Source organism: Ochotona curzoniae, unplaced genomic scaffold, assembly GCF_017591425.1.
Source record: "Ochotona curzoniae isolate NIBS_2020 unplaced genomic scaffold, NIBS_Ocur_1.0 patch422, whole genome shotgun sequence".
Taxonomy (NCBI): domain Eukaryota; kingdom Metazoa; phylum Chordata; class Mammalia; order Lagomorpha; family Ochotonidae; genus Ochotona; species Ochotona curzoniae.
Window position 1 is genome coordinate 247,267 of NW_024466998.1, and position 1,139,425 is coordinate 1,386,691.

Genomic DNA, 1,139,425 nt, shown 5'->3' on the forward strand with positions numbered 1-1,139,425 from the left:
TTAATAGAGGCATTTCCTTCTGCCTAATCATCTTTTCTTTGCACTACTAAAAGTTATTTCTGGCAGGAAACCCTGACTATTAAGCTTCTGTATTTCCCTACTTCATTTCTAATTGTTTCCACCTGGTTTGGATTTGTGACAATTCATATTGAAACAAAGCCAAAAACTTCCTGTCTCTCAACAAAATATTTGGACTTTAGAATGAACTGAATCTCTGAACAGAGTATCAGAGAAAGTGAAAGTAGCAGCTCATTGTGGCTTCGTTCACATTAGTCTCCTCTGAGTCTAGACACCAGGAACATCTTGAGCACTGGCCCACCAGCCTCCCCAAGTCCCAGGGCAACTTGGAGTAATTGTAACACATTGCAGGTCACTCCATTTCCTCAGGACAAGATAAGAAAAAAATGTTCTCATTGCTCGACTCCAAATAGAAAAATAATTTGTCAAAGAGACAGTCCTGACTTATTTAGCAAATTACTGCAGTCTGTCATAATTTTCTCTCCCATAGTTAGCAATTCTGAGGATTTATTAGAGCTAATATTTTCACTGATTGCTAATGAAGAAGAGGTTTGGTCTCATAAATCTTCTACTTGTGTTGCATTATAAAATGCTGCCTGAGGGTCTGAAGTGTTTCTCACATTCTAAAAATAGAAATCACCACTTGAAAAATAACAGCTCTGTTTAGTTCAATGGTAATTCCTTATGTTGAAATGACTCCATTATCATCATAAAAACCTTAATAGGAAGATTATTCAAAATAGATGCTAATCCTTAAAAACAAGACACCTAGAGAAGAAGATGCTTCTTGTGTCAAAAAGCTTCTATATCTCTGAACACTACAGAAATATTACATGGGAAAGAAGCTGGATTAAGAAGACTAACAAAGTGTATTCACATTCTGCCTAAGATATAGTGAACTGGATATTTAAATAGACTCACGTTTGAAAAAGTCAGTAACAACACGGTTAAGCTGAGTTTTGACAGTAGTGATTCATACATTTGGTTGAATCTGTGAAAACCTGGAAACAAGAGAGGGTTAGCAGAGAAAGCTACAACTCAAACTGCAGGGGGACAAGGGACACTACAGAAGTGAGGATGGCTCTGGGAATATGTCACATTTGAAGAACTATTGACAGGGATTTGTGAGGGAGCTTTAACATTGATGGAAACGTTGTCCCAGTTGCAAATGTGCTGCTTAGCATGGTTTTAAGCAACTTGCAGTGAAAACACTGTGCCAAGAAGGCAGTAAGAGGGCCTGATTTGGTGGCCCAGTGGGATCCAGTGTGGGCAACAATTCTAATCCAGACTGCCCCACTTCCCATCCAGCTCCCTGCTTGTGGCCTGGGAAAGCAGTTGAAGATGGCGCCAAAGCCTTGGGACCCTGCACTCGCGTGGGAGACCTGGAAGAAGCTCCTGGCTCATGGTCTTGGGTCTGTGCAGCTCCAGCAGTAGCAGTCACCTGGGATGTGAATCATTGGACGAAAGATCTTCCTCTCTGTCTCTGTTCTTTGTATATCTGACTTCACAATAAAACTAAAAATTTTGTTTTTTAAAAAAAGGCAGTAAGAGTAATGTTCCACGTAGAAGGCGTGTGATGGCTAAAACCTGCACACCATGGTTCCCATCCCCCATCACCACATTCGCTACAGGTATCACTTGGTAATTAGAATATCTCCAGCTACACAGAGGTAGAGATGCTTACGTCCAAAGAGAAATAGATGACTGAGAATCAACATGCAGATCAGCAAAACACTACCATGAAAAGCAAGCACAAACAAAGCGACTCATGCCAGCCATCAAGGACAGAGATGCCACTACACGTATAACAAGGACAGTTGGCATCTTCAGAGAGAATTAAGAAAACAGTGTATTCAAAACAAGAAAAGAAAATCATCATAAACAAAACAGCAAATAAACTAAGCATTAGAATGGAACCATCACTGGGGCTGGAAGGTAAAGAAAGATTCAGCGACCTGAGATACACACACATAAAGTCAGAGAGAAAAGAATCGAGACTTCTGTTGGGACAAGCAGGGTGGCACAGCAAGCTCATCTTCCCCTCTATGACGCCGGCATCCCAACTGGGTATGTAGTCCTGGCTGCTCCACTTCATACTCAGCTCCCTGCTGCAGACTGGAAACACAGAGGAGGATGGCCCAAGTCCTCGGGACCCTGCACCAATGTCAGAGACCCTGAAGAAGCTTCTAGAACCCAACTTCAGGTCAGCTCAGCTCTAGCCACTGTAGCCATTTGGGAAGTGAACCAACAGATGTAAGGTCTTCTTTGTCTGTCTCTCCTTTTCTTTATAAATTATTTCAAATAAAAATAAATACACCTTTAAAAAAAGAATTATTCAAAACCATCCAAAATGGTAGAGGAATGTGCATTCAGCTTAAAGATATATATTTCCATCATGCACTGACAGGGCAGGATATTTTAAAAAATGCCCTACTTTCTCAAAATCTCATCCTGCAGCTTTTATTGAAGCACAGTAAGAAACTGACAAGGAAAAATTTCCAAGGAAAATCTCAACCATGCTATTCATAGGAATCAATAAATCATATAGGTCTAAAAACATAATATAGATTCAGGTTAACAAAATAAATGGACTTAGATAAAACATACTCTTGCATATACATAAAAAATGTAAAGGTCAGAAAGAAACCAGCAGAAGCCCATCTGCAAGCTGAAGTTTCCAGTGTTTCCTAATGCCTCAATGCTGTGCTCCTCAATGCTCTAAACTTGCACTAAACTACAGAAATAAAGCATGAAAACCTTAAAATACAAATGATATAATCCCAGATGATATGGAAATGACACAAAAAGCTATTTAAATTTCAACATTTTTTTATAAGAGGAATTTACTTATATCTGAAAGTGAGATTTATAGAGCCAAAGACAGAAAGAGATCTTGCATCCATTGGTTCTCTTCCCAAGTAGCTGCAATGATCAGTGCTGAGCCAGTCTGAAGCCAGGAGCCAGGAGCTTGTTCCACGTCTCCCACAAGGATGCTTAGGGCTATCCTCTATTGGTTTCCCAGGCCACAAGCAGGGATGGGGAGAGGAGCAGCCAGGACATGAACCAGAACCCATATAGGATGTCGGTGCTGCAGGTGGAGAATAGCTGGCTATGCCCCTCAAACGTCGACATTTTAAGGGTTACGATGGCAGAGTGATCACACATACACACTCACACACACACACACAGACACATGCACAGTCCACGGGTTTCCTTTTCCAAAAGATTGCCTCAAAATACAAAGTTCTCTTTGCCAGTTCTCTTTCATTGTCTATGCTAAAAGGAATGTTATTAAAAATAAAAATCTTACATAGAACAATAATGTCTATGATAAAGTAATCCCATAAAGCTTTGTAGGAAAAAAAAAAGGATGAACAAAACGGAGTGATGATTCAAATGACACGACAGATGATAATCAACAGCCACAAACTGCCCAGGTACAATTGTTCTGGATTCTTTTTCCTTACACCAGAATCTGAAGCGATTAGATCTTATCAAAATTCCAGTTGTGCAAGCTCTCTGTGGAGATCCATGGTTATTAAAGCACAGTCTCAAAAGCAGTCCAGATACCAGGAAACTTGGGCTTCAGCCACTTGCACAGAGCAACCTGGGCAAGGCCTCCTCCTGCAGATCTCCCTGGAGGCAATGGCGCAGGGCACAAGGGGAAAGGCCTGGGCTTGTGGCAATGACTTTTTGTCCATTTAGGTCAATTGCCAGTGCCTGCAACCTTAGATTCTCAAGGAGTCAAACATAAAGGATTACTAAAAAAAGCACTGCTAAATTTCTGAATTTTAATGTGAAACTATATAGATAATATGCAAAAGAATTTCCAAAGTCTGTAGAATTAAAAGATGTTAATTTTCATGTCAAAATTGAAATCCATGCATAATACACATTTTGCACAATCCTTTCACGTATGTGAATGCAACATTCTTTGCACTTCGGTATTTGTATTTTCCACGATGGCTTTGAAGGTAACTTGCATAATATAAGAGCAGCAGATGCTTTAGTTGTTTTAATTATGCTACATGAGTGGGAAATAAGGGCAGTCTTGTCCTCAAAGAGGAAATGATCCCTGGGGTGTCTTGAAGTGAACAAAGTTTGGTCACTATAAAATGGACTTCTGAAAACCCGCCTGGCATCTTTCATGAGAAACTTGAGAATCCTCGCTAACCATACAAAGGTTGGTTGGTGCGTTTATCTTAGATGTAACGCAATTTTCAAAGTCAGTTTTAAATGAGAAATCTTAAAAAGGAAACTCCCAGTGAGCACTGGTCATGAAACATTGTTAGTTAAACGGTGATCTTTTGGTGAGATCACCAAGAGCTAACTATAACGCCCTGTTTGCTTCCCAGGTAACAGTGAAATTCAATCACACTATTGACATTTAGGCTAAGTACATTGACTGACGCATCACTGTGACTGATTCACGTTTAGAAAACATTAACAATTAGATTTAAGAGGCAACTCAAAGGGGAGATAAAATGAGATACAGAAGAATGAAAAAGTATACCTGTGTAAGTTAGCAAGAATCCACAAAGTCTATACACAAATATTTTAACACAAATAAAATGTACAAAGGAAAAAAAAAAAGGAGAACTTCCTAAAACATAATAGCCAAATAGCTAGAAATGACTGAGAAAATATTGAAGCACAAAACGGGGGGGGAAAAAACCAACAGATGCCCATCAGTTGAGGGTTTGAAATTCAGCTTAATCAAACTCCACACTAATCAGGATAAAGAACGTGATCTTGCACTTAAAGGAAAATCCTGAGAGAGAAAACTCTGCCATTCCATGCAGAAAGTGGGAGCTGCCAGAGCGAGGGAAGTCTTCCAGCAGAGTTTCAACATAATTCTTTTTATTTCCTTCTCCCCATAACCGTTCAAGTTCCACATAAAAAAAAAGGTAGTGATATGTTATGAGCATAGAAATGGGAGACTATTTTCCCAGCATGAATAAAGCATCTTTGTGCAGGCTTGCAATGGATTCATGATACTGGTTCACAACCGGGATCAAGGACACAGGCCTGCTGGGATGCTCCTACCAGCAACATCGTTTCTTTTGTTCTATTTATTGTCTTTCTCTTTTTATTAAAAGTCACCTGGGATGTTACTATGGACAGCATCGCCCTCTTTCTCAACTCCCCACCCACCACCACCCAACATGTGGTGTGCCTTCTGCCCTCCAACTCCTTCCACAGGTGTCCCGTATTCCACACATCATGTTGATTCATGTTAAAAGTGCACCTGGTCTTGTCTGGCTTACATTGCAGCTTCAAGCCCAGGGTGAACATGGTCGTATTTTTTTCTTTTAAAAAGATGTGAGGTAGGAATCGAGTGGAAGGCAATCACCACAGAAAGTTGTCATCCGTGGTGCACTCATGGGGACTTGTGCACCTCCCTCTGCAGGAAGCTTTGCTGACTGTGCCCACACATAAGGATTCAACATTTAAGCAGCCAAATAACTAGCCAGCTGAATGCTAAGGGCTTTGTGTACTTGGCAGGGCCAGAATGTTCTACTGTCTGTGGAAAGAAAAAAATGTATCCCCAATCATGTCTGGGATCTTCCTTTTACCAAAGGGATAAAGACTGGAAATTAAGGCGAAGTAGAAGTAAATGCTATGCCAAAGAAGAATGGAGAAGAAAAATGAAGGAGATAGTAACAAATGGTTCAAACCACATGTCTCTTCCTGTTTTCACGTAAACCCTTTACTGATAGACATTAGTGGGCATAGTTTAGGAGGAAAAGGAGCTGATTAGCCTAGCAAACCTTATCTAAAGGTGCCCTTCTTTATTCAGCATGAACATCTGAGTGTCAAGAATTGCCAAAAAGCGTGCGCGATTGGCTTGGCAGTTAAGATGCCCGCATCTCATCTGAGTGTCCGGGTTTAGGTCCTGCCTCCATTTGAGTCCTTCTGGTTTCCTGCTGATGTAACCCCCCTGGGAAGCAGAGGATAGTGTGAATACTGGGATCCCAGCCACCCATTTGGTAGACCCAGATTGAGCTGCTAGCCCTTGGTTTTGTTCTGACCCCTTCCTAGCTGTTGCAGGCATTTGGGGAGTGAATCAGCAGATGGAAGAGCTCTTTCTCATTAAAAACATTTTAAGTGTAAGAAGGAATAAGAGAAATCTTCTCCCTGGTATCTGCTAAAAGCACTGCTCTAAACATGGCACGGATCAACTTTGTGGTACTCTTATTTAGAACAGAGAATCCATTTTGTGCAAATGCTTAATGAGAACAAAAATGTATTTCCTATAATGGCATGCGACACTGATCATAACTAAATTAATTAATAATAATTAGGATGGTATTTAAAGCACGATTCACATTATAATCTACCTTTCTGCATCCATATTAGTAACCTTGAAAGATATTAAGGAAACTTGAATCAATCATTTCCTACAATGTCCAGAGATCCACAGCCAGAAGAGAAACTAATGAGTCCCGTAAAAATTGGTAGAGAAAGTATTTGGGGACTGGGTTCCATGATATACTCCTTCTGAGAACTGTTTTCATCCACAGGAGAAAGATGTTTATAACAGATGATCTTATCCAAAGATGATTAGACTACAAGTGGAGAGCACCTGATCTAAGCTGGGCTAATCAGATCCCTGCGGATTTGCAGGAATCTGATGCGACCTTAGAGGCAGATCAGTCATCCTCCTCCTGCAAACTGGATGGAAAAGCAAGTCAGCCAAATCTTGAGAAGCAAGTATGAGAAAGGCCCACAATGGTAGACAACTGTCCAGGTTGCCTTGTACATGGGCAAGTGTCACACTGCTGGGAGACAAGCTAGATAGGCATTCTGTGCCCGGTTTATGCCAAATTTGTGTTAACTAGATCCGTATACTAGCACATTCTTTATTTTTGAAGATAAGTGGGAAAGGCAGGGAACTCTGGGTCAGGACACACCATCCTTGCCGCCAGGAAGGGGGGCTGCTGATTACCCTGGGAAAGAGTCTGGGAATGCACTGAGCATGCTTGACAAGGAAGGAATGATTTCCAGGGTCTTCCACAGACCAGGCCACCACACTTGCAGGTAGGCAAGGGAGCTGAGACATAGTGGTTTACACAGGGGAAATCAGATCTCTCTGGGATCATGGGAGTTGGGGCTGGGGGGAGGCCAGGCCAGGCAAAGTTACAGCATTCATTAGCATTTGTGTGGGCTGGGTCTGGGGACAGGCTGGGCTGGACCAGACCTTAGAATTCATTGACAACCAGGAGAACTAGGACAGCCTGTAGGCTGCATCCAGCTTAGGCTGCTCTGCTGTAGGCAATAGGGCCGGGTAAGGACACGGCATCTACCGGCATGTGTGTTGGCTGGCTTGGGGAGAAGGCCAAAATGGTTGGGCTACAGCATCCATTGATGCTTACAAGAGCCAGACTAGGTATAGGACATGCCAGACTATGCCACAGTACCTGCTAGGTCACAAGAGAGCTGGGTCTGGGGTAGACAGGTTGGGCTAGGTTGCAGCACCCATTGCTGAGAGTCAGAATGTGTGCTGGCCAATCAGGCCAAGTCACAGTATTCATGAGTGAGTGTCAGAACTTGGAGCCAGCATGGGCAACACCACCTGGCAGTACATGTAAGATTCATTGCTGGAAGTCAGCCTGGTTGGAGAACTTGGGGAACTCCCCCATTGGTGAACATAAAAGCCAGGGCAGGGAGCAAGCTAGATCAAGGCTGGGATGCAGTACCTGTTTGCCCATGTGTGAGCTGGATATGGGGGTGAGCCAGACAGGTAGTCCACAGCACACACTGGAATGAGTGAAAACCAAAATGGGGTGCCCTTCTGGCTGGGTCTGACTTTAATACCCAAAAGTTTACACGCGGGTTGGGTAGGGGTGGTCCAGGCTAGGCTCGGCTGCTATATCAGCCATTAGGAGCTGCAAGTGGGAGCAGACAGATCTAAGCCAAGCTGTAGCACACGCTGGCAAATGCCATGATTGGGGATGGGCCATCTCAGACTGGACCACATCACATGCTGACACCCCAAGACCTGGAGTTGGGAGCAGGCCTGGTAGGAGAACCTTGGGAACTCCTTTGCTGGGCTCCTGCTTCTGCTGGTGAATGTGAGAGCAAGGACTGAGGGTGTTCTGGTCTGGTGGTGGGCCAGGTTGGACTAGGTTCCGTGTGCATGAGATCCAGAATAGATGCAAGCCAGCTGAGCCAGGCTGCAGTACCAGCTGGCAAGTGCCATGACTGGGTAAGAGTCATGTCAAACTGTACTGCAGTAAACCCTGGCAGGTGCAAGATATTGGGCTAGAAATATGCCTGGCAGGGGAACTTTGGGCACTCCTTTGCTATGCTATACCTATTATTGGTGATTATAAGAATCAGGCCTGGGGTGGGGAAGGCTGGACAAGGCCAACAGCTGCTTGTGACATATGTGAGGACTGGATCTAAGGGTGGGGTGGGCTGAGCTAAGCTGCAGCATCCATGGGTGTGCACAAGAATCAAAAGGGATGTGGAGTGGGCCGGGTTAGCCCACAACAGAGGCTAGTACATGCAAAAACTGTGGCTGGGAATAGCTCTACTGGCGGATACTGGGGATTGCTCTGACTAGGCTACAGCACCCACTGGTAATCATGAGGACTGGGTCTCTGGCAAGCTGGCTGGGCTGAGCAAAGCACCCATCAGTTTCTGTAAGATACAGGGCTGAGGCAGAACTGTTGGCTGGTGCAGGTGACAGACCGCACCTAATACTGCATTTGCTGCCATACACCTGAGTCAAATCTGACGTCACCCTAGGCAAAATTTGTTAGAGGACTTCCCAGCTGGATATCTGGGCTCAGACCCTTGCCACAGGGAAAATGGCAAATGCATGGTCTGACCCTTTAGCACGTGTGTTGGAACTGGGTCTCAGCTGTTGATACCTGTGCAGTGAACATGGTCAGATGTACACAGAGGACATGGTGGCCAGCTCCTCTAAGCCAGCGAAGAAGGATGTAAAGCAGAACAAGTTGGACTTTGTCAACCAATTGACCTTAAAAGGTTTTCTCAACCCTGAAGCAACAAAACTGACAATATCTCAGGGCTATTGAAATCACTCAATTAACATCCTCAGAACACTCCTCCCCTCATTGGGGGTAGCTAGCGCATCATCCAAGGCAACATCCCCTAACCCCAGGGCTGAAGTCATTTGGCAGCAAAGAGTAACTGCTTCCCCTACTTCCCCTTCTTTCTCTGAGGACACAGGAGGAAAAAAAAGAAAAGGCTGAAGCATGTGTCCCACCTACCTCCCTCCACACCTGACCCTCCTCACCCTAATCAGAGGCTCACGTGTATCCCTCTCAACTATGTACAGAACATTTAAAAAAATAAATAAAACGAAGGATGAAAAAGGTACAAAACTTGAAGCTTTCAAGAGATGCTTAGAAAATTAAGAAATGCCATTTGTGTCACTGAGGCTATATATTTTAGATCTTCGGAACACCTGCCTAGCCTGAATTCTATCTGTCTGTTAGAATCCTTTGGGTCACAATTCAACCTAAGTGCAAAGTGTTGGTCCATACATTTAAGGGAAACCATATTGAAGAAAGAGTTACAGAGACAGAATCGTAGAGAACTAACATATAGAACTCAAATATGGCAGGGATATTCTTTCTGCTGCTTTCATCTGCCAGCCCTCGTTCTGCAGACCAAGGTCTCTCACTTGGTGGTGGAATGGCTTCTCAGAGCTCTATATACACCAATGCACTCTTCCACCTGAGGAACTCTAGCAATAAAGAGACTGTTTCCAACATCTGTATTATCAGTTCTGGGCAAGGACTCTGATTCACTGGGTTTACAAATAGGCAATGATTGGCCAAGATTGAATTCTGAGCTTACCCTTGTAGTCCTGAGGGGCAGGACAAGAAATAAAGCCCTTGATTTTAAGAATGAGCATAAGGAATGCAGAAAATCTTACTGGTTTCCTAACATTTATAACTTTTTTAAAAAAAATTTGCTTTGTTTTGTTTTTGCTTAAGCTAAGCCAAGTTAGTATTTGTTGTCCAAGAAACACAATTTTAACTAGGACAATTATGGGAGCCATATAAGCTTGTGTGGACCACAAACAAAAACAGAGTGGTGGAGTCCTGTTATTACCAGAAATGCCCAGTAGGTTCATTCCTTAGCTTAGTATAGAAGTAAAAAGCCAGGAATCTGTGGCAGACAGAAAAATTTATTTGTGAAGGGACCAGGTGAGCAGGACTGGGAGAGAGAAGGGGAAAGCATCTCTGGAAAGGAAGCCGGGAAGTGGGGTGCTGCTCGAAAGGGGAAGACGAGAGAGACACCAAAGGTTTAAGGAAGAGTCTTGGTGTTTTAAGCATTCCCTGACCCCTCCTTGTTGGGCAGGGAACCTACAGGTGCAATGTTCCCCATTGGTGGTCTCTTAATTAGTTAGAAAATGGGTGGGCAATGCTGGTGCCGCCCACCTGAAGGTGTGGCCAAGACCTCAGCAGGCCTGGGTGGTCTCACTATCAGATCACATCCCAGACCCCACCAGTGCCACTTTAGGTGCCATTTTTATTTCTGTGGCTAAGACTCTGAGTTGGAGGGGGGGTGTGCGGTGCGGGTAGGAGGGGACAACAGCAAACTGTACGTGCACCAAGCCAGGGGAGAGCTCATTTCCAGCTCAACACTTTGCACTGCTTCCACTGGGGACAGAACATTGACTTGGCATCTCACAGTTTTCATCCCAAATAGGCCCTAGTTGCCCCCAGATCAAACTGCCAGTAGGTTCCAGTAATAAGACGAAAGGGGGGAAAAAATGCATGCAACTGTTACTAATGACGGGCCTGTGATCTAGTTTAAAGGCACAACTCACGTCTCCTTAATCCCGAGTGCTTGCTGGAATCAGGAGAAAGCCTGAGCAGACAGCAGCGTAGCCACAACACGAGGTCACACAAGATGAAGAGTAGTGACCAGAGTGGTCCACCTGCAGAGGCCATGGCAGAGGCCTAGCTCTGGAAATTAAACCCACAGGTGGGGGTGGTGCTGGGTGATAAACAGGTTCAGTGACATCAATCTGTTGACCTGTGGACAACACAGTTTACAAACAGGCCCCAAGAAGAGTCCACTAATCAGAATTGAAATGGTCAAGGGTAAAGGAAAAGCATACAGACAATGAATGAGGTTGCTGATGCCTCACCCACAAAGGAGCCAAAGACGATGTCAACCTCAGCCTTAACTGAGGAAGACATCGAGCAACTTTAAAAGCATTTTCTTTAAATGTTATAGAGCTCCTTAGAAACAAGAAGCACATATAGAAGTTCAAAGCATTTAAGGAGATAGTAACATTGAAGCAAAATCAAGCTGAATTATTAGAAATGAAGAACACAACATAGTAAATTAAAAATTCAGTGGAAAGCCTCAATAACAGAATCAATGAATGAGGCAGAACAAAGCATCTCAAAACTGGAAGACACCGCCTGTAAAAACGTTGAAACAGAAAGCTGCAAGAGGAACTAAGTAAAACTCAGAAAATTATCAAAAAATTAACTGACACGATCGAAAGATTGAATGTAAGGATTACGGGAATTCCTGAAGATGAATAAATACAAGCTTTGTTAAATAATTGTAGTCAATGATATAATAAAAAGAGCTTCCCTAATACAAAGAAGGAAATGTGGAAACAATATAGTAAGGGCATAGAAACCCGGACAGACGGGACCAGAAGTGATCTTCACCACAACACAAGAACATATACTTAAATATGAATGTGAGAAAATCCAATTAACTTATAGAGGAATCTCAATCAGACTTACTGCTGACCATACAGCCCAGAAAACAATGGAGTGACATATTCCACATCCTAAAAGGAAAACAAACAAACAAACAATCAGCTGAGAATAACATACCCAGCAAAGTTTTTCTTTGCATTTTAAAATGAAATAAAATACTTCTGAAACAAACAAAAAAACAGAAACCTTTGCCTCTACCAGACCTACCCTACAAATGATGTTTAAAGATGTCCTAATGACAGAGAAAAAAATAACACCTACCAACTTCAAAGGCAAATGAGAACATCCCAAAACAGCAAAAGAAACCAAAATAAAAAATTGAGAAACCGTACACTAAAATGGAAGGACCAAATCTCTCTAATGTTGATTTTAACTCTGAATGTAAATAGGTTAAACTCATCAATCAATAAAACATAGATGAGCAGAATGGATCTAAAAATAAGACCCACCTATCTGTTCCTTACAGGAGACATATCTAACCAAAAAAGATACACAGAAATTGAAAGTGAAAGTATAAGGATAAGTGAAAGTATAAGGCTAATGGAAAGGAAAAATAAGCTGGTGTAGTCGTTCTTATATTAGATAACAAACTTCAATGTGAAAAGATAAATATAGCAGTAGATACCTCAGACATATATAAAATAATCAGGACTATATGTCAGTTAATTGGAACACCCATTAGAAATGGATAGATTTCTGCACAAACACAATTTTCCAAAACTGAATTATGAGGTAATTAAAATTCTAAATAGACCTACAATCAGCACAGAGGTTGAATCAGTGACTAAATCTCTCCAACAAAGAAAAGCCCAGGACAAATGGCTTACCTGCAGAATACCACCAAATATTTCAACAACGACTTGAATTCCCCATCCTTCACAAGCTACTCAAAACAACGAAAGGGAGGCAATTCTTCCAAATTCTTTCTATGAAGCTGACATTACCTTAATACCAAAGCCAGATAGAGACACAAAAGAAAAAGAGGACTACAGAACTACAGAATGATATCCCTGGTGAACATACATGCAAAAGCCTCAGTGAAATATTAGCCAACAGAATCCAACAATACATCAGACAGATCACTCCCCTGAATCGGGTGGGATGTATCCCTGGAATGCAAGAATAACTGAACATATGTAATTCAGTAAACATGCTATATCCCCTCAATGAAAATGAAGTATAAAAACCATGCAGTCATTGCAACAGGTGCAGAAAAAGCACCTGATAAAATCCAACATCACTTCATGCAGTAGGCATGGAAGGAACATTCTAAAACACAATCGAAGCAATATATGAAAAACACAATGCCAGCATCATACTGAATGGGAAAAGACTGGAAGCTTTGCCACTAAGATCTGGAACACAAGGATGTCTGCCTTCACTCTGCTAATCCTGTAGTATGGAAAATCCTAGTTACAGCCATGAGGTAAGAGAAATGAATTAAGGGAATTTGAATTGTAAATGAGCACAGAAAATTATCCCTATTCATAGACAACAAGATTTTGTACCTAGGTGAACCAAAGACTCAACAAAGAGAACTGGAATTCATAAGAGAGTTTGTTAGCATAGCAGGATACAAAATCAATGAACTAACCAATTTCCCAGGTATACACAAATGACTCCCTAACTGAGAAAGAACTCATAAGTATAGTACCAATAAAATAGCAGAGAAGAACCTTAAATACCTCAGAATAAATCTAGCAAAAAATGTGCAAGATGTCTACGATGGAAATTACAAAACATGAAAACAAGAAATAGGGACTCTGGCACAATGGCTCAGTGTCTAAATCCTTACCTTGCAACCACTGGGATCCCACCTGGGTGCCAGTTTGTGTCCTGGCTGCTCCACTTTCCATTTAGCTCCCTGCTTACAACCTGGGAAATCAGTTGAGGACAGACCAAAGCCTTAGGACACAGCACCCACATATGAGGCATGGAAGAAGGTTCTAGCTCCTGTCTTTGAATTGGCTCAGCTCTGGTCATTAGGGCCATTTGGAGGCAGATGCAATATCTTTCTGTTTCTCCTTCTCTCAGTAAATTTGTTCTGTCTTTCCAATAAAAATAAATAAATCCTTAAAAAAATTACAAGAAAGCATTAAAAGGTGAAGAAATTTAGCAGAGTCCTGGATCAGCAGGATAAACATCATCAAAATGCCCATTTTCTTAAAGTAATACATAGATTCAGTACGATACCAATTAAAATCCCAACAACATTCTTTTCAAAGCTCAAAAAGGTGATACAAAGGTTCTCTTGAAACACAAGAGACCATGAATAGTCAAGGCTATCCTGAAGAATAAAAATAACGCCAGAGGAATCATAATTTCAGACCTCAAGACATTGTATAAGGCAGTGGTCATCAAAAACTGTCTGGTACTGGTAAAGAAACAGAGATCAATGAAACAAAATAGAAAAACCAAAAGTGAGCCCACATGTGTACAGCCAACGAATCTTCTACAAGAGAACTGAAAATAACCCAGGGAAAAAAGTTGCTCTTTTTAACAAATGCTTTAGGACAGTTGGATAGCAGCTGGCAGAACTACAAGCAAGACCCCCATATTCATCTTACACAAAAACCAGCTCTAAATCAATCTAAATGTACACCCCCAAACAATCAAACTATTGAGGAAAACATAAGGAGCACTAGCACTCTACAAAATATAGGTAGAAGCCAAGACTTCTTAGAAAAGTCACCAAAAGTACAGTCAAAGCTAACATAAACTAATGCGACTACATAAAGCTAACAAACATCTGTGCAGCAAAGGAAATGATCAAAAGAGAGAAGAAGCAACTAACAGGAGACAATCTTTGCACACTACAAAACAGAGGGACCCAATATTCAGAATTTACAAGGAGCTTTAGAAACTCAATGACAGCAAAATAACCCTGCGGAAAAGTGGGTGAAGGAAATGAGCAATCATTTTTCAAAAGAACAGATTCAAATTTCTAATAACATATAAAAATATTCAGGACCCCTAGCTATTGGGGAAACACAACTAAAAATCCTGTGGGGCTCCACCTAACTCCAGAGAGATGGACCCACATTTGGGAACCCATTAGCAATGCCTGCTGGCATGGATGTGGAGAGAAAGTTACCATACCTCACTGCTGGTGGGAATGTAGAGTAGTGCATCCACCACATAAATCAGGATAGAGTGCTAAGACAACTGTAGATGGATCTACCGTATGATCCAGCTTTCCCACTCCTGGGAAGACATCCAGAGAAAGTGAAATCTGTGTATCAGAAAGCTATCCATAATCCAGTATTTATAGCAGCCCCGTCTTCAATATGGAAGACATGAAAACCACAAGATGTCTTTAAAATAGTAATGGATAAAGAGCTGTGGTACATCTGTTCCACGAAATACTATTCAGTCACTAAAACGAAGAAGGTTTTACCATTTGCAGTAAAATGGTCCCAAGTGGAGATATTGATGGTCAGTGATTTAAGCCAATCCAAAAAGGGCAAATATCATGTGTTCTCTGATATTAGGCAACATTCATGCAGAACACAAAACAAACAGATGAAGAGTTAGACAAGCGTATGCATATATTGGCACAGATGAACTGCACAATGGAGACCAGCATATCAGCTAATGAGGATATGTTGAGGTATGCATCTCTGCTGCTGAATGTAAGGTCCCGCCACGATGAAACTGTTCAATGGACCTTGACAATAGGAAACGGGACTCACGCTATTGTCCAAACCTACAACGTCAGGATACACTTAGCTAGCAGGATGCTGGATTTGCGGTTGCTGCAGAGGGACTGTACCATAGCAGTCATATTGGGGAAAATAGTAGGGACGGGGAGAGAATGGAGAGGAAGTTCAGTGGAGAGGGAAATCCCCACACCCACACAGCCACACCCTGGAAAATAAAAAATTAAACAAGGGAAGCTGCTATGACACATAGACAATCTTTCCGAACTAGTTCAAAGTACCCTCAAACCATGAATCTGCTCATTTGCATGACTATCAGCAGCCAAGATCAGCACAATTGATGTGGGAGTCTATATTTACTATCTTACTTCAGATCTATTTTGATTCTCTCCTCTGGCATAGCATAGTTCAAAGACGCCTGAGTGATTGCAATATCATAAAGACGATCACGTTACTCTGTTGGCAGCATGATCTTACTTGCACGAATAGCAAAGTTAGTGGTGGTCTCTGCAAGGGTGATTTTCCAAAATATTGGCAATGGACCTGCACAAAGACTTAAACTGTAGTCCATCAATGAAGCTTTTAAGTTTGCTGTGACTCAGAATGTTCTGTGCTATTTCCTCCCAAACAAACTCCACAACCTTTTGTCTTCCATTCCTAAGAAAAAGGCAGAACGCTTGGTAGATCCCTTGAAAATCTAGAAGCAGCAGAGTTCACACCTGGGAACACTTCCTTGGCACATTTATCAGTTGAAATGAAAGGCTGACAGCTTTTGGCGGGGCTCTCAGTAGGAAAGGATTGCAGGCTGGGCTGGAAGTGGTTGAGTCAATTGGCCCATAAAACTTGTAGGATGATATGTTACCAAAAGCTTCAGCAGTCTGCAAAGAACCAATGTAGATTTTGTAGCAATCCCCAAAGGATGAATCAACGTACACACTTAAGCTTCGGTGCTGGACTGTGGTACATTTCAACATCATTCACAGTAATCCTGAAAAGTGCTACTTACCACGAGTGCCATCTTGAGACAGTACAACCGTCAGCTGTATGTTTGACAAGAATTTGCCCAAGGTTAGGATACATACAAATGGATAGCAAAAGGAAAACACTTGACTTGGTTTGTCAGAGTTGTGTAAAGAGAAACATCAGAAAACCCAAGGTCATGAAATTCCAGGCAAATGGAATGTGAGCCTCGCTATGTAGGAGCCTCACAAATTTCTTTTAGTTGGCTTCCACCCACCTGAAATTACTGTCCTTGGAAAGGATTTTTTAAAAAGCAGTCAGATCATTAAAAAAAAAGTAGAGAATTTGTCCACCTGAAAAGTATCAGCCTCTAGGACAATAAACACATAAACAGAGTTCAAACATCAATGCACAATAAAAGCATAAGCAGAATTACCATAGTAACAAAAAAAAGGAAGCTTTAATGGACTCAGCCAACATCACCGCACTGTGCAGCCATTTCCACTGCCAAATGGGTATTATAGGAAATATTGTAGCACCTACAAGCTGCCAGTCTTAGCAAGAAAACATCCTCTTAGAAACACAAAAGAAAGGCAATTATGGATATCATACTTTGCAAGGATGGAACAACATCCTCTAAATTTTTACTCTTATTAATTGATTAATTTTAAACCCACACTTAGAGTTTAAAGTGAGACGGGCTCAGCTTTCAGATTCCACAACCACAGGTTGTGGGTTCTAGAAGTTCTGCTTCCAAAGGACCATTGTAAAAGGACATCAACATCAAGCTATAGCTTTTGACTAAAGGCAAGATAAAGAGCTTCCTACTGGCAGGGGTAGTTAACTGATCATCAAAAAGAAATAAAACTGGTCCAGTTGGGTGATATACAGCACCCAATGAGGCACTGGAGAGTTTCTGTACTTTCTGTGACATTTTGACACTAAGAAGCTTAACAAACGTGGCCTGACAAGGCGCACAATGCCCAATACACTCGTCAAAGCGAAGGTATCACTCCTCACTCCCTGGACACCCAGAACAGCAGAAATACCAGCCAATAGAAGAGAACAGAATTGGAACTGAGGTTCAAAATATTCCTGAACGACCCTCGAAGCATGTCCCACATTGGGGACCTGGGATGAGTAGCCAGTTGGGTGGGGCTTCTCCCTTTATCTACCTCCTTACCACAGATACAGAAATAATAATAATAATGTGGAAACAATAGTCTTACCACTTTCCTGTTGCTCTTTGACCCTTTGTGCCCTAATCAATGATGTAAAGATTATCAAACTAAAATAATTACAAAAATAATAAAATGAAAAATTTTTAAAAACTAAAGCAAAAAATATATATATTCCTGCCTGAATAATTCGCAACCCACCTGCCAGGGAAAAAAGACCTACTCCACAATAGTGAATTAGCTATAAGACATTTCTAATGGACACATGTAGTATGCTTTTTTAGCACCCTATCTTCAGAACTAAAATCCTAGAAGGGAGAGTATGACTATTCATGAGCTGAGTCTTTTGCAAAAAGAACCAACTCAAAAAGATAGACTAGCTTGTGAGCAATGTTTTGCCATTTCTTACAGAAGCTAAAAGATAAGGTGACAGGCGCCCACTCCCGCTGTCCCCCTCAGGATACCCCTGAAAATCCAGTCTCTCTCCAGATCCTTCTGTGGAAGCCTCTGGGAGCATCGACACATCCACACTGAAGCCTTCCTTCTCTCACGCCAATCCTTCCTTCATTTCTCACCAAGGTCATTCTTGAACTCACTCCCCACTGAACTTACCCCACATGGATGCTTCTGGTAAGAACTGCACACAGAATTATAGACTTCCAGGTGCTCGTGTTGCTTAGGCCACTGTTCATTATAAACTACAAGTAGATCAGTGTCCGGAAGCTCCTGAAGTATCATATAGCCAGTGAAAAGCTTTGTATTTCAAAACCACAATATACTTTGTATGCCAAGATATTGTGAATTATTTCAGATTCCTCAGAATTCAAAGGAATATAAGATACATTTAAAATTTTCAAATTAATAAGAAAGTTTACTACCTTTGACCTTAACTCAATGTTTTTTGGTAACCACATGTTGAAATACACATAATGTATAAAGCATGGCTATCTAGTAATCCACTATCTACAAAAATATTTCGTCAGAGACTATGCAGTTGCTTGCTTTATCTGAATGTTGGAACAGGAACTACACAGCTTTGGGTCTTTAAAAGGCCAAAGAAATCTCAGATTTTCTTTCCTATTCTCCTGGCAACCACACTGAAATCTGAGCACTTGGTGCAATAACATATTTTCATTTCAAACCTTGAAAACATCCATTTTATGTTTCTGTGATAGAAATTTATTACCAAAAAATGAACCCTCCTCCACTATCAAAAGCCCTTCGCAACAAAAGGGAAAAGCCTTTAGAAAGTATTAAAAACTCACGCAGCTCACCAAAATTCAAACTTTAACATGTTATTATTAATCAGGTATACTTTCATAAGACCTTACGTGGACTATAGTTATCAAAAGATTTTGTCCTTTTATCACTTCTTTCTTCTGGAGGACTTACAATTTTTTAACAGAATTAAAACATTTACTAAGCTTTTAAAACAGGTTTTCTTTCCTTTAGGGACAAAACCCCATTTTAATATGCAATTTTTTGATGTCATTGATGCCTTTAAGAAGCGAAGCAGGGCCCGGCGGCATGGCCTAGCAGCTAAAGTCCTCGCCTTGCAAGTGCCGGGATCCCATATGGGCACCGGTTCTAATCCCAGCAGCTCCATTTCCCATCCAGCTCTCTGCTTGTGGCCTGGGAAAACAGTCGAGGATGGCCCAAAGCCTTGGGACCCTGCACCCGTGTGGGATACCCGGAAGAAATTCCTGGATCCTGGCTTCGGATCAGCCATTGTGGCTCAATTGGGGAGTGAATCATTGGACAGAAGATCTTCCCCTCTGTCTCTCCTCCTCTCTGTATATCTGACTTTGTAATAAAAAAAATCAATAAATCTTTAAAAAAAAAGAAGTGAAGCTAAGAATACCATTTAACATTATTAATTATTTTCCCTCTAATTCTGCATGGGCTATAGAAGTCTAATTCATCTTTTACTTCCTTGAATATTAGCATAAACTGAAAGGAACAAAAGATCAGCGGTTAACACGTGTGTTTCCTCTAACAAGTGTGCAAATACAACAGAATGCCATAAGTGTAGTTAATATTAATGAGGATTTAATGGGGGTCATTACTTTAGTTCCCCGTGTCTCAAAGTGGCTACAACTTCGTATTATAACAACAACGACAACAAAAATCTGCAGATTGTTCTGACTTCTTTAAAGACATTTTGTCTGGAAAGCATATTCACAAAGTTAGCCTAGTAAGTGAAATGCTGATACCCTTTCTAAAAGCTGTGCCAGTTACTGGCAGTGAACCCTCGTCCCAGCTCTGCAGGTCCCTGGTCCCTAACTCTGGCTCTCTATTAGTTTGAGGATGAGGTACCAGGTCGGAGCTCTAGGCCCACTTAAGCTTCATTGAATCAATGGGGATCATTGCCTGCTGGGTTTCTATGCTGCCTTCTGCTTCCTGACTGGCAGAGTTCTCTTGAGAAATGCTCTTGCGAAACAGCTATCCTTTGTTCCAGAAACGACACTGCCATGGCTCAGGCTTGTATGTCTCTGCTGCCAGTCTCACCATGTTCCTTTCTTATCTGCATTGTTTATCACAAGGAGGGATGTAGGAATCTCTCCTACTTTATCCTGACACTTCTCTGACCAATGCTCAACTATGTGTCCTCACAGGAAAGATGGAGGCTGCAGGTGCCTCCACACTGCCTGAAGAGGGCTACTTGCAAGGGGCCCTCATTCCTTGTCTGAGGAGTCATTTAACAAATGAAAAGGTTGTATACTAGAAACAAAATTTCCTCCTTTGAGATATCACAAATAGAGTATATCTCAAGTGGTCTGGAGTCTGAGATCCTTCTGACCTCACAGAACTAATTGTTCATGTCGTCAAGCCTCGTGGTAACCTCGACTGATAACCTGTGACCATAGGGGCGATATCAATCATTCCAATGAGAGAACGAAACTCGATACGATTCTTTTCAACTGATGCTACACCACATCCCAATGTTTAAGCCACTGTGTTCATGTTTGAAAGACCAGGATCATCTAAAGGATATCTAGAATCATGTTCTACTCCCACCAGGATCCAGAGTGAGTCGTTTCAGAATTCCAGTGGATTATATAAAGGAACAGATCTCTATTGGGCTTTTCCTTCCCAAAAGGAGTCCTCAATACACACACACACACACACACACACACACACACACACACACACACACACACACACACAAGGGCATGTATGCACATGCACACTTGCCAAACAAAAGAGCATTTTATCTTTGCATGAGGAGAGATCTGATTTTTGTATTGGACCTGAGTATATTTCTATTTTACTAGAAATGCAACTTTTAAGCTACTTCTGATTTAAAAGAAACCCTGTGCAAGTCAATTCTCATTGATCCTTAGTTCCTCCTTTCTTACTGTCATAAAGTGTAAAATTCAATTTTATATGGAAATCTTATCCTTGCCTTTCAGTGAAGGATCCAATTGGTAAATTTTCATCTATATCTCTGAACTCATTTACAAACATTGCCTGAGTTTTTGAGCATTGTCTGGTTAAGCAGTTTGTTCCCCAGAAGGGAGTGACATTCTCTCTGTTTATGGATTAGGACCCAGGGCACACACTCAACCTCTGCTCTACTCTTTCTCGCTGTAACTTCACATCTCATTTTTTTTCTGCCTTAGCTTCTTTTAAGAAAAATGAAATGAGCAGAGAGCCTGTTATTTCTCATCAGCCTCTACAGAAAAGCCGACATCCCTAACTGTGCCACCGACCCAAAGCACTCCTTTATTTTGCCTGTCAGACGTGCTGCCTTACACCGTTTCCCAAGCACTCTGTGAAGTCCCGGGGGCCTGTGCAACGGAGCTTCTCATCCACAGTGTCTCTTTCCCCCATTGCCCACTGCAGGGACAGTGTGAGCTCCCGAGCATGGCTTTCTGCATAACAGGGTTTGGTCTCCCTCTGACCAAAAAAGAGTGATTCGGACAAAGCTCATTTGTTCCAAACGTCAACACAGTTTCTAACCAAGCAGCCATCTTACACTCGTGGATTTTATATTTTAGGAGAAAGAATGTTGGGGCAAGCATTTACCCTAGCAGTTAAGACGGCCACATCAGCATGCTTGGGTTTGATTCCTACCTCTGGCTTCCAACTCCAGCTTCCTGCTAACGCAGACCCTAGGAGGTGATGATGATTCAAGCAGATGGGTCCCTGCCCACTCACTGTATATGAAATCTAGATTGGGTTTCCAGCTCCTAGCCATTGGCAGGGGAGGAAGGGTGCTACAATCCCTCGTGCAGAAACATTATCTTTAAGACTTCATCATAATCTGTGCTCAGTTGATCAATAATCAACAGCACTTTTCCATATGCTTGGTTGTATCCTCTATATTGGGCACGTGGACTTTCAGAGAAAGACAAAGAAATAAAAACAAATTCTCTCGATGTGGCGAGGTCATAAAAACCTGTACAATATAAATTAACTTATCACCTTGTGTTGTGTAACTTTAGCATTTTAAAATAAGAAATTTGTGGAAACACTAGTCATGAGGGTGCCCACCCTGAGAAGGATCTTTTACAGCTAAGAGCTATAAATGATGCAGGAATATCTGCCATCCTTCTCAGAGACTTGATCTTCTATTCATGAAATGGGTAAGATGTTTTGATCTCTTCAGCTGCGAATAGGCATACCAGAGAGAGATACGAGAGAATCGTACAGGGGTCTCTATGTCTGACAAAAGGGTGGTGGACCACTTACACAAAACTTAGAAAAGATCAAGCAAAGCCGGCTAGCACCTGTCTTGACAGTTCAAAGGACACAAGATGCTCATTGGAAAAATCTGTCAATGTATTGTACTCCTTCCCATCCACCCACATAACCCCATTCTGGGAAGAAGAGAAGAGAGGGGCATTATTTCCCCAAACCCTTAATTATATGAGAAGAGGAGTATTCTAGAAGCCTCCAGAGTAGCCCTTTGGGATTTAGAGTTGACTGTAAAATGGTATCTTACGTTTGCTATTTGACACCTGCTGTGAGCATGAAGAAGCATTTGTAGAGCAGGTGTTTGGCATGAAAGTTAAGTCATAGGGTAGAACACATGCGTCCTTTATTGGATCGCTTTGCTTGATTGGAATCCCAGCTGTTCTGCTTCCAATCCAGCTTCCTGCCATTAGGCAATCTTAGGTGAAGCAGCTGTTGTCGCAAGGACCTGAGTCCCCACCACCCCGGTGAATGTCCTTAATTCACCTCTGGGTCCTTGGATTTGACTTGGCTTAGTCCGGAATTTGCAGAAATCTGGGAAATGAGCCAGCACATGGAAAATCTCTGCAATTCTGTCTCTGTCTTTGCACCTTTCAAACAAAAAATAAGTAAATAAACAAATAAAGGAACTTTAAAAAATCACCAATTCTTTAAAAATATAAACAAGGGGAAGTACTTGGGTAAGCCTGTATTACCACTGATAACCAATAAACAGGGTATGTGTGTATTTACTGAAATTCGAATGTTTTGCCCATGACAGAGCTGTCTGCCTGGACATCACCGAGACATACACCAGCTCAGCAGAAGGAACAAAGGATGGTATCATCAGCCAGTGGCAGGGAAGGCTCTTACCACAATAAAGATTCATTTCAGACATTCAAGCCCATAAATGCTGCTGTGAGACACAATGTCAGGTTTAAACACCAATCATGGCCAACAGAAACCAACATCACATTTCCTTAGTAGCAGCCAAATGTAAACATTCTTACCCCTTATCTCTTCTCCCTGCCTTCTTGCACCCTTCTAGATGGCAACAAGCACATGCCAGGGAGGGCAATAGAGAAGTTGAGCACACAGTCTGTCTGCAGGGCTCAAAGCCCACAGCTAACACAAATTTAAAAAAAACAAACAACAACAACAAGAACAAAACAGAGTAAAGTTGGCAGTTTGGATTTTACACTGGGCTGAATATGTTAACTACTAAAGTAAAGTTACCCTAACAAGCAGCATTGACTGGAGGAAACTCTTATCCAGGGTGTCCAGAAAAAACTCTAGTGCAATTGATTTTTTTTTCATCCCAAGTATAGGAAGGAACCCTATTAAAAGAGGACGAAGGACGACAAATCAAGTTGTTTTACAGCTCAGCCCTGTGGAGCTCTTACCTCTTCTCATAAATAGATGGATTTGGAAAATATCAAAGGGACCAAAGCCCCTCGGCTGGAGTGTAAGTATGCTGACTGCGAGCCTCGGGCAGGGCTGGGCATGCCTGCTGAACTGCAGGGGTGGGCCTGGCAGGCATTCTCTGCTAAGCATGCTTTTCAGGAGATAAAATAGCTGAAAGGAAGAGGAGAAGCAGATCTGATTCAGTGACAGAACTCCCTGCCTCAGGGTGGAGAGGTGATTCTAAGAGGGTGTTTGTCAAACGGATTTTCTTCTGCCTCTCTTGAATTACATGGCATACTCAAAGAGAAGGAACGGTGGGCTATATAAAATGAAAACCTGTCTCCAAAGATTGCCCTCTTTCCTATTCATGCGACGGTTCACCAACACAGAAGTCTAAGCTTACAGCTGTACAGTCTACTTGGGTCATTGGGATGGGAATAGAAGGTATAGTGCATTCAGAGGCCCAGTAGCGCTCCTCCCGAGCTTCCAACATTTCCACCAAAACATTCCCCAAGTAACAGCTGAATCTGAAGGACATGACACTTATCACTGAGCCTACAAACCCAGACCTCACAGTCTTAAGAGCCCAGCAAGGAACCACTTCCCAAAACCATCAATAAAAAAGAAAATGCTGACTACTGTAAAATACACATATTTTCACATTCCTTGGGCCATACTGTCACACTCAAAAACACCTACAGGTAGAAGAGGTGGCATAGTGGGTTAAGCCCACCACTTGGTACTGCCATAGTCTATATCAGAGCACCAGTTAGTTGAAGTCCCAGTGAATCCACTTCAAATCCAGCTCCCTGCTAACGTACCCAGGAAGCAATGCACAATGGCTCATGAACCTGAGTCCCGGCCAACCTAATAGAAGACTTCCATGGGGTTCCTGGCTCTGGCTTCAGCCCAGCCCAGCTCTGACTGCTGCAACCATCTAGAGAGTGAATAGGAAGATAGAAGTTACCTCTGTCTCTTTCTCCATTCTCACAAATCCCCTTTCAAATAAACCAACAAGAATTAACATGGTTGTTTACACACTGAAATTGCAATCAGACAGTCTCCTTTTCTGCTACTGAACACTCATAACTCCTGCCCCTTGAGTGACCCAGAGAAAAACAGTGGTGAAGAAGGCTGTGAGAGTCCAAGCGCAGGGAAAACGAGACATCTCAGCCATGGCTGTTCTTGGTCCCTGAACATAGGTGGCCATGCTCTTGGGGATACTGAGAAGCCACAGCAGTGGAAATTAACACAGAAAAAAAATGCTGCATATACATGTGGGAGGTGAAGAAGGAGGGAGAAAATATAACAGAGCTGCACCATGCTGGCCACCCACACTGGTGCACGACCATCTATGACACCTATCCGACTTTCTCCCTCAAAGCTGTTGGTCCTACAAGGCCAGGCAGAGGCAGAGCAACGAAATGCAGTGAGAGGTCAATAATTGAAATGGACTTTTTAGCAAAAGAATCAAAGCCTTAGACCAAGGTAAAAGATAAGCCTGATGCATTTTAAATGACCCAATTAGCTCATAGTTTCAATAATGAAATAGAGATTAAAGATAGCAGAGAGGTGAACGCGTGGCATAAAAATCCACAAAAAGGATTTTGTAAGAACACAGAATTTTAGACTTAAATACAGATGAAGGAATAGGAGATTATGAGGAAAGGGCTGAAACATTCTATTACAAGCTGATGTGATATATAATAAAGTTAATGCAGCTTTCTATTGTATTCGTAACAGTGGAATGTCCAGATGAAATATGAATATAGTTTCTCTGGACCCAAAACTGGACATGGTATGGTTCTTGGCTAAATTAAATTCTTCAAGCATTTTTCTATCCACTTTGTGCAAGCAATGCTGCCAGATATGGCATTTTGAGGAGTGTGTAGTGGTAAAAAGGAATGACGCCAAAGTTGGAATCACTTAGGTAACAGGCCTGGAAGATACAACATAAAAGGAACTGTTGAAAAACAAGGGGCATTTAACCCAAGAAGGAATTGTTTGACAGGAAATTTAAGGAGAATTGTCTTTAGATACTTTAAATGCTATTCTTTGAAAAAAATAGATAATCTTGTTATATGAAACACCTAGATTGAAGATTAATGAGTAACAGAATTCAGGGTCACATTTTGATGGCACTATTGAAAAAAAAAAAGTAAAATTTCACTCCCAAAGGGCTCTTGTCTTCCTAGATGATGTAAGCATAGGCAAAGTGGTTTCTCTCTTGTCCCCTCTCTCATTCCAAACTACAGCATTCTGTGAAAGCTTTGGATAATGCACCATCTCTCCAGTAATAGAGTAGTCCTCACTGCGTCCCCTTACTTTACCATGCAGGGGGGTCACATGTGGGACACAACTCCTAGGAACATTTTCTTACATTTACATGAGCACCTAACTTCCCCATGAACAGTCTCTTACACACAGCTTGGAGAAGATCATGGAGGAATGAAGAGTCAAGTCTATGTTTAAGTGCCTTGTGTAGCTGAGATTTCTCTATTTACACATGCCTCACTGTGCATGTAAATGAGTTGATAAATGGGCAGACAGAGAGGAAAGAAGCAAGAGGAATGTGATGAGCAAGACACAGAGACACAGAAGAGGAAGCGAAAGAGCATGTGGTCAAGAGGATAAATACTGCTGTTTAAATCTATGCCTAACCAGAGGCCCCAGCTCCTACGAGTACAGCAGAACAATCTTCACATGAACCCTGTAGGTTTACACTCTCTCAGAACTATCTTCCGATGAGATCCCATAGGCTAACACAAACTCCTTCCTAAATACAGAAAGTGAAACACTCAGGCACTGTCCATCAGTCAAATGAGTTACCCAAAAAAGCTGAAACAGTCAGAAGAATCCATTAAAGCATTACCAGAATGTTAACAATTTTAAGAAGCAAGGGTAAGAACATGAAGGGAGAAGATGAAGAAGAAAATGGCCAACGAGGTAACAGGATTCGATTGTCATCTGCAGATGAAGCCAGTGAGGTAGGCAGCGGACAGAGAAGTCAAAGAGGCAAGTGGGAGCAGTAATAAAATCATTATTCCAGCCTTGTTGCCAAGAAAGAAGAAAAGTCAGCTGCTCATTACTTTCTTTTGAGGGTGTTCCCTTCAGAGGCAAAAGAATCCGGACAGAGCACAGTTTGGAACAAAACTGTACAGGAAAGAAGAGAAGGCCCAGAAGTTCATGACTCAACAGACACTGAGACATGGAACAGGAGTATGCAATCATAGTATGGTCCTTTGTAAACAGTAATGAGTCCATCATCCTGTCATTTAAGTGTATCCTGACTTTGTAGATACAGACAATGTCAAACACCACTCCCAATAGAAAATTTAACTAAAAAAAAAAAAAAAAAAAAAACCTCTCTGAATTGGACAGAAAAAGAATTTTTGGTAGAGCTTTGGAACACATGGAACATGCCAGCAATCGGTACTAGCCCTGTAGCCTGGGAAAGAAAATCAGAGGCACCATTATCTGAAGGCAGACATGAGGCTGTCAGCATCCCGGATGAGTGACTATATCAAGAGAATTCAAAACAAGCAGTAAATCTGGAAGAGTTCTCAGTTCTAAAGTGTTAGTCTATTATCAATATGAACTACTAGAAAATGAAGAAAAAGTAATGATCCTTTTATGTTGTGGAACCCTTTGCTTTACTGGATGAAAGACATTACAAAAATTAATGAATTTGATTATCTTAAAGCTAACTGTATGCTGCCTGTTATTGAAAGAATGAGAAAATATTCAGAATGATTTTTTATTGTTCCTGATCATCTCCTGGCTGACAGATATTGATATTGTAGGAGAAACAGTTGTGTGTCTTATGTCAAGGTCCTGTTTTACTTCCTAAGAAACAAATTTCAAAGCTTCTAAAGGAAGCATACTGATTTCAAGGCTGTAATTTTGCTCTTCGAAAGCTTCAACAGCTCTTATTTTATAAATTATCTTTCTTTTCAGAAAACATGTTACTGATGCCTCTTGTGATGAATTAAGAGCATCACATAAAATGTCAAATAAACTGTAAATTATAAGTGATGAGCTGGTGGAATAAACTTTGTTCATATATATATGTTCATATATATTCATATATAATATATATACACTGATCCCTTGGGCAAGCTTTGTTTTCAAGTTTATTTTCATACCATTTATGTATAAATTGACATTATGTCTGGGATTTCCTTCAAAATATCCTGTGGGGAAAATGGAGATTTCATAACCAAAAATGGAAACAGATGACAAAATGTTGTTCATTAGTATAATAGATACCTGCAGGTTTATGGCTCTGTGCCACTGAGTTCTGAGCAGTTTTGAGATTTTCCATAAAATAATTTTAAATTAAAATATCCATTTAAATGATGGAGGCCATTCTGTGGTTTATTAATAAACGAAACAAATTAAAAGCTTACTTTAGTTAATATATCAGAAAGTACTTTTTCTGGCATGTGCCCTACACCATTTTCACTATGCAGAAATTGTTGAGCACAGAGAGCCTTTCTGGAACAAGTCTTTGTAGCTTTAATAATCTATTACAGAGATAAAATAACTCAGATCATGGAGTAGCAGTTTTGCTTCTGAAGGGCTGCCTGAATCCACCACAGGCACTCCCTGTGATTCCCACAGGTCTCCAAGACCTCAAGGCAACAAGGAAAGTAAAGGGGTAAATCTGGCTCATAGAATTGATAAGACTCTCATCTGAATAGAATAGTTGACATTTGTGGCCCTCCATATACTTTAGAGGAGGATGCTCTGACCCACTCACAAGCCACGCCCCCCTGTTCCATTGCCCCACTCGGCCAAACTCCCTCTGTCTCCTCTTTGACTCACAATCGCTCCATCCTAGGGTTAGCAATGGAATGGACAAAGCTTTCATGCTGTATGAAGCATAAGCTTCAGCAGGCAGTCACAGATGCCTGTCTCCATGCTCTTATTAATGGTTTTAAAGAGATACCTATTGATTTATTCCCCAAAGTTAGTCCTGGGGCAGAAACTCAATGCTTACTTGGTGAAGTTAGGTTAAAAGAGACTTCTGTAAAACAAAAACCTAGACTTGTGCACAACATCCTGTCAAAATTACTGCTTGCAGGAATTGGTAGTGTGGCGTGGTAGGCTAAGCCACCACCCACAGCACCCGTTTTCCATATGGGTGGTGAGTTAGAGCTACAGATGTTCCAATTCTGATCTAGCTCGTTGCTTACATGCCTGGGAAGGCACTGAGTATGGCAGAAGTACTCGGGCTGCTGTACCCATGTAGGAGATCCATATGAAACTGCTGGCTCCGAATCAGCCCAGCTTCAGCTATTGTGCACATCTGAGAAGTCAACCAGCAGAGGAAAGCTCTCTCCTCTCTTTCTCTTTCCCCATCTCTCCTCTCTCTCCCTCTCTTTCTAACTCTATCTGTAACATAAATTTTAACATCCTACAAATACAATAGGCTCTTTGATAAAGGCCATACATTTCATAAGAGCGGAGGACAGGATGCTGACATACCACAGTTATTCAAGAAGAAGCAGCCTTAGAAATCTATAGCTTAATGAAACAGTGTGTGAAGTTCAATACCAACCTGGGCCTTCAGAGCCATTGTTTCCCTACGCTCCCTCCTTTCCTTCTCTTCCTCTCTTCCTCCCTCTCTCCTTCCTTTTCTGTTTTCTTTCCTTCTTTCCTTCCTTTTCTTACTGCCCCCACCCTTTGTTCCATTAAAAGCTAAGGCATATTCAGTTTACATTCAAATAACAAAGAAGTATGGGGAAATTGGATGGGCATCATGATGTACCAGTTAGACAAGTGACTGGCACATGCACAGCCCGTATCTGGGTACCTGGAACTGAATCTAGTCAACACTTGTATGACTCACCTTTCTGCTAAAGCATCTGTGAGGTGGCCTATACTTTATGTTATTCTTGGCTCTAGTTCTGGCCTCACCCAGCCCTGGCTTAGGAATTTCAGCAATAAACCAACTGATGGAAGACCTCCCCTTTCTGTCTTATCTTATCTCTGTGTCATTCTTCTTTTCATATAAGTAGATCTTAAAAAAAAAAAAAAAAGGATGAGGAGCGTTCCAAAAGATCATGGATGGCCCAGGAGGTGAGATATCTGTTCTAGCAGTTAAAATTCTATTTTGAATGTCCACACCCCACAGGGAAGTGTCTGGGTTTACCTCTCAGCTTCACTCTAATTCCAGGTTCCTGCCAAAGCAGACCCTGGCAGAGGATAGACTATGGCTCAAGTAACTGAGTCGCTGTCATCTGAGTTCCAACACCCCTCTGAACAGTGAATCAAGAGATGAAAACCCTCTCCCTCTTCATCTAACTTCTCTGTCTCTCTGCTTCTTGAATTCAAAAGCAAAGTGCATACAAAATCCGCATTGTAAGAGGCAATTCTTGGTTTTCAATATATTTGCATCGAAGTAAACTTAGCTTTTAATTCATTTTTCTCCACAAAATTTTTGAAGCATACTGCCATGTAATATAAAAAGCAACATGTATTCCTCTGCCAACCTCATCTCATTGTCAAAGATAATCATGCAATGTTAAGGTCAATAGGCACCCTTCCCTACTGCCCCAGTTCAGGTTGCCATAGCAAAAGCCATTGACTGAATACGTTAAACGATCACTTGTTTCTCTGAGTTTTGTTAGCTAGGACTTCTGAGACCAGCACACCATTTGACTGAGTTGTAATGAAGGCTAGTTACAGGGCTTTGGTTCAACGCCTTCTCATTTTCATCACAAGGTGAAGAAAGAGCTTGGGTCTGTTCTTCTTATGGAGACATTAGTCCTGTTCTGGGGTCCCGCCCTCTAATTCCTGCCTGAAGGTCTCATCTCCAAATATCACTACATATGTTGGTAGAGTAGAACTTCAAAAACTGAATTAACAGAGGGCACAGTATTCAAATAGCCTGCTACACATGTATCTTACAAATCCTACTTAAGAACAAATACATGTATACATAAAATGATGCATGTTTTTGTACATACAAGGTATTTATATAAAAATATAAATAGGACTTACCGTCTAAGATCAGAGTTTTTGCAACTTTAAAAATATACCGTAAGCATTTTTCCATGACTATTCCCATAGTTGTACCTCATTTTTTTTTTAAATAGCTATTTGTTATTTCTTGGTGTAACAGTTCCAAAATTTATTTTACCATTTTTCAACTAATTGACATTTAGGTTGCTTTCAATTTTATGCCATTATAGGCAATCTTGCAATTAGCATATATATCGCCTTCTGGGTAAGTGAAAATATTTCTTTGCAGATGGCTAGAACGGTGTTCTAGAAGAGGACGAGGAAGGCGCAAGCAGGGCCAGAGACATGCAGTTCAGATGCTGAAGGTCATTGCCAAATGGTCCCCAGTGGGTGTGTCATTTCCATTCTTACCCACAAACTTTCAGATCATATCGTGAGACTAGCTGTCATCAGACATATTGTAAATACTCAGCCAATAGTGATTTCATAAAGAAAAACTGATGAAAATATTTAATCCACAATGCACCGTGCTCGTCAATATTTCTTTTACGATTTACAGCCGCAGTCCTGTGTTGAACGGCTTTCTGTATACTTGAGTTTTTGTCAGGACATCATCTGACATAACCCTAATAACTGCAAGTACGCATGGGCTCCTTACAATTCCCCAGAACGTTTGCGTGGAATGAGAAGGTCAAGCAGAACTGTGATCTGTCAGAACATGCAGCAGAGCAAGCAAGAATTTGTCACCCTTCACTTACTCCTCACCTGTCTCAGAGCCACAAGAGGTAAATTCATTCTCAAGGGGGAAAAAAATGACTATCATCAAATGAGTAAAATGGGGAAAGAGCATGAAGCAACATCTGCCTTTTAATCACAGTGAAACACCAGCATATAACATCTGCAGGCACACCCAGAATGGTGACTACAATGCATTGGTGGAAGCTCCCAATAACTGCCTCTTGCTACCTGTGACCTCTTTAGCTGCTTGCTAAAAACCCTTAGTCCACGTCTGAATCACTGGAATTTCTGCAGAAATTGCCAAAATAACCTCTGAGAAGCAGATGGTTACGAAGGCTTCTGTCCAGATGCCAGAACCCCATATGCTTACCAATCTGTGTTGCCAGCATGCACCATTATACTTAAAATTACATTTTTCCCTCCTCTGCCATGTTCACTCTACCATAATTAACAAGGTTCTCACACATTTCCAGAAAACAAGAAACATCACAGCCTCTTTGCCCTTCTTTTATAAGAAGAAAGATGAAAAGCAAGTGCGAGACAACCTTAGTTGAAATAGCAGTGTTTGGTGCTCATAAAACTGATAATTGCGAAGCCTTTTTGTAGTTTTTCATTTCCATGATGTCATTGTCTCTTCCAAGCTCCTTAAGCATCTGGGACTGAGACATTCATTCTCTGATCCCTTTCCAAGTCTACCAGCAAACAAAAACATAGTCATTTGGGGGAAAAAGCCTAGTCGGAGAATTTTCATGTCCCAGGATGAGAAGACAGAATAGTAAAGTAGATTTCTCAAGCCAACAGAGAAAACAGCAAACTCCACACACCACAACAACAAAATCTTTGGCACCTTCCCAAATGGTGTGCTTCCAGATATCAATGGCAAAACACTTGGAGTGATCAGCACCTTGGGCTACCTGCCAACGAGATTGAAATATTTGTCCAACCCAACCCGATCCTTCCAGAAGCTCAGAGATGTCATTGTTCAGAGGTCAGTCTTTGGAATGAATCATTTTATCTATTCACTTGTTTACTTGGGCCTGCTCCACAACGCCCACCTACTCCAAGATCTGGCACTGTTGGGTTTAGGAAAAGTCCCACATTCCACAACACGTTGTGTGTTTCTGCAGCAGTTAATTCAACATTTTTACACCTGATGTTCCAACGTACATCTCTAAAGCCACCAATTGATATAAACAACACTCTTTCAAACTCCTTGTCCCATTCTCTGTAATTTGAGTACTATATCTACCTGAAATAGTGCAATATGCATTGGCATTCCACATTCAACAACAAAAAGGAAATAACAGGAATTGTTTTCAATGACAATTTAGAGTTGTAGGAGGTAGAATATTAGAAAATCTATAACCACACTGTTGTTTTTGTTCTTTGTGGAAGGAAGGCATGCTCTTTAGAAAACAGATTACTGGGCCCAGCATGATGAATGAAAGGCTGAATCTTCACCTTGCTGAGATGCCATATGGTTGCCGGGTTGCTGTACCAATTGCTCTGCTTCCCATCCATCTCCCTGCTTGTGGCCTGGGAAAGCAGCAGAGGATGGCCCAAAGCCTCGGAATCCTGTACCTGCCTGAGAAACCAGGAGAAGCTCCTGGTTCCTGGCTCTGGATCAGCTCAGTTCTTGGCATTGGGGCCTTTGGGGAATGACTCAACGCATGGAAGATATTGCTTGTTGTTTTCTTCTTGTGTTAAAAATGTGTCCATTTCAATACAGTGACAGAATACTGTTATGGAAGATTGGCTAATTCAATGTTAATTCATCTATACGACAAATATAAGACCATCTTTAAAGCAAAGTACATCTGTATTTATCAACTTGGATATGGGATATTTTAAGCAATAAGTAAACAGACAATGGCAGAGAGTCCTGCATCCAATTGTCCAGGTACATTCAACAGTGTCACTGGGAGTCAATCTTTGACGTGGAACTAGAGATGCACACTGCATTGTATCTTCACATCTGTACGTGGTAATCTCTGTTACACAGTTACTATAGATCCTCTTAAATAAGAAGCCATAAAGCAAAATCAACAACAGAGTGAAAAAGAGAAAATTTCAACAACATGAAGTTAAATAACAAGCTACTTATATTGCCCATACCTACAATGTCAGGATGCACTTAAATAGCAAAATGATAGACTTACACTGATTAAGAAGGACAGCATTGTTATAACAATTTTGGAGGCGAAGTGGTAAATCTCGGAGCCGATGGAACTGCATCATGGAGTAATAAACTAAAACTTTAAATCAATCAATAAAGCAAGCAAGGTTCAGAACCTGATGCTTGAAATGTTTCCATTGTTTAAAGTTCTGCTAGTTTCCGGAAAAAAAAATCTACTATTTGTCCTGGAGCAGAGAAAATGTGAACTGGAAAAGTCTCTAACTCATAGCTAGCCCTGGTTTCAATAGTTGCAGAGAACAGGAAATGCAGAGGGAACAGTACATCGGGTAGACCAGTTCTTCGCTGATGGTGGTAAGGCTCCTTAGAATTGTGGCAGCAGTAACCTGCAAACTGGCTTCTACAAATCCCACATGCCGTGCACAAGACAGGACAAGCAGAGCCTGTTCATCGTCATCAGCCACCAGTGAAACCACCACCCCTCCTCTGCCCCAACTCAAACCCTCCCGAAGGTCACCAGAACATTCCTCTCCCAGGAGATGGCCGCTCCAAAGGTGAACAAGCAAGAGCCTGCTGTACCAGCTCTTCATCTCCCTGTGTCAGCTGCAGGTGTCTCCAGGGAACCCAGCAGGCCTAGTTCTACAAAACCAGTCGGCAGTTCAGGAATACTCCTTATGTCTGTCTCTGTGTCAGCTGCCAGGGCAGGCCTTGCCACAAGTCTTTTCCAGGCCACAGATTGCAAGCAAACAACTCCAGGCCATGTCCCCTAGCACACACAAGATGCCAAGTCACCTTCTAGCATATGGCCACTTCCTTGGCACCATGACCACCGAGTTCCAAGTCTGGAAGTCCCGAGAGAGAAGCAGACATGTCACAGAATTCAACCCCGCTGCCCTCCGATTCTGCTACAATTGCATCTAACCTGACTAATCACAAATCAAATTTGCCTGCCATTCCGCCGGTCTATCTGCAAAACCTCCATCCTGTCATACATCAACAGAAGGAATCCCAACTTGGAGAAACACCGCACCCACTACTGTGATTATCCTGGCTGCACAGAAGTTTGCATATACAAAGTCTTTTCTTATTTTTATTATATTTTTTATTGGAAAGGCGGATATACAGAGAGGAGAGACAAAGAGGAAGATCTTCTGTCCGATGATTCACTCCCCAAGTGAGTGCAACGGCCAATGCTATGCCGATCCAAAGCCAGGAGCCTCTTCCAGGTCTCCCACGCAGGTGCAGGGTCCCAAAGCTTTGGGCTGTCCTCGACTGCTTTCCCGGGCCACAGGCAGGGAGCTGGAAGGGAAGCGGGGCTGCTGGGATTAGAACCGGCGCCCATATGAGATCCTGGGCGTGCAAGGAGAGGACTTAACCACTTGCGCCACCGCGCTGGGCCCTACAAAGTCTTTTCATGTAAAAGGTCAACCCGAGGACTCATACTGGAGGGGAGCTACACAAGGCTGTCTCAGGATGTCCATGGGTGTGCTCTGAGGAGCTGGCCCTCCACCACCGGAAGCGCAAGGGCGCAGCTCCGGCTGGGGCTGCTCTACTTTCACCTCCCTGCTTCCACAACAGACCAGTGGCATCAGGATTGTGTGTGTTTGGGGAAATTGGGAATGCATTGTCTGAATACCTGAGTGTTTAGTCGTTGTCTCTTTCTGGAATGCTTGCTGTAATCATGTCTGTGGCTTTCCCCAAGCCACTTCATCTGCTCCTCATGGTTCACCTGCTTCATTATGGTTTAACCGGCCAGTGTTTAGTAAACAAGCCAGCTGACAGGTCCAGCAAGAGGCTGCGTGCACTGTGTGTCGGTTCACTTGAAGTCTCTCCTTGGATTTTCAAGAATAGATAAGAATGGGCATTCAAGGATTTTTTTTTTCCTATTTGAGTTACCTAAATTTGTTATTCAAGATTTAGTAATGATGAAAAGCAGCTATTTAGTGTTGTTGCATTTTTTTAAGGACTCTTTTTGGAGGAAATCATACTTCTTTCTGAAATAACCAGGGGCACATTACAGTGAGAATTTGTGTTGCTACCTCTCATTAAGCTTATTTCTTTAAAAAGAAAGAATAAAATAGTTCAAGTAAACTTTAAAATAATGCTACACACTGATTTTAAACATGAAAAGGCCTTTTCTATGAATTGTAGCTGGAAGACCTTAGAGTATAAGAAAGACAAACCTCTTAAAAAATTATATATATATTTAATTTAGAAGTCAGAGTTACAGAGACCAGGAGAGACCAAGAAAGAGAGCTTACATCTGCTGACTCACACTCCCCACGTGGCTTCAGTTGCAACAGCTGAGCTGAATACAGAAGCCAGGAGCTTCCTCTGGGTCTTGCACAGGGGTGCAGGATCCTAAGGACCGGATACACCTGCTGCTGCTTTTCCAGTCCGTAAGAAGGGAGCTGAATCAGAAGTGGAGCAGCCAGGACTCCAAGCAGCACCATATGGGAGGCTGGTGCTTGCAAGCTGAGGATTAACCTTCCGTACCACCACCACAGCCCCAACACAGTATCATTTTTAAAAGGACTGTATGGCATATGGCAATGTTGAATTTATGAAACGTTCTTTCATATACCAAGATGTTTGTTCATGTATTATGCTGGATGTATATAGACTTTGGCATGTAATATAGAAACAGACGCAGTAATTTAATCTCAACCGCATTGTGCTTTAGTTGATCTGTTGTTACAAGGACTGGGTGTCTGCCTCTAATTGGAGATGCTGTGTTCAAAGGTGAGGAAGCCAGCGCTACATGCACGTAATATGAAACAGTAATGTGACACTACTAACACATAAGCAAAATGTCGAAAGAGGTCTGGACTGAAATGAAACTTTAGTTTGTTTTTCCTAAAAACTGTATTTTATGGTAATATAGTACCTTTTTAGAAAGCAGTTACCGTAACTTGAGAAATCATAGCTTTGTTAGAAAACTTGGTCTTAGAATGTGTAAATAGACACCTAATAGCATAATTTTGTAAGAGCCCTCAAAATGTTTACACATGAAAATATATCGATACATAAAAAGAGCAAATTGATTGATGATTTGCTTCTTTGTTCCTCTTGTTTTTAATATTGTGCTCATTTCTTTTGTAAATAATGGAAGTGTAGAGTTGCAGAAATTTTTGAGGGAATCAGATAGATAGTAACAACAATGTTTTGGAAAATAAAGCATGCCTAAAAGAAAAAAAAAATGCAGTTTTGGAAGTCCATGTATAGCTCCCACAATGATGTACATTTCAACTGCAGTGTCATCTCTATTTTGACTCTTTTTTGTTCTTATGCATATAAGAACACCTCTTAGGTTAGCTGCATATGCATTAGACACACCTACAATTCCACAACCATAAAGCCCTCGGAGTTTCTAATTAAATGAAGTTCAGAAAGTTATTCACAGGTAAGCTTCTATTATAGCAGTAAAGATGCTGATTAAGCCACTGGCATCCCACATTCAAATACCTGGATTGGACTTCTGATTCCAGCTTCTTTGTAATGTAAGCCCTGTGAGCCACGGGGATGGTCCAATTACATAGGTTCCTGCCATCACCACTTGGATAGTGTTCCTGGCTCCTGGCTTGAGGTATTTGGGAAATAAATTACTGGATAAGAGCCGTTTCTGTCTGTGATTTTTTTTTTTTAATTTTCCAGTAGGTATAAGTGCTAAATTTTCAGAAATCCACAATAATCTACCACACCTCAAAAGCCAAAACCCTGTTGAAAAAATACACCAGAGGCAATCTGCTGGTAAGTACCTGGAGCCTCAATTGTTTGTTGTCTCCAGATAATCAACACGAAGATTAAGATAGCAAGGCATGCCCACAGCCAGGACACCCTCTGCCCCACCTACAGCAGACTTCTAGGCTCCTGGGGGTTGCTGGGGGGCTCTCCTCTTCCAGGAAGCCTGCACCTCCTCCAGCACCCCAGAGCAAGGCAGCACAAGGCACTCCAACAGAAGCTGCACAGCCAGGCGCCTCACATCTGCTCCCATCAGTCTAGTTGCCAGGCAGGCCTCAGACATTTGGAATGAAGCTCTGCTTGGAAAAGGGAGAGCTGATTAGAAAGCAGATAATTCACAAGAAAAGAAGAGACCAGATCACAGATAAAATGCCACTACTCACACATACCTGCAGTTTTGCATGTTGAAATAGCATCACTCTGTCTCTCCTTTCTGTACATCTGCCTTTCCAATGAAAAAAGAAACAGCATCCATCTCAGAGATGACAATATCTCAAGAATGAAGCAATCTCAGAGATGAAAATATCTCAAGGATGAAGCAATTACATAAAAGATGGAGCTACTAAACTAGCTGTTTGAATATAATGGATTTTAAACCATGGTCTTCAGACAACACCAACAGGGAACTTGCTAGAAAAGAGAGTGAAGGATATTAGTCATGCGTTTCATGAGCTCTGCAGGGGGTTCTGACGCACACTGTTGCAACGGGGTGCAGTTCTGAGACTCTGATAAGCTCAACTTGGAGGACACTGATCATTTGAGTCATCCCAATTCCTCCTTCACAGAACATTTATATTGGGTTTGTGGGGCAATCCTCAACAGCTAGATGCAATCCATTGCTAGTTTAAAGACGTTCACATATAATATTCATTGGGCAAGTTTTTGCATGTGATTTAACTTTTTTTTCTGATTTGCAAATACAAAATTTGAAGTATTGCAAAAATATGACAACTGAAACCGTTAATTTAGAATGAACAAATCACTAATGAACAAAAATATCTAGCAACTGAGCCTATCCCAAAATGTTCTAACAGCCGTATCCAAATGTAACACTGAGCAATGTGGACGTTTATCCTAAAAGGATGGTATTCGTAGGGCCTCTTCCTTGGGTTCTGCTTCTATGTGAATGGCTCTCTCTAACATACTGAGCAGATGAGTAACTTGATACCTTCAAGTGGCTGCAAACATTTGTGGACTAACCATGGAATTTTTGGTATAGGTTAAAATCGAGCACCTTTTATCTTTAAAGGATCTATTTTACTTTATTGAAAGGCAGATTTACAGAAAAAGAGTTGGAGAGATCTTTCATCTGCTGAACCATTTCCAAAATGGCTGCTGAAGCCAGCAGCAGTGGGACAGTCAAAAGCTTCCCAGTGTCACAGTGGGTGCAGTGGCTGAAAAGCGTGGGCCATCCTCCATTGCCTTCTCAGGCCATGAGCAGGGAGCTGGATTGGAAGTGGGGGATCTGGATTGGAAGTGGGGCAGCTGGAACTCAACTGGTACCCCAATGGGATACAGGCACCACAGACACCGGACTTCATTTTCTTAAATATCTCCAATAATATTTGTAAGATTGAAGTTAAATAATAAAGCATTTATTCCATTCTCTTACATTTTAGCATGTTCTTTATTATGTTTCTGTGCTTTAATCTTACTAACATAATACAACATATATGCAAAACCAGCCATGAATAGTATAAGCTATTATACTATTATAAATAAATCCTCCATTTTATCCCTACACATGTGACAGATACTTAGAGATTCAATTCATTATAATTTTTGCATTAAAAATGAGATAATCTAGTCATTGAAATGTGAAAATTCCCAACTTCTGATTGTGCTTAGTATCTCAATTTACACTGTCAAATTGAAGGTCATACTTTAGGAAAAGATACTCTACATTAGAATATTGGGCATGCTTAGGATTACATGCTCAAATTCCTCATCTTCAAAAGGGGAAAAAAAAGTGATCCTAACCATGTGAATGTACGCCTCCATGGTTTTTCTTCCCTTTTGGATGAATCAAATTTTAAAATTTTATTTAAAGGGTTTTTGGTGGCCTTTTTCTCATCTCAGCCCTGCCATTGCTGCGGGACTGGTAGCAATAAGAAGGCAAGTGCCATCTTTGCTATTTGCTCCTCCTCTTGGTTCCTGGGCTCTCTCTTCTGTTTCCTTGCCCCGCAGCCCGATACACGTTGAAGCTGTCACCAACAGCTCAGGTAAACAGACAGAAACCCCCACCTGTTCTGAGGCCTTGCCAAGAGCAGCAATTGTTCAGCGCCAGTGCGTGCGGGAGTGTGCCTGGCACCTTCATCTAACATTCTGAGTTGAAAGAAAAGCCTGTATTAATGGTGCATACTAATGATCTTTACATTTTCATTAGCCATGCTTGAGTTAAGATCACTCACTGCGACCTTAATGAGCAAGGAAGGTTTCCCTCCTGCCCCTCCCCCTGTGTTTCCACTACAGTCAGGAAGCAAGATGCTGATCTGAATCAGGTCAGAGCAAATATCAAAAAAACTCATTAGAAATCTGTGATTTAGTCCAAGCTGGAAATGTCAGATATTTCCAATTTAAAGCCAAGAAAACATAAAGTTAGCAAAGAGAACAGGCCACCAAATCTCATAAAGAAGGCCACTTTTCTCTCTGCTTCCACACTCACCACCTCTCTCTCTCTCTCTCTCTCTCTCTCTCTCTTTCTTCATTCACTCACATTCACACACACACATTTTTACTTAGTCTTCTATCTCCACATAGCTGCATTTTCAGAGCATCCAACAGACTCAATATGCAGAAAGCAAGAGCCACACAAGTAGAACAATTTCAAACTATCAAGTTGGAAAATTTTCCGAAGTAATTTAAAATTTCTGTTTGCTTTCTTCATCAAAAAGTGTCAAATATTGTCCTAAAGAAACTTAGAAAAGTTTCTTTCCTAATCATTTTTATAACTGAAAAAAAAAAAGGCTCACTACTATGGGAAAGGTGTTTTTGTTTGTTTTGTTTTGAAACTTTCCCTGAAATTTTGGATCAACATACTCCTTTCAAGACAGCAGCAAGAACCAGGTAACTTTAAAAACTAATTTTCCCTGAGGCTCTAGTCCCCCACCCCAGTGACTTCCAATATATCATCATTAGCATAGAACCTCAAACTTAGACACTCAATAAAAACAATCCTGAAAAGTAATAAAAATGGAAGGAAGGATCCAGTTCAAGCTCAATGCAGGTAATGATTTTTCATCTTCCCTCAAGTAGACATGCATGTGCAGGAGTTGGCATTGGCTCAGTGGTGGGATACCAAGAGGATGGCACTTAGATGCTCCTGACTGACATTGTTGAACCTGGCTTCAGGTCCTGACTCTCCTCTTGGTTCCAGCTTCCTGCTAAAGCAGCTCTGAGAGGGAGTAGATGACGGCTCATGTCATTTTGTCCTCTCACCCAAACGGGGGACCTTGTTAAGTTCTTGGTTTCCAACTTCAGCCTAAGTCATAGCTGTTGTGGGCATTTGGGTAGTGAACAAAAGTGACATTCCTCTCTGTTTTTCTTTGTATCTCTCTCTTGAGTAAACCAGCACAAGTGTTGCTTCTCTCTCTCTCTCTCTCTCTCTCCCTCTCACTCTCTCTCTCTCTCGCTGTTTCTCTCATTGCCACCCAAATTAACAGCCAAGTAATGAACATTTTCAAAAAGAAATATATACACAAAAACAAGAAAGAAGTGGGCAATTTCTCTGAATCATATCACATCAGAGAGTGTAACCCAGACACTGCCTTGCTTATCTTCTTCAAGAACACTGCAGAGGATTTTCAAACATCTAGTGGCACACAGTGGTCCACCATCAATTTCCAGTAACATAGAAGCTTCTGGAAATGATTATGTTAGTGATCATTTCAGAAACTTATGATGTTGGGGAGGTGGAAGAAGAAATCCTTGGGCCTAAGGAGCTGTATCATGAAAAACAAACATTGAAGAGAAAAGAAACCTGTGGTGTGAGATGATTTGATTAGTGCCATCATCTTGTTGTATGTGTAATAATCCTCACCTTCTGAGAAAGCTGTTGTAGCGACTGTATGTTGACGAATTCTTGCCTATTCCTCAGCTAACAGAACCTATTGTTTTTCTTTGCTGATAAATGTTTCCACCATTCACCATGCATTTTCCAATTTTGCTTCATCTTATTCGAAAGACAAAGACATAGATGAAAATATCTTACATCCGCTGGTTCACTCCCCAAATTCCTGCAGCCGTCAGGGCTGGGCCAGGCAAAACCAACGGTAGAGAATTCAGTCTAGGTTTCCCAAACTGGGTGCAAGAATCATCAGCTCGAGCGCTCACGTGCTGCTCCTTGTTTGCACATTAGAAGAAAGTTGGAAACAAGAGTGGAGCTGGAACTTGACACCCCAGGCATCTAGGCAGCATCTGAACCGCTCCACCAAAAGACACACTCCAGTTTTCTAATTGTGAATTTAATATTTCATATTATCTGCATCATCCTGAGTTAATATGCCCATTTGAAAATTTGGATCAATGGCTCAAAAAGTGTTCCATGATGCATGAATAATCGTAATAATCATTTTGATAACTCAGAAGGTCATACAAAGAAAAAAGAACAAACTCTATTGCAAATATAGAATATGAATTTGTAATAATTTGAATATGTGAAGCTGCTTACTGTAATGAGTTGGCATAAGCAGATAAAAAGGGAAGTGAGCCTGAAAATGGATGTTTGAAGAACAACAGATCCACTGACTTCTATTTTCCATTATGAAGTTTCTTGCAAATAATGATATTAACTCATAGAGGTATCACTTCTAAAGATAACAAAGTGACTTTTTATGGAAACAATTTCAGTCTTCATTATAAAAATACCTGATCATTCTTTCAAGAAGAATGAATTTTGTCACTTGGTCAAGAAACGGCTAAAATTAGAGTGCCATCATTCACAGGGGTCTTCATACAGCCTGCATATTTTATTTCTAGTAGATTATTTAAGTTTCCTGCCTTTAAAACACCTGTCCACTAAGTACTAAAATTTTCTCTTAAGAATGCATGCCATCTTCAAGTAGCAGCACGTCCCTCCTCCTTTCTAACAATTGTTTCTTTAAAAAAAAAAACATATTTTTATTTTGAATTTTGAATTGTGAGGTACAATTTTGTGTAGGCTGGGATTCCCCCCAAAAACTCCCACCCCCATCAGATTTTTCCCATTTTGTTACAATGGTGTAGTCCTTCATAAGGAATCATAATTCTATCAGTCTCTTATTTAAGTGTACCCCAACATTGTTGGTACAGACAATGTCAGGCAGTCCAGCATCCCGTTGTCTACACAGGTCCAACAGTTTCACAGCGATTCCATCTTTCATCTGAAAGCAGCGATACATGTTCCGTCACACCCCCACTGTATATGATAGACCCCAGTACTCCATCACTATACATGACCATAAGCGAGAAGCCATGAGACAAGGTCAACAACTGGTATGAGTTACAACAGCCACAACAACAACATCAACAACAAATTACAGTACTATGAAAAAAAAGAAGAAGAAAAAAAGAAAACAAACGACAACAACAAAAATTGTGCCAATCAGTAACAAATTCTCCAGCAGCGTCCCACCTGGCACCATCTCGGGCAACAGTGCTGTTTCTTTGTTATCGAAGTTATCGTTTGAGCTGAATCTTCCAGCACAGTATCAAAGAGTGACAGTAATAATGCGCATCTTCTTATATGGACAGCCAGGTCTTGCAGTATACCCCCTGGACCAGAGGGGACTGGTACAGTTGCAGTACCAAACAGAAATTTGTTCTTTTTTATTCCAGAACTGTACTATATGAGTATTCCTCTGAGCTCACCTTTGAAAATTAATTATGCAGTTTTCTGCCTTTTTAATCATCTGGGTGAATCTAAAACTTGATTATTAGTTATTCCTTTAAATTTTCATGAAACATTCAGTAAACCATCTGGCACTAGTTCTTTTTTTTGGAAACTTCTGACAGCAGTGTCCATTGTTTTCTGTTTTTGAAAAATCCATTTTTTGTTGAGCCATTGATGTTAACTTATTTAAAAAAAATAACTTAGACTCCTAGGATTATACATGCATTGATCCAAATTCAAAAGTAAAATTTTATTCGCCTTTTTGTTTCATCTGCACAACTCTGGTTATACAGCACTTTCTTTCCTATTACCAAGTTATTATTTGTGTCTTTTTTTCCTTTCTTGATCAGACTTAGCAAATGTTTTTCAAGTTTGCCATCTGTTGCTTTTATTAATCAATAAAGTTTTCTTTTATGTTTATTTCAGCTTTGTGTCGACATTAATTTCTTCCTATTTTATTAATAATACCTTTATTCTTCTGCTGTGCTTCTCATCACATCTCAACTCAAAACTCATTTTCTCCTGAACCCTCACTTCTCCTTCTATTTCACTATCAAATTAAAGTCTCTCTTCTACAATAGCACCATTTTAGTACTTGCACCATTGCACTTAGGCAATGTCACATGCTATTTTCTTTTATCTGCCTCACTACACTCTAAGCACTTTAAAATTAACCAACAAATTCTTCATTGTACTGGACAGTCTGGTACAGATATTTACATGTAATATTTGCCAGTTTGGGCCCGGCACGGTGGTACAGTGGTTAAGGTCCTCTCCTTGCACGCCCAGGATCCCATATGGGCGCCGGTTCTATCCCGGCAGCCCCGCTTCCCTTCCAGCTCCCTGCCTGTGGCCTGGGAAAGCAGTCGAGGACGGCCCAAAGCTTTGGGACCCTGCACCCGTGTGGGAAACCCGGAAGAGGCTCCTGGCTTCGGATTGGCATAGCATCGGCCGTTGTGCTCACTTGGGAAGTGAATCATCAGACGGAAGATCTTCCTCTCTGTCTCTCCTCTCTGTATGTCTGCCTTTCCAATAAAAATAATAAAAATAAATCTTTAAAAAAAAAAAGATTTGCCAGTTTGTTTTATAGGCAGAGCTACAGAGAGAAAAAGAGAAAGAGAAGAAGTGAGAGAGAGAAAGTTATCTTCAATCCAGTGCATCACTCCCAAACAGCTGCAGCAGTTGGGGCAACGCCAGATCAAAGGAAGAAGCTAGAAGCTTCTTCTGAGTCTCCCATAAGGGTACAGAAGTTTCAGCACTTGTGCCATCCTCCCTTACTTTCCTAGTTGGGCAAGCAGGGAGCTAATCTGAGGTGGAGAAGCTGGGACTCTAACCAGCACCCATTTGGCATACCAGCATCACAAGCAGCAGCTTTACTTGCTACGCCACAGCAAGGGCACATCGAATATCTTGATTCTTATCAAATAGTTTACTAATTTAATTATTCTTCTCACGGACTCATGTTTCTCTATTTCATCAATGGATTGGAATCAATTCCAATTATTTATCACTTGAATTTGCAAATCAGACTTGGTTCTGCCAGTTGTAGGAACCTCTGCCTGGTTCCTGAAGTAGCATTTCTCAAAGGAACCTTGGATCCTCTCTGCAGAGTAGCTGGCCCAAAATCCCCTCAGGGCAGAAGCAGGCGATATGTGTGCCAGCATAATTACCTGTAGCAAACACACATGGATGCCAGTGCCCAACATGCTTATAAACACACACATATGTGTATTTATTTCAGTAGATACCTACCTATCTGTATTAAAACCATTAATGCCATTATTCACTACAATAGTCTTGAACTAATCTACGGGACTTATAACCCCTTCTTGCAACAGTAGGAAGCTGACTTCTGTTGCCTTTAAGTGTTCCTTTAGTGAGCATTCCATTGTGAATGAGTACAGCTAACACCTCTGCCTGCTGAGCATTCCCGGACGTCAAAGCCAGAACGGGCATCCAGATCACCCACTCGGGCTCTGCTTCTCAGTGTTGACTGCCGCTACATGAAGACTCTGCTCAGTTTGCGCAGACTCTGGCCTCAAAACAAGGTCACTCATTTACACAGACCTCCCTTCACTTGTTCAAATTGTGACCAAACTTGCTGGAGTTCCCGCAAGTTTTTCTTCTCACTCTGCTCAGTTTCTCGGTAATTTCCAGTCCACGCTACACCCCTAGCAACATGAACCCAAACTAGGTATGAAGTAAAAGGAAATAGGAGTGGTCAAACTTATAAAAACTGTATTGTGTGCCAATCTGTGATGTAATGGCCTCCACATGCGTTATTGAACATTCAAGAACCACTTTTTCCAGTGTCAAAATTTATTTACCCATATGAATCAATCAACAAGCCTTTACTGAATGTCTGTTCACCTAAAGTAGCATGAAAGACATTTGAAAATGGTTGCTATTGTACAGCTACTTGAAATCTCCTTGAAATTAGAATGGAAATTGAAGAGGAAATAGAATAGTAAATGTTCGCTATACGCTCTTTACGACAGAGGCATAGAAAGGAAAACACGGAACCATTAGATTCTCAAAAGGTCACAGAGCATATTTGCTTTGAAGTAACCTTTCCATGCCTGAGATTGTTGCCTTTCCTCTCATTTCTATGAAGGCCCCCGCAGTCCTGAGCTTTTTATTAACGATTCAGAGTGGATGGCGTTAAGGTTAACTCTGACATTGCTACAGGAAACACACACATCAGTATTTTGTATCACTGTTTCCAAAATTAAAACATAATATGGATGATAATAAGTAAGAGAAGAAAAACAAAGGAATATGTTACCAAGCAAGATTTCAAAAGCACTTGCCATAGCCTGGTCTCATTCAGACTGTAATTTATATTTTAAACATTGTTTCCATGAAAGTCTACCCTTCCTTTAATACACATTCTGGCTGGCATTGTGGATGTTGTGATGTGGGCTCATGCATTGCCTGTTAGTCCAAACACAGACCAAGTAACCCTGGAGGGAGGAAAACCCACAGAATCAGTGCTGACAAAACAAGACAGCAGACCCACTGGGCAGCCCTGGAGAGAAAACGGAAGTAGCTGCTCCCAGTTGCTGCTCTCACTGCAATTGTCACAATTTTTAAGGATTCTAAGGAAACTGAGCTCATCTGTGTCTTACTGTAGATGGGATTTTAAAGAAGCGATTACAGTAGCTAAGCATATTATTACATTTACCTAATGTCCACAATAAGAAATAACAACTGTCATTAAAATCACTCAGTGTTATCCACACATACTTCTTTCACCAATATGCATAAATAATTATGAAAGCGAGATCCATGTCTTTGAATTCCCCTAGTGTGTTGTGATTTCACTGCAAGCACAACTGAGGCAGACTACTCACCTGCAACGCCACTTAGGATCAGATTCATGTTTTCTATTGTCTGTGGTCAGGATGAAGAATCCGAGAAAAGTGTTCTTTGAGGCTACCGTGACATGAAACGAAGAGGAAGAGAGAAGAGAGATCTGTGACTCTAACCTTTCAGTTTGGGATCCTCCACCCGACTTTCAGTTTGGTGAAACACCCTGGTTCCTTGTCAGCATCTCCCATCCTTGAATCCAGCTGGTGAGAGGTGGGCAGAGCTGAAGAGATGTTTGTTATGCAACTAGCGCGTCTGTCAGCAATTTGCAACGTGTCCTCTGACTATGTGACTTCGTTCTTACGGGCAACCGTCTTCACATGCAAAAATCACTGAACTAGTTCACATACTTGGAAGTGGCTCCCAATTGATTGCTAAACACCCGGGGGTCACGGACTCACTGCTTCATTGCCACTCACATCTAATGCTGTCAAATACAGAGCAGATATTCAGGAGCAGGGGTGCTAGATCAGCTGGAAGGTTCTAACAGTTCAGATCACTGCCACGTGAAATACTTACTAGGTATCTTAATCCTTGTTTTCTATACATCTCTTGAAAGAAATAGCTGCTCATATCAGTACTTATGAAGTGCTTATGATCCAAATCAAATCACCTGTACCCTCGAAAAATTCTCTTATTCACAACATCTGGTTTATTGCATCGGAGACACCAAGGGTTTCAATGTTCCCTTAAATGGCATGAACACAAGATCATCCTGGCTAAGCAAAACTCGGCACCTTAATTTTCTCCTGCCAATGTTTATGATTTGGCTCTTATTCTATCACTTTAGTTTTCATGTTTGTGTGCTTACTATTGTTAAAAATTAATATATAGGTGTCGTTCACATAGAATATGTTCCAATTCCCCTTAACCAAAAATAATAAAAATATAACAATAAATTCAACCATGAGGGCAGAAAATTAGTTTCAGATTCATCTGCTTCATTGATATGCCAGCCAAAAACGTCAAGAAGAGAAGCTGTCAGCTGCCTTTTCCCCAGGTTAAGCACACCTTGCATTCCACAACTTTCCATGTACTTGGGCCTCATACAGAACATTTTATTCGTGTTTGCAGTTACTGTCCACACAGGAAGCAGAATTATGAAGAGATGTTCCCCACTCGTGAAGACAAACCTAAACCCACCTGACGGAAATACAAGAAAATACCAGAAAAATTAAGTTTATGGATATAATTATGTTTATGCGACAAGACAGAAGACATGAAGTTGTGTCCTAGAAGGAATAGATTATGGAATTATTTTTTAATTGAGATATAAAGAATTAAGAGGCTAAGAAAAGGGAGAGTGTCTGAACATTTTAGCCACAAGTATCAACCTGAGCAGAGGTTCACAAGACAGTGAAAAGAGCAAAGAGGACAATCTTGACTTGGTCGAAGTTTGCTACATTTGAAAATCCACATTAGAGAGGATAGACTTAATATGCATCAATTAATACATATTGCAATCGTAAGGCTGGGCTGTTGTCCTTTCAAGTGCTGCCACAATTTAAAAATAATAATAATTTAAAAAGAAGGTATATATTGAGGGAACTCTAATTGGGACTTCTGGGGCTAGAGATGGAGAAAATATGCTGTAGGTTAAAAAATGAACACCTCTTACTGCAGTTCTTGGGAGACTACCATGGATTCAACCCAGAGCTAAAAGCCAAAAGCAACTGAGTCAGCCAGCTGAAAGCCGTTGAGGGAAGGCAATCTGTATCGTGCCTTCTACGTCTGTGCATGAGGTCAGCACTCGCCAAGGTAACTCACGCCTCTGTAACCCAAGTGACCTGTGTATGGCTACACTGGGGTCATTCTGACCCCTTCTGGACTCACAGACTCTCCAAGAATATGAGCAGGTTACTAAATGCTTTTGGTGGAACACCTAAAATCAATTGCTGGATACTTCCATATTTTCCCCAGTGGTTTATGCAAATCTGCAAAATCAAAGGATTAGTAGTTAACGTAATGAAAACATCCATTAGTTTTCTGTTTGAATCCTTAGCCTAATATCCATTACATATTAAGGGTTTTTTTTAATAATATACAAATGATTTCTGACCCAACACAGAGCAAATTACTCAACAATAGTATACAACTTTTAACCCAAGATCTGCTTCTCTACTTTTCCTGGAGGATTTATATTTAGCCAACTCCACTTCTTGCTTGCATACATATCACAATATGCTACAAGAATAAACATAGCTACAACTGTCAAAGCCAAGTTCCTGACAGCACATTTGTGTCACAGGGCAAAGCTACGCAGATGTGCTGTGCTAACAATGCAAAGGGCCATTCTCACATTGAAAGATGGCATCAGGTGCTAGAGCAGCCAATTATTGTTCATCAAAACAAGCCCATATTTTTAAAGAGAGATTAAGTGATGCTCTCACGTTGTGATTTTTCTTGAGTGTTCCTTTAAAGCACATCTTTAATAGTGTTAAGTAACAAGTGGCAGAACAGCAAGAGGCGAGGAGCGCCGAAGTCTGCATCCAGCGGATGGAAAAGGAGCTGATCTGCGCAGCGCCAAGGCACTCACTCTTCAATCTCCTCACGCTGTCCTCCAAGGTCTTCCCGCCCCCTTCAGCCCCAGACACCAGTCGCATCTGCGGGGGAAATCAATTCCCAGGCAAGGCAGCTCTTGGTTCGCGAATTTCACCTTTCTTTCTTACCGTGTATTTCATTTCAGGAACCATGGCAGAACAACAAACACAATCTTGTTTGCTAGAACTCCGTGTCACTTTGCCCACGTTTTAGCAACTTCACTTGTGCAGCCGCCTTTGATCTTCTCTCTTAAGGGAAAAATTACATACATTCGGAAGCGGGAAACTTCAGAGAAACTGATTCCTAAAAAAAGAAAACAAAACCTGTTTGAAGGCAGATACAAGCAACCAACCAACCAACCAACGGTCCTTACAGGGAACTTGGGTGGCAACACATGTACAATGTGCCCTGTGCAAAGCAAAACAAAGCAAAACTTCCGTCCAGCCAAGGAAAGACTGGAACAGGATGAAGCATAAACTGACAACAGTCTTGGAGACCTACTGCTCTGTTGCCAGTCCTCTGCTCCCTTTTCCCTACCTGGAGCAAACAGCTGGGGAACTGGGAGGTTCTCAAGCCTTCCTGGGACCTGACTGGCTCCTATCAGGGAAGCAAATGCTCTGTCCATTGTCAAATCTGTTATCAGTGTCCCTAAACTGTAGGGGAACCCCCCACCCAACCATCTTCACCCACACTTTCTTGGCATAAATTAAAAAAAAAAAAAACAGAAAGAAAAACACAACATTCCAACCTTAATCCATTCTTACAGGCCTGGGAGCATCTCCAAGTTTATCACTGCAGGCACCAGATGTGCAGTAAAGCCCCTTATCTCTAAGTTATTTCACAGATGGTGAAGAGGTTGACCAGCCAATCATGCAGACAATGTCATCAAAACAGGAATGAGCTGATGACCAGACACCTAGCCACTCAGCTACAGAAACTCATACCTGCATTTACAGTAATAGGTCTCTACATGACTAGAAGTGGCTCATCCCCTTTCTATAAGGGAGGGTTAGAGGACTTACTATAAGCTTGCCTTTGACTGAAAACTGTTTATTTTAGATCATGCACAAAATAAAGGTTATCAATTTAATAAGCTACTCTAAGTGGCTACAGTCTATCCCAACAAAGAGTTGGACACATAGAAGAAAGGAAAAGGATGACCGAATTAATCTGGGAACAAGAGAAGAATAAGACAAACACTCAAGCCTAACACAAGAGTGTAGTGTTCAGTCTAGAGTTTTGGACTGAAACCTGGATTTGCTACTGCTACTTCAGGACTTGGATGACACAATTAGGCAGAAGAATAGTGCCATGGGTTCACAGGGAATGATTTTAAATATTAATATCTGTGAAGTGAATAGAACTGTATTTGGCACAGAGTAAACCCTCCGCCGTTATTAAGGAATAGTGAAAGGAGTGGTTGGAATTCACAGGATTCAGGAGCATTTGAGTGAAAGCAAATGGTCTCATGTATCAAAATATGCTATGAATGGCCAAATAAATATGCTATGAATGGACAAATGACAAATAACAGCTGCTCTTACTATTAGAGTCCTGGAAAAAGAAAGCAAAAGGATAAGAAAGAAAAGAAGGAACAAACACATTTCCAACTGCTTGTGCGTGCAATGTTCTGAAGCACTGGAAGGAAGAACTTCATGGTTAGAATGGCATGATACCTGCTAGGGTTCGATGGAAAACTTACATACCTGGAAGTCCTGTGAAAACTAAATGATAAATGATTTTATAACTATGATGAAAGTTAACAGCAACACCATGCTACACTTCCCATCAGTCCTCCCTAAACTTAGTTGTTTTCAAATGATCAATTTGCATCATTGATGATTAAAGAAGACAGATGCATGGAGAAAAACCAGTGCAGGCAAACAGTTAGCAAAGCCAAAGGTAAGCATGCATAAACTGTGCTGAGATTCTAAGAAGTAACCTAACAAAGCATCACACACCTTTTCCAGCAGATTTTTGGGAAGTTGCCAAGCCTCTCTGTGCTTCAGTTTTCAACTATAATGATAATGACGTCACCATTGCACAGATTTGCAATGGAGGTAAAACTAGGGAATCAAGGTAGAGTTCAGGTGCTTAGAGGACAACTGATGCTAATCCGTGCTCCATAATGGTTAACTACACAGACCACACCCGTGGGTCACCCATTAAGGGAATGTGGTCCCTTACAAAAAAAAAAAAAAAAGGAAAACATTTCAAACCAGAGTCAAATCAGACTTGATTGTTCTGCAGATAAAAATGGAGATGAGGAGTTAAGAATTCAGACTACCATACAAACACTAGAACAAATATGTGATTAACTAAACAGAGTACATAATCTTTCCACATTCCTCTCCCTAGACAAGTATCTGTGCAAGATAAACACTGTGGAAATACAGAGAAATAGAATCCTACCCACGTTTATTCCCCTCCTTGTGTGTATATTGCCCGTATGTCTTGGTTACATATACTTTCTTTGCAGCCAAGCAAAAGTTACCCAAGGAAGGCCCTGAAAATTGTACATCTTATTTTTTTCTTGATTCAGACTATGTTTTTATTAATGAATACCTAGGACAAGATTAAGTTATATGTAATATACTCAGTTTAATAAGGGAGACGAGCAAGGTGTCCTTTTCAAGAGGTTTACTCAGAAAGTAAACACGAGCTTTGAAATTTCAGTTGCTCAGGAAATTTGACTCCAGAATACTGAACAATCCCCTCACAGTGCCAGCCAACCTAAGTCCAGGGCAATGCTTTCTACTGTTTCTGCATTTTGCTCTGTTAAGCACAAAACAACAATTGTGAAAAGTTTTTAGCCATGTATTCTTCTACCCAGTGCAAGTGGCCAGCTCTCTATTCACGACAGGGCTCGCAAATGCATGCTACATACCAGGGACTGGGCTTCGTGCTGGAATGCATTCTGCTCTGTTTTATTTAACACAACACGAGATCACACATGTGTGAGGTCTTTGGAAAGGTTACGGCAAATGTGAATTATGAAAAAACTATGCATGGATTTCAAAACCTTTTGATACCAAAACAAACATATCTTTTAGATCTCTTTCTCACACTGACTTTTTGAAGACCCTTCCTGGATACTGCCATGCCTGCTCAAGCAGGACACTTTCCTTCTGCTTGGCAGCTGTTGACAAGGAGGGCTTGCAATGTCTACAACTTGACACAGATGGGACTGAGAAAAAGACAGGCCAAGCCTGAGGCTACAAGAGAAGAGAAGATATGGGACTCAGATGGGCTGCCGGGGCTGAGGCACCTGCTCAAAACACCAGGGGCTTGGGGGGCAGGACACAGTCTGCCTTTCTGTCGTTGAGCCTCCTTATAAACTGAATACAAGTACCATTATTTCAGAGTGTACGTGCAAGGGTTTACCTGTTTGTGTCTGTGACAAGCAGGAAGAAGATGGGGTAGGGAAATAAGGAGAAAATTTGACAGAAGTGGGAGTGTAGGAAATTTCCCCCAGAATACTAACGAAGCAAGTAGATTGGATTAAGTTCCAGACGTCTCTGAGGTGATCTGAGGTCAACTGTCAAGGCTTCCTGAAGGAGAGAGTTGTCTGTTGTCCCATCAGGCTCATGTCCCATGGTCATTTTGAGACATTCTGAGAATTTCCACATGTCAGAAATTCTGCTAGGTACCAAGCACATTAGAATAAAAGACAGGGTAAGAGTCTGGGATGGTGTGTGCATTGTAGAGTAATGGGAGATACAGCCTATGAGAATTATGATGACTATGGTAAGTACTACACAGCGTATTTGTGTTGTCCACTAAGTTCAGGAAGTGATTTATATTTGTTCATGTGCAATAGGAAAAGCTGTAATTTGCAATCACTTTTTTTTTTGGTTTGGATAAGGCTAAATGAGATTACATTTTTAAATGCAAAGGAAGAGAGAGTTGATTGCTGAAATGTATCACATAAAAATATTTCAGAAAGAACTCACATATTACATTAAAATTTCCTCATGTGAAAAAATGTGATTCAGTAAACAGCACATTTAGCCGCTGGATCTCCACAAAATCCTGCAGCATAGGCATATATATATACTAAGGATACTAAGGAGATTTATATATATATGTATATATAACATATATTTATATATAGATAGATACACACACACACCAGGAGTTGGACTTGGAAAGATCTAGAGTGCTACCCAGCCTCAGGAACTAAAGAATAGATAGCCAGGATCAACAGCCAATATTCTTTCCAAAGTGTAATGGTCATCAAAAATCTTAATTCTGTTAGGATTTTCCTGGGTGTTAACCTAACCATCTCTACACTAGATGCCACAGAATAAGCCAGAAGCATCATTGTGTGAACAAGGGGCTGTTAAGACACAAATCGTTCTGCTCCCTCCAGGTACCCGTAACTCCATCTTCGTAGATAGCATTTCCTCTGTCCGTACTTCTGCAATACAGAAATCTTAAGGCAATCACTTCAAACTTCAGAAAACATCTCGTGATAAGAGGTTGCCCTAAGGAGAAATTTTTCTACCAAAGAAAAAGTCAGAGAAGAGGAACTAAAAATGGACTGAGTGAAAACTGCTGAGCCAGTTTCTACCATGGCAGTTATTAACCACGTTGGATCAGCAAGCTAGCTCTTCCAAAGCCACATCTGCCTTGTTGCAGCTTTAGGGGACCGATGCCAAAGTGAAAATTAAATAAGGCAACTAAAAGACTATGCTCAAATGAATCTGATTTTATTTTTACAACACAGAGCGAGTCTCTGCTCTGTAAAACAACCACACAGGCACATCGCCAAGTTGTGGTGATTTTCCCAGAATGCATCAAACCCCCAGGAAGTCTTCACCATGTTTGCTAATGATGTTTGCTACCGGCTCAGAAAATGACTTCTAGTCTGACTTTTTGGGAAAAGCCCATTTGGTGAAAATTTCAGAAAGCAATGTAAAATGTAAACATCAATGCCAGGACAGCCTGTCAGACATGGCTTCAATTCTGTGACCACAAAGGCCTCCGGTGCTGGTTGTCATTAAATATACCTCATTCCACTCATACAGCCTCTTTTCCTTCCAATATCACTATGCACTTTATCTGCACCCTCCCCCCAAATGGTATCTTGGCTCTGAATTTAGTAAGGGACAAATGAGACAGCTCCATGGAATTCGATGATGTGCTGTGAAGTGGATACAATTGCAAAGGGTTTCTCCCTTCTGTTTAATGCCGACAGAAGGTATCATCAAACCAACTGTAACCTTAGACATTTTTTTACCATTGCCAAGTTGCTGTAAGTGTTGAAGCTTAAATGATCTAAAATTATTTTAGTTGAGTGAACAAACTTTCAATATCTTTACTGACTTAGAAAGGTGATGAATCTGAATGGTGAAATATTTATTTTGCCTTGTCATATTTCTTACATTTTTATTTTATTTAAATATGCGCAATCAAATCAGCCCAGAGTATTTCTAAAATTCTCTTTTAAGTAATCAGCTGATAAAAATCATTTGTAATTTAAGGAGTAATATTACTTATTTTCAAGTCAGAGCCAGAAGAGGATGTCATTCTATAGTATTTTTGAGACAGTGTTGTGTAAGAACCTAATAGACTGACTGACAGAATTTCACTTGGAGTCTATCCTAGGAAACAAATCCTAAGTGCGCAGAGACGTCAACTCCACTAGCAGTAAAAAAGAGGCTGAATAATTTGATTCTCAATTGCAGGAAGCTAAATAAGAATCATGTATGAGTGCAATGCAATTCACTCCTTTGGATATAATGTGTCAACCACACACATATACATAGGTGTGTGTGTGTAAACATAGGAACAAGAAAAATAGGGAACTCATTATTGTTTCTTTGTAAGTAAATTTATGGAAAATCATTACAGCAATGAAAACAAAGTTAGTGCCTTGCTCCATACCTCTATTTGTAAACAAGCACTACTATTAAAAACATTGTCTTACCCAAAGCTCTGATTTCCACTTGACAAGACTGAGAATTTCGCTGCCAAATAGAAGCAACTACAGAATCGAAAGTTGAATTTGGCCTTTGTCTTTCAGTCTAGGACACAACTGATTTCAAAAATAGCACAGGGAGACTTTGGGTTTGGTTCGGTTTTCTCCATCTTGAGACAAGGAATTTTGGAGTTTGAACTTGAAATTGTTTTTAGTTTGTCAAATGCAATTAGAAGCAAACACATACCCCATTGTCCTCGAATGTTTTGTCTCTGCGTAGGGGCCTTGGGTTGTGGCTTTGGATCCTTTAAAGGGCTGCCTATTGTGAGCACCGTTCTGCAGGTGACTAAGGTGAACATTAGACACGCTTCACAATGGCTGGCTGCAAGCCGTTGGTGTTGGCTCCATTTCCAAGCCTGCAAGCTGAATCAGATTACTGAGGGTCTGTTTCCTGCAATGACCTCTTGAAGCAGTGTGCCATTGGTGCTGCTGATGGCAAGAAAAGAAGCTGAGTTTGATAATTTAAGCAGAAAATCAGCTTTTTGTGAAAATGGAAAGCTAGAAAACTTTTGAGAGTGATAGATGACCATGCGAGCAATAAAATTCCAAAAATGATTTCTGCAAACACATCACAGAACTGGTCCATTGCCATCAAACCAAGCAATGTGGACAGGACTTCGTATGGCTGCCAGGTGTCGGCTCTATTGGCATGTAGATGATGTGTCTGCACCAGGCAGGGGCCAAGGACTGGCCGCACAGCCAGTGGAATAGATCCTCACAGAGCTGCGTTTTTCAGAATGCTCACTTCTGAGCCCGTCTGACATAGATGAGTCTAGTCAGGTTTACCCAGTTTATGCCATGACATAAACTGCAAGAGACACTGGCAAAACGAATGTCCTGGCTTCTATCATGAGGAAGCTAAATCAATTAGGAGGACATTCTCCCACCATAAGAAGTTTTCAAAAATGCAACATGTCACCAATGTGTGTTTTATTTTTTCATCTCCCTCCATGAATTACTTTAATCTTAGCTGTGCTGGCTATAAGAAAAAAAAATTAATACCTTCTTTGCTCTTATTCTGGTGGCCCACGCTTGTCTTTTCTTTTTCTTTTTCTTTTTTTTTTCTAAATTTGATTTCCCTTTACCAATAATGCCATATTAAGTTTTCTTCTTAGCATTTGTTTCCCAAAAGGCTTACTTTTTTTTCAGTGTTCACTTTTAAAGTTGAACTTTCATTTCTTCCTCAATTGGAAGCAGAAGTAAAAAAAGAGGGACTATCATGGTGCAACAAGTTAAGCCACCACCTGCCAGCCAGGCATCCTATATCCCAAGTCCTGAAAACTGCCCTGCTGAGTTTATCATCAGAGTAGGAGGTTGGGTGAATTGTGCTCCACATTTTAATTCATAATTGTTATTGAAATATTTTGGAAATTTTATATCCACATTATTGTATTTTTCTTATTGTAATTTGCTTTCAAAATAACACCTAACACATTCATTACTACTAACTGTTTGGTACGCATATTTTCCATATAACTGCAATATTCATTTGATTTCATAGTCTAAGGAACGCAATTGAGACAGCAAAGTGCTGAATGGAGAGGAGCTGGGGGTTGCCAGGCCTTGCACTGTGGTTTGCCAGCCTGTTTCACCCAAACCCACACCTTCTCCTGTAGCTTCTGGCGTTTCTTCGCTTAAGCACCCTTGGTGGCTAGAAATATCCGCTACAGCTTCAGGCTGGTGCCAGCAATCATCCTGCTATCCTCACAATGTCAGAATAGAGTGCTAGCACCCGCGTACCCACCTGCATCAGGCGCTAGAGTCCTTCACATTGCTGATACTTCCCCACAGGTGCTGCAGCCTCCCAGTCACGCTGAAAGCCCCCTCCCATCACCTACCTGATGCTACAAATTTTCCCAGAATCCCAAAAGGGGAACAGACACCGCAACACTTTCGCTCCATCGCCAACCCAGACACCATCTCCTCTGTCGCCTGATTCCACGAAGGACAGCCCCAGACGCTCCTTCCGCCAAGGCGGCCTGCACTCCCTCCTTCAACAAGCTATGTAGACACATGATGGCTACTTGCACAAAGTTGAGTGCTGTGCACTGTACACACATCTATGCCAGTGTGGAGTAACTGCCAACATACATCGTGATGCTAACAAATCACATAGGTGTGGCAAAGTTAAGCAGTAACACAAGATGAAGAAAATTGTCTACAGAATGCTAACAGTTGGCCAAGGAAAGTAGGATATAGAAAAATGCACATTTTCTTATCTTAAAAGAAAGCAGTAGAACTGGCATTGTGGAGTGGTGGGTAAAGCCACCACCTGCCCATTTATATTAATAATTTTAAAAAGTGTGATCAAATGGCCCCGTTAGTGGTATGTACTCTTTGCCACTTGAACTGCTAGATGATGCTGGGTTTTATCTTATCACCTTCTTTTTTTTTTAATTTTTTTTTAAAGATTTATTTTTATTATTATTTTTTTATTGGAAAGGCGGATATACAGAGAGGAGAGACAGAGAGGAAGATCTTCCGTCCCATGATTCACTCCCCAAGTGAGCACAACGGCCAATGCTATGCTGATCCAAAGCCAGGAGCCTCTTCCGGGTCTCCCACGCAGGTGCAGGTTCCCAAAGCTTTGGGCCGTCCTCGACTGCTTTCCCGGGCCACAGGCAGGGAGCTGGAAGGGAAGCGGGGCTGCCGGGATTAGAACCGGCGCCCATATGGGATCCCGGGCGTGCAAGGTGAGGACCTTAACCACTGCGCCACCGCGCCGGGCCCATGTTATCATCTTCTTAAGAACAGCTCTTGTATTATCTTCGTAAGATGATAACATTGAGTTTAATCATGTCCCCCCAAAGCTCATGGGTTGGAAGCTTCCCCCTTCAACTCTGGTGATAATGTTCAAAGGCAGTGGCTCCTTTAAGAAGAAGGACCTAGCAGGAGACTTCAGGGATACAGGGAGCACTGTCCATGATGAGGATTCCTTTCACTGTCTTGAGAACAATGCTGTACCAGAATGAGCATGGCTACACCGTGAGTGCTCTGCGAGTCCGCGTTTGCCCAGGATCGCGCCCTCACACACATGCTCTCCAGGAGCTCAACCACTCCGATGGGATGCAGCCAACAGGGCCCTTCCCAGAGATGGTGTGCCATACTGCTTGGATTTTCTGCCTCCAAAACTGTGAATCAGGTAACTAAATAAATTTTTCTTTATTAAATTTTTTTAAAGCCTCCTTCTGCAATGCTAAATCTTATATAAATACCAGTTCAAGTCCCTGCTACTCCACTTCCTGTGCAGCTTTCTACTAATGACCTGGGTGAAGCAACAGAGACCAGCACAAGGACACGGACCCCTGCAACCATATGGCTTGGAAGTAACTTTGGAGAAAGCAGTCCGTGTAGGTGTAAACAAAGCAAGATTGATCGAAGTCTGATAATCCTAACTGGGTATCTGGCACCAGATGGAATGTGAAGAATTTCATCAAAACATTCTGTGCGGCCCTGCACAGTGACTCAATTAATTAATCCTCCTCCACAAGCACCAGGGTCCCATTTGGGCACCGTTTTCATGACCCGACTTCTCCACTGCCCATCCAGCTCCCTGCTTATGGCAGGAAAACAGAGCAAGATAGGCCAAAGCCTTGGGACCCTGCACCCGCGTGAGAGCATCTTTGAATTCTGGCTCCTGGCATTGGATCTGCTCAGCTCCCGTCCTTGTGGCCACTTGGGGAATGAACCAATGGATGGAGTATCTTTCTCTGTCTCTCTTTGTCTCTGTAGATCTGCCTTTCCAATAAAAATAAATGGGCCTTTTTTTTTAAAACAAAAAATCTATCTACCTTTATATAGATTTATAATTTTCCATAATCAAAATTGGAAATTGTCTACTATTTAATGAGTCCTATAATTCTAAAAAAGTTGAGTCTTCATTTGAAGTCAACTAATGTGTTATGTGTTTGATTTTTTCTATTCCTCCAGTTTTTATTGGTTAACCTTTTCAGACCCCATTTTATATGCATCAGTCTATTTGTTCTGTTCTTTATAACCTTTTCTGATAACATTAATATAATTTGCTTCAACTCTCACTTATTCCTCAGATAGTTATTTTACCTTCTACCACTATACCTGACGCAGTTGCTCTTGTTGAGCTCAACGCTAGCTTATATAGTGCAAAGTCCACGTTTCTTTCTTGATAGTACTTGTAACAGTATGACTTTATCATCTGTTCCTTTTAGAATCACTCTCAAAGCTGAATTTTCCTCTGCTACCTCTCTGGATTTTGGATATTACTCTCTATTATAATTTTATCCCCTCGACCCAAGCTCTAAATGCATGAACTTCCTATGGCTCCAGTCAGAGATTAACTCAAAGGTTTTATGATGTGCTTTCCCCCCCGAGAAGAGTTCAGAATTTCTAAGGGTGTTCGACAATTTCCAAGTGCTTAAACTTCCCATATTAATATCTGAACCTTAATCCTTTCTTTATACATATGCCCAGGGACAAATTCATTTTTAAAAATATTTATGTATTTTAGGGTAAGAGTTAGAGAGAGAGAAGAGGGAGAGGTAAAGAGAGAGATCAAATCTCTGTCTACTGGTTCACCCCAGGTGGTCACAATGTCCAGGGCTGGACCTTTTCCAAGCCAGGAACCTTGACCTTTATCAAGGTCACAGGCATGGCTGGCAGGGACCCAAGCATTTGGGTCATCTTCTGTGCTCTCCCAGGCCATTCTGCAGAGAGTTGGATCAGAGTCGGAGCAGCTGGAGCATCAACTGTGGCTCACCTGGGATGCCAGTGTTTTAAGTGGAGGCTTTGCTTGCTAGGCTACAACACCAGCCCCTATGGACAATCTCCTCCCTTCTAGCTTATTTATTGAACTCTGATGGCCATACCTTGCAGCTGAGTGACTTTTTTAATAACCCTGTTTGGCATCACTTTTTTTCAAACCATATTACCAGTTAAAGAGGAAAAAGCACATTTTAAACCAAAACCTACTATCTTCTTCAACTTACTTGTATTTGTGTTTATTTTCCATTCGACTAGAAGCACATGTTTTATGCAAGCAGTCACTTCCTCTGTTTTGTTTGCTGTTATATCTTTATTACCTAAAGTACTGCCAATGTACAGTCATAATTTAATAAATGTTTTCAGATGAAAGACTCATGTTGCCTTTGGTTAGTTTCCTGAAATGCAAGCTGAAATACTAGAAAGGACTCTTAATTATTAATAATAATTGCTCACATATGCTGTTTTATGTTTTACAGTTATTTTCATTTAAAATGTCTCATTTAATGATTTTCACAACACTAGGGGTAGGAACTACAAACATGAAGCATAAAACGGATGAAGGGGCTCACACAGAAGCAAAATGGAGCTTTTCATTCCAGATTCTCTGTTCTCATACTGATAATTGTATCATATTATCAGATCCACTACTTGTTCCTAGTGCATTAGTTGGGCAAAGACAAAAAGATATTCTTCAAAAGAGAAAGTTGTGGGGCCAGCACAGTACGTAATAGACTCATGTGCCTGTCTTGCTGGCATCTCGTTGGGAGTTGGTTCTAGTCCTGCCTGCTCCACTTCTGATCCCTACTAATGACTTGGGAATATAGCACAGGACATTCCAAGGCCTTGCACCCCTGCACAGATATGGAAGATCTCTCTAATTCTCCCTGTCTCTCGCTGTGTTAATTCCTACTTTCAAGTACAAAAAATTTTATTTTTCTTTAAAGTTTTAAAAGATACATATTCATATCCAAAGCCATAAATTCAATAATTTTCTATTGTTGCATATTTTCTAAAGATGTATTGATTTTTTATTGGAAAGGCAGATTTACAGAGAGGAGAGACAGAGAGGAAAACCTTTCATCTGCTGCTACGCTCCCCAAATGGCCTCGGTGGCCAGAGCTGAACTGATCTGAAGTCAAGGCCAGGTTTTCTGACTTAGACACAGGGCCATCTCTGCTGCTTTCCCAGGCCAAAAGCAAAGCGATGGATAGGAACAAGAGCAGCCAGGGCATGGATTGGCACCTATTTGGGATCCTGGCACTCAGAGATGTAGGATTAGCCAGTTGAGTTATTACACTGGACCCCATTGTTATATTTTGAACTCCTAAGAATAAAAGATTACTATATCCGATTACCATATCCACATTCTCAAAAGAGCATTTTTCACCTGGAATTTGAAGAATAATGTTTTTTGAGGGTTGAATTATTTCATTTGAAAGGAAGAGCTACAGAAAGAGAAGGAGAGATGTTTTACTATTTTCTGGATTGCTCCTACATTTTGCACCATTCAGCATTGTCTGTGCTCATCTGAACTCTTTAAGCTTTTGCATCAATAGCTGATTGTAAGCAGTGGGAGAACAGCCTCTTACTCACGGTTTCACATCTTGCAGTTGCAGTAACTCAAAATATAACTTCCAAAAATATAACGTTTTTTACTCTTTCAGGAAAGATTATGTTGCTTCTATTATTTTATGTTGTTGCAATTATTCCAATATTTGTATTTATTCTTTATTTTTAAACCCCTGCTTGATGAATTTATTTTAAAATAGTATGCATTTATTTCAGAGGCAGAGAGAGATAGAGATAGTTTTCTTCTGCTGGTCCATTCTCCAGAAACTCACAACAGCTGGAGAAATAAAAGCTGCGAACTCAGGGCAGATGTTCTACGTGGGATGGAGGAATTGATTACTTGAACCATCACCACTGTCTATTAGGGTATGAATTTACAGGAAGCTGCAGAGAGAAACCAAAGCCATTCCCATTGCCTGTTCACTCCCCAAACACCTACAGCTGCTAGGCCTATGTTGTCCCCAGACTCAAACATTGAGAACTAAGTCCAGATCTCTGACATGGGAGGCAGGAGCCCGAACAACCGAGCCATCCTCTCTGGTGTGGATTAGACCGGCATCCCAAATGCAGGCCAAGTACACCAATGCAGGTGCACGCATCCTAACCCCTAGGCTAAACAGCTGCTTTTCTGCTGAACTTACAAATTTAGCATATATGTGTATATTGGTTTCCTAGTAATCTACAAGGGGTAGTCCAGTCGGATATAGAGTCTTTGTTTCTGATTGGAACCTTGGTGATAATGATGGGATGGTAGAAAATTGGAAGGTCACTGCTGAGTTTTTCCTGCTCTTTTGTTTCAAAATATATCTCTTTTTAAAGCTTCAAGATTTTAATTGGAACTAAATTCTCAGATAATTTCATCAACAATCCAGGAAAAAAAAAATATCATTTCAGACATCCATCAGGCATCTTGAAAAGTATCTACCACAGATGAGAAACTACTTCTCTCTTGTTAAATTAGTGAAGAAGTTATGTTAAGTCTCATAACTCAGTGCGTGGCCTGCTGTGAGAATTGTGCACAGATCCAACAAAATGTAACATGAACAATCTAATCAATACACCAACTTCAAGATGGAATACGTTTTTAAACACAACCAACTGTCCCTGTGGTGTTAATTACCATTGGTGAAGCTATTCAACTCACCTAGATTAGGTCATTTCCATCCCTTGGCTAAGAGAGGACACAAGCAATGAAAACCTACCCATGAACGTGTTTCTTAGGAAACAGATAAGTGTTCAAACAGAAATCAGAATGCTGGTAAGAAAAAGGGAAATTATTCTAGACTGAGCTGATAATTAAAATGAATTATACTGCAGGGCATATTTTGCATAACAGCCAGACACCCAAGTTTCATGTAGACATTTCTAATAATATTCATAGAATAATAATTTACCTGTTCCTCCAGAAGAAACACCCACAGTTCACTCAGACCCAAGTCTAAATTTCCAGGATTATTCCTTTTCCAGTTCTTTCAGAATCCATCTCAACAGCCTACAGTCTAGAAACTACAGGTAAAATTTAAATTCTTCCCTTCTATGCCAACTTTTGTAACATAGTGAAACAATAAAAGAGAAAAGAAGGAACATTGATTTAAAATATCAATATGTGTACCTCACACACAAAGAAGAAAGTAGCAGTAACTCTTAATATGTTCTGCTTCTCAGCATGAGGCTTTTTTTATTGTGACAATCATTATTTCTTTCCTGTATAACCTATTAAAATGTGCGTGACCTTTGGCCAGTGTCACAGTTGATAGAGAGATCTTGCCCCTGCAATGCAATCCAAATATCAATTCTGAGCCAATTTGGTGCTTGGCAGACCTGTGTTGACAATATTCTTACCCGGTTATCTCTACTGATATCCAAGCAAGCTGGTATGCCAAGTGATCTCCCAGGTTCCTACCATCCATCTTTCTACCCTTATTGCACATTATAAGTCCCAGGTTCTCCTATTGAACAAGGCTAATAACTCTATTAATGTCACAACTCTCTTTTCCATACTTTTTGCATGTGCATTCAAAGATGATGTTACTAAATGATAGCCAATATTTCTATAGAATTTAACCCAGTGGTGTGGCCCTTGATGGAAATATCCCCCGAGTAAAAACAGAATTAAAACTGCAGTGAAAAAAAAAAATCATAGCATCACAAAACAGCTTCCAATATCAATTCCCAAATTCTTGTTTTCATACATTGGATAAACATCTTATCTCAAAGAGTATATTTGCCTAACAGAATCAAAGGGAGTCTTTAAAATTGACTTACCCAGCATACAGCTCCAGTGATTCCCACTGACATTGTCTTCTATCTTTACTTTATTGACTTAAACATAAGTCCTTGGTCAGAAGCAATGAAATAAGGCAAATCATGGCAGAGCACAAGGAATTTTGTTAGTATACAGAATCATATTGTGAAGGGAGAAACACAGAACGCGTATCCATCCCAGGCAGCATAAATGGCAAGCAGATCCTGTGCAGCCCGTCAGCTTCGGGATGGCTGGATGATCACAGACTCACGGAGCCAAATGAAAGTCCCAGGTTCCTAGCTGTTTGCTGGACTCACAGTAGGAAGAGCAGGCAGGGTCCGCCTTGGCGAGAAGTGCACACTCTGGAGCCCAGAACAGAATAGGTCCCTGCACTCTGAACTTTTTATAGATGCATTGAAAAACAAAAGGATGGTTGTGCAAATGGCTGACTAAAACTCAAAAAACCTGCACTTACATGGGATGCCGATGCTTGCAGGCAGGGAATTAGCCAGTTGAGCCATCACAACCATCCGAATGGACTTATTATTTAAAAGGTTCTAAGAGGCAGTAAGAGAGAAACAGAAAGATTTCCCATCTGCAGAATCCCCACGTGCCTGCAATGAGGAGAACTCAACTGAGGATCAAACCAGGAGCTAGGAACTCGACCCGGGACTTGTGGTAGCAGCAGACCCTCAGTTCCTACAGTGGCAGCTGCTACCTCCTAGGGTCTGTGCTAGCAGCAAAGGCGAGCCAGGAGCTCATGACCCCAAGTACTTTAAGATATTGGGATGTTAACCTCTATACCAAATGCCCAACCTGAAAATATATTCAAAACAAAACCAAGAAAGAGGTGGCAGCAGCCTTGAAATGCCCTATCTTGAAAAAAATAATTTGTTGTTGATATTGTTATTGTTGTTGTTGATGTTGTTGTTGTTGTTGCTGATGTGGCTGTTCTAACTCATACCAGTTGTTGACCTTGTTTCATGGCTTCTCACTTATGGTAATGTATAGTGATGGAGTACTGGGGTCTATCATATACAGATGTGGGGGTACAATGGAACATGCATCCCTGCATCCAGATGAAAGATGGATTCCCAATGAAACTGTTGGACATGTGTAGACAATGGGATGCTGGACTGTCTGACATTGTCTGTACCAACAATTATGATTCCTTATGAAGGACTACACTATTGTAACAAAATGGGAAAAATCTGACAGGGGTGGGAGTTTGGGGGGGAGTCCCAGCCTACACAAAAATGTATCACATAATTCAAAATTCAGAATAAAAATATTAAAAAAAGGAAATGTCCTATCCTCCTACCAAGCTTGTAGTGGTAAGAAATTGTGTGACAGTTTACTAGAGAAGCATAACCAGGGATACAGAGTATGTGTTTAATCAGACTATCCCCTACAGTTCCTGAGAAACTTAAGAGCAGTTAGCAGGTAAACAATCTGTAATAACTTTAAGTTATACAAAACTCTGAGAAAACCCAGTGTCCAGATCCACGTTGTATAGTCCTCAGAGTTTTATTACTACACAAAAATTTATGGATGTATGCTTATCTTTACCATTCAGCTGAACTGTATTTCCAATGGTACCAATATTTCTACCACGTTTCTAAAAATCTTAGCAATGGCATCAGTGAACTTTTGGATTCTAGTGCCAACAGTGTAATTGTGGCAAACTTATCTTTGCTAGAATATGTAGTAGAACATACATGAAGGCACCTTCCCCAGTGGCTGTGTCTGACTGATCTTGCATGAAGGCCAGCTCTGAGTGTGGCTCCTGGGAGGCCAGCCCCCCCTCCAGGAATGCAGCTGCACATCCCAAACCCCAGGGCTGACTCATCTTTCACTCTGAGGAGTATGTCTTTTATCCATCATCTCAATATTTTCTCTTCTTTTATAATTATAAATGATTAATTTTCTTCCGTCAATAAACCATCTGCCTTAACATTAGTTTAACATTCTAAAACATTTTGCAGCCGATATTTTGTTACTGATTGCTGGAACTGCTAGGAAGGAATTACAATTTCATCACTTTTCCCTGGAATATTTGACATGTTTCTGAGATGGTAGACCATTTTAGACATTCGGTGATTCAGATCTTCAGATCTTTTGTTTTGTTTTGTTTTGTTTTGTCTTTACATTCTGCAATGGCTCTGTGAAAGCAAATGAAGAAAAATTTTAATCTGAAAAATTATTACATTTCATCTTGAAATTTTCAGCTTCAATGCATGTCTGATTTTCAATATGAACATTGACATTTTTTAAAAAAATTTAATAGGTTCATATTATGAAATAACTAACCTTCAGATTTTTATTCAGGTTTAATTTCCATTTTTATGAGAGTAATAATAAAGATTCAGTTTCTAAAACAATGAATATGCTAGACTTGTAATGAAAAAAAAAAGTTGCTTTCTGTTTATTTTGAAAAGTGGATGTGAGTACTCTAAGAAGAATCTAAATGAGGTGAAAGTGGCTGCATTTTGGCTGGAGAAGCTGTTGTTGATAGGGGAATTCAAAGAGGGGAGAAATAATTTGATTGAATGGTTATTTAATTCTCACTTGGAAGGGGAAGGCTAGCTTCCCTACACAAGCATAAGCGTTTCTAGACATACTTGCTCCATTCTCAGCTTCCAACTAGGATGAGATCAGCTTCTCTGACGAATCAGTGTAGTGTTTATTTCTGCAGTTCACATCTACATCAACAAGCATGCTATCTTTTATGTTTTCTTTCTTGTACAAACTTTTGCTTGCCTGGGGGCGTGCGTGCTTCATATTTTGTGTTGGCTTTTAAGTGTGTGTGTACCTAACATTGACATCCTAGTTGCTCCAACTCTCCTGGAGGAATGAGGCGCTGCCAGCTGCAGTGAAATCTCCCATTTATCAGTTATTTGAGCAATATTATTAGTTCCCTAGCATATCCCTTTTATACACCCCCATCTAACTGGTTCCAGTTATATTTCTTGCTTAATCTAGTTCATCCTAAAATGAGCCTTAATCTAGTTCTCTGAGAGAATCTCCTGTATCTTTTGTGTGTGTGTGTGTGTGTGTCTGTGTGTGTTTGACACAAGCTATTTGGGGGTAAAATATTTTAGATTTTACTTACCTTAAAATTCTGTTATTCTATTTTCAACATAGATTTTTTTTAAGTGACTGATAATAAATTATCTCTTATAAATCATAGATTTTTATAATTTTGAAGGCATTATTCGGTTGCTTTCTAATTTAAGAGTTGTCATTTTTTTCCCTATAAAGAACCATATATCAAATATTTAAACTGTCTGATGTTTGCAACAAACATTCAGCTCCATTCTTTTTTTTTTTTAAAGATTTATTTTTATTATTTTTTTTTATTGGAAAGGCGGATATACAGAGAGGAGAGACAGAGAGGAAGATCTTCCATCCGATGATTCATTCCCCAAGTGAGCACAATGGCTGATGCTATGCCGATCCAAAGCCAGGAGCCTCTTCCGGGTCTCCCACGTGGGTGCAGGGTCCCAAAGCTTTGGGCCGTCCTCGACTGCTTTCCCAGGCCACAGGCAGGGAGCCATGGAGCCCCATTTGGGATCCCGGGCGTGCAAGGCGAGGACCTTAACCACTTGCGCCACTGCGCCGGGCCCAGCTCCATTCTTTTAACTTGCAGGCAGCCATGGACAATTTGTAAACAAATGAGTATGAGCTTGTTCTAGCAAAATTTTATTGACAAAAAGAGGCCATAGTTTGCCAAGCTCTCCTTTAGATTGTAGTGTTACTATAAGGTTAGTGAGTCTTACAATTTGTTCACATACAACTTTTTTTAATAATAGAATCAAACATTTTCCACTTTGGCCTTATGATTTTGAAATATCTGGATGATATATTTCATTGGGAACGTCATGATTTTTCCAACTGGAGATTGTAGATAGCGTTCTTTTTACTCTGATTATTTCTTTCCATTTCCTTTCTTCGTTCTCTCCTTCTGAGATTTGTTAGCTGGAACTTCTGGGTTTCTTGTTCTTTCGTTTGCCTTTACTAATCTCACACCTTTTGGAATTTGTTCTGCAATTGACCTGCTACCTCTTTGATTTTAATTTGCGATCTTTGATTGATTTCTAAGAGTTCTTTCTTGTTATCCAGCTGCTCTTTCTTTTATGGACTCGTGTTATTTCTCAAATTCGGTCTCTAAGAGGATTCTAAGCCAGGTGTGAATGTGTGTCTGGGGGTATCTGGGGGTGTCTGTGCTATCGCCTTTGCCATGATCGCTTCTGCTTCATCTGGCTACGTTCATTTTCATTTCTCTCTTTCTCTCCCTCACTCTGTATTTTCTCATACACACACGCCTAATTTTACACATTTTAAAACATGGCAGTGGCTTATTGGTTAGGATATCAGCTAAGAGCCTGTTTTTTTTTTTTTTTCAGAGTCCTTGGCTCAACATCTTCCTGCCATCTTCCTGCTTATGCAGATGTTGGGTGCAAATGTAATGAAGGTTCTGGTAACTGGGTACCTGTCACCAGTGCAAGAGGCTAGACTGGCACCCAGCTTGAGCCTAAGCCCAGACCTAGGTGTTCCAGGCATTTGGGGCATGAGCCATAGCATAATAGTTTTCCCTTTCTCTCTCAAATAATCTTAAAGTAAAAGAAAAAGAAAGCAAGGCATAAACTGATGACTCTCTATACTTGATTGATCTCGACAACTGATAGGCACTGTTCTACAACTCTCATAACCAAGTTTCACTGTGGGACTTTTTCCAAGTTAGTCACTTTAGCAAAGCAGTAATTTTCCTTCCACATACCTGGACAAATTACACAGCTGAGATCATTTTGAAGACCAAGCAGGAGAAGGACCTCAGAGTGCAGTATACAGCCTTTTACGAATTTCCCGTGGTTTCAGAATGGTTCATCATAGCCGCCCTCAGCTGTGTTCTAAATGATCTTTATCAGAACTAATCTGATTCAGTAGCACCGAGAAAGCTTTGTTCCAATCTTCACAGGTTGGAGAAAGGGAACCGTATGTGGGAAGGGTAGGCTTGGTAGTCCCACAGACAGTTCCAAGATGTTGAGCTTCGTGTTATCCGTCCATCTTAACTCGTCCCATGACCTGAAGTAGCTGATACCACCGACTCCTTAACCTTTCTAGCCATCTCCAGGAAGAATTGGCTTGAATCTTGTTGGTTCTCCCACCACCAAATTTATTTTTTACATTTATTTATTTATTTTTGGAAAGGCCGATATACCAAGAGAAGGAGAGACAGAGAGAAAGATCTTGAATCAGTTGGTTTACTCGGAAGTCCAAAACTGAGCCAATCCGAAGCCAGAAGCCAGGAACTTCTTCTGGGTCTCCCACATGGGTGCAGGGTCCCTCGACTGCTTTCCCAGGCCAGAATCAAGGAATGGATGGAAAGTAGAGCAGTCGGGATTAGAACTGGGTCCTATATGGGATCCCAGCAGATGCAAGGTGAGGATCTAGCCACTAAACTGTCGTGCCACGCCTCCACCAAATTTAGATTCAAGCTTTGCACAGAGTGATAAGTTAATTATCACCCATCAGCTATCCCACATTTCAAAGATTTGTTTGCTTTTATACCACTGTAATCATCTACTTTATTTTCTCATTTTTTTCCCCCCTGGGAGATAGCAGGAGAACCAGAAGTGAGATAAGTGATTGTACATAATCTAATATTTTTCAGAATCTAATAGTATATCCAGTTTTAGGAAACTCATACCTATACCTGCAATAGAGTGAAAACATATCATTAACATTATAAAATGAAAATAATGTAACAATCTCTAATCTTATATAATATAAAACTATGTAATAAAAATCCCAAGTGATCTAATTAGCAGGGAGAACCCACAGTCCTTCTGACAGGCATGGATATAAACTTCTTAATGAAATGGACTGTGCACAATTCATCTTTGTCTGTAGAATGTAGCCTTCCACTTGCATCGCAGTGAATTCCCACTTAATACTGGCTTAGTAAGTAAGTAAAACTACTGAATATATTAAGAATTAGTTTCTATTCAAAACGTATCTCCAATATTGACATTGTCTTTTTCAGCAGTGAAAACTAAGTCATTTTTCCTGAACAAGAATTAATCTTCTTGCAAGGAAAGGAAGACGGCAGCTAACCAGAGAAGTTGATCCAAGGGCTACACATAGAATGTTAATGTCACCGCATCTCAGGTATGATGTAGAAGTAATGCCACGCTGTCTCCAACCCTTGGAACCACATCCATTTATCCCTTGGGAAGATTCTTAAATTCATTTATTTAGGAAAGTAATATGTTGCCAAGAATGTCACAGGAATAGTTTTAAGACAACAAACATATTATCTTTTCATCGTCAATAAAAGCTACAACTGGTTAAGATTGAGACTGATGATTTTAGGGGGGGTAGAGTGATATTTAGAAATGCAGGCACAGGAGTCTCCAAGCCACCAGCTCACAGGGAAATAACACTGGGCAGAACCCTGTGTCTGCTTTAAACTCAGAGCTTTCTTGGCCAGTGTATTACCTCTGGATGGGGAAGCATCCCTCTGGGCATACCCAGCTCATTTGCATCGGCCAGTGAGTCCAGACTGCACATTCTCAGGCTGAACTTGCAAAGAGCCGAAGCAGAATGCTTCCCTTTCAACACCAAGGGTTGTGTTCAAGAGTTCAGAGCTCTATTTTTCTTATGCCGATGATTTGTAGAGAGAAAGCCTTCACAATTCTATTCCATATGCCTAATATTACGCTGCATCAATCAAATTACATTATAGCAAGTTACCGAGCAGGGTCAGCACAAATGGCCATGTTCAGAGAAGTCTCTGACTTCCTGCCAAGTCGTTTGGCACCACTCAAGTTGTCATCAATTTCAATTACTTGTAGATCATTTCAGAAGATATTAAGATAATTATTGGCTGTTCTCATAAGGGTAGGAAGCCAGCAAAGCACTCACTGAACTTCCAAATCCATCTCTAAATTAAGGAATAGACATTTTATATCTTTAAACAATATCATTCACATCATGTTGGTCTGTGCACCGTTTCAATATACATTCCATTATCCTACTCTGAGATTAAATATTTGGGTAATTTAGCTTGTTGATATTAGACTATTTTATATATTCCTTATTGTTTCTAAGGTATTTTCTCTCACTGATATTTGGATCTTAATGCCAAAGAGTTCATTAGAGGATATATTACTGCTAATCATGTTCCATGCAACAAGCAATCAAGAACTAGACTTGAAATTTTCCCATTCTAAACAGGAATACTCCACACTGATATGATTTATGTTCCAAAAATGCATACAAAGGCTTCTTGCCCACAATAATGATGGTTCACATGGAGACATTTCCATTAAGGGCTAGGTCATGGTTCAATATCATATCAGTAATAATGTCTTAGTTACAATGCGTGTGTTATGAAGAAAGCAGCTCTGTTTATAGAAGCTCCAAGGCCTCCACTCCTGGAAAACATTCAATCTCTCCATTTCCCTCATTGGATTGTGAAGATGCCAGATGTAGGAGAGAGAGAGAGTAAAGAATTTCTTTTTTCCCCAGGAACTCAAGCTAAAAAGAAAAAGGATTGAAATTAACCCCCAGTAAAGATGCTTCATATCCCAAATCAGTAACTTACAAGAAAACGGAAATGATAAGTATTTCTTTTCTCAATTTCAGCTCTTTCCTCTGAGCAGTTTTTTTTCCCAATTTCTTCTAATTATTCATTCTCATTATTAAGGACAGTCTGAACATTGGCTAAAAGAATGAACTATACTAAAATCATGGGGACCCAGATGATGAGCCCATGTTACAAGATAACATTATGTGTCCCTTACCTTTCTGCACATCGTGCTAGCAGAAGCCCTTGCATTCTTCATTCCGGAATATTTCTTTAAACTATTTGTTGCTTATAACCTTGGGCAGCAGAGATTATCCAGTGTTTCTGGAGCAGTCAGAGTAGCTATTGATGTCCCATCAGAACAAAGATGATATCTTCACTCAGGTAAAAAAACTAGACAGGTTTGCATTAACTCACTTAAAAAAAATAGAATCTCCTAAATTTGGAGTTTGTCTTAGTTGATCTGAGCTGCACTAAAATACCACAGTTTGAGTAATTTATAAGGAATAGAAACATATTTCTTATCATTTTTATTTTTTTTTTATTGTTGCTTACATTGTATTATGTAGTACAGTTTTATAGGCGCTGGGGATTCCCCCCACCCCTCCCATACCCCTCCCCCCCCCATGGTGGATTCCTCTACCTTGTTGCATAACCATAGTTCAAGTTCAGTTGAGATTCATTGCTTGTAAACACATGCCTAGCATAAAGTTCAGCGTCTTATTGTCCAGATAAGTTCAGTGGCCTCTTGGGGAGACCTTCTATGGTCTGAAGATAGGTCTAACAGAGTAAAGATCCGGTCAGTTAAAAGCCCCAACAAGGCCTCAGTATCAATATACAACATTATGGAATTAATTGACATAGTATTGGGTAAACAATATGTTAAAAATAATGCAAGTTCCCTTCTTCGAAACTTATCATTTTTAAAGGCTGAAAGTCCCAGATCAAGGTGCCAGCATCTGGTGTCTGATGAAGATCTTCTTTCTGTGACCTCACAGAAGAGGAAATGGAGCTGAGCATGCTCCATCAAGACCCTTGGTGAGGCAGCTAATCCCATTCATGACGGAGGACCCATCTGGGCTAATCACTTCTAAAACGGATAAAAGGGACAAACTTAGGAATACACGAAGCTCGGGGTTCCTCAGCTGTAACACAAAGCCACTGTATGCACAGCACAGATCATAATCTGTGTGTCTCTCTATATGTGCCCCCTTGGAATCTGAGGTGCAAACGCAAGTAACTGAAACACGAAACTCACTGTGTCCTTGGATTCCTTCGTGTTCATGAATCTGGTGTCTTTTCTGGCATTCATTATACTGTGAGAATCCAACGTGTTAGCTTATGAGTAGCATCAAATCTCTGACCTGACACTCTGCCAACTATCAGTGCTTGACCTTGGAAATGAACAACTCTCAGGGTAGTTTCAGTTTTCATTTCCAAACATTGATAAAAAATCTTGACCTCACAAGAATGTTAAAGAGTGTTACACAAGACAATGCGCAAGAAAACAGCATGTAAAAAGTAAAATACTAAATCAAATGTAGCTATGTTGAAGAATGCATCTCCCAAATAAAAACAGGACTCTCAATGAATCACTTAGATATGCCTTGATGGTGGGATATTAGATTTTCTACCTTTTTCCATACCTACAATGCCATGTTACAGTTTACTAGCAGAATGCTAAGCATGTAACTATTACTAAACTATTACCATGATAATATGGGAGAAAATAGTGGAAGAGAAAATGGGGAAGGAAGAAGGAATAGAGGACGGAGGAATCCCTATACTTACAAAATTGTATTATGGAAAATAATATTAACAATAAAACATTCAAGAAAAAGAAAAAGAAAAATAAGGAATAATTTTTAAAATGAATTATGATACAGATGAGCTCTCAGCATTTAAACAGAAGAAGGAGTACTAAAGAAGAAAGAAAACTATGTGGTTACCAAAATGAAGATGCTCTCAGCAAAGTTGGGAACAGCTGTAATAGTCGTACCAAGAATAAGAAAAGCACAAAGATCAGGAACTTCATCCTGAAAAACGGAACATGTGATCACTGGTAGTTGCGTTTCTCATGATGACAAGACTTGGAGTTTAATAACAGGAATAATACACTAAGTGGAATAAAAAAAAATTATTGGTAAGGAAAAAAAATGCAGCTACATCTGGGAATTGTATCTCTCACCATCATTCCAACATTTATATAGCTAAGAAGAGGAATTTTCTGCTTTTGCCCTGAAGATCAAAGCTGTAGTTTTAGCTGTAGACAAAATTTACAGGGAAACTGTTTACGATTACTGCCAAGTCCCAGACCAACAGAAGAAATGTGAGCACTCTGTGGTGGGCCCAGGGCCTTGATAGCATCTCCCAAGTCCCCCTGGTGACATTAATACTCAGCCACACAAAAGCAACTCTACTGGTCAAAAGTACATGTATTTGTTCCTACAAGATGCATGTTGGCTCTTGTCTGGAAACGCTTTGGAACTTGAATACTACTGCCTGTCCCCATCTGTGGAAATCTCAGCATAATTGTTCTAAGCGAAATTTGGCTGTCAGGAAAGTGAAGTCTGCCCCATCCCTCCCAGGTGAATTCAATCTGCAACCAGGGTCCTAAGGAAAACAATAACAACACCCAAAGAGAGAGAGAGGGAGAGAGAGAGAAAGGTTTTCTCCTTGAAATATTCCATGGACATAAAACAAGAGATTTAATAAGATCACAAGCATTCAAGACCACTTTGTAAGCTCATCAATGTTTATTTCAGGTCCAAAAAAAAAACTATGTTAAAACTTACTTATGTTGAATCCTGAGTCTGAGTCAACTGGCTTTGTTTTCAATGATTCCAGAATGTCCCACAATTCTTTGTTCAGCAGAAACATTAAATTGTGGCACATTGTGAAGGAAGCTTTGTGTATTTCTGCGTTAGGGAGTCAAACAATGGCTACAGCCAAATGTGACGCAGGCATTGGGCAGCAGGTTGTATGGGAAACTCTGCAGTTGGTCTCATGATTTGGGAAGATTATGTTTGTTTCAAAGGAAAAGCACTTCTGTTTTTGACATTGGCACGTTTCACTCGTATGTTTGTAAGATGTGATACTATCCAGCGTAGGAAAGTCAAAACAGGATTGTTACTGAATTATCTGCAAAATAAATAGTTTCATCTAAAACACTCAGATTTGACCACCCATAGATAAGAACCTTCCAGAGATTCTTCCAGCTAAACATGAAGGGTGAAGCCACAAAAAAGTAAAGTTTGAAAGTAAATGCTGCTGGAAAGCTAAGACTTGTAGAAAACATTGGAAAAAATGAGCCAACTATTTCATTTAGCTTAACAACATCGCAGTCTTCACCCCCAAAATCAAATGTAATGATCAAGACAAGTCAATCAATATTTCATTTTATTCTTATTAGTTCCATTGAATGTAAAGGGCATTAACATTTAAACAGTTTATTTTATATATGTCAGAAGCTTTCCCAACATGGTTTCATTATCAGGCACACAGCAGATATTTGTGGTTGTTCCTGAGCCTCACGGAGATTAAATTGCCCAATAACTCAACCACTACATGGTAAAGGTTGGAAAGGAACTTGTCAGTCTGGAGAAGAAATATAACTCCTTCTCGTTGCATCATTCAGTATTAACAATGCAATCACCACACAGAGATACTCTAATGGAAAGAAATAGTCCTCTGATTCATTGCAAATCGAGTCTGTGTGCGTTTGGAATCATGAGCGGCTGAACAAAGTCCAGGAGTTAGAAGCTCTATCTCCTTGTGCTCAGCATCACCCACAGTGACTCTGGGCAACTTTCAGCCCAAGTTTCTTCAGTGAAGAAAACAGCTATCCTAACTACCAACTCCTCTAGCAGTACTCAGAGCAGGTACCCAGAAAATACACATTAAACAGGCAAAAACACAGTACGTGTAGTTCGTACACACTGAGTACAGTTATGCTCAGGGTAGATTTTGAATGACTTATTATAACATATGCAATTTAAATTTCTATGTCAAGTGATGTTTCCGTAGACAGAACTCCGGAGACTTCCTAAGGTTGCCTGACTGGTTGTTAAGTATATGGAATTACAAACCTTCATTATGCATTACTGGATTTCGTATTCCCTTCATATTCCCTTTTCCTCCCAAGGTTTTTTTTTTTTTTCCTCTTCCGTGAAGCACACTTGAACTTTTGTGGTTTTACCTAAGCATTCGGGAATTGAAATATTTACATTTTTATTCCAAGTCACCCACACTGTAACTATGAATACAAGCCTGTCTAACCTCCATCACTATCAATTTGTTCATGAAGAAAATAAGTGGCAGGGCCAGCATTGTGGTGTAGCAAGTTAAAACACCTACCACACCAGCATCCCAAATGAATGCTGGTTCGAGTCCCAACTGCTCTGCTTCCCAGCCAGTTCCCCACTAAAGCACCTGGCCCAAGTAGTTAGACACCTGTATCCATGTGAGAAACCCAGACGAAGTTCCCAGCTCTTGGCTTCAGCCTGGCCCTGACCGGGAGGTTGCAGTTACTTGGGGGAGTGAAAGAACAGGTGGAAGACTTCCTCTCTCTCTCTCTCTCTCTCTCTCTCTCTCTGCATATGTGTGTGCATACACAGATGTGCAGACATGCCTTTCTCTATAACTCTGCCTTTCAAACAAATAAAAACAAATCTTAAAAATGAAATATGTTGAGCTATATTTAGTTCTTGCAGATTAACTATAGGAAACCTGGCCAAATTTGAATACTGCATGAACAAAATGTTTTAGAGTTTGTGTGCTTTGCATTTTTATTTGGTGAAGTTGGCAATGATAGCTGAGTGACTTCCCAAGTCCTCCATATCACTACTACGGTAGCTGGTTTATTTAAGGTCATTCTTGTCAAGCGCTAGTCACAATTTTTTAACACAGAGGGCTGTTGTGAGTCAATCATCCACAAAGCCCCTGTAAGATAGTACAAGCTCCAGGAAGCATATCCCAGAAGACTAAACTCACCCCAACTCTGGTTCTAAGTTCAGAATCTTCAAGACTACCCTTCATATTGACAATTCACGGGAAGATCTCCTGGAAGTCCCTGAAAGCTGTTACCCACACACTTACAGTTTTTTGTAGCTAAGGAACACAGACAGTAATCAGCAAAGGGAAGGTGCACATAGAGTACAGGAGTATTTCTAACACTGAACTTATTTGTTTCTGTGAAGTCATGGACAGTGCTAACTAACCTAGCATCAACATGTCACTATACAAACAGAACCCTGTCACACAGGGACGCTCTCCCCAGTTCTCATGCTCAGAGTCTACACTGGGTTTCTACCGTCTACCCATGCAACTAACTTCACTTTCCAATCCCTTCGTAAGTCAAGCTAACACCAGGAACTCACTGCCTCCATCTGTAAATCACATCTGGCAGGGTCTAAAGCTTGCAGGTAAACAAAGTCACTCTTACCAGGCAAGAAATTCCAAGGGCTTAGAGATCATCTCCAGTAGCCTAGCAAAATAATCCGATACCCATCCTGTCCCCATTTGGGCAGGGCTCAATTCTTTCCTGCATGGATAGAATTATTCCATATTCCATATCTTATTCAATATTCCATATCTTATTCCTATTTTAAAGATTAAAAAAAAACCTAGGTAGGAAGTGGAATGACCCAGCCACTGCTGTACAACGATTCATTGGCGGAGATGGGATTCACATTCAGAGACATGCTTTCAACAGAGCCTAGTTCACTTCTAACTGTTTCAAATAAAAGATCTGATCCAATTCCCTAAGAACAGAGTCAGACTTATTTTAACAAAATTATTACAATCCATTCACTCATTTAATACCATCAAAGCAGTAGATAAAATGAAAGACCAGACAGGTTACAAGGGAAGAAAGGAGTCACACAGCATGTTAGGAGTCAAGCCAAGACTAGAAGCAATTTCTTATTATGTAGAACTCAACAAAGGCTATATCTGCTCTGTAGATTGAAAAAAAAAAATCAATGGAATGGGAAAGACAAAAGATGGACACAAAGGGAAATATGAAGAAGCAACAGAAGTTTGTCTTTAATTAACAGAAGATGAATAAAAAAATAATGTATATAGAGAGACAGCAGTCAAGGATATCAACAAGCAGAAACTAAATTTCAATTGTTAGGAAAGGTTTTTGGAAATTAGTACTGTATTTTTAAATCTTTATTTGCAGTTACTGCTTGTTTTTTTCTTATTTAGCATATATCATATGTCTTTAGAGAACATATCAATAATGGCCTCCAAAAACAGTATTGTTTTTTCACTGATTCTTGGCTTCTTTATGGTTTTGTTTTTATTAGAAGATGTATTTTTCAAGATAGGAGTGAGGTTGTAAATTATTCCAGAAGTTAAAAAATTGAGGTCATCTCATCTTTTTCCCTCTTGCTTTGAAATATGTTACAACATACAATTACATGAGGATGACATTAACATGTTTAACAACAGAGACATCAACTAATTAGGCTCAGACAGCAAGCAGTCAGTGTAAATTCTGAGAAAAGATCACAGATTTGGATAGATGAGATGGTCAGCATGTGAGCCATGACTCATAACTCGCAGTTAACATGTATTTTGAGTGTGCCACTCTTCTAAAGCAGATTGTCATACTTGGCCCTCCCATTATCCTGTTTTATGGATGCAAACACTGAACCATGAAAGGCTTAAATAGCTGCCCAGTATTTGACAACTAAAACAGCTTCCCCAACATTTCACAGCTATTAACTGGCTACGATGAAACTTTGGTCCAGATCTGGAACTTCAAAATTCATACTACTAATCACACTGCAGCTCCTCATAACATGATAAAAATAATAAATGAATTGGCAATTGGAAAAACTGTCACTATTATTGGGTGGTTTGGATCACTTTGTTTTGGTTAGTTTGGGCTTAATTTTGTTTAAAGTCTCATGAGAAAATTCACAGAGTCATTTGACTTAAATCATCATATTAATTTTGTTCCAAATGAAAGATTTTCCAGCATATTTGATTATCCCACAGCAATTCTATAGATAATATGCCACATATTTACAAGGTAAAAATGAAAAAATAGAAATTAAAAATTAAAATATTTTAATAAAGTATAATTAACAGTTGTGAAGTACTTCTCATCTTTAAAGAAAATGTCTGAATTTTGCTTAATCATTTTTTCAGACTTCTGCGATCGTTTTCATGGGCTTTTCATACAGGAATTCATGGGTGAAGAAGATGATGGGTTGGGGGACCAGGCATCATGGGAGCAACTGCTACCCAAGCACCATCCATCTTTGTGCACTCCGCTCACTGTGATATAACTGAGCTTAGACTGGGGACGGGAAAGAGCAAGTGCAACCAGGGCTTCCTCTGGGGGTGTTAAGGAGATCCACTCCTCCAGATGGGCACAGGTGAAATACAAAGGACAAAACCATTGACATAGAAATGGTTGTTTTCAAACATCGCAAAATTGGGAAGTATTCAATTATGAGGACCTGAACCACCCAACTGTGAATGCCATGATCCCAACAGAGTAAAATCCCTACTGTCGGATGTGGCATTTGGTCTAAGAACTAAACTAACTGTTAAGACTCTCCCAATCCCAAATTGGAGCATCCATGTTGAACTGCCTGCTCAGGCTTCCTATCCCAGCCTCCTGTTCATGCACATCTGAGGAACCAGCATTCAATGGCTCAGTCATCGGCCGCTGACATCACATGGGAGACGACATGGAGTCCCTGGCTTCTAGCTTGGGGCTGGCTCATTCCTGGCTGTCCCAGGCACTTGAAGAGTGAACCAGCAGACTGGAGTGACCTCTCTCTCTCTTACTCCTAGCCCACTCTCTCTTTCTGCATCTCAGATAAAAGTTTACAACAAATCTCTATCTTCTCAGTTTCCCAAAATAAAAAATCTCCAAAGATTAAAAATTGCCAAAACATAGCTCCAAATAAAGCAATAGCATTTCTTTAAGAACACCTACATACATTTTTAAAGGATTTTGATTGGAAAGATATTAAAACATGACCGAACACTTCCCAGGCCACACCACACGGTAAAACAGGCAATTATAGCACATTCTGCAAGCTAAAACATCCCGTTCTACTAATGACAGTTGCAGAGGCATAACAGTTACCAGCATGTGAACTGAATTCACAAAGAAATCAGTCAAAAAGGGCGATGTATAAATGCATATCCCCACACTGATAATTGTATGCACCCAGCTTTAAAACTGCAGTCATAAATGAGTAAAATGTTTCTAAATCTGCGGTCATCTGAAATTATGTGACAGACAGCCTAAATCTTTTGACAAGATCAATCAAAACCCTGGATGGGTCACCATGCAGATGTGGTCATCTTTTGGAAATGTTATATTTTACCAAGGCATATGTACAAAAAGGACATTGTTCACTGGATACATCTGTGTTGCTACTTACATTCACAATGGTGATGCATGATAAGGTGCTTTCATGGAATCAAGTCTACAGAAAATACATAGGAATTAGATCACTCTAAAACTCTTCATACTATTTACACCTCCACTAATTAATTAAGAATTATGCAAAACTGACATACATAGCATGGAGTTGAAAAACAGTGTTGACGCTTAATGTGATGGGAAAAAATTTAAACAAATAAAACCTCAATAGTCTTTCCTTACCCCCTCCCTTACAGCACGAATTGTATTGTTGGAAGTTTTGACTTTGTATTCAAAAGATTGCTTTTCAAGGCTGATTTGCGGGAATGGCATTGAGGCAGCTGGCCAGGTGGCAGCTGGCGATGCAGTGGTTGTCTCCTACGTGAATACCAGAATTCTGACTGTTCCAGCTCCTTGCTAACCCACCTGGGAAGGCAGCAAAAAATGGCTCAAATACTGAGGTCCGTAACACCTATGTGCAAGACTCAGAATGAATCCTGGACTGCTAGATTTGACCTAGTCCAGCCCCAGCTGTTGTGAACATTTGGAAAGTGATCCAGCTAATGAAAAATCTCTCTTTCTCTGTCTCTAACTCTGCCTTATTAATAGTTTGCCAGGATCTCAGAATGTGGGATTATGGGATTCAAGACTGCATCTTTTTTAATGATTATGATCAGCATGCCCAGATTATTTGATGGGGAGACCAGATAAGTCAGCATTTTTCTATTGGTTAGTTTTATACATGATTTATGCCTGAAGTCATTAGGGAAAAAAAATAGTAACAGTCAGTGATATATTAGGAAAAAAATTGGGAATGAGACAGGTTTATTCCATCATAACAATTCTAAATGCTAAAAAAAAAATCTAAGAAGTCAAGTGTTGAATGAATCTGAAGATTTTCCTTTCCCAGTGTTAGTTGACACAATTGTTTACTTGCAAATCAACTATTAAGAACTATTAAAAGAATAAAATAATGTGCTTATTTCAGCAGCACATACGCTAAAATTGGAATGATACATAGAAGATTAACACGGCCCCTGCACAAGATGACATGCAAATCTGTAAAGTTTCCTTAAAAAAAAAAAATAGGATATTTCTATACCACCAGCTGTGAGGGTCCAACTCAATCAGTTATCTGGGTGTTCACCCTGGCAATTAGGGAATAAAATAAGGAGCTTCCAATAGTAAGCTTTTCCTGCAGAGTTGAACGTATTCAGGGGTCATCAGCAATCACTCATCTAGGATTCATGTTTGGACACATGTATGTCAGTAGGCTGAGTTGTAGAGGCTAGCCAAGTTCAACATTAATAACTCATGGATGTATCAGTTCTCAGGTGCGTTGTGTTCACACAGAAGAGCAGCTAATGAGGCTGCCCATCATTGTTTAGGCTCCAGAACCTAAAACCTACCATAAGACCCAAGCTCCGTGAAAATGTTAAGGCTTGCTCTGGAGGACATCGGTTAGCCATTTTCTACAGCTTCTGAAAAAAAAATAGAATATTTTCTTTTTTTATAACAAGGAAATCAGATCAGCATATTCCAGAGAAAGCACATAGTACATGGCTATTTTGGGCAAATGGGCCACCTACACTTTTGTTTAAAAAGTATTCCAGGTCAGAGTCCAGTCCAGTAATCAATTAGAAAAACTGACCCAGAAAAGAAAGATTGCGTTGAGGCCTCATCAACTAAAGGGCAATGATTAAAGTCCTGTACCAACTTTCTGTGGGAATTTGCATATGGAAAATAAAGCTTCTGTGTTCTGGGGTGAGGATGAATGAGCCCCCCTTTTCAGGGACAGATATCATACCAAGCTCCAGCTGCTATAGCAACCCTGACCCAATCAGAAGGAAAGTGAGCTGGTTATAGTCCCATCTGGATTCGGAGACAGCAGTCAATGAACAGAAGCAAACATCACCACCGTATACAGACCCACAGAGTCTTAACAATTGACTTTGGAAATGGTAGAATGATTTTCAAAAGGGACTAAATGTACCATTGGTTCACTTCATATCAATCTTCAAGCAGAAAAATTGTTTTACCCTAAAATGTATCAATTGCTCTGTGTGTGTATTATAGATTTGCTTTATTTATTTGAAAGGCACAGTGAGAGAGAGAGAGAAGCTTCTATCCATGGATTGATCTTCAGCAGCCAGTCTGAAGGCAGGAGCAGAACGCCATCCTCATCTCCCAAATGGACACCAAGGGGCACGACCCACTGCCTTCTCAGCTGCAGTCAGCAGGGGGTAGAAGGGAAGGTGAGGAGCCAGGGCTCGAAGCGCTCATACGCATGATGACATCACAGGCAGCAGCTTAACCCTCTATGCCAAGATGCTTGTCCCATCTTTGGAGTTTAAAGTATGATTTTAAAGTCATTGTGTGTGTGTGTGTGTGTGTGTGTGTGTGTGTGTGTGTGTGTGGCAGAAGTGCTTACTAATCAGGACTGACTTAAAGACCACAACAATGGTTAGCATCGAAGCTGTCACTTCCTTGCACAGCACTATCCTGGAGGGTTAGACTCACTCTACGAATAGCAGCAACGGCTGGGGCTGGATCAGGTCAGAACCGGCAGCTGGAACTCTATCCAGGCCTCCCATGTGGTTGGCAGGGACCCAAGCGATTGATCCATCTTCTGCTGTTTTCCCACGTGCTTTACTAGGGTGTTGGATGTGAGGTGCAGCAGCTGGGACTCAGGCAGTCACGTGGGATGCTGGTCATGCAGGTCACCACTTAGTGCACTGTGCCACAAGGCAGGTGCAACATCCTGAAACTTAAACCTCAATTTCTGCTAACCTTCTAAACTTCTAAACTATCTGTATAAAAATTCACTTTGGCGTAGTATCTTTTCTGCTCCTATATTTTTGTTTTCTAACACAGGTCACTGTTCCATTCCTATGCCAATCATTTGGCAATCAATATTAGCAAATTGGAATTAATTTTTTCATAATTTCATAATGGATCCTCTTTATACTATAAAATACCAATACACGGAAATCAAGAGTGAAGAGATTGAAAATGACAAATGGGAGGTAAGTCTGAGCAGAGGTGCGGCCCAGGTGTCTGGGTCCCCTAGCCACATGGTTCCCAGTTCTCACTAGGGCCGGGACTTTGGGCTGGCCGGGCTGGGCTAGGCTGCAGTTCCCTCCAGTTGAGCTGGCACTTACCAGAAAAGGGCTGGTCAGGTCACAGCACCAACTGTCAAATGCCGAGGGGAGACGGGTTATACATGCCTGACTGGGTCGGAGTACGCAAGCCAACACACATGAGACCCAGGAGAGAGTGTGAATCCAGTATAGGGACTGCAGGGACATCACCTGCTGGGCCAACTATTCACACTGGTGAGCAGGAGAGCTGGGATTGGGGGCAGACAAGGCCAGGCAGGGCTACAAAACCTGTTGGCCTGCATGTAAGCTGGATTGGGGAAAAGCCAGGCTGGGCCGATTCTACCTACTGGTACATGCATAAGCCAGAGGGCATGAGGGTTGATTGGGCTTTGCTGCAGCATCAGCTAGCAGATGCTGGCATAGGGGAGAAAACTCTGTCAAGCTAAACTGCAGTACCACCTGGAGAGTGCAAGATTCAGGAGTGGGAGTGGACCCAGTCAGGAAACATTGGGCACTGCCCACTTGGGTAGCCACTCCAGCTCGTGAGAATATGAACCAGGACTGGGACAGGTATGGCAAGACAGAGAATGACACCCACCAACAAGTGTGTGGACTGGATAATGGGGCTGGTTGGGTGAAACTAGGTTTTAATGCCTAGTGAAACCTATGAGAGCTGAATGGGATGTGGAACAGGCAGGACTAGTATGCTATGCATACTGGCAAGCACAGGAGCCAAGGCAAAAGGCAGGCCTGGTGGGGGCTATTGTGAGTCATTTCTAAGCTACAACTCCCACAGGTTTGATGGGGGCCAGGTTTGCGATGGGCAGGATTGGGCTGGACTGCAACACCCATTAGTTTGTGTAGAAGACAGGGCTGGAGACAACTGACCCAGCAATTGCAACTAACAGTGTGCACGTAGGTCAATTTGGGTGACAGACTGTGCCAGACCCTGTATTGACATGTACATATAAGTATCAGGTTGGGGATCACCTCAGATGAAGTTTCTTTGGGAATCACCCCCCAACTGAACCCCTGGACTCAGCATTCCAACCACAGAAAATTGCAGGTCCCATGGTCTGTCACAGCTGGGTCTCCTCGGTGGCTTAGACAGAGCAGTGGACAGCATATCCAGATGCACCTGGAGGATATGGCAGTACATTGGAGCCTGCAGAGGACACCTGGTACCACAACAGAGGATGGAGGACAGAACAAACCAATCAACTACCCCAGCCAAGAGTTGGCAGTGAATACCTGGGCAAAAGGAGGCTCGAAGGTGGATATGTCAACCAGTGGATTCTGAAGAGATTTCATCATGATTGGAGGAGCAAGACCGGCAGCAATGCAGAACTGTTGAACTATCAAAACCACTTGAGCAGGACCCTTGGAGCATGTCCCACATCGGGGACCCTGGGATGGTTGGGAGGCTGGGTGGGGCTTCTCCCCATATATTTCCCCTCCCGCCAGACACAGCAAGGCAAAAAGAGAATGTCAAAACAGTGACCACACCCACCTTCCTCTAGCCCTTGATCCCTTGACCCTAATCAAATATGTAAGAAGTAACAACAATAAAATTTATACAATAAAAAAAGGGACATGACAAATGGTTAAAGTGATCTACTTTTTCTCAATTAAATCTTAACTTTGCTGTTGTAAAAGGAATAACAAAAAACAGGGCCCAGAGAGCTAGCCTAGTGACTAAAGTCCTCACATTGCATGCACCAGGATCCCATGTGGGTGCCTGTTCATATCCTGGCTGCCCCACTTCGCACCCAGCTCCCTGCTTGTTGCCTGGGAAAGCACTAGAGGACAGCCCGAAGCCTTAGGACCCTGTACCCATGTGGGGGACCCAGAAAAAGTTCCTGGTTCCTGGCTCCTGGCTCCTGGCTTCTGATCGGCTCAGCTCTGGCCATTGTGGCCGCTTCGGGAGTGAATCATTGGATGGAAGATCTTCCTCCCTGTCTCTCCTCCTCTCTGTAAATCTAACTTTCCAATAAACATAAATAACGATTTTTTAAAAGTAATCATAAAACAAAATGAAATCAGCTTATGAGAGAGTTACCTGTACATTCATTTTTGTAGTAGCTCAAATCATAATATGTAAGAAGGGTGATTAAACCAGATGTCTATCAATGAGTAATTGCATAAAGAAAATGTGGTACATATACACTATAGAATACTACTCAGCCACAAAAAATACTTAAATCTCGTCTTTTGCAGCTAAATGGATACAATAGGAAACCATCCTGCTGAGTGAAAGAAGTCTGTCCCCAAAATACAAATATCATACATTCTGACTAATCTGTGACAATACAGAGTACAAAAATGTAGAGTCACATTCTGGGAGTTGCTTTTTGGGTACAATCGGTACTCCTAAGGAACAGTAGGGTTTTTTGCTTACATCTTTTTGTTTGCTTTTGTTTTACTGTTCTTTGTTGTTATTTTCCACCTGCCGTGTGTTGATACCTTGACCTGACAAAATATTAAGCTTGCGGAAAAATTAATTCTAAAAAGCAGTCATAATTACAAACTTACTTAAAAAGAAGAAAATCACAATAGCATACGCTAAGACAATCCTGTTGATATTTTAACCCGTTTGTTGGAGCTGATGATGTGGCCTAGTACGCTAAGCCTCCATCTGCAGTGCAAGCATCCCAGATGGGTGCTGGTTCGAGTCCCAGCTGCTCCACTTCCAAAGCAGCTCCCTATTGATGGCCTGAGAAATAGTCTCGTGTTGTTAGATTCCATGGGGAGACCCAGAAGAAATGCTGGCTCCTGGCTTTGGATCGGCCCAGCTCTAGCTGTTGCAGCCATTGGGGGAATGAACCAGGGGATGGAAGATCCCTTTGTCTTACCCTCTTTCTGTAAAAATAAATAAAACTGTATTTTAAAGTCTTTATTTCTTGAATTATATCTCTTTAAACACTTTGTCACTTTCTAAAGTTGTGTTATGTATATTTTATGTATTATACATATTCTTTGTAAGCATAAATAATATATATATTTTTTTGCAAATTAAATATCTACCCATTGCTCACAATGAAATTAGGCACCAATCTCAAAGATACTGCAAATCTCTGCAATGGACTCCCTGATTTGGCAGGATCTTGGAAGTGGCAGGATGTTGGCAGTCTTGGTTCCAGTACCACATGCTTGCTGCATTTTCAGCTGCCCTTGCTGACTTAGCTGCATTCCAGTCAATGGGGTGCTGGTGGTAATGACAGATGTCACTGCTAAGCTTGCCGCCAGAACCTTCCACAGAATTTCCTGTATTCTTTCTTTCTTCTCTCAGCTTTCTTCTTTCATTCTCATTGTGGAGAATCAAGTGGGGGACTTGAGAATCCCGGCATATAGAAAGAAGCTGTGTGGATGTATGCCCACATAAAAAGCTTGTGACATGAGTGAGAATTACAGCCCTGCGTCATTAGACACACGGGTCATCTGTTACACCATCAAACACGCGCTGGCCGACACATAGCTTACTTTAAAGCCTTGCCTTGTGTGCTCGTTGGTTGCATGGCTCTCCTTGAGTACAGTATCCATGATTCCCATAGTAGTACACTAAACCACACTGCCCAGAGCTGTTGTCAGCCACTGATTGAAAGGGAGCAGGTGCTAGAACCAGGATGCTCTTAGCCAAAGCAGGACTTCTACAGTCACGCTCCCAGGGTTCCCTTAAAGCAGAGTTGAAGCTGTTCAGCCCTGCTCTGCAATCAGAGGCTGTTGCTACCCACTCTTTCCTTTCGGCTCTCCTTCCACAGGTGTTACAGCCGGATCCTAATCTGAAGGCTCTTCATCTCGTACGGTTTTCACCCATTACACATCCTACACACATAATATCATTTGCACATCCTTTTCCGGTAACATTGAAATCAATATAGGCTCTTTTAAAAATATCACTGTTGGACTCTGAATAGGCTTCATTACGGTTGGGATGGAGAGATTGGCAGCAATCCAGAACTGATGAACTATCAAAACTGTATGAGCAGGACAGCTCATGTCACTGATACATGATTATATTAGTGTCATGTAAACTCTAATAAACTAAGATTATGTTGCATGTAATAGTGTCATGAAAATATTTATGCATATTTTCATAGCTTCAGATGAAATTCAGAAAAGTGACTCTTCAGTAGGCAATAGCAACATATTTGGAATGCTTGCACATATCCCCCAATAGTATTCCAAATTGTTCCAATTTACTCTACTACCAGTTACAAATGAAAGTACTTACATCATCATATCCTCCTCAGAAATAAATGTTAGTTTTAAAAAGAAAGGTTTTTGTTAATTAAAAAGGCAAAATCGTAATTTATGTCTTCTCATTAGGTACTGTATTGAACCTAATAAACTTGAACCTAATGCTATATGTGTTATCTATATTTCCCCCTTTGTAAAAAATCCATTTTATCATTTCATCTTTTCGTTTATAGATTTTACTTTTTTCTGCTCATAATTTGTATCTACAGTCATTAAAATCCATAAGTCTTTAGTTTTCTTCAGAAAAATTAAAACTAACTTTGAAGAGAAACAGAACAATGTTTCCTGATATCAATGCTACAAGGTGGTTAACGATAAAATATGAGCTGCTTTAACGTAACACATGCTATAAGATTTTCTTTAACAGAATGCTAACATTTATTCTTTGGCAATTTTTAAATGCTAACAACTAGATGTTACCTGTCATAGGAACAAAATGGAAACCGCCATTAAAATACTCAAGATGATGTTATATTTTTGTTAAATCAATTCTGTTTTGCTCTTTCAAATACAGCACTATTGACTGTCTTTTAACTGCCTTCTGCATCACCAAAGAGTACAATCAGTAATGTTGATTCATCCACAAAAGAATAGAAGTGGAAGAAATTCGAATTCTTGTATGGATTCACCATGCATCTGCTTAATTAACTCACACATCAAAGAAAACCTTCCAATCTTACTATTGGTATACAAAAATTTTAGATAATCATATTATGAACACCGTCATAGCCATCACCATGCTGAGAAATGAGCACTGCAGGTCATTCGATGCACCCTCTGTGATGCCCCCAATCTCCTTTCTCTCCATCCTCCCCAAAGTGAGCCATTATTCTGAATTTAATGCTTGTTACTCCTGTGCTCATTTCTATACTTTCACTCTATGTACATGTGTGTTTCATGCACCAATAAACAACGCTTAAACAAAGCTCTGCATCAGTTACAATTTATGTAAATCGCATCACACCCTTCTGCAATTTGCATATCTTGGTATCATGCTTTTGAGATTTATTCATCTTAGCAAGCATATGACTAGCTCATTTTCAAACTTTATTTTATTTGAAAGACGTAGACCATAGCTCTCTATGTTCAGAGAGATGCCATTTGCAGATTCACTCCCCAAATGCCCACAACCACCGGTCGTAGGCTCCTTGAAGCGGGATCCAGGAGCTCAGCTTGGGTCTTCTGCCTGGGTGGGATGACATTCAGGTGCCTGAGCTATCACTATTGCCTTCCGGGATATCAACTGGTGAGAAGGTGGCATCTGGAGCAGTGCCAGCATTGTCCCTGTCAATCCAACACCTTCCCCTTCATTCCATTTAACTGCTGGGTGGTTCACCTCTACTTAAGGCAGTGTGTGTGGCTCACCATTGTCAGCATCTGCTAGGAAACTGGAAGAAATGGGATCTGCCAGCGCCCATTTCAGACCTCTGCATCAGAATCTATATTTTAACAAGAGTTCTGCGTATTTGGATGAACACTAACATTAAAGAAACATTGGCATTGAATTTCATTGCATTAAAATTTTACACTTTATTCCTCCCCTAATGGATACTTAGCCTATTCCTAAATTTTTAATATGTTGATTTGATATGTTGCTTGTTTTATAGTTTCCTTTTCAAAGAAAGCTTCCTATCACCAAAGCAAACTTTCCGTTTAAGCATGTAAATTATTTCCTAAAGGAAAACTTTTATAATATGAGTAAGTTTCTCATCCTCCCTTCATATGTAATACATGTTACATTTTCTAACTTTTACAAACTTCACTAAAATCCCACATCTATTGGTCAAGGTCAACAATTACTGTACACCTTCACATCTACTGTACAGACCCTCTGCCTGCCGAGACAACACGGGTCTTTCCATCTTGTCTGTGACAACCATGCTCACGGGCCAGACTTGGACACCCCATCCTAGACCTGTGGCTTCATTCTCTCCCCACCAAGCTTCACAAGGGTCAACCTGATTGGATCAGGTGAACCTGCTGAGCATACCCAAGGGCAATCATTCCCTTCGAGTCCTGCCTTCTGCACCTGTGACCCTTCTGTTTTCTTCTTGGCATTTGAACAACCACCTTGTTGGATAGAGTGGTTGATTTTGAACATAAATCTCTTCCAGTGGTTTCTTCTCTTTTGTGTCATCACTGATGACCAAATGCCCGTCCCCCCCATCCCTCCGGCCTTTTACTCTTCCCACTATTAGTTACTCTTGTGGCAAGGAGAGCTAGCCTCGTTGGAAAGAGGCCCAATTAAGTCCTTTTGTTAATTTAGAAAGGACACACAACAAAGAAAAATAAGGCCACGTGCCAATTAATTTCTAATAACTTACTTTATTACCAGCTTAATACTTGCTTTAATTAGATAAACCAATTAAGTCCTCTTAAGACTGCCCTGAGCAAGGGACCATTACACTTTTTAAAGCCATCTCCTCTACTCCAGCTCTTTCCATTTTATAAATTAGCAAATTGGCCAAAGTAGTGCAAATGGCTTCACCAAGGCCCCAGGTTTATTCCAGAAGTAATGAAGCCAGAATTTTTCAGGGATTAAAAAATCCAGTTAGTAAACAGCCTTGCTGGCAGACTGCAGCACGAATCGATAGGGTCTCACTTTCCTGTGACCATTATGGGAACTCAGTTAAAATGGCACCTGAGCAATGAGGCGGCAGCCATCCAAACACTAGTGCCTGCTAAGGCCAGCATGAGAACTCAGGGGGTTAATCCTCCACCTTCAGGCGACAACAACCTATATGGGCACCAATTCATGCCTTGGCTGTTCTATTTCCTGTCCAGCTTCCTGCTTGTGGCCTGGGAATGCAACCAAGGACAGCCCAAAGCTTTGAGATCCTGAACCCACATGGGAGACCCACAGGGCCTCCTGGCATCTGGATGCTGGCTTCGGATTAGCTCAATTCTGGCCATTGCTGCCATTTGGAAAGTGAACCAGCACCTGGAGAATCTTTCTCTCTTTGTCTCTCCTGCTCTCTGTAAATCTGCCTTTCAAACAAAAAAGTAAATATTTTTTTAAAATTCCTTAATACAGCAAATGAAATTAATTGGCTTCCTCAAAGAGGTAGAAATTATAGATGGCAATAGCATACACAGGTTGCTTGAAAGCAAAGTCTAGTAAGCCAGTAATTATTAGAGATCATTAGACACCATTTCTTGAGGACAGAGCTGACAAAATTCCAAAATCTAGCTGTGAAACTTCATGACTGTGATTGCCCACTCAACACCAAATACTCATAATTTATCTCATTTACTCTCTTAACTCTTTGTATTGGGTCCTATATAATCACTATATTATACATAAGGGAGCTGCATTAGCGTATACCCCAAAGTAGTTGCATAGTAGGTCCGTTTTGCTTCATGGTCTATGAGGCTCATGATCCGAGACTAGTGGCTTCCCTGGCTGGCACCTGCTGAGGGTGTGGGGGATGGGAAATGTGAGCAGATGGAAGACCAGGTGATTCGCCAGAAAGCAGACAGACAGGAAGTACCCTCGTCCTCCACGTGATCTCTCCTTATAAAGCCACTATCATTCAATCATAGAGCCTCTCCCACCAACTTAATTCAATCTAATCACTTTGCAAGGCCATACCTTCAAATACTGTGGTTGTATTAGATTCCTTCCTTAACGCGTTAATGTGAGACTTTGCGGATCGATCCTTCAACATCTGGGCCTTTGGGGGACACCAAACTATTATCTAAACTACAGAAGGCGTTAAACAATGGGGGATGCCATATCTGCACAGCTGGTAGACAAGAAAGCAGAGTTTGCCCCAGCTGAGCCTTCAGCTTGCAGATCTGATTCCTTTTCCTTATGCCTCGTGGAACAAGCAGTTGTGGAGCAAGTTACAGAGTCCTAAACCCACCAGGCCCAAAGAAGTAATCATCAACTCACTGTCTCTTGGTTCTTTTCTGCTCAAGCTAGACCCCATCAACCAGAACAGGAGCTAAGGCCGTGCTCTGGAAAGTACCTGTTCCTACCCAGGCACCGATTCTAAAATGTTCCTTCCCATCAGGTACTCTCTCAAAGGTAGGGACTATCCAGCCCTTGTACAGCCATGCGATCAATTGGTCAGGCCCTGTAAAGGCAACCACAAGTGAGACTCAAAATTCAGTAAATCCCTAGTAGGCTAATTTTTAAGCTGATTATTTTGCATAGACTGAGAATGTATCATAAATATCCAAATGCCCCTTGACAGAATACAGTTTCCACATCCCCGCTAGGTATTGGGCACTGTCAGGTCAAATGAAGCCATCATTGCTTAGCGGACATTCTCCAGGCATGTTTGTCTCTGTTTGTACCTGGTTCCTTTGTTTCCCTATTCATGATGTCGTTATAAAATTCTACCTCCTCACCCCCTCTGTGTGTGTGTGTGTGTGTGTGTGTGCATGTGTGTTAGAAAAATACCTAAATAAGGCTATTGGTGTCCCTTACACAGTATTTTCACTAATTTTACTTAAAACATTTCGGTACCTGCCCACAGTCACCACCGTGCTTGAACACAAGTCAAGTGACGGATCAGACACATCTGAATGAGTAGATTCACATCCAGATGCTTCTTCCATCAGCGATCCCAGAGAACAGAGGCTTCCGGGCACTCCACCAAGATCGTCAGGAAGATCTCAGCTCAGCGGAAGCCAAACCTCTGATAGCCCCACAGAACAGCAAACGACCTTCATTTACTCAGTTTCTGTTCCAAGGAAGCTCGCTTCCAAAAACACTGTTCATGTTCTTTATTCTTTTTGTAACTTAGTCTCGGAAACTTTTAGCTGATACTGTAAGGATCATGAGTAAATTTTCACTTGGCCATGGGTCTTTCTCTCTATATTAACCTCTGTGTGTGTGTGCTTATGTGTGTGTGTAGTAACTTCAAAGACATTTCATTTTCCTTGCAAATAATGACTTAATTTTACATTTCTTGTGCTGTATGAGAAATAGAATAATGGAAGAAAAACATGCCCTTCCTGTATTGCAACTTTAAGTCCAGTAGAAGCAAAGCAGGAATTAATCACGCACAAGTACAGTCACAAGACTCCTGAGGCCAGGCTTCCTGCCCACCCCAACCACGTCCGTTGGGAGTATCTACATGAGTCCAAAGCCCACTGTGAACCCACCTCAGGATTTCCTTTCCCCAGAAATTTCTCACTGTGTACGTTAATTAATGGATCCGTGTTGGCATTCATTAGCAGAGGCATCATTCACGTAGCTGCACTGTTTGGATCCACCCAAGGCTCAGCTAGAGACAATCTGGCCCTGGTGATGCAGCAATGAACTTCAGAATGAAAATCAGCCTGTGGAAGGAATACATGACTGTATAGCCACACTGAGGTACGAAGGCTGCAAGCAGACCCTCAAAGAACAGCCAGGGCAATAGGATTGTGCTAATACTTCCAGTGGTATCATTTTACTCCAGGCCAGCCCTGGAGGAGCTCTGAGGGTTCAGAAACTCAATATGAGTTTAAAGTTCTCTAAGGTAACTTTATTTCCTTGTTATACATCTTGCGTATGTCTCAGTTTCAACTGCCTTAGGAAAGAATAATGTAAATGAAAGTTTGAAACATTTCCTTTGAAGCAAAAAAAAAAAAATCTGCTATTACACTTTTTTAGGGAAAGGTTACTTATGGTCAAGTAATTAGAAGAATTTTAAGATTATTGTTGCTTGGTACTCCAGTTTCGAATTTGAGGTTGTGGTTTTGAAGCACAGTGTTGGCAGAGACTTTATGATATCATGCATAAATTACAAGAAAACACTTTCACTGTCTTCAAAATGAGTATAATTTCACAAAACAACTGAGAGTTCCCGCCTGGATTATGTCTCTGTTGTAGTGAGAAGCAGGTTACCTCATTTCCAAGAGACCTGCAAAGCGGGGGTGGGATGGGTTTGGGAAGGAACCGATGCCTTGAATCCAGTTCCCCCAAATCTTTAAGAAGGGGAGCAGAGGTTTCGGTTGAGCAGCTCATACAGGTTGTAGGGAGGCCAGCACAGCATGGCGTTAATGGCCCATAGACCGATCTTTCTCTTGCACAGACTGGGACCTGCTACCAAAGAAAGTTAGCGATTGAAACTGGAAGCAACGCACCTCAAAATCTCATTCTATGTCTGTCATGTGTCCCTCGGGCTAGCCATATGACCACAGATTTGAAAAAGAGATGGCAGAATCCTGGAAATTGGAGAGATTATCATGGCTACAAGATGAACCACACTGTCCACAGCGAACCACATTGTGTTGGACAGCTCCAGGTGTGCAGACAAGGCCCCAGTAAAGAAAAGCACACTTCTAGGGAAAGACAATTCATCACGCATTTACTTCATTTGAGAGGCAGAGGGAAAGAGAGGACACATCTCCCATCCATCAGTTGATTTTCTGAATTCCAGAACACTCAGGAGCTGGGAACGCAGTCTGGTTTTCCCATGTGGGTGTAGGAACCCAACCATTTGAACCAACACTTGCTGCCTCTGAGAAAATACATTAACAGGAGAGTAGAATCGAGAGTGAAAACAGGACTCATCCTCAGGCTATTTGGTAGAAGCTGTGGGCCTGCCCAGGAGCCCCTGAAATGCTGTGCCAGACACTTACGCCAAGAACTCACCGATGTAACAGAGCCTGTTCCCCGATTGAAGTCGCATAATGGTTTCCTGACACACAAAGTAAAACCTAAACTCCCCAGCATAGCTACTCATATCTCAGCTGTGGATCTCCACTCCCCCTTGCCAGATGTGGTGCTTCAGGACACTGGCATCCTCCCTGATGGCTGCTCTCCTCAACTTCTCATGACTTGCGCTTTCAAGTTGACTCAATTGCGATGTGGTCTTCCTTGCCCAAAGGTGCTCCTGCTTTGTCCAGGGTGAGCAACTCTAGCCTGTCACAGCAGAACTTCCTATCACTTCCTGTGGTTGTTGTGATCCTGTCACAGATACTGAGGTCCCTGATGACACTTCCTAGGGAGGATCTAACTTCCCAGCTGTATGGCATTATGGGGAATCTACTTAGCCACCTGGTGTCATGGTTTTCTTGTAGAACAGCTGATACTTAGACCACATTTTCTAAGGCTTTGGGAAAGAAAGGGATGAAGCTCATGTCCAGCATTTGTAGTGACAAATGGAATCCACAATAAAAAGGGGACAATTCAAAAATCAGGATTCAAAATTAAAATGAAACAGAAAAAAGATGCATCCATGGTCCTTGTAGACATTGCAAAGTGTTAGGTTGGAAACAATCTAGTAAAACCTTACAGAGTATGTTCTATTTCAAGAAACATATAAATTCAAGGTCATATATCTATGCACTAGGTAACATATACCTGTATTAGCTAATATGCTATCAGTTATGTCCTGGTGGTTCCCATTAATAACTTTTTTTCTCAGAAATCAACCGGCTCCTCACATACCTTTGGCCAGCCAGATTATGCCTGTAACTGATAATAAATAAGGAAAGTGAATAAAATTGAAGCCGCATACTAGCCAGGCCATCATAAAGCTCCCATGGGTGAAGGCAAGTAACGCAGCACTAATTCATTCAGACAGCAATCTCTTTAGAGTACACTCAAAGCACTGGGCCTAAACCACTACTTCATGCACAGAGCAACAAAAGGTCATTCTTGAGGCTGCTGTGGACAGCCCCAAGGATCTTAGCTTCCCCTAGATCTTGTAAATCCTGTACACCTAAGCTAGCATGAGCATCCCTTAAAAGAAAATTCTAATCTGAGATGCTAAAGCTAATATTTGCACACTTATATAGTCGATTTCTTTGCAAGAGTTACAGAGTTCCTAAGAAGGGCTATTTCCTCTTTTACCGTTTGAGTCTCTGAACCACCTTGGGCACTTAGTTGTCCAGTCAAAATGCTAACCCTGGATGTGAGAGAGAGGCTACCAGTCAGCCAGGCTCATAAAAACACGATCCTGATTAACAATCACGTTAATCAGGGTACAATTGTGTGTCCCCTTCACATGAGCCCTCCAAGAGAGTAACTTTGATGCTATAACAATCTGTTAATGTAAGAGACACAGCAATAGTATAATGCATCCTTAACTATGTGTGTGTAGCTTTATAGTGCGCACGTGTGTGTGTGTGTGTGTGTGTGTGCGTGTCTTCTTTTAGGACAGAATGGAGACAGTCAGAATTTCCCAGTATTGACCCATCAATCACTCAGCATGCCTTTAATGAAAGACCCAGACGTTTGTTGGCCCAGATCCTATGAACATTGCCTTTTTGGCTTCTTTAAATAAAGTCCACATGTTGTTCAGTTCCACAAAAATGAAAGCATCTTGGAGTTGTATCTAAGATAAAAAAAAAAAAAGAAAGAAAGAAAGAAAAGAATGTCTTTCAACAGAATAGCCTTTTAAAGTCAATAATGAGTTTTTGACCAATTTCTTGGTCAGTTTGGAAATCTGATATTTTCTCCAAATTTCTACGCCAGCATTTTTCACACCATGAGGTATATGGCTTCTTGCTAATATTCACAGGTAAATAGTACATGTGTGTGTGCGTGTGTGTGCGTGTGTGTGTGTGTGTGACTATCTGAAAAAAAAAGATGATTTCATGGGTGTACAACACATTTTGAAAGCTTGCAATTGAGTGAAATTCGGGTCTTGAAAGCAGGTGAGATAAAAGACTATTCCCCAGAACACAAGGATAAAAGGGAGCTTCCTAGATGAGAGCTGTTTGTTCATAAAACATAGCCTGGCCTAGGATTAAGATCCTTAGTTTTCTCATTTTAAAGACTTCATTTTCCCAGCATACTCAAAGCATCCTTCTGTCTATAGAGGAATTACATGGACTAAGGTCATGCTGTAATTAAATATGATATCCTGGTACCTCTCTTTTACATAATGTCCAGATGAGAGAACCAGACAGGGGTAGCAATTGTACTAATATGGATCAAACTCTCCCTGTTTGCTCTGATACTGTCAACATTGATTTCCATGGTTTACTTATGCAGGAAATTCCAGGGGAAAAAAATCAGGAAGAAGAGATTCAGGACAAAATTTCAGCATGGTAGTGGTAGGTCTGCCTTCTAAGGGGAGCTTTGGAACCCCACACGGCTGACATGTCCCAACTAAATAGGCTACTTGAATGTGTAGGATTTTACTTCTTCCACCTGCACTAAAATTTGTGTTCTATCAGTAAGGTGAAAGTGGAGGATTAATGTTTGGTAATTTGTATTTTTTTTCATGCACATATGAATCAAAATGTTACTAGTTATAGTTACTAGTTATGTTACTGGTTACCAGTAATAAAGAACTGCTTCCTTACATTAGGGTCAGGAAGAACTGTGAACAGTCAAGTCAACCCATGAGTAAGTCCTATCTGCAGGTATGAGGTTGAGCAAAAGAAGTAATTAGAGTTGGAGAAAACAGAATAGTTAAAAGTCAAAATAAAAAGCAAGCTGAGGGCCTGGTACGATAACCTAGCGGCTAAACTCCTTGCCTTCGATGCGCTGGGATCCCATATCGGATCTAATCCCAGCTGCCCCACTTCCCATCTAGCTCCCTGCTTGTGGCCTGGGAAAGCAGTCAAGAACAGCCCAACGCTTTGGGAGCCTGTACCCAAAAGAAGCTCCTGGCTTCAGGTTGGCTCAGCTCCAGCAGTTGCGGTCACTTGGGAATCATCGGATGGAAGATCTTCCTCTCTGTCTCTCCTCCTCTCTATATATCTGCCTTTCCAATAAAAATAAATAAATCTTTTATTTAAAAAGCAAGAAAAATTAAAAAAAAAAAAGAATTATGGGTAACAGGAGAACAAGGAAGCAGAGCAAGAGAAGCAGATTCTACCGAAACTCTGACAATGTATAAAAGAGATTTATTTGCAGAGCTAAGAAATAATCCCATTATAAGGTTTCTCAACCCCACTACTGACATTTTAGATGGAATCAGAGGCGGGGAAGGAGGAAGGTGGCCAACTTGCAAAGTCCTTTGCAGACAACCCCCATTGTCAGTTACACTCCCCACATTCTCTGATGATCAAAAATGTTTCCAGATGTCAGCCTTGTGGTGCGGCATTTGAAGCCATCACCTGCCAACCAGAACCCGGTCAGGGCATTGCCTCACGTCCTTGCTGCTCCGCTTCCGATCCAGTCCCTGCTAATTCAACTGGGAATGTAATGCAGAAGAGACTGAGTGTCTGGGCCCCTGAACCCATGTGGGAGATCCTCAAGAGGCTCGGGGTTCCAGGCATCAGTCTGACCCAACCCAGCTGATGTAACCATTTGAGAAGGAAAGCAGTGGATCACAGAGCTCTCTCTCTCTCTGTAATTCTGCTTTTTAAATAAATAAAATAAACCACTGTTTGTTTTAGATAATATTATACTACACATGTAAAATTATTAAGAGTCCCCTGACTTGTGCTGAGCCATTAGTCACCCCCTGTTGGGACCCTGGGGTGGGGTTGGGGGTTGTGAGTGTTCCTTCCGACAGATTTGATAGTCCCAGCTGTGAGAAAGCCTTAAAAGCACTGAGTAGCTTCTGAAAAAAAAATGGATAAAAATGAATAGCCTGCAGGGGTTTGAGGCATTTGCACTGAGCACTACTGCTTGCCTTCCCAGAGTCTTGTCTCAGATGACAGCACTATCAAAAGCCCTAATGGCATCATCTGTGAGTTGAAAGCAGCTATAGGGACCTATTGTTAGGGGGAGAGATGGTAAAAGGGCATGAATAGCCTTGCGTTGACTCCTAGGCGGCAGTTAGAAGCCAAGAATTAGATGGAAGTACACCAACAGGACTCCATTAAAACATGGTGCTGAGGTTTTTTAACAAAAATGAAGGACCTCCATGGGTTCGTGCTTATAGAAACTGAAAACGCAGATGCACACAAAAGAACCCCATTCATTTTACAGGGATGCTTGGATGCTGAAGGGCATTATCAGACATGTTCGGCTAACCCTGAGGAGAGGACAAGTTTGACGATGATAACACATAAAACTAAATTAAGGACAAAAGCTTGCGCTACAATAAAGAAGCATGCCACGAAATGAAGACTGCAATTGAATGAATTCTCAGCACTTGCTATTCAATAGTGAAACAGGAAGATGAAATGACCATGGATAACTTAAATTCTCGTCTTCACTGGACAGTGAAGATTGTCCTGACAGCAGCCTTTCCAGCACTGAGCAGGCGTCCCATCTGTAGATAAGTTGTGCAGGATTTTCAGTTATGAATAATCAAGAACTTATGACAATTGGGCTTCTGAGCAGTAACCATGCTCCATTTTTATCAGTTGAAATAATAAGCTACATTGTCATCTTTCTTTGTGTGAAACCTGTACTCTCTGTGGAGACACAGAGAATCCGCAGATCACCCTAAAGCCTGATTCACTTTCGTCAGGGCTGCACTTGTTCCCTGTCGGCAGCATCCCTGACCCCAGTGCCTGAACACATGGTCTCTCTCAGAACAGTGAGTGATGCTGGACAACAGGTTCCAGGCACAGCATGGAAGAAGCAGGTGCACAGTTAGGAAAAAGCAGAACCAGACTATGGTTACCACAGCTATCGACTCTTCTTAATTTCTTTAACCTGGAAAAATTACTGACCCGCCCATCGAGGCATTTATTACAAATTGCCATAGCAGTTGAGTCAGAAGGCACTGTTACATGACTTTATCACAAACTCAATTTACAAGATAAAAAATGAAGAGATCTATAAAAATGTCTGTTAATGCAGAAGTACAATTTCACAATAGTAGCACCGACACCAACCATCGGCCACAACCTGGATGATAATGGAAATGGCCTTTTTTTTTTTTTTTTTTTTTTGGTCAAGGATTGAGCTTTGCCTGCATTTGCAAGAAAGAGAAATAATGGTGAAACCATAGTTTCGTTTTCCACCCTTTCCAGTTCAGTCTAATGTCAATAAATCCAGGCTCACAAGAAGCTACGATAATTTCTTAAGTGAATCTAATTTGGGAACTTCTTGTCGTTAGAACCGCCTTTATTCACACCATTCAAAACTAATCTAGGTGGAGTTCTACATGCATTTTGATTTTGTAAAATTCAAAACAAATGTCAGAGTCTCACCCATCCTGGGACCTGCACTTTTCTGCGCAGTCTTCCTATTCAATATGTTTGCAAATTCTCAAGGCAAGCCGACTTCTCATGGCTACAGATCCCGACAAGTGGTCTTCCGTCATCAAGATGCTGAACATGTCCCAAGGTAGCTCTGTTAACCTCAGGATCAGATCTGGTTCCAATAGCATTTCAGAGCTGATTTAGACTGTATGAAATTATCCAGCCTTTTAAAGTAGAATTGCCATTTGAGAACAGAATACACGCTCCCGTTATTGAATCTCAGTGAAATGCGGCAGATGACAAGCAGTGAAATCCCAAGACAGGGCTTTAGCTGGGAAATTTCCGCACATTAATAAATGGCCCCTTTCTCTGCACGGACCATATTTCAGCAACCTTGGCATTCAAGGGGCCTGAAAAAAAGACTCCTGAAAGTTGGCATATCTGGTTGACAATCACAGCAAAGAGTATTTTAAGTTTCATTTTTAAGTTTGATACCACTTCAACTTCTTCTCCATCTCTTTCTCACCATCCCACTAAATAGCCACTTTAGCTTGCCTCTCAGTCTGAAATCTTCCCAGCTTTCAACTGTTGGATGCCCACATGTCATTAAGATAAAACAAGCTCAGTACGAACCAAGAGTCCTTACAGGGAAAATGTGAAATTTAAGTAAAGCAATCATTTCACTAAAAACTTTGGAAATGAGTACATTTCCTTTTATGGTAACTTTTTCTAGTCAGTTCTGTTCCTTGGCAAGTCCAAACGACGACTTAAACACTTTTGTACTCTGCTCAAGACTTGGATGAGAAAAGTTATTCAAGGACACAGATCTCACGCTTGAGGTTCCATCATTTTCCGCAGGATGAATTACAACGTCTGCAAAATAGAGTAACTTATAACCCCCAGTGTGCTGCCGGGAGACAATCCTAACCCCTCCTCTGCCACTCCGGCCACCGCAGAAGCCTGCCGAGGCCTGCAGACTGTGTCAGCAAAGCCACATGAGTTTCCAGGCCTGTGATTCTGCCCAAGGATCCTATGAGGACACTCTTCCCAAACCCTAGACAGTGGTGTCACACTGGGTGTCAGTGGATCCTGCACCAACACAGACCTGAGGTCGAGGCAGCTGAGGCACTGTAGACATCTTGTAGCCTCACATGGGAATGGTAGTTAGGAAGTAAACGAAAGGAGCCAATAGCAAGCATTGTGAGTGTCTAAAGCAGGAAGATCATGGGTTGTTCTCTTTTGGGTTACTTCACTGGGTCTTCTCCACTGATTCAATTTTTAAAGTATGAATAGTAGACTCAGGGGAAGCATTGTTTAGAACAAATTAGTAAATTTTAATAATGAAGTATGTTTGTATTCTAATTACACAGTTTTGAAGTCCAGAATCTATCAAACAGAAAACCCCTTTAACACTAAAGAGGAGTGTTTTGCTCCATTGTGTAAGTACTTCAGGTCTCCATGGAACAGAACTTAATTGCCCTTACTCCTGCTCCCACCAGCCTAAGTCGGAACTGTGCCCCACTGCAAACAACTTCTCTTGGTAGCCCCAGGAGGGCTTTCACATGGGATCAACCACCAAGCTGCTTTCAGCTGTCAAAGCTACTCCCTCGTACTCTGTTGATTTGCAACTCTCTTGGGTCCTTAGAATTTCTAAGTCATCATTTGGACACAGCAGCCTCCGGGTCAGCAGGACCAACCCTTCTACAAGGCACAGTGCTCAACAGCTCCTCCAGGAACCCAAGGCCACTTTGTGTTGCTTCCACCCAGAGGGGCTCTTCCACTAGAGCGTGGCACGGGAGCACGCTTGCATCTGCGAGGCATCAAATTATGTGGTTAATAGAGCACACTGGAAATCAATCAGGTCTGCCTTTGATGTTAAACTATTGAAGCCGTCCTGGAAATCAGGATGTTTTAGGTCCAAAAAATATTACAAAGTTTGGTGAAATAGCGGTTTGAGATGTGAGTTACACACTAGACTTCCTCCCAGCTGTGGTTTAGTGACAAGCACCACCCTGACCCAGATGCACGACTTCCTTCCCCTTAGTCCTGGCTGGCCTGGGCAGGTGACCAAACTTACAAAAGGATCTCTGTAAGGAGGCACCCCTCTCTCTGCAGACAGATGCTTCTCTATACATTCCCACGTTCACCCATATAGATGTTCCTTAGACTTAACAGTGAACTCAGACCTTTCCAAGGCTTCATTTCAACCCTCAAGAATATCAGGTCGGAAAAGCGTCCTCGATCTCAAGAGGGAGTGTGTGGTAGAAGCCCCATTTTCAGGCTAACATCCCGAGACACGATACACTGAAAATAGGAGTGAAAATTACCTAAAGGCAATATGGCAGCCTAATGGTTGCACTTCCAAAATCGATTCCTGCCTGCCTTTATCCCAGCTTCAGGTCTTTTGCTGGACTACACTGCTCAGGTTATCTTGTGCCCAGAAACTCCAAGAAACTGCTCTCCCCAACAGGACTTGAGTGAAAACAACACCAGCTAGTTGTGAACTAATTGTTGGAAATTACATCTTCAAGCCCTCTTCTCCCCTTTCCACTGAGAGGATCTGAGCTTATATTACGTAGAACAGAACAGGCCACTTGAGTAAATGAAACAAAAGCTTGAAACTGAATTGTCACATGAAACAGAATCATTTCTACATACTAGCCACTCCTTTTTACACAGAAAAAGTTTAAGTCCTTTGAGGTCTCCTGGGTACAGTACCTTTGCTGCACCCTAACTAGTAAAGCCTGCAGTTGCTCTCCTTCAGTCTTCCATCTAATATAAGCACGATTAAACTCTCAAGTAATAGTATTAAAACACAAAGAGGAAAGTTAATGTATTTCGAGGGAAGGGTATTGGAAAAGAGTCATGGATACTATGTCTAGAAAGGGTTTTGATGAGGTTTGAAAGAATGTTTCCTCTCCCATAAGATCATTGTGGAAGTTGAATTGGGTGAAGACAGGGCAAACTTTGAGTAGGGTGCCCTGTGCCTTGCCGCCCACCCACCCTGCACCTGAGTAAAGAAGGAGGGAGAACACTCGGCTAGGTTTGTAGGATCCCAGAGACAGGGACCCTTTTCCAGCGGAGATGTGGGCAGGTAGCAAGCTCCCAGGGGAGAGTGCACAGAGCGTTAGAAAGCCTGAGAGCTTTCTCCATGGCCCCTGCTTGACTCAGGAACAGCGGGATTGCCCTGTGCCCCAGCAGGCCGCAGGAGATGACAGAGCCACCAACACACTTACAAGCACTCTTCTTTGGAAGACAAATAAGATGGACGAATGGCATCCTTTATGAGATCTGTGGATATCTCAGCCGAAGTCAGCAAGAGATGATGACAGCAAGAGCACTCCAACACCAACTCACTGGTGTGAGGTAAGTCTAGAGCGCTGGCACAGTGCCACAGATGGAGGCATGACATTGAACCAAGTCATACTCTCTCCAGCCATGAGAGCATAGTGCTTTAATATGGTATCCACTTGGTGGCCTAGCAAGGCAATCCTCTACCTGCAATGTCAGCTCTGAGATGGATACTAGATTCTCTCCCAGTTGCTCCTCTTCCAATCCAGGTCCCTGCTCATGACCTTGGCAAGTTATGGAGGACTGACTCAGTCCTTGGGACCCTGCACCCATGTGGGAGACCTAGAAGAAGTTCCTGGCTCCTGGCTTCAGATCAGCTCAGCTCCAGCCACCAAGTAACACAGTCGTGGTTACTTGGAGAGTGAACCAGCAGATGGAAAAATCTCTCTTTGTTTCTCCTTCTCTTTGCAACTCAGCCTTTAAAGTAAAATAATCATAGATACTTTCATATGACATCAGACCTATCACAGAATTACCAGAACTATTCTTAGGCCATATTTTTAATACATTCATGAAAAAGCAAACCCATTTGTCAGTACAATTGGGTTTCTTTTATAGTATTAGAAACATATTTTTGATTTTCAACAAATATTAAAATAATGTTAATTGGTATATTTCCTTTGTATATTGAAATATTTTATTTTGGAATTTTTAAACAGAAAAATACTCTCAAAAGGAGTCATAGAGGAAAGATGAAGGAAAGAGAGGGAGGAAAGACAGTTCATTTCTTCTGCACCAGCATTCGTGGACACAAATGAGCACCTCCCGGAATTCATGGCAGGAAGACAGTAGTGTGGACATAGCAAGGTGACTAAAGGCCAGAGGTACCAAGGTTCCCTTTGGAAAAGCAAAGCTTTGTTCTCTAAATGCCAAACAGCTGTGTGTGAGTGCAGCTCACCTCGTGAGGCTGTTGTGCTGCAGGCTGCCCTGTTCTCTGAGATTCTGCTCCGTCTTCACTGGTGGGGCTTAGGACCACATTTTGGAAGCACTGCTCTCAACAGCCGCCATCAATCCCAAGTGTGCAATGGCTGGACTAATACGCAGTGAGGTGGATTCAAAGGCCACTAGCAATCTACAAAAAGCCTCAGGAAATAATTGGCTATTTTGTATCTTCCAGCTAAGCTTTACCTCTGGGATGCTCTTCTGAGAAAATAACATATTTTGTCTTTCCTTCTGAAAAGTATTTTTGACAGAATATGAATTATTTCAATCTTTCTACTGTTTGCTTGCAAGTCCTTATAATGAATATTACAGAGAAACCGCATTGAAGCATCTCTCCAAATTACTCCAGGTCCCTGTTTTAGAGGGCTAAAATAATGAGGTTCCCTTTGCCTCCTTCTGTCTCAATTACTGTCACTTCGGCAAAATAAGCCTGTGTTAAAATTTTTCTCACCTTAATCTACATTAAAATCAGAGACTTCAAAAATAATGAACCTCCTGTCTGACCACTTACACAATTTGTTTATAACTTGTTAACAAGATATGCTGTTGAAGGAAGAGTCGATTTAAACCATTTCAACCATTGCCTTTGCAGTGCTTCTCACATCACAGCTGCAGACTCAGCAGCACTTGGGAATGTGCTACCACGGCTAAGAAATCCCCAGCCCACATCGACCAGGACTCATTGAGGTCATTCCCCATCGCTCCCCTCTCCCACTTCTCCTCCAGCCTTCCGGGAGATATAAACATAGCCCATCCCAGTTAGCATCCCATCCCTCATATCCATCCCCTTCTTGCCCATATCCCAATAAAATTCGTTCTCATAGCTCATCACACCACAGAAGATGACAGTATGGTCATGCAGGACACCCTCCACAGAGAGTTCAGCCCATCTTCCAAATCATAACTTGCTTATGCATTTCCCAAATAAAATCCTTCAAACATTTTTAGGATACAAACCAAATACCCTAGGGACTGGCACGATGGCTCAACAAGAGAATTCTCCACCTTCAGGTGCTAACATCCCGTAAGGATGCCAGTTCATGTTTTGGCTGCTCCACTATTCTCATCCAGCTCCCTGCTTGTGGCCTGGGAAAGCAGTGGAGGACGGCTCAAGGCCTCGGGATCCTGCAGCTGCATGGGAGACCCAGAAGAAGCTCCTGGCACCTGGCTTCAGATTGGCTCAGCTCCGGCTGTTGTGGTCATTTGGGGTGTGAGGCAGCAGGCGGATGTCTTTGTGTCTGTCTCTCCTCCTCTCTGTAAATCTGCCTTTCGAATAAAAATAAATAAATCGGGAAGAAATATCTAAGGAAAGTTCCTTTTTCTGGCCTTCATTTGAGTTTTTATGTCTTTATAAACAATGCCTAGTGACTCCTGGCTTTTGTATATACCTTTTCCTTTTTCTGGAAGAAATGACTAACGCCAAGCTTTGATACCTCCACAAAATCACTCTCATCTCTTCACTAACGCAGAATTTCTTTCTAACCTTTCCCTCCCCCAGAGACTGCCCATTATCACATGTGTATCCCGTAGTGAAAGTAAAATGCTTCTTATTGTTAAAATTCAATGAAGTCTCACTTCCCTGGCAGCCTCCTGCGCTTCTTCCTGGCAGCTCTGTCCTTTGTAGGTAAAAGCACACTCACCAACTATTACTACACATCACTAGGATGGTCTTTATACTGGGGGCAAGGACTGTTTTGTCCCATCCTAGAGTCATGTGAACTCCGATACTGAGCAGATAACCTGTTGGAAATTAGCAAAAGTCTATGAATGAGCAAGAGAGTAAGTGAATGCCAACAATGTTTTATAAAGAAAATAAGTTGGAGTAAGAAGCTGTTGCATATTGGATTTCTGTTTCTTTCTGCTTTACTTCTCAGATTACAAACTCGTGGCCAGAAATACAAATAGTTTCAGTGAAAAGGGCATATTTTATCAGCACCATGTCTTAAATTGTGGTTCAATGCCTTGAGTTGGGGCTTGTGCCACCCCTCCAACTAGCAGCCCCTCCATTCCACTTTATCTCACTTCCCCTGGTTGTACACATTCAGGTGGTCACTATTTGGGCTCTTGCAGGCATGGGAGTAACCCCCAGCATTGTCTGACCCCTTCTCCAGGCCTTTGTCTCCTGTTTTTCAGCCACAGCTCTATGGTGATTAACTAAAGCATTCCCCGTGACTCCCTGTGCAACCTTAGAAATCCAAAGCCCGTTCCAGAGCTCTCAGCATCCCTCAAGGCCACTCTCTATGGCTAAGTGTGAAGTCTGCTGCTTCTCTAATAGGTGTTTTTCTCCAGGGTCCTAGCTCAGAGTTTTCCCATCATTCTCAGCATGCAGGATAATCTTAGGGGCACAAACATTGACTGTGAAACATGCGAACTGACCCTGGAAGAATCTACATTTGTAAGCCTCCTTTTCATCATTGATTCAATGTAAAATCACACTTGCATTGGGAGAATTACACTAGAAAGTATAAAGTGAATGATATGATAAAGTTTTGGTTAATCAGTAGAGAATTTATTAATTTTTATCCTTCTCAAGTCATTCGAAACAACACAACTCCACTAACATCAAAAGTTCCCTTTAGTGTGTGAGATCCTACTGTGTGTTAGTTTAATCAAACCCATTGAATCCTCACAAAGCAGCCACACACTGACAACTACGTACTATCATTTTCATGTCACTTAAAAGAAACTTGTCTGTCGGGGAAACTAAATATGACCTGTCATAATAAATATTGTAATCACTAAACAATGTTGTCAGTTATAAGCAATGACAGTATTTTTTAACCATTTTTGGGGTCTCCTTGTACTTTGTGAATTCCCCCATTTAATAAGGATCCGTGACTATCAGAACTCCGGTAACTCCAGGGGCACTGGCATCTTCGTGTACTAAAGATGTCTGCCCCATTTTATCCATGTACACCTGCAAATCAACATGATGCAGGTGTGGTGGCAAAAGCAACACAACTTCCTCCTCCTGTTCTTTCTTTCTAAGGAACAGATTTCCCACAAAAGCCCTAAAGGCAGTTCTTCCGAACTTACTGGAAAGAACTGGGTCACAGAGCCTAGTTGGGAGGAAGGCTGGGCAAATTAAAGTCTTATTTTCCCAGGGTCTAATTGGGGGACCAAGGGAAGTGGGGAATAGGCATTGGGTTAGGTAAACAAGGGTGGACCACACATGGCTGTAAGAACTGGCTTTCTAAGACAAGTTCTCAGACGTCAAAGGCCACACTAGTTCTGAATGAATCCTACATCTTGTTTCAAGGATATAAGTTCTTTTATAAAAATTTCACATATTTATAAAAAATCAAAATTGAGGTTTCTATTGTCATTCTTAACTATCTCAAAGAAAACCTGAGCTCTCTCTCTAGTGACCTATGATAAAACTGGTATGTTAGAAATAAACCAGTATGCCTTTATGTAATAGGGAAATTAACCCTCTTGAAAAGATGCTTTCTCTTTGAAATCAAAATTTGATTGATGCTATAAAGCAGAAATAATCAAATTGGTAACGGATTTTAGATATATTTAAATTGGAAAAGGGTAAATTATACACTTTTAAGAGATCCATTTTATATTTTTGATCATAAATTCATGTAACCTAGGTAACATGTTTCCACTGTATCTTTCAACCAAATAGATTTTCAAATTTCAAACCAGAATCATTTCCCAAAAGCTATTTGTGTTTGGGAATTAGCATTGCATTTCAATTTATTGTAGTAACTCATTGACCTCTACCAAAATGTGAATATTTAGTGGGTTAGAATATGTACATCAATAATTTTAGAGAGTAAATATTTATATATTAAATCAATTTCACTGTAGAAATACAGTTGAGATTTAAGTTTTGTTCCAGATATAAGATTGCCAGTCACTCGATTTTGCCAATAATAAATGCATTTTTATTAAAGACAAAACATACATCTGTTTATTTAAAAATCAATCACAAGGTTACTTTAATGCAAAAGTGAACAATCCCTTCTTTTGGCCTACAAAATCACTATATTTAATTCAACCTGTGAATTATGGAGTAATGTCTCTGATTTAGTGCTTACATTCTGACGTGTTCCATTCTCCAAATGATTGGTATGTAAGAGAAGGATGTGGTTGTATCTGTCATCTAAAGAAAAAAAAATTCTAAAAAGAACATTAAGGAAATATCATCTTCAAGGATGCTAAAAAAATTTTCCATTAAAAAAAAAAAACCCTCCCAGTATCTGCTGGTAGCAGTTTGTACTGCAGGTAGTTATAAACGACGCACTAAATGCTAAGCTCATTATTGATCTCAGAATGTCTTGACAAGAAGCGCGAGTTTGAGGCTGCATTTGTTAGCAGTGCCTTCAGCTACAGAAAGCCAATAGAGAGTGGCTTTACTACACACAAATGGAAGCGTAGTGGTTCACAGAATGAGAAGCTGAGCATAAGGCATGCGGGAGAGGGACGGTGCCTAAGCAATGCCACCACGGCCAGGTCCACAGCCTGAACTGCTCCAGCCGTTATCCTCATTTTGGTTAGCTCATGGTTGATGGTTGGCTCCACTACCACATGATGCTTTGAAGGCAGGGAGGAAAGAGAAGGAAGGGAGGTGTGAAGGATGCTCATTTGTCCTGGAGACACTAGTGTAAAGTTTTATAACACGTGTACAAAACCAGTGATTCTAATCCCCTCACTTCGGGGTGAAGAAAAAAAAACCTAAAGCAGTGAGAGGTCATATGGCTTGCGCCAGCTACTTAGGGCTAGGACAAGCTCAGGCTGATGTCTTCTTACCCATCATTCCCTCTGCTTTCTGGCACCTAGACAGAATTCCTTTACAAAACCAGTAACGATAGCATCAGGACATGTACATAGGACAGAGGGGGAAGGCTGGGGAAGGTCTGGGCTGTGCCTCCAGTGGGTAACAAAAGGCCGGAACAGGAAGCAATCTTCTAGCAAGAATAGCGATGAGCGCCATGACAGTGAAGAGGTGAAAGAGCGGAGTGGAGGAGAGAGACGTCAGTTCCCTTACAGTGTGGCAAGTCTTGGCAGCTCTCTTCCTCAAAACCATTCTTTGATCACATCAAAGCGCAGAGACAGGCACAAGGGTCTAATTTGACATCCTGTTACTATATAAGTTTAAAAAGTGCATAATTATTTAAATGACACAGGTGGTCTAGCACTTGCACCACCACTAAGTAGATTTAGTAATTCTGCTTTGATCGAGACGCATATGGAATGCCTGTTATCAAAATAGCGTGTGACTATCCTACTTGGGGAAAACTGTAACGCATCCTGCTATGTGGTATGGCAGATGGCCTCAGCATGCCTTCATGCTTGGTCAGATGTTATTAATCTATGACCAAAGGAGCAGATGGCACGCATAAGCTGCATGATTTCCTGCACAAATCACCCAAGCTACAGAAAACTATGAATCCTCTCAACATGTCAGAATTTTCGCAAATCTTACTTTTTAACCATTGTAGTTTTTAAGCAAATGGAAAAATCGAACTGGCATTTTATCTTCATTTTCTTGGTGTGTGAATAGAACATCGGAGTGATTACTCACTTAAATACTCATTAGACAAAAGTAACTCTAAACTAGAACAATAACTCCACATTTAAAGAAAAAAACCATTAAACATAAATAGTGTATTACCATGAGAAGCATTTGATGGTATCTTATAGTACAAGTAGTAAAAATTGTGCTACTATCAAGCATTCATCCAAATAATTTACAGAGCAGGATACATTAAGAATGTAAATTCTTTGAAGCTGAAAACAATTTCCGTCTTGGTTGACTTCTGTGCAACCATGAAGCCCCACCCTAAAACCTGATAGGTCAGTTTCTCTACACGTCATCTCAGAAGGAAAGTCCCACAGGGTCTCTTTGGTCCATGTCAGTGCGTTTTTAGAAATCTGTTAAAATAGTAGAATCACAAATTGAAGCCAGAAAGGTGTTACCTATACTTATTAAAATGCAATGATCAGAAGCTATTCAGAATTATCCAAATAGCTTTCCCATTAGTAACTGTATTAGTGAAACAATTTAAAAATAAAATCCCATTTCAATTTATCTTTGTGTTTAGATTGTTGTTCTAACCTAAGCTGGAGGAAAAAACCAAAAAAAAAAAGAATCCCTTTACAAATGAAAATTGCCTTTTTGTGTTTTCAACTAATTGAATCTAAATTGTTAACACTGCACAATGGGTTCCGAAGGAAAAATACCTCCCACCTCCCACCAAGGGCTAAAGGGGCAACAGGCTTACCTTAGGTGTGCATCTGGTACCCTGACTCATGAGATCGAAAACCCTGGACTTACTGCTGGCAGCACACAGCCATCAGTGAGCCCTTTTATGCAAGCAATTCTACAGTGCCAAAACAGTAAGATATTAAGCTCAAAACAGTGAAGTGCCCAAGATAAATACAGAGCTGAAAAAAAAAAGTTTCAGGGAAAATGACTGAGTGGACGTTGGGGAAGTGCCAGGGGATCTTGGGATCTTGGGAAGACAGCACCCTCACTTTCCCCAGCTTACAAAGGCAACACGAAACATTCAAAGGGCACAGCTCTGAACCCTAAGTGTGGAATCTGTTCCTTATTTGAGTAATAGCCCAAACCTGCTTATTTGTGTGTTGTGCAAAAATAAGCACACAGCTATTAGAAGTTTTATATTTGGAGCAAAATCCTGAGTGTTCTTCAATGAGATCTGTTTCTCCGCTGTGTCTGTCAACAGGAAGTCTCCCCACCCCCGTCATGGTCCGGGTCACCACTGTGTCAAGTAGCATTATATCTGGGATTTGGAAACCGGATGCTGACGGGCATTTTAAACAACATCAACCCATTTTCACTTGGGAGAAATTAGTTCCTCGCTGTTCTTCCTCCTCGAGCTTAGCCCATGACACAATTAGCAAACCTGATTTAACCAGATGGTGGCAAAAAGCTTTCATCATGATTCGCCTTCTAATGTGAATTAGATTGAAAGAGGACAGAGGAGGTCATGGCGAATCTTTTCCCCAAATCTAGACTTTGGATGAAGCCTCCTAGGCAAGTTCATTCCTGCCTGAATGTTTCCTTACCCTTGTAAAACTCCTGTCTGAGGAAAGCTGTTAGACAGGTTCATGCCGAAGAACCTTAGGAAACGCTGTCTTAGCCGCAATTACAGCACCTACTAAAAATAATTTATAGAGCCACACAAAGAGCATGCATGAAGGTGAACAGCTTGAGCGTCCCTGTCTCCTGTAGGCAAGATAAACACCATATCACTCTGGTTGATTAATTCAGCAAAACCACCGAACACTTGACTGCAGGTTAGATATTAAATAAGGGGATATTTGATGTGCTGTATGCACTTGGGAGTCAACCCCCCCCCCTTTTTTTCTTAATCTGAGGAAGTCAACATTTATCCATGGAGTCTGTAAATAAGGACTAAACAAACAGCATATTTTCTAGAATCCTGTGTCCACTCTGTCATGGACATCCTAATGCTACAGGTGACGTCAGCAGAGAGCACGGTGCTTGAGCAGCCCCCAGACATTTTCAGAGCATCCAGCATAGCTGAACTCATTCACACGACAGCACACCACCAGTGAAGCTGAAAGTATGACTTTGCTGCAGGAAAGCTGGAACGGTTAAAGCACCCGTCACTTTTTGCTTCTAGAATGTGTGAGATTTTACGCTCTGTTTCAGCTACTTCATCTGTGCAAAGTGGACAGTATCTCATGAGACTGTCACTGGGACTAACTTCACTAACACGCAAATTACACAGCACAGAATACCTGACCGTTCTCGTAAGGTAATCTCCTTCTGCCTGTGATGGGCTGAGTAATAAAATCTCCTATTCACATTTTCATCCCTGGGATATGTAAATGTTATTTTATTTGTTAACAATTTCCTTGAAAATGTGGCTAAGTTAAGGATTTGGGGCAAAGAGATCATCCTAGATTACCTAAGTGAGCTCAAGATCTCATCACAAATGTCTTGTGAAAGACAGAGTGTCACAGACTCTGTGTGTGTTCCCCTAAAATCCACCCACCCAACTCCCAATAGACGGTACTAGGAGGTGGGCCTGTTAGAAGCAATTACATCACAAAGGTCAAGCTGTCCTTGAAGGAATTCACATTCTTTGGAAAACACACACAAGTTTGCCTGTGCCAGATGAGGGTACATCAACGACATAACTAACCGCAAATCACAAAGATAGCCGTCCTCAGACATCACATCTGCCACAACGTTGATCTTGGGAAATAAATGGTGTCATCAAAGCTAGACTAGAAAAGGAGATTTATTAGACCAGTCCCAAAGAGAGGCAGAGGGAGAATTCACACACACACACAAAAGGGAAGGTCACAGTGACCACGTAGGCAAGGACTAGAGTGATGAAGCTAAAAACCAAGGCATGTTGGCAGCTACCAAAAAACTAGAAGCCAGGGGTGGATCTTCCCAAGAGCCTCTGGGGGAGCATCGCCATGCTGAAATCTAGGCTTACACCTGGTGAAGTTGATTTCAATTCTTGCTCTCCAGATGTGGGAGTAAACTTCTAGTGTCTTCAAATACTATGCTTCCATCATTTGTTACAGAAACCACAGGAAACTAGAACACTCCCTAATGTCTTCAGGACTGCACCTTGCAGGCAGCAATTACCCAGCTCTCACGGCCAACGGGCAGTTCCTTCCAATGTACGCAAAGCTGATCGTATTGTCATGGCATCTAGGTCATGCACTGACGGGCTCAGTGGTTGCACGGAGGGACAGCACAGGGTCCACACGAGGCCTGGATTCCCAGGAAACACACTCCCTTTGCATCACTAAGGCACTTCCAGCAATCTCCCAAGAGCCTCAAGCTGTGAGGCAAGGCCAACTGTCTCAGGGCATAATATATATAAATTTCTCCTAAATAAGTATTTTCATCATCATAAAAAATCATTGAGATTTTAATAGAGTGGTTTTCTGTGATATATGAACACCAAGTTAAGCATTATTGTGCTTGCTCAATTATCTTTCAAACCTATTTTCATGAAAGAAAATGTCAAATTGTGTTCCTTAGGCATTCAACAATTCTTAGCCACTTGCTATCTTTCATAAAAAAAAAAAAATAGTGGCAAAGCTACCCAGTACAGAGCTTTCCATAAGCAACAACAATTGATTATATTTTATGTTAGCATTTTGCTTTCTTTCATCCTAGTATTAAAACTTCCTGTTTTGGGCTAAGGTTTTTTCTTTAACCATTTATTATGATCCTACAAAATTTCCCCTTGAATAAACGCATTGAGGTAAACATAGTGAATCAATCTAAACAAAAGTCTTAATAAATAACACTACAGACGATAGCACCAAAGACAATCCTCCAAGGCTTACCGTTTTGGGCATTCCACCCTAAGCTAAAAGATACATGAAAGACCAAATCCAAGCCCTAAAATTCCCAGACCATAACTCATCTATCATAATAAATACTTTAACCCCAGGCCTGTCAAGGCCCCCCAAATGCCTTCAAGTATTTCCTGTACCTACAGAATGTGCCTCTGTTAGCCTGGGAAGCACCCTGGAGCATTGCACTATCCTGCTGAGGTTTGGCTTTGAAATCCCGACTGCACTGGCCCCCAGTCGCTGGGCCGTCTCCATATCAAAGAGTCAAGAAACTCTATCAATGATAAATGCAAGTCCTTCACACACACACACACACACACACACACACACACACACACACGATACCTGCAGAGTCCAGGGCTTGGCCAGCCCAAACCTCCATCTAGGTCTCCCATACTGCAACAACTCAGCCATTCTATCCGTTACTTGTTACTTCCTAGGATGCGTTAGCAGTGAACTGAATCAGAAGCAGAACAGGTGGGACTTAAGCCAACACCTCAGTGTGGGGTGCTGGGGTCCCCACAGGTGGTTCCGCCATGCACCACAACACCCAGTTTCACAATTCTTAAGCTAAATAACTATCCAGTACAACCATACGATGACTCATCTTTCCAGAAATAAAAAGAGAACTGACTTTGATATTAGCCATAGGAATAAATTATGAGGGGTGAAACAGACTGTTCTAATGGTTACCTTACCACCATATAAAAGCAATTACATAATCATTAAAAAATTGAAAGTCAGGGAATTACAGTAATTTTTCACGCAAAACACAAAACCAAAGATATATGGAGATTTTGCTTGAGTCATACTTCAATCTGGTGAGTAGAAAATGATAATGGTTTATTTCTTCCCCCAAGCTTGATGACAAAACTACATCCCATTACCTCTGCTGCACAAAAAAGTCTCTTGTAACCCTTTGAGTACTCACGTTACACCTAGACACAGGGGAAATGGAACTCTCTTGAGCCACACCCACAAAATGGCAAGAGAAAAAATAAGCCAAAAAAAGTTCAGTTGTGTGATTCCATTGCAGACCTTCGCTGGGCCTTGAGGTTAGACAAGACATCACCTCTTTATAGAGTCTTGTCCACTGCCCCCTCAGGTAGGCAGTACGTACAGAGGGGTCATCGAAGCGTTCGAAGAAAACTCTCATCACCTCTTACTCTTTCTTTTTTCTACAAGATTGATTTATGAGGCTGCCAGGACAAAACAAATGGAAAAGGAAGAGATTTTCCGTTCCCTTGTTTGCTTCCCAAATAGTTAGAGCAAACAGAGCTGAGTCAGGCAAAAACCAGGAGCCAGGAACTCCATCCAGGACTCGAATGTGGGTGACAGGCAGCCAAGTGCTAAGACCACCTTCTTCTGCCCTACTTTCGTACTAGTAGCTAGAAGAGCCAGAATTCTAAGAGCCAAGGTCTAAATGGGAACTCTGAAATGGAATACTGACATTGCAAGCAGTGGCCGAACCCACTGCTTCACAGTACCAGTGCCTCTCATTACCTTTTAACTACATGTTCCTTAACTTTTGGAAACCCCTTGTGTTACAGAGGCTGACACGGTCTTGAAGCAACAGGTTAAAGAAGAGACGAACATTCATGCTCATTTCGCAACCCTTCCCACTGCTAGTGATTTCCATATGTGAATGTTCTTGGATCTGCTGCTGTAAAAAAAAATAGTCTACAACTTCTCTGCCACTTCACTCAGTGAGGATTCCACAGTGCTCTCCAGTTAGCTCTGACAATTGTGACGGGCATCCTAAGATCTGGCCCAGCCAGTTTGTCCCGTAGACCTTGGCTGCAAGGCCACTTCTGTCTAAACAATGGCCATCTCCTGGATTCGGACACCAAGTCATCTGCTTTCAAATCAGCCCTTGCAGTCAGTGACTTTGGGTAAGCAACGTCCTATCTCTGTGAAAGGGTTTTTTCTCCTCCATAAAATGGGCAGAAGGATGTTCACACTACCTTCCTCCCCAAGTTACTCTGAGCGTTGAGAATGAAGACAAGCACTTGGCAAAGGGTCCGGCACATAGCAATGGTCTGTGTCAATCACAATTGCTGTTCTGTTGCAGGTGGGTGTCCAGCCAGAGTCAGCTCACTTCCACTCCTCCCACAGGAATATCTGAGAATGTCTTGGTTCTGTTTAGATCACGCACCGTCAAAGCTCAGAAAGCCAGACTCAGCTCTTTTCAAGCTTACCTCAAGGAGTTTCTTCACTGGGATTCACTACAGGTTGGTAAAACAGAGAAAGCAACTCATACCATTCTTGTGCTGGGCATTATCCCCCACGCGGGCAAAACCAGAGAAAGGAGGTAGGGCCTTCAGTACTCTCTCTCTCCTTTCAGAACACTGTTCTTCCTGTCTGCCTTCCATTGTGTCACATCCTCCTCTACCAGGCCCTGGTTTTGCTGACTGTGCCATATGAAGGACAGAGTAGAAAAGACAACGAGGAGGCTTAAGTCAAGCTTCATACATCATTACACTGGTGAACAATGAGCAACGTGGTTTTGAGTAGTGATAGAAGAAGGAAAGCCAACCATAATGGGGTGGGAAGTAGAAGAAAGTCAGTGTTTAAAAACACTGATTTTTTTGAAATCGAAATTTCAGGAACTAGTTTCTTAAAGAAAAACCTTCCCAGTGAAACTGTGAAAAAGGAGAGAGCCTTTTAACTAGAAATAAAGTACTCATTGTAAGTTACTATAACCAAGTTTCATGGGAACTTTGGCTCCAAGGTGGATTTTTCACAACTACCATGAACAAAACAGGAAACAGCACCTAATGAGAAACAGCCTAGAGTGAGGGCGTCCAGTGTCTAGAATTCATGATCAATAGATATTTTTCAAATGACTCAAAAGATAAAGAAATAAGCCTCAAAACAGGGAGTGACTTGGCTGCTTGCAGAAGCCTCTGGTTCTCTCTCAGGGTGTGCCACGGACACACACACGTTCAAGATATTTCTATCCAAACCTGGCAGTGCCACGAACCCATGGTTCTGAAACAAACACGTGGCTTTCGGATGTCCCCCAGGCAGCTCCACTAAAACACAAAACACATAAAACTGGAAATTCAGCATCTCCAACGTAACAACTGCAGCTCACCACGAGTAGCTGTTAGCAAACTGCAACATTGCTAGCCAGTCAGCATCACTGATGATAGCTTCAGCTGCACACTATCTCAGCAATTAATAATGGAGGCCCAGGTACTTCATTCTGCACTTCAGAGGCTCTCCCTCTAGTTCACACACAGAAAAGTTAAACATTGTTTAGTCACGAAGAAAACTTCGGTAACTAATTGTGCTGTTCATCTCTGCAAGTCCATTCCTTTGCTTCAATTTTATACAAAATATGCAGGACCGACGCATTCAAGTTACTAGTATTTTTAAAATGCAAATGGCTAATAACAGCTTAAAAAGAATTTCTGACACTATAACTTCATAGGCCTTGCCCCAATTGCACAAGATTCAATTGTATGCAATACTAACATAAGAAATGGAAAGTAAGATCATCATAGAATTTTGGAGCTGGAAGATTTTTAAAAATTAATTTTATCTAATCTGATTCCTTTATCCCAATTACACCCATATCTTTCTGCATGCATACTTTACAGATGAATTCTACTCCCTTTGAAAGTACAAAAAGCAAAGGGAATAGTAGTATAAACAATAGATTTGAAAAAAAAAAACCTCAAGTGACATATCAAAAGTATAGCAGGATTGAATAAATTGATTTGTTAACAAAGCTAAAATAGGTAGAATATAGATGCTAAAATATAAGACAGCAGAATCATGAGTGATTTTTCTCGTCATTGTTTTCCATAGCTTTCCAATGCTTCCCAGTGAACATGTAATACCTGAATACAGAAACTAACCACTTAAGCGGGAACAGTCATCCATTAGGAGAAAGCTGATTGGCTCAACAGTGTGGAGGTGGGGACTTGTCTCTCGGAACCCTCCAGAGAAAAGCTTTCAGCAGTGTCCAATCTAAGCCTTCAAGCAGCCACACTTTGCTCAAGTCTGACTGCAAAAAGAAAAGATCAGAATAGACTAGCATGGAATTATTTTACCATTGCGTTTGTCCTTTGCTGCAGGGAAAATGAAGAGGGGTAGACGTAGTATTCTAAACCTTAAGCATCCATGTTATAGCTCCTGTCGCTGAAACAGGGGCACTGGTGTAAATGCCTTTAGCGTCTGATTAATTAGTAATCAGGACAGAGTTTATGAGATTCTTTTCTGCTTCAGAACAGGTAATTATTATTCCTGACACAGAAGTCAACTTGGGGTAGACAGCAGGCACAATGCTGCCACCATTATACTCTGCTCCATGCTCCAAGTTTATTTGAAGGTTTTGTCTGGAAAGATTCTTTGTGAAGATCTACCCAGAGCAGCCTCCTCCTGGAGTCACTTGTTTTTTCTATCATTGGCTCCCTGCATTCATGGTTGATATAACTGACTATTCAATGCAAGCAAAAAAACTTTCAGAACAATACTACGTAATTCAGGGAGATACTTAATATTTTCAAAACTCAGTCATAGTTATAAAAGGGAGGGGATGATATGAAAAGACTATTGTGCTGTCAGAAAGATCCCAACGTAGCATGGGAAGTAAGAAAAGCTGACTTTTCCCCTTCAAGTTTTGAGCCTTGTTTCTGCAATCAAACTTGAGGACAAAGCTGTCTAATGTCCCAGTTGATCTAGGGCCTGCCAGCTAAAGGACCTGGTATTGGCTAAACATCTGTAAGTCGATTGATTGCTACCCATCTATGGAGACTAGTGTTGCAGGCTGCCAAAAGTATAAGTACCATGACAAGAGCCATATTAAAATTCCAGTCAATAGAAGAGTGGCCATAGCTGATACAATCACAAGTCATGAACAAACCAACCAACCAGCCAACACAGAGCACTCTGAGAACCCCTTACAGAAGGGATGGCCTTGACCCCTGCATAACCTCTGAGTGATGTCTTACCTAATCACAAATACCTTATGCCACCCTGGCATTTATTGCCTTCCATTTAGAGTCAGGATATGCAGAGCTAGACACAACAGGGTATGTCAGCAAGTAGGTAACCGACAGAAATCTATGATCCAAAGCTCTTTACGGGGATCTGAATTTGTAGACCCAGGAAACCCACTTCCTAGTCCTTCAGATGCTAGCGCCCTCCAGGGAGCAAAGCAAGTGGGTACAGTGCACAGCTATCATTTGACTCTCAGAAAGAAAAGAAAAGACAAGTCAAGAAAATCAAGGCTGAGCTTCAGGGAATGGTATGGGAGCAACCCTACAGGAGTCGGAAGATGGACAAAACTGCTACAGCCCTACAACCTTAAGTCTTGGTGAAGTAGCATTGAAGAGAGTTAACTCAAAGTACACAGGCAGGCTTGGATTCAGGCATGCCATTAAGAAGGATTACTCTAGAAAATGCTGAGAAGCGGGCTGGTGTGGTTGCCTGGTGGCTAAGTCCTCACCTAGCATGCTTCAGGATCCCATATGGGAACCGCTTCTAAGCCGCACAGCCCTGCTTTCCTGCCAGTTCCTTGTTTGTAGCCTGAGAAAGCAGTCGAGGACAACCCAAAGCCATTGGACCCTGTATCCATGTGGGAGACCCAGAAGAAGCTCCTGGCTCCTGTCTTCGAAGCAGCTCAGCTCCAACTGTTGCAATCACTTAGGGAGTGAATCAACGGATAGATCTTCCTCATTGTCAATCCTTCTTTCTGTATATCTAACTTTCCAGTGAAAATAGATAAATGTTTTTTTTAGCTGAGAAGCTTGTTATGAAGACATGATAAAAGTCAAAGCATCTTGAAGATGAAGCCATTGGCACACACTGCTTTAGTAAGCAGCATTTCTACAATTCTCCGTCTACCAGGGACGTCAAAGCATCGAATGATTGTAACTGTATGCGATGAGTGATCATGAATGCAAATAACACGTGTTGCTTCCAAACCAGAGCATGTGATGACCAGAGGAAAAGGCTCAAGTGTCTTCTCTCCACCCAGCAGACTTGATGGTCACATTCAAGATGTGTGGCTCCTCTGCTGACCAGGGTCCTGCAGAGCCAGGAGCAACTAGCACTCTGAAGAGTCACATTGCAAAGTAAATTTGAGCGAACCCTCAGTTATCTGAAGTCACAAATATTGGGAGCTTTTATCTCAGTGAACACCAATATCATGACTAATATATAACTATAAATTGGTAAATACACACACATAGATATGTGTATATTTGTGTACACACATGTATACACATATCTAAGGATGTTTCACGATACTGAAGGAAAAAGCACATTATAAAAAACTATGAGAGGAATCAAGATAGAAGAAGACAGAAAGGACATGTTTAAACAGACAGGATGAAGCAGGGAGGGCACATTCCAGAACTTAGGAGAGGACAGGCCAGTGGTAGAGAGCCTCCTAGAGGCTGATGGACACAGGAGAGCAGTGAAGACCACAGAGTGGTGTTATGGTGATCAGATGCCCCAGTGCTCGTCAACAAGCAGTGATCCAAGCTCTACCATGGCTGGAGCTCCAGCAACGGACAGATGAGAATGGGGGTTCAGCTGGAGCTCAGGAGGTGAATCCAGGCAAAGAACTGCTATCCTGCTCATTTGTTTGTTTTGACCAGGAGCAGAGACAGAGCAGCAGATCCCAGTCAGGCAGTGCAGGAACAGGGTGGATTTCACAGCCCAGACGCCGCAAGAGCTGCATCAGGTACCATCTTGTGTAGGGAAGCAAAGGCTGTGGGACAGGACTGTGTATGCACTAAGCTGGGGCGTGGACATCCTACAGATTTCACCAATTATAAGTCTAATGACCAAAAGATCCAGAACTCCACCAGTGGCACATCAGGCACCATTTTGTATAGTGTGGTTTTGAGACTGCAGGGACAACAGTGACCTGTACATGTGCTGAGCTGGGAGCAAACTCACTTCCAGCTCAGTGCATTGCACTGGTCCCACAGAGAAAATAATATTGACTTTGGCATCCTACAGGTCAAAATAGGTCTGGGTGACCCTCAGACCTAACAGCCAGTATGTTCTGGCAAGATTAGCACCAACAATAACTTAGTTATTTAGGAACCTTGTGTATCCCTAATCTTGGGAACTGCTAAAACTAGAAGTGGGAGAAAAGTTGCACAGGCAATGTGCAGCCACAGCATGAGATCACAGCAGGTCCAAGATGCAAGGCAACAGAGACCATGGTGGAAAGTTAATAGAAGAGTCCAAACCTGGAACCCGCTGGAGGGAGTGGCACAAGTGACTACAAACAAAGAACCAGGTGCCAAATACAATAAGTAAAATCGAACCATAGACATATGGGTGACACAGCTTAGAACCTGCACAAAGGAGAAGAAGCTGTTAACTAGAAGAGCAATGACCAAGAACAAAAAAAAAAAAAAAAAAGAGAAAGAGACAGAGGCACAATGAATATTACTGAAGACTCTCCTGCAAAGGAGCAAAACCTTTTGCCAAACTCAGAGTTAACTGAAGAATACACCAAGAAAATGAAGGATATAGAATATAAAACTCTTTTTATAAAGCTTCTTATCTACAGTGATAATCACATGCAGGAATTTAAGCAATATGTCGCACAGGAAATAGCTTCCCTGAAACAAAATCAAGCCTAATTATTAGAAATGAAGCACACAATGGAGCAAATTAAAAATTCAGTGGAAAGTCTCCATAATAGAATGAATGAGGCAGAAGAATCTCAGAATTAGAAGATATTTCTCACCACAATGGTGAGACAACAACAACAAAAAGAAGAGCTGAGTAGCCAAGCTTAAAAAAAAAAAAGTATTCAAGAATTAAAACACTATTAAAAGACCAAATTTAAGCGTTATGAGAGTCCCAGAAGGAGCAGAAACAGAAGCTGTTCAGAAAGACATTCAATGAAATAATAAATGTAACTTTCCTAATCTAGAAAAAGAAGCAGGAAACAGATACTCTTTCACAGTAAAGAAAAACTCAAAGAATATGCCTCTTCCAGATTTGCCCTACAAATGATACTTAAAGATGTTCTCTTGACAGAGAAAAAGAATAGTGCCCACCAAACCCAAAGGCAAATGTGGACAATATCCCAGTAAAATAACAACAGAAGACTGACTGGAACAATGAACAACCCATTGCAAAAATAACATGACCAAATTACCACCCATTCGTATTAAACCCTGGATGTAAATGACTTAAAATCATCAATCAAACATCAGATTAGTAGACTGGATCAAAATGCAACACCCTTCCCTTTGTTGCCTACAGGAGATGCACCTTACCAGTAGCGTCATTTTCTTCAAGAAGGTTCTTGATTTTCTTTTTCATTTCTTCAATGACAGATTTGTCATTCATTAGCGTATTATTTAATTTCATGGTATTGTAAATTTCTATTTTTCTTCCTGTTGTTGATTTTGTCTGTGTGTCTTTTCATTTAAGGGAATATATAGTAACTGTGTAAAAGAGACAATCTTATCCAGATTTGAAGGTAAAATACAGTATACATCTCTACTTCCAGATCAAAGATGGACTTCCAATGAAACTGTTTATTATATCTTGGCAATAGGATGTTGGACTCTCTGCCATTGTCTATGCCAATAATGATGAACTCATGACTGTTTATAAAGAACCATACTACTTTTATATGTGGAAGGGGATAAGGGAAGTCCCACAGGCTGTGGAACTGTATCATAAAATAATCATTAAAAAATTTTTAAAAAAATAGGACTGGATCTCAAAATTTGGTGCCAAAATAAACTTATCTTTTAATTTTACTTTTGTGTAATTGCTTAGGTATGAATAAATGCATGTGTAACAATTCCTAAATAATAATGATAAATCTTTCACTTGCCACTTAAGAAATCAGACATAGAATATAAAAGTCACAAAAAAAACACAAAAATTATAAAAGTCCTATAACAGAAGTAATATAAAAAAGCAATTGTAAACTAGTGCAACTTGGGAAAAACGGAAAGAAGACATGCTGGAGGGCTAGTGAGTGAATCAAGAGCTACAACACAAATGCAATAAGTAAATGGGCCCAGCATAGTAGCCTAGCGGCTCAAGTCCTCTCCTTGAATGCGCCAGGATAACCACATGTGTACCGGTTCTAGTCCCAGTGGCCCCATTTCCCATCCAGCTCCCTGCTTGTAGCCTGGGAAAGCAGTTGAGGACAGCCCCAAGCTTTGTGACCTTGCATCCACATGGGGAGGGAGACCTGGAGGAAGCTCCTGACTTCTAGCTTTGGATAAGCTCAGCTCTGGTCGTTGTGGCCGCTCAGTGGATGGGGGATCTTCCTCTCTGTCTCTCCTCTTCTCTGTATTTCCAACTTTCCAATAAAAATAAGTAAATCTTTAAAAAAAAAAAAATGTGTTTTCTACAAATCTTCAAGCATCTCAAACACAGTTCATAAGACAATCTCTTTGTACGAACATAGAAATGAGCTTCTTATATGCATACTATGCTCGGTACATAAAATGCACCATCCCAGTTTTCTTGGTGGTGTTATCATCTTCCCGATGACTACCAAAACATCTGTGAGATTGCGATTTTATTACCCAGATAAGCACAACTCCACCTAGTCTTTCACTCATCAACTCACTTCTCCTTAACATATGACATTTAAAAATACAAATAATGAGGAGATATAAATTTCCATAAAACATTTATTTATGTATAACAAAGCTTCTCTTTATGTTAAGAGAGAGAAAATGTGTGGGATTAAAATGAGCACCTACATGCATCAATCATCGGGCTAAGTGAGCAGAATACACTCTCTGGGATGGCAATGGGCAAGAAGTAATTAAACTTACACATGGTGATATCTAGACTTGAAGTCTCCAAGGAGGGAGGTATGGCGGCCCACAGAAGGCTCTGTAAGCCAGCATCAGAGATCAAGAGAGGGCTTCCAAGGAGGGGACCGAAAGCAAGGACTTTCCGAAGAGCCAAAAAGGAGAGCCTTTAAAAGGGGCCAAGCGCAAGAGAGCACACAGGCTGCTAGTAGATTGAGCTCCAACTGGGCCATTGGAGAACGGCAGCAAGGAGACTCGAGTGGCCAATACGACAGGATTCAACTCGTGAAGGTCCAGTTAGATGGGCATAAATGGACTTGCAGTTTCAGTTGAAGGTAAAATGTCCATTCAATGATTTTAAGCGGAGTGATTGTTGTGTTTAAATTTGAGTTTCAGCAAGGTCACCTTGACCATGAGCTGAAGAATAGGCTGGACAGGGAGGTCCTTGGGAAGCCCAATGTCTAGTTGAGCAGCATCTTAAAAACCCTAATGAGAGCTAAATGTCCTACAGATTAGGGGAGAGGCAACAGGGTAGGACATAGCACTCAGATTTAAAGAAAATAGAGTCACAAGAATGTTCATGGCTCAGAGAATGGGGAGAGACGATGGCAGTGCCCCACACCCAGGGGCGCTAATGTCACTTGCCTGGCTTGAAACCCTGGCTCCACAGCTTGCTATGGATTGACCTTACGGGATTTTTCCACTCTCTTTTTCCTTAGTTTCCTCGTGTAGCAACATGGACAAAAAGCAGAAAGTACTTAACACGTGGATTGTTTTGCGGTTGCCATCTTAATAAAGAACTGTTAGAAAAGTTAGAACTATATGTGCTGATAAAAATAAACAACGAATAGAGTGACACAGAAGGTTCCAGAGGGAAAGGATACAAGGAGAGAAGTGCAGTGCATGGAACGCTGCTAGAAGAAGCCACAAGGCACAAGGAGCCAACTCCTTCCAAGTCCCTTCTCTGCCATAGCCTGTTTCATGCCTGTACCTGCATGTCCAATCAAGCATTTTTTGTTTTCAATCTTTTCCTAAAAAAGATAACACTGGCATAGCCAAGACATGGTTTCACTGAAAAATTACATCATTGCCAGCAGAAATAATGAAGTCAATTGTGTGCGACTTGCAGCCTCCGCTGCCAGCCTGCACCTCGTGCTCTGGAGGTCACTGAACGAGCCGCTTCAGGTCACCACAGTCCTGCTGTGCTCATGAAAAGAAGGCAATAATGGATTACTTAGCAACTATGATGATTCAGCAGCAATTTTGTCTATGCTGCCAAACCAGAAATTGAACTCAGAGAGGAAGAATTTGAATATAACAGTGTAGTTAGTAACTGTGAAAGTCTAGAACAAGGGCTGTCTTGAATTGTTGCATAAAACATCAGTATTTAAAATATATTTTCTCAAAAAAAAAATAGTCTACCTGATTCTGGTCTTCAAACAAAGCTCCTAATAGGTCTAGACTGAAAATGCCTTTCAGGATCAGCATTCTATCAGGAAAGATCTTAATTGAAACTCACGCATGGTCACTTGCAGGGCTATTGGCAATGTGGTAATGCAAGACCCAGTGGTGTACAATTGATTTTTAAGAGTATGGTAGACTTGTGTCCAACATCATGACCTTGTGAATGACTGTTTCTCATTTCTCTAAAAGGTAACATTTAAAACAAAGCTGAACATGCTCGCCTTACGCCTTTCAGAAATGATTCTAATAGATCATGCTATGAAATATGAGAAAAAAATGCAAAATGTCCCTGAAAGCTAAGACAACACACACACACACGCACGCACACAAACAGCAGCAGCGCTTAAGTCCTAACGATCAATAGCATATCTCATAAGACTAACATGTCATAGATAATTTTTAAATATATGAAATGCAATGGTAAACACATCTGGAAATCTGGGTAGTAGTAATATGCATGTCGAGGTATTTAGTCAGTAACAGCTGCAATGTATTTTGAAATGCATTCACAATATGCTACTGAATGGATAGATGAATGAGACTCCCGATAAAGCACAAACAGGAAATGTAACAAGATGTGAGCTTTTGTGGTAGACAAGATTGCCACTTTCACAGTTCTCCAACTTCTTGATCTGCTTTAAATTTTTCATACTAAAATGTTGCAAAAAAAAAAAATACGAGTAATCATTCCACTTAAGCTCTTAGATTCATCAGTTATCATCCTCTCGAGAATTTTTTTTCATCAATTATCCACTTTTTTCCCCTACGTTATAGAATTTTCCTACTCTCTTTCTGCTGGATCGTTTTCCTTGTAGCATTGTGATAATGTAAGTATGAGAAAGAAAAGGGGTGTGTGTGTGAGCGCAAATGTCTATACATACATGCATGTGCAAGAGTGTATGTGTGTACACATCATAAAAACACAAATGTTTCCAGCTAGCCTGAGGGAAGAGAGGTTTGTGCTGTTTACAGTTTTGAAATTACAGAAGCCTAACAATGTCACTCAAACGAAACGGAGAATGGATTCACTTGACTCCAAAATCTGGCTGTGTCCGTGAGAAATGGGGAAGCTTCAGGCATGACTGGATCCAGGAGTTTGAGTGACTCGATCAATAATCTGCTTTTCTCCATCTTTCTGCCCTTCCTGCTATTACGCTGATGTATGAAAAGGCTACTGTAGAACTATGGGAAGCAGTAGTGTGAGAGTGGGGACTGCAGTGTTGCCTGTCATATCCACTGTAACATCTTCTGTTCTGGAACAGGTATAGCCATGAGTCCAGGCCTGGTGTTATGGGGTGGTCCCCTATCACTGTCCCCCAAGTTTGGAACCCTCATCTCCACCCATTGCCATTCTTGCTCACCTCACTCCACTCCGAGGCTCGCTGTAGTTTGGACTCACTACCACAGCTTTGCTGAAATTGCTTTTAGGGAAGTAACCAATGATTCCAGCACTGAAGAAGCCAATAGGAACCTCCTAGTTCCATCTTACTGGCTTTCCCAGCAACAGCTCACCATTGGTCACAAACTCCTTAGGTTTCTCCCAATCGTGGACCCAGAAACTAGAACTTGGATTCAAGTAGTTTATTTTGGAAATGACCTCAGGAAATTCAAAGGGAAAGTGGAAAAAGGGAGAGATGAAAAGAAAATGCCAACACGAGGGCACTAACGAAAAAGGGCTCTAAGAGATGGAATCTGAACCAGAATCTGAACTTGACGGCAACCCCTTCATGTGTGAGTTTTGTCTCTTAAAATCACCCCCCACATGCACTCAGAGACATCTATTCAAATCTGATATCCTTTCCCCAAAGTCTGCAGGTTTCCTAACGCCTACCAGGTAAAGCCCAGCCTACTAACTAGTGAGCACAAAGTCTCTCCCTGCTTATTCCCTGTTTGTTTTCCTTCTCTTCGCCCTGTTTTCCACCTATCGCTTTGCGTTCTGATATTCAAGAGTGATGGTGAGGTTCTCAGAACCTTGCTCTCTCTGTGCCGAAGCCACCTGGCCCCTGCCTGGGGAGCCCTTCCCATGCCCTTGGCCTGAAGTGTATTGCCTTCTGTGCATCCTTCAAACCTGGGTCGGGCACCTTTCTCATGTCCCACTGCCTGCACCTTGAGCAACCCTTCACATTGGCATCGTCTGATGCTATGACATCAACACAGTCTGTCCCCTTTTCCTGTCTCCCACACCAGACCATATGGACCTCAAAGATAAAAGTTATTTATTAATACAGAAGCACTTAATAAATACTGAGCTGCAAAAGAACAATAATACTCACAGTACTATTGCTGCTATGTGCTGACACAAACATGTAAACTTGAATCAAAGTTTGTTTTTTTTGGGGGACATGAGTTTATACAAACTTTATAAAAGCGGGCCGAGGGAGCACAAAAGGAGAAGAAACAAAGTGAGGACGTAAGTGCCAGCCAACTGTCTATGGCAAAGATGCTGGGGCTGCTGGAGAGAAGCGGCTAGTATTCCCACTCCAGCTTCTTGGCATTGTCTTGGCACGCTTACTGGGGTTTCCAGGTGCTGGCATTGGCTTCCACTGTTACACTTGGGAGTGGCTTTTATAAAGGCACTGAGGAGTTCAAGCTGCAGTTCTCCAATCTACCTTAACAATATCCGAACTTCCACCGTCAGAATAGGTGGCTTGGTCTTCCTCATAGAGAGGTTCAGAACAGCATTAGGAAAGATATTTTTAGCCAACACACATCACTTATCCATATCATCAAACAATACTTTAATTAGATTTTTAATAATACACATACTTGGAACAAGCATTAAATAGTGCAAAACAGGCTATAGGACAGATGAGTGTTATTCAAAACATCATTCAGCATGACTGAAATGTGCTATAGCTGTGCTAATTAGAGAGTGTTTATCCATATGTGACTATTACGCCTAACATATGCCTATCACAGTAACAGAATGTGTACATTTTCTTTAACGTTAATTAATTTAAATTAGAAAGCTGCATTAGCCAACCTATTGATGCAGAATAGTTCATAAACTTCTTTCCCATTGTTTCCTAGGATCTGTCAAGTTTCCCTCCTCAAAAGTGAATAGTTACCACATTCCTGAGCACTTGCATGGGGTGGTCCATGCACAAACCCACATTTGTGCACCTGCTGTAGCATCCACACTAAGTAAGCCATGGGAATTTTTCCCCCTTGTAAAATTTGACCAGTGTTTTCCTGACATTATATGGGGTTGTCTCATATAAGAACACTGTAATATACTCATAAGAACACTGTAATATACTCATTCTTGTGTGTTTGTGTTGCTCTTGGCTGCTCTACATGGACATTTTCTTATTATAATGTTTTCTTCAGAAAAGACTTATAAATAATATTTTTAATGTGTTCTATTTATTTAAAAGGCAGATTTACTAAGAGAAAGGACAGAGAGGAGGAAAAGATCATTTACCATCTGGTTCACTTCCCAAATGGCCATGATAGTCAGGGCTTGGCCAAATCAAAGCCCGGAGCTTTAAACTCCATTCAGGACTCCCATACGGGTGGCAGGGGACCAAGCTCTTGGGACATCCTCTACTGCCTTTGCAGGAGCATCTGATGCAGGAGCATCAGAATGTAGGAATATTGGAAGTGGAATAATTTCAGCTCAAACTGGCACTCACAGGGGATGCCAGGCTTGCAAGGGACAGCCTAACCTGCAGCGCCACAATGACAGTCCTTAAAAAAAATTTTTTGAGAATCCCCAAGACCACCCACATGATCCATGGTTCACCGGAAGAGCTCACACATGTCTCAAAATATACTATTACTAACAGCTAAGGTTCATGGTAACACAGGCATCTCTAACAAGATCACAAGCGGAAAAAGATACGAGCAGAGTCAGAAATTCATGAATGGGCTTCCTATGTTCTCATCTTCCCTGGAAGCACACACTGATTGTGGTCTTCCCTCAAGCAACAAAATAATATAGTTATATGTGCAGTGTTTCTTTCCAAGGAACTCTAGCAATTTAATGTCAAGGTCTGCACTGGATACTGGCCACATACCTGTTCCCTGCATAGCAATTGCCAAAATTCCAATTCTCCAAAAAGAAAACAGATACTCAAGTTTCCAGTGAGTAAAAGATGTATCACTTAGGCAAAGCTTCATCTCAGGGCAGGGAAAGGCTTATCAGCCAAATGTCAGGTGCCAGTCCATAGCTAGCCTTGCAAGCAAGTCCTCAGAAGGTAGCAATCGCGGGCTTGCTGTGCCAACTCTCTTCCGCACAATAAACATCCTTGTGATAGGTTTCTGATACCTAGAGGGAAAAATTCTGCACCAAAAGTCATGAACGAGCGTGGGTATTTGGCACCACAGCTGGCATGCTTTTGGGATGTATATATCCCACAACAGAGTAACTTGGTTTGAGTTCCAGCTCCATTTCTGATTTCAACCAATGACCTGAAAATATACAGCCGGGGGTGCAGCAGGTGGTAGCTGGGTCCCCGGTGCCCCCAGCAGGGACCCACATTATGCACAGTGTTTCTAGCTTTACCCTGGCCCATTTCTTACTGTTGCAAGCATTTAGGAAATAAGCTACCAGATTCCAGGTCTCCCTGTCTGTCTGTCTCTCCATCTTTTGCCTTTCAAATAAATAGAAGCAAAATAAATCTTCTTAAGAAATGAACATTTCTACTGGTTTTCAACATTTATTTTAAAGACAGAGTGGTGACTCATGCTAAGACCTTTGACTTTCATGGCAGTGTAAGAAAGAGCTTTGAACTTGGAACACTTTCGCATCAAGAGACAGAGAGACTCCTCACAGCCTGTGCTGTGCTCATCTCCTGTTCCAAGGTGCTGTATTCTGCCTTAGCATTTGGCAATCGCCCAACCCCACTGGTATTTCTGTGCCCCTCAAGGAGAAGACAAGATTCTTCTACTGCAGCAAAACAGAGATTCCTGGTGTCAACTGCTCAGAGGGACCCACCGGCCTTGGGGGTCACGGAAGCTGAGGTTGCCCTAGCTCATCCCATGCGGGCTGTGCTGTTCCACCCAGTACGTGAGCATGTTGTGTGTTCCTTGGCTACTTCAGAACCAAGAGGCAGTGGGTAGAATTGTTCTGACATCTACTCTGATAACAGGCAACAGACAGAGGCTACTTGCTCAACAAGTATCAGGTGAAACTTTTGCAAGATTTAAGTTATTGGAAAACAATCAGTGGTACACTTCACAGAGAACAGATTTAACAGGAAGGTTACTGATCATTGCAGAAAGAGATGAGGCTGGGAAAGGCACAGTGGTGGCAGTGGGATTAGCATAAGTGACACCAGCGTTGTTTGTTCGGTTGGGCTGGTATGTGTGAGCATTAAGGACTGAAGCCCACATGGTCTTTCTCTCTGCATCTGCTGAAAAATCCTGCGACCACGTGCGTTTTCCTTTCCCTGTGCAAGAAATGCTAAGAATAAGCATAGAATAACTTAGCTAATTGCTCAAGGAAGTACTTTCTCCTTAAAGATGAGACAGTAAACTAATAGCTTGGTCACAGAAATTCACTTCAATATTCTAGCTTTGACATTTTGACCTTTCCAGGGTGCATCTTAAACTCTTTCCAGTCAAAGGGAAGTAGTAGCCTTATCAGTCCCCCATAAACTCACCTATTGCATGCTCCAAACCCCAAAATATATCAGCCATGACTCGCCCTTCTCAGAAACTACTAAAGCCATGCAGGTGTTTTTTGTTTTTTTGTTTTTTTCTTCACTTCCAAAGCTGGATCAACGGGTTGTTTTCTGCAGAACCTAGAGTCCAGAGGTTATTAGGAGAAATCCAGAAAGAAATCATCTTTCTAAAGTTCTCTGAATCTCTGGTAGAAAGAGTCTGAGAGTTAAAATTCTAAACACTTGGTCTACTTGGAGGCCAACGGACTTAAATCTCTCAGTGCCTGAAGCTCCTAGCCTTCTAAAGAATGTAAAAACCGAAAATTAAATTCTGATCTACCTTCAAAAAATATGAAATAATGTATGTAAAGCATTGAATACCTTGAGGAAAAAAGTGAACTTTATGAAGTAAAGGAACCGTATTATTTTCTAATTGGAGTGGAACTTTTAACTCAAGGACATTCAAGCATCGCTCCCTTTGAAGTGCAAGATGAAGAGATTTTTTCCATTCCTCAGGAAGTGCCTTGAAACCAACCTAATTATGTTTTACATGAATTTAGATTCTATCAAAATAGGTGACTGAAACTAGCATCTGGGCGTTAATTTTCCTTGAGATAGTGGGAAATAGACAATAATCCCACAGACAGCAGTCTTGAAAACAGGCAGAATCCTAAATTCTACAGAACAATGATATATAGGGGAAGGAGTGCAAATACTGCCAGAGAATCATGCAAGACATTATTCAAGCTATGCAAATTTAATTTAAAATATCACTTGCTTGAAAGAATCCACGATTATTGTCACAAACATATTTTAGTTTTTGCTGACTTTGAAATGCAATATAAAACTTTGTACAAGAAGAGAGAAAAATAGTAATATTTCTCTGTGTGTTGAACTTTTGCTTCCAAAATATTTCTCACCAACTATCTGAGATCTTATTAGACATGGCCAGGACAAGTATAAACCAGTATAAATCTCAAAGAAAACACGATAGTTACTCAAAAAATAGGGTCTGTATACAGTGTCCTCTGCTATGCCATCTTGAACAATCTAAATATAATGCTCAGTCCACCCCGTTAGCTCACTAAAGAGAACTGCTGGCAAATTCAGACAATCACTTTTTGTATTTTGCCCCCGAACATTTTCACCACCTGTCTTCATGTCTGACCTCTCCAGGCATCTCAAGTGGTTCACAAAGGGAAAGAAGAAAAAACCTGGCAAGCACACATGCCAGGCTAAGTCATATCCAGGAGACCAAATGCCTTCTGAATCCAAGAGAAGGTTATTTATAGACCGGTAATTAGTGATTAAAACCCCAGGGAGTATTTTGTTTTTCTTTCAACCTGAAAGCCCTCTCAGCTTCTACGCATTCCCAGGCTCCATGCGATGCTATACAGCTCTGCCATGGAACAGGAAACAAACCAGTAATTATTGCGAGAAATGCGCTGCTCGCTGTATGTGACGCTTACCTCATGTGTTGAGTGGCCAATTATTCTCAAAAACAAGGTAAGTGCTTCGTTTTCCCTGGGCGAACATCAGAAAACACAGAGATATTTCGCCACATGGAAATCAGTCAATGTATTCAAAATGAGAGTCTGATTAGGTGTGGTAGTTCTGATACGCCAAAGCTGAAGCAGTAACATCGAAGAAGCAGGTGCACGGTTAGGAACAAGCAGAACCAGTCTATGTTACCACAGATTTAATGACTGGAAAGCAAGTAACATTAAGTTTAAAAGGCTCATATGCCTGTTAGCAATTCTTCTGAATATTCATAAATCAAAAAATTACATATGAATGTGCTGTTAAGAATTCATGGAAATATATACCATGAAAAATCCATTTGCAAATTTCAAATTGTTGTACCAAGATAAGTATATCTTTTAATTCCTATTTTCCACAGAATATTTAAAGTACTCTCATGCTTGTATAACTGGAATTTGAGCACTCTACACAGCTACTTTCTTCACTGCACAGAAAAAAAAAAAACACTATTCGAAAGGCAAGAAATAAAGAACCCATAGAAAATTTCAAATATTTTTGTCTGAATGAGTGAGAGTGTACCTTAGGTATGGGTGGCCCCTAGCAACTTCTTTCCAAAGAGTACCATGTGCGAATGAGGGAAGGATTGTAGGTTTCTACAGGAGACACCTGACAAGCCCTAACCCAGTAGATAATCAAGTCAGGGTCAGCAGTCCTGCACTTTCACAGGATGGATCCTTGATTGGACGTGGTAAGAATGGCACTTCACCTCCGAACAGCCTCCTAGCCTCCTAACACCTGTCTCACTGCGAGAGACAGACAAGGCAAATTCCAGCAGAGGCGCATTCTACAACATGTCTTACTGGTGTTCCCCACATTCATTAAGCTCATCCAAAGCAATGATCATCTGAGAAAATCTAAAGAGACAAGGACCCCGAATAGCCATGCCACCCCGGTGTAAGCTGCTCTCCTGATGGACGCTGGGAATATGGAATAAGCACAAAGGAAGTGACAGAGCATTAGGGGCCTTTGTTAAGGATGTACCAGCATCAGTTCACAAATTACAGAGAATGTGTCATGCCCCTATCCTGTGTTAACAATAAAGGAGACTGGAATATGTGGGTTCTCTCTGAAATACCTTCTCAATTTTGCTATAAATCTAGTAATTTTGTAAAGGATAAAGTACATTAAGAATAATAATGGGAATGATATATGGGAGCGTATCTGACACCCACATTTTGGTTTTAAGTGTCAAAACTGTTTAGAAAATGGACTGAATCAAGGACTGGGATAGCAAGGGAGATTTGGAGCATCCAGTAATGTGATAACGTGACAAAGCGCTCAAACTACTGTGCACAGCAGCAGGTGCGTGTACAAATGACAGAGGAACCAGATAAAATAGTTTCCAATGTTCAAGAATAGGGGCCAAGAAGAGAAGGTTGAGCTTTGGCTGCTGATACAGGCAGCAGAGAGAGCAAAGAGGAAGGGTAGCAATGCTGGCTGCAGGTGGTTCGCTGATAAGGCGCTGTGTCCATGCCAGGAAGCCATGCCACGTTCAATCTGCAGGATCACTTTGTGAGGGATGTGTGATTTGCTCAGCGTCACACATGAGAAAACTGAAGGCCAGTATGTTTGATTACTTTGCCTAAAGTCAGAAAAATCTTGAAACAAAGGCAGATTTTGAATTCCCAGGTTGCCGGGGTCCTGAGATCTTGTTTTTGACAGAATACAATTTCGTTTTCAACCGTTTTAATTGAGATGCTGTAAGTGTGCGTATTTGTGGGGTACAGTGTGACACTTCATTGCAGGTGTACAATGTTATGGTTACAACAGGGAACACCACCTCACACTCGTCTCATTTTTTTTGTTTGTTTGTTTTGTTGGGAACATTTGAAATCCCCTCTGCTGAGTTTTTTGGTTGTTGTGGTCAACCATGTTTTTTGTACTTTACACAGATTATCAATGCTTATTCCTCTTGCCCAACTGTACCTCTGTAGACATGAACTATCCTCTCACTGTTGTTCCTTATTCACACCCTTCCTGGGCTCTCATAAGCACTATTCTAACAGTCTCTTCTTTGAGATCAACATTTCAGGATTTTTGCTTGTTGGCTTGGTTAATAAAATGTATTTGTTTATTTGAAAGAATTGCATGAGAGAGGGACAGAGAGATGGTCCATATACTGGTTCATCCCCAGGTGGCCTACAGAGCCAGCACTGGGCCAGGCCGAAGCCAGAAGCCAGGGCCTGAATCTCGGTCTCTTAAGTGGGTAGCAGGACCCCAAACTTGGGCCATTTTCTGCTGTTTTCCCTAGGCCATTAGTAGGGAACTGCATAATTAGTAGAAGACATGAACCAGTGACCATATGGGGTATTGGTGCTACAGATGGTAGCTCTACTCGCTATGCCATGATGTCAGCCCCAACTTTTTTCTTTACGCATGTAAGTAAGACCTTGTGGTGTATATTGCACCTGACTTACTTAGTATAAGTTCCTCTAATCCCATCCCTCTTGCTTCAAATGACAGAATGTCATTCCTTTCATGGCCAAATAAGAATTTGTTGTGTTTATACACCACATGTTCTTTATCCATTCATTCACCAATGGAAACTTAGTTGATTCTACGCCTTGGCTCCTGTGAGTGCTTACATTTCCACTCAATGTTGCTTGTAATTCAAGTTCGTTCCTCCTCCTCTAACTTACAGTTAGTAACTACAATTTTCCAACAATATGCACTAAGAATTGCCTAAGGAAATGGAGACTTATACTAGATTCTTACTATTTCTTTAGTGCATAAAATGGAGAAATAGCAAGCAAAAAAAAAAATCTGCAAAACTAAGGAAACAATAGAGAAACCAGTATTGGTCAAGAGATCCACGGCTGAACTGTGTTTACACTGTTTATCTGTGTGCCAGCATTAACATCTAATACCTAAACCGCTCCCTGAGAACGGCAGTGTTTCTGTTTCATTTGTTTACTTAGCCACCAGAACAACCAGTTCCCGTTACAAGATGATGTATAAACAGCTGACAGCTTGGTGTGACCTCATCAAGGAAAAGAACTGGAACATACATGCTAAGACAGTTCCCATCAAGCTGCCACCCAGGAAAGGCCAGTTCATTAGACAAAGCATCATAGTACGTAACAGACAAGGAGTTGATGTGCAACAACAACAACAACAACAACAAAACAAAGCCCAGTGTAGCATACCCATTGCCCTGGGAGTGGTGCATTGCCTCTCCTCATATGCCCAGTTTGTCTCCAGCAGTCACATCATTTGGTTCTTGGTTACCCAGTCACCCTGAAGTCCTCGCCATCTAGACACAAAATCATGGACTAGTCACTTATGTGTTTAGCCAATGCTCTTCCATGTTGCTTTTGCAGAAGTCACTTCTTTGTGGATAATAACATCATTGCTTGTTTCCAGACAATAGAAGGTTTATTTAAACTTTCCATTTGTTGGCTCCTTTACTCATTCTTCTGCTCTACTCATTACTTTGGATTCTGGCTGGAACCTCCTCTCAGGAATCACAAAGCCTGGGAACACTGTAAGATTGGGAAGGTATCCCATGATAAATGTCTTACTCTGAGACTGTGTCCTTGTAGATGCCCTTTTTCCTTACAAATCACATCCTTTGTCATTAGCCAATTAGTCACTTTAATGTCTAGATATTTTTCATTTTGTAAGCAAACACTACCCAGTATATGAGCCACCTGTTAAATCATATAACATAGTATTTTTATTTTCTTCCCATGTGTAAGCCCTAACTCATTGAAGAATTAAATAAGAGATTGAAAAAATACCTGGCAAAAAAATATAGGTAGAAGTAACATTAACATTATTATTGTGAGAAGGGATCAGGCCATTCCAAATTGGATTCTGAGACTCTGGGAAAGTTTTATGAGACTGCAGCTCACATCCAAAAGCTTGATGGGCAGTAAAACAAAGTGGCTTTGGACGTCAAAGAAAAGCACATGCCATTCAGGATGATTTGTTGTTGTGGGGGTTGAAAGAGAATTATCTAAAATGATTAGTAGTCCCTTGGCAAGTAAATTATAAAATAATTTTTAAAAGTTCATTTTTCTTTTTTTGGTGGCAAAAATGTGATTCAGATTTCCACGTTTATAGCAATAGAGATGACAAAATTTTAACCAGTGCTTTTTAAAAATATTATTTCTAATATTTTCCCACAGTGACTGGGAAGATTTTTTCTTATTAGATAACCAAGGAGCCAGCCTTGTATGACATCCTGGCAATTTGCCTTTCCAGACAAGGGTGGGAAAAGCATATTCAATCTCTGGGAAACGGCATCTCCAAGGAAACCCCTATGTTTACCCTTCTTGGGGGAAATGTGCAAGGACAGGAATCTGTCCATGTCTAGGCAGGTGACAAGCAGAAAGAGCTTTCAGAAGTGTCCAAGACCCCCACCCCCCAAGCCCCCAGCCCACACACTCCCATGAATGCCTCAGGCAGTCATTAGCTTATTAGACTTTTCTGGGAATTGGATGTCTGTGTCACTACCCAAAGCCACATGCTACCCTGAGAAATAAAATCTCTGGGAATTCAGCCCCCTGGATTGAATCACTGACAGAGAAAAATGGCCAACGAGAGAGAGAGAGAGAGAGAGAGGGCTGAGGAAAGGACAGAACCAGTTGTGGAAAGAATGGGACAGAGCTTCTATAACAAAAGGGGAGCAAAATCAAATGTTAACATCTAGCATTTTTAATTAAATTTGGATTGCTGAAAAGCCATTCCCCTTGCCGTCACACGCTGTTTAAAAAAAAGATTAAGCTGGATGCTAAAGAAGAGATTTGGGGTTCACAAGCCAGGAAACAAAAAGCACCCTTTAATAGAAGGGATCAAATATGAGCTTGCCTGCCAGTATAGACAAACCTGGGAAATGTACACAATGGGTTTTACCATAGTTAACATCAGATTTTGTGCAAATAAGAATGAAAGGAAAAGCTAAACAGTACCATAGATGTAAATCTATACTTGAATCTCACTTAAGAAATCTGCAAGAGAGCCAATTTAAAAGAAAAAGTGAATAAAGATTACAATTCAGTGTTATTAGATGCTCGTTGACTGGATAATCAAAGAAGCGCACTGTGTGATGAGAGCAGGGAAAGATGGAGTCACGTGGTTGGCAATGAACTATGCCAGCACAGAAGTCATGGAAAGCTAAAGGATTAAAAACAAATCAACACCAACAAAAACATGAAATCAGCTTAAAGGAGAAAGAGCACTGAGAATTTTCTAAATCATTTTTAACTGCCGCATAAATACTGTACATGCTTATGGGCTATTATATGACTTTTTAAAGCGATTCAATTATTTGAAGGGAAACAGATAGAAAGAAAGGGAGAGAAAGAAAGGGACAAAGACCTGTTATGGGATGCTTTACTCCCCAGCAGGCTGCACCCACAGAATCTGGGCCACGCCACAGCCAGGAGCCCGAAGCTCCACCCAGGTCTCCCTCATGGAGGGCAGAACCCAGACACCGGGCTCATCTTCCAATGCTTTCCTAGTCATATTGCTGGGGAGCTGCTGGAGAAGTGAAGTAGCCAGGATGCTGACACATGCTCTGATGAGGATGCAAGCTTCGGCTTACCGCAGGGCTCCACACTGCAAGCCCCTCGTGTGATGTTTTGATGCTTAGTTTAATGACATGGCTTTGGGTAACGTCCAAATCAGAGTACATGTATTTTTCATCAAACACTTATCATTTATTAATAGTGAAACATTCAAATCCTTTTATTCTAGCTGGTGGTTATCTAAAAATATATACAGTATATGTACCTACAGTCATCCTACAGTAACAGCCACAACTTTCTATCTATAACTTGGTACATACTCATCAACTTTTCCACACTCTCCCTCTGCTCTACTCTCCCTATAATCATTCTAACCTTAACTACTATGAACTCCACATTTCAGATTCTGCATAGGGCACTGAGCTTCGTCAGGTGAAGATGGTGGGAATGATGTCCTGGGAAAGTGACTGTGGCCAACACTCTTAATAATGATCATAGGTGGTTTGGGGTACACAGAGTTGGGTGTGTTCCAGGTTGCATTATCAAAGTATGGTCCTGGAGTCAGTATCCTCTGGGCACTTGGGAGGAAGGCGAATTCTCAGCCTCCCCCCAGAGCCACAGTGTTGGAAACCAGGGACATGCCATGGTAATCTGGGTTTTAACAAGAACTTTAGGCTACTCTGACGCTCACTGTAGTGTGACAACAGGATTGTTCACAAGGAAGAGGAAAAATTGAGAAAAGCAAAGCAGAAGGTTGTGGAAATTGGCTCGAACGGGGAGTCTCTGTGGAATTCTGTGCAAAGGAGCAGAAAGCAGCATTTTCCTAAGCCCCCACTGGACCGAGGGGAATGCCTGCTCGCTCACCACTCTCCCCTGAAGGCTTGTGCTCCAAACATTTGTGTAGAGACTAAACGGAGACTGTGGAGACGCCCTCCTCCCCCAACCTTTCAAACACCAGGCTGGGTTTTACTCGAGGCTATATTTTCTCACCACCAAGCTCTCAACTGTGTTGAATAACAACACACATCCTTAACAAGGACATGGTGTGGATCTCAGAGCTCAGTGTGAACAGTAATATCAAATATAACATCCAGCATGATTCTGTTCTCAGATTTCACCAAGAAAAGAACATTTGGAGAGGAATTGCATAGAGGAAGCAAAGACAAGAGCCCCATAGTCAAAGTGGCATTTTAAGAAAAACAATGCTTTATGCTTGCACAGTCCTCGCACATGGCAAACGCTGTCACATAGCCGCTTTACCCACTTTTCCTGTCTTACAGGTACCGACATTTGGAAGCTGAAGCTTAGAGAAAAGAGCTTACACTGAATTGAGTATTGATGCTGTGCCGGACACTGAAGTTGGTGTTGAGGTGTGCGACATGATTTGATGCTCAAAACACACATGGCATCAAGGTAAACTTATTGTCCCGCAATAAAGGCAGCACCAAGAAGCCTCCTGGCTTAGCTGAGCTATCACAAGTAAAGACGCACAAGCAGCCAGCCAATATCAGTGCACACGGGTTCTTGATTTTCTTTTTTATTTCTTCAGTGACACGTTCAGTAGCATGTTATTTAAAAAAAAAAAACTTCGTGGCATTGTACAGTTCTTGTTTTTCTTCCTGTTGTAGATTTGGTATTGTTGCTTTTCATTTAAGGGGATGTATAGTAGCTGTGTAATGGAGACTATCATATCCAGATTTGAAGCGACAATGCAGTATGCATCTCTACTTCCAGAAAAAGATGGACTCCCGATGAAACTGTTAAATGTATCTTGACAACAGGATGCTGGCTTCTCTGCCATTGTCCATGCCTACAATGTCAGGATACACTTCTATAGCACGATGATGGACTTAAGACTGTGAAGAACTACACTATTGTAATAAAATAGGGAAATCAGATTGGGGGGTGGATGAGGACTTGGGGAGGTAGGGGCAATCCTAGAGCCTAGGGATTTGAATCATAAAAATAATAAATAAATCTTTAAATAAAAGCTATTTAGTGGGAGAGCATTTGTTGTAGTGATTCCCTCATCAACTGGGGTTCTCGCATCTCATAGCAGCGTGTCTGGGTTCTAGTGAACATGCACTCCGGGAAAGAGCAGGTGATGCTTGTGTCCCTGACACACATGTGACAGACCCAGACAGAGGTCATGACTCTGAATCTTGGCCTGGAGTAACCTTGACTATTTTGGACAGTTGGGAAACAAATTACTACACAAATGATATCTCTCTTTCTCTCTCTGTATCTCTTCCTCTCTTTCTCTCTCTGTCTCTCTCTACTCACAAATAAATTAAATAAATAAATGACTCTGCACATCCCCAGCCTTGACCGCAGTGCTGTCACTCCAGGTCATAACTGCTGTTAGTGAAAATGCTGAAGCAATGAGAGTACCTGATGTGAGTGCTAATTAAGGTGAGTACGAAATAACAAGTTTTACAATTCGTAGACAAAGGGAAGGTGGAGATAATGGGTGTTTTCCATGAATTTTCTGACAGTCCTTCAGATAGTTTCATGTTTCTGATGCTAAACATGTGAGCACATACAAATATTATTTGGAGGGATGGCAATTTTTTTTTTGCAATTACTCACATACGAAGCATACTAATTTCTTTTCGGAGAAACCAAATCATGTGTCTTCTCAGCACCTTTTACAACAGGCTTCTCGAAGGTGAAGGGAATGGCAGCTGAGCAGAATGGGCAGGTTTACAGCAAGAGAATTGGATGCCTGCTATTGGATGAGTTTGGTTCTGAAAGCTGTCAATAAAAAGGTCGCTTTTCTCAAGGAGCTTTTATTAAGAAGGAGACAAGTTTTACAAATACATATCAAGTATTCTGATAATCCCACACCATAGCAGAAAACCGTGTACTACATACAGATGGTTCTCACCCAGCTGGGCTTGAGGAACCAGGGCCTAGCGCAATTTTTCATGTGAATAACAGGCCTCGGGGATTCTTCTTCAGTGTACACACACACACACACACACACACAATCTCATACACATAATATTTGATACCATATGTTAATTATGTACATATGGCCGAGGAGAAAATATAATTCCACTTCTAATATCTGTTGATTGAAAATAGCTGAAGACATTTTAAAGGGTCTCTGGTAAACGAAATGGAAATATAAGTTTATTTTGATGTGAAAAAATTTGAAATCCATGCATAAGCTGCTTATAATACATACTTGACATGAGCTTTTTGAAGTCTTCTTGGATGCATGGATTTCAAAAATTTGGGGCACTGAAAATAACTTCTCTCTTTATTCTATTTCCCATAAACTTTTTCAAGTACCCTGGTATAGAGTCCTCATTTTCAATATCCCTTCCAAAACTAACATTGAATTTTAATTGTTACTGCCGTCGTGTTAAGAGGTGGGACCCTCACGCGGTATTTAGATCATGAGTGGATTAATTCCACTTTGGTGAGCACAAGTTCATGACCTCAGCAGTGGATTCCTGACCATTCACCTTTCTCTATATTTGTCTCTCATGTTCTCTCACTAAGTGATGTCTGCCCCACCATGGTACAACACAGCAAAAAGTCCTTCACCAGTACAGCCACCTCGCCTCAAACGTGTTGGTCCACAGACCCAAAGAAACTTCTGTCAATGTACCCAACGATAGGACTTTGTTATAACAGCCCAAAGTGGACTAAGACAACATTGTTTGTGTAGATGGATTCAGGAACACCTTAAGAACACAGCTGTGTGTGGGTATAGGATCTGCATGCTTTTAGAAAAAGAGGGACGATGGGCAAGTGTGGAAGTTCAGGTTCACAAGGAAGAACTGCTGGAAGCACTGAGCGTGCAGACTGAGACCAAGCAAAGCAAATCACATTCGAAAGTGTGAATCCGGGGGCCCAAACCTCAATTAGCAAGTTGGGCTCCCCCTTGCAATGTGCACTGATTCGAGTCCTGGCTGCTCCACTTCCCATCCAGCTCCCTGCTTACGGCCTGGAAAGCAGTGGAGGATGGCCCAAAGCCTTGGGACCCAGAACCCAGCTGGGAGACCTGGAAGAAGCTCTGGCTACTGTGGCCATTTGGGAAGTGAGCAAGTGGATGGAAGATTTTGTCTCTTTCTCTTCTTCTCTCTCTGTAAAATGTGCCTTTCAAATAAAAATTAAATGTTTAGAAAGTAAAGGAGGAAAGTATGACTTAAAACCAGCATGATTTTTTCACTTTGGTGTTTTGTAGGAAGTAACGGATGTTGGGATTCATTTTTATGCCTGTGTGTGGTTCTGTCTTTCAATAATATGATAGTCATGGAACAGTCATTGCACTGCTTGCAATGTGATTTCCTCAACACTTCATTGCCATTACTACACAGACCTTAGCTTTCTCCTCTTATTATTACAATGTTTCTAGGCCATGCAGGTGACAGTGGAGACAATGACTAGATCAGATAACGTATGGCATGGTTTTTGTATACTTACTAGCAAAGAAATTCTAAAAGGAACCTGTAAAATTCCACATATGAATATCAATGAATACTCAAAGACAAAAATCTGTGTATGTGTATGTATGCATGAATCTGTGTAGACACACAGAGAGAGATGATTCCTTCTAGAAAGATGATTGGGTTAAATTGATTCTGGCCTGTCGGAAGTGTTTCGTCTCACAGACAGACACAAAGGAAGTACTCCAGTGAAAATATGTATTAACTTACTGTTCACTGCACCATCTGTCCTGAGAAGTGGCTATGGTTATTTATGCTTTTCCTAAGAATATGAAACAACGCAGGCAGAATTAGTATATTCTCAGAGCAGAGGATCAACTTTCTAGCTGTATAGCTGGACATCTGAGATTACATGCGGAGGACATTGAGTTTCCTACGTCTTCAAGCTCACAATATTTTACATCCTGAACAAGATCCCATTGCTTCCAAACTTCAAATTCAACACAGCAAGTTGAAAAGGCAGGTGATGTTAGACTCCTCTCGTCTATCTGCGTAAGCAACCCAGAGCCCAAGGAGGCAGAGCCAGAAGTAAAGGAGCAGGGTTACCTTGTGTGAGAAAGGGTGATGGGAAAAAGGGTGGTGTGTTAATCATTATTATTGAACTTAGACTAACTAACAAACACCCCTTTAGAATTCACTCAAAGGTGGTTTCATTGAAAATTCTACAAAAGCTAATATTAAAGGCCTTAAAGAAACAAGGAGTAAGAAAGGCAATATTTTGAAAGTAAACAGAAGATCCTATTTTGTAAATTACTCATTCTCTCTGAATCTCACTTCCTTTCAGAGAGAGAGAGAGAGAGTTTGGACAGTAGACAATACCAGCAGTCTAAAAGCAATAAAGTGTGGTTGCAATGTCAGGAATGCCTTGCTGGGAGAACTGCTGTGATGAAACAAACTTAGCATAATCTTCTCCTCCAAAAATAATCACCACCAAGAAGCCTTCCAAAGACCAATGCTAAGCTCAAGTATGTCAGTGAACAGCTATGTGATACAATTGCCCCAAGCTAACTCTCTTTCCTCTGAGAGGTTCGGGGAAGGAAGAGATATTGAGAAGGAAGGAGAAACATCAGGAATAATTTATAGGAGACAGTTTCCTCTCGCATTGGGCACAGGCAGGGACAGGCATTTGATTTGGCAGACACCTGCACTCAATATCCAGGGTCTGAGCTTTAGTCCCGATGTCGGCTCTCTGGTCATACAGATCCTGGGACATGCTAGATGTTTACTAAAACTGCTGGGTCTCCGCCAGCTGTGCGGGAGACTCAGACTGAGCTTCTGCCTTGCAGCTTTAGCCTAGCACATTCCCAGCATCCGGGGAATGAACCATTACATGGGAGCATATTCCCTTCTTCTGCTTCTCCATCTCCTCCTCCTTTTTCTTCTCTCTCAAATGATTAAAATAAGTGATTGAGGGCCCAGTGCAGTAGCCTAGCAGCTATGCTTTGTGTCGCGGGAAGGCGGTCAAGGACAGCCCAAAGCCTTGGACCCTGCACCCACATGGGAAACCAGGAGGAAACTCCTGGCTTCAGCTCAGCTCAGCTCCGGTTGTTGTGGCCATTTGAGGAGTGAACCAGCGGGTGGAGGATCTTCCTCTCTGTCTCTCCTCCTCTTTGTATACCTGGCTTTGCAATAAAAATAAAATCTTAAAAATATCTAAAAATAAATAACTACAATTTTCTAAAACTACAAATACGCACAGCCACTATCTAGCAATACCATCCCCACAGTTTTTTATCTCTGGGTCAGAATCAGCCTGGGTCCTATGCAAATGAGCAGAAAGGGGTGCAGGGCAAGTGGGGCAGCAACACCCACCAAAGCTAGCTGGGTGCACTGGAGCCTGCCTGGGGGGCACGATTCCAGGTGTTGCATTCCGCACTCAGTAGAACTCTGTGTTAGGCAAGAAGATGGGGCTCTGCTTTTGCACACCTCCCCTTCCAACGACTTGACCCCAGGTGGTGAAGAGAAGCCCACTGTCAGGCACACCCCAAACCCGGCCACTCCTGCACACGTATTGGTTTGGGAAGATCAGGTTGGTGGTACTTTGATCTTCAAGGTCAGGGCAAGTGCCTTGACATACAGGGACGTCACATTCTTAGGTTAATCATCAGAATAGTCTTTCCGAGGCCAAAAGAAGAAGACTTCTTGGATTGAAAAAAAAAATCATGTTTGTGGGAGACTCATATAAGGTGAACAAAAACATACTCCAACTCTTCAGAACACCCCACAGAATGTGGAATAAAGACAGAATCAGAAACCCAGGGGGAAAGCCAGGGGGAGCGCTTTTGCATGGTATATGCTTCGTGGGTAACTTTTCTCCCTTAGTATTGACTAGAATATTTTGCCTTTGATGGCCACCCATCTCAAGAGTTGTGCTTCCCAGAAGAAATATGTCTTAAAGTCAAGGCAGCTGGTGGTGGCTCTGACTGCCCCCAGGGAAAGAGGGACTGGGGGGGAGGGGGCGTGGAGCTAAAGCAACTGCTCAATGAGAGGGCTTCTTCCTCGTTAGGAAACTAGTCCACTTCAATTGACAAGAGGAATCCCTTTCTTAACAGGGGATGACAAGTTATTTGTTGCATAGCAAAGAAGTTAGCTGTAGGCCAGGAATGTGGTCCCCAGGATAAGACCATAGATCAAGTTTTTGGACCTTACATTTGCACCACCTTGAACAAGCTTCTTAGTCATCTAGACCACAGCTTTCTCATGTATATAAGGAGATGCTATAACTTACCGGGTTGTGGTAAGCGTGTTATAAAGCAGCGTATGCTCCTGGAGGCCACAGGTGATGATGGCTCAGGGAGCTGAATCCCTACCACGCAGGCGGGAAGCAGGCTTTGCTCTCTGCCTTTGGCCTGCCCCAGCCCTGGCTGGTGGGGTCATCTGGAAAGTGAACCAGCAGAAGAAATGATCTCTGTCTCTCCCTGCCTCACAAATAAACAAGATAGATTCGAAAAACAGAACCACGAGTATAAAGTTCTTGGCACAGGGTCTGGGAGAAGGCCACCCTGTTATTACCCATCCTGCTTAAAACAAGGGCCAAGCACTCCAGGTGGAAGGCAGCTGTCACTGGAAGTTGATGAAGCCCTTCTCTGAGGCAAGTGGCTTTCTGATCTGCTCAGGGGGGAATGCTTCTGGCCCACGTAAAGATGATTCGTGTCTCCTAGAGCAGGACCGACCTTGATATTGATTCAATGCTTGGGAAAAACGAATGCCTCCTTTACCAACATGTACTTTTGGAGGGCAGGTTTCTTTCGTCAGGTACATAGGTTGAGAGTTCGCAATTCACGGCTTAGTATAAAGGGTTATCAAAAGCTGGGGAAACCATATCCCTCACAGGTGGCATGGAAGCCTCTGCTCTCGCATACTCCACTCAGCAAGCGGGGCTAAATGAGAGAAGAGAGCAATAGTTCTGGTGCAGACCTCATCCTTGGAGCTGGAGGTGTTTTCAGCGTAGGAGGGCAGGTCAGCGTTGCCTATGGGTGGGCCTGGAGAACCAGAGGGCAGCCAACAAACTCAGAAGAACCGATAAGCATCAACACGGCCCCGGCCCCCCGGAAGTGTGTGCTAAATCTCCTTAACTTTGGCAGCCTTTCTCACTGTGAGATGAAGAACGGAGGTGTTTTCTGCTTTTGTGATTTCTGCCTTACTTGCTTGGCTGGGGGCTGTGTGAACCCCAGGCCTGCCAGCCTGCATGACACCCGGCAGGACCCCTGGCAGGTCACCTAGGCAGGGCACTCCTCAGAAAGGAGGCCCGTGATGCTGGATAGGAAGTTGCTTGCCTCAAACCCACCAATAGAAGCCTGCCAGCTTGATCTTTTTGAAAGTTAATGGTTAAACTGACCAATCACGGCTGTATAATTATTGGCCAGAAATGGATAAGAACTCTGTGCTGTTGAACCTGGCTCTGTTTTTCCTGCCCTGCTGTTCCCGCTGCAGCCTCGGCCAGCCGCAGCTGCCCCTCCCGCTCCAGCCCTGCTGGGCTCAGGATGGGGTGGCTAGGAGACCTAGGTTAACCTGAATAAACTGCCCTTTATGCGTTAGCACCAACTTCAGACTCAATGATTTTCTGGGGATATCAATTCCTGCACAACAAGACCAACAGGAACTCCAAAACGGCAAAGAAAACTGCTTGGACCTGTTTGGGGCAGATTCTGATTTCAGTGAGACTAAAGGTGCAGTGCAGAAAAGGAAAGGGGGTCTTCTATGGGGGTCCCGTCTCCTGCCAGACCCAGCACGGAGGCAGCCGCACCCCTCAGGGGAACAGCTCCTTGAAGTTTCACATAGAGATTAAACAACCCAAACCAATGAGATCAGAGCGGGGAGGGGAGATTTAAAAGGAGACAAGAACAGAGCTAGATCAGTAAGAGAAATGGATGTCTAAATGAATGCACTCCCCAACAAAACACACTAGGTTTAGACAACTATATAGGAAAATGTTATCAAAAGTTCATAAACTGCCCTATAAATCTTACAGAAATAGTTTCTGGCAACTGGGAAAGTGAGAAAGCTGTGTAACTCAATTGGAAAGACAACCTGGATATTACTATTAATGAAAGCAGTGCAATAAATATGTACATACATCTCATGCGTGCAGATGCATTAAATGGTAACTAACAATAGCATATTCAATTCAATAACAGATTTGTAAAAATAAATGACAAGGGTTTCAGATTAGGACATTCAAATGACATAAACTATAAAAGTCTAGAAATCAGATTAATGTTAGTTTTGTCAAATTTCTCAGAAACTCCATTAATTAATTAGAAAAGCACAGAGGTCTCCCCAACTTTTGACTCATTTTTCCCAAATTCCTGCCACAGCTGGGGCTGGGTGAGGACAAAGAGGGGAGCCGGAGACTCAGCCTGGTCCAGGAATTCAACCTGAGTCTTCCTTAGTTCTTTTGTTTTTATTGTCATTGTTTTTTGATAGAAAACATGGCACAGAATGAATGACAACAAATTGTAGTGCAGAAAGAGCTATCATACAGAGGAAGCGTAAATTGAGAGATCCTGTGTCATTAGGTATCGTTGACTTACTAAAAACGTGTTTTGTCTAAGTAAAAAAATTTAAAATAAATAACAGCAATAATAATGATAAACCTGAGTCTTTCAGGGAAGGACACAAGCATTTCAGGTGCTAACTTAAGGCCCCCTGAAGCACACATTAGCAAAGTGCTGGAGTCAGGTGTGGCCCACAGACGTGCCCAGGCAGCCTGATATCAGACACAGATGCCACAAACAGGATTGTACAAGTACAGTGTTTGCCCCATAGAGAGTAGCTTTAAACAGAACCTGCAACTGATTGTCTAAAATTTCAGTTATTCTTTTTCTAGCAAATAAGGAGTAGAGGGAAAAGCACCCTGTTTCCTTTTAAGGACCATTCCTCAAAATCGAGTGGAATAAATGAGTGTTGCTTCATTGACCCTTTGGCTAGAAATTTCTGAAATGCTCACCTCAAGTTTAATGGGAAAAAGGCTCTTTGCTTCAAGTAACTCTATTGCAACTAAGTCAACAAATGAAAAAAAGGGGAAGCGGGGAATGAAGGAGCAGCACCTCTCAAGACAAACCAAGATCCACGTATTGGTAACATCTAATGAAAACGTTAACTTAAGATGTTTCTACTCATTACAATATTGCCTGAAATGTTATGTAAGAATACACCTTAACAGCACCAACCAGAGCCTGGCATGATAACCTAGTGCTAAAGTCCTCACCTTGCATACACTGAGATCCCATATCGGTGCCAGTTTGACTCCCAGTTGCTCCACTTCCCTGCCAGCTCCCTGCTGTGGCCCAGGAAAGCAGTCGAGGACAGCCCAAGGCTTTGGGACCCTGTACCTGTGTGGGACACCCAGAAGAGACTCCTGGCTCCTGGCTTCAGATCAGTTCAGTTCTGGCTGTTGCGGCCACTTAGGAGTGAACCAGTGTATGGAAAATCTTTATTCCTGTCTCTCCTTCTCTCTGTAATTCTGACTTTCCAATAAAAATAAACTAATAAATCTTTTTAAATTGAATATTATTTAAGAACTTAATAGATCTAAATAATAGTCTAACTGAATCTGAATAAGAAATATAGTGTGTTCATATATAAAAAGATTCAATGGTATGGACTTTATTCTCACCAAATTAGTTGATTTCAATAAAAATCTGTGCTGAGCTTTTAATAAAATGTCAAGATTGTGAAAAATACACCTGGGAGGACAAGAGGTCCAAAATCAATGCTGAGAAAGAATTAAGTAGCAAGGCCCATCCTAACAGATGTCCCAAAAGAAATCATTAGGAGGCTCCCTTACACAAGAGTAGAAAAATGGAAAAGCGAAATTGAAAGTAGTTCCCCAAAATGCTCAGTTACACAAAGGAGTTTGATATCTGCCATTGGGGAAATACAGAGCATATAGAAATCACTGCATGTATCAGAGGAAGATAGCTAGATAGATGATAGATAGATGATAGATAGATAGATAGATAGATAGATAGATAGATAGATAGATAGATAGGTAGAATAAGACATATGCATAACTAGATAAAATATCTATACAGTGGTTAATTTTTAGTGCCATCTGGATTGCAACTAAGGAACACCCGAAGGGTGGTAAAGCACTATTTCTACGTGTGGCTGTGAGAGTGCTTCCCCAGGGGACGAGTGTGTCAATTGGTGGACAGAGTGGGGAAGATCAACTCCCAGTGTGTGCAAGCACTATTCAATCAGCCATGGAGTCCAACTAAGCCAAGAGCCAGATGAAAGGATATCTTTCTGTGCCTCTCTCTGTCAGCTGGAACACTGGATATCAGAACTCTAGGCTCTTCAGCCCTTGAATTCCAGGACTTAAAGCAGCAGCTTCCTAGTTTTTTGGAACATTGCTATTGGACGCAGTGTTCTAGCATGGGGTCCTCTGGTTCTGACGCGTTCAGATTTGAACCGAACCAGGTTACTGGCTTCCCGGGGGCTCCAGCTGGCAGAGTACCTGTCATGGCACATAGCCTGCATTGCCATGTGAGCTAATTTAGCCAATAAACCATCTTGTATCCATCCATATATCTTTCTCTCTGATTGTGTGTCTGTTATCTGCCATATCTGTCATCTATCTGGATATCATCTAACCATATATATCACTATCATGGAGATGACATATACGTATACATATATTCATCATTTTCCAAAACTATTCTTTCAAAGAGTAGCCATAAACAATAGATCAAAAATAAATTTGAAAAGGCATGATATCTATATTTAAATTACAAAAAAAAAGTAGGTAAATCTGGAAAAGCAAGCAAAGAAGAGCAACAATTTACAGAATAGGAAATCTGAGTGGTCAATAAAAATATGTAAAATGTTTAATCTCTTTAATAAGCAGGTCAATATTTCAGACAATGCTATACTACTCAATATCTGTTATATAAGAAAATGTAGAAAAGTGTGCTAATTCTGTTTTTTCATAATAATTTGGAATATAGCACTCTTTGAGGAATCATGTGGCATCGTTTAGTGCCACTAAGACGCACATGCACAGGGGCTGGCACGATAGCTCACGTTGGGACACACCCACTTGGGAGACCCAGAAGACGCTCCTGGCTCCTGGCTTCAGAACGGCTCGGCTCTGGCTATTGTGGTCATTTGGGAATTGAATCAGCAGATGGAAGATCTTTTTTTTCTGCCTCTCCTTGTCTCTGTAAACCTTCCTCTAAAAAGAAAATAAATAAATCCCTCAAATAAAATGCACATCCACTTTAAACCATCAGACAGCCACATTCTTCTACCTATGATCAAGAAACACAAGCAAGAACAAGTGGGGTTGCTTATTATAGTAAAAAACTGGAATCAACTCCTTACACATCAAGGGAAACAGACTCTTACCATATGGTGTATTTAATATCCAATCAACGGCATATGATGGAGCAGCTGAAATGAATGACCCCTGGAACAAGAATTACGGCATAGCTATCATGTACCACAATAAATATATCTCAGAAATGTAATCTGCATGCAGGCCAATCTTATCTGAGCGGGCTTTGGCAACGTGTGGCATGATGTTATGTAATAGTCAAGAATGTATGCGTATGCATTCGGGTTTGTAAGCAGCATGAAAATGGAAATGGAGATGAAAACCGCTCCGTAAAGTGTGAGGGAGGGCAAGGCACTCGGAGTGTCACAAAACGTGCCTCACCTGTGTCTGTCACACTTTTCTAAGGAACAGTAGGAAGCAGGAAAGGACAGGACGTAGAATACCACAGATGTTGTTTTCATTATTCCCCGTGCCGATCTAAATAAAAATATTAACAGCTTACTAACCATTTGCTATTTTTTAAAATGCCTTTGTCAGCAAAAGGCCAGTATCTGTTCTAAAGACGTATTTTTGAACACAAAAATATAAAGTGACTTCCTGACTTCATGAAACAATTTGCATTTAACACACTGCACAGTATCCTTTGTTTCCATTAATGATAAATTTTGTTTAATGCCCCTAGCTGTAGAGTCTTAGGAAATTCTTCTATTGATATTAAAGACTTGTCAGTGGATAGAAATTGTTCAAGAGATAGATATCCATGGTGCTAAATTAACCAGCAGGGAAAAAAAAATACAGCTTGTTTCTTTAATAAAAATTTATAATCTGCACTCATTTCACGCTCATACACATTACTCTAAATGACATACATAATAAAGCCTTGTTCATTTTCCCCCATTAAAGCCTGTGTGCCGCAAACTGAAGAGGTGGCCGTTTTCAACTGTACGATATTTGAAATTATACAATAAGAAAATAAAGGAAGTATGAGCAAAACAGATTCCTCTCTGCTTCCTTTTTTGAATGCACTTTGAACTTCAACCCACGTATGTAATTGATTGCATTACACTCATGAGTCATCTAGACCAACTGAAAACCACAAGTTGAGCAGGAAAGACCTGTGTCCCGTCATAAACCCCGTCACTTTCTAGATGTTTGACTTGACTTCAGAGGTTTCCCCACATTAAACTTCACCTTCTTTGTCCAAAACATCTACATAATAGCTTTGACCTTCCAGGGTCAGAGCTCAATGTGTATGCTCAAACAGCAGTCATGCAGTATATTCCAGCAAATGGGAGCTGTCATCACCAGCCTTCAGATACCAGGCTGTACAGCTCAGACCAAATTTAAATTTAGCAATGACTTTTACCAAAAGCCACGGTGGCACAAAGTGAAAAGACTTACTTAGTCATTTAGACTCAATGATTGGCAAGCAAAACTTTAAAAGATACTTGGAAATATTAAGAAAACAAATTGCAAAGGCATTGCTTGTGCTAATTTTCCGATTTTGAGCAACACCTGTTATAATTTGAGTGCTTGCAGCTCTCCAAAATTCATTTTGAAACTTAAACCACAAGGCAATGTTATTAAGAAGTGAGGCCTTCAGGAAAATGATTCAGTCCTGAGAGCTCCACTCTGAGAATGGGATGTGTTTCTTAAAAGGCAAACTTCAGGGACAGGCTGCCTAGTGAATAAGGTGCTTGCTGAAATACCCACATCCTGCATCAGAATACTTGGGTTCGAGTCCCAGCAGCAACTTCCAATTCCAGCTTCCTGCGAATGTGTTGTCTGGGAAGAAGCATGTGGTGGCTCAAATAATTTGGTTCCTATCATGAGAGAACTTCTAGAGAAACTGGGTAGCAATACGAGAGTTTCTGTCTCTCTCTCTCTCTTCCTCCTCCCCAACTCCCAGCCTCTCCATAAAATAGTTGTTAAACTATTAAGTTATTAAATATTAAATCATCACTATAAAATAAATGAGATGTTTCAGGGGATAGACCAGCCATGTATTGCTTATGCATTACTGAGTGTGTAGAATTCTCCATAACAGTGCAAACTCGAGAACACCTATTCATACAAAGAGCTGTTCTTTCGTGAGCAGGGCCTAGCGTGTGCATTGTCAGAGCACTGCAACTCCGTGTGTCACGTTGGCTCTGCCAGAGAATGGAACTGCTCAGCTTCTCTTTAAATTGCTGCCAGAAATTCCGGAAGCCATCTGACCCCTCTCAGCAGCAAGCCTTTGGTTCATCTCAAGCTACATCCACTCTCCCACTGGAATGCTAGCACAAAATGCAGGTGCTAAATAAGGGCCAGTCATCTCTGTACCACATTAGCTTCCTCTATGGGTTATCTTTACCTGAGTTTCACTAACTTATCCTAAATCATTTGGTGCTATAGTCTAAATTCGTTGCTATTCAATCCCTACTCTTGTGCACACACAAGTGACAGTAACTTGCTATGCAAATTCTTAATTGTCTAATCCTTCTCTAATTACCCTTTCTTTCTCTTTTCTTTCTTGGTTTCTGCCTCTTTCTCTTTCTCCTGTTTCTTTTAAAGATTTAATTTTATTTTTATTGCAAAGTCAGATGCACAGAGAGGAGGAGAGACAAAGAGGAAGATCTTCTGTCCAATGATTCACTCCCCAAGCAGCTGCAATGGCTGGTGCTGTGTCGATCCAAAGTCAGGAGCCAGGAACCTCTTCCAGGTCTCCCACATGGATGCGAGGTCCCAAGGCTTTGGGCTGTCCTCAACTGCTTTCTCAGGTCACAAGCAGGGAGCCAAGGAGCTGGATGGGAAGCGGAACTGCAGGAATTAGAACCGTCACCCATATGGGATCCAAGCGTGTCCAAGACAAGGACTTTGGCCATTAGACCACCTCACCAGACCCTCTCTCTTTTTAAAGAGATCTCTGCCATCAATTGGTTTATTGCCCAAATGTTCACAATGGCTAGGAATGGGTCAGGCTCAAACCTGGAGAGACCTAAGCATTGGACCAACCATATTCCACTGCTTTCCAAGGTGCAAGAGTCGGGAGCTGAATAGGAAGTGTAACAGCCTGGAGCAGAGCAAACACCTGCTGCCTTGAATGTGCCAGGATCCCACATGGGCACCAGTTTATATCCCAGCTGCTCCACTTCCCATCCAGCTCCCTGCTTGTGGCCTGGGAAAGCAATAGAGGATGGCCCAAGGCCTTGGGACTCTGCACCCACGTGGGAGACCTGGAAGAAGCTCCTGGTTCCTGGCTTTGGATCGACACATCCATGGCCATTGCGGCCACTTGGGGAGTGAATCAATGAATGGAAGATCTTCCTTTCTGTCTCTCCTCCTCTCTGTATATCTGCCTTTTCAATAAAAAATAAAACAAATCTTCTTTTTATTTTAAAAAAAGCACATTTGATAAAGCTATTGCAAAGCAAAATGGCTGTAACTATCAGATCGTCAAAACGTCAATAAAATTTGATAGTTTAATTGATGGTTTCTTAAAGTTTTAAGGTTCTATTATAATCTTCTAGGGATAAATGAAATGGGGATAAGATAGTAACTAAAAAAATCCAGTTTTAATTATTGGGTCTTATTACAGCTTGCAAAAATGACACTTACAGCTATCCCATCCAATAGTGCCTGACACTTGAAATCCTTTCCTTTCTTAAGGGGAGGTCTGTAACCTTGTCCCAGTGAGGCCCCCCGAGGCCTCCCAAGGACTTCTACCACAGAAGTGGTGGATACTTCATCGAGGATTGTCAGTATGGGCACCAAGGACCATATCCCGACTGCCAAGGAGATCACAGGGAATGTGAATGCCCTCGGAGGCCGAGAACTCTGAGGTCAGTCATTTCCTATTGGATTTCCCACACGGGATGGTAGCAGCCCAGTACCCTCCTCATAGGGTCTGGTGACATTGGAACAACAGCCAGGAGCCCCAGGTGGTCCTCAGAGATAGAAGAATTGTAAATTTCCTTCTGGACTCAGGAGAGGAGCTTTCTCTGGTCCTTACTTAGTTCCAGCTTTGGCTCCCCATCCTCTCTTGCACTGACCATCAGGGTCACTCAGGAGCCCCAAAATACACTCTGACAGAGGGAGACTAAAATAAAAAGTTTTGGACAGACAGGAAAAGGTTGGCTGGCCTATAATTGCTGAGCCTGTACCTTAACGGTCAGGCTCCAACTCGGCCTTTCCTAGAGCTCACTAGGTAGGATGTAGAGTTCAGGTATTCCTCACTTGCTAAGTTATTGGGGATTTTCCTGCTCACCTGCCTAAGACTTTTCTACTCTTCAGTTGTTAATATATGGCTTGTTAGAGTTATAAAACTGTTTTGATTACCCTAAAATGCATAAAGTTCTGTAAAATTTGCTAAAATACTATAATCTGCTGAGTTTAAATTTTTAAAAAAAAAATCCTTTCCTTTTTGAAGAAATGTAGAGTATGGCAAACCTCTTGCATCTCATCTCTGAGGCATCACTCCTAAGATTTACTAACAGCTAATTGATCTGATCAACATACCAAAAAAAAAAAAGTCAAAAGTGGCTTTACAAGAGAAAGATGGCAGTATATTCAAAATATTTCATTATTTTGGGCCAGGCATGATAGCGTGGTGATGAAAGTCCTCACCTTGAAAGTGACAGAAGCCCATGTGGGAGCCGGTTCTAATCCCGTCGGCCCTGCTTCCCATCCAGCTCCCTGCTTGTGGCCTGGGAAAGCAGTCAAGGACGGCCCAAAGCCTTGGGACCCTGCACCCATGTGGGAGACCTGGAAGTAGCTCTGGTTCCTGGCTTTGGATCAACACATCTATAGCCATTGCGGCCACTTGGGGAGTGAATCAATGAATGGAAGATCTTCCTTTCTGTCTCTCCTCCTCTCTGTATATCTGCCTTTTCAATAAAAATAAATAAGTCTTTAAAATATACATTTCATTATTTTATAAGTATTTGCTCTGCCTTGTGGACAAAATTCACTCTCACTCTAGCACTGCTAAGAAGTTATGCAAATTAAACAAATCATCAGGGAATTCAAGATTATTAGGACCATGCCACTTTTAAAGTCACATTTGCAAATTCATAAATATTTGAAAGGCAGAAGAAATATCTTTATAAAAATAACGATGAGGTGAGCATTTAGTGTAGTGGTTGAGCTGCCACTCGGATGTGAAGCTCCATGTCACAGTGCCTTTTTGTTGCACCCAGGGTCTGTTTCTCATTCCAGCATGCTGCTAATGTACACCCTGGAAGGAGCAGATGAGGGTTCAAGTACTTGAGTCCCTGCCATCATCAAGGGAGACCTGGATGGGACTCTAGGCTCCTGGCTTCAACCTGTAGCAGCCCCAGCTCTTGTGGGTACTTACACTGAGTTAGCAATGGAAGATCTCTCCTCTCTTTCCTCCATCCTTTCTTTCCAAATAGATATAAACAAATAAATAATACCTTTTTACATTATGGTCTGAGGAATTCAGTGTAGCCATGAGTGTCAGATTGGCTTGTGATTCCACCTTCTGGTTGTGCATCCTTGGAGCAAGATGAAGTGGATCAAGTAGTCTATCCATCTATGTATCTATCTACATAGGAATACATAAAGGCAATGCGTATGTCTATGTTCACAGTAAAATGAAATAATCCAAATATCAGTTATTCCACCCATGCTGTAATACGCGAGAAAATTACAATCTTTATATTTCTATCCTACCAACTTGCTGTGATCAGCACACACCAGATTTTTTTTAAAATATGAATTGATTTATAAACTTACAGAAAGATAGAGACAGACGGAGATTCTAGAGCCCATACATACTGGAGTCTGAGTACTGAGCTATCTTCCCCTGCCTCCCAAGTGCATTAACAGGGAACCAGATTGGAAGCGGAGCAGCTGGGACTCAAACTGGGGTCCATATGGGATGCTGGGATGCCAGAATCACGCACCATGTCACAATGCCAGTCCCATGCATGAGTGTTGTAAAAAGAAAAGGAAAACAATAAAGAGAAATACAAAGATAAAATGATGATAAAAATAATGATATTAAACCTTGATAATTAAACATTTTGAGTAATAAGGTCTTCTTCAACAGTGCTGACACTGAATAAAAAAAATCACTTCTCAGAACACTCCAATGTCATTCAGGACAAGAATCAGTTATTGCAAGTCCACCTCATTCTAGTTATAAGTAATGAGATATCTATTGTCCCATTCCTAGTGCAATCCAGTTTTAATATTACAGCAGTGCCCTATTTAATTAAATCTATCACTGAACATGAGAACTGAGACTTCAGTTTTAATTGTATGATTTAATGCATGTTGCAGCATCTTGTCCCTAACCCCCAGAAAAAAAAGAATTCGTATCAAATATAGGAGGAGTCTTAAGATGACAAAGGGGCATCTTTATTAAATCTAGAATTAAGCACATAAGTGGTTAATCCAAATGTAACAACAATGTAAAATCAAGTAATTAATTTGGTTGTGCCTAGCCTAGTGGCTCACCTTCATACTGACATTAACTACAGTCAGGCTGAAATAGAAGACAGTGGGTAGTCCACCAGAAATACCATCTCATCATTCTGTTGATCTGTAGTTATCCTACTTAGCTGTTTGGAAGAAAGCTGATTGCATGATTTCAAGAGTCTTGAGTTGCTCCTCCCTTCCAATAGGATCATCTTAGAGCACCCAAATATAGAGGACAACCGCACGACCCATGTGCCTTGAGGAGCAAAGAGAAGGGAGAGTGAGAAGGGCAAAGGAGAGCTCTAGCTTTTTGTACATTTACGAGGGCAGTGCCACAGGCAGTGTGCGCTCCTCCACCCTTCCTGAGGCCAATGGCAATGCCCCCTGGAGAAGCGGGGTATCCCAACCCACATCAAAGCAGCAGAAAGCAGATACAGAAACAAGCTTAGAAGGAGTCAGGCTATTGCCCAAGTTGACTCTGGTCCCTCTCAAGCTCACTTGAAAGGCAACACACATAACACATTGGAAACAACATAGGATTTGGACTGAGACAAAACAAGATGCAAGGCCTAGTGACCTAGTGACTAAATGTAGTGTCATCCTATGGTCTTGGACTAGCTGAAAACCACTGAGAACCTGACTCTCCTCAACTGTAAGAGAAGTAAAAGAGCCCAACCCAGGGATAATTGAAAATTAAGTGAGCTAATGATACACAAATGTTATTGTAAAAACATAACTAGTTGCTATGTGACAAAAAAGTTCTCTATGTGTCAGCTTTTCCCAAGACACAGAACCAAAAGGCTGTATCTGGAGACATGAAGATGGATATAGACAGAGAGGGATACAGAGAGACATAGAGATTTGTTATAAGGGATTGGCTCACACACTGAATGCTGAAAAGTCTCAGGTTGCATAGTCTGCACACTGCAGCCAATGGTGTAAGCTCCTGTGTAAAAGCTGGCAAGCTGGAGACCCAGGGTGCCAACTCAGCTGAAGCCCAAAGCCACGGCAGAGCAGCACAGTCCAATTAGGCAGGCAGCAGAAATCCCCTCTTCCTGCACGGGAGGGCCAATCATTTTTGTTCTACACTGCTCAAGTTGACTGCAGAAGGCAACCTACTTCACTCACACTACTGATTCAAATGTTACTCTTGTCTAAACAGAAGTGTCATGAACCCATTCCAGAGAATTTGATCCAATATCTGGGACTCTCAGTGCCAACAAAGTTGACACATAAGATTGGCCATCCCAACTACAAAATCTCAGTAGTTTATAAAAAGCACTCCTACTTAGTCCAGTGGTTAACTGTGACATGGTCTCGTGACAACAAGAAAACATGCCCAGCTGCCCAAGAACTTCTCAGCACCTGCTCACAGTGTTTCTCCTAACACCCAACTAGCTCTACTAAGTCACGCAGCAAACTCCAAATTGACAGCACAGAAATAGCCCCACTTTTTTAAAAAAAATTATTTATTTTAATAATCTTAGTTGATTAGGGTACAGGGTGAAAGTGGGTAATACCATTGTTTCCACACTAATATTATCATTTTTCCCTGTATCTGGGGTTAGGGGAGTAACAAAGGGAAAAGCCCCACCCAACCTCCCACCCATCCCCGATCCCCAACATGAGGCGCACTCCAAGGGTCCTGCTCAAACAGTTTTGATAGTTCATCAGTTCTGGATTGCTGCCAATCTCACAGTTCCAATCGCAATGAAACCTATTCAGAGTCCACGGCTGACGGTCTCTTGATGGTTGGGGTTCCAAGATCAGTTGGAGGGATCTCCAAAGAAACTTCATCTGAGATGATCCCAGATCTGATTCTTGAGTGAGTTTGCTAGTACAGACTCCAACACCGTCCATCACACCAATCAGCTTATGCACATGCTGGTCATTGCGATTGCTGGGTCTGTTCTGTTTCCAGCCCTGTCTTCCTCGTGAACCAACAGGTGTTATAGTCCAGCTCGATCCTACCCACTTCATACTTGGTCCTCACCCAAACCAATTGGAGCTGCAGCCTAGTTGGGGCGACTCCCCATAACCCCCACCAGTTCTGCCCCCTACCCTGGTCCCCATGCTTGCCAGTATGTATCTCTGGCTTGTCCAGTCTGTCCCACATCCCATTTAGCTGTCACACATGTCAATGGAACACTAGTTCAATCCAACCAACCTATTATCCAGCCCATATACCTACTGGCAGGTGCCTTTCTGTCTAGCCCCTTGCCCCTATCCTGGTTTTCATGCTGTCCAGTGAGAGTGGTAACCCTGAGGGAGGTGCTCACTATTTCCCTTCTAGGCCACACCCACTCCCAGATTATGCAGTCTCCAGGTGGTTCTGGCATTTGACTTGGCAGAATTAGCTCCCAGTGCCAGCCTCTGCCAGCTAATGCTGTGATAGTCCCCGTTTTAATAGGAGAAAATGCGATGCTAGAGCCAAGAGCTTAACACAGATAATGAGCATAACAATACAACTTACCATGGGAATCCACTGCCAGACACAAACTGGATATTCAACACATCTGTGTGTCTTTCCCACTCCTCTTTATCAATTCCACTTGTCGTTTTCCTATTTGTCTTTGCTATGTACAATGCTGAACAAGAACGTAATATTTTTGTTAATAATGAGAGTAGCACTTCCAGAGAAAGAAAGAATTGAAGAAAGAAAACTCACTTTATTAAGCAAAGGTTCATGCACTAGACAAGCTGCTGCTTTAATGGACTCATGGCACCTGTTAGTTCATTTCCCTTAGCGGCTTTACAATCAATTAGGAATGCACAATACATCTAAGTAATTTACAGTGTATTCTTCAGTGTGCCCACTCTACACTCGCCTATGTTGAATTTCACCTGCTGTTATTGTGCTCAATTAACTATGTTTGTTCCACAATTATCTAATCTATTTAGTATGTTCTGGGAGTCTTTAAAGATCCTTTCTCATCTTTTTTGCCCTGACTAAATAATTTATTAACTGGTACATTAACCAGCATGCCATTGAACCTGCTTGTCAAGAGAGTTCTTTGAAAATATGAACATTTCAAGTCCCAGTGTTGAGGGGAGGATGTCGCACAATTAATTTCTTTTCATGCTGTGACTTGCCTCTCTCTCATCCTTGCTTTACTAATCTCTCAATTCATTTTTAATCCGAAATAGAATTTTACATCTTACTGCAATAGTGCCAGCTTCTTTGTATACTTTCAAATGGAGCAAATATGAAGATCTTATCCCAATGCCAAGTCACAATTAATACCTTGAGGCGATGGAACAATCACTCAGAGAGAACTGAAGGGTTCATATGGAATTTTAATCCTTAGAAACCACTTTGCTGTAGTAGCAAGTGTATTTAACTGTCAAGATGTCTTATTTTTAAAAAGCATTAATATTTTTAGCCTTCTTAGTGTCTTGTAGATAAGGAATGGACACATGGGGACACTTTGGAGGTTTTTTGGTTTCACTTTAATAACCACCTAATTGTGATCACTTCATTTTATAGATGGAAAGAATTAAGATTAAATGACTTTGCAGGGCTCAATTAGGTTACCAGGAACCAGACAATGACATGAAGAAGGGAACAGCTAACGGTTTATTTTAAAGTCTTCTTCTCTCTGTTCTCAAAACACTACAGTTTTTTTCAAATTGTATCATCTTCTTTAACTAAAAACTATGTCCTGTTGTATAAGAGTTTTCTCTTCTCATTTTGAAAACCAACTCATCATAAAATTGAACCTTCTCTACACAGGCTTCCAAATTCATAGACCTTTCTCCTTCACACACTTTGCACTATCTACAAACATTTTTGGTCACCAACCCTTATAAGTCAAGAAAATTTGCATATATATACCCTTATCAATAAAATTTTTTTTCAATGATCTATCTTCAATATAAATATATTGATTTCTAAGACATTTTCATGGGCTGCTGTAATCTTTGTGTTAAATTTTCCATAAGGCTTATATCGTTCTTATTTTTTAGGAAACAAGTGTAATTGGAAACTTTAATATCTCTTACTCTTCCTCATTGTGGGAGCAAAAGGTAGCAGGACCCCCACCACTGAATTCTTTCTTTGAGATGCTCACCGGTGTCGTATGTACTTGTAAGTCATGACCCAGCACAAACCTAGAACATTCTAGACATGTAATTGAGAACTACAGATTGATAATGAGTGATGAATGCGACAGTTCATGTTTTTTTTTTTAAAGATCAAAGCTAAGCTTTTGTACTTCTTTAACTCTGGAAGAAAGTCTTTCATAAGGTCACACAAGAACTGAGATTCATTCTACAAACAAGATGAATTTTCCCATTAAATGGATTTGCTTTGCTAGCACCACACCCATGTCCCTACTTTAAGATGCAAAGAATAATGACATCACACCTCCTGATTTGGATTTCAGCTGTGTCACTTGATAACTTTATCTCTCTGTACCAGTCATTCCATTCCTCTCTCACCCTTCCTCACTGGAATAGGTGACTAAAGAGAAAGCTGTGATTTTTCTTCCAAAAAAACAAAAATCCACAAACATCTTTGAATGTTTATAACCTAGGATTGATAACAGGCATCATGAGAAAAATAATTATTAGAATTAGTTCAATATTATGCTGAAAAAATATTTAAAAGTTGTTCTATCTACTCCCTAGACAAAAAGCCAAGGATATCTGGACATGAATAGTCTCAACTCGCTTTAATGTGCTGCTGGATGCACAGCAAGCATTATAAAAACAGCAAACTTTGGTTCCTCTCACAGAAATGTCATGCCTGTAATTTCCACATTGTATTCCCTTGAAGTCTTCCCCAGGGTAGCATCTAAAAACTAAAGACAGCTCAGTTAACACTAACGAGCAATGCACTAGGAATCACAGTCCTGTGTTCCCCTATGCTGGGACTTATTAGTCAGCAAATGGATACAACTCGATTAAATTCATGCAAATGCAGGAAAAGTCAAGCTGAGGAGGGCAGGGAGAAGTGATCCTGTCTCAGAACTACTGAAAACTTCAACTCTTAAAAGAATATCATTAATTTATGTAATTGTATGTATCATATAAGCTATTCTGTGTGTAATACATTGTATCAAAAAATTCCCTCTTGGGATTGTGTCATTCTTCAGTGTCTCATAGACTACACTAATTTCAATGACTGAAGTAAGTCATGATGTATCAGTGGAAAATTCTGCCATCAAATGGCAAGTCTTCATCCAAGGTTTCCCCTTTATCTCTGGAATTAGATCTATTTGCCTTTGTAGAAATAAAGATTTCTATCAGGGACTAAAGCAGTCACAGGGAAAGAAAGCTTAAATAAGAGTTTTTCATGCTGTAATTGTCACATCCTCTGAAGAAACAGTTCTATTGTGTTTTTCCTTATTCTATTAAAGTGCTTTCCACAATGGATGTCAGATGCAGCACAAGGCTACAGCAGACAATTTTGCTTAGGTGAAATGTGTTGCATATATCATTAGAGTGTGGACAGGACAGCACTAGCCCTTTTTAATAGACAAAGAAATTAAAAACCCAGGAAAACCAAACTACTTGCCCCAAACCAGACTTTGGGCAAATGGTAGAGGACTGTTTATGTCACAGTTCCTTATGACATGATAATGTGTGATAGTCTGCTGTTGTTTCAGTTTGGTTTAAATCTCAGTGAAGGTGGGGAAAATTATAAATTCTCCCAGATTCTTCTGTTATCTCATAAAGGTTTAATTTCTTTATGATTAACTTGAATTTGCATTGTGGCTATATCCTTATTATTGAAAATTGAATGCAGCTCCTTATCTTTAAAAGCAAATTTAGCCACTCTGTAATTCCTTGATTAATTGTGAACATTCAGAAAGCTTAAAACTAAGAAAAATGAGTTTCTAGTTAGATAAAGAAAACTCCTACAATAATAGCTTTTTCTTGACATACTTGCAATATTTTCATATGTATCTTGTTCATTATGGCATCTCTCTATAAAATCTAATTACCATAGCTCATAATTTGTCATAAGTTCCAAAGACAGCTCTTTCAAAACTAGCTTGCTCGATGAATCTACAGGAAGACTCAAAGGTTAATTCCACTGTCTTGGCTTAGCAAAGGGTTTTCATAAATCAAAATGGGGACAGAGTGTATGTTCTAGTTGATTATGCAGTAATAACTGATTTTTCATTAAAAATGTTTTTTTTTTTCACTCATTCCAGTACTGCTATCTACTCACGTCTTTCCCCTCATTTTACTTACAGAAAAATTAGGACAGATTCTAGAAGCAAAATCAAGCAAATTCAGACTCAAGTGTGTTTCTCCATCATCCTTGTGACATACAACATGTATAAACATGTACATACTTTGTTACTTGCTAGTTTATTTATTTGTCAGATATGCCACACCCACACACCTTACCTTACTAAAGCCTGGTGATTAGTCAAGAACAGGCTAGAAGAATTCATGTCATTTTTTCACTGAGATTCTGTAAGTTTTGAAGACTAGTAAATAAATGATGGGGGTGGGGGGTCGGGGAAAGCAGCTATTCATTCCTTTAAATGTAAGTAGACTAGTTGTTAGATTCTGAATTTGGTAATGAAATTAGCCTCAGGAAGTTTTACATACATTCATCTCATCAGTCTGTCCCACCTAGCACAAGCATAAATTTTTGTGGTAGTTAATAGAAACACACTGCAAAAATGAAAATGGTGTAGAAAGATCCGTAAAGTCTCAAAAATAGAAAGGTCACTAAGATCTACCCAAAATGCAAAGTTGTGGCTTTGTTTCGAACTTTCTGGAATAGGCTGCATCTTTTATGATGTCCAAATGTTTTCATTTGCTCTTTCAAAGTCTGTGTGGCTACACCTTGGTGCTACTCACCATTGTAAGCAAGCAGTGCCTCTGCACTCCCTCATTCCCATGTGATGACCACGCAGGTGCACATTACCCACAATGATACCAACCTGTCAGGTCACGTCTGCTCCCCATTCCCCAGCTTCTCTGCTGAATGAGAAAGTTGCACATTCAGAAAAATGCTTTGCTATTTCTCTTCCAGTTGCCTGTCAAATAGGATAGCAAAGAAACAAATGTGTCAGGATGCCCAAGAATACACAACCTGGCCACCTTGCCAGGATGTTATGCTCTGATGACAACCAATGGGCTCATGAACTCTAAACTACTTTTTCCCCAGCTGTAACAAATGATGGCTTGGAATAACTATGTCAAGTTTCTTGTAATATTTTTTTGAATAGTTATAAATTTAACATGGAAGTTTGGGTTACAAAGAGAGAGAAGGAGAGGGATAATGAGAGAGCAACAGAGAGAAAGAGAGAGAGGCGGGGGACGGGGGAGATCTTCTATCCATTAGCTCACTTCCCAAATGATAAAAACAGCCTGAGCTGGGCTGGTCCAAAACTTGGCATGAAGAGTATTTTCAGGGTTTCCCACATTGGTGCTGGGACCCAACACCTTGGGCCATTCTCTGCTGCTTTCCCAGACCATTATCAGGGACCTGGATCAGAACTGGAGCAACTGGGATTCGAACTGGTAACCACATGGAATGCTAATGCTGCAGGTAGAGTTGCAGCTCCAGAACCCTGCCAATTTTATGGAAACACATAGAAGAGCACCTTAAATGTTTGTGGAAAATGGAATGACAACATAATGCACACGTCCCACAAAGTTATAAAAGAACCTGGCATTGTTTTGCTGAGGTTGCTATAACAAAGCACTCCAGTCTGAATGGCTTGCACAATAGAAATGTGTCATCTCGCTTTGTGTGCCTTCGGGGATTTTCATAACACTTGCATTCAGCCTCTTAATAGTGTCCTTTTATTCCTGAATATTTCTCTTATTGACTTAGCTCCTATCCTAGCTTTTTTATTTTCCCCTATTGTTGAAGGAAATATCTTCCAGTTCTGAGTTTCTTTCTTCATTCTATTACTGAGGCTTAACACTGAATTTTTAATTTGTTCCATTGTCTCTTTCTGTTGTAACAATTTGGCTTGATTTTCTTTCAGTGTTGCTATTTCCTTAAATTCCTTTCAACTCCTATATGTGTTTCTCATTGTTGTTAAGAAGCTTAATAGCAAGATTTTTTAATTCTATATCCCCCAATTTATTGATGTCTTCTTCAGTTAACTCTGGGGTTGTCTCTCTCTCTCTCTCTCTCTCTCTCTTTTTTAAGATTCATGTATTTTTATTGGAAGGTCAGATTTTCAAAGAGAAGGAGAGACAGAAAGAAAGATCTTCTATCTGTTGGTTCACTCCCCAAGTGGCTGCTATGGCAAGAGCTGAGCCGATCTGAAGCCAGGAGCCAGGAGCATTTTCCAGATCGCCTATGTGGGTCTGGGTCACAAGGCTTTGGGACATCATCCAAACAAGCAGAGTGCTGGATGGGAAGTGGAGTAGCCAGGATACAAACTGGCACCCATATGGAATCTTGACACATGCAAGGCAAGGACTTTAGCCACTAGGCCATTACACCAGGCCCAGCTCTGGGGTTAACAAAGGCTTTTGCTCCTTTGCAAGGAAGGCATCAGTAATATTCATTGTACTTCTGTCTTTTCTTTTGCTTTTGGTCGTTGTTACTCTGGTTAGCAGATTGGTCTCCTTAGGACCAGTTTCTAAGCTGTATTACTCACTGATCTACAGGTCAATTTTACTAATTGTGTTGAGTACCACGTTCTAAATTTTAAGTCACTTGTGCTGCTCCCTCCAGTGAGTTTCAGGACAGGTCTCTTGTGTTATGCTTCCAGCAGGGTCTCTGTGGCCCCAGCTCCTGGCTCACCACTCTTCATCCCCTCTGATTCTGTGTTGTGGCCACATTGATGCCTGGACAGCCTTTCTCCCACTACTGAGCAGTGCCTTGGACTGGGAAGATGCTGGCTATCTTAAAGCACTGGCTGGCAGTGGTGTCAGTCTTGCTGAAACCTGCTGGCCATCAGGTCTAGAATTCACCCAGACCTATTCTGAGTGGAACCTGTAGAATGCCAAGTCAGTACTATTTTATCTGTGAGACCATTGCGATGCATTGAGCCCAAAATGAGTTCTCTCCCAGCTCAGTGCCTGTGCAGCTCACTACTGTTCCTTCAGTTCCCACCCCCACCTTTTCCTCTGTGCAGAATATGGTGCCAGATGTGGCACTGGTGGAGGCCGAGGCCTACTGGGCCTTAGGTCTGGGGGCCACCTTGTCCTATCTTGGGTAGATCCTATAGGATGCTAAGTCTGTACTGTTTTCCCTGTTGGAACCAGTGCAATGCTTTGAAAGGGAAATGAGCTCACTGCTGGCTCAGCACGTGTGCAGCTTACTATTGTTCCTCTAGCCCCACAGCCTTTTTCTCTGCACACAAAATAGCACCCGATGTGGCACCAGTGCAAAGGCTGAGTCGTGAGATCCACCCTGTTCTTCCACCCACCTGCTTAGGTCCTGCCACTTTCCTTCTACTTGTGGTCAAATCAAGCAAATCGGCCAGAAGGCAGTTCCATGCCTGGGTTCAACTCTTAAATGGCCAACGAACTCCCCTTCCCATCGGGCCACTGGTGGAGCTCCAATGGCTGAACGCCAACCACCGCTGGGGTATCTGGTCACTGCAACACTGCTCTTCTGCCTCTGCCTCCCTGTGACCATGGGTCTCCAGGTGTCCCTCTGCCACCAGCCTATCCCATCCTGTTTCCCAGGATTGTGGCCTCTCTGCTTCACACTGGCTAATCCTTCTCCACTCATTTTAGCAAGTCTTCACCCTCTTCTGCCATCCTGTGTTCCTCTTCCACCCATGTATTCAATGAAATAATAAAGGAAAACTTCCCTAATTTGGAAAAAGAATTGGGAAACAGAATACAAGAGGGGCACAGAACCTCCAGCAGGGTTGACCAAAAGCGTTCTTCACCATGCCACATAATAATCATGCTCTCTTCAGTTGAACACAGCAAAAAGATTCTTAAGTATGCAAGGCAATCAGACTCACAGCTGACATCTCATAAAAAACTGTACAGGACAGAAGAGAATGAAGTGGCATATTCCAGATTTTAAAAGGAAAAAATTGTCAGCCCAGAAAAACTTACCCAGCAAAGCTTTTATTTGTCTTTGAAAACAAAATAAAATTCTTCCACAGTAAAAAAAAAATCAGTCAATAAAAAGCACTTCTTACAGACACGCCCTATAAGAGTACTTAAAGATGTTCTATTCACAGACAAAAGAAATTTCCTCTACCAAAACCAATGACAAACATGGAGAATGTCTCAAGAAAACAACGAAAGAAGACTAAATGAAGCAGCAATCAACCCATTGCTAAAATGGCAGGACCAAGTTATCGCCTATCAGATTAACTCAGAATGTAAATGACTTAAACTCATAAATAAAGTGTCATAGACCAGACTGGACCAAAAAACAAAACCCATCTCTCTGTTGTCTATAGGAGACACACCTTACCAACAAAGATCAGCAGAAACTGCAAGTGAAAGGATGGAAAAAGATATCCCAGACTAACGGAAAAGAAAAACGAGTTGGTGTGCCCATTCCTCTATCAGATAATATTTGATGTGAAAAATATTAATTAAAGAGATGAAGAGGAACACCACATAATGATCAAAGGATCCATGCAGCAAAAAGAGATCACCTTACTAGTCTCTGAGGATGTTTTCCTAAGGATCTCTAACTTCACTTGGTTTTTCTCTCTTGCTTGTCTTTGTTATTCTGCTAGAAGTTTGCTTTGCTCATCTTCTCCAAAGATGGATCTCTCTTGATGTAATTTGTATCTTTCTACTTTCAATCCCATTTATTTTTGCTGTGATTTCTATCATTTCTTACTTCTTGTTCATTTTTAATAAGTCCTTGAGATACATTAGATCATTTATTTGAGATACTTCCATTTTTTCTAAACACCTGATGTTATAAATATTATTTTCACGACTGTTTTTTACTTTTAGTTTCATTTCTTCAAACAGATTTTTTTTTCTTATTTCTTCAGTGACACAAAGGTTATACAGTAACATTTGCTTCAAGAAGATCTGATTTTCTTTTTAATTTTTTTCAGTGACACATTAGTAATTCAACAGCAAGTAATTTAACTTCATGGCATTGTACTTTTTCTATTTTTCTTCCTGATGTTGATTTTGTTTTGTGCCTTTTCACTTAAGGGGATGTATAGTAACTATGTAACGGAGACTATTATATCCAGATGTGAGGATACAATGCACTATGCATCTCTACTTCCAAATCAAAGATCTACTGTTAAATATTTCTTGACAACAGGATGTTGGACTCTCTGCCTCTGTCCATACCTACAATATCAGGACACACTTAAACAGCTGAATGATGAACTCATAACTGTTCATGAAGGACTATACCATTGCAACGATATAGGAGAAATGAGTGTGGGAGGAGGAGAAGATGTGGGAAGAGGGGAGAACAAACCCCAGAACCTACGAAACTGCATCATAAAATACTATAGTTAATTAATTAATTCTTTAAAATGTGTCACCTCATCATACTAGAGGTTAGAACTATGCATACCAGGAGGTATCAGGCTTGAAACCTCTTGAAGGCTTGGAGGAACAACCAGTTCCAGGGCTCCCTTCTTGGCTTATGCATAATGACTGTGCAAAATTTCCTTTTATATGAGGATACCCATTAGACAGGACCAGAGTGCCTGCGGGCTGTAATTTTGACTTGATCACTCATATAAAGATTCTGACTCCAAATCAGACTCCATTGAGGAGCTAAGAGTTTGGGCGTCAATATATATATTAAGTGTGAATGCAAGGCAACCCATAATAAGACAATTCTACCAAAATAGTCTGTAGTGTCTGGAACAGCTGTGCCACAACTTAGGCAGTAGTTACTGCTCTGGAACAACACCAAGTTTTACAAGAGGCTGGCACAGACACAGGAGATCCCCATAACCTCAGGGCACTGTTTCTACCCTTAGAAGTTAAACAGTGTAGTTAAAATCCAGACACACATCCAGTGTGCATGAGACAAATGTTCATATAAAATTTTATAAGTTGAATTACATGTTTTCACTAGTTTGTGATTTTCAACTATACATTTACCAGTGGAAGCTAAATCTAACCTCTTTGAGCAATTACAGAAGCCAATGAAATCAAACAAACAAACAGAAAGCCCACCTAAAACTGATTTTATGTATAACAGGCCTGTAAGAGTATAAATATCTCAACAGTATCATGATGTTTGGTTTCTTTGTCCTGGATACTCATGATATACTTTTGAAGCAATACAATCACCAGGCACCACATAAGTCATGCTACTTGCTTTTTCACAGCCCTGAGAGATATATTAGAAATGTTCAGATGAGAACAGGAAAGGCTGTAGTCCCCTCATGGACTGGCCAAGGTTATGCCACAACTTGGCAGCGAAGACAAGACAAGGCCTTGGGCTCTTTCTACTTCACCACATAAGCCCGGCTCTCATAAAGGAAAGATAAGAGAGAAAACTGTTATGAATCAGTTTGTTTCGTGCAGTTTTGCAACTAGTCTGACCTGAGCCAGACAACTGTCTCATAATTGTGTTTTGTAGGCTAAACAGCCTCTCAGTAAAAAAAAAAAAAAAAAAAAAAAAAAAAAAAACACCTCAAATACTCTCCCTACATTATGCCAGGAACTAACTTCTTAGCGTTTTTTTCCATGAAACAAATGTACTTATAAACTATATTGTGGGCAGCCAACTCGAAACTGACATTTTGGGGATATGCTTTCTGTCCTCCAAAGTGCACAGAGTTTACAAACTCAGGGTCATAGTTCCTTGCCTTACCACAACAGGTTCCTGTTTGCATGGTCTTACTCCTCTAGACTGTAGTGAACAGACACAGAGCCACAGCAGACATGGAAGAGTGAAACACAGCAGGATAATCACAGGAGTTGGCTGAGTTTCCAAAGCAGGAGGTTGCGTCCCCTGAGTGACGTGAGTATCACCTGGAAGATCAGATTCCAAGATGATATCAACAATCCCTCACATTCCCATATAGTTTACAAATGTGACTGTGCCCCGCTGTCTTCAACAGGTGGTGCTGGGGTCGGTATTGTGGCTCAACAGGCTAATCCTCTACCTTACAGTGCCAGCATCTTATATGGAAGCTGGTTTTAGCCCTGCCTGCTCCACTTCCTATCCAGCTCCCAGTTAACGGCTGGGGAAGGTAGCAGAAGATGGCTCAGTCCTTGGACACCTTCACCTACATAGGATGCCCAGGAGAAGGTCCTACATCCTGGCTCTAGATCAGCTCAGTTCTAGTTGCTGCAGCCATTTGAGGAATGAACCAGCAGATGGAAGAGCTCTTTCTTGTCCTTTGAAATCTCTCATTTTCACTGTAAATCTGTTTTTTCAGGTAAAAATGAATAAGCAGTTCTGTGTCTTAACTTTTAACTTTAGTGCTATTTGAGTTTGGAATCTAGATTTAAGAAAATATCCAGCATCCACTCCCTACCCTCTTAGAAGCTAGACACCTTGTAAAGTATGGGACTAGACCACTGGAAGATAAATAACTACATGACCAGAGAAGGCTCCCAGCATTCCAAAGGTCTTCATCAAGTCCCTGACATATGGCCATTGACGACCTTCTAGCCAGTCCTGCTTCCAGCCACACGCAGCTCCCGCAGTGATCCATGGGCAAACCAATCAAAGAATCCCTCACAGAATCACGAGGAGAGTAAATGGCTGTTGTCTGAAACCATAAAGTTTTGGAAGAGTTTGTTGCTCTAACACACAGGAATAACCAACTGAAATATCAGAGCTTTTCTGAACTATCTAATGTATGCTTAACTCCTTCCCCAGATCTCTTTGGCATGCTACCCCCATTCTCTGGAACATGAGAGCTGCCAGGTGACGGTTGACAGTAGGACTCTTCTGTGTGCTCCCACTATTGAAGCCAAGGCAATCAAGCCAGTGCATCCCAGCTTGTGACTGAGCCCCATAACGAAAGAGCATGAAGATCTGTAAGTTTTGCAAACACACACCCCATCTTTCTTGCTTAAAAAATGTAAAGATTGGCTTTAAGGAATCAGTAAGTAATTCTCACTCCACAGCAACAAAAACTAAAAAATTAACACATGACTTGAACAGAAATGTCTCCAAAAAAAGAGGTAGACAGATGGTGAATAAGACATGAAGCAATAGTTAGCACCATTAATCACTAGGGAAATACAAATCACAACCATAGTGAAACATTATCTCACGATTGATAGTGTGACTTCTATCCCACCATAAATAAATAAACAAAATACATAAAAAAGCATATTGACATACTGTTGGTGAGAATATAAAATCAGGCAGCCTCTATGGAAATGTATGACAGTTCCTCAAAAGTCAAACATAGAGTTTCCACATGGGCCACACATTGCTTCTTGGGATACATCCAAAAGAACTGAACACAGGAACTGTGTCTCAGTTTTAATATCAGCATGCTTTAGAACAGCCAAAAGCTAGACACAGCCCAAACGGCTAAAGTAGGAGGCCAAGAAATGATTTTTTTAAAGGAAAGTGGGGAGGCAAGAAAAATGAAAGGAGGAAGGAAGAGAGAGGAAGGAGGGAGGGAGAAGAGAGTGGGTAAGAGGGTCCTTCCTAACGCTGATCTTCAGGACCACGGTGTCTTTTTTTTTTAAGTATCTAGTTATCTTCATTTATTTGAAAGCAGAGAGGTGAAGGGAGAGAAAAGGGGTGCTCCCATATATTCTTTCACTCCCCAAATTCCCGGAACAGTTGGTGCCGTGAAAGGCCAAAGCCAAGACTGAGAAACTCAACCCAGGTTTCCCACATGGGTGGCAGGGACCCAATGACTTAACTCATCACCCACTGCCTCCCAGGCTGCTCATTACAGAAAGCCGGAGTCAAGAGTGGAGCAGGGACTTGAACCAGGCACTCTGATGCACCAGCAAATGCACCCCCCGATCCCCAAGGAAAGCTCCTAACTCTGTACATGTGCCTTTCTGACACCCATCCCATTTAAACACTGTGACCATGAAGCTCTCTGCCAGAAACACAATTATATTCAGCTCCACATGCATGATACATGTGCTTAGAGTTGGAAATCGGTCTGTTTTCAGTCACATGGGAAGAAAGAGTTGTAGGTAAAGCAAAGAATGAATAAATAACCAATCTCTGCCATCGAAGAGCTCAATATTTATTGCAGAATTGCACACCATTATATGGTGACTGCTCAGTGTAACAGATGCGGTAATAATGGCCTGTATGGTGCACCATGTGAATGCAGGGGAAACAGTGGACCAAGAATCAGTAACCTAAAAGAAGAGATGACAGCCAAGTTTCATTTTTTAAAAATATTATTAACCCAGCAGGGAAATGCAACTCAGAACACCAATAAGATTCCACTTCCTACCCGCCAGGATGGGTAGAATCCAAAACACAGAGAACAACAAGTATGGAAGGAGTGGGAAGAAATTGGGACATTCATTTACTGCTGGTGGGAATTGACCAGAAAAGGAGAGCTTGCTCAATCCCCCACCCCCATCTCATCTCCACCTCTCCCTCTGCATAAGTAGAATTTTTAAACAAATAAAATGATTAACCTAAAATGTAACATTTTAAATCAGTGACTTGTATGGAATGTGAATTACGTTTGAATATAGTTTTAACAACTTCCTGGGGGAAAAAAATGTGAGATGATTCTGACACTTCTTCCTCTTTGGCTAGGGAGGCAAGTGGAGAGAATGAAGAGAGACAGCCTGGGAGAGTCGCTGTGGGCAGAGGGTAAAGCATTGTCCAGGTACATGACACAGAGGAATTAGCGAGAAGTTCTGTGAGCTTTAAGAAGGGGTACCAAGTGTGAGCTGACGAGAGCTGAGGCTGGAGATGGGTCAACATCTTTGGTTAAGCGATTCTCCATTTGTCTTGAAGGCTTCTAAGGGGGCTCATCTACACTTTAGCAATAGTTCTATGGGGCTTTTGGCAGGCTGAGAAGGAGTGCCCAAGAACTCTAGGAACCTAACACACTGCAGTTGGGACAAAGAAAAGGAAACACATTTGAAAGCTAGTTACTGGAAAGCCAAAAAGGCTTGAAAGGTCACTAATGATGCTCTGATTTCAAGGTTGCAAACGTGGATAGACACTGGTAGCCATTTTTACCATTCAAGAAAAATCAGTAAAGCACGCAGGTGTGCAGAGTCCATGAAAATGCACCACTGAGCTCTCCTGCTGCCTAGGCCTTTGGGGAGCCATGTCTGAGTCCTACGCTCCGCTGGTCTCCCTAGGTTCCACAGGGATGCTTCCTCCAGGCAGCTCTCAGCCAGTCACTCCTGGGCCAGGGGTCTCTGGGGAGACTTCGATGAGGGACTTCCTGACAGCAGACTTCAGTCCAAGGACTTGTTGCTGAAACTCTCGGATGACCACATTGCAGTTTGAGGGTCAGTCCATCCAACCCTCCGTTCTCTCTTCTTTATGGAGGTCCTTTCTGTGTCAGCTGGGCAGTTTGCACTTGTTGCCTCAGGTCTTCTCATTTTCCGCTTTACAACTGCTTGCTCCAACGAATTTCCTGCATTCTAGTCCCCAGCTGGTAGCTTGTTCTCAGTGGATCCGACAAAGAGAAAATGAACTGAAAATATTTATCCTTATTTCATTAGCATAGTTTTATTTTTTGCATTGAAATTCAGCACTAAGTGATAAACAATTTTGATCATCTATAATAAAATAATCCATACAACAACTGAATGCAAATACTACAGAGAGTTTTGTGCCTGTCATTGTTTTCCAGGGATCTCTGATTCTACATATTAATGATTTGGCCTTGTTTTAGTTCACTTTCTGTAGTATAGAGAAATATTGGCTAGAATACATACAAAAAAATACCGTGATATACCAACAAGCAAAAGAAATCTGGAAATGTAAGGTTGTCTTAAATGTTCAAATTATATCTACAGACTGAAAGACAAAAAAAGGTAACCACACACACACACACATTTTGATCTCTGAGTGATAAAATAAGAGGTTATTCCCCATACTTATCAAATTTTAATCATATTTCCCTGAATTTCTGCACTAAACATTTAGTAATGAACAACATTCTATTTTGCTAAAATTGCTGGTAGAAAGAGCTAAACTTTGGGAAGGCAGATAATAAAAAGTTATTTTCTCGTTTCAGAAGCCTTGTCTAGACACTTTTAGTGTGTTGCCATGGGAATGAAAATAAAAATAAGAGTCGTTATCATTTTCAAAAACCTAGAAAGAGCCATATTTAGTGCTTGATGTCTTGGAGTATCTGAATCCTCTCTCCAGTTTTGATGTCAATGTTTTTATATAATCTCGTCATTACAAGTGGAATTCAGATCTCAGCCCTGCAAACTATGTCAGGAATTGGTGCATACATCATGTTGATGTGCTCATTAATATGGAAAGAATACTTAAATAGAACATAATTTTGGGAAGAGAAAAATTGAAAGACATCCATGCCTGCGCCCAAAGGTGTCTTTCATATTCTCAGCACACTCTCACTTATTTGATTTTTTCTGAGGAAGGGATCAGACCTTTCTCAAAAAAATCCATCCCCTTATCCAGGCATGAAAGTCAGATGTGGCACTAGTATGTACATTATAGATAAAAAGTAAAGAACATAACATTTTTAAAAAAGATTTATTTTCGAACATTACAATTTTATCCTTGGGAGAGTTCATTTTACTTGCTTCATTATGTCTACAGCTAGCTAGTCGCTCAACATTTGTGCTGTTCGATTTCTCAGCCAGAAGCCAGTCAGGAATAAAATACAAATTCTTTATAACTCTTGGCAGCACCCAGAACAGCCGCTCAAACAGAAAGCCAGATTAAAAGATGCACAAACACAGAAAAATGAAAATCACCTTCCAAGATTTGTAGCCAAGAGACACTCAAATATAATGAATACTAACATTATTAGAAATATGGAATCATCTTGCTTTCTTTAGAGGAGACTAATTTCAGTTTTTAGAAAACATTGTTCAGGGTCCAGCACGGTGACCTAGCAGCTAAAATCCTCACCTTTGACACGCTGGGATCTCATATGGGTGCTGGTTCTAATCCCAGCAGCCCCGTTTCCCATCCAGCTCCTAGCTCCCTGCTTATGGCCTGGGAAAGCAGTCGAGGATGGCCGAAGGTCTTAGGACCCTGCACCTGCATGGGAGACCCGGAAGAGCTCCCGGCTCCTGGCTTCAGATTGGCTCAGCACTGGCCATTGCATTCACCTGGGGAGTGAATCATTGGACAGAAGAGCTTCCTCTATCTTTCTTCCTGTCTTTATATTTGCCTTTGCAATAAAAGTAAATAAATCTTTAAAAAACAAAAAGAAAATATTGTTCAGTGTAAAGTATAAAACTCAGAGCCAAATGAAAATATTGTTCAGTGTAAAGTATAAAACTCAGAGCCAAATGCTCCAACTTTAGCTCTTGTTGTCATTGACTTGAAGCAAAGACTGGTGAGTCTGGGTGGCTTTCAGCACATACTAAGGGTCATCCGATTCTGGGACAATATTCATGGAATACGGAATCATTGTAGTAGTCTTTTATGCATGTCTGTGCATAAAAGTAGTGTTCCTAGGCACGGCGCAGTAGCCTAGAGGCTAAACTTTGACTTGTGCATGCGGGCAGCTCCACTTCCCATCCAGCTCCCTGCTTGTAGCCTGGCAAAGGAAGGCCCAAGGCCTTGGGAGCCTGCACTAGCGTGGGAGACCCTAAAGAAGCTCCTGGCTCCTGGCTTCATATTGGCTTGACTCCATTCGTTGCAGCCATTTGGGGAGTGCAGCCATTTAAAGTAGTGTTTCCAATATCGAATGGATAAATATATTAACATGTATTTTCTTTTTATTGGAAAGGCAGATGTATAGAGAGAAGGAGAGACAAAATTCTGTCATCTGCTGGTTCACTCCCAAGCAGATGCAGGTGCCAGAACTGTGCCAATCTGAAGCCAGGAGCCAGGAGCTCTTCCGGGTCTCCCATGCAGGTGCAGGGTCCCAAGGCTTTGAGCCATTCTCCACTGCTTTTCCATGCTACAAGCAGGGAGCTGGATGGGAAGCTGGACAGCTGGGATTAGAATCAGCAACAATATAGTATCCTGGCACGTGCAAGATGAAGATTTTAGCCACTAAGCTACCGCACCAGGCCCAGGCTGCTACACTTCTGATTCAGTTCCCTACTCTCGCACCTTGGGAACAGAAAGGGTATCATGTAAAAGCATATTTAATATGTTTTAATTCACTGCAGAAAAAAAAATTCTAAGTATCTTATATTCTTTTTTAAAGATTTATTTCTTTTTATTGGAAAGGCATATCCAAAGAGAGGAGAGATAGAAAGATCTTCCATATCCTGGTCCACTTGCCATGTATGTGGCTTCAATAGCAATACTTCAGCCGATCTGAAACCAGGAGCCAGAAGCTTCTTCCAGATCTCCCATGTGGGTCCAGGATCCTAAAGCTTTGGGTAATCCTCCACTGCTTTCTAAGGCCACAGACTGGGAGCTGGATTGGAAATGCAGTAACTGGGACACGCCCATATGGGATGCTGGCACTTGCAGGTAGAGGATGAGTTAGTTGAGCCAGCACTTTGGCTCCTATGTTTTTACCATTTAGCATTATTTAAATATGCAAAAATATTCTTTTATTCTTAAATATACATGTATGACAAAAATAAAAAAATTATACTCTTTTCTCATACCATCCCCCAAGTATGATCTACATGATAAAAGATGAAATATATGCATTTTAAGCTTAAACCAAGCATAAAAATTTAATACTGTAATCTCAAAGGTAAATGAAAATTTTCTGAGTTTAAAAACAAAGATTAAAATCATAAAGCAAGTCATCAATTAAATTCAATAATAAAAGTAAAAACTTTATAAGAATGGTAAAAGACAGATGGCTAACTGGGAAAACATCCATAATGTGTCTAAAGAAAAAAATATATTCATGATGCTTGTCAAATAAGAGCCACGCAGACTTTGTTCAAAGAGGAGTGCTACTACAACGAGAGAGGGATCAGGTTCAACTCTGAATACAAGGTCAGCACCACAGACAGGTGGCGGTCAACAGTCGGAGCAAAAACATTGGCTAAACTAACTTGGTAGGGTTACTACTGAAGGTAGTCCAAGCTGACATGATCCACGGGAGGATGGGTAAAAAAATTCCATCAAAGGATAGGAGATTTTTGTTAAATAGGTTTGGCACGATTCTTGCTAACACTAAACTAAAAAAGTAGAGACACTCGACTGAGAACAATGTGCTAGTCTGGGGAAGAAATAAGAAAGAGGAAAGAGAGAATTGGGTTTTAGGTTATTTAAAAGAGAATCTTTGTTACCTGTGAAGCAAGGGTTGTTAGACAACTAAAAACTTTTTGTTAAATGTCACTACGCTGGGCTGAGTGCTTCAGGAAAGCAGGTGAAGTTCAAGCTTGGGCACCCTTACCCCATGTTGGAATACCTGTTTCTGACTCCGCTGACTGTACACACGTTCTTGGAGGCAGCACATGATGGCCTAAGCTTGGTTCTATGCCATCCATAAGGGAGAGGCCCTGGTGGAGCTCCTGATCCACGGCGTTCACCTGGTCCTCCTGCAGGCATTAGATGAATGAAACAGAAGATGGAAGAGTTGTGTGCGTGCTTGCCTCTGTGTGTCTGTGTGTGTCACTCTGCCTTTCAAATACATAAATCAAACTTTAAAGAAAAAGAAAAGGTCAATTTTCATCCTACTGAAAAAAGAAATTAAAACAATGCTGTTTTTCTACCGATCTGGGGAAGATCGTAGCCAGAGAAGCCCAATGCCTGGAGGTGTTCCAGCAGTTCTGAAAGGTCATTTGGCAATATAGGTTGTTTCACTTGTATAAGATAAATTGGGGGGGGGGCACCAATAAAAGTTGGATATTTGGCTACAGACTGAGAATTTACATACACATTAAAGGAAAAAAAAAAGCTGACATCTAGTACAGAAATAAGCATTATGTTGTTTTACAAATAGCTACACATCCCTTGTGATTTCAGTGGTAAAGTAAAAAACAAAAAAAATGTAGGTTGCTATGAGGGCCCTAATACCAAGGGCCCTAATCTGATTATGAAATAATGGAAATGGCATGTAAGTTGACTACTGAAAGGTGGGAAGAAGTTATCAGATAAAGTCAGGGGGATGGGAAGGGAAGGAGAATACAGAGCAAAGAAATAATAGATGCAGGCATCTGGGAGCGTGGGAAGGTGGACGTTTGGCACACTCGATGCGCAGAATGAAGGACTGTGGCAAAAACAAAAAGGTTCCAGCAGGGCATGCTCAAGGACTCACAATCTCCCAAGAACTGAGACGCAGGCAGGAAAATAACTCTACTGGCTTCTAATTTTAAATGATCCCTTTGTCTGCTATGTGGAAAATTAATTAAATGGAGGCAGAAAAAGGCAATTCAGGAGACAAAATGCAAGGCCACTGATAGTATTAAACTGTGCATGGCATCTATGCTCCAGGGGAAAACAAACAAAATCTCCTTAGTCTTTTTGCATACCAGGAATGATTTAGGACAAAAACAGCCCTGCCCCATGTGACTATTTGATAATTCGATACTGGAATTTTATTTCCATGACTCCTACTAGAATGGTAGATGACTCCCTTGTTTACCTGTGACAAAGCTGGACACAATCCCTCACCCTTGGTCCCTCCCACTTTCTATTCATTGCCTCACGAGTGGTTGGCCGAGAGTAGAACTATTTTCCTCTGAAGCTAGCCGGGTAGAGATCAAAATTCTAGTTCAGTTCATTGCAACCTACTCTGATTACAAAATAATCCCAACTGCTGTAAATTACCCAATCCTATAAAAGTCTAAGACAAAACCACCCTTTCAGGACACTCCGACATTCAGATCTAAATAATTCTACTTACTGCAAAACCCTGATTAAAAACCGCCTCCCCCCACCCCTTTTTTTTTTCTTTGTCTTTGACGTGTGTGATGATGACCTGAAAGAGAGGACTCTGAAGTCCATTTGGAAATAGAGCCTAATGTGAGCTATTTAGTATCAAGGCAAGCGCCTGGCGTGAGTCAGCCCTGACTAACTGGGCACCCCGAGGCTGCTGCATCATTTGCTGCAGAGCACACACCCGGAGGAAACCAGAAGGTGAGGTCTGAAGACAGGTGTGTGGTGCCTGTGGGCTGTGCAAAATGAAAGTGTCAGAAAACAGGTCAGAGAAGAAATCTGGCTGGGAAGTCATTAGTAGGTTATTAACAAGGGCAGAGCGTGTGTTTAAGGCCATGGGAATAAACAAGATAGACTAGGAAGGAGGGAATAGAAGGAAAATAGTATCACCATTGAAATCGATGAATTATTGCAAAACTGTCAGTGCAACACTTGGTAGAAGCCAGGTAACCAAAGGATGAGACATGTATTATATTATATATACCTGGACATATTGTACTGCTAATAGTTTCATTTACTCAACTTTATGGTAATGCTGATCAGCCATTTTAAATGTTTTATGAAGTAAGCAGAGTATATGGAGAACTCTTCATGATGAAATGGTAATTTTTAAAAAGCATCACAAACATGATCACAAACATGTGATCTTGAATTTTGTAAAAAAAAAAAAAATTACAAATGCAGTGTGCCATAGAAAAATATGTTTAAGAAAACGATATAAACTTTATCTCTGTATAAAGTTATGGATGATTTCAACTTACTTATGGTTTTTAAGATTTTTCAGTATTTTTACTATGACTGTATGTTACTCAAAGAACTTACAAGTTATATGTATATGTTAATATCGGATTGCCCATGCAATTCTGAGCTCTCAGTGATATTAAAATACCCGACTTCTTCTTAGTGATATAAAAACAATGTTTGCAATTTAAATATGTTTCAAATAATGTGCTTGGTCCAAGGAAATTTTTTACTCACAAATATGGAAAAGTCTAATCTGAAATTATTAATGTAAAAGTAAGAATATCTTGCAGGGAACAGATGAGAAAGACTGAATTTATCTCTTGGGACAATTAAGAAGCCATATTGCGTCATTCCCCAAGTGACCCCATCTCTCTTCTGGACCCAACACGGTGGCTTAGTGACTAAAGACCTCACCTTAGGGGCGCAGGGATCTCATACCGTTCTGATCCCAGCAGGCCCGCTTCCCATTAAGCTTCCTGCTTGTGGTCCGGGAAAGCAGTTGAGGATGGCCCAAAGCCTTGCGACCCTGCGCCAGCGTGGGAGACCCGGAAGAAGTTCCTGGGTGATGGCCGTTGCGCTCACTTTGGGAGTGAATCATCGGACGGAAGATCTTCCTCTCTGTCTCTCCTTCTCTCTGTGTATCTGACTTTGCAATAAAAAAGAAAATAAATATTAAAAAATAAATAAATAAAAGAGTTAAATCCTAGGCATGGGAAAGCCAGCACCACCGCTGGACAGAGTTGATAGCTAAAAAGAGTGAATGGGCAAACCTGCTTCTTCTAAAATCAGGTTATTTGCATTTCTGTTCCTTTAGGTGATCTTGAAGCTGAAGCTGCTACTGAAGTGCACTTATCTATGTATATGACAAGACTCACTTGTGAAAGTGAATGTTCTGTATCTCTTGCTTCCTAGAGTGGTATAAATGAACCGAATCAACAACCTGGGCTCCTGGTTTCAAAACTCAATGTTCAAATCTCTTGCTTATCAGGAGTAACATTTGAAGGGGGAGGCTTACAGACCTTGCTAATAGCCTCCAGATAAGAAACAAAAGAGCCAGAGAGATTTTCAATGGGTCATTGAGTTTCTAGCCTAGGGCAAATCACTCTGCCTTTAAAAAAAAAAAAAAATGCTGCTTACCAAAGCGTCACTATAAACTGGGATTGGAAAATTTGTCAGAAAAGATAGTATCTGTGTGCAAGAAAGGAGGTGATGGAGCAAAGACATAAGCCTTAGAGCCAGTTCAGGTCCCTTGTATGTGCGACCAAGAGCAGATCCATTACCAGGGACCTTCCAACGCTTGCATCTGCCCTTAAACCAACTCAACCCACCACTGCCATTTAACTGTTGTAAACCAAAACCTTCCCTCTCAGGACCCCTCAGCTACCTGGACCAGTAAACCCCAGCCTGTGAGGAAGCTGGACCGTCTGCATGACTGTGATCGCCCTTGCATGCCTGCTCGGCCAAGTCCCTGAATAAACCCATTGTGTGAGTTTGTGTCTTGCTTCTCCTTTATCTTGCTCTTGTTCCCATACAGGTCCACACCCTGCGTGAAGAGGGAGCTGAGTGATGGGCCTCTTGCTCGCCACTGGACACGCACACAGCTTGTGAGTAGCCACTGTGGAAGCTGCTTCCAGAGCTTGCAGCTCTCCACTCATCAGGTCAGGGAGTTACACTGACCTGAAAGATGCTCAGATCTCCAATGCCCTCTGGGAGAGACCTGCGTCTCTCCCTTCCTCCTAACTTTTCTTTCCTCTGCGTGGCAAAGTGGGTATAAGAGGACCAGGACGTGACCAATTGAGTGCCCAGTTCTCTTGGGTCCTTTCATCCCCAGGAGAAGTCCCAGGCCAGCCAGTGTGTCCCCTCCCTGCCTCTCCACCCCACACCCAGCGTGGCTGACTTCCCTCCTAGATTCCACTTGCTTCTTCCTACCATCGCCATTTTCCTCCTGGAATGATGCTGCAGATACAAATGACAGGAGTAACCTGGCAGAAGACTGAAGGTCATTCCTCAGTGTAACCTGAAATCCCTCAGGCAAAATCCAGGCACCAGCTGCACGACAGGAAATTCAAACCTGACTTGCCTGCTTCTCTAGTCTCCTAAGTGCCTCTCCTCCCAAGAGGGAGGGTGAAATTCCCACATCTCCCCTGGAGTTTCCTCCTTGGAGTGAGTCAGGCAGGCCTAAAAGATACCTCTGTAAACGCCCGAGTTGAAGTGCCAAATGCATCTTGAGCCATCACACAGGATCACTACAAGATGGCTCGACTTCAGTCAGTCCTGTCCAGAACATAGACAGATGCCTTAGCCTGTACCAATCCTGCATGAGCAGGAAGTAGCCAGAAAGAAATCTGCACCCAACCTCCCCATCTGTACTCAGAGGAAAGACTGATGGAGCAAGAACATTAATCCTAGAGTCATTTTAGCTCTTTGCCTGGACCTAAGCCTTAGAACCGTTTCTGTTCCCCACCTACCTGACAGCAGATCCCATCCCTCTAGGCATTTTCCAGTCCCCTGCCCTCTTTCTTAAACCAGCTCCATCTCAACCTCACTTCTGCCTTTTCATTGGGAAAGCCCATGCAATCCTTCTTAGTCTCCACTTAAAGTCCTTCCTGTAAGGACTAGATGTAAGGTCTAGATGACTTTGGCTGTGAGGAGGCTGGGTTCTCTGTCACATGTCCGTGCCGTGTGCTCGTCTGTAACACATGAACCCCTCAGGTTGTACCCTGAACAAAGCTGTTCAGCCTGTGAGTTTGTGTCTTGCCTCCTTTTTGTCTTGCTCTTCTTTACTTACAAAAGGTATAACCAAACAGTTAAAGAAAACAGAAACTCTTCACTCTCTCCCCACCCTCATACTACTCCTCAACACAGACCACTCCTCCTCCATCAATACACACCTTGTATACACGTGTCTGCCTCAACTGAAGACCATGAAAAACCTGTACAAAAACCAATTTTAAACTAAAAAAAAAAAAACCCCATAATCCTTCTGGCATTAAGAATTGTTCATTACAGTGTTCCCATTGTGGCGTAGCTGGGGAGGTATAGCTAGCCACTGCCTAGGACACAGGGGTGGATCTGGGTCCAGCAGCTCCACTTCCAGTTCAGCTCCCTACCAACGTGCCTGGGAAAGCAACAGAAATGGCTCAAGTGCTTGAGTCCCTGGAAACCGAACGGCAGAGCTGGCTGGAGTTCTAGGCTCCTGGCTTCTTTGTGCTTCTCCTCCCTGGCCTCTATTTCCACTTGGGAAGAAAACCAACAGATGGGGGAGCCTCTGTCTCTCTCTCATTCATATTTACACTTTGCTGTCCAAATAATCAAATCCTTTTTAAAATTTTTTAAAGGATCATAATTGTAAACAAAGATGACCAAACATCTTGCTTGTTAAGCAAACTCATGCATGTTTTCCATTTGCATCCAATCATGTGTTTTGGGACTTCCTCTAGGCTTCCTGAGAATACTAGGAGCACCTTGATTCCACTTCAATCTACCTTAAACTAAAGTCATCTTTCTTCATTTGCTTTACTTGTTTCAAAAGAAACTCCAAAATGAAAACATGCCTGAGAACAATTCAGGTCTGAGTTCAGCCATTCTGTAGTGACTTTAACTGCAGAGGCCAGTAACTAAAGTCACCTTGCACAAGTGGCACACACATACATTTGTACACCTTGAGTGAAAAGTGTGTTAATACAACGAAACACTGGAAGTTCCACTAAAGATCATTGGGGCGGAAACTTCTCCATGTGTTGCAGTCCTTGAAGATGTTGATTTCACTAGGCCTCTGGACATTGTCTTTCAGACAAGTATTATCCTCTCAGCCAAGCTCCTACTTTCCATGTATTGGTTAATTGTGACCACAATAATATAAGAATTTACTTATAATTTTCAAAAAAATTTTCAAAATTATTAAGTATCATTTTTTTAATTATTGAGGAACTGATATTTGCATTTTTAAGCTGTCATGGAAAAGTCAAGTATTTAATTCATTTTTTAGTTATAATTGCTCCCTGAGTTGGAGGAAAGGTCAACATACAGGCTCACTGAATCAGGATTTTCAAACTCAAATCACTCTTACTTGTCAAGAAATTTAATCAAATATGAAAAGTCAAACTTCACAATAAGGAGTTGTGACCCACCCTGATGTGGCTATTGCCACATCAGTCTCTCCTCCTCTCTGTATATCTTTGCAATAAAAATAAATAAATCTTTAAAAAAAAAAAGCACCATATACCTGTTGCCTACAGTAGACACATCTCACCAACAAAGAACAAAGGAAACTACATCTCATGGATTTTGATGTTATTGTTTTTATTTTCATTTCTTCAAACAGGTTTTTTCCTCATTAAATTCTTCAGTGACTCATACATCACACAGTAGCATCATTTTCTTCAAGAATGTTCTTAATTTTCATTTCTTCAACGACACATTAGTCATTTAATAGCATGCTGTTTAACCTCATAGCATTGTACATTTTTATTTTTCTTACTGTTTTTGATTTTGTTTTATGGCTTTGCACTTAAGGGGACGCATAGTAACTGTGTAATGGACACTGTCATATCCAGATGTGAGGACACAATGCAGTATGCATCTCGACTTCCAGATCAAAGACAGACTCCCAAAGATACTGTTAAACATATCTTGACAATAGGATGCCATTGTCCATGCCCACAATGATGGACATATGACTGCTTATGAAGAACTATATTATTGTAATAATATAGGAGAACTCAGTGGGCAGGGGTAGGAGATTTGGGAAGAGGGTAGAGACCACAAAATTATATCCTAAAGTAATACCAAAAAAAGATACAGTTAAAAAAAAAGAAAGAAAGAAAGGAAAAAATCTGCAGTAGAAAAAAAAGCAGAAATGGTAACCAAGGGGTTTCAGACAAATGGAGAAGAGGAATTTGGGAGACTGAGCACCCAAAAACTCTACAAAACTTATAGAATAAGGGTAAAGCCACAGAGCTTCATCTATTTCTAAATAATTTAAGATGCCAGCTTGACCCTACTGTCAGTGACAACTTGGTAAAGTAAGCAGGAGTCAGTTAATCAACTAAGTAAGCACTCTACAGAGGGCGAGTTAACTTTCATTTTTATAAATCATGCTAAAATTAAACATTATACAAAGCAGTCAAACATTTAAGATTCATGTTACTAAACTGGCAGCAATCTTGGCAACCTAAGCACCACAAGGAATCAAAGTAGAAGAGGAATTTTAATAGTACAGCTGGTGTTTCTTGCAAGCCAAATTGTTTATAGCATTGGGTAGCAAACTAGAAAATTCTTGTACAGCTAAAAGAGGGATAAATACCAAAACAAGTTGATTATTAGGAACTAAATTACATTAGCCCTAGTATCCTGAGGCCGAACACTCCTGTCTCCCTACCCCTAGGACCTCTCTGCTGCCTGTCCACTTTACTCCTTCATTCCTTCCAACAACTTGTGACTTTCTCATGGTCCTTCCTCGTGGCACTCCCCAGAGCCAGCCTGTACTATGGATGCTCGTCTTCGCTAGAAACCAGAGAGCAGTCAACAAGCGAGGCCGTATCACTAACACCTTTCAAGGCACCCAATAAAAACACAAGCGTTACAAACTCTGATGGGCCTCTGCTTGCCAGGGACATTTCCCTAATGCTTTCTGGAAGCTTCTTCTTCAGCTATCCCCCAGTAAATGTCTCCTCTAGCCTCATCTCTCCCTCTGCTGCCAGCCCTGCCGGGAACGGTCCCATTTCTCTCATCTGAGTCGGCCAGAAACTATTTACAAAGGTTGCTTTCATCATACGCCAGCTTGGCTTCCACCCTGTTGCCTGGTATTGAAAAAATGTCTTGTAAAACTTAGTTTCCCCTCTTATTTTTAAAGTATTGGGTCAATGCAAAATTCTCCCAATCTCCTATAAAGCCTATACTATGAAGATCATCCTAGAATAGTCAGTAACTGTGAGAAGGCTTTAGGGGGCTGAGACTGTAGCTCTGTTAACATTCACTTCTCAATTTCGTACTATTGAAACTCCCCGCCTCTTCATAACCAACATTTAACTCTTTCTAATAGAACATGATTTGGTCTCTGTCAGGTATTCTGTTTAGCTGATCAAAAAACCCCTCCTCCACATGAATAGACAAGGTTTAAATTCCTTGCTCTCTGCTAAAACAGCTGTTCAGACAAATGACACTGCTGAGAAGGGGGTACGATTCTCCAGGGGTCTACCAAACCTGCGTGTGTGCGGGGTATCAAAACATCTCATGTGCTCAGCAGAACACAGACCCCTCCTGGCTTGAACAAGCCCTTGACAACAGGAGCAGCCGGAATCCATTGTTTCTCACCCTCAGTGCACCTGTGAATTACTCGGGGCTCTTGTTCAATGCCTTCTCCGAATCTGCAGGTCTGAGTCCCACATTTCCAGCACGCTCCCAGGTACTGCTGGTCCCTACAGGCCACATCAAGGACCTCACTAAGTGCCTTTGGGTCTCTTCCCCAGCACTGCTTCAGTTCCTCTCTGCAAAGCACCCAGCCAATTGCCACACCCAGCCTCCCTGCCTCCTATTGAGGAAACAGCCAGTAACCAGCCCAAGCACGCTGCAAGAATGGCATCTGCCCCGCCTCACTCCTCACTCACTTTTCATATGATTGCATTGCAAAAGAAAGCTAGTGAACTGATTCACATGGAGTATTTATAGTTTCTTTTTCTGAGTCATGATTTACTTTACAAATCTCTAATTGGTCTAAGGGCCCTGAGAGAAACATTGTGAAACAAGGATGGGAACTTTCTCTGGACACTTTAAATCTGAGTACATAAAGGTTACCCAATTCACCTGGGTCAGCCGATTGACTTTTGCTCTTGAGTGTTACTAAACGGGAAATATATACCACTTGGCACCCCTCTGGCTCATTTGCCTAGGGTGCCTCTGATTCCTGCTTCCTCTTAACTACCCCCCGTGTAGGAGGACATTGTGAGCCTGGAAGGCCAGCGAGCACAGGTTTGCAGTTCATTGGACAGTATTTGCATGGCAATAACCAAATGGCTACCTTTGGTATAAACAGCATGTAAATGAGAACACCTAGCGCGATATACAAGACAAAAGGAATTCCAATCTAGAGTGCGAAAAGTTGATGGTTTTGTTTATGAGCTTGATACTTCCTCCCCTACCCAATACGGACTTTCAGAGTATAAAGTCTGATGCCCCTAATAAACTTCGGCTTTGACCATCAGTCAGGGTCCACGCGTGTTATTATCGGCTCCGTGCACCAAGTCCGTCGCTGCGGGACAGCGACACCCCCGCCCCCAGCCACCACCAAGTTGAGATGCCAGCACAGCTTTCTCTGGAGCTAAGACTGTTTAACGTGTTGAAAAGCTTCTGAAATTCTATCAGACTTGACGATATTACAGGAACGAATGAGACACACAGAGGAATGTTCAACTTTCAACTGAAATGAGAATGTCTTTATCTAAATTCCATTAAACCTGGCACATTTCAGAGAGTTCTCTGACAGGGACATGACTCAGCCACGGTGTCTGCAAGCTGCCAAGCTCCCCTTATCTGAATAACCTTCAATTTAGGGCTGGCCTATATCATTGACTTTGGAAAATTACCTGTCATTCTGTTTTTGCTGCTTGCGTAATTTAGGTTTTGTTATTGTCAAGTTCAAGTATCATTTACAACATCCCATTAAGATTCTTTTTACGATCATTATTTTAGCCTCCATAAGTATCCGTGTCCCTGGATGAGAAGTAGAAGAGATTTTGAACTTGACCATCGAAGATTTCCAGAGCAGAGGGCTGGAACCTTGACGCCCCACCCCACCCCAGCCCCCCAAGCTTGGCTATGTTGATTTTGGGGGAAGGTTTTGAAAACCAGGGGGAGAGTTTTGTGCTCCATAAACTGAATAAAGGTTCCTGACCCTTTCATAAGTTAATTTCAGAAAAAACAAGTCAAGTGAACACAGAGTGAAATGTGTCACTAGGCAACACCAAGGAAGAGAATTACCAGAATGGTGCACTGAGACAAAGGGAACATTTGTTCACAATTTTCTCCTTAACCCACTCGCACAATTCTGATTACAGCTCCTGCGTTTGCTTCTTTAAACAAAGATTATCTTAATTATCCTAATGATTTTTTCAACGATTGCTTAGAAAAGCATTGCCTCACTTTCCCAATTAGGTAAACAAAAATAAGGTCCAATTTTGCAACACGACAGTTTGAACTCGGCCGCCTCCCAGGGTTAATGGAGCAGGGTATCGACAGGCTCAGAGCAAAGGCCTCCTCCCCTGAAGTTCTAAAAGCACACAAAGTGTTTCCTAGCACTTCGCATGTTTTGGAGCTCACCATTTCCTCTTTGAGTGCAAACACAGTAGAAACTAAACATCTCTGGCTTAAAACTGAGACCCGCCCCCGCCCAATCTCCAAAGCCATACACTGAGCAACGAAGAGCATTCTCTCCTCATGAGCTCTGAATCCAAAGCTGGCATTTTAAATCCATGAACCCCATCTCCCATGTGACTGCATGATCAGGATGAAGCCCAGCCAACTGCTCGGCTCTGGCTTGGAAGAGACAGGCTGGAAATGATTAGCTGTGGAACAGCACACAGCAAGTATATGCAGAAAGTTACCCAAACCCAACTGGCTTCTCTGATTCCCAGACTTAAAACTAGCATCCCGGCATGCCTTCTTAGCCTCCCACCGGCATCTTTATGGCGGTATAGAAAAAGGAAGAAAAGAGTTTATGCGGATGACCTGTCTATTGGTGACCTAAAGTCTGGAAAGACAGCTCTGGTTGGGGGGTCACAGAAGCCAGCAGTCTGGGTGACAGGCCAGCAGCTGGAAGACACTGTCTGACAATCAAGGAACAGCCTCTCTCAAGTGTGAGTTGCTTGCAGGTGCCTTCCATCATCCTCAGGAAGTGTGTATGTTATATTTCTGTCATGTTCAAGGTTATGTCAGACAGAAAGAAAGATAAATACAGCAGGATCCTATCCTTGCTACCCTCTTGTTTACTTTATCTGTAAACACCACTCAACCCTTTGGCCTCAAAGAAACCCCCCAGTTAGCATCCGTGGAGGAGGCACACACAGCCCAGAGCTAAGAAAGGGAGCATTTCCATAGATTAAAGGACAGAAGTCAACAAAATCACTCATGAATTGCAAAAAAATAAAAAGAAGGATGAATTAGAGACAAAGGTTGGCTTTGTAGGCTTGGAAACAAATCAGGCTACTGTCAGTATTAACTGATTTTTAAAGACCTGGTGTTTTCAGCAATTACCTTCTGTTAAGTTACATATTGTCTAAGATTTTCCTTTCTGAAAATTGCCAGTTCATGAAAGTAAAAGATCTTTTTTATATAATGTTTGAAAACTGGCATTTTTTTTTCTGTATTATACTATCGAGAAATGTGATCTTTTCTGTTCTAAAAAATTCATTTAACAAAATATAGCTTCCCAATAGTGCCAACAATCTATTACCTTATAACACTTGAACATGATCTGAGAGTCAAATGATAGACACAACCTTTACTCTTCACTCAGGAAAATTCATTATAGGCTCAAGGCAAGCAATTATTTGCCAGGCTGAGCTATTAAAATATTTTATGACTCAGAACCAATTGTCAACAGTATAATGTAAATATTTCAGAAAATTTGATTACATAAGACGGATGAGGTATTGCAGAGTTTATCTATTTAAAAACGAAATAAATATTTATGGTGATCAATAAAATATTAGAGGCGAATTATGATCTGTAAAGTCTTTCCATTACAAAACAGAAATATAGCTATTGCTGTTCTAGGAACTCCTGTTGCCTGGTGTCTCCTGGTAAAGTAGAGCATTAGCTAACGACATGAAAAGTCAAATCCTTAAAATAAGCAGAATCAGTATTAGTAATTTTCTTCCTTAGAAAACAGAAAGTAAATATTTCAGGCCTTGCATATCATATGGCTTCTGCTCAGGTCTGCTGATACAAGCAAAGCTGCAGCCATGACTAACAGACAAGAGAGTGGAGCATTACAGGAAAAACAAAACTCTATTAACTAAAACAGATGCCAGATTTAAATCATGGGCCATAGTTTCCCAACCGCTGAATAAAGCCAGACCCTAGTTATAGAAATTATGCTAAACAATGCTACCCAATACTCGGTATTTGGAGTTTGTTCTAGCTCCAGTGTCTTCTTTTTAACTCTTTAATTTATTTGAAAAGCAGAGTTACAGAGAGAGAAAGAACTCTTTCATGTGATCGTTTACTCTGCAAATGGCCACCATGTTGAGAGCCTGGTCCCAGCTGGCTCCATTAAAAGGTAGGCTTCCACCGCAGGCCTTGGTACCAAAGGGGAAGGAGCCAAGGCTTTTGATGCAGACAGCCACCTGTGAGACCAGGTGGAACTCCACCTGGAACTCCAGCCATGTCCCACATGTGGGTAGAAGGAACCCAAGGACTTGGACCGGGGTCCACTAAGAGAGTGCTTGAAACAACCTTTATATAAGAAACTTTATATAAGAAACTTGACACAACCTTTATATAAGATTGTAGGTATCACAGGGGGTGTTTTAACACACTGTAACACTTTGCTGGTCCTCTGACTACATTTTCTAAGTATATGAAACTCATGGCTTCACAAGTGTGTAGTAATGAAGATTTCTTATTCAGTGTAAAATCATGTTGACAGCTTTTGATGAGTAAACCTTAAACAAGAACCTCTCACATAACATCATGCTACTGGATTACATAAAAAAGTCTATTAAAAGCAAACATATTCTGCTAAAACATCATAAAGTTACTTTCATCATCATAAAATATCACTGAAATATAAATAATTTCCAATATATACTGTTTCGAAGTGCAACTTACACAATGGCAAATTATAGCTTCTAAACAGACATAGAAAAAACCTGTGTTAAATATTCTATTTAATTCATTTATTTAATGAGAGAATTTTGCCAGACATTCTAAAAGACACCTGCAAAGACAGTCAACAGGGAAACATTAGGATAAGATTGTTATGTTATATTCAGAGCTAGCTAATGCTCCAAAATCCAGGAACTGAGCGTATCTTTTGCAGTGGGTGGACATTATTTGCATCCCTACTTGAGAAATTCTGTGCTTTAACTTCTGTCTTGCAAACTGCAGCTGACGTCATCAGTAGAAACCCAGCACTGTCCTGGCACAAAACCCAGAAATGCAACTACCCGACCGTCTCCACGTTTCAAGGACTCTTTCTGACAATATCAGAAATTAGCCTCTCTGCCCTGCGTTCACAGCATGTCTTAAAATATTACTTTACCATTGTGTGTTTTGTACCCATAAACAGACAAGGGACAATTAGGAAATAAATAATCACATTTGTATTATGGTGCAGTAGACCAAAAAACAAACAAACAAACAAAAGCTGCTAACAAACAGCCTACTTGCCAGTCCTGCACAAAGCCATTGGTGAGGACCACACACCTGTGTCCTTGGGCTCCCGTGTTCTGAGAGCCTATGTCTGCATGACCAACAATGGACCACTGGATGGGTAATGGTGTATTAGCCCCACGGGATAATTGCAGCTGTTGCCATTATGCTGTGGAAACATATGCATTGGCATGAAAATTATTTTCACAACATACTTATAGATGGAAAAGTGAATGATGTATTTGGGCATTTCCTTCAGGTTTTATATATATATATATGGTAGGAAATAATATATATATAATATATATATTATAAAAAATTGTGAAGGTAGGAAATAATATATATTATATAATATATAATAAATATAATACATATTATATAATATATATATTATATAATATATATTATTTCCTACCTCCACAATTTTTTAAAGTTTGAAATATTCTTTAAATCTGACCACCTGCCAGGGCACATACTGGGGCTGAGCAGAAGCGACTCCGTCGTCCCGCCAGAGTCGAGCAGACATTGTCATCCAGGGAGGTTTGGAATGCTGAGTCTGCGCAGAAGCTCAACACCTGCCATCAGGACACACCACAAATACATTTGGTGATATATCCGTGATCACAGAGGCACCCCAAGACTGAAACTCCTCATCAAAACAAACCCCCTGAGACTACATATCCCTGCAAGACTCTGAAAGAACTCAACGGAGTTCTGATAAATAGCCCCTCCCTCCATTCCTATGAACATCCCTAACTTCTACCATAGCCAAACAACCTATGTTACCTCCTCTCCCCAAGGATCATTCATGCGATGCAAAAGTTCCATCTCCACCACAATCAAGTCCACCTCCCCTGGCCTAACTGTAAGCTTAGGTTTCAGTTTCGTTTCTATAAAGTCTCATGCTATTTCATTATGCGTCCAATTTTTGTCCTTGGCCAGTCCACTATAACCTCACTCTCCACCAATACAATCTGCTGTAGCCTTGTGGCATCGTGCCCAACAGCCGTATCCAACAATTCCTTGCCATCCTTTATCCCTGGCCCCATCTACCACCAAGCCAACCAATCCCCATGATCCTGTACTCCCAATCCCCACCCCTGTGTCATGAAAACAGATTAATTTTCGCTTTCTCTCTTCCCCACCTGCTCCCCACCGCTGGCCTCCCTGGTAGCCCCTTCTTGTCACTATGACAGGAGACCTGTCTTTCTTCTTCTCTCTCTTCCTCTTTGTCTCTGCTCCCTTCCCATGGCCATCTTTCTCTACCTTGCTTTCTCTCTCCCCTCCCAACTGCCATTCCTCCTTCTTGAATCAAGAACTCCTGTGTGACTTATTATGTCTGGCATCTTGGGTTAATGGTGAAAATAATAGCACAGTAGGGGAAAGGGAAGCAAGAAAGGTAACTTAAAATAAAGAAATTGGTAAGTCCTTCCTCATGTTGACAACATTAAGTCATGCAGTGATATGGCATTTTACCTCTGTGTCTCCTTGTTGAAAAGCTGTAACTGGGCCTTGCACAATACCTCAATGGCTAAAACTTCGCCTTCCACGCACTGGGATTTCATATGGGTGCTGATTCATATCCCAGCTGCTCTCCTTCCCATCCAGATTCATGCTTATAGTCTGAAAAGGCCAAAGCCTTGGGACCTTGCACTCTCGTAGGAGACCTGGAAGATGCTCCTAGCTCCTGGTTTCAGGTAGCCCCCGGCTCTAGCCATTGTGACCATTTGAGGAATGAACCAACATGGAAGACCTTTATGTCTTTCTTTCCATAAGTCTGATCTGCCTTTCCAATGAAAATAAATCTCTTTTTCAAGAAAACAGCTGTAATTGCAGTGTGATCATGGGAAGAAAATCAGACAATTTCTCACTGAGGGACGTTGTACATGGTACCCTGCATGGTATTCCTCCACACGTTCATGGTCATCCAAACAGGACAGGTTAGCAGAAATTGTCACACTGAAGAAACGTCAAGAAAAAGTGACAAATCTAGGGTGGTATGCTGAAACATAGGAAGGACACCAGATTAAAAATTAGCATGTTTTTTTTGGTAAAACATATAAAGATGGGTGCGTTAATCATTGCAACTGTATCATGATAATGAGATGTTAATAATAAGCAGCATTGGGTTTGTAATGTGCTGGAACTCATATTCTTTATAATTGTCTGTAAATGTAAAACTATTTGAAAATAATGCATTTTATTAAAACCTTCTCAGGTTTAAGCCTCTTTGTTTTAAGATTTATTTATTAGGAGTTTCACAAAGAGAGAGAGAAGGGAGAGAGAAAAAGATCTTTCATCCACTGTTTCATTCCCTAATGGCTTCATGGCCAAAGCTGAGTCTATCTGAAGCCAGGAGCCAGAAGCTTCTTTTGGGTCTCCCAGGTAAGCGCAGAGACCCAAGGACTTCAGCCATCCTTAGCTGTTTCTAAGGCCGTAAGCACAGAGCTGGATAAGAAGTGGAGCTGCCAAGAGAGCCTATTGAACCACCATGTCAGCCTTCTAATATTCCATATTTTTCAGTCCAATCTTCTTAAAATAGAAATGTTTTTGTTATATTCATAAAGTTTTTTAAATGAGTAAAGTGCAGCCTATAAATTTATGCTTCTGTACTTCCAAAGCCGCAATCTCAATTCTGAAATTCTCCTTTCCTTACAAAATGGATATTTCTATATGCATCATACCATAATTTTCTCCAATTTGTCTTTAATCATTTCCTTTAGAATTCTCAGTACAAATGTGAAAATTGTGACTCTGACATAATGAGATTTAAGATTCTTCATAGCTCCCATGATTGATTCTCTATCACATAAACCATCTTTTGTAATAATATTTTACTCTCTAAATACCTCCCTGGTGCTTAAGTTAAATCAGTTCAGCTGAACTGGCAAAGAGAAAAAAATACTAAAAATATTAAATGCAAGCCCTGTTTTACAAACATTCCAGGAGTCTGGTGTGACAAACTCGCTAACAGGCAATCCTAGGGTGTGACTTGATCAGCAATCTCAACTTCACTCCACGCTTACAGATAGGGCAAATCATCTGTGTGGTAGCTCACTTTTAGTATAAATAATGCCATGTGTGTATATAAATTTACTTTAATCTATATCCCAAGGATGGCTTGCTGGTGGTTGGAAGACCCCAATCAGAAATCTATACCACAGAGATGTGTTCTTTGTACTTCATATGCCAATATTGAAATCTGCAATGGAATACCTTTCAATTGCCTTAGAGGAGATTTAGAAAATCTTCCGTTGTATAAATTATTCAGCGGTGTTCAATGATGACTTACTCACATTTAAATTACTGTACAGACTTCCACCAACTTTGAAGGAAGTAGATACCAAAAGCCAGCAAGCCTCACACCCCAAGTCCCAGGCTTCCCTATTTAACCTTGTCATCTGATCATACAAGAGCTGTCAGTGGTCCACAAGGCGGTGACATCAGCTATGTCCACATCAGAGTGAACATTAAAACATCACGGTAATGTGTATCCATAACTTACGACTTGTCAGAAGCCACTCCTAGCTTCCTATGTGCAGAGCCACTCAGGAAGTCTCCCCAGACCCTAAAACACACAGAGCTAGTGCCACAGAGCAGGAAGCAGGCAGTGGTTAGGTAACTTGCGGAAGATCTTACTGCCAGTAGATGTTGATAATCAAAGAATTCTCCTTAACCCTCAGAACTTTGTTACCTAGTTCCAACATTCTGAAAGATGAAAACCTGAGTAACAAAAATATCTATAGTGTGGTTTTGACCTACAATAAACTTCCTGATAATCTCCCTTTGATGTCACACGAGCCTTTTGTTCGAAGGAATGTTTGACTCCTTTTTATTTATTTCAGTTGTTTGTTTGCTGTGATAACCTTTGTTTATCGGAAATTTATTTGGAATTTCTGTCCAACTCTCTACTTGAGTTTGTTCACTGTTATGTCCCAAATGTATAAAGTGAACACCTCAATTGCTTCTAAATTAGTGTGCTGGAAATTCTTGGGCAGCATTTTCTGGCCTCTGGCTGTCAGTGGTCAATCCCAATCACTTCAGGGCCAAACACCATGTCTGGTCTTTCTCAGCCACACTTGAACGTAGGCTTGGCATGATCTGGAATAGAACATGTTGTGAGAAAGAGGATGCAGGATGTAGGACATGCAGAGAAATCTCACCATGTCTTATTTTCCAAGCAACCTTCCCTGAACAGTTCCCATTTTACTAACTTTGGTCATTTTAGGTAGACTCCTACTGAGCCAATCTTCTGTGTCTGCTGTGTTTTCATCCACTCCACTGTTCCCCCTCACCTATTTAAAAGCAAAGATTCCATGAGTCATTTTTTTTCCTAAATAGGTTATTTCCATCCCCTAGTAAGACATGCATATCTTCAATGAGTGCTCCTCTATCAGACAATCAGGAAGGTGTGAGTACCATGACGTCTGCGTGCTTTCGGCCCAATGGACTCCATTCTGCACGATTTTGGGTCAGAGATGATTCAACACGATCTGATTATCATGATATAAGCTGTGTTTTTTTTTTTTCTATTAGAAACATTCTGGATTGGCCAGATGGACTTCAGTGTCTGCCGGACAAAACTTATCAAAGAAAAGGTTGTTTTAGCTGGCTGCTCAAGTGATGTCTTAGACACTTGGAGCAGGCTGCAAACCTCACTGAGTGTGGTGTTGGGGAGGAGATTCAGAGACAGGTGGAGAAAAAGTATCTATACAAAGCTTCAGGAACAAAGTACTATTGACAGACACACTCCCAGGTCCCTCAACCAGACCATCAGGGGACGTCTGCTTCTGTGAAACTCCCTAGATAGAGCCTTGCATGGGAGCCTGATGGTTGAAGTCCACACCTCGCATGCCCTACTTCCCATCCAGCTCCCTGCTTGTGTCCCTGGAAAAGATGCCAAGAACCCCCACGATTTTGAGCCCTGTATACACATGGTAGACCCAGAGGAAGACCTGGTTCCTAGCTCCCGACTTCAGATTGGCTCAGCTCTGGCTCTTGCTTGGGGAGTGAATCAGCAGACAGAAGATCTTTCATTCTGTCTCCCCTTCTCTCTGTAAAATTTGACTTTCCAATAAAATAAATAATTTTTTAAAATTCCTATATAAAGGAGAGAGATCACTAACTCTAATAACCTCTATACTTTGTTTCTAAGCTTGCAGCCAGCACTTCAGTGAGTCCTAACAAGCCTCTAAATTTTCCTCTTGAAGGATACCATTAAAGTTTGCAAAATGCTTGAATTATTCTTACTGAGGTCTCTGCACCCTGACGGGGTCATGTCCTAGAACTAATGATCAGTGGTGGCCACATCACTTTCAATAAGTGAACAAAGAGTAACCCACAGACAAGTCTGCTTTTCAGAAATGAGTTCAGCTGCCCATTCTCTCACTTTTAAATAATTGTTTTTAGACTTAAATGGCCTGGCAACTCAAACAAACCTGAATTAGAAAGGACAGCGGGATAGAATGAGTATTAATTTAGCAGGGAACAACGAGTCAACAGTGAAATTGGAATATGTTTAACTTTGAGCAACTCTGCATCAGATTGTAAAGTTAAGTTCACCCTTCTCCCTAATATTAGGGATAAGATTATGCGATTTTAAAATCAAAGAAAAAATTTGCTTTGATAATTATAAACATATTCTGAACTGTGTTGAGAATCCCTTTAGAATTGTCTAGAGAGAGTGGGTATTTGGTACAATCATTGATTCGCAACTGGGCTAGCTTTATGCTGTGTGGAGGTGCCTGGTTTCCAATCCATTTCCCTTCCAGCTTCCTGCTATTGCTTACCCTGCTAGGCAGCTGAGGATGGCTCATGTACTTCTGTTTCTGCTGTGATCAGGAGACACCCAAGTGGAGTAGCAAGCTCCTTCCTTCATCCTGGCAGGTTATGGTGGCCGCAGGCTTCGGGACAGTGAACCAACAGATTCAAAGATCTCTCTCGACTTGTTTGCCCTTCTGTGTCTCTGTCAGTCTCATTCTAGCTCTAGTTAATTTTTAAACCAGGGAAACAAGGTAACATTGTAAATGTTGGACTTCAACAATTTTTAAATAATTCTTACTTGTTTCCTATCAGAGTCTTACTTAGCAAAGTTGTCTGGCTCTGATGAAAACCAGTCGAAAGCCAAAGAATTGGTAAACGGTTGAACCAGAGGTCAAGATCTATTAGAGAATGAGAAGAAAAAGAGAGAGAACAGGAAGAATTGTCATTTTGAAATTCACAAACAGCACCAAAAAAAAAAGGTTCCAAAAAAAATTGGAAGATGATCTATTTATCATTTTTTTCTATTAAAATATTCATGTTTCTTCACATTATATTTTTTAAAAACTTCACTGTAGGTTTTAGGGTTTAGTTTTGTCACTATAATAAATGCATTTATTAAAAAAAAGTATCCAATACTGTAATCCCTTGGTGTCTACAGGGGATTGATTCCAGGAGTCTTGCTGACACGAAAGTTCTTGGAAGTTCAAAGACTTTTGTCAAGTGACATAGTACTTGGACATCTGCTATGCGCACACACACACTCACACACACATCTTCCTATGTACTTTAATTCATCTCTGAATCATGTGTAACACTTGGTACAATGTAAATATTACGGAATAGCTGTTCCGTTGTTTCCCTTTTATTTGTTTTAATGTTTTTTGGCTTTTTCCTGTTCAAATCTGTGGAGGTAGAAAGCACGGATACAAATGGCCGGCCACACATGGAGATCAGACAAAAGAATGACGGTTAGTCATTCTGTTATCATCCCTGAAAACTGACCAGTAAAAATCAGCTGCCCAGAATATATCCTCGCTTTACTCTTTACTGTGGATTACAGTCCATGTTATATAACTTGTAGCAAATGCAAAGCATTGTCCCAAAAGTTCAGACTTTAATTTTTTTTTACACCTAACAGCACTCTTATTTCAGCATTCTTTTTTAGTTCTTTTTTGACCCAGTTTTACCAGCCTATTGATTTCCTCATTAATTAGTCAAATAAATCCTCGATTCACTACTATTTATATCAAGGCTATGTTTCTAACAAACGAAATATATTTCTACTATTTATTATCAGTAGTTTTCAAAGAATGATAAACAAGCATATAATAAAAAATAATTTTCCATTGTTTTACATTAATTTAAAGAATATAATATTGCATCGTATTTCATGATTAATTTGTAAACTGTTTCAGTTTATGAAAATAAGAATCTCAGGCACAACGTATTTGTTTCCAGTTAAGAATTTGAACTTCTGGGCCCTATGCAATAGCCTAATGGCTAAATCTTCACCTTGCATGCGCCAGGATCCCATATGGGCACCGGTTCTAATCCCGGCAGTTCTACTTCCCATCCAGCTCCCTGCATGCAGCCTGGGAAAGCAGTCGAAGATGGCCCAAAGCCTTGGGTTCCTGCACCCCCGTGGGAGACCTGGTAAAAGCTCCTGGCTCCTGGCTTTGCATCAGCTCCACTCGAACCATTGTGGCCACTTGGGGAGTGAACCAGCAGATCTGGCTTTCCAACACAAATAACAAATCTTTCAAAAAATTGAATTTCTTCATTAAAATTGAATACTTTAATGCTTTAAGTAGATATCAAATAGAATCCATTTGAAAGAATTGTAGTTGAAATGTATTACAATTGTAAACCTGGGTGCCTGTTATATGTATTACTATACCAGGAGCACAAATCATTTTGAAAATTACATTCACACACTAAACAAACTTTCCACTTGAATTTCTCAACAATAAAATCTTCCACATTTCCCAATTATTTGTGAAGTGGGATGAGTTTTATCTTGATGTGTGTTCAATACATTTTATAGCATTTTTAGTTCTATCATACAAGTATGACTTTATAAGCCCACAGCTAATACCCATTTGTATTTATCTACAAATTTCCAAAAGCTGACATTGTATTTTAGATGTGTTGTTAAAACAAATACCAATAATGTATTTCTCTAAATATTCAAAAATATGTATAGAAAATTCATACTTTTAAAAGCCACCTATGAATTAAATGATTTCTTTTTTTTTTTTTTTTTTTTTTTTTTGCATTAGATCAACTCAAACGAGTTTGCTATAACTTATCTGCACAGGACTTAATGTGAGAAGGGTAAAATAACATGTTGAAAGGAACCCCACTGAGGTTTGTGGAGACAGTGTCGCAGAGAAGACAGTGGCTTAAACGCAGACACGTCAGCTGTGCGCAGGGACAAGCAGATATCCGCAAGGGAGCCCTCAGTGGTACACCATCCGCACCAACGCGTAAGGGGGAAAAAACGAATGTCTTTTTATGTCCTGATAGCAGAGCACCAATAATGAACAACAGACACTTGAAGTGACACTGTAGGCGTTTCTATTAACTCAGCTTAAAAAAGTAAGGATTAAAAAAGTAAGGCTGATCAAAATGTCTGCCCTGGATATCAAAGAACAGTAACCTGTGCTTACCAGGAGAGCATCTTACGCAGGTCACCCAAAGCTGAAACGAATGGACACCTGGGAAAGCTGGACCACGATGCCTTTCTCTCATGAACAACGAATATTTTACAAGCTGAGATGGGAAATTAGTAGGTATTCACCTCATGGTCCTAATTGGACTTCTTGTTTCCTTTTGCTTACTCATCTTGAAAAAAAAAAATAAAAGAAATCTTTCCGAGATATCCATTTTCACTCAGTTGCTCTTGAAAAAGAGACTGCGTTGACCTGCTTTACCGTTCAGGGCCCTCGGTTCTTTAGCGATGGACGAACTGGCTGGTATCACGCCCTTGTCTTGACCTTGATGCGGCTTTTGTTGAAAAATTAAAATGTATCTGTTTAATTTTTCTCCTTTAGTCCATTTTCTATGAACCTTTTGAATCTCCTTCATATTTTGAAATGAAAAAGTGCTTTATCTCACAAGAGGATCTAAGATAAACCTCAAAATTTGAAACATCAACAGTTAGCACTATAAACGATTTTGAATTAAGTATATAAAATATGAGTTTTCTAATATTACTAAAAATTACATATTTGTGTTATGTAATATATACTAATGATTATGCTTTTATTAAGGATGCTATTATTATAAGTGATGTTCAGAATTTTAAATTAAGCACAACAGCTTAATGGTTAAAGTCCTGGCCTTGGATGCCAGGATCCCAAATGGGCACGTGTTCTAATCCTGGCAGCTCTGCTTCCCATCCAGCTCCCTGCTTGTGGCCTGGGAAAGCAGTCGAAGATGACTCAAAGCCTTAGGACCCTGCATCCGCGTGGGAGACCCGGAAGAGGCTCCTGGCTTCGGATCGGTGCAGCCCTGGCCATTGCAGCCACTTGGGGAGTGAATCATCAGACAGAAGATCCTCCTCTCTGTGTATTTGCCTTTCCAATAAAAATAAATAAATCTTTAAAAAAAAAAAAAGAATTTTAAATCTGATGTATTTGTATTTTAGTTTGTCTCATGGTTAGCCAACGGTTGTCTCTCCTACTAGCTGATAACAAGAACTAAACAAACAAAGATTTCACTATCCTAAGAATTGATCCTAGCAGCTGATGCAAAGCCCAATGCCCTCAAACAGATAACGCCAAACAGTTGAATCAAACTACACATTACCAAGGAATTATGTAGTTACATACAATATAATTTCTAGAACAAAGTAATTGCCTGAAAATCCTCAGAATAAGCAATTTGAAAACAAAACAACAGACTTTTTCTTAATAATTTTGTTGTATTGACTTTTTAATCTTGGGGAAAAATTACATTCTTAGTATAAAAAATTCATTATGCTAATTGTATTGGAAATGCAGAATTGCAGAAGCTAAATGGTATACTCTACATTACACGGCAGGAAAGGAAGGTGATATTTCAATACAGAGACTTGAGGCCGGAACACACACTGGTGAGATGGGACAGAAGGTTGCCCATAGGAAACATGCCCCAAAATATTATCTCTTGTCTTTACAGAAAATTGGGGGAAAAAAAAATAAAACAAAAGAACATAAAAACATCTTCTCCCTCAGTAAAATGATTATCCTTAAAAATTTCTTCCCATAGCACACTGAAGCACGCTAGCTGGCCTCCAATACTACTTTTTTTTGTATATTAGACAAACAACTAACATGGTTGAGGGGGAAATTCAGTGAAGATCATCTTCTTTTACAAAAAAAAAGTTATAAATCTTTCAAGTTTACAGAAACATGCCAAATTCATACTAAAGCTCATCTAAATGGGGCTCCTCCTACCCCACCCCGTGGTCACTGCAACTTGAAAAGCAGACACACATTATGTCTGAAAACTCACCCATCTGTAATGATCCATGTGACGGAAAAGCTAACGTAAGATAGTCTAAGAGAAATAAGAAAAATATATTCCTCTTTGATTTTCTGTGAGATCAACATGATCGTATTGAACATTTTTATAACATCAGCTGTTACTGAAAGAAACCGATGCCGTGCATCAACTAGAAGGTACTTTGTGATTCTAGGGAAAGGTCAACAGAAACAATGAGCAAGGTATGAACTGGAGTCAGACATGGCCACACAAAATACAACCCAGACTTCCATTAAAATAGTATTATTTGTAAATGCTATATGATCTGAAGAACAGCAAAGAAAACTAAAGAAAACTAAATTTTATTAGGTGTCCGGACTTGACGTTGCTCAGGACAGGTGCATGGAAGGAACTGAACTTCGGCAGAAGATTCAGACTTCCATGCATCATAAAAATTGAGCCATATGGGCCTGGTGCTGTAGCCTAGTGACCAAAGTCCTCACCTTGTACTTGCCAGGATCCCATGTGGCCACCAGTTCTAATCCTGGCAGCCCTGCTTCCCCTCCAGCTCCCTGCTTGTGGCCTGGGAGGGCAGTTGAGGACGGCCCAAAGCCTTGCGACCCTGCACCCGTGTGGGATACCCAGAAGAACTCCAGGTTCCTGGCTCCTGACTTCAGATCGGCATAGCACCGACTATTGCAGTTACTTGGGGAGTAAATCATCGGATGCAGGAGCTTCCGCTCTGTCTCTCCTCTGTGTATATCTGACTTTGAAATAAGAATAAATACATGTTCTTAAAAGATGAACCATAGATATAATGAAGACATTATTGGATCACCACTCCCTAAAGTAACTGACATAAAGAGGTTCAGCAAACCCCAAAGGCAACATGCACAGGATCCAGCAACAAGGAAGGATGGAGGAACTCCATGAGATGCAGGACTTTGGCCAGGACCGGGAAAACCACTGAGCTAATCGTGTCTGCAGGCTTCATTCCATTTTTGCCTCACAGAGATCCTGCTTGCCCGCATCTCATCATGTCCATTTGCTCAACCATTTCCAACATAGGACCAGGATAGTGCTTCAAAAGGCTAAGGACTGTTGGCATTCATTGGTGGGATTTTAAATATCCAGATGATTTGTCTCTGAGATCAACAGAAACTCCACACATGCATTCTAAAATTTACAATATCAATTTCGTTTTGTCATCTTTAACTTCTTCCTATGTAAAATACACCCCCTGCGTTCTTCAGTGTCACACTGCTCTTTGTTGTTCCAAATCAGAGTAATAACAAAACTCTCATTCTTTTAGAAGTGCATCTGAGGCCTGGCGTGCTAGCCTCGTGGTCAGAGTCCTCATCTAGCACGCACTAGGATCCCATTTGGGTGCCAGTCTGTGTAGTGGCTGCTCCACTTCCCATCCCGCTCCCTGTTTGTGCTCTAAGAAGGCAGTAGAGGATGACCCAAAGCCTTGGGATCGTGCACCTATTGGAAGAAGTTTCTAGCTGCTGGCTTCAGATCCGCTCAGCTCTGACTCTTGTGTCCATTTGGAGAGCGGACCAGCAGATGGAAGATTTTTCTGTATCTCCTTCTCTGTATATCAGCCTTTCCATTAAAAATAAATAAATCTTTTTTGAAGTACATCTTAATTTCTTTTTACATCCACATCCATAATACTTTATAGTGTGTCTCGTTTCAAATGTAGAGTCTAAGATGTATGTATTTGATGTAATTTACTGTTAGTATTCTCAATTCTCAAAATATTCAATCACTTATAATTTGATACTGATGTGGTCTTGCACAGCTTGTTCAGGGTCATGAGTTTGGAAGAGATGCCTTTCTCCCCTGTGTCATATTTCTTTGCCCTCCTGTGTGTCAAAGAATCTGTACCCATCATGACGTAGGACTTGGGGGCTGTGTTGCATTGTTGAGTAACCATCCCCCCTCCCAAGTCCCCTAAAGGCAGTGTTGGGGAGATGCCTCACTCTCTCACTCTCTCACTCTCTTGCCTTGTGGCATGCTTCCTTGCTCCAGCTCTTGGTCTATCGGATACCCACTTGCTCTCTTGCTCACAAGGGATGGACTTCCCTGAACACAGCCCATGATGCCAGTATTCCTCACCCTCCATTCACCGTTTGGGCAAGTCACCAAAGATGCAAGTGTTACCATGTTTTGTATTTCTAATTTGTGTACTTTCAAAAGTGACAGGAGAGGCCATTGCAGACTACCAGAAATTCATGGAATGTGAGTAGAAAAGCCAGGAAGAGATAAATTAGTCTGTAGATGTTTGCAATTTTAGCAGTGTATCCAGGTTGTTTGTTTGGTGTCTCTTAGGATAATTTGTATTGCTGGGGAACTTGGAACACAGGAATCCAGTGTAAAACATGAATTTTGGCAATGATAACTATCCCTTCATTTCAGGGTTGCGATCATTTGGTAATTTCTATCACCGATGAATGTTTGCCTAGTAGCTGCAGCTAGTGTTAGGAAGGTGTGACTCCAATCATGTCAGTGGTTCCTGGAGTTAGCGTGTGCGGGCATTGCCAATTCTTCCTTCATCCTACACGTGTGTCCTGGGTGATCTTTCTCACTCTGCACAACATCGCAAGGACTGCAGTATCTGACTTTGGCTGGCAAATGCCCTGTTCTTCCTTGAAAATGTTAAATAAATTACAAAGTCCATGTTTTCCAAATACATATCTTCAATCCTTTCCTATATTGATGGAGGAACATGGGATTTCTACTGCCTTGATGATCAGTTTCTAAGGACAAGGTGCTTCCCCCACATTTAAGAATGCGTTCCACTTCATCCTTTTGCCACTAAGTGATGATGCATTTGGAAGCAGTTGAATAAGATTTCCTTTCTCTTTAACGTATCCCCAATACAAAGCTGTTGAATTACCAGAAGCTTTCAGTATTTATCGGAAAAACCTAATCCATCGCTGCACGGTTCTGATCATAGAACAAAGTATTGTATGAAACATTAAAATTCATATCAACTGGATCGAAACTGATCAATAGTTAGAACTCGCACTTTGCCCTTTGCTCAATAAAGTTGGATAAAGTGATTCCTAACCACCTTTCTACGCATTCAAAGATAATTCAGAGGCTGGGTGGTGTCCTTTTATCGATAGGACACGTTAAAGCTTATCATCTAGTGTAACTTTTAAAAGAATGCAGATACTCCTGGAGAGCCATCTTGTGCTACTCCCCGAGTGCCGTAAGTCATCCGTACTACCCAGGGAAGCCCTCAGAAGGTTAACATCATTATCTGTGTCATCTCTTTCCAGGGAAGTATTGGGATAAGGGGCAAACAAGAAATCACATGATGGCTACCAAAGTTGCCGGTCAGAGAGTGGTCACATGGACAGCCCATTCTACAGGGAAATTGCAACATTTCGCAAAACACACCTTTTGCTATGTTCTAAGAACAATTCTTAGCAACTAATAAACAACTAATTCCTTATCCCCCAAGTCCCTGAGAAACAGGTATCTTTACAATTCCTATATCACAGCGGAGGACACTGAAGTACAGAAAAATTATGCAACTTGTCCAAGGTACCAGATGCAGAATCCAACTTCAAGCCTAGCGCCAGGGCTGGATAAGTACTGCAGGAAGTGACATCTCCTGATTCAGGCTGTGTTTTCTGATTATTGATTGCTTTTGAGACTTTAGCAGCAAATCACATATCGATGACAAGAGCTATTTGAAGACTGTAAATCAACATAGACATTATTTTTATTTATTGACATTTATTTGGAGTGGAAATGATGCACAGAAATGGGAAGGTCAGAAAAACAGAGATAGAAAAAGGCAGTTGGGGATTCCTGTTGTTGCCCCCAATAGCCAGGGCTGCGTTAGATTGAAGCCAGATTGAAGCAAAAGCCTGAAACTTAACCCAGGTCTCTCATTGAAGTGGCGAGCACTATTTCAACGACTTGAGTGACAAAGTGCTGCCACCCAAGGTGTCATTAGCAGGAATCCGAACCCAAAGCAGCCCTGGCACTTCAGCCCAGGCATTCTGACATACGGCACATGTGGCCCAAGCAGCAGAGCAAATGCTGCCCCCAGTGCCCACGCCTAGACTGTCCTTTTTAAATGAAGGATAAAGGCTGAGTTTTAAAGATGTAAATTTTTTTAAAGATTTATGTAATTTTTATTTGAAAGGCAGAGTTACAGAGAGAAAGGGAAAGAGAGAGAGAAAAATCGTGCGTGTATTGGTTACTCCCCAAATGACACTGTGCAATGGTTGGAGCTGAGCTGATCCCAAACCAGGAGCTAGAACCTTCTTCCAGCTCTCCCACAAAGGTGAAGGGTCCCAAGAGTTTGGGCCATCCTCCAGTGCTTTCTTAGGCCACAATAAGGGAGCTGGATGGGAAGTGCAGTAGCCAGGACATGAACTGGTGCCCATATGGGATCCTGGCACACGAAGCGGGACGATTAGCTTTTGGGTCGCAGCACTCACATTTTTTTTTTAATAACAAAGCTTTAAAACCTATTCTACTCTGGGAAATAATAATAAAACATCCATTTTGGAGGCATAGGCAATAGCAATAAAGGGAAAATGTCTTTGTGTTTGACCTCAGAACAATTTTTTGCACTGAAATTCTTGAAAGATCTTTCATCAGGATTAAGGTCAAAGAATAATTTTTTGCGAAGCTCCTAAGATCCTCTTTTAGGATTTGCTGCTGAATCATGTCCCACAGGGTTGAGTTGCCCAGACTTGCTAACGTCTCTGTTCAAGACAGGAGGAAGCAAAAAAGGAAAAAAGGAGTAAAGTAATATGTTTCAGATGATAAAAATTCCCATTAATTCCTTCCCCCCACCCCGCATCCTCCTCCTCCTCTTAAACAGAAAGTGGTTACTCTTTACTCATAAAAATGAAAAAAGATCCATTTTTTTTCCGCCCTAAGCAGCCTTTCCAGGGGCACCTGCTGGTTATGAGCTTTAGTGAAATTTAGTAACAATGGCTTCTGTTGCCACCAGGGTTGCTACCAGCAGCAGTTTCATTTTATACCTATTTCAGCAGTATAATGTTTCACAAGTGATAACTAGACGGTCTTATATCCTTTACGGAAACGAGGAGTTTGAAACACCATAGCAAGGTGCAAAGAGTAATTTCACAGTTAGCTGCAGCGCTTCGGTGAGGCGTGCCATAGTGAATGCCTGTGCTCTGTCTGCCCTTGCGCTCTGCAGGGGTTCTGAGCAGAGTCAAGGGCCATGGCCTCGAAAACATCTCACAGCACTGGTGCAAGACTGATGGGAGTGAATAACAATAGAGCGATGTGATTTCAGTTCTGACAAGGAGACGTGAAAGATCCAGGAAACACGGCAGGTGTACAACTCCTTCATTCTGGGGCGTCACACATCAGCTGACCTCCAGTTTTGCCTTGAAGGGCAACAGACTTATAAAAGGGAAATACGGGAAGCAGAAGGTGCCACTATTTCAAGCAGGGAGGACAGCACAGAACTAGCATGGATGAATGGAAGGAGATGATATATTTGTGGGACGAAGGGTAATTCTTAGTGGCTGGAAAAAGCACCCGTGGGAGAACTTTGGTGCCAAAGAGACTAGGAAGGAGCACAGAGGCTCATCAGGCATTGGAAGTTTATGTTTCGTCTCACAGCAAAATGGAAGGGGGTTTTTGTTTAGTTTAGTTGAAAAACAAGTCCATTTTAAAGGCATATCCTTATAAGAGAGCCTTCTTGGAGTAAGAAATTGGCCTAAAGGCCGGGGCACTGGTGAAGACTCACGAGTTCCACATCAGAGTCCCACCTGAGCTCCTGACTCCAGTTTTCTGATAACACAGATGCTGGAAGCTACAATGGCTACTCAATCAGTAGAGTCTCATCCAGCCTCATGGGGGACCAGGATGGTCCCACATTCCGTCTGTTCTGGTTTCAGACACTGCAGGCATTTGAGCCATGACCCAGCAAACAGAGCTCCCTCTCTTCTTTTCTGTCTCTCTCTATGGCTCTCAAATCAATAAATTAAAAGTAAAACACTGGCTTTGGAGGTGAGCGGAATGGATGCAGTTAGGACTGGGGTTGATGCTGTGGCTTGTTGAGCGAAGTCTCTGCTTACAGCACAGGCAATCCATACAGTTACTGATTGGAGTCCAGGCTGCTCAGCTTCCAATCCGGCTCCCTGCTAATGTGCCTGGGAAAGCAACTGAAGATGGGCTAAATGCCTGGGCCCCTAAAACCACGTGAGAGACTCTAAAAATTCCCCGACTCCTGGTTTTACACTGATTACTTGGAGAGCAAACTAGTAGACAGAAAATCGCTCTCTCTCTCTCTCTCTCTCTCTCACTGTAACTCTGCCTTACAAATAAACAAAATAAATAAAATAGATCTTTTTAAACACAGACATTGAAGGACTCACTATGGGTGGGGTTGCAACACTCATGGGAGCTAATGGGCAGGTAGCCAAGTTGACAGAGTTGGAGCTCTCCCTGAGAAGCAGTGGGAGCTGATGACCACGGGGTGAGTGAGACGAGAGCAAGGACACCTCGCAGGTCCAAGGTTTATATAACTGACACCACTAGCTAGGCTAGAGAGTATAGAAATATTGGCCTTAAGTAAAACATTGAAACAAATAAAAACACGGCTCTGTGTCTCGGCTGTGCCACTTCCCATCCGGCTCCCTGCTTGTGGCCCAGGAAAGCAGTCAAGGATGGCCCAAAGCATTGGGACCCTGCACCCAAGTGGGAGACCTGGAAGAGCTCCTGGCTTCTGGCTTCAGATAGGCTCAGCTCCAGCCATTGCAGCCACTTGGAGAGTGCGCCAGCAAATGGAAGATCTTTCTCTCTGTGAATCTGCCTTTACGGTAAAAATAAATAAATCGTAAAATAACAATAATTACAATAGTAATAATAATTTCTCTTTAGTGTTTTAAACTTGTTTTCATATTGCTTTGTTTGATATTAATAGAAGTCACAAAAAAGACACCAAAGTTTCGCTTGTTATTTACATTAAGCCATACCATTGGATTTACTTTTACCCCCATCAATTTTTTTTTTTTCATTGCAAAGCCAGGTATATAGAGGAGGAGCAAGACAGAGAGGAAGATCTTCCGTCCACTGATTGACTCCCTAAACGGCGGCTGCACTGACTGGAGCTGCGTCAATCAGAATCCAGAAGCCAGGAGTCTGGAGCCTCTGCCAGGTCCCCCAAGCAGATGCAGGGTCCCAAGGCTTAGGGCCATCCTTAACTGCTTTCCCAGGCCACAAGCAGGGAGCCAGATGGGAAGTGGGACCACCAGGATTAAAATCTGCACAATTGGGATCCCGGCTCATTCAACGTAAGGACTTTAGCTGCAAGGTTACCACGCCAGGCCCTATACTTCCCCAAATTTGATAAAGCACTATATGTGATGCAAGAACTAGACCTTTTTTAGAAATTAACTTCTAAAAAATTCATGCATTTATGATGGAAATTGAATGAATATGCATATCTTTAATGTTAAACTACTTTCAATACACAACAGCTCACCCTTCAGACACTGTTTATCACTTGCTATTTTTGTCTGTAAGTTCTAATGTCTCTCGCTTTCCTCTTAAGTCAGAGTTAGACAGAATCTCTAAGCTATTAGCCAAGTCATAATTATTTTGGAAAACTCTCCTACCGGAGATTACATAACAAATGAAGTGGTTGCTTCAACAAAGCAGTCACAAGGAAGAGAAAGAATATGAAACCTGAAGCTTGACGGAGACTGAAAGTCAAATTCATCGTAATGTGTAGAACTGGATCAAATATGCTAAATACATTCAAGTAATCAGTAAAAACACAAAGCTTTAACCTTTAAAAAGATTGACTTATTTTCATTGGAAAGTCAGATATACAGAGAGGAGGAGAGACAGAGAGGAAGATCTTCCGTCCGCTGATTCACTCCCCAAAGTGGCTGCAATTGCTGAAGCTGGGCCGATCTGAAGCCAGGAGCCTCTTCTAGGTCTTCCACATGGGTGCAGGATCCCAAGGCTTTGGGTCATCCTCCACTGCTTTCCCAGGCCACAGTCAGGGAGCTGGATGGGAAGTGGCACAGCCGGGATTAGAACCAACAGATTTATGGGATCCTGATGCAGGCAAAACAAAGACTCTAAGCGCTAGGCTACCACACCAGGCCTTGTAATTGTGTTTTTAAGAATAGTTTTCAGTTGCTGTTAAATATATCTTGACAATAGGATGCTGGACTTTCTATTGTTGTCTATACCTACAATGTCAGGATACACTTAAATAGCAGAATGATGGATGAGCTACAACTGTTTTTGAAGGATTATGTTACTGTAGTAATATAGAGGAAATCAGCGAAGGGCTGAGAAATGGGGAATGGAAATCCCTGAGCCCATGCAACTATAACATAAAAAATAAAATAGAGTTTAAAAAAGAAAGTAGTTATTATCTTTTATAAACATGTACTTGTATCTAAGATTCAAAATCATGCAAGAGTGGAGAAACAGGTGAAGGCTTTGGTGTTGACCTTGAAATCAGAGGTAAGCTGGGTACGGGAATCCCTAATATTATTTTGATTCCTTTGTGTATTTTTAGACAATAAAAACCAAAGTATCCATGCTTTCTAAGCCTCGACATTACATAACATTAGTGCAAGAACTGTGGCATTAAACATCTTCCACCAAGTATGTGTACATGTGCGTGTATGGGTGTGCGTTGTACAATTAAGATGCTGAAACACAACAGTGGCTGGATGAAGATGACACAATTCTGCGAGAACATTCTAAAATCGTTTTCACTTATCATGTGTTTCTTGTTATTACACACAGAATATCTATGATACTATAATTTTGTTTGATTTTGCCCATATTTCCATTATGCCCGAGAAGATACATGAATTTATACAGAATTATTTTTACAGCACAAACTAGTGGATTTCCCCGTTGGCACTGTGTGCGTGTTGAAAGTCACTAAGTACCCCAGGTCGGTACTGACATGTTCAGTTTCAGTTCTTTCTTATTCCTTGACCTCACAATGAACATGGAATCATCACAAGTGCTTTCGAATCTATACTTTCTTTGTGATTTAATTGGAACCACCACATTCATAAAAGTCCACCTCTAAATATTTGCCCAAATGAAACCCTTTTCCGTACACTTCACCTTTCAATATTAAGTGAATCCCGATTATCTACTGTGTTTAAGACATTGTGCTAAGCATCACAGAAATAAAAAGATGAACAGCATATGTCAGCCCATTCTCTCTCTCTCTCTCACACACACACAGACATACAGTCTTTTGTGAGGTTATATGTTTAATATGTACGAAACGATGCACTTCCACCTGTTTGAAAAGCAGAGTGCTTGTCAAAAGGCCTCGGAATCAGAAGCAGAGTCATGACTTGAATGTGATGAGTTGAAGATGTTACAATAAAGTACATATTTAAAATATAGGAAGGAGTGATCGTTCCTGCCCTTGGAGACCTCGTGGAGCCAGTGACATTTGGGCTTATTCTTCTAAGGTGGGAAACACACCCCAAGCAAGAACGCATAAAGGCAATTTCTTCCCAGCCGAGGGAAGAGAAAAAAGTCCAATGGTGTAATGCATACAAGAATCTCAAGTGAGAGAAAGCCCTGGGCCCATCCTGTGGTGAATGAAATATTGGGTTCTACCCAGAGTGGGGTGAAATTACTGAGCAGGGGAAGGAGAGAGTGTGGTTACCTGGTCTTTGGCGTCAGGAGAAGTGTTGGGCTCAAATGAAAAGTTTTTAGATGCAGGAAGACTAATGAAGCCGTATCTCCTAAATCTGGTACTTAGCCAATGCTGAGCAGGTGCAGAGGTGGGGGTCCCATCTCTCTAAAGGATAAGTTATATGTGACCTCAAAAGACTGCATTATCATTCGTGGGCACCGAGGCTATGCAAGGCAAAGTTCAAAGAGGGGCAAAAGAGTGCAGGATAAAGAAAAACCAGTGTGAGGATTTAAAGGGTCATCACGAGACTACCAAGGAAGCAGTTCAACAGCTGCTGAAATGGGTGGCCAGAACTAAGAATGTGCTGTTAGCCAGGAAAGCGAACCTGGCTAGAATCAAGCTGGGAACAGTTGAAGCTGGCTGAGGCAGGAGATACCTGCAGAAAACGTAGAAGCAACTCCAATGAATGTAGCTGTGTTAGCTTTTACAACATTCGTTGCTGCAGTTCATATTCAGGCAGGAGCAAGTAAACGTGAAGGCTGATCAGGGCTGTTCCCCTAACGCCGCTCTCTCCAACTTGATAACAGGAACTTCAGAATTCTGGTACAACATGAGTAGGCTCAAATTTCAAATATCCACATTGGTTAATTTCCTTTTATTATTTCCCTTATTCTACTCCAGAGGATTCCAAATTTGTGTATGTAAGAATTAGCGTGCACTGTTGTAATTATAAAACTTTATATATCCTCTATCGTATGGACCACTTATGAGATTTAAAGGAGAAATATCACCTGAAATTCTGTCTTCATACCAATTTTAGAACTTAATTTCTTTATAAGATATAACATTGGCTATACACCTGGAATGTAATGCTATATCAACATCTTAAGGGAGTACAGACAGCCAAAAATATTATTCTAATCCACTTTTATTGGTGATAGTTTGGTTTTTAAAGGTAATTGTCTATTGAAAAGCTATAACACATCCTGCTGAAAATGCCACTCAAGTGGATACCGCAGAACTGTGGTGGCCCAATATCCTCTCTGGATCAATTTTCTGCTGAAAATATAGCCGAGGCAGCAACATTTAGGAATGCCTGCATATTTAGGAAGTAGAGGAATCAGAAGGAAAAGTAGATTAATTTAAGAAATATGCCCCACAAACTTCCTTCAAGACTTTCACTTGGAACCCTGCTACTCGTCTCACGCCCTTGTCCTGACTATCTTCCTCGTTGGCTCTGTGTGTGTCCCCACACCCACACTGGGTCTCTATAGGCACCTGTCCTTAGATCTGTGAACAAGTGCATTCTGAGATGTTGCGACTCCCACATCTTTGCTTCTAATGTCACATGAGAAGGAACTATTCTCCTCCTTCTCTGGATACTGTATTTACACTACCCCAACACCTGAAAAATATTAGATGAGTAAAATCCCATTGGCACACACCTAGATGGGGTAGAAAAGAGAGCACGGTACTGAGTCCTGCCTGGAGCCGAGCGGAAGGAGGGCATTGGGCTAGTCTCTGTCTGTACCCGTTGGTCAGCCAGCAGACCCAAGAGGGCAGAATGGAATTGTCCAGTGTGGGAACACGATGAGCAACAGGTTTCTACTACAAGCCATTTTACAAAGCTGCCTTAGGCAGAAGCACATAGAGCCGCGAATAAAAACAATGGGCAGTTTTAAAATAAAATCCAAATGTCAGGCCCAAGAAATGCATTTTTCTTACTTTACTCTGAAAGAATGCACCAGGGAGAAATTCAGCAAATAAAACCTGTTGAAAATATGAGCATTCCTGCAGGCTTATTTCCAGCGGGACGTTAACCCAGGCTTGCAGTAAAATCTCTATTAATGAACAGAATGTGCCCCAATGACACACTTATTCATCAGAAATTTCATAAGTAAGACAAAAAAAAAATACAGATCAGCTTGAGAGTATCACAACTTCATGAAAGAGGCAGAAAACAACAACATATCAGGTAAAAATACAGCAAATTACCAAAGAAAATAGGATTGTGGCTACCGGGACACATAAAAGGGGCCTCGGAAGATTTAGTGCAGATGGAAATGCCTACAGATCTTGCTAAATGACATGAGAGGAGAAACTGAGCCCCACTCAGCCTGGCCAGTCAGATCTGGGGAAAGGCAGACTCGAAGGGGCTCAGTAGCCCAGTTGTGGAAACGTAGGGCGTGTGGACTTCACCGAGACCCAAACGGAGGACACAGCTTTGTGGAGCTGCATTTGGCTCTGTATCCGCCACTGTGACTCACGGGTAATGATTGGAAGGAGTCTTCGGGAGAAACACACCCAGAAGCCTCAGTTGTCGACTCCCAATTTTAACAGCAGTAACTCTACCTTCATCGCCTTGAGCGCAAACAACTTGAGTTTCTTACACACTTGTTTCCCAAAATCTGACAGTCTTTTAAGAGGAAAACAAATGCTTTTTTCCTTCCCACCGCAAATGAAAATGTATGAGACTCAGATTTTTTTTTTTTTTAACACAGAAATGCTGTTTCAGGTAAAATATTCATTAAACAGATTCAGGAGTTGGGGCCAGTGTTATGACAGTATGAGTTAACCCATAGCCTGACACGCTGGTATCCCATTTAAGCATCGGTTTGGGTCCCAGCTGCTCCACTTCCTATTCTGCTGCCTGCTAATGGCCTGGGAAAATCTGCAGAAGTTGGTGCAAGTGTTTGGAACTCTGCTACTCAAGTGACAGGCTCGGATGGAGCTCGTGGCATTCGCCCATTGCTGGCCTTTCTGGCCTTCTGTGGAGTGAACCAGTGCATGAAGAACTCTGCCATTCAAAGAAAGAAAGAAAAAAAAATTAAAGACACACACACACACACAGCCAAGGATCAAAAACTCAAAGCCTCCCCCAAACTGGTCAGTGACATAAATGAATAAACTTGTTGAGGAGGGGAGAGTTAACTACGTAAGAAGTACCTGTCGGCAGAGGACACACCATTACCCAGCTGTGGAAGACAGTGGCCAAGGGAGACTCCAGATGGTTATAAATAGTGCACACTGTTCTTTGTGTTTTAAGATAGATGCTAATCTTTTGTTTTATGTTAAAACATGATATATTCAGGGCCAGAGTCATGCACAGTGGTTAAGTCACTGCCAGGGCTGCTTGCATACCAGAACGGAATGTCCTAGCTCTGTGCTTCAGCTCCGGCTTGTCGTTAATGTGCAGCCTGGAAGCCAATGGTGGTTCAATTTATTGGGCTTCCATCTCCCACACAGGGTATGTGGCTGGAGGTCCTGGCCCATCACTGGCTAGAACAACCATTGGTGGAAGATCTCTGACTGTCTCACTGTCTGCCTGGCTTTCAAATAAAATGCAAATAGATTTTTTTTTTTAGGACAGTTTGGACTCTGTATTTTCAAATGCTGAGGGCTCACTCATAAGGAAAACACTGTTTCGAGTTTGCTGACCAAACTCAAGATTGGTATTTTGTGACCTGCTCACCTGGAGGTAACTGGTCAATGAAGATTACTCACAGCTCCTTCTGTTTTGAGTGGAAAGAAAAAAAGAAAGGGCACAATGGAGGGAGACATATTTTGAAATCCTCAAGATCTTCCTCATTGTAGTCCTGTCTACATTTATTTATGGAGAACAGGTGGAAGCTGTGCAGTGATATTTGAAGACCTAACCACTTACAGAACTTTGTTTCTTACCATTTTAACACCGCCTACTTGATCACAAAGGACAGAAACTGCCAGAGTTTTATACTCCAGGTATCACACCACTATGTTGGTTGGCACAAAACTTAATTTGTGAATCACATTAAGTGTCATCTTTGTAGATGCCTGTTTCCAGATGTGGCAGGCTGAGTGAGGTTGTGCAGTTTGCAGCCTAAGCAGCAACAAGGACTGAGAATCCTCGTGCTTTTTAAAGAATTAAACAGTAATCTGCAATGCAGCAATAACTTACTGCAGAGCTTCTGGCAGGAAGCCTACCTCCGAGCATCAGTGGGAAATGTTCTTAACACATCAGCTACCAAGGTCACCCAGAGGTAGTGAACAAATCTCTTTTACTGTTCTCAGATGGTGATATATATAAATTACTGACCTGGTGCACAGTACTTGCTTTGAGGAAAAAAGTTAACATTTGCCATCAATTTGATTTCAAGGAAAGCTGAACGCTGAATAGTTCTTATGAATATACGAATCTTCAAGCTTTCATTAAATGACAATAAATGCCCACCATGAAACTCACGTACCTATAAGACAAAGGAACACTTGTATGTTTATGAGTATGTGCCTGAAGTGGAGTACATATAGGCAAAAAAACTAACCCATTCCCATGGCTTCACTACGAATGTTTGCAAAGCCCATATTGCTTACCTGCATGCTTTTTGCACTCAGTTGTACATTTATTTTCTACATAAATAAATATTACCTCATTACCAACCATCTCCATGAGTATCTAGCAGACCATGAAATAGACTTTAGAAGATCAAGCAATGCACTTAAGCCCAGAAAAACATTGGTTGGCTTCTAGCTTAAGAACTCATGTAAAAATAAAAACTTTACATAACAGTTTGGAGAACATACACTATATAATCCTTTCCAGTCCAAAGCAGTTTGAAAAAGGAAAGCAGATTACTCATAACTGTGGAAAATAAATCAGTTTCTATTTCTACCTACCTCTTTGTCTACCTTTAAAAGTAGTTATAACTCTTGCGGTGTTTTCAATAACCCAGCTTCAAAAGAATATATATTTCTCCAATGCAAAAATAACCCAAGGACAAAATATCCTGAAATTTTAATTTGCTAAGTTAAACACTGAGTGGTTGATCCACTCTCGCATTCATGTTGAGATACATACCAGCTTTTAAGGATAATGTCACTCAGAGTATTGCAAAACTCGAGTGTCACAGCCTAGAATCCATTATGAAATGTTGTTGAAATGAACGTGTTCATTAATTGTAGGAAAGATGCCCAGTAACAACTACAGAAAATGTAGAAAGTCAGCTTTGGTTAGAAACGTTCATTTGACTCTTTATTTAAGTTGCACAAATCAAGACAGCTTTGCAATCAATGTATCAGGTCTGTGCGCCGAGTCTGAAGTGCAAAAGGCATCTCTAGGTGCTCTCCCAAAGAAACATTCAAGCATCCTATTTTTGCTCAGAGTTTCAAGTGAGTGGGAAATGCAGCAACACATATTTTCCAGCACAAATCCCATTGCCAGCTTTAGACACTGGCAGAGGTCCAGGAACCGAGGCAAGTGCCTGGCACTGTGGGAGCAGTTGGCTTTGATTGGCAGTGGGCACGATTTGAGAGCCACAGCAAAGTACACAATGGCACACTTATGCTCAGCGTGCCCTGAGAACCCCAGAAGAGAGGCTGTTCCAGGGCCCCTAGGGGCTCACCCAGCAAAAGCCACCAGGGTTCTGTAGCATGAATGAAGCATGTCAATATTTGTGTTCAGCAGAACACAAAAGAGTTTTAAAAGCAACTTCAGTTTATGCCTCAGGAAAAATTAATCAACAGCTAATGTCATTTGGCCAAATTCAGTATTTCTTTCGTTGCTCTAGGAAGTTGACTTTTGTTGGCCGTTTTTCAAAGTCAAGGTTATTTTTCACATACTATAAGAGACCTCTAATATGAAATAGATTCAAATATGAACTTACATAGAGGAATCTATTTTTCCAAAAAAGCAATCGTTCTTTAAATCTACAGGATTGGTTCAGTTTCACCAACAAGTTAATACTATGAAAAGGCAAGGAAGGAAGTGACGCAGTGGGATGGGGAGGGTGTTCTCAAACTGAGAGGAGAGGAGACATCGCATCTAAATGCAACATGTGTGCCTCAACTGAATCCTCGTTTTCACACCTATCTATAGAAGATTCTATGACAATCAGATGGGAAATTTGCATATGGGCTCAGTAGTAGCAGGGCATTTCATAATGTATCCAAAGTATTTTGTAGATTTTTTTTTTTGGATATCATTTTGAAAACTCATTCAAATAAAAGTGAAACTTATGACCAACTGTATTTGTATCAGGACACAGAGGATGTGGAAGAAGGGATCAAGGTACCTAACATGAGCAGCAGAGGCTGGAACTCTCCCTAACGCAGCACCACAACACAGCACAGCCCACTCTGATCATGACCATGCTATAACCACTGAACACTGACTTTCCAGGTTTGTGCCTAAAGACCATATCCTTAAAATGTGGAGTGCTCACTCCATCAAATCCCTTGTGCCAATGCTCCCAGATGTAGTCATGTCCACAATTTTCCCATAAAGGTGCTCCTGGGACAAGAGGGATAAAAGCTGTTAACAAGCTGAGCTTATATTACGTGGCTCACAGAATGGGTCATGTTAAGCCTTTTAATCAGCTTTCAGGACCCAGTGTCAAAGACAGAGTCAAGCCCTGACACCATTCTGCACATTTCCTGTCATGGGGCATCTGTAGTGTTAACACACGGAACACAGGAGTCAGCCACTAATGTGGAAACAAGCAGCTGTCTTGAAACACATGGAGCCGGGGCACTGCGAGGTAGCCTAGTGGCTGAAGTCTTTGCCTTGAATGCTGGGATCCCATATGGGCACCGGTTCTGGCAGCCCCACTTCCTATCCTGCTTCCTGCTTGTGGCCTGGGAAAGTGGTCAAGGACGGCCCAAAGCCTTGGAACCTTGCAATCCCTTGGGAGACCTGGACGAGGGTTCTGGCTTTGGATCTGCTCAGCTCTAGCTATTGAGGTCACTTGGGGAGTGAATAATCAGACAGAAGATATTCCTCCCTGTCTCTCCTCCTCTCTGTGACTTTGCAATGAAAATAAACGAATCTTTTAAATAAGAGAGATAAATTTGAATCCACTAACTCATGTTTTTGGTTCAGATCCGCCTACATCGCATATCCCCAACACCACACACCCTGAAAACACAGTCAAACTTGAATACAAGATCAAGAGATGGCATTACTAGGCGCATCCTGTTGGTACTGATGGACCAGTACAGTGATGATACATCACATTAACTCTCAGATCTGTCAATCTACCCAGAAGTACCACACCTTTCCTTTCCATCAGTCTCTTTCCCACCATTCAGCGTCGTCTTCGTCACGTCCTAGACAACTACAGTGATTCTGCTCAACAAATATTCACTGAGTTCCCACCGTGTGCCAGAAACTAAAAACTGAACAAGAGAAGGACCCCGACTGCCTTCTAGAAGCCAACCTTCTGGTGAGGCAGACAACTGTAATTCCATAATTTAGTAGCACTTGACGCAATGAGAAGCACTCTGAGAAAAAAACAGAGAGGGAATTGAGAAAGATGATACAGGGCAATCAGGGAAGGCTTGCCTAAGGAAAGGACATTTATCAGCAATGAAATCAATCCAGTGCAGATCAAAGGGAAAAACAATCCACTCAGAAGTGGAAGGAACAGTACATCTTCCAAGCAGGACAGACTGCCAGCCCTGTAGGAGCAGATCCAGCCACCTGTTATAGAATAAAGACACACGGACAGTGGCCTTGCAGTAGGTCAGGTGGCTGCTAAAGCAGCTATGCCAGTGTCAGGAATCCTGGCTGCTCTGCTTCCTACCCAGCTCCCTGCTAATGTGCCTGAAGAATGGCCCAAAGGCCTGTGCACCTGCTACCCACGTGGGAAACCTGGATGGAGTTCAAGGATCCTGAGCTCTGCCTGGCTCAGTTCCATTGCAGCTATGTGGGGACTCAGCCAGGGAATGAAAGAGCCCCGTTCACGACCCCTCACCAGTCACTCTGCCTTTCAAATTGATCAATCAATCAATACCACTACTACCATTAATAATAATAAGCACATATAGTAGGATAAGGATTTGGAGAGCATCCCATAGGTCATGGCTAAGGGGTTAGGTTTTATTTTCACTGTGATCTGCACTCACTGGAGATGTTCCAGAGGCGACTCAGAGCGACCATTTGGACTACTCCTATAGTGACTACACTTAATTAGTTCAAGGGTGAGTATAGGAAGTAGAAGACGAATCTTGACATTGTTAAACAACAAAGAAGAATGAAATTAGATGGTGATTCAGAACCTGGTGAGAAGTCAATGGATTTGGAATTTTGTTTTTTTAAGATTTTTTTTTTCAGTTGAAAGGCAGATTTACAGAGCAAAAGAGAGTCAGAGAGAGAGAGATCTTCCATGTGCTGATTTATTCCTAACATGGCTACAACAACCGGAATTGGACCTATCCACAAGAACCAAGAACCAAGAGTTTCTTCTGGGTCTCCCACATGAATTTCAAGTCCCAAACATCTGGGCCATCTTCCACTGCTTTCCTAAGCACATTAGCAGAGAGCTAGACTGAAAGTGGAACAGCCAAGACACTGAACTGCCACCCGTATGGGATGTTAGCACTGTAGGTGGTAACTTTACCCGCTATCCCACTATGCTACAGTACTAGCCCCTAACTTTCTTTTTCCAGAGATATATGCCAGAGATTGTCACTTAGAAGGATATGGAATTATTCCTCATTTGTTTAAATAATTGAGCAGTATTTTTTGTACGGACACAACATAGTATCTTTAATCAATGCTAGTTGTTAGATATCTTGTTTTGTTTTTTTAGTTAGCAGAAGTAATCTTGCACTAAACAATCCTGAATCTTTGGATGCATTCTTTTTTCTTCTTTTTTCTTTTATTATTAGTATTATTAATTTCCATGACACGGTTTTGTAGGTATAGGGAGAATGCAAGTTTATCTAATAACTTGAGTTTTTATCCAGCCATTAAAAAGGATAAATTATACCATTTGCAACTAGATGGCCCCAACTAGAGATTATTACGCTCAGTGAAATAAGTCAATCCCAAAAGGAAGCCATCATGCAAATTTTAAGTTCAATAACCCTTTCCATATTGTTTTTGCTGCATCCCATGTGTTTTAATGTTTTTTTTTTTTTAATTTCATTTTCATCTCATGGTCTCCTTTCTCTTGTCGAATTCATTGCTGGCTCATGGATCGCACAATGGCATCATTTTACCCAAGAGATTTTTGTGTTTTCTTTTCAAAACCCATGCATCAGTTGTTCCGTGGTACACTTTTTCAACCCCATGGTGCTGTTAAGTTTTTGTTGTGGTGGTGGTTCTTTTAACCTCATACCTGTCATTGACTTTGTTTTATGGCTTCTCATGGAAGGCAATGTATAGTGATGGTGCAGTAGAAACTATCATATCCAGACATGAAAATACAAGGCAGTATGCATCCCTACTTCCAAATCAAAGATGGACTCCCAATGAAACTGTTGGACATATCTAGACAATGGGATGCTGGACTGTCTGACATTGTCTGTACCAGCAATGTCGGGGCACACTTAAATAACAGACTGATGGACTTATGACTACTTATGAAGGACTATACTGTTGTAATAATATGGGGAAAATCAGTTGGGAGGTGGGAATTTTTTTTGGGGGGGGGGAATCCCAGACCCTATGGAATTGTACCATAAAATTCAAAAGAAAAAAAAAATGTATTCACTTATATCAAAGAGTTACAAAAAGCAGAGGAAAAGAGAGAGTGCATGCATTTTTCCATCCACTGGTTCACTTCAGAAATGCCTACAAACAAGTCAAAACCAAGAGCCTTGCACTTCATCTGAGTCTCCCACATGTCTGAAAGGGGCTCAGGTACTTGAGCCTTCTTCCAGTGCTGCCCAGCTGAGGCACATCAGCAGGGAGCAGTGAAGACCCAAATCTATGCTTACATAGCATGTTGGTGGATTAACCCTCTGAACCAATGATCTGAACATCTCGGGCTAGTTATTTTGGAAAGGAAGGCAAAGAGGGACATCTTTCTGAGGTGTGAGGCCAAAGAAAGAGGCACCTGACATAGTTTACATAATAATAGAACACATTCCATTTCCTTAAGGTCATGTCTAGGGACCAAAAACATGGAGGAAACTTCAAAGAGATACTTATATTTTAAAATTAAATCTATTTTTTTCTCTTTATAAAAAGAATTCTTATTCATTATAAACATTTTGGGATGCACTAAAAACTATCATAAAAGATAGTAAGTCACTCAGTATCACTTTCCAAACTGATCACTGCTAACACTAGTGTTACAGTCTTCTTTCCTAAGTGCAATTTATTTTAATTTATGTATCATATTTTCATACACAAATTTTTATTCTTCTTCTTTGTGTGCTATAACAAAGCCTAGGAAAATAATCTTTTCCTAAATATTGTTAAATTCTCTTGAAGACTTCCACCATAGAGTATAGGACTAAAATTCACTTAAGCATGGGAAGAATTTTTAATTATTATTTTTCATAACAGAGATTCCTACTAGGGAAGCCAAAAAGAGGAAGGCCACAGTTAGTAAATAACCACTTAGCTGTAAAGACTCAGTCGGAATCCCCAGGCTCCCTATTGCATGGGATCAGCCAGAGAAAACCGAACCCTCCTTCTTCTCAAAGTTGTGTAATACTGATTCCCAATCTTATCATTTTAAGCAGCTTGGGGCACTAGAAAACTATTCAGTTTGGGGGAAAAGCTCCTTAGAAGAGAAATAAGTATAAACTGAGCTAAAAACACACTGAAAGATTTACCTGGACCTGGAAGAAAGCCTGCCATGGGCATTTGGATTGCGAATCAGGGTGAAGACAGAAAAGTAATTGCAAAGATCAGTTTGTAACGGGTTCAAAAGTGGGCACCTCTGCAGAGACAATGCCTTAAGCAAAACGATGCTACTGGAAACATACCTCTACATACACTGGAGACCAAATGAGTTATAGCAGTATCTCTTCTGAGGAGCTTTATGTAAAAGACAATTTTTAAGATTAACACGAAACCTGTGATAAAAGATTTTGAATAACAGTCAAACACATTAGATTTCAAACTTCAAATGATTTTTTTAAATTTTTTTTCAAGCCAAAGAAAACCATGAAGAAATCAATTCCTTGCAAAAGTGAATCTACCAAAAGTATGCAGTGTGGTTTGAATTGGAGATAAATAAAACCGGGGTGGGGTGGGGTGGAGTGGGATGGGGTGGGGTAGAGTTAGTATCTGTAGCAACAAATGAGCTGAGAGGCTTAGCTATGCTGCTCACTAAAGCAGCAGAAGACAGGATTCCAGAGCTACTTCAATAAGAGATGCAACAGAGGTAAAAAAAAAAAAGTCAAGGATGGCTAAAGTTGTATTCCTCATTGACTGGGAAAAACTTCCGCCACCAGTTGAAAAGAGAGGTGGGAAGACAAAAAGAGCCAGATGGATTTTATTTTGGATATTTAAATTTGAGCTGACAGTGCAGAAAGATTATGAGAACTTTCGGCAGGCATCTGAGCAGATAAGCAAAATGTAAGGTGAAATTAAACAATAATGTGAAAGCTTTAATGCGTAGTTTCTGAAATTTACTATGCAGATTGATAGAGTATTATAGAATCACGCAGAATTAACTATTATAGATGTTCCTTCTTTAGGCCGGTAACTGAAGTGGTAAATGGAATGGGGACCAAGATGATTTTCATTCATTCATTTATTGAATAGATACATATGTATTTTCAGTAATTTTTCAGTATTGCATTTATTTCACATCAATAATATTCTAATCATTGCCATTACAGATTTATACAAGTAAAATTGAAAGTCAATTCAGAATAATTAGGTCTGTGTACTACAATATTTTTATATCAGAAATCACTCGTGTATTGAAAAATCAAGACAAACTGCCTTTCTATCTTGGAAAATATCCATGTGGTTTTTTTTCCTCTCGATTTAGTAGCATAAATTCTATCTCCGTATTTAATAATGTATTCCACACTTTTAAAAAAATACCTGTAGCAAATCCAATCTTAAAATGCTATTCCATCTGTATTCATGTCTGAATTAAATTCACTGTAAGAAAAATCCCTGACCCTAATTTTGTTGCAACTGTTATTATTATTCGGTCCCCATTGCTTATGTGATATGATTGAGTTCCAATGAGTTCGTCCCAGCTCTTCGATAGCCCAGCTATTCATGATGTTTCTACTGTGTCTTTAGTACAAATGAGTATATAACAAGGCCACATAACAAGTCACTAGACTGTTCCCCCCCAAAAAAAATGAATCAAGCGGGCATTACTGTGACAGTTTAATCATCTTGTGTTAGCTTCAGATGGCAAGTCAATTGTGTTTTCAGAACTCTTTTCCCTGAGTGTCAAATTCCTGATTTTCTTTTATCCTGTGCCAAGATCTTAAAGGTTTTAAGATATCATTGTTAACACTTTTGTGCACAATGTCAATAAAAGCCAACCTGTCAGAAATAACCATTTGTAATGGTTCATTAACTGGCTGGTATTAGCTAGAATGCTTTCAGCTGCAAATACCAAAAACAAAGAAGCTGATTTCAGTTGGCTAAGAGAAGGAGCCCTCTTGGCTCACGTACCTAGAAATGTGGAGTTACGGAGTAATGTAGGCTTGGAACTAACCATTAATCTCTGTAAATACTGCCAATGAGTCCTCCACCATTTATTCGTTTTGGTCCTTAAATTAGCATTTCATGGTATTAAAAAAATGGCTGCACCAGTCCTGAGCCCCCACCCACCCCCCTTTTTTTAAGTCCCTGTTGACCAGATAAAGAGACGATGTCCTTTTTACTGACTTTGTTTGAAGCACAGCCATTTCTTCCTCAGGACCCACAGTAAGCCTTCTTTCCATTTCTCACTGGCCTAAACTGGACGACACTACATTTGCACTTCTGAACCAATCTCCGTGGCAAAGAAGGGGATTCTCTGAAGTCACTGACATCAGTCCCAAGAAAGAAGGGAAAGGTCTTGTTCCTATAAGCCCAAGAGGTCAAGGGTGGGGAGGAAATGGGATATAGAAAAACCAAAAAATAAAGGAGGTGGCAGAGGTGAGAGACTCTTAAGAAGTCAAAGCAAAGAATGGACACTAGCAAAGCAACCTGCTCTGCTACTGGACAGTCTTTTTATTTCAAACGAAGATTGGGAGTGGGAAGGTAAAGAGAAAATAGGAAAGAAGTTATCTGATAGTTTTTGTGGTTACCCACTTCTCCTAATTGCCTCAATTTTTCCCTATTCACATTGCTCAAAATACTTCCCCTGTCAGTGTCTCCTGCACACATTGGCTTAATTCCCCCATTGGCTTAGTGATCAAGACACACTGTATCAGAATTAAATGTCCCCAGTTTTTTTTTTTTTAATGTGTTTTCTTTCTTCCATTTTTGGAAATACTGCTTTCCTAATATGAAAAGGGGTAATTCATCTAGAAATAAAGGGGTAATTGATCTAGAAATAAAGGCTTTCTTATAGGTCATTCGCAATATCTTTTCTGGGACTAATGGTATGTATGAAATATATATATTTTTTTTCATAAAGATTTATTTTATTTTTATTTGAAAGGCAGATATCCAGAGAAGAGGAGACAGGAAGATCTTGCATCTGATGATTCACTCCCCAAGTGACCAGAACGGTTAGTACTATGCCGATCCAAAGCCAGGAGCCAGGTCTCCCACACGGGTGCAGGGTCCCAAGGCTTTGGGCCATCCTTGACTGCTTTCCCAGGCCACAAGCAGGGAGCTAGATGGGACGTGGAGCTGCCGGGATTAGAACCCGCGCCCATATGGGATCCTGGCACGTTCAAGGCGAGAACTTTAGCGCTAGGCCCCACTGCTGGGCCATATATATATTATTACATTATATGTTATATATATTATATTATATATAATATTACATTATGTATAATATGTTGTATTTATATATATGTATTTTAAATAACAGTTTGCTTAAAGAGATCCCATAGAGGAATGGATAAAATTTCACAATATATTCTACTTGAGGAAGGCCAGTTTGAATTTGTTCTGTCTTCTCTACACTGCTTCTAAGAAGAGCGAATGTTTATTCATTGACTCCAAAGAGCCTCCAGTTCCTGGAGTCTTCCAGAAGCCAGCACATTTCCTTCTTGCCCTGGTGTAAAGGGGCAATTTTCTGGCTCCCCGCTCAGAGTATGTTACGAATAATAACTGCTAACCAGTCATGGAATCCAGTGCAGGTTCTCAGTTACTTCTCATGCAATCAAACCAAAAGAAAAAAAAAAATGCATGCAATGTGTTCAGTTTATCCACAAAATAGATGAAGCCCTGAGTAGTCATATTTCACAAGTTGACAATTAATGGAGTCAATATTCAAGTAGTGTCTGGGGTATTTCCCCTGCAAAATGTTTTTTTTTTTTTTCTTATAGTAAGTGGTTTCTTAATTACAAACACCTGCAAAAATTTTTCCAATAATAAGTTTTACATTTTATAGCGCTGCTAGGTTCGCAGCAAAATTAAGGAAATACAGACAGTTCCGGTGTATCCCCGTCCCCCACATCACCGTGTTGCTGGCTACAGGGGATGACAACATCAGTATGCAAAGACCACACTCTCCTTCATGGTTCATTCTCAATGGACAACACCCTCCAGCTCTGCACGAATGCGACCACCATTACAGTAGCACACAGATCACTCGACCACCTTAAAAAGTACTCGGGGTTCCACCTATTTAACCCTTTCTCCACAAGAGCCTTGGCAACCAAAGATCTTTCTAGTGGGTCCATAGTCTTGCTTTTTACTAAATGTCATCAAGCAAGGATCAAATGGTATATAACCTTTCCTGACAATTTTCTATCAGTTACTAATAGGCATTTATGTTTCCTCCAAGTTGTTCATGGCTTAATAGCTTATTTATTTTTAATGCTAAGTTATATTATCTTGTCTGGGCATACCCTTTATCTCTTTCTCTACTGAAAATCATCTTAGTTCCTTTCTCATGTGAATAGATTTGCTAGCAATATCCACATAGAGATTTTTATGTGGATCTAAATTTTCAAAGCTTTCACAATTTTCAGACAATGTCAACCCTCATTAGAAGCATTACAACTACAACAGGGCTCATAAAGATTGGTTGTAGACTTTTCCTCTGAGCAGGCTTCCTGACGGCCCCAAGAATTTCCTAAATCAAAAAGAAAATGTTACACATTTATAACTAGTAATGTTTTATGAGGCAGTTTACATAAGAGTTATGCAAATGAATATTTTTTTAAAGATTTTATTTTTATTATTTTTTTATTGGAAAGGTGGATATACAGAGAGGAGAGACAGAGAGGAAGATCTTCCGTCTGATGATTCACTCCCCAAGTGAGCGCAACGGCTGATGCTATGCCAATCCGAAGCCAGGAGCCTCTTCCGGGTCTCCCACGCGGGTGCAGGGTCCCAAAGCTTTGGGCCGTCCTCTGCTGCTTTCCCAGGCCACAGGCAGGGAGCTGGAAGGGAAGCGGGGCTGCCGGGATTAGAACCGGCGCCCATATGGGATCCCGGGGAATGCAAGGTGAGGACCTTAACCACTTGCGCCACCGCGCCGGGCCCGCAAATGAATATTTAATAAAATGAAACACTCTAAAAATCTAATTTATAGAATCATAAGCACAGTTTTTTAGTCTTCATTAAGTTCTAGAAATGAAAGAATCATTTTGAAATGAAAGCAAAAAGGGGAAATTTTTTTTAGGGATTACTTATTTGTATTCCATGTGTTCTTAGCACCTAGCCAAGAGTGAGCTTGTAAAGAAAATAGAGAGGGACCAACCCTGCGACACATTGGGTTAACACCAGTAACTGACATGCCAGTGCCAGGTTATGTAGTGGCTATTTCACATCTAATCCAGCTTCCTGCTTATGCACCTGAAGGCAGTGGAAGATGGCTCAACTACCTGTGCTCCTACCAGCCATGCGGGAGGCGAGGATGAAGCTGGTGGCTTCTGGCCTGGATTTGGTTGTCATGTGGCAGCTCTCTGTGGAATGAACCAGCAATGGAAGACTCTCTCTCTAACTCAGAATTTCACATTTTAAAAAAGAGATTTTTGATAAGAAAAGAAAAGGAAAAAGGCTTTACCAGAAAATCCAAGACATCATTTTCACGGGCTTAGATCTTTCGCTCCCTTAAAGGGAAGATGAACGGCATGACACCTGCAGCTCTGGAGAGCAATGCAATTCATTCCAAACCGAATTCCACTGAGGGCTGATTCTCCCATATAGGTGATGATGCCTATTTCCTTTGAAAGGACACTTGGATTCCATTTTCTGTATAATTTTTAGAGTTTAATTTGAATCAGAGATGGTATGTTTAATGTGTTTATAAATTTTTATTTATAGAGTTCATATTACTTTAGATCATTCTTTTCATTCTAACTGGTAGAAACAGAGGCAGGAGTGTTCTATAGAAAAACAAATATTTAATCAAGCCTGTACAACTGAGCATTTCTGTGTCATTGCAGACAATGTGTAACTAAGCAAGCTGACTTGTATGAAATTTGGGTCGGGGGAAGGACAAAAGAAAGGGAACTGTCACTATAAATAACAGTGTGAAACACAAACTAGGCGACGACAGGAGTAGGCTGATGAATGAAAATCGTTTTCTTCTTCCATATAGACTTAGGGCAGAGATCAATCATGGCACTTAGATGCCCACAAGGACCAGGCAGGTGGCAGGATGGGACTGAGGGAGGACGTGTGCCAAGCCTAAGGCAGCAACTGCCACTCAGCCCCAGCCAATTATTGGCACAGAAGAGTAAGGACAGTGTGAGTAGATTTTATCACTTTCGAAGAGCACCAGGCATAATAATATCTATATGCAATTCTGATTTTTACAAAAATGTAGACTGAACTAACAGGACGTCATGCCATATCTAGTTAACATACCACCATTTTACAAATTTTTATATTTGATTATTACCTAGGAGAAGCAATCATTTAAAAGATTTTTATCAGTCAGTTTGAGAAGAGCAGAATTTCCTCATTGGTTGGTGAATGCGATTGGGGAGGGACACGACCTTGGGCCTCGGAGTTTAAACTTCCTGCAGTCTCCCCGCTGCGGGTGGGTCTCAGGACGGGGCATCTCATGCCTGGATCCCACATGCCAGCCACCATGTGCACGTGGTGAGCTGTCCCCGGGCCTGCCTGGGCTCCGGGGGCTGCTCCCTTCAGGGTGAGTACACCGAGGGGGGAAGTCTCTGTGACTGGGTAGGTCTGGGGCCCACCCACCACCCTAATTGAGCGCCAGGCTCTGCCTGCTGGCCGCCCTGCCAGGGAGCTCTGGAGTTTTGGTTCTTTGAATCACTGCTTAGGTAGCTCCAGGTTGAACCCACTGTGCTTCTGGGATGTGAGTCAATCCTAAAGATTCCCAATGACAGTAACTCTTCCTTTGAAGAACTTGTAATCACTTAACAATGCTGAGCACCGAACACCAGTTCATGCAAAAGCTAAGGCTTGGGGCTTGTCCAGCAGGATATCCTATTACCTGACATGATGATGGATCAGCTGACGGGTCACATTAGGCAGGGCCATGACATTAACTAGCACTTGAGAACCATATCTGGGGGTAGATTCTGTGGGGGATGTGTGGGCCACACCCTGTGGAAATTCTAGCCCCACTGGTTAGCTCAAGAGTTTGGGTGGTGATGGACTAAGCTAGGTGTGACCAAGGAGCATGCCATCAATCACAGATAAAGGAACCCACAACAGTCTGGACTGGTCAAGGCAGCAGCACCCGAATGTGCATCCTGAATAGGGTGTGGGGTGGGCCAGGCTGCAACATTCACCAGCTCATACATGGCCAAATGGAAGGCCAGACTGCACTGGGCACTGGCCTAAAACCCATTGGCATGTATGAGAACTGGGTAGGGGAGTGGATCAAGTGGAAGAACTTGGGAAATGCCCCTGATGAGTCATAGCTCCTGCTGGTGAACATGCAGTCCAGACCTGGGGGTCAGACAAGCTGGGCAAAGTAGCTCCAACAGCTGGCTAATGTGTGAATTGGTAATGGAACAGGGTGTACTGGGCAGGACTGAGCAAACCTTAGCCCACAAGCAAAATTAGAAACCAGCATGGAGCACAGGTCATGCCGAGCTAGGCTCTTGCACCTACTGGACCCAGACTCTACTTCTCTGAATATGCACTGAATGTTTCAGAAAGATCATTGGAGAATTCACTCAACACAGAGATAGCAGAAATAAGATTAGGACCTGGCACTTTTTGTGAATACCTATATTTTTTCACACACACACACCTTCCACCTGCTGGTTTAGTCGCCAAATGTTTGCAACAGTCAGGATTGGGACAGGTTGATGCCTGGAGCCTCTAATTCCATCTGGGTCCCCCAAATGGGTGATGGGGAACTGAGCATTTAAGCTTTCAACTGCTGTCTCATGCAATGGTGGACAGAAACAATGCTAGATCAGAAACAGAACAGGTACAACCTCACCCATAATTCCTATACAATTTATAGGAACAAGGAATATCCCAACTTGTGGCTCAATCCAGAGCACTGCAGCATCCATTTCAGGTATGAATTTTTCCAACAGATTTTCATATCACCACATTCTCTTAAAGTACACTTTTTTAAGAAGTGAACTCCAGAAGGAGCTGTGCTACACTCTCCTCAGCAGGATGAGCAGCTCCTAATTAATTTATCTAATTTCTCCCAGCATAGACTATAAATAATGGATTCATATATCCAGGGAGAAGAAGCTGTGGTTACAACCACAAGTTCCTGAAGCTAACCTCATTTGTTTAGTCTAAGATAGTATAACTTGATATTTATAGAACAATGTTTCCTGGCTCTTTAAAAATTACTTTTATTCCTAGACATAAATAAATGCCCATTTTAGAAAAAAAAATTTTTTCAGTGTATAATATAGACTGGCACCATTGTAGTGAAACACTCATAACTGACAAATTTCCCTACTTTTTCCAAACATCAATCTTATAGAATTCTTGAAAAAATTACCCCTCCTTAATGGGAGATTCATTTCTACCTTCTCGTTGAGTTACCCTCTCAGCAAGATGACTAAGAAGAAAATGGAAAAGTGTGTATATATATATATATTCACTTGGTTGACTCTCATGATATAAAACATGTTAATACTTTAACACCAATAGCTAGGGTTATCTGTAAGTAGCCTACCTTTTAATACAGAATCTAATGCACATCTCTGTGATATATACAGATTATTCAAGTTGTTTTCATTAACCACCACTGCCAGGAACATGCATTTTATACATACAAGCAAGTCAATGTGGGGACAGGCATTTGTCATAAGAGTTGACTCCGAATTCAGGAAGCCTGTAGTCCTGCTATTCCCATTCTGTTCCAGACTCCTGGCAGGCAGCAGATGATGGCTCAAGTCCTTGAGCTCCTGCTACCCCATGGAACAACATGGATTGAGTTTCAGGCTCCTTCCTTCAGCCTGGCCCAGCCGAACCCAGCCCAGCCCTGATGGCTGTGGGCATTGGGGATTAAACTAACGGCTGAAAAATCTCACTAAAAGTGTCTGTCATCTCTCTCTCTTTCTGTCTCTACCACATCCCTCTTTCTCAAATAAAATGAAAATAAATTTTAAAAGAAACTCAGTGTGATAGCCACCAGCCACTTCCTTACCTCCATTTGTCTTCCCAGGAGTCTGGAAGGTGAGCAAGAGATGTGAAGCAATAAGAGGAAGCCGGGTCCATTTAACACAGCGCAGAAATGAAGGATTTGCCCTATTACCCTTCCCATTCTGAGGATGTAATCTCCTTTATGGTACTGAAATTTGATCTCAATCCAGATGTCTTGATTTACACACCTCAATGAAGCACAGATATAATATATACTATGATACCCCAGAAGAAGGTCTTGCATGTCCTATCTATGATAAACCTAAAGACATCTTCACACGCTTTTTTGTGTCAGCCAGTGCAGGGTTAGATTTGGTCTGCTACCTGAACCAGCCAATGCACATACTTGTGGATGTAACACCCTGGTGAGCTCAGCTCCCAGCCCCATCTCTCATGCATACTGATGGATGCTGCAGCCAAGCCCAGGCCAGCCTGTCACAGGCCTGGTCTTCACGCACACCAGTATCACGGCCGAGTTGGGACAACCCCCAATAACCCTTACCAGGTCCATCTCAACATGTTTTAGCATCTGTTGGCATGATGTGCTGCAGGCATAGTCTAGTTTGTCGCACACACCATTTGGCTCTTGTGCATACTCATGAGTGTCATGATCTAGTTCGGCCTGGCCTGCCCCAAGACCCAGCCACCACACAAATGCTGAGAAGTGCTACTGTCTTGCCTAAAATGGCCCACCTCCAGCCCCTGCTATTGTGCTCCCCGGAAGAGCTTCAGCCTTAGCAGAGGAGTTCCACAAGTTCACCTACCAGGCCTACTACCAGCCCTGGATTTCATGCACACTGGGAGATGCCACAGCCATGCTTGGCATGGTCTGCACTCAGTCTCAGCCTTTGATCATGCTAGCAGATGCTGTAGACTGGCCCAGCCTCACCTCCTCTCAGGCCCAGCTCCCATAAGTGTCAGGTGAGTTTTGTGGTGCAGCCTGACTCAGTCAGTCATTGCTCCCGGATCTCCGTGTAAGTCTGCAGTCCCGCACAGATGAACCCACAAGTCTACGGAATCTGCCCCCAGACCCAGTTCTCTTGTGTTTTGGTGGTGCAGCCACCCAGCCTAGTATGGCCCAACCTCTGCTCTGACACTTACGGGCAGGTACTGTAGCCTAGACCAGCCAGGCATGTACCCTGGCCCTAACTTTTGCATGCACCATCAGGCGGTTGGTGATGTGACTTAGCCTACCCTAGGTCTCCCATGAGGGTGGGTGCATTGTCCTAGACATGTCCTCCGGTTTCTTCCCCTCTAAACTGCTCAATCTAAGCTCTCTCATCTACCTTCCAGTGCAGTGGCCCCACCTCTGAAAGAACCCAGAAGTCATTCCTGCCCTGTTAAACATGTCCTCAACTGCTCCCACTCACATATGTCTCCCCAAACACCCTTCCCTGGGCAATCTGCAATTTCCCTACCTGGTGTGCCCTGCCTTCCCTACATATCTTCAAAGAAAAAAAATAGAATAGGCAATTATGCTGGCACACTGGTATAGTTAACACAAATTTGGCATTAATCAGGCCCAGAATACCTATCAGCTCTTGGCTGCTTTTCTCCCAGAATTGTAACATTTACCTATGTACGAGGTGACCAAGGGAGTTGCTACAGCTGGGGCTAAGAGTTTTAAAGAAGAGGAAATATAATTGTCGAGGAAGGCTCTGATCTCCCCGACCCAGGCCACAGTCCTTCCCTGGATCTTTAGGCCTCCTAGAACTCAGGTTTCACAGACTTTTTGACCTGCTCTATGGTGACACACCTGTTGTAACTCCAGACTCATTCCACGTTGCATGAAAGTTCCAAGGACACTTATCAGAAGGATTATCCATACCCGGTCCACTCTCCTGCTAGCGACCAATACTCCAAGAACCCCAATAGCTCTATTCTAAAAGTACACCGAGAAATCATTTGTGGATGTCTTTGTAACCAGAAGTTAGCTTTGCACCCAATGAGCACTCGTAAGAAAAAGCTGAGATAAGAAAAAGACAGAATAGAGCTTATAGTTATTCTGTTACTTTCATTCAAATACTGATTTTAGTCTTCTCCATTTTGCCTCTGCCACACAAGAGTAAGTATTTCTCTCCAATGTCAGAATGCTATGATTTAATACAACGATGAGAGGCCACACGTGGGTGACTTTCTCATACATTTTTTCTGATGGTGAAGAGATTTCACTAGACATCCCGTCATTGATTACATGCTGGTGGCTTGCACTGTTTCCTAAATATGATGCTGGCACCACAAGCCTTCAAACTTTCTGTTCTTTAAGTCCCATCTCGCACCCGATGACTGAGCCTGCTGATAATTCCCTCACGTTCGCATGTTCTCTTTAATGTTCAATTCGACATTTGCAGTCTTATTGCCTATTAATATCTTAAAGCAGTTTCATATTTTTTTCTGTCACTGAAAATCTCCAGTGGAGTCCATTGGAGCTAAATAATCATGGTCTGTGGCTAGCAATGAAGAAATGCCACGTTTTCCTTCTCACTTGTTCATTTAGTTCAGTGTTTTCAGTAGTTATACAATACATCAATTTTAAACTCATACACACACACACAAAAAAACACGCAGTGAAAGCAAAATCAGTAATTGGTACAGAAAGTTTGCAGGAAATTAGGCATTGAAAACTATTTAACACAAAGAATAGAATCTTTTCTGATAAACAAAAATTCAGTTTAATGGTAGTCATACTCATGTCAATGTTTATGGAAGGAAAAACTGTTGGAAACAATTATTGTAAACATTCAGACTTTGAAGGCTCCTTTTTTCTTAGTATAAACAAATGTTCCTTTATTGTTGTTTGAGAGGATTTCAATAAGCTATTTATATTTGACTTAGTCATGCCAATTAATGCTTTTAGTCAAAAAATAAGCAAACCACATTCAGACAAATGTTGGCTTAGGAAAACTTTAAAGTATAAATATTTTTTAAAAAGTGTGGTTTGTTCAGATTTTCATGCCGGAAGCCCAGAATCAGTGCACAAGGGAGCAATCGAGTTTTACGTAATCGGTCTATGAATCTACACAGGGCTGTCTGTCTTCAAAATGTGAGGTCAACCCTTTTACCAATCATCCCATTCTCGATGAAAATGCCTCCTGACGTGCTGGGATGTGTTCCTAGCAGCTATTCTTGCGCCGTGTAAATCCACCTGCTTGTGTCCCCAGACTACAGCGGAAGATATCAGAGGAAGCACCCGGATGTAATACAACCCATCACAGGTATACTGTTCTTTGTTTCCCTTTAACAATCATTTCAAGATTTTGAAACATCCCCACAACGGCATTCTAAAAATGATGAAGTTTTTGAAATAAGATTTTATGAATATCAACCTAATTTTTATAATTCCCACAGTGACAGAAGCTTCACAAAAGTAGTGATTTTGGAATAAATTTATACAGAATGTTGTATTGTGCACTCATGATTCCCAGCTTATCCTGCGTATTTTAATGCAATGAAGTCTCTGTCATAAGAGCAAAATAAGATTGGTAAAATTTCTTGATTTAAAAATTCTGTTTAGCTGCAGGATAGTTAAGGAAAGATAACGTATTCAGACAGGGGCAGGTGTTAAAGGCAGTCTGGGAAACCCCCACTTCGTAATGCAATATGGGTTCAAGTGCGAGATTGACTTCCACTCAGGCCCTGCCTCCACTTCCGGTTTCAACCTCCTGCAGGCAGCAGGTGGTGGCTGCGGGACCCAGTCACTGGCAGCCAGCCAGACCAGAACTGAGCTCCAGGGTCCTGTCTTTGGACTGGCGCAGCCCTGGCTGTCTTGGACATTTGGATAAATGCTTCTCTTTCTCTCTTTTCAGCTTTTTCTGTTTTTAAAGATTTACTTATTTTTTATTACAAAGGCAGATACACAGAGAGGAGGAGAGACAGGAAGATTTTCCATCCGATGATTCACTCCCCAAGTGAGTGCAATGACTGGTGCTGTACTGATCCAAAGCCATGTTTTTAACTTAAAGTGAAAATACATAACAATACAAATCTTAAATTATTGAATGCATTCTTGGGACCACTTGCAATGGCTAAACTTCCTAATTCTACACTTCCAAGTGTGGTATCCCTTATGGTTGCCACTTTGTACCCCAGCTGCTTCATTTCTGATCCAGTTCCCTACTTGTGGCCTGGGAAAGCAGAGGAGGATGGCCCAAAAGCCTGGGGACCTGCACTGGTGTGGGAGACCCAAAGAAAGTTCCTGGCTCCTGGCTTCAGATCGGCTCAGCTCCATCCAATGTGTCCATTTGGGGAGTAAACCAGCAGATAGAAGATCTTTCTATCTGTCTTTCTTTCTCTCTCTAAATCTTTCCAATTAAAAAAAAATTTTTTTAAATCCAATACTCTAAATTGTGATCATCAGGTAAATCGCTTTTAATTTTGTGATTGACAAAAATAGTAGTAAATGATATGAGCTAGGAAAAACACATTCAAATTTCTAAAAAGATTTGGGTGAAACGGCTGTGAAATGCTTACAGATGCTCTGAGGATGCATAACCTTCAGTTTACTTTCTAGGTACACAGGATTTTATCTTAGCCCAGCAACAGTGTTAAAATCCTCTCCATGAAGGCATGGCTGACAGAAGTAACACAGACTCTGCCTTGAGGTTGGAGTCACAGAGATTTTAAGACAAAGACGTTTACTTAGACATTGTGGTGTCTCCACCCCCCACCCCAAATACCATGTAATTGTGAAATCCAAAGAGCTAATTCAACGATAAGGACGAGGCATTTTATGTGTGGTCCCCCTGACACGGCCTGGCCTTAGAGATCAAATAGTTATGATAGATTGTGATTGAGCAAAGACACTAAAGGGCTTCTCCAGGTGCCACTTACAAAAGAATAGAAATCATTCTTTCAAGAACTCTTGCGGAAAGTTCATGTGGAAAACCTAGTGGAGAAAATCATCAGGATTCTTGCCTTACATCTTGTGGAGTGAAGCACTTACTCGCAATGCTTTTCTCAATAGAAATCATGGAAATGTCCTAAACATTCTCTTGTATTTAACCACGCTCACTTCAAACCAGGAAATGTACTTATCTACAAGGCAGCTGCTCAGAGGAGAAAGCGGGGAAGCTACCATTTCGTCAAGCTTTTAACATGTGATTGAAAACCCTCTTATTCAGTAGTCAAATGCTAAAAAAGAAAGGCAAAGTTATGCTAAAAGCTAGCTGGTCTACAGCACTGCTATGTGGAAAGATACTTTTATCTGTTAGGTCATTTGAATTTGCGAAGTTAAAGATGGAAATAGAGTGGCCAAACGGAGATACAAAGGAGTTATGCTCAAAAGCATACATACTTGCTTTCTCCCAAAATTAAATCATACTTAATTATGTCAGGATAAAACAAACTATCTTAATATGAACATGTTTTCTAAATGTGCATCATTTATACTGTGGTTTCTGAAGGCTGAAAATGTGCCTAATGTGTTAAGGCATAGAATCATGCAATAATTTGATGTTTTCGATTAATTGTAATGACTCCACACAAACAGGTCAACGTTAGGGTGCAAGCAAATGACACACAACATACTCTTGCAGTATTGCGGGAAGAGTTCAACAATTAGTAATTTTTCACTTGGAATTTACAACTAACTAATGAACTAATGGTTAACTATGACAAGACAATCCATACTAATACCTTTTTAAATAATTTAAGAGTTAGTTACTTACCTTGAAAGGCAGAGCATCAAAGAGAGTGAAAGACAAAGAGATCTTTGAGCTACTAGTTCACTTTCCAAATGGCCACAGAGCCCAGGACTGGACTAGTCCAAGCCGGGAACCTGGAACTCCATTCAGGCCTCCCACATGGGTGGCAGGGGCCCAAGTATGTGGCCATCCTCTGCTGTTTCCATGGGGCCGCTAGCAGGGAGCTGGCTTAGAGGCCAACCAGTCAGTACTGGAACCAGTGCGCCTGTTCAGTGCTGCCGTAATACAGACAGCAGCTGTGTTAACACAGCGTTGCCAAAACACCAGCCCCTCTTTGTATCAGTTTAAACTGATAAAAATTAATTTGCCTCCCTAAGGACTTACAATGCATTGAGATAAAAAAAAAAAGATAACTGTATCTCAGTTTTGTGAAATTTTGCTTTTTTTCTCTTTTAAGAGAAAAATTCTCTTTTTAAGAAAAAAATTGCAGCCTGGACTTGAACCAGCACTTGGATATGAGATGTCATTGTCACAAGTGGCAGCTTAACCTTTTCCACCACAACGGCAGCTTCTAAGTTGAAAGAAAGAGAGAGAGAGAGAGAGAGAGAGAGAGAGAGAAAAGGAGGGGAGGAATGGAGGAAGGAATAAAAAAAATCTGTGACAGTGTCTTGTTGGGCAAGCCATCTGAAAAACAGCCCAGCATTTCTTGTTGCACTAGCTGAAACAGGTGGCGAGTAGATGGATGAGTTCCTGGGGCCACAACTCTTCTTTACCAAGGATCTTGTATGCACAATTCTAGATTCTACAATTGAAAATGCCCAGGAAAGACAGGGCAGCCTCTCAAAGTGTGGCACCACTTAGGAGAATAAATGTTGTTCAGCACATGGCTTGGGAGAAACTAACTTTGTAGTGTCAAAACCTAAACGGCACACAGCAAGAATTGAAGATTTTTTATCACAGACATATAGCTTCAAAAGCATCAGGCAGTCGGAAGCTTGCCAAGAGAAAACAAACATCCCCATAGGGGGAAAAATTGCCAAAAATTGGAACATAGGAAAAAAAAAAATCTGTAGTAGTGAGTAACCCCTTTGGTCAATAACGACCCTAACTAAGAAGGTGTGGCAACTCAAGGACTAGTCTCATCCAATCCGGTGGGGCCCTGTCCAACACGTGAGTACAGTTTCAAAAGTAACCATCAATATTACTTTTAGCTGTTGTCTAAATTCGGGTTTGGGTTTTTTTTTTTTTTTTAATTAAAACCATACCTGAAAGATAAATTTATAAATGGACATCTTGAGTCCACAGTATTTGTAATTGCTCATTTCTTTCCACAGAAGACCCATACAAAGAAGTAAGTGCTTCTTAAGTAAAACAGTGAAAGTTTACTAAGAACACTTTGGATAGACTCACTGGGGCTTTCAAGTGAGTTGCAAATGACTAAAATGTTTACTAACATGCGAGCTAAGGATTTCTTCCTCCGAAGATGAGGCGTGGCTTAGCATCTCCCCAGGAACTCCATGACCCAGATGAGTTTTGGATATCCTAGAAAAGCATTGCTGAAGAACTAGAGAACTTAACAATTTTCCCCACGACTGACTGCCAGGGTTTATCTAGACTTTAAAGATGGAGATAACGCACTCGTCATTTTCTGAATTTAGTTAAGAATGGACAAATCATGGGCTCAAAATCAAGACTGCAATGCCTGCCTGAACTTGAGAGAAGAATGAGTCCCAAAAAGAAAGCTAGAATCAAGTGAGGAATTCAAGGATGCTTCCATATCTTACAGAATTTTTATCGTGGCTTTCGGTATAAGGCATGAATCCCCATTTTTGTAAGTATTTACACACGTATTTATTTATTATTTTTAACACCCATAATTCTGTCATGCCTCACATATGGAATAGATCCAGTGCGACGGACGGGCTCGGCCGGGAGCAATCAGTCCGACGGGAACAGGACCCCGGGAATGGTGGGCAAGGATTCGGCGAGTGACAAACAGACATGACAACTCAAGGAAGTTGTATCTGAGTGTATTTTGCAAAAGCAAGGCATCAGCTTATATACAATAGATTATTGCAAAAGAACATTTTTCTTTGTTTATACGTGTGGTTACATTTCTACAAGCAATTATTCCAGGGAGGTAAACAGGTGTGTTGAGCAAAGATTGTTCTCTAACAGCCCGGTGACAGACTGCAGTTGTTATTTCTTGTGGACGCAGTTTGGCACCAGTTGCAGTTTTAATGATTAAGTAGTTAGCCCTCATTGTGTTTTGTGCCTTACACTGGTTTTAATATTAACTTGCCTATATTTCTTGTTTTTCTTCCTGTATGGCTTCTTAAGCTATAGCTTTCTACTATAATCTTCTTTCTAGAAATTCTCAAAATTAACCCTAAATAGATTCACTAAAACTAATAACTTAATAGTTTTTATCTCAGACTGCTTGCTATTCTTATCCAATCTCCTGTCAGAAGGCTTCATAGATTTATAAAGAAACATCGAGCCTTTGCCGCACATAAATAGTATTATTCCAGTCATAAAGATAAGAGCAAAGAGAGTACAGTTAGAAACGCCAAGACCACTAGAGATGCAGCCGATTCCGGGAGGCATCCTTCCTTGAAGCTTACGCCTCGGTCCGGCGATTTCTCAAACCGGCTTCTACCGGAGGTGGCGAGACAATCCAGTTTTTTACTTTACAAGATAAAATGGGCAAAATGAAAAAGCAGAATTCACAAATGGTGATATAGAATTGAATTACGAAAATTACTGAAAAGGGATTAAATGAGAAACAGGATGTGTAGTGAAAGATAACACGCCCTGGGGCAAGGTTCCCACAGCTACCTTAACCGCTGACCCTGGGGCAAGATACACCCTGGGGCAACCCTCCCCATGCCTGACTCTCACTACTATTCTCTCATCTATCTAAAAAAGAAACCAGAGCTGGTTAATTATTTTAAAACTTTTCTTCCAAAGTTGTATGGTTCAAGGAAATGCTTCCTTGGGCTCTCTACCTGTGACTGGCACAAAGTGGTGTTACCACACCTAATCCAAAGGGCCCCCTATTTACCTGCCACCTTTCCCAGGAATGCCTAGGAACCTGGATCGTGTGTGGTTTGCTTCTGCCTTATGATAATTTGAAAGACAGTTGGACTGAATCTCTTCACATCCTTTTTGGCCCTAAAAGGAGAATGAGTTATCTCTGCCACAATCCCCTGATGCTACCCAGTGGTCTATGATGAAGAGTAAGGCATTGGTGAGCCTGGGGCTTTGCTATAGTAAACAAAGCTTCTACCAGCAGCACCATCATCTCACATGTGTTCTGGTTTGGGTCCTGGCTGCTCCACTTGTAATCCAGTTTCCAGCTTGCAGCCTGGGAGAACAGTGGACAATGGTCCAGGTCCTTGTGCCCCTGCACCCATGTGGGAGACTGGAAGTGACTCCTAGCTCCTGGTCTCACACCAGCCGAGCTCGGGTTGTTTGGCATGTGAACCAGTGGGTAAAAGACCTTTGTCTCTTCTCCCTCTGAAACTGTGTGAAACTGTGCCTTTAAATAAACACACACACACACACACATACACACACACACACACACAGAATAATGCATTTATTTGCCCCTACAGTTAGCTTGCTATGTGTGTAAGTGTTGATGTTAATCCAAGTATTGATGGCATGCTGCTAGTATAATGGAAAGGGTAGTTCACATGGCAGAGAGTGTGCTCTCAATTCCATGGGGTATTGGAAGGCCACAGATTAGCATTCATCCGGCTGACCTGACCTTGAGGATCCATCTGGTTTACCACTGGAGAAAAATGACACATACAGCATATGAAAAGTTGCAGGAAAAAAATATCCTTTGAGGTAAAAGAAAGGCACAAGAGAAGTAACCAGAAAGTATACAATACTTACAATTTTACAGCTAAATCCATCAACTTCAAAAAGTTGACAAAGCACCAGCGGACAGGCCATGATTGTGAGGAAGTGCTGTGAGCTGAATGTTGTCACGACCCACCAGCTTCTACAAATGACATCTAGTTAGCCCTACAAAGACCCAACATCCAGTATCCTTACCAAAATCACTCACCTTTACAACCTAAGAAAACAAAATGGATGAAATGAAAGAAGATCCTCAACTAGGAGCTTACTCACAACTCATATTGGAAATACTTGGAAACATATTGGAAACACACTTGTTATGAAGTAAATTGCTTGACTTGGTAATATTTATTTAAGGAAAACATCACTGTCTGTCATGGCACCTGCACTGGTTTAAGTTGCCTGAACACAACCCGTTTTGAAACATATAAAACTTCAGAAGGAGCAAGATGCAGAGCCTCCTAGAATATGTAAAGACCTAGGCTGACTCAGTACCAATATTATGACTGCCTTAACACACTATCTCAAAACTTACTGACAAAAATATAGAGATGAATTTCAAGAGTCGCTCCATTCTCTTGCGATTCAGTGGATTAGCAATGTAGGGGGCTCAGCAGGGCAATCCTATTGGTTTTGTCTTGGATCTGTCAGACAACTAAGAGTATTAGGTGGCTCAACAAGATGGTCTATGAGGTTCTCACAAGTGTATCTGGCAATGAATGTCGCTGTTCAGTCGAGCTATGCACGCCAGGTAATATTCCAGGCCTCTTGCCAGGGTGGCTATAGCTGGCCAGAAAGTCCAGAGCAAAAGGAACCATGTCTTTAAAAACAATCATACTGTTCTGTTTCCTTGTTTGTTTTAGGTTTATTTATTTTTACTGAAAAGCCAGATTTTAGAGAGAAGGAGAGTTAGAGAGGAAGATGTGCCAGCCATTGATTTACTCCCCGAGTAGCCACAACAGCTGGAGCTGAGCCAATCCAAAGCCAGGCTCTGCTCCGGGTCCTTGACTGCTTTCCCAGGCCACAAGCAGGGTGCTAGATGGGAAGTGGAGCAGCCAGGACACAAATCCGCACTGATATGGGATCCTGGCACATATAAGGTGAGGACTTGAGCTACTAAGCAAACCACTCTGGGCCAAACTGTCACGTTTTTAATAACTGTTTTTACTCATTTTGAAGACAGGGAGAATTTTTTCATTCACTGATTCATTTCTCAAATGCTCATAGGCCAAAGCTAGGAGCCAGAAAGTTCCAGGTCTTCCTTGTGTGTACAAGGACCTATCCTCTACTGCTTTCCCAGAAGCACCAGCAGGAAGCTGGATCAGTGTGGAGCAGCCAGGACTCAAACCAGTAAACATACAGGATGCCCACACTATATGCAGAAGCCCAACCCACTGCATTGCTGCACCAACCACAACTACCACGTCTTGAATATACACCTATTCACATCTAGAGTGCCAGCTCCAAAAAAACCTGGAATTTTATGAAAAGGTGCTGATTTAAGTAACTTTGAAAAACAGCATTTTGCTAGACACTGTGAAACTAAAGGCACGAGCATTAAGATTGGTTAAGTATATTCAAAATGCACACAGACACACACACATATGAAGGAGCTGCCAAAAACCTTCTATGGGAAAACTGAATTAAAAAGATCTTATCTGAGTGCAAAAAATTCAAATCCGTGCACAGTTATCATAACTATGTCTTTTTCTATGAAGCTTTTGAAGCTCCCTCATATGCACAGATTTCAAAATTTTGTGCAGCATAGTAAAGCTAGCTTTTCGTTCCATTTTCTGCAAGCTTCTTGAAGTTCCCTTGTAATTCCAGAACCTCTGGCAGCACATTGTTGGCAGGTGAGTCACTCCGAGGTCATGAGTAATCATCACCACTTCCTTTTTAGTTCCTTGTTAGAATGGATCACTTTCTACTCATCCCCAAAGCATCAATCAGATGAGAATCAGACGTTCCTCAAACACTTAACACACAAGTCTACACTATCGAGGCTTATATCCCGAAGAATTGCACACAGGGTTTCAGATTCTTGTACATCAATATTCACTGGAGATTGCCCACAACAGTCAAAAGGAGGAAGCAGTTCAAATATCCATTCAATAGGTGGATAATTAAAATGTATCCACACACAATGTAATATTACCCAAATAACAAGAAAGGAGATTTGACATGCCATAGCATGAATGAACCTTGAAAACAGTACAGTGAATGAAAGCAGCCAGAAATAAATGCTGTATTAAATCCATTTACATGATATATATATGGTATGTGTATATCTATATATGAAAGAAACCAAAAGTAGATTAGAAATTAGGGGAGTGGGAGTTACTATTTAACTATTTAACTTCACATACAGATATTTTGCAATACAGTGGTGGTGACTATTGTGGATATAATTAATTGTACACTTTTTTTAAAAAAAAGTGTAATTTTTTTTATTTACTTGAAATTTGAGTTACAGAGAGAGATTTTCCATGGGGAAAATGGTAGATTTTGCTTTATTTTTATTAATACACACACAGAGAGAGAGAGAGAGAGAGAGAGAGAGAGAGAGAAGAATGTGACAACTAGAAAAAGCAATATGCTTAAAATTCAACAAATGTTGCTTTCAGAATTTAACATCTGCAATGCACCCGTGTTTCACAATGGCTGGTGACTGGTGTCCTGTTTGCTGTCAGGAGTTGCTGAGTGGCATCGCTGCCAACACAGGCTCCAATGGGGCTGCTATTCCATCATTATTGGAAAGGTGCCTCCTTCAGCATTTTAATTTACAAAGTGTTAAAGGATCATTTATGGACCATGTCAGTTCCAGAGGATAGACAACCAAAACATACAATATTGTGTGGCTGTGAGTTAAAGAAGCTTCTAGAGATAACAGTGGAACATTCTTTTGAAAAACGTAGCTTCACCAATTTTCTTGATGAAACAGGGATAATAAAGGTGGTTTGATACATGAGTCAACAAGGGTAAATTTTCAACATGTTTCCCAAATTGCTTATTTTGCCTATACCTTTTCTTCTAAATACACACAAAGAAGTATAAGCAAGCCAATGCATATAAAGTAAACATTTAAGGGAAAAGAACTCACTGTGTTTGCTTAAAATGGATAAAGATGAAACAAGCAGCTGACCAATTTAAGCAGCTAGCGACGTCACTGTAAAGATGGCGAGTCTGACTGGAGCTGCTGGGAGATACCATCTCTCCTCTCGCTTTCACCAATGACTCATTCAACTGGTAAGTCTGGAAAAGCGAACTGGTCGTATGCCGATCAGCCTCTCTGTCCCTTTCCTTTAAGGATATGATAGTCTCATACATCAGGAAGCAAATGGCCCATGGTTTTCCAACTCTTCCTGTGATAAAAGTGGATATATGGCACTAGGGAAGCTGTTGATACAGGCCATGCTATCCAAAAGCGTAATATTCCAATGTGTTCTTTTTCTATTTTTTTTTTTTTAGTATCTATTTATTTGAAGGCAAAGTCAAAGAATTCTCCATCCACTGCTTCACTCCTTAAATGACCACAATGACCTGAGCTGGGCCAGGCAGAAGCTAGGAACCTCTTCCAGACCTTCCAAATGGGTTCAGGGGCCCAAGCACTTGGGTCATCCTCTGCTGTGCTCCCAGACATATTAGCAGGGAGTATCGGGGTATGCAACCAAGTGGGATGCTGCTGTTGCTGCTGTGTGGGCAGCCTACCCACAGCACCAGTCCTGATACACTTATCTTCTTAATGCCTGCTTTTCTTACTTTAAATCAAGCTGGAAGTTGAGGGAGTAACATTTATCTCAAATCTCAATTATTAAGCAGCTGTAAATAAAGCAAAGGAAGTTATTTTCAACACAATCAATCAATAAAGAACAACCCACTCCCAGATTTTAAGGAGTGTTAAGGATTTTAAAAAATAAAAACCCTTGACCTCATGCTGGTTTTTGTTCGTTTGTTTTTGAGAGGCACAGAGACAAAGAATAGTCAGCTGTTGGTCCACTCCCCAAATCCCACAGGGACCAAGGCTGGGCCAGGCTGAAGCCCAGGTCGTGTAACTCAAACCACAGAACCACGTGCCCTGCAGGAACACCAATGCATGAGCTGTCACCTCTGTCTCCCAAGGACTGCAGTAACAGGAAGCTGAAGCCAGGAACTGACTCACTCAGATAGTGGACCAGAAATCTGATAGGTCAAGATATCTGCCCATAGATACAGTAATTCCACCTTCTTTGGGAGTATTCATGCACGTGCAGGGCTATTTGTATATGGTTAACCACAGCAGTTTCTAATACTGAAAGGTTTGACATGATAAACCCGTGATATGGCAAAACAAAACATGGCATATTTTTATGCAGAGGTATTTTGCAGTACTTTAAGAAGGGAATTGGCAAACCATGACTCACAAGCTAAAGTCATCCTGTATTACTCCGGGATTTGTTTTTAGTATAGGCATCCAAAAGGTCAGAGAGGGTGTCTGGATCCACCCATGAATTTCAATTTGCCTCCACATCCTTCCACCAATTTGCCTACAAACCACATCATGCCAAGCCAAGGTGGGAAGCTCTTCACTCGATTCTTTGCCATTTTTACTGGTATTCTTTCTGTCCATTGACAAGATGGAGTGAGACATCTATCAATTTTTAATGTGTGTTTTGCCATGCTAGCATCTATTGTGTTTCCTCTTTTGAAACTGCTAAAACTTAAGTTGTAGTTATCACTTTTATATCAGTATTGTATATTTAATATAGTTTAGTACCTACATATTAGCAAATAATAGCTATACTCAATTGTATAAGTATTTATTAATATATGTTAAGTTACAAGTAGCTTTTAAACAAATTAGATGGTTCCAAATAAAACCTTCTAAAGAAAAGTAGTTATACAACAAATATCAGAGTGACATTTTTCCTTATTTTTGATATTTTAACTAAAGATGGAAAAGTTACGTTCAAGAATGAGGATCTGCCAAGGATAAAAAACTTGAAAGCCCCATCCCCAACAGTCATTTTGATTATAATTTTCCTACAAAGTCCAAGGAATTACTAAGTTACAATTTCTCATGCTCAATCACGTCGTTAGCAATTTCATCTAAACCGTAGGATGTTTTCCAACAATATTTGCTGACTGTCTCTCCCCGGCTAAGGCTGCTAAGGCTAATTATGGTGTTGAGTTACAAATACGTAAGTCATTGGTGGCTCTACAAAGCTAACAAGTAAAAAAAAAAATGAAGAAGAAGGAAAATAAAGAACACTAAAATGGCACTTCACAGCACATGCAGAAACATGCTGTATCATGTCAGGCCAGTAACCATGTAATTGAGTCAAAGAAGTTGTGTAGCTTCAAAATGTGGACATTATCTCACAGATGCTAAATAATTCATCTGTAGTCACGACTGACCAATGTCAGACTGAAGCTATCTGTCCAGAAATAACTAAAAATTCCTTCTAAACTGTTGGATGATGTTTCATTGCCTTTAATAAGTTATATTAGAGAAATACCTTGCCTTGGGAACCAAGTGGTTATTAGGTGTTTGAAATTTCTACTTAAGGTTTTAACAACAAATGGTCAAAGGATATGATTGCTAAAGACAACAAATAAAGTTTCATTGTATCTCACTAAAAGTATACCATTATCTTTAGTTTCTTTAAAACAAAAATCTGCCTGTAACTTCTGATCCTCCCTATACTGCTCTCAAAATACTTGAATTTGTCTGAAAATACCAACATACAAAGACCACAACATGTATATAGCATTCCAGTGCCAGTGGGAAAACCAAAGACACTCACTCTATTATTACTATAAAAACACAGCCACTATTCCAAAAAGCAATAATAAGAAGCTAACTTTTAAAACCGATCATTTAAAAAATCTGTTTTAAGGCACATTTCGGAAAGAAATACTAGTGGCTCAGTGCACTTTCCGCATCACAATGCCCTTTATCACAATCTTTAATATACTGCTAGGGTTTTCTCAACAGACAGATCTCTAATCCACATACTTCAGGTTCTTGTTTTTGTTCTTTGGTAAGACACATCAGAGTTGGTGCTGGGTATTTCTCATGGAAGGTACGTCACGGGAAGACTGAGCAGCAGGTGTTACCATTCCCCTGACACAACCACACATCAGTCCTCATCATCACTTCAGGAACCGACAGCTCAGCAGTCACTAAGGATCACTGGGCAGACGCATCAATTCATTGGCAGCTACGGAGCAGCGATATTCTAACATTGCTTCTGCAACTACTATTTGGAATACTTCTCTGCGTTCTATGAAATTTCTTCCTCGTTTGATTATCCTATGGTTCTCGTCTTCCACTTCACCAGTTTTCAGAATAATCTCTGAATGTTTTTTCAACGTTGACCAGGCCAATTCAAAACTGTTGCTCCTCTGAGTTCTCCTTTTAATTATTTAAATAATTGACTTAATAATTAATATTCCAACCCATTTGCTACTATCTTACTGATTGTGGAATTATACAGCCAGGGCTTCAGAATCTTTGCTCTTGATCCAAAGCTTAAGAGAAAAAAGAGTGGTACCCAAGAGCTTTCCTATTTTCATGCCACGGAGGTGTTAACCGCTGCATTTGCAGATGTGACACATATTCTGGTTTTGTGGAGAAAAGTCTGAATATATAAATAAAAGGATTAGTTCAGATTAGTTCAAAATAAAGGGGGGAAAGTCAGAACGGGTCACAGAGTTAAGTCTGATCACAACTGACCCTATTGTTTCTGCTGCATTTCTTGTATATATTTCAAAATTTTCATAATGACGTTTTTTAAAATCCCATTTTACACGTTTAAAAAGTCATTATTACAGATAAAGGAAATAACTACACCTTCACTCCTGGTCAGAGTCATCCAGATGGTTCCCTCATATTCCACTCAATAAAAATGTCAGTATTTCAAGAGACAAGACTGAGGAGTGTGAGTCTTTAAAGGATTCTTTATTAAGATCATTAAAAGTTGTAGAAACAACTTTTATAATATAAAGGCACAGGGAGACAGTTCTGATAAAATATTCAAATTAAACAGTAACTTACAGTACAAAAGACAATTCTGATGCACATACAAACCCCAAATGTCTGATTCAAAAATATTTTACTGCGTCTATTAATGGACAATGATTAAAAATATAAATTGCTGCTGTATAATAAATATCTGATAGTGAACATCTTGATAGCAAAGTGAACAAAATATTTATTGCTTTTCACATACATTTTTTTCCCTGTAATTTTAAATTCCTAATTCTTTCACTATCTTCTCAATCTTATCGTAAGATAAAGAAATTCCACATAATCTCATGGGGGGGGAGGATGGTAGTTATAAAACAAACTACCTAAAGTAGCAATCACTGCTGGCATTGTTTTCTTTCTTCCTTCCTATTCTGCAATCACAACTGCTCTTCCCAAAAGTAAGATAAAAGTTCGCTAAACCGCAGCAGACCATACTGGCACTCTAAGGCTTCTAACGAATACTTCTCAAATATAAAAGGTGCTCCACTGGGAAAGTGTGGGTTTTGTTCGAAGTTCTGATGAAGAGGTGAAATGTCTTATCAGCAATTTTGCCTATTTTTCGCAAAAATTTTGCACAGCTGTACAAATTCACCTCAGTAAAACTTCCAGCACTTGCAATGTTTTCCTGAAGGCTATGCAATTCAATCATGTATAAAAGTAACAGAAAGCCATGTTTTCTAAAGGAGAGCTCTTATTCTTTTTCTTTCAGTTCTCAAAGTGGGATTACTTCTAGGATTTCATCCTCTTTGAGTAGAGTTCTCACCACAACAGGTGAAGCATCATCCTAACGCTAGTTCCACTGGGGCAGAACACACCTGCCTTAAGGTATGTGACATTACTGTAAGGTTGGCCTTAGCCATGTGCCGCGTCCAGTGTGTAGCAGCTAGTCACGTGCCTGGCACAGAGCTAACGCTCAATAAATAGTTGCTGAATGAATGAAAAACAAAACCTTAGCTTTGGTTATGCATACTTCAGTCACTTTATGATTCAGATAGAATAAGGTCAGTCGAGAAGTAACTACTGCACACTACACCAACCTGTGTTCTAAAGATAATAACTTCAAGCAAAAAAAAAAAAATTACCTTTGTTAGTGACAATTTCTATGCCATAGCATTTTTACATGGTTCACAAATTTAATACATTTGTTCATTTTTATCCACATGCTTAAATCTGATGTTTGCTGTTCAACAACTGGATGAAGACCAAGGTAAGCAGACTAGCTCAACTGTCTGCTTTCCACTAAAAGTTATTAGTCTATCAATAAATAACAAGTTAGGATGTCTGATTAGACTTCAATAATGGCTACCAGGTAAAATTTGTGAAATTACCAATGAATAAAAAGCAGCATATTTGTATTACGAATTATTGAAAGCAGTACTTTCAACATTAAGGAGTAACCAGGGAGATTTTGCATTTAATAATGTTAGAGCTAAAATATTGCAAGTAGGATAGTAATAATACGTGGCTGGCCAATTCTATTTAAAATTCTAAAGACGGGACTAAGTCTAATATTCTTTGGCATTTGCGTTACTATCTTGGACTAGTTAGCATTTTAAAAATAGTGAGTTACAGTTCTTTTTCTGAACCAAAATTAACATCAGGGTGCAGACTGCTAGCACGTTCTTCTGAAAGCCTTTATGGTAAAGGACAAAATGACATTTTGCAACGTAACACCTAACACCAGGTTCAGCGTACACTTAGAATTACTGGCAGAGAGCGATGTCACTGTTAAACAACTTCAAATGAAATCATGCAACAGTGAAAACTACGGAAAGTGTGAAAAAATTATTTACATAATAAAATGTTCATCTTTCTGCAAAAACAGTAAACCCGGGCATCCTGCCCTGACAGTGAGTATGTACCGCTTAGAAGTGAAGGAAAACAAGCTAAAATTCAAATGAACAACTGCAGTGACCTGAATGTTACAAAGTCTGATAAAAACAACAAAGACAGGAAAACAAAACAAAACAAAACAAAAGCCTACACAGCGGAAGGGAAAGGTGGCCTATAAAACAGGCCAATCCAACTTGATATTCAAAAGTAAATGCAAGAGATTCACAAAATCATGATAGTAACGAGAACTAAGTACCAAGTACCCTTTGATACACAAGCCAATTTAACTATCAGACTCATTTCCAATAGCATCACAACACTCATCAATCCACTCGGGCGTCAGGGGACAGGGCAGCAACGCAGTCCACGATACCTCGAGTCTCCGAAGTAGAACATACTTAATTGCAAAAGCATCATAGGATTGCTGAAGAACAGTAACATCGCGTTGTGATGGATGCCAACGTGAAATCAGTGCAAGTCTATGATCCTCGGGATGTAACACTTCCAAATCCTGTGTTTCCAGACAGTTTTTGGTGGTTGAGTTTTAGCCAGTGCTATGTAAATGGAGAAACGGGGGTTCGCCATGGACTACCTCACGTTGTTGCTCAGTTGTGCTAAATATTCACGCAGTTCCTTCGCAGCCTGGAATCGGCCGTAGCGCTTCTTTGGGTTGGCACACTCATCCAGCAAGGCCTCGAGCCGGCCATCTTTGGCAATTTCGCTTGGTGGGTCATGAAGGAGCCCTCCAGAAGTGCCACGCCAGGTGGCATGTCTGGAGAGCAGGTTCTGACAGACAGCATAGTAGTTGTGGTCCACAGTGGCGCGAGCACAGAGGATTTCTTTTGAAAATGAGAGGCAAGCTTCTTTATCACAGTCATCAAACTTGCTCTCATACCACACATCCCAATTTTCAGGTTTATCTGCGAAAGAGGGAAAAGCAGAAAGAAAAGAAATACGTTTTAAAAGAGAGTCCTCAAAGTGCGCCAACTCATTAATTCACAGTGTATCCTGTATTATGAAGGTGTATTACAACGTTAAATAGTTAAGAGCATTTAATCCACACAAACACTGCTGGAAGCCCACAGATGTCAGACCAGGTTCAGAAAAGCCACTTTCTACCCTACCCAGGTGTATGCACAAGTTCAAGAGCAGAGAAGAAAGCAGAACTTTTGCCCAGGGCTGCAGAAAGGAGCTAAATGTGATGTAGGTATCAAAATAGAAGTCTGAAAAGCAGCCGTGGAAAATGGAAGCCTGAGCCTGCCGACCAGCACACGCCAAGGCTAACCTCCAGAGAATGCCAAGTTCACGGTGGCCGGCGTGGGAGACAGGCGCCTGCAGAACAGGAGCTGACAGAGCCAGAGAAAAAGGCTCTCACTTGTGTGATTCTGATCATGATTTTACAAAGACAATCCTAGGTTGAAGACTACAACTGAGGATGATGACAGAAGAAGGCCCAGCAAAGGAAATCCAGGTTGAAATCGGGAAACATTTGAGATAAAAAGTAACTGTATGCGTGAAGTTTACGGTTTTCACAAAGTGTAAATACTTTAAATTAAAAAAGAAAAAACCAGTTACAATGTATTTGGATGAGTATGGCATACATTCTAGCAGAACTAAACTTGATCCATATGACTTTGAGTTCAGAGGCAGACCACATACACCTACAACAAACCAGCTTACAAGTGCTGGACGATGCCAAGGCTTGCAAGATACACAGCAAACTGCAGACAGGAGACAAAGGGGGCATTTTAAGCAGAGAGGAAAGTCCGTAAGGGAAAGCCCAGAAGTAGGGAAGTTCACTGCAGAAGTGTCCAGGCAGTGGGCAAAGAGATTCCACTGAAGCAGAGAAAGGCTGAGCCACTCCTGGACAAGTGTCTGGATTTTACCTGAAGAACCATGAGATTAAACACACTGAGCAAGTGACAGGTCATCTCTGATTCTGCCTTCGAATCAATGTACCCTTTTTAAAAATCACATTGATTTTTTTTGTTTTAAAAGTTACCATTCCAGTACAGAGAGAAGCTAAAGGAGAAGGCAGGCTCAGGCTGCTAGGACAGCAAATAAGCATTCTGCCTAAACCAGACGAAAACCAAGGAGATGCAGGAATGCGTTTTTTATTTATTTATTTTTTTTTTTAAAAGATTTATTTTTATTATTTTTTCATTGGAAAGGCGGATATACAGAGAGGAGAGACAGAGAGGAAGATCTTCCATCCGATGATTCACTCCCCAAGTGAGCGCAACGGGCCGATACTATGCCGATCCGAAGCCAGGAGGCTCTTCCGGGTCTCCCACGTGGGTGCAGGTTCCCAAAGCTTTGGGCCGTCCTGGACTGCTTTCCCAGGCCACAGGCAGGGAGCTGGAAGGGAAGCGGGGCTGCCGGGATTAGAACCGGCGCCCATATGGGATCCCGGGCGTGCAAGGCGAGGACCTTTAACCACTTGCGCCACCGCGCCGGGCCCAGGAATGCGTTTTTTATACATATTTGATTGTGACAAAGTAAGACAAACTGGATATTAAGTTAGGTGAGAACTTGGAGAACGGAGGGTCTCCAGTCTGATAAGGAGATGGTGTATGTTGTTTTAACAGGTACAGATGGTAAAGTGAAGCACAGAAAGCTTGGCCACAGCAAAATCTCAATTTCCTTGTGAGAAAAAGCACAAAGCTCCTGTGTTAGAAAGTGGAAAGTGAGCCAAGTAAACGTACAGACAGGGCCTTTGGCCAAAGGGCCATCAAGACGGTCCTGACCTGGCCAGAGGCAGCAGCACGGGGACAGCGGTTCCCTGTGCAAGATCTACAAACACAGTGACTAAATGGCTGCGTTTTTCTTCCCCAAGTCACGGATTAGCTGACATAAAATGATAACACTTCTTCCAGGAACAGATGCCTGAATTATAAAAACAAAACAAAACGCTAGAATGAAATTTAAGCACTGTCAAATTATACAGCTCTCTGAATAGATTCAAAACACAGCGCACACTTTAAAAAAGAAAAGCGCAGTGTAAAATGCTGTTACCATCCACAGAGGCAGGGAGAAGAGGTGAGGCAGGGGACCCATGTCAGGGCAGTCACTCCCTGTGGAAGGACCTACACCACAAGAAACAACCAGAAGGTCGTTTGGTGAGTACAGCAAAAGAGCCCAACTTCTCACCAGGAGGATGCTGAGATCGCGTGAACAATCTACCACGCTGTGGACCCCTCAAGGGTGCCCGCCAAGGGCTAGTAACCTGCAACAGCCATTCTTCAGAAGACCCTTACACGCCTTAAGTTGGTTAAAAAAAAAAGTGGGATTATAAATGTAAAACCTCACCACAGGGCACTCACTACCTTTCCCTTCCTTTTCTGCAGAGACACTGAGATTTTCAAAACATTTCAGACTGTACCAACCTCTCTTGTGAAGAACTCACAAGGGAATAGCAAAGTTTTGGGTTAAGACATGACAATCAGACCAAATTCAAAGCTGCAGTGCTAGGAATGATGCAAACAGTTCAAAACAAAACGAGCACAGAACCCACAGAACAGGAAACACCACACGGCTGTGGGAGATTCACAGCCAACTAGCGTCGTCATGGAAGCAGGGCCGTGGCTGTGGCAGCCTGGGATACAATGTGAACTCCGCAGGAGATGCCCGAAGCACAGAACACAGCACCCACAATGCCAAAAACATGTGTATATACACGGTCCCTCTGTGTCCATCGGAACTCAGGACATTTTACTAAATGTGAATATGAATAGCTCACTGACAGTACTTGCATAACACAAAGAAATAAGCAACTATGCCACCTAAGAAGGAAATTTAAGGCTTGCTTTATAGAGATGCAAAGAGCACGTATAAAAATATTCCAAAAGTTGCATACTTACTTTGTCTAATTAATCTTTTGTCAGCAACCAAAACATTTTCGGCATCCACGATGATGACCTTCCCGTCTCTAGGACCAACTGCAAAATTGTCAAAGCTGACGTCCAGGAGGTAGAGTGCAAATTCAAAGTCATTGTTTGTGAGCTGCTCTGCTATTTCCATTAGCTGCCAAGCAAGATCAACTCTTTTTTCCCATGGTGCATTAAAGTAACTCCACAATTCTTCTCCAACATAATTCACAGCCACCATTCTTCCGCAAGCTCCAAGATACTTTGCAAATGGCCAACCTTCATCAGATGGAAAACTCTAAAAGAGAATTATCTTTATATTATAAGAGATTCGTATTAAGATAGCCCAGGTCTGGCCCCAGATCCTTTCAACAGAAACTGTTACCAGAATGAGAACTTGCCCATTATATTCAACAGATAATTATAAACTTTACTTCTTTTTTAATGCATACCATTATTAAGAACCTGAAAAAATACAAATGAAGGACCTTACATTTTAAAGCCGATAAAACAGGATTTGGCAAGTCCTGCTTATCAAAATCTCAAAGCCAAACTGATTAATACAAGAAGGATGTGTTTCTCTCAAACACTGGCACTTACTTACCAGGCACGGCTGCAGAAACAATAGAACGAGCAGCATCTGTATAGCTAGGGGCTTTTCCTTGAGCAGAGCAGACAGAACCATTGCAAGCCTGGTCAGCCTGCTGCTGGGCCTAGCGAGCATTTAGTAGGAGCCTTACTCAGTCAAGAAACCAGCAAAGGTATAGCACAGGTAGACTATTGTTGGTGGAGGTTTCCAAAGGCTGGGGAAGGAACAAACTAATAAACTCTGGTCCTGGGTTGGTTTTGTTCTTTCCCTGCTACTTTGCTCCATTCATCTTGGCTCAACTTCACAATTATTTCATTCAACTTGTCTTGATTTTTATAATGACTAGAAAAAAATTATATTACATCAAAATGAAAATATTCTATGACTAGAAACAAAGTTTTTGGTTAAGATGATAGGTTTTACTTAATTCTTGTTATCACTAAAATGTGCAACTACAGGGACAGGAGGTACGCTGAGTTAAGCCACAGTTGGGATGCCAGCACCCCACAGGGCCTCCTACTGGAAGCCTGGCTGTATTTCCAACGGAGGGACTTGTTAATGAGCCTAGGAAAGCAATGAAAGATGGTCCAAGAATGTGGGCCCCTGCAACATACGAAGGACTGGCTACAGCCTGCCCCAGTCCTGGCTGATCTGCCAATTTGAGGAGTGAATTATCAGGCAAAGGAACTCTCTTTTCTCTTTGCACCTTATCATTTTGCCTTTCCAGTAAACAAATCTAAAAATAAATAAATAAACAAGCCCACATTAATACGCTGATATGAAAATTGTCATTCCCTTTAAAATGCTTCTAAAACTAAACTGTTTTCATTTTTGCTCCCTGTCTGTCAGCTTCAATGTACAACTGTACTGATGTGCAGAACATTTTTCACCTATCTGCCATTCTGTCATAAAACAGTAATCATATAAATAAAAAAATTCAGACATCTTGGATCCCTAAACACAGTAAATTCACTGATGCTATTTTAGTCAGGGGAGAACATGTGATTCTTTAGGAATTACAGTTAAGTCCTTAATGTTTTAATCTCACAGCTGAGAACGCTCTGGTCCGACACCCATGACAAGAACTCTTACACACTACTTTCAACTTTTCCATCCAACCTCAAATTTCACACTCTTGAAATGTGTGATATATTACCAGAAAAGACTTAACGTTTTCCCAAAAGTATTCATGTAATAAGCCCTTCACACACATACAAAATCAAAACAGTAAAACTAAACATGTAGGATTACATAATTTTGCCATGTAAAACGCTAAGGAAAAGAAGCCGCCTCCACTCTTGGTGGATTAGTCACTTGCCATATTGGAGAACAGACACAAACATTTCTTTGTGAAAATAAAACGGTCTTTGACAACAGGAGAAGAGGGAGCGCTGCCGACATCTGCACATGTACAAATGCCTTCTTGTTTTTGGAACTTCTCCAACTGGCAGACGACTGTCAAATCTACACTTCATTACCCAAGTCCCTCGTAGATGAGGGTAAAATATATGAACAAATGTCACATTGAGCAACTTTACGTTCAGGCTGCGATTTCTGACAATGTGAACAGAGATCTTGCTATGCCTCATTTTAAGACAAGCACTAGAGTTCTTTCATATAGTTTGCTACCTAATCTTTTGGAAGAAGTTTGATAAATGAATCTAGACCATTCATTCATCATAAGAACTCTTCACTGCACAATCAAAATAGTCAGAATTCTGTTGAACACGCTGTGGCACAGAAGAACCGCTCAAGGGAAGCCAAAATATTTGTAATTTGCGCTTAAAGCAATTCTGGCTTATAACCAAACTGCCATGGTCAGGCAGAGCTGGAGAGAAACGGCTTGGATATGTTTATAAAGCAGGAACATTCCTCCTCTTTATCAAACTGTAAAAGTGCACCCAACATGGTAGGTAGGACAAGAAGTGTGCTGCTAAACTTCACATATTATTTAAAACACAATCTGAAAGCCATATTTTCAAATTGCCTAGACCAAGCACATACAGTTATATAAACTAAAGCATGTGTACCTTACGGAGTAACTGCAAACTGAAATAATGTACAAACACCTTTCAGTTGAAATAAGGAGGCTTTAAGCTTAGGGCAGTGTTAACTCTAACTGGACTAGAGGCATTGCACTTCGTGTTTCCCGTTTTTAATCAGGTTTGAAAGCACGTCATAGCACAAAACGTAAGGCTTTTGCAAGTAAACATTAACATTATGAGAAGATCCTGCACAGCTAAAAACTATATTTACTTTATTACTTTTTCAAATTAACACCCGAAGAAGACATAATAGCACAAATGTAAACCCAAACCCATTAACCCCATCATCTATTGTAAGAAAAAATGGAAATGGCACACAGTGTGTCTAATCAACATTAAAGATTTCAATTTAGAAAACTCCTATATTCTTTGTAGTATATATTATCTCATAAAACATCTATTTTAAAGGGTTTTGTGACACAGCACCTAAGTGGATGGCCCTGACAGGACAAAGCTGGGTTTTGATGTCCCCTTCTTGGTGCATTGCTTTCAGCCTTGGTTTCTTCATCAGTAAAAGTGCAATAATACTTGGAACATATATTCACCTGGGAATTCCAAGAATCAAATGTAAAAAAAAAAAGGTGCTGGGGTTGGCGCTCTGTCATGACACGGAGTGCTGATGTCCCACATGGGGCGTCGGTTCTAGTCGTGGCTGCTCCACGTCCAATCTAGCGCTCAGCTAGCACGCTTGGTAAAGTAATGACACATGGCCCAACTGCCCCGGCCCCTGCACCCTCACTGGAGACGAGAAGTCCCTAGCTCTTGGCTGCAGATCAGTCCAGCTCTGGCTGGGATGGCTCTCTGGGGAGTAAAGGAGAGGATGAAAGATCTCTTTGTCTGTAACTCTTTCAAATAAAAATAACTAACTCTTTAAAAATAAATAAATTTAATAAAGAAAAAATACATTATGTTGAACTGCTTAACAAAAATATTCTTACATTTGCTATTTAAATCTGTTAAATAAAGTTTAGGCTTTCATCAAGAGATGCCTCTTTTCTTCTTTTTTTTTTTTTCTTTTTTAGATTTATTTTTATTGGCAAGTCAGACATACAGAGAGAAGAGACAGAGAGGAAGATCTTCTATCCAACAATTCACTCCCCAAGTGGCCACAACAGCCAGAGCTGAGCTGAGTTAATCCAAAGCCAGGAGCCTGAAGCCTTTGCTGGGTCTCCAATGTGGGTGCAGGGTCCCAAGGTTTTGGGTTGTCCTCGACTGCTTTCCCAGGCCACAGACAGGGAGCTGGACGGGAATCAGGACCAATGGGATTAGAACCATATTAGTGCCCATATGGGATCCTAGCGCGTGCAAGGCAAAGACTTTAGTTACTAGGCCACGGTGCCGAGCCAAGATGCTCATTTTCTTAAATCTACTAAAAAAAACCCTACAACTTACAAACATTTTCCAAATGTTAACTAAGAACTACAAAATTAGAAAAGCATTTTCAGTGCCCTCAAGAAGTTTCTAATTCATAATGGGTTACATCAGTTAGCTAACGCGCTCTACAAGGATCCAAGGTCAGGAGAAGTATATACAGCACCCTGAAGCATTAAAAACAAACTTAAAATTTTACAACATGCACACACATAAACATAATAGCCCTTTCACTTCCTTTTCAATTATTGTAAGTATGTGCCCCAAAGCAAACTCCAAATGCTGAAATAACCTTTCAGAATGAAAATCAGTATCAATGCTAGTACATTTTATGTAATCAACAGAAGATACAGAATCAAAAGAATTTCATTTTCCGAGGGTGCCTGACTTCTGAATGCAATTCAGTCTTAAGCAATTTTCCTGAAGTCACACAGGAAATGAAAGACAAAGGCAGACTATCCTACAATACTTTCTGCAAGAGTCAAATGGATGCATAAGATTAATAAAATCCTCAACTGGCCCAGCACAATGACCCAGCAGCTAAATCCTCACCTCCAATGGGCCAGGACTCCATGTGGGTGCTGGCTTGTGTCCTGCCTATTCCACTTCCCATCCAGCTTCTTGCTTGTGGCCTGGGGAAGCAGTTGAGGACGGCCCAAAGCCTTGGGTCCCTGCACCCGCATGGGAGACCTGGAAGAAGCTCCTGGTTTTGGATGGGATCAGATCCGCTCTGGCCGTTGTTGCCACTCGGTAAATGATTGGAGGAGAGTGAACCAGTGGAAAAAAGATCTCTTTCTCCTTCATTCTGTAAATTTGCCTTTCCAATAACAATGAATCAATCTTTTTAAAAAATCCCCACTCTAACATCCTCTTCTTTTTTTTAAGATTTATTTTTTTTATTATTTTTTCATTGGAAAGGTGGATATACAGAGAGTAGAGACAGAGAGGAAGATCTTCCATCCGATGATTCACTCCCCAAGTGAGCGCAACGGCCGATGCTATGCCAGTCCAAAGCCAGGAGCCTCTTCCGGGTCTCCCACAGGGTGCAGGTTCCCAAAGCTTTGGGCTGTCCTCGACTGCTTTCCCAGGCCACAGGCAGGGAGCTGGAAGGGAAGCGGGGCTGCTGGGATTAGAACCGGCGCCCATATGGGATCCCGGGCGTGCAAGGCGAGGACCTTTAACCACTTGCGCCACCGCGCCTGGCCCTAACATCCTCTTATTTAAGGCCTTAGGGGACCTCTCCTCAGACTGAAACATTGAGAGTGACTGTAGCATTAGACTGGGGATGGAGGCAGAAAAAGTTACACACTGCCTTCTCTTTAAAAAGTTCTTATTGAGAAGCAAAGCAATAGGAAGACAAAGAGAACTTCCATCATGACCATCAGCTGGTTCTGTCTGCAAATAGTCCAGTGGTAGGTTGGGATAAAGAATTTGAGAATCTGGGCCCCACGGCATGGCCTAGCGGCTAAAGTCCTCACCTTGAATGCGCCAGGATCCCATACGGGCTCAGGTTCTAATCCCAGCAGCTCCACTTCCCATCCAGCTCCCTGATTGTGGCCTGGGAAAGCAGTTGAGGACGGCCCAAAGCTTTGGGAGCCTGCACCCGCGTGGGAGACCTGGAAGAAGTTTCTTGGATCCTGGCTTCGGATCGGCATAGCATTGGCCGTGCGCTCATTTGGGGAGTGAATCATTGGACGGAAGATCTTCCTCTCTGTCTCTCTTCCTCTCTGTATTTCTGACTTTCCAATGAATAAATAAATCTTAAAAAAAAAAAAAAAAGAATTTGAGAATCTACTCTGGTCTCCAAAGGTGTGGAATGAAGCCATCACTTCTGCCTCCATTAGCAGGAAGCTAAAGCCAGGTACTAAACCTGCTAACTTCCAGATGGGCTATGTGTTAACTGGCATCTTAAGCAGCGTAAACGGTTGTCCCCAAAGTGAATTTAGTACAATACTAAAAACTTAGCAACCTGTTTTCACATAAACAGTTTCTTCGCTGATTTTTGAGATAATGGAGAACAGAGGGAGATACAAAGAACAGATCAGGCTGAGACACGATAAAATCAACTCTTCAACATGGTCCTATAGCATGGTCTACATGCTATGAAAAAACAAGCCAAACCCAATGTACAAGGTTATCCTACATACCAGAAGCAACTAGTGTCCTTTGGTACACAACATTATTCCTTATTCTGAAAAGCAAGTTTTAAAGGTATCACACTAATATCTTTTGACCACTACCCATCATCTCGCCAGGTTCGCAAACTCAGTTGACCCTCCCATGCCACAACTCACCATGAAAAACCGACATGAAGTCTGAGTAAAGATACAGAAGAATCTCTTTTGGATTTATTGATTTATTTCCTTTCAATCAGTGAATGACGTGGCACAGCTGCAAACACTCAATTTCCAAAGTATTTGTGCTCTATTATCCTTTTCTCTTGCATAAGCAAAGGTAATAGTTGTATATTAAATTTTAAAGATCAAAATTCCTTTCATGTACAGAACATTTACACAATATCTGATAACCCCACAACATCCCAACTAAATGCAACAGAAGACTTTCCCATTGGCCAAAGGGGATCAAATTAATACAACTCTCTCTATATATTTATATATATATATACATATTTTTTTTTGGTCTAGAAAGGGAGGTCATTCCTAGTACAAAAAAACCAACTTCAAGAAACTCTACTGCTGGGACAGACATTTGGCCAAATAGCTGTGACGTCTGTGATGCCACATCAGAGCGCCTGGGGTTCCATGCCAGTCTCCAGCTAGCACAGACTCTAGAAAGCAGCAGCGACAGCCTCCCTGACTTAATTCCTGCCTGCACTGCATGACTTCTATCCCCTGCAGCTCTGGTCATTGTGGGCATTTGAGACACACACACACACACACATACACAACTGCGGGCAGTACAATAGCCTACTGGTTAAATCCTCACCTTGCATGCTCCAGGATCCCATATAGATGGCAGTTCGTGTCCTGGCTGCTCCACTTCCCATCCACCTCCCTGTTTGTGGCCTGGGAAAGCAGTCGAGGATGGTCCAAAGCCTCGGGACCCTGCACCCACACGGGAGAGCTAGAAGACGCTTCTGGATCCTGACTACGGATCAACTCAGCTCTGGCTGTTGTGGCCACTTGGGGAGTGAATCAATGCATGGAAGATTTTTGTCTCTCCTTCTCTATAAATCTGCCTTCTTCCAATAACAGTAAACCAATGTTTTTAAAAAATTCAAGCTACTATTAATTAAAACACATAGTTTAAAATCTGGCCATCAGATTTCCTACATAATTCGCATTTCTGCAAAAAATTAAAGGCAGAATTTAAACTGGAGAACACTTAAGGAAAGTTAATGTTATTCAAAGCATAGAGAATGCTTAAAGGTTCAAGTCTTAAAACTGTTTCTGAAAGACCCCGTTTGAATGAAATCCCACTGTAGCAACGTTACAACAGCTGTTCCCAGAGATCAGTCAACTGTGCTGTGACAGACTAATTGTTCACAGTTTGGTGAACTGTCTGGAGGGAGGGACGGAGTCAAATTACTGCAGTGATCTAATGGTTCCCTAATTTTTGCTAAAATTTCTCTCAAAGACTTTGATTTCTTAATTTATACTGAAAATAATGGCCAAAATCCATTCCAGATTTTGTGGGAGCCTGACAATTTTAAGCACGTACCGTTTATGTCATGAAATAATTTCCCGACTGCCATTTTCTACCCACCTTAAATTCCAGCATTATTAAGTAATGCCTCAGAAAGAGCAAGGTTGTGTGATTTCTCTTAATGGCATGTCCAACGGCGGCACCGAAAATTGGAAACTGATGTCGAAACACAACAAAACCCCCAAATTTAGCAGAAACAGATCATCTTTCAAAATAATTTTTAAAAATGTTCTTGCCACTCCTTACTTTAAAACTCTAAGTTTTAAATACGCACAAACTATCTAACCTCCATTTCTTCTCTTATCTGGCAGCTGTGATCTCCGTCAGGACAATTAGCTTTCATTTTATCGGAGAGGCAGAGAGCCGGGGATAGACATCCTCCATCTGCTGGTTCCCTTCCGGAACGCCCACCACAACCAGGCCAGGCCAGGCCATGCTAAGGCAAGGCACGCGTAACTTCACAAACCACGTTTCCACTGTCAGAGCAATGGGGAACAATACAAACAGGATCCACAGGGACCGTCTGGGGACTGGCTGCAGGGCTAGTTTATTGACAGAAGCCTGGTTGGTTGAAGTGTTTCATATTTAACTATTTTACTAATTTATTTTCATTCTGTTGAAAGGTGGGGAGGTATACAGATACAAGATGGGGAGAGGCCTGTTCCCTGGCTCACCCCCACACCTGCAGCAGGAGCAGGGTCTATGCTGGGTCACCCCCACACACCTGCAGCAGCAGAGTCTTAACCTCCAAGCCAAAACTCCTAACTTGGACATCTACAAACAATAAACTCAGACATTTTTGTCAATAAAAACAAAATTTCAAAGAAATAAAAGGTATTATAAACTTCTTTTGGATCCAATAACCGAAAAATCCTACCTTACTTTCTTCAGCCAATCTTACTCAACATTCTGGCAAGTCGAACTGAACTAACATCCTTAGTTCCTTCAAAACACAAATCAAATTAATACAGCTCTTCAGAACAGCAGAACCTCCAGTAACACAGTATCTCCCCCATTACATGTCTGGTGTTTGATTTCATTAAGTTAGTGTTTTTACCACTGCCGTCATATAACTTCACTATTGCTAGCACAAAACGCTTGATTTTTCCCATCCCAAACCAATCCTTACTCTGTTTTCTCAGCAGTTCCAGAAACAGATGCTCAGTGGTGGATCAGAACAAGAACAAGGTCTTGCGTTTGATGTTTCCCTCGGCCTCACATGTCAACTCATCAGCTGTCCTGGAGCCTCCTTGTCCACGCACTGGGCCTGACTGCTGTTTAACACTTGCACCAGGAGATGAGATGTTGGTGCCACACCACTTGAGACACCCACATTCCACATCTAAGTGCTCGGCTGGAGTCCTGGCTATTCCACTTAGGGTTCAGCTTCCTGCTAAGGCAAACACGGGGGTTGGGGCGGCGAGTGCTGGCTCAGTTGCCTGGGTCCATGCCACCCAAGTGGGAAACCTGCATGAGTTCCTGGCTCCGCTCTGGATGTTACAAGCATTTGGAAGTGAACCAGCATATGGGAGAGCTCTCTCCATTTGTGTCTTGTTTTCTTGTCTTTCAAATAAAATGAAAACAAAAACTTAGCAGTTATAAGTATATAGAACTCAGAGGAGAGGGGACTTAGAGAAGGAGGGGAAAGAAATCCCAGAATAATAAAATAAATTTTAAAATAATAAGTATATAGAACAAAACACACTGTAAAACCTTCATCCAAACAACCTAAGTCTCTCATACAAACTAGTACAAACACCTGATTCTTTTTTGCCCTTTACAATCTACCTTTCTAAAATAGCCCCTCTGGGTCCAGCCCGGTGGCTCCACAGGCTAGTCTTCCACCCATGAGTGCTGCCATCCCACATGGGCCCAGTTCATGTCTTGGCTGTTCTTTCCATCCTGATTTCTGCTTGTGACCTGGGAAGGCAGTGGAGTATGGCCCAAGTGCTTGGAATCCTGAACTCACGTGGAGACCCTGAAGAGGCTCCTGGCTCCTAGCTTAGGATCAGCTCAGCTCCAACCTTTGTGGACATTTGGGGAGTGACCCAGTACATAGAAGATTTTTTCTGTCTTTCCTTTTCTCTCCAAACAGGCCTTTCAAATGAAAGTAGACAAATTTTAGAAAGAAAAAAAAAAAAACAAAAACAAAACCAGGTCCTGTTAAACCACTTCTAGTCGTTCTGTTGAACCACTTCCACATCAAACCGTAGCTCACTAAGTATGTTCCAAGGCTACAAGGACCCGGTTCCTGCCTAGCTCTACTGCTTTACTGTAGTCAACCATGCTTCCTCATTCTCCTTCCTAGGGCTCAGAGATGTTCCACAAACCTTGCCTGAACACAACATGGGCCCCCAGAACTTCACTCACACTTCAGCTAAAACTTCACTTTCTCTGAAGAACTTAATGGATTATTAAAACTCAATTCAATCTATTTTCATTTTTATTTGAAAGACAAATAGATGGACAGAGACCTTCCACCCACTGGTTCACTTCCCAAATACCCACAAGGGCCAACGCTGGAACTCAGGCAGTTCTCCCACCCGGGTGGCAGGCACCCGAGGAACTGGCCCAGCAACTGCTGCGCCCAGAGTGTTTAGTCAAGGGAAGCTGGGAGGAAAGCAGGGTACACAGGACGAGAACCAGGCATTCCAATGTGGAATGCAGGGGTCCCAGTGTCACCCCCAAATACCTATACCTCCCCAAATCCAACTCTTTCTTGTTCTTTTTTATAGTTTCTAAAAAGTCTGAAATGACTCTCCTCTTTGCTTGTTGCTCACGCATGATGCTCAAGCAGAGGCTGTGCTTACTGGGCCGGGATGGTCATGGACTACTCCAGGTCCTGGAACTACTGAGCAATGCCATATGGTCCTTGTTGGATCACTTCGAATGACACCTATCCAGATGTAGAATCCAGACAAAACCTTGCAGGTGTTTCTTTTTTTTTTTTTTTTTTTGGTATTCCATTCATCATCATACAACAATCAAAGCACAATGATTCGCAGATAAAAAAATAGAATATTTGTCTTACAGTTTCTGAATCCCTACCCACAGCTGCCTTCCACACTCATTTTATTTTATTGGGGCCCCTTTTAAATTGTTATTCTCAAAAAACTATAGTCTGAAAATATGGATTTGTGTATATCTGAGGGTGACATTCAAACATCTGGCCAAGGGTAGAATGTGTGTGTTTCTAAGAGAGTTACCAACATAACGTGCTAAACAATCTGTGAACCACCACAGTGGTCTAAAAATAAAATAAGCTGATATGCCAAGAAATAGATTGTAAAAGCCCTTAAAATTAGAGACACCTGACACGTATCATTTGAAAAATCTTATCTCCTCTAATCTTTAAAGCAATCCCATTACTTAAGTATTATCTCTATTTTACCGATTAAAAACTCAAGACCTAAAACACCTAGGGATCTAAGCAATGCATTGCACACCTTCAGGGTAACACAGGATATGAACAGGGATGCTATTTCAACACTGTCCTCCACTACTACTCCTCCACGGAACTCTAGCTGTTGGCTCCCCACAGTTCAGGGCCCTATACCCCCAAAACGTCCTCTCCCCCACATAAATATACCCATAAAGACAGTTTCAGACCCTACACAGTCATCACACAGTGCACATACTCCTTTAAAAGGGCGCATCACTGTGCTGATTGTAATCAGTCATTTATATTTCTATCTCTTACATTGTAGGCTACTCCTCGCCTAAGGGAGTCTTTCCATTCTCAAATGCTTCACAGATAATTTTTGACCAATCATCCATAACCTGGATCATGATTACAAAATCTAAAGAGTTCCACAGTCTGTGACTACACTCAGCTTAGGCCAGGAATGATAGGTCTTCATTGTAAGGCTACTTACTAAATACGAAATCCATGATACCTGTAGGAAAAACACAGGATTTTTGCTGTGGCACCATTTAAATTGAACACACAGGTAATGAGTAAAGTGGAGCAAGTTGAGAGTGAAGACGCAGCCAGGACGTTGGCAACAGACGGAGAAGGCCAAAGACTTCAGGTGGGAAACCAACAACTCCGCCCTGCCAGGTCCAGAAAACAGACCCTCTCCTCAGAGAACAAGCTTTCTCCTCCAGCATGTGCGTATATGCGAAACCCGTGCAATGAGAGGACAAAATAAAGCTCAAACTAGAAACAAATACCAAGGACATAATTGTAAACGGCCAAAAGTCATGAATAAACCCATAAACGATATCAGATGGCCAAGGATTTTGTGCAGCTGATCCACCAGTGCTGCTCTCTTCAGGGTGACTGGTTCTAGGCCTATCCAGGAAATTTATATTTCCCTCTTTCCTTTTCCACATGAGGAACACAGGATTATTTTAATACTCTTCCACATGAGAGACATTCAAGTGTTTATCAATAAAATCTCAGGTAATCAAACAGAAAAAGCCCCAAAGCTTATAAACCTGTTAAGTGAAAAGTGCTCTGCAGAATCACTTTAATGTATTTTGAGGGCTAAATGTAGGAATGCAGTTACTAAAGCAATAACTAATGAAGAAAGCGGGCGATGAATGAAAACGCTTCAAAACAGAGTCTGAACGGTCCCTTCTAGAAACTACTGCTCCACCAGGATGGTCTAACAACCTTAACTCCATGGTTTTTTTTTTTTTCTTTTAAACAAACTCCCTCGTTTTTCTTTTCATTAAATGGTATTTCATGTGGTAAAAACTTGGGAGGAAGCCAGGATCCAAAGAGAGGGATTATCTGCCTTGGCATCCCATCCCATCCCATCCCATCCCATCCGCATCCCATCCCAAGGTGGCAGGGCCCCTGGACCAACATTCTGCAACCTCCTTCTAGAAGAACTTGGCTAAACCATCAGTTCAAGTCAAACTGGGAAAGCAACTTTAACAGAATGTGAGAGCTAAAGCAGGAAAGCTCCTAATTCAACAAGGAGGAAGGTGATCCCATTGACAACAGTTTTGCCAATTCATTCAAAGTGACAAACTGAACAAAGGAGCCACAGCATCGTTCGCTTCACAAACTATTTCCCAGCCATGAGCTCTGAAAATACATATATCGCTACAGAAATTATGCTTAAAAATGTATCCCTGAGTGGCTGACTCGCAGCGCAGCGGCTGAGCCACTCCCAGGGCCTCCTGTCTCCCACACTGCCAGTGCCTGCCCGAAGTCCCATCAAGCGTGGCTTCCTGCCTCTGCACAGCAGTGATGGCTGAGAAATCCACACACAGCTCCTTACTTCAGCCTGACCATGGGAGGACGACCCATCTCTGCTTTTCAAATAAAAGGAAAAAAAAAAGTGTAAAACATCTCTTAATGATTACATGAATGACAAAATTACCACTACTGTTAAGGTGACGGGGACTCCAAGCATGCTTCACAAGGCACTAGTTGCCAAGTCAGTACACACTTCCCCTCTCTGAATTCAAGAATAAGCAAGTACAAACATCAACACGCAGTTGACCAGGAAAACAGCAGAGTCCCTCCCACTCGGTGACTTTCTGGATGGGAGGATGGTGTAATCGGCATACAAAATATACATCTTGGTGAAATGAAACGTAAAAAGGAAAAGGTATCTGAGTAGAAGCGACTGCTGTCATTGTCCTACTGCTTGATTTTTGTAAGATAGTTTTAGAAGGTAATTCTGTGGCAGAGCAACTTTCCTTGGGGCTAAAGCTATCAGCAACTAAGACTATTTATCCAGCAATGCAGTCATATTCCTGTATCGTTTCGTAACAGGAAATCTGTCCTGCAAATCCATACTGCCTTGCATGCAGTGTTGCAGTGTGTGTCTGTCACAGCCACTTCGTTCAAGCCCTTACAGGAACGCCCCACCTCCTTTCGAGCCACAACTGAAATGTCAATTGTTTATTATTTCTTAAAGTCAGATTAGGAGAAGGTTAGAGACGCACGTATCATTCAGGTGTTGAGGAATCTAACCAAAGCAGACTGTGAGTGCTAATTTTTGAAACGTGTTTAACTCTTTTGTAACTTTTTCTATGAACAGCTTAATGAACTAAGTTCAAAATATTTCTCTTCCCTGGGTAATTTTTGGGCAAATTAAAAAAAAAAATCTAGCATGTCGTCAAGCTGGCCAAACATTCAATAAGTAGCTCCCTCTTCTGGAAAAAAAAGTGAGTTCCATTTTAAGCTGTAACACACACACATTTCATTACACATATTTTTCAAACATATGAAGCAAATATATATATGTGTGTGTAAACAGCGAGCCAAACCTGAGCCTTTCCATTAGAATCCATTTCTCCATGGTATCATGAAGGCCAAACAAGCTTGTGTAACAGGAACCTGTACAAACACTCAATATGTAGCTTGCCTAGCTTTACAAAAGTCATGACCATTACGATATGGCTCAGTGAGCCACACGTGTGCCTGATAGCAGAACTGAGACCTCTCTCTGTCAGTGGCTTTACACTATCCACCAACGTTTAATCACACTGCTCAGACTTAACACATGAGCGTTCACCAACATCAGGTGGCTCTAGCAAGCAGCAGCTCTGCTTTAAAAACGTCTTCCTTGTTCAATAGAAAAAAATAACACACAGTGGAAGGACCGTACTTGGGTATGTCTCAGTGCCCCTGCCTGCACTGTCTGGATTAAACAGGCCATCACAAAATGTTACACTGTGGATGTAGGCTTCCTCACACATACATCCCTACAACCTATCCATCCGCCAACCCTGAAAGGGTGTTACCGAAGGGGAAGCAATAACCAATCATCCGATGTTCAAAAACGCTCTCTCCTTAAGGATGAGCACAGAACGTCAGGGGAGAACATGACACACACAGCAACTACAAAGAAAAGTCAAAATGAACAAACTAAGTTAGTAAGGGTTTCGAGAACAGAGCAGATTTATTTTAGCAGAATTAAGTGTCGAAGCTTCTCAAACTCCCAGTATATTCGCAGGGACACAAAACTGAATATGCAAGGCTGTTAAAATATGAGTTGTTTCCAGCACATCAGTCTTCACAACTAGCTGGTAAAACTCTTCCAACAGCCCATCAAGGTGTCCAGGACCAGGAAGCCAGCCCCATCGCTAACTCGGGGGTCCCGGACGATCCGACAGTCTATTTCAGCAAGCGGTGCTGCTCAAGTTTTGCCTTACCCAGGAAGAAAAAAATTCTATTTTCTTAAATTGGGGGGGGGGAAAAAAAAACAACTAGTGTGTATCCCAAGCACACACACTATTGGAAGACTGCCAAGTTACAGAGCAAATGAATCAAGCAAAATTCTTTTGAGGTGAGTTTCACCACTTTCACCCCCCCAATCCACTTTTAAGACCTGCATTCGTGCCCAACATACAGTCTACACCTTAAAGTCCCCCATTACATTCGCGCAGCAACACCTTCAAATTCGCAGAGCAAAATACTGATGAAGTGCTTCCTTTTAGCTGGCGTGACGGGTGCAGAGCGTGAGAAAAGAAAACAATATAAACAACAATTGACCTTTTCTATTCCGGCACTTTGAACAAACAAAACAAAACAAAACACCACCCCGTCCACCCGCCCGCAGCCATCAGTGTCATTCTTGGCAGAGAAGAAAAGGCATGAAGTAGACCCAAATCACTTGTGGTGAAGCTGAAGTCATTTCCTCCCCCTCCGGAGGAGACCGTATGGCAGAGGAGCGCGCAGGGGAACTTTCCCTGCAGTTTCCAAGAGGGAGCCGGGACCCCGCACTGGAACAGGACAGGAGTGTGCAGAAACACCAGTAACTACGGCAAGGGTTTCCGCCTTCCTTTCCCTCTGCCAGGCTCCAGTGAAAGCTCTCCACGCTACTCCCTTTAGACGCCTCACTTATTTTCAATCATCAGCCAGAGGAGGGCAAATACCGCCCTTCGGGGGACCCTCCCGCCAGCTTCTCGCCCTGGCCTAACATTTCAGATGTTTGGGGGCAAGCCACAGGATCAGAACCCCACCGGCCCTCTTAGCCTTGAGTCTCCACGCCCCCAACCCCAAACCCACCACCTCCTCTCCCGCTGCAGTTTAGCGCCCAAAGCGAGGCTCCCGGGGCTTTTATTTAACCTTCTCCAGGACTCCCGCGCCACACTCTGACCTCAGCTCCTCCACTTTGCACCCCTACCCGCCCCCTCTCGCATTAACTGCCCGCACCAGTGCCAGGTAGATACGCCAAGACAAAGGCTGGGGCCCAAGCGAGGCCGGTCCCGGGGCGCAGTGGGGAAGAGCCGGCGTGCGGTGGGACCCTCCGGGAGCAGGGGAGCTCCCAGCTGGCGCCCCGGGTGCGCGGGAGCCCCGGGAGGTTAGGAGCCAGGAGCCAGCGAGCAGGGCGGAAGGAAAGTCGCTGGAGAGACATTTTGGAAGCCCGCCCGCGAGACGCACTCCCTCCTCTGGCGCTGAAGGCTCCGCAGTCAAACCCGAGAGGTTGCCCGGGTCTCGGTGCCAACAGCTGATTCTCCATCTGCGGGGTCACCTAACTGCAACTCGGGCACGGGCCGCGGAGTCGCCTAGCCACCCCCTTCCACTCTCCCACGCCTGCCTGCCTGCCTGTCTGCCTGCCTGGTCCCGCCGGCCGGGGTGCCAAGTGGCAGCGGGGAGCTGAGCCCCTCGTCCGGGAGGACGCCCCCCTTGCCCTTCCCCCGACACTCCCTGGGCCCGGCCCGCCCTCCCCCAACTCCCCGCGCCTACCTGTAGCACCAGCGGCTCGGGGTTGAAGGCCAGGGTGAGCAGCAGCTGCATGCGCTCCGAGTCCTTGAGGTTGCGCAGCAGGAAGCTGCCCGAGTCCTTGGTCTCGGCGTAGCGCCGCACCAGGCGGTCGAGCAGGCGCTGCGAGGGGCAGTGCACCAAGTCCGACCAGCCCTCCACCGCCTCGGGCGTGAGCAGGCGCACGTCGCCGTTGAGGCGCGCGAACTCGGTGCGGGGCATGGCCTGGAGCAGGTCGCAGCGGGGCCGCCCGGTGGCCCGCTTGCAGATGCTCTGGTCGAGCTGCGCCAGTTCGCGCTGCGAACCCAGGCGCTTGAGCACCACTCGGCGGCGGCCGCCCTCGCGGGGTTCGCCGTACTGGGCGAAGTAGACGTTCTTCACGTTGAGGAAGTCCAGCAGTCGCAGGCGGCCCCAAGCCTCGAACACCACCTGCCCGTTGAGGAAGCGGCGGCACCAGCTCGTGCCGAAACACGCCGGACACTTATTGAGCTGCAGGAAGCGCCGGTCGGTGAGCTCGTTGCGCTGCCAGGAGGCGAGCAGCGACGGCGAGTGCAGCACCATCAGCACCAACAGGCTGCCCAGCGCCGCCAGCTTGAGCGAGCGGGACAGGCGACCGAGCTTCGGGGGTACCAGGCGCCACATCCCGAGCCCGCCCGGCCGGCCGGCCGGCCACCAGCCACCGGGAGGGCGAGGGTACCCCCGGGGTGCCCCCCGCCGCCGCGCCGAGAGCCGGAGAGCGAGCCGGAGAGGCGCGGGTTGGGGCGGAGTAGGTGTGTGTGTGTGTGTGTGTGCGTGCGTGAGAGGAGAGCGCGAGAGAGCGAGCCACGAGCGGCGCGGGCTGCGACTTGTCCCCGTCACTAGAGTCTCCACAACTCCGGAGCTCCCTCCTCCCAGGGCCCGCCCTCCGACTCCGCCGGCGCCTCCTCCTCCTCCTCCTCCTCCTCTTCCTCGCCAGCCAAGTTACAGCCGAGAGGAAGGGAGGGAGGGAGGGAGGGGAGAGCGAGGCCGCGAGCCCCCGACGGCCGCGCGCTCCGGGCCGCGCGCACTGCCGGCTCTCCGGGCGCCGGGCCTTCCCGCCAGCCGCGCGGGGGGCGAGCTGCAGAGAGAGAAAGCTGGAAGGCCACCCCCGCTCCACACACCCCCCCCACACACACACAAAGTAGCAACAGTGTAGGAACTGGGGGTGCGGGGTGTTGGGGAGAACGCGGGAGGCGGTCGCGCGGCCCTCACGCCGTGCACGCCGCCGGCTCTCCGCCCGGGCCCGGGGCGGGGCGAGCGCGCGTCCCCCGGCTGCGTGAGCGCGGGCGCGCGGGGACGGCCGTGGGACAGGGGCGGGCGGCTGGCGAGCTCTGCGGGGCAGCCGTGCGGGTGGGTGGGTGGTGGGGGAGCGCCGTAGTCCACCTTCTAGGGCGTCTGCCCTGCGCCCCGTTGGGAACGGGCCGGACGGCGCCGGGGCGGGGCACCGCGCTTTCCCGGCTGCTGCTGCTGCGCGGGCGCGCGGTCGGGCCGAGGCGGGGCTTGCGGGAGGAAGCGCGGAGGGAGGAAGGGAGGGAGGCGTGCGGGACGGCGGGAGGTCGGGGCCCGGCTCCGGAGGCGAGGTCCGGGGCGGCGGGCAGGGGCGGGAGGCCAGGCCCGGCTCTGGAGGTCAGGCCCGGGGAGGCGGCGTCTGCGCGGGAGGGCGGGAGGCCAGTGCCCAGGGAGGCTGGCGAGCGCGGGAGGCCAGGCCCGGCTCCGGAGGCCAGGCCCAGGGAGGCGTGCGGGGCGGTGGGCTGGCACGGGAGGCCAGGCCCGGCTCCGGAGGCCAGGCCCAGGGAGGCGTGCGGGGCGGTGGGCTGGCACGGGAGGCCAGGGCCCGGCTCCGGACGCCAGGCCCCGGGGAGGCGGCGACGTCTTTGGCGGTGCGCCTATGGAAGCAGTCTGATTTTGCGCGAGTGACGCGGGAGGAACACTCCTCGCGACACTGGTGTTAGGTCTCCAACGCGGCCTGGCTGTCGCCGGGAGGAGCGAGGCCTTTTCCCTCCGCTCGCTGCCCCCGCGCGGCCTGGGCGAGGTGGACTGGCCGCCTCCTCCCGTCCCCCACGCCCGAGCGCCGCGTGGCTGTGGCGGTAGCCATGGGGACCCGGGCGCCGAGTGCGGGCGCGCCTCATTGGCGCGGGGTTTGCGCCAGGCTGCGAAAACAGCTCGGGTAGGCTTAACTCCGGCGCCCGGGGCGGGGCGTGTAAGTTTTAGTGGGGTAGGGGCTTCTAAGCTGTAGGTGTGGAAGCGTTTTTATTAGTTTTACTGTACTGCTGCCTAAAGTGTCGATCTCTGGGACGGTGGTTTCTGATAGGTTATTAAATTACTTAAGCGAGCAACGAGTTTTGGAAAACGGCTGGCCTGGGTAGGTCAAGTTTACAGAAACTTCCTGAGAAATATCTTGTACCACAGTCCTCCTCCTAAGCACGGCGTAATGTTTTATCCTCGGTTATATAAGAAAATTCTGGAAAAGAAAAGACAAAAATCGGGGGGAAAAAAGTTTTGAGGAAATGTCGGGTTTTGACAATGGAAATGATTTTGACATAATTCTTCACCGAGTAGGAGCGAAGTGTTAGATTGTGTCTGAAAGTGTTGTACCAAGGGAATGAATAAGAGGTTTGGGCGTTACAGCTGCGCTACTTGCGTTGATGCATCCCAGAATTTCAAATGCTCAGAAACGGTTGTCGCTGGTCCTAAGGCACGCTGCTGCCCAGCTCCAGGGTATGTGAGCGACCTTGTGAAAATGCCATTTACCTGAGATCTTTGCCTTGGGGACTATTTTAGGGATATGAGATAATACATGTGGCTTAGGCAATAGGAAAGCACACACAGGTTTTGAGACGGGTCAGAGCTAATACCACCTGCGTTCTTGCCAGGCTGAGAGGAGGTGGGACACAGTGAGAGAGCAGGTGACCAGTCCTTGGAATTGTCTAGGTATTATCTGAGGAATGGTGATGAAAAGAGTCACAAGTTGAATTTTGAAAATGTTTACATTTGCTTAAAAGCTCTGATTTCTTTTTATTCAGATTTTTCCATATATTTGTCAAGATGATTTTCTGGAACTTGTAACATTGCTCGGGGGAAAAAAAAGTCTTGCCATATGAGATGAATTCTGTTCCAGAATGGCCATGTTGGGGTTTAGAAAAACATCACTGACTGACCATTAATGTACTTCCCTTTCCTATAACTTGCAACATGCTTTCCGCTAATGGATCATAATTCATTATTTTAAATAACTGCAAATCACGTAATTTCCAGCGCATTGTAAAATGTCCCTTCATGATGGCTATCTCTCAGGTGTCCGCTGGGATTCAGTGCTGCAGCCCCCACCTGTTCTGATAGTTAAGTTGCATTGCGATGCTCTTCTGGCTCCTGCAGCCGTGGTTCCCAGAAGCTGCTGTCCCGTAGGGGAGTGGCAGTGGCTGCAGACTTTGTGGGAACTGGAGAGTTGGCTGCCTGGTGTCTGCTGGAAGAGCTGTACCAGCCAGCAGTGTGCTGTTGGGAAGCCTTGGCCCACGAATACTCTCATTTACTATGCGTTTAGACAGGAACACCTTGTTGTTACCGTGTATTGTTACATTTAGGCTTGTTGCATATCTTTCAGTCATACATCTATGTGTATTCAGAGGACAGCTTTTATCATTACAGCCCTGGTTAACATACACCTGACCAAAACATGAAGGCAGAATACATGAAGGTCAGATCAATGCTGTCATTTTCAGGCAAGTAAAGACCAAAACATCTTGGTCAGTGAAGTAGAGAGGAAAAATGGAGTGCTTATATGGCAGAGTCGCTGAACTGTGAAGTGATTTGCCAGAAATCGCTTGTTGAATGGTGACCTATCATCAGAATATTCTTAATGGCACATTAGTGAGGTTTAGAAGCAGAGACCTGGAATCCCGTTGTGAAAAACACCTGTTTACCCAGTGTTCAGTCCAGCACCAGAGTAGGGGTCAGGAGGGGGTGAGACCCTGCTTGTTCAAGGCTGACGGGAGGCTCTTTTGTGGAGCACAGGACCCAGGGCAGTGACCGGAGTCCTTGTTACATGAGGACACGAGACGATGAATAACAAGTGAAAGAATAAACACCTAGAATTAAACGTTAGTGTAATGAACAAGAATCAGGTCTGGGATGACCTCAGATGAAGTCTGTGGGGGAATCCACCCAGCTGAGCTGCTGGACTCAGAACCAACGGTGGAGAGAAACACAGGTCCCATGGTCCACTGTGGAGTGCATGTGTCAGAGCTGGGCCTCCTCAGTGGCTCAGATGGAGCAGTGGACAGCATATCCAGATGCACATGGAAGATATGGCAGTACACTGGAGCCTGCAGAGGACACCTGGTACCACAACAGAGGATGGAGGACAGAACAAATCAATCAACTACCCCAATGTTGGCAGTGAATATCTGGGCAAACGGAGACTCTAAGGTGGACTGTGTCAGCCAGTGGATTCTGGAAAGATTTCATCATGCTTGGAGTGGTGAGATCAGCAGTAATTCAGAACTGTTGAACTGTCAAAACCTGTTGAGCAGGACCCTTGAATCACACCCCACATCCGGGACCCTGGGTGGTGTCGGGTGGCTAGCCTCCATCCAGGGAAACGGAGGCGTTTGGGAGGCTGGGTGTGACATCTCCTTATCCTCCCCTCCTGGCCCCAGATGCAGGAAGCTAAAAAAAAAAAAAAGAATGTGGAAATCATGGTCTCACCCACCTTCCTGTAGCCCTGACCCTTTGCACCCTAGACAACTGTGTAAAAACCATCCGAAATAAAAATTATTTTTTTTAAAAAAGGATTAAATATTAGTGTAAGGAACTGAGCCGATAATGATGACAGCAGCGAAGCTGGCAGAACTGGTGCATCCTGGATCTATTGTGAAGATGGAATTAATCACATTCAAGGTTTGGGAAAAGGGCCACGTCAGTCATCACTGCACGATGTTAGGACAAACTGCTCTAAAAATGACAAATGTCCAAGCTTGCTAGGGTTGCTGTAGCAAATGTGTCACGGACTGAGCACTTTATAAACAACAGATTTTCATTTCTCAAGGTTCTAAAATCCTGTAAGTCCCCAAGCAGGTGCTGGCCAGCGGAGTGAGATAAGACTACAGCCTGGCTTGCTGGTAGGCACTTCTGTTGCTGTGTCTTCACACAGCAGACAGGTCAAAGGGTCAGTCACCTCCCGACGGGACTACCTCCGGGTGTCCTCACCTCGGGCACTGAGCAATGGCTCACGAACCTTGTGGTGACACAAACATCACACCGGAACACTGCTTGCTGAAGAGAAATGGGGGGCCTAGAGGCATAGGGCAACGAAGCTGAGAAGTTTCATCTTCCTATTTACTTGCTTCAGTATTACGTTTGAGGTTCTAAACTGTGTACAGCTGGTGAAGCGTACAGTTGTGTACCAGGATGGGAGCCATGCACTATTTTCACTCTGTTGTTTAAAAGAGGTTCACAGTTGTCTTCCCACAAAGTAATGGGCTTCTTCCCCTCCTTTCGAGCTTCCGAGCTTGAAACGTTGTTGTCAATATGCGTTGTAACTCTTCTAAATGATGTTAATGATTTGATTAATAATAGGGTATTAGGAAATGACCTTAAAGGACCAATGTTTGGTTAAAGACTTTTTTTTTAAGCTGTTCAGTTGTGTAATAGAATTTTATGTACGTTTTATTTTAAATAAATATATGCAAGGTTTTTTCAGTATGATTTTATATAAACTATGGACTCCAGGGATTAAAAAAGCCAGCAGATTTATATATACCAAGACCATGATTTTGCTTAGAATAATTTAATCTCGTACTTCTCTGGCCTGATGAAAATAATGTAAATTAGTCATTATCACATGGTGTTGGAGCCAGTGTCTCACGGTGAATGGGTTAGTCTATATCACTCAGAGTTAGAGCGTGCCATGGTGAGCAGGTTAGACCATATCATGTGGTGTTAGAGCGAGCATGCCACAGTGTGCAGGTTAGACCATATCATGTGGTGTTAGAGCGAGCATACCACAGTGTGCAGGTTAGACCATATCATGTGGTGTTGGAGCGAGCACGCCACGTGGAGCAGGTTAGACCATATCATGTGGTGTTAGAGCGAGCATGCCACATGGAGCAGGTTAGACCATATCATGTGGTGTTAGAGCAAATGTACCACGTTGCACAGGTTAGTCTAAACAGGCTCGTTTTGCTTTAACCTTGAAAATGTTTTGAAACACATTTTTGGAACCAGATTTGTGCAATAGCAATTAATGCTCCCGCGGGGACACTGGCATCCCTCGCTAGGGTCCCTGAGTCCTGGCTGCCTGCGCCTGCTGACACCCCTGGAAAAGCAGCAGATGACGATGACTGCTTGGACCCTGCAGCACATCTGGAAGGCCTGGCTCCTGCCTTCACCCTAGGCCCAGTCCCAGGAATGTGGCCATCTATGGAACAAACCATGAGCTGGAAGATTGATCATTTCATGTTCTGCCTTTCAAATGTTTCAACTTATTTTTTGAAAGCTTTTCTCTTTGCCAGTTTGTTGTGGAAGAGAAAATAACATGTTAAAGAGGAAAAACAGATTGGTTCAGTGGCAGGTCTGCCTGCCTGCTCAGATCTTTTGACATTTAACCAAGTGCGTGTGTGCATGTGCCATTTAACATACTCTGAGTGAATGTGTTTACTGAGAATATTCTGTATTCAACCAAGTGTGGTTTTGAGCGTGTGCATTCTCAGAATCTAATTGAGGAGCCCAATGTTTGCATACCAACTTTATCACAGGTTTGTGACAGAAACTGAGAAAGACAAAAATAACAAATAGTAACGGAGCATGCACAAGAATCCTGTCCCGGCAGCCTCTGGGTATCGGTGTGAGCCTGTTTAGATGGACTGTGCACACAAGGAAGGCTTGTATTATCCATCTCCTCTCCCCTCCCCTGCCCTCCCCTCCCCTCTCTTCCCCTCCCTTCCACTCTCCTCTCCTCTCCTCTCCTCTCCTCTCCTCTCCTCTCCTCTCCTCTCCTCTCCTCTCCTCCCTCCCCTCCCCCCTCCCTTCCCCTCTCCTCTTCTCTCTTTTCCTTTCCTTTCCATTTTTCTCTGCCTTCCTCTTACACTTTACAGCCTAACTCTTTTAACTTGCTATTTCCTTAGGATTTTCCTGCCTCTTGTGCTAGATGGTGGCAGTTCAGCTCTCAGCTCCTTGCCCTGAGCAAAAGTGCCAGAGAGCCTGGCGAACAGCAGCGGGTTTGTTAGGAGCACAGTGCTGCTTCCTAGGGAGCCTTCTCACTTGGAGCCTAGCAGGGGCCCATCATGCGCAGCGCCTGCACAGGTGGAAGGTGTGCACAAGGGCAGCAGGTGCCATACCTGGGCATCCAATACAGTGTGGATTTGGTGTTTAGGATTATGTGTTCCAACATTTTTTTTTCTTACAAAACGAATTGTAAAACCTTGTGTGCAAATTGAAATTTCCCATTTGGGAGAAACTAACTACAGACAAATGAGTTGCTGTTTCTTGTAGGGAAAGTGCAGCCAGTTGAACAGCAGTTTCCTGGAAGATTCCCCATCTTTGAAATATAACTCACACATGGGCTGATTTGAAAAGATATATATATTCTTTCCTTGTGCAGTTTTATGCCATTCTGCAGGTTGATACCCAGGTCTAAATTTTCCTTTCTATTTAGAAAATGGTATTACTACAGTTATTTTTGCAAAAATTAAGAATTTAAATCACATCAAATAAAATAAGAATATTAGATACTTGCTACAATGGGACTTGAAGCAAGTCCCATTTGAAGATTTATTTAGAAGACAAAATTTGAATAATTATAGGTAAACTAAAATATTTTCTGGGGCATTAAAAGGACATTAGAACATATGGAGAACTAAACATAACTGGATTAAACTGGACTATGATAATTTATGTCCTGTTAAATTTTGTGTTTTGAAAAGTGCAGTGACAAAAAGGGAGAGAGAAATACAAACCTTTCTGCCCACTGGTTTGCTTCCCAAAGAACTTCAATGGCTGGGGCTGAGTCAGGGCCACGCGGAGCCTTGTCGGGGCCTTCCCATGTGCTCCTGCCTTCCCGGGGGCCTTAGCAAGGAGTCAGACTGGAAGCAGAGCAGCCCTAACTGGAAGGAGCACGCTGCTACAGGATAACAGTGTTGTGGGTGCTGCCTTAACCACCATGCTGCAACACTGGCTCCAGTCATTTAAATCTTGAAATGTTATAAACCTTTATAAATGTTACATCATTCCAAGATGATAAGTTAGTAGCTAATTATCATTGGTATGCAGACTCAGTAAGTGGTTAATGTAACTCCTTAATTTGTCTTAAAAGGTATTAAATTCTATTCCAAATAATTTAGTACTTATGTTCATTTTTGGGGGAATGTATGTTCCCACCACAATGACTGCCAGTAAATACATCTTTACATTGTTTCCCCATATTACACTGAAAATAAATTATAGAGGAAATTTAGGGGAAAACCTAAGAACAAATTTATTTTGAAAATTATTTTCAGATTGAGCAGAACTTTGTAAAAGCCATGTAGTTGCAGAAAATATTTTTAAAATACAATATAGTCCTAAGTTTTTATTTTTCTAGTTGTTGCATATACTTTCCTTAGATCTGTTACATTGCTGCTTTATTAATTTTTAGAGTCATGGAGTTTTTTTAGGTCTTCTATACAAAAAAATTATAGGAATTACAGTACTGTCATTCAAAAAAATTAATTAAGAATTAATATAAGGTAGGACCATTGTGCAGTACTGCTACACTGAAGACAGCAAATCATTGGAAAAAAAATCCAAAATTGAGATTCACTGTGTTGAACAATTAGCACATTTAGAATTGTAAAAATGTTCTATAGGAGGATGTTCATTAATAGTTCAATGTAACCTTTTCCAAAGTTGCAGCAGTGGTTTTAAGGTGCCATAATCAGATGGTCCTCTGCCGGTGGAGGCCCTGTGGAATCCCACAGTCCGTATCTGTTTCCTTGCACATCCTGGCTCTGCCTGTGGCCTGGCTTACGGCCAGTGCTCAGACCAAGAGAGCCAATTGATAGCTCCTGTGCGTGGGTCCTTGCAACCCCTGAGGGACTCTCAGCAAAGCAATCGGGAGTGAACCAGCAGCAGGAAGAACTATTTCCTATATCTCTACTTTTTAGGTAAATAAAAAGAATCAGGAATTAAGACTGATATATCCATGTAAAATAGACCAGTAGAATACAATACAGTCTAAGACCTCTGCAACCACTGACTTATGATGAAAATGAGAGTACAATGAGAAGAGATTTTCAAAGAATGACGCAAGGCAAAGTGGATTCGATTTGTAGATAAAAACATTTTGACCTGTACTTCATACCCCACAAACAAAAAATTCTAGAGGGCTTTCAAATCTAAATGGGGATGATAAAACAACAAACTTCTCTAAGCTGCATGGCCTTTGCTAGGCTGTAATTTGGGAGATGTCTAAAACTGCCTTCAGATTCATTCACTCACACAAAGTACAAATCCGCAAAGTTATTACACCAAGTGGTCAGTAGCTACTCATTCCCTCCCTCCCTTCCTTCCTTCTTTACTTCCTTCCTTCTTTCCTCCCTGCCTTCCTCTCTCTCTGTCTCTCTCTCCCCTCATTCAAGTAGATAAAGATAAGCACTTTTTTAGAAGACTTGCAGTATAAAATGGGATATACATATCAGTGAAAATTATAATGTGTTTTAAATCTGTAAATTAAATCCCTAATAGTTCTGATTTATGAAATCATAGAAAAAAAAATCATCAACCAATTGTAAGCATCAGTTCAACCTCCTAAATGACAATAAGGCTATGGCCTTGTCACAAGATTCCAATTTTAAAAAGCGGTATAAGTGATTGTACTTCAATTCCGGGCCTGGTAATAAAATCTCGTGAAAACTTTCAGTTTCTCTCTTGGCAGTTCAGACCACAAAAATTCTAACAGACTGTAGAAGAAGGCTTGAATGAAGTTTTATTTTTAAGATAGCAATTCTGTTTGACAGCTCCTAGAGTCCAGCCTTTAGAATCCAAAGAAGCATCTTTGAGGTCGTTTTTCACTTTTGCGGGACTGGGTCTGCTGGGCTTTTGCATATAGTTTCACTTCAGGTTAGGGGTACTTTTGCATATAGTTTCACTTCAGGTTAGGGGTACAGCGAAAATATTCCTGAACAGCTATTGCATATATATGTTAACATGTATTTATTAAGTATGTGCATATATACATTGACATATACACATCAAAGCCAGGAGCCTACACTCCATCTTGGTCTCCCATGTAGGTGGCAGTATCCAATGTGTGTGATGCTCGCACACATGTGGCAGTGGCCCCACCGTGCTGCATCCCAGCTGGACCCATTCTGCTCTCCATCATAGGAGGTTCTAAATTATCCGACACTCGATGTCTTCAAGTCATCCCAATGATTTGGTAAGGATAACCTTCTACTGGTCATGTCTTTTTCTCAGAATTATTCTTTTATTTCTATGTCGTGCTCAGTTAAGTTCTTATGGTTTTTGCTCTCATAAAATGGGATTTTCTGTTTTTATCTCTTAAAGATGTAAAGGATTTAGAGCTATATATATGTTTACAAGGTTTTTTGCAGATTGGTGTTTTAACTGCTGATAAAGCACTAAATTATATCAATGTATTAAAATCTGTTTGAAGTAGCACAAGACCACATTTTAGATTTCAGGGTTCTGTTGAACTGCTCCAAAATCTTAGCATTACCCAAATCACGGTTGACAAAATGATGGATGTTACATTCCTTTAAGAGTTCCCTGATGCGATTGTTTAAAGTTCTCCCCCACCGTCCTTTCCTGTCTGTCAGAGGTGTCTACCCCTTGTCTCTAATCAGATATTGCTGTGATCTGAGCAACACGATGGCCTGCCTTATCATTTAGTCCCTTCTTTCTGGTGCAGTGTGAAATCATTGCATTGCAATCATGCCTCCTTACATTCTAACACTAGCTAACATTCTCCAGGTCTACTTGGCAATAGGATTCACCATCTAGAATCACCATTGTTCTTATCAAGTGGAATAAAATGTATCTTATGGTTGAATTCATAAACTTTTTTTTCAATTAGATTGTGAGTCAGACTTACCTTCCTGATTCTGCAAGACCAGAGAAACAACCCTTAACTCAATAGTTTTCAGAAAATGATAAATCTTCCGAAGTGTTGTGCCTTACTCATATCTGGAGGGTTTGTCAAAACAGCACACCGTATTATTTCCCTTGAGTTGTCTTAATAAGGTACTGCCAATTAGGTGATTTTAAGAAATAACCCAGAAATGTATTATCTCATGGTTTTGGAGACCGGAAGTCCAATTTAAAGGTGTTTGCATGGCTTTGCTCCCAGTAGAATCTGGAGGAAAACACTCAGATCTTTCTAGTTTCTTGTAGCTTCCCACTCCAATAACCCCTGCCTTCGCGTGGTGTTCTGGTGTTTTCTGCGGAAGAATTCTTCCCTTGGAGCTCAGACTTGAGGAGCAGCAGAGCACCTGGGCAAGGATTGTTGGGATTTGAATGTGGCTCTCCCCGAATGCTGTTGTCGCCGTTGCAACGGTCTTTGGTGACAGAACCCGTAGGAACTGACTGAACTATGGAGATTCCTCCTTGTGCACTGGGTTAGGTACCCGCGGAAAGGTTCATTCTTGTTCTTCTGCCTTCCACCAGGTGAACAGAAAGCTTCCCTCCTGTCCAGGGGGTGTGATAGCTAGGTGTTCTTGGAACTGGGAGCAAGTACATTTCTGTTACTCACACCCCAGCCTATGGCACTCACTCACCGCGAGGGACAGGCAGCAACAGGTGCAGCCATTTCACTTGTGCTTTACTACAACATTCCTTACGGTTCTTTGCTTTCTTCATTAGTCAGTGGTTCCCAGAAGAATAATCACAGCAGAGAAGCAAATAAAAAATAGAAGAGGGTGAGAGTCTTATACTTTATTATTCGGGTTGAAATATTTTGTCACTAATTTGTCGCGATGAGGTTAGCAACCTTGCCATTTGCCTTACTAATACGGAACAATGCTGTCAGCACTCGGATGGATTTCACCTCCCTTAAACGTACAATTTTATTATTCCTGAAATACCTTTTCACAAAATACATATTACTCTTAAAGACCTCGAAAGTAGAATCACTATCCATTTGGGGGTAAAGATTTGTCTTTAGTCACACAATTCATTTAGTGGCAAATGTGTAAATCAAAACCACATTCTTTTTTTTTTTTTTCACTAGCACTGTACAGCTTTCCAATAATTTCACAAATTGGATGTCGTCTAGTAAATATTTTCATGAAATACATCTGTATTAAAATTCTTCTTTTGGGTTGGAATCAAGGTGTAGCACGTTGTCACCCCCTGCAATGCCGCCTTCCCACAAGGCATGATGCCTGTCTCGGCTGCTCCGCTTCTGATCCAGCTCCCTGCTGATGCCCCTTGGGAGAGCAGCAGATGTGGGTCCAAGTGCCTGGGTCTGGTCCCCCGTGTCCATGTGAGACATCTGGAAGAAGCGCCTGGTTCCTGGCTTCAGACTTGCCCAACACTGGCCATCAGGGGCATAAGGCAGCATGGGAGAGTCTCCTCTTTCTATAATTTTATAGCTGTCAAAGACAATGCTATTTTATGACTTCATTCATATATAACACATTTTAAAAATATCCTCAAACATAAATGTTCACTACTAAGTGAAAATTCTTAGTTCTGAAACAAAATTTTTTTGGTTCTATAATCCTCAAAAAAAAGCTGTACATCATTCAGTTGCGTTTACACAGTTACCCTATGTGTGTATCCCAAGGACATTTAAAAATTACAGGAGGCAGAGGTTCCTTTTATGTATATATCCTGAAGGAAAAGGTACCAGAGGAGTTTAGAAAGTCACAGCTGTCATTCTCAGAGAAGATAGTTCACTTTAGAGGAAAAGGACCACTCCAATTTAAGACCATCCGGTATGTTCAACCGACGGGAAGGCACACCCACATGTGTAGCTGGTGATGTAAAGTTTTATCTGCAGCCTTGCACGCTTCCCTGGGCTCTGGTTAGGTGTACTAACCTGTTGAGTGGCAAGAACACTGAGCATCTCAAGTTAGCACGCTCCTGCTAGCGTTCTGCCTCCATCCCTCGTCCACATCACGATAGCTAGATTCCAAGTTATCCGTAGCTCCTCTGCCCTTCATACCCGCACCCAGCCTATCAGCAGCTACTTTCCAAATCTGCCTGGAGTCTGGCTCTAACAGGTACCACTCTAGTCTTTGTCATCATCATCTCTCATGTGAATAATTTCTTTAAAAATGTTTTATTTATTTTTATTGAAAAGTCAGAGAGACAGAGAGAATGATCTTTCTTCTGCTGATTCACTCTCAAAGTGGCTGCAATGGCTAGAGCTGAGCCAATCTGAAACTAGGAGCCAGGAGCCTCTTCCTGGTCTCCCGTGCAGGGTCCCAAGGCTTTGGGCCGTCCTCTACTGCTTTCCCAGAGAGCCGGAAGGAAGTGGAACAGTCAGGACACTAACTAGTACCTAGATGGGATCTTGCCTCATGCAAAGCGAGTGCTTTAACCACGAGGCCACCATGCCGGGTCCTCTCATGTGAATAATTTCAGAAATATCCTTCGTGTCTTCCCGCTTCAGCTTGGCTATTACCCTGGGCTGCCATCCAGGCTCTGCATAGATGTCAGATAATAGCATTTGGTTAGGCGTTAGGCATCTGGACTTTGCCTTGTCCTAAGGGCCTGTGCACCCTTGAGTGTGGTCACCTTGTGTGTGGTCCACACTCCTGACACTGCCCCACCATGCTCTCCTTCTGATTCATTCCAGAAACACTCCAAGCTTGTTTCTACTGCAGGGCCTGCTGCTCCCTTCACTGTCCTCTGGAGGTCTCGGTGTGATTCGGGCTTCTATGGTTCCGCTGTCTGAATGTCCCCTGAGACACTCTTGTGATTGTGTTACACAAAGTGCCTTGTTCCCCAGGTGTCTACAGTGACTTTGGAAATGGGACTGCAGGAATATTTTTTCAATGTTTCTGAGCTTATTACAACAGACAGCCAAGATCGGGAACTGCTGATCTAGAAGATAAGGGTTTGTTTTTGTTTTTTTTTTTTGCAAAAACTAGCCCTGGTAAATGAATTAATGAGTCAGGGAGGGAATGAATTTAGAGTTTTAATAGTTGAACTTCTGACCACTACTTGAAAACCATTTAAAGACTCGAGAGTACCGTTGGGTTGCTAAATTTAACAAACAGAAATACAAGATCGCCAGTTAAATGTGAAATTCAGATATACAGGAATGTCTTTACGGAACCATAACATGAGGTACCTGGAACATACTGAGTACTTATTTGTCCATAATTCAAGTTTAAGTGGTTGTCCCGTATTTTTTCTATCCTCTGATGCAGGAACAATTTGGGTTGTTTTATAAATATCACCCTGTTTTTAACAATGTACTGTTGAAGTGATAATTTATTCTATTTTCATGCTATTCAAAACTACTGTAAAACAATCTGTTGCCCTTAGAAATGGATTTTTAAAGTCAAATTAAAAGTGCTTTTAAGGTCTGCAAAAGTTCGCTTTCAGCACGAGCTCTGAGTCAAGGTCTACTGTCACAAGTACTTGAGTTAACTGTAATCCCGGAAGTACAATAAAGGTGGGAATCCAGGCGGCTGTAGAACTTTCTTTCTCCTGAGCTGTTTTCTGATCATTAAGCTGACCAGCTGAAACTGAATTTACATGGCACTCATAAATAAGACTTGATTTGGAGGGAGTGGGTTAACTCGTCATGCAAGCAGAGGTCTCAGAAGATGTGCTGTTTTTGAGTCCTTAAAACTTCTGAACAATCCTCTGAGAACGGCTAGCGCACATTTCTGCCGCCAGAGGGCAGACTCTCATATTGGAAATTCTCCAATGAGTGGGTGACCCAAAGAAGGGTCAACTGGGTTCATTGTGAATGTACAAAGAATGGAATGAGTGAAATGCGAAATTCAAAAAGCTAGTTCTAAACTATTTGCATCTGCAACATTTTCCTTTCTCAGTGGATTGCAAGATACAATCTGATTCCTATGCTCTCTGCAGAATTTGCAAACCAGCTTACTTAGAGTCTGGGTTGTGAATAAATATATTATTGTATTTGACAACTACCTTTTATTGTCTGAAGGCATTTTCTTCAAAATCTGTCCAAGTGTGATAGCAATCAAACATTTCCAGCATTTTTTTTCTGGCTACATTTGATTTCTTTTTAGAAAGAAAAATTTTAGAAGCCCTTAATAATTTCAATGATCTTCCAGCTAAACAAAGCAAAAAAAAAAAAAAAGCAAAAGAGAAAAATGTCCATTCAAATTCTAATTCACTTGCCCAATAATATATATATATATACTTTAAAAAAGATTTATTCTATTTTCATTGGAAAGGCAGATATACAGAGAGGAGAGAGAGAGAGGAAGATCTTCCGTCCGATGATTTACTCCCCAAGTGAGCGCAACAGCCGATGCTATGCCAGTCTGAAGCCAGGAGCCTCTTCCGGGTCTCCCACACAGGTGCAGGTTCCCAAAGCCTTGGGCCGTCCTCGACTGCTTTCCCAGGCCACAGGCAGGGAGCTGGAAGGGAAGCGGGGCTGCTGGGATCAGAACCGGCACCCATATGGGATCCTGAGCGTGCAAGGCGAGGACCTTAACCACTTGCGCCATCGCGCCAGGCCCGCCCAATAATATTGATACAGAATCAGACAAGCTGTACCTTTTTATGCATGTTGTTCCAGCTGATAATCTACAGCGAAGATAGAAGAATATAGAAATTCACACTAAATTTTCTGACACACAGTGCATCTGGCATCGTACTCTGTCACAGGTATCAGTGTGTCTTAGTTCTTCAGAGCTTAAGACAACTTAATTATAAACTTTGTTAATTCTCAACAGCATACACTAAGATACCTATGCAAATGTGACTTGCTGAAATACAAGATGTGTCCTGAAAGAACTGGCCGAGCAGGATGGACCCAGATGCGGACCCGCACTGTTGGCCTGGAGGAGATATACTTACTTTGTAATTCCGTACAAAGGTGGATTCTTTCAATTAACTCATTACACTTAGCAATGATTGCCTAATTACACTTTCCAAGATCCAAACAGATGCAAAAGTATTTATTGCACTGATTTTTTTAAAAACAGATTTATTTATTTTTATTACAAAGTCAGATATACAGAGAGGAGGAGAGACAGAGAGAAATATCTTCCGTCCGATGATTCACTCCCCAAGTGAGCGCAACGGAAGAAGCTGCACATATCTGAAGCCAGGAGCCAGGAACTCTTCCAGGTGCAGGGTCTCAAGGCTTTGGGAAGTCCTTGACTGCTTTCCCAGGCCAGCAGGGAGCTGGATGGAAAGAGGGACCACGGGGATTAGAACCGGCACCTGTATGGGATCCCAGAATGTTCAAGGTGAGGCCGTTAGGCACTAGGCTAGGCCATGGTGCCGGGCCCTTGTTTTACTTTTTCTTTTCTTTTCTTTTTTTAACTGATACCTATGGTAATAATAATAACAGTTACCCTCTGCTGAAACTATATAAGTCTAGAAAAGGCTAAAGGCAAGAGACTTAAGGATTAATCTTCCACATTTTTAATCCCTGTTTTGCTGTTAATTGTAGACTTTTGGCAAACTAGTTAGCCTCTATAAACCTTAATTTTCTAATTTATAAACCAGATACCAAAATAACACACCTCTTGTCATGATGGGTTGAATTAAAAGACATAATACAAAGGTTCCAATCTGTAGTGGTTTCTAAGTCATTAGTAAATGCCCTTTTTGAAAAAAAAGAACTTCTTTATTTTCATTTGGAAGACTTACATAGGAGAGACAGAGAGGGAAAGGTCTTCTGTCTGCTGTTTGACTCGCCAAATGGCTGCAATAGGCAGACCTGATCTGATTTGAAGCCAGAAGTCAGGGGCTTCTCCCCGGTCTCCCATGTGGGTACAGGAGCCCACGATCTTGGGTCATCTTTCCCTGCTTTCCCAGGCCATAAGCAGGGAGCTAGATGGGATGTGGAGCAGCCAGGACATGAACCAGTATCCTTATGGGATGCTGGCCCTTCAAGGTAGAGGATTAGCCTGTTGAGTTATGGCACCAACCCCTGGTTGATATTATTTTAAGGAGAGAAACATAGCACTCTAGTTTGACTCATGTGTAGATTCAAGACAATCACAGCTTTAAATGATGGGAGACACATTACATCACGCCTGGCAGTTGGCAAAGAATAAGCAAGTCACTATGTTAAGAGCTATTTTTTTTAATCGCCTCTACGTATTGCATCTCCAAGAGAAATAAAGTCCCCACTTAACTGTGTTGAAACTTAAGCTCAAACAAGAAAACTGGTTAAAGTAGCCATCACACTCAATTTGGCTCCAAAGCACAGATCCACTTGTGGCAACTGGCTGGGCTCTGTTGAGTCTCTAACCCAATACTTTCCTGATGTGAAGAGACCAACAAGCCCGCTTTAGCTCAGTTTAAATACTCAGGGAGGGAACACACCTCAAATCAGTTTGATCTTAGTCTATTGGAGGATACGTCTTAAAAATACGGTTTCTTCTTGACTTTCTTTTTGTGAACATCACAATTTTATCTTCTTTAAATTTCCTGAAATCTATTATGTTGTCACAGACTTGTTTGTATCTCAGTGCCCTCTGGATGAACAAGAAAGCTGTGATTTTCACTTAGAAATCTTTTTATAGCAATGTTACAGCAAATTACTATTTTCATGTCTAATGCTTAGTTTCTACCTCCCGTGTTTATAAAACGCACCTGATTAAATATAAATGAGTTAATCAGTGCTCCAGATGTCTTGAGAAACATCCAGATGTTTGTGTTCTTAAACAGTATTTTCAAAACAAACATTTTCCCACTTTTAAGCTTCATGTACTAGACTAGCTATTACAGACATAGCTGCAATTTGCTTTTTAGTGCAAAATAACCTGAGCCTTTTTCACAGAGGAAGTCCCATTTGAAAGCGTAAACTTTAGGTCACATTGAAAACATTCTGGGAAATTGGAATGGGATTAGAAAAGTATCTACACCAGGAGTTGACAAACTTTTTCTGTCAAAAACCGGAGAGTAAATTAAACGTGACAGGACACAGTGTCACTCTCGAAGCTACTCAGCTTTGCCTTTGCAGAACACCGAGGCATGGCTGGATTCAACTTGATTTATAAAAGCAAACAGCCAGGAGCTGCATTTGGCCCAGAAATATTAAGTTACCAGCTGCCCTCGCTTTGGGGTAGTAAGTTAGCAGTTACCGTGGTAGATTCGGGATGGGGAACCTCAAATGATGACCTCTGTTGTGAACTGCTCCGCTCTGGAGATGTGCTAGTTATATTTGCCTCCTGCTGTACTTGCTGCTGCCTCTTGGGAGTGACCTTACCTGACTTCATTACCCTCACATTTTTTTGGTCAGGTCAATAGGAGATGAGAGGCAGGGAGTGATGGAATAATGAAGCAGCTGGACAGGTTAGGTGAGCTGGAGAACCTGTGAGCCACACACCCCCGCCACCCCATCTTGTGTGTGCTTTTATCCCATGTGTGTCCTGGAACGCGTCTATTTCATCCCGGACCTGGACCTGGTAGATGCATGAGAATGTGGACACTGAATTCCACGTGGAATTTATGGAGGTACCATAAAACTCCCCGTGGCTTCACACCTGTAGAGGCATGGCACTGGTCTCCTAACGTTGAACAGCAACTTGGAGGGGAGTGTCTCTCCCACTGTTTGTGGGGATGCCAGACAGTATTCTCTCTGCTCCGGCCCACTGCCAACTCATGACAGGTGTCTCTTGTGAGAGCATCCCATGCTCCTGTTCGTCTGTGCGCTCACTTGCTCACCTTTTAAAACTTTTTCATGCCGTGTACCTTGTCTGCATCAGTACTGCGAGTGCGTATCTTTGTGCAGGACAGGGACCTGGAGTTGAAACACCACTGCTTCATCCACAACAGGAGAGAAACCCCCTCAGCTTGGAAGACGCTTCAGGCAGACTCAGATACTTCATCTGCCAAACGTGGACTGCCATCTCCTAGAGGAATTAAATACCGGGCATAAATATGTTCCCTCTCTCCTCCAAACTACAGCTTATTGCATCCGTAGCTGTCCCTTCAGGACAAGCGTCCTGCTGATTCGCACTTAGAAACGCATCTGATAAATGTGCCTCGTGTTGGTAACCCTCTAGAAAGTACTTGCTCTTATTAGAAGACTCCAAGAAATGCCTTAAAAAGGAAGGAAGGAAGTTGAAGGTGGCACTAAAGCTGCAGTGTAGAAACGGAGGGCAAGAGGGCCGTTCTGGCAATTCCTACCACGGAAATGATCTTCCGGAACTTCCGCCTCGATACTGGCGATGAACTAAGACTCCCGGCCCAGGTTTATCATGTCGCTTCAACAAGTGCCATTACAGCTTTACAAGCAAGTGGTGCCGTGTCTACTCATGTTTAATAACACCGTAACTACTATTTTACACTGCCCGTGCTGTGAGAAGTGATGACTCTCAAGTGTGGATGGCTTTTTTCATGTTTACTTAATGACAGTTACAGCTGCCACAATTGGAGTGTCTTGAAGAAAAACTCATCTTAATACCGTCAGTGAACCGTTTTGTAGTTTTGCATTTCCTGAAGTGTGTTTCCTGGAACACTAATCTTCAAAGTCTCTAAAAAGCAGTTTGGGTGAATGATAATCCTTTCTTAAAGAAAAAGCTATTGAAGGCTCCGGGAATTACTGTAGTCACCTACTGCATTCCCTTCAGGAACTATTTCCAAACTCATTTAACCATCTTCTTTTGAATGTGACTAGTCTGTGGAGCCCATATGAGGATATGCTGACAGAAGATACCAAAATATTTAGGTAAACCAATATGCACTTGTGATCTCACAAACAAATGGCGTAACGGAGGCCAGAGCACCAGGAATCAAAGAAAACTGCAGTGTGCGTCTCTGCTCCCGAGTGAGAGTAGCCCCAATAAGACCGTTAAATCCACCTGGACAACAGAACGCTCTCCACCATTGCTCCAGCCTGTGCTGCCATGGCACATGTACAAAGCAGAATGCTAGAGTCAAAACTATAGCTGAATGACTGCATTACTGTGAAATACAGGGGGCAATCGGGAGGGGGGAAGGAGGAAGAAGGGTCGGAAAGAGAGGGCGCTCTACATCCACAATACTGCAAAGGGAAGAATAAGAATAAGAAAAGATGTTTGGGGCCCGGCGCGGTGGCGCAAGTGGTTAAAGGTCCTCGCCTTGCACGCCCGGGATCCCATATGGGCACCGGTTCTAATCCTAGCAGCCCCACTTCCCATCCAGCTCCCTGCCTGTGGCCCGGGAAAGCAGTCCAGGACGGCCCAAAGCTTTGGGACCCTGCACCCGTGTGGGAGACCCGGAAGAGGCTCCTGGCTTCGGACCGGCATAGCATCAACCGTTGCGCTCACTTGGGGAGTGAATCATCGGATGGAAGATCTTCCTCTCTGTCTCTCCTCTCTGTATATCCGCCTTTCCAATGAAAAAATAATAAAAATAAATCTTTAAAAAAAAAAAAAAAGAAAAGATGTTTGGTTTTGGATACCCAAAAGTTGGATTTGAATGTATGCTACTAATTCCTGTCTTTTGAACCAAAATAAACGTTTTAAGATTTATTTATTATTATTTTAAATTCAGATGTATCAGGAGAAGGAGAAACACGTCAAAAGGGAGTATTGAATCCACTGACTCACTCTGCAAATGACTACAATCTCCAGGCTTGGATGAGGCTGAAGCTGACAGCCAGGAGCTTCATAAGGGTGTCTCATGGATGTGCAGGGGCCAGAGAACTCCACTGCTTTCCCTGCTGTGTTATCAGGGAGCTGGACCTGAAACAGAGCAGCTGGGACTCAAAGCCACAACATTGTCCCCCTTTGAAAAAATACCAAATCATTGCCGCAAAAATCCATAAATACATTTTCCCCTCGAAGTGGTAGTACTGCTAATGTAAGGTTGCCAGTAGCACTTGAACTTAAGTGTTCTCACTAGAGACCATCTCTAACCCATCATTGCTCTCTCCCTTTCTGCTTCCACTCTTATTTAAACATCTTTGAAAGAGTTACAGAAAGTGAGGGAAGAGACAGAGAACATGCATGAACTGGTTTACTCCTCAGATGACCCCAGTGCCAGCGCTGTGCCAGGCTGAAGCCAGGAACCTTGAGCTTTTCCATGGTCGGCTCCCCTAACTCAGGAGCTGGAACGAGGAATCACATCGAGGCACTCCCACACGGGATGCAGGCATCTTGAGCACTGGAAGAAATCTGTGCTCTAGATACAGATTTTTAGTCATGTGAGTAGAAGAGATGATGGAAGTTTTGTTTGTTTTATTGGAAAGGCAGATTTGCAGGGATAAGGATAGACAGAGAGAGAAAGATCTTTTACCCTCTGGTTCACTCTCCAAGCGGACAGAAGAGTTGAAGCTGAGACAATTCGAAGCCAGAAGTCAGGAGCTTCTTCCAGGTGCCCAGTGGGTGCAGTCTCCTGAAGTCTTGGACTATTCTCCATTGCTTTGCCAGGCCATAAGCAGAGAGCTAGATTGGAAGTAGAACTGTCACCCATATGGGGATGCTGATGCCACAGAGTGGAGGACTAGCCTGTTGAGCCACGGCAGTGACCCCCAGCCTAGTGATCATGCATTTAATAAAAGTGACATTTCGAGGCTCCCTCTCAGACACCTGGCAGTCCTATATCAAAGCGATGCTTAAATTATTACACCTTTAATTTAATGTAAGCGATGCTTAAATTATATACCGACACCTTTAAAAATCTCTTTTCCTTCTAAAATATTCTACTAACAATAATTATGTATGTTTATGCTGTGTACGGCGACTTTTTTCCTTTGTACTTCTGGAAGCATTTTTAAATTAGAGATTTAACAATAGCTACCCAATTTTATTCACTCTTTGTCTACAGTCCAATTAAATGTGACTGTTCTGTGGGAATAACTTTTTCAAAAAACAACTTTTTTTTTTTATGTTCCTTGAAGCCAGTATAGATGAGACATGGCCTTTCTGGTAAGTTTAAAAGCGAGTAGCTATGAAATCTAGATACCCTTCATCTGTGACCACTGTTGGTTTTATATTACTTTCCCTCCTTAGCAGTATGTTTAAAGCCAGTCTAGGATTAGAATCTGGTTCTCCACAGCCCTTACCCTGTTGTTAACTCAGGCTGGTAAAGACGAAAAATGGAAGATGTCTCTTGAACCGTGCGCCTTAAGGCCAAATGTTTTTGTTCAAGTGGAACTTGGTAGAACTTGAGCAGATGGCTTTCGGGCAAAACCACAGGGCATGATATTGCGCGATGAATCTGTGCAGACGAAATGGAGTTCAGAGGCAGGGATGGTAACCATGGCCTTCTACACGGCCTGGGTACTCCTGCTTCCTGAGTGGCTTACGAGAAAGGTGGTGGAATTTGAGTGAACTTCTCAAGACAGCATTCTTTAGGTATTTGTTGCTTCCTCACACACTTCCCCAGCTCTGCATACCACAATTGGGTTTCTGCTGGCCGACTGAGTCCAGGGTCAGGTTCAGCTAGAGCTGGATTTGTAACTGAATCAAGAGCACAGTGGGGCTAACTACAGCCTCATTCTTCGTAAGCTAACAAGAGCAGAATTTTCTGTATGCGAATTACACACAGGAGACTAAAAATGAGAACAGAAGCCTTGCAAACAGGTATAACCATAAAGATAGACACAAATAGTCTGTACTTTGTGTATATTACATGTAGACTGTGGCTCTAACTAAATGTCAGCTTTCTCCCCAGTAGGACCCTCCTTGGGAGAGCAAGAAATAAGGTGAAATACTCCCCAATTTCAACGTCAGACTCCATGTTAGAGGGGAAAAGTGCAAGGCTTTTAGAAATCAAGCAAGTCTTGTATATGTGTGGTGTTCCCCCCTACAAGAGATAAGGAAGTAGAGCCACTGGGCTTCCTAGAGCCCTGCCAAGCCCAAAGGAACTAAACGAGTGGAAACATCGCATTCCTTCCTACCACATCTGCATGGCTTCCATTTCATAGGCTGGCTTATCTTCTCTGGATCTTCTGTCTTTCCTGATGAACTCTCATTTTTGCTAACTTTATTCTAAACTGCCTCTCTTCTGATTCTTGTCTCTCTGTGGCATTGTATTATTCCAGTTCATACTTAGTGACCGCTTAAACTCTCACCCTGTCATCTAGCACTCAATATTGCTTCTTGCTGTTGGGCAGCAGCATCCGAGGCACGCCTTCATTTCCCTAGTAGAATACTAAGAAAAGTGTCCTGAATGAAACTCTAATGACATCTATATCTTTAATTTTTAAAAATTATTACTCGGGCCTAGTGGTGGCCTAGTGCCTAAAGTGTCACCTTGCATGTGCCGGGATTCCATGTGCGTGCCGGTTCTAATCCCGGCTGCTCCATTTCCCATCCAGCTCCCGGCTTGTGGCCTGGGGAAGCAGTCGAGGATGGCCCAAAGACACAGAACCCTGCACCCACATGGGAAAACTGGAAGAAGCTCATGGCACCCGCCTTCAGATCAGCACAGCAAGGGCCATTGCGCTTATTTGGGGAGAGTAAATCATCAGATAGAAGATCTCCCTCTTTGTATATCTGACTTTGCAATAAAAATAAATAAATCTTTCAAAAACTTATTACCGCATCCACAAAAGCTCCAATTTTCTTTCAAAGATACTCAATTCAATGTATTTTCCTAAATATGACAAGTTTTAAAATTCAAGTTAAACATTTCAGACTTGAAATTTTGCCTAAATATAATTTTTCTTTTATCATAATTACTCTTTTGAAACAGTTTAAATGAATCCCATGAAATAAGTGTTCTATGGCTTTTGTGACATGCCCGGCACATATGCCAACCCTTGGGAGGAGCCACAGGGAGGAAGGAGCCCAGTGTGAAGCAGGGATTCCTACAGGGCCTGGAGTCATGAGGAAGGGATACACTGGGACTATTTTTCCAACTCTACAACTTTCTACTATCATCAGAACTTAGAGAGCCACCTGGATGCATTATGTGATGTCACTTCCTCCTCAGCATCTATTTCTCTAAGTAACTTCCTTGGCTTTTCCTTTTGATTTTATTTTCCTTGGAGGGGGAATAAAAGAGAGACTACCATCTACTAGGTCATGCTCCCAATGCCATGACAGCTGAGGCCCAAGCTGGGAACACATGGCAGGTCTCCTGTGTGGCTGACAGGAACCCGACTGCCTCCATTGGCAGGAAGCCGGAACCAGGAACTGGAGCCGAGAGCAGGAAGCCGGAACCAGGAACTGGAGCCGAAAGCAAAACCGAGGCATTGGATAAGGGAAGCTTGTTTCCTAAACCAACACTATAACCACTAGGCAAAAGATCCTCCCCTTTGCTTTCATTCTGGCAATAACAACTCCTTCACATACTGTTGGCTCAATGGTGGGTCAGGAAGCCCCGGCATAAAGGAGATAGCAAGTTTCTATGCTCTGACCTCAGTGATATATTATGATTGGACTGCTAGAGAATATCCAGTGTCAGAAAGAGGTTACTAATGCAAGACTAAAGCCTGCAAAGGAGTAAATCCCTGATAACCAGTTCTCAAGCCCAAGACCTTCCAGTTACGTCCATCCTCAAAGTGGAAAATCTCATTGTTTGAAAGTGGAGTTTTGCTTGCTTGTTTGTGTTTTATAGTCACAACTGTGCTGCTGTCATAGAGATAAAAATCAAAGTAGTTATTCAAATACGCTAGTGTTTTCTTATTTTAAAGATTGACCTGACTAGATAAGGCTAAGAGGGCAACTCTATTTCAAGAGGTCATTCAGAGACACCCCTTTCATCTGCCTCATTCCTCTGCCAGCTCCAGGGTGCCCTCCGGAAGACAGCTGGAGATGCTGTGCCTATGCTCCATGCTAAAGCAGAATGCAAAGGAGCTTTGGAAAAGCGCATCACCAATTGAAGGCCAAAGTCTTAAAGTGCCAACTATCACTTTAGTTCCTAAATCATGGGCCTAATGTGATCACGTGACTGCACCGAGCAGCAAAGAAGTTAAAAGTCTTTAGCTTCATAAACACCTTAAAACTAAATAAGGAAGAAGGGGAGAAATGAACCACTAGCATTCCATCACCCAGGGAACGTTTAGTTTTCCATTGCTTCTCACATGGAGAGTTCTAAGACAGCATTGCTATGGAGGGAGACATCCCTGTAAGCATGTGTGCATAATGAGATAGCTATAGTAGAAGCATAAGTCACACATTCGTTCTCCCTTGCCTTTGACATTGCCTCAAGTATTAGCATTGCAGTCCTAGTCCTGTCAACATTTCTGGGACAGATTTAAGCCCTACAGCAATTTTTTTTTTTGACCCGTTGTCTCCACTGCTTTCTCTAATCTGAACTAGTTTCTAATTTACATTCTGTCTCTTACTGTACTCAAGGTCTAAACATGAACATGTCCTTTTATGGAATATGTTGAATGATTGTTTTTCTGAGCACGTGCAGGACTAAAACTGTTCTCCAATTACTCATTACTAGAAATCAGCAATGACATTTATACACAAGTGTTACCAACAACCGAAACTTGGTCAACATGTATTACACTCATTAGGCTGTATCTGAGGAAGTGGCTCATTTCAGCTGTTTCATTGCAGTATAAAATCACAGCAATGGAATCTTTTAATTAAAAACCCAAGGAAATATTGCAGCCTTACTTGAAGAAGGTAAAAGTTATTTGCTAGCTGATTTTTGTCTACATATTTAGAGGTCACTGTTATTGCCAAAAGGAAAAAAAACAAGCAAGCACAGTTAACGTACATGTTGTTCCTTGAACTTCACATCCCTTCCTCTTTCCGGAGCAAGCTTGTTGGCAAGGACAGTCAGTCTAGGGTCAGCCTAGTAAAAGCACTTGTTGTGCTTAAGCCTACTTCCATCCTGGCTTGACCTTGCAAGCTTCCTGTCTGAGGCTTGTCACTGCTCTACTACTAAATATTACTATTCGTAATTAGGCTCAGCTGCTGGCTTCCAGAGTTTCGTATGTACTTGGCCTGAGATAAAATGCTGGGATCTGCATATTTTTTCAAATGTCCTAGGTGATCCTGGCATGCTTGGCTCAGAACCCTTGTGTGTTTTGTGAGCTTTTCAGTTGTTAGCATTTCAGTTCAAACAAGCTTCATCAATACTTAGGGCTACAGCTTAGATAGTGAGGTATCCAGTCCCCAGACTCCAGGACTCTAAAATGGCACTAAAGCCACAGAAGTGACCGAGACAGCTGCTACTTGAATGGCAGCATACATCCTTCTCTGTGCTTATCTCTGCCCTCACAGAAAACATAGCATGCAACAAAGTCCTGCTCTGTATACCTCAGCATCACGCCAAAGATAATAAATATCCCAGAGAGGGGAGAGGTATCATAGCCCTGTCTGATCCCTGGACCAGTTAATTGTGACCAGGAAGGCTGAGTCATACAGGAACATGGGACCTCCTGCCAGAAATAAGAAGACCAAGTGATGCAATTATTAGAGAAAGGAGATTGTTGGAGGAGAGCATTAGAAGTTGTCATGGTTGCTCATAGCTATATTCAAAAATTGGCTTTAGTGTAATGCAACTCATCAAATCTCAGTGTCCCTAAAGCAGAACAATCAGAATGATGGCTTTCAAACTGCACCTCCACTTCCGAAATTTCATTCCAGATCTGTGATGTTATGAGATAAGATAAAGCCAAAAGCAGTGATGTTAGCTAAAGATCGTAAGCAAAAGCAGCTAGTGAAAAAGTAGAATAACTTAGTAATTATTATTTACCCAAGGGAGAGTTGTAAATGGTTTGTACTTCCCAAAATACTTACACAAAACCTATGCAAGGATCACCCTTCCCCATCTGTCAAGCAACGAGCTGCATATATGGCAACATGTCAGGGCCATAGAATGTAGGGTCTATGAAAGATGTGCCTCAAGATTTAGACTGATACATGAGATTTTATTATTTCAGATTTATTATTTTTCTTAAATGCAGTTCCTAAAGTAAGATGACCTTTAGTAAATGCTTCCCTTAGAAGGTTACAAGCGTAAAAGGGTAAGATATGAAGACATGGTGGAGAGAAAAGGGTGAAATATAAAATCTCCAGGGAAGAAGGATTGTCAAAGGAAGATTCTGGATTGGTAATAATGAAATTCTCCTCTTTGGTCCAAAAAAGCAGTAAGTCTGGACATTCCGGCCCGTTCAGTCACAGCATTGTTCAATGAACACACCAATGACAGCATTCATCCTCTTGATTCGAGTCAGATTCATCAATAACCTCATATTATTATTCTTCATTAAAAAAAATGTGAGCTTAATGTTGACCTAAAGAGATCTCAAGCATAGTTGAGGATCTTTTTTAAACAATCCAGAAGATAATTTTCTCTTGAGATAATTTTTCTTCTTTCATTTATATTCCCCATTTTATCTGATGTAAAACCTGGGAAGGCTGTAGGAAAACTATTACTAAAGATTCCTCCCCTCAAAAAAAAATATATTTTCTCTTTCCCTTTTGATTTCCAAGCCTTCATTTTTGTCCTTGGTCTTGGCAGTTTGCTCTCCACTAAGGGAACTTCCCTGGCTATATCTCCTTTTATTCTTCTAAACCTATAGGCCCATAGATACATAGACTTTGTTTTTACAAATACGTACATTTTTAATTTTTAAAAATATATGTATATTTTTAAATATAAGAATCTAGAACCTGAAAATAGATTGTATATTTCCCTTTACCCAGCACATTCTTAACAATGAGATCTGCTATTGATGCCTTTTTTATTTGCTTTCAAAAGGCATTATTATTATTTCAAAAACATAAATTACAACATTAAAGAATAACAACCCGGAGGTCCTGGGCTGGGTCAGACTCCATGCTTGGGGTCCTGGCTCCAGCCATCGTGACCATGTGGTGAGCTGGGCCTGGGCCTGCCTGGGCTCAAGAGGCTTCTCCCTTCCTGGTGAGCACACCAAGAGGGGGAATTCTGGGGAACAAGGTTGGCCCAGGCTCCACCTGCTGTCAACATCCTGCAGTGGGTGGGATCAGGAGTATACAACCTTGGGGTCTGGGTAAGAGAACTTCCAGCAGCCTGTTGGCTGCTGGGAGGTCCCAGGCTGGGTCAGACTCCATGCTTGGGGTCCTGGCTCCAGCTATCATGACCACACAGTGAGATGGACCTGGGTGGCCATTGCGCCATTTAGCGCCAGTCTCTGCCTGCTGGTTGCCCAGTGGCGTGCTCTGGGGTCTTGGGGGGATGGAATTACTGCCTAGTTAGTCCATGTTGAGCCCACTAGCCCACTGTGCTTGTGGGTTATGAAACAATCCTGAAGGACTCCCAACGACAGAGTAACTTTTCATTGAAGATAAGCGAGAATACTGAAACCTGGTTGTTTGGAAAAGAGAGACCAGATGATCTGTATGGGTCACACTGATATACCAGCCTACTTATGAGTCCTGTGTAGAACTTGTTACCACCAAACAATGCTGACCACCACACACCAGTCTAAGTGAAAGCTAAGGCTGGGGGCTTATCTAGCAGGGCCAGATCCTGGTACCTAACAGAATGTTGGATCAGGGGCCATGACACCAACCAACACATGAGAGAACCATTTCTAGGGGTAGATTCTGTGGGAAATGTGTGGACCAAACCCTGTGGAAATACTAGTCCCATGGGTTAGCTCAAGAGTTGGGGTGGTGATGGGCTGAGCTAGGTGTGACCAAGGAACCTGCCATCACTTACGGGTAAAGGAATCGAAAATAGTCTTGGCTGGTCAAGGCAGCAGTATCTGAATATGCATCCTAAAATAGGGTGTGTCCTGGGGTGGGCCGGGCTGCAAATTTCACCAGTTCATACAAGACCAAAATGGAAGGGCAGACTATGCCAGGCACTGGTCTAACACCCACTGGCATGTATGAGATCTGGGTCTGGGAGTGGGTCAACTGGGGGAACTTGGGAAACTCCCCTAGTGGGTTACAACTCTCACTGATGATCACATGGTCCATGCCTGGGGGTTGGACAAACTGGGCAAAGTATCTCCAATGGCTGGCTGATGTGTGAGTTGGTTACGGTAAGGGGTGGACCTGGCAGGGACAAGCAAATCCTAGCTAACAAGCAGGAATAGAAATCAGGATGGAGCACAGGTCATGCCAAGCTAGGCTATAATACCTACTGATCTGCATGTGCCAGGGATTCTAGGCCACAGCATCTAAGGCAAAGGCTAAGACAGGTGAGGGACTGTGCCAAGTTGGGTCAGAGCAACCACTGGCACGTGATCTATGGCTGGGAACAGGCCCGGTTGGGGAGCTAAGAGGACACCCTAGCTGGGTTGGGGTTCCCACTGGTGAGTGCAGGGGCCGGAGTGGGAACTGTGTTCTGGTCTGGATATGGCTGCAGTATCTCTTGGCACAAATGTGGACCAGGACTGGACATACCAAGCCAGGCTAGACTCCAGCATCATCTGGCGCTATGGAGGACTAGGGTAGATGTAGGACAGACCAGGCTAGGTCTCTGCTTTTACTGAGCTGTGTCTTGGTATGAACGAGCGTAGGCTGGGCTGAAAAATCCAACAGTAAGAACCAGAATAGGTTGAAGACCAATCAGGAAAGGCCACTGTTCCTGCTAGACAGGAGGTGGACTAAGTAGGGCTGGCTCATGGACCCACCAGTATGCATGAGATCTGGCATTGGGAGAGGTTCTGATGGAGGAGCCTGGGCAACTCCTCTGTCAGGACACAGTCCCTGCAGGTGAGCACAAGAACCATGATAGGGAGCAGCCCAGACCAGGCCAGGGAAAGGTACCCACTGGCATATATTTGGCACAGGTCGGGGGTGGACCAGGCTGAACCAGTTCACATCACCTGCTGGCGAATCCGAGCACCAGAACAGTGTGGGTCAGGCCAGGTTCTGTTGCAACACATACCAGTACACATTACAGCTGGGATTGGGTGCCTGCTGGGCTGAGCTAAACTGTAACCCTCACCAGCGTCAGCTGGAATTGGGGGTGGGCCAGGCTGGGCCAGGCTACAACACCTACTGGCAAATGCCAAGGTGAGGGGGCCATGCCAGACTGGGCCACAGCACCAAACCAGCACATGTAGGAACCATGGAGGGAGGGAGTAAAACTGGTAGGGGGAATATGGAAGGCCACCCTGCTGGAATACCTCGCCCACTGGAGAACATATGTTGGGATGAGGGCAGACCGGGCAGGGCTACAACACCTGTGGGCCTCATGTGAGCCAGATCAGGGAAAAACCCTTGTTTGACTGTTCCTATTGGTGCAAGCATAAATCAGAATGGGTGAGGGTTGGTTGGGCTTTGCCGCAGTATCAGCTGGCAGATACTGGCACTGGGGGCTAATTCTGTCAAGTTAAACTGCACAACCACCTGGAAAGTACGTGACCTGGGAGTGGGCCCCGGATGGAAATAGTGGACACGTCCCTCTTGGGAGAGCATGAAAACCAGGACTGAAGCAGACTTGGCTGGACAGAATAACAACACCAGCATATGTGCGGACTGGATAGTGGGCCTGGTTGGGTTGACTAGGCTTCAACGCCCACTGACATGTAGGAGAGCTAAATGGGATGTGGGACAGACTGGACACTGCAGTACATATGGGCGAGCACGGGAACCATGGCAGGGGGTGGGCATGGTAGGGATTATTGCAGGTCGCTCAGACTAGGTTGCAGTTCCCACTGGTTTATGTGAGGGCCAAGTGTGTGGTGGGCAGAATCAAGCTAGTTTTTGTGGAAGACAGAGCTGGAAATAGAATTAATCCAGTAATTGCAACCACCAACTGATTGGAGCAACGGACTGTACTGGGCTCTGTCCTGGCAAACATACCTAAGAATAAGGTCTGATATCACCTCAGATGAAGTTTCTTTGGGGATCTCCCCAATCAAACTGCTGGACTCAGAACCCCAACCATGAAGAGAAGTGCAGGTTCCATGGTCTGCCACAGAGCGCAGGCAAAAAAGAGGCTTGTCAAAGCCTCCTCAGAGGGTCAGATGGAGCAGTGGACAGCATACCCAGGTGCACAGGGAGGATATTGCAGTCTATCAGAAACTGCAAAGGACACCTGGTAGCACCACAGAGGACAGAGGACAGAACAAATCAATCAACTACCCCAGCCATGTGCTGGCAGTGAAAATCTAGGCAAACAGAGACTCTAAGATGGACTATGTCAACCAGTGGATTCTGGAGAGATTTCATCATGCTTGGAGTGGAGAGATTGGAAGCTTTTCAGAACTGTTGAATTATCAAAACGACTTGATCAGGACCCTCAGAGCATGCCCCACATCAGGGACCTAGAACGGGTGGGAGACTGGGTGAGGCTTCTCCCTTTATCTCCCCCTTTAACCCAGATACAGAAAAAAAAGCAATAATGTGGAAACAATAGTCTTACCCACTTTGCTGTAGTTCATGACGCATTGTGCCCTAATCAACTATGTAAGGATTGTCAAAATAAAACAATTAAAAAAAAATATAACAACCCTATTATTTTTTTTTTAAAAAAATCAGAAAACAGTAAGTATTACTCAATATTTTATCAACTGACTATATGTAAGGGCATGTCATTATATTAATTTACCTTGAGTAGCATAAGTTAAAATACTAGAGCTATGAGATAAAATATTTAGCTCTTCACTGGAATTAAAAACAGGGATACTTACACCATAAATCATTTGATTTATGCTGTCACTTTCTCTCTCTCTCTCTCTCTCGCTCTTGCTCTCTCTCCCTCTCTCTGTAATTCTTTTAAAAATTTTTCAAAAAAAATTTTTTGCTGCTTTATGAGTTATTATGACATGTGAGACATTAGTGCAGGAATATGCTATTCGTGTAGCTCATAAATATACTTCATGGGTATACTGCTGCTATTTTTCCAGTTGCACAATTAATGCATTTTTAGATCTAGATCTATTTTTAATTTTTTAAGGAAACTCCATGCTGCTTTTCATAATAATGCTGCCAATCTATGGTCCTGTAAATATACAGGTGTTCCCTTTTCTCCTCATCCTAGCCAGCTGTTGATGTTTTGGGTATTCCTGTAATAGCCATCCTAACAGATAGGGAGGGATATCACATGATTCAAATTTAGATTTTTCTGATGACTGGTAATGCTGAACTCCTTGGCATATATATGTTGATCATTTGTATATTTTGTTTAAAAAAAATGTCTTTTCTGGTCTTTTGCCTGTTTGTTAATTGGCTTATTTATTATTATGCTACCTAATTGCTTAAAATTCTCGCATATTTTGAATATTAATCTTTATTAGATAAATGGCTTGAAAACACTTTGTCCCATTCTCTAGGTTGCTCTTTTACTTGTTTTCATTGCTGTGCTGAAACTTCAGCTTTCTGCAATACCATTTGACTAAATTTGTCTTTGTTTCCTGAACTTTTGATGTTATAACAAAAAAGTTATTATCAGGAAAACGATTTTTCTCCCTATTTTTCTGTTAGTTTTAGTTTTAGGTTCTCTGTTTGAATCTCTAATCTATTTTGAATTGATTGTCAGGTATGATGTGACATAAGGGTCCATTTTTCCTCATTTACATATGGATATCGTGTTTGCCCAATACCTTTTATGCATGAAACTCTTCTTTCCCCATTATGTGTTCTTGACATCTCTGTCAACATTAGCTACATTAGGCTTATTTCTGAGCTCTAATTTTGTTCTACTGAACTATATTTAACTCAGGCCCATACTGTTTGCTTATGGTAACTTTGTGTATTCAGAAATTTGTAGAGTTCAAGGTGGCTTTAGTTTCCCATGTGTTCTGTGGTTCCATCAGAATTTTAGGATTGTTGTTTGCTACTTGTGCAAAGAATACCATTGCAATTTTCAATTTTCATACGGATATCATTGAACCTGTGTGTGTCTTTGTAGTATAAATATCCTGACAATTTTCTTTTAAATCATAGAAAATGTTTTCTAAATCGTAGGGAGTTTCCATTTATATGTGTTTAATTTTCCTATCAATGCTATCAAAAGCTATTTTTCTATATATTTCATTATTTTCATTGTTATTGTAAATGATACTCTCTGCTGAATTTCATTTTTAGATTATCATTTGTCAGTGTATGGAAACACAATTGATTGTGTGTGTGTGTTAATTTTGTTTCTTGCAGCTGTATTGCATCATTTAGTAGCTCCAATTTTTTTATGAGTATTTAGAGTATATGATTATGTCATCTACAGACAGATAATTTTATTTCTTTTCTAGTTTTTATGTCATATCTTTTTTAGTTATCTAATTGCTTTGTCCAGGACTTCTAGTCCTATGTTGGACAGAAGAGGCAAGAATAAGCATACTTGCTCTGTAACAGGGTTTTGAGAACATACTGTTTTCTTCCCCCATTTTATCATATTAGCCACTAGTTTTTCATAAATGGCCTTATTATTGTGGAGTTGGGTTCTTTCTGTATCTATTTGTCTAGAGTTTTTATCACAAATAAATGCTGAGTTTTTCTGATGCTTTTGTGTATCAACCAAGTTGATGATGCGGTTTTCACCTTTCATTTTGTCACCATAATGTACTACCTTGTTTGCTTTGCATTTGTTGAATCATCTTTGTATCCAAGGATAAATTCCACTTGCTCATTGTGTATCACCCTTCTATTATGTTAAAGAATTCAGCTTGCTATTATATTGTTGAGAATTTTTTGCAACTGTCTTGATCAGAAAGAATAATTTTCCTGTGATGTTATGCAGATATGGTATCAATATGATACTGGTCTCATAAAAGGAATATTTAAAAGTTACTATTACTATATCTTTTTTTGAAGCAGCTTATGGTTGGTATTAATTTCTTTTTAATGCTTAATATAATTTGTCCATAAAGACATTTGATTTAAGGCTTTCCCTTGTTAGGACATTTTTGATTACTGATTCAATCTCCTTATTTATTATTGATTTGTTCAGGTTTTCTATTTCTTTTAAACTTAAGCATCATATGTTATGCTTTTAGGAACTTATCTATTTGTTTTCTGTCATCTAATTTGTTCACATATGATTCCAGTCCCATTTAGGAGTATGTAGCAAAGGAAATTAAATCAGTAGCTCTCAAAGAATATTTCTTACAACGTTATTCACAATAGTCAAGATATGGAAATAACCAAAATGCCCATATGTGTATGGATGCATAAAGAAATGATAAATTATTCAGCCTCAAGACATGAAGAAATCCTACATTTAAAAAAAAAAAAGCGCCTCCGCCCTGGCATGGTAGCCTACCAGCCAAAGTCCTCACCTTGCATGCACCAGAATCCCATATGGGCACTGGTTTGTATCCCGGCAGTCCTGCTTCCCTTCCAGCTCCCTGCTTGTGGCCTGGGAAAGCAGTTGAGGACAGCCCAAAGTCCTGCGACCCTGCACCCACATGGGAGACCCAGAAGAGACTCATGGCTTCTGGCTTTGGATTGGTGCTGCTCCGGCCATTGCAGCTACTTGGGGAGTGAATCATCGGACGGAAGATCTTCCTCCTGTCTGTATATCTGACTTTCCAATAAAAAGAAAATCTTAAAGAAAAAAAAAGCCTGTTGGAATTTTGATAAGAATTACTTTGTCAGTATAAAACAGCTTTGGAAAATTTTACATTTTCTTATTTATGATAAGCAGATAGCTCTCTTTTCAGTAGCAATGTATAGTTCCGTCAAACTAGTAAACAAATGTGAGTATTCAACCTATTTTAAAATGGGTTTTCTGTTTAAAAGGCAGAGTTACAAAGAGAATCAGGAGAGATTCCACTTGTTTCTTCTCTCTCTGAATAGGCACAACTTTCAGGATTGAGCCAGGCCTGGACCAGGAGCCAGTCAGGAGCTGTGCCCCAGTCTCGGCTCAGCCTGTCATGTTTAACTGACTATGGTTTGCCTCTCGTCTCTGGCTGCCTGGGTAGTTCTACCCCAGGGATGTGAAATGTTCCGGAGGGCAGTGATAGTGCTCGTTTCTCTAACAGAGTCTGACTCGGTGAACAGGGTATCAAAAATGGTAATAAACTCTTCTGTCCTGTTTAAAGCAAAAACAAAACAAAACAAACAAACAAACCAAAAAAGAAATGTAGCACCCTAATGTTGATCACGAGATGAAAAAAGTAGTCTTTGTTTGATGCTAATAAGTGGTAACTACTATGAGTAAACTCAACAAAGACATAAAGGGATATGTAACTAAAAATAAAAGCAATTGGTGAGTAATTCACATTCTGTCTGTAGTCTAATTTGTATCATTCTCCATAAAATATGTCAGTTTTTGAACTTCAGTAATAAATGCCAAAGAAAATTTTTGTAATTGTGTAGACAAAATTTCTATAAACTTCATTATTCTGTATTGCATTGCTAGCACCTAAATCAGAGCTTGATACAGAGTGGAGATGCTCATTAAGGATTTGTGAATGAATAATTAATCAGAATTGGTAGGGACGGACTCCATGAATTATTTAAATTTTGCAGTGCCATGGAAACAGGCTCAATTTGCAAATAGGCGGAGTGAGTGTTTTCTAGATCTGTGTTGTATTTTCAGAGCACTTAATGATAAATGTGATGCTGGTTTGTTCCAGGCAGCACAGAACCTTCCAAAATGTACCCTCTCATGTTTTCCCATTTAATTTACCGCAGAACAGAAACAAATAAAAACAAACAAAAATGAACTGCATAAGTGGTTGGTGTGCTACAATTCTGTTTGGGCTTAACATGAAGTGAAGATTAGGGGAAAACCAATATGGAATCTAAAAATATGGAAGGAGCAAATAGGAATTTATAGAAACATGAAGATGTATCTTAATCTACTAAGCCTTGGCTTTCAGGATTCAAGGTCATTTTGACATGTTGAATTGACTTATACTTCTTAGACCTTTAACAGAGAAATAAAAATGTAGGAAAAGATTCTTTCTAAAAAGGGCCAAGTGGCTGAATATGTTCTCATGTAGAAATGAGTATCCTGTTACTTTGGAAGAAATGATAGCATTTTCTTAGAAACCTGCACTGTGGGTATCAAGAGGTGGAGGAAAACAAAGGAAATAAGATTGCTTATGGACACCGAAAAATGAAAATTAAAGGGCCAGTGATGTGGCACTGCTGAGTTGAGCAATGCTAGCATTCCAGACGAGCACATGCTAACCTGCCACCAAGCCAATTCCCTGCTGATGCACCTGGAAAAGCAGTGCAAAATGGGAAAGTGCTCAGATTCCTGCACGCATGGGAGATTTGGATGCAGTGCCAGGCTCTTGGTTGAGCCTGACTCAACCCTGGCTGTTGCTACCACTGGAGGAATGAACCAGCAGGGAAAAGATTCTCTTCCTCTCTTTTCCTCTCTTTGTCTCTGCAGCTCCTTCTTCCAATGAAGCAAATGTGTATGTGTGTGTGTGTGTGTGTGTGTGTGGTGAAGAATGAGGCAGAGGGTATAATCACATAGGTATCCAAGTCAATGAAAGGACAGTTATGCTTACCAAGGAAGAATTCTTCAGTGATGTGGGGGATGTTCACTCCAGATTCATCCACTTCCCAGTTGGAATCGAGAACATTGCCTTCTGCGTGAGTCCTGGTGTAGCCACAGACACAGGGAGTGTAACCAATACACTTTGAAATTTTCTTTTGTTCCGCTTCATTTTTCCCCCCAAGAACCACACTAATCCCAAGTTAGTATTGTTGTTTGATTTGCTTCTTGCTCAGTAAGGAATCCTTTCCAAATACGATTGCTCACATGACATCATATACTGTACAGAATGGCTTGAGCCATTCTGATTCCTGCAGGTCTTAAAGTGAACTAATTAAGTGAACTTGTGCATGCTTCAGACTGAAAAGAAGACCATGCTGAAAATCAAGACATTCCAGTGTGTGAGAAGAATATCAGTCATACTTGAGCAAGTTCCGCTCTCTTGCCTTCCTCCAGCTTTAATTTATTATCAGAATCAAAGGGCTGGCTCAGGTCTTACTATTACTGAAAGAAGAAAAAATTTAATCTTTGGTGCTTTTTAGCATTAAAAAAAGACCAAAGATGCTCAAGTCATTGGTTAAAAAATAGCTTGTGTTTGCACAGAACTTGCACACGTATGCTATGTACTTTAAATGATCTCTACATTACTTATGATATGTTCAATGTCAAGGCTGTATGAGTTGTTTTTGATTGCATCATTGAGGGAATGATGACAGAAGGAAAGGGTCTGTACTTGCTCAGTACAGAAGCACTTTGGGTTCTGAATAGTTTTCCCCTGGATATTTCAATCCTGAGGATGGTTGAGTCTTGATCTGCATAGTCCACAGAAGCAGCAGATTGACTGTAATTTAAACACATGTCCCAAAGAAAGCTTTAATAACTGGCACAAAAACTTTCTATGAAGAAACATTTTATTTTCTTGTGTGCCTTGAGAATTTCTGTTTTTCTAAAAATGCTATATCTCTTCCAAAAAGATAGCAAGCTTTAATTCAAATCTTACATTATAGGATTATTCTAGACAACATAGTACTGTTTAGGAAAGATTTGAAGAAGATTCCTGAGACAGGTTTAAGCAATGTTGATATCAATTGTTTACCTATGTTGCATAAGAGAATTGCTTTTTAAAAAGAGGCAATTGAATTTAACCCAGCTTTGGTCATTATTTCCCAACACATCATCCAATTCTAAGTGTTGAATGTCATTATTAATAATGCCTTGGGGTCACTGAAAAGCACAAGAAGTTAAGACATTACATGTGGATAACATGAAGAACAAGGTTTTGCTATGGCATAACATAAAATTTGCATACGAGTGGTCTGATTGTACTAAAAATGCTATACGTCAAACTAGTTAGAAATATATGAACGTTGTGTGTTTGAAAACTGTTAAACTGCCAGCAATGACTCTACCGACTGCAAAAACATATCTGTCAAATGTGAAGAATTTTCATGAACTTTGAGAATGGGAAAAATACCTGTATTCTAAAAGGAATACGGCACAGCATCTGGTTTCAACTCTGATTGTGAGGTTAAATCGACAAGTTCAGTCCTGTAACAAGAGATTGGAGCATTCTATCTGCCAGAGTCGTGTACTTGCCTGTGTTGGCCAAAACGCTTTTAAAGGATGTATTCTTTTTTGGAACATGTTTTCTCGGATGTTTTACATTCAGTCATAAATGCCGTCTTGATGAGCATCTTAGAGAAACTGCCTGGAGATGAGAGCAAAGTTTGCTCCAAATGAAAAATTGACAAAAAAAAGAGCAGGCGATTCAGGGCAGGGGTTGGGGGAGACAGCGCAGGGGGCTGCCCAGGGTCATCTGCTATTGGGCATGAATTTCCAATGTACTTTTCCACAGATGGAAGGATGAAAGGATTGCAAAGAGAATAAAGATGAATAATGTTGGTCTGGGATTATCTGTGAGCTCCCGTGGAGGCCCCTACCAGCTCTCCCATCACCTGTCAAAACTGTAGGAAGTTCTGCATACTCTCACATCCTGTGTGAGCCAAATACGTCATGAAACTCAAGAAGGGAGATGCTTTGTGTTTGAGCTGACACTGGAACTGAGGTAGATGGAGCCTGGAAGTTGAAATGACCTTAGGAAATCAAGCTTGTGTTTGTGGGAATAAAGCTGGTGTTTGTGGGAATCTGAGGCTTGTCTCCAAGCTGGCACAGGAAGGAAGCACGGGGGATGCTTGAGTCCCAGCATGGGAGTCAGAGGCCCTAAAGCATTTATGAGTTATTACTCTCCGTCCAGGAAACTGTATCAGATAGGTGAATGGTTCCAATCTAAAGTGCAATAGAAAATTTGTATCCAATTCTATTTGATGTTATTTTCCAAAAGGTCCTTTCCTATCTCCTCGGAGCCCTGTTATAAAAAAAAAAAGATAAAAAAATAATATTTTAGTAACGAATCATTAGTTTGGAAATAAGCATTTAATGAAATGAGGATGAGGTATCATAATTTTATTGAAAGCAAAGATTATAGATAGCAATGGAGCTGGAATTTTCTCACTTAGGTTTTGCATGAAGCTTAAGTGTTTCTGTTGGACACTGGCTCAGTGTTTCTGGGTACTGTTCTATAATTTAATTTTATCGTCATCTTACAAAGAGCTGCATTGGAAGTTTGAGCTGCATTATTTATTTTGCCAGAGAGCTTTTCTCAGGAATATAAATATTAGGAGTAGAGAGCATCCAGGTACAGAAAGGCTCTGGCAAAAGATTTAGGAAAATTGCTTTTCAAAGTTAATGGCAAAAGCATTAACTTCAAGAATCATAACTCTTTAAAAATCAACATGAGGAATTAAAGCATGTTTGTGATTTAATATAAATGATTCTCCTTTATGTATTTCTGTTTTTATAACTATGACAAAAAGTCTCATGCTTCTTTTTATAAATTAAGGTAGCTTTTTATATGTTTTAGGTAGGAAAACAATTATATGAAGTGTCTGTTAGTAATACAAAGTCGGGGTTGTCAAGCCATTTTATTTTGAAACCATACTTCCGGTTTGTATAGGACTGAATAATGAAGAAGAAAAGTCAAATTAAGATTGCCTATGGCAGCGGGCCTTTGTGGTTAAGACGTGCCTTGGAACACTCGCATCCCAGATTAGAGAGTCAGGTCATCCATTCCAGCTCTGCTTCCCATTCCAGTCTCCTACTGACATACAATGTGGGAGGCACAGAATGATGGATCCGCAGCTGTGTCCTGATCCAGCCTTGTGGAAGACGTCAGCCAAGTTCATGGTTCCCGGCTTGGACCTGACCTAGCCTGTGCTAGGGAATGACCCAGTGCGTGGAAGCTTATGTCTGACTCTGTTTTTCTATGAACCTTTTGAAATAACAAATCATGATAAGAAGCTAAGTAAGCTTTTCAATGGAATGTCCTGTATGGCAAGGATTCATTTTTGAGGTTTTTGGGGAATAAAGCCATTTGAGTACCAGAAGTTCTTACTGTGATTATCACATCTGATGTCATCTTAAATCTGTTCCTGTAAAACTTCTAGTGGTTTTTTTTTCCTAAAAATAGGATTTGAGGCCTAAGTGCTGAAATGTAATTATGGTACTATTATTACGGCTCTTGGTGTATAACCCACTGTAATCAGAGCTGTATGCTCACTGATTATGTATGTCTGATTATTCTCCACCCGTGATACAGTTGCTAGGAAAGTTCTTTAGAATCAATTTTAGCCCCTCCTTGTCAGTCCTTTATGAAATCTGCTTCTACATTTTGTAAAATCTTAGCGACCTTGTTCGTTAGACACCCTTTCGTGTCTGCATAGAGCTTTGTGTAAAGAATTGCTTTGACTTTTTTTTTTTTAGTGAGAACCCTCAACTTTCTACACCCAGGGTGAATAATGAGAAAACAGAGAAACAAATCAGAAAAGAATTCTAAGAAACAAATTTTCCTTTGGCCGAGCTGTTTGTAATGATTGATTCCTCGTGCCGGAAGGCTCTTTTGCTCATCCTTGAGGGCTCTGTTCTGTCCTCAGGGTTGCAGAAGCAGCAAGAACCTGGGCTCACAATCCACACCCTGGGCCTGCAGCAGACACTTCAGTTCCTCCAGGTATTTTTCTTAGCATGACCTCAGAGTCCTTGTGCGTACACAAGCTGGCAGTCGCAGCCAGGCAATGATCTCTGGCATACAAGCTAAAACCAGCCTGTCATCTTGAGGTTAGAGAGGATGACTAACAGTTCCCCTTTGAATACTCTCCTGATGCCCCCGTGATACCACTGCAACCTCACCGGAATAGCACATGACTTCATGCTGTGAAGGGTGACTGTTAGGAGAGAAGCTTAATGTTGTGCGAAGAAAAACGATTTGGTTAATATGTTCAGACTTTAAAACGTTAATTTTAGTTTATTTGAGAGTCAGAGAAATAGATACAGACAGAACTCCCATCCTCTGACCTAATCGCCACACGCCTGCAATGGCTTGGAGTTGGGATTGAACTAAGCCAGAGGCCAGCAACCCATGCCAGTTTTCGCACATTGATGGCAAGGACTGAATCCCCTGCTCTCACCAGCTGCCACCCCCAGGGTTCATTAACAGGAAGCTGGAATGTGGAATGAGGCCATGCCTCCAACCCAGATGCTCCAACATAGAGCATGCGTGTGTTTAACTGATGTCTTCCATGGTACAAGCAGATGCCCTTCCTGCAAGTTCAGACTGTGGCTTCATGGACCACTCTCATCCGTATGATGAGGCCTTGAATGCACCGCTAGGATCTGTGGTTTGGATCTGACCTACTGAAAGATGTGACACACTTAACAAAGTATCCAGTGATGTATATGTACTAGGAAGCCAATTTTTGTTGGTCTGCTTGGACTGCCTTGACAAAATACAACAAGCTGAATTTTCTCACAGTTCCTGAGGGTCAGAAATCAAGTCCAAGATCTGGCAGGGCTCAGTCTCTGGTGAGGCCTCTCCTTGACCTCCAGATGCCCGTCTTCTTGCTATGTCCTCATGGAGCAAGGATGAGCCAACTCTCTGATCAGTGTGCCTTCATTTTTTATAAGTAAGGAGTAGTTGTATTGGCTCACGGCCTCACCTTTATCACCTTATTTAGCTTCACTTGCATAAATATCTTATTTCCAAATAGTCTGATGAGGGTTAGGGATTCAACTTATGACTCTGAGGTACATTCAGTTAGCAGAATCCCTCTGATCTGGGAAAGGCTGACAATCCTGAACAAACCTCAGTCTGGGCATGGAGAAACACCATCCGTCTCAGCTATACCAGGGTTATCATCGCAGGAGATCTGACCTAGGAAAGGCCAGACTGATCATAATTCTCATGACACTTGTGGAAGCCCTGTTTGACTCTAAGCCAAGTGGTGTCCAGAGAAAAGAGTTCATGTCAAAGTTCAAGAAAATGGAATGAGCCCCAGCTTTGAAGGCTGGCTAAGGACAGAGGAGGCCTGGTGTGTGGTGCCCTTCTTAGGAATCCCACAACAGAAGGCCACAAAGCCTGTGGGGACCCATCCATGCCTACTGAAACCCTGAAATGTAGCAGGCATTGTAAGACCTCACACAAGGGGTAGTTAGCAAGCCCTTGAGTCTCTTGAAGGCTTCTGAAGGCTAGGCCTCCCCTGAAGCTAAGTGCTCAGATCAGTATGGTTTTTACCCTGAGATTCTGTCCTGCATGCTGGTTCCCTGAACAACGACACAACCCAGACCAATCCTTCCAGTTGAATGGAAAAAGTCCCTGCCATGTGACCTGGTGTATTACAAATAACAAATTACAAAGACTATGAAACTATTTCGGATATATTTGGCAACTGATAGAAGAAATAGAAGTCAAAAAAGAGTTTATGAATTGAACTTTGGGTTCTCTCCCAACCTTTAGACCGGAACGGGCTGGAATCACAGCCTTGATATTGGAAAACCAGTGAGAATGAGTGCGTTTATTTGAAACTGACTCTTATTTATTCAAAGTAGTGTCTAGAATTCCAGACTCTTAGATGGTTGCATTTCCAAACTCTTTTTGCAGAGTCTGGAAATCCTGGAAAGGAAACATCATTGTGAGAAACGTGAATAGCTGCCTTTGGCATTCTGTGGAGCTTGCCTGGGTCACTGGCATGCTAGCAGGTCTGTGTTAGACTGGTACAGGGGCCCTGACACTTGAACCATCAAGTCTCTGGAAACTGGCTAGAGGAAGGATGGCTTGGGAAAAATAATAAAACTGGGTTCCCACCCTCCCTTTTCCTGTCCCCTGTGCTAGAGTACACGAGGATTGCATCTCGTTTCTGAGATGCGTCATGGTCTGGGCTCTGACTTCCGTAAACCAGTAATTCCATTGTTCCTAGAAACACAAGGAACCTACCAGCCCTGTCTGGGCTTTAGTTGTCACTATCCAGAACCTCCTGACACTGCCCTCCTAGAATCTGTCCCTGATTTACTTCTAGATATGGGATCATAAATAAAACTAATTCTCCCTTAAACCCATTTCCTTCCTTAGCTGAAAACACAAAGACACATCATTTTGCCCAGACTAAGTGAAAATTCCGATGTAGCTGCCGTAATTCTTTTGCTATAGTTTCCTTAACGAAGTACCAGAGGTTTAATGACATAAACAGTGTGAACTCTGCAGACCAGAAGTTCAAGGACAGATGCTGGCTAGGTTGGCCTCTCTTGAGGCCTCGCTCCTGGGCTTGGCGATGGCTGCCCTCTCTTAGGGTCTTTGCATGGGTCTTCTCTGAACGGACAATCCCTCTCTTCCTTCTCAGGAAGGTATCAATCCTAATGGATAGGAATCCATCCTGGCCACTTAATTTTGCCTTCCTTACCACTTTAAAAGACCCTGTCTGCAAATTCAGTTACATTCTGAGGTAGGGAGGTAGAGATTAGGACTTCTACATACCAACTTGTGGAAATATGGATTGTAACAGTCACTCAGAAACTATGCAACTTTAACAAAGTAATTTATTCTTTCCCAGCTTCAGTTCTTACAATTCTAAAGTGAAAAACAGGACTATCTAGTCTGTGAAACTATTATGGAATGACACATATAAAATCATAAGTCAATGATTACAACTCTTAGTACGGATAGGAAACGGTCCATTTGTACATTTATAACATCAGGCAGGCACAGGCCATACAAAATTCTTAACTTAAAAATTAGGCTGCTATGAATTTATTCAATTTCAAGTCCCAGATGTAGTTGGGACTACAAAGTCAGACTCATTTTGTGAGTCTTGTGTGGTTGTTCATGGGCCAGCTGGTCTCCATCGCTGGCATAGAGTAAACTCCTGACTTTGGGATGTCAAGTTCACCACTGTGGAGCTGCAGAGACTTACATAATCACGTGTGACTTTACCTGCATGTGTGTGAATCCACACTCATGTAATTTCCTTTTGAGTGTCTGATACAAGTATCAGCACTTAAGTTTGAGGGAAAAGCTTACGTAACTTCAAAAGTGAAAGCAACGATCAAATTCAGTTATTAGAAAATGAGCAAAGGCCTGTTCTTGCTCCAGGGTTCCAGGGCCTTGCTGCTGCTGCTTCTTCTTTTTTTTTTTTTTTTTTCAACACTTTGACTTTGGAATGAAGCAATTCAAATTATGTTCCCTAATGGTCTTTGGTGCGTATTTTACAAATTGAAGAAAGGACAAACCATAAGAGAGACTCTTCTGCGGGATAATGAGTTTCATTTTTCTTCTTTCTTTTCTAATGTATTGTTTTTGAAGTGGATTCCCACAGGAACAGAATTTTCTTCGTGGAAGTTGAAATGAAACTAAAGAGTTCTTCACACGGAGAAGGTGTGTGACATGGAACGTGCTGCTTGCTTCATTCCCACAATGCGAGTGGATTTTTGTGGTTGTCACCCTGAGGCATTTGGGCATCATGGCTGGGGGGGTCATCATGTAACCCAAGCACCATCTCAGGAAAAAAATAGAAGCAGGGAGAAGAAGCCACAGGAGAATACACTTTTTTTGTGTACCCCTTGATGCGCAAATTAATCAAACGTGTTTGCCCTTCACAGAGGCTGTGATCAGGGAGTCCTGGGGGGAGAGGGGCATACCTGAACTGAGCCTATTCTAACCCTAGTTATCAGAGTAGCTTCTTGGTGCCCATGTCCAAAGCCACTGCTACAGCCTGAGTCAGGAGCTAGCAGGTGCTCCTGGACGGCTGTGTCCCGCCCCATGCTACTCCACCTTACAGAGAAGGGAGAGCTGCACGACTGGTTGTTGTGTCTTTGGTTTTTGGCAGCATCTTCCCAGTCACCCTTGCACCTGCTCTGAGAAGCACACGTAGCTTTCTAAATGTTTTAACACCTTCTATCTACTTGGTCCAGGCAACATCTCTGGGCAGTGATGGGATATCCTTAGCTTTGTTCCATTCCATGTCCTACTTTGACCTGCCCTTCAGAGAAAGCCCCAATTCTTTCCCAGCTCTTACAGGAAAGTCATATAAAACACTGTGTTAAATATACATTTCAGATGGATAACAACCGGTTTTCTAGTAGATCCTAATTATTTCATGGGACATGCTTCTACTAAAAACGCTTAACACTTATCAGAAAGATAAATTTAACTGAGCAGCCTGTGTTTTAAAGTGCTACATCTTGCATGTCAGGGTCCCCTATAGTCTGGGCCCATCATTGCATGCAGGTTCACTCGGTGGTTCGTAAGAGCTCCTAAGAGCAGTGACAAGGCCTGGAGCACAGACACCTTAGGGAAGCATGGCAGGCCGTGGGGGAAACACACAGGAAGAAGAAGGCAGTGCCCACTGGAGGAATGTGCCGAGAGCTGCCATCTCAGGGCCACTCTGAGGACTATGGCGGAACATGTGCAGGGGGAAGCAGCCGGGGTATCTGCCTAGCATGTGCACCAGTCACTGCTGAAAGCTGCTGTTGGGGAATGCTCTCTCCCACGCTTTGGGCCAGCATCTTCTTTTCAGGAAGACGTGCAGACACAGCAGGTGGAAAATATGAAAGCTCTCAGGCCCCGGGACACGGGCTGGGTGGCATTGAGCTTATTATGCTCTTCCTTCAGTTTCTTTCCTCTGCTCCCCTCATAGAATCCTTCCACTCCATCCTCCACTGCCCTTGGTTGTATCCATTCTGTCCAACAGGCAGCCCTCACCCATGATTCGTCAACTTTGTGATGCAGCAAAAGCAATATTCATTTGGTGGAAACCACAACTGGAATGTTGAATGTGGCATTTTTATGGACTTGCAGATATGTGGTGCCATCCTCTCTGGAGAGGCTGGGTGGCTATAGCAGTAAGTACCCCTCCTAATTCACCATATATTTGACCGTGAGGGAAGACATCTGACACTCCCCTGTGTGCTGTGTTGCCACTGTTTTCTGGATACAGGTGTTCCACAATTTCTGAGATTTTCAATACTTTACTACAGAATTGGATTTGTGTCAGCTGATGTTGCCCAGTTTGTATGCAAATATAAGTGTTGTAGGTCAATTCAAGGTAGGCCAGTCTTGGCAAGGATGTTCAGTAGGTTAGGTGAATTAAAAACTCTTTTGACTTAGCAATCTTTTCAACTTATGATGAGTTCTATTGGGAGGAAAGCCCAGGGGAATTTGAGGATCACCTGTATGTATTCTATTAGATTCCACTTTTGGAGGAATTCTTTTCCAACTCCACTCCCACTCACTCATACATCTGAAATTCCAGGGCAACCTTCTATATCAACACTTAATGGTTTCTGTTGCCATGTCAAACAGTCAATTTAGTCCGGTGCATTTGTCAATGTTTCATTACAGCCTTATTCCAAGGAAAGACCTATGAGAGTAGGCCAGCAGAAAGACTCTTTCTTGGTAAGAAATTTCATAAATGAAAAGAACAGGTAGATGATAATTATTAAACCAGGTACTGAAAAAAGGAATATTTGTTTAAGGATCATTTTATGATTAACTGACAGTTATACGGTGGCATCCAGGTAATTTCTCACACAAATTTTCATCTTTTCAAGTTTATAAGGAAATTGCTTCAGCATTTATTAGGAATAATATCTTGTCCTAAAGGAACATGATGACTCATCATTCGGTTCAGGCTAGGGACCTCTTGTTCTCACTTAGGTCATAAGGAATGGTTTTTTCTAGCTTTCCTCCAAATGACTCCTTGTGGTGCTGATTATATGCCCTGGTAACTGGAGCAATTTCAGGGCTGATAGCACACAGCCTAGAGGAAGCTAAATCTACACGTGTTGAATAAAGAAGTATTCCAAGTACAGGCTTGGGGATATTTGTCAGTCAATATAACCTTGAATTTTTGTGGCTCAGCTCATGTCAAAAATAAATAGTTTTAGCAGGGACTTCTAGTATCTAGTTCTATACAAACAGACCTCTGTCCCAGTGAGAAGTGAGCACAGGCTGAACACCCAATAAGAACACAGCTGCTTCAGAGAAGTTAGATCTTAAGACAAACTGTTGCCCCTGAAATTAGAGAGATCAACAGACACACTGGACAACAGCTTGTAGGGCATAGCTGCACAGGAACCAGTCCAATATAGAAAAACCTAAACTGTAATGAACAAAATTCTGGGGGCAAAATACAGACAAGTCAAGGAGTTAAGAAGCCATGGAACGCTCTACACTTCTGCAAATTTACTTCCAGGAGTACAGATAGTTTCTTAGAGTAAATACCGAAGAAAGGGGAGGCGGGCGTTGACCCCCGTGGTTAAGTTGCCCTCTGGGATATCTGCCTTCCATCTTGGAGTGGCTGCTTTGAAGCCCAGCTTCTCGCCTTCCCACCCAGCTCCCTGCTAACGCACATCCTGGAAGGTGGCAGCTGATGACTCAAGGGCTTGGCTTCCTGAACATAGAGTCCCTCCTCCTGGCTTCTGTCTGGCTCACACCTGTTGAAATCTGTGGGAGTGAGCAAACACATGGAAGATCTTTCTCTCCTTCAATGACTTTCCAAGAAATTAAATTTTAAACATTTAGAGGGAAAAAAAATACTCTTGTCCTTTGGTAAAAGGAAGGAAAAGGAAATAATATGAAAATCTGCCAAAACATGCTGTGTGTAACAAGGTCTGCCCTTCGGAGAAGTGAGCTTGCAAAGCCTGGTCAGTTGGGATTTTGTCAGAGCGTAATACGCCCAGGACAAGAGAAACAGGATGAAATGTCTGAGCCCTCCAGCCACCCTCTTCCCACAAAGGTGACAAGTTCACTGGGAAGCGCTGATGCCGCATCACCGAAAGACTGAGACTTAAAAAACAACCTTCCCGCAACCACCACCAAAGGGGGAAAAAAAGACATGTGAAAGGAAAAAACACGGTTTGTAGGGAGCCAAATGAACAAGCATCAGAATCACAGTGAGCTACAGCAGGAATACTGGAGCTATTAGACAAGGAAATTTTTAAAAAGCCCAAAATTAATATGTTAAGGTCTCTAATGTGGGGGAAAAAAAGCCTAGACAATGTATAAGAAAAGTGTTTTAGTGAAATCAGAGAATGGTAGCTTTAAAGCAGGATCAAAAGGAACTATCAGGCTGAGGAGTCCCTCAAGAAACCTTGCCTGGTGTGATCTCAGACTTGACTCATGCGTGCCAGCCAATGTAGGGTCAGATGTGGTCTGCCACCTGCACCAGCCAATGCACATATGGATGGGTACAGCTTGGTCAGTGCTGCCTCAGCCTCACGGATGGTGCTGTGGTCCAGCCTAGCCAGCCTGCCACAGACCCAGTCCTCACGCATACCAATGGGATGCCCTGACCAATAGGTCAGGGCTACCCCCAATAATTCCTACCAGTTTTTTTCCCAGTCCTGTTTTTTTGCCCTGCCCACATCCCATCTGGCTCTCCTGCACACCCACAGGTGTACCTAAGCTCACCCTACCCTGCCCCAGACCCGATCCTCATGTAAGCCAACACATGCTGCCACCTTGTTCAGCCTGGCCCACCCCCAACCTTGGTTGTTGTGTTTATCAGCAATAGGAACAGCTTAATGCAGAAGCTATGTTACCATGCCAGGCAATTCCCAACCTTAGACTTTGCACCTGCAGGGGGCACTGCTGTGCAGTATAATGACACACCCAGTCCCAGCATTTGCCAGCTGGTGCTGCAGCCTCTCCCAGCTGGCTTGTACCCATTCTGGCTTTTGTGCACACTGGCAGATGCAGTGGCCTAGCCCACCCAGGCTTACCCCCATACCAGACCACCCCCAGTCTCAGCTCCCACACTCACCAGTGGAGACAGCAGCCCAAGTGTGATCCCAAAGTTTTCCTACCAAATGCACTGCCAACCCTGAGTCTTGCATGTGCCAGCAGGTGCTACGGCTTAGTCTGAGATGGCCCACCCCCAGTCTTGGCATTTGCCAGCAGGTGCTACAGCCTGGTTTATCCTGGCCCACCCAGTCTCAACTCTCATCAGCATGCACAGAAGCCTAACCTACCCCTAACCCTTATATGAACTGGTGGGTGTCGTGTGGCCTGTACCCATTCTGGCTCTCACTGATGGGTATTACAGCCTAGTCCAGCCTAGCCCACTCCCAAACCTGGCTCTCATGTGATCTGGTGGGTGCCATGGCCTCCTCTGGCCTGTCTCACACCCATTCTGGCTCAGGAAAACCAGAGGGTGCTGGGACCCAGCCCAGTTTGGCCTGCCCTGCAAATCAAAGCCCCTCACATGCTGATGGCCACTGTATCCTTGCCCAGCCTTGTCTACCCACAGCTCTGGTTTCTGCAGTCACCAGTGGGAACTGTGGCCCAGCAGGGGAGTCCCAAATTTCCACTGCCAGGCTCTTTCCATGCTCTGGGTCTGGTGTGTGCTAGTGGATGCTTTGACTGAGCATGGCCCACCAAGTCTCAGATCTCGCTGGCTCACACCTTGTTCTGGCTCTTGTGCATGCCAGGGGGTTCTAAGGCCTAGATCTCATGCATGCCAGCAGGGGCAGCCTTGCCTCGTATGATCTGCCCTCAGTCCCAGCCTTTACATGTGCTGGCAGCCTGGCCCCACCCGGCCCTCTCCCATCCCCAGCCCCATGTCAGGTGAGTTCCTGTCAGGTGAGTTCTGTGATTTAACCTGGCTAGGCCCGTCACCATCCCAGCTCTTTACATAAACAGGTGGATGCTGCAGTCCCACGGAGGCAAGCTGGCAAGTCTTCTACAGCATCTGCCCCTAGATCTAGTCCCCTCACATTCTGGTGGGCACTGCGGCCCAGACTGGCATGACCCGCTCCGTGTTCATCACTTGTGGGTGGATACTGTGGCCTAGCCCAGCCAGCATGCCCCTGTCCCCAGCTTTAGGCGTGCCAGCAGGTGGTAGGTGATTCTGCTTAGCCCAGCCCAGGTCTCCCATGGCCTGGCGCAAACATGTCCTCTGATTTCCCCTCTCTAAACCACTCCATCTCAGCTCCCTCACCTACCTGTGAGTGCAGTGGTCCAGTCTGTGGCAATGACCCAGAAGTCATCTCTTCCTTGTCAAATGTGCCCTCAGTTGCTCCCACTCCAATAAGTTCCCAGACTTCTTCCCCGTGCAATTTGCAGCCGCCTGACCTGGGGGCTGGGGTGGTGTGTCTGAGTCTGGAATTTCCTGCCTTCCCCAGTTAACTTTTTAAAAAAGCAACTATGCTGACATACTGGTGTCACTAACACAAATTTGGCATTAACTAGACCCAGAATGCCTGCCACCTATTGGCTGCTTTTCTCTCGGCACTGTGACACTTACATAGGTACAAGAGAACCAAGGTGGTTGCCTAGAGCTGGGTTGCGGAGGAGGGGGGGATGTTTAAAGACAAGGAAGGGTCAGAATTATATCAGACTTTCCAGAAGCCGTGTAAGCAAAATGAGAGTGGTGTGAAATATCGAAAGTGCTGAGAGCAAAAACCACAACCCTAATTCGGTACTTGTGAAAATGTCCTTCAAAGAGAGAAGAAGAAATGAAGATTTTTTTCTTTAAAAAAAAAAGCCTGAGAAACTTTCTGGTCGGTACCTCTGCACCTCTGCCGGGCAGGAGCTGTTAACCGCAGTCCTTTGGAGACAAGGAGCATGGCGGAGGTCAGAAGGTCAAATCTGCATAAAGGAAGGAAGTGCAGCAGAAAGCAAGTGAAGGCAGAAGGAAAAAATGTCATTGTTCTTCTTCCTAATTGATCTCGTCAGTTTCTTTAAAATAGTAGCAACCATGTAACCGGCTCTGTGTGTTTAGGTAACAGTGAAATGAAGCACAACTGAGCCAGAAGGGCCTGGAGAGAGGGATTAAGGTTTGCAATTGTATTTTCACGCTCTCTAAAGGGTAATAGGGCAACTTGGTGTGGCTTTAGATTAGTCATAAATGTATGTTATAATCTCTGGGGCAAAAGCTAAAAATAGGATTTTTTTTAAAAAATTGGAAAGGTAGATATGTAGAGAGAAAAAGAAAGAGCAAGATCTTCCATCCACTGGTTCACTCCCTAAGCAACTGCAACGGCTGGAGCTAAGCCAATCTGAAGCCAGGAGCCAGGAGCTTTTTCCGGGTCTCCCCCGTGGGTGCAGGGTCCCAAGGCTTTGGGTCGTCCTCAACTGCTTTCCCAGGCCACAAGCAGGATGGGGAGTGGAGCCGCCAGAATGGTTAGGGTTTAGGGTTAGGATTAAAACCCATATGGGATCCCTGGAGCATAGGAGGCTAGGACTTTTCGCCACTAGCCTACTGCTCTGGGGCCCAAAATAGAATTTGTAAAAATAAATTTTATTTTTGTATTGATTTGAAAGGCACAGTAACAGGGAGAGATAGAGTCAGAGAAAGAAAGAGAGATCTTTAATCTGCTGGTTCACTCCTCAAGTGGACCAGACAGCCAGGCCTGGACCAAGTCAAGCCAGGAGCTAAGAGCTTCATCACGGTCTCCTATTGACATCAGGACTCAAGTACTGAGTGCATCACCTACTACCTCCCCAGTGCACAGACACATGCCCAGGAAGCTGAATCTGAAGAATAGTAGGGATTCAAATCAGACACCGTGATACAGGATGTAGGAGCACCAAGTGGCAGCTTAGCGTGCTGTACACACCGCCTGCTTACAGATTGTTTCAAAAAAATATCACTGATATTCTAAGAATGGAGAAAGAAATTAATCATATGACATGCTTATTTATTTATTTATTTATTTAATTGTTAATAACATTGTATTATGTGATACAGTTTTATAGGCACTGGGATTCCCCCTACCCCTCCCACAACCCTACCCCCATGGTGGATTCCTCCACCTTGCTGCATAATAAAATGCTTATTTAAAACCTCAAAAAAACCAAACAAGTATGGGAGACAAGATAACCCACAAACACACACATACAAAAACCAAGGTTAATTAAATAATGAGAAATAGTTTTTAAAAAGTAGCTAATAGTAAAACTGTATCAATAATCATTTTAAAGAGCAGTGGTCTAAATAAATGAATAAAAATAGATTTCCAAGGTGGATGGAAAATGTGACAATCAACTATAAGCTGTTATTAGAAACCCATATTAAAGTGAAGAGAGGGGTGAAAATCTGCTGTGGTGGTTAAGGTACTGACATTGGAAAGGAAGGCTGGTACTGTGCCCTAGTGAGTTAAGCAAGTGCCTGGAGCACTGCACCCAGCTCCCTGCGAATGCATCTGGAACAGCAGTGGGAAAGGCCAAGTGCTTGGGCCCCTGTACCCACAGGGAAGCTCAGAACAACTTCTCCGCCTCTGGCTTCAGCCTGCCTGAGCCCTGGCTCTTGGCAGCCACTGGGAGACAAACCCGCAGATGGAAAATCTCTCTCTCTCTCTGTAAGTCTTTCAAACAACTAAATCTTAAGGAAAAATAGAAAAAGGTACTGCTTGGGACACCCATATGAAGTGCCTGAGATATTGAGTCCTGAGTGTGTTCCCAATGGCAGCTTGTTGGTGCTACGCACTCTGGGGGACAAGAGGTCAAGCACTCGGGCTGCTGCCACCCTCATGAGAAGCTCCTGCCTTTGGTCTGGCCCAGCCCCAGCTGTGGGGGGTGTTTAGGATACCAGCCAACACACACACACACACACACACACACACACACAATCTCTGTCTGCTTCTCCCTGCCTTCATATCTTTGTCTTTCAAACAAGCAGTTTAAACATAGTAAAGATATACATATATCTTTAAAAACTAGAGTGGTAGGAAAGGCCAAATGCTGGTACCAAGAAAAAGAAAATGGAAGTAGATATGTTAATGTCAGACAGAGTAGAATTCAGAGCAAGCAAAATTACCAAGGTTAAAAAGATACGCTAATGGACTAATATCCCAAGCAGACATAATAATCCTAATTGTGCATAGGCTAACTGAGCATCAAAATTTGTGAGACAAAACTTGATGGAATGGTAGGGATAAAAGAATAAATATACTTCAACATTTGGGGATTTCAACACTCTTATTAGTCATAGAGAGATCATGCAGGCAGAAAAACAGTAAGAACATAGATGAATCCAATGCATCATTAGTCAAGTTGGTATAACTGACATTCATAAACTACTTCATTCAACAGCTGTAAGTTATGTGTGACTCTATTTCACACAGAGATATACAAAACAGACCATATTCTGACCACAAAGAAATCCTTTAAAAGCTCTCAGGAAATTGAAATAATAAAATTATCCTCTCTGCCTACAGTAGAATTACACTCGAACTCAAGAATATACTAATAGCTGGAAAATCCAAAATTATTTGAAATCCAACACCATGATCCTAAATAACACACAGGTAACAATAGGAAATCTTAGGGGAAAAGTGAATATATTTTGATTGAATGGGAATAAAAACAATGCAGCTTAGAAAAAGTTGTGGGTAGAGTGAAACACGGTAATCGCAGAGAAATTTGTAGGAATGAATGCATATCTTAGAAAATAAGTGAAACTAAAAACCAGTTATCTAAACTTGCATCTTAGAAAAGTAGAAAAGGAAGAGCAAATCAAGTTCAAAATAAGTAGGAGAATGGGTTGGCACTATGGCTTAGTAGACTAAGCTTCCACCTGCAGAGCCAGCATTCCATTTGGACACCAGCTTGTGTGCTGGCTGCTCAACTTCTAATCCAGCTCCCTGATTATGGTCTGGGAAAGTCCTTGGGCCCCTACACCCATTGGGCGACTCAGAAGAAGCCCTTGGCTCCTGGGTTTGGATCAGCTCAGCTACAGCCATCTCTCTCTCTCTCTGTCCCTCCTTTGCTCTGTAATGCCAGCTTTTAAAGATTTTTTTTTTTTTAAAAAAAGAAAGAATAGACAAAGTAAGCAGAAGAAGCAATAACAATTACTGCATAAATCTAAGGGATAGTGTCTATGAAGAACTTAAAAAATCTAACGCCTGTTTCCTTGAAAAGATCAGTGAAATTGGTACTATTCTAGTTAGGATAATTTAGGAAAAAAAAAAAAAGGAAAAAGCAAGGCACGCATTACTAATGAGCAGCAGACATGCATGGGGAGAGGGGCTGGCATTTAGGCACAGTGCGGTCAGCTGCAGACTGGGGTGCTGGTACCCAGCCGGGGAGCTGGGGCAGGTCTTGGATGCTCCGCGTGTGACCAGCTCCTTGATAATGCACGTAGGCAGGCAGCGGGGTGTGGCCCAAGGACTTGGACTCCTGCACCCACATGGGAGACCCCAGTGTATCTCTCAGCTTCTGTCTTCCCCCAGGCCCAACCCCCACCAAAGAGGTTATTTGGAGTGTGAACCAACCGGCGAAAGATTTCCATTTCTCTCTCTCTCTCTTACTCTCTGTCTTTCTTTTTCCTTCTCTCTGCAATTCTTGCTTACAGACAAATGAATACATCTAACAAATGAAAAATAAAGGGGAGACATCACTGTACAGACTTTGGACATTAAAAAATCAATAAAAGGATATCATGTCATTTATTTGATGGTATAGATGAATTGGACTCATTTCTTGGTAGGTACAACCTGAAAAAACTCATACAACAGTAGACAATCTGAAGGTGCCCATCTGTGTTAAATAAACTCAGTACATGATAACCTTCCAAAAGGGGAAGTATGTGACTCAGACGGTTGTACCAGCAAACTCTATCAAGCGTTTCATACTAATTCTTTCAGACCACAGGGCCGAGTTTCTGATTCATTCTGTGAAGCCAGGATAATCCTAATGGCCACACCGAAGATATTACAAAAAAGAAAACGACAGATCAATACTTTCTCTCATGAATACAGATGCAAACATTACCTACAACACATTATTAAATTGAATCCAGTAATGAAGATGAAGAATCATTCATGATGATAAAATGGAAATGTGTCCAGGTATGCAAGCCTGGTTCAACACTCAAAAATAACTAAATAAATAAATAAATTGACACACAGCTAACATCGCATTTGATGGCAAGCAAGCTGATGTTTTACTGCCAAGGTTAGAAACAAAGACAAGATTTTATTTTTCACCCCTGCTTTTCAACATTATACTAGAAATCATAGCTAATTCAGTAAGACAATGACAATGAAGTTAAGATAGGAAAAGCAAATAAAAAGATACTAATTTAGGAGAGAAGAAATTAAACTTTGTTTTCAGATGACATGATCATCTACATAAAAAAATCTGGAAGAATTCATTAAAATGAAACACATTTGGAATTATAGAAATGTTGCATGCTACAAGGTTAATATAAATTAATTGTTTTCCATATGCTGCAACAAAAGAAAAAATTAAAAACAGAAAAATGTGTCGACACTTGCATTAGCAGTGAAACATGAAATAGATAGAAGCCTCACAAAATAGTCAAGTATCTACATAAGGAAAGATGCAAAACCCAAATGAAATGTGTTAAAGCAGAACTAAACAAATGAATTTTTCATGGTTGTTAGCATGAAGAAGCAACATCGTTAAGGTGTTGGTCCTTCCCACCTTGAACTGTAGATTCAATGCATATGGGCCATCTACTGCTGCTTTACCAAGCCAACACAAAGGAGCTAGAGTGGAGGTGGAGCACCTTGAACTTGAACCTGTGCCCCTATGGGATGTCAGCGTGCAGGTGGTCGCCTTACCAGCTATACCACAACGCTGGCCCCCAAATGATAATTTTGATGGCCCCCAAATTTCATTGCATCCCATTGTGACCCCGTTATCTTACTTTAGTCCAGTAACTTCCTGAGATGAAGATGACAGAGGAGGCCTTTTGGGAAGGAACTTTCAAAAGGTTCTGAACCAGAGGGCGCGATTACCTTTCAGATCATCTTAAAATAGGACGAGAAGCTCTTCCCATCCCACACTCCTGTTTAGTTTAAGAGAAACCTGGCACCAGGACACACCCAGAGCTGGAAAAAGAGATGTCACTAACGCAAGGCCTTTGGCTCACACTGCTGTCTCTATAGTCAGCTTTTCATTAGAAAAAAAAACACGCACGAGGAAACATTTTATTGAGAAAAAAATAAAATATACATTCTTCTAGACTCCCTCTGCCTGCCAGTCTAACTGTAAGTTTGTCTGAGAGCAGTCCACTTTCACTATAGTGAGAACACGTCTTTGGATTCCCGCTTGATGTGTAAATTTTAGCGTAGGATCAAATATGAACCTCATAGAGCTGTATGCCCAGGCTCTTTAGGTTCACGTGCAAAATTGCTTCTATTTATTTGTGCTTTGTCCTTATGACATCTGCTTCTATTGAGCAATGCATTAAGGGGTGGGGGTGGGGAGCAGCTCTTGAAATGCACCATTATCTTTATTGCAGGAGTTGTTCCCCACAGGACGTTCATGAACTTAACTACATCTAAAGCACCAAAAAATTCTTGTTAAATGCATAGATACCAAGCTAAAGATCCAAAATCTTGGGACTGGGGCCCAGTCTTAGAGTCCTATTTGTTCAGATGCAATTCTATATTTTTATCAGGGCCCCTACTTTTGTGTAGTTCCATTAAAAAAGTGCTAGAGAATATAACATATCTGTTCTTTGCAAGGAATCATGGGAAACACCTCTCTCAGCTGTTGAGGAATGACTGTGTCTAACGAAGAGCCCCCTCCGCCTTCCAGCCACACACAAGGGTTGGGTTCCCAGAGAACTGTGTGCCTGATGACATTTGCTCTTGAGTTCATCTGCCAGGAGAGTCAGAACCAAACTTTCCTCCTGTTTTTATTGACTTGCTGGATTGGGCCTAGCACATTTTCTCTTTATTGCAGTTACTTCCTCCGATTGCTAATTTGCTTTTTTTCTACATCTCAGTCATCTTTGATACTCTTGGCAATAAAGGGGTAAAAATAAGTTCAAGAATTAAGATCCTCAGCAGTCAGAATTCAGATCTTTGTAATCAGTCTCGATCTTGGAGTGAAGGAAGCTGGAGTTCATACACCTTTGAATGCTTTTGAGTGAGAAAACTGGCGTGTGACGTCAAGCCTCTGGAGTTCTTCCTCTCACAGCCCCTCTTACCATACCACAGCCACACCACTTGCCAGCGGGCTGGTTAATAGGGATCATTGCAGGAGGGTCAGTGCCTCTCATACCTAGAGCTTGCATTCTAAATTTCGTGGGGGTGGAGGAGAGAGCCAGAAACCTAGAATTCCATCTGATCTTACACATAGATGGCAGAGATGCCAATATTTTGAACTACTCTCTTCTGCCTTCTGGGTTGCATATTAGCAAGGAGCTGCATCAGAACTGGAGCTGGGTCTTAGAGCAGGTACTGTAATACAGGCTGTGGATGTCCCAAGTGGGATAGCACCAAAAGCCTCTTCTGGGTCTTGTATTCTGAGCCTTAACCTGAGGGGTCCATCCTGAGCCGTAATCACCAGAAAGGCCCTTTCAGTCCTGCTGCAGAGTTAGTTCTCCAAAGTAGCTGGGAGCAGAGGCAAGCTTCAGTGACCAAGTGTTAAATAGTCCAGCTGTCCACAATCAACGGAAAAAATAAGTATTTGTTTGTTTCTTTGAAAGTCAGAATTATAGACTGAGGGAAAGAGGGAGATCTTGCACCTGCTGGTTCACTCCCCAAATGGCTGCATTGGCCAGAGCTATGCCAGTCCAAAACCAGGCCCCAGGAGCTTCTTCCAGGTCTCCTAGGTAGGCATGGGGACTCAAGCACCTGGACCATCCTCCACTGTTCGCTCCAGCTCATGAGCAGAGAGCTGGACCAGAAGCAGCCCGGACTAGGGGGTGTCAATGCTATGGGTGGTAGCTACACTGCAGTATGGCGGTCTGTCTCAGTGCCTACCTCCTGTGTGCTATTCCTAAAATTCCGGTCTCTCCAATTCATTTACTGAAAGCATCTCTTAGAAATATGAGAATCCTTATATTTCTATGGAGAAGCTCAGTATGATCCGAGCATTTCAAAGAGAAGCAAGTTCTTTGAAGAACATTTTTTTTTTTTGGATGGAATTTTTCCCTTAAGGAACATGAAAGGTTTGTTCCGAGGAACACAGGTAATAGATGGAATCATTTATGCCTTGGCGTTCCCAGGGAATCAAAGTGTATGCCAAATCACAACACTTAGAAGGGTAATTTATTTATATTATATGTCAATTAGTATGTAGATGTGCTAAAAATGGGTTCCGGTTACATAGTACAATAATTTCTAATCCATTACTCATAAAATGACTAATGAGATTGCAAAAATACAGCAGTCTTGATTCTCTGGAGTCAATCTGCTCCCCTTCTGGCTCGTATCTTCATTTTCTCTCTATTTATAAACAGAAACAGAATAGTGCATGAAAGCACACGCCCGTGCGCACACACACACACACACACACACACACACACACTCATCTACCCACTCGGTCATTCAAAGCTGTGGCAGTTTGGAGATCAAAGTCTACGGTTTCCAGGTTTCATTATCTTGAATAATTGAACCCAATCTGAAATTACTTAGGTTTTTCAGCCATGTCACAGCTGGTTAATTGAGGTATTTCATGAATAAGAACTTGGGATTTACATCTAGTGACTGCAAGAAATAAACAGCTACAAGGAGAGCTCAAATGCATTGGTAGCAATTCTCAAAGTAGCTTGATTCAGTTTTGATCCATCATCTTGGTATCAGGTTAAGTTCTTGAACCTTCAGTAAGATATTAAAAATGTGAACACATTAGGTAGGCTACCATGCCTTTCAGAACTCCCATTTTTCCCATCTTTTGAGTTTGTCATGAAAATTAGAGATAAATAGGGATGAATTTCTTAGAGCCTAGCATGCAGTAAACAGCTGTTATGATAACTTTTAAAAAGCATGACACAAACATTATGATTTTACCATGATAATACACACAAAAATCAACTACTTTGTGGCACAATTAGAACACTTACAATAAGTAGAAAAACTGCTTTTCAAAGCAATCTGCAAGCACTGCTTTCACTTTCTGGCAACTTCCTAAGACATTTCAAATAATTCCCAAATTCCACTTTGTGATTTTGTGGAAAACTAAGCCTTAATAACAGAGCATACTGACACTTTCAAAAAAGATTTTATTTGTTATTGGAAATACAGATTTACAGTGAGAAAGAGAGACAGAGAGGGAGATCTTCTGTCCCTTGATTTATTCCCCAGTTGGCCACAGTAGCCGTTGCTGAGCTGATCCGAAACCAGGAGCCAGAAGCTTCTTCTGGGTCTCCCACACGAGTGCGGGGTCCCAAGGCTTTGGGCTGTCCATTGCTTTCCCAGGCCACAAACAGGGAGCTGGATAGTAAGTGGGGCCACTGGGACAGGAACCAGCACCCATTCGGGATCCCCAGCACATGCAAGGCAAGGACCTTAGTCACCAGGCTATGGCGGTAGACCCCATTTTTTTTTCAAATTCAGCATGATTGCATTTTACATCTGCTCAAATAGGTTAGCATTCTATTGATTGGCATTATTGATGGAAGCAAACATGTGGTCATTGAATGAACTGACCGGTGAAGTCTGCCTCAACAAGATTCTGCATTTTCTTTGATTGCTCTTCACAATTTTGAGATGAAACAAGCTTCCCCTTCCTTTCTAGCTGTGCATGGAAATTACTGACCTTGACCCGGCATTTTGTGTCCTAGCACCGGTGTCACAGAGGGTCACATGACAGTAGTTTTGTGCAGGCTTGGATGCTTTGGCTCCTCATGAGACACAAACGGGAAGACCAATATGGAAGAATGCAAGCTGCCTAAATCCACACTCAGGGAAAGTGACACAGCTACAGCACAGCGAAAAATGGCTCCCTGTTTCTCACGGATGCTAGGGTATGTATAAAGATGAGGATAATGACACGTTTCTTTATGTCCTACTGAGCCCAATAAACCAACAACCAAAAGGACCACAAAATGCAATGAATGGTGTTATTTTTCCCCCTTGGGTCACTGAACATCCAAAGACAAAATGTTGGCAATGTACGCTGCCATGTTCTAGGATTCCCTTATTTAGAAATATTTCCAGAAAATAATGCCTCTAAGACCAAAAGCACTTAAGAGGAGCTGTGAATTTTATATAATGTTAGGGCTTATAGTAGTCATTGATGCTGTTATAAATATCATGCACCGGATGGCTTAAGCAATGGAGATGTGTTTTCTCCCAGTTCTGGAGGTTGGAAAGTTCAAGATCAATGCACCAACTGGTTTGGTTCCTGGTCAGGTTATTTTCCTTACCTGAAGTTGGCTTTCCTCTTGCTGTGCCCTCTTTTTACAAAGCCACAATCCTATCGAATTTGGGCCCTAGAAAAGGCTTAAATACTTTTTATTACTTTTTAAAACCCTATCTCCCCAAAGCCACATTAGAGTCAGAGCTTCAACATGAAATCTTTGGATGACACATTTCAACCCGAAGATACAGAATTTTTTTAACGATTTTTTTTAATTGGAAAATCAGATTTACAGAGAAAAGGAGAAAGAGAAAGATCTTCTGTCTACTGGTTCACTCTCCAAGTGGCCGCAATAGCCAGGGCTGAACTAGTCTGAAACTCGGAGCCAGGAACTTCTTCTGGGTCTCCCACATGGGTGCAGGGTCCCAAGGCTTTGGGCCGTCCACCAGTGCCAAACCAGGCCACAAGCAGGGAACTGCATGGGAAGTAGAGCAGCTAAGTGAGAACTTTAGCCACTAGGTTACTGTGCCAGGCCCCATAGGCATAGATTTTAAATATTGTTTTTATTTCCTATTTAATATTTGGAAGACACGCACACAGAGAAAGAGCACCCACTGTCTGATTTACTTTCTAATTGCTTGACATAGCCAGAGCTGGGCCAGGCTGAGCACAGGTGCTGGGAACTCAGTCCATGTCTCCCACGTGGGCAGCAGGCATTCGACTGCTTGAACCACCACCTGCTCCTTACCAGGATGCTCGTTTTCAAGAAACTGGAATTTGGAGCAGAGCCAGGCTCAAAGCCAGGCGCCCGATGCACATGTGGGTATCCCAGTTTGTGGCTGAACAGCTTGACTGAGTGTAAGCACCTCTCCACCTGCCCCTCCCCCAGTAGCAGGTGTATTTCTAACATCAAAAGTTAGCTAATAATAATGAAGAGGAAACAGAAAGAAAAGATAAAAATTAAAAAAAAAAAACAATTTTGCAGGGTTTCTCAGTTATTTAGTCCTAGAAAGGTATATAGTCTCAAGTTTAATAAGAAGCATTTCCTGGCAAGCTGTTCCCCAGAAAGGTGTGAACCAGCATTCGCCTCACATGTTTACATGGCTTTCTCAGCAAACTGGAATTGTTATAGCAACCGGAGTGCCAATGGAAGCAGGCATGGCTGTTATAGTCACCAAGCGTCACCATGGCAACAGGAACCTCAGGAAAGTAAAAGGAAAAAAGACAAAAATCTTCAACTGTCAACTAGAATCAAAGAGGTTTACCAGGGGGAAAAGGCGGAGGCTGAAATGAACATGAGGCTGGAGCAAGGGCCAGAGCAAAGAAAAGTGATTGTGCAAAAACGGAACAAACCAGCGAGAGAAAGGAAACAACCAACAAAACAGAGGGCGGTGACATGGGCTGTGAAGGAAAGAGGAAGGGAGACAGACAGCAAGGAACAAAAGCCAGCCTCAAAGGAGCAAGCTTCAGGATCCTGGTTGACTTTTTTTTTTTTTTTTAAAGATTTATTTTTATTATTTTTTGATTGGAAAGGCAGATATACAGAGAGGAAGATCTTCCGTCCAATGATTCACTCCCCAAGTGAGCGCAACGGCCGATGCTATGCCGATCCGAAGCCAGGAGCCTCTTCCGGGTCTCCCACGCGGGTGCAGGGTCCCAAAGCTCTGGGCCGTCCTGGACTGCTTTCTCAGGCCACAGGCAGGGAGCTGGAAGGGAAGCGGGGCTGCCGGGATTAGAACCGGCGCCCATATGGGATCCTGGGCGTGCTAGGCGAGGACTTAACCACTTGCGCCACCGCGCTGGGCCCGATCCTGGTTGACTTTAAAAGCCCAGAGTTAGAGAAGTGAAGGATCTGCAAATCTCTACTGGAACGATCCACTACGCATCAATACGAATACTGAAGAAATATGTGCAATGAGATTGCAAGTGGGCAAGACAGGCCAGCCAATTTGTGGAGTGCTTTTGGCCTGGCATCCTGCTGACCAGGAATTCTGAGGCTGTTTGGTGTTCAGCAGGACCGTGTCTGAAGTTACAACTTCCTTGATTGCTTCAGACAAGGGCACATTGCCACCTGATCCATTACAAGTATGCATTTCCTTCAGTGGAGGAGCTTAGCAGATTTTTTTTTTCTGTAAGGAAATGAAGGTAATTATTTCCAATCAGGTGATCTCATTAGGAGTAGAAAAATTTCACTTAAAAGAATTTTTTTTTTTGCATTATTAGGGACTGAGTAGGAAAAGTTATTTATGGTCCGATATTCATTGTTATGAAAGGAAAATATGTGATTTTTAAAAAGTGTGTGACTTAGATGCTGATGCTTGTTCATTTCAAATTAAAAAATAGCGTTCAGAAATGAGAGACTAGAGAGGGAATGAACACAGAGACAGAGCCATTTCAGATGCAGTCTATAAAGAAATAAAGCACAAGAATAATGACAAAAACTCAAGATTAAAGCTTAGCAAGAAAACCAGCTATTTCTGTTCTTGGTAGAAATTTTGCTCCAAGAATTTCAATACGATTTTTTTTTCAATACAAGCACTGTCTTACTTATTTATAAATAAGATTTATGTTCTTTATTTGAAAAGCAGAATTATAGAGAGAGGGAAAATGAAAGAAAGATCTTCTGTCTGCTGGTTCACTCCCCAAATGGCTGAAGCAGCTGGTGCTTGGCCAGACCAAAGCCACAGGATCTTCATGAAGATCTCCCACATGGGTGCTGGGTCCCAAAGACTTAAGCCTTCTTCCGCTACCTTCCCAGAACAACAGGGAGATGGATAGGAAATAGAGCAGCTGGGACTCCAAACAGCACCCATCTGGGATGCTGGGGATTACAGCAGAGGCTTAGTACACTATGCCTCATGCTGGTCCTAAGCACTGTATTTTAATAAGGCCTGGTTGGTGGCCGTCCTCTCCTGTGCTTGGAAGCAACGGGTGAGTGGCAGTGATGCATCCAGCTCTTCAGGAAGGCCCAGTATTCAGTGGTCAACGATGCTGCTGTCTTGTTCCCAGCCCAAGCGCAGCCCAAGCCACAGCTCTCAGCACAGGACACTGTCTGTATGGCTTGGGGAAGCCACATGCGCCATAGATAACCACCCTTTGCTTCGCTTCTCGGCCTTTTGGCTAAGATCAAGTGATAACCACCCTTTGCTTCATATTCATGATTCAAAATTAGGGAAATGGTCTCTTATCAGGATGATTGTGACTCTCAAGCAAGTTTAAATCTGAATATGTGAGCTGTATTTTAATGATTACCCCAATTTCCTCACTGATGCGTATTACACATCAGTTGTGAAATATCCATAAAAAAACAACTGACACACATGAAACAGCAAAGATGACCAATGTTTCAGATACGCAAGGAAAGAGATGACGTCAAAGGAGTGTGTGAATGAAAGTCAAACTGGGTATTATACCTTTATATTAAACTTTTTGTACTATGATATATAAATATTAAAATATACAGGTTATAAATATGGTACTTGAATTATTGCATAGTGAGCACACTTGCTTAATCAACACCCAGTTCAGGATCTAACATATTTTACCTTTTCAAGAGTTTCCTAATAGTTTGAGTTTTGACAAGTTTTGCAATCATCTCTGTTTACACCCTACGATGAATTAAACAAGTGAAAATATTGTACAGCTCTTAAGATATTTTTGTATTATGTGCAGAGAGAGACCCCTACTGGAGCAATATTTTCTGCTAAAAGAGAAAGTCTGAATGAATCCAGAAAAAGTATAGGATGAAGGAGGTGTGATGACTACAGGCTGTAAGATAACATTTTAGAACAAATTTTATCCTAAGATAAAAGATAGCTTGTCTTAACCACGCATAATAACATCCTTTCCCCAGTAGGGAAGGTATGAGGTTTCCCTTGACATTAAGTTCTCTGCATATTTTCATGACTGCCAAGCTTTGGAATAATCGATTCTGCCTTTTCAAGTCTTGACATCCCTGTTTCTTTGCTCTGTTTTGGACTCTTTTCAAGACCACTGCTCCATATGGAGCCAAGGTCACTGCTCAACTTGTCTGTCAAGCTTATAAGTTTAGCCAAATCAGATGAGACATCCTGTCTGTGGAAGGGGGAACTGATGCCCAAGTGTGTGCCGGCATTTCGTAGTCAGTTGAGTATCATTTACACAGTCTCCCTGCGTGTGGCTTGATTTATTCTAGAGTTTGGTGCTGTGTGCTCTGCTTTCCCAGGCTCCTACTGGTGACGTCATGAGTCTGCAATTCTAAATAAGACTGGATTTCCAAACAGGTACTTGGAACAAGGATTGGCTAGGATGGCAAGCCCAGAAAATCTTGCAATATCAGGACAAGCTCTCTGGTGCCCTCCCTGGGATTTTCAACTGTTCACGAGATCCGTACCTTTCTGGGCATCTGAGACACTATGGGCCTGCTCAGGGAAGGTCACACTTGTTACCTGGACCACCGGGAGTGTCTAAGGATAATTGTGAGACTCGAATCAATCAATTCTCCAAGGGGCAGTAAAATCATAGCTATCTTATTAAAATATCCCATTTCAGTGTGGTTGAGAACAAAGCTTCTTGTTCCAGCATCTTTATCATCAAGACGCTGGTTGAGTGTTTAATTGCATCAGTAGACAGCCTTACATTTCTTTGCTACAACAATCCCAGCTGCTTATGATATTTTGGACAATATCTTGCCATATACTAAAGGGAATGTTCACAGGCTAACATCTTGTAACTCCTTTTTGAAACTTTTACAATCCTTCTCCTCCAGCTCCAGTTGAAAAACAACCATTTCCCTCTTCATATCAACTTCCTGAGTCTGTTTATCTACTTGTCACTTTGTCTAAGCCATCTGAGACAAGTGCGCTCCTGATTGTCAGCTTTAGTGCTCATGCCAGGCCTGGACTCACAAAGGAAGCTCTTTGAACACTTATTAAATGCATAGTAAGGTGCTTCAAGTCGGAAACTCTGAGGGATAATTTCTAGACATATAGATAGTTTGTTATTTAAACTGAGACTAACTGTATTAAAAAAAAAAAACATGTTAACAGGTCTTTTGTTAGGCAAAGGTTAAGACAAACTCATTTCTGGAATGTCCAATTCCGAACACAGAGAAGTGGAAGTGAACTGTGGTACAGGTGCAGTGGGTTGTCTTCATTGGTATCCCATGATGTCTCTGCTGAGTGTCTGATGCTCTTCAAGGAGCATCAGGCCCGAGAATACTGTTCCCATCCTCTGTGGCATGGTCAAGACCATCGACGGGTCCAGTTATCAGTGTGGCCTCTCAAACATGACATCTATCTGAAATCTAGAGAGAGAGAGAGATTGGCAACAGAACCGTCAACATAGGAAAGAACACTGGTACGTAAAGGGCTTTCCTTTCCCCTCTTCCTGCATTTTCATTCTGTTCTATCAGCCCCAAGTCCTCAGTTGTACTAAATTGTCTCTCTTCCATTTGGTTGAGCTTTTGGAAATGAGTGACAATGTCCCCTGTCCCCAGGAGGAGTCAGGAGGCATGATGATGTGAGTAGCTCTGGGTCACTTGTGAGGGGCTGGTTGAGCAGCAGGCAGAGTTGCTGCTAGCTCTGGAGAAACTTTTGTGACAGATGGAAATGCCTCTTCTTCTTTTCCTTTAAAGATTTATTTTTATTATTGCAAAGTCATATATATAGAGAGAGAAAGAGAGACAGAGAGAGAGAGGAGAGACAGAGAGGAAGATCTTCTGTCCACTAATTCACTCCCCAAGTGACTGCAACAGCCGGTGCTGTGCCGATCCGAAGCCAGGAGCTTCTTCCGGGTCTCCCACATGGGTACAGGGTCCCAAAGCTTTGGGCTGCCCTCTAGTGTTTTCCCAGCCCACAAGCATGGAGCTGAATGGGAAGTGGGGCCACTGGGATTAAAATCAGCACTCATATGGGATCCTGGCGTGTTCAAGGTGAGGACTTTAGCCACTAAGCCATTGCACCAGGCTCAGAAATGCCTCTTCTTCAGCACCTTTTAACCCATACCTGCCAGAAAGCTAATTTCATAGATCTAGTTTGTCACAGCAAAATCCTTCACTGCCATCTGTCAAGAAAATCATGTAATAAGGCTAAGATGCCTGTCAAAGGTACAGTAGTGCCCTTGTGAAGCACAGATCCACATCAGTGTTAATGACACATAGACATGATGCGTTAGCACACCATGGGGATCCCCTGAGCCTTGGGAGGGAGAGCCTGCTACCCTGGGCTGCTCAGAGCTGGCCAACACAACATTATCACTTGCAGTTCCATGAACGGGTGATGCCTTTAAACAGTAACGCAATGTGTGCATTTTTACCCCAATAGGCTTCAAAATAGATGACGACAGTTGTAACATCCAGGGTTTCTACAGTTGCAGGAAAAGTCCCCCTGTGAAGCCAGTCCAAGACATATCCTGTTTCCTCAGGTGCTTACAAAAAAAGCCCGAGCTGTGTGCTCAACTTGTTTTTCCTATGAATCGGGACTCTATATTCACTCTGACTTAATCTCCCTCCACCTCGAGAGATGCAATATGCTCAACATTTTCTCTTTATACCCGAAACGATCTGATTTTACTTTGCAGATGACAAAGAATTAAAATGTGATGTAGACAGGAGACCAGGGCCAGAGCTAAGTGTGACATTTGTCTGCTTGGACTTTGGACTATGTGTTGTAAAGCAGAACTGAATTTTGTGTCCAGGGATGGGGATGCAGGAAGAGTGGGCCAATGTGGAAAGTTAGGACTGATGGAAAAGAAAACAAACCAAGCACATTAGAAACTGAAAGTCTAGTGCATAGAGCATCTTATTTGGCACAGCGAGGAGCTCTGAGTGCAGTACCTGCAGGTGGCGGCAGGTGATGCATTGATGGCGAACTGCCCAAGTGCAGAAACACTACCAGAAAGGGGACTTCATGGGTCCCGCTATTTCGGAGGGGACAGTCGCCATCACTGTGCTTGTTCAAAATCCACACTCTCCATATCTCGGTTTAACACAAATGAGTGAGCCACAGGACCTCTCTTCTCACTCCAGCATCAGGAGACACCTGTGTATTTTCTCAAGTCATTAGCGGGAAGGCCTGGACATGAGTCCACTGACAGCTTCCGCCGGGACATTTGAAATTTAAAGCTGTTTCACTGACGTCGCACAGGTTTTTGAGGGAACAGAGTAGGGGCCAGCTGAAAATTTTCTGCTGGGGAAATGGGGTGCAGACACAGGAGAGCAAGAGTAAAAAAGAAAAAGGAAGTGGGACAGAACAGAAGGAAAGAAAACACAAAGCAATGTGTTAGCAAACCTGTCACAGCTTCTCCAACAGACACGTTTCGTGGCTCAATATGTGAGCCAACTCAACAGCAGGGACTGAGTCTTAGGAGCAGCTTCTGGCCGAAGCTCTGGGGAGGAGCAGACACGTCGGATGCGCTTGGCAGCTGATTTGACTCCCACTCTAGTGGTGAGATAACGGCCACATAGCATCCAGCCCGACACCAGGGCAGTCTGCTGCAGAAGACAGGATGATATCTGCCAGAGCCAATAGAAGGCATCTCGAGTCGTCTGCCTGGGAAGCCACCAAGCAAGCAGCCATGCCTGTGAGCATGAGTGTGCAACAGATTTGGGATGCTACAGACACCCCGTCTGGCAGAGCACAAAGTCCAGGAGACCCTGAATGCTATTGAAGGACTCATTTAGTATTCCCAAGTCCCCATGCCAATAATGATGTTACAACTGTCCCTGTGGCTGGATAAGATGGAAATGGGCAATTCTTTTTGAGTTCTCTTTTACATTCTATAGGATCCTAGATTTTTTTTCCCCTTCAATTAACCAGCTTTCAGTTTAAGTAACCAGAATGGGTTTTCTTGTTTACTTCTAAAATCCTCAATTCTATCCTGGTCCATTTCTCTTTATTTGCTCTGCTGAGGCACAAATGAATAGAGACTCAAATGTGCAATGAAATTCTTTCATGATGTCAAAATAAATCCTCATCAAAGATTTTGACTATTATTTCAAAATGTTAAAGCTATACAATAAAGAGGAAATAGCAGGAATCACGTGCGGTATGTGTGTTAGTGCATTTAAACATCAGAGTAATGAATGTGATTGGAATTAAACAGAAACCCTTCAGACAGCCTCAATATAGCCAGAGCTGGGCAGCACTAATTTTTCCTTTCTTAGGAACCTTAACATTTGCTTTTGTAAAATTTCCCCCTCCTCTATTTTTAATGCATACTTTTGTTGGTATGTTTGAACTCCCTTTGTATTTAATGCAATACCTTTCACTTAGTGGGTCATCAAAGATGTTGGGTAAATGGAGTTGGAGTCAGGCCAAGCGCTACCAAAAATGCCTTTTACAGACCAAGTACAAAGCTACTTTGTATTCACTCCGCATGTTGTAGCAATGGATTTTCATTTCCTTATGGGCCGTGTACAGCATAGCAATCTTGATGTCTCATCACACTTGTTAAAAGGAGAATCTACCTGTCAGTATGCGTCTGTGCATGTGTAAGTCTTTTGTTTTGGAAAATGACAGTGACTGCGATCGCTATCTGCAAATCACTTAGATGACTGCTGTATAATTAACAATCATTTTTATGCTGTATCCACAAAGATTCCCATTTGATTTTAACCCATTGTTACTCTGTTGTGCTGTCCGCTCTTTTCATCATAGATTGTAACATGTCATTTGTGTTTTCTTTGAGGTGGGGTGTTTTACGAAACCCTGAAACATTCTTGTCTCAGCAGCTCTTAATGATGCCTGACTCTTTCATTTAATATCTGTTTGAACAACATCTGCGAAGCTCCAGGCACTGTGGGGCTTTGCTACAATCAGTGCCAGTGAATTTTAAGCTTTGCCTTAATTCCTTTTATGGGACCTTGGTTTTTGTTTCATTAATGCAAAAGTTTGAGTTGCTGTAAACAAGAATCCAGTGACTCAAATGTGTTGAAGCAGATGATTTCTCTCACCCAATGCATTAGCATGAGCAGGTGATCTCTTCCTATCTCCTGTGGCCCTTCCGGAACCACCCTTCCCTCTCTTTCTTCTACTTTAGGTCATGGCCCTCATTGTACGGTGGAAGGTGGGACACAAGGAACTCCCTATGCCTATACATTTCACGAAAGGTGAGAGGGAGGCTGAATGTACAAGGAAATGCCAAGGACTTGTGATTTCTGTTTATACTTTATTGGCTACATCTAGATATAGAGGAGCTGGGAAGACGGTAATCCCTGGCTGAGTGGCACATACCCAGGTACGATTCACTCTCCTGGAAGAAGAGAAGGGTTGAAACTGATGGATGCTTGTGCGTCACCTGCATGCAGGTGCACCTGGTGCAGAAGCTCAAGATAACGCGTTTTGTCATCACTCCCTCAGAATCGTTTTGAGACCTCTGTTTTTGGAAACACATTTTTTTTTAAGACTTATTTATTTATTTAATCTAAAAGGCAGAGTGATAGAGAGGGAAAGTGAGAAAGAGATCTTCCACCCGTTGATTTACTTCCCAAATGGCTGTAACAACTGGTGCTGGGTAGGGCCAAAGCCAGAATACGGGAACTTCATCTCTGAGTCTCCCACACAGATGGCAGGATGGAGGTGTTTGAACCATCTTCCGCTTCTTTTCCAGGCACATTGATAGGAAAGTGGATTGGAAGTGCAGCAGCCAAGATTCCGACTTTGCTATGGGATCTGGCATCCTACATGGAAGCTTAACGTGCTATAGCACAACACCAGCCACAGAAATGAAATTTTGATGGCAACTTCTCTCAAACTGTATGCAGTCACAGAAAACATTCCTTCTGGCATCTTTCTGTAACACCTGCCCTTTACCTTCATCCCATTTTCCTGGTTTCCTAGCTATGCCCCGAGCTTAAGCCATCGCATTTCCACTATCTAATTGTAGCTATATTTTGCTCTCTCAGAAATCTCTTATGGTTAAAATTAACCCTTACATGGCAAGGTAACTTAACACAAACATTTTGATGAGGTATTCATTTGTATGTTTTCTTGTCACTGAAAAGCCTGAGAGAACGTAAGAGGCTTGTGTTTTTGTTCATTTGTTTCTGAACTCTCCAGAAATTGGCTTAAGGCATTAACCCCTTTCTAGTCTTGTGAATTACTCCTAGCAACAGAGAAACTAACTTATAAAGCACTCACAGGTTGGTGATTTTGCTCTGGAAGAAGACTGAGCGTAAGGCTGTGCCCAAGGCTCAGACTCCCTTCCTAAGCAACCCACCACATACAGATACCTCAAGGGGAAGCCAAGGTTGACCTGGGGCCCTCTTCAGTAGGTCTCCATCTGCCCTGGGCACTAGGGCTGTGCTTGTTACACCAGCACTTCCACAAACAGACTTTCCTTTAAGCAACAGGTTGAAACCTTTCGTAAAACCTGTTAGCTCCCCAATTTTTGTAAGAAAAAAAAGTTAAATTTTCTCCTCAAATGTAAGCAAAGAAGTATTTCTGGTGTTCATGCACTTAATCAAATAAAGTATTTTCTGGAAAACATTTTCCAGGGAAATATTCAAAACAGTCGGGGTATGCCATAGAGTGCTTTGTCCCGTATGCCTCAGAGTTGGTTCCTTACTGACTAAAGCTCTAAGAATAGCCAAGAATAATGTCTGGTTTCTGAGTTATTTTGAAAGCATTTTCAAAGAAACACAGAAGGAGATGGTCATTGTATTTAAAGAAGCTGACAATGCAAAGAGAAGGTGATATAAATAAGGTTTAAATGCGTATAAGATATTGACAGGGAGATTAACACTGCGGAGGAAAACAGACCATGCTGCCATTGTAAAAGCACTGTATTCACCCTGGACCATTAATTCATACCCTGCTGTGCACAGACCACACAACTAATGTGATACAGGACCTGCCACGTTTAGTCTTGGGCTAAGCTTTGTTACCTTTATAGAGAATACAACTCTTCACTTTCTGCCCACATGGGAGTTGATTTAGATCACACATTGTATGGCCCTATTGAGTGTCACGTAAATAGCACGCAACACACAGGACACCTTCCGAAAGGCAACATCATTATTTATTTCCTTGTATGGATTCAATGCATTTTTGATAGCTATAAAATAATTAAAGGTGTAACTGCAGCTGCACACCCTGGGCGGGCATTGCTCCATGTGTCTCATTTCCAAATGAACCAAGAAAAGTGGCAGCTTGTGATGCTGTAACACTATCCTGTAGCCCCAGATGGGAAGCAACAGGGATGTGTAGACCTTACCGAGCCAGTGGAGTGGCCATCCACTGTCGTTTTGGTTCTGTTGTTTTTGATGCGAATGTAGATATGTGGTATTGGATTAAAATGTAAGGGTTTCTAGGACACTGTGTTAGCATTTGTATATGCTTCTTTTCTCATTTAATTGTCTTAACAGGCTATGACATGGGAACCACTGTTACCCCATTTTGGGGACAGAGAAAGCAAAGCGAGAGAGGCTCTTCTGGTAAGTGGACAGGAGCTGGGAATTGTACTTGTCCTTTATTCAGGTCTTAGTGGCTAGGTGGCCAGACCTACTTCACAGAGCACTGGCCCATGTGCACCTGATGCCCCAGGCCTTCTTCCCTTTCCAGTTGCTATGCACAATGGAGATACACACAGTTCCAACTACAGCTCTGCTGTCCTGAGCATCCACGCCTCCCACCTTATAAACTGCAGCTTTTTTTTCTGTTCCTCTGGCCAATAACACACATTCGTCCCCTGTGGAAAACAGTAGTCACCTCCAGGTCTCAGAGAGTGGAGCCTTCAGCACCTGTCTTCCTGGGGACACTCCCCACAGTGAAGCTGTGTACTTTCCTTCCAGGCACGTTTCTCAAGTGCCAGCTCTGATCTTGGCAGTGTGCTTTGTTATCTGTACACACCCATACACACACACATATGTATATATATATACATAATTTAGCATTGTAATTTATGATACATGTTCTGAAGTAACCAAACCTCTGCGGTTACAAAGTCCCTTTTACTGAGCACCTGTTACAAAGTCCCTTTTACTGAGTACCTGAATGTTGTTGTCCCCACACCAAGTCCCTCAAATTCATATGGTGAAACCTCATGACATGTCAGTGTCTCCACCAGCATCTTCCCTACTGGGCTGGCCACAGCCTACTCCTTTCTCTTTGAACCAGCTTCTCATGCTCTTGGTTCCTTCTTGACTCAATCAGATAAATACTTCACACATTCACGAACATTCTATGAGTGCTTTATTCTTCAGTTTTTGAAAATTAAAACAGAAAATTAGACACGACTCAGGCATAAAGATGTGTTATCTAAACCTACACATGCCCAATACCTTGTGGTGCTTGGTAGTGGTGGCTTGTCCAGCTTTATTTTCATGATGTGAATCCCAGCTGAGGAAGGGTGTGGCTGGAGCCACCTCTGCCAGGCAGATAGCCCCTGCCCTCTGCTGCTCCCTTTGGGCCTTCTGGGCTAAGCTCTAGCACGCAACATCTGTTTCCCACAGGATGAGATCTCCCTAAGGAGGCTTAGTCCTTAGGCGAGCAGGTGGCACCTGCCAATTCCATATGTACCAGACAGAGCTGAGTACCAGCTGAACCTCAAGCTGAGAATCCTACGGATGGGTGGGAAGGTGGTCTCTGGTGTCATAGCAACACGTAGTTAGGAAGGCTATATCAGGGAAGTATCAATGAGGCAAAGCCTGAAAGAATTCTAAGGGAAATCTGCTGCCCACTGAGATAATCTCTCAGCATAGAGCCTTCTGGAAATTAAAGAAATATGGCTTAGATCCTATGCAAAGTAAATATATAAGCTCTTCAGAATATAGTTGGGGGATGGTAGCAGGCATATGATACAGTGCTTGGGAGAGCTGTTTCTTGTACTCTAGCGTGCCTAGTTTGGACCTGACTCTGCTTCCAGCCCAGCTTCTTGCTAATGCCCTTCCTGGGAGGCAATGGGAGATGGCTCAAGGACCTGCGGCTCTGCCACCAACGTGAGAGTCTCAGCCCGAGCTCCTGGCCTCAGCCCATTTCAGCCCTGAACGCTGTGGCCACGTGGGGAGTGAACCAGTAGATGGGGGCCCTCCTTTGTCTGTCAGCCTTTTAGATAAAATAAAAATGAATAAATAAAAAAATCTCCTCAAAAGGTGAATTAGGACTGCTTCATTCTTAGAATCTCTACATGCTTTATTACTTCACACGCCTTTCATACCTAGAGAGTTTAAAATTTTAAAACTGGTCTTTTGGAACCAGCATGGTAGCCTGGCAGCTAAAATCCTTGCACGTGCCGGGATTCCATATGAGTGCCAGTTCCTGTCCTAGCAGCCCCACTTCCCAACCAGCTCCCTGCTTGTGGCCTGGGAAGCAGTCGAGGATGGCCCAAGGCCTTGGGATCCTGCACTCACATGGGAAACCTGGAAGAGGCTCCTGGCTCCTAACTCCAGATTAGCTCAGCTCCAGCTGTTGCGGTCACTTGGAGAATGAATCAGTGGACTAAAAGTCACAGAGCTTCCTCTTTGTCTCTCTTCCTCTCTGTGTATCTGAATTTCCAATAAAATTTTTTAAAAAGTTTAAATGGCATTTTAAAAACTCAGCAAGAATCATTACATGGAAGATCTTCCTCTCTGTCTCTCCCCCTCTCTGTCTATCTTCGCTTTCCAAGAAAGCTCCATAAGAGCTGCAGTAGCATCTTCCTTTCTCTTTCCACTCCTCCCCCATCTCCCCACGGGCTTCCTTTCGCTTTCTGTTTTCTCCCTTAGGCAACCTATAACTCCAACCAGGAGGGATTTGATCCCCAGAGGTGTCTGACAATCTAGAGACATTTGAGACAGGAGGGGCCTCAGCAGGGTGCCAAGGTTGAGCATTTGTTTTCCCCAGGGGCCAATGACCTTTCACTATACAGGGGTAGACAGTAAAGATTTGGGCCATGGTCTGTGGGAAGGACTCAGCCCATTCTGAGAAACCAGATGTGGAGAACATGGAAACAGCAGAGCGTGGCTGTACTGCAACTCAGCTTCGTCATTACTTCGAAGCTTGAATTCTGCGCAATTATCATGTGTCACAAAATAGTCTCTATGTGTTTGATTCCTAACGATTTAAAGATACGAAAACATTCTTAGCTCGTAGCACATACCATGGCACACGGTGAGCATGATTTGGTTCAAAGTCCCACAAACAGAAAGCATTTTTGCTTCCATCTGTTCTAGAAGAAGCACAGCGTTTCCATTTAGCAACAACTATTCATTCATTCTCTCTCTCTCTTTTTTTTTCACTTACAGCATTTTAAAGTCTGATTTGTGCTGTGCGCTAAACACCAATAATTCAGTTAAGAAGAGCTGTGGGTGAAGAATGGTTCTCTTTGTATAAGCAGTGATGTTATGTTCTGGTCATTAAGAACTGAATTCTTAATGGTCTCACGGACTGGGGGGAATTATTCTTTTCCTTGAGTGTTTACGATTTGCTTGTTTAATCTTGGTCCTCTTTCTGAGCTTTCTTAGTCCTGTTGGCTGAGTGCTGGATTTTCGGACTGAAGCCAGACCCAATTTTATGTGGGGTTGAAATTTCATCAGGGGCAAGTTCATTCAGATTCTGGGTCATTCACATCTCAAGTCTGCAATCTGATCTGATTATCACCGTCTCAGAACAAACACTAAGAGCTTTATTATGTGGGCTGAGCAGGGGAGCCTGGCCCAAGAGCTCGGGGACAAAGGAGAAATTGGGACTTGGGTGAGCAGTTGCTTTCTTTTTGTTTTTCAGCAGCAGAGGATCATGGGAGAGTTGCACAAATACTAGTTTCTGAAAGACAGCTGAGAAAAGCTTGACGTTTCTCTTGAGAATCAAGAGGAGTGAATACTGTCTAGTAGCCACAGCTGCTAGAGTGGAAACGAAGGCAGAATGGGAGGGAACTATGAATGGGTTATTAAGGAACAGACTGAGGCATATCAAAGGAGAGAGTAGAGGTATGGCATTGTGCTTCCAGAACATTCCAGGACATTCTTTTTCTTTTTGGTCAACTATGTTTTCGTTTTGATGATTTCTCTTTAATTGAAAGGCAGAGAGACAAAGGAAGAGAGAGTGTGTGAGTGGGGGATTCTTCCATTTGTTCATTTTTCCCCAAATAGCCACAATGGTTGGGGCTTTTCTAGGCCAAATCTGGGAGTCTGGAACTCCATCTGGGTCTCCCAGGTGGGTAGTAAGAACCCAAGTACTTGAGAGATCTGCTTCTTTTCCCGAGGTATTAGCAGGGGACTGGATCAGAAGCCAGAGGTGAAGCAACCAGCACTCAAACCAGGGGTCAGTCATTGTAAGTAGTGCTACTACAGCGCAGCCTCACCCAAAACCTTCTCTCCCAAGAGGTGACAAGGACACTTCTGAAAGCTTCTAGAACCTGTAAGAGGGTTTGCTACAAAGGTAAAATATGCAAATTCCATCATCCCTGTATGTGTACTTATGAGAAAGAAAAGATTGCCACCCTGGGGAAGAGCATGGTGAATGGGGGACTTTCCCCCGCCAGGCTCAGTGCCAGTTAAGACCCGCAGCAAGCTGGCGCCCTTCCCGGTGGGGAACTCAGCTCATGAACTTGTCCCACAATCAGTGGAGCTGAATGGACAGATCCATGACCAGCTGGAGCTGTCAGCCAGCAATGGCTTGGTTTCCAACCTCCTCTCCCCACCTCTTCCTCTCATAGTCACCTCAAGTCTTTCTAGAGAGACTCCATCTTTTAGTTGTTTAATTGCCAATATTTGTTTATGTGCTTCTTTATTTATTTGTGAGGAAGTAGGCCATGTCCCGTTGTTCATTCCCCTAATGTCCACAACATTTGGCAGCTGGGTCAGGGCTGAAGCTGGAACCCCGGAAGTCAGTGTGGATTTCAAGGGGCTTGTGAGGGGAGTGGTTACACGACAATGCAATACTGTCCCCTCTCAGTTGATAGGTGAGTCACAGGTGGGCAGGAGCGAATACCTAAGTGTTGTGGGCTAAGGAGTTGATTAGTGCTCCTTGGGATGGGCAGGAACAGGAACTGGGCTTGTAGCTAAAAACACCTAGACTAATTGGACTTATCTGCATCCAATATCCTGGCTAAATTAGGACATGGGGGAGTGGTTGAGGATGGAATTATCATTCCATCGTTGTTAGGATCCACTGTCAATGGGTGCTGGCTATCACTGGCTGCACCCCATAACACTCATATCTGGGTGAAAAAAAAAACTTTATATTCCATCTGTGGTTCCATTTTGTTTTACTTTTCCTCATGTCCCTTGACAGTAAAAATTATATTATTTACTAGCTAAAATTGGCTCCATCTCATCTATTTTGAAATTGTGTATTTGGGATAATGACTGTGATGTTTTCAATTCGTTCTGTCTCTTCCTTGTTGAGTTGCCATGAACTTGGCAGCCATGGTTTATAAGTTGACTAACGGGAAGAAGCATCTGGCCTTTGTTGCTCACCATTACAGTCTCTTACTTTCTGTGGCCTCTTGCCATCCCTGCCCCACTCTCTCTCTACCTCTTAGTTACTGGAGTTCTGCACTGTCAGTCACAGGGTGAGGCTTTCCCTGCCTAGTGGATGCAGCACTATTCATAATTGATGTTTATAAAAACTTGCTCTTACTGGGCACATATAATGTACAAGAGAGCCTTATTGTAACCACTGGATGTGTACTTGCTCACACTCTCACAGCACCCCTGGGAGATAGGTACTGATAAGGAACCAAGGCCCAGAGCGATGAAGAATGTTGCTCAAGACCTGTAAGGTCAGGATTGCCCTGCACCTTGTTTTTGTCAGGTCCCCTTCCACTGCATCTTCTGATGTGAACCCCAAGACTCCGCTTCTCCAAGGGAATTCCTAGCTGCTTCTCCATGGGTCAGGAGGGGTCAGGCCTTGTGCAGTTTGGCACTCAGATGCACATTTGTGGATTCTAGAACCATTTCTGCTTCATCTCTCCCAGGCCAGGGTGGAGCGAGGAACAAGAACAGACTTAAGTGTTTTTCCAGGCTCCTCACAGAAAACAATGGAGCTCACCTTAGTGGCCTGAGCTTTCCAGGCCCTGCCTATCACGCCTGAATGTTTGCATCTCTCAATATAAACAGGTTGAAGATCTAGACCCTGAAGGCTAATATTTACAGGTAGGGTCTTTGGAAGGTAAGCAGGTTGAGATTAGCTCTTAAGGGTGGGACCTTCATAAAGCGATGAACTCACTTGGGGGACCGGAGAAAGACGTCACTTGTTTGTTCATGAATATGCACCAAGAAAAGGCCAAAGAAGACACACAGAAATGATGGACATCTGTGAGCAGCAAATGGCCCTCACCAGACATCAACCTGCTGGCATCTTGATCTAGGACTTTCCCAACTCCAAGACCTGCGATGCGATATTTGTGAGAGCAGCAGTCATGGCCCTGGACGTTCCTCCCTTGAGACTTCCAGGAGATTCTTTTTCACTTCAGCTTTCTCCTTTTCCTCTTTGGTTGATCCTCAAGCTTTAACACGTGATGTGTGAGCACCTAGCTTTGGAATATTTTAAAAAATCGTGCACAAAGCAGATTATTACGAGAAAAAGAAAGTCTTTCTAGGAACTTGCAGAAAAATCTAAAACAAATCCTAATTGTTGATTCTGGTTGGATCCTTTCCAGGAGTGGTCTTTAAATACCTAGGGGAAGAAGGAAAGGAGCCACTGTATTCATACAAAAAGGACATTGAGCTGTGTTTCCAAACATCACCCCGATTGAGTCACGGTAATGGGGACGGTCTCTGCCTGGAAGCTGTCCTGCCTGCCGCTGGTCCATCAGGCCTGCCCTTGCAAACACATTCAGGGGCTTGCTGTGTCTGTGTCCAGTGTTGGAAGCTGGGCATTGGGAGACTCCTGGAGTTCAAGGGACCTTTACTCTACATGGGTGGAAGCTAGCTTCAAAAGCTAGTTCGCTTGAGGAGTATAAGCGAGAAGAGGAAAAAGAACTGAGAGAATGCCTCCCAAGGATCAGGGAGAGCATGGGCGTTGTGCCTAGAGCCAAACCTCATTCTTTCTGACATGAGTATTCTCCTTTATACAGAGGGAATGTGTTATATGGTGGGAAAGACAGCTATTTTGTTATCTATGGAAAACACAAGGCTAGTAGTAGTGTGCCTTGGTGGCCAGTTTTCAACTTGCTCACACACCTGGGCTCCAGGAAATGGTGCTTTGTCCAGTGGAATTAATGTACCGTCTCCTTTCATATAATAAGAGTCAACCTCACCTTCTTATTTATCCAGGTTAAGGACATCCCAAAGTGAACCAAAAATGAGCAAGCAAACAATTCCCAGCAGGCTTGTACTTAGGACAGCAGAAGCAATCAGAAGAACGACTCTTAAATCAGATATCATTACTGTAACAATTTAAACAAGACAACCTAGGATTTGAGTGGACAGCAGAATCCATGAAATTCATATCAAATCATTTAAAAGTTCATATACAATTTATATAAAACCCAGTCTGTAAGATTTCATTTGTGCTTCATTTAAATGCTCAGCAAGGGTCAAACAGCAACCCTTCAAGAAAGTTCTTCCTTCCTTGGAGATACAGCTCCGGATTGGAAGCTCACCAAATTGAGCAGGTGTCGGCTGTCTTCCTGTTTCCTTCTTGGAATATGTAGCACATGTGCTCAACTCCTTTTTCATGTAAGTTGCTGAAAATAAAGAAAACTATCCAAGCTGGGAGTGGTTCAGTCAGAGGCATTTTAACACTTGAATCATAAACATTTTTGAAATCTCCTTAGAAGACCCTTCTTCTCTGGCAGCCATCATGCAGGCCCTGCTGGTTCCTCATGTCTGTGTCCTGGCCTGTGACCTCCGTGCTGAGGAAGGCATGGAGGGTGGGGCTTGCAGGTGCATGTCCCTGGTTCACAGCGGATCCGTTGCAAAGAAGCCATACAGTAGTAGAAATAGTGTTAACAACAGTGAGACGAATAGATGAATTTTGTTTTTGTCAAAGCACTCTGAAGGACCAAGGCAATGGGCAGACAGTTCAAAGCGAAGCGAATTTAAAACTCTCAGCATCGTTTTTCATGAGAGAAATACAAATGACTCCAATAAATCCTTTTCAACCCAAGGACACTCACAGACCTGGGAAGTCAGGTGAGCCACTTGTGCAAAGGAATATTTGTTATTGAAAATGAAATAAAATCCTTCCACAATAAAGAAAAATTAAAAGAATGTGTCACTTCCAAACCTGCCCTACAAATGATACTTCAAGATGTTCTCTTAAAAGAGGAGGAATAGCACCTACCAAAACCAAAGGCAAATGTGAAGAACATCCCAGTAAAATAACAACAGAAGACTAAATCAATGAACAACCCATTGCTAAAATGACAGGATCAAATTACCACTCATTCATATTAACCCTGAATGTAAATGGATTAAATTCATCAATCAAATATCATAGATTAGTAGACTGGATTAAAAACAAAACCCATCTACTTGTTGCCTATAGGAGACACAAATCTCCAACAAAGATCTGCAGAAACTCTATCTCACGGATTTTGATTTTCTTGTTAGTTTCATCTCTTCGAAAGTCTTATTAAAATCTTCAATGACTCATAGATCACATAGTAGCATCATTTTTGTCAGGAAGGTTCTTGATTTTCCTTTTTATTTATTCAGAGACACATTAGTCATTTAGTAGCATCTTATTTAATTTCATGGTGGTGTTAATTGCTTTTTTCTTTCTGTTGTTGATTTTGTTTTGTGACTTTTTATTTGAGGGGATGTACAGTAACCGTGTAATGGAGACTATCATATCCAGATGTGAGGATACAATGCAGTATGCATCTCTACTTCCAGACTAAAGATGGATTCCCAATGAAACTGTTTCTATATCTTGACAATAGGGTGCTGGACTCTCTGCCATTGCCCATGCCTGCAATGATGGACATACGACTGTGTATGAAAAACTATACTATAGTAATGATATTGGGGAACTCAGTGAAGAGGGGTTAAAGGATGGTGTCACTGGATGGAACATACAGCTTTACCTGTGATGTCGCTGACCCTAGGCCATCCTGCCACAGCAATGGATGCTTCAGGAGCTGGGCAGAGCAAAGGGCTTTCTGGTCTGTGGCCTGCCATGGTTCTGAACTAGGGATTCTTTGACCCCTGGGACAGTTCTATTTCTAGTGGCCAGGCTCTTGGCACAGCTGACAGGATTCCTTGAAAGCAACTTCTGTAATTGTCAGCTATTTGCTTAATCTTCTAGCTTCCCAAGTTGCAAGCAGGTGCAACTCGAAGGTGGGCTGGCCTTGATAGGTCTCTTTGAGAACAGGTAACTGTATAAAGCTGCATTAATGAGCCTCCTGCTGCCTAGCTCACTACTTTTCCTCTGGGCCCTGGTTAAAATGGGCCACAGAGGCAGCCACGGGATGTCAGCAAAAGGGATGCTCAATTCTATCCCTACATTCTTGGCGGACTGAACTAGAAATTTGTAGTCATAGGCACATACTGATGGTTTTAAGGTAATGCCTATGAGAAGATAACTAGGCTTCTTGGTATAACAAATCTGAAACAAGAGCACAGGTTTACAATTAACCCGAACAAAGCAATGAGATCAATGATAAATATTTAGAAAATGCTACAGGCAGATTTAAGGACAATGATCAATTGCATTATGCATAATCATACAAGATGTATTCCTCTCAAACCTTTCGTGGCTTCCCACCCTTTGTTCAACATGCTTTAATCTGGAAATAGTCTGTGAAATAAGTGATAAGTGTACATTTCATGCTTTGGAATAATTTAACAAGGCTAGAACAAATCTATACCAAATTATGTTTATATATAACTGCTAAATTACAGAACAAGTTTGCCAAGTAACATTTTTTAAAATAAACATTAATTTGCTTATCTCTTACCCTGCCTTCTAGGCTAAGAGATGGGAGGGTAGGGATGGGAGGGAGAGCTAGAGAAAGTTCAGGCCCTGAGGGTGGCTGGGTGGGGTCAAAAGGAACAGAGGGAGAGCAAGTTAGGCAGAGGATTAAAATGGAGAACAAGAAGGTTTACACAGAGGAATTCTCTGCTTGCCATTGCGGGGGTGGAAGTTATCTAGCATGGAGAATTTGGAGGCTGAATTGAATCTCAGATACCCAGTGGGGAGAGCAAACCTTCAGAAAGAGGGGGATGGAAGGGAGAGAAAAAGGCAAGATTGCAGACAGAGGGGTAGGGTGTTTGGGGTTGGGGCTGAGACCACAGATGGGGGAGGACAAGATGAGGTATGCTAGCAGGGTGGAAATAGCAAAAAGAAGCCAGAGAGACAGGGGAAGGATATGGTGCCAGAGCCCTGGAAGAGGGTGCTTGGGTTTCCTACTTCATGGCTAGAAAACGATGGAAAGGAAAGACAGAAAGCGGAGGGTTTAAACAGGGGATGGGATCTCCTCCCATTTTTCCGAATGCATGAGGTTGTTGATGAGATCTCAGAGTGTATCTGATATAGAGGGCCACTAAACGACCACGTGGAGGAGCTAGCCAGGGAATACTGAGGCCAATTCACATTACAAGGGTGTATTAGAGTTTTACATTTTAGGTGATGAGCCAACTGAAGGGTTTCTAAATCTGCGAGGAGACAGCTCAAGGGGGTAATGGGGAGAACTGGCAATGAAAAAATAGTTCCCATGATTAAGACTCAGGACCAATGGAAACAATGGACTGTGGAAAACCAATGAAACGGCTTTCGCAGAAGATCGTCACCTTCTATGTAAGGGATGAGCCAATTCCAAAATGCCACCTATATCCGAAGTCATCACTTGCCAGAGTATAGAGGTCCTCCTGTGGAATGGAGGCGATTCAACACCCGGTCGGAGTTTATGGAACCAGTCTCCTTAAAGCGGAAAATCAGACCCGGTTGGGGGCGTGCAAACGTGCCAATCTGCATCCAAAACCCCAAGGGCTGAGGGAGAGAACCCTGCCTGTAACAGTGTATGCGTGCAAAGTTTAGCATTTGGAAAGATGGAGAGTACCTCATGTGCTCCACATGGAGATGGATATCAGGAGCGTGCATTTGGGTTGAGTCGCTGCTGGATGGAGGCAGATGCTAGCGCAGCCAGGTGTACATGGGTCAGGAACGGCCACGTGGAGGGGGTGGATTTTGGACCCGGCAGGTGAAGGCAAAGTCAGGGATAGGCAGTTGGAGACGGATTCTGAAACCAGCAGGTGGACGGAGACAGATTCTGATGGCTGCCAACGGGTTCTGAGGACTCAGATGAAGTCAGGAACAGTCAGATGGAGATGGATACTCATGGAGAGATCAGGTCCCGGTAGTGGTCAAGCAGCCAAGTGCCGGGAGGACTAATCAGGCACCAAATGTTAGATTTCAAAGTGCACTTAAAGTTCTTAATGTTGTTACACGCAGCTAATTCCTCCAGCCAAGTCCTCTTTTCACAATTAGTTTAGCACAAGCCAAAATCCCAGACACAGCAAGGTGCTTAGTAGGTCCTTTATTCCAGCAGGGCAGGAGTGGGAGAAGGGTTGGGAGATGAGAAAACTGGGAAGGACATGTCTCCTGCCATGGTGGTAGGGGAGGGGACAAGATGGAAGGGGTCAGGGAAGAGGCTGATGAGAAGGGAAGGGAAGAGAGAGAAAAGAATGGAGGGACTGTGTGGGTTGTGTTGCAGTATTATTTTATTAGCAAATCACTGGAAACAGCCTTAGCTTTTGTGAATAAGTCACTACTTACATAAATTACAATGTAGCCAATGCTGAAATCTAAATTAACTTTTAAAAGACCGAGAAGAAAGAAGGAGGTAGAAGAGAGAGTGATTTTCAGTTGTAAAGACAAAAGCAAACTATTAAGGGAGGGAACACCATATCATTTGCACAGCATTAATGGAGGAGGGGTCTACATGTATAAACTATTATTATAGAGTTGGAAACCCTGGAAATCACACACAGGAAATCAATAGTGTATTTTCCACCATAGAGAAGAAATGGAAGGCTGGGGATAGGCAGGCAGTGAAACTAGTTATCTAACGTCTGCATACACACCATACACACATACATACTTCTTTTTACGCTTAAATTTTGAACCATACAAAAGTATCATCTCTTTGAAAACTTAAAACACTCTTTGCTTTTGTTTATTTAAGAAGCAGAGAGACAGACACACACAGAGTGAGTTCCGATATCCTGGTTCATCCTTCAAATGCCTGCAGTGGCGGGAGCAATCAGGTCTCCCACGTGGATGGCAGGAAACCAACAAGTTGAGCCATTACTGATGTCTCCCAGGGTCTATGTGAGCAGGAAAGCTGAAATTGGGAAATGGGCCAGGGCTTGAACTCAGGCATCTTGAATGCCTGACTCTACACTTTTATTTTTAAGAAGCACAGTATTACCTTTAAGAAGGTATGGCATATCAAAGTTCTCAAAGATAACTGTGTGAGTACATTTATGCAAACTCTTACCAGCTAATGCTGACACTCCGTTTGAATCCAGCTGGGTTTAGAGCCCAGGGCAAGTGACTAAATTTCAAGGTTGAGTCATCCAGGGTGAGATAAGCTTAATGGTAGTGAGTGGGCCAGCATTCATATGCTTGTAGCCCCCACCTTCAAGCCAAGTCTGCCGGTGTTTTACCCCTGTCCCCTCCACTACTCCATCCAAACAAAATAAATGACAAGCTGGTTTCAGTCACTCAGTTTGGGGATGGCGTGTTGTTACACAGTGACAAGTAACTAGAATATACTGAAAAATTTTCAGAGTTTTTAGGAAGATCCCCGGGGCACTTCGAGGCAGCACAGCAGATGCAGGTATCCAACTCTACCTCGGGCACAGCTTACATCTGCAATTGATCACTTCCAGGAACTGCTGTCTCTCCATGATTAAGGCAATAGCAATCCTTCTGGGAAGAAGAAATTGTAAGATCATCAGTCTCTGCTTTTGACTTGGAAGAATTTTTAAGATAATAGCAAATGGCTTTCTGTGTGAGCTCACATCTCAAGGAGACCTTTTGGCAAAATGCAGCTTTCATTTTATGGTGGAAATCAGTGTTGGACAGAATTAGTTCAATAGCAATTCTTATATAACACCACCATCTTTAGTTATTGTCATAAAAATGATCAACTTCCTTTGACTGGGGAGCCAGCCGGCCCCTCCTAGTAAATCAAAAGAGATTGGGAAGGGCAACTTCCTCCCAGACAGGTTTATATTAAAACTAACTTTGGAGAGAAGAATTTGTTATAGTTACTAAGAAGCTGGGGTTTAGAGTCAGACTGCCCTGCTCCAGGCAGTTGCAACACTTATACATTCATGTTGGAGAATGAATAGTCCATGGCCCAATGTCCTCATCTGAATCTTGGCTCTGATCACAGTTCCTGCCTCCTGGGGTTACTGTGTGTTTTGATAAACTATGCACAAAGCATTAGTAATCATGTCTGCTGCAAAATAAATCCTCAGTCAATAAGACTGGCTGGTACTTTAAAATACCAAATACTATTTCCAGCATCTTATGGGATTCCTAATCTTATATTAGGTCTTTGTCACTAGACCTTACAGTCAAGGCAAATCTGGACAGTATGAATAAGTCCCAACCAAACGCTGGAGTGCATATAGGAAGTCCCCTTCGACTGCCAACCATTTGGTTCAGGTCTCCATTCCTATCTGAAAAAGATGGACATGCTAAGGATGGGAGGGATTGCCCCAGCACCCATGGCAGTCTTCGCCAAATGTACCTGGAATCCTGCAAAGTCCAAGGAACCTAAACCTACCTTTCCCAAACTTCCTTGGAGCTGGTGTTCTGGATCTAGATTAGGTTTTCTAATCCAATACATTCACACGGCCTCTGAGGCGGACCCTAGGACCATCCTGTGTTCTGGATGTTTCTGCTGATACACACTGAGCTGAGGCCTTTGAATGTGTCTGGAGCCGAAGTACAGTGTCTGTTCACTCGTTCCCTGTGTGTTGCCAGGCAGCCGTGATGGTGGGAGACAGCCGCTGCAGCTCCATGATCCCCAAGTCCCAGCATTTGCAGTGTGATTTGAAATCAGTCCACCCCCAGAGCCATCTGCTGACGTCTTGTGGGTCTGCCTGTGTCCGAGGCGGCAGCAGCTTTGCAGGGCTGTTCTGCGATGTGGGTTGGCAGTCCTCTCTCTGCTCTCCAGTCCTTCTCTCAGTTGCCTGAACACCCCAACCTGCACTGAATGTTCAGCTGCTTTTCCTGCAGCCAAACACCGACTGTTTCAAACAATAACAAAGTGTAGTCCTCTGTCAAGCAATTCTTCTTTCCAACTTACTCAGTGTGTCCTTGTTGCGCTTCACTTGAACGTCACAGACCAATGAAATGGAGGAAGGAGAGGCGATGCAATGCTGATAGGGCCTGTGTCTTTAACCACAGCACAAACAGGCTTGATTGTGTCTGGAAGAGGAAGACCATTCTTTTCCTGCAGTGCGGTACAGGGGTTCTTTGGGGTCACGTTGCAAGTGTTGGTAGGATTCTTTGAAGCCTTGTTCCTACAAAACATGTTATTTATACCTCCTGGGATTGTTCTTATTTTAGGACCCAACAAGATAACTAGCCTAAAAGTCCTTTGAAAATTATACAAAGAGAACTCATTTTAAAGTTTTATTTTAAGAGGAGTCGGATGCTCTTCAGGTAGAGGAAGTCCTAATGAAATGATAAATGATTGAAATAAACATGTCACATATTCTTTTCCACAGCTCAAAGGAAGGCTCATTTCTCTCTTAAATTTTTAATAACCCCATTTAGTACTTTCAAAGTGCCTTGCCGTCATTTGATATTTAATGCCCCCAATTTCCCTAAGCAGATCGTGAAGTGTCATTTTCCAAGGGAAGAAGTGAAGACGAGATTTTTCAAAGACTCTCTGAAGTCCACCATCTGCCTGTGGTAGACTTCGAACTAAAGAGCAAAGCACGGCACAGTGCAGTGTATGGTTGATTTCCTCACAGCCAGCTTGCCAGTCGGCATCCAACACAGCCCAGGAAAGCCCTGCCAAGTTCATAAGGTCCCAGTGTGCGTGTATATTCCAGAGAAAGTCCAGTAACCCTGTAAGATTCCTTTGGACTATGAATAAATTACTTTTCTGTGTACAACATTAGGCAAGGACAAGAAAAATGTCTTTCTGTTGTGATAAGCATATGTCTGCTTCCACTCACGCTAGCATCTTCAGCCTGACCTGGCCTAGACGCAATGACATCAGATTACTTTCTTTTCCTGATGCACCTGCTGATAAGCAGTAAAAAGGCTGCACTTTTGATACTACTTATGGACAAGAAGAAGACCCAAATTAAAAAGTAATGTCAAACTGCATAAACAGGAAGTGGCTTCATGCTAACCCTTGAAAAAGTTGCAGTTATTTGAGAACAAAAATTCTCTCCTACATGTGGTGCTTAAAATCTTCCTCCTACTTGGATTCAAGAAATTGTTCTGGCAATTTTAATCGTGTTTTGTATGGTGAAACAGAAATATAGTGCTTAATTAATGATGTTATTTTCCAGAGAAAATGTATGTATTTCAAAGACCTTTATCAAATTCTGCGTTAATAAGCTTTACAGGCTATGAGATCAAAAAAGAGAAAAAGTAGCATAGAGTAGTACAGAAAGGCTTTAATTAAGTATGTGCTATTCCTATATTTTGAAATCCAGAGAAAGCCAAGAACCTTTCTTTTCTTTCATAAAAAAAAATGTATTTGTTGTTCAGTTGAAAGACAGAGTTACACAGAGGGAAAGAGAGGCAGAGAGAGGAATGAGAAAAAGGAGAAAAAGAGAGAGTAAGAGAGAGAATCTTCCATTTGCTGATTCATTCCCCAAATATCTGCAATGGCTAGAGCCAAGCCAATCCAAAGCCAGGAGCCAGGAGCTTCTTCTGGGCCTCCATCGCAGGTTAAGGACCCACAAACTTGGGCCATACTCCACTGCCTTTCCCATAATATAGGGAACTGGATCAGAAGTGGAGCAGCTGGAATATAAACTGGTGCTCATATGGAATACTGGCATTGGAGGTGGAGGCTTAGGTTACTACTCAGCTCGGAGAGATTTTCTTTTCTAACAGAAGCTCATTAATTCATCCATTCACTCACTTAAAAGGCAGGATGACAAAAAAAATGGGAGGAAGAGATGAATAATTCCTCTAGTCACTAAGTACGATAATGATTGGAAGCCTGCCAAAGTCAGGAGTCAGGAATCCCATTTTGGTGTCCCATTTTGGAGACAGGGATCCAAGAACATGTTCCACTTTCCATTGACTTCCCCTACGCAGTAGCAGGAAGACGGGTAGGAAATGGAGAGGCTTGAACTGGCAGCCATAAGCATGTCAGTGTTATAGGTGACGGTGAAGCCCACTAGATCACAACACCAACTCCCTAACAGTTTTTCTTATGCCATGAAACCTTGACCAAATGACTTCCTTACCATGTTTAATTTCTTCAGGTGGAAAATGATCATAGCGTTGGGATAAACCCCATTGACTGAGAAGATTGAATGAACTATATGGCAAAAATGATGTCAGCTTTAACTATTACCTACAAAAAACCTCCATAAAACTGCCCAAAAATGTGGCATTTAAGACAAGTACCATCACTGTCATCTGATAGCCTTTGTGGGGTCTTAGCAAAATTGCTTGACTTCGTGGGTAGAACTGCTCCCACTGGGGTCTAAGCCAACATTGCATAGGCCCTTTCTCTAACCTTGGCAGGACCTACCTTAAGGACATTAGAATGTGAAGGGCAGATTGCTGAGAAGGGACAGAGCACTCTTCAGTCTGTCATTGAGTGCAACTATGACCACCAAAAGACATTGTAGGGGACACAGCTGGACTGAAGGAAGGAGGTGGGTTATGTCTAACAAGAGTCAAGGGTGCTGTTGAACAGAAACCCACAGCAAAGAGGAGGAAACGATTAAAAATCAGGGAGGAATTCTATATCATAAGAATGTATCTTCCCAGAAAGGCATTTTTCAGAAAACTGGAGTAGTGGAGCTTGGAAATACTCCCTGGATTTCTTGCTGAGGCTATGGATTTATAAAAACAAGGTACATTGTTGGGGAATGGGACATTTGTGAGATGTTTACATCTCTGTAACAGGGAAACTTCAAGGCTGTTGTGTTTGTCTAGTTGATTTGTAATGACTTATTGTGTTCTAAAAGAAAATGAAAGGGAAGAACAAAAAGAAAAACATGAAATATGTAGACTTCACACAGTACTGGGAGTTCATGTGTTGAGCTAGGACTGGATACAAGAAGGGAAGGAAGGAAGGAAGGAAGGAAGGAAGGAAGGAAGGAAGGAAGGAAGGAAGGAAGGAAGGAAGGGAGGAAGGAGGAAAAGAGACAAGAAGGAAAGGAAGGAAGGAAGGAGAGAAGCAGTGCGGGAAGGAGGCAGGAAGATAACAGTGTGTTTGGAAGGAGTTTCCTGAAAGTAGAAGAGGAAGAAAAACAGGAGAATAATAAAAAATATATATATATATTACTTGCTGTTCAGGGTCTGAATAAAAATTCATCATCTTTATTTGCGCCAAAGATTTTAATGGCAATGTGGGCAAAACCACATCCAATACGACTTCAAAACTGTGATGCCTTCTGACAAGACAAAGCGTATGGAGGGGTGGAGGCACCACACTAATGATGAAGGAGGAGAAAAGGGCTCGGTCTCACAGAACTGGCCCGAGTACCTACCAGCCATGGGGAGGATGTGGGTGCCACCCCCGGAGCCTGGCTTCAGCCTGCCCAAGTCCCAGTTTTTGCAGGCATCTGGGGGAATGAACCAGTAGACTGAAGATTCTCTCAATCTCTCTCTGTGTCATTCTGCCCTCCAAATAAATGAAATCTTCTGAAAGTCTCTCAAATTTAAGTGTTTAATAATAAAATTTCTCCTCTTCTTCACATGACCTCAGCATGCGGCAGAGAGAGCACAGTCTGATATACCGGTCCTCTTCAAGGAGCCCCGTGGGGAAGTGTGTGCCTCCCTCTCTATCTGCAGCATACAGAGCCTGATGCTGTGCTCGTCACACACCATAGAGGAAGATTTCACCTTTCTCTCCTTGCCCACTGCAGTTCCTAGGTACAAGCCAGCCTACCTCCATCTATCCCATGCAGCGAGCCCAGCAGGGCAGCACCGCCCATAGGTCTGAGCCCTGGCGGGAGACAGTGCCTCTTGTACCTTCCCTGAAGTCAGCTGAGTCAGTGGACCTGGAGTCCTCCACAAAGGCCCGGACACATACCCAACAGGAATGTGCTGAGTGTGGGATGGAAGACCATTTCTGTGTCTTAGCAAAAAGCGCTATTAAGCCATGAATACAGTTGATCTGTCCTTTGAGTATTTCATCACTCAGCAACTTGGAAAGGCACAGGAGAGACTATTAGGCCTATGTCCCCTCTGAGATCCAGGGAAATAAGTAGAGACAGAAGATGGTCACTTGACAGCCTGGAGTAGCCCAGGAAAAGTTAAGATCTTGGTAAAGGTTTTGATAGCCAGCTTGGGCTAGACCAGTGCACAGCAGCATGCTGTAACACGGGCATGGTGACCATCAGGCCCTGGGTGATCAGAAGCAGGGTTCTAGCCTCATGGCTCTTCCAAACATGTGCCCTTCACCTTGTAAAACCTTTTTAGACACTTGTGGGAACAGGCCTGTGTCCCACACTGTGATTCTCATCCAGGTCTGCAAGGGCAGTTGAACTTCCACTGAGCACAGGATACCAGTGTGTTCTTTCTGGCCACTGGGTTGTCTGCATCTTCACAGCAGTTTGAGCTCAGTAGCTCACAAGTCCATGTTTTATAACTGGCAGGAAATGAAATTAAGATCCAAATGGTCTGTTGGGATCATGAAGCTCCTGCCTGGGGTTGTGTCATTGCCTCTCACCTTGCCCCCCTAGATTTTAAAGTGAGCATGTTGCAGAGTCTGCTGGTGGTTACAGCCTTTGGAGACCCAGACTACAGTTCACACACGCACAGTAGCATCGGGACAGGTAAGAGGAAATGGGATCTTCACTTGGAGGGAGTAGACCACATGGTCTATCTGGAGTGGACCCACACCAAATGAAGCCAGCCCATTGTGAGCCAAAGGAGAAGAGGAGCCATTGCAAGATTTCTGCCCAAGACTCCGTTGCCCTCAATTTAATTTCCTTAGTGACACATCAGGGAAAGAAAACACTTGTTAAGAGGTTTGCTCTTGCAATGACAGAAAAAGCCGAACAAGAAGGGAGACACATTGAGAAAGAAGATGGAGGGCAGGGGAAAGGCAGCATTTTTGAAAAGTCAAAAAGGACTAGGCAAAATGCAAATATTTTAGCTCTTAATCAGGGAGTGCTGGCAGAAGAGGCAGTTCACAAACATCAAATAAAGGAAACATGATTTCTAGAGCTGACTGGGTTAACTCTCCCTGCCCCGCTGCCTATGAGAGCCCTGCTGGGGAAAACTAGAGAGAGATGCTTGCCTTTTCTTTCATTCTCCTTATTTATTTTTTTTAAAGCCTTTCATTATGAAAATTTCTAAACACCCCAAAGAACAAAGAATCATAGATGACCTTCCACATGCCCACCTCGGCTCCAGCAGTTTAACCAGCACAACTCCCCTGCTTGTCAACCATGGCGCCTGCTGGGTTTGTCTTTTCACTGTGACTCCCAGGCATCAAATGACTTCATCTGCACTATCTCAAACAGGAATTTTAAAAAGTCAACCCAGTGTGCATGGCACTGGAAGTAGGTGACCCCAGACAGGGCCTTCCTGGGGTCCTCTTGACCCCGCACACTCGATGGCAGTGGCAAGTGACCCCAGATCTGGCAGCCAATGGTACCAGGGAAAGTACTCACATGGCAGCCCACTTTGGGTGGTGGGCTTACAGGGGGTCTGGGGGATGGCATAGACGGGGGTGAGCGGGGACCTGGTTCATGCCCAGGTGAGCAATGACTACTGAGGGGCCTTAGTAGACAAGCTAGGGTGCTGAGACCCAGCAGGTAAGCTAGGGTGCTGAGACCCAGCAGGTAAACTAGGGTGCTGAGACCCAGCAGTTTGGAGGAGGGAAATGGGAGGACCTTTAAAGGTCAGACCAAAGCACCAGCTCACATGGAAGAGGTGAGCTGGGGTAGTCAACAGCAACCATCACCGAATACCACTCACTGGTGCACACTAAAGCTAGGGCTGAGGGTCTACCTGGCAGGGCTAGATCACAGTACTCACAGTATGAGTTGAAACAGTGTATGGGTAATGTTGTGCTGGGCCGTGACACTAACCAGCACACTAGAGAATCAGGTCTGTGGCAGCATATGTTGAGTGGAATATGTGGTCTCACAGTTGTAAAACTGTTATCTCTATCGCAAGTACAAGATTTGTGGCTGGGAACAGGCCTGGTTGGGGAGCTAAGGGGATGCCTCAACTGGGTGACAGTCAGTATTGGGGCACTGGGCTGGGCTGAACATGGTTGCAGTCTTCCTTGGTATGGATGTGGCCTGGGTCGGGGAGCGTCAGACTGGGCTAGACTCTAGCACCTATTAGTAATTTTGAGTGCCAGCATGGTTGTTAGTTCTTAGCTCCCACTGAACCCAGTGAGAGCTGTGTCTGGGCATGGACCAAGTGTGGCTAGGCTGCAACACCCAACAGTAACAATAGGAAAGGGTGTGGCCTAGGTGGGCAAGGATATTGTTCCTGCCTGGACAAGAGGTAGACAAGGTCAACCTGGGCCAAGGGACACGCTGGTGTGCCCGAGATCTGCCACTGGGAGGAGATCTGATAGAGGAGCTCAGGGAACTCCTTTGTCTGGACACAATCCCTACAGGTGAGCACAAGGATCAAGGCAAGGGGCAGCCCAGACCATTCCAGATTACAGTATCTGCTAGCATACATGTCAGTCAGGTCTGGGGGTGGGCTAGGCTGGGCCAGTTCATAACATTTGCTGGCAGATCTGAGAACCAGGACTGGGTGCAAGATGGGCTCGGTTGGGCTGCAGAACCAACCAGTTCACATTATGGCTGGGACTGAGGGATAGCGGAGCTGGACTAAGCTGCAGTACCACCAACATGAGCTGGAACTGGGGGCAAACTGGACAAAGCATGTTGAAACGCCTACTGGTGGATGCTGAGATGAGGCAAGCCATGCCAGTCTGAGCATGGTGGGTGCCTGGTCTGTGAGCCCTAGGGATAGTGGGTCCAGCAGGGCCCAGATAGCCTGGTCTGGGTCCTTGAGTCTACTTGCATAATGGGTGCCAGGTCTGAGATCCTCAGGTGTGGTCCTGCAGGGTTTAGGTCACCTGGCCCTAGTCCTTTGGACCATTTATGCAGCATGTGCTAGGACTGTAAGCCCCTGGAGGTGGAGGTCTGGTGGGCCTGGGTTGCCCGACCTGTGTCCTTGGGCCCTCTTGCCAAAACTCATTTTCCTCAGTGGAAAAGATGGAGCTGTGTATGGCAGGCCCTGCAACACATGGAAGATATGACAGTCCATTGGAGCCTGCACAGGACATCTGATACCATAGCAGAGGAAAGAAGACAGAACAAATTGGACAACTATCCCAGCCAAAGCTGACAGCAAAAACTGGGACAAATGGAGACTGTAAGATATACACTGTCACCCAACGGACATTGGAAGGGTTTTCTCATCCTTTGATCTGTGAGAGAGACAATATTTCAGAACTATCAAAGCCACTTGGGCAGAACCCTATGTGTGTGCACTGCATCAGGACCCTGTGTTGATACAGAGTGGTCATTCTCCATCCCCAGGTACTGGAGCTGTTGGAATGCTGGAGTGGATTCTCACTTTATCTCCCCAGATACAGGAAGAAAAAGCAGGACATTTGGAAACAATGATCACACCCACTTTTCCCTAAACCTTGATCCTTCCCACCCTCATCAACAATGTAAACATCATGAAAAAGTCTTTTTAAAAAATTTCAAAAGCAAAATCTCAAGGCATTATTATTTTACATCTAAAATTATTAATAATTCTTTTGTACTATATGATTGTTTCATAAAACTGTGCGTGTGTGGTGTAGTTGATTGGCTTGCGGGATGCAAACATTTGTCGCATTGCATTGGCTGATATGACTCTCCAGGTTATTTTTATCTAATCGCACCCTCCACCACCCTTCCTTTTTTTTTTTTTTTTGGAACTTACTTGTTGAAAAAATGTTGTCATTTGTTCGTCCTCATTTTGCTAGGTTTCTATGAAATCTGCAGTGATAAGAGAGATTTGCACAATTCAATTGAAGAACTGCATCGTGTGGTATCAGAAATATTGAATATTTGGTATGGAAGGCCCAGGCAGAGGAGTATTATAGGTGAATTTCAAGGGGACACTGTCATTTCAGGCTTATTTCAGGGGAAGGAGTCCTTGCATCCACATGATTAGAACACAGTGAGGGGCCCAGTAGGTACAGAGGAGATCAATTCCAGGCTAGTAGTAACCTCCAGTTTGGCAGGCCTACCTTGAGGATAAACTGATTCAATCCTGACAGAGGAACGTGACTGGACCAGTTTGAACAACACAACGTTCAGCTGGCCCAGAACTCAACTGATCATACGGAAGACTCCAGAATCTCCCTATGGTCTTAGAGGTAAAAGAGGGCAGGAACTCTGACCCAGCAATCAGTCATGCCCAGGAGGAAAAATAACCACATGCCAGACCCGGAGGAGCCAGCTGGAGCAAACAGAGTGTCAGGCCCAAAGCTGCAAGCAAACATGTTACCTCTGGGGATCTCCCCAGTTGAACTGCTGGACTCAGAACTGCCGGACTCAGAACCCTAACCATGAAAAGAAGTGCAGGTTCTGTGGTCTGCCATGGCATGCAAGTGCCAGAGCCTCTTAAGAGGCTCAGACAGAGCAGTGGACAGCATACCCAGGTACACATGGAGGATGTGGCAGTCTATCAGAACCTGCAGAGGGTACCTGGCACCACAACAGAGGACAGAACAAATCAACTACCCCAGCCATATGTTGACAGTGAAAAACCAGGCAGAGACTCTAAGGTGGACTATGTCAATCAGTGGATTCTGCAGCCACTTCATTGTGCTTGGAATGGCAAGATTGGCAGCAATTCATAACTGTTGAACTATCAAAACCACTTGAGCAAGACCCTCAGAGCATGACCCACATCCGGGACCTGGGATAAGTGGGAGACTGGGTGGGGCTTTTCCCTCTACCTCCCCCTTTACCCCAGATACAGAAAAAAAAAAATGAAAATAATAGACTTAACCAATTTTCTATAGCCCTTGAGCCTTTGTGCCCTAATTAACTATGTAAAGTTTGTCAAAAATAAAGAAAAAAAAATGAAAAATAAAAGAAGACTTGTCACCAAGGGAAGGGTCTCCCTGATGCACATGTGAGAACGAGGTATTTGGGCTTGGGGAATTCAAAAGCCAAGGAAAGACAAAGTTTGGGGAACAAATGTATCAAAAAGAGTGTAACGAGCTTTCCTTAAAGAGAGCCACAGCAGCTTCAGTTAGGGCATTACCGAGGGCAGCCTTGCAAAGGAGTCCAGCTAGAACTGCATGTGTAAGACAGGCTTCCCCGATGAGAGAACTGCAGGACCAAAGCCGCCGCAGCACAGGGACATGCTCTCTTGGGGATCTCTGGGATGAAGAAACACAGTGGAAAAAGAAAATGTAGGTCACAAAAGTGTTTAATGAGGGAATGGAGGCCACGCCACCAGGCAGCATTAAATCGAACGAGCAACTGGGTCCTCCAAATGCGATCATCTCCAAGGAAACAGAAATGGCATTTTGAAAATTCTGGGAAATTTTTCAGCTGCACAGGGAAGAGAATAATGCAGTATGTTCCCATCGTGCTGATCCAAACGTAAGATCGTCACCACTCATGTTAGATGATCTCACACTGTGGTGGAAGATGAAAAGGTCCAAATATCATATCATCTCACCAATAAATAATGAAGACAATGTTAGCATTCAAGAGGGAGCCAGGAGGGACCAACAAAGCCTTGGGTCAAGCAGGATGACCAGCAGTGCCAACCCTGCCCACGCTAATGTTTCACACGAAAGTCGGCACAGTAAAGACAAGTAAGTCACTCCTCCATTGGCTTAGGAAGTTCAGTACTATGATTAATGGGCAATTTCTCCCTTATGGCTTTGAATTCTCTGATAATGGCTTCTGGACCACTTGCACAGTTGAAAATAAATTTATGCTGGCCATCCCGAAAAAATATTTGATCTGTAACTTTGCACTTTCTTCACATGCGTGCTTTTGCTACAATAGTAAGATTCTCCACAGTGTCCCATGTAAGCCAGCGAAAACATGAATCTTGACTGTACTGTTGACAAAACCAGGGTCGATCTTTCTGCTTAGGCGAGTTGCTGGATGGCCCAGGATTTGCTTGCTTGTTTTCCTTTTGCTTTGGCAGAGTAGCATGTGTGAGTCATTTGTGGTGGGGTTAGTTCAACTCTGTGGATGCTTAAGAAGCAGTAGTAATTATACTACTTCAAGATGGTCCAAACATTACAGCTACTAAAGAAAATCCAGCCCCATCAGAGTGAGACCAAGACAACGAAAGAAAGCAAAAAACAGAAGAAATTCTATTTTAGTCAATAGGAGAAAGGAGAATTTGATTCAAGCTTAGTAATTAAATATTGTCTTTATTATGTTTGCTTTTTGGTAATTTTATGCTGGCATGAAAATTACATTCTTTTGGTAGAGCTAATTGCACAATAGCACAATCAATCTAAGAAAAAACTGGAATAGGAGTAAATATTCATCCTTTTGGATGAGGTGAAGTTAAGACAAATTTGAGGAGTTCCTGTCTCGCTCACAGCAACCATCAGACCACACCACAGGAATCCTGAGGAACTAAAGAGCAAGCCAGCTCCAGTGCAGTGCCGGTTTCCTCCCTGGCTGGGCCAGTCCTTCTGGCTATTGTCAGGTCAGTTTCAGCAGACTCAATTGCAAAATCTGCAGTGAGTAGATAAGAAGCTTCCTTCAGTGTTCAGGGCAGCTGGCCGGTGGCATGGACACGGCGAGGGTCAGGGAATCAGACACCGACAGGAGACCAGTAGTGGTGGAAGAGGTCTCTCTCAGCCTCCCTTTATTCAGCCATATATACCTTTCCCCCAAGCCTCTAGCAGAACAATTGGATGCTAATGAGTCTGACAGACAAGGTGCCACTAGCCTCCAAGCCCATTTCCTGCAGGAGCCAAGCTTAACAAATGCTAATCAACTCCTCAGCCCACAACACTTCAGTCCTCCTTAGATTTGGAAATCTTAACAGGGATTAATACCTTGTGCTCCTATTTCCTTATTTCACAGTATCCCACAAGAAGAAAGTTCTTCCTCTCCTTCTGACCCCTTGGGAGGTGACCTGAAGGAGCATCTGTTCTTTCTGGATCCCTTGGAATAACAAGGGCCAGCAGGTGACCCAGGCACCACACTCACTACTTGAACCACCTTACCAGAGAAGAGTTTCCTGGGTTCAGAAGCAAAGTTGAACATTTGTTCTCTCTTTGACCACAAAAACGGGCCCAAAATGCTGAGAAACCCTAACCCTAACCCTCTCTCTTCTTTCCTTCCTTCCTTCCTTTCTTTCTTCCTTCCTTCCTTCCTTCCTAACATCCTGCTTCAAGGTGAAACAAATGGCAGAATTATCCTTAGAAACACCCACTTGACCATGACGTAAAAAGTCTGAGCCAGAGTTTGACTGGTTCTGTATAAATAAAGCAGACAGCTTTCTTGCATTGTCCACAATGATCATGGAATCCTAGTGGTCCGTCTCTCTCTCTCTTTGCGCCTCATCCACGCACCCTTCTCGAGTTCCGAATTCAGCTGGAGCTGGACTCCGGCAGCAGTCAACCCATTCTGCTTTATCCACACTTGCCAGTTCTCAAGATGAAAGTGTCTCAATAGAACAAGGTTTAACTAAGCTCAAAATACAGTTAGGAAAACATTTTCGTTTTCAAAAATGATTGTTCATGTATTCGTCACTTTTTCATTACTATAATGAAACAACTGAGGCAGGCTAACATTATCAAAGAAAGAGATTTCTGTGGCTCATGGTTCTAGAGTTTCTAATTTCTATTGATTCAGCCTCTTTTGATCACTTATCTGCTGATTGAGTCCCAAGCTGCCACAAGACATGTGACAGCAAGAGACATGGGCACATTTGTCAAGCTGTATCTATGTGGTCTCTAAGAAAGTGACCAGCATTTAACGACAGAAGCTCCATCCTCATGACAGCATCTGTGTTGACTCTCCAAGTGCTGTTATTCACATTAACATTCTACATTTTTAATATTATCAGCGTAAGGTTTTGGGGATTAAACTCCTGCATGATTTGGGAATAGAGGGTCAGTTGATATCAAACCACAGCAAAAAGTGGTATGTTGAGACCAGCACTGTGATATGTGTATGGCTGTTCCCCATGGTTCCAGCATCCCAAATGGACACCAGTTGGAGACTTGGCTGGTCCACTTCACATGCAGCTCCCTGCTAATGTGCCTGGAAAAGCAGTGGAGGATGGCTCACATGATTGGGCTCTTGCATCCACACTGGGGATGCAGAAGAAGCTCACGGCTCCTGATCTTGTCTTTGTGACCATTTGCGGAGTGAACCAGCAGATGAAAGATCTTTCTCTGTAACTCTGCCTATAAACGAATATATCTTTAAACACACACACTGTTATTTATAGTTCCTCATTTTGAAGCTAACATGTGCTAATAAAAAGTATTTGAATTATTCTTTGGTGCTGGGATCTGTGCAGTGGGTGTGCAGGACACGAAGGTGTGGAGAGAACCGTTTCCCTGCAGGCAAGGCCACGAGAAATTCTTTGCTGTGTGGCAGGGCCGGTGGGTGTCTCTGCAACCACCTGAAGGCAGTTCCACTTGCCTGCCTGGACACCGGACCACCCCGCTGAAAATTCTGTAATCTATTTAGGCACTGACTGACACTGCAGGGTTGGTTTTTACTATCAATGTGAGCTTGGAAGTTGATGTTACTGCTCACATCTTGGCAGAAGGGGCTTTTACAATTCATGCTGTCTTGCTGCCCCCATTTACCATCCTTGATCTTTAGATTCCTCCTGTGACACATTTTCTCCCTTAACTGATTCAAGATTAAGTTGTAGAATGAGGATTGTAGCAGGAATGTGTTACTGATTGATATGCACCATCTATTGAGAACTTCCTGACCACAGGGTCAGGATGGATAACATCCTGCTTTAAGGTAAGAAAAAAAAAAATGGCAGAATTATTCTTGGAAACACTCACTTGAACATGATGTAAAAAGTCCATGCCAGAGCTTGCGACTGCTTCTGCATAAATAAAGGTGACGGCTTTCTTGCATTGTCCATTATGATCATGAGATCCTAGCAGTCCATTTCTTTTCTCTCTATGTCTATTCCACACATTCTTTTCAAGTTCTGAACTTGGCTGGATCTGGACTCTGGCATTGTGGCAAAGTTTCAAAGGATAGACACAATTTATAAGTACCCTTTTCAGTAACTTCGTGGCAGCATCTGGGAACCTGGAGGGGCTTTTCCAACAACTGCTAAACACAAGGTTCTCTACTTCAGCTGTTCATGAGAGGCCTGGGTTCTGATCATTTGCTAGACTAGCCTTTCTCGCTCCAGAAGCTTAGAAGCAACAGTGCGATATGCAGACACAAGGATCCGTGGACTCAACAATGGAATGGTTATTATTTCTATATCTAGGAAACAAAGAAACATTCTTGAATCAATATAGAATGTAAAAAAATACTGCCACTCTATCTTGCTTTGGAAAGCTTGTGTGTGTGTGTGTGTGTGTGTGTGTTTCCACAGTATTACAGGACAATTTTACAGAAATAAAATCAGGTTGTCTGTGATATCCATTGTTATCTGTTAACATGATTAAATTGAATAGACAGCTGCTTGCTACTGATTTTAACATTGATTCAGAAGATCTAAAGGGTGGGGAAGAGCAGGGAGCACTGTAAGTATATGACCATGTGTATGAGCCCATTACACAGTCCTCATAGGCTCACAGTGTAGTTTCAGGCTTTTAAGAGAAAACTGACTCTTTTCAATATGATTGGAACATCAAAAATGACATTTGAAGGCCAACTACATTTTCTTATTGTTGCTGACATGGAGTTTAGACTCTGCAGACCCTAAGACATGACTTACTTTCTAAGAGAACCATTTTGTTTTTCACAGGGCTCATTCCATAATTTATGTTTCACCAATGTAAATTAACATTCGCCCTAGATGTTAAAGAACAGTTGAGGCACATCTGTAGGTAAAGTTGTCCAAATTCAGCATGCATGGCCCCCTGGGAGGTATGTATGAGAAATGACTAGTCTACAATAAAGATGAAAATTTCGTTTATGAAAAATAAGATTTTGGAATCTTTGCACAGCCCTCCTCCCTGCTGGGTCGTGGGGCTGTCTGTCTGATAAATCCTGGGCTGCCTGTCATTGCCTCAGCACCTGCTTTGGAAGGAACCTGCACTGACATCTTTCAAGAAAGGCTGCTCTAATGCTGGATTTTTATGTGATTTAGGAGAGACCAAAAGGTAAATCTGTCAAAATCTGCCTGGAATTTACATTCCTCTCTTATGAAAAGATTTCCCTAGCTTGCTCGGCCTCCCCCTGGCTGGGACTCTGCCTTCTCTCCTACTTTGTCTTATTTTGTCTTATCTTCAGAAAAACAAAAATTCTCAGGTTGGGAAGGTGGAGGGTCATGGGTGTAACACAGAGAAGTGATACAGAAGTGGTGTTTTAGCTGCCGAATTGGGAGTTATCTGTTTATACAATTGGAGTAGAAATCACATCCTAAGAAGAATGCAACTTTAACAAGTGGACACAATGGGAGATCACATAAATGAACTTTCCCAAGTCTCTGATGCCAAACATTTGGGGTTAAGATGAGTCCCAGCTTGGGTGGTGTCTATTTGTTCCTCCTGACCTTGGCTTTTGAGCTCCCCCCCCCCTTTTTTTTTATTATTTCCTGAAGCTATCCTGGTTTGGAGAGCAGGTGCAACCTGCTTCCTGCAGTGCCAGGTAGAGCCCAAATGGAGTGAAATCTATCTCATAACTGGTCCTTCAAAATATGCAAGACAAAAACTGTGCAATAGACTGGGCTTATTCTTCTTACTAAAGATGCCCTGTTCACATAGAACGGGAGATGTGTTGGTGCTCAGAGGGTGAGGGGCAGAAGAGAAGGGATCGCAAGAAATGGAGTGAGAATGGGCTGAGGTAAGCAAGAAGGATGCCCTCTGGCTTTCTCATCACACCCAAGTCCTTGGTTAAGGGGCATCACCTCTTTAGGGTCAAGGGGCTGTCATGGGTAGGTCTCAGCACCTTCATCCCAGCAAGATGGGCTCTGGGGAGCAGAACTGTCTCTCCTTGCCCTTGGAAAGCTTGCCTTCTCCAACCATTGACCCTCAGTCTCCACTGTCCTCACAGGGTTGAGGAAGCATCCAGCCTGGGGGACTGTGTAAGGCCTGAAAACCATGTGGTCTTGTCCTACCAAGGCAGCCACAACTGGGACTTAAAAGCCAAAACATTCACAACAGACCAGTTTTTAAGTTGATAATTTCATATGGCCAACAGATGATGCCATAAATATCTCGAAGGCTCTTGGCAGAGAAATGGTCCCCTACCTCTGCAAGAACATGGGATCTCAAGTGATTGGTTGGATCATGTAACATTCCCCAGTGTGTGAACAGCTGTGCAACAATCACCTGTATGGGGGAGGATGTCCTCTCCTTAACGCTTGCTTCCCCTGTGGCTGTATGAATGAGCAGAGGCAGGGCACAGGAACTGATAAGTTGCCTATTCTTTTTTTTTTTTTTTTTTTTTTGTGGTTGCCATTTCTCATTTGTTTATTTCACCCTGCAGCAGAAATGGCAACTCCGTAGCCAGCAGGTGTTAAGAGTGAGATTCAAGGATGATGAATAATTATTTTGGGAGGACCTGTTCCTAAGGTTTGGATTCCAACCCAATTCTACGAGAAAAGTTGACACTAAGGGTTATGGTTATCAGGTAATAAAAAGTGCCTTAATTTAAAAAAAAAAAGTTTTTTCAATTTCTTGGATTGGGGGAGAGAACTATATCGCATCTGCTGATTCATCCCCTAAATGCCCACAACAGGGGTTGGCATTGTGGTGCAGCTGTTTAAGCTGCCACTTGTGTCTTTAGCATCACACGTGAGTGCTGGTTCAAGTCCTGGCTGCTCCGCTTTTGATCTGGCTCCCTGCTAATGTGCTTGGGAAAGCAGCAGACTATAGCCCAGCTGACTGGGCTCCTGTTATCCAAGCGAGAGACCTGGATGGAGATTCAGGCTCCTGACTTTGGCCAGGACTAACCCGAACCTTTGTGTTCATTTGAAGTAAACAAAAGTGGCTCTCTCCCTCTCTGTAAATCTTTCAAATCAGTGAATAAACCTTTAAAAATTTGTAAGTGCTCGTAACAGTAAGGGCTGAGACAGGTCAGAGCCAGGAAGCAGGAAGTGCACTGTGTCCCACCTGGTGGCAGTGGCCCAGGAGGTTGAGACATTACCCGTTCCTTCCCCCGGTCTGTGTCGGAAGCAGAGCATGCTCCTTGGGACTGTAACTCAGCCATTCTGACATTCCAAATGATGTCCTTTCTGCTGCGCCAAACACCTGCCCCTCCAAAATGTTAATTTTTATTCGAGAGTCCTCCTTACACAAGCATCTCCTTCAAGAGATTTATCAATAAAAGTTATTGCTAACACTATAGGGGAACGTTGGCTATTTGGGTAACCAGCTGTCTTGATTTCTATGTGCCTTGATTTCCCAGGACACAGGGGACAAGGACTTCACTGACAAGCTTTAACAAGTCAATCACATAGCAGAAACACTGTCTTAAGGCCGTTAACCTCACACATAATGTCAGCTCCTGCTGGCTGTGCACTCTGGGGAGTGTTGCCCAACCTCTATGAGTCTGCAATCCCTCATTTGTAGAAGCATTTTGCTGTTTAATTAAGCCAAATGTTTCCAGATCCATTGTTGTGCATTTCTGTGTTATATGCTTATTTTATTATGGCCCAACAGGTTAAAAAATGATATTCTGAGAGGAAAATGAATCAAAATTAGACAACGCATGTGCAAATGTATTCTGATCCTAGAAGAAACCAAGAGGCCGGCATTCAGACAGATGCAGGAGCCAAACAGGCACGCTGAATGAATGATGATGTAGAAACAGTGTGACTGGGCAGTGGGTTCATGTGTAGGCCAGTCACGACGGTTTGATCCCGGCACAGTGTGCTGTCTCTTTAACTGAGGGTAAGATACGCCCACCTTACCGGGATGCGCCATCACATCTGGTACCAGGGCACAGCTCAGATCCCTCCTGTTGTGTATCATATTGGCTGTTGTTCTCTTCCTTATTGAAAATGAGGGACATGGAAGGTGCCAGTTTTCTGTCCCATCATGGAATGCACTCAGAAGTAGCACTGTCATTCTGTTTCCAGAGTGGGTGGGCTGCCCCGTTCTCCCTCAAGAGGTTATATTGGTAGGTACGGTCTCATTTTCTCCCTCTGTCATTTGCTGGGACCCTTTGATCCATTCATGATGGTTATTTCTCTGGAGGTTGTAGGAGATTGGTCACACCCACCAATGAGTGTGCATTCATTTCCCCACTGTAAAATAGATTCCTCTCTTATTTCCACATAATACTAATCCTTGCTTTTTTTTTAAGCTTTATTTATTCAAAAAAATGGAATCAGAGAAGGAGGAAGAGAGAGACAGAGAGAATATGCTGTTTCACTTCCCACTTTGCCAAAGCTGGGCCAGGTCAGAGCCAGGAGCCTGGAGTTCCTCTGCCTCTGCTATAGGTGCTTGGGGCCCAAGGACCCGAACCAGTGTCTGCTGCTTTCTGAGGTGCCTTCGAAGGAAGCTGGATCAAAGTTGGAGCAGCTGGGACTTGAACCAGCTGGGACCTACCTTGCCAAAACTCTGCCCTCCCCGAGCCTTTGTATCTCTGTCTTTGTGGGAGGTGAGAACCTGGATTGGAAATTAATGTATTCTTTGTTAACATCCAAATGAGGTGAATGGATATGAAGAAAACTGGTTGTAAATGGAGCACAGGGTACTCAGCCCTGACAGACGACGGCCACGGAAGTAGGGGCCATATGTGCGACATCTTGCCAGTTTTTAGAAGCTGTAGGCATGATGTTCAACAATGGGAAGAAGCTTGACTTGATATGTTGCCATCAACTTTAGAATTTTTATTATTTATTCATTTTTAAAGATTTATTTATTTTTATTAGAAAGGAAGATTTATAAAGAAGAAGAGACAGACAGAAAGACATTCCATTTGCTGGCTCACTCCCCAAATGGCTGTGATGGCCAGAGCTGAGCCGATCCAAAGCTAGAAGCCGGGATCTTATTCCAGGTGTCCAGTGTGGGTGTAGGATCCCAAGGCTTTGGGCCATCCTCGACTGCTTTGCCAGGCCACAAGCAGGGAGCTGGATGGGAAGTGTAGAGCAGCCAGGACATGTACTGCTGTCCATATGGGATGCTGGTGCAGCAGCAGGGAGAGATTAACCTGTTAAGCCCTGAGCCAGCTGTTACTCATACATCTGGAAGGCAGCAAAAGATGATTTAAGCATTTAAGTTCCTGCCACCTCCTTGGGAGACCTGGATGGCAACTGGGGCTCCTGATGTCAGCCAGGCACAGTCCGTGTCACCAGGCTATTTAGGGAGTGAACCAGTGGGTGAAAACACTCTCCTAGGCTCAATCTGTCATGCTGCCTGCTGGTTAAGAAAAAAATAATGTCAATCTCCATTAAAATGTCTTACGGGATTTGAATCCTCTCTGTAGTTCCATTGCTTTGATAGGCCAAAGATTGAAATGGGATATCATAGGGTAAAGAAGTATGTTTTGCTCAGATAGAATGAAATTCTGATCAAAGGAAACCAAACTGATGACTTGACAACAAAAGGACAGGAAGTCCCAGGCTTTGAGTTTGTGTTAAATTGTCTATCTAACAGCTCAAGATTAAACCTGTGGGAGTGGCAAAATTCTAAGGGTAGAACCTGCTAGCAAAGTTTCACACAGTGCTCGTGAGCATTGGCTGACACGTTTCCAAACAGTTTGAGTCATCCAAAAAGTTGTGCAGTAGGAGAATCTCTGAGGCCCAGAGATCTCCCCTGCAAGGGAAGCACACCGAGGAACTGGATACTCCAACAGCCCCTGGGCACTGAACTAGCCCTGTGCTCTGGCCCATGGTCGGTGTGCTTGCTCTGCACGTGAATTCATTTTCTGAGGTGTTCGCCACTTCCTATTATCATTAAATGCTTGACCTGCAACGTTCAGTGACAGAACTATTTTCAGGATGCTCTTGATCTCTGCCTGCCTGGGAATCACTCACAGCTTACAACTTGAATTCCAATTTCGTCCAATCTGACATACTAAATGATGAGTATGTCTATGTCACAATGACATCGTGACATGGAGGAAGACCTCACTATCCCCCAGGAAACATTCAGTCGCATTGCAGGATCTGCTGTAGGAGGCAGGACATCACATGTTCTTGTGGCCATGTCCTGAAAGACTATGGCTTAGGAAATTAGACACATTCCAACAGACATGGCCTCCCAGGTGGGAGACGATCTGATGAACTACCTGGGAACTCTGGGCGTTGCTGGTGGCAGGACCTCTGTCCGTGAGGGACATTGTCCGGGGACATGGAAGCTTGGTCTCTGCTGTGATCCTGCAGGTGCTGCGTGCCAGGGAGAGGATCCTGCAGGTGCTGCGTCCTCTGTGGCATGGCTAAGGATGGCTGGATGGCTTCTTCCTTCAGAGACTTGCAGTTCCTTCATTTCCTTCTTTTGATTCAACATATTCAGATGGCACAGTTGGAGACATGGGATAGAATGTTCCTTTTTTTATCCTTTACGTTCTTCCTTTTAGTTGTTAAAGATAGTTGATCCAGATTTTAAATGCTAGCTATTCTCTGTGACTACAAATTATATAAAACCAAAGACCAAAAAAAAGAAAAAAAAAAAGCAAACTGAAGATGGAGTTACTAGATGAAATTCTTGCTTCTCATGTTGTTTAGGTCAAAGCAACGTGTTCCATCCCTATCATGTTGGCAGCCTTTAGTCGGAGAGAAAGCACCTTGCATGTGTATGAGGTCATCATTCTGGAATTGGCTTTTTAGTTGGGAGCAGGGGGACTCTTCCATCTGCTTTTTCATCTCCCAAATGGCCAGGAGGGACATCCTGGCCTCCCATGGGGGTGGAAGTGACCCAAGCCCCTGAGCCATCCTCTGCTGCTTTCCCAGGCACTTATGTGGGGAGCTAGATCAAAAGTGGAACAGCTAGCTGAGACTTGAACGGGGGCCCACAGGACATATTGGTGTTTCACGTGGTGGCTTAACCTTATGGGCACAACACAGGGCACCTACAATTGGCTTTTTGAACTTAAATGAAGCTGTCGTAACTTGCTTTTATTATTATTATTGGTGCGCAATTCACCAGAACCTGTTGGAAACCAAGGGAAAATGACTTAAGATCTGGCTTGTAAGATTTGTCAGACGTGAAGGATATTTTCACAGAACGAAGCGTTTAAAGACAGAGTCGCTGATGAAACTGCGCTCTGGAGTTTGAAAAGAGACAGGGCTGCTTTAAGAGAGAAACAGGAAGTTGTAACTAGAAGCCATCCGAATGCTAAGCCAGGGCAGAATGCTGCGAAGTAGCAACTAAAGTGGCAGTGTTTATTCTGAGACCCTCGGGCAACCAGACTGTCTTGGCAAATCTTGCTAAAATAGCCATTATCCAGGCTTCAATCTAAGGAATTCCCAGAAGACAAGGAGCATGGAGAGGCAGCGGAGGTTCTTGTCAGAGCAGGATGAGTATCAGTTTCAACATCAAGGAGCGGTGGAGCTGCTGGTCTTTAATTTTTTGCTCATCCTCACCATCCTGACAATCTGGTTATTTAAAAATCATCGGTTCCGCTTCTTGCATGAAACGGGAGGAGCGATGGTGTATGGTGAGTGCATAAATGGGGGGATTGATGTGAAACTTGTTGCTGGGGCGTAATTAGAGACTCGTGCTCAGATGGCAAAGTACCGAAACTGGAGGAAATATGCAGACTGAAATGTCATTAGCTTGATGAAAGGTGCTGCGGCATAATGCATGTAAATCCCTTTCCAGAGGAGCTGCGGGAATTTGCCTTGTCACGGGAGCGAATATCCTAGTCATGTTCTGGGGCACGGAATGCAAGTCTGTTGACAGCTGCGGGTCCATTGTCAGGTGGGAGTGGAGCCTCGGGAGCTGTTTGTTTCCCTGCCGCTGTTGGGAGGGGATGGCTCTGCAGCCACAAAAGATGAGCTTGTGTCACAGGCAGTACCAAGGCAAGAACGTTAGAAAGTTCTGAAAACGGTGTCACTGCTCAGGCATGGAGGAAATCCTCTCATATCAGAGAATGTCCAGGAGAAAACTTGCAAAAACAAAGGAAGAAAGAAAAAGACACCATCCCTCCTAGGAATCTCATCCAAATCCTTTTCGAATATAAACAATGTTTTTACTTTCTGTGATAAAAAGTAATCAATAAACAGAGTTTTCTTTACTTAGCATTTTTTTTTTCTCTTAGCCCAATTTTAGTCATTGTCATTTACAATTGGGAATTGTGCGATTTGCTGTGGAGTTCTTGTTTCTCTTTGATGTTTTTTTTTTGGAAGCCAGGGCATGGAAAAGCATTTGTGGAGCATGGTGAACTCCCAAAGTGTTGCTGTTACTCTGTAATTGGCCATGCCATCCCTTTCAGGAAGTTCAATGAAGTGTAACCGATTATCCAGTCTGTATTCTTATCTTTGGAATTAAAGTGCAAGACCTCAGTAGACTTGAAACTGGTATTATTGATAAAATGGTTGAGGTCACCACCATTATTCTATCAACCTGATAATGGACAGGAACTGTGCATGCAAGGGAAACAGATGGGGTGTTGCTACAAACCAAGGAAAAGAACATGTTTATTATTTATGGGCTTCTCTCTCTTTGGAAATCCCGAAGTCCTTTTAAATGCTTTGCATCTGGGGAACAAGACCAATGTTTAATTTGTATGTTGTAACAAGTGCAAAAGCCATGATTGAGGGCAGTGGAAAACCTGTGTCTCCCTGGGACTCCCTGTAAGACACAAGCTCTGTAAAAAGCAGAAGTTTCAGGTAAAACAGTGCAGTTTCTTTTCGGGAGGAAGAAGTGTTGATTCCTTCAGAACACAGAGTTCAATTTCTTTTTACTGAGGATCTTAACGCTTACGAAACTGCAGGTAGGGGCAGGAGAGTCACAGTGAAGTGGAAGAGAAAGGACCACACAGAAAGGAAGTGATGCTTTCAGATTGCACGCCCTGGGCTCCAGTTGTTAGCCCAGCTCTGTCATCTGAGCATCGGGATTGTTCTGCAGACTTGGTGAATAAATAATCAACAGTGTGTAGGATGTAATCTGAGCAGAAAGAAGCAATGTCATTCTTGGCATCATATAAAGAGCACAAATATACTTTAACAGAAAAACACAATTAAGAGATTACCGATCTTTCTTGGAAAGATTTCTTCACAACCTAAGTTTGGTTGAACTATCTGACGCGTTCCGTGGTGGAATGTTGTTTTGTCAACCTGAATAAATTGTGGTGGCCTACTGAAATTCAGACACACTCTGCACTGGCAACACAAAAAAGGAATTTTTACTCTTTGAACCTTAAATATTGCATCTGGCATCTTCAAGGAATGCATTAAGCATTTTTTTTTTAAACTGCTGTTTGCAATCATAAGGTCTTAGAACATCTTCTGCTCTTTTTGAAGTAGCCGTGCTTAGGGCAGGATGCAGGGCAAGACGATGATAAGAGTTCAGTTTACTTAGTCTGATTTCTGTCCTTTCTCCATGAATTGTCTTATGTGAAAGTTATTGAAAGCAGTTTCTGACCAGTGCAATGTAAAAGCTTTATAAGCATTATGTAGATACTCGTTATTAGAAAAAGACACTTGTAGTGGGTTTATTTTAATGTAGGGTCATAGAGTAGATGCTTGTATTTAAGGGGATCCTAGAGGTTGTTATGTCTAGAGGTTACCTTCATCTTACAGAGGGAGAAACCAAGTCGCAAGAAGTGAAGTGATGTCCCCAAAGAGAGTGCCACTCAGAGCAGGGCACATTCGCTTGCATTCATACAGCACGTCCCCACCAGATTTATATTCATCTTAAAGGGATTCTCAGTGAAAGTCTGAAAAGCCTCCATACAGATGGAATTACAGATTCTCGTGTTTCTTCTTCGAGGGATGATGGTATATCAGAAATGTTTACTAAGGACTTTCTGTCAAGGATATAACACAGTGGTCTGAAAATGCAAGAGAAGGGCTCTAATAGATGTTTTTAACAGCAGGAGAGAAGAAGATGGCCAGCGAATTTATTATTCATCAGCTATAAACAAACGTGGAATTCATAAATGAGGAAGAAGCCCTAGGGAATCTACCTCCAACATCCTCATTTTGCAGGGAAAAAAAAAAAGAAATGAAGGTCTAGAGAAGGGAAGGTCATGTTGTCAGCTGTTGATCTGGGATTTAACTTCCCTCTCTTCAGCAAGAGGTGCTGAAGCATTCAAAATGAGCACATCTTTTCTCTGGCCTTCCTGGAATGGCTGTGCGGCAGGATCCAGGTGCATCCTATTGCTGTTCATGCTTTCAAGTTGAATCAGAGAGATACTGGTCCCCAGGAGACCCCAAAGAGGGAAATTTCATGGTCAAACTCTACAAATCCTTCTATCCATCAATGAAAGGAATTCACGGTTTTTTGCAGACGCTCTGCTGGGGGCCTGCTGGAAATCAACGGTGAAATAAAAACATATTGCTAGACGGAAAGCTTAAACATCTAAGAGTTCCTTCTTGCAAGGAGTTGAACATTTTCTAGGAGGCAGTAACTCATTCATCACCATACTGCAGACACGTGTACTTGTAGGGATCCGGCACCTCATGCTGAGCAATGCAGCTGGCTCATGGTTTCTCCTGCTCTTGTCAACGTTTGGTATAACGTGTCATTTGCTCCTGTCTGAAACCATAAGTATTAAATTTCCTGTAGTCCCTTGGTCGAGTGTGTCATATGTTTTTGTGTCAAATATCCTTCCAGAGGTCCAACAGATGTCAATATGTTGCATCAGCATAACTGGAACCCAGCATCAAGGCATCATGGGCTTAGAAAGTGGGCAGTTTGAGCAAAGTGAGCAAGGAGTAAAAAAACAGAATGCTCCACTTGCTTTCTATACTGATTGGGAGCAATTTTCAACCTGTGAATCTGAACTGATCATCTGAATGGTTGTCTAAGCCATTTGGGATCATCTGAATGGTTGTCTAAGCCATTTGGCTTAATTGTCAACGGGAAATAAGTGTGATTTTCCAAATACAAGTCACCCATTTCAGGAAAATATTTTTTTTCTTTCATCAAGAGTTTTTAAAATTAGTAACAGCATTATAATAATAACTTTTGCCTTAATAAGAACAGTAATGGATAATTATCTCTCATGACCGTCTGAGGTTCTCCTGATTTCAAAATTGAAGTATTAAAATCCATAACTGGTTTAAAACATAAGCCATCATCATATTCATTTAAACTGAAGTAAAAGCCTAAATGACTGTTAATGGTCAAAATATTGATTGACATAGCTGGTGCACTCAGCACTATTCACTTAGGACCCTGTGTCCCCTGCTCAGTGTTCACAAAGGAAAAATTGCACTCTGATAGCATTAAAAATTCCATTATATGTCACTGGAAGCTACCATTCATTTGCATGTTGGAATCCGAACTTCGGGGAAGAGCAATTTCAGCCTCTTTGATTTAAATCTCTATGTTTGATTCCACAGCTTTCTGATATAAGGGAAAGTCTCATACTTTGTGTGTAGGAATCTTGCTCACTGTATGTAGTGAGCACAAAGGAATTAACAAACCACAAAGCCTGGATTTTCAGTTCCTTAAACCATGCCATATGAAACCATTCTCTAGTCCTTTTGAGAATATACTTAACATTTGAATGGAGCTAATTTAATTCACTCAGCAAATTTTTCAAGTTGTAAAGGAAATACAGCTACACAACAAAACACCAAGGTTTGCAAAGTAAATTTGGCTGAGAAGCCTTCTGAGGGCATCCATTTCATGCTGGTACTTCCTGGGAGCTCCTTGGGTGGCACTGGGTTGTTGAACGTGATGTGGCTTTTACCTGCTGATCTGATTTGGCCTTGCTCCAGTCTAGCTCGGCCTCCCTAATTGCTAGACCCACAGGAAATGCTTGCCACCAGGTCACCCTGTCTGTGCCCTTGCCTACAATGTCCTTCAGAGGACATTTCCTTGTTTACTGTGGCATCAATAATGGAGAAAACACTGCAATTCTCTTGGGCTTTTGAGCTTTGTAATCCCCTTGACTTTTTCCTCAGTAGATGAGTGCATTATGTTGGGCAAGTGACTTAATGTTCTTTTTGGCCAATTAGGAAACAGATAAGTTTTACAAAGCTCCTTTGCAGCTGCAAAAGTTCTTGAAACTTTATACCAGACCAGCTTCTACTGTGAAGCATCTTTCAGCCTCACCAGGCCAATTCTGCATTCCCAGAACCTGCCAGCCAGTGATGGTTTGCAGACATTTTCTCTTAGTCGGGTGTTGTCTGATTCAGTGGTAGGATTCTCAGTAGATTCTGCTGAACTCCTATCAGAATGATGGTGAGAATTAGTTATCAGAGATGTGTGTAAGAGTGTGTGGAGGTTTTCTCATGAAGTCAGAGTGGCTTCTATAGGAAGTGGTGTTAGAGTTAGGGGCCCAATGCACTATACTTCTCCATTTTTGGTACAAAAGTTTGATTTTTCAGGCACTTCACAGATCTGGCCATGTTTCCTATGTGGAAAGGTAATTAGCAAGGAAGGATGAGAGAGCGAACATTAAAATGTATTACTCCCTGGAGGTTTCTAGAAGTTTAATTTTTTTAAGCTTTATTTATTTGTAAGTCAGAATTACACAAGGAGAAGAAGAAACACAGAGAAATTTTCCAGCCACTGGGTCACTCCCAGATGATCACAATGGTTAGGGGTAGGGTTGGGCCAGAATTAAGCCAGGAGCCTGGAATTCCATTCTGGGCTCCCAGATGGGTGCAGGGACCCAAGCACTTGGGCCATCTTCTGCTGGATTGTCAGGTGTGTGAGCAGGTAAACAGATTGGAAGTAGGGTAGCCATGACTCGAATCAGTTTCCCTATGGGATGTCAGTTTCACAGGCAACACCTTAGCACACTGTGCCACAATATGGTCTGTAAAAGTTGAATCTAGTGAAACAATTTCTGTCTTCCAAACAAAGCCATGAATAAATTGACCCATGTGTTGTGCTGGGCTTGTGAATTCCACAAGCTGCCAAAGAAGCCTTCACCCTGAGCTGCCAGGGCACCTCCACGCTGTCCCCTCGTGGGATGGGAGAAGCTTATGCATGTAACCATCAAGAATCTCACTATATGCTTCAAGCTACTTTTTCAGATGTTACAGCTACCTGAATTGATGTAAAGCTATATGGTTAGTGAAGCAAGAGTGATCATGGATGTTCATTCATTAAACCTCCATTATACTAAAGATTGCTATGAAAATATTGAACCCAAACAGCATGACTTGAATCATGCAGGTGTAAGTACCTTGCATGTATGAACTTATTTAATCTTTACAACTGCCATATTTTACATGAAGAAATCGAACCACCTGAAAACTAAATAACTTGTCCAGGTTCATATTTCCCAGTTCCAGGCTTGGGACACCAACCTGGATCTCATGCATTCCCATGATATCTTAAACCCGGCTCCAGCTGTGTATGTGCGTGGGAAGGAGTAATGCAATATACATGTTACAGATGAAGAAACCCAGATTGGAATACATAAAGTAACTTGCTAGTAACCAAAAGCACTGTATTTTAAATTCATGACTATAAAACCCATGTTCTCTCATCTCTATTATCTTTAGCCTAAGAAAAGTTTCTGTTACTTAGTAAATGTCTCCTTTGTGCTTGGTAATAAAGGTTCCTGAGGAAGCTGAAGGAAAAACTGTAGATATTAAAATATGCAAGGATTCTTCAAAAAGTTTGCGGAAAGTGGAAGTAAAAGATAGGAACACATAGTGCAAACATTTTTGAAACCTCATATATGAAGGGCCTCAAAAATGTTGTGGAAAATATGCGTCTGAGAAAGAGTGGCATGGATTTCAACTCTAACTTCCATTTTTTGGTGAACTTCTTGAAATCCCTTATATAACTGAATGCATTAGCACTACCCCTCCAGGTAACAGGATCTTCATTCTACAATGAAGGAAACAGAAGTCAGGAGAGTTAGAGCTTGGCCAGAGCTCTGCAGAATAACTGGCAAGAGAACCCTTTTAAAAGTAGTGCTCTCGGATTGTGGGCTCAATTGTTCTGTCATGGAGTCTGTTCTTGACATACACTTCTCATTACGCTCAGGGGTGGAGCATGGCTGGCCGTAGGGAGAGCTAAGTCTCTCCTCTACCCGGAAGTCCAGAGTTGTGATCCAGGCAAAGGAAAGTACCCAGCATGGAAAATGGTTGGAATGGTATTGTGACATACCCTTAAGAGAGGATGACGAGTTTGAGCTGGAAATACAGGTCCTAATGTCTGGGAAAGCAGTGTTGCAAGTTCATGATCTTACAGGTTTTAAATGCCTGTGGTTGTCAGAGTGGGCATGGCATGTGCCATAAATAGTTTGAGAAGAAGCATCATGCAAAATAAGATTTTATCATGATAGTTTATTTGAATTTAGTTTTTAGAGGAGACTGAAGTTAAAATCCTGAATTCTACCTTGAGGCTGTCCAGTTCCGGGACCTGTGTGCATGAGCCACAGATGGTATGGATTCTGATGAAATGCAAGACTGAGGTGATCTTCATCTTCACAGGGGCTATTGCTTTATAGGTTCGTGCTGCTCACAATGTGCTTCTTGGATTAACAACATCACCATCACCTGAAAGCTTGTCAGCAATGCAAATATGTCAGCCCAGCCCACACTTAGCCAATCAACAACTCTGGGCTCAGTGGTAGATACTTCCTCAAGGCTTCCAGGTAGTTCTGATGCACCAAAGTTTGACGAGAAAAGTGAGTGTGCAGTTCCTGGTTTTCATTCTGGTTTCTCATCATTTAACTCGTTTACTCCTTGACATTCTTTTAGTTTGTGTAATATTACCACCTCTGGTTTGAGAAAAAAAAGTTTATTTTGTGTAAACATTGTAAGTAAGAAATCATTTGTTTAGTCAATATGCATATAGTGAAATATCTCTATATTTTTTCTGTTGGCTTTCTAAGTTGGCTGCAATAAGATGTTAACTATGTGTAAGCTGGTGACCGAGACAGTTTCTAAAGAGATCTTCTTTGCAATTCTACAATAAAAAGGCCAGGGTCCAGGGAAGCATGTGTTTCAATATGCTTGTGTATGGTGAAATGTTAGACACTCTACCATCTACCATGACAGAGCATGGGATGGTTAGAACTTCATGGCATTGTTCATATAACTGTATCCTCTAGGAAGATAAGAGATGCTGGACAAGTCAGCCCTAGGTGGAACACTGGAAGACTTTATCTGCTGGAAGAGAATGGGATTTAGCTAGCCTAGACCTGTTTAACATCAGCATGGGGCTCTTTCCATCTTTAAAACAAGCAGATGGCAAGGCAGCACAAAGCAGTAAATTGTGTCCCTTTTAGCAACACCCACACTTCCCTGTAGTCCTTTGAATTTAGAGGCTTGGTGGGAAGGCAGAGAAAGAACAAAAGCCCTAAATAACCATAAGGCTTTGTGTATTTTTGCTTTTAGCTTCATCCTTGACTAATCCTAGGATAGAAATAAACTGCTAAGAAAGAAAATGTTAGCAAATGTATTTAGACATTTCAAATCAGATCTCTGCCTTCTCTCTATGACAGTATCCTAGCAAAGACTTTTCAAAAATATTTATTTATTTTTTTACTCCATGATATAGTTCCATAGACTCTGGGGTTTCCCTTTTCCCCACCCCACTAATTTCCCCCATGTCATTACAATACTACAATACTCCACAACAAGTCATAAATCCACCATCCTGCTATTTAAGTATTTCCTGACATTGTAGGCATGGACAATGGCAGAGACACTGTGCAACAGATAAGGAACTAATATCCAGGATTTACAAAGAGCTTCAGAAACTCAGTGACAGCAAAACAAATAATCCTGTGAAGAAATGGGCAAAGGAAATGAACATTTTTCAAAAGAACAAATTCAAATGGTTAATGAAAATATGAAAAAATGCTCAAACTCTCTAGTTGTTCAGGAAATACAAAGGAGAACCACATTGAGGTTCCACCTAACTCAGTGAGGTTGGCCTACATTCAGAACACCTACCTGCATGGATATGGGAAGAAAGGTACCCTCCTTCACTGCTGGTGGGAATGTAGGCTAGCACAGCCTCTATGGAATTCAGTATGGGGAATGCTAAGAGAACTGAAAATTGACCTATTGTATGACTCAGCTATCTCACTGCTGGGAATATAAACAAAGAAAATGAAATCTGCATATGAGAATGGGATTTGTAATCCCATATTTACAGCAGCACAATCCCAACAGCAGACATGGGAGCAACCCAGATGCCTATCCAAAGAGGAGCAGATAAAGAAATGGTGGTACATCTACTCTATGGAATACTACTCAGCCATTAAAAAGAATGACATTCTAGCAGAGACTTTTTTGTTAAGAAGGGAAAAGAACAGATAATGTCACGTAATCAGTTGGCTTCCTTAGGTTGTCCAATCCTTCTCATAGTCTCCACATTTAAATCTTAAGTTCACATTTTTGGAATATCAAAGACTGAACTAAAACATCACATGTTACCTGCCTTTGGATGTCCCCAGTGTCAAAAGTCTTAATATTGGGGATGTGTGTTTGACCTAGCAGTGATGATCCTGGTTAGGATGCATGAGCCTACCATCAAAACGCAGGTCCAGATCTTAACTTCAGCTTTCTGCTGATGTAGACTAGAAAGCAGCAGGGATGATTCAGATAAGTGGGATCCTACCACTGGATTAGGGTTCTGATACTCTCTGTCTCTTGATCACTGTCTTATCCTCTCTCTCTCTCTCCTTTAAATAAATGCAAATTAAAAGAAAACAACCATAAGTCTAAATATTGGTGAAGAACTCTCTTCCTGGAGGTTTATTTTACTCCTTTCATTTAAAAATTGCTATGTTCAGGGGCTCTAAAAATCACTCTTTATGCAAATATATATGAAATCTGATGTTAATTTCCTCTCTGTGCTGCCATTGTTCCTTGGTTATCTTCTTCTTAAATTAACATCTGTACATGCTGATTCCTCTGCTTCCGCACACTGAGCTGCCTGCTTTCTTACTCACCAGCTTCATGCCAACTGCCTCTCCCATGAAGCCCTCTGTACTCCTTTCCCACAATGGACCATCAGCTGAGCTACCCAGGGTGGGCGTCCTAAGCTGCTTGCGTTTCCTGGGGAGCACTGCACTCCTTGATTTCCCTATGTTCATCCCTACCTAACAAGCCAGGCCCTCTGTCCAGCCAGGTGAACTCTTAAGTGTCCTCAAGGTCCTCTGCTTTGTTGAGCTGTCCCAAGCATGCTGGAAGGCATGGTTAGCTGATCTTTCCTTTAGACTCTGTCCTTTAGGAATTTGTTCATTCACTTGTAAGCAGAAAAATCAAAGCTGATTTCAAGTCTATAGAGCTACACTGCTTGAAGAGGCCTTAGGAACACTGACCAGGGCAGATATAAGCCCTAAAGACCTGTGTCATCTCCCATAACCAAAAGTCTAGAAAAGCAGAATCTTCAGGGCTGCTCGATCCAACAGCTTCATTGGCAAAAACCCAGTTTCTTTCCTTTTTTTCTGCTTTCCTAGTCTTGGTATTCATTTCAATGTCAGACTGGCAGAGAGGCGAATGTGGAAGTTCCAGGAGTCCTCCCCTGGCTCGGTCACATTCCTGAACAAGTAAGAAAGCACACCTCTCTTGTGTCTCTTAGGATTTCAAAACTTTTCTGAGAAACTGCCTAGCAGGATTCCATTACTGCTAAATGAATGGGATGGAGTGACAAGCCCGCGCAGAGCCAATTACCAGCTATGGGAAGAGAAGCAGTCCTGGAGCTGAGGGTGAGGGCAGCTGACCTGAGCACATGGCAGGTCGCACAGGGCGGGGAGGACAGCTGAATACATCAGGGTGTGGTTGGGATGTGTGCTTGACATCAGTAGCCTCTGATATCCTCAGCAGGTGGAGATATAATATCACACATATCATATACTTCAAGGGTATGCCTTTTTTTGTTGTTGAGGAAAGGGTAATACCTCATTAATCCAAATTCATTTTGGCTGTCATTCCATGCGGTGTGAATGACTACAAACCTCCTTTCTTCTCCATTCTTTCTGATTCACTTCAGGACCCTAACTTCTTCCAACATCTTGTAACATTTAAAAATGCGCACCCTGGTGACAACCTGAGCAGGTGCAGGTGTTTGCAGTGTGCGGTGTCAGGGTGGCCCCACTCCTGCAGGAGCAGAGGCTGAGGGCCCCTGGCTGGAGCCCAGTCCTGCAGGGAGGGCCAATGAATGCAGGAATACAACCACAGCACTGAACAGAGCTGAAGAGATGCTAACGCATCTGTGTTACAAAAACAATTTCACGATCCTCTTCATTCGAGTTCTTTTTTTTTTTAATCTGTCCCCATCTGTAATCCTCTAAGAAAATTCATTTTAGAAATATCTGTAGAGTAGTTCCAGGTGAGATGTGAGGGAACTCGGTTCTGAAGAATGAACTTCATGGCAGGAGAGGTTTGGGAAACCCTTGCTGTGGCTTATTCTTGTTGGAAATTGGGGTCAGATGGCTGGGTAGGTGGTAACGGGCTGGTAAGTTAGGACACTGTAATGTCTTCAGAGCAAGATTATATTTAATTCACATTTTGTAATCCTCAGAATTCCCAGATCAAACGATGCCTCGTATGTCTGTGGCTAGAAAGCAAAATGAAGGCAGAGGAGAGGGAAGGAATGCAATTTTCTTGTCTTTTCAATGTAGACACTGAAGTAAGAACCAAACTCACAAAACAAAGCTTGTATTTCTGAATGTTCCTTGGCTTGAGGATTGCTGATGCTATTTCCTCTTCCTCCACTCTCCCTCCTCTCTTCCCCCTCCCGTGGCACCACAGTGGCAGTGGCGGATCGCTCCTCTGCTACATGACAGATAGAGCTGAGTGGAGACTGCAGTTCAGAGGACTTCTGTGTGATGCTCCTTAAATGTGATGGTAACTGACTGACTGCACAAGTTCAGAGGGTACCACTGTTCTTGACTCAGGAAGGAGTGGTTGGTAGACCTAGAGAAAGTCGAACTTGAATTCTTTCTCGAGTGTCTGGCTTTTCTCCCATCCAAATACTAACCAGGCCCGACCCTGCTTAGCTTCTGAGATCAGATGGGATTGGGCAAGTTTCAGGGTGGTATGGCTGTAGACAGACTTTCTGGCTTTTCTAAAGGAGACAAAATGATGACTAGCATTGAGTCTCAGACCTAAGCAGTGTCTGGGAGACAGCTGAGACTGAAGCAATTATGCTATAAATCTTTATAAACCCAGTCCCTAGAGTGTGCGGGCTGGAAGAGCTCAGGCACACAAATATTTTATCAGAGCCCGGATTCTCCCAGGTGGGATCTAAAAGAGACTTTGTAGGATGATGTCTGCTTGATGGAAGTGCATTTTCCAAGCTCCCAGGAGGGGTTCTATGCTATTGCAGAGAGGTCAGGATTCACTGGAGGTCAGACCCACAGTGCCACCATCTAAGGTGACCGGGTGTCCAGACTTGAAGAAGCAGCTGCCGATGCATCTGGATCAAAGTTTCTGCCTGGAAAGGCAATAGTAGCAGGTGGCAAGGGGGCAGGTCTCCAAGAGCCATGTGTCCCCATGCTGGGTGGGTTTCATACTGCCAGGGCAGGCTGCATCCTTTTCCACTCTAGCAGGGGGAGTCCTGATTTCAGGGTTCACCAGGGAGAGTAGTGTCCCATAGCCATGGCAGGCTGTCTTCTCTTTCCCTCTATGTACAAAGAATGGCCGTTTGCTTTACACTGTCTCTAAAATCAACCACTTCTTGTCAGCTTTTATTTCCTACTGGAAATCTTACTCAATCTGTCACCTGTCTGATACAAGATTGTGCTGGTGTGTGTTAACATGCTGTAGTCACGACAGCATATGGCTGTAGATGCCTGGAAAAATCACTCTGCAGCTCTGTGTGTCAGTGTCTGGCCTCTGACAAATGAGGATTTTCCAGCTGCTTCTCTTGCAGCAGAGGTACCCTCCTGGGGAGCTCAGCTTGTTAACCAGGTGCACTATGAGGCTGGGAGCATGGGGGTGGGGGATCCCACTGGTCCTGACAATCCGCCAAGATGCTGATTGCTGTCAACCTTTGTTTGGGGAAAAGTGGAGCCAGACTCTTCTGGCTAGTGCATTCGTGTGAATCCCTGAAGAAGCAGATGCTGGAAAGAAATTGATTGTATAGAATATTTACTGGGAGAAACTCCCAGGAGAGAAAAATAGGAGGGGAGCCTGAGGACACAGGGCTCAACCCTTGTGCAAAGGGAATGAAGGAAGACCAGCCAGGAGAAGTTCAGGCTGTGGTATGGGTCTAAGCAAGGTTTGGCAAAGCTGATGGTCAGCGCTCAGAAGAGTTACCATCGCTCTGCCTTAGCACCCCTTAGCACAGGGACAGCCAGCGAGAAGCCTCAGTGTGAGTTTGGACCATTCCTCCAAGGCGATCCTTACAGGGAGACAAGTGTTTGGAAAACCTGTTGTATGGCTGTTACATCTTGGCTTCCTCCATTTCCTCATTTTACTTCTTTGTGAAGGCTGAGAGCAGAGCTGGGCAGAGAGGGAAACAGGGTTGTTTAGACATGGACCTGGAGTGTGAATTTAGCCACACTAAATATCAGGCACTCCCTGTTAGGACAAAGACTTCCTTTCCGTGTTTGGGAGGTAATGATGAATGTTTCATGTTTATTTCATCCTAGGTTATTGAAAGCGCTTTTGCCATAACAAGTGTCTCTCCACTTAGAGTTGTCAGTGATGCTTTATGGGTTATTTGAATGCAGGTCCCTTGCAGATAGCATCTTATTATTCTCTTCTTTGTGTTCCACTTGAGTAGCATTCCTGGCACCTGCTCAATCACTTTTGGGACATAAATCCTTCGTAGAGGCAGAGTGTTGAAAAAGTGATGTTCGCAGGCAATCCCTCTAAATGACTTGGAGTCAGGATAGTCTGTCATGACTGCTTTGACTATGGCCCTTCGCTGTTGTGGCTGAAAGGCTGCCTGCTTTTCCGCAGTGGCTCAAACACTCAGTGAAGGTGATCACCCTGTCACTGGGTTCCTCACAGAAGTTAGGACACAATATTACCGCAACATGAAAAAGCGGGTCAAACACGGAAGCAAGAATTAGGGAAGGACTCCAGAAAGAAATCTCACCTCTCTGTCATTCTCACCTCTCACTCTAGTTTTCCACCTTGTTACCCAAGAGGTAATTCTTGTAGGAAAATATGCTTGTTTTACCTTTCTGCTTAAAATGCTTCAATATTCCTATCTTACCAAAAGACCACAGGTCAGAACTTCTGAGCATTGCACTAGAGCCTCTTATCCACTGCTTGCTATTTACACTCTTCTCTGTCCATGTCTATATTTATTTCTTCTTACACCATTGGTAACTCCCCAAGTGTGCTGGGTAAGTCCGTCTGTATTCATATAGTGTATTCATTGGGTTACCATTACTGGTTCTTAGCACAGAAGTACCAATGCACTCATGGCTTTACTCCACAGAAACTATTTTTTCCACTCCCATAACAGTCTGGGGCAAGTATTCCTGGTGGATAGATGGCTTTCTTCCACCTGCTATCTCTTTTTTGCAGCTCATTGGCCAGGTTCAGCTTAACGCCCTTTGACCTCTTCCCATTGAGTGTGTAGATGGGGAAAGAAAAGGGAAGGGATGCACTCGCTTCTCCAATGCTGTGATCCAGAGACAACAGGCAGCTCTTTCCCATGCCAACATGCACAGCTGAGTTTCAGCTCATTTCCTCGTTCAGCTCATCTGGTCAAATTTTATGTGATCTTTTAATATTTGTCTGAAGTTTTGCATAATTCAAAGGGCTTTGGACTATCTCCTCTCTGTACTCATATTACAAAGCGTTCACCAGCTGTCATAGCACGTGTCATGTTGTATTATAACTGTTCATGAGTCTTCACTCACACAAACTTGAGTTCAGGTACAACTGGAACTGTATTTGTAGTTTGAATCTATAAATCTCTGGCATTTTCATGCTTTAAAAAATGAGCTGTGGATTCTTTTTCCCAAATACAACCATCAGTCTGAATCTCATCTCTGAAACATCTTCCTTATTTGTTAACAAATCTACATTAGAAAATTTCAGTTATCAGATTACCAGCAAGCAACCTTACAGGCAGTTGATAAACTTAAAACTGTCAGGTTGAACTCCTCATGAAAAAAAAAAATTTTTATCATTGGAATACATTTTTCTACTGGTAAGATGATAATGAGATATTTTATCGCTCAAGAGGAAGTCTAAAATGAGGCAGCTAGTTCATATACAGCTAGTGGCTCAGTGGCACTATTTGGGATCTGGGGCTGTCTTTATCTCATACCTGCCATCCTCTGAGCATGGGTTTGTTGTGTCCATCGATCGTATCCCCTCATGGCTACAAGGTCCTGTCCCTATTAGCACATAATAAAAAGAAATCTTAACATTGCTCATGTCCCAAGGGATGGAGCAAGAACTGTTTTTGTCCCCAGCCATAGTATTTTCTCTCAGTCTAAAGGAACCAGATTAGTAGGTGCTGATTTGGGGACTGGAAACGGTTGGAGGGGATTTGTTTCTTGACGGTTCAATTCTGCACGTACATAACACAGCAAGCCTTTTTGGAAACACTTGGAAAGACAGAAGAGACAGGTATCTCTCCTCTCCAAGATGCATGAGGCCATTGGGCATGAAACCAATGGGCATTTGTGCTGAGTACTCAAGGAATGTCATCCAATGGCAGTCCTTTAAGAATGCATTCTATTGAATGGGTTTATGGAAAAGTCAGCAATGTTTTAAACTAGATAATGTTCCAACCCTTTCTTCTGCTACACCTGAAGTTTTAACCCATACATAGTCAGCCCTCCATAACTGCAGATTCGATCAACCTCAAGTCAAAAGATTTTTTACAATTTGCACCCATGGGACAGGTGTTATGAAGCCATCACCTGCACAGCAGTGTTCCATTATCAGAACACTGGTTCAAGTCTAAGCTGCCCTGCTTTCTTTCCAGCTGTAGATTATGATGCCTAAGAAGTCAGCCAAGGATGGTCCAAGTTCTTGTGCCCTTCAACCTACGTGGAGTTCTGGACTTCTGGCTGCAGCATTGTCTTCTCTCAGCTATGGTGGCCACATGGGGAATGAGCCAGGAAATGCAAGATTCCTTCTCCCTCTCGCTCCCCTTCTTTCTCTATATCATTGCACTTCTCAAATAACATGAAATAATTTTTTTTTAAAAAAATGCATCTCTTGTAAAAACCTGTACAAACTTTTTAGTCATTATTTGCAAGCACTATAATATGACAAGTATTTACACAGCATTTACATTATACTGATTATAAGTAATCTAGAAATGGGTTACAGTATATGAGAAGATGCGAGTTGGTTCTATCAAATATTCAATCATTTCATATGAAGACCTGGTGCATCTGAGGATGATTAGCTGTGGAGTTCAAGAACTAATTTGCCACAGAAACTCAGGGGCACATTCATTAATGAACAGTGAAGATTGCATTCCTCCACTTACACCTGCTTCTTCTTTATTTCAGGCCTCATAATGGGATTAATTTTACGATACGCTACAGCGCCAACTGACATTGAAAGTGGAACTGTGTATGACTGTGGAAAACTGGCCTTCAGTCCTTCAACTCTGCTGGTTAATATCACGGAGAAAGTTTATGAATATAAATACAAAAGAGAGATCAGTCAGCACAACATCAGTCCCCACCAAGGCAATGCTATACTTGAAAAGGTGAGAATCCCACGTGGTCAGAAGGGACTGTTTGCAATGTGAACAGTCACACTGCATATGAATATCCATAATGTGGTGCATTCGCATATATAAATGTGTCCTTTTCAGAACCATGCTATTGGGGCCACTTGGTTGATCAGGGGGCCCACGCCTGGTATTATATAAGCTCCGTGGTGTATTTTCGTAGAAGTTGGGAAAGAAAGATTTAACATGTAGCTGCTTCACATCCCATTATATTCAATAAAAATACAAATATGTTCGATAATTCCACCTTTCTTGATAGTTGACTCAGGTTTTCACATGTGTATTTTAAGTGCCGTTAGATGTGTTCATGGTAGTGTGTGTGTGTGTGTATTACCAGTTGATTATTTGTTTCAAATTTCCCTTGCACGAAATGCAACATGGAGAGGAATGAAGCTGTTACCACTGGGATCGCTGGCTTTCGCCTGCTTGAGTTTTAGAAATACACTGACACACAGCCAGTCTCAAGAGCTCTTGTCGCCATGCTTTAAGTCAGTGATTCTTGGATAGAAAAAGAAAAACTGTGAAATGAAATGACTCAGCTTTTAAAACTAAATTACTATCACCGACTTGCGAACTGCTTCAGCAACTAGCAGGAGAATTCCCCTCTGTTCTCAGGACTCTGGGTCTGCCTGCAGCTGAGGTTCCCTGTGAAGCGCCTGCATGTCCCGGCTCAGCTGTGGGAAGAACGGGTGTATTTCTGTGTAAGCATCCTGTGTGCGCTAGGAAGCACGATCTTGTTTCAGACTCTCTGGGGTCAGAGCTGAGGACTTCCAGACGCTGGGAAAGGATGCTTTAGTACTTTTGTGCTACATGGACGTACTTTTCTTGTCAGCATTCTGTTGTTGTTGTTGTTTTTTTTTTTTTTTTTGCTTTGTTTTATTTCTCTCATTTGGAGAGGCCTGGATGTGTGGGCCAAGAATGGCTATGCTATTGCCAATTACTCCACAAGTGTAATTTTAGTAATTTCTTCCACATTATCTTACACTAGCACATTTTTAGATAAACTTCCTCATAGCAGAAGAAAGGACCAAGGAAAGTCAAGCTGATTATAATGTTAGTCTAAATAAGACTTATGTGGAAAAGTAAGACGAAGCACACGAAGCAAATTAAATATTATTTTTTTGAAATGAATATTGAGACCATTGCTGTGGATTATCTCTTCCATATGATTCTTTCTGTTCACTTAATTAGATATGGTAAGATAAAGAAATTTTAAGGATATTTTCTCATTTTCTTTTGGTTAGCACCTGGATGTAAGTTAATTACTTTTCTTGATTTTCCTGCTCATTTTTATTTGCATTTTTGCAAGTCACTCTCCTAAGAAAGGCTGATAATTAAAGATGCTAGTGATTATCCCTGTTGCTATGGAAATTTTATTCTCTAAGAGGATAGCCAATAATTGCTGATTAGAACTTTTATTGTATAAGAGATGTGTTGCTTCCTTAATCAACAATAATCAAGCCATTGCTTTTAAAACTTATACCAAGTTCTAGAGAAAATACCTAAGTGGCTAGGTCACTATATATGCACATATATATATACGTACATATATATGTTTACCTTTAGGATTTTCAATGTGACTTATAGACACAATTATAAGAACATGATGGTCCCTTTCTCCCTCTCTTCCGTCCTCCTCCCTTCCCTTTCCTACTGTTTTTTTCTTAGTGTTTCAGATAATAGATTTTAAACTTACGTGAAAGGCTTAGTCAATTTAAATTAATGTAGAAAGGCTTAATACTTCACTGAGTAAGATTAACAAGTCAAAAGCAAAAAGACTTTTACATAATAATTGAAAAATTGACCAATTTTTACTCACACACGCAGTACATTTTAAGTATGCACAGATCATTAAATCTAGAGTAGCATTAGCTTAATTACTAGTTTAACCATTAGTTTGACAAGCATAGTTTTACAAACATAGTTTTGCATATAAATTTTTTGATTGACCCCCAATGGCTGAGATACTTTGGGATAAACTTCTTAGTCATATGACTCATGGAGTTATAATCATCATTTGTTCTTCAAGCATCCGGGGTTGTTCAAAGGTGAGGCAGCATTCAGAGCAAGCCATTCCCTGGTTGCTGGCAATAGGGGGTGGCTTCTGATGCACTTGATAGGTTAGATGACATCAGGGCAAAAGGATCTTATCTGTAAATGCCTGGAGAACATTTGTTGCACATTTGGTGGTTATTGTCAGTGCTGGAAGACTCTAGCTGGTATACCCCATATCCTGCCTGTCTTAGGAATAGTTCTCCATTGTCCACCACTATTCATATCAATCAGTCATGTTAGTTGCCAAGAGATTCCAAAGTGGTGCCTATTCATTGGAAGACTTACACAGAAGTGACATGAAGTAATGATTTCTTTAAAAACACAAACAAAGCAAAGCACACCTTTGGAATTACATGGATATGTCATCTTTTATAAGTTCCTTAGGCTTCCCATTCCCCAGATGGGAACTGTTTGCATGTTGGAAGTAACACCCATTTTGTAAATTTGTGGGTTATTTATTTTAAAGATTTTAGTTTTTATTTGTTTAAAAAGTACAGTTACAGTGAGAAGAGAGGAGGGCAAATGAGAGGAAGAGAGAGAGGAAAGAAAGAGAGAGATTCTTCCATCCTTCCAAATGGCCAAAATAACCAAGTCTAGAATAGACCAAAGCCAGGAGCCTGGAGCTTCTTCCAGGTCTCCTTTGTAGGAAACTATGTTAGAATTGGAGCAACTAGAACTTGAATCAACACCCACGTGGGATGCCAGAATCAAAGGCAAAAGGCAGAGGCTTATCCTGCTGTGCTGTAACTCCTACCAAGAATTGTTTTAATGTTCAAAGAGGATGATGTTGATTGAGTCCCTGGCTGATGTGGAGCATTTATGCTGTGATAGCATTGCTGTAGCCCTTACTACCATGGCAACTGCTGCTGCACTAGTGATGCCATTACTAGTACCGGGTAATGTTTGAATACATGGTAGATGCCAAGAATTAGTAAAATGTGTATTTGTTTTGGTAATTTATTTAACATAATTTTGGGGAGCAAAACCAATACGTTACATGGATCATGAGGACTATAGAAGTTCACTGATTAGTTGTCACAAATGTGTGAGCTTGTTAGGCAGGCTACCTGGAGAAGGGGGCATTCAGAAGGGCCTTGAAGGGTGTGTGGGTATAGTTTAGGTAGACAGTAGTAATTGAGCTCAGAAAGATCATTAGGGCAAGATGGACTGGAATGTGAGACCATAATGTGTGCCAGTACTAGGATGAGGGAGGAGGGCCGCATCCCGGGATCAGTGAAGGTGGCTACATCCCAGGACCAGGGAAGGAGGGCTGCATCCCAGGACCAGGGAAGGAGGGCTGCATCCAAGGCTTGGATCAATAGAACCTGTTGGATAGATAAGTGTGAAGATAATTGTCTAAGTGTCCAAGATTTCATACCTGGCTGGTAGATATGAGAATCACGGGACTCAGTGAGGGAAAGAAAATTTTGCATATAGATGAGTGAAAAGAGCTTATTTCTGCAAGTAGAGGCCACCCAATTCAGAGCCAAAAAGGGACCTGGCTTCATTGAGGTGAATGCTATCATATTTAGGTATAAAAATAGGAACTTTAACACAAAAAAATTGATTTAAGTAAAGAGGCTCCAAACGGTCCACACTTTGGAATCCTTTGGAAGGTACAAAGCGATGCTGAGTCCCATGTTCTGCCCCTGGAGTTTTTAACATGATAGGTTCAGAGACTAACTGTAGATATGGGATTTTGGAAGATCACCAAGGTGCTTTAACAAATATATGCCTTAATAAGAATTTGAATGATAGGGAGAAAGAGAGAGAGAGAGAGAGAGAGAGAGCCTTTCCATGTACTAATTTAACCCCTAAACGGCAACAATTTCCAGTGTTGGGCTGGGCTGGCATCAGCGTCACCGACCAGAAGCGACACTAAGGACGAGGCATACTCTTGAGGGTCTGGGAAAAGCTGGAACTGCAACCGTACCCCTTAATGCCCAAAGCGGCTGCTTTTATACTCTTTCTCTGCTGCTTTTTTCCTCGTAGGTCTTAGCTTTTCTCTGCTGCTTTTCTAGCCCTCTCTCTGCTGCTTTTCTCCCTGTTCTCCTTGTAGACCTTATTGCTTTTGTACCCCTCTCTGCTGCTTTTCCCCATTCTTGTCCCCGTACTTTTCTCTCCGTAGGTCTTACTGCTTTTGTAACCCCTCTCTGCTTTTTCTCCCCGTACGCCTTAGCTTTTCCACCCGAAGATCTTAGCTTTTCTAACCCCTCTCTGCTGCCCCATTCTTCTCATTCTGTCCATCGTTCTTCTCCCCATCTTTCTCCTCCTCTGTCTTATAGCTTTTAGCGGCTGCTTTTATACCACTCTCCACCAATCACTTCTCCCCGTGGGTCCACTTGGCGCTACCTGATAGGCCAGTAGCAATGACATAATCACAGCAAGGGCATTAGCCTATCCCTGTGACTTCCTGTTTACCTGCTGGTGAGACCAACCCTGCCTCCTGGCCCTGGACCAGCCGCCATCCTGCGAAGGCCTTTCCTATTCCTGGGAGCGGCTTCAGCACCCCACTGCCCACATGTCAGGTGCCAGGAGCTTTCAGATCATCCTCATGGGTGCTACCTAGGCCAACTTCTATTGTTTTCCCAAGGGCATTAGCAGGGAGCTGGATTAGAAGTGGAGCCGGAAGAGACATGAACTGGCATTTGAACTGGCGCACATATAGGATGTCAGTGTTGCAGGCTATGGTTTAACCAGCATTATTTCACAGTACTGGAACTACCTAGCTTCTTTTAGTGGACAATTCCCACTGGCTTAAGTTCCATGTAGAGCCCAGGTGAACATTGTGGGGAGAGAGATGCTACTTTGCATTTCTTACCCCTGTCCCCTGCTACTGCAGGTCTGCCAGCTACTTTGTTCCTCAACACACTAGAACTCGACTCAGGACCTCTGCATATGTCATTCATCTTGCCTAAAATGGTTTTATTTCTATCATTTGAACATCAGGTTGCATCCCTTTAATCTTGGCTTGAAATACAATCTCTTAGGAGATGCTAGCCCCTAACGTTTCTCACATATTTCTCTACTTTGTGTCTCACTATAGTACATGGGCTATCTGAAATTATGTATGCATCCACTGCATTTTTGCTTACATTGTTAATTGCCCACTAGGCTGTAAATATCACAAAAGTTGAGAACATGCCTCTTTGATTACCCAGTGTATCCCCAAAGCCTACCGTGGAGCTTCATGCTTAACAGTGGCTACATGCACATTTAGTGAACAAATGCATAGATGATTGAATGACTGAGAGCTTGGTGGAGCACGCACAGGTGGTAGAGTTCGCACTATGTTCAATCACCCCAGAGTTGGGAGAGTTGTAGTCTCCTGGATGCTGAAGACTTGGAGGACCTGAAATTGTTCTCTAATCCTAGCTGTGTAGAAACAGATAATACATTCATGTCCAGAGAAATGATATGGTGGCTCTGGGTGCTTCTTCAGGGGAGGGTCCAAGCACAATTTGGACCTATGCATTTAACCCTGGGTCCTGAGAGCTTACTGCACCTGACACTACCAGCCAGGCTGTCAGAGGTGCCCTGAGGACAAAGGACAGGGCACCTGAGGCTGAAGTGCCAGGCATTACGTAGACAGCAGTTGGGTGACCTCCGTGGGGACAGCACAGGGTGATCAGAGTTCAAAGGGAGAGAGATTCCACTCAGTGGAGGTACAGAAGCCCCACATGAGCCTCACTGTTTGTGCTACATGAGAAGGTCTGTATGAGAAACCCTTGTTTATGCAAATGGCAGGATTTGAAAATGAGTTTTCTTTAGAAGAATGCATTTTAGAGGATTGGGTGAAATTCTTGGTTTCAGTATCTGGCGAGCCACCTTGAGCATCAAACTGTGTTCTGGCCTTGTGGAAGGTCTCCTAACTGGTGTGGCAGGTATTGATGCACGTGGGAAGGAGAATGGGCTTTGATGGAATTGTGGTTTCCTTCTGCTGAGGAGCACTGGAAAGTGCTCGAGCTATTGGCATCCAGATAAGGAGGCATGCACTGTGCTTCTGTGGCACATGTAAACAAATGGAAGTTCAGGAAATAGCATATGCCAAGTTGTTTTATTCACATTCAACACAGATTACAGTGTAGAAAAGAGAAAAAATATTTTTACTGACAGTGTCTTGAGTAGTACAGCAGCACTGCTCGGCCTGCTATGAGCACATGGTGAACTCAAAACAAGTGTCTCCGCGGGTTAATAGTCCGTGTTGCTCTGTATCTACCCAGTGTTTCCAGGACCATCTGGCAGGTCAGGCCATTCTGTGGCTATAAGATATTTGTAACAATTTCTCATTGTTATCTTAAATATTTATTGATTTTAAAGGTAGACATGCAGAAAGAGAGGGAGAGAGAATGAGCGAGGTCTTTCATCTGCTGGTTTGCTTCCCAGATGGTCACAATAGGCTGGAGCAACACGCTTCTGCTTGGTGTCCCACCAGGGTGCTCTACAGGGTCCCAAGCACTTGGGTCATCGGCCGCTGCTTTCTAAGGTACATTAACAGGGGGCTGGGTGGGAAGTGGAGAAGCACAGGACACAAACCTGCACAAATGGCAGCATTACCCATTACACCACAGTGCTGCCTTTGGGCCCTCCCCACCTCCCTTTTAAACACTCTCAGCTCTGTATTCTATTAGCCAACGCTTTAGCGATGAATTGTTATATAAGTAATATTTAGGAATACAAAATACCTGCTAAACATTTGCTAATTTCATATCAATACAAAGTTCAAAATTTGCTTGTTAAGAGTGGATGATTTCTCTGCCCTTCATTTATTTTTTTTTTCAACACAAATGAAATAAAGTGAGTCCCACTAATTTCAATTCTGAAATAAGATATGTTCTCAAAGAGTTTACCAGTAAATAAGACTGGAATACCATATGGGTGCTCCACCTCCTATCCCACTCCTGGATAATGACTTGGGAAAGGCAGGAATAATGGGCTAAGTGCTTGGGCACCTGCCAGTTACGTGGGAGTCCTGGAAGATGTTCCTGGCTCCTGGATTCAGTCTAGTCCAAACCATTGCCATTGTGGTCGCCTGGTAAGTGTGGAAAATTGATTCTCTCTCTCTCTCTCTGAAGAACCTTTCTCTCTTTCTCCCACTTTCCCCCCTTCTCTCCTTAACTTTGATTTTCAAATGGAAAACTCTAAGAAAAACGGACTGGGGCAAGTACCATGTACTTTGGCTAGAGTGAAAGGAAAGATTTCAAAGATGGGCAGGCAAATTGCATCTGGTGGTAGTGCAATGTGTGGTGTGGGTTATAGCTGGGGAGACATTCCAGGTGGAGGGAAAGAGATAAAAGTGGGAAAGAAGATAAAATATTTTGAGGGAAGAATTAAATTTGTTGACGTATAGGGAAACAGAGGACCAGAAATGAAAGGCAGAACTTGATGTGGAAAGCCCTTGATGTCAGCTGTGGTACTCGGTGGCAGAGTGCAATGTAGACAAATGCAAAGGGACAGTACGGCTACTGTGTGCAGGGCAGAAAGTGAAAAGCGAGAAAACAGATGGACGCTGAACTGGAATGACAGTCAAGGCGCAGATGCAAGATAAGCGAGGAAGAAAGGCTATCAAGGGTTTTGACCAGCTGGGCTTCTGGACTTACAAGGGTGATGGGGCAGCAATATGAGGTTAGAAGTTAGGAGGAGGAGCTGGTTTATAGGGGGAAATCATAAGCATGTTTTTAAAACTAATGAGTGAATGAATCAATCTGGCTCATCATTAATTCATTCATCATTGATTTAGCACATTGTGTGTTTACGATATTGAGCGGAAAGGGTCAGCAGGGCGTTTAGCTGGGACAGTCTTGCAGATCTAGCAAATTTTCAAAAAGTTGTCAGCACAGTTAAATTTATACTTCCTATCACTGATAAATCAGTTGACTATAATGTACAAGTCAAAGGAAACTGCCGAGTGTAAATTTTGCCAAGTCTTCACTTCCTGTATAACTAGTGACACCACCAGTTGGGGAGGGAAGTGATTCTGCAGTGTGCTGCACTGCTGAGCGATCAGTCCTGGCTGTTGCTTCAGTGGAGAGAACTGCCAGAGTACAAACAGGATACCACAGATCATATCATTGTGTTGACAATGCTGTGTGGTTTCAAAATATTTTAAGGAATTGCTTATAGAAATAACTGATCATTTGACTTTTTATGCTCAACTATCTTTGTTTTTAAAGCATTGACCCCGTTTCCCAGCATTCAATATGTAAATTAAATTAAATTTTTTTTTCACTTCCCAAACATCTTAGTAGTGAGCATGAGGGTTTTTTCATTTATTTTTCATTGTGTGGTTCAGAGTTTTAATACGTATCTATTTATTTGTAAACCGTTTCTACACTTTCCAGTCTTTTCCATTGCTGGATTGTTCTAGTTGTGGGGACCACAGTTCTTCCAGGAACAGGAACAGCTTGGCCAGAGAGAATCATTGAACCACAAGATGTATGTGTGCAGTTAGACCTGGGGCATTCTCGGAGGAGGATAAGGAAGGTGATGGATAGAAATCTTTCACCTCTTCTAGGCACACTGAAAGGAAGCAAGCAACACAATGATGAAGCAGCATTCAGGGCCTGCAAACGCCTTCGCTGCTCCTGCCACATGGAGTGGATGAGTCCTCCATTCTGCAGAGAACAAGCCTTCATGATTTATGCTTCTCTACATGACAATCTGGACTCTTAACAAGATGCTCCTAGAGAGTCCAGCTTGGCAGTCAATGGGATAAGCCTACTTGGACAGATTCCACTGCTGTCACCCTAAACTTTGATTTAGAGAACTGTTGTTGATTTTAAGAACTTAAAATTTCTTTGTTTTCACATTTTCCTTCCCCCTGGTTGAACTTTACCTTCAGAACATGGCCTCTGTAATGACTTCAAAAATGGCTAAAGACTGAATACTCTACTTAAAATATCTTTATATATTTTCACATTATTTGTAAGATAGAGACTGAACGAGATTTCCATCTGCTGATTCACTCCCCAACCTCAGAGTCATCCTGAGCCCTGAGCAGAGCCCTGAGCAGAGTCCCCAGCCAGGCCTTTGAAACAGCAAACTGCTCTGACCTGGGAGAGGGGTCACACTGGAGAGGGATGCGACTTGGGGTGAAGGGGCGCCCTTAAGTTTTGGCAAAGCCTGCAGGGGCTCACCACACTCCCAGCAGCAGGTGCAACAAGGCCCCTCCCTTAAGGGCGATTTGCATACAACCAGTGCTCACACACTGTCCTTAACACAGGCTGGGAAGAGTCTATGGATTTCATATCCAAGATTGGTGCCTAAAAAATGACTTGGAGTAAAATCAGATGAGCAGTGTGTTAGAGCAGGCAGAACCCTGGATCACGAGCTGGCTGTGTGCTACACATGCAGATGATGGGGTAGCAAGGGAGCTGGAGGTGGACCACAGTAGGAGTACTTTTATCACAGAAACTGGGCAAGTTGTACACACCTGGGCTTGTGGGATTTGTTTGTGTCTGTTTTCCTTGCAGGTGTTGGTTCACAAGCACACAATTGAATATATGGTCACTTAATTGCATGTCTAGCTGAACTGAAAATATCTACACATCTTGTTTTCACTTCGCCAGAAAGTCTACCTTCCTATAAATGCTGTCTTAGAATTCTACTGTTAAGGGCTTGCCATGGTAGCCTAGCGGTTAAAGGCCTCACCTTGCACACGCCGGGATCCCAAATGGGTGTTAGTTCTAATACCAGCAGCCCCACATCCCATCCAGCTCCCTGCTTGTGGCCTGAGGAAGTAGTCGAGGATGGCCCAAAGCCACAGGACCCTGTACCTGCATGGGAGACCTGGAAGAGGCTCCAGGCTCCTGGCTTTGAATTCATGCAGCTCCGGCTATTGCAGCCACTTGGGGAGTGAATCGGGAGGCAGAAGATCTTCCTTTCTCTCTCTCCTCCTCTCTGTATGTCTGACTTTGCAATAAAACTAAATAAACCTTAAAAAAAAAGAATTCTACTGTTAAGAGAGTCACTTCTTCATCTTAAACTCTGCTACCATGAAAGTGACATAAGACATCGCATTTGCTTTGCAGTTATGGTAAAATTTCACCTTTGCTTCTTCCAGTACTGAGACTCCTGGACAATTCACTTCCCTTTCTTCTCTATAAAACCAGGATTTGTCATCCTTAATTTGGATGGTTGCTCCTCTGAACTAAGCAAGGGAATTTCTATTTAGTGATAGGTGTGCTGTAAATATTGTTTGATTCCTTAATGTCTGCCTCTTGTGGACATGGATGCTTCCTTTGGAGGGCAAAGTCGGAGGTGGGTGGGGTGGAGGAAGTTCGGTGTTATTTTTCAGGTTTGAACACCCCTGAGAAATGTGTCACGTTCAGATAAAGTGATCCTTCCTGCTGATGTCAGCAACTACCTCTGTCCCCCATCCCCTCACCTGCCTGCTAGAACTGTGTTTCTTGCTGACCCAGCCCTTGCCCCAGCTTCCCCAGGTCAGTGGCCCCATGGTTAAGGTTTGATAAAGATCGGGCAAACTTAGGAAAATTGTAAGGCATGATTTCCTTGCCTCTTGTATAAAGATTGACCCAGGTTAAGATTTATAGCAGATGGAGTGGGGGTATGGGGGGGTAAAGTCAATCTTGATGCACAGGGGCCTGAGAAAGAAATAGCTCTCGGTGAGGTGGGAGGCAAGGTCCAGTCCGTGTCTCTGCTTTTTTCCTCTGGCTCGTGCCAGGCTTAGGAGAGAAGCACACCACAATCTCTGATGTGAAGGACAGCTCCACAAGTGCCAACGGCAACCCATTCAACTAGTCAGTCCGTTGGAAGACCAGAAACTGTAGGAAATTCTATGCTAAGTCAGACTTTGGGACTCATGGGTTGAAGGTTGGGAGTAGAGCGGGGAGGGAAGATGGTAGGAGAGAAAGCTGGGCTATGAATAATTGGACCAGGAGAGCGAGCGCTGCCTGGAGCTTCTCTATTCAGACCAGAATAAACAGCTTCCTTAGTAGAGTCACAGGATGGTGCAGGTGGCTGTTCTTGTGCGTCAGGAACCATATGTGAAATGTAGACTACCTATCACTGGCGTCGTGCTGGACCAATCACCAGGAAGCTCAAAACATCCTTTATGTATTTGCAGATATTGAGAATCTATTTGTCAGTGCTGTGGGTGACCTGAACCCACCCATGGGTGACAAATGGGATGTTGCGCTTAATGTGGATCTTGCTTGAAATGTCATTGATCTAGTGTGATCTGGAACGAGATATTAAGTTTCCTTTGCTCCAATTTCTGCACTGGTTAAATATGGGTTAGTCCTAGCTACTCTGTAAGGCCATTGTGAACTACAGACAGTGCGTGAACACCTTCAGAACAGAACCCGGCTCATACTATGTGCCCAAAATGTATGAATCGATCTGTTTTCTTGTGTTACTGTTATCTGCAAAGCCTCGGGCCTGCAGTTTGAGGTCAGGCCTTAGCTACTCACACAGACATGTGCCTTTCGGCAAACAACTCTGAACCTTGGCTCCACACTTGGAAAACTGAAGTGTCCGCAGTACTTAGATCAAAGGACTATGGGAAAGACACCAGCGGTGCGCTATAGAAGGACAATACAAAAACTGTAATAGTGTTGTCGAAGTATCAGTGGCACTTTGCTATTAGTTAGTAGGATTCATTGGCAAGTGATAAATATATCAGATTGGGAGCTAGGGAGAGGGATCCTGAGCGACAAAGAAACAGCTGAGGTTCTGATAACCCTTATGACTTCATTAATATTGACCTAAGGCAGGACTCATGTTTCCACTAAGTTCCATATTCTTTTCCAGAACTCCTTGCTACCAGGTTAAGTCTTTAACATTGCATAAATGTTTTGATCTCAATGATCCACCTGTAAACACGGTGTACTTGCAACAAAATACCAGAGTTACAGCTGTCATTTTTGCTTGTAAAATGTTGTAGCCTATTTCCGCTTCCCGGAATTTAAATTACTTTAAAAAGTAATCAGTGCTAGGGTATTATATTCTCACAAGTCCTCAATGACAATTACATTGTAATTTTTATATTGGTCCCCAATAACTACTTCCCTGTGAATTAATTTTCCCTCCATGAACTTTGATGCACAAATTATAACCGTTAGCATCTGTAATTCTGCTTTAGTTAGCGGGGTATGACAGTCTTGCAGTAATTTTTGGTAATTCGGTAGATTGAGGGCATTGCAAGGGGTTGACCATTCAATGCACGTTTATTGCTCACCTGCCCAATTCTGTATTAGGCCTTTTGAGATTCTTAATCATACTTTAAAAAAATCATAGCAAATATGGGGTCTCATTCCTTAAATCACCTTATATTTTATTTTTTACTTTTCATTAACCTTTGATCTTTTTTAAAGGTTTCATTGTAACTCAGATGTTCATAATTTGTTATTTTAAGAACTTCATTAAGTGGTTCTATTATATTTGTGATATAATTTCCTACATGATAACTTTACAAGATGTTCATTTTAGGATAGGTAAGTATTATTACATTAAAAACTAGGTAATCTCACAGTATTTCATGATAGGTTTTGCTGAATTTCCAACATCTTTTTTTAACATATATATTTTTTTCTTCTGTGTGGTGTAAATCAGATGGAGAACTTGTTAACTGCCTTATTAATTTAGTATTCAGAACTGAATCTTTTTTGCAGACTTTTAAATAATCAGTGTAATGGGAAGCACTTGACTTTGGAGTTGGTCCTGTGTTTTTAAGAGCAGGGCACAGAAAGACCTTGCTGATGAAATTTCTGCAGAATTAGAAACTACGTCGTTAGTAATGACAGTGACTGCTGAGGGGCCCACATTTAACGACACGGGAGAAGGGCAGTCGCAGAAAGCTAGGACATCTGGTGCCTTTGTGGGAGGAGTGGAAGGAAGACTTCAACTCTGATTCATCATTTAAAACTTCTTAGAAGCAAAATCCAGATCAAGGGTGTGAAAGGGAAGCCTCTGGGGCTCAGGGTTCCCGGGTTCTGTGCTGCCTCTGTGTGCCCCGCAGCAGCCCACACGCTTCTCTTGATCTCTGTGGATTGCAAAGGATTGCCAGCAGAGGCAGCCTTCGCTGGATGCGCGTCTCACATAGTTTCCCAGAGGTAGAAGAGGTGAAGGTGGAGGAGGCCAGCCAGGAGTGGGAGGGCAGGCATGACGGGCGCCTGGAGCAACTGCCACCTCTTCCCACACTCCCCTAGCTGGACCTTTCAGGCAGCTCAACCCTGCCTGGAGACCCACAGGGGTTTGTTAAACAGCAGCTCACATGCGGCGCCCCCTGTCCTACAAGTGCCTGCCAGAACAAGGGCTTAGTGGCAAACACCAGGACAAAGGAAGGAAGCCCTAAGCAGGAAGACCACGGATGTGTGTATGCAGCAAGACTTCTCCCAGTGCTGAAACTTTGCATTCTTTTGTGCCCTTTGTGCGCTGGGTCCTGTTCTCCCCTGCTGCCCCTCTGCTCCCTCCCCCCGCTTGCATGTTCCTGAGCACCTGCCCAAAGCCTCTCCCCCCAAGAGTTTGGAAGCCTTGGTTCCTGCTCTCTCACCGCTCTCCTTGCCCTTGGCTTACACCTCTGCATTCGCTTCTTAGTTGAAGCCAATAAAAAAAAATGGGATTCACTTCTTGAGTAGGAATTTTGTTATTTTCTCTTTGATTCTCCCCCTCTGATATCCGGGGAGGGTACCTGGCATCACCTTTTGCCCAGTCCCTCTCTCCTTGCAGCCTGGGAGAAGATGTTGGCTCATTTCAGGGCTTTGCATTGTTGTCCCTCTTTGTGTTCATTGCATTTCAGATCCGTGTGAGTGATGGGGAGAAAGCTGGAGCCAGTGCAGGCCTGAGGGATGAGTCAGAGAAGGTGCTGGTGCATCTAAAGGCAGTTTCACTGGGTGTGGTGGTTCTGTTGAGGAACCTGGCGGCCCTGCCTCTGGAAGACAGCTCCTGCCTGCGCTCGCCTCCCTCCGGCTGTCTGGCCCCAGGCTACATTCTGCTTTTCTCTGATTGTCCTTTTATCTTTGGCTGCTTTCTCATTGTGCTGTGGCATCTTTTTCTGCACTTCCTGTCCTTTCCTTTCCCTTTTTTTTTTTTTTTTTGCACTCCTGGGTTTGCCTCCTGGATCTGAATCCTGACTCCTGCTTCTCGTTAAGGCAGACCTGGGGGGAAGCACACGGCCGTGGTTCAAATGCCTGAGTCCCCACCTCCACGGGAGTACTGAACTGAGCTTTTGGCTTCTGCCTTCCAGATCGACCTAGCCCTGTTTTGGTGAGAGCTCTGTGTCTCTGCTTTTCAAAGCAAGCAAACAAAACCAATGAATAAAATGTACAGCTTTGGGAAAACTACAAAGCTTTTCCCTTAGGGGCCAAAATTGGTCTTATCCAGGTTCTAACTCCACACCGCTCCCTCACATAGAGTTCATGGGAAAAAGAAGTAAAAGATAAGTTTACGTTTACTGAAAAGGGTTTGAAATCCAGTCACTGTTTCATAGTATGTGTTTCCTGTGAACTTCTGGAAGCCCCCTTACATTTGCAAGTACCTTCTCTGATATTTCTGAACCAAATAGTGTACAACAGTCAATCTCTTGAAGACTCTGGCCAACTACCCTTCTTAGAGGTCACACATATGTATACTCCCAATAGCCATTTTATTAGCTTATCTTGCTTGTGCAAAGTAGCTCAACTCATCTCCATGTTTGAATGAACAAAGTATAAGCCATCTCAACCTTATTTGAGAGGGGCTCACACTCTGACAGTCCCCCGGTGGGGCCAAACTCCCCCAGCAACCTTAGAGAACTGCCCCTTGTCTGTCCATGCTTCAAGGCTACCTTCTGTTTTCTGACCCCCAACCAACCTTTCCTGTCACTTGGATTCAAGATCAATGAAATCTTTTTGAAAAATAGAACCGAGCACCAAAGAGAACCTTTTAAAGTAATTACATTGACTCTTGACAAACAACTCTACAAAGTAGCTTTTCCATGCCTGTAGTCCAAATGATAAGACAGACTCTGAGATAGTAAGTGGCTAGATCAATTTTATGTAATTAGTACTCAGGTATTTTCATTAAGCATTGTGAGTCTGTTCCTCTTTGACTCACTCTTGAGCTTCTTAAAGTATCACTTGGAGCAGAGTACAGGAAACAGACGTCATTGAGCCGTCTGTGTTCCAGACATATAATGCATAGTAAGTCAAGACATATGAAGCATAGTAAGTCGGGTTTTCACTGAAGTCTCCTGTTTGTATCAAAAATGCATGGAGGAGCAGGCATTTGGCATCTCATTTCTTGCAGACGGTAGGAAAGTTCCTGAGTTCAAACCCCAGCTCTGCTCCCAGGTCCAGCTTCCTGCTAATGTGTATCCTGGAATGCAGCAGCTGAAAACTCCAGCAGCTGAATCCCTGCCACCTGCAGGGCAGACCCTGACTGAAGATTACGGTTCCAGGCATTAGGCTGGACCAGCCCCACCTGCTGTAGGCGTTTGGGAATGAGCCAGCAGATGGAAGATCTCTGTCCTTTTCCCTTTTCAATAAAATTTAAAACTCAATAAATATTGAAAAAAGCCATATGGGGTGGGCATTTGCCTAGTGGCTAAAATGGCCGCATCCCACATTAGAGGAGCAGGGGTCAAAGTTTGGCTCTACTTCCTGATTCCAGCTTCCCACTAGTGCGGACCCCAGGAGGCAACAATGATGGCTCCTCAGGTTCCTCATGAAGAATCTGGGTAGCATTCTCAGTTTGCAGCCCTTGTAGGAGGTTGGGAAATGAAGCAGCAGGTGGGAACCCTGTCTCTTCTCTAAAATAAATAAGTGAACATTTAGAAGATTAAGATTAGAATACACACGAAGCTCAAACTTCAGTTGGCAATATATTTGCATTTACTGTAGAAATTGGGTATGTTTTTAATTTACTCGATGCCCACTGTACTCTAGGGGACCAATGATTTCCTCCATGGCTTAGGGAATGCTCACCTGTTGTTCCCCAAAGAGGCAAAGTGCCTGCTGGTGCACCATGGAAAGATGCCAACCTGGAATTCCAAAGCCAGCTCACGTGCTGCTGGCAACAGCAAGCCTTCTTGCAGGCTCAGCAAACTCAGAGCGTGTCTGTGCTGGAGAACTGAATCACAGCTGATCTCAATGCCTCGTACTGAGATTAAGCAGTGTCCTTTCTGCCTTCAGCGATAGCCCTAATGGAATCCATGCACACTGCTATAAAGTATCTTCAATTTCTCTGCAGCAAGAAGAGGGTCATTCAATTTTTAAAGCATAAAGTGTCAATGTACAATTTTGTTCATTTTTACTCTTCCAGGGGAATCAGCAGTTGCCCAAATAGCAAAACCCTTATTCATTCTGACTTCTCCTGAACACTGCTAAATCTTGTTTCAAGTGGCTAGGTTTGCCTGGTGGTCCCTTGCAAAGTCAACATTTGGTTTGCCCGTGCATATGTACCCAGCTCCCAGTGACAGCCTTCTCTCATTGACTGACACTGCACTTGCTGCTAATTTCTTCTTCTATGTCTGGAAAATCAGGGTCATTGCATTTGCCAGCTACCGCTCAGGACTGTTGTCAGAATTAATGAAACAGTATTTTTCGAAGAACTTTTTGGGAGAAATATACTACCCAAGTCACAGTCCTGTACAGGGTGGTTTTTCTCATGATTATTTATTTAATAGTTGAGCAGAACACTGGTATTTTATCTTTTATAAGTCATGTTTAGTCATTTAATGCCCAGGCACAAAGGAAATTTTATGTCTATAGCTTTCTGCCAAATTTGGAAATTTCATGCGTTTCTTTTCTACTCTGGGAGGCTTTAGAATTGATGGTGTAAATATATATCTGGGCCACAGCTGGCCAAAATATTGGTGCTACATGTGAGATAATATTTCAAACTTGCTGTAGCTATATGAAAATATTGAGAGGAAAAAAACAACATTTCTCTCTCCCCATAAATATGTCTTTAAGAATTGAATTCTAGTCTTTAAAAATCCTAATATTTAAAAATTCTACTGCTGTGTTGAAACGCAGAATGCTTCCACCTCAAAAATAGTGGTCTTTTTGATGCTCCAAATTAGCCACGTCTTATATGGTGTGAAAAATCATTTTAAAATGAAGTGGGATTTATGACACTGATCCCAAATGGGGAAAGGGGGATATGTCATCATATAGATGGTATAATTTCATGAAGACATAGTAGTAACTACAGTTACTACTACAAAACTTTATACTTTGTCTATATATTATTTTCTGTGTGATATGTAAGTAAGCGCACAGGCTCTGACCATTTTGTTACAAATGTCAGGAATCCCATGTATGTGCTATTAATATCCTTGTTTTCAAGAAAAACAGCATTCCTGTATATGTGTGAAATAGCTACATATGAAATGAATATGGCAAAATCAGTGTCCTAATATTTTTTCAGTTCCTTCTAGGAGCACAAAGGGAATAAAAGGAAATGTCATATTCTACTCCATAAATATCAATACGATTTTTTAATTGAAGAAACCCCAAATCATATGATGTATAAATTCCAGTGATTGTTTATAAATGTGCTGTTCAGTTGTCCTGAGCCCCTGGTGTTGAAATAATAATAGTCAGATCTTGAGTTGCATTAGCTACTATTCAAGAGCTCAAGAGACCTTGTGCCCAATGGCTGCCATATTGCACATCTTTGAGAAAAATTCTGCTGGGCCTTCATTGCCTATAAGATTGATATCTTTTTAACAAATTATTTTTATTTATGTGAAAGGTTGAGAGAGAGAAACAGACAAGATATCACCTCTCCTCCAGTGCTTGTAACAGCTGAGGCTGAGGCTGTACCAGGTCAAAACTACAGGCTGGAATGAAATCTGGGTCTCCCACGTGGCCAGCAGGGACCCATGGCCTGGAGCTATTAGCTAGCCAGAGTGCATGTCTTCAAGAAGCTGCAATCAGAAGCAGAGTGAAGGCTCAAAACGCTCAAACCCAGGCTCTCCAACAGGAGATGTAGGTGTTCCAAGAGACACCTGCAACTCTGGGCCAAACGCCTGCCCCAAAGATGGATCTCTTCAAAGGCTAATGGAAGTGCCTTAGCCAGAGCCTTTTCAGCTTTTTGCTCTGCCCCTTCTCTCATTGGCTTAGATTTCTTTGGCCTCTCACATTCCAATGAGACGTTTTCATTGGCCCTGCCTTGAAAACAACCTCACCTCCAAGGTAGGATTTGAACACCCAGGCTGGGGAAAATGCCACGTGGAATTCCCATCTGGAGGTTGGTACAGCGGCAGCTCCAGCCTTTATGAGAAATTGTCTGGGTTTGGAGTTTCTCGCAGAAGTCTGATTTAGCAGCTCCTAGCTTGCAGCAAGACTGAAAGGAACACAAATCTGTTTTGTATACACAAATCAGTCCTCGTGGCCGCATGCCCTTCCCAGCCTGCCAGTTTCATCTGGCTGCTCCAGAAGATACAATGCAATGGCACATTTGTTAACCTGCATGCTGGGGAACAGGCATTCTGATTATTGAAATGCTCCCGGTGAGTGATTAGCCCAGGGTTTTTTGTTTCTTTTTTGTTTGGTTGCTGTTGTTGTTTTGCAGAAAAGCTGTGAAGGCAAGGAGTTTTCTGTCCAGGAGGTTGTCATACTGTCTCTCTCCTCCTGAAGACTCTAGCTGCCCTGCTTTGTCCTTCAAGCTCTCAGATGCCTCTGTGCCTTGCATTTTCAAATATGCAGTTAGCATACTCTCAAAGAAGCCTTGTAAAAAAGAGGCCCATCATGGCATTTATGATCATCTTAGCAAAAAGAATAAACTTGGAAAATTAAGGTTTCATGTACATTTCACATGATTGTCTAATCTTCCCGATAATGGATGGTTTGTAAAAAAAAAATAGTAAAACTTGATAATATTTGTTCACATATTTTACTTTTCAATAATACGTTCTTAAAAAGTGCTTCTTTAGGGGGCCAGTGCTGTGGCACAGTAGGCTAAGCTTCCTGTGGTGCTGGTATCCTATGGGGTATACTGGTTTATGTCCCAGTTGCTCCACTTCCAATCCAGCTTCCTGCTTACATCCTGGAAGCATTGGATGGTGACCCAGGCCCACCCATATGGGAAACTTGGAAGAATTTGCTTCACTTCTGGCTTCAGGATAGCTCAGTTCTGGCCATTGGCACCATTTGGAGAGTGAACCAGCATATGGAAAATCTCTCTCTTTCCTTCTCTCCATAATTCTGCCTTTCAAACAAAAATAAATCTCTTGAAAACAGTGCTTGCTAGATGCTAGCCGTTGACAGGAAAGCTTTACAGATATTCATTCTTTCAGTCTTTATGCTTGAAATTACCTTCAGATGTGGTTTCCACATCATTGTGCTCATTGTAAGGATGAGAAAATGGCAGCACAAAGGGTTAAAATAGAAAAAGAGCATGCGTGCGATTTGAACCCAGGAAGCTTGGCTCTGAGCGCTTAGCCCTCCACACTGCTCCAGATCACACACATGGTAACAAGAGCCTGAAATCACACCTTTGAACGGTCTGCTTTCCTGTTAACTTATTGCCTTGGTTTTCATGGGTTAAAAGCCGAAGAAGAGGGAGCTAAGCGCTTCCATGCCCAAATGAATGCTTCTCACTGAAATCCATCATAAAATTTTCAGACCCAGATTAAATGTATCCACGACCCACAATAACTTATAAACTGGGGAACTGGGTGGAATGAAACAGATTTTCTGAAAACTAAACTACTGCAACATGTTGGCTTGGTGTATGGCATGGGAAAATCATGGACTTCGCTTTCCCCATTGGACATTGCATTCCGTGGGATTTGTACACGCAGGTTTGTGAATGAGCCGATCCAATGGAAGAAATGGCAGGTGTTTCATGGTGTCTGTGTCACAGTGTATTTTCTAGATACGTGCAGTGTGTGACAGCAAAACTATTTTCTTTAACAGTACATAAAATAAGTAAATAATAAAGTGCTTCCTAGATGTTGGTCAGAGATGCGTCTGATGAGCAGCCATGGACTTTGGGCTTTCTTAATTACTTATGCAGAAATCCTGGGATTGGTTTCTTGCTTTTGCACTTGCCGTAGCATCTGCCAGCCCAGGGCCGTTTCTCTCTGCAGCTCTGTTTCTCCGCATTCTCAGCCTGGTGGGAACCATGCCAGTACACCTGGAAATCGTCACCTACCCAAAGTCAGCCTGTCTGTGCCCAGGCCAGTGCCTGGGCCTCAGGGGACAAGATAAGCTGGACCCATCACATCCCACTTCTGATGGTTTTAAATCATGGAAGGTGGGGGCAAGAGATATGGAATAACAGTGCCGAGTGAGTCAAGGAGAGAGCTGGGAGAGCTGTGGAGGGCTCAGGACAAGGACGGGGCCGTGAGGACATGCGGCACCCATGGGTGCTAACTGCGGTGTGGGAGATAACCTGGCTCCATGTGCCTCCACCCCATATGAATGAATTAAATGTTAATTAAATATTGATTAGATTTGGAGAGTGAGAGGGTCGCTATGGCAAAGGGCGGGCTGAGAAGCCTCAGGAGGCCCAGGTGGAGAGTAGAGCCAGAAGAAGCTTTCCTTAATTTCTACTCAAACAAAATTGACCTGTGATGCAAGAATCATCCCATTCCATTCAAACAGATTTGACTCACCAATTTACTTCTGTGTTACAATTGAGCAAATGTGTATTTAACAACAATGCTAGGCACTGGGGCGGGGGGAGGATGCAAGTGATGCAGCATTGACAAAGCCATCCGCACGGCCCTTGATAAGCTCCTCATGTAACAGGGAAAATGCAAACACAAAGCAGTGTTCCCACGAAGTCTGTTCTGGGTCACAGGACTCTCCACAGTGGGTTCAGTGTGATGAAAAGGTACAGAAGAAAACACGATCACTTGGACTTAAAGATCAGAAAGATTTCCCAGGGAAGTAACTTTTGAGGCCCAGCCTTAGCAAAGGAGGAAGAACGCATGCCTGAAAAGGGAAGGTAGGGGCGGTGTTGTGGCAGAGCCAGTTAAGCTGCCTCTCAAGAACCCGCATCCCTCTCGGGACGCCCCTATCGCACAGCGTGCTCATCCAAATCTGGCTGCTCCAGTGCAAAAACAATTTTGAAATCATGCCGTTTTTCCAAAATACACATTTTGCACTATTATGAAACTTTTTTCAGCCAAACAAGCCCATATGTTTTATCACATTTTCCACAAACTTTTTGAAGTCCCTTCCAGCCTCACCGTTAAAGGCTTCTCATCGTTCCAGTACTTAGGAAAACCTTTCAGACGTACGCATGACACTATCATGTATCATTTCCTTCTCTATTTATTCATTTATTTGAAAGGCAGAGTGGTAGAGAGGGTGGGAGGGAGGCGTGTAGGCCAGAGAAAGAGAAAGGAAGGAAGAGGCAGAGAGACGGAGAGGGGCATCCTCCATCCACTGGCCTGTTCTCTAAATGATTGTCATTGGGACTGAATGAGGCCGAATCAGGAACCTGCCACTCCAGCTGGGTCAGGGGAGCCGCCATCCGGACACGAAGGCTGTCAGCTTTCGCCTTCCCACCGCTGTTCTGTTGGGACCGGATGGAGCGCAGGGTCCGGGAAGGGGAGCTTCAATGAGGTTTCTCGTGAAGATGGTCCAGCAAATGGCAAATATTGCGTTGGATGTGAGAATTTCTCATCTCACTGTGCTTCATATCAGGTCATCCTTGGATATTTTGGACCAAATTTAACATATGTGAAAAAAGGGCATCAAATGTTAGAAAAGCTCACTTTCATTTCTATGTCTGTTTCTCCAAGGAGTTTGAAAAACAAATGAAGAAGCTTAGAGTAGGATAACAACAGAGAAAGTGAAGAGAAAATTTTCTCAGTATTTGTTATTTGGGAAGAACTTTGAATAATTCATTGTCAGAAGTCAAGACAGTTGAATACCACCAGCTCATTTCATCAGAAAAAATAAAACAAAGAATGGGGAATTAATGACTGATAAACAATGAATGATTTCCTTCCCAGATTAGATTTCATTGCCTTTTTTATTGTTGTTAGTTGTATTTCATGAAGTTTGTTGGTGCTATTAGTGTTGTTAGCCAAATAAGAAGTACATAGGGTTTTATATTTAAAATATTACTTTATTGCTACACTATATTTAGGAATTTCAAAGTTTGTATTTTATTCTGTTTTCATTTGTGCTAATTACATAGCTACTAAAACACTTCACGTAGGGCGCAGTGTGGTGGCCTAGCAGCTAAAGTCCTCATCTTGAACACACTGGGATCCCACGTGGGCACTGGTTCTAATCCCGGTAGTCCCGCTTCCCATCCAGCTCCCTGCCTGTGGTCTCAGAAAGCAGTCAAGGACGGCCCAAAGCCTTGGGACTCAGCACCCATGTGGGAGGCCCAGAAGAGGCTTCTGGCTTCTGGCTTTGGATTGGCACAGTGCCAGCCATTGTGGTCATTTAAGGAGTGAATCAATGGATGGAAGATCTCTGTCTCTCCTCCAATGTGCGTATCTGCCTTTCCAATAAAATAAATTAACTAAATCCGATAAAATAAATCAATTTAAAAAAAACAAAACCACTTCATATGAACCTAGAAGGAACAGCTGTTAACTCTTGTCAAACATTTTTAAATTTAATTTTCAAAGTAATTATTTTCTAAGACACAGATGGGTAGAGACAGCTATTTCCCCCCCCCCTTCCTCCATCCCCACTTTCCTCTCCCTCCATTTTCCTGCATATTATCACAGTTGTATAGTCCTGTAGTAGCAGTTACAATTTTCACATCCTGGCATCATATGTGTGGGTGAGGCTGAAAATCTAGTCTCATTGCTGTCCAGGTAACTGTTTCCTTGGCGTCTTCTTATTTGAGGATAGAGACACATTGTCGCACACATCTGCAATGCATTTTTAATGGCCCGAATAGCTTTCTAACTGTGCATTTGTCTTTTCTGGCAGATGACATTTGACCCAGAGATATTCTTCAATGTCTTGCTGCCACCAATTATATTTCATGCCGGCTACAGTCTGAAGAAGGTAAACTTGATGTTTTTCTTCTTTTGTTGCTAAGCAAAGCTGTTACCAGCACTGATGAAAAAGCAGTTATTTATTTCATGGGCTTGCCTGCTTAGTAAAAACATCATTGCCTCAGATTCCGTGATAAAAATCCAAGATGCTTCGATCCTTGTGGGCCTAACCTATGTGACAGCAGGCGGTTAAGCAGGTGCAGTTCTGAGCCCTGAACACGTGGCTAGTTGAAATGAGATGCGCTTTAATTATAAAGGCATTCTGGATGTTGAAGACTTGTATTGAGAACAAAAATGCAAAATTATCTCTGCAATATTTTACGTTAATCTCATGTTTAAATGGTAGTATTTTAAACATGTTGAGGTAAGTGAAACATCAAAATTAGTTTCATGTTTTCTTGTTTTAGGGTGGCGCCTAGAAAATTGTAAAATGGCATAATGTGGCTTGCATCATACTTCCATCCCGTGGTTTATCCTATGGGAGTCTAAACAAAGGGTTCACCGACTAGTTCCCATTGGGTTTATCCAGCAGGAGATGCCAAATCAGGAAAACTCGTGGTCCTCTGGGAGAGCGGCAAGGGCTGTTTTTGTGCCCTCACCTGACAATTCTTGGGCACAGGCTCAGTGCATCTTTTGCAAGTTAGCATTTCACGTGACTAGCGTTCAGTGCTGATGTCCCCTTGTGCCCGTGGGATCCTGAGACAGAGAAAACAAGCTGCTCTCCTCGGTGGAGCAGTGCACAGCCAGGGGCCCTGCTCCCCCCGGGCTGCCCATGGCTTCCAGCAGCCAGGCAGCCTGCTCAGCACAGACCTGACTAATTTGTGTTCTTCAGGCTCCCTCTTGCTGTCAGTTCTGGCCGTTCAGGTCCTGTGTGAAGGACGGGAAGTTTTCCTAAGCAGCCACTCGAGTGGAGGCTGGATTTATTGAGCTCATCTTTTGACTCATCTCCCGTCCCAGTACCAGGCATCTGATTCAGTAAAGCCAAGTCAATTGCTGTTTAAATTTGGCTTCGTTACATTCATAAGACATAAGTTGAAGATGTCAGAGACCCAATAAAAGCCAAAAGACAACTGATAATCTTAGAATAGTATTTTAGAGGGGTTATATTTATAAGTAAATAGCTTGAAAACAGTGTCTTCCCTGAATTGTCCAACATCCTGCCTGAGTTCTGCCTGAGTTCTGCCCTGACCCATTCCCTCCCTCTTGGATCCAGTTTGTTCTGGCAGGTGGTTCTTTCATCCTTACACTGTCAACTTCCAGATGCGCATGCTTTGCTTTCTTCCTGTTTCATTGCTTTTACCTTTTTATTGCATAAATCAGTGAAATCTGTTTTCGCAAAAGATGACCCAGATTGACACTTGCAAACAAAATTTTCTCTGAACAGTAAAGGGAGGGCTTGTGAAATGAATGCTTTTCTTTTTATTTTCTGTTATGCTAAGAGAAAAAAAATGCTGATGTACTCTATACAATCTATTTTTTCCTCTCCAGAGACACTTTTTTCAAAACTTAGGATCTATTTTAACATACGCCTTCTTGGGGACTGCCATCTCATGCATTGTCATAGGGTAAGTGACATTTGGAGCTTGAATTCTAGGGGCCAGTGGTAACCTAGTCTGTGGGAGGGAGGACACGCTTCCTGTACTTGCACTGACTGGAAAATTGTATGTCCTGGAATTCACATATACTCACACATTTCTGACATGATTCCGAGGCTTCTGTCTTTGCTGATTAACATAAGGCTTCCAATGAATGCCAAGGTCATTGGACTGCCAGGTGTCAGTCTTCTGAACTTCAGGAGAGTGTACGGTTTGGCCTGAGTTCCATGAAGCACCTTGTGTCCAGTTTCCTTGAAGTTTCAACAAAGCAGAGGCATTCTGCATCCTCTTCCCGTTTTCTTTGCTGGGGTTTTACTTGAGATGGACAAGGGTACAGTAGTAACTCTGTGTCAAGGGTTAGCTCTCCAAGGGGAAATTTACAGGGAAGCAACCTGAAACAGATGTGTCCGAGCATCAGCAGAGTTGTTCAATGCGGGACCGCCGGCACGTTGTATAATACAGTAGACACCCCCAGCCCTGCCTTCATTATATTGTATTAGTTATGCTCTGAGCCCTAAATCAAACTACATAGTCTCAGCTTATCATAAAGCAAAACAGGATCCAATGTGATGAAGCCAATCCAATTCGCTTATAATCCAATGCAATATATTAAACTTGACTGCACAAAAAAATGTCTAACTAGACCCGGCAAGGTAGCCTCGTGGCTGGAGTCCTCGCCTTGAACATGCCAGGATCCCCTATGGGCCCGCATTCTAATCCTGGCGGCTCTGCTTCCCATCCAGATCCCTGCTTGTGGCCTGGGAGGACAGTCGAGGATGGCCCAAGGCTTTGGGACCCTGCACCCATGTGGGAGACCCAGAAGAGTCCCCTGGCTCCTGGCTTCAGATTGGCTTAGTTCTGGCCATTGTGGCTTCTTGGGGAGTGAATCAGCAGACAGAAATCTTCCTGTCTGTCTCTCCTCTTCTCTGTATATCTGACTTTGCAATAAAAATAAACCTTTTTGAAAAATGTCTAAGTGCAGTTAGAATGATAATGTAGACTTCTTAGACTGATGTGGTCAACTCTACCTTGGGTTTTAGTGCCTACAGCTGTGGTAATCATAAGAGACTGACAATGAAAACACTGTAGTTACACCTCCAGCCCTTCTCGTATGAGGCCTTTAGTGTGACCCTGTAGCAGGGTGCAGAGGTGCCAGGGGATCTCCTTACTGGAACCTAAAAGCCGGGGCTGGTTTATGTTGAACGCTTTGCTTAACTTTTTTTGAGCCGAGTCTAGAACACCTTGAACTAAATTATATGAAAATATCCAGAGTCGTGAAGGCAATGAAAGAGCAACACATTCCGCACACGATGTTCAAGACTTGAAGGATGCGTGCACGGAGCCTCATCCGTGTGGCATTGAACCTGATTGAACAGTGTACTTGATCCTTCAGAAAGCATGTTCTGGGGGGATTTTTCTGTTCTGTTAGTTCACCGCTCCTTAATATTTAAATTTCAAAGCTGGCAAGAGTCTTTGAGATGTATGATTAAAAGATTACAAGTAAGAATTTGTTAGGAAAAGTAATTTGCCTGGAACTGTAGTTTTGATAAAGCTTTGCGACCATACCCTTTGTCTGAACTGCATACAACATGGGGTGACTTCTGAAGGGGGGCTGTCAGGTTGAAGGGCGAAGGGGAGAAGCAAATTACAGACGTCAGGGCCTCATCTAACAAGGAAAAGGAAAGCATTGGAGACTCATTACTTGAGGATGAGAGAGTCATATCAATATTTTAGGACAGTCGTTTTGGTGGCTCTGTAACGGGAGGAAATCCTAAAGTGGGGAAAAAGCGGCCGTGGGAAGATCTCTGAAGAGGCGCTCAGCATGGGCTCGGCAGGAAGTGGAGACGGCCTGAACTCATGCGAGCGAACCGCCATAAGAACTAGGAGAGTTAGAGTCTCTGGAGCAGCTCCACTGGAAGGAAGAGACCTGGCACTCCTAACGGAGGTGCTGCCACGCAGATGGCCAACAATCCCACGGAGCATGCGTGCTGGCAGAGGATGGGTCCAAGAACATCTCACACAAGAGAGGGGGGGAACCAGAAAGGAATTGACGCAACCCCTGGATTGGGCCCATGGGAGGTAACAGGCGAATTGACACGTGACCCGTAGGCAGCAATGACGGCTGAGTATTGGCAAGTCCACTTCTTTGGGATGGGAAACAAAAATGTGTTTTATGCTGTCTGTAACATATAATCTCAGGATATAGGAAGGAGAAGCATCTACTTAAATTCAAGCCAAATTGACGTCCCATCATATGAGACACTGTGGAAAATGACTGTTTATTTTTTTGGCAAATTAATAGTAAAAGGAGACACATCAAGCATTTATTTCCTGCTTGTCACAACTGTGCCCTTTTATAAAGCACTTTCTTGGATTATCTCATTTAATCCTAAAAGAATCCTATTAAGTAGATAACTATTATACTCAGCAGATGAACCCAGGGAGGTTGTGTAGAAATAACACCACACTCAGGAATGAGCTGGGATTAGTCAATGAGAGTTTGGTTCCAGAATCAAGTTATTAATGTAAAAAAAAAAAAAACTATTTTCCTTCTCTTTGTTGACTAGTAACACTAAAAACAAAATCATATGAATCAATCTACATGGGCTAAGATGCCACATGCTTTTTCAGTTGCTCAGTGGTTCTCACCTACAGAGGAAGGTGTTTTTAAAGATTTACTGATTTATTTAACAGAATGTCAGAGAGAGAGAGAGAAGGAGATGGAGAGAGAGAGAGAATGAGAGTGTTTCCATCTGTTGGTGGATCTCCCAAATGCCCATCACAGGCAGAGCTAAGACGGGTTGAAGCCAGGGGCTCCAGCCTGATTGCCAACCTGGTCACCCGATGCTGCCAGGCACATTAGCAGGAAGTTGGAGTCCAAGCAAAATAGCAAGGACTCCAATCCTGGCACTTCCAATACAAGATGTAAGTTTCCCAAGTGGTAGCTTACCTCTCTGCGCAGCCACATTTGCCAGCACGGGATAGTTTTAGGAATTCCATCTAAACATGGTTCACATTTTGGAGGAAGCAGAGTTGCCTGGGGATCGACTCCCGTAGCATGGGCTCATGCTTTTATAATGTGGATAAGAGGAAGGATTCAAGACAATCAGCTTGGACCATCTCCTGACAAAAGTAGATTCTGATAGTCATTTAATGGAGGATGAGTCAGCTGGTTGGTGCCACACCTGAACCTGGAGCGAGGTTGCCATAGGAGATGGTAGCAAAGGGCACAGTCCATCTGACTCCGGAGCAAACACTCTTAGAGTCTCCTGCCCCTTCACTTCACATTTCCTGTGATGTTCTATGATTAATAACTACACCTGTGGGACAGACTTTACTAATGCCAGATTTGTACGTGCTTCACTGTGGCTGGCAATCATGAAAAGTTTGAACATTAAGAAGTAGCTTGGGCTACATGTTATACATTTAATAGCATGTGGTTTAACTTCTTGGTGTTAATTTCTTTTTTCTCCCGGATGTTGAGTTTGTTTTGTGGCTCTTCATTTAAGGGGATGTATAGTAGTTGTGTAATGGAGACTGTCATATCTAGTAACATGTCATTTAACTTCATGGCATTGTAAATTTCTATTTTTCTTTCTATTGTTGATTTTGTATCATGACTTTTCATTTAAGGGAATGTACAGTAGTTATATAATGGAGACTAACATTCAGATGTGAGGATGCAGTGTGGTATGCATTTCTGTTTCCAGACAAGGATGGACTTACAGTGAAACTGTTGACTATATCTTGACAATAGGATTCTGGACTCTCTGCCATTGTCCATGCCCACAGTGATGGACATATAATTGAGTATGAATGACTATATGTTATTAATGATATAAAGGAACTAGGTGGGGGGAGGGAATTGGGGAGGGGATAAGGGAATATGGAACTGTATCATAAAATGATAGCAATAATAATAAAATGTGGGGAAAAAAAAAAGAAGTAGCTTGGGGCCCAGCCTTAATAGCGCCAAGAATTGAGCCACTGACTGCATTGAAGGTATTCCATATGAGCTCTGATTTAAATCTTGGATGCTTCATTTTCAATCTAACTCCCTGTCAATGTGCCCGGGAAAGCAGTGAAAGAGGGTGCTCATCCCTGGACCCCTACCACCCACAGGAAACTTACATGAAGCTCCAGGTTTCTGGCTTCAGTCTGATCTGGCTAAGACTGTGGTACCCATTTAGAGACTGAACATAAGGATGGAGGATTTATCTTTCCAGACCTGTGTGTGTGTGTATGGCCTTTCAAATAAGTAAAATATTGTTTTAAAATAAATAGCTGTTGATATAATTGCAAGGAGGAGATGAAAGTTGCCTTCTTTCACTGGAGGTGTCTGAAGGGATGTAGTGAAATCCATTTGACTCTGTTACAACTGCAGGACTCCTGGTAACTCACCCAGAGAAACCTGGGTTTATAAACACAAGGTTGTTTACGTTCACCTGACAGTCCTCAGGGATGTTGGTTTCCCTGTTGGGTTCCTTACCGTGCATGGCCCAGAAGCTGCACGCCTTACAGCTTACATCTGTAAGGCGTGAATGGAGCCTCTGCCCTTGGCCTCAAGGTCACTCTGCCTGCCCGCTGGGGACCTTCAGACCTACATGCCCCAGGCACGTGTACTGGAAAGGCTGATCCACTCTTCCTGAGGGTGGCGTATGGTGAGCCTTGGTATCTTTCAGGTGCTGACTGTTACACCTGGCCAGGAGAAGGGACACATTGACTGGTCTAGAGCCCAAACCGGAAGATGGGTGTCACGGATGGAGGCCGAGTCACTGGAAGTGTCTGTAGTTCTGACCTTGAGATAAGAATGGAGCAGGTTCATCTCCCAAGGGACAGGAACCCCGAGACGGGGTCTATAAGCACATCAGGGAGGTAGTGGAGCTTTTCAGATGCCTCCTTCGGACAGAGTCTGTTTAGATTTTACCATTTCATCAGATTCTGTAGGGAGCTGCAATACACAAAACCAAAGAACCAACGTGTTTTTCAAGGTCCCAAGCAGTCACATGATTGAGACAGGGGATTTTGTATATCTCCATGAGGAGTAAGAATTGATGGATTCCCAGGATGCATTTAGAGTAGACAGATAAACCTGGAAATAGGGATGCTATTAGTCTATCAGGCAATGCAGGGTAGCAGCAATAAACCAGTTATTATGTGTTTGAATTCCTTTGCTTTGCAGCATCCTGAATATGTGCTTAAGCATCCTGAGTATATAGCTGGGTGACGGGATCTACAGATGAATATTCATTTTTGCAAAATTATGCTAAATTATTTTGCAAACTGGTGATACCAATTTTGCCTTTTAATTTTTGTCAGTCTGGTTTGTGTGAAATGAAATGATAAGGAAGTCTTTCTTTATCTCTAACTGTTAATTAAGTTGGTTTCATTTGCATATGATGCCTTTTTAAGCTTTCTATTAATTTTTCTATTGAGCTGTCTTGTCACATTTCCGTTAATTTGTTGGAGTTCTTTATATGTTCCACATATTGAGCAATATTTACTTACATATTTTGTAAATATTTTCTTTTTGTACATAATATCCTCCGGTGAACAGAAGTTTATAGATAAGATTTTAATTTGACTCTAGTTAAATCTTAATATACTCAAATTTATCAGAGTTTTCCTCTGGTTAGCAGTATTATATTTTGTTTAATAAGTCCTTTCCTGCCTCAGAATTAGACGTGTTCCTTCTTTTTGCAGAGTTTTGCACTTGTATCCTTTATGCAACTGGGTCTTGTGCATGATAAGGGAAGATATCCAGTTACATTTCTTTCCTCAAATGGTTAGGAAGTATTGGAGCATCAGTTAGTGTCTGGTCCTCCGTCTGGGAAGGATCTGTATCTGCTCTCTCGTGTGTAACAGTTTCTATGTCCAAGCTTTTCATTCTGTGTCGTTGGTATGTAATCAATCCTACACCAATGCCATACTGTCCTAATTACTTAGATTCACCAGTCTTCTTGTGCTTTTTAAAAATGTTTTATTGATGTATATATTTATTTGAAAGACAAAGTTGGCATTGAGGGAGAGAGTGAGCCGTTTGCTGGTTCATTCCTCAAATGGTTGCAGTAGCTGAGACCGGGCCAGACTGAAGCCAGGAGCCCAGGACTCCGTGGATCTCCCATATGGATGGCAGAAACCTAGACACATCATCAAGAAACTGGATAGGAAGTATGGGAGATGAGACTCTTGCTGGCAGTGTGACACGGGATGCAAGTACCCCCAAGTGGTAGCTTACCTTGTTGAGCCACAACTCTTGCCTGTTTGCTTTACAGGGAAAGATGGAAAGCATACATCTGGAATACCTGGTCTGTTTTTAGCTGTTTGTTCTTTTAGTTAAATTTACTCTGGCGTAGTTAGCAGGATGTGACTTTTAAAGTTTAGAAGTAAAATTTCATGTACATGGTGTCTCATATGTGACAGTTGTCCAACAAGGTTATAGTGCAGTCGAAAAAAAACATTCCATTTCCAGTATTTTTACTTCACCTTTTCTACCTTTATATGTGTTTAGACACACAAGTACTTACTTTTGTGTTACAGTCGTCCGTTCAGTACAGTAACAGGCTGCAGGGGTGTGCAGGCTAGAAGCAATGGACTATATCAACCTGCCTGGTGTACAGTACACCATTTCATGCAGGCTTGTCTAAGTGCAGCGTGACGTTTGTGGATACCTGCACCTTTCTGCCCGTATCCCCATCACTGAGCACCAGGTGGCTGTACTTTGTTTCGGTCTGCAGACCTCAGCATTAGGTTTTGGAGTCTTTCCCATGGGGACCACCTGGACAGGAGCACCAGGAGGCCTGCAGGCACCTGCTCACAACGAAGAAGCCATGGGGATGACTGCGGTTCCATGAGGCGGAATTCATGCCATGTAACATCCCGTGGCAGTGGAAATCATTAAATAACCTTACTTAGGACAACATGGATGTGTCTCAGAAGCAGGACAGGTCATTAAATTAAACTCTAGGAGGCTTCACTACCTTTGATGTGGTTTCATTTTCATAATCTTCATAGTGTATGCAAATGGTCAGGGTTAAACTCTTCTTTAGGCATAGGCACACATAGATATAAAGGCATATATTGTATATGTGTAGTACGTAATGGCATTGAAAACACAGAATTCAGTGCTGTTCCTCTTTCTGGATGAGAGAGGAAAGAATGAGATGGAAAGACATCCCACAAGTGATGTATTTTGGGACATGGTTGGCTTCATGAATTGGAGTGGTGTGCTTCTAGGAATTCAATATATAATCAGTGTTCAAAATTTGCATCTAATTCTCTTGTGTTTATTGAGTGTATTAAGAACACAATATGGAAACACAAGCTATAAGAAGAAAAAAGTATAATTGTGTCAAAAAACCATTGACAGATTGCTACTGCGCTGCCAGAGCCTAAGGCGTACTTCCGTTTTTGGAAGCAGCACCACTTGGGGGCAGCAGTATCTGCAGCATCCCTGGGCGAACGCTTACTGGGCTCCCAGTCTTCTGTGTTCTCGCTGCACTTCCTCTCTTCTTTCTCCCCTCTGCCTTCCTGGCCTCAAGCCCACCTTTATCCCAGTGCCCCGATGAGATCCTGCTGGGCTGCTGCTCCCTGTGACTCAGTCTTCAGGAGGCTGCCAAACAGTAGAGCTCAGGAGACGATGCTGAGTCCGGCTGCAAGGCCCCATGCTTCCTCTGTGCTGTCATTCACTCTCTGGACTCAGTGCTGGCACAGTAACAGCTGTCACTAGTGTCAAACAGGAAAATAAATACACGCTGCTCAGACACGGCCAAATAAGAAAAAGTAAACTCTCATCTGTCAAGTACAGCCCAGCTGCTGAGCGATGCGGTTTCTCCTGTCTACATCTCGGCAGGCATAGGCTGTGTCGCAGAGAGGAAAGGGCAGTGTGTGAGAAAGCAAGCTCAGAGCCTGGGTGGAAGGGACCAGAGAGAGCCTCAGAGGTGTGGAAGCTGTCGGAGCGGTCTGAATCCAGGCAGGTGCAACCTGGCGATGTTCGGGATAAGACTAATAGAGGAGAGGCAAGGAAGCAAGTCCTGGGGGATCCCAAAAGGGAAGTCAGTAACGCCTGATGTCAGATGTGACAGTACTGAAAAGTGCTGAAAAATAATGTGGGAAATTATTGTTTTTTTAAAAAAGAGAAATGTTGAAAGTAAATAACCCTATCAGAGAAAAATTACAAAGTACTCTCTTCTGAAAAAGAATTCACTCAAGCAGTGTCATTATTCAGCAATCTTTTCTAAGGGGTGTAACCATGGGACTCCTGTTAGGTGAAGCGTTTGTGTTGGAATAATCAGGTTCATGTTCATTTTCTGATACCTTTAGACATAAAGTCAAGTGTTTTCTTTCTCAATTCAATCAAAATTTGATGGAAGAACCATAGCAAATGTGTACACACACACACACAACTCCATTCCAATTAAAGATTAAACAGGAGAATAAACTTATACTGTTGCGTTAACAAAATCCTTTCAAAAAGTAAAGGTTTAAAACAACAATGTTGTTCTTAGTTGGCAATTCTATAAGCAATTTAGTTTGGGCTGCATTAGTGCATTGCTTCTTACCTGAAGTCACTGCATGGGGCTTGACTTGGGTTGAATGACCCAAGAGTCTCACATACCTGCCGGCTGATTCTGAGTGCTGGGTGATTGGTCTAGGGAGCTAATGTTGAATGACTCATTTCTGCTCCATGGAGTTGCTCATCTCTAGTCACATGGAACTGCTTTGTATGCAGGACTCAAGGCAGCCCTCCAAGATGGGAGGATGGAAATGCAAAGGCTCTTTGTGGCTCGGACTTAGACATGAGGCAATATCACCATCATTGCCATTGCACTGGTCAGTTTGTCACAAGGGTGTCCGAAATTCAACACATGGCGGAGGTTACTATAGCTATTGTGGAGGATATGATAAAGTCACTTGGCAAGCAGATCTGCATCCGGGGATGGGAAGAAATACAATAGGTGACTCCATCAATTCCACCCGCTAAACAGAGCACCATAGTTTGGGCAGATTATAAACGACAGACATTTGTTATGGTTCTGGAGACTGACAGTCTGAGGTGCCTGCAGGCCTGGGTTATAGTGAGGACTCCGTTCAGGACTTCAGGCGGCCATCTTCTCGCTGTGTCCCCGTTGTCCCCATGCAGTGGAAAGGAGGCTAGAGAGCTCTCTGAAGCCTTTCCTTCACTAGAGTTCCACAGTCATCTACTTCCCACAGGTTCCACCTCTTCATTTTGGAGTGAAATAGACACCATCTTCTTGCAATGTCCTTCTTTGCAAATAATCTCCTAGGAAGGAACTGTAAGATATCTTAAGAGATACCAAGGTAATAGCTTGCATCAGAAAATAGGGTTCAGGGATCAGGCAGTGTGGTATAGTGGGTAAGACTACTGCTTGGAACTCTTGCATCCTGTCATGGGATGCTGGTTGACTGCTGGTTCAGGTCTTAGTCCTAGCTCCTCTACTTCCTACTGAAGTGCTGGGAAGGCAGTGGACTAAGGCCCAGCTGCTTTGGCCCCTTGTAGGGGAGACCCATATGGAGGTCTTCATTTTTGGCTTTGACCTGAACCTGCCCTAGTTGTTCTGGGCATCAGGAGAATGAACCAGTGGATGGAATATCTCTGTGTGTGTGTGTGTGTGTGTGTGTGTGTGTGTAAATCATTTTGTCTTTCAAATAATATAAATAAGATATTTTAAAAAGTATTGGGAAACCTATGACTACCAAGTAAAATATACTAGCAACTCAGCCATGGAAGGGGTAAGTTATTGACTGCTTTGCTTATACTTTCTGACACTTTGGGACCAGTACACAGATGAATCCTTGCCCTGATGACAAGTGATCTATTAAGAAGCATTTTGTGATATGCTATGTTTGCATTTAATTGTTTTTTGGTGTGAAAAAAAGTACACAGATAGCTGAAAGGGAGTGAGTTAAAGAACCAGCTTCTTGTGATGCCAAAGAAGAGGGTATTTGATAATGGTTGAGCCTGCTCAGTGAGAATGGGGCACTGGGCAAAGTGTGGCTTGATTTGGGAATTGTAGCAGCCGCCTCTCTGCAGAGGGGGCCTCTTCCGTTGTTGTACTTGCATGTCAAGGGCTGACATGACAGCTTGGTTTTCACCCACATTTCCCTGGCTGCTGGTAGGGCTTTGGGGAGCACTGGGGCTTTGGGGAGTGTGGGGCTTTGGGAATGGTGAAGGCTGAAATGGACAGGCTTACTTACTTAGCTCGAACAGTTTAAGGAGAGATTTTTGTTTTGTTAGAGCTTTTTTTTTTTTTTTAATGCAGAGTTACAGAAAGAGTGGGAGAGACAGAAAGAGACCTTCCACTTGCTGATTCACTCCTCAAGGTAGGCAGGCTCAAGGCAGGAGCCCAGAACACCATCCGGGTCTCCCATATTGTGGGGTTCAGGGGCCCATGCACTAGTTTCATCTTATGATGATAGCATTATAAGCAGTGGTTTAATGCATTTTGCCACCATGCCAGCCTCAAGGAGTCAGCTTCACAGTGCTCTAGCAGTTGACTCATGTACCTTTCCAGAATTCTGGAGAAGGGCTGACAGGTGGAAACCTGCAAATCTTTCATTAAACTGCAACCTATATTAGCCAATCTGTTGACTCTAATTGTGTGTTCCTCTCCATTCTCTTTTCTCAAACCTCACTCCAGGGTAAATTTTAACTTGAATTTTGTTCACAGTTTCTCCCAAGTTCTTTTAGACCTTTATAAAAATAGCATTATACTGTCTATTGTTGAGCCTTTTGCTTTTTTACTGAGTTTCAAATTCATCTATGCTGCAGTTTTTAGCACTGGCTCATTCAGCTCATTTTCATTAACAGGCTACTGTGTAAATATTGTTTCATCTTCCCTTTTTCCTCCTTGGTGGAGTGGTGTGTGATTCAACACTTTACTGAGCTGGAGCTGGGGAACTGCCCGAGCGAATTCTAGCCTGGTTCTTTTAAGTTTGTTTAACTGGGGGGAACTAGGGGAAGGGCCGGGTCAGGAGAAGGCATCCAGCAGAGGGGATGGCATGCAGAAAGGTGGCAGGCAGTGAGTTGCAGGGCTGCCTTATTGTTCAGGGTAGCTGGGGTGTGGGCAAGGAGTAGGGGGGTGTGGTGGAGGACGTGGAGGACCGTGTCAGCCCAGGACTGGAGACTGCTTCACTTTCCAAATAAGCAAATCTGATTCGAAAAAAAAAAAATGTTTTTTGGCATTGTTTTTGAGGGAGGGAGAAAAGGGTGGGAGAGAGAGCTGCTGATTCACTCCCCAGATATCCGCAGCAGCCAGCACAGGGCCACACGGAAGCTGGGAGCACGATGCAGGCCTCCCACGTGCAGGGATACAGCCAGGTGAATTCCCAGTGGCGCCTCCCATGCTCTTCCATGGTGTGAAACTGGAGTCAGGAGCTGGTACCAAGAACGAAACCCAAGTGCTGCACTATGGGATACGCACATCTGAACCACCAGGCTAGACACCTGCTCCTTAGGAACAGTCTCTCTAAATGGAAGGAGGCCGAGGCAGGCAGCAGAGAACAGTTAAGAGGTGATTAAAGCTGGAACGTGGTGGCTCCTCTCCTGGGACTGAGCTGCCCATGTGATTTGGAGAAGTAGAGGCTGTGATGGGCAGCTGTCAGTTTTCTGGTTTCCACCATATCCTGACGTTGGATTCAACTGCACAATGCAGCATGATTTAGTTTTGTATGCTTCCTTCTTCAGCCAGTGACCTAGGTTCCCTATGTAGCTTAACCTTTCAATGACTTGCTCCTTTCTGTATGGGGCCAGTGATATGGCTTAGCAGGTAGAGCCACCCCTTGCAGTACTGTCATCCCGTATGGGCACTGGTTAGAGTCCTAGTTGCTCCTCTTCATAAATCATCTCCAAGCTAACGTGCCTGGGACAGCAGCAGATAATGGTCCAAACTCAGATCCTGCCATCCCTGTGGGGAAGCTCCTGGCTTCAGACCAGCCTAGCTCTGGCCATTGTGGCCACTTGGGAAATGAACCAACGTCTGGAAGACCTGCCTCTCTCTCTTTGGCCCTCCTTTCTCTCTCTCTCGCTCTCTCTCTCTCTCTGTCAACTCTGCCTTTCAAATAAATAAGTTTGAAAAAAAAATAGAAACTATATCGCCACATGAATCAATGAAAGAGAAGTGCCTGGCTTTTCACTGCTGAATAGTAGAAGTAATAGAAGCCAGGCAGGAACTAGATTTTTTAGCTAGGTTTTCTCTGTGCCTGACCCTGGAGTGACCATTCTGCATTTGCCACCTTATCAATCTTTGCAACAGACAGTAAGCTGTTCCCTTGTCATCAGGGAAATGCCTGTGGCTTCTATCAGCTAGCCACCAATCTCCTGAGGTGACACCCTAAACTCAACGCCCTCCCCGCTGACCCACTTCATCCCCGAGCTACCACAATGCAGCCCCCACCAGGACCTTATGGCAAACGCAGAGTCCTGTGCCTCACTTCAACTCCTGAATGTTTATTTGCCTGAGCCCCCAGATGATTTATTGGTCACACTGCAATTCATCGTGCTCCCCTCCCAAACCCTGGAGGAGAGATTTAAAGTCTTACTTAGGATCTAGAAAGGGCAGACCATAAGAATGGGAATGATTTTAACCAGCATTTAATGCCTATTATCCAGGCATCATTGAAGCTAAACCGAATTAATTGATCTTATAATTCACATTCCCAGGAGGGATGTGGCTCTCTGTGCCTGTGTATTGTCTGGGTCAGATACTGTGAGTGTGTTATGTGGAGTATAATTGGCTGAGCAGTGTTAGGCCCTCAGGTCCATTATGGTGAGAAATGCCCAATGTTCTGGTCTAAGGATTTTAGCACTGCCAGTGTAGGAGGTGTTCAACCTGATTTAGCAATTACCTCCTGGTGTTATTAAAATGAAATGGGCCCAATAAAAAGAATAGGAGACGATCCTAACTTTAGCTGAGATTCCTTATCACTCTGTTTCACCAACTCCCACGGCATGAGCGACGGCTGCAATGACAGTTTCCAACAGGCAAGGTGTATTATCAACAGAATCATGGATATAAATTGTGACATCATTACGTCGGCCTCATGAGCATGTGTAATCTTCAAGGTCATCACAGCTAGATGATAGGTTACAAACTTGACTGCATCATTTTCCCCATGGATGTGTGTGTTTCCTCCAAAATGTGTGATTTGTTGATTGCTATTAGAAAAGCAGATGTACAGAAACAAGGAGAGACAGAGAGAAAGATCTTATATCTGCTGGTTCAGTCCCCAAGTGGCCTCAGTGGCCTGAGCTTAGCCGATCTGAAACCAGGAGCTTCATATGGGCACTGGCCCATTTCCTGGCTGCTTCACTTCTGATCCAGCTGCCTGCCGATGCTCCTAGGAAAGCAGTCGACGATGGCCCCGGCACGTGGGCGCCTGCGCACATGTGGCAAACTTGGCTGAAGCTCCTGATTCGTGGCTTTCTCTTGGCCCAGCCCCTGGGGACTGAACCAGCCAAGAGAGGTCGCTTTCCCTCTCTGTCGCTCTGCCTTTCAAATAAACCAATACAGTTTAGTATTCTCTTTAGTAAACTGATTTTCCGATTCTTATGTGGGATCTTGCAGCAATTGAAGTGTTTTATATCTGTTACTAGAACGTGTTCCCAGTATTTTGATAGCTTACATGGGCTGCTTAGAGTGGGTTAGGGTGATGCATCTGGCGGCGAGTGTTGTGAACTTCAGATAGCAGAGCTCTTGGCGAGCCTGAGTTCAGTTCCCAGTTCGGCTGTTTGCTGATACACACCCTGGGTTGCCTCTGCACTTGTTCCGCTGCCACCCATGGCAGAGATGCACAATCCAGCTGCAGCTTCAGGCTGGCCCAGCCCCAGATGTTGCAGATGCGAGATTCCGAGCCAGCAGAAGGAAGATCTCTGTCCCTTCCGGTCTCTCTGCTTTTCAAAGAAACAGATACATGATCTTTAAAAAGAACTATCCACCTAGGATTTATGCTGCAAACAGTGAACTACACTAAAAACTGTGAACTTTAGTTGTAGTAACATATAAATTCTGGCATCTTGCCGGACCAGTCTTCACAGTTTCACTCCCGTCATTTGCATCCCGGGCTCTGAGATGAGCAGAAGCTGGACCCTGGCTGTCGGAAAGCTTTCCCTGTGATTGGCCCCATGGACACGGGAGTCACCTTCCCAGGCCCTCGAAGGATGCGTCGTGAGGACCGTTCCTTATCGACTGTCCCTGCTTCACCTTAGTTCTTCCACTTTAAAGAATGGATATTAGCCCTCCTGGGATCTTTGCCTTTCCTCTTTAATTGTCCAACCTACGCTCTTGGCAAAGTCATGAATGAGTAAAAGGCTTCCTCAGTGGGAACCTGTGGTGCCATAAACTCCTAATTGAGTCTGATTCGGTAATTACGTTTCTGAGGTTCGTTTTCTCTGTGGCTGCGATTATAACACCTTTATTGTATTTCCTGGTATGCTTCACATCTTGGTATTTTCTTCCCTCCAAATACTTCTCCGAACTGTAATTGCATCACCAGCTCCTAATTGGTTCTTTCTGCCTGGCTCTCACATGCCACTGCTGTTGCAAAGTCTACCATGCTGTTTAGTTTTCCTATTGATTTTCTGTAATTTGGTGTTGCATCACTCGTTGCTTCGCCTTTCCAGGCAAACCTGTGGCGTCTGCCGCATGTAGGTTAATTATTTACCCAATTATGGAACTGTGGCTTTTAATTTGCAGCAGTGAAAGTATCTATTCTAGGCTGCACGTTTGAGGTCTCCACACAAGTTGACAGCTAGGATGTTTAACAGGTTTACCCCACTGCACTTTGCAGAGCTGAGCTGAGCTGTAGCCTTCTTCCCCCAAAAGTGAAATGAAGAATGGAGGAAGAGGTAAGCATGGTCCTCCGAGAGAACAAAATAGCCAGAGGCTCCTTCAGAAGATGGGAAGTGGCTAGTACAGACCACACAGGTTTAGGGCACAATTCTGCTTCAGGATGGCCCAGCTGCTTCCAGGGGCAGGTGCCCTCATGACAGAAAGCTGGTCAGAATACACCAGGCTGACACCTCATCACCTTCAGTACGAAGTGTTTTCTCGTAAGCCATCAGACCCGCATTGCACAGTCGTGGGAGACAGGCAGAGAAGGAGTGGTTCCCCAGTACATATAAAAAAATTGAACATCAGACAAGTTACTGTTTCCGATGATGCTACTAATATTTGTCAAAACCAGCATGTATTTCCTCTAATTTCTGGATCTCTGCAAAAATGTTTCCTCCTTAGCTAAAGCCCCTCCACCCTCTGTCTCTTAAAACCCTCCTCTTGTTCATCTCTTACACAGCAAGTGCTGTTTGAGACTTACAGTAGATCTGATAAATAATAATATTATTTCATACATATTAAACTAATACACACACACAACCTACATACATATACATATCTGCTTCTAATTTTTAGTGATAACACATCAAGCCAGCTGCGAAATGCAAGTTCCCCATTAGCCCTTCTTGAGCATTATCCAGAAGTGATTTAAAATATAATGAAATAGTTTAGGACGATGGCCGCATGCTGTCATGTCATTGAAAGAGTCCAGTGTTTGGTCACAGCCTCCTCTTTACAGAATATGTGAGAACTAAACCTAGGAAGCCTCGGCAGGAAATTACACACACAGGGAGTACAGGCCAGCTAGCCTGGGCTCACTCGATGGCAGCCCAAATTACACGTTTCCGGAGCTGTGTCCCCAATCTTTCCTTATGCTCAGCAGATCTATTACTTTTGCTGATGCGCGGTTTAGCTTAGTGACTTTCATTGAACAACTTTTTGTTAGGAAATTGGTTTTCCTGTTGGAAAAAAATGGACAGAAGTGTCCCTGAAGATTTTTTTTTCTTTTTTGCTTTCTAAACTTAACTAATTCCCTATACATCTGGTGAGGAAAATAATGTCACTTAAAAAAAAAATACTTCCTTATGCGCTTGTGAGATGGATTCCAAACTTCCCCTTTTTCTTGCACCTTGCCTCCCAGGTGGATACGGTCACAATGCACATGCATTGTCAGCCATTGATACACAGCTCCGACAGCCCATCCCTGCTTCCTTTCCTCGCCTAATGCTGTGGGATTTTAGTTTTCAGGTCTCGCTGAATGCAAAGGACTGCAGTGACACCTGGACTTGTTCATAGCTACTTAGGTCCTTAGAAACACATTTTGAGTGCTGTAAGTACCTAACCTTCCGGCAGGTTACTTATGAGCCCAGAGCAAAGTTTCATTGCAGTCTTGCTCTAAGGGGCCATTAGTATGACAACGCTGGATGGTGCTGTGTGCAGGCCCGTGTGGATGTGAGCTGAGTGTGACCGGATTGGAAGGAAGACATACAAAAGTAAAGGAATGCTCACAGTGATCTGATGGAGCCATTTATGCTTGTGAAATGTAATATTAACAGACGTGGATGCATATTTTATATAATGTAAAAATACAATTTATTCGTTGCTCCATTTGTATTGTGCTGTAAAGAAATGAAATTTTTAATAGTTTTGGAATACTACTACTAACTAATCAATTTGCTAATTCGTGGATTAATGCTCCTTCACCAAGGAAAATTTGTTTAAAGATTTATTTACTTGCTTGAAAGCAGACTGATGGAGTGGGGAAGGAGGGAGAGTTCATCCATCCATTGGTTTACTTTTCAAATGGCTGCGGCATCAAAGTCGGGGCCAGGCTGGAGCCAAAAGTTAACAATTCCGGAAAACAGCTTTCATTTCAAATAGTGAATTGCCGGCTTCCTCTCACCCATGCGAGAGATCTGGATGGAGTTCGTGCTGCCACCTTTGCCCTGGTCCTGCCCTGTCGCAGGCATCTGGGGAGTGAACCAGAAGATCAGAGATTTCTGCCTGTTTCTCTTTGTCTTTCAAATACATATTCAGTTTAAACAAATGTGCAATCCATATATGCAAGATGTCTTTAAAAGTTAATAGAAAATGTGTATCATGAAAAAGTTACACATGGACTTCTAATTTGGCACCATGTTAAACTTCTCTTTTAACTACATTTTCAGGAACTTTTTGAAGTTCCTTCATCCTTCGGAGTCTCAAGGGTCTGCCTATAAACTAGATTTCCTAGCAGGAAACAAATTGACCAAGCTACATCCAGGCTCTTTAATCGGTACTTCTCAGGCAGCATTGAGACTGGGTTATAACTGTGCGTGATGGCACCACTGCGTGTTATTCTAAATTTCAATGTCAAAGTCATTTCAAAGTTAGAGTCTCTTTGACAGGTGGGAAGAGAAGTTTTTAAAAAAAAGAAGTGTTTCAATGATGAAGCTAATGTGAAAAGCCATTTTGGTAAAACCACTTGTGCATTTTGGAGGCGAAAGTTAGACACATAAAGTGTGTGAGTGGTACTGAAGCAGATGCTAAACTGGAGCGGGCTGGGGGCAGGGGAACAACTACCAAGGTCTGAAAAGCTGCGATCCCATTCCAGAATCAATGGAGTGAAACCATCGCTGTGAGCAGTCCTCCAGCCGCAGCTCAATGGCTTTGGCTTTTACATTGCGCCCTCTGCTGGGAAACTCTGAAATCACACTCAGCATAGCTACTTGCTTAGAATTTCTGGGCCTTTAGTGTAATCAAACCTTATGCTAAGGAAAAATACGTGACCTCCTAATTTTACTTGCCGACAATAAATAATTTAGTGGGATTCCGTAGAAGAGAACTATTCGTTATTCAGCTCTCCTTTGTCCCAGGGAAGCTATTAATTATGGAATACCTACTAAGTGCTGGAGGGCATTAGGTAGTCTAAGTTCATTGTGATTTTAGTTGAATTCCACCCTCCACCCCTTCATTTGGCTATTCTTTTAAACTTTTTGAGGGATCAAAGAGTGCCTCCGGTCTACCGATACTTGCACAATCAGACTGCAGGTGTACAATTTCTCATCCCCTTCCAGACGGGGGCCAGTGGGGGCATGATCAGCAGCGACAAGTCCCAGGAAGGGCTGCTGTCTTAGGTGATGCACCAGAGGCCTGGCACCTGGGCTCCTTCCACACAGTCAGCAGGTAGGAATGGGAAACCCAGCGGCCAGGCACCTGTTCCCAGGCCAGCTAGAAGCAAAGGTCCATGCTGGAGATCCGCAGTACAGCTGGGGAGAAGCTGCAGCGTGAAGGAGGTACCGGATCAGCCCTAGGAGAAGCTGACAGGTCCCTGGGTACTGGCGTGTGCAGACAGTACCAGGCCAATTCAAAAGACTCTGAGTGGACAAGCATAGGCTATGTAACAAAATGTTTCAAAATAGCAAGTTCAACTTTTGGCTTTATGAAAGTGTCTTTTTTTTTCTTTTGTATAATATAGTACATGACACACATAATAATAGTGTAAGAGCTGGTGATTGAATATAGGTTACCAATTGTGTATTATGTGCCAAGCACTTTGGTGGCGTGTTTCAGCCCTTGAGCCCTCACACACACCCTGTGGAATGAGTCATGGTGTCCTGTATTCCGATGAAGAAACCCATGACCACTCCAAGACCACACGGCCAGGAAATGAAAGCAGTTGGGATCTGCGCCCAGGCCAACACTAGTGCCTCCATGAAATGCAGCAATGCAATAACGAATCAAACACCTCTAATGCCCAATAAGAACTTCAGAAATAAAACATAGCACTGTTAACAAGATGTTCCTTTAAAAACTGAAAGGAGAGAGAGAGCTCCTCCATCCGTTGACTCCGCCGCGTATACCTGGAATAGACACGGCTGGACCTGCCCAAGAGCCTGGGATCAGCAACTCCATCTGAGCCTCCAGGATGGGTAGCAGGGCCCCTGGTGGTACTTCCACTGCCACCTGCTGCCTCTCGGGATGCTCCTCAGCAGGAAGCTGGAACGAGGAGCAGCACCAAGCCCTGAGCCGGACACACGGCAATGGACGTGAGCCTCTTCACTGTTATGCCTGGCACCTGCCATGGTCCTGGCTGTGTGCCAAGCACGTGCCATGTTTGTCTGATTTGAGTCAAACAATGCAGATAGGCCAAGTGACTGGCCCACCGTTGGCTTTTATAGATGAGTTGAAAATCCAACTCTGGAGTCGGATCGAGTTGCTTGAGTGTTACAACTTTGCCTCCTCAAACTCTTCTGGATTTTCTCTTGTTGGTTGATCATGTTATTACCCCTTAGGTGATTTTAGACAAATAAACAAGTGTGCGTTTTTATTGCAACTGTGTTTGGAAAACTCGTACTTTTAATTAGAACTAATTAATGCCCTCAAACATTTATCAAATACCTGTTGGTGTCAGTCACTCCGCAGTGGGCAGGAATACAATTGATCACCGTGGAACTGCTGTGCAGTAATTTACAAGAGCTAATGACTAATCTTGAAGGAGTTTTGTGAGCTACCTTTCAAACATAACCATCCTTAAAATTGAATTCGCTAGGCATGCAAACATAGGACCAATTTCGAAAATAAAGTTAATAGCGAAAGCTCGTTGGTTTTTCTGTGCATTTGTCATTACTCCTGTTTTTGAGCTTGTTTCCGTGTATGGCGCGTGCATTGCTGGAAATGTGTTGCTGGACATCTCATCCTGACTGCGGACAGAAAGCTCACGTTGCTAGCTTGAACTTGATCGCTCAGTGAATATTTACTCTATAGAAGTCACCACCAAATGCTATCGATCGGTGGCTTTCTTCCCAAGGAGCCACTTGTTAACCCCCTCGGGCTCACCGTGAGTTATAATGAGGACAAATACACAATACATGTCGGGCAGAGCCAATGATCACAGCAGTGCACGCTCTCAGAAGTAACAGGATAAAGCTGAATCAAGCAACAACCCTCCTGGGATTCCCAGCAGTAGTAATTTAAGGTATTTCCCTCGAACGTAGTTACATTCAGCCCTGTTTCCACATTTCCCGCCAAGTCCCTGGAGATTCTCTTTAATTTGCACAGGCAAGTGCAGAGTTGATGCTGGCTTCTGAAAGCGGTGTTAGCCGGCCTGGCCTCTTGGGGGCAGCAGTGTCTGCGCTTTTCCCAAGCTGACCCTGGCACGATGCTCAGCCGGCTGCTCCTGCCGTGTTGATGATGCTCTGGTTAGTTACCCATCCTCCCAGACGGCCTTTCGCTTCAGGTAACACCGGACAGGAAAACACCTAGAAATATGGGGGTCCCTGGGATTATAACCACTTGACCAAGCCTGTGCATTTCTGCTTCCAGTTTCACTACGAAGCCAGAGGCTCGTCTGCAAGGCTTCCTCCTCTTTGCTGTTCAAGACCAGGACGTGGTGCCTGCTCTGTCCTCTGGCACTGCGTAAGACCATGTGAAAGCTTCTACCAGCTGCCTCTGAGTGTGACAATACGAAAAACAGAGACTGTGTGTCCATTACGAAGTCCACTCAATAAATGTCTTAGGGATTGAATCCACCACTTTGCCAATAAAATCCCCACTTGTAATTAAGAAGTTCCCAGGAACATACGTGACAAGTTAAGCTGATGCGAAACAGGTCTATAGAGTTCTATATCTTTTGTCGTTGTTGAGCTTGGAATTCTGCTTTTCTGCCGTGGCACCTGCGTACTCTCTGTGAGCTCAAGGTGTGTGTGCGCGTGCACCGTGCGCGTGAGTGTGAGTGTGGGCATGTGAAGTGTGTGTGTCGTCGGCCCCCTCCGGTTAACAGCAGGTACTATAGGTAGTTGAATCATGGCCATTCTAAATGTCACACTCATTCACAAATAGGTATCGCAGCATCTCAACACAGCTGGTTCTTCCCCAGGACCCAGTCTGCATGGAGAACACCTCTCTCCTGCTCCGTAAGCTGGACTCCGCCCCAGCGCAGCTCAGGCTCCAAGGAGAACACTGCGGGCCAAGTGTTCTCCTTTCTATAAGCTCCAGTTTCTAGTCCTTGGTGCCTCGTGGTGGTTTCCATTTATACCTCTTGTATTGAACGCAAGCCTTAGCATGGTTGAAATTCAGAACCAGTTCTATTTCCTTTCGTTGTCGCTTGTTTATTGATGTGGAGCGCTCTTTCTATAGCTCTTTCCTAGTTTCTCCCTTGTGTGTGTTTAGGTTATTGGGGTTTGTGTGAGGTTTTTCTTTCTCCAAATAATTGAAGCTATCTCTTCTTTGTTTTCTAAGATTATACTTCTCTTTGAAAGGTCTTTCATGGTTTGAATTAAAATTGTCCTCCTGTTTTCTCTAAGCGTTTGCATGGCTGTTTGTGACTGCATTAATTGTTTGATCTGTGTGCCATTTCTGGTATAAGAAATTGTGATTCAAGGATATAATCTTATCCTCCACTTTCACACACAAGAGAGTAACTGAGTTATTTATATAGCATTTTAATTGGCTACTCTATATCTTTCTCACCGATTTAACATCTTTTTCACACCCCATGTCATGCATATTTAGTCTCATTCTTGGAAAACATGTTCTGTTTTATGGACTGTTTTGTTTTTTTAAGATTTATCTCGTTATTATTTTTATTGGAAAGTCAGATTTACGGAGAGAAGAAGATACAGAGAGAAAGCTCTTCCGTCTGCTGGTTCACTGCCCAAGTGGCCCCAGTGGCCACAGCTATGCTGATCCAAACCTAGGAGCCTCTTCCGGGTCTCCCATGTGGGTGCGGGGTCCCAAGGCTTTGGGCCATTCTCTATTGCTTTCCCAGGCCACAGGCAGGGAGCTGGATGGGAAGTAAAGCAGCCGGGACACGAATCAGTGCCCACAAGGGAGCCCGGTGCATACAAAGCAAGGATCTAGCCATGAGGCCTTTGAGCTGGGCCCAACTGTCTTCTTTTTAAAGCAATAATACAATAACCATTCTAATTATTGTCAATGTAAATATATGATCATATATAAATATATGTATATGTGTTTATATATGTGTATATATATGCATATATGTGTTTCTGTATATATATACCATTTATAAATAGTTATATATATTACATATAATTATATATTCAGTATATATACAGTATATAGTTATATACAGTATATAGTTAAATACAGTATATATGCTGTGTATATTCAGTATACATATACAGTAGATACTATATATATTTGGAATATATACAGTATATATAGTTATATATTTATATACAGTATATATGTGTGTGTTTGTGTAGATATAGTTTCTTTTTTTCTCCCAGAATTGTTCTGATCATTCTTGCTTGTTTATTTTCACTATTGACCAGGGACTCGTGTCTTAAATTTCTCATTCAAATTTTTATAAAACAAGAGGTTTCTATTGGAGTTGCATTAGGTGTGCAGGCAAACTGGTGGAAAATTCAAATATTTGTGAGGCTGAGCGATCTTAGCTAAGAGAGAGACATGTTGCAAATAATCTATTATGAAAACTATCAATGAGAGAGAATCACTCATTTTTTTATATAATGAGAATTAAGTTGGGGCTTCCTCCTTTGTTACCCTCAAGCATGGCATATCTTTAACAGGAGAAAAGTCACTCCTGGGAATTGCACACACCCCTGGCCTGTTTGCTCTTTGCACTCAAGGAAGTAGATTCTGAGCCCACATCACCCATCCAGGCCACATCGGAGGGCAGTGGCCCGAGCGTCTCATTACCTAATGCTGATTGCTATTTCCTGTTGACCTTTTCCTGGTATATTGCATTTTCATGTCATCATTGGCCTCATGGGCTGCTTCATTTTCCCATGCATCCATGAGTATTTTATTCATGAATCACAGGGAATTATAAGCTCATGCAGGCTTTTGAAGATCTGGGGACCGCAAGGCTACTCTTTGAAAATAGCAAAAGATAGCATTTTGTAACAGATTGGAGAAGAGACGGTCCTCATGTTTTCTCACATCTTCTCCTGATTTTTGTGTTTGTTTCAGACAAACCCAAGGGACGGAGGACTAAAACAGACTGGGCTAGTACCCGCCGTGCTTGTTCTCAGTAATGTTGACATGATCAGGATTGTATGAGCACACCGAATACAGGGAAGTCAGTGCAGGGGAGCTGGTTGCAGAACACCTGCACAACACACTGAGCCAGTGAGGAAGGCTGAGGAAGATGCACTGACCTGCAATGCAGTTTCTAGACTGCCACTTTATCTTCCTTGCCCTTGGTAGCTTACTAGTTCATCTTAAGTGTTGAGTAGTAACATTTATAGTCCATGAAGTCAATTGCAAGAAATTGTGGATCTGTCATCCCTAAATTCTGACAAAGCTTCTCACGTTGTTTGCTCTCATGGCCCAGCTGTGGAAATCTCAGCTTAGAAGGGGGATATTAGCCGACCGAGGTCACAGAGAGGACCAGTGGGGGGACGGAAGCACTGGTTTCAGAACTGCACCCTGACGCTGCGCCTAAACGTTCACTCCAGACATTTTGTCAAGGTGCCAGAATGCAAGGAATTTACACTAACTGTCACACAGCAGTGAGTCTCAACATGTTTGAAACAAAATAGCAGCAGCTCTTTTGTGTCTTAAACTGGATCTCCCTGTGTTTCAATGAAATATTTTTATCCTATTTGTGATACCATAAGAAAAATTCTGCTACTCCTATTACACACAAGGGAGGTGCTCCATTTCCCCTCTATGAAATAATCTTTCATACTCAAAAAAAAAAAACATCTTACCATCCATAACTTGGAAATACAAGTTTCTGTGACAATTAAGTGGATTAAGAATATGTTTGATGTTCTTAAGACAATTCCAGGCACATAACAAAACCTCAATAATGGTTTTATGGTTTTATCATGGTGGGTATATGCCAATTACCCACGAATTGTCACAGTCATTATGGTTTATGGATAGGGAGCTTTGCCTGGCTTTTGCCCCTGATTCAGCCTGTGTACCCTTGATGTTCTGGTGGTTTGCCGGGGAGGGTTATTTGAAAGCAACGCGAGTGGGTTGAGAACAGGAAGACAGGAAATGGGGACAAGGATGAGCCATTCCAACTGCAGGTGGAGGGGCCAAGTAGTGGCATCTCAGGGGCTGCCCCTTCTTTGTCTTTGTGGTCTGTGCCAGAACCTACTGCACCCAGAGGAAGCAAGAGAATTTACCCCAGAATCCTTCAGAACAATTCTGAGGGAGCAGGAGGCTGCAAGGATGTAATTGCAGTCTGTCTTATTCATTCTAAATCATTAGATTTCCTCTTCATAATTGTCAGTTTAAAAGATGGAGAAATATTGCAGAAATGCATTGAGAGCTATGACTGGAAACTAAACACATGCACAGACATTTATCTTATTTTCATTAAAATGCGTTCTTTCTAATTGCCATTTTTTAAAATATCGTGTTGCAAAAGCTAGAGGAAGGTTCATATTTGTTATGGAAGACAGCTGATGCCTCAGGTAAAGAAAATCTCCCCAGAAGTTCTTTACTGCATATCATAGAAATAATGGAAAACTCATTGCCAGGGGTCTAAGTTGTTCTTTCTGATAGCCTTTGATGCTACGAATATGTAAGAATGAGAAAGAGACTTTCCGATTGAGGTTGATAAAACATTTGTCATGAAGCGATCCACCACCCCCCCCCAAACCCTTGTAAGTTAACTAGCCCTTGAATTTAATTGATTTTTACACACTCACTTACACACACACCCTTTCATCTGGAGGGCAGTGCCACTTCATTTGAGCGCGTGTTGTTGGGCAAGGGTATACACATTTACTCCATACAGGAAATCGAGGGTGGATGGCCACGTCTTCCAAACTCAATTCCCCAGTGGTGCTAAAGGTCCTGCGCGCCTGCTGGGCAGCAGGAGGAAACTTGAGCCATACTCCTCCAGCGCAGCCTCCTGCCTTAGCTCTGTCCCACTGCCTCCAGGAGTGCTGAGATCCAGCAGGGGCAGGCCTGTTGAGTGCGGTGGCATCGCCGCCCTGACACACACAGGTTCTCAGGACAGCCTCCAGCTGGGCACGCCCAGATCACATGCTCTTCATGCTTCCAGCACTGCGCCTCACTCCTACATCTTGGGAGGATTATTTTGCAAAACAAGCATTTGCTATCAATATTGGGATAACAGAAGAAGCTTTAGAATTCTTTTAGTCTACCCGTCCATCTCTAGGTGAAGAAAGACCTAGTTGCAGAGGCAGTCACGTTAGCGATTCCTTGGCGGTCCAGGCTGTCACCCGCCGTGTTTACCTGTGCGGGGACCCTGCGTGTGGGAGACGTCTTCCCACGGAGCGATTCCTGTCCTGACTGTGCTGACAGGCAATCCATCCTCGCTGTCTGCCTTTATATCCTTTCCAGTTTCTTCTCCTAAAATGTCAGTGTGTTTCCACACGAGGCGCGTTCTCGCCTGTCTTCTCACGGTCTCTGATCTTGGTGTGTCCTCAACCCCAGCTCTTTGCTAACAGTCCGCGTGTCCAATCGCAACTTCCTCTGGCTAATTCCTTGGCATAAGAAACCACAACATACAACTGGCTGGCTCAGGGTGTTCACGGCACACAAGCCCATGGTCAGGGATCTGGGCTTTGTTTTAGTGGGTGGTGAGTGTACTGATTGCGCTTTTCACATATCTGCTGTTTATTTTGTGTGATTAGAGTGTGTCATATACTTCTCTTCCGCGAGTTTCAACGTAACGTTTGGATGAGCTTAGTACAGAACAACCTAGTAAACATGGAAGGCCAAACTTTAAAAGAATTACTTTTGCCGCCTCAGTCTTTGAATAAAAGCAGTTTGTGCACAAAAATGTAGTTTTAACGCTGTTTTTGTTCAGACGTCTCACGTTGGAGGCGATCCTCAAAGATTCCACTAGGTGGCGCTCCTGAACCATATTCTGTGTTTCTGACCAAAAAAATGAGGCGATGGGAAATTGTATTTTGCTCCTTTTCTTCATCTTCTCGACTCCCCCCACCCCTTTCAAAGATTGCAGAGTGAAATTATCGGTTGGTATATTAAAGAAAATCTGGCACGTACAAACACGCATTTCAAAAGTTGTTAGTAACACCTGTCAAAGAAAGATGCATTGTTACTAAACATCAGGAATGTGAAGTCCATGAGGATATTTTATTATCAAAGAAAAATAGAAGGGTTTGAGCTTTTGTTTAAAGCCACAGTGCCCACACCCCACATCAGTTACTTGGACCGATTTGTGTATAAAGGCATTTACGTTAAATCAGACAGCGAGGTGCTTTTTCTTTTGTTCAGAGTCTGGGGAGATGAAGTTAGAACAATGCCAGTCCCCCAGGCTTGGGAACCAAGGGGCTCTCACTATGGCCTGGCACAGATGGTTGAATGGCACTCATGCATGTTGCCTGACTTCTGCAGGAGAATGGGGCTCCCTTGGGCCTCGAAAGGGCACATGAATTTCCAGTTCTGTAAAAGCAATAGGAGAGCCAGTGTTAGCTGCCAACAGTAGCCCCAGTGCGGACCTACCTGGGTTCTCTAAACACTTCTACAGACTCTCCCAGATGGCAAGAAAACCTTAGAAGAAATTGCCCCACCTCTGCTTCTTTTTACAAAGACAGCCTTAAAACACAGTATGTGTGGAGGGCCGCACCTGCACCCGGAGTGCCCCTCAAGGCCCTGGCATTCCACCAGCTGCTTCTGCCCGGTTTCCCTGAGACCATCTGAGATCTTCCCCCTACACGCTTGGCTCCTAGCATCAGGAAAGCCACCAGAAGGCAACCCGGGAGGCCCCTCCAAGTGATGAGAGCCTTGAGTCAGGAACAGCGGCAGGCTCACGGTCCAGTGCCCACCCAGCCGCTAAGCGCTTGACCATCTTCCTTAGACCTCGGCGTGTCTGCAATACGAGGAGGGGGAGGCCAGCGATCTCATTTTCCAATCTCTGCTCGTTCTCGGGCGTGCTAACTGCTCGGTTTAGCTCAGGTCATTTTGAGAAAATAATCCTTGGCAGTCGCCTTGTCTCTCTCTCCCTTGAGAACATAGAGTTCAACTGAAGAAGACACTTCCGTGACCACCATGACCTCCAAGCAGCCCAGTACAGCGTTGTACTTGGAAACAAAGAAGTTATGCTTCTATTGGGACTGTTTTCGTGATTCAGGGTTTCAACAGAATTTTTTGCATTAATGAAGCTAGCAGACTATCAAAACAGCACAAAACCATTAGAACCGAAGTACACGTTGCAAAGGAAAAGGATATTCATGACATCAGATGTCAATGTCAATGGTTCTTGTTCTTCATAGGATGATACGGACCGGTTCCATGAAGGCAGCATTTACTGTCTTCTGCAGGTGTGTTTGGAGTACTGACCTCACTGGGAAATGACACCCAGAAGGCTGATTGGGGAACGTCAGGGGAGGGCAATGCGTGGCCCTGAGGTTCCCCAGGGTGGTCAGGGGAGGTCGGTGCGTGGCCCTGAGGTTCCCCAGGGTGGTCAGGGGAGGTCGGTGCGTGGCCCTGAGGTTCCCCAGGGTGGTCAGGGGAGGTCGGTGCGTGGCCCTGAGGTTCCCCAGGGTGGTCAGGGGAGGATGGTGCGTGGCCCTGAGGTTCCCCAGGGTGGTCAGGGGAGGTCGGTGCGTGGCCCTGAGGTTCCCCAGGGTGGTCAGGGGAGGATGGTGCGTGGCCCTGAGGTTCCCCAGGGTGGTCAGGGGAGGGCAGTGCATGGCCCTGAGGTTCCCCAGTGTGGGAGTCTTCTGTGGATGTTTAGGATGAAGTGCACCGTGTATAGTTTGCATCCTGCTGGGTTGGTCGGGCTTGTTGCTATCCTGTCCAGTAGAAGATGGAGGTTGAGCTGGTGTGTTGTGACGCTTTTCTTCTAAAAGCAATGTCAGCAGGATTAGGAAAGAATACCTCATCTAGAAGAGAGGAAACTTTGAAGAAAGGTGAAGGCTTACACAGTGAATTAAATGTGCAGAGATGGAAGCCGCAGCTGGAGTTCTAGATGGCATTTGGATTTTACGCTTAGGGTTAAGAGACAGAAACCAACTCAGAGTAGCTTAAACTAAATGGGGTATTTTTTTTTTTTTTTTAATGAGGATACAGAGCATCTCACCAGCTCTGGTGAAGGGAAAGAGCTGAGAATTTGGGCGGAGCGCACCTGCCAGCTCTGGTCTGCATCCTTCTGCTCGCTCCCCTCCTCAGGACACTCAGCAAGAAGACAGCAAATGTTTTGGCTGCTGCATTGACAGCATCTTAGCAACAGAGTTCTCAGATGAGTGAGTCTCCTGGAGGAGACTTGGATGGGCTGCCTGGGGACGTGTGCTCTGCTTGACCTGAGCAGACCTGGAGAGGAGATGGCGCCTATATGGCTTGGGGTAGTAGTGGTGCTCTCCAAGGGGTCTGCCGCCCAGGGAGTAGCAGAGAATGTCCGAGGAGCCAAGAGGAAATGTGGCCTAATGGTTCCAAGTGGGCATAGCATTGGCGCACCTTTGGATCTGTGTGACTGTGAACGAGTGACTTAATGCTTTCCACCCTCATCTCCTGAGCTGCAAAAGCTGGTGTTGTTGAGCAGATGTAGAAAGCGCATGCCCATAGCGACAGACAGCACAGTGCCCACGTGTAGCACAAATCCCAGCTGTCCTTATTGGAATTAGGAGGAACTGCCCTGCTGCTGGGAGCCTGCTCCCGAGGCCGTGGGGACTTAGCAGCCTCTTGGCTTGGCACACCTCCTTCCCTGTCAGGAAGCAGTGTACTGAAAGGCCCGGTTGTTGAGTAAGCCTTTGGGAATACTGTAAAGGACCCCCGACCTCCTCCCCACAATGTCCCATCGTGCTTTGCCTTTCTGCCAGACCCAAGTTGACAATCCCTGGGAACTCCTGACTCTTGGCCGATCTGAGTCTCCTGCTCTGCTTCTCTCTCTGACCCTGCTCTGGTTCGAACGTTCGAGAACCCTGACCTCCGTTTTCCCATCACTGCTGCCTTGGCTCATTTCACGCTTCCAGTAACAACTTGATCTCCAGGCAGGTCAACAGCGCCTGCTTTTCTTAGCTTCCTTAAAATTGTCAAGGTCTTTCTTCCATCCTCCCTCTGCAGTGAAGGCTCTCCGTTCTCATATTCAAAGCCTTACTTTGAGAATTCATGTCACATTTGCTAAGAATCTGATACCATGTGGGTGCCCTGGTGCCTGCCCAGGCTGCTTTCACACTGACCAAGAGGAGACAGAATGCCTCATGCACATCACAGTCCAGAATTCGTTCTGGTCTGTGTTGTGATGGGAGAAGAACTTACAGTTCGGGAAAAATTATATTATCATGTGCCATTCAAAAGTAATTTCGCTTTCTGAATGCAACACTGTATGGTAGGGATATAAGCTAGGATGACTGGTAAATGAACAGGACTTGCAGACACATCTCTCCTGTATGAATTTTTCATTTAAAGAGGCTAATTGTATCCATAACCACCAGCTTGGGTTAGTGTAGGCCATTGACCAGGGTTAGCAATGGTCTCGTTATGCAGAGCTGGATCTTATAAATGGTCATCATTAAGATAGGTTCTACCTGTGTTAAAGGCCAAATACACTAAATTCCCAATTTCTCAAAGTCGCCATTCAGGGAGTGTTCCAAGGTGGTGGGAGAGGATGAAGGGGAGCCACTCTGGAAAGCTGTGTGCTGGGGACCTAACAAGACATTGGGCTCAGCTCCCTGCCCCTGCACTGCCCGCTGACCCTCCGGCTCAGCCCCCTGCCCCTGCACTGCCCGCTGTCCCTCCGGCTCAGCCCCCTGCCCCTGCACTGCCCGCTGTCCCTCCGGCTCAGCCCCCTGCCCCTGCACTGCCCGCTGTCCCTCCGGCTCAGCCCCCTGCCCCTGCACTGCCCGCTGTCCCTCCGGCTCAGCCCCTGCCCCTGCACTGCTCGCTGTCCCTCCGGCTCAGCCCCCTGCCCCTGCACTGCCCGCTGTCCCTCCGGCTCAGCCCCCTGCCCCTGCACTGCCCGCTGTCCCTCCGGCTCAGCCTCGCTGCCCCTGCAGTGCCCGCTGTCCCTCCGGCTCAGCCTCGCTGCCCCTGCACTGCCCGCGGTCCCTTGGCCTCAGCTTCCTGCCCCTGCACTGCCCGCTGTCCCTTGGCCTCAGCCTCCTGCCCCTGCACTGCCCGCTGTCCCTCCGGCTCAGCCCCCTGCCCCTGCACTGCCCGCTGTCCCTCCGGCTCAGCCCCCTGCCCCTGCACTGCCCGCTGTCCCTCCGGCTCAGCCCCCTGCCCCTGCACTGCCCGCTGTCCCTCCGGCTCAGCCTCCTGCCCCTGCACTGCCCGCTGTCCCTTGGCCTCAGCTTCCTGCCCCTGCACTGCCCGCTGTCCCTTGGCCTCAGCCTCCTGCCCCTGCACTGCCCGCTGTTCCTCGGGCTCAGGGGCTGCACTCACTCGCTTTGCATCCTCTCCTTCTGTTCATCTCATTATTGTCCTATTTCCTGCCAGCCACCTGACAGCACACATTTTAATGCATTGGAATACAAAGATAACAGTCCCTGATTAGGCTGCCCTTTACTCCTTAAAATCCTTGCTTTGCTATAAAGCGTCCCGAACAGCAGGCGAGGTGTGAAGGTGACGAGCGTCGGAATACATGAGGTACAGAATGGGTAGGAGCCCTGGCAGGAGAGAGCCTGTGTTGGAAGTCTGGAAGGAAAAGGCTTTCCTATGTGGTGTCCGAAGGGTGTCATAGTGTTGGTTCCTGTTAGATCCAGATGTTCAGTGTCATGCAGTGTGCAGGGATTGCCGTATGGGGAAGCACCAATGCACCTGAGTGGTTGCACTGAGTGGAGTGAAATCCACGGGTCGTGGAGATCAGCATGCACAAAATGGCTGTTGAATCAGCGACCGAGTCCAGAAGCTGTGCTTTGTCTTCTCTGAAGCATTTTCTGGAGCAATGCAGACATGCATGGCAGGGAGACAAGTTTGCCATCTTCTCGCAAAGGCATCCTCTGTTGTTTTTCACCGTTTGATTCGTTTACGCTGCTCGCTCAAACTGTTGAGAGCGTCTGAATCCTGTGTGCGGAGATGGATTGATTGGTTTCTCTTACAATTTACCTAAACCCCTGCAGAAAGTATTTTTATTTTGTACATTTGTTTATACATGATTTATGCCTTTTCTAAAAGGCTTTGAAGTGGTTTACAGTAACGGGACAATTAAAAATGGAAACAGAATCATTTAAGAAATCAATTAAAAGGACTAGACTTACTAGGATTAATTAGTTACTTCAGGCATGCTTTCTTGCATAAACCAAAGAATAGATTCCAGAATTCTTATTGTCCAATTAAACAGAAGCATGCCCCGTTGGGGAGAAGACTTCTTGAGCTGATACTGAAGTCTAAAATATTCGATTGCGCTCATTTATGTGCAATTTGACACTCTGATCAAAGTGCCCTGAACTCTGACATGCAAAGGTGTGCAACACTAATAAATACTTGTGCTCGTGGAAGTGCCCCTTGGTATCTGTGGGGCATTGGTTCCAAGAGGCCCAGGGATGTAACACCTCTCTGCAGGTGCTCAAGTCTCTTAGGTAAAATGATGTAGTAGTCGCATACAACCTACGCATATCCTCTCCCATGCTTTAAACCACCTCTAAATCACTTATAATACTTACCAATGTAAATGCCACGTGAATAATTGCTATATAGTTTTGTTTAGGAAATAATGGCAAGGCAAAGTCCGCACGTGCTTAATACACAGACTTTTTCGCCCAAATCTTTTTTGCTTTGTAGTTGTTTGAACCCATGGATGCTGAGGACTGACAGTGTGATTTTGAAAATCTTATGATGTTGATATCCATGTGCTTAAAATAGATGGCGCAAAATATTATCTGGTCATGGATACCGTAGGTTTTCAGACAATTTGGAGCATAAACATTTTAAATCTAAACCAAGTTTCTTACTGAAATCTTAGCTTTCAAAGAAATACATAATGGAAGCTTAAAAAGAAACTGAGAGCCCAATTGCGTTATCTTCTTCCATGTTGACTCAGTTCTCTCCCAGTTTCCCAGTCATACATTCATCATGCACATATACTTATTTGTATGTACATTGGTACTTTAAAAAGCTTGAGGTAGATCAATGAAAAGCCAAGTTTAATTTGGTATAAAAAAATTTGAAATCTATGCATTTTTTTTCATAATGCACAATTCCATGAAGTTTTTGGAGATCCTGCGTGTGTGTGTGTGTGTGTGTGTGCGCGCACACACCTTTGTGTGTCTGTAAAGTGGAGTATATTTGACATAATATTGTCACACTATATTCAATCTCTTTGGGAGTCACGGAGTATCTACTATAAACAAATATGTTAATGAGGGCCCGGCACAGTGGCGCAGTGGTTAAGGTCCTCGCCTTGCACGCCCGGGATCCCATATGGGCGCCGGTTCTAATCCCGGCAGCCCTGCTTCCCTTCCAGCTCCCTGCTTGGGTCCCGGAAAAGCAGTCAAGGACAGCCCAAAGCTTTGGGACCCTGCACCTGCATGGGAGACCCGGAAGAGGCTCCTGGCTTCGGATCGGCATAGCATCAGCCGTTGCGCTCACTTGGGGAGTGAATCATTGGACGGAAGATCTTCCTCTCTGTCTCTCCTCTCTGTATATCTGCCTTTCCAATAAAAAACAATAAAAATAAATCTTTATAAAAATATGTTAATGAAGCATACTATTAATTTTTAGCGCTTTCAGCAATCCTGCCATGTTTTTTCCCCTCATCTATATATATCCACATAATGGGTCATAGTGGAGTATCTCAGTAAACATCTCGTGGCTGTCTTGAGCCGTAGATTCCAGCACAGTCACACACTAATTTAGGCATCCGTTCTTTCCCTGTGTCCTTGGAGCTCAGGTGTAAAAGTCCTCCTTGTTCTGATGCCTGTGAATATGTTCAGCGCTGGGGAAAACGCTTGTGTCAGATAACTATTTGGGAGTCACCGAGTCTCACACGCATGTGTACCAGTATGGATCCAAATGCGTCCCGCTTGGAGACACCAAGGCAGGGAGCGTGGCTGAGCTGCGGGAGTGGGAAGCACTTTTCGACTCCTTTGGCAGGTGGCTTGGGGGTCCGCTGGAGAGCAGCCCACCTGTTCCCTCTGCTCCCTGAGAAGAGCTCAAGTCTCTTAAATCACCTGCTGTGCAAACACCTCTATGCTAGCGATTCGTGGTTAGAAGATTATACGTCCATAGAAGGTTTTGATGGTGTCATAAAACACTCAAGCTTGGCTTTTCTAATTTAGTGGAACATCCGCTCTCCTCTAGGGAGTTACTGGTTGATAAGTACCATTTGTCCAGGCACCATAAACCAACCAAGTGACTTGGGTTTCTCCAAAGGCTCTACTGTGCGTGCCTCTCTCACGGCTGACCAGCTTCACAAACAGGAACCGTGCCACCCAAAGCGGATACACATGATACAGTCGCTCATCTCCCCTCACCGTCCACCCTCCTCCTCCTCCTCCAGCCCGGCAAGGCTTTGTGGTCAGCACCTCAGGCTTTCTCTCAGGACTCTGGCTCACTTTCCACCCCTCTGTCTGTCTCGCCTCTTGCGGCGTCTGCCTCATCCCCTTCACCATGGATCCTTTTCAGCATCCTGCTCACATGGGCAAAATCTATTCTGCCCCGAGACCCCACTGAGGCTGCCATGTCAATACGGCAAGCTGATGGTGGATTGAACACATTTCCCAATTACTGTCTGCGGGTGCTTTTCAAAAACAAATAACCCCTGGAACCCTCACACGTAAGAAAACGCTCTCTTGGCAGAATGATCTTGTTGGGAGCGTGCAAAGGAAAATCTAACAAAACAAGCATAGAAAATGCGCCCTGGCAGAAGCTCCCCAGGCCACAGATCTGACTTCTGCTCAGAGGGATAAGAACAGGGAAAGGGGCCTAGAGCTTTGTGCCTTGAGCCTGCTGTTCCCACGGGGGGCATCGGCTTTGTGAAAGGGAGTGTGGCTGCAGAAACACGCCTTCCTGCATTTGTCTGCATCGTGCGTGGGCCCTGCTGTGTTTCCCACCACTCTGTTCCCCTCTCCATGGATGTCCAACAGTGATTCCTGCCTTCCGGGTACCTAGCTCGCAGGAGTTGCAGGTGAGGTCTCTGGAAGATGTATCCTGAGCTTTGGAGCATGACTGAGCTTCTGGCACCTTCTCCTGGCTTCTAGAAGGAGAAAGAGAAATCCCAAGTTTACATGCATGTACCCCACTAGAGTGGGAGGAGGTTCAGTTCCTTGTTGGTCTATCATTTGTGGAGAAGTTCCAATTTAATGTGACAGACTACACTTTCCTGTCTAGTGAAAATCCTTTTCCCCCCTTCTTTAGCCCTTTTTGTTTTCTCTCTCCACATAACATATTAAAACAGCTCCAAGACCTTCAAGACCTTTTCTTCATCTTTTTTTTTTTTTTGAATGCTTAGCTTTTATTTACTTTTATTGACTTGAGAGAGAAAGAAATCTTGCATCTTCTGGTTTACTCCCTAAATGCTTCCAATAGCCAGCGTGGTCCAGGGCTGGAACCAGGAGACCAGAACTCCATGCAAGCCTCTGATATGGATATCAAGGGCCCCACTTAAGTTCCTGAGGATGACACCCAAAGGACAGAGCAGAGATGTCCCAGAGGAACTCGGAAGGGCCGGCACCTCAAAGATGGAAGTTTCTAGAACACCTTTCCAGCTACTTGTGGCTTCAGCATTGCTGGTGTGTGTGTGTGAGAGAGAGAGAGAGAAAGAGAGAAAGATGATTCCTGGACAGTGAGGCACATCCTTTCCCTGCATGTTTGCAAAGGGAAAATTACTCTGGCCGACTCCTCCCCATGTGAAAATCCCAATGCAACTTGTATCACAACTGTTGTGCTACTGCTGTCTTCCAGTAGCTGCTTTGATTGGGGTGGCGGTGTGCATGTGCCTAGCGGAGACCCATGGGACCTTGGGAAGTGAGGGTGGGGAAGTTGTTTACAGTCAACAGCACAAGACAGGACTTTTTGTAAACCTGCTTTTTAACATCGAAGTACCGATTTGTAGGGTGCTGCGAATACATGCAGAGGTTAGGTATAGCAGGGCTGCCCCATCGGACGGTACGGAATGGGTTTGGTAATGCTTTTGGTATGTTCTTTATTACATTTTGGGATCAACAAGTGATTTATAGGCATAAAACGTCTTCGTATGCCTCCCAGGCTGCATTAGCAGGAAGCTAGATTAGAAGTGGAGTAGCCAGGACTCCAGCCCATGTGGGATGTGGGCATCTCAAGTGGCAGCTTAACTCACTGCATCCCAGTGTCCACCCCATAAGATCCTTTCTTGTACCTGCTATTATGCCCTTCTGGGTAGCATTGGAGATGAAACGAATCTCTGTGATGGTTTAACACTCTGGAGGACCCAGACCTGTGCTGCTCATCCATTCAGCTGTGTCTCCTGACAGTGAAGGACAGTCAGAGACCCGCAGGCTGCCTGACCTGCTATAGCACCACAAGAACCTCGGACATTGCCTTGGGTGATCACCGGTCTGAAACTTCACTTGTGCTCGGTCAAGAGTGTCTTGGAGGGCATGAATGAAAGGCCAATGTCACACTGGATGTTGGCAAAAATCCCACCTCCTTCTGTGCACCCAGACAAGGATGTGAATAACAGAGGAAGGGGAAAGGGAGGCCGAGCTTGTCCTTTGTCAAGTGCGGCCATCTGCATGCGAGGTGAGCAGTATGGTGCAACTCCGCCTGTTTTTCTCAGGAGCCAAATCGCCATTTCAAGGAGGCAGAACAGCCATCCGAAGGTGGCGACACACCGGAAGGCAAAGCCTGTAGGCCGACCTGAGCTTCTCCAAGCAGAGAGAAAAAACTTCTCCAAGCCCTTCTGCTCCAGGGGAGTGGAAAGCGAGAGGAGCAAAGGAATGAACTTCAAAGAAATGAAAATAAAACATTCCTCCTGCTCTGATTTGAATCTCCTTGGTTGCATTCTGTGAGGGGCTACCTAAGTGAGTGGCTTACCTACTGCTCCAACAAATCAAAGCTTTTCAGAACGGGATCATCACTGGGGAGTCTACCCTAGGAAACTATAATTGGACATAAATATTAATTCCAGAGGAAGGCCTTGGAGCCCACCAAGTGCTGCAAGGATGTGCCTCCAAGGAGCCACCTTTCTTTTCCATGCTCTTTGGAGACAGACTGTGGGAGCAAAGCTTATCTCCCATTTTGATCCATTTGCACAATGCGAGTTTCATGCGAGCTGCCTTAAGCTCAGCACACAAAGCTCTTTTCAGAACATCTAGCAGATAACTTTCGCAAAAGGGAAAGAACTCTTTTTCACACAGCTCTCCTGGTGTCCTTTCAGGAGGAGAGGCTCTGCACAGGCAGCCAGGCCCGAGGTGACTTTGGGGGACAAAGACATGGCCAAGTATCAGGTCCCCACTCTTCCTTTAAAGTTACCGCCTTCCCGCTGCCTCTATCTTGTGTCTTTCCAATGTAGTTTGCCCCTTCGTCCCTGAGCTGGGCAGACCTGTGGGGTGCAGCTGTATGTTGTTCCTTTGTAGGGTGGAGCGGGAGGATTCAGTAAAGCACAGGAGGCCCTCTTATGTTGGATCCCATCTCACCTTCTCTGGCAATGGCCTCTACAATTCCAAGTTTCATCAGGGGCTCACCAGATAGCTGGCAGCTAAGGGGTGGATGATGAAATGCTGAAAGAGAGTCTGCTGGGGTCTGTATGGGTTGGTACCGCACGGACCATGCTGAAGATGGGTGGCCAGCTGGCTGTCATTTCTATTAATGAGAAGGGCTGTACTATCTCATTTTCCATGCCCAACCAGAGCAGTGCAGGGGCCCCCACTGCTACTGTAGCTAAGGAGACTTCTGAGAACTCTGTAGTTCATTTTCAAACCTCTGCACATGACTTTGAAGTCACTAAGAACCTGTTTCTGCAGAGTGCAGTGAACACGTGAGGGGCTCTGAAGGAGACTGTGCATGGAGGCATCCTGTGCTCAGCCCTGGCTGTCCCTCCCACTCACCAACCTGCCATGCTGGCCAGAACACTCAGCGAGGACGCCCAAGGTCCCGCTCCACAGTGGCAGTGCAGACCTGATGGAAAAGTAAAGCAGCATCTCCCACTGCCAGTGTTCCCCGTTCTACTTGATTTTCCATTGCCTACCTGTGTGCTGTCACTTCCTTTCAGCATTAATCCATTGACGCCATGCCCACCTTAACCTTAGCCTTCCTGTCATCCGTGTCACAGGGCAGTCCCTCAGGAGCTGCATCTGAAACAACAGAGGTTAGGGAATACTCTTGGGATAAGAGCAGTGAGAGGGAGGCTAGGGTGGGAAGAGTCAGAGGCAGAAACTGAGCCATGAGACAGTTCTACTGCAAAGCCTAGCTGACCGACTGGGTGGGGGATCCTGGAGTCTCTCAGTGTTGTTGTAAACCAGCACAGGAAACCAGGCCTTTATACCACTGGTTTATACCACCGGAAGTCCCTGCACAAAAGTATGCCCTTGGGGACAGCATTGTGGCACAGAGGTTAAGCCCAGGCTTGTGACAGACACCCCATCTAGAGGCACTGGTTTGAGTTCCAGCTGGTCTGCTTCCCACCTAGCTTCCTGTGAATCCACCTGGGAAAGCATAGGAAGATGGCCCAAGTTCTTGAGTTCCTGTCTCCCATGTGGGAGGTCCAAATGGAGTGGGAAGCTCCCGGTTTCAACCTGACCCAGCCTTGGCTGCTGTGGTCAGTTGGGGAATGAACCACTCTGTAAAAGATCTGTCTCTTTCTTTCTGACACTCTGCCTTTCAAATAAATCACACACACACAAAAAGGAAGCAAGCATAAAATATACCCTTGGGCCCGGCGCGGTGGCGCAAGTGGTTAAGGTCCTCGCCTTGCACGCCCGGGATCCCATATGGGCGCCGGTTCTAATCCCGGCAGCCCTGCTTCCCTTCCAGCTCCCTGCCTGTGGCCCAGGAAGGCAGTCGAGGACAGCTCAAAGCTTTGGGACCCAGCACCCACGTGGGAGCCCCGGAAGAGGCTCCTGGCTTCGGACCGGCATAGTATCGACCCGTTGCGCTCACTTGGGGAGTGAATCATCGGATGGAAGATCTTCCTCTGTCTCTCCTCCTCTCTGTATATCTGACTTTCCAATAAAAAATAATAAAAATAAATCTTTTAAAAAAATTAAAAAAAAAATATATATATACCCTTTTACTTGGTGACTTTCCCTTGACTTCCACCTGGGGGCTGAGAGCTGAGGACCACCCTGGCAGCACAAGGTTGTGAAAGTCCTGCAAACCCTGGGGGGAAATGACCACCCGTCAGCGCCCTCAGTGAGGGGGCCAGAGATGTGGTTCTGCTGCCGTTGAGCTGCTGAGTTCCGAGGAGCCGTGCTCTCCAAGCATGTGAAGACCTGCTTACAGGTGCACTCACAGCTTCGTCGACGTATCCTGGGTGCCAAACCACAATCCCAGGCAGAGCTGCCGCTCAGCAGTTACATGATGCCTCATGGAGGCAGCAAAGCTGTGTGTCCTGAGGAATGTCCCACCTGCCAGAGAACAGAGAGAGCCTTCATTTTAGACACAAGAGGAAGCTTGCATTTCAATAGAGAGAAACACATACAAACATGTATCTAATCCCATCGTTAAAGGAAGTCCACTGCCCACAGTTGCAGTCGCAAAGGGGCTACTTCATTGAAATGCAGAATTACTTGTGTTTCAAAAGGTTCTTCCATGGATACATGGTCTTATATTCATGTCTGTAATGCATCTGGCTTTTTCTCTGCACCTTCTTCCCATTGGACTATAGAATGCTGTCAGTCATCATTACTTAACAAAGTGTCACCAAGCAAGGTGGGGAGCCATTTTCATCTATTTCCCATCCCAGGACACCAGGCCAATTTACCCATAGACCAGAATTATTCAGTGAATTTGATTAATGTTTATGTCAGAGCAGGAACTAATGCATCAGTAATGGGGAAGTTCAATTAATGCTTTCATTAATTAGACTCTTGATTTGAGCTCTATTGTGAAAGATAATTATTTGTTAGCTTTGCTTAGAACCTAGGTTAAGTCTTTGATTACAGGTATTCAAAAAAAAAATACAATGTGCAGGAGGCTGGGCTTTTGGCAGAGATGTGAAGCTGTGAGAATGGAAAATGCCAGTGAAGATTCAGACACCTTGTCATTTACTGAAGCCATTAAAGGTTCCACTGTAAGTTAGAACAAAGTTCAAAATAAATGATTAAAACTGTAGATGAGATTGTGGGTGGGACCTCTCTGATGAGTTAATTGTCTTTTGCTATGTGAAGAGAGGACTGCTTTTAACTGCAATAAAGATGATAAAGTATCATCCAATTACCAAGCCAACTTTAGAATCTCTCTCTTTCTCTGTTGGCTAGGAGCTTTTGTTCCTACAATGATATACCTGGTGATAAATATTAAGATCTTGGAGCCTTAATCTAACAGGAAAATGGAGTCAGACCTGCAGGGGAGCCTGCATAATTTAGATCTCTCCCCATACTCACTGCTAAGGGTTAGTCATACTTGCATTTCACAGGCAGAATTATTTAAATGCTCAAGCATCTGCATATAGACTTTCCTTTGGATGCTCATTTTAGTCTAGACAATGAATCTCCAACATTGACATGTACAAGGATTACCATATGGGAATATACTCTTAGAGTAACTATACGTTGGGGCCAATATTGTGGCATAAATCTGGAAGACTGGCATCACATATGCGTGGTCTGTGTCTTTGCTGCTCCACTTCCAATACAGCTCCCTGCTAATGGTCTGGGAAAAGTAGAGGGATATGGCCCAAGTGCATGGGTGCCTGGAAGAAGCTCTTTGCACCTGGCTTCGACCAGCTCAAGCCCAGGTCATGTTACCTTCCGGGGGAAGGAACCAATGCATGGACCATGTCTCCCTTCCATCCCTTCTAGCTTTCTCTTTCTTTAAAGCTTTGGCTTTAAAAATAACTGTCTCTTAAAGAAAAAGAATGGCTGCACCTTATGCACCAATTAGGGTATTTTCAAGGCAATTTTGATTATCTGAGAATTATACCAAGGAGGAAATTAAATATTGAACCATTTTGGCCTAGAAATCAAATAAAGATCAAATCTTTTGTCCAAGCTCATTCACCTCAACCCAAGCTTTAAATTATGACACAAATATCATGCTACTAATAAGATATTGACATTTAGAAGTGACTTGCGCATTAATTCTGAATGGTTAGAGAGCATTCTTTGTTAGTCCCATAGAATACAGTGCTTCATCCTTGCCGTCTAGTGATGCTGGCGTGTGTGGGAGACCAGGAACTCCAGCTTAGACTCCAGACTTGCCATTTGATGCTGCAGCCTTTGCTGGGAGTTATAGCACTTAAATTGCAATCGTGTTTGCAAATTATGATTTTGCAGTGAATTTTCTCTTTTACTTTAATGTAATACATATTTTTAAAAATTTTATTTCTTTATTGTTATTCTCATTATTATTATTATAATTGGAAATTTACATTGCCATGAAGTTAAATAACATGCTACTGAATGACTAATGTGAGGCTGAAAAAATGAAAAAGAAAATCAAGAACCTTCTTGAAGAAAATAATGCTACTGTATGACCTATGAGTCAAAGGAAAAAAACAAGAGTAGAGAAAGAAAACTTTTCAGTTATGTATGGTAAAGAATGACACCATAGCTGTTTCTGTCCTCAACAGAAATGACACCGAATGAGACAGACACATATTCAATAGTTGTGAATATTAATTAAAGGTAACAAAGCAAATATATAATGTCATACATTTACATGTTACAGAACGCTTTGAAATGTCTTTAGCATTCCATATTAATATCATTAATATTATGCATGAAGACCTGGGCAAGAGAGGAGCCCAAGAGCTTCATCCGAGTTTCTCACGTGGGTGGCAGGGGTCCAGGCATGGGAAGGGGGCACTGGAGGTGACATGTGCGTGTCCGTGTCTCAGGTGGCACTTTGTCCAATATGCCACAACTTAAATACATTTATTTCAATGCCAAACTGAATGTTCATAAGTAACTATTTTCTTTGAATATAGTCACATTAATAAACAATGTTACTATGGGATTTTTGGTCTATAATTTCAATCTATTCCTGTCTTCAGTTAGCACTCTCTTTATTATAGTATCTTTTAACATATCTTTCAATTGTTTCACATGGTTTTCATAAGCAGGTCATATCCTGCATTACTTTTAAATATTCTAAGTTCTCTTTGTGAAGAAAGTGTGTGCTTGTGTGTGTGCTTGTGTGTGTGCTTGTGTGTGTGCTTGTGTGTGTGTGAGTGTGTGTGTGTGAAGGTGCATGCTAAGACCAAATATATAAACTCATTTTTAAAAACAGGCATACGTGATATGTGGTCTTGTACTTCTTGTATGATATGACAGCACCTGAATAAACTAGAGTGCAGTCAGGAAGAAAACTGTCAATTTTATATTTATTAAAGTATGTATTGAATATACAATGCACGGGGCTTCTCCCCGGCTGAGAGAAGAAGCCACTGGTGAGACCGGGTCTCTGTCCTAGTCCATGGGAAAGATGGAAGACGGAAGAGCACCGAAGCAATCACTACCTCGGGACAGAAATTCTGAACATGCCTGTGGAGGAAAAATAGACACTCTCCTTGAGAAAGGTCTCTTGTGCTGTCAAGGCAATGAAGTCCCAAGCAGCAGGCACACAAGGAAATCCCGGAGAACTTGCCAGAAGGGCTGGGTCATTCCTGCTGCGATAGGAAAGACAAGGACTGTTCTTGAAGTGGGAAGCAGGCAGACCACAGGCTCATGAACCACACATCCCGCTGGAGGGAGCCACAGGGGGTCTCATGGGAGGTGGTGATCCACTTAGTAGACACCACTCCCCTTGCCCTACAAACAACACTGTACCCAGGGTCCATTTAAGCAATAATTCTCAAGCCTGCACGTTGCAGGGAGCTGAGACCAGACCGGTCCTTGAGGTCTCGCTTTTGGGACCACCACACACCACTGGCAGGAACAGAGACGGGACATGTGGTGAGATGAGATGGAGTATGCCTGGGAGTGCAACAGCATCACTTGGTGGGGCCCTGGGTGTCCAGTCACAGGGAGATGTGAGGGCTGAACCTTCCAGGCAGGTGCAATGACTCTCAGCTGGAAATGGGGACAGCATCTTGAGGAGACCAGAGAGAGGGTGGTGGATCTGCAGAAAGGTTAAGGAGCATAAGTGAGTGAGGGGTGGAGTGAACAAGGAGATGAGAGTGTGAGAGGCAGTGCAAGGGTCACGTTTAGCTTATATCCTCGGTGTGATGCATAGAACTTGGAGATTTTCTGTGGGAGGTTAATGGCCAAGAAAACTGACAGTACTTAAAAAGGTTAGGAGATTTTTTTTTTATTGTTGTTTACATTGTATTATGTGGTACAGTTTTATAGGCGCTGGGGATTCCCCCCACCCCTCCCATACCCCTCCCCCCATGGTGGATTCCTCCACCTTGTTGCATAACCATAGTTAAGTTCAGTTGAGATTCATTGCTTGCAAACACATGCCTAGCATAAAGTTCAGCGTCTTATTGTCCAGATAAGTTCAGTGGCCTCTTGGGGAGACCTTCTCTGGTCTGAAAGGGCTAACAGAGTAAAGATCTGGTCAGTTAAAAGCCCCAACAAAACCTCAGTATCAATATACAACATTATGGAATTAATTGACATAGTATTGGGTAAACAATATGTTAAAAATAATGCAAGTTCCATTCTTCGAAACATCTGGGTTGAGACAGTATCAATGACAGGTTCAAAAAATAACAAACAATCAAACAAAAAATTACAGGTTAAATCAAGGCAAACATGTGGTATCTAACCTTTTGGGATTTTGAAATCAGGAACCACTGAAACAGAGGGAAAGTGACTTCAGCATAGAACAAGGTTCAATTCAACATTCAGCAAGGAGACAAAGATTTTTGGCTGAGGTGCTGGGTGGAGAGGGCCAGATGGAAAATTGCTAAGAGGGCACAGTAAGGCTGAGGAATAAGGAAGGATTCTTGCAAACCTCATCAGTTTTCTTGCTGATGGTAGAATAGAGTGAAAAGGACTGATGGGACCTAGAAGAGTGGGTCCAAGAGGAAAGAGTTGGTTGGGGGCATTTCTAGTCCTTGGTAGTAGAGGATCTATGGGACATTTAACCCTGGATTATCAGGCCCTGCATGCAGAGGACAGCCAGTTGAGGGGATTTCTGGAAGTTGTACTGCCACCACCATCTTACGAGGGTGGAGTGAGGATCACAGGGCAAGAGGACAGAGTTCCTGGTTTGCAGTGGCAGTCTTTGGTAACAGTGTGCCTCTTGCCAGCTTGAAGAAGCCTAGACCTAGCCACAGATGAATACTTGGGGAGCCCAGGACAGTGCACAAGGTGCCAGTGCCATGTGCCTGGATGTCAGAAGATCGTGTAGACTCAGGGGAGCACTAAGTAAGCCTGATCAGCATGCATTATGCTTCTACCTTGTCAAGCACACCTTTGTAGAGATCTGGCATGCCAGTTCAATGGAGAATTGAATTCCTTGCTGGAACATAGAGGCTGTGGGATCCTTGGCTATCAGCTCACTCTGATTCCATCTTGGACTTGGGAGATGGGCCCCTTTAGACCTAGCAGCAAGTCTTGGAACCATTAGTCCAGAGAATTCCCCAAGGTTCAGGTGGCTGGCATATGGCCTTTGTTGGAGAATAGTGGGCTCATATACGCTCTCACACGGTGTGGAAAAGAGCCACTGGAGCAAGTCTGCTATGGCTCTCTAAGACACAGGACAAAGAGCAGATGATCACCTCACAAGCTTAGGGCTGTCCATCCAGGAAGCTGAGAGGTGAAGTGGGCAGATACTTGGTAGACAGAACAGACCAGTTCCCCAAGGAGACTTCTAGAAACGAGAGAAGCAATGGGTAGCAGAGATAAGTGGTTTTCTAGAGCTGCTGTTGCAAATTGCCACACACTTTGAACCATAGAAATACATTCTCTCACAGTTCTGGAGGATAGATTATCTAAAGTCACATCCAGTGGGCCAGAATCACATTGTCAGCAAGGCCACTTTCCCTCCAGGGACTCTAGTGAAAACCAGTGCTCACTTCATCTACTCTTGGGCGCTTATGGCACTCCTTGGCTATGGCTGCCTCATGCCAGTCCCTAAGGCCCAGAGTTCACACGCTCCTCTGGGCTGTCTTCCCATGGCTTTCTTCATGGTTGTGTTTGAATCCTCTCTCTGTTGTAAGAGACAAGTGATGTCACCCTAGATGACCACCTGGAGTAATCTAGGTGACCGCCTCCTTTCAAGATTTAAAGCTCAATGCATTTGCAAATTCTCTTTTTCCATGTCAGACAATGGTTACTGATTTCAGAGTATGAGACTTGGTATTGCTGTGGGCCCACTGTTCAATCTACTATACTGCTGCTACTATCCAATGATCCAAGTGATAGTCCTTAGTCAAAAAAGAGAGATTTCAAAAATATACTACTTTCCAGGGGTAAAGTAATTGAAGATGCTACATGATTTTATACGTGGGGAGAAAGACGTGACATGTAGTTGCACATTGTAAAAACCATCAGAAGCAGTGACAACATTTTAAAAATCCGGTCACCTTCATCCATGATTAGTTAGCTACACTGTTTGCAGATGACTGAAATAGCAAGAATTCTTAACCAATTATTTTTCTCATTTTGTTTCTATTAATCTAGGCTATTTTTCTTTATGACAAGCAGGCAGCGAGCCACACCATGCTGGAAAGGAATTATTTAAAAAGGTAAATGTGCTCAAATTGGCAGGACCTGGTGGCAAGCTCTGCCCTGAGAGCTGGAGATAGTAGTTTGAATTCAATTCAATGTTTTCAATTAACTTCAAAGCTCATTGATTGAGAGAGTGCTACACGTCCAGCACTGTGCTAGGTTTTGGCACTAGAAAGACAAATATATCCCACGTCCTCCTGGAGATCAGAATTTAGCATAGGAGAGAATAAATGAAACAATTTAAAAAATGATAATACCATGTGTTAAGTGCTGTGAGAGGAGTGAAAATAAAGGGCAGTGGATCAGTGCCCAGAGAGAAAGTAGGAAGCTCTCAGACCGAACCCACCACCCCGTGCCCGGTCCAGCCCCACCGCCGGCAGCCACTAATTATTCCAAGAAGATCCTATGACTCTCTTCTCAATCCCAGTGCTTGGGGCCCTCTAACAAACCACAGGCTGCCAATTTAACCCCTCAAATCCATTCTCCAAGCAGGGCATCATGGCTTCTCTGCCTTAAGCCTCCAGGTGCACCTGTTGTTGGAAATCAAATTCCATCCTCTTGCCTTACAGGCTGCTCCACCCACCATTCTCCAGCTACCCTGGTCTTTCTATTCCCAGAATCTCTGTAGTACATCCCTGGACTAAGGCCTCAGTGCTTGGAATTCTACTGATTCCGTAATGGCTCTTGCTTATGTAGGTCTCTACTCAGGTGTCCCCCTGTAGCGGGAGCCACTATAGCTAACGACACTCCCAATGTTGTTGGTGTCTTTTGTTCATAGCCATGATCAGTTTCCATTTTCTTTCATTTTCCATTGCAAGGCATTTCCTTGAGGCAGTGATCTCATTATCTTGACTGATTCATCCCCAGTGCCTCTCACACAACAGACACAAACTTTGGCACCTGAATGACATAAAAATTCAAAGTCTATACTCCTCAAGTTTGGCACCCCAATGAAAACAATTTACAAAAGCTTTCTAAATAGTCTAAGTGTTTCAGGCATGAGTGGCATTATTACCCCAAGTTTTTAAGTAAGCTTAAGAGTTGATACCATAAAAATCACAGTACACAGGTGTAAAGTTTTCAAGAAGGACAATTTTATTGCTCTATTCTTTCCGACTCCTAGGCTAGTCATTGAGCTAGAGTTATGACACATGAGTAAAAATGAACTAAAAAAAAATACAGTGTTGCTTTAAAATGAGAATAATCCAGGGGATAAAATTGTTGTGGTATTTTGAATCAGCTATGTCTCTTTTCTCTCTTATTTTTCCTACACTTTGACAATAAAAGTATCTGTTAAGTGCATTGCAGGTTATGAAATCATGTCTTGATTGATTAAAATGCCCAGTGTTTTTTTTTTTTTTCATTTATCCATCCCCCATGCTGTGTTTTATTGGGGAAGCTTCACCTCTCTTTCCTTTAAGTCAGTGCCTGACTATCAAACTAGTGTATTTTGCATGCAGGTCGTGCTAATTGAGAAGTTAAACTGGAAAAGCTCCTTTGTGTAAAGGTCAAGCTTTTTTTTTTTTTTTTTCAGAGCTTCTAGCATTTAAAATTGAAGCAGGGAACAAGAAAAGAGGATGGTGAAGTTGAACAAACGGGCCTTAATTGGTCATTAGACTTGGACCGAATTGCAAATGAATGCCTAGCTCTTCCTTCCCAGTTATTTACCAACTCCAAGGTGGTGTTTCTTGGAGGGCACTTTTCAGATTAGTGTCTTTAATTTTTTCCACATTAAACACTTTCATTTGGTCTAGCAGTGAAGAGGCTGTATCTGCTGTCCAGGTCCCGTATTAGTTACTGGGTTTAGCACCCCGTGCTGCCTCCTGACCCCAGCTTCCTGTCAGTGCAGCCTCTGGGGAGCAGGTACAGATGAATCAAGTGACTGTGTCTGGGCCACCCATGTGGAGACAAGGTTACATCCCTGGCTCCTGGTATTAATCCGGCCCTCTGCAGCCATCATGGGCATTAGGAAGTAAGCCAACCAATGGGAGCTCTGGGGATTTGTCAGTCCATCTGCCTCTCAAATAAACAGACAAATACATGCCCACCAAAATACACTTCCTAGAAGTTGGCACGGTAAATGCCATATACAGAGTCACTGCCGGCTCACTTCTTTTTCCTCTGATTTTTAATCGGATGTAATCATTATTTATTTGTCTAATTCAGGGAACATTTAAAAATGTTAAAAAAAATTGTTTACATAATAATCATTTTGACAAAAAAAAGACCATAAGGCAAGTAGGTAGTTTTGAAGATTGCTAAAACCAATAGAGCATAAAATTGGGAGTTCTAATTATTGCCTGAATAAGACAGGGATAAAAAGGATCAGGAAGTTGTTTTAATGAAGAGAATATATGCAGGGCTGGGGCAGGCTGGAAAAGGTAGAGGCAGCTCTCAGGAGAGGGACCCTGTGGTTGCTGTTATTTTGAAGCGGTTTTGAACTGGAGACTGTTGGAGGAAACCACATATGGGCAATCAGAGCCGAGGTTCCAGTAAAGTGGCACCATGGGGGATGTTGTCACTGGGGTCTGGAGCCACCCTGTATCCTGATTCCTGCAGGGAACAGGGGAGATGGTGCCAGCTAGGTGGATTTGAGGACACCAGCATTAAGGAGAACCACTGCCCAGTTAGACTTTAAAGCAGGATGGAGAATTGACATGGAACTGAGGCCATTAAAAATTCTGGACTTTTTCAAGGCTCAACATCATTTTGAGTTCTATATTGCTGGCATCTGGAACAGGGTAAGCATTTAATTGATGTTAACAACTGTTATTACTATTAATCAAATTAGCTACTCACCACCTGCATCTGTAGAATCCTAAAGCCTGGCTGATCATCGGGCCCCAATCCTCTGCCGGCAGGGACTTCAGAGTGTCAAAAGATATTAAGCTGAATTTCTCAGCTGCAATCGTATCTAAAGGATGATGCAGCAGGGGAAAAAAATGTCTTCTCATCATACTTATGCCTTCATTCTTGAAATAGTTCGCGATGCCATGGGAGACTGGCACACCAACCAGCACATGTCAATGCAGTTCTGTGTGCTGTAAGTACATATGAAGGCCTCACACATGTCACATGGAAGTGTCCCCTGTCTACTTGTGCAGCCTCTTGTCTGGTCAGAGATTCTATAAGCAAAGTAGGAACACTCAGCCCCAGTCATGCTCTTCCGCTGGTATAAACTGGGATAGCCCTGCAGAGAAGGTCTAATATGATAACCTGAAAAAGAACCAGGAACAGAATAAGATGTGGTGTGTTTGTTTTAATGACTAAAGTAATTGATTCTATATTTTATAAAGGTTCTGTATTTACAGCAAAAATGAGCATATACTAGAGTTTTCATTATGCCTCCCCATCCATAACACATACAGTTTTCCTTATTATTGACATAAACATTAGTTCTGAGCTCATTCATGACAACTCTTGAATCCCTAGTTATAACTAGTGACCTAATCCGGATACATTATTTTTAACTAAAATTCTTTATTCAAATCTCCTTAGGTTTCCCTATGGCCTTTTTTTCATTCTTTGTTGCTGTACCTTATCAGGAATATCACATTACCTGTGTCTTCTTGTCTTCTGAGGTTCTGCTTGGCTGTTATAATTTTCCAGATTCTGCTTGTTCTAGATGACTTCAATAATTCACAGAAATATTGGTCAGGTATATTGTAGAATGTTCCCTCTACTGGATTCTGTATATTTTTCCTTAGGATCAGCCTGGGAGTGTGGGTTGAGGTGAGGCAGACCATAGAGGTCAGGGGCCGTTTTGTCACATTTCAAAGGTGTACACTGCCAACATCCGGCAAGATCGTTGATGGTACCCAGGCCACCAGGATGGGGTAGGATTTGTCATGTTTCTCCACTGCAAAGTTACCGTTTTCTAAAGTTATTTTGTTTCTATTCTGCACTGTTTGGAAAAAAGTCACTCTGCACAGCTCACACTTAAGTGATTTTGTTTCTTCACTTTTGGCAAAATATTTGCATAATTCAAAAATCCTCCTGTGGGGGGAGATTTGTCTCTTTGCACTCTTGGTGTTTTATTTACTTATTCGTTTCAGCATTACTTACGAATTGATAGTCTAGTATTCGTTGTTTGATCAATTATGTCAGTTTGGCCATTGGTTCTCATCCCTCTTGGGTGTGTTCCCTTCACTGTGGGCTTAATTTCCCCTTACTCTCTGGAATTACAAGACTCATGTTGGCTTCTTACACAGCACTGGGATCAGCGTTGCTCTAGGCAGCCCTTGTTTCCTGCACTGGAAAGTGGCATTAGACACCCAGATTTGAACACCTCGTTTGCTTATTATTAAAGGAGGGTTCTGCTTTGGATCTCTCTAAGCTGATCCCGATTCCTGAGTGAAGGAACACGTGTGTGTACAACAACCTTGTACATACATACCCTGCATCTTTGGGACTTAAACATGAAGCTTACGGATGTGTATTTCAGACCTCCCCGCTGATGCTCGGTAAACTTCCTCCAAGAATGAGAAATCATTCATTAATTGTTTAATCCCACTATGCACTTATGCCAGTATCAGCATTTCAAACCTGTACCTTTATGGAAAAAACTGTTTGACTAAAGAGACGTTCGTATGTGGGTTTGAGCTAGCGTTACTCTTATGGATGCCATTCATGTCCAAACTCCTTTAGGTCAGCTCTTTTTTTCTTCCTTTTGTAGAATTGTTTGCACATTAGATTCTCTTGTCGGTTTGCAATTTTTCTTGAGATGCCTCAATGAGAAAGTGCAATCATATATTAAATAAATGAATCTTGAGTTTATCACAGCATATTCTGGATGGTGTGTAAGATATTTCTAAAAACGATTTTCTTTTCTAATGGTTGAACATTTATTTCTTTATCTTTTTTTTTTTACTGAGAAAAAGTTATATAGTCTATCCAAGCTATGAGTTCATAAGCATTATTAACTATGAAAAAGATAAATGTATTTAATTTAAAAACAGAATCATATTACTAAACCTTGCCAGTAGCCATGGAATAGCTGAAGTTTGAGAAATTGAGAATGAGTTTTTGAGCCTATCTCTATCAAACGCAAACCGTCTTTGAAGGCATTGCTTATTGACAATCCTACTTCTGCTTTGTTCTCTACTTCTAATATCCTTGGCAGAATAAGCAAGCCATTCCAGATGTCTTTCTCTTAATTTTCTCATCTAAAGGAACAAAATCGCTTGTTCCAATCTAGTCACATACACTTTTATATTACATGAGGACACTGCTCGTCCATAACTTGGACCAACTTATCATCAAATTGGCAGTTTCTTAAAATGGTCTACTGTAGAGAACTCTCGGGACTGTTTTAGGAAAACCTGGGCTTTATTAGCATATAAGATAATATAGTCCAAGTGGCAACACTGATGCTCAAACTCACGTTATGGATATCCAGCAGAGAAAGAGCACCTCATAGAGATCATGGATGGGACGAAAACAAATCTTGCCGTAGGTGGGGCTGTGGTCAAAGCTAACGGTCAACGCTCAAGGGCATGTTAAAGCACAGATGGCCGGGCTCCATCTCCCAAGCTGCTTATTCTGTAAGTCCAAGGTGGGGCCCAAGCACTTTCATATATAACAAACTTCTTGGAGATACTGAAGAAGTAACGACCAGGCTCACACTGTGAAAGCCCAGGGGCTCCAATGGTAGTTTAGCAGAAGCATGGGTCTGCTGCCATATGTATCACTGAAAGGCAAAATCCACAAGTGAAACTTAAGTTATCTAAACAAAATTAAGATGGGACCTAGGAGTCTTGCTGCTTTTCTTAAAGTTATTCATCGAAAGATAAGGTGACCTACTAAGACAATAAGTAGAAACCTGTATATTCAATAAAAGTGACAGTTGTCAGCGCCATCATCTTTGGTGTAATTCTCTTTTATGGCACAAACTTAGGTTTTCATTATCATAGAATTATAAAAATGTCTATTTAGTATCATATGACTTTTAACCATTTAAATTTGCTTTGGTATCAGAGTGGTGGTTGATAGACATAAAGAAAATTATGTTTTAATTCTTAAAAGTTTAGTTTGGAAATATATGTCTGATATGCTTCTATTTTTGTTTGTTAGGAGGGTATCTTAAAATAACATATTGAAATCTTGAAGAAATTCTTAGCCGCAGACTTAGTGACAGAAGTGTTTTGCAATTGCTATGACACAGTGTGAAATAAAGGCAACGTTTGAGAACAGAGAATAATTTCAGCATTACTTAAGATTAGAATTCCCTAAATGTTTACTGTTGCATGGCTGTTTAAATTCATTGTGTCTATTATTCACAGTAGAATGTTCTGCAGCTTTTACAAATCAAATGTGTAAATACGGAAAATCCTCCTTCCATCTGAGCCTAGCAGGTTGTAACATTTTATAAATGGTATGGGTTACAAATATGTAAAATACACATAACTCAGGCTCTAAAAAATGTTCCAAAGTCAGACATTATTTGCCGTAGTATTAAGAGTTCTATCTCCGGAGACTGATTGGGACGTCACGGACATTGCTCTGACACTGCCTAACCATGCAGCCTTAAATGAAATTCTTCTTTGTATCCTCCAGTCCAATATGGGAGTTACGGTAGGATGAGAAATTTGTATTTGTTTTTTAATTGTCTTACATATAGCCCTTAAAAATTTTGAAAGTTCAACAGGATAATTTTTTTTTAATTATTCCTAACAAGCTACATCAGAATCTATGGTAATGAGGTGACACTTGCTTGACCCCTAGATGGGTTCAGGAAGGAGGCTTATTACCAGGAAGACGAAGGCATAGACACAGGGTTAGAACGTTCAGCTCCATTTCCTGTCCCACCCAATTCCAATCTTAAAGGAAGTGAGAGGAGCTAGAGGTTGGGTTCAATCGCTGTTAGTTGAATGGGTGTTGGGAGGGTGGTGTGCCCAGAGGGGACATATGTGCTCAACTTCCCCCCTCCTGCTTCTACTCTATGCACCCTTATACCTGGGTGCTCCTCAGTTATAGCCTTGATACTAGACCGGTGACAGTATATAAAGCACTTGGCTGTGTTCTGTGTGCTGCCCTAGTAACTTACCAAATCTGAAAGGAGCTTGTCAAAACCCTGATGCACAGCTGGCTTGGCAGAACTATGTGTGACCTGAGCCTTGTAACTAGCATCTAAAGTGGCAATTAGTCTTGTGGGACTTTCATTGACACCAACACCAATAGATAGTGTCACAATTGAGTTGAATTGTTGATACTCAACACATTTGTTGATGCTGGAAAGCAACCCAAGGGTATTCACAGTATTTTGCTGCAATAGTAAAGTGTTAGGAAATCAAATCCACCAATAATGCATGGAATACTATTTGGGGAAGGGGATTCAGAAGGCACCATCAGAGTAATTTGATTGAAAACTACTATATCTGTTCTTACAGCTGGCAGAGAAATGGCTTCTAATGCCCTCGTGTCTCCCAGATCTAGTTCTGGGGAGGCTTACTGGATGGCAAAAATGTGAATTGTATGCAAAATCTAAGTGGAAATGGAGCTTAGGAAATGTAGTTCTTAGTCTTCCAGCCTCTGTGACTAAAGACAAATACAAAAAAGCGTGGGAATAAACACTGATATTAAAAAAAAGTTGAAGTATACAGTGTGCAGAGTGTTGTGAAGTTTTAATGAGAGAATGCGTATAATGTATTGTTGGAGCAGATGGACGTATTTTACATATTTAGTAAGTGTAAGTAATGATAATGATGTCTCAGAGGGTGTGTAAAATGCATATTTCATCTTGATCCATAATTCTCTCATACGTTTGAATTTTCCACCATAAACCATCATTGTTTCTTTAGCATGACAGTGAAGAAAATGACCATATAAATTTCTCTGGCTGTGTGTAAAGTATTAATTCAGGATATCATGTTTGAAGAAACTATACTGCTAACTCATGGACAAAACACAGTTTCGATCTAGGCCCTAACACTTCATCTTGAATGTGTTTGACACCGGAGACTAAGTTGGGTCACAGTTTTGCCATTCACAGGGACTTTTAAACTCTCTTTAATCAAGTTCTTATTTTAGAGACTGAGTGAATTCTGAATCAAGTCTGTCTTTCTGTGACTCAGACTTAATTATTCTACCTGCGTGCTGTCTTCCCAAAATAAAAATACTTCCAATCTTTGTGAGAACATCTTGGTAAAAGAGAAAAAAACATCAGGAAAGGCAAATGACTAAAATGAGTAACAGGAAGCCCATTCAATTTACCTGGAACATAATGACTAATAGGAAAATGAACAGAGCTAATTTTTCAGTGCATCCAGAGAGACATTCCAGTTAAAGAACTAATTAAAATACAGGTGCAGGAAGAGTTTCTGTGATGGACTGGTATAAGAGATCTAGAGAGCATGACGCTTCCAGAATACATCTTGAAACACGATGTACCGCTTCAGGATCTTTAATGTGAAGTTATTATTATCCATCTTTAGTAATAGCAAATGTTAGAATTTGGTATTTTAACCGAAGCATGCTAGTACAATTACTTCATATCTGAACTTTGCTCTTGTTAAGGGCATTACAATAATTCTTTCAAACACACCAATTATAATTGCCAGAATACGTGGGAAATAATTTATTTAGAAGGTAGCCACATTCTTAATGCTCCCTACCACTGACTCAGGGCTGATTGATGCTTTCCAAATCAGATGTGATTAGCCAGAAGCCTGGCACTGAAGAGTCATCTCATTATTGGTCCATTATGATGTTAGCCCTTCGCTCAAGAATTGATTAGCGAGCCAATTAACTACCCTCTCATTGGTGTGCAGGAGCACAGACCTGCCATGTGTCTATCTTTTATATTATCTACAGCAGTCATGTGGTACATCACAAGAGCTAAGAACAAATAAAATAATACACTTTTCAATTTTCAACTTTCTTGAATATTTCTGGTTTTTAAATTTTTATTTTGTTTTATTGGAAAGTCAAATATACACAGAGAAGGAGAGACAAAGAGAAAGATCTTCCGTCTGATGATTTACTTCCTAAGAAGTCACAATGCCTGGAGCTGAGCTGATTTGAAGGCAGAGGCGAGGAGCTTTTTCTGTGTCTCCCATGCAGGTGCAGGGTCCCAAAGCTTTGGACCATCCTCTGCTGCTTTCCCAGGCCACAAGCAGGGAGCTTGGTGGGAAGTGGAGCCGCAGGGACATGAACTGACACTCAAATGGGATCCAGGTGCATGCAAGATTAGGACTTTAGCCACTAGGATACTGTGCGGGGCCAAAAATTTTGTGTTTTTTTTTTTTAATCCAAAATTTAGGTAAAAACTGAAAGGAGTAAATAGTTAATTTCAAAGAGTCTCCCAGTGAGTATGAGACCCATGCCTGCTCAACATTGACTAAATAGCAACTTCCGACAGAACTTAAATTCTTTTTTTTTTTTTAAGATTTATTTATGTTTGTTACAAAGTCAGATATACATAGAGGAGGAGAGACAAAGAGGAAGATCTTCTGATCTGCTGATCTTCTGATCTTCTGATCAGTGTCTGCTGATTCACTCCCCAAATGACTGCAACGGCCGGTGCTCTGCTGATCCAAAACCGGGAACCAGGAACCTCTTCCAGGTCTCCCACATGGGTGCAGGGTCCCAGAGCTTTGGGCCATCCTCGACTGGTTTCCCAGGCCACAAGCAGGGAACTGGATGGAAAGTGGAGCTGCCGGGATTAGAACCGGCGCCCATATGGGATCCTGACGCGTTTAAGGTGAGGACTTTTGCCGCTAGGCCATGCCACGGGGCCCCAGAACTTAAATTCTAAAGTGATGGGATTTTATGGTGTTTATCTCAGAATCCAAGATCCTTAGTTATAAATAAATGCTCAATAAATGCTAGTTTAATGAATAAATGAACAAGAGGTATTTAGAAATAATGACTGCATAAAAGCTAACCAGAATATGGCAAGTGCTCAGTAAGTGGTAAGATCTGAGCTTATTATCCAGGAACTGTAGTGGTTTTGTTGACTAGGGCAGGAGCATGAAGATGAGGATGGAGGTGAAGACATTGAAAAAGGTTTAGAGTAGAACTTGAAGATTGATTAGGTTGAAGAATTGGCTGTAATTCAGAAATGGATAGAGGCTGGCATTTAGGAAATCAGATATGAAACCCTTCTCTATGTTGACATATATACAATACAGATGTGATCTAGAAGTCTGATTTTTTTTTTTCTGACAGCATTTTATTTCTTGGTTAGGTGGTGGATGTTGACTTTATTTATTCCTAGTTTAAAAAATATGCTATATAGTGTATAAGAAACGTGGAAGTAACGACACCCCCATTAGAAGAGGATCCAGGTGTCCCAGAAGCTAACTTCCACTAGAGAGGTTTTAGTGGCAAGAGGCTCTCCCAGTGTTTTCAGGTTGTTGCCACACTATTAGCATGGCTGGGGAGCGGGTACACCACTGAAGCTCGTTTCCCACAGTCTTGCAGGCTGAAGTTCAGGAGCAGGGCACCAGACGGTCAGATACTGATTGAGGAGCAACTTCTCTTGCACAGCCTGCAGGCTGCCCTCTGTGTTCTCAGGTCAGAAGGAGCCAGGGTCCCTACAGGACCTCTTGGATAAGCGCACTAGTCCCATTCATCAGGGCTCCACAGTTGTGGCCCAATGACCTGCCAACAGTCCCATCTCCTGATACCATCGTGCTGGGGAGGTGGATTGGGATTTCAACTTGGGAATTTTCAGAATGCAAATATTAAATCCACAGCAGAGAGAGTCACAAGAGAAAAGGCCACCCATGGTTCTATTTTAAAGCCCTGGAGGCCAGGAGCTGGCATTGGGAGACTGGGTTGCAGCGAACTGCTTGTCTTCTGCTCTGGCCATTTGGGGCAGTCGCCAAGGAGATGCGTCCCTGGATACAGCCTGCAGAGAAGATGTTAGATCATTTCTGAGTGGAAGAAAATAGGGCATGCTTTCAAATAAATTAAAAATAAAACTAAAAAAATGCAAACATGAGTAGTGTTGAGGATTCTTGAACCCAGCAGGTACCTTTCTGTCTCTGGTTCCAGGGATCAGTTGACAGTTGGTTTGTCTGTAAAGATCCACCCCATCAGGATGGCTGTGTGACACAGTGGTTGCTCTAGATCCCAGGCCCTTATAGAGAGAGCCCCTTTCTCCTCTCAGTGGCGAACCCCTTGAAAAGCTATTCTCCAGTTTGGGGACCACAATTTCCCTTTCTCTTCCTGCAAACATGCAGGAAAATCTTCCTGTAGCCATTCTGAGTATGAAGTCAATCCATTACAGGTAATAGAAGCAGTGTGGACTATTTTGTGCATATTAAAATATACAGAGCCTAAAATTTGCCATTTTAACCATTTCTGAGGTTACACTTCAGGGACTGTAATTACATACATAATTCCATACAACTGCTTCTGAATGTTTTTCAAACACACTAAACAGAAACTCTGTAATGATTAAGCAACACTCTTCCCCTTCCTGCTTGTCTCCTGTAACCTCTACTTCCTGTCCTTATCATTTGCCTGTTCTCTATGTGTAATAGAAATGGAATGCTACAATGTTTATCCTTTGGTGTCTGACATTTCACCAAAGATAAGGTGCATGTCGGAACATCACTGTTTTTTGGTAGCAGAGTGACTTTGGTTCAGCTGAGGTCCATTCTTTGAGCTCCTACATCTTTGAATCCCTGGATAAGGCATAAAGTGATGGCCAACACCTGATCTGGGTTCTCAAGACATTCATCATGCATAGCTGGATAAGAGAAGACTCATGGAACAAAAGAAGCCAACAAGCCTTTCAGTCATTGCCGATTGTACAGGGTGAAACTTGAACCAGGGCTCTGGTGCGGTACACTCTATCACACGGGGCAGCTTCACCCACATTGGCACAGCTATTTACAAATCTGAACGTTTTACACCAAAATCATTTAGTTCCATTTTTTCACATGGCTTTTGAAGCTCTCCTGCGTGTGTGTATATGTGCACGTGGTCGTAGAAACACTCCCCAGTCTCAAGTGGATAGGCTCTACACATCATTAGAGTGCAGAACGAAGGCAAAATTTTGACTGAAGTCACTTGAAGGTTTCCTTAATGAATGGAAGCCATCCACAATCAGTTCTCTTTCTCTTTTCTTGGGGATATTCTCATTGCCAGGAGTAACAATGCTGGGGGGAAATGGAAGGACTCTTTTAGCCCGTGTGTCTACAGTCCATAGTTACACCCACATTCTCGGTGGCTTCTCATCTGTGGTCCAAGAGGATGACCCATTTCCTTGTTGTCTGTGTAACAAAGTCTCTTGGATTGCTAGCTGCCTTGCATGTCTGCCAGAAGTCACCTGGGATATGGGAGGGAGTAATCTCAGGCCCTTTAGGGTGGGCTACTCATGTTCCTGTTTCTAATTTGTTGTTTCAGAAAGGGGCTCAGTTGTTCAGGTGTGTGTCCTTGCTCAGCTCCATGTAGGAAATGACCCACCTGTCCTGTGCTCTCAAATTGCCTCTTGTCTGAAAAATGGTGTCCATCCTCCCTCATGCTCACTTCCAGCCCTCAGCCCAAATCAATGTGCAGAATCCTTTCTTCATCCTTCTACCGCTATTTCTTCTTCCATGGTAGGCTGGAAGAGTCTCTGTGCTCAGGGCCAAGGGCAGGGTGTGTATGTGTGTTTAGCGGGGTGTCAGGGGGGTTTGTGTGAAGGGAGAGCCGGAAAACCTGGCTGGAGTGGAGGTCTTCCAGATCTGTGCCCTGTGACTTTTCTTTTGTTCTTCAAAAGCCATTTTTTTTTTCCCCCAGCATTTTTCAGTTTCAAAGTTCAAAATCTAAAAATGTTAAAGTAAAAAAGCAGGATGGAGATGAGAATTGAGCAAATAATAATTCAGAGAAGAGGCTATTCAAGGAAGAAAATATCCAGTTGACGTAGAAATTAAAGCCAAGGATGCTCTCATCAATGACCAACTTGACCCCTTTTTGACCTTCACTGCATCACTTGGGTACGGATTGGAGGCACAGCATTTTCACAAGGACAAGGCTTTTCTCTGAGCTTGTTCTCATGATAATGGTGCCATGTTCTCCTACTTCCGATTCCTCTCCTCTGAATTTCTCTTTTTTTTCTGGGGTTCATCAACTGATAAACTATTATTTCCTGTGAGAAGGAAAGACTGTGTTTGAGAAGATAACTCAGCAGGGACTAGGAATCCCGGGAGGTGTGGCTGGGAAGGAGGTTAATGAAGTATTTAGACGGAGTTGATTGAAGCGTGGATTTGTCTATTGTAAAATTGGACATTAAACATTTAAGCAATGGCTTTGTTAATGAGAAGTTAGAGTCACGGTGGTCAGAGGCTGGCCTCAAATCCCCATTCTCAATCCCCAGGGCTCTCATGGAGGCATTCATACAAGTAGCTGGAAAAAAAAAAAAAGACACAACTCTTTCTCTGAGGTTATCGCCATAAACACACACTTGAATTTATGAGAAGCAGGTCATTAATGGCGTTGCAGGTGCCTCTGCCATGAGGAGAGGCTAATGAGCGGCTGCCCCACTTTTCTTTGTAGAGTCTCCTTTGTCAGTGAACAGATCACAGATGAAAGGCTACGTAAAAGCGTTTCACATTAAACAATCAGACTTGGGAGGCTAAGTTAAGAACTGGTGTTTTTTTCTTTTTTTTTTAACCGAGAGACATAATCTGGCAGCAAGGTTCAGACAGAGCCAAACTAGTTGAAATTCATGACACAGTGTTCTTATCTTTTGAGGTGTGAGATCTGGGCTTTCTGTTGTCATCAGGCTCATCCTCTGACTCAGTGACACATGCTCCAATAAACACCAAGTGACAGCTCCTGGTCGCTGACCGACAGAGGGTTCCTGGAGCAGATCCAATCTTCAGGAACAGAAGCTATGTAAATAAACTCCGCTGGTCGTGTGCCGAGAGTGAGTCAGACTAAGACATCAAGGCAGTTCCTGGACATATTGCTGTGGCTGAACAGATGGCAGGCAGGAAAAGTGCTTTAAGAAGCCACTGGAGCACAGTTTCAAGGGATGTCTTGCATCCTTTGACAGAGAGTGATAGAAGCAAACAGATCGTGGGGGTGTTGGGGCTGTAGTATCACTCAGGAAGGATGGAGCTGACTCAAGGCAGCCTGAACAAAAGACACAGAGCTGGTTCTGTGTCTTCTGGGTAGGCCCGGTGCAATAGCACAGCAGCTAAAGTGTTTGCCTTGCATGTGCTGGGATCCCAAATGGGTGCCGGTTCTAATCCCAGCAGTCCCACTTCCCATCCAGATCCCTGCTTATGACCTGGGAAAGCAGTCGAGGACGGCCCAAAGCCTTGGGACCCTGCACCCGTGTGGGAGACCCAGAGGAAGCTCCTGGCTCCTGGCTTCAGATCGGCTTAGCTCCAGCCATTATTTGGGGAGTGAATCAGCAGACAGAAGATCTTCCTCTGTCTCTCCTCCTCTCTGTTTATCTGCCTTTCCAAAAAAAAAGGGCAAAAGGCACAAAGAGGTGACTACAGCTTAGCCAGCAAGGAATACTTTCCCATTCCTTCAGAATGGGACCTTCAGAATGTATCCTGGGTCAGGGTGGTAGTGAAAGTTGCTTCGTTATGTCTAACTCTTCATCTGAGACCAAAATGGTAGTAGGACTCTTGATGGTAGAAGGGGACAGCTGCAGGTCAGGACTTCCTGGCTGAGAGCATGTGAGAAAGCAGAAGTTCCAGGTGGAAAGCAGAAGTGAGACTAGGCATGGAGCCGGAGGATCAGGAACTGGAAGCTGACCACAAGCCAAATACTGTCCCCATCTTCCTTGGACCTTCACAGGCCAAACAAGGCATGGGAGAGTTTGGGGGAGTGTGTGATATTAAATTAGGAGAACTGATTAGGAACATAGATGCCCTGCTGATAACAGAACTCCTGTCTCCCGTCAATGTCCACCCATCAGCCACTGGGCTCTAAGAGTGGAGGCATCTTTCCAAGTTTTAGATGAAAACTCTAGAGCTGTCATCAGATCAACTGCCTAAGAGCATAGGCAACGGACGTGTAAATCAGCTCTGGCCCGGGAAATTCAGGGGGCTAGTAGGAGGTTAACCTGGGAGACATTTTTGTCTCTCTTCCAAGAGAAAATAGCTCTTTCTTCACTTAAGGCCGTTGTATCTGTATGGAAGGGGTACAGCAAGATTCTACTGCAGTCGTCTTGTCACCACAAGGGAACTGGTCTGTTGGTTAGATGAAAGTGACACGCTGTAAAATAACCAACATAAATCCAGATTGTTTTGTCATTTTCAGCCTATAGCATTTAACTGGTACATTTTTAAAAATCTTGTTGATTTTTCAGAAAGCTTAATGGCAATGGGGAATGGGTGTTGGAGATAGTTCAGTCTGTAAGATTCTGCCTTCCACTGTGTCTATCCATCCAATCAACTATCCCCGCCCCACCCCCTGCCAAATCAGGCATATTTCCACCCAGCCAGCAATCATCACATACTTATAATGTACCAGACATTTTAATAAGTATTGAAAGTTAGGAAGATGAATTGAAAGCAGCCACTGCTTTTGTATCACTTAAAGCCCTGTTAACGGATGATAAATTGGCATGCACACACTGTTTTGACAGTCTGGAGTGGGGCATGGTGGGTGCTGATCTGCAGATAAGAGCTAGGGAAGGACATCCAGGAAATGGTTAGAACCCGACCAATCTGTTCCCAGCAGTCAGGACTTCAAAGCAAAAGGACTCTATGAAGAAATCCCAGCAGTTTCATGAAGAAAGGGGAGCAACATGGAAACATTCTATCTGTATTATAAGAGAAGCTTGGAGAAAAGTGAACAAGACAAAGAGGTCAATTCACTTGATTTCGATTCTGAAGGAGAGAGAAGGCAACTTTGCAGGTGGACGAGAGAGGAACACAGATGGCCAAACAAGCGAACATTGTGATAGAACAAGGCAAATGACTTCCTTCCATCCTACTTGCCTTATAACATGTGCATTTTAATTCTTCAAATATTTGTTTAAACAACTAGTTCTATGTGTTTCATGGTTTGAGGAACAAGGTAGAGCGATGAATGCCTGACATTGTGCTTACGAAGTTGAGCAGCTAGAAGGAAAGCAGTCGTATAATAAGCAACTTTCATGCAACAGGAAACATTACAAAAACATGTAGTGAGAAGTGGAGTAGATGGAGCTCAAACCAGCACTCCAATATAAGATGTAGGTGTCCCAAGTGGAGGCTTGTGTCACAACCTCTTTCTGCTGTATTTCATTTGTAGTGAATTTCCTTCATGTCTCCCACATACCTAGAACTGTGCTGGAATAAGGCACAGTTCCTGCTCTCCAAGATGCCTGTACAAATGGAGGGGCAGACTTCTGACTGTGCCTGCGCTCCACCTCGGTGAAATCATGAATTCCTCGTGTCATCTAGTGAAGTTACACCTGTTTCACAGACAAGGAACTGAAATGTAGATATGGCAGGTAACTTCTCCAAAACATCACAGCAAGAATACAGAGGAGTCTGGATTTAAAGCCAGGTCTGTTGGATTCTAGGACCAACACAGTAACACAGAAGTTTGGAAGTTTCATAAATTGGTACTAAGCCCAAAGGTGTTGGGGTGGGAGCCAGGTGCCAGTGAAGGCTTCTTGGGAGTTGATGCCTATGCTAACTTGTAACAGTGAGAAGTGTTGGCCAGGCAATGAAGGGAGGCTACTCCAGGCAGCAAGAACATTGTGAGACAGGGTGTGGAGTCTGGAACCTGCCTGGAGGTGGGAGAACTGGGTGTTGGTCCTGCTCACATAGAATGAGCCAGAAAGGGGTAGGAGCTGAGCCTGAAATGGGGCCAATCTTGGCTGACCTTGTGTGAGGAGCAGAGGCCTGCATGTTGTCAGTCCTAACACTACCAGTGGACACTTCAGGAATGTCACCCTCACTATACCTGGCTGATCCTGGGAGTTGGGACCACCAGCCATCCAACCGTCAGGACTTGAGAGTCATCTTTTTCCATCTTCCCACTTCCTTACATGGTGAGTGAGGACTCCAGGTGACTTTTCCCTTCTAAAATATTCCCTAATACATTCCCTTTCCATCCTCCCTGCTGTCTCCTTTCCCCGTGAGCCTATGATCCCCTGAAAACCTCAGGCCATATGCTTTCTCCGCAGCCCGAAATTCTTCTGTGGCTTCCTTTCACCTTCTTAAAAATACCAAATGCCTTTCCATGGCTAGCAAGACTCTGCTTTCTTGCCAAACTCTCACTTCCTTCTCTGTGTTCCACTTCCTTTGGGCCCCCAGAGGATGGCGATGTCTCTCTCTGGGTCTCTCTCTCTCTGGGCCGTTCTCTCTATGCAGAAGGGAACTCCTCGGATTTCCACCTGACTTCCTCTGCTTGTCCAGTTTCCTCCTTGCTTTGCTTGGTTCCTCCTTCCATCCACTCATCAAACTCCATTTCCTTCTGCATCACTGATACCACCATTTTCTTCAGGTCCCCAGCACTGCTGTCTCTTGTGCACAGTAGGGCATCCCCTAACTTTGTTCACAGCAATCCTGTGTTTAAACCAGAAATGTCATTGTCCTTAGAAATGGGCTTTTTCTCTACCTGCTAACAACCACAGACCTAAGAACAGAGAAGGGACAGTTAGACACTTTAGAGCAAGGAGAAATGAAACTCTTACTAGGAAATGGAAGGACGATGGCCATAACTTTGATTTAGTAGGAAGGGGCCGTTGTGACAACTATGGACAGTGCCTGGCACAAATTAGGCATCAATAAATACTTGTCGAATAAACTACTGTTGGTAAAATGATTCACTAAGTCTGTTGACAGAGATGAATAATATAATAGTAACAGGCTCCATAGTGGCAAGTAAAAATAATAGCCCACGTACAGACGGGTCATTGTCAAGAGCATTTTCTTCATCTATGAAGGGAAAGCACTGAGTACAGTAAGGGTTTATTCTCCCAGCTGTCTTTTTCTTCACTATCGGAATTTGAAGCCAAGATTCACTTTGTGGTGGAAGATGAGCCCTGCCAGCCATAAAATCTTGGCAGGCTAGCAGCAGTTGCTTCCCCCCTTGGTACTGAACAGAATGTTATTCACTGAAGAATAATCTAATACCAGTGAGAGAAAGTAGCATCAAGGCTCCAAAGTGGCCAGAGACAGCTTGGTCTTCACAGGCTAATGCAGCGTGGGTAGGGATATGCTTAAATGTAAATGCTCATTGTGCAGCACGCCAGGTTACTAGAACTGATGTTTAAAAAGGTGACAGTGCTTTGTCCCATACACAGTGTGTCACAGTGGGACTTGCAGAGGAAGCATTTTATAACATTTTTTTTCATTCTCTATTTATATTTGGAAGTGCAGTTCTGTACTTGAGCTGCGTTGGATAGAAATAAAAGACAAGGTTATAGATCGTTGTTCCTCTCGGGCTATGCAGAGCAGTGCTTTTGTAATCTCACCATCAGTCACCAAATATTTATTGAATACCTGCCATGTGCCAGACAGTGTTAATTCATGTTTGTGTATGAACACTGTGGACTTTTCTCCTTGCTTGTCTCATAATGAGGGAGGAGGCTCCTTTTTAGACTTCTTTTTTTTATTAGAAGTTACTTGTGACTTTCTGTGGCATTGGATCTCGCATGTTCAGAATCGGCTGTGATTCGTTGCCACCCTCCCGTGGTTGTTGAAAAGCCACGATCGATCCAATCCTTGAGTCCTCTAAACTTAATGCTGGGTGCTTTGTTAAGGGTGCGTTCCTTGAGAAGTGTGGAAAGAGAACTTCTGTCTCGGTTGCTATGTTTCCAAGCAGCTGTATCCTCCTAAAATACAATTTCTTTCCTCAGGCATTTTAGAAGGGAGACTTTTTTTTTTACCGACCCATAAAGGCATTATTTAATTAACTTTTAATTAACTGGGTCACTACTTTATAAAGTTCTAGCTAGAAATGTATAGCTACTTCTTGCCTGCTGTTCTGGGAGTGCTGATAGCTCAACCATTCAAGAAATATGTCACAGCATACCTGGAAAAGCACAGGTCTTTTTGTCTTGGGAGACAAAACAATTGTTGAGATATGGCTTGCATATAATAGCAGCCCACATTTCAAGTACACAGCTAGAAGACACATCAAATGTACATTTCATTAAACATCACTCCAGCCAACCTACAGAGCATTTTCATTGTCTCGAGGTTTCCTGGGTGTCCCCACACAGTCTGTGCCCTGTTCGGGCCACTGTCAGCCATTGGCTAGAGCTGTCCTGATGACGTTCTGCCAATCCCTAAGCTAAAACAGAGGGAAAAAAGTCTTCTGCAGTCTTTAAACAGTGACGAGAGAGAGAGAGAAAGAGAGAGGTAACGATCCCCGCACTGGAGAGCAAGATGGGTTCTCAAGTGGGAGGACGCAGCACAGGGGTCAGGGCTGGTGGTGTGGTTGGAAACAGACCTGGGGAGACATGCAAACTCCATCTCTGGTTCTTTGTCTTGGTTTTCACTCCTATAAAATAAGGAGCTTAGGCCCCCAGCCAACAAAGGGCCCCTCTGGGGGGTCACACCTTTAATTTTACTTGGGAAGATGACCTTGTTTGAGCCTGGGAAGGCCATTGGTGTAGAAACCCATGATTCTTCTGCATCTGAGGACATGTCTGACTTTCCTCACCAAACGCATTTTCATACAATTTTTGTAATGCTTAGCATATTTAGACACTTCTCATCAGAAGCCATCATTAGAGTTTTATTTCAGTCGATTTACATAATTTGAAATAATTTAAGGAGCTACTTTGGCGTTCAGTTTTGAGAAATATGCTAACTGTTGTTTTCTAGCCAGGAACTAGCTTCAAGAGGCTGTGCTCAATGGTCCATCGTCTGTCGACCTGGGCAGTCCTCTTTACCCAAAAGTAGCTTTCCAGGTTACATTTCCAGAAAGTTACAACTCAACCAGGCATGAGACAGGGGTTAAAGACCTAGTTTCAATAGGTCTCAGTTTTCACAATGACAAAATGTTCCTCCGCTGAAACCAAGGGAACAAGCAGGCCACTAGTTGAATATTTTCTGGTATCTCTGACCGTCAAGGAGGTTTGCTTTCCTCCATTAGGCAATGCTATTTTTTGAAATTAAAAAAAAGCGTATGTTTATTTTTACTGGAAACACTGATTTACAGAGAAATGGGACAGAAAGATCTTCCATCCGCTGGTTTGCTCCCCAAATGGCCACAGTAACTAGAGCTGAGATCCAAAGCCAGGAGCTTGGCGATTTTTCCTCTATATCTCCCAGGCAGGTGCAGGGTCCCAAGGTTTTGAGTCATCCTCTACTGCCTTCCCAGACCACAAGCAGGGAGCTAGATGGGAAGTGGAACAGCCAGGACATGAACCAGCACCCCCATGGGATGCTGGTAGTTACAGGCTGAGAAGTAGCTAGCTGAGTCATCACGCTGGTCCCGGTAGTAGGTAGTTCTTACACTGGAACAAGTGTTTGAGTTCCTCCAGAGTCTGGGGTGAGCCGTGGAATCCTCATTGCTATCACACTGTCAGCCCATGTAGATGATGCTGGGCAGGAAGTGCACCTGTAGTGGTTGCTTTGGGGAGGACTTAGTTGGCTCAGCTAATCTGGAAATGGATCCAGGGATCACTCTTGGTCAAGATTCTTTTTGTTGTTGTTGGTAAACGTTGCATAGCTAAAAAGCATCAGCATAATTTGGGCATGTGCCTTCTGTGAGTTTAGTCCCCTCTAAAATCACCATTCTGACAATGCTGGGAATAGTTCTGAAAGCACACGCAGTCAGTAGGCAACCAGTCCATTCATCTAGGCATTCTGTTAGAAAATTTTCCTCCTTTGGATAAACATGAGAAACACGAAAACTGTCTCCTGCCCCACCTCCCTAAGGACGCGTACACCAGGTCATGTCCTTCACTTTCCTGGCCCCCGAATGGACTTAAATTTGAGGTAGTGGCAAACTTAGGTTCTTCTTCCCAGGACACCTGATTTTAGAGGGGGAGCTTTTTCCTCTTTTGTGTGCAAAAGTCTCAACATTTTTTTTTGTCTTGACATTGCTTTCAATAACACAGTTTTTTGTTTTAGAGTTTTTTCCCCTTATTATTACTTTGTTGATTTCTAAAAGCAATTTTTGTTCCATCAATCACACACCCAGGGAAACATATTATTTTTATCACCTAGAGAAGGCAGATGCCACAACCTGGAGCAGATTTATATGTTGTTGGGTTTATTTATCTGTAGGGCACCAGAACTAAATCAGCCTGTTGGGTTGACTAGAGACAAGTGAAGTGTAGAGTAATCATCAAACTATAGTCAAGAAACTGAAAGGGGAAATGACTATTTGGAAGTTGGACGGAAAACAAGGATAGTGTTAGCCATGGCTACATCCACTGATAGGGGATGAAGATTTCCACAGGAACTCATTTTTATATGAAATGGAAAGGTAGGTGACAGCCAAATCATTGGTGATCTGAACTCTGCTTTTATGCAGTGAATATGAAAATACTAATTATTGGAAATAATTGAGCCCTCAGCATGGAAAATGTGTAAACAGAAATCGGCCTTGGTAATTGTAGCACAGAGACCAATTAGTGGCCACTGAAGACATAATTGGCTAAAAATTAAAAGGAAAAGTTGGAAGGAACTGGGGAATGAAAAGAAAATATCACAGGATACCAAGGCAAGGGAAGCAACATGGAAAAGAAAGTTGAAGCCGGAGGGTCTTTGACTGAGGTGGTCATCTATGACTTCTGCTGCTGGCAATTGGGAAGCTAGATTTTCAGTACAGTGGCTTTCCCAGAGGCTACACTCTCAGGAGAAAGAGGAGTGCTACCATATTTTAGACCTAGTGAGATTGGGGTGTGACAGCTCCATCCCCATCCATCAAACTCCGGTGCTCCCCTTCGTTTATTTCAAAAGTATTGCTTGGCTTCAATTTTTTTTCCTAAAAGACCACCACTGAAATAATGCTTTTGTCTTAGACACTGACTGCAGTGCTGAAATACAAAGCCTAAGCCTCTGTGGATAAAGCATGAGCGTTTTGCTAGGCTGCCCCCATCTACATCCTTTGGATGCCCTGGGGTCCCTTAGTGTCAAAGCTCAACTCGGAAAGGGTCCTCACTCTGCACCATCACCACATGGCTCCTGTTTTCTCTATCTGAGCCTCTCCAGCTCAACTGATCCATGCAGTCACCACCATTCCCCAGTCTCTGCCTCACCTGCATCCAGAGCTGGGGTGAGGGACCCTGTTAAAGTCATGGCTGGATGAAGAAAGCTCAAGGTTAAGGTCCCCATCTGCGCAGTCCCAGGAGAATTAGCTCTTGCTCTCTCATTCTCTCCCTCTCCCTCCTCCTTCTCTCTGCCTCTCTCTCCTTCTCTCTCCCACCCCTGAGTGGAATGGTCAGGAGTCACCTCCAGCTTCATCCGCATGCACTCTCTTTTCATGACCTCTTCAAAAGTTGGTTACCTGCACCTGCTCCTTATTGACCCTACCAACTTTTTGGATTAATGGTTACAAAAATATCTTTTTTTTTTCTGTTTGTTTATACTGAGACATAAAGAAGGTTAAGACTGGAGGGGCCAGGAGGCTTTCCTCTGTCTGCAGGCTCCAGGGGCTTCTATGCTACTCTTTTGTGTGTGTCCCCTCCTGTTCCCTCTGGGCTGCCCAGTAGGCAGGGGATGTCAGAGGGAATTTTGACCAAGTCTTCAAAGAAGAGACCTCTTTTGGATACAAACCTCATGTCTGGGCATCTGGAATTTTATCTTTTAGCTTAAAAAAATTGCTTGTGGAAACTTTGAAAAGATTGATCTGTACACTGATCATAGCTTTGCAATGTGTAATTGGTCCTATCCGGATACAGACAGGTAAGGTTTTCATTTACGCTTGCCTTTGCTTCTTCCTTAACTGGACTTACCAATGAGATTCAAATGCGGAAACCTAGAAGGTCTTTTCTGGGCTGTGCCACATTTCCCTTTGAAGGGGGCAGGCTTCTCACCTGACCAGCAGACAGGGCAGGGAAGGCAGTGTTGGACACAGAGAGACTCTGATGGAGGAGGGGACAGGAAGCCGGGCTCATTGCAGGTATTACGGCTGTGTCAGAATGCCACATGCCTCGGAGACATTTCAAGGAAGCAATATTGGCCAGAGAGCCAGTCTTCTTGTCACTTCTGTAAGTCTGGGCTGAATTTTAAAAAGTAGAAAAACCTTTGCACCTGCTCATTTGTTCTTTCCTTACCAAGTGAGGCTGGAGGTGTTGGCAGCCAGCTGTACCCTCCTGAGGTGCCCCCAGTCTAACAGTGCTAGCCTTGACTGACTGCCAAAAAGAAAAAACAAAACAAAGCAAAACAACCTGGGCCTGCATAAAAAGCTGTTTTGTTGTTAAGATTATTTGTCACAGCTACAGCTACAGGGATAAAACCCTTGGAATATTTGCCTAAGAGCTCCAATAAACAACCCAAGAGAATGTGTATGCATACACACATATACACATATGTGTAACATGAGTGAGAATATATGTAGATACATATGTAGATATGTGTGCCTATAGAGTACATATAGGTGCTTATGCATACATGCATATAGATGCACTGTGTGTGGATTTCAACATTTTTAACCACAGTACATTTTTAATTTTTGCATACATCTGTTGGATTACTTTCATACACATAGATAAATGTATGTCAACATTTTTGTGGAAAGTAGAGTCAAAAAATAAGCATATTTTGGTGAGAAATGTTTGCAATCCATGCACTTTTTTCCATCATACACACTTTCCGTGAAGCTTTGGAAAATACCTTGTATGCATGGATTTAAAATTTTGGGGATAGTTAACTTGGGCCCGGTGCATAGTGGTTAAAGTCCTCACCTTGAATGCGGGGGATCCCATATGGGCACCGGTTCTAATTCCGGTGGCCCTGCTTCCCATCCAGCTCCCTGCTTGTGGCCTGGGAAAGCAGTTGAGGATGACCCAAAGCCTTAGGACCATGCACCTATGTGGGAGACCTGGAAGAAGCTCCTGGCTCCTGGCTTCAGATGGGCTCAGCTCCAGCCATTGCGGTCACTTGGGGAGTGAAACATCGGACTGAAGATCTTCCTCTCTGTCTCTCCTCCTCTGTGTATCTGCGTTTCCAATAAGAATAAATCTTTAAAAACATTTTTTTGCAACAGTTAACTTATTTTGAAATTCTACTTTCTATGCCCATTTTGAAGTATACTCACATATATGTATATGTATGTGTGGATATATAGCTATATTTGATTAGCTATCCATATATAAGAATAATACAATACTACTGTCATATATTGTATCTTACGTAGTATGACATATATCACATATCTCTACTCAAATATGGCTGCATGTATATTTGTATACATTAACAAAATGTTTACAAATGTTGGTGGACTTGGTTTAGAACATTTATTTGGAAGCGTTTAAAAAATGATGGGTTAAGAATCACAGACAAGAATGAGAGCAAAAGTTCATCAGTTATTTAATTTAACATTTACTAGGTATCTGATAGCAGGAGTAACAGTGGGAACAATTTCCTAGGGGGAATTCGCAAGGGGTCTCCATGATCAGAGTCTCTGATTTTCTGATTTAAAGTTCGTTTCTTTATGAAGGGCTGTAGAAAGCAATGGTATGTTTGATTAGCCATATGAACGAAGAATGAAGGGTGACATCTTAGGGTGACATCTTAAGTGGCGGTGTGTGGGACCGGAGCAAGGAATAGGTCAATAGTATTACCACAATGGCGTTCATTCGTGTTTATTGTCAATATTCTTGATAAGCAATACCCAGCCCCTGTAATATAACACTGGCCCATGCTATTGGTAAAAATAGAAAGAAGACTAACAGGTGCTTCCTGCCCTGGGGCATCCACAGCCTAGCTACAATTAGTGAGCAGAATGTCCAGAACAAGACAGTAAGTTGCCTCTATCATGGAATCAAAGATGTAAGGGAAGAAGACAAGCACTACCTTGGTAGAGAAAAAGGTAGGCATGTGGGGTGGGTGGTTTTCCAAAGACATTGGTTCCTCAACTGAGATTTGGAACCTATGGAGAGTGGAAGGGTGAAATGATCAGAGGAGATGAGCGGCGTGAGACTCAACCAGCCAACACCACCTTATATAGCGGAAGCACACGTTGTCATCTTATAAGCTCTACATGGCGTTCAACAAGGACGATCTTGCGCATACTTGCTCATATGTATTTTCAAGTAAAAATATGGTCTCTGATGTCTCCCCAGCACCAACATCTCACACATCTTACCACCTCCTCACAAAGAACATAAAGAGAAACTCAAAACATGAGTAGAATGAGGAGGGCAAAGACAATCAGAAGTGAGTTGCCAAACACGCCCTAATCAACTACGTGGGATTATTAAGAAAAAATAGCAAGCACTGAGGCAGGTGTTTGGCATTGCTGATTCAGTCACCACTGGGGATATCTGCACCCTATGGTAGAGTGCCTGAGTCTGAGTTCCAGCTCTGCTTCCACTTCCAGCATCCTGCTGATAGGCACCCTGGGAGGCTCAAGTTCTTGGGTCTCTGACACCCACAAGGGTGGTTGTCATCTGGGCTGTTGTCATCCGGGCCATGTTGTCTTCTGGGCTGCTGGCTTCGGCCTGACAAGTCTTTGCTGGTGGGCACATTTGTCATGGATGTAAAAGATTTTTCTTAGTGTCACTGCTTCTATTCCCCCTTTCAAATTAAAAAAGAAAAAAAAAACAATGGAAGGTTCACACTCATTGACAGAATACATTAGGAAATGAATGTTCTCTAAGATTCTCCGGCCCTTGATTGAGCTACCTACTGTCTGGTGAGCACAGCAGCTCTCTGGGTATGCTCACTGCACAGAGGGGACTGATGTCCTGAGTGGCTAAGTTGCCCTAGTTACCCAGCACTGAGCTCAGAATTTCTGACTGCAGTTCAGATGTTCTTTCCCATACCAACTAAACCATTTTAGTTGAGTTGATCTTTACAAAGAAACTTAGAAACCATGGTCCTAAAGTAACAGCATTTGTGACTAGTCATTTTTGACGAAAGAATAGTGAAAAGGAGAGTTTCCTTACAGGAATTACTGCCTGGGCGGACTGATCCCTGTGAGTCGCTATAGACCTGGGTCTGCACAGCAGAAAGTGCCTGTTGGGTTGATCAGGAGGAAGGCACCAGGAAGGTTCTAGAACACAAGCACTTCACTCAGTGAGAGCTCTTCTGCAGGTGAGAGGTGCTGGGTCAGCGGCATGTGGCTGAGCCTGCTGCTGTCTTAGGTGCACACACCTCTTGATTGCACAGCAGAAGCAAACTGTTTTCACCGTGAGAACTGTGTTGACATCGTGGATACATTTTTGCCGAAAGCGTGAAAGAATTATGCAAGGGAAGCAATTCCTCCCTTTTCTTCTGAAGGCCTTATAATGTGGGGGAGAGAAATATGTAAGCGGAATAGAAAAATGCAAGTCAACAATGGAAATCAATCCAGTAGGCAAGCTTGCCCATCCAAAGATCACAGGGAGGAAAAAGCAGTATTTTAGCCCTCTGCTTTATTCTTTGAATGTCCCTCTTTGTTCTTTATGTTTTTAAATAAGAAGCTCCTATACGTGTCAACTCCTAAGAAATGGCTTATCCATCTTCCTCCGTTTTGTTCCTCATATCTTTCATTCTTTTATCTCCTGTTTGAGTCCCCATGACTCATTTGATCTTTGACTTCTGCAGGGTCTAGAATAGTCTGCTTAAGAGCTTGTTGCCTGAGAAGCATTTGAAAGATGTGGCAAGGAAAAGGAAATCTGTAAGGGGTGGTTCAGTTTCCCTGCAACAGTCGCTGTGAGGCACTATTTCCATTTGCAGGGGTAAGAAAGGAAAGAAGTAGGTATGGCTGTATGGACAGAGCAATGGCCCTTGATTGAGAGACAAACTGAATCCATATAGACCCTGAAGAGAGAACTGAAAGCATGAGGAATAAGGCCCCTGACCTGACCTTACTCTTCTTCCCCATTCTCATTTCTGACTAGTGTCCTTTCATCTTCACCAGTCACATCTAACCAGAGTAAGATTTCTTGCTGGTGGAGCTCATACACGTTAGCCTCTTGGGAAGCAGACTGTAAGAGAATGGGTCTGGTAGTGTCTAATTACTCCAAGTATTTTGACGTTTGATCCGAGAGCTGTGGAAAGTCATCACATGCTTTTGAACATGAAGACACCTGATAACACTTGGACTTAAAGATCATTCTGGGGTCTTTGTGCTAACATATCAAGCTAATCTGCCTGCAAGTGCCGGGATCCCACATGGGCACCAGTTCTAGTTCAGCTGCTCCAATTCCAATTCAGCTCTCTGCTTATGGTCTGGGAAAATAGTAGAGGATTTTGTGTGTACTTGGGCCATTGCATGTGGGAGAGCTGGAAGAAGCTCCTGGCTCCTAGTTGAGGATCAGCTCAGCTTCAACCGTTATGGCTGCTTAGGGAGTGAATCAGCAAATAGAAGACTTGTTTCTGTGTCGCATCTCTGCTGCTGTTGACCTTAGAGAATGCTTGTTCACAAAGTCAGTGTCCAGTGCTCGATTTAGATCCTGTCGGACTGCCTTTCATGTTGCTGTGATAACTGTCTAAGCTAGAACTACCAGTTACAAAATCTCTCATCTTCATCTTCCAGTCTTCACTTTAATTTTTCCTTCAGCTTTCTCTAACAAAGTTTGGAATCTAAAACCATCTTTAAAACATTGAATTCTCTTCTTCCTATTTTCTTTCCCCAAATACCCTCCTTTTTCTTTTCAATATATATATATTTTTTATGTAGTACCTGTGAGTTGCTTGCACTACTCCAGGGAAGGAGGCTTATCTTTTTCACCACCATGGTCCATTCCCACCACATTCTTGGGGTGGTTCTCAAATGGCTGATCTGCATCTTCCTGAGCCTCCGTCTTCCCCAGCCCAGCCATCTATTTCCTGCCTTTAGGGAGCAACACACAGGGGATCTTTTTTCTCTTCCTTATGACCACTTCTAGTTCCAGACACTGAATGCATTCTTGATCTTCTCCCAAATAACAAATGTAGCTTTTCAGTTGTCGCTCATCTAAGACGTTTCTAGCCCTGTGGTACCTTAGGGGACACTTTCTAGCTGCAGTGTTTTGGACAAGACCCTGTGCTGGCTGAGATCTCAACAGTGCTGAACACAACGAAATTGTCATGTCCAAGGGTGGCCTAACATGCAGTCCTCTTCCCGCTCCTTCTCTTGCCATGCCTTGTCCTTCTCTTATATATTCTTGTTATTTCGCTGGGCCTTGGAGAGTTTATGTTGCGTTTGATGACTTTTATTATGTGGTGATCGACCTATTTGTGACTGCCCGAGGAGCTTGCCTTTACTTAGTCGGGTACTTGTTGACTTCCTTCGGATGACCTGGAGATTGGGTGCCATGTTAGAACAGGTAGTTCCCTTAGTACACACCTGCAACAAAATCACCCACACTCTCGAGCCCTACCAGGAAGAATGAATCATTTAAAGGAGTTATCTCCTCCCAGTTAGGCCTGGCAGATTTCAGTAGTGAAATTAGGTGAAAACATGTGTTTCCGTGTTGGAAGCAACTTGTTAGACTTTACTTGACAGCTCCCCAACTGCAGTACTTCTTAACTCAGTGATGCTTTGATTGACAACTCATTTGATGCTAAATCGCCTTCCCCCTGTTTTAAAAGTGGCAGCCAGCAAAACTAAAGAACTGCTTAGGTCATTGAGCAGCGATTGTCTTGTAACCAAAGAGGAAGGAGGAGGAGGAGGAGGAGAATAGTGTTATGCCCGTCTGGTGGAAAAGGAAATAGAAGTGAAAAGGAGATGAAAAGTTGTTTGCAATTAAGGAGCTAGACTTTTTGGAGGTATAGACACTAAGGATTCTGGAAGTCTGTTTATTTCTTTTCTCCAGTAGATTGCACTATCTTTGTACAAATTTGTCGTGATACTGGCATATACTAGTTACTCAACTAAAAATGTACTTTGTGGGTTAATAAGCTTGATGCTATCAATTTCACCTGAACATTATAATGGAAAATTCATCTACACTTTTTAGGTAATATCCATTTTTTTTAGTATTTTAAAAATCAAGCTTTTGGTTTTCTTTTTAATTTACTTTATTTTTATGGGACAGTCAGATATACCGAGAGAAGGAGAGACAGAAAGGAAGATCTTCCATCCATTGATTCACTCCCCAAGAGGTTGCAACAGCTTGAGCTGTGCTGATTCGAAACCAAGGAAGGGTCCAGAGCCTCTTCTGGGTCTCCCACATGGATGCAGGGTCCCAAGGCTTTGGGCTATTCTCTACTGCTTTCCCAGGCCACAAGCAGGGAACTGGAAGGGAAGAGGGGTGCCTGAGATTAAAACCAACACCTATAAGGGGACTTTAGCTGCTAGGCCACCATGGCTGGCACCAAATCAAGCTTCTTAAGAACAACCGCTGTATTTTCCAAAAGACTGGAGCTGTTAAGAAGTCAAGTATTCATTATTGGTCCATCTGCAGATGCTTTGTGCCACCAGATTCTGTTTAATAACTGAATACAAAACCTATTCAAGCCAGATCAGATGGAGACTTAGGGACATGTGCTCATTTCATTCAGTGCCTAGCAGCACAACACGGTCCAAAGTTCACGGTATAAAGTTCACAGGGAGAGTAGATGAGAGGAGTGATAGAAATGAAGAGTAAGGTAAATAATTTTTCTGGCATTTAATCAGAAATGGTTCCATAAACCCATGTAGATCTAGCCATTGGGTCTGACTATTTAATATTATTTTGGGGCACTTAGGAATGACATGGTTTAGCAAATCAAATTCCCTTCTTTAATGGATACATGCATTGCAGGGTAATGCCCATCAGATTAGTGATCTCAAAACTCAGGATCCATAAAAGAATCATTATTTTATCCAAGTAAAATGTTTTATTATTCCATTTTGCTCTATAACATTTTGGCAGCTTTTGTCAACACTTGGTAACTGCCTAAATTCTTTTAGCAGGAGAGAAATCTGTGAGAAGAGTCTATCTGCTCAGAAAAAGTGATTTGAAATATTACAAAAGAAATTCACCTTACAACTTCAAAAGAATTTCAAGTAGCAAGTTGTATTACATACATCACAAGCAAAACAGGCTATGTAAAACTTTCTATTCTAGATTGAAAGAGTTTCAAAAGTATATTGACATGGTTGAAGATGGAGAATCAGGGCGAGGAATTGATATTTGATTTTCATGATTCTCAAGATAAATTGTTCATTTTATCTTGTCACTAATAATGGCAATATATTTTGGAGCCATCCATCAAAGAGTAAATAGTGTAACATCTTAATTTGAGAGAAATAGGTTTAAAGCCATTATAATATTTATGAGTGTGCTGCTTCCCGGAAAATTTATCTGATTTAGGAAAATACAGAATGTCACATTTCCTCGTGATTTACATTGTGGTATGATCAGCAGTTGAGGGTAGAGTTTCATCTAAACAATTGGTCCAAACAGTGCTTCAGTTTCCCACTTGAGGAAGCTGGCAGAGCCCTGGCTTCAGGGTGGCAGGAAGGCTTTGGAGCCCTATGGGGCAGTTATTTCATCTGGGACAGAAGAATAGCAGATCTTGATTGTGAGTCTTCTAGGAACCAATGGCCATACATGTGATTTTAAAGGGAAAAATTCAGGAGCAAGGACCAATCGCACATGCACAAGTTGGCAGATCCTCTTCTGTTGCTTTGACCTTGGTGAATTTCCTACAAGCTTTCTTAGTTGTTTTCAATCAAAAGTTATATGTACATAGGAACATATGTGTATGTAGGCTTATCTGTGTATATGCTTATGAGTGCATCATATCTAACTATGTTTCTATCTATGTATGGGTGCATGCGCATATGGATTTTGTGATGCTATTCAAAGCTTTTGAGTCTATGTGGCTCAACTCAAAGCCAAGAAACTTATTCTTTTGTTTAACCACATGTATTTTTACTATTTAAAATGAAAATGTGAGGATTCCCGTTGCCATTTTTGGTGGAGCTTGGCATCAGATGTGAAGAAAATGCAGCCATCCTCTCTCTCTTTGCCTGCCTTGGGAAGGAGCATCCGCTGGAGGAACTGCATCGCTAAGAAATGGCAGATCAAAGGGATCAGGAAAGGTAGCTGCCTTTCACATCTTAGTGGATAACACAGTTTTTAGCACCCTCTCCCCAACTCCTTTTTCCATTTTCTTCTGCAAAGAGCTCTAAATTGCATGTGAAGAACACCTTGAATGCTCATATGCAAATCAGTGATAATGCTTTCAATAATTTTCTTGCATCCACATATCCATAGGGAGACTCAGTCCCCAAACAATGGGTCGTGACTGCATAGCTACACGAGGTGAGAAAATGGTTTGTTTTAAGATTCATTCATTTGAAAGTGAGAGAGAGAGTAAAAGAAAGAGAGAGAGAGAGATCTTCTATTGGCTGATCCACTCCCCAAATGGCACAATGACCAGGGCTGGGCCAGGCTGAAACCATGAACCAGGAACTCTATCCTCATCTCCTCTGTGAGTAGCAGCGGTTCACTCACTTGGGCCTACTTCCTCTGCTTTCCCAGATGCATCAACAGGGAGCTTCATCAGAAGCGGTCTATCGTATGGGATGCCAATGTCACATGCAGCAGCTTAATCTACTGTACCACAGTGCTGGGCAATGGATTTATAACTTCACTGGGGGAAAGCTCTATTTGTACATTTACAATTCTGCCTTTCAAGTAGATCTCACTGACGGTACACATGGAATTGGCTGGCCTGGAACCAGTACAATAGCACCCCCAGGGACCTGATCATGTATGTCCACTGTCATATTCCATCCCATACTTTCAGATCTCTGGGGCTTTGAAGCTCTTATTATGAACCTCAGCTGCATTGAAGGACAATAATGATTGGGCCTTAACTATAGAGACTCTATTTATTATGTTTTACTTGGTCTCTGGATACCCTAAGCATCATGATTTCCACATTCCTTAAGTGATTCCAATGTGTAGCAGAAATTTAGAACCAGCAAGTTAGATGATGCAGCAGGAGACAGTAGGAAAGCACATCAAAGAGTTACCTAATGTTCAATGTCCACATCCCTCGGGCTAACCAACCAAGCATTTTGTTGGTCCCTCTTACCTTCTGTTGTAGAGCACATCCCTGTTCCTCCTTCCTCCTTTTCCTCCCACAATTCACATCTGTCCTTGTTTGTGCTTCAGGTCAGACTAACCTCCACTGCCTTTTCCTATGCCATGCTCCCCCTTCCCTCCTTTGAACTGTTAGTAACTTTTTTTTTAAGTTAGTTTAAAGTTAGTAAGCCTTTGTTGTTGTTTTACTGGACTCTCATTTTTTCTCTTAGTAGACCAGGCATTTACACATGCTACTTAGCCCTTCTCCTAAGCTGTGGCTCCTAAGACACAAAAATCACATCCGGTAGCTCCTGAGAGCTTAGCAAGACCTGCTACTGTGGATGTACATAGAGTACAGAAAGGAATGGAGAGCACAGAGGATGGAAAATCTCACATTCAAATTAGGGAAGCTGGCACATAAAGCTTGCATGGGAGGGTATTGGGATCAGATGAAATAGAGGAGAGCTGTTTATAAAGGAGAGAATGGAAACTGAGCTATACATTGAGAGAGGGATAGAGAGGAGTGGGCAGTGATTAGAACCAGTGAGTGCCAAGTAGTGTTGCTGGAGAAGGCAAGAGGCCCAGGGGCTAGCGCCATGGTAAGCTGCGACTGCTCAGTGTACTTTACAGCCCACACCCCCAGGCTGGCCACAGTCATCAGGGCGTCATGCTGTGCGTAAGACAGAGGTCCCCCCTGCTTGCCTTGTCCCTCTCAGATTCTGCCTTGCTGTCCTTCAGGTAGTTCAGAGTATGATCCAGTGAGGCTGTTGGATGCAGGATCTGGCAAGGACACCTTTTGAGTCTCGATTGGCGCATTGTGCCCCCAGATGGTAGGTAGGGCAGACATGCAGTCAGGGTGCCCGACCCAGTTTATGCTTATGTGTAGTTCATTTTTGAGTAGATTTCTACCTCCTACTGCATTATAACTTTGAGATTTATGCCCACTCCATATTCATTCTTGGGATTTATATCACATCTCCTCCAAGAACCCTGAATCACTTCACACAAGGGCGGTTTGATCCCCTGCAGGCAACTGTGTAGGTTGCTGTAACAGCAGGAATTGGCACAAAAATGCACAAATGAGTGGAGCTTACCCAGGGGGCTCAGGAGGGTGGTAAGATGAATGCAAAATACATGAAAAGCAGTCTAACTTAACTTTGTTCTCACCATCTCACCATCCCCAAGTCTGGGACCCCAGCCACCATGAAAGAACAGCATATTTTATCATACCCTCCTATGTGCAGTCTTTTCCATACCACATCTCCCCTCCCCACCCCCCCGACAAAGGTGGCCATGGACCTACAGAAAACCAAATGTAGACCCAGTTTGAAGAGAAATCACAGAAGCATCATGTTGTCTGTTATTCCTATAAGCCAAATGACTCAGATAGGCATGCCTTCTGAGCCACTCCCACCCCTTCAAGAACAGGTCCTACTACTGTATGATGTTAGAAATGTTATACCAGGAACAAAGAGCATGCTAGTTGATAAATCTCATTTCCATCACTTGCTGGGGTTCCTTGTTTGTAAAATAAGAATCATTATGGCAATTCAAAGTGTGTGGAAAGATTTAAAAATATACAGATTGTACCGACATGTTGCTTGGCACTGAGTGCGGTTATATATTTTTATTCCTACGACACTTTTCTTAGATTTTCAGGACGAGAGATAGTCCTTTCCACTAGCAGGCAGGTGCCCTGAAAACTGTGGAGCAGTTGACTGCAAAGAAGAGAATGGGGATCAATAATGAGATCGAGGGCACACAAAAGTTTGGGTGATGGCTCTTGGAAATGAATTTTCAGGTGGGCAGATGTCCTGCAATGGAACTTTCCTCTCTGAATGTTCGCTTATAAATGAACCCTCTCTTCATTGCTCTTCATCTTTCTGTTTGTTTCACCACGCCCTCCAACCTGCCTCCTCTTTCAGGTACCTGACAAAGATGTGCTTCCTTGTAAGCCTGCATCCTTGCACCCTTTTTATCTGAGAGAGGATGGAGGGCCAGGCTGTCTGTAGTTTTCAGAATTTCTTGTTCAAGATGTTGGATAAGAGCTCGCTGTCAACACAGCAAAACTGAGCAGAGATGCAACTGGTCCTTCATTTCTTCATTTTCTCTTCATGAACCCAACTGACTCCTTCCCCTTCTAACGAAATGAAAGGAGAAGCAGAGCAAGCCATGCGACCGTCCAGCACACTGAGCACCCTGTCTGCCACAGGCCTTCCTTCTGGACTCCTCAGGGCGGAGCAGTCTTTATGGGACTCTGAGATCTGTAGGGAGAGTCGAGGTTCAGGACAGGCATTTCACCTCATCTCTGCCACGGGGAGCAAACGGTGAATGTCCCCTGGATTGCCGAAGGAGGTAATCTGCCTTTTCTGTGTGCTGGAAGTTATAATTTCTGCAGAAGAAACTGTCTGAAGTAGAAAGGGTTTTCAGGCCAGGGAAATATACAGCATTTCAATACTTCACTGATGGATGGAGCATTGTGGGATAGAGCCTAATTTGGATCAATCTTTTGATTTGGCAAATATGCCATCTGCCTCTCGAAGTCTTTCCTGGATCCCCAAGTGCATGGATCCCATCCGCCATGTTCCCTGCTTATGTGGGTGACTTCTGGCTCCTACCTGGGGATGGAAATAATGTGTCAGACTCACCTTGGCACGTTTCATAGAACTTAAGAAAGCCTGCTGTGATAGTGCGACGCACTCATGCACATGCCCATGAAAGAAAGAGGGAAAATAGTACACTTATCTCTGATCACTACAGGAGCTATGTGATCCTACAAGTTCTTTAAGGCCCTTGTGACTCCACCACCAAAGGTCACACGTCTCAGTCCACTGATTTTGCCAAAGCAGGGTTACCTTTCCGGGCCCCTGTTTGCGAGCATCAATGAGATGTGAGTTTCTCCAAAACTTTTCCTGACTGCCTTGCAAGCATCTTAAGTCTCAGTTTAGATCCTCTTCTCTGTTCAGAGGAAAAACCTGGCTCACCTCATTTCTAGACTGCGCCAGGGGGGTGGGTTTATTGCTTACCTCAGTTTCTTCATGTTCTAGGGAACTCCTCAATCGTTGTAATAGCCTTCATTCCTAGTGACTTTGATTGAAATAGTCCATTTGTCAACATTCTTCTATGTTTATTTTTTTCCTTAATTTTTTAAATTAATTCATTCAAAATATGGAGCGATGGTGAGAGGAACCAGAGAGAATGGAGAGAAAACTCTTATCCGTTGGCTGGTGTTCCTAAACATTCATGACAACCATGGTCGCATTATGCAGTGACTGGGGGCTCATGGGACTGCCAGGGCTCCCCCCCCCCAACACTTGAGTCTGCTTGAGGTCTACATGAGCAGCAAGGTAGGATTAGGTATGGAGGCAGGACTCAAAGCCAAGTGCACTGGTGTGGGGCATCCTAACCAGTGTCTTAACTACCAGACCAACTCTCTGCCCCTAGTATGCCATTCTTTTTTTTTTTTTTAAGATTTATTTTATTGTTATTGGAAAGGCAGATATACATAGAGGAGAGACAGAGAGGAAGATCTTCCATCCGATGATTCACTCCCCAAGTGAGCACAACAGTCGATGCCATGCCGGTCCGAAGTCAGGCTCCTCTTCTGGGTCTCCCACGCGGGTGCAGGGTCCCAAAGCCTTGGGCCGTCCTCGACTGCTTTCCCGGGCCACAGGCAGGGAGCTGGATGGGAAGAGGGGCCGCCGGGATTAGAACCGGCGCCCATATGGGATCCCAGGCATGCAAGGCGAGGACCTTAACCACTCGCGCCACCGGGCCCCTAGTATGCCATTCTTGAGACACTTTCTCACTTTGACTGCTGGGACACCAATCAATTACAGTAAATGTCACCTTTTACTGCTGCCTGTTTGCTGCAGACTGATCTTCCCCTTTACACGGGAAAGTTCCCAAGCTTCAGTATGGGCTGTCTTCTAGATCTTTCTGTGCCTTTAGCCATACCCAAGGCCACAATAACACATGCCACAGTGTTTGCTAGCAAATCTGTCTGCCAAGCAAAGCCTTCACTGCTGGCTAGATTTGTTTGCTCAATAGTCTGTCTCACCAGCTTTTCAATCTTATCTCTACCACTGAGCTCATGATGGCGTTCATAAAATAAAGTTTCCATCCATGTCCCCAGCTGGGAGAAATGTACATATGTATACCCTGTACTTTTCTCCATAGCACTTAATGGCAATGTGGATGGAATAATAAATTATAGATGCCTTATTAAATACAAGGCTTCAACAAAAAAGTAATCCCTTATGCGTTTTTGGTAGCTTTCTGTTGAATAAGTCAGTGTACAGAATTATGAATGAATAAATAATGAATGAATAAATGATTTAATAAATTTGGCTGGGAGGCCTTCACAATTTCACCTAACCCAGCGCTGATCATTTGCTTCTCCAATACGGTATTGCCCTTGAGTGCATGCTTCAGGGAAAAAAATAAAAGTGAGATTGAAGCTATTCTTTAGGTGTTAAGATATAAATAGGGAAACAGTTGAACATATAAGTAGGAGCACATTTGGGAACAGAATTCAGAAATGTACATGCAGATCATAAGTGCCACACATCCTGGTGTTTCACAGTGCAAGCTTTCTATGAAAGCCTGTTTCTGGATGCTTTCACAGGCACATGTGTAGCTTTCCTAAACTTGATGGGACTGGTCCATGCAGCATGGTGTCCAAAAAGCTAGTATCTTCCCTTGATTATCTGCAACAGTTCAAAAGGATTACCTTTTCCATCAGCATATTCACAACTTGGTGAAATCTATTTTCATGAAAGGAGATGAGTAGGGAGAGATTGAAAAATCACAATCGTGAGACGCAGATGACATATTTAAAAAGCATCCAAGCTGCTGAGAGCATTCTGCAACTTTCCTTTTGAAATATACTCACAGCACAGCTTCAGGTATGGAGTGTTGGCAATGTGAAACAGCACCATGACATTTGGAATCATTGTATGCGCCATAAACAGCTGGGTGCTGAGCATGTTGGAGCATTTCACCACATGCCCTGTCCCTCCCCACCGACACATACACCTTCTATGAAATGTTCCTGGGAAAATGCAGTTAAAAGAGAAGTGTATTTTGCTACACACTGTTTTTGAAATCCACACTTGACTTTTTCAAGATCTGCATGAATGCTATGAAGGCTCCTCCCAGCAGAGCAAGCGTGGTGCGACCACAAGCCTGTGACACTCTCCTCTGGAGGACTGGACCTCCACCTTGGCAACCCTCCCAGCACCAGCACGATGCGCCCGCAGGTGTTTGCGGAAATCAGTGTTGTCAGGGAACTGGTGTTTTACCAGGCAGATTCTGCTCCTGGTGAGAACACTCCTGGAAACAGAGTTGTGCATCACTGCAGACTGACCTGTGTGTGACATGTCACTCAACCTTGTCATCCCCTCAACACTACCCACGCCAGCCTTCGCCAGGGTTTCCTTCCCCGTGAGACTGTCAGAACTCCGTTAAGGTTGTCTTGAGGTGTTGATCGAGTGTGCCACTCTGAGTTGGCTTCTGCAGGACTTTTTAGTTGATTAGTGGCTTTTTTTTTTTTGCTACTAATAATGTAATCACAGTGGCAATAGTTGCCATTCTGCACAAGAGTGGAGGGTAGAAGATGCACAGTATGTCTGGCCTAGGATAGCTGGCAGTGAAGATGACCGTGGTTATACCAGTAATTAAACTACCATGCCCATGATGAGCTCATCTCGCTCAGCTGGCCCTTCTGCTTATTTATATATTTAGAGTAAGCAAGTCACTTACTTTCTTTTTTTATGAAAGCAAATTGTGTGTGTCTACCCACATGTGTCTGTGTCTCCTGATTTCAAAAGCAATCCCAAACCCTCAAAGTTGGTGATTATGTACGCAGGCTTTGGTGTCTGTTTGCCCTCAAATCGTGGTCTGTCAAAAGCGAACTTTGTGAACTTAGGCAAGTTACTTAATCTCTGAATCATAATTCTAGCAACTTTTGAAGAGGAATAATTATACTGCTTCACTTTCAGAATTCTGAGAATTAAGTGGCACAAAAATACATGTTCTTGTTTGTTTTCATTTTGATTATAATTGTAGAAGAACTGGGAAATGCAGAAGACAGTAGAAGAAAAGGGTGACTTTTAATTCCATTATGGAACCATTTTGAACAACGCACTATTTGCTTCTAGTTTCTTCTGTTATTACCAGCACCTCAGTACAGAGGTTATTATTCATTCGTTTCCATAGTTTACTTTTCTGTGCACAGTATAATTTATTTTTTGTATCACTTTGTGATTTTTTTTTATCATTTTGCTTTATTTGGCCCAGTGTAGATTATTATAAATAGTTCTAATGGTTACATATTTTAGTCCATCATATATATGTTTTTAAATTTATTCCTTGGACATGTAGTTAGCCTTGAAACTTTCACCGTTATATGTTAATAGTTATCTGAAATAATCCGAATACACATATTTTGGTATATATTTGATTAATTTCTTGATGGAAGTTCATAGAAAATCATTTACTATGCTGTAGAATACTTTCAAAACTATTAACATTGAAATCAATTGCCAGACAGGCTCCTATGGGACTTTAATTTATAGTCATAAAATAAAAGATTTTGAGTGTCTGTGCATCTTGCCAAGCCTTATCCATGCTAATGGGTTCTGTAAAATGTGAAGCAAATCCTTTTAATTCTAAACTGTGAATTCCTAATCTGTAAAATTAACTAATGGATTTAGATTTCAGAAAAACAGTCACAGTTCATAAAGTCTCTATTGATTCCATCCTGGAATGTTCATTTTTCTCACCTGTAAAATGCAAATAATAGCACTATAGATCAGTGTGCCGACTGAATGAGTTAAGACATGATAAAACAGAAAGTGTAAGCAAATGTTTCTTGCCACTTTGGTCATTATTAGCAATAATAATGAACTCATCAAGATTTCCCATGTAATAATAAGACTTATTATATGCCAGAAAATGTTATTATCTCAGTTAATCCTTAAAATAATCTCTAGGCTATAACTACTATCTCTACTTTGTGAAAAAGGATATTGAAGCATTGAAAATTTTGCTAATGCCCTAAAACCAAATAGCTAGTAAGTGGTGGAGCCTGGGTTTAAATGCAATTGTATCTGAAGTACTTTTCATGCTGGTATTTTTCTCAACCAAATTTAAGGTATTTGCATTCTTTGGGAAGTGTAATTCATAAGATCTAAGTGTTATCCTTTTAAAGCATGATCACAATTTCAGAACACTTTGGAAAAATACTGATTAAGTGCCTGTGAGTATGTAAATATCCATCTACTAATTTGATTGTCCATAGTTTCTACAAGCTCCTAACGACCCTTAGAATGTACTGTGGTCCAGTTCACAATCCTGTACGAGGATGACAGCAAAGATCAGTTAGTTAAGCCATTCAGTTTCTACTTACGACTAGCACACGATCACTCAAGAGGTATGGAAAGTTATAAAACCTTTCACAAACACGCTAAAAATAAGTTTTCCTTGCAAAAGCAAAATGGACATTTTAGTGTTTACTGTGAACGATCTGTTGATGTTAAATGCCCCATAGCCTAGTGGCACTTCTCCCCCAGTGTGGCAGTGTCCTGACTCCATGAGTGTTTGGGACTCATCCATCGTGGAGTGACTGATGGAGTGCTCTGCGAGCGGACGCTGTCCCTCTCATTGCAGTGACAGAATTTGAACTCTTTTCAGATACCCCTAAGAGACAAAACAAAGAAAGGCAGCAAAGCAGTCCGTGTAGAGATGTCAGTGTGATGGCAGGATCTGTGGGTAGGATCTGCTGGGCCATTGCTTCGTTACATCTTTGAGATTCATCATGTCTTTATGGAGATCCACCATGTTCTATAACCTTTTGCCAGGTGAATGTGATTGAGGGCTTGCCTGGCAGAGCTGTCACGATGGTGACACTTTGTTGTATGATGCTTATCAGGAGACACATTAAAATATTTGCAGGAATAGCATGTATTTCCACCAGATTCCTCATGGTGTTTTAAGATTGTGTTTGTCTTTTCTACAGGTTAATCGTGTATGGCTTTGTGAAAGCTATGATATATGCTGGCCAATTGAAAAATGGAGACTTTCACTTCACTGACTGTTTATTTTTCGGTTCACTGATGTCTGCTACAGATCCAGGTAATTATTGAAATAGTATGCTTCCTTCTTTTGAAGAATCAAACATTTGAGCGGAATGTTTCTCCTCCAGAGGTCATCACCTGAGTCTACAAAAAAATAATAGTTACTCATCCTCACTTGCATGTGATACTGTTGGTAGACACACACACACATACACACAAAGAGAGAGAAAGAGAGAGAGAGAAAACTGATGAACACTGATAGTTCTCAAGAACTTGATTAGGAAGCAAATTTGTAGACATACCTCCTGGAAAATCATCGTTTTATTTTCTCTAGAGCATGTTGCTCCATTCTGAGTGATAGTCCTTAATTATTCCTCTCTTTAAACATATTATGTTTCATCTTACAAGCATAATCTTTGAATTACTGGTTTAAAATATTTTCAAACATTGTTTATTGTAAACTTCCGAGGCATATCGAAAGTAAGGAGAAGAATAGAAGAGCCATTTAAACTTTGCCAATTTTCAAAATGGCCTCCAGACACATTCACACTTGTCATGAACATCCCAAACATCATATTGGATTTATAAGTACTTCGAAATAAGAACATCACCATTAAAATCTTAAAAGTCTTAGCAGCAATTATTTAACAATTTCTAAGATTTAATTACTCTTCAAAGTCTCGGTTATGTTATCTTTATTGTCATTACTACTTTGTGTAGTATACAAATCAGGATCCAAACAATTAATTGATAGGACTGGTAGATTTCATTTAATCTAAAACTTTAATCTCCATTTCTGCTTTTCTTATTTGTTAAAAAAAAAGAGTCATGGTTGAATTGAACATGTTTCCTTAAGATGTTCCTCTATGTCGTAAAGTTTTTGTGAATTGATTGTTAACAAAAAAGAGGTTTAGTCAGAGGTAGGTTCAAGTTTTTTGGCAATGTGGTTATAGGTGCTGCTGTAAGTCTGCTTTTATGCCACGGGAGGCAAATAGTGATCAGTGACTGAGCTGTCAATCTAATCCATCACCTTATTGAACCTCTGGTGCAGCAAAGACTACCAGAACATACCTGCAGTTGAACAAGGTGCATTTGTTACTTTACCGTCAGAGAAGGTTCTCCCCATGGTGAACTTTGGATGGTCTCAGAAGTGTTGCAAAGGACTTATTTTAGGACTTCGATTTGTGTTTGGTGATTTTAGGAAAGTTACAAACAAATCAGGGCTTTGCTCAGAATTAAATGAAGTCAGGACACAGGAATGACTCCATGTTGGGCATTTTAGTTTGATCTTATTTAGAAGCGGGGAGGACTAGATTGAAGCTGAAACTACACGTGGTGAGGAAGCAGGGATCTCTCCCAGCAGCCCGAGTGGCAGATGGTTGGTGATCTGTATGGTCACATTGTTGACCCACCAAACCCCAAAATGGCTCTGTCTGATGGTTTTCTGTGAGCTCAGATGAATGTCTGCAGCCAGTTTTCAGATTTAGTGCTGTGTTTCTCTGAGCGGGAGCAGTAGCACCCCATGGTAACCTGTTTTAAGTGCAGAATCTCAGGCTCAAATCTAGCCATAATACATCAACTGACAGAATTTAATGATGTCCTCAGCTGATTCAGATGAAAATTAAAGTTTTAAAGCTCTACTTTTAAATTCCCCACCTAATTCCTAATGCCCACTAAACGCTATTGCTACTACTTATTAGGGTTGTAATCTAGTGGCAGACTAATTCTATCCTACTACTTGCATTCATTGTCTGATATTCTTAAAGAATCCATTTTTCAGTTCCAGCATTGAATATTTTGCAGTGAAATTTAGACAAAATAGGCAAACAAAAATCAGGGCAAGTGGTAAAGTATTTCCTTTTGTTTACTCATTTTTGAAAGACTATTTGTTTCTTTGAATGGCAATTTTAGAGAGAGGGGAAAAAAGGAGAGAGGTCTTTCGTCAGCTGGTTCATTCATCAGATGGCCTCAACAGTCAGGGATGGGCCAGGCTGAACCCAAGAACCAAGATCTTCTTCCTGGTCTCCCAAGTGGGTTCAAGGGTCCAACCACCTAGGCCATCTTCTGGTGCTTTCCTCAGGCCATGAGCAGGGAACTACCTCGAAAGTGGAGCAGTCAGAACTTGAACCAGCATCCATACTGGTGCCAGCATCACATGTGGTGGCTTTACCCGCTCTACCACCATGCCAGCCCTATTTACTAACTTTCAAAATATTGTATTGTTTTTCTAGCATCTTCTCCATATAACCAAGAAGATGAGTTTTCAGAAAAAAAGTACCATTATGTATACATGGGTTTTAACTTACTAGATAGATTTCAATCCATTGTTATCATTCATCTCTTTGATGATCAAAATACTCCATTTTTGCCAAGTGGCAATCTCCTGTATTCCCCCTGTATTCTTTTGTCATAGTCCAGTGGTTTTCAGTAGGACTCAGCTTTGTGTTAAGACTATATGTTCCAACTTTGTCTTATGTGTTCCCGCACCCTCATTTGTCATTACCCATTTATTTAAAGAGGCTTATTTCCTTTCAGTAAGGAAATTGATTTAGAAGCCACAATCTGGCATGGTTTTCATTACTACTATGCTAATCATTCTTTCTAAATCTCCCTTTTTAAAGGAGAAATTAAGTTGTAAGTTCATACTCACATTGTAAGTTTGAATTTAGGATTATAATAATTTTACTTAACTGTCTTGAATTGTAACTTGCATTAACATTTTTCTTCCACTTAATTTTCTTCTTTGTAATATGCTGATATAATTTCTTTTTCAAATATATATTCTCAAAATGATAACACTTGCAGTATTATTAAAACTATGATAGCTGAAACCCGATTAAGGCTTCACTCTGGTAATTTTTAACCTTTGGCTCTATCTCTCTGTGCACTGTGGGGATACATATTTTAAAATTGCTGTTTCAAGACCACTTGAAATAATTCCTCCGTGCAGCTAAGCCACAAGTCAATATTACACTTTCATAGTTCCAGGGAAATGCAGAAATCTCTTCATAGCAACCGGAAGCTCAGATTTCAGGCAAAGTGTTTTCTGCCCGTCAGTGGTTGCGGGCTGGCCAGGGTTATGTGCATGCATCTCCTGCCATGTGCCTGCATCCTGCCCTTCAGGATGCATGTTGCAAAGCATCATGTGCACGGTTTGCTGGCCCCATTGCTGACAGCTGACCTTGCTGCTGAAGACTGTTTATTGCATGCAATTGAGTGATGCAGCCAACTTCTAGCCCAATTGAGTTGTGTTCAAGTTTGGCCTCCTCTGTGGCTAGTGATATCCCCGAAGTTATGCTTACATGACGCGTGAAATGAATGACCGAAATAGAAAGAATAACTCCAACTCAGAAAGACTGATGTGTCTGCATTGTGTTCAGTAACGGGGCTGACCAAATTGTTTAAAATACAAAACTGGCTCATGCCACAAAGGGAATTGTAGGAACTAAGGCCCTTTCCAAGTCCGGCATGGACCAACTATGCATTTTTGGGCAACCACTGAACCACTGTAGTGTTTATGGATTCTGGGACGTAGAAGAGATTCGATCGTATCCCTTCTAACCCTTTTATTTTACAGATGAAGAAATGAACTCTTCAAGTGTAAATTGAAACGTTCCTTCCAGGTCCAGTGTTCCATGATTTTTACTTCCACAAGATTGGCTTTTATTTTCAAACTAAAAGCCTATGCTTGCCCCCCAGGTCTTCTGAGACTTGAACCCCAACTCAGCAAATGCTAGAAATGAGCTCGCAAAGTGGCTACCTGCCCATTATAAACAGAACATTGAACTTCCCTCCTTTTAGTGAGAGCTAATTGAAAACATTAAAAACATACTGAATTCATCCTGTGCTACTTGGTGAGGTTTAAAATCTTCAACAAACCTTAAGAGGCCTGGTTAGTTCATCTTGCCCCACAATTATTGATGTATTGCCTAAATTCTCATGACTCACCAATTTATGCAAGAGAACCTATGATCCCCAGGCCTGAGAGTCCTTGTCCTCCTTAAATCAATTCTTTTCCACTCAGGCAGATCTTAAGGTATTATTATCTATTCATACTTCTGTTTTATGGACACACGTGTGGGCTTAAATCTAATTCTTCCTGCATGTTTCAGACTCTCCTGAGCCAATTTTCAATTTAGCTCCAACAATAATGTGACTAAAATTTGATTCATTTTTATATCCTCCTTTCCTCACTGGTGAGTATCTTGCTTCTGATGCAGGCCATCAGCAACCCTTATGGAAGAGAGAGTAGATAAGTGACAGCAGAAGCCCTGATGGGGCAGGGTGTAGAAAACTGCAGGGGCCCAGTCCCAAACCGGGCTTCATGATACAGCCGAGCAGCAATACAAGCTTTGGTTTTGTTGGAAAAGTGTATGCAGCCGAAGCACAAAGAAATGCTTTGCTTCTGGTCCCTTGGTAGAGCTAGGATTTCTTTGTTGCTATACGCTTGGGGATCTGAGACAGAGGCCATCCTGAGAGCATCCAGCTGTGGTTCATCCAATTCTAGAGGCAGTTTTAAGAGTATACGTTGTTTTCTTTGGAGGTTGCAAGATATTCACAAAAGCACAGTGCATCAAAGAATCACCCAGAAGGTGCCAGAAACTCATCGTCATATTTGCAGGATTGACACTGCCTCCCAGGTCTCCAGGAAGCCACTCATTCAGGCACATGTAGGCCGCGCATTTTCTCACTTCATCAATTTCTCTTTTTCCTATCTGATTTAAGATGTCTTCATTTCCAATGATGCAGCTGCATTGAGACTCAAACACAGCTGCACTGTTTGGAACTTCAAAAGTATTAATCCAGTATTCAAAACTAGAAAGCCATTCTTACTTTATATGCTTCTCCAGCTTTCTCCCCAGAAAATTAATCTAATGTGTTCTGGTTTAAGCAACATTCCCCAGAATAAGCCTATTCTGTAACTGTTCTGTCCAGTATGGTAGCTGATAGAAATGTGTACCTATTCAGTATTGAAATGTGGCCAGCTCAAACTGATATGAACTGAAAGTATGAATGTACCCTAGAGGTAATTAAAAAAAATTTTTTTTTAATTTTTTTGTTGGAAAGTCAGATTTACAGAGAGAAGGAGAGACATAAAGACCTTCCACTCACTGATTTACTCCCCAGGTGGCCGCAACAGCCAGAGCTGTGCTAATCTGAAACCAGGAACCTGGAGCCTCTTTCAGGTCTCCCATGGGGGTGCAGGGTCCCAACGCTTTGGGCCATTCTTAACTGCTTTTCCAGACCACAAGCAGGGAGCTGGTTGGGAAGCAGGGCCACCAGGACATGAGCCAGCGCTTATATGGGATCCTAGGTGTGTGCAAGGAGAGAACTTTAGCCACTAGGCTGCCATACCAGGACCCTTGAGTTAATTTTTAAAAATAATGTTTCTACTATATTTGAGAGGGAGGCAGGGAGGCAGAGAGAGAGAGAGAGAAAGAGAGAGAGAGAGAGATTGATTCTATTCACTGGTTTACTATCTATTCAGTTGTGGGCATTTGCTACAGCTGTCAGGGCTGGATCACACAGAGGCTAGAGCCGTGGAACTCAGTCAAGGTCTCCTATGTGGATGTCATGACCCAGGTATTTGAGCCAACAGTTGCTGCCCGCTAGGTAGCACATTAAAAGGAAGCTGAACTCCAAAGCAAAGGCACAGCTTGAAATTAGGCATTTTGATTTGGAATGAAGACATCTCACGTTGAACTTTTAACTATACCAAAATCCTGCCCCAAGACTTCAAATGAAATATGAGTAGTATGTCTTATTATTACCTTTTTATATTAACTAAATATTACAATACTAATCTAATATTGAACTAAGTAAAATATACTATTAAAATTAATTTTACCAGCTTCATTTTACTTTTGAAGCTGCTATCAGAAAGTTTTAAATTACACATATGATTTACATTATAATTTTATTCCGTAGCGCTGCCATGGAGCAATAAAGAAATGTAACTGTTGTAAGCCAGAACTACCACGATGCCACAATAATTTCAAGTTGAGTAAAACAATTAAATAAAAATACAACACCCAGCAATCGTTGTGGCATTTTGTGAAATGCAAGGAACACGTTTTTACAAAATTGAATTTGTATATCAAATTGGCTTTCTAAAATCTGTACTATCAGTCTTATTTTTTTCACCCCAGGGCACAATAACCAATCAGTTAGTGATTATCCATGATCGAGAGCAGGAGAAACGTGGCTGCATGTAGATAAACAGATTGAAGAAATTGAACTAGTGTGTATGTTTCTTTAAACCCTAAACACAGCGGCCTCTGACTTGAGTAAAGGTTCAATAAGCTCCTGCCCAAATGTCTCCATTGTGCTCTTTTCCTAAGCAAAGCATAAATATACAAATACTTCAAGTCTCACAACCTCAGAGTTGTTTCTTTGAATGCCCATCGCTGACTTGCTTTATGTAGCTTGCCGCAAATCCAAGAAACTTGACATTTATATTATGTTACTCTCGTTTCAAAGGATGTCGATACATTTCATTTCCCTAAACTGGGTAAACTCAACATCAGAAACGAATGCTTATCCCCTCCCCCCCCAAAAAATCCAAAAAACAAAAACTATGACTACTAGAGTCACTAACTAGGAAAATATGGTCCTTAGTTCTTGCCGTTATGTGTTTGGTGTAAAAATGTAGTCCACGTAAGTTATTGCTTGAGTTTACCTGTTAAACAAGACAACGTACATATCGTGGTTAAAAGGATCCCTTCTGTATTATCAGCAGCAGATTGTATTGAATGATGGGTCTAAGAAAGCATGGACGGAAGTTTCAAATTGTAAAGGGCTTAGTGAGTCTTGCAAGGTACAAAGTCAAGTGTTTGTGGACCACAAAGACAATCAGCCATACGCTAATGGACATTGGCCATGGGACGAGAAAGTCCTCAGTCTAGCTGACTCACCAAGGCTTAGTTTCTGCATCTATAAGGTGAAGATCGGAAGATTTTAAGGGTCTTTGTACAGATTAAATAAGATAACACATATGTTATTATTCATTGTGATAGCTATTTTTTAACACTAACATGAGAATTTTGTTTGACCATCAGCAGAATATAGACATATACATTTTTGCTTGCTTTGCTGAAAATAGCAGTGGATTTCCATGAATGTTCATTTTTATTAGTAGAATCCTCTCCTAACCAACAATATTAATTAGTGGTGTGCTTGGTTGACGTTTTAGGAATGTAACAGGTATAATGTGATACAGTTGCTTTGTTTAAAACACAAATACACATTTATAATTATTTTCAGGGGTGGGAAGCAGCAATTTTTTGAAAAGCAATCAAGACATTGTCATTTTACACTATATTCTGGTAAACATTTCTAAAATCATGGTTTTTTAATGCAACCATGAAGTCATTATCAAACGTGCACATTTCTCCAAAATCAATTGATAGCATCTAATATCCAGTCTACCTCCAAGTTTGCCAAGTTTGCGCCCCGTGTTTTAAATCAGAACCCACACAAGACATCTAGTTGACATAATTTACAGTATCTTCGTGTTTCATCTCTTGATCTCATTAAGAAAATTAGTTACTAAGGAAACTTGTTGTTAAGGAAATTAGTTCAGTCCTATAGGCTCTCGTACATTCTAGATGCACCTACTTATTTTTTTGTGGTGTGATTTAATTGTCCCTGTGTCTCCATATTTATTTTTTGAATATTTTTAAATTTTTATTTGAAAGATAGTTTTTTACCAAGAGAGAAGGACAGAAAGAAAGAGAATGTCTTCCATTCACTGATTCACTCCCCAAATGGCCAAAACAGCCAGAGCTGGGCTGGTCCAAAGCCAGGAACCAGGCACCTGCTCTGGTTCTTCCACATGGATACAGAGTTCCAAGGCCTTGGGCCATCCTCCACTGCTTTCCCAGGCCATAAGCAGAGAGCTGGATCAGCAGTGGAACAGCTGGGATAGGAACTGGTATAGTCTGCCATGCCACTGTGCCAGTCCCTGTTCCATAAATTAGTTTTCCCATGAGATTTTCTTGTTGTCTGTTTGATTAATCCTGACAGATTTTAATGTAATGATTTCATCCACTGATTCTTACGGTCCACTTAACTTCGTTAAGATGTGAAATGATGAGTCTTCATTAATTATGCCATTTCTCCAAAAGCATTCACTAGAATTATTCTTCTAGCAAAAATATTCCATAATTTTATTATTATAAATCACTCTTTATATCATCTAAATGGCATATTATCTGGCTCTTTGGCCAACCAAAACGATCATAAGAAAATTTCATTTTAAACATAACCATAATGTTATCATAACACGTAAAATATTAACAGTAATTTTAACCTTTCTCTATTCGAGAGGCAGGGAGGAAAAGGGAAGAGACAGAGTAACGACAAACAAGCTGAAACCTTCTGGTTTACTCCCGAAATCCCTGCCATGACTCCTGGCTGGAGCTGAAGCTGGAACCAGGAGCTCAATCTAGGTCCCATATGGGTAGCAGGGAACTAATTGTACCTTCATGGCTTCCTTCCTGGATCTGCACGGACAGGAAGCTAGAGTCAGGAAATGAAGCAGAAAGTCAAAATCAGGCCTTCCAAGGCATGGTATCTGCTGGGCCCACTCTTAGCGATAATTTTTGTCGTAGGCAAAATAGTGGCCTGTTCAAAGATGCCTGCACCATAATCAGGGGAAGGGGGACTATGAAACAGCCAGGGAACTGGTTCTCATCCCAAGTCCCTGGAAAGGAATGCTGCCTGCAGACACCTTGGGTTCATCTCGTTGAGACTTCTGTTGGAATTCTGACTCACAGATCCATAAGATAATAAATTTGTGTTATTAGATGCCATTAAATTTGTGATAATTTATTATGGCTGCAAGAGAGGACTAATAATAATTCTTAAATATTATCAAATATTAGGTTAATGTTTTCTAAACTGTCTCATAAAATTTTTTATAACTGCTTTATTTAACCAAGGATCCAGACAAGTATGCACGTTGCTTTGGGGAATGATTTAAAGTCAGATAATAGTAGGATTTTTTTTTTTCCGGAAAGCAGCTTGAGGAATCAAGCAATCCAACATCCTTGTATTGCAAAAGATCAAACTAAGGCTTGGAGGTGAATGACTTCGCCCTAGGACAATCATTTCAAAAGTTAAAACTGTAATCACTCTAAAAATAAATTCCTGAGAGTCAGCAACAGATTCTGCAAAAGTAGCGACCTCAACTGGGCTTCCTTGCCATTTGTTCCTGAAATGTATACGATTGTGCTGAGGCCAAGAGCGGTTGGTCCCTGTTGCCAGCCCAGCGCTAGCGAAGCCATGGGCACTGTTCTGTCCCTTTATAAACAGCAGGTATTTAGCTTTGTCTGCCATGAGGAGCGTGGGTCTCTGGACACCTGCCTCAGAGAGGTCTGTAGAAGGACATGCTGAGTGGAGAAATCCCTGGGTCTTGGTAATGGACAGAGGGCCCTGGCATGGGTCCCACATGATGGACTTGATCTCTTCAGTTACTGGCCAATGGAGTGGCCTCCTCCAGGATAGTTCACTTATTCCACACCACTGATGGATTTTCTGCCACCCATAGGACTGCTGTGATGGACACTAGCCGAACAATCTAAGATCCATCAGAACAACAAAGAGAGATAAAAAGACACCAGGACTCTCTGGAAGCAAGAGAGGGAGAAAACAGTCTAGATAAACAGAGGAAGCAATGAGGGGATAACTTCCTGAGTAGTTGGAAGGCGGTTGGAACAGTCTTTCAAGAAATCTTAAATGAATCAAGGGCAGATTAGACTCATGATTTCCCAGGTAAATTGAATATATGAAGAAGAGTATGGTGCATTCAAAATCTGAATTAGTGGCAAATTAAGTGGATTAATATTCTAAAAGCATTACATAAATTTTGAAAAAAAATGCAAATCGTGAAGAAAAGAATAGAAACGGGCCCAGCAGGATAGCCTAGAGGCTAAATTCCTCGCTTTACATGCACCCAGGATCCCATATACGTGCTGGCTCGTGTCCTGGTGGCGTTACTTCCCATCCAGCTCCCTGCTTGTGGCTTGGAAAAGCAGTTAAGAATGGCCCAAAGTGTTGAGACCCTGCACCTGTTTGGGGGACCCAGAGAAAGATCCAGACTCATGGCTTTGGACTAGCATAGCTCTGGCTGTTGTGGCCACCTGGGGAGTGACTCATCAGACAGAAGATCTTTCTGTCTACCTCTCCTTCTATCTGTATATATGCCTTTCCGATAAAAATAAAATAGCAGAAACTGAGTGGCTAAGCAGTAACAAACACCACATGATGGATAACACTTGTCCCCTGAGGGAAAAAAAAGGGTTGTTGATGAAAAGAATAATTAAACAAATGAAATAACATTTTTCTGGGCTAAAGAATAATGGATCAGACCTCAGGGCTGGGGGAGATGGAGCTCCCAGCAGCATGGTGGCTGCTGAGGGTACTGACTCATGTCGGACTCAATGCTTAGGGCCCTAGCACCAGCCACCACTGCCAAGCAGTGAGCGAAACCTGGGCTGGCCCCCGGCCTGAGAGTTTCCTCCCTTCACGGTAACTACACCGTAAAGGCCCTCTGCAGCTCAAGTCCCTGACTCTGCCACCACCTCCATCTAGGTGGAAGGGACCAAGGTGAGTTTGACCTTGGGGCTTGGGTGATGGAGCTCCCGGCAGTGTAGCAGCTGCTGTTGGTACCTGATCAGGGAGGACTCAATGCTTGGGGCACTGGGCCCAGCCACTGATGCCAAGTGTTGGGTGAATCCTGAGCTTGTGGGCTTCACCCCCTGGCTGCCTGGGAGGAAGCTCTGAGGTCTTGAGGGTGTGGAATTACTGCCTAGGGACATTCATGGATAAGGCTACTGTACATGTAGGTGAAGAATGAATCCTAAGGGACTCCCAGAGACAGGGTCATTATACTGGTGGTTAGAGGGGAGAGATTGGAAGATAGATATGGGCCAGACTGATGCACCAACCCACATGGAGGCCTGAGTAGAGCTTGTTAGCATGGAATGTTGCTGACCACTACAATCCAGTCTACCTGAAAGCTAGGGCTGGGGACCTGTCTAGCAGGGCTAGATCCCAGTACCTGACTGAATGTCAGAACAAGGGATGGGTCACATTAGGCAGGGCCATGACAGCAAGCAGCATGCAAGGGAATCAGGTCCAGGGGTGGATTCTGGGGGGGGTATGTGGGCAAAACCCAGTGGAAATACAAGTTGTGCTGGTTAGATTAGGAATTGGGGTAGCGAGGAACAGAGCTAGTTGTTACTACGGTATTTGCCAAAACTCATGGGTACAGGGACTGAGAATAGTCTGGGCAGATCCAGGCTGCAGCACCTGCATGTGCATCCTAAAACAGGGTGTGGGGCAGGCCAGGCTGCAACATTCACCAGCTCATACTAGGCCAAGATGGAGGAGCAGACTACGCTGGACAAGGCCCTAGCACCTGTTTGCTTTTGTGATATCAGAATCTAAGAGCAGGCTGAGTGGAGGAACCTGGAAAACTCCCCTATAAGTATAGCTCCAGTTGGTGAGCATTTGGTCTAGGCATGAGGATATGGCAAGCTGGGCAAGGTAGCTCCAACTATTAGTAAATGTGTGGGTTGATTTGGAGTGGGGAGGAACAGGCAGGGACAAGCAAACGTTAGCCCACTAGCAAGTGCAGAAACTAGGATGGAGTGTAGGTCATTCTGGGCTGGGCTGCCTCACCTACCATTTTGCATCAGCCGGGGCTGGGAAGAGACTGAGCAGGGCTGCCAGCTACAGAGTTGGGACTGATGGCTGGCTGGATAAGGCCAGACTGCAACATCCAAAGGCAAAGGCCAAGACAGGTGAGGGGCAAGGACAAGCTGGGTTAGAACAATCACTGGCATGCACAAGATTTGTGACTAAGAACAGGCCAGGTTGGGGAATTAAGGGGACGCCCTGACTGGGTTGTGGTTCCCACTGGTAAGCACAAGGGCTAAAGTGGGGGCTACAATCTGGTTTTGACATGGCTGCAGTCTCCCTTGGCATGGATATGGACTGGGTCTAGGGTCAGACTGGGCCAGATTCCAGCACCCACTGGTTCTTGTGTGAACCAGGTTAGGGGTAAGATGGGCTAGGCTAGGTCCCTGCCCCTATGAGCCATGTGTGAGCTGTGTCTGGGTGTGGACCAGGCTTGGCTGGGCTGTAGCATCCAACAGTAAGAACTGGAATAGGTGAAGGCCAGTCAGGAAAGGCCACTGTTTCTGCTAGGACAGGAGGTTAACTAAGTAGGGCTGGCCCATGGATGTGCTGTTGAACACGAGATCTTGCATTGGGAGAGGTTCTGATGGAAGAACTGGGGAAACTACTCTGTTTGATCACAGTCCCTGCAGGTTAGCGCAAGAAGTATGGTAGGGAACAGCTCAGAGAGACCAGTGAGTGGGATCCACAGATGTACACTTGGCATAGGTAGAGGGTGGACCAGGCTGGGCCAGTTCACATCACCTGCTGGCAAATCCGAGCACCAGAACAGTGTGGGTTGGGCTGGATTGGGTCACAACACATGCCTGCTCACATGAGGGCCAGGACTGGAGCCTGGCTGGGTTAGCCTATAGCACCAGCAATGTGAGCTAGAATTGGGGTTGGGCTGGCCTGGGCCAGGCTATAGCATCCACTGGCAAATGCCAAGGCGAGGCAGCCCATGCCAGCCTGGGCTATAGCACCCAACCACCATACATGAGAACCAGAGGTGAGGGAGTAAAACCAGTATGGGGGCTGCAAGGGGTTCTCTTGATGGACCAGCACTCCCACTGGTGAACATGAGAGTTGGAATGGGGGCAGAATAGACTGGAAATGGCTATAACATCTGTTGGCCTCATTTAAGCTGAATCAGGGGAATGCCAGGCTTGGTTGACTATTCTTACTGGGGCATGCACAAGCCAGAGTGGGATTGGGTGGGTTGGGCTTTGCTGCAGCATCAGCTGGTAGATGCTGTCATGGGACGAAAATTCTTTCAAATTTAACTGCAGAACCACCTGGAGAGTGCAGGATCCAGCAATGCGAGTGGGCCCAGTAAAAAAAGAGTGGACACCTCCCTCTTGGGTTGCCACTCTGACTGGTGAGCATGAGAACCAGGACTAGAGGCAGGCATGGCTAGACAGAGAGTGGTACCCACTGGCATGTGTGTGGGCTGGATAGTGGGGCTGGTTGGGTTGAACTAGGCTTCAAGGTCCCTGGACACGTATGAGAGCTTAATGGGATGTGGGACAGACTGGACCATTCAGCTGTACATACTGGCAAGTATGGGAACCATGGCAGGGGTCAAGCCTTTTGGCGTTATTGTTGGTCACTCCAACTAGGCTACAGCTCACACTGGTGTACATGAAGGCTGAGTGTGTGGTGGGCAGGATTGGACTGGACTGCAAAACCCCAATGGTTTGTGTAAATGACAGGGCTTTAGACAGAACTGACCCAGCAATTGTAACCACTAGCATCTGCACAAGTGGATAGGGGCCACAGACTGTGCCAGACCCTGTATTGGCAAGCACACACAAGAATCAGATCTGGGATCACCTCAGATGAAGTTTCTTTGGGGATTTTTCCCAACTGAATTGCTGGACTCAGAACCCCAACCATGGAGAGAATTACAGGTTCCATGGTCTGACCGTGAAGTACATGTGTCAGATCTGGGCCTCCTCAGTGACTGAGATGGAGCAGTGGACAGCATATCCAGATGCACGTGGAGGATATGACAGTACACTGGAGTCTGCATAGAACACCTGGTACCATAACAGAAGATGAAGGTTTAGAACAACTTGATCAACTACCCAGCCAAGTGTTGGCATTGAAGATCTGGGCAAATGGAGATGCTAAGGTGGAATATGTCAACCATTGGATTCTAAAGAGATTTCATCATGATTGAAGTGGCAAGATTGGCAATAAATCAGAACAGTTGAACTACTGAAGCCTCTTGAGCAGGACCCTCAGGCCGTACCCCACATTGGTGATCCTGGGATGGTATGTGGTAGCTGCCCTTTATCCCATGGCGTAGAGGTGTTTGGGAAGCTGAGTTGGGCTTCTCTCCTTGTCTCCCTCCTTTCCCTAGATATAGGAAGGGAAAAAAAGATAATGTAGAAAGGGTGACTTCATCTACCTTCGTGTAGCCCTTAACCCTTATCACCTTAATCAACTCTTGAAAAATCATCAAAAATAAAAATAAATTTTAAAAAAATTTAACATTACAACACAATACGTGTAAGTGGTGAAATATGTTTATTTTTCCCAATGGTTTGTTGAATATACTTGGTTTATTCATAGTTCCCCATTTATCATACCCTGCCTATGTGAGGACCATCTTAATAAAAAGAGTTTCTTTAAAAAAAAAAAAACTGGATGTACAGATTAGCTCTATCTGAACTTAGCCTAGTTCCTCGCAAAACTGCTAAGAGAATCTGAAAGTGAAGGCACAAGCAAAATGCTCAAAGTGCAGGGAGAAAAGATAATTTTGGAGAGACATCCAGAGAGAACAATCTCGAATAAACCATTTAGAAATGAAACATAAGCAGACCACCATTGGGTTTCTCATCTGCAATACTTGGTGTTGGGAAACTGAGTAGAATAGCATTTGCAGATCAAGAATCCTGTAGCGAACCAGTATCTATCTGTATCAGATCTCTTTATACTAGAAAGTGTTCTGGTGCCCCTAGCGTTGGTATTGGGAACTTGGTCTCTAGGGTGACAATGTTGAATGTGGTGGAATAGTTCCTCATCTTCAAGTTTGTGGTGTTAGCTCTTCCTCTCTCATCGCTTAATCCATTAGGTCTACTCAAGTTCAAACATTCAGGTTCTGAAACTATAGTCCCAACTAAGGTCTTTCCTTTCTAGAATTAGCCTTCTTCATGCGCTTTGCTGTAGTAATGAAAAATTGACTGTTAGGGCAAGAGAAATAAATTCCATAGAATTTGAGCCAGTCGCTACTATTGAATTGTTTCCATCAAGAAATGCTCCACCGACTTTTGCAGAAAGAAGCCTGTACCTAGTTTACAAAACACAATCATATTTTTAACAACAAACAAAAACATTTGCAAATAAACGGATGGACTGAGAGACATCAAGAAAATGACAACACAGAGAAAACTGAGTGGCATGAAATATATGAGACAATATAATTTAATAATAGCACTCAGCAAATAAGTGCACATCATATATGATAAATGGCATACTTTGTGGAGGAAATAAAGTGGTTATAAAAGTGTAGATGACAAAAAAAAAATGCAGTTGCTAAATATAGTTTAAAAGTTTAGGGCCCGGCGCGGTGGCCCAAGTGGTTAAGGTCCTCGCCTTGCACGCCCGGGATCCCATGTGGGCGCCGGTTCTATCCTGGCAGCCCCGCTTCCCTTCCAGCTCCCTGCCTGTGGCCTGGGAAAGCAGTCCAGGACGGCCCAAGGCTTTGGGACCCTGCACCCACGTGGGAGACCCGGAAGAGGCTCCTGGCTTCGGATGGGCATAGCATCGGCCGTTGCGCTCACTTGGGGAGTGAATCATCGGACGGAAGATCTTCCTCTCTGTCTCTCCTCTCTGTATATCCACCTTTCCAATAAAAAAATAATAAAAATAAATCTTTAAAAAAATAATAAACAAAAGTTTAGACATTTAAGAAGAATTTGTTTAAAAAGTAGTTATAGTAGAGGCATTCAATAAAACTCTTTTAGAATTAGATCTAACACAAAGTAAGAAATTAATCAACTTTATGTATGGGAGATGTAGCAATCTTTAGTTTTTCTAATTCAATTAATAAATGCTTTTTGCAAAAGGAGAATAAAAATATCTTAATAAGTTAAAACTTAGAGTAGTTACTCAATATCTAAAATGAAATATTAAGAGATAACTTTAGACAAATATCAGATACAAATCAAAACAAAACAGAAGAAATTCATAGGAATATTTATAGAGTTGCATAACCCCATTATTGAAGGTGACAGACAGAATATGAAGAAATTTAGAACTCATCTTTGAAACCAAGCTGCAAAGAGTAATACAAACCAAAATATACGAGAAAGAAGAGATTAATAAAGACGAATGTCAAAATAATAAAATGGAAAAATCGGCAGTGACAATGTCCAAAATTAGAGTATAGAAAACCATAGAATAGATGAAAATATTGTGAATAAGCCAGCAAAGGGAAAACATAAAAAGATTGTATAATGGTGAGGAGACATATCTTAAAATAATACAATAATGTCATGTGACTCAGTAGCAATAAGAAAAAAAAAACTAACCTTGTAAAAGTTTCTCTAAGAATGAATGAAAAAACAAACAAAAAAAATGGGCAACCTAAGTGTCACAGAAGAGACTGGAAAGATGATTAAAGACACAACATGGAAAAGGCATCCTGAGTGCTTAGTTTCATAGCTGGGTTAGCTCCATCTGCAAAGGACAGCGAATTCTGACAAAAGTTAAAGCCACACATTAATATGTAAATGTCTTGTTTGTGCTCAAATGGCATGATGCTAGAATAAAAATCTGAAAAGAGAATAGCAACAAAATAGGAAAACAGCAAACCAGTCCTATTTGTAATTATGAAAGCTAGTTGAAATAAAACGCTTACAAAAGGGATCCAGCCATGTTGGTTGCATGAGGTCAGAGATCTTGTTCATTTACATATTCCAACAATTTGACCGGAGCAGGTCTCAGAGGAGAACATCAGTACCTTCTTGTGAAATAAATGCTGCAAAGAATAACAGCATTAGCCAAGCAGAATATTCCATGTAAGTTAGACTAGTCAAGTAGCATGAGGCCCATCAGCATGGTCCATTACTTTGATAAACTGTGGAATAAGAGACATGGGACAACATCAGTGAGAAAAGGGCATATGATAATATGATAATATGCAGCAGCGTTACTAAGGACAATTCAAAACAAGAAAGGGATATAACGAAGCAATTTAAATTTAACTCAGAGGATTTGCCAAAATCCAATAGCAAATATTGCTCCAAATGACAGCTTGAAATTGGGTTGTTTAAGAAGATTTTATTTATAGAAGACTCTGTGAAAGTGTTGGTGAAGAAGAATTAAAAAAAAAAAAAAAACAGTATAGGAATCTAGAGCTTAATAGCAGCCAAACAGTTATTACCCTGAGGCCCAAAAGGATCTGATGAGAGAACAGGCACTAAACCCGGAAGGAGAAAGGCAGTGGAGTCTGTCACTGTGGAGAGCATGACTCTCTGTTCAGGGACACATTCAGTTCAAGGCAACATTTCAGGAGAAGAGCTGGAGGATAAATACACATGTTTTCATTTATACCTACCCTCTGATCTCTCCTGGAACTCCCCACTGGCCAAACTTCATCAGAAAAGCAGAGGGCGTGGGAGTCTGTGGATGTCTTCCCTAGAGTCAGTGTCCCACAGCTGGCAGTGTGTGGAAAAGGAGAGAGATTTGGATAGCACACAGACGTCCAGCAAACAAACAAAATATTAAAAATTAGAATGAATCAAGAGAGTAATTATTTAATATCAAAGATGGAAAGTTGAAAGGTCACAAGAGCAAAATGAAGTGCAACTCTAGCAAATTCAGCAAAACAAAACAAAAGCAAAATGTTTCATGAAAGTGAATCCAATAACAGTTGCATTTTGCCCTCATTTCAACACCAAGGTGGCTGTAAAAAACACCATGGATTCAAAGTGATTTTGCTTCCCCATTCCTTTGAATATTAACTCTTTTCTATGGTTTTATTTTGCTGCATATTTGGTATGTCTGTTATCTAGATGTTGAGCCACTATTTCACTGCTGTCTACTAAAACTTTATGAAGTTTAAAATTTCTTTTTAATTTTTTCTTTCTATTTGAAAAGCAAAGTATTGGCAGCAGAGAGAGACAGTTATTTTTTCTCTCACTTGTTCACTCTCCAACATCCGGGTCTGCACAGCACTGAAGTCAGGAGCCAGGACCTCCAACCTGGCCTGCCACACGATGGCAGGAACACAAGGACCTGGTTCTGCTGCTGCTACTCCCAGGGTGTGCATCAGCCAGGAACTGGACTCAGCAGAGCTCCAGCCCAGACACTGATGTGGGAGACCCATGTGCTGGGCAGCATCTTCACAAGTGGGGCAAAGGCTCACATAGTCTCCTAACGTGTCCAAAATATTTGTGTGTTTTCAGTCTTTCCTGAATCATTTCTCAACTGAATTTTCTGTTTACCTAATTCATTTCTTCAGCGTGTCTATTATCTTGTTTGAATCTATTTGAGATGAAAGAAACTGCTGTATTTCTCATATTGTTATAGTTTACAAGTGCCAGGTTTATTAGACCTAATATTTCCCTTTGTTTATTTTGATTTCCACTTACATGTTTAAATGTCTAATATGCCTGTTCAAAAATTTTGCTGTCTATTCCAGTGCTTTTGTTTCTATTCGTTTCTTTTTTTCTGTAAGTTGTAAGCCTCGGGTATCCAGTTATTTAACAGTGTTTATTCTTGTTCCTTGAGGAATATCAACTATTGAGTTGATTAGATGTAATATAGAAGGACTCCAAACTACAGTTATCACTTTTATTTGTTATTATCCCACCATCCCAATGGTTCTTCCCCAAAATTGCTTTGATCCCCAGGAGACATCAACTGAGGAAGTATCTTTTGCTTGTTATGACTGGGAGAGATATGAGACTGGCAGTTGACAGGCAGAGGCCAAGGATGCTGTTGAACTTCGATGTTGTGCAGGGCATCCTCCTATAACCGGTAATTAATCATATGACTGAAAGTGCCAACAGTGCCAAGTCTGGGAAATGCTTACCTAGCCAACTCCATAGGTCAATTTAGAGCCTTGGTGAGAAAAAAAACAGTGGAAGTCCACCAGTCCCTGAATTTGTAAGGGAAGAATGCTGAAGGCTGCTCTGACTGCATGTGTTCTGGTCAGCTCCTTGCCAGGAAGTACTTTGCGCCACCCTGAGACGTCCTTGTTAACACTGACCCCAGAGAGTAGCCTGTTATGTACACTGTGTGTGGCAGGAGCTGAGTGCTAATGAACCCATGGACATACTAGAGAGCCAAAAGAACATCAATGAATATGTTTTGTGTGTTTCCCCCCACTGAAGTGTCCTTCCCCGTGTGTCACCAACCTGAACTAGAGGCTGCTACTCTGCTCACCTCTTTCACACTCTTGTATATAGCATTCCCAACTGATCTTCTTGCTCCATGGGATTTCTCATAGACTTTGCTGTTAGTATCATTATTGTTTATCTCAGTTCCTCTTTCTTCTGTGTGTATTTTGTGGAAAAATCCAGTAGCCTATGTCATCTTCTCCCTGATGAGCTTCCCGAGAAGTCCAATTTCTCCCAAATTAATATACCATCCAATACAATTCCAGCGGCAATTCTTGGCACTTCCAGGTTGAAATTGGATGCAGAACAAAAGCATAAGAAACCTGCTTAACCAGATAAAAGAATACACTATAAAGCCCTTATCGCCAAATCATTATGACATTGGACTAGAAAAATAATAGAATATCCAGAAACAGGCTTCAGTATAAATGAGAATTTGACAGAGGTAGTATTTCAATCAGTAAGAGAAAGATGGCTTATTGAACAGTGGTATGTGCCCATTGACTGGCTATCCATTTAGAAGATGACAAAATTGGGCATTTATCTAACCACTTACAAAGTTATATTCGGGATCAAAATGTAAATGATAAAATAAAAAGCTCCTACAAGGAGATCTGTAGATCTCAATGTATACAGTATTGCTTTGGAAATTATTCTTTACAAAAGAGTAACTCAGTATCCATAAATAAAGACTAGGCACACCTGACTATAGAACCATGTTAATATTTCTAAGTGGGAAAGGATGGTACAAAGTCAATACACAAAAATGGTATTGAGAAAAAATCATTTGAATTGAGAGGGCAGAGTAATGCTGTCGCTAATACATGCAGAACACCTAGAATGGCGATCTGCGCCTAAGTAGCAGCAACATGAACAAAGGTTGGAAAAGGGAGTCTGTGGGGGAGCGATTCCACCACGACTACACATGAGAAAGGTTGTTCAAACTCACAAGTAGTCACAGAAATGGAAAATAAAGTAACAGCCTATCATTTTACCTCTAGCAGTTTAGCAACAATTATAATACCAAGTAACAGTTATTGCTGGCAGGGATGCAGGGAAAAGTGGATGCTTACACATTTCTAGTGGAAATTTGAATCCATAGCAGACATTAGGAAAGCCATTCAGCACCACCACGAGAACTTAAAATACATCTCAACTTCTGACCTAGCAATCTGAATCCTGGGAGTCTATCCCACACAAGTGAAAACACACATTCTTAAATGTGCGTAGACAAAGATGTTTATTGCAACATTTTAAGAGGTTAGATTATAGGACAACAACATAAGCTTCAGGTAACCACTTAAAAGGGTGAAATGGTGCTCTTCCAGGTGACTTGATTTCCCAGGAAGTCTTGTTGATTCTGTAAAGGAAGATATGGAAAAAATATATTCAGGATATGATTCAAACTTTTAAGGCCAGAGTTGGAAACTTGGCATTAGCTATTAAGATGCCTTCAGTCCATACAGCCTGGGATTGAGTCCTGGCTTCACTCCTGATTCCAGATTCTTGTTCATGTACAGCCTGCAAGGCAACAGCTATTGACTCAAGTACTTGGGTCTCTGCCATCTGCATGGAGATCTGGTTGAGTTCCTGGATCCCAGCTTTGATCACTTTTCCAGTTTGTTGGGGAGTGACCCAGCAGATGGGAGCTCTCTAGTGCTGTCTCTTGAATGCCTCCTCTCTCAAAAATCATCACTCTAGAAAGTTGTTCGAAAAATATTCACTCATATGTAATAGAATGCTAAGACACACGAAAATGGAATTGAAAGATGACTTTAGATTCATGCATAGAGATCAATCCAGGCATGATTGATTTGTAAAAAAGAATGTGTATTATGAGAAAGCTTTGAATAGATTTCAAAATCTCTTCAGTCTAAAATATACCTCTCTTTCAATTACATTCTTCTGTAGACTTTTTTGAGGTACCCTTATATTTCCATGCAGATAAATGACTCTTGTATCTCACAGTGAATATGTAACTTTTACACTGAAAAGCAGGACAGTTGAGGCACAGCCTATTTCTCCTGTCCTTTTAGAGTGTGCTGTGGGGTTACCCCTTTCCCATATGCTGGATAGAAACCCATGGGCTTCATGCTCAACTGCAGACTCATTTGGCAATGAGCAAGTTCAGTCCCAAGTAATAATGCAGCTCTTCTATTTAAGCGTTTACTTTCCCGCCCAAGCCTGAGGGAGGCAGGCTGCCTGTCTGAGAGAAGTCTAGTGTGGTCCTGTTCCTTTATCAAATGCTTGTGTACCACTAGCTTGGTGTGTTTATGCGTCTACAAGTTGGGAGAAGAGATGAGAAAAGGCAGCATTTTATATGATTTGTTATAAGCCACCATCAAAGCAGCTAAATTGACATCGCCTACGAGAATTCTCAGGGAGACTATCAAAAGCCTTCATTGTTTCCCCAGCCTCCATTGAGTGATGTCTTAAGTTGTCTTATTAGTGAGAAGTCTCTTTCCCTGGACCTGTGATGAAGGACCAGTACCCTCACCTCTCCAGGTAGAAGGGTGAGTGAGATTCATGACACAAAGAGAGAAGAGCTTCCATCACAGTTCTCAGCCGAGGGCTGGGACCCGGAGACCTTTTCGTGTTCACAAGGAAGGAGTTTAGGAGTCATGGGAGCTGGCTCTCAGTAAGTGCCCAAAGACCGCACATCTCACTGTAAAAACATTGTCTTTATTCTTCAGTTAGGACATCTGATTTAGTATCTGCCTCTTTAGTAAAAGGAGAAATTAGTAGGACATATGTAGGACTTCAAGGCTGTAGTATTTAGGAAGAGGAAAGCTAGGAAGTTAGGAAGGGACGAGATGGGAAAAAGAGAGACACAAGGAACTGACATTGTGGCACAGTGGGTTAAGTTGCTGCTCTCAGTGTTTGCATCCCTTACAAGTACTTCTTCAAGCCCTTGTTGCTCCACTTGTGATCCAACAGGCTTCCAATGTGCCTAGGAAATCAGTGCAAGATGGACCACATATTTTGGCTCTTTGCCATCCATGGAGGGAGGCAGGTTGCAGGCCTCTAGCTCAATCTTGCCTAGTTGTTGCAGCAATTAGGGTGGGGTGGGGGTGTGAAGCAGTGGATGAAAGATCTTTATCTTTCTCTGTGTGTATGCCTTTCCCCTCACTCCCTCTCTGTAACTTCCTTTGAAATAAAATTTAAAATCCTTTAAAGAAGAGACATGCAGAAAAGGAAAAGTAAAAAAAAAAAAGCTATTAAAGCAAACAAAGAGGGTATACGCTGTGATCACACTTATGTCTTTATCTGGACACCTCTACTTGCTTAAAAAAGAAAACTTGAGCATTTCATGAATATGAGAAAATTAACCAATCTGTTTGTATACCATGTAAGTAAACCACCATGAAGTGTGAAGAGAAGGTATCAAAGAAAATTCTTCATACTCAATATGATTTTAAGCATGCCATAACGTTTTGAAAAATTCATTGAATTCATGTATTATATGTAAGTCACACGTCTTGACTTGCTCCAGCAACTGAAGTGTGCTAAGAATCCAAAGTGCATGATAAAACCCTGAGAACTGGATGCTGGGTTTCGTAAGGAGACTACTGGCTCATGTTAATTGAATTTAAAAAAACTCACTGTAGCATTATCCCATCTGGAGACTAAATTAAATGCATGGATGATCATTTATTTATTGAAATTAGAAACCAAAAGGAATGCAGATCCAAAAATTGGAATCTCTGTTTTTCTGCTCTCTACTTGACAAGTGTCATAGCATTCCGCTACTTGTATTATTGGGAGTTGGGAGACCTGAGTTCTAGCTCTGTTCTTGTTACTAATGATCAAGGCAAATTCAGGTTGGCCACATAAGCCTTCTTATTTCCCTCGTATATTCTTACAGGAATTGGATGGCCAGTAAGGTAATTTCCTGCTCTGTGTTAGTGGTTCTCCATCTGAAGCATGCATTATCTTGATTTGGAAAGTTTATGGGAATGCGCAGCACCGGGTCTGTATCTGGGAGCAGGCTCAAGAACCCATGTTGAACTAGAATTTCACTGATACAACAGGGGTTACTCATGAGACATATAAATATGAATATTAAAATCAACAAGTAAACATTTGCTGTGGGCTTTTGCCATGCTGTGGGTGCAGTTTGTCCCGCTGCGTTTACATGTTGGGGCTTTGTCCTCACCCTTATTGTGGCAGTGGCAGGCGCTGGGGAAATCCTTAGGGAGTGGAACTTAGTGGGAGGTGGGTAGATCACTGGGCAGACAATCTCAGAATGGATTGGTGTAATCCCTCTGCATACCCAATGTATTCCCACAACAGTGAGTCAATGGGAGATTAAGCTAGCCTCTTTCTACTCTGGCTTCCTACCTCACTGTGTGTTGCAACTTGTTCCACCCTGGTACCATCTTCAAAGACATGGTATAGTTAGGCAGCCCCTTGCCAGAAACCAAACTGATGGAGCCACCCAACCTTGGGCTTTCATCCTCCAAAAACTGTGAGCTAAATATACCTCTATCATCTATATGTTAAACAGCCTAGGGTATTTTGTTCTAGCAACTGAAGATGGATAATTACAGGCCAGTTATATTGTGTTTAAGTTAAAATGTTAATTTATAACTGAAAGACATGTATATAATGTTCAAAATGGTATATCTTACTTTTCGTAGTAATTATAATGAAGGTCCATTTTTTTTCTCTCCTGGGTAATCCTCCTTCATAGTTTCATTTTCCAGAAGCTTATAAACAGCATAGAAATTGTTGGTAGAAAACTTTAAAAATATACGGAATTCAGGAAAATGTATAATTTTTAAATTATTATTTTCCATGATTTCTTAGCTTCCTTCCTTGCCATCCTCTCCCCGTCACCCCCCGCCACCATTTCTACCATATTACACAGAGAAAACATATATTTGCCTCTTGAAAATTGGTTTACTTCACTGGGCATAATGATCTCCAGTTGGGACCATTTTGATGCAAATGGTAGGATTTCATTATTTTTAATGACTGGGAAATATCCCATAGAGTAGATGCACCTCAGCTTCTTTATCCATTTTTCTTTTGATGGGCATCTGAATGATTTCCATGTCTTTGCTTTTGTGGGTGATGCTACTATTAATACAGGGCTGCATGATGCCTGCTTGTATGCACCTTTCGTTTCCTTTGGATACATTCCTAGGAATGGGCTAACTGGGTTATACGGTGGGTCCATTTTCAGTTGTCTTAGCGCTCTTCATTCTGGCTTCCATAGTTGCTGTACCAGCCTACACTGCCACCAACAGTAAAGCAGGGCACCTTTTTCCACACACCCATGCCAGCAGTCCCAGGTGATGTTCACAGATTTCTGAATGTGGGCCAATCTCCGTGGAGTTAGGTGGAACCTCGATGTGGTTTTATTTTGTTTCCCTAATAGCTAGGGAGCCTGAGAATTTGTTCATGCTTACTTGCCTTTTCTCTTTGTTGTTGTTGTGTTTATTTGTCTTTTTCAAAAGACCAATTCCTGTTCATTTCCTTCACCCATTTCTTCACAGCGTTGTTTGCTGCTGTTGAGTTTCTGAAGCTCTTTGTAAATTCTGGATATGAATTCCTTATCGGTGACGTAGTGTGCAAAGGTTTTCTCCCATTCTGTTGGTTGCTTCTTCACTTTGTCATTTCCTTTGCTGTACAGAAGCTTCTTAGTTTGATGTAGTCCCATTTGTTTATTTTGGCTTTGACTGCCTGTGCTTTTGGTGACTTTTCTAAGAAGTCTTTACCAATGCCTATATCTTGTAGAGTGCTTCCTATGTTTTCCTCTAGTTTGATGATTTCTGGGGGCATATTTACATCCCTAATCCATTTAAGAGCTGATCTTTGTAAAGGATACAGGTGGGGGTCTTATTTCTTACTTCTACAAACTGATATCCAATTATCCCAAAAGCAGTTGTTGAAGAAACAAAACTTTTTCCCAGGGTTATTTTCAGTTTTCTTGTTGAAAATTACTTGGAGATATATAGGCTCATTTCTGGAGTTTGTTTTTTCCATTGATCTTCATCTCTATTTCTGTAGCAGTACTAGGCCGTTTGGTAAAACCACTGCTCTGTAGTATGTCTTGAAGTCTGGGATTGAATTCTGCCAGTTTGATTTTTATTCTTCAGGATAGCTGTGACTAGTCATGATCTCTTATATTCCCAGATTAGTTTTTATATCATCTTTTCTACTTTGGGGAAGAATGTTGTTGAGATTTTGATTGGGATTACACTGAATCTGTATATTACTCTTCACAATATGGACATTTTGATGATGTTGACTGTACTGATCCAGAAACATGGTAAATCTCTCCACCTTTTCATGTCTTCTTCTGTTTATTTTTTTAGTGTTTTGTCATTTTCATCATGCTGGTCCTTCGCACCTCCAGTTAGTTAATTCCAAGGTATTTCAAAAGGGACTGTACTTATAAGTTCTTTCTCAGCCATGGAGTTATTTGCATAAATTAGTCCATCAGTATGTGTTCATTAATTTTGCATCCTGCTACCCTGCCAAACTATCTTATGAGTTTCTATAGTCTCTTGGTAGAGTTTTGGTTCTCCTATTATGGAACCATGTCATCTGTCAACAGGGATAATTTTAAATTCCTCATTTGCAATGTAAATTCCTTTAACATTTTTTTTTTGCCTAATAAATTTTGCAAGGATTTCCAATAATATGCTGAATAGTAATCATGAAAATGAACATCCTTCCTTGGGTCTTGCACAATGGCTCAATTGGTTAGTGCCTGCCTTACACACACCAGAGTCCATATGAGTGATGGTTTATGCCCCGGTTGCTCCACTTCCCATCCAGCTCCTTGCTTGTGGCCTGGGAAAGCAGTGGAATATGGTCCAAAGCCTTGGACAATGCACCCATGTGGGACACCTGAAAGAAGCTCCTGGCTCCTGGCTTCGAACCTGCTCAGCTGTGACCAATAATTATTTTGGGAATGATGGGAAATTTTTCTCTGTCTCTCCATAAATTTGCTTGCCAATAAAAAATAAATAAATCTCTTTAAAAAAGAAATAAAGTGGACATCTTTGTTTAGTTCCAGATCTGAGTGGAAAAGCTTCTGGCTTTTGCCATTTAGTATAATGTGGCATTGGTTTTTTAAATACTACTTTCATTGTGTTATGGAATGTTATTTCCATGCCTGTCTTGTTTAGCATTTTTAGCATGAAGTGGTGTTGGGTTTTATCAAATGCCTTCTCTGCATCTATTGAGATGATCTTACAAATTCTTATTTCAATTTATTGATGTGCTATATCACATTTGTTGATTTGCAAATGTTAAACTCCCCTGCATGCCACAAATAAACCCACTTGGTCTTGGTGAATGATCTGATGTATTGTGGGATTCTTTTGGTTAGTATTTTGTTGAAACTTCTGCAAGAATGTCCATCAGGGTTTCTGGTCTGTAGCTCTCTTTCCCAGTACCATTTCTATCTGGCTATGGCTTCATAGAAATAATGGAAGGATTGCAAAGCCATTCAGTTCTGAGTTTTTCTTTGTTGGGAGGGATTTAATTACTGATTTAATCTCTGATCTTGTTAGGTCTATTTAGATTTTTAATTACCTCATGATTCAGTTTTGGTAAATTGTATGTGTCCAGAAATCTATCCATTTCTTCCAGGTCTTCTGATTTGTTGGCATATGGTTGCTTATAATAGTTCCTGATTATTCTCTGTATATCTGAGGTATCGTGTTATATTTACTTTTTGTCTCTGATTATATTGGTATTTTATCTTGGGCTAGTTGAGAATCTATTTTGTTGATTTTCTCAAAGAACCAGCTCTTTGATTTGTTGATCTTATGTATTCTTTTGGTCTCTGTTTGGTTTATAAAACTTTGGAGAGTTCCACCTCTATCAGTTAGTCCTCCAGAGGTGCCCACCAATCATGATTTTTCCCTGGACAGTCTGTGTTGTCCAATTCAGCTTTGCTTTATTACTATTTTTTTTAATTTATTCATTTTCATTGGAAAGGCAAATTTACAGAGAGAAGAAGAGATAAAAATATCTTCTATCTGCTGGTTCATTCCCCAAGTGACCACAAAGGCTAGAGCTGAGCTGATCTGAAGTCAGGAGGCAGGAGCTTCTTCCAGGTCTCCCACATTGCAAAGCTTTGGGCCATCCTCTACTTCTTTCCCAGGCTTCAAGAAGGGAGCTGACTAAGAAGTGGGAAAAAACCCGGGCAGGAACCTGGACCCATATGGGGTCCAGTTATGTGGAAGGTGGAGATTTAGCCACTAGGTTATTGCACCAGGCTCCCAGATCAGTTTTTCTAAGATACACTGCTTCAAATACCTGCTAGGTGTCACTGTAACTCTGGAGTGAATATACATCGATGTCAAAAGGAAGGGTGGAACAAATCCTTCAATAAAGGGAAGGGAAACTGCGTAAAAGAATCGTAGTTAAGGCTGAACTGTAAACTTTCAATCCAAAGTAGAGCTGCAATTAAAAATAGGATAGACGTGAGATAAGGTAAGAGACTTACCTAAAAATGCGTTTGGGAAGTCTTCTTCCAGTGGTTAAAATACCCTGGATGTTGAAAGCATCGTTCATTTAAGCATGATTACTGTCAGCAGTGAAGGAGGCGTTAGGGTTTCCTTCTTTAACATTTTGGACTGCTAATATAAGTAGCAAAAATTTTCTTCTCCTTGCAGAAAGCTTGTATCACACCCGATGTTTGCCCAAAACAAAGCAAAATGGAAAATAACTTCCATGCCTTGCAGAATCGCTCTCACATCAAAGGAAATGCTGCATAGGCAATTACTTTTAAATTCCTAAATGCTTCCATAAACACGTATTTTTCTGGGCTTGGCACGATGCCTCAGTTGGCTGGTTCTTCCCCTTTCAAACATGGGAATTCCACATGGACACCAGTTCATGTTCAGCTGTTTCACTTGCCATCCAGCTCCCTGTGGCCTGGGAGGACTGTGGAAGATGGCCCAAAGTCTTGGGAACCTGCACCCACTTGGGAGAGCAGGAGGAGGCTTATGGCCTAGAATCAGCTCAGCTCTGGCCATTGTGGGCATTTGGGGAGTGAGCCATTGGATGGAGGATCTTTCTCTCTTTCCTTCCTTCTCTCTGGATATCTGCCTTTTCAGTAAAAATAAACAAATCTCAAAAAAGAGGGTGAGAACCCAATTTTTTCTTTATAGTGAGTTCTTCCCGGGTATTATATTGGCTTTTAGCATTCTTGTTTATTTACTATTGAGCATAAAATTGCCAAATATCCATTCTCTTATTAAGCTGCCATGATTATCCATTCTCTTATTAAGTGGTCATGAGGAAAGAATTGTTTTCTTAAGCTATTTCATTACTCACCCATCTATTGCCATGGTAAGTCTTAAGTGTAAAAAATTTAAATACAAGAGTAATCCGATCATGTTTAGCTTCCTGTGGATTTGCTCTGAAAATCCAGCATACATTTAAATATTTAAAACTCAGAGAACTTCCGCCAGATTTGCAAAGGTTGTTCCTATAGTTGTGTCAAGCATTACAAAATATGCTTACACTTTTGTGCTAGCCTCTGGTTTGGATTATCTATAGCTCATGTCCTCTGATGGAAATATCAAGCATGGGCAATGCAGCCTTCTGTTCCTGTCCTCTCGTTCCTCTCCACTTTGTGCTGCTTCAACCATAAATTATAAAGCCAAATTCAGATCCACGTTTAGGCTGGCATATCATCAGGTATGTTTCCTTTGTAACTTGACTGCCAGTACATCGCCTGTGTCACCCTCTGTAATTTTTCTGATGAAATGTATGGCTAGCAGTCAACAGAGCCCAGAGTCATCTTCTCACTGAGGACCTGAAGCTGAAACAGGTCTGCACATCTGCATGAAGGGAGTGCTTTCCCTTAACAAATTCTCCAACTCTTCAAAGTGACAATTCTGTGTTTCGTTTTTGTCACTCGTGTGTTGGTTACTCAGTGGTGTGTTTTTGGTTTTTCTTTTTCCTCAAGGCAGTGTAATTTGTTGTTCATGTTGTTATTGTTGTTGTGGCTGTTGTAGCTCATAGTTGTTGACCTTGTTTCATGGCTTCTCTCTTATGGTCATGCATAGTGATGGAGTACTGGGGTCTATCATATACAAACGTGGGGGTGTGATGGAACATGCATCCCTGCAACCAGATGAAAGATGGAATCGCTATGAAACTGTTGGACCTGTGTAGACAACGGGATGCTGGACTGTCTGACATTGTCTGAACCAACAATGTCGGGGTACACTTACATAAGAGACTGATAGTATTGTGATTCCTTATGAAGGACCACACTATTGTAACAAAATGGGCAAAATCTGATGGGGGTGGGAGTTTGGGGGGAATCCCAGCCTACACGAAATTGTACCACACAATTCAAAATTGAAAATAAAAATTTATTAATAAAAAAAAAAAACCAAAATGACAATTCTTTCCTCTGTGGCATAGCCAGATTAGAAACACACAGCACTGGGTTTTCGTCTTTTCTATTATTAACACTTTGCGAAAATCCGACTCTTTGGAAATGAAAGACATTTCTAAACACCACACTTGAAAGTCACTCTACTTCTCTTTAACATTTAAATAGAAGGAGGGGAGGGTGGAGGTGGAAAGAGCCACCTTTGTCCTTTAAAGTTGACTGCAGTGTAACTATTCCAGAGGCACATGAACTATCTTGCCTTTGATCGTGTTGATAATCGAAGACCCTTTCTATTTGGGGTTACTATGGTTACGGCTGCACGGGTGATGTGTGAGCCGCACTGCTGTTTTGATAAAAATAGGTATTAACTACCAGCCCTAGTGCTTCTCATCGCACGGTAGTTCTTGCAGACGCACAGCATATTTTAGAAAGAGGGGACAGGGAGTGGGGAGGAAGAAGCCTTTCCATAGAAGCATGAGGGAACATCTGCATAAATAATGGTGATTGGTCATGTGTATAAAAATATTTTTAATTAAATTCTTTTTTAATTAAACAGGGCATTTTCCTGCATCCTTCTCTGCTATTTGTACCAGGCTTAGCCTTAAGGAAGATGGCTGATTAACAGACCCAAGAACCTATAATTAAAAGGAGAACTGTTATTTTTGGAGAAAAGCCTCTTCAGTCAGGGTGACTTAATTGGGCTGTCACTCATATATTTTTTTTTTCATTTGTCATTGAACTGCCTGGTTAAAATCTTGATTTCTTTTCAACACAGTAGAAATAAATGTTGGGATTGGAATAATCAGAAGGGTTTTTATTTTTTGTGTTTTTCATTTCTGTCTGTCTCCTGCAGCATGCTCCCTGCTCGCTGTTGTGTTCCAATATTTGATTGTGCTCTGCATTTACTTCTCTAGTCTGGAGCGTGTCCTCTTTGCGAATCACCTATGTTGCTTTTGGTGGCCTTCTGGCCCTCACTGCCTCTGCATCTCAGTTTCAGAGCACACTACATCTGTGGTTTCTCATTACTGGAGTTACCAACATTCTACCTAAGAATTTCAGACAACATGAATAACTATATCTGCAGCCAAAAAAAAAAAGTATTCGACAAAGCATTTCCTTCAGTCCCAGGGCTGGCTTAAAGAACAAAGACAACATTCATAATAATATAAACAACATAGGAAGAAATCAAGATTGTTTTAAATGCATTAAAAAAATTTGTTTATTTGCTTAATTTGATAGTTTTAACATAGTTAATTAGGGTGATAAGGATCAAGGGCTACAGAAAGGTGGGTGAGGCCATTATTTCCATATTATTTTTCCTTCCTGTATCTAGGGAAAGGAGGGAGACAAGGAGAGAAGCCCAACCCAGCCTTCCCAAATGCCTCTGTACACTGGGATGGAGGGCAGCCACCTGACACCATCCCAGGGTCCCCAATGTGGGGTATGCTCTAAGGGTCCTGCTCAAGAGGTTTCAGTAGTTCAACTGTTCTGAACTCCAAGCATGATGAAATCTCTTTAGAATCCAATGGTTGACATACTCCCTCTTAGCATCTCCACTTGCCCAGATCTTCAATGCCAACACTTGGCTGGGTAGTTGATCAATTTGTTCTAACCTTCATCTTCTGTTACGGTACCAGGTGTTCTATGCAGACTCCAGTGTACTGTCATATCCTCCACGTGCATCTGGATATGCTGTCCACTGCTCCATCTCAGTCACTGAGGAGGCCCAGCTCTGACACATGCGCTTCATGGTCAGACCATGGAACCTGTAATTCTCTCCATGGTTGGGTTTCTGAGTCCAGCAATTCAGTTGGGGGGAATCCCCAAAGAAACTTCATCTGAGGTGATCCCAGATCTGATTCTTGTGTGTGCTTGCCAATACAGGGTCTGGCACAGTCTATGGCCCCTATCCACTTGTGCATATGCTAGTGGTTACAATTGCTGGGTCAGTTCTGTCTAAAGCCCTGTCATTTACACAAACCATTGGGGTTTGCAGTCCAGTCCAATTCTGCCCACCACACACTCAGCCTTCATGTACACCAGTGGGAGCTGTAGCCTAGTTGGAGTGACCCCAAAAGGCTCGACCCCTGCCATGGTTCCCATGCTTGCCAGTATGTACAGCTGAATGGTCCAGTCTGTACCACATCCCATTAAGCTCTCATACATGTCAATGGGCCTTGAAACCTAGTTCAACCAAACCAACCCCACTATCCAGCCCACACACGTGCCAGTGAGTACCACTCTCTGTCTAGCCATGCCTGGTTCTAGTCCTGGTTCTCATGCTCACCAGTCAGAGTGGCAACCCTAGAGGGAGGTGCCCACTCTTTTTTTTACTGGGCCCACTCGCATTGCTGGATCCTGCATTCTCCAGGTGGTTCTGCAGTTAAATTTGACAGTATTTTCCCCTAATATTGCAGCAAAGCCCAACCAACTGTCACCCATTCTGACTTACGCATGTGCCAGTAAAAACAGTCAATCCAACCTGGCATTCCCCTGATCCAACTCACATGAGATCAACAGATGTTATAGCCATGTCCAGTCTATTCTGCCCCCATTCCAACTCTCATGTTCACCAGTGGGAGTGCTGGTCCATCAGGAGCCCCATGCATCTCTCCCCCACCAGCTTTTCCTCGTCTCCTCCTCAGTCTCATATGTGCTGGTTGGGTGCTGTGGCCCAGTCTGGCATGGTCTGCCTCACCTTGGCATTTGCCAGTGGGTGTTGTAGCCTGGTCCTGCCTGGCACCATCCCCAGTTCCAGCTCACATTTGTAGGGGCTATGGCCTAGTCCAGCCCAGCTCAGCTCCCAGTCCTGGTCCTAAAGCAAACTGGCTGGTACTGAGGTCTGACCCACACACCATTCTGGTTCTTGGATTTACCAGCAGGTGATATGAACTGGCCTAACCTGGCTCACCTCAAACCTGAGCCAAATGTATGCCTGTAGATGCTATTGCCTGGCCTGGTCTAGGATACTCACTGTCTTGGTGCTTGCACTCACCCACAGGGACTGTGTCCCAGCAGAGGAATTGCCAAGTTCCTCCATCAGAACCTCTCCCAATACCAGATCTCATGCGCATCAGTGGGTCCATGGGCCAGCCCTACTTAGTCAACCTTCTATTCTAGCAGGAACCGTGGCCTTTCCTGACTTGCCTTCACCCATTCCAGTTCTAATTGTTGGGTGCTACAACCTAGCCAATCTTGGTCCACACACAGACACAGCGCACACATGGCTCAGCAGGGACAGAAGTAACTCAGCACATCCTACATCTATCCTGATTCTCACGAGCTCCAGTGGGCATTGGAGTCCTGCGCAGTCTAGCAAACCCCAGGCCCCGTCCACATCCATGCCAAGGGAAACCGCAGCCATGTCAAAACCAGATCGCAGCCCCACTTTGGCCCTTGTGTTCACCAGTGGGAACCACAACCCAGTCAGGGTGTCCCCTTAACTCCCCAATGAGGCCTGTTCCTAGCCACAAATCTTGCGTATGCCAGTGGTTGCATAGCCCCTCACCTCTCTTGGCCTTGCCCTCACCTGTCTTGGCCTTGTCCCTCACCTGTCTTGGCCTTCGCCTTTGGATGTTGCAGCCTAGCCTTACCAAGCCTGCCCCTACCCAACCTCCCCCCAGTCCCATCTCTTACTGGCAGGTGCTGGAACCTGGCTCTGCTCAGTCTGCTCCCAGACCTTGCTCTTGCAAACCAGCAGGTATGGTAGCCAAGCCCAGAATGATCTATACTCCAGCCTAGTTTCTGCACTTGCCAGTGGGCTATGATTTGCTTATCCAGTCTGTCCCCTTCCAAAACCAACCCACACACTTGCCGACGAATAGACCTAACTTACCCATCCTACCCAACACCCAGGCCTGGACCATGTGTTTCCCAGTGAGAGCTAAGACCCACTAGGGAAGTTGCCTAGGGCCCCCACACTTGGTTCACTCCCAGTCCCAGATTTCACACATGCAAGCAGGTGCCAGGCCCCCATTCAGCATAGCCTGCCTACTCTTTCCCATTATATATGAGCTGGTAATTGAAGTGACCTGACTCACCCCACATCCTGTTTAAGGTGTGCATCAGGTGCTGCAGCCTGGACCTTCCAAGCTTTTTCCCAGCCCCAGTACCCATGAGTTTTGAGATTCCATGGTCACAGCTAGCTCAGCCACCCACTACCCCAACTCCTAAGCTAACCAGCAGGACTTGTATTTCCATAGGGTTAGGCCTACATATCCCGCATAGAATCTAGCTCTGGATTTGGTTCTCTTGCATGTTGGTTGATGTTCTGGCACTGGATAATCTGACCCGTCCCCTGTTCTAATACTCACAGTGAGGTACTAGGATCTAGCCCTGCCAAACAGGTCCCCAGCCTTAGCTTTTGTTTGACCTAGTGTGTGGTGGTCAGCAATGTTCTGTGCTAACAAGCCCAGCTCAGAACTCCCATGTGGGCTGGAGCATTGGTCTGACCCATAAAGGTCTTCTGGTCTCTCCCCTTCAAACCACCAGGTCTCAGTCCTCTCGCTTACCTGCGTGTAGTGTGAACTGGTCATTGGGAGTTCTGGAGTCATTCCTCACCTACATTTACAGTATCTTTTTCCAGGGATGTCCCTCAGCAGTAATTTCTCAATTGGGTGTGAATCTGTAGGTCATTGCTCTCTCACCTGTGCAATCCCCAAATCTCCCTGCAAATCCTCAACCTCATGTTCTCGGAGCATACACTGGGTGGCCTTAGGGTTGTACCCAGTGCCATTGGCACCAAGGCTGCCCAACCTTGAACCACCCCTGCCTCCGCCACCAGCTGGGCAGGGGCAAAAAGACCCCAGCGACCCCCTGAGGTTGCCCCTGTCTCCTGAGGAGCATGTGGTCTCAAGGTGACTTTAGGCCAGACCCAGCCCGGAGCCACGTTCAAAGTTCACGTACAAAGTTCATGTACCTAAATTATTTGCTGCATCATCCACAGAACAACCTGGGCGATTCCACTTTTTGTATGTAATATTTGATAGAGAAATGTTGAATTGTTCCTGCTGTCAGGGAACAGTAGCAGTTAGGGGATATTCAGATGCTGTCTTTGAATTCCAAGAAGGAAAAATTACACTCCTCTGAGAGAGTCAGAAGAAATTAGACCAGAATGGTTCCCACTGAAACCAGCATGCTCCTAGAACTTGCAGACAGACCAGCCATTTTCACTATGCAATCTCTGCCCCAGCCTTGCTCACAGTATCATTTCACAGCACTCAACTGTATTTTCAATGTCTGTCCAATTCCATATTAAGCACACTGTGATGGCATTGGTTTAAAAGCCTCTATATAAGCCTAGGTCTATAAACACTGCCATATAAACCCAGATTCTATTCTTGAGCAAATTTACTCAGAAATAAAAATAGTGGCTTGGATTTATATAGCGTATCACTTGCAAAAAACGCAGATAACTTCCACACATGATATGTCAGTTATTTTCAAATCATTTTCTTGGGTAGAGAAGACCCAGATTTTCTGTGAAGGAATTGAGTCATAGAGAAATGTGAGGATTGTCTCAAGATTTCGCAGCAAGTCAATGGAAGATGGATAGCAAAACCAAGACTTCTGTTGCCTTAGATTGCCAAACCACGTGTTTGCCAGACATATCACATCTATGTGGTTAAGATATTTCCTTGGCTTTAGCTAACTTGCAGCCAGCTCTAAAAGCATCAATGTTTTTGCTCCGCCTATTGATGCAATAGTTGCCGTTGAGTCAATATGTCTCAGCAGTGTGAAGCCACTGACTGGCAGCAGATTACAAACCCTGACTTCATCTACCTAGATGGTATGTGACTAACAGTAATAGGCATTAACTAAATGTACAAAAATGTTTTCAAATTTTATCATCACAATAGCCTGGTGATTATATCTATTCCAGTGTTCAAAGGTTGTAAATACATGGTTTATGTAAGTTTCAAAGGGTCACGTGATAGAGATGAGGAGGAAAGTCACATCAGATGTTTTTTTATTGAACACCACCCACTATTTCTCAAAACACTGATGTGGCTGTCGAGCTCTGGAATAAAATGAAACCCAGTAGTCAAGTTCTCCTCTTATAATGGATTCTGTGTGACATTGATTCAGCTCCTGCAATGTGGTAGGGAATGTGGCAGTGACTGGGGGAGAAGGTGCTGCCCCACACACAGATTCTACCCTTAAAGCTCCCAGCCTAACGGGGAACACAGACACAATATTGGTTGTAATTAAAAAAAATAATAAGATGGGAGTGGTCTGGGTGGTAGAAACACGGAGGGATGTGTGTACCACTATCGTGGAGAGAAGCCTTTCAGAAGATTTCAGATCTCTCTTACCTCTGGGCAATATTTTGTGTGAAGGAGACAAATGATCAGCTGAGAAACCATAAACTATATTTCTCTGCTACAAGAAATGGGGCCACGGATAGCGATGTTTTTCTTCCCATCCGGGAACACGGAAGGTCTGACCTGCTCAACATTTGCAAGTTCATCCTGGGCTCTTGCATTGAAAATCCTGAGGGTCAAGGTCAAAGTTTGGTCATAAACATGTGATAATAATTCTGATTTATTAAGAAAGGAATTAAAGCTGTGTGGCAGTCCTTGGCACTGTTCTGCTCACTGTGCTTGCTGCTCGGTGTGGGTCAGGGCTCAGCACTGCACTAGGGCAGCACTGACGCAGGTGGGAGGTGGGCACATTTACACCTGTAGTCTACAGTTTGGAGTCCACAAACAATAGAATATTTGATGCAGAAGAACATGAAGACAATGAGGACCCGCAAAGAATGTAGATTCAAAGAGAACAGAAAGCTGATATTCTTTCCAGACGAAGAGAGAAAGGCAGACCAACCAGTTTTCATTGCATTTCTGCTTGATAACATCTATTTTTCTCTCTTGAATGTCAAAGGAAAAACAAACAACCAGGGAGTAGAGGTGCCAGTCTATTTTATAATAGACACTCTCATGATATTGGTGACACAAACAGTAACAGTGCAGTAACTATCGCTGGGCACTGACAGCTGGCATGAATGCCTCCATTGCAACCTGTGAAGGAAGGGATATTCTATTTTTATATTAATAAATCTTTTTATAAAAGCTTGAATTATTTTTTCTTGGAAAGGCAGATTTTTACAGAGAGAAGGAGAGACAGAGATGAAGATCATTCCAAGACATTCCCGAAGTTGCCACAGGGGCTGGAGCTGAGCTCATCTGAAGCCAGGAGCTTCTTCCAAGTTTCCCAAGCGAGTGCGGGGTTGCAAGGCCTTGGGCTGCACTCCACTGCTTTCCATGCCACAGAGAGGGAGCTGGATGAGAAGTGGAGCAGCCGGGGTACGATCTGGTGTCCACATGGGATCCTGGTGCGTGCAAGACAAGGACTTTAGCCATTAGGCTATTGCACTAGGCCTAGGAAGTGATATTCCTACTGATGTTTACTTGAAATTGAGCCAGGTTCTATAGGCAGGTCCCCATTTCCAGAGCTGTGTGCATCACAGAGCTGTGTGCATCAGAGCACAGGTGGTTTAACATCAGAGTCAGATTTCCAACCATTGTTTTCCACTTGAGGACAGAGTTGTGAATAGCAAGGTCTTGGCACAAAGATCTTGCTTCAGAAGTTGGAATCCCAGTTCTGGAAAGTGAGCTGCATCTTACAGAATGGGAGACAATAATAGATGACAACCAACTCTATAAATGCTTTGAGATATTGAAAATGGATAAAACGAAACTCCAGGTGTTCTGAAGCTGGGATTTCAAGAACACACTTAAGGACTGTTTGAAGCCATTCAGCAGTTCCACGGACACCAGAGAAACAGCTGTGGCTGACAGACCTCTCGGGCTCACCACTTTAGGGAACAGAACATCTCTGTTTAAATGAAAGCAGTTCATTCTCAGCAGAGCTCAAAGGCAGACCTGCAGGACAGAAATTCTCCAAGTCAGTGTCCAGCCCACACATTCCATTTATGTGCTAAAGAAGATGTTGCCCATTGGGACAAATTGGATTCAGAAATGTGTTAGAGAGTACTTCCTTGCTGTCTGACATAAACCCTAAAGGGTTTCGATGCTGTGATGAAATCAGAACCATGGGGAAGAGTGTTAACCGTGGACTAGAGTGTAAGGAGCAACATGCTGATGCAAGACCAGAGCTTGTCCAATCCTAAGAGAAAGGTGTTTGGGTTGGGAGATCATCCAGTTGTCCTAGAGTTGGGTTCGCATGCTCTGCAAAAACAAAAACAAAGAAACAAAAACAATCCAAGAGGCTGTTAGGATTGAGTTTCTTGAAAAGCAGCTGCCTGGAACTGGTGCAGTAACATATTGGGCTAATCCTTTGCCTGCAGCACCAGCACCCAAGGGTGCCATTTTCGGTCATAGCTGCTCCACTTGCAATGCGGTTCTGCTTATGAACTGGGAAGGCAGTGGAAAGAATCTTCTGGATCCTGGGTTTGGATCAGCTCAGCTCTGGCTATTGCAACCATTTGTGGAGTAAACCAGTGATTGGGAGTAAACGAATGCCTCTCTTCTTGCTGTGAAAAATCAGCTGTTTAGATGAACATAAATAAATGTTGACAAAGAAAAAAGGAAAAGCACCATGCTTTCTTTTAGAGCATAGGTATTGGCATTTTTCCTGGTCCTATAGGTGAGAAATGTTGTGTTGCTCAATTTGTTATTTGGAACTGAAATAGAGATAACTTTTAAACAAGTGCTGTCAGGTTGATGAATTAGTGATGACTGATTACAGCCGGGGGGGGCATCAGAAGGACAGAAACTGCTGACTTCAAGGAGTTAGCCAAAGGGGGTGTGGCCTTCAGAGGACCACCATCCACTCATCCATCCATCCAACCAACCATCCACCTAGTATACTGTATTAATTGCCCCCTGTGCCTTACGTATTAGCAAACAGGTAAGTGAATGCAGTGGTACCAGTGGTGACCAACTGTTGATCAGGGAGGACCAAGATGTGTGTGAAGGTTATTTCCAGAAGTGGGAAGTGTTTTTGCTTTTGTTTTTATAAATACTGCTTTCACATAGGAAATATTTTTATCTGCAGCTGAACTCCTACGTTCTCATCATTTTTTAATCCAAAAAGGGTTAAAGAATAAAAATGTCAGAAAGGACCAGGCTAGTTGATGAATCAGTGTCTGATGAATCCATAGAAATGGTTTCTTTTCCTCTCCTTGTCTGATGTAAACTACCAAATGGCGCAGTGTGGGGGCTGGATATTTTTCTATTGCAATAAGGTAAATAACAAACACACACGCACACGCACACACACACACACACACACACACACACACAGCTCCTGGGTTGGTGATGACTCCATGCCTTGGAACAAATCATTCCAGAACAAGAGAAATAGTAAGTGCGGTTGCTAGGCAGGAAACCTGTGGTACATCCCTCCTACGTAGTGCAGACACCCAGTAGGTGCTTAGTATTAATTGAGGTAGAATCATTCTGCTCAGGTTATCTTGGCACGTGTTGGATGTGGGGAACCTGGAGCTGAGGAAATAGAAAGGAAGAACTCGAGGTCAACATTACTGGGTGTTGGTGGGATTCAGGGAAAGCTTGTCCAGTGACAAGGAAACTGGAATGTTTTCTTGGGCAACAGCTGTATATAAAGGATGAGTTTGACAGGAAGGCTAAAAAGGAAGTCGTACAAGGCTAGCCTTCCCCAATCCACAGAGAGCACTTAGCGAGACTACAAGGGCACCCCATGCCGTGCTGGGGGGTCAGGTGGTTTCGAACCATAGGGCTAAGTTCTGAGGAGTGGGATCTTCGCCTCTATCATCTGGTGCATGGGAACAGGATTCTGGGTGCTAGGATTTACATTTTTGTGAAATTTCGCCAATTTTATAATGAACCTTCTGCCCTTCTAAAAATAAGGGGTATTTATCACAAAAAAAAAACTTAGAAAATCCAAAGGAACTCCATAAAAATGAAAGTTAAGACAGCCATTGCTTGCTCCTTCCTTTTCAGCTGCTTTCCAACTCCTGGCTCCCATTCCCAGGAGTGGCTTGTCAGGCGTATTAACCTTCCATCCCGCCCCCCCGCCCCCTCCCCCGGGTTCCATCTCAGTGCCAATCTTTCACTGTAACTGTGCTCAACAGTGCAGCCCAGATAGGATAAACACTGGAAAGTGAAGGGATTTGATGGGCCATAAAACAGTACATTCTGAGTAAATGAGTGATCTATTGTGTGTGAACATGGCACCAGGAGGGACACACGTAATTACAGCAGCAATTGAGGGCCCTACAGGCCTGCGTGTTTGAAAATCCACAGCTTTCCTATTGGCTAAGCTTTTCTTTTCTAAGCAATCTACCACATGATTTGCTTAAGTGAGTTCTTTTCCTGCCAGGAGTATGGTAAGGGTAGGAAGGGTTTTGAAATATCTAAGAAGGAGGCGTCATTCCAGCCACATCCCCTAGTAACTTGCATACTGAGCGGTCAGTCAGGTGTCTGGGAGCTTACCTGGCCCACTGTATTACTGCAGTTCCTATTTTGAGAAGGGACCAGAGTGTATTATTTTGCCAGGTCTGCCATAATAAATTCCCATAAAGATAGCAGCTCACAACTGAACAAATTTATCTCACAGCTCTGTAGGGCAGAAGTTCAGGTTAGCTCAACTTGGCTCTTAGCTCTGACTCTCATAAGGCCAAAATCAAGGTGTTGGCTGGCTGGGATTTTAGCATGACAAATCTGCTTTTTGGAAACGCTTGAGCTCATTCGGGCTGGTGCCAGAATGCAGTTTCTCATAGCTGGAGGGATGAAGTGTCTTCTCCTGGCTGACTAAAGGTGAGGGTCAGTCTTGGCTTCTAGAGGCTTCTAGTGAACTCCTACATGCAGGGCCAGCACTGCTTTGATGTGTCCTTCTCACACTTGTAACCTTCCTAATTTCTCTGTCTTCATCTGTCATCAGCTGCCTCTCTTCAACTCCATTGCAAGAGCAGATGAAATTCAGCGGCCCCACCCAGGTGCTCTACCATAATCTTCCTGTCTGAACGTCCATAACCTTTATTCTGCCTGCAGAGTCCCTTCTATTAGCTGACAAGTTCTCAGGTTCACAGATTTCCTTGTGTGTGTGGAGGGGGGAGGAGGGGGATTGTTGGCAGGGTTGGGGTGGGGACAATGTGTAAATTCTTACACAGTGTGGTGACAGAGATGAGTGGGTTCATGACATGACCCCTCTCCTTCTATCTTTTCTCTCTTCTTTTGATTCTTCTTAGTATTATTCCGATTGACCCTTGGCAGCTGTGTTAAAAGACGAAAATATCCACCTCCACTTAGAAGCATTTCTGCAATGTCCCTAGGGATCTTGCACCGCAGGTGGGGAAACGAGGCTATAAAACATCTGCTTATTTCATGTCAATTTTTGGAACAAAAGAAAAATCTGTCTGTGAAACACTCTCATTTTTTGTGGACCATGGTCATGATGTACCTGTCTTATTTTTTTTTTTTTTGTTATTTTTTTTTTGACGTGTCTCTTTCCTTGTAATCATTACATGCGATGGACCATCATCATATTTTTACCTTTACTAGTGGTGTCGGTGTCGACTTTGTTCATGGATCCTCCTGAGCTTTAGTTCAGATTTATTCCATCATTCGTACGTGAATGCTTGCCTGCCATCTTCATTTCATAAACGGTGCAACACTATAGCGACAGTCGTGATTGGAGAGTGCCGGCTCGGTGGAGTGGGCTGCCTTCGCTCACCGGGCATACTGCACAGATTACCCATTAAGCTTCACTGTGGCTCATTAAATTCTGTTGGTGAGAAAACTGGTCTTTGTTAAATATTTATGTTCTTTGCTAATGTTGAATTTAGAATGTTCCTGCTGTAAGTACCTTGGAAGAAAATTTGTAAAGAGCAGGCTTAAGTACTAGCACAAAGACTGTCTAAAACATCTTCCACCTGGATGTATTGTATTTCGGCCATTCCCACCTTTTTTGTTTGTTGTTTGCTTATTTTTTTCTTCCATTAAGGGGAAACCCCACAGTCTTCTCGCGACCTTTTCCTAGATTAACTACTAGTTACTATACACCTGGTTTTTAAGCAAATGATAAAAAGTAGGTTATTCTTCAAAAACATTGACCTATGCTTGAAGTCATGAAAAGGATGTTTTGTTTTGTATCCCCTAATGGAAGAAATAATTTTTCCCTCGAAGCACTTATATTTCAAAAAGAAAAAAAAAGAGCTGAAGCAAATATGAATACCAATGACAGAAATGTGATTTCAGAAACCTATTAGTGTGGCTAATGCGGAAGGAATAATATTTCTTAGGGAAGAGTTATTAGAAATCCTCTGTGTGTATGCCAAAAGAATCTGTTTTAGTTATTGTGAGGCAGAAGATATTAAGATTTAGGGAGCCTTTCTCAGCAGGGTTCCAACAAGAGAATGAAGTTCTATAGAAAATGATTCGAGGGTCTGTTTTTCTCATTTCTCTCAAGGACGATGCAGTGATGGATAGGAAGTAAGTTTATTCATTTTATGCAGCAAATGCCTTAGGAGAGAGTTTCAAGCTTTGTAGTAGCACAACCCTTTGTAACTTATCAAAGTTAGAAAGGACCTCCAAAGAACCTTTGTCTATATGTGTTTTATAAGTTAATATTTACTATATCAGAAAATTAAACAAGTCTTAAGACATACTTGGATTCATCTAAAATAACGATCATCAACTATGTTTGTTAATAACATTTTGAAGAAAAGCATATCTTTCAAAGCAAAAAATTATTAAGAAGAATGACACTGTTTTACATTTTTGCAAAACACTTTAATAAGGTACAATGAAGACAGCTAGATTCTCACAGCTGCTCCTGCATTCAATCTGTTGCTTTAATATCCATAGTATGACCTCTAGAACATTCCACTGAACACAAATGAAAGAATAAGAATAAAAATCACAAGAGAGATGTTTTCACTTTGACCATGAAGATCTTCCCAGAGAGGTCTGGACCACACTCCAAGACCACCACCTTGGGGCCTGAAATCTGATTTCTCCCGAGAAACTCTGAGTGTGAAAGTTTGTCTAAGAGTGTTTATATTACTACTATTGACTTGGCATCAAAACAACAACTCATATGGGAGGTCAAAATAAAATTGCATGTTTTAAGGTTACTTCGTTCCTTTTGTGCAACAGCTATTTTAGGATGACCCTGACGAAGCAACGCAACTGCAGCTTTCCTCGAGCTGCAGTTGTTTCTCTGACCCAGTTCAGAAGGCTCAGGTTTTCCAAATGTGTTTCTAGGATTATGATGGGCACATCTTGAATGGCAAAATCCATTTGTGCACTGTTTCAGCAGCAGAGTCTTCAATGAGAAGAAATGGATTCAAAATTTTTTTCATATCCTAACCCATAGCTTTATTGCATACATTTTTTTTTTTCTAACTCTGACCCTAAAAACACCCTGTGTCCTAAGGCATTTGTCGCATGAAATGAATAAACTTACTTCCTATCCATCACAGAGAACACTTGCTCAGCATCCTCCTTGAGAGAAATGAGAAAACCAGACCCTCGAATCATTTTCTGCAGAACTCTTATCAGATCCCTGCTCAGAAGGGCTCCCGAAATCTCAGCCTAAACACACCTGAACTACAACCTCTATTTCAGGAAAGTGGGAAAAGTTGCAAGATGATTTCTTCCTCCATCCAAAGCAGAAGCACACATTTCTCACGAGATGGAAATGCAAAATTGCCAGCTCGTGTGTAAGAATTCCGGTGTTCTCTACCTGTCAGGCTTGACACAGATTCAGCTGCAGGAGCCTGAAATATTTTTGATTCTGTGTGTCACGCACAGGTGTCAGACATACTGATCTGCAACAACAACAAAAAAAAAAAAAACAAAAAAAAAACACCGAGAGCGCTCTCCAGGGAAGGCCAGCATTTTGACAAGGCTGAATGATGAACGTCAGGGGTAGGAACCAGCGTGTCTTTTTGTCCATCGACCCAGACACATCTTGTACTCGGTTGCTGTGAGCTGCCACATTACGATATCATTTGAAATTTAAATTCTTGCCAAAATACAAAGAAAATATAGGTCAGAGAGCTGCTAATGGAGATTCCAGGGAACGGGCTGTCACTAAATCGTCCTGAAGACTTGGAAGTTACTGAAAAGGTGTCAAAAAGAGATCAGTTGAAAAGATGGCAGATTTTGAAAAATACAAAACATCTCTTAAGAGTCAACATATTAAGGCCAGTGTGTGACATAGCGAGTTAAGCCATTGCCTACAAAGCAGGCATCTCTTATGGGCAGAAGTTCAAGTCCCAGCTGCTCTAGTTTTTGCCTACCACCCTGCTAATGTACGTGTAAAAGCATGGCCCAAATGCTCAGGCCCTTGACACTGACACAGGAGACACAAATGAAGCTCTTTTTTTAAAAAAAAAATTATTTTTATTGAAAAGGCAGATATACAGAGAGAAGGAGAGAAACAGAAAGATGTTCCATCTGTTGGTTCAACCTGTTGGTTCACTTTCCAAGTGGCCGCAACAGCCAGAGCTGAGTTAATCCAAAACCAGGAGCCAGGAGCTTCTTCTGGGTCTCCCCCATGGGTGCAGGGTCCCAAGACTTTGGGCCATCCCCTGCTGCTTTCCCAGGCCCCAAGCAGGGAGTTGGATGGGAAGTGGAGCAGCCAGAATTAGAACAGACAGCCATATGGGATCCCAGCAAATGCAAGGTGGAAAATTTTAGCCAATAGGCTACTGTGCTGGTCCCTAAATGAAGCTTCTGACTTCTAGTTTTTTTTCATGGTTAGCCTCAATCATTGCAGGAATTTAAAGAGTCAACCAGTGTATGGAAAATCTTTCTCTCTTTCTCTGTGTAATTCTGGCTTTTAAACAAATACTTTAAAAATAAGTCAATATGTTGAGATAGTGATGGGATTAGGAGCTCATTTTCTGTTTTCTATTTCCTGAAACATTTATTACCTCGGAGGTGAGAAAAAAATTAATTTTGATGTTGTGACAGGGTTGTAGCAGGGGACAAAAGTCCTGGTCTGATGAAGAAATTCAGCAGGATCTTACCACTTCAGTGTTAGATTTTTGTTTGCTTCGTTATCCTATATGTGACCTTGTCAATTGAAGCCTTCCATCTGTTTTTGCCAGCAGAAGTTCTGCCCATTTCCAGCCCTTCTCTCTCCTCATCTAATGCATGTTTCCCCTGATTCCAGGGTGATCCTACGATATTGGGAAGACATCTCCTTTCTGTGCCTCCATTAGCCTCTGCTTCTCCTGATTGCCCAGGTCTTCTGCCTGTCTTTTCTCTGATCTATTCAGTGCAAGCTGTAAGGTTATCCTCGCTTTCCAATCCCCATAGTAGCTGTTTTTTCTCTCTCCACTCCTTACCATCACCTTCTTAGAAGTGAGGTCAATACACTGACTCCTCCCCGCCATAAGTCCCCATTATTTGGTTTCTGAAACTGTTTTCTTAGGAATAGCCAATGATTCAGAGGCATTTCTTGGTTACCCAATTATGCTGCTCCTCCAACACCCTTAACCTGAATGGTGTGTGTGTGTGTGTGTGTGTGTGTGTGTGTGTGTGTGCATGTGTGTGTATCTATTTGAGTATAAGGTCACACATGCTTGTATCCTTAATTAATAATGTAGGAGACAAAAGTAGATTTTTCTGCACCTGCAAAATCAGACAGGAAGAAGGTTGTAGAAGGGAGAATGAGCTGCAAGTCACGAGGGCAACGCTGGACCCTTCACACACAAAGGAATGATAAAAGACAAAGTGGTCATTGCCCTGAAAAAATGACAGGTGTAAGAAATTGGATTGGGTCTTTCTCCCCTTCTTTCTGACCACAGAGTATCTGGAATGTTCTCCCTCCCTCACAAGCAAGTTCATCTAACTAAACAGGCACTGCTCTTCAGTCCAGCCTCAGGCCAGGGCTGCTCTCAACAAAGCAGCAAGGTGTGGGTGGGACTGGCATGAGCATATCCACAGCTGATCCATGAGACGGTCTCCTGGGAAGGCGCCTCAGAGGGCGTTGAACATTGTGTGCGAGATTGAGCCCTGCCAGGGAGTTAATGAGATGAGCGTTGTTAAAGCTCTGAGCTCAGCAGCAGAGTGGGTGACTAATTTCCTGACTCACCTATTCAACTCATTTGTGGGCCAGGAAAAATATTCCCTCTTGTAGGGTACACTGCCTGCCTTTATTTCGAAGCTGTTCTATGTCTTCCCAGGGTAGATAGGAATGTACACAGTAATAGCTTTCTCTTTTGTGTGGGATATCATTTATGAAATGAAGTTCAGTTCTTTGTTCGAAGGCATCGTGGGAATGTCAGTAGTTTGGAGCAAAACTGGATGTTCAAATAATAGCCTTTCGTCTCAAGAGCTCAGAGTTCTTGTTAGGAAAAAAAAATGCAGAGTACAATCCCATAAGGCAGAGTGGCTGCTGGGGAGGGGGGCAGGGAAAGAAGCCAAGCGTGTACATCCCTCCCTGGTCCTGAGCTTAGAGAGCCCCAAGTCATGTGGAAAGCTCAAAAGTACCAATAAACAGCTGCAGGACCTGAAATGGGCCGACATGATATTCTAGCACTGAATCATTTTACCTTGAGTGTGTGGGGAGACGGGTAGGCTGGCCTAGCTATTAAGATGCCTGTGTCCTACTCAGAGTACTTGTGTTGCGTATGCACCTCTGACTCAGGAGCCCATCTTGTTTTAAGACAGACCCTGGGAAGCAAAGGTGATGGCTCCAAGAATTGGATTGCTGCTATTCACCTGGGAGGTCAGAGTGAGGTTCCTGACTCCCAACTTACTCCTCAGCCCAGCCTTGCAAGTATTTGTGGAATGAGCACTAAACGGCAGATGGGGGACTTGGACTCTCTCTCTCATATGCAATGTCTCTCTACCCTTTAAATAAATAAATATTTTCAAAAAATTACTTTACTTTCATTTCCCAAGATGGTGGCCTAGGGGAACATTTCACTACCTAAAGCTCCCAATTGGATCTTTTTCTTTTGGGTAGCTATAAGGTCTTCAAGTTTGTCCATTTCTGAAAATTTTATTTTAAGGCCAGTGGGAGCAGGGGCAGAAAATTAGAGGGAGAGAAAGAGAGAGAGAGAGAGAGGGAGAGAGAGAGCACTTTCAAATGTCTACAGCACTCAATGTTCTGAATCTTGATGTAGGCTCCCACGGGGGTGGCAGGGACTCAAGTTCCTGAGTCACCATCTGCTGTCTCCCAGGGTTTCCGTGAGCAGGAGGGTGGAATACAAACGAGGGAACCAGTACTCGAACTCAGGCATGTGCGTATGGGGTGTAGGTGTTCCCAGTGGCAACTCAGCCGTGGCACCCAACATCCCCACCTCCACCAGAGAAGCAATGTCTCAACTCTATCCAAAAAGGAGCAAGAGTTCAGGAATTTGTCGCACAGTTCCCACCCCCTGGATGTGAAAGCCAGGGGTTGTGTCAGAAATGAACAGCTACATGCTAGCAGAGTAGATCTCTGCCATTTTACCAAGTCTTATGATTAATAATACCTATTTAGCCAGAATAATAAAATTGATTATGTGTCTGGTAGAATGGGATCTGGCCAATTGTCCTGCCTATTCAGGGTATTTTTCTTTATTTCTCTTTCTTTCTTTCTTTCTTTCTTTCTTTCTTTCTTTCTTTCTTTCTTTTTTCTTTCTTTTTTCCTTCCTTCCTTCCTTCCTCCCTCCCTCCCTCTCTCTCTTTCTTTCTTTTCTTTCTTTCTTTCTTTCTTTCTTTCTTTCTTTCTTTCTTTCTTTCTTTCTTTCTTTCTTTCTTTTCTTTTTTTTTCCTTCCTTCCTTCCTCCCTCCCTCCCTCCCTCTCTCTCTTTCTTTCTTTTCTTTCTTTCTTTCTTCCTTCCTTCCTTTCTCCCTCCCTCCCTTTCTTCCTTCCTTTCTTTCTTTCTTTCTTTCTTTCTTTCTTTCTTTCTTTCTTTCTTTCTTTCTTTCTTTCTTTCTTTCTTTTTTCTTTCTTTTTTCCTTCCTTCCTTCCTTCCTCCCTCCCTCCCTCTCTCTCTTTCTTTCTTTTCTTTCTTTCTTTCTTTCTTTCTTTCTTTCTTTCTTTCTTTCTTTCTTTCTTTCTTCCTTCCTTCCTTCCTTCCTTCCTTCCTTTCTCCCCCTCCCTCCCTTTCTTTCTTTCTTTCTTTCTTTCTTTCTTTCTTTCTTTCTTTCTTTCTTTCTTTCTTTCATTCTCATGGTAGCTTCTTTTAAAAAATTTCACATTTCTATTTGACAAGCTAGTATATATTTATGGCATTCAATGTGATGTATTAAATATATTTTTACGTTGCAGACTGGATAAATCAAGCTACTTAACATATCCATTGCCTCACATGCTTATTTATTTGTAGTGAGAACGACTCAAACCAATGCTTAGCAATTTCCAAAATGTATATGATTATTAACTATTACCACCATGTTGTACAACAGGCCAAAACTCAGTCCTTCCTCGCTGCCCTCGAGGACCCAGCCCACCTAGTTCCCACATCCGGGGTCTTGGCGGGTGGCAGTTGCTGTCTCTACTCCTCTACCTTCACCAACATGAGCACTTATTCATTTCCCCTTGAAAGGTTTCCTGTGCCACGGCCTCCACACTTGGGGTAGTGAGACACACACGATGAGAAGCAATGAACAGTGTCCGATCCAGCAGAACCCCAGGCTGAGGGTGTTGAATCATCCTGGGGCAACTCAGCTGCCGCAGAGACCTCTGGGAAAGCCTCCAGCCACAGGTTCCGTCTAGCCCTTGCCCTGCTGCCAGAACTCCATTTTCCAAGTAGAAATGGATGGAGCCCGTCCTCTTCCTAAATCCCCTCCCTGAATTGCCAAGGTGGCAAAATATGCTCTGAACTTCTTGATCCTGCTTACAAAACTTAATCTCAACTTGCCTCGCTAGCTGTTTTTTTTCTTCTGTTTTTCTTATAGCATTCTTTCACTCAGTACAGTTAGTAACTTCACAGTCTGTGAAACAGGAGAAAACAGGATAGAAATGACAACCCCCACGTTGCCTTAACAGTTTCCCATCAGGATTATTTTCAACTACCCTCTTTTCCCCTTAGCAATCAGTTCAATGGATCATTTTCTCAATGATTGCTGTTCACACTTTGCATAACTTTCAGATATCAAGATGCTGAGTAGTTTTGATGAACACAGATAATCACTGTGTGATTATTTACTGTCCCGATGTATTCATGAAGGCTCCTAAATGTTCAAGGCAGCGAGTGAGCATGCAGCAGGCCGTGAGGAGCGGGCTCTAGGGTCTCCCTGTTAGAACCATCGCCTCTGTCTTCATCCATGAGCAGGAAGTTGGGGGAGGATGAAAGCCAGATGCTGACTACATTTTTCTTACAGGAATACGCTGCTTTAGCAACCTTCTATTCCTTCAGTCAGTCACGCATCAAACAGTTGGCCAAATCTCATGTGTTGTAAAGAGGAGGCCTGTCCTCAGAGATTCCCAGTTTCTCCTTTGATGGGTTTGAGGATTTGATCTGAACACTGACATGGGAAAAAAATAAGCCAGCTCTCTGCTGGGGAAGCCAGGCGATTGAGTTGGGGGGCACTTGAGGAATGCTTAAAGAATGAGGGATCTATTTATAATGGCCCTTTGTTGGCCCCTTATGAATATACTATTTGTAAGAACATGTGAGATATTCTGTAAGAATTAGGACTTTTTTTTTTTTTACTAAGTATCTGGTAAAAAAAACCTGTGTGTGAGCACTGGAAGGGGGTCTTGGGGGGTATTGCTGTGCATTTAAGGAATTGGGGATTATAGCAGTTGGACAAGAAGGAAATTACTGCTTTAACAGAAGGAATCAAAAAGCAAAGGCAATACAGAAAGTATATGGTGCCTTTGGGAATTATGGCAGATTTTCTGCGGCTTGAGGAAGGCAACAAAGAGCGGGCAGGGAGGGATGTTGTCGGAAGGTAAGTCAAGTGCAATTCCTAGAAAACTTGGACCAAGGCGCTCACACTTTCTCTAGAAGCAGGACAGGGCCCCGGCCATGCTCTAACTGGGGGAGCAGCACGACCAGATGATTTTTGAATCAAGGTCGAGTGTTGTTAGAAGTGGTGGGTTTGAGAAAATGAGCCCTCAAGTAGTGCTTTTACTAGGTGGCTCCAACCCAGGAAAACCCCACTAACGATGGCTTTGTGTGTGTGTGTGTTTCCCCAGTGACAGTGCTGGCCATCTTCCATGAACTGCACGTCGACCCAGACCTGTACACACTCCTGTTTGGGGAGAGCGTGTTGAATGATGCAGTGGCCATCGTCCTCACCTAGTAAGTACCAGAACTTCACCTGTGTTCCTTTATGCAAGTGCATCATGCCTCCACTTGAACACCATTTTCGATGACACTGATGGTATCTTTCCTCTGTGTCAGAGATATGGGTAATTCCTAGCTTTTAAGGAATTGTTATCACAGAAAACCTCCAATAATAGGCACAATTCATTAGGCACCTAATTTCTAATACTACTAATGTTTTTTTTCTCCGTTTCTAGCTTATTACAAGACACTACCCAGAGGGTAACATAATTCTTCTCATTGTATATTTTTAACTGATGCTCTCAAGCTTTCCCAAAACACAGAAAAATGAGCTTTGTTCATTTCAAGTCAATATCAGGTAATTTTTTCCCCTGTACAAGTCACTTTCCAGATAATAGACTGAGAGAAATCCCTATGCTTTTACTGAGTTTGGCAGACTGGAGTAGGAAGCTGCGAGTCAGAATCCTCTTTTTATTTCTCAGTGCAAATGAAATACTATGTAGGAATGCACAAATCTTTAAGCCATCCCATGACAAATGAAATTGATGGTGCTTCAAGAACCAATATAATTTCCCTTCATACTGAAAGAGTTTTCTTTTGGGAATGAGAACCAGTTCTCTTCCCCCACCTCTGCTTTAGACACTTACCATGTATGTCCAATCGATGCCACATCGGTGGCTTTCGCTATGTCAAAGGGCTCCTCTTGGTTTTAGATGAAGATCAGCATTTTGGGCAGGTGTCAGGTAACCTCAAGGAAAGTAATGATCTGGTAAGTTTAATGGGACTACAGGATTCTATTTTGGGTGTTAATTACTTGAAATACAATTGAGATATATTGTGAAATAACAAAGGAGCTTTAAAAGTCATATCACACAGAGGGATGCGGAGAACAACCAGGAAGTACTACTCCTTCCTACTCCTTCCTTTTTTTTTTTTTTTGGCAATGAGCTGGCTACCATCCCATCACCATGTCTGAAGGCTACCATCCCAGATTTGCCACTGATCTCAGCAACTTTCAAGTTAGAGTCTGCGAATGTGTACTATTTCACCTGGCTACAGAGGAGCATCTAGAGTTAAAGGAAAACATCAGTGAGTCAAATTAAGAGCAAGAGTTGTGGCTAGATTTGCAAATGCTAGAAGATACTTTTCAAGAAACACCAAGAATGATTAATTACAACATCAGGAAAACTTGTCCAAGAAATATTAGCATTAAAGGAGCGCTGAGAGTAAATTAAAAATTTTTAAAAATCTGCTGAATCTTACATTTTTACTTCTTGAGCTTCCAAGCTGTAAAAGGCCAGGCAAAGCAAAACCACTGCAATGCAAATGAGTGACTTGTGCAGCTTCAACCGAAGGCAGCACTGGCCTTTCTCCTTTCAGCATCAACATTCACAGTAGTTTCCCACTGAAAATACCTGCTCTGAGAAGGAGGGTTGACACCGTTGAGTATAAACCTGGAGAGCTTTTGAGACGATTTATTTTGTGTCTGTTCCAGTCAGTACATGGTCATTACTGCTGTGCTTCTCCTAGTTCACTGCTCACATCTTAGGAACATCTTAATCATAAATCTGTTTCATAATCCAACCAGATCTCTTCATTTCCGGTCCTGAGACAATATACTCTGCTAAGTGAAATCTGGAGTTCCCAAGTGTTGGCCGTTCTAGTCTTGTGCTAGTGACCCCAATAAGTTCCAGTTTAAAAGGGAGATCACGCTTAGGAAGAATTTGGACTCCCAAGGGCCCACACAGTCTAACCCACAGGTTCTTGGTTTCACCTGGTGCACCAGAGCGCCACCATCAGCTTATTGAGTCATATGTACCTACGATGTCTTAGATCCGGACTGTCTGCCAAGTTCCTTGTCACTTACTACTTCTCCCAAGCAGAAGTATCTCTGTGTTGTTTGCTCACTTGTTTTTGCAGCTCACTTGCTTCTAACCCTTAGTTTACAGCACACATAACCCTTTCCTGTCTTCGCTGCCCCATCCCTACACTCTCTTCCCATTGTGTTCTAATGCCCTTAGGAAAGACCAGTGGATGCATCACTTAGATTTTTTTTTTTCACTTTTTGGACTGAAAGTTCACACACTTGTCTTTCACTTTTCTTTCTCTTGACACCAAACCTAGCAGGTGGTATCTCTGTGTTTTTGCCAAAAGCTCACTCCACAGTCTGGCTCCAGCTACTGAAGATGTTAAAATCTTAACTGTGTTTTGTGTTTCGGAGGCTGCATTCCTGCATTGCCTGTGCCTCCATCCTGTTCCTTCCAGCACAGCACAGCACACACACAAGGTTTACACATGTGTGTGACATCCTAGATAGTAGCATTCTGAAGGCAAACAACAAAGGAAACATTTTTTGGATTATTCCCTTTCACAGTTCCATCTTTTTTACAATTTTGAAGTTTAAGAATAGTTATGAAATAACCAGCTATGCATTAACGAGCTAGGCATTTTGATGTGAAATGAGATGGAGAGTGGTCTCATGTATCCACGTAAGACATGTTCCAAACGCCATGGCATGCCTGAAATGATAGCTCAGAAGAAGTCCCAGATTAGAACTGCTTTTTTCCTATCTGAGGGTAATATGAAAATTTGTGGGGGAAATGGAATTATTTGATGCTTATTTTCTTGCAAGTTTTTGCATTCTTGCACTGTTTTCATAATGCATTGTATGTTATGAACTTTCGAAGACCATTCATACGTAGAGAGAGTCTCATTCATAGGTTAAGCACAGTAAATATGTAACAACAGCAATAATCAAATGGAACAATTATAGTAAGATAGGAGTTATGGGAAACCTTCAAATAGTTTATTTCTAAAATTTTTCCATTTAATACTTTGGGACGACTATTCATCTTGGGCAACTGACAGCCCAGAAAGTCAAACCCCAGATTGTGGGGGCAACCACAAAAACAAACAAACAAACAAACAAAAACCATTGGGACTTGGGCTTTTGGCAATGCTCCTGGAAAAGCCCCTTTGGAATGCCACATTTCCTTTACCATTTCCTGCCAGGAATCTCCTCCTCTGCAGTCCTAGTGCTTTTACATCTTTAGGGATTAGTACTGTGATAATTCCATGCTCTAGAATTTGGCCACATTTTAACTTAAAGCAACTGCTATGAGAAGCACATCGTTAATTACAATACTGTTTCCTAGGCTAAAGGTACTCTGAGTTTCCGGGACATGCCTTAGAATTGAATTCCAGGAGCACGGCCTGTGTATATGTACATCATATGCCCATGTTTAAAATGACTGAGTTGTTTATTCTAAAGTAACACTACTTTCACACTAGACTTTTGACATTAGCTTGTCTGTGATCCAAACTATTATTTGTAGTATCTAGGAAATGTCTCCGCACACATGGATACAGTGGTTCACAAATCCATTCTCTCTTACGTGTTAGTATTTCTATGGGTTCTGGGCTGTGAAGGAAGGCAAGACACATGGATGAACCCTTGTGGGTGTGTGTTTTGAATCCTGAACAAAGGCATTGATTTCGGAAGCAGCACTGTAGAATGGAAAAGAAACCGAGGTTGAAAGTCAAAAGTTCTGGTGTCAGGATTGAGATTAAGTCACCGTGCAATTATCATAGTTGACAAGAGACCAAACCAAACTGAGGTGAACAAAAATGGAAAATGTGTTACCTGACTGAACTGGACAGCAGAGATATATATGGCGTAGGAAGAGACCCAGCGTGATGAGGGGATTCTTCCTTCCCTCCCTCACCTGCTTCTTGGTTCATTCTCTTCTGGCTGTAAGATGGCTGCCAACAGCTCTCAAGGCCATCTTCTCCTGTAGGAACATTGAGCAAAAATCTTTCTCCGACCATTCTTAGCCTAAAATTGTCACCCCCTATTGATTCTGATGCACTTGTTTTACACCCATCTGCAATTAACGACCATGAAGGTGGGCGGCACTTCCTGGCTCAGGCTTTAGCCCCCACGCTCTGATGAGTTCAAGGGTATACTTCTCAACACATGAGCTGAGATAGGGGAAGACAAAGTTATAACTGGGGTAATAGTTCCATGAGCAAGGAGAAGTGATGGCTAGGCAGAAACCCAGCAAAGCAAAACCTTGATGAAAACTGCAGTGATTTGATGTAACTACATATTTTCAACACCTCCTACCAATGAAATGTAAGCATTTCAGAGCTATTAATAAAGCTCTACAGTTTGTAAATTCTTTGTAATCTCTATAATACATGTGGTCTGTGCTATATAAATTTAAATATAATTTATGTCAGGCTCTCTCATGCCTCTTACACAGGTCTGTTTGGTTTCATTAAAAGGACTGAAGTCAGACCTGCCTTTCCTTCAGCGCTCCTTCATAAATATGGCATTTAATGACCTAAGGAATTTAGAGAACAACCATTTTCACATGTGATTTCCTCCGTTAGGAATGAATCACTTAGTTAAGAATAGTTCTGCAGTCAATTAAGTCAAGAAATAGCAATTGAAGTGTATTATTTGAAATTATAAAGTTACTCCCAAGCAAAATTGGTATCACTCAAGTTAATTAGGTGTGAGGAGACAGAAAGAAGTAAATTAGCCAAAATCCCTTATGTGTCATAAGGAAGTCAAGATCCCTTATGTGTTAGGAAATCAATAGGTTCTGTGTGGAGTTCATAAATCAAGAAATGGAGGTGTACGCAAGCCAAAATTAATGAGAAAGTGAAATCTTTTTCACACGCTCATTCATTAGTTAATGACGTTTGTAATCCACCTGATGACTTGCTAGTGTCCTTAATACAGCATGTTTATTGTCTCTGTTATCTGGCATGAGTTTCTGGATCTCTCTGAGCCTTCACTGCCTTATCTGTAAGCTAGGGAACGGACACCCCACTTGCCTCATGCATGCAATTATGCATCAAACACCTAGACCTAACTTGGGCCCGTAGCTCTAAGTGAATGTTCAATGTGAATTCCTGCTATTGCTCCCATCTGCTAAGATAAATAACAAAAGATAAATGTAATAAAAATAATGGGGGAAAGGCATACGCAGGCAACGGATAAAAGCAGCAGCATAAATGGCAGTGTCTCCACGCGGTAAGTTCAACTGCATGAGTAACGAAAGAAAATAAACCCAAAAGCGAAGTATCACTTTTTAATTTGGCACATTTCGTAACTCAGAAAAGAGTAATCATTCTTAGAATAATACAAGGTTTGGAAAGCATGACAATTGGAAGAGCAAAGTGCTAAACTGCCACAAAAACAATGTAGCAATTCTGTATTCACTGCGAGTCTCTAGGATCTTATCCAGTCATTTTTTTCTAGAAATGTATACTAAGAAGTAATTAAGAACAACAGCATCACCATGAAGTTGAGTACATTGATCTGAACAATGATTACTCTGAATCTGCACAGTGATTACTCTTTAGTTGAGTAAATTGTAATACAATACAAGCATGGAGACATATGTGGTCAATTTTAAAAGATTATAGAATACTGATATGAAATGGTAGTACATTTGGCTACATCCACCATACTATGATTCGTTTAAATAGCAAAATGTGAAACTTGTAACTGTACAAAGAACTATACTACTGTGCTAATATGCAGGAAGTGCTGAGAGGGGACAGAGGGGTGGGGGATGGGAAAGGGAAGAGAGGAATCCCTGTAGTTACAAAACTATAGCTGGAAAACTGGAGCAATTTAATTTTTTTTTTCAAAAATCACTGAAAGTGGCACTATAAAGAGCAAAAAAAAAAGTTTCCAACTTAGTAAAAATATATTATTTTTATTTTAACTAAATTATACGTACAATTTATGGTATTTATATTTAACAAATACTAAGCAAATTTAATCTGTAAGTCTAATTTGGTTTTAAAAATCAGTCAAATTTGTGTATGTATATGAAGATATTGCAAAAGGGTCATAGAAAATGGGCTTAAGTGGGCTAAGAAACAAATTACGCTGCACAAAATCTGGCAACTCCAAGAATATGATGGGTCTTCAGGAAGTTTGTGGCAACTATATAGTCACTTAAAAATAACGTGTAGTGTTCTAAATTTTTGTACCAAAGACAACTTGTTTTTTAACTTTTCCATGAACTTTTCAAAGTCCCTTTACACACATAGCTATAATATAGTGTTATGCATTACTATGACAATGCATTAAAGATGATTAGATATTTATTCTATACATTTTATATAAAATATACATATAATTTATATATTTTTTCAAACTGTTATGTGAAATTTGGGGTTTCTATTTTCTTCTTCTGGAATATGTATATATTCCATAACAAATTTATTTAATCATATATAATAATATATGATATACACTATATATCATATAATATGTATCATATATCATACATATTATATGCACATATTGTATATTATATAACATAATATTACATACACATTATATGTATATTATATATACATTATATATTATATTGTAATACATTATATATACACATATATTATGCATTATATCATATACCATATATTATATATTATAGATATATCATATTATAATATATAACATAGTATTATATATATATAATGAAATAAATTTGTTATGGTCAATTCAGGCCCAAAGAATGCTCATTCACATACATATTAATTGACAACCTTTGTTTAAATGCAGATTTCACAGAGTGACAAGTATGAATTGCTTCTCTACCTGTTAAAGAAAACAACAGCAGGGAGGTGTGTTGGGGAAAGAGTGATTGATACAAGATTACGGCTAGAGAGAAGGAAGAAGTTCTGGCATTCTACTGCACATTATAGTCACCATAGATAATATTCATGTTCTGTATATTTCTCTAATTTAAAAAGCCTAGAAGATAGGATTTGGAATGTCTTCACTATAAAGAAATGTAACATTCTTGAAAGAGTGAATGTATTTATCCTGATTGGATATCATACAACATGTATATAAATAATGAAAAGTCACATAGCACCCCATAAATAGACACATTTTTGTATTTTTGTTAAAGTTTTATTTAAAAGTTAAAAGAGAATTCAGGATTTGTTCAGCCATTTTTTTCTGTACAACAGAAATATCGCTAGTATTGTACTAAAATATCTATTTTTGAAATAATTCCACAGTGCCTCCAGATAGAGTGCGTACCTCATTAAGAAGCTGGCTCTTGGATGACAATTAATACTTAGTGGGTCCTTTATCCCTGTTATGTGATACGGTCCAATAACGGGAGGACTATGGCACACATGTCCCTCTGTGTGGCTTAGTTCTTACTAGAAAATGTCACTTGTGAGAGAGCTTGTGAAACCTGCTTACTACGAGGAGCCCCGAGACAGCATCCAGCCATTGTATCCAGATGAATTTGTGGCAGACATTCTCTGCTCCATGTTGCTGGCATGGATTGGATGGGTAACAATCACCCCGCTCATGGAAACAGGCATGCAATGACTGTGATGCAACAAAACCTTGCTCTAAAATAGTTTCAAAAATTGCTCTGTGGGTTTTTGTTATAGAAATATATCCCCAAGGAAATCTCATCATTTTTTTTCGTGGTAGTGCAATCTCTAAACAGAGAGCAAGCTCCTTGTGGGCAAGTTACAAGTCTCCCCAGCCACCCCCCCATGCAGCTCATGACTTGGTAGATTCTCCAGCCATTACTGAGTGCGAGAGCGAACAGACCCTTTCAGCTGTGTGGTTGGGGACTTGTGTTGGTCCTCTCACCAAAACTTATTCCATTAGTTCTTTTTTTTTTAAGTTTTTTTTTTTAAGTTTAATAATCTTAGTTGATTAGGGTACAAAGGGTCAAGGGCTACAGGGTGAAAGTGGGTAATACCATTGTTTCCACACTAATATTATCATTTTTCCCTGTATCTGGGGTTAGGGGAGTAACAAAGGGAAAAGCCCCACCCAACCTCCCACCCATCCCAGATCCCCAACAGGAGGCGCGCTCCGAGGGTCCTGCTCAAACAGTTTTGATAGTTCATCAGTTCTGGATTGCTGCCAATCTCGCAGTTCCAATTGCAATGAAACCTATTCAGAGTCCACTGGCTGACAGTCTCTTCATGGTTGGGGTTCTAAGATCAGCAGTTCAGTTGGAGGGATCTCCAAAGAAACTTCATCTGAGATGATCCCAGGTCTGATTCTTGAGTGAGTTTGCTAGCACAGACTCCAACAAGTCTTATTCCAGAGGGTGGATGTTTCATATTCTTCTTGCTGTTTCTTCTAATTCTTTGAAAAGTCTTATTAGTTATCCTCACCAGCTCTATTTCTTATTCCATTTGACCCCTGGTTGTATACTCAGAGGTGATCAGAAGGAGTCTGTTTTTGATGAGAATAAACCTAAGCTGTTATCACAACCAGACATTGTAACAGCCCTCATGAATCTGCCTAACTTTAAAAACAAGTTTCTTCTATCTTGACACATCTTTCTGAAAGTAATTCACTTTGATAATTTCCTTGGCAACTGATAATCAGCATGAAGCTCATTTATTCTGATGCCTGTCCTGATACTGGTGTGATACATAATTTAAAAAGGGAAAGTATGACCTTTTCATTTAAGGACTCATCCAGGAGTCAGCGTCGTGCTGTCTTTACTCTACAGACACCAGGTGGCGCCACATGGCAGAAATAGAAAGGCCATCTGGGCTCTTGCAAAGAAGCTGGGATGCAAGGCTCAGCGGACTCCCACCTTGATGTCAGGACTACTGTGTGAACTCTCACACCCAGCCTGCTCCTGCTGTCTTGCTTGGTTTTGCTCATTTTTGATCCCTGGTTCCTGTTTCCTGACTTGGACTCTGGCATCCCTCATACCTTATCTCTTGTGGTCCCTGTTCGCATTGCTGGGCCTTCACCTTGGCTCCGTGCTGTGACTCTATCCCTGTCTCACACGTTAGAGATCATGTCCACTCGCTTCCTCAGAACTCAGGCTTGTGACTTAGAAATACGTTGCTCATGTCAAGCCATGTGTGACGAATTGGCCAACCAAAAACAGACAAAGGAAATAAATCCAGGGAAGGTTTGTTATCTCAGGCCTGCTCTACTTTAATTTTATTGGTCAATAAGTCACTTCTAAGTGACAGGAACTCAATTCAAATTAGCTTGACCAACAATAATTCATCAACCTATTAAGCTTCTGTAGCTCTCTCTGGGCACACCAGGCGCCAGGATTCCAGCATGGCTGTTTCTGCTTTTTTTCCAATTCTGGTTATTTCTCTCTGAGTTCTAGGCTCATTTTCTCCTAGTGCAAAGGAATGTCTCACTCTATGAATCAGGGGAGGATGGCTAATGGCGTCTCCAGATATATATCAGCTGCAAAGAACACTTCATTATCCTAATATTTGCCTATCCGTCCAAAGGACCTTTTCTTTACTTGTATCTGAAGACATCCCTGGGCCGAGCACAAGCTGTTCGGAGTCAGTTAAACCCAGTGAATGCCCATTCCTGTGGCCAAAGACATGCAATCTATCATTAGAAAAAATTGATTGGATGACAAGTGCAATGGACTTGTTCAGGAAGAGTAGCGCATTTGATAATAATAGAATGACAGCACACAGTAGAAGATGGTGGCTGGGAATGGAGTGGTAGGCCCAAGGCCACTATTTAGCCAAAGAGACGCCTTACCAGAAAAGCAAACACAGCTTTTCCAATTTTCAAAGAGAGAAGAGGAAATTCCTCAGATGTGAGACCTGAGAGAAATCACAGACCGAGTGGGAACCCCCCACTGTCAGTGCTCACGTGATGTTTTGCAGGCTACGGATCCAGACACTTTGCAGTTGGAATCCCTCTCCCGTGTGCAAATCAGAACTCTGTCTACAGACTCACTTAGAGTGATTCAATTGGATAAGTTTCATTGGATAGGACCTGGAGTGCTGACTCTGTTTAAGAAACAGTGACAAAACTTGCCTCCTCTCTGGACATTGTCATTGTCATTGGCCTGGATGGTTGTGATACAGAAAAATAAGAAATGTTCAGGACTACTGACCTAACTTTCCCAGCCACAGTATCCCCTCCTACTCCCAAATACAGTAAAATTGTTCTGAAGTGATACTTTCACACCCAGGCACATGGAAATCCCACAGGAAAAAAAAAAAGTCCTTCCTGAAGATCAATTCACAATAAAACTGTTCAGGTCCCAAAAGGAAATAACTTAGCAATGAAGGAAAGCCAGCAAAACATAAGTGAATGTAAAAAACAAGGATGTTAAGTAACTAAACCCAGGATTATGCAGATCGGAGAAAAGTTATATAATGGGCATCCTGAAAATGATCCCAGAGGTAAGGTGGTGCAGCAGAAATAAACAAGGAAGAATCATACAATAGGGGGAAAAAAACCTCTCCACAATGAAAACTGCAGATACTGACATTAAATCTAAATGATTCCATGTAATATTAGACCAAGTGGCAAAACCGAGATTGAAGTTAACACATTACCCAGAATGCAGCATAGATTTAAAAAAAGGAGTGAGCATGACACACGAGGAATACCACAAAAATATGCAAAATAAATTTAAACTATCAAAAGAAGATACTAAGGATTGTGGCCGTATTTCAAGCAGTGATCATTTTTTTTTTTAGAATTAAACAGAGAAATTAAGATATCTTCTATCAAGTTGGATTAACCCACATTCATGTAAATTGTGTGGGTTTTTGCTTGGGTTTGTTGTGCTTTTTTGTTTTGAAGATTTTAAGCAAAAAGAAGTTCATGAATTGGATGGCAACAAACCGCGGATGGTTGAGACTCCATCGAAGAGACATGAGGGGACAACATCTAGAAGGTGTTAAGGGAATCAAAATGAAGAAAACATTTGATTGAGTCCGAGATCAATCAAAGATAATGTTGAAATCGTAGCAACCGGAGAGGGAAGCTAGATGAGTTTGGATGAAGGTTATTTGCAGTGAAGATGTGAATGGCAACGATAGCTACCAGTGGACAGAGAAGTATCACGGCCAAAGTATTGTAGGAAAACAACTGATAGTCTAAGTTCTTCATTTAACCAAGAGATCATTTGAGGATAAGTGTGAAATGCATTTTCGTATATCCAGTTTACCATTCATGCATCTATGATTTTGGCAAGTGATAGACTGCCAAGAGATGCGATGGAGTGAAAGATGAAAACTAAACTCAGAAAGAAGTGAGAAGCAAGATATATTGAGCCAGGACATTGGTAAGGAATCACTGTGGTAGTGATGATGATGATGATGGTGACTAATTGTGTGCGAAACAAAATAAGGTAGACTTATATACTCCATAATTCACTGCAACATTCAGAAATGCTGGGCGATGGAGGGAGAGATTATTTGTATGGATGAGGTGGGGAGAGCAATCCAGTTAGCAAAATGTTTCTGATGACTGAAAAATACTTTGGAATCTGTCATATAGGTGTCCATGCTGTGATCCTTGGTGCTAAGCCACCCCTTGCAGTAAGTACTCCGACATTCCACAGCAGAGCTCTGGCCCATATTCTGGATGCTGCACTTTGAATCCTACTCCCTGCTAATGTATCCTGAAAGGCAACAGATGTTAAAGCCACGTGCTTGGCCCCTGAGCCCACGTGGAGGGCCTGGATGAAATTTCTGGCTTCCCAGCTCTGTCCTGGACCAGGTTTCCCTGAAATGACCATTTGAAGAGTGAGTCTGCTTCTCCACCCTCATCTCTTCTTCTCCCCGTGCCTCTGTTGCTCCGCCTTTGAAATAGCCAGTTCTGTTTTGACTGTTGCAGCCACTTGGGGAGTGAACCAGCAGATGAAAGACCTTCCTCTCTGTTTCTCCTCTCTGTAAATCGGATCTGCCTTTCTAATCAAAATAAATAAATCTTTTACAAATCTGCAGAAAACAATGAATGGATAAATAATCCCAGGTCGAAATCTAAAACCAAATCGCCCCTGCTATGGTGGTGTTCAAGACGTTCAGATGGTGCCGGTTAATTTTGTGGTGCTCTCCACTTATCTCTCCAGAAGTCCAAGCTATCTGCTCCGTGGCTTTGTTATCTCCGACACTGAACCTCCAGTGCTCAGGTCCGAGTGGTGCCCCATCCTCCTTTTTGTCTTGGTTTCTGTTACTCTACTGTATTTATGTCACCTTCTCTTATTTCTCTCCAATTCCCGGAGGAAGGTTGCCTCCATGGATGGCCAATGGGACACCTTTATGCTGCACTAGTTCCTGACATGCTGTGTAGTGGAGATGCTTCAAAAGCGTTCTTGATGCACACAAGTGATTTCGGGCTGATGGGCAATAAAGCAGTTTTAAGAGAGAGTTGAAAGAGTTAGTTCTGTCTTCTACTATACGAAACCCCTAAGACATAGGAGCCTCTTACTCATGTTAGCCTTTTAGTTGAAATGTTGCCTCTCTAAGTTAGAAAGCTACATGGTGTTCTCTCTGCTGGATCCAAAATGATCACTCACATCCTAGTGAGTGATTTATACGAAGCCAAATGTGCAAGAAGCAATATTAGAACCAGGGTGCTGATATAATAAACACCCAAGAAATTACTGACCCAAGAACCAGTATATTCATGCTGGTACGGTCAGTTCATTTTTCTCTATCATCAAACTACTCAGGAAGCTGAATCATAATCAGCATCCACTTTATTAATTCACCACAGGAAATTACTGTCATTGGGATTTCAAGTACCCCAAAGATTATATGATGAAAGCATCCTTTCCTGTAGGCAAGCCTGCACATAAATGCAAGTACTATCCAGAGAGCTGTATGATGAGTGTCGTGTCAGATAACAGGTGGAGTGATGTGTCGGATGTTTATCTTCATGCTTCAAACAAAAGGTGCTGCTTCCCCAGTGGGATTTGGAGTTTTGGCAGGTGCGACTACAGCCCCCTGAATCCATGCTGACAGCTGCAGTAGTCAAGAAATCTTAGAGTTTGGTCAGAAACTTAATCTGGCTCTCTTCCGACTGGGATGGTGACTTCTGTTTGATTTGGTGATGCTTCTCGATTCATCCATGACTAACCACTCTGTCTTGTGCTTGATAGATTGTAGTTTTGTCACAATGCACAAGGACCGTTTGTCTCTGTGCTTTGATATCCAGTTGTGGACTGATAGTCCCTCTGCCTCCTCCATCCTCATAACTCACAAGACGCTGCCTTGTGACGGTGGGCTTCTTAACTGTGTAGCAAGGCTCTTTATGAGAACATGCCGTATTTTTGGTCTCATGAGAAAAAATTACTGAAAATTTCCAGACTGGCTTGTAGCAAAAATAAGGTCTAAAGCGTTGCATGTGAAACTTTTTGTAATAGGCTATAACTTTCCTTCAGATACTCAAGCGAGCCATGGCTCCCACCTCAGTGGGGAAATGAGTACATCTACACCAAAAGACAAAACTTTGTAAATAGTTTCAGGAGCTTTGGGCTAAGAATTTTCATCTTAAGGCTTATTTTCTTTCTCATGCATCAAAGCCTGACTTCTCATTGTGAACAATCAAGAAAATGCTTTTTTTTTTTTTCAGGTGACCAATTCTGAATTCTTTTCCAAGAAAGAAAATTCCAGAAGATAAGAGGGCAGATCAATATACAGTTATAATTTTGGTCTAAATTAAAAGCTCTCTCTTGGCCTGCAGAATCTCCTCTACTCATATTACTTGGGTTTTTAAAATGAATTTACATGGCAGGCTTATTGCAGGTTTTATGCGTGCTCTGCCTTACTGGGGCAAGTAATGCTTAGGGAATCTGATTAAAACTTTGGGAAAGAGCAGCTGTGCAGCAATTGAGGGTGAGCTAGGACCCATTTTTCAGTGCCTGACTGCAAGGTCTGGCACCTTCACCAGCTCCGGAAGATGAATGAACTGTCTTTGGATGCCTAGTTCCTGTGCTAATAGTTTTAAAATATTGGTTGTTTATGGGAAAGAAGCTGAGAGTTCTTATCAATTTTCCTGTCCAAGGAGGCTTCAAATATATCTTTTTTTTTTTTTACCATTGTCAGATTGGCAAGCCGTTTTCCCCATTTATATGTTCATGGGTTAACAGTAAGAGTATGCCACTTGAAAATACAGTGAGGTGAGTGTCCAGGAAATGAGAAGCTTGGAGTTAGTGGTGTGACCTATCAGGGAAAGCCATCCCCTTGTGACCCCAGCATCTCATATGAGTGCTGGTTTGTGTCCGGCTGCTCTGCTTCAGATTCAGCTCCCTGCCAATGGCCTGGGGAAGCAGCAGAAGATTGCCCAAGTACTTGGGCCCTACCACCCACATGTGAGACCTGGATGATGCTCCTGGCTTCCAATGGCTGTTCATCTCCCTGATGCTCTGTAACTCTTTCACATAAATAAACCGAGGAAATCTTAAAAAAAAGTATAATAGTAGTAAGCTTAAAATCCAGACCACCTTCTTGCTGGCATTGTTCTTTAGTCTCAGCATCATGATATACTTTCTTCTGACTTTTATCAAGGTGCGTGGTTCAAATTCTGTATATGAAACTCACATTTCAAAGTCTGAGCCAAATAGCACAGGGCAGTGAAGTGGCCAAATCTGATCTGATGCCATCAGTGTGAGCATGCAATCTTTGAAGTCATTAGAGTCACTCTTCACCTTATTGTGCTCAGAGCTTTGTACTTTACTGTCCTTTTTCTCTAGATCTGTCCTCATCTACCCACTTTGCTCTCAAGCAGATTAAAGAATCTTCCCAGTGAAGTGAAATTCCATGTGTGACAGTTGGCCATTTAGATTTTCAGACATTGCTTGTTATGTGTTTATATTTTGCATTTTCTTTAGCATGCATGTAAGAAAAAGTAATAACAATGGCAACATAAATACATGTATGAATTTAAAATTCATTTTCACTAGTAATTGTGGTACAAATTTGAGTGGACAAGTATGTGGTTAACCAGAACACCAATGCATAATTAGTGATAAGATATAATGGAAAAACTATTAGAAAATCACTAGGAAGCATTTCCTCAACAATGAATAATAAAATCTAATGTGTAAATTATTAGAAAATCATTAGAAAGCATTCAAAATCTAAAGTAATTAAAATAACCTTAAGTAATAGGTACATGGGGTTTCTGAGAAGAAAGCTTTTAATTTTCATAAGGAATAAGCCAAGAACCTCAAAAACTAAGGGACCTTCTGTGAATGAGGATAAGATTCAAAGTTCAAAGTAGCCAGCTCTTCTTCCCTAAATGGCCTGTGTAATCTCATTTCCAAAATCGCAACAGATGCTTTGAGGTGATTTTAAAGTTCACACGGAACTTCTGCTTAAGACAGCAGTATAAAATATCTCTACTCGATTTGGATCCCAAACAAACTGGAACTAAAAAAACACTGAAAACAGGAAAATTCCATAGCCCTTGAAACACTGAAATAGTCACAATTGCAAAGCAAACCATAAACTCACAGATGTTCTAAGATAAAGAATTACGGCTGAACAATGAGAAATCCTAAACAAGAGAAGATGCTGAGCTGGGGCAATGTCTCACAGTCTTTGCATAAGGAAAGGCCCAGCATTCCTTGGCTGGGAGCATAGGTCAGACCAGGTGGATGGCCTCCTGGGGACACAGCGTGTGCTTTTAACCTGAAGGACTAGTGCAACTGTGCTGGCCGCTGTTCTTGTTTCCTAGCCAGGGAGACTGCCGAAGTTGTTGGTATGGAAGCAAAACAAAAGTCATGTAGAATGCCTGAGGTTTATTTCTGTGCCGTCTCAATCTGAGAGCCATGAGAAACAAAAGACATGAAATCTGACAGATGGTTAGGACAATTTGGACAATTCTCAAATAGGGCCCCCAAACCCTTCGACACTTTTCTCATCTGAAGGTGGTGGGTGGGAGGACCCACAATGCCTTCTCTTGAGTTTTTAGAATACAAAAGAAGGCCCCTGAGCCAGGTCTTAAGAAAATTGACATCTGCCTCCCACCCTGGGAGCACTTACTGCTGGGATTTAGCCAGCTTGTGTAAGCATGCGAAGTAGCTCTGTAGAGAGTTCCACCTGGCAAGAATGACAAGCCAGGAGACTTTCCTGACATGGGCCTGGGGGTGGATGATTCACCTTTGATGCCAATCCCATAACCCCATTTGAGCTGCTCTGATAATGTGTGGAACAAAAATAAGCTCAATCACTGAGCCGTGCCCAGTTTGCAGAAATATGAGCAACATAACTGCTTGTTGCTTTAAACCACTAAGTTGTAGGGTGATTTTCTATGCAACAATAGATAAGCAGAACAAAACTCAACTAAAACTTCAGTTGTCCTCAGCCTATTCTGCCCAAGTCATCTCTTTGTAGTTCTTTAATAGCTAGTCTTCTTACAAGGTAGATGCTGAACTTTGAATATGTCCTTAGAGTTCCTGTCAGAAACTTAATCCCCAATGCAACAGTGCCAATCTAAGATGCAAGTGAGTCAAGAGATAAGTCGAGAGTCTTCGTGGATGGGTTAGTGCTAGGAACATGAGAAATGGAGTGAGCTAGTTGTCACAGGAGCGGATTCCTATAAAAGGTTGAGTTTGATCTCTTCGCCCTCTTTCCTTCTCCATCATCATAGTTGTCATCTTCTTCTTCTTTCTCTATCTCTCCTCTCTCTTCTTCTCTCACACATTCTGTCTTGCCCTTCCATATCTGTTCATGAAATAGTGTGGCATGAAGGTCCTGACCACATGTGGGTCTCTAGCCCAGATTTCCCAGGGTACAGAATTGTAAAAACTAAATTTCTCTCCTTCGTTGATCACTCACTCGGCTATTCTGTTATAGCAGCCCAACACAAACTAAGAAAATCAGATATAAAAGGAGCTGTTCTAAATAATGGCAGAAATTTAATAAAGCAGAACTTGTAATCTGGCAAGCAAGTTTATCAAAGAAATATGATGGATTTTAGACAAAGAATTATCCATGATCTATAGAAAATATGCATCTCTTTTGCCCCACCTTCTGCCATCACAAAGAAAAATGTCCAGTGAAGAGATTCCAAGTTTTCTAGAAGGGTAGCAGGCGTTGCACTTAGCACCCAAGATGCCACATACATTAGGATACCCAGATTTGTCTCCCAGCCCAACCCCTTGATTGTAGCTTTCTGCTATTGTAGGCCCTGAAAAGCAGCTCTAATGGCTCAGATAGTTTTCTTGCTATGACCCTCATGAGACATTTGAATTCCAGTTAGAGCTTTTGGCCATTGCTGGAATTTAGGGCGCAAATCACTAGTGGCTGGTGGTTCTCTGTCTCTCTCTTCCTTTCAATAAGATTTTAAAGATTGTTTCATAGAATTATTAAAGGATGTTAAGTATGTATTGGCAATATTCAAGAGAAAAGCATCTGAGGGTTTAAATAATATCACTAAAGAGACAAAAAAGACTTCTCTGGAAGCATTGTTAGGGACATGGAAATTGAACTTAAGGACAATGCAAATACTGTATAAAATAACAAAGAAATAATGAGGAGTATAGCAAGCATGTTAGAAAGGAACAAAAAGCAGTTGGATAATTTTGGAGAAGAAAATCATAGAAACCATTGAAAAATATGATAAATCAATATTCTCTGGAAATGATTGCAAGAATTAATGATCCACTGCATTTTAGGAAAATTTCTTTTGGAATCCTAAATGTCATAAAATAATCTAGTGAAGTTACTGAATTTCAGGTTGAAAGAATCATGGGGGCATCCAGGCAGGAAATGCAACTTGCTTCCAGGAGTAGAAAGAATAAGGTGGCCTTGACCTGACCTAGTGACATCCGATTTCAGAAGATGGAAAAGCAGCACTCTTTGGCTTCCTAGTGGCTTCCGAGTGAAAGAATATGAAGCCCAACTCAATTTGCCCATCAAATATAAATGCAACAGATTGGGTATTTTAATAAATAGTGTGGGGACATGGGGCTTTTCCTTTGGGACAAAAACTTAGATGTCCAACGCACATCACTCTTGCAATGAAACTTGAAGAGATTTGCAGAGCTAAATGTTACCGTGAAGTATGAAAATACGACCCTTGTTTTTTATTAGTCATTTTGGAATGTTAATGATCATTCTTTTAAAATTTCAAATCTAGAAACAGAAAAAAGCAGTCAAATTAACTGTGCATGCTATGCTAAATGACAGCATGAATATAACGTAAGTGATGAAACAAAGGAAACTGCAATATCCTTAAAAGTCTTAATATCTTACATATGCAATGAATACATTAAACCAATATGAAAAAGACAATATAATAAAACTAAATATATGAGCACATAATTTGCAGATCTCTCTGTGTGCACAGATCTAAATGCATGGTCCAAGTTGGCAAGACACTATTACTGTATCCTACAAAGCTACTTTTAGTAACCTATGTCAAAGAAGATTTTGTTATGTCAACAAGATGCCTCTTTAATGCATCATTGTAACACAAAGCAATTATGGGGGCATCCGGTTTGCACAAAGCAATTTTGGGGGCATCCGGTTTGGTCAAAATGTCAATTTATAAGCAAGGATTCAACACACTGTTTTCCAAACTCCAGAGCTGTAAAAAGTGTGTCATAGAGCTCTAACACATTCAGGTCTCATCGTCAAGTTTCTAGAAAGTGTGTACTAGTTATAGCATTTATCCCAAAAACGATGCTTGCATATAAATGCAAATAACTGTAAGCAAATGGCTTTGGGATCTTATGCTATATACTCTGAGTTGCCTTACCTTCTAAGGCAGGGAATATATTACTTTTTCTATTTTGGAAATATTTAAGTAGTAAAGGTATTTTAAACAGAAATCAAAGTACCCCCTGTGACCACCTAATGGGAGTTGTAATCATCTACAACTGGCATAATAGTTAGCCTTGAATGGTTAGCAGGTCTCTACCTGCCAATAGTGATGAGCAGTTATATAGTGGGGAGATGCTTGTAAAAAGCTTATACAAGCACACACTGTAACAACCAGGACCACTTTTAAACAGTAAGAATTAAATCCTTTGTGCTTGTAAGGCAATAAAAACTGAGTGAAAACTTTAAATCTTAGATCAACCAATATGTTTGATTAGCTCAGTAACTTCATTAACTATTCTGGAAAAGAAAAGGTCCAACCAAACCAAAGATTACCCTAACTCCCCTGCTCAGAGCTGTGTCCAAGTTCATGTGGCAGTCATCCCAGTGCCTCAAGCCATGGGGACCATTTATCCAATCAGCCAAACAAGGGATATACTACCCAGTGCGTGGACTTGCCAAAATATCAGTGACGTTCCTCTGGTTTCAAACCAGGTCTCAAAGCTTCCATTTAGTTTCACTTAGCGTTCCAAATTCCTAGTCAATTACTCACACTTGTGAGTTGTTACTTTTACGCACCCTGAAATTTTTTTGGAAAACATTCTTAATATAATAAATCAAAATTTATTACTAATGGGAAAAATTCAAGTACATTGGGGCAAGTCAGGGAATGACAATGTATGATGGTCCAAGATGCAAGGTATCGGTAAGTAGTGCTTCCAGTGGCTACATGAGGTCACTGCCTGCCAGAAATACCTCAAGTTCCATTAAACACAGTGATACAGCCAGTTTGTGCCCCATTTCCCCTCACCTGCCCCTGCTTAAGGGCTGAAAACCCTCTGTCTATATCAGAATCTTTCTGTTGTCACCTCCATCTCAGGCCACTCTCATTTCCAGCTTTATTCAGTTGTATCCATTCTTTCATCAGCCAGGGATGTGCTCCTGGTCTTTCTCTCCACATGGGAATCCTTTTGCCAACCTGAAATTATGTGCTGCTTCTTCAATACACACTCTCAGGGACTTCTCTGCACCTGCAGGTGGAGTTTAGTTGGGAACCAACACGTCAGATTGGGCTGGGGAAGGGAAGAGCAAGACACAGACAGGACTGGTTCCAACACAGTCAACGTAAGGCCTCCCCTTTGATATTGGTGATCTCCAAGGGAGGGCAGGATGGCTTTAAGGAGCAAAAGACTCTTCCTTCCACTCATCTCTGACCCACTTCTCTCTCTCTTACAGTTTCTGTTCCAACTTGGAGGATCACTGAATAGCCAGCATCCTCTGTTTTCACTGGGCCCTGCCCATTGTTGACTGACAGAAGCTTTGTAGGAAAACTTAAATCTGTTGTCCAAATTCAAATCCAAGAGGATTAAGATTAAAAATCATTATTACTGGTTCCTTTGGACAAGGGAAATAGAATAGTATGTGAAGAGCACAGTATATCCTTCCTGTAATATACGGCTGTCTTACCTTTCTATCCCGGGCTCACCACTTCAATGAGCCCATGCATCGTCACTGAACATGAAAGTAAAATTGCCCAGCGGCTGTTTATGAAGGAGTTAAGCAGAAAGGTGACACTGCTCGTGATTTTGTCTCTATCTAAAAGGAAAAGAGTGAGGCTGATCTCACTGCCACATGCTGTCCAGCCTCCATGGAGTCCTGGGTTTGCTGAGTAGTGATGAACAAAACTACTCTTTCTCTGGTATAAAAGCCCTCAATATTAGAAAAAGAAAAATTATCAAAAACTTACATGTTTTCTCCTCTGAATATCTCTACTTCAATTCTGTGTAAGGTGTAATTCTAATTCCGCTTGTCGTCTCCTGGATGTCCTGTGAACAAATTTGCTTTTAGGTTTCCGAAAATGAATTAGAATTTTTGACCCAAATGCGAGGATTATTTTTAATCCCTACTAAATTTGGTTTGAATTTATGCATGGTGCTTGGTCTCTTATTGAAAACTTGTAGGTTAAGATGGAGAATTCAGACTTAGAAGTAGGAAAAAAATTAAGTAACTGGTTATTAATTCATGTAGCAATAAAGAAAAACTATCATAGCTTGGCAGAGAGCTCTGTTTAGGGACTTACTCGGTTGATGTTTTATCAATGATTGAGATCATGGGATAGATTATAGGGCAGTCAAATTTGCAATTGATATGAATCTGAGAGCTATAGCAATACACCTAATAAAATATCAAGATTCCCAGAAGACAGAAGCAGACTGGAGAAATAAATGCTTAATTTGACAAAACTATTGTCTGAATTATTAATTATCATGTCCTAATCATCCTAAGAGACGTAGTTGTAGGCTATTAACTGATGAATAAGAGAATTTTTTCCAAAAGGTAACTTAAGAAAAGTCTACAATATACAGGAAATATATTAGAGCATGAATTTTTAAAAAGTGTTTAAATCTGCAAGTTAAAAATGAACTGTAAATCAGAATTCCATTTTTCCCTTAAATGTTCACATCCTGAACTGTAACTCAGGACCTGATAGCTAATCTTTGGTGGCTTTTCTTTATGAATGGCATTATCGTTAATAAAATGGATATTATCAGAAAAATTTCACAAACAGTAGTCAAGGCAGAAAGGATCTATCATGATTTTTATAATAAAAGAAACAATCTGTGCTTTTATCCGCAAGAACGGCTACTTCACTTATCTGAATAAACTGGGTGTCTTCAGAACAAGGAATCAACTCACTGAACTGGCTCATCTGTTGTTATGCTGGAACTTCCTGGAAGCTTGGTGCATTGCTAGAATCTGCCCATCCCTTTCTCACATTGAGAGCATCTCCATTCTTCTTGGGAGAGTCCCCCCTACCAGCAGTTGCTCTGCTGTTTCTCTGGGTCTTAACGTTTTGTTCTCCACTTGAGTTGATTGGTTTGGGCAGTTACGTAAACGTTGGAAATCTTTTTAGAGCATTCATTTCACTTCTCATTGATTTTGAGGCATCTTATTGATGATTTACCCAAAGATAATTATGTTGTAAATGATAACAAAAGACTGTGTCTTTTTTTTTTTTCCTTCTTCCTCACTGCACTCCAAGTTGAAGATAAGTGGCTGTTGAACTTATTGAGCCTTGTATTAGCAATGGAAGGGAAGAAAGGAAATAGCTGCATTATCGATTATCTTCCATATTCTTGCTTCCCTAGCTGCTATAGCTCCATGGAGATTAACAGTCCTGCTCCATTCACTACTGTAGCCTCATTGCCTGGCTCAGAGTAGACATTTAATCAACATTTGAAGAGTGAACCAACCTCAGGAATGAACACACTATTCCTTTTCTCTTCTCCCACCTCACCTGGAGCATCCCATCATTCCATGTCCTTTATTTCCTGACTAGTTGATTCCTGCCTGTTCAGTTTAAATGAACTTTCTGGGGGATGGCTTTTATCTAGCTGTCCTGTTTAGACATTTCCCTTGCCTCTCACAACAGGCAGCCAATCTCTCTCTCATCTCTCTCTCTCTCTCACACACACACACACACACACACACACACATACTCATACACACACAAAAGCCTATTCTTGTAGGCATGCCAGAGTTAACAAAAAAAGTAGGACATCCAATAGTATATATAAGTTAAACTCCATCAGCCCTTAACTACTATGCCCTGATCATAGCACTTGTTATAGCTTCTCATATATTTACTTCTTTAGCCATTGCTTATCTATTATTTCTTGCTGTATTATAAACTCAAATACCCTTCCTATCAGTATAGCTTCTTGCTCTAGGAGATGCCCAGCACGCATTTAGATTTTTTTTGAGCAAATATATAGCTTGGCAATCAGATGAGCTGCCAGTCTCAATAAGTAATTATCCATTAATTGATTTACATTCTGGGTGGACAGGCCATTTATGTCTTCAGTGTTGGTTCCTCATTGGACTGATTGCTGTCAGATACCTTTTTGCAGAATAGAAACCTTCTTCCATTGAAAGGTAATTTTTCTGCACCTATTTCTGCCAGAAGGAAAATAGAGAGATTGTTACAGATTTACCCAACATGTATTTTCATGAATTTGATATTGGTGGTGGTTCCTCTGCTGATAGTATTTGTACCTGGCTTGATCTTTTTGGAAAAAAGAACTTGAATTAAAGTAAAAATTTTCGAACAAGAAGAAAATTTTAAATATGTTAATCATGTAAAAAAATAAAACTGTAACACCATCTTGACTCGATGCTTCCTGATTTGGGGAAGGCAACCATGTAGAATCCAGAAAATGATCAGCCTAACAGAAATAACCTGTTGAAATGATCCTTCTGTGTCTCCAGCACCCATGTTGCCAAGGTTGAGTATTGTAGAGTCAGTCATTAGAGGAATTCCTTTCTTTTCCATCCACCATCTAGCTGCCTCTTAGGCAAACAGCTTCTGCCTCTCTGATTGGTCACATTCTGAACAGAATACACTCCTTCTAGGTGGTCACTAATAGTGAGGAAGCATCATTTTTTTTTTTGTAGGAAGTTCTAGGATAGAATGTAGAGTATATTAAAGTAATTAAATACACTAAGTACAGATAACATCAAATAAACAATGGTCTGCCCTCTTGGACTCCGACAGTTGAATTGAAAGTCAGGATACATGTTGCTTTCCTTGTTAATTTGGTGATTGGGAATGTAGGGGGAAGCCCTTTGTATTTATTAATTATCTTCGCTAGTCTCCATCACAGAATACGTTTTGCACAAGTCATTCTTCTGAAATAAATCCATTTATAGGAAATCCACAGCAGTAAAAAAAAAATGTTCACACCAAAGAATAGAGAATGACAGCAATGGAAGTCAAGTGGATCTGTTCAGTTTCCAAGTGGTGATGCTTTTACAAAGGATAGCTCGCTGTGCCTTTGCTCTATGGCCCCTAGGGATCTTCAGCTCTTCAAGTTCATTTTTATCAGTGATATGTCTGCTGGAACCACAACTGATTACTCAGTTCCATTCTTTCCACAGTCTGAAACCACCTCCACGTATGTAATACTGTGTCTGCTTTGAGCACCAAGGGGTTGAGGGTTTTACCTGTGGGAGGTGACAAATGGAGCTGAAATTGATAGCTGGAAGTGGGAGGTGGCTCAGGAATATCCAATCAGTGTGTCTCCTTTCTTCTGTCATGTTGGTTGCACATGTCATGCAATAATAGGCGGGAGGCTGAAGCTATTCCCTGGCGCATCCTACATTCTGTCCATGCACTATGCATGCCCATACTGCCAGTGACTGTGTGTTTCTAATTATGACTGTTACTCTCAAAAGCAGGTGCAGCAGCCATCCAGGCATATCAAAGCTCTCTACAGCTTTTGAGAGCTGGTTCACTATCCCCCATATAAGCCCCACTTGCTGTAGAGTTGCCCATCTACCATGCGTTAATCACTTTCCTATTTGGATTTCTGCTTTTTAGAGGCTAATTATGAGCAACTCTTAGAACAATGACACAGAAATGTCTCGGAGCTATTGTTGAGGCCACCCCAGAGGAGCTATGCTGGGAGTGTCAGCATATCTATCCTGGGGCCCTTGTCTGTACCTCACCCATACTTTCCCCACTAAACCAGCTGAGTTTAAGTCAGCCATGATGCTTACTTGCCCATGGTGAGCTTTGTCCTACTGACTTTTAAAGTTTTAGCATTTATTGAGTGTCTACCATGTGGAGTGTGCTAATAAGTGAGTCATATACACCATCAAATTCAAACCTACTGACAACTAAGTGAGACACACTTCTTATTCCCATCTAATAGGGAAGAAAACTGATGTTCAGAAAGGTTACACTACTTGTCCAAATCCCATCCATTAAGAAAAAGCAGTGCTGGAGTGAGTATTTTGCACAGCAGGTAACACATCAGTTAGGAAACTCAAATCACATATTGGAGTGTCTAATCTGGGTCCCAAATTTTCCACATCAGATCCAGCTCCCTACTAATGCATACCTTTGGAAGAAGCAGGTGATATCTAAAGTACTTGGGTCCTCACTGCCCATATGGAAAACTTATATTGAGTTCTAGTCTCTTGGTTTCAAACCAATCAACAGCCCTTGCTATTGTAAGCATTTCATGTGTGCACCCATGGATGGAAGATCTCTTTTTCTGTCTCGCTCTTTCAAGTAAAGTGAAAATAAAATTAAAGCCAAAGTAGAACAGAAGAAGCACTCATTGTCTTGGTGATTGGTACAATTTGTGATGAGACAAATGGAATAAATGACAAAAGAAAGATGTTTAAAAGGTGTTGTAAGAGTAGAAACCTTTTTGGGAAAGAACCAAAGGGCCATGGCATGGGTCCCTGAGACAGGCGCTACCAAGGGGAAGGGCAGGGGTTCCGTCAGTCTTGTGACTGTTCTGTGGTTAAGACACAGGTGTGATGAAGGGTCCACCATGAAACAGCATGGGTTGAATTTCACTTCTTTCTCTTCCAAATGATCCTGGACAAGTTATTTAACTTATCAGATCTTCAACAGAATGCAGGTATAGCTTCTGTGTTAATAAGATGAACTCTGCAAACTGTAAAACATCGTGGAAATGGTGTTTCTTATTTCATCTCTTCTGGTGGGGCCAGAGGTTTCGCAGGTACTGATGGGAAGGAAGAAGCCATTCTTACAAGTTCTCCAACTCAGCTCTTGCCTGAACTGACAGTCATGTGGGCGGCCCTCTGGTCTCAGCTGGAGGGTAGGAGAGATTAGAGAGGATTAGTTTATCCTCTTACTGAAAGCTATTGTCCTGGTAAAACAAGGATTTATGTATCTTTCCTCAGGGTTGACACAGCATGACACCACGAGATGGATTTTTATCTAGGGCATTGCAAACCATCCTATACATGCATTATATTAAATAAAAGCTTCTGTATAGATTTTAATATTTTACTGTTATGCATGGAAAATGTGTGTGCATTATGTATAAAATGGAAATTTTTGCAAATTTGAAAATCCCATTTTCATCAGACAAGCATAATGGTTCCAGTTTGCTTTAAGTAAGCTTCCTTTCCAAATATTAGTTACTGTTTGAAAATGTGGGGTTTTTTTTCCCTCATCCACGAACAAAATGACTCCGGTTGGAGCATTTACCACAGTTTATTTTCAAAAACGGAGCACTGCATGGGATGCGCTTCAGAAATGGTGTGATTTTTATGGCAGTGTCTTCCCAATTTTCTTTTTAACTTCCTTACTTTTCCTCTTGTCCTGCAGTTGTTTTTTTTTTTTTTTTGTGGACACTGTTCAACTTCTCCCTGTAATATAATAAAATACGGGGCTTAGGAAAAAATACATGGCTTAACTGTTCTTCTGAATGAGTTTGATAGAGGTCTGTAGGCTGTTAAAGAAAAAAATCCTTTCTGTTCTGTGACGTTTCTTTCAGTGTGACAATGACCTTGATTGGGGAAGCTAGCCCAATTTATAAAACGCAGTGCTTTGATGTGATGCTCCATGGAAACCGACATTTCTCCTCTCCTCTGACAAGTGGCTTAAGCCTGCTGTGTCTTTCATTCCCCGTAGGGAAACACCAGCCAAACTCTATTGGAAAGTCTGTTGACTTGTTTTGGCCCCCTTCAAACAAATAGCTGTTTTGAGATGATCTCGACATTTACAAGGGATAATAACATTTCAATTTGGAAAGGTGAGACTCCTTTCTGCTACTCAGTATATGTGAAGGCCTGGAAAGGCCTTTTCATCAGGCCAGAAATGTGTTCTCTGGGTCCATTCAAGGAGGCTGCAAAGAATGCGCTTGATTGATCCTAAGACAGCCTCTCTCCCATCAGCAGGAATCAACCTTGGTTTTTGAGGTAGGAGCAAGAAAGAAAGGCAAGAAATGCATGGGTTTTGTAATATTTGAGGCCTCGTGGAGTAACTATACTTCATCTACTTATTCCCAGAATTTTAAAATCTGAAGTACTCATGGCAAAGCCCCTTGTCCACTCAGTAACCCTGCAAGTCTACCCTCTTGTGGAAGGCAGTAGGCATTAGTCCTGTACACGTGTTTAGAGGTTGTTCGAAAGAGCCCATTTACCCCATCCCTACATCGATCACCCCAAGGTTCCTGCTGTGCAGAACAGCCCTGATGCAAGTTTAACCGCCAACCACATAAGGTCTTACTGACTCCAGGACTCTCTCTTGGCTGTCCTAACAAACTTCAAGAGATGCTTGTATGTTGATCTTCATCCTCTCACTAATGGGACGTGCTGGATCTCAGGTTGAGCTGCGCTGCTGGCTACCATACAGATACTCCCAGGATTCATTCTCTATTTACTCTCCCTCTTGACATTACTTGAAGAAATGCCTCCTTTCATCTTCCTCTGGACTTGTACAAAAGTCTCTTAACTGGTCTCCTTGTCTTTCCTGAGTACATCATTCATGCTGCCATGAGACCGTGTTCTTTAAAAGGCCAATCTTGTCAGGCTGACGTCTGGTTCAACCCTTCAGGGACTGCCAGTTTCTCAGACTAAACTCCATTGAATTATCACTACTTTATTTCTAGGTTCTTCAGGAATTGATAATATTAGATTCCTTTTTTTAAAAAAAAATATTTATTTCATTTTTTATTGAAAAGTCAGATATGCAAAGAGAAGGAGAGACAAAGAGGAAGATCTTCCATCCAGTGATTCACTCCCCAAGCGTCAGTAGCAGCCAGAGCTGCGCTGTTCCAAAGCCAGGAGCCCAGAGCCTCTTCTGGGTCTCACATGCGGGTGCAGAGTCACAAGGCTTTGGGCCATCCTCGACTGCTTTCCCAGGCCACAAACAGGGAGCTGGATGGGAAGCGGGGATGCTGGGATTAGAACCAGCACCCATATGGGATCCTGGCACATGCAAGGTGAGGACTTTAGCTGCTAGGCTACCACGCTGCCACCCCCCACCTTTTTTTTTTTTTAAAGAAAAAGATGCATTTGTGTATTTGAAAGGTAGAGTTCATGAAGAGAGAGGGAGAGAATGATCTTCCATTTACTAGCTCACTCTCCAAATGGCCAAAACCAGGAGCCAGGAGCTTCTTCTGGGTCTGCCACATGAGTGTAAAGTTCCAAGCACTTGGGCCATCTTACTGTGTTGTCACAGGTGTGTTAGCAGGGAACTGGGTCACAAGCAGAGCAGCCCTGACTGAAACTCACCAGGTGGTAGCTGAAGCAGCCGTGCCGTAGGAATAAGCTCAGAAAACCGAGACAGAGTCTTATATCACTGAGGTAGCTGTCATGAGCTAGGTTGGGAGACAGCAGGAAGGGCAATGGGAAATCAGGAAGCTCAGGCCCCAATCGGCGGAGCTCTGCTGCTCCACACAGGCTCGCTCTTTGCAGGCAGACAGGGAAATACAAATTGGTCTGATTTTCCAAAGGAAGTTAGGGATCTGGATTTCATGGCAATCTCTTGATTTTCAAATATTGCAAATGTTTCATATTTTCTCTTTATTTAAAAAAAATAGAAGACAATGAACAAAGGAGATAACACAAGGAAATGAGATGAAGCCCATAGTTCCACATGTGTGCAGTATCGTGCCCCTTGTCTCCACATGTCCTAATCTAGGCTTCCGCAAGCTTTTACTATAGTGGCTGGGTGGTAAATAGACTTTCCAGGCTCTGTCATCTTCAGTGGCAGTTACGTAAAAATAGTGCAAAAGCAGCTGTACTATGTAAATCAATGAGCATGGTTGGGTTCTAGCAAAGATTTTATTTATGAAAAAAAAAAAAAAAACAAAGGAAGACTCTGATCAAGTTCAGCACAGTAGGTTAAGCCCTACGTTGGAATGCCCATATCCCCCATCAGAGAACTTGGGAGAGAATCTCATTTCTGTTTCCTGTACAGCTTTCTGCTAATGTGCCTGCAAGGCAGTGGATGATGGCTGACAGCCAGTTGGACTTCCTGGTGCTGGATTTATCCTGCCCAAACTATGGCTGTTGGCAACCGTTGGGGGAGTGAGCCAGTAGATCTTTCTTTCTCTCTCCTTCTCTCTCTCTCTCATGTGTTTGTGTGTCTGTATGTGTGTGGCTCTGCCTTTCAAATGAATAAATCTTGAAAGAGCAAGTGAGAAGGTTGGATTAGGCCCAGTGCCTAGCTACCATTTGCTGACCCCTGCCTAATCAAGCTAAGGTGTTTGGTTCCTCCATGCAACTGTAGATTCTGTTCCTGTACCAGAAACACTTTTCCTCCTTCATCGATTTGCCTCTATCCTAGACATTTGTCAGGACTCGACTCAGAAATATCTGTCTTGGAATCTGTGTCCAACTCTTTCCGAAGACTTGCTGTGTTAGGTACCATCCTTGCTGCCTGGGAAAAGCAGTGGAAGATGGGACAGTTATTTGGGTCTCTGAAACCCACATGGGAATCTCAGAAGACTCTCCTATCTTTGGTCTGACCCAGCTCTGATCCTCGCAAACATCTGGGAAGTGAACCAGCAGACGGAAGGCCTCTCCTATCTCTCTCTCTCTCTCCATCTTTCTGTAGCTCTTTCAAGTGAAATAAATGCATCGTTCCAAATTAATAGCAAACGCCCCACCCAGAGTGAGGTGATATGTCGTTGCAGTTTTATTTTGTCTCTCCCTGATGGCAAGTAAGACAGCGTGTCTCATATGGATGCTACCCGTCTGTATGTCCACCTTTGGCAGATGTCCTCACAGATCTTTTGCCTGTTGTTAAATCAGGTTATTTGAGTTTGGTTTGTTTTGTACTATTTAAGGTTTGTTATTCATTCCGAGTCTTACTGCCATATCCCCTCCTGTTCTGGCTGGAACCTCTTCACTCTCTCGATTCTTTCCTTGTTGTGCAAAATGTTTTTAGTGTAATGCGATTCAGTTCATCTACTTCTAGTGTCATTGCTTTTGCTTTTGGGTACATCAATAAAAACCTTTGCTTAGTCAAATTCCTGGTAGTTTGGGGTCCTTTTACTTGACCTGTATCTGTGAGAGGCTTATTAGGGGGTGACCCTAAATGTCTTTGGGAGAAGTGCGGAGGCATCATCAACCTCGTCATCCAGGAGTTAGCTGAAGGAGGTGTGTGCTTGTTCCTGCCAGTCAGCAGCATGTGCCCAGGTGCCCTGGCATGCCCTTTGCGTCTTATTTGCTGAAACTACAGTCAACTCAACATGATGATTTCTAGTGTCCCTTCCATCCTTCAACTTACCTGGGAAGTTTTCTCAACATATTTTAAAGAGCATAAAATGGGTATGATTCAACCCTCTTTAGTTGCAACAACCCAGAAACCAGGAGACATACAAAACTATTTGCCTTTCAGTGTCCCCAGATTATTTGTATTGGGGTTTCTTTGGTGCTTGGAGTGCTTGGAGTGGTTTTCTTGTCATCAAATTTCAGGCATGAGTTTTGGTACTTCTAGTACTCTTCCAACTTTTTCTAATTTGCTTTATCTAATGTTTTCCCTAAGAAAATCCACATAGTGAAACTTTCCTAAAATTCTTAGAAATGCTTTAGAGGTAAAACTGCTTGCAAGCATATTACTTTTCCCAAAACAACATAAAATTTAAGGATAGTATCTTGAAAATTCAGTGCCTCTTCTATAATTTATACTGCACTGCTGCATTTGCTATCGGCTTGAAGCTATTGTCATGTTCAAGACCCTTGTGTTACCTTAGTTTTCGAGTCTGCGAGGGAAACTCTTCTGTCCAACTCACTTCAAGGTGAGCTTTGACACTTCCTGCTGTACAGTGGTTTATTCAGGGGCAGTGCTGCTATTGGATGGATAGCTTGCAAGTGCCTGCGACTTGGATGCAATTCGGGCAGGTGTCTAATGAGCTCCTCTTGGAGAGAATTCCCACACAGAGACCATTTTCAGAATCTAGGTGAGTCTAACCCCTTTCTTTAACCTGTGTCCAATCTGACTCAGTTACCAGCTTTCATTCATTCAGGGAGTTAAGCTGTTCTTATAAGGATAAGTCTTATTTAAGATTCGTGAAAGTTACACTGCTCTAGTCATAATGTGGCAGCTGCTTTCTTTTTTAAAAAATGTTTATAGGGCCCGGCGCGGTGGCGCAAGTGGTTAAGGTCCTCACCTAGCACGCCCCGGGATCCCATATGGGCGCCGGTTCTAATCCCGGCAGCCCCGCTTCCCTTCCAGCTCCCTGCCTGTGGCCTGGGAAAGCAGTCGAGGAGGGCCCAAAGCTTTGGGACCCTGCACTCGCGTGGGAGACCCAGAAGAGGCTCCTGGCTTCGGATCAGCATAGTATCGGCCGTTGCGCTCACTTGGGGAGTGAATCATCGGATGGAAGATCTTCCTCTCTGTCTCTCCTCCTCTCTGTATATCTGCCTTTCCAATAAAAACATAATAAAAATAAATCTTTTAAAAAAATGTTTATATATACATATAAACATATATGCATGTGTGTTTACATATGTTCATTAATATGTGTGTATATGTGTATGTATATACACACACATATTTATGGAAAACCTGGAGAAAAAGCTCCATTCTGCTAGTTCATTCCCCAGTTACGTAAGCCATCCCTGGTGCCTCTCAGGGTCGGCACTGACAAAAGGCTGAAATCAGGAGCCAGACCCCATCTAACCCAGGAAGTCTGGTGTGGGCCATGGGCATCTTATTCATTAGGCTAAATGCCTGCTCCCAACAGCTGCTTTTTAAATGTCAAAGCCCGTGGTATGGCCTGTAATGATCCAGTCTGCTGGGGAGTCACACTCCGTTGTTCATACACCTCGAAGTATCTGCCAGACCCAGTGATGGTGACCAGGTAAGGTGCGCTGACTCGTGGTTGGCACACACCTTGAGGAGAGGGACAGGGTCACCGAAAAGTGACTGTGGACGATTTTATGAGCTTTTCCAGCAGATTAGTCTAGAGTTCTGATGGGAAGCACCCTTCTGACAGCCTGCTGATGGACAGAACAAATAAGCTCTCAACAAACAGGCTTTGCCTTAAGATTCAGGCTTCATTGCATTACAGTTCTAGGACCCCGGGGTGGAGGAGCTAACCTCCCTCAGAAGGGTCTGAAGACACTGCAGACCATTTGCCCTTCCAGCCACAGGTGGTTTCTAGCATCCAAATTGTCTCTTCTTTGGAGCCTGTCTCCCTTCATGGGTGTTGGACTGCCTGAAGGACCACCCAATAGCCTTGACAGTGACAGTTAACTTTAACACATGGCCTATTATTTTTGCTTTAAATTTCTTGGCTCATGGCTGTCTTCTGCAAAACCAAGTTAGATAATATCTGAGAAAATCTCCCCACAAATAAGGAATGTGAACTAAAAGTTCTGTTTTTCATCACAGGAGTAGAAAGTTTATAATGTCCTAATTCTGGTTTGCATTTTTCTCATCATAAAGAAGACACACACACACGAACTTCAGTGGCCCTGGATCCCTATTGAATACCATCTGAACATAGACGCAATCCAGTTACAGCACATTCAGGGAGCAATTTCTCCCCTTTTTATTTAGACAGGATGCACGCTATTGTCTGTTGGATGACGACGAATTAAAGTGCCTGCAGTCTTAACAGAGCCCTGTGCAATCCATTTCTTCCTGGATGTGAGGCATCCCTGACTGTGCTTTGTGGCTCATTAGAAACGAAAAACAGACATTAGTGAGCAAGAGGACCAGTCAAAGGTCTAAATATGTACCTTGCCAAATGTTAGAGAGTTTGGACAAAAGGGGATCAGTAAGTGATACAGATACGCTGCAAATAAGTACAGACCCCTGTCTAGAGACCTGGCAAGTAGAAGGATCATGAAGTTCAGCCTAAGAAATACCACTCTAAACCCGCAGAGGTAGCAGCCTCCTCCCGGTTTGGGTGAGGACTCTCACAGAAAGCAAAGGAAGGTTGGACACTCATTTCAGTAATCCGCTGCTCTCATGAAATTGGGCAGCAGCTAACATGCAAGCAGAGGCGTGTGCGGAATCTGGGAATGAAATCACAACATTTGAGTACAAGAGAGAAATGTGCCATTTTTTTTAAAAAGATTTGTTTTATTTTTATTGGAAAGGCGGATATACAGAGAGGAGAGACAGAGAGGAAGATCTTCCGTCTGGTGATTACTCCAAATGGCCGGAGCTGAGCCAATCCGAAGCCAGGAGCCTCTTCCGGGTCTCCCACGCGGGTTCAGGGTTCCAAAGCTTTGGGCTGTCCTCGACTGCTTTCCCAGGCCACAGGCAGGGAGCTGGAAGGGAAGCCGGGCTGCCGGGATTAGAACCAGCACCCATATGGGATCCCGGGCGTGCAAGGGGAGGACCTTAACCACTTGCGCCACCGCGCCAGGCCCCGAAATGTACCATTTTGAGGTAGGAGAGCTCAGTGCTAAAAACATAAATTCTCCCTGCCTTGAACTACTTTCTGCAGCTATAACAGAAAACCCCAGACTGGACAATCTCATGCATTCGTTTGGTTCACAGTCTTGGAAGCCAACAAGTACAAAAGCATGTCAGTAGCATCCAGACAGGGTTCTCTGTTCTTTGTGCATCATCCCCTGGCTGAAGGCAGAAGGGCAGGAGAGAGCATGCGTGAGAGCATCTGAGAGCCAAAGCCGCTTTCCAGCAAACCGTTTGCCTTAACTACAAACCCACTCACTGCCAAGCACCACAGCAACGTACGCAAATTGTAGCATGCCAAATTTGATTTTAAAATGTGAAATGAGTCCCATACAATTATAATTATTTTCCAAAAATGGATACAATTGTTTAATTTCATCTGCAACAACAAATGAGTTGTAAGTATCTAAAAACAATTCTGAAAAAAAAAGAGTAGTGGATTGAGAAAATTATTTTAATGATTGGGATGCAGCACCAGGGCAGGAATGAGGTCAGAGTGAAACAAAACACTGGGAACAGAAAGCTTCTGTGGGCACACACGGCTTGTGTGACAGCCTTAAAAGTGGCATTACAGTTCTGTAGAAACAGGGAAGGAGCTGAGGCTGGGCCCTTTAGACAGTCAATGATGGAAAGACAAAAGCAAGACAAAGTGGTAAGTCCGTGCATCATCTAAGATGATTTTTTAAACATTTTTTTTAGAAAGAATACATGAGATAGGCAGCAATGTCAGACTTCTTACAACTTAATATTTCTCAGCTCTCATTAAATATTTTTTGGAAGATCTTGTGGTCCTAAGCACGCATTCCAAAATTTGAGAGATTTCAACATGGTTCTCGAGCTTCTGGTTGCCAGGCCCTGAAACAAAATTACCTTCCCCACTTGGTGCTTCATTTTCTTGTCAGCGAGTTAGCAGGTGTAGGTGCCAGCAAATTAACCACTGGCTGTTGGGACTGGAAACCCCCCTTTTCACACATTTCCAAAGAAAGGGGTGAGAGGAAGGCTAACCTCAGGGGCCCTTGAGTTACATACTAATTGTGGGATTCTAACCAGAGCTCAGCCTACAGTAGGGTGCAGAGAACCAAACCGTGATGAGAATGCGAGTCGTATATTATTGAGAGCCTGTTGCAATCAGTACAGCTGTTTCCAAATTGTTTGTCACATATTTCAGACCCTGCTGTGTGGGTTTTTTTTTTTCTTCTTCTTTTCTGTATTAAGGAGAAAAAAAATCCGTATTTGTCTAATTTAGCTTTCTGGAAGTTCCGCAGGTTTCTAAAGCAGTTCTTGAGGTAAGTTGTTATAGAGGTAATCCTTTCTGTTCATGTGTAATATTCAAATGGAAATCCCAGTGTTGTCCTTCAGGAGGCGGGCTGGGGTATTTCCTCTAGAGGGACTGCCGAATTTGCCTCAGGGATGTAGGAAGATGGTTAACTCCCAACAGAATTGGCTGAGAATTCCCAAACCTGTCATTTCAAATCAGCTCAGACCACTTGCAGTTGCTATAAACTGTGAAACAGAGGTTTGGTAAATATCCACACTTCTGTTGGGGAACCTTGCAATCACCTCAGGGTAGCAATTATGCACCTTTGCTTTCCATCAAGCACCCCTATGGGTGACCTGGCATCCTGATGCCCACACACGTTCAGCCGGCATGTTGGAGCACAGGGTACCAGTCTGCAGACGGGTGAGACTTCAAGCCAGGCTCTCCCCGAGCCCCCTGAGAGTATTCTGGACGGGAGTGGAGATGTCTCAGCACTACGGAGTTGCAGGGAGTTTGGGTCTTCCTTGCAGAAGAGAAATGAGCAGCACTCACATGAATTCACGTGAGTATAAGGTTTGAGACTCTGAAAGAGAATGGTAAAAATGCAGTTACACGGCTGTACTGGCACTGTTTCTCTTTCAGACTTGATCCTGGTAGTGGCAAGCATTGCCTGGTCACTAGGATAGAGCCCAAGAAAACCCTTGGTCACAGTTGCCCTAGGGGGCAAGCTGGGACACTTTCTGGGCTAAGCCCAGCTCTGACAATCCATCTTCTAGATGTTGGTGATTGGTGATTGTCCTAAAGATTCAACTGAAAGTGCTGTAATTTCCAGTTACTTTCTGCGGCCCTTATTAACATCCTTGTCCCTGACCTCTAAACTTGCCACCCTATCCACTCTTTATAAATCTACCTTGTATTATTCACTCATGTGCTCAAGCCTTTTTCTGTTTTTTTTTTTTAAGGTTGATTTTTATTTTTATTGGAAAATCAGATACAGAGATGAGGAGAGACAGAGAGGCAGATCTTTCATCCAGTGCTTCACTCCCCGAAGCGGCCACAATGGCCAGAGCTGAGCAGATCCGAAGCCAGGAACCTCTTCCGGGTCTCCCACACAGGTGCAGGGTCCCAAGGCTTTGTGCTGTCTTTGACTGCTTTCCCAAGCCACAAGCAAGGAGTTGGATAGAAAGCTTGGGACACAAACCTGCACCCAAATGGGATCCTGGCATGTGCAAGGCAAGGACTTCAGCTGTTAGGCTGCCATGGCAGGCCCTCCTGTGCTCAAGTCTTGGCAATGCTTAGTCATCTTGCCCATTAGGATCTAATTTAAAACAGCGTTGGAAGCCAGTTGGATGTAAACAACAAATGGGCCCATCAATATTGTTTTTCCATATATGACCATTTCCTTCTGTTTCCCACCCCACCATAGGCTTTTCTAATTCTGAAGTACACAGATCAGTTAAATAATACTTTATTTTCTTATTGGAGTACTTGTGATTTTGTTTTTGCTTTTGGTTTTTCTGTCCCTAATTCACTACTCAGTCCCACCCTCCTCACAGCACACTTATATTCCTAGAATACAAAGGGAAGTAAAATTCAAAAAGTACATTTATTTGAAAAAATCTGTGCAGTAGTTGAGGATTGTATGCAGCATAATTATTTGGGATGATTTTTAGTGACTCAAACGTAAAAACTGATTTAAAAAGAATGTTCCTCTTCACTACATCCTGGTTTTTGCCACATTGTAAATTAAGGACGTGAGGTATATTTGAGAACAGAACAAACCCATAATTGAGTAGACATAATTGAATAAAAACGAACTCAAAAGCTCAACTCCAAAAGATTGATCATCCTTCCTTTCCAGCTTTAAGGAATTGGCATCTTTTAGAAGATCACAGATTGTAGGTGAACAAATACAAGTGCAGGAATGATCCAACCCACTTTAAGACAGACACACACACATCCATGCAGATCATCTTTCTGTCCATTAACAAACATAATATATGCATATAAATTCCGTTCAAAAATTGTATCCTAGCATACTTACTATTTGAGCATGTCTAGCCAATTGTCTATCATTGGATATTCGTTTTATTCTACTGTATGCCTTTTGATAAATTATTGCCGTTACAAACAGGCATGTAATATTAATTAGCAGTAACAGAAATTAAAAAAAAAACATTTTAAAAATGAAAGCATCTTCTAAAGCTTGACAGAAATATCTAAAAATGAAATATGAAAAAGTAAATGAACAGTTTGAGCATCTATTTGCAAAATAAGCATGCTGTTGACGATTCTTTCCAGCAATCTGTTCTTCTTAAATTACCTTGTCCAGCAAATTTCCACCAAAATAGTTGTTTTTAACTATCACTTCCCTTTGTAGGGGTTCTCTTAGCCATTTTGGTTACAATTGTCTGGCCCTCACTAGACCTCAAAGAGTGCTGTTTCTAACCCTGACATGTTCTAACCATTTGAGATATTTCAGATCTATTTCTCACTCTTTAAGCTTACACTTCTACTTCTTGCTTTGTAAGCCTGCAATTCTTTTACCTCTGAGTTCTCGGTATTGACATGGGCTCTTATTTACAGAAATATCTGTCACATTGTAAATAAACCCAGACTAACACAGACCTTGTCCATACGTCTGTTTTATTAAAAATTTTTAAAGCTTGGGGAGAGAATCTTCCTCCTTGTCAGAGTGACTGCCTGCTGTTGAATTCCCGTCTCGTTGTGTCAATGTGAAGGCTGTTTCTAATGTCATCCTCTTATTTTTAATCTCTCCTCTATTATCTTTTATTCTTCTTCCAGGTACACTCGGATTTCTGCTTTTAGTTTCTGCTTTTACTTCTCCCTACTGTCTACTTTTACTACAAGATATTTTTCCTCTCTCTTGCGTCATCAAAGCTAACAAATGACTTGCATGATCCACTACTTTCTTGCTTCCTTCCTGAATCCCTGTAAGCTGACTTTCATTTCATGGTCTCTGCCAAACCTGGTTGTCTGTTGATCTTAATCTGTACAGACCGCATTTGCTAAGACCTAACCTTCTTTCTCCTGGGAAACGTCAAACACTGGTGAACTTCCTCTGAGGGCATTTCTGCTTCCCTTTTCCAGCGTCTCCCCATCTCTCTCTGCTCCTCTGTGGATTCTGGGATGTTGTTCCCTTCACCTGAGAGTGACAGTGCTTGGGTCTTCACTGTGTCTCTCTTGCTCCCTTTTGAATATCTTACTCGTTCTGCTAACTTCCTCTTGACCATGTTTATTCCATATATCTCCCATTCTTAAATATCCCCTAACATTTCTGCAAAGGGGGGCGTGGAGAAGGATTTTTGGAGATTGTGCTTAGTGAATGTGGCTTTATTCTCTTTGGCTTCAAATTTTAAGTTACAAGATACTGTATTGCAATACTTTTCTAGCTATGTTTCATCGTCTTCGAGTCCAGGGCTGCTTTCAGAAATGTATTGCTATGTGATTTGCCTCACTTTGTGATACCCATTTGTCCTTTTAAAATATTAGATTCTTGTCTTTGTCTTTTTTTTTTTAAACCTAATGTAGCTTTCTTTGGGTATTTTTTTTTATATGCATTGCATTTCCTATCTGGTGGGTCTTTCAAGGAAATTCAAATCCTATTGATTTTTTTTTATGATCTTTACATAGTTGATTAGGGATCAAATGGTCAAGGGCTACAAGAAAGTGGGTGAGACCATTGTTTCCAACTTCGTTTTCCTTCCTGTATCTGGGAAAAGGAGAGAGAGACAAAGGAAGAAGCCACACCCACCCACCTACCTTCCCAACCATCCCTGGGTCCTTGATGTGGGGCATGCTCTCGGAGGGCACTGCTCAAGTGGTCTCCATAGTTCAACAGTTCTGAATTGCTGCCAGTCTTGCCACTCCAAGCATGATAAAATTGCTCCATAGTTTACTGGCTGACACGGTCCACCCTAGCATTTCTACTTGTCTAGGTATTCACTGCCAACCATTGGCTAGGATAGTTGATCAATTTGTTCTGTCCTCCATTCTCTGTTATGGTACCAGGTGTCCTCTGCAGGCTCCAATGTACTACCACATCCTCTCTGTGCTCCTGGATATGCTGCTCACTGCTCTGTCTGAGCCGTTCAGGAGGCCCAGCTTTGACATATGCACTCCACGGTCAGATCATGGAAACTGCAATTCTCTCGCTAGTTGCGGTTCTGAGTCCAGCAGTTCAGTTAGGGGGATCCCCTCAAAAATTTTATCTGAGGTGATCCCAGACCTGATTCTTATGTGTGCTTGCCAGTACAGGGTCCACACAGACTTGTCACCCCAATCAGCCTATGCATATGCTGGTGGTTGCAGTTGCTGGGTCAGTTCTGCCTCCAGCCCCATCTTCTACACAAACCAATGGGTGTTGGAACCCAACCCAATCCTGCCCACCACACACTTGGCCCTCACATAAACCAGTGGGAGCTGCAACCTAGTCCAAACGACCCACAATAACACCCACCAGGCCTGCCCCCTGCCCTGGTTCCCATGCATGCCAGTATGTCCAGCAAACTGGTCCAATCTTTTGATGGGAGGTTTTCTTACGCCAGCGTCACAGTGTGAGCTTTTACTTTTTAAAACTTATGTAATAAAGAGGATGGCCCAATCTATGTGCTTTTCCTTTATTGTTCAATCTTTGATCTGTATTTATCTCAGTATCTATCATTATCAATATTTAATAGGGGTTATGCTCTAATTTTAGATTTGTATATTTCAGCCCTTGTGTGTGTGTTTTTTTTATAAAGCTCCTTTTTTCTTTTTCTGAGTGCTTCTTTTACTACCCTCCTTTTCCTATCTCAAAAATGTAACATCTTACCTTGCCTTTGAACATGTTGATAACGGCTTTTGGAAACTGGTTTTGAATGCTTTAACTTACATTTATTGCTGCAAATTCTTTTCTACTTTTTGTTTTGTTTTTTGTTTTACCCACCCCTCTATGGAGGCTGAGCTGAATATGCAGGATTTTAAGCGTGAGATGAAGGGAAGCTTAAGGAGCCATTGGATTGCACCAAGATCTGTTATGCTCAGCTCAGGGGACAGTGCTCACTATTGGTAATTGGGAAATCTGGCTTTCATCTGGGGGTGCCCTCCAGACCTCAGTGTCTGAGACAGTTTGTTTCGCCAGATAATTCCTCTGTCGCAGGGACTCATTGAATATGAATGTTCTAGAAGCCCTGTGTGGTAAAGGGTCTGGGATGTTCATGCTACTGTGTGTTGACTTCAGTTCCTGTGGCATCCCACACCTCCAACCCACATCCATTATCCCAAGTAAGAACTTCCTTCATTTTCTCAAGGGAGTGAATCCTCTGAGGTGAGGTACAGAATAATGGCGGGTTGCTCAGAGAAATAAGCTTTTATTTTAAACTGACAGGGTGATACTAAAGTTCATCTGGAAAAGCAAATATTATTAAAGAATAGCAAGGAAAATCCTGGTAGTTAAGTAAAGCCAGTGAGCAAATTCTACCAGATACTAAATGTATTATGACTCTCTAGTCATCAAAGTGGGATGCTGTGAAAGGAGAGACTGGCAGATTCCCAGAAGAGCAGAGCCAGAAAAAAGTGCCAAACCAATACATGTGGGAATTCTGAATACGATGAAAGTGGATTTCATATCTGTAGAAAAAGATGAGTTTTATCACTCTCCTTTTCAACGTTATTTATAATAGACAATATTAAAATAACTCATATCCATCAATGTGAAACCGGCTTAACAAATGCAATTAAGTGCAAATGACAGTTGTAAGTGTTGAAAAGTCTGACACACAACTATGTAAGATGACTCAATATATGGATTGTCAAAAAAATCAATTTCCTAAATAATATATCATCTCATACTTATTCTAAAAATAGAGAGAAATAGTTGCTAGTTATGCATAAATTCTCTAGAAGTATAAGTAATTGTGACAGTATCTGGCTTCTGGAGCTGGATTTGGAAGAAAGGGTCTTTTTACTTCTCACTTCGTATCTTGATTTTTTTCCTTCTTTTTTTCCCCATGAAAAATGTGTATTTCATACAGATACGATTTTTTGTTAAAAATTACTAACTACACTATTGCTAGCTGGCTGCACAAATACTACATTACATGATCAGTTTTTAAATGTAATTTAAAAATATTGGCGCTTGATTAGCCTACCCTATAGCACGTTGGCTCATAAGCTAGTGTTTCTTCAAGCTTATCATCCTTGCATGTCTTGATCTTAATCAATGCTAGTGCCAATTTTTACACTGTTTACTTGCTTGCATTGGTTAAATGCAGTCATCTATAAGATTCAGGACATTCTCTTCAGAATTTTTGCCCATTGTAACATGAGCTGTTGTCACATGTCTGTTCTGGTAGCTCATTTGCTATAGTTGCATTAGATCTATGTATCAAGCAGCTGGACCTAGAATATATTTATCTCCCGCCCTGCTTAAACTCACTGGACTGGGAAATGGATTAGATAAGTGAGAAGTGCAGTGGTGACTACAAAATATATTGGGGACCTTGTTCTATCATAGATAACTGGAGACTTCACATAATTCAAACTATTTGGTACTAGAGAATTTAAAAAGTCATTCAGGATTTTAAAACATGGAACAAAGCATATAGTTGTCATCCAGAATTTCTTTTTTTAAAAGATTTATTTATTTATTGGAAAGTCAGATATACAGAGAAGAGGAGAGACAGAGAGGAAGATCTTCCGTCTGATGATTCACTCCCCAAGTGAGTGCAATGGCTAATGCTATGCCGATCCGAAGCCAGGATCCAGGAACCTCTTCCGGGTATCCCACACAGGGTGCAGGGTCCCAAAGCTTTGGGCCCTCCTCGACTGCTTTCCCAGGCCACAAGCAGGGAGCTGGATGGGAAGTGGAGCCGCCAGGATTAGAACCGGCGCCCATATGGGATCCCGGGGCGTTCAAGGAGAGGACTTTAGCCACTAGACCACGCCGCCGGGCCCAATCCAGAATTTCTTTAAAGGTTGCTATTACATCAAAACTCGCCCAAAGAGTGAAATACTAAGATATTCCTATTCCTTTCCTGTTCTCTCTCTTCCCTAAAAGTCTCCTCCCTGCAGGTGCTTCACTAAGCATCAGTGTGAGTCCTTCCTGACCACTTATTCATATGCCTTAGATCTGTGCATATCTAAGCACAATGTGTGGCGCATTTTGGCTTTTTAAAAACTTGCCTAGATAATATTTGTTTCAACTGGATTGCATTCAACTAAACTAACAAAAAATATTTTTTCAAGAATAGTAAATACGTAGAAGGCTGACTTATCTCACATAGCTAGCAGTCTAGTTATGAAAAGAAGATGGAGTGGTGGTTCATGCATTCATTGATGTCTTTAGAGATGACTATGATGCTACGATCGCTCCTGGTGTGCAACTTTTCACCTGCTGCCTACAGGTTACGTCTGTAACCTCAGGAGTTCCAGTTCTAAAGAGGAAAAAGAAGAGAGGCAATGGCCAAAGTCCATCCCCATTGGGTTTTCTCTTGTTGATTTTAGATGAGAAAGCCACCCAGGAGCACTCACTCCATCTCATTCATTGGACATGATACCCTCTTGCTGCAAGACAGGCCAAAATGTTAGCCCTTTTATCTTGTCAGCACCTTTTGTAGAGAAAAAAAGTCATTTCTGGGAGGCCGAGAGGGAAGTAAGTTATCCATTACTTTCAGCAGCCACTAAGGATGCTTAATGTATCATCTTTGTACAATTTATTCTGCTCACCATTAATTTTTTTATTACACAATTTCTTCATATTGATTATTCTTGATACACTTTATTCAATTAGATATAGTGTACTATATCATCAAGAGGTACTTTAACGTGTTCATGGAAAAACATAATTAAAAGATAAACTGATTTAATGCAAATATTGAAATAGATAAATGGTTTTTCACAATACGCCCTTCCCTTGACAGCTTTTAAAGACTCTTTTATAAATAGATCACAGTCAATGTGTACATTTCCCCATTCATAGGCCTTTTTTTTATTAAAATTTTACTTATTACTATTATTATTATTATCATTTTATGATACAGTTCCATAGGCCCTGGGATTTCCCGTACTCACTCTCTAAACCCTTCACCCCTCACTGAGTTCCCCTATGTCATTGCTATACTATAGTTCTCAATACACAGTCATATGTCCATCATTGTGGGCATGGACAGAGTCCAACATCCTATTGTCAAGATATAGTAAACGGTTTCATTGGGAGTCCATCTTTGGTCTGGAAGTAGAGATGCATACTGCGTTGTATCCTCACATTTGGATATGATAGTCTCCATTACACAGTTACTATACATCCTCTTAAATGAAAACCAATTGCAAAATCAGCAACAGGAAGAAAAACAGAAATTTACACTGCCATGAAGTTAAATAACATGTTACTGAGTAATGTGAGGATGAAGAAATGAAATCAAGAACCTTCTTGAGGAAAATGATGCTTCTGTATGATCTATGAGTCACTGAAAAATTTAATGAGAAAGATTTTTTTTGAAGAGATGAAAATAATGACCTTTCAAAAGTATTTATTTATTTGAGAGGTAGAGAGCTCACTCCTGTCTGAAGGCTTACTTGTCAAATCGCCACAAGAGCCAGGACTAGAGCAGGTGGAATCCAGGACTAGAGCAGGTGAAAGCCAGGGCTAGAGCAGGCTAAAGCCAGGAGCTGGGCTCTCTATCCCATCACCACCGCTGCTTCCTACGGTCAGCATTAGCAGAAAAGTGGAACCTGGAGTGGAACAGGAATCAAGTTTAGGCACTCTAATATGGAAAACAGATGTCTTAAACCGAATCTTAACAACTAGACCACATTCCTGTCCCAATAAGATCTTGGGTAATATTTTTTCACTATTGCAGAGATATTGCACATGTATCCTAGTTTATCTTTGTATTTATGTATGTGAGAATTATATTTTTATATATCCATCTACTATATGAATTTAATGTGTTATCAAGCACAGCACATTTAAAACATTAACATCGCATGTAAAATATGTTAATTGATGTGATCTTATTTATATATTTATATGTAAATACTAGATACGTAAAATCTTTGTGCTTTCAATGAAAATGCTTTTTCCAGCTTTAGTTTAGATCAATCATTGAATTATGTTCATTTTTATAATTGGTCTGTTACTGTGGAGTGGTTCACTGTAGTTCATTCCACTGTTGTAGTCATTGCAATTAAATTTTTTTAAAGTTGCTTATTTGAAAGGCAAAGTGACAGAGCAAGAAAGGGTAAGATGAAGGGAGGATGGATTTTTTTCCCCAGGTTCATCCTTCAGTTGCCCTCATATGTCTGGATTGGGCCAGGCTGAAAGCAGGAATTCCATCTGCATCTCCCACGTTTGGCTGGACTCCAAGCACTTGGGACATCATATTCTGCTTCCCAGGCATATGTGCAGGAAGCTGAGTCAGAAGCAGAGTGGACTCATTGCCGAGCACTGCGCTATGGAACATAGGGCATCCGCAGCAATGTCCCAACTGATGATAAACAAAGGACCCTCTCATGTGCAAGTGGAACACTCCTGTATAATTAATACAGCATTTGCAATTCACAAAATCTAAAGTTATTAATAGTTCTAACATGATTCAGGATATTATGAAGAAATAAAAATATTGTAATTATTATCATCCTTTCCATCATTCACATTATTATCCATTCAATATTTTAGCATTCACTAATTTTTTTTCATTATTTTCATTATTAGTGCTGCTGTGTTTGCTAGTTTCTTCGCTTGCAATTGTTCTTGCACCACCTTGTTCCTCTAGGATCAATTTTCTTCTTTTTGTAGCTTTTCTCTATTGATTGTCTTACTTAAGATCTATGGTTGTTGGGCAAATCATCTCACTACCAGTGATTTAGTGATACATTTTTACCGTGTGGCTTAAAAACCTAATTTTCTTCAATACTGAAAGATAATTCATCTTGATAATGGCTTCAAAATGAACAAATATTTTTTTTTTCGTAGTTTGGAGATAGGAAGAAATTGCATTTTGGATGCTGTTTTAATTGGCAAGAATTATGCCCTACAATGATAATTTTCTTAATTCATCCTTTTTGTAATTTTTAGTTTTGTATATAAGCACAAATCTAAAGATGCATTTTGTTACTCCAATCAGAACTTGACGCTTAGGATCCTACCACCCACTTATTTTTCCTTTCTTTTGGAACTCTTGTTGCATGTATTTTCGTGTCTTTTGGGTTGTTCTGCATGCCTTTACACATTCTGTTATGTTTTACTTCTCATTTCAAAATACGTATTTTGGCGTTGTTTTTAGATCCTCCTCTCTCATTCTCTTTTCTGTGCCAACAATTATTAATTTTACTATCTGCAATTTACTTTTTATATTCAGGGATGTTTGTTTTCTAACTGGCTGGAGTTACATTCTTTCATTATGTTTTACATTTAATTTTATGGCATCTGTAATCATTTTAAATTGAATGTTTCAGAGGGGTTTTAGTGGGGATTTCAGATTGTGCTCTCTTAAAGTAATTTTAAGCTTATATTTTCGTAGTAAGTTATTTGAACTGCAACGCGAGTAAAATAGAAGAGACAGAATCTTCCATCTGCTGGTTCCCTCCCTAAAGGGCCACACTGGGCTGGTCTGGGCCACATGGAAGCTGGGAACTAAGAGGCCCACCGAGGTCTCCTAGGTTGTGGGCAAGGCCCAAGCACTTTAGGAATCTTCAGCATCTTCCCCAGGTACAGTAACAGGGAGCTGGTTTGGAAATAGAGCAAGTGGGGCTTAAACCAATGCCCGTGCAAGAAGCCTTGTGTCACAGGCCTAACCCACTGCACTAATGCTAGCCACACGTCTGTTTATCATTCTGTGGCTTCTTCTTTGTGCTGATCCATTTTATTTATCTATGTTTTTAAAACAATTTTGTGAAACAAGTTGAAATGAAAGAGGATATTGGTTTATATGGTTTTGTGAATCAGAGAAATTACGCAACTCATCTTTTGTGAAAATAAAAAAAAAAGCCTTTTCAATAGCATGAAGTGGAGCTCTCCTTCTTACTCGAAGTCTTTCGTTTGTGTCTCACACTTGGTGATTTCTCCTTTCATCTTGTGTTTAAAAGCATTGCTGTGGTTTATGTACACCTTTATATATAAAATTTATACTCTAACATAGGTGGGACTCCTGCCTCAGTTTGCCCTGATGGCTTTCTGGGGACGTGTAACCTACGCAGCACGGTTCTATATTCCTGTCGGCCCTGAATGATCTCATAAGGTCACTGGAAGCACACCGGAGGTCTTAAAAATGTTTTCTAAATTCCTTCAACATGTGCCAAAGATCATATCTGCTAATATGATTGTGTAAAGCTGAAGTTGTGAACATGTGGCCCACAGGCCAGCCCCTGTTTCTGGAAGGACTCTGTTTAGTCCACACAATGTTCCGGTCTTTTATTTGAGACTGAACAATTGGCAAAGAGTGCCTTACTGTTTAGATTTTCATGTTCTCTTGAAAACAACCCAGTGATCATGCAAAAATAAACAAGAAAATTGGTGTTCCAACTCCGTAGCTCTGTGTTAGCATGTGTGGGACTCATTGCGTGAGCCTGCCAGTTGCCATCCTTGGTTTCTACATGTTTCTATTTCCAAAGTATTCCTTCTTCCTAGTTTTGCAAGAGCTCAACAATCTCATAGCTGAGTGGGAGTGCTGTGAACTGTTATTACATGCTTTATTATTCCCTGGTAAGTTAGCTCTTTATTAATTTGGTCAGTTCTAGTGTAGAAAAACAGCCTTCCTTGTGTTGCAATCTCTTCCATATAAACTGTGCTCCCACTTACTCAGAGGCACAACAACTGTGCCTGATTTACACCCCGCATATGTCCACACCCACTCCACCCCTCACTGACCACAGGAAACTCCACAGATCCCAGGCCTGTCTTGTTCTTCCTTCCCGTCTCTCCTCCTTCACGTCCAGTTCTCATTGCTGTCCAACTGAGAACCTCTCATCAGTCCCTCCCTCTTGCTTTGTTCACTCTGAGAATAGCATTTCATCATCTGTTTTAAGGGCAGTACTCCATGTAGCTGCTTCCCACCAGGTTTTTAATTTCTCGAGAGCAAGCCTTGCCTCTGGACTTAACGAATCTTTCTGGTTTCACAGCCTCGGTCTATGCTTGGATGCAGTAGGAACTCTGGCATTTTAAATTAACTTTAATTACTACCCCAAAAGACTTGAGTTGATTTATAAGGCTAAGGAGCATTTATCACGGAAGTTATTAAATTGGGGCTGGCATTGTGGGGCAGCAGCTTAGGCTGCCATTTGTGACACCAGTGTCCCATATGGTCACTGGTTCAAGTCCTGGCTGCTCTGCTTCCAATCCAGCTGCCTACAAATGAGCCTGAAAATGCAGCAGACACTAGCTGAAACACCTGGATCACAGCCACCATCGTGCAAACTCAACTGGAGTTCAGGCTCCTGTCTTTGTCCCAGCCTGGCCATTATGGCTGTTAAAGGAGAGAAACAGCAGATGGAATAGCTTTTACTCTGTCACTGCTCCTTTCTCTGTAACTCTGTCTTCCAAATAAATGATTATTAAAAATCAAAGTAAATGTAACATATAATATATACTTATATATTACAGATTTATTTATTTTTATTGGAAAGGCAGAAATAAAGAGAGCAGGAGAGACAGAGAGGAAGAACTTCCAACTACTGCCTCACGCCCCAAGTGGCCAAAACAGCTAGAGCTGTGCAATCCTGAGTCTCTGAGGACTCAGCTGGGACTTCCGAATCCAGGACCAGGCTCACTCACAGGACTGTGGGCTGGAGGCTTCAGTTCGCTGCAATCAGCCTTCTCCACGTGGCCTTGCATGACTGACTGTTCCTAGAAAACAACAGTTCAAAAGAAATATTGGAAGATAGCCTAGGGATGAAAGAATGGATGAACACCCAAACTCTAAACCATGAAAACTTATGAAATCCAGTGTCGCAAGTGGCAGTCTATCCTGCTATACCACAAAGACCCACTCTGGGGCAAGGTGGGAGGGAGCCAGCATAGAAATCTGGAAGAACGTTCTGTTGGCATATCCTTTACGTAGTCTGTGGTGGGATGATTTAGACCAGATTCTACATAAAATCCTAAATATTAATGGTAATGGGTTGATGGGTTAGGGGTTTGAAGCAGTACGGTGTCTGAAGGTGGCACGTCTGGCAGGTTGGAGCCCCACAATCAGACCACGATTAAAGAGGACAAGGGCGTGTGTGCTCCCCGTGTCTCTGCTTCCACGGAGGCCAGCCAGTCTGAGCTTATGAGCTGACATAAACAGTGCTGCTCCCTAAGAAGATCTTCGTGGGTGCTGCGGCTGAAATAATGAAGAGCTCACTGTCCTTCTGGTCCTTGCAGACTCTCACGTGTGAGCACTTTTAAGCATCAGATATAAAGGCTCAGTACTGACTTCCGTGAGTGGAAGTCAATGTTTACCCTGCTGACTGGTGAGACATGCATTTCCAATCCCAGAAGGAGAATGAGTCTGGACCAAACGATGTGAAAAGGCACAGGCCTGAACTGCATATTTCTTTTCCATCTCTGCACTGACAGATAAAGTCAATAATTTCCTCCAAAGGAACTGAATGGGCTCAGGTGCTTAAGATCTAAAGCTACAGATTTCTGTATGTAGAATATGGAGGAGGAAATCCCAGCTTTCAAAGCTGTAAGCTCAGCCAGTCCCCAGTATTCTTCCCCTATTTATCTTGGAAATGCCACTGCAAAGGCTGGATTTCAATAGGACTGCTTCTTAAACAGCCCCCGGGGACAGAATTGGAGTGGAGTAAGGGCAAACCATTTTACTGTGCTCAAGAGGCTCCTGTAGCAAGAGACCAGCTACCATTATCATCCCCATTGCACAGGTGAATGGAGCAATAGGCCTAGCATTACAAAACTGAACACCTCATAGCATATTTGCAAAAAGAGTCTGGCTCCTCCATTTTAGACCTCTGTGCACAATTGCCCCACTTGTGCCCATATTTCCTCTATCTTTTTCAAAGCAATTATCAAAACATTACATGCGAGTGAAATATTAATTAGAGGAAGCACAATAGCTATTATTAAGTTGCATGGAAGCAAAGCTGTTATGTATTAAGAATGTCTGGAGGGTGAAATAATAGTTAAAATGGAGCAAGATCTAGGAAAGTGCTGTTGAGTGCTTTGAGCAACTGACCTGGTACACATGGCCTTCCTCCTGGGAAGAATGCTTTAAGAGCCAGACTTTCACCAAAATCTCGTGTTGAGATCTTGAAAGATGTTGGCCGAAAATCCTTGGGTGTGCGCCAGAAATCCCAGCTTAGGTCAGTAGCATGCACAGGAAGGAGACCTTTGCTGGCGGGCTGGGCTACGTGCCTGTAGTCTCATAGTGAAAAAAGTGTCAAACCAGTGACTGAAGGCAACTCTCCCCTTATTCTCAGCAGCTTTGCAACAAGGATTTTGTTTATTTGTTTGTTTTCTTTTTTAAAGGTTTGCTTATTTGGGGCCTGGTGTGGCAGGCTAAAGTTCTCACCTTGTAAGTACTGAGATCCTAGATGGGCACCGGTTCTAATCCTGGCATCTCTGCTTCCCATCCAGCTCCTTATTTGTGGCCTGGGAAAGCAGTAGAGGATGGCCCAAAGCCTTGGGACCCTGCACCCATGTGGGAGATCTGGAAGAGGCACCTGGTTCGTGGCTTCATATGGCTCAGCTCTGGCTGATGCAGTCACTTGGGGAGGGAATCATCGGACGGGAGATTTATTAAAGTCATATATACAGAGAGGAGGAGAGACAGAGAGGAAGATCTTCCGTCTACTGGTTTACTCCCCAAGTGGTTCCAGTGGCCAGAACTGAGCCAATCCGAAGCCAGAATTATTTTCTAGGCCTCCCACTTGGGAGCAGGGTCCCAAGGCTTTGGACCATCCCCTGCTGCTTTCCCAGGCCACAAGCAGGGAGCTGGATAGGAAGCAGGGCTGCTGGGATATGAACCAGCGTTCATATGGGATCCTGGCATGTGCAAGGTAGGGACTTTAGCCCTTAGGTTACTGTGCCAGGCCTAACTGGAGCACAATGGCAAAGTGAATTTTCGATGAAGAGTGCTAAGGCCAACCAAAATATGTAGGAACTTTTAGAAATCGAAGGGGTTAAGTATCTGAAGCAAAGCGATAAGAGGATATGCGATGAATATGATTCACTGGCTGAAAATGCTACAAATTCAAATTTTTCCAGGGCTAATTGATTGCAAGAGGATTCTGTGGGAACAGTAAGAGCTGTTGCTGGGTGTTGTTGGGAGCAATGGGTGAGGCTGTAGGGGCACTGAGTGGTCTTGGGCCCCATCTAGGGAAGTCTGGTGGAAGGAAGTTGTGTTCGCATTCCAACTAAAGCAGGTGCTTTTTGAAATATGTAGAACTTGACCTTCATCTGGGGTAAATTATTTGATGGTCATATGGTGAACTCAATAAGTAAATTCTTAAAGGCGGTCTATCCCAGGATTCCAGGACTGCTGACTGGTCTGTTAGCTCGAATTCTGCTCAGACCCAACTGAAACCATATGATATAACATGAAGCAAAATCTAGCCCCGTGCTATCCTTCACAATCTGGTTTTGAGGATTCCTGTTGCAACAATTCCACTGAAACACTCACAGCAGCTCTCCATGTCTACTATGCGATGTGACCTACGTGACAAGCCAAAAGGATAAGTAGGAGAGACATGTTATTATGGCTTGTTTCCCACGAAAGAGCTACCAGAGGCAAAGGAAAGAAAGGCAGGGTATGTTGCAAAGTTGATCGTGTTTTGTGGGTCAAGCACTGCCAAGTGGCCCTTAAATCCTTACATCAGTGTAAATGATTGTGCTTGGAGAAGTCAAGTAACTTGTCCAGCAAGCGCTGCCTCCCAGGGCAGGTAAAGGGTTCAGTCTCCAATCCAAAGAGCCTTGCGTTAACTCTTTGGTCTCTACGGGTATACTAACACATGCCCCGTAATGGGAAAGGGTGTAGGGCATCTTAAAAACACAGGATATGTTTCATAATTATATCTCCCATGTCTGAATTCCTCAGATTGTCCATACATATTTAGACCTTCAAAACTCGTGCTGTAAAACATTGCAATGCCTCTTTAAAATTATAAGCTTCTTGATAAAGAGGCCACTTTGTTTTCCTTCTGAATAACTACCATCCCAGGCCCAGCTCTGAGGCTCACACTGTCTCATATATTTAACCTAATTGCTCAAACTGTCATTCAATGCATTACGTATAGCATGTAATTTGCCAGCACTTGTTTACTTGAAACTTGTAATGCTCTGAACTGTCACCAGAGGGTGGGAAGGTTAAATTTATGAATATGGAGGATTGTTTAACACTGAATGGTAAACCTTATTTAGATAAATAATATTGAAAAGCGTCTATGGGGAAGATGTGATACACTGCAAGAGGAGGGAATTCTGGAGAATGTAAGCCATGGCATCCCCATGTACTGCTGAAATGGCTTTGCAAAGGGGTTTCCTAGCTCCTTCCTTACCCTCAGTTGCTGCCCCCACCTGGATCTTGTTCCTGCTGATCTATTTTTCTCATCAGCCCTAATCACTGAATTTCAATAGCAAAATCTAAACAAATCACTTACCGTAAAACTTGTTTCAAAGGAACAAGGATGGAACTCCAGTGGCGTATATGTTGAAGTCACTTCATAATTCTGAAATTCTTAACTTTGTTTAGACTAAGGTAGGGAAGCTCCCATTGCAAAAAAGGCTGACTGTTGGTTATACAGACTTATTTTCAATCTCCTTGAGTTCCCCCACTCCGTATTAACCTGTATATCCAAGCCTCTACTACAGCAGTGCCAAGCACTTAGTAGGGCCCTTTGAATAAATAAACATGAATCCCTGTACAAAAAACATTCTATCAAAACTTCATCAAAGAGCCATTATTGAGTCTATTTTTCTCCCCTCTGCTTCCTCTGTCTGGGAGAAATGAAATGTGTGCTGAAACTAATGTAACTTGCGGCATTTCCGCTCACACCCCCACTCACTGCTTTGTTATGTTCTGTTCAAATAAATCACACAGCACTTCCTCCTGACATTTTTCTTCTGATCTCCAGCAAGCCCTACCAGGAGCCAGAGAGGCAGCCCAGTGGGTCTCCTCTCTCAGCCTTGGGCACAGTGCAAAAAAGGATTTGAAGTAGTTGAAAACATGTGTGGAGAAAATATTTCAATGCATGGTCTATTCAACACTCTATATCTCCTTCCTTTTATTGTCTTAGCTCTACCTGCCGCCCTCTTTCTTTCTTTTCCCATGGTTGCTGTCCAACACAGATGTTCTCAGTGCTGTTACTGTGCATGGAGTGTGAGAAGGTGAACAGACTTCCACTTAGGAGCAGGAATATCATTAACTCCTTTCCATCACCAATATTTAGAGCTAACAGCATTATTAACTTCACTGTTCAACTTTCCAAAGTTAATATGTAAGTGTCATACATTAATCCATGCTATTTCACATGCTTGTTTTTTCACATGCTTGTAGAATTCTGGCATCTCCTGGGGGAATTTTTCGCGCTTCTTCCTTGCTCCCTTTCAGGACAGAAAAATTTCTGGAAGCAGGGCTTTTGTCAGGGCGAGAGACTTCAAGATCAGGTTCTTTTTTCCATTTGATGTCATGAAGGCAACAGTGAGACTTGAGCCAGACAGCAACAGCACAGCTTTATTCCATGGCCAAAGAATGAAGGGGGGCCTAGCTTGCAAACTGACTTTTCAACCTGCTGGGAGTTGAGGAGTTCAGGGTTAAAAGCAGTAAGAAGGAAGGAGGGTGGGGAAAACAATGCACTGGTAAGGGGGCTGAACACACATGGAGTCTCACAGGCAAGGGGCAGTGCAAATCTTGGAATCAAAACTGCCTTGGTTTTCACCCTGTTAAGGTCTCTTCCTCTGGTTTGCATTGTGACTATCAAGTGTCATGGCACTGGTGGAAGTGATGTTTAGCTTGCAAATGAGATTAAATGAGTCCTGAGGCCACAATTGATGGCCATCTTGGTTCTTACCCATTCAAACCAGTTGGTTGGGAAAGAACATCTGCCCGTAAGACACCGTGGTCTTACAAGAAGACAATATTAAGAGTGAGGCAGTCGGGACCAGCACGGTGGCCGCAAGTGGTTAAGGTCCTTGCCTTGCACACCCGGGATCCCATATGGGCGCTGGTTCTATCCCTGCGGCCCCGCTTCCCTTCCAGCTCCCTGCCTGTGGCCTGGGAAAGCAGTCGAGGACGGCCCAAGGCTTTGGGACCCTGTACCCGTGTGGGAGACCTGGAAGAGGCTCCTGGCTTCTGACCGGCATAGTATCGGCCGTTGTGCTCACTTGGGGAGTGACTCATCGGACGGAAGATCTTCCTCTCTGTCTCTCCTCTCTGTATATCCGCCTTTCCAATAAAAAAAGAAAGAGTGAGTCAGTCACTCAACCAGGTTTCCATAGGTATTGCAGGTAACTGCAGCACAGGTCTAAGTCAGAAAACAACATTTGGGGCAATTAGGATTAGCTCCATAACCTTGCACAAGTGATTCCATTTTCATCTATCCTTTGGTTTCTGAGTTTAAACAAAATTGAAAAGCATTACTGATAGCAATAATACTGAGAAAATATCTGGGGATACTTACACACATTCAAGGACCTGTAAGGATTTGAATTCCCAGTAGCTCTTGTCTGTGGTCAGCCAGCAGCACTGTTTGCATTGCAATAGTGCTAAGTCACGGAGCGCTGTTCTGTAGGACCACGGTGTCCACAGCAAGTTAGGAGCAAACACAGGCCGTCACTTGGCTCATAAAGCCCTCCAGCTCCCTGGATTATTTGTAGGTCACATCTCAACTGTGCGTTTAATAACAACTACCGCAGATTGCCGACTACTCAGGTGTTAAGCAAGCCATATTCCTTTACAAACACAGGCCCTCCTCACAGAATAAAGGAACCACTTATCCTTTCCAAGCAAGGTCCTTTTATTAGTAGTTTCTGGGCATTTGGCAATTTATAATGTTTATAATTCAATAATCTTTGTAACAGCAGGAGAGCTGAAACTGTCTGAAAGAGTATAGAAAAACAAACAGGTGGTGATGACACAGGATGTAATATCTTCTCAAACCCGTTGTCTGCAAGGACATGATAAGCTTTCTTCCCCTGGCTGTTTAGAGGTCACAGTGTCATTGGACACACCGCACGTAGATGACAGCAATCAACAGTTTCCCCCCCTCCTGGCCCCGACACCCTCGGTCAGAGGGGAGGGACTGCTCTGAATCTTGTTTAGAACAGGAAAATGTGGCTACTATTTCAAGGCTGTGAATTTTGCATCCTTCATTTCCAGCATCTGGCTTGGCTAGCAAATCAGAGGTCTACACACACACACACACACACACGATTCCTGCCACCTGCACACACGATTCCTGCCACCTGAAAAAGACAAGATCATTGTTCAGGAATCAGCCGGCTTGACAGGTGTTTTTTTGTGCATACCAGTGTCTACCACCACACATAGAATAAACCAAGCTGCCTGTCTGATGACAAACCAGCAGCGGGCTGTACCTGCCATCAGAGCAGGCACAGGATATGATTTTAGATAAGGTGGACTGCCTTATTTGCAGCATTTTAATATAATAATGTGTGCTAGTTTCATGTCAACAAATCCTAAACCTCTTCCTTTGGAGGGGCTTGTTCCTAGAATGTTCTCGAGTAATGTATGCGGATTTAGAAGACAAGATCTGTTTCAACCGAGGCAACTGAAGGATTTATGTTGACAACATAAATAACCGTGACCTGGTGCTAATACTCTGCCCAAGAGAGCCAGGTAGAAATTGGGCTTCTATACGCTGTAATTTACCCTCCCTGCCTTGAGTTTAAAATAAAGGCAAGAAGTCCCTCTGAAAGCTCACGCACAACCCCATTTTGTTCTGATCGGACACCCAGATACACACCCCTCATCCCCACCACAGGCGGGAGGTGCGCCATTACATCTGGGCTTGCTTTGCGATGCTTCGTGAAAACAGCTGTGTTGCCGGTCTTTGTGTGGATACAGTCTTAGAAATGAAAATCGCCATGGCAACAGCTGCAGCCACTTATTATGGAGCAACACAAGCGACGCTGATATTTGTGGGGAAAGCTATGCCCTTCGATTAATGCGTACCTTATTGTAGAGTGGATTTTTCCTGCTAGAATATCCACTTTTAAAAAAGAAAAAAAAAAGGGAAGAGAGTGTGTTCAGAAGAAATTTAGTAGGGAGCTGGAGAACCCAGGGGTTTGGTAAATAGGAGCAGACTTGTATCTGCAGCTCTGAGTTAAAACCCAGTTGTTTGCCAGTAGGTCTCGAAACTGCAGTCCTGGAGACGGCAATGCCCACTGCTTGTGTTTAATGCCGCAGTACTAATATGCCACTCTAAACAAAATTGCCTCATGGCAATGACAGTGATAATTAGAATGTTAATGAAGCCGGTGTCTTGCTTCTTTTAGCACCCCATCTTTCTTTGAGATTTGAGGGAACTTCTAAAAATGACACTGTAGGAAGCTAGTTTGCTCCTATCCCTGTCAGAGAGTGTGAAATTGTTAGCTTAATTTCCTCTTGGTTCTGACATTGTAGTACCTTCCATGGGCTCGGGCTAAATGTCCAGGACTTTCATTTTTATGAACGTTGAAATGATTAGTGAAGGGGAAAGCTGGAAGGTGATTTGTCATGGCGCATGTTCAGATTTTTTACATTGCTGATGATGGGGGGAATGCTCTGGATATTGAGTTTTTACAAGTTTTTCATATCCTATAAGCCTGATGTCACATCATTTTAGTGATCCCATAGATCATGAGCTATCTAACAATAAAGGAGCAGAAAGCTCATATCAATATTGAGTAACTTACAGAAATAATAAGATCCCAGAAACCTGTCATCTCTGAGAATGCAGATACATAAACCTTGAAGGTCTCAAAAGAATAACTGTGAAAACCAAAATTCTTCACCCACTTCCCAAGAACTCTGACACTAAAAGAGGTGTTTTAGGTGTGTGCTGGGTATGGGGCCATTCCTGTGTGTGTGTGTGTGTGTGTGTGTGTGTGTGTGTGTGTGTGTCTACATGCTTTGTATGCACATGTGCGTTGACAAAAGATTAACATAATGTTATCTGTCTCTCCTCTCACAAGGTTACATATCTTCAATGGAACTTATTCTATATTGCTTTAGTTATGGGCCCAAAATTGTATTCCATTCAAATTGCACTAAATACTGTTGCACCTGGCTTGTTTTCTGCTATCAGTCCAAAGAAGCAGAGAAACCCATGGAGAAAGCTGTTGCCCTAGGCTGCGGGAAACATATTGCAAAAAAGGCCTCATCTTATCCTATTCCTGGAAATGACCAGAAAAACAAAAATCATTCTCCCTTTAAGTCTGGCCACATGGATTATTTTACTTTTATTGCAGGAGAAGGCAGCATATGAGAATCCATTATGCAGCAAGCAGTAGATCCCATCTTGCTCTTTTCTGGCAAACCAGCTCCTCATTCAGATCAGCGCAGTCCTCCACATGTCAGAATCTGGGGTTTAGAAGACCTCCTGATGGAGTTCCCAGATAAATCTTCAGAGCTGCTGGGTGGCCACATTCATCCGGTACATCACGTGCCCTGGGTGTCAGGGTTAAGTTTGCAGTCGATATGAGCTGTTGCCAGACTCCGTAGAATCTGCTTAGGCTTGTTCACTTCTCCCAGATCTCTTTAATCAATGCATTCATGGCACCACATCAGATCTTAGTCGAAAGACTCAAGAAGGATGTATCTCTAATGATTTTATTTTCTCTAAACCAAGCAAGAATGAAGGATGCTTTGATTTAAATCATAATGCAGGAAAGACAATGTGGAAAGTAACGGAGCAGTAAAAAATGAAAATCATCACTCTCTAAAGACCTCAATTCGTCTTTCTGCCTAGGGAAACCGGGAAGATGTCTATCAGTGGTTGTCGGTAGAGATGAGGTTATCATCATCTTAATATAATTACTTCCTAATTTGATAAATGAATTCCGCTTTGCTGATCTCCCTCTGAAGTGACCAGGAATGAGGTTCTGTGGGAGGATCACAGCTCAGCAAGGAGGGACAAATCTAACAGCCTCACTTAGAGCTTGTCCCAAACCCCGTAACGACAAATCATGCATTCAAGAGGAGCCATCCTGGCAAAATGTACATGGATTGACCTTGGTAACGTGGGTACCCATCACTTTACAACTGAAGGAGTCCTATCTGGACATGCTTTCCATTTGACAGAAAAGAGGAATGTTCTGATGATTTGGCAGCTGCCAAGGACAGGTCTGTGACTTCCAGATCTTGTTTTCTCCAGCAGCAAAATCTGAAAGAAAGCTAACCTCATCACATTTCTATTACAAAGAGTTTTCTTTGCCATGAGTGCACTTACTGCCATAATTTTCGTGAAAATAAATGTGCAGGTTAAAATTAAACTACATAAAGACCTCACTAGTGGGGGCAGCACAGGAGAGGAACTTACTCATTTGGACATGCAGCTAACCTTTGTTGATGCACAAGCTCGCCAGCGTACAGCTCACTGGGTCTGAGCATTGAGGCAGACAAGAGCTGTCCAACCAGACTAATGAAGAGTCCAGTAAACCTGGTCCTACCTCTTACTCACCATGAGAATTTGGCCAGGATGCTTCCCCTTCTTCAGTTCCCCCTTGTGTCTGTAAACAGTATTATCTGCACTGTGGGGTTATTTTGAGGAATACATTATTTGTATTGAACATACAAAGCATATCACAATTCTGGCTTGCAAAGGTTCCTGAATAAACAGCATCATTACCATTGTGAGATAGAAGCTGCAACAATCAAGAGAATCTCAGCTGTGAACAGTTTGCCCAAGAAGACCACATATGCTTTCCAAATTCAGTATTTAAGACTGAGGTTGGCTTTGTAGAGTGAGGTGCCTTATTTTACCAACAAACTATCTTTTCATAGCTTACCAGTTGATTCTCTAGAGGTTTGCTAAGCCAGTAATCTTTTTTGATAAGATGTTTTGGATCTTACTGATTTCATTCTTTTTGTAAAGTCCAGAATTTTAAGTATGGACTATTTTGTATGGAAAACATTTTACAGAACCAATGGCTGCATTCTTTTCTACTCTCACCTACACAGTCTGGACGGTGAGGGTTGTCAGGCAAGTCCAAGGCAGAAGAAGGTGGAGGTTCTCTAACAGTCCTGACAGTGAGTTGGTGGAAATTATTATCCTCATGGGTAACGCTGCCTGGGCCTTCACCAACACACTTCAGATGAAGTCACGGTGCTACAGGCTCTTACCATGCTTCAGTCTCCTGCTAATGATGTGCCTTAGCAATAAGTAATAAAGGAGGGTTTTCATAAACAAAAGCAGTGATTTTAACAGTTCTCAGCATAAACATGTTTTAAACTCTCCCACACACCCCTGCTCACGCTTAATGGATATGAGCAGTGTCACTGTCCTTAATTTTGTTACTGAAATGACATTCTCCTCCACCATCACTGGCTCACCCCATTTGCATTTTGCTGCTTTCTCACAATGAATCCATGGCATTCTTTGACTGCCTTTCCTAAGAAGGTAGTAACGGATTTGAATAAAAGTCTAGTGAATACAGCTAATCCAGAGGAGACAAGGAGATATAATTACTGAATTCCATCCTTTCTCTCAAAGAATCTGTGATTACATATATCCTTAGTACCCCCTGAGACATGAGGTACTACCCTGTTTGATAGCATATCCACAAAATGGTTAGAATATGTTAAAAGAACCCAAGCAGTAACAACTAGAGAGAGAAAGAGAGACCACAAAAGGAGTAGAAGGGAGTTATGGAAATGCAGTCCTCTCTGCCTTTTGCCTTCCGATCAGAAGGAGCCCATTTCTGGACACCTTATACCAAACCCTCCTTCCCACCCATATGCTGCCCAGCTCCTTTCTCCCCTTATGAGCCATTCTCTGCATTTAACCCATCTCAAACAGAGGTGTCTGCAACCCACATGCTTTTCATTACTGAAGTAGTGCTTATTTCAAAATTTAATCCTCCAGGGACATTTCTTCCTCAAGTCTTTTTCTCCAACAGACTATTTGCTCTAATGGCGTAAATAAAGGTAGTAAACGCTTTGAAAAATGTATCCATGGTTAATTGAGCAAAGACCAAGGAGCTCACGTTCTGAGTGACCTTGGTGGGGCTGAGCCCTAGCAGTGGTGCCAGTTATGATGATTTCTGGCCTTGTAAGCTTGGGTATGTTGAAATAACACAGCTCACATCTGCTAGTCCATGAATAGGAAGTACGGTTGACCTGGGTTGTAAATCAGTGCTTGCTCCGCGGTGTTATCTGTCAGTCATTCCCATGTGCATACAGCATTCAAAGCCTCATATTCATTCCTCGCATATTAGCTGTCAGGAACTGCCATTCTTTTTGATCTGTTATCATCCAACAGGGTTCTCCCATATATTGTCCACTAGCCACAGTTCTAGGCACAAGGCCATCTCCCTTACCAAGATGCACTTGTTTTGTCTCATTTTCTGCATGAAGATCATTTTTTTTTTTTGCCTCAGTTGTTAGTTGCTTCCTTGTTTTACCTCCTGCATCCATGCTTATTAACATTTTGGGCAGTCATGGACCACAGGGAAGAACTGAGGAAAATTAAGGAACATCCTACCAGAAAAACACATGCACACACCTATAATCATGTTCACATCTATCCCGGGCGCCTTGCTTGTTCTCTACACAGTAATTATCATTTACTGCTCTTAACTCTAACTTGAAGGTTTCCACTGACCTCCCTCTACCCCAGTCACTACCACATCTTCTAGCCTAATAAGCCCCCAACTTCTAGATATGAAAGGAGGAAAAACACCTTTCTTCCTGGTCGTTCAGGGCTATCTCAGTACTCAAGTCCTTAGTTCTGGTACCAAGAAATAGTTTCTGCCCTACCACATCTCAGAAATAGCTTTTATAAATGAAGTATTGAACCTCAGGCATAGCCTCTAGTTTTCTAAGTATCTTCAGTGCTCACATAGGGACTGGTCTATTAATTCTTGAATTAGTATGCTGTCAGTTCTTACCAATTTGTATTGGTTTAAGACTCAAACAGACCATTAAGGTCTACTTCTTAGTTCAAATAAAGTTGTTTTTTTGGTATTGGAGATGACTTTTCTACTGAATCTCCACTTTATAGCGCCTTCTGAGACAAAGTTAATTTAGAACATTAGCTGTAAGTAAAACCCTTGGCAATATTTGTTGTTCCACAGTTTCTACGCTCCAAACACAACACTGAAAACTGTAAGGGTGATTCAAGTACCTTGGTGAATTGTATTAGTTTAAGAAGATAACTATGCGCTTTGCTCCCCAAGATAACTTGAATTCAAGTGAAGTTATCAGCAACTCCAAAAAGATGGATGCAAATCCTTTAATTGAATTAAGCTGTGATTTGGAGCCCAGATGCTCACCTAATTGCTAATAAATGGAAGAGCTGTGGCGAGGGAGAGGGTCTGGGGGAATAAGCCGATGAGTGTGAATCTTTTCTAGGAGTTGGCTTGTCACCAGGTGAAACTTCATCAGGCTGGCTCAGACATCTGTTTGTAATCAGAGTGGTGTTTGCCTGATGCGTTAAAGAAAGGCAACCACATCAAGAAGGAAGTCTGTTGTTTGCGAAAGGCCCTTTGACCCACCCAGAGGAGACGAACATTTCGTTCAGTCACTCATCACTGTCCTCAACGCACAGCATTTGGGAAACATTGCAGGCTCAGAGCCAAGCAAGTGCCATTAGCTAATTCTTCTTCATTCCTATGTAGCATGCTGTGAGCTGTGAACTGGTGAGCGCCATGAAAGCAAACTCAGTTGGTTTCATGTTTTTCTCCTTGATGGCTTCCAGGGAAGAATTCCATACAGCTTTATTGCACACACTCTGTTCGTGAACATATATTCCTTCAGGTACAGCAACAGGATTTCTGTGATATGCCTATGTTGGCATCTCCTTGCTAAAAATTTAGCGCTTTCAGATTTTCAGTATAGCTGGATCCTTGTGCTTAGTCATTTGAAACAGTTTACCTACATGCCCTTGTTTGATACTATCCCAGCGGGCTTCTGCTCCACAGGCCTTATTAACAAAACAGATGAATTCAATATTAGATGCAACTCTGTATTGCTCATTCTACTCAAAAAAGATATTTATAATGTTCTGAAAAATGAGTTGGGATTCCTAAGTGCCCGCATACCCTTAGAAATTGAGTGTAGTTGGTATTGTTTTCTTTCAGTAAATGATGAAAGACTTAGCAATGATTCCAACAATAGTGTTAAAATAAGCAGCGGTAAAAAGTTATGACAGCCAACATTCATGGGGTGCTGTCTGTGTTCCAGGTAATACTCTAAGTACTGCATGCATATCCAACAGGTAATCCCCATTCTGTGGAGACACAATTATCAATCACAATGAAGACAGACACAGAGAGACAGCAGTCATCATTCAGGGGACCAGATGGGCAAGCACCTAGGACACACAGACCTCAGTTGATGTGAACACCAACAGATATGGAATACAGTTTCATGTCCAGATCCTTTTTAGAGGGAGTAGAGGTATCCATTGAGATACCCTGGCCTGAAAAGTAGCACAACATTGTCAGCAAAATCCCTCATGTAGAAATGGATACTTTGACCAACACATTTTTTTTTTCCTCGCAAATTAGGACTTCAAGTCTTAAAACCTTTAACATCCAAGAGTATTTTTTGCCTCCGTCCCATTGAGGGAAAGCACTGCTGTGTTAACTGCTCCTCTGGGAACCCACAGGTGATGGGTCCATCCTTTAGTCTGTGAGACCTCAGTGGACTACCTGATGCTCCATTTCCTGGCAAGTTATCCTGGGCAAACAACTAGACCTCCTTGAATCTCTTGGGAGGTTTAAATGAGGTCAACTATGTACAGTTCCTTACTCTCTCGAAGGCATAGTTTCCTCATTTGAAAGATGGAAACAGTGAAAGGTCAGGAGGTCGCCGTGAGGGTTACGTGAGACCATGCTCACCACAATGCTGCATGTGGTGCCTGGCACACAGGAATGCAATCAGAGAGTAACAACGACTTAGAGAGCTCAGCAAGCATCAGAGAACCCAAACCTTTCTCTATTTTAGACCTTGAAGATTGATATTTGGTCTTGCTTGTACCTATTTATGATTATATTTCAATTTCCCTAAATTTCCATCTTTAGTGGTTATTAACCTAGTTTTCTGTATCTTTTTATATCCGTTATGACTAAACGTTTCACGTATCACAGCTCGTTTTGGTGTTAAGGTTGCATTAATGAGGACCAAGGGAACTGGAAAGATGAAGAAAGGGTGGAAATTGCCATTAGAACATGAGTCTTCTCCTTTCTCTTCCTTAAGTGAATAGATTTATTGCAATAGGATTCATATTCTTATTCCTGTTTCGGTAGAGAAGAAGAAATAGGGAGAGTATTTGCAAGTTACTTTTATCTGTAGGACTATCTCAAATTCACTTTCCTCTCAATATTAGGTAATAAGAGAAAATGTCTCAAAGCCCACAGACCAATTCAATTCTGACAAGGCTTTTCAGGCTAAATTCAAAGTAATTTAAGACCTCCTTTCAAAGAAAATGCACATATAATTCATAACAAACCTCCTTTAACTCTTATTTCCTTTTAACCAATTTTAAACTCAGAGCTCTCTTTGTCACCTTACAGTTGGAACTTAATGGGCCAAAGCCACTTAGCAACCTGTCAAAGGTTTTATTCTGGACTGAGATTTGTAACTGTTCTTGATGTCATTATCAACCCAGCTTAAATAATCAGCACCTTCCTTGTGTCCTTTGCTGAAAATAGCTTTCCTTACTACCTGCAGGCCCAGCCGTTTCCAACGTCAAGGTTTGGGTGAGCACAAGAAAATCAAATGCCCTACTTCTCTTTTCTAGCTGACCTGCAGGAACTTGGAAACAGCAAGTTAGTGGCCCTTAGGATGAGAGGTTCTTGGAGAATTCACTATTCAATTGCCCAGTGCATGGATTTCTTGTATAGCACCCTGCTCAGTCAAGCTTTGTTAAGACATCCCCAGAGAAAGAGAATACGGCACTCATTTATAGTGCCCATCATATTTCTCATCACATACAAAATTCAGGAAATCTAAAGATAGAATTTAAGGCTACAAGCTGTCTCCACGAGATGTTTTCATTAAGAGCTTGCCTTCTTGAAGTAGGAAGAGTGAGACCAAAACTTGTGCGTGACCACCTTTCAACTGCTTAGTGAAATGGATTCAGTTAGATGCATCTAGGCTTTAAACTCGTGTACTTCCCAAACTCGTTCTCCTTAGCACCCTACCCTCTCTCTAATAGCTACTGCAGCTCTTCAGGTCTTGTGAAGATGGTAGATTGACAGTGGCCTGGCTGCCTCCGTCATTGAAGAGGATATAGAGTGGCAGTTTCCACCGTCCAGCTTCCTCTACTGTTGCTAGCATAGCATCACCTGGAGTTCTCCATGCACCTCTCTTGCCTACTCCAAATTTCCAAATTCCCAATTGGCTGCCTTTTCGCCTCAGGAAGAAAAGCATGACAATCGCCTGAAAGCTGCACAACCCAGGTGGGGAACCTGGCCCCTGACCTGCCTCCCACCTTTCTTGCTTGGCCCAATTCCTCCAGGCCTCAATCATCATGGGGAAACTTTGCTTCAGGGCAGGCAAGCTCTCCAAATCACATATTTCTGTGCATAGCTGTCTCTTATGTTGTCTTCTCCACTAAGATGCCAGAAGCATGAAGTCAGGAGCTACGTACTGTTTCCTCTTCTATCGAAAGTGCCTCCAACAACGTCTTCTAGTAGGTGCTTTGTAAATATTTACTGATGGAATGAACTACCCCAGCCAGAGATTGTACCATGTTTGGGACAGTCACAATGCACCAGCATGTTTATCCCACAGAATTATTTCCTTTTCTGTCAGATGTCAAGATGGAAAAATATTTGTCAAGGATTTGGAAAATCTCTCGCTGCTGAACATGTGGATCTTGTGAAGGGAGTCATTCGTCAGTTCCCCAGAAGTAGAAGGAGTTAATCAATGCATCTCCCTAAACACTGCTCTCAACTCTGCAGAGTCATTGGCTGCTGGGAAAGTGAGACTCTGTAGGCCTAACTCAAGCTCCACAACCTTCCGACCAGGCCCTCTTATGATGAAGACATGAACTCTTCTAACCTCCCAGGGTGCCCGGGGTTGCTCCCAGTTGCTGGAGTCATTATGTTTTACCGCAGGTTCTCTTGATGGAACTTCATCAGCCTTTGGCAAAACACAAGCCAGAGTAACGGGCAGGCAGATGCTGGAATGAATTCCAGTGTATATACACAATTCATGGCCCCATAAAAATCAATTCCTTCTGCACAATTAAGCAACTTCTCAGAAAAAGGGCAGGTTGGTGCAGTTATTAAAAGATAAATAATAGATAGGAATCTACTTTCTTTAGCATTTTGGAGTTAAAGTAGCACTGTAATTACTTTTCCTTCTCCTTGTGATACCCTAATAACAAAAGGCAGCCTTTACTGATTTTCACTGCCCCTCCATGTTGTGGTGCTCCTTAAAATGTGCTCCTTAAATGCGGCTCTAGAGGGGAGAGCAAAAAAAAAAGCTAGATGCACCAGGGCTAAACGCCACAAGCTAGGTCACGCCGTAGGCCTTTTTTCTTGTTTCCTAGATCCTCACCAGGAATGAGGGCTGAAAATAAACATAGCTGCTCGATGGTTCTATACCAGAAAGAGCAGCAGGAACCTCCTTATGCACTCCGGTCCCCACACTGTCGTGAGGACGAAACCCAAGCACCTCCCAACTGGCTTACCTGGCACCAACCAGTAGCCTCATTTCCTCCACTTCCCGCCTCTGATCAGGATCTGAGAGCTCTGTGGAAGGAACAGGCAGGTCTCCTTGCAGAGGCGCCTGGTCAAGCTGTTACCCCTCCCCGCAGAGGCACTTCCTTGTCCCACGCGGGCTAAGAGGAAGCGACTCAGCTCATATCACGAAGAAAGACTTGGACTGCCTGTAACAAGAGAGACTGCCTGCTCATTCGCCCGAACCAGGGCCTTGCAAAGCATCAAGGGAAAGACGTTCTTAAAGCTCCTTGTGATGCTCTTGTGGGTTGCACATGAATGTACGGACTCTTTCTTCCTCTGGCCCGGAGCATAAACAGAGCGAGCTCTCCAAAGTTAGTGCTCTGTGGGCTGTGGATGGGTCTCGAGGGAACCCCATAATAAGGAGATTGGAGGTCATTGTAGGCGTGGCTCTCACTGATCTAACCCATAGAAACTGGCTGAGAATGTTTGCTGCTGCAGAGCAGATGGACGACTGAGTGGGACTTGTGAGTGAGTTCTCAGTGAAATGAAGGTGTTAGCATGTCAGCAGATGGTAACCAGAGAAGAGGTGAGCGGACTGAGGCCAGGGACTCAGGGCTCACCCCTCAAACAGAGCTGAGCTCACCATCCCTGCTCCAACACCAGGGGGCACTGCAGCCCAGGCGGGAGGAGGAGGGACCTGGGGCTTGGGGAGGATTCTTCAGAGAGAGAGAGAGAATGGAGCCTTGCTTTGAAGATTTGGGTTTAAAGCTGGACCATCCAAAGTTTTAATCACTAAAAAGAACTGAATAGTGGAATTTGACCAAGACATTATTAATGGGACTACTTATCCAGCACGAAGGGGATTCAATACTGCACAGCTGGAAGGCATGATTGGAGGCGGAAAAAAATAACCCACAACTTCATATTTATGTCCCAACTAATCAAGAACTCTTCAGTGAACTAGTGCCAATAATTAGATTTTTTTTTCTGTTGGGGATTAAAGATTTGGCAGAGAAAATGGAAGTTCCTTGGCTTTGCTAATCATTTTTCTTCCTTTTTTCTTTAAGTTTGTAAAAATCCCAAAAGGGATGCAATATGCGCACTTCATATTTTCATGTGACGTTGATTTCGTATTAACAAAGGAACTGAGATCAGCGTGCAGGATAGCGAGGCAAGTTGTCGTGATGAAGCACGTGGGAAAGCAAGTGGGCTGAGGAGTGGGCGGGGCCCCTGGGAGGACCAGAGTCACGTGTAGGCGCCGTGCTCACAAGCATGAGGTCGCTGTAGAGTTTCTGTGAGCATTTGAATGCTGACTTATGGTAGTGGCAGCAGTTCAGAATAATAACAGTGGATGGTGCTAGCAGAGGCGAGACCTTGAGAAAGATGACAATGATAACTCAGCAGGGTCCAGAATGGAAATGCGGCCAGGGTCCCAGTTGGCTTGGGTTTTGGCAGCTATGACGGAGGTATCATTTCTCTAGCGCTTTTTGTGCCTGCTTCATGCTCATGCTCATCATCATATTGCTCAAAGAAGCTCTTTCTCTTCCTCGTTTTCTTCTCCTTTCCTTTTCCTCGTTCATCACGAGGATTTATTGAGCACCTGCTGCATACCACACACCGTTCTGTACAACACAAGTTACGTTCCAAATCATTCTAATCACTTAAACACCCCAGACCAGTCAATCAGAGCGTGAGACACATGGGGAAGCCCTGGTCTTAGTCCAGTTCACTTGAGGTGCTCATTGGACATCTAGTTTGGGTTGTTTCTTTTGGAACAAAGGCAGGCTGAGGGAAAGAGAAAAAGGGAGAAGCAGACAGAGACAGACAGGGAAAGAGAGAGAGAGGGAGGAGGAGAGAAGAGAAACAAGGGGCTATTTAAGGGAAGAATGATTTACTTAAGAAATGCTTGTCTACTTCATGCCAGGTGCTTTATAAACATTGATTCATCTGATCTCACAACAGTGCTACTTGAGGTCCTGTAATGACCCTCAATGTACTTGCACTGAGGGAGAGATGAACAGCTTTGCAAAGGTCTCACATCCAGTAAGTCAGAGCCAAGCTTTACAGACCACAAGCGTAGATTCTACCTTCTTACTGCTAGGTAAGCTTGAAGACCCATTCCTTCTGAGTATATATAGACAAAAATGTCTTTGATTGTGTCTGAATCTTAAATGGCGCTGTACCCCAGTAAAAATGCTCTTTATTCAGGTTGCTATCCTCAAAGAAATGTAGGATGTTTCATTCATTCCTTGCCAATTTTTTTTAAGCTGTAGCACCCATTTATTTCTGAGCATGGATACAATGCAGTATCATCAAATGAGTATTTTTTTTTTCTTTCTGAATAATCTCCAGAACTGAATGAATCAATATCCTGGCCTTGTTCCCAATTTGTGAGATTAATACTTATTTTTAAAATTTTATTTCTTTTTATTATTAGCATTTTTGATACACTTCCGCAGGCCCTGGCATTTACCTTACCCCCTCCCCAATTACATATATCATCACTATAGCCTAGCTCTTCATTCACCATCATATGTCCATCATTGCGGGCACAGACAATGGCAGTCCAGCATCCTATTCTCAAGATATAGTAAACAGTTTCATTGGGAGTCCATTTTTGATGAGGAAGTAGAGATGCATACTGCATTGTATCCTCACAACTGGATATGATAGTCTGTGTGACACAGTTGCTGTCTATCCCCTTAAATGAAAAGCCACAAAACAAAATCAACAATAGGAAGAAAAATAGAAATTAACAACACCATGAAGTTAAATAACATGCTACTGAATGACTAATGTGTCGCTGAAGAAATGAAAATCAAGAACCTTCTTGAAGAAAATGATGCTACTGTATGATCTATGAGTCATTGAAGAATTTAATCAGAAGAAAGTGTTTTGAAGAGATGAAACTAACAAAAAAAAATAAAAATCCATGAGATAAAGTTTCTGCTGATCTTTTTTGGTGAGATGTGTCTTCTGTAAGCAACAGATGGGTTTTATTTTTTAATCCAGTCTACTAATCCATGACCTTTGATTGATGAATTTAAGCCATTTACATTCAGGATTGATATGAACGGGTGGTAATTTGGTCCTGTCATTTTAGCAATGGGTTGTTCACTGATTTAGTCTTCTGTTGTTATTTTACTGGGATGTTCTTCACATTTGCCTTTGGTTTTGGTGGGTACTATTCCTTTTCTCTGTCAAGAAAACATCTTTAAATATCCTTTGTAGGGCAGGTTTGGAAGAGGCAAATTTTTTTGACTTTTCTTTACTGTGGAAGAATTTATTTCATTTTCAAAGACAAAAGAAAGTTTTGCTGGGTATGTTACCCTGGGCCAACATTTGCCTTTAGAATCAGGAATATGTCACTCCCTTCTCTTCTGTCTTGTAGAGTTTCCTGTGAGTTTAATTGGCATTCCTTTGTATGTCAGTTGATTTTTTTCATGTGCACATTTAAGGATCTTTTCCTTATGTTCAATTGAAGAAAGCTTGATTATCACGTGTCATGGTGAATATTGGATTTGGTCAACCCTGTTGGGAGTTCTGTGCCCCTCCTGGATGTTGTTTCCCAATTCTTCCTCTAGATTAGGGAAATTTTCCCTTATTGTTTCATTAAATACATTTGTAAGCCCAGCTTCTCTTTCTGCATCTTCTGGGACTCCCATCACTTTTATATTTGGCCTTTTAATAATATCTTTCAATTCTTGAATGCTTTTTTAGCCTGATCCAGCTCTGCTTCCACCTTTGTGTTTGTTTTCCCCTGGTGACAGGAAATATCTTTTAATTTTGAGATTCTTTCTTCTGCCTCCTTCATTCTATTTTGGAGACTCTCCAAAATACTTTTAATTTGTTTCGTTGTATTCTTCTTTTCTGATATATCAGCTTTCATTTGATTCATTTCCTGTGTGACATATTCCTTAAATTCCTTGAACGCCTGCTTTACGTGCTTCTCATTGTTGATAAGAAGTTTTATAACAAATGTTTTGAATTCTGTATCCTCATTTTCTCAATGTCTTCCTCAGTTAACTCTAAGGTTGGCAAAGGGTTTTGTTCCTTTGCAGGGGAGTCTAAAGTAATATTCATTGAGCCTCTGTCTCTGTCTCCTCTTTCGTTCTTGGTCATTGTACTTCTGGTTATCAGATTCTTCTCCTTGGGGCAGGTTTGTAAGCTGTGTCACCCACAGGTCTACAGTTTGATTTTACTTATTGCAGTTGGTACATAGCTCTTTGTTTGCAGTCACTTGTGTTACTCCCTTCCAGCAAGTTCCAGATCTGGATTCTTATGTTAGATTTCTACCATGGCTGGCTCCCTCTCTGGACCCCAGAAACTGCCTCACCACTCTGCAACTCCTGTGACACCATGCTGAGACTGCATAGTTGTCTGTACAACCTTTTTCCCACTTCTGGTTGGATCAGGTCTCAGGTTAGGGAGACACCAGGTGTCCTGTAAAACTAGCTTGTTGGTGGTGGTAATCCTGCGGGTACCTGTTGGTGTTAGGTCTGAGGGCCACAGGGATCTATTTTGACCCATATGATGCCACAGTCGGTATTATTTTCCTGTAGGATGAATGCTAGGTAATGAGCTCAGTGAGTTCTCCCAGAGTTCTGCCCATGCACAGCTCACTGTTATCCTTGTAGTCTTAAAGGTTTTCCAGACTGTACAAAATGGCACCTGATGTGCTACTACTAGAGTTCTTGATCTGCTGGCTGTTAGGTCTGAGGGCTACCCAGACCTATCTTGGGTAGAATCTGTAGGATGCCATGTTGTTGCAGTTTGCTGAGCCAGAAATGAGTTCATTCCCAGCTCGGTGTGTGCACAGTACTGTCCATATCCCTTGCCTCCTTAAACAAAATGGTGCCCAATTTGGCTCTCGGGGCTGACTGGATTGTAAAATCCACCCTGTTCCCATTCTGTCTGTCTGGGATCTGTCGCTCTGCTCCTGGTCAAATCAAATGGACCAGCAGGATGGCATAACTTTGGGTTCACCTCCAGAGCTTCCGATAAATGTCACTTTCCACCTGGTTGCTGGTGGAGTTCTGGCTGCTGGTGGAGTTCAGATCACCGTTTGCTGAATGCAGCTGGGGTATCAGTCACTGCAATGCCACACTGTTGTGTCTGCTGCTTTCTGGTGTGTCAATTTCCAGGCATCCCTCTGCTGTTGTTCTGTGCTCTCCTATTTCCTGGAATGTGTCCTCTGCTTCACATTGCCTAATGTTTCTCCATTTAAATGTGTCTTTACCCTATTCTGCCATATTGATTCTCTTGGGATTAATATTTAAATATCACTATGTATGTCTGATCATGTCATTTTCAAGGACATTGGTTCCATTCAAAACTCAAATATTCATTTCCAGAAATATGAGTGCTGTAGATCCACTTTCACCAGCTTGGACTGCCAACAGTGCCTCTTCAGAGTGTTCCCAAATAAAAACCACTAAAGAGAGTAACTGACAGTCCAGTTGTCTCCGCATGTCCTCCATTCTAGTATTCACATCTGCTAGTCATTCAAGCCCCTCCCTGGGAACAGTGGATAAGTATGAATAGCTGAAATTGCAGCACCATCAGTGTTCCTCCTTTGGGGTAAGACTGCAATTCTCCATATATTCTGCCCAAACCCTTGGCTTTTTTGAACTTCCTGTCCTGCACACCTGCCTCTCCTAAGAGCTTTTACGCAGAAAGATGCCTCTTATCAGAGGCTAAGCCTGCAGGAGACACTTTGTGAACTGCCAAAAGTTCAGAGAGCTAGCACTTCTCTGGGCTGGACTAGAAAATGCCTGCCTCCCTATCAGAATGATGCCAAAGGAGCATCCCCCACTGGATGTAGGTCAATTTGAGTCAAGCTGAGCTGCCGACCTGTATGTAATGCTTAGGCACTCGCTGCTCAGGCTGCTGGGTTGCTCTTCCCTCCTTGCCTACTGTCTCCATGTTACAGGTGATGATACTGAATCTGAACATGGGGAAGTTATGTGTCCAATGTTGAACTGTCCATCATGGCCAAGACTTGGGCTCAAGAGTTTCCTCCAGGACCATGCTGAAAATCCAGAGAGCACACACAGTGTGACAACCTTTAGAAACATAGCAGATATGACTCATTTCCAGAGGCCACTGACTTCTGCAGGCCACCTTTTTTCCTGCATTTCTCTATTGCTTCCTGCCTACTTTCTCATCATCCTTCTCCATTCATCGCCTATTGATATCAGCCATAGGCTGCAGCATCATGCAGTGCCCTGGGCGAATAAAGAAGAATAAGACTCAGGCCAGGTCCAACAAGCTTACAGTGGAAACCAAACAGGAGATTCTGTGGAGTCTAAGTGTAGCTGGTTGCACTGGAGAGAGAGTGCTATCACCCATGTGCATACTGTACCCTTCTCCTTGTGTCCAGGAAGCAGCCATCTGTGATCAGACCCAAGCCATGAATATTTAAGTGCAATCCCCAAGTTCCCAACACCCTGTAGTCAATGTGACATTGTCATTCATGGTTTCCTTCCATATTGTCTACATAGTAGCTGTGTGAGCTTGATGTATCTGATCCTTAGATTCTTTAGTTTAGAAAACAAATTAGTAATAAAGAGAGCAGAGGGGGGAAAAGGATAAAAGAAACTAGTGTTGTAGTGTAGCATTCCATATGGGCACCAGTTTGTGTTCCAGCTACTTCACTTCCAATCTAACTCCCTGCTGCTGACCTGGGAAAGCAGTCGAAGATGGACCAAGTTTGTGGGCCCTACCTGTCAGGTGGGAGACACAAATGAAGGTCCAGACTCATGGCTTCTGCCTGGTTCAGCCTGGGCTGCCACAGCAAGCTGCAGGAATGAAGCAAGCAACAGAAAAACAGCACTTCTTTCTCTCTCTCTCTCCCTTCTCCCCCTTCTCTGTATTTTTTTTTTAAAGAAAAGGGTCCCTGGCTTCCAGCAGTAATCACAAGGCTATTTCTTTAATAATAATAATAATTTCTTAGAAATGGGGAGTGACACAGACAGAAAGCTGATGAGGGAGGGACAGACACAAGGAGAGAGACTTTCCACCTGCTGGGTTGCTGCCCAGAGGGCTGTGATGGCTGAGACAGACAGAGCTGAGGAGGAGCTCCATCCTCATCTGTCACACGTGTGGCCAGGGACTGAGTACTGAAGCTCTCTTTTATCAGAGTTTTCCAGCCACACTTGGAGCACGCAGGCCTCACCTGTCAGCTGACTTTTCCGGATCCTCTTTCCAGTGCCTGGAATACTGCTTCCTCAGCCCTGTTGACCCACTGCTTTGATCAAAAGTCCTCTTACTCTTCTTGTATACCAATCTGTGCTGTGACAAGACTTCTGTGCTTGGATATGCCTTGTACAGATCAGGTGTTCTGTAGAATGTGTGCTGAGTCAAATTCTGCTTCCTTTTCCCATGCTCTTGCATGCTCGCCTCCAACACTGAGTCCTTAATCCGTCAAATAGCACAGAGCAGATGCTGGGCACATGCACCCTGGAAGCTCTGGAGCCTGCAAATTCAGGGGCAGCCTGCACAGCCTGAGAGAAGTTAAGCCATGTTGCCCATCACAAATATAATTAGCACATCATGCTAAGTATTACATAGATCTTTTTAAAAGATTTGTTTATTTTTATTGGAAAGTCTGATACAAACAGAGACAGAGAGGAAGATCTTCCGTTCAATGATTCACTACCCAAGTGGCTGCAGGTGCCTTAGCTGAGCCGATCCATGCCAGGAGCCTGTTCTGAGTCTTCCACCTCGGTTCAGGGTCCCAAGGCCTTGGGCCATCCTCCACTGCTTTCCCAGGCTACAAGCAGGGAACAGGATGGGAAGTGGGGCTGCCCGGATTAGAACCAGCACTCATATGGGATCCCAGCGCGTTCAAGGCAAGGCAAGCACTTCAGCCGCAAGGCTAATGCACCAGGCTTTACATAGATTTGTTTTAATGGAAGTGCTCACATGTGTTTAAAAGGGAGTTGTTTGAAAGAAAAAGCATGCCACAAATAGCGAAACCTTGCATGACCAAATGATGTTACAGTGATGCTCCAAGGTCCAGAAGCAGCAAGACAGAGAAAACTCCTCCTGGGCAATGGAGGCAGGGATGCCGGAAAAAGAGTCTCTGTGCTGTGGGTGGCAGTCTCAGGGTACGAACAGCATTATTGATAGAGCTGAGTTCATGTGCAGAACCCTTTGTGTGAGAGGCAGAATACAAATGAAGTATTTTTCATCAGTATGGTGTCTCCGCTGAACTGAGCAAATGTGCTGGTCAGTGTTGGGGATCACGGGGACCTGGGTTTCGCTGTCTTATGCTCAGGGGTGTCTAATGGCTTTGGGGTTTGACACTTTTCCCCGGAACTGACAGGCACAAAGGACCCAAGTATGGATCTGCTTTCTCCTTCTTTTTTTTTTTTTTCCCCCTGCAAAGCACAACACTTTACAAAAAGAAAAACACTTCAAAGGCAGTGCTTTCCGTGCATATATTTTAGGGCTCCGTTCAAGATCCACATTCATCTTCCTTATCCAATTACAGGATCAAAGCTGAAGCATTGGCCTACTTTGGAGGTTTAAAGACAGCGAGGGAAAAAAAGCTAAGAACATTTAAAACTACTGTCTTTACCCCACTGTATCTTCCTTCAGGAGAATTGAAACCTGCCCCGCGACTCTCTCTGAACTTTATCTGGATGCAGAAAGTCAGGTCAGAGAGCAAACACGCCCTAATCGTGTTCAGCAAGTCCGTGAAGGCACCCTGACCTCGCTGATGAATCACGTCTAATCCCAGCTGCTGTGTCTTTGCTTGCTCTCTGTACAGGCCACAAAGTCCTCTCCAGAACCTAGTGGCCAAATTTGATTTTATTTTGTTCTGATTAGTTTTTAAAGAACTCATGCTAAAAACACAATCAGAAAAACTAAACTGTAGTATTACTTCATTCATCTCCCTAAAGCTACTTGTTGTAGCACATCTGTTCATTTCGAAGCTACAATACAAGCTTCATATTTTCTAAAATAGGACATGCCTTTTCCTTCATATTACTAGGCTGGGATTTGAGGCCATCGTTATTAAAAAGAGAGAGAGAGAGAGAGAGAGAGAGAGAGAGAGAGAGAGAGAACAAATATGACATGCTCAGGAATATTTGAGTGAACAGACTGCTTATTAGTGGATTGATTTTTCTCTATGGAAATAAATCTTTGGCAGGCACCAGAATTGGAGTATAAAAAATGACCTTGGGCAGCTGTTGCCATTTGTTTCAGTGGGAAAATGAGGGTTTTGTCTCTCCCCGGGGGTTCATCTTGCCGTGTTCTGCACACCATCAGGGCTCCACTTGGGAAGGGGCTGCACCGGGGAGCAGGAATGCTCTTTGCTGGAGGACCAGATCACGTGGAGTGTTCAGTGCGTGCTGTGAGTTGTAACGCCCATTTGTGCACAGACCGTAAAAGTACACTTTTTATCAGGGACATTTGTGAATATATAACGGCACTGAAGATAGATGGCCACTAAATAATTCACAGTTATCTATCTTTTCAGCAGATTTCTTCTGCACCTACCATGTTTTAATGCCTGCTTTGCTCGGAAACAATATTCTTTATGACCCCTCCAATATAAAAACGTTTGCTGACTGGCAGCAATAGATAGATATTATGGGATGGGGCTACAAGGAAGGAATGGGTTTTCTAATTTATTCTCCTCCATTTCTTTTCTTCTGGTGGGTCTTAGTTCTCCCAGCCAACACACAACGTTACAGGAAAAAGGAGCCGCTCCCAAAAGAGGGTGTGGCATTTCAGCTGCTGGGGCCTGCCCCTCACTAATATGAACTCTCTCCTTCTTTCAGCTCCATCTCCATCTACAGCCCTAAGGAGAATCCCAACACCTTTGATGCTGCAGCTTTCTTCCAGTGTGTGGGGAATTTCCTGGGGATCTTCGCTGGCTCGTTTGCCATGGGCTCTGCGTATGCTGTTGTCACAGCTCTGATATCCTTTGTCTGTGGCTGGAAAGCCAGGGATCATTCAGCAGAAGTGTGCAAGGAGGAGCAAGCTCCAGACCCGTGAGTGGCCAGACAGTTCAAGTCCAGTCTGAGACAGTGCCACGGAGGCTACTGTGGCTCTAAATCTTTCCTGCAGGCACAGTGTGTAAGTGCCAGCTCCCAGACTGTCAGCAGTCTTTTAGTGCCACATCAAAAAAGTTTTAGACCACGATCATTAGAATCAGTCAAACCGGTGTCAACTGAAAGAAGCAAAGATTTAGGGTCAAGATTAAGTGGAAGAGTTAAACTGGGTATGGTCTGTCTCTTTTTCGAACTGTGTCAATCTCCAGCTCTCCGTGTAGACCATGCCAGAGATTAGGATAACTCTGATCAGTCATCTACAGCTAATTTATGCATAGGAAGCTTGAAGCAAAGGAAAAAAAAAAACAACAGAACTTGATGTGACTAGGAAATTACATCACTTAGTTCTCTTTTTTGCGAAGGATTTGCTAGAGAGACTGAGGGAGCGAAGGCAAGATGGCTCATAACCTGCTCCCTTTGAGCAGCTGGATGGGGAAGAATTAAGCGACAGTGGAGGACCATGGCCAGAAGGCCAACATCCAGCATGAGTGTTCAGTGGGGGCCACCGAGACGGGGACCAATGTCATGATCGAAGTCTCCGCTGGGGAGACATGGGAGAAGCCACAGGTGCAAAATGGGCCGCTTTGGAGTATCTTGCAGCACTATGCAGAGGAACCTACACTGCTCTGTGCCTACCAGTATAGGAAGCTGAGGGTTTTAAGAGAGCAACATGCCAGCAATCCAGCTTTTAAGATACCAGGAGACTGATGATGATCTGCAGGGGGAGGCTTCAGCAAGGAGGCTTGTGTTTAGAAGGCAAAATCTCTAACACTTCACGATGGGTTGATTTAAGAGGATCAGAACAAATTCAACTCCTCATTTTTTTTTCTGAAAACCTTAGAGATTGCTGCCTCCACTGATACAAATGAAGTTAGAAAACAGTAGTGGTTTCCAACAACAAAGTTAATGACCGACCTGTGCTCTGGACAAGTCAAGCCTGGCTGCCTGTTTGTCAGGCACTGCCTCCCGTCACTGTCAGCCGGACCCTAGCAACAGATCACATTCTCACTGGACACTGGTGCTTAGAAAGGATGAGTTATTGCCCAAGGTCATGCAGCCAGGGCATGAACGCTCAGGGTCACAGGAAGCAGCCATGCTCTTGATCACTTCTCCCCAACACTTCTTAATGATGAGGTGGAATTGTGGCCGAATCACATGGTAGTCAGCATAGACTAGTAGCAACAATGACACTGACAGCTAGTGAGTTGCTAATATGTACCATGTCTTTGTATGCATCTCCTCATTGGAATCAACCTGTAAGACAAGTTATCATCGCCCTCACTTTACACTCGAGGTAATCGAGGCTTCAAGAGGTTAAGTAGCTCACTCTGGATCATAAGTCAGCAATAAGAGGCTCGTTAATAAAGTCTTCTAACATTTATTGAGAGCTTTACTATGTGCCGGTCCTTGCTATGAGTATTTTACATCCATTATCTCAAACAGTTTTTACAAGAAGCCTGGAAGGTAGAGACTGTTATTATCCCAATTTTACACCTGAAGACGCTCAGACAATTAAGGTTAAACAACTTGGCTGAGATCAAATAAGCAGGACATTGCAAGGCGAGGACTGAGTAGCTCCTGTTTGAGAAGGGGAAGCTAGAATGGAACTGCTGTCAGCCTGAATGGAGGGCGAGGAATGAACAGAGGGGTAAACAGGTTGATAAGAGGAAGGGGGAAATCCCTGGGGATTGGAAATCTACTAGGAATTTAAATTAGATCTGGTATGAATCAATTGAATCAATGAATCAATGAATAAATTTAATGAAAGGGTATGGAGACCGAAGAAGCACAGGCTCAGTAACATTGACCATGATTGATCATGTAGTGCTTCCCAGCCTGTTAACAGGGCTACAGAGACTGTGTAGGGGGCAGGTGCACAGCTAATGCACAATGAGAAAGATCTCTTCTAGTTGTAGGTTCCTGGCTCTGGATTTGGGATCTGCCCAGAACTGAACTGGGTTTTTTGTTTGTTTGTTTGTGTTTGTTTTTCTGAAGGAGGTTGAATGAAAGGAATACTGTATAGATGGTTGATACTCTGTTGCTCAAACAGGCCAAGCCCCTTATTAAAACAAATTAGGAGAGGGAATTCAGCTGAAGAAAATACAGCCACAAAAAAAAAGGAAACACTGGAAACGAAGTATCCCCAAGCAATGGAAGTTTCACTTTTATTGAAAAGAGTTTCACTTTGATCATCTCAAAGAGTTGCTTCCAGATCTTACAGATTATATTTCCAGAAAAGGTATTTCACCCCAGCTCCCCTTCAAAAATATTCATTTAAATCACAGGGAAAAAAAAAATACATCACTTGTGGCCTGCCTGGCACTGCTTTGAGGACCTGTTGCAGTACATGTATGCGCTGGTCTGCATTGCTGTGGGGTAGGTGGTGGTGTGAGCCCCGTGCTTAAGTAGGAAAACAGTGGTCAGGGGATGTGTGCAAGTGGAGACTGCAGATTTGAACCTAGGAGGAGTCTGTGTCCAGAGGCCAGCCTCCCAGGATGTTACCCTGGCTCTTAGTTGGTTGGGCTCTTCTAAAACTTGATAAAATATTTGTATCATTCTATAATCTCAGTTTGTACATCACACGCAGAAACAAGTTTGATTTTTTGTTGCCAAAACATAAGGCAGGAATGAGCCTTAGCGACGTCATCACACTTGCAGAAGCTCAAATGGGCAGTGGCAGCAGAACCAAGAAGATCAGCTCGCCTGCTCCCCGCTTTTGCTTTCCCCCCACTGCTCCAGTCTTTCCACGTGGAATCTTCTTTAGTTTTTGTTCTAAAAGTGCAAAAATGCAACATAATCCCCTCTCATTATATGTCAGAGCATTCTGTGCCTAAAGTGGACACAATTCAATGTAGCCTTTTCAGACTCATATCCCTAGTGGGCTCCCCAAATCCTTTTCTCTGTCCAAACTGGATCACTGTCCCTTTGTTCTATTTGCAATTTATGGACAATTGACAAGCGTCATCCCTGCCAAAACGAACCATTGCCTGCCAATGGGTATCTGATAGGACTTAGAAGCAGTAGGCCTGCTCCTCGCATCTGCTCGTACCAAGAAGGCACAGACTCCCTATCAGTGACCCTCATTGTGCCTCATAATCCCATTTGCTCCCCAGAGAGACCACGCAGCTGAGGCCCCACAGGTCTGCATTTCCCCTGGGAACAGCGCTGTCTGGTGCTGACGCACCTGTAACGTCACAACCCAACCTCACTCCAGGGCTTTAGTTTTCCTCTGGCTGCTATAATTCCCCTGTGAACCTAGGCTGGATTCGAGAGGCTGTGCACTGCAGTTAGCCCATCTTCCACATGGGGGTCTTCCAAAAGTGTGTAGAAAATGCATACTGTGAAAAAAAAAATGGCAGGTGGATCTTTTGGTGTCTCGCACCAAAAGAAGTTTCTTTGAATTTTGTTTTTCCATCACTGTTTTGAAGTGCCCTTGTATTCTTCGTAAGGTTTCATTTTTATGTGAAGAAGGCTTGAAATTTTTGCAAGCGTTTTCAACTCCCAGTAGAGCATGGATCGCATGCTGGCCTTTAGAATAAGTCCCAGGGAGAGTAACAGCCTTCCAATCAGCTCTGAAAATCTGCCTTTTACTCTGAAAACTATCAAATCCACATCATTTTCCCACTGTCAAGAAGGTGATTTAGCTGTGAAAGCAGTTGTTGTTTCCCTTAACATGTCTTCATCACTTGACCAAATTTACCAAGCTGTGTGAGTTCCCCATGCTGGAGACAGGCCTGTTTTTCCTCCTTTCTTGGAGCGCTTTCTTATCCGCCGAGGCTGCCGGCCTAACAGGTGAGTGCTTCCTGCTGTGCCGGGAATGGGATGCATGAGTACACCTGCCTGTCTGGATGTCTACCCCTGCCTGACCCAACAGGAAGTGGACGAACATCTCCCCACAACACTGAGTGTGAATGGCTTTATCAGAATCAGCCTCTCCTGAGTACCCCGGGAGGAAACAAATTCATAATTCACTCATTTTATGTATACACTTCAGTGGACTAACTCTAGAATGCTCCCATCTCCTTCCTTGCTACACAAGGGCGCCATGGAGGTGACCTGGCAGATGCACGCTGGCAGATGCAGGAGTGTGAAGGGACCCACATACCGCACTGGTGGCTATGGGCTCCCCCCAGTAGGTTCCAGTATAAGCAGCTTTCATGGGGTCCACACATCCATGGTTGAGATCTTTGCATGCATTTCATACTGGGTCCACAGTTCAATGTTTCTCACCAATGTTTCAAGGTTTACATGGAAGGGTACTTAGCAAAGTTCATGGAACATAGATTTCGAAGACGCGTACTTGGGCGCAAATTTTGAAAACCATGCACGTTTTTCCCGTGAGTACACATTTGTTATGAACTCCTTGAGGACTCCTCATGGAGAATCCTCTGAGGTGGGATGGTCTACAGAGGCAGGAGCAATCCGCAAGGACCTCAGGGCTATGCATGGTGTGATGTGGGTTCAGCAGTTGCGTGGATTGCATTTTGCAACCGAGATTTCCTCTGGGATCATTACAATGATTGTGTGCTTCTCCAACTACAAGACACCCTGGGCCCCCGAGAAGAATGTCAACTCCCCCCCGCGACCCCGAGTTAGTTCCCAGCTTCTCCAAAATCTCTTTCCTGCATCCCTCAGGCTCCACAATATCCCATCTCATGCTAAGACCGTAAAATGACAGCTAGAAGAATCACTGGTGACTAAACAAGACCTCTCTGGATATTTGCATTTCAATAGGCAATGCTTCAAAAAGTCATCTAGCAAAATAATAACACCTATCAAGAGGATACCAGGAGCCAGGTGCTGGCTAGCTGCTTTTCATTGATGATCTAATTAATTTATGGAAAGACTCAATGTGGGACAGTGTTCCCAGTTTCTTCAGCTAGCAATGAATGGCAGAGCTGGGATTTAAAACTAGCAAAGTCCTCTCCAGCTCCTGGACTCTTGGGCACGGTATGCTCCACTCCTAGTGAAGTTCCATCTGTGAGATATCAGGCAGATTTCCAAGGGGGCAAAGACGGTTGGAGCCCCAAGGAGCCTGCCTGGCTCATTGTCTCCTAGGCTCGTTTCTGGCTGCCCTGCAAATACCATGGCCAATCCATTCAGTAATGATACTTTATTGCTCTATTCAGTTAACCCAACTAACTTACTGCAGAGTTGCCTTGCCACACTGTTGCCATAGGCTTCAAGGGTATCTGTTACTGGTACAGAAAGCCACCCTGCCAGTTGCTATGGTACAACAATCAAGACTACTTCACCAAATTCTGCCCTACTGGGCTCTGTTATACCCAGATCACCTCAACACAGAGATTGTAGTTTGGTACTTTCATGTCCTTTAGAAGATGCCTTTTACCCTACACATGTACCTTAAATGAAATAACGTAGCTAAGCCACAGATGCTGCAATCATCCACAGGTTTGACTACTGTGTTCTACACTTTATGCCCTTTTCAGCACTTAGCCTGTGAAATGATCTAAGAAACGTTAATAACAAGAATAAATATTTGACCTTTCAGAAAAGTATTGAAATATCTTAGCTCACCTAATACTTCTTGGTCTTAGGTTGAACATTGTAATACACACACACTCACACACGCACACACATCATTGCCTAATAATTGTTTTTCTTCCACATGTGCAATTTGTCATTCATTTCTTGGTCCATTTCAGCCAGACCTTGTTCTAAGAACCATTTTAAAGGTCACAGTTCTGGGAAACTGTAGAAATTGCTGGTTTGTCTGAACTTTGACCACTTTTTCTCAGTCTGATGTTCTTCTTGGGTATCATGCACACCACCTCTAAGGAGCTTGGCTTTTGGGAAGTGTGATTGCAGGTCTGAGCCTCTTCAGCAGGAAGACACACAGGTCCATGGCCATTCCCAAGGCTGACCCAAGCCTAAGCAATACTAATATCCCTTAAACAACAACAACAACAAAAAATGGGTCTGAGCATTTTCTATTGCAGAAAAAGTAATCCTGCTTAGTCTCACTTACTTATGTATTTGTGTGTTGATTATTTAATCCTTGCCTCTTTCCAAATTGAATTTGAGACAGCTCGTAACATAAGCCATGCATATCATGGGACCATTTAGTTGAGAGTAAACACTCAAGCGCTCTGGGATAGTTTTTCTGCTCAATCAGACAGCTGTCCATTGCTGTAGTTTGGCAATCAATAGAGGTCTGAGCTTTCCAGCAGCCAATGCTAAGAGGGAATCATGATGAGTTGCATAGGGGCTATGCAGCATTACGAAGTCTCATTTACACAAGTGAGCAAATTCTGTTTTGGTATTAGATTCTGCAAGCTCATCTAAGGGCATTTGGGCAGTAAAACAGGTAATGTATTTAATAATAATGTTCACTTCTGGGAGAGCCATTCTTCATGTGCTCATTGTTCATATCAACTTCCATGAAATTTGAGGTCATTCAGATAATTCTCTAAGGCCATTTCACTGTAATGACAAAATCCTTTTAGTGCTGGCCCACAGAGAAACTAGCACGATGGAAAGCAAAAATCTGGAAAACTTTCAAAAAATGGTTAATAAACGAATATACCACAATGAGTGTTGTGAACTAAAGTGAAGCATGTTGTTAACTAGTCTGAGTCATAGGCGTAACCAGCAGTCTGGGGCCTGTGGGTTCACTTACATCATGTGAGTCCTAAAGATGGTGTTAACAAGTACTGTTTCTCAGCTGACCTTCACAGTGGGCCCTCAAGGCCCCGCATCCCAGAAGCGCTCTAGCTGAGCCATCCTAGGGTCACCTCAGTGGTTCCATGCCATAACATAAAACTGCATTTGAAAAAAAGGATTTCTGCTGTTTTCAAAACAAAGCCTGTTTTCAGATATGTTTTTCATTTTGACCTACACCCAGTGTGATGCATAGTCTTTGTGGAAAACTTTTAAAATGCAGATTCACAGAAGGAAATACAGTTACCATCACTGACTGTCATATTGCCTATTGATAACCATTGTTAACCTAGAACACAGTCCACACACACACACACACACACACACACACACACACACACACACTCAATTAAATGCATACACTTTAATTATAGTTAAGCACATCTAGGTCATTATACTTTTTGTCTTTTTAAGTAACTTGTAATTTTTGTCACTCCACAGCTTACAGTAGTGAATGTATGAACTTGCCATAATTTACCTACCAAAATCAAGATTGTTTCTAGTTTTTAATTTTATCGTAATGAATATCTTCATAACTAGATACAGGAATTTTTATTTCTGTGACTGCCTAAAAATACAATTTCTATCCTAATTAAAATTATGGAGATATTGTTCTGTAGAAAATGTGTATCCTTATATATTTCCTCCAAAACAATATAAGCGCATTTGTTGCTTCACTCCCACCACCCTAAATATTATTAATCATTTCAGAGAGCAGGTACATATACTTTGTTTTAATAGTTGCATGGCTTTAGTTTGGCACCAGAAACCTGGTGCAAATCATTTTGATGTGAAGTATGGGATAGAGCTTTGATTTCCTTCCCAGCTGGCTTGTCCTCATGCCCACCAACATTTCCCCATAAATTTAAAATGTTTACATGTGCATATGCATATATGCGCATATGTTCAAAGGACTTCAGTATGTTCTTGGAATGGAATGAAGACACATGATTATTTGGGTGAAATAAAAATTGCAATCCCTGCATAGATTTTTTTCATAGTCTACATGTTTCCTCCACATTTTGTAGACCTTTTGCATTGTTTCATGGACGTTTTGATTTCACTATTTTAATTATTTCAGCTTCATACTTCATTTTGATGTCTAGTAGTTCAACCTCTCCTACCCCTTCCCTACTTTTGCAAAACCCTTATGTTACATCCGCATATTTAGTGCTCCAGATGGACTTGAAAATAACTTTCTCAGGTTTCAAACAGAAAATAACTTGGGGATGACAATTGTGGATATATTCAATTTTTAGATTAATTTGAAGAGTTATTTTTGTAACATTATTCTTCCCACCCAGGGTTATATCTCTCCATTTGCTTGAGTCCTATTTTATGACCCTCAGTAAAATTTTACAGTACATTTTTATGATTTTTGAAAAATTTTTCTTGTTAAAGACTTTTTTGTTTTTGTTTTTTTAAAATTTATGTATTGTCATTGGAAAGACAAATTTACAGAGAGGAGAGACGGAAAGAAAGATCTTCTGTCCTCTAGTTCATTCTCCAAATGGCTGCAACAGCCAGAGCTGAGCCAATCTGAAGCCAGGAACCAGGAGCTTCTTTCGGGTCTCCCACATGGGTACAGGATCCCAAGGCTTTGGCCCGTCCTCAGCTGTTTTCTCAGGCCACACGCAGGGAGCTGGATGGGAAGTGGAGCAGTCAGGAAATGAACTGATCCTGATGTGGGATGCTGCTCTTGAAAGTGGAAGATCAGCCGAGATACCATGCCAGCCCTATTAAAGATATTTTTAAATTTATATTTAGGGATGTTATAATGAGTGGGAACTTCTGTGATTATAGGTTTAAATTGTTTTTGTCTGTATATATGTATTATAGATTTTACTGCTTTTAAAACGTATGCTGTGTTTCTGAGACACAGATCTGGAGCTGTTGTGTAGCATTAGAGTTGATGGACAGAAGTTATCAAAGACTGTCAGCCTCATGAAGGCCTTATCAGCTTCTGCAGTGTGGCCAGAGAACCTAAGCACTTGACACTTTCAGTTCCTAGAAGCAATGGCTTCAGATCAACAAAACGAAACGCTCCTGTCATCTAAATAACAGACTATTTCATAAGCTGGTTGTAATAGTAATAATAAAGTAAAAATCTTTTCACCCTTTCTTTTGGTCCACTGGTCAGGATATTACAGAGCAGATCCATGTTTCAAGGAAAGGATGTGTCTTCCATTTCAGCCATCTCTCTTTCTACCAACTCTCAAGTTAACAACAGAGTCACATAGGCAGGAAGAGAAGAGTCAGATCCAAAGGAAGGTGAGGCACAGGTGTTGCCTTTGGCTTTCCAACTTCCCTTCTCACCTTTAGTGGAAGTTACAGCTTAAGAATACTTTTTTTAAAATTGTTAGTTATTTTTATGGTGAAGGCAGACTTTCAGAGAAAAGGAGATACAGAGAGAAAGATCCGTTCACTCCCCAAGTGGCCTTGATGGCCACAGCTGGGTCAATCCAAAGCCAAGAGCCAGAAGTTTCCTCTAGGTCTCCCACATGGGTACAGAGTCCCAAGGCTTTGAGCCGACCTCTACTGCTTTTCCAGACTACAAGCTGGGAGCTGAATGGGAAGTGGAGCAGCCAGGACACAAACCTGTACTCTTATGGGATCCCGGAGCTTGAGAGGCGAGGATTTAGCCACTGAGCCATGGCACCAGACCCCTTGATGATTCTTGCAGATCAACCTCCCCATCTTCCTGTGAAGAACCCTGGTGTCCCATCCTATGTTGCCAAAGGAAATGAGGAGATCTGAAGCCAGGTCCAACAGAGCATCGTTCCCTGGGATGTGAAGTTTTAGGAGGAAGAAAGGAGAAAATTGTATTGAGACCCTCGGGAGGTGCCTTGTGTTCTCTATTCTGAGCTCTGTCACACTTCCTTCCAGTAAATTCCTTTCTGAATATGGAAGCCAGAGTCCATTTTCACTGCTTCTGAACAAAGTAATGTAGATGTTACATGGAAGGAATAATCCACAAAGTACTCCAGTAAAGAAACTGCTTAAGTTGGTGACAGGAGAAGGAAAGAGAGGCTCCAAGAGGCACAGCCTCTAGAAGAGGGTGCTTGGGACCATCTTATGCCAGGTGCATTCTGATAGACCAACCAAAAGAATCAGGCTTTTAAAGTCAGTTTGCATAGCGTTCATTATGCTTGTCAATTCAGCTCCTTATCAGATTCATTATGAACACTTCAGGAGGGAGGGGGCGGGCTCATTACCACACTGCCTGCTTTCACTTGCAGTTGCTACTAATTTGATGATCATCATTTGATTTATTTGGATCATCTTTTACTTCAAGGACCACATTTGCAGCCTTCTCCATCTCTTGGAAATCGCACCTGCAGATGTTCAATAGTCACGTGGAAGAACTTGGTCTTAGGGAAACAAGTGGCTTTTAGACATGCAAATGAAGGCTGGTATTTCTATTACCCAGAAGTCTGACTCTCTGCTATTGGAAATAAACAAGTACAGTTTGAGAAAACTTGTATTGGGGAAAATAGGGGGAAAGTACAAATGCAAATGAGACATTCTGATGATTCTTTTTGTTTTGGGAAGGGATGAGGGCAGGTACAAAGAAGTGGACCTTAGGTGTCCCTTACAGGTTATGGAAACAAGTGAATGCTTCTGACTGTGTCCTCTTTACAAAATCAGCCCCTGAGAAAGGTTTCTGGTTCCTGGCTGCTTGGCTGACCTGCTGTGGGATTGGACTCAGGCCCTGTTCATTTTCCTCACTGTTTAAGTAAAAGGACTTTTATTTTCTAACAGAAGGAAATGTGCCTCTGGATTGAATACACAACCCTGAGCTGCTGTCTGCATAAGATGCCCTGGAACATGTGACCATCTGATTTCTGATCAGAAAGAGTTTTTCCTGTACTGAGGCCTAGTTTCTGAAAGTTATTAGGTCCCTGAGCCATTATATTAGATTGAATATTGAAAATAATTCAGCAGTAATTTTTATAGCATAAGCTCTAATGAAATTGAGCCTTGTCATCAACGATGCTTTTCCTTTTACAAAGATAACCAAAACAGCACAGCTGGACAGGTTGTTTGAAAATACATTTTTTATGATCTGTTTCCCAGCTGAGACTTCGGGGGTCAGGGTTTTGCCAGAAGCAAACTTTCAGGGACTGTCATTAAACTCCCAACGAGTAACATTTTTAATGGGCAACATTGACATCGTGTCTAATGATTTCCCTGCTTTCGGGCGGTGCTATAATGAAAGCAGCTCCCGTTTTTGGATTCCTGGGGCCTAATTTATATCCATGAGAGGCAAAAAGCAGAGGAAGGGGGCCATGAGCATGCCTCGTTTTCTCATGTGCAAAGTCGGACCATGTAACTCATGAGTGAAATTATTTCCATCCAAGAAAATAAGCAGATCTGGACAGGAATCTGGCACAGCAGTTAAGATGCTATTTGTAGTGTCCTTATCCCTGCTGGGTTTGAGCTGCATCTCCAGTCCCAGGTCCCACTTCCTAGTAATGCACATTCCGGGGCTGCACTGAGCACACACTCACTGTTAGCCTTGCAAAAAAAGAAGATAGAAGGAAAAGGCAGTCTTGCTTACTGAGTAATGTGTTTGAGCTTTCCGATTCTTTGCCCAAATGTCTCTGAAGATGTTTTCAATGTAGAATGGTAAAAGCAAGGGTCACGCTGGCCTCTTCACTAAGGAGCTGACCAACAGCCCCAAGAGAAGAAGCAACAGCACACGAGCATGCGCACATCCTGAGCAGTTAAACCTGCTCAGTCCTGTTACCCAAGCAGGTTCTACCGTCACAAGTTACAAGGCTTGGTGACCTTGGCATCAGGAACAGAGGCTCACGCCTGGGGAGTGCAGGCCCTGTGTATCTGTCAGCAGGTCAAGGAGAACATGAGGAAGACTCTTTTTCACAGTAGATGTGGGAAAGTCTCCCGGGTTACATGACTATGCCTGGACATGTTGGGATGTCTCTAGGTTTGGGTAAATTGGCATATTCCTTCTGATCTCCACCATTTCTGGTTTGGCAAAAAAGAAAAGAAAAAAAAAATTGGTTTGAAACTCTTAAGAAGATCTTAAGCACAGAGCAAACCACATTCTATTTGGCTTGCCACTGAGGCATTGCCTGACTAGATAGAAAATACAATTTCAGGAGCTCTATCAATAAAACAAATTGCCAGGAGGAGACTTAGCTTGAATTGTTTTTCAAATCAAATCTAGCCAGTTCTAGCTTCTAAGGACACACGTCATAATTGTGATTGCTCCTGCTTGTGTGTCAACAGGATCATCCGAGTCTGAGTTAGGCAACAACTCACCAGCAAATGAGGTTCAGTGAGTGCCAAGGCAGAAATCAGGCCTGAAGGCTCAAAGCATCGGGCAGCCCCTTCTGCAGAAATTGGGACCCAGACTTCTGCAGGAGATTGTTTCACCAACACACTGAACCAACATGCAACGATGGCGTCTCAGTAAACACAGGTGTGGCGTGCTCCTCCTCGCGTAACTCATTAAGTCACACCTGCACTTTCATCTCCAAATTCAAAGAAGATGCACATGTAACTAAAGTAGTGGACAAATTTACTTCTATTTTCTTCAGTGTAAATATTTTCTGTTATTATTTAGCATCTGCTTGTGGTGCCAAGAGATATAAGGAATAAGAATTCTCTTTTTCACCATTAGTCAATGCTCACACTGATGTATAGAAAGGTATTAGAAGGTGGAAAAAACTGGGTACATTGATGAAAGAGATGAAGGGATCCTGGATCATTGCCAGATGCTTGCATCAGCTGGATCCGGGCTTCACTTCACTGACATGCAGGAGGAAGGGGAGCATGGCAAGGAGTCCGTTCCTGAACATAAGGGGCTCTACACCAGTGTGACACATCCACGTGGAGTACAGGGGCCAGTAAGAGTGTTAAACATTTGGGCATCGTTGCCATAGATGTGTCAATCAACTCCAAGGAAAGGGGACTTGAAGAGGCAAGGCTGGGGAGGAAAAATCCAGTGAATCTCAAAGCGTGAACTGAAATGCCAGCAATCTAAGTGAAAAAGGATTTTTTTTGCTCCAGATTCCCAGTTAATTTTCCTAAGTATTCACTACTGCATTATGAATTTGCATGGGAGATTTTTGCTTTAAATGGAAATTTGTGAAACTTGAAATCTAGACACGAAGCCCATGCCTAAATTCATGTGTGCCTTAAGCATTGGAAAACCCAGGATAGGAATGGAGATGGATGCTGTTTCCACACTGATGTTCCTATAACCCACAGATTCACGATCAGTCTGCCAACTACAGAGTTGCCAAATACAGGGAAGGCAATGTAATTGTACATTTTGAAAACTCGGATTCTTTCGTATTCCCTGAAGGGGTTTTCTGTTTCGTTAAATCTTTGACTTCTCAGGTCCAAGTTTGCTTTCAGGGGTGGTAAGAAACCTGTCAGAAATGTCAGTTTTTACTCTATCAAAAATAAATAAAAGTGTGGCATGGAAAAATAACTTATCAACCTTAAAACCCCACAGAGCACCGTCTTTGAGCAAGGCACAAGTTTTTCTCATACTCTCTCTCTCTGTGTTCTGATGATACAATCAATATTTCCTGTCCAAAAATGCAATATTCTCCAATCTTAGAAACCCCTCAAGTCCGCATTTAGCGTCAAGGAGAATTCTGCTGTGTGTGTCAGACGGTTATTTTTTTTTCTGCTTCTGTATCTGAAGGCTTCATCAACTTTAATGAGAAAAGAGCTGCAGAATAATATCGGAAGCAGAGGTTGCAGGTGACAATAGCCTGGAATAATAACCTTTAAATAACAGAAGCAAATAGATCCTGCCACTAATAAATCCAGAAAAAAAATACTTATTCGCATGTGAAGACAAAAAACTCACCTGTTCGTGTTCTCTTTCAAATCTGATAGACATTTCTTAAAACAGATTTATTCCTCTGACAACCCTGTATTGGAACCCTCAGGGACTGCTGAACACTGCTGGGGTAAGAGGAGATCTGGGCTGAGGAGATACCGCAGATCTGGTTGGCAGGAAGTCATTGTGAAGCTGTCGGGCGCCTTGTCAATTCCTCAGTTCCATACACACAATCTTTGAAGCAGCATACAACAGAACCGATCATGTCACAGAATGCGGCTTATCTCCTGCCAAATTGGCCAGAGCAGCTTGAACCTCATGGGGTGGGGGTTATCACATACCATACGCTTGTTTTTTTTTTTCTCTCTCTCTCTCTTAGAAGTAACTATATGACTATTAGCTTAAATTATTTGAAAGGCAGAGAAACAGTTACGGAGAGATCTCTTCCATCCATCAGCCAGAAACTCAGTTCAGACCTCCCACTTGAGTGCCAGGGACCCAGCAATTTGAGCCATCATTCACTTGCCTCTTTTTCTGCAAGTTACAGGAGTATGGCATGCCAGCATCCTAAAAGGGCAACTTACCTGCTGTGCTATGCATCTACCTGCATATTACCTTGAACTTACTTGTTGCAAAGGCAGAGATCATTGCATCCATTGGTTCAGTTCCCAAAGCCCATCACTGGGCCAGGCTGAAGCTAGGACGTGGGAAATCAGTATGCATCTCCTGCATGAGTGGGTTACAACTACTTGAGCCATGGCCAGTTGCCTCCTGATGGAATGCCAAGGAGTTGGGGCTTGAATCCAGGGACATGGGTACAGGATATGGACATGCCATGAAGCAACATCTTAGCCGAATGCCCTCACACAACCCATATTACTTTAGAATACACAAAAATACCAATGAAAATAATGACGTTCTTATAGTCCTATTTTCCTCCATTCTTCAGTGGATTGTCTTACACACTCCAATTTGCAGGCCTCCTTTCTCAAGTTATTGAGGCAACCACAATGGACCAAGCAATGAATTTAAATTGCATAAGTCATCCAACTAGTTAAGCATCTGAACTATGACCGCACAGCTTCTGGGTCTCCTGACTCCCAAGGAGATACTTTTTTTTTCTTACATAATTGATAACCACACATTGAACCTTGATCACATAATCAATAGACACGCACGGTGTTTAGCAGAACTAATGCCCTCAGAGAAGGTCCAAAAGTGTGAATCAAGGGGAAGGAATAGAAGATATTCTGTTAAGCAAATGACATCAGTTGTCCTCAGAAAATTGAACCCTCTGGAAATAATTTACTTGCAAAGAGAATCGTTATTTCTTCTGAAGAATTGTGGGCCTCCTCATGCTGTTTCCTAAATTTCTTTGCCTGCCAATTAGCTTGAACTGAACTGTGTGCTTCTTTGTGGTTTCTCAACACAGTTCTTTTAGCTAGTGTCAAAAAGTGCTAGTTCAAGTTCTTATTCGAAATTGCATAAATGAGTCCCTGCAGCCAACCCGTGGGGGACCTTGCCCACCCCTGAAATCGCTCTGGGCAGACTCTGAGAGGCAATCTTGTGCAAAAAAACATCACTCACATACTCTTTCATTTTCTCCAGGCCATTTCCTGATTTCTCTCAACGCTTCTTATTTATTTTAGTTTCCAGAAATCCGGGGGCATGCTCTACCACATGCAGATCTAAATGTATGTCCCTGATTCCATTCATCATGGCCCTGAGACTCTGTTAACACAAGCTGAACCCAAGATCTTGGACATGCAACACGAGCTTTGCATTTAATGACTGCTTGTTTATTCCAGTGGAGATGGAAAGAGAATGATGAGATTCTACTTTTGTTGGGAAAGAAAACAAAGAAATGTTTTTTCTCATGGAGAATACCCATAGTACACATTTCATGTTTCTGAGATTTCTGGATGCTAGGCTGGACAAAGTAAGATGAATACTTGCAATAATGAACTTACAATTAAATATATAGCTCATTTGTTCTTTCTCCTATTAGATTTTTTATTCAGAAAAATTATAATTATTAGTATTATCTACATTTATTCACTGTGTCTCCTAGCTTAAAGCTCAAAAGATGCTGGTAAATGTGTTTCTCAAACATGCCCTCCAGTCTCCCATCTCTTACTTTCCTTCGGCTCATATTGAATTATGTTCTCCCACGACCCTCATATTTTTCTCACTTTTGAAGATCCAAATGATTCTAGACCTCCAAAAGACACCTTCCTCTTCTCCCATGTTCTCAGCCATAAGGAAGTTGCAATTTCCTTGTCATCGACTGCATTCTCCCCCAGATGAAGTGCCTGTTTGTACATTTGTCTCTGTGAGCAGAGAACTGTGACTGGGCCTGTTCATGTCTGTGCTCCCAAGTCCATGAGTGATGCTTTGTTCATTATAGAATCTCAATAGGTAAGTAGCAATCGCATAAATGAATGACAGTTAACCAAACTAACTCCTAAAGCCCTGGTACCTAATATTAGAACTGTCAAAGTTGAAATTACTGGGAGTCATGAGCACGTGTACCCACCTTCGTGGATACAGAAGTTAGAGAGAGCAGCAAGCAACAGTTAAGGGCATATATGTGTGAAACATGCACTATTTTATTTCCCAGCAACATGTAAAACGGAAAATGTAATTTCTTTTCCCTAAAATGAGCTCCTCCAAGCTAGTCCCTCTTTCCATACTTCTTCCTTTCACTGACTTCTAACGATTACAGCCAAATTTGTGTTTACTTCTTAGGTTTAATTGGAGAAGTGCTAATACCTATCATATCACCTTATACTCAGAACCAAGCAGTCGGATGGCCGTGTCATGGCCGAATGAGAAGTTCGGTCTTGAAAGGGTGAGGCTGTTGGCCAACCTCACCAACTTCATACCTGCATCAAAGCCGGAGAACAGCAGCACTGAAGGAAAAGACAGGAAAGAACCCAGGAGGGTCTGAGAGGCATAGGACACCTCTAGTTCACTACTCTTGATTTTACTGATCAACTCTACTTTTCTGCATGTTCTCCTTTGCTAATTTTTCATTTTTACAAATGATTCTACCTTTATTGTGTTCTCTCTTGTGTCTCCTGTGTACTTTCGAGAGACAAACAGACCTTGTAAATGTATCAGTTTCCTCTAAATAATAATTTTGTTTTTAGTTCATTTGCCTTGACAGATAATGAACTTGTGATTTGTTTCTGAACGAGACAAGATTTCAAGTCTTATTTTATCTTCAACCCCAATTAAATTTGGAGCATGCACAAAACCTCCAAAGGATACACTTATCTAAGCACATTTTCCATTAATTTCCAGTAGTATAACACTGAAGTTTAAACAAAATGACATTTTTCTAACATGTGATCAAATATTATAGTTTATTTACTTTACTTTGGAGGAAATGTTTATTGAACTATTTAATGGCTAAATACGTCAATGCTTTTATTCCACGTAATTTTTCACATTCTATTATTGCGGTGATTATAACAAAATGTTTACATAAAGAAAAAAGCTACAATTTTAAAACCTCTGAAATTTTCTAGATGATAATTACTCCCTGAAACTGAAATTAATTCATTGAGCTGTGCCAGTTCTGAGAAAAATGGAAAACAACACAGAAAGACATATTTGAACATTTTTCAAAGTTAGCAAGAAACATTGGTAGCTAAAAAGGGTAGCAGAACTAGTGCTTCTATGGAATTGTCTTCTAATTATTCCAGTACATTAAGTAATTGAAAAGGTGGAGTCCCTTTAGGATGCAGGACATCAACTCCAAGCCTTAGCAAGCAAGAGTTGATAGCTCCAGACTATTGGTCAGACATGTGTTTTCTCATTTACATCTCGTACTAGCATAAACATGCAGAATCTGAGATTCTTACCATAAACATAGTGAAACAAAACCTTTGTTTTAACAAGATCCCCAGGTGATCTGATGAGTCGGATGGATAAGAACATTTGAGGAACATTGGGTAGAGACTGCAAATCTCTCTGGTTCTAGCTCCTTGGGGCCGGAGTTGAACCTCCAGATGGGATCAAGTGGCTTCTGATATATAGAGAAGCCATCGATAAAACCTGTACATTAAGTACAGCCTGAAGAGACAGATGGGTGAGGAACAGCAGGAAGAGGGAGATGAAAGGAAGTGGACACATCTGGGGTGTACCCCCTCTGCAGCACAAATAGAGACATCACCATTTCCCATGTCCCACAGCCAGAAGCTCAGGTTTCCTACCCTGAGAATTTCTGCTAAGTTTGTCTTGGAACCTCAAAGCATAGTATGTCTTTTTTTTTTTTAATTTTTATTGATTACTTCTTAGGCTCAAGGATTTCCCCTTGCATCCTCCCCCACCCTCTCCCTGTTGTAACAACAGCTTACTCACTCAACAACACTCATAAGGCCATTATTCTGCTATTTAAATGTATCCTGACATTGCAGCTGTAAAGTCCAGCATTCTAAAGTCAAGATGTATTTAACAGTTTCATTGGGAGTCCATCTTTTATTCAGAGGTAGAGATGCACATTGCAATGTACCTCCACATCATGGTATACTTGCCGACAATTTACAGATCCTCTGGATAAATATATGTGTATATATATGATTACATACATATATTTATACATAAATATACAATGATTTTGTATTTTACAAGAAGGTTGCCTTCTATCAGAGGAAGCATATGCTATTTGTCCTTTTGGGATTGACTTATTTCACTGAGCATAAATGGTCTTCTAATGTCATTGCCCTGCTGCCACCCAGGAGCTCAGGGCCATCGATTTATGTTCATTGATTTTGTACCCTCCTATCCTGCCAGATTCTCCTATGAGTTTCAACAATCTCTTGATTGAGACTTTTAGTTCTCCTGTGCAGAGAATCATGTGATCTGTGCACAGGGATAATTTTAGTTCCTCGTTTCCCATTTAAATTCTTTCACTTTTTTTTCTTGCCTAACAGCTCTAATGGGGACTTGTAATACTATATTGAACAGCAGGGGTGAGAGTGGACATCCTTATCTATTTCCAGATCTTCGTCTTCCCCAATTTAGTATGATGCTGGTATTGGGGTTTTCGTATATTGTTTTGATTGTGTTATAGAATGTTCCTTCCATGTCTATCTTGCTTCAGGTTTTTAGAATGAAATGATGTTGGATGTATCAGCCATCTTTGCAGTTATCAGGATGACCATATGTTTTTTTTTTTCAGTTTCTTGATGTGGTGTACTACATTTATTGATTTGTGTGTGTGTGAAACCATCCCTGCATGCCAGGGATAAATCTCATCTGATTCAAGTGAACAATCTGCCTGATTCTGTTGGATTCCGTTGGCTAATAATTTGCTGAGGATGTTTGCAAATAAGTTAATCATGGATATCAGTCTGTAGCTCTCTTTTTGTGTGTGTGTCTCTATCTGGTTTTAGTGACAAGATGATATTGGCTTCATAGAAAGAGTTTGGAAGGATTGCCTCCCATTTTATGTTTGGAACAGCTTGTGGAGGGTTGGGTAAGTTCTTGAAACATTTAGTAGGATTCAACAGTGAAGCTATCTGATTCAGGACTTCTTTTGGTTGGGAGGACTTTAATTATTGATTCAACCTCAGCCCTTGTTATAGGTCTATTTAGATTACTAATTGCCTCATGATTCATTTTTGGTGGATTTTATATGTCCAAAAATCTATCCATTTTTTCTAGGTCTTCTGATTTGTTGGTGTATAATTGCTTACAATAGTTTCTGATTATCCTATATATCTCCAAGTTGTCTGTTGCAGTTATATTTCTTTTTTTGTCTCTAGTTCTATCGATTTGTATCTTCTCCCTCCTTTTTGATTAGTTGAGCTAGTGGGAAATATATTTTGTTGATTTTTCTCAAAGAACCAGCTTTTTGACTCATTGATCCAAGGTATTGTTCTTTTGGTCTCTATTTTGTGTGTTTCTCCCTCATTTTGGTTATTTTTTCCCGCTGTCTTAGGATTACTTTGCTGCTGTTTCTCCAGCTCCTTATCATGTGTAGTATGTATGGGTAGCTCATTTACTTACTGCCTTTCTTTTTTCTTCTCTGTATTTTATTTTTACTTTCATGGTACAATTCCATAGGCTCTGGGATTTGCCCTACCCACTCCCCATATTCCCTCTCCTCAGCATATTTCCCCCATATTATTAAAATAGTATAGTCCTTCGTAAGCATTCATAACTCCATCAGTCTGTTAAGTGTGTTCTGACATTGCTGGTACCAACAATGGCAGACAGACCAGCATCCTGTAGATACATCTAACAGTTCTTGGTGCTTTTGTAAGCTCTTGACATAAGCATTGATTGAAATGCTTTACTCTTTAATACTGCCTTAAGTTATGACAAGTCTGGATGTATTTGCATAATTTCTGGGGTCTCAAGTTTTATTCCATGATGGTCTGAAACAATACCTAGTATAATTTTTATTTTTAAAACATTTTCTGAGGCTTGTCTTGTGGCCTATAATATGTTCACTCCTTTGAAAAGTTCTTGTATTGATGAACGAAAGGGTATTCTCTGTCTGTAGGATGAAAAGTCCAGAGCTATCAATTAAGTCCATTTGCTCTAGTGTCTGGGTGAGCTCTGTTGTTTCCTTGCTGAGTTTCTGTCTCATCAATCTGTCCATTGATGTTAATGGGGTATTAAGGTCCCCCACTATTATTGTATTGGAATCTATTTTTCCCTTTAAATCCATTAATATTCATTTCATGTGACTAGGTGCCCTGGCATTTGGTGCATATATATTTATTATGGTGATTTCTCTTTGTTAAAAGGATCCCTTGATCATGAAATGGTGTCCTTCTTCGTCTCTTCTAATGTTTTTCATGTTAAAGCCTACATTTTCCTATAGAAGAATGACTAGGCCAATTTGTTTTTCCTTTCCATTAGCCTGGAATATCTTTTCCCATCCTTTCACTTTTGGCTTCTGCATATCTTTGTCGGTAAGTTGAATCTCCTGTAGGCAACAAATAGATGGGCTTTGTTTTTTGAGCAAAGCCACTAATATATGATGTTTGATTGATGAGTTAAAGTCATTTACTTTTGGTGTTAATATTAATAAGCAGTGATTTGGTCCTGTTGTTTTAGTAATGAGTTACTCATTGCTTGATTTAGTCTTCTTTGGTTGTTTTATTGGGACGTTCTCCACGTTTGCCTTTGGTTTTGGCATGTGCTATTCCTTTTCTCTGTCAGCAGGATATCTTTAAGAATGTTTGTAAGGTAGACCTAGTAGAGGCGAGCTCTTTGAGTTTTTCTTCACTATGGAAAAATTTTATTTCATTTGTAAAGACAAAGGAAAGCTTTGCTGGGTAAAACATTCTGGACTGACAATTTTTTCCTCTCAGGGTTTGGAATATGTCACTCCATTTTCTTCTGGCCTGCAGAGTTTCCTTTGAGAGGTCAGCTGTGAGTCTGATTTGAAATCCTCTATAAGTTAACTAATTTTTTTCACATGCACATTTCAGTATCTTTTCTTTATGTGCCACTGATGAGAACTTGATTACAATGTGCCATGGTGAGAACTATTTTTGATTGTCTCCATTGAGAGTTTTGTGGCCCTCTTGTATTTTGTTTCCTGTTCTTCTTCTATATTGGGAAAATTCTCATTTATTATTTCATTGAATATATTTTTGATCCCAGCTTCTCTTTCTGCACTTCAGACACTCCCATAAGTCTTATACTCAGCCTTTTGATGGTGTCCTTCAACTCCTATATGATTTTCTTAGTTTGACTCGGTTCCCTTTACAGCTGTTTGTGTCAGAATTATTATGAAAGGTGTCTTCCAGTTCTGAGATTCTTTCTTCTGCCTCACTCATTCTATTATTGAGGTTTTACACTGAGTTTTCAATTTGCTGCCTTCTGTGCTTCATTTTTAATAACTCAGTTGACTTTATTTCAGCATTGCTATTTCCTTTCTAACATATTCCTTGAAATCCTGTATGTGCTTCTCATTGTTTCTAATAAGAAGCTTTATAACAATTTCAAAAAAACTTTATCCATGTTGTCTTCACTTACCTCAAAGCTGAAATGGAATTTTTTTTCTCTTCTACAGGAGATGTGTCAGTAACCTTATTCTTTGTGCCTGTGTTTCTTCTTTTGCCCTAACTTTGATTAGCAGACTCTTCTCCTTGGGGTTGGTTTTTAAGTTGTTACCATTAAACTTTACTGATCCTGTTCAGTGTCCCTCATTTTTGCTTACCGTTGCTTTTGCTATTTCCTGTGGTGACATTGCATCCCACTCTTTCATGCTACCCTCCCGGCTCACCCCTCTCCCCCCTCTCTAATCTTGTGCTGTGAACTCAGTGTTGCTGCTCAGCCTTTCTCTCATTTCCAGATCCAGCAGCACCCAGGGTTAGGCAGACACTAGCTGTTCTAGTTTACAGAGTTTTCAGTGGTGCCAGATATAATTTGAATGGAGCCTGTGGAATGCTGAGTCAGTATTGTTTTCCTGGTAGGACCAGTGCAATGCATTGAACCTGGAGTGAGTTCTCCCATGGCTTGATACATGTGCAACTCACTATCAGCCTTACTCCAGCACCTTTGCGCAAGTTCACAAAATGGCACCTGATGTGGTATTGGTGGGGTCTGGGCCATAAAATCCACCCATTGCCATGCCTGGCTTCCTGGACTCTGCCACCGTACTTTTTCTGCCCATGGTAGAATCCAACAGTCAATAAGACCTGCAATTCTGTTGCTAGGTTCACTTCTTGAGCTCTCATTAAATGCCCACCTAGCTGCCAGTGGAATTCTTCTTACCAGTAGCTAGAAGCAGTTAGGTCTGGGTGCAACTCAACAAGTCAACGGGACCTGTAGCTCTTTGGCTGGTTTTACCCCCTGAGTTCCAGGTGTACACCCTTTCCCATCTGGCTGCTGTTGGAGCTCTGATCACTGATAGCTAAGTGCCTCTGGCATATCTGTTCATTGCAGCACTGTTCTGCTAACTCTGTTGCTTCCTGGCACCCACAGGCTTCCAGGTGACCATCTGCTGTCAGTCTGTCCCATTTCCTGGGATGTCTCTCTCTCTCTGTCTCATCTCAGCTAATCCTCCTCTGTCTGCTAACATTTGTCCTCCCCCTGCGCTGCCATTTTGTCTCTCCTTTTTTTTTTATTTGAAACAGTTCCTCTGAGTACAAAATAGGACAATTATGTCATAGAATTTTACTTGGAAGAGTTGTCTAACACTGAAAGATCATTGGAAATGTCTGTAAATTTATCTTAATTTATTGAGGAAATTGAATTGTCTCTATTCAAAATGCCTCAAGATTTCATTTGGAATCATTATAGTATCTTTGTTCTGAATATTAAAGAAAGATTACCTTGTGATATTAATTCCAGAAATTAATGGAATAGCGTATGGTAAAGTGGAAAACACATAACGTTTGAGGAAATCCAAACTTCTACCCTGTGAGAAGAATTCTCTCTACAAGAGCCACTGATGAACCACAACATTTCAGATGGTAGGGAGAGTTTTCATGCTACAAGGTAGTCACATTACTGTAAGTTACTCATGCTATTGTGGAAAGATGATAGTAGTGGAAAGTAGAAGACACAAGTCCAAGTTTGTTCTGTGTCTTTAATAGTTCTATGCCTAAATGTTCCTATCCCCAAGTATATGGTCTAATTCAAAGGTTCAAACTGATATCACTTAAAAAAATCAATTCCAACTGTAGGCAGGATTGAAATGATCATTCGTCCAGTCTTCTGGTACTTGCCCCAGTTGTAACAGGACAGCTCTAAGTGAATCTTATTTCCCAATGGCAAATCTGCAGGACATTCAGAGAACTTGGGATCACAAAGGGCCCTAGCAAAGGGCACCGGTCAAGAGTCATCCAACAAAGGATACCAGTTGGCTATATGGGAGAAGTAGATGGTAGGGAGCTCAAAAGCAAAACAGGAGGCAACAAGGAAAGGCAGTGAATCCAGAAAGTAAATGTGCATCCTAGGGCTGCAGGAACAAAGGGAACGTCAATCTGGAAGGATACTGGGCTGGGTTCAGCTGCTTCCTCTGAGAGACGAGGCTGAAAGTATAGGAGAGAGGAAAAGCAGAGGGGGAGAGAAGCTTGACATGGTTGTCAGAATGATGGTTAAGAAGCGGTACTGAGTTGCCACAGCTGGAGAAGCAGGCAAACAGGAAGGAGCCAGTCTTTTCCTCCCTTCTTGCTGTGGAGTCTTGTCTGTGAGGGTCATTGTTGGAAAACCCAAAAGGAAATATGGCTCATGGGGCTCCAGTGCTGTAATCACTGAACTTGTCAGGAAGGGATGGGGAAGCTTGAGGCTGAGACACTGGATTAATAATTGACACCAAGAACACATATGAACCCCACCTTTCCTCCATGTGAGAGTCTGAGATCCAGAGCATTTAGAAGAATTGTATACAGTAGTACAACCAGTTTTTGCAGGCATGGACCCACCAAAACATAGCGATTTAAGTGTACATGCTGTCAAATGGTGCTTTACCTCTGGCAGATAAGTTTTATAAGTATAATAGTTATAGTTCATACAAAGGAACTCTGTTCTAAGACCCCCAGTGCATACCTGAAGGTGTGTACAGCAAGCCATCTTATACATATGAGAGGACTTTACAAAATGTTTGCAAGATAGAATTCACAGGTGCAAAACTTTGAGATGCATGGATACTTTCTTCTTTAGTATGTCTTTTCTATGAACTTTTTAAAAGACCCTTCATGCGTGTCTGATAAAGCTTAAATCATAAATTAGACATCATAAAAGATTAACAATAGCCATTAGTAAAATGGAAGTATGACAAAATAGTATACTGAAAGTTATTTAAAACTGAACGAATTGTTTAGTTCTGGAATTTTCCACTCCAGATTTTTTGGGGTTGCAGTTAACCATGGGTAACTGAAACTGCAAAAGGCAAAATTGAATGAGAGAACTAACATAATGGATGTGCTTGAAAGAGATGTTTTCAAAGTCGGTTTGGCTTGTAAAAATCCTGCTAATTACAGTAATCTGTGTGATTTAATTAATTGTGAAGCAACGGAATTATGGTTATGTATACAAATACGAAGGGTCAGATCGACTATGTTGTTTATTTTGATTCTACCCAGGGCTTCTTCTCATATAGACTCACTCTTCGTGTTTTGTTTGTGTGTGATGCCTCTATACTCAAAAAACCCAGAAGGCGGTTAGCTGCATCACTGCCTGTTTGTGATTTCCTAGAGGCAAGGAAACAAAAACCCAATCGCATTGCTAGGGAAAATATCCTGAAATGACAAGCCCAGCCAGCTCAGAAACATAATCTTCATCCCCAAATGTCTATTTGCCTTGGATAACAGAAATGATATATTTTAGATCACCTCAGATCACCTTAAAATATTCATGAATGATCTAATACAGGCAGCAAAGCCCAGGGAGTCTGTGCAATATTGAATCTCAGTTCGGCTACCTTCAGGGTGACCTTGAGTAAATTACTTGGGTGTCTTGTTCAACGGGCATAAAATATTTGTTTATTTCACTAGCAGTAATGGAGCTCTTGCAGCGTGCCCAGTACAGCTAAGGGTGAAGGACCAATGGGTCTCTCTTTCCTCAGTGAGCTTCACATTTCAGTGCAGGAACGGAGGAAATAAGCACATGAGCATACGGAATGTTAGGAGGTAATAAACACTGCAGGAGTATCAATGGCCAGAGAAGCAAGTGGACACAACAATTCTTATGGAATGAGTAGGAATGCATTGTGATAACAAATTATCTGAACAGATCTCTAAGGGAAGCAGGGTGGGGCTGCATGCATATATCTGGAGAAGAGCCTTTGAAACAGTGGCACCCAAGAGCGTACAGGTACTGCCATGGGACACTGTCTGAGAATAATGCAACCAGTGGGGTATATGGTAGACGATGAGGTGAAAGAGGAGTGGTGGAGTGAAAAGGCAGTGAGTGGGACCAGATCCTGCAGAGCCTTTTAAGCCATGAGAAAACATTTTAAAGTTTTGAGCAAAGAAACAACATGAACTGAATTTTTTTTAATATAAGGTGTTTTAATTCTTTTTTTTTTTAAGATTCTATTTTCTTATTGGAAAGTCAGATTTACAGAGAGATGGAGAGACAGAGAAAAATCTTCCATCCACTGGTTCCCAAATTAAGCCAAAAGCCAGGAACTTCTTCCAGGTCTCCCACATGGGTGCAGATCTCCAAGCCTTCAACTGTCCCCAGCTGCTTTCCCAGGCCACAAATAAGGGGGCTGGAAGGGAAGAGAATCAGCTGGGATATGAACTGGCACTCATATTGGATCCCAACACATGCAAGGCAAGGACTTTACCCTCTAGGCTACTGCGCCAGACCTGAATTGAATTATTTCTAAAGAAATAAAGACTTAGCAGTTAAAATGTCACTTAAGGCAACCACATACCATATGGTACCTGAGTTTCAGGACCAGCCTGCTCTCAACTCCATCCTCATGCTAATATGTACTCTGAGGCAGCAGTTGATGATTCAGGAAGTCAGGTCTTTGACACCCATGTGGAAGACCTGGGTTAGGTTCCAAGATGCCTGCTGCAGCCCTGACCATTGAAGAAATGTTAGGTATTGAAGAGTAGAAGGGAGTTTGTTTCTCTCTGTCTCCACCTTGCCTCCAACTGTACTCCGCCCCCCACCATCCAATCCTCTCAAATAAATACAATAAAAGGAATCACTGTTGTTATTGAAGAACAGATTGTGGAGCACCCACAGGGAAGAGAGAGCAGCCAGTTGGAAAGCTGTTGTCATCCAGGCCACAATGAGGTTGGGGTGGAAAAGAAAACTAGGATAGAGGTATTGAGCAGGCAGTGTGTTCGGAGTGAATCTTGAAGGACAAGGCAGCAAGGTCGCTGAAGAACAGTGAGAGAAGAGTCAGGGGTGATCCCACAGTTTTGAACTGAGCATCAAGGAGAATGGAACTGCCATTCCAATTAAGAGGCAGCTGTTGGGAAGGGCTGCTCGATTACTGCAGACTTGCAATGAGATAATATATCAGTTTAGTAAGAATAAAATGGAAATGAAGCTAGCGCAGGATCCTTTGTCCACAGGTGTTCCATCAGCCTGGGACCCTTCCCTGCTTTTTGCAACACTTGTTGGTTACTTCTGCTCTCAGAATCAACATGTCACCGCCCACACACAGTTGCCTTGTTATCCAAGATTTACTTAATGGCCCTCCAAACAGAGAGAGGATCTGCTGGCTGTCACCATGAAAAACCCGAGCAGAGAGCAGTCTCAACAAGAACAAATTATCTACTCCGTTTTGAGAAGATACATTTATGTATTTAAAAGAGAGGCAGAGACAGTGAGAGAGATGTTTTGTCTGCATGCTGCCTCTCAAGATGGGTGTCACAGCCAGCGCTATGCCAGGATCGAACCAGGAGCCAGGAACTTCATCTGGTGTGGGTATTGGGTCCAAATACTTGGAACATTTTCTATTGCTTTTCCAAGGCCACTAGCAGGTAGCTGGATCAGGAGTGGAGCAGCTAAGCTGTGAATCTGTGTCCATATGGGATGTTGGCATCGAAGGCAGTGGCTTTACTTGCTATGTCGCAGCACTAGAACCCCAGGTCAGCCGCATCTTTAAATAAAGAGAGATCTTTGATACCAACGCAAACTAATGCAATCCAATGATACCAATGCAATCCTCCCAGAGCTTGCAGTACTTAAGGTGCTTAGCATCCTAAAACTTTTCTTAGCGCTCATTACTTTTAACCGAAATTCTGTGAATAGTGAAAAATAATATTTCATAAACACATTTTTTTCTTAGCAATTTTGAAGAAATTCTGGGAAACTGAAAAGTTACCAAAAATCTATCAAAACCTTCGCTGGGTGTATATTTCTTGGCAAAGTTTCCTACTGGCTTTTATCCTTTTATTTAAAACTTTACAGCATTATATTAAAAGAGAATAGGTACTGTAAATATTTATGTGCTTGTATTATGTGGATATGCCTCAGCAATATGTTATCCAGTGCCAATCTGAAATATAACCAACATGAAAATAGAGCCATGTAGTCTCTGTATAAAAAAAAGAAGCTTGAGTCTTTAAAATTCTCTATTGCAGATTCATTGGAAATGTCAGTATTCGGTTCACATATCTCTATACTCTTAAGAATCATCAGCATTAAATTTATGAGTGTTTTTAGTTGGAAAGATTCTGCTGCTTAAAATTCAATTCAATCCCCTTGATCTGAGTTGAGGAATACTTATATTGTGTGCTTTTCCCATAGCTCTCCTTTATGTCCAATTTCCCATAATTAATTTAATCTTTACAATCCACAGTAGAGTGCAGCTCCCACCACTTCTCCACCTTCACCCAGGGACAATAACACAGAGAAAAACAGAGCCCAGGGACAAATTTTCTGTTTGCTCCCCGGGTGCTATTCCTCTGCCTCCAGAGAAAGTCTAGTACTATTCATGACTTTGTGGAGCTTTGAAAGCTGGCGAAATATGCCTTCACATGTAAATCCTGCGGCTGACAGTGAGCTGCCAAGAGCTCCCTGATGATAGGAAGAACACAAGAACAGACTGGCTTCCCTTCCAGGGCTGTGTGGCTTGGGAATGTTCATCAGAGATCCAGCTGCAGAAAAAGCACCAGCTTTGCCCAGAAAGCATAGGAACTAACACGGGCTTCCTTTTGGCTAGGTAAAAGAGATCATTGGCCAAAGCAATGAAACCCTTGTATGTGTCTTAGATTTGTGACTCATGACATTTATTATAAGTTATGCTATGACAAGACCACTCGGCTCTCCAAGGTACACTGTAGGAAACAGATGTGTCTGAGCAAATGAGAAACCATGGATTGATGATACAGTGCTTTGTTCATGCGTTTCCAAGTATAACTTTCCTAACACAAGACGAGATAATCATTAATTTCCAGGAAGAATCAACTTCTCATTGTATTAAGGATCTGCTTCTTAATGTGTTTCTTTCTGTTAAGCTCTGTGAGATCTCTTTGTAAAAGAAGTAGCAAGATTTACCCAGGTTTCCTTACAATAATCACTCCCAGTTTTACCTTACTGACACCAACTCTATCTTCCAACTGGGAAAGCTGCAGACTTTGACTTCCGTGGGAAACTTGGTTTTCATTACTTTGTTTTCAAATTTCAGGGATAGTGGCTGTTCTCTTCTGCGGAGTCACGCAGGCGCATTACACCTACAACAACCTGTCTTCCGATTCCAAGATAAGGACAAAACAGGTAAACGAAGACACATACTAAAGGTTTTGTGTAATGACTGTGTAATGATTCTGGCAGTGTACACGCAAAGAGTTTCTTTCGTAAAGGGAAAAAGCTTAAGGCTTCATTACAGATCGGATATTTATAGATTTTTTTTCCCCTTCCAGGATAACCATTAGCAATTCTCTTGGTAAGCAAAAATATAGCAGTCTCTCCCTCCCAGGAGATGTGGAGTACAGACTGTCAGTCCTGAAGATGAAAGGCCTATAGTCAGTAATAATTCACAGTCACTTACATCTAAAAGCATCATAAAGCATGCGGGATGGGGTAGTTACAGAGACGCAAGGAAATGAGGAAAATCAGGAAGTGATGTCTGGACTTCAATCAGTTACTTTTGCTTCCCAGTTGTTACACAAGCTGCTCCCTATGCCAAGGACACATGTGGTGGATACTTGTGTGTGCACACACACACACACATACACACATTTATCTCATAAATGGTTGCTCTGCAGCAACTCCATGCCAAGAACTGTGTTGGGTACTAGGAACGCAAAGACAGAGATTATGTAACCTTCTCTTTAAGGGCTTTTTCAAGTCCACTGATGATGAGAAATCTGTGTAATGAATGCCATGCCCACAGGATGCTAACACTGTGATGCAAATATCTGTAGGTAGCACTGAGAAGGATATTGCTTCATAATTTGAGTTGGGAGAGTCAGGAAAAAGTTTCTAGAGTGATGTCCAATCTGGACTTTGAACTATAAGTAGAAGTTAACTGGGTAAAGACTTGGAGTCCAGTGAGGGATGGAAGACAGCAGGAAGGACCTTTGATCCCAGGGAATCAGCATGGACAAAATGTCTTAGTGGATGGCTGAAGCTCTGTAAATAGTTCAGTATGGCTAGTAAAGGGGGCTACCACACAAAATGCTGTGTGGCATGGAGGCATGGGATCACAGACACAGCCGCAGGACTTAGGTACCTTGTGGAAGAGTGCAGACTTTATCCTAAAGGTAACGAAGACATCCATTGCCTCCTAGTTCTGGAGAGCAACTTATTGATAAGATTGATTCCTTCTGAGCCCTGAAAGGGAGAATCTGTCCTCTTTCCCTTTTTAAAATTTATATATAGATTTAAATTTTTGAATTATGTGTTACAATTTCATATAGACTGGGATTTCCCCCCAAACTCCCACCCCCCGACAGATTTTCCCCATTTTACTACAGTGGTATAATCCTTCATAAGGAATTATAATTCCATCAGTCTCTTATTTAAGTGTACCCCAACATTGCTGGTACAAAGTCAGACAGTCCAGCATCCCATTGTCTACACTTGTCCAACAGTTTCATTGGGAATCCATCTTTTGTCTGGAAGCAGGGATGCATGTTGCATTATACCTCCACCTCTGGATACGGTAGACCCCAGTACTCCATCATTATACATTTGCATAAGTGAGAAGCCATGGAGCAAGGTCAACCACCTGGAATGAGTTCTCAGATTTCCACCTGATTTTGGTGTTGCTTGCGTTGTAGATCTGTCATCCTGATCTCTGCTGTCACTTGGCAGGCATTCTCTTCCGCATGCCTGGGTACCTCCCCATGTCTCCGTTTTCTGAAGACACCAGCTGTAATGAGTAGTGACCTACCCCACTCCAATATGACCTCACCTTAATTGCTTCAGGAATAACCCTGTCTTACTAAAGTCTCATTCTAAGATACTAAGGACTAGAGTTTTAACATATAAATTGGACATAGTGGGTGGAAGATACAATTTGGCTTACCATTTGAAATTATTGGAGGATCTTAGAAATGCAATTTTAGAGAAATCATTCTGAGAGGCACAGTATCATGAGCAACAGGGCATCTGTATCAATTTGGCTCTTGCTGTGTAATAAACAACCACACAATCCAGTGGAACCCAGGTGTACCTACTTATCTATGGTCAACCTGCAGTTTCAGCCATTTGAAGCTGGGGATAATAATGAAGTTCATTCAATAATCTGAGAATTGTAAACTTTATCCCAGGCTAAGCTGGGCTGGAGCACCTTTGCCAGCACCATGCGCCTGTCCTTCTCCTGATAGAAGATCAAGACTCTGATTGTATTATACACCCCAGAAAGCCTGTTGACTGAGGAGTTGTATGAGTCAGCACAAAGTGTAGAGGTTGAGCAAGCCCATGATGCACAGTGGGAGAACACTGCAAAGTAATACTGCAAGAAGTGTGAGTCCAGGGAATGTGGAAGAACTGGACCGGGTGGTGGAATGTATCCCAAAATATGAATGCAAGTAGAGCAGCTGTATATGTCCAAGAGTCCTGAGAACATGTGATGTGGTGGTAAGAGTGGAGAAACCCAAAGTGACATCCAAGTGAAACCTAGAAATGGCCAGAAATTCCTAGATGGGAGCTATGGAAGGCTGCCTTGAATACTCCTCAAGTGTCCCCAGCTTTCATCCCTCCGTCATGCTCCAAGCTCAGCTCGACCCGACCCCATCTCTGCTCAGTCATCCTTCCCCTCTGCCTGTCACTGCAGACAGCTTCAGAGGAATCACAAAATGTGACTAACAGAAATTGTGAGGCCCCATGAATAAAACAGAAACAAATAGAACATATGGATACCAACTCCTTAGAAACCCCCGATCCAGAGTCACCTAGGATCCTTCTCATTACAGAGACAGCTGGGATCCTCCAGGGCTTGAAGGAAAATGTCTCAGGCTGTTTTTTCTGAGCCTCTTTCGGTCTTCTGAGCATTTGTATTCTGGGAGCTGGATCCTGTTTAGGAACTTGCACTTTTAAGTCGTGCTGTCTAGGCTGCTCTGCAGAACTTCAAAGACAACTGCTCTCCTGGTGAGACAGTAGCCCAGCACCTAAGGGAGACAAGCCAAGCCCAGGCCCCACAACCTTCTGCTCTCCCTCCATGCGGCTTGACAAGTGGTCCCTGCTGGGCTGCCAGGATCCATCCTACAGCACTCTCCTTTAAGGAAGCAGATTCTTACAAGTTCATTCTTTAATGTGTATGCTTTTTCCTCTTTGCCCTATAGCCATGCTTGCTGGGCATATGGATCACGGCAGATCAGAGCATAATGAAGACTAACTCCTGATTCAATCGTTTCCTCACTTGTTTTCTTTCTGTCACAGATTTTTTTTATAACAAATTTCTTTGTCCTCTCATAATATAGGCACACATAGTAGCTATACACAGTTATATGTGTGTATGTGTATATATGTGTGTGTTTATATATATAAAACCCATTCTTCAGTATATGGAATTTTAGTTCACCACTTTGAACGAAATAGAACAGAGCCCTCAGTCACATCTGTATCAATGCAGCAAGAGGAGTTCAAATGGCACAAAAGCAATTACAATTTGTAGAGAGTACTGAGGCAGGAAATACACAAGTGCTGCTGTGTCTTCCCCCAGACTGGGAAAGGCTTGGAAAATGTCTCCTGACATTGCTTGGTTGCAGGACACAGTGTCTCCTCTGCATCTTCCCACGGTGTCTTCACACTGACTATAGGGGATTCAGTCACACGTTCTCTTTGTCTCTAATCCCACAACCGTGTAAGAAGTCCAGAGAAAATCCTTGCAAATTAACTTTGTGTTGTAAAATCCGAGTGATATAATTTCCAAAGAGATTTTATTCATCAGCTGCATCTGTACCAGCTAACCAAATAGCCCTATTTCGATCTAAAGGCTCGTGATTAAAATAATATATCCTTTATAGCTTCAAGAATTACAGGGCATCTTTAAAACTGCATTTTCACTTTAAAATACATTTTGCAAATGATTATGGCCCTCTAGATGAAGATGAATTAATTTTTGCTCTCCTGTATGAAGACAACACCACTCTGTGTGAGGTGCAACGCAGCCTAATAGAGACACTGCGACGCTATTGCCCACGACAAAGATTGAAGCTTGAAACAGCACAGCATTCTACCAAAGAGTGGATGACACACGTGCCAATTCCTGTCCCTAGCATGGAGTGGTTCATTGCATCAGGATGGGCACTGCTGGTTCTGGAGATGGAAGGATCTATGAGTCCTGCCCTCCAGTGCCAGATTTTAAACATTGCTAAGAAATACTGCAGACGGACATAGGCACCCAGCAGTTGTAACCTAGTATTCTTACCCTAAGCCACCCAGCACACTGTGAGCCTCATAGCCTGAGTCCCAGCCTGCCTCCTGGCTTCTTCCTCTCTCTTCCCCTTACCCCCAGGCAGCCCTGTGCACTGGCTATCTAGGCCAAACTCCAGAAGATTCCATTAGCTGCCTTTACCCTGTCCGAAGCTGACTTGTGAAACCATGTGCTTCCATGCTTTTCCTTCTAACTAGAAGTTCTCCTTCCATTCCCACAATTTCCAATTAAAACTTAATTCCAGCAGAAACCAGTGGGCATATTATATAAATGCAAATAGCTAACATTTATTGTGCGTTAACATATATGAAGTACTTAGGTCATTTACTTTCTATGTACCTAAAAGATAGCTCTTATTACTGCTAATTACTTTGATTCATTGAACAATATTTTCTGAGAACTTAGTTCGTGACAGCCACTGTTCAAGGTGCTTGGGATGTAACAGTAAGTAAAAATATTCCCAATAAAAGATCACTTTATGGTAATTAAAATGAATTAGCAAAATATATGGTGTGCTTAGGGTAAGTCATAAAGCCAATAATAAGGTATGGAAAGCTAAGAATGTGCGTGGAGGCAGCCTTGAACTTTTAGATAAGGTGGTGACTGAAGGCCCCAGTGAGAAGGAGACACTTAAAAGAAACAGGAGAGAGGATTGTGTGGACATTTAGGACAGAACTTCCAAGAAACTGACAGTGACAAACACAAAGGTTCCCTGGGACAGGAAGACTACTGTGGCTATGTCAGAATGAACCATGGGAGAGTATGAGAGACAGAATCAGTGCACTGACGATGGGCAGCTCGCAGAGCCTACGCTGTGCTGGGCAACCCCAGGAACTCTCAAGGACATTCTAGTACATGGTATTATTTAGGTAGAGTCAGTAGCATAGAGATGTTATTGAAAACATTTGGTCAGATGAAAGGAGTTAGGGAGGTGGGAAGGTCTATAAACTAAGCTGGGAAATTCTCTAACATTAAAGTGGTCGAAACTGGCAAGGGAGACTGGGTAGGGAAAAAGAAATGCTGAAAAATAAGATTTCTGAGTAGTCTGAGAAAAAAATGTGTTCCAAGATGGTGACTAGTTGCCCAATATTGCTGAAATCTCAAGTTAAGAATAATGTGAGTGTCACCAGTGACACTGCTAACCAGGCTGATGGTGTGACTGCAATAGGTTCAAGGGAATGGGAGGGAAGAACTGGAAAGCATTGTGGGTTGATGAGTCTTTCCAAAGGAGTTTTTCTTTGAAGAGGAGCAATGAAGTGAGAGCTAGAGGAAGTACCTCCTATGTTGATAGGAATGATGCAATAAAGATGATGTGTTAGAGGATTCGCCATAGCTTTTAAGTGACATATTTGAAATGTACATGTTCTGATTTTTATGGTTCAAATTATTCTTTCTCTTTTTAAATATTTTTCATTAGTAGATGGATAATGCAATTCTGGGTCTTAACAATACTGTGTCCATCAAACCTTGAATGGATGGATCAAAGAGCAAATGTTGGTCTTCTTTGTTATATTTTTAGCTAATTCATATCATTAGTCATTTATCTTATGTTCAATTCCATCACCTTGGAAAATGGACTGATACTCAGTGTATTTTAGTTTTTCCCTAAGTGAGTTAACAGGCTGGAGTGGACATAGATGTTTTCCGGCATTCCCTTTTGAAAAGCCAGCTTCTATGCCGAGCATTTATGGGCAAACAAAGACATCTTCATTATGGCACATTCTTTCCAGATGTTTATTTTATTTTTACTCTTTTCTTCAGATGATATTTTTAGTGTTTATCACCATTGAATGGAAAACAGCAAAGCAAATCCAAATTTGAATTCCCAATAAAAACTAGACAATGGGAGCCAGATTGGATGTTCCATGCATGACTTGGTAAGACAGTGCATGAACAGGAACCAGAATATGAGAAAGACAAGATGATATGGTAGGACTGTCTGAGCCGGGAAATCCGTTTGCTTTTTCCATTTCTGCCACTCTTGGTCAGGCCTTGCGTAAGCAATTTTGTCATCTATAAAATGAGTGATTGACCTAAATGAGTAGTTTTTTTTCCCCCTTATGCTTCTTCACTTGAAAGGCAAGGACAAAAAGAAGCAGAGAGTTCACCCCCACCACACACACTGAATTATTTTCCAAATACCCTCAACAGCCAGGGCATGCCAGAGGGGAAGCTGGGAGCTTGGAATTCAAACTGTGTCTCCCAAATGGGTGATATTCAAATACATGAGCCACGACCTGCATATTTGCAGGAAGCCAAAATTAGGAGTGCAGCAGGGACTCACTGCCAGGCAGTATCTAAACGCACAAAACCCTTGCCTGTAAATGAGGAGTTTCTGAGGATCATATTCTGCAACTGATTCCCTGGTCTTTGACAGAGTTTAAGATCCGTGTCTCTGTCCTTTTGGGACCACTTGCTTAGAGTCTGCAATGCATGAGGTTGAGAAGAGGGATCAGAACTGGCTGTTGGTCTTGAGAGAAGATGGATTGGTAGAGAATTTAAATATTTTAATATCAGTTTCAAGGATGAAGTGGTCAAACCTCACATGGCAGTGAAGCTGCCAAGAGCTACAGATTTCTTCCTGGAAAAAAACTTTCATTTGCCAAGTGAGCAACTGCAATGGCTTTTACTAGGATCACCTGAGTGCTGACAGTGGACCTGCTACTGGGTCTCTTGGGGCAACTGAAGGGCTTTCCAATTTCTTAATCCAAGCATGGACTGAGGGAGTAAGAAGCACTTCAGTGGGTGCGTGGCAGGCCCCAGGTGGGCAAACAGAGAGCAAAGCAAATAGCAAGTGGCTCTTGATCTTAGGAGTCCTCTTGTTACAGGACACACAGACACACGTCCCTGTACATGTGTGTCCTGTACTGTCCTCACATGGCTAGTCAGCAACCTTATGTGGCCAATGTTCACTTGAAAGGATGCACTCTCAGGTCATCTGTAGATGTCCTGGGGAGGGTGCAAGCAGAGAAAGCGCAGTGCTGGCAGAGTCCAGTGCGTCCTATGCAACAGGCAGATACCACACCCTGGCTTGGACCCCAGGCTGCCTTGGGGAAGTAAGCATCGGGGAGAGAGGAGCGAGCCTGTGGGAGAGAGCTGAAAGCTAGAGAATTGAATTGAGGTGGGTCATTTACTGTCTTGGTGTAGAGAACTTCATCCTGCAATACTGGAACTTTCTTAAGGCCAAGGGCAGGCAATGATTATCAGACTCTGCCCTACAAGAATAGCCTTGATAGCTAATAAGGAAAGCCGAACGAGGTTCTTCTAGAATTAACAGTGTTCTTCTCTGTGTTACAGTTTTAAGGGTTAGTTAAGAGAAAATCTGATAATTACCTTGCAGGACATCAATCTTAATCCTCACTGCATTGCTTTTTAACATATTCCTTACATATTGGGCCAGGCATGGTAGCCTAGCAGATAAAATCTTCTCTTTAACCCACCAGGATCCCATAAGGGTGCCAGTTCTTATCTCAGCTGCCCCACTTCCCATCCAGCTCCCTGCTTGTGGCCTGGGAAAGCAGTCAAGGATGGCTCCCAAAGCCTTGGGACCCTGCACCCCGGTGGGAAACCCAGAACAAGCTCCTGACTCCTGGCTTCAGCTTGGTTCAACTATGGCCATTGCACTCACTTGGGGAGTAAATCATCGGACTGAAGATCTTCCTCTCTGTCTCTCCTCCTCTCTGTATGTCTGACTTTGCAATAAAAATAAATACATCTTCAAAAAGCAAAAACTAAAACTAAAATATATTTCTTACATCAATAATATTTAAATTTAACCTTCTGTGCTTTTAAATATGTGTATACTCAAGATTTATTTTATTTATGTATGTATTTATTTACTTACTTACCTATTTATTTGAAAAGCGGAGTCACAGACAGGGAGGAAGTGGAAGAGAGAGGAAACTCCATCTGCTGTTTTACTTGCCCAATAGCAGGAATAGCCTGGTCCAAGGATGGTCCGGGACAAAAACAAGAGCCCCGAACTCCATTTGTTTCTCCCACACAGGTGACAATGGGCCAACTTCTTAGGACATTGTCCTCTGCTTTCTCACGTATATGAGCAGGGAGCTGTATTCGAATCAGAACAGACAGGATGGATATTCTCTGATATGGGATGCCAAGCGGTGGCCTAAGCCACTGTACCACAACACCACTAAATGTATTTTTAGCCTATATAATTTCTTAGGATATATGAGGGCTCTATGGAAAGTTTATGGAAATTTATCATTTGAATTCACCTTAAATCTAACAGCTCAATAAATTCTTCCTGAATTCATAAATAAGGAATGAATGGTGACCATTAACATTCTGAGATAAAAAGTAAAAAGGAGAAACAATATGTACTAATTAGTGGTTTTATTTAATTCTTTAATGATGCATTACTTTCAATTTAATGAGTTGGATGCATAAGGCAAATGTCTCAGCTACTCCCGAGATATGGAAAGATCAGGTACAATTGTGTTACGCTAGGAGTTTCCTGTAGTGTGTCTCTGCTTTATTGATTTGCATCACAGTGGCTTTTGATTATGGGTTTGTGCATTTTTTCCCCATCACTTTGGACAAAAGCAGGCACGTTCCAGCCCGCTTACCTGTTCTAAGGCCAGTGGAGGAAGAATGTCACGAGCAACAATGGCCCTGCCTCCTGGCTTCGAGAGGATCAAAGATAGCTTCATAAAGCTTAGAATTGCCTTCATTTTCTGCTCTAATTACATTTCTTTTGTCAAGTTTCCTACCACTCTTCTTCTTCCCTTCATTCAAAGTACCTTTAAAAAATACCATCCGAGAAGGGTTGAATTTATAAATGATGGCAAAGTGTTGAAATTTCTCCTTAGCTGAGCCGGTGATTCTTTTCAATGAAACCCATTATATTATATAAAGGACATTTCGTAGTTCAGCTAATAAGTGTTCCCTTTTAAATGCTAATGAGAGTGGAGCTCCCATATCAGGGCAAGAACACACTGTACTTTCTGTGCCCGAAAAGAATCATTGTCTGTGAACCCCTCATTGGGAAGCTTCTTACCCCACCAGCCAAGTGGCGTTGTAGTGTGTGTCATAGACAACGTCCTGGCACCCTTAAAGGCTGTGGGCACTGAGATGGGGGGGAGATTTAATAAAGTAAGAAATGAACCACGCCTCCCCTTAAACACTGTTCATGTAAAATGTTTTCTCTGACAATCTGTATTAGTCTCTTAATTACATGTCTGTTTACCACAGCGACAACCTGCAGTTGGGAATTGCAAGACAAAAAAGTGCCAAGTTAGGTGAGATTGTGAAGATAAACTTGTAAGCTTAGCATTTTATTGGAAGAATCAAAGGTGCAAGGGAGTTTGATGACTTAGAGACGAGGAGCCATTTCTGTAGCCCAGGGGCCAAACTGGACATGTGTCGGTGCACAAGGAATAGGCACCATGATGCAAAACCAACGCAGCACGCATGTCTCAAAACATTTGGTGTGTTTGTTACCTATTGCTGTGCAACAAATTAACCTCAAATTTAGCAGCTTAAAGAACTTTGTATTATCATTTCGTAGAGCTTTCGAAAGCCTTGGAATTCAGAAGTGTCAGCTTCTGGCTCAGCATCTCCTAGAAGGTTACTGCCAAGCTGTTGGGCAGGGCTTCAGGACTTGGCTGAGGGTGAAAAATCCGCTCCAAGATGCTCACTCACACAGCTATTGGCAGGAGGCTGCAATTCCTTAGCATGTGTTTTCCGTGGCCTGCTCAGGATGTCCTCATGAGGAGGAGGCTAACTTCCCCCAGTGTCGGTGAAACCAGAGGAGCCAGCAGCAAAGAATGCCTTTTGTGATATAGACCCTAAAGTTAGCACTTCTACTTCTGCCGTGTTCTCTTAGAATCTGTTGATTAAGAGTCTCCCACATAGGGTTGAAGAATTCAGTTCTGCCTTTTGATGGGAGAACTATCAATGCATTGGTAGACATTTGTTTAAAATTTACTAACAAGCCTGTACCATTTCAGGAACAACTGTTTGATAACTCAATTTATTGTGTGGTTGAATATTTAAGCTTTCTTCTTTAGTCATTTTGGCTGTATATACAACTCTCCAGAACCTTCTCTTCTCTTCTCTTCTCTTCTCTTCTCTTCTCTTCTCTTCTCTTCTCTTCTCTTCTCTTCTCTTCTCTTCTCTTCTCTTCTCTTCTCTTCTCTCTATCTAAAACATATATATGTTGCTGTTGTTATTATCAACACTTTGGGTCTTCCTTATAGGTGATGGGGACTCAACCACTTGAGCCGTGATAGGCTCCTCCCAGGGTCTCTACTGGCAGAAAGCCAGAATCAGGAGCTGGGTTGGCTCTTGATCCCTGCTACTATGCTGTGAGGCACTTAACCACTTAACCACTAGGCCAAATGTCTGCCCCCACAACTCCAGTTTTTTCATTTATGGAACCTCGCATATTCTGCTAGTCATTCCTGCTATTTCTCTCTCTTCCTTTTATTGCTCACCCATTCTTTCTCCCTTTAGACTCCTTTCCCTTCCCCGTCCCCTTCAATGGCAAACAACGAGCCTTGAAGAAACATTGTCCCTGTCGACCACCACCCTCCCCTCTTTGTCCCTTTCCTGCTTTAAGTCTGCACTCAGAGGGTCCTCACAGGTAGAGCCTTCTCAGTCTTCACCACGGTGCGGGTGCTATCTCACTTGCCGTTCTCTCTACCTTGTGGCTGGTGTTTGCCTCTAGCTGGCCACTGCTGGCTTTGCTCAGAGTCCATCACTGTCCTGTGCAGCGATGGTGACTGGCTGCTGCTGCTCGGAGACCTTTGTGTCTGCCCAGGGGACAACATCTTAGCGATCTGGAGCGATCCCCTTTGAATTTCATGCTCACAGATTTCTGAATCCTTCTGGTAATTTTTGTCTTTTACCCCTCAAACCCACGGAGTTACTTCTTTCTAAGAGTTCTTCTAAATCTTAATTCTGTTTACTGCTTCCCCAAAATAATGGCTTTGTATTTTCCAATTATAAAAAGCGTAATTCCTCATTTCTCTCTCTCCCTCACTTTCTGCTCATCTCCTCTCCTATCCTTTCTTTCCTTCTCTCCTTTCCTCTTTACTGCCTCCCTCTCCTCTCAATCTTCTTCTTATTCCATTACTGTTAGTGGAAAAAATAGCATTGTCATTGCTTGGGTGTCAACATGTGAATGTATATGATCCATGCCCTTCAAGGCATGGAACTGATTCAATACGTAGTGAAAAAAAATTCTGAATATAATTTAAGGAATCAGATGGCCTAGTCTCTGCTTTGATGACACTTAAGACAGATGGTTGGCCATTATTACCTTAGAATTCCCAAGAATGGCAATGGCATAACCCCCTCTAACAGCCCATTACCGTTTTATCACACAGCTCGATAGGTTCAGGTATGAAGAGCCACAGTCTCATAATGGCATTTCGGGATGATAAATGGAAATTGCTATAATTTTCTAGTCACTTTAATTAAATTTTATTGATGCAGCACAGAGAACATCAAGGTTGAATATGTGTGCCCCTGAGTGTGTGTTTGTTAAAGAAGATTGCCAAATCTGAGGATGCTGTCTCCTTGAGATCTTTTTTTCGGAGAAAATTCTCATAGAGGAGAGACTAAATTCCTTCAAGAAGTACAGCTTAAAAATCCAAAGAGTCCCATCTGTGGAGATCCAAAGTAGTCCCTGAGCAAAGTACCAGAAGGAGAAATCTAACAAGTGAAAATAACTCATTTTACCAAAGTCATTCCGTAAAATTATTATGGGTTCTTTTGTAAAAGAGCTTGATTGGAATCTGCAGTGACCAGTCTGTTCTTGAGAGAGAGAGAAGACCCGTTAGAAAGGAACCACTTTCACAGTGAACACGCCAGTAACTTGCTATTGGTGATGGATTTTTCCCGTTGATTTCAAACTGTTATAAAAAAAAAGTATCTTTTCCCTTTTTACACTATGGCTGAATTTGCTCAAATTACATTTAAAGGATAAATGGGAAGAGGAAGAAAATGTGATCAAAAGTAAAGGAATTCTTTTGGCAAAGAATGCCTAATCGCATCCTAACTGTTGTGGCTTCCTGAATTCAGAACCAATGCATAAACTAAGAATGAGCAGTTTCCATATTCTGAGTTCTGACACAGCAAATTTCCACAAGTTCTGTGGGCAGTATCAAGGGTCTTCCCTAGAAAGACATCTTAACAAAGAAACAATATTTTAACAGTTTATGCTCTTACGCAGTTGTTCTCAAATGGTCATCTTCGGGCTGCTGTCATAGTCAATTTTTTTATGATATTGTTGCACTCATGTTTGGTGTAAATTAGTAATTTACAAGGACCTCCTCCCCCCCAAAATCACTGTATCTCCTCTCTGTGTGGACTTACTTGATTTGGAGTTTGTTTCTGTAGCATCAGGTCGCAGTCTGTAGGGTCTTTTTTTATTTTTTTGGTTTTGTGCACATCATTTAGAGACAAAACAAGTCTGATAACAGCTCACTCTCCAGGGAAAAGATGATTTCAAGGGAACGTTTCTTCCATGGTGGATGGGTTTTTTTCTAGAACACAGTTATATCAGCCTGGAGAATAAGGTGAGTCCTTGGTTGCAATATTTTAAACTCAGGTGATCCTAAGAGGCAACCAGAGTTGCTAAGATTCTATCAGTTGGCAGTTGGCAGTTCAGGTGGGTTTTCATCTAGCAAATCAGTTCTTCTAAGAGCTCCAAGGGGGAAGCACATGCTTATGTGTTTGGGACATAGGCTGTCAAACCACATGGCATAATGGAACCACCCAGAGACACATGGTTCCTTCCCAAGAGATTCTGACTGAATTGACACTGGATGTGCACAGGTGCATGAATACCAATGACCAAGGGTACGTTGAAGTTGCTTAGAAAGGAACCCTATAAAGTTCCCACACAGTTAAGAGAAAAGGAAACTGCAAATGACTTTTAAACATTAGAGAGGGAGTTCTTCCATTTTCTGGTTCACTTCCCGAATAACCTCATTAGCCAGGACTGGGCCAACGCAAAGCTAGAACTCAAGGAGCTCTATTCAGGTCGTCCACATGTGTGTCCAGGGCCCAAGTACTTGAGCCATCCTCTGCTGCCTTTTTACATGCAGTGACAAGAGCTGAATTCAAAGCAGAGTTACACAGACTTGAGTCAGCATTCTGAAATAGGGTGTGAAAACAGTGTTTTAACTCAACCACATCACTTGTAAATGATTGTATGTTTTGGATGCATGGTTGAAGACAAAGAGATGAAGATTTGGTTATCTTATAAATGTATTTATATTCAAAGGTGGGACATTCTGAGACATCCCCCAAATAAATATCCCCAGAGTCCATTCTCACCTGAGGCTTACAAAGGGAGGTTTCATTTTAGATTCATAGATTCATTGTAGTAGTCATAGCATATAACAGTGTAATACCACACACACACACAAACACATACAATGGGAGTCTGCTTTCACTTAATTTTACCTTTGACTTGGTAAAATGCAGATGTGACTAATATTCACTGATTATTGAATGGATGACATTCACTGTTTATTGCAGATTATTAAAAGTTGGTAGATAAATCCTATGACAGTGATCAGTGTACCAGACAGAACAAGCAGTGATCTACTCAAGAGGAAACCACACTGCAGAGAGAATGAGAAATGTATGTGGGATTGCACAAGTCAACAGAGGTCTTGGGAAAGTTCATGGGACATGAACTATGAAAAAAACCTAGGATTGAAAAATCTGCTTATACCCAAATAAACATATCTTTAACTCCATGTTCTATAAACTTTTAAAGTATGGGTGAGGATAATGGAGTTGGAAATAATCCCAAGTCCAGCTCTTTTCTCATCTCGCTAATAATTTTTTCCATCCTTAGTTCATGAATCAAAAATATCTCACAGCTTCAGCCTCTTTTCCACTGTCAGTTTCCCATAGTAGTTTCTAGAAGGCACATTCTGTGCAGTACGCTTGGAAATCTGGTGAACATGGTTTCTTTTCTCTTTTTTCTTTCTTTTCTTGTTTTTTTTTCAGCATAATTTCTATAGGTTCCTGTGCTTATCCATTCTTTATTTTTTTAAAGATTTGTTTATTTTTATTGAATAGTCAGAGATACAGAAAGAGAGACAGACAGACAGAAAGATATTCCATTTGCTGGTTCACTCCCAAAGTGGCCACAACGGCCAAAGCTGAGCCTATCCAAAGCCAGAAACTCTTCTGGGTCTCCCATGCAGGTGCAAAGTCCCAAGGCTTTGAGCAGTCTTCTACTGCTTTCCCAGGATACAAGCATGGAGCTAGATAGGATGTGTGGCCCATATGGGATCCCAGCAGGTACAAGGTGAGGACTTTAGCTACTAGACTACCACACCAGGCCCATACTTATCTTTTCTATGGATAATGTAAGGGAAGAAAATTTGCATACTTTTTCCATCTAAAATTAGATGGAGCCCCTATAACTAATATCCTGTGACCTAGGAAATTGAAGTGAGGTCTCTAATTTCACAGTGGGGGAAGTTGCTTCTTTTCATTGATTGTGTTTCTGACTAGTCTTTTCCACCATGTAGGAGGTAAGAGGTAACGTGTCTGTCTCTTAGAGGCAATGGCTTGAACATTATTCACAACTGTGCAAAAAATGAAGCATGTATATATAATTAAGTGAAAGCATGTAGGTAGAAGAATCAAGTATGTATTTAAAGTTATAATCTACATACAAATATGTATGTGTGTATTTGTATAAGGAGTCTTAACAATCTTTAACAATCTCAAGACCTTTCATCTTAGAATAAGATAAATGCCACATCCTCACCCAACAACATCATCATTGTATTGTAAGTTACAGGTACTTAAAACCCCCCTTCAGCATGAGGAACACATTCAGCTACTTGGTAATAGATACAATGAATCCTTTTTCTCCAAAAACACATTGCACTGCTTAATTTCAAGTAAATCATACAGTGTTTTGCTAAACCAATCCTCCCCACCCAAAAAAGGTATATAAATGAATGGATTATCTCCAGCTGGTACCACTGCCTTCCACTGGCAGAATATGATGGAACACAACTCAATCTTCACTGTCTGCCATTCACATTTATCTCTTTGTTCAGACACCATATGTGCTGGTGGATTTCATTTCACAGAAAGTATCACAATTTTCACGACAGGAAAAACAAGTAGTTTAAGTTGCCTTAAAAATTTGCTCCAATCTGTATATTCATCAATGACTTCGTTTTACTTTGATTTGAGATATATATACAAAACCCTTGAAGTTATTGATTCTTTCTAGAATGTTTTCTTTGGTTAAGGATTCTCATGATTTAAGTGGTGGCCAACAGGAGATGGCCATCAGATCTGCTTTTAAAGGCGGGATGGTTTCATCTCCATTGTGAACTGGAGCATTCTGATGATATACCATCAAAGTTACTTTTTCTGTCACTTTTGAAATGCTTCAACTCCGGAATTTTATTTGAAAAGAAAATACTTGATGTTAAATTGTATCAGATGTTTTCCATGATGCCATAAAGCGCAGTGACTGCTTTTAATCTTTTTTTTTTTTTTTAAGAAAAAACAGTAGGTGTACCTGTAGCTCCCCAGTGAATTCAGTCACAGCCACAATTCACAATGATCTCAGGACAAACTGAACATGTTTATCCCAAATATATTTTCCTGTTCCTGTTGTACAGAATCCTGACTTGTCACCGACTTTTCCAGCTAAGCCACTACTTGCTTAATAGAGCAGTTGTGAAATCTGCCCATCAGCACTCTGAGCTCGGATGGGGCGCTTGAGCTCTGTTCCAGCTCCGCTCCGCTGCCACTTGCTCTGTAACCCAAACGTCCTAAAGCATCACATGGGACGGGATGGGGATCTGTGTGCTGACAAAACATGCCCTCTGCATCCTGACAGGGTCATTGCCAGCCCCAGAGTGAGCAGCCCCTGGGGCCCTGGCAGGCATCCAGCACAGGGCACTCTGGCCCCAAACACCACCACAGGAGCACCACACTTCAAGGTTGCCCATCGTAAGGAAGCTCAAAGCAGTCACATGTCACTGTCAATCATGCCTTATCAAGTTGCACTTTACTCTCACACTTTGTCCTAAAGGACTGGAGTGATGATTAGGCATGTAGCTCTGAAGAGAAGAAGTTACACAATTTAAAATTATGTTAGAATTTGTTTCCAAAATACACAGAGTGCCAATAAATCATTTCTGTTTATTTTTTTTTACTTCTATTTTTCCTGATTCATAAAACATTATCATCTTTTGATTACCATGAGTTGGTCTTAAATTTTAAGCTATCATCTGATATCTGAATTAATTTTCAGTATGTAAAATATGGACTTTCATCCAATAAATGTAACTGTTTGTAAGTGGAATCTGGGAAAAGTGATTATTCTACTTACCTTTTACCATGTGAAGTCTTTAATGAAAGAAAGCATTTGCTATAGCTTTGTGAATTGCTCCAGCTTGCAAGATAGGACTCAATGTATCCATAGGTGTTTATGCTGGAAATTGCATTATATTTTACACTGTAGATTAGGTGGGCTAAGCCCAGACATTTATTACATTATAAGAGAGATCTGTATTATGACTCTTTAAAAATATGTACATAATAGTTCTCCATAAATGTCCACCTCATTAATAAAAATACCATTCTATTTCATCTTCAGAGAACTTTCCCTGACAGACACATTCCCAATGGTGACCTGCTTGAGTTCTTTTTCTCTCTCTGAGTCATGCTTGTCAAAATGTGTCTACCTTCGAGTGATGATGTGTGATATTTAAAGATGCTTCACAGTTATGCATCAGGAACACAACGAAGGCCAGCTGGCTAGGTTTCCCAGGTGCAGGGCTCCTCTCCCGGACAACTTCTACCTGTCTAGCTTCACTCTGCATTTTCCCAGATGTTAGTGTGCGCTCCCTTTCCAAGACATCTTTTACTGGGTTGAATCTGTGACTTTCTGAATTCCTAACTTTTGGCACCATGCCTCCCTGAAGCCAGAACATGCAGGTATTGAATTCTCTCTGTCTCAAGGCAGGTCTTCTTAACAACCTTAACGTCTAAGGAGTAAGTCAGGAAGCAGAACAAGCATTGATGACGCAATTACTGGGTTCTTCTGTCTGAATTTGCTCATCTCCTTGTGTGTGCCATTGGAGCAGGGCTCCAGGTTGCCTGAGAGCTAGAGTGTCAGCCCTGTGACAGTAGGGGCTTGGTCTGGTTTGTTCACTGTTGTATTGCATGCTCACTGTATGTTTGTCGAGGCGAATGATTGAGTTTCCATTGTCTTGTCTGTGAAGACCCAGACCCTACCCTGGAGAAGAGTGAATAAAATCCACAGATTCCTGCTGTCATCGGAGCCTGAGGGACTTAAGCCTTCTGAAAGAGCGATGTGATCCCCAGGATTCTACAACAAGGCGTTGGGTTAGTTGGGAAACTCAGAGCTGAAGTTCTTGACAAGATGCACATTTCACCTGAGGCCTAAATTGCTACTGGATTGATCAAGCCAAAGGCCCCAGGGAAAAATGGGAGCATCTGAAGGCAGAGGCCTCATCACCAAGGTCAGCCTGGTTCATCCAAGACACTATAAAATCCTGGCAATCCCAGTGAGATTGCCTAAGTGAAGTGTAAGCCAGAACAGGTAGAAATACCCTATGCATATAGACATGCATGTAGGAGGGAGCTATAAGAAACCCTGGCACTCAAACTGGGCCCTGGGCACTAGACTTTTTAAAGGGGAGACAGACGCCCAGCAGTTTCTGAACAGCTTCCAGGCCTGATCATGAATTCCTTATTGCCTTTTTCTCTTTACGTCTCATGCTTTTCATTAAAATTCAACCAATTCACAAGTTTGTCAAATAAAATTTAAGTTTCCCTGCTCAGAAGTGATGACTGTCAGAGGTCGGTATATGCGTTTATGCTTGCCGAATTTTTCTACACATAGACTTGAAATAGAAATGTGATTCTATCACACATTAATAGTTCTCAAAAATTTTTGATTATAGGAGTACTTTAAGCTTTGGAAATTACTGGGGTCCCTGTAGAACTTTGGCTTGTGTAAATTGTGTCCAGTAAGTGCTAGAGACAGCCGGAGCCAGCCCCCAGCTTCACGTGAAGTGTGAGCTAGAAATCTGGCGTAGTGGGAATATTTATATCATGGGATCAGTCAACCGCACCAAGCAGGGCTTTCCTGCTCTTCCAAGACTACCGGTTTCTAAATCATTTATTAGTGTATCACTGATGCTACATATCAATATTTATCAGATTTGAAATTTAAAATGAACATTTTAGAAATATCAGGTAATCCACTTTGAAATAACAATAACAAGCTCATTGCACATTAACATAAACAGAGGTTTTTGTTTAAAGGTTTGCAAATCTCCTTGATATCTACTTCAAAAGATGACAGCTCTATTTCTGTATGTGTTTCTTGCATTCAACCTATTGCAGTCTTACATGTGATGCAGTCTCTGGAAACCTCTGCCCTGTACTCAAGGGAAAGGGAGAATGGACACCATAGAAAATGTCACAGCAAAATTTTGAAAATTATGTCATGGGCTGTTACAACAGGTTTCAGGAAGCCCCAGGGGTCGCTGGATTATACAGAGAAAACTCCCTACACGTAAAACTCTATTCTTTGCTTTTTTACCTTTTCCCTTTTCTTTACTCTTTTTTAAAAAAACTTATTGTGCAAAGGACCATGATGAAGATCCACATCATTAAAATGAGATACATGTTGTGTATGGTGAATAATAATTATCTAGACCATCTGACTTTGTTGGCATCCACTATTTCTCTTAATTTATGCAGGCATCAAACCATACAGAGAATAGGAGAATAAAGAGGAGATGAAAAGCAACTCGTTGAGTTTGGATAGATTTCTTCTTTACTAAAGATCTTTGACTTGTGTGTTTGTTTCACAGTAAGATGGAGAGAGAAGGGTTTTCATCTGGTAGTTCACTTCCCAAATGCCTATAACAGCTGATACTGGGCTCCACTGAAGCACGAGCTAAGAACTCAGTCCAGTCATCCCGCATTGGGGGGACAGGAATCTAAGGACTCAAACCATCCTATGGAACGCATTTGATGGAAATTTAGAGTCAGAAGGCAGCGCCAGGCACTGAACCCAACCACTCCCATGAGGGATGCAGGCAACTTAACCCTAGGCTAAATAATCCACTCCTCTAATGACTCCCAAGTCAGGCTCCCTGTATCTTGCTTGATTTAGTGCCACTTTGAGTAGGTGGACACATTGTGTGACTCACGGTTTGATCTTTATTCCTTCATCTTAATCCCTAGTGCCAAAGACACAAAATCACATAAGGAAAATTTAGCTGCCTTAACCACGATCTTTGGCAAGTTAGAAGCAAAGATTGGAATAGAGAAGCTTTTGAGATGTGGCCTTCTTTCTTCACAAAGGAAGCTCTGGAGCACGTATGAGTGGTAGCAGGATACCCAAAGAGGAGGCATGAGGTGACGAGCCGAATCACTCATAAATGGAAACAACCAGAACTTCTAGTTTGTGGCACTAGAATCTACCAGAATCACCAATAAGTAGAATGGCAGGGATTAAGTCAGCCTTCAAGCATCTGTTTTTATGTAATAATGCACATAACTAGTGTGACCATACATGTTAATTTTTATGTTGGATTTTTTTTTTTTTGCACACTAAAATACAGAGTCATGATTATATCTTGAAGTTCAAGGTTTGGATCAATGATGGCGCTGTCTTATTCCATGAAATAAAATTTTAAATGAAAAAAAGTATATAGGGACATAGGAAATTGCCAATTGGCGTTATGGGAATTTTGCAATGGGTTCAGATACAGTGGCTACCAGTTTGGAGCTGGTTGATTAGATCAGAGCACAGGTGCACCCCTTCACAGCTGCCGATTCCTGCCTCTCTCCCCTGTAGGTTAGGCCAACTACAGGAATATTTTTCAAAATTTTAGAAAGTTGTGTGTTCCATTTGCCATCTGGTCAAGGTCTTCCCTCGATTACTCAGTCACAATATTTGACTGACCAATATGATTCATGCGCTTATCATGCATTCTTATTTATTAGTCTCAGCCCTCTAAGCTCCTCAAAGGCAGATAATCATCCCCTTCTTCCAGCACAGTGCACATTACAAACTCAATGAATACAGGCTGAAATAAACTAAACCCAAGCCAAGGCTGCGGGCTGCCCTGCCGAGCATCCAATGACAGGTGAAGCATGGGTCACGCTCCAGGCAGGCACTCCCTGAGTTCCTCAGCCCCATGCCTTCCCACCTGGAGCCACAGGCAGTGGCCTCTCTTCCTTCATCTGGAATTCAGAAGCAAAACGAGACATTCTTCTCAGACTTTTCTTTTGCTGAATCTGTTAGTAATACAGCATTAGACACGGCACCCAATTTTTCTAATCTGCTTGTGAATTCTTCTTTTTTTAAGGTATGTGCCTGCAACCTTACACACTACCAATACTCTAAAGTTAATGCAAAGCTTTGCCCTCTGCCTTCTCCTTCTCTCCCTGGAAGCCTGTACTGATGGTATAAGAATGCTGAGAATGGAAAACGATGACTTCTAGAAGTTTACTTCAATTTCCTCAAGAATTAAAATGCGCTCTTTTCATGGGTTCGGATCACTCAATATAAAAAAATCATTCAAATAAACAAGACTGGAGTTGTTGAGATTCGCCTGCCCAACCTTCCATGGGATGGCACTCCCTAAACATGGCTTCATGGTGTCCTTGCTTGATCCAGACAGCTAGAGAGGACTGCATCTCAATGATGGTTAAAAACTTGTTGGTAGAAATGGAGCCAAAATGCTTCAGATGGATAAAGACATCCTTTGGGTCTTTGTCAAAACCCAAAACGAACTTGGGCTTTTACTTTCTTGTGATTCGGGAAGTAAGAGGTTGGTTTCTTTCTAGAAGGACAGTCCCCAATCCGCGCCCCCCCCACCCCAAACCATCTAGTTCTTCTTCAGAGCCTCTGAGTCTCTGACCTCAGACCCCCTAGGGCAGGGTTCTTAGAAACTCTGCACCTTGTCTGACCCTATCTCCTCTTGCGTGGTCCTGGTTCCTTCCTCATCTGAGGCTGGGCCCGTGCCCCTTCATTCCTTCCTGCTGTCTCCTGCACTTGCTGGCCTCTCATTTCCATATATTCCTGGTACTGCTTCTATGAGCCATGACAAGACCAATCGAAAGATCAAGAAGTTCTTCACTTATCGTGGTGTCCCTTGCCTGGCACACTGAGAGTTCTTAGGTCATACTCACCATTTTTTCTCTCTCTTGAGCTACAGGGACAAGCATATCCAAAACCAAGTTTGTGAATGGAAGGTGCCTTCCTTTCCCGAGTCCCCTCCTAGCCATGCTAAGCTTTTTTTACTACATGGAACCACGTGCGCTATGTGAGTCAGACAATCCTGTGCTAAACTTAGTAGTCTCCTTTTTGAAGAGGTCCCTGCCCTCGTGCTGAAGGTGAGCCACCAGCCAGGTCAGCAGGAGACTGAGGGACTACGACCAGGAAGTGGGGACTTCAGTGCTACAATGGGAAGACATCGCAGCGCAACACACTGAAACTAGCTGGTCACCCTGCTTAATCCACTATAGTCAGTCTCTACTTTCTGTTCTCTCAAATTTCCTAAATGTGCACGGAAGAAAAATCTCCAACTCATATAAAAATGTAATAATCATTAAGATTTATTGAGAGCATTCCAAGTACAAGTGCCTGGGTTAATTGATTTGGCCCTTCAAATAATTTGTAATTCTTCCAATTGGGCTTATCTCCACTTTACTGAATTGCAACAGGAGCCATAGAAAGGCAGTCAGCGGGCTGAGGTCCCAGAGCCTGCAGTTGGGAAGTGGGGGAGCTGCACACAGAAAGATAAACTTATGATCAGGGCTCCAAATAGGAAGCCTGCTTCTGCCTCGGGTGCATGTGGCAGCAATGCCTGCACACAGGTATCGTCCTCAGGGGAAAAGCAATGGGAATGTGTCCTCCGTTCCTCTCTGGCTCAGGTCTACCTCCTTCTCCTCTCACCTCTGTGTGCCATCTGTCTACTTGCAGCTACAGCCAGTTAGGTGCCACAGCTCAGTTCCAGCCTGCTGGCCATCACTTGTCTTGAGCCAGGTGTGGCCCTTGACATGAGGTGCTACTATAAACCTGCCACTCCCCTTTGTCCTGGCCACTGCTGCCTGCAAAGCAATCGCATCTGTGGTCCCTGCAGCTCCTTGGCTCTGCTCTCATTGCTGACAGCTCAGTGGGGGGAAGGTGAGGCCCAGGGAGAGAGGTAGGCTTGTCTCGGAGGTCAGGAGTAAGACACAAATGCCATGCCACATAGCTTGGCTTTTATTTTACAGACTGTCAGCAGTCAGCTAAGATTTCCAAGCAGTGGCATGAGGCCATCTGTGTTCTAGAAAGATAAGATGAAAGATGACCAAAGCAGGGTGTCTACAGAACTCTCTTCATTATAAACGACATGACCAAATTAGGTGCAGTACTGCTAAATGTATACTGGGTGGCACCAACACAGCTAGTCAGTGAAATGAAGAAAAATCAACCTAGCCCTTCAGCCTTGTGCTATGTTATCTAATTTTCACTCTCCTGAACCAACAGAAAATTCTAAACATCAGTCATTAAGCTTTGTTATCTGCCAATTAAACACCTTGGCAACCTAGGAGCCTCTTCTACGCTCAAATATTTAAAACGTTAACATTTCTTAAGCTTATGGTGACACTTTGAAGGGAACAGTGGGATGCATTACATGCTGTCTGCGGAAAATAGCAAAAAGAGGAAACCAGAATGCAAACATGAAATCTACAGGAAAGGTAATGAGATGCTGTTAAATCAGCATTTCTACAAGCCTGTGGATTGCAAGTCTTTGCATCTAAATCTAAATGGAGAGCATTTCAGAGCAAGAGATGTGAAAAATCTACTCACAGTAGGAAAGATAACTTCCCAAATAACCCTGATCCGTTCAGCATAACAGGTCTGTTTAAAATGAAAACACCAGTTATCCATGTGTATATTCCTGGGTCCCCAGGGCTCCCCAAGGCTTGAGTCCCAAAGGAAGCGTGATATATTTTTCAACACATAAGATAACATAGACTTTGCCCTGAAATCTCCTTTTATGCCTGGATAAGGTCAGGCTCCTTACAATGACTGCCAACTCCTAATATTTCAGAGACTGTCTACACTAATATCTTTCAAAGCCCCAAATGCTGGCAAGAAATGAAAATTGTTTTTGAATCAGCTTCAAGAATTAATATTAGAGAATGGGAGGTTTCTCTTCTCCACAAATTGAATACGAATAAATAGTCCTCTGAAATGGAATTGTTTGCTGGAGCTAAGTACAGCCTGAAAAGCCAGGGTACAGTGGAGCTGGGGAGAGATAATGCAGGGGATACGGGGAGTCCCCCTTCTCTGATATTATGGGTAGGTCTGATTGTGCAAGTCTGCTTTACATAGGCAAGAAGTAACTATGTTAGCTTGGAATGCCATTGGAAGCAGCTGGGCTCATGAGGTGGTAATAACCTCTTTTCTCCAATTATCGAATGCCTGCCTATAGCCTGCTCCTGAGCAGGAACTGCTCATGTCCTCACTGCTCTGACACGAGGGACAGGGGCAGGAGACGGGGGGCAGGGCAGGAACTTAGCTATACAGATCCACAAATGGCTTTGTTCCTTGGAGCCAAGCACCCACTTACACCCACCCACACCCACCCCCACACACAGAGATACACACACAAGCGATTTTTTCCTTGTGGCTCATCCAGGCACCTGCTTTGTCCACCCTCTACCCCAAACAAGTAGATGTGATTTCAGGGCTTAGTTACCCCTTGTGAGTTGAAATGACCCAAATAACAAAGTTACCTGCCAAAAGCTTTTAGTCATGGTTTTGATTTAGTTCATTTTTCTTTGCAGTCACACACATACACACACACACACACACACACACACACACACACACACACACACACACACACAAGCACACAATTCAAATAGTGTACCAGGGCATGTAAAACAGATGAGACCAGAGAAAATCCTGCTACCTAAAGGCGATCACCAAAGCTGCTAGGATTTTGGCATTTTTCCCTTGCAGTCATCCTAGTGTTTTAACTAAGTCAAGAAGAAACTATAGGCATGCAATTTAGTGGCCCGTATTATCTGTCTGACAGTTACAATGCAAGTATTTCCCCATCCACTCTAATTTCTCTTTCTTCTGGCATGTGGGACAAGTTAATATAGCTAGAGATGCCATCTGCTTGTCTTCTTATGGCTTTGATCATTTCATTCTTCCTTACTTGTCTATAAATTTAAAGCAGATATCAGGAAATTCCTAGATACTATCTAAACGAGGGAATATGATTTTTTTTTCAAAAAAAGATTTATGTCATTTCTTTGAAAGGCAGAGAGGTGGAGACACACCGACATTTCTTTTCCATCTGCTGGTTCACTCCCCAATTGGCTGCAAAGGCCGGGGTTGGACCAGGCTCATGCCAGGAACCAGGAACTTCCTCCAGGTCTCCCACATGAGTGACAGAGGCTCAAGCACTTGGGCCATCTTCTGCTGCTTTTCCAAGTGCATTGGCAGGGAGCTGAATCAGAAGCGGAGCGGCTGGAACTCAAGTAGCACTCACATGGGGTGCTGGCGTTACATACAGCCACTTCACCCATTGTACCGCATCACCAGCTCTGGGATTATGCTTGAAGAAGGGAGAATGTTCATCAACACCCGTAGGCTCACAAACGGGGCTCATTGTTGTGACGACATTTGAATGCTGGTTCACAGAGACTCACAGAGCGAAGGGAGCCTTGGGAAGCCTTGGAGCGTGACATCCACATGCTCCCTTAGCATCCTCAAGGTGGCATCCATCACTAGGCAACCAGAGCCAGATTTGTTACTGGGCACGTGCCACTTTGTTGCTGCGCGATCCTGAATATGTCACCTACCCTCCCTGAGACTGAGGTCTCATCTAGAAAAATGAGGAAAATAAGATCTAGCTCAGAGTGGGCCACCAGTTACCTCCAATCATTGCTCCCTGGAGCCTGGTCATCTTTTTTCACAATGACATCTGTTCAAGTCTGGATCAGATTATTTTATTTGAGAATGTTTATTTGAAAAGCAGAGTCACACACACACACGCACACACACACAGGCACGCACACGCACACACACACGGAGAGAAAGAGAAATGGGGGAGAGAGAGAAAGAACATCCATCTGTTGGTTCACTCACAAATAGGCACAGTAGCTGGGGCTGAGCCAAGCTGAAGCCAGGAGCCTGAAACATCACCTGTGTCTTCTTTATGGGTGACAGGGTCCCACATCCCTGGACCATCCTGCACTGCTTTGGGAGGCACGTTAGCTAGGAGCTGGACTGCAAGTGATGCAGCTGGGTCTCAAGCCAGCATCGCAGGCAGCAGCTTAGCACACTGTGCCAGCATGCTAGCCCCATGTTTAGGTCAATTTAAATGACTGTTTATAAAAATAGGGAAATACTTCCCAAGCACCCGAAAATTCAAGTAGTTTCTAAATTGAGTGAGTTATTTTTTGGTTACCATTGTTTAAACAGATAGCCCATATTTTCCTAGGCTCACAATTTCTTTTGACATGTTATAGCATCCAATGTCCTTTCTTCACCTCAGAACAATATGGATGTAGACCTAAAAATATCTAATTCCACCACGTATCAGGATGCTGGGGACTCAGCAAAGTCCAGATGATCAATGGATATAAAATTCTAGGGCTTTATTTAAAAAAATACATCAGTTGATTTTAGTACTGTCAAGCATTTTTAAAAGTCATTGATGAAAGAACAGCACAATCACCACGCACTCTTCTCTGTTTGTGAAAGCTGATCGACTTTGTTTCTTTGCAATTTCTCCATTTTCTCCCCTCACCAGGTCATATTCACTGACGGTTTTGTCATGAGCCTAAGAGGAGAGTAGGAAGTCTGTTGGATTTGATCCTTCAGTTCTCTTTGACCTCCACCCTTTTCCTTTCCTCGGACACTTGGGTCATCTTGTCTTCCCCTTTTCATCTTCAACCTCATTATTTTTAGTTGTTTCTCCCTGGGCTAGCATCTTCTATTGTACGCATCTGAGCCGTCTTCAGATCCCTTCTTCACTTGTCTCTCAGACACCACCAGCTCTTTCCTTCTACCATCCGTCCTTCGGTTTTCAGTCTTTAAAAAAAACAATTATGCATTTTTTGAGAGTCAGAGAGGCAAAGGAGAGAGATCTACCTTCCATCTCTGATTGGTTCTAACAGCTAGTGCTAGACCTGGCTGGAGCCAGGAGCCAGGAGTTTCATCACAGCCTCTCACAGGGCCTTAAGTGTTCAAGTCATTCTCTGCTGCCTTGCTAGGCACACTGGTAGGAAGCTGGGTTGGAAACAGACCAAGCTGTTTGGCCCAGGGTGCCATGTCAGCCCTCCATTCTTAGTCTGCTGTCTGCTTTGCTAAACCATTGAAGTCTACAAATAGAAGGAACCCCCAAACCAAGTCCTTTCAATATGTTAAAAATGCGACATTATCATTGACTGACATTGGCTTAGGGAAATGAGACATCTATATTCAGCTCTTCCTTCTTTGCTATACAGCTTATGTGGCAGGACTAAAAATAAATAAATGTGTGTGCCATCAATATTTGATGACACTTCTATTACCTCTCTACCTTGGGCATGGGTAACTTGGTAATCTTGCCATTATCTATTGTCTTAATTGAGAATTGTTTTATGCTACACATTGGAGAAGTACTGTAATAAGTTACCCTTCATTGTGCCCCTCGTGCTTATCAGATTTTTAGATAAGAACAACTTTGTAAGTAGGAATTAACTTTTCCAATTTTTTTCAAAAAAAAATATGTTCCTGTTCACACAGCTTGCAACCAAAGAGCTGGGATTCAAACTACGTGACTCAAGACTCTCCACAAGACCCGATGCTGGGTAGTACAAGCTAGAAGCAAAGGCATTCTAAAATGAGCCTTGAATTTTAATAAAAGTAATTATGTAGTCACTTTTACTTTTTAATTTCTTCTTTCAATAATTAAAACGAAAAGTTCTATGAGGTTTTAGAGTTTTGTAAAAGGCACATTTTTCATTTCCATTTACAAAATGATTTTCCCTCCCTTTCAAAGTCTTTTACTTGGAAGCAAAGATAAGCATCATTTTGTGAAAAAATATGAAAATGCATTCAGAAAAGCAAAGGCTAGCCCTTTGCTAGTCACTCCCAAGACCTGGAGACTGGAAGTTTTACATGATTCAGGAGGTGCGAAAGATGTGTCTCCCTGACAGCTCATTAATTATTGACATTTTCCCTTCTTCTCCCCATGGAATTCTGGGCCAGGAAGAAACCTTGTTATGTAGTTCCCCTATGAAAATAGGCAGTGACCTGGGACCCAAATGAAATTAGGGCAAGCCTAATGAGAATCAGGAGGTTCGCGTAATGAGAGGCAGGCAGTGGACCTAACCAGAAACTTGGCAGACTCACTCTTCTTTTATTAACCTTTCTCTGTTTTTTTTTTTTTTAGGATCATGTTTCAAGATATGTTTTTACTGATATTTCAAGCATGATTCTTTTATGCTTTCTCTGATATATGTAGGTTTCAGATTTAGTTATATGTTAGCACGAAGTGGTAAAGTTATGCCTAGTTGGGCTAGGGTAGATGGAGTCATGTTTGGTGACACAGAGAAGTTGGTTGTTTCTAGGCTATTCTGAAAGTGCCCCAATTTTTTTTTTTTTTTGCATCTTGGAAGCTGGTTATGTTCTGTGGGAATACCAATTGCTTCAGATCTTTCTAACAAGGAAGACGAGAAGGGATGGTAAGTGGTGAGTCACATGAATTGACAGTGCATTGCCAAGATGAAATCAAGGACCATTTCCAAAATCAGTGAGAAAGATAATTGGGATCAATTAAATGCCCGCATGGACATAGGAGACAGAAGTCTGGTGTGCCCATACTGGGCCATGGCCATTTAGTTACAAGACTGAAAAACTGCTGATTTGACCATAGACGCCATGAATGCAAAGATGATATTTCATTCTTAATTTCATTCCTCCAGCATCTAGCTTAGTCTTGGCACAAAGTAGATAGTCAAACAGTATTTAGAAATAGTATAAATTAAATTAGGATATAAGTAATGGTTTTAAAATATTTTTGAGTCTAATTAAGGACTAAATTTGTCTGGCAATGAGTTCTTAAATGGTACAACTATATCCATAATATCTCAAAAAGCAATGATGCATTCTAGATGAAGATGCACCCATAAGAGATTTAAACCTTGTTTGATTTTGCGAGGATTTGCAGTTTAAATTTATATTGCTTGTGAGATCCAAGAGGCACAAAATGAAAAATCATTTTAAAACATGGTGTAAGGTTGGAAATACTCTTGGAGTCACTGGCAAGAAAAAAAAAATAAGGACAAAGCGTTTTGGGAAGGTCACACTCAGTTCACAAACTGTTACTTTTTCTAAAACTTTATCAACATCGCATCACAGTCTAATTAAAAACACCTGAGAAACAGAGCCACCACTAGAGAAGCAAAAGTAACAAACAGAATGAGGACCCAAGATTTTCATACAGAGGGGTGATTGAATGAGTATTTAAAAATGTTGATATTTACAATAATATGAAACAAAAATATGGGAAAAGAGCAAATATTTTTAAATTAGGAGTTAACAGACTAAAGAGTTTTAAATCATTGTAAGAGGGTATGAAGAGTAACTCCCTTATGTAAAGTTTGACTGTTGTAATGGAATGCATAACCTCCCTTCCAACAGAGAAATTAAACAACACACACACACACACACACACGTCAATCAGAGCACAAGAATGGAAGAGATGAGAACACCAACAACAAACTACAAGGCAGGGGGCAGGCAGGGTGGTTTGAAGATAAATTCAAGTACATTCCTAGTAAACATAATTGTAAATGGGTTACACTCATGAGAAAGAGGGGATGCACTAAGGACTATTAGATTTGACTTTGAAATTTTTCATTGAAGAATAATACAAAGCAAACTGAATACAAATAGCAAATAACACAGTTGTGTAACCATCCAGGTCATGAAACGCAACATAGCCAGCCCTCAGAAGCCTCCCTCACACCCCTTGCTAACAAGCTCTATTCTCCCCCCACAAAAATTACTTATCTTGCCCCTAGCAGGATGAATTTATTTTTATCTTTAGTTTGGATTTCATTAAAGGTCTAAATATGAAAGGCAAAAAATCATAAAATTTTCAAAAGATAGTTTTCATCATTTCAGGGATTGGAAACATCTCTGAGACACAAAAACGTGTAAAGAAAAAGCTTGACCAATTTGAATACTAGAATAAAGATCTTCTGTTCAACAGAGACATCATAAAGGCAGTAGAAGCCTAGTGTCAACTACAGGAAGATATTTGTAATTTGACATGTAACTATCAAGGGATCAGCATCCAGAATACATAAACAATCCATTCAGCTCTGTAAAAGATAAACACTACCAATTAATTTTAAAAATGGGTAAAAGAGGGGGACAGCACTGTGGTATCAAAAGCTGAACCTCTGCCTGTGGCATCCCATATGGACATCAGTTCTAGTTTCAAATGCTCCACTTCCAATCCAGCTCCCTGTTTATGGCCTACAAGGATAATAGGGGATGGTCCAAGTCACTGAGCCCCTGCATCCATGTGGGTGGCCCAAAAGAAGCTTTTAGCATGACCTACACCCTGTTCTGGCTCCCATGTGTGTTAGTGTATGCTACTACTTAACCTGACCCTGCCCAGTCCACCTGCTAGCCAGCCCATGCAGCTGCCAACAAGAGGGGTAGCCAGCAGCAGAAGTTAAGGCTTAATAAGGGAGATTAAGTTCCCCCATCAGGCTTGCTCCCAGACCTGGAGCTAACATGGGTGCTAGTTTCCTGTCCACCATGGTCCACCCCCAAGTCTTGGCCTCATAAGAGTGCTGGTGGATGCAGCATCCCAGCCCAACACGCCACACCCAATCCTTGGATGTGCCAGTTGTTGGTATAACCTGGACCAACCCAGCCTGCTCACAATTCCAGTTCCCGTGAATGTTGATGAGTTCCATGGCAATGCCTACCTCTGTTCATCACCACCTCCAGCTCTTGCACAAACTAGCGGGTATTGCAATTCCACAGGATGAGCCCAAAAATCCCCTATATAAATTGCCCCTAGGCCCACTTTTCTTGCATCTTGGTTAGTGACATGGGCCAGCCTAACATGGCCAACTCTTGGACTGACAGGTACTGCAGCCTAGTCCTGCCAGGCAGGCCTCCCGACCCTAGCTTGTGTGTGCTAGTGGGCTGTGATTGGTGCCACCCAGCCCAGGTCTTGCACATGGGCAGGTGCCTTGGTCTGACCCAGACAGGTCCTCAGATTTCTTCCTTCCCTACCACCTGATCTCAGTACCCTTGTTTACATGTGACTACAGTGTCCTGGCCTAAGGAAGCCCTCCAGAAGTCATTCTTCACCTGTAAAGTACTTCCTCAGTGGCCTCCTCTCCCAAACATTTCCAAACTCACTGCCCTGGGCAATCCACAGTCCCCAAGAGATTGCAACACAACCCTGGGCCTGGTTTGCCAGTGGAGCAGTGTGCTAGCTTCAGACCTCTTCGTTGTTTTCTTTCTGTTTTCTGGGGGGTTTTAAAAAGATATTAAATTTTTTATTGGAAAGTCAGATATACAGAGAGAAGGAGAAACAGAAAAAGATCTTCCATCAGCTGGTATAGCCAAACCTGAGCTGATCTGAAAAAGATCTTCCATCCGCTGGTATAGCCAAACCTGAGCCGATCTGAAACCAGGATCCAGGAGCTTCTTCTAGGTCTCTCACATGGGTGCAGGGTCCTAAGATTTGGGCCGTCCTCTACTGCTTTCCCAGACCACAAGCAGGAAGCTGGAAAGGAAGTGGAGCAGCTGGGATATGAACTGGCGCCCACATCAGATTTCAGAGCATGCAAGGTGAGGGCTTTTAATCACTAGGCTACCACGCTGGTCCCAACCTCTTGGTTTCTATCTACAATTACTTCTTAGATGATTTCATTCACACTCCATTTAGTCACTAATGATTTCCAATTTTGCCAGCTTGAATGTCAGCCCTAATAGCATAGCCTAAGATATCCATCTGCCTTTGAGACTTTTCCATGTGAATATCTGTTATAAATATCCAACTGGACATATCCAATATGATTTCTGTGCTGCTTATCTACTCCCATCAATCCCATTCTGCCATTTATTAAGGCCAAATATTTGAGTATTGTCATTGACTCTTTCATTTTTCTTATACCCAGTTTTAGGCAAATCCTCTCACCTCCACTTTAAAATGTATATAGGAAATGACTTCTCCTCTCACTGTCTCATTGCTATTGCCTGCTGGTCCAGGCCTCTGATGTCTCCCAACTGGACTGCTGTTAACTGGCCTTTCTGCTGCAGCCCACGCTGCCTGCTGGCTGTTCTTAGCACTATTGCTGGAGTGATGCTTAACGCACCATCCAAGCATGTCACTCAGTTCCTCAAAGCCTTCGCATCTTTCCTCTTCCGCTATAAGCCAGAATCCCCATGAATCCTTTAACCTCCTGCATCATCTTGTCCCTGGTTCTCATTTGGATTTCCATTTGTTCTGCTTCTCTGCCCGAACCTTTGCTGTCCCTGAGGTCACTGTGATGCTCCTCCCTCTATTTGTAATGTATGTCTTCTCGGTGGCTGCCTGGCTTGCTTACTCACTTTTCCTTCAGGTCTTTATATAAAATCTTCCTATCAGAGCCATTTGCATTGGAACACACGGGCTAAAACATCAGCATCCATTTTAACATTTTATATATCACTTCCTTATTTTTTTTTTCACCTTAGCTAGAATCGCCAATAGGTTGCACACAGTGAACACCCAGTTGTTCATGGAAAAGCAATTACAGCATAAAGTATGTGTTTATTTATTTAGTTCTTTATTTACTTACTTATTTATTTATTTATTGGATAGGAAGAGGGAGGAAGACAGAGAAAAAAAGACAAAGCCAGGAGCCCACAGCTCAATATGGCCTTCCAGGAGAGTGACAAGAGTCCAGGTATTTGGGCTGTCTTGCACTGCTTTCCCAGGCACACTGGAAGGGAGCTGGACTGGAAGCAGAGCTCCAGCATGCAATCCCAGCATTGCAGGGAACAGCTTAGCCTAAACTTTGGCTCAGAAAGCTCAGTTTATTTGAATGGGAAACAATTTTGAAATCCAGGCATAGTTTTTCATAGCGTATATTTTCTGTGAATTTTTGGAAGATCCTTTATGCTAAAGTTATTGATTTGCGATGATTTATTTATCCTGTGGAATTTATAATCAAAACACAGCTAATGTCAGTTTGGTTCATTTGGTTGTCTTAGACACCTAGATAGATAGTAGGCCCTCCCTAGCTTTTAGTTGGATTAATATAAAAGAGAATGAAGAAATGTCAAGTTTGGGAAATATTTGGAGCAACAGGAATTTTTACACACTGCTAGTAAGAGTATAAATTTAAACAGCTTTGGGAAACAACTTGACATTATCTAATAAACTATACTGGTATTATCTCCTGTCCCAGCAATTTCTCTCTTGGTAGGTACCCTCTAGTTAAGTGCCTGACATAAGCCTTGGGAGTCATGAACTATACCCAGTAAAGATGTGAACTATAATCAGTAAAGTTTCACTAATTATATTCACAAATAATAGCAATGAATTCACTTACCTACCAAAATGTTTATCTAATTATCATGCCATAGAACAAAGAAGATGAGCCTATTGTGACAACAGTAAAACATGAATGAATTTCAAGGGCAAAATATTAAGCAATATATGCAGCATGATTTCACTTAATAAATTAGAAAAATGCAACATCAAAAATACATTATGCAAGGATACTAAGGCAGAGTATAGTGGAAAGCAAAGAAATGAAGGGCATGACCTTCAGAGCTGTGATTGCCAGTTGTGCAGCGCAAGGGCTGTGTCCTGAGGGTGCAGGCGATTGTTGTACCACTTCATTGTATATTTTACAGTCATAAGCATTCCATTTGTCCTCCCCAATATATGACAAGTAACTTTAGACAAAATCTGAGGAGAATTAAAGAAAATGATTAAAGAAATGGATAGGCTATTCATTAAATAGCTATTGCATTGGTCAATTAACAGGCTGGCAAACCCACAATTACAGAGTACAAATTAAAATGATAATAGCATAACATTTCAGAGATTGGCAAAATACTTAGGGGTTGAGCAGGTCAGGTGTTCGTAAGATATTAAGGAAACAAATTTTCCATTATACTGACCATAAAAAAAGATAATGATTTACTTATTTATAGGGCATTTTTATAGTATATTAAAACTTATCATAGGCTAACCCATGGCCAGAAAATTTAGTCTTAATTATATTTTCAAAGTATTGTTATTTTTAATCTATAGAAACTTTAATATTTTTAGTGAGTATATATCTCTAGATGAAAAATATTTAATGCTGAGTAGAAGACAGGGGTATTAGAGGGATAGCCAAATGGACTAAACACCAGTAATGCTCTAATTTTTAAAAGCATGTGTGTGTCTGTGCATTTTATCTCTAGTTTAATTATAATTAATTTTATAAGAAATAAAAATTGTGTCATGAAGTTTGCTCAATTCAGCTAATAGAATGTAGCACTTAGTTGAAATTAAAGCATTTATGTCCTTTAACATTTATATTCAGAACTACAAGAGACTTTAGTTTAATGAGTTAAGGTGCCAGTGTGAGAGGTTGGAAAAAGAGCATGCAAAAGAAATATAAAGTGCGACATTAAGCAAGAACAATGAAGATAAAAAGCAATATAAAGGAAATAGATAACAAAGCAGCACTAGAGAGGGGCAGCAAAGTCAAAGCTGTTTCTCTGATGAGACCAATAAAATGACAGTTTTTACAGCTCATAAAGAGAGTGAAATAAATAAATCTATGAAAGAAAAGGACATGACTAGAGGTACTACAGATATTTTATAGTAAGAACCAATAAATCTGAAAACTTAGAAGAAATAAGCAGTTTCCTAGAATCATATAACTTATAGAGTTATCGGAGGAGGAAGATAAACTAAACAGAGGAGTTGTCAACAAAGAACTAGCATGAGCAGCTGGAGGTCCAGAGTCCAAGACAGTCTCAGACTGCTGTGTACATGAAGTCTGATAGTCAAGGAATTAACCAATCACTTTAGTATGCACCCTTCAAGAGAAAGAATGAAAGGGAAATGTGCCCCCAAATTATTCAGTAAAGTTCATATGATACTCCTGAAATCAAAACCAATAAAGGTCAACTACAAAAAAAAAGGGGGGGGGTGGAGAGAGGAGTATTTGCCAATCTTACAAACATAAATGCAAAGGTTAAGAACGGAATATTAGTAAGTCAAATTCTGCAATGCAAGAAGTCCACTATGACGAAACTGGGTTTCTCCAAGGAATGCAGAAAGATTCTAGTATTAAAAAACAATCACTTCAATTAATCACATTAGCAAATCAAGAGAAAATAATGTCTATAGAAGTAGATGTGGAGGGCCCAGAGCGATGGCTCAGTAGCTAAATCCTCACCTCTACATTCTGGAATCCCATAAGGCACTGGTTCATGTCCTGGATGCACCACCTCCCATCCACCACCCTGATTGTGGCCTGGGAAAGCAGTACAGAATGGCCTAAAGTCTTGGGACCCTACACCCATATGGGAGACCTGGAAGAAGCTCATAGCTACTGGCTTCAGATTGGCTCAGCTCCAGCCAGGGAGTAAACCAGTGGATAGATCTTTCTGTCTTTCCTTCTCTCTGCAAATCTGCTTTTCCAATAAAAATTAAAGTAACTCTTTTAAAAAGAGAGATGTAGATGTGGAAAATGCATTTAATAGAAAGGCCTCAACACCAATTGATTCTTAAAATGTTGTATGAGGTGCAAACAGGAAGAACCTCCTCTTAGCTGATGAAGAGCATCCAGTGGAAATCCAAAGTCATAAAGTCATGTTGGTGAACTTTCAGAAGTTTAATCCATTTAAATAGTAAGTTATTCTTTTTTGGTATATGGTTTGTTGTTTTCCATTCTTTTTATTTTAAGCAGCGAACATCCTGTAGGTAAATCTATGAGTTCTTGTCACACCGTTTTGTTAGGATGAATTCCAAGAAGTATAATTGTTCAGCTCAAGATTTTGCATCCTATACTTTTATCACACATCCCAAATTTTCTATTCAGGAACATTGCATAAACCTTCAGTACTTCCAAGTAGCTCCTGAACATCCTTTTTTAAATCATTCTATCCACCCAACCCATACATATTGAACATTATGATATGCTAACCTCTCTGCTAGCAGTTGTACCCTGACAAAGATAATAAATGGGCCTTGTGCCCTGTAGAACCAATAAACTAGTTTTGAGGTTATCTGTATATAGATTCTGTAGAAATCTGCATGCTTGTGACTTCACTCATTTTTCTGAATATTCAGATTGATTTGCCAGAAAGGATATTGGGGTATTCGGTATCTGAAGTATAAATGGAGCCAATTAACCAGACCTCATTAAGCAAAGGAGCTGTTTTCCTAGCCAACATTAAACAAATTGTGAGAAAGCACACGTGTAATAAGATAGGAAAGAAAGAACAAAGTATCTGAAAATATATCAGTCCCAGTACAAATGGAGCACATGATTGTCTTCCATGCCCTTTGTGCCATGTCAGAGAATACCAAGGGGCACAGGCTGCTGACGACACCATGCCCAGCTGTGTTTTAAGCAGGCCCTGCCAGGGTAACAATACCTTAATATATACTAGTATTCTCAGATTATTCTAATTCAGCTAAGGTTTGAGTTTAGTACTTCTGATGTGTGCTACGAATAGACTAAAACTTGACCCTGGTTAGTTACCCCCTAAGAGGGACAACTTCAATGCCAGCTACCATTCCCAACAGCAACTCTTCAGAAAAGAATCAGAAACTCAGAGATGAGCAGATTGCGGGCTAGCCCCAGCTTCTGCATCATTCCTTCCAAATCGGTCCTGGAAAGACCACCTGACTGGGAAAAACATAGACATAAGCAGAGAACAAAAACCTGAACAGCAAGAGAGGCCAACGCCGCCTTGAAGCACGGAGGATAACTGCAGTCCAGTATTAGCAGCCAGAGCAGAAACACTTCTGCCTGCACTTCCTTCCTGATGCTTAGGGTCCTTCCTCATGTCATATACCAAGGTGCCAGCAGGGTAAAGATATTGAGAAAGGGGTTAGGAAAACTACTTACCTTCCTGTTGGTCACTGTCTTCTCCATCTGCTGCACCTCCAAAGCCCCAGGATGGAGAAAGGACAACCCACAGAGATGGTCTCTTGCCACGGTTGTTTCATTCTGTAAAGTTGGAGGTGAACTCCTGACAGAGGAGTTTGCTCAAAGGAATGAAATTGGATGGTTATAAATTTGGTGGTGATAAGGATGTTCTCCACCCTGGAACTGATCCCTTCCCATTTCCTTAAAACCACTAAAGAACCGCACAATTGTGGGGGATCTCTTGTAGACATTACAGGACAAGACTGACCCAAGGAAAACACGACCTCATGAGCCAAAATAGTAAGATGCCCAATACAGCCTCCATTAAAAAACCAAACACTGAACACAGATCCCATGAAGTGAAATCATCACTGGAACTGACAGAAAATTTAAAATTGGAGTAATTGATATTCTTAAACAGAGAAGAATATTGGAATCTAGAGCAGATCTAATAAAATGTGAAAAGAACCAGATGGAAATATTACATTTTTTAAAATGTGAGGAGCAGACTTTTGGCTTAGCTGTGAAGACACCCACTTCCTCCATTGCAGTACCTGAGTTTGATTTTCGGCTCTGGCTTCAGCTCCTGGCCCCAGATATTCCACCAGCATAGACTCTGGGAGGCAGTATTAATGACACAAGTAATTGGGCTCCCATCGCCTACGTAAGAGACCAGGATTGTATTCCAAACCCCCAACCTCACACCGAAGCCCAAGCCAAACAGCTACAGGCTTTTGGAAAGCAAACAAATGCATGGAAACACTATCTCTCTAACCCAAATAAATTTCCAAAAATGTTTGCCTAATTTTGAATCAGAGAAAGATAAGCCTCTTAGAGCCTATCAGGTACTCTGAATTTGTCAACTAATGCAAAACAAACAAGCAAAAAAATCATGAAAAAGAAACTAAATTTCTCAGAATTTAATTTTCACTGATATGTATTTTTACTTGCCATCCTCTAGATTGAAAAGCATTGATTTAATTTTTTTTTAATGCTTACTTTTTGAGTACTGGAGTTCCAGGTTATCTTTCTTACAAAAGCATACCCAAAATGTATGGATCAGAACTTAAAATTTCTACTACTGTTTCTTTAATTCTGAGCCAAAAGTTAAAGACATCCAGCAAAGCAATATAAATTAAGAATCCTTCTATATTTAAATGTATTTTTGCCAAACGTTACAGTTGGCCGACTCACAAGTAATTTAGTTGCGTTTTCCAAATAGCTCAATTTTATCCAGTCTTTCTACATATTGACTTGTTTCTTTGAAAAATATCTACCCCCTTGCATACACATACTTAATAAGTCTCCATGGTGGAAATACACAAATACAAATACTGCATTAACATAGACTTGAACAGGGTTTGGAACGAGTGTAGTTGGCTGTACTTAGATTAGAAGTATTACTTGTGCGCTCTGCTGAACAGCATAGCAGCCCCCATCATGTAACGTATAGAAGGTGCTTGTATGTCTGTCCAACATGGGGGTGGGGCTTTTGTCCACAGAACAAAAATTTACAGTATTTAGTTCTTCTTTCTAGCTCACATCTTTCTAGTGCATTGCAATGAGACAGTCTCCCTCTATATGTAGTTGATGCTTTTTGCATATAGAGTAGTCTTTGAAAGTCATAAAAACAACACATAACCCAAGAACCTTGAGAGATATCTAGGGCTAACTTTGAAGTCTCAAGGACTTCTAAAAGTTCATGAAAAATGGAATGAAAAGATAAACTTACTTTGATGCTAAAAAAAAAAACCACACAGGCAGTATTATAACAAAAAAATTGTTATTTTTAAATGTAGTTTTATATCTATAAAACCAATGATTAAGAATGAAATACGACTGTAGTTTTAATGATATGTGGTTAACTTATAATTCACTGTAATATGTGACCGGAGTCATCTGTTCGTTTTGTAATTACTGTTAACCCTTGCCCACATTCCTGCTGGGCTAGGCTCTTTTTACTTGCTGACTATTTAGTGAGGCAATAATCCTTTGACACTAATGTAAATTAAAAATATGCTATGTCAAAAATCAAAGATAGAGGCAGAGGGAGAAAGGGGAATATCATTGCAGTCTTTTGTATCTCTGGCCCTCACTGAATACACCCTCTCAATATTTCTGCCACATTCGCTTGAGAACTGATAAGAACTGTGTTGTATTAGCTGTCATGTATTTGGGAAACACCCTGAGAAACTAATGTATTAATACATCGCTTGGAAAAACTAAAATGAACAATTTGCTGCCACAAATAGAAACCCAGGCATAGCTTTTTCAAAACACACATCTTCTATGAACTTTCCGAAGAATGCTTATACCTAAACAGTTTGGAACAAAAGTGAAGTTGGTAAGGCAAAGATGGAGCTCTCATTCAGAATTGATTTATGCACGCGTGGCTTTTTTGTGAAAATATAACCACTTTCCTTGGAAACCAAAAGAAATACATTCTCATATTGTAATAACTCATAATTTTTGACATTTTGCCTATACTGTCAAGGGTGTACATCAGTTTAGATACCAGCAAGTTGTATAGAGAGGAGCTTTATAAATCTTCCTGCAAAAAAAAAAAAAAAAAAAGAAAGAAAGAAACAACTCCATGCAGTTACTAAGTGTAAAGAAAGAATTTTCTGGAGTTCAACATCAGCATCGACAATCTACATTTGCTATATTTTAGCTGTTCATTAGAAAGGAACAAGTCAAGCAAACTTAATTTTCATCATCTATTGATTTATCGATACCTGTGCTTTCAGAAAAATCACTGGATAGCCATTCTCCAGCTGAATGGCATTATTCAAATGTCATATTTTTATCTTTTATTTTCAGTGATCTCTCAGATTATAAAGTCCATTTCACACTCTCCAGTTTCTCATCGCTTTCAACAGAATCAATGTTCTCCTCACAGCATTAAGCCAGCTATTGAATGTCTTTCCTGTCTGTCCAGGCAGGATTCAAACCTGGAATCTGAAACCTGCAGCCTAATGGACATTGTGTTTAACCTTTTCATGTGGCTTTTGATTTATTTTTGTCAGCAAAGCTAGTTCACTTTATAACCACTGAAAGAACAAAATTTTAAGAGTTTAAATATCACTATCTACATTTAGTATTGGGAGTTATATAAATTTGTGAGACTTAATATCATATTGAGATACACAAGAAAATCAACTGTGCCTCCTTAACTTTAATACAATGAAATATCTGCCTCCATAAATTTCCCCAAAGATCACCCCGAAGCAAAAGGAAAATTTGATCAGATAATTTGGCCTAGTTAAACAGCAAGTGAGTTTAATCAGCTATCATATTTGCCTTTCTCATATCATATATCTTGAATAAGACAGATGCACTAAACAAACTACCACATTAGGATGTTAGGAATAAGAACATGAAACAAAGAAATTCTTGAAAGTCTTCAGCTTGGTTAAACAACTCAGTGCTATTTCATAGAAGTGTTTCAACATCTGACCCTACAATACCGGACTCAAAGCTTGGTTGAAGGAATACTTGTTTGATACTCTTCTTTCCCACTTGTCCTGATGATCAAGTGCTTTTCATTGTGAAGCAGCTGATTATAAACCAACACTAAACAATATTCTCAATTTTAAGTATTTTAGTTTACAACACCTTCTTCAAGGAAATGAGATAGCATGCACAAATCAAACATAGCCGGTTATATATGAGGCTCAATATTCTGTTTGTTTCTAGTGTTAAGTCTTGATGCAGAAAAAAAAACAAAACTTGGTTCCGATAGAGAATAGAGTGGTATACCTTCAACCACATCTTGATTGATTGTCATTCGGAGACTGAAAAAACTGAGCCTATTGCTTTCAAATCAGAGCCCTAAAAATGACATCGTTACTAGTCTTAATTTGTACATATTTGTACTCCCTACAATGTGTGTGTTGAAGCGCTGGTCCTCAGCATGATGGTGTTTGGAGATGGGACTTTTGGAGCCCTGGTAATGGGACAGTGTTCTGAGAAGACGAAATAGAGAACCTGCTTCCTCTTGCTCTTCTCCACCATGTGAGGACAAAACGGGAAGAAAGCTGGCAACCAGCCAGGGGCTATGCCCTGATCAGATACTCAGCTCTACTGGGGGATGAGGACGCTACATACATACATACATACGTCTTCCTCCCCACAAATTACTTGTAAGTTTGAAATTGCTCTTTAAAAAAACTCTTTCCGGGCTGTTGTTAAATGGGTGCTCTGAGTCCTGGCTGATCTCCCTCCAATCTAGCTAGCTCCCTGCTAATGTGCCTGGGAAAGTGGTGAAAGATGGCCCAAGTCTGTAGGATTTTGATCTCATGTAGGAGATGCAGATGACGCCCTTGGTATGGCTTCAGCTTGGTCCAGCCCAGGCTGTGTGGCCATTTGGAGAGTGGACCAACCAGTGAAAGATCTCTTTCTCCCTCTCTTTCTCTCTCCTCTCCCTTTTTCTCCATAGCTCTCTATTTCTATAACTACCTTTCAAACATATAAAGTAAACCTTTATTTTTTAAACATACACAAATGGTTAAGAAAGAATAAGAGTAGCTAAATGAAAAAAAAAGTTAAAAAGAAATTGTAAATTTAAAAAAAAATAACAATTTATGAAGTTTCACAGCAGTGCCTAACACTGATATTGGTGTTTGTTGACTTATTCATTAAGGGAATTTTTGAAACTGAGCTTCAATTTCTGCACAGAAAGTATGCTATTTTAAGTAGGCAACTCTCTTTTACATTAATGGACAAAATCATTGAGAATCTAACTTTTTTAAAAAAAATAATACTCAGATTTACTGAGAAGATCCCCTGGAAAATCCTTACTGCCATCATTCACTGTCCCTGGCCTCTGCATAGCTTGTAGACTCCAGGCCCGTACACTCACCTTCAAAACCCAGTGACACTTTCGTTTTCGTGACCAGCGAGACTGCCGAATGAAAAGTGGCAGTTTCTGCTGAAAATGTAGAATTGCCCCAACTGCCACTCTTCTGATCAAAATCCCCTCAGTGAATGGCATTAAGCAGGGTGAAAGGAACCAATACCCTCTGCGACTTATTTCCTATGAACTGAAGAAATGACAATAGAAGTGAGAGAGGGGAGTGGTGGTTAGCGTGACAGTTAACTCCTGATTGGGAAGCTCCGGGGTTCAAGTCCCAGCTCCGCTCTTTGGTTCCAGCTTCGGAGTGATGCATCTCCTGAAAGGCAGCTAGTCACGCCTCAGCAGATCTGGATAGAGCTCCTGGCTTTGGCCTCGGGACACCAGGAGAGGATCCAGCGGATACATGTCCTCCTTCCTCTCTCTCTCTCTCTCTCTCTCTCTCTGTACCTCACCCCCTAACTTAAACAGAAAGTTATAGAGATTCTCTAACAGTTGCCTTACCGACACTGGCTTGTTGGGAAGTACTTTGGCAGTGTTCAGGTAGGGCTGGGCGGTCTGCTGATGAGAGCTGGGATATTTAAGAACTGCATAGATGACTGGGCTATATACATTACAAGATGGCTCTAGCCTTGAGATCTTGTGATTCTAAACAGTGTGTGTTTAAATTAATCAAGAGAGATCTAAGACCAATCTTATTTCAGGATCCATATTATTTTTCTGAATTCTATCCTAATATGTACTCTGTGGAGTTGTACATAAGAAGTTACTCTTAATTTTAGAGTACATTAGCGTAAATGCAGTCTTACCAAAGCCCCAACAAACTCCAGAAATTAGAACACTTTTATCAGTGTTTACTGGCTAAGGTCATTAAGCAAATTCAGGGGAAATTCCCTCACCCTTAAATTATAAACTCAAAGATTTCAAGAAATCTGCCTTCAGTATTTGCTCAGTATTTATCCAGTTTAATGAAGCTCAATTCCTTGTAGCTGTGACCACATTTATTTCTTATATTAACTTTGCTTGCTTAATGATGACTATTCATCTTCCTAAAACGTGTTTCTCTTGTATTTTTCTAGGCTTTGCTTTTGAAAAGCTCATGGTTTTAAACTGTAAAATTAAATTGTAAAGAAGACAATGAAATGTAAGGGGTGAGACAGGTCTGGGTGGCAGATGGAGTGATTTAGAGAACCCCAGATCTCTGAAACAAAAAAAGCAGCTCTCTAAACACAGTGGGACATGCCCTGTCTCAGGGCTCGGATGGATCCAAACTGCTTGGAGAGTCTGATCTCATATTTGGGGCTCCCCTACAGCCAGTGGGGCAGAGACAGAGCATCCACACAAGGTAAAAAAAAATGCCTTAAGTATATATATATAACCTGTATGTACAGTTTCTCTATGTAGGAAGGCACTTCATAATCATTATTTTATGAGCACAGGAAAGGAACAGCACGCTACAGAAAGAGAACCTTGGACAAAGCTCGGGTGGGCAGTTATTTTCAAGGAGATTTGAATTGAAATTATGAATAAGTACCAAAACACTGCTCTTACTTCTGGGGGCTTTTGGAGGATGTGAAGGCTGGAAGATCACCTGCGTGGATGGGTGGTGACAGACAGTTGGGGGAAGATGACTGAATCTCACTACACATCACCCTTCGGTGTGACCACTCAAATCGAGTAGTTAGTAAATTCTCTCACTTGAAAACATTTCCAGTAAAAGTTTCTTCACGTGAAGACCATGTGATCAGGATCATAACCATGTTCTCTGAGACCCAGAGTTGTTCCAATGCAGAACTAATGTATAAAGAACAGATGCATTAATATATATATATGTATATATATATATATATTCTACAGACTCGGAATATTACAGATGTGTACCAGTGCTGCTCTGAACAAACACCCAGTGTTTCCACAGCCTCAGTCTCCCACACCTGGAAGACCCCTGTCCTAGCAGCCATGGTGCGGACCTTGGCTAACACTCCAGGTCACTTGGTTTGCCTCCTTCTTGTGTATCTCTCATGGGCACATCATGCAAAATATGAACTGTAGTTCATGCAACTGTAAAATGGCAATAGTATTATGAACACATGGCTTGCTCTGTTTTGTATCACAAATTGATTTTAAAACTCTAAAAAGTCAGTAAAAGCAAGTAACTTGTTTCCTAGTCCAAGTTAGATTCTAGTAAGTTGGAATTTCTCTGATATTGTTGCTGTTTTGCCAGTGGTAATAATGATGCCATTACAATGTCCTGGTTCCGGATAGATCCGCAAAGATTTCCCTTTTCCTCCATTAGACTGCCTTCTGCTCTATAGTCATCCTCCACCTTTGAACATGACCTTGACTGGTACAAACGCCTTCGAGAGAAGAAAGTTATGCTCCAGTGATGAAAGTCTTCTTCTAACTCATCTCCCGTTGGGATGAGGAGGTTCACTTCAGACAAATTACCTGAGGATTTAAAACTAAGAAATAATAAAATCAAGGAAAACCTATGTATTCACAATAGAATGTATTACAGTCTTTGTTCACTGATTCCCCAGTATCAGAATAGAGATTATTCACCTTAAAAATATAGTTTTAGGGATATTCAACGGCACTTACTTGTATACAAACATAAAATCAGAAATGTTATTTATCAAAGGTTCCCAGCTAAAATGATTAAAGACATGGTGAGCATTCAGCCCAGCGGTAAAAATCTCAGTTGAGCTGTATACATCCTATGTTGGAATACCTAGTTTTGAAATCCCAATTCAAGTTTCCTGTTAATGTGCATCTGTGGCGGCAGCCCATGATGGCCCAAGTGCTTCACCATGTGGCACATACAGGGAGAACCACACTGAATCCCCAGCCCTTGACTGGCTCTCACTTAGTGCAGCTATTCCAGTTTGATGAATGAATTAACCAATGGGAGCTTTCTCTGTCCCCACCTCCCCACCCCAACTGTCCTTCCCTTCTTCTCACGTAGAGTAATTATATAAATTAAAAAAAAAATACAAAGCAGAATTATGTTTCAGATAAAATTCTAGAGAAAATAAAAGGGGGGAGGACACTACAGCACATCCAATACATGCCTTGGGATACCTACATGGGAGAACCAGTTAAAATCTCAGCTTCTGATCTCTGTGTTTTCAGATGAGCTCCGTTAATGTGCCTAGAACGCAGTGGCAAATGGCCTAATGACATGAGTGCTTACACAACATGGGGGAGATGTGCATGGAATTCCTGGCTCCAGGCTTCAGCCTGGTCCAGCCCTGGCTATTGAGGAAATTTTGGGCCATTGAGTGAAAGATGCCTTTGTCACTAGCCCTTTCAAATAAATAGCCACAGGGCCTGGCACAATAGTGTAATGGTTAAGGTCCTTGCCTTGAACGCACTGGGATCCCATATGGGTGCCGGTTCTAATCCCAGCAGTTCCGCTTCCCATCCAGCTCCCTGCTTGTGGCCTGGGAAAGCAGTCCAAAGCCTTGGGACCCTGCACCCATGTGGGAGACCTGGAAGAAGTTCCTGGTTCCTGGCTTCGGATTGGCTCAGCTCTGGCTGTTGCAGCATTTGGGGAATGAAACACTGGATGGAAAATCTTCCTCTCTGTCTCTCCTCTCTGTACATCTGCCTTTTCAATAAAATAAATAAATCTTAAAAAAAGAAAAAGCCAAATAGCAATATGTAGAAAAAGAAGAGAGAAAATAAGTAAACATTTTTAATCCTTCCTGTATGTGAACACACACACACACACATTACATTTCTATAGGTTCACATCTCTGAATTTCAGTTCAACCTTGGACAACTAGCTGACAGTCAATAGATTATGACACGCTGTAGTAAATCTAAGAAAATCTTGTCGAGAAATCCATGAGAATTTAATTAGTATTAGTTAGCCAGCATATACTGAGCTACTGTGGTATTTCGCCACATGAATCATAGTAATATGATAACGTTGCATTCATTTGTGAAAACAGAAAAAAACTATAGGATTAGCAACATATTTGTTTAAAAACACGTGACTTTTAAAACTTGGCAGCAGGAATAGTAAATAACTCAACATGTAGTACTACATTACGCTCAGGAAATAGTTTCTAAAAGTCTTGAGAACATACTGTTTGCTGGCCAGATGAAGCTGCTTACTTAACATTTGAATGTTTACTATGAACTTTCAGAGTTTTCAAACACAGATTGTTCCCTTAGTGCCCTTTGCCTGTTGCCCCAGTCATGTTTGCGCTGCTTTTCTCTCCCCTTATGAAAAGCCTTCCCAAGCAAAGGTTGTTTTGCACCTGGGCCATATCCAAAAGTTCACAAACTCTGAATTAATGAAAACAAAATAAATGATGTTCCCCTGCCCTGGATAAATTCAAAATTGAGTAGAGTTGTTTGGTCTGAGCCAAGAGGAAATAAATTGGAGTTTATGTATACTGAATACTGAGTTGACGCAATTCAGATTTATTATTGTTGTTGACTTTGTAGGGAGGATTTTTTTTTCCCCTTTCTTCTCTTAACTTTGTCCAAAATTGAGCAGTAAATCCATTCTCTCGGTCATGGGCTACTCGCCGGACTGAGGCAAGGAAGCGCTCATGGTTAGATCGGCTGCTTGTTGGCGTGGCCTGGCGTGGCTCCTCCTGAATGACGCCCTTAGGAGAAATTTGTGTGAGAAGCAAAATTGAAATCTCCCACAGATTTTCATTAAGTGCCTCACGAAGGAAATTATGATGAAGTCCATTCATTCAGAGAAATATTGTTACATGATATAGAGGAGTGCTGATCAGTGCTCGTGCTGCTGTGAAAGGAACCTTTGTTAAGGTGCTAACAACCACCTAGGATGTAGAATGAGTCGATGTGACTGTTTTTAAAGATGGATAGAATATAACGTTAGGAAGATTGTGGTAACAAGGGTACCCTCTGCACCGTTAGCAGATGCAAAGTGGCTCATTGTTCCGGAGACATGGATTGGTGGACAGACTGTTTCCCAGTGAAAATGACTGTGTGTTCTTAAACAGGAGCAGCCTGTGCCAGAAGCTTCTGCCAAGGCTCGCTAGTCCCGGCAGAAACGTCAGCGTGGCATCGTTTATCAGGGCCAACATCTGGAAGCAACTAAGTATCTGAAAATGGATTCCTGGGAAATCAAATCTGGTGGTAGGAAGACACAAGGAAATATCGGGTGCCCATTAAAAATGGTGCAGCAAAATTAAAATGTATTGCCATGAGAAGAAGCTTAGGACATGCTGTTGGGTAAGCAAAAGTAAGTTAAATAAATGAGATGTAGGGTATATACGAATTGTACATTCATGAGTAAACAAACAGATCACTGGAAAAAGTTCTACAAAGCTGTGTTGCTTTGTTCTGCTGTGTTGCTTTGTTCTGCTGTGTGTGTGTGTGTGTGTGTGTGTGTGTGCTCCTCTGAACTCAAATATTTTTTTAAAGAAAAGGAGAATAACATTAGGAATAGAATAACATTAGGAATAGAATACAGGGTCACTTCCTGCAGAAATGAAGAATGGCTGATAGAATTTCAGCTAAAGGAAGAAGGCATTTGGAAAGTGCTGTATTCCGCTTTAAAGATTTTGTTTGAATTTTTTCAAGCAGAAAAGCAACAAACCTCTGTGATTTAATGCACATCAACACAGATGTCCATAAAGTTAAGCAAAAGTTATGTGTATAATATGTTTGTTAATATACTGAGATGGATTTGTTCACAGAAATATCCTTTATTCTCTCAGCTTTTTACTTTTTAAAAATGCATTTTGAATGTCCTTCTACATTGATGCATAAAGAACTCCTTAAAATAGTCGCTATTTTTTCAAAGAATTATTTATTTATTTATTTATTAAGGATTTATTTATTTTTATTACAAAGTCAGATATACAGAGAGGAGGAGAGACAGAGAGGAAGATCTTCTGTCCGATGATTCATTCCCCAAGTGAGCACAATGGCCGGTACTGCACTGATCCAAAGCCGGGAACCAGGAACCTCTTCCGTGTCTCCCACACGGGTGCAGGGTTCCAAAGCATTGGGCCATCCTCTACTGTTTTCCCAAGCCACAAGCAGGGAGCTGGATGGGAAGTGGAACCGCCGGGATTGGAACCAGCGGCCGTATGGGATCCCAGTGCGTTCAAGGCGAGGACTTTAGCCACTAGGTCACACCACAAGGCCCTATTTTTTTTATTTCTAAGACCAAGGAAGAAAAGGTGGAATAGAGTGAAAGTGAAAGGGCAACGACCCGCCATATGCTGTTTCACTCCGCTCATGACCTCAGTGGTCAGGGCTGGGCCAATTAAGCCGGGGGACAGGAGCTCTTTCGTTTGGGTGTCCCCAAAATATGTCATTAGATAAATATGACATAATTCGCTTAGCCGTTTCTTCTGCTGAGAATATTTCTGTCCAGTTTTCTGCTAACGCAAACAATTCCTATAACATTAACTGCAGAAAAAAAAGCATATACAAAATTACCACTGACTTCTTGAATAATTCATAAGTATGTCTCGTTTTCCCATTTAAATTGCTGCTGCTGCTGGAATTTACGTGGGGATAAGGAGTCAGTTAGGAATCCTTTTTTTGATTGTCTTATTTTTTTTCCCCAAATCAAATAACTCGAATCACAGTCTTGTTGAACAATCTATCTTTTTCCATTGTGTTAAACTGCCATTTCTCTCTAAATTGATATACCTGTTTGTTGCGATATAAAATAAAATATCATAACATTAGGGAGAGGGGATTGACAAAAAACAATTTTTCACCAAGAAAAATATTTGTGCAAAAACGCGAGAGTGGATGGGGTTGCGGTTATCAGCATCGTGCTCCTGCAGAAAGCAAGTTGAAACCTTGCAGGAAATGTGGAAGCAGGGGTTGCAAGGAATTGACAAGCCGCCAGGACATCCAGGACCTGAAGCCTCCCCAAAATACTTTATAGAACCATGTGAGTCTGAAGTGGCTTGTGGCAGGAAACGATAAAGAGAAAAATTCGTGAAATTGGGTGAGGGGACTAAGGGCAGCATAGAAAACCCAGCAAAACCAAAACCATCATAAAACACTCGGGAGATTGATGCCTCCCTAGCAACACTCGCCAGGCAGGAACGAAGAGGACACAAATTACTGAGATGAAAGGTCAGGCACCAAGACAGCGAGGATATTATAAACAACCGCGTGCCAACAAATATGAGAATATAGATGGAATGAGAAATTCATAGAGAAACACGACTTCAACAATTCATACAGAAACAGATAGAAAATTTCACTGATCCTCTATCTGTTAAAATAAATCCACGCTTAGAATTCTTCCACCTGTTTATGGAGAAAAGAAGGATGCGTTTTATGACACCTGAATAATATTAAACAACGCAACCTGGGAAAGATCGTGATACACAATAAAGACACGTCCCTACAGAAGAAATCCTAAATGCAACATTACTGAATTAAATCCTCTAGTGTTTTTTAGGATAGTAGTATAATCAAGTAAGAATGATGGCAAGAATGTAAGATTGTTTTAGCATTTAAAAACTAATAAATATATCCAAAGAATGAAAGGAGCTATCATTTGATTTAGTTATTAAAACACCACTGGTGTATGCTCAATTCCCACATGGGGGTGGTTGTGTTGGAGTTGAGGCTTCCTGTTGCTGCATATGTCAAGAGTACAAGCTCAAGTACTTGGAGATGGAGTTCGTCCCTGCTATACACATTGGAGCCCTGGTTGGAGATCTATACTCTTGGCTTCCTACTGACAAGACCAGGCCACTGAGGGCATTTGGGGAGTGAAACAACAGACAGAAGTTTGCTGAATCTTTCTTTCTCTCTCATTCTACTCAATGCCTGCCTTGCAAATAAATTGTATTTTTAAAAATAAACATAACTGGACCCGGCGTGATGGCGTAATGGTTAAAGTCCTCGCCTTGCACATGCCCTGGGATCCCATATGGGTGCTGGTTCCAATCCCGGCGGCCCTGCTTCTCATCCAGCTCCCTGCTTGTGGCCTGGGAAAGCAGCCCAGGGCAACCCAAAGCCTTGGGATCCTGCACCTGCGTTGGAGACCAGGAGGAGTTCCTGGCTCCTGGCTTCGGATTGGTTCAGCTCCAGCCATTGCGGTTACTTGGGGAGTGAACCATCGGACAGAAGATTTTCCTCTCTGTCTCTCCTCCTCTCTGTATATCCGCCTTTCCAATAAAAATAAATAAATCTTTTTGAAAAATGTGCATAACTAAATTACCTAAATATTGAAAAAAATCATATGATCAAATTAATAGGAAAAGATAAATCATTAGGTAAAAATTAAAACATTCTCCATATTTATTTACAAGTCTATTCCTAACAGAATAAGGATTTAAGTAAATCTCTTTAATCTCTTAGTGAGTTTCTATAAATTCCATAGATAAATATTGAAAGTTTTCTTATGAGACTGGGAATATAGGACAGAGATGAACTCATCACCATTTCTCTATTCTATAATGTGCTGGAGATCCTAACAAAAGCAGTTTATAAGGAGTACAGTTTATAATCACAACAAAACATCAAAGACCTAGAATCAAATTTAAAATAGAAAAATTTTGCAACATGCTTGTGTGGAGAATTAAAGAGAGAAATTTTTTTTTTAAAGTTGTAAAGCTATCCAACACACATGGTCTGGAAGCTTCAATTTTGGACAACTCTGTATTTTACTCAAATTTGTCAATAACTTAATATCCCTGGGAAATTTCTATGGAAACCAATAAGCTTATTCCGAAATTTAAGTGCTGGTGTCAAGAGACAAACGGGAATTAGAAAACTGTCAACAAACTCCAATTTGGGGAAGAATTTGGATCCACTAGAACCACTGAGGCGAGTACATGTGGGTACTACCATTTTGGAAGAGTGCATGACATTATGTCCCAGCAATTCTATTCAAGGTCAAACATGCGTTTATAACAGGACAATTCACTGTAGCTCCGAATTGGAAACAACCCAAGTGGCCATGAATGGTTAAGTACCTTGGGGTATAGTCATACAAATGGAAACTAATCGAACTACTACATTGAAGCAGCATGAAAAAGCTCACAGACATGATGTTAAGATGTTAAGACTCTTTCATAAGAAAGAGTCTGCATCGTGCCTGGTATGATGACAAAATGTGTTAGTCCACTGCCTGAGGTACTAGCATCCCATATTGGTGCCAGTTCGAGTCATGGCTGCTCAACTTCCAATCCAGCTCCTTGCTAATGGTTTGGGAAAACAGCAGATGTTCATCTAAAGCCTTGGACCCCCACGGCCCCACAGGAGACTCAAAAGCTCCTGGTTCTCAGCTTCTGACTAGTCTAGCTCTAGCTGTGGCTGCCAATTAAGGAGTGAACGAACAAATGGAAGATCTTTCAGATCTCTCTCTCTCGGTTTGTGTGTGTATCTGTCTCTCTTTTTAACTTTAGCTTTCTAGGAAAGTAAATAAATCTTAGAAAACAGGGGAAAAAAACCAAGTACGCATTACCTGATTCCATTCATATGAAAATAAGAAACAACACAAAACAAACCGTAATTCCTGGTAGGAAACATGACTGAGAAGGGAGCCAAGAGAAATTCTACAGTATTGCTAGTGCCTCTCTATCTTAAAATGTAAACATTTAATTTATGCATCTTCCTGAGTGTTTAAACATCAATAAAAACATTTGTAAGTATGCAGAAATATCCAGGAAACTCCCAGTGGTGTGAGGAATGGGGAAAGATCCTTGAAATGCTGTAGTGAATTGTGTAGCAACGTTAAGGATGCAATATTGATAAAGAAATAAAAGAAAAGAGTAGGTCCAAAACCGGGACTAAAATGCAAATTGAGGAGCTTGCTTTGTGGTGTTGTCCAGAAAGCATCACCTGCACCACCAGCATTCCCTCTGGGGGCAGGTCTGTGCTTGGCTGCTTCTCTTCAGATCCAGCTCCAAAATCATGGCATGGGAAAAGTGATGGAATGCGGTCCAAGCTTTTGAGATCCTCTACATAATACATCTGGGGGAGATTCATAATTTAAGCCCTGAGTTATCCAATGGAATCAAATTTCTAAGATACATATTCAAACCCATGGTGCTCCATGTAAAATCTTTAGGAAAAATTCCCCTCACATCTCAATAATCAACAGAAAAAATTTTTTTCTTCCAAGATGCTTTTCTTTAAGGTGATGAATGGATGAAGATTGGGTGATGGTGATGGGCAAGAGTAACAAACTTTCCCAATACCTTAAGAATTGACCATCCATTCTTTTGTGTGTACTCTGTGTGGGTGGAAACGATTTGTTTATTTCTTCTACTAATGCAGGATTCTAAAGGATGCATGGTTTTAAATGATAGAAGCCCACCTCCAATCAAAGTATAATTTCCTGGTGTCTTCAGTGTGGAAATCTGGGGGAGGATTCTGCTCCAAGGAGGGTTGGGCGGGGAGAATGATGCAGTGCCAGCATGCCCTTGGCTTCTCACTTAGCCATTTCTTCCAAAATCACAGAAGTCTTCCAGCAGCTCCCTAGCTAGCATCCTTCTGATTTTTCCTGCAGGGAAAACATGGGAATCTTTGCCCGAACACTTTTTGTAAAACCGCATTGAATTTCTTTGGCTCTAAATGTGTCACATCCATTTTTGAATAGAGCATACTGCCTAGGGAAATGCATTGAGTGGTTTAGTTCTAAATTGTAGGATCCATATCTGAGTCATGGAGGAGTCAACCCAGGGGCTCAAAGTGGAACATAAGGTGGAAACTAACAGGCTGAATGGGCAACAAGCAGTAGTGTCTGGTTCAAAGTAGCATACCCTTTGGATGCGTGCAGGAGAAGCCAAAGCCCTGTGAACTTCAACTTGACACTTGCTTAGTAGTGTTAAAAACTGGACAGCGGCTAAGCGCTAAATGTTAGTGTTCACCCTTATCTACATTCTAGTGGTTTTTAGGAGGTGACACCTTTGGGAGGTGGTTGGGTCATGAAGTTGCAGTGCTCACAAATGATATTGGTGCACTTAAAGAGAGACCAAGAAAAACATTCTCCCTTCTCCACGTGAGGGGGCAGCAAGTAGGTGGCCATTTGTAAACCAGGAACAAGGCTTTCAATAGCAGTGAACCAACCAGCAACTTGTCAACTCCCTAAATCCAGAACTGAGAAATAGACTTCTGTTGTTTAAGATAGCTCCTTTTGGCAGTCCAGATTACCAGCCAAAACTTCACTCTTGAAAAATTAAAGATACAAAGTAAAATCATGTTCTTTGTCCCTTGTGTGACTCTCTCCTCTCATTCGAAAGTTTTCTGTGCTTCTGTGGGTGATAGCGTGTGTATCACCCCCTGGCCTAGGATGAAAAACAAGGGCTCAGGAGAGCCCGCGGTGGCTGCCGTCACACAGAGGACATCTTATGCCAGGAAGCTGTGTCTTTTTCAATCCGTTCTCTCCGTTACTGGTTTTAAATAATGTTTCTGACAAGATTCTGCTTTTCTTTATGTCAACTGTCAGGGAGCAGGCATTGGGCATTATTTGTGGGGCTGTAAATCCATTACATGAAAAAATAATGAGTCCTTAGAAAGTCAGGAGAAAGGCCTCCCGAGGCAGTTCCCCAGCACTGATTTATGTCGGGCCTCAAATGAAGTTTTAGAAACTTGGAAATGCAAAGTCTGGAACCTAAAATCAAGTGTTTTTTTTTTTTTTCCAAATCTGCCTTTGTTGCCCAACCCATGGACATAATTCCCCTTTACTCTCAATCTGGAATTTGGACACTGTTTTTTGTGTTCAACTTAAAGTGTTTGGTTAATGGTCTAAAAGTTAACTTTAGGAAGCACCTCTCGGCATAGCCTCCGTTCTTCCAACTGAATGTGATGTATCTATTCTGTTCTCAATGCAGAAACTGATTCCTGAGATTAATCATTTTCTGTTTACCAGCTAGAAATTATAGACATTTCATGGATAGACCTATATCAGTCAATTTAATGAGTTTTGTTGTCTGGGATTTGAAGCATGTTCACCACTCTAATGTGAAAAGATAATCACCATTCATTTTAACACTGAGTTTCCATATTTTCAAGTCTGTCCCTCCTCTCTGCCTGCCGATGGTTATTTAACTTGAGCTGTGTTTAAAATGGAGTCGCTGAGGGCGTGGAGAGTCAAGGGCCTCTACAGGGTGACGTGCAGATGGGGCAAAGTAATGCTTGCATCCGGAAGAGAATCAGCTAGCTTCAGTTTCTTTAAGAGCGGCTATTTTGTCATCTCAGCAGAAATGATTCCATGGTACATTTTTCCCAGGTGCATCACTGACCTTGTAGTCAGAAAAAAAGGATGTGAACTTGGCTTTGGAGTCTTCCACTCAATAGAAAGCCAGGGTGGAGTCCGCAGACCTGGCAGGAGAGACAGGGCCCCCTGCACCACTCCAGAGACTGAGAACAAGGCCCACGGGAGGTCTTTCCGCAGACAAAGGAGGACCAGCCAGCCAGGAAATACAGTTGCGAGGTTTTAAGTGGACTCGGACCTGTGTTACAATTAATGGATTTTTCAACTTCTGTTTTGTTTTTCAGTTGTTTGAATTTATGAACTTTTTGGCTGAGAATGTCATCTTCTGCTACATGGGCCTGGCACTGTTCACGTTCCAGAATCATATCTTTAATGCTCTGTTTATCCTGGGAGCCTTTGTATCCTTTAAAATGCAGAACATGGGATGACTTGAGAACAAACTACCTCCTTCCACTGATACATCTGTTCGATGGTTAAATGCCTCACTTTCACTGCAAAGCTCAAAGCCAAGGATGCTACGTAAGTTTTGCTGAGTAGAGAACAGTACCCTCAGGAATTCAAGACCTTTATTAAAATATTATGGTTCAAGAAAAGATGTTTGGGAAGGAACGAGGAAAATCAAAGGGAAAGCTGAAACAAAAATGGCATGTTACAGTATTACAAATATGCTCAGCTAAAATTATGAATCCTTCACATAAGAATGAACCAGTTCATTCTTTACATGAAATCTATGTAGTCTGCATTCAATGATATCAGAAGGCAGCTGGGGTTATTAAGCTCTGGAAATGTTTACATTGCATTCTGAGCTTCCAGTGAAGACTCTCAAAGGAGGACAGATAGCAGAATGACCAAAGGAAACCGTGTGGCTGGCATCCTAGGACATCTGAGTTGACTCTAGTGAGATGGTGTCAGCGCTCTCACTTGTCATGCAGAGGACTTTCCTAGCAGTCGGCCTGGAGCAGGAGGCTTACCCAATTGGAATGGATGTCAGTCCGAGATGATTTTGAGCCATTAGAAATGTCCTTAAGGGCGATCTGCAGCTGCTGTCCTGATGTGCACTTGGAAAAGGGGCAACTGGCCCTCGGGTCCCAGGCAGCTCATCTGAGCAGCGAGGAGAGCTGACTCCTCACTCTGAACCCTGTTCCAACCAAGCACCTGCATTTGCCTCTCAGCTGGATGCTAGCCTCTGCCCAGATAACCTGATCCTGTTGAGAGCAAACAATACACAACCAGGGAGGGAGTCAGAGACAGTGACGAGAACAGACACCCAGCAGCGTTTCCATAGATTTTTTATGTAAAATGTCTCTCAAGGCAGCAGAGTTGTACATGTAGACAAATAATTCTCGCCAAATTAAACCCACAAAAAGGAAAGAGTGAGCCAAGCTTGATAAGTTCAGGGAGCGTACAGTGGTGGAACAAGAGATAGGAATCACAACCAAGATTCTATTTATCCGTTCTAAAGTGCTGCTCGAGAAGATAATACCGCAGCGCCTAATGGTGCCTGCCTCACATCTTATAGACGATCCGAGGCAAAACTCAGTCATCAGCAACAGAACCGTGATGAAAGAATTTACGGTGATTGAAATGGTATTGTGAAAGCAATTTTCAATCCGGTATATATATTCAGCGAAAGGTAGAGTTCCCTATTTTTCATGTTATAGACTTGGCATTGACCAGTGACTTTGGGAAGCAAGCTGGACATACAGGAATGGAAATGTTTATCTTTGTTTGCTGGTAGAAACGTGACTCACGCCCTTGTTGTAGCAACATTTTCCTCAATGTTTTCCTAGCTCGCGATTTTTATTGCCAGAGCTTGCAACATATACCCTCTCTCCTTCCTGCTGAATTTGGGCCGGAAGCAGAAGATCCCATGGAACTTCCAGCACATGATGATGTTTTCAGGTATGTGAGCTCCCCTTGAAGTCGATGCTGCGGATGCTGCATTCTCTCTCATACTTGTATAGAACACAGGAAACCCTGAGGACACTTTCAGACCCCCAGGAGAAATGTAACCTTTCTTTGCCTCATTGTACCCAGCACCACACTCCATAGGTTCTGAACAGTAACAGGATTTCTCTTTCCAAAAAGGGAAGTGAAATAAAAGCAAATCTCTATGGCATGGACTCAGGGCAAAGCAGTGGATCAGGAACTGTTGTTCCTCCCAATCCATCTTAGCTCACTTTCCATTGCATGTTAGGTCATTTGAATTAGGATTCTATACATTGAGTACTCCAGGTAAACCATGTGTAAAGGTCCGAGCTGGAAGCTTCTCACAGCTGGATCTAAGTCTGTCGGTTGCTAGCTAAGAAGATAAATTTTCATTGGGCGCTAACCAAGTGCCCAGGAGTGGCGCTGAGCACTGATTGAGGAAATCATCCAAGGTTTTTGCTCTCCAGTAGCTTACATTCCAATTGCCTAATCCATACTTGAAGGGTTCCTAGCAGATAAAGAAATAAACCAAATGAAATAAACCAAATAAAGAAATAAGCCAAATGCTAACTCTGAACAACTCCGCAGATTGTGTTTTCCTGGTCGATGGTCCTGCCAGCACTATGCCCCTGTGGCTTTTCTGTGTGTGAATAACCATGCAGGGGGTTCAGTGGCTGTCCACTGCAGGGTACATAAGAGCAAAGAAGAACTTCCTACCAGGACAGTGCAGACAAATATCATTTGGGGTTCACACGAGCATAGGAAGATGCTAACATTTTATTAATACTATTGGTCAATCACTATTTATTGAATTTGTGAAGCAAACATGGATCTGTTATGCACATGGGAAAACAGATGTTCATAATATTCAGAGTTAATTATTTTAGTGCAAGAGAAAAAGTATTGCTGAGCCCAGATCTGTGAAAACTCGTTCAATGCCGATCAAGCATCTCAAAATTCTTACAGGTGGTTCTAGATATGAATGGCTTGTTTGCCCCTCAGCTCCATTCTAGCCTAATCCCCACAATGAAAACTGGAAGCTCCCAGGTTGAGAACATGTTTAATCAAGTGTGAACCAAGTCACTTTTGTTGCAGTCTTTTCATAAACTCTTCTGTGTCCACATACGCTTGGGTGAAAGAGAATCAGTGTGAGAAGTTGCACAGAGGCGTGAGCTCTGTGTTAGAACAGCGGTGAACTCCGGCAATGAGTCAATACCTGTTAAGTGAATGCACAAGCTAAATTTGATCACATCAACAGGGAGCTAGTGTTGAGCTGCATTTTTGTAAAGTATTTCTTGGAGCTGGAAAGCATTTTCCCTTCTTTCCTTTCAAAACAATAATTTTGCTCTTTATCATAGTAACTTAAAAGGGTTTTCAAAATGTGGGTGTTATATTTTAAAGATTGTTTTATAGGACCATGAATGCTTTCAGAATAATGTAAGGTGTTAGATATTCACATTGGGATAAAAAGTGTCTGCCCAAAAGGTCACTAGCCTCAAGATTCCTTTAGCCTTAAGTTTGTTTTCATGTCGGGTTGAAGGCTTTGCTTCTGACACAGCTTCCTGCTCATGCGCACTCTGGGAAGCAACAGTAGATTTCCCAAGTATTGGAATCTCTGCGACTCATGCGGGAGACCCGAGTGGAGGTCCTCACTCCTGGTTTTGGCCTCGCCGTATGGGGCATTTGTTGAATGAGCCACTACATGGAAGATGAGATCTCCCCTCTCCTCTCTCTCTCTCTCTCTCTCTCTCTCTCCCTGCCTTTCAAATAAATAAGAACAAACAAACTCTAAATAAAGAAAAAACAAACTTGGATTCTATAAAACTAAAAGATTGATTTAAAGACACACTAGTCAGATAATTCCTATCATTCAGAACGCAAAACTTTCAGAACATCCATCTCCACTTGACTAATGTCTGGAGATTGCCACCCATCTGAGCATGCGTGCCATCTGTCAGGTGTGCTGAGTCATCACGGCTGAACAGTTTGGGCCAAGGAGGATTTATTTTTATATATTGAATTGCATTTTTGCTCTGTACACTTCTGTCATTGAAATGAGCGTGTGAGTGTGTGTGTGTGTGTGTGTGTGTGTGTGTGTGTGTGTAATGTTCATTTTATTACAAGTTAATAACATTGATCATAATCCTTGGCTTGATGGGAAGAACATTGAAATTTCCACTTACAAAACTGTTTTCTGGCTTTAAGATGAGGATATTACAATGTTACATAGCTGTGTAACTGAATAAGTGCTACAAGTTGAAAGTCACTTCCTGCTTCCTTAAGACCTTCGGGAGGCGCTGTTTTGAGGCAGGGTAGAAGGGACCTCATCGATCTAGCTTTTTTCCTGTGTGATAAGTTGCTCAAAACAAACAATTTACTCTCTTTTAGTGTTCTAAATATCCAATTCGGCATTACTAAATATATCCATAGTGTTGTACAACTGTTATCCCAATCCAACTGCATAATTTGTTCATCTTGTAAAGCCAAAACTCTACACCTGCTGAACAATAGTTCTCCACTCCCCCTTAGCCCGCCCTTTGGAAAGCACCATTCTACATTCCTTCTCTCTGGATTTGGACCACTCTAGAAGCTGCATTTCCACAGAATCACACAGTATTACGTTTATTTATTCTTATTGGAAAGGCAGATATACATAAAGGAGGAGAGACAGAGAGGAAGATCTTCCATCCGATGGTTCACTTCCCCAAGTGGCTGCATCAGCCAGAGCTGTGCCAATCAAAAGCCAGGAACCAGGAGCTCCTCCAAATCTCCCATGCCAGTGCAGGGTCCCAAGGCTTTGGGCCATCCTTGACTACTTTCCCACGCCACAAGCAGGGAGCTGGATGGGAAGTGGGGCAGCCAGGATTAGAACTAGTGCCATATGGAATCCTGGCATATGCAAGGTGAAGATTTTAACCACTACGCTGTCACGCCAGGCCTGGGTATTATTTTTTGATCCAGTGCACTAATCTGATATTTGTTTGGTGAGTTTAAGCCATTTATATCCAGGGTTAATATCAATAGGTGGTAATTTGGCTCTGTCATTTTATTAGTGGGTTGTTCACTGATTTAGTCTTTGCTTGTCTTTTTACTATGATGCTCTCCACGTTTGCCTTTGGTTTTGATAGGTGCTACTCCATTTCTTTGTCAATGGAACATCTTTAAATATCATTTGTAGGGCAGGTCTGAAAGAGGCATATTCTTTCAGCTTTTCTTTGTAGTGAAAGAATTTCATTTCATTTTCAAAGACAAAGGAAATTTTTTGTTGGATACGTTATTCTGGGCCAAAATTTTTTTCCTTTTAAAATCTGGAATATGTCATTCCGTTCTCCTCTGGCCTGTAGAGTTTTCTGTGAGATGTCTCCTGTGAATTTCATTGGCATTCCTTTATATGTCAATTGATTTTTTTTCATGTACACATTTAAGGATTTTTTTTCCTTAGATTCCACTAAGGAGAGCTTGGTTATCATGTGTCATGGTGAAGATCGCTTTTGGTCAATCCTAATGGGAGTTCTGTGCCCCTCCTGTATGCTGTTTCCCAATTCTTTCTCCATATCAGGAAAGTTTTCATTTATTATTTCATTAAATAAATATTTAAACTCAGCTTCTCTTTCTGCACCTTCTGGAACTCCCATAATTCTTATATTTTGCCTTTTAATCATGTCTCTTAATTCTTGACTACTTCTCTTAGCTTTCTCCAGTTCTGCTTACAACTTTTTGATTGTTTCCCCATGGCGATGACAAGTATCTTCCAACTCTGAGATTCTTTCTTCTGCCTCATTCATTTTGTTACAGAGACTTTCCATGGAATTTTTAATTTGCTCTATTCCTACATTCATGTCCAATAATTCAGCTTGATTGTGTTTCGGTGTTGCTATTTCTTATGTGGCATATGTCTTGAACCCCTGTATGTACTTGTGGTTGTTGATAACAAGTTTTATAGCAAATATTTTAAATCCTGTATCCCCCATATTCTCAATGTCTTCCTCAGTTAACTCTGAGGTTGGCAAAGGGTTTTGTTCCTTTGCAGGGGAGTTTTCAGTAATATTCATTGTGCCTCCTTTCGCTCTTAGTCATTGTACTTCTAGTTATCAGATTCTTCTCCTCGGGCCAGGTGTCTAAGCTGTGTCACCCACAGGTCTACAATTTGATTTTACTTATGGCTTTTGGTACCCATTATTTGTTTGCATTCACTTGTGTCACTGCCTCCAGTGAGTTTCAATCCTGGGCTCTTATGTTAGATTTCCACCGTGGTCTCCACAGCCCCAGCTTCTGGCTCACCACTCTCTACCTCTCCCATGTTGTGGCTGCACCTTTGCCTGTGCAACCTTCCTCCCACTCCCAGTTTGAGTAGTTCCCAAGATGAAAAAGACACCAGCAGCCCTAAATAACTATGTTACTGGTAGTGCTGATCTTGCCATACCTGCTTTCCATCAGGTCTGAGGGCCAGCTGGACCTATTTTGGTTGGGACCCATAGGTTATTTTTCCTGTGGGACTAGTGCAATGCACTGAGCTAGAAGTGAGTTCTCTCCCAGTTGAGTACATGTGCAGCATACTGTTGTACCTTCAGTCCCACAGCCTTGCCACACTACAAAATGGCACCTGCCTTGGCACTGGTGGAGTTCTAGATGCTGGCCATTAGGTCTGGGGGCTACCGGGAGCTATTTGGGTGGAACCTAAAGGAAGCCAACCTGATACTATTTTCCACGTGGGATCAGTGTAATACACTGAGCCGGAAATAAGGTCACTGCTGACTTAGTGCATGCACAGCTTTCTGTTCTCTTTCCAGTCCCACCGCCTTTGCCTCACTTCACAAAATGTGCCAGTGTGGTACTGCTGAGGTTCTGGGCTGTGAATCCACCCTGTTCCTGCACCGCCTGCTTGGGGTCTGTCGCTCTTTCTCCAATCCTGATTAGATCAAACAGATCATCAGGACAGGCAGTTCTTTGCCTGGGTTCACCTCCTGAGCTCCTGGTGAACTCCCCTTCCCATCTGTGGTGGACTGCCACTCACTGAGTGCTGCTGGTGTATCTGATCACTGCAACACTGCTCCATTGTCTCTGCTGCTTCCCCACATCCATCAGTCTCCAGGTGCCCCTCTGCCATCTGCCTGTCCTCTATTTCCTGGGATGTACCCTCCCTGTTTCACCCTGGTTAATGACTCTGCATCTCTTTAAACATGTCCTTACCCTATTCCTCCATCTTAGTTCTCAAACTTCTTTTTATTTCTCAAGATTACTAGTGAAGACCCCATTTGCATTTCTGATTTGACTAAATTGAATCTTCTCTGTTTGGTTTGTCAATCCAGCTTCCTAAATGTTTGCCAATCATTTTGAAGAATGATCTTTTTCTTCATTCATTCTTCTCTTTCATTTTACTTTCATTCATCTCTGCTCTTTTTACTTTGTTCTGCTAGCTTGGGATTTAGTTTATCCTTCTTTTTCTAGTTCTGCGGGTTGTGAAGTCAGGGCTCTTTCTTGTATTTTCAAGGTTTTTTTTGAAAGGCAGAAAGAGCTCTTCTACGGTTCATTCCTCGTATATTTTTAACAGTTGAAGCTGGGCCAAGTCAATGTCAAAAGCCTTGAACTCCATGAGAGCCTCCCTAATGGGTGACAGGACCCTAAGTACTGGAGCCAGCACCTGCTTCCTCCCAGTGTCACAGCAAGCTGCAACCTGTTAAGCAGAGATTTGAACTCAGGCATTCTCTTCTGGGATGCAGGCTATATTGTCTTCCCTGCCACATATCTGTCCTGTGATTTCTCTTGTTTCTTAGTGTTAGTTTTTATGGCTATAAATTTCCACCTTAACTCTCTTTAGGATGTTAAGTTTGGTTATGTTGTGCTTTCATTTTCATTCATTTCAATATATTCCCATTGCTTTTCTGATTTCTTTTTGATCAACTGATTATTTAAGAGCATGTTGTTTAGCTTCTAGAAATTTATAAATTTTGCAGTTTTACTTGTTTTTGTTGATTTTTTTAATGTCACTCCATTGAAGTTGGAGGAGATGGTTCGTGTGATCTTTACAATTCCATCACTGTTCCTTTTGAATTTGGTGTCACAATGTTACATCTTTTTACATTGTATTCCTCAAAACACAAGCCAATAATTCTCTCATATGCATTAGTCTCTTAAATTTTGTAGAAAAAGGTGATAATGGGCTGGTGCCATGGCTTAGCAGCTAAAGTCCTCGCCTTGAACGCACCAAGATCCCATACAGGCGCCAGTTCTAATCCCTGTAGCTCCACTTCCCATCCAGCTTCCTGCTTGTGGCCTGGGAAAGCAGTCGAGGACAGCACAAACCCTTGGGACCCTGCACCTGCATGGGAGACCCTGAAGAGGTTCCTGGTTCCCGGTTCCCAGTTTTGGATCAGTGCAGCTCCAGCCATTGCGCTCACTTGGGGAGTGAATCATTGGATGGAAGATCTTCCTCTCTGTCTCTCCTCCTTTATGTATATCTGACTTTATAATAAAAATAAATAAATCTTTAAAAAATAAGAGAAAAGAAAAATATGGTTACATTGATATCAACTTTTAAACTGATAATTATTTTCCTTTTAAAAAATCTTTATTTACTTTTATTTGAATGGCATACTTTACAGACAGAGAGATGAGGAGAACTAGAAAGTTCTTCCATCCACTGGTTCACTCCTCAAATAGTCTCAACGGTGAGAGCTGAACTGATTCCAACTTTGGGAACTGCGAGCTTCTTCCAAGTATCCCAACAAAGTGCAAGGTTCCAGGTTTTTGGGCATCTTCTGTTGCTCTCCTGGGCCATAAGCAGAGAGCTAGATTCTAAATGGAGCAGCTAGGACACAAACTGGTGCCCACATGGGATAGAGGATTCGCCTGTTATGCCAGCATTTTGGCCTCAATATTATTTTTCATGTATTCATCTCAAATTGCAGTGAGAACAAAATGAAGTTGTAATAATGCTAGACTTCTAAAATAATCATCTACTTTTCTTTATGAGTTCTCTAATTCTTCTATGGATTCCAGGTATTGTATAGTGATTTTTACAATTCACAAGGCAGGAGTCCTTAGGCATTTTTGTTTAAAGAGAGAAGGTCCAATGAAGGATATTTTACTGATATGGTATTCTTCATTGACAGCTTTTTTCTTAACACTTGAAATGAGTGTACAGATCCACTGCTTTTGGCCTCCAGTTTCTGATCAGAAATCTGCTGTTAGTCTTACTGAGGATCCCAGGTATATGCTGAGTCAGTTCTCTCTGGCTGCTCTTGAGATTCTCTTTATTATTCGTTTTCAAACATTTGAGTTCCCATACGCATCTCTTTGAGTTTATCTTACCTGAAGTTCACTGAGGTTCTTGGGTGTTTATGTTACTGTTTCTCAGCAACTTTTCAGCCATTACTTCCTCAAAACTTTTCTCCTCCTTTTTTTTTTCTTTCCCCTCACACAGCTCTACAATGTGTGTATTTTGCAATACCCGTCATGGTCTCTCAAGCTCTGTTCACTGCAACCATTTCATTTCTTCTGCTCTGACTCAATGATTTCCACGACCCTATCTTCAAGGTCACTGGTTCTTGTGCTTTGAATTCATCTTAGAATTTCTCAAAGCACTGTGACTTACAGCTCCAGAATTAGGTTTATGTCTCACTACTGACATGTACCTATTGTTTATACATCCTTTTCTTGACCTTTGAATGTTTTCCACTAGGTCTCTGGACATTTTTAAGACCACTGCCCTAAAGTCTTAAACTAGTACATTTGCCATTGGCCCTTTTTCAGAGGTATTTTCTATTGATTATTATTTCTTTAGATAGCCATATAACCTGTTGATTTGTATGTCTTTTTTAGTTTGCTTTTGCTTGTGGACTTTCTTGGTTTTATTTTGCTAAAAATTGGACATTTGTATTTAGTATTGTGGAAACTGTGGAAGGCAGAATGTCCCTCTGCCCCAGAATTTGCTTTCTTGTGTTAGTTTTTGTGTATTGTTTTTCTGCTTTTGATTGATGCAGCCTGGCTCTGCCTGGAGTCAACATGATGTATAAACATAAGGTCTTCATAGGTCTTTTCTGAGTGTGTGCTTTTCCTTGGGCTTGCACAATCGCTCTCCAATTTTCCACATGTATTTACTTGCCAAGTATCCTGATCTTTAATGTCTGCCTTTTATGAAAGGAGGGAGTTAGGTAAAAGGGGCACTGACCCTTTAAAACTTAGGGAAATCTCTTCATCCAGATGGGAAGGACTTGCAGCCATGGGGAGGGCAGAGCAACAGCAGTGGCCACCCTCACTTTCTGGTTTACAGCTCTTTGATTAGGAACGGAATGCTCAGAGCATAAACTTCTGAAATTTGGAAGACAAGGTCCTTTCCATCCACCGTGACTCCTGCAAGTATTCACACACAAACTGCTCCAGGCATACATGCAAAACTACTTGCCCTTGTGAGGGGCAGCTGCTGCTACTGTATTACAAACTAAAATTGATCAAAACTAACCATCCCCTAGAATTTGCAATTTTTAATAGACTTCAGTGGTCCAGAATAATTCCTGCTGCTCCATGCTGTGCCAACTCCTGGGGATCCTATTATTGGTCTCCTTTCTTTGCAGGAGAAAGTCAGTGAAAATCAGTGAGACATGGGAACGTTAATTTAGTTGCACACACAGTTTCACAATCAATTTGAAATTAGATTGTGAACAGAAGATTTAGATTTTTCTCATCTACCTGATAGTACCTCAGATTTACCCTCCAGGTCAAGAGAAGAAAGGTTAAATTAAAACCATGCCTTTCCTAATCCAAACCAACCCCAGCACTCTAATATGCCCCTTAGGCAAACTTGACTCTAATCCAGTTCACAGTGAATCCCACAAGTATTTAACCAGCTTCCACATCATGGCATCTGGCTCCAAATTGCTCCCGCTGACCTTAGCCAGAAAATTAGGAATGGTCTGGTAAGTGTACCACTTTTGGGTGGTATCTTTTCTCCAAAAGAGAATGCTGTGGCCTCAGCTTTGGTTTTCTTCATGAATTCCAATTGCTATGTCTTACTCAGGGCCTCGGGTGTTAATTAAATATAATTTCAGGAAGCAGAGAATGTAAAAGGTCAGCTTCAGTCAACCTAAGTCAGGAAAAGAGGTTAACAAGGCCAATCTGTTTATCCAGAATCTCGCCTCTAGCACATGTATGAGAACAATACCTCCTGAAACCAGAAGCCAGCCACCTTAATGAATATTTACTTCAAACTGTAGTTCTTGGCTGTGTCTAACGTGTTTTTCACAATTCAGTAAGAGGGATGACTTTAGTGGCCCTCTGATGGAACCTAGTTGCCCATGCGTCATGAATAAATTGACATATAGTCTCTCTTCTCGTAACTCATTTTGTGAGGAGTCTTTGGAGGAGGTCACCAACCATAATTTTCTGTAAAAATATAAAGGGAAGCGTAAGTTTATTTTTACATTCATTCACAGTCATCCGGATGCTCCTTCAGCCAACACGTGTTATCACACCCTTTGGAGCAGGGATGAAAGTGAATGGAGACAAGGATGATGGACTTGCCCTTAAAAGAAAAATGTGTTCCACACTTAGTTCATAGAGACCGTACATCTCAGGGGGTTCACAGACCAGTGAGGCAAGAACCTGAACTTTTTGTTTTAGTGACACCATTTGGTGACTCCTTTGTCATTATATCTGTCCTCACCTTCTGCCTGCCATTTTGGCAGTGGGAAGTAGAGCAATCTTCCAAACTGGTGGATACACTGTGAAAGTCAGGTCCAAAGAGATTTTGTTTTCTTAAAAAAAACACCCCAGGATGTATAAGCTTTAGACCCCAAAGAATCTAAACCATACCTGCTTCCAAACCTGGATGCACCTAGAGGTGAAAGTTGAATAAGTGCTTCTTTACTCATCTGGCAGTAAGAGGGCCAATCGGGGAGTGCTGACCCAAGGGCTCTGAGCTGTGGCCCCGGCTCTGCTTCTGTCACGTTACATTGCTTGTGGCTGACCACACTGCTGTGACCGCCCTCCGCCATCTGCTCCATCCTTTGCCTCTTGTGCCAATTCAACTGGATGAAGCAACTGTCAGGACCCAGACTAGATTTCTCCCCAAGCATAAACTCCACCAATTTCTTTTGTAGGGTTAAGCCTTCTGCATGCTTGAGGCCTTGGAACATGAACATGACCAATGGCTTTCTGGTTCAGGGGTCTGTCCTCTCTGTCTGTCTTCTCGGTCCTAGAGGCTGTTTTTAATAATGCAACCCCTGTTGTAGCTTGGATGCAGTTCAGCTTCAATGAGGGACGTTTACTCTGAGCCATTTGGAAGACCTTCTTTAAATGCAAGGCCAGGAGGCCATAACCACTCTGGGGTATCAGGTGACGCCCAACACAAAGGGCCGAGGAAGAATGCGAAGTTATCCTCAAAGTGCTCCTGTTCCTCTGGAGCATGGCCCCGAGTTAATGCCAGGAGGAAGCAGCCCCGCCCCAACTCTCAGTCCCCCTGGAAGCACAGAGGCAACGCTCTGTGGCTCAAATTAAAGGAGGAGATGTGCTTTGCACAAATTAGCTTCCCTGTTGATGTGGTGCATATTGCAAAGATCAGCCCTCTTGTTTTTATTCAAATCCATGTGCTGTGATTTTTATTTAATTTAGAACTAAATAAGAGCCAGGATTCGCTAGAAGGAGGGGAAATGCCAAAGCCTAATTGAGCCCTGGCAGCCTTCTTGAAACCACTGTGACTTGGGGCCTGTGAACCCCGAGACCCCTGAGCCGCTGGCAATGCTGCTGTGCTCCCCTACCGGCAGAAAGATGAGGGAGAGCCTTGGACAGGCTGTAGGAGCTGGGCGCCATGGCAGAGAGCACTGCACTTCAGCCTTGTCGATTTCTGTCCACTACTCTTTGAAAAAGACATTGAAACCCCAGTGTATCTCATCATGAAAACTAGGAAGGGTTTTAACCAGGACAATGTGACCACAGGGTACGGATTTATACAAAGCCTTGTGCATGAGCTCACACAGCCATAACAACAGCAGCGCCAAGGGCTGCCAGGCTTTGCACCTAGTGTTCACAGCTCGTTCTGTTGTCCAGTCGCAATCATTAACATTCAAATCGCTGCTGGGACCAAAGGATTAAGAGAAGCAGTGGAAGAAAAACTTTAAGAAAATGTAGCTGTTAACATTCGTTTTTCCCTCCCTGGGTTGTGGAAAAGGCTGCCGTTTGCCATTCAAGTTTGGTGGAACACTATGTTTTACAGCTCACGCAACACCAGTGTCTGTCTTATAGCAGAGCTCAAGATCCACTGCCAAGGAGCAGGCCATCTTCCCCACCAGTCATTGCAGTAAGGTACCAGTCAGGGCATGATCACAACACCGTTTGAGATTTGATCTATCCAGCTGAATGAATGACAGCCAGGAGGAAACACAAATAGAATTCATTAAAGTGAAGTGTGAAGGTCATTGTTTAGACACTGTTGGTCTGTTTCCATGACTACTCAGGTTCATGGCAGTGCTGTAGCCTGTGTCCCACCGCCACAACCAGCCAACATATAAAAGGGACACATCCATGTTCCCCCAATCCTTGAGACTCAAGAGCTTTGGTGTCCCTTGGAGAGCTTTAGAAAACGCAATACAAACCTGCATTATAGCAACATCCCTCGGTAATGCGTAGGCCTCCAGGAGTTGAAGAAACATGTCCCAGGATGTAATTGAAGAACCTGGGTGTTTTCTGCTTTTGTGATTTCTGCCTTACTTGCTTGGCTGGGGGCTGTGTGAACTCCAGGCCTGACAGTCTATGTGACACCCGGCAGGACACCTGGCAGGTCACGTAGGCAGAGCACTCCTCAGGAAGGAGGCCCCTGGTGTTAGATAAGATTCACCGCCCTATAGCCCATCAGTTTGTACTTTTTGAAAGTTGCTTGCTTCAAACCCACCAATAGAAGCCTGCCAACTTGCTCTTTTTGAAAGTTAACAGTTAAACTGACCAATCATGACTGTATAATTGTATGGAATTGGCCTGAAATGTGTAAGAACCCTGTGCTGTTGAACCTCGCTCTCTCTCTCTCTCTTTGTTTTTTTTTTTTTTTTGGACCTTCTGCCCCTTCTGCTGAAGTTTTTCCTGCTTTAGCCACCTTGGCAGTGGCAGTGGCCATCAATTCAGCAGCTGCTGGGCTGGAATCCTAGGTTAGTTTTGAATAAACCGCTTTTACGTGTTTGCGTTGACTTCAGACTCCTGATGATTTTCTGGGGATCACAAAATTCTGGCACAGCACAATCAGCAATGATTCTTTTTGCTCTGAATTTCTCTTGTTAATCCATTCCTCCCACCTCATTTTGTTTTGCGGTAGACCCTCCTAATTGCCAGTCTTGCCTCTTGTTCTTCTATTTGCCATCTGATGAGCATAATGCTGTTGATACGGTTATTGAATATCTTCCTGTTCCTTCAGCGTGCCGGGATCTTCCCTCCGTTCACTCATGCTGTCCCTCTCTCTGGAACTCTTTCCACATCCACCCACCTCCACTCTCTTACTCAGTAATTCTTTTGATGCTCTCCATCTCAACCTAGACACCTCACACTACTAGCAGAAGGCTTTGAAACTCCTCCATTGGGTCGGAGTGCCAGTAATTAGTTTCCATAGCACCCAGGACTTCTCCCCAGCATCCATCACATTCTCCCATGGTTTTCAGTTTTCATTGTGACTGTCTGTATCCTTTCTAGACTACGAGTACCTTGAGGACATAGTAGTTTTCTTTACGTCTCAGCTCCCATCCTGGTTCCCAAAACCAAGCAGTGTTCCACAGGTATTTCATAGATGAATAGGTGAATGAGTAACTAACATACAATATTCTCTACCCAGCTAAACTGGGACATGTCATTCTTACTGCCACTCAGGATTATCTGGTTAGTTTAGGGAACCTGCCATACAGAACTGGCCTCACAGACACTTGTTAAGACCAGACGTTCCCTGTTCAACAGGCAGAATTGTGGCAATAATGATTGCAACAATGAAAGCAAGAGATATACAAATACACCATGTTTCTTTTAATAAGAGGAAACATTTTTCATTTACTCGTATGAAGCCTTCCCTGAATATTACTAACAGCAAATTTTGGTAAGATGTCCTAAAACTTAGCATGCTGAATTGAGAATATTTTTCAAGTCATCGCTTGCTTTTTGTTAGAGGGAATTCGTTCATTTCCCTACTACAAACCCAAGATTTCTTTTCAAAATCTAGGAACATTTACATAGACCAGCTGATCTGATGCAAGAGTGAGGCAAAATTTAGGAAAAATGTGTCTTTAAGCATATGTTGAAGCATAAGGAAAATTTGAGAGGCTGAGCATCTGTAAGAATGGACTTTCTTTCCCCCTCTGTGACCTGTTTGTACTTCCAGAGAGACAACCAATAGGAGGCTGTTGGATTACCAAGAGTTCCTTGTCCAGGCCCACCTGTTTCCTCTTGCCTAGAATCCACTGTTCTCTCCCTCCTACAGGCTACGTGTGCTTCTTGTACTGAGCACATCTTATGCAATGAATTAGGCCACTGACTATTTCTTACTCATCCCAGTCCACTAGCCAGCTAATGACATACAGGGTCAGAACTTTTCATCCATTAGGGAAGATGAACTTCCACCAAGGCTGCACTGCTCTCAGGGTGTGCTCGCTGTGGGCCTAGGGCAGGCATCAATGAATAGAATGGAGTACATCTTCAAATAAGACAGGGTTAATGAGCTTATGCAGGAAATGAGCCACAAAAATAGTTTAGCCAGTGTGTCAAGGAGTCACAGGAAAAGTCATATTGGAAAATGAATAACCATGCATAGCATTGCTACGGCAAAGGAGGCAAGCAGAGCAGACCCAAATGAATTGCAGATCCCATTAAGTCCTTATAGTTTCAAATGTTGAGGAAAAGCAATGTGATTATGATGAATTCAGAGCATCTGAGAAATAGCTCAGAACACCAGCTAGGCCATGCAGCAGTTCTCTCCTATTATTTTAAGTCAGAATGTTATCATTCTTCGCTTAAGTCCCAATTAATTTTCAAAAAAAAAAAAAAAAACCTATTACTTGCTCTTGCATGTTTAAGCAGCAAATTAGTTTTTCTATTTGGCACACCACCACATTTTTAAAATAGGAACTATTGTTATGGTGAAGTACCAGGAGGTCTGGACCAAGTCACTTGGAATGATGCGATTAACCCTTACCTGTAAATGCTCATGGTTGAAAAATGAACTAGAAAAATATCTTCTAAAATGTGTGGCACAGGGCTTGCCACCTAAATGATACTCAAAGTGAGAGTTCCTTTGATTTCCCTTGACTCCCATTAGCAAGAGGACTGTGTCAGTGTCGTCACAGATAGAGGGGCCGTAGCTCTCGAGTGTCTCCAGCGACACAACCCAGGAGACTGATGCTTGTGTTTCAGATAAGGACTAGCTGTCCTATTTCCGCAGACACAGTGCGAGGCAGAAGCTGGACGTGGAAGGCCTACCTGTAGGAAGGCAAAGGTGGTGGCTCCAACTCCACCCCTCTATTTCAACTAGGGATGAGTTTTAATATTCTTTTTAGAGTTCTCGTGATGATTTAACTCCTGATAGGACTGCATGAACTAAAATCTCAAAGTGCCTGATTTTGAGAGAAACAAAATATAGCATCCCCTCTCTCCATCGGAACACACTGCCACATGCAAAATGTCCCCATCTATTTAGACATTTCCTTGCTCATCTCGGAGATGATCAAACTGTACTACATGTTGGAGTTGGAATAGTACAACAGTGAGGGCAGGATGGTCTCTGTAGGATGACTTGGCCATGAAAGGCCATGATCCGGAATGTGTATCAGCCCTCGCAATGTTTCAGGGTCGAAGGTATGGGAAAACACATCAGAAACTTTCCATATACATTAGGTTCTGTGTCCAGAGTGAACAAATATCTGACTGACAGTTTTAACCAAATTAGCCTGCCCACTGAGGCACACAAATGGACTACATTATTTTCCCTATTTTCTGCCTGGATTTACTAACTAATTGCTTACTCATTTTGGCATGAGGTAGGAAAAAAACAATCTTAGAATGCCTTCACAGAAGCCAAGTTAAGAAAAAAAAAAGTCAGGCTATCTGTGCCAGGCACAAATCCTTCTAATTCTGCCCTCTGGTTCTGTGGTTAGAATTCAAAAGAAGTCAATACGATTGACTCAAATAAGTTACATGTGCAAATGGGCGAGAAGCAGATCCATTTTGGAATGTCTTGTGCTAAGTATCCACTGGCTGTTAAGTAACTTAGATATTTTCAGCATTAGCTCTGATGTACTGGGGGAAATACTGTTTGTTCAGCCAAGTCCATCATAAACCAACACAACTTCTCTAAGTAGACAGGATCCTCCAGTCCCCCATTGCCTCTGTCAGGAAGGCTTAGAACCCTCAAGAACCAGGGTAAATGTCTGCCCATAGACCATAGCCCTTCTCTCCCTAGAGGGAATATTGGCCACCTTCACCATGCACCCTGAATTTTATTTTATTTTTGTTCTTACTTTTCATGATGCAGTTCCATATGCTCAGGGATTTCCCCTCTCCCTCACTCTCATCCTCCCGTTGTTTACCTCCACATTGTAACAACAGTTCCATCCCTCAATAACACCCTCAATCTATCATTCTACTGTTTAAGTATTTCAAGACGATGTAGGTACAGAGAATGGTAGAAAGTAGATATGCATACTTTCCTGTATTTTCACTTCTTGGTATGCTAGTCTCCCTAATACAGTGCCTCTGGGTGAATGTATGTATTACCTGTTTGCCTACATATCTGTTGATCTTGTATTTTGCGTGCAGATTGTCTTATATCAGACAGAACATATGATATTAGTCCTTTTGGGGCTGGCTTATTTCACTGGGCCTAATGGTCTCTAGTTGGGACCATTTTACAGCAAATGGTAGAATTTCATTCTTTGTAATGACTGAGTAGTATTCCAAAGAGTAGATGTACCACAGTTTCTTCATCCATTCCTCAACCAGTGGGCATCTGTGTTGATTTCATGACTTCTCTGTTGTAGATTGCGGTGCTGTAAGCGTAGGACTACAGCTCACTTTCTCATTTGCACATTTCACTTCCTTTGGATATTTTCCTAGCAGTGGGAAAGCTGGAATCGCTCTGTATTTTCCTGAAGCTGTTCTAAATCCCATGACATGAAGGCATGAGTGTTAGCTAGCACTTCGAAATGCCCTCTGCTACTCTCGGGCAGGACTCTGTATTAGCCCTCCTCAGCAGACTTGCTTTCTTCCAGACACAAAGCTCATTTTGGCTTCCAAAGCAAAGGGGAAGCGTTTTAACTGGAGATGTAGAGCCTGACTATTACAGTTTAGGGTTGCTTCAGAGGGGTCAGGGGCAGAGGAATGTTGGGCTTGCAGGAAAATGAGAGCCTCAAATGTCCTGGATGCTAAAAGGAGAAAGAGCAAAGACCAACGAAGAGCTGGGCAGAGACTAAAAACACCTGGGCAAGAAGCTAAGCATCTATTTCAGATCTTACCTGGAAAGTGTGGCACTCCTGCACCTGGCTCCTTTCCTCTGATGACTTTGTAACTCCCAAGACAAGGATCCTGTAAACGGTACTGGCATCACCTGCCAATTGTTTGCAGATTCTCAGACCTGCTCCAGACCGCCCCTCTAGACAACAACACCTTCAACCCCTACCCTTTGCAGGCAGCCAGAATGTCCACAGACAGTGCCAAATACTCCCTCAAGAGCAAAATCACCCGAGAACAGAATCACTGGTTTAAAGAGAAATCCTACGAATTGACCTTTCAAACACAACCTGGCCATGTGCTAGAAGCTGCTTGCAGAATGTTGATTTTCTTCAGTTGTCTGCTAGCCTTCCTCTTCAAGCCTTGTGTTCAAGAATCCAGTGAGTAGTAAGGAATTCTTCCACAGCTTATTACCACATCCACCTTACCTACATCAAAATGAACTCCTAAAGCTGAAGGCCTCTGGGCATGTTGACTTCAGAACTGTGACAGAACTAATCATTTTATAATCCTACTTACAATTACCCTTTTTGCCTATCCAAGGCTTCCAAAAGACACCTTCATCATATATATGTATATATGTGTGTATGTGTGTATGATAATGTGTTAATATATAGCATATATTACATATGTTTATATGTGTACACATACACTGATATACTGAAGTTTGTGTGTATATTATATATTATATAATGAAGTTTGTGTATATACTGAAGTTCTGTTACATCCTTCCTCAATAGCCTTAAGTTTCAATGATTCCAGTTCAGGAAGAGAGATGAAAGAAAGAACATTCTGCTTGTCCAACACAGACTTAGTTACTGGAAAAACTCAATTTATTTTTGAATGAAGCCTTTTCTACTGAAAACAATCTGTTGGCTTCACTTCCGTGTGATAAAATGATGTTGAGCTGAAAATGGAGCCATGTAGCAAGGTTGCACTATCCTGGCAAATGTGTCTACAAGAAAACCAATATTTTTGTTGAAAGTGGTTACCCTTAGCAAGGTCATGGGGACTTTACCAAGGATAGAAAGCAAGACATAATTCCATTTTAGACCCCAAACAGGCTTTAATTTGCCGGACTAATGAGAAGAATGTGTTAAATCTTGTCAATCAGCACCCGACTCCCCCCCCACCCCACCATCACCTTCACAGTGCTTGCAGTGAAAGCAAACAAAAGGATAGCAATGGATTACATCCCAAGTGGGAGGGCAGGCAGGAAGACAACTCAACTAAAAGACATTTTCCTAAAGAATGGACGAGTTTCTCAGGGACGTTTCTGCATCCCTGCCCATCTAGTCTTCATTTTCTTCTGGGTTCCAGTTGTGCTTTCAAATGCAAAAGCGACCTTTCCTTCATCCACTCGCCCATGCATTCACCCAACACACTGTGAGGCCTCATACAAGCACTGGGGATGCCCCAGCAATGTGGCTAGCCAGGGGCCAATCTCCCACCAAACTCACTTTTTAGTGAAGAAATAAAGATATCTTAAAGAATAAAAGAAAAAGTCAACGTGATCATTTCAGGTGGAGGTAAATACAGTGAAAGGCAGACATAGGCATAGAAGCTGGGCAGAGCTGGAGACACTTTGAAGGGAAGGGCCTGGCAGCCTTCTGAGCACAGAAGCAGAGGAACAGCCAGGAGAAAGCCTGGGAGGAGTGCTGGTACAGGGGGAGGAGCATCACAAGATGCAAGAACAGCAAGTACAAAGTTATCCCCCAATCTTCCCAGCTGCTCCAGAAAGGAAAAGAATATCTCCCCTGAGGCCTAGTCTTACAGTCTTATATCCAAGCACCCATTCAGCCTCTCCATTTAGAATTCCAGCATGTATCACAGATTTAAAACATTTGGAATACAACCTTTGCTTGCTTCCTGATGCAACCAAATATGCTCTTTGGACAGCTTTTCCCAATTCTTTTTTTTAAAAAAGATTTATTTATTTTGCAAAGTCAGATATACAGAGAGCAGGAGAGACAGAGAGGAAGATGTTCCGTCCAATGATTCACACCTCAAGTGACCTCAGCGGCCACTGCTGTGCCGATCTGAAGCCAGGAGCCAGGAACTTCCACCGGGTCTCCCACGCAGGTGCAGGGTCCCAAAGCTTTGGGCCATCCAAGACTGCTTTCCCGGGCCATAAGCAGAGAGCTGTATGCAGTCACCCCGACAATGAGTTCTCCAAGTCAGTTCCTCATATCCCTATCTGACCCATCAGTAAATGTTGACAGTCTTTGTCAAAAACACCTGTAGTGTGGCTGCTCCAGTCTGATCTGCATTCTCTTCTGTTCTGGATGATTGAGGCAGCCTGCTATCTGGCCTCGTATCTCTAGCTTGTAAATCTATTTTCCATAGCTGACCTGAGTTATTCTTTTAAGCAGGAAACAAATCATATGATGTTCTTGATTGAAACATCTCTAACATTCTCCAGCTCAAAATAACATTCTGAACCCTTGTTGTTCAAACAACATGGCATGATCTGTTTCTGTCCATCTTCTGTCATTATCTCCTTCTACTGTTCTCCACCCTAACCGCTCCACGTGAGCTACTCCAACCTCCTGGCTGCGGTTTAAATTTGATAGGCTTCTGCTTGTTTCAAGGTTCTGCACCTGCTGCTCTTAAAGATGAACAGATGCCCACATGGCTTCTCCCTCCATTAGTCTCTCTGCTCAAATGTCACCTAACCAGGGAGGCGTCCCTAACTTTAACATCCCAACACGAACTACGTTTTTTCTACCCATTTACATCATATAACTAATATGGAAGCACTTTTAACATCTGCCTCTTTTTTTTTATGGTGTCAAAATGTTTATTGTATGAAGGCAATTCTTTTTTGTTTGTTTTTTCTTTTAAATAATCTTACTTAGTTGATTAGGGTACAAAGGGTCAAGGGCTACAGGAAAGTGGGTAAGACCATTGTTTCCACACTAATATCATCATTTTGGAGAAACAAAGGGAGAAGCCCCACCTGCAGCATCACATCCATCCCAGGTCCCTGATATGAGGCATGTTTCGAGGGTCCTGCTCACGCAATTTTGATAGTTCAACAGTTCTGAATTGCTGCCAATCTTGCTGTTCCAATCAGGATGAAACCTATTCAGAATCCACTGGCTGACATAGTCTCTTCATGGTTGGGGTTCTGAGATCAGCAGTTCAATTGGAGATCTTCAAAGAAACTTCGTCTGAGATTATCCCAGACCTGATTCTTGTGTGTGTTTGCCAATACAGGGTCCAGCACAGTTTGTAGCCCCAGTCAGCTTATGCATATGCTGGTGGTTGCAATTGCTGGGTCAGTTCTGTTTCTAGCCCCGTCTTCCATGAAGACCAATGGTTGTTGCAGTCCAGCCTGATTCTGCCGAACTCATACTTGGCCCTCACACAAACCTGTGTGTGGGAGCTGCAGCCTAGTTGGGGCGACTCCCCACTACCCCTACCAGGCCTGCTCCCTACCCTGGCTCCCATGCATGCCAGTATGTACCTCAGACTTGTTCAGTCTGTCCCACATCCCATTTAGCTCTCGTACGTGTCAATGGGCATTGAAGCCTAGTTCAACCCAACCAACCCTACTATCCAGCCCACACACATACTGGCGGGTACCTTTCTGTCTAGCCACCCCTGCCCCATCCTGGTTTTCTTGCTCTCCAGTGGGAGTGGTAACCCAAGAGGGAGGTGCCCACTATTTCCCTACAAGGCCACTTCCACTGCCGGATTATGCATTCTGCAGGTGGTTCTGGAGTTTAGCTTGACAGATTTAGCCCCCAGTGCCAGCCTCTGCCAGCTGATACTGTGGCAAAGCCCAATCAATCCTTACCCACTCTAATTTTTGCTTGCACCAGTAGAAACAGTCAGCCCAGCCTGGCTTTTCCCTGATCTAGCTCACATGAGGCCCACAGGTGTTGTATCCCTGCCTAGTCTGGTCTGCCTCCATCCCAACACATGCTCTCAGGTGGGAGTGGTTGTCCATCAGGGGAACCCACATTCCCCTGCTGGCTTCAAGATCTACCTCTCTTCTGCTGCTACACCCTGGTGAGAGAGAGAGAGAGAGAGAGAGAGAGAGAAAGTATGTGTGAATCTCATCTAATATCTACAGAAACTAAAGCTACTATAACAGTTCAATGTAAAACCATTTACTGCCTGTTTCATGTTCTGAGGACTATGGGAGATACAGGGACTGTGTCAAGGAATATGCGATTTCAACTTTGTAAATGATGAAGAGTTGGGGGAACAGAACAGACAATAGTATACCATTGATTCATCTCAGACTATGATTTAATAATACAAGTGGCATGAACAACCTGTTTTATAAGCTTTCTAAGAGAGAACAGCCTGGCCTGGAGTATTCCGGGAAAACTTTATGGAGGCACAAAGGTAGCTCAAAAGGTTGAGGCCTAAAGAAGCCCAAAAGAAAGGCAGAATTCTGGAAGAAGTGAAAGTAACGAGGTGAGTAATGGGGTCAAGGTGCAGAAACAAGAGGAACAGTTGTTAACGGGAAGAGACGACCTTTCTTACGAGGTCCTCATTGAAGAAGAAGCATCTGGGAAGCTGGGAGTGAGGTTCAAGGGTTTCTAACTGTCTATGGGAAGCGACTTACTGGTGTACATCTCACAACCTCATGAAACTGGGTTTTCAGCAAGCCATTCTGAGGCTCAAGGGCTAGACGATCGAGAAGGAGGGAGATGATGGAGACTGAAATTACAGTGTTGGTCAGGATGTGACCGACACGGAACAACAGGAATAGATCCCAGAGCTCTGTGAGGCATTGGGGTCTCAAATGACCAAGAAACAGAAGCTGAACTTGCAGAAACAGTGACTCAGTGACTACACTGAACTGGGTAACATCTGTCACTTTGCCATAGGTAATCCAGAGTAGGGAAGAATCGGGTAACGCATCCCCCTCAGTGAAGTTTTCAACAAATATTTATTGGTCATTTATTTGGTGCTGTGTATCGCTCTAGATGTGATGGATCAGCAGGGACAGCCAGGCACATACCATGTGCGATAGCAGATGCTCGGATCAGCTAAGCTGGGCTGTGCTGGGAATGAACATCAAACAGCCTAACATTGGTTCAGGGGTCTGGAGGATGCAGTGCCACAGCTGAACTCGGAAGATCTGTTGGAATTCGGTGAAGTTTGAGTGAAGGTTATGGGGAAAAGGCTTAGAGAAAACCTGCTTGCGGAAAAAAAAAAAAACATGATCAAATGGCAAAGCAAGTTTGAGGAGGTCTCTGCTAACACACCATTGTTTTCAGTGTCATTCATTCTACACTTCTGTTAGTCCTCAGGAGGAATAGCAGTCATACTCTGCTTTCAAATCATCCCCTTTTGCACTGAATTACAGTTTACCTTTTAAGTCATTTTTGTAGAACCATAAGCACAGGAATAGAGAAGCTCAAGCTTCCATATCCTTGCATGCTCAAACTGCTTCATGGACAAATTTAGCACACAGTGAGTCCTCAAGAAATAGTTCTCGTTTTCCCTTGCTCCTTTGCCCCTTTAAAAAAGATGCCCTTACCAGTACTTACATTTCTGTGATTTAAATGTAGTTATAGCTGACCTTCCCCTACTCAGAACACATTTGCAAATGTGTAATTGACTAAAAGTTTCAGTTTGCGATAAACGATAAACAGGAAGCTGCACATTTTTAGCAGCAGGGTGCTTAGCCGGGAAGCCTTTCTTGGTTCAATAGTTTTCTATTGTTGGGAATCGAACATCAAAATAATTAACATCAAATCTCTTAGGGAAGAATCTTCAACAAAACCACATTTAATAGCAGGTGATTCCTTTATTCTGTATGATACTAACTTTCCAATTGAGTATATGAAATATGTCAAAACTCTACAAAGTAAATCCATTTAAAATGAAATAGTGTCGTCTATCAGTTCCCAAAAGTATGGAATTATTCCAACGGGTTGACCAAAACAAGGAGAAAAAGAAAGGTACATTCAAAAGGTCAAAGGACTCATAAAACAAGATACATGTTTTGACAAGCTCTGTATTTTCTGAGTTGCCAAGGAAAACATTATATATTTTGTGTTAAAAAGGAAATTCTAAGTCAATATCAATTTTTTTCGGTATTTTGCTGGTGGCTTAAGTAATCTATTTCATTCCTAAATTCCTAATTACGCGAATGCATTGGTGCTAAGAAGACAGGAGATGTACGCAGAGGGCCCCACACAGGCGGTAATCAATGCGTGTGTATCAAATGAGGCAGGGAATGGCGATTGATTTGACATTTTTCTAGGCTCCAAATGTGTGAAAAGTAATTTGTAGAATGATGAAGCATGAATGGGACATAGGCAATGGTTCGTCTTTGCTGAGCTGTGAATCGGCTTCATGTTTGTCCAGTCAACAAGCTCGTCACTCCCACAGCCATTCTTCTGGGGCCACTGCGCCATCTCACATGTGACATGAGCCGTGTGTGCTTTATGCAACCAAGACAATAGGCACCTGTTTGCTCCTGCGCTCTTAGAGGACAGCATCCTCTTGTATCAGCCTCCGGCAGCTTGACCCTATCTGTGTAAGGTTGGGCTGCACTTTCCCGTGTGTGTGTGTGTGTGTGTGTGTGTGTGTGTGTGTGTATGTGTGTTTTCATCAGAGATCTCTGTGTACAAATATAAGCTTTTCCTATGAACATATGTGGTTCCATGCAGGAGATATATTTTCAGAAGTCAGAATAACATGTATTTTGATTTTATTTTTGAACCAAGACCCTCTTTTGAATAGGTTTAGCAGTAGTGTTATGCTATACATACAATACACTATTAAATACACTTGGGAAGATTAATGATTGATTACTACCTTGCCCTTGATCACCAGCATGAAAGAGTTTACAGGAAGCATGGCATGGAAAGTCTTTAATTTTTGCTATTTCACCTTCCCCACAAAAACTGAAAGTTAAAACATTCACAAATACTTGAAGCAGTAAGAACCAATAAAGAAAATCATCATCTCATATTTCTAACATTATCTTATTTGAGGTAAAATTGCCATATTGACACATGTAGCAATATGAACATTTGGAAAAGAAAAATATTAAATTCTATTTCCAAGTTGAGACTCTCAGTAAACACTGTCAGGAAATTGACCTTGGCCTATAAATTTTCTGCTCAGATGCAGAAGTCAGTGGTAAAGCTGTTTGCTTCAGTTCTCATTTCCTATTGACCCTGTTAATAATACTTGAATGCCCATTAAGAAAATGGGCATCAAGGAATGGTTAGTTAGCCTGGAAGTTAAGAGACCCGCATCCCACACCAGAGTGCCTGAATTCCACTCTAAACTCTGGCTCTTGGCTTCAATATACTCTCAGTGGACTCCTACGAGACAGCCGTGACAGCTTAAGTAATTGGCTTCCTACAAGCCACAGAAGAGACTGGATTGCACTCCTAGCTCCTGACTCTTGTCCCAGCCCATCCTTGGCTGTTGCATTTGGACAGTAAATGGTCTCCAGCCCCCCAAACTCCTGCAACTTCTCCACCTATTAAAAATATTTTTTCACTCTCGTAAAAGTATTCCCAACTACTAAGAGTTAATGTAATCCACACTTGCCCTTGCCTGTCCCCAGCTGGGTCTGAATATATGAACACTCCTGGTAGGAATACTTTTTTTTCTTGAAAAGCCATTTCGAGTATTCAGAATTTCTGATGTACAAGAACTTTTTTTATTATTAATATCTATCTCAAATATTATCTTCCTTATCTTCAGGCCATTGCCTTGTCTACATGGAGATTTAGAATAATTTGCTTCTTCCATTACACTTTGTTCCTTGGAGGTATTTTATAATCAGAGCACATGTTCCTCTTTCTCTCTTGGAGGGTCCTTGTTTCAGGCAAAATACACCACGTTCTCTTTAGTTTAGTCCTCTGGATCGCGTGTTCAGCCATTCATCTCTTGCATTCTCTGACCATGGTATTAGAAAGGAACATTATATCCTATAAATGAAAACCAGAATAACTATAGTTTTCCTAATGTTGCATTTTACCCAATTTTTATACTGGGTTTTACTCTACAAGTGAGGATTTAAAAATCTAGATGCCTCAGTAAGTATTACAAAAAGTGAATTGCTGATATTTCATTCATGTGGTTTAAACCTTTCCGAAAAACAATCAAATCATTGCCTCTTTGACTCGTACTTTTTGTCGTTATAGGGACCCTCAACAGCTGGGATGTCCCAGATTACCTAGGAAAAAACCTTCCGTTTATTCCCTTTCCTTTAAATTACCTGTGCTTTAAAAAAAAAAGAAGAAGAAGAAGAGAAAAAGGGATTTCGTTTTTAAATTATCTGGGGGCCCACTGATAAAGGGAGGGGGAGTGTCAGAGAGAAAAAGATATTCCACCTGCTGTTTCACTCCCCAAATCATCGAACTAGACCAAGCTGGGCCAGGCTGAACCCTGGAGCCTGGAGCCTGGACCACTGTCTGTGTCTCTTACAAGGATGCAGTGGCCTAATCGCTCAGCCATCTTCCCCTACTTTCTCAGGCTCATTCACAGGCAACTGGATCCGAGTGCAGCACTGCTGTCTGCGCGTTCATTTATTCTGCTTCACCTTCCACATTTCTATCTTTCTAAGTGTCTTCATACTTTTATTTGAAGTTTCATAATTCTTTTTTCATGACACTATTTTATATCCTGAATTTTCAAATTTAATTTTAATTAGTTTTTTTGACAGGATTAATGTGATTTGCAGATAGAATTCTAAGAACATCATGGCATTCCCTTCTCGCCTCCCTCGTTTCCCTGAGTCATGCCTTCATTTTATCCTTCATTTCTTCCTTCCCTTCTCCCCCTTCCACTCTTCTGTGAGATGATTTTTACTAGCTCTTACAAATACCTTTTATATAGATTCTTAATTCCAACTAACGCACTGTTGTTAAGCAAAAAGAACAAGGAAAGAAGCTGATTTTAATTTCTGAGTTTATATGGTGGAATTAGTGGAAGGATAGAGTCAATATAGAATAATGGTTAGATGGCAATTCATTATTTATCTCTTTTCAGTAGACTGCAAGTTTAGTTTGCTTTGTTGCCTGACATATTTGGTTTTTCAAAAGTAGTTGCTTCTAGAAAGATTTTTTTGTAGCTATGGGCAATCATATTCTAAAATGTCAGGGAAAAGACAAAGGAGTAAAATAGCTGAAATATTTTTTGAAGTGAAAAATAATTTTGGAAAAATCATTCTACCAAATGTTAAAGTTTAATTAATGCCCAAAATAATTAAGGCAGTGTTCCATTAGGGCAAGGATAGACACAAACCAGTGATATCAAACAAAGAGCTTAGGGAGAGAGCCAAAAGGCATTTGCAACTAGCTTTTGACAAAGATCCAGAAAATATTTAGTGGAGTAATTAGTCACTTGTAGGCGAAAAAGAAAATGAACCTCAACTCAAGCTACTCTCCCTATCCAAACACTAACTAAAGATGGTCATGGATTTAAATATGAACTATAAAATTCTTAGAAAAAAAATAGTGTAATATCTATGGGCTCTAGGACAAGGTAAGGAGTTCTGAGACTAGACTTTTATACTGGGATTGCTAAAAGGAAAAATCCGCTAATCAGATGGCATGAAAACTACTAACCACCTGCTCTGTGGAAGACTCCGTTTAGAAGATGAAAAGATAGGTTGAAGAAAATATATTTAAAAGCTATATATCCACAAAGGACTGCAATCTGGAAAACCCACCAATCCAATTAGAAAACAGGAGACAGATATGAAGAGCCACTTCATTGAAGAGCATATACAGAAGAAAATGCAGATGTGAGCAGTAACAGGCCTGCACTGCATACCTATCAGAATGAGCCAGATGAAAAATACAACACCACGCCTGGTAATGATTTAGAGAGATTGGATAACTTTCATGTGGCTGGTAGGCAATAAAATAGCCACTTTAGAAAACATTTTGATCATTTCTTTAAAAACTAACCATGCATATACCACACTCCTGGGCATTTGTCTTAGAGAAATGAAAGTATCCATGCAGACATCTTGCTGCAGACTCAACAGTTTATATATATACTTGCTCCAAACTGGAAACAACTTGCATGTCTTTCAACAGATGCACATACATACTGTGGAAATCCTTAACCTGGAATGTCACTCAACAACAAAAAAGGAACAAACTTATGATACAAGGAAACTTCAAAGAGTTTGGGAAATGAAATTCAGTAATTTCGTTTTAGAACCAAAGATTTGAAATCTGTGCATAAACAAAAAGAATCAAGATGGCAGAATAAGGTAAGGACACGTTTAAACAGACAGAGAAATATTAGCCAGTGTGAAGCAGAGAGGGCACATTCCAGGAAATAGAAGAGGACAGAACAACAGCAGAGGGGCACCTGGAGACTGACAGACACAGGAAAGCAGCAGACACAACGGTGTGGTGTTGCAGTGACTGATACCCTGGCTACATTCAGCAAAAGGCAATCTGAACTCCATCAGCAGCCAGAACTCCACCAGCAACAGTTGGAAGGTGACATTTATCGGAAGCTCCAGAGGTGAACCCAGACAAAGAATTGCCTATCCTGCTGGTCTGTTTGATTTAACCAGGAGCAGAGACAGAACAGCATGTCCCAGATGGGTGGTGAGGGAACAGGGTGGATTTCATAGCCCAGTCTGCCTCCTAGAGCTGTATCAGGTGCCATTTTGTTTAAGGAGGTGAAAGCTATTGGGCAGGTCTGTGCATGCATGGAGTGGGAGTGAGCTCATTTCTGGCTCAGTGAACTGCAACAAGGTAGCATCCTACAGGTTCCACCCAAGACAGGTCCAGGTTAACGGCCAGCAGGTTCCTGCAGGATTACCACCACCAACAAGCTAGTTTTACAGGACACCTGGTGTCTCCAATCCTGGGATGTGCTCCAACTGAAGTGGGAGAAAGGTTGTACAGATAACAATGCAGTCTCAGCATGGTGTCACAGGAGATGGAGAGTGGTGAGCCAGGAGCTGGGGCTAAAGAGACCATGGTAGAAATCTAACATAAGAACCCAGATCTGGAACTTGCTGGAAGGGAGTGACACAAGTGACTGCAAACAAAGAGCTATGTACCAACTGCAATAAGTAAAACCAAACTGTAGACCTGTGGGTGACACAGCTTAGAAACCTGGCCCAAGGAGAAGAATCTGATAACTAGAAGTACAATGACCAAGAACAAAAGAAGAGACAGAGGCTCAATGAATATTACTGTAGTCTCCCCTGCAAAAAAGCAAAACCCTTTGCCAACCTCAGAGTTGACTGAGGAAGACATCAAGAAAATGAGGGATACAGAATTCAAAACACTTGCTATAAAACTTCTTATCAACAATGAGAAGCACGTAAAGCAGGCATTCAAGGAATTTAAGGAATATGTCACACAGGAAATGAATCAAATGAAAGCTGATATATCAGAAATGAAGAATACAACGAAACAAATTAAAAGTATTTTGGAGAGTCTCCAAAATAGAATGAAGGAGGCAGAAGAAAGAATCTCAAAATTAAAAGATATTTCCTGTCACCAGGGGAAAACAAACAAAAAGCTGGAAGCAGAGCTGGATCAGACCCAAAAAAGTATTCAAGAATTGAAAGACACTATTAAAAGAGTGATGGGAGTCCCAGAAGGTGCAGAAAGAGAAGCTGGGTTTACAAATGTATTTAATGAAACAATAAGGGAAAATTTCCCTAATCTAGAGAAAGAATTGGGAAACAACATCCAGGAGGGGCACAGAACTCCCAACAGGCTTGACCAAAAGCAATCTTCACCATGACACATGATAATCAAGCTCTCTTCAATTGAACATAAGGAAAAGATCCTTAAATATGCACGTGAAAAAAATCAACTGACATATAAAGGAATGCCAATTAAACTCACAGGAGACCTCTCACAGGAAACTCTACAGGCCAGAAGAGAATGGAGTGACATATTCCAGATTCTAAAAGCAAAAAAATGTTGGCCCAGGATAACATACCCAGCAAAACTTTCTTTTGTCTTTGAAAATGAAATAAATTCTTCCACAGTAAAGAAAAGTTAAAAGAATATGCCTCTTCCAAACCTGCCCTACAAAGGATATTTAAAGATGTTCTCTTGACAGAGAAAAGGAATAGCACCCACCAAAACCAAAGGCAAATGAGAAGAACATCCCAGTAAAATAACAACAGAAGACTAAATCAGTGAACAACCCATTGCTAAAATGACAGGACCAAATTACCATCCATTCATATTAACCCTGAATGTAAATGGGTTAAACTCATCAATCAAATATTATAGATTAGTAGACTAGATTAGAAAGCAAAACCCATCTATTTGTTGCCTGCAAGAGACATATCTCACCAAAAAAGATCAGTAGAAATTTTATTTCATGGATTTTGATTTTTTTTGTTTCATTTCTTCAAAACACTTTCTTTTGATTAAATTCTTCAATGACTCACAGATCATCATAGCGTAGCATCATTTTCTTCAAGAAGGTTCTTGATTTTCATTTCTTTGGCCGCACATTATAGTCTTTCAGCAGCATGTTATTTAACTTCATGGTGTTGTTAATTTTTTTTCTTCCTGTTGTTTATGTTTTGTGGCTTTTTATTTAAGGGGATGTATAGTAACTGTGTGGTGGAGACTATCATATCCAGATGTGAGGATACAATGCAGTATTTCTCTCTACTCCCAGATCAATGATGGACTCCCAATGAAACTATTTACTATATCTTGAGAATAGGATGTTAGACTCTCTGCCATTGTCCATGCCTGCAATGATGGACATATGATGGTGAATGAAGAACTATGCTATCCTAATTATATAGGGGAACTCAGTGAGGAGGGAGAAAGTTGGGAAGGGGTTAAGGGAGATCCCATGGTCTATGAAACTATATCATAAAGAGATAATAATAAAAAGAAGTACATTTTTTTAAATATATACATATTCAGGAACTTTTTTGAAGACCCCTGATTTATTCAACTACTGGGATGAAATCCAGAGATCTGTGCTAAGTACTAAAAAGCAATTCTAAACAGGTACATACTGGATAATCCCAACATAAGCACGTTCTTGAAATGACAAAAGTGTAGAAATAAACATGGGATAACTGGTTGCCAGGGGTTTGGGGAGGAGTATGACGGAGAGATGCTGGAGTGACTGTACAAGTGTCAATTTGAGGATGCTAGTAGTGATGGAAATATCCATATTTTCACTTTGTTTATTGGTATATTCTGACAAAGAGACTGTGCTAAGATTCTGCAACGTGTCATTGTGGGAAAACGGGGAGAAGATTGCACAGTAACAGGTTTCTACTATTTTTACAACTCCTTATGAAGCTACAGCCCACTTCAAAATAAAACTTCAGTTGAAAAAGTAATTGTGTGATCAGAGCAGTAGTGTGCAAGCTAATCCTCCACCTGCATATGGGTACTGGTTCAAGTCCTGGCTGCTCCATTTCTGATTAAGTTCTCTGCTAATATCCTGGGAAAGCAACAAATGAGGGATGATCCGGGGCCTTGCGCCCCTGTACCCATGTGGGAGACCAGAGAGAAGTTCCTCACTCTTAAGTTTTACATGAGCTCCACATTGGTCATTTCAACCATTTTGGGAGTGAACCAATGGATGAAAGATCTGTCTTTCTCTCCTTCTTGCTTTGTTAAAAAAAAAAATCTGCCTTTCAAATGAAAATAAATCTTCAAAACAAGTGATTGTAAGTTGTAACTATTATTCCACTGAAATGAGAATGAGACTTATCATTTTTTTGCCCTTTTTGTTCCTATAAGGTTTGCGAGGAGCCATTGCCTTTGCCTTAGCCATTCGGAACACAGAATCTCAGCCCAAACAAATGATGTTCACCACCACCCTGCTCCTGGTGTTCTTCACCGTCTGGGTGTTTGGAGGCGGCACGACTCCCATGCTGACTTGGCTTCAGATTCGGTGAGTGGTCCCATTTGGCAATGCGTGGCTGTGTTGTTCTATCTGTGTTCTTGTTGACTCAGTCAAGGATGCACTAGATCCTAACTTGCCCTTGGGTCAAACGGGCCTTCACCAGCAACGGGAAACACTATGACCTTGACAACTGCAATGACTTATATTATTTACATGTGTTCCTAGAAATGCATTTGTCTACCTATGAACTCTTCTATATAGTAACATTTAGTATCATAAATATACTACAGAATTTCCAAACATAAGTAAGACATAAATCTTGCCTCTAAGTTACCTCTTCCAGTAAGGTTTGGTACCAAAGAGAGCTTGAAGACCTAGGATAAAGTGCATGCCATGTTTTCAGTGCCTCACAGTATTCAAGATAGAAACAGGAACACAGGAAACTCTTAAGAAGATTTTGTTATTAAGCCATATATTTGATCACAAGTTCCAAAGCATACTTTCTCAAAGGGAACAGACTAGCAGGAGAATTTGACGAAGATTCTGACACGTAAAGACTCTGTCACCCCAGCATCTCATACAGTGCCTGGCATATCTTAGGATTGAACAGTTCATGAAAACCTGATAGAATCACTAATGTAAAGATTTCATTAAACATTTTCTAATAATTTTCGACCCATTTGGAAAGAGGAAGCAGAAGCAGGATTCACCAGCTTAGTGTAAAAAGGCTAATGCTCAACAAGCCAAGCGGGCATACGTTAAACTGAACCGAGGGGGGAAAAAGAACCTCTTGACATTCTGTGAATATTGTGACACATATAAAAGGGCTCAGACCGAAGGTGAATACAGAGCGTTTTGAAACCCTTGTTGAATCATGTCCTGGGTATATAAATGTGGCCTGCAATTTTTTTCCCAGTGGTGGCTGCCTGTAGGCTCCTACGAATGAGTACACATATGGCATTAAACTTGATAGCACGGAGTCCCCTGTGAACTGTTTGGAAGACGGAGGTATATTCAGGTTTCTGGAAAGTAAAATTCAGTAGGTGAATCCATATTTGGAAAACTGAGGGCTCTGAGGGCAAAATGAAAAAGATACTAATAATCGCTGCCAAGTAAAGCATTAAATTATTTATCACATGCATTAGAATCTTCAGAACATAAAACAATGATGTCAACATACTTTTAAAATAAACAATCATAATTTATTTTCTACTATTTTTTTCTTCTTTTTTTAAGATTTATTTATTTTTATTGCAAAGTCAGATATACAGACAGGAGGAAAGACAGAGAGGAAGATCTTCCATCCAATGATTCACTCCCCAAGTGAGCGCAATGGCTGATACTGCGCCGATCCGAAGCCAGGAACCAGGAACCTTTTCTGGGTATCCCATGTGGGTGCAGGGTCCCAAAGCAGTGGGCTGTCCTCGACTGCTTTTCCAGGCCATAGGCAGGGAGCTGGATGGGAAGTGGAGCTGCCGGGATTAGAACCAGTGCCCGTATGGGATCCTGGCGTATTCAAGGTGAGGACTTTAGCTGCTAAGCCACGCTGCTGGGCCCTATTTCTTTGAAGATCTCATACCTAAATCAGTAACATGGTTTGTCCCAAAATGTTGGCGTAACTCTCCTACAGTGTTTTCCAAAGGAACTTGTTAATGTTAACAAGGCATCGTGGCTTTATTTATTTATTTATTTAATATGAAGTGAGAAAGAAGGAGATAGCCAAAAAGAGAGTGGTCCCATTTACTGGTTAACCCTCGGAAAGCCCACAGTGAGACAAAAGGTAGGTTCAAGAATGTAATCAGGAGCTTCCTATGGTAGCAGGTGCACAACTATGCTTCAGCCATTATTGCTACCTTCCAGGGAGAGCATTAGTGCAAAGCTGGAGTCGGGAGCCACAGCTAAGAATCAAACCCAGGCATTCTAACATGGAACACAGGCATTCTAACTGGAAACTTAATAGCCAGGCCAAAACCAAGCCCATTATTTTCGTTAATTCATGTAATCTCTTCGTATCAGGGTCAATAGGCAGAGAATACAGTAGTAGGACTTGGAATAGGTAAGGGCAATTATACAGATTCTAGGTCAAGGCCAATCAGGAAGAGAGCGTGACATCAATCACAATGTCCGAGGTTCCTAGAGGTCCGTCTAGGCCAGTGTTCTTATGATCTACTAGGGGAGGGGAGCCTGTTATAGGACTGCCAGACCATGGAATGCCCTAGAAGGAACTGGCTCTAAGAGGCCCAACTGATTCAGCACCTTGGAGGAGAGAGGGCAAGGGCAGGTTTCTGATCTACTTTGGCAAAGGAGCTGACCAGGCTGCCATGTGGTGAGCACCCTGATAATCTCAGCGGGAGGTAGAAATCTGAAGACAAAACAAAACCCAGAGAACTCAAAGACCCATTGGGAAGAACCCAAAGGGGAAGTGCCCAGGCAGTGACTCAGGTCAAAGGAGTCCAAGGCAGCGAGGACAAGACCAGAACTCTCCAACTGGATGGAGCATCAGTACTTACCGGATGGCCCATGAGAATCAAGGCGGCTCCACCCCAGCTCAAGTTCTGAGAACTTGAACTTCTGCAGCATTGCTGGAAATGCTGGTGTTGTTGGTCCTACAAGCATACTTCGAAAACCACTGGTTGACAATTTCTATACGCAAGTAGAATTGAGACTAGTATGAAACTCTGCTAGATTAGGCTGGGTTTTTCCAGGGTCAGACACATTTGATTATGCCATATTGATTTCTTAGTATCTACACACTAGACTTTGATGATGGCTGACTTAAAGAAGAGGAACTACTGAATGGATCAATGAAAGAGAGACAGCACATACTAGAATAAACACTAAAATGCAGGGTCCTAAGTTAATGCACACACACACACACACACATACACGACATAAATTTGGGTCAATTATGTTTTACTGTATTTTGGGTTTTGCTTGTTTACACAGCAGCATCCTATTAACCAACTGTCATGTCCAGTTCTTTCCATAAAGTAGCAAAAGACAAGTAACTTGAAGTTGTAACAAAATGACACAGATGGGGAAGCGCAAGGGAATGGGAGGCAAATGTGATAGGAAATGAGCACAGGTGTTCTGGCTTGGAATATGATTTATTTAGACGCTGCACTTGGCCTTCTTTTCCTGAATCCACATTTTTTTCTCTTGTTATTAGGTATGTACTCGAGTTTATTTTTTATCCTATAAAACTTTTCAGCCACAAACTACAACCGTAAGATGCAAATAAACATTTTTTGCAACATACAAATCGATAGTATTAATAGAAATTGCACCCTTTTGGAAATTAACTTAAAGCACTCTCAGACTCAAAAGAATGTTAGTATGTGAAACAAAGTCTATTGATTAAGCCTTATCACAGACACCACTCGGATTTTGGGGTTTACTTAATCTCCTTTTAGAAACTAAACCATTTTTTATGCAGCACTTAAATCAGATCCTTGGTTGTTAAAATTCAGGAGGAAAAGACTCCTCCGGTAATATTTTGGAGGCTTTCCTGTAAAAGGGCAGAAGTGTTGAGTCCAGACATCCTTCCTTCTGCAGATTTCATTAATGCAGGCGGTGAGGGACGCCCACCCACAGTCTCCAAGGAGAGTGCTACTGTTAGCCAGGAAACAAAAGAGATCAAAGTTGTCAAGCTCTGCCTGCAGAGGCCAGTAAACAGAATTGCTAGCCTAATGATCACACCTTCTTACACACACACATCAAAGCCCATCCCTGGGCAGCTCCCTTGCTGGCAACCTCACTGGATTAGCAGTTTTGAGATAGTTAACCAGTTCTTGGTGTAGGATACGGCACCACATGGAGCTCACAAACTTTCAGCAAACAGGGTGTAAGAATGGAGCCCCTAACACAGTGCAGACCTTTCTCCTGAACTCCCCCCAGATAACAATGTTGCATTCAACCCTTCAAAATGTTTACAGGCCAGTCTGGAAAGCCTTGAATCCTCAAGGTGCTTTCAATGAGATGACCTTTATTGTCTTCAGATTGTAGCTTCACAGCAGTAATGGGCAGTCATCGCTGAGTTCTTACTCTGTATTAAACATTAGCTATGGAAATGCGTGGCATAGAACCTTTTGGTTCCTCAGTCTTTAGCTTATCAAATGGGCATAACGAGAGTAGCTACCCAAGGCCTAGCAGAGGTCTGGGCGAAGGTGTATGCTCAAAGTCATTACACTGTCAGCTGGAGAGCCATGTTCTCCCGGCCCACGGGAGCCTCAGCCCTAGGCCTGCACACCCAGAGCGTGCTTCACCACTCTGAATAAATGAGCTGATTCTCTATGACTGCAATTTGCCTTGATTAACAAATCCTCTGGGGGAGAGAAAAGAGATGTACTTTTGTAACCAAGACAGGCCTGTAATAAACAAGCACAGGAAGTCTTCATCCATCACTGGCAGCCCAGACATTCTGCAGGGCAGGCTTTCTCTTTAACCTGGAACACTTGAGGCTAAACAAAGGCAGGCCCCTCGAAGGCCGCCAAGAAGGGAAATGTGCATTCCACAATGATAGGAACTTGGGATTGCAAGAATGTGTCACCCACACACCCACCTTGTCTCCCAACATGATTCAGACCTCCAAGCTATCCTGCCATTGGCCTTCTTCCTTAAACGACCCCCTCCCAGCCCTGCTCCACTGAAATATGCACACAGTGGCCTGTGTGCATTGTAGAGTGAATGACTTTTACACGGCACAATGCCTCCACCACCACCACCACCAATCTTTGCAATATTTAAATTCAGTTTTTAGTGTAGGATCAAAAGCCATCCTAGAGTCTTTGTTGTATCGATTATACTCACTAGTTACAGTGGTTTAAAATAACAGTCATCACAGGACTACCAGAAAGACAAAGTGAGAGCTGTCCTTCGTAATATTTTTTATCTTCAGTGACAACAGAGTGAAGTAGACTTGCTTATATGCAGACTTCCTTTATTACTGAAATGAGGAAATATCCATTTACTGTAACAGGGGACTACATATAATTAAACTCCCTTAATAGCTAGGTTCTACTTGCTTTTCTGTCTAGCATCCAAAGTCCCATGCATGTTTCATAACTTGTTTCATTAGCATATTAGTAAAGTAAATCAGGCACACAGTATGGAGGCAGAGGGCGTGGAAAGTTATACCATCTTCCTCTGCGTTTAGCTCTGAAATTATGAGCAATCGATTCACCATCCCTATACCTCAACTTTCTTGTCTGTAGAATTGGAGTAATAAGAACACTGGCCTCTTTAAATGTTGTAAGGATGAAGTGTTCCATGTGTGATTAAGGCACGCTGTAACTGCTCACAAATGTAGCCTTCATAATATGCAATTGATACTTAGGTATCTTCTCCATTATTTTATTGCTAATGACACACACGTGTACACACATATGCACACACAAATTATTATTAATTAATTATATTTGTGAAAGCATGACCTACCTAGAAAATAGAAAGAAATAGTCTTTGGGGAGTGTGGTAACTAGATCCATCAATTTTACAAGCAATTCCTTATTTGTGTACTCAAGTAAACCTCTTATAGAAAAAATGCTTAGCAAATCATTATATTTATCCAACAGCTCAAAAAAGATTCCTTCTAGATACTTCTATTTCTTTCTTAGTATAACCTTTGCTTAGAAATCTTTCAGCTATTTAATTTGTACCATTTAATCAATCATCTACAATGATTTTATTACTTTGGATTCATTTAGTGTCGGTTTGTATATTTTGCATTAATTGACAAACTTCAGAACTATCTCTCTCATGAAACGTAGAAACCAATTTATTCAGTTAAATGTAGATTTACACCTTATATCCCCTACCCGCTACTCCCTTTTAAAATTATGTTCTGTTTTCTTTAGGCTGCTTTTCAATATGCTTCATAAGATGCAAATATTTATTGCTCAAATCAATCAAGTTTGACATATTACTTTAGAGATATTGGATAACTGTAGTAGCCTAATATTGACCTAAAACATCCTTGATTTATAACAAGTCTTATAAATTAGAAGCTCCTAAGTTTACTTCCATTGCCATCTGTGTTCTTTGTGTTGTCTTTTCATTTATTTATTTTTATTTCAAAGTCAGATATATCAAGAGTAGGAGAGACTGAAAGATCTTCTGTCTGATGGTTCACTCCCCAAGTGACTGCAATGGCCAGAGCTGATTCAATCCAAAGCCAGGAGCCTGGAGCCTCTCCTGGGTATCCCAGGAGAGGTACAGGTACAGGGTCCCAAAGCTTTAGGCTGTCTTTGACTAGTTTTCCAAGGCCACAGAGGCAGGGAGCTGGATGAGAAACAGGGCCACTGGGATTAGAACTGCCACCCATATGGGATGCTGGTGCATGCAAGGTAAGGCCTTTAGTCACTAGGCTATTGCATGGGGACCTGTATTGTCTTTTTCTATCAACAGAATCCTCTCAGTTCCATCACCCACTACCCATGTTCTTTTTTTTTTTTAAAGATTTATTTTTATTATTTTTTTATTGGAAAGGCAGATATACAGAGAGGAGAGACAGAGAGGAAGATCTTCCATCCGATGATTAACTCCCCAAGTGAGCGCAACGGGCCGATACTATGCCGATCCGAAGCCAGGAGCCTCTTCCGGGTCTCCCACGCGGGTGCAGGGTCCCAAAGCTTTGGGCCGTCCTCGACTGCTTTCCCGGGCCACAGGCAGGGAGCTGGAAGGGAAGCGGGGCTGCGGGGATTAGAACCGGCGCCCATATGGGATCCCGGGCGTGCAAGGCGAGGACTTAACCACTTGCGCCACCGCGCTGGGCCCTACCCATGTTCTTATTAGCCTCAACTCAATATGCTTTTAAGAACATCAGTTTCAGGTCTGGTGTGATAGCAGAGTGGTTAAAGTCCTCACATTGAACATGCCAGGATCCAATACAGGTGCCAGTTCTAATCCCGGTGGCCCCGCTTCCCACCCAACTCCCTGCTTGTGGCCTGGGAAAGAAGTTGAGGATGGACCAAAGCTTTGGAACCCTGCACCCACATGGGAGACCCAGAAGAGGTTCCAGGCTCCTGTCTTTGGATGGGCTCAGCTCCTGCTGTTGCAGTCACTTGGGGAGTGAATCATCGGATGGAAGATCTTCCTCTCTGTCTCTCTTCCTCTTTGTGTGTCTAACTTTCCAGCAAAAATAAATAAATCTTTATTAAAAAAAAAAGTATGTGTATAAGTATTAAGTTGTTGCTGGGCTGATTTCAACAAATATCTAGTTGGCTGTTGGTACTGTTTAGCCTTATATACTCTCGTTGCTTTTCTGTATACTTATTTTACCAGTTTTTCAGGTGGAGTAGTGATGCTTCCAGTTGTAAGAATGGCTTCATCTTTTTCAGTCCTATTAGTTTTTGTCTCACATGCCTTAATGTTATGTTGCATCTAAGTACTCATTTCGTGGACTTCTTTGTATCCAGTCACCTCATTTATCTTCATGTGATGTGCTCTTCATACCTGAAACATTTTCTTGCTCTGAGGATTCTTTTGCCTAAGCCCCAGGTGGATACTCCAGTTTCATCTTGATTGCTCTGTGTAGGCTGTACTATTTTTCCTTCCCTTCCTGTTTACCCTACTTGTATCACTATATGTTAAAGTGCATTTCTTTACGTGTGCGCTTGTGGTTTTAAAGAAGCCTTCTCCATCAGTTTCAATTAATGTCTGCCTTTTTATTAGGGGAGCTTAGTGTAACTATTGGGATACTTGGATTCAGATCTATCATGTCATCTCTGTGTTTATGTTATCTCTTTTTGTTACTCTGTTTTCAAATAGAATTCTTTTGGTACTTTTTTTTTTAAGATTAGCTCTTTTGGTGAAAAATTCAGCTCTTACTTTTGTACTGGCTGAATACTTTTTTAAAATAATCTTTCCTCAAGTTCACTATTTCATCTGCGCCTTTACTGTTACATCGATCTAATCATTCATTTTGGTTATTGCTTTTTTCAGTTCCAAACTTCCCATTTATTTATTTTTAATATCTTTTATTCCCCCCCCACACACACACACACATACTTTTCAACTTGTTCTCACTGTGCTTGACCTGACTTTAGCGGCATGACTGTGATAACAGCTAATAGTTATTTAAAGTTATTCCGTTGCTTCCAACATCCATGTCGTCAAGGGGTGGGCATCTCCTGATTGTTTTTCTCTTTGTGAGATGCAAAATATTTTCCTCTTTCTTCACAGGATGAGTAATTTTGGATTTATCTTAGAAATACTGAATACAATGTTACATAATTCTGATCTGTTCAGTGGCATAGGATTGTCCTATGGTGAATGTTGATATTTTATTTGATCAGGAATTCAACCAGATCAAATAGAGCCTACAAATTCTTTCTTGTCTCTGTTAGTCTGTGGTTCCAGTGTCTGTTCAGCTTTTGCGCTGGCAATGCACTTTAGATCTGTCTTGCAATGGACAGTGAGCCACCAGTGTCCAATCTGGACCCTATGCAATGTCCTACAGTTTAGTTTATGTCTCAACGCTTTTTTTGTTCTTTGTAGGCTCACAGATATGCACACGGTTGAGGGGTGAGCCCCTAATTGATAGATAATGACCTACTGACTACTATCTATCTAATGACCTACTGACTACTTTTTTTCAGTAATCTCCCTATTTTTAGCTTCTTTAACTTTTTCAGTAATTCTGAATCCAGGCCAAGAGCTTCCAGGGGGAAAAAAGTGGGAACTTCCCTGCTGCTTCAGTACTATCCTGAATTCTGCTTGACTACCCCATGTCTTTGTTATCTCCTAGGTTTTGGAGTTCTCCTATGCCTGAAACACGCACTTGGTCCAGGGCTCCTTGCTGCATTTAATGATAGAGACAGAGACAGTCAACATGCATAGTCCATCTTGGCCAGAAGTGGAATCCCCTCCCTGGCCTTTCGAAGTTCAAGTTCTAGCAACTGCAGTTAACATAACGTTCTTTCTCTGACTTCATATATTTCCTAAAGTAGTTAATTAAATCATATTTTATAGTATGAGTCATATTTTATAACAGGCTAAAGACTTTTTTTTTAATAAAGGAGAATGTCCATCATTTGGAAAACTCAGTGAGCATATTGAAACTGATGTTCTTTTTTTTAATATAAGATTTATTTATTTTTATTAGAAAGGCAGACATACAGAAAGGAGGACAGAGAGGAAAATCTTCCGTCTGATAGTTCACTCTCCAAGCAGCCAATCCAAAGCCAGGAACCAGGAGTTTTTCAGGGTTTCCCACGCAGGTGCAGGGTCCCAAGGCTTTGCCCTGACCTTGTGTCATACCCATCCTGTGCATTGGGAAACTAACCACGAAGGATTTCTCCATCTCCATTCTGCCTGTAAACTAGACTGTGTGTGTATGTGTGTATGTGTGTGTATCTGTGTGTGTGTTTTAGAAAAAAAAAATGTTAAGAGAAAAACTAGATCTGAGACAAACGAGAAGTCTAACAAAGGGTTTGAGCCAAAAGACAATGAAATTGACCATAGAGAAACAATGGAGAAACATCAGTGGCTCAAATCTAACTCTTTCTAGAGCTCTGAATCACCAAAAGGGGAAATGAAAGAGAGATACTGACACAGACCTGATAGACATCAAACAGATAGAATTTGATTCTTGTCAAACTGCTGAAACCCAGTGAAGACAGTATAAACAGAATCATCTTGTATTGACTAAAAAAGCAAAGTCAGAGTTAAAAACTCTCCAAGAAAGAAAAATAAAGTCAAGATGGCTTCACTGGAAAATTCACATATGAAGGAAGTTATAACACTAATTCTATACAATCTCATCTCCAAAAAGTATAAGACAAAAGCTTTCCTAACACTGAAGGCAGATAACCGCAAAAATGACAGAAATTATCTTTAAACAATATGTATACAAAATAGGTACACAAATAGAATCCTAACATATCAAATGTAACAATAAATTAAAAAATTAACGATCTGAAATAAGTGGGATTTATGTTGAAATGCAAGGTTGGTTCAGCACCCGAGTGCCAGGCATGAAATCCATCATATTCATGGACAAAAGAAAACATCATATCAACTGATGCAGAGAAGACATTTAGCAAACATAATGTTTACTTAATATATTTAAAACACCCTTGGAAAGCCAGGAATAGATGAAAACTGTTTTAAACTGATAAAGATATGTACTAAAATCTATCACTAACATCACATTTAATCATGAACGACTCGAATGTGTTTTTACTAATATTGGGAATAAGTTAAGGATATTTTTTGTGAATTAGCAATGTATTGTTAATCCTAAGTCTTGTAATAAATAGAACTGGAAAAGTAATGAGATACCTAAGGAATGGAAACAAAGAAATCGGGGTACCCAATTTGTAGACTATGTAATTGGCTATGTATAACCAAGAAATCACTATAAAAGCTTCTAGAAAAGTTAAATGACTTAAACTAGATTGTACGATACAAAGTCAGGACTCAAAAATCAATGATATATACACACATATATGTAGTAGAAACAAACAATTACAAAAATAGTAAATATAAGCAACACCATTTGCAACGCTTTACAAGTTTACAGTAATGCCAAAAATGTAACAATGCAATAAAATATCTAACAAGCCATTTTGTGCACTAAAAACCACAAAATGCCCAGTGGAAGAAATCAAAGGAAATCAGAATAAATGGAGACACATTACCATGTCTATGAAATGAAAGACTAAACAGAATTATCCATTCTAAATTAGCTTATCCATAAATTTAAAATGATTCTGATCAAAATCTCAGAAGGCCATTTTGTAGATTTAGACAAACTGGTTTTTAAATTTATGAAAGGATGCAGAGGAACTAGAATAGCCAAATCAATTTTGAAAAAGAAAAATCTAGTTGGGAGACTAGCGGTGCTTGATTTTTAGAGTTAACTATAGAAGTATAATTGCAGAAAAAATATTGGCAAAGTTGCGGATATGTCTGTCTATTGATTAATCAGAGGAGTTTGCAAGCAGACAAATATGGTCTTTCCCAAAGATCCAATAAAGTAAGGAGATGGTTTTCAACGCATCATTTTGGTTATCGGTGTCAGACGGAATTCTGAAACGATTTACACAAATCCCATCCCTCTAGGTCTGCATATTGGCGTTTCATAATCACTGCAGATATGTTAGATTTTACTTCCATGAGTAGTCATGTTAGGGTAGCACAGCTGACCCTAATGTCAAGTTATCTGGCAGGGCTGGTTTAAACCACTCAGGTGTTTCTAAGAAGCGAGTTCTCTTTGGCTAGTCTGGGCTCATCTTTGAAGAGGAATGCATAGGTTGAGCACACAAGAATGATGTGAAACTCTTTTGCTGCATGACAATAGAAATGACTGTGTGGCAAGGGACGCAGTACATAGAGTGGTCCCAGCCAGCAGCCAGCAAGGAAAAGAGCAACAAAGCTGCAGACCTCAAGGATAGTAAGCCTGCCCGGAAAACAAAACAGAAATAAAATCATACTAAACACACAAAGAGAAACAAAAACACATGTACACATGCAGGCACAAACAGAAACGTGTACACAGAAAAATGTATACACACAAACATACACACACAAGCAAAACAAAAAGTATACGTGTACACGCACAGAAACAGAAACATAGAGGTACACACAAAAAAAATCCCCAAAACCAGAAGGTTATGCATACACACACAGACAGAAACAACATCAGTACATGCACACACACACACACACACACACGTGCTTTAGAACAAAATTTTATCCTGAGCTCCAGATAAGAATTCAACCCAACGAACATCCCTTTGTTTCAACCTTTGGATTTCCACATCTGGTCATGCTTAATCTGACATCTGACCTACCAAAGTCTGAACCAATAATAAGGATTGTTTTACACAGCCAACTCTGTAGTTTGTTACACAGCAGTGAAAAGCTAATACACTATACATCAACCAGAAAATTAACTTTTTCATAAATCTCCAAGCTTATACAACAAAGCTAGCTCAACATGGATCCTAGCAGGTAGATGTGTAGCCGAATCCCTGTATCAGAGTGGCGAGGTGTAACACCTGTCTGTGGCTCCTGACTCCAGCTTCCGGCTAATGCCCGCCCTGGGAGGCAGCAGGTGACTCAGCTGAATCCCTGCCGCCCGCATTTGAGACCTAGCTTGAAGTCCTGGATCCTGACTCTGTACCAGCCCAGAACATCTCCATTATTTTGGCTTTGGTGAATGTTGCTCAGGTATGATGCCACCATAGGATAATCACCCATAAAATAATCTGCAAGTTTTCCTAGTGGGTTCCTGGGGAGGAAATGCGACCTGAAGAAATGGGGGCACAGTGCTCTCTTTTGGCAACTGACAAAGTTTATTTCCAGGGTCTCAGTTTTTATACATTTCATGAAACAATGATTCAGACATAACTCAGAATTAGGTCATGTCTAAGAACACCGAGATAACAAAGAAGCTAACAAGGCGACATAGTCAAAAGGTTATTGTAACAGGGAATAGATAATACTGTCTGTCCTTGATTGACTGGACAGAGCACAGATGTCCGCCTATCTTCAAGGAGAGCATGAAAGCACATCCAAGGACTCACTGGGGGCAGGAGCACACTGTGGGTGAGAGGCCTTCTGCCTTCTCTTTCCTGGAGCCTCTTCTCAACAGGATCCCACAGGCCTCTACTGTCCCAGCTTTCCTACGGGCTGTATTCTGACCTCAGCAAAATGGAGAGAATTTATTTTATAAAAGAAGCTAGTGGAGGAATGGAAGGTCAGGTGTTGTAATATAGTGGGTAAAGCCACCAGCTGTGATGCCAGCCCCAGTTCACATCCCAGCTACTCCACTTCAGTCCAGCTCTCTTGTAATGGTTTAGGAAAAGTTGCAGAAGACAGTTCAAGTGTTGAGGTCTCTGCCATCCTATGGGAGACTTGGACAAAGTGTCTACTTCCTGGCTCTGATCTTGCCCTCTGGGGCATGAACCAGCGGACAGAAGACGTCTCTCTTTCTGTATTTCCTTGTCTCTGTACATTTGGCTTTCAAAATAATTTAACTTTTTCAGAGAAAAAAATTAAAGTGTAAACTGCAGACCTGGATGAAATGCATTCAATGGAAATGCAATATGTTGTAGCCCATCCACAAATCATTTTTGCAATCTCTTATAAAGTTAAACATACAATTACTATATTCTCATCATTTCTTCTCCTAAACATCCACCCTGGAAATGAAATGAAGAGAATTACAGCATCTGTTTCTGGAGTTTAAATGTGCAAAGATTAAATGGAGAAATATACATTGAAGTTCTTCCAGCAGTATCCACACTCATTCTATAATCATATTTTACTCATAACTTTTACTGGAGATGTCAGAAAAAAACTTATTAATAACATTGTCAGCATAAGTTGAGATAATTCTGTGCCATTTTTTTTTGTATTTAGTGTGTTGATTTGATGGAATACATGGATAGATGTCCTGATTTTGAATTATTCCTACATAACCAAGATAGCTATTCTTCCCTAACACCATTTATCTGTAATAATTAAAACCAATGTATCATTTTCCCTTCTTTTGGAAAGCACAGGGGGCTGTCTTCAGGGTATTTGGCATTCTTAAGGCCATGCTATGGTCATAAACTAAAGACTTTTCCATTTTCTTCGTGAATGAAACAGAATAACAGAAGTGATCTAGTTTTTAAACCTTAGATCGAAAATGAGTTGTAAAATCTGTTTCCTTAAATCATGGTAGTTCTGTAATCGCATCTCCAATGTCTCCTGTAGTAATTCATGAACTCATATACAAAATTGTCATTTTGTAGCTCAAATATAATCAAGTGTTGGCAATTTCAACTTAGAGTAAAATCAATATCAATATATTTTCACCTGGTCTTACCTACTGTTAGCAACTTGCCCATTTTGCTTTTTCATCTTTCTATATACATAAAATTATATGCCTGTATTTTAAAGGTATATGTAATCTATTTCTCTGTGAAGAATTTTCATTTATTTCTTCATTTTTCACTGAATCATTGTTATATAAGGACAGCCATCCTACACTTCTTGTCCAAAACTGAAACACGCATACCCACCGGATAAGGACAGCTCAGAGCTTAGCTCTGAGATACTTAAAATAACATTGCTATACCTTAAAAATTAAAAGAAAACAATTAACAGCATTATAAGGACTTGGTCAGATTTCCCTAATTGTTATAAAAAAGTACTAAGGATCCCAATTGGTAAAGTTCATGTTATCCTTTTTCTGATCTCTTTTATAAATTTCTCTTTCCTTTTTTTTTTGCTGTGACACTAATTTTTAGCAGAAACCAGGTCAGTGGTTTCCTACACTGTTCTACATTCTAAACTTGTTTGTCTCCTCCTGTCATCAAGTAAAATATTATTTCCTCAACTGTATTTCCTTGTAAACTAGAAATTAGGTCAAGGCTTAAAATTTAGGTTGATCATTTTCTGTGGGATTAGTCACTTGTGATGTTGTGTGCTCACAGAACTATATCAGCAGGCACTAGGAATCAAATGGTCCTCTTACTGATGATGCTCTGTATCATATGGTGGCAGTGGCAATCTCTGCTGCACACGTCTGCTTTGGGGTGATGTTTAAGTACTGTAAATCTCCCTTTCCTTTAGCATCCATTTGTGAACCTACCACTATACTTGCAGTGATTCCATTTTGAATTCTCCTTAGTACATATTATTTTAAAAGAAAGTTTCTTAGCTGGCATCTGAATAAAATGTTAATTTTTATTGTTTATATCCAATCTATTGGATCATAAGAATACAACTAACTTGGTAATTTGTAAGATTTTTCATTCTGGTCAACAACATGACTAATTTGGGCATATATTCATCACCATAAAACTGTATATTTGCTATTGAAAAATATCTATTTGAAAGTATTTTTTAATAAAGAGAGGAAAGTGCTCATTCGGGGTCACACCCTGAGTGTCTGTAACCGTCAAGGCTGGGCTAAAGCCAGGAGCACAAAATTCAATGTAGATCTTTCATCAGGGTGGCCATTGCTTTCCCAGGCCAAAAGCAGGGAGCCGGATGGGAAGCAGAGCAGCCAGGACTTGGAACCGGTGCCCATATTAGGATACTGGAGAGTGCAGGGCAGGTAGCTAGCCGTTGAGCCATCGTTGTGAGCCCAATTACAATTTTCTAACGGAGAATCTGCAAACTTCTCTGCCCATTTGTCTACTATGTCTTATCCACCGGAAAAAAAAATCATTAATAGGGTCATACCTTCATATATGATTATAGCCCTGTTTTGTCCTCTATCCCTGGGAATGTGGAATCCTAGCTTGAAGAGTGAAGTAATAGAAAAAAGTCATTTTTATAAGCAGTAGGCACTTTCATTTCATTTTGGCTATCAGCAAGCAGTGAGCTAGTATGCTTGAAATGTATTCCAGTGTTTTGATCATCATCATTTATTTCCCTGGAGTCGTTAACTTCTCTTCAGAAAACAAAGTCTTACATTCTTTTACCTGCCAGTATGTGTTTTAAACCTTAATGAAACTGTTTAAGAAAAATTACTGTTTAAAATTGAAAGAGCTGCAATAAAATGCCCATTTTGCAGCTACCCTAAAGATCCATTGCACAGTCAAAACATGGGATTTTAACTGGAGTTTTTAGAAATAAGTGCTGCATCCTACCACAGAGTCACTTTGAAGAAATTGCTGAAAACAGGGAATTGCCCATTAGAGTCAAAATATGCTTTAATGCAGAGTTCATTGTCGTCAGTGCAACTATCTGTTTTGTAAAAAAACACTTGAGGGATGCAGGAAGCACATTAGCTGTTTCTTTCTTTTGGAACACCCTTTCCTGTTCTGCTTTTGTGGTCTAGAGGGTAATAATTGACCAGTAGGAAAGCTGCACCTGTGTCTGGAGATGTTCAAGTTCTGCTTTGCCACTGATTGATTTCTGGGTGCTACCAGCTGCCTTTCTTATGTTCCTCAGGATCAATTTGGACCTCAAAGGTCACCACGCGCCCCCTCAGATCCCCTGTCTCCCTCCTCCCCAGGCACAGCACCTCCACATGTGTGTACCAGATAAACCATCCTCCCCAGGGAGTTACTTTCACAATGCTGGAAATGACTCAGTGGGCCCACCCAGATGACCATCCCAGCCTGCACTCTGCAGCCCTGTGGACTTCATTCTCATCTTTTCTCCTCTCAGCTCCCTGTCCCCATGCGTCTATCCATTTTTTGTAGGGCACTTTTGTCATTACTGTGGGAATACTCCAGAGCAAGGGAGAAGAAATCCATGTTCGAAGTAGTCATTTTAATCCTGATTTCCATTAACCGATACTAGACATTTTAACGCATGTCTAGATTGTACGAATATAAAATAATGCATGGCTATTATCTGAATTGCGAAACTAGAAAATTATTTTCAAAACTACAACGCACCGTACACTTTTCACACCGAGATGATGGTTGTGAACACTTTTATGCATGTTTCAAAAGCCTCTTTGAGCAACCAGAATTTTCTAAAATGAGGATATTTGACTATTTTTTTTAAACATTAAGATATAACAACTTTATTCTATTCTAACTTTATCATCTAATGCTTGAAATTATGATTTTGGAGGCCTGTGCTGTGGCATGGTAGATGAAGCCTCTGAGTCCTCCTCTGCGCAAGCTCCCTGATAATGTGTCCAGGAAATCAGCAGAAGCTGTCCCACGTCTGTGGCCCTCTGCACCCATGTGGGAGATTCAGAAGAAACTCCTGGCTTTAGTCTGACCCAACCCTGTCCTTTGTTGCCATCTGGAGAGGTAACCAAGAGATGGAAGACCTCTCTCTCTGCCTTCCAGACACATTAATCCTTAAAAGATAAATTATGCTTTTTAAGGACTGAAAAACAAAATTATATGAATGCCACATGATTATGTACATTGGTAGTGACATATATTACATGCATAATTTCATTTTTAAGACAAAATGATTTTCACAAATTTTACTTATTTCTATCTGTGTGAAAGAGAGAGAAATCTGCCACTTCCTGGTTCATTCCCCAAATGCCTACAGCAGCAGGAGCAGGGCCAGACTACCTCTGAGAGCCCTGAACTCCATGTGGCTCTCCCAGCCGGGTGGCAGGGCTCACGTATGTGATCCATCATTGGGTGTTTCCAGGATGCCCATTCACAGGAAGCTGAAATCCCAAAGGAGTGGAGACCTAAACCCAGACACATCAATGCATGCTGCAAGCACAGGCAGCGTCTTACCGGCATCACCAAACTGCCAGACCAACAATCAGAGACCCTACTAGATGAGGCTATGATTGTTTCACATACGCAAAGCATTGGTAAATCTCTGACCTTTTATCTAAAATGGATTCTTAGTTTTTGGGATGCAAAGGGAAGACTGATTTCTAAATTTCAGAATGCATTTGGCCAAAATGCTTTCCAGTAAGGTGAAGTTAAGTTAAATACCAGCGATTATAATCTAATCTTTCCTTGGTGGTCTTCCATTCTGTTAGTTCAGGAATACTGCATGTTTTTAAGAATACGTAGTATTTTAAAACTATGTTCTGATTTCAGAACCTCATTTCTCCTGGATCTGCAGAAAGATGTTCTTTTTTTTGTTTTTTCTCATCCTATGCAGCATCTTGGTAACATCTGTGCAGATGCTCTTGTTTTTGCTGGTATTTGAATACGGAGAAATCTATCCAGACCTGGTATTTGCCAACAGACAGGTGTGCGGATTGCCTCTGGCTTCCCTCAATGCCCGTGTGGTTGTTTATCACATTTCTTCCTTGGCATCATAGCAAGTCCATTTGCAACGAGCCCTAGGATCTAGTGAGGCTATTCATCTTTGAGGCTGTGTCCACATGTGTAGAATTTTCTGTTGTCTTTTCTGCTTCATTTCTAAGTCTTGTAACCAGTGCAATGCACGCTACTCCTAGCACCTCACCTGTTGGCTGATACCTTGCTAAGGACACATTGTCGCTTCTGCTCTGAGATATAATGGTCTGTTGCAAATACCAACCTCCGTCTTCCACCCTCCTCTACATTTATTTGTATCTATACAACAAATATTTACTGACCTTCTACTCCATGCCAAACAACAAACAAAGCACAAAACAGAGAAGACAATAGTCCTCCCTTTGTGCAGTTGACATTATGTCCCCAAATCTCATCTTCCATCCCTGCCCTATGACTCGTTGCCACAATTAATTTTTAATTGATCTCTCTAGATTGAAAGAGGTGATGCATCTGTGAGCAGAATGTGCTTCTCTGGTCCTGCAAGTTTACAGGAAGTGAAATGGAATAGAAGTGAAGTGAAATGGAAATAAGCCAGTGGATGAGGGTTTTGTTCGATTGTTTGCTTCACCATAGCCCTATCAGTCTTCTTATTACTGAGTCCTCCGTACTGAATCTTTCCATCGGATGTTAAGACAGGCTTACCCCTTACTTTGAAAGTGGTTACCTCTTCAGGATTTTGAAAAGCATTTTTAGTGGAAAGTAGCACTCCCTGCGGGTGATTGCCAACAGAAAACTACTTGAAACAGAAATCAGGACAATTACATGCCACATCTTGGGTGGTTTCCTTTTTTCAAGGTAAATGTTTGTAAAAATGGCTTTCATAGGGAGGGTTTTTATATTAGCGACAAAAGTTAGACAGAAAAATATAGGAGTAATGAAGATATTTTGTAAAGGTAATGATGTAGTAGCTCAGTTCTGGCTTTTGTCTTTTGTTTGTTTTATTTAATAGTTCTTCCTCCAACCCTTAACACAGATGTTTGGGGAAAATGTGCTTTTTAGTGACTGAGCTAGATCCTCAGCCTGTGTAATTTGGTAGGACACCAAGGTCAAATGGAAATCTGCCCTGGGTTTATATCTTCACATAAATCTCTCTTTGGATTGCGCAATACACCCTATAGTTTCCAATCATGTTATAAAAAATACCTAGCAGTTTCATAATTTTGTGCTCCTTCCGAGTGCGTTTGCAATATACGTGTCGTACGGTGATAAAAAGGTAAGTATGTGTCTTATTTCATTGGGAAATAAGAGAGCCAAGTGCTGTTGGTGGTGGCATTCAACATGTGGATTCAACACTGGCTCGGTCACACATTTACCACACTTCTAAGCAAGTGCTTTTGTGAGTCCAACGACTGTAAGTCACACACACACACACACACACACACACCTATATCTGAGCCATTCCCCACAAATGTGGCCCACTATCTCTTCAGTTCAAGCATCTCTCTGCCAGCCCTTTTCACTAACTAGGTGACTCCTCTCTCCTCTCTGAATCAGACCAAAAGGTCCTTGTCTTCCAGGAACCTTTATCGCATTACCAACCTGCTCCAGTCAGAACTTATTCTTTCCTCTTTGCTGCTTTGTGCTTGTACTATTTTGACCCCACTTCCCTTCTTCATACGTCACATCCGGCCGAAGTGATTCCTCGTCTGCTTATCATGTTCTTCACCTTACTCGCTGGAACCCTGTGGGTGAGGTCTGGAGCTCTCCCTTCTAGCCCCCAGCAGCTCCCACAGTGTCTGGTATGTAGTACGTACTTATGACTTTGGGGTTGCCCATCAGTCGTCCTTCAGTTTCCTAGGCTACTTCCTCTCTATTGGGCAACAATTTTGTGGCTTCTCTGTGATCTGCAAGCCCCATCACCACTTCCCCAGCTTTCCCTTTCAGTTGAAGTTCATCCCAATTCACTAAGAGAAGGAAACCATCAAGGCGCAGCTTGTACACATTTCCCTACCATGTCTACTTGCCCCCTGAATCCATACCCTTAAACTAACTTCTACCACATTGAAGCTAACTAGCTATTTTCTAGCAAAGACACTCTCACTGCATGTGGGCTGGTTATAGCAACTCTCATTTATTCAAGGATATTTTCCTCACATTCATTTGTCTTCTCTTTTGTATCATCATTTTGTCTTCTTCATTAAATTATTTTAAATCCTTGGGACCAGTGCAATTGCTCAATTGACTAATCTTCCACATGCAGGCACTGGGATCCCATATGGGTGCCAGATCAAGTTCCAGCTGCTCTACTTCCCATGCAGCTCCCTGCTTGAGGCCTGGGAAAGCAGTAGAGGACAGTCCAAAGCACTGGGACCCTGCACCCGCGTGGGAGACCTGGAAGAAGCTGCTGACTCCTGGCTTCAGATTGGCTCAGCTTCATCCATTTGGGGAGTGAACCTACAGGTGGAAGATCTTTCTCTGTTTCTGCTTCTCTCTGTAGATCTGCTCTTCCAATAAAGTGAAATAATTATTTTTAAATAAATTATTTAAAATTCCAGCTTAGTTATTTACATGCTATAAAAAAGAATAACAAGATCTTGCTCTGCCCTTAAATTTCTACCTCCAGCTACAGCTCCATCTTTATGTCTTTTAAAGAAAAGTTCCACAAAAGAGCTGTCAATGCAACATCTAACAAAAGCTTTCTTTTCACTCTTTTTGGGACCTACTTTGATCAAGCATAGGCCCCCTTGTCCCACCAAAGCTGTTCCCCTCTGTTGTGTTACCCTATCCCTTTGTGATTCTAAATCTAATAACCATTCCTCATTTGTCCTTTGTTATTGGACTGCCACAACCTTCTCACCTGGAGTAGTTTCTTTGCTGGGATTCTAGGACACATTGTTTTGGTAGCACTTACCTGCCACTTGCCAGCTGACATATGCCAATTTCTGCTATAGTTACAGCTATGATCTCAAAAATAAAGTTCTTTGTTCAAGATACATGGGGGCCTGGGGGCCAATCTGCAGCTTAGTCCAGTTTGATTCTTTGAGAGGCTCTGTAGCACCTGTTTTGGTTTTGTGAAGGGGCTAAGGGGCGGGGAGCCCCACCTGAGCGCACCATTCTCACATCATAGAGGACAGGAGGAAAGGGCCTGCCACCGTCCTTGTCCCTAAGAGGGTCCCCTCAAAATTAATGGTTGGTGTGTCTATTCATGCACTTCTGACCCAGGTCAGTGTGTGAATTCCGTCTCCTACGAGAGCGGAGTAGCAAATTACCCACAACGTAAGTCCATGAGCTGGAGCTGCAGTGAGACCACTGACAGGCCAGCTGAGCATCCTCAAAATATTGGGGTGCCCCGTGGTAGACCTGCTGCCTGAGTCACCTCAGAACAACCTGGAAAGTCAGAAACTGCAGGAAAATGTGAAACAGTCCAGTGAGAGCCATAGGAAGGGAAGGTGGCCACATGCCCATGGTGAAGGCATCTAAAGAGTGTTTTGCTTACTGACTGATATTTGTAGTGGGATGGAGCAAGTCTGTGTGCAGCTGCCTTACACTTAACACCTTGCCCTAGATTGTCACCTGATCAGATAAAGAGGCCACAGCAGAAGACAACTAGAGCCATCCAGTTGGATGTTTGGGGGCACACAGGGAACTGCGCCCAGCAATGGTGAGGCCTCTGACAAGCCCTCGCAAATGCTTACACAGCCCAGCTTCCAGCAACTACCACGATCAAAGGGGAATCATGCCAATCAAACAAAGCTTCTCTTGCAATTGATTTCTTCTTTTTCCCTTCTCCCCTAATCTCTAATGAGTCAAGTTAGCCAGCGAGCAGCTGGGGAAAGAGTAAGACAGCCCCATGTGTTAGACTGGAGAGGACTCGCTTTGAATGAAAATCAGATTTTATTATTAAATGCAACCAGAAATAGTTATGATGGGACCTCAAAAAGTTCGTGCAAAAAATCCACATTATCCCTTAATTCCATTTGCTAACAACATTTGGAAACCTCCTCTTATTACTAAACTGGCAATATTTCTGTAACTGAGAAGTGACCATGAAAGTTCAGAGAAAATTGAAAGTTACTAAAAGTTGTAAGGCTGGATCCTGCAGAGGAAGCCTGAAACAGCAAGTAGAGGGTGTGTGTGTGTGTGTGTGTGTGTGTGTGTGTGTGTGTGTGTGTGTGCTGGGGGAAAGGCAGGCGGAATGAAACTCTCTTTGGCACTCCATGAGCCACGTTATGCTGCTAGTGTTCCAAGCTCCCGTGCAAAATCCTTGCACTTGATGCAATCTCCCTATGTTTTGGAGAATAAAAAGGTTGTATCATACTTTTGTGGGGACCTCCTGGCAGTTTCACAGACATGTTTGACCATGAGATGGGGGCAGCCCGGACCCTGGTTTTAACTGGCCTTGCATTTGACCTTGTTTACGTAGAGGAAATCCAGGCATCTGGCCAATTTAAGACCAAAGAATTTTGCGGCTGGGGTGTTGAGCTTCATTTCCTTTTTCATTTCTAAGCGCAGTTGGAGTTGATTCCAAAGTGTTTTTAGGAAGCCAGTGAAAACATTTAGGCGTAACTACTACTGTTTTATGAAATTTCATCTATTGTTTTGACCTTGCCTGTGCTTGATTGTACAATAAAAGGCTTGGTTAAGGCCATGGGGGAATGCAGGGGCTTTAAGTCCTAACACCACCCACTTCAAGCCAGGAAGCCCCCAGCCAGCAGTGCACTTCCTATTTCAGTAAGCCAAGGAATGTGGTGCAATGTGTGACTAAGGGTAACATGACTCAGGTTAAGGACTGGTCTGTAGAATTGGTTTCCTGGCCAAGAGAATTACAATTCAATTGCTACCAGAGTTAAGTGGAAAATATATACTTTTCTCTTCGTTGGAACTATTGTAACTTTTCAAGACCTGTTGGGAAGGCAAGATCACACATAGAGCGTGAATGCTCATTGTTGGAAGCTGGAGAACCCCTTGGGGATATTGCTTTCCTTTCCCAGCTCCACCCACACGCTGCATCTGACCTGGGACCATCACACCTTAGTCTTTCAACTTGAAAGAGACACTACTGCTTGTTAATTCTCCATGCTAGGCAGGAAACGGTGCCCATTGAGGCACTAAATTGAATAATGTGTCCCCTTATCTGTACAATTTTTTCTTATCTATTTCTTAAAATGGTGCCTTTTACGGAAGCACTTCGTGCCACAAACAGCGCATTGAAACAGTAATTAAAGTAGATAAAACACGATAAGGCAGCCGTCAGAGCAGCAGCATAGGAAGTTCCACCTAATGACACTATTATAGGAAAACAGTAAAAGAAAAACAACTGCATCGCATCACTATAGCAGGTGCAGGTGCAAGGGCTCGTGTGTGGCTTGGAGAAATCATAAATCGGAAACGTGGTGATACAAATTATTCGAAAGCTTACTTCTAAAATGCAATTTTCCGAGTTTTGCCACCTCTGCCCACCTCTATTTCATTCTGTGTGTGCTTAATGTGTGTGCTCTGCCAGAAGCAGCTACCCAGCACTCAAAGCCTTTTTCTTTCCCAGAGGCTGTAACTGAAGACCCTGGTCATACTTTACATGGCGTAAGTGGCAGTTGATCATACTTAAGTACTGGAAACAATCAAAGGATCATAACCTCCCAGAACACTCTTCCAACTTAGTGGAAAAATCTTGTCATTCATCCCAAGCCATTCCCTACCCCCTGCCCCACATCCGGCCCCAGTCACCTCCTGCTCCTGGCCCCAGAGACTGGCACAGGTCCCTTAAGCGACAGGCACCTCTGTCATCCAACTGTATGCCTGCAGCAATGCTGTTCATCTCACCAATCCCATTTCACTCTCCAGTACTAAGAAAGCTTATCTGTCATGCATGGTTCTAAAATGTTTGAATTTGCACGGGTAGCAAGCCATTTACAAAGGCCAATAGGGCTCCCATTGTCCGGTGTTTGAGGCTGTGCAAGTTTGATGAATTGAGGGGTGTTCTTTGCTGTGTTGACATGGGGGCCTGGCTCCGCCAAATGCTGCTTTGAAACAGTAAATCGTGTCCTCTCAGAACCTGTACTGCAGGAAGCCGTCTGCTGTTTGTCTAAAAGTGTTACTTTAGATCCATTGTGTGGTCTTGAAGGGCGGAGTTGTGTCACACAACACGAGCCTCCCCTGACCCTGGCCCCTCCCCAGCGAAGCCAAGTGGCTCTCACCACTTCACACCCGCTACCATTGTGGCTATTGTTTCTCCCGTCTGGAGTGGCCTTTCCCTTTTGGCTTTCAAAGGTTGCCATCTCAGTGAGATTCAAGGGGGATACATATTCCGTGCTCTGTGCCTTGTCCAGGCGCTAAGTACACCTTCATTTCGTATTTGCCTGTTTACCATTGTTACCTATTTGCGGTTTGATGCTGGTTCTAGCCTGTGGAGTTGCAGAAGCAAACCTGTGCCCCATTTATTTTGGAAACTTCAACAAGGGCTCTAGTAGTAGCTTGCAGGTGAATTTAAAAGTGAAAGAGCATTGGGCCCAACATGGTAGCCTAGTAGCTAAAGTCCTCACCTTGCACAAGCCAGCATCCCATATGGGTGCTGGATTGTGTCCCGGCTGCTCCACTTCATTTCTAGCTCCCTGCCTGTGACCTGGGAAAGCAGTCGAGGATGGCTCAAAGCCTTAGAACCCTGCACCCATGTGGGAGACCTGCAAGAAGCTCCTGGCTTCAGATAGGCTTGGCTCCGGCCATTGTGGCCACTTGGGACGTGAACCAGTGGACATAAGAGCTTTCGCTGTCTCTCCATCTTTCTGTAATTCTGACTTTTCAATAAAAATAAAGAAATCTTTAAAAAGAAAAGCAAAAAGAGAGAAAAGAAATTAAAGGGTATTACTTGGTAGGCAAGGCGACTGGGCCTCTATATCTTCATCGTGAAACCAGGGGTCATATAATGCTACCCTTGGGCCTGCACTCACCTTCCAACCAATAAATACTCACAGTTGGCTGTTGCTAAGTGTCTTTCTAGGCTCTTGGAATAGAACTTAAATGATAACCCATTGAGATCTTGTTTCCCTCTAGTTCACATTGTAGTAAGAGTCATAGGGAACAAACAGGCATGGGTGATCCGCTATGGGGATAATCTTGTGTGTGTTGAGATAAAAAGTAAAATCAGGTCAGGCAGTAATCCAAAGGGGCTTCTATTTTAGGAAGAAAAGCCTTTTGGGGACAGTGACTTTGATCAGAAACCTGCATGGGGCAGCATCTCTCCGAGAGGACATTTTCAAGCAGAAGGAGTATCAAACACAAAGGCCTTCAAAGAACTGAAGAAAAATAGTGACAGCATTGAGGGAGGAAAGCACGGGGTTGGAGGATAGATAGGCAGGGGTTTGATCAGACAGGAGCTTGTTAACCATGAGGGATTTTGAGTAAGTGGGTAACAGTGACCTGATTCAATGAAGTGATGGGTTGGGCTGGGGACAGCGTTGTGGTACAGTGGACATACTGCTGCTCCCAATGCTGGTATTCTGTATCAGAGCCCTGGGTTGAATTCTGGTTTCTCTGTTTCCAGTCCAGTTCCCTGCTAATGTTCCTGGGAAAGCAGTGAAAGATAGCCCAAGCACTTGGACCCTGCTACACATGGAGTTATGGGCTCTCGCGTTCTACCTGGCCCATCCCAACCATTGCAGTCATTTGCAGAATGAACCTGTGGACGGAGTATCTTCCACTCCGTGGTTTACATGTGTGTCGGTTTCTATCACTCTGCCTTTCAAAAAGATGTCTAAAAAAGATGTTCAGTTGTATAATTGAGTAGTAATTATGCAAGAGGATAGATGGCTGACTGGTGATGATGGGTGAATGAAAGTAATGGAGGGATAAATGGTAGGATATATGACTTACTGGTTATAGGAATTTTTTTTTAAAGTTTTGTTTATTCCCATTGGAAAGACAGATATGCAGAGAGAGGAAGACACAGACAGAAAAACCTGTCTGCTGGTTCACTCCCCAAATGACTAAAATGATTGTAGCTGAGCTGAGCTAAAGCTAGGAGCCAGGAGCTTCTTCTAGATCCCCCATGTGGATGCAGGATTCCGGGGCTTTGGGCCATCCTCTACTGCTTTCCAAGGCCATAAGCAGGAAGCTCCTTGAAAAGTGGAGCAGTAGGGACACACATCAGCTGCTGTATGGGATGGTAGCACTTGGAGGTAGAGCATTAACTAGTTGAGCCATTGCACTTGTCCCTGGTTATAAAAAAAAATTAAAACACACTTCACATGTTGCCAAACTTAGAGAACAGGGCTCACAGGGAGGCTGGCATCTAAAAAGTAGAAACCACAGTCCAGAGAGGACACACAATAGACCCTTCCTTGTTAGTGATTATTGAAAGATAAAGTTTTCTTCTGAAAGAAAAGCAGCATGGATGAAATTAGCAGTTGCAGTGCTGAGCTGTCCTAAATGTTTGTGGTTATCCGCATGTTTTCTGCCAAGATGCCTTTGCCTAATCTTTGAGTCCTTTTTGAAACTGGAGAGATCTGACTGGCATTTAGTCCAGCAGTAAGATCCTACATCCACATTAGAATACCTCGGTTGGATATTTGCCTCTGGCTCTTGATTTCAGCTTTTTGCTGATGCGGACACTGGGAGGCAGTGATGATGGCCCAAGTGACTGACTTCCTACTGCGATGCAGGGCACCTGGATTGAGTTTCAGTTTCTGGCTAAGAAGATAAGTGATGAACTATTAATTCTGCATCTTCTTCTTAGCTGTGTGACTTGAAGCAAGCTGTACCACCTTTCTGTGCCCCTTTGTCATCTTCAGTATGGGGACACTAGCACCTACTGAAGATCTCTGCTAAGCATTTGTTGAGTTAGCCCAAGGGGAAGGTTTAGAATGGTCCCTTGCAGGTGGCATGTACCTGCCGGGGTCATGTTCTCTTGCAGCTGCCACTCCGGGCAGGTTGTGTCATTCTCCAGGGCACAGCACTTCCCGCTGATAGTATCCTCATTGCCTGAAGCTGGACACAGCATAGAGTAGACAAGCCTACAAATTTAATACTGAGCAAATTGAAGAACTGGTTAGATGACCAAATCAACAAATGAATGGATCTTAGTATGGATATAAGAGGTAGCATGCTGTCGTCGTGAAAGCCCCAGACTCTCAGACTCAGAAGATCTGCATTTAGCCAGTAGCGTGTCCTTCACTCAGTGAGAGGAGACCCTAGGGTCTCTTGCTCACTGACATTCCTACAGTCATTGTTCGCTATAGTGTGGCTCTGAAAGCAGCACAGAGAACTAAGGTACCTTAGGCCAGTGGCTGGAGACTGGGCATCAGTCTGCTCCAGAACCTTACGGCTTGGTCAGTCTCCAAACTTGACTTCCTCTGCTTCCAAAGCAAGCACTACAGACTGGAGGACCGCCCCCCCCTGACAAATCCTGTAACTTTTCCAAGCTGAGAACTTTGCAACATGGGATACTCTTGACTCGGCCAGAGAGACTGAGATTGAGTCTATGGTCTAGGATAGGACTGGAGGTCTATGTGTTTTTGTTTTTTATTTACAACTGTTAGAGATAGAAAGAAAGAGAGTGTTCTCATCCACTAGTTCCCTGCCTGGATGCAATGGCAAGGGCTGGACCAAGGCCAAAGCTGATTGCAGGGAACTCTCTCCAGACCTCCCCCAGGGGCTTCAGGAGCCCAGCTACCTGAGTCATTTGTGCTGCTTGCCAGGTCTGTAATAATGGAAGGCTGCAATTGGGAACCCAGGACCCACTCAGGTGCTGTGGCGAGTCTTACCAAGCAAGTCAACCACTAGGTCACCTGGCCACCTCATCAGTTTGTTGGAAGTTTCAGGGCTGCTTGTGAATCTCAGGCACAGGACTGAGACCAAGTGGACCAATCTTCTCAGGATGGAAGGCCGAGGTGGCTGCCCCTAAATTCTTCCAGCCTCTTTGCCATATGCACGCAGTGCATGTCACACAACACATACCCTTACTCTTGCATGCCTGTCAGGGGCCACTGGATGGAATCTGCCACCACCGTATCCTTTTTTCCCCCTGAATATTTATTTAATTTTATTGGAAAGGCAGATTTAGAGACAGAAGGAGAGAAAGCTGTTCCATCAACTGGTTCAATCCCCAAATGGCTGCAACAACTGGAGCTGAATCAATCTGAAGTCAGGAGCCAGGTGTTTCTTCCAGGTTCCCCCACAGGGAATCAGAGTCCCAAGATTTTGAATCAACTTCCACGACTTTTCCAGGCTGCAATCAGGGTGTTGGAAAGGAAGCAGAGCAGCCAAGACACAGACCAGCTCCCATGTGGAATCCTGGTGCTTGTAAGGGAAAGATGAACCAATTGAGCCATCACACCCAACCCCATGGTATTCCTTAAGCACAGAACCCTGAGCACCTCCAGCTCATCCACAAACCTTTGCTCCGTGAGGCTAGAGAAGAGCTGAAACCACCATCCCAAGGCATCTGGGTTTGCGGCCATCATCCCCTTCTCAGCACACATGCGGCCAGTGATCGCATGAATTACCACCTGCCATTGATCCATGCTAGTTATAAACTGTTATGGACCTGGTTAATTGTTTTGCCAGTATAAGCACATTTTGCTTCATCCATTTGTCAAGCTGAAGGAAGGTTGTTTTATAAAAGGGGATTTAATTAAATGTTGTGTCCCAGCCCGGCCTTTCTTTTCCGCATCTGCATTATGCTTGTGTCATATTTTCCCTGGAGGGCAAGAAAACAATTTAGTGAAAATGAAGGATCCATTGATTTACTATTGAAAAAGGAAATGCCAAGCTAACGACTCCCCTCTATAATTTTCTAGTGACCAGAAGAGAGAGCCCAACCATTTAACTTCCAGTACACCTGGCTCTTTAGATCTTTCTGTATTATTCACGCTGTTGTGTTTATAGCCTTGCTCTTGATTGAAATTATTTCATGAACACTCCAAAGGGCTGTTTTTCTTCCCTGAACAGAATAGATGTTTCTGGTAAGGAAAGCCCTTTAATTGTTTCTACCACCAGTTTGGTAAGTGGGGGTGGACACTCATTCTCTTCTCTGACATTCTGACAGTAGGGTCACAACACGCCTCCTGGCATTTAATGGAGGCTCTCCCACTGCGTAGAGAATTTAGCTTGACCTAGTTTCCTGCCTGTTGAGCTGCCTCGGGCCTCGAATGTTCTTCTAGTACACATCAGCTGTTTCTGGGTTACAGTCTCAGATCTTTCATTCAGTACAGTATCCCGGAGGCTCAAAGAGAAGCAGGAAGTGTTCTTCATCCAAGGGAGCTGGATGTGACAGTTTCCCTGTTGGATGTCCCCTTCATTCTGATTCCTGTCCCAGAATCAGCCTGTCTGGCTGAGACTGTCACCCACTTTATTCTGAAAGGAAGGGCTTTCCAGTGAATGGAAGAAGAAAAGCAGGATAAGGAACTGTGTAGATTTGATTTGCCACAGCTGCTCTTGTGTCTTCCAGGGACATCCAGGTCCCTTCCAGTGTGATAATCCGTGATTCACTCATTTGAATGTACTATACACCTGTTAGATGGCAGTTACTGTAGTTGAGGCAATGATGGGGAATGGAGACAGGCTTAGTCCTGCCAATGCGGAGTTCTGAGTCCCATCAGGGAGGCAGTTAGGACTAGCTCCTTAAAAACAGATATGAGATGATAAGGTGCTCATAAGAATTACACATCAGTGGTATACAATGGGACTGAGGTCTAGTTTAATACTGTTTATACATAATCTTGGAAGTGGAAGAAAGCCTTAAGACGGGTTTGGGTTTTGAACCCAGCAAAATAGCCTAATGGTTAAATCCTGGCCTTGCATGCACTGGGATCCCATATAGGTGCCGATTCGTGTCCCAGAGGCCCTACTTCCCATCCAGCTCACTACTTGTGGCCTGGAAAAGCAGCAGAAGACACTACAGTAGAGGACCCTGCACCCATGTGGGAGACCTGGCGCAAGCTCCTGTCTCCTGGCCTTAGATTGACTCAGCTCAAGCGGTTGCAGACCCTTGAGGAGTGAACCAGCAGATGGAAGAGCTTTCTCTCCATCTCTCCTCCTCTCTGTATATCTAACTTTCCAATAAAAACGAATTAATCATAAAAAAGAAAAGTGTGGGTTTTGAGTGGACCACAAAAGACAAATGGGCAGTAAGTAGGAGTAGCAAAGTTCCAGGCAGACTCCCACAAGGACGGGGTGGCCCTAAATGACACAGCTGACACTCTCACTTCCCTACGATCAACTATTACCTTCCCTCTTGTTGATCTGTTAGGCAAGGCACCACCTGACCTTGAATGGGGACTGGTCAGCCAGAATGCATTACACCTAATTAGTACCAAATTATAGTCCATGAGTTAGATATGCTTTATCTCACTGGATGATACCAAAAGCCATGGAAGTCTTTCTCATACTGCTTCCTCTTGCATCTGCTCAGATTTTCACAAATCACCTGACTGAGCTGCAAGGGCCTCTTTGGAACAGGCCCATAATTCATCTCTCAGTCCCCGACAGACTCAACAAGAGCTGGCTGTGGCTGTTTTGCATTTATAGTACTTTGCAGCTAAAGGCCTCAAAGTGCTTTGTGTGCAGCATCGGGCAACACAGTCTCCTACTACCATTGAATGCTCACATGTCAGGTGCTGGCTCTGCCAGGCGTACAATAGATCTCTTGCCCAGCTGCCAGGGCTCTCATCACAGGAGACCCTGTAAACTTCTCACAGGCTCTCACCTATTCCCCCGTGCCAAACCCTAGTGTCTGCAGAGATCTTGTAAGGACTGATTGATAGGAATGTAGAGGCAAAGAGCAGAGAGACAAGGAAAGACAAGGATACTCCTTTGTGAGGATGACAAGGGTGAAAGGAAACAAGAGCTCCTGCAGGGACACTGATGGGTTAGAGACACAGCAGCTGGAGGAGTCATCTTCAGAGGATGGGCTGTTGTTAGTGCCCGTGCCTTCCCTGGCTCCGTGGTGGCTTCTCCTGATCCTCCCCTCTGCCCCTGGGTGGCCCGGCAGAGAACTGAGCACACAGAGAACCGTGTGTTGTGAGAGACCACATGCATCCATGGTGTGACCGGGGAGAGATGATTGATGGCACCTGTGTGCCCCGATGGAGCTGGGCATCTCAGAAGAGAAAACACCTCAGCAGGACTTCCTGTCACCCATGTGAATCCTGCTTTAGTGTTGACTGGTCCCAGAAGCCACTTCAGGCTTACCTTCTTCTCATTCCAAACCCCAACTCTAGGTCTGATTTCTTCCTCACCTTTTATTGAAAAGCTGATGGGCCAGGCAGTATGTTAGACTCATGGTGAAGACAATTTCCCTAGCTTCAACTTTCCAGTATTTCCCAAATTTCCTGTAAAGTCTCTGTAATTTGGGGGAATTAGGTCTAGAAATGAAAAATACAAGCTATTAATTTTTAATAGTGTTTAAAAAATAAGCAGATGTTCTTTTTTAAAAAAGTTACTTGAAACTCATTGGACGTCTAACTCTAACAGTCAACACCTTTCTTCCAATGGAGTCAGTAGCACTGAGTTTATGATGAAAAAAAAAAAACAAAAACTTCTTCAAAAATCATGAAAAACTCATCATGGGTTCTGTCCTCAGAGTGCTTACTCTATAGTCAGATAGGAGGGAAATTCTGTTTTTTAGAAAAGTGGTTTCTAAATGTAAGGTTGAGAGGAATAAATATTTTAAAGGAATCTTGCTAAGGCTCAAGGGATACCAGCAGTGGGTAGCAATGCCAGTTGCACTGCCAGAAAGCCCAGAGCCAACCCCAAAAAAGAATGGCATCTGGTTCTGCAGGCAAAAGCAATTTGGGCTAACCCCGAGTGGCTAGAAAAAGGGCAAAGGGCAACTTGAAATGGGCCACAGGAGTGAGTTAGGGTGAAGTAGAGGAGGCATGAAGAGATGAAGATGAGGCCAGGAGAGCTGGGGCACCGAGAAGGAGGCCTGAGGGGTCTCTTTCCACAATCAGGACATCAGTTAGACATGAGTCAAGTTGGAAGGCAACAAAAGATCGCATGGATCAGGGCTGAGAGAGATAGGGGTTGATGGGACTGGGGCAGGTGAGACAAGATGAGCACCTGGCCTGGAGGCCCAGCCCTGGGTTGGGGAGAATTGGCAGCCACAGCAAGGTGCTTGGAAAAGTCAACGAGTTCTGGAGGAATGAGCCTAGAGAGGGCTTTCCTTTCACACAGCCTCTGTTGGGGTGTGGCCAGCCCGAGGAGGAGGAGGTGGTTCTTCATCTCAAGGAAAATTACAACACAGCGCAGAGGCTGGAGAGGAAAAGTACAGGATGTTCTGACACAAGCACTTCTTCAGCTCAGATGCCAGTGGAAGGACAGCTGAACAGGATTTTCAAAGAAATCCGACGGAGGACCCATGAGGCTTTTCCTTTCTGGCCCTCTCTTTTTGGTTAGCTGTTATTAACAGCTGTGAAGCAATACGCGGGAATTAAAGAAACCAATTCAACCCCTCACCCTTGTACTCAGATGGCTCTCAACGTATTTGCAGACAAAACAGCATCCACGTGTCAATGTCACATCAGAAGTTTTGTTTGTGATAATAGCCTTCTTGAAAAAACAAAATGCTGACATTGACAGCCAGTTTGAAACATTGCTTACGTGAAAATAAATAGGTTTGTTTCTGTTGTGTGTGTATGTGGAGGGAGGATGTTATTGCACGGTGCTACTATATGCAACATATTTTACCTCTTATGACTGTGCTCATTTTAAGCATAAGGAGACTGAGGCGGAAGCAGGGGAAGTGACTTATACAGGGTCAACCAGCTGTAAGTGGCTAAGCTGGGAACCTTTCTCCCTGCCCCCACAGTGCATTGCCACCTCATAAGGCAGTGAGGAAGCAGAAGGGCAGCTGCTGTGAAATTCTGGCATGCAAAGGGGTGGACCACGTGTATTTTCCAAACATCGAACCTGAAGGTTTTGAGATGCACCTGCCCACCGGCTTTACTTTCCTGTCGGCTCTTGTAAAGTTTTCCAAGAGGTTCTGCAGTCAAGAATCTGCATTCCACAAGATTTGGGTCACAGAAGGAAGAGAAGCAAACAGAAGTAGATAGAATGTAAATGAACAACTACCCAAAGTGTGTTTTGGTCAAACCAGATTCTTTCCTGTCTTGTTCGCTAAAACCTGCCTCCTGTGGCCTAAAGGGTTAAGAGACACCCAAGTTTTTTTACAATATCAGCAGATCTCGATTAATCTGGCAAATGCTATAAATCAAGGGGCAGTGTGAAATTGGACGCTAAATGTATTGGACATTATTATAAAAAAGAGAAATTGGATAATTTCTACTCATTTCTATCTGAAAATGAAAAACTGCCAGGATAATGAATCTCCTTGATCTGCTGAAATGCCTGTTGGTTATAAAGTACTTTTCCATCAAACAGGTAGGCAGAGTCAAAACACAGGGTAAAACTCACATACCACCATGTTGGTGAGTAAATGACTCCATGTTGCGTGTGGCTTAATCCTCCCAAACGATCAAGCAACCATCTCTTTGAAAAAGCCACCAAGGCAGGAGGAACTGTGGTTATCCTAAGACACTGGAGTAAAATGAAGAAATCTTCGTACCTGTTACATGACCTGACCATGTCCAGCCATCAAATCAAGAGCCAGCTAATCAAGATTGAGTCCATGATCTAACCCCACAAATTTAAATGCAACTAAAAAGGTCGTTTGCTCTGAAAGTTATATGTCAACAGTCTTTCCCAAAGTTGCCATCCCCAGGGCCATAACCTCAGGGCCCCGGTGGGTGCTGGCGGCCCCTCAGAGCATGTCTCCCCTGTGAGAATGAGGGGTATCCTCAGCCTGTGTAAACTGGGGTCAAAAACAGCCAGGTGGCCCCCAGCTGAAACAGAGGAGAGCCCTCCATGTTTGTTGTGGCCCTTCACAAGGGTCTCCAACATTTGGAACCATCTGCGTTCCATTTTCTGCATGAATTAGGGTATGTTGTGGGGAGGAAGAAGGGCAGTGTACTTTACTTCTCAATTTCCAGTTTTTGATAATACTCATCCTATGCCTACTAACACAATCCATCTAGTTGGGGCATTAGGGATGGGTAAGCAACCAATCCGATTACAGTCTTCTCCGAGACCAGTCACATTGCATCCCTAGCAGCTAAAAAGTCCAGCACGTAGTAGGTACTCACAGTACTTAGGCCTGCATAGTCTTATATGAAACAATCAGTGTACTTCACAAATATTCATATGCCAAGCACTATTTCAGCATCCTGAATAAATTCAGCTAGCTTTTTCTCTTTAAAAAAAAAAAGGGGGGGGGGCAAAAGTGCCAACCCTCAGGGAGATTTCATTCTGCAAAGAGGAAATAGATCACAAGCAATTTGCATAATAAACAAATTATACAGTGGACTAGGTGATACAGAATAAAACCTAAAGCAGAGGAAGGCTGGGGAAGGGATGGGATTGGTTGCAATCTGAATAAGGCCAATCTAGGGAGGCCTCAGTGTGGATGTGTCTCTGCAGCAGACTTTCAGGAAAGGGAGGAAGAGGAGCGTTTTAGCAGAGGGGATAGTTTCTGTATTGAGAAGGGTCGGGTGGGCTGCAGTGGCTGAAGGGGCTAGCAGGCAGAAAGTGATCAGAACTGAGTTTGGCTTACCAGGGACTCAAGGACTTTCTAAGAACTTAACCTTTTACTCTGAGGCTGTTGGGGTCACTGGGTGGTTTTGCAAACAAGAGGGATGTTAATCAGCTTGGCATTTGAAAGGAACTGCTTTGCTGCCTTGAGAACAGTCCCACTCAGCAATAGGCAGAGGCAGAGACTGGGAATGAGGGTGAGAGGCCGAGAGAGGAAGCTGGGTAAATCCCCAAGCCACGCATGCTGGATGTGCTGGTGCAGTGCACACGGCACACAAAGCTGAAGGCCCAGCAGGATGTGTCCACGGAAGGCCGCTAGGGGCGATGACCTGTGGCAGGTCCACACGGACTTGGAGGCATCAGAGGGTGAAAGGCCTTGAATACCAGGGCTGTTGTTTGTTACAAAACCAGGAAGATACCCAACTGTATGGCTTCAACAAATAGGACTTTTTAAATAAAGATGTACTTATTTATTTTTATTGGAAAGGTAGATTTACAAAGAGAAGGAGAGACAGAAAGATCTTCCATCCACTGGTTCACTCCACAAATGACCACAATGGCAGGAGCTGAGCCAATCTGAAGCCAGGACCTTTTTCCCAGGTCTCCCTGAAGCTTTGGGCCATCCTCTCCTACTTTCCCAGGCCACAAGCAGGGAGCTGGATGGGAAGTGGAGCAGTCAGGGTTAGAATCAGAGCCCATATAGGTTGCCAGGGCTGCAGTGTGGAGGAGTAATCTGATACATCAAATCACAGGCCTCCCTGATTTTTGTTTTTAAAGATTTATTTATTTTTATTGGAAAGTCAGATATACAGAGAGGAGGAGAGATGGAGAGAAAGATCTTCCATCAGCTGGTTCACTCCCCAAGTGGCCGCAATGGCCGGAGCTGCGCCGATCCAAAGCTAGGAGCCAGGAGCCTCTTCTGGGTCTCCCACATGGGTACAGGGTCCCAAGGCTTTCAGTTGTCCCTTGACTGCTTTCCCAGGCCACAAGCAGGGAGCTGGATGGCAAACAGGGTGGCCGAGACACAAACCAGGGCCCGTATGGGATATTGGCGTGTGTAAGGTGAGGACTTCAGCCACTAGGCTACTGTGTTGCCACCCCCCTCCTTTTTTTTTAAATGAAAGTATATCTCTTAAAAGCCCCATCCAACAGCCCTCTACCTCTGCCTACTTGGCCCAACTGTTTCCTGTGCCCATCTTGAACTAGGTGGCTTGTGGAATGGGTGGTAGGCCAGGCAAGTCAGCTACCCATAGGTCTGCTGCAGGTGTCTTACCCACTCAGCACCAAGGAAGTCGATGCTCCCCAGAGGGTCTTGCTCAGCATGTGCCGGCCTTTCCTGCCCTTGCCACCTCCACGGGAACCCCAGGTGAGACATTGAGGGCTCCTGATCTTGCTTTTCCTGCCGGCCTGTGATCATCCCTGACTCGGCAGTAGAATCCAGACCCTGTGCTAACCCTGAGGTCAGCCTTCAGGAAGAGCAAGCAGATGTGGGCGTGTGGAGCTCCGCGAGTTTCCTTGAGCCTGCAGCACTAGTGCCCTTGGCTTTGCGTCAGAGGGGCGTTTTTGTCCTGGCTGCCTGAGTGCTGAAGCAAGGAGGCAGGCCTGTGGGGGCCCTTGTGACGGTGCATTAATCAGCCACGACGCCAGGCAGGAAGGCTCAATTTTCACGGCCACAACCCACTTGCCTTAATCCCAGGTCTCTCTCCACCCTCTCTCTCAATCTGTTCTGCAAAAGGCTCTGAAGACGTCATTAACCCTGCCCAGTGCATGACTGATAGGATTGAAAAGGCCCTTCCCCAGGGGTGGCCTTATTTCAGTAACCGCCAAACTCCTGCGGCTCAAAGGTCAGCATGGCATGGACAGAGAAGCAGAAGGCAGGGGTGATGGAGAAGACCCTCACCACTCCACAGACAAGTGAAAACGTGAACAGGCCCAATATTGCTCTTTCAACACAAGCTGGGGCCCAGCTGCCTGACTCCTTGTGAAGACAGGATGGGGTAGGGGTGGGGGCATCAACGATAGAGAGGATACCCCATTCACCAGCCCATTGTCTCACTGAGAGCTGAGACATGTGCAATTCACTGAGATACGCATGGTGTGCAATGCACAGTGCTAGCACACAGCAGGCTCTGGATAAGTGTTTGTAGGGATGAAGTGCTCAGTTGTGGCTGCCAAGGAGGCAGGAAAGCCTTCTCTCCGCTCTCCCTGCATGGTGGATTTTGCTTCTGTCCCTTCTCTCTTCGAATCCCTTTTCTCTGCCTCCTGCAGAACAAAGCATGCAACACACACAGCTACAAATGGAGCCCCAAGTCAGACCCTCTACCCAAACAGCGTCCGAATACCCTCACGGCTTCCCTCAGCTATCCGAGCTACCATTTGATTTACTTCCTAGCTGAAACGTGCCTCTGCTTTGAAGGTCCCATTAAAATACCAAGTTTTTCCGTGGGGGCATTTCTTGAGCAGTGAAATTCTAAGAGATGAGCCGATATAGTCAGCCAAGAGCCCCTTGGGAGAAGGAACCCCAGGAGACGTGCCAGAGAGAAATATCAGCATTAAGTGTCAGAAGCCAAGCAGGAAGCGAGGATCAAAAGATGAAATATCAGAACCCAAGACACATTTCACCAGCCGTTCCTTGTGCTCTTGAAGTGGAAATACCAGGCTCGGTTACAGTATCTGCATCCAACGCTAAGGTTTCTGAATCCATCATATTCTATCTGCCTCTCATCATTGTTATTGTTGTTGTTGTCATGTAACAGGGGAAAAAAAATCACAGAGTGCTTGTCCATGTTAAAGTCATTTTATTATAAACTGCCCCGATTCCTATTTTGTAAAAAAACAGGATACAAGCAAGACATAGGGTACTTGATTCTTATTCAAGATCACTTATACAAGATGCCCCAAAGCAATCAGAAGATCCCAGAAGAGTTTAAAGTAAACATCTAAAAGTAGCCTAAATATTTACATATGAGAGTATTTCTGAAATCGCGTAGGAAGTAAACTTAAAAGATAAGTTCACGGGCCTGGCACAGTGATTCAACTGGCTAACCTTCTACCTCCAAGCACCGACACCCCATATGGGCATCAGTTCATGTCCGGTATGCTCCCCTTTCCATCCAGCTCCCTGCTTATGGCCTAGGAAAAACAGTGCAGAATGACCCAAATCGTTGGGATCCTGAACCCACATGGGAGACTTGAAAGAAGCTCCTGACTCATGGCTTCCAACTGGCTCAGCTTCAGCAGTTGTAACCACTTAGGGACTGAACCAGCAGATGGAAGACCTTTCTGTATCTCCTTCTCTTTGTAAATCTGCCTTTCTAAAAATAAATAAATAAATAAATCTTTAAAAAGGAAAGATAAGCACATTTCTGTAAAAACCTTTGACATCCATGCAGGGTTTTTTGCACACTACTCCTTTTCATCAAAATTTGTTATCTTGTATTTATTTTTTTTCTTTAAGAGACTGAGATGTAGGGAGAAAGGCAGAGAGCTCTTCCATCCACTGGCTCACTTCTCAAATGATTACAAATAGCCAGGGCTGGGCCACGTCAAATTCAGGATCCCAGAACTCAATCTAGGTGTCCCACGTGGATGATGGAGACCTAGCAACTGGAACCGTCATCCGTTATGTTCCATATAGGAAGTTGTGTTGAAAGCAGAACAGACAGGAGTTCAACCAGGCCCTGATGTGGATTGCAGGCTTCCTAATAGCAATTTCCATACTAATTTCCACCCCTTATCTTCATGAACTTTTGGAAAACTGCTAGTATGCGTAGAAAGAAATAAAAAAGGTTTTATTTGAAATAAACTTACTTTTTCAAAAAAAAGTTTATGTATTTTAATTGAAAGAGTTATGGAGAGGAGAGAGAGAAAGACAGAAATATCTTCCATCTGCTGTTTCACTCCCCAAGTGGGTGCAATGGCCAGAGCTGGACCTTTCCAAGTGGTAGCCAGAAGCTTCTTCCAGGTCTCTCATGTGTGTGCAGGGGCCCAAAGCCTGGAACCATGTTCTGCTGGCTATCAAGCAGGGAACTGGATTCTGAAGTGGAAACTTACTTTTAATTGTGTGTATGCACTTTTTTAAAGTATCCTTGTATATATAGTTTTAATTACGTGGGAAAATACAACGGTATCATTCCTCAGAGGACGAGACCACACCGGAGAGAAGGGTGACACCAGTAGTGTAAATTTGCACGAATGCGTTACCCAGGCATAAGTCTTGGCAAGTAACCAACCCATGCCATATTTAGATTGTCATGGAATAAATGGCACGTTCAGTGCTTAGTGATCATCGGCCAGGATGCCAAGAACCTTTTCAAAACTTACTCTGTTTCATTTTCATGACCTGTTTTTTTTTTAATTGAGAAAAATTGGTTGAGCCTTGCTTTAATATTTACCACAATGCTTTGTACATACCAATAGACCGTAGTGGCTGAATGCATCAATTTGGGGGCCATTTGCCTGGGTATGTATCCCAACTCTGCCACTTACAACTTGTACAGCTTAAACTCGTGGCTTAACTACCCAGACTCTTGTAACCTCTGTGATTTCCTAATTTGAGGATTATCAAAGAAACTACTTCAGAGGGTCCTCATGAGCATGAAATGAGTTGAAATGTGACAAGCATATGTGATACCTAAAACAGTGTTTCATGCGTGGTAAGGATCTTGCAAATTTTAGCTCTTATCAACGGTCACCTATTATTTCCCTTAACAGTCCTCATCTCCAGTGCTTTTCCAACATGACGTTAGGTGACCACAAAATGTCTACCTACAGGAGACTGAACAAAAATAGGCAGTTTCTCATGGCATGTGTGTGTTTGAAAACTGCTAAGAACAGGGACCTATACTGAGACAGAAGAGTTTAGTTAAGGGGGAATAGGAGCAAAAGCAGGAGGGGAAAGGCAAGAAAATTGCTACTGCATTTCTCAGAAATGAAGACTCAGTGAACTCCAAGCTGGGTGCCTTCCAGAAGGAGATGCATAGGTTTCCATAAGATGTTTCGTATAAACCCAGATCAGCCTGGAAATTTCCAATGACTTAATTGTGAAGGGCCAAAATGGTTCCACACTAGTGGCTGAATATAGAAAGGTTGATTAAAATACTTTTTTAGTAGTTTATGTCGTTGAAAATAAAGTCTCTTCTACAACCTGTGCCAGTAAGAGCAAGTAAACAGCTAATTACAATTTAACGTGGGTTTTTTTTTAATTGTTAATTATAATAAGAGTAGCAACATCCCAACAATAATTTGCCAGTCCGTACATCTGTGAAGTTTAAATGGGAAAATTGCCTCTTGTCTCAGCAAGGATGTAATTGATTCTTGGGCACTTAACGATATAATACCAGTTGCAGCCTGCTCTTCTTTCTTTCTTCAAAGAGCTGACACCATTATGTCACTGATATAAATGGAATCTTGAAGGTGCATCAGAAATTCTCTGGCTTTTGAGAAGAAAAGGGAAAAAAAAAAGGCATTTTGACTCTTTTCGTTTAGAACAGGGACAGGTTCAAGTGGAATGTTCCGTGGTTCAAGTTGGATTTCAGACTCTGATGGAGGTTTTTTTCAGGCTTTTCTGTGGCAGGGGTGGGTTGGAGTCCGTTTTGTCATGTGAGCTGTGGTCATTGCGAACCTTCTAAAATGCTTTAAAGTGGCATTTGAAATGACTGTCAAGTAAGAAAGCACACAGGCATGGACAGGGGCCATCTGCTCACACATCAACTGAAGCGAAATGGAAAAGAACTCAGGGTTCTGAGAACTGAATTTCATTAGTGGAGATGGCCCAAAAACGAAGGCATGGGAAGATGACTTGCAAAATTCTGAACTTACCCTTCACCCTCACTTGTCCTTATATTACGTTGTTCTGACTTGACAGTAAGTGTCCGGAGAGCAGAGAAGGAATGAATGCATGAATGAATGAATGTGTCAACACCAAAATATCCCTTCAAACCAGAACAATGCTCTCATCATCATTTTTAAATTTCCATTTTTAATTGAATTAATTGACTTAATTGTAGAGGATATGCTTGATATTTTTTTTTCTCATAGACCATGTGTGTATATTTTTAAATTGCTAAAGAGACATCTTGTTGAAGCAATAATCACTTTTCTTCTTCATTCAGATACTTAGAATCCAAACACAGCGTTAGCTTTCATGGCATGATTATGCATGCTGAAAAAATGCTAAGCCTCGTTTGATGTCCCAAGTGTACATCAAAACTAGGTGTATACCCAAAGATAAGAAAGCTATGCATGCTGCTTTAAACTTCCATTTATAAAATCTAAAGCAACTTGCCCCTGTGATAGAATTGACCGCATAGTGAATGTCTTAGCTGAGTTAGGTTCTTTTAAGCAAATTATAAGGGGCATGCCAGACCAAAATTCCCCTGCATGGGTCTGATCAGAGAAATGCATCACATGTTAACTGCTTCCAGGTAATAAAAATAATACATAGTGTTTAGCACTGATTAGAAACTTAATTTAAGGGCTGGGAGGTTGCTAGCTCATTTAAATCCAGAAGGGCCCTGGTCAGCACTGTCATTTTCCTTACTTACAGACCAGGAAAGTTAGACACAGATAATTCAGGCCAAAGTTCACATTGCTAGTAAATGACACAGCTGGGATTCAAACTCAAAGCCAGTGTCCTTCGTCATTGCACCCTCTGCACTTGTAAGTAGACGACAAAGCTCTCTTATTCGTAAGATGTTTGATTTTGTTATTCACAGACACTCCATCACCTTCAAAAACACTAACCTAGCATCCCAACAAAAGAGGATTCAGCTACACAACCACGGTATAATTCCCCAAATCATCCTAGCTTTTACCAGCTCATCTAATAATGGCTTTTGAAATGAAAGACAGCAGCTGAGAATCACGCATTGCATTATTCCTTATGTCTCTGCAATTCCCTTTAATCTAGAACAGTTACTCAGTCTTTCATTAATTTTCACGACTTTGATGTTTTTGAAGGTTACAGGCCAGGCGTTCTGTAGATGTCCCTCGTTTCAAGGGTGTCGGCTGTTTCCGCATGATTGATTTTGCTTTGCATCAGGAAGAGGGATCACAGAAATGATGTGAATCGTTGCTGTGTGTTCTTGGGCACATGACTTGGATATGCACCGTAACTGGTGACCTTCACTTTGATCATGTACTTAATTGCATCAACCGGGCTTCTTCATTGTACAATACTCTTTATCCCTGATTTTGTTGGAAGTTACTTCAGAGTAATGAAAACACCCTTTCTCACCAACCAATCATTCATTTGGGTGTTTGTGTCAGCAAAGACTGGTGCCTCACCTTATTTTTTGATGGATATAATTTGTTACTACTGTTATTTATTTATGCATTCAAATTGTCTTCAGTTTGGTCATTGGGGCTCCTTTTAGCTTGTATCCTATGCCTCTGATATATTCTCATCATTTTAGAATGTATTTTTTGCTCGTAAACACAACACTGTTTCAGGATCACCTTGTAGCTCCAGCCCTACTGTTGATTGCTTCTCTAACGATCCTTGATCCCTTTCATGGTGAATTGTGTGTAGGAACCAAACTCTGACATAAGGTGTGCTCAAGGCAGGGGTCTTCATGAAAAATAAATGAGGAGCTCTGTGTACGTGTGTATGTATGTTTGTGTGCATGTAAACAGAGGTTTATATATATTCTGTTCATTTCTATATTGGCGTATATATGTGCATGTACATAAGTAATTTTGATGCTTTCAATTCCAATCCAACATCACAGGCTTCATGGTAGTCTGGCCCTTTGCATGTTTGTGGGCACGTGCTCTCACAGAGAGAAAGCTTCTAGGCTGTGTTCTTAGCCATTCTGCCATATCCTCTGCCCTTCTTGGTGGTGGTGGTGGTGGAGTGGTAGGGGATGCAATGAGAAGGATTGAACATCAAGAAAACTAAGACTCAGTCAGGAACTTCCTCTTCCATAGCTCCAAGCTGTTAAACGAGTCTTGGCCTGCTCTGGGTTTGCCATTCTTCATGGATGAAATTGCTGTGACTATCATGCCTACTTGACAAAGCGGCACACTAAAGCAGACAGAACACATAGTTTGGGCCAGCTTCACTCTCATTTCTACAGACTGTGATCTTAAACAAAGCACTCAACTTCTCTCCTCCTGGTTCTTGATCTCTAAAATGTGAATATGCTACCAGGTTCCCAGGTTGGTTATGGTATTTTAATAGATCCAAAAGTACCTGGCACAGGGTCTGAACAAAAAAGCAATGAAATATCTATTCTCTTCACCTTTCTTCTCATCAACAATATTAAGTAAAACTAATAATAACTATACTTATACAAGGTTACAAGAAACCTAACAGAAGTTGAAATGATCACGTGATCTGGGGTCTGTTTGAGTAATAACCTCCTGATGACAACAACGGGATCTAAGTTGCCTTTTTTTTTTTATGACATTTTCACCCTTTCTGGATATTCCCAAGGTGAGGTTGCACCAGGAGAGTAGGTGACTGCTCTATTTAAGAAAATGTCAAAGAGTTTTAACTGCCACACTTTCCTCCGTGTGATAAAAATATTGATGACTTTGGATGACTAAATGCCCGTTTTTAGTGACAACTTTACAAAATCATTGTTAATACTGAGACAATCTCTATAAGGAATGTGTTGGCTTTCTGCATGTCATACATCAGAAAATTACAGTTTGGAGAGTTTGAATGTCTTCTCCTAGGCCACACAGGTAACAAATGACTGAGTGAGACTGGACTTGATGGTGAGAAGTTCCAGAGTCTGCCACTTTTCTATTTGGCCCACTGTCACAACACTTGGCACAAGTATTAGAGAAGCTCCAGTCATGTCCCAGTTGGACAAAGACAAATGAGAATTGCCTAAAACGAGTTCAGGACATCACTTCCAGATCCTAGCATTCCACTGACCTCCCCACGATGGGAAATTCAGGGGCGCTAGCGCTAGTGTTCTTGGCTTCCGGCTGCTACAATATTTCTCTACCATAACTAGGTTACTTGGCATCTGCACCGGGGCTGAAAAGATTCACACAAGAGGCCGAAATGAATTCAGCATCATCATCAACTCCCGTGTCTGTTCGGGTCCCTTGTTTTTCACAAGGCCTTGTGTCTATGTTGATGCACCTGCCCCTTTTTCTCTATTTTGATTCTTCCTTGTTCTGGATCCTCAACTCCAATGAGTTCTGAGGGTACCACAAAAGGTATTTTAGTCATCTTGGAACTCATCCAAGCCAAAACATATTCTTCATGAATATAAGGGATTGTCAGAAAGTGTGTGGCGAATGAATGCTATGAAAAGCTAGTGTGCAGATCTCCAAAAATAAGAGAAAGAGAGAGAGAGAAAATTGCTTTTCTATCCTGGAATTTTTGAAGTCCTACCATAGGTATTGAGTAGCCAAATGGATGGCTAGCACTAGAAGGCTTCATCTTGGGTAATGCAGAGAAGAAAGAGATAAATACAAACAGAAGAAGAGACGAGATGGTATAGTTCAAAATGGATGATGCCTAAATGCATTTTCTAAGAAAGCGGCTGTTTTAGAGAAGACATGAATATTAACTTTATGTTTAGGAGCACAGTAGGGGAGCATAGAGTGACAAAACACAGTTTCTGAAGCAAGGTTACCTGGGTAGAATGCCAGCTCCATGGTAGTCACCGTGTGACCTCGTGCAAGCACCTCAAACTCTCAGTGGTCAATGGGTACAGACACTCAGGATGCTGAGAACAGGACTCACCTGCACTGAGAGCTCTGTCAGCATCAGCTTTCATTTCTGCCTTGTGCTTTAGCTGCTTTGGCAGAGATTAAGACCCCAATAGGGTAATGGAAGGAAAATATAGCACCCAACGCCTTATAAACTGAGAAAAATGGGCTCCTTGTCCAAAGCATTCCACAAATTAAATTACCATAAACTGGTAATTTACGCATGTAGTCTCATGGGAGAGGGACCAGGAAATGAAAATAAAGCAGCAACAAGGTGAGAACTCTAATATATTTCCCTTCCTTGTTAATAAGAGGTTGTGAAAAAATTGGCATGACCGGTATGTACAAAAGCAGACTTCGGTGCACCGTGGGCACACATCACTGCAAACAAAGACAATTGATCTGAAAGCTGCCCCATACCTTCTCCCTGCTGGCACCTGGGCTGCTGGATAATGGGAGAAATTCACTCAATCAAGCCTCTGTTTTCACTTTAAATTCATGATCTCAAAACTCAAATTGGCACTCAATGTTGCCCAGCAAGCTTACCAGGTTTCTCTAGAAAGTTCATTTTCCCTCTCTCTCAGATATCTAATTCATTGCTTCTCCATCCTTCACAAACCTCGTGGTCCCCTCCTCCATGGTCCTCATCAGCCGAGGGCCTTGCTTCACACTTCACCGAGAAGAAAAGAAACCAACATGCAGACCCTGCAGCTGCCCCACAGAGGCCGTGACCCCAGCTCCATGGCACCCATCTCCTTCCCCTGAGGCACTTGAGAAATAGTCTCCCTTTCTGTGCCTGGGCTTCAAATGCCCTGGCACCTGCTCCAGGAACTGTGTGGATGATGAGCCTGAAAGATGTGGGCAGAAAACGTTCATTGTTTATCACACACTCGGACTGCTTGCATTCATTTTCTTGATGGCCTGCAACAAGCTAATAAGGTGGGGAATATTACTGTCTCTACAATGCAGGCTGGAAGACTAAGAGGGAGGAGGAGCAGTTAGGCACCTTATGCTAGGTCACAGTAAGTCATGAACCCATGCGTCTGTCTTAAGAGACTAAATTCTTAACCCCATAGAGCTCCATCTAGCCAACTATTTAGCAAATATAGGAAGAAGAGATAACAAAGCCTGAATTTTTGTGCCAGGTGTCAGTAGTCAGAAGAGACTGCCTTGTTGGGTCTTCTTCCTTTGGGTGGAGATGGGGTGGATGGGAGAGTTAGGAAGGTAGAACAGCAGGGAGGGGATACAGAATTGCCCTGTCATGGAGCTCTCTGAACTGGAATCTAAGAGCTGTCAAATCCTGACATGGCCTTCTCTGTCCCAGCTCTGTGACCATCAACCAAAGCAAGGACATGGTTGTGCCAAGGTGTGAGGCTCTCTGGACATCAGAGCCTGCCTTTCATACGTCACGCTCACACAGGTAGCTCTCAAGGTCATCTTCATGTGCTGGGGCTGTCCTAACAAAATACCATAACGTGGGAGCTTAAACAGCACACATTCACTTCTCAGGGTTCCCTGGCAAGGCCCTTCTGCACCTGCTCCTGGTGCAGGATGCCTGCTGGCATGCTAAGGCTGCCTTCTCACTGAATGCATGTATGGTCATTCCTGGACACAGGGCCTGGGGGCATGAGGAGCTCTTTCTTCTTTCCTCTTCTAGAAGGACGCCAGTCCTACCAGATCCATGCCACACACACACACACACACAATTTCATTTTGCCTTAGTTGCCTTGGAAAAGTCCTATCTCCTAATATCACTTTGGGAGTTGGAGTTTAAGCCTATGAACCTAGGGAAATCACAATCCAGGCCATGACTTGAGGGCACTTCAGCGTCTTCTGCCAAGAAAGCAGCAAAGAGCACCAACCCAGCTGGGAGTGAACTTCCCAACCAAGTAGTAGACCCGTTGCACCCAGTACTAAACTGGCTAAGACCCATACATCGCACATCCAAAGTGCCTGACTTTGATTCCTGCCTCCAGTTCCTGACTCCAGCTTCCTGCTCATGCATGCCTGGGAAGGCATCAGTTGTGGCTCAAGTGATTGGTTCCCATGTGTAACAAACTGACAGCCATGTGGCAGATTTGCAGTGTTCCTGGTTCCTGACCTGGATCACTAATGGCATTTGGAAAGTAGTGTATGAGATCTTGTTCTCTCTCACTCTTGCTCTCTCTCTCTATATATATATATATAAAACAATTCACTCCTTCTGAAGAAGGGAATCTCACCTCATGAGCTCAGATCACACTCCCCTCCCTTCCCTTCCCCAGAGTGTCTCTCCCTGCACCAGCACTGGTTCCCTTTAGCTAGGGCCAGCATGCCTGCATGTTCTCCTGTGTCTCATCCCACTCAGATAGCTGTCTCCCCTTTACTCTGCTCTGTCCTCCAACAGTGCTCAGAAAAATACCCAAGGAGAACAAATGGCCTGATTGGCAGCCTGTAGCAGCCTCTGAGTCAGAGAATATATATGCGTGTGCATGCACACATATACACACATTTATACAAATGCACACAAGAGAAACACACACACACACACACACACCGTGAAGACATATACATCTATACACATTGCATACACACACAAAGCTTTAAGAGGAGGTTGTGAGAAGAATTAGGATGTAATTGAAAAAAAAAAAACAAAAATCAAATGCAGTGCAGGCTCAAAGGAGAGATCAAACTGATTCTCAGCTTTCCACCAAATACTAACTGTTGCATTTCTAGCACATTTTTCAATAGCCTGCTCTGTGTCTGGCCTTGGGCAAGGCACTGCCCCTTGCCTTTAGATGGTCCATTTAAAGTGATTGTGCACTTAATGGGATTTTAAAAGAGGACTACCATAAAGCCCTCACACCAAAAGAACCTGCTGGGAGCACAGAAACTCACCTTTCTGATAACCATGACCCATAGACCCTGTGCACATGCCAGCCCTCAGCTAATACGTCTTGGTGTTGGAGAGCCTCGAGCAGGGAATGCATGGCAGGCCATGGAGAAGTGAGGAGTCTGTTGTGATGGGAAGTCAAGGGCTGGAGCCTGGGTCTGAAAGTGTAGCCAGAGGAAACCTGGCTGGATGCTGAGGTTAGGTTAGGGTGTGGCACTGCAGGAAGGGTTCTGGGTTAATCAGGTGCACACAGCATCACAAGGGATCGGAGAAGGCGACGGATGGAAGGAGAGAAGGTCTGTCACCCTCCGTGTTCTTCAGCTCCTTCCTTGCAGCCCAAAATATGAGATTGGAGATGGAGTCCTGAGGGCCTAACCAGGGAGAGGAGGTTGGCGACTTTTGGTTCCGTGGAGCCCCACACGACCTGGTGAGCAACGGCAGAGCAGGTCTCTACTCACAGTGAGGCTCTCTGACTTGTGACTTCCTGTAGGAATCATCTTTCTGTCCCGCTAGATGGGCACTGCGTCTCCTCTGACTACAGTGCGTGGAGTCTGAAGAGGTCTCCAGTCGTTCTGACTCTCTTAACTCTAACTGGGACTTCTCTGGTAGTTCCAATCCATTTTGTTGACAAACAATTCCATCAGCCCCAGGCAGAAAGTCATCAATAATGAGGGTGGACTCGTCTCTTGCTCCCTGCCCTGTTTGATGGAATGCCTCAACAGGCTGACCTGCATGGGTATTGAGGGAACACATAAAAAAGTAATAGATAATGAAAACCTGCCATTGACTTCTGGAGACCCTGTAACCAGAGGGAGAAAGTGCAGGATGAGCCCCTGGAGCCGGCAGCTTCACTTACAGTCGAACTAATGGCAAGAGAAGAAAAGCATTAAGAAAAGTAATTAGAACAAAGATATAATTGGAACATAGAGCTGGCCTCCTGGAACCAAGAATGGTATTTCTGAATTTTAAAAATTCAGGAGACAAATTGAAAAAAAATTCACTTCTGAGAACAGAGTTCTTTTTGTCCTGGAAGAACATCTAAAAGAAATACATCAAGATTCAGAGAAGTAGCCTGAAATAGTAAAACTCACATGGGAAACAAAAGAGAATCAGAGGAAAAATCTAGGAAATCTACCATCAACAGTGTGAATACTGAAGATATGAAAGAACAGGCACATGGAAAAGTGGTAAGCACATAGCAGAAGAAAATATCAAAACTATTCCCTCAACGGAAGGAATACGTGACCCCTCATATTAAAGGACTGCTTGGTCAGAGCATAGGCTAAGCCTCTGTCAGAGGTGCCAAGAGCCCACAAAGGTGCCACTTCATGTCCTGGATTCTCCACTTCCTCCGCAGCTCCCTGCTTATGGCCTGGGAAAGCAGGGAAGGACAGTGTAACTCCTTGTAGCAGCCATATGGGAGACCCAGAAAAGCTACTGGTTCTCAGTTTTGGGTCAGCCCAACTTTGACCTTTGAGACCATTTGAGGGAGTGAACCCAGAGAATGGAAGACCTCAAGGTGGCACATAAACAGCTTATACTTCAATATAGACTAATCCCGGAAAAGCCCAGCCCCATCTCTAGAGGAAAAGCGGAGTGTCTACCTCCTGCAAGCGTCTCCCCTACTAGAGTTCAGGGAGACTGTCTCGGGAGTTTGAGGTTGGTGGCTGAAGATAGGGACAAGCCAAGGAAGCACTTCCTGGATCAGACGTTGTTGTTCAACTTAGATGTCTGACTTAGGAAACAGGTGAAGTTCTCAAGGGACTTATCCTCTCATATTATACACAATCTCTCTTGCAGCTCAACAACTGAATGATCAATGTGTTGTTAGCCGTTCAGTTCAGTGTGTGTTTTCCTTGCCCTCTTTCTCCCCTACACCTGCAGCACAGAATCCAAGTAACACATCACTGAGGATGTTAAATCATGAGAATCAAAAGAATCGCTGTTCGAAATGTGTTCATATTCAGCTAACTCTATTTTCAACACATCTGGTAATAACTGTTCTGGCTTCTATCCAAGCCAATCTTCCTGTGCATCTTCTAGGAAAAGCAGCAGGTCAATGGTAAAATTCACTTTTAAAAAAAAGCGAGGCCAAGAACATGCTGGAAAGAATCTCTTTTATCTTGTGCCTCTACTTCAGCTATCTCAGTCTTCATTTTGATGCGCAGGATGGTTCCAGGAAGCATGTATTTGCTTACTCCTCTACCATTGATTGGTGCCATGTTAGCTTAGTCTACGGTGAGGTTTCAGCAGTGACTGATTAGGGAAACTTTGAGCATTGGCAGTGGATTTTAAGCGCTCCTTTCTGGCGCACAATCAGAGGCTGTGAAACAAAGGATAGAGCAGTGAAGTCACCACTGTAGGTGTGGGGACCTCTGGTTGGTCCTTCCTGCCATGCCAACTGTGCCTGCCCATCATTCCTAAAGGGACCTTCCCAAATCCAAGTCAGGGAAAGCCAGTTATCTTCCTTCATACCTTCCACTTTTACATTAAAAAAATAGGATATCGCATCATTTACAATAAAAGCCTTCAGAACTTTGCTTTGAGTTAATGCCGTCAGTAGTGATTGAACATGGATAATACAGCCTGACCTCTCCTGGCTGGTGATACTCATCAGCATTCCAAATAAAATAATGGCAAAGTGACCTGATTCTTGATCTTTGTTAAGGTGTCACCCATGTCTGAAGAGCTGGTGAAAGCACTGATTTGGACACTGTTGATGGGCAGACTTTCCTCTCCCTCTGTATGCTAGCATTGTTCGTCTCCTAAGTGCCAGTGTTTTTGTCTTTTTCCATTAGCTGAACATGAACTTCTAATAATATTCCAGAGAAAGGGATTGTATTTCAGGTTTGAAGGCATGGAGGATTTCACATGGCTTAGCAAAGGTTGCAGTAGCTCAAAGGCACTCTGTTCAGGACTGTTGCCCTTGGAGTCATTTCTGGAAGAACTGGCTGCCCTTGGAGAAATGCCTTCATGACTCTGTGATTTCTTTGATGACATCTTACATAAACAGACCTTGTCATAAGCCTTGCTCCCAAGCAGGCCATATGAGCGTTGCCAGCTGAGTGTCATTCCACTCATGGTTGAACACCCTCACTCTAACTAAAGCAGAACATGGGCTTTGGAATTTAATTTCCTGACACTCTAAATGTGACCGAACACCAGCAGCATTCACATCAAGTAAGAGCTCAGTAGGGGCATGGAAGTTCAAGCTTCCTCTATGCTCACCAAGGCAAGCTAGGGTCTCCATGCAGATGGTTAAGGTAATTTTTTTTAAAAGATTTATTTATTTTTCTTGGAAGGGCAGATATACAGAGAGGAGGAGAGACAGAGAGGAAGATATTGTGTCTGATGGTTCACTCCCCAAGCGACCGCAACGACTGGGGCTGAACCTATCCGAAGCCAGGAGCCAGGAGCTCCTCCAGGTCTCCCATGAGGGTGCAGGGTCCCAAAGCTTTGGACCGTCCTCGACTGCCTTCCCAGGCCACAAGCAGGGAGCTGGATGGGAAGCGGGGCCGCTGGGACTAGAACCTGCACCCATATGGTAACCTGATGCATTTTAGGCAAGGACTTTAACTGCTACACTATTGCGCCGGGTCCCAGGTGGCTAAGTTTAAATAAAGGCTTGATGATGGGGCCCTGATATGATGTGATTGTTGTCCTGGAGAGCTGTCTCTTACTCTGAGCATGGTACACGAAGTAAAAGTCGTGTGAGCACATAGTGAGAAGGCAGCATCCTGCAAGCCGGGAGTACCGCCCTCGCCAGATACAGAATCCATCAGCACCTCAACCTTGACTTTCCCAGTCCTCAGAATGGTGAGAAATCCGTTTCTGTTGTGCAGCCAATCGATGGTGCTCTGTTGTGACAGCTGTGCCCACTGATACGCCTACTGACACTGCCTTGGTGATACCAAAAGCCTCGGTGAGGGATATACTCATTGAAATTTGAGAAGCACAGGCTTCAGTTACCCTTGATAGTGATGTTTAATTAGCATCTTCCCTACTCTAACCGTCGTTTTACCAAAGGACTACGAACCAGAATGGGTTTTGAATTGAGCCATAAGCATTTTAGAATGTAACTCCAGCATCTTTTTTTTTTGTCAGTTTTTATTTGCCATTCTCTTAAATGGAGTGAACCCATGGTCTCTAATGACTGTGAGTAAAAAGGTACCCTTGAGAAGCCCCATGCAGGTGTACGTCTGGACACTGACATTCCTTTTGTAGGAGGATCTAAGAGAAGGTGGCCAATGACTGTGCTTGCATGGACAGAGAAAGAACTCCACAGACACTTCTTAGAATTGCACCCGATCCTGCCTACACAGTGGGCGCACTTAACGAGTTTATCTATTTGTCTCCTAGGGCTGCCGTCAGGTTTACAAAGCTGTGTTTCTTGGAATCTCATTTACCAAACCTTCTCACAAACTGGAAGTCTTTTCATTTCTAGAGAGTAATTGCTATGGGGTGGAATGGGTTAGTGATTTATTAGAAACAGGCAGGTTCCCTGTTTCTAGCCCTTCGGCAACATGAGAACACAGTGTTGCTTCCCTTGGGGGGGGGAGGGGTAGCGGGCACCAACAAGACACCATTTGGAAGCAGCCCTTACCAGACACTACACCTGCCACCATCTTGATCTTGGACTTTCTGTTTACAGAACGGTGGGATGTATCAGGATGCTTTTAAAAATTCATGGAAAATGGAATTCAAAGATAAGTTTAACTACTATGAAATCTGTGTCTTCGGGGGTTTTCATATAACTCAGAAAATATCTATTTGCAAAAGAATACTTGGGTTGCAAAAATTAGGAATGTCAACGTAAACTCACTTTCCATTTCATTATTTGACAAGCTCGTTGAATTACTCTTTTAGGGTTCTGTCATTTACTATTACCTGGTCTTTAGAATTTTGTTTTAGCAGCTCAATTGGAGGAAGGAAGTGGCCATGAAGTGCTTGCTTCTCCCTTCCTTTCTCCCTGGTTACTATGTACGGGGAGATAGCACACATGATCAGAACATGACTGTTCGATAAATATGTCCTGCTCTAAAACAACACTGTCAATAGCAGGGAACACCCACATAGGGACAAAAGGCCAAAGTAGTTCAGCCCCATTCTGGAGTGGTAGGGAAGAGGCAGGCCCCGCCCTCACCAAGTCTCTCCTCTACCACGCTTAGCAATAACATCCCCATTCAGAGGCCACCAAGTCACAGCTCCTGCACAAGACCAGTCTCTGTGTGATGATATCTATATTTTTAAAAAAAAGCTTTACTAAACTGACACAAACACTTTCGGCAATGAATTTTTCAGTGTCCACAGTAAGGATGTGTTCATCAGTTCATGTATTTTGCTTCCTGATGTAACAACAGAATGCAATGGTTGCACAAGATAGGGCCTAAAAGAACTACTACTAGTCCTTGCAGAGAAACTTTGCTGACCACCAACTTAGAGGACTTCTGAAGGTGTGGAGGGAGAAGGGGAGGGAAAACATCCCAAGTGATTCCTCCATGGACTCGGGTGCTGTTGGTGATGACCTACAGTGAATGTGCCAATGATTGTAACTTGAGTTTCATCTTAAGCTCCTGTTTGGCAGTTCAGTCTCAGAATTCCCAGGGATAGATCTTAGTGACAAACAGCATGTAACTCTTAGGCATTGCTCAGTCTTCAAAAGCATTGAAGGGATTCCTAATGCCACCAGACAGCTTTGCCATCTTTTTCCTGTGTGTTATGAAGTATGCCTCCCCAGGGACAACCTGAGTGTACACGCCCTGCCTTTCCCTCACCCTGATAAAACCCAAGATGAAATGATGAGTCCTTCTGCGGGTACCTGTCCCATTTTACTTTAAGATTCATTTATCTGAAAAGCAGAGACAGAGACAGTAAGACCTTTCTTCTGCTGGTCCACTCCAGAGGTGACTGCAGCAGCCAGGGCTGAACCAACCTTGAGTTGGGAGGGTCTCTCACACGAGTGGCATGGGTCCAAGCACTAAGGCCACCTTTCCCTGCCTTCCCAGGTGCACCAGCAGGAAACTGGATTGGGAGAGGCCAGCTGGGTCAGCACTCCAGCTTGAACCACCCTGTGTCACAGTGCTGGGCTGCTTCCTCCTTGCACCCACACCCCTCTCCATCCCTTCCTTGTCATCATTGATCTGCATTCCTGGCAGGTGTTGACAGCAGTATAGTCATTGCTCCTGCTGCTTCATTTTCCTCTGACTCGTGAGATTGTCAACAGGGAAGAAACAAGATGTAATAAGATGTCTTGTGTTTAGGGAAGAATCTAGAGTTCCGTGACAGATCTCAGCACTGACGAGCCAACGTGGGGCCCATGCCTCCTTCGTATCCATCTGTGCTATTATGAAGAAAGCACACCAGTGCTTCTCTCTGCTCTTGGGGTGCGTAGAGCACTCCCTGAGAATAATCCTTCCATTTGCTTTTGGATCTTTGCATAAATATTCTTCATCTTGTTTTTCCATCAAGAATTCTTTGTTTTCTAATTAATTGTGTGCTGACCCCTCCCCACACACACCCACAAAAGCTATTCCCTTGTTCGCAATGTGTCTTTGAACAAGAGCTCTTTGCCTGTTAATCATAATCTATTCATGCACCCTGCCTCACCAAAGGGCGTTTATGATACCCAAGAGAAAGAAAAGAAGCAGCAAGCATTTACTGAGCACGTTCAGATTTCTACTAAAGCACAGCGTGCTGTACCTTCCTCACTAAGTAGGATGCTAACTGCAGAGCAGGTCCCAGTACCCACGTAGAGGCAACATTTCCTGTCTAGAAAAGAGGCCAAAACTTAAACCCATGATATCTCATTCCAACAGCATCAGCCTAAATGATGGACTGAATGTAACAATAATGTAATTGGCACAATGATAAACTTTAGGATTTTCTAAATTTATTTTTAATGTCCAGTATACCAGGCAACATTCATTATCATTTATTATCTGGATCTGATGTACCTTTTATATATTTTTCAGGCTGTATTACATGTACTTATAAAAGAAAAATAAGTATAGTGAAAAATCAATCTTTATTTCTTATTTTAAGATTTACTTATTTTTACTGGAAGGGAAAGATGAAGAGAAGGAGAGACAGAGAGGGAAAGAGAGAGCTCTTCCATCTGTTGGTTTACTTCCCAAAGGGTCCCAAGGGCCAGAGTTGGGCTGGTCCAAAGCCAGGAGCAGAAAGCCAGGAGCCTCCTCCAGGTCTCCTACATGCATGGCAGGGATCCAAGCACTTGTGTCATCTTCTGCTGCTCTCCCAGGAACATTGGCAGGGAGCTGGATCAGAAGTGAAGCAGTTGGAATTCCTCAGCACCCATGTCAGATGCTGGCACTGTCGGTGGAAGCTTAACCTACTACTCCATGGCAGCATCTCCATATTAGCTTTGATTTCAGCAAAAAATATAATGAAATACAGTTTTATCTTAGCTCTCCCAGGAAGGATAAGAGATACATACATGCTTACATGCATGATGTAAATGTGATAGATATAGATATATCTGACATGGCCCACATTCTATGCATGCAATTACCTCCTTATCAGCTGCTGGGACATAGTAACTTAACAAATATGGATCTCGTGTTTCAAAACTATTACTAAAATTTCAGTTTATCATGATTTCTGGTTCTTTTTGTATTTGGGCCAAACCCGAGGACTTCCTTGCAGATTTTGGTGACTCTTTCCTTTCTTCAAGAGACAAAAAGGGTAACTTTTTAGCCCCACATTACAAAATATTTTCAATTTTAGATTTACAAACAGAAATTAAAATGAATCTACTACAATTTTAATTTTCTTCCAGTTATACATACATGCATCTAAATCCAAAGAAGTAAATTGGTCACAAAAACATCATAAAAGATGAAAGACTAATGAATCTGTCCTTTCAGAGCCACAAGACGGGACTGGTGCTCTGACGTAAGCAGGTAAAGCCAAGCTACCACGCTTAAGGCTGGCATCTTATTTGGGCACTGGTTGGACCTCCAGCTGTTCCACTTCTGATCCAGCTTTCTGCTGATGCATCTGGGAAAGCAATTCCAGTTGATCCAAGGGCGTGGGCCTTTGCACGCACATGGAAGACCCAGATGAAGTTCCTGGCTCCGGGTTGTGGCCTGGTCCAGCCCAGGCTGTTGCAGCTATTTGGGGAGTGTGGCAAAAATATTACTAGATCAAGTTCTTCCTGTTCAATGACTAAGTGCATGAAAATGCCAGATTTCCTTTTTCTCTTACAATTATATGGCCCATTCATAGCTTCTTCAGTTTCAAAAAAAAATTCATCTAGGCTATTGTCATCTAAAGAATGTTGGCTTAAAATTTTGCTAATATAATATGAACAGCTTGATCATTCTCCTTACAGTTTTGCTCTCTTTGTGTTTGTTCTATTTTACTGTCAGCTGTGAAGTGGATTCCTTTGTAAATTTGCTCCTTCAGCCATAACGAATGAACAACAACAAAAATAATACCTGAAGACTCAGTTGTGTTCGATGAAAGCTAATAGCAAAATACAAAGAGAATGCTCTCAAGTTTTCCTTCCTCTCTTTCTACAAGTGATGGCGTACTTTATATAAGAATAACCTTGAAAGATGATAAAATAATTTATTTCAATATTGTACATGGATGTCAATGTTACTTGTTTCTTATTAATTCTTCTTTGGCATTATTGAGAATAATGAATAATGATGCAACAATTTCAAGGATGAGAAAATATTTTTTAAAAAAAATTCAAGAGGCAGCAAATATCACTAGGCTTTTATAACATCTCTTACTTTTGTTAAGGGTTCCAAAGGACCTGTGGTGGTTATATAGACAAAATGAGTTGAATTTTTTATTTTTTTAATAAGATTTCTCTTTGTGCACCAAAGATCTGAACTTAGAAATGAAACTACTCAATAATATAAAATCAAAAATTAAATTATGTCCAGGAGATCTTGATGGTACAATAAGGACTAAGAGATACTAAAACATGTAGCTAACCTATAAAACCATGATTTTATAGATATTATTGCTTAAAGATAAAACTAAGCTTGTAAAACATTAATTGAGTAAGACTTTCAAAATGCTTCTGTGAGGAGCTTGGCAGACTGTTTCTTCAATTTCACTCACAAAAAGTCATTTCACTCAGAAAAAGCATAAAACAAAATCATTTAAAATGTCTAGAAGGCACATATTTGTTTCAGCAGCTGGTCATTCTTTTGGACAGTCAGATCCCATATAACGTGGTCTTGGGGGTCCAGTGCTCGGCTTCCTGCTAATGTGCATCCCGAGACACAGCAGATGGTCACTCAAGGACTGTCTTGCTGCCACCCGTGGCCTCCTGACTTCAGCCTGGAAAGTGAAAGAGTGGATGGGAGATCTCTCTATCTATCTATCTATCTTTCAAATAAAATAAAAATAAAGAGATAAAATTTATTTTAAGTCCCCAGAAACTAAGTTAAAAATATAAGGAAAACCTAGAAAGATTTATACAAGAAAATCCATTCGGTGTTTGTAAGAACAGCAGGAGTCTGCAAGTCTGTCGTATCCGTGGCAGTAGCTGCTCTCATGCCCCCACTCCCGGGTAGGCATTCTGGAAACACTACTCCAGGTGGAGGAGCTGAGATGAAGACCTCGCTGGGGTTGGGTTCATAAAGTGGGAGCATCTTCCGGAAGTAGCAGATCATTGCTGTTTTTCATCCTAACTCCATCTTGGATTTGTAGAAATTGTCTTCTGCCGTACGCACTGAGAAAACATGAGACTCCCTTCTCTCACCAAAAGGTAGAGGCCCGCCTCCTCACACAACAGGCTGAGAAAACTGGGATCTCACTCCCGTTGCCCTCAGCTTCTATTTATAGGCAGACACCCCAAACAGGAGGGACAAAGTGAGCAGAGTGTAGGCTGTTGTCTTCCCTCCTAGCCCCTGCCTTCCTGCCATAGGATAAGCAGTCTGCAAGAAGGTCAAATCCAGAAGGTGGGACTCACCATCCTCTCCCCACTGCTCTTGCAATAGAATGGGCAATGCTGCTTCTACAGAAAAATTGAAGAATGGAAGCTTCACATCGCTGCTAAAAAAGTTGACTTGACCACAGAGAAATATTTAGACCTTCGGTTTGTCAAATTTAGTGGCAATTTCACTGGCAAGCAATTAAATGGGGTCAACAGCTCCATAAAATGAGTGGCAGCACGTAAGATTACAGAGCAGAGTTCAACAGAGAAGTAGGGAAAGAGATAGCTGGACAGAATCCTTCAGGAATCTCATTGTGTCTGCAGACCTAGAAAGTGGCACACACAGACACACACACACACACACACACACACACACACACACACACACACACACACGTATACCAGGTGGCATTCCAGGCAGGAGAAACCAGAGAGGTATGTGGGACCAGAGTCCCTGGCAGAAAGGGCCATTTTGCATCTTTGCCCAAGCCACAGAAAGACCTAACAGCGTAATGCATGAACATAGCCCATAACCAAGGTAACCAACTGGACATGAAGTCGTGATAATCTAGACAGCAAGACTTAAAAATAAAAACAAAAGGCAACGAAAAGCAAGCTTTAGGATTAATGTTATGGCATAGCAGGATAAGGGGATTCAAATTCCAGTCACTCCATGTCCAAGACAGCTCCCTGCCAGTGCACCTGGGAAAGTAGAGGAGGATGGTTAAGTACCTGTGATGGTGGTGGCGGAGGGTGAGCTGGACGGATTCCAGGTTGCTGACTTTAACTTGGCTCAGCCCTTGCTGCAGTCCCCTGGGGAGTGAGCCAGCAGATGGAAGCTCTCCCTCTCTATCTCCCTCCTCTCTCTCCTTCTCTCAGTCATTTTCCTTTCAAATAGATAAAGGAGAGAAAGAGAGAAAGGAGGAAGGAAGGAAGGACAGAGAAAAGCAACTGCTTGTGAAGGACCTTGGATGTTGGATTTAGGAGTCAAAAATATCAAAGCAGTTATTCAAATATGTTCAAAGAAACTAGTAGGCAGCGTGCTCAAAGTTAAGTATAATGATAATAACTTACCCAGTGGAGAACACAAGTAAAAATATAAAAATTACAATAAAAATTAGGAATTATGAAAATAAAAATATAGTAAGTAGAAAAATTAACCAAAAAGCCTTACCTGTAGATCCGATCTGGAAGAAGAAACAATCAGTGAAGTTGAGTATTCATCATGAGGAAATATAATCTGAAGACCAAGAAAAGTAAATAATGAAGAGAAGTGAACAGGTTTTCAAAGAACTCCGAGATAGCATTTCATTCACCAGCTCATTTGTAATAGGAATTCTAGGAGGCAAAGAGAGGATGTTTCAAAGAAATAATGACTGAAATTCTCCGAAATATTAAGAAAAACATTAATGCATGTAGTCAAAAAGCTCAGTGAACTCCAAGTAGGAAAAGTAAAATGAAGCGTCAAAAGCTGTTAAAAACAGTGAAAACCAAAGAAAATCCTGAAAACAAAGCAAAAAGTCATTCGCCATAAACAAGAGAACCTCAGAGAAATGAATGAAGTTCGGTAGCCAGTAGGTTAATGTAATAAAGTATTTGAATAAAATCTTTCAGGAAAGAACCCAACATTTGAGAAAATTCTTCTAAAATGAAGACAAAATTAAAAACATCACCCCCAGATGAGAAACAAACCAAATCTGTTTTTGATCTGTCTGCCTTATGCTAAGTACTAAAGGAGGTTTTTCAAAAAAAGGAAATGACACCAGATTATAATTTGAATCAATAGGAAAACTAAAAGTGACAGTAAAGGTTATCATGTATTAACCATAAAGGACAGTCTAACTACGTATTTCTCCTGCCTTCTTCTTTTAAATAATTCTAAAACAACAACATAAAACAACTTAGCACATTGAATTTGGAGCGTATGGGATAAACCTATTTTTCTTTAACACAAAGCAGAAGGGAGGAAAGAAAACTGTTGGAACGAGGAGGTGACAGGAGCCTGGTAACTGCAGTACACAGGAAGATGTGGGCAGAAGCAGAAACGCTCAATAAGATTCAGAGAAATCTTGGTGAAGACATTTTTCTGCATCCCTTAGTTCATAAGATGTAAGACAATATAAAGCAATAATTACAATAAATTCTTGTGCTCATAGCATTTTTTAGATGAAGCATATAGCGAGGAAAAGACAAAGATATATGGATGCATCACAGTAAGGCCACAAAGGATGAGAAGGAAATACAGCATGGGAATTAAGTTATTAGAAACTCAAAACAGATTCTGATCAAATAAGATAGGATCTCCACAGGAACCATTAAGAAAATAAAATATGTTAAAAGCACAGCAAAGAATTAAATGTATCTTAAAAATAGTAAAATGTCAGAAGTAGATTCAGCCATATCCATATGAGTGAGCTACAATGTCCTAAGACTGGCAAACTGGGCCTTAAAAAAGAAAAATAACTAGATAGAATCAGAATCAGGGAAATAATTATGCCCATGAAGGGTTAAAGGATGAAAAACATACCACTCAAACAGTAACCATATGGGGTCATCAGTAGTACACTAACAAAATAGGATCAATGACAAAAAAAAAGAACTTTCAAAAATAGCAACAACAAAAAAAAAACTTCCAAAAAAAGAACTTTCAATTCCCTTAGAAGCTACAAGTACAGTATAATATGCACTTAAACAAGAGGATGAAATTGACACACAAAAGGGAGAAATGTTGATTAAAAGAAAAACTGTAGTGAAAAGATGTTAAAAATGACTTTCGATTATATGAAAAATCATAAAGGTGGCAAGTTAATTTCTACCTGTTACACCATAGCCATCTTGTTTACAAATGTCCAGTTTGCTTTGCATTCTTTTTTTTTCATAGCCTTCTTTATTATTATTATTATCATTCTATGATACAGTTCCATAGGCTCTGGGATTTCCCACACCCCCTCCAATTCCCTCCTCCCCCCAAAGTACCCCTACATTATTACTATACTATAGTTCTTTATAAACAGTCATATGTCCATCATTAAGGGCATGGACAATGGCAGAGTCCAGCTTCCTATTGTCAAGTTTCACTGAGAGTCCATTTCTGGTCTGGAAGTAGAGATGCATACCGCATTGTATTCTCACATTCCCTTAAATGAAAAGTCACAATACAAAATCAGCAACAGGAAGAAAAATGGAAATTTACAATGCCATGAAGTTAAATAACATGCTACTAGATATGAGAGTCTTTATTACTATACATCCCCTTAAATGAAAAGCCACAAAACAAAAACAGGAAGAAAAAAGAAATTAACAATGCCATGAAGTTAAACAACATGCTAAATAATGTGTCACTGAAGAAAATGAAGCTACTGTATTATCTATTTGAAGAGATTAAACTTTAAAAAAAAATCAAAATCCATGATACAGTTCCCGCTAATCTTTGTTGGTGAGATGTCTCCTGTAGGCAATAGATGGGTTTTGGTTTTTTTAAAAAAAAAAATCCAGTTCACATTATGGGTCACTCCAACTAGGTTGCAACTCCCACTGGTTTATGTGAGGGCCAAGTGTGTGCTGGGCAGAATCAGGCTGGACTGCAACACCCATTGAGTAGAAGATGGGGCTGGAAACAGAACTGACCCAGCAATTGCAACCACCAGCTAACTGGGGGATGGACTGTACCAGGCCCCGTACTTGCAAGTACACACAAGAACCTGGTCTGGGTTCACCTCAATTGAGCTGCCAGACTCAGATCCCTAACCATGAAAAGACAAGAGGACAAATCAATAAACTACCCCAGCCATATGTTGGCAGTGAAAAACAGGGTAAACGGAGACTCCAGGATAGAAAAGATATGTCAACCAGTGGATTCTGCAGTGATTTCTTTGTGCTTGGAATGGCGAGATTGGCAGCAATTCAAAATGTTGAACCATCAAAACCACTTGAGCAAGACCATTGGAGCATGCCCCACATTGGGGCCCTGGGATGGGAGGGAGACTGGGTGGGGCTTCTCCCTTTACCTCCCTTTTTACCCCAGATATTGGGGAAAAAATGTGGAAATGATAGTCTTACCCACTTTCCTGTAGCCCTTGAACCTTTGTGCCCTAATTAACTGTGTAAAGATTGTCAAAAATAAAATTTTTAAAAATGGGGGAAAAAATCCAGTTCACTAATCTATGACATTTGATTGATGAGTTTAACCCATTTATATTCAGGGTTAATATGAATGGGTAGTAATTTGGTCCTGTCATTTTAGCAATGGGTTGTTCATTGATTTAGTCTTCTGTTGTTATTTTACTGGGATGTTCTTCACATTTGCCTTTGGTTTTGGTAGGTGCTATTCCTTTTCTCTGTCAAGAGAACATCTTTAAATATCCTTTGTAGGGCAGGTTTGGAAGAAGCAAATTCTTTTAACTTTTGTTTACTGTGGAAGAATTTTATTTCATTTTCAAAGACAAAGGAAAGTTTTGCTGGGTATGTTATCCTGGGCAGACAATTTTTTGCTTTTAGAATCTGGAATGTGTCACTCCATTCTCTTCTAGCTTGTAGAGTTTCCTGTGAGAAGTCTCCTGTAAGTTTAATTGGCATTCCTTTATATGTCAGTTGATTTTTTTCACGTGCACATTTAAGGATCTTTTCCTTATGTTCAATTGAAGAGAGCTTGATAATCATGTGTCTTGGTGAAGATCTCTTTTGGTCAAGCCTGTTGGGAGTTCTGTGCCCCTCCTGGATCTTGTTTCCCAATTTTTTTCTCTAGATTAGGGAAATTTTTCCTTATTATTTCATTGAATACACCCTTAATCCCAGCTTCTCTTTCTGCACCTTCTGGGATTCCCATAACTCTTATATTTGGCCTTTTAATAGTGTCTTTCAATTCTTGAATACTTTTTTGGATCTGATCCAGCTCTGCTTCCAGCTTTTTGCTTTTTCCCCTCTGGTGACAGGAATTATCTTCAAATGTTGAGATTCTTTCTTCTGCTTCCTTCACTCTATTTTGAAAACTCCCCACTGTACTTTTAATTTGCTCCACTGTATTCTTCATTTGTGATGTATCATCAGCCTTCATTTGCTTCACTGCTGTTACTTGCTGTGTAATATATTCTTGAATTCCTTGAGTGCCTGCTTCATGTACTTCTCATTATTGATAAGTAGCTTTATAACAAGTATTTTCAATTCTTTATCTCCCATTTTCTCCATGTCTTCCTCAGTAAACTCTGAGGTTGGCAAAGGGTTTTGCTGCTTTGCAGGGGAGTCTTCAGTAACATTCATTGTGCCCCTGTCTCTTTTGCCCTTGGTCATTGTGCTTCTGGTTATCAGATTCTTCTTTTTGGGGCAGGCTTTAAGCTGTGTTACCCACAGATCTACAGTTCAATTTTACTTATTGCAGTTGGTACCTGGTACTTTCTTTGCAGTCACTTGTGCCACTCTCTCGGTACTGATCTTGCCAGAACCTGTTGGCCGTTAGGTCTGAGGGCCACACGGATCTATTTTGACCTGTACAGTGCCAAAGTCAGTATTGTTTCCCTGTAGGACACTGCAATGCACTGAGCTCAGCTAGTCTGTTCCCAGCTCAGCACATGTGTAGCTCACTGTTTTCCCCACACGTACAAAATGGCACCCGATTTGGCTGTAGCGGGTGGACTGGGTTGTTAAATTGATCCTGTTCCCCGCACTGCCTGTCTGGGACCTGCTGCTCTGTCTCTGCTCTTGGTCAAATCAAACAGACCAGCAGGACGGGCAGTTGAGTTGAGCTCCTGAGCTCCCGGTAAACGTCCCTTCCCACCTTGCTGCTGGTGGAGTTCCGGCTGCCAGTGGAGTTTAGATCGTGGCTCGCTGAATGCCGCTGGAGTATCAGTCACTGCAACACCACACGGTTGCGTCTGCTGCTTTCCTGTGTCTATCAGTGAATGTGTTCAAAGATACAGGATCATAAGGATGTGGTTATGGTCATCCTTGGAAGCTGCTCAGTTAGCCAGGAGGTTTCGTGAGCCGAAAACACCAGATGCAAAAGTATCTTTGGAGGTTTATTCCAACGGCGCAGGAACGGGATAGAAGTGGTGGGAGATCACCGGGAAAAAAAGGAAGGATGAGGTAGCGGGAAGGCCGGAAAGAGCTTGCTTCTCATTCTTATACTAACCCCTTCAGCAGTAAGCGTTCTCCACTAATTTCTACACTTTCACCTTATCTTCTCTCACAAGTCCATTCTCACTAGAGGTCTAAGGAAAAAAGGGGGGATGTTGGTTATAATTTCTTTCATCTTATCAATCATCTTATTCAGTCGTTTATATAAAATAAGCAGCATACCAAATCCAAATGAAACTCTCTTAAGTTTGAAAGAGTTAAAATATTGTTTCTCCTACTACTTATGCAATCTCCTGCAAATTGTCTGATCTCTACAGCTATTCGTATTCTTAGCTTTAACATACTGTGGTGGGGACACCATTTAGCCTACAGGAGAGGACACCAGTTGGGATGCCATCAGAATACCAAAGTCAGAGTCCCAGCTCCACTTGGACTCCAGCTTCCTGCTTCTGTGCATTCTGGGAGATAGCAGGGCATGGCTCACGTTTCTGCCAGCCACTTCCGACTGGCTCAACCCCAGCCATTGGCCCTTGTAGACTTCTGCAAAGTGAACCAACAGATGGGAATCTATCTGTCTCTCTATCACTGATGAAGGTCAACTTTTAAAAATAGTAAGTAAATAAAACTTGAAAGAAATAACTTAAACGCTAAGATAGGATGAAGTCATCTGAGGTCCCTTCCATGGACATGTGCGAGTCTGATATTTTTGCAATGAAAATGAGCCATTTCCACCAAGCTCCATCAGGAAAGCCAGCAGGATTCAAACTGTTCAGTCTGAGCTAGTGAGACTCATCTCACTGCTTGGCTACAGCATGATGTCAGCTTCTAGAAAGACTTCTGAGGACTCCACATCTATGCGGAGCCCGGGAGTTGGAGCCGGAGCATTTAACAAAGCACATTTTGCCATGGGGCATACTGAGTGGGTTCTGTCTGACACACTTTGATGCCTCCTACTTAGGTCCTCATCACTCTTGTTTGTATGATCTGCACTCCTAACGTCTGCAGGCTGCAGGTGCCACAACTTCTCTGCGGATTCCCTCTGGAATCCAATGCAGCCCAGGGCTGGGAGCAGTCTAAGACAACTTAGGCATGAATATTCAGGCATGTTAGAAAAACAGCCGAACACACGACTCTAACCTTAAGGCTAGAAACATGCTATGTTTATTTAAAGATTATCTGCCGTATTCTGAGGTTCCCTTAAGAGATGTTGAGTGCCTAGAAACTTGAGTTTTTAGTTTAAGCGCAAGCTTTCTGGAGTTGCATGCCCACAAAGGCAGTTAACAGTATTAGACTGTGTCCAGGCGAGAAAAAAAAAAAGTTATTACATTCAAACTGACTAATTTAAACAGACTTAACAAACAAACTACCTAGAAAGAGGTGGGTTGATCTAAGGACACCTATAAGAGATTGAACAGTACCCCCGGAGCTAAAATCATGGAGAGCTGTTACCCTAATGTAAAACCCAGACGAGGTACTGCGTAAAGGGGTCTGTAGTGAGAAGGCTGTCTAGAAATAATTGACTCTGAGAAAGCAAGGCTCTGGTAAAAATGTGAGCCAGACAACCGTGACAGCCTGGTAGAAAGGGAGCCTACGGATAACACCCTGCCTCCTTGAGGCCTCATGCCACAGCGACCTATTACCCAAACTGATCCCGATCAAAAGGCACGCACACCGGTTGCTCTCATCCACATGCCCAGGGAAAACAGGCGAGGGAGAAGGGAGATGGCACGAGTCAGCACAGTCCCCAACAATCCAGGGACAGAGCCTAGTGACTGAAGTTCTTGCCTTGCATGCACCGGAATCCCATATGGGCTCTGGTTTGTGTCCCAGCTACTCCACTTCCCAGGCAGCTCCTTGCTTGTGGCCTGAAAAAGCAGTAGAGGATGACTCAAAGCCTTGGGACCCTACGCCCATATGCGAGAGCCAAAAGAAGCTCCTGGCTCCTGGCTTCAGATTGGCTCAGCTCTGGCCATCGCAGCCAGTTGGGGATTGAACCAACAGATGGCAGATCTTTCTCTCAGTTTCTCCTTCTCCCTGTATATCTCACTTTCCAATGAAAATAAATCTTAAAAAAAAAATTGAGAGAGAGAGTAGTGCAAACAGCAGAGAGGTGGTTATTTCACCCATGGCTAAGACAAGGCTGTAGGCAGTCAAGGTCTCCACGGTGCAGAACCCGGAGAGGGGCCCTGACGTCCAAGGTCACACGAAGGCTCAGCAGTAGCATGACCCTGAGACACAGGGTGGTTTACCTGCCTCCCTCTGGTCCTGGTGCTGATTTGCCTCTGCGCATTAGGGTTATTGCAATAGAGTTAGAGAGATGAATTACCTCTTGGTCTGTACCCACATAAAGAATATTTTATTAAGATTCCCCCCCAAAGTCAAATATAATATGCTAGTTGTACATGAAATATGCAGAGTCTGTTCTGTTTCATGATCTGATATTATTATTGAGCTCTGGTTCTTGATTACTTCAGGGAAGGACGTGTCATTATTTTCAACTACATTGTTTTTGCACTTCTTAACATTTCCAAAGACACAAAGTGTCTTATAATCAATGGTGTCATTAATATCATTAGCAGAATTTTTTTCTTCTTCGACACAAATTAATGTCATGCTTATGACTGATGACAACTCAGATTTGATGGCATTTGGTGTAAGTGCTTCTAAGATGAATCTGAGTTTAATACATTTTTCATATCTGCTTCAATACCTAGCATGCAATAGTGGTCTTAATACGTCCTCAACCATAACTTGATGAATGAATGAAGAAAGACAGCAGAGAATGAATGAAACTCTCCACCTGTCCTGCCATTCACTTTTAGACAGCGTGGTGTCAGGAAAAACGCCAGTTCATTTGTAACAGTTTTTGGTGGCTGTCATTCTGATCTACAGGAATGATAGCTAGAGAATGCCTGAATGTTGCATTAGCTGTGTGCTTCCACTTACCTCTCGCTATTCCATTTTCTGCAAAATGGATGCTAATTTTGTTCCCAGCTGTGCATTTCCTCTAGTCTCCATGGTCATTTGAGAACTTGTTTTACAGCAGATTTTTTTTACCCACTCCTCTCATCCTCCCTTCTTCATCTCAGCTCTGAAAACTTCCTCTCAGTCATGTTTTCATCAGTTCTCAATTCACTTTCTTGATTCTAAACCACTGGTTCTGAAATCTTTCACTCTTTAAACATCACTGCAGTTTTACAGTGGTGCCTGCAAGCATATGCCCTATAGTTAATAGCATGTTAATAGATAATAGATTAATAGTTAATAGATTAATAGATTGGCCAAGGGGAAAAACATGATTCCTCTAGTAATTGACTTTAATTCTTCTCAGCAAGAAACCAAAAGTAGAGTCTTCTCTTTTGATGGATTGTGGGGTTTCCTAGTTTGCCTATTATCTCTTCTTGTCAATTGCCCGTTAAAATTAAGATACGTATTCATTTTTAGCTAAAGGAAAAGTTATGTGCTAAAGCTGGCATTTCTCTCTTTAAAACAAATATTTGTTTCATTACTTTGAAATTGGGAATTACACTCAGGTGAGTAGGGGAGAGGCGAGGAGAGGTAGAGAGAGAGAGAGCTCTTCCACCCACTGATTCGCTCCCCAAGTGGCTCATACTGGCCAGATCAAAGGCAGGAGTTAGAAGTTCCATCCGGGTCTCCCACGTGGGTGGTAGGGGCCAAGTACTTGGGGCATCTTCTGGTATGTTCATAAGCACAATAGCAGGAAACTTGTTAGGAGGCAGAGGAGCCAGGATTCAAACCCACATTCCAATATGGAATGCCAGGGTCAAGATCATCTTAACCATTGCACCAAAACACCAGCTCCAAGGTTTGTATTTCTCCAAGCTGTCTTCAAGGATTAGAGATGAAGCTCTTTCATTTAAAAGTGATTATATCTCAACCCTGGGTAGTAGATACTAATGGATCATAGATCTTAACCTCCATAAGATTATAAAGTCTTATTTTTTAAATTTATTTTTATTGGAAAGTCAGATATACAGAGAGGAGGAGAGACAGAGAGGAAGATCTTCCATCCGATGATTCACTCCCCAAGTGAACGCAATGATTGGAGCTGCGCAGATCCAAAGCCAAGAGCCAGGAGCCTCTTCTGGTTCTCCCACAGAGGTGCAGGGTTCCAAGGCTTTGAGCAGTCCTTGACTGCTTTCGCAGGCCACAGGCAGGGAGCTGGATGGAAAGTAGGGCAGCCGGGATTAGAACTGGCACCTACATGAGATCCAGGCACTTGCAAGGCAAGGACTTTAACCACTAGGCTACTGTGCCAGACTGAAGACAATAAAGTCTTAACCTCCACATAGGAAAATAAAATTTCTGTCATTCACTTATAGAGATTATGCCTCACAATCTACTTCCAAGTGCTGGCTTAAGTAATGGTTTGAGCAACCATTGTTTCTCCCAATGCCCTTTTCATTTCAGTGCTAGTGGTATATTAGCATTGGTGCGACAATCTTCTTTGGCTGTTTGTGTAAATGTGAAGTCCACATAGCTCCCATTGCTGTACTGACTGCAGGATGATGGATGGCCAGCGGTGACAGATCCACGGCTGCTCAATTATCGCAGATCCCAGTTGCAAGTGCTTTTTAATGACTAGCTCAAAGAAATGGAATCTAAATCTTTCTTTTTGTTGCTGTTGTAATTGCTAAAACGCATGGTGTTATAAAGACTTCATGTCCTCTTTCCAAGCCCCATATGCTTTATGTGACATGTGACTATTACCAAGTGGTAGCTGTTACTGTTTTAGTTGTGTGTTTCTGCTGGCCTTCGTGCCCTCTGCTTCTCTTACACCTGTGTGCCATGCTGCCATCTCTCAATACCTTTGGTGACCTGGGAGTTTTTGCTCTTCCTTCTTCCCAGCTCTTAGGAAATTTACATTCACTACTTGAAACTTGCGTGAATATCAGCTTAAATCCTTGCCTCATTGGCCTACAAGCTCATGAGTTGGGGAGGTAACCTTCTCAAAGCATCATGTAGACTACCTACTCTCGGGTTAAAGCCTACTTGAATGGGGATTTCAGAACCAACCAGCAGGATTTTTCCCTTGCACCTGCTTTGTTTTGTGAGTAAACATAAGCCAATTCTGCAAAGCATTGCTAGAACTCCTTTAAGAATTCTTTCCAAGACGTGACTCCATGTTAATCTCTCCCGGCCATCTTTTACTTTAGTTGAATCAACCATTCTCCTGAATTATTGAATAGAGGAGGTTTAATGTCCCCAAATATACCTTCCCTACTGTATTTGCCCCTTTTGTCTTAGTCCATTTTTTTTTATTTTTATTGATTTTTATGAGGAGAATTTGCTCTTGGCCTCTCTTAAGAGAACGCATTTCCACCCAGGCCTCTTCCCTCGCAGGCTTCCCAGACAGGCCTGAATACATCAGAGAACAGCAACACAAGCTCGCTTTGAGAATGTTCGCCACCCACCTTGCACACCACGCGTGGTCTTTAGTGGAAAGTGGGGTCTGGGTCCCAACTCTACCTGGAGAGCCTTGAAGCTTGGGATGGTTTTCAGGGCCATAGGAAATGTGCTTCAGGCCATTTCATAATATTCTATTTGGTTGATTGTGAGGAAACCACAGTGGTTTTTCAGGTTTTAAGTTTTCCATTTCTCACCCAGACACCTGACAGGCTGGGATGCATTTTTCAACCACTTTTGATTTCACACCAACAAATAAAACATGCTTCTACAACTACTTTATATTCAGTAATGAAATGTCCTTCTTTTTCCCCTAGTACAACATGTTCATTCTGACATCGAGAAGACTGGTACCACACTAGACAAGCTAATCCAGTTGGAGAAAGTGTAGACTTTTTGGGGGGTGTGCATTTAGCTTTGTTGAATCCCTAATTACACAGACAGGGCACCCAGAGTGAAGCCTCAGGGAACAAAGGCCAGATACCTTGATAAACGTCTACATCTGTCTTAGCACCAAAGGGTGTCAGTGTTCTAGCAGCTTAGGTCAAAAGGAATTAGCATGCATTGTCAACACAGTTTCTAAATTCATTTTTAATTTGTTTTAGAGGCAAACACAGAGAGAGCACCTATCCTTTGGCTCACTCTGATCAAACGCCCACGGTGATGGGCTGTGCCGTGATCAAGTCCAGAGTCTGGAACTCCACCAGGTCTCCCATGGGGGGTGGCAGGACCCCAACTACCTGAGTCGTTGTCCTTGCCTCATAGGGTCTGCACTGAAGGGAAGCAGGATCAGGGATGGAGTCAGTCAAAGCACAGCGGTCAGACAAGGGGCCCAGGCATCTTCAGCAGCATCTTGGGCACAAGACCACATGCTGCTCAACATCGTCTCCAACAGGCTCTTATCTGCAGTCTGGCATCTGTAAGCACTCTGGACTTCAGGGAAATGTTGCCAAACATTAAGGACAGGATGTAGATGTGCATTTGTGCCTCTGACATGCGCTTGTTTACTGATGTTTATCGTTCAAAGAACATAACATTTTCAGCATACTTCTGCGTTCCCAGATGTGTCTCTACATTCCTAGACACATGTAAACACCAGCCGTGCAGCTTGCTTGTGCAGCCAGAGTGCACCTCCTCCTCTCGAACGCTGCATTCCTAAACCTCCCTTGTAAACACACACCCCTGGAGTCAGAAACACCGGGACACTCTGCCTCTAGGACATCTGAGGAAGGTTGAGACAGAACTGTTTTACTGGAGATGTATGCACAAACTAAATGCTAAACTTTAAAGAAAAAAAAAGATTTATTTGATAGGTATATTTATACAGAAAGAGAGACAGAGAGAAAAAGAGAGAATCTTCCATCTGCTGGCTCACTCCCCAAATGACCTCAAAGGCCAGGGTTGCTTCAGACTAAATCCAGGAGCTTACAGCTTCTTCTGAATCTCCCATGTGGATTGCGAGCACATGGGAGCACATGAGATATCTGCTGTTGTTTTCCTGGGTGTATTAGCAAGGAGCTGGGTTGGAAGTGGAGCAGCCAGGTCTTGAACCAACACCTGTATGAAATGCCTGCCTCACAAGCAACAGCGTAGTTAACCAAGCCTCAATACTGGCCTCTGCAGCTAAATCTGAATTCAGAAGGTTTAATAGCAAAGACAACCTTATCAACAAACCAAACATAACAGCAGCAGATACTGTTTATAAACACTTTCTTGATATCAAGCTCTATAATGGACTCCTTACATGCATTATCCACAAGAGGGAAATTTACTGCTAATTTCTTCCTTTTAAGATAAAGGGAAATAGGGCCCCGGCGTGATGGCGCAGTGGTTAAGGTCCTCTTGCACACCCGGGATCCCATATGGGCGCCGGTTCTAATCCCAGTGGCCCCGCTTCCCTTCCAGCTCCCTGCCTGTGGCCCGGGAAAGCAGTCGAGGATGGCCCAAAGCTTTGGGACCCTGCACCTGTGTGGGAGACCCGGAAGAGGCTCCTGGCTTCAGATCGGCATAGCATCGGCCCGTTGCGCTCACTTGGGGAGTGAGTCATCGGATGGAAGATCTTCCTCTCTGTCTCTCCTCTCTGTATATCCACCTTTCCAATAAAAATAGAAGAAATCTTTAAAAAAAAAAAGATAAAGGGAAATAGTTACACAAGGTGAGTGATAGGATCAACTAACCAAGACCCACTAGTGTAACCCCGAAAAATAATGCCATTTGACTATCGTGAATCATTTAATATGTCAGGTAAACTTTTGTCAACACAGAATTTAAGAGAGACCAGAACTTGTTAAAAATCAGTCCAGCAAGGTTTCATGGAATGTGTTCCAGCTCTATAGTTATAGGAGAAAAGCAAATGTCACTGGAGCATGTATAATATGACATCAAGAAACAGAAGGTACATAGAGCACTCAGGAGACCACTGCAATGGTCCAACTGAGTCCATTGGCCTTCACATTAAGACAGTGGTGATGGGGAAAAAGGGATGAATCTCAGAGATGTGCTCATGGGGGTGGGAGCGGACAATGGTTGGTCCCTAACAGTCTGCCTATAGATTGGAGAAGAGGAATGTACTGGGATGTTTGGGGACTTCCAGTCAGGGGGTCTGAGTGGTTTCCTCCTGCGACTAAGTAGATTGAAGCAGGAGAACCTGTGTGGGAAGTGTCTGCAGGTGCAGCTGCAGTTCAGGGCCTGCAGGGACTGACCTTTCGTGTGGTGAATGTGGCAATGTCAGCTTTCCACGTTGCTACCAACTCGAGACAAATCAGCCCTGCAGCACCTTTTGAGTTTGGGCTGTTTTCTTGTATGAAGTGGAGTTTCTTACTGGGAAGTAAAGTCTAAACTACAGAAGAGCAGTAATGGCTCTTCAAGGCCACGCTCAGTGGACCGAGGATTTGTACTCATGGAAACTGGAGAAGACTTGGACAGTTTCATTAGTTCAAGACAGTTGGGCACCCTACTCCAGCAGGGATGCTCATTCCTGCTCACTGATATTTACAGAACTTAATTTGTCTCTGAGTTTAAAATGTAGTAAATGATAGAAATGAGACTTGAACGCATGGGCCCTGACTCTAGGGTTCAAAGCCTTAACAACTCCGCCACGGTGAAAAAACAAAATGAACTAGCATGACTTTCCCCACCTCTTTGAGTTAGTTCATTTTCTTGTTTTCGCCAAATAAATGTAAACTATATGACTTACTAACCGGATTAGATTAGTTTGGGCTATACACAAGCTTCTGTAATCCTTAGTCAAATCATATCGTGTGACAGTTACGAGATTTTATGCCATGTAATCTAATGGCTATATAATAGTTCCCAAAGCTCAGCACTGTCTCAGACTCCTCCCTTGTCAAGGTGTATTTATGTGCTCAATATCAAGTCACTCTTTCCCTAATAAAAATGTCATTTTTTTTACATTGGTTATCAAATACAGATCCTGAAGGAAATGATTTCTCCTCCTCACCAGCCAACCCCCAATGGCAAGGATCTCAAAAAAAAAAAAAAAAAAAAATCAAAACCACACTTAGGATGAATGCAGCTCACACAATGAAACTAAGACCTTGTGATATTTCACTACTTGCCTGGATTGCTGATAAGAATCAGAATGGGTTTTGTTGGCTTTAATGGGAAAAGTGAGCCTTTAGTCAAGTTTCATACCACTGAGTTTTTCTTAGAGGGGAAGAAAGGTAAGGAACTGACAAAAGCACTTCAGAGCATTCTATTTGGCAGTGATTGGATATGGGAGCATCCCGGGATTTTAATATGTCATAATAAAACGTTCCAAAGAATGGAGATACACCAGGAAAGGGGTTGCATTATGGTACACAAGAGATGCGTTTCACTCGGCAAATGGAGCTAGGATGCTCAGTGTAAATGAGGAACCCGAATGAGACGTTCAAGGGCACAGCTGGGAATATGTGCGAAGCTCCTTTTCATTTCCATTTGAATACCACAGAGGCAGCTCTTGACTTGCTTAAAAGTGAAAGGTACAACAAGAATGCAAAACATGACATAAAATTCTAACCAGTTTTCTTAGTTATCATCACATTTCCTTTCTTTTTCCTGTCTTCCTTTTTATTGTCCTCTTTTCGTTCAGCCCAGTTCTGTTTTTCTTCCTTTCTTTCATCTCACACATCTTATTTCCTTGTTTGTTGCTTTCTTAGGCCCAAGTCTATTAACAAATCATGAATAAATCCCCATCCAGGAGCTTACCCGCCCCGCAGTAGAAGCAATGGCTGAGTAGGGGAATGGAGATTCCTGCGGGGCACAGGCCAGTCCCTGTGGCTCAGCTGTGAGGTGAGCCAGAGGTGCCCAGTGCAGAACCATGCAGAGACTATGAGGATTTATTTCTGACATTAGTGGGCACAGCAGAACTGAACTTTGGCACAACTGATTAAAATGTATGGATTATAGCCAAAGTTTTAAAGATTTATTTTTATTATTTTTTTTTTTTACTGGAAAGGCGGATATACAGAGAGGAGAGACAGAGAGGAAGATCTTCCGTCCGATGATTCATTCCCCAAGTGAGCGCAATGGCCGGTGCTATGCCGATCAGAAGCCAGGAGCCTCTTCCGGGTCTCCCATGCAGTGCAGGGTCCCAAAGCTTTGGGCTGTCCTCGACTGCTTTCCCAGGCCACAGGCAGGGAGCTGGAAGGGAAGCGGGGCCGCTGGGATAGAACCGGCACCCATATGGGATCCTGGGCGTGCAAGGCAAGGACCTTAACCACTTGCGCCACCATGCCAGGCCCTATAGCCAAAGTTTTAGAATTGACAACACCTGCTAGCATTCCATGAAATCGCCAAGTATTGGGTCCTAAGCGAAATATTTTGCAAATATCTTCTCTTCTATGCCTCGCTACAATCCTGTGAAGAAGGTCTCTTAGTATCCATGCTTGTAAAGACACTAAGAGCGTGACCCCATGAGTGATCCAGATCACACAACAATTGAGAAACAGAACCCTGTTTCTCAGCCCAGGTTGTCAGAGTCCAGACTGCCCTCTTAGCAATTGGGTGTCTCCAAGATGTCAGCAGGCAAGGTTTTCCTGAAGCCCTGAGAATCCAGCTGAGGTTGACACATAATACAGTATGGTGGTGTACCTTGCATAGTTGTGTATACCTAGACAGAAGAACAAAGGGCTGGACAGGGTAGCAATAACTGGAGCAGGTAACCACAGATGCCCATGGTGGGAGTTCTCCCAGGACACACAATAGAGCTGGCAGCATACAGCTATTCAGTCCAGCTTACATGACGGAGGAGACCCAGGAAGGGTTCATGGTGGATGAGCTAAGACAGTGATCAGTAGAGTAGGGGCAGTGAGTGGAAATTCACGGAAAATGACAGGGTACCATAGTTGCCCAGAGGGCATAGGCAGCCTAGAATTTGGAGGGAGGAGGAGTATTCCATGAAGGAGGCAGGTACTAGTGGAACAAAGCATGACCAGAGCTCAGAGTCAGCAGCGGGGCCTGGGATAAATCCAGTTACCAGACCTGGTGTCCAGTAAGAAGAGCCAAAAGCAGAGCGTAAGACCGAGGGAGAGGTGCTATAGAGCCTTGCCTGTCACCTGAGGTCCTGGGTCCTCATCCTACATCCCTGAGCTTTCACCTGGGCAGCTGTGATGCTACAAATTGTGATGATACCATGTCTTCTTTCAAATAACCTCTTCAAAATCTATTCTGCGTAAGTAATCTTTTGTGCACAAAAGTGAGTAGCTTTGTGGCTAACTCTGCAATAATGTTGCTTTGGAGCTGACATGCTTTCTTGAATAAGATACAGAGGCAGCTGGCATGGCTATGCCATCCTGGGGACATGGCGTGAAAATACCGGTACATGTCCACCTCAGTGTGGTTAACACTTGAGAAAGGCAGAAACTCAGCCTCAGAGGCTGTGAGCTGTGAGCTGTGGGCAGTGGGCTTGCAGCATTCATGGGAAGATAAAGAAACGCATGCATTATTACATGCCTTTCTGATGTGTCTGGATTACATTTTAGATGTACTTCTATATATTTAATCTAAATACAAAAAATAACTAAAACTGGCTTTCAGATTATGATTTTCAGGCTATAAACTAAAAGAAGGGAGATGGTACAACACTACAATGATGCATTGTCTATAGACACAAAATCACATCAGTCAACATAGAAGACACAAGAATACACGGACCACTTAGGGCAGTGTTAAAGAGGCCCACAGGCTAACAATAGAGACAGGGAGCCCAGCAACCTCCTTCAGTAAGATTGGCATTCTAGTAGCTACAATCACAAGCCCTCGCATTGTGGCACTTCAATTCTAATAATTATTTGATTCTATTGTCATGAAGCCTCCCACGTTGTATGCCATGGGAAGGCAAGGGCTGGCCATGACACCCCAGGAGGAAATTCTCCGTTCTGCTCTGGACTGACCCCAGGGCAGATCCTCAGCTGCCCACAGACAGGACACGGGTGGAGCAAGAGAGGCCTTGCTCTCAGCCCAGCCAGGCAATGCCGTAACACATAGAAAACTGGAGCGCGTCAGCCATGACATCACACCCGAGTCCACTTGGCTGCCCAGATCCGTCACACCTATAACATCTCCTCCAGGGGCTGTGGGGCAGAGGGCTTCAGAAGCAAAGGATAGCTCTGTCCTGCCTCCAACTTCAGATACAGGTTCTCTCTGTTCTCTCCAGGCTTCTAGACAGAGAACTGGAAAAGGACCCAGAGCTGATGCAGCAAAGGAAGTTACAGTTCAAATCTGCTGGTCTGGACACCCACCGGTCCTCCAGACTGGAGGCTCTGGGTTCATCCAGGGATAAAGCCTCCTGGAGGCTCCCAGTGTCTGTGTGAGCATTAATGGAGTGGTTGCACCTGTGCAGGCCCTGTTGGCCGCTGTTGGACTCAGACCCACCTGCACCGGAGGTCACTGCTGAGCACACTCGGGCAGGGAGGAATGGGGACATGAACTTACTGTTCTTTTATTCCCACCTCCTCTGCAATCATCCCCCCTCACCTCCCTGCCTCCAGCCTCCTCTGCCTTCCACTTTCCCTTCCCCTCTTCTGCTCCCTCCCTTCCTGCCCCTGGAAAAGGATCAAATCCAGGACTAGTCCTCTTGGAGATCTTTCCAGGTACCTGCAGGCCAGTGTTGCAGAGAGCTTTACATTTTGCTCTGGGGCCAGACACATGAAGCCACCAGTCAGGGATGCAGCCCTTCACCCAAAGGACATCAATTTGTTAAGAATGCAAGGTGTTTTAAGCAAGCCTCCTCTTCCCTCTTTCAGTTCTCCTGTCACAGGCTCACTGTGCCTCACTGGGGGGCGGGGGGGTAATGCTCATCCAGAGAACAGTCCCAGGGCAAGCTCTTACAGGGGGTGTGTATGTGAGAGAGCTAGGGCTTGCAAGATGCAACAGCCTGGTAAAGGTACCTTCATAGGAAAGGCTGCCTGGAAACTAGAAAACAGGCAGGCCGTCCTCCACCCCACCTCCCTGCCCCCACGCAGAGGTGGGCAGGACAGGAAGTTCAGCCTTGAGGGCCTCTCATTTGCTCAGACCCCTCCAGAGCCCTGGGAAGAGCCCCGGTGCTATGTTCCCAGGGTCCTATGTTTTTGTAAGATTTGCAAAAGGAATATTTTTTTAAACATAGCTGCATTCAACTGTTGTTTTTTTCCGTTACAGCTTCCTCTCTTACTTTCTTCTCTGGTCAGATGGCTGTGGGCAACTGGAAAGACTTCAGCTAAGGGGAAATTGAATGAGGACTGCACTGAGTTTGGAGGGGATAGGGCACATTTGTGTGTGCCACAGTCACTGTTGGCCATCCCGGGAATCATGCATAGCCTGGCGTACATACCAACGTGTCCCTGGGAATGTGGCATCCCAAGTCTCTGGATAGTGGAGGACGAGCAAAATTCAAAATACACTCGCCTAGAGGTGATTCTGGAAAATTCTCCCAGGCTTGACATGTGCAAAATTCAGTTCTGACTGATGCTGCATCAAAAGGGAAGTTTGGTATAAACCCAGGAACAAAGTGGGCACAGTGGTGGGTACACTGTGTGTTGTTGGTAGAAACGGCCTGAAATGGAACCTGGCAGAAATTCTGCCACTGAGGGTGCTGCCTTCAGCAGTGCCACATGCAGAGCTCCGGTGTCGGTGTAAGGAAGTCACTTTACATGGATCTCAGCCTTGCGACACGACGAACTCCCACATCTTCCCATTGTCACTAACCAGTATTAGACAGAGAACCCAAGAATACAGATAAAAATTAGGGAGGAAAAAGTCATTCTACAGTTGTGTCAGCCCCTGAATGCAAACCCCACACGTTTTTCCTAGGTTTGACCAACTTGTAAAAACATGTAGCTTTTGGCTCTTCTGAACAGTCACTTTTACTCCTGATTTTGTACTTGCACTTTTGCTGTTCCTTTCCGGTAAGAGCCACCCAGCCACCCCCAGATTGCATAAGCCTCAGGCCTCATGACTGTCCACCCTATGAGCAACCCGTGAGCATCTGAAAAAAGGTTTCATGCTCTCTCAGGGAACCCTGGCTCAGGCTGGCCACCCACAACTTAGAGGTTGTTCGGTCTGTGGGCCCTTTTGGGGTACCATGTCCCCTTTCCTTCAGGATCCCAGCTTCAGGGGCTATGAAGCTCTTTTTCCCGATGGCTCCCATCCCAGATTCCCAGGGCACTGTTTCTGTTGGGCAACGCAGGAATGAGGAATTGCTGTTGGTGCTTGGCTCCCTCCACTGAGCTGAGCCCAGGGTGTGCGTTTCCATCAGGGCAGGACTCCACTTGAGGTTCTTTTAATTTCTTCTCCAAGTCTTTTCTCAAATGCACATCCTGTTGGGGCCAGGTGATCCAACAAACTAGACTATCCTATCCCTTCTACAGTGAGTATTTACCAGTTCTCTGTTCTTTTTGGCAGAGTTGGTGTGGACTTGGATGACAATCTGAAGGAGGAGCCCCCCTCACACCAGGCAAGTGGAAGAAGCCAATGTCTGCAGTGTAGAGATACGACCTGTTCCATTCCAGACAATATTGTATGCTTGTTCAGCATGTGGTCAAGAAGTTCTTTCCCAACAGGGCTGTCTGTGCTGATACAACAAAGCACATGACACTGAAATATACAGAAATTCAGTTTTGATCACTGTGACAAAATTCTTAGAACTAGTATATACTTGCAGCCCATCCCTTGGCAGTGTGGCCCCTGGAAACTTCCCAAGGTAGGAACTGAACCATGCCTCTTAGAATAAGGCACTGCAGGCTTCAGTGTCCTACCCAGAAAATTGCTAGCTGGATGATCTCAGCAAAGGGTCTCCAAAGCAGGTTGAGCACACAACAAATGGACCAACTGCTCCTGCCTGGCTTCTCATTCATCAGGTCAAGGTGCGTAGAAATGTTGAGACAGGAAAAAGAAAATGAAACGGTCTAGGGGTCCATTCCTGAGGACTGGGAAATGATTATCCACAGAGACCTGAACATCCTTTGGGGACTGTCATTGAGACCAGTAAGTTGTCCCCTCAGTTAGGAAATCGTATCCTGCAAACTGTGGACTTGAATCTGACATCAAAGTAGAGCATCGCTGGCAATTTCGCAGTCGTTTTTAATTCAAGTACTTACCACCACCAAGTGTATAGAAACTTTACACCTTGTGCTGAAATTCAAAATGGGAACTGATGATAGAGTACTAGTGTAAACCACTGGTGATGCTCAGTGGGTTGTGTTATGGCTATATTTGGGTTCACAGAGGATCCGCCTCTTTAACTCCGCAGGTTTTCCCTGTTGTGCCATCCACAAAGCAGCTGGTTAGGGTTTCTGGATAAAACACCATTCTCCTGGCTTAGTGTTAGATATGAAGAAGGAAAGAGTCTGAGTTCTGTAGTGGAAAGTGAAGTTGGTGATGGTCCTGGCTCTCAGGATCTGTGAGCATTTTGGTCACACGTGTTCCATCGGCAAGCTGCCCAGGAAATGCGTCTTACTGCGTGACTGAGCCTGACTGGGTCACTCGGAGCGTAGAGCCATTCTGCTGACTCCTTACAGTGGCATGTGTAATGAGTACATGTTTAAAACATCCTCATCTTGTCTAGGTCAAATAATCCATTCTCGTACCACTGAGCAAAACTTGTATGTAACTTTTATCCTTCTCATATACCTTTTATTTAAAGCCAAAAAAAAAAAAATACCCAGAATGAGAAAATTGATCAAAGAAACTTCTGTCTTCCCCAACTGCCTAAAATTTTACAATCACATATAATTCTTATAAAACTGTCCCACTAGCCTCATGCCTTCCTTTTGCAATTTGAAAGTATTTTATGTTAGCTCATTCATGTGATACTTTACAACAAAGTCCAACATTGTGATTTCAGTAATAACTCATTCTAAAAGATATTACAGTAAGAAAATATACTGTTTTTTTGGTTGGAGAAATGGGGTCACGTATCACAAGCTAGTGGAAATAATGTGAAGATATGGGTCTCGGGCAAGTTTTGTACCTTTTTAAGTTCCCCTATGTGTAAAACATAAATTCTAATAGCATCAACCTCCCTAGGCTACAATGACAGTCAAAGGGATTATGTTAATGAAATCGCCGGATTTTAATTAAGCTAAATCCATTTCATTTTATGGAGGATTTGAGGCAGCTTACACCATTCAATTTTAAAAAATACTAAGAAAATATTTTGAAAGAAATTGTAAATGCAGTAAGAAAAAAAAGAAGCAAAAAGTCAAGCGGGGGTAACCAAAATGACGACTAAGCAGGTGAGGACCACTCTGCTCACCGAAGTACACCTCTAACAAGCTTTCCAGGACAGAGCGAAGAGATGCCCCCCAACACACGAAATTCAGAACCTGCGAGAGAAGAATCATATGGCCTCCTTGAGCAGTTCAGCATTTGGCAGGTCACTGTGTCTTACCAGGAGTTTTTCACTTAGGACTTCTCCAGCGGTCACAGAAGGAGCCACCTAGATGTTAAGTAATAAGCGTGACCTACAAGGTCCCTACTCAACTGCTACTGCTTGAAACATAATTTTATTTGGAAGAAGAATTCTGTAAGTGTTCTAATTCACTCTAACGTTTAACTACCGAAGAAGTCACATTTTTAGAAAGATGTTTGCTCCGCACCTTCAAAGAATTCTTGCCCGCGGTGTCAAGAACAGGAAATAGTGGGCTTCAACCAGAAGCTACAAGCTGTGATGTCTCTGTGACTTGACATGGACAGTTTTTCTGGTACTTTCCAACTTGTCAAGAATCTCCCTGTCCTTATTTTGGCTGCCGACACCTGTCATCAACTACCACTCGGTTGGTCTATTGAGCATAACTAAATCTTAGGTGGACTTCCATGTTTTTTGGCTTGCATTACTTTATACAGAGGATCATCTTTGTACTAATCAACCTCAGAAAGAGACTTTATTCTTCCTTACCAAAAGCTCACCATTTCATAGGTAGCTACTGGCATTACCAGCGATAAAGTGCTCTGAAAATCCAGAATAAATGTATACAGTAATCTGTGTGCATTGTTAAAGGAATTTCCTTTTCGTGAAGAGTCAAGTAACTACTACTACTAACTTGTAGCTATAACTAACTAGCAATGTCACAATTTCCCTTTTTGCTTTTTTAATACCTTGAAAATGTGAATGATTTTATCATTTACCTGTACCAGGCACAAAAACTTGAGAGTATATCCCAGATGAAGGTATTAAATTTTAAACACATACTCTGAGCAAACGTGCTGCACTGAGAAATGGTGAGTATGGCAGCTGTATTATTATTATTATTATTATTATGTCCCTTAACCTTGAAAAGACAGAACCCACCAATCCTCCCCCTGCCCGCCACAGGCAGTTACCCTTCTCATTGGCAGGTGGATTCCTTGTGCTTGGACCACATCTTGGCAGAGTAGATGAGAATCCCCACAGTACCAAACTTACCTTTTCAAAGAAAATTCTTCCTGCTCAAGAAAGGCTTCCTGTGCTGCTTCTCCCTGCCCCTTCGCCATGTTGTACAATCGACTTAATACTTGTTTAACACTGGCTGTCGCTCTTGCTTGTGTTCCAAGCGCTTTGTATGAATTAGCTAGCAGCATTTCCAAGCTAATCCCAGGGGACTCCTGCTTCTACCTTGCCTCACAAATCCAGGGACCACAGAATCGTGGAATCAGCTTGACCATCAGCCACAGGAGGAAGCAGTAGCATTTGAACTCAGACCCGTTCATTTAAGAGTTTCTACTAGCAACCGGCAAGCATGCATGCACAAAAATCATGACTGGTACCCATCGTCAGGTACAAAGCGAGATGTGAAGAAGAGTCAGCAGTTACCAGTTCACAGTCTCTCTCACGGAGCGTACATATGTAAATGGAGAATTCGCATTTTAAAAACAAAAGAAAGAAACCTCACATCCTCTAAGTGCAGGAAGAAGTAACAGTGCAGCGCAGCTGACAAGCAGAGGAGAACAAAGGGGAAAGACCTGCACTGGCTGATGCAGACACTTCTTCTCTGAAGAAGTGACATTTAACCAAGCGGCTGAGTGAAGCACAGAAGCATGGGAATGGGAATTGGCTGGGGGCCGGTGGGAGAGGGGTGGAAAGAATGGTGCAGGTAAATAGTACAGCGAGGGGCCCGGCGCGGTGGCGCAAGTGGTTAAAGGTCCTCGCCTTGCACGCCCGGGATCCCCTGTGGGCGCCGGTTCTAATCCCGGCAGCCCCGCTTCCCTTCCAGCTCCCTGCTTGTGGCCTGGGAAAGCAGTCGAGGACGGCCCAAGGCTTTGGGACCCTGCACCCGCGTGGGAGACCCGGAAGAGGCTCCTGGCTTCGGATTGGCATAGTATCGGCCCGTTGCGCTCATCGGACGGAAGATCTTCCTCTCTGTCTCTCCTCTCTGTATATCCGCCATTCCAATGAAAAAATAATAAAAATAAATCTTTAAAAAAAAAAAAATAGTACAGCGAGGATGAAGGCCCTGGACTCAGATGGGGGGGGCAGTTGTGCCCAAGAGCAGAAAGGAAGTCAGTGTAGCTGGGGCCGAACAAGGAAGGTGAGAGGGGATGTGGTGGGAGACAGGGCTTGAGATCGGCTCACTGGCCTTGGTGATGCAGTCAGTTTTATTATACATAGGATGGGCACCATTTGCAGTTTAGAGCTTAGAAGTAATAGAATTTATTTAATCCTTTTTTTAAAAAAAAATCACTATTCTCCAAACTTTAATCTGCCAACTGTTACAATGAGGATAATTTTTGTCTTTTCTAACCCAGATTGATCTTTATACACTTTATGTGTGTCTCTGATTTCTCTTACTGTTTAAATCCTGTTTTCATTTACTTTCCATAGTTCCTTCATTGAAATTCTGTTTCTGGCTGTCCTTTATGCTTATGTGTAACCTGAGTGGGTCAGGGCGGGTCACTGCAGCTCAAGAAAGTCGGACCAGAGCAGAGCAAAGTTCTGAGAAGGGCAACTGCAATAACTGAGCAGAAAGAGTGGCTGCCAGAGCAACGGGGATTAAAAGGATTAGGATTTCTGCATCAGAAAGACTAAAACTAAGAACGGATTCAACAAAATGTCTGTCAGATATGAAGGGTGTAGGCAGGGGGAGACGAGACTTGCTTGCCAGTTCTCTTGAAAACCATAACCTGGGCTAACTTTGAAGCCTGGAAGAGACTCCAGGTGAAGAATCAGAGCATTTGTTGGTCTATGCAATTGATTCTCCTTTCTCCCCCTCACCTGGAGTTGCAAGGTCTGGAATATAAGTTGATTTAGTAAAGGAAAAGATTAAACAGCAGATGATGGGGTCGTTAAATAAAATCTATTTTTAGTGTGAATATTTTCAAACATTCCTGATAATGGCTGGGAGAATAGAATAACGAATTTCACATACTACTCTTCAATTTTAGCAATCATCAACATTCCCCTACTTGTTTCATCATTGTTCCTATACTGTTAGGACGGCTCTCTATGCTACATGCCCCAAATATTTTAGAAATAGAATAATAGGCTGGAAAATGTGTTGGAATTAGATGATGTTGTTTTTTAAGTTACACTGTGACTTGAATATACCAGAGAAAAATCTTGTGTTTTCTTTTGATCAACACTGAAAGTTTGGATTATGCTTAATTAAAGCTCATACATCCTGAAGTATACCCGGTCCCCATTAACTGCATTGCACTAGAGTCTTGCATTTGTCTTGTCTGCTGTTACCTGCTCTAAAATGCAAGAAGAGTAATGAGGAAGAGCAAGTGGAGGAAGTTGGTAGCTACAATTTAGTGAGCACATGTTATATATGTTACATATAGGATTAAAGTCACTTGAACCTCTGCTAGACCAACCAGCATATAAACCCCATTTTGCAAATGATAAAACTGAAGTTCAAAGAATTAAAAGTAACTTTTCTAAAGCAACAATCCAGCAATGTGTTAAGTTTAAACCAAAGGCCTGCTTGGCCTCCTGGGCTGAAGACCAGACCTGGTAACCAGGTGTGCAGCTAAACTAAGACGCTGGTGATACTGATATGACGTATGAGTCCAGGCTGTTCTACTTCCAATCAGCTCCCTGCTAACACACATGAGAAAGCAGCAGAAGATGGCCCCTGCCGTCCACATAGCAGCCCTGGGTAGAGTTCCAGGCTCCCGATTTCATCCTGGCCCAGTTCTAGCTGTTGAGACTACTTGGGAAATGAAACAGCAAGGAAGATCTCTCTCTCTCCCCTACTCCCCACTCTCTGTAACTCTGCCTTTTAAATGCATACATCTTAAAAAAAAGATAAAAAGTCAAAGCTGTTTCATCTTTACCATCCCTTGTACCACACCCTCCACGGGCAGTTGTCAAGCCTACACACCTTGCCTCCTCTTCCTAGCAAGGCAGCCTGTCAGTTGACATTTGGGTGATCATTTCCCTCATCACTCCTGGCCAACCTACCCTTCTAATTATATTGGAAATATGAAGTGTCTAGTCATTTCAAAGGACTACAGCATGATCCTCAGCCTTACAGCAGTTGTCTCAATATGGAATCCTTCACACATCCCAGTAAGCTGGCTAGGAAGTCTCGCTGGGCTGGTGTATGTCAGCCTTCACTCAGAGCAGCAGTAGGGTTCTACTGCCTCCTGGTAGGAGGAGGGCTAAATGCATGACTCCGCTTGCTGCTTCCTCCAGGCAGGGATTGAGTTGTCAGCTAACCTAAAGCTCTTGTTCTGGCAGATGTCTTCAGGAAGAACATTCCAGAAATGACCAAGACCTGGAGGCTGAAATACAGCCAATCAGTGTAGAGTAGGCCATGGTCAGAGAAGGCATTCTAGGACATGAATCAGAGATGAAGGCAGGAGCCATATTGTACCAATCAGCTGCTGCCACATCAATGCTGCATAACCAACACAGAGACAGGTGACAGTTAACACGTGCGTCTCACGAGTGTCTGGCGGGCGGCCGTTGCTCTAGGTTGCACTGTTGGTATGTTAGTAGTCAGCCACACACTGGCCAGATAACTGTTGATGTGGCCCAGGCTTGCTCTCATGGCTGAGAGTGGAAGGTAACTCGCTGATTAGCACAACCTCGCTTGGGATAAAATAAGGTAAAGATTATGTTCTACGTGATTCGCCTCTCCTTGAGCAGCTCCCCCCAGCTACCCCAACAATGCCTTTCTCTAGGAAATGACAGGGGCAAGAATGTAAGCAAAAGCATGCAAGGCTACCTGAGGCCCTGGTACTACTGCTGCATTGTGCTGACCAATGAAAGTAGCAAGGCCATTCTAGGAAACAAATATATACATGCATAGATACATACATTATACATAATGTATATAAACAAATCAGTGATCACTAAAGCTACAAACATGGCAAAAAGCCGTGGATACAGAGGGAGAGAGATGAAAAATTAGTAGCTCGGACACAATTGATCTGCCTTGTAGATCTTTTGGGCCATAGGAAGCAATTTGATCCCTGTAGTAACCTAACATATTTCTTCAGTAAGTGTCAACTACGTCAAGTTGATTTAGAGGTGAACAGGAGTCTAATTACTTTTTCAGTTGCTAATAAAACTTCCTCCGACTGTAATTAGATATTGCATCAAATATTTCAAAGCTTTTTACTGGACATGAAATTCTAGTGAGTTGCTTTTCTGCTCATCAATGCTTTGAAATTTGCATTCTATTGTTAGACCTCTCTTTAATATGCCCTATTGTCCCTTATTTCTTCTAATTTTTTTCTCTTTATCTTTGCTTTCTAGATGTTTGGCTCTTAAATTTCTGATTGTTTACCTTGGAATTTGCCCTAATTCAGATTCACTAAAGTTTCTTGTAGTACCCCTTTGACAATTTTCATCAGATTTGCGAAATACTCAATTATTGTTTCTTCAAACATCTTCTGTTCTTCATGTTCCTTTCCTCATTTCCTACTATTCAGAAATGAGGGGATCTTCAAAAATTTCACAAAAAAAAATCTCTGTTGTGAAAAAGCGATGCGTGGATTTTGTAAAATTCGCACTCAAATCAACTTTTTGAGTTCAGCTTTTGCGTTACTTTTGAAAGTGTATTCGTGTGTACAAGACAAATTCATGTTTTCTCCTCATATCACATATACACGATTCTTTTCATCTTGTTTCTATGTGGTCTGGAAATAAATAAATTCTTCTGAGTCTCTTTTCAAATTCACTGCTGCATTGCTTACAGTAGCCAGGCTTCCCTTAAGCAAAGATAGTGAAATTTTCACTCTGTAAGCTGCACCTTTTGTATGAGAATTTTCATTTTCCTCTGGTTTTACAGTTCATATTTTACTTCTGATGTTTTCATTTGTGTGTTCATTACCTCCATCTTTATCTTTAATTTCTCTGGCATAGATTTATAGCTCTTTTAAATTCTTTACTTGTTACTTTCAACACCGGAAACATTATCTTTCCTTCTGGGCATGGTGCATGCATTTCTGCTCCTTTCCATGTCTAATAATTTTTATGATGCTGGGCATCCTGACTATTACATTCTGCAGAGTCTGGATTCTTCTATGATGCATTCTGGATTTTATTCAGTCTAGCAGTTAAAATCTCATGAATCTTGATTTCATGCATGCTTTGGCTGATATGTTTGTATTTTGTCCCTAGATTTAGGTCTTGCTCATTATTCTAGAACATCGTCTTTACTTATAAAGCATGTTATTTCCTGAGGTCTCGGCTGAATAGCTGACTTTCAACTTTAGCTAGAACAAACTCCAGGGTTTTCCCGCACTTTTTATCTTCGTCTCGGCAGTGCTCAATCTCATTACAGCCATTTTCTGCAGGTCTTTGTGGACCACACTTTATTCATGCACAGGTTGCCTTTCACCCAAGGACTTGAGACCAATATCCACACAGACTGGTAAGGTGGCTTGTCTCCCTAATTCCTCCCTTTCTGGTATAGTGCCTTAAAAAATCAAGGGAGATGGCCCGGCACAATAGCCTCCTTGCATATGCCAGTAGTCCTTATGTGTGCTGGTTCATGTCCCAGCTGCTTCACGTCCCATCCAGCTTCCTGCTTGTAGCCTAGGAAAGCAGTGGAAGATGGCCCAAAGCCTTGGGGCCCTTCAATCATGTGGGAGACCAAGAAAAATCTCCTTGCTTCAGATTGGCTCAGCTCCAGCTGTTGTGGCCACTTGGGTAGTGAGCCAACAGATGGAAGATCTTTCTCCCTGCATATCTGCCTTTATAATAAAAATGAAATAAAGTTTTAAAGAAATCCATTCACGGGGGGGGGGGGGCTGCGTTCTGATCGGAAACAGTTGTAGTCTCCCTTGGCACAAGTGTGGACTGGGATTGGATGCACCGAACCGGGCCAGACCCCAACACCCTCTGGTGTCCTGGAGGACCGGGATAGATGTGCGATGGACTAGGCAAGGTCTCAACCCCCTACTGAGCCATGTGTGAGCCATATGTGGGTATGGACAAACCATGGCTGGGCTGAAACATCCAACAGCAAGTACCAGTTTGGGTTGAACACCAGTCAGGAAAAGCCACTGTTCCTGCTATGACAGGAGGTGGACTGAGTAGGGCTGGCTCATGGACTGGTAAGCGTGAAACCTGGCATTGGGATTGATTCTGATGGAGGAGCCTGGGCAACTCCTCTGGCAGGACACAGACCCGGCAGGTAAGCACAAGAAACATGATAGGAAACAACCCAGAACAGGCCATGGAAAGTTACCCACTGACATACATTTGGCAGGGGCTGGGGGAAGACCAGGCTGAATCTGTCCATGTCATCCACTGGCAAATCCAAGCAGCAGAACAGTGTGTGTCAAGCCAGGTTCGGTAGCAACAAAGACTAGTGCACAATAGGGAATGCCAAGGTGAGGTTGCCTGTACTGGAAGTGACCACAGCGCCAACCAGCAAGCCTGAGAACAAGGAAGGGAGGGGGCAGAGCCAGCAGGTGAATAAGGGAGGGTTCCTTTGCTGGACAGCTACTGCCGCTGGAGAGCATGACCTGGGATGGGGGAAGACCAGACTAGGCAGAGCTACCACACCTATGTGCCTCATGTGGACTAGATCAGGGAAACACCAGGCTGGGCTGATTATTCCTACTGGTGCAAACAAAATTAGAGTGGGTGAGGGTTGTTTTGGCTTAGCCACAGCATCAGCTGGCAGAAGCTGGCGCTGGGGGCTAGTTCTGTCAAGTCAAACCACAGAACTATCTGGAGAGTGCATAATCTGGGAGTGGGAGAGGCCTGGGAGGGAAATAGTGGGCTCCTCCCTCTTGGGTTACCACTTCCACGGGAGGGCACGAAAACCAGGACAGGGGCTGGGGTGGAATGGGGTGTGGGACAGACTGGATTACTGCTACACATACTGGCAAACCAGGATAGGGGGCGGGTCTGGTGTGGGTTATTGCGGGTTGCTCCAAATAGGCTGCAGCTCCCACTTGTTTATGCGAGGGCCGAGTATGTGCTGGGCAGAACCAGGCTGGACTGCAACACTCATTGGTTCCAGTGGAAGTCAGGACTGAAAACAGAACCAACCTAGCAATTGCAACCACCAGCTGATGGGGCCATGGACTGTGCTGGGTCCTGTACTTGCTAGCACATACAAGAATCTGGTTTGAGAACACCTCAGACAAAGTTTCTTTGGAGATCTCCCCATCAAAATGCTGGACTCAGAACCCTAACCAAGAAAAGAGAGAAGACAGAACAGGTCAACCAACCATCTCAGCTATATGTTGGCAGCGAAATACGGGGCAAACAGAGACTCTATGATGGACTATGTCAATCAGTGGATTCTTCAAGGACCTCATAGTGCTTGGAGTGGCAAGATTGGCAGTGATTCATCAAGATTGGCAGTTGAAATATCAAAACCACTTGAGCAAGAACCTCAGAGCATACCCTACATCCGGGACCTGGGGAGGGTGGGAAATTGGGTGGGTGGGCCTTCTCCCTGAATACACCCCTTTGAACATGAAGGAAACAATATGGAAAAATTAATAGTCTTACCCACTTTCCTGTAGCCCTTGAAACTTTTTACCCTGATTAACTATGTGAAGATTGTCAAAATGTAATAATTTTAAAAAAGATTAAAAAAATATCCATTCACGGGCCAACACAGTGGAATAATAATCTAGTCCTCCACCTGCTGGTGCCAGCATCCCATCTGAGTGTTAGTTTAAGTCCCAGGCTGCTCTGCTTCTGATCCAGCTCCTTGCTCATAGCCTGGAAAAGCAACAGACGATGATTTAAAGCCATGAGACCTTGTACCCATGTAGGAGACTGGGAGGAAGCTTATGGCTTCCAACTTCAGACCAGTTCAGCTCTGATTGTTGTGGCCTCTGGGGAATGAACAAACAGATTGAAGATCTTTCTCTCTGTCTGTCCTTCTCTCTGCAAATCTGTCTTTCCAATCAAATAAATGTTTTTTAAACAATCCATCCACTTCAGCAGCACCCAAACTCACATCTCTTCTGTAGAGCCTCAGATCAGTGAGGGTTGCTGTTCTCTGCAACATTCCAAGTGGGAAGGCATCTTCAGGGAGAAGGTCAAGGGGGAAGCAGACCCATCTCAACTGCTCCCTCCATTAGGGACTGCAGTCCTGAGCTAGTTGTTGCTCAGCGCCTGAATCCTGTCATATGTTTGTTGTAGTCAAGATGTCAGTTAGAAGTACAGCCATCTGAAAGCTTGGCTGGCCTGGAGACTCCACTTCCATGCTGGCAGAAGGCCTCAGTTCCCCGTTAGCTGTTGGCAGACAGACCCAATTTGTCACCACAGGGATCTCTCCACAGAGCTGCGTGAATGTTCTCACAATATGGCTGCCAACTTCCTGCCAAACAGGTGGTCTGAAAGAGAGCAAGATGGAAGCTTTGATGTTGTGTGATCTAGCCTTGGAGATGACATACTATCCTTTCTGCCGTATTCTACTCATTAGAAGGGAATCTCCAAATACAGTTCATACTCAGCCGGAAGGAAATCAGACTCTGTCTCTACAAAAGAATGCATCAAAGAATTTAGATATACATTTTTCAAACATTTATTGATTTTATTGGAAAGACAGATTTACAGTGAGACAGTGAGAAAGAGCTTCCATCTGCTGCTTCACTCTCTAAATGGTTGCAATGGCCTGAGATAGACTGATTCAAAACTATGAGCCAAGAATTTCATCTGGATCTCCCATGTGGGTGTAGAAGGCCAAGGAGTTGAATCATCCTCCACTTCTTTCCCAGGTCGTAAGCAGGGAACCAGATGGAAAGTGCAACAGTCAGTACACAAAGGCAGTGCCTATATGGGATGGTGGCACTTGCAGGTGGAGAATTAGCCAGTTGAGCCACTGTGCTGCCCCTAGGTATACATTTTTCAACTACGACAATACTATATTCTCTCCAAACCAAAAATTTCCTTCCTTTCAGATTCGGAGAATTATTTGGAACGGATTTTTTCTTTGTATCTAACAAGGGTGGGGAAGCTTTCTTCTGCCAAGGCTATTTGAATATCTGTAACATCATTCATAGGCCATAGAAAATCAACTTAAAAGTTAGCCTGTTTTAATTTATTGCGTTCTGGGTCCTCCCTGCAATTGCCTGGGCAGGCCAGAACAAATGCTTCCACGGTCCTTTGATGGCCTGAGAGGCCAACATTTTTCACCCTTGAAGCCATGAATACGGCCCATTTAGTGCTGTATTGATGATGTTTAATTGTCTGTTGCTGGTTTTTTTCTCCTAAACATGTACTTTCTGACTGTACATTCCCAAGAACTGCTAACATCCACCTGAGCATGAAGATGCTGAAAATATTTGTGTAAAGTGCTTTCTAAGTGGAGACTAAGAATCACCAATTTATCTTTTGATCTTTTTTAATTCCTATTTGCCCCTCAATTACACAATGATTTCTCTGCAGAAATATTTCTCTTGAGTGGCATGGAATATAACTTTCGCCTTGTTAATTAGGAAATCCAGTCAATGAACTTGAAATTATTCAAGGCATTTCAAATTGGAAGGAGATGGTGGGGTAAAAGTGCTGCTAACAAATTCCATTCGCAGAAACCATGTGTTAAAAGAAAGTGCTTTGGGAGCAAATCTGCAGATTTGTTATGATAATTATTTGTCCTTGTTATCATTCTGCTCCAAGTCCTCCAACATTAATGTTGGAGATGAAATCTGGAGAAATAGCAAGGAAAATCTCTGCGGCACTGAATCCGCTGAATCCCCCCCTGAAATCAAGCCCAATCCCTCATGATTATCATAGAGCAGAGTTCATCCAGCTCGCTTAGCAAAGGCTCCGGGCTGGAATATTGACAGAGGCCTGTATTTACTTTTGCCTACTTCTTTTTCATCAAAGTTAATGCCACAAACAATCCCTCTTGCTTCAGTGTCTCGTGTGCACAGACTCCCAGCTTTTTTGTTGTCCTCCGGTTCAAATAAGCCATACACAGAGCATTTTCCTGTTGCTATGGGATGTTAAGCACAGGAGAGTCACACAAGAAAGCTACCTATTTCTGATTATGCTTGCTCACTCCCAACCTCCAATCTAATCTGTTTAAGGAGAAGAGAAGAAAGCTATCAAATGCTTCATCATGTCTAAATATTTCCAGAAATAGGGACTAAGAAAGGAGTTGGGCATGGTACATGTGTCAACCATTTTGCTCCTGCAAAGCATCGAGGCCGATTCAACACACTGCAACCTGCAGGTCTCTGTTGACAGGCAGGGACTTTAAAGCTCAGAGTTGGCAAGAGGGCAATGTGTTATTGTTGTCCGAATTTTGGTGTTCTGGTTCTGGATCCTTTGCTTGTTGTGACATGTGGACCACTTCCCTCTCTCCTCTTTGAGAAATGATCTCAAGAGAGAAGCCATTGTGCTAGTGGTTAAGAAAAACACCAGCAAGTTCCAGACCCTCCTGCTGAAATGTGGATTCACACACCTTGTCCTTGAGGTGCAAGCTGATTTCCACTGCAGAATAATCCAGATAGCTGGTGCTGCCTGCTTTCCTCTGCCCATCTGGACCCTCCCAGGGGCCTGCTGTCTGTGCTTCTTCATCAACTACCTTCCCTGTTGCAGGGTGACTGCTAAGGCCGGCCTTCCTTTGGCACGTTTGTCTTCAACCCCTGGTGCACAAGCAGAGCCTACACTAGGCCAACTCATTTATTTCTACTCATTTATTGATGGCCTTTCATAGCCAGGTTATTAAGTCATCAATAACTTCAAAGAAATAAATGAATGGATCCAGAACTGGGCCAGCAGATATATAAGATATACCTTGGAAATTTTTATCTAGGGTCAGCATAAAAGTCAGTGCTGGGTCATCGGTAGAATTTTTCCCTCCAGGGAAAAATGTGTTTCACAAATTTTTTATTCTAATTGGAGCCTAGTTTATTGCTCCACAAAATAGTAAAATGAATAACTTTTCTTAGCTACCCAAGTGCAACAATAATTTTTAGAAGAGTATGTCTCAATATTTTCCCAAATACTACCTTTTGTGTGTTGCTCCTATCAATTGTTTCCTCTATATGTAAGATATATAATATATAAACTATATGTTATACAAGATACATGCTACAATGTATAACTTATATATTATAGTATATATTTATTATATATCTATATGTTTATATTATATATTCATTGTATTAGACTATAGATATATGTAATTTTATATATTATGATTTATAATATATGATTATTTTACATATTATCATGTAAATTTATGTTAAATATATTGTATTAATTATATCCAAAATTACATTTTATATGTAAAATATATATTTGAATAATTATGTGATTTTAATACGATATATCTTATATTACATATTATATCTAGGATACATATGTCTTCTTGGACGCTTTCAGAAATGGAGGCATAAACACTTTGAGGAGTGCTTGCAAGTGCTGGTGCATTGCTCTCCAGGAAGAGGCTGAAAAGGAGAGGGAGAGAGAAAGAAAAGGCAGGGAGGTTCCCCAAGAGGAACTTCTCCAAGACCTTAGGAGTCTTTGACACCAGTGTTTAGGAATCTAGAAATATTCCTGCCTGAGGTTGAGTTTCTGGAGGGTACCTTCAAAGCCCCTGGCAGCTCAGCCAGCTTTGAGGAGCCGATGCATGTTCACTGTAATTGGGGGCCTATGCAGCCACTCCAGCTCAACCTCCATGAGTACTGCCAGGACCCCAGCTTCGTCTTCCTGTTCAGATATCTCTTTGCTTTCATTTGTTTCCAACTTGCTCCTTGGGACTAACCTGATAGAGGAATCCTGGCTGCTGTGAGGCCCCCAGGTGTGCTTAGAAACCTCCACGTGCCCCAGTTGCCTCAGGTATCTATTTTATTCGTAAAGCAGTAATGATATCAGATCATAATCCATCCGTTTGTCCTAAGAATCTCAAAAGTCAATATCAGTAAAGCACTTATAGTAAGTTCCACACTTCCATGGTAAGTATCCAGGAGTGCTAGCCACTATAGTTGTTGTCCTTAATAAAATTAGTATTTTCCATATGATTGGGACCTTAGTGACCAACCAATTCAGTTTCTTAACTCATTTTACAGACAAGGAAGTTGCAGCCCAGTGAAGTCCATTGTAGAATATAGAATGCCTCTGTGTTCCACGTTTTGAAAATTAAGGCAGCTATTGCATAAAGAAGCAACAGCTTTGGAGTCCAACTGTTCCTCGCTGGTCACCTGACCTTGCACTTGCTTTTTCCCTCATCTGTGCCTTGCTAGTCCTCATGCCTTGCTAGCTATCCTGCATCCTACCTTGATGGATTGTTGTGAGAAGTGAAAAATAATGACTGAAAAACTTAATGACTGGATAATGTGCAGTTTGCTGCAGAGCAATAAATGAGCATTCAATAACTGGGGACTGTCGGTGCCAACATCGCTCAGCTGGGCTGCTGCAGGGTGGCTGGCAGGATCCTGGGCCCAGATTGCCAGCACAGCTCCCACTCTATCTCTCATCCATCCATTAAAAAACAAACAAACATAGGAACATGCTGACACTTCTTTTTGTAAGGTTCAATAATTTACACTGTCATCAGCTACCGAAAGTCACCTATGCCTGTAAATGGATAAGAATCAGTAACTACTTATGGGAAGAAGGAAGTCTCCACTGTTTCCTCAAGCTTCTCTTGATTAGTTTCATTTGGCATGCGCAGTTTTGCTCTGCCGCCTCAACCCCAATATGCTGCTGGGGGCTGGAGACTCAGAAGCAGCTGACTGATGTTGTGTGATGATGGATGTGCATACCTGACACCTTGCTTGGGTGGAAATAGTTAAGATGAAAGTGCAGGGAAGGGTGGAAATTGAACCAGACACTCCAGTTCCCTTCAGGGAGAAATACAAATAAATTCTCACTCTACATAACCAAATATTCCACTTCAATTTTATCAGAAGAATGAGATATGTATCTTTTGAAGATTTACAATATTCATTTATACATTAAGAACTCTGACAGAGCCTGCATTTTAGGAAATGTGGTTTACAGCACCAAACTCATCCTTGTCTGAATGATTGGCCAGACTTTCCATCAATATCATGTGAATAAAGGCATTTGTAGGAATACTGTTTGCTAAGCCACACAAGATTTGAAATTCAGCTGTCTTAGAACAAACGCTAAACAGGGCAATGAGAATTTTGAATTTGAATTCCACTGCAAGTCTCTGCTTCAAATAATGGTTTCTAATTTGAGAAGCGGGGTTGTGTAAAAAGAGAGAGGTATCTATTGGTTTACTTCTCAGATTTCTGCAACAGCCAAAGATGGGCCAAGGCCAGGGTCAAGAGCTGGGACTCAATCCAGGTCTGCCACAATACTCAAACCATTACCCCTCTCCTTCAGGTTCTGCATTGAAAGAAAGCTGAAGTGAGGGGTCACTTCCAGGAACTGAACCAGGACACATATAAATTCTTTGCCATACTTAAACTCCATTCCTGCTTCAACCATTTTAGACAAAGAGTATATGGCTGACCAAAAATGGACTCCATATTACCTCCTGGCAGTCTCATTTCATTTGGGGGAGATGACACTGCACATGCCTATTTCAGAGGGCAGAATACAGCCCTTAATGCTTACCACTGACCAGCCATGGAACTGACTGTGAAAGGATAAGCAAAACGAAATGACAGCAAATCATCCTGAACTCGGTGTAGGGCTGGCTTTGGTGAGTCAGTGGCTCTCTCCATCATCCAGCATGCATCACTTTGGCCTTGGAAAAGCATTTGCATAAATCCTTGATTGCCAAACAGTGGTGAAATTTGGAGGTAGAAACTGTAGCCCCAATGAAACAACAACATCCACATTAAGACACAAATGCCTTTAATCATTGGGGGAAGCAACTGACTGGAATCTTCTTTGCTCAACACGCCAAGTGGGATACACAGAAGTAAAAATGTCATGGAACATTCTTCATACCACCTTGTAAATTTTCTCATCATCTGTCTTGAAAGTTCTCCAAATGTTTCACCTCCCTTCCCTTTTCTCACATTTTTCATCCTCCAAATGCCATCAAATACTTTTTCTTTCTCTTTTGTCTTCAGTCCCTTCTCATCCTCCCTCCCTTTGTAGGCCTCAGAGAGGAGGGGAGGGAGTAGGAAGAGCGACACAGAGCATTGAGTGATTACAGGCTTCCCATCAGGAATGTCTCTTTCAAAACTCTTCAGAGTCAAGGCAGCGAGATTTCAAAGATCAACTCTTGCCTTTGGTAGTGATCTGTCAGGAAGAAAATGAATGAGAATGAATTGAGCAATGGTGAGGCGAGTATCATCCCTTTAATCTTGACCTTTGAGTAATCCATAAATAAATGCCATCCACACTGAACACAGTAAACTATACAAGTCCCACCACAGCACCTTGACAGAAATATCATTTTTATTGATATCCAAAAAGTGGCATTTCTTAGATGTTTCATAAAATTAGGATTATTAGGAAAAGTAAATGTTGAATTCTGCCAAAAGAAACCCAACTGTGTTGCAAGATCTAGGAGCTAATTTGCTTGGCAACTGCTTCCCCACTGAAATGAAAATGCCTATACTTAGAAAGGATGGGTTTTTTTTAAGCATACATTAAATTTGGTATGAAGTATATTTTTATATTAAAATGTATTTATTCAATGCCTTTTTTTTGTGGTCTCTTTCCAGGAAGCAAATAACTTGAATAAAAGCACGACCAAAACAGAGAGCGCGCGGCTGTTCAGGATGTGGCATGGCTTTGACCACAAGTATCCTTTGATAGAACAAGCTCAGGGGTCCTGCAGGGAGCCAGAGGATGGCTCTGAGCACGTAGGCATCAAGGTACTGCTCCCGCTCTTCAAGAGACTCGGCCAGGTAAGGTGCATTCACAGCCAAACCTATCCTAAAGGAATGAGTTCACAAATTAAAGAGTTGTGGAGTCTACACTTAGAAAGTGAAAACCTTCAACTCAAATGTGTTTGATGTCTTCATGTCTACATCTAATCTAATACCCTCTAATGCCAGAGATCAAAACACATAAACTCCTAGAAGAGAACCTATCTTGTTTACCATTATTCCGTGTGTCAAAATCATACTTCTGGTCTGATCTGGTCTGGTTACCCAAACAGACCTGCTTGTTGGAATTTGTTGAGTGCCAAGTCGTCACGGCCTTCAGCCAGGGTCACTTGAACAAAGTTTCTGTGTGTATGCTTCTTCTAGAAAAACCATAGGTGTGCTTTTTTCTTCTTTTTCTATGCTGTAAAAAAATGAAGGGAAGGGAAGGACTCAAAATGAATGGACAGAGCATGGATCTGACTCATTCGAGTATAAAATAGCAGCGTCATTGTTTCCCAGGCAGACTTGAGTAAGTTTTATTTGTTTATTTTTTCTGATGAAGGGCAATTTTATAATTCGAGCAATCCGTGAATCAGTGTAAACATAGCAGCTTCGATCTACCCTACCCTGTGATGGCGAGGACAGAGAAGTCAGGCCTGGAGAGCCATGGCATTGTGTGCGGCTGTGAGTGATCCATCTCTAATCCCAGGCAAAAGCAGCCAAGAAGAAAGAAAAGACCTGTGAATTGAATGGCTTGGGTCTTTGTAGCCGGTTTTCCACAGACACAAATCCCTCCCCTTTCAGGGAAGAAATGTCAGTCATTAGGGGATTTTCAGACCCTGAGCAATGATTAAAGCCGTCACAGATCAGGGGCAGAGGAAGAAGAATTAAGAGCAGGGAAAAGAAATCCAAAGAAGAGGTGTAGAGGAAGAGGTGGAAAGTGGAAAAGAGAGAAGAGGCGGGGAAATTCACAATGAGGAATGAAAGGAAAACAAGTTAGAACAATGACTGGCAGAAGACAGAAATGAAAAAGTGAGTCCGACCGAAGACGTGAATAACAGCAGTAAAACAACATGAACATTGGAAAGCTGGTCTCCAAAGTCAGAGCATCCCAGGAACTGCAAATGGTGAAGACAGGCTTCCTGGGGGTGGTTTTTCTGTCTGTGGCCGGTTAGGTGTCTTGCTCATTGATGAGTTGTTTGGGATGGTGTAGGTAGGCTACCATCCCCTTCGAGTCAGTCTATCTTAGTCATTGACTGAATCTTAGAAGTGTGCATATCACATGAACTACCTCAAGCCTTGTTGGTCTCTAAAGGTGATGGCTGGTTGACGCCCCTGGTTGTGCTGGCTTATGGAGACAGAATTTGCCCCTGCCTTTGTTTCTGAGTATCTCATAACCAAATTGGTATGGAGTTATAAAAATTCTACTAAAATATACATAAGCAAGAAAACGATACATGGGAAATGTGTTAAAAGTTGTTTTTGTTCACGAACACTGCTGTGAGGAAGGCCATACAACGAAGAAAGTGAATAAAGTGGGAAAATTAACTTGAAGATGAGAAAATGAAAGTTGGAGCCCTCTCAAATGTGTTGCTTCAAGTACTGACATGAAATTGAGATGATGTCATAGTTTCTTCTCACTCTTCTCCAAGGATTTATTTCCACATGGTTATGGACAGACTAGCAAAAATGGAAGCAGATTTACACTCTCAGTAACATCTCTTCTCATGGTGATTTCTCCTCCTTGTGCATTTGTTCTAGAAACTGCAGTGCTGACATCTCTGTACAAATACATTCCTGCTTCTAGGAGTTTGGGTACCCTGTTTGTTCTCTGAATTTATACCTGAGGAGTAGTGAGCTGGCCAGGTTCAATTCCTTCAGCTCTTGATATATCTGTATTGTTAGAGACAAATGATGCACCTGGCATTTGTGTGCATTCTATTGTCCAACCAGAACCCAGCTGGTATACCCTGTGCACCTCAGAGAGCAGGCCTTGCCAGCCACCATCAGTGTGAAGCTGATCTCCATGTATTGGAGGTGAGATTGCCTGGCCTGGACTAAAAAGAAATTGTCATGAGACTGAAAGAAATTGATTATGTAGTGTGGAGCTGTTCAAATCTCATTTCAGTAAAATTGCATCTTGCAAATGAGGCATCTTTAAGAATTACCGACAAAGGAAAAAGACAAATGAATAAGTCTACAATTACATTTATATCAGTTAGTGTTCTCCAGAATAGCTGATATAAAAGTGCATCAAATATACATGTATGAGAGGGATTTTTAAAAGGACATGGAAACACATATTATAAAACAAACTGTATGACTTTCAAAGGCTTGTGCATCAAAAACAAAATTGTGTTTTAATTCAGCTTTTCCATAAACATGCATATGAGAATGCTTCAAAAAGTTCAGGAAAAATTAATGAAAACATAAGTTTGCTTTAATACCAAGCTTTTTTGAAACTTCAGCATAACTTTTTCCATAATATGCCTTTTTCATAGTTTTGAAAGGCCAATCATATATGTATGTAGATATATACATATATATGTAGAAATTTGATTTATTTTCAGAAATTGGTTTCTACAGTTGTAGGGGATAATAAGCCAAAAATGCATAGGGAAGGCTCTTACTCCAGAAACTTGGGCAGTAGGGATGTGCTGTCTTAGGGAGGAATTTCTCCTTTTCGAGGAAGTCTCACTTTTGCATTCAGGCCATGCTCTGCTTGTGTAAGACTAACCAATAATACAAAAAAATGAGCTTCACTTAAGATCAACTGTCTGGAGGTGTCACCTTCAGCAGCAAAGGCTAAGATACAGGGTTTGAACAAGTGAGTGACCTAGACAACTTGACACAAGTAACCAACCTAGTTATCATAATTCCTAATTCCCATTCAATTTACGTTCATTAGCCGGTCACAAGGATAGAGAACCCCTCAGATTTTACCCGTTATCAATAAAATAAGACTCGCTTACGGGGTTTTGTTATGTTGTATTTTATCTTTTTATAATGCAAATACTATATACTAGATCCCCACAAAAAAAGTTTTAGTTTCCAAAAACTAAAGCCCTTCAAAGTTAACACTCAGTGGGGACCACCACTGGCTGAGCACTGCATTGAATGTTTCACATTAGGCATTTCACTCCAAGGAAGAGGGTTCCAGAAAGTGCAACAGTACAAGTGGACTGTGGATTCAGACAACACCTGTTTGAGAGTAAGATAGCAAGCCCATGACGTCAAAATTGGTGACTAATTAAGAGAACGTTATGATTCTAGGTGGGCAGCAATTCTGAGTCTCACAATATAGTGAAGAAATTGAGAAGCAGGGAGAGGAGAAAAAGGAATTAATGCATCAGGAATATATTGCTTTTTTCATCTTTACAATCACTCTCTGTTTTGTTTCATTTCTTTCGAACAACTCTCGGGTAACTTCCTCCCAGGCTTCACAGCTAGGAAGTGCCAATTCTGTGACAGAAGTCCGGCTCTGTCTCCCTCCAAAGTCTGTCAGTGAACTGTCACTAAACCACTCTGTGGCCATGATCTTCCCTCACTGTAAGCTTCTGTCTCGGTGTTTGTCACCGCTAAGTCCACAAATAATTATGATTCCTTATGCGGTGCAGAAGTCAGACTTGAAGCATCTGTTGGCACTAGGAAGTGATATCAAGATTTGACCTTTTGTTGGACACCCAAAGAGCACATCATGAAGGATTCCCCAAGTTTTAGTCAGTTTCAGGACTTTCTAGGGACAGAGAGTTAAATATGCCAAAAATGCCATGAGTGTTTCTCACAAGTTAGCCTACCTGAAAAGAGACACATTATACCAAATTCCTAAATAACTACCTCACCATGAGGTACTCCCAGCCCTGAGGATGCTCATGTCACAGTCTGGCCCCGTTTGTCCTCTCCCATCCCTACTGTTTGGCTCATACTACCCAGTCTCCCCCTGCCATCACAAAGCCATCTTCCCTCAAGACATTCAGGGCCGCCCGCCTTCACTTCCTTCATTCAACTTGTCAGAAGAGGTTCCTGGGCTCCTGTTTTAAGTAGCAGTGTTTCCAGGACCATGCCCTCACTTCCTCCCTTTGCATTTTCACCAAAACTCTTACCGTCTGACACGGTGTGCGTTTGATTTGTTTAATGGTATCCTCCGTCTAAGATTAATGCTCTCTGAGAACAGCAATGTGAGCTCCTGTTTTCATTCACCGGTCTGTCCTCAGGGCATAGACAACGCAAGGAGTGGATTCTCAATAAATGCTTATTGAATGAATGAATGGATGGATCAAGCAAGCACGCAGTGCTTTCCGTCTAGGGCACCTTCATGTCAGACTTTGACACAGTAGCATAATCAAATCAATTAGCTGAAGGTAGAGGAAGGCTGAGTGGGTAATATTAGTGTTTTCATGTCTACTCCGTGTAGACATCTGCTTCCCTGAGTCAGTATCCATCTCTCTGGGCAAGGATGGGACAGCATCCGGCGACTGAGAGCACACTTGGATTCCTGCTGCTTCCACTGACTTCCTTCCCGTGCTTGATGAACCCCTTCTTGGGGTTTTATTAATACAAGAAATCTAATACATTCAAGCCTGGCTCTGACTTAGAAGCCAGTGTCTGGGTGACTTTGAATCTATCTGATCTCACCAATCATGTACTTTCATTAGTACCAAACTCAAAATGTTGGAGTCATCTATCAACGTCACTGACCATCTCCAACAATCAGGTAAAGAAGCAGAAACTGATGCCTCTTTATTCAGACTTCAAGCTACTAGATAAAATTATTTGCTTGGATTCACAGTGTTAGCAGCACTGTGGGAATTTTGTTGCCTTATTCAGAGGTGACTAATGATCCTGCTGGCCGGTCTGCTTCCTGAGTCTTTCCGTCGTGCCATTCATCATTTCTTTCCCTAAACATCTGTATATATTAGTCCTACAAATCTGAATGACACAGGATACAAATGACTTTTTCCCAGCTGAAAAGGACAGCCCCAAGTCATTTCTAACATTTTTTATATGCGGATATCAACGGAAAACGAGGACTTGCTGTGTGGCTGCCAGCATTTTACATAAGCATAAAGAAAGCACAGAGATAACAATGGGTTGGCAAGTTAACATCCTAACAGAATTGCATCACGCGACGTGTGGAGACTTCCTCCGAATCGCTAGTGAGGAATGAGAGTGGTGTTACCAATTAAACAAACGGCCCATAGCAGTGTCAATGGATGCTGCCTGCTCTGGCATTTTCCACTTCCACCTTCCTTTCTGGCAAGGATAGTGGCAGGTGCCACACCCCTTTCTGTGCCAACTTGTGACAGGCTGGGACTCCAAGAAAAGTAAATTTAAATAGCAAGGTCATTCGAAAATGATACTTGACATCAAGTACCTTAATGGGTTTTCCTGTACTGGCGTTTCAGTTTTACCAAAAGAAGAAGGAAGATAAAATCCTTCCCCTCTTGAAACAAGACAGAATTTATTATATCCTACATAGTCATGCTTATTTTAAATCACAGGTCTGAATATCACGGGCAGCAATTTCCATTTTAAATGATGCTCCGTGAGTTGAGCTAAAGCACCCATGAATTATTTATTGGGGTCGTATGTGGCCTTGCAGGTGACCTGAGTCTACTTCATTAAAAACTCTCAGAGCAGCAAAGGATGTTCGTTGTGTGATCCCTGTTTTGTAACTGAGGCAACTGAACTCAAAGCAGAGAAAAATCATGACCAAGATTATTAACAGATGGGGAGCCAGCATTCCCCAAAAGTTTCACCAATCTGAAGCTGAGGTGTGTTTACCTTTCAGCAGTAAGCAGAAGTCACAGAGGATGTTAGTAATCCCGTGTCCAACACATACAGGCTAACTGCCATCCATGTGCCAGGCAATATCCTACATACTGAGCACCCAGCAGCAAAACAAAATGGCATGTTGGTCTTCATGAAATCTTCCTTCTTTCTTCGTTGAAATGAAACGTAACCACAAGGCCCCAGGAAATTCAAGGTCATTCCTAATACAAATACATAGTGAGAGAATGGTATCCCCAGAATATAATGAAGAGATTGAAAACCTAAGGGGAGCTATTGATTTCAATCATTTGTAACTCTCATTTGTAAAACACAACCACATACCTTCCCAAGGGCTCTCAGAATTCCAAGGTCTGTGGAACAAGCCTAACCAATCACTTGTCAAAAGCCTTTTTCTAAACATCGCCCTTTCTAAACATAGCCCCTCTTTCTAAACAGCCTTTGCAATGAGTGTGTGCTCAGCATGGTTGCTGCTTCCCTGAGAAGCTGGTACTAGGAAGGAGCCTAGCTCTGCTTGCAGTGCAGCCACCACTTGCGTCTCCTGGTTAATTCAATGGATGTTCCACTTGCCTTTTGGCCATCATTGTCCCCAAAGGAACCACTGCAGGAACATGCTGTAGCTAACCTTTGATGTGGCACATAAGTGAAGTGGAACTTCAAGTCACACCGAGAAATAACCAGCTGCCTGGCCCCCTGGGCTCTCATCAGTTTTTGGTGGGAAGCAATGCAGGGGTAGGTTTCAACATCACCTTTAGCTCAGATTGTCACTGGATCTTGCATAAATTTTTCTTTCACATAGAATTGACACGTATCACTACTATTTTGGCTGAATTCATCAGAAAGTTGGCTGGTTCTTTTAATACCAGTTACCTACTGACAGCAACTCATCCATTGGCCTCTCAGAACCAAATATAAGGAGCTGAAATACTGCTGCGTTTCCAGACCCCATGGTCAAAACAGAGCAGTATTCCATGGACTATTTAGGTTCTGCGAAACTGATGAAATCTCTTTGAGGCTAACAGAAGTCTTCCTTCATAGATTTGTTTTGATGACTAAATGAATTAACACTTGGCACTTAGAACAATGCTCAATAAATGTTAATGTCGTTTCATCATTATGCCCAGTTGAGACACACATGCCTCATGAGAGGCACCCTGTATGGTACTTAATCCTCCTCGTCATTTGTTAGCTGTATACCACTAAACTTTGCAATATGTCATACGCTTGTGATAAATGTTAGCTGCAATTGCCATATTTCTAACAAAGCAACACAACATCTCACATCTCCATAAACAAAAGATTTCATGTGGGCTGGATATTAGGCATAATTCTTCATATTTCATTGTGAGTAAATGGATGTAGCTGGGCGTTAAGCTGCTCTTTTGAATTCTGTGTTCTGCACAGGCAATTGTTTCATTGATGACTTTTCTACATTAAAGGCCATCATCCCATAGTTATTTTTCTGGAAATTACACTACGGATAGTAATTTTGACTTGATAGAGAAGTGCAGCAATTTTTCAGTTCCACAATGGAAGCAATACCAGCCTTTGATGATAATTATTCCTCTTGTACTTTCCTCTGATAAAAGGAAATCTTTCAATTGCACCTTTCAGGTGAAGCCATGGTGTTTTGTCATTAGCAATGTGGTGTTTATTGATGAATTCTGGGTCACTATTAAATCATTTTATTAGAAAAAAGGAGATAGAGAAGATGTTAAGATTTTACAGACTTGTATTAGCTTGATTTACTAGTATTGAATTTAGTGTATCTTTTAGGATTTACTTTTATTGGACAGTCAAATTTACAAAGAGAAGGAAAGACAGAGAGGAAGATCTTCCATCCAGTGGTTCACTTCCCAAATGACCACAACAGCCAAAGCAAAGTCTTGGGTTCAGGGTCCCCAAGACTTTGGGCCATCCTCCTCTGCTTTTTCAGGACGTAGGAGGGAACTGGGTGGAAAGCAGAGCCGATGGTACAGGAACCAGTGCCCATCTAATGATGTTAATGCTTGTAGGTAGAAGAAAAGCAACTGAGCCATCAGGCTGGCCTCTTAGTTGTAATAATTTGTCTCAGGGAAGAAATATTTTGTTTAAAATTTCTTTAATTATGCCCTGGTCACTCCTTCCCAACGACAGGAACCACAGTGTTTCCAGGCTGCCAAAAAATTCATGAGCGACCAGAGACACATCGTATGCCCGAGCTTTGGAAGTGACATCCACATCACCTGACAGAGAGACGCTGCAGAGTTGAGCTCACAGACTACAGTTACTCCACACCTGTCTGCTGTGACACTGTGGCAGACACCACGCATGGCAAGAATGGCCCTGCCTTAATTAAGTTTTATTCCACCAAGGTAGACAGCGATGATACATTCTCACCTCATGTCAAACCAACTTATAAACAAGAATGAGCGGAGATAACTGTGCCGGGAGCTGATGAGGGAGAACAGGCTAGGGATGAAACCTTGTTCTTATCACGTGAGGAAGATTCCATGGAGGCACGGGGATTTTCTGATGTCATTAATGAGAAGAGGGGGGAAGTATTCCGAGGAGAGGAAATACCATGGCGGAAAAAGCCAGGGCCAGTGTAGTAAGAGTGTATGGAGAAGGGTGACAGGATGAGAGCCCACAGGGTCAGGCATTCCTGGGAATGGCATGGTGGAAAGGCCCAGGGCCAGTTTAGTGAGAGTGGATGCAGAGCAGTTACAGGATCAGGGCCTGCATGGAGACGCATTCATAGGAGGCTCAGATCAGGAGGGGGCAGAAAACAGAGGTCATTGCTAGAGACTATGATGAAACCTATGTCATTGTTCTTTATTTTACAATTTTTTTAAAAGATGTATTTGTTTTACTGATTTATTTTATAATGTTGAATGGTTTTCCATATTCACTTCAGATACAAACATTATTCACCATGTTTTCTTGAAATCTGAGATATTAATATCACAGAGTGAGGGATTCGGGACCGTGATCATCATAATGTTGGAGTTAGGAAGGAGGGTATTTGTCGTTTACAGGCAATGCCTCAGTGAAGCAGTATTTGTAACTAAATACCAAAGGTATGACATCCACAAACTTTCTATGCTGTCTCTGTCTTAACTTCTGTCTGTAAGAGAAAACGTGTAATGCTGCGTTTTTTGGCTCTTGTTTCTTTCACTCACCATAAAGATCTGCAATTACACCTCTTTGCTTGTAAATGTCAGAATTCCATTCATTTTTATGGCCAAGTAATATTCCATTATATATACATAAAGGTACACACACTATATATATATATATATTTTACTTTATATAACCATCAGTTGCTGAACATCTGGATTGGTTCCGTATTTTAGCTATTGCGATATGAGCTACTGTAAACAAAGGAGTTCAAGCCTCTCTTTCATATGCTGATTTCATTTTCTTCAGATATATTTCCAGGAGTGGGATAGCTGGGTAGAACTATTTTTAGTTTTCTGATGAATCAGTTTGAAGTAAACCGTACAACTCTTTCCCACAATGCCTGGTGCGGTCAGAAATCTCCCGTATTGGCGCTCATTTTATGTTTTGCTTCATGTCTCACATGGCTAAAGATAGAGTGATGTGTCATTGGTTAAAGTACTCCTTACACTTTGCTTCCATCACAAATGTGACTCTTCCTTTAGACAGTCACGTATCTGGCATATACACTCAATGCTTCCAGAACCAGACTTAATTTTAGTACCACTACCTGCCTCTCCCACTGAGAGAAGTGTTTTATTTAGACTTTCTGCAATTGATTTAGCTGACATTGGCTTTAAAGCTTTGTTCATAGGGAGAAAAAGAAATATGTCTTCTAGCTTCGTCCCGTGGCACAGAGGTAAATAAGCAACTGTGGTGACCCTCAGGGTGCTAGTATCCTGATGAGATGGAGACTCTAGCTGCCAGTATGCTAAGAAACAGAACAATATGAGCAAAGAGTGTTGGTTCAGTCTTTGGGTTGTCTTAGCCAGGTATCTTAGACTGCTGGCTTGTTCTCAATAGAGATTTACTTCCCACAGTTAAGATGGCAGGAAAGTAAAAGTTCAAGGTGAATCCATCTAGGAGACACCCCTTCCCTGGCTCATGGAGGGGCGGGGAGCTACCTCTTGTTGCATCCTCATATGTTGGCCAGGCTAACGAATCTTTCTCTAGGTGCCCAGTCCCATCATGAAGACAGAGCCCTCGTAACCACTTATCTTCCAGCCAGCCCACTACTAAAACCATTGTGTTGTAGGGGTTTAGCTTTTAACATATGAACTTGAGAAATGCCATCATTGAAACCAAAGCAAATATTGTGCAAGCCAGAGAGGCAGGCAGAACCAAATAAGCACTGGAGAATGGAAGAAACCACACAGAAGGAACTTAGGAACCAGATGATAAGACTCTGGAAGGAGCAAGGTTGGGGGTTGCGATAGATCTTCCGGCAGTAGAAATCACTTAAGGAAAGCACATACACAGTGTGGGTGCTTGGAAGACGGTGAGAGTTTCAGTGGGAACCGCAGCTGAAGAGGTACCAGGTGCTCTGATTGTATAGGACCATGAACGCAATGCGCAAGACAATGGATTGTGTTTGTGGACAAGCAGGGGAGAAAGGTGGCACTCGGGCACATGGTGCAGTTTGTTACATTGAAGAAAAGAGTGTCCATGTGGAAGGTGATGTAGAGCGTGTGACAACAACACATTGGGAATGGTCAGAGCAGTCGCTCATGGGCATAAAAAGGACAGGAGAGTTCCCCTTCTACTTTGAAAGATACTTTGGAATATTCAGATGCTCCAAAATATAAGTGTGTTCATGTATTTCATGAAGAGTTCTATCCTTCTTTTAACTTGTTTGATTTATTTCAAAGGCAAAGAGACAGAGAAATCTCCCATCCCCTGGCTCACTCCCCGGATGCCTGCAATGGCTGAGGGATGGGGCCAGGCCAAAGCCAGCAACTGAGAACCCAATCTAGGTCTCGCATTGCAATGGCAGGAGCCCAACCACTTGAGCCGATGCGTGCTGCACCTGAGGGTGTGCATAAGGAGCAAGGTGGAATCCAGAGTGGAGCTGGGATTTGAACCCAGGATCCTCAATATTATATGCAGGTGTTTCAAGCAGTGTTTCACAGCCTGCTTCAAGACACTGATTCTTAAATCTCTAGTCATGAGCATGCTCTAGCAAAAGAAAAAAATTTGAATCAAAATACACTTCAAAGAAAAAGGCTTCTTTTTGTTCCTAAATAGTAAGATAGAATAGCATTAACCCTCTAAGTGGCACATTAGCTTCCTGCGGAAGCCACTTGCCAATCGTAGCTGGTGCTATGGGATTTGAGTTGTACAGGAGTAAGCATAAGACAATGAACCTTTTCCCAAAGGAAACAGACGCATCCTAAAAATATGGCCTTTGACATCCCTTGAAGCCATATCCTTGGAATTCCTTGAAATCCACCAGCGTGTTAGGTTCCACTGGACCTGGTGCCCATAAACCTGGCCAGAACCAAGTTCTGGTGCTGATAGACTACTAAGCAACATAGCAGTAATCCTTGACTACTGTGTGTGTTTAAAGCTAAGCCAGGAAAGGCCGTAACAGCTTTGTCCGTTTCCTCACTCCGCTTTCTCAGTGATGGCAGAGAGCTTCCCACATCCCTGGCTGGCGCCTTCACTCGGGCTTTCCACAAAGCTCCCAAGATCAAGGCATTCATGTGAGTCAGATGAGGCTGACCCAGGCCAACTGCGTGTGCTAAAGTCTGGGTGCTGAAAGAAGAGGGGGTTGCCCAGAACCTTTTGAAGCAAGAAGGCCATGCAGCTCCCATGGTACACACTCAATCTTTAACTAGCTTGGCCAGTTTGCACACACACACACACACACACACACACACACTTTTTTTTCCCCTGTTTGGCTTCATGTAAAGTCCTCAGGCCTTCTCTGAATGGAAATGTTCAGAAGATGAACATTATGGTAATTGGTAATTGTACAAGCACTTTGCAAACATCAAGTGCTTCATAAAGTTGAAATGATACTAAATTCGGTGACAGGTTTATAGGCCCGAAGGCCTTCAGACTTGCCGTGCAGACATAAACAAAGAGTTTTATTACATTTTTATTATTTTTAAATTCTAGCTGATTTCCTGCTATATGCAAAAATGGTATTGAGTGAGTCTCTTCTTAGTCTACAGACAGGCCTAACTGAGAAGTGTCCCTCAGCATCCCCAAGTCTCATGGCTCTGGAGACGTCCCTTCTGGGCATGGACCCGCCCCTCCCCTGGCATTGGCTCTGTTAGAATCCTGTCCTTGACTGTCCACAGCGGAAGCTGATGCTGAAGCAGAGGCCCGTCCTGCCTGGCCTCGCCTGGTAAGAACTGTTGGTGTTCCTGTTGGGAATCAAAAACATATTTATTTTTGTTGGAAAGGCAGATTGCAGAGGGGGAGACAGAAAGAAAGATCTTTCATCTGCTGGTCCACTCCCCAGGTAGCCACAATGGCCAGAGCTGAGCTAATCTGAAGCCAGGAGCCAGGAGCTTTTTCCCAGTCTCCCACATGGGTGCAGGGTCCTGCAGCTTTGGACCGTGTCCTCTATTGCTTTCTCAGGCCACAGGCAGGGAGCTGGATGGGAAGTGGAGCTGCCAGGATTAGAACCGGCGCCCATATGGGATCCCGGGCACGTTCAAGGCTAGGCCACACTGCCGGGACCAAGTCTGAATTTTTGAAACTGCTGTCTCAGGCGTGTACATATATATAAACCGAGGGTCTTGACGAAATATGCTTCTTAATAGGTAATCATGTGTGGGCCTCCAATCCCTAGGTAGGAACTCTCAGATCTTCCCACCTATTGGACACAGAGCTGTAAGAGCTCAAGGAGAATAAGCCATCTGTACTTCGGGGTTTATTTTGCAAGAGTTGATGAAGTTGGTGGTTTGGAGCTGGACTTTGAGAAAAAGGTGGAATCTGAACATTAGCAGCTGGACAGAGCCAAAGGAAAGGCTAGATGAAGAAGAGAGAAAAAGAGCTCAGGGTTGTGGGTGGAGAGATGAGACCCGAGTCCCAGCTCAGTCCCATTCTCTCAGCTCTGGAACCTCAAGCTCCTATCCTGTCCTGAGGCGTTATTACATAATTGCAAAATAACTATCTTCACAATTGCCCTGCAAGGTAGCTGTGATTTTTCAAATGGAAAAGTAAGTGAAATTACTTTGAAAACCAGGAAGCACCAAACAAACATGAGACATGCCTATTAATTGTTTTCCCAGGCAAAGTGAAGGTTACAAGCAAAGGCAGGAATGTGGGCAGGCATCACAGGCACTTGGAAGGAAGACAGAATTTGCAGGTTGGCACATTGAGCATGGCTGTTGGAGAAGGAGCAACTGAAAAACTGTATTCAGGGAACTCTAAAAGATAGTGAGTGTTGGGTGAAGGCCTTCGGGATAATGAGGAATCAGATGATTCACGCAGGAGTGACATTAAGACTTGTTTTAGAAAGATTGCTAGTATAGCATTGATTAAGGAGAAGTCACGGAGGCCTAAAGTGTGGTGCTTGCAATGGGAACAGAAAGGTGCTTGCAGTGCTGAAACACCCTGACCCAAGTCCACAGAATCTAGCTGGTACATTTGCTAAGAGCAGCAGAGCTACAAAGAGAAAGAGCCAGATGGGTGCCAGTGGCAAGGAGTCTGTGTGACTGCGGGAGGTGATCTTCAGCCCCAGAGGACTGGAGAGCCTCTCAGGCTAGACAAAGAAACAGGGAAGGCAGGAAGCGGCTTCATGCAGCGAGAAGATGAGGGCGGCTGGCTCTGCCTTCCCCAGAATCCTGTTTATAGGAACCTGCCTTGTGTTCTTGCTGAGCCTGTTCTTTGTAAACAAGCCACTTGCTCAGTCTTGCCTCCGCAGATGGAGTTCTCTAGACCTCTGCTTGAACTCTGCTCTTCCTCTCGGAGCTGCTCTCTCCTGGGGGGGAATGCTCTGCAATTGATAACCTGCTCTAGGAGAGGCAAAACAAGAGCACTTATTTAGTAGTGGTTTGTGCTAATTCAGTCTCATCAACTTGTCTCCTAGCTATGGAATTCACTTCATTTAACCATGAAGCTAACTTGTGAATACAGCACCAATAGACCACATCCTTCCAAGTCAGATTCAAACTCAGTAAGTGAGAAGCAGGAGGCAGGAGTCAAATAGCTGTGGGAAGACCTTGGCCACTTACTAGCTCCGTGATGCTGGGACGAATACTTGAACTCTCTGAGCCTTCATATCCTAACCTGTATACAATGAAGATGATGACAATGAGAAAATAATACTTCCCTGGCAGGATTGTTGTGGTTTTCACACTGTTCTGCTTAAAATACCTAGTATGGAGCTTAGGGGAAAGAAATGGGCCCAAACAGCTGGGGCTGGGCAAAGCATGAGCCGGTAACCAGGAACTCATCTGCTCCTCCTCACAGGTGGCTGCAACCCAACCACTTAAGCCATAACCTGGGGACTCTCAAGCTGTGCATTAGCAGGAACCTGGGGTCAGGAGCAGGACCAGCACTTAACACATACAATCTGATACGAGATTCAGGTGTCCCAGTGATGCCTTGGCTACATCAAAACTCGCCCCCGTGTTTTGAATAAGCTTGGAAATTAGAATACACTTTACAGTCTTTTCAATCCAAATCCTATTGCACAATAGGAAGGATTATAACAAAATATTCTTTGAGCCCAGCTCAGTGTCTAAATCCTCACCTTCAAGTACTGGGATCCCATATGGGCACTGGTTCATACCACTTCCCTTCCAGCTCCCTGCCTGTGGCCTTAGAAAACAAAGAAAGATGACCCAAAGCCTTGGGTCCCTGCACCCGTGTGGGAGACTGGGAAAAAGCTCCTGGCCCCTAGCTTCAGATTGGCTCAGCTCTGACCATTGCAGCCATTTGGGGAGTGAACCAATGGATGGAAGATCTTTCTGTCTCTCCTTCTCTTTGTAAATCTGCCTTTCCTATTATTAAATAAGGTTGAATATGCGACTGTCCATAGCTGCTGAACTCCAGCCCCATGTCCCAGCCTGACCAGCTTTATCACGTTTCTGACAGTCTTGCGTTACTCCTGACAGGCTGTGGCCTCATCGTTTTGATGGTGTTCCTTAAATTGACTGTCACCTTACAAATATTATTTTTTCTTAGTGTAGCTCTTTCATCATTATGGTTTCACAATAATCCTTTCAGCACTGGGTTAAAAATAGCTGCTCACTCATTAATTATCTAGAAAATACATGCGACATATCTAAAAGACAAGGTTGAAGAGCTGGGTAGCCCAAGTCAAGTACGATGGCTGTTAAGAGTGAGCAAGTGGCAGCACAAGTGTTCTTCATATCATGGAGAGAAGCATTATTGCCTCTTTACAGATAAGAAAACAGAGGCTCCATCTCTGTTTTGTGTCTTAGATATAGTTTCCTTTTGATTGCTTGGTTTCTGATTTGGTGGGCACAGGGGGCAGTGGAGGGAATCCTGACATTTTCTTGGGACACGTTCTCTTTGGTGGAAATTTAATTTCATTGTCATATCTCCATTTGCCTGTTTCTGCTGGTTCTAGTGAGGTTCTAGACGTTTCCTTCTACTTCCTTGCCACTCCATTTGCTAATGGAGTTATCTCTGCTTCTTCCCACAACCACCACCTGCTTATCTCAAGTATGGAGTCCTTTTCCTATGAAAGCCAGAGTGATGCGTTGCCATGCTTATGAAAATCACTGAGCCAGTGCATGGCCAAATGCAATGGGACCATATACTTTGGGTGTTCCTTGCTGTGAACAGCTCTAGCCATCATTTCATAAGCTCACATCTTGGCATCTTCTGGCACTGTGTGGGTCTCCTACCAGGTCAAAGTTCAGGTCCTTGAATTATTAGACACTGTATGCTTATGTGAGACTTAGTAGATGAGGAGACTATTCCATCTGCTTTCATTTTTCATTTCTAGAAAAATCACTTCTTCTCTGGAAAAAAAAGTGAAATGTCCCATTGACCACATTACTTATGGGTTTAGTGAAGGCAATTGATAAGAATTGCCTGAAAATTTTTGTAAAGTCTTACTATAAGGTTTTTCCTCACTGTTTTTTTTTCTCTTGGTTTCTACATAATGTTTTCTTTCTTTTCCATTGTCTCAGCATGTTTTAATACACATTAAATGATATAAAAAAGGCTGTGTAGTGCAGAAGACATAAGGCTTTATGATTATACCAAAGTTTTTCTAACAACATCAATATCAGTGTTCTCTGGCACTTAACTCAGTTTTCATTTCACTGAGAAAAAAAGTGAACATTAAATGAGGTTTCTATTTGAGTAAAGTTGTGGGGTTTTTTTTGTTCTCTTGTTTCGTGTTCTTCTTCATATGGTCTTCAGTCCCTCAGGTGCAATAATCTTTCATGACCCTTAAGACAAAAGAAAAGGATTTTTTTCCCTCAAATTTATTAAGGCTGAGAGAATCCCAACTGGTATAAGCAGAGAAACGAGCATTCAGATAAGAACATGAGTAAGCCTGGCTTATCTCAACTTTGTTTTGTCTGTGCATGGACACTCCAAAGCATTTAAAGTCAAGACAGTTGTTAAAACTGGACTTAGTTTTCTTTTACACCTCAGTTTATATGCACTGTTTTCATAGTTATAAGATCTTAAAAGTTCTTCATAGTTCTAAAATCCTAAAAATTATTCTTCATCTCCTGCTATAGCAATTTAGAGAGATGATTCTTTAACTTGATGGGAACTCATCTTTGTTGTTACCGATCCTTTCCCTACCTCCCCATTGGAATCCTTGCTCCATCATTTCAATCACGCTCTAGGAAACACTTCAGACTCTGCTATCATTTGTTATACTCCTATGGCAAAACCCAAGGCATAGTGAATCCAACGCGTTACTTTTGGGGACTGCATCAGAAAAGCTGTCATGGACAGTTATACAAATATGTTGACTGTTACTGATCTCCAACCTCATGCAGACCCCTACTAGCCTCCCTTTTTCACCTCTTTCATCATTTCAACCTTCAGTTGATTTTTTTTAAATCTACCTTCTCTTGCCTCAGATCTTCATCCCCCACTTCTCATCTCATTCTCAACAAGTGATATAACCTCCAATTTTGCAAGGATTATAGGAGCCATTAGATGGGAACTGACTCAACCAATCTCTCAAATGTTAAATCAAATGAACCTCTGGTTTTGTTTTGTTTTTTTTCCCCTTTTTTATGATAGTCAATCATTCCTTCTCAAGTAAATCCTTGGAATTAGTCTTTAAGCGTGCTTCAGTCTTAATCATTGGAGAGCAGCCATAATCTCACAGCTCCTTCATGTATCATCCTGTGTCATCTAACGTTCTGTGGACACACTCCTTAGAGAGGCCGATGACACCTGCAGCTCCATTGCTCTCCTTCCACTCGTTCCTCAGCAACACCCACCTGACGTCACACCAAGCGCTTTCCCAAAGCAGCTCGCTAGGCTGACAATGACGCCTGTCTCACTGAACCAGAGGGACAGATTCTATTTCTCTTCCAACACGCCTTTGTTAGCAGCAGATGATGCAGGTTTCTTCTCTGTCCCCTAACTCAACCTTGTTGTGTGGCTCCTCCTATTTTTCCTCCTGATCGTTTCCCTCTCCATCTGCCTATGTCCATTAAGTGCTAAAATTAATAAAGGCTCTGGCCAAATGTCTCTTCTCACTATTCTCTATCCATGTATGGCCTTCTTAATACTCTTGGATTAAAATAAACTGAAAGGGTTCAGTTGTTGTGGCTCAGTGGTTAAGCTGCTGGACGCAATGCCATCAACCCTTATGAGTGCCAGTCCAGTTGCTCCAGTTATGATCCAGCTTCCTGCACCTGGGAAGTCAGCAGATGATGGATGACCCAAGTGTTTGTGTGCCAACCACCAGTGTGAGAGACCTGGATGAAGCTCCTGGCTCCTGGTAATGACCTGACCTAATTGATCTCTCTCTCTCTGTCACTTTCTCTCTCTCTCTTTCTCTCTCCCTCTCTCTCTCACTGTCACTATGTCTTTCAAATTAATACATCTTTACAAAAATAAAATGAACTAGAAATAAAACAATTAACAAAAAGTAAAATGGAAACAGATGAATTGCAAATTCAAGACAAATCAGTGGAGCTTACTTGCAATGTTCACTTGTCCGCCTCAAAGACACACTAGGAATTAGATCCTGAAGTAAACTTAGCAGTCCTCCGCACTGCCCTATTCCTGATATTCCCTCTACTCTGTCCTGCAAGCAAAACGTTCAAATATGCTCCCCCATACTCTCCTTCACCCACTTATTATGTCAATCACCATTATCGATCCGTTTCACTGCCCTCAGAATTTACATTCATGATAAACACCTCAGGATGTTATTATGTTATTATTGTTCAGTTGTAATTAAAACTGCGTGACACTTTTTTTTCCTCTTCCAACACACTAAAACAAGAAAGAATTGTAAATGAGGAAATGACGTAACTGTAAAATATTTCACAGAGTCAAGTATTTTTGAAAAGAAAAAAAAGAAACAATTACATTCCAGGAAACATTTGGTGTTTTAAGGGAGAAGCATTAATGGTGGGCACGAACTTGTTATATCCTCAAGGTCAGGGTCACTCAATTACACAGAACCCAGACATAAAGAACTGCAAGCTATATTAGGCATTTCAAGAGTTTTAAATGGACTAATGTCATCCCTTCCTAGATCCATATATTTCCTGCATTTGAAGGAATTGTAAAAGAGTTTTAAACTTAATTTTTGCTCATAAAATCTCACAAATGGGCATCATCTTATTGGATTTCTTAAGAGATCTGCAACTTGGCCTATAAAAATATGTCTTAATATATCTAAAAATATTATTTTCACTTCCAAACAGAGAAGCTAGTTAGTATGAATATTTTGTCCTGTTCCCTTTTATTCTTGTTATTTGTATATTAGTAAAGAGAAATATATTCTGTAAAGCCACCTTCAAAATCATCATGATATTGAATTGTTGAGGAAAATAAAAGTTCCATTTTCGCAAATAAACTCTTGTATTCATACTGAAAGTACAATATTCATAGGTTTTTTCCCCTAATCATATGCCTCCGTCTGCAAACACGCAAAGCACGCTCCGTCAGTTAATAATGAGCATAACTAATTATTAACCTGAACAACAGATGACATCAGAGAAATCGGGCATGAACTATCCCAAGATGAACTGTGAGTGAATCTGTCCATTTAATTAATCTAATTTACATGATTCTTCCCCCTGCTGTTCTCTTTGTAAATAATCTTTCATTTAAATAATTTCCAGCCTAAAACCTAGAATCATAATTATTCTGAGAGTTATGTAGGGTGAGCCATTGTTCCAGCTATAACTTGCAAGCTGTTCAGCTCGTTGATCACCACACCGGGAAATGAGTTTAGATCAATAGAATATCGCTCAGGTATTCAGCTCGGTACCCTCTTCAAGATGCAGACTCATTTATGGGAAGCCACGCCACCTAGAACCATGCTTCCCAGACAGTAGGTTCAGATGCACATCCAAGGCAAAAACGTATGTTCTCTGTCATTCAAACAGTATGAATAGCAGACCAAGCCCTTCCTTGTGGACATCCTCACAAATTCTCTTTGACACCATTAGAAGAACCAACAGTAGTACACACCACCTTCGAATGGTTCCAAGTTCCATATAATTTCTTGGTTTAGGACTTGCAAAATGGGCTCCTGCAGGTTTCCCCCTGACGTTTTCTTGCTGACACCAAGACCACATTATGACACCATGTCATCGATGCGATCGACTACCACTTGTGGCAGTCCTCTCCTAGCTGTTGAAAATTACTTTTTCCTCCCCGCTCCCCATCTTAGTAGAATATCTTATTCTGAGAATTGACATACTCACCCTTCCTTCCCACACTTCGCCTACAGAAAAAAAAAATGTGAAAAGAATGCCCGCCTATGTTTGCCACCACAAAAAGAAAAACCAAAAGGAATTTGACATTTCCTGTCACACGCACGCTCAAGTGCACACAATCACACACAATTAGTCTCCTTAACAATAAAGAGGAAAAGATTCAGAGGCGAAAACATCTGTAACCTCTTGGAATTGAGTCTATGGGATGAACCACAAGTCAAACCCTCTATTAAGGTCAAAACCATTATCCCCTCTTCTGAGAGTCTAAGCTCCCCATATCATCATTTCAGTGAATAAAGGAATAAAGACTAGGAAATAGGATGGTTGCACATTTGAAAAATAGTATAAATGCCAGTTCCACAGATAGCAATGATATCACTTATAAAATCACAGTCATTTTTATATTACTAGCACTTGAAGACCATGTTATCTAGCATTTGAGGGCTGTTTGAACAATTTGTTCTCAAATAGGTAAGAGACAAAGAAGGAATGATCTTTTCAAGAAGAAACACATGTTTACATGTATGTCTGTGTATTTACATGTACTTGGCACATATGTTTCAAATAGAACACAACTCAAGCACACCATACCCAACGTGATTATACAGATCACTTGATGGGAATTTTTTCCAGCTCTTTCTCAGTTTGGTTCTTTCAAATAACGTACTAGCTTATAGTGCCCATTGCAGCATGTGTCAACAAGCATTGCCTGAGGTTAACAACTCGCAAGCTCATCTTGACACTTAGCATCCTTGGCAGCAGATGTTTGGCCTTGTAGATGATACACACCTCTGCACAAACTACTCTAGTTGCTCTGTAGATGGTAGCATTGTCAGGATAAAGGGATTCAGTCAAAGGCAGTCCAATAATAAACCAGCAACCATCAACACTAAGCTTTATATGTGGTCTCATAAGGAATTCTGGGGCTCTATAAGCCCTCAATCAGGATGTGCTGTTCCTAAGGAAGCCACAAGTTCTGATGTTGGTTTCACTGAACAGTCCCTTCTGAAGGGATCCGACAAGCAGCCTTCGAGATGCCTCCACGCTCGGTACGCTGTCAGAATCCGAGTTACTTCTTTCTCCTTGGCTGTCTGCTGCGAAGGTGACAGGAGGGCTGAGTCTTGGCCAGGAGAGGTATTCACATGACATACCTCTGCGTCCAGAGGCAGAGTCCCTGAGCATCAAGCAAGCTACGCTTGCAGAGTCCTTCACTTGCATGGAGCCTTTGTGGTGGCCTTTATTTGTTTTACACTCAAAATATCTCCCCTAAATTGGAGAACGCTAATGCTCCACAAAATCAGCATTTCTGCAAGTAGCCCCTGAGTCATTTCAATAAATGAATAAATTGCCAACCAACTTGAAGAAAGGTTAATTCTCAGGCTGGTGAGATATGCCTCGCTACATCTCTCCCCCAGCAAATTTGCACAGCTTCAAGTTCTTGTCACACCCCGACAAGCATCCTAGAACTTCTGAAACATGTGTCTAGACTCATAGATAGGCAATAATGATCATTGCAGGGTATTCTTCAGCAGCTTCTATTCTTCAGCCTACACTTGTGTCTGCTAGGACTGCCCTGCCCTCTTTTGCAACCCAATCCTATTGTAAATCAAGGATAATTTTTGTGTATATATAAACCCTTTCATAGATTCCCAAGACCACAGACATTAAAGGCTCCCAAACTGATCCCATCTCAGACATGCATTCCTGACGCCAAAGTTTCTCAGGAGCTAAGCATCTTAATCCCACACTCCAAAGGGGCAGTACAGCAGAAGCACAAAAGAACAGTGAAATAGATCCTAATGAAAGCAAATCACCCTCTGAGCTTACCAAATGAATGCACACACCTTAGAAAATAATTCACTTTATTCCATGTAAGTGCCACAAAATATTCAACTTTGCAGCCTAAACGATAATGGGAGGTATAGTCTTAGGTATTTTGTTAAGGATTTCTTTAAACAAACACTATTTTTATTGGAAAGGCAGATTTACAAAGAGAAGAAGAGACAGAGAGAAAAATCTTACATCTATTGATTCACTTGGTTCACTCCTCATATGGCTGAAACAGCTGGAGCCAAGCCAGGAGCTTCTTCCAGGCCTTCCACTTGGGTGTCAGGGTCCCAAGGCTTTGGGCAATCCTTTACTTTTTCAGGCCACAGGCAGGGAGTTAAATGAGAAGTGGAACAGCCAGGACATGAGCTGGCATCCGTATGGGAGGTTGACAGTTGAAGATAGAGAGTTAACCTATTGAACCCTAGTGCCAGGCCCAAAGGATTTCTTTAAAATGTTTTTAGTCTCTCAGTTTTAATTATTATTCTGCTACCAGCATAAGTGATAAACTCAGATCATACTACCTATACAAAATATACGAAAGGAAAAAAATCTTTTCTGCTGATGACCAACAAATGATGACCAATAAATTCTTCGTTATACGCCCCATCCTAATTCATTTCTGTTGTTGTCATCTTAGAAAGAGTAAGCAACCTTCTGGGACCATCTAGGAGTCTTTACTGAGTGACAATGTCCATCGGAGAAGTGCCTGCCCTGAAACATAGGTAAATAATCCAAAAGGAAGGGCAGAAAGGCAATGCCCTTCTTGAGCTGGCACAGAACCTGGGAAAGCTACCCAGTCACTCAGCACAAACCTCTTGGAGCGAGTCTCCTTGGTCTCCACCAGCAAGAGGGTTATCGCCATGGGAAACCACCTGGCTTTCCACTGAGAAACCCCAACAACTCCTTAGAATGGGTTTTCTGTCCTTTAGAGCCTTCAGAACTGCCACTGTGCCGGGCACATAGCAGGTGCTTTAGTGAATGTCTAGCAAATATTGAATCAGAAGGTAATGAAAACAGTTGTTCAGTTACACGACAATAAAAACACCGCTGCCTTCTAATGAGAGACTTACTATAGTTTGAGTTGATGCTGAGCATTGTCTTTTGACCTCTGCACACTATTTTATTTTTTTATTTGCCTTAACTTCTGTAATCTGGCATAGCTGTGCACAGAATCTGGAACCTAAGACTCCAAGGGGCCATTCAAGCATGAAATTACAGTGTGTTGGCTGACAACAATGCGCATAGGTGCCCAAGAGACTGAGCATGATATGATAGCACTGAGGGCTCCTAACAGGAGTTTAATCAACCATGATTCCAAGTCACTTATTATTTTGTTTACAATGTTACAATGCAAGAAAGTGTTCATGCTGTATCTTTAAGTGTTTTTGAAATTTCTATACATCAGCATTTGACTGAGTTGCTTTTTTCCATGTCAGTTAACACCTTACCGAAGCAGTTGTCACCCCAGAGTTGTATTAATAGTTATTAGAAAATGGTGAATTGCACAAGAACGTAATGATGGGAATTGAAGACAGTGTATGCAGCTCAGCTTTGCAATAGGAAAGAAAATAATCAAAGCAGATGTGATGGAGAACTCCAGGGTACACCTCAACAATCGTTCTTTTAGGAACAGCTTTTGTTCACCAAGTACTACAACATTGCTAAATGTGCAGCAATATAACATGATGGAAAGCCTTGTGAACCTCACTGAAAAGGATCTGGAAAGCCATGCGTACATCTTGAGACCCAAAGTAGGAGAGCAATGTGGAAGAGGGGATGTAACTGGAAAGGGACGTGACACGGAAATGAGGGGTATCCACTGAGGGAGAAATGAACAGCTTGGAACTCCAACAGGCAAAGCCCTGAACTGAGGCTTGAGCTGAGCAGGTGAACAAACAAGCCAGGAACTGCATGTCATCTCTGTAATCACTCGGCTCAAATGCACCTGTGCCAATTGCAATTATCTACCCCCCTCCCCCCCCAAAAAAGACAGACAATATCTGCTAGTAGGGAAGCCGACTGGGGGCCCCTGTCCAAGGAGCCACAAGGTGCCCCTTCACACCATACCAGCTCCAGTGAGATTATGAGATGGAGCATGGTGACAGTCCAGGGGCTCACAGATAATTACCCATGATGAGTGAGAGTGAGTCCATTGACAGCAGGTAGAGGCCCAAGGAAACCAGAGCTCCATCCCCCAGGCTGTCAGGTGACAGCTCAGGAGGCATCAATAAGAGTTCAATTGTGGTATCAGAAAAGTCCCAAATTTCTCAAACACTGTTTAACTGTATGATTCACTAATAAGTCAGGAATGCTTCATAGAGAAAAAGGAATTGAATTTTTTTCAGTTCATATAGCATTTTTTTGTAATAGTTAAAGGTGGCATAATGGCCTGAAATATGGATTCAAAATGCTTGGATTCAAACCCTAGATTTTTTCACTTCAAAACCCAGAGATATAAGCAAGTCATTGTTTTCAAAACTTTTGTCATGGTGGTAACGTGTCAAGCTGCAGATGCACATTCATGATTATTTTAATAACTCGAAATCTCAAGCATTTAAGTTTCACGATGCTTTGTATTTAACATAAGGATGATTTTTCCCCCTGGGCTATTCTGTTTCTTCTCTATCCACTGGCTGCAGTAAGTGAAAACAAGCATCTGTAAAACCACTCGAGTGCGGTCAGGTGCATCAGTATTTAAAATATGTGTATGCACATCTCAGGATCTCTGCATACAGTTTTGGCTGTGAATGAGCTAATCAGCAGTAAATGATTAAACTGAGCTGAGGAGCTCTCTTGCTTACTCCTTGCTCTTTTTCCTTCTTTCTCTCCCTTCCATTCCCGCACCGTGGATTTCACAAAGGTGTTTGTTAATAAAATACTGCCTAGACTGCTTGTCAGAATTTTCACTTTGATATAAAGAAAAGAAAAAAAAAACCACAAAGATCAAATCAGGCCAACAATGTTTACCAAGTCTTTCTCTGCCACATTCTTTGTACAAACTGAAATATTACAGAAAACAAAATTTGGTTTTACTTATAAATGAGCCCCCTTAAAATGTATTTAGCACAGTTGCGTTGACAGCCATAACATGTTGACATTGCACTCGAAGGGAGACTCCTTTTGTTTTCTAGAACTTTCCAAAGACTAAGGGGATAATTAAGCCAGTTTCTCAGCCTGACACAAGAAGTGCACATCCCAGGCCTCCCTAAATATGCACGAGAATGTGTAAGCATAGGATTCTTTATTTAAAGAGACATTCATATTAGTCTTTATTGGCACTTGAGGGTCCTTCCTTTGTTTATCTTTCCTTAAGGATGTAGCAGCTAACAGCACATAACCCTTATAGGCTATGACTGGTTCTAGTCCATCTTGACAAGAAGTGGTCATGGGTTCTGATCAAAGGATCCAGCCAGATGCTCTTCTACCAACAGAGAGGACACATGTCTAAGAAGAAATGTGGGCACAAGGCCAAGGTGACTGACTTCCCATTCTTTAGCTCCCCAGGAACCTCCGACAGGATTTGCTGAGCTGCCTCCAAAGTGATGGTTTCCAACCTCAGAGGCATCTGTACTCCCTGGCTTCACATTTTAGATTTGATTCATTGCCCCCACCGAGCCCTGAGGCTTAGGATGCAGGCAGTCTAGGGGGAAGGAGAGAACATCTATTGGTTTCTTGTGCATGACATTCTGCTAAAACAGTTGAACAGGGAACTTAGGGAAAGTCCAGGGGCCTACAAAGCGGCTGTCAAAGCCAAGGACAGACTGACTGGCATAGGAAATTTTTAATGATAAGACTCCATCAATGAACAGCACAAAGAGGGAAGGAGCCCTCAACTTCTTGGAAACAGGCAGTTTCATTGCTGGCCTCAGCTGATATACCATTAGGTGACAAGCTCTAAAGTAGAGGTGCCACAGTACAATGCAGGAAGGCTTGAAGCACCTCAAAAAAGTAGAAGTGCTCAGTTCTCAGTGCAGATCCGGGTAGAAGAGGGAAAGACCTAATCTATTTGAAACTGACAAAATTGAACTCAGGGAGAATGGCCAGCAGTTCTCATGGTACAGAACAAACAATTGTAGCAGTCTTTTGCTCACAGTAGACCCTCGATCGATGTTAATAAAATTACAGCATTCTCACCCAGACAGTCCACATATAGTCTTGTTTAAAATGTAAATGTTAGCTGTAGTTAACTAATCTAACCTGAAATAATTTGGAGGTTTCTTTTTTTAACGGAACTATATAACAATGTGTTACTCATGTCAGCTTCTGAGATAAATGGAGCTAAGACTAAATTATGTTTGCTTTATTTTTTCAATTAAAATTTGATGTAAAGACCTATATGATTTATTCTCTTAACTTTTTCCCGCACCTACAACAGCCACGAATGGTCCAAAGCTAAAGCCAAAAGCCATTCCAAATTCCCCACATGCTTGGCAAAACCCACGAACTTAAGTGTTTCACATTGCCTCCCAGGGGTCTGCTTTAGCTGGAAGCTGTATTCAGGAGCCCAAAATGGTTATGAAACTCAGGTGGTCTAATAATGGAATGTAGGCAATTTAAGCATCAAGCTAAACTGGGTTCCCTGTCTTAATTGTTTTAAGTGTGACATGCAGCAATGTTGATTGTGGTCATGTTGTTGCAACAGTAAAAACATCTCTAGAACTCTTTCATCTTGCAAAGCTAACCCTCTATTCCCACCAAATGACAACTCCCCATTTTCCCTACCCTAGCCCCTACAACATCCATTTTGTCTTCTGGTTTTATAAATTTGAATACTTTAGATACCTCAAAGACATGAAATAATACAGTATTTGCCCTTGGGTCACGGTTTATTTCATCTAGCGTAACCTCTTCAAGCTTTATGCTATACCATGTAATGAAATTTCCTTCTTTATGAAGGCTGAATAGTACTCCATTATATGTGTGTGTGTGTGTGCATATATATATGTTGCTCCCACCTCTTGACTGTTGTGAAAATACCTCGCAGAGACTCTGTGTTCAGTTCTTTCGAGTATACACCCAAGAATTGATTGGCATTGCAGATAAAGCTGCCACCTGCAATATCGGATCCCAGATGGGTGCCAGTTCAAGTTCCAGTTGTTCTGCTTTGGATCCAGCTCTCCGTTAATATATTTGGAAAGTAGCAGAAGATAGTCCAAGTCCCTGGGCCTCTGCACCCATTGGGACATCTGGAAGAAGCTCATGGTGCCTGGCTTCAGCCTAGCCCAGCTCTGGTCATGGCATCCATTTGGGGAGTGAAACAGCACATGGAAGATCTCTCTCTCTCTCATGTCTGATAATCTTTTTAAAAATATATATATCCAGAATTAGGATCTTTGGATCATTAGTTCAACTTGTAATTTTCTGAAGGGCATCCACCACTTTTCCACATCAGCTGCACCATTTTGCAGTCCTACCAAGAATGCACAAAGATTCCTCAACCATGCTTACTTTCCATCTATGTTTATGATGGCCATTCTAAGCCATAGGATGTTGTGCCTCATTTCTCTAATGATTAATTATATTGAACACCCTTATGTGTGCTCAGTAGACATTGCATATTTTCTTATAAATAATGTCTTTCTAAGCCCTTTGCCTACTTTTTAGTAAACTGTTTTGGTTGTTGATTTGTAGTTCTTTATATTTACTGAATATTAATCCCTTAAAACAATCTGAAAATAATCCTTCCTCTTCTGTAGATTGCCTTTTAGTTATTTATTTTGATTCACAAAAATTTATGAGCTTGATATTCTGATGTTTTTGTTTTATTGCCTGTGTTTTGCCTATCATATCCAAGAAATTATTGCCAAGCTAATATCGTGAAGGCTCTCCTCTATCGTTACTTCTAAGAGTCTTATGCTTAGGTCTTTGGTCCATTTTGAGTTTATTTTTATTCAAGGTATAAGATAAACATTCAGTTTTGTTAAAGAAACAGTCTTGTCACTTCGCATTGTCCTGATCTCCTGGTTGATGATCTCTTGACCATGTAATTTTAACTCCTTGATTAAGATTTTTGATTTTCTTTGATGCTACTGTAAATGGAATAATTTTCTTAATTTCCTGGGTTTTTTTTTAAAGTAAGATTTATGGAGCCAATATTGTGGTATAGTGGTTAAAGCCACGTCCTGTGACACTGGCATCCACTTCGGCAACCTCTCGATGCTCCACTTCTAATCCAGTTCCTTGATCATGCCATAGGAAATCAGCAGGAGATAACCCAAATCCTCAGGCCCCTGCATCCACAGCAGACATTGGGATGAAATCCTGGCTCTTGGTTTCAGCGTGGCTCAGCCCTTGTCATTGTCACCATTTAATAAGCGAACTAGTGGGTGGAAGATCTATGGAAGACATTTATTTACATGAAAGTCAGAGTGACAGGCAGAAGTAAGGAGAAGGAAAAATGCAGAAAGAGAAAAAAGATCTTCTGTCCACTGATTCATTTTCCCAGAAGACAGCAGCAGGCAGGTCCAGACCAAGCCAAGGCCAGGAGTTGGGAACCCCTTTCTGTTGTCCTAATAGGGTTGCTACGACCCAAGTAGTACGGTCATCTTTCACTACCTTCCCAGGTTACATTAGCAGGAAGCTAGACTAGAAGTGGATTAGCTGGGGCTGGAACCAGTTATGGGATACTGTTGTCCCCAAAAGTAACTTAACCTGCTATTCCAAAATGATGATCCCCTTAATTTCCTTTTTTGACCCAGTTGTTGTTCATGTACAGAAATGCAACTGAGGAAGACATTTGGCCTAGTGGTCAAGATACTAGTTTGGGACACTGTAGTTCACGGCCCAGCAATGCTCCTGAGTTAGGTTTCTTGATGACGCACACTTTGGGAAGGCTTCAGCCCAGGCAGGGGCAGTTTTGGGCATTTGGGTGGTGAGCCATAGAGAACACACATACACTCTCTCATCTGAAATACATTTTTCTAAAATAGAAAGACAGCTGAAGCTTGCAACTTTACTGAACTCATTTGTTAATTCCAAGAAGTGTTTCTGCAGAATTTTTAGTTTTATGCAGGTAACATCCTGTCATCCACGAACAATGTTAATTTTATGTCTTGCTTCGCAATCCACTTTTCTTATCTAACTGCTCTTGTTAGGACTCTCAGTTCCATGCTAAATAGAAGTAGCAAGAATGAGCATCCTTAGCTCTGAAGTTTTGTTTTTACTTTTCCAGTGATCATATTTTCTGATTTCTTAGAAAGCCTTCCTTGCCATTACTTTGTGATTTGGGGATTAGCAGTACATATTAGTATAGCTAGCTATCACGTTCTCATGCAGAAAATGACTACTCAGGTCACTTTAAAATCACAGCTGTTGGTATTGAGCCTTTATGTTCTGCCATGCATTGCTAAAACTTGGCATGCATGACTCTGTCCAATCCCCTCGAGGAGGCAGATGTTGCTACTCTGTCTGTTCTACAGAAGAGAGCACTGAGGTTCCAAGTCATGTAGGACTAGCTTGGACCATGAACAAGAGGCTAGAGCTGATGCTTCCACCCGCTGTGAGAGCATTCCCCAGTGCATAGGTGACTGAGTCTTCCCTCACGTCTTCCCTTGGCCTACCTGCTACTTCTTAGCATGTCAGCTCCCAATAGCTCTTTGATAATAAATGCTGTTTCTCAAAGAATCTAGTAACCAGGATTGTTCAATCTTTATCTCTAATATCCATTTGAATCCACAGGCCATGTTGTAAAGGCCTGCAGATGGAGCCAGGCCTCTGCTGAGTGACAAGATCTAGGTCTTTGGGACAACTCCTCTCTGTGTAGTCATGCATCATCTCTGAACAGCTACAGGATCGAAATTGGATATCAAAGTTATTAAAGTCAGAAATTCAGCTACTTCAAAGAATTGAAAAGCCTGATATGCTTTTACTACCCTATGCTATTGCATAATGGGTCGGGAGAGCAGAAAAATCTTCCACCTTCTCAGAATGTGAGGAAGATGTTAAGTATAACCTATCAAGATTGTAACAGGTAACTTACAGACAGCAGACTCAAATCTGCATTAGACATTAGCAAAAACTATAAAGACATACAGTGGGATCCAAGAGTGATCCTGACAGCCTCTTAACAGGAGGTCATATGCAAGCAAGGGGGACCCCAGAGTGGAGCAAGAGGACAGGAGGAGGCTTGTATCCCAACCCTGGAGACTCCCGGATCCTCACCAAGGACTAACAGTATGGGCACCAAGGACTATATCCCAACTGCCAAGGAGACCACAGGGAATTGGAGTGCCTTCGGAGGCCGAGAACTCTGAGGTCATCCATTCCCTATCGGATCTCCCACACAGGATGGAAGAAGCCCAGATCCTTCCTCACAGGGTCTAATGTCATCAGAACAACAGCCAGGAGCCCTGAGCAGTCCGCAGAAACAGAAGAACAGTAAACTTCCTTCGGGACTAGGGAGAGGAGCTTTCTCTGGTCCTTACTTAGTTCCAACTTTGGCTCCCCACCCTCTCTTGCAATGACCATCAGGGTCGCTCCGGAGCGCCTCCAAAATTAGATCAGATAGAGACCAATAAGGAAAGCTTAGAACAGACAGGAAACAGTCAGCTTGGACTCACATATACCTTACTAGGTAGGACACAAAGATTAGTTATTCCTCACTAAGGTATTGAAGATTTCTCTGCACACCCCTCCTAAAACTGTTCTGCTCCTCAATTGTTAACATATGGCATGTTTGAGTTATAAGCCTGTTTGGACTATCCTAAAATTCACAAAGTTCAGTAAAAATCACACTTGAATACTATAAGCTGCTAAATATAAAAATGAAAATAGACACAAGACAGCTGAATAGTACCCTATAGCCATTTTAAGGTGTATAGCAGCCAGTTGTGTATAAACTAAAATTGAAATGTCAATGAAGTAGTCACAGGATATGGTTAAGAACTTGCATTTTCTAACATATTGGCCACTCAATACCATGTCAGTTAACTTCATGATGGTCACATGCAAACATTTTATTCAAACATTTCTAGAACAGTTGTTTTTCACATCAGTTACAGCAGGTTGTTTTTCCATTTATAAAATTAATAAAAGTAAACTGCTCTGGTTGAAGATAGAATAGAAATGTTACAACTTACATGTCAACTCTTCTTCTGTCTTTCCTCTTGACCTCCTTTAAGGGCCACTTCACCAATTAAGAAACTTTAAAGTTCCATAGAACACAGCTGTTAAGTTGGGTTCTAGTTCCTCCTTCCACAGTAAGTTAAAAAAAAAAAAAAACCAGATGCTAATGAAATGTGCAAGATTTTTCCAAGAGAATAAACCATAGCAAATAAAGAAAACACCCGTTATTTGGCTCTATTGCTGGGAAAACTAAGAAGGCCTGATCACTGAAAGCATCTAGACTCAGCATCAGGCATCTTACACTCTGCCAGAAGATCCACTTCAGGCACCATCACCAAGGTGAACTCTAAAGCGCACCCAGCCACACTGACACAACCCTCCGAAGCCAGGCATCCACAGCCTGCCTCTGAGGTCGTCACCTGCTGCCTGATAGATAAGATTCACATTGTCAAATTACCTGCACATCATGGCTTGACAGCATTTTTTCATGACTTATTTTATTTATTTGAAAGTGTGCTGTTTCACTCCCCAAACTAAAATAACATGATCTGGGTTGGGTGGAAGCCAGGAGTTCAGAACCCCATCTGCATCGTCCACGTTTTTGGCAGAGAACCAAGTAAGTATCTGAGTCCTCTCCCACTGGCCTTCGAAGAGCATTAGCAGGGAGCTGGATCAGAAGCAGAGCAGCTAGGACTTGAACAGGTAGCCCCGTATGGGATGCTAGAGTCACAGACAGCAACTTAACACACTGCACCACAACTCCAGTGCCTGGGAACTGGCAATTTAGAGCTGACTTGCTTATGTACCATCTAGAAGTTTCAGCAAAGTAAGAATTTATTTTTACCATGAATATTACAACTACTATTCATTTCCTGTTTACCAGTCCTGGCATAGTTTGATCATTAGATAAACATAAACTATTATTTGATGGCCAAATAACAAGGGGGAAGGCAAATCTAATTTTTAAAGACATTTGCAAAAGGATATTTAAAGTGATTTCAGAGAGGGACTCTTTGAATTCTTTGTTCACAAGAATCACAACTAAGAATCCACACCTACCCAGGGAAAGGGTACTATATTTTATTTTATTTTATTTGCTTTTTAATTATTATTATTTTCCACGGGATTCCTCCCTCCCCATTGTCTCATTGCTTCATTTCTCCCCTTATTATTACAGCAGTCCTTGTGTTTTTAAATAAATATTTGAGGCAATCAGGAAAAGAATGGAGGGTGAGGATGGCCTGGTCCGGACCCGGAGAGAAACACATCCCCTCCTGTCTTTGTGCCGAAGACTGCCTGGATGTGTTGGCAACTGCAATTGACATGGGTTGCCTTCTGTGCATTAGAAGTTACTCAGGTCCCTGAGATTGTGTCACTCATCTGCGAACAGGATATTAAAGACCTACCGGGGGGATTCATGTAGGGGATTCAGTGAAACACTGTACGTGTGTGTAAATCTCAGCCGACCATCCAGAAAGCAGTGTATGGTAGCACTCTACAAACCTTTTCCCTCCTCTTCAAGTCATCTTTCTCCTCCCCCAGTCCATAGGGAAGAAGATAAAACTGCTGCTGTGAAACAAACGAACACATGTTTTTTTCCCTGTAGGTTACAAGTAGATCTTAACCTTTGGGCTCATGTGTATTGCTTGGATTTTATTTCGCTTTGCTTTGGATGAACTGATCTTGGGTGTAGCCTACATGTAAGGGCTTCCTTTTTATTTGAGAGACTCCTTTCCCCTGGTTCACTCCCCAATGCCCAAAACAGCCAGATCTGAGCCAGGACCAGAGCAGTGAGAGTAGAATTCAGTCTAGGCTTCAGACATGGTGACCAGAACCCCATTATTTCAGCCAGCATCCTACTGCTTCCCATGGTCTGCATGTGTGGAAAACTTGAGCCCGGAATGAAACCCAGGCACTACAATGCTGGACAGAAGTGTCTTAACGACTAGGCATGATTCCTACCCCCTGACTTAGGTTTAACAATGTTATACCCAAGTTAAGAACCAATGACTTACCCTATAAAGCACTCCGTTTCCTAATTCAGGGCTCCCCCCTTCTTCCTGTGCAGTGCGCTGCTTCAAATAATCCTCCCAGCGATCAAATCTTCATCACTCTCTTTTTAAAAATGCAGTTTCCTTTCAGTGTAAGCAAAGACGATGAATATATACTTCTTCCATGTACTAACACTAAAAAGCTGGGCGTGGCCCCTTGAAACCTGAGTAGAGAATTCCAAGGTTTGGCTTCGGTTTAGCAGGAAGGAGCGCCATCGTGCCAGATTGGGGACATCTGCCGCGAAGCCTGGAAGGAGGGAGCGCGGGGCTTTGCCATTCTTGATACACAGACTAAAGCCCGAGCCTGAACGTGATGTAAACAATGCGTAGAGTTGTTTCTCTAGCTGCATTTCCTGTCTGAGAGCCAGAGCTCTCTCTGTGAGCATCTTAGTTTCTTTTTCCTCCCCAGCAAGAATCCTGAGCGCCACGACTGTGTATTCCTGCCCGTCCCTTTTCCCTGGAATGACCTTTCCCTTCTTTCCTCCACGTTGAAGGTCTCCTTTTCTGTGAAGATTCCTGGCTATTCCTAATATAGTCAGGCTCTCTCTCCACCTCTGAGCTGCATAGCATTTTCCCCATCTCCAGAGCTGATTTTATCATGCCATATGGTAATTTACTCCATGTTTACGTGCTTCTCTCCCCTAGTAGACACTGTCCGTCTTTGATGCTCAGGAAATGCTTGGCTAAATGAATGAATGAGCAAATGAATAGACTCCCTTGCTCCAGACACCATTGCTGAGGCACCTTTGTTGCCTAGGGCCCAGTGGGTCAGCAGTGCAGAGAGCAAGGTGTTCGGGGTGGGTGGGGGGGACCTTCTGGATGACTGAATCAGTGCCTACAGGCTCTGCACCCACCCAGATGGCGCAGTAATCTGGGCTCATTCTGAGTCACAAATCGCACTCTGCTAGCAAACTTCCATCTGGAGGGGACCGCTCCCCACTGGAGCTTTTCCTTGCAGTCTTTAGGCTTGTTTTGTTCCTTATTCAACAGGAAATAATTGCATGCTAGCACTGACTCAGAAATAACTCGGGAAGCTATAAAAATTGTAGAAGGTCTATTACTGATCCTGCTCAGGCTGCCTCACAGCAGACCTGTGGAGGTGAATGGGCTGCTGACACAGTGACCATGCACTTCTCTCTCTCTCTCTCTCTCTCTCTCTCTCTCAGATTCTATTTATTTGAAAGAGAGAGAATCCAGTCACCCCCACAGATGCCTGCCACAGCCAGGATAGAGCCACCTGAGGGCCGGAGCCAGGAAATTAAACCCAGGTCTCCCACATGAGCCTGTCTCCTGCCACAATCTACATTGTCAGGAAGCCGGAGTCAGGAACAGAGCCAGAACTCGAACCCAGGCATGCTTATCTGGAATCTAGATGCCCCAAGTGGCATCTGGACCACTGTGCTAAGTGCCCACCCCTGTATGTGCTTCTCCGTGTAGTCACGCTGACCCACGAGCCTTCCTGCCTGCAGTTTAGCGTGGCAAAACCTTCGCCTACACTGTGTGGCACAAATGCAAAACCCCAGCGTGGCTCAGCATTTGCCTAATCATTAAATATGGCACAGAAGAAGCTTGGCATTCATCCTATACCACCAATCCCACCTGAAACTCAAGTGTTGTCATTCTCTAGATTAATTAAAGATGAGATTCTGTCCTGCAAAGAACTCCTTTATAAACATGACAACGTTGAGATACACGAAGAGTTAAGTTTTCTCAATTCCTTGTGATTTATTCATTTACATCGACATCGCTACAGCTCAGAAACTATTTTGGCTCTACGCGTAAGTGGAATATCTAATATAGAATTACATTATAATGAAATATGCATTAATGCAAGCCTCATAAAGTGCTTTTCATGATCTGCAGGCACCCGAAAGCTTAAAATGCATATCATCTTATTTTAGTTGATGCTCAAATGATGATACACCAGGTTAATATGCTTAATTAAAAGCCGCATTTGAAGCAGTCAAAGGGACAGTTAATTCATTATTGACAGTTGCTGTAATACAGGGAGGCGTTGTGGAAACAAGACCATGGGATGTGTCACTGGTGTTAAGAGAAAGAGGAAGTTCTTTTGTGATTTTTCAGGTAACCGCATGTGTTTAACTCCAAGAAAAGATGCAGTTAAATATGCCCTGAATTATTTGCCATTGGTAATACATTTTTGATTAAGGAGATTGTCTCAAACTAATATCCAAACCTCTGAACTGCTGATTTTTAAATGAAGATGAGTGCGAAAGATCCAATTAGTTGATGAGTGGGCACTGTCCTCCAGCTAGTTATCCCAAATCTACACCCTACGCCTCGGCTCCGAGTGAGAAATGAACCAGCTGAGCTCCTGCAGCGGCATCCCGGCCCCAGGCGGCTGCTCCACACGCATGGTCCACTCAGCCCGGCTCACAGCCTGGCCGGGGTCACGGCCAGGCCAGGTGCCACAATTTGCGCCGCCAGCAGTTTTTTTTTTTTTCAGGATTTTAAAGACGTTTTCTCAGGATTTCCTCCTGCATTACAGAGAAGAAAGAAAAAAGAAAAAAAAAAGCCACGGGTCAGGAACCCGTCGCGGTTAGACCCACAGTGAGGAAAATGTGGAAGAAATCCCGGGACAAAGGGGAGAATTCATGGCAGGGGACTGGAAGGCGGCTCCCAGGTTCTGCCACCCCGGACGCTGCAGCCCGCCAGAACCAGAACATTGGGCCTTGGGCTGCAGCCCGGAACATTGCGATGCGACCGTGGGATCACCCACCAATTGCACCCAAGTGCCCGCCCCCCGTCCTCACCCCTCCCTTCTTGCTAGGAAATTAGCATTGTTTTGCTAACCAGTGATTCCACTGTGCAGTCAGTGCAGGGAGACACTCTGGCCCGCGTTCTGCATCTTCACCTTTTCATCCTGGCTGTTTGATTCCAGCATCCTCTCCTGCCCTCCTCTCATTTTCTCCTCCTTTTGCCTCTACTCACACATCAGCTCTGCTACTGCCTTCTCCACGCCAAACACACACACACACACACATCTCCAGTGGGCAATGATTTACCACATCTGTAAAGCTACCCTTTTTAATAAGCAACCACACCCCCTGTTATAGATATACAGGGGTTAAGGTGGGCATTCAGCAACATTGTGTTGTTTGGGATGCTGCTGTGCTGGGACCCCACCCGGCTCTCTGACAGCTGCTTGCATTTTTGGAAGAAGGTCATTTGACTCAGGCTTCTTTCAGAGCCACTTTAAGGTCAAATAAATAGAAAGGTCCACAGGAGGCTTTGTGTGCTCACTTACAGGCTGTTTGGCAAGATCCTTCAGTGGGTTGAACATGGTCAGAAGTTGACAACAGGTTATCAAACAGTACAAAATGTTCAGACCAGCAAAACCTACACTGCCAGAGGAAGCCAAGCCCAGGTGTTGCTCTCAGTAACAGTCCCTGGATTCCCTGCACATACCACATTGCAACGGCAGAGGTCAAGGGTAAAGGTCAGGGTGGGGGGAGAACAGCCCCATGTCTTCTCCAGCATGAGACATAGCAGCAACAGGGCAAGCTACTGTACAATATGTAAAGCCTAAAAATGTTAAAACACAATTACCACCTCAGGAGTGGCAGCAGTCCCTTCCAGTTGGAGAGTTGAAGGTTCTGATGAAAGCGATCCAGCTCCACTGGGCTTTAGATGTGTCCAGCTTGATCAGAGGCAGCCAGAAGTCAGTGTTGCATCTCGTTAGTGCAGTGGGAGAGATCCACCTGCCTCTGCACGGCTCACTGCTGCTGCCATTCCCCGGCAGTTCATGCTAATTCCACGAGACAACCTTTGATATCATCAAAGATCTTAAAACCAAAGTGCTTATCTAGTGCCTTCTAGTTTTGCAATTAAAGAGACTTGACTTTTTAGAGAAGTTTTAGATTTCCAGAAAAATGAAGCAGAAAGTAGCACGTTGCCATGTATGCTGTGTCCTCCGTACAGTTTCCCATCTTGTTGAGATGTAGCATGGGTGCCGTGCAATTGATTCAATTGATGGGCCAGCCACACGTTATCCTTAACTAGTCTATAGTTTACACCGGGGTTCAGTTCATTCTTTGTGTTGCATATTCTATAGGTTGTGGCAAGCATTTAACCACATGTTTCTAAAAAAAGAAAAACCCAACTTGTGCCTACTATTACAGTATCATATATCATGGTTTATTTTAAAAAAGGAAGTTCAGATTCTGATTTCTAGAGATGGATATATTCTTGAACACAGCATGTGTGGTCAACGAAAATAGATTTCTTTTGTGAGAGTAGAAATGCCCATATTAAGAGGGAGAGAGAGAAAGCTATTTTGTTGACTCGCCAAGCTGGAAGCAAGGAGCCTTTCTCAACCTCTCTGAGTCAGGTTTGTGATATCCGTGGAACATGAAACCAGGGAATTGGTCTAGTTAGTGATCGAAGAATTTAGAATGACTTTGGAAGAACTGGCATTGCTCCCCATAAAAATCACCACATGGACTCGCTTTTCTCCTGGATAGCGTGGCAGAATCCACACATCTACCGCATTCTTGAACAGTGTGAACACACACTCACTGAGATTTTAAAGCCAGAATGCACTGTCAACTCCAAGAGACACCCTGAGTATTAGCCCCAAGAACAATGAGTGAGAAAGTTTAGGGCCCATTTCCCTGGCTCCAGTAGGTGATGGTGGATGGAAGGTGTCTGTGGAAGAACCAAGAATAGCAAAGAGGGGATGGACAGAAGGGGGAGGCTGGAGGGAAATGCTTGTGGGTGCCAGGAGAAGCCCGGGGACACAGGAAATGGGATCAATCCACTAGTCATAATAATAAGAGGAGACAGAAAAGTCGGCACAAATGCCCTGCCTTCTTATACCCTGGTTACACATGGTACGTGCTAAAGGGCTTCTCCTGTTTGAGCTGAATTCTAGGCTAATTTCCCCCTTTTTCCCCTACACTTAAAAGGTCCTTTACTGTTCATTCTCCCCTATCCTATCCCAGCCCCATCCCCCAGAGTCGATTTTCCTGGATTTTTTTTTCTTTAAGGAAGTAAGTAATTTTTGGTTTTTTAAAGAAAGAAAGTCCCAGCCCCCCATCTGCCATTTTTGGACAATGTTGCCTTCTTTCCTTTTGCTTTGCTAACTGAAAGAGCTTCTCCATGTGCTATCTATTACACATTCTGGAGACCTTGTTCCCAGTCCATCACCGTACTGCTGGAATACTTGTAAGGACCATTTATGGCCTTTTTAAATTGCAGTTGTCCCAAGATTTATTTTTGGAATGGGTGTTTTCCATCTGCTGACACATTCAGGGAGATCGTTACTGCCAAGAGAAAATCTGCTTCATTTCGCTGTAAGAAACATGAGTGGCCTTCAGTGAGTGCACATGGCATGAAATCATAAACCCCCCAACACAGAGGTTCATGCGGTCATGGGTTTTTGTAACATACAGACAGACATACAACACCTAACAGATTCAGCAAATGTTTATTTGGTATCTACTAAGTTCCAGGCATTTTTTTTAAGGTCCTGGGGATAGAAGGAATGGCCCCTGTTATCATGTAGTTTACAATCCAACATTTTATTAGGGAGTGAGGGCAGGGAGGAATGGGCCATAAGTGAATTTAAGAGAGTGGAATAATCCTCCAGTGGAATCATTATTTGCTATAATGGAGACTAACCATAGAGGGGAGGGAGCTACACTAGAGAAGACGCTCCAGGGAGGGCTTTCCCACGCTGAAAGTAAGAAGGAACCAACCTCCTAGGAGACTTAGAGGGTAGCATTCAGGGGGCAGGAGGACCAGCATATGGGACAGCCTAGAGGAGAAAGAGCCCAGTGCATTTAAAAAAACAGAAAAGGACCCAGCTCTATAGCCTTGTGGCTAAATCTTCACCTTGCAATTCCCAGGATCTCATATGGGTGCCAATTCGTATCCCAGCTGCTCCAGTTCCCTTCCAGCTCTCCACTTGTGGTATGGGAAAGCAGTCAAGGCTGGCCCAAAGCCTTGGGACCCTGCACCCACTTGGGATACGTGGAGAAGGCTCCTGCCTTCTGGCTTCAGATCAGCTCTGTTCTGACCATTGGGGCCACTTGGGAAGTGAACCTTCCTCTCTGTCTCTCATTGTCTCTGTAAACCTGACTTTCCAATGAAAAATAAATCCTTAAAACTATTAAAAAGGAAAGAAAAAGCAGAAAGAAGATCAGTATGGCTGCAGAGTGATGAGAGGGAGTGGAAGGGAGTGGATGGAAACCATAGGGCAAACACCTCATGCCAGTCTATAGGCTAGCTAAGGAGCAGAGAATTCCTTTTAAGTGCCCTTATGTAGTCCAGGTTTTAGGAGGAGAATAATGTGAACTAACTGACTTTTTAGAGCTCGCTCTGGTTACAATGGAGAACTGTTGGAAAGCTAAACATAGTACTTGGGAGAACAGTTGGCAAGCTGCAGCACTAATGCTGGTAGGGGATAATGGTGACCTGTATTTTTGTGCCTTGAAATCCAGCCTAGAGGTAGAACCCCAGGACACCCGGTGCACTGAATATATGAGGAGCAGCCTAAGGAAAAGAAGAAATCAAGGCTGCTTGTTGTATTTCTGGCTTCAGCAACCATACATAGGGCCAGGTCTAAGGAAGAGGTCAGGAAGGACTCCAGAAGCTGTGTTAGACCTGTTAAGTCTGACATTGGTGAATGGACATGAAGAAGAAGAGCCAATGTAATACATGAGCTCATGCTGTATATCTTGAGATTTGTTTATTATTGTTCTTTATGCCATGAATGAGATCACCTGGAGAGTGCCTGGGGGAAGGAAGAAGGCCTTATGCCCTCAAAGAAAAGTAGTGGTGTTGAGAAAAAAAGAAAGAAAGGAAGAAAGGAAGAAAGGAAGAAAGAAAGAAAGAAAGAAAGAAAGAAAGAAAGAAAGAAAGAAAGAAAGAAAGAAAGAAAGAAAGAAAGAAAGAAAAGAAGAAAGAAAGAAAGAAAGAAAGAAAGAAAGAAAGAAAGAAAGAAAGAAAGAAAGAAAGAAAGAAAGAAAGAAAGAAAGAAAGAAAGAAGGAAGAAAAGAAAAGGAAGGAAGAAAAGGAAAAGAAGAAAGAAAGAAAGAAAGAAAAAGAAAGAAAGAAAGAAAGAAAGAAAGAAAGAAAGAAAAAGAAAGAAAGAAAGAAAGAAAGAAAGAAAGAAAGAAAGAAAGAAAGAAAGAAAGAAAGAAAGAAAGAAAGGAAGGGGGTAGCAGGGCTCACAAAGAAGATTGAGAAGGTAAAGCTGTGTTAAAGAGGGGAGCAGGGAGAGGGGAGAGTGCTAAGTAAAAGGTCAGAGACAGCAAGAGAACAGTGCCTGCCATGCCACGAGGATGTGGAGACACAGACGGGTCCCTTAGAGTGGTCAGTGCAGACGTCCTCGGCGACCTTGACAATCGCACTTCCTCTAAGTGACAGAAGCAAAAATCAAGGAATAAAAATGAGGGGAGAGGAGACAGGGGACATAAACTAACTCTTGAGTGTTTGAGCTCTAAATAGAAACAGAGGAATGCAATAAAATGTGGGAGAGTTAAAGATTGGAGCTGCTGGATCATGTTTATATGTTGCTGATGGAAATGAGTCAGTAGGGAACGAGACAGTGATGATGAGAAATCAGATAAGAAAGGGATTCTTGTGCCTAGTAGAGACCGCAATCCAGACCCCAGAAACTGAACTATGCTTGAGGAGAGGCACAAACCTATAGAAGAAACAAAAGGTGGAGGGGGAGCTGATGGGAGGAAGGGGAGGAGTCACCGTCCATCGCATTGGTGGCTTGATTCTCCGTAGAGTGTATGGCAAGGCCATCAACAAGCAATGAGGATACAGCTTGTTCCCATTCCACAGACATGACTTCAATAACACACTTTGGCATCATGATGTGCTTCGGTGTGATGTATTGCTTTAGAACATTTGCATGAAGAAGCTAGAAGAGAAAAATGCAGAACCAGTAATGCAGGAGTGGAAAAACAAGTCTACAAGAGCACACGGGCTCATCCGCAAAGGTGACAACCCGCTGAAGGCTTGCCTCCACACCCTAGTTGGGGGTAACCTTCTTCGGCACTTTCCAGAGAAGGGATCATTCCCCCTTCCTGTAGAAGAAGCCAGTTACCTTGCCAGAAAATGTGTCCCTGTCCGGGGACTATTACCTAGTAGCTTCAGAAATGCCTACCAGAACTCGATGCTGGCTACGAAATAGCCCCCAGTACTGTACTGTACGGGTACCTGAGAGTGAGCGATACTTGAAAGAGATGCAGGCAGGAAGTTCCTTTTGTTCCCACCTACTCTCATCGAAGTATTCATTTCTCTAGGAACTGGGCCCAAAGATAATCAAAACCTCCTTTCTCTGTACATGCAGGACTTGTCTATTTTTCTTTCCATTGTTGCTAACAACTTTTTATTGAATTTTCTATGAATATTCACGGAGCTGAATACATAAATCTCTCACTGCGCAGTTGCACGCATGACAGAAAAACCAATACCAAAAGATACTAAAGCTTCAACCATAAAGAGATACAGGCTTCCTAACACACCTGTATTAAACCAGAGCACATGAAGATACCTCAACATTTCTTGAGGGCAAGTCTGTACCTTGCAGAAGGGGAACAAGGACTCTCCTCTGTTTTTTTCCCTGAGTTGCTCCTATAGGCAATGACCAGATCTGCAGGATCCACTTTAAACAGTAACTTATAAGGCGCCAATAAAGAGCCTGCAGCTGACCCCTTTGTGGTCACTGCTGACAGTACTCACCAGTGTGAGGATCAAAGATCTGAAAACCCTGCAGAGCCCAGGGACCACATCCTACGGAACTGGTCAAGTCCCTCTAGGAACGTCTGTGATACTCACTTTGTTCTCCTGCCCACAATGTCCTTGCCTCTAGGAAAGACAAAAGGAGCCTTGGTCTGACTTGCACATGTGATGTAGATTACAGAACCATGACCTTGGAGCCAGAGCCAGAAGAGGACGCCACAGGACAGCCAGGCTGAGCCTGCCCCAATGAGCCTCAGTTGACAAATCAGCTCTGCTTGTCCTGAGGCCAAGGGGGAGTGTGGCTGGTGGATCAAGGGTGTGTTGAGAGGCATGAACAAGAGCTCAACAAGGCCAATACCACAGCACTTGCTGGAACTCAGGGCTCCCCTTGCTCAAGTCCTGTGTTGGGTTATACATGTGCTTTCTCAATAACCTGCCTTTTGCAGGGATGGAGGAAGGATAAGGACATATGACATCATCACCGAGGACAAAGCCAACCTGGGCCACTGGAGTACCACTTCAGCACTCTTCTCACTGCTGAGGGGAAAGGGAAAGGGTTAGGTATTTATTTTCCTTTGTGTGTGTGGTCAGTGAAAAGATATAGATACAAATGAAGCAGGAAGTATCGCATCCTTAGTCTCAATGAGCTGAGTAAAGAATTTGGGACATTTTCATGTATTTTTTCATGGAAAATCATTGATCAGGGATGTGATGTTTTAAGCTGAAGCTGACAACATTGTACATGGTAGCGGGGGTGGGCAGGGAGGCAGGAGACGGAGGAGGCTTGAGAACTACCATGTAGATGAACTCAGACAAGGCTAATGCCCAGGAGCTCAGGGAGTAGCCATAGCACACAGATACTGCCCTAAGTCCATCCCTTCCTTCTCATCGTCACTACATCTGAACCATGCATGGCTGCTAGAGGAAGAGGATTGTCAGGGGGCACATGCTAGAGGAGAGGCATTCCTGTTGGCACTTGAAGGCCCAGGTGGTCTGGCTCAAAACTGTTTGCTAGGAGCTGTGTGATTGGAGTTTGGGGTCCAGGATGGCCCTGGGAATGGAGAGAAGTCTCTGCATTTAGACCACACTCTCCTGCTACCTGGCCAACACTGCAGTGCCCCTCCATTGCTCCCCCCCCCCATCCACTGGGTTACGATCAAGGAAAGCTGGTACCCACATTCCCCTAGCATAGGCCATTGTACTCTGCAAAGTCAGAAGTTGATGACAGCAGGGAAAGCTACCTCTTCTCGGAGGAAAGTCATTTCTACCTGACTTGTTCCTCTACCACTGAGGGTAGGCTGGTAAATGTAGAGGGAAGAAAAATGGGACCAAGTCTAGGGAACCAACTAATTGACAGATTAGGTAACCATTTTCTTGTGCTAACAAAACAAAGACTAACTAATGGTCACTAAGACCTTTATAAAACATCTGTAGCCTCAAGATACTTATGTATTGTAAATGGAGGTGGATCCTGGAAACAAACATACTCACTTTTATGATTACAAATGTGTGAAGACCATGCCAGACTCCCAGATGTGGTAAATGTTTAAAAATTTTTTTTCTATTATTTAACATCCTTAAAATATTCCTTAGAATTTCTGGTTTGAACATGCACAGCAAAAGACACACCAGAAAAGCCATTCCGGAGGTGTGCAACACCCTCCTCCCTGAGTATCCAAGTGGCAGATTACCACTGGACAAACCACTCCGAGAGGAAGATCTCAAAGCAGTGGACACCACACCAGCCCATGCCCCAAGTCAGACGTACAAAGGAATGGCTGAGACCATCACCTTCACTTCCAAGTCAGGAAGACAGGAAGACCAAATGGCAGCCATTGCCACCCAGGTCTTCCAGTCTTCCTGCCAACTTTGAAGATGTGTTATGTGAGGTTTCAAAGTTTGATTTCATTAGACTCTCAGTGCCTTATCGCCTTCCCCAGTAGCCCCCCCATGGTATGTCTACCTGTTGGAAAACGTCAGTCCAGGGAATTCACAAATGATGCTGATGATGGTGGTGGTGGTGGTTGTGATACCCTGGGAGTCATATCCACCTGGCAAAGTCCCAGAGGCTGTTTCCAGAGGAACATTGCTTGCTAATTAGACCTCCTGCTTCTGAGAGGCAAACATATGCGGAAGCCTTTATCCCATCAGATGGACAGCTGCCACCACCCTGCCAAATGGCCTCGTTTTCTAAGGCAATTGACTACTCTAGAACAGTTGACAAAAAGCTTTTACAGTAGGCATGGCTCTGATCAGCCAAGTCCTTGACAAGCATCCCGTGGCTCCATATCTCTCGATAGCCAGAGCTACCATGTGTGCATGGAAAACATGAAGCATCACAGTGGTTTCACTAGAGGAAAATCCAGGTCACCTGCTCCTACTCCGCCCCCGACCTGCCTTGAAGGCCATTGTCTCTCCACATTGTTCACGAGGGACTTTTCTCTGGCAGTGCAGGCGGTAGGAAATAGGTAATGGAACTAGTTCCGAGTAATGTATTACATCTACAACCTGTTTTCTTAAGTGCCACTCGATAAGACCAACTGAGGGCCATTATCTTCAAAAACACACAGCTGAAGTTTCATTTTGTTTTTTTTTAATCGCCATAATTATTCATTACAAGAAGTCAAAGTTATTTATGTAAGAAATAGAAGTCAATAGAAGTGAAAGAACTAAGACTGGCAACAATGAGATCAGAAGATAAACCCAACCTGATTTGCCCAGTTTCTTTATTGAGCATGGCCACACTCTGTTTTCTTTGTCACTTGTCCTCTTTCTTCTCAGTCTTGCAAGCCTTCCTCTTACATGGCCAAGCTTAAGCCCATCTCCCTCAAAAAGCCTTCCATTCCCATTAGCATCCTTCGTCTCTAACTTCCTTTGTCCTGTCTTCTTCGGGAGGGACCCAGGCCATCCCTGCTGTTCTGTAGACATGCAAGCAGATTCAGTGCTGAGGCTAAGCAGGAGTGACAACAGAGAGACCCACCATATGTCACAGAGGGCCAGAGAGGCCTGGCGAATTGGACAAGCCTATGGAGCGCATGCCACTTTGTGTCATTTGGGTCACTCTGTGCTCTGGGCAGTCGGCAATGAGATTTTTGCTGACTAATTGTGAGAACTAGATATAGCTATAAATTCTGCCTGACCACATGGTGCATCTGAACAAGCAAATCTTTTTTTTTTTTTTTTTTTTTTTGCTTCTTCATGAGAAAAATGCTTCTAATAGCATTTCTCTAAGGGTCTCTCCACAGAGTTCATTGAACTCAGGGACCCTCTAGGAAATATCACAAAAATCCCTGCTTCTCCTCTTCTTATACATGGCATGAATGACTACTCTCCAATTTGCCTTATTTTTCATCTTCCATTTCAAATATCCCAGGCTTGATGTGTTGAAAGAAGGGTAAGGGGTATTCAAGAGCACTTTTTAGCCAACGGTGTAGCAACCCGAGATGTGGCTTTTAGCATAGGTTAGCTAAGGAATAACAGAAATAAGAAGATTCTGCATCAGGATCCAGCCCCACCGCTAACAACCTTCTAGCAATCCCATTGGGATTGTAAAAAGATTAAGATGGTGGGGGAAGGGATCAGAGCGCAGAATGGTTCAGATCTTTAAAGCAAATAATAAAATGTGCACACACTGCTTGCCTTCAAAGAAAGAAAGTCCATGTCTGTTGACCCTGATGGGCAGATGGTACACATCTTGGGAGAAAAAACCGGTGGGAAGTGTAGCTCGCTACCTCTTAGCTGTCACTCCCACCGCACACCTCCAGCTGGCATGCAGGTAAGAGGGAAGGTGATTGGGGAAGTCCTATAATTTTAGTCACCTTGAGACACCCTGCCCTGGGAATTGGCAGCAGTCTCTTTGGGCAAGAACCTGAGTCCCCAGAGACCTACCCTGGCCCCACTCTCTAAGTTCTCCTTTCTAGGCAGGCCTGATGTCTGTCTGGACAGAGGGTGCTTACCGCCTCCTGCCTTGTTCCTGTTGTCTTTTAGAGACAGATAATTAGTGCCATTAATCACTGAGGAGCTATACCAGGTTGGTTATTTGAGGGGAGATTGGTTTTTCTTGTTTGTTTGTTTTTTTCTTGGAAGAGGTTTGCAGTTGAGCTTTATCTGAGTTTGTGATAATGGTTAATGATTGTTAAATGCCAGCTCTGTTTCAGGCCCTGTTCCTGCACTTTGCAAATCCTGCCTTGCTGAATCCTCCCCATCACCCTTGCTAGACCAAGTCCTGGATTTACCACTCAGTGTCTGATTGGCCATGCACATGTCCACTGAGCTCTTGGAACTTCATTGTACTCATCTACACGATGGACATAAGCATAGCTTGTCCTTGGGGTGGAGTGCAGGTGCATTTCTAAAAGTTTCATTTGCTCAATATGGTTGGCTCTTAATAGTGTCACCGTATCATCCTTTGCTTTGCTTTCCCAAGTGCCTCCACCCTGTCCCACCGATTGCCCTGTGTTTGCTCCATGTTGCTCGGTTAGGGTTTACCAAATGTGCAGAGCACATTACCACTGCCATGGACCCAATGAGCTATTTTCTCAGTGCCATCTTGGTATCTTACTGTGTGTGTCTGCTTAAAAGCCCTCTCCAGGGCAGCTCCCTTGCTGGAACTCTGCCTGCTCGGCATTTGATGGTAACCAGCTCTTGTAGGAAGCTCTGCAACACAGCATCTTTTATCACCAACTCTGAGCATGATTGCCCATTCTTCCTCACCGAGCTCCTCGCAGAACATGGCACACAGGAAGTTAAAGTCATCCGCCTTCTTTCTGCCTCTCCCTAGAACAAGAGCAAATCTGAGGGCCAGGACTGTGTCATAACTACAGTTATATCTTCATCGCCCAGCAAACCCTGACATATAAGAAGCACACATCATCACTGTTGGCTAGATCGGTCAAATAAGAAATACACTGGCAACACTTTTTGTGCAGGTAAATTCATGGTCTTGTGAGTGGTGAATGTTTTTCAGTGGCTAAACATGTACGGGAGGCTTTTGCCATGACTGCTTCAACACTAAACCATTTCTTCCTTCTGTCTTATCCTTGAACTCTCCAGTTTCCCATCTTGAGAGACACTCAATCTGGCTACTTCAGTAAAGAATCAACCATCCCTGTCAATTGGAAAACCCAGATGCGCATCCCAGACCTCTGTAGGTGGAACTTGGGGTTCGGGAACACTGCCACTCCCTTCCCTCTCTGCCTCCTGATTTTTGGGCTAGTTCAGGATCCTTCTTCGTTGCTTTCTGAAAACCTCTCTACCCGCAGTCGGTCTCCATTGGCCATGGCACTGCGCCACATGGGATTCTGCTCACTCTACCATTACGCATTTAGCTTTACCCCAGGCAAACATGAAACATTGGCTTTTTTGTTTCTTTACCCAAAAGGGAATTCTTCTAATTAAAAAAGATAATGTAAAACCTAAAATTGGTGCAAACGACCAAGTGTTACCAAATTTCCTTGATCAGAGGGCGAGCAAGGCTCCAGGTCTTTAATTATCTTTCAGTGCCTGAGCCAGGATCCTTGTCACAGAGATTTAAACTTGGACAAGTGGCTAAGCGGCACCTTTCCGCTCTTGTTGACAAGGAGGTCTGGCCAGGTGTAGCTGCGTGCTTGTTTTGTGTGCTAAGCAGCAGAGGAGAAAACAGGCCTTGAAACCTTGTACTGTCATTACCATGTAGCAGTTACACAGACACTCGGAATGCTTTCTGGGGCTGCCCAGAACAGAACTTACCCAGCTGGAGCATGTTGCTGTCAAAAGTCCTCACCACCCCTCACTCCTGTCACATAGCCAGCTGCATCTTTGCTCACATCTCATTTCAGAGAGATCAGAGCTGGATAGTGTGTGCCCAATGTAATGGGAATAAAATGTGACTCCCATTAGTTAAAGGGGCCAAACGATGGACTATAGCATGTCTATGTCAGAGCCTTCAGCTGACACATTTATATTTAATTTATTCTCAAAAATTGATTTTCTTTATTTGATTTCTCTCTCCTATCAGGCTATCTTCTAACATTACCCAATTGTATGGCCACTGATAACCACACAACTCTCTGAAATATTCTCCGGTATCACCCCGTGGGTTATTTGTTTCTACAAATTGAACTCTTAACTCTAATGAGAACATGTTGGCACCCAAACAGAATTCTTGTATGTTTAACACGCAGAAGTCAAGGGGTTGATGGGAGCAGCACTGCCCACTGGCTCACTGGCTACTCATTGTAAAATGTGGTGCTGGGCCCACGTAGCAGTGCCCAGGGCAGCTCTGAGGTCAGTGGTTGAGAATGTGGTTTGTACCCAAAGGTGGAGTGGGGTTGGCTTGGCTCCCCCGGCTCAGGTGAGGGCTTGCTGCCAGCTCTGCAGATGGTGATGGGCATTAGCGTGGGGCCAGCCAGCCAGGGCAAACGAAGCCCCTTGTTACCTCAGCAATGGAGCCTTGGGCACAGCTGGCCGGTGGGGCAGCGCAGGGAGAAAGAGCTTTGTGGTGTCATCCAGACAAACGTCTTTCTCCCAATAGGTTGAGAATGATTTAGAACGATTTGTTTCCATGGAGTTTTGTTTTAAATTCCAAGTACATTTGTAGCAAGACTTGCTAATCAATTTTTAAGTGGAAGCAGATGCTCTGTGTCACTCCCACAGTCCCTCTTCCAACCCCAGAACACTGTCATTCAAAGCATCCTCTCGCTGCCCGAAACCTACTCAGCATGCGTGATCGCACAGCTCTGTTAGCCCAGCTATGGAGGGTTCTTCCCTGGGGCTGCCCTCTGCTGTTGAGTGCTAGGTCAGTGGGAGAGGTGTCAGCTCAGTGTGCAGGGGCTTCAAGAGCAGCAAGGAGTGCAGGCACCTGACATCCAGTGAGGGACAGCAGTCTGTGATCTTAGCAGCCAGGAACATAATCCATCTTGTGTTGGTCAATCCAAAAGGAGCACAGCATTTCTATGTACAGGCAAAGTGTTGCCCCTCCAGGCTAGAGAAGATGCAGACTACTTTCAGGTCACTTCCAATCTCATCAGGCAGACAGAGGCTTTAAGCATCATAAGAGGGAGAGAAAGAGCCCTGAGTGCTGTGTGGGTGGCACAGGTGCACTGCAGCTCTGAGGAGGGGCGTTACTAAGCTCCCTCTACACCCCATGTATCCTGCTTACCCCTGCTGTCCAGTGGAGAGGCAGGGTGAGGGTGGTGTGGTCAGCTCTGGGCATGGGTCTGGCTCCCTGAAGATAGATGGTTCTGTCCTGTGTGGGATCAAGGTGGAAAATGCACCCCTCATACATGAATAGCCACCCCACTTCCAAAACCAGCAGCCCAGCCAGACCCATTCCACAGGATCATATAGGAAAGAAAGACATATGCTGGTTAGCCTCTCAATGGAATTGTGGGAGCAGGAAGACTGAAGCATTACCAAAAGCTAAGAGATCAAAAGGTAATGAGTTTCACTTCTCAGTTGTGTTCAGGATGGTGCTACAGCATGGTTAACCCTTGCAGCACTGGGGGAGCATGCAGGGAGAAAGCAGCACACTGGCAAGGGAGAATGAAGAAATTATAGGACGAAAATGGCAGTTCAGGAAATCCAGTGGGAGAGAGGACCCTGTTTCCGGCCTTGATGGCCGTTAGGAATGAGCAGGGCTACAGCTTCAAAAGACTCTTGCCCATCCACTCCAACATGAGCAGATGTGTTTTGTGAATTTGTGGAGCTGTGTTCCTGTGACTACCGGAGGTAGAGGGGGCAAGACAAACAGGTGGGAGCAAGACCATTTTAGTCTGTAGGGTAGAACTCTTCCCCATCAATGGCACCTGCCTTCTTGGAGTAACTGTACGGTTGTGTAGAACTTCCCCATCATCAACACACTGCGCTGTACTTCCTCTACAGACAGCAGAACCCACACTCCATTTCCTCTACCACCAAAGCCAAAGTGGCTACAGCCAAATGTGCCCTGTTGACCTCTCATGGAGATGAACTACATGGTCCATCTGCATGTCCTTGGCACAGCACCTGACTACCTGGTCCACCCTGGGAAATAAGCAAATGCTTGTCTTTGCTGATATATATATATATTCTGTTTCCCATGTAATACCACAACTTCATAAACTTATTCCCAAGAGGAATAAGTTAATACTTTTGCCCAGACAGTGACCTGAAAGAGAGTATTTGAAAGAAAGTGGGGTATAGCTCTAAAGAAGAAGTGGTTTTCATGGGTGGAAGATTGATGGGAACCCTGTGAGTCTGCAGCTTAAGGAGGTGTTGTCAAGGGAGGCGGTCACCTTGATCTGAACAACAGTTGCGGTGTGAGGCACTGGCGTTATTAGAAAACAGTGAGTGAATGTACTGTGAGAAGATAAGGTGGCCACCAACCTTGCAACACTAAGGATGTAGTTTGACCAAGACAAGACCTTCCACACTGGGAAATGTCACCTCTCAGTGAATGAGTTGCCTGCAAGAGAATGTAGAAAGTGACTTCTGGCACCAGCTGTGCTAAGCAGAGTAGGTTTCCATCTACTGGAATGAAAGGCAGAATACACAGCAGGTGACTTTATTGGGCCCTACCTCATCCTCTAGCCTGAGAGCCACCAGTGTTTGACTTGGAAAGACCAAGCTCACTGACCTGATGTGATATTAAGCAGCACACACGCTTCCATCTTGGGATGGACTCAGAGATACCCAGAATGGAGCTTTGAGCAAAGATTTGAAAAGAGCCTCTTTCCATGTGCTTGCTCAAGCTCTGAAAACAGCAAGGCCAGCCCTTGCTTCTGTGATTTTGCAAATTGAGGGCCCACTGCTTGGAAACCATGTCTGTCTCCGCCAAAGTTGATTCTTGACCCTTTGACACCCTGTTGGTTTGACCCTTGTGGCAATACATTTTCAACCAAATAACGCGTATACACATACTTCAGTTCTTGCTCAGCAAATGATAGAAGTAGGTTATACCACACACCATATCTTCTGACACTGTGAGAGGGCAATTGATTGTTTCCCAGGATTGTCTCTATTCCCTGTAACTTAAGAAAGATTGAACAGACAAAAGTGTCAGCACGCTGGCTTGTTCCTCTTGAAAAGAGAAGCTTCAGGCTTTGTGTCTCCTTCTAGACAAATAGAATGTTTCTGCTTCTCAAAAGGGCTCATTTGTTGAACTGCTTCCCCATTGAGTAGGTGAGTGTTGCACATTTTCAAAATGTTTGCCAAGGCTGACCTAAGGAAGACCTTTGGGAAACTAGCATGCAGGCTGGCAGGGCTCATTCTGCACTTGGAATGTTTCGTTTCCAGGTTTGGGACTCACGGGAGCCCCAGGCAGAGACCAAAGCACACACAGAACACACTTCCTCCCCTCGTTGTTGTCAGCTGCGTCAGACCTACATCCTAAGGCACGTCCCCTTACAGAGAAGAAAGGCTCTTCTCCGGGGTTTTTGTTATCTGTAATAAGATGTGGCATATCTCCTGCACCTAATCCTCCCGAGTTGCTGGTTTGTTCTGCAAGGTAATCAATGTGATTATTAAGCACTGAGACCGCTGACCTGTCCAGGAGGCGAGTCAGCCCTTACCTGGCTTCCTAGTGAATATTTCATAACCTGGAAAAACTAAATTATATGTGTCAGAAAGAGAATTTTGAATTGGAACAGAAGTCCAGGGCTTAATCCTCATGTCTGCCAGTTCAGCTTAATTGAGCAGATCATGTTTTCCTATGCTTCAGTTTATTTATCTAGATTGGTGGGAACTCACGCCTGGCCCAAAACAAAGATGTTTAGATCATGAAAGATGCTGTGATCGAAGCATCTGTGAAGTCGCAAGTTCTCCCCTCCCACAAATGGAAGATAATTGTATGACATTTAAATGTTTTGATTCCATTTAATTCCCCCAACTAAGCAGTAGACCCAAATAACCCAATCTAGAAAATCGAGGCAAATTTGCTTTACTTCCTGCCTCCCAGAGCTGTTTCACTGTCTTTTCTAAGTACTGGGGCATCGTTTCCTCTATTGCTGAAGAGTGAACTGTCCTAAGAGATGGACACTGGGTACGTATCAGGGTCTCTCTCTAGAGACAAGAGAGTGGACCAAGCTTTCAGGAGTGTGTTGAAGACCACCACCTCCCCGTGAGGGTGTGGGTTAAGGAGCTGGTTTTGGTCTTCGCTGAACTGACTGGGAAGGGTGCCCTGAAAATCAAGTTGTTTACACAGAGAGTTCTTTTCTTGACAACCTTGGGCAATTCAGTTGACCTTTCAGGATGTCTGTTTCCTGTTCTGTAAGCGGAGAGGCCTGAGGACATCCGCCATCCTCCCAGATAAACAATTCATTCCCAAGGACGCTCCTAGCTCTGAAGAATTTGAGACCCAGAATATTTTTTTCAGAACTTACATTTCCTTCTGAATTTCTGACCATGAAAATTCTTATCACCTGTATAGTCCCTCTTTAATGAGTGTGGGCAGAGCCCAGGACACAGATTCTTCTGGATACCCAAATTCTATCACTACCCCCTCGACATACACACTGCTTCTCTTAGCCCACCCCCCTAGTGTACACTCCATCTACCCACGCATCCTTTGCAAAGTTGTGCCAGAGTTGTATAAGTAGCGCTTTCCTTCTGTCAGAAGGTGGGCAGGAAGTAGGCAGTATCCATTCCTGAAACCCATGCAAATGTGGATTCCAAATCCAGATTTTTGAGAAAAAAAGAAAAGCCTAAGATATTCTGGTTTTGTTTAGTAAGGCCACCACCCCTGCATTTCACTGCAAGCATTTCAGCTCTTAGGTCAACCTGATACTGGTTGACAACTCATAGCAACCCCAGATTTGCATGACTTTGTTCCAGGAAGGCGATTATTACTCAGCCTTGCGGAAAAGGAAGAGAGTGCCCACTGGAAACTGTTCTTAGTTTACAAACATCACTCACAGGCAGAGCCAGACTGGTTGGCAAATCATACTTTCTGAGACTTTGAGGCTTTGGGGTTCAGTGCTGAGCTGCTTGTAGAATAGATGCATTGCCCTAGATGTCGACGGATGCTGAGGGGGCACCAAATTCATTCCATTGAGTGTCAGCTCCCCCAGCATGGCAGCAGAAGGCTGGGTTAAACTAAGGGGAGTGCAAACCTAACCAATAGAAATCTTCAGACTTATTTCCATTAAGCAAGCATCATACATATTTTGGCTGGTTCTGTGCCAACTCGTGATAAATGCAGTTTAATTTTTAAAAGGTGAAGAGGATCCCTGACCCAGTCGCTGACAAAGATGGCCACAATTTAGGAAGCAACGTGGTTTCTAAAGAAAAACGAGACGTGCTCCTTCTCGCACCCCCACCTCCCTCACCCTCCACCAGAGCCAGAACTCTCACACTTGGGTAAACGCTCAGAACTTTTCAATCACCAGGCAGGCACATCACCAGAAGCACCATGGAGAGACCCAGTGGGAATCCCCATGCCCCAGGCCCAGGGGATGCCAAACACATTCCTTTCCTCTTTCCAACACTGTGCTTTAAAGGCATGACTAGCTCGCCCTTCGAGGCCATTTGGAATTGGAAGAAACAAGAGGTTAAGAAAGTGTTCCTTTAAAGGACCATCTGCTTCTTCACCCTAGAGTACAGGAATGTGAGAGGAGTCTAGAAATCTGACACTCAGCTGGAAAGAGAGAGAATCTTTATCTGCACTAAATAAAAACTGCTGCAAAATCATGAAACCCAGGCCAGACCAGGTGTACAGTGCTTAAGAGAAAAGGGGACATACTTATTAAAACTCACTGGATGAGTACAAATGAAAGGTAACTGATGAGGAAGGAGGGGCGGCTTTTCTATATATTCTTTATTTTTTTTTTGAAAAAGAACACCTTTAAGTACAATTAAAAAAGTAAACCTTAACCAGAAAAGAGATATTACAATATGATGGCGCAACTTGCTTTGATTCCTACTATCTCGTATCTTGCTCCATGGTACAAGGCAAGTCGTGAAACCTTCCCAAGTTTCAGTGGATTGATCTTTGAATGAGAAGACCTTGAGAAATAATCTTGATTCATGCATTCAGGGTTGGAAGTAGAGCTCGTTTACTGTGAATGAAGCTTGATGTTCAACTAATGTGTCAGCAGAAAGCCGAGCGTGTTAAGACTCCACTTGTATGTTCAAATGTCAGAGTGAACAGATACAGATGTAGAGCGGATATGCTCTTTGGAGATTTCCTGCAGCGTTCATGTTTATAGCAGGAGAAATTGAACCTGGAAGTGATTCACACACACACAAAAATCACTCAGGACAGTCCAGTGCCAAGCTAAAAAACAAACAAATGAACAAAACTAGTGTCCGTTTTGAGAAAAATGAAATAAGTCAGAGGAAGCCAGACTTAGACCTCTGACTGAGTCTCCACCACCTTCTGGATGTGTCTCCCGGGCCAGGCTGTGTACTGTTGAAACTCCTGTGTCTCCCGGGCCAGCTTCCTGGCTGTGACACCAAAAACACAGACACAGCACCAATTCAGAGGCCTGAATGTTCTGAGGCCATTTTGGAATCCTCAATCATTTTTAAACAAAGATTCTACACTTTTCGTTTGCACCGAGCCCCAGAACTCATGTAACAGGTCCTCATCATCCGCATCTTCTTGTACTCAGTGACGTCACCTTGATAAACACCTCTAAACTCAACAGAAGCTTGGATAAATGAGATGGCTTGCTCTTGGTCCTGGCCACTCACCAAGACACAGAGTTAGCGAGCAGAGAAAGGTAGGAGGCAGACACGGTGCTAACCTGAAGGAATAACAAAGTAGATGACTCCGTGCCCAAGACTGTAGGGAATTCCAGGCACTCTTCTTTCAGTGCCAGCATCAGGAAAGGGCTGGGCAAACTGGAGGTGTTGGTTTTAGTACTACTGAGTCACAGGCTTGGAGCTCTGGAAGTTTCCTAGCCTGTGTGTTATGTTGTGTGCTGTGCTTAGTGGACCACATTTGGATTTTCAATACAGGGCCCACCTGGACACAGGTTGCAGACCTTGGTCCAGACACAAGGGTAGCGGGCAGCCAAGTAGAGACCAGGAAAATAAGCCCGAAGGACCAGTTAGCAATGTTAATACCTGCAGACTACAGATCACATTCAGAAGTCAAGTCAGATACAAGACAATGTGGGAGCAGACCTAGACAGGAGGTGGCAGGCTGGAGCAGTTCAGCTTACTCTGTGACCTGAACATGTTGCTACAGTGTGTGCTGAGCCTAGAGTTCCTTTGAGTGAAAAATGAGGGTTGAACTTGCATTATTTTTAATAGATTGTTTACTCAATATTACATCAATTAATACCATAACATTGTATATTGTTGCCGATGATATGTTGGGGCTTTTGATTGATTGGGTTTTTACTCTGTTGGCTCTACCTTCAGACCAGAGAAGGTCTCCCCAAAAAGCCGTTGAACTTATCTGGACAATAAGATGCTGGTCTCTATGCTTGGTATATGCTTGCAATGAAGGAATCTCAACTGAACTTGAACTGTGGTCACACAACAAGGTGGAGGAATCCACCATGGGGGGAGGGTTATGGGAGGGGTGGTGGGAATCCCAGTACCTATAAAACTGTGTCACATAATACAATGTTATTTAAAAAATAAATTAATTTAAAAAAATTTAAAATGAGGGTAGCAATACTAACCTCAACTGGTCCTTGTCCAGATAAGAGATTACATTTACATAATTGATGGGTCCAAATGCCCCTCTTACATTTACGTCCATAAGTATCTCCAGATCCTATTGTGAGCCAGGCTCTGTGAGACAGAAGACCTGGAAAAGGGAAGTTGGAGCTAAGCAGGTTCAGAGCAGGGACCATGTTGGCCATGTTGCAAGGAAACTGTGTGCATATTGCTCGTCCTGTGGAATCATCACTGGTTGAATTGTGGAGAACTGTGTTGAGGGACAAGAGTGCAAGTGAGGAGACTGGACCTTGCATAGATAGAGTAATGCCTTGGGTGTCCAAGGGGGCGTCATTTCCAGGGCTCCCAGGGATAATCAAGTCTGCAGGTGCTCAAGTCCTTTATATAAAATAGCTATAGTATTTATCTATAACACGCATGCACCATTCTATAGATAATGCTGTGGGGAAGTTGAATGAAATGATAAGTTGATTCTTCTACAAAAAGTTAAAATCCATGAATAGTTGTATTTATAACACATATTTTCATTTTGAAGATCCTTCATATGCAAAGATTTCAACATCATTGCACTAAAATAAACCTCACTGTTGATCTCATTTTCCACAACCTTTTCAAAGTACCTTTAGCCTATAAACCATCTATTTATTGTGTTACCAATCTAGTACAATGTAAATGCTATTTAAATCCGTTATGCTATACTGCTTAGTGACTAAGATACCTACTCAAAACAGACACGGGATTTTTCCCAATTGTTTTCTCTCTACAATTGGCTCATCCAAGAACCCATGGCTAAAGAGGGACAAACGCATCTTTTTTTTTTTTTTTTTTTTTTACTTTTAAAAGCTTTATTTATTTGTTTGAAAGTCAAATTTACCAAATAAGAAGGAAATACGGATTGAGAGGTTGTCCATCTAGTCCAATGGCCGCAACATTCAGGACCAAAGCCTTGGTCTCCTACGCACGTGACAGGGGTCCAAACACTGGGAACGTGTTTTCCCAGAACATGATCACGAAGCTGGATCAGAAGTGGAGCAGCTGGGACATGAACCAGTTCCTCTAGGGGCACTGACTTTACAAGCAGCAGATTTCTAAGCCAAACACAGACCTTATAATTGCACCTGTTTAATAGATAGTTACTGATGTTGGGGTGTATTCCATTCTCTAGGCCCTGGAGATGTGTGTGTGTGTGTGTGTGTGTGTGTGTGGTGTGCGTGTGTGTGTGTGTGTGTGTGTGTGTGTGTGTGTGTCTAGACTAAAGGAACTTAGAGGCAAGCAGAGAAGTGTTTGTAGAATAAGGTAGCAGTTAATTATTTAGTGTTTACTGTATGGCAGGCACAATACATAACATTTTCTATGCATCTTCTCATTAAACTGTCACAACAATTCTGAGGCATGAATTCAAAAGCCTTCCATATTTGAGAGATGAGATGGAAAAGTGGGAAGCAGACAGCAGTAGTTCCTGGAGTTTGGTTGCTTCTCTGGCATCTGGAAGGAACGTGGATGCTACAGAGAGGGCACAAGGAAGTCAGGTCATCCGGGACAGTATTACCCTTTTGCCAACCCTTGGTGTCCTGGCGCGTGGGCTCAGCTGCGCCCCCTGCAGTCTCCCTGGTGGGACCCATCAGTCTTAGTTCAGGATTGAGACAGTGAGGAAACTCATGTCTACATTTGTCAGAATCTCATACTTCACAGTGATGGGGTTTTTTTGTTTGTTTGTTTCTTATTGCTTCTTGAGGAATTTTATGATTTTTCAGGTCAAACAAACACAGGGTGAGGGGAAAATGTTATTCTCGGTCTTATTGAATTGATAATGAGAATATTTCACAAAAAAGAGTCTTGTTAGAATGTTTTGTCCTTTCTGAATGTAACAGACATTTGGCAAGTAGTGAGTTCATTTTTCCACACTTAAGGGATGGGAAATCGAGTGAGAGCAGCAAAGCAGCTGACACTGCTTTCAAACCATGTCTTCATCTAGCCATTTTGGCCAGATATACACTGCTTCTTCTCTGAAACCACTCATTTATTTTTAAATAGTTACTTGTCTGTTTGAAATAATTCCAGAGACAGAGAAAGGTGTATCTTCCATCCATTGGTTCACTTTCCAAATGGCAGCTAAGGCCAGAAGGCTGTGCTAGAGCTGGGCTAGACCAAAGCCAGAACTCAGGAGCTTCTTCTGGGTCTCCTCTATGGGCTTGGGGACCCAAGTGCTCAGGCTAACCTCTGCTGACTCCCCAGACACACCTGCAGGGAGCTGGATTGCAATAGAGCAGCCAGCATCCTTGACATGGGATGTTGGCACCATGGGCATCCACCACAGTATCTCCATTTTGACAGGTGGCATTTTCCCTTGGCCCTTCCCCCAGGATCCTTGCCTTAAAGACACTGGAACGCAAGCAGCTGTGGATCTTCATAATGGCAACAATATTGCCTTTGACTGCAGCACAACACATTTCAATCCTCAAGTTCTGATTTCTACCACTTGTAAAGTGTGTGATTTCAGGAAATTTACTTAACTTCTCAAGGTCTGTTTCTCAGTGATAAAATAATAGTATCTGCCTTACATGGTTGTGCAGAAAAAAATGAGACAACGCATATAACATGCTTAAAACCCAGAATGTCTATGGCAAGAATCACCATTATCCCAACAGCAGCAGCAGTGGGCTTAGTAGAGTGGATGGTGATTCGGTGAGAGGGTTAAGGAGAGAAAAGAGAGGTCACCTGAAATAGCATGGTAAGAACCAGCAAGAGAAATGGCAAATGGAGCTTCCCAGAGAATTGCAACGCGCCTCTCCCAACCCATAGCAGAAGCCCATATCAATTGGCATTTAAGATTCTTGACATAAAGCTATGATTTTGCCTTCTCATTTCCTGACTTAAGGAATGAGTAATATTTGTATCTTTTCTTAATCTAGAAAATTAATAATAACTTCAAAATTTGGCCCAGGATTAGATGTCAAAATAGCAGCTTGTCATTCAATGTTATTATCCACAGACAGGGTTCAATGGATTGACCCATTGACCTCAAGTGATAAAGGTAGAAGTAGCGATGAGTAGTCACCAGCAGGAGGCGCTAGACTGCCAAAGAATTTTTGAGGAGCGTAACTATCAATAGGTGTAGGTTTGGCCTTTCAGGCAGAGCCAACTCTTGGTAAGATCTGTGTTTTAAAACTAAAGTCTTCAATGCCACTGGCCTCCAGTTTCCATGACAGTACTGTAGAAGGGAGGAAATGATGTCAAAGCAACCTTTTAAATAATATTATTAGTAGGAGAAGGAATCTGAATGTCTGAGTGTTCGCGATCCTGCAGCGATGGACTTGGTCAACAGCAAAGTTTATTAACAGCATCAGACTGAGCATGAGGGATGAGAGTCTGAGGGACCAAGAGCAAGAGGGAGTTGGTTTGATACTGTGGGAGTTCCTATGCCCCCACCTGAAGTACCTCTCTCTGTTTGGTAAACTAGGCCTGAGAATGAGGCCAGTGCATTTTTCCATATTGACTGCTCCCAGATCCCACTGCAGTTGGCTGTGGCTCTAGATGGCAAAGCTTCCCAGTGTCTTCTCAATCATTTATCTTCCTACAGATCCAATCAATTGTCCTCCTACACCCGAGGAAACATTTCAGAGATTATTCACATTCTGTCTGTGGAGAGAAACTTCAAAGAAACTCAGCCTTATCACAAACTTATTGGCATCCCTGGAGAAGGGGTTTGGGTGCCTTATTTATGACCTATCTTTGGCTGGACTCTCCTCGAGTGCGTCCACTTGATCCACAGCTCTTGACTCATGGCCCGGGTTCTCCCAAGATGAAGCCAAATCCCAAATGCAGTATAAATAGCCCCTCTTGTCCCAGAGCATGCACATGATGAAGAGGCCCCAGATGCCCCTCTCTGGGCTCCCAGCTTGCAGGACACACTTCTCCACCAAGAGTCAAGGGCATGTGCTAGGCTATACCCTTGAGAGGGGATGTTGGCCGGGTGGCTTGGCCAATCGGGAAGCAACAAGATTAGCCCCAGGGCTTATATTTTCAAGGCTGTTCCCTGCGTCTCTTTTCACCAAGGCCACCTCACTAGTAATAACCTCAATAAGAGACAGGAGCCTGGAACGAGAAAAGCCATGAAAGCAATTCCTTGTTGTTATCATACAAGGGCCGGTATCTAGTGGAGGGAACAGACTAAAATGAAAGGATATAACTTGGCCACTCATCCACCTTCCACTGGATGACTAACTCTTGGCAGAGCCCTGTTTTGCCACAACAGCCTAAGAAATCTCCTCCTGCTCCCAGTTCAGCTGATGACCAGTATAAATGCTTCTGGGGAAAAAAAGAGCCAATAAATGCTTTAAAATGAGTTCTTTATAGGACCAAGGGCAACATCTGCTCTGGCCTGAATATCTGATTTTTTTTTTTTCACCTTTGGGGGTGGTGATGAATTGGATCGAGAAAATTTTACAAGGAACACTACCCAGAGGTCATCCGGACCAGAGGGACACACAGCCAAATGGAGTTGGATCCTGGTGCCCCCATTGTAACGACCCACTATTTTGGTCATTTATAAACCACCACTCAGAACCTTAGTTCGCTCCTGGGTACAAAGCAAAGACTAATAATACCTTTTCGAAGTAATTATTTTCCCATGCAAATCTCAGCACTTCTTGTCCCCAACCAGTCTGGTCTATTCTTGTTCTCCCGCCCCCTGCCCCCTCAGCCTTGCGCACTCCAGCATCCCCTGACCTTAAACTCTTCTTGACCTGCTGCCACTTTGCCAGGGTCATGCCAGCCCCCACAGGGTCTCCTCCTCATGGCCCTCCTTCTCCCCAAAGAAAACACCTAGGACGGGCGAGGCGTGTGTCCTGGACACCACCCGAACTACACACAGTGTCAGCTTCTCCAAGTGTCAGTCAGTCTGTCCAAGGGTCCAGGCACTATTGCTAATCTGTACCATGTCTGCGGAGAAGCCCTGGCCCTGGCGAGTCAGGGGCCACAGGGACAGGATGGCGGTGGGAAACTTGTGTGTCATGCTGGCTGGCCAGGAGTCTGGAAGGGAAGCAGTGGTGCTGGGCGGGGAAGGGCAGGATGTGGCGGGTGGGGCAGGCTGCCAAGGAGTCCCTGACTGGGCTGGTATTCACAGGGCTCCGAGAGGGGCTCTGCGCTATGGGAGGGTCCCCCTGTGGGACAGAGAAGGGGACTCCTTGCACAGAGCTGGCCCTCCCAGGACTAGAAAATGCGATGGCTCGTAACAGGGACACACAGCACAGCCAGCGGCCAGCTTGTCCCTCCAGGTCTGCCTGTCTTGGGCCTGAGTCACTCCCTGAGATTTGCAGGCACCCTGCCTGCCCATCCAGCCCATGTGAGTCCTGCCTGTGTCCACCACCTCCTCCTCCTGCTCTGGGCTCCTTTCCTTGCTTCTCTGCCCTGACCCTACTCACTGTCCCAGCTGCTTCTGACCTGAAGTTTCTCAAGTTCTCTCTGGCTGGCTCCAGGACTCTCCACCTACTGCCCTTACCCAGGACACATAGCTTTTCCTGCATTTCCTAGTGTGTCACTCCTCCGACCTCAGTATTTCTCAACACCAACCCCTCCTTTCCAGCTATGTTTCTCCCTCAATATCCTTCCCAGAAGAAGAGTGAGCAACAGCAACAAAACTCCTTTTTGTTTTCAAGATTATTTATTTGAAAGGAAGTCACAGAGAGAGGAAAAGATTTGCCATCTGCTGGCTCATTTTGCAAGAGGTCGCAAGAGCTGGGACTTAGCCAACCAGACACGCCAGGAGTCTAGAATTCCATCCCACGAGGATGCAGGGCCATCTTGGGCCATTCTTGGCTGCCTTCCCAGGTGTATTAGCAGGGAGCTGGACCAGAAGTGGAAGAGCCAGGGCTCGAACCAGAACCAGTATTTGATTCTGGTGTTGCAGGCAGCAAGTTAACTCCTTGCACAAAGCTGGCCCTAGGCTGCCAGCCTTTAATCAGCTCTGCCCTCATCCCTGCCCATGCCCCAGTGTGTCTGCAAGACTCCACCCTCTCCACTATGATCCGGAGTTTCCAAGGGCTCCTGGCGAGTCCTGCCAGAGGCAAGAGGTCACACCACTTCACTTAGAGACACTGGCAAGAAGCCCTGCAGAAATCTGGCAACAAACTTGTCCATCCTCTTGAGAATCAACGAGAGAAAGACACACCCTGCTGTCACTGTCCCCAGCCCTGGCTACCTGCACAAATCAGTCACCTGAGCAGCCAGCAGCGCCTCCCTGTCCCTGCCTCCCCCTCTTCCCAGGCCAAGACTGTAGGGGACTGTGCACGTCCCTGTAACTGCCACTCTGCCACTCTAGAAGAGCTGCGCCCTCTGCTTTCACAAGCATACGAGGCATGGCTTAAGAATGAGCAGAGATGGGCCCGGTGCAGTGACCTAGTGGCTAAAGTCCTTGCCTTGAACACACCGGGATCCCATATGGGCACTGGTCCTGATCCTGACAGCTCCACTTGCCATCCAGCTCCCTGCTTGTGGCCTGGGAAAGCAATCAAGGACGGCCCAATGTTTTGGGATCCTGTACCCATTTGGGAAACCTGGAGGAAGTTTCTGGATCCTGACTTCAGATCAGCAAAGCACTGGCCTTTGCAGTTGCTTGGGGCCATTGTGGTGACTTGGGCAGTGAATGATCAGACAGAAGATCTTCCTCTCTGTATATCTGACTTTGCAATAATAAATAAATAAATCTTTAAAAAGAATAAAGAATGAGCAGAGGTGATAAGCGCTTAGTCCATCAGAAAGAAGACTCGCAAGCTAGGGGTGGCTTTAGGAAAATGGGAAGACACAAGAAAACCTGAATCTGGTTGGACAGGGCTGTGGCTCTCCGATTCCAGCCAGCATCACCATTACCAGGGACTAGCTGACAAGGTGCAGGCCTTGTTATGCCTCAAGACTTCTCCTGGCTCCAGGGTAGTTCCATCACACACCGTGTCTGCAGCACCCACTGCTTCCGAATGCCCTCTTCTCATCCCACCGTTGGGGGCAGGCTCTAACTCCTCCTGCTGCCTGGTCTCCTGAGGTCTTCTGTCTTCTTGACCTTCAGCCTCCAGTGGCCTCTGGCCTCAATTGCAAAGGGACTTTCCCCAGGAGGAACAAGCCAGCGTGTCATCCTGAGAGCCAGCCTTCTTCCCACTGATTTGAAAAAAAAAAAAAATCATTTCTGCTTTCTTGCTGATTGCTTTGCCTCTCTGGGCAGGGTGGGGTGTGTGCTAAGTCTAAACTTTGTATGAACAGAACCTGAAGCCATCAGTACCATTCAAAGAGGGAGACAGAAGTCCGTAGTTTAAATGAGGCCGAGTTTGCAAAGTGTGCCCTTTGCATGAATGGCGTGATTGAGTCAGCAAGTCAGAGAGAGCAACTTGGAAGACCTGCAGCCGGAGTGATTTTTGAAGCGGCTTCTGACCACGCACCAGTCTTGTGGTCACTTTGTAGGATTAGCCGGGTTTTGCAAATGAGAAAATACGGCATGGCAAGCATAAACAGATTTCCCAAGGTCATGTTGAAGACAGTGGAAGCAAGGATTAGAAGTTGAATGCAGTTTCTCTTGGGCCTATATCTGAGCTGCTAGACAAAACCAGGGCTTCCTGAATGCAGATGTTCAGTAGGCCTTTAAAATAAGGGCTTTCAAAATGTTTTTCTATGACCACATTTCAGTACAAATCTCCTGCAGAAAGGGCCCATGTGAAAGGGAATTAATGACACCCAGTCCTGGGGCATGAGCCAGTTTGATTTCTCCCGATGCCTTAACTAAAGAGCGCTCAAACTTCACTAAGAGCTTCTCCAACTCTGCTCGAGAGGTTTCAGGAGCTTGGTACCTAGGCCACATCCTAGACCAACTGAGCATCTCTGGGGATGTGATGCAGACATCAGCCTTTTGTTTGAAACTCTAATATGCACCCACCTTTGCTAGAGGGTGGTGCTTCCCTGGAAAATTTATCTCTGAGGCTTCTGTTTACCCTAAGAGGTTACAATATTCCAGGGGTCAGAAACACCCGGCCCTCAAGCTGCGCTAGGCCTATGAAATCACTTGGCCTGCACCTGCCAAGGCACCTGCAGAGGATTCAAAATTCAATTATGTCCTTAGCAGGAGGGGCCGCAAATGATGTTACATACTTCCAATGGTCCTTGGCTGAAAAAATGGTCCCCCAGTTCTGATTTAGGATCTGGTCTAGGATTGTTAAAAGATGTCCCTCATGATTCCAGTGGGCAACTGAGATCAGAAGTCGGTTCTTCAGCGCTGTGGATCCGGACGCTTCCTGGGAGCTACTGAGAAATGCAGAATCTCAAGTCCTATTAAATCAGAATTTTGATTTTGACAACACCTCAGGCCATCAGAATGCGCATCTAAGACTAGGAAGCTCTCTGTTTAGAGAGTACCCTACTGCCCACCCTCCAAAAAGTTTTGAGTCTTCCGAAAACAAAAGAACTTCATCTCTTTATACCAAATAGGCATAGGATAGGCACAAGAACGCATCATGGAATTTTGGAAGTGTGAGTGCTAATATGCTAACAAGAAATGATAATATAGGGACTAGTCTTGTAGCATAGCACATAAATCCACCGTTTATAGCATCAGCATCCAACACAGACACTGGTTCAAGTCCCAGCCACTCCAATTCTGATCCAGTTTCCTGCTGATATGCCTGGAAAAGCAGTGGAAAAAACTTTGGTCCCTGCACTCACAGGGGGACACTCAGGGAGGAAGCTCCTGGCTTCTGGCTCCAGGCTGACCCAGCCCCAGTGATTATAGTTATTTGGGAAGTTAACCAGCAGATAAAAAATTCTATTCTTGTCCCTTTGAATCTGTGAATCTGCCTTTAAATAAATAAAATACATCTTTTTTTTTTTACAAATAAGGAAATGATAATATACATGCCAAATACTCCCTACGTATTAATTACCTCATTTGGTATTTACCACAATCCAATCACTGTGCAGATGTACAGGTCCCCAGCTGGACTTAGTGCAAGGTGATTGTCTCAGCATAAGAAATTGGTTCAAGGGCCTGAGACAGTGGCTCAGTTGGCTAATGATTGCAAGTGCCTGGATCCCATATGGGCGCTGGTTCATGTCCCGGCTGCTCCACTTCCCATCCAGCTCCCTGCTTGTGGCCTGGGGGAATGGCAGAGGATGGCCAAAATTTGGACCCTTTACCCATGTGGGAGACCCGCAAGAAACTCCTGGCTCCTGACTTCACATAGGCTTAGCTCAAGCTGTTGTGGACATTTGGGGGATAAACCGGCAGATGGAAGACCATTCCCTCTGTCTCTCCTTCTCTCTGTATATCTGCCTTCTCAGTCAAAGTGAATAAACCTGAAAAGAGGAAATCAATTCAAAACAGAGATGTAGATGAAAACCAAAAACAGGGGTAGGTGTTCAAGAGAATAAAGAGGAAGTATGCTATCAGAGTGAATAGGAGATCCATGCGCCAGGATCCCTTACGGGTACCGGGTACCAGTTCATGTCCACTTCCCATCCAGCTCCCTGCTTGTGGCCTGGGAAAGCAGTTGAGAATGGTCTAAAGCCTTGGGACCCTGCACCCATGTGGGAGACCCGGAAAAAGTTCCTGGCTCCTGGCTTCAGATCAGCTCAGCTCAGGCCATTGTGGGGAGTGAATCAGCAGACACAAAGATTTTTCTGTCTCCTCTCAGTATATCTGCCTGTCCAGTTAAAATAAATAAATGTTTAAAAGAGAGAAAGATGTGAATGGGAACTGCCTGATAGGGAAGATCACACCTTTTGGTTCAGTTACCCCCTTATCATGTAGTGAGTGGGTTGTCCTACTTGAGCATATAAATGGGGCATCATTGGCGTAAGATTCAGAGTGTGATGATTTCTGGGAAGGTTTTCTGGCATCTCCACATGGAGCTCAGAATGCTCGTGCTCATCCTCGCCTCTTGTGCATGACGGAGACTCCAGGGTATCAGGGCAAGTGGGCAGAGTGAACTGGCTTGGAAACGGGTATGGGGTCGCATCACAGATATTGCTGAAAACTTGTTAGCGTCTCTCCCTTCACTAACTCCCTGCCTAGCCCACATTATTGTTAAAGGTACAAGCACTTCACAGTTGACCGAGCTGAGGACCAGGCCTAGGTGAACAGCTAAAAATCCCTCAAGTTGCTGGGAACTTGCAAGTCTATCCTTTTTCACCAATTACTCTGTTAACTTGTACAGTAACATCGCCGAGTGGGATGCAGTTGTGTCAAAATGCTGCTTCCCTCAAATCCAAACCAACCTCACAGAGCCAGCTGGGGTGGCCACCCAGCCACTACAGCAGAAAGACTGGGCAGTTCAGTTCTAAATCCCACTGTTGGCAAGTCCTGCTTTTTTCTCTTGTTGGACAAAGATGTGTCTCGGATGGCTTAAGTGGCCTACCTGAGATCATCCAGCTCCTTTACTCCAGGAAGGCCCTGCTTGCAGGTCTGCTCCCACTGAGCAGTGATTCTCAGTGTCATTCTTGACTTGTCCTCCGGGAATTTCTAAGAACATCCTCCCCCCGTCCTCCACACACACACCCAGGCCTAGTGAACTTTTTTAAGTTGGTGAGCTGAGAACCAGCCTACTAGGGTCAGTAGCCCTCAAGGGCCCTGGCTCCTGGCTTCAGCCTGGCCCAGCCTCGGATGCAGCAGCCATTCAGGGTTGAGCTCCTACCCAGGGCTCCTGGGCTTGAGCTCCTGTTACAGGCTGGAGCTTTTTTGCAAATAAAGATTTCTTAAGGGGCTTAACTTGGAACTAAGCTGAAATCTACATGCTGATGTAATCTTCTTAGGGCTTTCTTTGCCTCTTAGGAGAGAGCTGTAATGCTATAGAAGGACAAAGTAAATGATATCTGACATAAAACATTAAATGCCCTTCTGTGCTTTCAGCTTGCTCTCTGCTGGGCCAGTATACACATGGTCATCCCAATGGGAAAAGGGCTTTCACATTCCTTCAGTGCGTATTTCGCATGAGCTATCAGGCATGCGGGGTTGCCATCACACATACATACTCACCTGTCATCTCATTCCATACAAATACGATCCTTGTCTGAGAGATTTGGAGAGACGGAATGACTTGCATAAGATCAAAAGTGACAGTGGCAGCACCAGGATTGTCCCAGAGCCTGTACTCCTGTGATTCTCCTCTGGCAGGAGAATGAAAGAGTTCAAGTATCTGGAATGAGTGGTTTCAAGAATTCCCAGAGTGAGCTCTCATGACAGATCTGCCTCCCCAAAGCCCTAGAGAAATGCAATCAATCATCTTCCCTGGTGTCGATGGGAAAGGATCTGTAGTCTCATAGCATTGCGAACGTTGCTCTCCAAGTTGATGGAGTTCAGCTGTGCTTGAGCAGCCTGAAGCTCTTAGAAATCTATTCTTAACCAGCGGCATCTGTTCCAAGGCAGGAAGCCTGGCATTGCCAATACTCTGCTGAGCAACCTTGAGCTTTGCTCTTCTCAAGACCAGGGAATTTCTTTGCCATACCTAGAACTTGGGAATGAAATTCAAAGAGAAAGGAACAGCTGAAAATGCATCTAGTGAGCACCACTCTCCTACATTCCCTGGAAGAGTTCATATCTATACCAACAGCCACTAAATGTAGCAAGGTTAGGAGCCATAAGTCACAGCCAGGAGGATCAAACAGGCACTGGCTAGCTAAATCAGAGAGATCCACTTGCTCAAAAGGCCATGTGAACTGGATTGTGGATCAATACGAGCTTATTCTCTTTGCGCCAGTGCAACCTCTAACCTCCCAGCTCCCATTCACGGCATTCATCCCTGGCTGGACCTACAGCATTCATCTATCTGAGTATCAACAGAGACAGACCTCCCAACGCTTAGTTCAAATTACTGAACCTGCTGCTATGAAACTAAACAAAAATTGGACCTTAGCTTTTCTCATTCGTGCAAGAAAAAAATCATTAACTGGTTTGAGTGATTTTATCTGAGTTATATACTTTTGGCAAAACACCAGTTAATTCTTTCTGTGAGGATCTCCAGAGGTATTTTTTCTGTCTTATTTAAGCTGAGCCTCAGATTACTAGCAAACCTACCTACAGCCCAAGGGCTGCCAATTATTTGTAACTGCTTGGCTTCTAAATTTTCTTCCTGCTTCTCTCTCTGCCCACTTGTATCACCACCACGGCTGATAAAGTAAAAGGTGGATTCATTAGAGTTGCAAGGTATAAATCAGCACACAACTAACAATTGTGTTTCTATCATAGTAAACTATCTGAAAAGAAAATTAAAAAACAAGCCCATTACAATAGCATCACAAATAATAAAATACCTAAGTGTCCACTTAACCAAGGAGGTGAAAGATTTGTACACAGAAATAAATAGAACACTGATGGAAAAATTTAAGGAGATATACAGAAGTGAGAAGATGACATATATTCATGAATTAGAAGACCTAATCCAGCTACAATGCTCATATTAACCAAAACAATCTGTGGCTTGAATGAAACCCTCTCAAACGTTAGGTGCCATTTTCTACAGAAATAGAAAAAGGAATGCTGAAATTTATATGGAACTATACGAGATCAATAATAATGAAAATTGTCTCGGGAAAGGAAAAAGTTGGAAGCAGGCCTTACTCTCCTGATTTCAAAACATTCTACAAAACTACAGAGTAATTAAAACAGCATGAGATTGGTATTACAATGAGAATACAGACAATGAGTCAGGATAGAGTTTCTGGTCTAGGGGCCTACTGTGCCCCAATTCAATGAGCTTGACAAGAACTCACCATGGGGTAAGGAGATTCTCCTCAACAAAGAGTGCTGCAAAAGTTGAAATTGGCCCCTGTCATATACCATGCACAAAAATCAGCTCAAAATGCATTGGAGATTTGATGATAGCATCTGAAGCTGTAAAACTCCTACAAGAAGACGTAAGGGGGAAATTTCGTGACACTTGCCAGGCAATGCTTTCTTGCGTGTGACATCCAAAGAGCAACGAGTGGTTTGTTTCTGGAAGTTTCTGCAAAGCGAAGAAAACAGTCAACAGTGAAAAGGCAACCTGTGTATGGTAAGAAACTTCCGCTTTCTGGTCTCAGCTGCAGAGAAAAGACGACGAAGGAACATCGTCATTCAGGAAGTGTCCCAACAAGACACACATCCTATGTTGCCCCTGTGGCTCCAGGGCCTGCCACCTGCAGAAGTCCACCTGTGGCAAGTGTGACTACCCTGCCAAGTGCAAGAGGAAGTGTAACTGGAACACCAAGGCTAAAAGATGCAAAACCACGGGGACTGACCAGATGAGGCACTTGAAAATCGTGTACCGCAGATTCAGGCAAGGATTCCATGCAGGAACAACACCTAAACCCAAGAGGGCAGCCGCTGAACTTCCAATTCATCTTGAGAATTTCAAGTTAGGCAATAAATATTTCGGTACACAAAACAACGCAAAACAAAATCTTCTACAACTTCATAGCAAAAATAAATATGTAAATAATCCCGATTTACAAAGGGGCAGAGGAATCTTGTATGGGAATTAAGGCACAGCTGAGATGCTCCATCCCATATTAAAGTGTCTGGGTTTCATGCCCAACTCCTGACCCCCCGACTGAAGCCAATGCCAACTCTGGGAAGCAGCAATAAGGGTCCAAAGGTTTGTCTTTCTGTCACCCAGGTTGAGAGACCTGGATTGAGGTGCCAGTTTCCCAGCTTCAACCTGGCCTGGTCCTGGCTATTGCACACATTTGGAAAATGTACCAACAGATGAGGAAGTCTCCCTCTTCTCTCTCTCTCTCTCTCTCTCCCTGTCCCTCTCTCACACATGCATCCATGCATTGACTCTGCCTTTCAAGTACATGAAAATAGATAATCATTTTAAAATTAATAAACTGAAACCTGGGGTGACCTTTGGAACAGTGGTGAATTCACTGTTGGAATGTGTATGTTAGAGTGGCTGGCTCCGGTCTGAGCTTTTTTCCTTCTGATCCAGCTTCCTGCAAGTCTGCGCTTTGGGAAGCACGTGGGTCCCTGCCACCCATTTGGGAAATCTAGATTGAGTTCTAGGTCCCTGGTTTCAATATGGACCGGCCTGATTGTTGACGATATTTGGGGAGTGAGCTGGGAAGTGAAAGCTGTAACACACTCTCTCTTGCTCTCTCTCTACCTCCTCTCTCTGTCTCCTTCTTTTTCTCCTCTCTCTGTTTCTCTCCTTCTCACTCTGCCTCTCAAAGTGGAAGTAAATAATTAAAATTAAAATACTTAAACTCATAGAAAATAGAATGTTGGTCGCTGGGGGCCAAGGAAAGGAAAATGGGGAGTTGATGAAATTTTAGTTATTTGAGATAAATATATTTATCTTCCATGCAACATTATGATCACAGTGAACAATCCTGTTACTGTGCAATTAAAAATCTGTTAAAGACATTCATCCTAGCAATTAAGATACCCGTTAGGATGGCCATAGCCCATGGTAGAGGGCCTGGATCTGACGTCCAGTTGTACCTCCACCTCCAACTTCCTGTTAATGCGAGACAGTGATGATGGTTCATTCAGTTGTGGTTCAAGCAGAGTCAGGAGCCAATGCTTGCATTTGGAAACTGAACGGAAATTCATCCTGTCTTTCTCAAAATTAAATTTTTTAATTGTTGTAAACAGATTAGATCTCATGTTCAGAGTTCTTACCGTAATGATTCATTAGTGCAAGAGGGAAGCTGTTCAGTTCTGATGGGCACTGCCATGTCATTAGCTACTGTCGACCTGGAAACAGAACCACTGATGGAAGAGTCCCAAGATCAGGAAAGGGAGACCAGAAAGCGGTGCCTTGAGCAACTGTGTGAAGGGGCGTTGAAAGGAGGGCAGGCATTTTCACACATTTGTCCTCCCTTGTAAATTGTGAAAAGGTGCTGTTATGTAATTAAACTAATGCTGGAAATGGCCTAGAAGCCCAGGTGAAAGTAATTGTGCTTAAGATGAAAGCAAAAAGGGAAGGAAGAGAGATGGCTGAGGCTGAGCAGAGAGAAGGGTGTTGGGAATTGGGGAGGGGTTGCCAAGGTGAGAGGTTAGAGAACCATTAGTTATTGCATCCCCTGTGAATTGCTTAAAGGGACATGTTTTTAAAATGTCTTACAGTCCATTAACAACTACTGATATAATCTCATGGGTTATTTAATCTTCCGCAAACCATTCATCTTTCCAGTATCATAAAAGACTGGTCTGAAGTTAATGGGCTAACAGGCCCCAGAACTGACTCATGTCATGGTAAGTTCTTGAAGGCAAATTTCTTTGCTTCCAACGTTTACTTCTCTGAGTATCAGCAATGTCTCCTCCAGGGGCAGGTCCAGCAACCCATGCAAACGGGAGTTTCCTAATTCAAGAGAGGTAGGGGGAAAAAAGGCAAGATAAAGCCATTGACTTTGACTGATGTGTCAGGGAGATAGTAGGGATCGCTGGGGTTTGTGGCAAAGGGGAGAATTGCAGACAACATCCCAGGAAATAACTGTTATCCAACTACCCACCTTGTTTCCTTTCAGGAGTGTAGACCGGTTGCCAGGGCTGTTGATTTATCAGGAGAAACTACAAGTCAGACATTTATGTAAGCTCTCCGGTGTGTTTGTGCTAGTGTTGGCTTTAAAAAAAAAAAGTAAACAACAGGTAACACATCACCTAGCTGCAAATCAGATTCGGGTTATAGAGAGCGAGTGGTAACCTCAACCCTCTTGAAGCAAATAATACCAGAGCATTACATCTCATCATAGAGAGGATTCACCAAGGTTGGAACCCTAGTCCTGCTGAACCCTGCTGCCTTCAGCAAGAAGCTTCACTTCTCTTAGAACTCAACTGGCAACTCTGACATGTGGGATTTAAATAAGGCAGTTGCTGAGCATGAATCACTACCAAGACCAAAGGCAGCAGAATCCATCCTGTCCCCTTCACCCTACAATCTCCCTTGTTTGTGAAGACCTTTTCTTGCATCATGGACAGCCCATTTGGAATCTAACTGACTCCCTTACAAAGTTCATGTAAACTAGAAACTGAACTTATTAGTTTTGTCTGAAATAGACTCTTCTGGATGTGTGTGCTGACTTGTTGCACACCGGCTGGATAAATTCCCTGATCATCCTCTGAAAATGTGCAGTAAAGATTTGAACCTTTGTCACTCAAGAAGACCAAAGTCCCAACCTCCTCCTTCTTTCCTGCCTAAGATAAACTCAATGTGTCCTTCCTCACTGCAAACAGCAACAGTTGCAAGAGAGAGAGAGAGAGAGAGAGAGAGAGATTTAGGTTGAGTTTTGTTTAGTTTTATTTGAGGCTAAGTGAATCCCACAGCAATGAAAAATCAATACTGTATTTGGCCAGATAGACATTATTAAAACACCTAGATTAAATGGAACATAAATAATAGTTCATTGATTTTTTTTTTTGGTCCAACTTTTTGTAATTTACAAGAAACAGAATTATTCTCCATGCTCCAAGTGCCTGACTTGACTGGTATACTCCATAGTATTTTATATGAATTTATGCTTCACCATCTCATAACATTTGTTCTATTTGTTCTCATAGATGTGTACAAGGAAAGAGATTTATAAAAATTTACCCCTTTTTTTTTTGTTTTTGTTCTCTGGTCCCTAATTCAATGCTTGGTCTTAACAATGAATCTCTTGCCAAGGTGACAGAGGCAGGCAAAGCACAGACTTCTGCTAAAAGAACTTTTCAGTATTAGTAAATACTGTAAGAATCTTTTTTTAAAATCTGATCATACTGATTAACCTAACTTCTGATTTTGAGCCTGCCCAGTGCTTGACTGGCACATTACTCAAGATTCCAATTCCAGGCCAAAAAAAAAAAAGTCCACGTAAGCTGCCATGAGTGATGGTAACAGGTTAAACTTCACAGCCACCAAGCCCAATCTCAGATCCCAATCAACAACAGAAAGTGGACTCGCACACTGAGATCCAGGTCCTTGGTATGTTCCGTTTGGAAGGTTCTCTCTCTCTCTCTTTCTCTCTCTCTTTTTTTCTCTCTCTCTTACTTTTAAAGCAAGATTTATTAGAAAAGCTGAGAAAGGGGACTCCCATCCCAGTGACAGGAGAGGGCTTTGAGATAGAGAAGACCCTTACCCCCTGCCATAGTGGCAGGAGGAAAAGTGGAGAAAAAGGAAGGTCCCGTCTCTTACAGGCATTGCGGATACTGAAGACAGTTACAGAGGACATGCCAAAAGCAGACCGGCTATAAAATGATGAGCAGTATGAATGAATTTCCCCTCCCCAGCTGGTTCTGGAAGCATCAGTTGAGGTCAGCTTTCACATGCAAAGGTGTGATTATAAAGCTAACATTTTGCACATAATATTGATTGTTGGCAAAGGGAAGCCAAGTAATATCAAAAAGAATATAAGAATAAAGAGTATGTTCAAGTACACATATCCACCAGGTCACTTGTTAAGGCCTGCTTGAACCAGTGCATACAAGTAGGTCATTGAAAGTCAATGCAAACCGGGACAGCTCCCCTGGCAGAGGAATCTTGAAGACAAGTGATACATTTTAGCCAAGCGGCTAGATATTTTATTTATGAATTGATATAAGCAGAGAAATATCTAGGGAGAGGAATGCATATACTATGTAGCCTTAAGCACTTTCCCAGGAAGAATGGATGGCAAGATTTATAGCTATACATTCTCTAATTTAAAAGAAGCTCTCCCTCCATGAAAGGGAAAGAAGAGCTAGCATTATACCTCTGGAGCCTTGGCGTAGTTAAAATCTTCCCTTTCTTCCCCTAGCATATGTAGTATGAGGTCCAGGATCTCTCTTCAGCAAAGAAAAGCTACGATGCAGCCAGAGAAACGCCATCAAGGCATACAAGATCAAGAGGATGCACATACGCCTCTTGATCTTAAACACACCCAGGCTGTTGCATTTTGGATGAAGTCTGAAAGGGCAATAGCTCTGCTTCAGCATCCAGGCAGAGGCTAGCACTTCTTAGACCGTGCATCAGCATCACATACTGGCTTAGAGCCAGGCACACTGCGAAGTATGCAAGCAACTGGTAGTTCATCTGACCCACACTACATTTCACAACTGTGGGACAACTACCCATGGATAGGGGAGAAGTGAAGGAGCCACAGCATGGCCAGATGTGCCAGAAACTAGGATAATGGAAAAAAGGTTATGGAACCTGACTGAATTGTATCCAGGTCTGAGAACTATGAAATGAGGACAAATGCCCAAACTTTTTGGATTCTCCTTTTACACATCATGTTAAACCCACGCAGCCAACCAAGCACCATGCCCAGATCTGGTGGAGGAGCTTATAAGCCAAAAGGGAAGTTTGTGGCTCTTATTCTCATCCATGTGCCCAAAAGAGAGGCTCCTGTTGCTCTCCATCCTCTAGGCTCAGACCCACTATGCCAAGCAGAAGGAGCAGCTTAGAAGATCAGAGAGTGCTTCCTGTAATAGGACCAAAGGGGATGCGAGGGAGAATCCTTAGGCATCCCCACCAACTCGGAGCTGAGATGTGGGGTACAAGACCCTCCATCTTGATTCACTCAAAGCTCACATTGGTTCAGCTGTTCCTCACACTTAGAAAACCAGAAAAGGGACATTGACAAAGGAGGAGCCTTGACTTGTAGCTTTGTGGAATTTCATGACCGGATTGTGCATGTAGTTAATGTGAAAGAAATAGGATTATAAGGAAGAAAAGCAAAATGACCTTACAAATATTTCTTTTGGGCAGACTTTTACTTTTTTTATTGTTTTCCTCGATACACTTTTGTAAGTATAGGAATTCTTCCCTCCGCCTCTCCTTCCTCTCTCCCTCTTCTCTCTTCCTGCCATTTCCCACCTCCTGACCCCCATATTATAGCATTGTAGAACAGACTTTTTAAACCTCTACTGTGGAACCTGGATTTAGCTTCTGACTGTCGTCTTCTCCCCTCCATCTCTGGGTGATTTGAAGTTGGATTTGTCCTTTCCTTTCCTGGCATCTCCAGACCAGCATCCCTATCCTCCTGCTTTCAGAATGCTGACCCATGCAGCAGGTGCATGGAGAGAACATGTGGCTTTGGCACATGAGCTCAGCCAGGGTCACAGGTGGGTGGAGTGAGAAATACAGAGCGAGCGTGTAGTGGGCAGGCTCCTGCCCAGAATAGACACTACCACCTGGCCTCTGCCTTTTGCTCTTTTGCTTTGAGGCCTGTAGAGTTTCAGTCAGCAGAAACCGTCCAAGACTAAGTCTCCCTACTTGAGCACTTTGGTGAATAAAGACCAACAGCAGGAGTGGACACCAGGAATACAGGGACAGAACAGAAGAGGGGGTGAGGTTACAGAAGATGCTACTCAAAGGGAGGCTGGTGCTGCGTGAAGGGCAAGCTCCCCCAATTGTCCCATTTCCCATATCGCTTTTGGGGAACCTCAGAAGCCCCCATCCTCCTAAGCCACTTACGGGACTGACCTGTTGCATGACTTCCTCTCAACCTCAAACTCTTCTACCCCGACTTCAATGTATGTGACATCTAGTCTATACCCAACAAGCAATTTTTGAGCATTGACTGTGTGCCGGCTCCTGGGCAAGGCTCTGGGAAGAGATGAGTAACTCTGACCTTGCCTTTGAAGGGCTGAGAGTATTCAACCGCCTGAAGGTATTGAGCAATCTGATTTCGCTGATTTTCAAAGTAGGTTCCATGGAACAGGAAGTCTGGGAAATACAGAAGACAAAGGGGAATGATAGACAGGTGTTGTGGCTCTCTAAATTTGAAAACCACTGGTTACTTCACCAAGTTCAGAAAGGTCTTTGCAACAGAGAGAGAGAGAGAGAGAGAGAGAGAGAGAGAGAGAGGAGAGTGGGTGTGTGCGTGTATGCATTCTCAACATTTCCATGTCTTTGGGTCACAGAACTGATTTAATGTTTCATAATAATCTAGCATGCTTGTCTACCATACAGCACACTTTGTAACCCAATTCATTGTTTCATTTCAACCGCACGTGCTTTGGAATTTAAGCTGCGTGAGTTGGGAGTTAGCATCCTGTCTCTGTGTTTGTGTGGTAGTTGAGCATTTCACCTGAAGAGAAACAGAACAGATCTAGCTTCATTAAGTTTCAGGGTTCCCAGACCAGCGAGGATGCTTTCACAGCCCCAGAGGAAAGATAATGGTGACCTAGGGAGTGATAGCTATGGACTGAAGAGAATGACAGGATAGATAGATAGATGGATGGATGGATGGATGGATGGACAGACAGACTGATGAGTAGATGGACAGATGGAAGCATGGATGGGTGGGGTAGTCTTTAGAAGGTGGGGCATATAGGACTTGATGATTGATTGATTGATTGATTGGTTGACTGGTTTGATTGAAAAAAGAGAAGAAAGACTTGAAGGTCACATCCATGTTTGAGCAGGAAAGAGAACGACAAGCAACCACAGTGAGACAGATTGCATAGAGGGAGAAGCAGACGTGGGCGAGAGAGGAGCAAGCAAGCAAGCTTCCTTTTGGCCAGGACAGATATAAAATGCCCTTGCTGTGGCACCAGCAGTCCTTGGCCCTCTCCAGAGTTTCAGGGCTGAAAGGATAAAGACAAAGGGACTTTTTTTTTAAGGATTCAGAAACATTTTTGAAGCTGAATGGAACAAAAAGCCAAGTCAAAATGTACCGGAGCAGCCTGGTCACTGGCACCATGGATCACTGGCTGTTGTTGTTCGGAAACAGTGAATTGAACCTCCTATGCCAAGCTCCTCTGTTTTGCCCCACACAGAGTGGGTGTAGACAGGGGTCTTCTGAGCATCCCCCATCAACCACCCTGAGAACAGAGCTCTTGGCTCCTAGTCTTTGCTGCTGTTAACAGCCCTGCTGGGGGAGACCAAGAGACACCCAGTGCACTCCATCCTTCCTTGGACTCAGGAGCCTTTAAAGTCTGGTGATGGAGGCACTCCAAACCATCCACAGCTGAGTCCACTCACTTGCTACTGCTTTGCTCTTGTACCAAACATCCCTGAGGTCATTGTGATGCTTGGAAGAGGGCCAAGGCCATGGGATTTGTCTTGCTTTGTGCCAGAGAAGAGTTTTAATTTGTCCTGGTAGCCCTTGGATCCCCAAGCTCATTTGAAGACCTCTAATTGATTGTCTTATTGGCTTTGGCTTTAGATCGTTGACTTCAAAGTACATTAATATTATTCATCTTGGTTGTGGCCTGAGAAATGAAAGTGACCGCATGTTTGGAATGGCCCTACTCTTCCAAGCAAAGAAAAAGGAAAGTGAGTTTGAGGATCATCATATCCACAGGGCTGTGCTCTGTAGCAGAGGCATCCTGAAGTCATCTCAAGGCCCTGGGCTCAGTCACTAGAATGAGGCCAGTGTCAAGACCCTGAGACATCTAAAGAGGTTTTATTTGTACTTCCAGTGGCTTCCAGCTGTAAGCCAGAAGGCCAACCTTTACACACAGCAAGAAAATTCAAGTTTCCTTGCATGAGTTGTTCCAGCGACCTAGGGCCAGGGCAATCCTTTTAAAGAACTAGAAAGAACTCTTGCCCCTGCAAACACAAACAAGTAGAACCTGAACTGTGCATTTATTTTTTTACAGTCCTAAGAAACCTATGGGCTTGTGGGGGTCTATAAAGTGTGACATGTTCTTGATTTTTGTTATAATGGGATCCCAAGCTCAGCTTTTTTTTTTTTTCAAAGCTCTCTCTGTGTACAGCTGGAATTACAATCATCATAATCAAGCATTTAAGCAAACAAAAATAATGATTTGAAAGCTATTTTCCATAAGCTTTTTAGTTCTCTGTTCACTACAATTCTGTTGAGGAGGAAATGTGCCTTTTTTTTCCTTTTGTAATATTCTCAGCAGTAGAAGCAATGACCAGTTCTCTATATACAAAATTAATTCCATTGCAGCTTTTCTGAATAAACAAAAATCAATCAAAAGCCTAAAATTTTATTTCCAGGAAGACAGGTTTTTTTTTTTTTTTTCATATAGACTAGAATCTCCTGGAAAACACCACCCTCATTCTACTTGAAAGTGAAGCAGTTGGCATAATTATGAGCTCCTCTTGAAAAATGAAATACTTTCTTCCTGGGAAGTTTTGAATTCCTAACAATCCCCTCTGGAGTCCACTTCATGAGAATGTTATTCTTAACCTGTGCTGTTCCTAATTAAGGTGCAAAAGCATGCAGGCCCAACAGGCCTGCGCACTAACTCCCTATTATTCCATTAGCACTGAAGGACAAAGAGCTGAGCACAAAATGGGAGCGTGATTGTAGCAATCCACATGAACAGCTGCATCAGGAATTCTTCCACCTGAAAGGAGCATCTTCACGGTGTGGTCAGCGAGAAAGAATTTGCCAGGATAATTGAAGACCATGAGTGATCTGCTCCATGTTTTTCTTTCACCTTCAGTGACCTGGGAATCATAAAAAATAAGACACAATCCCTGGAGAGACTAGCACTGGCCAGCAGTGGAAAGAAAGTTCCTGGAGAACATAGAAGTGATAAAGGAGCATCTTTTCATTCTGGTCCATGGCACCCTTGGATGTGTCTGCTCCTAAATGGATTTTTTAAAGTCATCAAGTAAGCCACAGCTTGCTTTGTCAGCAAGCTTATGAATTGACAAGGCAAAAACTTAGCTTAAGATGCAAACTGACCGAATCAAAGAGCAAGCACAAAATAGGACATGTTTGCAGTTTTTCCACTTCCTCACGCTCAGTGCCATCCACCCACCCAGGGTTACCATGCTGAGCAGTCCTGTTCCTTCCTTGCCCACCAGCAACTGTTGCCCATCCCGTGCCAGCCCAGAGGCCAGCCCAGAGAGGGCCTGCGACATGAATAATTATTCTGACACACATCTCATGAGTTCCAGAAACAGGAGAGCCTCATTTTACTTGAAGATTTCTAATGACATAGGCTATAGTAACTGAAAGTGACTTTCACTTTGGCACCAGTTTCATAGCCTGTCAGGCACTGGGAGGTGTTAATCTACAGGGTTTGGAGTTAATCTGAGTCATTAACTTCCCAGAGAAGCATCAGAAAAATGCCATTCTGCCAGATGTCCACCGTCACTGGACTGTCGCTGCGTGTGACTGTTACCCAGCTCCCCTGAGATCTGGCCCTGCATCGCCAGTGCTAGATCCCTTCACCCCTTGAAATAATGACTGCTTTGGCCTAAGCAAGAACACTCTGTAGGTTTCCACTAAACATGAGGTTAGAAGAGCTAGGAGAGATGTCATCAAGCAGTCAACTCCAGAGATCCGAGGCAGCCTTGGACATTCCTGAACTCAAGATGCTGTAGACTCCATCCAAGCTGTTCCGACTTCCTCTGAGGGCTCTGTGTAGCTTCCGGCATCTGTGGCTCTATAGAAGCCAACAGAAGGAGCCGTAGACTGCTTGGCTGCTCAGGAGGGTTCACAGAGTCCCATGTCCAACAGCATTGTGTGCACTGGCCAGGGCCTGGAGGGGTTTACAGAGGTGTCCACTTCCCACCATTGCTGCTGCCAGAGCACACACAAACTCTCATTTGCACTCACTTTTAAAATCAGCAACAGAAAAAAGAAGCTCCATGACAACAAAATGCTAACGACTAACATTCTGTCGGCCTGTAGCATACTGAGTATGTCCATTTTCCAGTTTATATCATCAACTTTTGAGTGTCCTTAGCCTTCGTGTCACTTCTTGAAGGAGTCTTACAGCCTCTCCTAGCTTCTGGTTTACAAGCCACATCTGACACTTCCTTAAACTGTGTTTAATTTCTAAAATGTTCAAACACTACAGATCATGCATGGAAACTCAAGCCCTAGCAGAAAGAGAAGGCAGAGGGTATGAGATCTCAGTTCCTCTTCCCAGACCTCTGCTATAGGAACCAGAGACCCACGGCACAAATACAGCCAAACTGTCACCATTGCAGATGGAACTTTCCAATCAATTCCTCCATGCAAAGTCTTTCTCTTACCAAAAAGTGGCTGATGATGTTCCCAATCTAAGCCCCATGAGTTCCCAGGCTCCTGTTACCTGTTGACTTGACAGCTTCAGGGTCCTGTGATGCTAGCGCAGCCTCAGGGAATGCAGAAGGGTGAGGGTCTTGTCTAAGAGACCTCTCTGAAGATTCTTTCTGAGGCATAGGAAGCTGATCTTCTGCCCCGAGCTCAAGAACCAACATGAGGAGTGTTAGATGGCAGGGCAGAGTCTGAGTTCCCATGCTGGGTTCACCAGTTCCTAGTGGCATAGCCCTGGGTTGCCTATTTGCCTCCCATGCCGTGCTCAGTTCCCTTACTCATAAAATTCGGGTTACTATAAAAACTAGACACCAATACCACTGGAGCCCTGAGCTCAAAAGCCAGAGAAGCATGAGATGGTTGCTTCTGGTTCTAACTCAAGCCAGAAACTGAACAGCATCACATGAAATAAGAAGAGATAAGAATAATAAGAACTCCTTGGACAGTGCAAAGGACCCTAGGTATCAGCACACCAAGGGGCATTTCCAAAGTCTGTGGGGAAATGGAATCACAGGATAAGCTTATGTGGGTGCCAAAAAATTCATAATTCACACATAGATTTTTCTTTTTCCCACAGTATCCATTTCCCTGCACTATGGGTAGCAAAAAGGCACAATTTGCAACCAATCAATAGGGCTACCAAAAGTGCTGGCCCGTAGCCTGCAGCCACCTGTACCTCTCATGTCATGAGCGGAACGTTTTGCTAGCCTTGACAAATGATCCATAAATGGTCACTTCACTGTGGGACAGGGAATTTCCAAAGAGCATGGCCAATGAGCAAATACTCTCTTACCACTGCAGAACTGCTTAAAGAGCTATGAGGCTGTTTAGACAACGAGTTCCTATGAAGTAGAGATGGAAATCCCGTAAGATTCCTTTCTCCTTACCCAATTCCCAAAGATACCTGCTGAGCAAGAAATGTGGACCAAGTAATCATACTTCTAGAAACCACCTATACTTCCCAACCATGGCCGCTCCTGAGCGGTTGAAGATATAAATCCTGGAAAACTTCTCCCTCCTGCCGAAACATTGAGAGAGGAATTCTAGTTAAAGATCACAATCCAATTCATTGAGCCAGCCCAGTTCCTACGGGTGACTTCAAAGTAGGTTTCCAAAAGGAAAAAAAGGCCAAGAGTCAAAACGCACTCAAATGTCTGGAGCTGACATTGACAGATCTTTCTTTCTCAGAACTCTTAGCAACCGTTGGATATTAACAAGGAGAAAAGAACAATTATCTTTTGGGATGGCATGTGTCACTTTATGTCACTTGAAAGAATGAATAGACTTCCAACTTCACTTGGCGGTCTGCTCACAATTACAAAGCAACGGTAAATCATCATGGCAAATGGAGAGTTTGATTTGGGAGAGGGAACATGTGGTACTCCTCCTTTGCTGTGGTGAGGAAGGCAGGACAGCTCCTGCATTGGTTTTGGCTGGAGTACTGATCTGTATGTTACAGATAAAGGACCTGGAACTGTTATTAAAGCAGACACAAACATGGGCTCAGCAAACCTACTGAAGCTGTTATGATTATTTTTATAAGAATAATCAGATCACGAGTCATGGCTTAATTTACTCTTTAGGGTTTTACTTAGCCAAAGGAAGGTGTTTGTTCACACCAACAAAATGTTGATGTGGCTTTCACAGAAAGTACACCCTTCCATTTTTTTTCAGCACACTGGCTTCCAAGTGGCCATCCGTGATCTCCTTGGGAAATGTTGACACTGTGAAACAGGCGAGAGTTCCTCTCCTTCTGTGCCCATAATTCACTCGGAGGAGAAAGCGGGTTTTATACTCACTCTGAAAGGGGTCTGGACCCTGAGCAGCAGGCAAAGACTTTGATCTTGGGCCCTGAAGCATCTTATCCAAACACGCATTCATTGAATCTTGCAACTCAAGAGTGACAGATCCTTCCAAAGTGCTTTGGGAGGACTGAGGGGACAGGGCTGGGGCCAGCAGCAGACTCACGGCTGTGCCTGAGGAGCCGGTTATCTATGATACCCGGTCTCGGGAGAGAAGCCGTGCCTTTCCGTGAGGCCAGAGGGGCAGTGTAAAGCGCTTCCCTGGTAGCCAGCGCCTCCAGGGCTTTCCAAGGAGAGTGAGGTTTTGTGGTTGGGAAAGTGCAATGGTAAAGGAGAACGGGCCCCAGGGACAGCCTCGATGTTCAACTCCCGGCCTGCCGTTTGCCCCACCTTTCCATCCAGTGGCCTGTTGTCTCTTGCGTCCCTGTCTCAGAGCTCCCCAGCCAGTGCCAGTCCCATGAATTCATTACTTACCAAGGAAATGCAAAAATAAGGTGAGATTTCAGATAATACTCCTCCCCAGAGAATGTGCCTGTTCATGGAAAACACAAATCTTTCAATCTCTAGCCAACGTAGATTGAGAGGACTCATTCATTGCTGACTATCGGGCAGTAGCACTTGTGGGTACAAAGACAAGGGACTCCGTGCTTCCCCCATCAAAGAGCTCGCAGTCTAACAAGAGGGGGGTGTTTAGTCAAATGATTCTGATGTACGATAGTAAATGTCATCACTGAGCTCTGAGGAGAGGCTTCTGGGAGCGATAGTGGAGAAACGCTGCTTCCCTAAGGACAAGGGAAAGGTTCTATCTGACAAGGGCCATGTGTCCTTTAGTGTTTTTGTCTTTGGTTGCGTATCGCAGAAAAGCACTAATGACAACATGTCCATCCAAATAGAGGTTAATATCAGTAAAAGAAATTAGATAACCCACGGCTGGTAGTGGAATTCCACGGTGTCATCAGTCCTGGTGAGGTCCCCACGTCCTTGTCTCTCGGCCTGAATGCAGATCTTCTGCCCTCAAACCTACCTCGTGGACCCAAAATGGCTGCTAAAGCCCCTGTCAGTCATTCAAATACTTCGCAAGAAAGGAGAGGGGGAAAAATTGGTGCTAGCTTTAAAGAACTTGTCTAAAGATTCTACCAGACAGCCTCTTTTATCTTATCAGTCACCCACACTTCCGAGGAAACAGAGCATTTTAATAATAGTTTAGGATTCTGTTATGGGAAGAAAAAAGAGACAACATAGTGGGTAGGTGAATAGCAACTACAGAATGGTCTTCAAAGAATGAATTGACTTCCCAGAAAGGTAAGGTGAGTCAAACATTATTAGTAATAATAAACTGCATACAAGCACTAAAGGCTGGCAAGTATTTGCCAGACACAGGGAAACTCAGGTAGCCTGCCGTGCCAACTCTAAGAAATCAACTTTGTTTATGTAAGTGAATTTTCTAACTTGGAGATATATGTTGTGGTTATTGTTGTTCATAGAAACCCTTTTATTTGAGTGGGCCTTCATGTGGAAACCCAAATGGCACACCTAAAAGACAAGCAGCTCTGATTCAAGTTGTGATAACAGAAAGACCGTTTTCATAATTATAATGCAAAATAGAGTGGGAGCGAGGGAAGCTCCAGGAAAGTGATTAACAGAAGGCCATTGGGACTTCAGAAGCAGTGCGGGTAGGGCTGTGTCTGAATAGATTCAGGATTTCAAGTAGAGGGTACAACATATGCAAAGATCCAGAGGAATCATGAGAAATGACCAGGAATCAGGCTTCGCTTCATGCATCACATGCTGACACTGTGGGAGAGTCTGGAGAATGAGGCTGGAAAAGTCAGTAGGTCAAGAGCAGCTGAGGGCAATGCGGAAGGCCATCTAGCCAAAGATGAGGCCGTGACAGAGGCCTCTGGCTAGACCACTTGACATAGTGGGAGCAACTATGCCTTTGTACTCTCGTTTCTTTTCATAATGAGCAGGACCCACATGTAACCCGGATTCTTCATCTGCATAGCATAAGCTTGTTCAGAAACCATGGGGCTCATGGGGTCTGGCTCTCAATCCACCTACCTGTAGTACATGGATCCTGAGGATAGAGTGAGACCCTCGGCCCAGTTTTTGAACCTGTCTCTGATGCTCCTCTTCTAAAGCTCTTGAACCTAATTCTATCTGGTCACATAACCACAGAGTCCTCAGGGCAATTGATTTGGGGGAGCTGGGACCCTCAGGAAAGTGTCTTCACCCTCCTCTGTGGAGTGCTCAGTCTGCGTTGGAGCTACCTACGTGGCAGAAGCTTTGGTCAAAGGATTTGAAAACTCTCTATAGCTCATAAGATAATTTTAGTAACTCAGAACCAGCATCTCTTTTGAACGACATAGAAGAAAAACTTGTGTTAGGATACGTGTCACCTTGATTTCACTTGGATCACTACAGAAAGGAAAGAGCTCTCTTCCTCTGGTTGCTTGCTGGCTCCCCGTGGTTCAGTGCAGAAGTGACATGGGTCATTTAGGATCTCAGCACATTGGCTAGAATTCGGTAGACCCACCTGCATTAAGAATATTGATGCACTCACTTCAGGTACTTGAAAGAGAAAGAGTACTGAAAACTGGTAAATAAAAGCTAGTAATGTCTAGTTCAAACGCAATAGATGGTAATGGACTAGAATGGAGTAAGGTAGAATAGGATGAGATGGGATGGGATAGAGCAGATGGGATGGGAGGTAAGATGAAAGAAAGGAAACGGTGGGGTAAATCCAAGTACATCCTTTCATTATTTTTAGTTTTATATGTATGGCTGGGCAGATGTTGAAGCATTTGCAGAGTAGTAATTGTGAAATATACCTTTAGGTAAGACTTACGGGTTTAAATGAAAAAAAAAAGTTTACAACTGAATGCATCTGAGACAAAAATATGCTGGGAGAGAAGGGGCTTATTTATGACATGTGACCCTATAACAACAAAACATTTCCTTTGTGGCTGCTCAAAGAAAATAGAGTTTCTAATGGCTCCTGAACCATAGCTCAAAAATAATCCAAGGTCACGTATTGTGATTCCTGCAAAAAATTCAGTGGGTTCCAGTCAGCATTACCATCATGTGTGTTGGTTTTTTTCTTCCTCAAACAGTTGCAAGCCATGTATTCTGTTAAGGAACATGTTAAATGCTAAGGAAGAGGTGTTTATAGTGTGTAGGAAAGTCATAGGGTGGCTTGAGGGACAACTAAGTCCCCATGCATAACCATAATGAGAAAGACAGGCATTCCATAAAGCTCCCATTCAAGTTCCAGCTGCTCTACTTCACAGCCAATTCCTTCCTAATGTGCCCAGGAAACAATGGATGCTCCAACTGCATGAGCTCCTACGGCCCATGTGGGAGCTCAAAATGGAATTCCAGGCTCCTGGGGTCTGGCTTTGGCCTGGCCAAGCCCTGGCCATTGTGGCCATTTGGGGAGAGAATTAGCTCCTGAAAGTTCTCTCTCTCCCCCTCTCTCTTTTCTCTCTCTCTCTCTTTCCCTCTCTCTTTTTCTCTCCCTCTCTGTAACTCTGGCAAATGAATAAATATATGTTTAACAAACTATAAGAAAGGGTTGCTCTTAGGTGATATTAGAAACTTGATCCCCAATATGAAAACTCCTGCCTTCTAAGGAAGTACCTCACCTCTGTAGAGACAAGGTATTCCTTGCATCAGGACCCTCACTGCATCTGTACTTGGTTAGAATCCTGCATGAACCATGACATCCATCGTAAAACAAGGAACTGTGCCTGCCTGGGTCCCTCCATGTGGAAGAGGAAAGAAGGGAAGCTTTTGGAATAACTTTGTAATATCTTTCTCAGAGCTCCATCAACCAGCAAAAGAAATATTATGAACTCTGCAGGGCATGTAGTAGATGTTACATGAGTCAATTGACTTGGGAATGTTCCAAGATATTTCCAATACTTATAACTGCACAAGGGACACAGGAAAGAAATCATAACGTTAGCTAACATTTATTGAGTGCTTAATATGTGCTCAGAACAATGCTAAAAATCATACCTATTTTTATTTCACTTACTCCCCTCCTTTATAAGGTCATTCTATAAGTTATTCCATTTTATGTTAGTTCAGAGAACTTGGGCAATTCGCCCACTCATAGATATTAAGCAGTGGAGTTATGACTCAGCCTGTCTTTTGAACTACTACTACCCAAAAAAAAAAAAAAAAAAATACCTAACAGAAGAGTTGAAATTGTTCAGAAATAGCAAAGTCCCATAGGCTGAATTATGTACCCTAACATGATCATGCTGAAATCCAAATGGACAGGACATCAAAATATAACCTTACTTGGAAATGGGTGCATTTGTAAACACAGTTAAGATGAAGTCAAGCTGGAGCAGGGTGAGCCCCTGGTCCACCATAAGTTTGCTTCTAAGAAGATGGTCATGTGAAGACACAAACGAATGGGAGAGCACCAGGTGAAGGTGGGGCAGACCGGGGTGAGCTGTCCACCAGCCAAGGCACACCTGGAACACATCTTCCCTCAAGTTCTCTGAGGGAACCAGTCAAGCCAACACTTTGACCTTGGACTCCTAGCCTCTAGAATGGACAGACAACACTTTTCTGTTCTTTCAAGCCACTCAGTCTGGGACATTGTGTCAAAAGAGTTTCAGAAATCAAACACATGCAGTAATTACAATGGCCAAATAATTACCTAATGGAACCTCACATGATGTCATGGGCTTCCCTGCTGAGGAGATCATTGAGGCCTCAACATGTGGAGAGTTCTGCTCAAACCGAGACGCAGTCCCAGCATCCAGACCCGCTGCCATCTGCGAGTGCTGTTGGCTGTTGGCTGTCTCTCACCCCGTGAACGCACTGAAGGTGCTGTCCTTCTCATCTGGGTACTCCCAAGTCGTGCCCCTTAAGGCAAAAGTGACTTTCCAGAGGCAGAAGATGGTACAATTACACATGCCTATGGTGTCTCTGCTCACCCACTGCTTACGAGGAGTCAAGGGAAACAGCCCATCCTCATAAGATGATCCCGAAAGGGTCTGGGCAATGCTGACCATCTCCGTCTTAGATATGAATTCGGGGTAGCTGAGACCACATCCGATCAGTGTTGTAGTCAAAGATTGAATGGCAATTTCCCTGCAGACCACAGGGGAGAGAAGAGCCTGGAGCACACTCACACCTCAGACCACAGTTTCCCAACAAACCAGTCAGAGAAGTGAGCTCTAAAGTCGATTTTCCAAATCCCAGAAGCTAATTGAGGGTCCTCTAACTTAAAAGGAACTTCATTCTACAGAAGTTCTTTCTCGCAAAACCAGTGCTATTCTACTCCATGTCATTTGAATGGAATTCGTCTGCATCTGGTAGACAGTGAAGATCCCTGGAGATCCATGGATCCCTCTTGTACTAGGAAAAGTCAGAGTAGTGAAGGGTCTATCATTATAATCACTGCCCCTGCAGCTCACAGATGCAACACCTAAAAACCCAGGTTCCTCACAAGAGCAAGAATCTTTGTGCATGGCATCATTCAAACCAGCAATTGTTACAACACAACTGACCAGCTCCTACTCAAGGTGGTCAGGTTCTTGAGTCCAGCAATCCACATTTTAACAAACACACAGGACATTCAGGCACAGGTGATCAAGTGACCACACGTGGAGAAACCAAGGGGTTAGCCCTTCTTCTGTGTTGAGATCCACCCAAGGATATAGATCAGGTGAACGCTCATGTTTCCTCCAGCCTTATTATCGCCGTATGTCCTCTTGGTTATCTTGGGTCGGTCTGCCCCACTTAACGTTGGCTGCCTTGGTGCCCCAGCCTATCTATCTTCTTGTCTTTAACTCTTCCAGGAAACTCTGCGGCCCTCTCTTTCTCTGCAGTCCCCGAATTGTCTGTCTGGATCTGAGGAGCCAGATAGCATTATCTGAACATTTGATAGGCAGATCTTGTTGATATCCCTGCTCAAACCACCCCCCAATACAAATGGGACAGGAGACATGCCACTTTATCAGTCTACAATCCTTCCTTATTTTAAATATTTAATCAGTTCTGCCCAGAGTTTCCTAACACAAACCTAAGAGTTTTAGGGCACCTGGCAACTGAATGGTATGTAAATGAGGGGCATGCAGACCTAGTTTCAGAGATACAAGCCATGGACAAGGGAAGGTCAAGAACTCTAGCTATGGGTATCCTCTGACTTTTCCTGACTTTTCCATAGGAAGTGCATTTGATCATAGACGGTTCCCAGGCAGCTCATGGAGCACAGCATGAAAATCTCACTGGAGCGTGTTCCTATTCATTACTATGTGCCTCACGCTAACCACCATGGGTAGGAGATGACATGAAGTGCAGTTCCTGGGGAGCTCTGGGAAGACAGGAGCAAAGTCAACTGCACAGTTCCCGTCTCTCCAAATCCCTGCACAGAAACAGACAGAGCCAACTGATAACAAACCTAAAATATTCTGGACACATTGACAGCAAAAGGACAGATTGTCTCACACACCCCAAACTACAAGCAAGGGGCAGAAAGCGCTGTAACTCAAGGTCAGTGCAGGGGACGTAGCTGATGAGCCTGGGCCAAGGAGAGTGCCTAAGCAGCCAGCAGCATTCTCCTAAGAGTGTAGCTGGGATGTTTCTGAGAAAGGTCCTCAACTGGAGTTGTAGCAGGGATGAGAGGCTGTTGCTTTCTAAAACAGAAGAAAATAAAGGGCCCTGCTATGAAAGAGAGATGGGCTAGCACAGTTCAGACTCCTAAGAGCTATCAATGGATCTACCAGGGTAAAGCCCTAGCCGGAGGAGAAACCTCCTCAAGTGGAATCAAAACTATCCAGATAGAGATGGCAGTGAGCAAGGAAAGATGGGCCCTGACCAGCTGCAGTGGCAAAGAAAAGTTCAGATCAGAAGCCACTGAAACACAGAAGTGGGACATTGAGGATGGAAAAACCCATCTTCTTGTGCTTACCTCATTCTGTAAGCTTAGGAAAAAAAATATTTCGCATTTGTAAAAAGGACATCAGAAAAGAGTGAAGTCGATACAGAGTTTTTGCAAATATATATGGAGCAGAATAACTTCTATACAGACAATGGAAACACGCCTGAAAGTCACACCCACAGGAAGAGCAGAAATGTAACAGAAAATCCAGCAAGTCTAAGACATTAAAAAGTGATACAAGAGATGAAAGAGCAGCATCTGTCAAAAACTGGAAAATAAAACACATTTGAAAAGTAACTTCGTAAGTCGAAAGCAAATTAGCATACAAAAGCAAACAAACTCAATGGACAACATCTTAAGAGAAACAACAGATACAAAAGGAGAGAAAACTTAAATTGAAAAAAAATTAATGATGAAAAAAATAAAATGAATTCAACAGGAGGTGACAAATATTGAAGTCAGGCGAAGACCAAACATTCAGAAGCTGAAAAGTAAAGCCAACAAGCAGCAAATATGATTCAAAAGATTTTTCCTGAAATAACATAACGTGTGCCTGAGAGCATCAGCATACAGCAGTCAACATCAAAGATGCTCCAGTAAGATTAAAATCCTTAGGGGCCAGTATGCCATACAGGTGCCAGTTTGTGTCCCAGCTTCTCTTCCCATCCAGCTCCCTGCTTATGGCCCAGAAAGCAGCGATGGTTAGCTAAGTCCTTAGGACCCTGTACCCACGTGGGAGACAGCGAAGAAGTTACTGGCTACTGGCTTCAGATCAGCTCAGCTCTGGCCATGTGGTCCTCTGGGGAGTGAGCCAGCAAATGGAAGATTTTCTCTCTGTCCTATTCTCTCTATAACTCTGCCCTTCAAAAAAAAATTTAATTAATGACCTTAACAGGACTTATGGACATCTAGAAAAAATGTAATTTATAAGAAAAATTATATTTTCATTTGATTTTTTTAAGAAGCAAATCCTTATGTCAGAAGAAATACAGTAATATATTTAAGCTTCTCAAATAAAAAATAAGCCAATGATTTTTGTCTAGCCACAATAATCAGCCCATATTGTTATCAATATGTTAAAAACTATGATGTCTTCCTGAGGAATCTTGTGAACAAGACATTTAAGATGATGAAAATGACAAGATACACACGCACTGATACAGGCCTGATGGTGAGCATCAAATGCAGTCTGCAATGACAGAAACAGGCGAAGGAGAAAGAGTGTGGTGAGAAATGGCTGTATATTCAGAAAATTCTAGAGAACCGTTTGTAACTATCACCTAAGTCTTCTGTAAATGGGAGATAAGAAGGTGATATGCACAAAAATGATTTAGGTAATTATTAAAATGGTAGCATTTTTATTATTACTATTTTTAGAGGGTTGTTTGAGAGAAAAGAAATCATTACCGCATTTTGCTAGTTCTATTATTCTTTGCGTCCTTGAGAATCAGAAATTCTTGAATTATATAGCGAGTCCCAATTTGCCCTTGCTGGTCAAACATACAACTTTTTCCAAAACCAGTGCTAGGAAGCTTATTATAATAGCTTGAAATCAGTTATGGTAGGAGTTTGTTCACCATTGAAAATCCTATAAATGTGATTTTTTTTTAAGTAATCTCAATTGTTAAACATTTACCGGTACTCTACTGCATGTAGCAATTCCTAGTAAGTCAGAAATTACCTTTTCTCACTAAAAGACACAGCAAACTTCAAAAAAAATAGCCAGATTATAGCTCAGAAATACCATTTTTCACAAAAAGACAGGAAACTTCAAACACATGGTTAGCTTAAGGTCGATGACAGAGTTAAATATTTGATAAGCCTAGAACACCTTGTAAATATACTTAAGTTCATTACCTAACAGTGATGCCTTACCTCTTGAAAGGGTGATAGGGGGGTTAGTCATTATCTTAACACTGATAAATGCATGGAATGAATCAAGTGTTTATCTTGTCTTTCCCATATCAACTGCATCACTGAATGCCCTGATAAGTGAAAGATATTTCTAAAGAATTCTGATAAAATAACTAAAAGGATATCAAGTCACTATTTTGCAATGCCTAGTGAGCAAACAGATACAATTATTCACTGGTACAGTGACGTCCAATGTCACAAGAAGAAAGACAACCAGATTTGATATGGCTTCTTCAGCCTTTCTAAGGAGACTCAGAGGGAAACCAGACCTGAACCCATGTCTAGATACAGGTAAAGATTTACAGGAAGTGCTTCGGCCAGAAGGAACCTGCTGAACTGTACATGAGTCTGCAATCGGCAGAATGGAGACTAGAGGAAAAATTCATAGGTCATTCTTCAACGGACAAATCATAAAGAAATTAAACAATAGAGTAGGTACCTTTGGATTAAAAAATAGAACACATTTTAAATGGCCCAAACTAAGTCATCATTTGTTAAGAAACTCACATTTAATGCCATAACTATATGGGCCAGTGTTGTGACACAGTGGGGTAAGCTGCCACCTCTCTCTCTCTTTCATACTTTTCCAAGTAGATGATAACTATTTTTTTAATTAGAATATAAATTCTAAGAAGTGACTAGTACAAAAATGGGAGCTTGGACAATTAATGGCAAAAAGGACAAGGTGATTCTACAGGAATATAGCAGTAGGCATGAAGAGCAGCTGGCATCCACTCCGGTAGCACACTCCCCTCCCACCCACTTGCACTAATCTCAGACAAGTTTACCCTGGAAACTAAAACACTCTGAAAATGGAGATAAGAATAGAGCAGAAGAATACTAAAAAGCCACCTGTTTGCTCATTTGTTAACCTGTAAAATGGGGGGATATAGCATCCCCCCTACAGTTCTAAAGAGGAAAATAAGACACATGGACAAAGTTTATAAATTATAGTGTTTGGTGCAGTGTTCCCAGTAATCCTGTATAGAGCTAAACATGTTTTCTTTCTTGGCTGTGTAATGGCCAGGATTCTATATTTATATACTGTTAGGGATGGGGAACATCCCTGCCCAGAGACCCTATGAGGCCTGTGTCATTACTGAGTCAGGCCCTGTCCAGGGCAGGGCCGATACTATGCTGAAGAGGAGCTCTTCAACACGAGTGCCCCAATACTGCCCAGGCCACAGAGGATAATTTTATGTTAATAATTTTGTGTGCTCCCCCACCCCATGATCTTATAAATACCCAAAGGCCCTTAGCACAGAAAAGGTTCCCCACTCGTGAATTACATGCAGATGCTCTCCAGAGATACAAAATCTTCCTCCCCAGAGATATTATGTCTTCAGTCTCCTGGCAGGTGTAACAGCCAGCGTTCGCTGTGTTAGTGAAGTTATCATCTTTCCCGTCCACCAGACACGATGGAATGACTGGCAGATTATCATACGGTATGTGTTCAGGACTGAGTGGGGTTATCTTAAATCTATCCTGACCCCCAAAATAGTGGCTTTAAGAGATCATGCTCTTTTGTCTTCCTTTTTTATGTTTTGATATTTTTTGAGAGCTACACAGATAGAGGGAAAGCCAGAGAGAAAGATCTTCCATCTGCTGATTCATTCCTCAGATGGCCAGAGTGGCAAAGGCTAGGCCAGGCCAGACCAGACCAGGCTAAAGCCAGGAGCTCCCACTTGGTCTCCCGCGTGAGTGGCAATGGCCCAAGTGCTTGGATTCTTATGCCAGTCCATTTAACAAGGAAGTCAGAGGGGAAGTAAGGCAACCAAGACTGGAACAGGCATCTTTCTGCTGTCCTGCAGCGAAGGACTTGGTGCAGAGAGCCTGTAATAACACGTGTAGACTATCGTGATGTAAGTTAACCAAAGTTTATTAACAGCTTCAGACTTTTAAGGACTGAGGGTCAAGTAGGCATAAGGAGGAAAGGGGTCTGATCCATTTACATTTCAATCAGCAAGAGACAGCTTCCCAATACACAATCAGTTATTTAAGCAAGTCCTTTATGTAAACCTGTGGACCAGGAGGTTTCCTGTTCATTTAATTGCTCCTGGGCCTTTCAGAGGAGATCCAACTGGCTCTGCCTCCTGCAGTAACAAAGATTCTGAATGTCCTTCTAGAGGAACCCAAATGGCTGGTGGCTTTGCCTGCCATACCACAAGGCTGAAATCTGAATTTTAAACAGATTTTTTGAGAGACAGACAGAGATCTCACTAAATCAACCCGCAAGAATCCTCCAATGGTAAGAGCTGGGCTGAGTTGAAGCCAAAAGCCTGGAATGCAATTCAGGTCTCTCACCTGGATGGCAAGAACGCAACCACTTGAGTCGTTACCACTGCCACTCGGGGTGTGTGTTTTTAGGCATCTGCAGCGAAGAGCCAGTGCCGGCACTTGAACCCAAGCACTCCAAGCTTGGACACAGGCGAAACACCTGCTCCTGCATGATCTCCCTCCTAAGCCAAATTTAGAGACAGTCAAGATAAAACAGCTCCATGGGGTGCCCAAGTCTAAAAATGTGAAAGTGGGCCAGCAAGACAGAAATCTTAGTGGGCTTGGGCTGCCATCACCAGATGCCACTAACTGGGTGGCTCACACAGGACCTTCCTCAGGCAGGGTTCTGGAGGCTGCAAGTCTGAGACTATGGCATCAGATGGTCAGGGCTCTTTCTTCCTATCCTGCCAATGGCCGCCTTCTTGCTAGATCCTCACTTGCCCCTTGTGGGAGGAGGTGAGTGAAAAGAAAGGGAGAAAGAGCAGGTTCTCTGGTCTCTTAAGAAGACTAGTCCCATCACGAGGGGCTCATGCTGACAGCTCATCTAACCTGTATCACCCCCTAAAGACCCCAAATATCACATGGGGGAGTGTCAGGGGACATGTGGATGGAGGGGGCAGCAAACATTCAGTTTGCAGCAGAGCATTGAGGCCTGGTCCCTCCAAGGAGCATGTGTTCATTCGTGCAGCTGGATCTTGGGGTTTTGCTTCTCACAACCTATGCAAAGTGCTTCAAGCGAGGCATTTAGTGTGAAGAAGCTATGCACCAGCGGTTTTGGCAACTTACCACGAACACAGTGTGATGAGTTAAAATAATCAAAACAAAAGTCAGCAAACAAATTGGAGAGAGAATGAGAGAGCAATCAACACTACCAGGTGTGTGAGATGTCGGTTCCGTCAAGCACTAAACTTAGCCTGTCTTAGCTCTAGACCTACTGATGGTTCGGGCCGAAGGAGAAGACATCTTTGCTAATTGTCTTTCCCACGTGTTCATTTCCCAGGAGGATTCTAGCTTTTCCCTGCCTCTCCCAAACGAGACTGCTATTCCCAAATATGTGCCTTTTAAAAATGAGAAAAGTTATTGTCCCTCATTTCCAGAATTTAACATTTCATCTTGGTGCTTTGCTAGCCTGTTGTAGAAGCAAAATTAGCCATACCAAAAATCCCAATAGGGAGTGTCCCTCACTATACCTGTACCTGATGAGAAAAATAACACATTTTGCAATATCTTCAGGGTTTTTTTTCCCCTAAGTAAGAGTTTTTTCAGATAGTCCTGGTGATCCAGGCACTTCCCAGATATGGTAGGAGGAAGAACACACACAAAAAAATCACTGATTTCCCCATTGCAAGTCAATTAGATCCCATTATTCAGTGTCTCTATAATGAAAAAAAAGACAGCTTGACAGTGGAGGAGTCTCTAGCCTTAGGCCAACCTCTGCCATAAACTAGCAGACTGGATTCCACAGAACTATTTGCTTTCCCTCTCTGACCCTATTGTGTCCGTTAATGCAACCACTATTGTTTGAGCATTCAAAATGCAGCAAGCACTGGATCAAGGTGAAGGGGACAACCCAGCCCTCCTGGAGACCACAGTCTGGAGACAAGGGAACTTTCCATCCCATGACGTAATTGTTATTTCCTTGTGCAGGTGTGTTGCCTCTGTCCCTCGCTAGTTAGGCACACAGAACAAAGCATGTAAGTATATATCCAGAGACAAAGGAGTGTGGGTGGGTAGTGAGTGAATGAGAGAATGAAACAGGAAGATTATTTCTTTCGCTTTATCACTACACTACTTGTCTTGTGATGCTCTTTGACTAATAATTCAAACTCACGTGGTCCACCCTCAGCATGAGCTTTCTTGTCTCTAGACCTTGGGAAAACCTCATTCATTAGCTGCCAACCTTCTCTGTTCATTCTTTTCTACCATGCTGAGAATCTGTTTTCATTCCTCATACCACCCGTGAGTATTTTCTTATACCACAAATCCCAAAAATATCCATTGAGCTAATAAAAAGTACTTTAGGAAGTTCATGGAAAGCAGGATGAAAATAGAAGCTTTTAGGGGTACAAAAAAATGAGGTCTTTACCTATGAAGGATATCCAAAAAGTTCACAGAGAATGTATTTTATGAAAAAAAAAAAATATGGTGTGCCTCTCAAAATGTTTGCACCATCAAAATCAACTTATCTGTTAATTGCATTTTTCTTCAAACCCTTTGAAGAATATTATGTGGCAAGCCATGGGAAGGCTGAGGTATCGGTGTCCCACATCTTTTGTGGCTGTCAACAGCTCCTTGCATGTCCCATTCAAGATCACAAAGCATAGGCCTCATTCCTCTGACTCACAGCTTCCAAGATACCAAAGAAGCCAAAATGGCATCGCGCACTTTGCAGAAGAGTTTTGAATGAACAGGTGCTGCCCACCACTCATGCTAGACTCTATATAATAATTGTAAACAAAACAGCTGTTTTTTTCCGTAAGAGAAGCTTGGAGGTAGACTTTGTGGTACAGTGCATTAATTGCCTCTTGGACTACCCACATCCCATGTAGGTATGTAATTTAAGTTCTAGCTATTCCACTTCAAATGCAGATTCCTGCTAAATGCACCAGGGAACACACCAGTGGCTAGCAATCCAATTACTTGGCTCCCTGACACCAATGTGGGACACCTGCATAGAATTCCTGGCTCCTGGTTTTAACCTGGATCAACCTAGCCATTGTGGCCATTTGGGGAGTGAATTGGTGGAGGTATCGCCTCAGGATTAATCAAAGAACTTGTTCATTAGGCAATGGTAAATTCGTGTTTTACTTTGTCACAATATCTGGGCATTTTGGCACTCTTCGTTTTCAGGGGAAGTCACCCAGGCTTCTAAAAAAACTCCTAGAGAGTTTTGACACATCTCTTCATGTCTCCCCTGACAGCTCTAACAACGCTACTGTCACTTTTCCATCTGGAAATAAAACTGACAGGGTTTTCCTTGTTCTGCGGTCCAGTTGTACATGTGTATCTTAAGCACTTTGCCTCCCTCAAAAATCTTTCCATTGGCCCCTGCATGACATAAATCTGAGAAAGATCAGGTGTCCTTGTGTGCCCCAGCCCAGGAGCCCCTGCCTGCAGCTTCTCTGCCTTTACTTGCCAGCAGGAATGAGGTCTGCACGCACTGCTCTCTGCAGAACCCAGCTGGTCACAACACATGACTACCCTGATAAATGAGCTTCTTCCACGGGCGCTGATGGTGGATTCGAAATAGCAGAGGGAGCCTTTGGATTATTTAAAATCATGGTATCTCCAGGCCCCAGTTCCTTCATCCATAAAATGAAGAAAGTAGCACCCTAATGAAAATTAATGGAAGATCATCAAGGCCTTCTCACAGCAAATGCCAGGCTCTGAACTTTCGTTTCTTCCCTGATTCTTAATTGGGCACAAAGTCTGCCAGAAGAGGCAGATTTTCCACACTTGCAAACAGAATTGTGGAGCCTCTGGTGCTGCTTGGGGTCATTCCTACGAAAGTCATGTTCACGGGCATTCTCAACTTCAATCCAACAGGTGCTGCCAAGTGACTGGCATGCAGGGTCTCCAGTTATTTGCCCTATGCTGGGTTCCATCCTCCCTCTGTGTTCGTGGCTGCTGTCCAACTCCAGTAGAATCATCTCCAAGGCCAGCTCGTGCCCTGAGTGTGTGCAAGCCATGGTGTGACTGAAGATCTTCACAAACCAACCCATGTTAACCACTTTGCACATTTTTTCCCTTTCCCCTGCATAATGTAGCTTTTTGGAAAGTTAATGAGGTGAAATTTTCCAACAGAGTAAATAATATGCAGCCTGAAAGTCATTTCTGATGGAATGGTGAAACAATTTCATGACTTTTCTTTGAGCAAAATAATAATAATAATAGTAATAAGGTAACCCAAACCTGAAGCAGCATTCAGGGATTCCATTATTAATAGACTGAAGGGAAACATAATGGCTTAGATGAACAGGTTTGCCTTTTAACTTGTTAGAGCACTTTGGGATAAAGAAGTGAGAAAGACAGGTGCTAGACAATAGGCCAAAGCTGGCACCAGCTTATTTACATAATTTTATATAAAAACACATTGATGTATGAAGTATAAAGTGACTGTGCTGAATGGTGAAAACAAGGTATTTGGGAAAGCAACCCATTTCCATTGCCTAGCTCTAAAATCACAGAACATTGCATGAAATTCCTCTTGCTTCTTTGTGAAAATGGCTTGTGGTTTAAGGTGTGTGTGTGTGTGTGTGTGTGTGTGTGTGTGTGTGTGTGTGCAATTTTCAGAAAACACCATTTTCTCTACAATTGTTTTAGGTAATTCTTAGGAATGTCTCCTCCAAGCAAATGTGACATTGCATGGAGGAGGGGGGAAAAAGGAGGAACATTTTTGTTTTTATTTTATTTCATTGTCACAGCATGGTCTGCTTTTCATTTCATCATGATTAAAGGCTATCGGGAGGGCTGAGGAAGTGTGCGGAACAGAGATTATAAATAGCAATTTCTACAGGCCAAATCGCTTCCTCAGTGAGAGAGAGCAGATGCAAGGGGGCCATGGCTGCCTCTTCTGCAGTGTGCAGAGGTGTGTGCTGTGTGAGGAGCTCAATCCTGACTCCCTTTTGACAAGTGTTCCTTAACAGGCCTCCCAGATACCTGAAGCCAATTTTAACCCACGCAGGTCCTCCGCTGACCACAACGCTCCCTGAGTGGTGCGGTCCAATTTCCAGGCTGCTCACCAGTCCCCAGGCCTACGGGGTAAGTACATGTGTCCCAGGACACCCAGGAGCATCAGGGCTCACCCACCCTGCTCCGGGAGGAAGCATCCTTAACATTCACCGCATTGACAAGCACTTGTATCTTTTCTGTTGTTGCTGATGTTGGCTTCTTCTTGTTCTTAAGATGCAATTTTTCTTAATTTTTACCAATATTTGGGGCCATATAAATCAACTTAGAAGATGTGAAAGCAAGTCATGTGTCCTGAGAAACTGCTGTGTGCTAAGGTTTTAACGATTAGGCCTGTGTTTTGTAGCTCACAGGAGTGGAACAAAAATTGCTGCAAAGCAATTAGGATTGTTAGCAGCAAGTCAAGTGGCAGGGAGTCAGTGGAGTGAGAGTGGCAGAGCTGAAGCTGGCCAAGAGGTCACCCAGTTGGCCACCCCCTAGCACAAGCAGAGAGCAAGGCATCTCAGATGTGCCCAGGCACAGCTGCCTAAAGCAGTTGCTTAGTGTGGTCTTCCGGCCCACAGCCTCAGCTCACTTGGGAACTTGTTAGGCTCCTGGGTCTCTGACAGAGCTTGGCATCAGACGTCTCCCTTTCCACAAGCTCTTTGCTTGATCTCACTACAGGCCAGAGTCGGGAACCATTTGCCTTCTGGTCACCTTCCCAGGGCCCAGCTGTAAGTAATCAAGGGTGACTTTCCAAAGCCAGTGGCAGAGGAGGAGGTGGAGGAGGAGGTGACATCTTCAAGCTTCCCTTCAGAGAACCTCAGTATGAGGAAAGCATCAAGTGGCCAGATCCAGTTAGGTTCTGGCATTTGCCGCCTGGGTGACTTGTGCCTCTCATTCCATGTTGAGCGATAACAGAACGGAAGTGGTGATTGGAGAATCTCGTGATGGGCGGGCTCAGTATGTGCCTCATGCCCTGCTCTAAAGTCACAGTTGAGGCCAGCCCTGGATGCCTGTCAGTCCTCATGGCACCAGTGGAGGAAGTACCTTTGCACTAGATTTCCTCTCACTCCCGCAAGGCGAGGAGCTGCTTCACGAACATGTGTTCCCTGAGGACGCTTACCTTGGCCTACAGCCTCCTAGGGCTGAGGACGCCTCAAGTCTTCCAAGCTGAATCCAGCCAACACTGAGTCACACCCACAGCAGAAAGCAGCCAAGGGAAGGCAGGATGGTTAAGGAAGAGAAACAAATGTCCTCTTTCCATACATTGTGAGATTCGTATTGTTTTTGCCTTCTTCACGAACTAACTTCTCACTCTGTCTCTCTCTCTTTCACATTTCCAAACCAGGAACAACTGAAAGAGGATGATGTGGAATGCATTGTAAACCAGGATGAGCTGGCCATGAATTACCAGGAGCAAACCTCCTCGCCCTGCAGTCCTCCTGGGAGACTGGACCAGGAGCAGAAACCTTCACCCCAGACCCCGAGCAAGGAAAACATTTACGAGGGAGACCTTGGCCTGGGAGGCTATGAGCTCAAGCTTGAACAGACTCTGGGTCAATCCCAGATGAATTAATTGGCATGGAGAGCACAGATGTCATCACAGAGAATGCAAGGCCACGGAGGAATACAAGCCAAGCTGACAAGGCAGTATGAGGGGAATGTACTAACAGCATAAATTGGAGAGCATCAAAACCCTGTCAGATGTATCCTCCGGTGCCTGCAGAAACGAGAATGTATTACCATCCCTCTATGTTATGCAACTGAATTTAATTGTTTGACAGCAGCCATTGTTATTACTGTAATGGGTGGGATTTGGGGGAGGGGGACAGACAGCTGTAGTAAGAATGAACCAGATGTGCTGATCTGCGGGTTCCACCCTGTGGGCAGGACATTTGGATTTGGGATTCTATTCCCTTCACCAGGGAGAGTTCGAAAAAAAGAGGTTCTGGGTGTAAAAATGTTGCCCCTAAGCTAAGGGAATGTTGTTGCTCAGTTTGGTGTTTTTAGGGCTTGGCTCCCAATTGCTCCAAATGATCTAAATGACCCCCCCCCAGGGCTGTGTGCAGAGCCAGCTCAGTGGCTTACCTGCTACTGAGGGCTTCCCGGAGCCCATACTGAGTTGGGAAAGCTCCTGGTCTTGCTGGTATCCTTTCCACATTGTTTCTCCCTTAGATCAAAGGGAGTTGCTTACTGCTAGGTGTGCCTTGATACAGCTTCTTCCAGGAACAGCTGGTTTATTTAGCCCAAACCATGCTTCATTGGATGAATGACCAACCCATCCTCACTTGCATGTGTGCCACTTTCTGGCTCTGCAGCATCCCCAGTGTATAGTGGGTCACAGAACCCACAGCACTTGTTGTTCCCCACACGGCAGGAGAATGTGTAAGAGCCTGGTCTGGCCTACACATTTCTGTAATCATAACTGAATAGCAGCACAAGGGCAGGGGGTTGGGGGAGCTGAGAACACACAGAGCCCACTGAGGAAAAGCATCAGGGCATCAGGGCCTCCCCTTACAAGGTGTGGCTCATGGCCCACATTCCAGGGACCAACTCCAGAGCTTCTAACTCAGCTGCATGACCTGTGCCTTTCAAGCCATAAAAATACCTCAAATCTTGCTTCTCCGGAAAGGCAGATGTTAGTATTAGATCCAGTGATGCAAGTGCCCAGGCTATGATGAGCTTTTAAGGGAGACAGGGAACCCCAGCTTCCTCAGGCCAGAGCTTAATAGTAATATATGCTTTGCTGACCACTTGTTAGGCCTTAAGGATTGGCCACGGTGGTGTCAGGCACACTGCTATATACATCAATCTTCTTGTTTTCCAAGTTGTTTTATATCCAGTAAGTAGATTCTTGTCATTTCAGGTAAATATAGCAAGTGGTAAAGCATGAAGTTTTTCTAATTTGATTGAATCCTAATAAAATTTTGTTACAAAGTATGCTGGCATGGGCTCATGGTTTTTTTTTTTTTTAAATGTCTTCTCCATTCAAACTAAGTGGCAACTCTAAACCCTTGTACTCAGAGTGCTGGGAAAAGCAGATATGGGATGTTAATATAAAGGAGATGCAAGGGTCCTGTGGCTTGCTATCAGGTCACTGAAAAAACGGGGAGAGTGGTATTGCAAAGGAAGAAAACATGGGCCAAGCAGAAAGGTGTAGCCTCCTTCTTTCCCCCTGGAAGAGACCACAATTGATGGAGAACTACAAAGATGGAAGAAACATAAAGGAAAAAAGATGAACTCATATTTCTGCTCCTATCCTGTGAAAGAAAAGATGAAAACGTTGGTGTTTTCTTTCCCTTGTATAGGGAAAGACACCAAAGGGAAATTGAGGATGGTTCTGCCAGTTGGACGTGAGGCAGGGGGAAGGCAGTGAGATCACTGCCTAGACCCAGCACCTGCTCACAGGGAAGACAGAGTCCTCTTTCCAGCTTAGAAACAACGTCTCCTTCCACCGTGCATGGTGGCAGAAAAGGAGGACAGGGCACTGCTTGGCCAGGTCTGGGTTGCACTTCCAGGCTGACCCCAAGCAGCTCATATATTATGAGTTGGAGGAAGCTCTGCCCCCACCACACCCCTCAATCTTCAATCTTCGAGAGCAGGCTGCAGTTCCAAGAGATGAGCACCAGCCTTTCCCAGCCAAGTCAGTCCAAGCCCCAGGCAGAGGATAGAATCCCAGCAAACAGCTCCTAAAAGCAAATCTGCCTATGCTCCCATCATGGGGATAATAATTTATGATCTTAACAAATGCTCTGTGCTTTTAGATTAGCAGCATCGGGACTGTGACATTCAAACTGTTGTTTGTTGCCAGTTTCTAATGAATAAGAAAAGCAAAGGGGGTAGATTCAGCATTGGACTACTAACGCTTCCACCCATGATTAGAGCTTTAAGCAAGATTCTAATTAATTAATTGACACACCGGGCTTCCCTGAACTTCTTCCCACACTTGCACCATGCAGACACTTGCAGGAGCATGTGCCTACACACACCCAGATGCACATCTGGAGATCCACTCTCTCTGGAGGACACAGCTGGATCCGTGGATGACATTGCCCATGGTCCATGAACTTGTCCAAGCAAATCTGAAACCTAGTGACAAATGATGCCAGAGGTTTCATTTCTAAAGTAGCTCAGATTTCTTTTAGGGCACTTTAATCAGATAAATCAGGCTCATTCATCCACCAGTTTATTGTGTGGAAATTTTATTCTGGATATATAATAAGTTATATATTTGAAAATTATTTCTTAAAACAATTGGAGTGTTATCCGATTAAATAAATGGCAGAACAGCCTTCTCATAAAAGATATTCATGTGCACTGATTTGGGAGGGGAGGGTCTTTACAAAGTTTGTGTAGGGGCCAGTGCAAAGTCTCAACTAGCCAATCCTGCAACACCTTGAAGCAGCATCATCCCATATGGGCACCAGTTCACGTCTTGACTGCTCCACTTCCCATCCAGCTCCCTGCTTGTGGCCTGGGAAAGCAGCAGAGGACGGCCCAAAGCCGTGGGACCCTGCACCCATGTGGGAGACCTGGAAGAGGCTCCTGGCTCCAGATCATCTCAGCTGCAACTGTTGTAGCCATTTGGGTAGTGAAGCAGCAGATGGAAGATCTTTCTCTCTCTCTTTCTCTGCAAATCTGCCTTTCCAATTTTCTCCATCTCTTCTTCTCTCTCTGTAATTCTGCCTTTCCAATAAAGATCTTTTTAAAGATTTTTTTAAATCTTTTTAAAAAGTTGCCGATATGTGTATTGTGAGAAGACATGGGTTTTGAAATTTTCCCACCAAAATGAATGTATTTTAACTCACATTTTTTTCCCAGAAACTCTACGGAATACCTTCCAATTGTTAAATAAAAACAAGGCATGTGACCATCCCGACAAACTGAAGACGACTCTGGTAGTGTGGACGCCTCTGAAGAATCACGGAGAGACAACTTTTTCATTTTGTTCCTTTGAGATTTGTGCAATACACATGTGTCACGCAACCAGTGTCAAATAACATAAGAAGGTTCCTATGAAAGACCAAGCACAGAGCCACAAAAGGAGATGGAATGACAACTAGCAAAGTTGGAATTTTCCACCATGATATTTTTTGCGTACGGAAACATACCTGATGATATTCATTGAGGTACTGTTTCTTATTGCTAACTATCGGTACAAGAATTAGACAAAATATTCAGCTGTAGAGGGAACCAGAATGGAGTACTCCATTGGACAGCACAACTACACTTTACCTTGTTGGTGGCCTGTGTGTTCAGGCACATGGAATTGTCTCCAAGATAGATCATTAGTAAAAAAATCATTGTGGAATGATACCAAACTGACAGCCAGAGGAGGAGTGGGATTTGGAGAGCTAACCAAGGGAGTTTTTGGTTTATCTGCATTTTTAACTTTTTTATGTAGATCCTATGTTTATGTATTTGCTGTTTGTGACAATGATTTTGAAGGTACGAAATATGAAAGTGAGTAAAGTAAAACAGTCATCATCAAATTCCTTAGAAGGTAGGGAAGAGCCCTGCGACTATGGTCTACTCTCAGGACGGCTTTAAGATGAGGAAGGAGGAGAAGGCAGGACAAGAAAGACTTCACAAAAGTTGCATTGGAGTTAGGTGTTAAAAGTTGAGAGGGTTTTAGCAAGCGGACCTCATTGCAACTGGCTTGTGGGTTAGGAGGTGAGGTTGGATCAGTACGTGGTGAGGGCATTCAGTGGAAGAGAATGACGCAGGCAGGGACAGAGATCTGAAGCAGCCTGGCATCTAAGGGGGATGATGTTAAGATACATGGTGGGCCCAGTGCTGTGGCCTAGTGGCTAAAGTCCTTGCCTTGAATGCACCAGGATCCCATATGGGCACCGGTTCTAATCCCAGCAGCCCAGCTTCCCATCTAGCTCCCTGCTTGTGGCCTGGGAAAACAGTCGAGGATGGCCCAAAGCCTTGGAACCCTGCACCTACATGGGAGACCTGGAAGAGCTCCTGGCTCCTGGCTTCAGATCGCTTCAGCTCTCTATTACAGCTATTGGGAAGTGAATCATTGGGCAGAAGATCTTCCTCTCTCTCTATATATATAATGTATCTTTTCAATAAAAATAAATAAATCTTTAAAAAAAATACCCCACATGGCTCCTGTATAGGTTACTTTGCGGTTTGAAGGTAGACAATGGAAGAAGAGAGGAAATGCTGAAACTATAAATCAAGTTATGAAGCCTGCACCATGATCTTGTCAAAATGGGGAGCTACTGAAATATTTTGAGCAGGGAAGATTTTTCTGTAGACTGTGGCGACTGCTAGTAACCCTGGAGACAGTACAATAATCCTAGCTTGTATGATTCAATAGTTCTGGAGAAGGATGGCAGAGGATGGGGAAAGAGGACAGGCCCTGGGTCAGTGTCAGAGCAAGTGTCTGCAAAGTTGGCAACAGGCTGCACTGCAGTGCAGGAGGCCAAACAAGCCCAGACTGCAAGGTGTTGAGTAGTTAATGGTTTCATTCATTACGAGGGAGTTGGGAAAGGTAACAGATTTGGGGGGAAAAAAAAATTCAGCTCATCATGCTGAGTCTGCAGACCCAACAGGTTCATGACCATGTCCAGCTGTTTAATTGGATGTGAAGTTTAAACAACAGGCATAGGCTGCAGTTGCATCTTTGAAGGCATGAAATGTGCATCACAGCTTCACGAGAGTTTTTCCAGTTCCATGCAGCCCTCACCTCTCTCTAACTCCTGCGGAGATTCTGCTAGTCCCTCCCTGCATGGGGCCCCCATCAGAGCCTCCGAGAAGGCACACAGTCCTTCCTTCGAAAAACACAGAGCTGCTTCTCATTCATTCCCTGGAGAAAACCACTGACAAGAAGAAAGAAAGAAGTAGGAACAAAGAACTGAAAAGCACTGAACTCAGGAGAGAGACAAAGCATGCATTGTGAACCATACCCTGGAGAATCCCTCCCCGAGAACGCAAGAAGACAAGGGCTTCGCATGAAACACAGAACTAGATACAGTTACTGTACTTGTGGTCCTACACACCTGCCCTACTTCTCCCCAGCCGAAACAGGCTGTTTCGCTTGTCAACTCAGCTAAAATATAGCCTCCAGCTAATCAATCAAACACCAAGCTAGGCGGTATAGATGGCATTCGTATTTATAATCAGTTGACGATCAGTAGAAGATGTTGTGCTAAATAATCCGGGTGGACTTAATTCAGCTCATTAAAAGGTTTGAGGAACAGAACCGAGATTTCCTGGGAAATACAAAATTCTACCTGTTGAATGGCAACTTCCATTCATACCCTGTCCATGCTAATGGCCTGCCCTGCAAATCTTGACTTTCACAGCCAAGCACCACCACCACAGCCAAGCACTTGTGCAAGTCAATCTTTTAAATAAAACTACACATGCGTATATAAATGCAGATGTAGAAATACGTACAGCCACAGCCCTAAGGACAGAAACGGAGGATTTGATTTGATGGGTGTGTGTTTGTGTTCTGCTAGCTCTGTTTCTTTGACAGAATCGTGATTGCTAAAGATTTCTATATTGATAATGATTCTAGAGGAATGGAAACTTAAGGATGAGTTTCCTGAATCGGCTGTGAGCTTAATGGAACTGATTCTCTAATCTGATAAGATCTATATTTATTAATATAAATCTATTTCCAAGAATAGAGTCCACATTGCAATCCGTAACATGATGTGGCAATATAGGCAACACGATGCTAGTGGTTGCTCCTAAATGCATATCTACAAGAGGCAAAGCATTTGCCCCCTTCCATGACTGGGGAGTGCCCGCCTGTAGGCCATTTAAAGCTCACAAAATCAGACCAACCAGCACTGTTACTGTGGTGGTAACCCAAGCAGGATTGGATTCAACACATCTATAGCAGACTGGTTTTTAAGCTGGTAATTTTGTATGACCTGTGGATGATATTATGAGTATTCAAATGGCCCTTGGCACTAAAAAAATTTCTACCCCTGAACCAACCTGCACACTACAATGAGATTTTCTGATTGCTTCTAACTGTGCTGCAAGAAGAGGGGAAAGAATGGACCAAGGGCCTCAGATTCCCAGCTCAAGCTCCACATAAATGATCTAAAAGCTTCTATGGGTGCACTTCAATAAATCCCAACCTCCTTTAGCTGCAGGGCTGAGATTTCTGAAAATCAAACCCAGACACAATCTGTGAGTGGCTGAATTACAGTGTAAATTGAATTCCCAACCTTACTGAGTGATTTCTGTAAAAATGAGGGCAGGAGGGAATAGGATCATGAAAATTGGCATGGAGATAAATGAAAAGACCTCTGAGATGCAAAGACATCAAAGCCCTACATTTTACGGAATTGTTTTTACTCATAGCAATAGTCCTTCAAAACGTCTGAAGGAGTTAATAACGCTTTGCCCCCAAAACACGCAAAAGGTAGCAGATATTTGGGGCTGTGGCTAAGATGCCATTTAGGATAAATATACCCCATGCTAGAGTTCCTGGATCCAAGTCCTGAGTCCATTTCCTGCGAATGCATACCCTGAATTAGTTCAAGAACTGCAATTCCTGCCATCCATACACGGGAGACTTGCACTAAGTGCCTCGCTTTGACCTGGCACATGGATGAAAAATATTTCTCTTGGGGTTGATGCTTTGGCATAGCAAGTAAAACTTCCACCTTTGATGATGGCACCCCGTATGGGCTGCAGTTCAAGTTTAGCTGCTCTACTTCTGATCCAGCATCATGCTAATGCTCCTGGGAAAACAACAGAAAAATTTCCCAAGTCCTTGACATCCTGATCCTAAGAAATTCCTGGCCTCTGGCTTTGGTCTGGTCCAACACTGGTCATTATGACCATTTGGGAAGTGAAACATAGGCAAAGTCTCTCTCTCTCTTTCTAGGTCAGTCTTTAAATAAATAAAATAATTTTTAAAGAAAAAATTATATCTATCTCAAATAATATATATTTTTAAAACATGTCATGGTCACAGACTCTTCTGAAGTAGCTTAGGTGGCTTGCAAGATGTGGATACAATTGTGCTCCACAAAGAAGTAAGCTATATTCCTAAAGAACTGTATGACTTCTCAAATTTATACAGGCAGAAATGTGAGCAAGTATAAAAATCTTGAAATGCCACACCTGCCTTGGTATACCATAGAGGAAGAGACTCGAACACTTAGGGAGATTAGAGTGTTAGGACTGATTTGTCTTTCAGATCTACTCACCCACTCCGACATATCCAGAAGACCTGTCTTTTATAACTGACAGAATTAAGTGTGTGAAAGGTGTTCTGGCATCCCTGCAGAGCTCCATGATCACTTTTCTCTGAAGCCCAGGGATTCTGGCGGAAACTGTGGTCATAAGAGAAACTGGATGCAATGGGGGTGACTAGACCCGGGGGGGGGCACTCAGTCCCAAAGACAGGATAGATGTAATTAGCATAGCAGGCAGCAGTGTCAGCCAAGGAATCCAAAGGACTTGCCAAGACCAGTGCCACTGCTAAGAATTAAAACAGGTGGGAATCCTGTGACTTCTTACTTCACTTGTATAAACAAAGAGTTGTAAACCATGTAAGTAAAATCTAACTTAGATTATTTAAAATGGACACGGACATAGGAGCTGCTGAATAAAGGGGGAGTCAGATCTGTTTGAGGAAGGGTCCTGCTCTACTGACAGGATGGTGCCCTTGCTCTTTGTCCTGTCTTGCCTTCAAGAGATTGACAGCTTTTCCCCAGGATGATCGTGCCCTGGTTTGGGATGGGCACTAACTCCAGGAAACGGAAAGTGTCAGTGAGGATCAGCAGGTGAAGCAAAGCTTAGGAAGGTAGGTATGCAGCACAGTGTTCACTGGAGTCCATCATCCGCTAGAACCCCAAGGCTACCCTGTGGCTGTTGTCTATGTCTGGAATGCATCATCTAGCAGAATCCTCATGTGGTTCTTTGCTTGTACAGGAGTGGACTATTAGGTTGGGAAAGTAAAATAGAAACCATTAGAGCATCCTTCATCTACAAAAACAATCCATCAGAAGCAGTATAGCCTTCCCAGAGAGGTTGAAAATATTAGTACAACCACTGAAGAAAGATACAGGGATGGCAATTCCTACCACATTCCCATGCAACTTGCTTATTTGACCTGTGTGGAAGACGTATGTATCCTGGAGAATCAGAGTGGATTATTCTAAGGTTATCTTGGTGAAGGCTTGGATTTCAGCTAGCTTGACCAAGTTATCATATTCCCTGGTAGCTGTTAAAAACAGCTATATACCTGACAAATGCCTTTTTCTCAATACATAGTTGTAAAACCTCCAGAAGCAGTTTTTCCCAGCTGGAAAGGCCAGCAATACACTTCCGCTGCCCTGCTTCAGCAGTTTATCAACTCACCTGCCCCGTGTCATAATTTAACCTGCAGGAAATTTGATCATCTTTTCCTTCTCCAAGACACACATACATCTCCGAAATGGAGAAATAAATAAGGGGCCTTCGACATCATTGAAGTTGCCCAGGAGTGAGGCATGTTGAGCTACCCCCCCTGAGGCTAAGGATAAGTTGTTGCATCCGCCCTCTCCTATAACCATGGAAATGCATGGTGCAGCATGACCTGGATTTTGGAGGCTTCACAGTTCTCATTTGCTCCTTCATCGTTTGCCAAGAATGTGGGTTGAACTGAGTCACTCAAAGTGATCCTATTTGGAAATAGGGTGCAAATGTAATAAAGTTATGTCAAGATAATATAATAGTGTGGTGGAGGGGAGGGCAGTAAACTCGAATACCCAAGATTGTTTTGAGGAGAGAAACGCATGGGAAAGAATTCCTTGTGACAATGAAAGTGAAGGTGGGAGTGATGGATCCACACACCGAGGAGCACCAAGGATTGCAACTGCCAGCAGCCAGGAGAGAGGTATGCCAAGATTCAGATTCCCTTCGGAGCCAACCCTGCCAACACCTTGGGCTTCAAACATGTAATCTCTGGAACAGGAAAAGCAACATATTTGTGCTCTTTTTGGCCTTCTAGTTTAACGAATGTGTTACACTAGGCCTAGGGAACAAATGTACCAAGTGACCCAAGAAGCTGAACAAGAGCAGGCTCCACAGCTGGTCCAGGCTGCAGTGCAAGCTTTTTCACTGCATGAACCACTTGAGCCAGCCTGTCTGGTGCTGTTTACAGCGAAAGTGACAGAAAGAGACATTGTTTGGAGCCCATGGCAGGCACTGATGGATGAAATTCAGCATGGATTCCTGGGATTTTGAAAAAGAAAAAAAACTGGTGTCTTCTGAACATGACCACTCTCCTTAAAAACAAAGAAAAACTTCACCTACTACTGGGCCTGAGGAGAGAGGATGTTTAACCACAGCTGCTGTGTGAACTGACACACGCAACAGGACATTGCCTGACCTCCCAAGATATCAAGGTTAGTGCACACAGCAGCACTCCCTTCCTCAGTGGAGACAGACCCTACCAACCTGCAAGCAGGTGCTGCAACTCATGTAATTTATACGAACAAATAGTCCAGTTGTCCAAGTTCACTCTGCTACTATTGTCCCTGCCCTTACCCAGCCTCCATCTCATGTCTCTGCCCTTTCCCAGCCTCATCTCATCCCAGCCTCCACCTCATGTACAGTTGCCTGAAGAGAAGAAAACTCAGACTTGGTTTACACACAGTTCTGCAAGCTGTTTGTGCACCATCCAGAAGTGAAAACTATGGCACTGATGCCCCTTCTGGAACATCTACCAGTGAGTAATGTATTTGGAAGGTGACATGGACAAAGAGCAGAGTCTATACTAATTTGGAAACAGTAGCCAGAAGTTTGGCTGGATGCTCAGGAGTTAGAAAGAGCCAATTGGAAAATTGGTGGTGGGAAGATGTGAGAAAGAGGTAAGTGCATACATATCTCTGAATGTGCAAAGAATGGGAAGATATTTGTGTTCGTTTGAGTGTTCAATGCCATGACCTCAGCAGTGAGGTCAGCACGACAGGCTACTCTGTAGACACCGTCAGTCGTGGCCATGAAGGAAGGGATGAAGGTTGTAGCATGGACTGGCTTTCTCCAAGACCTGCCAGGCTCAATCTTCCAGAAGCAGAAACCAACACCAAACTCCTTGTAGGACATCAGCTATAAATGCCTGCTTGGATGTTGACCTGCCTTGCCCACACAATGCTTCTCCCAACTCTACTATCTATAGCCTTGTGGAGATCATACCATATCCACCTTCAGACACTTCACACAGCATTGCTTCTACTCATGGAACGCCCTTTACAGCAAACAAAGTGAAGCAATGGGGTTGTTCTCTTATAATTCACTGGCCTCGCCCTGTTAACTAGCATCGTGGAGCTACAGAATTGATATAACAGCAGGAAGATCTTTTTAAATATTTGTTTAGTTAGTTTGTTTAGTTTTATTTAATTTACAGAGAGAAGGAAAGAGAAAGAACATATGCAAGAGTGAAGGGAAAAAGAGAGAGATCTTCAGTCCATTGGTTCATTCCCCAAATGGGAGGAGCTGAGTCCCATCTGAAAGCAGAAGCCAGGAGCTTCTTCCAGGTCTCTCGTGCAAGTACAGGGTCCAGAGGGCATGAGTCAGCATCTTCTGCTTTTCCAAGCCAATAGGCAGGGAAGCAAACAGGAAATGGAGTAGCCTGAACACATCCAAATTCCCATATGGGATACTGGCACTAGCAGGTAGAGAATTAGCCTATTGAGCCACTGACTCAGCCCCAAAATATTTACAGTACCAAGTAGGAGATAAAATTTTGCAGAATTGGTATAGTACCCTCAGGGAAGACACATTGCTCTAAATCAGTGCCAAATAAATGGTGTTGTTTCTCCACACCCAAGATTCATGGTTCCAGGAGTATGGAGAAGGAAATAGGCGTGGCATCATTCGTTATTATCCTAGTGATCTAGTAAGTTTTTTTTTTTCCTGTGCCCCCCTGCCACCAATCCCAGCTCATGTTTTTTTACTCCTAACTTTCACTAGGACAGCTCAGCTCTGGCCATTAGAGCCATTTGGGGAGTGAACCAGCAGATGGTAGATCTTTCTCTCTGTCTCTCCTCTCCATAAATCTGATCTTTTAAGATTTATTTATTTTTATTGGAGAGTCAGATATACAGAGAGAAGAAGAGACAGAGAGGAAGATTTTTCATCCATTGATTCACTTCCCAAGCGGCTGCAATGACTGGAGCTGTACTAATCCGAAACCAAGAACCCAGAGCCTCTTCTGAGTCTCCCATGTGGGTGCAGGGTTCCAAGGCCTTGGGCCATCCTCCAGTGCTTCCCAGGCCACAGACAGGGAGCTGGATGGGAAGTGGGACTGCTGGAATTAAAACTGGCACCCAAATGGATTCCTGGCACGTTGAAAGGCGAGGACTTTAGCCACTAGGTTACCGTGCTGGGCCCGGAAAGTCAGTTTTATAGGCATGTTTTCCCTCATCTTTGCTAATAAACAGAGCACACACACAAAAAAATGCAATCTGTAAGCAGCAGAGTGGCACTCTGGAATTTGATTAATGTGTTACAGTCCTTGTTTCTATTCCTGACAGCAGGCTTTTTGTGGTTTTTTGGGGAGGGTTGGTTTTTTGTATGTTTACTTTTTCCTTTATTTTTGGTCTGTTTTTTTTCCCCTCTGTTCTTCATGATTATTATTACTTTGTACCTGCCTTAGTGGACACTGTCATCTAATAAAATGTTAAGCCTGTGAAAAAAATGAATAAATATGGACAAGAAGAGGGAAAAAAAGAAGTACCGGTTACAATCACATTAGCTGTACAAACAAAGACTGGAAGAAATATGATTCGTTCTCCATTTTTTTGTGAATATGTTGTAAATATGTTAAGCAAATTTCTTTGTTTTCTTTCTTTTCTGATACTGTCATCTTTCAACCATAAGATCTATCAACCATAGTTAGCAATATATAGTAGTAAATTACAGGAAATCAAGGGAAAGAATAAAAATCACGTAAGAGTTGCATGCTCTTCGGGGAAAGGCTAAAATGCTTGCAGTTGCATGCAAGATGACTGTGGAATTTGGAGGAAGCATGGCACTAATGTTGTCTTTACTTGGAGGGTGAATATCGTGACTTCCGGAGACGTGCATGGGTGTCAAGACAACAAGGATAGACTTTCTTTGTTATTTTCAATTGTCAATTTGGCTAGAATACAGCCCCCCACGAGTCAGACACTCATCTTGGGAGTTCTTGTGAAGTCATGTGTTTTAGATCCGATATATGTGCAAATCGTTGATCTTAAGTAAAGAAGATTATGCTGGATAATCTAGGTAGCCTGGATCAGTCTGTCAAACGACCTTCTTTCTGTGGGTGAGGAAAGCATTCTACCTGTGGACCATACCTTCAGCCCAGGCTGGAGAGTCCCAGCCTATCCTTTCTCCCTAACTTCTTAGTAAGTCCTCAGTTCCTTAGGATCAACTTCCCTCTCCCAGCTCCTTACCTCCAGAATAGAAGAAAAGGATTAGGGCTGTTGGACGAATAGTCACCAAAATAAGTAAAAGAGTAGTACATTTGATGAAACCAAATATTTTTGAAAGAAATATTTACTTCTCAAAAATACCTTACCTGCTATATTCTGATGCCTTCAGAGACTTGCTTCTGTCACCCACTCCTTCTCTACCACAGCACAGTTCAAGCAGTGCTGATGGAACCAGGGATGGGTCTGAAGCAAAATCCTGAAACACTTGAGAGATTAGCAAAGCAACATTCCAAGACATTCATTATTCATGGAGAGGCAATGGTTAGGCTGCATGTGGGGGTGGTTCCAAGGAGTCAGAAGTTTGTCTGTTTAATGTGGAAGGTTCCATATGCCTTCAAATATTGTTCATCAATCTGTCATTCGCTCTGTTCAACAGTTATTAAACCCTTATAATGCAGTGCTCATAATCAAGGTTAGGAATTGCCAATGTCAGCATCATTAATGAGATAAATAAAGAACGGGCAGAAGGAATAATGATAGAGTCCAAACAGTACATTAATTCAGAGACCTGCTGGTCCACCTCACTAGGACTCTGATTGATACATTTTAGAAATGAGTAAGGAGGAGGGGGAGGGTTCCCACAAGCTGGCCTGTGGGGGAAGGAGGGGAAGGACCATCTGAGCACGGTCTGCAGGCCCCAGCTTAGCATCATCCCCTCCCCACTGGGAACTGGGCTACGGGAGGACTCAGGCTCAGCTCTCCTGACTTCACAACATGATCCAAAAGAGCACAGAATCCAACCATGAAACACACCAGCGCCATCCTTGCAGCCCTAAGTGATGTGAAATGACTGAATTACCTTCCCTGCAAACTCATCTAGCAGATGTGAAGTATTCAGAATATGCTGATTACACAGAACTGAACCAAAGGAAATCTCAACTATGTAGAACTGAGTTGTACCTGGCATGATGTCTATAGGGAAAAGGGGTAAATAGCAAGAAAAAAAAAAAAAGAAATATGACTTGAGCCTGGATACAGAGCTCACTTCTCCATATATGAAAGCTCATTTCATCTTCATAGCATTGGAAGCATAACATTTATATGCCTCATTTTATGTGCAGGGAACCAAGTGACAGGTGTTAAACAGTTGGCCTAAGAGCACCCAGTTAATTAGTGGCAGAGCGGACTTTTGAACCCAGGACTGTGCAGCCCTCATGCTACCAGGCTTCAGGAAATCTTAGCACCTGTCTGTTCACATGCACAACAGCACTGGCACAGGGCATCAGGGAGCTGCCCCGAGCTTCACAGGGCAATAGCTGTCAGACCAGAAACAAGAAACACGTAGCAATGCATTATGACCCTGCATTAGTCAAAGCTCTTTGATACTGACCAAAAATCTAAAATCAATCCAACTGAGGGGGAAATGTCTTCCCTTGTATAACATGGAAGACCAGGAAGGTGATTTGGGTCTGCTAATGGCCCAAATCAAATGGCCCACATGAGATTTCTCTGTCTCTCTTTCTCTTGCTACCTCTTCCAATAAAGTGAAAATAAATGAATATAAATTATTAAAACCTGCTGATGTCTGGGTCCCACTCCCAGAAATTCGGACTTTGAAATTCGGAAATTGATGTAAGTTGGTGTTTGAATGTCGAGGTTTTTATAGCTTTTATAGTTTTACATGGTTGTGATACGTAGACAAGCCTGAAAAGCAGAGAATTGTACGGATTCTCCTAGAGGAAGAGTGCTCATCTGGCTGCAGAAAAATCATCAAAGGCTTCCTGGAGGAAGCTGTAGTTGTGACGGGGTTGGAGAAGATTTCAGAAGCTAGGGAGGACTGTGCAGGAGAAGGCAAGAACATGAGCAAGCTGTGACAGCAAAGGTGTTATCCTGTTTTCTGTCACAGCAAAGAGCACACAAGCTATAGAGCGCCTGCGCAGTAATGGGAATACTGCTGCCATTTATGCTTATCTGACCCTTTGGTGTGCAAGTACATGCTCCGCTAAGACCACTGTCCGTCTCTAAAAGCTCCAATTCACAAAACCTGTGACTCATCAAGTTCTAAATCCTTGGCATGCAACACATTTGGGGTATCATTTTAGAGAGGCACAGCTGTTTTCTGAACAAAAGAAGAAAAAATAACCGTTCCCTTCAACCCCCTGTGACCGTGCAACGTCATCCACCAACCACATGGCTTGAAATTGTCTCCTTTTCATGAACATCAGATCCAAAATATGAGAGCTGCATTGAAATTTGTTTCAACTCTGGCTCAGAAAACCATGGTTATGGGTCCTCTAAATGTATTCATTGTCCTGGCCTTGATCCAGAGTCGGCTCCTGTCCTTAACCATCACCCCATAGTCTGCAACAGCTAGTAACGGAGAGATAGCGATTGATTGAGTCAGGGTTTGTTGCTTATATCCCTGACTATTGCTGTCTTCAGAGCCCCAAAACTGGGTAGGGTAGGCTGGCTCTTTTGCTACCCACCCTAGGTAGAACAATGTTTCTCAAATGTAATAGGAGTTAGAATGCTCTGAAGATCTTGCTGAAACGTGGGTTCAGACTGAGCAAGTCTGGGTGGGACCAGAGGATGTGCATTGCCAGGAACTGCTGGCTGGTGCAGATCTGCTGGTTCCAGCAGCCAGAGGCTGCAACGGTGCGATGCTCAGGCTCGGGACTTGCTTCTCTCTCAAGGACCTACAGACAGGCTGGCAGTTTCAGAGATAAAGCAACAGAGAGCAATATTTTATTCACCATCATGTCATTTATTTCAGATATTACCTATGATTGTCACAGAGCTCTTCTCATTTCCAAAGCTTCCCCAGGTATAAGGATGGTTCCAATCAGTTTTCACCAGGCGGCCTTCCAGGCAACAAGCACAGCTCATCGTGACTGTTGCAATGAATTATTTTCGCCTTACTTGGGCATCACTATTTGCATTTGTCCACTGTGCATTCTGATTACCAGTGTCGTGTCTCCCCACCATGAACAAAACTGGATCGAATGTAGTTCACTGGAACACAAACATAGAGAAGGAAATTATGTTGTAAAATGCTGCAGTTCAGATGGAAGGAACATGTAGGAAACAAACAAGACTCCAGGGGACTGAAGGCTGTGATTCTGGACGCCAAGTCAGGCAAATCCACATGGATAAAAACTAAGAAAATACTGCTGGGTGGTCAGATGGGCTTTGCCAGACAAAGAAAAGTGTCCACAGGGTGGAGGTGGGAGGCGGGCATTCAGTGCACGAATGAAGACTCCACTCGGGATTTCCACATCCTGGATCAGGCTGTCTGGGATCAACTCTCACCTCTGCTCCCAGTCCCAGCTTCCTGCTGATGCACACCCTGGAGGCAGCAGGTCATGACTCAGTCGAGTCCTTGCACCCATGTTGGAGACCTAGCTTGAGTTGCTGACACCTAACGTCTGCGTGACCAAGCCTCAGCTACTGCACTCACTTGGGTATTAAACAGTATATGAAGGACGTCTTTATTTTCTCTATCTCTTTGAAAATAAATTGAGGGCCCAGCGGCATGGCCTAGTGGCTGAAGTCCTCACCTTCAACACACCAGGATCCTGTATGGGCGTCAGTTCTAATCCCAGCAGCTCCACTTCCCATCCTGCTCCCTGCTTGTGACCTTGGAAAGCAGTCGAGGACAGCCCAAAGCCTTGGGAACCTGCACCCGTGTGGGAGACCCAGAAGAAGTTCCTGGATCCTGGCTTCGGATCGGCATAGCATCAGCTGTTGCACTCACTTGGGGAGTGAATCATTGGACGGAAGATCTTCCTCTTTATCTCTCCTCCTCTCTGTATATCTGACTTTCCAATAAATAAATAAATCTTTAAAAAAAAAAGAAAAGAAATTGAAATTTTTAGAAGTCCATAGACACTGGTTTAGTCAAAGAGAATCTTGGTGGTTACCACTCTCCCTCTTGGCATCTATTCCACAAATGAATAATGAGTACCTACAACATGCCAGCAGTGGCTCCTGCCCCACGTGATGTTTCCATTCTAGCTGGAAGACAGATTTTAGCCAGTAACATTGCTGATTAAACTATACAGTAGCTTATGAAGTGACAGCCTGGGAGGGCAAAGGATAGGTGGTATAAAGATGGATGAGGAACTTGAGTCAAGAGTTAGTGAAGCCAGGAGCTTTAAATAGGTTGATCAAGGACCAGTGTCATGATATAGTGAGCTAGGTCTCCTACTAAAGTGCCACATCCCATATGAGCATTACTTCATGTCCCACTTGCTCCACCTCCGATGCAACTCTCTGCTTATGGTCTGGGAAAGCAGTTGAAGATAGCTCAAATCCTTGGGCCTCTGCAACCATGTGGGAGATCCAGAAGAAGCTCCTGGCTCCTGGCTCCTGGCTTCTGACCAACCCCACTCTAGCTTTTGCAGCCATCTGGGGAGTAAACCGGCAGATAGAGAATCAATCTCTCTCTTTCTCTCCCCCACCCTCCTTCTCCTTCTCCCTCTCTCTCCTTCTACTTTTATAACTCTGAATTTCAAATAAGAATAAAATAAATCCACAAATCATATAATCAAGATGGGCATTGACATTGAAAGAAAACATGGCAAGGGCAGGAAAGTGAACCACGAGGTATGAACCATGGAGACGCCAAGAGGCAAGAAGCAACATTGATTAGAGCAGTGTGAGCACGGAGAGAGTTGTGGAAGATGAAGTTGGAGTTGGAAATGAATAGAAGAATGAGCTAGTTTGGATGGATTCTTACACAGACTACATTTACTCATAGTGAAATGATAATCAATTGCAACAGCCGTAAGTAACAGGCAAACTCTGACTTCTACAAGGATCGCTCTGATTGCCTTGTGCAAATGGGCTCAAAGAAGCCAATAATAGAAATAAAGTGTCTGTCACTTATTGCTGTGTAATGATTAAAAAGTCGGTGGCACAACAGAAAGCATTTATTTAGCTCTTATATCTGTGAGTCACTGGGGATGCTATAAGTGACAAAGTGACCCCCGGGGGCTACCTCCCTAGCTCCCCCAGCTTCCCCTCCCACACCCCTCAGGGACCAGCAGGCTAGACATTGAGATTTCCACTTTACTGGAATCATTGGCATGTACAGGGCCTTTTTAAGCCACAATCTTGATTTAACAATGAGACTGTAGATCGAATCAAATTGTGGCCACTGAGTGTAGAGCTTTTTGGCTGTGCCACATATGGACTGGACAATGAGCTTCTGCTTTCACCCACCACACCATGAGTGCAGGAAAAGAGAACCAATCACTTTTGTGAACGGGTGATAGGATGTAATTTTCCTTTTACTTGTAACACTGGATGCCAGTAGAAACCATTCTTTAAACGGATCATATCAACTGTACTGCTCAAGAGACATCTCAAGGTTGTCTATTCAGCTAAGTGAGCAGCCAAAAATCATCACTTCAAGAGCTGAAAAAAAAACCATCTTTCTAGTGTCGAAGATAAAGCATCAAGATTCTTAAGAAAGAAAAGGCAACTATCTCCAGTCCTGGGAGTGGCTATTCTCCAAAGACAATTTTCTTTTCCTTCAAATTATGTAGTTTATTAATGGGCATATTTAAAAGTCGTATCTAAATATTGTGACAGGCTTAGAAGAAAATTTGCAAATACAACCAAAGAGGACATGCCAAATGCATTCATCATCTTCTGCCTTGCTGAAGCTTCAAGGTTTCAGTCATAAGACTCGCTCTCAATATTAGGGCTGATGGACATCAAGACTGCAATGAGGGGCCTGGCACGATAGCATAGTGGCTAAAGTCCTTGCCTTGCACGTGCCAGGATCCCATATGGGCGCCAGTTCTAATCCTGGCGGCCCTGCTTCCCATCCAGCTCCCTGCTTGTGGCCTGGGAAAAGCAGTCGAAGACGGCCCAAAGCCTTGTGACCCTGCACCCACGTGGGAGACCCGGAAGAGCTCCTGGCTCCTGACTCCTGGCTTGGGATAGGCAAGTACCGGCCGTAGCGGTCACTTGGGGAGTGAACCATCGGATGGAAGATCTTTCTCTCTGTCTCTCCTCCTATCTGTATATCAGCCTTTTCAATAAAAATTAATAAATCTTAAAAAACAAGACTGCAATGAGAAAATGCTCTCTACTTCGGAGTTCACGGTCTGTTCAGAAATCCAGAATTATCTCATGGAGCCACCCGATGTGCCCTTTCATCACCAAAGTCACGAGATCATCAAATGCAAGAGAAACCCAAGCCAAGAAAAACAAGACACTGGATGGAGAAACCCATTTATGGCTCAAATCCTCCAACAGGAAACAAGGAATAGGGGCGGGGCTTAATGATTGTCACCTGTCACCAAGTCTCTCCATAGGATAAAAGCGCTAGGGTTTTGATTTAAGAACACAGCTTTAATTTTACTACGAGCAAAATAGCGTTGAGATTCTTTAATGAAATTGGTGGTCTGCAAGTATATGAAGCGCCCACTAGATAGCTCAGAGATTGCTGACATTTTGGGAGACACATGCCAAGAAGCTGCTAACAAATTCAGTTCATTCTCCCACCTGCCACCAGCCGGGCTACACTAACCGCCTTTGACAGGTAGCCTAGGAAGTCATGCAGGAGGCTTCCCATTTAGAAAAAAAGAAAAAACTTAATAATTTTCAGTGCACAACAGCCCACTGTACCAAGAAGACAAACCAGTTATAAGATGAAACAAGTTCAGCCATAAGGACAGTGACCTGTTCACATTAAAATAGAAAAAAAAAATACACACAACTCCATTTAGCAGCTCAATTAGAATGACCTCCCATCATCACACTTGTTCCGGTGACAGCTCTTTCCTCTAACCCCTTGCAGAGTTGGCTGTCTCTGGTGGCCTGCCAATGACAGGGGAATTATCAGCTCTTTCTCTCAGGTGTCAGCATTTCACCAGCGCTTACGGTGGCATTAACCTCAAAAGAGTTCCTGCTCTGAGGGGCCAACTTTACTCCGGAAGTCATCTGTAATTAGCCCACTGATGCACCCCCCACACCTCATCTTGCGGAGGGCAGCATCAGCGGGTCAAGTTCAAGTACCGAAGGCAGACAGCACATCTATATAAAAGTACAGTGAGCATTCCAAGGGAGGCAGCAGGAGGCTTCAGGGGTTCTGAATAAACATGGATGTTCCCTGCGTGACAGAACAACCACATGAAGCACGTGATCGGTAATGTGTTGGCGCACATGCATGATGAATATGTGTAATCATTGTTGCTCCCCCAGGACACAGGAGACCCCTCTTTAGTCTTTCCCAGGGATGCTGAGCCAGAGGGGAAAGCCAGTGGTACAGAGAAGGCCAAGGGAGACCAGTCGCTGTGCCACGAACGTGGCGCCTGAAGGGCACGGGTGGGGAAAGAAAAATTAGTGTCTCAACATCATTTTTCACTCAACGTAAAATTATAAGAGGTCACCATCAGCCACAGCTGAAACGGCAATTGATTCAAGCAGAGTCAAGGGAACGGGAACTAAGCCAAGCAAGGATGAGTTGGCGTAGCCTCGCAGAAGACAGCGAGGCTGGGGCTTAAGTGCTTTCATCAATTGAGTTGTCCTAGAGTGTCCAGAGAGTTCCTTTCTTTTCCTCCTCTAAATGGGTTGAAAATATGGGCATTTTTCACTGTTGTGGAACAAAGGGAACGGTAACCTATGATTCGCATGTGCTGAAGCTGGCTTGAGTTCTGTCGGCAAGTCTCACCCAGTTTCCACACTTTCGGTTCCCTACCCTTCAGGAATTCGGGGACATGTGAGAACGTACTGTTTCCCCAAGACCCAGGCACCCCTAGTGTGCTAACGAGTTGATTATCCACAGAAACAAACAGGCATTCCTCATTCGTCATCCCCACCCCACTCCAACAAAGAGACTCGCCACACGTGTGAACCAAATATGGAGACATGGGAGTGACTGTGGCACCCAGGACACACTCAGAAATACATCTGCCCTCTGAAACTGCATCAGGGAAAGCCATCCATAATGCATGAGTTGAGCCATCTGTGGAAATACACCAAAAAGATTGTAAATGTGTCAATGGAGACATTGGGAACATTCAAAAAACTCCAATCAAGGGGACCAGGGTGTAATTTCAAAGACACAAAACTCAACTGTGATTGTAATTTAGGAAAATAAATCCCAATCAATTGTATTGTACCCACTTTAAGTACAGGCTTAGAACACAAAAGTGGGAGGCACTGGCCTGGTCGACACTCATGCTGGCCCAGCCTCCAGCTCGAGAGAGAGCTGTCGGGATAGATGTCATCTGACGGCTCTCGAGGGCCACAGCTTGGGACCAAAACCAGGTCTCTTGGGGGTCCTCAAAGATGAGGAGGACCCCAGGAACTTGGCCTGGCAACTCTCATCCAGAGCACCCAGAGCATTCTCTTTTACTGACTCCCACACACAGCTCTGCACTAAGCATCTCATTTATGCACACAAAAAAGTCTCCACTTGCAAACAGCTGTGCTCTGTGCAGTGGCCCCAGGACTCCATGGGGTATTAACCCTTTCCTTTGCTCTGACTTCATGGCTCTAAGCAACAGCCATGTGCAGATGTATGGAGTCCAGGGCGCCTCATCAGGCCCTTCTGAGTTTAATTAGCCCAATTATTATGTAGATCCCATTTCAAGTCAAGGCAGCCTCTGCCTAGTGAAGGCCCAGCCCCTAAATGAGTGTATCATCCTTACAGTTCTCAGGGACCTGCATCTGCCAGGGTAATGCAGGGGGCAATCAAGGCAACGGCCCTATTTATAAGTAAGGAGAAGGGGTTTTTCAAGATGGGTGCAAACCAAAAGTTATTTGTTTCCCTCTTAAAGCCAAGGGGAGCCATAAAACCCATCCACATGGAATAGGGGGAGTCAGGCAGTACCTTCACAGATATGGAACTAAAATGCCAGGCAGCAGGTGTTTGCAGAAGGCGTTTGCTAAAGGAAATAAAATCCCTCCAGCATCTACACTTGGTTTTTAGCTTTGGTATCTATGCCTTACTTCACTGCATTCTGTTTCCTAGAAATACTAAATACCAGGAGGCTGAGGAGTCAGAGCTGGTTCTCCCTGGAGGCTCTGGAAGGAACAGTGCCTCCTTGCCCTCAGTCTTCAAGAGGCAGTCTGCATCCCTGGCACATGGCCCCTTCCTCCTATGCCTCCAGCCCCTTGCTTCCACTGCCTTATTTTTTGCTCCTGACTCTTTATCCCCACTCTTACAGGAACCCCTGGTTGTACCAAGACCACTTGGGAAACCTCCCTATCCCCAAATTCCTCCTCACAAACACAAAGGACCTTTCTCCACTGAAAGTAACAACTTCACAGGCTCCAAGGATTCGAAAACAGACATCTTTTTGTTGTTGCTGTTAAACTTTTAGTTGGAATTTTTGAATTTTATGGCACAATTTCGTATAGACTGGGATTCTCTCCCTCTAAAATCCCACCCCCAACAGATTTTCCCCAGGTTGCTACATCAGTCTGGTATTTAAGTGTGCCCCAACATTGCTGGTACAGACAATGCCAGACAGTTCAGCATCCCATTGTCTACACATTTCCAACAGTTTCATTGGGATTCCATCTTTGATTTGTAAGCAGGGATGCACACAGACATCTTTAAGTCATGGGTGGGAAAAGGGATCTAAAGGTAGTCAACAAGCCATAAAAACTAAACTCCAAGTTACCTTTCTAAGAGACAGAGAGCTCTTTGTAACTTCACATCAACTCTAACACACAGCCGACATTGGCTAGCACGAAACAGAGTGCGAGGACCCAGGTCATCACGAGACATTAGTACATACAAACACAAGGCCAAGATCTGTCACAACATAAGGAGAGAACAGCACTCCAACATGCCAGCCAACTCCACATTTCACCAACTGGTAATCGGTGTGAGACGCTTGTTTATAAGGCAAATGCGGTATGTTGAGGTTCCATGTTTAATTGACCACATAAAAGCTGAATGAGAACTGCGCAGGTAACCTGACCAGAGATATTAACTGAAGCATATGATCATTATGCCAGGGTCCAAGGTCAACATCATACACCATGTAGTCCAGCTGACCATGCCTCTAAACCAAGATCTGCCTAATGTGTCATCTTGGGTCTGTCTGGTTCTTTTTAGCCATATGACTATGAACAGTTTACTCAGCCCCTCTGAGTCTTCCTTTCACCCTATGTAAAATGCAGATAAGCATCTCTACCATGCAGATTACTGAGATTGTAATGGATCAAATAGAATTATAGATACTGTTAAAACCTAACATTCAATAAATAGTAGCTGTTGCTGTTACTGGCATGATTTTATAATGTATGAAACAGGGATAATACTATGCACAAGCGTTTGAAAGACTTCATTGAGGTACCACATGGGAAGATGTGACACAGTACCTGGAGTGTAGAATTAATCCCCAAGTCCTCTCTTCCCTTAGTCCTCACGATCATTCTGTTGAGTTAACTGACACGGGAAGACTAATGGCTCCAGAGATCCACTGGCAGAATGTGAATCTTTGGCCTGACACCTCTTCTCCCTCCGTGGGCTCAAAGGCATGGACTCATTTATCAGATGAACTCACCATACCCTCTGCCCTGGAAGCCTGGCCCTGAGGAGACAAGGCAGTCTAGTTTTAATGGGATGGACACTAGGGTGTGCACAGCTGGATCTGCCAGGGACTCGGGAGAGGATCCTGCGAATGACAGAAATACAGCCTTAACAAGTTCAAGAAGAAAAAGGTAAGGTCAAATTTTGTTGCTAAGCTAAAGAAATGTTCAGTGGACATGTCTGGTAAACAAAACTAGAGCCAGGTATTCAAAAGATGCTTCTAAGAATTGTACCATGGAGTGGGTGTTGGGACAAGGCATGAAGATGCTAGTTAAGATTCCACCCATGTGGGGCCGGTGACATGGTGTAGCAGGTAAAGCTGCAACACAGGCATCCCATATGGATGTCGGTTGATGTCTCATCTGCTCCACTTCCTATCCAGCTCCCTGCCAATGGACTGGAGACGCAGCAGAAGATGGCGCAAAGTGCTTGGGTCCTGCACCCATGTGAAAAAAAACCCAGATGAAACTCCTCGCTTCAGCCTGCCTCTGCCCTGGCCGTTGTGGCCACATGGGAATAAACCAAAAGATGGAAAATTTCTCTTTCTCTCTGCTCTTCTCTCTCTTTCTTTCACGCTCTGTAACTCTGACTGTCAAATAAAATTTTTTTTAAAGACATTCATGAGCCATATCAGAGTACTTTGGTTTGTTACCCAGCTCTAGCTCCTGACTCCAACTTCCTGCTAATACAAACCGAGAAAGACAGTAGTGATCATTTAGATTGATTTTTTTGCTCCTGGTTTTGGCCCAGCCCTGGTTGTTGAGGCATTGGGGAAATACCTGTCTCTTTCTCTCTCTCTCTCAAATAAATAACAAATCTTCAAAAATGAAATGTTTTGTTTTTAATTATGTTGCATCTGCAGACTTTGTTCTCTTCTGCTCTGTTTTTCTTTCTCAAGAAGTTACCCCTCAGGAAAGTTCCTGGCCACCCGCCTAGCAAAGCCAACAGAATCTTTTTCTCAATGTTTCCAAGCAAAACTCCTAGGCCACAATTCATTGAGTCACCTTGGACCAGGTTCTCATTCCTATAACAGGGGTGCACTACACTAAGGTTCCCCTCACTTGGACCAAAGAGGAAGGGGAAGTGGTATCAGCTCACACCCACCCCTATTTGTTGAGACTTGAGTGATGGTTTGCCAAAGTGAAAGTACAGGACTGAGATGAAAAGAGGCAAGGGTGGCTGCTAGATAAGTCAGGTGTTCCAGCGGACCTGGATGTCTTTGAGGTTTTCTGTCCAGCGGGCACCAAGACCACTGAAGGGTGAGGCAACAGTATTCTTCTGCAGCAGAAACACTGCAGACAAACTGGTGGTGACGAATGTCTGTTAATTTGAGAGAAATCACAAGCTTATATAGGAGAAGGGGGCAGGCGGAAGGGCGGGTCCAACATTGTAACAACATTGTGATTGGCTAACAGATATGTCTATCTCTCTGGACCCTCCAATGAAGTTAAAGGTCAGGAAGCACAGGAAATTGTATCTCAGGGTAGACTCCTTATCTGCTGAAAAGTGGGATGAATGTAACATTTGACTTCCTAGAGTTGTTTACAAAGGAAGTCCTAGCAGAGTAGGGAAGAGAGACTGGGGTGCAGCCCATTGCTCTTGTTGCATGCCCAGTGAACAGGCCATGTTGGGGTCTGTTAGCCAAGGGCACAGTGTGCCATGTGCCTATGGCCTCCCATATGGGCTAGGCAGGTAGAGATCCAGGGACAGTCTCCCACATGGATAAGGGAGTTCCAAGGCAGCCTGACAACACGACATCTCCTGCCAATGTTGTAAGCCCTAAACAGTGGTGGAGAGCCATGTGAGTTCAGAGCACTGCTTGAGAGTATGGTTCTTGCCTTGTCTATCTACCACCAGGTGAGTTACCACACCCCATCAGCCTTTCAGAGACTTCCCTAGAATGTCCCTGGTTCATTTTTAGATAACCCTTTAAGAGGAGCTTCTACCTTCTACCTGTGGTTAAAGCTAGATAACCAGGGGCTGATATTGTGGCTTGTAGGTTAAACCTCTGCCTGTGGTTCCAGCATCCGGTTTGGGCTAGAGTTCAAGTCCTGGTTGCTTTGCTTCAAATCCTAAGCTCCCTGTTAACGGGCTGGGAAAGCACCAAGTCCTTGAGCTCCTGCACTTGCAGAGGAGATCTGGAAGAAGTTTCTGGCTTTCGATCTGCCCACCTCTAGCCATCGTTTAGGAGGTTAAACAGAAGATGCAAGATCTCTCTCAGTGTCTCTCCGCTCTGTGTAACTCTGCCTTTCAAATAAATAAAAATAATCAATTGTTAACAGAAAACCACCAAAAAGCCACTTGACCTTTCTACTCACGCACAAGTGAGGGCAACGGAAGCGCAAATGACTAGGGATCAAGTCCTTCCTACTTGGGTCCCCAAAATAAAAAAGGATTCTCAACAATCACACAGCTTAGGAATCAGCTCATTGTGTGGGTCCCTGCCATAGCTGGCCACACTGACCAGAACCACTGGTTCCTGAGCAGGCTCCCCTTCTCCTGAGTAGGCCCCCCAGCCCTGGCGGCTTTGCAACACGCTGCCTGATGGGTGAGTTCTCCTCTTAAGAACAGTTTTATCAAAGGCCTCCGGAAAGCCTAAATAAATTATAACCACTAGTTCCTTTTATCCATTGCTTTATTTTAAGGACTTCTGACAGGTCCAAGAGGCATAATTTTATTCCCTGCCAAGGCACACCAGCTTGTTTCATTCCAGTTCCCCCCACCGCCTGCTTTGGAAGAGCCTGGAGTCATTCCCTTTGCTCCCTTGACCTCGGCATCCACCAGGGGAGTTGTGTCATCAGGCTGTAATTCCCAAGGATAAGCTGCATTCCTTCTTTGGTCTCTGTAGACTACAGTAAATACGGCTTATATTAAAAATAGAACAGAATTCTGACCTGTCGGGTCTGTTTTTGGGGAGGAAGTGGTTTCACACCAACTTGGCAAGCTAGCCGAGGATATTGGGTCTTTCCTCTGTTCCCACATTAAAACCATTCGAAGAGATTTTCTTAAAAAAAAAAAAACAGTCTTGAGTCTCATTCTAAACCAATTAAATGATCTCTAGGGTTGGGCGCTAAACACAGGAATTTTCTTCTGAATACACTATAGAGTTGGGAAGGTCTGACTATATATGGGAATTGATGGGGCTTTCGGGGCACAGGATCAGGCCAACTTGGCTGATTTATGTGCAAGCTGGAGTGACGTGGGAAGGGACGTCTACAAGGGTCTGAGGAATTTCTGGTCCCACTCTCGTCTCCAGCACTTGAGGATGATGAGCTCACGAGTTAAAGGCTCCTCAGATTGGTCTTCAAGGAGGTCAGGTTTGCTGGGCTCATGAGAGTCACCCAAACTATTAAAGATCATGCATCTGAGTCGAGTTGGTGACAGCTTGTCGTGACAGCCTGCCAGAGTGTGAGGCCTTCCCAGACCTGGGTGCTCATTTGCTCCGTGCCCTTGGAGAAATCCATTAACCTCCCTTGCCAAGTTTACCCACTCTGCCCTTAAAAGATCCTCTGCTGAAACAAGCTATCAACCACCATCTAAACTTAACTATTGAAGTAGAATAAGTAAATAAATAAATAAATAAATACAAACCTGGCAAGGGGGAGGGGGACAAGGCCCCCCTGATGATTGCACCCTCATCTCCCTCTCATTGTTTTAATTCAGATATCTAAAGAGGAGAGAAAAGAGATACACTGCCAGGCACCTAACCAGGTAAGAGATGTGTCCAAATTCCTTCAGTGTGCTAGAAATAAATGCTTTCAAAAAGTGAGCTGATCAGAGCTACGCAGAACTAGAGTACGTTCAGTGTAACCTGAAAATTCAGAAGTCTGAACAACCTGTTTTTCTGAAAACAAACAAACATTGAAACCCACAAGCTTTCGAGAACCAGCCCAGATCTACAGATAGATGGAAGGGACTTCTCAATTTCTTTCTTGTTGCAGAGAAAACAGGAAATGATAATACAAGGGGAGGTGGAAGAAGCGATATTAACTATCTCAAAGCCCCTTGACAGTAACAACTGACGTATTTAAACTGAACAATGATGCTCTGGAAGAAAGACTGGCCCCAGAGCTGCTATGCCAATGCATCTTGGCTTTTGTTCTTTCAAAATACATGTAGCCCCTAAGTGGTCTGTACCCCTAAGACAATTGAGAAGGTAGACTTCCATGTCAGAGGGACAGAGCCTCAAAGGCAAACTGGCCAATTCCTCCTAGCCCCCAGAGACCTGACCCAAGCGGTCAATGTCATTTTTATGCTAGAGTGCATAAGGAGCAATTGGGGTGCTGTCTGTGTACATATAACCAAGATACTGCCCAGGGAGTCCACGTCAGCATGCAGAGTCCTCTGAATTAAGTCCCTAAAGGATGTATCGACCTTCAGTGTACTCCCATCAAAGCCATGACTAACATCCTTTCCTTTCTTCCGCCTTCCCCTTTTTCTGACCCTGATCAAATTTGAGGGGCATTGTGAGAAAAAACTTCACAATAGCATCAGCTGAGCTGAACATCAAGAAAAGAAAAAGTTGAGAAAGTTCAGCCCAAAGTGTGAGGGACATCCATCCATTCAGGAAAAGGATTCCAAGTAGCCAATAGGCTAGAGGTAGTGAGGCAGGGGAGGATCAGAAAGTGCCCTGCAGGCCTGGGGGAGAGTTTGGGTTTTGCCCTAAAGGCCACACCGGGTCACTGGAATTTCAAGCAGGTTGTGGTGAACAGAGGACACCAGAGTCAGGTACAGAACGAAATGGGGAGGCCAGTTAGGTGCATTGCAGTGAAATAATAAAAAAGAAGGGATGCCCAGCCGAGAAGGAGGTGACTGGCCCGAGGAGGTAGTGAAAAGGGGTGAGGTGAACCCCGATTTCTGCACTGATGGGGGCAGGGTATCCAGAGGAGCCGCTAGAGCATATGTGCGTTTGGACAGAGGACAGTGAGCTCAGGTTCAGTTTCAGTTGCAAGGTGGGCTCTGTCAGCAGGTAAATCTCTAAAACCAGGCTGGGAAGAGAGACAGCAGCAGCATGACAAGGACAAGGCTGGAGACTACAGGTGGAGGCAGATGCGGTCACCACGAGTGTGAGTCTGTGATGTGCAAGCATGACCCAGGACATGCATGGGCTGACAGGGATGCGGTCACCATGAGTGTGAGTCTGTGATGTGCAAGCATGACCCAGGACATGCATGGGCTGACAGGGATGCAGTCTATACAGACCAGTGTCAGATCATGCATGGGTATGATCTCCTTTCACCCTAGGAGAAAAAGAACAGGGCCGGAGGGTCACTCTCCTCCCAGAAGTACACTGACATTGATGAAGATTGACAGCCTGGCCCCCCCAAAAAAACCCACAAGGAAGGGGAGGAGCCGAGTCTTGAACCTCATCTGATTGGACAAACCCTTAATGAATGTGCATCATTATCTAACACCAAATGCTATTCACAATAGCAAATTCTCTTTTGCTCTTTTTCCAGGAAAGAGGTGAGGCTTTTAAAAATTTTTTTAAGTTGCTTCTGTATTTGAAAATCAGACTTACAGAGAAAGAGAAAGATACAAAGACATTGCCTCGGCAGCTGGTTCATTTCTCCAGGCAGCCAGGCCTGGGTCAGGCCACAGCCAATGCTAGAGTTTCATTCCTGTGTCCCACACGGATGGCAGGGACTACTTGAACCATTCTCTGCCGCTCTTTTCAGGCACATTGGCGTGAGCTGGATCAGCGGTGTAGCAGCCGAGAGCCACAAACAGGCCCATATGGAATGCTGGTGTCACTTACGCATTGCACTACAGCCCTGGCCCCAGAGAAGAAGTTTAACATGCAAACATGAGAAGAAGCAAGAAGGAAGACAGACGTGGTTCACTAAAGCCTCATTACAAACTGCCTCAGTCACAGCATGTCCATGTCAGGGACCGGAAGGTCACGGTGGAGAATGGATGGCAGTTAGCCCCCGCCCAATACACACTGACATGTCCATCTGGTCAGTGTCATGCGAAGAGTCACTCACAGCTCGGTCCTGGGATGGCGGTACTGGAGAACAACTCGCAGCCAAGAGGAAGGACCTTGGCCCGCAGCGATGATTTTCTTCAGGGCAGCATCCGCAAAGAACGTGGCTTCTCAGTGATCAACATCTGCAAGGCAGTTCTAACTGCATCTTGCCTTCCTTCTTTTCTTCTTTCTGGAAATCTGTATCAAGCTGTGAGGCCTGGGGTCTGGTTTGGTTTTCCTGCAGTGCTCATGTCCAGGCTCAGCAGACACCAAACCGCATCTCCAAGAGGGGTGCAGGAGGGAGGCCACACTGATGCCCCCAGGGACCCCAGCCCGCAAAGGGCATGCTTTTCCTCCTGGGTCTCACACACCTACCTGGGTCTAACCATCTCAGCAGCTGGTCTTTATAAAAGTGAATGTTTTTCCTCACTAAACACTAGATTGATTAATTCTCTCCCCTCTCTCTGTCTCTCTCCCTTTCTGCCTCCCCGCTTTCCTCCCTAATACACACACACACACACACACACACACACACACACACACACACACCTTTTTTGCAGAATCTTATCACCTAGGCGAAAACTGCAATGAAGCAGAGAGCAAATGTAGGAAGTGACAGATGACACAAGCATTTGTCCAATTAGCAATAAGAAAATTACAAGCACTGGTGGTGAGCACTCATGTTGAACGACCAGCTCAGCCTTGCTCCACATCTCCCTGATGTAATTAGAACCACTCAAGCCACGGCAGGCCTACCTTCCCCTGCATTTGTAGCTGACCGCTGCGCCCATGCACTCCTCCAGCCTTAATGAGGGCTGTGGAAGCATCAGTAGTTTAGATCAAGCCACAGCCTATTAAGCAATTCAAAGAGCAAAACTCTATTCGTGAGACCCGGCGCGGTGGCGCAAGTGGTTAAGGTCCTCACCTTGCACGCCCAGGATCCCATATGGGCCCCCGTTCTAATCCCGGCAGCCCCGCTTCCCTTCCAGCTCCCTGCCTGTGGCCCGGAAAAGCAGTCAAGGACGGCCCAAAGCTTTGGGACCCTGCACCTGTGTGGGAGACCCGGAAGAGGCTCCTGGCTTCGGACCGGCATAGCATCGGCCATTGCGCTCACTTGGGGAGTGAATCATCGGACGGAAGATCTTCCTTCCCGTCTCTCCTCTCTGTATATCCGCCTTTCCAATAAAAAAATAAATCTTTAAAAAAAAAAACTCTATTCATGCCAGAGCATACTTCTGACATGGACACACATGTCTGAAATCGGGGTATGCCTTAGAATTAAGGCAACCGTGATATAGTTGTCATGGACCATGAGTGGACAAATGACAGATTTTGTCATAGCCGTTCATGTTGCCATCATTGCAACTGAGTTCAATATGTGGTTAAGACCCCGAATACGATCCTGTGTCCCATATCCCAGTACCTGGAGTCCACTCCTCGCTCTGACTCCAGACTCCAGCTGCCTCCTGATGTACACCCTGGCGGGCAGTGGCGAAGACTCAGGGCGTTGAGCTCCTGCCATCCAGGTGCCGGATTGAGTTTCCAGATCCTAGTTTTGGTTCAGCTGGTCCCCAGTCGATGCAAGCATGTGAGGAATGAACCAACAGATGTGAATCCTATCTCTCCGTCTCTTCTCCGTATCTCAAATAGCATTTTTTCAAAAAGATCCTCAAACTATCATCCTACAAATTGGCATTCAAGCTGTGAGTTATTACATCTGCAGGGAAATACAGGCACAAGACCTGGCAAGTGTGTTTAGCATGTGGGGCATCCTATGGCGGCCAAAACATCTGGGGGAAAGGAAGGCAGAAAATATGGGGGAAGAACACGAGGAAAATTCTACACAGTAAAGGCCCAGGGCCACCTGAAAAATCTGTGTTTTGCTCGTGTAGACTCAAAGAAAAACAATACCATTAAAAGTCTTTTAAGAATGGCTGAGGCCTGAAGAAGAGTTTATTAAAAAGAAGTCACCGAGCAAGGGATTGCTCCTGGAGAATGTGGCTGTAGCGGTGGTTGTGGCGACAGAGAGAAGTGGATGCCTTCAAGATGAATTATTTCAGTTAGAATAGACAAGATATGGCCTTGGGAGCAGGACGAATGAGTGAATGCAAAGACTCCAGAGTGCCTCCCTAATCTCTCCTTGTAACAAATTGGTGGGTGGTAGAACCATTTATCAAGATGAGGAAGAGGGCTGCATGGGCAGGTCTGGGAGTGTGGGGAATGGAGTGTGTAGTTTCGGACCTGCTAATTTAAGATGTCTGTCAAGCAGGCTGATGAAGGAGTCAAGGGAGCAACTGGATATATGAGTTTGGCACTCGGGGGAGTGTGCTACTGGAAAGGACATGCGCATCTGGAGCCACTGGCCTGTGGATTCTATTTTAAGCCATGGATTTAGAAAGGGAAAAAAAATGGAAGAACACATCCAGAGCAAGTGTATGGAAGGAGAAGACGGCTTACCCTGTGGTACTGAGAGCCTGGGTAGAGATGGTGAAAGACAGCAGGCACAGAGAGAAAACGAGGAGCCAAGCAGGTGTGTCCAGGAGTGAAATCATCACCTCAGAGGTCAGGAAGCTGAGGATGGTAAAGCAGACATTACAGCGAGGAGCCAGAGGTGCCTGGTCACCTTCACAAGATGCATTTCAGTGGAGAGGTGCAGACAGACGCCAACACAGATCTGTCTGACCAGTGGACCCATGGCAGAGAAACGGAGATGGCGTACTGAAGGAACATCACAATAAGGAAAAGTACCATTTACTGAGCATCTGGAAATAGCTGGCAAACTGTTTTCAAATCTTACAACCACCCTATGTGGCACATAACATCATCTTTGTTTAAAGAACCACATCCAAGATTAAGTAGTGCATTTGTTTTTGTTTTGTTTTGTTTTGTTTTCTATGCTGAGTAACAAGTTATACAAGCCTACCTGCTGAAAACAGTGCACACTTGGTATTACACAGACCATGACTAGCGCCCAGCGCAACAGCATAGCAGTGTAAGTCCTCACCTTGAACACATGGGGATCCCATATGGGCGCTGATTCGTATCCTGGTGGCCCCACTTCCCATCTAACTCCCTGCTTGCAGCCTGGGAAAGCAATCAAGGATGGCCCAAAGCCTTGGAACCCTGCACCCACATGAGACACCCAGAAGAAGCTCCTGGCTCCTGGCTTCAGAATGGCTTGGTTCTAGCTGTTGCGGCTGCTTGGGGAGTGAACCAGCAGATGGATGATCTTCCTCTCTGTCTCTCTGTCTCTCCTCTTCTCTGTATATTTCCAATTAAAAAAAAAAAAACAGCCATGAATAGATGGGCTGGATCCTCTGCAGTGTTCTCATCTAAAAGCTCACTGGGAGAAGGGATGGCTTCCAAATTCCGTTAAGTTGACCAGGAAGTTTATCCCCTGCAGCTATGGAATTCACGACAGCTTACTTCTTCAAAGCCAGCGAAGGACATGGAGTCTTACATCACATAATTGTGGAAGTAACTCCACCCTTACCACATAATGTGATACAATCCCACACAAGAGGGATAACACACCCTCTTCGCCATGCTCTTCTGGCTAGCAGTGACAGACTCACCCACACTTCAGAAGGTTGGAGTTAGAGTATCACTTTATTGTCTGTTCAACTTGTTAGGTCCAAAAGATCCCCAAACCACAGACAGACAAGTTCCACATGCAACAATGCAAAAGCAAAGAAACTTTATTGCTAGCTCGAGCTAGGGTCCATGTCTCATCCATTGCAGTGGAGTCTTGACAAGGACCCCTTGCTTGTCTCTTGTGAACCATTTTTATCCCCTCTTAGTCACGTACAACATGTCTCCAGCAAGCTGTGCAGTCCTTATCTTGGTCACATATAACTCATACTGGTGTAGGCCACATTCCTGTGCAACCCATACCAGTGCAGACCACATTCCACTTGCGGACGTGTGGATGCCCCTGATTGGCCCATCTCCAAGGTCGTACCCACCCACACACTCACTCCATCACTCTGAGGAAAATGAGACTTTGAAGTGAAGTGAAACTTAGACCTACTCCCCGACCTTAGGCCTCTCATGGTGTTGGTCCTGTTCTTTATGCAGCAAAGCCAAGCAACAATTACAGAAACCAAATATAGCAGTTATGCTAACAGTCATTACTTAGCACTCATGTATTCCTACTACTAGTATTTGCCCCTAAATGCTACTTTGCTGTTTGTCTTTGATAACTTTCCAGCACTGCTGTTGATAAGAATAAGTCCCTGATACTCAGCCTGCATCCCAACGCCACACTACAAACGCACACACTTAACTCTTACCAAACTGGAGACCAAACTGTTCTGTTCTCTTTCCATTTGCCCCTGTAGCTTCACAAATGCAAGAACAGGTCTCTAAGAATCTAGAACCTTCTGGAAATGGACAATATGAGCCACGGAATTGTCTTAGTTGTCTTTCACTAGATCTGCCCAAGCTTAAACTGAACAAACATTCGACGTGGAGGCCACTTAGTGGCCACACGCTGGAGAGAGAATGTTGGTGTACGAGACAAGGTGGAGGAAGGCATTGAACTGGGTGACTTCCAAGAGGCTTCCCAGCTTCGCAGTTGTCATACTTATCAGACACATCATAGAGTGGGAGGAATCCAAGGTGAAGTCCAGTGCCAACACTTAGACAAAAAAAAAAAAATAAATCTGAGGATCTGGAGAAAAACAACCTTCTTCAGAATCATTGGACATGCTAGTGGTGACAGCCAATGAGTGGGCATGCTCCTTGTCTTCAAGAAGCTCATACTGTGAGAGAAAGCATGTAAAATGTAGCATAATGTACAGCAAACCATTTCTATAATAATAGATTTAAGGCACCCCCAAGTGCCCAAAAGAATCTCTGGAGGAGGTGGTGGGGACTGTTGATGGGGTCATGTTCAGGTCTGTGGACACCGAGGGACCTAACACATCAGCGATGATGCCCTCAGCAGAGCTTCTCCCACCTTCGCATTTTCCTGGAGAACATGTTCAAGCTTGGCTTCTGATTGAGCTACTCGGGATGGAGCCTTAGATAGCGCATTTCTAAGAAGCCCCTGAGTGCTGCAGAAGCTCCTCACCTTCAGTCTGTAATCTGAGGGACAAGGAGCTGATAAGGCAGGCAGGTAGATGAACAGGTCTCAAGCACCCAACCTTCACTCACTTCTCTCCAACTTCAACCCACCATCTGCTCTCTGAACTGGAGAGGCACAAGGTCAATGTCAGCAGGAGAGCCACTGCAACCTTCTGGATGCAAGTCCTTTCCCCAGAAGGCCATAGAGGACCACCACGTTATCCACAGAGAAAGATGCATGGGAGTCAAGGGAAAGAATTCATCATAGTTTCTCATCTCCAGCTCACACCTACTCATCACTGTTTTTAAGGGAATACAAAAGCAAATGACTCAGCTCATCACTGCCAGAAGCAAAAATGGTGAATCAGTGTGTCTGATTAACCAGAAACCATGGCCTTGAGGCAAGTAAAATGCAGAGAGGAAAAGCCAGAGGCAGGTGGGGTAAGATGGGGTAAGAGAGTCAGAGGTGAATGGAAAAAGTCAGAGCTGAGAGTGTCCTAGCCACCGGTGTAATAGCCTCGTGGTTAAAGTCCTCACTTTGCATGCGTCACGATACCACATGGGCACCAGTTCGTATCCTGGCTGCTCCACGTTCCTTCCAGCTCCCTACTTGCAGCCTGGTAAAGCAGTCAAGGATGGCCCAAAACCTTGGGACACATGCACTCATGTGGGAGACCCAGAAAAGGCTCCTGGTCCTGGCTTTGAATCAGTTCAGCTCTGGTCGTTGTGGCCATCCGGGAGCAAACCAGGAGATGGAAGATCTTTTTCTCTGTCTCTCCTTCTCTGTAAATTTGACTTTCCAATAAAAAAAAAATAAACAAATCTTAAAAAGAAAAGTGTCCTAGGATGTCCTTTGTCTTGATCAATACAGCACTTAGACCACTCCAAGGAAAGGTCAATTGTAAAAGTACCCCGTGTGCAGTTCTGTGATATTATCTTTTCTGGGTCCAATGCGTACATCCTGTGCGTTCTTCAGTGTCTGAGACCAGATAGAAAATCATTGACTTCTACATATGAAAAGAAAGCAACAAAGCTTAAAACAATAAATGGCCATCGCCGAAAAACCATGTTCTCTTAACCTCATTAGTTGTTCATTTTCATGGTCATAAAAATGTCATTGCAACTGAGAACCATTTGTAAGAGCCATGTACCTTGCAAAACTCCTGAATCAACATGGTGATTGCCCGGAAATCCTAGCAAATGCCAATTCAGTGAGCTTGCAGTGGCCAATCATTTCTGAAGAATCGTATAGAAACATTTTTCTTACTTTACAGCAAAATAAATATTTTTTTCATGCAGGTTTTGAGAGGTGTGTGTGTGTGTATACATATGAAATTTAAGGCTATTCATTTTGCTACAAGCACCTTTGGGTTCTCTGCATTGCACATATTTTTCCCTGAACTTCTTAGACTCCCAAAAGCAGTCAGCCCTCTCATTCCCAGAGCACCTGCAGGTCCCACAATGAGGGACCAGACAGCAGTCGAAGCGAATCAAAGCGCAGGCAAGTCATCATGTCTCGTAGGCCTTGCAACAGATCCTGGTTGAACACAGAGGTCCATCCACACAGATTTTTCTCTTTCATGCTGCCTTTCTTGAACAGGCAGCACCTGTTGCCTACACAATATCCACCCACCTCCTTATCACCCTGGGCATGACCCTCCCCTCCAAGCTCCTTGCAGCCACGCAGACATGACCGTCTTTGTAGTGGGAGACCCAAAGAAGCTCCTGGCTCCTGGCTTCAGATCAGCTCAGCTTTGGCCCGTGCAGCCATTTGGGGAGTGAAGCAGATAGACAATCTCTTTCTGTTGCTGTCTCTTCTTCAGTCTCCGTAACTCTGCCCTTGAAATAAAATAAATAAATAAACCTCTAAAAAAAAAAAAAAAGCACTACTTGTCATGAAGCCCCCTTGCATTTTCTTCCAGATGGACTGCTTGTTACACTCTCATTATTTATCAAATGAACTATTCTTCTTCCACCCAACTGAAATACCATGTTTTCATCTATAAAATTCTCATAGAGAAAGGAGTCTATTTCTGAAAAGCCCATTTCTGTTCTGATATATTGAACTATTGCTGTGTCTTTATCATAGGGCTCTATGATGATAGCTTTTATATTTTTATACTTAGCAGTGCAGGTGCCTCCTTGCCACGCTGCATTTTACGGTCTCACTGACTGTTCACTGACATCGCTTCTCCCTATGAAACTTAAGACCCTTGTAATCGATGACCACCCCTAAAGCCATCATTGGAATTTTACAATTTTTTATTTAATGATATCATTCCATAGGCTCTGGGATTGCCCTTCTTCCTCTCCAACCTCCCTCCCAATGATTTCCCCTATATTATTATGATAATACAGTCCTTTATAAGTAGTCATAAGTGTACCATTTGCTATTTAACTGTACCCTGACATTGTAAGTATGGACAATGGTAGAGAGTCCAGTGTGGGAAGCCATGCAGTTGGGTCGAACGGCATGGGTCTGTGACGAGCACCGCTCCTCGGTTAGCAAGGCTTCTGAGGAGTTTCTGGCTGTGTGGCAAGGCCCAGCAGAGTGTCTCCAGTCTCCTCCTTGCTGCCCCTCCCCACTGCATGGACACTCAATCACCTCTCTGATGTTTCATAGAATTCTCCTGAGGGTGTTGTTGTTGTTTTTCTGCAAATGTGAAATGATTCCTGTAACTGGTATAACACCTCAAACTGATCAATCATGTTATGATAAAAAATATCTTTAGCGACATAAGGCAATGACACACAGCTAAAAGCATACAATAGTACAATTGAGCCCACAATGTCTCCAAACATCCTGTTATGTGCCCACCTTTGTCCTGGAGCTTGCCCTAATATAAGTAATGTTTTCCTTAAGAAATGGCTTGATAATATCTTGGAACAGATGGCAATCATGGAGGTACAAAGAGTTTGTTTACCATGCGCCTTGAACTGTTACAACACATGATATGACGCATTTTGGTTTCTCACCATGGAAAGCAGAAAGTATATAGGGCATCTTCTAAAGGGAGACAAATGTGAATCCCTCCAAAAATGGCTTAAAATCTCAACCTTTTATTGGCACTTATATTTAGGGAAAGAAAACAGTTTATAAAACTTCTACTTTATATGGGTCCTCATATTTAGGGAAAGAAAACAGTTTATAAAGATAAAAGGAAGTTTCTTGTAAAGGCCCTCTGTTTGTAGATCGGCTGAGTTGCCCTGATCCCTTTCACTGCCCTTTAACAAAAGAACAAAAGAAACAATTAAATCAACACTAAGAACAAAAACAATTGAATCAGCACTAGGTGAAGGTGATGGTAATTAATGCATGATTTGATGATAAGATTTAGCAAAGAATCTATGCTATATGCTTTTATAAATTCCTTTCATTTATGATCTTTTAACTCTGTACTCTTCATATTTTAAGCAATATTAGTTAGTTTGTGTTTAGTAAAACTTGATTTTAAATATAAGTAAACCACTTATCACTATGTAACCGCATGTGCTGCCAACCATGGAGCTCCTAGCTTCAGCCAGGTCACTGCAGGTTTGAAAGAGTAATAGCTTACTGAAAATATTTTCTCTAAAGTAAAATAATAATGTTTCTTATGTTTCTTAGGATTGATTTCATAATCATTCTTTTGTAATGAAGTAAAAATGAAACAATTGGATATTATGCAAAAGCTTCTTCTGATTTGTGTATAAATAAAGACGGCAACTTTTCTGAGTTGTCCATTTTGAATCATGCCACAGGGGTCCACGTCTTATCTCTTCTTCTTATCGTCTCGCCGATCTGTGCATCCTTTGCAAGCTCTCGAGTCAGCTGGAGCAGGCCTCCGGCAGTCCAGCATCCTATTGTCAAGATATATTTATCAGTTTCATTGGGAGTCCATCATTGATTTGGAAGTAGAGATGCATACTGCATTGTATCTTCACATCTGGATATAATAGTCTCTATTACACAGTTACTATACATCCCCTTAAATGAAAAGCCATAAAACAAAATCAACAACAGGAATAAAGTTTAAAAATTTACAATGCCATGAAATTAAATAACATATTACTGCATGACCGATGTGTCATACGATAGTGAAATGAAAGGAAAAGTAAAATGATGCTACTGTATGACTAATCAGTAAAGAATTTAATATGAGAAAAGAAACTATTTTAAGCAAAATGAAAGCGAAAATCTCATCACCCATGAGATGCAGCCAAAATAGTATTAAGCAGACTATTGAGCTTATATTTTGCAGGAAGTTTGCTTTATATCAAAGAGAATATATGATATTTGTCCTTTAGGGATTGCTTATTTCACTGATCATAATGGTCTCTAGTTGGGACTATTTGGTTGTAAATGGTAGAATTCCATTCTTTTTAATGGCTGAGTAATATTCCATGGAGTGGATGTACTAGTTTTCTTTAACCATTCCTCTTTGGAGGGGCATCTGGGTTGTTTCCATGTCTTTGCTATTGTAGATTGTGCTGCTGTGAATATAGGATTACAGATCCCTTTCTCATATGCAGATTTTATTTCCTTTGGCTATATTCCCAGCAGTGGGATAGCTGGGTCATACAGCAGGTCAATTTTCTCTTAGCATTCTTCATACTGACTTCCATAGTGGCTGTACTAGCCTACACTCCCACCAACAGTGGAGAAAGGTACCTTTTTTCCCACACCATTGGGATTCTAGTTAGAATTGCCTGCATGTTCTAACATTGACAATCATTAGTTAGCATTAACTCTTCCCATCCAACCATGTAGATGTATCCATTCATTCATTTGTTATCTTCATCCTTCTATTAGATAGAATGTCTATATCATGGAAGTCCTGTACCTATGGCTTTTCAAAATTTTGTTCTTATGAATAGAATGTTTTCCTATTTCCATTTCTACATTTTTAAGAATAAAGAAAAGTTTATATCCAGCATTATCCAACTTCTTAACTGTTTTAGAAATGGTTGACACAAGATTTCCTTTGTTTCACTATGGTCATTCAGTCAGTGGTGTCCTTTTTTCTCTCATTTTTTTATTCATTATTTTATTCTTTTTTACAATTACATTCATTAAAATCTGCAAAACAATCTTAAATGGTGAGGGCAGGGTTAGAGTGGTGGCTCACAGGCTAATCCTCCACCTTCAAGAGTTGGCATCCCGTATGGGCACAGGTTCGTGCCCCAGCAGCTAGACTGCTGCCTGGCTCCCTGTTTGTGGCTTGGGAAGGCAGTCAAGGATGGTCCTAAAGTCGTGGGTCCCTGCACTCATGTGGGAGACCCAGAAGAAGCTCCTGGCTCCTGGCTTGGTTTGGCTTAGTTCCAGCCCTTGTGGCATGTGGGCAATGAACCAGCATATGGAAGACTTTACTCTGCAAATCTGCTTTCCAAAAGGAAGTAAATAAATCTTTTTTTTTTTAACATGATAAGGGCAATAAACAGCACCTCCGCCTAACTCCTGGACCTCATTAACTCATGTTTAGTATTTCACTGTAGCCTAGTATCTGTTTTGTTTCCAGAAATAACCTTCATCAAAGCAGACTTTTGACTGAGCAGTGGACATACTGGGCGAGGTGCTCAGGTTCTATGTCTGAGAACCTGTTTGTGATACCTGGCTCCAGTTCCAGACTCCAGCCTGCTGCCAGTGAAGACCCTGAGAGGCAACCCAATGGCCCAAGTCATGGAAGAGACATGGACTGAGTTCCCAGCACCCAGCCTCATCCCCCCAGCCCTGGCCATTCCAGGTTTGTGGAGAATCAACCATTTGATAGGTGCTCTCTCTCTCAATGTCTCTGTCTCTCAGAATATAATACTAACCTTCACTGTCTCTAAATAGCCCTTCTACCGCCACTTAGAGATTTTTATTAGTAATGACCCCTGGATTTTGTTTCATCAAAACTTTTTCAGTCTTTATAACTCTGTTTGGGTGGTTTCTGTCTTAATTTGTGATACAATAATCAATGTTTATAAGTTTCCTGATATCTGACCACTTTCACCTTTCTTTCTTAGCTAGAATGTTCAATTGCATTTATATTTTATGGTTTTCTTTTTGGTAAAATTTTCATTTTTAATTGTTCTTATATATCCATAAGAAATGGTGGCCTCTGTCTAGTTTTATTCTATGGGTACTCAAACAAGATTTGACAATAATATTCATTAAAAGAATTTAAGGGATTTCAGATTTTTATGATCGTTAATGGATTTCTAGTGTCTGTAATAACACTGACATTATTTCTTCTCTGAAGATTAAACATTTCCCAACTGTGAAATTATCCGATCCTGGCCTCTAACAGTAGTAGATCTTCCAGCACTTTCTCTAATTTTTGACATTCTATTCAATTTTCTACCTCTGCTGTGAGTCATTTTTAGAAGTTGTGCTTATCAGAAAAATTGTTAGGTTTTTTTTCCACTGTTAACAAATAGCAGGCACTGGGAAAAGTCTGGCCCACAATCCATTTTTTTGTAAGATTTATTTATTTATTTTTGAGATTTATTTATTTATTTTTACTGCAAAGGCAGATTTATAGAGAGACAGAGAGAAGATTCACTGGTTCACTCCCCAAGTAGCCACAACAGCCAGAGCTGAGCTGATTTGAAGCCAGGAGCCAGGAGCCTCTTCTGGGTCTCCCACATGGGTGCAGGGTCCCAAGGCTTTGGGTCATCCTCCACTGCTTTCCCAGGCCACAAGCAGGGAGCTGGAAGGAAGTGGAAGAGCCAGTATACAAACCAGCACTCATATTAGATATTTGCAGGTGAAGGTGCTGTGCCCAGATTTTGCAAGCCCCCGAAAATCATCAGGAGTCTGAAGTCAATGCATAAAGGTGGTTTATTCAAACTAATCTAGGATCCCAGCCCAGCAGGACAGAGGAGCAGTAACAGCCAAATCAGCATCAGCAGCAAAAAAGGACAGCAGAAGAAGGGCCAGAAGAAAAAAGGGGCTGAGGTTCAACAGCACAGGGTTTTTATACATTTCAGGCCAATTCCATATAATTATACAGTCATGATTGGTCAGTTTAACTGTTAACTTTTTAAAAAGAGCAAGTTGGCAGGCTTCTATTGGTGGGTTTGAAGCAAGCAACTTTCAAAAAGTACAAACTGATGGGCTATAGGGCAGTGGGCAACTTATCTAACAAGCACACCAGGGGCCTCCTTCCTGAGGAGTGCTCTGCCTACGTGACCTGCCAGGTGTCATGTAGACTGTCAGGCCTGGAGTTCACACAGCCCCCAGCCAAGCAAGTAAGGCAGAAATCACAAAAGCAGAAAACACTTAGCTTCTTCAAAGGATTAGCCAGTTGAGCTATTATGCCAACTTCAAAATGGTTAGTTTTTAAATGATTGTTTAAATGCCTGAGCAGTACCCTAGATTTTACCTCTTGGCTCATAAAGTCTGAAATATTTACAGCAGGGTAAGTTTGCCAACCCATACTCCCAATCGCTACACACACTGCCAATGAACTTTATGGTTTTAATTTCTGCATGGGAAAATAGAATGAGAAATAATATGTATTGCACAAAAAACGTTTTTGAAGTTCAAGAGAAAAGGGAGATTTCCCCACTGTCCAACTCTTCAAATGTCTGGGAAGAAGAAAGTCCATTCAGGCCTCTCCCATGTTTCCCAGGGACTAGCTCCCTGGACTACCACCTGTTGCCTCCCAGGCTACACACTGGCAGGAATCTAGAACGGAGAGCAACGCCAGGGCTCAAACCCAAGATCCTCCAGTATGGGGTGTTGCCATGCCAAATACCCACTCTCATAGCTAAAAAAAAAAAAATAACTTTTATGTTTATTTAAAAGATATTTACAAAGAGAAGGAGAGACAGAAAGAAAGAGATCTTCCATCCACTGATTCATTCCTCCGGTGTCCGCAACAGCCAGAGTTGCCATCTGAAGCTGGGAACCAGGAGCTTCTTCTGGGTCTCCCCCATGAGTGCAGGGGCACAGTGACTTGATCCATCCCCCATTGCTTCCCCAGTCTATAATCAAGGCCCTGAATCAGAAGTGAAGCAGCCAGGACTAGAACTGGTTCCCATATAAGTGTTGGTGCTGCAAACAAAGTGACCTATTGAGCCACTATGCCAACCCAATAAGACCCTTCATACACAAACATTCAAATTTTGTTGCACCAAAGTAAACTTATGTTTTAATTCCATTTTCCATGATTTTTGAAATGTCTTTGTATATTTTGGCTTGCACACTTTTTTCTTAATCAGGCTCATGAATCTGTATATGTTTGTATGTGTATACTAATTTCTCAAAAAAAAAGGGTCTCTATTTTATTAATTCTCTCCAAAACTTAGTCTTTAGCTACACATTCTACTCTTTTAGCTTTCTACTTCATTAACTTTAGCTTTTGGCTGTGTTTCCACATTTCGTCATTATTTTGGATTCATTATTCAGAAAAACAAAATATTTTCACATAATCTAAAACATAAGGACTTCTTATCACTTAGAATGTTTATTCTGTGCTTCTTGCAAAAGCTCATTTAGATTGGTTTCGGCCAATTTTCAATCTATCTGTCTCTTGCAGCCATAAAAGGAAGGCATAATACTTAGCACGGTCCTTGAACTCCCCACACTGTCTCATCGGTGTCCACATTTGGCCTGAGCTGGTGACACAGTAGGGTCTAGAAAGGCATTCTCCTGTTTCCAAGATTTTCTTCCAAACCGTTGACACCCATTCTGCAATTCTTGGTGCTAGTCATAACTTCCAGAAAGTGTCATTCAAAATATCTCAGACATCAGTCAGTGCGTACAACCCTTGCTCATAGAGTGCTTGAGTGATCTTGCTAGTTGACGTGCCAAGGAATCTCAACTGTACCACCAGGAGGAATCGTCAAGCTCTTGTGTGTCCAGGCATACCAGTATTCACACTGTCACATGGTCAGCAGACAGCCAAGATAAATTCTGATTTCAGAGATGTCAAAATGAAAAGTAAAGTGAGCCTTAGATTGAAGAAATATGGTAATCCTCCCTACCTAGTTTGTTTTGAGTTATTTTCTATTTTATAAGACAGGAAATAAGGGTACTTTAAAATATTCAAGGGAAATGAAAATTAAACATGAGTCTATTTTTGGGGCAAAAAATTGTTGCCTACAAGGATTTTCATACTGTTCATTGAAAAATGCATTTATGAAAACACTATGCATGGATTTTAACATTTTGTATTAAAATAAAATTATCTTTTAATTCTATTTTCTACAAACTTCAAATATCTTCATAGATTTCGTTTCCCTCTTTAATAAGAAAGACATTCAAAGCTGTGAATTTTTCTATGAGAACAGCTTTTGTAATGGCTGTTCAGGTTTTTTGTATAAGGTAATTATTTTCATGGTCCTAAAATAGATTACAAAATCAGAGTTTTAAAGATATATATTTAGTGGAGAGACAAGAAGAGAATGCTCCATTCCATCGGTTCAACTCTCACAGTGCCCATAACATCCAGGGTTGAGCCAAGAGCAAAGCCAGGAAGACAAGTTGAGTTTTCCAAGCCTTCACTATTGCCCCCACCACCTGCCTTAGCCGGAAGCTGGGGTCTGCCTCCGGAGCCAGAGCTTAAACACAAGTGCTTTGACATTGGATGTGGACACTTTAACCACCAGGCGTAATGCACATTCCCACAAACTTAACTCTGAGTTGCAGTTATACCAACTGTTACCTATTTAGTCCTTTACACAGTGGCATTGGTCATTTTCCCGTACGTGTCTGCAATTGCATTGCGTTGCGTCTCTGATGGGCCTCATAGAATCCATACCTTTAAAAGTGTGTTAAGATGTCCTTTACGGCGATACATATCATGAATGTTGTAAATCTGGTGAATACATAAATCGTATAAAGCATTCTAAGAAAAGAAAATTAAAAATAATAAAATCAGGTTGATGACAAGTTTGTTCCCTTTTTCTGGATCTTGTTATTTTTTTTTCTACTGCTTGTGAAACGTTTTAAGAAATTAGAAATATCAAGAAACTTAAGAGTTTCTGAGTGGAAACATGAGAGGAACTGGGAAGTGGTTCTTTTTTTTTTTTTTTTTCTTAACCACATAACCAAATAAAAGTCACCTGCAGGGCAGCAAGGTCACGACAGGAGTTCTGCCTGGGGGTGGTGATTAGAAAGAGCCACTTCTTGACTGGGATGCTGAATACATAAGCAGGCTTAGTTCAGGAAAATTCTATGATTTTTGTACATATCAATACATACGTTTTTCTTTGTTTTAAATTTTCTTTTCTTCAATGCAACCACAAGGTACATTTATTTAATGCCATTTTCTCTCTTTGCCTGTTCTGTTCTCTCCAACAAGTCCTGACCTAAAAGACGTATTGATTCCTCCTTCAGACATTTATTTGTGAAAACTGCTTCATTGCCTTGCTCTTTCTTTTCCTTTGTAGTTCTTTTTCCAGTTTGGTCAGCTTAATCTACGGTTGCAAAGTCCTATTTAGATAAGATCAACTTCCTGTCCCGTAGCTCCTCCATCTAGAAACTGTGGCCATTAAAGTTCACAGTCGCTGAGAAAGAAGGTTCTGGAAGATCCACTGGGAGCTTTTCAAGAGCTGGGTCTGTGGCTTCCACCACTTCCGCCCTCAATTCATGAGCAGAATCCAGTCGCATGGCCCAAAGAGCTGACTGCCTCCCTCTCAGTCTAAAAGATCACATTTGGGGGTCTCAACCCTGCATTTTTTTCACATGTGCAAAGATACTTCTCTTAATCCTGCAAATCAACTCCTAGCTCATAAAATGGGCATCATCATGCCCTGTCCATTATGAAATCAAAATTATATATGCATCATTTTGCCTCATTAAAGAAGCAAAGAGATTACAGGGCTTGTTCCTAGTTAGGTTTGGGGGCATCAGAGGAAGTTTCACTTATAAGTTACCTACTTATTTGCATTTCTTTTTTGTTCCTTTATAGATTTTTTTTTCCATTTCTAACTGACATTAGCACACTGTTCATATCTACGGGACCACATGACAGCTCAAAACCTATAATCATTGTATAACGTCCAATCAGTTCAAATATGTCCATCCACCCTCAGACATTGTTCATTGCTTTGTAATGAAAACATTCAAAATCGCTTTTTCTGGATTTTTTTTTAGATACATGGTATTTATTTGCTTCTACTGTCTCTAATTTTATTTGGGCATCATTTAACATGGGGTCATTTCATGTTGATGTTTCCTGTTGGCCCTCCATTGAGAATCCTTCAGTTGGCCCTCCATGTCCTTAGCTGCAGGCTGAAATCACTTCTGAGCAAAAATACTCTGAAAGTGTTGCTAGCTAACATGGAGGATATAGCTCTGCCTGTGAGAGCTGCTTCTATCGTGAGCATGCACAGAGTTTTCTTCTTGTCATTATTCCCTAAACAATACAGTACAGCTACTATTTACATAACATTAGACATAAGTAATCTAGAGATGACTGTAAGCAGGAAATGTGTGGGTCATTTGCAAATACCATGCCATTTTATACAAGGGATTTGAACACCTGAAGATTTTAATATCTACCTGGGCTTCTAGGATCAATCCCCAACAAATTCAAAGCAATGCTAAGAAAATCAAACTTTCATATAATCAACAAATGCTTTCATCCTTCCCCCTGAAACCCCTTCCTGTAGGACTGATTTTTCCCCTGTCCGCTAGATGAAATTTAAGACAAGTCTCATAGTTCCATGGTCAAAAACTTAATTTTAGGAGTTCTCCGGTTACTCATGGCCATCAAATCCATATCCATTTAGTGATGAAGGGACCCAGTCCTACGTAGTAGTCACAAGATTCGGTGTCATGTACAGAGACATCTTCCTGTGTCTCGGGCAAGACTCGTTGAAAAGGCAAGAGATGTGATCAACTCTTTCTAATTTGTCATCTTTGGCTCCTACTCACCTCCTCAGTTCTCTAGGTTGCTTCTACCTCTTCGAGACTTAGGAGCACAAAGAAGTGAACAGCAGGAACATGCTTCCAGGCAGAGGCTGTTTCAGTGTGAATATGGGTTAATCCCTGTAAACCTGGAATAAGCCTAATAAGCCTGAGTTGTATTAGTCAGCTAAAAACTACTCCAGCACGACACTGAATTCTGGTGAAGGCATAATTCATAGTGTCATTTAATAACCATGTGCCCAACTAACATTGATTATTGATAATACTGCCATCAAGTATCGGAGTCTTATTTTGGTGAGGCCTTCAAAAGTCTCTGCCATTGGAGCTGATGGCAAAATAAAAACTATTATCTCTATGACCAAGAGGGCTGAAAAGACACTGTAGTGTCTGGGTTTCCTAAGCATTGTATGACGCCAGGGCTTCCTACCATGACCTTACAGAGGGAAGACAACTGGAACTTGTACTTGCTCTGTCCGGACCTAGGCCTGTGAGGCAGGCTTTGGCTGAGATGCATGGCCTGGCTTTCATGCTGATGTGACACTTCTCCCTTTCCTGCAGGGACATAGAGATATGCAGACACTGTCACATGGAGCATGTAGCCTTCTTCAGCAGCCAAATCCCAACTCTCACCATTAGTGCACCTGTCACCAGTCTTTTCTACGGGACAAGCTATAGGACGCTGGCTCTGTACTGGGGGGCAGCTGTGTGCAGTTCCCCATCCAACATTGCATTTCTCTCATGAAACTCCGTCCAGCTGTGCCCAGGGCCCTCTCTTCACGACTACATCTCTCCAGACAGTCTTCTCGGTTGGGCTCCAAGGCAACTGCTCACCAGTTTTCTCACCACACAGACAATATGTGGCCAAAAGGAAGTGAGTACTCCTTGACTGCATGCACTTGGGGTCATTTGACTTGCAGTTATATCATCCGGCTCTGCCCTCAGAGAGATACAGCCACATTTTCTTTTCTCTCTTCTGTGTCTCGGACATCTGTCCCCTGGTACACACATGGAGCTCACAGGCGGCCCCCTGAGGACCTGTTCCGCAGGCATGAAGTCAGGAAAAATGCCCCGGCTTAAACAAGAAAAGATCCTCTCCTTGTTTCTTCCAATGCCTGGTAACTCGAAGGTTGAGGACCACAAGAGGCCCGGTGGTGGTTTCGTACACCTTTGCATGCCTTGCTGGGTGGTCCCAAGTCTCGCTTGCAATGTAGGTCAGTGTCGTGGTCTTGAGGTCATAACCAAAATGAACACCAAAAACTTGGTATTCTCACATGCTATTTATACTAGCACAGCTAGTGTAACTGGCACCTATATCCTACTGTAACTTGTGTAACCTAAATCTACTGATCCAAAAAAATGCACATTTTTCTCTACTGTGCCACACAGAATCCTCCCACATCAAATTCAGGATACCTTTTCAAATGTCTTCACTAGTATTTTTAGAGTTTCTTTTTTTTTCCTGAAAAAGATGGCTCCCCAAATATTTGAACCCATATCACTCCCTGCTCCCTGATTTTTTTTCCCATTTAAAAAACAATGGAAGCCACTGGTTCTCTCTCTCTCTCTCTCTCTCTCTCTCTCTCTCTCTCTCTCTCTTTTTAAATAAAAGTAGGGGAGGTGAAACCAGTTACCTGCTATTCAATAAATAATGCAGTTCTAACTGCTTTTAAACTATAGTCTTGTGACATTGACTCTTTCCCTTAGAGAAACGAAGAAGCATGATGGAACACAAATTGGTATGCATGTACACCAACAAATGCCTGCCAAAGACATTTGAAAGTTCTTGTTGTTGGTCACTAATTTTGACGAAATCTCATTTCCAAATTTTCTTTTCCAACTGAGGCTTTGTTAACAAATGTAGAAGACTTCCTGCACCCTATGGAATTGTGGTTGCATTCATTTGGGGCAGTAAATGTGGGGCCATCTGACAGCCCTACTCACCCTCAGTTTTGAGCACATAATCAACTGGTCAGGAGTCACTCGGGAGTTTTTTTTTTTCACTGCTTCATCATGTCCCTCATCCATTCTAACCATCTCTTCCCATCACTGCTCTACAGTGGAAGTAAATTTAAAAAGATTTTTACTTAGTTTTGTTAGAAAGTCAGATATACAGAGAGGAAGATCTTCCATCTGTTGATTCACTCTCTAAGTGGCCACAACAGCTGGAGCTGAGCCGATCCGAAGCCGTGAGCCATGAGCTCTTCCAGGTCTCCCACGTGGGCACAAGGTCCCAAGGCCTTGGGCCATCCTCGATTGCTTTCCCAGGCCACAGGCAGGGAACTGGATGGGAGTGGAGCCACCAGGACTCATATGGGATCCTGGCACATGCAAGGTGAGGACTTTAACCACTGGGCTATCACGCCAGGCCCAACAGTAGCTATTTTTTTTAACTCAGAATAATCAGTGTTCCCCAATATCATTTAATTCAATCCTGTAAATAGCTAGTAGGAGCTCTTAGATAGAGTGAGCATGTGATAATGACCTCATAACCATATATCTCTAAAGTAGACAAAGCCCCCTACTACGGCAAAATAGCAGGCTGGGCCTTTGATCCTGAACTCCACCCTGTGGACCCAATAAACAACCTTGCATTCGCTGTTCCTGGTTTAGGATGACTTAAAGGGAGTTTTTTTTCCCCATAAATTGTAACACATCAGATAACAACAACCAAAATAAATTCAATGAAAATGTGAGCATCCTCTTCCCAACCCACACTTGACAGAATCACACTGCACAGTCTGGTCAGAACTCGAATCACCTTCACTCATGCTTGCTTAGCCATTTACACCCGTGTGTGCGTATGTGCAAGGTAGATTCCTTTGTTCGCAGAAATGTCTAAGCAACAGCATACTATATGCATTGCTCTACAACTGATTCGATTCCTACCTAAAAGATGTTTGTTTCTCTACTTGAAAGAGGTAGGCTTATAGTTAGGCTAGAAGCTTATCTCCACGTGAGAGATTCAAGCTAACAAAACAGAGATTTCTTTCTTTCTAGTTTAACAGCCCCAAGACAGGTGGTCCGAGAGCTTTCGGGAGCCTAGGTCTGTACAGTGGACCTGGCAGCCAAGTTCTTCCTGCCTTCCCAGTTACCATTCCCAGTAGCAACCCTCCCCACCACATGGTCCAGTTTGCCATCAGAACCACATTCCAGAAAATAAGGGGAGGAAAGGGGAAGGAATAACAGGCCCTTCCCTCCTTTTTCCGGCATAGCACAGAACTTAACCAGCACTGACCACGTGATGGCATCCTGCAGCCAGGGGAGCTGGGAAGTGTAGTCCTTTATTCCTGGCAGCTATATGCCAAGAAATCACAGGAAGGAGTGGCCTCATGAGAGAGGCTTTTGATCCAGAGGGAGCTGTTGCTATGCAACATGCTGCTGCAAGTCAATCTTTTAATAGGTGCTCACCTTTCTAAAGTGGGACTGTGTCTTAGCTTGCCCAACCATTACCTTATTTCTGATCATTTCAGTTATTTCTAAATTCTTCTGGTTCTTCTTCGGCACAACAAGCAAGACTCTTGAATCAGAATAGGGAGTTATCAAATACATCTAAACCAACCCAGTGCATTTGAGCACACCTTGACAAACATGTAAAGGGTCTACTAAGTCTTTTTTCTTTCTAATGTTTTTCTTCACAAGTATTCTATTTTGACCAATTTTCACTTATTTAAATGCTGCTTTTTTAATGGATACATATGTGCTTCTTTTTAAAATAATTCTTTGAATGTGTTATACACAGAGAAAGAGAGACAGGGAAAGGTCTTCCATCTGGGAGTTCACCCCTCCAAATGGCTGTGATGGCAAGGCTAGGGCGGGCTGACGCCAGGAGCTTCACTAGGGTCTCCCATATGAATGTCAGTGGCCCAAACACTTAGACCACCATCCACTACTTTTCCCTGGCCATTAATGGGAGCCAGATCAGAATTGGAACAGCCGGAACTCGACCCAGTACCCAGAGGGCATGGCAGCATCAGACGGCAGCAGCTTTACCCGGAGTGCCACAATGTCAACCCCTAAGTGTCTCTTCTTGTAGAGACTTAGAATCTTGCAGAATGATAAAGAAACTCATACAAAAGGCCACAGCATTTTCCTGATTTCCTGATCTTCTGATGTGCGTGCATCCCTTCTCAGTGGAAGGAGATGTTGACACTCATGAAAAATGGAAGTAGACACAGGAGGGCTGCCTTTAGGCCCCAATGGGGGGTTTGCTTGTTTTCTTCAGATCATAGATCGCAACCTAAACTCTGAGCTCTACCTCCTTCAGCTTAATTTTGTCCTCAAAGCTACAAGTTTGTAGCAGTGGGATTCCTGGCAACAAAGTGACTTGTAGCAAAAATAGAGACTCTCTATAACCTAAATACACAAGCATGTGCTACTGACAGGAAAAAATCAAGGGAGAAGCAAGGAGAGGAGTTCGTGAGGATGGTAGGGAGAAGAAGACAAAGAGAAGAAAAAAGAAAAAGTTAAACAACATCCAAGTACGAAAACACAAGAGCACCTCAAAACATCAGTGGAAAATCAAATTATAAGCTAAGTCTGTTTCTATGGAGAAAAAATTATAATAATGCATAATTTTTTCATAGTACACATTTTCCACAAACTATTAAAAATGCCGTCATACATCCAAGCAAAAAAAGGTCTCTCTCGTAATTCTTTTAGGTTGTAATGTAATGGAGAACCACTCAGGTAGGTTTAAAGCTGCAAAAGAGATCCACGCTGGCCATTATGTTGGGGCTTTTAATTGATTGGGATGATACTTTGCTGGCTTTACCTTCAGACCAGAGATGGTCTCACCAAGAAATTGTTGAACCCACTAGGATAACAAGACACTGGTCTTTATGCTCAGTAAATACTTCCAATGAAAGACCCTCAACTGAATTTGAACTGTGGTAACGCAGCAAGGTAGAGAAATCCACCATGGGGAGAGGGTTCGGGGAAGGGTGGGGGGAATCCCAGTGCCCATAACACTGTGTCACATAATGCAATGCAATTAATAATAATAATTTTAAAAGTTGCAAAAGAAAGTTTATGAAGTTCTAGGAGTAGCTCCGGAGGCAAAAGGAAGGTGGTGTCAGGGAAGGAAGGCAGACATCAAGGGGCAGTTGGCAGCTCACCTCTGCCTGCTGGCCTCCGGGGCTTCTCTGTGCATGTGCAGGCAGAAGGTGAGCATGCCAGCTCCCAGTACCCTCTCTTCAGAAGACCATCCCAGACAGACTAGATTATATTCCCAAGTCCAAGTGCCCAGAAAGAAAAAGAAATACAGTTGTGTATAGTTGGTTTAACCAACTGTGGCAAGAGACAAACTCCGCTGATACAAACCTGGCTTGAAGGACTCCTTCTCTGGAGAAAAGCGTAGTCCTCCGAGAAAACAGGTTCCGGTGAGCTAGGAAGACGCCACAACAAAGTCGCTTACAGAGCGGTCAAGCTACTCTACCTTATGCTCTACCAGATGCTGATTAAGCCAAAGACCATCTGGGCCTGTGAACATCCTCACTCTAAGTTGAAACAGACCTGCTTCCTCCCTCCATGGCTCATCTCAGAAGGCACTTGACCAAAAAAAAAAAAAAAAACATGAAGCTAAGACACTGGTCAGCTTTGGATCAATCCCTAGATTATGAATTCAGATCATACAAGTAAGGGTTAATCATAAGGAACAGAGCAGCTTTTGTCAACAGTAGATAGCAACCTCACCAGTCAGACCAGTGAATTGAGAAAAGATCAATGGTCATGCTGTAGTGGTCCAAACACTGCCCCGCGCTAACACAGGAAGAGAGGTTTGGGACTTTATCACCACACTCAGATTCAATTACCAGCCAAGTCATTTCAAACCTAAACAAATGTTGGTCTTACTAGGAAGGCGTAAGCCAAGGGAAAAAAAAAAAAAAACTCAGGAAATGAGAAGGAAGTACATTCAGGCATGGTTTCCCTGCATTCAGCATGGAGATACCTTATACTGGGACAGGCTTAAATGCAAATTGTATACAAGCAGCCTTAAAAATGGCTATGGAAAAAGTAAGTGATGTAGTGCAGTGGAAAAGCCAATGCTTGGCATGCCCACACCCCAAATCAGAGTGGCTGAGATCAAGTCCTGCTCAGCTTTGGATGCGGCTTCCTGCCAATGCACACCTCAAAGCAGCAGCCTTATCATTGTGGGGGACGGGGACTGAGCTCTCTGCTTGGCCTGGTCCACTCTGCGTGTTGGGATCTTATAAGGTATGAGCAAAGTGGATACTTGCTCTCTTCCTTCTATCTCTTACATTGCCCTTCAAACAAGTAAAAGTAAATATTTTAAAAGATTCATTTATGGGACCCAGTACAGTAGTTTAGCGGCTCAAGTCCTCAACTCGCATGCACTGGGATCCCATATGGGCACCATTTCTAATCCTGGCAGCCTTGCTACACTTCCCATCCTGCTCCCTGCTTGTGTCCTCGGAAAGCATTCCAGGATGGCCCAAGGCCTTGGGACCCTGCACCCACTTGGTGATTCTGGAAGAGGCTCTGTGCTCCTGGCTTCTGATCAGCTCAGTTCCTGCCATTGTGACCATTTGGGCTGTGAATCTACAGATGGAAGATCTTTCTCTCTGTCTCTCCTCCTCTCTGTATATCTGATTTTCCAATAAAAATTTTAAAAAAGATTCTTTAATTTTTATTGGAAAGGCAGATTTATAGGGAGAAGGAAAAAGAGAAAGAAGGTCTCCCATCGGCTGATTCACTCCTTAAAAGCTCTGACTGGAGCTGAGCCAATCCGATTCCAGGAGCCGGGAGCTTCTTCCAGAATCACCAAGTGGATACAGGGTCTCAAGCACTTGAATTGCTATTTACTGCATGCCCAGGTCATAGGCAGGGAACTGGATGGGAAGTGGAACAGCCAGGACATGAACCACACCCACATGGGATGCCGGTTGCACAAAGTGGAGGATTAGCCTATTAAGCCATGGCGCCAGCCCCCAAAATAATTACTTTTTTTTAAAAATCCATGGAAAAATACTTATTATGAAAAGATTTCAAAATACATTCACCACTATAAAACTATCTTTTAATTGCATTTATCATAAACTTTTTGAAGCATCCCTACACATTCTTGACACGTAAGTATGCTGGTACTGTTTAGTCATCAAGTCTCCTCTATTCAAATACACTACCAAAAAACTAAATAAACAAGAACAGCTCAGAGCTAAATATAAATAATAATATATGTAATTGAGTGTTGTCCACAGCTTTCATCGCCTATGCTCATTGCAGCCCACTCACCAGTCAGATGTGGGGTGAGTCTCCCTACAGATATTTATGAAAGTCTCTTAGTTGGCTGTGGGTCAGAGAACTCTTTCTCTAGTTGTTAATTCACTCTTTCCAACCATTGTTCTTCACAGAAGGCGCCAGATTAGAGGGTGTTTCCCAGCCCCAAAACTGTCAGCTGGAGCCAGTAATTAATTATTTGAGACTTAACCCGAAGACATGTCCACAGAGAAGTTTGCACTATTTCCAGCATGGACGAAAATCAGAAAAACCAAAACCAACCCACATTTGTTTTTCGGTGGTACAATAACCAGAAAACATGAACCTGCTGACACTTCAGAGAAGCCAAGAGCCCAGCAGAGGTCCGGGTTTTGAAGCCCATCCCTTCCCAGGTGTGTTTTTAAGTATTCAAGGCTTCCAAAAATGCACACCGAACACTCAAAATGATTCTCCTGGAACTGTTAAAACAAACTTCAATGAGTTTATGTCCTTTTCTTTGTAAAGCGTTTTAAGCTCTGCTCCTGCAATGGGAGACCTCCATCCCTGAACTAATCACCTCTCTCAGAAGCTTTTAATCCTGTAGCAAAATACAGAAGTGCAAGCTTCTCAGCTCCATTCAAAGTCACTTTCATGTCGCAGGGAGAGCACACAGCGACCCTCTGTCCTCCCAGGCGGCTCTGGGCTTGGGGGGTTGGGCTTTTCCAGGATAGTGACTTCTGTTTCCTTGATTGTTGATTTCATCTTCCCAACTTACTTTCCCAGGCCAGCTTGTCAGTAAATATTCAACCAAGTAAACCAGGGCCACCCTGATGACGAGGGAGACCCTGGTGGCTGAACAGGCACCCTTCCTAACATAGCACAAAACAGCTGTCCCCAGAAAGAGACTTCTCTGAAGAGGAGGATTCCCGTGGGTGCTGTGGGGAACAGGAACAACCCCTCCTCTCCTAGGGCCTGGAGTCCAGTAGCAGCACTGTCGCCAGCTAGCTCGGCAACCTCGGACAAGATGGAGGGAGGCAAGGAATGGTGGAGGCAGGGAGAAGGGAGAAAGGCAAAGAGGACTGCAGGGAGTGAGGGGAGAAGAGAAAGAAGAAAGACTCGAGTTGGCAACATTCCCCCAAGATCAGTGTCTAAATGGAAAAATTCAGCTTTCAGGTCTAACTCTATTGATTAGAGTCCAATGGATAGCAAAAGAGGGAAAATATAAAGGTGGAATTACAGATAGGGTCCCAGAAGCCGACTTCTCACCCAGTTCCTTTAAGAAGCCCATCCCATTTCTCTCAAAGGTCCTTTAAGGGTTAAAGAACAGCCTGCTCTACCCTGAGATGGGTGGGAGGCTGGGTGGGGCTTCTCCCTTTATCTCTCACCTTACCCCAGATACAGAAAAAGAAAATAATAAATAATAATAATGTAGAAGCAAAGGTCTTGCCCACTTTCCTGTACCCCTTGACCCTTTGTGCCCTAATTAACTATGTAAAGATTATCAAAATAAAATAATATTTTATTAAAAAAAATAGCCTGCTCTATCAGAATCACCATCAAAGCCACCTACAGCCACAGTGTTTGGCGCCTCTGCTGACTTCGGCTGCAAGGCTGCAAAACAGCACTCAGAATAGGCAATTCTCTTCTTAAAAACACACTTGAGCCCTGAAATGCCTCAGTGCACACACTCAAAGTGGTTGTAGGTGCATGTCTGGAGATGAAGCTTTGCAAAGTCAAGTGGCCATGGCCCATCATACATGACATGGCAGTGGCACAGCTGCAGAACACGAAAGTCCAGCAGTCAGAACTAGGCGGACAATGATCATCCTTCTTGTCCGTGAACTTCATAGCAGCAGCCCAAAGACCTCTATCAGGTCTAAAGCGATACCAGACAACCCAGACAGATCAAACACCAGTCCAGCTCAGAGGGTTGAAATGTAAGAAGGAACTGCTCTTCAGCAAAACCAGAGCAGGGTAGCTCACAGCATAAGCAGTGCTTTGAAACACACGTATGAAGAAACCTCTCAACTAAGTCAGCTGGTAGTGTGTGTAGGTGTCAAAATCATGCTAAAATTCTCCATCATTCACAAGCTGTGACTATTAGTGAAAAAGTAAATGAGATACTAGTTGAAACTCTTCATAGAGAACTAAATGTATTTAAAAAATGTGCTTCAGGCCCACTGCTGGGGAAAGAAGAGTGGGGCAAGCATTGTACATCATGTTAAGACGCCACCTACAACAAAGGCATCCGACTGCAGCAGCAGTTCAAGTCCCAGCTGCTTCCTTCTGGTCCAGTTCTCTGCTAATGTACCCAAGAAGGCTCCAGAAGAGGCCTGCTTGAACCTCTGCCACCAAGTGGGAGACTCAAATGGAGTTCCTGGCTCCTGGCTTTGGTCCGGTCCAAGCCCAGCCATCGGAACTATTTGGAAAGTGAGCCAGCAAATGGAAGATCTCTTTCTCTCTGTGTTTCTTCTTTTTCTGTCACTCTGCCTTTCACGTTAAATCAAATGAATCTTATGTTTTAAATGGACCGTCTGATAAAAGATTGACGCTTTGAACTGAAAGGACATTTTATATGGTACGTTCTTGGACAACCCGGCTATTGAAAGATTCTTTGAAAAATGCCTAGTTCTTGCCTCCCTTCAAAAATCCACACTTAGTTGCTTTTTCATTATTCTCCAATTACTACATGCTTGGAATATTCAGAACCATAATTGCGACTGTGGAAAGCTGAGTTAACTTCATTTAAGCCATGCTCTCTTATGCTTAGAATAATAAATTATCTCCTTCTTTGGCTTTTTCTCACCCCATACCCCTTACCTCAGCTCCTTTGCACTGGGACAAGGCCAAACTGGAAGGCAAGTACATGACCATAAGAAGTAAATATTCAAGCTAATGTGTTTCAGAGTGTGGCTCACCAGAAAACAAGGTAACTTCTTTTAAGTTATCACAATCTTCTTTCCAAAATCAGATTCACTCATAGATACCCTCTTTGTTACTCACTTTTCCTAATGCTGATATAAATACTAATAACTTTAACAAAAACAGTAGGTGACCATTCTTTCATTTTTGAAGATTTGTTTTTATTGGAATGGCAGATCTACAGAGAAAAGGAAGACAGAAAGATCTTCCATTTGTAGGTTCACTTCCAAAATAACCACAGTGGCTGGAGCTGAGCCAATCTGAAGATGGGAGCCAGGAGCTTCTTCTAGGTCTCCCGTGTGGGTGCAAGGTCCTGGGCATGAACTGGTATCCATATGGAATGCCAGCACTTGCAGACAGATGATTAGCCAATTGAGCCACCGTGCTGGCCCTGGTACATGACCGTTCTGTCTAGAGATTCCAGTATATCCTGGCATATGTAACCTTCAGCCCAAGATAGCCATGTCCCAGTAGAACCAGAGTATGGAGCGTGGAGCCAAACAAGATATTTTCAACCTTAAGGTTGGAAGTTTACCCTTGTGGCTTTTGGACCCACATGAGGACTTCTTACTTCTGTCTCACTTCTCCCTTTGGGAATGGAAGTGTGTATCCTGTGCTTGAGAAGATCTGTGCAGAATCACATGGTCACAGCTGGACAGAAAATTTGATTCAAAGTGAATCATAACTTGGATCACATTCATATTCAACTTAGATAACATTTAGTTAAGACGCTGGACTTCAGAGTTGATGCTAAATGAGTTAAGACTTTCAGATCTATTAGGATGGGCTGAATATATTTTGTGTGTGAGAAGGACATGAATTTGGAGGTTTGAGGTAGAATGCTATGATGTGTCTCCCCAAAGTAACAGGTGGAAATCCTGCCCTCCTGGAGGTGGACCGCTGGGAAGTTGTAAGAGTGTAGCCCATGAATGCAATTATGTTTGTATAGAAGGGGTTAGGGTGCTCTCTCATTTTCTTTCCACCATGTGAGGACACAGTGAGAAGATGGCCACTGACGAACCAGCTACCAACAGACACTAAATCTGGTGATATCTTGGATTGGCTAGCATCTGAGATTATCTCCTGCAATTACTTCTTGATTCCATGATTATCTATCTTCCCTCACAGCAAGATCCATCGTGAGGGTAGGACCTGTCTCACTCGGCTATTTCTCCAGCACCAGGAATGATTCCTGGCACAAAACAGGTACCCAGTCAGTATTTATTTTAGCCAAGGGGCTTTATCTGCACAAGAATGCAATGAAGAACATACTCTTATGCTAATTTTACAGCTGAAAACTAATTAGGGGCAGAGTCCAGAGCTTGTGCTCTGGGACGTCAAGGACCAGGTGGGAAGCTTTGTCTGGAGTTCCCAGAGGCCACGGTGCAAACGACTGGAGCAGCACACTACGTAACAACAAGCTCAGAGGAAGAGGCAGCATCAGTGTGACACACAGCATCTCCTTCCTTCATCTGGCCTGTCACCTTCAGTGTGGAGCTTGTGCCAAGGCTGCTGGCTTCCTGACAGGCCTAGGATGGGGGCCGCAGGTGTAAGCTTCATGAGCTCCGAGTTCCATCCTACCCTGCCAATCTTGTTGAGAAGGAGGCAGATTTTCCCAAAAGCTGACCCAGAAAAATTTTTAATCTTATTAACCAGAAACATAGAATAAGGGAGACAAGATGATTATTTTACCTGAGGCAAAAATTTTTTTAAAAAAAGTCAGCTTCTGGAGGCAAGAGAAGGACACAATCTCTTCTCTAAGACAGGTGCGCTCAGAGGAGGGGCAGCAACTAGAGTTCAGATAGTGCCCCATCTGTTGTTGGCACTTAAGAAATTTCCTTAAACTTGGTGACACAAAACAGCTATTATTTGGGAATGGCTCAGCAGGGAAGACTAATAGATGTCCCATGACATCTGAGGTGTCAGATAGGAAGATTAAATGGTTGGAGAACCAGGACAATTACCTGGAGTTTCTTCCTTCATTTGTGTGATCCTCAAATAGAAATGACTCAAAGGCTGAGCGCAGCTGGGATGGTTGACCAGCAGGCCTACACATGCCCTCAGTATATGGTTTGGGCGTCTATACAATACAGAAGCCTTATTGTAGTCAGACTTCTCACCCAACTTCCCTGGACTCCAAATGTGAACTTTCCAGTGAACAAAGACGAAATATAGTATCTCTTAGGATTCAGCTTAGGGAGTCACATAAAATAGCTCCTAATTCTTTCATTGAGTCAGTCCTGAGCCTACTCAGACTGAAAGGACCCTATCTCTCTTTCTCTCTTTTTAAGACTTATTTATTTTTATTGCAAAGTCAGATACACAGAGAGAGGAGGAGAGACAGAAAGAAGGATCTTCCATCCGATGATTCACTTCTGAAGTGAGCACAACAAACAGTGCTGAGCCAATCCAAAGCCAGGAGCTCGGAGCTCCTCCTGCTCTCCCACATGGGTGCAGGGTCCCAAGGCTTTGGGCCATCCTTTACTGCTTCCCGAGGTCACAGGCAGGGGGTGGATGGGAAGCAGGGAGTTTTGAAAACATTATGACCATTTCTTTCTTTCTTTTTTTTTAGTATACAAAAGTCACTTTAGGTGACTTGCAAGGTTAGATTTTTATATTTCTTTATTTTCACTCATTTGTGTATTTTCTTTGAGACACAGAGGGAGCAAGGCAAACAGAGACCTTTATCCACTGGCTCACTCCCCAGAGGCTCTGAACAGCTGTGATTGGAACAAGCCCAAGTCAGCTGGGGCTCCCACGTGGGTGGCATGGGTCCAGGTAATTGAACCACCACCTGTTCTCTTCCAGGGTACACATTAACACCACAGTTAATAATGAGAAAAAAGGAAATGCCCCAGAATCTGCCTTCAGATCTAAAATAAGTTACGTAGGGCCCAGCGCGGTGGCCACAAGTGGCTAAGGTCCTCACCTTGCACACCCGGGATCCCATATGGGCACCGGTTCTATCCCAGCAGCCCCGCTTCCCATCCAGCTCCCTGCCTGTGGCCCTGGAAAGCAGTCGAGGACGGCCCAAGGCTTTGGGACCCTACACTCGCGTGGGAGACCCAGAAGAGGCTCCTGGCTTAGGACCGGCATAGCATCGGCTGTTGCGCTCACTTGGGGAGTGAAACATCGGACGGAAGATCTTCCTCTCTGTCTCTCCTCTCTGTATATCCGCCTTTCCAATAAAAAAATAATAATAAAAATAAATCTTTAAAAAAAATAAATAAAATAAAATAAGTTACGTTTTCAGAAAACAATCGTGTATGGTAGACACACTTGTAAAACTAAAACTTGAGCAAACTTTTCCCACCAGCATATTCCCTGTTTAGCAGTGAGGCCATGGGACAGACCAGATACAGCCAGTTTCATCTATAATTTAGCCATCAGTAATGTTGGTGCTTTACAAAACACAGTAGGAATACAGACTCTGCTCCCTGGGAGCTATAGAGTCTAATGAGAAAAAATGAGTTGCTCACAGCTCCTCTTCTTCGGTGTTTTCTGCTGATTAGTTCTTTGCACATTCCTCATCCATGCTGCCGCTCTCAAGGCACGGGCCCCATGCCCCGATGGCCAAGTTCACCCATCTGTAAAATGGACTTAGCCATCCCTAGGGAAGCACCTTCTTGCCATTCTGTTGGTCTCTTCATGGCACATTTCAAAGCCCTTGGAGGCCAGGCTATTTAATTGTAGAATGCTTTGACTATCATTTCATCATTCAAACATCTGAACAGCAGAGAAGGCTTCTGTTGCTCTGTTGCTAGGTTACTGTCAGACCTGCCTGCCTGTGGTGTGGACTCTGGCAGCAGCTTTGCACAGGGCAGCCGGCCTGCTGGCGAGAAAGTGACAGAGCGCATCGCCCCAGAGTTCGATTGTAGACCTCACTGTGGGCAGACAGCATCTAACTTCCAGGCACCATGGCTGTGTTTGCTTCTTCTTTGAACACAATGACTCAACTTGTAATATCAGTGCAAGCCAAGTGGTGGGCTTAGCCTTGGCAAAGTTCAGATCTCTTCTCTCAAGGAGCCCAATCCCTGTGGACTGCACGTCCCAGAGAGTAGGAACTGAGAATACCAAACCCAGCAGGCAGGCAGGAATGCCTGGAATGCCATTCATGAACTGGGGTGTGACAGCGCCTTTCTGAGGCATCCTCTCTGATTTGTATTTGAAGAGAGAGAAAAACATCTCATGCTATTAATATTTCCCTCTTTAAATATTCTTTCTAGAGCCAAGTACTCCCCTATTGGTGCTCCACAATTGATGCTGTTGTATACATGGAAGGTAAGATCAACTCCAGGATCTGACATTGTGATATAGCAACAAGTATTTACACAAACACACACACATTCACTCACTCACACTCACGTGCAGTCATACTCACACATACACACACACTCATTCACTCACTCCTTCACACACACACACACACACACACACACACACACATTCACACACACATCCAGACCCAAGACACGCCGGCCCACATTCCTCCAGGTGAGGACTCTGTCTTGAACACAGCGCTAGAGAAGGTCTTTCAGCAGCTTTTCCCTGGTGAGTCTTTGTCTCTTTAATAGTGATTTAATCCAGGCAGCAGTCTGACTCTCCAAAACCTAGCGTTATTTTCTCCCTGGCCATGTAACCATGAAGAATAATTTGAGAAAAATTCTGAAATGATCTCATCAATGGGGATGAGATGTTCAGTATTCATGTGAAATCCTCTACCCATCTGTCTCATTCTAGAGCAACATGTGGAGGTGGGGGGCGGGAAGCAAGGAAACCAATAAACTTCCTACAGCAGAACAGGCAGGGAGGAGAGGAAGGACAGAGAGGAAAGGGAAAGTGGACAGGGAAGATGGAAGTGCAGCTGCCGCAGAATTGTTGCTCAGACAGCCACAAAGTGCATTCATTTGTCACTGGCTGTTTACTGGGTACCTTCTTTGAGCCAGATGTGGTCCCAAGTGCTGTGAGAGCAGGCACCTGGCCGGAGAACCAGGAAAGCTCACATTGATGTCTATGTGGACAGCCAACGGTGGGCACTGGAAAGCAAACCTGAAGGAAGCCATGGTCATTTGCAATGGTGAGGGTCCAGAGGGCCTCTCTGAGGAGACATCGTGTGCTCTTCAGTAACCCAGGAGTGCTCTGGAGATGGTTGGGTCAACAGTGGCTCCTGGGCATGCTTGGCCTCGAGGCCAAACCCCAAAGATGAGAATCAGAGATGGCGGACCTCCTCTGCATCTTTTCAGTTGGAATGAAGAATGTGCGATGAACTGTGACCTGAGGAGCTCTCTCTGCCCACCTGCTGCACCTGGCAGCCCACCAACCCTGGGATCTAAGAGGAAACACTCCGTCCAGGTTGAAGGATGCTTACTTGTAGGCACTGCCTCCTTCTCACATCTGAAATGAAGGCAGAGGAACGCATCTGCTTGTTGCTTTTTTCTAATTTTCATTTTTTATCATTTATAATACAGTTGAATAGGCTCTGGGATTTCCTTTATCCCCCTTCCCAAGCCCCTTTCCCCATGCTGATTTCCGCCTTATGATTATAATAGTATACTCCTTCATAAACAGTCATAAGTCTATCATTCTGCTATTTAAATATGTCCTAACGTTGCAGGTATGGACAATGACAGAGATCAGCACCCTATTGTCAAGATATATTTAATAGCTTTATTGGGAGTGCATCTTTGATTTCAAAGTAGAGATGCATACTGCATTGTACTTCATATTTGAATTTGATTGTCTCTATTGAACAGTTACTATATTTTAGCGTACTCTCCTCTTGCAGCTTTTTCACTTTGCCTGAGATCACCATCATTCTTTTACCCACATGGACACCAATGCCATCCCTTGGGGAAGAATTGATTCAATACTTCCCAGATTGGACTGGCAGCGTGGCCTGGCAGGCTACCCTCCACCCTAAAGGAGCTCAGGACTTACAAACAGGGTGAACTGACATGATACCGTTGTGGGGTGGGGACCATGAAAGGGCTCTGTGGCTGAAAAAAAACAATCAAACACAGTTCTTGATGTTGAAAGAATTTCTCCAGACAATTCATCTGCGAAAATCTCTAGCAGTGCTACGATGATTAGTTGCAAATTAAGTTCAAATTATACAAACTTTGCCTGGAAGAGTTAATGCTGGCTCTCGAGCCCTTACATCATTCTTCTTAATGCAGCGTGGCCACATCTTCCAGATGCTGGAAGCCTGGGCAGAGCAGGGAGGCAAAATGCCCAGGAACTGGCTCCACTTCCTCACAGCCCCATCTGGCATCCCGCTAGAAGCATCCTATACGCAAATTACATCTCTCCAGAAACTGACCAGATTCTTAGACTGTCTCTTAACACAAAAGGAAATTGAAAACACTTTTGATGCTTTATGTCCAGAATGCATTCCTCTAGCGTTCATTGGGTTTTTATCTGCCAATATGCTAAACTCTCCTTTTAGTGCTTTCTTAGGCTTCACGAGTTCAGTGTGTATGAGGGGGAGAGAGAGAAAGAAAGAAAGAGAGAGAGAGATGACAGTGCAGAGTAGGCTGGGAAGCACTCACAAATATTCCTCCCAATGAGAACTGTTAGCGGCCAAAGTTGCAAGCTGAAATGGGATTGTGTCGGAAGGCAGCAGGAAAAACTGTGCAAAGTCAAACCATTTGCAGCTCAGAGATCCAGGGAGCAGATGTCATGAGTGGACCTGGAGCTCTGTTTTCAGTTATCCTGTCCTGGGGTAAAGCTCTGGTTACTTTATTGGAAAAAAAAAAAAAAAATCCATCCAACTCTTATCATCCAGTGAAAGGGCCCAGCCAAGCCACTATCCTTCCTGTGAGATGAAGATGGCTATGTTTTGTTTCGTTGGACTTCACAGGAGCGTCCAACGCCAGGTCATGCTCCTCGAGGCCTCATCCGCTTCCTAATCCCATGGTTGTTAAGAAGAGTCTTACACGGACCTTTCACGCAGTTTTCTTTGCGTTCGCTGCTCTGAAGCTCCAACCCGAGGCCCGCCTCCTCCCCAACCTCTAATCCTGCGCTGGGAGGCAGTTTTAGTTGCGTTATTACAGAACACGTCCAATGAAAAATTCCTTCAGCAGCTTGTGTGCGTCGCTGTGTTCTCTCTCAGGAGCCCAGTGGATTTCTTGGCAGAGTCCTGCCCAGGCCTGGACCTTGGCGCAGTGGAACAGTACCTTCACGCCTCCTCCGGGGGGACCTCCTGTATACCAACCTTGCTTGATTATTACTGGATTATTACTGGACGAAATCTTACAGAACTCTTCAGCCTTCCTCATTTCTCACGTGAAAACACGAAAGCCCAAAGATGCCCACATCCAACAGATGGCAAGGATCTCCAATCACAGTCCTCCATGAGTTTACGGGTCTCTTTGAGATAGCGCATGACAGACGCGTTGTACTGATTCCATAACGACAGAGTAACGGTGTGAACAATTAATGTAGAGCTCATTTCAGCAAATTCAGTAAGTTGAGGAGAGGAAAGAGCGAGGATAAATTATTCTGAAGTCCATGCAAAGGAAGAAATACTGAATTACTTTTAAGTTATAAAAGACACAAACCGCTGAAATTGTTGCCGCCACAAATAAAATATATAAAACTGTATCATTTCAATAAGGTATGGTTTTAGGAGGAAGTACATACAACATAGGGAAATGTTGCTATCCCCAAAGCCAAGGACACTAAACAGCAAAATATCTTTTCAAAATTTCAATTTGGTGGGTAAATAAAGTATTTTTCAATGTAGCATGGTGTTGGCATAATGGCCATCTGTTAAGCAAAACAGAAAATTAGATCTCTACATCCTATTTGCATAGGGGTAAATTCCAGCTCGTTTGCAGGTTCATCTTTAATTCACTTGTAATTGATGAAGGATCGTTATGTGTGTCTAAGGGCTACCGGGGGAATGTTCTGATCTGTGAACACGTCCAAATAAAACTCACTCAAGTGGCACAAGAGACTCATCCTCTCACCACCTTGTCTTTTTTTTGGTGACATAAATGTTAAAAATCTGTTTTAATAATTTTTAAATATACAGTTGCATTATTAACTGAAGCCAACATTCAGATAAAGAAGTAATCAACATCTCCAATGGTCAAGGAAATACAAATTTAAACTATGAAGAAGTTACCTCATTGTATTTGCAGAAGAATGCATGCCACTTACGAATGTCAGAGAAGGGAATGTAAATTGATGCAACTGGTTTGGAAAACAGTACGGTTTCTCAAAAAACTACAAATAGAATCAATTACCAATGGTTTGTCAAAGAGGTGTCTTTCCTCCCATGCGTCTTTCAGCCTCATTCAAGTGGTAACTGTGACTGCAAGCTAAGTGCGACCCAGTGGGTAATTGAAAGATTTATGGTGTACGAATATGAAGTATTATACACCTGCTCATACAAAGGAATTTTGTCACTTGTGACAACAGGGATGGAAACGGAGGATGTTAGGCTGAATGAAATAAGCCAAACATAGAAAGACAAGTACTTTATTATCTCATTTATATGCTGCAATTTTGAAATGATCCCAGATCAGAGGCTGTGAGAGAGAGGAATGGGAAAAGAGAGATACTGTTCAGAGGCTGTAAAGTTTCAGTTCAGAAAAAATAAGTTTGCACCGCATTTTTCTTAAAGAGTTATTTCTTTTCATTTTTATTGTAAAGGCAGATTTACACAGAGAAGAAGATACAGAGAGAATCTTCCAACAGCTGGTTCACTTCTCAAGTGGCCACAACAGCCAGAGCTGAGCCAATCCAAAGCCAGGAGCCAGGAGCTCTTCCAGGTCTCCCACACAGGTGCAGGATCCCAAGGCCTTGGGTCATCCTCGATTGCTTTCCTGGGCCACAAGCAGGGAGCTGGATGGGAAGTGGAGTAGCCAGGTGCAAACCTGTTCCTAACCCTAAGCAAGTTAGCGCTTGCTATGCAAGGATTTAGCCACCGAGGCATCACATCGGGCCCATACTGCATTTTTTTTTCTTTCTTTAAAGATTGATTAGGGTTAGGGTTAGAGTTAGGGTTAGGGTTAGGGTGCTGGACTCCCAGTAGTGCTCCCATAGGGGAGGCTCATGTCAATGTCTGTCACTCCTGTCCTTGGACACTGGACCCTTTGTGGAGCCAGTGGAGGTTTGTCAGGGTTAAGGTTAGGGTTGGTTGGGTTCTATTGAGTTAGGGTTTTAGGGTTAGTGTTAGGGTTAGCGTTAGGGTTAGGTTTAAGATTAACCATAGGAGTAGGTTTTTGGTTAGGATTTGGGCTAGTTTAGAGTTAGGATTAAGGTTAGGATTAGTTTTAGAATTAGCGTTAGGATCACAGTCCCTCACTCCCACCAGTGCCCCTGTAAGTTGAGGCTGGTGTCCTGGCCTGTCGCTCCTGCCCTTGGGCACTCGACCCTCTGTGGATCCACTGGAGATCTTTTCAGGGTTAGGGTTAGGTGCTTTCACTTCTGTGTATGGCTTTTCTGCCTATATTAAGGGTTTCTTTACGTCATTTCTGTCTATATCACTTCTGGTCACATCAATTCAGCCCATGCCGCCTTGAAATTTTTAATGATTTTTAAACTTTTTAAATATTTTTAAATTAATTTTTGTCCTTTTGTTGCTTCCGGTGAGTGTTTGGGGTCGTGTCTGAGAGCGGGGTCAGGGTCAGTGTTAGGGTCAGGGTCACGGTTAAAGGTAGGGTTTGGATTACAGGGACTTCCCTCTGCATCAGTTCCACCAGCTAGCAGCAGCGGTGTCCACCCCTACGCAGCCTTGCGGCTGGTCCACAGCGTCGCAAACAGCACCCTTATTTTTCCCACATTTCTGTGACACCTAGAGATAGACTCACAGAGAAAAGGAGTGATGGAGAGAAAGATCTTTCATCCACTGATTCACTTCCTAAATGGCCACAATGGCCAGAGGTGAGCTGAGCCAGGAGCTTCTTCTGGATCACCTAAAGGGTGCAGGGTCCCAAGAACTTGTCATCCTCCACTGCTTTCTCAGGCCACAAGCAGGGAGCTGGATAAGAAGTGGAGCAGGGTCCGGGCTCAATAGTGTAGTGGTTAAAGTCTTCACCTTGCGGCCCCGGTTCCCATCCAGCTCCCTGCTTGTGGCCCAGGAAAGCAGTCTAGGATGGTCCAAGACCTCGGGACTCTGTACCCGCAGAGGAGACCCAGAAGAGGATCCTGGCTCCTGGCTTCGGATTGTCTCAGCTCCAGCTGTAGCGGCTGCTGTTTCTCCTCCTCTCCATATATCCACCTTTCCAATAAAAATAAATAAATCTTAAAAAAAAAAAAAAAAGTGGAGCAACCCGGATATCAACTGGGGCCCATATGGGATGCCAGCGCTTGGAGGCTCAGAACAGCCAGTTAAGCTCTTATACCTACCCCACACTGCATGGTTTAAAAATTTAAATGTTAAATGTGTCAAAGCAAACTCATAAGACAAATAATTCATGGGACCTTTTTAAAATTTCTTCATTTAAAAAAATCCTAAAACAAAATCTAAAGACATGAAAACTGTGTGATTGTACATTTATTGATTCATGTACACCCGTATCTATCAACATATGTAAAAGAAACGTGAATAAACCTGCAAAAACTTTATAAATACAATAATCAACCACAGGCAAACCAACAGAAAAAATGGGCAAAATATCTGATCAAAAGCACCATGGAAGAAATGCAAATGGACACTATAAATGTACAATCACACACATCTTCAAAGCCTCTAAGAGTAAAAATAGGATCAAATAACATATATCTCTTCCCATTTGGCTAGTGGAAAAGCATTTTTCTCATTTTCTCTCTCTCTTTAAGTTTTAGATACTAGATTCAATCAAAGAGGGATTGCTACATACTGACAAAAAGTGTGTTTTCTTTACTATTATTTCTTTATTATTATTTACATCTTGCTTGTTTCTATGAAAGACAGCAAGACGCACCTCTCTCTCATCCACTGCTCCCCTCACATTGGGGCTGGACCTGGCCACAGACCAATGCCTGCAGTACAAGCTGGATCTCCCAAGTGGGTGGCAGGGACACGGCCTCTTGAGCCATCATCTGCTGTCCTCCACAATGTGCATTAACAGGTAACTGGAGGCAGCAGAGGAAAGCTGGGACTGGACCAATGCACTCCAGTAGGAGAAACAGGTGTCCCATACAGCATCAACTACTATAAGAAGTGCCCACATGATACCTAAGCAGGTGGATTCAGCATAGTTAGCATACCCGTCTCCTTACACATTGGTATATTAATACATAATAAGTATAGGTACTCTGGGGATCCAATGTGATATTTCAGTTATATAAGGTGTCCTGATAAGCCAGGATTGCAAAACATTTCCATGTCCTCAAAAAAAATTAAGAAATGTGCCAAAATGCCCTGAATAAGTATTTCTTCACAGTATTATTGATCATAGAAAAACTGTGTAACCATCGCAAGCAACAAAAACAGGGAATTGTTGGAACCAGCCCCATGGTGTAACAAGCTAACCCTCTCCTTCCACAATGCCAACATCCCACAGGGGTGCCAGTTAGTACACTGGCTGCACCACTCCTGATACAGCTCCGTGTTGGGACCTGAAAAAGCGATGGAGGATGACTGAAGTACTCGGGCCCTGCACCCATACGGGAGACCTAGGGGAGCTCCTGACTTCAGCTTGGTACTCCGGTCATTGTGGCCATCTGGGAGGTGAACCAGCAGATGGAATATCTCTCTATCTCTCCTTCTTTCCGTAACCCTACCTTTCAAATAAAAGTAAAACAAATCATTTTCTTTTTTAAAGTATGGAACAGTTAAACTGTAGTGTAGCCTTGCAACAAGTATCATGCACCATCAACGATCGTGATTTTGAAGAATATTTAGTCATGAGTTGTAAAGTTGCCTTGATAGCCAAATTAAGCTATATATGCCTTGCTACCTATTTCTTTCTTCTCAATAAATTGAAATGACATACACTGAAGTGTTCTGAATGACAGGAGGTGAAGTCACATCTAGTATTTTTAACTCTTCTGAATAATTCAAATTTTCACAAAGAGCATATTAGCAAGTTTTTTTTTTTTTAAAGAATGATGTTATAAACAGAGAGTACCAAGTTAGAAAGGGGCTGATGGAGCTAGCCCAGGAATCACATGCTCAGCCTCTCCTCTAGGATGTTGCAGATTTACACTATTGCTCTATATGCTAAGTCCTGGGCATCCATGGGGTTTCTAAGAGTTAAGGCAGGCTGGTGATCCACGAAGTCCTCAGGCACCAGAAAATACAGCTCTGACTGCTGTGTGTAACAACCCCATTACACACTAACCCAAGGTCGAACCACCTCTCTTCTTCACAGTCCAAGCCACCTGTTGAGTTTTCCACACGACTCCTTTCCGAAAGCGTTCGCATGAAACTCACTCAGTTCTGACTTCGCTGGAAAAGAATACATGAGGATATACTTGGGGAGTAAACAGAGTGAGCTGCCCCCAAGGTCCAACAGCCCAGAGACTCTGATGAATTTTTGTGAATCTAAATAGATAGGATCCTATTGGGGAACAAACCAGGAGATAGGAAACTGAATTTCAGGATGAAAACAAAAATAAAGCTCAAGAAATTGGAACCACTTTTCCTGGAGGCAACCTCAGAGTTGAAATGTTTAGGAAACAAACATTTATTTTGAGACCGTAATCAAAAAGACTAATTAAAGAACTGGTACGTTAAACCTCCACTGATAGGAGGCGTATGGGGAATAGAGCCAAATTCTAACTTTATTTCAGCACCAAAAAAAAAAAAAAAAAGGTTCAAAATCCATGCAGAGTTTTTTAAACAATACACATTTCCCGTGAACATCTTGAAGATCTCATTATTAGAGGATGCCGGCCTACACATAAACTTGGAGTTCCAGGGTAGGTGTTATGGTGACATAGAATGCCCATATCCGAGATCAGAGTACTTTGATTGAGTCCCAGATACTGTACTTCCAATTCAGTTTCATACTAATGTGATCCTAGGACTCAACAAGTGATTTAGTTCCTGCCGCTCACATGGGAGACCCTGATGGAATTCCAGAATCTTGGCTTTCACCCGGTCCCTGCCCTGGCTGTTGCAGATAGCTGGAGAGGGAAGCAACAGGTGGAAGATGATTTCACCCTCTTTCTGTCTTTAAATAAAAGCTGTTTTAAAACAAATTACAGGTCTGTGCTATAAGGACATTGAGTATCTGCCTTGTGTCTTAATCTGTGTTGTTATAATTAAACCTGAAATAGGATGATTTATACAGATCAAAAATTTATTTCTCACAATTCTGAAAGCTGTGAAGGACAAGATGAAACAAGTTCAGTGTCTGGCAGAAGGCCTATCTGTGTTTCTAAGACATTTCCTTGGAAGTTACATCCTACAGAGGGAAGGAAAATTGTGTCCTCACATGGCAGAATGTAGAAGGGCAAAAAGGGTCCCTGGGAAGCCCTTTTATAAAGGAACCTAATCCCACTCACCAGGAAGGAGGCCTCTCACTGTCCCACCTCAATACTGCTGCGTGGGAGTTGAAGCTACCATGCTGTTTAAAAGGACAACAGCATCCAACCCTGGCCTCTGGGGGATGCTGAAGCTTTCATGTGGGTGACTATGCTCCTTATTGGTCCAGCCTATTTTGGCATTTTCCAGAAGTAAAGGATGGTGTGATCTGCTGTGGAAGCAGATCTGCTCAGCAGCAGAAGAACCTTAGGAGCGTACAGAATCTTCTGGTGCCAAGGGGCACCAAGCAATCAGTGCTCAACAAACACGTGAGCAGTTCAGTAGCACAAAAGAGAACCTCTAAGGCAAGCACAACAACTTGAACATGGTATAGAGACAAAACACAATATTGTAGACATTGAAAAGTCACTGTCAATGAAAAGCAATATAAGGAAGACAACCAAGGCAAAGAAAATTACAGATTGGAAGGGAAAAGGGGGAAAAATTCAGCTTTTGTTTCTTAAAAAAAAAAAAAGACTAGGTGATTTGGTAGCACTAATTTCAGTTCATGAATCCCAGGGCCAATCTAACGGGACTTCCAAGGGGAAATGATAACTACCTGGAAGCAACAAATGTTCAAAGAAACTGCAGGGGAACAGCTGAGGCAGAAGCAAGGCCAAGTTTGGGCTGTTCCAAAGAGTAAGCAAAGAATCAATCCTCAACATATTCCACTGAAATTTGGAATCGGCAAAGACCAAAACGATGTTCAGCTTTCAGAGGCAAGTGTCTACACGGAAGAAGCAATGCCAGTAACACTGGATGGTAGGAAATGACAAAATGATGCCAGCCACATTCTCATAGATCATTTTCAACCTACTTTTTATAACTAGCCAAACTCTCACTCAAGCTTTAGGGAAATATCGTAGCTTTCTACAAGGGTGAGGACACCAAAACTCAACTCCCAGTTACCCTTTCTGAAAATTGTATTTGCCATTGCATGCCAGCAAAAGTTTAGATGACATAGAAGAAAAGAATCAGAGCAAACTAGAAGTGCAGCTAGGTTTCCAGATGACAGCCATGTAGCAATACCAGAACTACAAGTCCAAAATGAAACCGAAAATTGTAAATGTCTCCACAGATCTTGTTTCAAAAGGCCTGTTTACCCCAACACAGTGAACTGAAGAAGTTGCTAGGTTCACTAATGAGGTGACTATATCCCAGGGTGATTGAAACCTTGGTCTACAGCATCAGAGGGCCTGGGTCACACCGCAAGCTTTAAGTGTTGTGAGGCTCACTGCCCTTATGTTGAGGTCATTGTAAGTATTAAACGAACCAGCGCATGTGAAATGTTTAGAGCTTTGTCCTCAGCAAGTTCTTTGTAAAGGTTTAGCTCTGTGATTATAATGTTGGACCAATAACAAGTGAGGAGAGGTTGGAGTTTTTGGAAAAGATGAAACAAGGCTGTCGTGCGTCAAATCAAAACAAATCAAGACACAGTATGATAATCCAATGCTAAGGACAGAGAGCCCGTTTGGCCTTGAAGTTTTTGCCTTTGGAAGCCCCCGCGTTGGGAATTTAGAATTATTTTTCCTTCTCTACAAGTCTAATCAAACTACTTGGTTCTCCAATGAATAGTATTTACATAATCATAATTTCCAATTGCTATTTAATGGCCTTTGATTTTAAGAAACTAAGCCACCATCAAAGCGAGGAAGACTTAATTACAGTTACAGATCAGAATATGAATGTAATAAACCCGATCATGTCAAAGCAATGATCAGAACTGAGAGCACAAGGGCCAGAGAAGCCAAGTTGGAATGTCTGTGTCTTCTCCTGCTGTACCACGAGTATCCAGAGACAGTTGTTGAAGTATGCTGCCTGTGGTTGCAAAGATAAACCAAACACTCACGGTAAGCCAAGATAGAATCTTTTTAAATGATGTAAGAATGATGCTCATAGGCTCTAACTTCTAATGCTGGCTGACTTCCTGGGAGCAGGACCCGGTGACGGAGGGCCTGAGAACAGATGGACTCGTTTTACTCTCTTTATTTTATGCTTTGACACAATTAAACTTTTCTCACACTCTTCAATCACTTCTGATACCTGCTAAATCAATAACCGCTGATCTAGAGGGTCAGCAAACAGTATCTACTGGACCAGGTCGTATCCACATCCCAGGTCTTCAGACAGTGAGATCCTTTCTCTCAGAAAGCTAGCATTCTGTCACTGTGACTGACAGTACGCTCGGGAATGCTTTGATGGACATCTTAGTTTGCTGGTCCTGTTTATGGGGGAAAGTGGGTAATAGGATAAGGTCAGAGAGGGTCAACACAGAAGCATGTGAAATCTGCTTATCCTAGAGAGATCAAAAATGATCTTCCCGGAGTGAACAATTAAATCACCCTTGGGTTAAGAGGCCCCATTTCTGACAGCAGATTCCCAGCTCTAGGAATGCAGATGCTCAGAGGCCCCAAGCAGTTTGATTCCTCCCATCCCACATAACATACCTGAACTGTTATTGGTCCTGCTGTTGGCCTAGCCCAGCTCCAGGCAAGGCAGGCATTTGGGCAGTGAACTAGCTAATGAAAGTGCTCTCTCTCTCTCTCTCTCTCTCGCTCGCTCTCTCTCTGATAAATAACCACTTTATTTTAAGCCCCCTGGGAAGAGGTGTTGTTCGAACTAAGAGGAGAATGTAGAGAAAGTAGTCATGCCAGGATCTGGAAAAGCCCCACAATCAAGGGCCTGAGACCAGCAGGAGTTTGGCATGTTCACAGGCCAAAAATAAAATCGGATGGTTGAAACAGCATAGTTGAGGGGTAAGATAAAAGGAGTTGAGTTCACAAAGTCTAGGACAGAGGGAAGTCTTGCTGAAGCTTTTAGGGTGTCATTAGTAATCTGAATGTGTTCAACTGGAATAGTTTTAAGTAGGACCGTGATGTGATTCGATATTCCCTCCAGTAAGTGAGTTTATTACTAATCTTAATAAATTTGTTATTTGAGTCAGATTATGTGCCATTATGGGCTGTGACTTTTAGCCATTCTGTAATGTCTTTCCCAGTTAGTAATAAAATATGTTGTAACCAATAAAAATGAAGGTGGTGAGGGCAGCGTGGTACTGTGATGGTTTGGCCTAGGGTAGTACAGATGGTAAAAAAAAAAAATGTATTTGGATGTAGAATGAAAGGGCTTGAGGGTGGATGGATGGATAGAAAATGGAGACTAGGAAGGATTCTTCTGTGGACTGCTGGATTGTTGACCTGAGAAACTGAATGAATGATGTTACCCTTTGTTCTTGTGGGAACACAAGCAGTGGTAGTGTAGGGTAAGGGTAGGTGGGAAAAATCCATTGTTCTGTTTTAGCTACTGTATGTTTGAAGTGCCTATTAGAAACGCAAAGGGAAGCACAAAGCGGGCTGAAGGGTATGCAAATGTACAATCCAGGAGAAAAGCTGTGGCTAGAAATGTCATTTAGAAGTCATCAGAAGATGGATTGTTTTTAAGGCCTGGATGAAATGCAATGGCCAAGAAGAGGGTGCAAACAGAAGCACTGAAGCATTTCTAGAGAGGGCAGGGTCAGGTGGGCCAGCGCTGGACTCCCACATCCAGAGGTCCGGGAGCAGAAGAGGAGAAATCAACAAACCTAGGGAGAGTCGCCAATGAAGAGTCAAGTCATGGTGCCACTGATGAGAAAGGAACATGTTTCAAAAGGGCATGAGAGATAGGATACTGACCAAATGTCAGGTAACAGAAACACACAGTACTCACTGTTCGCTCTGGAAAAAGAATTGTTTCGGCGAAGTAGTAAGAACAAACACCCAATTGGAAGGCCTTGACCTGGGAGCAGGAGGTGAGGAATTAGAATGGAGCAGCAGAGACAATTCTTTGGAAGAGCTGTGTGAAGAATAGCAACCAAGTGTTTGAGGAAGGCATGGAGTCAAGAAGAGGTTTGTGTTGCCCTTTGATTGTTTGTTCAGGCTGGTGACATTAAAGCTTGTTTCCACGCCAGTGAGAAAAACCCATTAAATAGAGACAAATACATAATACTGAAGACAGGAGGAATATTTGCAGAGCAAAGTCTTAGATGAGATGAGAAAGGATGGAAGAAGCCTTGAAAAAGAGGAGCCATCAAAAGGAATAGAGATTTTCCTTCCACTTCAATGATTGGAAGGCAAAGCTTGTGGACACAGAGCTGTGTTTGCCGAGGAATGCCATGGTGAGAAATGGGGAACTTTGCATTGCACTGCACCTGTTTTCTGAACAAATTGTGAGACAGCACTAGCCACAGTGTAGTAATCAGAAGTGCAGGTTAACCAACTAAAGGCAATCACTGTTGGAAGGAAGAAGAGAGGCACAATGATGCTCCTGTAAAATGGGAAAATAAACACTGAGGAAACTTTTAAGATGGTCCAAGTACCCGGCGTGACTGCTCAGTGGCTAGGTCCTTGCCTTGCAAGGGATCCCCTATGGGTGCTGGTTCATATCCAGCTGCTACACTTCCTGTACAGCTCCCTGCTTATGGTCTGGGAAGGCAACAGAAGATGCTCCAAAGCCTTGGGATCATGCACCTGCGTGGGAGACTCAGGAGAACCTCTGGCTTCCTGATCAGCTCAGCTCGGTCATTGTAGCCACCTGGGGAGAGAACCAGCGGATGGAAGATCTTTCTGTCTCTCCTTCTCTCTTTAAATCTACATTTCCAATAACAGTAAATAATTTTTTAATCCACTAAAAATTCAATAAATCTTAAAAAAAAAGAGTAGTAATTACAATGTCACGTCGCATGTAAATAGCAGAATGTTGGAATCAGTGACAGCAAATGAAGGACTATATAACTGTAAAACACAAGGACAATGAATGGAGGGGGAAGGAGAAGGGGAAAGAGGAAAGGGAGAGAAAAGAGAGAAGCCCAGTATCTACAAAATAATCATTTTTACATGTAACAAAAAATAAATAAATAAATACAACTGTATAGGAAAAAAAAAAAAAGATTGTATGACAGGCTTCAAAGATCATTTGAGTTCCTGGTAACCATATAGAATAAGACGACCAGGGAATCTGAGCGGATTTTCTCTCCAGAAATATTTCCCTACTCAATGACTGGTGTGAAGTCAATTAATTGTAGGGTTTCACCGAGTCAAGAATATTGTCAGGTGAGAGGAAAGGGGAGAAGACAGAGGGCTCACAAAGGAGAACCTGGAGTGCTGCGTCACAATGAAATCTCTAGCACAACACTCTATCGCCCCGTATGCCCGACTTTGATGAACTGAATGTAGCGAAAGGGATGCTCTGTAACTCCAGGAACACAATCTTCAGAAGTGGCTAACTATACTTACTTAAGATCCAGCTATCATACAAAGCTGGACATCCGGAAGCAGCCCCATAGGAGCAGGCAGAAAGAACACGCTCTGCCCACCAAGGTCCCTGGCACAGACGGGAAACCATCAGGAACGCTGCAGTCTCGTTTGACCACAGCCTCAAGAGAGGCCCCAGCTGACGACACACAGAGCGGCAGAATATCTCACATGAGCCCTGCTCAGATTTCAGAACCACAGGACTGTGGTCCCATAAAAGAAATACGCCGAACCACTAGGTTTAAGGGTGAGTTGCTAGACAGCGTTAGACAACTGAATCATCGTGGAATTCGCTACATCACTACCAACATTCTCTTAACAGCAAAGAGTCAGGAGCTGTTGACACACTGGAGTTGTGGGATTTGAGGTTTCCATACAGCTGAGGAATTTGGAAGTGGGAGTTTTACTGGAGATGTAGGTGATATTGCCAGAGGCGGAAATATTGACACCAGCATTTTGAGATGATGCTGATGTAACTCATGAAAAGATCATGGGACTTGCCATGGAGCATAGGATGGCTGTGGGAGACGGAAGAAGCAGTAAAACAAGCAACAGAGAGGGTAAGGTGTCAGGTCATCTGCACAGAAATCAAAGCTACCAAGAACGTGGACAAGAAAATGGCTTACCATGTGTTTGTTCCACATGTACACGTACAGGGCCAGACAATATTTCCCTCCTGACTCTAGGACAAAGTGTATTATCTTCTTGCATCTCAGTTTACCCATCTGTAAATTGAGGATAACAATAGCACCATTCACAGCATTGCAGGAATGCAATAACACTATATTTTTTTTTGGAGTGCCAGGAGAAGAAAGAGGACTTGGCAAACACAACCTCTCATTATTCGCAGGAGAGCAGAAGGCAGCGAAGCAGGTGCTGGAGGCAGCACGGACTAGGGTCAGTGAATGACAGCAGCAAGGTGGGGTAGCAGGTGGCAGCATCTGATGAGGTGCTTCAAAGGGGCTGAGGTCTTTGAAGTCAGAAGCAAGAGAACGAATTAATTAAAGTAGCAAACGGGAAGAAGGAAGAGCCCTACCCCTTTTCTTTTTTCCAGCTGTAATGTCTAGGGGGTCTGAAATCAAAAGTGTCTCCCTGAGAGGGCTGCAAGTGAAACAGCCCCCTTGTGGGAGCTGGGTCCCAGGAAGATGGAGAAGGGGAAAGAGATGAAGATTTTCTCTGTTATTGAAAGCCCATGAGCTGAAGGGGAATGGAAGAAGGGCCAGCACACACCAGCATGAGGATAAGACAATAAGCAGTGATGTAGTGATGTGGTGGAGGTCAAGGCCAAGGCAACAAAATGTGCAAGACCCACATGGGGTTGGTTCAGGAAGTATCCTAAAAGAAGTATAAGGAGGTGTGGGACTAGCAGTCCATTTTTGTGGCTCAAAGTGGTATGTAAGCATAGGAGTAGGATAGAAAGGGGTCTCTTAAACTCTATTTTGCTGGGCAACTCGTTTTCTACAAGAATTCTAAAAGGTGCATGGAAAGCAGCTTTTGGTATTGAAAAATATTCTGCCCATCTGTCCCTAGATGAACAAGTAAAGAATCGGACCATTCATCTGTGACTCATCCAGCGAAATGCAAGGTGTAATTATTTTCTTCTGGGGGCAAAGAGGCTGAGCCACCTGACCTTGAACCATAAGCCAGATAGGATGGCATTTGGCATAGTGATTAAGATACCACTTTGCATACCCATAATCCCTGGGACAGAGACCCACTGTGCTCCCGACTCCAGCTTCCGGCTAATAATGCATAGCCTGGAAGGTAACAGGTGGTAGATCAAGTACTTAGGTCCCTACTAACCACATGGGAGATCTAGATTGATTTCATTCCTGTTTTGGCCTGTTATCGTCTCTCTCTCTCTTTCTCTCTCTGTCTCTCTCTCTCTCTCTCTTCTGCCATTCAAATAAATTAGTAATTTTTAAAATTAAAACATATTGGCAGGTGCTTGACATCTCCCATAGCAGGAGAAGGTCAGTAACCACTGCAGTGCCTTATTGCAGATAACAAAAGATACTCCCACCCGGCAGGTACATGGTGCTGTAGGTACATGGCTTGACCAGCACACAGCCAAAGTAAAAGTCTCTACGTCCTCTGAGTAGAAGAAGCCAGTAGCAAAGCTACCAAGCAATAGGTAAGCTTGGCCAGGTGCCCCTCATGAAGCACTGCACAGGGTATAAGGTGGTGGTGGCTGGAAGTGGTCCGCACATCAGCTTTCCATCAGTTCCAAAGCATTTTGGCAAGTGATACTAGGAGCCTTTTAGCCCATCGCCAAAGAACAGAGGGCCCTTGGTATCTGACTGCTAGCACAGTCTGTTACATTACCTGTTCTCCATAATCTTATTCTCCTACTGCCCAGCTCACGCTGGTTGACTTTCCATTGTGCCTCAACGAACCCAATGCACTGACTCCTTGGCCCTACTCTGACCCCAATAAGATCTATTTTTTTTCTACCAACTTCATTGCTCATGTTTTTACTTCCCTCTTTATAAAGTCTAAAACCACCACTGGATTCACTTGCTTGCCCTTTCCTCCTGGATTTTTCATCTGGGAAAGCCACAGCCCTAGTTAAACCAACGTTGTCTTAGACACACACCTGCACAGGCCGGCTGAGTGTGGCTGGAGAAAAACACCACCATTTTGGCAGGTCTCACTTGAATGTCAAGATCACTGTCCACAGATCTTCCCACTGCCACCACGCCCACTATTCTTTCTGAGTCCACTCCTTTTTCCACTCACCTGGGTCTCCCCTCCCACTTCCCCCTAATCCCTCTTCCTACTCTTTTCAGTTGATGACCGTCTTCCAATTTCACTAATAGTCAAAGTGAACTTTCACATACTTCTGTCACCACACTTTCTAATCCTCACCCTATCCCAAATTTTGCACCTTCCCTCTGCACAGCAGGTAAGAATAAGGCCTTCTTATTCATTGTGTTTTAAATTGTGAACCAAGCGAAGTCAGGAAAGAGTGGGTGGAAACAGAGAAGAGATTTGAGGCGAGAGCTTCCCATTAGGGGAATGGGATAGGCCTGAACTCACAATGAATAAGAAGGCCCACACTGTGACACAAACAGTAAAGCTGTTGCCTGCAATACCGGCACCCCATATGGACACTCAGTTGATCCCTGGCACTTCCTCTTCCAATCCAGCTCCTTGCTGATGTGCCTAGGAATAGAACAGAAAATGGTCCAGGACCTCAGGCCTTGCACATACATGGGAGATCTGGAAGAAATCCCTGGCTCCTACTTGCAGCTAGCCCAGACCTGGCTGCTGTGTATTTATCCCTCTCTCCCTCTTATTCTGTAACTCTGCCTTTCAAATAAATAAAATGAATTTTTTTTAAAATATGACAAATATTCCAAATGTGTTATGCCTAGTGGAGACTGTGCCCAGCACTCCTATCTCATGCATGCACTCACCATCTCATTCTTACCAGTTGGGTACCAAACCAGCATCCCAAACTGAAATTGTCTAAAATCAAGCTCCTCATCTGCCATCTCCAGCCCCGCCTCAAAACAAAACAAACAAATCTAACCTGCTCCTCTGTGGTCTTTCCTATCTCACCGTCACACTTGTCACTTCCCAGGCCAAGCACCGTGGCATTATCCCCAACCCCTTTCCCTTCCCCACATCCCACATCCAACCCATCAGCAAGTCTTGTTGTCTCTGCCCCCAGGCACCTCCACCAGCCTGAACTCATCCATCTTCTCCCTTCACTTGGATTATTATGACAGCTTCGTCACCAGTACTTCCACTCCTGCCCTTGACCACTCACAGCTTATGTTCAATGCATGAGCTTTTCATATGCAAGGCAATTCAATACCATGCCTCTGCCATGGCTACCATGTTGCACAGAGCAACTGCCACGGGCCTTCCAGTGGACCTTAAAGCATATGTAACCTGGCCACCTGTCAGATCTCATTTCCCACCCCTTCCTGTCACCATGTCTTCCCCAGGCACCTTTACTTCTGATGGTCTTAGCCCCGGGCACTTCCTGTCTCCCCATCTTTTGCACAGGCACCTGGCTCCCTTGCACACTGACTGTATCTCCCCACTGAAATGTCACTTTGTTGTAGAGTACTTCCTTGATTCCCTCCCACATGAAAAGAGAACTCTCATTCACACAAATGCTTTCTATCTCCTTAACTTGGCTATTTTTCTCCATCACTCTCTTTGTCATCTGATGTACCGTAAGTACGATTGTTTTCAGACTTGTTCTCTGCTTCTGACAATTAGAACTATACCAGGACCTAATAAATATGGGCTGCATCATGAATGAACCTGAGCCCTCCTTCCATCCTGTTCGTCTTGGACAGTTCAGGCTATAACAGAACACTGCACACTCGGCACCTACTTCTCCGGTTCCAGAGGCTGCACACCCCAGGTCCAGACACAGGCAGCTCAGGTGTCTGCTGAGGGTCTGCTGTCTGGGTTGCAGGGATGCTGAAAGGGCAAGCCCAGGAGGGTGAAGGCTCCACCCACACAACCTAATCATCTTCCCAAATCTCCACCTACAACATCTCCTCAGTGGGTGTCAGGATTTCCATTTACAAATTTGGGGGAAAGAAGAATACAAATATCCAACCCATAGCTGTGCTCTATGCATACGACCTTAAGCATGGGGATTAACTTCTCTACAGTCTCTTTTCCTCCTTGATAAATGGTGATTGTTTTATACACTTGTTGTCATTCATGGAATGTTTTCCCTTGTACCAGAATTTTATGGGAGCTGAAGAGATTGTTGTTGTTACTGTTAGCCAATGTTAGGCCAGAAATTCAATTTCGGTGTCATCAGCATACTCTTCTTCCAGAACCTTCAGGGACCAAACACAAGCACAATATGGGCAGTCTATATCTGGCCAAACACACTCATGCCCTCCCCAATCTACCACCACACCCAGACTCTATGGCAAGCTATGTGCAGAAGCGCACTTTAACTCAGAGAGAAGACAGCTCACCGGTGTGACACCAATTCCATCTTCCAAAACATCAAGGGTGGGAGTCTGTGCAATGAAAGTAATTTACCAAATGGGCCTCTGGTGCTGGGCAAGGAGGAGTTCATTTTGCACAGGTCACAAGTTTACTTCCAGAGAGCATTTTGCTGGCTGCAAGAGCAAGCCTAAGTGTAATGGAAAATTGAAGAGCAGCAATGAGGATCCCTATGACCATGGTCCCTGTTCGTCCCAGGCCTTGGAAATTCAGCTGCAGGAGAGAGAAATGAACAATAATTGACTGAGACAGTGAAGTTATTCTCTGAGCAAATGGCTATTGTCCCCAGAACATTCCACTTGTTGTCCAGAAGCTACCAAGAGATAGAATGGTGAAGCAAAATGGATGGCCACTCCTGGGAAGGGGTGGAAAGAGGAAAAAAAGCCAGAGGCCCAACACAGCAGCTAACACCAGGCTTTCAGCGGTCCAGGGATGGGTGGAAAAAGAGAGAAGCAAGCTATGGCAGAGAAAAGAGGAGCAAATGCTCTAAACTATAGCCCCATGTGGCATTTGGGAAACCCAGCCCAAAGGAAAACCAGAAAACAGGATTATTACTATAAATCGCACACTAACCATCAGTCTCATCCCTCCTCACCTCTTCCCATTCTACCTCTCTTTCTCCCTGTCTCTCTCCTTCCCTCTCATATTTCTATTTTTAAAAGATTTCCATTTCACAAGCATGTGCACACCATGGCTGTTCTTCTCAGATAACGAACAACACTTCTCGCCAAACCTCGATTTAGAAAATGTGCCCTTTTTGCGCATTCAGAAATCACTCGAAAATGTCAAACAAAGCGATGCTGTGTGACAAAGCCGCTCTAGGACTCACTGCGAGGGTACGTGAAGTCCACCACTCTACTTCCAAAATGAGACAGAATGAAATCCAACCCAGACAAGGTGTCGCAGTGCTGGGAAATAACCCTTGAGCAGCCCTCCAGGTAAATCTGGGAGGCTAAGCCACTTGTGGTACAGGTATACACTAATGCACATCCCAGCTGCTCCGCTCTCCAATCCAGCTCCCTGCTAATGCACCTGGAAAGTCAACAAAGATGGCCCAGTTACTTGGGCCTTGCCACTCATGTGGAGACCCAGATGGAGCTCCAGGCTCCTGGCTTCAGCTTGGCCCAACCCCAGCTATTGTGGCCCGTAGGGGAGTGAACCAGGGAATGTGTGACCCGTTTCTCTTTCTGGCCCTCCCTCTCTGTAACTCTGCCTTTCGAGTAAATAATTTGTTAAAAGTGAATCTATAATAGATGATTTTTAAAAGCAAAGTGGCACAAACAGCAGTCTGTGACGCTGTTGGTCAGTCCTTCTCTGTCTTCACTTAGGTTCTAGAATTCTCTGTGCCTATGCTTTGGTTCTGAGAGCTGGTTTGTAATTGCACAACACTGGGCTAGGGGATATTAACAAGTGCCTTATGAGAAGAAGAAAATCCTTAAAGTGATAAACCCTAGGTTAAAAAAAAAATTAGCAGATGCCTTAACTACAGGACTGTCCTGTCCTTTGCATCCATGTTGGTAGATTTCAAATGGATAGAGCATGTGATGGTGGAACCCTTTGTAAAGGGAACATCTCTCAGAGCCTGTGTGGCAGTAAACGCATTTGAAGAGAAGCTAGATTAGGCCCTTCTCTTTTATTACCTACAGAGACAGTAACATGACTATAGGACCACCCTAATCATATTTTTTAGGGTAAGGACATACATCTGAGGCATTAGATGCTTGTTAAACACTTCAGCTTATAACACAAAAATCTGAACTCCACAACAGTGGGAATGTCATAACCTCTAGTCTCCACTGAATGCCAAGAGCCTGGCTCAATGGTTTAGCTGTCAAACTCTGGAGCCAGACTTCCTGAGTTCGAATCCTGGCTCTCCCACTACTTAATTGTGTTGCATGAGGCTACTCATGTGAGCTTTAATAGGCTGTTTATGCTTGGCCCTACCACACAGATGGATGAGCTACCCTCCTGCATGAAGTTCTGCCTATTGCAAACGTCTTAACTTTTTCAGGAGCTTCAAATAACATGTGTGGCTCCTAAATGAGTAAAGTCTCTCATGTGTAGTACACACATACAGCCCAGATAATTATTTAGAATCATTTTGAAAAATGTTAATTATGTATCGCTTAACATTCTGAAAAACTGCTGGCTCAGTTGATTTCATCTTTGTGGAATCCTTACATAAACTAAGACACATATAATATCATAGAAAATATAATCTGTTTTAGGATTTACTTTTTATTTATTTGAAAAGCAGAGTTACTGGGGGAGGGGAAAAAGAGAGATCTTCCATCCTCTGGTTCACTCCCCCAATGGCTGCAATAGCCAGAGCTGGACAAGGCCAAAGCCAGCAGCCAGGGGTTTTCTCTGGGTCTCCCACATGCTAAGAAGTGCCAAAGCACATGGATCATCTTCTGCTTCTTTCCCAAGCAATTGAGCAGGGAGTTGGATCATAAGTGGAGCAACCAGGACTCTAACCCATGCCTATTGGGAATGCCAGGATCTTAGGTGGTAGTTTTACTTGCTCCCCCAGCACAGCAGCCCCCAAAGCTTAGTCCTCTATGACTACTGGCTGCTGTGGAAGGCAGCACACTGTGCATGGCCATATCATAGTTCCTTTGTTAAGGATAAAAAAAAGCTTACACTGAAATTTAGAATTTTATAAAATCAATCTACTTGAGCCAAGTTGTTTGGTCCCTCAACCTTGTTCTTCCCTCTGCCTGGAATTCCCTAGTTCTCATCAAGGATGACTTCTTCTTTTTTTAGATCTCAACATTTATCCATTTAAAGAGAACCTTAGTAACCACCCACCTAACCCAGCATTCTAATTTAATCCTGCCCAACCCACCATTCACTGCTCTACATTTTTGTAATGAGGAACCTACAAACAAACAAATGATAATACCCCTTTGAAGACAACGAAGAAAAGTCTCACAGAAACCAGATACTTGCACAACCTGGGGCCAGAATGAAGAGAAACTCATCGAGGGGAACTCAACATTCCACATTCACCCCCAGAGCATTTTCGGAGTTAGGTGCCCCATGTGTGGAGAGCTGCAAAGCCAGCCAGCACGCAGTTGCTAAGAGGAAAAGAACTGACGAGCACTCTCACTCCCTCATAGGGCTAGGGGGATGAGAGTTCAGCACCAGCAGGGCAGCCAGGCAACCCAGCGCAAGACCCAGGAGAGGAGGGCAACAGGAAGAGAGGAGTCCAGCCAAGAGGGCAACATTGCCCCCTTTGATTGATTCACTGATGGATAAGAGGCACATACAGAGAGGCTGAGAATAGCTTCTAAGATGTCAGAGCCAGCAAGGCTGGCAGCAGGGCCACAGTGCAGGAAAATTTGTTTAAGTCCTCAGCCTTTATAATGTTTTAGAGACACATTTGGAATTCCATAAAGCCATAACATACTGAAAGATATGACAAAGAGATTTTTAAAAAGTAATGCAATATGGTACAAAAAAGGCCTTCCAGAGATGCAAGGAGCTCTTCACTGTTTTTTGAAACTTGAGTGATAGGTTAAAAAAAAAAAAGATAATAGTATCGAATTTTTCACCAGAAAATTAGATTTATAAAGTAAGAACCAAATGGAAATTTTAAATTGATATTAGAAAGTAAAAACTTAATAATTGGATTTAACAACACAGAAGGCATGAGGAGACATCATCTGGAAGATAAGATAGTGGAAATCATCCAGAAAAAAAATGACGGAAAATATTGCAGGAAACGCAATAGTTCTCAGTAGAAAACCCTAAGATTCATAGAATTAAATCTCAAAACATAAGGAGGCAAAGAAAGAGGCAGAGCAATATATGAAGAAATAATAACCAAAAATTCTCCAAAGCTGACAAAGACAATAGGCTGTGACTCAAGAAGTACCCTGAAGCCCCAGGACAAATACAAGGAAAAATAGACTCACAGCCATACAAGAAAGCTATCAGAAACCAAATACAAAGAAAAAACATCTGGAAGACTCACAAAAAGTCATAGTTACATAAAAAAAAAAAAGTAAGTGATTTTGCTTTAGTAGATCAAATAAAGACTTAGAGGGCAAAAATGTACTGATTCAGCAATAATTCACTGAACATTTCAAAAACGCAGAGTCCTCGGAAAGTTCAGAGAAAATACAATCATGACAAAACTAATCTCTGAGTTTTATTTCCGTGAACTTTCTCTCCTTTTTGTTTTCATTTTAATTACATTTTGTTCCATGAACTTTCTGGAATTACTGTATCCATCTACCATATTGAATCCTAAGAAAACAAAGATAAGTCCTAGGCAACAAGCTTCCACCAAGCCAATGCTTAGGCACCGTCCTTCTGCTGACCTTCTGCCAAGACAGTCCTAGGTGGCCTCAGGGGACCTAGGAACCCCCTTGGGGGCCTGGGATTTCCCCCACATGTTTGGGTCCAAGGCAGCAGGCAAGGGTTGGGGGGACAAGGGGAAGGAAGTTTGGGGAGGAGGGCTTGGGTTTAAGGCCCCATGCTAGCATGCTGGCATGGTGTGCTGATAGATTCAGCTTGGAGACTCATGAACATGCTCTGTCCACCTGGGTAGAGCGGTGGGGTTTCAGGCCAGTACATGTGCTGGAGGACTGGCTCTGGGATCCCAGGTGGGCAGACAAAGCTCCCAGCCAGCACACCACCCTTCCAGAAGACCAGATTGGGAAACCTATGTATTCATGGGCACAGGGCTGTGGATTCACCAGGAAAGGCGGTGTAGGATGTGTGGGAGGGGAGAAGCTGGGAGAGTATGCTGCAGGTAAGGAATGACTTCTAGGAGACTTTTGTTGATGAGGCCACTGTACTTGCAGGTAAGTGAGGGGGCTAAGGCCAAGCAGTTTGGAGGAGGGAAGCTAGAGGACCTTTCTGGGTCAGACCAATACACCCACCCAGGTGGGAGACCTGAGCCAAGCTACTTAGCATCAACCATCACTGACTACCACCCACTGGTACACTCAAAAATTAGGGCTGGGGGCCCTACCTGGCAGGACTAGATCACAGTATCCACCAGTGAGTGTCAGAACAGGTAACAGATAATTGAGCCAGGCTATATTGACCAGCATATAAGAGAACTAGGTCTGGGGTTCTGTGGTCGATATGTAGGCTCACCACTGTGGAACTGCAATCTGCTGGTTTGCTCAAGAGCTGGGGTGGATGATAGGCTGAGCTAGGCATGACTATGAAACACCCTGATACTCATGGATACTGGGGTTGCAAGCAGGCCAGGCTGATCTAGGCTGGTAGGCGCACCCAGGAATAGGGTGTGGAGTGGGCCAGGCTGCAAATTCCACCAGTACACAAAAAGGCCAAGGTGGGGTGGGGGGAAGGTGCAGATTATGTTGGGTAAGGGCCTAGCACCCACTGACACATGTGAGATCTGGGTCTGGAAGTGGCCCTGGTTGGAGAGCCTGGGCAACTCCCCCAGCGGGCTGTCACTTCCACTGTGAGCACATGTGTCAGTGCCAAGGGTTGGTCAGATCAGACAAGGCAGCTCCACTTGTCAGCCAATGGGTGGGCTAGTTGGTTGGGGGTGGTGTTAGACCAGGCAGGGCCAGACCAAACCTTAGTACCCAGTGTGTGCAGGATCCAGGATGGAGTGAGGGTCAGGCTGGGCTAGGCTGTCACACTTAGCAGTCTGCATGAAAAACAGGGATAGGGGCAGACTGAGCAGGGCTAGGCTGCAGCACATGCCAGCCAGTGTTGGGACTAGGGGCGGGGCAGGTCAGGTCAAGCATCCAATGCCAAAAACCAAGACAGGGGATAGGCTATGCCAAGCTGGCATGCACAAGATCTGTGGCTGGGAATAGGCCCAGCTGGGAGCTGGGGAGCTTATGGGATTCCCTGGCTGAGGTTTGGTTCCCACTGGTAAGCACAAGGACTAGAATGGGGGCAACATTCTGGGCTGGACATGACTGCAGTATACCTTGGCATGGATGTGGACTGGGTCTGGGATGTGCCAGATGGTCTAGGCTTCAGCACCCACTGATGCTCACAAGAGTCAGGATGGGTATAAGACAGGCTGGGTAAGGAATCGGCACCAGCTTAACCACACAAGAGCTGGGTCTGGGGGTAGACCAGGCATGGCTGAGCTGTAGCACACAATGGTAAGAGTCAGGATGGGTGTGGACCAGCCAGGCCAGGTCACTGCACCTGCCAAGACACGAGGTGGGCCAAATCAGGCTGGCCAAGCACCCACTGCTATGCAGAAGAGAGAGAGGTGACCTGATAGAGGAACTTGGAGAACTCCTCTGTCAGAACACATTCCCTGCAGGCGAGTACAAGAATCAAGACTGGAAACATCCCAGATCAGGATAGGTTAAGTTACCCACCAGCATATGTTTGGGTCAGATCAGGGGGCAGGCCAAGCTGGGTCAGTTGCAGATATGAGAACTCAGGACAAGGTGCAGGACAGGCTGGATTGGGCCACAACAACAGCCAGTTCACATTAGGGCTGGGCCTGGGAGCAGGGCAGGCTGGGCTAGGCTGCAGTACCCATTAGCATGTGCTAAAACTGGAGGCAGGCCAGGCCAGGTCAGGCTACAGCATCCACTTACAAATGCTGAGGTGAGGCAAGCCATGCTAGACTGAGCCACAGTACTCACCAACACATGTAAGACCTAGGGTGGGGTAGGGGGAAGATGAGCCTGGTAGGTGTCTGCAGGGACCGCCCTGCTGGGCCACTGCTCCAACTGGTGAACATGAGACCTGGGATGGGTGCAAACCAGGCTAAGCATGGCTACAACACTTGTTGGCCTGCATATGAGCTGGGATGGGGTAGAGCCAGGTTGGGCTAAGTGACCGTATCCACTGATGCATGCATGAGCCAGAGTAAATGCAAACTTGTTGGGTTTTGCTGCAGCGTCGACTGGTAAGTGTTTAGAATGGGCACAAGTTCTGTCAAGCTAGACTGCAGAACCACCTGGAAAGTGCAAGATCCAGGACTGGGAGTGGGCCCAGTAGGGAAACTGTGGGCACCTCTCTGATGGGCTGTAGCTCCCACCAGTGAGCATGAGAACCAGGTTTGGGAGGGGAGCCGGTTGGACAGGTGGTAGCACCCACCAGCGTAAGTACGGGTTAAATAATAATAAGGTCTGTTGGGCTGAGGAAGGCTGCAGCATCCATTGGTGTGTACAAAAGCCAAATGGGATGTGAGACAGACTGGACCAGTCTGCTGCACATACTGACATGCATGGGAACCATGGTTGGTGGCAGGCCTGATGGGGGTTATTGGAAGTCATTCTGACTGGGCTGCAGTTCCTGCTAGTATACATAAGAGTTGAGTATATAGTGGGTGGGGTTGAGTTGGGCTGCAGCATCCACTGGTTTGTGTAAGTAAAGAGGCTGGAGGGCCCGCATGATAGCCTTGTGGCTTAATCCTTGCCTTGCTTACCTGCCATCCCATATGTACACCCATTTGTATCACAGCTGCTACACTTCCCATCCAGCTCCCTGCTTGTGGCCTGGGAAAGCAACGGAGGACAGTCCAAAACCTTGGGACCCTGTACCAATGTGGGAGACCTGGAAGAACCTCTTGGCTCCTGGCTTCAGACAGGCTCAGCTCTGGCCATTGCAACCAAAGGAGTGAACCAGCAGATGGAAGATCTTTCCCTCTGTCTCTCCTCCTCTCTGTCAATCCAACATTCCAGTAACAATAAGTAAATCTTGGGGGAAAAAAAAGTGACAGAGCTGGAGACAAAAATGACCCAGCAAGTACAACTACCAGTGTGTGTATAGACTAATGTGAGTGACTAAGCCAGACACTTTACTGGCTGGCACACACAGGATTCAGGTCTGGGGTCACCTCGGACAAGGTTTCTTTGAAGTCCCCCCACCGCCTTCAACTGAATCTCTTAACCCAGAAATCCAGCCACGGGGAGAATCACAGGATCTGCGGTCTGATCATGGAATGCATGATTCGAAACCAGGCCTCCTCAATTGCTGAAGATGGTGTAGTGGACAGCATGCCCAGATGCACATGGGGCACATGGCAGTCCATTGGGGCCTTCAGAGGACATCTAGTACCATAGCAGAGGATGGAGGGCAGAACAAATTGGACAACTCTCCCAGCCAAGCGTTGACAGCAAGTATCTGGGTGAGTGGAGACTCTAAGGTGGACTATGTCAGCCAATGAACCTTGGAAGGATTCCCTCATCCTTGGAGTAATGAAATCAACAGCATTTCAGGACTATTAAAACCACTTGAGCAGTACTCTCGGAGCATGCTCCACACTGAGACCCTGCAATGACATTGGGTGGCCATTCCATCTGATGCGGCCAGGATGCTGCTGTGCCTTCTCCTTTTCTCTCCCCTCTTGCCCCAGATACAAGGACAAAAGTAAAATGGGAAACAATGGTCTCCACCTTCCCCTAATCTTCCACCCTCCCCACCCTAATCAGTGGTCCACATGGGCATGCATTCTTCTCAACTATATAAACATCATCAAAAATAAAAATTTTTTAAATGGATAAAAAGGAAACAAAGATAAAAAATACATTCTACCTTCCTTCTAGGAATTAAAGCTTGATAAGTAAGAGAAACGTGAATGTGAAAAACTCTCCATAGAGCCTATAAATATGTATTTCATTAAAATCTCAGGGCAATGGTGTTGCGTAGAGCAGATAGGAGTGAACAGGGCACAGGGAGGTGGCAGGAAATTTATGCGTGATCTTGCGAGAGGCTCCAGGGGTGAACGTAACCCCCAAGTGACAGCCACAGTGGTTTATCTGGGGGTTCCGTGTGGAGAGGGCAGAGGACTACGGAAAGCGAGGCTGACGGGTCTGTCGGAAGTTTGGCTCACTACAAGTGTGTGCGTGTCCGTTGTTCCTTTCAGCAAGAGGAGCATCAGCCGAGTCATGCTTTAGAGGAATCACCCAGGAGCAAGTGAGGGTCATCCATGGCAGGCCAGGAGACCAATCAGGCAGCTGTTTGTTATCACAGTCCAAACTAGGGCAAGAAGAAAAGAACCGGAAACACAAGCGAGGATTGCGTACACAGTTCAAGGTCAGAATCAACAAGACTTTGGCAGTCATTGACAATGGAGGGCAGAAACATCCTCCGAGTTAACTCCGAAGAGTGGAGGGTTTCACAATAGTGTCTGTGCAGGTGTTGCTTGGGGTTTGTGCCATGCCCCTTGCTGAGGCTGAAACCTCAATAGAACATTTCTGATGGTCCAGTCTGCAGATCAGAGGCAAGGGGGAAGAGCTGACCCCGTCTGCGAGGATGGAGGCTGTGAGAGGATTCTGAGGAGAACAACAGAAAAGTCAGCGACCCCCAAAATGAGCACCTCTCACTAAAGACACGTCATCCCCAGGTTGTTCATTTCAAGATACGGAACATATCTTAATTTAAAAAAAGAATCATTAAGATGCTCATCACACTGGAAAGCCATTGGAGACGCAGACCTACCACACTTCGTTTTATGTATTCCTGAAGCCTTCTGCTAAGCTGTATCCCTGGTTTTTTTCTGCTTAGACAGCAGAAACGCTAATGATGTGAGCTGTACTTAAAAAAGCGTTTTCTACGTCTGCTAGATGAAAGCTTCAGTATGAATAATGCCACAGGCCCAGGGGGAGGGGGTAGTCGAAGGCTTCATCTGTGCTGTTTTTAAAATAACACTCATCAAATAAAGAAGAAACACCACTTAAAACTGAGATCAAGTTTCCGTAATGCTCAGCAATTACTTTGATTTCAATATATATATGTATACCTGTGTATGTCAGTTGGGACAGATTTTTCTCTCCAATCATCCAGGGCCTTCCATTTTAGAGCTGACTTACAGATGAGAATGGAACTGTGTCCGCCAGCTCAGAAGCATCTCTGCAGCCCCCACAAGGTTGCTGAACACTCTCAAGTTCAGGTCACAGACTTCCTTCCCCGGCAGCCGTTCTCTCGCAGGCTTACACCGGATGTGATTTGAACTTTTGTCTTTTTAGTTCCTTGTGGTTTCTTTCTTTAAAAACCTGTTGTTCTGTTTCAAGTGTCTGAGACCACTACAGAGAGGTAAGCTCCATTAAGACTTGAAAGTCTGCAAATGATACCCCCCACACACATGACTTTCCTACGCCCCTGAAACTTCAGTATCCTGCAGTAATATTGATTCCACAATGGACCCAATCAGAGATGGAAGCCATAGCTTCTCACTTCCTCCTGGGTTTAACCCTGCTTCGCCACGTGGCAAGAAACGAAGCAGCAGCGGAGGAGACAAGCTCTGCGGTGAGACAGGAGCAAGGCAAGCACCTAAAACACTACAGAAAGCGCCAAACCGAGCAACACCGAGTGTTAAATGCTGCACGGTCTCCTCCAATGAAGCCATGTGCATGAGCTGTTTGAATCCAGAAGGCTCTATGGCAGCTGGAGAATCTACCCCCTTGCAAATACAGGTGCCATCTGCTATATGCTCTTTGATCTGGGTCGAGCATTTGTGCTGTATTTCTCAGCCCCTACCCCCAGAAAGGAGGTTCTGACCCAGCTGCCCCGTTTGAAATTCAGACCTCCCTCTTCACACTTCTGTGCAACTTACCCCTTGTTTACACACACACACACACACACACACACACACACACAGCCCTGAACAATTGTAAGGAAGTGAGGCAGGGGTAAGTCTCCTTTTTGACTTGGCTGGTTCAAGCCCCATCCCAGGCGAAGCAGCGGCACCATAGAAGCTGGGACCTGATGCCACTGGCAAACGGCCTCTTCCAGCAACAATCTACTCACGCTCAGTGACCTTCTCTCTGGAGTTTCTTCTCTGTAGCTTCACACTTTGTGGGTTAGCATTCACTGAGCACTTACTAAACACCTGCCAAGAACACAAAATACCCTGCGTGCCGTAGAACATATGTGCTCCAGGAAGGGACAGCCAAGAAGGATGCGATCTGTGATGGGGAGCAGGCAGAAAATGCTAATGTTGACAGGCAACACCGTGTGCCAGCATTATATGCATTCCGAACTACAAGATGTCATAAGCATGGAGTCTACAGACACCAGAATTTTAAAAAAAAAAAAAGCTCGGTGGCTTGCTAAGATCTGTGTCGCAGGAGGCGAGGAGGAAGCGCTCACCAGCCAGTTGCTTAACACATAAGACTTTACAAGGAGCCCTCGCAGAATTGCTTATGGTCAGCAAGAAAGTGGGAGGAGATCTCATCCCACTCCCGGAGGAGCAGAAGGCAAATCTATGGACTGCAAGGAAAGAGGGAAGGGCTACAGACCATGCACTTGAGAGAGGTAGGTAGGTCCCAGTGTTTTTTCAGTCAAACCTCACGAGATGTCATTTTGCTAAAAGTCACCTCTGCTTCACTCCTGAGATGACGTGCCATCCCACTGCACCAGAGGTTGAGGACTGCTAAGGTAGTTGCAGTCCCACTGTCTATGTGGGGGACCTAGTTTGCGCTCCTGGCTGCCAGTGCGTTAGGGAAATGAACCAATAGGTAGGAACTAGACACTGTTCCTTCTGCACCCCCTCTCTCCCTTTGCCTCACAAGTAAATAAAATGAATCCACGTTAAAAGAAGGCACTGACTCCTGAAAAGACAAACCAATTGGTTCAAAAGGAATTTGCAGAAACTGGCCCCGCAGGTAGAGCTGCTAGAGGCGGCAACGGGGAGAGGAAACAGCAAGTACAGGTGGCAGAGCTCATGCAGACCCCAGAAGAGCTTTATACGGGTTGTGGAGGGAGCACCCCGGAGTTCAGTCCAGAAGAGTGGCTTTGGACAAGGTCTGGAAGGCACTTGGAGCAGATGGCTTGGACTCAGTGACAGAGTCACCGGGCATTCACAGAAGGTTTCTCAATGGGATGGAGACAGGATCCACCTCTGACTGATACTGCCGCAGGTGCTGCCTCCTGGAAATCCGACATTTCAATTAGAAATTTCAAAGGCAGAAAAAGGATTTGTTTAATCCTAAGAGACAGGTGACAAATGAAAGAAAGTCCATGAGAAACCTGTGCTAGGTTAGGGCCTCACCGCCCCCCAGCCCCCAGGCTCCTCTGAGAACACAGTAGTGGTTTGCCCCACACCTGCGCTGCGATCTACAGAAAATGGCTCTGGTTTTCCTGAGACTTTCAGGACAAATGAGGCTCCTCAACAGAACACACTGTCCCAGGAGCACCCAGGACCACATGGGTGTCCAGCTTATTAAACAGCCTGAACCTGGCAGAGCCCAACTGCCTTCAGACCTGTCCCATCAGCTCTCCCTTCTCGCAGCAATGCGAAGGATCCCAACCTGGCAGAGCCCAACTGCCTTTAGACCTGTCCCATCAGCTCTCCCTTCTCGCAGCAATGCGAAGGATCCCAAGCTTCTCCAGTTACTGCCCGTTCCATAAACAAGCTTCTAATCATTAACCACTATTATTTACCGTGACTCACACTCAGCCTGATCCAGTCTAATCAACACATCCATTTTCTTTATTTTTTTAAAAGATTTATTTATTTATTGGAAAGTCAGATATACAGAGAGGAGAGACAGAGAGGAAGATCTTCTGTCCGATGATTCACTCCCCAAGTGACCGCAATGGCCAATGCTATGCCGATCCGAACCCAGGATCCAGGAACTTCTTCTGGGTATCCCACATGGGTGCAGGGTCCCAAGGTCTTGGGCTGTCCTTGACTGCTTTCCCAGGCCACAAGCAGGGAGCTGGATGGGAAGTGGAGCTGCCAGGATTAGAACCAGCACCCATATGGGATCCTGGCATGTTCAAGGCAAGGACTTTAGCTGCTAGGCCACACCGCCAGGCCCCATCCATTTTCTTTAAAAAAAAATTTTTTTTATATGAAAGAGCAACAGTTTTCTTTTTGTACGAAACTAGAGCAACAGAGGGAGAAGAAAGCAAGAGACATTGAGAGAGAGGGAATCTAACCACTCATTTATTCCCCGAAATGGCGGCCATAATCAGAGCTAAACCAAGCTAAAGCCAGGAGCCAGGAATGCTAACTGGCCCTTCAGGATGAGAGGCAGGAACCCAAGTGCTTCTCAGACACATTAACAAGGAGCTGGATCAGAAATGGAACAGCCAGGATTCAAAACAGCCTCTGATAACAAGATGCTTGTCTCAAAAATGGCAGCTTAATCTGTCCATAATATGGCCACATCCATCTTACACAACTCAGTCGGCATCCCTCATGTCCCTTAGCAACCTAAGACCCACTTCCTGTCCAGCTCTGCCCTGAGTGGTGCTGGGTGTAGCAAGGCCTTGTGCTTGCATTACTCCTTCACTCATCAGTCTTCTAGGATTTGTCTGCAGAGAATGAAGGACTGATATAGAATGGACACACAAGCTACCTGACGGGAGCTTTTGTGGATCAGTGTCGGCAACCTAGGAAATCTGCCATCTCAGGCCTTAGAAGAAAGAGCACACTTAACTGAAGAACTCAAATATCTCTACATTGAGATCCAAAAAAACATTAAAGAAAGAAATAGACACACATAAAAAAAAATCTCCCACATTCATGGATTGGAAGAATTAATATCAAAATGTCCATACTACTCAACGTGACTCAACGGCCAAATACTATACCTATCCGAAGCCAGGAGACTGTTGCTAAAATTCATAAAACACAGGAGACCCCCCAAATAGCTAAAGCAGTCTTAAACAGCTAAATGAAAGCCAACGCCATCAAAACACCAGACTTCAAGACATACTACAGTTGAGTTATAATCAAATCAGCCTGATACTGGCACAATAGCCTTAGACCAATGAGGGGAATAGAAATCCCAGAAATTAATTCACACTTGTACAACCTATTAATCTTTGACAGAGGAGTTCAATATCATTCTCTGGAGAAAGGACAGTCTCTTCAACAAATAGTGTTGGGAAAATTGGATCTACATGTATAGAAGTATGAAACAAGACCCCTACCTTATATCTTAAAATGGATCAAGGCTATAAATCTACAACCTGGTACCATCACATTGCTAGGGAAAAACATTGAGGAAACTCTTCAAGGTAGTGGCATAGGCACTTTTCCTGGAAAAGGACCCAGAGGCACAGGCAATAAATGCAAAAGTAGCAACGTGGGATCGCATCAAGCTAAGAAGCTTCTGCATAACAAAGGAGACACTCAACAATGTGAAGAGGCAACTGACAAAATGGGGGAAATACTTGCAAGTTATGCAACTAGTGAAGAACCAATATCCAGAATTTATAAAGGGCTCAAGAAACTCCACAACAACAAAACAAACAATCCAATCACGAAATGTAAAAAGGACATGAACAGGCAATTTTTTTCAAAGGATGACATTCGAATGGCTGACACATGAAAAAAATAGTCAGGATCACTAATCATCAGGGAAATGCAAATAAAAACCACAATGAGGTTTCACTTCACTGCAGCTAGAATGACTGTCATCTAAAAACAAACATCTCTGAAAATCCATTAAATGCTGGCAAGCACATAAAGGGAAAGGTACCCTAATGTGCTGCTGATGGGAATGTAAACTAGTACGGCAATCATGGAAGAAAGCATGGAGATTCCTCAGAAATCTGAAAACAAATCTACCAAATAACCCGGCCAACCACTCCACTTCTAGGGAATTTACACATATGAAATGAAATCATGTTTGCTGCCCCTCGAGTCACAGTAGCTGAGATGTGGAATCAACCCAGATGTCCATCTGATGACTGAACAAAGAAAATACATACACTATGGAATACTTCTCAGCTGGAAGAAAGAATTAAAGCCTGTCTTTTGTAACAGAGTGGAAGTATCTGGAAGGCATTATGTTTAATGAAATAAGCCAGCTTCGTCGGCCTTTTCCTAGTTAGTATAGTGGTGAGTATCCACTATACTATACAGTGGGGATCCGCCTGTCATGCGGAAATAAACCAGCTTCCCCCCCTCAAAAAATAAATATCATATATTTTGCTGATGGATAGTAACTAACACATAGGGCACAAAAAATGCCATGTCTATAAGCAAAGTTGATATTTTGAGATTTGATTAGTAATTGCAGCCCTTATATGAAATCTTTAGGAACATTTTTCTACTTACTACCTGTTGATTTTTTTTTTTTTGGTGGAGGGTTAAGTTCATGATTGTAAGATAATCTTAAAGTGTGTCATTGTAAAAATTAAAAGAAAAAATAAGAAAGGAAGGAGGGAGGGTGGGAGGAAGAATTGGATAGGAAAATATCCTATACTCTTAATTCTGTGTTATACAGAAAAAATTGTGTCACTTTATATAAAGGAAATATTTAACTTAAAAAAAAAAAAGCAGCCACCTAGGGCCTTGATAGAAGGTTCCAAAGCCTTCCCCCAAGGTGTATGAGTCAGTCCCTTGATCAACCTTGATGAATTTCTCATCTTCCACTCATAAAGGTTTAAGGTAGCTATTGAACCAGAGCTCTTCAGGCTGGTTTAGCTGCCTCTTAGATGCCAAGAGGACATGACAAGCGGTGACTTATTATCCAGTCATTACCGGCTTTGGGCCCTTCACCAAAAATTTCCGTTGAACAGAATGGAAATGCTACATCTAATATATACAAAAGTTACCAACTTAACTAACTGTAAAAAAGCATTTCACTTCCACTCATTCATGAAATCAAATCAAATGCAAATCGGTGAGAAACTGTTCTGTGGAAAACCCTGAACCTGCTCTAATTTATCTTCTTAAATATGTTATTATCTAACTTGGATGCTTCAACCATGACTAATAGTGAGCTTATTTTGACATACCTCACAATTGATGTTTTGCAACACAAACAGAGTCCCTCCTTTGCTTAGGCAATTGTAATTTTATGGCAAGGTGAATTAAATCAGCTGAAAAAGGTCCATGTATGTGGAAATGTCAATGTCAAGTGCTGCTTTGTATTACTAGGTCACATACCAGGAGGGCAGGTAAAAAAATCTTGTCTAGGGGCCAGTGTTGTGCTGCAGTGGGTTAGCTCCCTGCTTCTGACACCAGCATCCCATATTGGAGTATCTGTTGGAGTTCTGGCTATACCACTCACAATCCAGCTTCCTGTTAATATGCCTGGGAAGGCAACAGGTAAGACCACCACCCAGGGGTCCCTGCACCCGTTGTAGGAGACCTGGATAAAGTTCCTGGCTCCTGGTTTCAACCTGGCACAGCCATGTGGGAAATGAACCAGCAGACCAAAGATTCTCTGTGTGTGTATGTCTCCTCTCTCACTGTCACTCTATCTTTCCAATAAACAAATCAAATCTTTAAAAATACATAAGTAAATTGGGGCTGGTGTCATGCGTAGCTCATGAAGCCACACTGGCAACACTAGCATCTGTTTCGGGTTCCGGTTTTGTCCTGGTTGCTGCCTGGTTGTGCACCTGGGAAAGAGCGGAAGATGGCCCCAAGTACCCTTGCCCCTGTTCTCTCATGGGAAATTGGAATGAAGCTCCTGGCTTCAGCTGGCCCTGCCCTTGCCATGTGGTCACTGGGGAGTGTCTCTGTCTCTATGTCTCTTTCCCTTTCTGTAACCCTGTTTTTTAAAATAAAGAAATAAAATCCGTAGAAAGAAAAAAAGTATGTCATTGGGGGAAAAATCCTAATTAATTGAACCAGCATCAGGACCCAGATCAGAAGGAAAGTGATGAAAAAATGCAGGTGTTGGAAAGACCATGTATAGTGCATGTGACATGGGCATGTATCAGTGACTTCACACCAGCCCAGTACACTTTGTAGCGGTTTCCAGTTACAGTCCTTGGGTCATGAATACTTTTGGCCTCTGCAGCCCAAGGTGTGATGTCAGTATTATGAAAGCTGTCACAAAGACTGCCCAAATTGGTTAATGAAAAATATGCGTCTCCACCTAGAACTTGGGATTTTAATCTTTACAGCAAATTATTAAAACAGAGGCCCCTGTAGGATACAGTTAGCCCTGTTTCTGCCAGGAGGGAGAGGTTGATGGAGGGTGTAGATTTAAGAAGCTACTTAAAGGCACCGCCGCAGTATTTAGCAGGGGGCCATAGATAGACAGCAAAGCACTCCTTACCCTGAAATAGAATAATCAGAAATGTGCTTGCATTAAAGAGAAAGAAACAGCTTAAGGACAGACCATACCCTTGTTGGGGGAAGGCCAGCAATGCCTGAAGCCTCCCAGCTGGGGAATCTGGCTCTTGATTGTAGCGGGAGATCCCAAGCAGAGCACCCTCTCCATGGGTCAGATTCCAAAGGCACTCACTCCCAAGGCCCCTTGAAGTGATTCTATTCTGAACAAAGGTGGCATTCACCCAGAAGTCCCTGTGTGACTAGATCAGGTGTCCATTCTCCCAGCACCTGGCTGGGGACCTGGGGAGGTCAGAAGGTCAGAGACACACATCTGTCCTTGTTTCGTATCTCAAGTGAAAAATGCTTGTTTTTTTCCCACAAGTGCCCCAAGCCTGAGCAAAAAACAGCACCTGCTCCCCCAGACTGCTGAATTACCCATGCAGACAAGGACACGGAAGACCTTTCCTATTAACCCTGCCTTTGGCCTTAAAATCTGTCATGTTCATTGCATAGATCAAGCACTGTTTGGAAGTTCATCGGTTGTAACTTTTTTTTTATTTTAAAGTGTGCAGATAGATATTACAACAAGAGCAATTCCGGCCAAAATGATTAAAGAACTAAACACAGGGGAAAATATTTGAATGCAGCAGGTGAGTTGAAGAAGAAATTATACCAATGATTTAGTGTCACTAGTAACTCAGTGTGAAATACATCAACTACGTGAGTTCTTACTTTGCAGGGATTTCTACAAGCAGTTGTAACAAAACCTAAACATTAGCAAAGGGCAAGGCTTTAGAGATTCAAGAAAAGAAATACCATCATCCACCAGGTCGGAGGAGAGGTAAAAAGATGACATCTCTGTGTCAATGAAGGATTTTAACAGGAATCTGAGACACAGCCACGTCATGTGCCTGAGCAGGGCAAAGATAAAAAGGCATCGTCCTAGTGGCGGAGAACTTCCAGGTGCTGCAGACCCCAGGCAAAAGGAGCAAGACAAGACCCTTTCGCCCTCCCTGGTTGCTACTTACTACGCAAATACATTGGCAAGACGCTGTCTGTGGCAGGGAGAAATTAGTGACAGGAGATAGTGAAGTCGTATGGGATAGAACGCTAGGCTATCCACAGGTCAATCCCTGATTACAGGTTGTACATTCAGCTAGTTGGTAAGAAACATTAACTGGGCCAATGTGTGTCTCAATTATGTGAGGCAAAGCAAAAATATTGATGCCATGCAAAAGGAAAAACGTGAAATGGATGCGATGCACGGGTTGAGCACACATAATAATGGTGTATGGTTTCTAATCAAAGAATCGGAGTGCAATTTACCTGATGATTACTTATCAATTGAGAACGCAATTTTCTCCATGTAACATCTGTCCTGGTGGTTAACAAGTGTTGCGCATTTCTAAAATTTACATGCATACTTCGTAAGGAACGTACAGCTCAATTAAGAAACGTGATAACAGTAATATTTACTTTCAAATTGGTTATTATGGAATGCTTAAACAGAGTCAGGATTGTTTTTGCAGTTAGGAGTATTTTGGTAAATAACCATGTGCGTTATTGACCAAAACATGAGCTCCATCCGGTCGAGCCCCATACAATCCGCTGGCCAGGTTCTCAGACCACAGAATTTTCTACATTTAAACATGCTTCTGCCCTGTCAAAGTATCATATCAAGCCCTTACCTTATGGTTATAAAATCCTGAAGCAGGAACTATAAGAGTAACTCTTAAAATGTATTTTTGTATATTTTGAGCTGCATTAACACAAAATTTGAAGACCTGAACAACAGACTGAGCAATAGGGTTCTTATATTTTGGGATGAGCATAGAGAATTTTATTAAATATTTATGCACTTTCATATGAAAGGCAGATTTTTACAGAGAAAAGAAGTGATGGCTGCCCTGGCCAGAGCTGAACTAATCCCTCCGGGTAGGAGCCAGGAGCTTCTTCTGCATCTCTCACAGGGTCCCAAGGACTTGGATCATCATGTGCTGCTTTCCCAGGCCATTAGGAGAGCTACGGATTGCAAGTGGAGTAGCTGGGACACGACACAGTGCCCACATGGGATGCCGGCGCTACAGGGTAGAGAATTAGCCTGCTGTGCCACAGAATCTACCCATCATGTACAAGAAAGTGTTTTATAGCAAACACTTTTGTGACTTGTCCCAATCATAAATTGTCTTCCATAGACATGTGAAAGACTTGCTCAATAGCTAATGTTATTTTCTTTTAGGATCATATAGATTATAACAGTTATTGTTGCCCTGCCTGATCCTAATGGAATCATTTTATCCCAGAAATATCATCTTATGATTGGAAGAGCAGAGGGCAGTTTTCGCTGTCCATGTCCATAAATCAAACCCCAAGCCAAGAATAGCAGTCTCCCAAAGCACTTTTTATTTGCAAATAAACAGTTGATTACTAGGTGGTATTTTTTTATGTGCCCTGTGGCAAATAAGTGACTACCACTTTTTTAATCAATTACCCAACTCCATCATTATCAATTCCTTTTAACCGAACATTGCTCCAATTTTAATATCCATAGTGCTAAAATTTCCCATTCGAGTAATGACATTCGGGATTTTTGATATTTTTTTCAAGGTTTTTTTTTAAGGTTTATTTATTTTTATTGGAAAGGCAGATATACAGAGAGAAAGTTCTTCCATCTGCTGGTTCCCTATCCAAGTGGCCACACATGCCAAAGCTGAACTGATCCAAAGCCAGGAGCCATGAGCTTCTTCCAGATCTCCCACATGGGTGCAGGGTCCCAAGGCTTTGAGCCATCCCCTACTGCTTTCCCAGACCACAGGCAGGGAGCTGGAAGGGAAGAGGAGCAGCCAGGATTAGAACCAGTGCACATCTTGGATTGTGACATGTACAAGGCAAGGACTTTAGCCACTAGACCACTGTGCCATGCCCAGGCCTTTTTTTTTTTTTTGATGGGATAATTATTCATTGAGCAACATGGTCTTTCTACGTATTTTACATTAAAAAAAACACACCCACTTTAAAAGAGAAAAAGCAGTTTTCCTTCTTAATACATACATACATACATACATATATATATTTGAAAGCCAGATTTTTACAGAGAAAGGAGACACATACAGAGAGAGGTTATTCCATCCACTGGTCTATTCCCCAAATGGCCACAACAACCAGGGCTTGGCTGGGCTAAACATAGGAGCCAGAGGCTTCCTCCAGCTCTCCCAGGTGGGTCCAGGACCCAAGAACTGGGCCATTTTCTACTGATTCCCAGGCACATCAGCAAGCAACTGAATCGGAAGTGGAAGTGCCAGGAATCAGATTGGCGGCCATGTGGGATTCCAGTGCCTCAGCTGGAGGATTCATGTGCCAGCCCCAGAAGGTGACTTTTCTTTTAGCTATGGCCCACCTTTGCATAGATTGTTTTACCAGGTGCCCTGAACAATGATGAACTCATTTTGCTAGGATATGTTTTTTAATTGTTCAACAGTATTAGATGTGATTTCAGCTAGTTGACTCACATTTGACGGATTAAAAAAATGTGAATTTCCATGAGAAAAACTGAAGCGTTAATATTTTAAACAGTGTCTCAAATACCTTTTTACGATTTTTCTCCATAATTATAGTCCATGAATTTCCCACTTTTTATCCTTTCAAATAGACATTTGTGTAGTCATTTGTTATTGCCCATGAATTAGTAAAAACACAACTTTCCCCTCTCCCTTACTTAATCAGAGCTTGACATGCTGTTTTTAGTTTAACCCATTAACCACCCTCTTTTTGTCTTTACTAGTTGCTTTTAGAGTCACGTCTGTGTAAGGGTTATATGCAATCACCTTTCAATGGTATATTTGTCCCACATATTTTGTAGGCATGTGGCTTTTGTTCATCAATTAATTCATCATAGCCCATATTTCAGTAGATGGGGACAGCTTTCAGATTGGAATTTTTAATGTTTACATTAGAAGTTCCTTCATGGCTTAGAATGGAGAGATTGGCAACAATTCAGAACTGTTGAACTATCAAAACCAGTTGAGCAGGACCCTTGGAGCATGCCCCAGATTGGGGACCTGGGATGGATGGGAGGCTGGGTGGGCTTCTCCTTTTATCTCTCCCCTTACCCTGGATACAGAAAAAATAATATTAATGTGGAAACAATGGTCTTATCCACTTTCCTGTAGTCCTTGACCCTTTGTGCCCTAATCAACTATATAAAGATTATCAAAATAAAATAATTACCTTAAATAAAAAGAAAATAGAAAATAAATAAGTTCCTTCATGCACTATTTTTTAATCTTATTCATTTGTATTATCTAATCTTATTTATTTTTAAATGTTTGTTACAGTAGGTGTTATGTAGAGAGGGCTGGTGCCAGAGCACAGAGATGGCCCCGTTACGTCATCCCAGAGACCTCAAGTGGGGAAGGAACATCCTGAGAGGATTCCTTGAGTAGTCTCAAGTGTTCTGAGGCTGTGTTGGCTTCCTGGTGCCAGATGTGAGGTACCACTTCCCATGCCTGTTAGCTACCCATGTTTCCGTATGTCCATGGCGTTAGTGCTCGCTGGAGAACATGGCCTATAGTGTTACTCAAACTGCTTTTCCTTCCACTTTATGACTGGGCACTTGAGATCTTCTATTGAATCAGAGAGGCTGCCTGTCCTGTCTTGTGTGTAGCCCTGTAAGTGGTCCATTCCTGCATGGAGTCAGCAACAGGGGTGACCCAGTTCTGTGAAGTGTTCCAAGGCTGGCCCAGACACTTATGTGGTGTTCTCTCAGCTTGGGGATCAGGTGGAGCAGTCCTGTGTGGCTGACTCCCAAGAACCCCTGCTATGCTGGTTCACAGACCAGGCTTTCTTGTGTGCCAGTGTGTGCTGCCATCCAGTCCAGCCTTGCCTGCCCCCAGACCCAGCCTCTATTCATGCTAGCACGTTCTGAGGCCTGGTCCAGCCTGCCTCATAACTTGGCTCTTGCTTGTACCAGGGATTGCTGCAGCTTGGTCAGGACACCCCTAAAGGTCCCTGATAGGCCTACCCCCAGACCTAGCTCTCACGTACACCAGCAGGCATGGCAGCCTAGCCCATCCCAACCTAGCCCAAGCCTCATCTCTGGCATGCACCAATGAATGCTGTGGCCTGGCCCAGCCTGCCTCCAGCCCCAGTTTTTGCTTGTACCAGTGAGTGCTACTGCCTAATAGTGGAGACCCCTAAGAAACCCCAACTTACCCTATCCCCAGATCCAACCCTGACACATGCCAGAACCCCTAGGAGCCCCAACCAGAGGCAACTTTCTCTCATGCAGGCAGATGCTGCTCTCTAGTCCAGCCCAGTTTGCCCCCAGATCCAGCTCGGCTGTACAAGCCAGCACCATGCTCTGGATCAGTACAGAAGAACCCCGAGAACCCCCACCAGGCATACCCGGTATCCCGGCTCTCACATGGGCTGGAGGATGCTGTGGTCTGGCTTGACCTGCCCCAGTGCCAACTCCCATGAACATCTGCAAATGTAACAGGATAGTCCAGGAAGGTCCCCCAAATCCCTACACCATCAAGTTCAGCTCTCTTGTGTATCTGTTGATGCAGCAGCCTAGCCAGCTCTTCCCACGGTCTTATCTGAGGATGCAGTGGTCTGGCAGGGGAAACAGCCCCAGACGCCTCATCATACCAGCTCCCTCCCAACTATCTCTGGCCTGTGAGTGCACTGAGCATTCGTTAATAACATCTCAAACAAGCACTCAGCAGCCCCCATTCTGACGCATCTGAAGCCCAGTGAGTAGAAACTAGCATTTCAGCCAGACCCCATGTGGGCCTACTGAAACTGGTTGGTCTGCTGGCGGTGGTCACCTGCACCTAAAGTCATGTCTCTAGGAATATTTATTTCTAGGAATATTTATTCCAATTGTATGTTCAGAAATGGACACAATTACTAAGAAACATTTTGGGGGGAGGTAACTATCCAATTTTATAATTAGTTCTACTTATTTAGCCATCATCTGAGTTTTGCCAAGTCCAGTAAGAGTACAGATAGCCCTTTCTTAAAGCTATTAGAAATTCTATAAAGCAAAGCATGCCATCCATCCCAATGGCAATTAAGGCTCCAGTTATTAGGCCAATCGCCCATTCTTAAACCACAGAAAAGACAGCCAAATCTCGGTCGGGAATCTCACAAACCACACATTTAGCATCAAGTTTTCTTAAAGATGCATTTGAACCCTTGAATCTTGCTCAAGCATCAGTTTGCAGCATTAAGAATTGCTTTATGGTGTGGTTACAGAATTTACCAGGGGCAAATTGAGGGCAGCAAAGCACTCCTCACTCTAAGATAGAATAAGCAGAAACATACTTAGAACGACTCTGTGTGGAGGGAAGGATGTCAACGCCTGAAGTCTCACAGCTGTAAAATCCAGGACCAGCTTCCTCAGGCTCCAGGTTGGGAGGTCCCAGGTTGAGCATCCTCTCCAAGGGTCAGATTTCAAGGTCTCTCCCTCCCAGGACGCCTTAGAAGTTATTCTGAACAAAGGTGGTGTTCACTCAAAAGTCCCTGTGTGCCTAGGCCAGTGTCCATCTTCCCAGCACCTGGCTGCAGACCTGCGTGGGATAACATGCACGCTTCTGCTCTTCTTTCACATCTCAGGTTAAAAATCTTGCTTTTGCCAAGAGCAAAGCAAGCCAAAGCGCAACCAGCTCCTGCCGCCCCAAGCTACTGCGCTCACTGCTCAAACCAGGCCATGGAATCGTTTTCATATTTTTATCCTTTAGAGGATCGTCAGTGTTTGCCCATTCCCTGGATTCTTCCCAATTATCCATAATATTTAGGATCGTGGTACTGTCATTCTGTCAACAAACATCTAAGAAGCACTGACTGAGCCCGAGTCCCTGCAGGACTCACAGGTCTATGGGAAGGTACAAGCCAGTCAATCTCTCAGACTAGGGAGACGAGACATTTGTCCAACAAGAGAGCTCACAATCTCATTGGGAACAGGCTTTAGATTGTTGCTGGATCTAGAGGGGAGGAAAGAAAGAAGGAGAAAGAATATAAAGATGTAAAAGAGATAATGAAGTTGCAGAAGAAGATGTGTGGAAGAGAGAAACTTCCAACTACGAATAATTAATTTTCATAAGAAAAGATGGGGCCTGGTGCAGTAGCCTGGTGGCTAAAGTCCTCATCTTGCCCTCACGGGGATCCCATATGGACACCAGCTCATATCGCAGCTGCTCCACATCCTGTCCATCTCCCTGCTTATGGCCTGGGAAAGCAGTCAAGGATGCCTCCAGAACCTTGGGACCCTGCACCTGCGCAGCAAACCCAGAAGAAGCTCCTGGCTCCTGGCTGTGGATGAGCTCAGCGCCAGCCATTGTGGTTGCTTAGGAAGTGAACCAGTGGGTGGAAAATCTTTCTTTATTATTTATTAAAAGGCAAAGAAACAGAGGGAGAGAAAGAAATACAGAGAGATAAAAAGACTTTCCATCTTGTGGTGCCCTCTCCAAATGGCCACAGTGGGTAATCCCCTATGGGGGCCCACACAAATGGCTGGAATGCAAACACCTGTTCCATCTTCTGCTGCTTGCCCAGGCACATCAGCAGGAAGCTGGATCTGGGCTAGAAACAGGGCAGCTGAGACTGGAAGTGGTACTCAATTATGAGCCACCAGGACTGCAAGCAACAGCTTCCTCTGGCAAAATCAGTTTTGAAGTGATGAAGTGACCTCATGAGCAACTCAGACGCCTCCATTCCGCTTCCAAGCCCTTGTTACTCGAAGCACAATCCACAGGAAGCTGCACCACTTGGAAATGCGTTCACAGCGCAGACTCTCGGGCCCATGCCGGAAATCATGCATCTGCTTCCTCATTTTAGCAAGGCCTCCGCTGACTCACATCCGTGTGTTTGAGTAGCCCTAGTCTGAATGAATGCCAGGCACCTGACAAGAAGCAGAGACACACCTGTGCTCAGAACCGCTCATCTTTCTCCCCTTCAAACCTGACTGAAGTTCCGGAGCCTTCCATTCCTTCAGCAGCAAGACACTAGTGGCCACAACAATGTTAGAATGACAGAGAGCCCTTTTTTTTTATCCACAGAAGCAGTAGGAGGAATGCTGAATTAGAATTCATTGTTCCCACAGGACGGTGTTCACCGTGTGTTATTATGTGTTGGTGTAATTTATACTTCCAAATTAACTTACATAAATTATTTACACGCCCCCAAAAGACCTGCAATTATTTGTGCCAGAAGATATATATTCAATAAGGCTATTTAAATGAGGAAAAAAGAAAGACATGAAAAAAATATTCAATAAGGGAATACTTCAAGCACCTTAAATATTTAGACCAAGCATTCAGGGTGGCTTTGAGGTTGCTAGTGGCTAAAGCAAAAATGGAAACATAATGAGTTATAAAACTCGTATTATCTGAAACATATCACTCAAGAACAGATCTTTTATAATGACTAAATATCAGAGTCAGGAAGAAGAAGTTAAATATCTGGACAAGGAAATATTCAATAACCCATTTGGCCCAAAACCTTCAAACAGGAAAAACAAAGGCCTTCAAATGGTTTTCAAAAGTACATGTTTTAAATTGGGAATCAAGATAGTGGAAGAGGGTAAGGACACGTTTAAACAAACGGAGAAACATTAGTCAATGTGAAGCAGAAAGGGCACATTCCAGGAAATAGGAGAGGAATGACAGCAGAGGGGCAGCTGGAGACTCACAGGCATGGGAAAGCAGTGGACACAACAGCGTGGTGTTGCAGTGAATGATACCCCAGCAGCATTCAGCAAGCTCAGTGAGCAGTGATCTGAACTACACCAGTAGCCAGAACTCCACCAGCAACCAGGTGGGAAGGGCTTTCACCAGGAGCTCAGGAGGTGAACCCAGACAAAGAACTGCCCATCCTGCTGGTCTGTTTGATTTGACCAGGAGCAGAGACAGAACAACAGATCCCAGATGGGCAGTGTGGGAACAGGGTAGATTTCACAGCCCAGTCCACTCCTCTAGAGCCAAATCAGGCACCATTTTGTTTAAGGAGGAAAAGGCAAGGGAAAGGACTGAGCATACACTGAGCTGGGAGTGAACTCATTTCTGACTCAGCAAACTGCAACAGCGTGGCATCCTACAGGTTCCACCCAAGACAGGTTTAGGTAGCCCTCAGACCTGACAGCCAGCAGATCAAGAACTCTAGCAGTAACTCATCCAGGTGCCATTTTGTACAGTGTGGCAAAAAATTTTAGGACTGCAGGGACACTAGTGAGCTGCACATGTGCTGAGCTGGGAGTGAATTCACTGAGCTCAGCACATTGCACTGGTCCCACATTGAGAATCATACCAATTTCGGCATCATACTGGTCAAAATAGGTCCTTGTGGCCCTCAGACCTAATGGCCAACAGGTTCCCGCAAGATTACCACCAACAACAACCTAGCTATATAGGACTCCTGGTTCTCCCTCAACCTGGGAAGTGGGAGAAAGGTTGTACAAACAATGGTGGAGCCTCAGCACAGTATCACAGGAGGTAGAGACTGGTGAGTCAGGAGCTAGGGCTATGGAGAATATCGTGGAAATCCAACATAAGAACCCAGACCTGGAACTTGCTAGAGAGAGTGGCACAATTGGCTACAAACAAAGAGCCATGTACCAAATCAATAAAATAAAATCGAACTGTAGAACTGTAGGTGACACAGCTTACAAACCTACTCCAAGCAGAAGAAGCTGCTATCCAGAAGTACAAGGACAAGAGCAAAAAGAGAGACAGAGAAACAGAGACACAGTGAGTATTACTGAAGACTTCCCTGCAAAGGAGCAAAACCCTATGCCAACTTCACAGGTATCTGAGGAAGACATTGAGAAAATGGAGGATACAGAATTCAAAACACTTATTATAAAGCTTCTTATCAACAATGAGAAGCACATAAAGCAGGCATTCAAGGAACTGAAGGAATATCTCACACTGGAAATGAATCAAATGAAAGCTAATATATCAGAAATGAAGAATACAGTAGAGCAAATTAAAAGCTCAGTAGAAAGTCTCCAGAATAGAATGAAACAAGCAGAAGAAAGAATCTCAGAACTGGAAGATATTTTCTGTCACTAGCGGAAAACAAAAATAAAAAGCTGAAAGCACAGCTGGGTCAAGTTAAATGTATATATATATATATTCAAGAATTGAAAGACACTATTAAAAGGCCAAATATGAGAGTTATGGGAGTCCCAGAAGGTGCAGAAAGAGAAGCTGGGATTAAAGGTGTATCCAAAGAAGTAATCAAAGAAAATTTCCCTGATCTGGAGAAAGAATTGGGGAAACAACATCCAGGAGGGGCACAGAACTCCCAACAGTCGTGATCAAAAGCAATCTTCACCATGACACATGATCATGAAGCTCTCTTCAATCACACATAAGGAAAAGATCCTTACATGTGCACATGAAAAAAAATCAATTGACATGTAGAGGAATGGCCATCAGACTCACAGGAGACCTCTCACAGATTCCAGATTCTAAAACAAAAACAAACAAAACATCAACAACAAAAAGTAGGCCTAGGATAACACCCAGCAAGGCTTTCCTTTCTCTTTGAAAATGAAATAAAATTTTTCGACAGTAAAGAAAAGTTAACAGAATTTGCCTCTTTCTTTTTTTTTTATTTATTTATTTTTTTGTGTGTGTGTGAAGTTTACTACATATAAATAATCAGGTTCCTTTGGAATTCACATATTTTTTTAAGTGGGTAATACCATTGTTTCCACACTAATATTTTCATTTTTTCCTTGTGTCTGGGATCAGGAGAGAAACAAAAGGAAAAGTTCCACCCAGCCTCCCATCCATCCCAGATCCCTAATGTGGGACACGCTCCAAGGGTCCTGCTCAAGCAGTTTTGGTAGTTCAACAGTTCTGAATTGCTGCCAATCTTGCCATTCCAATCGTGATGAAACCTATTCAGAATCCACTGGCTGACATAGTTTCTTCATGGTTGGGGTTCTGAGATCAGCAGTTCAGTTGGAGGAATCTCCAAAGAAACTTTATCTTAGGTGATCCCAGACTTGATTCTTGCATGAGTTTGCTAGTACAGGGTCCGTCCATCACTCCAATCAGCTTTTGCACATGCTGGTCGTTGCTATTGCTGGGTCCGTTCTGTTTCCAGCCCTGTCTTCCTCGTGAACCAACGGGTGTTGTAGTCCAGCTTGATCCTACCCACTTCATACTTGGTCCTCAGGAGAACCAGTGGGAGCTGCAGCCTAGTTGGGGGATTTGCCTTTTTCAAACCTGCCCTACAAAGGATATTTAAAGATGTTCTCTTGACAGAGAAGAGAAATAGCACCCACCAAAACCAAAGGCAAATGTGAAGAACATCCCAGTAAAATAACAGAAGTCTATATGTCAATCAGTGGATTTTTCAAAGACCTCATAGTGTTTGGAGTGGCAAGATTGGCAGTGATTCATAACTGTTGAAATATCAAAACCACTTGAGCGAGAACCTCAGAGCATGCCCTATATCGGGGACCTGGGAAGGGTGGGAAATTGGGTGGGCCTTCTCCCTTAATACCCCCCTTTTAAACATGAAGGAAACAATATGAAAAAAATACTAGTCTTACCCACTTTCCTGTAGCCCTTGAACCTTTTTACCCTAATTAACTATGTAAAGATTGTCAAAATAAAAAAATAAATTAATTAAAAAAAATAAAATAAAATAACAGAAGTCTAAATCAATAAACAACTCATTCCTAAAATGACAGGACCAAATTACCACCAATTCATATTAACCCTGAATGTAAGTGGATTAAACCCATCAGTTAAACAGCATAAATTATAAAAATGGATTAAAAACAAAACCCCATCTATTTGTTGCTTACAGGAGATATCTCACCAACAAAGATCAGTGCAAACTATAGCATGGATTTTTTTATTTTTATCTTGTCAAAATTCTTTCTCATTAAATTCTTCACTGACTCATAAATTATACAGTAGCATCATTCTCATCAACAAGGTTCTTGATTTTCTTTTTCTTTTTTTCAGCAATACATTAGTCATTCAGTAGCATGTTACTTAACTTCATGGTGTTGTTAATTTCTTTTTCTTCCTGTTGTTGATTTTGTTTTGCGACTTTTCATTTTAAGCGATATAAAGTAACTATGTAATGGAGACTATCATATCCAGATGTGAGGATGCAATGCAGTATGTATCTCTACTTTCAGATCAAAGATGGAGTCCCAATGAAACTGTTAAATATATCTTAACAATAGGATGCTGGACTCCCTGCCATTGTCCATGCCCACAATGATGGACATACAACTGTTTATGAAGAACTATACTACGGCAATAATATAGGAGAGCTCAGTGGAGGGGAGGGGACTTGAGGAGAGGACTTGGGGAATGGGAAAGGGAGATCTCAGAGCCTATGTAACCGTATCATAAAATGATAATAAAAATAAAAAGAAGTAAAACAAAGAAAATTAAAAAATAAAAATTTAAAAAAGTAATTGTTTTGAGTCACAGACCTTGTGACACAGTCGGCTAAGCCTCGGCTTGGAATTCCTGCATCCCATTGGGTGTGCGTGGAATCTAGTCCTGCCTCTGCCTCTGATCCAGATTCCGGTAATATGCCTGGGAGGCGGAAGTTGATGGGTCAACGGCTTGGCTCCCTGCATTCATGTGAGAGACTCAGCTGGAATTCTGGGCTCCTGGCTTCAGCCTGACCTAAGGCCAGATGTTGCAATCACTTGGGGAATGATCCAGCAGATGAAAGAGCACTTTCCCTCTTTCGTATAAATCAGTACACAAAACTTTTATAAAAAGAAAAACTAAGTGCTTTCCATTTCACAGCCTTCAATCTCTATCTGGAACTCTTCAGTACAGGGAACATATGCCTTAGTTCTGGCGCCTACTAAGATGCTAAATACAACCTGTAAATTCCATGCCATTGTGCAAACATACAGAACACATTCCCTTTGTGTTGCCTCCCATGGCAAATGTACAAGTTAAAACACTCAGACTTTCAAAGTTCATTCAATTTTTACACCCTAGATGACCTTCACAGCAACCATCTTCTTAAAAAGAAAGCGGACCCAGAGAGGCTCACCAAGCATCCAGAAATCACATGGAATCTGTAGCCCCCAAACTTCAGTCAGACATACTTGATACTACAAAAAGTGTCCATTCTTGGAAGTCAACATGACATTCCAGTGAGCTCCCTGCAAACCTCAGTTTTAGGCACCTGCCAAGAGACTATCACGGAAAGCAACCCTTAAAAACAAGCAGAAGATAAAGCTAGAGTATATTGCAAGCAACTGCGCACACTTAGGAAGTTCATTCTTAAAAGCGTTAAGAGGAGAAGGCTTTCTGGCTGCCAATAAAAACACCTGCATCCCAATGCTTGGCGGCTCTAGGTACAACCCTAAGGAAGGATTTCAAATCAAAAATAATTCTGGGGAAAAAAAATTAAGTCTTATCATCAGAGCTGAACTAGACACAAGCTTGTCTTGCTAGAATACAGTGTAAACAACGGCAATGAGAAAGTCAACATCAAAGCTAGAAATGGCCAAAAAAATGATCTGAGGATGAGCTGCGCAGTGGGCTAGCTGATGACCCCCACAGCAAACTGGACATGCATACTGTCCCTCTGTTCCGGGGCCGCCCCGCACCATCCAGTCCCAGATGGAAATTCTTAGGTCTTCCTGCTGAGATGACTTGAGACCCAAAACCCATCTCCATCTCCTTTCTCCTCTTCAGGTCAATCTACCACTCAGAGCAGCTGGAAACCTGGGGCCCTGAATAACAGATCATAACACAAGGAGCTGCTTTGAAACAGTCAATCTGCTCTGTGATCCACTTAGCAACTAAGCAGGTGTTCTCCCATTTGTTGTGGTGGCCAAGAAGCTCCCAGCCAAATCTGCAGCCTGCCTCTCACAAGGTTCCTGGACCAAGTGATGTCTGTCTCTTTGTGGCTTTGATTTTATATCCACTTCCTATATCAGTCTGGCTGGTGGCTGACACGTCTTTTCATAAACCACAATACATTGGCTTTGCAATGAAGTAAGATAAAGATAGAAAAACAGGACAGAAGAGAAGAAGGGAGGGAGAGAAGAGGTCACGCAAAACTCATCAGAAATTTGTTCTTGAACAGAAAAATTCTCCAGGCAGCATGGTCCAATGAGTATAGCAAGGCAAACCTCACAGCTTCTGGTACAGAAGAGTCCCACAGGAGCCCCATGGGACCCTGCTTGTGAGACATGGCTGTTTGAGTCACTGGCCAAAACTACCGTGCCTGCCAGTGTTGGGTGCATCTGTGACCACATCCACACTGCAGGGAAGCTATACTTCCCTGTGTCACTTAGTATTATTGTTGTTGTCATCATCGTTGTTTAGAAATAAACTACAGCTTTTGTGACCAGCACAGGTGCAGACAGTCACATGGAATGGCTTTCTAGGGGAACAGAGACTGGGCAAGCTTTCTGACCACCACAGGTGCGTTCAGCTGGACCACACGGCTTCCTGGGCGAGGGGAGGACCTCAACAAGGCTTTCGAAAAGGTTCTCACCCGCCAGGAGTTTTTGTGACCACCACAGGTGCATTCAGCTAGGCCACGTGGCTCCCTGGGGGAGGGCCTGGGCCCAGTGGCATACTTTGGGGGTTTGGGAGGTGTGGATTTGCAGAGGAAAAGGGGGATCCCACCGGTAGTGGTAATTGATGACCTGTGGGTTCATGCCCAGGTGAGGAATTACTGCTGAGGAGGGATTTCCATGGATAAGGACACTGTACGTGGATGTAAGAGAGGAGCTGAGACTGAATGGTTTAGAGTTGGGGACAGGAGAACCTTTAATGGTCAGGAAGAAGTGCGAGCACACGTGTAAGACCTGAGCTGGGGTAGTTAGCATCGACCATCACCAAGCACCACTCACTGGCATACACTAAAGTTAAGGCTGGGGCCTACCAGTGAGAGTCGGAACAGGGGATGAGTAATGTTAGGATGGGCCATGACAATAGCTAGCATGTGAGAGAATCAGGTCTGGTAGCAGAATCTGTGGGGGAAGATGTGGACTCAGCCATGTGCAACTGTAGTCTCTGTTGGCATATGCAAGAGCTGTGGATGGGAACAGGCCTGGCTGGGGATAGAAGGGGACACCCCGGCTGGGTTAAGGATGCTAAGGATGAGAGCCGAATCGGTGGTGGCAGGCTGGGATGGACATGGCTACAGCCTCCACCAGCATGAATGTGGATTAGGTCTGTGGACCAGCAGACTGGGATAGACTCCAGCATCCACTGGAACTCATGAGAACCAGAATGCGTAGATGGGCTAGCCTAGATCTTGACTCCTGCTGAACCACGTGAAAGCTGTGTCTGGGCATGGACCAGGTATTGCTGGGCTGCAACACCCAAAAGTAAGAACCAAGAATCAAGGCAAGGAGCAGTCTATATCATGCCAGGTTACAGTACCCACCAACACACATGTGGGTCAGGTTTGGGGACAGACCAGGCTGGGCCAGCTCACAACATCCACTGGCAGATCTGAGAACCAGGACAGGGGGCAGGAGAAGCCAGGTTGGTTTGCAACACCAGCCAATTCACATTAGGGCCAGGACATGAATCAGGCTAGCCTGGGATAGGCTCCAGCACCCACTAACAAAAGCTGGAACTGGGGGCAGACTAGACTGAGCCAGGCTGCACAATATGATAGGGATGCTGAGGTGAGGCAAGCCATGCCAACCTGGGGTCAGTGGGTGCCAGGTTTGTGAGCCCCAGGGATGGATGATCTGGCAGGGCTTGGGTTGCCTGGTGTGGGTACTGGGCCCACCTGTGTAGGGGGTGCTGGGTTCATGAGCCCAGGGGTGGGAGAATCCAGTGAGTCTGGAGTCGCCTGACTTGGGTCCTTGGGCCCACCTATTAGAGGGTGCTTGGTTAGTGAGCCCTGGGGGTGGGGGATCTGGCAGGACTTGGGTCACCTGGCTTGGGTCTTGGGCCCACCTGAAAGGGGGGAGCGGGGTTCATGAGACCCAGGTGTAAGGGGATTCTGCAGGACTCAGGTTGCCTGGCCCAGGTCCTTGGACTTGCCTGCAAGAATATGCCCTCCTCAGTGAAAAAGGCAGAGCAGTGGACACAGACCCTGATGTACATGGAGAATATAGCAGCCCATTTCATACCAGAACAGAAGAAGGAGAACAGATCAAATTGGACAACTACCCCAGCAAACAATAACATCAAAAATCTGGGTGAATGGAGACTTGAGGTTGACATTGGGAGGGCTTCACCATCCTTGGATTGGCAAAATCGCCATCATTTCAGAACTATCCAAACCCCTGGGCCAGAACCCTTGGAACATGCACACACCAGGACCTGGGTTGATTTCGGCAGACAATTCCCCATCCCTGAATACTGGGATATTGGGGAAGTCAGGAGTGGCTTCCCCCTTTGTCTCTCCCCTTCCCCCAGAAACAAGAAGAAATAACAAATTTTTTAAAAAAAATGATTTTACCCACTTATCCCTAACTCTCAATCCTTCCCACCTTAATCAACCATGTAGCTATCATGAAAGATTAAAAAAGAAGAAACAAACCACATACAGTAAAATGCAAAGAGCTGAAGTGATCAGCACAGTGAGCTTTAATAAGCGCACAGACTCATGCCAGCATTAATCTAGGGAAGGGCATCCACCATGCCCACCATTCCACAACACTCCCTTGGGCCACTGGCCATCTGTTCCCACATTTGACAGCATCCACTGTTCAGTTTCTATCACTACACATTCATTTCTTCTGTCCTAGAATTTGGGGTGCCTGAGACCATGCTATACATGTTCTTTGAGGATCCTTTTTGTCATTAAAAAAAAAGGAAAATGCTATTAGAAGGATATGACACAATTAATTTGCTCACTTTTGTTACTGTTAATGACTATGTAGAATGTTCCCTGTTTTTGTCTCTTGTGAATGAGACTGCTATGAACACTCAGATACTAGTCCTATTCTGGTTAAACCCTTACAAATTCAATTGCTGAGTCATGGAGGGGAAAGAGATGTTTAACACGTAAGAAACAACCAGACAGTTTTCCATAGTGGTAGCACCATTTAAACTCCCACCAGCAGTGTGTGAATGTGCCAGATGTTCTGCAACTTGGTATCATCAATTATTTTTATTTTAATTATTTTAATGGATTGTAATGGCAACTCCTTATGGCTGTGTGTTTTGCTAATGAATGAAGATATTAAATATTTTTAGACACCGCCATTCAAACATTTTCTTTGGTAAGGCTGTAATTTTGCACATATTTTGATTGGTTATTGGTCTTATCATTAAGCTGTAGAGTTCTTTGCATTTTCTAGATGGGCAACTATCTTTGTCAGATACGTGAATTGCAAATATTTTCTCCGGATTTGTGCCTTTCCTTTTTGTTTCCTTAAGAGTACCTTTCATCTTATTTTTTACTTGACAGAAAGTGTATGCATTCATTGTACATAACGTGTTGTTCTCAAATATATACACATCATAGAATGGCTAAGTAGGGCTAATTAACATATATTATCTCACATAATTATTTCTTCAGGGTGACAATAGTTAACAACTTCTCTTAGCAATTTTCAAAAAATGCAATACATTGTTAGCAACCACAGTCTAAAGCTTCACTTTATGCCTGCTGTCTAAACTGATTTTTGCACCCTTTGACCAACATTTCCCAACCTCTCCTCCACTGGCCACGAAATCCGCAATCCTCCTTGTTGATTCTGGGTTCAGCTGTCTTAGATTCCACAGGTAAGTACATCACATAGTGTTTTGTCTTTCTGTGCCTAGTTTATTTCACTTACAATGACCTCCCGCTTCATCCATGTTGTCTCAATGGTTAGATCTCCTTTTTTGAAAGATTGTACAGGATCTGTTGTGAACATGTACCACATTATCTTTCTCCACCTATCTGGTGATGAACACCTACACTGATTCCATGTTTGGCTATCGTGCACAGATGTAATAAAAGTGCAAGTGTAGATGCATTGTTGACATACTAATCTTAATTTCTCTGGATGTATTCCCAACAGTGAGGTTGCTATTTTTAGTTTTTTAAAGAGCTTTTGTCATGTTTTGCATAATGGTTGTATTAATTTACATTACCTTGAACAGTGTTCAAAGGTTTCCTTTTCTCTACTTTCTCTCCAACACTTGTGATTTTTTTTTACATAGCCTATATATATTGTGATTTTAATTTGCATTTCTTTGATGATGAATCATGTTTCATATTTTTTCATAAATCTGTTGACCATTTCTGTATCTTCTTTTGGGAAATATCTTGGCCAAATTCTTTGGCCATTTGCAATTGAGTCATCAAGTTGTTTTATTTTTGTATATGTTTTAGATATTAGTGCCTTTTCAGATGCATAGTTCAACCATATTTCCCCATTCTTTAAATAACTTATCTCTTCATTCAGTTTATTTCACTGAAAAATAAAAAGCAGCTTTTTAGTTTGGTGTGATCCTATGTATCCATTTTTGCTTTTGTTTCCTATGCTTTTCGGTTGGTTCATACTCAAAAATCATTACTCAGACCAATATTACAAAGTTTTCCCCTGTGTTTTTTCCTAGTAGTTGTACAGTTTCAGGTGTTAAATTCAAGTCTTTAATCCATTTCACCTTTATATATATATATACATGTATATTATATATATATAATAGTAATTTTTCGTTCTTCTACATATTATTTTCACATTGTGTATTCTTGATATTTTTGTCAAAAAGTCAATTGACTTAAAATGTGTGGATTTATTTCTCAGGTATTTGTTCTCTTCCATTGGCCTATGTGTCTGTTTTTACTCTATGCTGTTTTGATGATTATAACTTTAAAGTACATTTTTAAATCAGCCAGTATGATACCCTCAGATTTATTTTTTTTGCTTAGGGTTCCTTTGGCAATTCATGGTCTTTCATGATTCTGTAAAACTTTTTTTTAAGATTTATTCACTTTTATTGGAAAGCAGGTTTACAGAGGGAAGAAGAGACAGAGCAAGAAGGATCTTCCATCTGTTGATTGACTCCACAAATGGTCACAATGCCAGGAGCTAACCCGACCCAGAGCTAGGAGCCAGGCGCTTCTTCTGGGTATTCCAGCAGGTGCAGGGCCCCAAAGTTTTGGTTAATCCTCTACTGCTTTCCCAGGCCATAAGCAAGAAGCTGGATGGTAAGTGGAAGCAGAGCAGCTGGGACACAAACCAGCACCCATAAGGGATGCTGGCACTTGGAGGTAGAAGATTAGCCAGTTGAACCATTGTGCTGATTCCTCCGTGTAATTTTTTTTTTAAAGATTTATGTATTTATTGAAAAGTCAGATATACAGAGAGGAGAGAGAGAGAGGAAGATCTTCCGTCCGATGATTCACTCCCCAAGAGACTGCAACAGCCAGTGCTATGCCGATCTGAAGCCAGGATCCAGGAACTTCTTCCAGGTCTTCCACGCAGGTGCAGGGTCCCAAAGCCTTGGGCCATCCTCGACTGCTTTCCCAGGCCGCAAGCAGGGAGCTGGATGGGAAGTGGAGCTGCCAGGACTAGAACCGGCGCCCATATGGGATCCCAGTGCGTTCAAGGTGAGGACTTTAGCCACTAGGCCACGCCGCTGGGCCCTACATGAAAATTTTTAAATTCTTTTCTGTTACTGATGAGAGGAGTCCTTGGAATTTTGATAGGATTGCATTAAGTCTTTGGACTGCTTTGAGTAGTATGGCTATTGAATATTAATTCTTTCAGTTCATGAACAGCCGGTATCATTTAATATATTAGTGTCTTTCAATTCCCTTCATCAGTGCTTTATAGCTTTCAGTGTACGCATTGTCTACTTTCTTAGTTAAATTTATTCCTCAATATTTCTTTGTAACCATAAATTGAGTTGTTTCCTAAACAAGCAAATTCCATATCCTAACAAAGAAGTTTTTGCCTGTCACAGGATCACTACTATATTATTCTGTCTCTTTTCAGATTTCTTAGGGTTCTTGTTGCATACCTCATGCTGTCACCTATCCCAAAGTAATTTTTGTAAAGGGACTTACATGTAAGTTTGAGGCTCATTTCCTCCCCCATACAAGTATTCAGTTGTTCCAGCACCATATTTTGAAGACTTCCTTATTTCTCACTGAAATGACTTGGCACGCCAGTCAAGTAACCACATCATGTTATTTTATCTTTACCGCAGCCCAGTAATGTGTTTACCCTATTTTACGTGTAAGGAAACTGAACCCCTGTAAGGTGACGGAGCAACCACACCCACATCCACACAGCCCCGAGAGGGGGCATGTGATGCTCAAGTCCTACACTCTAGAAAACCTCTCTTCGGACTCACCTGCAGAACCTCCATCCTCCAGAGACCGACTCAAAGCCCACCTCCATCCTTCTCCTCATCTCACTTTTCTGAATTTCAAGGACATTTGAACTTTGAATTCAGTAACAGTGGCGGTGGTGATGCCTCATTTTCCAATGGATTTGCACCATTTTCCAATTGAGGTCTATGAAAACCCCCCAAACTTGCTCTTCCCTTTCCAATATTATTTTGAAATGAACAGAAGACAGGCTTTAAACTTGATTATGCCATGTAAATCACCATGTACAGTGGGAGGAGTACAATAGTTGCTCAGTAATACTTTCCTAGCATGGAGAATGAGTATTCATTTAAATTGTAAGTCCTATGACCCTCACACCTTGCTCAAAGTACTGTGGCTAATTTAGGTCTCACCAGATCCTGCCTCAATTTCTCCCAGAAGTAAGCAGAGCACCTCTGACTTTCACAGGGGCACAAGAAAGGACTTCCAAAAGCAACAATATAGATCTCTTGGTATCCTAATTCCCACAGATTTGGATAGGGTTACACCCCTAGCCATTTGGATAGCCAGATGACGCTACTGATCAGCAAAAGAATGATGGGCTTTTAAACTAGAAGGAATTGGTTTCAAGGGCTTTTTCTTGAAAATTTATTTATTTATTTGAAAAGCAGAATGACAGCTAGAAAGAGAGAGAGCGAGCTCTTTCATCTACTGGTTCCTTCTCCTAATGGCCACAACAGGTCAGTCTGGGCCAAGCCAAAATCAGGAGCCTAAAACTTCTTCTGGCTTTCCCATATGAGTGCAGGAGTCTAAGCACAATGGAGCTAGATGGAAAGTGGAGCAACCAGGACTCCAAATGGCTCCTAGATCGGATGCTAGCATCACAAGCAATGCTTACCCCACTGCACCACAATGCTGCCCAATGGTTCATATGCTAAAATTCGTTATGTTTTGATGAATGCAATTTTTTTCCCACAGCACAGCATTTTCTAAAGCCCATAATTTACTATTCAGAGAGAATCAGGACAGAAGTCTCATGCGATGCTTACCTTGCGATATTTGCAGAATTTTAATAGAAGAATTCCCTTATGTAGAACTTGGAAATTAAGGGCAGGGAAGTAGTTTAGAAAGTTCATAAGAAGCAGTTAAATCCCTTTGGCCCCCTGGTGAGGCAACAAGAGTAAATAAAAGAAAAAGCAAGAACTGAAGTTGGAGTGGGGGTGAAAGACAAGGGCTAAGGACAGCAGGTAAGATGGCCCTTGGGATTCCCAAAGGACGTGGGTTCAAGTCCTAGTTCTGCTTTCAGTTTCACTTCCTGTTAATGTGGAATCCACAGATCATGGCTCCGGAGCTTGGGCCCCTGCTGTCCACGTACAAGGGCTCAGTTCCTGGTTCCTGGCTCCTGCCTGACCAAAGTACCAGCTGTTGTAGACATTTAGGGGATGAACTAGCAGGTGGAAGAGCTCTTTCTCTCTCTCTCTTGCCTTTAAATAAAAATGGGAATAAATATTCTTTCAAAATAGAATTGCAATTAAAGCCATTAGAGTTCCCAGTGCAGTTCCACGCGTCAGAACTGAGCACGGATCCTTTATCCCATCCGTAGTTCACAATCTACTTGTACAAAGTGTAGAGAGGCACATCACACACTTAGACAATGCCAACTGCAGGAATTAAGCAATGATAATAACTTTAAAAACTAAAACACTGTAGATTTATATTTCTACTCTTACACTTACACAAACTGCTCTATCCTATTATACAAAACATTAGACATTTATATTACATATGGGATTTTATACACCCAATTTTGTATGCTGCGTTTTAAAATTTTTTTTTATTAATTACATTGTATTATGTAACAGTTTTATAGGCACTGGGATTCCCCCACACCTCCCCTAACCCTACTCCCATGGTGGATTCCTCCACCTTGTTGCATTACCACAGTTCAAGTTCAGTTGAGATTCTTTCATTGCAAGCATATACCAAGCATAGAGTCCAGCATCTTATTGTCCAGATAAGTTCAACGGCTTGTTGGGGAGACCTTCTCTGGTCTGAAGGTAGAGCCAGCAGAGTATCATCCCAATCAATTAAAAGCCCCAACATAACATCAGCAACAATTTATAACATTATGGAATTAATTGACATAGTATTGAGTAACCAATATGTTAAAAAAAAATGCAAGTTCTTAACCACATCCTGTGACTACTTCATTGACATTTCAATTTTAGTTTATATATAACCGGGTTCTATACATCTTAAAATGGCTATGGATTACTGTTCAGCTGTCTTGTGTCTATTTTCATGATAATATTTAGCATTTCATAGCGTTGAAGTATAATTTGGCTGAACCTGGCTTTTTTTCGGGTAGTCTAGACTGGCTGCATTTTACAGATGACTTGAGGCTTCTCAAGGTAATTCTAGCCTCTTGTCACTTCATGCACTATATTTAGAACCAAAGCCCCCACGTAAGACATGGCTTCACTAGGCCTGCTTCACACCTGCCTTCGAAGACAGTATGTGAGCTGCTTTATAAATTCAAAATTGTCAGAAAACAATAGATTTGCCATAACTATAAAATACCTATGAGTTCTCTGACAGAGGAATTACAAATGAGGCTGAGGATTAAAAGACAAGTCACTTTCAAACGTGGAGGCTTCTGAGAAAGGCATCAAACTTGGAGGCTTCTGAGAAATCAAAAAAGGCTTATCTGGGGCAAGTGCTTGCCCGACTGGGTCAGATGCCCCTCTCCAACATCAGAATGCCAGGGTTCGATCCCCAACTCCTGGCTCTGACCTCCTGCCAATGTAAACCTAGGGAGGCAGTAGGAATGCCTCAAGTAATTGGGTTCCTGGCACCTGCATAGGAGACCTTGACCAAATGCCAAGGCTGGGAGATAATGAATGGGAACCCCTCTGTTTCTTCCTCTCCCCCTTCTGACTCTCCCTTCTTTTCTCTGTGTCTCCCTCTCTCTCTCTGTAAACTTGCCTTTCCAAAAAAATAAGAATTAATCTCTTTTTTAAAGATTTATTCATTGTTCCTGTCCACTAGTTTCCTCCCCAAGTGAGCACAACAGCCAGAACTGAGCTGATCCAAAGCCAAAGCCAGGAGTTTCTTCCAGGTCTCCCAAGCTAATGCAGAGTCCCAAGGCTTTGGGCCATTCTCCACTGCTTTCCCAGGATGCAAGCAGGGAGCTGGATGGGAAATGGAGCAGCTGGAACACAAATCAGCACCCATATGGGATCCTGGCACATGCGGGGCAGGGGGTGCTTAGCCACTAGGTCATCATGACAGGCCCCCCAAAAAATAAATAAATCTTTAAAAAAAACTTAAGCCAACTCATCCTAAGGTCAGAGGTTATTGAGCTAAGCTACAGGAAGGGGAGCCCACACTAGCAGCTCCAAAGGCATCAAAAAATGCAGCTAAGGAGCACCACACTTGGGGGCAGCAGGGATGTCTGGGGGGCCACTAGGGGGTCACATGGTACTGAGAAATTACACGAATTTGTCAAAACTCTTGTCTCTTCAAGGTGTTGATGGGGCAGTGTCCACCCCAAGGACACGGCCAGCAGGAGACCCTGGGGTGGTCATGGAGATGGTGGAGCAGCTGCTAGACAAGCCAGAAACAGTCCGTGGTAAGGATGGAGGGCTGCACGCAGGAGTCCTGAAGGAACTGAATGGCAAAAGGTGCCGAACCTGAGTGTGGAAGTGGAACCCAGGCCCCCTGAGGAACAAGGTTCCAACAAGGAGCCAACGAAAAGGTGGGCTTGAGACCCCACACGTGAATTGGTGGGCTGTCCCTGGTATCAGAATTTAGCTAAGTATTTTTATTTCCACAGCGTTCAGTGGACAATGCAGCGAATCCTGCACAAACAAGAGTTGAAGACATCAAACAAACAAGCCAAAAAGAACTGTCTGATTCCGCCTACATTATCCTCACACATTCTCTGCTTTTCAAAACCAAACAAGGCTTGCCATTAAGGACAAGCCTTACCTTTGGGTAATTTATCAGGAAGTCAGATTGTCAAAACAAAACTATTCAGGAGTATTTTTCTAAAAGTCATCACGGGTCTTTGTAAGCTTCTGGAATTCTTGGAAGAAAAGAACAGCTGGGAGACAGATCACACAGATACAAAGCAGTTTCCTTAAACACATACCCATACATTGGTACTCGCTGTCATGAACAAAAGGAAACACTGGTCATTCACAGCCACAAAGCCACATCACATCAGCGGCTACCACACAGCATCCTTAATAAAGAAAGCCCTTTACCAAACCTCACACATGCGAGCCCTTTCTGTCCTCCAGAAAATTCCGTAATCACCATAGAGGCAACTTAGTTCATTTAGTTCTCAGAGGAGGTCTCAGTGAAAACCAGCTGTTTAAAGACACCAAAGTGCATGCCCAGATCATGTAGGTAAGGAGTGTGGACCAGGGAATGAAGCCTGGTGTCCAAACCCCTGGCCCACAGCTTCCCTAGCCCGCCCCTGCCCTGGCCCACAGCTTCCCTAGCCCACCCCTGCCATGGCCCACTCCTGCCCTGGCCTGTCCCTGCCCTGGCCTGCACCTGCCATGACCCACGCCTTCCTGACTTTCTTCATGTTTTAGGGAGAAAGAAACTGAGCTCCCTAGAAACAAGACCGCATCTGGGATTACACACAACCGATGAGTGGCCACATCAGGCCCTGGACTCCATGCTTTCCAATGACCTGGGCACTGTGTCCTGAAGCTTGATATTGCATAGAGTTCATTCTCATATCCAGCCTATTTGCTATTCAGATTCTATCAGAGAATTTCATAAAAAGGGAAAATCTCAGTGCCTGAAACCAAGCCCCAGGCCCCATGATGAAGGGCTGGCTTGAAAGCAGCTGGGTAGATGTCCCAGAGGCCTGGGCTGACCATGGACTGCACGCCCTTCGGCAGGACGCCTCCGAGCATGGCTCAGCAGAACCAGCCTCATGTCACTGCCTGCCTCATGCCTGCCCTGGCTGGGAGGGAGCAGTGACTTAGGATTTCAAGTCTCTCCTAGTAGGGAACGTGGAGAAGTTGGCCATAGCTTGCTGATGAGTTGCATCAGTACTCACATAGCAGATGGAAGGACAGCACAACAGCTATAGCTCAGAGTTTGCTGTTGTGCCTCAAGGGTGAGTCCCCATTCAAGGTGTTCTGCCTTTGTGCAACCCATGATTGGCCATATGACCCAAGTTAGAACCACAGGCCTCACAGAAAGCCAGTCTTCAGGAGAGAGAAAAGATTTATCCATTCTGTCCATCCCCACAGCCATATCCTCCACACCACGATGGTTGATTCTGGAGCTGAGCTTCCCGTGTACAAACCTTATGGTTCTGTAAGGGGTCCAACAGCTTCCCCTTCAACTTGCTGATCCACCTCCAGCACATCCCTTCTCTGCATAAGTCATCTTGTCTGGTGCCTGCAACCAAAATGCTCCTGACTTCTTCTCAAAGTGGCCAAAGGGTATCTTTTGACGCTGGTCAGCTATGGTGTCAGAGCCCAGGGCAGAGGCTAAGAGGCAACTGATAAAAAGAACATTGAGTGGAGAAATGAGACCTGGTTTAAGAGACAAAAAGATGCGCTCCTGAGCTCCCATTTTACTGGGTTTCTGCACAGATTCAGATCCCTGGAATCCTCTCTCTTTTGCAGGACTCACATCTTTCACCAACACTCAGCACTTAAACTTACAGATTCATTGTGATAGGTGGCCGAGCTCCCCAGAGCATGATGCTAATAATTATTAGGCAGCACTTTAACTTGATCCCCGCATGCTGTTTACCATTGTTTGAGTCACAGGCATAAACGGTACCTGAAACCTCATCAAAGCACTTTTGACATTCCAAGGGGCTGGAATAATGAAGCCAATGGACAACACTCATCAATGCCACAAAGTCAAGTTCCGTCCATATTTCTTAAGACTCCGGTCCGTGCCAGGTAGTGCATTAGGCACTGCACACGCATTGTCTCACGACCCATGGGCATTTTGTGACAATTTTATTACAGATGAATGACATAATCACATTGAAGAAGGTGAGGATGAAAAGAACTGGGCTAAACTACTTTGGAAACAGTATGTTAGCTGAATATTAAAGGTTGAGGACAATCATGTATACAAACATAATACTCTAGTAAGTCAATATGTTTCTCACAGGGGCTTTGGATTAGCAGTTCTGAAATTCTCTCATACATGTACCAATGCTGGAGATACAGGTGAATACAGGGTATATAATGAGAACCAAGTTTCTCACTGTTAGAGAAAGAAATTACAAAGAAAGTGAAATGGCAGGAATAAACTCAGAGGTACCAAAGTGGAGCCAGAAGTGTTTGTGAACTGAAGACGTGTGTGTGTGTGTGTGTGTGTGTGTACACATTGAACAACTTCCTAAAATGCTCTCCACCAATCCCTCCACATTTGTGGAATGTGCATCCGTGGAGTCAAACAACCTCTGATGGAAAATATTTGAAATATTAGCATTGAACTGAACATGGGTAGGATTTTTCTAGTCATTGTTCTCTAAGCAGTGCAGCCCAACAGCCGTGTTCTATAGCAGTTATACTGTTGATAAGTAATCTGGAGGTGTTGGAATGCAAATGGGAAAACGTGCATATAGTTTGGTATCTTCTGGAGCCAATTTTCCCTGTCTAAAACCAAGGATGCCTATAACAATCATATGCTTCCCTTCTTGGTGAGTTTGACTACCTGGGGGCAGTTCTGCTTTTGTGTCTGGCCTATTTCATTTCACATGATGTTTTCAAGATTCATCCATGTTGTGTAGGAATTTCACTCCTTGAGGCAGAACAGCATTCCGTTCTAGCTTGTCTAGTCCATAAACTAGCTTACCTGGTTTGTCTAGCTTTTCCAAGTGCATAAACACAGCACTGGTGAAGCTTGGAGCTTTTTCCATCCTCTGACTGTTCTGAATAATGCTCCCATGAACCTCAGAGTACTCTGCTTCTAATTCTTTGGTGGAGATGCATAGAAGCAGAATTGCTGGTTCAAGTGGTAATCTTGTGTTGATTTTCTTTTTTGAGGTCTCTTCATACAGTTTGCATTTCTTCAAGCAATATCCTGTGGATCCAATTTCTTGGTATCCTCACCAACACCAGTTGCTTTCTGTTTGAGGGATAAGAGCCATCTTAATGGGTGTGATGTATCTCGAGCTTTTGACTTGTGTTTGATGACTACTGAGCTGAGCGTCTTTCCTTGTGCATGTCGGCCATTCACAATTTTCTTTGGAGAAATGTACTCAAGTCCTTCTCCCAACTTTTAGATTGGATTGAACTGCTGCTCTAGTTGCTATTGGGTTTTAGGAGGTCTAGGTACTGTGGAATTTAATTTCTTGCAGGATACATAAACGATCAGCTCTGCTTGACAACAGAATATATTCTGACAAACATGTCATCGAGTAATTTCTGTCATTTCGTGAACATCAAAAAGTACACTTTATGCAAACTGAGACATCTGCCACATTACTAGACAATATTATCTTATGGGACCACGATTGTAGCTGCAGCCTACTTTTGATCAAAATGATGTTATGTGATAAATGATTCTCTATTATTTGTGAGATGCTCCCCAGTTCTGTGGATTGCCTTTTCATTCATTTGATAGTGTTTTTAGATGCATCAAATCTTGACATTTTTAAAATGTATTTTTTTTATTTGACAGTTAGAAAGTTCCCTTTTGGGTCCACTCCCAAGATGCCTGCAAATAAACCATGGGCCACAGCCAGGAACTGAGCATAGATCGGTATGGGAGGAACTCAGTCACCTGAGCCATAACACCGCCCAGAGTCTGTACAACGACAAAAGTTAGCACGAAGCTCAGCAGCAGCCAGGTGCCAGGCCTAAGCACTCCAGGATGGGCCAGAGGCATCCAATTTCATGAAATCTGTTTTATCTCATTGTATTTCCTTTAGTGGTGTACTTTTGGAATAAAATCCAAGAAATTATTGCCAAATCCAATGTCATGAAGCTTCTTCTATCTTATCTTAAAAGAATTATAATTTTGGTTCCTATGTTAAAGTCTTTGGTCCATATTGAGCCACTTTGTATAAATAAAATAAGGCAGGGATCCAATTTTATCATTTCACATGTGAATATGTAGTTTCCTCAGCACCATTTGCTGAAACAACTATGTCATCTTCCATTCTGTTCCACTGGGCTCTGTTTCCTGCCATTAGCATGATGCTCTGACTACTGTAGCTTTACCATGTATTTTGAAGTCAAGACGTATGATACTAATGATTTTATTACTCTTCTCAAGGTTGACTTGACTATTCATGATCTTTTGTGCTTTCATATAAGTTCTTGAATTATTTTTCTACTTCTGTAAACAGGAACTTAAATTTTAATAGAGATTGCTTAGAATCAGCAGATGACTTTAAGAACTACGGATCTCTTAGCCATGCTAAGTATTTCTAATCCACAAGCACAGAATGTCTTTCCATTTATTTTTGTCTTGAATTTCTTTCAACTGATGTTTTATGAAATATGCAAGTCTTTCACTTCCTTTGCTGGGTGTATTCCTAAATATTTTATGTTCTTGATGTTACTATATTTGGAATTTTTTTTTTGAAATTTGCTCATTTCTATTGTACAGAAATGTAGATATTTTGTGTGCTAATTTTGCATATTATAACTGCAAAATTGACTTGTTATCTCTTTACCTGTGAAATCTTTAGTTTTCTCAAACAAGCTCATGCTGTCTACAAACAGAGATCATTTTCCTTCAGCCTTTAGATCTGGCTGCCATTTTACTTCAATTTTGTGGTCTAATTGCTCTGGCTAGGATTCCCAGTTCAGTGTTGAGTAGCAGCAAGAAGACTGGGCTTCCTGATTTTATTTGTCATCTGATAAGAAAAATCTTTACCCTTTTTTTTTTTTGTCGTTGCATATCATGGATTACTTTCAGAAATAGAAAGAGACATTGGTTGAAAAACTGGGCAAGTTCCAAGGCAACCTATACTTTAGTTAACAGTATTCGTTTTGAAGGTTTTTTGTTTTTGTTTTTGTCTGTTTTTTGCTTCAAAGGCAGAATTGCAGAGAGAAGGAAAGACAGACAGGGATCTTCACTCCTCCAATGGCCACGAGAGCAGGGCCTAGGCCAGGCTGCAACTTCATCCATGTTGGCAAGGATCCAGGAACTTAGCCATCTTCCACTGCTTTCCCAGATGCATGAGCAGGGAGCTGGTTAGGAAACGGAGCTGAAAGACTGAGTAGACACTCATATGGGATGCCAGGGTCACAGGTCATAGCTGGTCCCTGCAGGCTAGTTAACAGCATTGTATTAGCACTCATCTCTTAATTATAATGTAACAAGGTAAGATGTTAACATTAGAGGATATTGACAAAGGGAATGTGGGAATTGTGCGCTGTTTTAACAACTCCTCTCTAAGAAAGAATTCAAGACTAAAAGGCTTTAAATATCTAAAAAGGGAGAATCAAGATGGCGGAATAGGGTAAGGACTCCTTTAAATGGACGGACAAACATTAGCAAGTATGAAGCAAGAGGGCACATTCCAGGAAATTGGAGAGGACAGAAGAAAGCAGAGAGGTACCTGGAGACTGATAGACATGGGAAAGCAGTGGACACAACAGTGTGGTGTTGCAGTGATCAATACCCCAGCAGCATTCAGACAACTGCTATCTGAACTCTACCACCAACTGGAACTCCACCAGCAACCAGGTGGGAAGGGACTTTCACCAGGAGCTCAGGAGGTGAAATCAGACAAAGAAACGCCTGTTCTGCTGGTCTGTGGACACAACAGCGTGGTGTTGCAGTGAATGATACCCCAGCAGCATTCAGCAAGCTCAGTGAGCAGTGATCTGAACTACACCAGCAGCCAGAACTCCAACAGCAACCAGGTTGGAAGGGACATTCACCAGGAGCAGCCTCAGCACAGTATCATAGGAGGTAGAGACTGGTGAGTCAGGAGCTGGGGCTATGGAGAATATCGTGGAAATCCAACATAAGAACCTAGACCTGGAACTTGCTGGAGGAAGTGGCACAATTGGCTACAAACAAAGAGCCATGTACCAAACGCAATAAAGTAAAATTGAACTGTAGAACTATAGGTGACACAGCTTACAAACCTACTCCAAGCAGAAGAAGCTGCTATCCAGAAGTACAATGACAAGAGCAAAAAGAGACAGAGACACAGTGAGTATTACTGAAGACTTCCCTACAAAGGAGCAAAACCCTATGCCAACTTCACAGTTATCTGAGGAAGACATTGAGAAAATGGAGGATACAGAATTCAAAACACTTGTTATAAAGCTTCTTATCAACAATGAGAAGCACATAAAGCAGGCATTCAAGGAATTGAAGGAATATGTCACACTGGAAATGAATCAAATGAAAGCTAATATATCAGAAATGAAGAATACAGTAGAGCAAATTAAAAGTTCAGTGGAAAGTCTCCAAAATAGAATGAAACAAGCAGAAGAAAGAATCTCAGAATTGGAAGATATTTTCTGTCACTAGCAGGAAACAAAAAAAAAAAAAAGCTGGAAGCAGAGCTGGGTCAAGTTAAATATATATATATATATATATATTCAAGAATTGAAAGACACTATTAAAAGGCCAAATATAAGAGTTATGGGAGACCCAGAAGGTGCAGAAAGAGAAGCTGGGATTAAAGGTGTATTCAAAGAAATAATTAAAGAAAACTTCCCTAATCTGGAGAAAGAATTGGGAAACAACATCCAGGAGGGGCACAGAACTCCCAACAGTCGTGATCAAAAGCAATCTTCACCATGACACATGATCATGAAGCTCTCTTCAATCAAACATAAGGAAAAGATCCTTACATGTACATATGAAAAAAACTCAATTGACATGTAGAGGAATGGCAATCAGACTCACAGGAGACCTCTCACAGGAAACTCTACAGGCAAGAAGAGAATGGAGTGACATATTCCAGATTCTAAAAGAAAAAAAAATGTAGGCCTAGGATAACACCCAGCAAGGCTTTCCTTTGTCTTTGAAAATGAAATAAAATTCTTCCACAGTAAAGAAAAGTTAGCAGAATTTGCCTCTTTCAAACCTGGCCTACAAGGAATACTTAAAGATATTCTCTTGATAAAGAAGAGGAATAGTGCCCACCAAAACCAAAGGCAAATGTGAAGAACATCCCAGTAAAATAACAGAAGACTAAATCAATGAACAGCCCATTCATAAAATGACAGGACCTAATTACCACCAATTCACATTAACCCTGAATGTAAATGGATTAAACCCATCAGTTAAATGTACAGATTATTAGAATGGATTAAAAAACAAAACCATCTGTTGCTTACAGGAGGCACATTTCACCAACAAAATTCAGCAGAAACTATATCTCACAGATTTTGATTTTTTTGTTGTTGTTAGTTTCATCTCTTCAAAACACTTTCTTCTGATTAAATTCTTCAATGGCACATAGTTCATATGGTAGCATCATTTTCTTCAACAACGTTCTTGATTTTCTTTTTCATTTTATCAGTGATACATTAGTCATTCAGTAGCATGGTATTTAACTTCATGGTGCTGTTGATTTCTTTTTTCTTCCTGTTGATTGTTTTGTTTGTGGCTTTTCTTTTAAGGGGATATATAGTATCTGTGTAATGGAGACTGTCATATCCAGATATGAGGATACAATACAGTATGCATCTCTACTTCCACACTAAAAATGGACTCCCAATGAAACTGTTTACTATATGACAATAGGATGATGGACTCTCTGCCATTGTCCATGCCCACAATAATGGACATATGACTGTGTATGAAGAACTATACTTCTGTGATGATATAAGGGAACTCAGGTGGGAGGGGGGACAGGGAAAGGCATAAGGGAAATCCCTGTGGCCTATGGAACTGCATCATAAAATGTTAATAATAAATAAAAGATTTTTAAACTAAATGAATAAATATCTAAAAGAGAAAAGAAAACTGCAAGCGAAGATTTGAGGGCCCTGAAGCAACATCATTCTAAGCAAGGAAAGCAATGTTCATTTTTCATGAATTAACTGCTTCTGCCACTGCGGAGTTGAAAAGGGCAGTGGGTCAGCCCACATCCTCAGGAGGCACTGTGGGGAGCAGCTGAGACATATCTTCAGGTGAAAGTTGTTTCAGATCTCTAAAATGTAAAAAAAAAAAATGTCTAGCACTATGGTATTAAAGGACCTCACAGTCAAGAAAGTATTTTGCCCGCAGGTACTCAGTACAGGTTCTTTCTTCTTTCTTGTTTAGACATTTTGGAGCACGAGTGGAAAATAAGACACGGCCCCTTTCACATGAGGACCATACATCTGGATCAGGACAAAATATACACAAGTGGGAGGTAATGACCTACTAACAGTTTTACATTCTCATGCAATCTGGCAACAAGCTCCACTATGATCGGGCCAAGACGTTCTTGGCACCGGCGATGCTATGCTCTGTCCTGGAATACGAGTAGGGCGCAAAGAAAGCGTTTGATGCTTTGGTGGTCCCGTATAGATGGGTCACAGAAGTGTTTCCAGAAAAGAAGTCATTTGCTCATAGCCCAGCATCTCAGAGCCCAGGTCTGTCATAGTTGATCGGAATCACCTCCACCGTTTTAAGGAGAAAGAGAATTAGACACCTAGAAACCCACTGAAAAGCTTAGATGGTTCAACTCCTCTTCTGCTACAGGGAAGCATTGGAAAGTTGTTGGATGACAGCTGACCAAACTGCAGATATGTGTGTTTGCTCTAGGAATCCCATTCCAGGTGGTGGGTTTTTTTTTTTTCTTTTATGCAATTTCAGAAAAATCTACTCCACAAAAAAAAAAAAATGTACATATAAGCACAGAGTTAAGAATACAGATGTTCACTGGGACATTTTTTTTCATAACAGGAGAAGTTAAATAATATGGTGTGGAATACTGTGTAGCCATTGACAGAATATACTCAGCCTTTCTGGAAAGCCTTGCAGATCATTAGCTGAAAGAACAAATCACAAAGCAAAATCCATAGTATGTCCCTTGCTGTGCCTTAACAGTTGTGAATTGAATAAGTGCCTGTTCTCTCCAACTTGGGTCAGATGGAGAGGTGCTGGGGGCCATAGCCAAGCCTCTCACATTTCCCAGTCCAAGTCTTTGGTGAGATGCACGCATGCGCGTATTTCCTGTGTCGTGGAGATGACGGTGACTGGCCACTGCCTCCCAACTCCTTTCTAAAATGTGCTGAAGGAAACAAGCCTGAGATGAGTCCAGATCCTGATTGGGCGGAGCTGGAGTCCTCTTCCTCCCCCATGAGAAATGAAGTGTTGTCAAACTCTGGTAAAAGTGCTCCAGGCCAGCTACCCAGGATCGGCTATAGTGGTTGGGTGGATCGCAGACGGCTTTATGTTCCCTTGGTATTACCAGTTAGGGTGGAGTTTGTACAAGCAGGAATGTATTCAGAGGATGAGGGTGCTTTCTGAACTGGTTGGGAAGCTGATGATCTGAGATCGGAAACCAGACAGAAAGGAGCGGGGTGGAGGTGGGGAGCCAGGAACACAGACACTTTCCCACCCCAGGAAGAGGTAGGTAGGTCCTCCCTTGCAAGGATCTCCTACCTACTCAGGCTGCCACGCCCATCTCCAGAAGACATCACCCTTGTATACTCCCTGAGAATTCCAAATCCCAAAGAAATAGCCCACTGGCCAAAGAAACAAAGAGCAAAAAACAAACAGCATCTGACTCCCCTTCTGGATGTTTTAAAATCTATTCGTTCGTTTATTTGTTTATGGGGACTGGTGCTGTGCATAAACTATAAGACTGCACCCACAGTGCTAGGATCCCAGCTGCCCTACTTTCCATCCAGCTCTCTGCTGTGGCCTGGAAAAGCAGCAGAAGATGCACCCAGTAGAACCCTGCACCCAGGTGGGAGACCCGGAAGAAGCTCCTGGTTCCTGGCTCCAGATTGGCTCAGCTCCGACCATTGTGGCCACTTGGGGAGTATGCCAGCAGATGGAAGATCTTTCCTTCTGTCTCTCCTCCTCTCTGTAAACCTGTCTTTCAAAAAAAAAAAAAAAAAAAGAAGAGTGCTCTGAGGCAGCCGGGGCCCACGATAACAAAAGCAACCACCACCACACTTCAGTAACTTAATTCTTCACTTTGCTTGGTATCCGCACCTCGCCGTGTATTTGCAAGTCTGGCAAATACATTTGCTTCTGGTCACTAAGCACTTTAGGAGGCGTGCAAGGGAGAAGAGGCAGCCCCGCTTCCGAAGGCTACGGGCAGGTGCCAATGGAGCTGGGGGTTAGGAGCGAGGTGGCAGAGTGGCAACGACGCAACTCCCCAACTGCCTCGCGATCCCTATTCCAGGTGCCCATCAAGTCACACCAGGTAAGGGAGCAGAAGCTGGGATGGAGCCAGGCTGGTCGGCCCCAGGGCTCTGGGACTGCGGGCTTGCTAGGACTGGCTTCAGCAGGCTAGGAGGCTGGATTCCAGAAAGAAGCAAGCCAGCCTGGACTGGGGAGACCGAAAAGCAAATTCAAGGGAGGTTCATAAAACTTACGAAGCATGCGCTGCGCTGAAAAGCACCTCGGCGACTCACTCCTGAGCATCACTCCATAAATCGCACAAGGGCAAAGGAGCCGGGGGACGTGAAAGGCCAACACAGATGGGAAGATCCCTATCAGGAGGGGACTCCACTGTGCGCGTGGTTGCCTGCACCACACCCCACTCCAGAGTGATAGCGCATGCACTCCAATTTCTTCCCACCACTTCCGGTCTGGGTAGGTATGAGGTGTGGGCCCGTCTTGCTGTAGGAGGTAATTGCCTGCTCATTGGGAAAGGCAGGGCTCTCCAGGAGACAGCTTCCATGGAGCAAGCCCTCCATGAACAGCAATTCAGCCCACACACCAGCCACAGGGTCCTCCACTCAGGAAGGAGGCATGCCCCAATTTCTTTTCTCAGGGGGACCCCCAGCAGATGCGGACCCAGCAGAGAGAGACTGAAAGGTGAACTCCAGGCCCTGGAGCGTGCACTCTTCTAAGTGATTCCCATCGCTGCCTCCAAATAAATCCAAGGGCGGACCCTAGAGCACCATGCTGCTGGAGGCACCTGCCTAAACCACATGACCTTTTCCCTTCCAGGGGAACTAGGGGCTAGAGCAACACTGCTGTTAGGTAACAAAATACAGTGCCCTGGGGTAGGGTGGGTAGGGAGACTGGAAACAGGAGCATTAGTCTATGGCTGTTCCCTCTATGGCTGTTTCCACAGCCTTGGCTCAAGTCACTTCTGACCAAAATCAGAGGCTCCAGTAGCACCTGCAACCAATTGGGCCAGGAAGACACTTGGGAGTGTGACCAAATGGACAAGACCCAGAATAGGAAGGCAGGCCAAGAGCAGAGCCACACCCAGCCGGATCCAGACACCAGCAGCCCATCCTGCTCCGTCATAATGGATTGCTTCAATTAATTTTCTCAAGAAACAAAAGACATGGAAGCCGGCCACTGTAGACTAAGAGGAACAGAGCTGTTAGGAAAACCAATTCTCCTACACATACGGACCTGTGATAGTTCTACAGTTCCACAAGTATCCTCACTTTTTAATATTTCTCTCCCATCTTCAGTCACTGTCCCTCTTTTTTTTTTTTAACAGACTTTCTTATTTTCATTTGGAAGGCAGAGTTGCAGAGCAAAGAAGAGACAGAGGGAGAGAAATCTTCCATCTCTGATTCACTCCGCAGATGGCCACAAGGGCCAGAGCTGAGTCCATTCAAAGCTAGCCAGGTACCTCTTCCTGATCTTTCACATGGATGCAGGGTTCCAAGGACTTGAACCACCCTCCTCTGCTTTCCCAGGCCACAAGCAGGGAGCTGGATGGCAAATAGAACAGGTAGGACTAGAACCAATGGCCATATGAGATGCTGGCACCAAAGGCAGATTGGCCTACTATGCCAAGGTGCAGGCCCAGTCACTGGCCCTCTTCTTGGCAGAACCCTAGTTCTCATTCAGTACTTTACCAATCTGTCACAACGTTGGCACTGTAACATTTATTACAAACAGTAATAAACCCCTTCACCGCAATGCCCCTTTTAAAATTGACAAGCAGAGGCTTTGAGAATTCCAACACGTAGCTTACACTATTTGATAAGAAGCAATTAGCCATCAGTATTTCCACTCTCCAGGTTTTGTCATGTTATGAATACAGTATCTATCCAGGCCCAAGGAAAGTATTGATCCCCCTGAAATAACATAACAAGCAGTAAACATTTAACCATCGCCTCAAAGGAAACCAAGATCACCACACAGTGTATGATCCATATGAGAATTTAGCAAGCAGAGCGCTTCCGTTTCTGCCATGGGAGGGACAGCCTTTCTGAGCCAAAGAGGCATCATTTCCCCAGCTCTCCTTGCCAGGAGCCACGCCTACCCCCAAAGGACACACAGATTGGCCCATGCTTGCAGAAGATAACAGGGTAAGAGGCCTTTGCACATTCAGCCAGTCATCTGAGCTGAGATTCATCAACACTGTCATCCACGGATCCCAGGTTCAACCCTTCATCTCAGAATGCGAAACCCTGCACTCTTTCCTCAATTCATGAGAAGAGCTTCGTGGCCCAGCACAGCATCCTGGGTTATAAAACAAAGGATTCACTTGATGACCACAACTCCAGCAGTTTCCCCACAAGTTACTGGGATGGATTCTCCAGGCAACTGTCTGGCTGACCTCTTAGGGGAGGGCAATACTTCTGTCCTCTGCCTGTGGACTCTGGTGGGGCAGAAGTAGTTTTCCCTGTAGAGCTTACTCCTTGTAAAGCTTATTATTCTCCCTGACTTGAGGGCTTAGAGGTTTCCAGAATCCTTGTTCATTTCCCCTGGCCCATCAGGGCCTTTGGGGTCCTTCAGGTTCCAGTGGGACTGGTCACAATGGAGCACTCTGCTGGACAATCACACTATTTTGAAACCAACCCCTAACTCAGCCACCTGCCAGCTCAATAACTTCCATTTCCCCCACCTGCAAAACGGCAGTCACAGACCCGTTTCTCAAGGGGGGCATGAGAGTTGAGGAACTCATGGAGGCCAAGTTCAGTGGTGATTCCTGTCCCTTGTGGCCAAGGTGTGTTGTAGGGTTTTCAACCCCAACTATGGCAGCAACCTCAATTCTTGTCTCACAGGAAAGAATTTTCTTGCAGACAGTTTAGTTTTAAAGCAAGACTTGTTAGAAAAGCTGAGAAAGGAGGCTCCTGTCCTAGTGACAGAAGGGGGCTTTGAGATAGAAAGGACCCTTACCCCCTGCCATAGTGGCAGGAAGAGGAAAAGGAGGAAAGAAAGAGAAATGCCTGTTTTAATGGTAGGGAAAGCATCTTTTAAAGGTTCACCTCAAAGATGTTTCTCCATAAACAAAGGAGAGATTTTGGCTTCCTTGGTACCTGGCCCTGGGACAAAAGGGCCCAAAGGTGTCACAGCCGGACTCCATCAGTCCCATTCTAATAATAAAGAGGCCAATCTGAAACTACCCCCTCCCGCCCATCCCCCAGCAATGGCCAGAGATGGAACTGGGCTGACGCTTTAGGTGGGGAATTGGTATGTTAATGTTGCCCTTGTCTCTTGGGGAAGCATGTTCTGGATATGTTAAAATATGCACTTGTCTTGGGAGAAACGTGCTCTGGTGAATCCAAGACATGGTGGGGAAAATACCCTTTTATATTTGAGGAAAAAAATGATGACTCGGGGACCCAGAATACCCTAACTGCCTATTACCCAGTCTAACTCCTCTCTCGGGTGCAGGGAGGAAAAACTACTTCCGCCCTGCGGGGAGTCCACAGGCAGAGGCTAGAACCACTGCTGAGCCACACTGACAGCCTGTTGAACAAGGAGGTGCCCCTGCCACCGCACCATGGGCAGGAGGGCAGCACCCAGGAGCTGCTGGCCTGCAAAGCAGCACCCCCATCCCCATGGAAGCATACATTTTCCCTCAAACCACCAGAGTGTGCTGTCACTGCCATTGCCAGCATGGCCACCTCGTGTAAGACACATTACAGCTGTGGTCGCCCTCTGTGCACGTAAACCTGCTCCTTTCAAAATTATTCCCGCTCTCCCTGCTTTTAGCCGAAGATTAACTTGTAGCAATTTAGAAGGTCAAAACTGAGATCAAACTGCGTGGGTTTGAAGCTCCAAAACAAAAATCTGTAAATCGGCCCCAAACATCTCCAAGGTATCAACTGCTGTGGGTAGACGATACATCCATGAGAAGCTTCCGGCGACATGTGACATCTGATCTGGGCTTCGGCGTGGGAGGCCCTGACAAGGTCTGTGCTGAGCTCAGGAAAATGCTGCCTGCTTTATGGAAAAGAGACAAGTGCCCAGGCCCACAAATGTCACAGGCCCCAAATGTCTCATGACAAAAATGACAGTACCTCCAGCACTGGCCGCGATGATTAAGCCGGACAAATGTTTTAAATGAATGCCCTGCTCTGTTTGTATTAATGAGGTTTGCTTGCACCGACAGAAACCATCTCTGGGTAGGACTATAAATCCTACCAGCAGGCATGAGAAAGCTTCTTGAAAAACGAGCCCATTTGTGTGGAAACAAAATACATTCCTTTCCACATGGCTGTTCTTCAACAAGAAATAATGAAGGGAAACTGGGCTGAGATGTGCTGGTGCAATTCTTAATGGCATGTTAATAGCTTAAATTAGGAGCAAAAGGCCCCCTCAGCATGTGGTGTTGCATCAACATTACCCTTTTGTGATATTAATTGAGGCAGGGAGAGATGTCGGATGGCAGGTTCAACGTGTCCTGCCTGGAGCAGCAGCCAGCCGTGGAGTGTCCTGGTTGAGCACACCCTGTCTGCACCCTTGCGAATGGTCTGGCTTCCGGTGTCAAGTGAACTCTGCACACGGGCAACAGCTGGACATCACAGCTACTGCGTTTATGTAATGTTTAGCTGGGGAGAAGGTTTAGAGCTGAGAGGCAAATGAGCGTTCAACCTGCTACCGGAAACCATCTTGTCCAGCCTCTGCAAGAAGGATGCTCGTAACAATGAGACTCCAGAAGACAGATCGCTGTGGGAGCATGTGGATTGGCAATCACACAGACCTGAAACCTCAATATGAGGAAGACACATGGACCAATTTCTTCTTGGTAAGGTCAAGTCTTCTGTGTACACATGGGTACAAGCACCCCAGATGTGTTAAAGAACGCATCCCAAACCCTGGGGACACAGCAATAACCAAAACAAGCAAGCTCTGTAGTCTTGAAGTGTTCCCCTCTGGATCTGAGTGTCAAGTAAACAAATGCACAAAATATCAGGGCATGATGTAAAGGAGCAAATAGGAATACAAAAGAGAATACCTTAGTGGCCAGGGAACTCCCTCCCAGATAGAGAGGTTTACGCTACTGCTTGATAGCAAGAGAACAGCCACGCAGAAACCTCAGGAAAAAATCATCCCAGAGAACATGACAAGTGCAAAGGCCCCGAGCTGAGTCTGTGCTACAGACGCTGTGACCACTGAAACAGGCCCAGGGCCTCTAGGAGCCTCCCTGGCCGCGGCTCTTGAGCAGTTGGCCTAGTTCTGAAAAGCAGGAGTTAAATATGTTTCTCATACAGAAAATTCACGATAGGAAGGTCTGGGCTCCCAAGAGAGCAGGAAATTTCAAGTTTCTGCACTCCAGGGTCAAGAGCTTGGCTACAGCACCCCTTTCTGAACTCTCTGGGAAAATTTGCGACAACATATGGAGCCAAAGTGGGACCAGGAAGGGGGAGTCAGGAATGGAATTTGTAATGGGCACTTGACAAATACCAGGCTGTAGGATTTTAACAGCTCCTAACAAATCACACAGCCTGGTGCCAAGTTGACTGAACTGGGTGGGACACAAGCTGGCCCCATACTGCCCTCCATGGCAATAGGACCTGCCCTCCCAGACATCATGATGGGAAATCTAAGCTGAGAACTTTCCGTCTGAGCAGCAGGAAGAACCAGAAGCTGACTTGCTGCACATCTGGAGCCCTGGGTATAGACACAACGCTCCCACATGACCTCAGAATGATATCACGTGATCTCTTAGAAGGTTAGGATGGAAGATGCCAACAGATCTCAATTTTTAAAAGATTTCCTTATTTATTTTAAAGGCAGAGCTACCGAGACAAAAGGAGACACTGACAGGGCTTCCATACACTAATTTTCTGCCCCCACATATCCACAACCACCAGGATTGAGCCAGACTGAAGCCAGAAGGTAGGAACTCTATCCAGGTCTCATGCGGGTGGCAGAAATCATTATCTGCTACCTCCCAGGCATGTTAGCAGGAAGTTGGACTGGAAGCAGAGTGGCTGGGGTTTGAGCCAGGCACTCCACCATGAGATGTGGGTCCCCCAAGCAGCAGCTTAACTGATTATGCCACAAAACTCATCCCTTGGATCTCAGCCCCTGGATCCAATTTTTTTTCAGAGCACAATTCTAAGGACAGAACCAGAGATCTAGTGAGAAGCACTCTTCCGTTGAAAGAGTCACTTGAAGCACCCAGGAAGTGGTAGAGTGCCTGAACATCCTTGTCACACCTGTGCAAAAGTCTTTCTCTTTGAAAGAGCAGTAGTAAAGTCTGCAACAATAGTCACTACTTACCATAGCAACCCAAGTCTGGTCATTTCAGGAAGCGCTCATCTTTTGAGGAACCGAATCTAGTCAATAGCTACCCAAAGGGCATCTTATGAGAGGAATTCCTTTGAACTTGTGCCTTTTGAAATCTGGCAATTTTCCTTCTCACTTTATCTTTTGCCCTGGATGCATCAAACACAACGTAGAGAATCCTTTGACTTTCTAGATAACAAGAATTTAAGTGTTTTGATTTATGCGATTGCTCTAACTGCATTACCCATGTGGGAAATTGTTGGCTAAATCAACAGGATTGAATTTTGTTCCGGGGGTTTCTCACTGCACTCTTGTTTGATCTATAGAGTGATTTTGGTGAGGAATCCATAGAAAATGAAATGGAGACATCCGTCACCACAACAGAACAGATTAGTTTTTGCACTGGGAGGTTTGATCTTGGGGTTCATAAATTACCTGCTGACTGCAGAGAACACTGTGCTATCCCTCAGGGAGATGGGCGTTCTGGAGTACCAGCCATGCAAGATTTCATGATTCAACCATCTTGGCAGATACATTACAAACTTGGAAATTGAATTCTTGGCAAAATTTGGATTTATATGGTAGTACAATTGATTTCAGAATGAAGACTGTAACTATTTAATTAGGATATAACAACTAGTTAATCCAGTTTTGTCCCATCAAATTGACCAGTAATTTAAGTAAATGGGCTGGGTTAACTAGATGATGAGGAATTGAGTCAATTCACGTCAAAATATATGCACATGGGCCCGGCACGGTGGCCTAGCAGCTAAAGTCCTCGCCTTAGGGGCACCAGTTCTAATCCCAGCAGCTCCACTTCCCATCCAGCTCCCTGCTTGTGACCTGGGAAAGCAGTCGAGGATGGCCCAAAGCCTTGGGATCCTGCACCCACATGGGAGACCTGGAGGAAGTTCCTGGCTCCTGGCTTCGGATCAGCGCAGCACCAGCCATTGTAGTCACTTGGGGAGTGAATCATCAGACAGAAGATCTTCCTCTCTGTCTCTCCTCCTCTCTGTATATCTGCCTTTGCAATAAAAATAAATAAATCTTTTAAAAATACATATACACACACATGTAATCAAAGTTAGATTACATATAATCTGTTCTCTTTTCAGCCGGAGCAGCAATAAATCTTAGTGCTTATGGTCAAACAGATGAATTGTTACAGCGATAAGTATTTGTTGAGATATAGTAAATAAAACTAATATGGATATTTCTGTAACTGTTAGAATAGTAGCTAGTGTTTTGATAATCACAACACTCAACAAAACCCCCTCATATCACAACTTAAAATTGTTCCGGTTGTGGGGTGGGTATTTGGTGTGATGGTAATTGCCACCTGAGATGCCTGCGTATCCTATCACAGGACCTGATTTAGTCCTGGCTGATCTACTTCCAGCCCTGCCTCTTGCTGACACACACACAGGCAGGCAGAGGATGATGGCCGAAGTGCGTGGGTACCTGCCCACCACGTGGGAGACCTGATTCAGTTCCAAGCTCCAAGCTTTAGCTTGAGCCAGGGCAGTCATTTGAAACATCAACTAGAGAAGGGAAGATGCCTTTTCCATAACTCAGTCTCTCTATCCTTCCTTCCCTCTCCTCCTCTAACTCTCTCTCTCAAAATGAAAAATAAATAAGTAAATAAATTGCTCTGCTAAATAACCAGATGTAGCACCCACACCTTAACATCTAAATACTGTTCTCCAATAGCAAACAATAAGGGCTCCTGAGACAAATGGCTGATAGCAGGACAAGGAGCACAAAGAAAGACAAGCCTAGAAAAGCAAAACCTACCTTAAAGACGAGACTATATGAAAACAAACTAAGAACCAGCTGAGCAAATCTGGGATAGCTTCAGTAATAAGACAACGACAGCAAAAGATACTTACCCACAGGATAAAACAAAATCCATGAATTCATACTTTAAATAATCAAATAAACAAACAAATGGGAGAAAAGAGAAAGCTCTACTTGCAGTAGAATTTTAATTAACAAATGCAGAAAGAGAAAATTATCATCTGACAAACACCACAATAATTATTCCAAGCAAGAATTATCAGAGGATATTAAAATTAATGGACGGAAGCATGAAAAACAGGGTATTTATATGGTCTCAAAGTATTTCCCCATAAAATACTTACTAAATACGCATGACGAAACAGTAACTGCCCACGGCAGGAACCCTTAAACATTGTCTTCACCATGTTAACGGGGCTGACGCCATCCGTTAGCAGCCTCATGGACCTCAGATACACCACACAACCAAGGACACAACATCAGTTCTGTGGTATTCTGGTCAAAAGCACACAGCCTGACGCACGGCAACCTGTTTGGGTACCAGTTTGAACCCTGTCTGCTCCCCTTCTGATCCAGCTTCCTGCTGATGCACTTGGGAGAGCAAGAGGGTGGATCAAGTGCTTGGGCCCCTGTACCCACATGAGAGGCCTGGCGAAAGCTCTGGGCTCCTGGTTTTGGCCTGGCCATTGCCACCACTGGGATTGAACCAGCAGATGGAAGGTCGCTCTTGTTCTATCTCTCCCTCTCTCTGTCTCTCTGTAACTCTGCCCTCAAATCAATTTTTTAAAATATTTTTTTAAATGCATAGGCTGGACTTAATTATCAGAAAACATTAGCTAAACCTTAATTAGAGGGCCCTTCCACTAAATAACTGAAAAGAACTCTCCAAAAGTGCCAGCATTATAAACAACAACGAGCAGGGTATCTGAGATTAAAGAAAACTAAAAAGCCGTAAGAACCCGTTATGACACGCCATCCAATATTGGGCCCTGGACTGGCAAATGGTCACCGGAGACAATTAGAGAACTCTGACTAAGGTCTCCAGGTTGTACAGGTTGTATCACATCAATGTAACTTTTCTGATTTTATAACTTCTTTGTGGTTGTGTGAGATGTTACCCTTAGAGAACATGGGTAGAGGCATATAAGAACTATATATAATTTTCCGGTAACCTTTTATTAAGTCTGAAATAATTTCAAAGGCATCATTTTTGTGGTGGTGGTTGTGACTGGGGTTGCTGAGGAGGAGTAGGGGATTTTCAGAGGCGTCTTTGTTAAGGCCATACCATGTTTTGGACATGCCGCCAAGGGTGAATGGCAGCAGCCTGATGCGCGTGAGTCCAGATGAAGCCCAACCCCTCAATAAAACTGACACCCTTTCCCGTACCCTGGGCCACACTGGCCCATTTATAGCCATGCATGCTTCGGATGCACCCTCCTCCCTAGCCCATCCCTGCTTCCAGCTGCTCCTAAAATAGAGCACAGATGTCATAATGGGGCTGTGGACAACTTACTTCCTCATTCTTCATTCAAAAAAGCAGGGCCAGTGTTAGCAGTTCCACCTCAAGGTGAGGAAGAGAATTGCATTAGACAACATAGAAAGGGTTTTCCTGGGACGACAGGGTTCTTGTTAAACTTTGGCTCCTCCAGGCATCATCTCCTCCCAGAGCCTTACCAATCACCTCTCCTAGACTCGTCTCAGGCAAGTCTGTTCAGCCTAGGCACCACTGTAACCCTCAGCGACTCCCACAGCACCTGCCCAGAACAGACACTCAGTAAGTATGCTTCCATTTGAAAATGGAAGAAAGAGAGAGAGAAAAAAAGAATACATTCATAGTGTTCTCATCGTATGCCGTTCCCATAAATGCTTGAAGGCCCTCGGTATGCACGAATTTCAAAATGTTTTTGCACCGTAATCAACTTACCTTTCAATGCATTTTTTTCATGGGCTTTTTGAGATCCCTCATGTCTTGGCACCAACTGCTTTCTCAAATAATTTTGCACAGAGACGATGTTTCCAGCAAAATGACTGAAATTGAACTGCACTTCAGGAAAGCCAAAGTTTATTTTTCTCTCACCTAACTCTCTGAGCACAAGCAACCCAGGACGCTAGGATGCCTCCCTCCAGTAGGAGACCCCAGCTCCCCTTCTCAGTGGGTGGTCTTTGCCAGAAGGCACTTGAACTCGCCCACATTCCAGAGAGAGGGAAGTGGGACAGGCTGGGAGCAAGGACACACCCTCAAAGGACACAGCCAAGAACACCTCTGTGGTCTCACTGCCAAGATCTAGACACAAGCCATGCCCAATTACAAGGGAGGCTGGGAAGTGTAGTCTTTATCCTGACTAGCCTCACCAAAACTTAGTGGTTTTGTTATTACAAGCGACAGAGAGACTACTATTCGGAAGCCACCAACAATTCTGCCAGTATCTCCAGTTTTATCCTTTATGATACTTTTTTTTTTAGAGGAAGATCTTCCCTCTGTTGATTCAGTCCCTACAAAGCCTCAAAGGCCAGAGCTGAACTGATCCGAAGCCAGGAGCCAGGAGCTTCTTCTGGATCTCCCACATGGGTCCAAGATCCCAAGGCTTTGGGCCATCCTTCACTGCTTTCCCAGGCCACAAGCAGGGAGCTGGATGAGAAGTGGGGGCCACCAGGATACGAACCAGCTGCCATATGGCGCATACAAGGCAAAGACTTTAGCCACTAGACTACTACACCGACCCCCATGTTACTTTTTTAAGATGCAATATGGGACACAGTCATCCCAAGCAAAGCTTTAACCGCTGAGCTATATACCTGGAAGTCCCTTAGGGCTCACACCCTGTCCATCAGCCCTGCTGGACTTGGTTCATGTTTGCACTTAGAGCTCTGGCCTGGCAACCATCTTGGGTCTGAATCCCCAAACCCTTTAGAGAATTCCTGCTGTACCTTTCATGCACAGGAGAAATGTGTTTTCTCTGGGAAGCCTTGTTGATCTCCCCTACCACCACTCAGCAGAGACTAGGTCCTTCTCTCTCCCTGAATGGATCCTAGGGTGGTGTTGGCCATGCTGTGCCTGCACCCCGGCCTTCTGCAGTGTGCACTCCAGCGGGCCAGAGGCCATGTCTGTTTTGTCCCTTGCACACAACGTAGTGATTAAACGCATCCTTTTGAGAACCTCTGTTTCCATTTCCAAATTACTGCACAACAGAAAAAAAAATTTGTGGTAGAAATATGACCAGCCCACACCACACCCAAGAAGGTGGTAGCAAAAAAACTGGTGAAGTGAGACCCATAGCTTAAAAAAGGAAGGGATCCAGATGCCGCAGGCCTCACAGGATTCTGAGATGCTTCTCTTGCTCCTGACTGATGCTTGTGCCAACAGGGACCCAGCACCCACACCTGCCTCAAGGCAGGGGTCAGCAGGGAGCAAGTTTCCATAGGTGGGGAACGTGCTCACTTCCCGGGCAAGGAGAGTTAATGTAGCAGCATCAGGACTGTGCCGGCTGAAGTCATAGCACAGATGGCTTATGAACATGAAAAGCCTGTTTAATGTTCAAAGCCTTTGATTTTTTTCCATATTAATTTCTCCTTTGGAGCCCTATAAGCCATAGGCAAAATTGTGTGAGCCAAGGAGAAGGAATACCTCATCCAGAACACTAAATTTCCTTGCTTAACACCATTTCCTTTCGTTCAAAATCAAAGTCTTAAATATGTGTTTGTGGATTCAGCATTTGCTTTTGTTTATTGAAGGGAACAGAGTGAAGGATATGGTTTTTGGCTTGCCTCAGTCCACAGAGAGAAAGAGAAGAAAACAATCAAGACCAGATGGAAGAATAAAGAGAAGTTATCATTTGTTAAGGATGATCTATTAAAGGAAACCTAATCCTAAATCTAATCCTAACCCTATTACTGAGCTTAGAATTCCTGTCTTACCTTCTTTTTCTTGCTTAACGCTGTTTCTCTCGCTTCCAGAACAGAGTTTTAAATGTAAGTGTGGATGGAGGGTTCACTTCTGTTCATTTAAAGAAGGAAGAGTTCTGTCAACACCAGAACACTGAGTTTCCTGAGCTCGGCTATTCTAAGAGAGTCATCCCAGCTAATTTTCTTGCTAGTTACATAAAGGCAGTGATAGTGTGGGCCTCAGAGTGGTCCAGAGCTAGGAAATGACCATGCCTTCTCATCAATGACAACCACTGGCACCATTTTTTCTCTGAAGCCCTGGAGAGGGTTAAGGGTTCCAAGAACTCTTTAGAAAGGAAGTTGATAAGCCTATTGATCATTCTGAGGTCCTTGGCTCTTGCCATTCTACCAGTCACCCACTGGTGACACCACCTTTATCAGTTCTCTGACATCTCAGTGGTTGTTCATCAGACCACTACTTTCTGGATGCTGCTTAAGCAAATATGGGCTCTGCAGCTGTGTCCTTGGCCAACGAACAGAAACCTGTCACATGAGGCCGTAACGATTGTCCCACAGCAATATCTTCATCTTATGTGGAAGCTGACAGGCTCAAAGTTTTGGAGTTTTTGTTGCAACCTACTTTGTACCTCTCAGAATATCTTTATGACTCCTTGAGGACCTGATCTCTAAGAAGTGATTTCCAATAAGCTTTGATTTCTTTTTTCACCGCACACATAAGCCAGAGAAACAGAGATGTTCTATCTACTTGTTCTCCACCCAGTGCCCTCCACCATAAACAGGACTGCGTCCCGCCAAAACCAACAGCCCGACCCTTAATCTGGGTCCCCCACATGGATGGAGTGACCCGGCTGCTTAAGCCATCACTCGTTGCTTCCCAGGATGCACATTTGCAGAAAAGCCAATTCAAAGCAGAGTGAAGCTAAATCCCAGACACTCCCACATGGCATACCGTCAACCAAGTCAGGGTCTTACCAGCCGTGCCAGTATTCTACCCTTGTGGGTTGTTTAATTTTGTATGTCTGTCTGTTTTTGAAAGAGTGCCAGTGTGGGAGGGGTGAAATCTTCCATCTGTTGGTTCACTCCTGCAAAGGGTTGCCACAGCCCAGACTGGGCCAAGCTGAAGCCAGGAGGTAGGAACTCCACCCAGCTCTCCTACAGGTGTCCAAGCACTTAGGTTGTCATCTTCTGCCTCTTGGGTGCAATAATAGGGAACTGGATCAGAAGCAGAAATGGAACTCAACACCGGGCACTCCGATGCTTAACCCACCGTGCCTTTTGTCTTAAAGATTGATTTAACAACAGCTTTATTTGAGAGCAACTTAGAGAGACTGTGTGTGACTGTTTGAAATGTACATCTTTGTTAACAATGAGGTCACTGAGGCTCATGGTTGCACTTCTGATTAAGAGAACAAAAAAAACTGAGTCCTAAGTCATGCCATGTTGCCTCTTATCACACCAAAATGAAAATAATTGCTTTCACCATGCCAATAGAAAGGACGTCTCCATTAACATTGCTCATTTGATTCAAAATATGGAAGACACATCAGGATGATTCAAGTCAGAAATTAGATCCTAATGAGGTTTTTGGATTAGACCTGACATGTTCTTTTTTAAAATGTAGGGAAAAAAGATTACCCACATTTGAGAAAGAAGTTGAGTGGTAGTTCTGCTCTGTAGTGTCATAACCAAGCCTCTGATTGGATTTTTCAGTTGGTAGATGGTAGTGTAGCCAGAGCAATCTAAAATGAGATGAAGTAGACATTGTTTAACTGAGAAGGAGAGCTCAATGGTAAGAATTGAGCTCGGCCCACCTCTAGTAATTATGAGCTTTGTGATCTCATACAAGTTCCTTGCCCTCTCTGAGCCTGGCCTGTGGACAGGGATGTGAGCAGAGAGAGCCTTGGAGGGTCTCTGTCAGCATTAAATACAGGCACAGTCCGGTGGGAGAACAGCAGTCTCCTCTAGGAGTGCAAATTACCATCCACTAGACGTCAAAGGAATAGAGTCTTCTCTACCCAGTCATTGCAAATACAATGATTGTTTCCAAAAACGAATGAACCATCAGCTTGACAGATCTAAGAGGGTCAGTACTTCTCCCAGAGGAAGAAGGCATTTGTTTGCACCAGCTGGCCAGCAGGTGTATTCAGGTCCTGTTTAGCCTCTGAGCTCTGCTAGGTTAACGTTCTTTATTGATGAGCTAGTCTCTTTTATCACATGTCCATGTGAGAATACATGTGTGCACACATGTGTGGGTGAGGGATATTCAAAGACTTCATGGAAAATATATATGATGAAAAAAAAACTATACACGGCTTCAATTCTTTTGCACCATAATTAATTCATACTAGTGATAACAGGATCTAGTCCGACACACCAGGAAGGATAGCCATCGGTTGGAAAAGAGCCCCTGTTAGAGTGTGATGGAGTCTGCTAAAACCGAAGCAAGAATACACGTCATCCAAATGATGACGTTTACATGAAACAATCACACTCCACCAGTGTTAGTCCATGGGGAGAATGCTCCTAAAGAGATCAGTAGTTGACACACCAATGGCATGTGACAAGACAATGTTGAAGATGAAATCTAAAGCTGCAGAGCATCCACATCAATTTGTAAGGAAAAAATTACTCTTGCTCGTACTCTCCTTGTGGAGGGCTGACAAGTAACAGCAAAGACAGTAGCCAGCACCGCAGACATCTGCAGTGGATAAGCTGGCACAATTGTGAACAAGCAAAGTGGAGCAAAGGCTGAAGCTGAGCCGATTCAAAGCCAGCAGTGTCTTCTGGGTCCCCACATGGGGCAGGGTTCCAAGATTTGGGGCCATCCTCTACTGCACTCCGAAAAATTAAAGTGGAGCAAGCTTGCTCCTCAACAAGCCCAGTAACTATCATGTCAATATCAATGGTAGACAAGAACGGAGCTCTCAATATGAATGTTAAACAAATGGGATCAAGATTTGGGACAGAAAACGAAATAGATGACTTTAACGATCAGATCCTGAAGATAGTGCACAATCAATGCAATGGCCACCGAGTGACAGAATGGGTCAAACTAAAGCGGGCTCGGTCAAGAGCGAAGGTCATAGCAAGTTTTGGGGGATGCTCAGAGCACTTTGTCAGTTAACTTTCTGAAAGGCCAAAAAGCAATAACACCTGCTTAGGAGAAGAGTGAAGAAACTTAGCCAAAGTTTTGTGGAAAATGTCTAGACAAGCTTTAGCAGAGCATAAAGTTTGCTCTACCACACGATATTCCCATTCATTCCGATCATCAATATTGGTATTTTTATAAGAATCTCAACAAGAAATCATTAGGGCTTTCCAGTCCTATTTTTTTTGGGGGGGGGCGGTTCTTTCTGGTTATTTTTGTTTCCTAATGATAAAAAATCTTAAAGTAGGGTCATTTGGCAGATCAGTTAGGCTACCTGCATCCTGCACCTCTTGGATTTGATCCTTGGCTCTGGCTCCCAGGCCCAGCTACCTGCTAATGCAAACCTTGGAAGGCACTGGTGATGGCAGGCTGCCAGGACATGGTGCCAGTGGATGCGTGCCTGCCACCCATGGGGAAGACCTGGACTGAGTCCCCAGTTCATGTCTCTGACACCAGCCAGACTGAGCATTTGAGCAATGAACCAGTGAAGTAGCTCTCTCTTCCTCTCTCTCTCTCTCTCTGTCTCTCTTTGTCCCCCCTTCCAATTCTCTCCCTGTCAAATAAATAAAAACTAATTTTAAAAAGTATTGGGCCCAGAATGGCAGCCTTAGCAGCTAAAGTTCTCAGCTTGCACACTCCGGGATCCCATATGGGCTCTGGTTTGTGTCTCGGTGGCTCCGTTTTCCATCCAGCTCCCTGCCTGTGGCCTGGGAGGGCAGTAGAAGATGGTCTAAAGTGTTAGGACCCTGCACCTGTGAGGGAAATGCAGAAGAATCCTGGCTTTGGATCATCTCAGCTTGAGCCATTGCAGCCACCTGGGGAGTGAACCAGCTGATGGAAGATCTTCCTCTCTGTCTCTCCTCCTCTCTGTGTATCTGACTTTCCAATAAAAATAAATGGATCTTTAAAAACAAAACTTTTGCAAATGCATCCAAACTGTCCTTGTAAAATCTTCAGTTTTTAGGGATAGCCTAAATGGCTAATATCATCACTGATGAAAGTATCCTGACCTTAATGACTTTCATTGAGAAACAAAGTTTACATTTCACACTCTTCTCTTTCCGTTTGTGTTTCCATGAATGAACTCTATGAAATGCTGTCATTGACATGGATGGATGGATAGTGGGACAGGCGGACAGATGATTGCTAGATGATGATGGGTATATAGAAAACCATCTCCTGCCAAGCTCTGTTGACGTCTCTGAGTGCCGGCTTTGGTTTTCAGTGATGAGCATCAGTGTGGCTAACTGCAGAATTCTCCTTCCAAGGTGTGCTCTTCCAGTTGCCGTAAGGTGTGTGCTCCACAATGCATTCTGCTTAGTATGCAGTTGCTTTGTTCCCTGTCATTTATTGGAGTTGTCAACCGTGTTAACTGTCAACAATTTGTACAAATGGAGGCACTTAACCTGCCACAAGAAACAAAGAAAGAGCAGCGTGTTAGATATTAAAATGCAAGTTCCTGAAACTGGAGTCTTTCCATTAGAGCTGTGACAGTTACCTAGAAGGAATTAGGAGCTTCTGAAAGTCCTCCCTGGGCGGGGGATGACCTGGGGGAGGAAGAGGACATTGGCAAAAGGGGAGGAGGTTGGGGATCACAGCCACCTCTCTGTAACTCAGAAAGCTGAGCCAACCCTTACTCTGTGGACTAAAGGCTGGGAGAAGTGATGCAAGAGTTCTGGAGAGGCCTGGCACAGTGGACTAGCAGCTAAAGTCCTCGCCTTGAACATTCCAGGATCCCATATGGACACCGGTTCTAATCCCGGCAGCTCCACTTCCCATCCAGCTCTCTGCTTGTGACCTGGGAAAGCAGTCGAGGACAGCCCAAAGCTTTAGGACCCTGCACCTGCGTGAGAGACCTGGAGGAAGTTCCTGGCTCCTGGCTTCGAATCAGCGCAGCACCGGCCATTGTGGTCACTTGGGGAGTGAATCATCGGACAGAAGATCTTCTTCTCTGTCTCTCCTCCTCTCTGTATATCTGACTTTCCAATAAAATAAATAAATCTTTAAAAAGAAAAAAAAAGAAGAAGAAGAAGAAAAGAAAACCTGGAGCAGCAACTGCCAGTGGCAATGCCAGGGCAGCATCCACACAAGGACAAAGCTGAGTCCCTCACTGCCCCCATTTCCAGAACAGCAAGCTGTAGGTACAAGGACTAGAGTATGTTCCTCTGGTAGGGGCGATGGGAGCGGGGCAACACTCCAAGTTTCCTAATCACTGTGTTAAAGAGAATTCTGAAGTTACACAAAAGAGATGGCTCTTTGCCCCCAGCCTATCATTTGCATCTCCTATCTTTGGAGAGCCTAGGTTGGGCTTGACCCACTTACAGACACCTCAAGGGGGACAGGGTGGGCTTAGACCCGTGTTGTTTCATCGCAACTAGGTGAAGGCTCATGTCCTCCTCCAGGGGCCCACCCATGCTCCCACCCCCACCCGGTCCTGGCCATACCAAGGTCATCCATCACATTGAGTTCCAGTCCCCCCCCCAGAGTGTGAATAAAGTCAGGTCAGAGCCACAAGCCTGGAGCTCTCCAGTGTCACAGACCCAGGATGTATCTCCCCATGCAGAAACGGGGAGTCTTCATGTATAGCACTGATATTTTGCGATCTTTCCATTAAAAGCTAGAGTTTTTTTTTTTAATGACTCATTCTTTCTGGTCTGTGTTACTCAAACATTGCGCAAATGTGTACGTGTTCACAGCTACACATGGAAACACCCGTGCATGTAGCATTCATACATGAGGCTCTATCTTTATAAATTCATTCAAAATTCATGTATGATGAATGGGGCTAAAGCTCTGAGGGGAAGAGGTTACATCATCTCATTCACATTGTCATTTATGGCTAACACAGAAATTTACCAAGGGTTTGGTAAATCAATTTCTCATTACTTGAAAACAAGCTCACAAATTAGAATATTAGTCATTTTTCTTTTACTTTCACTTACAAGACTTACTTGCCTTTAGCCCTGCTGATATGACATTCTACAAAAGACTCCAAAAATCATATTCTAGAGTCGGTCACGTGGCTGAAATGCTGCACACAAGAAAGCCCAGCATTCGTCTTCACATGCAGCATTCTCTGGGCTGTGATGGAATGCAGGTGTCAATTAGCCTTCTGCAGGTTCCCAAGGCCAGAAGGAAACAGGGAGTTGTCAACACATTCCTAACTGAACACATGCTCAGCCCTTTGACAGGCTGCCAGGCCATGGTGCCAGGGAAGGATCTAGCACCCACAGTGAAGCCTAAAGTCACTCACATCCCTCATTGTAGGCATGGCCAAGGTGCAAATGCCACACCTGGCTTTCTAAGTTTCTCTCTCTCTCTCCATCCCCAGAGCAACCATGTGCAAGGTGTCCACTGATGGTGGCCTGGAGGGAAATCAGGGCACGCAATGGAAGCTGTGCTCATTTAGCCAGCACAGTTCCTCCAGGTTGACTTGTACAGAAATGAAACTGACTATAGGGCGGTAGAGCAGTCCTTCCCAAAAGCACAGCAGTCACCTGGGGGTCTTATTAAAACACAGGTTATGATCTGGCAGTCCAGGTGGGAGACAATCCTGCTGGTCTGAGGACCTGCTTGGAGTTGCAATGCTGAACAATGAGATTATGCCATTTACAATTAAATCAACAGCACCTGGAGGCATCCCAAGTGCCAGGCAGTTGCCTTCTGCTAGAGGCACACAGTGGTGAGAGCCTGCCACGTTACAGAGGAAAGGACTCCTGGCACGTTGGCTACATTCAACATTGGCTAAGATTCCATGCATTAGAGGAAGCAAAGGTTCAATCCAAAGTAGCTTAAGCAAAAGGAGACTTTGACTGACTCCTGCATTCACACAGCTTGGGCAAAGCCTAAGTCAGTCCCCGTTGGATGCGGTGTCCAAATGACTTCACTAATAACTGGTTTCCCTTCCCCCACCAGTAAGTGCATTCTTCTTTTGGCTCTGCTTCCCCTAGAAGCAACAGGAACAACAGTTTCAGTGCCATTTCCTCTTAAAGAAAATGCCTACCTACCCCAGAGAGATCAGCAAACATTCCAGAGTATTTCACTGTTTCTGTTTTGGTCATGTGTTCAGTTGTTAGCCAATCATTGTAATCCCGGGAGTGTCAGACTTCCATCACGGCAAATCCTGGAGTTCTGAGTGTAGCTAGCTCCAGCAAAATTACAAGTACCAAGAGAATTAAAGAAACGAATTCCCAAAGGAAAATGAGAAACTGTATACTAGGCCACTACGATCCTCATCATCACTAAGAAGTGTGTTGGATACATGAGGGCACAAAAGGACGCTAGTACTTGACAAACGGGGTCAACAACAAGTGATACATCTGAAGGGGTGGAGTGGCTGTGAAAAACAGAACAGGGACCAGTCCCAGGGCACATATTGCCCAATCTAGAAAGGGCAATCGATGATTGGTTTCCAGGGCATTTTTAACACAACACTCCCTTACCTCTGTGCAATAAACCAGTCACTTCAGAAACATCTCATTTGCTGCTTTTTGTGCAGAAAATAGCAAGAGAGAAATGGGGTTTAATTGCTCCCAGGGAAATTAGAGTGAAATTGTAATATAGACCAAACTGACCACTTCAAATAATCTGAAGCCAATACAAAAGGCTGTGCAGCTGATTGCTAATTTGTGCTAAAAAAAAAAAAAAAAAAAATCACTGTGTGGGAGGAAGACAGGCTTCCCCAGGCACAAACAGAAGCAGTAATGAACTGGCCTGTGCACTGGGACATGATGAGATCAAAGTAGTTGAAAGAGACATTGCATCTTCAAAGGGGCAACTGCAGGATGTCACTGCCCCATCTCCATCATGGCACCTTCCACCACTAGGCAAGTCTTCAGAACCCATTTCGAGACGGAGTTTGGCACGCTGAGCTTTCCGTTCCTTTCTAGTTTCTCCTCCAATCCAACCCTGCCACCCTAGCTTTTGATCAGTAACAACTTACCATCTTAGAAATGTAGGCATCGAGAATTCCTGACTGCCACTTTCCTCATTCTAGCCTGCCAGGATCATCTCAGACCTTTGATGGCTTAGAAGTCCCCCATTCAACATCCCTTCTGCTTTTGCTCTATCCATTGTCCATCCTCCATTCTCTATTCATCTTCTTCACACCTGACCTAGAGCAACAGAATGTCACTGGAGAAAAATCACACCTTTAAATTCATAATAGCCACAAGTGTCCAATGATGATGACAGGGCTGGTGATATCATTTCATAGCATTAATAACAGCTCTGAGTGAGTAAGTGTGTAATTTTCTTTGGTTTAATTTAGCTCAGTATTTCTCCAAGGCACCACTATTGGCATTTGGAGCAGTACGATCCTTCATGACGTGGGCTGTCCTGAACACATCAGAATGTTCCACATTACTATCTCCAGCCTCCTGAAGGCCAGTGCCAGTCCCTGGCCATGGAAAAACAAACCAGCAAACAAGAGCATTTCCTTCAAGGCTGTCCATAGACCTCTCCCCAGGCAGATTTTAACGATGGGTCCACACCCAGCTGGGTGGGAGAAGCACTCAATATCTGAGCTGACACCTACTCTACTTCGAGGCCTTGAGCAAGCTACTTTGGCTCCCTGAGTCTTGGTTGGTTCTATAAAGGAAGGGTTCTCATCTTACCCATGCCTATTGGTTGCAAGTTACAAATAAGCCAATAAAATGTGAGTGTGGATATTCAATGCCTTCACAAGAACTACACTTGGCAGTTGTGGAGAGTCGACAGAGGCAGCTTAAATGCATAAATGTTTATTTCTTCCACATCACAGCTATTGAGGAGACTTGCCTAGTGGGACAGCTTCCTGGAGTCACCAAATATCCCCAGCCTTCCCTGCCATCATCTTTGTACTAGCAGCTTCTCAGCCCCAAGGCAGAGGCTCTTTGTACCTGTTTATAGTTAATCTTCAGACCAGCCAGAGAGTAAAGACAGAAAAATGACAAAACAAACAACAAAATGTTCTGACTACATCATAAATAAGAAGCGTGGGACTAGCATTCTATTGCAGTGAGTTAAGCCACTAGCTGATGATGTCAACATCCCATAAGGGAGCTGGCTCTAGGCCCGGTTGCTCCACTTCCAATCCAGCTACCTGCCAGTGTGCCTGGGAGAGCATCAGACGATAACCAAATTCCTTTGGTCCTTACCATTTACGTGATAATTAAATGAAGCTTGAGGCTCCTGGTTTCAGCTTGGCCCAGCCTTAGCTATTGTAGCTATATGGAAAGTCAACCAGCAGTTTTAAAACGGATCATTCTCTCTCTCCCTCTCTTTCCTTCTTTCTGTGTAATTCTGCCTTTCAAATAATCAAGTAAATCTTTTAAAAAGATAGGGAGATTACCCCCCAAATGCCCAGCAGACTATCATTTATATCTCATTGACACTCACATGATTATTCGTACCTATAAGGGAAACAGGGAGATTTTTTTAAAGCATAATTTATTTATTTGAAAGTCAGAGTTAGAGGAAGAGGGAGAGACAGAAAGAGATCTTCCATCTCTGGGTCAGTCCTCAAATGGTTGCAACAGCTGGGACTGAGCCAAATTAAAGCCAGAAGCCAGGAGCTTCCTTTGAGTCTCCCAAGGTGTGGGTAGATGCCCAAACACTTGGGCCATTTTCCACTGTTTTTCCAGGCATATTAACAAGGAGCTGGATCAGAAGTGGAATAGCTGGAACTCGGACCCATTCCCATCTAAGATATTGGCATTTTAGGTGGCAGCTTTTTCTGCTGTGCCACAACACTAGAACCAGGGAGATTATTTTTACCTGAACATATTGCATCTTTCAACAAAGCTAAGATTCTGCAGGTGGAAAGGAAGGAGAGATGGACATTCTGAGAAAACCGCACTCCTTGCCACATTGGGAAGTCGCAAAGCATTTGAAGCATAAGGGAGCACGGTTGTTAAAATGTGAAGGAGAGGACCTCATGAACAGCGATGTCCACCCCAGCTGGCATCCCACTTGTCTGCATTATCTAAGACTAAAGTAGAATAGCCTTACTGGTAGCCAAACAGCATGGCAGCCCAATGAGCTAACAAGGCACATCCCCGCCCACATTTTGACACAAGAGTGCAGAGTGGATCACAGATTGTAAAGAAAGAAGCCCCCGAATATTCACAATACCGAGAAGATAATAATAAAGTACGAAGTTAACACAGAGGGCACTTACGAGGTGGATATTTTAAGATCACCCCACATTCATTCACACTAGCTTTGATCACTGCTGCCTATCTTACAGGAAATGTCGTGGGCGAACTGGGGACCACTGTCCCTCACGCTGCCCTGCTCAGGTATCCTACAACAAACACTGACCCATTTCAGCACATCCAGCTCTGTCATCAGGACTTAGAATGTGTCAAGTGGGCACAGGCAGAGAGAATGAAAGAGTCCAGGGGGCAAGGGATGGGCAGAAGAGAAAGAAGGACTCGGGGTGAAAAAAAAAAAAACAAGCTAAGGTATCCAGCTGGCCCTGTGACTGGTCTCAGATTCTGTGACCTCCTGCACCATTGCCACTGAAGTTCCTGCTTTACTCGGTCCAGCTGACCAGTTATGTAACCAGAGAACCAGAGCGACCTTGTTAGACCACTCAACTCAGCTGTCTGCTCGTTTCAGTCTCATCTGCCCCTGGACTTTGACTCAGATCCCACAGGGCACCACTTCACTGAGGCCCAGACCCTGAGAGATGAAAGTAGGAACCAAGGAAAGAATGTCTCAAGGATGAGAGCATGTTGGGGCAGGAGGAGAAGGGCAGGCAGGAAGCAGAGCCCAGGATTCCTGTATTGTGTGCCTTCTCTGCCTGGGAGCAGGGCTCAGAGGCCAGGACCTGCACTTGTCCTGTGCCACAGCCACCATGCTGGCGAGAGACTGACTTCACACCATCTCAGGAGCCTTTCTAGACTACTGCTGGCTGTAAACATGGCGTGTCTCCACCCACTTGCTGAGTCCCCACCCACGACAGTTAGCCATTAGAGTTACGAACCCTGTGTCTGCCTCCTGGAAACCACCTGCTTCTTGAGCTTTGTGGAGGCCACATTGTCCCTTGGATGTCAGTAGGATTGCTCAAATCCTCCACTCACAGTGGATAACAGACTTCCCTCTCGATCAGGCCCTCACCCTCCTGGGTAATCCAACACCACTTGGATCAACACCCAGCTCCAAGCAACTTCTCCCCCACAACCACTTCCCGTTTCTTGCTTCCATGGAACTTGCCTGTATTTGCCCCCATGTCATTCTGGCTGGCTAAGTAAACCCTGCCTAGCACTTCCCCCACCCCGCAAAGCAGCAACATGAAGCCTTTACAGGGGATTGGAGCAGCAGAGGTGGCTGCATTGTAACTTAGGAGAGCCAAAATTTCCATGCAGAACACGGCTGTTCCCTCCTCCTTAGGGACATCTCTCTGATCTCCTTCTCAGGCACTAGTATCTTGTCGGATGATTTGTTCGTGTTACTCTCTCTTCCTGCCAACCCCCAAACTTCCTGTTCAGGTTTTTTAAAGACAATCTTTCCACCACCAAAAAGCACCTAGTACAGTGTTATCAAATAAAAGCCAAGCGAAGAGGTGTTTTGGACCAATATCGTTTCAACTAATCACTACTTCTCTCTGCTACAGAGAAAGGCATCCTTGAAGGTGCTGGTAAATCCTGTTCCCTGGCGGAAGGCACCACGAGCCAGATATTCAGGATACATTTCCCAGAAAGCCCTTGGCTGGGACCAAAAAACAGTTAGCTGTGTTTTCCGTATCCCTGAAATAGAAGCGTTGTGATGTCCGATGTTCGGAGGGAAGAGAAATTTTTTTCACTCACTGGTCCTGTGATGCTAAAGAAATGGCCCAATTGAGTCTAAATCTCCTCTGTAAATTGGGCACTAGCATGTTGTCTGTGCCATGAGCCTTGTTAGGGACAATGTCCATCATGCCATTGTTCATGCCCTTTTTGTTTGTCTGTTTGTTTTTAAAAGATTTATTTTGATTGACTTGAAAGGCAGAGCTACACAAAGAGAGAGAAAGAGAAAACATCTGTTCATGCATTCCCCAAATGACTGCAGCAGTGAGAATGGGGCCGGGTTGAGCCCAAGAGCCGAGAGCTCCTTCCAGGTCCCCTGCTTTGGCGCAGGGGCCCAAGTACTTGGACCATATTCCACTGCCTTCCAAGATGCCGTAACAGGGCACTGGGCTGGAAGTAGAGCAGTTGGGATTCGAACCTGTGCCTATAGGAGATATCGGAGACAGAGGTGCTAGCTTTACCTGCTGTGCCACAACACTGTTCCAGTTGTTCTTGTTCTACAGGGCATTTGAAAGTGAGATGAAAGTAGTGATAGGAAGTTGTAAAGAGAACAGCTCCTGAAAAAGTCACTTGGGAAATGTGAAAATATAAAGGAAAAACTACATGCGGCAAAGACTTAACCTAAATAAGGTGAACTCAGAATTCAAGCCCTCCAGAGAACGCTGAGCTCGCCAGCAAGTAGGTCTGGTTAAACAGCAAGGCTACAAACTATAGCAAAGAATAGCAGGATCTCAGGCAGATCTTCTTGGTCTTTCGTATCTATTTTTCTCTCAAAAGGAATAAGGTCATACCACCCTTCATATGACGAAACTGAGAATATGAAATATTTCACTTCCTCCCAACTACTGAGGTCCTAAAGAAACTGGGAGGTTTGCCAGAAAAACTGGGGCATCCAAAAATGGAAATGTACTATTTAGACCTTTATATTATTTTCTTAAAAAAAAAAAAAAGAAAGAAAGAAAAAACTTCCAGACTCTGAAATGGTTAAAATATGATTGCATGTGGGCACTTGGCTGAGTGGTTAAAACACCTGTGTCCTTGCGTGGAGTACTCGGCCGCAGTTCCCTACGCCCGCTTCCTGTCCATACATACCCCTCGGGCAGCAGGTCGGGGGCCCAGTGCCTGAGCGCCTGCCACCCCCAGGGGCAGGCCTGAATCATCTGCTATCTCCTGGCTTCAACTCAGCTTAGTCCTGACTGTGGGCATTTAGAAAGTGAACCGTCAATAGCAGATCTGTTAGTTGATGGGACATCTGTCATCTCTCTCTCTCTCTCTCTCTCACACACACACACACATCTCTTTGACAAAATCTGCAGCCCTCTCCCTCATAGGCTATATCATTTATTGAGTGCTCATTTAATAAAGAGCCACTGATTCACTGAGTATTGGGGAATGTATTCACGCACAAGTAAGATCCAATTCCTTCCCTCATAGGACTCGGAGAAGAAACAGACCTGCAAGTAAACTATTCCAGTCAACAATGACACACATTGGCGGGTCTACACACCAAGCAGCCAGGGAGAATAACACTCGCCTGCAAGGTGCAGGGTTGAGGAATATAAGTTCTCCAAGAAGATCTAGAATCTTCAGTCATGAGCCAGAATTCACCAAAATGAGAAGGAATAAGGGCTGGGAGAGGCACAAAGAATCCCTTCTTGCAGCTTTACTCCTTGATTGTAACCTTTTGCTTTTCCATGAACTTACTGTTGCTACTACAAACAGGGACTGCCTGCCAAATGCTTCAGAGGAAATGAAGGGACCACCATCATTAGCAGAACTTGCTAGCATCCACATGCTGAGGATAAGGTCACGTTCTCGAGCCTCGTGCTAGCCAACTATACATGAGGAAGACTGGGAGAGAACGCCCACTCAGGCACGAACAGGTTCACTCTTGAGTGTTCTCAAGGTTAATAGCAAGGGCATTGTCAGTTACTTAGCTGCAGTCACCAGGGATTACTGGTGCTGCATACACTGCCCTCCGTAGGATTCTGGCAGGCTTGCCCACCTTCGTTTTCATTGTAGTAGTGCATGACGATTTGCATACCTTTGGTACCAATTTCCAGAAACTTCTAAGAGAACATTATTCACTGTCTCCTGCCACAAGGCATTTTATTCTCTGCACCTGCTCCAGGGACCTACAGCCCAGGCAGCTAGCTACATGGGACCCGTGCTTGGAAGGAACGCCATGCTTGGTTTAATTCTCTGCTGCTGCTGCCATCTTGCAGGAATCAATAATTATTTTTAACAAGGGGCACTGCGTTTCCATTTTGCATGCACCGTGTAAATTACGTAGCTGGTCCTGTGCAAAAGACTAAGCGCTAGATGAATTTTTATCAAGCCCCACCTGTCACCGGGGATGGGAGCCACTGTAGAACTTCTGAATATCGCTGTGGATGGTAGTGGCTATTTTTCCCATCACTCGTTGACAGGATGACTATCAAAACTAGAAAGTTCAAGCCTCCCAGAAGTACTTTTGACGTTTGATTACATATCACTGATTACACTGAAAGTTAAGCTTTAACCTTGGTCGCCCTTCTCTTCCTGTCAGCTAGTGTATAACAGACTGCTATCCCCTTCACGGCTGCTTCAGGTTTATCAATCACCACTCTATGTGCTTAGTGGATTGGGCAGACTGTCAGTTTCTTTAGCATTATTTAACTAAGGGTGTACAGAATCGCATCTGGTGTAACAAAAGCCCAACTTTGCCATTTCAGTGATGAAATACTTGTACCAAAGCCCATTCCTGAGCAGCTCAGTGGCTCATATCTGAGCTGCATCTGGAGCAGCCGAATACCCAGAAGAGACAGGCACTCTGTGAACAAATTGTTTTCATACCCATGACTGATTTGAAAGGGACGTCCTCAAGGTGAATGGCAAAGGGGTGTGTCAACTGTGCCTCGCTCAGGACATCCCCTCCCACCCCTGACGTCAGCCCTTGAGTGGCAGCTGTTGTTTCCTACAGAGCCACACCGGCCCCTGGCACAGAACTGTCACAGGTTCTGATGTAATAATTTCCCATCACCTGCCAGCAGCCTGAGAGCTTAAGTTCAAGTGTGCTTATCATGTATCCATTCCTGCTAAAACCTTCTTCCCCAGACCTCTTCAAGCCAGTGCAGAAACTCTACTGCATGTGACTAATGTGCGTTGGGTGTTGAGAAGGAAGAAAGTGGGAAGCAGGTGGCCAAGTGGCACTTGGCTTATCTACCATGACAACAGAGAACACGGGCCCTTGTGTACCCCTCTGGCTTCTGTGGCAGTCACTCATCTCCAGAGACTGGTTTCAAATGTGATCTTTATTTCCTTGCTCAGGATCCAGGAAAGATTCTTGGAGTAGCCCCCACCCAATTCACATTCATTGCAAACTGACAACAAAATCCAGCCACAAGCATACTGTATGCTACAGACACCGAGACAGAACTGGCAGGGGCCTGGCTGGGGATCATGGAACAGGTGGCCCATGGTCTCGTTCAGGATCCACCCTAGCACAAACTCACTGAAAGTCACTATTCTGCTGCCCAGGTGTGGTCTCCAGCCCAATGCTGCAGCGCATACATCCACAGCAAAGCCATGTGCCCCTGCTGTCTGCGAAACAAGCCACTTCCTAAGCCTCCCCTCAGCAACCCAGCAGCAACTGGCTTGCAGCTATGGTCCAGTGTCCACCTCCGAGCTGTAACTGCAAATTGGGAAAGCAAATATTAAAAAAACTGAATTGCTCATGAATAAACTTCTAACATCTCGAGACTAAGTCTGCCAGTTGGTTTCTAATTCCTCAGTGGGAAGTAATGGTGTCTGTACAACCCTCCTCCGGAAATCTCAAAGACACTGTAATTGCTCAGTCCCCATCGCCATAGGGCCTATAGCCACACTGCCTGCAATGAACTCTGCTGAACAGCCTGGCATTTTCTCCAAACAGGTAACACATTCTCCCTGTTTCCCTTCAGAGCCTTTGCAAAATTTGATAGCTGCATATTTCCTTCACCGGCTTAATAAATATTTATCAAGCACTCACTGTAGGGTAGACATTGAAGGGTACATATTTGCCCAGTCCCTGCCTGCAAGGGTCAGTCTGAATGAGGCCTTTGAGTGGCTCACAGTTCCCTGAAACTCAAGCCCCAACCCTGGGCCTCTGCCTTGTTTCCAACTCATATTTGTTGACCAAGCGCACCGGGAACACTTCACTTTCTAACAGAGATTCTAATTAACAATGTCATGGCGGTGTCAAAGGGCTAAGTCAGCCGTGCTGTCAGCTGAGCAGAACCTGACCATCCAAATCACTCTGATAACCTGTCCTGAACATTATCTCCTCCTGCCCCTGCCGGTCACCAACTTGGGAAACATAGAAACCTCCTGCATCTTCGCTGCCTCGAATACAGTCACAGGCTCGGTTGCAATTTGTCCGCTTGCACCAGGGGCTGACAGCAGCTTGTTAACGTCAAACGACGCTGCTCTCCTTCTCAAACCTGCGGAAGCTGAATGTCACTGATACGTCTGCCTCGGCCCGTAGCAGGAACAACCCCTGTCTCGCTTTCCTCGGTACAAATCTCCAGGAGCAACAATTCACCTTTTCAAATTACAGAGCTCGGGAGTGGCAGGGTAGAGCGAGAGCAGCCGCTACAAAGCAAGAGAATCACAAGCACAAAGAAACCTCTCCAAACAGAGGCCGGGGGGAATGCTGCTGGGGGCTGGCTGCAGAGGCCGGCTGAGCAGAGAGGCCGCAACTGCTCGGCTCACTGCAACAGCTCTCACGCAGCCTGGCGTAGGTTTTAAATGCAAGATCCCCACACACAGTAATTCTTTAATGCGATCCCAGTCCTCAGCTCTTCTGAGAGAAGAATGAATTAGACTGCTTACAGATGCTTCACTCAGGAAGTAGCCATGAATCCCACTGCGGTTGATAAGGGCTGATTCTAATGCCACATGAAATTTGGTTCTAAATGATGATTTTATTCGGAGTGCCTGCTTTGTGGTGATGGTCTCTTAATTTCCCATTAAACCTTTTTCGTCTATACTCATCTAACATTAATATTTATTTTGCTCATTTAATTTTAAAGTATTCTTAAATGGCAGCCATTTAAGAATACGCCTGGGGCTGCCAACCATTCAGCATAGGTGCTACTGCAAAAACAACAGGGCAAACACCATCAACACACGCAAGATAGCTATACTCCGCCTTAACAAAGGCAAATTAAGAAATAACCACTCCTCAGTATACTTCGGATTTGGCTTTCTCTGACCTGGAATTCTTATCAGTGTTGCCATGTTTTATACTGTAATGATAATTACCCTTAGAAATCCTCCGAGTTAAAATATTTTCCCGTGCACATGTTCTTTTTCATCAACTGTCTCCAAAAAAGTAAGATCCTCAGTATTCAACCTCTACATCTTGCCTTTCAGATCCAGCATAATAAATGATGATCCTGAATCTGTACCGTATTCACTGTAGTAGACTATACGGCCTCCTGTTGCTATGAGGGCTCGACAAATCAGCAGCAGACCACACGCCACAGAATGCTTCAGCACAAGATAACTTCAGCACACTGTAACACCATACCCACTGCAGGAAAACTCAATAGTTTTGTACTCTGGAAAATACCAGGTCTCCAAATGCTACACACTTCATTCATTTTTATTTTCTCTTCCTAAAAAAAAAAAAAAAACAAAAAAACTCATTTTTCTATCTAAGAGACACACGTGGCTGAAGATTTAAACTCTCTGCAGCATACTAGTATTATTACGATGCAAATTTGCTTTAAGAAAACAAGACCAACAAAGCAACGGATACCCCTGGCATCCAAGTCAACAGGTCTTTTGCAGGAATTTAGATGGAAAGCAAAGAAAACAGGGCAAGAGCCTGGGAGTGCCCTTGCACGGAGCAAATTAGCCTGTTCTGCAGACCCTCCTCAGAGAGACAGAACACCAAGGGCTGTCACTTTGCTCACCAAGGAAAGCACCACCATGGGCAACAGTAAGTGCAACCCGCTCTGCTCTAATCACCGCAGCCCATCCCAATCCTTTTCTGGCTCAACCCAAGGCCCAGGGCACCCAGTCCTCCTGCACGGCTCCCTGTCTCAGCTCCACAACCACAACCTTCCATCTCTGCAGGGCTAGCTTCTTCCTATCAGCACTCAAACAGGGGAACAGCAGGTGCCTCTTCCACGGCCCTGCTGGCATTTGGGAGTGCAAAATTTAAAGATTTACTCTCAAGTCCCAGGCACCTGGCAGGCTGTGAGTTACATATGAGAAAACAACTCCCAAGTTATTATCAACAGGTCAGAAACTGCTGATACATCGTTTAGCTGTTCTCCAGGGCACAGCCCGGGGGGGAAAAAAAGGGGAGATTTGAAGGTGGCAGGGAGCCAGTTCTTAAAACTCTATGGGACCGATAATGTGGGTGAATCCAAAGGAATGGAGGCAACTTAAAAAGAGCAGCATTTATTATCTCCTTTATTAATACTCACAGATAACCTTTGCTCTTTACACAAAATTCTATTCTAGAAGAACACCTCGGTGTATCATGCCCCATGGAACTTTTCCTTCCTGGACCTCTCTCTCTCTCTCTCTCTCCCGCCCCACCCCCACAGCCAAATGATTGACAGGTTCACAGAGACCACGACAACTTTGTAAACAAGATCTGGGCTACTGGAACTTGACTTCATCAACAGTCCACTTGAGGACTTGAGGACGGACAGCAGGTGGGGAGGCGGGCACGACGGGGGGAGGGGAGATAAGAGGGGAGGGGCAAGAGGCCAGAACTTAGGAGTCCTGCCATTTCCGAGATGCGCACGCCTGCGCGTGACGTGGCCGTATCCTTGACATTCACTGACTCAAAACACACGACAGCAAGTGCCGGCGCAGTTATTTATGTGATATATCTATAAGAGAAGCCGTGGGCTTCCTTCCCAGTTTGGGTCAGGACTGTTTAAAATGTAGTAAACACACCACCATCTTCCTCCTCCCACCACTACCACCACTGGACGGCAGCTCTCCTAGAAGCTCCACTCAGAGCCGGGGCTTCCGAAGCAGGCTCTTGCTCAGGTCTTTGACCTCCTCGGGGCTGTTAACCCGCTCGTAGCCCAGCACGGCCATGGGCTGGTGGCAAAACTCCTCCACCTGTTTGATCTGTTGAAAGGTGAGGGCAGTCCGCCAGGCGTTGGCGGCCTGTGTGGCGTTGCGCGCAGACACCACGAAAGGCTTGGACGAAGAGCCCGAGCCACTGGTCATGTTCAGGGCAAATTGCTCCATTTCGGGGCTCACCAGCAACCCCACGAAGTCGTACACCCTCCGCAAGGTCTTGACAGGGTCTCCCACCAGGTCCTCGTACCGCACCACCAGGTAGTGGCCCTGTAGCCAGTCTGGAGGCTGCAGCGCCGTCTGCAATGTCTTGGCCATACTGTTGCAAATGACCTCCATGGCACCCAGCGCGTGGTAGTCGGCCGGGCCGCCCATGCCCTCCTTCTTGGCACCCAGCTTATGGCCAGCAGCCTCCAGGAAGGGCATGCGGTGGGCTCGCGGGTCACGGCTGCGCACCACCTGTAGACTCTCACGGATGAGGCCATGGCGTGAGCGGATGCGTGAGCTTGCCACCGCCCGGGGGTCACGCACCAGGTGGATGACCTTGAGGTCCAGGGCGGGGTCTCGCAGCAGCGGCGCCAGCACGGCCACGTCGAAGACACGCACGCCCTTGATGACCAGCGTGCGGTACTTGCGACACTCCTCCTCAAAGCGCGCCAGGCGCTGCGGCGGGCACTTCTTGCACACGCGGTCGTCCACCAGCCCCACGATCTCCTTGCGATAGGCGGGGCAGAGAGGCGACGAGCACACCACCTTGTTAGTGGCCGCGCCGAAGATGCCCAGCGTGGTGAGGTTGCGCCCCCCGCTGCCCGCCGGGCTGTACAGCTGGAAGACCGAGAGGTCGCAGCGGTAGAGAGCGCTCAGCATGTCCCGCGCCGCCCCCTGCAGGGAGACGGCGTCCCCGGGGTAGAGTTTTTGCCACACGTGCCACACCGGCTCGTAGAGAAAGAACACCTCGGGATTCTGGTTGAAGAGCTCGCCGAAGAAGGACGAGCCCGAACGCCACGTGGTGAACACGTACACCAGCTGCCGCTTGGCCCCGCCGCCCCCGGCGCCCCGAGTGCCATTACCGGGAGGGGATGCAGCCCCCGCCAGCCCTGCGGCGCCCGCCGGAGCGGCCCCGGCGACGGCGGCAGGGGGAGGGCGGTACGGGGTGCGCGGGTCTAGGCGCGTGTGGGCGCGGGGCGGTGCGGCGGGAGGCAGCCCCGAGCGTCCCCAGCCGGGCCCGGCCGCAGCCCCCAGCCTACCGTCGGGGTTGCACTGCTGCAGCGGCTCCTTGTGCCACTTATAGTCCAGGAGATTAAGCATAGTGAGCACCAGCAGCAGCGCATAGCCCGCGCACAGCACCAGCGCCTTCCTGCGGAACACCTTCATTCCGAGCGGGGATACGGGCCAGCGGCGTCCCGGGCGCCGGGGCCACGGCGGCAGCAGGGCGCGCGGCGCAGCGGCGGCAGGCACAGCCGGGAGCAGCCGGGGGAGCGCGCCCGGGGGCAGAGCTCGCGGCGGGCTGCGGCTCATCACAGGCACAGCCCGGGCCGGCGGCGCGGCGGAGGCGGCCCTACAACCCGGGAGGAGGACGCAGCGGGCCGGCTGCGGGCGCCGGCTCTGGGGCCGCGGCTCCGAGGCTGGTGCGGTGGCAGCGGTGGCTGGTCGCGGGTGCCCGAGGCTAGCTCTCCCATGGCAGCGGCTCCAGGAAGGACCTGCAAGGAAAAGCCGAGTGAACCGGTGCGCCCCAACCTCCCTCCACCCCCTTGCGTCTCCTCCACCTCAGGAACGCCCACCCTCGGGTGGGCCCCGCTCCCGGCTCACCTGAAGCCGCGGGCGCGCCCCGGATCAGCCCGGGATCAGGATTTAGCGCACGGGCTGTCCGTCGTTCCGCGGTCTCCTCCGCAAAGGGTCTCCTGCGCCTGCCAAGGAGGGAGCAGCGGGGGCTCGGCAGCCCTAGCTCTGGACGGAGTTTCCGGGCAGCGGGTGCCCCGCAGCTCGGAAAGGGAAACTTTCACCGGGCCCGGAACCCTTGTGCGCGCTCCGCAGAGCCCCGGCGCGTCCCGGCTCCGGCGGCGTCTCCTCTGCTCTCTCGGGACCGCAGCTTCCTTCCTCGCTCCAGGAGGCGAGGCCGGCTGAGGGCGCTCGGGAAGGGAGCGGCTTACACGGGACTCAGCTCCCGGCACCGCGGCTCTGCCTCCCTTGCTCTCGGCCTCCGATCGGCGAATCCTCCCTTGACTGTAGCGGCGGCTGATGGGGCGCAGCGCGACCCCGCGGCGGCGTGTGCCTCTTCCATCACTGGAGGAGGATACCCAAAGCGGGCAGCGCAGGCAAGACCCCGCCGCTCGGCAGGCTCCGACTGGCCTGGAAGAAGCCTGCACGCACAGCTCTAGGCTCCCTCTGGCCGCCCCGCCCCCTGCACCGGCCTCCGGTGGCCAACGAGGTCTGAAGGTGGAGGAAGTCCCCGCCGCCGCCGAGCGAAAGCGGCGCCCGGGAGGATGCTGCTACCCGACTCCCCCTACGCCGAGCGCCTGCAACGCGCTCGGGCCGGCCTCTGCGCGGCTCCTGCCAGCCGGCGCGGGGTTGGTGCGCGCCGCCGTCTGTCGCTGCGGCTCCTCCCCTTCGCCGCGCTGCCCTCCTCCTCCTCCTCCTCTCCGCGTCCCGCGCCGCCCCCCTAACAGCGCCCCGCGCCCGCCGCCGCCTCCAAGGCCGGAGAGCAGAGCCGGCTTCCCCCTGCGATGCTGGAGCCGCCAGCCCGCAGTCCGAGGCACAGATCTCCGTGCGCAAAGCAATCGGGCTGGAGCGCGGGCGTGGGAGTCTGGGCGCCGCGGCTGTACAAGACTCGGACTCCGCAGGCGGCTGCCGGACTCGGCCCCAGGTCCTGGCTCTCGGAAAGAGTTGGTGGTAAAGTTTTGGGCAGGAACCCCTCCAGGACGTCCGCTTCGCCTCTCCCTCCTTTCCCAGAGTCAACGCGAGCTGCCCCTCCGGGAACCAAGGATGTACCGGAGCCCTGGAGAGCTCAGAAAACGCGGAGCGCAACGGGTTTGCAACGCCCTTTGAAGCGGCTCAGCGGCTCCGTCTCAGCGGAGGAAGCCATAAATCTAGCCGACCCTGGGGTCAGAGGAGACGCTTCGATTTTCCCGAGGAGTGTGTCGGCCAGACGGTCGCCCCCGAGGTTTCGGCCCGGTGCCGCAAGGCACGGGGTTTCGCTGCTTCCCCAGCGGCTGCTTGCCCTGCTTGTGCTCCCAATCTGGCGTCCCTCGTGATGGACGTTCGCTGAACGTGGGGGAAGGGGGGGGGGAGACTGTTTTAATTTACAGTAAGAGATTTGTTCCCCTTTTAATAGTTCAAAGAACTCAGCCCCAAAGGAAACGCCGTTGTTGGAAGTGGAAAGGCGTTCTGTATTGGCTTAGTTGTCCTGAGTCTTTTACCAGGTAATGAGGAACTCGACCCCACCCCTACCATCCCACCGCCCCCCCGCCCCCCGACCCGGGAACGCTGCTTCGTGGGCAAGATGAACGCGAGGATCGGTCCCCGAACGTGGTCGGTGATTGGCTATCGGGACGCAGATGGGGATGGTGGGACCCCAGTCCTAGGCCTGCGAGTGGGAGGGTGGCTGAAGGGATCCCGAAGGCCAGCAGCCGCGGGAACTCTGCGCGGACCTCCCGGCGCTCTTTACAGCCTCCCGCCCACTTTTTTAGAAGTTTGGCGGAGTTGTTGAAATATGATCTTGCGGCTATCTGTGGCAGCCTTTCTTGGTCACTGGCCCCGTCTGCATTTTAAAACGTTGCGGTTTGTGCCATTTTTATCCAGTGAGTCTTGCAGAATCTTCGAAGTACAGGAACTCTTGCAGAGCGAGGGAACTCGCCTTCCATGGGTTTCTTAAAGGTTTAGTTTCGGGGCCGAAAGATGTGCAAAGAACTTGACTTAGTCCTAGTTTTCTGTTTTGTTTTTGTGCTTTTCGGGGAGGGGGGGGGGACAGACGTATTTTCACGAGTAGAGTTCTGCTCAGTTATTTTCTTCCTGCGGTCTGATTAACTGTAAAATGAAGCATCCCAGGACAAATTGTAGGCAAACTGCAGGGAATGGGGAGATGAGAAGAACTCAGATGTGTGCAGCACCCGCCGGGAGCCTGCTAGCACCTCTGGAAGGGGACCAGGCCGGCCAGAAGCCCTCAGTCGCTGTTGACAGATGAAGGTGGCAGAGTTAAGCTGAGTGTCCTGGTTTCCTTTTTTTCTGTATCTAGGACCTCCCCCTCCCCCCCCCCCATCCTCTCTGTCTCAAGCGTCCCTGCCCTTCCTTTCCGCTTCTCTTTCCCTACAGAAAACTAAAGGAAACCTCCGTCTTAGTACTCAGGCAGTTTCCAAGACAAATAATTTCTAACCTGTTTAATTGAATCTTGAGCTTTGTGCTTACCAGGAAAGCATTGAATTGCAACCGGTGTAAAGACCCTTGTGTGAACAATTGGGTACGTGGAAACAGTTGTGTGGCAATTTTGTAACACTTTACTGGAGTTGACAAAACAGTACATCCATTTGCCAGACACCCCCGCAGGGAGCGCGCAGCTGGCGTGCACTTACAGGTTCTGGCGGCTCCACCCTCTCCTCGCCTATGCAGATAGTTCACCAGCGCTGCATGGTGTCAGGATTCACTCCAAACTTGGGAGCAGCCAAGTCTGCAAGCTTCATCCAGCTTCCCTTCCTGCATGTGTCCTGCAGTTGCTTTCATTTTCACCTACTTTTCCGTTTAACATAGGAATGACTCGCACAAAGAACAAGCCACAAGGTCATTTCATTTGCAAATGATGAAATCATAGGTGGTGGCTCCGTAGGTTAATCCTCGGCTTTGTAGTGCTGGCATGCCATATGGGCACCTGTGCTAATCCTGGCAGTTCCGTTTCCCACCCAGCTCCCTGCTTTGTGGCCTGGGAGGGTAGCAGAGGATGGATCAAGTCCTTTTGCCTCTGCACCCGTGTGGGAAACCCAGAGGAAGCTCCTGGCTTGGGATTGCCACAGCTCTGGCCACTGCAGCTATTGGGAAGTGAACCAGCAGATGGAAGATCTTTCTCTCTGTAGCTCTGTCTTTTGGATAAAAGTGAATATACATAGAAGAAAGATGCAGTCATGCCACAGGGCTGGTCAGTCACTGTTAGCTCCTCACGCAGTTCAGATTGTTCCAGAATGCTCCTTCTGTCTCTGCTCTCCCATGCCTGTTGAGGGGAAGGATGCTCTGCTTTTGTGAATGTGGCTGTGACTTTTACCTAATCTTGGACAGCCAGGGATCCCGATATTCTGGGGTGCTGTGAGCCCAAAGAAATGAGGAAGAAGGCAAAGCCAGGTGCCCTGTAGGCATTCTGAAAGTTTCATAACTGGAACTGAAATGCCTTGGAAGGAGCTTCTGAAAATGGCAGAGGTGGAATGCCTTTTGCAGACCAAGGGGCTTCAGACTTCAGGTGAGGTGGTCCCTGGTTGTCTGGCCTCCTGAAGAGGCTGGCCAGGATGGAGCTGGTCCAGAGAAGTGGGAAGCAGAGAGAGCTAGCTTCAATAACCAACTCTCTTGGGGACACCACCTGCTGAGGACACGCCCCCCCCCCAGTGACCTGCCCACCTCCCAGCAGCAGACACTGTCATTATTAGCCCAAGTCTCCACCCTTAATGCATCAAACCTTGTCGTCAAGACTTCTGCATCAGTTTGGGAAGCCAAGTTAATTCAATCTGCAACACCCATCAGCTGCCGTCTGGGCCTGTCTGAAGCTAGGGGCCTGGGTGATTCATTCGCCTTTGGGAAACAGTTGCTCCTAGGTCCCGGAACTTGGCATGCACAGAATCAGATCTTCCACAATCTTGATTGCGGTCACATTGTCCTCATTTGTCCAGGGATGACCCTTGTTTATTTTATAGGCTTGACTCTAATTAAATGTGCATGAGCCCATTTCACAGCCCAAGAAGAGCCTGCAGAGGTAACCATTTGACTTTATTTACTTTAGAATCAGGGGACACCATCAAGTTCAAAGGGGGAAAAAAAAAACTTGCCTTAGCAATCCGGAAAAACCTGAATAGTCTCGCAATTGCTAAGGAGCCTTCTGTCAGAAAAACAGCAGGCCCTGGGCCATTCCTACCTTGCACCAACTCTTCCAGAACCACTGCTCCAGCTCATCCTAAGCAGTGATTGTCTACGGGGATTCCAGAGAATGACTAACATGTGTGTTAATTTATAACATAAAAATACATATAACAATACATAATTTATAACATAAAACTCTTGAAATATCAACAAAATAAATGCAAAACAGTAGCAAGAAAAGACAGTCATGAGGCTAATGTTTGGTGCTGCAGTTAAGACCCCGCCTGGAGTGGCTGCTTTCTCTCCCAGAGGGCCTGGGTTCAAGTCCTGGCTCCACTTCCAATTCCAGCTTCCTGCTAATGGGCACTGTGAGAGGCAGCAGATGATGGCTCAGGTTTTGGGATCCTCACCACTCACATAGGAGATGTAGATTCAGTAGCTGGCTTCAGCCTGGCCAAACCCTGGCTGTTATAGGCATTTGGAGATGAAACCAATGGATTAAAGAGCTCTCTCTCTCTCTCCTAAATCAGACAAAGCTAAGATAGTCCACTACAATCAAGGTGGGTTTATTCTAGGAATAGAAGGATGCTGGAATAAGTAGTTATGAAATGTCAAGTGCCAGGGCTAGTCCACCTGATGGGGATACAGGATTAGAACAGGTAGGGTCCCTGCCCTCATGGGATTGAAACTCCACAGTGCCAGGCTTTCTGTGCACACACACCTCAGCAAGTAAAAACATCTTAGAGAATGGCCATGCTGTTGAAGAAATAAAACAGATCAATTTGACAGTTACTTTAAGGAAACTTGCAAAGTCTGAGGAGGCAGTCAGGTGAAACTGAGGAATATGATTTGCATGCCAGGTCTGCGGTACGTGCAGGAGCTCTGACTGATGGTCAGTGAACAGCAAAACATCTGGGCTGGAGGTAGGAGGTTGGGGTGGGGAGGGTTGAGAAATCACAGCCAAGCAATTGAGACCTTACAATTCTGAGGGATTTCCCTAACTCTATGCTTTTTAAACAGTTTGTGGGGGCACACAAGAAGGATTAAGAGTTGTACACACAGATTTACTTCTCTAAGGACCCATGTCGCCATTCTGCATGTGTGTTACTCCACCGCCATCCTCGCAGAAGCACCAACTCCCCCCCGCCCCAAGACTTTCCCTGGACTTACCCTTTCGGCATCTTCATCTTCTATACCCAACCCAGCTGTCTCCTATCTGCGTCTCACCGCAAACTTGGAGGTCGACAGTAAAGCCATGGAATTGTTCCTGTGGTTTTCTGTTGAGACCTTCAAGGACATGTGCTGGGTACGTCATCCCTGGCCATGATAATGGCCACCACCTCCGTGCGCTGGTGCCATTACTAGGCTGCCTGTGTTAGGCACTGCAGTGGGCTCTGCCCACCACATCCACTCTCCCTTCCTTTGGATAACAGAGCTTGAACCACCCCCACTCTGTTGTATGTGGCTTTGCCGAGATCTTCAGGCAAGGCACTCACCGTTCCTGTCTTCTAAACGGCAGACCCATGACCCAGGCCCAGCCAACTTGCTCATCACCATCTCTGTGAGTGTTCCATTCATTCATACCTGCATCCATCCTTTAGCTATTAAACTCCTGCCATATTCTAGGTACTCTGAATCTTCCAGCAAGAACCCAACAGTGGAGTCTTAAAGAGATGACCCACTGGGCTTTCTGAAAGGACCCTATCCCTTTTCAGCCAATGACATGGTTACCCCTCTCATACTTCCCCCACCCACCCCACACTACAGCCAAGTTCCTCGGTTTCTGTTAGAAAGTCCCGCTTGACAACAATGACAGATTTGGTGCCACTCAGGTCTTCATCTTCATCTGCCCCACAGCAGTGTTTTCCCTTGAAGTCCTGCCTTTGAATACTGCTGTCATACTGGCAGCCATCTTAAGGAAGTCTACCCCAAGCCCACCTCAGCATCAGTGGCCCTGTTCTTCCTTGGTTTCCTCCTCCCAAAGTGGCGCCTCACAGCCACGTCTGTCTCCCACTAACTGGTGCACCTTTTTAGTCACATCGACTGCCAGAAATCACAGCTCTTCACCAGTATCTCCTGAGCTCTGTTCCAAGGACCTGTTGGACTCTTTCATTATCATTGTTTATTAACGTCCCCATATTTTAAAAAGAGAATAGCTGGTAGGGAGTATGAGGTGGCTCACAAACATACAGACCAGAAAATTTATCACACAGAAAATGACATGAAGCCCAGGGTGTTATTGTCTATAGCACACCCCAATCCAGGAACTCCTATACAACTGCTAGAGCTAAATCAAATTAACTGACCCTGAGCTTCCTGGTAAGAATGGCAAAGAAGGAAAATTGTTCAGGGATTTGATAGCTTTGCTTGACATACAGACACAGTTGGGGTAATGTGTCTTTAGAAATGAGAGTTCCACTCATAGGTTTGCCTTATTTCCAATTTACAACACATACACACACACACACACACCACACCCGTTAGGTAAGTACAGCACACATACTGAATGATGTGGGCTGGATACTTCCAGAAGAACCATGTGGCAGAGAAAGTAGACTGTGACTAAATAATCTGAGGACCAAAAAATAGCCACAGCATCTGAGAAGAAGGTGCTCATTCGTGTGGCACATGCATGCCATCTAAGGGCCCTGGGGCAATGCCCCGTGACCAGACACCATCAGCCTGGGCCGCCTTTGCCCTTCTGAGGCTCAAGCTTGCCAGCCCTGCTGAGGCCTTTTTGCAAGGCTGTTGATCACGCCTTGTGGAGAGGGATGGGAACACTAGAGGCAAAGCTTCTAGAAGCTCCTGCCTGGAAACAAGGGCCTGTTTCTACCACCTCTTCTCACAGCTGCGTGCCAGGCTTCTCCTAACAGCAGGACAAACTGCATCTTGGGTTAACCTAATCTAGTTGGGGGTCTAGAAGCATTACCAAAATCATGTCATTTACCCCCTGGGTTCCGCCATGATCTGCAAGTTAGGAACCCAGTTAACTGGTGACTGCTCCTGGCTGGGTACTCAAAGGCCAGATTTTACAGCACCAACTCACAGATAAGTCCCCCACAGAGAAGTGGCCATCCCCTCACCATGGACATTCTGTACCTCTCTCCACAGTAGTTCAGCCCCTGAAGAGACATGACCCTCCCTTTCTCCCTCTGTTCTGAACAGAAACATACAAAAGCCAGGAGAAGCTTGGGCACTGAGATTCTGGTTCAAGGTCAGCAACACTTGGAATGTCAGCACCAGTCACCGATGTCACCTGCTGTGAGGGGACAGAGATAGTGTCATGCTCAAAGAAACCCCACGAGGCAGCCACATGGCTCTGCCGCAGGAGAACCCTACTTAAACACCAGGATGTCCGCAGTCTTACTACAGGACCTCCTGTGCCACTGTAGTCTCAGGTCACACAGGATCTGATACAAACTTGGCGACTGGAAAGCCTCTTCTCTGACAGGACACAAGCTCCCTGAAACACAAGAACAAGTTACAGGAACTCAAGAACCGGCTGGCCATTTGATTCCCTGCAGGGCTGTTCATGGCTCTGCATCCTTGCATAAGATTTGGACCCCTCCCTGGGCCTGTTTCTCCAACTGCAGTATAGGGGTAGGAACAGCCACCTTGCAGAATGACTAGGAAACGCAGAGGGCAGTGTGGTGATGACACAACGTGGCCCTGAGCTAAATAAATAAGTGCGGGCTAAGTGCCTTGTCTGGGAAGAGGTGAATCAGAAGAATCCAAGCTCTATGAGAAGCAGTCTCTGTGGCTTTCTTTACCCTTTTCTTCGTAGAGGTATTGGAGGTTTGGATAGGTGGGGGTTTGGGAGCTGCAAGGTAGGTTCTGGTTGAGTTGTATAGGTGCAAAAATGTGGGGAGGAGGGTTCAGTGGCCAGTCGTAGGAAGGGACTCGTCACAGCCAGAATTCACTTAAGAGTTCATTGACTTTAACCTCACCATTGACATCCAGTGGACCTTGGCGCTTGAGGAGTGGATCTACTGAATCAGATCACTGCAGAGCTTCTTAGAAATGCAGAGTTTCAAGCCGTGAACCTGAGGTCGAGGGATCCACATCACCTGCAATGGGTCCTTTGGCCCACCTGCACAGGAGCTGGGCAGGTTTGCTCTGGAGAGGGCCCAGCGCAGCCCAGGTCAGGTAGCCTGGAGCACCAGTGTTGCAAAGCCCTTGGGCCACCCAGTGGCATATGTGTGGGGGCTTGCTGTGTGGGCTTGCAGAGGAGCTGGACGATGGCACAGGTCAGGGCATGCAGAGACCCGAGGGCTCACATTCAGGATCAGCGGGCAGACCATAGAGTGAAAGTGTCAAAACTGGGCCTCCTCAGTGGAAAAGACATGCCCAAATGCACATGGAGGATATGACAACTTCCTGGGTTTTGCAGAGGACATCTGGTACCACAACAGAGGAAGGAGGGCAGAACAAATTAGTCAACTACCCCAGCCAAGGTTTAATGGCAAATACCTAGACAAATGGAGACTCTAAGTTCAACTGTGTCAGCCAGTGGACCTTGGAAGGTCCTTGGATCAGCAAGATCATCCTTGGATCAGCAAGATCCACACATTTCAAAACTATTGAAACCACTTGAGCAGAACCCTCGGAGCATGCTCCACATTGGGATGACATCAGGTGGCCATTCCCCATCCCCAGGTGCTGGGACAGTTGGGATGCTGGGTACTGCATCCCCACTTGTCTACCCGCCCCCCCCTTCGCCCAGATACAGGAGGAAGAAAATTTAGGAAACAATGGTCTCACCCGCTTTCCCCTAATCCTTGATCTTTTGCACCCTGATGAACTATATAAAAATATAAAAAAAATTTTTTTTAAAAAGAAATGCAGGCTCTAAGACCTCCAAGAACAGCATCTGAATTATAACAAAGTCCCAGGGTCGACACATTAGAATTTGGGAAACAGAAGTAACAATGGTGGGCACATGTCTGCAATCAGAAAGTTGGTGTTGCACGCATGGATAGACTCGCACCCTGTCCTTGCCCCTCTCCGTAGCATAAGCCTGTCAGGTGGCTGGGGAGACTGTTTCTGAGGCCCCAGGTCCAGGACGCAGAGCCAGAGGGCAGGTACATTGGCACGGGCTGCAATTCAGGCCACTTGCTTCCTCCTCTGGAGTTTGGGGACAGGACACAATCTACACAGCCCTGGGGGAGCTTCTTCTCAGTACAAAAATAAGCAAACCAAGGCTTCCAGCTTCCCAGATTTAACCCAACACTCAGCTTCCCCACTTAGTGAAAGCCAAGGAAATATCTGCTTTGTTTGCATGAATAGAAAGAAAAGGATATAACTACACTAATTACAACAGTGACACATGTTGACATCAGTTGTCTGGAAAGAAAGACGGTGATCTGGACATGACATGACCCTCACAGTACACACTGCCACAAAGCAAAGCAAACTCCTTTTCAGGCAGTGTTGTGGCTGGTCTTTGTAACTTATAGATCAGCTATTACGCAGGAACATAGCATTTTCCACAAGTGCTTGTGTGTCTAATGTCACCGGCACACTGGCGAATGAGGGCGAATGTCCGATTTCATACCTACATCACTGCGGTGTCACAGCATAGAAAATCCAACAGGGGAACAAATCGGTGAAACAGAGTAGATCTCCACACAGACAGGTCTGTTCTGCATCTTCCCAGCTCCGTGAGGAGTGTCCCCTCTCATCTTCCACTGCGCTGAGTTCTGAATTCCCAACGTTTTATCAGCTCTTAAGACTCTACATCTTGCCTAGCTGCGTGTGAAAAGCTGGATGCGGTTTGGGCTTGAGATGGACAGCGCATTGGTCTGCTGTTGATGTATCCTGGCTTCTGTTTTTCCTCAGCCGCAATCTCACATGTGGTTCTCCATGCTTCAAAGAAGCCAGCACGGTTTCTGCCACAAAATATTTTTGTTGTCTTGGGAAACTCTTCCTCTCCTTGGCTTTGTTGGCCCGTCTATTTTTGTGCTAGATTTCCTTGTTAGGACACAACTGATTATGCAGGATACCTCTTCTGCAAACACATGTCCTACTTCAATTTCTGGAGGCAATCTACATTTGAATGTCACGGGTCAAATTCTGCTTCAACAGGTAGCTACACCCTTAGCCTTGCTGTGAAAATATACTGTTGCCTTCATCTCTAGCTAATGTCTTAATTGTTCTTTGTTTCAAGATCAAATCCCAATGCAACATCAGAAATTAGAATTTACTGTATTGAGATATCTGTTTTGACTGTTACAATAGACATTGGAGTTCTTCCTAATGTACTTGTCCATCATTGTTTTAGTAATGGATGTTCTGTTTCTCTTCCTTCTTCCTTTGCCCCCACAAGATCTCCTCTGCCTAGAATATAGGAGACTTGGGATTTTAGACCCGTCTCCTCATTTCAGTCCCTGGCTTTAGCCTCACTATGGAGAACCATGTGAGTGTCCAGCTGTTGCCACCCTTGGGCTCTGTGCCCACAGAATGCAGGTCTAGTGTGTGTAGCATCCTAACTTGTGAGGCTGTGCCTGGAAAAACGGTAGCGTCAGCAGGTGGAGGAACGGTCACCACAAAAGAAAACCCACTCCTGCCACTGAAAGTGAATTCTTCATGAAACATGTGCACGACACCCTTCTGGAATCTTCTGGATTCACGGGCTTGTATAATTCTATCCACAATAATGTGAAAGCCTTTCCATCTTCACACATTGGCAACACTTTCGCTGATATCACCAGATCAGGGGTCTTGGACATCCAGCTCTCAAATGTGGCCTTTTTGCTTCAAGTGTCATGTTGGATGGAAGCCCAAGAGACAGGGTGTCATTTGGGTGACCGTGGCTGAAAGGGATTGCTTCTGCAAACAGCTGGCTTGGACCAGGCCTACAAGCCATGAACTTCGATAGTTATGGCCCTTATGAAACTCCCAGTCACTCAGGCAGGCGATTCTTACTTGTGTTTTTGTGGAATTCCTTAGCAATACGCCTCCATAGCTGCAGATGTTCCTACAGCTCTCCCACTGCCCCAGTTTGGGTCAGCAATCTTGATACCATTTGAAATAACCCACACTGGAATCCCCTAGCAGAATATTAGCCATCTGCTAGTTTAAGGCAAAGTGCTGAACATGCACTGTGTGTATCAGAACTCACATTTAATCGAACCCCTCAATTCATTAGGGTTCAATGTCTGTTTGCCCGCAACACCCCCACTCCCCTGATTCTTGCCGTTAGTAGAAGGCAGATAATGTCTGCCACCTGCTTGCAGACACACAATTTGTAGGTGCTGTTCCTTGTAATCTCCCAGAAGTCCGGGAATGTGGTACTAGAGAGGCATTCTCTCTCTCTTCTCTCTCTCTCTCTCTTTCTCTGTCTGTCTTACTCTTTGCTCTCTCACTCTCTTTCTTTCTCCAATCACTCACTGAACCCTTTCTTTCAAGCTGCATCCTGGGAATCAGCATATTGGTTAAGCCCTGTAGCTGGAGTGGGACATGGTAGGGTAGGGGAACCACTTCCACCTGCAGCACACACTTGGACCCTGTGACCTTTCCCAGTCACAAATCCCCCTTAAAAAAACTCTTGCTCCCTTCTGGGTCTCCTCCAAAGAAAACTCTCTCCAGGCAGTCTTCCAGAAAGAACTACAAGAGATAAGCAATGCTTCCAGCTCATGGCTGAACCTTAGTTTGCTTGTCTCATTTCTCCTCTCCCAAATCTCATTTATTCCTCTATACCTTCCATGCCTTGTGCCATACCATTTATCCTGTTGTCAGTTTAGTGCTCTCCCCTGATATGACATACTGTTCAAGATCTAACTTGTATTTATCTTACATAGAAATTACAGATCAGCATCAGCAATAGAAAACCATTAACATGTTCCAGAAATCAACAATAACCAAAAAAATAAATAGAGCAAAAACAGAGAGCAGTTACTAACTTCTGATTTGATTTTGGCCCGTGAAAGGCTTAGATACAATCTCCATTTCATTTTATTTTGTTATAGGACAGGGAGTCCAGCTACTAGAAAGTCTTAAAGACAGATTACCCCAGACTAATATTGACGATCGTTTCTCATCCTCTGGAAACTGTCTGGCGTACCGTGAGTAAATTGCAGGACTCCTATTCTTTGAGAAACGTTGTTCTAGAGAAAGACAAGAGCTGTGTTTTATGGGAGAGAAGAAGACTTGCAGGTAGACATATTGCCCCTTGGGAAATCCATCTGCACTTTTTATGGTGCTGTCGTGCATGCCTTTAAAACTACTTGAGAGCTTCGCCAGAGCGTCTTGCATACGGACACTGCTGAACAAATGTTTGTCTAGGGAAGGAGTGAGGGAACGTGCAAACATCCTGGCTGTAAAATTGATTTGGTACCTTTTTTCCATTTCACAGCTCCATTAAAGTGGTTCCATACAGGGTCTCCCTAGGACAGTACAAACCCTAACCCACCAACTCCTTCTCCGGCATGATGTACTCCGGTTACACAATTCAAGTAAACAGCGCCTGATTTGCAGATTATTTGATTGCGCTCAGCTTGGTCATTTGCGGAGGCTGAAGTGGAGTTTCTGTTTGTTTATTACAGTTCCCATCTTGCATGCCAAATCATCCCCTTCATTTATGCTAGGTCATGAACGCACAGTTTATTGGAGCCACGAGCCAGCGTTTAAGCTTGGGTTTGGGTTTAAGGTTGTGTATCCCCCGTTAATCCTGCAGCTGTTAGCTGCTCTGAACCTGAGGGCTTATGTTTACAGCTGAGTACCTACAGCGCTGCCTGCAGCTCGCTGAGCAACTTCTTTCTCTTTTCTCATTCCTTCAATGCTGAACATTGCCATTCCCGCCCCAAAAGATACTGACAAACGCCACAGACCCAAAAGCAGATCACTCTTTTTCAAATGGTCATGCAAGTCACATCCATACAGTTTGCTCTTGTTGTCAAGGTTTCTAGTTTAGAAAGGACTTCCCACTTCCTCCTTGAAATATGTCCAGGCCTCCTCTTCAGAATAGTTTATCATGTGTGTTCTGAATTCAGAGTCACATGAGGTCGGTATTAGTTGGCTCCAGTTGCTATAACAAAATCCCTCACTCTGGGTGGCTTCAACATAGAGCTTCACTTCTCACTCTGAAGGCTGGACAATGCAAGCTACAAACCCTGGCTGACTCCCTCCCTGGTCGCCCACACGGGGGCAGGAGTCCAAGCACTTGTGCCATCCTCCATTGCTTTCTCATGGGAAGCAGATCAAACCTATGCCTGTATGGGGTGCTGTGTTTTTTTTTGGTGACAGCTTTACCCATTACATCACACTGCAAGCACCAATGCTCCCCTCCTTGTTTCTGTCTTGTGCCTCTTTTCTTGACATTTCCTCAAACTTTCACTGCTAGCTGCTGTGTGCGCGATGTCATGATGTCATGTTTCACTGCAACCACGCTCCGTTCATACAATTGTAAGCAAAGCTTCCATCCTGTCTTTAGGTTAATTTTAACCATTGGGAACCTGTTAGCCACGTGTGTCATACTGTTACTAGGCAGGTACTGTGGAGTCAACTGTGATTGGAGCCTTGGCATACGAAACAGAATCTTTCGAGGGGAACAGTTTGTTCTGTTTAAATAAAACCTTTGCTCACTGAAGAAGACTTTTTAGAGTAACTCCGCACTGATTTTTCCTTAAATTCTTCCAGTTTCCTTCACTGCTATAAGATGATCTCAATGACCATTTTTTTGTTACCTAGTATAGAACTTGTTGTATTTCATTTAGCATTGCTAGCTCTTTCTTTTCTGTAGGGGACATGTGGGTGATAGCCATTTCGGCACTTGTTGGACTGGAAATATTTTTATTTCCCATTATTATTTTATCAGATATTTACAAGGTCATAAAAATTTAGCTTCTTATACAATAGCTTCTCATTAGCTATTATCATTGTACAAATAGCTTCTCATTAGCTTCTTAAGTATGCTGCAGTTTTCTTCCACAGGCCAGAGATGCTTAAGAAGAGCTTTTGTCCTTCTGTTTTGGCGATCTGTTTTGTTTTTGGAAGTGTGTAGGATTTCCCTTGTATCCTTAGAATCAGGGATTGCTGCCAGGATGCGTCTGGATGAAGTGCCTCTCTGCCTGGTGCCTTGTGGACACAGTGGTTGCATTTTGGTCTCAGAAAGCTGTGGGTGCTTGGTCTTCAGTTGCTACTTTTACAGAAACCAAGATTGTGTATTGTTGGTATTTATTTCTTGAAAAACATCTGTTTGTTTGAAAGACAGAGTTACAGGGAGAGAGAAAGAGAGATCTTTCATCTGCTAGTTCACTCCCCAAGTGACTATAACAGCCAAGAATGGGCCAGGCTAAAATCTGGCGCTTCTTCCAGGTCTCCCTTGCGAGTGGCAGGGGCCTACGCACGTGGGCCATCTTCCACTGCTTTCTCAGGCCATTAGCAGGAGCTGGATTGCAAGCGGAGTGCCTGGGACTCCAACTGGAGCCCATATGGAATGTTAGTGTCACAGTGGTTTAGCCTACTGCCCCACAATGCCAGCAGCCTCAAGGGGGGGCTTGTTTGCTTATTGTTTTCTTCTTTGTTTTTGTTTTGTTTTGCTGTGTTTTTTTATCTCTGGGGGAGGTAACATGGATCACAGTGATGAGGGAAGCATGATCACTTTACCAGTCTATCAACAGCATCCTGAGTCATCAATAGCAGTCATGTTCCCGTTTGAACCTTTTGGAAGGTACTAGAGTGGATGTGTAAAAACCTCCTGTCCTCCCACTCACAAGCATTTGGTTTGGTTCTGGAATGCAGAGCATCGTTTCTGAGCCATTAAGGGAAATGCCCGAGGTTTAAGCCATAGCGTCCAGGCCAGGCCCAATCCACCAGGCCTGCAAAAAGTCAGGGATTTCCTGACACAGAAGTCCAGACAACAGTTCAAGCTCCAAGTTTCTCAGCTTTTGTCAGTTTAACTTAGAGCGTTAATGCAATTTTAATAGATAGCGATTTTATTTTGTATCTAATGAAACCAACAGAGCATGAAAATAGACATCAGAATTTGGAAGATAATGAGTCTGCCCGCGCTGTGCCAGCGTAGCTGAGCGAGGTGCAGCGCGCAAGGTGTGGGGATTGAAGCGCTTCTGAAGAGGCTTTTATTAGCTTCATTAGGGTGGTCATCAAATGAATGATTTCATAGCAGATCTAATTAACCAAAGAATGCAGGAGTTGCATCTTCTTCCTGCTAATTGGGCATGCCTACGCCGAGGCATGTTAGCTACCTTGGAAATTTAGCAGCAAAGAAACTGGTGGGTAAGTGTTCTGCTAGGAGCATGGTTGTTGGAGAATTCTGGACGCCACCACATGGAAGCTCCTGATGGCCAGCCAGGGACACCCATCCGTCACCTGATCCCCAGCCACCTGCAGAGGTGTCACCATCAGCAGAGGACCAGAAACTTGAAGGGATCCCTGAGAAAGGGAGGGAGGGTAAAGGCAGGGCCTGACAGTGAGGGGAAAGAGATGGTCTGTTTATGAGAACCCTGGGAAGCTACAAGCACTCCTGCACCAAATCGTCGGTTTGAGAAGGATGTAGCTGGCAATTTCAAAAGGGGCAAGGCACTGGCTGAGAGAACAGCTGTTCCTGGTCCAGATGTGGGGGGTCTGTGTCCTTCAAGTAACTACCCTCATCTGTTTAGTTTCCTCATCTGTGAAATGGGCTTGTTGTCTCTGTTGCTATTCTTCTCATCAACCAAATTGTGACTTTTATTTTTTATTCATTTATTTTTAAAATGTATTTATCTTTATTGGAAAAGCAGATTTACAGAGAAGAGAGTGAGAGAGATCTCCCATCCATTGATTCACTCCCCAAATGGCTACAATGACTAGAACTGGGCTGCTCCACAGCCAGGAGCCAGGTGCTTCTTCTGGGTATCCCACCTGGGGTATAAGGTCCCGTGGACTTGAGTCATCTTCTGCTGTTTTCCAATTGCAATAATAGGGAGCTGGACCTGAAGTGGAGCAACAGGGACACGAACTCTGGGATATGTGGCTCTGGCCCGTGTGTATGGCTTTAAAGAGCTGTCCTTCCCAAAATTTGAAATTTTCCACTTTCCAAAAGGAGCAGAACTTGCTCTCCAAGCTCGTCCTTGCTGCCTTCTGCTGAATGCTGTCTTTTAAGCTTCAGGTGAGAATTTTTGCTCCAATGGCCTCAGAGAGTCTGTAGCGTGCGCAGCCTCTGGATCTGTTCAGGAGGAAGGGGTGCTTCATGCTTTCTCCCCTTCTTCCGCAGCAGAAATTGGTCAGCTGACCTCTGAGGTGGGATCCTAGTGCAGGGAGATTCCAGCAGGTTCCAGGCCCCTGTTGCTGCGGCATGCCTGAGATCAATCAGGGCACAGCAGCTTTCTGGGGGCAATGGCATCCCGTGGAAGTTATCCTGTGAGTGAAGAATATGGTACAACAATTACAGAAACATCCATGCCTAGCTACAGTTGTTGACCGTGAGTTGTGCAACAGGCATTGGGTTAAATCGTTCTGTACGTGACCTTGACTCTCTGCTACAATCCAGTAAAGTAGACATTGCTACTCTGTCCCATCACGTATGAGACCATAGAGACTTACACATTTGTGCAATAATCTTCCAAAGGCCTTGGAGTCAGTGAATGGGTGAGCCAGGACTCGAGGCAAACAGGGCTTCTTGCCACCTGGCCAGACTAGCAGGTGTCATGGGACGGACTACTTTTCTAAATTCGGGCTACCATCCACTAAAGGGCCTCGACAACTAGTCAGGGGTTAAGAAGAACACTATAAACCGAATGCGGGGGCTGGTGTTGCAGAACAGTACCGCTTACAATGCCAGCATCCCACAGAGGAGTGCTGGTTCAAGTCTGGGCTGCTCTGTTTCCCATCCAGCTCCCTGCTAACACACCTGGAAGGCAGTGGACAATAACTCAAATAGCGGGGTTCCTGCCAACTATTGGAACCCCAGATGGGGTTCCAAGCTCCTGGCTCCTGCTTTCTGGCCTTGGCGTGGCCCAGACATTGGCTGTTTCAGCCATTTGGGCGGTAAACTCTGTCCCTCTCTCTGCCTTTTCGAATAAATAAACACATCTTTACAAACTAGAGCAGACAGGATAATATCACAGTATAGTGATTCCTGTCATTCGTGTGTGTGTGTGGTGTGTGTGTGTCTGTGTGTGTGTCTGTGTGTGTGTGTGTGTACATGTGCACGCAGAGAGCTGTGATGTGAAGTTAGTTGCTGACTTTGGGCAGTGACACACACAGGAGTCCGGTATTTCCCTCCAGAAATTGACCATGAACTTCCTTGGCTATTCCCATTCTGTGCCTCAGTCTAGCTCTGAAGTTCTAGAATGTTTTGAGACACAGCTTTGTGTCCATGCAGTGGCCGGGCCCTGGGGTGCTTTGCAAGCCACTGTCCACCTAGGGAAGATGAGGAGGCGCGCACCAACCGAGGCAGAAGCATGGGACTTGCAGGAGTGGAAAAGTACTATTGACAGTGGGGATACAATGAAATGTTCAGGTCTGGAGAAGAAGTTGATACAAACACATTCCTTCCAGAGTTACAAATGCTCACAGGCCAGCCAGGTGCCAGGAAAGACTGAGGTGGGCCGGGGAAGGCTGCTCTGGTGAGCTACCAGGTCCCTCTGCAGTGGTTGCCACCTTAGGCTCTGGACGATCGTCTTACCAATGTGCAGGTTCAGTGTCTTTAGATCTTCAGATTTCTCCACACAAGCTCTAAATTGGAATTTCTATAAGGCATCTCCAGGTCTACAATATAGCATATTGTGATCAATATAGATACAAGCACACACCATCATCTAAGTCAACCACCATATTGGTGCCAGTAACCCAGAGCATGCCAAGATGCCTTTCTCCTCCACATCAGAGGAGGCCACTCTGACAAAAGTGAAAAGTATTCCCTGGCTTTTTAAGAATGTCATTCTGCCATTCTCTGCATGTATTCAGAAAAAAACACTGCTTAATTCCACCTGTTCTTGAATTTTATATAAAGGAGATAAAATTCTTGCACCTTGCAGTCAACACTGTGTGAACAAGTTGTTCAGATTCTTGTTTCTACTTCATTTTATCCTCTCATTTTTCTTTTTTTTTTTTTTTAAGATTTATTTGAAAGGCAAAATTACAGAGAGAGAGATTTCATCCACTGGTTCACTTTGCAATGGCCAGATTGGGTCCAGTTTGAAGCCATGAGTCAAGAGCTTCTTCTGGGTCTCCCATGCAGCTGCAGGGTCCCAAAGCTTTGGGCCATCCTCTACTGCTTTCCCAGGCCACAGGCAGGGAGCTGGGTCTGAAGTGGAACAGCCAGTTCTGCAAATCACATCCATATGAGATGCCAGCTGTGCAGATGGCAGCTCTATCGGCTGTGCTGCAACGTGGGGCCCTAGCTCATTCTCAGTCCATCCCACTGTTGGGCTGTGCAGTGCGTTTGCATCTTCTATAGTTTGTGTTTTGCAGGACATTGTTGAAAGACGCTTGGCTGTGCCTCCCACATTTGCCCTCAGATTTGCTCATATAAATCCCCCAGACTTGCTCAATCACACAGCATGGCAATTTTTGAATTTGCCAGAAAAAAGCAAGACATTTTTTTTTCCAAAGCAGCAATACTTTATGATTTTCACCAGGAGAGGATGAGTGCTTCCATCCTTGCCAGCAGTTAGCACCGCTGTAGTTCGCACATCTGGGGTGGCGAGGTGGTGAGATGGCTTGGGGCAGTCTTTAATTGCACTTTCCTGATTACTGATGGGGCTGACAACCTTTTCATGGCTTATTGGCAGTTTTATCTTCTTGCTTAGTGAAGAGCCTTTTCAAATTGCTCGCATTTCTCCCGGTTAGGTTACCTGCTGTTTTCTTGTCCCTTCTGTGGGGCTCTTTGTGTAACGTGGGTGGAAGTCCTCTGTCACAGCCAGGTGTTGCAGTGTTCTCTCCCACTCCCTGTCCTTCCTCTGCTTCACGGTGTGTCTGGATGCATAGAGGCATTCATTTGAAATGCAGTTGGATACACAAAACAGGCATTTCCAAGGATGCTTCAAAAAGTTCATGGGAATTTATTTCGGTACCAAAAAATGTGAAAATCATATTTTAGCATGTATTTTATGAATATTTGTATGCATATAATTGTTTGGAAGCTTATTTTCATCTACTTGACTGACAGAGAGAGAGAGAGAGAGCCTCCCCATCCTTTCTGCTGGTTCAGCCCTCCAAATCTGCAATAGCCAAGGCTGGAGGTTAGACCCAGAAGCCATTTCCTCCATCTGATCTTTCTGGGTAGCAGGGGCTCTAGCACTTGAGGTATCACCTACTGCCTCCCCAGATGCATTAACAAGAAACCAAATGGTATGGAAGCTGAGCAGCCAGTCCACTGCTACGGGATGTGGGCACCACAAGTGGTGGCTTAACTTGCTATACCACAATCCCTGCCTCTCCATTTTGTTTTTGCCTGTGTGTGTGTGCCAAAATAAACTGATCTTATTATTCAATTTTCCACAAATTTTTTTTATAGATTTGTATTTTATTGGAAAGGCAGATTTACAGAGAAAAGAAGAGATAGAAGGAGAGAGACATCATCCATCTGCTGGTTCACTCCCCAAGTAACTATGATGGCCAGAGCTGAGATGGTCCAAAGCCAGGAGACACAGCTTCTTCCAGATCTCCCATGCAGGGTCCCAAGGCCTTGGAGCATCGTCCCCTGCTTTCCCAGGCCTTCAGCAGGGAATTGGATCGCAAGTGGAACAGCGGGAAAGAGAAACAAGTAGCTACATAGGATGCTGGTGTCTGAAGGCAGAGGATTAGCCAGTTGAGCCAACGCACCTGCCCTCTTCCATGAACTTTTGAAATATCTTAGTGTGTGTGGGATGCTGGTGCTGCAGACAGAGGCTTAGCCTATTATGCCGTAGTGCCTGCCCCTCATCTTTTCTTTCTTTTTTGGCCGGGAGTGTGAGAAAGCCCCTCAGTGTTTTGCCTCTGCACATTTTGCCAGGTAAATGTGGTCTCAAAAGAATTTCGAAGTCTTTAGATCTCCTGTCTAAAATCCAAATGGGCATGAAGTCATCTGGTCACACATTCACCCCAGCACTCTGGCCATTCCAGCCACAGTGGCAGATGCCTCCAAGGGGAGGACTCACCACCCACCCTGACCAATCAGAGGCCCTATGCTTCGCATGCAGCAACCATGACAGAGAGAGGCAAGTAACCTACCTGAGATCCCACAGCTAGACAGAGATGGACTTGAGATTTGAACTCGGGTTATCACGTGCCCATTAAGCAATGCTTCTGGGGCTTGCATGGTTGTGAGTCAGGCCAATCCTCTTTCTCTGGTGCCGACATCCCATATGGGTACCAGTCCATGTCCCTGCTTCCCCACTTCCCATGCAGCTTCCTGTTTGTAGCCTGGGAAAGCAGTCGAGGACGGCCCAAAGCCTTGCGACCTTGCACCTGCATGGGAGTCCTGGAAGAGGCTCCTGGCTTCTGGCTTCAGATCAGTTCAAGCTCCAGCCATTGTGGCCACTTGGAGTGAACCAGCAGACAGAAGGTGTTTCTCTCTGTCTCTCCCTCTCTCTGTGTGTCTGCCTTTCCAATAAAAAAAAATAAATCTTAAAGAGAGAAAGGAAAACAAAAGAAAAGAAAAGGAAAGGAAAGAAAAGAAAAGAGAGGAATCACAGCTAATGCTGGAAGAGAGTTCAGCGATTAAATTGTCACAACATAATGCTCCGTGCACCGGCTCTTCCTCCTTGCAGTAGGCAGAGTCCATCTCCCCTCCTTCTGTACCTGGGCCTACCATGCACATTGCTGCAGCCCAGGGCCTGCAGAGTAGGTGAAGCCGCGCACTGTCAGCACCTTCAGAGGCTTGGCAGCTTCCTGCCTTCTCCCCCAGAGCCACCCCAGACTCCAGCTTTGCAGGTGTTCCAGGGGAGCCCAGCCCCCACTGCCCCAGCAGCCAAGCGGGGTGGGGGGGGGGGAGGAAGATCAGCAAACCACAGAGCTGTAGGGTCCTAAATGACTGTTGTTCGTGCTTGCAGGTCTTTGAACCTCAGGAAATAACTGCCGTGGAGATCACACGGTGTGGCCTGCCAGGTTTACAGCCAAGGAGCTGGAGGAAAAACAACTCACCTGGCCCCATATGATGGAATCAAGCAAAAGCCACTGTCCCTTGCTGACTGGCCCAGGATGTGGTCAGGGACACCACGGTGCCTGCACTTGAGACTACATCAAAGGTTGCGGCATTGGTGTCAACTGTGTCCCAGAAGGAAGGACAGCCAGCTTGGGGACCAGGGCAGATGGAGGAGGGCTGCTGCCCTGGGCCACAGATCCACACCCCGACCCTCCCGCTTTGGAAAGCTCACAGCGGCCCGTGGGATGGGGAGGGCTCTCCAAGCACCGTTCCCTACTGCTGTGTGCCTCAGCTGGCCGGCTCTGCACCTGCCAGGCAGGGAGGCAGTCTGGGGGTCTGAAAGCAATCCTTCTCTTGCTCCCCAGTATGTGCCTGGACCAGGGCAGAAGGTTCCTCCTCAGCATAACCTTCAGATGAGCTTCTTCTTTACCCTTCTCCAGAGATAACAGCATGAAGACACCTCAACAAGCAAACCTACTGCCCCTTTTCCTACAAAATCATGAGTTTGCCTAGGCCTCCACTCACTGTTTGCATATCACACTCGCCATGCACTCCCTCCTTCCCCCACAGCCATGGACAACCGTACTAGGGCTTAGTGTTTGCCTTTAAAATGACTCACTCTTTTTTATTTAAATAAATGTGTTCAAGCCATTCTATACCATAATCCCTGTGACACTGTGGGCTTTATGTGCTGTTAATAGTTTTCCAGAAAGGCATTAAAATAATTACATAACCAAAAAAATGTAAATGCTCCTAGGGTACCACCTAAACTCACTGACTTCAATCCCAGGAGTTGGATTGTAAGAAATAGAACGGACTCTGAGTACTATAAGCATAAAGTCAGCTTGCCAGGAAGCTGTGCATGAGAGACGTGGCTCCTCAGGGTAGAGCGGAGAGCAGGTGAGCCAAGGTCACGGAGCGCAGGGTCAGCAGGTCTGGACGGGGGCAGGGGTGATCACAGAGACTGTGCTCCAGCCTCAGGCCCGGCTGCTGGCAAGAGTGACAACCAAGCATCCTCTTGTCTGCATCTACTGCGATTCAAATTCCAGGGAGCCGGCCTGGGCCCTCCCTGCCCTCACCTGAGCTTTTGGTTCAACTTTGGAAGAAACACTAATACCATTTAAAAAAAAAAAAAAACAAGGCACTGTTGGGGATGGTGTTGTGGCACAGCCAGTTCAGCAGTCACATTCCATGCCAACATCCCATATCTAACTGCCCTTCCAGGTCCCAGCTGCCCCACTTCTCATACAGCATTATGTTGAAATGCCTGTGAAAACAGCAGATGATGGCTCCAACACCTAAGTTCCTGCCACCCATGGAGGAGACCCAGCTGGAGCTCTGGCTCCTGGTTTTAGTGTGGCCCAGCCCTGGGTTTGGCAATCATTTGAACAGAGAATCCACAGATAGAAAGTCTCTGTCTTGCTCACTCGCTCTCTCTCTCTCCTTCACCCCTTCTAATTTGAGCAAAATGCCACTTCACTCCCAGCCTGAACTCCTCCTAGGGGAGTTTGAGCTTTGTTTTCTTGACCTGGGAACTTTTTCTATCTCAAGTTTCTTGATTTATTTTATTTACTTGAAAGAGAGAGACAGAGATTGTATTCAGTGATTTGATCCCCAAATGGCCATTGCAGCCCTAGTTGGACCAAGCTGAAGCCAGAAGCATGATCATCAATCTGGGGTTCCCCCAGCAACGGGCAGAGACCCAACCACTTCAGTGCTCACCTGCTGCCTGCTAGCATGCGTGTTGGTAGGAACCTGGAATCTAGAATGGAATCAGGACTAGAATTCAGGGTCTACGTAGGGATGCAGCTTAACTAGTGCACCCAATTCCCACCCTTTTACCTGGGTGCTTTTTCAGCTGGCGACATGGCCAGCGCTGGTATTCCGATCTGCAAGAACTGGGTGGCGCCTCTACATTACAGAGCTGCTAATGTTAGCACTTTCTCCCTGAAATCTTGGTGGGGGAAAAAACATCAGGCAGAAATGTGCAGTCTGAAGAGGGACCAGCTAAGAACGGCAATGGAACAGTCTGACGGTGGGCATTCCCCTCCCCCAGGCAGCAGGGATCTCTCAATATATAAGCATTAGGAAAGCCAGGGAAGTGACTGGAGTGGATTTTTGCACACCAAATCTGGTGATGAGGTCCTTACCCAAACTTCTGCATGGCCTGGGAAGTTAGGAAACCCTGCTCTGCCCTGAACTACATAAACACCCTGCACCTCTAGGGAGCCAACCCACTTTCCCTAGTTGATAAACACTTCAGGGCTGGGAGTCTCCATGTCTCCCTAATGATGGGTTGTGGTGGATGCTCAGGGCATCTTAACAGGTGTGGCGGGAGGAAAGCATTGAGCGCTTTAAAGCAGGGACTGTCAAATCCCAGCAGATCGATGTACTCTGAGTTGAAGGCTTGCATTGCAATTACAGAGGAGCTAACAGAGTCCAGTAATTGCTTCAAAATAAGAAACTGTTACTGAGTTTTCTAAGGTTATGGCTCTTTTCTCGAAAGCAAAACACTGCAAATGAGATTTCCCCCCAAGTTGTTTGACTCTTCGATTGCTTAATTATATTTCATTCATTTCCAAGATTGGGCCTGATGGTTAGAAAAATAAGACATCAGGACTGGTGCGGTAATCCAGTGGCTGAATCCTCACCTTCCATGCTCAGGATCCCATATGGATGCCAGTTTGTGTCCTGGAGGTTCTGCTTCCCATCCAGCTCCCTGCTTGTGGCCTGGGAAAGCAGCTGAGGATGGCCTAAAGCCTTGGGACCCTGCACCCACGTGGGAGACCCAGAGGAAATTCCTCATTTTTGGCTTTAGATTGGCTCAGCTTTGGCTGTTGCAGCCAGTTGGGGAGTGAATCAGTGAACAGAAGATCTTTCTCTCAATCTGCCTTTCCAATAAAAATAAATAAGTATTTTAAAAAGAAAAAGAAATAAGAAAATCAAGACATCAAGGAGCACCATAGCCCTCTTTTAATTCTACACGCCAAACTTCCCCATAGCACTGCACAGCACACACTGGCCACCAGTATTTTAGCCTGAGAAACAAGAATATTAAAGGCTAAATATACAGTTTGGGTAAAAACTGTTTCTTAAGCCTTGCATCGCGTCTCAGAAATCCCTAATGGTAAATGTTGAAGAACTTTCCAAAAAAGAATTTTTTTATCAATTATCCTTTCAAGAAAGAAACATTCAGGCAGCAACCAAATGCCTCTCCTACATTTGTTTCCTCCCCACCCTGAAAGTCAAGTCCTCATCTCACTCCCCACAAAAGGAGACTGAGTCTCCTGTCCCCAGATTCGTTGCGTCGGGGCCCGATGTGGCTCCTGCACCTCATCCCACAGAGGAAGGAGCAGCAGGGAATCCTGTCTAATGGCCGCTGTTGCTCCAGCATCCACCTCCACCATTCTCTGAGCAAGGCTCGCCTACTTCTCAGTAACTGCAGGGGCAGCCAGCCAACTCTCTCCTTCATCAGTGTAAGTCACTTCCTGTGGTGTGTGATGGAGGGCCATGATCCAGAGCATCAAACCCTGAGTCATACCATGGCGACGCTGTGTTTGAATGTCAGACTTCCAGTATATGCCTCAGTTTTCCACCTGCATCACAGAGCTGCTAACGTTAGCACTATCTCCCTGAAATCTTGGTGTGGGAAAAACATCTCTTGTAAAACTTCCAACTACTTTGGAATTGTGAAGTGACCCGGACAAAACAAGAGCATGCCTATGTCTCTGAACCAGCTTATATTACTAAAAGGAAAAGAAATTTCAAAGATGGAAGAGAAAAAAGACGCCACAAAGAAACGCTGTTCTAAGGGCAGGTGTTTGGCACAGCGATTAAGATACCATTTGAGAACAGGAGAGTCTGGGTCCAAGTCCCAGCTCCCTTTTCAATCCCAACTTCCTGCCACTGTGTATCCTGGGAGGCAATCAGTAATGGCTCAAGTGCCGGCTCCCTGCTACCCCCATGGGAGTTCTCAGCTCCTGGCTTTCCACTGCTTCAGCCCCACCTGTAACTGGCATTTTGAAAGTGAACCAGTGGCTAGATCTCTCTCTCTCTGCCTTCGAAGTAAAAAAGAAAAAAAAGATAATTTTTAAAAGATTTATTTTATTGAAAAGGTAGATCTACAAAGAGAAGCAAATACAGGAGTAAGATCCTCTGTCTACTGGTTCACTCCTTCAGTGGCCACAATGGCTGGAGACAAGCCAATTTGAAGCCAGGAGCCTCCTCCAAGTCTCCCATGCAGGTGCAGGGTCCTAAGGCTTTGAGCCATCCTCCGCTGATGCCCAGGCCACATGCAGGGAGCCAGATGGAAAATGGAGCAGCCACGATATGAACCAGTACCTATATAGTAAGAATTTAGCCACTAGGCTACTGTGCCCAGCCCCCAAAAAAATAATTTTTAAAAGATGTTTTAACTTATTTGAAAGGCAGAGTTACAGAGAAAGGAGGAGAGACACAGAGGTCTTCCACTAGCTGCTCCACTTCTCAAATGGCCACAACAGCTGGAGTGGACCCAATGGAAGCCAGGAGCCAGGAGCGTCCTCCTGGTCTCCCACATATGTACAGGGAGCATCTTCCATGCTTTCCCAGGCGCAGTAGGAGGGAGCTGTACAGAAAACAGAGCAGCCAGGACTCACATCAGTGCCCATTTGCTTAATTACATTTCATTCACTTCCAAGATTGGACCTGACGACTAAGAAAACAAGACATCAAGGCACACCATATCATCTCAATGTCAGTGTCCAGATGAAAGCTTACCCTGCTACATCAGAGCACAGGCCCTGCCCGACAAATTTTAAGAAAAGAAATGCTGCTTTATGTCCATGTCCCAGTCTGTTCCAACAGTCAGCACAGCCTGGATTTCACAGTATATGGAGCCCGCTAGGAGGAGAGGAGAGCTTTGTCACAAATCCAGCCACACCATCTACAGCTCTAGGACGCGTTCCACTGAGCCCAAGGTAACCTGTTGGTCTCAGCATCCATGAGTTTCCCTACCCTGAATCTCTTCAGAGCTTCTGAGACAGATAGAGGACCTGGGAACCACTCCCCACCCCCACCTCCTTTTCCTTTTTTTTAAAGACTTACTTATTTTTATTTGAAAGGCAGTTTTACAGAGAGAGGAGAAATGGAGAGAGGTCTTCCACCCACTGGTTCACTCCCCAAATGGCTGCCATAGCCAGTGCTGAGCTGATCCAAAGCCAGGAGCCAAGAGCTTCTTATGGGTCTCCCACATGGGTACAGAAGTAGAGCAGCCAGGATACAAACCAGTGTCCATATGGGATGTCAGTGACATAGCAGAGGTTAGCTTGCTGTGCCACTGTGCCAGCTCCAGTTCCTGGGTCTCTTAAAAATTCATCTGAGGTATCACAATGGTCTAGTAGCTAGGTTCCTGGCCTTGCATGCACCAGAATACCATGTGAGTGCTAGCTCATGTCCCAGCTGTCCTACTTCCCATCCAGCTCCCTGCTTGTGGCCTGGGAAGGCAGTTGAGGATGGCCCAAAGCCTTGGGACCCTGCACCCATGTGGGAGACCCAGAGGAAGCTCCTGGCTCCTGGCTTTGAATTAGCTCAGCTCTGTCATTGCAGCCTTTGGGGAGCGAATCAGTGGATAGAGGAGCTTTCTCTCTGTCTCTCCTTCTCTATGTAGATCTGACTTTTAAATAAAATAAATAACTCTTTTTAAAAATTCGTCTGTACAAGTTGTTCGATTCACACCTGTTGCAAACTCCAATCGCAGCTTCCAAGGCAAAGGTTAGGGAAGTGCTAAGCATGTCAAAATGGGGAGAGAGAGAGAGCACCAGAGAGAGCAAGCCCAGAGTGGGGAGGGGAAAAAAAAGCTGCAAACACAAGGCACCGGGATGTCTGAGTCACATTCTTGGAAGAGAAAGCCATTTAAGGAGGAGGAGGGGTGGGAACAAATGAAAGCAGTGTACGTGAGGAATATTCCTTCATGAGGCCAGTTTCTTTGATTTGCAAATTTGTCAACCAGCCCTGATACCCTTCCTGCTGCACATGCATTGGAGAAAAAAGAACAAGAAGGAACCCCAGGCCCACAGCACCAGCAAAGAGGCCAGGGAGCAGGACAGGAGCCCAACAGAGCCCCGAGACACAGCACCAGCACAAGCTGCTCGGGCCCAGTTCACAGTTGCCTACAAGTGTCAATGGCTTGAAGGGCAGTTCTATTCCACCAAGGCTTTGCCGTCAGTTGTGGTACCCTGAGCCCATCTTCTTTTCACACCTGCAGCTTAGAGAAAATTCCGTGAATCAGCCTGTCCCTTGCCTGGCCCCAGCATGTCCTCAGCAGACACAGACGTGCCTGCTGTCAGCCAGCCTGCAACAAGCTCCGCCATTCCTTTGGCAGCACGGAGGATGACAGAGAGAACATCAAGTTCTGAACACCCATCATGGAGGCTGACAGGCCCTCAGCTCTCAGCCGGAACCAGGCACCTCCTTCTGAAACAGGAAGCTGTCCTCCCCTGCAGGCTGAGAGTGTCCCGGCTGACACCCTCCTGGAGGGAAACAGGAAGTGAGGAGGGAACCCAGAAACGTGCAGCAGGAGGGCTTCGCTGGGTTAACCCGGAGCTGTGCAGGGACCCGGGGTGCCCCAGTTCCCATGATTGGCCTGCTGTTCCCCTCACTCAGGGCGCAATGGAAAACCTCCATTTCCCCAGTTTCTGTAGGTGAACAGCTGCCCCTCCCTGCTCCCTGCCCCCCGGTTTCATATCTGGAAGTTCCCTGACATCTGCTAAACTACCCTGGCTGGGCAGGGAGGGTTGGGGTGCAGACCTCCACCCACCCACCCTGCCCATCAGGCCCCTGCACCTTCCCTTTGCAGCCCATGCAGCCACAGCCTGCTCTACTGGGCTGCGACAAGGAAGAACAAACTCTACAGAGTTCATTTGTGGCAGCATTTTTCAATATGATTCCTCGATGAGGCACGACTTTATTACCGTCTCCTGCTGCCCTTTCCAATCCTAATATTCTCACACTCGAGGAATCCCAGGAGGCCCTTTCCTGACAAAGACATTTACCATAGACATGTGTAACTTCCAGGAGTCTGCAAGATCATCGCAAAGCTATTGGCTTAGCATAGTGGCTCCTCTCTCCCTCATTGCAGAATCCGCATCACTTGTAAGTCCTTCTGGATGCTCCTCTTTGCACAGCTCTCCTTTATCCCCCTCTGCAGAAAGGGCTTATTATAAGATATGTCTTGGCTCCACCAGGGAACCCACAGAAATGAGGCCTGTGTGGCATTTTATTAGCCCAGTAGATTACAGGCATGATGGAAAGAGACAGAAAAAAAAAAAAGCAAGTTCACATCCCCGGAAGATTTGCAACGGTCCAAGCTTGGCTCGCAGGCTGACACTCGGAGGTTGGAACGCCGCCAGTCTGCACACCAGAGAAGCCAGGTTCCTGGGTCTCTTCTCACGGGGGTGGGAAGGTCTCTGTTTTTGCAAGACCAGAAGGTCAGCCCTTTTCTGGACACCTGCTCTGTCAGTGGATGCTCCAGACTGGATTTCCCACACCTGAGTACCTTATCACAGTCACTCAGGAGAAGGGGCGGCTTGGGGACATGCAGAAAGCCCAACCCCACCAGTTTCTGATTCCATAGTTCTGGGGCCGGGCTCCAGCAGCTGTGTCTCTGGCCAGCTCCTGGGGATGTGGATGCTTGTTGCTCTGTGAAGCCTCCCAGATGTCAAGGTCGTTGCTCAGGGCACTCTAAGGGAGTTGGTAAACACAGGCCCTTAGCACCACAGCAGGCAGATAGAACCATTCCCTTTGACCTCCAGCCAAGAGCGCTCTAGGCAGCTCATCCCATCCCTTACCAAGCACAAGTGCCCACTGGTTTGTCACCCTGCTGTAGCCAGCAGCATGATTTACCAGTTTCAATGCACAGCAAAAATGTAGAGGGCCTTGTTCAAAGATGAAGGACAGCAATCTGATGTGCACAGCGCATTAAACTGCACAAGAGCCCTGCTTCCCAGGACTTGTCCCCAACCCCCCAGGCCTGAGCATCCCGATTCTCTCTGAACATTCTCCTGTCTCCCTCAACCACCTGCCACAGCTCTTTACTCTACACCTCTCACCCCTCAAGAATGGAGGGTTCGCATAGCACCTTTGGAGGGGAAACCCAAACACCTGACAAACTTTCAAATGTCCCCACACTGGGCACAGCGGGTCCACGCGGAGGCATGGGTGTTTGGCAGATGGACGCCCCCAAAAGTGCTCTCCAAGCATCCTTTCTGTTCCCCTAGGGCCACATTTGTCACAGGAAACAACATAATGTCTGCCTAGAGTAGTTAGGGAATAATTGATACGTCATAATGGGGAAGTATATCCAAGGGTAAGTATAATATGCAAGTTTCAGGTGCGTGCGCGCGCACTTGGGAACATGAATGGAAAGAAACCGAGGAAACTTAAGTAACAAAGTCTTCTGCACCCCCACCAGGAATGTTCCCCTTTAGTTTTTAAGCTCTGAAGTCTTCAAATTCTTCCTTCTCCTTTGATTATTTCTTGCAACTAAAAAACCACTTCAGAGATTGTCACAAAAACTGCTTTCATCCAAACCCAGGGCTGCCCACCCCAGCCTCTGCCCCCAGCCCAGCCTGGACCTGTGGCTTCTCCCATCCTGGCCATCACCCACCCCTGTTGCCATAAAGCCACTCAGATCGGTGGCCTGGGCCTTATGGCAGTTAAACTGATGACATTTAAAAAAAATGGTCCTTCCTCCCGAGAAATCAGCCCCTATGAACAACTTACAAAATTATGAAAATAGGAAGACGCCAGCCATTGCCTTTCGACCCCTTGCCCTGTTTATTTATTCAGTCTGCAGTCATGGCGCATTCTCAGGCTCACATTTGGACTTTGGGTATGGAACAGGTGCCGTTGGAGTGGATGGGTCCAGTGCTCAACCAAGTCTGATCCTCATCTTGACTCAACAGCTGCAGAAGCCCCAACCTGATCTTCATCTGCCCTCCCGAAGAGCAGTCAGCTGCCGCGGATTTAGGGTGGGCACTTCCAGGCACCAAGCAGCACCCAAGTCCGAAGCTTAGCCTTAAAGGCTCAATTCTCGCTGCCCCTGGCGGGATCTTGCTGCCCTCCGGGTCAGTAGGCGGCCCCCTACTGGCTCAGTCAAGCAGGGTCCCTGCAGTTCCACCCTAGGAAAAGGGGAACGGCAGAGGACAGCAGGCAGGTCCCGACTTAGCTGGGCGGTTCAGTGGGAAAGGAGGGGATCAGAAATCCACTCTAGTCACTGAACCCTACTGCACGGGCGATTAGCAAGCATGATGTGGAGGTTACAGTGCCAGGTCCACACCCAAGTCCCCACATGACCGTGTGGCTAGGTGACCTTAGCGCCTACATGCAACTGTTCTGGAATGGAACGTGCAGGTCTCAAAGGAGTCCACGTGTCCCCATAGGACAGGACAACACCTGGACGCCAGACCGTGAGAAAAGAAGCCTGCGGGGGTCCTAAGCCACTGCACCACAGGCCAACAGCCACCTACCAAGGAGGAAGGGCACGGCTGTTTGGCAGGTGTCCCCGCTGCGGACGTGTCACCCGTGCCCGCGGTCGCCTCCAGGCCGCCGCCCAAAGCCGTCAGCTGGGTCCCTGCGGCGTGACCGCCGTCAGCCCCACTGCCCCAGTAGGACACAGACAGACTTGGCCAGTTTTGCCGTAGGTGCTCCCCACCCCGACCCTGCAGGCAGGCCACTGGGATGCAAAGAGAGGCTTGTGGGAAGGCCAAAAGCCCTAACCGATGTCCCTGATGCCTCAGTGCACCAGGCTGGATGTGTGTCCCTGCCACCGAGCCGCCTTCGGTGATGTCCTTGGCACGACACGGACTCAAGCCCTGCCCGGTGCTGGGCAGTAGGGTGCCCAGGACTGTGAGAGACGCCAGTCCAGGCTGGCCGCCAGGCATGAAAAAACAGAAGACACTCCCACTAGGTCCACCCTGGTCTCTGGTGACCCACACACCTCTTCCCAGGGTTTCCCAACCCCTTCCTGCCCAGCTGCTTCCCCCCAGGAACGCCCCACATTCGTGCCCTGTGGCCCATCTTTCATCCTGAACAACAAGGAGTGCAGGTGAGTTAATTGCTCATGTGCCAACAGAGAAGTTGAAAACATTTAGGGTGTTCGGGAAAGGGGGTGGGGCAGGTAGGAATCACCTGTAAGAGTACTACACCTACTGGAATGGATTTGACATATTTCATTTTCAATATTTTCCTGTGCATATTCTGCCCTAACGTTAAAATCACCACCATCATTATGTTTCTGGCTGCAGAAACATATTTTTGGATACTTCTATTACTATACTAACTATTTTTGGATACCTCCTAGTATCTTACAGCTTGTATGCCATGCTTCCCTTCTAAACATGTGGTTCCTGGGTCAGAGTGCAGGAAGACAGACTTGGCCAAGTTGCATTTGAGATAGAGTTGCAGTCATTTAAAGTGCAGAGAGCAAAGCAAGAAAACATCAGTCATTGACATTTGTGCAAATCTTATAGACATGCATAAATATCACTTCAAATAGCTAATTAATTGACAGGAAGAAAAAAAATGGCATTTCAAATTGGAGGGCCTCTCAGGTCTGAGCCAGCAAACTATAACTTTGGTTGCAAACCAGAATCACCGGAGGCCTCGGGAGTAATATCAGTTCTCCCGGTAAAGCTCCCTGAAGCAGTGGAGGTTTAAAGACTGAGGTTAAAAAGTGGACTAATTGTGGAACTGGCACAATGGCTCAAATGGCTAGTCTTCTGACTCCTAGCACCAGCATCCCATTTGGGTGCCGGTTCATGTCCCAGCTGCTCCACTTCCCATCCACTTCCCTGCTTGTGACCTCAGAAAGCAGATCCAAAGACTTGGGGCCTTGTACCCACATGGGAGACCCAGAAGAAGCTTCTAGGTCCTGGCTTCGGATTGGCTCAACTAAAAAAGAAACAAGCATGGAGACAGCTTGTCCCATACCCAGCACTGGAATGAGCAGGGAGTATGTGTTTCTGTATGATCCTTGCTCATGGTGAATGGTGAATCAGGATTGGGCATTTGGGGCTGTCATGTGGTTTCAACTCTGATGAATTGGTGGATGCAGGCAGGAGCCTCATGGCTGTGAAGACACACGCCCCTCCTGTGAGATGCTCTTACCCCACTTCAAACCTGAATCTCCTCCCACTTGTGGGTCGAGCTGATGGAAGATCTCTTTCCATCTGATTCTATCTTTCAAATACAGAGGAAAATAAGTAATTTAAAACTGTAATGGGAGGAAATGAAACTCAAGGACAGAGACGGATTAAAAGTTATTGAAGAGATCTATTAAGCAATCATAATGCATGAACCTAATTTGGATTTCAAACAAACCAGGAAACAAAATTTTTGTAAGATAATTGTATATTTGCAAACACAGCAGGAGTTCTGATGATATCATTTTCAGCACCACAGATATTTTTTTTCAGCCCCTGTCTTATAGAGAACCATACTGAAATATATACAGTTCAAAGCTGTGATGGAGACAGAATTGACTCAGCAACTGCAACCACCAGAGTGTGTGTAGGCTGATATGGGTGGTGGACTGAGCCAGGCCCCATTTTGGCTGACTCACATGGGGTTCAGGTCTGGCATCACCTCTGACAAGATTTTTTTAAGGCTGTCACCCCCCCCCAACCCCAGCTGAATTGCTGGACTCAGGGCTCCAGCCACAGGGAAAAACGCGGGGTCTGTGGTCTGACCGTGGAGTGCACGTATTGGAACTGGGCCTACTCAATCGCTGAGGATGGTGTAGTGGATGGCATGCCCAGATGCACACAGGGGAAGTGGCAGTCCATTGGGGGCTACAGAGGCCATCTGGGGCCATGTCGGAGGATGGAGGACAAAACAGGTTGGGTGGATCTCCCAGCCAGACATTGACGGCAGGTGTCTGGGCGAGTGGAAAATCGGGAGGACTGTATTGACCAGTGGAGCTTGGAAGCATGTCCTCATCTTGGGATCAACAGCATTTGGGGGCACTTAACGCGACCCTCGGAGCATGCTCCATATCAGGAACCCTGGGATAACATCGGGTGGCTGTCCCGCATCTCTGGGTGCTGATGCAGTTAGGCTGCTAGCTGTAGCTTCTCCCCTTCTCTCCTCTTTTTCTCCGGATGCGGGGGCAGGAGGGGAAGGGTTGGGAAAGATGGACTCATCCACTTTCTCTTGTTTCTCAGTGATCCACATGAACATGCATCTTTCTCAACGGTGTGAACATCACCAGGGATAAAACTGAAGAAAAAATAATGAAAAGCATGTCGCTGTGAAAGGACGAAGTTCAATATGTGAATTTTTTCTACTTTTCTGTGTGTCTGTTTTGCGAGCTTAAAGGCAGCTAAGTGCATATAGAAAACCGGTGTTGGTCTTCTCTTTAGACCTGCCAAACTGCAGCTCACAGCCGGAGACCTGGGATTGGAATCCTGGGAGCGTGCCGGGTGACTGTGGACTGGTGTCAGAAATAGCGATTGGACTGAAGGAAATTAAGGCAGGACAGGCAGTTTCTTGTCCACATTTCCCCCAGCGGGTTTATGCAGAGCTCAAGTCTTGCCTTTTGTAAAGGAATGCAAATGTAGGCACTCCCCACTGAGGTAACAGCCTGAGCCAGTTAAAATGCCCAAGTGTAGGAAGAGCCCTGAGAATGCTCCTGGGAGCCTTCATCCCCTCCTCACCCCTGCTCCACTCTACAGGCACACGCCCAGAGGGGCACCCGAGGTCTGTTACGGACAGGGAGGGGCCTCCTGAGCCACACCCGTCCATGGGCATGTCAGCCTGGCTTTAGGACGTTCTTTCCAATGAAATAACGCATGGAGGCCACCAACGTTCTCCTCACTAGTCCTCCAGGGGCTGGAGAACCCAGCGTTAGCCACACTCCTAATGTCCTTCACCACCTTTCCCAGCACTCTCTGCCTTCTGTCCCAAGGGAACCCTGAGCCTAATAGAAACACCCAAAAAGAAGTTGAGGATGCACATGGCAGAAGCATCTCAGGTGTCAGACTTTGGAACGTTTTTGCAGAGAGCTTTAGCAGCTAAACATCCCTGATCTGCAAGCCTGAGAAGGCGAAGTGTTCCCAGGGCTGGTGCAGTGGCGTAACCGGATCATTCTCTACTTTGCTGCACCAGCAACCCATATGGGCACAGCTTCATATCCCAGGTTTCCCTCTTTCTGGGCAGCTCCTTGTTTATGGCCCGAGAAAGCAGCATAAGATGGGCCAAGTTCTTGGATCCGGATACCCACATGGGAGACCTGAAAGAAGTTTCTGGCTTCTGAGTTTGGATCAGCTCAACTCTGAGCGTTGCAGCCATCTGGGGAGTGAATCAGTGGATGTAAGATCTTTCTCTGGTTCTGGCTCTCTTTCTCTCTCTGTAACTTGGCCTTTCCAATAGAAAGGAAGGAAGGAAGGAAGGAAGGAAGGAAGAGAGAGAGAGAGAGAGAGAGAAAGAAAGAAAGAAAGAAAGAAAGAAAGAAAGAAAGAAAGAAAGAAAGAAAGAAAGAAAGAAAGAAAGAAAGAAAGAAAAGAAGGAAGGAAGGAAGAAAAGAAAGAAATGCCCCCCCACCTGAGTCGTGATGGGGATGCTGTTACTGCTGGGCGTTCCAGGCCAGAGGCTCTACCGTTTAGGGGATCAGAATACAGGAGGGGAGAGGTAGCTTCTCACCTTGGCCGACACCATCTGGGGCAGACGGGCAAATGCAGCCATTGTAGCTGATGTTGGAAAACAAAAGCAGGGGAGTGCTGGGTGTGTGTGGTGTGCCCCTGGCTGTCCTCAGGTGACAGGGATTAGAGGCAAAGGAGAGCTCACTTGTGACCTGAGTGCTGTTGGGAAAGGATCAAACCCACAGCAAAACTTGGGCTCCCCTTGGCCCAGAGAGGCTAGGAGCGTCTCACCACACAGCAAGAGGGTAATGGCTCAGGGAAGGTAGCATTCCAAGTTCTTTTTTTTTTTTTAAAGATTTATTTTTATTGCAAAGTTAGAGGTACAGAGGAGGAGAGACAGAGAAGATCTTCCGTCCGATGATTCACTCTCCAAGTGAGCGCAATGGCCGATGCTGTGCCAGTCCAAAGTCAGGAGCCAGGAACTTCCTCAGGGTCTCCCACGTGGGTGCAGGGTCCCAAGGCTTTGGGCCGTCCTCGACTGCTTTCCCAGGCCACAAGCAGGGAGCTGGATGGGAAGTGGAGCTGCTGGGATTAGAACTGGTGCTCATATGGGATCCTGGTGCATTCAAGGTGAGGACTTTAGCCTCTAGGCTACCACGCCAGGTCCAATATAACAGGGTCATCTGCCAAGTAAACTATAGCAAATGAATATATACAACTTTCTACTTTCTATGGTGCACAAAGGTGGGTCATCAGGTCCCCCTTCTTGGCACCTGAACCTCCAAAAAAAGGACAAGGAGACTGAAGCTCAGTGCTTCCCTGCCTCCCAGTGGGGTCCTGGCCAAACACACTAGAGGCTGGCTTTCTTGGCCTGCTGCTATCTCCTACTCCCTCTGCCCCTAGGCCCACATCCACTTTCCAGATGCCTTGTCCTTTGTCTGAGTCTCCCAAGTCTTCCACAGAATTCCTTGGTTTAACTCCAACCAGTCTGTGTTGTTTGTGTCAAATGATCCCGATACTTAATATGAACCCATTAATTCCATGTCTGAAGGATCAAAGTGCCCCATCCCAAATCCGAAGTCTTTGCCAAGGTGTGCTCAGTGGAACCTCAGCCCTCTAGATGACTTAGCCCTGGGGAATCCCTGGTGCCGCCTGGCACTGCCTAAGGTTCCAAGAAACACTGCTGCACAGAGCTGTTTAACCCACTGTCTCTCTGCCTCACTAACCATGTTCCTTTGTCCAAGTCACACCTGTTAACTAACTCCCCGGAGTCCAGCAGCTGGAGCCATGAGTGGCCCTGAGCTAAAGATCTGAACGAATGTTTGTCTTACACTGTTTATAATTTCCTCATATACCAAGCGGACAGCAGTAAGAATGCTGTGTCCTGGTCCTCTACTGGTTGCATTTCTGTATGGGATCAAGTAAGGTTAATCTCTCTTTTTAAAAATATTTACCGATTTGAAAGGCAGAGCTACAGAGAGGAAACAGAGGGATCTTCCATCTACTAGTGCACTCCCCCAAATGGCTGCAATTGCCAGAGCTGGACTGGTCTGAAGCCAGGAGCTTCTTCCAGGTCTCCCACATGAATGCACAGGCTGCTTTCCCTGGTGTATTAGCAGGTAGCTGGATGGGAAATGGAGTAGCCAGTCCATTTCCCATCCAGCTCCCTGCTTGTGGCCTGGGAAAGCAGTCGAGAATGGCCCAAAGACTTGGGACCCTGCACCTGCGTGGGAGACCCGAAGAAGTTCCTGGCTTCAGATTGGCTCAGCTTTGGACATTGTAGCCACTTGGGGGGCAAACCCGTGGGTAGAAAATTGTCTCTCCTTTTTGTAAATCTGATCTGCCTTTCTAATAAAAATATATCTGGAGAGAGAGAGGAATAAAGGAAGGCTGAACTGAGGGAGGGAAGGAAGGAAGGAAGGAAGGAAGGAAGGAAGGAAGGAAGGAAGGAAGGAAGGAAGGAATGGAGCAGCCAGGATGCAAACTGGCATCCATATAGAATGCTGGCACTGTTGGCAGAAGCTTCACCTGCTACATCCCAGTGCCAACTCCAAGTAAGGTTAATCCTAAGGTGCACAACTGGCCTCTGTTGGGGAAGCAGGAATCACAAACTCCGAGGAAATGATAAGAGAGGCTGAATTCTTCATGAACTGTATGAGCATGGGCCAGTGCTAGATACTTTATTTATATAACTCCACTTCATAATCACAGCCAAGAATCTCCCAGCTGGCTTGCCTGGGTCTGCTCTTGCTCTCTCATTCAATCCCTGCATAGCGGCCTGGGAGATTTTGAAACAATCCCAGGTCGCTTTACCCCAGAAGTCCCACCTTAACCCACCTCACACACCATGCCTCCTTTCTTCACCGTGCTGGCTCACACTGCTTCCGAAACCCCCAAAAGGCTCCCCCTTGAAGATATGCTTGCATTCAGCTCCCTTAGTCAGCAACACTCAGTGGCCTACCCTGCCACAGCCAGGATCAGCTTTTGACTCAATTCTCAGCTAGAACGTCACCACCACTGTGAAGCTCTCCTTGATTCCTGTAGCTTACACTAAACTTTACCACCTGAGTTTCTTGCTCCACGCCAGCAAGACTTGCCTTTGGCTTGTCCATTGCCATAGACTTCCAGGGCCTGGAAGAGTGCCTGCTTTGCAGCAGGTGTTAAGATTGTGCCCAAGTCCCATAAAAGCGACAGGCTTGGGCTGACGATGGGACATGAACTCAAGGGGGCTTCGCTTTCACCCCCTAGACCGAGGCTGCTACCTGAGAGGCACTGGAACACACGCTTTACCATGGCCGAAGGCAAAGGGAGTCTTGGGGTCCCTGGAGCGCAGGTGGTAGCTTGTATGGCTGGCTGCTCAAGTGCTTGCTGGGCCACGAAGTACCAGGAGCTGCATTTTCAGGGAGGCTTGCTGCTTCCATGAACTGCTGTCTCATCAAGCCCTGGAGGAGCTAACTTAGATTTATTGCAGTGGGTAAGGACAGAAAGGGATTTGCAGAAATCATACTCCACACAAAATATCCAAAGCTCCAGGTCCTGAGGTCTGACTGCGGGGTGCATTTCATACAGCAGTTATGGAAGCAACCGCGTCGTACTGCTCACGTTTGCCCCGACTGGGTTTCTTGCATTAGGCAATTGTGGCCAATGATAATCTGTTAGCGAGAAAGATGCTTTTAGATGAGACCTGGTCACTTATTCAAATTTACCCCATCTCCAACATAATTCTTTAAGGACAAGAGAAATTGAGGAGAAAGGAAAAAAAAAAAAAAGATCTCAAAGCAATCAGAAGACATAAGCAGGGAGCACAGGCCCTGTATGTTCCACTTACCCCAGAGGGTCTGCTTCTACATTGGTAAACCAGCTTCCACACGGCCTTAAGGAGCTCGGAGAGGCCCCAGGCACAGCTTGGAACCCGCCCCCTCCCATGGGGCTATCCAGCACAAAGCAAGGGAATCTGACAGAGGGCAAGAAGTTGGGGCAAAGAGAGCTATTGCTATTTTCAGGGGTCAAAAACACTTGGCTTCCCCCCCCCCCGCCTACAACCTGAGTTATATAAGGAGATACAAGGTTAGGACCCGTAGTGCTATTTTTACAGGTTCTGAAGAACTCATCTCCAGGTTGCTTAAAAACACTATATGAGTAGGTGTTGTGATTGTTGATGATGGAGAATATGTTAAAGGTAAGTTACTGTGGGGCCAGTACAGTGGCCTAGCAGGCTAATCCTCTTCTGGCAGTATCTGTACGGACACCAGTTCAAGTCTCAGCTGCTCCACTTCTGATCCAGCTCCCTGCTGGTGGCCTGGGGAAGCAGCAGAAGGCCAAGTCCATGGACCCTGCACTCACATGGGAGACCTGGAGGAAGTTCCTGGGTCACAACTTCGGATCAGCTCAGCCTTGGCCATTGTGACCATATGGGGATTGAACCAACAGATGGAAGACTCTCTCTCCCTCCCTCCCTATCTTTCCCTCCCTTCCTCTCTTTAAATCTTTCAAGTAAAATAAATAGCTTTTTTTTAAATAAAAAAGCATCCTAGAAATATGCTAATCAGATCTAGACAGATGGACGCTGCAACTTAAGAACCACTCTGAAACATACAGGCAGAGTAATTCTCATACATCAGTAATGGTTTGATGATGACATACGGATCATGGGAAGACATACTAGGCTTTATTATAAAATACAAACAAATCAAGAATGTATTGAGAAGTTTTGACAAGTTCCATGTCATCATGAGAACCAGTATAAAAATAATTCTGACTACAGACTTTCCCTAACATATTTACTATTATAGTCATATTAAAAGTGATCTTCCTCGGGCCCGGCGCGGTGGCGCAAGTGGTTAATGGTCCTCGCCTTGCACGCCCGGGATCCCATATGGGCGCCGGTTCTAATCCCAGCAGCCCCGCTTCCCTTCCAGCTCCCTGCCTGTGGCCTGGGAAAGCAGTCGAGGACGGCCCAAAGCTTTGGGAACCTGCACCCGCGTGGGAGACCCTGAAGAGGCTCCTGGCTTCGGATCGGCATAGCATCGGCCGTTGCGGCTCACTTGGGGAGTGAATCATCGGACGGAAGATCTTCCCCACTGTCTCTCCTCTCTGTATATCCGCCTTGTAGTCCAGCCTGGTTCCGCCCTGGACACACTTGGCCCTCGCATGTACCAGTAGGAGCTGCAGCCCAGTCAGGGCGGCCCACAGTAACCCCAACCAGGCCCACCCCCTACCCTGGCTTGCCAATATGTATGGCATACTAGTCCAGTCTGTCCCAAATACCCTTCTGTTCATATACTTGCCAATGGGTGTTGCAACCTACTTCCATCCAACCATCTCATCCAACCGGCCCTAACGGATGTTATTGGGTGTCTGTCTAGCCACCCCAGCCCCTGTCCTAGTTTCCATGCCCTCCTGTGGAAGGTGATGACCCAAGAGGGAGGAGCCCACTATTTCCCTCCCAGGTCACTCCCATTCCAGTTGTGCCCTCTCCAGTTGGCCCTGTGGTTCAACTCAACGTGTCTAACCCTTTGTACCAGCTTCTGCCAGCTGATGCTACAACTAAGCCCCAACAACCCTCACCAACTCTGATTGTAGCTTGCACCAGTGGGAATAGTCAGCCCAGCCTGGTTTTCACCCAATCTGGTCCACATGAAGTTCACAGGTGCTGTGTCCCTGCCTGGTTTGGTCTACCCCCTACCCAGCTCAGGCTCCTCAGTGTAAGTTGCTGTTCAGCTAGGGAACCACCCCTTATTCCCCTGTCAGCTCTGCCTCCTCCCTTCCTGGTTCTCACGTGTGCTGGTTGGGTGCTGCGGCTGCATCCGGCTCAGGCTACCTCACCTTGGCATTCCAAATTGTGTGTTGCTTTTGTCACGACCGGACCTGGTTAGACCCACACTCTGTTCTGGCGTTCGGATTTACCAGTGGATGACATGAACAGATTCAGCCTGGTCTGCCCCCGACCCATGCCAAATGCATGCCAGTGGGACACTTTCCATGACCTCTTGGCTGTTACCTTCCATGTTTCTTGTGCTGACCTGCAGGGTCTGTGTCCTGCCAGAGGAGTTGCCCGGGCTCCTCCATCAGAACCCCTCCAAGTGCCAGGTTTCGTGCATACCAGTGGGTCCATGTGCCAGTTCGCCTCCTGTCCTAGCAGGAACAGTGGCCTAACTGGCCATCATCCCATTCTGGTTCTTGCTGTAGGGTGTTTCAGCCCAGCCATGGTCGTCCACACCCCCATATAGCTCGTATATGGCTCAGTTGGGGTTGGGACCTAGCCTAGTCTGTCCCACATCTACCCTGGTACTCCAAAGCGCCAGAAGGTGTTACGGTCTGGCCCGGCCCGGTACGTCTTTTTCCAGTCCACACTTGTGCCAAGGGAGACGACAACTGTATCCAGACCCACCTGTCACGACCCCTGCCTTAGACACCGTGGCTCAACTCTGTGCTTAATGTGGACCAGTTGGAGCCAAAACCAAGCTGGGCATGTCCTGAGCTGCACCCTGTGTTCCAATCATGTTTGTGGACTAAGGTTTGCTTAGTCCGAACATTCAGGTCTCAGTCCCACACTTGCATTAAGGTTTCATGTCCCGGTTCCTGGGAATCACCAGAAATTAGTGTCTCACCTACGCTAACGCTGGTCTTACTTATGGGTGTCCCTAAGCAGCTATTTCATATCATCAAAAACCCCAGAGCTCGCCACTGGGCGGCCAGCAGGCAGAGCCTGGCACCACATGGTGCACTGGCTGCCCAAGGCCGGGATCTCTGTCCCCGCCTTGTGGCGGGGACTGTGGCTGAGACCCCGGCGGGGTTCCGTCCGGCAGGGGCGCCCCCGACAAGTGCCACCTTGATGGGGGGTTAAGCCTGCCCCTTGTCCTGAGACTGGGACCCACCCAACCTGTCCTGCCGCCAGCTTTTGGCTGGCGGGGGCAGGGGAGAGCTAGGAATTTACCCCCAGCTCCCAGCCATCCCCCGCGGGTACTCACCCACGAGGGAGGCTTTAGGTGCTCCTGGGCCAGGAGAAGGCCGGAGTCCGAACACACACAGTCTTCACGGGACTCACAGTCCTACAGTTTGTGCACACATTTCTGGGGAGAACCCACTCTTAAAATAAGCATCTATCAGCAGAAGAGAAAAAAATATCCTGGGAATGTGACTTTGTAAGTTTAAGTTCACAACAGGTAAATGTTATTGATAAAGAAAGATAGGGGCTAGCACAAGGACATAGTGAGCTAATGTCCCGCCTGCAGCAGCAGCAACCCCTATGTGTGTCTGTTTGTGTCTTGGCTTCTCCACTGCTGAGCCAGCTCTGTTTATCGCCCAGGAAAGCCGCAGATGGTCCAAGGCCTTGGTACCCTGCACTCCTGTAGAACCGGAAGAGCTCCAGTGTTGCGGCCATTTGGGAAGTGAACCAGAGGAAGATGTCTTGCTGTCTCCCTTTCTCTGTAAATTTGCCTTTCAGATGAAAATAAATCCTTAAAAAATAAAATACCAACTTACTTTTTTTTGGCTTCTGATGCCTTGCTACACCCTATGAGAGAGGCCTATATTAAAGCCAGACTGTTTACTTTCCCAGAAGTGATGACATACTCTTAATTAACGAATACGTCAGCATGGCCAAGAGTCATCCAAAATGTTCCTCAATGCTCTCAATCAACTGCTCACACCCAGTATCTATTGCACAGCACAAAGAACCAAAATATGCTGAATTAAGAAAATCATCTGAATTGCCACTTCATGTAAGAGGAGAATCAGCTAAGGTAGCCAAGCCACACCGAGGTGCTTATTCTTGTCAAATTCAGCAGCTCAGCTCTCTGGAGGAGAGTGTTTTTAATCAAACTTTGACCCTTCAGCTTCATGCCTGCGCAGCTGTGAGGACTCGAGTGCTTTACTAATGTCCTGATGACACCACTCCGGGTTATTGGTTTGGAAAAGTTTACAATGCAAGTTCCTTCTCAAATTCTCTAGTTTCAGATCTTCGGTCGAGCAGCGCCCTTAGCGATCCATTTCTTACTGCTACATAATCTGACACACACAACCCAAGCCCAGTCACACTCATATCACTTAGTGCTCTGTTTCCTTTCAGGAAGTCGTTCTCTGCCCACTCTGTGAGACCTGTTCTCCTGCTGTGCTCTGGTCATTTGCTCAGCCTTTTCCTTTGAACTTGGATGAAGAACTCAGTGTTTCCCATACTTCACACTGTTCTCCAGGTTTTCCCACATCTACCATGTCTCAGCTGTTTACATTTTCCCATCACAGGATTCCTCCTTCCAGAAACCTTGGTTAGCTCAATTTTACAATTATGAAAAACACAAAATGTACTTTTAATCTGATTTTTCTTGTAAGATTAAGGATTAGGCATCATCTAAGACTAGAACAGAGGGTGAAGTGGGACCCAATATGCAGCAAATATGCCAATTAATCTACAAAGTATATATTGATAAAATGTTATCTGAATACACTGTGTGGGCAGCATTGCTGTAGAATTGTGGTGTTAGTATTGATTTAGTTATAAGATGTTCCTATTAGCTTCCAGAAATAATTTCATTTAAAATGACATGTCAATGACCCACTTGTGACCACTCTAGGTTACCAGGCCCATTTCATAGGTGAGATTCTGAAAGATTATACTGGTGTTTACATCTCAACTCCGTAGCCTAGGTTTTCCCCTTTCCTTCACCACTATGCAATATTACATCACATTTAAAATTAAAGTGCATTTTATACTTCCCACCATGAAGCGCTGATGTGAAGTTGCATAATACGAATCACTAAAGAGACACAGAAGCACACAAGTTGTAAAAAAAAGAAACTTAGAAATGCTAATGAGCCAGTTGGAGGAAATCCTTTTCAAATTTCATGAAGTACAAACTTCAAAGAAGGTGTGCTTTCCAAAGGAGCCAATGCAGACGAAGCCCTCAGAGACACACACTGTGACTTCACATCCATGTATCCGAGGTACCCAGTAGCCAACCCAATACCAACGGCCACAGCGCCATGCGAGGCTGGCCAAAACAGTTGTTTTCAGCAGACACTTTCAATTTTTTAAGATGAAAATGTGAAGATCGGCTGAATATCACTCAACTGTGCACATAAAAATGACCAGGCTGGTACATGAGCTGCTCCACTTCCACTCCTGCTCCCTGCTTATGTGCCTGGGAAAGCAACACAAGATGGTACAAGTGCCTGGGCCCTGCACACAACCCGAGACCCCAGGAGCTCCTGGCTTCCACAGCCCAGCACTGGTGCCTCCACAGCAAGCACTGGTGACTGTGGCCATCTGGGGACTGAAGCAGTACAGATGTCCATCTTTCCCTAACTGCCTTTCAAGACTAAGTTCATCTCACTATACTTTTCCATGTTTGAAATTTTCCTCAATGAAACAATGTTTTAAAGGGCAATCAGTAAGGAAATGAAATTTCCGTATCAAGAGAATCTTCTATTATAAAAATATTTGATTTTAACATTTCAACATACAAAATGTAACATTTTGCTACTACTGATACATGTGGCACATCATTTATTTCATGATGGAAACTGATCTACTGTGGGCTTGTGACAGAAAAATTATATGGAGAAAATTACAGGGAACAGCCTAGGTTTGCTATGAAAAAACACTTTTATTAAAGTAATTAAAAACCAAAAAACAGCAAAAGGAAAATTTCACAACCTTTGTTTGGAACTGTATAATCTTTATGTAGAAAAACCATATAAAGCATCAGTCTGACAGGAAAGCAGCTCCACAGACTGACTCCTCCATCAGGAGTCACTTGATTAGGCCATCAGTTCACTCCAAGCAACCACCTCGTCACACAGTATTTCACTTGAGCTGATGTCAATTACAGCATCCTCACTTCTGAAAAAATATTTTCCTAGTATTGCAAATCAATAGCAATACAACATACCAGAGCCTGAAGTAAAAAGGCAAAACAAAACATCTTAAGCACAATTACAGGTGAAAACGCAGGAGGGCATTTTATCTATAGAGCTACAAAACCATACAAATTGCCAACTATACATACAACCCATTTACATCAGAGCTCCCTGAGGTGGTGCTGAATACACACTGCGGCCCCCTGGGAACGGCAGCTCCTTCCCCACTGGCAGCCTCACTTAACAGCTCCTTCCTCAGGGAGTTTGTGTGTTAAACTAAGTCCTTCCAACGTGTTCAACACTCCCTAAAATTTATTCTAAAGCGTGCATGTGAAATACAAAGAGCCCAGCACTCTGTGAATGTCTTCATGGTCCTTTCACCACACCAGTGCCTTCACTGATATTGGGCTGAACTACCTACAATGCTTTACCTCTAAAATGTAATAAAGGGGGACACAAAGAAACTTATTTTTTGAAGTAACACTTTTCTTAGTGTTACTATGTATCTTTATAAATAACTTTTTTGTGGCAAAAATCACACTGCTGTGGTCATCAGAACAGTTTAAATTACTTTGGCGATATGGAGGTTGACTGGACTTTATTTTTAGTCACAATAAAGCATTATCATGGCTACGTAATCTTCCAGAATTTCTAGTACTATGGAGGAACCTGTGTACATACAGACTATTTCCAATAAATCTACATTTAATGTTGATCAAAATCTCTTTAAAGCATTTTCAAGTGCTCAAGAATATTAAATTTGGGGGTGACACATATGTAGTCAGAATCAGATTGATTTCCTCCAAGATCCTAACTAAAGGATAAAAGTCCTATGGTAAAACCCACAGCAATGAATGGCCTGCAACAAAGCAAAATTAATTCAAGGTAAAGCCAATTTCTGCAAACTTTAGCTAAAAAGCCACTAACATTCTGAGCCAAATAAAAGCTTTCCGATCAGGGCTTGTTGCAGTTAGTTACTTAATCCGTAACTTCTCAACATGTTACAATTCAGAAACTGCCAATTGCTTAGTAGCAACAAGGAAAATACAAGGCCAGGAAAACAAGTTCATAGGCAGGATCTCTCTTAAGCAGACCAGCACTTCACCTGCTCCCCTGTGTGTAAGAGGGGGAGTTAGATGACATTGACCTGGTAAAGAAGCCCAGTCTACACAAGTTAGGCCAGAAGGCAGACACCACCATTTCCTCTTCCGTACAGATCTTCCCTGTAACTAAAGGCATGGGAGTAGTCTTCAGATTGTTGCTTCTTCTCCCTTATCCAACTGGTCCCAAATTCTCACAGTCCATGTAGAAAACTGAAGTCTTACTCAACGGAATTTCTCAGAGTAAAATGGAAATTATCTATTTAACAATAATTAACTGTTTGTAATTAAAAGAAAAAAAAAAAAACTCAAGCCAATCTAATATGAACATTCCCAAGCTTAAGAGCATATTCGTAGATGTAAACTATTCCTAATCACTCCAAAAGGGAGCCAGTTTTTTCCACTGCTAAAAAGCTGTGATAGCTGAATCTGGATCCAGTATAGAACTGCTAAATTGGGTGAGAAATAGGACAAATTAAGCATTCAAAACTGTTTTCTACTCACTCATGCTTTTCCAATTTTTTGGCCCCACCCCTCCCAGGGGGGAGTGCGAACACAGCTCCTCACTGCCACAGGGTGTGCAGCTGCCCACATCTGGAGCAAACGCAGGGGTCAGCACATAGGAGTGCAATGGATGAACCTCGCCCTGGGAAAGCCACCTTCACAATCAGGGCCTCTCCCCTGCCAGCTAAGTACTGGGATTTTTTTTAACGAGAAATAAGCATCCCTTACAGCTTAGTTGGACCATTACCATTATTTCAAAGTCTATAAAGATATCAGCAAATGACAGAATGGCAAAAACTCAAAACACTATTGTTATTTTTGCAAAGAAAGGCATATTATATAAAATTCCATTCTCCCAGGCAATGAACAGGAGAGAAAAACATATTATTTCAAAATGGCTATATTTATAGGTTTTTAAATATCTGTACCACATATTTACATTTCATTGTCCTGACCAACTTTCAGGACCGATGATCTGAACGGTTCACTTCCCAAGCTGTGGTGGATTCATGCAGTTGGGAACAGCCTGTCTCACTACTCAGACTCTACAGCCACTCTCCAAATATCTTACATTGTGACTAGGGAAGATTAAGTAAAACAAGCTGAAAAGATATTAAAAAGTTAAACAATTCATCATTGGGGTAGTGTCTACTTGCTTTATGGGAGAGAAAGGGACAGTTCAAAGCACTGTATAAACTGCCTCAATGAAAAACTGAAAGCAAGATTCACAAATACTAGTGTTAGTTCAACTCTATATAACCCTTTATTACATTCTGTTTATGGAAATACTATGATCAACATTATACAAGTTTTCTTATTTATTCTTCACACTGCAATTGTATTCTCATTCACAACAGAGTTCAACTCTGCAAATGATATACATCACCTTTTTGCACCTTCAATTTATAAACTACTGGGTGTTAAATATCCTGAAAAACATTTTATTTTCACATTTTACTTAAAGCTATACCTAAAACTAAATCCTTAAAATACAAAACAAGTAAAACCTAAGATGTTTTAAACTTTATAAACTTTTAGAAATATTCTAATACCAGTGTTG

At 43.2% G+C, this 1,139,425-nt stretch overlaps 3 protein-coding genes, 4 long non-coding RNA genes and 2 other non-coding genes across 9 annotated transcripts; 5 read left to right on the forward strand and 4 right to left on the reverse strand.

Annotated features, from left to right (window-relative positions):
- Positions 1 to 80,484: 80,484 nt before the first annotated feature.
- LOC121167683 lies at positions 80,485 to 80,590 on the forward strand. The gene has a single exon (XR_005885625.1). It is a non-coding gene; the product is annotated as a U6 spliceosomal RNA (small nuclear RNA).
- A 146,559-nt stretch (positions 80,591 to 227,149) lies between these two features.
- On the forward strand, positions 227,150 to 235,836 carry LOC121167673. Its single transcript, XR_005885621.1, has 3 exons — positions 227,150 to 227,161; positions 229,978 to 229,988; positions 235,759 to 235,836. It is a non-coding gene; the product is annotated as an uncharacterized LOC121167673 (long non-coding RNA).
- An 8,805-nt stretch (positions 235,837 to 244,641) lies between these two features.
- On the reverse strand, positions 244,642 to 267,580 carry LOC121167671 (divergent protein kinase domain 2A). Its single transcript, XM_040997224.1, has 3 exons — positions 266,754 to 267,580; positions 250,421 to 250,724; positions 244,642 to 247,480 (listed from the first exon to the last, which is right to left on the reverse strand). Exons 1-3 carry the CDS (start codon positions 267,408 to 267,410, stop codon positions 247,149 to 247,151), a joined length of 1,293 nt encoding a protein of 430 aa, XP_040853158.1. The 5' UTR covers positions 267,411 to 267,580; the 3' UTR covers positions 244,642 to 247,148.
- LOC121167672 lies at positions 266,812 to 271,051 on the forward strand. The gene is made up of 3 exons (XR_005885620.1): positions 266,812 to 266,822; positions 270,272 to 270,275; positions 270,819 to 271,051. It is a non-coding gene; the product is annotated as an uncharacterized LOC121167672 (long non-coding RNA).
- A 101,008-nt stretch (positions 271,052 to 372,059) lies between these two features.
- Positions 372,060 to 929,452, forward strand: LOC121167675 (sodium/hydrogen exchanger 9-like). The gene is made up of 16 exons (XM_040997226.1): positions 372,060 to 372,373; positions 388,250 to 388,452; positions 411,387 to 411,464; positions 412,943 to 413,019; positions 497,545 to 497,660; positions 547,106 to 547,211; positions 620,831 to 620,969; positions 624,790 to 624,895; positions 649,681 to 649,769; positions 703,400 to 703,513; positions 704,906 to 705,017; positions 735,215 to 735,368; positions 812,386 to 812,437; positions 829,990 to 830,069; positions 926,497 to 926,602; positions 927,861 to 929,452. Exons 1-16 carry the CDS (start codon positions 372,199 to 372,201, stop codon positions 928,086 to 928,088), a joined length of 1,935 nt encoding a protein of 644 aa, XP_040853160.1. The 5' UTR covers positions 372,060 to 372,198; the 3' UTR covers positions 928,089 to 929,452.
- LOC121167677 lies at positions 691,347 to 692,291 on the forward strand. The gene is made up of 3 exons (XR_005885623.1): positions 691,347 to 691,774; positions 692,019 to 692,024; positions 692,206 to 692,291. It is a non-coding gene; the product is annotated as an uncharacterized LOC121167677 (long non-coding RNA).
- Positions 845,881 to 863,052, reverse strand: LOC121167676. Its single transcript, XR_005885622.1, has 2 exons — positions 862,679 to 863,052; positions 845,881 to 846,290 (listed from the first exon to the last, which is right to left on the reverse strand). It is a non-coding gene; the product is annotated as an uncharacterized LOC121167676 (long non-coding RNA).
- A 160,579-nt stretch (positions 929,453 to 1,090,031) lies between the features above and the next one.
- On the reverse strand, positions 1,090,032 to 1,093,218 carry LOC121167674 (carbohydrate sulfotransferase 2). Its single transcript, XM_040997225.1, has 2 exons — positions 1,092,485 to 1,093,218; positions 1,090,032 to 1,092,375 (listed from the first exon to the last, which is right to left on the reverse strand). The coding sequence occupies exon 2, from the start codon at positions 1,092,191 to 1,092,193 to the stop codon at positions 1,090,604 to 1,090,606; it is 1,590 nt and encodes a 529-aa protein (XP_040853159.1). The 5' UTR covers positions 1,092,194 to 1,092,375; positions 1,092,485 to 1,093,218; the 3' UTR covers positions 1,090,032 to 1,090,603.
- Positions 1,093,219 to 1,138,399: 45,181 nt separating this feature from the next.
- LOC121167680 lies at positions 1,138,400 to 1,138,557 on the reverse strand. The gene has a single exon (XR_005885624.1). It is a non-coding gene; the product is annotated as a U1 spliceosomal RNA (small nuclear RNA).
- Positions 1,138,558 to 1,139,425: the final 868 nt, after the last annotated feature.

Excerpts from the sequence above, each read along its gene's own strand:
- LOC121167675 (XM_040997226.1), top strand. The coding sequence starts at position 372,199 with ATGGAGAGGCAGCGGAGGTTCTTGTCAGAGCAGGATGAGTATCAGTTT. Across the intron at positions 703,514-704,905 it reads TGTTTATCCTGGGAGCCTTT|CTCGCGATTTTTATTGCCAG; the intron begins GTATCCTTTAAA and ends ATGTTTTCCTAG. Across the intron at positions 705,018-735,214 it reads GCACATGATGATGTTTTCAG|GTTTGCGAGGAGCCATTGCC; the intron begins GTATGTGAGCTC and ends TGTTCCTATAAG.
- LOC121167674 (XM_040997225.1), bottom strand. The coding sequence starts at position 1,092,193 with ATGAGCCGCAGCCCGCCGCGAGCTCTGCCCCCGGGCGCGCTCCCCCGG.
- LOC121167671 (XM_040997224.1), bottom strand. The coding sequence starts at position 267,410 with ATGTGGCGCCTGGTACCCCCGAAGCTCGGTCGCCTGTCCCGCTCGCTC. Across the intron at positions 250,725-266,753 it reads CCGAGCCGCTGGTGCTACAG|AGTTTTCCATCTGATGAAGG; the intron begins GTAGGCGCGGGG and ends ATTCTCTTTTAG. Across the intron at positions 247,481-250,420 it reads CAAAAGATTAATTAGACAAA|ATAAACCTGAAAATTGGGAT; the intron begins GTAAGTATGCAA and ends CCTCTTTCGCAG.